Source organism: Schistocerca gregaria, chromosome X, assembly GCF_023897955.1.
Source record: "Schistocerca gregaria isolate iqSchGreg1 chromosome X, iqSchGreg1.2, whole genome shotgun sequence".
Taxonomy (NCBI): Eukaryota; Metazoa; Arthropoda; class Insecta; order Orthoptera; family Acrididae; genus Schistocerca; species Schistocerca gregaria.
The window spans coordinates 800,393,201-801,546,633 of record NC_064931.1 but is presented as its reverse complement, the minus strand read 5'-3'; the positions used below and the strand labels follow the sequence as shown (position 1 = coordinate 801,546,633).

The following is a 1,153,433-nucleotide window of genomic DNA, read 5'->3' as shown; positions in this document are numbered from 1 at the left end:
ATGGAATGTGCTAGAATCGGCTTTGCTATCCTACTAATATTTACTCGTGAACAGCACACTTTCTGTGGATGATTAACAAAACCGTATTGCAGCTTTGCTCTTCCTGGATCATACCACCACGTGATGATGCAATCAGCTAACAGCATTTGCAGACTTCAAACTGGACCTTTTCGCTAAGCTCACCAGAACACAAGTGCCTCTCCATACGAGCGACCCATAATTCCTTACAAGCCAGCCTGTGATATGACAGGTCAACTCAGCCAGAAGTCAAAGAATACTTCCTAACCACCTCACAGGCTGATCCAGAGATGAACTAAGGTAACTACATCTACGTACATACTCCACGACCCGCCGAATGGTGCATGGCGGGAGGTACCTTATAGCACTACCAGTCATTTCTTTTCCTATTGCAATCGCAGATACCGCGATGGGAAAACGAGTATCTGTATGGTTCTGCATGAGCTCTAATAATTTCTGTTATTTGATCTTCATGGTCCTTCCGTGAAATGAATGCTGCCAGCAGTAAAGTCGTTCTGCAGTCAGTATCAAACGGCGGTTTTCAAACTTTTCTCAACAACATTCCTCGAAAAGAACATCGCCTTTCCTCCATGGAAGTGTTTCCGTAATGTTCAGGTGTACCAAACGTGGCAGCATACCTTTGAATTGCTTCGATGTCTTCCTTTAATCCGACCTAGCGGAGATTCAAAGCACTCAAGCAGTACTCAAGAAGGGGTCGCGCTAGTGTACTATACACCATTTCCCCTACAGATGAACCATACATTCCTAAAATTCGCCCAGTAAGCTTAAGTCGACCTTTCGCCTTCCCTACCAGCGTCATTGCGACCTCGTTTCATTTCATATCTCTTTGCAACGTTACGACTAGACATTTAATCGACTTGACTGTGTCAAGCAGCATACTATTAATGCTGTATTCGAACATTACATGATTGTTTTTCCTACACTTCCGCATTAACTTTTTTTTTTCAGCAAGCACCGATTGATGACAAAAACTAGAAATTTTCCTTAAGTCATCTTGTATTCATCTACAGTCACTAAACGACGACATCTTCCCGTGCACCACAGCTTCATCAACAAACAGCCGCTGACTGCTGCGCACCCTGTCCATCAGCTCATTCGTTTTGTGTAGGGAAGAAGAGCGGCCCTATCACACTTCCCTGGGGCACTTCTGGTGACATCCTTGTCTCTGATGAACACTCGCTGACAAGGACAACCTACTGGGTTCTGCCACTTAAGAAGTCTTCGGGCCACTCACACATCTAGGAACCTAGTCCGTATGCTCGTTCCTTCGCTAATATTCTGCAATCGAGCACCAAGTGAAACGTTTTCCGGAAATCTAGGAATATGTAACTTCCTGCTGCCCTTCATCCATGGCTCGCAGGATATTATGTGAGAAAGGGGCAAGCTGGGTCTCGCACGAGCATGCTTTCTATTTCCCTGCTGATTTGTGGACAGAAGCCAATTCGTCCCAAGGAAATTTATTGTATTTGAACTGAGAATATGTTCGAGAATTATGCGAACAAATCGATGTTAAACATCCAACTCTGCAAACTACAGTGAAATGCATGGAATATGATACTTCCCGCTGGCAGGAGTGGCCGTGCTGTTCTAGGCGCAACAGTCTGGAACCGGGCTACCGCTACGGTCTCAGGTTCGAATCCTGCATCGGGCATGGATGTGTGTGGTGTCCTTAGGTTAGTCAGGTTTAATTAGTTCTAAGTTCTAGGGGACTGATGACCTCAGATGTCAAGTCGCATAGTGCACAGAGCCATTTGAACCATTTGAGCCATACTTCCCACTGTACCAGCTACTAGGGCTTTTTCCCGTTCCATTCACGTTCGGAGCACGGGAGGAGTGACTATTTAAATGTCTCTATGCATGCTGTACATCTAAAGTGCTGTGGATTCCAATGGGTATGATGCGTAGAAGCCGCGCGGGATTAGCCGAGCGGTCTGGGCGCTGCAGTCAGGGACTGTGCGGCTGGTCCCGGCGGAGGTTCGAGTCCTCCCTCGGGCATGGGTGTGTGTGTTTGTCCTTAGAATAATTTAGGTTAAGTAGTGTGTAAACTTAGGGACTGATGATCTTAGCAGGTAAGTCCCGTAAGATTTCACACACAATTGAACAATTGATGCGCAGAAGTTGTAGTAGGTTCGTAGAGTTATTTAAATCCAGTTCTTGCAATATTGTAAGTAGGCTTTCTCTGGACGGTTTAGGTCTGTTTTCAAGAATCTGGCAGTTCTCCTGTCGGCTAAATAAACCTGTTACTATTCAGGCTGCACATCTCCGTACATGTTCAGTATCCCCTTTCAGTCCTATTTCATACGGGTCCCATCTACTTGAGCATTATGCTAGGGTGGGTCGCACAAATGATTTGCTAGCTTCGCACAGATGATTTGTTAGCAATCTCGTTTGCAGAATACCGGCCGTGGTGGCCGGGCGGTTCTAGGCGCTACAGTTTGGAACCGCGCAACCGCTACGGTCGCAGGTTCGAATCCTGCCTCGGGAATGGATGTGTGTGACGTCCTTAGGATAGTTAGGTTTAAGTAGTTCTACGTTCTAGTGGACTGATGACCTTAGAAGTTAAGTCACATAGTGCTGAGAGCCATTTGAACCATTCATTCGTTTGCAGAAGAGTTTCACAGTCCTGTCCTTATGGAACAGGGAACCTTTCCTTTCCTTAAAGAATCGTCATAATGCTGAAAGAGGCTATTGTTACTGTGATTTCAGCACTTTTGAATAACACTCAGTTCAATTAACACAGTCCCAAATTAATGCCTCCTGTTTGTTTCCTTTATTCAATAAATTACATACGTTCTGAGAGGACATTATTATTGAAACTTCCTGGCAGATTAAAACTGTGTGTCCAACCGAGACTCGAACTCGGGACCTTCGCCTTTAGGGGGCAAGTGCTCTACCATCTGAGCTACCGAAGCACGACTCACGCCCGGCCCACACAGCTTTACTTCTGCCAGTATCTCGTCTCCTACCCTCCAAACTTTACAGAAGCTCTTCTGCGAACCTTGCAGAACTAGCACTCCTGAAAGAATGGATATTGCGGAGACATGGCTTAGCCACAGCCTGGGGGATGTTTCCAGAATGAGATTTTCACTCTGCAGCGGAGTGTGCGCTGATATAAACTTCCTGGCAGATTAAAACTGTGTGCCCGACAGAGACTCGAAAAGGTCCCGAGTTCGAGTCTCGGTCGGGCACACAGTTTTAATCTGCCAGGAAGTTTCATATCAGCGCACACTCCGCTGCAGAGTGAAAATCTCATTCTGGACACTATTATTGTTTCGCAGATTAGAACTAGATATCTGTTCGTGAACAATTGAGATCTAAGGTGACAGCTTTTGCATACAATATTTAACAGGAAAGGAAAGGACTAGTTGTGGTACATGGTAACTTCCGCCACCCACCGTATGGTAGATGTAGATGAAGACACGGAACATTATGTTCTCAATTTTGTATAGGAACTAAGAACTGAAACGCACAAAAATGATATAATAGTCTTATTAAGCTCCATTGGAATTGCGAATATTATTAACTTGTTAGGTGCAGTTATTGATCTAAAAATTTAACTGCTATGCCGAAGATATTGTAGACAATAAGACATCCTCAGTTTGACCTCATGCTCTGAACATACCCTTGTTTTCCCGTTTGCATTTCCAACAAAGGATAATTACGACAAGAAAGTCGTATCGCTCAGTAACGCGCCGACTCTTTGTACAAAGGGCGGTAGCTTAGCATTTCTGATTGCATTAACACAGATGGTGATATACTTCCATGTGTTTTAATTGTGAATGGTAGCATCGAGACTCATTCGTACGCGTAAATGTTCCAACAATACTAGCGGCAGCACACCAATACTTGTAAAACACATTTTTCGAATTAAGTAATTTAGAAGGCACAGAGTAAGAATTTAAGGTACAGAATTATGACATATCCGTGAAATTCAACATTTTGGGTAGTCAGATGCAGGGAGGTTTGAACAAGTAAAAAAAGTTTCTCTTTATTCACGGATGTCAGCACTACAAAGGTACCGAACTTTAAAATCGGAGCAAAGTAATATTATTAACAGAATACGTTATTTTTGTGTCTAAGTGCAAGACCCTACGTGAAATTTCACTTCGGAAGTTATGACATAAACATGTGCACAGGCGCTGGCAGGAATCCAGGATTTTAAAAAGTGCTGATGGTGCGGGCTGTGACACGGCTCCCCCACGACTGGCCAAATTAATAGATGGACGGTTTAGACGTCGGAGCGACCCCAGCGCGCAGCGCCCACATAAAAAGATCAACAAACAGCCTCCCTCCGTCTGTGCCGCCATTCTCAACGTACCGCACGCTCCCCGACTATCGAATGTCTAATTCGTCACATGGACACTCGTCACTGGTAACCTTTGCTGTCGTTACGATATCTGAAATCATACAAACATCTTATGCATAACTGACTGAAATGTTATTGTAACTGGATTCCACGAAAGCGTCCTCTTATATTACATATGCTTATGGAGGCACGGCTCAAGGATGGCTTTAAGGAATCCATACAAAGGTTGATTTCATGTTATTATAGACCTCATCATTGAATCAGAGTATTATTTCTTGTAGAATCTTGTAGAAAAGGTACTCACCCTACGTTAAGTACCTAGTTAACTGGCAGCCAGTTTGTAACAATAACAGGCTCTAGTTTGGAACATTCGTCATTTACCATTCGCGTCCAGTGCCTGACATACGCATTACCCGTCTGTGCTACTTGTTCAGCAATTGTGAGATATCTACATTGAGGTGACAATAGTCATGAGATACCTCATAAAACTGTGTCGGACCTCCTTTTGTCCGGCCTAGCGCAGTAACCCGAAGTGGCATGGACTCAACAGCTGCTGGAAGTCCCCTGCAGGAACACTGAGCATACTGCGTCTATAGCTGTCTATAGTTGCACCGCACTGTCGTAACGGATACGTTCATCGTACGTCCTACACTGATTTCTGCGGTTATTTCACACAGTATTTCTTGTACGTTGCCACTGATGACTCTACGCAAACGCTGCTGCCCCCGGCCGTTAAGTGAATGCCGTCGGCCACTGCGTTGTCCGTGGTGAGTGGTAACCCTTCGCATTTGGTATACGTGGCACTCTCTTGACACTACGGATCTCGGAATATTGAATTTTCTAACGATTTTTGGGGATAGAGTGTCCCATGCGTCTAGTTCCAACTACCAGTCTAAGTCCATAGTCTGTTAACTCCCGTCGTGGGTCCATAAACACGTCGGAAACCTTTTCACATGAATCACTTGAGTACAAATGATAGCTCCGCCAGTATACTGCCCTTTTATAAATTGTGTACGCGATACTACCGCCATCTGTACATATGCGTTTCGCTATCTCAAGACTTTTGTCACCTCGGTGTAGATATTTGGATTTCAGTTTAATGTTGACGTGACAGTGGCCCATTTCGAAACGTAAGTCACAATTAGAACAAGTATGTGAAAAAGGACAGAAAACATGAAGTTTAATTGTTAACTACATCCACATAGACTTGTTTAGTGAAGTCTATTACCCACTGAAATCAACTCGTTTATCGCTGAACTTATTTATTGTTTTTCCTTGGGGGAAGCGGAAGTGTTGGCTGAATATTATTAGCCACAAAATTTTGTCTTATAAAACAAGCACAACTTATAAGATAACAACAACAACATACAGTGATTACGACGCTAGATGCAAATTAGATTCAAATGCCTATATATTTAACTGTTGTATTGTTTTCTCACATGCAGTAACGCAAAAGACGGAAATGGATAAGGTCTATTTTGGGTGTCATCCTTATTGCGTTCTGTCTCCAACGAAATCATCAGTGGGTCATTAAACCCACAATCTCTTTTACTTGATCATAGAAAAACATAAAAAATTGGCAGTAAGGTAGGAAAAGCCTTCTACTGCTTTTATGCAGAACATATGTAATGCTAACAATGTCTGATCACGTAAATAAGGTGAACTGTGAACTGCAGCTGTAATTATAGAAGTGAATGTCTGGATATTCTCCTATTCGTTTCCTTACCTCTATTCACAAATTTAGGTTTGAGGTCCTGTGATTGAAAGTTTTCAGTTACATTCGCAACTTTCACTATTTAATCTGCAACTTTCACTATTCAATTACTTCGCGTATGCATTACATATCAGAGGCAGGTACCCAGGTAGCTGGCTGTGCGTGGGGCGCAAACAATGTATTTTTTTTATCGGGCAACAGTCCGTCTAGTCCAGACGACGACAGCTGAATGAAACCAGGCCGTATAATTGTAACAACCAAAGAAATCCCCCCCGCACAGGTGAAAGTATTAAAATCCTACTGGTTAACCGCCGAAGCATTCGCAACAACATGATAGATTTTGAAGTGCTCCTATGCGAAACATTACTAAATACTTTCTCTGAAAACTACCTAGAACGAATGGTTCGGAAACACACTCATGACTGATATATGTTTGAGCTAATGCCAAGAACTACACCTGACCTCTTGGAGGATGTTTACTTTGTAGCTGTGATTACTGACAATTAGGCAGTTACAGCAACGATGAGTGCATAGGGTAAATAAGCAGAAAGGTTTATTTGTTCAGCTAACTAGACAGAGAAATAGTAGTGTCACTTCTCAGTGAGGAACATAAAACTTTTAGCTTTGGGCAGGAGCATGTATAGGATCTATGGCTCATTTTAAGAGAATAGTTGACCATGCACTGGATCGATATCAACACAGAAGAACAGTTCATGATAGCATCCACTCATTGTAAAGAACCTTCTAAAGAAACAGAGACTACTGCACAATAGCTGTAAAATTAGACGTAGGACTACAGATGGAGAGATGCTTAAGTCTGGCAGTAAAAAGAGCAATGTGTGAAGCCTTCAGCGACTAGAAGCTGAAGGAAACTCGTTTGGCTGTAAAGAGAGCAATGTGTGAATCATTCAGTGACTACCGTAGCAGAATATTACCGAAAGATGTGCTACAAAACCCAAAGAAATTATGGCAGTATGTGAAGGCTGTTAGAGGTTCCAAACAGTTGGTGTCCAGTCACCCACGCACGAGACAAGATTCGAAATTGAGAGTGGCAAAGAAAACGCAGAAATGCTTATCTTTGTTATCAAATGTTCCTGTACCAAGGAAAACCCAGGAGTGTCGTGCCAATTTAATTACTATACCACTGAAAAGGTGGATGAAGTACACTGAGATGACAGAAGTCATGGGACAGCGATATGCACATATACGGATGGAGGTAGTATCACGTACACAATGTATAAAACGGCAGTGCATTCGCGGAGCCTGCAGCTCAGACAGCCGGCAGGGGTTGTCGAGCGGTTCTAGGCGCTACAGCCTGGAACAGCGCGACCGATACTGTCGCAGGTTCGTATCCTGCTTCGGGCATGGATGTGTGTGATGTCCTTAGGTTACTTAGGTTTAAGTAGTTCTAAGTTCTAGAGGACTGATGACCTCAGATGTTAAGTCCCATAGTGCTCAGAGCCATTTGAACCAATCCAATATTCCAAGAACCAAGGTGTCATGAGTACGCCGAGAATACCAAATTTCAGACGTTACCTCTCACACGGACATCGCAAGGGCCAAGAGTAGTGTCGTCAGTGGTAACAGAAAAGCAACACCGCGTGAAATACCCGAAGAACCAAATGTGTGTCCTACGATTAACGTATCCGTTAGAAGAATGCGGCGAAATCTGACGTTATTGGAGTATGCCTTTGCCAACAGCACAACGCCTGCAGCGCCTCTTCTGGGCGCGTGACCATATCGGTTGTACCCTAGACGACTGGAAAACCGTTTCCTGGTCAGCTGAGGCCCGATTTCAGTTGCTAAGAGATGATGCAAGGGTTCGAGCGTAGCGCAGACCTCACTAATCCGTGAATCAAAGTTGTCAACAAGATACTGTGCAAGGTCTAGGTGGCTCCATAATGGTACGGGATCATGAAAATGAATTTAAAAGTTACAGAAGCCGCGGCATGACATAAACACAACTGTGAAATCGACCTGATATAATAATAATCGACCAAGTTGAGAAATTAACCTACCTCATGGTTGTGGTCTTCATTCCGAAGCAGCTCTCCACGCTAGTTAATGCTTTGGAAGGTTGTTCACCTCCGAATAACTACTGCAACCTAAGAGGTGCGACAATAAAGTAATGAGACTGATGTGAAAAAAATGTTGCTTACCGTTTTAGTCCAGTTTAGTGTTGTCTCCTTCAAGAAGTTCCCTTCTGATTGCACACACATTTTCCAGCGCTTCTGCCATTAATGGTAACATTTCTGGAACTGATCATCGGTAATACCCTCCAAGATCCTCGTCACATCTCTTTGGACATCTTGTGTTGTTTGAAAATAGTGTCTCTTGATCGCCGTTTTGACTCTTGGAAATAGAAGAAAGTCGTACGGAGTGAGTGGTAGTACTGGAATTAATTTTGAGATTAAAAATTGCTGTACAGACAGAGCAGTGTGGGATGGCGCATTATCGTGATGCTGAATCCAATTATCAGCAAGGTTGGGCAAGGTTGGCACGGACACAAAGAACTCTTTTTACGAAGTCTTTCTAAAGCTTCTTTGTAGTAATATTGGTTAACTGTTTGTCCAGGAGGCACCCACTCTTTATGAACAAATTAAATTCCTTGGAATCAAAGAAGCACACAAGCGTGCATTTCACTTTTGACTTTGACATGCGAGCTTTTTTTTTGGTCTGGGTGATCCCTTTGAGCACCATTGCGGACTTTGACGTTCTGTCTCTGGATCATACTAAAAAAAAAAAAAAACTTTCATCACCAGTGATATCACGGCTCAACAATTCTGGATTGTTTTCCGTTTGCTCTAACAGATCGGCTGCCACATTTTTCCGTGTTTCTCGCTGTTGTGGTATGAGATTTTTGGGGACCATTTTTGCACAAATCATTCTCATATCAAGATCTTCAGTTATTATTAGATGAATCGTTTCTCAATTGATGTTCAGTTCTTCTGCAATCCTTTTCAAGGATAATCTTCGATCAGATCGTACGAGTTCACACACCCTGGCCAAATTGGCATCCGTCCGTGAGGTTGATGGTCGTCCACTGCAGTGTTCATCTTCAACATTCGTTCTGCCTTCACTAATCATTTTATGCCAAAGAAAAACTTGAGCTCTTGACATAACCATCTCTCCAAAAGCCTTCTGAAGCTTACCGTAAGTTGTCGTCGCGTTTTCATCCAATTTAATGCAAAAAGAAATGGCATACCGTTGCGCAATATTATGCGGTTCCATTTCCGTGACGAGAGACACAAACGCGTGTTAACTTATTACAGCACAACTCACGACTGAGCAGTTGCATCGATGTGCCGCTTGGACTAGAAGCAGCTTATAGACCAAGGTCAAAGATATTGTGCCTACGCAAGCCTGCAGGTTTGCCACATCTTACAAAGAAAATCAGCCTCATTACTTTATTGTCGCACCTCGTATATCCATTTGTAAATGCTAAGTATGCTCATACTTCGGTCTCCCTCTACATTCACCCCTCCCCCTTTCCCATTTCCAAATTACAATTTTTATATGTCTCAGGATGTTTCCCATCAACCTATCCCTTGTTTTCGCCAAGTTGTACCATCAATTTCTTTAGTCGACAGTTCGATTTAGTACCTATCATTAATTACACGATCTACAGATGTAACCATCAATATCCTTCTGTGGCACCACATACGAACAACCATTAGCTGTATAAGGGAATAACGAAAAGCAGAATTTGTGCCGGACCGGGATACGAACCCGGATTTCCCGTTTTACGCGAGCGGTCGCCTTGACCACTTTAGTTATCCGTCCACAGCCCATGGCTAGACCCAAAATTGCATATCGTCGTCCCTGCGTCACAAGCTGTTGAGAGTCGCTGCCTGATATCGACGGATAAGTGCGATATTGCAGTGCCTGTGTTGTTAACAAGAACGATGCTATGTTCCTTTAGACATGTAGGCATGCTTATCCGATGGAACAATTCATCGTTCTTCTTAAAAACGCAGCCACTTTAATATTATACATCTCAAAATCCTCCATTCTCTTCAGGACCATCTGTTTATCATCCACGATTACGCAAATACCTTCAAAAATTATCCACAGCACTTTAAACTGGATTCGATGTAACTGGTTTTTTTCAGAAAGACTTTCTTTACCATAGGCAGTCTGCATTTTTATCTTCTCTCCATCAGACGTTATTTTGCTGCCCAAATAGCAAAAACTATCTATTACTGTTAGTGCTTCATTTCCTAAACTGATTTCGTCAGCTTTACCTGATTTAGTTATCCTTGTTTTGCTTTTGTTGATGCTCGTCTTATAATCTCTTTTTCCAGACACTATCCGTTTAACTATGCTTCTTAGCGCTTTCCTAACCCTAACAGAATTTTTGTTTTTTCTCCGTGAATTTTAATTCCTTCTTCAAATCTTTATTTGTTTTTCTTTTCTGACTGCTCCATGTACAGATTGAGTAACATCGGGGATAGGCTACAAACCTGTATCACTCCCTTCTCAACTACTGCTTTCCTTTCACGTCTCTTCGACTCCTACAACGTCTGACTGTTTTAAATACAAACTCTGTGTAACATTTCGCTCCCTCTATTTTTCCCTGCTGTATTAAGAAGTTAAAAGAGTGTATTCCGATCAACAGCGTCGAAAGCCTTCTATAAGGCTACAATATTACAGACCTAGGCTTAAAATTTGACATAAAATGACCATCTGGAGAGCGAACATATACTTCACATTTTTTTTATTTGATTGTCCTGGCGCAAAGCTTTTTGAACACGATTACGGTTTTCGGTTATGAAATAGCCATGTACAATAGAAGTAAATGAAGAAAGAATTGCTATTTCAAAATAAAAAACAAAACAGAATTTATAATATTGTCGCAGAAGAAGCGGAGTAGCACACTCTCTGTAGGTGGAGTAGTTATGACACTAGACTGTTGCATGGAGACTCGTGAGCTCAAATCTCCTCTGAAGTGTAAAATTTTAATTTGTATATTTGGTTCGAGTACATTCTACAAGTATCCACAAATGATAAAAATCATTGTCCTGGAATGTTTTGTTGCTGTATATACAAGGTGTTACAAAAAGGTACGGCCAAACTTTCAGGAAACATTCCTCACGCACAAAGAAAGAAAATATGTTATGCGGACATGTGTCCGGAAACGCTTACTTCCCATGTTAGAGCTCATTTTATTACTTCTCTTCAAATCACATTATAATGGAATGGAAACACACGGCAACAGAAAGTACCAGCGTGACTTCAAACACTTTGTTACAGGAAATGTTCAAAATGTCCTCCGTTAGCGAGGATACATGCATCCACCCTGCGTCGCATGGAATCCCTGAAGCGCTGATGCAGCCCTGGAGAATGGCGTATTGTATCACAGCCGTCCACAATACGACCACGAAGAGTCTCTACATTTGGTACCTGGGTTGCGTAGACAAGAGCTTTCAAATGCCCCCATAAATGAAAGTCAAGAGGGTTGGGGTCAGGAGAGCGTGGAGGCCATGGAATTGGTCCGCCTCTACCAATCCATCGGTCACCGAATCTGTTGTTGAGAAGCGTACGAACACTTAGACTGAAATGTGCAGGAGCTCCATCGTGCATGAACCACATGTTGTATTGTACTTGTAAAGGCACATGTTCTAGCAGCACAGGTAGAGTATCCCGTATGAAATCATGATAACGTGCTCCATTGAGCATAGGTGGAACAACATGGGGTCCAATGAAGACATCACCAACAATGCCTGACCAAACATTCATAGAAAATCTGTGTTGATGACGTGATTGCAGAATTGCGTGCGGATTCTCGTCAGCCCACACATGTTGATTGTGAAAATTTACAATTTGATCATCAGAATCGAGGAAGTACAGTACATACTGACGAAACTAAAATGAGCTCTAACATGGAAATTAATCGTTTCCGGACACATGTCCACATAACATCATTTCTTTATTTTTGTGTGAGGAATGTCTCCTGAAAGTGTGGCCGTACCTTTTTGTAACACCCTGTATACCGTATGTGTTCTGTCCGGAGGCAGTTCGCTCCGCGCTCTTGTATGTGCATGTGCTGAATAAACTTTCGTTAAGTGAAGTTAGCGTACGTCATTCATCTACTTACACCTTCCTCTACGTGACAATATAAACTCAATATACCTCTCGTTCAGCTTCACAGCGATAAGTCATAAACATGTACCATTAACACAAGTCGAATTTGCCATGCATGCTTTAATGTTTATACAGGTTGCAAATGCTATCCTACAAGTCGCTGAGGCATGCATAATGTAGAGGTAATTGTACGAAGTAGTTAAAAGAAGGTTCGTTTAGAGGCACAGATCTTAAAAATATATTCAATTTTATCCAAGTAAGCAAAATTTTTTATATTTAACGACATTAAAGAAAAGGCTTCCAGACATCAAAAGCGTCGCTGTCACCTACAGCTTTGTGTGAAAGCACAGCACGTGGGACATGACGCTGCTTGCTGTAAGAACGTGTGTGAATTCCTGAGGGACCAAACTGCTGAGGTCATCGGTCCCTAGACGTACACACTACTAAAACTAACTTATTCTTAGAACAACACACACACACATGCCCGAGGGAGGACTCAAACCTCCGGAGGGAGGCGCCGCGCAATCCGTGACATGGCGCCCAAGACCGCTCGGCCACTCCGCGCGGCTCGCTGTAAGAACGCCCGCTACACTCAATGGCACAACAAGAACCATAACCAAGATAAGTTGACAAGCAACTTACCAGTAACGTGCGTCACCTAGCGACGACCGCTGTACTTCACTATCTTCCCACTATAAATTATCCTATCTCTCATTTATTTTATTTTTTAGATGTTGCTGTAAATTACTCTTTTCTGTCACTTCACGTCTGATTTGCTTTCCGTTTGCATTTTATGACTTATTGTGCTAACCACAATCTAAACTGGAATATGGGAAACAGACTAGTATACAAGGCTGCCAAGTTTTTCCGTCTTCTTCCTTTATAAATACTAATTTTAAAGTCATCACAATGAATTCGATTTCACCATGTTCTTTGTAATCAAAGTTTATTTTTTGAGCAATTCGATAAATGCAGATAAGCTATAAACTGTCAGAGAAATAGCAAATACTTCATGTGGTTTTATATATATATATATATATATATATATATATATATATATATATATATATATATATATTTGCTTACTTGCCTGTAACAGATAGCATTTTCTACGAACTGTACCTCTAAATAGACTTTCTTTTAATTACTTTGTACAATTATCTGTACTTTATACATACATCAACATTAGAGTTGCACTCTACCAAAACTACGGTTCCGTAGTTGTGGTACCCTACATAAATGACGTAATATTCTTTGTGTTTCTTTAATTTTTGTTTTGCACATAATTAGAACGGAACGTCATTCAGTGTTAGCCCATTGTGTGTTTTATATCCTTACAGAACATAAACTGCATTTTACAAGTAATACAAATTAGTCTATCGCGTAACCTTTGCGGTTTTGTGTAAAAAAAAGCAACTACTTTTGATGCAAGTACAGTTCACATGCAGAAACATAAAAGTGCAAATAATTATTATTTTATTGTCAGTAGAACATTCCTCATCATGATCGAAGGCAAGAGTTTCCTGTTATTACTGATAAATGCGAAAGTTGTTTACAAATAATAGAAGTATGTTTTATATAACTTCGACCAAGTATTGAAATGGTGTTTGATATTTTTTGTTTTCCTTCCTTTTTCTCGTGTTACCTATATCGTAAATCTGTATTGTTTTATTTAGTTTTACATAGCTCTGTTTCATGTTACAAATCAATAACTTTCGAATCTGAATGAAACATTTAAATTTTCCTGTGAATACTGTTATTTCTAAGTAACATACATCTAAGTGAGGATAACTATGCAGAAAAAAAATCTTCCGTAGATTACCTGGTGATTCGTATATCCTCACTCAGTTTCTAGACGGTTTACCTCTTCCGGTTCTTAGAGGAATCTAGCAAGACATTGATCACATACGGAAAGAACACGATCGTTGAAAGGTAACGCACAATGGGTATGCAACCCACCTAACGTACAGGTAACAGCCAGATACCAACTTAACTGACCAAAGCTATTAGGAAAACTACTATGGCTTACGCTTACTTACGATTGTCTACGGTATTTTTACAACTCTAATCAAAGACCTCTAGGATAGTATTTGCGTCCTATGTGTACAGTACTGCTTGAAGCATTAATGGGAACTTTGACTCGTGTTATTCTGACATGCTTATGACTTTTGCAGTGCAACAAGATGAGAGGTATATCATGTTTAGATTATAATTTCTCTTTTGCTTTTTAGCTTTTAATGAAACAGACAGTAATGCTTTCATCTTTCACTTCCATTGTAGAGTCTGAAGACGGCTACTGAAAGACGAAACGGTAATCTTGTTCAAAAAACTTTCCGATGAAGACAACCAAATAAATAAAAAATAAACGTAGGCCTTCCTTCAACGTATCTTCTAAGATAAGTCGTAAGATAAGTTTTGCCTCGCGTGTTGCTCCATTCTCCGGAATCCAAAATGATCTTCCCGAGGTTGTCTTCTACCAGTTTTTCGAATCTTCCGCAAATAATACGTGCCCGTATTTTACACCCATCACTTATTAAACCGATAGTTCGGTAATATTCACACCTGTCAGCACCTGTTTTCTTTGGAATTGGAACTGCTATATCCTTCTTTAAGTGTGACTCATATATCTTGCGCACCAGATGGAATAGTTTTGTAATGGATGTCTCTCCCGAGGACCTCAATAATTCTATTGAAATGTCGTCTACTCCAGAGGCCTTGTTTCGGCTTAGACCTTCCAGTACTCTGTCAAATTCTTCTCGCGATATCATCTGCCGCATTTTATCTTTACTTACTTCTTCCATTTCTGCAATACTGTCTTCAAGTTTATTTCCCTTGTAAAGATTGTTAAAAAATGAATTCTATATTTCGAGAAGTGGTTGTATGGACCAAAACAAGGGATAAATGTACAGTAAATATGAGCTCAAAATGCGTACCTAAAGACCCGTGAGCACTAGTTGAGCTGCACCGCTGTGAAACACAACTCTTCCACTGCAAGGACATTGCTATTATAAATGACCTACAGAATGCATTAAACAAATGAGGACACATGCTTCTATTATTGTACGTCGATACAGCATGCAGCAAACATCTGTTTGTGCTGTTACTCTCGGTTCTGGGTAAATGCAACACATACGTTAATTCTATTAGAACTAAATTGCGTTTTGAAAGCTCTTGAAATGCTTTTAAATTGCAGTTTTATCTTTGCACTTACTAGCCTAATGGAAGCCTATTGTTCCAAACGGAAGTTGCAGACACGGTCTTCTCTTACGTTCTGCCTCGCAAGTCCAGGTCGTATATAATAGCGAGCGGATTACAGTAGAACTTCTACTGTTTCACAGCAATAGAATAACGTATATTCATTTGTGCACCCATTTGTTTACAGTATTCTGCAGATCGTTCGTAACAACTTTTTTAATCTTCGCCTAGGCTATATCTTCCTTTCCCCGATTATACGTGCTTCTAGAGCCTTAAGTTTGCCATCTAGCCATTTCTGCTTAGCCATTTTTCACTTCCTAATAATCTCCTTTTTTTATATGTCTATACTCCCACCAGCTTCATTTGCCGAGTATTCATATTTTCTCCTTTCATCAGTCCCATTCAGTACCTCCTTTGTTATCCAAGGACTGTCAATAGGCCTTGTCTTTTTACCTTCTCCATCCTCTGCTGCCTTCACATTTTCAGTTCTCAAAACTACCCATTCCTCTTTTACTGCATTCCCTTCCCTTGTTCTAGCCAACGTTGCCTAATGCTCCCTCTGAAACTCTGAATAATCTCTTGTTCTGTCTCCTTAATTTCCAATCTTTTTCCAATGTCTTAAGTTTTAACTTAGGTTCTTAATCAATATATTATGACCAGAGTCCACATCTGCCCCTGGAAACGCCTTACAGTTTAAAATCTGGTTTCCAGATATACGTATTCCGTTATAGAGTCAATTTGAAACCCTCCGATGTTCGGAGGTCTCTTCCACGTATACAACTTCCTTTTATGCTTCTTTATCAAGTGCTAGTGATGATTAAATTACGCTCTGTGCAATATTCTGCCTGACGGATTCCTCTTTCATTCTTTTCCCCCCGTTCATATTCTCCTTCTTCTACTTTCCCTTCTCTCCCTATTTCTGTGGTCGATTTCCAATCCCTCATCGCAATTAAATTTCCGTTTCTCTTAACTATCTGAATAAGTGCTTTTAATCTCATCACACATGCATTGAATCTCTTCACAGTCTGAGGAGCTATTTGGCATGTAAGCTTGTACTGCTGTGGTGGGTGTTGACTTTGTGCCTGTCTTGACTACGATAATGCGTCATTGTGTTGTTCATAGTAGCTTACCTACACTTCTAATTTCTGATTCATTGTTAGCCATACTTCTCCATTACCGCTATTTGGTTTTGTGTGGATAACCCTGCCATCGGACTTCACTAATTCCCACTACATCCAGCTTCAATTTGTCGATTTCCCTTTAAAATTCTGTAACCTCCCTATCTTATTAAGGAATTCAACAGTCCACGCTGCGATAGTAGAAGGCCAGTTTTGTTTCTCCTGGTGACGATATCCTCCTGAGTATTCCCCTTCCGGATATCTGAGTGTGGGACTACTTTACTTTCGGAAGAGTTTACCTGAGAGGGTGCCATCATCATTTTTCCATACAGTAAAACTGCTTGCCTCGAGAAAAATCACATTTGTAGTTTCGCCTTCCTTTGAGCCGCTCGCAGTAGCACTACAGCAAGGTCATATTGACTAACGTTATAACTGCAGATTAGTTAATCATCCAGGTTGCTCCTCTGCAACTACTGAAAAAGCTACTGGTCCTCTTCTGGAAGCACGGGTTAGCCTGGCCTTCCAGCAGATACCCTTCCCTTGTGGTTGCACCTAGGGAACGGCAATATTTATCGTGGAGGTACCCAAGCAAACACTCCATGCTAAGGTACGTGGTTCATCGATTTATCCAACACCTCTGACTTATAAAGATGGACAGATACAGGGAACTGTTTGGTGAAGTAAAAGCCAGAAGTTTTTGCACAGCATATCAGTAGAAGTATCGAACATGAAAACTAGCACTTAGCGAACTGAGGGTGACCCTGCAGGACTTAAGACTGTGTTCTTCTGTCTGTTGGCAAATGCAGAAGCAGTTGTGCTGAACACCTGTAAGGCAATTCTTCTAGTTCTCGATTAACATAGTTAATATACCCTAACTGATTATTCAGACTGCTCTCATTATCATATCAAAATGTGTGGACAATAATAAAAACGTAATAGTAATTAAAACGTCTTGTGGCTGAATGATCGGGTACAATTCTTCCAACTGGACTCCACCTTGGCGAGTTTCGTGTCCCTGGTCTACTCCATTTATACACTATGGGAATCCGAGGCACATGTCGTTCCTGGCGTCTTCACACAGCATTGAGAGCTGAAGCGTAGAGTAAATGCAGACTTAAAATTTCCGTAGTCCGGCTGGGATTCTAACACAAGACCTTTCGGTTTACAGGTACGCGCTTTACCACTTTTTTTTAAAAATCTCGTTTTGTTCGAAATTGTTTGTTGCATTTATTCGGAGCGGACGTCCCATGACACCCGCTCAAGTTTTCGATGATCCATTCACTCAGTTTTTTTAACTGAATGTAGGCATCTGAGATGTTTTATGGATGTAAATACATATTTTTGATGTTTATCCTAATGAGAACTACAGCCGTAGATTACCGAAAATCAAACCATCTAGTCAGTTGTTAGAAAAGTACCAAAAGGACAAACATCGATCACTCTTCTAAGAAAATCATCATCAAGTATACACAGCTATCTCAGAGTGGAGAGTACCAAAAGAAAAGAATTCACGTCGAATTATATCTGAGATACGTCTCCTATCAATGTGCGAAATGGTATAAAAAATAATATGTCATTATTACCAGAGAGATTAAAGTAATTTTTAATGGTCGTCTAGAAATTTTCAAGAGGAAAGAGTAATTTAGTACAAAGCACAAACAGAAGTGATAGGAATATATCGGAGTCGTGCTTTAAAATATAATAGGTGATTAAAAAGATTCCGTTTGAGAGCGTTGTTGGAGCGTATATGCAACCCAGCGCGACTGCGATGCGGGTGTGTAAGACCCAACATTTAAGCAAGGGATTATTGTGGCCTTCGAAAGGAAACGTTTTGGTCGCCCCTTATAAAAGCAAATTTGTGAGAAGCTAATGTGAAAACCACTGAATTTATTATTGCAGTGTATAATAAAAGAATGCTAACTGCCATATTTTCTCCTATTAATTATGAAGGGAGTCGAAAGGTAGACCTAATATTTTGACTGATTTGATTGTGGGTCCTCAGTGAATTATCGTAAATTATTAAGGCACACTTTACTCGGTTTGACAAATTTTATTTCATAGGCCTGAAGTTTCGGGTTCTAAACTTCACTTTTACACTATAGTGAAATTCGTGTCTCTTGTGCAACAGACAGAATTTTCGAGGAACTTGTTTCATAATGGTAACATTTCCTAAAGAAGCCTAAGATCCATACAAACTTGTAAGTACTATGGAATCATTTTCAGTTTCTTTCGTTAATATCCTGGCAGTCAAATGTAGTAATGTCATAATCGGAAAGATTAGGTTATGCAGTAAAAAATTCATACCTTGTAATATCACCCAGATCATACTTAGTGGTCATGTAAAAGAAAAACCAAAATCTCAGAAGTAAAGTGTACAATATTCCTTGGTTGGAGAACTAGAGCAGTGAACTGTACAGTTTTGTGAAGCTTTACGATATTATCCTTGGGTGTTTGAGGGAATTCGTGAATCAGTGTACAGACGAGTGCAGTATTACATTAAATGCGAGAACGGCGAGTGGAACACTTCCTTTAATGGATGCGAGTGTAGGGTAAATAACAGCATGTAACGGCTGAAGTATAAAACATTTTCCATAATTCCAGATCAGATTAACGTCAACGATGTAGGCCTGTAATAATGTACTCTGTTCTACGACCCTTCTTGAAAACGGGAATGATTTGCGCTTTTTTCCGCAAAGATGTGTATCCTTCGTTGGTCCAGCGTCCTATGATAAACTACTGCTAGAACGGGAGGCAGTTCTTTCACATAATCTCTGTAGTTTCTTATAGATATCTCATATTTTGCTGGTGTTTCCTCGCTGCAAAGCTACTGTACTAGTAGTTGTTTTTCTGTTCTGCTATCACGTGTCTCAATATCTGCCATTTCGGCGTAAGTCCGATGATTAATAGGAAGAGCCATACTACGATCTATCACGGTGGAACAGTTTCGGAATGCCCAATTAATTAAAATCGACCTTCTCTCTGTGGCCACTTAGCGACTTAATAGATGATTTAAATATGATTATTCACTTCACTGAAGATCACAATTTCTTGAGGTTTTTAGTGTAATCTTTTGGAAAAATTTTACTTTCAAAGACAAAATTTTACTTCCAAATTAATTGAAGACTTCTCTTATTGCTCTCCTTATATGCACTACCACTTTTGCTGAGCAAAAATATGTTCCTACGTTTCTTAACATTCTTTGGAACACCGGAAGTCACTGATGCTATCACAACCTTAAAATCACTGATGGCCCCCTCTAAGTTAAATGATTCGAGACGTTCAGGTCTGTTTGTTACTAGGAGATCTAAGACGTTACCCTTACGAGTTGGTTCTCGAACTAACTGATCGAAGTAATTTTCGGAAAATACATTCAGAATAATCTCATGTGAATACCTATCTCTAAATATGATTAGACTATTCTTCATTCAGAAAAGACTGGAACGTCTGAAATTCATTTTTTTGTTCGTAATGATGTCATTTTTCATTATATAACAATAATAACCTTACGTCTCATTATAGATTAATTAGATTTGTAGGCACTGGTATCTCTGCTGAATATATTTCGTGTACAGACGCTATTGGAACATCTCACGTATCCACCAGCTCAGATTCAGGCATATAATTAACCAGGTCTCTGTGTGATTTACTTGTCTTGGATTTATCTCCCCCATACACTATCATAGGAACTAGCAACAGGCTTAATTGTGCGGTTGTTGGACAAGAATTCATTCAACTGTCACAGACCAGGTAACCATTAAGTGGTGACAATATATTTTATTTGCAGTATTCCATTACGTTATCCGAGCCCATGACTGGAAAAAAATCACGTTTGTGCCAGAAAGGCATATGATATGAAACAACCTTGTCATTATTTATAAATCTGTTTAATATGGTTCAATACGTCGGAGTATAGATTTGTTTTGTTAGCAAGTAATGCGAATAAGCATAGTACATTAACGTATTGTGATACAGCACTTAAGTTGGAAGTGATCATGAACATCCGAAGGAAGACTTAACTCTGATAATCGGCAAAATGCAACATCGAATAACATCTGCTTCTAACGAAGATGATGAACTATAATTCACTACCTCACTAGATCGGTTCAAAGGTTACACAGTACGCTTCCACAAATCATGGGGGGGCACATAGTAACTGTACTAGGAACGCAGTTTTTGTTAAATCATTCAGGTGTGTGTATATTTAATGATGGTTTCACTTGTTGTGCAATAGCGATCTTCCACCGTTAAAGACACCTTTAACATTTGATAACTTTTACAAAAGAATGTCCTGTGCTCACTATATTAAAGTAGTATTTATTAATTATAACATTAATTGTTCCTCTATTTTTATTCACTTTTATTTATACAGAGTAGTCGTTCATGTGTCAGTTTCGACCAATGATTATTTCGCAGGCTGCGAAAGTCTGTAGTAGTATAGATAATCAGACTTAAAAAGCTATTGCAGTATCGAATGGAACTCACAAAGTGGCGGCGCCTATTCATCATCTTCGATTGGCTTGGCCATAAATGAAAACAGCGTTTTTGGCTCCTTTCGGGCGAGGCATGAGCCATTTTTGTTACTGTGGTTTCCAAGGAGTGGAAGCTGCAATGGCAAGGGTGCGGAACGGTACTCCGAGTGTGGTAACCTATCCTTATTTGGAATTTTTACGATACTTACCGTGTAAGTAAACCGTAAATGAATCAGTATATTGTGTGTACTAATATTTGCATAAAAGGCATAAAATGGAAAGGCACAGGAAAATTTGGAATGATAAACAGATTCTCCAGATAGGATTGTAGTCACAGTATCCACAAGGAATCAGTAAATAAAATTTCTGAAAGAGATTGTAAGGGGTACACGACTAGTTCGTATATAAAATTAGATCCTTTTACTACTCTACAGCTGATGATTAACACGTTCTGGGGCTGTACTCGTAGTAAAACAGGGGAAACTGTAATTTTCTAGGCATCTAGAACACGGTAGAAACGCTGCATTTTTATAGTTACATATTTTTTAAAGTTTCTGTAGAACAAAACACAATGAATTCGTCAAAGGTTCTCTCTCATCGCACAGTTTGCAACAAAGCACGCGTAACGATGCTCGAAGGGCAAACTAATGAAATATAGCGCCCTATAAGCTTTAATTACAATCCATTCTTGAAACATCATTTGCAAAGTTCTCGTGGACGCTGTAAGTAAGATCTTTTCTTGGAAATTTATCAGCTGTCTCAAATTTACCATTTTTTCGCTTTTCATGCCTTTTTGAAAATAGTGAGATGCACAATAAAAATAGCTTTTCTGTTTATCTGCAGTGTAAGTAACGTCAAAATTGAAAACAAAAACATTGCCTGCCTGGGGATTCAACCCCACGAACCTCGGATTACTGTTATGAACTCTTTCCGCTGTGCCAACAGCTGCCCACAAAAAAATGGCTTCCTTCTCGCCCAGCTCATGTCAAAATTCTATTTCTTTCTAAATGCTTTGTCATCTTGAGCTCCCACTTATGTCATTCCCATTACTGCCCATCCCTTGCATATCCCATTAACATGGACGAAATTGGTGATGAGGAATAGGCGTGGTGCCCGTGTGAGTTTGACTCTTCAACTTTTCTGATATGTCATTCACTGCTGTGATAGCAGTGGAAGATAATCAACGAAACCGCGTAAGTGACACACAAAGGCGTTCGCAATCTGTAATTATAATAGCCCGAAGGTGAATCGTTAACATTGTTTCCTGTGGTGACAGTTAGCGGCAGAGATGTACATTTTCTTACGTGCAATACAATGAAATGAGTAAAGATTGTGGAACATTAGTTTCTTACAGTGCCAATAATAATTTTAAAATAACACAAAACACTAATTACAATAGTTTCTGTGAATATACTCTACAGTGAAGAAGAAGGAATAGCCCAACTGAAATTTCTTTTTACGGTGTAGAATAGTATTCCCTACCAGTCACAAGAGAAGTTATTTCATTTAATGCACGACCAGTTTCGGGCTTGTTCCCATCTTCAGTTGGTTTACGTTCAATCAGATGTTTCAACGCTCATTGATGGAGATCACTGTTTAAATAAAAAACAAATAATGTGATGATGACTAAATAGACCAAACTGAAGCCACTGGAAGTTGCTAAGCGACATGTGTCGTACAGTATTATAGTCCCTACATACAGCTGGAGTATCCATATCCGTTCTCCTTTACATTCATCATATTTTTTTACAAAAATATTTCGATTTTTTGCAGATTAACTGTATATTATACATCTTGGTAAATATCTGCACTTCCGTGTTATGTCTTTTAGAAAGTAGAAGACGTTCAAAGCTGTTGCACATACAGAAACGTAATAAATATTACAGATTATGAAAATGAAATTTTTACATGATCACGGAAACACACTATCATTTGTAGTATACAGAATGGTTGCTGATCATTTATAAGATACAGAATGGTTGCTGACAAATTAAATAACGTTTTACTCTTTGCCGTTTTTTCTTATTTCCATTTACTAGTTGTGTGGGTGCAATTATTAACAGTTTAAGGGTTTAAAAGATTCGTCAAAGATGCGTAGAAATCACTTGTTGACCAGGTCTACTTGTTCACTGAGAATACAGTGTGGTGAGTGGGAGGTATGTATGTAAAGTTGAAGCTCTTCAAGAAATTCATTTTATTTCATTTGCTGCCAGTGTGTAGTACATACGGTTCGTCTTTAATGATTGTGGCAAAATGACCATGTTCCTTCAGATGCGTTGCAAAAGAGGATTTATCAAGGTTACTTAGCCGTAAAATGTCCATGTGTTCGCCCTACCTTATAATGAAACTCATTCCTGTCTTACCTAGTCCGCAGCTCGTGGTCGTGCGGTAGCGTTCTCGCTTTCCGCGCCTGGGTTCCCGGGTTCGATTCCCGGCGAGGTCAGGGATTTTCTCTGCCTCGTGATGACTGGGTGTTGTGTGATGTCCTTAGGTTAGTTAGGTTTAAGTAGTTCTAAATTCTAGGGGACTGATGACCATAGCTATTAAGTCCCATAGTCCTCAGAGCCATTTTGTGTTACCTAAGTAGAACTGTGGGCCATTGTCACATGAAAGTTTGTAAACACCTGATTTGCTGTGACACTGGCTGTTAGTGTTGCTGCAGTGAATGATGGTCTGTTACAGCTTATCGTTAGTACTGAAGGGTATTTGAAAATCACTGTTACGCAAGAGGTTAGCAACTTGGTATGACTTTTTTCCTATAAAGGAGATGCGAGCACACACGTTGTTTTAACAACAAAATTTACAAGCAAGAAGATGGTCTTGCAATAGGCAGCAGTTCGGTAGGAATCCTTGACGATACTTACATTAATCACTTAGAAAATCAATTCTTCAGGTCATAATGTTTGTTTAAAGATAAAATAATTTATTGCAAACGTTATTTTGAAGATACCATTATCTTGTACGATGGTACAACTGAGGAGATAGAAATACCTGCAAATACTCTCAGTAACTTCACTGTAGAACATCAAGTAGATAAAGGAATCAGTTTTCTTGATCTTACAATATCAAATGTAAATAACAAACATGGGTTTCAAATTTACCGAAAACCCAACATCAGTGATGTTGCCATAAATCTCTCTTCCTCTTTATCAGTACAACACAAAATGGCTTTCTTCCCATTTTCACTTAATTGTATACACGAAGTGCCACTCAGTCCTCTTGATGAACAGAAAGAAATTAACATTATCAAAGGAATTGCTCACAGTAAGGGATACAACCCAGATATAATTGATAAACGTACCAACAAAATAAAAAAGAAACAAAGCACGCCTAATAAATGACACTCACTACAACAAATTCACACATTTGCTAGCATTCCTTTAATAGGAAAAATTTCACACGATGTTGCTAACTTTCTCGTAACAACAGTATTCAAATATCCTTCTGCACTAGCGATAAGCATTCACTGCAGCAACACAAGTAGCCACCGTCACAGCAAATCAGGTATTTACAAACTTTCATGTGACTATGGTCCGCAGTTCTACATAGGTCAGACAGGAATAAATTTCACAATAAGGTATCGGGAACACATGGACACTCTACGGCTAAATAACCTTAGTACCACTTTTGCAGCACATATGAAATAACATGGCCACTCAGGCACAAGCATTGAAAACAACACACACATGTACTACACACTGTCAGCAAAGGAAATAAAATTAATCTCATTGAAGAGCTTCAAATTTACATTCATACCTCCAACTCACCACACCTCATTCTGGGTGAACAAGTAGACCTAGCAAACAAGTCATTTCTGAACATCTTTAACTAACTTCTTAAGAACTAAAACTCTTGATCATTGACCCCTAAGAACTAGTAAATAAAAAATTGGCAGTGCGTACAGCGTTATTTAATTAGCCAGCAACCATTCTGCATATTATAAATGACAGTGTGGTTCGATAATCACGTAACAATTTCATTTTCATAATTTGTGGTATTTGTTACGTTTTTGTATGTGCAACAGGTTTGAACTCCTTATATCTGAGATGTTACAGTACATGTCGCTTGGCAACATTCAGTCGTTTCAGTTGGTTCTATTTAGCTCCAACACAGAGCACTGAAACATTTAATTGAATGTAAACCACCTGGAGATGGACATAAGCCCGAAACCGGTAGTGCGTTAAATAAAATCACCTTTTGTTGTGGCTGGTAGCTGTTATTATTCTTCACCCTACGAAGGAACAGCCGCGGGGTTCAGCTGCATCCATTATAGATAAAACTAACTAAACTTTAATTTAGTCCGGAACTCCACTTCATAACATATAAAGCATATAACATTTTCTGGCAGGATATAAGTGTACCATGTATCTACCTGTTTCTGTACTAAAGTTAGCGCATCGAAGTCTTGCTAGGGTTTGTTCTTGCTGCGACTCTATATTCATACTTTGCAACAGTTTTTGAGAAAAGATAAATATTGGTAACGACAAGGACTTTGATAAATATATGTATTGTGAAGCAGTTGCAAAAATATGAAGTTTTTTGAAGAGGGCTCTGCTGGATATTTTAGAACTTACACTATATATATTTCTGATAACACGTCTCTATTGCACGAAAGTACCATCCGAGTAAATTGAGTTTCCCCAAAAAAGATTCTGTAACTCATTAATGGATGTAAATTTGCGGAATAAACTAATTTCTTCATTTTTAAATAATCTGCAAAAACAATCGTGAGTAGCGCAAGCGTTTCATTAATGTTAGGCTGTAGACTTTATAAGTAATGTTGTGGTCTAACTTTATGCCAAAAATCGGAACAGTATTTTTAAAGGAGTCTACTGGGACGCACTTGTATGTGGCACCAAAATAAGATAAGAATAGTAATAAATTAAAATGACACTAGTATACTATAAACAATGGATGTCTCTGATAGGCTTGATAATGCGGATCGCTGACTGTGTGCGACCGCAGAGCCAAAGATATTGTTTGTGAAATGATTATAGTGTTGGAGTAAAAGAGCGCTTGGCGCTCAGTTGTAGGTAGTTTTTTGTGAGAGAAGGACGATGGAGTAGACGGTTTTTGATGTGTGCTGTGTGAAGCCACCAAGTGTTAGGTTAATTTAGGCGTTTCAAGATTGTAGAACTTGGAAGCAGAAGTCTTCTTGTAAGCAGGGTAAAGATGTTAAACGATTATGATTTCTGTTTTTGCCAGCGCGTTAGTATAGATGAGCTAGCTGATAATTTGTAATTGTTGAGTAATCCCAGAATCTACGTAAACCGTTTTGATAAAAAGGCTAGTTAGATATTTCACTTTATAATGTTTCTAAGATTTGTTAAGAGAGCTATATTTAATTTCATGATTTGCATTTATGTTGGATTAATGAAGTTAGATAATATTTTCTGGTTAACTCTCACTGTTTGTGAATAAATTGTGAGTAATGTAACTTCAATTGTCAGATGTTTCTGAAAAGACAGACTTAACTTGTAATATAATTTTGCTAAAGGAACACAGTATTAGTAATTCATCACAAACAGTACCGCCCCCAGTCCAGGTCATATATTTTTCAAAGAAGTTGGATTTTGTTAAATGTTCTCGTTTATCAGACAAATGAATTTCATGAGCATTTCAAGTATTATGGGCAGCAGTGCACACTGCTGAGCCTGTGGTTAGCACTTATATTTTTTATGAGACACCAGAATATATCTTGTTCCACCGTTGCTGCTTTAAAGGTAAGACAATTTAATTTACTTGTTATGTGCACAGGCAGCAAAGTTATCCGCATTGAACAGGGCCAGATGATTCAGTGCCTAAGGGGCTGAATTTATTTTCCAGTGACTGTATTTCTTTATTGGTATTGGGAGTTGCATTGTCCAATCATTTCGTGTAAAGTTTTGTTAACAATAACACAGAGTAAGCACACCACTTGCACTTACAACACGCAACACGACAACTCGAGTTCAGTACTCATTCCACAGCTCAGATTTCATTCAACGTAATCGTAAAGTTTATTATTTCATTTATTTAAAGAACGTTGCAGTGTGTATGTTCTACATCAGTGTTTGAGTAGACTATTTTTACAGAATGTGGAATCCTATGATTAGTATTGAACTGCGTGAACCCAGTCTCATCAGTAGTAAGGATAATCCACTTGCCTCGTTATTAGATTTAGATGTTTCCAACCTCAATTTTCGTGGCTAAATAGATGAATTTTATAAGGATCTAAACTATGTTAATAAAGGGAATACATAATGGTTAAAAATTCATAATTTTTAAAAAATCTAGGCCTCTTCTCACGAAACTTGCATTCTAATAATGCAAATTCGCATCTCAGAAATCATTAGCTGCATTATTTCCGGAAATGAAATCGACTTTTACCCACTAGTTTGACTGAAGTTTTCTTCTTGGCGCGAATGGGTGTATTATCATCTCAATCATGGTAACTTACGGTTCTAAATTTTCTGATAAATTAGTTTTTCGCAGTGTTGGCTTTTCAGCATTCGACAAATGTGGCAAACATTTTGATAATACATTATCGCAATTAATAACGCGGGAAAGTGAAGGGCACCCTTTCTTCTGATATCCATATGATGTCACCTATTTCGTGCACCTATGATCGCCACTGTTTATCACTTTGTGCAGTTTTTCCAGGATTTCTTCCGCAGTTTAAGTCCTGGAACGTAGTTTACGTGAATGGGTGCCATGAGATGTACTATTAGCTATGAAAGGGCGGACTCCTTGTAAACTTTCGCCAACGTTGAATCATTTTTCTTTGTAGACACACGACGTCTTCAAAAAGTCGTTCAAACAAGTATGATCTAGAAATCTACATCTAAACTGGGATTATAACGCTTTATTGTACCTCATACTAAGAATTCTTACCGTTTGTTTCACGGATGGGGCCTGGTAAAAATGACTGTGTTCACTTCTCTTCGCAGGCTGTTATTTGTCGCATGTTCTCGCGTCTTTCTTAGAGTATCTGACAATAAAGATTTTTCAAGCTTTCTGTTAAACTCTCTCATCAGTCAAACAAGCTTGAAAATATCCGCTCTGCCTTTTTCTTTACATTCTCAATTAATTCTGTTATATGCTCGATCTAGTTCATATCTCTACACATTTTACACCCCAATATTTTCGGAAGACATTTGTGATCCATCGACTCTGTAGATAAAGAAGACACTCTTTTACGTCTCGGGTGCGTCTCTACCTCAAGACCTAGAAGCCAGTCCGATAATTTATCGAGATATGCGTGGTTATTACTGCAATTTTTACGGGACAGAATTACTTCATATATGACGGCATCACACGCAGAAAGCCTAAGGCTGGAAATAATACCATCCGCTAAGTTGTTAGTGTCTGGCATGAATACCAACAGTACTGTTACATTCCCGTGAGGCATACCTGAAACTTACTTCGCTGTCTATAGATGACTGTCCATCTAGGATAATGTGCTGAGTTCCCTCCTTAAGATATTTTCGATGTTATCGGAAACATGATTAGATGACGCTCAAAAACGTATTTTCTTTGCGCGACATCAATATGCTACCGAACGACAACTTTTCGCAAGATTTGAAAGGCAGAAGCAAATATGATTACCCTGTCTATGGCACTGAAGTTATCATGGAAGTGCGCTACTTTGATTTTGCATTATCGATGATTTTGGAACCTACGCTGATTATCGTGGAGAAGGTTATTTTGTTTCTGGGAATTCCAGTATTTAAAGTTAGGTTATGTTCTGCTCGTAACATTCCGCTGCAAATAGATGTGACGGTAATTCTGATTCCTTTTTTACAGGTGTGTGTATCCTGTGCTGTTTCGTAATCACGAGTAGCTCGAGTTATCTGTGGTAAATGATGGTTAACAGCAAAGCTAATGTACTTGCAAATTGCTTACAGAAGCTTAAAGGGACTAACGGGGGATTTGAGCTGCTTTGTTATTACGTATGGAACATTTTCTTCTTTTCCTAATATATCCTACAGATTAGCAAACCGATAGTCACAGTTAAAAAAATTCTTCTGGGTATGCGACCGCATTGTCCATGTGTAAAATTCTCCGACGTTTCAGCCACTGTTGCAAATGGCCTTCTTCAGGGTGTTGTTACACATTGAATCACATACCCCGAAGAATTTTATTGACAGTGACAACGACCCCAGAAGCATACGCTTACTGATCGATAGTCAGCTTTTAAAGTTCTGTTCCTCAGTCGGTAAAAACGGAACTATTGGGTTCAAATGGCTCTAAGCATTGCGGGACTTAACGTCTGAGGTCATCAGTCCCCTAGACTTAGACCAGCCGCGTGGTTCCGGATTGAAGCGCCTAGAACCGCTCGGCCACAGCGGCCGGCACGGAACTATTATGGAATCACTTTGTTGTCCGTCTGTTGAGACTCGAATAGAGATATGAAGTTGAAATTTTTGTCAAATACTGATGTCTACGGTGCCTTGACGGAGTGAAAAATTTAAGCCTCTAATTCAACGCTGTCATTTATAACACATATTTTGACACTCGCAAACTCACCCATGAAAATCTATAGGGTATTTCTCGTTTATGTAGAACCATGGAATTTGCAATAGGCAAGATTTCACACTACAAGTAAAGAAAAAACCCGAAAATTCTTAATTTGCAATTATATGATTTTTTTTATTTATTTATTTATTTTTCCATTTATTGTCCATCTGTCTGTCAGCCCGTCTGTTAAGATCTCTTTTTCTGAGGAACAGGTAGAGTTATCAAGCTGAATTTTATGTCAAATGTTAAGCTATATGGCCCCTTGGCGTTGTAAAAAATGTAAGCTTCTAAGTCAGTACAGTCAATCATATGGCTATTTATGTCACATATGTTGGTACTCGCAAACTGGCTCATCAAAACCTATACATGATGCATTTACAGAAGTAATTAAGTTTCTACGGAACCTTCAGAGCGCATGTCCTTCTCATACTTGTCCTGTTTTTAAAGAATATGACTGGTAGATATGACGTACACACCACTTATATTGTAACGGCGGTACTAGCAGTCGAAATGAGTACGAATATTCTACTCGTCCGTCGATCAGTATCATCGGAGATAACTAAAGAAAACTGACGACATTTCAAATAATAATCAACAGTAAAATAGCTGTCCGAGTACATAATCCTTGTTTTACAGTTTCTCGGAAAAGTTGTGCTTTCGTCAGTGAAACACAGTAAGTTTAATAATATAAAGGGCGATTTGTAATCGAAATAGAAGTCGCCTGCAATGAGGCGCGGAACTGAAAGGTAATCTCAAGAGAACAGAGGTGTCCGCGACAATTTGTCAGCGGCGCTCCTTCGCGAGCCGAGATCTTAGTGAATATTACAGTCGAATTTCGCCGGCTGTTAATGCAAAGGGTATCCGCGAAACAGGAAGGCCGCAGGCAGAAGCGGGCTGTGGCGCGTGGCGCGTACAAAAAGCGAGGCGGCCGTGCAGAGAGGGCGCTGTTGGCACAGCCGCCATAATAAGACAAAGCCGCCGCGCCGCACCTTTGTAGCGAGGGCACATGTGTCCTGTTCTCACTGGTCACTGTTGAACTTCCTTCCCCCTCAACATAATGATAAAAGCACAGCACATTGAACCCAGCCGAGCGTCCAGCGTATTTACCCTGCGGACTAGTTATCCAGGGACTGCTACGCTCGACCTGTATTTATTTACGTTTGACACTAGGTCTGGGTGTTTGCGTGGACGTTACACAAGACGGCTCGCTGCCCAAACAAAGTACATGTCCAAACACTCGCCGCTCCAGCAAGACGCAGCTGTCATTTGCAATCCTAGCCTTGCCTAAACACCGGGCCGTCTGTTCCACGTACTTGTGCCGCGACCGCTCACGAAGAAGCCTAATTAAACGCAGGCTCCTCTTCGCCTGCTCTCTCGCTCGTCCGCTTCCGATCGCGTTTTCTGCACGTTCTCAAACTAATTTGGCGGAGCGAGTATGCCTTCGGGAAATAGACCTCCCAGGTCACAAGAAACCTATTTGAACTATGGCTATCGGGTTTTCCGTGCCATTTCTATGTTTATACTGCTGCGTGTTTATCCCACTGTTATCACTGTAGGTATCATCTGCCTTTCATTAGTCGCTGGATGATTATTGTTATCTTATTATTGTGCAAGATCAGTTTCTGTGTCTTAACAAAAAGCTTTTTTTCCATACGCATTTTGCTTCTTTAGTTGTCTGTAATACGTTTCTTCTTACTCATAATTATACATGTATAGATACGTCATATAAAACGTGAAACGAGGTTTTATATTATAGTTTTCGAGATTATTCCCTTGTTGTTCGGTTAAACGTGCTGTAAGTTTTGTGCGCACACGTGATTGTACGGTTTAACAATTTTTGGTTCCACTCACAATTTCGTCTTGTCTTCTCATCACGTATGTGCCACAACGTAGCTATTTAGTTGTCTTACCCACGTCAAAGTTCAGAATAGGACTAATAAACTGTGGAAGATAACTAAATACTATTGGAAGAAATGGCCTCACAAAATCGAAATTGTGAAAGCCGAGTAAGCTGCGCACCTAAAAGCCGTTTTTAACCTTAGGACACTAACGCCAAAATCCTAATATAAAACGCTTACAGGAATGTTTTATTGCATATCTGTTATACACATAATGGTTCTCGGAAATCCCCGTTACAAAATTCTAAAACTTGTAGAGAGGGCCGGCCGGTGTGGCCATGCGGTTCTAGACGCTACAGTCTGGAACCGGGCGGCCGCGACGTCGCAGGTTCGAATCCTGCCTCGGGCATGGATGTGTGTGATGTCGTTAGGTTAGTTAGGTTTAAGTAGTTCTAAGTTCTAGGGGAACATAAGATGTTGAGTCCCACAGTGCTCAGAGCCATTTAACTTTTTTTTTTTTTTTAGAGCGGAATGAGTACACAATATTTTGAATTGGAACCCATGTCTGAAATCATATCCTTGCCGTTCTATGACTGTTTCAGTTCAGATGTTTAACTCATCCACCTTGCGGCGTTGCTGGGTTAAAATTCGCGTAAATGCTTACTGCTTCTCTCGTCGTACTGTCAACCACAAAAGTTCCACCTACCTCAGTAAGGCGTCTGGTCACCAACCTGCTTCTCTGCAACGTAGATACTGAAACTTCCTGGCAGATTAAAACTGTGTGCCCGACCGAGACTCGAACTCGGGACCTTTGCCTTTCGCGGGCAAGTGCTCTACCAACTGAGCTACCGAAGCACGACTCACGTCCGGTACTCACAGCTCTACTTCTGCCAGTATCCGTCTCCTACCTTCCAAACTCTACAGAAGCTCTTCTGCGAAACTTGCAACGTAGATACTGTTCTCGACGACGTTAAAAGCAGCGTTGAAGAAAAACATCGTCAATACTTACGTTAACACAGTCCGCTGTAGCTAAATGTCATGTAAATATTTTATAACAATTTTCAGGTGTGGGGCAATTGTTTCATCTCTTAGAAAAATGTCAAAATTCGGCAAATAGTTCTTTATTTTCCTTTAGATGCCAAATCAAATAGGTGCCATCAGCGCGCATTTAAAACTAACAGCTAATATCACTGTCCTTCTCTCACAGCTCATACCATCTAGTACACACGCAAGACAGCCAGAAGTGTACCAAAGTTCAACCCAAATTTTCACAGTTTATACTCAGCTACAACATGAGTTTTACTTTCGGTCCTTTTCAGTGGATTTCATTAAAAGAAATTGCTTGCCAACCATTCCGTAAACTATTACGAAATACCCGTATGCCACGCGGAATTCTTCACAAAGGCCGAGAGTTCACACGCGTTTATTTCTCCAACTAATTCCTTCACAACCTCAAATTTTTACAATCTGTCCGTAAATGCATTTGCTTTCACGGCGATATAAACCGAACGCGAAATAACAGTACCTTCTTCATTTTACATATATTTTTTTTCGAGCACATTCAACATTACCTGCGCGTCCGACAGCAAGACTACGAGTCCCACAATGCAGTTGCTCACAGCGCATATACTACTTGATAGAGCTCGGGAAAGACTTCACACTGATTGGTTGATCAAATGAACAGCCAGTCAGCCGGCCGCGGTGGTCTCGCGGTTCTAGGCGCGCAGTCCGGAACCGTGCGACTGCTACGGTCGTAGGTTCGAATCCTGCATCGGGCATGGATGTGTGTGATGTCCTTAGGTTAGTTAGGTTTAAGTAGCTCTAAGTTGTAGGGGACTAATGACTACAGCAGTTGAGTCCCATTACTAAAAAAAAAAAAAAAACAGCCAGTCAGATCAATTTTTCAAGATCATATTCGCGCCTAAACTGGTTTGCTCCAATCAACATTCACAGGTGCATTTGCGTCATTTTATGCTGCAGATATTAATAAAATGTTCCAGCAAACCAAACGAAAACTAATCTTGAAATAACTTTAGAAAAACATTACTCTACAAATAACTATTCTGGCTGCCTTCTTACAAAAACAAGCGCACTTGGACATACGTCATCAGCAAGTAAGGGGAATTACAGCTTTCGTTGCAACAGCTTGTTGCACACTTTCCCATGACCAAGTTACATAATGTTTAACAGGAGATAATATTGAATCTTTAAGTATGTCCCGCATACACTCTCTCATTTACTCTCATTTATTTACACAACAAAACAAATAGTTATTAAATGAATATGGATTATTCCTGAATTCTCTATTAAGAAAACGAAAAATAGTTAACGTTATTTAAGTATAAAAATTCAAACATACTGACCTAACATTTTGTAAACTTCAGTAATGATTCCATCTGATAGAAAAGGACAAACTGTTATGCATCCGAACTGACTTTAATCTTACTAGTGTCGGTTTTTGGTATTTTTGGTAATTTTCTCTAACTTTGAAAGTATCCCAGCCAGAAAGCTTTGATTTTGCAACCAGCTTTCTTTTTATAACAGATCGCTAAATATAAAGTTTTTTTTCGAAATGGAATAAGATTTAGTATAGTTTATTTAGATTCTTAAGAGTTTTGTCGCTGTAACTGATACGAGTGAATCACGCCGAGATACAAGCGGCTGTCACCGCCACCGAGTCCAATGCTACGAGTCCGTACTGAAAGGTAGCTTACTGCAATAAAATGCAATTGCAGTTTGACTCGCAACGTTACAACCTCTGCTTCAGGAATTGAATTAGACAAGATGTAGTACAATTATTAGGTATTAATTCAAAAGGAAATATAACGAAACATTCATTAATTACTTACGCACATTTGTTTGTATTTAATTTACGAGACTCCTGTAGAAATAGAAGAAGATGTAACGGCACAACTTGTGGTCGCTGCACTAGGAATTGAAGAGACTCCGGGTGGGATGGAGAGTGTGTTCCGGATCATGCTTCGCAGGCAGAATGTCTGTAACAACGTTGGTCGTCTCCACATCGAGCCGCTGTTGTAAAGAATCAGTACTGTTCTGTGCATACAGTATGTTGGGTTCTGTTTTGTTTTGGAATAATGTAAACACCCAATGTTCAAGTGTTAACACAAACAAATGTGATAAATAGATGTTTCGTTATGTTTTCTTTCGAACTATTACCTAATAAGTGTACTGCGTCATGCCTAATTCAGTTCCTGAAGCAGGGTGCGCGAGTCAAACATCTGAATTGAAACCATTGTAGAACGGAAATGTTACGTTCACAGACATGAGTTCCTATTTAATGTATTATGTATTCACTTCCGTCTACAAGTTCTAGAAGTCTGTAACGGGAATTTACGAACACGTTGTATAATAAGAATAAAAGTACGTATTACAGGTTACTAACGATGTTTCACATATAACAGGTCGCGTGTGGTGATCAATTAGCCTTCTACTTAGTTGCAGTGATGGATCTTATACACTCAAGAGATGGAAGTAATCCAGCTGTGTTAAAGACAATCTCAATGAACGCTACCACAAAATTCTTTTATTTCTGTGTAACTGCTAGTAGTGTCCCTGGTATCTGCAAGACGACATCTGCTCTAAAACGTTAGAAAAGGTTTACATACGTATAGAAATAATAGAAACTAATTGCAAAAATATTTTTCCCAACGCCCCGATATGAATGCTCGTTGAACTTAAGCTTAACAATAATTTTTTCCAACCAGTTGGAAATAAATTCTTCCAAGCTTTGGCAGGTGGCGGAGGGCGAATCAAATTTTCATATTATTGCTATGAAATTATTTTATCTCTTTGGATAATATGGTAGGTGACGATAGAAACTAATTTGCTGGACTTGCGGCGCTCTTACAGTGATGCAGTGTTCTCAGACCGCTGCAGCTCTCATACGCAAAACAAAGTACACACACTTGTTTTGAATGAAATGATCCGCACTGGCTGTAAAATACTTTTTATTAAATCACCACCGTTTCGCGCCAATTGAAGACGCATCCTTAGGTCATAAGGATTACTTTTAACATGTCATAGTGGGAAGGTAACTGCCTTAGAGCCACTCTCCGTTATTCACGTCAAGCCGTACACGAATAGCACGCTAAAAGCGGTAGTCCATATTTAAAATGAAGTGGATGGCCGACCGGTGCCACAAGCAGGAAGGTGGTTGAGCAGCAGCAGGCAAGGCAGTACCACGGATATCCTAAATTTGGTTTGTCGGGCGGAGGTTTCAGTGGGGTCCGGAATGAAAGTTGAGTGTTTTAGCAGTGCCTCAGCCACCGCGCTCAATCTCCAGCAGACGAGTCTTCTCACCACCCCACTCGATTATAACTTAAAATGGCAAAGTTTCTTGTTATACAAGTGTGCACCACAAGTATTTGTATACCTGACAAAGATTTCTGACTCTTTATAACGTAAAAAAAAAGCATTACGCAGTCTCTCTGCAATATCATTGACATTGACATCAATTACCAACATAATGCAGTACTGGTGCTGATGTTTAAGCTACTAACTGAAAGCGGTTCGTGAACGCAAATATTTCATTACGTATGGCTCTTTAAATGCATTAAATGTTATACCTATTGGGTCATAAACATCTACATACACATCTACATCCATACTCCGCAAGCCACCTGACGGTGTATGGCGTAGGGTACCTTGAGTACCTCTGTCGGTTCTCCCTTCTATTCCAGCCCCGTACTGTTCGTGGAAAGAAAGATTGTCGGTATGCCTCTGTGTGGGCTCTAATCTCTCTGATTTTATCCTCATGGTCTCTCCGCGAGATATACGTAGGAGGGAGGAATATTCCGCTTGACTCCTCGGTGAAGGTATGTTCTCGAAATTTTAACAAAAGCCCATACCGAGCTACTGAGCGTCTCTCCTGCAGATTCTTGCGCTGGAGTTTATCTATCATCTCCGTAATGCTTTCGCAACTACTAAATGATCCTGTAACGAAGCGCGCTGCTCTCCGTTGGATCTTTTCTATCTCTTCTATCAACCCTATCTGGTACGGATCCCACACTGGTGAGCAATATTCAAGCAGTGAGTGAACAAGTGTACTGTAACCTACTTCCTTTGTTTTCGGATTGCGTTTTCTTAGGATTCTCCCAATGAATCTCAGTCTGGCATCTGCTTTACCGACGATAAACTTTATATGATCATTCCATTTTAAATCACTCCTAATGCGTACTCCCAGATAATTTATGGAATTAACTGCTTCCAATTGCTGACCTGCTATTTTGTAGCTAAACGATAAGGGATCTACCTTTCTATGTATTCGCAGCACATTGCACTTGTCTACATTGTGATTCAATTGTCAGTCCCTGCACCATGCGTCAATTCGCTGCAGATCCTCCTGCATTTCAGTCAATTTTCCACTGTTACAGCCTCTCGATATACCACAGCATCATCCGCAAAAAGCCTCAGTGAACACAGGGTCATTTATGTATATTGTGAATAGCAACGGTCCTACGACACTCCCCTGCGGCACACCTGAAATCACTCTTACTTCAGAAGACTTCTCTCCATTGAGAATGACATGCTGCGTTCTGTTATCTAGGAACTCATCAATCTAATCACACAATTGGTCTGATAAAATAAATCTGTTTGTTCAAAAAAGTCAATGTTGAATGTTAATGAGGTAATGACAATCAGAACCGACACTCTTACTTACATAAAATTAAAGAGATTTCTCGAACAGTAGATGTCAAAAGTATTTTTGTAAATATATCCGCCTGTAGCGTCGCGTCGTTAAGTGATTTGCCTTCTCACATGCAACAATGTGTTAATAATATCGTTGACCCACTGCGAAGTGGCAGTTGGCTACAGAGTAATGCACAGTAGATATCAAATCCTGTAAATCGCAGTGGCTACACGCGAAGAATGAAGTACGTAACATTAATACTGATAGCTGACATTCAGCTCAAGTCTGTATTTTACGACAATACCAATGTAAATACTGCGGGAAATGTAAGAGCATAAAGAGGAAACGTGTAGAAGTACGGGAAGTGTGAAAACGAGAATGTGAGACAAGCTAGAGAAGAGTATAGCCAATTCATTTTCTGTTACATTTTCGAATTTCATACCAGACAAGAGAAATAAATGCAAAAAATAGTTGAAATTGTGCGTTAGTCCAAGAAATATGGACTTCAGTGGCAATTACTTAACAAACTTGAGATTTAATACAGGAACATAAGGCTTGCGGGAAAACCATAATTATGTAAACTCTTCTTTCTTATACAATCGCTTTCCGTACGCTTGGGTCCATCACGACCCCGCAGATGCTGTGTATCGTTTGAATAAGAGGCTTTATTCACCACCATTGGCTAATTTCAAACTAACGGCCTCTTTCCAGGGTACACAGTACATATAAAAACACAGTCATGAGTATACTATAAGAAAAAATGAAGCAATAACACCCAGTATTTACATGTACATGTGATAACCATGTTCTAAATACGCCGTCGACACTGTATATAACGAAAATTAGTATATTCGTGCAGTATAAATGTATCTGTTGTCACTTTGTACTTAGGTATTGCCCCTGACTCATGTCGTCATATGTCATCAGTTCACTCGCAAATATCCGGTTGGTCATTAGTGGTGAATAATCCATTTTATTCAAATAATATATAGCCTCATGGGAACCATAACTTTTTTCAATCTATATTTACTAACTGTTTAATTAAGAATAGCACTTTACCCTCTCAAATTAAGATTTATTGAAGGAGGCAGTCCATCAGTAAATTACAGAGTCGAAATTACGTGGTACTGTGATTAAGGCATTAGAACAGGCGTTCTGTTTGGAACAGATGAGTTTAAGTCCAGATGTCTGGTGCCTTGAGTTTAAGAGGTAGGAAAACTAGGATGTTTCCTAGAGCAAGACTATCAGTCATATTTTTTTCCATCCATATTTAATGCGAGTTTGTACTTCGTCCCTAATGATGTCGATGGGACGTTAACTGCAAATCCTCTTCCTTTTCTTTACATATGGATGTAAAAATCTAACGAATATCTGAAATTGGAGAGCTTTTATATGATATTAAGAGATTATCTATTACTTCATCGCCAGAATTGTGTGAGCTCTAGTTCTGACATTTTATCTAAAACTTTGAGTAATCCTTTGTTCAGATGTTCTGTACTTTAACACTGTCACCCTGATCTACATGCTCCATCAGCAGAAATATAACTGCTTAATTTAGTTACCTCAATAACCGTTGAAAAAGATGTAAATCGTTTACCAGGGTTTGGAGGAACTATAAAAGGCAAGTAACATTTATAAGATTTTCAGATCTAGATTAAGAAGCATCTTTAATGTTGTTGTTATGATTCAGCCGTAAGAAATGTGAGAAAAAGACAGAAAAATAAAAGTAATAGCCGTGAGCAAAGGGTAAGAGAGACAGTGGAGGTCGAATTACAGATTTAAAGCTAAAATACAGAGCAAAAACAACACGGGCACAATGCAGGGAAACACAAAAACAAACACAAAGACAACATATACACATGACGACTACATCACAGAAGAGGACATACGCAGATATATTATCAGATACAGTTGCGAACATTCTAAAGAAACAAGGGTTTTGTCTGTATCTGCAACCACACGATTACTCTGCAGTTCACAATTATTTGGCTGGCAGAGGGTTGATCGAACCACCTTCAAGCTGTTTCTCTACAGTTCCAATCACGAACGACGGGCGAGAAAACCGACCACCTAAATCCTTCGGTGCGAGCTCTGATTGTTCTTCTTTTATCGGTATGATTATGCCTCCTTATACAGGTGAGTGCCAACAGAATGTTTCCGCATTTGGAGGACAAATTTAGTGGTCGAAACTTCGTGAGAAGATCCTGCCGCAACGTAAAACGCCTTTGTTTTAGTGATTGCCACCCCAATTCACATATCGTGTCCGTGGCACTCCCTGCCTTGTTTCACCATAACACAACACGAGCTGTGACCTCCTTTGAACTTTTTCGGTATCATCCGTCAATCCCACTGATGTGGATCCCACGCCGCACTGCAATACTCTAAAAGATGGCGGACAAGCATGTTGGAAGCATGCATCTGTTGCACTTTCTAAGTACTTTGCCAATAAATCGCAGTCTTCGGTTTGCTTCACCCACATTACCTGTGTGATCGTTCCAGTTTAAGTTATTCGTAACTGTAATCCCTAAATATTTAGTTGAATTTACAGCCTTTAGATATGTGTGATTTATCGTGTAATCGAAATTTTGCAGGCTTCTTTTAGTACTCATGTGGATGACTTCATACTTCTCATTATTTAGAATCAATTGCCACTTTTCGCACCAGTCACGTATCTTGTCTGAATCATTTTACAATTTGTTCTGATCATCTGAGGTCTTCAGAATACGGTAAATGACTGTTTCACCTGCAAACAGTCTGGGAGGGTTGCTGACATTTCGTGACAGATTTGCGTTCATGATAACATTTAAAGCATCTCGCAATGTAGTTCGAGATAAATTTCGAGCTTCTGTTAAACTTCCCCAATCTCTTGATTTTGCTTTCTTTTAAATTTGACAAGCTTTTATCGTTGATTTTGTATCATTGTTCTGACCCGTTTTGTGTACCATGGGGGATCAGTATCACCTCTTATTAATGTATGTAGTATATACCTCTCAAATGCCGTCGATACTATTTCTTTGAAGTCAAACCACAGCCGGTCTACGATTACATAGTCAAATCGTAAGGAGTGGAAACGTCTCTCCGGAAAGCGCCAAGCGAATTTTTATCCCCTTTTTTTTAAAAATAGATGTGTTATGCGTTTATTTTTGGTGGGTTTGGATGTTCGGTATTCAGTTTCGCTAAAACTGCCTTTGTGGTCACTAACCCCTGTACTCGCGATGATGCTCCCTATTTGCTCAAAATTATTTGTTGCTGAGAGGTCATGTATGTTTTCGCAACCATTTACACTTCGAGTGGCTCCTGAACTAACTGTCCGAAGTAATTTTCTGAGAAAGCATTCAGTACAATTTCGCTTGACGTTTCATGCCTACTGCCGGCAGTAAACGTGTATTTTTGCCAACATATTGAGAGTATATTGAAGACACCACCAACTACAATTGTGTGAGAAGGGTAACTATTCGAAATAAAGATCAAGTTTTCTTTGAACTTTTCAGAAACTGTATCATTAGAAAAAAGGGGGTTGGTAAAACGAACCAATTATTAATTTATTCCGGTTGTCAAGTATATCCTCTACCCATACTAACTCTGACAGCAGAAAAACACTTCGCCACCAACTGTATTTAATCTATCCTTTCTGATCACGGTTACGTCCTTCAAAAAAATTTCGATTGGACATATATCCAGCTTTAGCCAGCTTCCCGTACCTATAACGATTTGAGTTGAAGGTTTTTCTATTAGCGTTTGGAGCTCTGGTTCTTTCACAACACAGCTACGACAATTTACAACTACAATCCCGATCTTTTACGAGTAAAGCAACACACAGCCTTTAATTGTATTTAACTAACTCAGCACTCAAGAGTGAAAGTACCAAGCAACAGGCATATATCAACTGAAATGCAATTTTGTCATATGATGACATGGTTGGAGACCGTTGCTGTTATTTAAAGACAAATGCAACCAGCCACAAATTTATCTTAAGTTCCTTTATTCAAAAGGTACCGTCACCGATTTCAAATCATTACAATTCAGCGTCAGATGGCTTTCATGCCTTCATTAGATAGTGTGGTGCGTTTTTTATTGATTAGTTGTCCTAAAATATAAATAATACATAATTATAAGCACGCCACACAGATGGTTGCGTTACAGATTTGCGTTGGGATGTGACTTACGTGAGCACTTCGTGCTCAATTATACAAATTTATGTGTGCAGAGATAAGAATGTGGCAGAAACTACGAACATCATTTGTTGGACCAATACTATAAAAACAAATACTCCAAACCGACATTTCACGTAAGTCACATCCCAATGCAAATCTGTAACGCAACCATCTGTGTGACGAGCTTATAATTATGTAATGATTCGAAACCGGTAACGGTACATTTTGAATAAAGGAACTTAAAATAAATTTGTGGCTGAATGCTGTCTCAACACCATCAACATGTGTCTTCAACTCAAATGTCACCGCTACAACGCAGTGTACAGAGAAATGGGTAACAGGGATGTTAGAACATTTACGAAGAATGTATCAGACTTTAGAGGTATGGCGCAAAATCACTGCACATTTGCAGAATGTTTATTACAGCATAAATCACAGTCGTCTTCCACATGCAAATTATCAGAATTCAAAATCAAGAACAGCATGTGGAACATCAGCGCACATTGTAAGGATAAATAATTTTACAAATACTGACCAAGAAAGTGCCAGTGTCACAGCTGTTCATTAATTATTAGCGGAATGGCAGAATATGTAAGCTAAAGTTGCCACTTGCCTGTGAAAATACCTACCTTCCGTAGAACTCTTTTCACACAAATTGCGTTTTGATCACAACCTGTATCTCGACTGCGGTTATGTGTTTTGTCTCTCCTTGTGTTTTTAAAATCGTTACACGTTATTACATTGATGGTGTTAATTGGAACACTTAAGTCGTTCATATGACGTATGCTCTTACAAGTGCAATGCTAAAATAAACTAAAACCCAACCAAAGCCGCTGCTGTGGCTCATTATGTCGTTTATTGCAATAGGCGTATTTCGATGGGATTGCCATCTTCGGTTTATCTGTGAAAAGTACATAGTTTGGTGTAACATTTTAAATTTTTATTCTCAAAATACTTTACAAAAAAGTCATTGGTAAATCTAGATTTAAAAAATTGTTTGTATTATACTATCTCTATGCTTTTCTGATATTTCTCATCTCACACTGGAGTCTTACGCTATGATTCATTATGCTGACATATCATCTGTAACAATATATTAATTACATCGTGTTTTTCAGAAGACTTATGTGACTGACTGCACTTAGTATTAAAGTTTTATTCAATCGGTATTTCTATAATATAAAGTATAGAGGAAAGTATAATCTTTTCATAACGATTTTATTACAGCAATAACACTATTCAGAAACAGTGACGTAGGTGAAGGAGTAAGAGCGAGTCTGAAGGTCTATATCTGTTGACGTTAATTAAATAAATAAAATAATCAACTTTCTGACCAACACGGTCAAGTTTCCCACAGTCAGTTTCAATTTTTTGTTGTTTATTGGTTTATCTTCTTAGATTCCGCGTGACCATCCGAACTTAAGCTTTTCAATTCATTAAACTTTACCCACAGTCGTACACTTTAAGATATTTCATTCTGAAAGCAACCGGTTCGGCAATTCATTTTGCCACCTTCAGGCCCCATACGTCTTTTTTTTTTTTTTCAAATCAACGAACTTATCGTACAGCGCCATGAAACTGGATATCGTGAATTCCAATCGTGTGCACCTGCTTCATACGAAAGCGTGACGGCAACTAGAGCCAGCCCTGTATAAATATCACTCCTGTTCTGCTGGAGGACCTACTCAGTTGGCAGCCATCCAGCCTGGAGGTTACACGTATGACAGTCTGCTTCCTGTTTGTCTAGCCATCTTCAACCTCTTGTGGAACACCACCTGAGGAACATAGCTGCAGAGCCAGTGCCAGTGGCGTCACCATACAGCCTTCTGATGGCCTAACCAGTGGGTCAGGGAAGCAGACCATCATCCGACATTGTGGAGGATGCTGCTCCCATCGTTCACCTTGGTTCCTGTAGGTAGACTGGTCTTTCTCCTTTTGGGAAACTACAGAATAACTCAGCATGACTACACACACTCTATGCGCAGAATCCACTGTTTCCGTGCCGCCCACTCCTGCAAGGCATTGGCTAGGACACTGCCGCCCGACAACAGCTAGACCCCAGTCATCGTCCTCTGTTCCAGGTGTTTCCAAGTGACACAGAAATAAGGACTCAACCACGAAGTCAGCCACGCGCACCGGCATTTAAACCCCCATATCCAGCCCGTGGTCATGGGTACAGATGGCCACACTATGACCCAAAACCCATGCCGGTCGTCGCCATACTTATGACACAGCCATGACCGTCGTCTCTGGGCCACGGACCGACGACCACCCTCTGAACCCCTGAGCCTAAGGAGCCTGCATTCTGGCACAGCCTCACAGCCCGGGTCACACGAGTTGCAGCCAAATCCACGCCCTGGGGGACTCCCTGCCACTCACCAGCCTGCAGCCCCGTGCTCATCACCCAGGTAGTCCTGCTGAGAGCGCCTGCCTATCCCTGGCTAATTGCTGTCTTGCTGCTGCTCCATCGTTCTGTTTCACGCTTCCTGCGTGTCCGTGCTAGCTTGATCGGGTCCAAGGGACACCACCTGCTGCCTGCTGTCGATACTTTGCTCTACGTTCATGTGTGATTAGCAATAAATGGTTCAGACAACAGATTGGCACCCTCAAGCACCTCCCTCTGGGAACTACTCACCTACACATTCCCCGTTAGAGTTTTGTGATATTAGTGCAGATTTGCTGCCCTATAGTTTTACTTACAAGGGAACATCCCGAAGTGTCATTAAACGATCTCGATGAAACTGGGCAAGTGTGTAGATGGGCAATATAAGGCAATAGATATTTTTTGTGCCCAATTTCACTTACGCCCGAAAAGGTAATTTTGCATTTTAGGTTAAGAGGCAATACCTTCAAAACGATGATATATAAAAAAATATTTTTCGTATAAAAGTTGATATGTAATAAATGGTATTGAAAACTGTATAAACAGCTTCTGTAAATTTTGAAATTTTGCAGAAAACCCCACCACCATTAGTGAGTGTTGTATTTTTTTGGAACCAGTAAGTCGAGTGATTTTCGGTGGCGTATGTAAACAGGGCCTTTTGGACCAAACATCTTTTATCTAGATCATTGTCTTGTGGGACTAAAATTCAAATATTTCTTGTAGATGCCAGAGTTAGTTGAGATACCCTTGCATAACTGTAAAAGCGTATATTTAGCTAGTGAATGTCTAAATACTGAAACACAAGGCATATTTTAAAGTCAAATATCACCATATTGCTTCAAAGCGTCAGGCGTACTTATCTGTAGTCTACGAAAGTGACATTGTGATATGTAGGTCTATGTGAATATATGTCCTCTGTGAGCCAAAATATATATAAGCATATCCCATGCATAACAAAGAGGAGTAATTGTATCACAGAACATGGCAGGTGAATTGGGTCCCACGATGGCAAGAATTCTCAACTACTATATATTACCTTACAACAGCAGGGTTAATTTGGCCTTACCACATAACTATCCTTGTGGGTTTCTGTGTTTTGTGATTCTCACAGGTTCCACTCTGTATTTACTAACTGGATTTGTGTTTTTAACTGTTGTAGAGATAACATTTGATAATGAGATGCACTGCATTGAAAGCGGTCATTTGAATTAATAGAAAAAGGCGAGACTTCGTCAGTGTCTTCCCGAGCTACTTCAGCTGCGGACCCTCAGAGAAATTATCGTTGGAGTAAATCTTTCACTGCATTATTGTTCGGTGGAAAGCTTTCCTAAGACTAAACTCTACACTAAAATTTAAAAAAAATGTGTCACAAGATACTCGTTGCATTGCGAGCTTCCCTGGAAGGAACAGGATTTTGTATACGGTCATTTTTAACCCCTTAGTGCGTACAACGACACTTGCTATGAAAGCTGTCAGCTGATACACACTATCCCCCAGAACCGAGAAAAATACATCAAGAAAAAAATGTGTGGACACGGAGTTAAGAAGACGAAAGGCGCGCTGTAATCTTGTTGCTACCCGGCGCGGCGCCCAGTGCTGTGGCAGCAGCCCTGTGAGAGGCGGCGCAGTCCTGTGGGACCGCCGCTGAATGTGCTGCGATCTCAGTTCCCAGGAGCCGAATGCCGATAGAGCGGACGTGTGCAGTCGCGTGCTAAAGGCGTCTTCTCCGCTCCGCATGAAGCCCGCGCAGGAAAATGCGTTGTCCCAAGGCGACCCCTGTCATAACCAATTATTGCATCTTCGAGTGCAGTTCTGTGCCCGTTCCAAGTTGTATTGCAGATGCCTGAGTAACAAATCATCAGCGAGGCACTGAGCACAACAGTAACCTGCCACGGCAGTATTAAAGCTATCGGTAAACTTTTATTTATTTTTGTATGGATATGTATCACCTGTCCTTTAGGCCTTCTCTTGCATTTAACCAGATAGCCTTAACTTAAAATGACATTGCGCATTGTACACGAATCACTCATCTTAGCAGCACTTCTTGATTCGGATTCAGGAATATTTACTTTGCCTTTTTTGGTGAAGGGATTTCGGAAAACCGCATTTAGTAATTCCGCCATCGCCCAGTGAAGCTATTTATTGTGTTTTTCCTCTAGTGTACTTCACATACGACCACTTCACATACGACCAGAATCTCATTTGATATTCTGCCAGATTTCGATACTTGTGGAAATTATTAAAAGAATCTCCATCCAAGTTCGCGCTAAATTACGAAATTCTGTTAAACTTTGCCAGTGTTGGAGATTTTGCCCTCTTTTAAATCTGACATGCTCTTTTCGCTGCTTCTGCAACGGGGTTCTGATCTGTTTTGTGTACAGTGAGGAGTCACTTCCCTCTCTTATCTCCAAAGCTGTCGACAGTTTTGTTCGAGTTTAACCCATGTCTGGTCTTCACTTTCATAATTGGTTCGGAAGGAATGGGATTATCTCTTCGGAAGGCGTCAAGCAAACTTTTATCTGCTTTCTGAAATAGATATATATTGCGTTTATTTTCTGGTGGGTATGGATGTTACGCTATTCAGTCTCGCTACGACGACCTTTCGATCACTAATCCCTGCATCTGTCATAATGCTTCGAGTATGCATCCGTATACATTTACAATCTCACTGGGCTCCTGAACTAAATGTTCACAATAATTTTCGGAGAAAACAGTTAGTACGATTTCAGACGATGTTTTATACTACCACCGATTTTAAAAATGTATTTTCGACCAACATATCGAGGATAGACTAAAGTCACTACCAAGTATAACTGTATGAAATAAGACTCGATCTTTGAACTGTTCAGCAACTGTATTGTCTCAGTGGGGAGGTCGGTAAAATGAATTAGTTATTAACGTGTCCGGTTGTCAGTCATAACCTCTACCCATGATAATTCACAGGAACTTGAATTTCGCTCAGGACTACTTGTAACAGCAACAGACACGCCACCGCCAGTTGTATGCAATCTATCCTTTTCTGAACACCGTTAGGGCCTTGGTAAAATATTCATCTGAACTTACCTTTGGCTTTAACCAGCTTTCAGTACATATAACGAATTGTGCTCTAGCGATTTCTACTATCAACTGGAGCTCTGGTTCTTTCACAACACAGCTACGACAGTTTACTGATATAGTATCTTTGCTTTCCAGGTCAGTTCATGTCGTGTGTCTGACTTGCACCCTTTGAGATTGAAACATTTTTTTGTACTTTCCCGAGACGCTTTAACCTAACAAACCGTCCAGTCTACTCTACACAGCCGTCGCTACCCATCTAGCCGCCTCCTTTGTATATCAGCCCCCCAGGAGGTTTTTCGCTTCATACTACCTGCCACTCGACCACGGGTTAGGGTTGAGCCTCAGTGCAGGCAGTAGTTACAGCAGCTAGGACAGACACAGTAGTGGACTGATCAGTGGACAGGTCGGACGTGCTGGGCCTCCCTCAAATCTCCACATCCTATTCCCCACAGTGGTTCCTACTGGCAGTGTGATAAAAGCTAGCGCCACCTGGAGCTGTGAGCGAAGCGTCGCCGACCCAGCCTGCATCCAAGCACGGCAATCACATTCCCTATCCATACTCAAGACGGGGGAACTCTGCACTATACAGTAATCAAAACGCTACGCTGTGCCTAGTAAGCACTCAAACACACAATAAATTTAAAATTATGCCGAGATCCTTTACTTATTTGAGGGTTGGTAGCTGGATAATCACTAGTAGTATGGGAGAGATTATTTCACAAACATTTTTGCCGATTAACTTTCAATATTTTTTCGGCGCTTGTCAAATAAAAGTGTGCATGGGCCTAGGCCCAGTGGAAACATTTACAGCATGTAAAGGAATGTAATCGAAATTGTTTCCTGTTCACCTCAATTTCCTACGTCTGTGACAAAAATGACAACATTTCCTTATGTGTTAGTTATTCCAGGACTATGTACACTACTGGCCATTAAAACTGCTACACCAAGAAGAAATGCAGATGATAAACGGGTATTCATTGGACAAATATATTATACTAGAACTGACATGTGATTACATTTTCACGCAATTTGGGTGCATTGATCCTGAGAAATCAGTACTGAGAACAACCACCTCTGGCCGTAATAACGGCCTTGATACGCCTGGGCATTGAGTCAAACAGAGCTTGGATGGCGTGTACAGGTGCAGCTGTCCATGCAGCTTCAACACGATACCACAGTTCATCAAGAGCAGTGACTGGCGTATTGTGACGAGCCAGTTGCATGGCCACCACCATCGACCAGACGTTTTCAATTGGTGAGAGATCTGGAGAACGTGCTGGCCAGGGCAGCGGTCGAACATTTTCTGTATCCAGAAAGGCCCGTACAGGACCTGCAACATGCTGTCGTGCATTATCACGCTGAAATGTAGGGTTTCGCAGGGATCGAATGAAGGGTAGAGCCACGGGTCGTAACACATTTGAAATGTAAAGTCCACTGTTCAAAGTGCCGTCAGTGAGAACAAGAGGTGAGCGAGACGTGTAACCAATGGCACCCCGTGCCATCACGCCGCGTGATCCGTCAGTATGACGATGACGAATACACGCTTCCAATGTGCGTTCACCGCGATGTCGCCAAACACGGATGCGAACATCATGATGCTGTAAACAGAACCTGGATTTATCCGAAAAAATGACGTTTTGCCATTCGTGCACCCAGGTTCGTCGTTGGGTACACCATCGCAGGCGCTCCTGTCTGTGATGCAGCCTCAAGGGTAACCGCAGCCATGGTCTCCGAGCTGATAGTCCATGCTGCAAACATCGTCGAACTGTTCGTGCAGATGGTTGTTGTCTTGAAAACGTCCCCATCTGTTGACTCAGGGATAGAGACGTGGGTGCACTATCCGTTACAGCCATGGGGATAAGATGCCTGTCATCTGCTAGTGATACGAGGCCGTTGGGATCCAGCAATTCGTTCCATATTACCCTCCTGAACCTACCTATTCCATATTCTGCTAACAGTAATTGGATCTCGACCAACGCGAGCAGCAGTGTCGCGATACGATAAACCGCAATCGCTATAGGATACAATCCGACGTTTATCAAAGTCGGAAACGTGATGGTACACATTTCTCCTCCTTACACTAGGCAACGCCGGTCAACTGCAGTTTGTGTATGATAAATCGGGTTGGCAACTTTCCTCATGTCAGCACGTTGTAGGTGTCGCCACCGGCGCCAACCTTGTTTGAATGCTCTGATAAGCTAATCATTTGCATATCACAGCATCTTCTTCCTGTCGGTTAAATTTCACGTCTGTAGCACGTCATCTTCGTGGTGTAGCAATTTTAATGGCCAGTAGTGTAGTTTTAGCATGCTCATAAATGTCAATCTATGACATAAGTGCTCAGTAACACTCTCGATTTATGCTGACTGGCAGTCTGTAGAAACAAAGGACTAGTTTGTAAAAAGTGAAAAAGAATTTCGTCCAAATTTTGCATAAATTTCGGGGTTAAAAGAAAAATTTCGGGCCACATATAACCCTCAGCAGTGGGAAAAGAGATATAAAGAATCTTCAGAGAACTCACTAAAAATCTAAGTACATTAAGATGCTTCCTGCCGTACTAGACACATTGTACCGTCTCATTGTATCTAGGCAACGACCATTTCTTCTGGCATCATATGAACAAAGACAATGATGTGACTGTGATTCCGGGGGTCTCGTCATTCTAAGAACCTGCGTTACTTCATTTATGCACTATTAGCGAATTTTATAAATGCCCAGCTTTTATATCGATTTAATATTTATATTGACTCTTCCTAGATGAAACACTAATTCCTTAGAATCATGTAGCTCTGGGCTTAAACGCATGCTGTTCTACTGCTGATTTGCCAATATTTCCCAGCGGATAACTAGCTACGCTTGTGTCCTTTAGGTCTAATGTTAAAGCTTATTTTCATCTGTTCGCTGTAAGCGAAACTAGATACACATGGGATGTTGCTGCTGCAGGAGGATGCAGAAATCAAATATCTCATACTCGTAAATTTCATACGACTTGAAGTAGTTTCAGACTTATAGTTTATTAAGTAATTTACTTTGCTAAGAGTATCAGGGAGCCGCAGTACTTAGAGGAGGAATTAGCTCACTTACAAATAATTTACACAGAAGATACCGTTAGTCTGACAGAAAAGAGATAGGGTTATTCTTCCCAAAGATTTAGTGTTAAGGCTAGTTTACATTAGGCCAGTAACTTACCCAACTAGCGAATGATTTAGGAACTAAACGTGTGTGGACAACAGTCTTTAGTCCCCTACCTGAACTCACTTGCTGATGGCACTTCACTAAACGGATGTCAACGCCATAAGTGTGTTAGAGTACCATAGTAGTCCGTCTTCGTTCTACTCTCTCTTTTCATCCACCTGTTTCTTGTGTATCGGCAACGTGGTTCGCTGGAGTGAAGATGTGACGATCAAACCTCTTACTCCTAACGTAGGAGCGGCGTGTTTGCGGTATGTGAAACATTTCCTGTACGAAAACAGAGCAACAAGGTACTCACAGACGCTTGACTGAAAAGTACGATAGGAATACCGAGCTTTCAAGAGAAATTAAATAGAAAATTAAAAGCGTCGGGCTAGGAACATACGAGCAGAATCAGTTGACTTCTGTAGTCGAATAATATGTGTCAAGGTCATAATGCTACATACACTACCAAGAAGGTACAAAACTGCGTGCTATTTTGCTGATACATTTATGGCCTCTTTTGAATGAGTATCAGTAGCTGGACTCTATTTTGTACTTTTTCTTATACAAAACTTAATTAAGTTTCTGACATTCTTAATGTGGTATTCATTTGGCCCTTCAACTCCAGATACTCCAAGACGCACATTGGATGCTCCACAGAAATCTCTTCGTCCAGTCCATTTTCGTGTCTTTTCTTTATATTTTAATCTCTTCTTCTACTTCTTCCAGGATAAGCTTTCCCTACAGCTCGAATTGTGTGATTCGTACTCGTTCTCCAACTTACACAGCAAAGTTGTCGACACTTGACCACTAACTAAATCATGGGTAACCGCAAACTCAGCCACTTGCCGTTATCTCGTTTAATAGAGCTACTAAATCACTCACCACTTGTCTACATTACTGGCCTAGTGTTGACCAGCCTGAAGTTGTGAAAAACAACTTATTACAGGAAGATTACTTTCGTTATTCGTTATTATGAACTTAGCGTTTCACTAGAGCACTAGTGATACATCTTATTAACCTATCTTTTATGTCAACTCCAAAATCTTATCAGTATTTGAATTCCGTAAAACTACGGGTTGTGCCCTAGCCAAAGCGCTGCATGCATATACTGTCAACTCAACATCGGAAGCACAGAAAGAAACATCGATACTGTGCAAAAGGAATGGAGTTGGGGAATGACGGTAAATTGGGCAAACTTTGCTTATAAGCCAAGAAACCATATAGTTTATATTAAGTAAGTTATTTCATTTTAATGTTCTAACTTGGGGCTCGTGCAGTCGTCAACGTAGACAGACAGAACTATATCGACACACATGTGATCTCCATCACACACAAAAAAATGGCTTCTGAGTATGGATGTGGAGGCAGAGGCGCAAAACACACACAGCAGTTAATAACGTGATGATAAAGACCCACCTAAAATCACCTAATTAAAGAGTAACCTGCACTTTCACTGGATACGAGTGTAGTTGATGGTATACTACAACTCCGCCAGTGCAAAGTAACATTATTATCGAAATTATACTGGTGACAGGTTATACTAACCGACTTGGGGCAAGTAAAGTAGCACTTATGATTGCAGATGAAACAGATTATACTTAGTGGGGCATTGACTTTTCTCATGCCAGTAACGTATATTTCACTGTTTTTGTAGAACATACTTCCTATTGTGCTTTCTGACTGATAGAACAACCACATGTAAGGTGACTGCCCTTAATACCCCTATTTTCGCATGAGTGACTGTTTTAGCTCATATGTGCGCTGTTTCACTTTTAGGAATTTCTACTGGCCTTTTTCGCAGCACATAGTAATGTAATAAGTGCTAGTTGCACTGTGTAAAATAAATAAAAGTGTAGGCGAAGGATTAACGTCCTGTCTACGTCACGTTATCTGAGGCAAGCATTAGACTGTACTTCACAGACGTGGTGAAAAAAGCCCACAACCAAGAACGATCCCAAACTTCTTAAGTGATTTACGAAAATCGGCAACACCTGAAACACATATACTGACGTCCGCTACTTCCGAATACGAGCTAGTGTCTGAACCACAGCTCATTCTAGCTTTATTTAAATACTATGCCAATAGGTTAGGCTGAAAAGGAGTTGAGGTTCAGGAACAAGAAATAATATTTTAAGATTTTCCGCTGGCGTAATTCTATCAGAATCGTCAAAGAAGTTGAAAAGCAATTAATGTGAATGGACAGTGTCTTGAAAACATGTTGTAAGAAGATCAAAAATGTAAAACATAAATAATGGAGTATAGTCGAATTAAATCTCCTGATGCTGGGGAAATAAGATTAGAAATACAGTTTGTAAAAGTAGTGCTTGAGCTTTAGTATTTGGGTACAAAAATCACTGACGTGGAAGAAGTGAAAATTATTTAAAATTTATACTGGCAACACGATTAGACAATTTCCAGAAAAATAGAAATACGTTAACATGGCGTATTAATTTCGTGCTAGGAAAACTTTTCTGATACTGAAAAAATGAAGGATCCGAAAGACATTGTCAGATGTAATTTCGTACATGCACACATCATCTCTGGGTAAGTAAATGGTTAGTGTTGAATTGTCTGTAACAAGTAGGACGGCCACAAGAGTATATTAGTGTTATTCGTGCTTAGTATTCTTACCAGATTTGGTAGGGTGTATAAGGTGGATGAGCAGCGTCAGATATTGAGCGATACTGTGAAGGAAATGGAGTGTCACGTACCCATATGTGACAGCGTTATCAGCACCATACAGAGTGTGAAAGAAGTCCCATTTTGGGTCTCCATTTGGCTGGCTGGTCGATTCGTGCAGTATCCAGATTTGTGGGTCATTCGGATGTGACACTGGCCAGATGTTGGACTGCATGGGAACGTGAGGGCAAGCATATTCATCGTTAAGGTTTCCATCGACCACTCTGATTACCAAAAGAGATGATCCCCGTACTATTCACCAAACACATGTTGACCCCTTCACAAATGCGCCTGCCATCCTAGAACAACTAATGGACTCTCTGCAACATTCTGTGTCATCCCGCACCTTTGGTCGGAGACGGGGAGCAGCTGGTCTAGAGATTACTGTCCCACGCATAGGCAGACGTCAACACTATTACACAAGCGGTTGCGAATGGAGTGGTGACATGACTGCCAAGCTGGGCTGCTGAATGGCGACGTGGAGAGGTCCCATTCTTTAGGAGAGGCGTAGCGGCGTCACTTTTACGTCATAGTGTGGGGAGCCATCAGGTACGATTTCAAGTTAAGACTGGTAGTGGATTTAGGGAACTGACGGCACAACGGTTTCACGGACATCCTGCGTCCGCATGTGTTACCTCTCATGCAACAGCATCGTGGTGCCATTTTTCAACACGACAATGCCCATCCACACATGGAACGTATCTCTATGAACTGTGTGGAGCTACTCTCATGGCCGGATATTCTAAGATATCTCTCCGATAGAAGGTGTATGAGGCCAGCTCATATGTCAACTCTGTCACAGTGACAGTATCCAGGACATCAAGAACCAGTTACAACAGTTCTGGGCCAACTTGCCTCAGCAGAGCATACAACGGTTTTGTGACACCATTCCCAACTGAATCAGTACATGCTGCCAAGCCAGAGGAGATGCAACGTAATACTGAATATTCATACTTCTGTGTAAATTTGACTCGATTATGTAATCACTGAAATAACATCACATACCCTCTGAATGCGTGCATTTTCATTTCCTTTTCTCTTCCTTTTTTGGGTGCTTCACTTTTTCATTTTTTTATTTTTATTTCTCTCGAGAGTAGCGTTGTTTGTAAATTGAAAGTCAGTGATAAATAGTACAGCCAAGGAAAGAATAGTAGCTTTTGAAGTGTTGTATTATACAATACTGTAAATGTGTAGATGGGGTAATCAGTGAAGAGTTACAGAAAAGAACCGTGAATAATTTCACTTTAAGGAGGGTAAAACTGATAGCTCACATCCTGAAGTATCAAGAAGACAACAGCATGAAATTTTTACTTCTGACTGTTACAGTAGTGAATAAGAGATATCAGTCTGAAATTTATTACAAAGCTAAAACAACACGCGTTAAGATCCACAACACCTCACGTGTCCTCGCAGTCCACAAACTGGCAACATTCCGGTATATGGCTTTCAGAGTAGTCCAGATAACACTCCGTGAAGTTAAATAAAAGCACGAAACTGAAGTAATGAAATAAACAGATATTAAAAATTGCAATGCGGCGCCATGGTAGAGACACTTTAAATTTCAGTAATGGTGAAACAATCGCAGCACAGAAACACGCAGAGAAAATGATCTTCCCTACATTCCATTCCTGGCTAATATTTCATACCAGACTGCCAGTGTCTTTAAGCTGAAAGGTATAAACACTTTTAACTCATAGCACAGAAGCTGACTATACAATATGAGTGTGTACGTAATTAAATATTGGGACTGTGATTGTATCTACAGACGGCTAGATCGTTTCAGGTCAGATTCCAGAAACATGAAAAAACAAGAAATATCTTGCATTACCAGTATCCTCCCACCTGCATGAAACGTTAATAACAAAGTATCAGCATTCTACACATCCAACCCAAGGGCAAAAAAGCTAGACATCTTTGAAGCACTGCAAACATACAGACACTAAAGAAAACACTCTAAGTCCATGCTGAATGACAAAACGACAAATTTAGGATAGTATAATCTCCGTAGTCAGCAGCACCCAACATTATTCAGTTTTTAATGCACACATACAGACCCCCCCACACACACGCAGTGTGTGTGTGTGTGTGTGTGTGTGTGTGTGTGTGTGTGTGTGTGTGTGTGAGAGAGAGAGAGAGAGAGAGAGAGAGAGAGATTAGCTACCTACCCCTCCTTTTCTTTTTACTAAGAATTAGTAATTTGCATGTTTCCATGACAGTTTCTATAGGAAAAACTGACTAGCTTGACTCACAAAAACCAAGCATTTTTATGCACACGGCAACAGTTTTTACCCCTCACTTAGCTTGATTGTGTATAGCTATATGTTTAAATTATTATGGTGAATGTATCTGTACATATTATTTAAATCGTAACCTATTTATTACTTCAATCCTTACTTACATATGACAGATACAATGTTAACCACCCACAGTTATGTTATAATCAATGCAGTGTTAACCACCCACCTTCCCGGGTTCGATTTCCGGCGGGTCAGGGATTTTCTCTGCCTCGTGATGACTGGGTGTTGTGTGATGTCCTTGGGTTAGTTAGGTTTAAGTAGTTCTACGTTCTAGGGGACTGATGACCATAGATGTTAAGTCCCATAGTGCTCAGAGCCATTTCAACCATTTAACCACCCACCGTCTTTGTTTTCACGCCTTGTCAGTACCACTCTTACTTCCCCTTCCCAATTTTAAACTGACAGTGTGTGCACGCGCGCACGTGTGTGTGTCTCTGTGTGTGTGTGTGTGTGTGTGTGTGTGTGTGTGTGTGTGGGTGGGTGTGTATAGTCACCGTTGGCAACAATTATTTCTTGCGCTGTTTACACTCAATGTTTTTAACATGCTGTCAAGGTTACTTAAATGTGTAATTAAGGTATGTGAACTTGACACAAAAGAAAATTTGGGCACTGGATATATTTACACTTACATATCTGTTCATACATGAAACCCAAAACTTCCACAATGCTTTGATATTTTCTCCAGAGTAGTGCTTTGTTTTGTTATATGTTCTTTGCAATTATTAGATTCTAGGCATCATCAACGCTCTCCTTAGAGTTTACAAAGTGTGATGGTGTATGTGATGAAACAGAAAGAGGTGCCTGTAAACACTAAATGGAGATATTCTTACTTTTACTTTCATATTTTCGTCCGTGCTTTCAATCAAAGGCCTCCACAAAACTGTGCACCTAACCTGAAACAGCGCTTTTTTACTCTCTCTTCTTCTACTAAACAGTGGAACAGGTTACTTCAAAGTCGTAACAAAACACATACATGTAGTGTTGATCCACATAAATCCACCTGATGGACATTTAAGCCTCTGAAACATATCGTGGAAAGGAAAAAAAACCGTTATTGGTAACTTCTTGTTTCATTAGATTCTATATTCACACCTGTCAACACCAGCTTTCTCTATTTTTGAGATTACTACGTTATTCTTAAAGTCTAAGGGTATTTCGTCTGTCTCATATATCTCGCACACCAGGTACAATAATTTTGTCATTGATGGTCACGGGTGGCTCTCCCACAGATCTCGATAGTTCTGAGGGAATATCGTCTACACGAGGAGGACTTAGGACTGTCAGTCTTCTGACAAACTCTGACAAAACGCAGTCAGGTTTCGTGAAAGAACTGCTAGCAGACTGCACTTTATCATCTCTAGAGCAAAAAAGTATCATAGTTCCCTCTTACCTTCATCCACTTCATCTTTCCTATATCAGATACTAGCTACCCAGCCCAGCTTCACACGAATAGCATTAAGTACTTGCCGCCAGACGACTTTTCTGACGTACCGTATTTTGTTTGAATAAATTTCAGAGAAAAACATTAAGTAACTGAATATCATCACTTTCATTCAAAGTTATTCATGTAACGGCAAGAAAGCTGTCTAGAGGCATGAACGTTATGTGTTCCATATTGAATTGGCGTTTGAATTGACGTCTCATGGCAGTGATGCGAGGACATTGTGATGTAACTAGTACGTTCACACACAATGTAAATATCGTATGTGAATCACGGGTGTATGCGTATGTGTCGGAGGCTGGCTGTGATGACACAAATAAATGAAAAAAATGATAAAAAACACGCATGATATACATGTTTAGCTTGTGTTACAGCACTCCTCTTGTGGAGCTCAGTACGCGCTGTTCTGCGTTGTTGAATCTCATTGCCGTAATTCTTTGTCGTCGACCCTTTGTGGCAGACTTCTTCGCTGTGCTACCTACACTATCGTGTCCAAGTCTGGTTTCCACTGAAAGAAGGCAAAAAGCTGACTCATCTTCTGTGCTGCTGAAAGAACATACAGTATGTAAACGAAGCAAAGTTACTGAAGTTGCAGAAGTACTGTAGTTTTTTGGAAAACGTTTTACTTTTAGAAAAAAAACATATTTTGAATTCTCATGTTATTTAGCTACTCAGTTATTCTCAAACAATTGCAGGGGAACTATATTGGTTACAAATATTTGATTTTGTAAATCTCACATCACAACCTGATAATGAGGTGCTTATTATTTCTTTGCTGGTCATATTTACTGACTTCAAAGTTGAGTAACTCACTACGAATTCAGCAACTGACGATCGCCAAGTGTCATATTTCGAAATGCGTATCTCCTTTTAGATGAGAGGTGAATGCTAGGTTAAAAAGCAGAGTGAAAAAAAGAGTCAAAGCCAGGGTTCGATCCAATAACCTTTCCGTTTCCAGCCACACACTCTACAGCTAGATCACCACACCAAGTACCAATTAGATTCCAATTGATACGTTCTCGAGATACTGCTACTCTCTCGAGTTATAACACTTGTTTGCTAGGTATCGTGGCATCGTTTCCATAACTTAACTTTAATTCATCATAATTCAGACAATTTATGAGAAATTATTTATCAGTGATACACAGAAATCTTCCTCGTGAATCAATGTATCTATTATTCAAAACCGGATCAGAAACCCTACAGCAGCTCCTGAGATTTGATGCGAGTATGTTCGTTTCCCTCATATAGCTCATCTATATATTCCTTCCACCTTTCAGCTTTCCTTTCTTTCATTACAAGCGATGGTCGAGCCCGACATTTCAAAACATTCCCTGAAATTTGCTCTACAAGAAGAACACACCGAAAGAAGGACCCTGTCAAAATTTTAGCTGCTAAGACGAGTTGCAAGTATGATTTAAAAAATGTTGATAATTGCCAGATTTGTAGGTGACTGTAGGTGACCAAACGGCTGGAGAAATGTGCACCACTACCTGAGCTGTGGCGGACTCTGCGTGCACAGCAAGGCTGGAGCATATCCTTATTTAACAGCGCATTGGTAAACAGATAACACGACTCGATGTGATCGTAATTGGTAAAGCGATTTTCAGTTTTCGTTGATAGTTTCTCTGAAACAACTGTCCGAAGTTACTGTTAAGCAATGTACAAAACCAGTTTTTCTTCGTAAAATCTAACCGTAAACTATTTAAACAGAAGAAAGACTTACACGAAGTAATAAATACTCACCACAATGGAATCCACAAATATGTGAAAGAATAGCTATCCAAAGATTTACTATAAACGATGACCGCAACGCCCCTTGACCTCCATTAATAGCCAACGTAAAGCCTTAAATTAAACAAATAACATAAGCAACAATTCTTTAGAGGAGTTTTCTTGATGTATAAATGTTGTAGAGCTGCTCGTCAGAGGCAATTTACCGTTACCGAAGGAGATCTGTGAGACTGGGCCCTCCAAATCATAACTGAGAGGAACACTGCTGATTTCTAGTCTTCTTCGACCTGTTTCAGTAGTTCAAGAAATCATGCTATATAGGAAGTCGCAAAACAATGAAGTTTACTTCAAGTAAACGTACAGAGGAGACACCATTAATTCGTAGCTGACGTAAAGATGAAGCTTGTTGTTATGTCCACATTTGCTGTACGTAACAGTGATCAGTCAGGTTTCGTGAAAGAACTGCGAGCAGACTGCGCTTTATCATCTCTAGGGCAAAAAAGACAGAGTCTGTTGTGCAATCGATTAATGATGTAACATGTTTATATACAACAATTACAGCGTTGAGTATGAGTGGATTAATGTTTCTGCAACTTTATACCTATCTTCAGAGACCTCATGGCCCACTAGGACCGAAAATAAAAAAGGACTGTTTAGTGGAAAAAATATTACATTCAACCTGTCAAAATTTGGAAAAATGAGAAAGAATAATTTTCAACATTTCATTCGAAACGGTTTCTAACGAATTGCAAGAAATTAATTCATTGATTTTATTGGACTCTTGGCCTGGACATAACGATACATTTGTCATTCAGGAGGACGACGAAAAGACTGTTGATATAATTCCCAGTCTACCCGGAACAACCATTGTGACTCTCAATTAACAATTTATTGACTGTGGGATATATTTTTAAGGAAATTGTTAGACAACATATTTTCCGATAGCTCCTTGTGATTTGAGGTTTATCGGGAGAACAATATTGTTAAATATCAGTCATTTGTACGTTATCAGTTTGCATCGGCACATTTTACGCATTCATTTATGTCGCTCGGTATGCAGCACAATAAGCAGAGCAACAGCTGTACAAACCGCTGTCATAAGAGGTTCTTCGTGCGACAGAAACGTGTAACATCAACAGTGTTTAAAAATACTTGTAGTTGGTCTTTTGACAGTGAATTTATTTCGTTGTATTCTTCCTGTTAATACTTTGTTGCTGACTGATCTCTTGAATACATGTGCTTTTATTAGCTCCAAATGTCTCCTTAACTTTACTAGGCGACATCTACATTTCCCATAGTCGTCCCTACATGTACACATGGTCATTTGTATTCCAGCCAATTTTGCTTTGTCTCTTTGTACCTTCGGTCAGTCTCGTATTTTAGAGTCAGTTAAATACAATATCTTGGTCTTAGCCAAGGATATCTGCAGTTCAAGACCAATAAATTAAGGTAAGAGTCCACATCTACTCCCGCAAATATTTTACTCTTTAAAATATGGTTTAGAAATCTCTGTCCAACCATAATATAATCTACCTGATACCTTTCGGTGTCTAAAAGTCTCTTCCACTAAACAGCCTTCTTTCATGTTTCTTAAACTAGGTGTAAGCAATTATTACATTGTGCTAAATGCAGAATTCTATCCTGTGGCTTCTCCTTTTGTCCCTGATTCCCCGTCCCTATTCTCCTGTTATTTTTCTTTCTCTTGCTCTTCCTCCTGTGGAATTTCAGGCCGGCCGCGGTGGTCTCGCGGTTCTAGGCGCGCAGTCCGGAATCGTGTGACTGCTACGGTCGCAGGTTCGAATCCTGCCTCGGGCATGGCTGTGTGTGATGTTCTTAGGTTAGTTAGGTTTAAGTAGTTCTAAGTTCTAGGGGACTGATGACCATAGCAGTTGAGTCCCATAGTGCTCAGAGCCAATTGGAATTTCAGTCTCCTGACAGAATAAAATTTTTGTTTCCCTTAACTATATGAATATTTTTTTTTCTTTTCCCATGGTTCTATGGATCTCTTTATCCTTAGCGGGGTTAGTAGGCATATAATCTTTTATTGCTGTTGCGAGCACTGGCTTTGTATTTGTTATGTCTACGATAGTGAATTCACTATGGTTTTAATGTTAATTTATACATGTTCCTGTATTCTTGTTCATTATTAAGTCTAACATCGGACCGGCTGGTGTGGCCGAGCGGTTCTAGGTGCTTCAGTCTGAAACCGCGCGATCGCTACGGTCGCAGGTTCGAATCCTGCCTCCGGCGTGGATGTGTGTGATGTCCTTAGGTTAGTTAGATTTAAGTAGTTCTAAGTTCTGCGGGACTGATGTCCTCAGATTTTAAGTCCCATAGTGCTTTGAACCATTTGTCTAACATCCCTTTATCCCTATTTGATATGGGATCATAGTTTAAAATACATCACGCATTGTACGTCTTCAATTGTAAATTGGTACTCATTTGCTATTACTTGTTCTCATTACTCTTAGGACATCATGTAGAAGGGATCAGTTCTTCTTTTGTCTAAAAATAATAAGAGGGCTCAATCAGGATGTTGTGGCATTTCTGTAAGGAAATTGGAATCACTTCATAAGGAAAACTGTAGTGAGTTGAAAGATTTTGACGTATAGCTTAATCAGTGTAAATATTTTATAACAAATAGAACATGCAAAAAAATCTGTATCATATATTATAAACCTTCGCAAAATGAGGTGAATTAAAATATTCTGACTTGACAGACAACATCAACCTCATCTTTTTTGGTCAGTTGCAAAGAGTCGATAAGTGAACGTTATTAAATATTTTGCACGATACTTACAATTTCTTACTGAAATAAATATTACGGATAATTACTTTTAATTATTCTTCCTGATAATGAGGTTACTGCACATTTTTCTTTTTTATGCACTACTAAAGATTGTGACTCAAAGATGTTGATTAAATGTTCCTTGACGCAAATAATAATTGACGCTAACATCCTTTTCATTACGATAGGAGGCTGCGCGGAGTGGCCGCGTGGTTTGAGGCGCCATGTCACAGATTGCGCGGCCTCTCCCGACGGAGGTCGAGTCCTCCATCGGGCATGGATGTTTGTGTTGTCCTTAGCATAAGTTAGTTTAAGTAGCGTGTAAGCTTAGTGACCGATGACCTCAGCAGTTTGGTCCTTTAGGAATTCACACACACTACGATAGTACATTTACAATGCACTGCATTCCCTCCAACAGATAAACCAGTGCTTTATTATTTGAGTTTGTCGAGTTTCAGAAACTCGATACGAGTTTCAGATTACTCGAACTCGTTCAACACACAACGATGGGCGGTGGACTGGAAGTTATCTTTCACCCAACAATCTATCGATTCGACTTCGACTTCGAACAATACCAACATTTTCCGCTTGCCCTTTTCCTCGCCATCCGGAATTATTCCCCACACCCGATAAATCCTTTTTCGGCGTGAAACAAGAGAGTGTTTTAATTATTTGGGGGAATATTTCTGGCACTAGATTCCAACTATGTTTGATTTCGTACTTTCCTGAGACTTCTGGCCGGCGTAGGTATCCGTGGAGCCTTGTAATTGGATAGTCCGTAGGCTGAGCCGAGCGGACAATTTTTAATTTCTGTGGCGGCGCTTCGTGCAGGGACGGGAGAGAGGGAGGGGGAGGTTGCGGGGGTGGGGGCGGGGGTAGGGCCGGAGTGCAGGGCGCTTCCTATTGAGGAGGGCTGAGGGCCGGCGCGTCTGCTTCGTTCGCCTCACTTTTAATCCGGTTGTTTACCACCCGCGATTGCAGGGAACGCTAGCTGCACCTAAATAAACAACGTAGATATTCATCAATGACAAAAGAACAATGAAACAGAACTTCCAAGTGGGCTTATTTACAGACGGGGGATGTCTGCGGGCGGCATCAGCATCTGTCAATACAACGTTAAAAAGAACTCTTTTCCTCTTCGACAACATTTAATTTCTGCGTTTCAGTAAATTCTCATAGGGAACAACTTCTGCCAACGATTTACAGCTCTGCTGCAGACGCTCTGCATGATATTTTTGTCGCTGCTCTCCGCATCGGTCGTATTCTTCTTTCTCTTGTCTGCAACGAGTCATACATATGTTATGGGCAATTTGGAGAGCCTAGAAGTGGTGCTTTGAATGAAAACACGCGTATCTCTAATTTTTTTTTTATGAAACATGGAGGCAGTGCAGAACTGAAGGCTTAGGAGAGTGGCACTGCAATGCGACGCTCATATACAACCCTCTGTATCAGACTGCGTACGAAAAATTGCGTTGTTCCCTGAGTTCACTATGCACATTCAATAAATTATAAGTACACGCAACGAATTGAGTATTTTCCAAAATCTCATTCGTTTCCTAAACATGACGCAAACACGTTTGTTTCTTATTGGGAATTTAGATAAGATAGTTATATCAGCTTCGAGAGCGAAACGAAATGTGGACATAAAGATACTGAACAGAGACATGAGTATAAATACCAGACCATAAAAAACCTCCAAATCGAGTAAGTGAATTTTATAATTGACGCGGTAAAATTAACAGAAATACAAAGGATATTACAAGAAGAATTATAATGACCAGTCAAGGCACACAGAATAAAAGGAATTGACAACAAACAACGATAGCTATATACAATTAGAAAATCGGGTTTCTATTGCATTTGTTGGGAACATTTTAAATTTTGGATGTGACTGATGAACGCTTGTAAAGTAGGAAATAAAGGAATTAGGAACGACAAATAAATGGATTTGCGAAGGTGTAAGAGGAAGGAAGAACTAAAGACTAAAATAATAAGATAATGTTGAAAGTAATTAATGATACAGAGATGCTCACCAGAAATTAAATTCCATCTATTTCATCGCACAACTGGGATTTGCAGCTTCTTAAACACGTACAGTTAAGTAAAATTTTCTAGGCAAAAAGGTAGAGTTACACCAATATCCTTAGTACCGTAAAACTAGGCAACTGTATGACACGTGTAGCACTTTTTGGAACATAACGCTATATAATTATTAAGTGTGACGTTTAATTTCCAGATTTGTTGAATTTTATGATCTTTATCGATTAATTTTGATGGTAACAAACCTTTTCATCTTCAGTGTGGTATTCAGAATACGGAATATTAACTGTCACAAAGATCCCCCCCCCCCCCCCCCGTTTAAATTCATCTGTTAAAAAGATGGGCTGTTTATGACGCACAGATATAACTTTCTTACAAACTTGCCCAGTTTTATGAGCTCTGTTTTATCAATACAAAGAAAAATATTTGTCAAAAACCCTGCCAATTTGGTGAAATTAATTTTTCTAATCCGAGAATATCCGAAATAATATCTTCATTGAAAGAAAATAGGGCTGGAAAAACTAAACTGAATCAAGCAACGTAATTTTAAAAAAAATTACGTATTTATTGCCGCATGTGTTCAGTGGAACCGTGTGATAAATAAACAACTCATAACACTTTCATTTAACACAATATTTTCTTTGCAAGACAAACACTTCAAACTGTTAGACACTCACTCACAAGTTCAGTGGTGTGAAAAACGAATTGTTTTCTACAATTTAGGCTGTCACACTTGTTTTCCAGGTATCTACATCTACATCTACATCCATACTCCGCAAGCCACCTGACGGTGTGTGGCGGAGGGTAACTAGGCAACTGTATGACACGTGTAGCACTTTTTGGAACATAACGCTATATAATTATTAAGTGTGACGTTTAATTTCCAGATTTGTTGAATTTTATGATCTTTATCGATTAATTTTGATGGCAACAAACCTTTTCATCTTCAGTGTGGTATTCAGAATACGGAATATTAACTGTCACAAAGATCCCCCCCCCGTTTAAATTCATCTGTTAAAAAGATGTTTGCTGTAACGATGTTACCCCTATAATCCACGGAGATAATTGTTTCCCCTTTACAATTGCTGTAGAAAACTTACATAAAATTTAAATGTTATGTACAAAATAATTTACACATATAATTTATTTATATCAACTTACCTTCAGTTACTCAACTCATCATTTTTATCGGCACTAAGCGAAAGTATCCACGAAATCTACAAACACGTTTTTCCATCTGCAAACAAAATCGTTTTGTGACCAGTTCAGGTGTAATGCATGGACTTTTAGTTTCCAGCACTAATTACAGCACCAAGAATGAACACACTGCAGCGGAACTGGATGATGACTCTAGTTACAATGTTGAAGAATAAAAAGCTACAGCGCGCTGCTGCCACAAAGTAATAATATGTAAGTCACACAGTTGCTCAGTTGTACGCTATTCAAGTGTGTGATCAACGGAAGAAATTAAAACTATAAACATACGATAACTATGGTATTAGAGAAGTCTAGATGTGTCAGTAATACATCGCCTTTGATGTGTGATGACAGTGCATCAAGGAGGCCGATGTCAACCATACGTTTATCTCCAATGCCTTGTAAGTAGTTTAAAGTTGGATATTTTAACCTACACTACTGGCCACTAAAATTGCTACACCACGAAGATAACATGTTACAGACGTGAAATTTAACAGACAGGAAGAAGATGCTGTGATATGCAAATGATTAGCTTTCCAGAGCATTCACACAAGATTGGCGCCGGCGGCGAAACCTACAACGTGTTGGCATGAGGAAAGTTGCCAACCGATTTCTCATACACAGACTGGTGAAACGTTGTTGTGATGCCTCGTGTAAGGAGGAGAAATGCGTACCATCACGTTTCAGACTTTGATAAAGGTCGGATTGTAGCCTATCGCGATTGCGGTTTATCGTATCGCGACATTGCTGCTCGCGTTGGTCGAGATCCAATTACTGTTAGCAGAATATGGAATAGGTAGGTTCAGGAGGGTAATATGGAACGAATTGCTGGATCCCAACGGCCTCGTATCACTAGCAGTGACAGGCATCTTATCCGCATGGCTGTAATGGATAGTGCAGCCACGTCTCTATCCCTGAGTCAACATATGGGGACGTTTTCAAGACAGCAACCATCTGCACGAACAGTTCGACGATGTTTGCAGCAGCATGGACTATCAGCTCGGAGACCATGGCTGCGGTTACCCTTGAGGCTGCATCACAGACAGGAGCGCCTGCGATGGTGTACCCAACGACGAACCTGGGTGCACGAATGGCAAAACGTCATTTTTTCGGATAAATCCAGGTTCTGTTTACAGCATCATGACGGTCGCATTCGTGTTTGGCGACATCGCGGTGAACATATATTGGGAGCGTGTATTCGTCATCGCCATACAGGCGTATCACCCGGCGTGATGGTATGGGGTGCCATTGGTTACACGCCTCGGTCACCTCTTGTTCGCATTGACGCTACTTTGAACAGTGGACGTTACATTTCAGATGTGTTACGACCCGTGGCTCTACTCTTCATTCGATCCCTGCGAAACTCTACATTTCAGCAGGATAATGTTCGACCGCATGTTGCAGGTCCTGTACGGGCCTTTCTGGATACAGAAAATGTTCGACTTCTGCTCTGGCGCGCACAATCGCCAAATCTCTCACCAATTGAAAACGTCTGGTCAATGGTGGCCAAGCAACTGGCTCGTCACAATACGTCAGCCACTACTCTTGATGAACTCTGGTATCGTATTGAAGCTGCATGGGCACCTGTACCTGTACACGCCATCCAAGCTCTGTTTGACACAATGCCGAGGCGTATGCACCCAAATTACGTGAAAATGTTATCACATGTCTGTTCTAATAAAAGATATTTTTCCAATGAATACCCGTTTATCATCCGCATTTCTTCTTGGTGTAGCAATTTTCATGGCCAGTAGTGTATTTTCACGAATGTTGGGAAAATGACAGAGGCAAGGAAGCATAAGAAGGAAGATGATAATACTGCTCCTGTTTACAAACATTCCATAAACCCCAAAATAATATACTGAAATAAGTTTTTTTTTAGGAAAAATTAAAATCGTTCAGCAGACGACAGGAAACTGGATCTAATGAGATATCTGTACGATTATATAAAGATTAGCTGCTAATTTTTTATTAGTAACGAAAACAAAAAAATGAACTGTGTTATAGTGAATTATCGAAAAAATTTCATATCTATGTATTCGTGGTAACACCATTGAAATGATGAAACAGTCGTATGAAGGAAAATGTTTAATATACGAATGAGTAAGCACAGTATGCAAATTGAGAAGTATGATCCCTGACAATGTCTGCAGGCTGGACGCAGCTTCTTCGCGTGTCTAAAACGAGATTTTTTGAACGTCGCAATGGCAGCGCCTCTTCATAGCTGTCGTTTTCAGTTACAGCCGTTTGCGCTTCGTAGTTGAAAGCTGTCAAAAGCGCTGCCAAGTTTTAGGTGTTTACTTGCGTTGTCTCGCCTGTAGGAGTGTCTTAGTAGTAAAGAAGACACTGATCAGACAGTACATTATGATCTCTGACCCGATACCTATATAAACCCGTCCAGGTGATAGCAATGTCACCTGTCGGGGAATGACAGCTAGTCAGACACACGCATCAGTGAGCGTGCTGTCAATGTATAGAATGAGGAAGGCGCGCGATCTATCAGAGTTTGCCGGAAAGCAGCTTCTGATGATCCAAAGGCACTATTTGTCGGGTGTTCGACGAGTGCACTGGTGAGTGTCTTCAACACGTGGCGAAACCAAAGTGAAATTACGTCCACACCTCGTTACAGTGTCGGACGAAGTAGGTTGGGCACACTGGTAAAACAGAACAGGAGGCGAACTGTGGCGAAACTAACATCAGACTGTAAATCTGGGCAAAGTACAAGTGTGTCTGAACGCACAGTGCACCTAACACTGCTAACGATGGGCCTCTGCAGCCGACATGTGCCAATGTTAACATCACGACATCGGCAACTACGACTGAAATGGACACATGATCATCAGCACTGGACGTTGGCACAGTGGCAGAGTGTTGCATGGTCTGGTGAATCCCAATACTTTATTCATCAGCCGATGGGAGAGCGCGATTCCGCAGTCTTCCAGGGGAACAGCTCCTTGGCACCTGTGCGGCGGGACCGAGACAAGCTGGCGGCGGCTCCATTATGTTCTGAGCAACCTTCACGTCGGTATCTGGGGTGCAGTGGAGCTCGTGCAAGGAACCATGACAGCCAAGGAGTATCGTACACCGGTTGCAGACCACGTACACCCCTTAATGACGATCATGTTTCCCGACGGCAGTGGCGTTTTTCAAGAAAATGCACCATGTCACAAGGCGAGGAGTGTGATGGAGTTGTTCGAGGAACACAGCGGCGAGTTTCAGTTGATGTGCTGGCCCCCAACTCGCCAGATCCGAACCCAAGCGAACACATCTGGAATGTGACTGAAAGTGGCGTCAGAGTTAATCGCCCCCTCGCAAATTTACGGAAATTAGGTGATTTTTGTGCGCGATGTTGTACGCAGCCTGGTGGCGCTGAAATCACTTGACGCGTTAAGAGAAGTATATAACCGGAGCAGGGACGAATGGGAAATCATTCTAGCGACAATATGTGGCGCAAATGCGGAAATCAATCGACTTAGGCAAATTTGACAAAAACCAGATTGTTGTTGCCCAGTGCCTGAGAGGGAGCTTCTGGGAAACTGCGATGCTGGTCTGCTCTTCGCTTGCTATTGTCGTGAGCATCTATGAAAAGTGGTCGAAGAATGCTGAAACCACGGGTAGGCGACAAGAAGTTGGACGTCCATATCTTATCACAGAACATAAAGACCGGAGGCTTGCCCGTCTCTAAAGCAGGATAAGCGGCGATCCGTGGCAGAGTACAGTGCTGGTGCAGGCTGTCTTTTGGAACACATCGGCCAGCGCTCACTGTTAAGCATGGTGTTCGGCAGCAGAGGACTCTTATGTGTTCTCGTGATGACCCCACAACGTCTACAGTTATAATTACAGTGGGCACGGCATCATCGAGGTTGGACAGCTGATCTATGGCATCGTGTCATCTGGTCGAATGAATCCCGTTTATTGTTAAACCAGGTCGACGGTTGTGTTCATATACGCCGTCATCCAGGTGAACGGCTGCTCTAAACGTATAGTACGCCACGGATGCAGGCCGGTGGGAGCAGTATTATGTTATGGGGGCCAATCATCTGGGCTTCCGTGGGACCTGCGGTAGTAATCGAAGGCACCGTGACAGCTGTGGACTACGTGAAAGTTATTAGGGTCCACCTGTAACCCCTTATGCTTGAAGTCTTCCTCAACAGCGGTGGCATCTTCCAGCAGGATAATTGTCCGTGTCACAAGGTCATAATCGTGCTGCAGTGGTTTGTGGAGCATGACAGTGCACTCACGTTAATGTCTTGGCCATCAAATTCAGTTCATCTGAATCCGATGAAACCAGCATAGGACCTGTCGCCAGCTCCGCGCCCACAAACCAACCGCCCGTAAATTACGGGAAGTGTGTGACCTGTGCGTAGGCATCTGGTTCCTCACACCTCTGGAAACCTATCAATTACCTGTCGAATCCATGGTATGCAGAATCACTGCCGAATTGCGTTCCAGAGGTGGACCAAGACTCGTTTAAGTAGATGGTGATAATGTTTTGGCTCATCAGTGTATGTGTCCCACGTGTGATTGAAACTGGTCCAGTGGTTTAGAAGGGGATATGGAACATGAGTACACACACACACACATGGATCATGCGAAAAGCCTGATGTCCTTCCAGCAACAATTCATCGTAGGTCGCTGGATCGCTGAAGCGTCCTAAGCTAGTGATAAGGGTGAAGGTCGTCCCCGGTTATAAGAACTGTCGCTGTAGAGATAAACATAATTATAGGCGTATGTCGCTGACGACAATCTGTTATAGATTTAGCAGTCACCTTTTATGCCCACGTGTTATACCTTTTTAGGAGAACGAAAACAATCTCTGAAGAATTGAATATGAATTTCATAAACATGATCTTGTGAAACTCGAATAGATCTGACTGTGCAAAAGACCCAGAGGACAGTAGATGACGGCGCCCATGCAACTGCCTAGTTCTTTAACTTCCGGAACGCATTCAGTGCAATCCCACTCTCTCGTTTAGTGAACAAAATACGAGCTTACGGAATATCAGACCACAGTTGTGAGGGGTTCTGGCCTTCCTGGCGGACGGGACTAAACATGTCGTTGATAATGGCGAGAAATCGGCAGATATAGAAATATGTTGGAGAGAACTGAAGATGAGTGTTATTGAAACACTATTGCCGGATAACGTCGGAAGCTCGATGAGGCTGCTCGCCGATGATGATGATGTTGCTGTATATACGAAAGTCGCACAGGAAGATAATTATACTGAAATGTAAAGAAACCTTCAGAGGACCGATGTTAGCTGTAGGAGCTACCGTTGATCCTCAAGATAAATAAATGTATGGTATTATGCGTAAATGAGTGGAAAGACACATTATTTTTATGGGCCATAAACCACTATAAACAGTAATCGTGTTAAAATAGCTAAGGAGTATGCGTCCGGGGCAATATAGCGGATGCCAGATATCAAGCTGTGGCCTTTGGGAGAATTCTACGAAAATGTAATTCATCCAAGAAAGAAGTAATCTTCCTCTAGCCGATTCTTAGGTATTGCTCGTCCGTCTGGGGCTCTTATAAGGTAGGATTAATAGGACAGGTAGAAGATCCAAAGCAGAGCGGCGCGTTTTGTTCAGGGATTCATGTAGTGTCGTATAGTGAAACAAATACGAGTTTACCGAATATCGGACCAGATTTGCGACTAAATTCATGACTTCATTACAGATAGAATTCAATTCGGCGATCTTAAAAGAACAAAATCAACAGATATAAAGGGAATTTCCGGAGTTCATCAAGGAATTGTGATAGGAACGTTACCGTTCCAGTGTATGTAAAAGTTATAGTGGAAAGCGTCGGAAGCTCTTTAAGGCTGTTCACAGATAATACGGTTGTCTGTATGAAAGTAACAATGCCAGAAGACAGTATCGACTTTCAGAATGATCTGAAGAGGACTGATGAATGGTGCAGGCTCTGGGTGCCCCTTCGACCGATTCTTAAGTATCGTTCATCAGTCTTGGATCCTTACCAGGTAGAACTGACAGAATATTCAACGAAGAGCGGCGCGTTTCGTCACGGTATCATTTAAGAACGTTACGGAGGTGCTCAACAGACTCCAGTGACAGGCGTTACAAAAGAGGCGTTGTGCATCACGCAGAAGCTTACTACTGAAATTTCGAGCGAGCACTTTTCGGAAAGATTCGGACAACATATTAGTTCCTCTCACATACATCTCCCTAGAAGAGCACGGTGAGATAATTCGAGAAATTTGAGCTAGAAAGGAGCTTACCGACAATCATTCTTCCCGCGCGCCATTCGCGAGTGGAACAGGGAAGAAACGACCACTTAGTGGTACCTCCGGCACACACCGTTGGTGGCTTACGGAGTATGATGCAGTTGTCTAGAGCATTATGGAAATACTGAATAACTCCAATGGCAAAGCGTAGCTGTTCATCTTGGAGAATCGTTAATATTCGAAGAGCGTACATTGCAAAAGAAGTCAGGAAATAATTGCTTCTTTCGACGTGAATTTCGAGAAGTGGCTATGTCGGGGAAGTTGGAGAAACTGGAGCTCATACGGTGGCTTAACGACTATCATTCTCCCACGGCACCAATCACGACAGGAACGATAGAGTGTGCTACCAGAACTACACTTTGCCATTTACCTACAGGTGGTTTGTAGAGTACAGATGTGGATGTAACTGGAGCACTCATCCAATTCCCCAGGCATTAAAAACATTGGCCGATCACTTATAATTGAACATCCAGCTGCATGATCCTGTTAAACATCTTTAGCTGCAATAAACTTGCATTCTCAGAGGGCAGTCACGATCCGTGAAACTGAGTTCCCAATAATGGCCCTCTAGTGGCACATCGTCCTAACACGAGAAACTCTCACGATCGGTGTGAAAATATTCTTGCAACATCTTAACTCCAGAAGAGCATCAGCAGATGAGCTCCACCCCTACCGAGAGGCCCCAAACACACCGTACGTGTAGGCGTCGTAGCTGCCTGAGAGGCGAACAGAACGCGCAGGTTCTAGCAAACTCTCTTGTTCAGGTTGGCAGGTAGAGGTAGAAGAAAGATAAAGTAGGCACAGGGAGACCTACTACTCCCAACAGTAATGAGAGTAATGCAGATACAGTGTTTGAGTGGAGGAAGAAGAAGAATAAGAAGAAGAAGAAGAAGAAGAAGAGAGTGATAGGAGACCGATACACAATAAACTTCCGCGTTTGGGGAAAAGTTTTCGTATGACGTACACGTCAGCTGCGTCTTACGGCTTTATCTGGCATATCTGATGGACTTGGTCTGGGTGGAGAGAGGTCCCGCACTATGCTCGACGCTGTAGGCTCTGGCAATAAAGGCAGTTGTCCTGAATTCAGAGAACGAAAACTACGACGACTTGCACAATTGGTTCGTCTTCTGTTGGGAGCGTCTACCACATGGTCCTGAGGTACTGCTGCTTCTGTATGGTTCTGAGTGGAGCCGTGTGTCTGCTTATATCCACGTTTGCCGGATGGATATCCACTTGGGAACGACATGAGTGGCGCATGTCGGAGAAATAAAATAATTCTTGCCTCGTCCACCCTCTGTTGTAAGCTAGCATTAACTCAGTTTCACCTGGGTACTAGACAGCTCAGCTCTCTTCTATGTGTGCAACTCGGCGCTCATCTGTGTATGGCTGTGTTGAGTATCTCCTGAAGGACACAGCACTCCTTATCAGGGGAAGGGAAGGGCGGGAGGGAGAAACTGATGTACAGATTTTGGACATAAATATGGAAACGCTGCGAGAAATGCATACTTGGACATAAATGCAGATGCTAGCCAAAGCCTGCAGGTTCCGTTGATGTACTGGACAACGTAAGGTACATGTGCAATGTCCTCAATACATTGAAAATGTCATTCGTGGCCTGAACAATGTTCTGTATACTTGTGATCGCACTGAGACGGAGATAAGCGCATTCAAATGTGGGCAAATTGTTACTGCTCGTATGGTGGGTGCTTTCGTAACTAAGGTAGCCGAAGTATTTGGCGTTTTGAGAGGCACCGTATCGAAGATTTATACCGCATACGCTAAGACGAAATGGCTGCATTAAAAATGTGAAAAATCGAAAAAATGACTGTCGGAAAGACTGACTAAGCACAGAGGAAATCCAAAACAACCTCCGGTGAAATTCAAATGAAGTGCTTTAACATTAAGAGTGCAACAGGAATTCCGCTGTTAAGTGCAGAGGAGAGAGCGGATAAATGGAACGAGTACATTGAAAGCCTCTATGAAGGGAAACAGTTTTTCTGATGTAATGGAAGAAGAAACAGAAGTCCATTTAGAAGAGGTGAAGGATTCATTATTACAATGAGAATTTAAGAGAGCTTTGGGGAACTTCGAATTTATAACATCATGGAGGGAAGTGGAAACAAACCGACTATTCACGTTGGTGTGTAGAATGTATGAGTCTGGCGACATACCATCTGACTTTCGGAAAAATATCATCCACACAATTCCGAAGACTACAAGAGCTGACAAGTGCGAGAATCAACGCACAATCAGCTTAACAGCTCCTGCATCCAAGTTGCTGACAAGAACCAGGCACAGAAAAATGGAAAAGAAAATTGAGTATGTGTTAGATAACGATGAGTTTGGCTTTCGGAACGGTAACGGCGCCAGAGAGGAAATTCTGACGTTGCGTTTGATAATGGAAGCAAGACTAAAGAGAAATCAAGACAAGTTCATAGGATTTGTCGACCTAGAAAAGGCGTTCGACAATGTAAAATGGTGCAAGGTGCTCTGAATTCTGAGAAAAATAGGGGTAAGCTATAGGGAGAGTCGGGTAATAAACCATATGTACAAGAGTCAAGAGGGAACGATATGCACGGATTAAAAAGGGTTCAATCTGTACATCAAAGAATCAATTATGGAAATAAAAGAAAGATTCAGGAGTGGAATTAAAATTGAAGGTGAAGGGATATCAATGATAAGATTCGCTGCTGGCCTTCTTTCTATCCTGAGTGAAAGGGAAGAAGAATTACGTGATCTGCTAAATGGAATGAACGATCTAATGAGTAAAGAATATGGATTGTGAGTAAATTAAAGAAATACGAAAGTAATGAGAAGTAATAGAAATGAGAACAGCGAAAAACTTACGATCAGGATTGATGGTCACGAAGTAGATGAAGTAAAGCAATTCTGCTACCTAGGCAGCAAAATAACCAATGACGGACGGAGCAAGGAGGACATCAAAGTAAACTGGTAATGGCATTTCTGGCCAAGAGAAATCGGCCGGCATCGAACATAGGCCTTAAGTTGAGGAACAATTTTCTGAGAGTGTACGTTTGGAGCACAGCTTTGTATGGCAGTGAAACACGGACTGTGGGAAAAGCGGAACAGAAGAATCGAAGCACTTGAGATGTGTTGTTACAGACGAATGTTGAAAATTAGTTGAACCAATAAGGTAAGGAATGAGGAGGTTCTGCACAGAATCGGAGAGCAACGGAATATGTGGACAACACTGACAAGGAGAGTGAGAGGATGATAGGACATCAGGGAATTACTTCCATGGTACTAGAGGGAACTGTAGAGGGCAAAAACTGTAGAGGAAGGCAGAGTTGGAATACATCCAGCAAAATTGAAGATATGGGTTACAAGTGCTAGTCTGAGATGAAGAGGTTGGCACAGGATAGGAATTCGTGTAGGTCGCATCAAACCAGTCAGAAGAAAAAAAAGCTAGGGAAAGCGGGAAAACGTCATCTGTTAACCGCAACGCGGACAAAATTGTGTGTTGAATGATCGTGACAGACGGGCATGAAAGAGATTCCGACGAAAAATTGTGTGGTCATGATGTTGGAGTGGGAAGGGAGAGATCTGGGATTAAATCTCCCTCGAGTCCCATATTTTTTTCACAAATTTATGAACTGTCCGTCCGACCATTGGCGTGTTTGTTCGCTCTAGTTAAATTTCTTTCTGTGTCGTGGTGTAACGTCCGTTTCCAACAGCGAGGTGTAAGAAAGGGACCTCTAGGCGCACGTACCTTGCTGTACACAAGTACCACATATTATGACTCTCGCGTTCCGTTTTGGAAGCTTTGGCTCTTGAATTACTTTCTTGTAACATAGTTCACACCCGTGTATTTGTTATTTCCATTTCTGTGAGTGGTCTATGCGGCATCTCACCTGCTCTCACTATTTATCACATTTACTTGCGACGATAACATATTCTTACCACATGACTCATATTCTGTAACCAATGTACAGTATGACAGTTGCCAAGACTACAGAAGGAGAACAGACAGGTCTATGGGCGGTCGGAAAGTTCTTATTTTGTGGGGGAAAAATGCGGCACGAGGAAGATTTGAACACGGTAATCCCGATTTGCTCTCCACCCACTCGACGACACAGCCATGACGTCGTGATTCTTTTAATTTGCTTGATGTTGCACATCTTGAGATTGGACAGTTTACTCTCTCTATTTTGCTTGTTTTTTCACAGGTCACAGTACATCTCCTTCCTATTTCCGTGCTTGATCTGTGCTCACTTTTTGGCGGTATATCCACTGGGCGATTTTGCCACTAAATGTGAGGGGGTTGTGATGGAGAACATCCCTTTTTAGATCCTATTTCCTGCACCAGCTTTGAACGATGTTCAGAGCGCATTACGCCATTGCTCTGATGGTACTTGGAATATTTGCCAAACATTACTATGACTGAAACGTCTGAGTATCGTTGGCAAAGTAACCTGTACTACAGGTCTTAACAACCGTCTGATTTTTAGCGTGAGCACTGGCACCTTCTCAGGCTCTGGCTCGCGAGCGAAGCAGTAGCGGTGTGGTGAGGAATGAGAGATAAGCGCTCGCGCCACGTGGTCGTGAACACGGGAGAGGCGCCAACTGTGTAGGGTGGCTTATTTTTGACAGCGGTGCCATCAGATAGCATCATCGCAAGTCTGCATTGCGCAACACCGACAATGTCTTCGCATCTCAAACCGCAGTGCTAGGAAATCTTCGCTTTTATCCAAAAAGATAGGTTCGCAAATTGTTTAGTCTATCATAAGGCACTGAATACTTCCAAGAAATTCATTTTCGAGGACACTACATGGATTTAAACGTCAGAGAATACGGAAACGAAAAATGTCAAGGACCTGACTGTGGACATGAAGTCTTCTCTGAAGAGGAGGAAGAAGAGGAAAAAACATAAAGTCAGTGTGCCGTTCCAATGAGCTAAAAACTGCGCCACTTTTAGCGAAATCTTCATGCACACGCATGGATGGTGATTAAATAAAAGAATACTTGGCAGGAGCAGCTGAACATCAATGTCCACTTCAGGAGAAACAGTTTCCCGTGGTGCGGTTATTAAATATGGCAGTCAAGCGTCACACACACCATATTGCGGACGCTCGCGAAATCTTTTAGACTTTGTTGCTTATTCCGTAGCGCTGTGTGAAAGTGTAGATATTACAGGCAAAGAAAGTGTAGAAAATATAGGTTTGACATGGAATTTGTGTATGTTTATGTGTCTATAGGCGGAACGCCTGTCATGTTGGGGAATAAATAAGGATACGTAGCGCACCCTAATGGGAAAATGAAAAAGTTTTGCACTGATTTGCAGGTTGAAGTAATTGATCTGTAATGCGCTAGAGAATATAAAGACATTCTAAACTTATTCAGACATTTTCTTCAAGATCTATTTCCTCGTATATAGAAGCCTCCACGTGGTTCTCCGCGGTGTTCCATGTGACGATGGAGGATGTACGGTATTCACTACTCACAGGCCTGCGATCGCCGTTTTCTGTGAAGCCCTGCTCTAGTATTTAACTCTTCGAAGAGTCCGTTCATCACTAGGTTCCACAGTAGTGGCGACAAATAGCCTCCATGCGGACACCTTCTGGTGGTGTTGATCACCATATTGTCAATCATCACAGTGGCTTCTACCTTTCGTCTACTAAGCATGATCTTAATCAACCTGCTTATAGTGCCCTTCATACGGTGCTCTTCTATAGCTCTGACCATGGATTCCAAGTTCGTATAACTAAAAGCCCTCTCAGTATTCAGGAATATGAGGAGTGCAATTTCCTGAAAGTGTAGGGTTTTTTCTATCCTCATAACATGTTGGTGAAGTGCCTGGTTGATGCGACTGTTAGTTTTGATGTTGAGGAACCTCAGTTAACCTCATCTTTCTAACGAGCACATTAAACAGTTTTTTACGAACAGGAGGACAGAAGTGATGAGTCTCATCTGCGTAGCCTTGGTATGATCAGTTCTCCCTGGCTTAGAAATTAAAATACCTTCACTGTCCTGCAAGCATTGGGAATGACTCCTGCTGCTAGGCTGACTTCGACCAGTCTTCATAGGAGTGTAGCCCTTTCCTGTTTTTTGCAGTAGAGCCACAAAAATGCCATCCACGCCTGGTTGAAACATGCCCACAGCCCCCACTGGATATTTTTGAAATCAACAAATTCTCCACCAGATTCCCAGTTCTCTCAGTGGTTACCTGTAAGCCAGTACCTTCCAGGGACTGGATCCTGGTATGTGTTATCTGCCAGAGTACATTCAGGGAAGTGAGTCTTGAGGAGCACGTCCAGCGTCCAATGCACTGTCCTTCGATACCAATCATACTCTTTCTTTATAATGCTTCTTGGATTTCTTGGTACTCTTGTGATAGGTTTTATAAAGTATGGCTGTAGTAGCTGTACCATCCACTTCCTCACAGTATTCCTTCCAGGATGATAGTCTCACTTGCTTAATAACTAGACTGAATTTGGCAAGAGCCTCCCAATACCTTGTCCATTGTCCTTTCCTTCTTGCAAAATTCAACAGTCTTGTTAGCTGCTTCCTTTGTAATTACCTTGTTCCAGAAAGGTACACTCCTGTTGTGGATTTCTTAGTGACTGGACAGTTTTATAAGTGCTTGTTCCTAATGGCAGACGTCACTGGATTTCTTAGCGAGTTTACGTCTTTCCTATCTGAGTCCCGGTCTGTTCTCCAAGGATTCCTATACTTCATGGTCTGTTTAACAAGCATTTCAACCCTAAACTTAATGTATAAGGGGCGGTCAATAAGTTTCCTTTCGAAGACTATATTAACTCCTTGCCTTAATGTCGGTGCTCACATGGTCGCATGGGAGTCACGTTGGGTTACATATGCAGAAACGTACTCAAACGGAAACTTTTTGATCGCTCCTTATACATTTGGTCAGATAAGGGTGGCTCCATCGCCACTTACTATTTTTTGACGCAAATACCCATTAACATGGACCCAAAAGTTCTGTCTATTGCTTCATCCCGTTTTCTATTCCTCAACGTACGTTCCTTACCCTTACTCAAGACCCCTAAATTGCTCACCAGTAGGTATTTTAGTTATGAGTATTGATTATTGGAACGGTTGAAACATCTCGTTGTGGATCGTCATTTATAGCATACCTAGTCACATTACCCATAGGATGGACTACACCCGTTGCAAGCATTTGCTAGCGAAGTCGTGACCCCAGGTATTACACTTTGGTTGCTTACTCTCGCAATTCCTCTCATCCAGTCAAGGTGACTAGGGGCTCCTGCTTGTCTGTTTCCCACAACTTGTGCCTGCAGAAGATAGCATCTATTGGCGTCCCGACTCTTAAGCGGCTTCTTAAGGGCTACGTAGCGGGATGTAACCTTTTATGAAATCATTAAAATTCAAGATACCAGCGAATATTCCTCATTGGTTTGGAAAAAAACTGAATATTCGTGGAGTTTGTGAACACAGCTGTCGAGATATAACTGATGTCACATCTCTAGCGATAGAGCTACTGATTCTAACCGTGCCTAACACTCGACTGATACATCGGTGCACTGCAAAGCTATTTGAATACTATCATCTACCTACGGTAGTCATTCAGGCTGCAATCAGTAGACGATAACGTAGTCAACTGTCTTATAAATTAATATCTTTGCTGCACAAACCATGAGAGCAGTTTTTGTTTACATACTGATATTCCACTCGGTCCATATCATAAAAAAATCCGTATCTTGCTGCAAATCATTATTAAACCAAAGTGTCATTAATATCAAATTTACAAGTCTTCCCCTTGCTATCATTTCCTGCGTCATCTATGCTTCTCACGCTTAGAGATCGCCCCCACACCCTGCTGGCACTTTCGCAGTGGCTAGCACACTGGACTCGCACTCGTGTGGGCGACGGTTCAATCCCGCGTCCGGCCATTTTGATTTAGGTTTTCCGTGATTTCCCTAAATCGCTCCAGGCAAATGCAGGGATGGTTCCCTTGAAATGGCACGGCCGACTTACAGCCCCGTACTTCCCTAATCCGATGAGACCGATGACCTCGCTATCTGGTCTCCTCCCCCAAACAACCCAACCTGCTAGCACTTTAAATACGCCAGATGTAACACGCTACTCGTGCTGGCTCGTACAATGCTATATATCTGTGCTCACTGCAACGAGCGATAATCATGTTGTAAAAGTCATGTGGAAGACAGAATATGTATATTTAATCTTAATACAAAAGGTTCTGTGATAATGATACCTCAAGATTCCGCGCCGAATTGTTCCATAATAAAAGAAAGTCAAATTCTCTCTAAACATGGATGAAACGTAGGGTTAAATATCCAACTAATCGAGTCAGATTACAAACTGCTAAAACTATTTATTTGATCATTTTTGCAACCTCATTATAGAGACGTCAGTAATAACGTGGAACTCCTGCACAGTTTAAACATAAAAGAATTTGTCTTTAAGTTGGAATTACACTGGAGATTAGTCAGTCCCATCTGCTCATGCATAGGGGTGCATCCAAGTTAAACAACCAACCGTCTAGCAAACAGTTCGAAAATATGTGTAAGATGGGCAGATGCTCAAAAAGTTTAGAAAGCTACCTTGTAAGTCTTTCAAGGCCACAATGATTTCTTCTAACGTTGCGTTTTCTTTAAAGCCAATGAACTTAGGGAAATGGATAAAGTCTTATGTCAGAGTTTGTCCCTTTCACAACGAAATTTTCTTTTAAATGCATCCCCGTGAAATCAAAAATAAGTTGTTTCTCATCTTGCAGTGTATTACTGTAGGCAGTATGCGGCCAAGTCCACTTAAAATGAGAGGTCTGCAATCCATTCCCGGTACTTTAATTTTCGTTCCTGCTCTAGTTTTTTCTCCACAGATTCAATAATAGACGGTTTTAAATCGAAAAACCTCTCCGGTCATACCCTAGACTTAACCAACGTACTTTTCAGTAATATATAAAGTTACCATACTCACCGTTCAATTCCATCGAAAACTATTGTAGCTGGCAGTGGAATAATGTGTGCGACTCCACGAAATTTACTGCTTGAACCACTAGTTTCGTCAGGTGCTCCACTCGTGAAAATTTAGCGCAAAGTGCTTCTTGATGTACAGCACAATGAATCCCGTCTGTCTGTAATTTTTTACTATGCCATCATCAATAAATTTTTAAATACTTTCTGTTTGGTGTCGCAGTGTCGTTCTGTGGCATATTTGCGGTACCCTTCCATTATGCGAATGTATACCGCCTAATAAATAATGACAACTCTTATCTTTCTCTCCATTCTTTTTGAAGACTTTTGACAATAGATCTGTAGACTATCTCTTTTTGTGCAAAAGGCCACTGGGCCTGTAGACTTCTTTTAAACCACGAACAAATAACGAAAGGTAAACAGCACTGTCACCACGATTCTTCCGAACTGAACACCGTGGTGCTGACCGAAAAATGCCGACTTCAGTGCGAAGTGAAAAATCGCGCTCTACCGAGGACATTCAACACGTACGAGCAAAGCCGATCCTCGTCCCGCACATCGTGCCCCCGTGCAGTTTGGCATACCGTGGCCGACTGTACTATAGAGGCCCATTTGAGATCTGTGCAGAATCAGTACGCGGTCCTTGAACATAGTGTCCAGTTGTATGGTCAGCATTTGTCCTCTGGGTTCGTCTTTCAACACAGGACTGCATTGTTCGCACAGACTGGATGATCTCCGAAAGACTAGACAGACTTGAACAGCAACGTAATGAGCAGTTTGAGGGCATCGTGCCAAGAATTTTACGGAGTGGAGAAACGCAGCATGGAATGATACCAAGCAACAGATTTTGACTCCAGAAACGTGCAGTTTCGAATACACTGTCATTATTTTTACTACTGTTCTGCTTTTATTTCAAAGCAACGCTATTTTATTGGTCCATAAGGCTTATTACTTCACAGATTTAGAGGATAATTTGGCTCCACCAAGTTTTCGGTGTCAATCACCTCGAAATCATATTAAAACTGACGCGTTTCGTTAGAGCTGTTGTCCATCTGGAGACACACACCATCGCAAGATTCTGAAAATCTCAACAAATATTTTTATCTGGTTTGATACGAGATTTTATTCGTTGAAATATTCTCTTTATCGAGGAAGTATATGGTAGTTCAGTTCCTCTTCTTTTTTTGTGAGCCACTGATCTGACTGGTTTTGATGCAGCCCACCTCTGTTTCCTCTCCTGTGGTAACGTTTGCATCTTAGATCGGCATTTACACCCTACATTCTAAACTGTTTGGTGTATGTATTCCAAGCTCTGTCTTCCCCTTCGATTTCCACCCTCTTCAACCCTATCTATTACCATGGACCTTATTGTGTGCTGTCTTAACATATCGTCTATCATTCTGCCCCTTTTTGGTTCAAATGGCTCTCAGCACTATGGGACTTAACTTCTAAGGTCATCAGTCCCCTAGAACGTAGAACTAATTAAACCTGACTAACCTAAGGACGTCACACACATCCATGCCCCATGCAGGATTCGAACCTGATACCGTAGCGGTCGCGCGGATCCAGACTGAAGCGCCTAAAACCGTTGGGCCACACCGGCCGGCTGTCCTTTTTTTATAGCGTTTGCGACACATTCATTTTCTCGCCAATTATAAAAAGAAAAACCTTTCATTTACTGTCTTAGCAGTGCACTCAGTTTTCAGAATCCTTCTGTTACACTAAATGTTCTCTTCTTTTTCGGTTTTCTCATGGTCCTGATTCACTTCATTATACGAGTAAATCTGTGCCGTCGACAAGACAGAATCTCAGAAATTTCTTTCTAAAATATACGCCTATATTTGGTACTAGAGGACTGCTTTTGGCGAGGAATGCTCTCGGTGCTGGTGGTAGTCGGCTTCTTACGTCTCCCTTGCTTCGTCCAAAAAACGTTAGTTTTCGTACAGGGTAGCAGAATGCCGTCAGTTTTGCCTTTCTGCGGTTTGCTCTCTATTCATTTTCTGAGCACAGGAGACTGTTCATTACCTTCAGCAGGTACTGTAATTCTTCCTAATATTCACGAAGGATAGCACTGTCACGAATGAACATTACCATTGATATTCCCTCACCCCGAATTTTAATCCCACCACTATAATCTGTACATATTATAAATTAAAGTTCCTTTACACGTTTCCCTGGCCGTACGTGATGGCTAACCTTAGGAACTATTGTAGGGATTTTGATACGGTTTATGCTAATAGATGAACCGATTCAGGAGGAAGGTTTGGTACGTAACTTACAATTATAGCAATGATGAGGGTGAAAAATACTTACTGTCACCTGTTCCACATTTAATTGGTGTTTAGAGTGGCACCGCATGGCAGCGATGGGAACTAGGAGCTGGTCACCTACAGCGGAGATGTTATCTAACGGGAAATGCAGTAAGCCACCGCAGCTCCTGACAGCAGTGAAGCTACACATACCAATCGGTATATCCGCAGCTTGTGATCTAGCGGTTAGAGTGGTGGCCTCCAGACTGCCGAGTCGCGTGTTCGATTCCCGGACGGCTTGGAGATTTTCTTCGGTCGGGAAGTGGGTGCCTGTGTTTCTCTCATCACATTTTCATCGACGCACATATCGCCAAAGTGGCGTCAAACAGCGAGACTTGCACCAGGTGGTCGAACAACCCCCCCCCCCCCCCCCTCCCCAAATAAAAATACTATACGACCATTTCATTTCACTGGATAGTATGTATTAAAGTTTCCCGCCCCGTTTTTCTGTCTGTAACCTGTCTAATCTCAGTAATTACATAGAAATTTTCACTAATAGACAGCCTGATTCACGAGAAAGTTTTCTGTGTATAATTCATTACCTCTACGCCAGATAATTCGTCCGGTCGTAGACACTAAATCCTAACAGATCGAATCCAAGTCTGGTCGGTAGTTTCTGTTATTTCCTACGTTACTTCATCAATATGCAGGATAAACGACAAGGAAAAAAGACTGAATTGCCGCGTTACGTCTCTTTTCATTCGATTACTTTTGTCTTAGTCTTTCAGTCATGTTGTTTCCTCTTGTTATATATATATATATATATATATATATATATATATATATATATATATAGTGAGTCACCTAACATTACCGCTGGATATATTTCGTAAACCACATACTGACGAATCGATTCCTCCACGTCCTATGAAACGCCCGTCGAACATCCTGTCAAGGGTCAGCCTAGTGTTAACTGCGGAATGTGCAGGTGCACCATATACGTCGACGCGTTTCCAGTGGGACATTTTCGAGCAACGTTGGCAGATCACTCTGTAGGAATGCGATGTATGTTTCAACGGTTTGGGCCCCTGCAATGAAGTGAGGACCAATGAGGTGGTCGCCAATGATTCCGTACCATAAAGTTTCGAGAACATACCTTCACCGAAGAGTCAAGCAGTATATTGCTCCCTCCTACGTATATCTCACGAAGAGACCATGAGGATAAAATCAGAGAGATTAGAACCCACACAGAAGCATACCGACAATCCTTCTTTCCACGAACAATACGAGACTGGAATAGAAGGGAAAACCGATAGAGGTACTCAGGGTACCCTCGACCACACACCGTCAGGTGGCTTGCGGAGTATGGATGTAGATGTAGATGTAGATGTAGATTTAGAGTCCACGGTAGCTGTCGCTCTACCTGTCTGAGCCAGCGAGGATTGTCCACGGACCAGTAATGCATGTTCCGTAGATTCACTGCCCCGTGGTTTGTGAAACCCGCTTGTTCGGTAAACAGGTAGAACTGCAACGCATTCTCTGTTAATGCCAATTGACAGAATTGCACTCGATGATTAAAGTCATCACCATGTAATTGCTGATGTAGCGGCACATGAAACGGGTGAAAGCGGTGACGATGCAGTATGCGCATGACACTACTTTGACTCAGTCCACCGGCTCTCGCAATGTCCCGTGTACTCATGTGTGGGTTCATGGCAACAGTAGCTAACACATAAACTGCACCCGCTTCTCCTGTGACGGGCCTGTTACGGACCCGTTTGCGTGCTAAGACCATACCTGTTGCGTACAGTTGGCGGTAGATGTTTTGCAATGTGCGGCACGTTGGATGCTCTCTGTCTGGGTACCGTTCTGCATACAACCTGCAGGCTTCAGCTGCATTTCGTCGACACTCGCCATAGATGAGTATCATCTCCGCCTTTTCAGAGTTCGAATACACCATGGTCACAGTTCCTACAACACTACACCCACACAGACGTCTGGTAACACGGTGTACTACAGTTGGTCTGCGTGCGGAGACGAATGCAGAATAACAATAGCAGCAAGCGCTACATGCGGACACTGCGACCGCTAGACCAAACCACAATAGTGCACTACAGCCACACTCGTAAACACGGTCGTCATCGTAAACATGTCCCTGCTGATGCTGCTCGCCGATCGTGGCCCGCGTTTGTTACAACACGCAACTGAACGTCGGAGGTTTCAAGCGTCAACTTTAGGTTACAATATCTCCGGATGTAATTAACATTTTACAATGCAACATACTGCACTGATTACGTATTTGTTTATATGTTCAGACGTGTTAACAAAACTAACGTGGTTCCATTTAAAAAAAATGTAGGCTTGTGTTAAAAAACATACTTCCGTGCATTTTTGTATGGTTTGCATTAACCAATTACACTAGTCCCTCTCCTCACGTTCGGTCTGTGGAATCGGTTCGTCAGTATTTGATGTGGTTTACGAAATATATCTAGCGGTAACGTTAGGTGACTTACCATATATATTAAGGATGTCAAAGGAACACTTAATCCCTGTGAAAGTGTCTCGATTTTCCTTACGTCTTACTCCGATTATCAATTGTAACGTAAGAATTGGTGCCTTGACCTTAAACCAAACTGAGCATCAAGTAACATGTTCTTAATTTTCTTTCCTACAGCCCGTAATTTCTAGGCTGAGGCAGTCAACTAATGTTGTGGATTGGGAGCGAACACTGTTCAGCTCTCTGTGTAACACAATAATGTTGCCTTGCTCTAACAACCTCACCCGTGACTCTATAGGCAACTTCCTGCACGGACAGCGCTCCCTGCTGTGAAGTAGGGATACGTGTGCGAGTAAACGTTATGCCCCTTCTACGCTTGTTGATTCTCTGGAAAGAGCATACACTGCAGGCACAGTGAGCTCCACTGCCACAGACTACACCTCCTGTGGCAACACTAACTGTCACCGCTCACAATACATACAGTCATGCGACTTCGTACAACAGGCCACACAGTACCCACTCTGAAATGTGTCTTACAATTTAGGTCAAATAAAGCCTTTCTAAATTGGGAAAACACATTTTGATAATAATAAGCGGAGTACACGTTTTGAAATTTTGAAGTTATCGAGGATGAAACACATGGAATGAATGCTTACCTTCAGCTCATACGGTTCTGGGAGTCGAACGACATAAAGGGGAGACAGGGAGTAAGTCGGGGTTGAAGTCTATCCCAAGTCTGTACATTGAGCAAAACGTAAAGGAAACTAAAGAAAAATTTAGAAAGGCTATAAAATTCAGACATAATAATAATAATGATAATTATGGTAGTAGTAGTAGTAGTAGTAGTTCTGTGTGGCAGAACTGCGTGGTGTGCGTCTTTAATTTGGACGCCACTTCGGCGACTTGTGTGTCCCTAACCTACTCAAAAAAATCCTATTGTGGAAAGGGAGTTTACAATTTAAAGTAAAAACCCAACCACATGTCGGTTTCCAAGAATCTTTACATCATTAAGAGCTGAAAGATAAATTGAAGGCAGGCTGAAAATCCTGTCCTTCGACAGTGATTCGATCCCGCGACCTTTAGGTTTTCAGGCGTGCGCCTTACCACTAGATCCGACATCTAGTGCCGAAATTCTTTTGCTCAACCTTTGATAATCTCTCATTCAAGTCTTGTACAAAATTACCACTCTACTCAGCATTAGCCAGTAGCTGATCAACTGAAGAACTGAAATCATCAACCTTCTTTATGGTCACTTTAAACTTTTCCTCACTACAAAGCTTTAATTCTTAAAAATTCTTTCCTAAACCTTCGAAAAATGTGGCGTGATTTAAAATCTGTTCTTGACTTTGAGTAACAGCTTACTCAAATCAACACTAAAATTCTGTTTTATTCCTCTCACATTCTTCCCGTACATTTTGAAAATTATTTTGCAAAAGTTTAGTTTGCTACATAACAACCAAATGAAATCGAGTCTGGCCGTCTGCCATGAATTGGGTATCTAATTCAGTAGGTTTACCTCTAACCTCTTCAATAATGCTTTCAATTTGTTCTCTTAATCTAGCAGTACTCCCTTTCTGTTCTTTAGCATTAGTTTCTATTTTATCGTTAAATCCTCTTACATTATTGTCTATTTTCTATAATGAAACCTTACCCAGCTTTGTTATCAATCTTGCTACTAGTCTCCATCTTTTCAATCGTATTTAATTTATCTCATGTTTTTATCCACCAATTTAAATTGCTTTTGATCAACCCCTTGTCTTTTATCTATCTTTTCCAAGTGCATCTAGTCTTCTGTTGAATCCTCTTGAAGTTACCCTGTTTTCCTCCCTCATGGACGTAGTAATTCCAAAACAGACTGATGAAATTCCTGTTTTATAACTGACGTATCACTCTGCTGTTCTGAACGGGACAAACTGTTGAAGGGGAAGTGGCACCTGTTTATGCACCACAACTATTAACAGATTCAGATGGTTGAAACACAAAATGGTTCAAATGGCTCTGAGCACTATGGGACTTCACATATGAGGTCATCAGTCCCCTAGAACTTAGAACTTCTTAAACCTAACTAACCTAAGGACATCACACACATCCATGCCCGAGGCAGGATTCGAACCTGCGACCGTAGCAGTTGCGCGGTTCCGGACTGAAGCGCCTAGAACCGCACGGCTACCGCGGCCGGCGGTTGAAACACATCACAACAGGTTTCATTCTCACGCATGACAACATTCTCCATTTTATACCGGTTATTAATATCACTAAAAAGGAAAACAAAGAATAGTCTCAAAATCATACCTATAAAAAGTTTAATACATAAGAATTGTTCATAAATGGTACACAATAAAATACAATTTTCAGTATGCAGAACAAGTATTATCACTCCCTCCAAGGATAGTTGGGTCAGATCAACAAAAAAAATTTCAACAAAATTAACACAAATATTATTTTTTAAATAAATTAATATATTTGTTAAGCAACATATAGAAAACACAACCCCAGTTCGTTTTAATCCTAACAGGAAAGTCGACACATGTATAGGGTCTCTAAAATCTGATTTATATTACTTATGATTTTAACTGCAGCAGTTTATGGTCAGTAAGTCCTACATAAAGATCACCCTTCCTCCAAAAAAAGACTGAGGCTCAAATTAACGCAATGCAATCTGGCTATCCTTACTTATAGTTCTACAGACACTCATACTTAAATTGCACAATGTAGCTTTTGTTTAATATCTGTAATACACTAGTGTGTCCTATTAGTTAACCTGCCCATTGCTGAAGCCAGCTTGAATCCTCCTAACAATAATTAGTATTTCCCTAAAACTCAAGATAGAAAACCAAATATATTGTTTCAAATACGAAGTTGTTATATTCCGTTGAAATGATCCTGCAACACCACAGTATCGCAAACTAGGTGAATAAAAGGTGAGGCAGCTGCCACCTTGAAGTTCTAAAGGTAACTTACCGTCCGTGATCTGAAAATAATTTGGTAAGCGAAAGAGTTTTGTACGTGATGGTCTATTAGGAGCAGAAATGGTTTTGGTTGAGAGGGTGGTTTGAATAAGGCACGAAAATATTTAGTTTAATTACTTTTATGGACCCGCAAAATTACAGACCAATATCCCTAAATTCGGTTTGCTGCAGAATCCTTGAACATATTCTCAGTTCGTATATCATAAATTTTCTTGAGACTTATAAGCTTATGTTTACGAATCAGCATGTTTCAGAAAACATCGCTCGTGCGAAACTCGCATACGACATGTTATGCTACAAACCATGGATAGAGGGCCACAGGCAGATTCCATATTCCTAGATTTTCGGAAAGCGTTTGACACGGTGCCCCACTGCAGACTGCTGACGAAGGTGCGAGTACATAGGGGCCGCTGCTGTCGCGTTCTACATCTACATCTACATTTATACTCCGCAAGTCGTCCAACGGTGTGTGGCGGAGGGCACTCTACGTGCCACTGTCATTACCTGGAGGGAGGTCCGGCCAGCGTGCAATTCATTGCTGTTCGCTGATGTCGCTGTGATGTACTGGAAGCTGCCTTCACTGAGTGACTGTATGGGGATACAAGATGACTTCGAATTTCTAAATCTAAGAAAAGTGTAAGTTAATGCGGGTGAGTAGGAAAAACAATCCTGTAACGTTCGCATACAGCATTAGTACTGCGCTGAGTGACACAGTCACCTCGATTAAATATCTATGCGTCATATTGCACAGCGATATGAAATGGAGTCAGCATGTTAGGCTGACAGTTTGGAAGGCGAATGCTAGACTTCGTCTTGTGGGAGAACTGTGGGAAAGTGTAGCTCATCTGTAAAGGAGACAGTGTATAGAACGCTAGTGCAACCCATTATTGAGTACTCATCAAGTGTTCGGGGTCCCCACGGATTGAAGGAAGACATCGAAGAATTTCAGAGACGTACTGCTAGATTTGATAATACGGAAATATGTAGTGTCTAAGAAGCCTGCATACTTCCTTCGCTAGACAAACAATTAAACAAGTAGTATCAATGGGTTTTATTACAATAAGAAAAGATACAATACTTAACTTTGCAATTACACAGATGTGCCGCAAGCAAAGGGCGACATACAAAATAATCAATCTTCTTTGGTATAGACAATCCGATGTACGTGCTACATAAAGAGTACAAGTGAAGTGACTAGCGTTGACGCTGCTATCAAAATCACTAATCTTGAAGCTGCTATGGAACTGAGGTCGCGGTCCTTATGTTTTCTTCACATAGGGGCCGCTGCTGTCGCGTTGTCGTCCTGGAGAGAGGTCCGGCTAGTGTGCGATTGGCTGACCTTTCCTCACAGCCTTCTCTTCCCTGTCATTCCCGGATGGCGAGCCGGCGCTTAACTTTACGCCGAAACAAAATGCTTCGTGAACTCAAATGGGAATCCCTGGAGAGAAGAAGACGCTCATTTCGCGAGGATCTATTGCGGAAATTCAGAAAATCGACATTTGGATTAGATTTCAACTCGATTTTACTGCCACCAACGTATATTTTGCGTAAGGACCACGAGGATACGATGAGAGAAATTAGGCCTCGTACGTAAGCTCATAAAGCGTGTTTTTTCCTCACTCTCTGTGCGAGAAGTGGAACAGGAAAGGAAATGACTAGTAGTGATACTCGTACGTGGTGCATCACGCACTGTACGGTGATTTGCAGGGTATGTATTTAGATGTAGATATAGATCTCATCTGAACTTGATGTTTTTTTGTTTTCTATTTCTGTCATTGATACTGCAACTTCTTCATAAGGAAACGGGCAGATGAATGTGGCTGTGTTGTATAAAGTGTGTGGATCTTCTCCGTGTGGTTTGACATCATCGAGGAGAAATTTAGTCAGCAGAAACTGTGGTGTATTTCTCCACTGTCTAGTCATTGTACCGTCATCCTGTCACAGCGCACCCACCTCAAATGGAGGTTTTGTTCTCTGTTGACACACGTGGTATTTTACCTGTGTCCTCTGTCACAGATTCATAGGTTGGACCTAAAGGTAAAATCCCCACATACTGTTAGTTTCTTATTTAGGTAGTTATTGGACTGGCTTGAGGCTCGATCCTTCCCTGTACTGTGCATTCCTGCCTTGTGATACTTTTATTGTAACTGGGTGACTGTTGCACGGCTGTGAGATTTTAACAGTGCTTAGCTTGTTATTTAGGATCACAATATTGCATCCTTGCAACCTTTACTGCCGGTTACCTTGACAGTACTAGCGGAAAGGCACGTAAACTTCCCGAGTCCCACGTAAGTCCCTTGCATACATACACTGAGGTGACAAGAGACATGGCATACCTCCTAATATCCTGCAGAAATACTAAACATGCTGCGTCTATAGCCGCCCACAATTGCAAAACAATCGCCGATTCAGGATTTTCTGCACAAACTGACCTCTCGATTATGTCCCATAAATTTTCCATAGGATTAATGTCTAGCGATCTGGGTGGCCAAATAAATCACTCGAATTGTCTACAATGTTCTTCAAACCAATCGCGAACACTCATGGCCGTGTGACATGACGCATTGTTATACATCACAATTACGTCGTTGTTTGAGAACATGAAATCCATGAATGGCTGAAAATGGTCTCCAAGTAGTCGAGCATAACCATTTACAGTCAATGATCGATTCAGTTATGCTAAAGGACCCAGTCCATTCCATTAAACCACAGCCGATTCCATTACGTAACCATCACCAGCTTGCACAGCGCCTTGTTGACGACTTGGGTCCGTGGCTTCGTGGGGTCTGCACCACGCTCGAACCTCACCATCAGCTCTTACCAACTGAAATCGAAACTCATTTGGTTAGACCATGGTTTCCCAGTCGTCTAGGGTCCAACCGATAAGATCACGAGCCGAGACGAGACACTACAGGCGAAATCGTGCTGTTAGCAAAGACACCCGCGTCGGTCATCTAATGCCATAGCCCATTAGCACGCCACATGTCGCAGCATTGATAGTACGGATACTTTTGTCGTACGTCCTATACTGTTTTCTGCGGTTACTTCTCGCAGTATTGCTTGTCTGTTGGCACTGGCAACTCTAGGCAAACGCCGCTGCTCTCGGTCATTAAGGTAGGGCCGTCGGCCACTGCGTTGTCCGTGGTGAGAAGTAATGCCTGAAATTTAGTATTCTCCGCACTCTCTTGACAATTTGAATCCCGGAATATTGAATACCTTAACGATTTCCGAAGTGGAACATCTCACACGTCTAGCTCCAACTACCACTGGGCGTTCAAAGTTTGTTAATTCCCGTCGTGCGGGCATAATCACGTCGCACTTCTTTTTGCATTTCATCTGAAATGACAGCTCCGCCAATGCACTGCCCTTTTACATCTCGCGATACTACTGCCATCTGTATATGTGCGTGTCGCTATCCCATGACTTTTGTCACCGCAGTGCAGAACGTCAGGTCTCAAATCCTGAACAATCTTGGGAAGTTCAGTACTAATGAGGGTGCTCCTCGTCGAATTGAGCTGTAAAACCTTCAGGGCTGTTGAAGGTAAACATAACACTTCGTGCCAGATTGGGTATAGTCGAAGTGTGCCCTTCTGTATGCCCTGATCTGATCTTTGTACATTTTTCTGTCCTCAGAATAATGTTGTCTGTCTGCTCCTTGGACTGGAAACAGACCGAGTCATCCTGTAGATGTATCTTAGTGACGTCAAGAGCCTTTATGCCATTTGGAAATTGTCTTTTTGCTCTGATCCTCTTAATTTATAAATTATGCTCTAAGTTATCGTAATCAGTTGCCCAGCTGTGCTGATTGCTACTGGGAGTCACTTCGTTTTCTCGTGTTTTTCTGTGTTGGTTGCTCGGGTGTCTTGGGGAGTAGCTGGCTCCTCCATGCTGGTGTTGCAGATTTGTGAGGGGGACTGCATGATCGTCGTACGATTTTCATTGGCGACACTCTTACGTTAAGTGTTACTGGATGTCTGTATCACTTTCACTTGTATTGTGTCACGTAATTACCTTAACTAATATGCGTTTACGGGTTGCTTCTTTTTCTGTTTTTTTTGTTTTATTGTGTTGAGTTTTGGAATTATGAAGTTTTGGAGTGCGCGTGTTCGGTGTTTGATGAAAATTGTAAATGTAGACGAAAATAAACTTCAGTTATTTTACATAAATTTAACTCTTTCTGGTGTCGTAAGTTGTTGACTGGTTCAGAGGATGAGTTCACTCGAGTGGTTTGCCTTTTTATACGTGTCGTACTTTTTTGTTTGTATTTTCAGGTGGTGTGAGTGACTTAGTGGATGCTTTGTGTGTCAGCTCGCTCTATAATTCCTCTACCCTGTAGCGCTTATTGCACAGCAGTCTGAAAATTAACTCAATAGTAGAGCCGTTTCCATAGTTGTTTAGCAACCTCAAACGCTGTAGTACCACTGTACATCATTTTGTCAATACACTCTGTTGTGTAGGTATTGAATGTGTGCGAGTGATGGGATTTCGCGCTCATAATTACGTGAAGCTGTGTGGCAGAAACCCCATTTGTTCCACCAAGAGATCGCACGCTGGTAACTGCGTTCCATGGTCGAGGGGCACACAGTCCGGAACCGCGCGACTGCTACGGTCGCAGGTTCGAATCCTGCCTCGGGCATGGATGTGTGTGAAGTCCTTAGGTTAGTTAGGTTTAAGTAGTTCTGAGTTCTAGGGGACTGATGACCACAGAAGTTGAGTCCCATAGTGCTCAGAGCCATTTGAACCATTTTTTGAACCATGGTCGAGGGCGATTTGTATTTGCCTTTCTTCGAATAGCCGAATGTTGAATTTAGGATATCCTGGTACTTGTTACGATTATTGAATATAGTCAATACTGTCAACTAAAGGTCGTGTAGGTATTTGTATGTCATGCACTGATCCCCTTTACTGTTATCGCTATGCTTACCCCGATTTTTGCAAGCGATGCAGATGATAGTGTCTTTGGATCCGCGCTCTGTGCGTTTGTCACCGCAATTTGCACAAGTATTGTCTGTTTAACTGCATTATTTAGTCGAGTAAGGGATGTCACAGCACTTATGTCATTCTGCTATGACCTCACAGTCCTTAACTGCGATTGACAGAATTTCTATATGTGTTCTTTCGCGTTGTAACAAAATTTTATGTATTGACGTACTAGCTTCCAGAACCCGATGACTGAAGCCGAGATCCTTGGGACCAGTTCCATAATTAATCTTGACCTCTTGGACAAAGACTTTGCGAGGTGTGTCTTCACTGAGGTTCCGTTCTTAAAGACCATCTAAGAATTCGATGTCCCATAATGCTGGTTTCCATTTTCTAGGCCCCTCACAGGTAGTCGTTTTTATGTTCTTACCTCTGTAGAAATTTGCGGCGGTCATTCTGTGTCGCTGTTTCCACAATGATAAGTATGCACCTGCTACATGCTATTCGCTGTATAGCCAACAGAGAGCTCATATCCGTATTCGTGTGCTGGTTCTGCCACACGACGATATTATTACACTTGGCCCTCCATGACCGTTATCGGAGACATGTCGTGACGTTACAGTAAGCAAGTGCAAGGGTGATTAAGGAAAACGCATCGCAATGTAAACGCCTTCAGGACAGTTGTGCATATGTTATCAAGTGGTTCAGCTCGTCTCGTGAAATATCAAGATAAAATCTCATAATAGTCTGACCAAAGTGCCCTCATTTCCAGGTCCTATAATACTGTAGTGGACTATAGACGTCGCACAGATGTAACGAAGTTACGCCATTGGTATACAAACATTGCGACACTAAATACATTTAGAAACCCTGTGTGTTATCGATTACAGTAAGTATACTTATTCCAGTAGAAGAAGTTTTATTTGTAAGTGCGACGTAGCAATAATTTAACGGCAGAACATTTCATAAGATGACTGTTTTAAACATACTCTCGAAAGCTAATGTTAAATATGTCCTAAATATAATAAAAATGCTAATTTCCTATACGAATGTAATACCAAATTGTATACCACCCGATAAATTAATTAAAATTATCAGCACTGCAGCAAATATAAAATTTCTGGAATTGCTGTAGGTAATCTTGGACATGTATTTGATGTCCACCAGGAAACTGTACGATGTGCATGAAAAGCAGTTTCAGTGTGATTTCTTACAACGTTACGACGTGGTAAATGCTTCATTCTGTAATTTCCCTAGTTCCTCATACACCATTCCCGAGAGATAAGAGTACCGCAACATGGTGCGCTATACTTGTTCATTTGAGTAGCGATTCATGTGTAATGAACCACAAACGTCAGCAAAAACAGCAGCTTGAGCCTTGTCCCGCAGGGTCAGCCATCGTTAATCGGATTTGGCATGTGAATGTTTAAAGGGTGGCCGGATGCCCTTCCTGGCACCCCGTACCCCCTGGGACGGAATTAGTGTAACCCCAACTGTCCGCGTCAAGTGTAATCCATGGAATAGTGTGAAAGTGTTCAGATGTCTGCGAGCCGTGGAACTGAGGCGGAACATGGGGAACAGCCCGGTATTCACCTAGCGGGATGTGGAAAACCGCCTAAAAAGCACATGGAGCCTTGCCGGCACATCGGTCCTCGTCGTTAATCCCCCGGGCGGATTCGATCCGGGGCCAGCGCGCCTACTCGAGTCCATGAACCAGCGCATTAGCGCTCTCGGCTACCCTGGCGAATCAGCAAATACACCAGTAATGTTGACAGAAAACACCGCCATGTAAACAACACGAAATTAAGAAATTTTCGGAGGATGTGATTCGTCTGTAAGCACAACACAGTCAAACACATGTCTGAAATAAGCACAATGATGCAACGATCAAGTTAAGAAACTCCCTCAAAATTTTTAAACAAAGTCTACCATTGAATCAAGACTTTACAAAACGTTAAATGCAATAGGAATACAGAAATACAGGACACACATTTGGATCAGCGATATCTTCAGAACCTTATTAGAAACTATCCAAGCATTGAGTAAGTATCAAATGTGAAAGAAACTGATTCAAATCAGGCTGATTTATTACTAGCGGAAACGAAACAAATTCAGAAAGAAGGAAAGGATGAGAATGTAGCGGAAAACGATCGTATTCTTGCTCTGGCACATATTCAGCCATAAATTCCTCGGTTCCATAATTTACTACCGAAAAAGACATAAGTGTAGCTTCACTTACGCGGGTCAGATGGAAACATCAGTGTTGCGAGAGGAAGGCCTTAATTTTGGGGAGTTGTAGTGGCTTGAGTCGGCTGCTGCACACACTCTACGCCGCTCGTGAATACGGAAATGAAGAGATCTCCGTAAGAAGACGTGACGTGACGTCTCCCTCTGAACGCTGGCGCATTTCCTACCTCCACGTCGTGCCTCAATTATTTGCCCGCAGCCGCGCCTCTTATCTTTACGGCCTTCAATTCATAAACTCCTGCTTTCTGCGCAACCTCATGCATTTCAAATACGCATTGCCGCTATTTCACGGTCCGCACTGTCACGCAATTAGCGTTTCGCGTTTGTTCGGTCCGAAGCCTTTTAATTTAACAATTTAGTAGCTCCCACAATATTATAAATTATGTGGATTATTATTTGCAGAACTAGCACTTACTTTATCCACTTCATTCCAGCACTGAAATTATGTTTTAAAATTTGCCCCGAGGCGATCGATACCATTATACGTGGAGAGGAAAACGGACTGTGTAGGTGTCTAACTATTGGGAGGTGAATAATGACTGTTTGTACACGGTCCGTCTGTCTTCACACTCTTCCGATCCGTGACGCTCGAAGAATCTTAAGTCCGTTCCAGGTAAGATTACCCTCACTACGGGCCCGAAACAGATTCTCTGTGATTGCATAATGCCTTATTAAATGATAGCCCTGAGTAATAATCGTTTTCGTGTGACTGCGTAAAGCATTTCTTTCTCTTGGAGCATATCTTCGTAGCCTCATACCCCTGAGACTCACAGCGTTTGCCTGAGTAGGTATTGTAAGTTCACAGGGTTGCCTATTACATATATTCCAATAAATTTGCAAGCTTGTAGATGGGTGTAGCTACACTTATATCGGTATAGTAAGTAAACGCACCATTCTTAATCATGTTCAGCATTAGTGACCTCAAGTTTTACCTAACAAATCTATTTAAGTGTCGTTTAACAGCATCACCTAGTAACTGCCATATTCTTTTGGTCAGCTCTACAAGCTGCCGCTGTAATATAAAATTTAAGCATATTAACCAATAACTGAGGCATTTGATTGTTGGCGCCATCATGTACCTTGATGGGGTCTTGTATTAAACTAAACTATTGCATAATTAATAAAATGTCTTCCACTCGGGCTGTTAAAATCCTTTACTGAAAGGTTGCTTCCGGTTTCGCATTCTTAAAATGCATCATTATGTGATCTGTACATTGGAGGAATATTCCCTTATTTTATAGGCCCGATTTTGGGCCCAACGATTTTAACTTGGACCACCGCTTCACAGCGGGATACTTATTTTTATTGCTTTGACGATGAACGATAGGACTTGGCTATAGCTGTTTTTCCTGTATACTACAATGACTTAAAAGATAATTTAAGTATACTCTTCTTAGCTCTCTTATGTGATTATGATCATTTATTTTCAATTTTCTTAATTTTTGAAAATTAGTTATACCGAAGAAGAAATACGTTACTGCTCCAAAGTACATATCACCTAATGATGTATTTCAAGAAGGCGAAACTGATCGCGAACTTTCAATAATGACTTTAACTACATCAGCTAAAAACTTTTTATTCAACATGCAGAATCTCGGCTGTGGATGCCCTCAGTGGGCAAAGACAGTCAGTGACGCCAAGGAAAGAATTTTGCGTTTGCCTATGGAACCATGATTGTACCCATGCTTGCCCGTCTTGGTCCGAAGCAAGAATATAAAAAGGTAGATGTGACATGGAGTTTTTGCGGAAAGCATTAGATCACATTGGACAAGGACACACAGACAATAGTTTGAATATCTTCAAGCGTACATAACGGCAAATTGGATGTGAAGTGGAGAACATATTTTAAGGAAAAGTAAGAGTTCCTGCATCGTTTAATATACGAGTAGAGAAAACTGTGAAGGCAAGAGTTATGACCTAAAAGCTGTTACTAATGCTGAGTGCGGATGCTGACGCCTGACGCCTTTATGCTACTTTATAGTACTCGTGAACAGCGAGAGAAACTTGTGAAAGTCGTAGAAAAAGAAGTAATTCTTAGAAAAAATTAAGTTACAAGAAACATTTGTTAATTTAGTAGCTGTTATGTAAATGACAAATAGAAAGATTTTACGTACTGTGTGCGTATTCTGTGTGTACGTAAATCAGATGTAAATTACATACACATTATTTGAGATCTCCAGATATTCAATTTCGCTAACAAATGACTTAATCATCTCCCGTGAAGGATTGTTTAACTTGCAGCCGTACATCCTACTAAGAACAGATGATTGCTAACCCGACGGATTTTCCGGCATTTGTGCTATTGTACAACGCTGATCTCCAGCAAATTCGAGAATCGAAAAATAAGCCAGTGAATTACCACGGTATTTACAGACACGCAACGTAATAGTCAGCTTCTGACAAAGAAGATAGTAAGTATCATCTATAGACGCAAATGTCACGAAACACACGGCAAATGGCACTGGTCGTGTAGTGTACTGAGATCTGAATGAATTAGGTTGGTATGCCTGTGACCGCGACAGCAGTATGGCACAGGAGCATGAAAGCGACTACAGAAAACTGCGGCTAGTAACGATTATACAGTATACGATTCTTACTAGTCTTTATTGTTGCAGGAGACTTCTTCAAAACGACGTAAGGGTTAGTGGTCGCTTTGCACTTGTTAACATTGCGTAACGCATACAAAGATGCGTTCTTGCTTCTCAGTTCTCCCTTTCTTCTTCTAAGGTGCGAAGGAGTTTCACTGCCTTCAAATTTATTTCCTTCTCTAAAAGTAGGGGCCCGTTTTCTCGGCTGAGAACCACAAATGAAATATGGGCCTCTTTACTGCGCTTGCTCCTCCCTATTATGAGGAGTAAATGCATATTCATAGTTGTGTATAACGCTCGACTTAGATTCGGTAACAGACGTAATAACTGTATTCGTTTACGTTGAAAAACAAGTGAAACTTGTAAGTATAAATCAGACAAGTACGACAGTAAAGTGTTTACCTTTTTTCGGAAGTTCATCTTATTAGTCTGGTAATAGAACACACAAACCCAATTACTTTCGATTTCATTGCACTTACACTCTTATTTAAAAGCGCCCCGGTGAATCCTTATAGATTTATTCAGAAATTGCGGCAGCCCAGAAACTTCATTCGTAATATTCGGGTTCATAGCGTCAAAGTATTTTCTGATGGTCAAAATAATTTTGTCCCTCATAGACTGTTTAATTTAAAAAGACAAGCTTCTAAAGAACAAACTAAACAGTAATTATAGCAAAGCTAGCGGCCGTTGAGTCTATTGACCTCGACTTTACCAAAGTATAAATGATTTCACTGAATAATAAACTTAGGTACATCATTGTCCTTAAGTTATGCAATTATTAGATTATATACTTAACGGCCACAGTAAGACGGCATTGCATTTTAGTTTGGCTTTCAACAGTTTAACTATTCTACCACTTACAGCATTATACTGAACAGGTTAACAGTTTGTAACAGTAAATGAACGTCAAATGTAGTAACTACCGTGAGTGAACATAACTGAAACACTAATGTGCACAAATTTTAGGTCAAAATTTTAAAATACGAAAAAGGTACTTTATAGTAATAATTGTTATGATAATGATAATGTGATAATAATAATACAATACAAATGTACTTCTACTAATTAAATTAATACCTTCTATAAACTAATATAGTATATGAATTAAGTTTTGTTAGGTTGTATACAGAAAGAACTCTACACTCCAAACGTAGTATCTGCTAGAAAACATGTTACTCGGTGAGGAAATATGTTTCACTTTTGTGGTTAATAAGTAATTTTTCTATTTGTTGTTTATTCTTACCACAAAAAATAACACGTGATTTAAATCTCCCGCTGAACTGCTCAACTGCACAGAAACTGATATCCTCTATTCTTAGCTTCTTAACAGAACCTGAGAAAATCCTACGATTGAATCGTAACCCGATTGTTGATTTTATAAAGTTCCTAGTGCATCTCAAATTGCGTTACGTGGGATTTTTCCAGTATTAGTTAGGATCGCCGGCCGTTGTGGCGGATCGGTTCTAGGCGCTTCAGTCCGGAACCGCACGACTGCTACAGTCGCAGGTTCGAATCCTGCCTCGGGCATGGATGTGTGTGATGTCCTTAGGCCATCTGGTGTAGGCTTTTTTCTTTATTATTGTCATTAAGTCGGTGTATGGCAGTGAAAACATTTTTTATTTATTTTGGCTTTAGATAACATTGACCATATAGCTAGTAATAGTTACAGAAGTACACAGTTAACATGATTTAAGAAATTACATTGGAGCAATGTAGAAATACAAGTCCTTAAAATAAATGCGCAATTGACAACGCATTTTACTAACCGTGCTGACCCATAAGAGTACTTGAACCACATCAACTTATAGCTCAAATCTGTATTTCTCTTTCTTTTAAATATTTCACTATCAAATTATATTCATGTGCGTCGGATTGGTAGAGTAAGGAGGTTGTTGTTGCTGTGCTCTTCAGTCTAGAGACTGGTTTGGTGCAGCTCTTCATGCTATTCAATCCTGTGCAAGCTTCTTCATCTCCAAGTACCTACTGCAACCTACATCCTTCTGAATCTGCTTAGTATATTCATCTCTTGGTCTCCCTCTAAGATTTTTACCCTCCACACTGCTCCAAATCAAAAATTGGTGATCCTTTGATGCCTCAGGACATGTCCTACCGCCGGCCGCGGTGGTCTCGCTGTTCTAGGCGCGCAGTCCGGAACCGTGCGACTGCTACGGTCGCAGGTTCGAATCCTGCCTCGGGCATGGATGTGTGTGATGTCCTTAGGTTAGTTAGGTTTAGGTAGTTCTAAGTTCTAGGGGACTGATGACCACAGCAGTTGAGTCCCATAGTGATCAGAGCCAACATGTCCTACCAACCGAGCACTTCTTCTAGCCATGTTGTGCCACAAATTCATCTTCTCCCCAATTCTGTTCAGTACCTTCTCATTAGTTGCGTGATCTACTCATCTGATCTTCAGGATTCTTCTGTAGCACCACATTTTCGAAATCTTTTATTCTATTCTTGTCTAAACTATTTATCGTCCATCTTTTACTTCCATACGTGGCTACACTCCAAGCAAATACTTTCAGAAAAGACTTCCTGAGACTTAAATCCAAATTCGATGTTAACAAATTTCTCTTCTTCAGAAACTTTTTCCGTGCCATTGCCAGTCTACATTTTATATCCCCTCTACTTCGACCATCATCAGTTATTTTGCTCCGCAAATAGCAGAACTCATCTGCTACTTTAAGTGTCTCATTATCTAATCTAATTCCCTCAGCATCACATGATTTAATTCGACTACATTCCATTATCCTCGTTTTGCCTTTGTTGATGTCCATCTTATATCGTTCTTTCAAGACACTGTCTATTCCGTTCAGCTGCTATCCAGGTCCCTTGCTGTCTCTGACAAAATTACAATGCATCGGCAAACCTCAAAGGTTTTATTTCTTCCCCATGGATTTTAATTCCTGCTCGAAATTTTTCTTTTGTTTCCTTTACTGCTTGCTCAATATATAGATTGAATAACATCGGGGATAGGCTAAAACCCTGTCTCACTCCCTTCCCAACCACTGCTTTCCTCTCATGTCCCTCGACTTTTATAACTACCGTCTCGTTTCTGTACAAATTGTAAATAATCTTTCGCTCCGTGTATTTGACTCCTGCCACCTTCAGAATTTGAACATCAACATTGTCAAAAGCTTTCTCTACGTCTTCAAATGCTAGAAACGTAGGTTTGCCATTCCTTAATCTATCTTCCAATATAAGTCATAGGATCAGCATTGCCTCACGTATTCCAAACATTTCGTCGTAATCCAAAGTGATCTTCCCCAGGTCGGCTTTTACCAGTTTTTCCATTCGTGTTAGTATTTTGTAGCCGTGACTTATTAAACTGATAGTTCGGTGATTTTCACACCTGTCAACACATGCTTTCTTTGGGATTGGAGGTTACACATGTAGATAGGGGAAAACCTCTTGTAATCAGTTTCCTGTAGAATGCGTCTTGTGCGTCTTCGTATTTAGTGCATGCCTGTGTTACATGATTCAAATCTGCTACGTCAGATTGCACTATTCGCAATTTCCAGAATCTAGGATTATTTGTCGCTGTAAATATGCGGGTGGAATCCTTGTCCTAGCGTCATTCGAATGATGGATGTTACATGATGTCTACTAAGTTTCACACAGTCTAACCATAGCTGTGGAGGAATGTCCGGTTGTAAGGCCGCCAGGTGTCTGCCCTTATGTGGCTGAGGCACAAACATTCACGGTTCCAGTGACGGCAGGCAGATTTCTTGATCATACGTTTGATCAGTATATGGGACGGAATTCTCCTTCAGTAATGCTCCTCTTTGCTGGGGAGTCGACTATTGCGTTATGCAAAATTCCATGACGTCCGTTAATCCATAGCAAGTGGACATACGAAATAAATCTTTAGTCTGGTTGTTCAAATTTTGGATTTTGTCATTTCTGCATAACGCTTTGGGAGTCCGTTAGTTTTAATAGGAGCATAAATGTCTTTATGCCATAATAACTAGCCTCCCTTATGGCCAATTATTCCGCTGTGTAGTTAGAAATTTTGGATGGACGTGCAATCGTTTTATAGGTGCCATTAGAGGGGCACTTGTTTTAGTAACACCTATGTATACACAAGCACACTGTGGCCAATATCGTTCAACAAACTGCTATAGTTCCTAACTGATATCCTTACCTTCTGTTAAATTGTATGGCAAGTGTAAACCTGGGGCTGCATTCAAGGAGATGTCAAACAGATAGTGAAAGCAAGGGAAGTTCGGGTCCTGTAGGACTATCGGTAAGAGATTTCGCGATTTCTCGTACCTTCTTACTAGAAGCGAAATTCGGTTCGTTCTTTTTCTGTGAGGTGTTCTTGTTAGACCCAAGAGTTTGTTCACTGCCTTTATGGGGCTACAATCAGATATCGAAAACCTACTTAAGAGCAATGTGTCTGACAAAATCTGTCTCCCTGTCTTTAATGGCATTTCGGAAGCTTTCACCAACAGTAGGTTCAAAAATGGTTCAAACGGCTCTGAGCACTATGGGACCCAACATCTGAGGTCGTCAGTTCCATAGTACTTGGAACTACTGAAACCTAACTAACCTAAGGATATCTCACACATCCATGCCCGAGACAGGATTCGAACCTGCAACCGTAGCGGTCGCGCGGTTCCAGACTGAAGCGCCTAGAACCGCTCGGCCACACCGGCCGGCTAACAGTGGAAGTTGCTTTCATGGTACTAAGAGTTAAGCGGATCACTCTGTAATGGAGTACGTCTAGTTTCTGCAAAGTAAGTTTTGGTGTGTTGCCGTATGTGATGCTTCCGTAGTCGAAGACAGAGGGGATCCAGAACTTATGCACCGTCAGAAGCCTCATCCGTCCCGCTCCCCACGAGACTGTAGCAACTATTCGTAGTATGTCTGCAGTTTTTTCCAGCTTGTTTATTAGGTACGCAATATGACGAATCCACGTTAGTTGTAGTCAAGTAGACTCCAAGTAGTTTAGCATGTGACTGTATAGGAACTTTGTACGGGACAAGCAGTATTTTTGTTGAGAAATATCACCACGACGGATTTTTCTGGTGACATAGTAAGTCTATTGCCTAACGTCCACTTGGCAGGCACATGACGTGCATCGTTTAGCCATAACTTTGGCCCCAAAAATATAGGGAATGGGTGTATACATGAGGGTTGTCCAGAAAGTAATGCACTGTAATTTTTTTCTTCAACAGTACTTTATTGAACACGATGAAAATTACACACACAATAGAATGGTGTTTTATCTACGTACCCTATTTTTCCACGTAATCTCCATACCGTTGTCTCGCCGTCCTCCAGTGCGAATCAAGGGCTTGTGTGCCCTGTCAGTACCAATCCTTGTCCTGGTGATGGGGCCAGTACTTCAATGCGTGAATCACTTCCTCGTCGTCCTCAAAATGTCTTCCACGAACGGGATCCTGTAATGGCCCAAACAAGTGGAAGTCCGAGGGAGCCAAGTCGGGGCTGCTAGGTGTGACAAGCCGTGGATGGTCTCCCTGACCGCTGCAAATCGTGGAGCTCCGTCGAACTGCCTTCTGATGACCTCATCCTCTGTGCCCAGCGACTAACTGTACTTCTTTCGACAACAGATACTCCATACACTTTGTCAAGCGTTTGTGAATATTCCGCACTGTTTCTTTCCCTGCAGTGAGAAATTAAACGACGGCACGTTCCTTGTAACGTACGTCATCTATAGACGCTATTTTGAAACTGTCCTGCAGCTACGCTATCTGTCAGACGTGGCGGACACTTGGCGCGCTCACTCAGGAGGCTTCACATAATACATACGTAACGTTTCGCATTCGCAGCATTGTTTTTGGCTGAGAAAAAAAAATACGGTGCATTACTTTCTGGGCAACCCTCGAACAAACGTCGTCCGCATACTGAAGAGCTTTGATGTTGTCGTAGTGTAAGCCCTTTACTCTTTGTAAACTATGTTGTTGTATAAATACTGCACCTGTCCTGTCTGTGACTGGATGCTGACTGGAACACTGCAGGGAAGTTGGAACTATCGCCTTACACGTATCCGCCGAATATTGATCACCACATCTGGTGCAATAGATATAGCTCCTGCAGTGGTGCACCTGATGATGAAAGCTCCAACAACTGCTGCACTGAATTACCGGAGCGGCATAAGTCTCAACCGGGCATCGTGCCGCCAAAATAGTAACATGTGAAGGAAAATTTTGTGAGCGAAACACAATTCTTTTGCGTATCTTTTGATACTGTATCTACATGTCGTCAATTATCTCTTTACCTATCAGACTGATATCTGTATCTCGGGTAATTCCAAACTTATGAACCAAGAAGTTTGGGATATACACATCTAATTTATGATCCTTGAGAACGGAAGTCACTCTTAAGTTGTTGGCAGCCGCAGTGGACTTCGGTTCTATCTTAACTCCACTTCTGTCTGATGGACTAATATTAACAATATCATGTTTGAGATGAGAACCATAGGAGTACAATAACTTGCCTACTGACACGGGATGTAGTTTGCCAAGGTTCTTGTCCAAGCTATCCACGAACATCATGAATGGGCCTGTATCAAATCGAGTGTACCAATCATTTGCGCTTGGTCGCACAACCACATCGTTTGTAACCGGTGGTTGACCCCGAGAGTGATCTGTGTTCGTCGACACTACGCCGCTATAAGCAGGAGTATGTGGACACGGTATCTCGTTCATGCCACAGTTTCGATCAGTGTAGGAGTCCACGCGTAACCGTTTAGTAAGGGGACCGCTTTGCTGGTGCTTGTTACCGATTACACCGTCATTAAGTGCTATGCTATTAGTGTCGAGCTGCTTGTTGACTTGCTGGTTGACCTATTGTTGCTGTTGCTTTAGTTTAATTTGTTGGAATTGTCACTGCTGGACGAGCTGTTGTTGCTACTGAAACTGTATTTGTTGATGATGCTGGTACAGAAGCCGCTATTCTTGTAGTTGTTACAGCTGCTGTCGCTGAAGGAACTGCGGGCTCTGAGTTGGTAGTTGAGCCTGCTGAATCTGACAATGAATTTCCAACATCGTCTGCGTTGTGCAGTTAGCTAGCTGAATTTAAAAGTATTTTATTTGAAAAAAGTTATTCAGCCAAGTTTTGTTAGCTCGACTCACTTTTTATCGACCGAACTGCGTATAGCACTTCACACGGATTCGCACCGAGAAGGGGTGCCGCAGTGCTAAGACACTGGATTTTCATTTGGGAAAACATATTCCCAATCTCCTTCCGATCATTCAGGTTTAGGTTTGCCATGGTTACCCATAATCAGTCAGTGCAAAAAAGGTATAGTTCCTTTCGAAAGAATATGACCGATTCCCTTCCACGATTCTGTTTCTAATGACCACACCGTAGAAGGAATGTTAAACCCTAATTTTACTTTGGTTTCTATTTTGCGATATGCCACTTGTTTGATTAGCGTTGTTTGCACTGCAGTTCGGATTCCACGTTCAAATCTAAGTACTAGCTCTGTCTGGGTGAGTTTATTCTCAACTAGATTGGTGACTCTACAAATAGCAGTATGAAACATGTAACACCAAGCTCACCGTTCATAAACGGTGCTGCTGGTTGGGACAGGTGGAGAACTTGCCTTGTCAGAGAGTACGCTGTGCGAGAGTGACGACACAATGAAATTCGACGGACGGGCGTTCTCGGAGTGGAGAAGAGTTACCACACTCGCTTGTTCAGAGAAGCTATAGAAATGCACAAACATGACAATAACTTCGACAAGAAAGAGGAAAGCCTCACTGTAAGTGGATCCGTGGTCCCTGTGCTGCAGAGGACGTTAGCGCAGTAGATACATATAACCTCCACTCTGGCACCAGCAATAGAGGGTGAACCGTTGGCAATGCCAGTCACTGACTGGCGAAACGGCGAAAAGTCATCAAACGTCGGCGGAAGATTCAGAGACAGAATCCAACAGGCAATATGTAACCAAGTAGGCACGGAAGACTCAAAAATTCTGTGCAGGTACTTCTCCTGATCGTTACTTAGTTACTGACGATGAGTGCCTAATGCAGTATACTGAATGAAGTAGAATTTTCTATCAACAGATTTTTTTGAGCAATGTTGCAAAACATAACTGCATTTGGTAACCACATATACGAATATATGATTGACATTTATAAGATCGAATTCAAACTTTCCCTATACAGAATTGTATAAAAATTACTTCAGACTACTAAGTACTCCACAAAGTTGTCCTGTGTAAAGTGTCAATAACAACAGGGTAAGACGGACGACTTTGGGAAATACATTGGCGATGACGCTAAAAGAACTGAGGCAGGATCCTTTGTCGTGACTTAGAGAAACCACATAATACCCCAAACGACATTAAAAGCCACCCACTGTTTATAAAATGTTGAAAACATCTGAATATTTGTTCGTATCTCCAGTGGGACAAACTTTTGGCATATAGCATGGACTTCTTTGTACCCGCGAGGATCCTATTGAATAAAACAACGCCTATCATTTATTAACTTCCAATTAAGGTCAAGCCATATAAACTTTCATTTAATTTGGACCTATGTTCTATCACACAGATACCGTGCAACGTCAATTTCAGTACGGGACTTCATATCGACCGATCAAGGAATGAACTTCGTTAAATGCTCTCGAATAGCTGTCTGTTATAGGGTAAATGAGGTTAATGGCTACAGAAGGTGAAATGGTGCGCTGGTATGCACATTGGGGAAAAGATTAACAACCACGTTGACTCCAAATTCACATTTTTCCACAGAATGGAGAGTACTCCTCAACTTCGGTAAACATTTAACTCGTATAAAATCCTAACGCTGTGGTCTCGTAAGGGAGATTCGTTAGGCATTACATTAATGATCATGATTTAGAGAGGATTAGGTTAAATAAGGAACGCAACGTGGCCGCTCATGTGTTCACACACAAAGATTCATACATTCACGGAATAACCGACGGTAAAATTCACCATTTCCTAGAAAAGGTTAATTCTTAAAAATTGACTTGTGACTCACAGCATAAAGCAGAACGAAACATAATAGGGGTCATGATGCCTGAGATGAAACGTGACCGCCGGTGGGAGTGGCCGAGCGGTTCTAGGCACTACAGTCTGGAACCACGCGATCGCTACGGTCGCAGGGTCGAATCCTGCCTCGGGCATGGATGTGTGTGATGTCCTTAGGTTAGTTAGGTTTAAGTAGTTCTAAGTTCTAGGGGACGGATGACCTCAGAAGTTAAGTCCCATAGTGCACAGAGCCATTTGAACCTTTTTTTTGTGTGGAACGTGACCGGATAAAGAACAACGTCGATCCCAGCTGAACCTACTTAAACGATAGTAAATTATCGCTTACGAGAACGTCATAGTGCTTCTGACAAATGTCTAAATATTATAAAAAGCTCCTACAACTGTAAACTTAATTAACTGCCACCCAAAATCACCTTCCAACTGCACACGGAGAGAGCAGGCCACTGAGTTGACCAAGATGAGTGGTAATGCCCGAAATTTGATATTATCGGCACACTCTTGACATTTTGACTCTCGTTGAACTCCCTAACGATTTCCGAAGTGGAATGTCCCATGCGTCTAGCTCCACCTACCATTCCACCCGAAGTCTGTTTTCCCGTTCTTCGGACGTAATCACGTCGGGAACCTTTTCACTGAATCATCTGAGTGCAAATGACAACTCCGCCAATGCACTGTCCATTTATACCTCTAGTACGCGATACTACCGCCATGTGTATTTGTGCATATCGCTATCCCATGACTTCTGTCACCTCAATGCATAACAGTCACTTGTGTACAGGCTCTGCTTAATCATCTCATTCGTTTTGTACCGAATGAAGAACATGGCGCGAGAAGATTGTCATTAAAACAGTTCCTTCCTCGCATTTCAGTCTCCGATTACTTAGTGGGCAAACTTAATTACTGCTCATCCAGTCTTCATTTTCGACGTGGCTGCCTTTTGTTGAGATGCCAGCTTTCACAAAACAAACGCACTGGGCAGGACAACTATCTGGAGAGTGGTGTGCTCAGCTGCTACATTCTGGAGGGGGCCTATTCACGAGAAGTGGCCACAGGCTACCGGAATGGGATCGAAGGCAGTCTGCGCCAAACATCCCTCTGGTTATGTCTTCTGGTTGGCTAGCTTTCCTGCAGCCAAGACCGTCTGGAGGTCAGCTGGCTGCAGGGCAGGAGATGGAGACAAATGGCTGTGAGCACTATGGGACTTAACATCTGTGGTCATCAGTCGCCTAGAACTTAGAACTACTTAAACCTAACTAACCTAAGGACATCACACACATCCATGCCCGAGGCAGGATTCGAACCTGCGACTATAGCGGTCACGCGGTTCCAGACTGAAGCGCCTAGAACCGCACGGCCACACCGGCCGGCCAGATGGAGACACCTCTCCCCCCACAATCACCTCCATCGTACTGCTGTCATCAGATCCAGCTTCTTAGACGGGCCTCCCGCTGATCGCAGTTGCATGTGCCCCCAAGGCTCGGAAACAACTTTGACATTCACAGGAAGCAGGGGCGAAGCACCTGCCGCTCTTCCAGACAACAAGGAATGTGGCCACCCACGCTCAATATGCTCACCCGTCAGCTGATGACGACTGCTCTACAGGCGCTCTAGTGAAGCTGTCCCAGTGCAAGCCCTCACTCTCTTCAGCATTGCAGAGTACCTCATTTCGTGTGAAATACAATCCTTAGATTATCTATATACATATACACTCCTGTAAATGGAAAAAAGAACACATTGACACCGGTGTGTCAGACCCACCATACTTGCTCCGGACACTGCGAGAGGGCTGTACAAGTAATGATCACACGCACGGCACAGCGGACACACCAAGAACCGCGGTGTTGGCCGTCGAATGGCGCTAGCTGCGCAGCATTTGTGCAACTCCGCCGTCAATGTCAGCCAGTTTGCCGTGGCATAAGGAGCACCATCGCAGTCTGTAACACTGGTAGCATGCCGCGACAGCGTGGACGTGAACCGTATGTGCAGTTGACGGACTTTGAGCGAGGGCGTATAGTGGGCATGCGGGAGGCCGGGTGGACGTACCGCCGAATTGCTCAACACGTGGGGCGTGAGGTCTCCACAGTACATCGATGTTGTCGCCAGTGGTCGGCGGAAGGTGCACGTGCCCGTCGACCTGGGACCGGACCGCAGCGACGCACGGATGCACGCCAAGACCGTAGGATCCTACGCAGTGCCGTAGGGGACCGCACCGCCACTTCCCAGCAAATTAGGGACACTGTTGCTCCTGGGGTATCGGCGAGGACCATTCGCAACCGTCTCCATGAAGCTGGGCTACGGTCCCGCACACCGTTAGGCCGTCTTCCGCTCACGTCCCAACATCGTGCAGCCAGCCTCCAGTGGTGTCGCGACAGGCGTGAATGGAGGGACGAATGGAGACGTGTCGTCTTCAGCGATGAGAGTCGCTTCTGCCTTGGTGCCAATGATGGTCGTATGCGTGTTTGGCGCTGTGCAGGTGAGCGCCACAATCAGGACTGCATACGACCGAGGCACACAGGGCCAACACCCGGCATCATGGTGTGGGGAGCGATCTCCTACACTGGCCGTACACCTCTGGTGATCGTCGAGGGGACACTGAATAGTGCACGGTACATCCAAACCGTCATCGAACCCATCGTTCTACCATTCCTAGACGGGCAAGGGAACTTGCTGTTCCAACAGGACAATGCACGTCCGCATGTATCCCGTGCCACCCAACGTGCTCTAGAAGGTGTAAGCCAACTACCCTGGCCAGCAAGATCTCCGGATCTGTCCCCCATTGAGCATGTTTGGGACTGGATGAAGCGTCGTCTCACGCGGTCTGCACGTCCAGCACGAACGCTGGTCCAACTGAGGCGCCAGGTGGAAATGGCATGGCAAGCCGTTCCACAGGACTACATCCAGCATCTCTACGATCGTCTCCATGGGAGAATAGCAGCCTGCATTGCTGCGAAAGGTGGATATACACTGTACTAGTGCCGACATTGTGCATGCTCTGTTGCCTGTGTGTATGTGCCTGTGGTTCTGTCAGTGTGATCATGTGATGTATCTGACCCCAGGAATGTGTCAATAAAGTTTCCCCTTCCTGGGACAATGAATTCACGGTGTTCTTATTTCAATTTCCAGGAGTGTATATGTAAATAGGGTACCATAACATTACAAGGATATCCAAAAATTCTCAAAACATCCTCTAAAATATTGCATCGAATTTTAATTTCGCCAGATATTAATTACATAAAAATTAATTTGAACATCTTGCATTGAAATTTAAAATTCAACAGTTTACAAGTGAGTATCCTCAGCTCGATGTTTTATAAGAATTTATGTCACAAGTAACATAAAAAAGTATTTCCGTATAAACAAGATAAACACAACTTTAGATGATGAGAAGGGATGCTCCTTTTGGGATAGTGGATGGGTCCTTGAGATTTCTCACAAAACCCACACCATGAAATCACCAAATAAATGCTACGATAAGAGCACAATATATCTAATTACTTTCTGATTTCAATGTCACAATTCGAAAGATGCACGTCGATGCAGAAATGTATCATCAAACCTTCCCAATTCTATTTATCATTGAGTCGCTCTTACAATCAATTAAATGCGAAACTTCATTCAGCTATTTACGTCATGACTTACCATGGACCTACATACACAAGACAGTCAAGTTTACTTTGGATATATGTACTTGTTTGCAACAAGCAAAAAAGAAATATTCCACCGTAATCTTTTCTACACAACATTCTCTTTGTGGTCTCTCGTCTCTTGACAGAATATCTTCCCTAACACTATGAACATACAGTTAGAACTATACAAATTGTTAGGAGATACAAAGTAGTACCCTGAATGGCAACACCTTATGGCTAACACAGATATTAAAATGCACCTATTTAGAGATGTATCTACCAACTTGTTACCCTCGCAATTATTCTCCTTCTTCTCAACATGTTTTCCTTATTGCAGGTCATATGAGAGCTTACTGAAAGTGTTTTGCGTCTCTCCTCCATTAATATTATGGTTCAATAAGACACGGTTACGTTTCAAAATAACATACTAAAAGCAAAACCATGGACATCGCTCACAGGTAATGTATGCAGAATTTTAGCTCAGCGGTTTCTCTGGCAGCTTGCATTTGCTTCCCATTACTCCATCTGCCACACACATCCTTTTCATATGACCGATAACTCATAACTGTGGATCAGCATCGTACTAAATCGAGATCTCTTTCTTCAAAGTTCAGTTGATAGCTCACATAATGATTTAACCCATGAGAACTCTCTGTCACCCGTAATACTTTTCAACTAGCAAAAGAATCACATGCGAAACACGAGATCTCTTTGTGCTTAAGGATTCTACCTCGATCACATTTAGGTGCATGACTCTGCGCACCCGAAAGGGACCACAGTACAAATTAAGAAGCTTCTTGCAGGGGAACTTTAACTTGTTTGACAGGTGTTGAGCCTTAATAAGTACTTTGTCCCCAACTACCAGTCCCATATCTTGAATCTTTCCTTTCTGGTTCACCCTACTCCTTCCTGTAGCCCTTCCAGTACTTTCAATAGCCATCCATATGATCAGTGCGTGACTTTCTCTCCTGGTTGGCGGAAAATTGATTACTTCTCTAATTTTATACGCTGACCACTTGTTCTTCAAAACCAGGACCAGAGCCATCTCGGTTGTTTCACGTAGTAAACCATTAAAGTCTTCTTGGAAATAATTTAAGAAGAGGTCCCAGTTTCTATACTGAGTGTGAAAATACAACCGACACATTTCCTTGCTTGCAGGAATAGATGCAGGGTGACAATGAGATGTAAGTGTAGAGGTAATCTTCTGCTGATGAAAAGGACTTTCCCATTGTCGAGACCTAAACTGGGCCCCCTGTTTGATGATATTTTACTAACTTCTCGCACATCTTTCTAGAAAGCTTCAGAAAATACTTTGCATACAGCTTTGGCGGTAGCATTCTGCAGCAGTATGAATATGGCGTATTTTGATGTAAAATCAACAGTAACCAATACATATTGATAACCATGCATTGATCCTAGCACTGGACCAAATAAATCCGTGGAGGCGAACTCACAACCTCACATGTACAATCAGGAGTGGGATCTTCTGTACCACCATTGTCAGTACCACACATTGGCACACCTGGCGAGTTTCTAAAGCCCTCCATATTCTCTTCTCCATATTGTAGAAATATGCTAACTCTCTTATCACAGTGAAGCACTACTGCATGATAAAATGTGTGTTACTAAGGTGTACATATTATATTAATCTGTTTAAAAAAACTTCTGGTACGCACAGCAGCCAGTTGTCATCTGCTGGTTTTCTATTCTATTCTATTCTGTTCTATTGTATTCTATTCTATTCCTGATGAGGTAGTACGGCCTAACCATGACTTCATTCTTGTTTCTCCACCTGTATTTATATCCCATAATATCGGATCCTTGTCCTGGTCCCTGGAGATTTCAAATAGGAAAACTACAGCGAAATTCTCGAAGGTCACCTGTCTTTGATATCTAATTTAAAATACATTTTCCCAATGTTCCCCATTTTCCTCAATCTTTAATCATGCAGGAGCACATGACAGAGCGTCTTCCACCATTTCATCCTTGCTGGGAATATAAACGACACTTAACTTGAATTCTCTGAGTTATAGTAACCACCACGCTAACCGATCATGTGTAAGCTTGGCAGTTAAGAGAAACTGCAGGGTATTGCGGTTGCAGTAAACTTTCGTACGCCTCCAAAACAGGACATAATGGAACCTTGTAAACCCCACGCAATCACGAGAGCTTCAAGTCCTGTGAATGAGTAGTTACACTAATACTTTCCTAAAATACAACTTGCAGAAGTGAGTGTCTCAGCTGCCATCACGCCTATCGGTTCTACTTTCTGGAACAAGTGGAGGCCTGTACCTTTCCTTAAATTGTAGGAAGCCAGACAGAACTCTTTCTCAAGGTGCAGATGACATCGTGAACTCTCGCTTTGTTTACTTTTCCCAGGACCAGACAGTGTTCTTACCTGTGTGTTGGCAGGGATGAGGTGTAATAGACACGGTCATGTCGGTAAAATAATTGCAGACGTTTATAAGGCCTAAGAAAGCACAAAAGTGACGCTTATCCCTTGGCACAGTAATGCACCTAATTGCTTGAAGTTTCTCAAGGTCTGGCAGAAGACCCAGGAAGTCAACTTGCTTGGAACCAAACTCACATTTCACGAGGTTTGCTATTACCTCACGCTCTCTGAATACTTGCAACAATCGTCCTAGTATCTTACCGTGGTCATCCCAAGTTTTCTCTGTAATTAGCATGTCACTGAGGTACAGTGTTATCCTTTTGTGCAGATTTTCCCAAATAATGTCGTTCGACTCTCTAATAAAAGTTGTCAGTGAAATGTTAAGACTGAATGACAGTTTCTTGAATTCGAAACACTGTCTGAAGGCAGTGTATTAGCAGCTCTCAGGATGAAATTCTACTTGCCGATAATTCATCTCCAGGTCGACTGAGTGAGCACTTTTACTCGGTCGAACTGTTGCAGTGTCTCTTCCACTGTCCCAGGACAAATATTTTCAGGCTCAGTAATAGAATAATATGCCGTCAGCCAAATACCAGTCGATTGCAACCAATCTTTTGTATGGATGTACAGAAAAGGGCTGTTTAAGAGCTTATTGCAGGTTCAATGATCGTTTTCATGGCCATAGATTATAACTCCTCTTCAATGTACTCCTTAACTTTAACGGGATTGAATACGACCACACAGACGACTTCCTGTGCGGTTTAACGTTGAACCGGTACACAAAATTCGTAATTGCACTGTTTTCTTCAGAGAATACTTCACAACATGAAGTTAAAATTTCGCGAAGCTTTTCTGTCTCTCTGGTTAGCTCTTCATGTCCTAATTTATCATTTATCTGATTTAAATCTATTCCTGCACGCTCCACTTGGTTTTTAACACATCCTATGTGTAAAACCTCTATGAATACAATGGACAAATCTTTCTCCAACATGCCGTTTTCAACCCAGTCAATCCGAGTTTAAAGTCTCAGTAATGTGTTTAGCTTTGATCAGTTTTAATTGAAATTCCATAAACATCTTATAATAATTCATACAAGCAAGCCCAAGAATCACATTCACTTTTAGGAACATTATAATCACAAACTTCGCCCACATTTCTTGCTACTGACACATGAAATCTGTTCTGACACATGAAAACCATGCGTCGAATACTCAGTCAACGCATTGTGTTGCTTCATGACAACGCACGTTCCCCTTTTGCTGCTGTCACTCAAAACCTGATTCAGCAATTCGGTTGGGAGGAGTTTGATCACCCACCCTACAGCCCCGTTCTCGCTCTTTCTAATTACTACTTGTTCTTGAACATGAAGCATAATTTTAGAGGAAGGTGCTTTGACGGTGATGATGACGCAAAAAACGCTGTTTTCACTGGCGACATCTTTCTATTAAGAGGACATTGAAAAGTTGGTTTTTCGGCATGACAAATGTCTGAACAATTGGGACAACTATATAGAAGAATAGTTTAAGATACACTCTTTCTTGATTTGAAAAAATCTTTTATGAGGTTTTTTTTTTTCAAACCGGTGCTTACTTTCTGGAAATGCCCCGTAATTGGATTGTCCAGCTCCACACTGATCTTAGACTGGTTTCCTGTCACTTCTTCCAGTTTAGTGCCCTTTCGTCATGCCATTGGCAAATCATTTGTAATTTTGATCGAATGTCTCCTATGTCTTCTTATTTCTTTCATTATATGCATGAATTATGGTACTTTTTGCCTCAGTCTTTTAACTAATGAATCTTCGCTCCTAACACAGTTTTAACTTATTTAATTCAGTGTCATACATCTTAGTCCTTGTTCGCACCTCAGCATTCTGTACCTGAAGTTGATGTAAAATAAGGGTTTGAAAAGCAGAAAAACCATAACTGGACGCAGCATGTGACTCTGATTCTGGCACACTTTCCTTACTTGGGTGTTCCGTGACCTCACGCACCACCTGAATTGCTCGTGTGGCCAGACCAATCACCGCATTAAGGCTGCTTCCTTCTGTGTGGTTCTTCAAGGGTCGAGTCGGCGGTGCAACTGATAAGCTTGGGGACAATGCTGCTTCCCCATTATCGCCGAAATACCTGGCCTTCATTAGCAGAGCACTCTCGCCCTCTGATATGTTTCCTCATCCACTTTCATTGCAGTTACTCGGCCTTCTGGCACTTCTTTTGTGATCCATTCAAAATACTGTGGCGGGGCGGGTTAAAATATTTTTGTCTCGAACATTCGTCGTACTGTTCATATTAAATGTACACCTACCTCAGTACGGCTTCCACTCGACGTCCCGTCTCTCTGCAATCGTAGGTACTTACTAGACGGCGAAAAAGCAGCGTTGAAGAAAACGTCCCCCAATACCAACCCAGCAGAGTAAGCGTAACTCTAGTTGTGGAAACAGTCCCTGAAAGTTACTATTTATCAAGATTTCGGGTGGTAATATGGTGTAATGTTGACTGAAATACGCGTCCTAAAATTTCAAGACCAGTAATGTTTATTGCTTAATAACACACGTTTATGGCTATCAAGTCCACATTTACTGAGGTACTATTCTATCATTCTCAATTCCAAGTCAAACAACAAATTTCACACACAAAACCGCCAGAAATCTACGCAAGTCCGACCCGTTCGTGTTTGCGATCTCACAGTCTCTGATTGACCACTGTTTGTGAGTTCTACATTCGGCCTCATTCAGAGGTCTTCCAACAAAACAATACAGAAACTTCAAACTTTCATCAAAATGTTCATAACTTCGACAGCTATAGTTACGACCCGTACTACACGCGAGAACTCAATATTTCTTCATTTTACACGTAATGAGCACCATGACATTTACCATGACCTTTCGCGTCCGATAGCTGGCGATCGACTCTCTCGATGCCTTCCTACTCTCTGCATATATAAGTTTCTGCGCAACAGCTGAATCCTGATTAGCTGATCAATCTGACTGACCAACCAGAGTGATCCTTCGAGATCGTTCTCGCGCTAAAACTTGCCTAAGCCAATCACTCTTCAGAAAGTAATTTACATCTTCTAAAATGCAAATACTAATATATTTTTAATAAAAATGACCAAAATGAAAAATAATTTTGAAATTAATTTAGAAACTTTGTATACACTTTAGACTGCTGTTCTGGCTGCTCTCTTACAAAAGCATGCACACCTCGACTCACGCCTTCAGTATCGTGGTTACCATACAGCTTTCAAATCAAATGGTTCAAATGGCTCTGAGCACTATGGGACTTAACACCTGACGTCATCAGTCCCCTAGAGCTTGGAACTACTTAAACCTAACTAACCTAAGGACATCACACGCATCCATGCCCGAGGCAGGATTCGAACCTGCGACCGTGGCGGCCGCGCAGTTCCAGACTGAAGCGCCCAGAACCGCTCGGCCACTGCGGCCGGCCATACAGCTTTCCCACAGTCAAATTTCGTAATGATTTACAGAAAATAATATTAAATTTTACGTATGTCTCACATACACTCTCTCACTCATTCCCATTTATACACGCAACAAAATAATAAACGAATAATGCTTTTGAATAGTTTTTACACTACGAGAAGCAGAGTGATTAAAGTTTTACAAAGAAAAATTCCAGTTAAATTATTTTTATACATTGAGAACTCTGGATTACTTTAAATGATAACAAAAAACAAACTGTTATTGTTCCTAATTGCGTTTTTAGACCTAAGTGTCGGTTTTTTGACTTATAAATAATTTTTTCAATCTCCGTAACTATAATAGTTAGATAGCTGTAACTTGAATGAGATCTTCTAATGGATAACAAAATATAATATACCAAGTTTGAAAACAATTGGTTAGTATTTACTATATTTTATTTAGATTCGTAGGGGATATGAAAATACATTAGTACTGAGACGGTAGCCCGTTCACACGGCCACATAGCGTCAGCTGCACGATGATTCATAGCTGAGGCGTCTTTCTGCAGCCTCCGTGATGCACGTCTGCTTCTTATACTCTACTGAATGTTATCTGGTAATAACTTGCTACATTACAATACTTTTTGAGTCTGGGGTGAGGTACATATACGCATACCAAACTATGTAGACTAGCAACCACCAATCGCAGACAGATTTTAAAAAGCATCCTTAAACCCCAGTATTTCAGTATTTATATAATATTGAAAAGATGTAAGTTTTGGAAAGTGGATATTCATTGGAACAAACCTTTGCCATATAACATGGACTTTTTCACACATAAGAGCATCCTACTGAAGACAACAGTCATCATCCACTAACTTCCGCCAGATACCAAACTATTTGAAATCACATTAACATTAGTTGAATTTTGCCCTATGTTTTATCACAACGAAATTTAGCTTCTATACTTCAGATCGACCGAGCAGAGAATAAGCATTTATAAATGCTTCCTAATAATCTTTCTCGTACAGGGTACATGAGGTGGAATGGTGTGCTAGTATGCACAGGGGACTTATGACCTAAGATGTTGAGTCCCATAGTGCTCAGAGCCATTTGAACCATTTAGTATGCACACTGGGGAAAAGTTTACCGAACTAAGATGATCCTAAATTGACGTTAATTCGCAAAATGGCACGTACTCTGCAACTTCAGTGAACATCTAAGACGTTTATGATCCTAACAATATGGTTCCGTAAGGGGAAACTGCTTTCCATTATCTTATATTAATCGAGAATAAGGTTAACTAAGGAATGGAACATCGATGCTCAAGTGCTTACACACAAAGATGCATATAATCGCACAATAATCGACGGTAAAATACATTATTTTCTAGTAAATGTTAAGTCGCCAAAGCGAGCTTCAGAGTCACGGCGAAAAGAAGCACGCAACTTAGTTGGGGTCATGACGCCTGGGGTGAATCGTGACCGAAGAAAGAACAAAATCGGCTCTATCTGGATCTAGTTAAACTATAGCAATTTTACCACTTATGAGAAACCCATAATACTTCTGACAATTGATTTTAAAAATTATAGAAAGTTCGTAACACGGAAAACTACACTAGCTCGTATCCAAAATCACTTCCCAAGTGCGCACAGAAGCTGTATATCATACTCACCAGATCCCAGTACGGCCTGATTCTGCCCAAAATCCGACCTACTACGCCTACACGGACAGAGACAGAAAGAAACTTGAAGGGGGAAAGGGGGGGAGGGTGCAGACTGACCAATCGACATGCCGAATTTTTCAGTGATACGAGGCATCTCCACCAATCAGAACGTAGGAGAAACCGCGACTAGTTGCTTTGCTCAAAGTTTTCCATAGGCTCACCGTCTAAAATTTGAACACGTGCTTGCCTTGAGCCTGGGCATGAGGGAACCAATCGCGAAGCCGTGCGTTAAGAAAGACCGGGCAGACAGACACCGTGAAACTGGCGTCCCAAGACAGCTTCGAAAAATGGGAGTGCCAGATTCTAAAAATTCAACTCCAAGTCCGTTCCCAAGCCCTGCTACAAAGTTAAATCAAGGAAGTCCACCTGAAATTTCCAATGTACGTGATTTTGCAATTACTCTCGCAGTCATACACTCTAGCAGGCATACACATTTAGGAAAGGTGGTTAACAGTGAATGGGATGCTGAATACGAAACCTAATAAAAATGTAGATAAAAATCAAATTCAGTCCCCAGTGTGATCGTCTCCCCATAGCACGACGAAAATATGAGACGACACAGAAAAAAGACACTCTGCAGAACATAATAAAACTACAAAACGAAATGAAAGGTGGATTGATCAAAAGAAGATTTGAATCCCACTTCTCCAGGCTCTTATGCCAGGCATTTTATAAGAATATTAGCTGCTACACCATAAACATTTCGTTTTAATGTATTAATATTACTGTCTTGGAGACATACATTCATGTCTGAAGAAACAGGCGCTATTGTGATCGACAGCTGTATGAAACACAAGAAATGTATTCGCACTTGCGAATATGATCAGAGTCTAGCTGCACAATGTATTGGTGACAACGAGAATTTGTGACTGACCGGGACTCGAGCCTGGACTTCACACACGCATGTCTGAAAGAACCGCACTGCAGCTATCGACAGTTGTATGAAACACGAGAATCATATTCGCATTTACGAATATGGCTAAACTATCTGCTCTATGCATTGGTGACAATGAAAATTTGTGCCCAGCCAGGTCTCGAAAACAAATCTTTCGCTTCAAGCGAGCGGCCGCCCTGACCTCCACGGCCCCCAGAGCAAGCTCATCTTTTCTTTCCCGTTTTCATTTTTTTTTAAATTGCCATTTTTTATTAATTAAATAAATATTTGTTGAAAACATAAATAAATATACTTTTTCAACATCAGTTTTATTTCAGAACATGTACAAGTATCATACCTTTTTTTTAGATTACGTAGGGTGCCCTCCAGGCGAAAAATAATGATGTGTAATTAGCATTGGTAAACAAAACATGAAGAACACGCCCTCTTGGCAGAAAAAAAAAATTCATCCGCGTCCCTCCAACTTGTGGGTAGGTGCGCTCTGAATCCCAAGGCAGTCAGGCATGTTCCAAGCACATCTTCGCGAAGAATATTGAATTTTGCCGGTACAGGTGGACCGAGTCCTAGTATTACACAATCACACTGAAAATCACTTTCTCATACCTGGGACACCCTATCTGCAGGGCGTATCGAAGAAGGCACTACCCAAAAAGTTGGCATAGTACTGACGTTATTGCGGATGGTGCACGAGGAAAGTACAGCGATCTTGTAGAAACGTCCAAAAATCAAGAACACTTATCGCCTTCATGGAACAAATAGGAGATCGAGAGGCCTTTTATCCATACTACAGCGTTGGTCTTCGTACGTGGGAAATATGTCACATCTGGGAACAGAAGTGATTTCGGTGTAATGGCAAGAGGAGGTGTACCTAGAAGAAAGGCAGGCATCTTCTGAATCAGCTGCCACACCTACGCAGAAGATCCACACATCAGTCGATGTTCGTCCCTGTCAAGCGTGTGACAACGAGGGCACAGAGGCGAATCTGTTATTTTTATGGCATGTAGACGAAGTGTCATGTATTTTCCAATAAGGACCATACACCAGGTCGCACGACCGATCGTGTCGAGGAGGACATGGTGCACAGAACGCCAAAAAACGGACCATGCGATCGTAGGATATCGGCCAATGATGTGTCATCATTAGGCGGTAAACATCACGTGCTGTAGGGTTCCTCGTACTAGGCAAGTCGGCTTGAACTCTATTAAATGAAAAAGATCCTGACTTGGGAGAGAGAGGAAGAAAAATGGGCTACTGAACGGGCGCCACTTGAGAGGGAAGGGCCAGTTGGCCACCAGGCTTTCCGATAACCTGGTTCGGCGTCGGGTCCACGATTAAATCATCGTACTGACATAAAGGGCAGCTGCTCTCGCTTTGACGTTGACAAGGTCGAGGCCGCCATCTTGAGGAGGAAGTGTCGGCGTGTCGTAGCGGACTTTTAAGATAAGACCCGCGCTTACAAAGTAGCCGAACGCCGCCTGCAGTCTGTGTGCCATTGCCTTTGGCATCGGTAAAATCTGTGCTAAATGGGGTAGTCGCGAGATTAGACGAGTGTTGACGAAATCCACCTGTTGTAACATGTCCAATGTTCTCAGGAGGTTGCCAGGAACGTTCGTGCGGATAGCTTGAAGCAGGAGTTTATAGTTAAATGACTTCGTGCGCTGTACATCACGCGTGAAGGTGATCCACAAACATTTGAGATTGTTCACTAATGGCAATGGAGCCACACTCCCTGCTGGAAAACCTCTACCGACGAACATAGCACTAGATTTCGTCAGGTTCACGCGGCTGCCCACAGCAGTCCCGTACTGGTTGACCCATGCCAGTGTCTCTCGCACTTCATCCTCTGATAGAACCAAGAACACCACTTCATCGGCATAGGCGCGGCAGATGAAAGTATGCCCTCTCATAGTTATCCCTGTCAACCGGCTCCTCAAACCGTGAACAGTGGCTCAAGGGCGATGGCGAAAGGGACCATCGACAGTGGACATCTTTGACGGCCGACCGCATGATATTAATAGGGCCCGCCACACGGCCATTGACCAGCACTCACGACTTGGCACCTCGGAGGAGCCGTAAGATGATGTGTTTCAATCTGTGGGGGAAGGCCATCTCTCGGAGTACGTTTTCTAGAAAGTCATGACTCACTCTATCAAAGGTGCGGTAGAAGTCCACTGTCACTAAGGCGCCGAGAATGCGGCAGGTCGTGGCCAAGGCTATGACGTCACGATAATCGTTGAGAGCCATTTGTATGTTACTGTCACCACCAAAGTGAAATGACTTGAGGGCTGACGCGCCGAGGGCGAGGGGCCAGAATCCGGATAAAAATCTTGGAGTCACAATTTAATATGGTCAACGGCCGATAATGTCCAACTCCCCGATCTCCCGACGGCTTGGGGACCGGGATAAGCAAGTCTTCTACGAAATCGGGTGGGAGGGGAATGTCAGGGTTCATCAGTTTTTCATACATCGCACTCCAGCGTGAGCCCCGATGTCGAGAAATGTGCCGTAAAACTCCAGCGGAAACCCGTCGGAACCTGAGGCTCTGTCCGCCGCACCCTTATGAAGATCATCAGCGACGTCATAAGCCGTAATTGTGGTTGTGAGAGTCTCCACAGCGGCGCCGTGAAGGGTGCTTGTTAAGGAACGGAGGACATCAGTCGTTACCGCCATGTTCTGGTCCTCTGCTGCATAGAACTGTTTGTAGTGATCCACAAAGATGTTTACGATATCATTCTGGGAGCCAATTGGCGACCATCTAGCATGTCGAGGCCGTTGAACAGCTTTCTTCGACACCGCCGCTTCTCTCGGATAATATGATGCATGGGCGGAGGTTCTCCTAGCACACAGTCGTGACATCTTGCGCGTACTATTGTGCCTTCAGTGCGGTGACGCGTAAGAGTTATCATCTTCGCCTTAATCCGTTGAATTTCAGCCTGTTGTTGAACAGAGGGGGCATAGTTTGAGAGTTAGCAGAGAATTGTGAAATAGTATTCCATGGTATGTCGTTCCCACAGCATTTTGTAGGGACCGTAATTGATCATCGAACGACGTGAAGCACGCTTGGTGCAGTCGATCCACTACCGGAGTGTTGAGGAATACGCTGGACGGCGTCTCACACAGTTGTTTCACGTCGCCTCGAAGACCTACCTGCATTCTGGATCCTTGAGATGGGTGACATTCAGCGTCAACAGACCTCGACCGCGCCACACCTTCTGCCTTTTGAGTGAAACAGCGCAAATGTAGGCGATATGGTCGGAGAAGCGGTAGGCCCTAACGAAGCGTCAAGCGCGGCACTTACGAATCCTTGAGAAACGTAGACACGGTCAAGACGACTTGCTGAATGGCTGGTGACGTACGTATATCCATGTCGATCACCATGCACGCGGTCCCAAGCAGCGGTGAGGTTCAGTCCATGCACGAGTGGCTCGAGTTCCGGGCATGTGGTGAGATGGGGATGTTCGTCCTTCTAGGATAACACACAATTGAAATCGCCTCCAAGAATAATTTGGTCGTAGCGGCCACCAAACAAAGGAGCGATCCGTTCTGAATAGAAATGCGACCGTTCCTGTCGCTTGGCTGTGCCCGAGGGAGCATAAACATTGATGATTCGGACACCGTGGAAAGTCACAGCAGGACCCCTAGCCGATGGTAGGTAAATCACGTCGTCTACCTCAATGCCTTTCTTTAAAAGAATAGCTGTCCCACTGCCACCGTCAGCATATGGCGCGAGGTAAGAAACATAGCCATAGATATTGGGAAACGTCGCTAGGCGAACTTTCTGCAGAAGGACAACATCGAGATCCGTCGTTCTCAACATATCACGGAGCAATTGTAGTTTGACAGGGGTGCCAATTGTGTTGACATTGATGGAACCAATCCTGTAAGCTTGTCGCGGAATTGGGACTACCGGGACGCTCATGGAGGCACCAAGAGCAGCAACGAACAGGAACGTTGTCCCAGCAAGCTGCACATTCCCATTCAGTAACCCTGTCGATTAGCAGTCGTCGGTTGGAGCAGCAGCATTCACTGCCGTCACAACGGTGGGTGTTTCGTCGTCTACATCGTCAGACCACGCAAACGTGCGTGGGTGATGTGCGCCCAGTGTAGTACCTGTGGAGTGCGAAGGCGGCGTCCTGTCGGCAGTGGAAGAGTAGTGCTGTTCAACGTCCATAGGTACAGCGCCTGGTGCTTGCGAAGATGGTTGCTTCCACCACGGAATCATCCATCGGGGGAACATCTTGAGAGCTGTGATCCTCATTGTCTTGAGACTGCGTCCTGCAGGTGTCAGACTGGGCAATTCGCCGTCTCGGACGCATCTTCGACCACCGCTGCTTGCGCACATGAACTTCAGTGTCCGAAGACGCCTAGGGATCCGGATGGCCAGGCACAAAAGCATCGGTAGGCACAACCATGGAGTAAAGGGCCATCCCCTCCACTAGAGATTGCTCACCACTGCACACGACAGGAGGCAAGGGCGGCGGTCCGTCTGCAGCAGCCTAAAGCGGTCGGCACACGGACCGTGCTGTCGAACGTTAACGTTGAGCGTGCCAAGTTCAATGTGCTGCTGAATGCTCAGGAACGATGCGACTTGTGCATACGGTACGTGGACCCCAACGTGGTATATGCGATCGCGACGCACTCCAGCGGCAGTTGAGGGATGTTTCTAGTTCGTAAATCACACTGTTTACTCAACGGGCCGGCGTAAAATTGCCACGTTAGCTCTAGTAAAAGCTTATTTCCTCCATCGTCCACTAAAGGAAAGAACCATGTCCAATCAATAAGGACGCAGGCTTATGAAAGTTCAATTACAAACAGTGACGTACAAATTTGGAACACTTCTCTGCATAAGAACAATAAATAATGTTTATTATTTCATCATTCCTACATTTTAGTAAAACCCCAAGGTCAGCCTTACTTGATCACTGTTCCTAACCAGAAGCAGAATCTTTGCAACATGTTAATTACGAAGCATAAAAGAAAAAGGAGCCAAATATATTTATACAAGCAGCGCAAGCTGTCTAGTAGATAAAGCCAATCGAACGAAGTCACCCCTCAAAGAAAGGTGAACTTATATTTACGTAACATCAAATATTATAGTATATGCTTATATTAAACTAATAATAAAGTATCAGAACCTAATAAAAACGCCTCCTAATCATAGTATGTTACCGCGTGCTGAAAACCTTAATCGTAGATATGTTAATCATTGAAATTTAATTATAACAAATTGTACCAAGAACAATGCGTTTTGGGTGGATCTTCAGTGTGTCGCTACCTTCAAATAGCCTACTCTCATAACACGCAAGTTACAATAATTCTCTTGCCACGCATATGATGTTTCTCATTATTTTATTGGATCGAATCTCACATTTAACAACGGGTTTTCCAGTGACTCTCAATTTGCTGGTGCTCAGAAACGGCATATATACACATAGGCTTAAAATGAATGCCAATATGGCGCCTCCCAACTCTGTACTGAAGAGAGACGGCCTGCGTGTGACGTAGGTGGCGTTGTGTCATCTCATTGGTCAACGCTCAGACGCACGCTCAGAATATCTGACATGCCAGATATTGCTCTGCACGTTCGGAGACTCCCGAACGTGCTATTCCACGCTATGACGTCAGAAACTCGGCACGCTCAACACTCAACGTTCGTATGCACGGTCCGTGTGCCGACGATATGTCTGTCATAGGAGACAGTGGTGATCGTGGTCGAGGGTCGTTATGGAGAAATTTGACAAACTTCAGCGGTAGCGTCGGAGCGGTCGTGGCTTGCAGGTCCCCAGGCGGTAACTATGTGATTCTGCGGTGCAGACAGCTGGAACGGAAGTGTCCTTCTTTGCCACATCCCGAACAAGTCTTCGGCTGGCCATTATAAATTATAATTGCACGGCACATGTTTGGTTAGCTCTATGCGGATCTGTCGCACTCCATTGAGAACCGGGTATGTAGTGAATTGAACCCACTTTTCAGCTGTATGACTTATCACCTTTCCATATGGGCGGAATGCAGATACCACTACCTCTGTAGGTACCTCGAAAGGAAGTTCAAATACACAGATCGTCCGCAGTCCAAGCCCGGTATGTTCCAAATTTACGTCACCGATGTGTCCACCAGTGTGACGGAACTTAAGACCACTTCGAGTTGCACTTACAATTTTGTCACATATGTCTTCGTTAACCAATTTCACTTATACCACACTGCTCACTATAGACAGGTGGATGTCAACAAGATCGTTGCAATCAATCTTGACGTCATCTATGATAAGTTGTTCGATTTCAAGTGCTTTTGGTCGCGCATATTCAGGTGAAAAGCTAATCTTCAGTGTCGGTTTCCTGTGGGCATAAGCCATTCTCGTTCGAAGGAAATATAACGTGCTAAGACGGCAGAATCATGTAAACAACTCCGCGAGCGAGCTGCGCGGTGAAGACGTAAACAAGACGTCCGTGCCGCTAGCGTGCCGTAAGGCGACTGTGCGGACCTATCCAAAACTTCCATGTGTCACTACCTTCGTCTACATCCTATATTCGCATTGTCAGTCCCGTACAGGAATAACCATTTCTTATGATAAACAGTGCCACCGAGGACAACCGTAGCATTTCCCTTGTCGGCTGGGAAGACAACTTCATCCTTGCTCAAAGATTTCAGTTCTTGATTCTCGACTCTGCTAATACTGTACTTACGGGGCCTGGCAGTCTCTAAATTCCGGCTAGTGGCAAACGTTATCTAACTGCCGCAAGATGCCGCACTGCTTATTCCGCTGGACACAGTGGCGTTCACGGCACTATCATCAACTTCTCCGACGAAGAACTTCACGAAGCCACCATCTCGGTGCTCAGTAAAGGATTGAGCTTCGCTATAGTTCCACAACGCTGCCAGTGGTCGATATTATCAGTGGAGCAGGCTATAATTGATTGACATAGAGGACACTACCTCAGTACGCGCTATTTCTGTCATCATGACATCGTCGGCCTCTGGTAGCTGAGTGGTCAGCGCGACAGAATGTCAATCCTAAAGGCCAGGGTTCGATTCCCGGCTAGGTCGGAGATTTTCTCCGCTCAGGGACTGCGTGTTGTGTTGTCCTACTCGTCATCGTTTCATCCCCATCGACGCGCAAGTCGCCGAAGTGGCGTCAAATCGAAAGACTTGCACCCGGCGAACGGTCTCCCCGACAGGAGGCTCTAGTCACACAACATTTACATTAATGACGTTATCCAGTCAGTTCTCTGGGTATATAAATAAGAGCCTCACCAGTTTCACGAGATTCAGGGTTAGCCCCTGATGACGGTGATGGAGGCAGTCTTTGAAAGCTCGGTATTTTATCCAAATTAGACGCGGCAAGTAAACCGAGAACATTTAACCATGTTAATTGTTCGTTTCAAAAAGTAGCATTTACAAGAAGAGCAAGAGTTACTGAATAATATTTTCTTTAAGTTCAGATTTCCGTATTATGTACCTCCAAAAACTTTAAAAATTCTGCCATATTTATTGACTCTTGTTCGTGTGCTGCTAACTCGTCTGTGAGTAATTCGTAAAACGGAATCAGGTACCTCGGGTTCGAGGTTTTCTTCTCTCTGTATCGTTCCAATTTTGGTATATGTACTGCCGAAACGAGTACCAGGTTTTCGTCATGACTCTCAATTCTCAACCAGCGATTCGGAGCCTATTCTCGGTCACGCGTTTTGAGAAGTTTTCACCATAAGCGCGGCTTCGATTAACTGGGAAATAACTTTAGGAGATTGTATTATTTTCTGGCTCGACAATATGTTGATGAAGAGGGGAATGGTGCGCGACTACCGCCCCGTAATTCCCCAAGGGTCGGCAAATGGAAGGGCAGAGGGGAGAGGGGAGAGGGAAGCGATAGCTGTGCACGCCGCACGCCGCACGCCGTCAAGGTATCGCTCGCGGCGTCGCGCGCCGCAACTTGCTGCGACTTAATTACAGGGCGTGCATCTTTGCAAAACGGATAACACCGAGTTTTGTTACTACTGTAACTTCGCTCTCTTCAAAAATTTACATTTTCTAACTTAATTTACTGCAAAGTGGTTTGTTCCGCTCTCTACTACTGCTGCAGGACAGGAATATTTCTCGTTAGGCCATAATACTGAATGTTCTTTCACTTCTGTTTAGGAATAGGGCAGTGGGAGAAAGGTTGCCTGTTTGTACCTTGGAGAAGTGATCTTAATTTTCGTTGTATGTAGGTATCTGCCAGGATGTTTCTACATTTCTCACTGAATACTGATTCTCAAAATTTAGTTATTATGCCTTCCACGCAAAAGTTCACCTTTCACTTGGTTAGCAGTTAAAATTTTCAGTATCTCAATAAAATGGCGCACGAACATTATATACCCGGAACTCTTTTCGCTTCCTGCCCCTACACATATTCGGTATCTCTTGCTCGTCTAATAATAATTCTCAGTAAGACGTGTAGACATCCTGTAAACCCTCTCTTTGGTAGGGGACTGTAGGATTATAAAACTCTGTTGACGTTAACCCTTTCGTGGTTGATGGGACACATATGTACCATTAAATTAATATGAAGTTTTGAGCGTTGGGACGTCTGGTGCTAGCATGCAGCGAGATGCTTTCAGAACTTGCAGAAAAATATCACGTACTATGGGGTGGATATATGGAAGGCTGTGAATGATCAGATGAGGTGGCGTGTGTTTAGAGGTGGCACAGTGCATCTTTTTCACGAAAATCATGTCAGATCATCATTTTCTCCATTCCAAGAACGTCTGAAGTAACTGAATGTGTTTTCTTATTCTTTATGGACCTTGTTTTGAAACATTACTACACATCTCAGTAATTCTACTGATCTGCACAGAATTGGTATCTACTGAGACATGCATGCCCCAGAAATATTCGAAGAATAATAGAAAACATTTATGAGTGATATATCAAAATCATTTTCAAATGTTATGTTGAAAACATGTCAGTGATATTTCACGTTTTCCATTGTCAAGAGAATAAACGTGTTTTGGTACTGATTTGTTATTCTTTTTCCATAATCAGCATGCTGATAATATCATTCTGAAATCAGATATTTAACTCTGAAATTCGTAGGTACACATGAAAATATGGATCTCGTTAGGTTCAGGGGTTACGTGCGTCCTACATCACCGATTTTCAAAATTGGTCAGCTTAAAATTTTTTTGGTAATGGGAATGTGTTATTTATCACAAAGGAAGACAGGCTTTGACCTTTTATTTTGCAAATATATGCTAAATAAATTTTAACCGTGAAAGGGATAATCATCCAGAACAGAATTTTTGTGATCGTTCCACTTCATACTACAATACCTTGTACTTTGTAGCCGGCCGCGGTGGCTGAGTGGTTCTAAGCGCTTCGGTCCGGAACCGCGCGACTGCTACGGTCGCAGGTTCGGATCCTGCCTCGGCCATGGATGTGTGTGATGCCCTTAGGTTAGTTAGGTTTAAGTAGTTCTAAGTTCTAGGGGACTGATAGCCTCAGATGTTAAGTCCCATAGTGCTCAAAGCCATTTGAACCATATTTTTGTACTTCGTAGGAAACACATGACAAATAATTTTACATGTGACTCATTATGTTTGTAGCGTAAAGCTGATATATTATTGTGCTTAGACTAATGCTGAACTTTACATTTTACTATACGAAGCGTCGATCTCAAGTTCTCACAGCAGGTCAAAATTTTATAAAAATCTTAATGGAAAGTAATGGAGTTGTTTACTGTTAACATCCTGTCGTATATAACCTCATTAGCCACTACATCTGTAACACAACGTTTAACGTAACCTATCATGTGAGTCATAGGATGCAACGGTCGTGTCACACTTACATAGGGAACATGTGACGTAATCGACGGTTCTGTACCAGATAAGCGCCACAGCTCTCAAAAAGTCATCAGTTATCACAGGCATGTCTAGCTTATCCACACTAACGCGGTTTCTTCTGAGAGCTTTTAGAAAGCCAATGAAGCAAGGCCCTTCAAATTTAGGTTATAAGCTGGAAAATCGGAATAAGGCTCTCAGATGCTCGATTTCTTTTGCAGCACTGCTAATCGAATCAGAGACGGCATTGATATGTGCTAGCTAAGATATTTGAAACAGAGTACGAGAATTCCAAGCCTGCAAATACAAATATACGGTGTAGTCACATTTATGTGACCACCGCCTATGTTCGACGTCAACGTGCAGTAACCGTGTATGGCAAAACTGTGCCTTCCAAAGCCGACGCCGAGACAACTGTGGTACACCACAGGACATAGATGACAGGCGCGAACGACGGTTGCGGGGATGAGTACGGCTGAACAGAAGTGCAGCTGTTGAGCAATTGACCACCCAGTTGAACCAAGGGGCTACCGAACAGTGTCTCCTCAACGGTCGTTCAGTGAACGTTGCCGCGTATGGGCCTCTGCAGCAGGTGCCTCATTAATGCGCCCATGTTCATTGGCGACTAAGGATGGAATTTGTACGCCAGTTCCACAACTAGACGTCCACTGAGTGGCGCCAGGTGGCCTTTTCAAGTGTGTCATGTTCTGTGCTCCATTGGGTAGATGGTCATTGGCTTATACAGCGTGAAACGTCTGAAAACAACGGGCTGCAGGAGGTAGCTTTATGGTCTCAGGAATGTTTTCGTGGTATTCCTTGGGTGACCTAGCCTTTCAGGAAGGCACAATAGATCAACACAGGTATCCATCCATCCTTGCAGACCATTTCCACCCCTGCATGCCGTTTGTTTTTATTCAGCACAGTGGCATCCAACAGCAGGACAGTGAAACATGTTACACGAACATGTAAGTGCGTGGTTCGAAGATCACCAGGATGACTTTACCGTACTCCCCTGGTCACCAAACACTCCCGTGGCCACCAAACACCCTTGATTTAAACCCAATCGAGAGTCTGTGGGACCACCTCAATCGAGGTGCTGGTGCCAAGGGTCCTCAACCGAGAAACGTGGCCACGGCACAGGAGTCGACAGGGCTCCACGTTCCTGTCGGTGCCTCCCAGAACCTCACTGACCCTCTCCCTGCACGTCTCGCAGGTCTGCGCTGCGAAAGGTGGTTATTCAGGCTTCTAACAGGTGGTCACACTAATTTGGCTGGATGGTGTACCTTCTGTATGGAAGTAAAAGACACGGGAAGAAATCGGTACTAAATTGTGTTTGTGTAGACAGTTACGCCTACCCACAGTGCACCAAGAAGAGTAAGTGAGTTCTTCCTCGATGATTGGTAGAATGCCGCGCGAGATTAGCCGAGCGGTCTGAGGCGCTCCAGTCATGGACTGTGCGGCTGGTCCCGGCGGAGGTTCGAGTCCTCCCTAGGGCATGGTGTGTGTGTTTGTCCTTAGGATAATTTAGGTTAAGTAGTATGTAAGCTTAGGGAGTGATGACCTTAGCAGTTAAGTCCCATAAGATTTTACACACATTTTTTTTTTTTTTTTTGGATTTGTAGAATGCGATAATTTTGCTGAAAATCGAGTGGATTTCTGTTTCGATATCATCAGCGAAGTTATATAGCTTCATAAAATATTACCTTTGCCTTCAGGAATGGCAAAATAATAACGTTTATCCGTTCCTTACAAAGGTATTTTAGGACCTAATGCTCGATTGAAAGGGAAATAATAGCAGGTAAATAAATTTTGTAGATATATTATGCCAAGGGAAGTTTTTGAGGGGACACTATTCTAGAATTAGTATGCCCAATGAAGTGTGTAGGCTGCCCTGTACAATGTGGTCGGGAAGTGAAAACAGCATCTAAATTTAGACTTCGGAAGCCGGAGGGTACGCCTGGTACCTCTGTCGCTGTCAGTATGAGCTCCCATTCCCATCGTGGCCATGTCTGTAGGTGACAGTAATATGTCGCCCGAGTCTTCGTGGAACGTATGCTCTCGGAATTTTAATAGCAAACGTCTTCGTGATGTACAACACCTCTAATGTAGTGTCTGTCATTGGATTTAGATTTGCATATACGTAACGCTCTTACGCTTCTTAAACGAACCCATGAGGAAACGCGCCGTTGTTCTTTGGATCTTCTTTATGTTTTTTATTAGTCCAAGCCGGCGTGAAATACAAAGGAATCGGTTGGACGGGTATTTTGCAACCTATTTTTCCATGGATGAATTACGATTCTATAGGATTCTTTCAATTAATCTCAGTGTGGTGTTTATTTTACGTACAATTGGTTTTTCTGATCTCGGTCACTCTTCACGGTTACTGTAAGGTATTTTACGGTTTTTACTGTTACCTGCGATTTACTGGCAGTCGATCTTTAATGAATTTTTCCAGCTTAGTCCTGCATCCATTCATAGGTTTCGGTAACCTCGTACATTGTTCACCAAAGACATTATTTACAAAGTTTCGTAGAATGCTAAATAGAAAACACTATACGTCAAAGTCACTTTAATTCCGGTGTACCCATATGAAATTTTTGCAAGTAATCGTTTCATCGAATAGTTTAAACCACTCATCAACTAACATATTTCGGACATTAGAGGTTTACTGCCAACTGTCTGTAGTCTGCTGATGACATCACCAGTCTGTGCGCACTTTTTAAGCATAGAGTGATCTACGTATTAATGTATGTGGTACATCCATTTTCCCTACTAATGTCGTGCCACGTATTCAGTCACTACATGTTTACATTTTGTTCGCAGTGCGATTGTTAATCAATAATGGGAACATACCAATCTCATCTTTTTCGTTCTTCTTTCAATCGGCACGTCAATCTTACTATTGATCTTTTATTACTGGGCGAAAATGTTTCCTTGACCTCTGCAGACATCTGCGGAAAGAGGTGCCAGTTATTTTCTTTCGAGAATTCTGTAATGTTTCATTCACCGCGAGCACTGTAGTTGCTCAATAGTATTTAAGAGCTTAACATAAAAAATGTCCTACAGCTATCAGTGAACAATCCCATTCATTTTCGTATTCCTATTTCATTATTAACAAGAGGTTTCATCATCACACGCGCGATAAATTACTTCATCGAGAAGACCGCCACGAACCTCTCATCCTCTCATGCCATGAGGTTCGATGTAAAAAAGTAATTTTATTCCTAAAATACCTCTTATTTCACAATAAGAAAGGGGTAAGAATACAACCAGCTTCACTTCGGGGGAAACAATAGTCATTTCATATTATCTTCACCCTTACTCACCTTGTGAAACACCCCCACGACTGTAAACAGTAAAAACGATTTTTTAAAAAAGTAAAGTGGTTGTAGTGAAATGTGGACGCAAGTGTGCGTAATAAGGTATTCTAAGGTTACAAGTATATATATATATATATATATATATATATATATATATATATATATATACACGATGGAACAGCTAAGACAAGCCACCCCAGAAATATACATATAGAATAAATATGTCGAGGTGCGCTTTTCGCCAAGCTATATCAGACATTATGAAGAATTTATTGGTATCCGCAAGTAATTATTGTCGTTTGTTGTCGCCGAATTACAACATCGTCTTTGTTTTTTCTGATGGAACTACATAATTTTTTCTATGGCATTTGAACTAAGCTTCTAAAAGACATTCAGCACATACCATGACTGGGATTTGATCAAATGGTATCAAGACAGCAAAGCTGCAAATCACAGGTGAAGCCTGTCAAAGGGAACAGACACAACAGCGACTAAAGTCGTTATGAAATACATTAAGGTATCCGCAGTTGCGAACATGGACCACCATCAATTGTATAATGGAATGATGACACGGGGCAACCATCAGCTATATAAAGGAATGACGACAATGAAAATTTGTGCCGCATCGGGACTCGAACCCGGATTTGCCACTTATCGCGAGCGGTCGCCTTATCATTAGGCACCCGAGCACGACTAACGGCAAGACCCAAACCTCCATTTGTCATCAACCATGTGTCTTCAACCTGTTCTCGTACATCCCTTATGTATATTGCCGTACAGGGGAGACGTTTTACTTGAAAGTCGTTTGCCAGGTGTCGGCGAATAAATACGATAGTGCAGTGCCTGTGTTATTCTGAATTATGATGCAATGTTTCTTTGGACATAGATGCATGTAATGACAGACCTTCTTAAGAGAATATTTGTCGCTCAGGAAACGCAAAACAGTCTACACACTCATCAAACCTCACGCTTCTATACTTTTACCTGCGGTGAAAATTAAAATAAGACGTCTATTAGGAAACACCGAGGACTCCCGAAGGTATTTAATTCCTTATAACGCGTGCCTATGCTGCGTTAACTACAGATCAGAATCACTTTATAGTGTTGTGCAATGCTCGAGGTAAACAGTTTGAGCCCTTGAAATTACAATCGTGAGAATAAACAAACGAAACGTACTTTAGTTAGGTGTTTCCTTACATTTGGTGTAATAGAGCAAGCGTTTGTGGAGCCTCTTTTCCTGTCGGCACGAAAGTGGTTTTCAGTGCTATTATCTTAATACTGTTTGATCAAAACAAGTCCCATACATGTTATTTCGTTGAAGTTCTCTTAGGAGCTTCTTTCAAATGCCACAGGAAAAGTGTATTATTCCACTACGGAAAAGAAGTCGTTGTCGTAATTTGATGACTTGCGAACATCAGGAAATTCGCAATACTGTTCGCTACAATTGGGAGAAAACCGCACCTCGGTAAGAATTATCACCGTACTTGTATGACGAAGATTAGCGGTGCTACTATTTCTATGCGTAATATGGTTTATAAACGGAATAACAAAATTTCCAGTCTACAAATACATGTGATACGCCATCTGAAAGAATATAAGTCGGCTATGAAATGAGCATATTTAACATACCAACAAAAATAAATATTTATTTTAAATAAATAACCATATAATTGTCTCTAAAGAGCCAAACAAAGAATTTTCCACAGTTACGCAAAAGATTAACCTCTCCATAGAAGATTTATACTACTCTTTGTAATTGTTTACGTTTATTTAAAAAGAAATTTGTGCATAAATGTTCGTGAAATATCGATTTGACTAAGGTAGTAAGCGAGCAGCAAAAAGAATGAAGATGCTCACTATTCCAGTTTGTGTAAAACAATGAAGAAGTGTATAGTATAATAAGGACAAAAGTTACAAAAATGTAGTTTAAAGTTAGTTATTTACCAATGTGTGAATAAAAAATGATATTCAGTTTCATTACTTCAAAAGTGTATATTTTACATATTAAGAATATTTAATACTTGTGTAGAACTGTATTCGTGAAACTGTGGTCATGTATGAAGTTAATATTTTGATTCAAGCTGTCAGTTACATGACAGAGGTTGTAAACAAGTGGACAGAGCTTCTCTGGGGGGGGGGGGGGGGGGTCTTTTTGACGTTCTCGTGTGGTTGGTTGAGGTTGGTAAGGTCTCCCGCGCCTGTATCCCACGGATCCCACGTGTGTGTATGTGACAGCGTGGTGTGCAGTTAGTATAGAGTTATGCATTTTCAGTGCCACAGATGACAACTTCGAAACTGTGTTATCATTGAGTGCCAATAGAGACATACGTTACTGAACTGTGCTGTAAGGAACTGGTTATTCAAAATAAATTTAAGTGAACAGGATATATTTTAGGAACGAATTCAGATTATCGATATGGTGCACTGCACAATTCCTTTGAAATAGTTAACGAAATTCTAAAAACAATGGACAAAGTTGTAGAATAATATCAAGATGCTGCCTTGTTGCCATACAGCAACCCTCCGATGGGTAAATATCTACAAATTTATTTCATGTGACAGTTAATTTGAAAACATTTATATGTTACCATAAATCACCCATTACGGTACAATATAACGTTATGGTGCAGTGTCATGTTTTAAGGGTGTGGAATTAATGGAAGGGCATAGTGGACTAAATATGCAAAGAACTTTTAATTGCCATTGCCCGTAGGAGACTCTTCGAAGCAGAGGAATCAGTGTTGGAAGCCACCAAAGAAACAAGAGTAAGAATAAGAAGTCTGAAAAAGAGAATGGAGGGAGAACAACACCAGAAACAAGATGAATATGAACTTCTGATATATTAGTGTTATATCGAGTAGGTAGAGAAACAGGTTTAACTTTAACTTGAATTTCCCGGAAGTTCGCTTTTTATGTTCTTGTACATATTGGCTAAAAAATGTTGGAAATAGAGAGCTGAAATTGTTATACTGTCTTAAAACATGCTTATCTAAAAGGTAGACTGTTCTTACGAAATAAATCGGAAATTCAAGACTTATTGAAGAAAAACTATGATTTAATTATTGAAATTTTTGATAATTATAAATTGTTTGAGCCATATCTGATGACAGCAACAATTATTTAAAAGTCTACTTCAAACATAATAGTTTTAAGAACTTCGAGAAATATCCAAGCTTCTACTTTTTATTTCGAGATAAGTATACCTTTGCTGGACATAAATAATTAACATGCGTCATTTCACTTGCAACGCAAAATATAATTCAGAGAAAGATGTTAGGCCAAAAGCTGTGGTTGGCACACCAAATTGTTCCCAAAAACTTGTTAAAAGGTGGTAAGCGTTACATGGGCTTAGAACCCTTATCCTCTGAAATACACTACTGAGAAAACTGACACATTTTTCTAGATTTCCCCTTGTGTTCACCAACCAGTCCCCTTAAAGACCACTGAGAATGCTACAGAAATAAAAGAAGTGAAACGCATATGGCTGTTAGACAAACAAATTTTTATTTAGTCCTTTATTTACCTTAACTCATATACTAAGAAAATTGCGTATAATAAGTATTACTGCATTGTCGCATGCGATAATTCTTAGGGTTGTTTGAAAGAGCTTTAGTTATGGTTGGATTTGATCGTACTGTTGAGAAAGTACGTACCACAATCTTGAACCACTGCCAACAGATAACACCTGCCGCAGAAGAGGATCCGCTCGGCATCATTCACAATCAGCGCGTCCATTTGAGCTCCAGCCAACAGCCATGTGAAAATATATTGCAGGAGGTGTATCACTGAAGCGTCGTCGCTACATTGCCTGTCTCCAGCCACGAACCCTCGCAGTGTGCACTTGTCCCGTTTTCCATTATGTGTTCTGAATTACTTTTCAACCTTAATATTTATTTCGTTTCAACTTTTAAATGAACGTAGACTCGATTAATTAAACTAAATAAATCCTAGTGGTCTTTAACTATTTTTGTGGCTGGTATTACACTGACGGGCCAAACAAACTGGTACAACTGCCCAGTATCGTGTAGGGCCCCTGCGTACATGCAGAAGTGCCGCAACACCACGTGTCATGGACTCGACTAGTGTCTGAAGTAGTGATGGAGGGAACTGACACCACGAATCCCGCAGGGCTGTCCATAAATCTGGAAGAGTACGAGGGGGTGGAGATCTCTTCTGAACAGCACGATGCAAGCCATCCAAGATATGCTCAATAATGTTCATGTCTGGGGAATTTGGTGGCGAAGAGTAAAGCTTTGTGTCGTGCAATCATCATAGGTACAGGAGTGGGCCTTCAGCTCCGAAAGCCCATATCGATGATGTTTCGTTGAATGGTTATCACGCTGGCAAGTGTTGATGGACCAGTACTGAAATCTGCAGCAATTTGCAGAAGGGTTGCACTTCTGTCTCAGTGAACGATTCTCTTCAGTCGTCGTTGGTCCCGTTCCTGCAGGGTCTTTTTCCGGCCGCAGCGATGTTATAGATTTGATGTTTTACCGGATTCCTGATATTCACGGTACACTCGGTAAAGAATCATACGGGAAAATCTCCACTTCACCGCTACCTCGAAGATGCTGTGTCCCATCGCTCATGCCCCGACTGTAACACCTCGTTCAAACTTACTTAAGTCTTGATAACTTGCAATTGTAGCAGCAGTAACCGAGGTAGCAACTGCACTAGACATATGTTGTCTTATATAGGTGTTGCTGACCACAGCGCCGTATTCTGCCTGTTTACGTATCTCTGTATTTGAATACACTTTCCTATACCAGTTTCTTCGGCGCTTCAGTGTATATTGTAGTAGTGAAGGTAGGGCCGATTAAATCACCACATTCAAGGTCACTGTGTGTCCCAGTACTCACCCACGCCTGTAGGACAACTACATGTGATAATTCAAGGTCTGTATATAAGAAGGGATCGGTTGGTAGGACATGTTTTGAGGCATCAATGGATCACAAATTTAGCATTGGAGGGCAGCGTGGAGGGTAAAAATCGTAGAGGGAGACCGAGAGATGAGTACACTAAGCAGATTCAGAAGGATGTAGGTTGCAGTAGGTACTGGGAGATGAAGAAGCTTGCACAGGATAGAATAGCATGGAGAGCTGCATCAAACCAGTCTCAGGGCTGAAGACCACAACAACAACAACATATAAGCTGATCCTTATCACGTCTCAAGATAACCCCTCCAAGATCCCCCTTCTGCTGTACCAGTTGAAGCCCCAAAATCAAGGTCATCGTAGTGAAAGGATCATCATGAAGCTTCAGTAGAGATCGATCAGCACCTCTGGACACCTTAAAAAGAATAAGACTGTCACCCTGGAACGTAAGTATTAATCCATCCATCTCTATCACTGTCATTCATGTATCAGTATTTTAGGCGTTGTTTTTCCAAATAGTTACGATCTGTTCTACTTCTTTCCAACAACGCAATACCTCCTTGATGCAATGGAGCGGAAACCAGCACTAGCTGATATGTTGGACCAGCTGTCTAAGTGTCTTTTGTCTGCAGGACAACGCGCACGCCTTTGTTATGGGATTAGGAAACGCAGCCAGTGTATATACCCCAAAAAGAGCAGCAACAACACGGTGATGGGCTATCGATGTTTCTTCAGCAAGATCGAGCCGCAGTTAAATGGTCCCAGAATACTGCTTTTCGCCAATACGTATCACGTGACTGTCAGCAGCTCGAAACACGTTTATCTAGGCTTAGCTGATTCTGACGTAATAACTGAAACTGAGAAAGTACGACGAGTTGGTGCTCAAGTGCTGTATACAGGTTTTCAATGGGACTACTTACGTTGCGTGACGGGGTGCATTGAGAGGAACATGACGATCGAGTATGGTCCACCTCATATTCCTATTGAGGTCCATATATTTGGCAGGAAGTTATCCATTATTAATATAAATGGAGAAGCAATGCTGGAATTAACTTCTAGAGTCTCGTGCATTGACATAAAGCATTTAAGATTTGTGAAGTTTGTGCAACCTGTAGATTGAGTTATCGATAGTGAGAGACAGGGTATGTCGTTGTCAGCTGTATCTCAAAGCCATATTCCATGATTATGTACGCTATCTACGTAAACATAGTGTGCATGTGAGTGAGTAGGAACAGTGCATAAATTCATGTGTTCATATAGTGCCAAAGTGTGCTACCATTGCCCAAATAAGTATAAAATCCGGAGAAGCAGAATTTACAGGCGGAGTAGCTATGTATTTTGTTGCTCTTAAAGCATTGAATGCGATACAAGGTGAATTTATTGCATACAGATAATAATTATTTCTAAAATATTTCAGAGAGGCTGTAATAATTTTTAACTATTATGATTGACAATGTATAAGTTTGTATATCACCTCATGAGCCATGGACCTATACGTTGGAGGGGTGGCTTGCGTGCTCCAGCGATACGGATAACCGTAGCGTAGGTGCAGACACAATGGAGAGCTATGTGTTGAGAGGCCAGACAAACGTGTGATTTCTGAAGAGGGCCAATAGCCTTCTCAGTTGTAGGAGGGCAACAGTCTGGATGATAGACTGGTTTGGCCTTATAACTTCAACCCAAAAGGCCTTGCTGTGCTGGTACTGTGAAACGGCTGAAATCAAGGGGAAACTAGAGCTGTAGTCATTCCCAAGGGCATGCAGCCCTTGTGTGGTTAGCTGATGATGGCATCCTCATGGGTAAAATATTCTGGAGAAAAAGTAGTACCTCCTTTGGAGTTCCTGGAGTGAACTACTAAGGAGGGTATCGTTATCAGGAGAAACAAAACTGGCGTTGTATGGGTCGGAGAGTGGAATGTTAGACCCGTTAATCGGGCAGGCGGGTTAGACAATTTCAAAAGGGAAATGGGTACGCTGAGGTTAGATAAAGGGGGAATTAGAGACGTTTGGTGGCAAGAGGAGCAGGACTTCTGCTCAGGTGAATACAGGGTTATAAATGCAAAATCCACTTGGGGTAATGAAGGAAGAGGTTTAATAATGTATAAGAAAATAGTTATGTGTGAAAGCTTCTATGAACAGCATAGTGAACGTATTATCGTAGCTAAGATACAAAAATAAGTCCATATGGGGTGAAAGACAGGCTGGGACACTGTGCTGGTTGGCCACATCAGAAGCTGCTTCCTCGCTAATAGCTAGCGGGCTTCAGTTCGCGGATAAGATACATCACTCGCTGGCAGCCACATCTGAGACACTCTACGGCCAAGACAACAGCTCCGCCAAGACCCAACAAGCTCTACCTCGCACCGTGGCCGCGCTGGCCACCCACAACAGGAAATAAAGAGCCAATGCCTTTGGGTCTCTGTGTCTATGAGACACCGTCAAGTCTTTCCAATGGTCGGTGAGCGCCCACACACACCTGAGATAAGATCAGCAGGCCGCTAGTATTGCGATGTGGCAAAATTGTATCAGCAGCAACCTTGATAAGACCCGCAGTACATTAACTCTTGGGTGGAGTAACCAGCAGAGGAAAGTACAATGACTAAAGTGGTCTTAAACAACTATAATAATTTGTATCACATATGTTTCTAATTCTCAAGCATATTAGTGCCATCAGTCGTTATTAAGATACAATAACCTTGACATGCTACTACTGGTAGCAAAATCCTCCCGTATAGTAACATTTTGCAGGTCATAAATCTCCAGAGAATTAGATGAACTTCCTCAAAACACAAAAACAATACATTATTCGCAGTGAAAAACGACAGTATGATAAACGGCGACTGATGGAGATCGAATCGGGCTTCACGAAGAACAATACAATAAACTTCTACAGAACGTTCAAAGAAAATATGACTGGATATCAACACCTAACTTGTGCTTCTGAAGACCGGATGGAACCCTAGAAATCAATACCAAAAACAATTGTGACATTCTGACACAGTACTTTGAAAAACTCCTCAACACGGTCCCCCCTATGGAAGGACTGATGACAGAAACGAGCACGTACAATCCAGATAATGAACCTCCAGCTCTATAAGAAGTTAAAGAAATAATCAAGTTACTCCAGAATCGTTAGGCACCAGAAGAAGACAGCATCATGGCGGAAATCTGGAAATTACAAGACTCAGAACTCACCAAAGACACCCACAGGATCATGGAAGATATCTGGAAAACCATTAAAATTCCTGACGATTGGAAAACTGCTCTGATACACCCACTACACAAAAAAGGTGACAAGACTGATTCGAACAACTACAGAGGAATATCCCTACTACCGGTCACATACAAGATCCTCTCTAAAGCTTTACTAAACAGACTGGAATGCCAGACCGACCACTTGATTGGGGAACACCAAGCAGGCATCCGTAAAGGGCGGTCTTGTGCGGAAGAATTTTGGAACCTGAAAATGCTTTTAGAACACAAACAGAACCTGATCATTACCTTTGTCAACTTAAAAAAAGGTGTACGGATCTATCGACCGGAAAACTCTCTTCAAAATTCTAGCTGAATACAAAGTAGACAACAAAACACGGACTATCATAGAGCAAACCCTGACCAACATGACCTCCAAAGTAAAGTTCTGTGGGGACCTATCAGAGCCCTTTGAATTCGCACAGATGTCCAACAAGGGAATGGCCTCTCACCTCTCCTTTTCAATCTAGTGTTAGATAAGGTAATAAAAGAATGGGAAATATCACAACAGGTGATAACCTTAGGAAACCTACAGATTAAATGCCTGGCTTTTGCAGACGATTTGGCGATTGTCACTAAAGGTATAAACGAAACAAAAGAAGCTATTGAAAAAATACACAAAATCGCTTCCAAAACTGGACTACAGATCTCTTACGAAAAGACACAGTTTATGAGCACAAAGAAACTCTCATCTCTGAATACAAACTACGGCACTATTTACAAAACGGCAAACTTCAAATACCTCGGTGAAACACTACAAATGAGATGATATAACAGAGACTCAAACGAAGAAAGAGAAACTAAACTGTACAAAGCATACAGAATAGTGTGGAATTATTACAACAAGAAGTCTATATCACAAAAAGCCAAATAACGCCACTACGACACGGTGGTGCTCCTCGAAGCACTGTATGCAGCAGAGACCACACTAATCGTAGGGCATACACGTATCAGACAACTAGAAAAAGTAGGACGGAAAATACTTAGGAAAATATTTGGTACAACTAACAGCAATGGAACATGGATCAAGAAACCTACAGACGAACTATACAAACATACGGAGACAATCACAGAAAAGAATGGAAAACACAGACTACAGTTCTATGGACACCTATACAGAATGCCATCACACAGACTGACCAAACAGATCTTTGACTGGATGACCACTAGAAACAACAAATAGGTGGCAGAGGTAAGAAACGACCTGAACCGAGTCAACATCACACCAGACACAATAAACGACAGAATAACATTCAGAAACATCATTAAGAAAAGTAAACTACATGAGATACACTGTGCCAAACGAACAGGCGTAAAATGGAGCGAAGAACGCGAACAAGATCACAGCCGGAAGATGAAAGAAATATGGGTAACCAAAAAGGCAAACAAGATGAAGCCGAAGATACGAAGCTGGCAAGAAGCATGGACGGAGGACCGGAAACAGAAACACAGCAAGCGAATAAGGGAAGTTTAGGCAGCAAGGAAGGCAGCAAAAGGAATTGGCCTTGTAGTTCAGTCTAACTGCGCTATTTAAGGGCAAAACACCAATAATAATAATAATAATAATAATAATAATATACATACATGCTATAACGTAAAGTCCCCTGTCGTCTTTTTCTGCCTAAGACTAATCCCTGGAACTTCTGTAGGGATTTTCATAAAGTTTTGCACTAATAGATACACTGATTCACTGCGAAGGTTCAAGTACATAGCTTATAAATATATCGTGCAAATGTGCTGAACTATGATGAATTACAGTCTTTCATCACGTTTTATTCTCTGTATCTGAACGCTAATTCCATAAACTACTGTAGGGATTTTGATAAGGCTTTCATTAATAGGTACATTGGCTAATGAGGGAAGATGGTGTATATAATTTATAAATACTTGGTGCAAATTTGTTGAACTATGATGAATTACAGTCCCCTGTCACATTTTTCTGTCTATATGTGGAGATTACAGATTTTGATACTCGCGATGCACTGGAGCGACTACCCTGACGACGAATGAGTGACTGCAGAGTCTTTGATACAAGAATTGCATAGCTAGGGATTGCAGTCAGGCAGCCTTCTCATGCCTTTAGGCACTACAGTACGCCAGCAAGTGGTGTGTGCTGCTTAATTCATTCATTTATAATTTTATATAATGATATTCAGTTAGCATAATTTCATATAATGATATTCAGTTAGCTGACGCTGTTCTCCTATTCTTAGTCATTGCTCTGTGCAGTGTCCCTTAAACCAAATTACCAGTATGCCAGATAATTTGTCCAGCCCCCGACACTTAATGCTACCTGTGCAAAGCTGAGACGGATGCTAGTCAATAATAAAACGACTTGAGGCAAGAGGGCTTGGCATATGGCTGCAACGTTTCTCCCTATGTATATTTTCTTTAAATGATTTGTCTGTTGCTATGGGAGTTACAAAGGTATATATGTGATTCTTAAATGAACCTACGTCCACTTATACTTCAAGATTTTATGTTACACTCTAAAAGAGCTAGGAAAAATTTCTTTACCCTCAGTCATAGAATACTCGTACACCCACTAGCATGCAGCTGGTTTTTTAGCAGGTCGAACATCATATACATTGAATAACTGAGGTGGTTTATGTTCTTTATCCTGTGGAGGCATGCAATGTGTAACGATATTGACAATCATCTGAGATTTATGCCACCGCTCAGCAACACAGCGCTTCAAACTGCCACTAGCATTAACATGAAGGTTTCATACTGTACTGACAGGCACTTATTGACGTACAGCCCACGCATGTGCAAGTGGAGACTAAAAGTATGATCGCTCAGACCGGCATTAAGCGTAGATGGGTGCGTCATATTGCCCCACCTTATTTCTCTAGCTTACACTGGCCATTCGTACCACACACCCAGCCAACCTCACCTACTAGTCTCATCAACTAAGGCACATCTCATACAGCCTAGTCTTGCCAGATTCTGACCACGCAGTTAACTAATAATGCTTGCCAGCACATGGTGTCTGTGATCTGCAAATTGAAGCCTACTGGCTAACATCGAGGCTGCAGTTTCTCATTTGGGTGGCCGGCACAGCGTCTCAGCAGAGCCGCACATATATATGGTGTCTCACTTATCATGACCATTCTAAATAACTGTTTGTCCGGATGCAAATTACAAAATGTTTCAAGCAAATGTTCTTTAGCCGTCAAGGGGACATCAGTCAGCATGATTGCCTTCGTTGTAGCTTTGTTTTGTCTTTTTAAAATGGCACTCTCTATTTTTTATTCGGTAATTCATTTCCTCTCCTAAAGAACTATTCAAAAATGTATTTACTGAAACACAACGTTATTAATTACATAACACAACTTTGACTTTGAGCCCGGGATCACAAACTCGTCCACTTGCTGGAGTTGTCAGAAAAAAATGAAAGCCAATTAAAAACATGATACAAAATTGACTTTGACTCTCCTGTACCATTGCCCAGGAGTAGAACATCCAGAGGTGCTCAAAGTGGTGACCCTGGACACCGATTTACTGGTGCACTCGTTGAATGAAAGAATTATTTACTGCTTCCAGTGTTGCCTGCTGAAGAGAATTACAAGCAAGCACGATACGTTCCTGCATGTCCTCTGGAGTTGTTGGAATATCGCGATAGATAACGTCTTTAATGCATTCCCAAAGGGTAAAGTCCAGAGGATTTAAATCAGGAGACGTAGCAAGCCAAGTAACTGTTCCTCCTCGACCAATCCATCTCGCAGGATACCATCGGTTCAGAAGACGACGTGCACGCAAGGCATTATGTGCTGCACATACATTGTGTTGATATCACATAAGCATTCTGATTCTTAGCGGCACTTCATCAAGAAGAGGAGGAAGAATTCGTCTGAGGAAGTTGGCATACGCTGTGCCGTTTAGACTACCATTGATTAAAAAAAGGGCCAATAATTGTAGCACCAAGCAGCCCACACCAGACGTTAACTCTCCATTGACGCTGATGTTCCACCTGTATAAGCCAGCGTGGGATGTCGCTGGACCCTTAATGTATGTTCCTTGTTTGTTTGAGAAATAACATACATCGGTAAATAGAACATTGGATTAGAAGTTCGGGTTGGCGAGGATTTGCTGCTATGCCCACTGACAGAACTGTACACAATACTGGAAATCATTTCCATTCAATTTTTGATGTAGATGTGCATGGTAAGGATGGAGCCGGTGACTTGTAAGAATACGATGTACACTGGTTTTAGTAATGCCAGTCTCATGTTCAAGCTGTCGTGTGCTCACATGTTGATCCATAGCAACGGAAGAAAGTACAGTAACTTCGGCAGCTTCGTTTGTGCGAGTGCTACCACGATTGCGTTGTCGTGGGTTGAAACTTCCCGTTTCCTGAAGCGTCGCAACAAGACACGAAAACGTCCTTCGGGAAGGTTGGTTCTTCTTAGGATGTCGCTCTCTGTACAGTTGTGTTGCCTGCTTAGTATTTCGCCTAACTTCAACAACAATAAAAGAAACGTTATGTCGATGCAGTTTGTAGGAAGGACAGCCTTTATGTATGCCTACTCTACACAACAGTATTTAAAAGGACTAAACTATTGTACTAAATGTACCCGTACATAAGAAAACAGTATTACAATTACTGTTCTGCTAATTTACATTCCCCACAGATGAGTAGCATTTCTACTTTTTCTGCGTTGGTGTACATCCTACTCACACAACTCTTCAACTGACGATGGTTGACAGAATGACGGGTGTGCATTCTACTTATGTTTACATTTGTCCTCTGTCAACGTCAGCACGTGGATGTGTTCCATTACCACGAGTACCTGCACTAAGCGCTGGGAGCGTCATCGTCAGTGTCGTGTTATGTGATCAATAACGTTGTGTTTCAGTGAATGGTACACTGTGATACATTTTTCAATAGGTCTTATGGAGAGGAAGTGAATTACTGAATAAAAAAATACAGGGTGCCATTTAAAAAAAGTCTTACCGCTGTTCACATCTTTGTAAAAAACAAAGCTACAACGAAGGCAATCATGCTGATTGATGTCCCCCTGACGGCTAAAGAACATTTGCTTGAAACATTTTGTAATTTGCATCTGCACAAACAGTTATTTAGGATGATCAAGATAAATGGACACCCTGTATAGCAGTAGGTCCCGAATCCAGACACTATTACTACATGTGCAAAGTAACAACTACGAAAACTGAACATTTACGAGATATCTAGACAGTAGCACATGGCCATAGAGACGATTACACATGGGACTACTCCTCGCATTTATTAGTTTGTTTTAAATAAAGTATTTGAATATCATACTTCCCATGTTATTCCAGTGGTGGTGGTGGATTGGGGAGAGTTATTTACAGGGTAAATTTGGTGGCATCTTGTTCGTGTTTTTTTAATGTAAAATACTTGTCTGTAGAAATACTGCTACTTGGATTTTTTCCGCCGTTATTTACTAATCTACCACAATCTTATAGTTTCTGACATCTCTAAGGCATCCTGGTACTGACTTTTATCTTTTTAACCCATTATGAAGTCATTACTGTACTGATGGTGCTATTTAGAAGCAGAGGTGGGTAGGTGATGACAGTTTACAGTGTAAATTTAGTGACATATTGTGTGTGTACATATTTGTCTGTACAAATGGTCCTATCTATATTTACGGTCATTATTTACAAGTCTGCTGTAATCCTATAGTGTCACACTCCTCTAAGGCAACCTTATAATGACGTAATTGCTTTCAACACACTATAATACACACACACTAGTGCACAGACGAGTTTCTTACACTGAAATGTTGACATGATTTCTCAATGTTAAATATCCTGTCTTTCCGAGAAAAAATAACATGTGTAGTCATTGCAACTTAGCAAATTGGTTGGATTACGCTAATGGGACTATTTCTGAATAAACTGCTCTTAAGAAACAAACGCCTTACTCACTGAGCTACAATGACAGCAAGTCTTTATTAACAAATATTCACACTTGCCTCACAGGATGGTATGGGGAAAATAAAACTATTTTGTAGGAAATATTACTTTTTATTGTGGAAATTTATATACATTATCAACCATTATAGTTAAGAAAATTACAGTGATTTTGTTTCACAGTATTTTGCCTGCCTCAAATTCACATCGTATCGTATTCAAACATATTGGAGCAACAAAATACATATATATTTCGCCTGTAGATTCTGCTTCAATGGATTTTATTACTATTGGGGCAATAGCAGCCTTTTTTGGCAATGTATGAACACATGAATTTATACACTGTTCTAACTTCTTATGGGAGTAACTGTGCTTACGTAGATAATTCACAAAGTCACATGTGGCAAAAAATGGTTCAAATGGCTCTGAGCACTATGGAACGTAACATCTGAGGTCATCAGTCCCCTAGAACTTAGAACTCTTAAACTTAACTAACCTAAGGACATCACACACATCCATGCCCGAGGCAGGATTCGAACCTGCGACCGTTGCGTGACATGTGGCCACCAGAGACTCAACATATCTGTTAGTATTGATAACATACTGTACAAGTTGCATAACGTCACAGTACTTTAATGTTTAATGTAAGCCCACAAATCTCCACAAGTTAATACCTGCATAGGTTCTCCATACATATTGACAATGGACACTATCCTAGCAGATCGACGGACATCGATATGAGATTGGCCATATTCAGTCATCACGTTCCTCTCATTTCACTCCATCATGCAACATAGATAGTCACACTGAACTCACGTGCACTGCACTTTAGCTCCAAGACATCATACATTCTCAGTTTCAGTTAGTACATCATCAAAATCAGTATCCGGTGCCAAGCGTACATTCATGTGGTTTGATCTACTGGCAGTCACGTGATAAGTATTGATTAAGGGCAGTATTATAGAACCAATTAAAGGCAGCTCAACGCGTTGATAAAACTCCTATGGCCCCTCACAGTACTGCTGTTGCTGCTTCTGCTCTGCATACACTGGCTGTATTTCCTCATCCTATAATTAAAACATGTGCTGCTCTTTTGGTACACACAAAAGAAACTGGAACAGCTGCGTGTTCTGATCCAACATATCAGCTAATGCTGCTAGTGGAAAAATAAAAGATGAAATGTTTGAGAAAACACACAGAATATTAATAAATGAATAATAATGAGATGACTAGACTAATACCTACATTCGAATGTGACAGGCTTCTTATTCTTTTTATTCCACCTAGAGGCAATGGCCAGTTTATTCTGATGCTTCATGATGATCCTTTAGTTACAGTATATAGACCTGAAATGACAAAATTCGCATTATTAGCGTAGACATGTAAGGTGCAGAGGGAATGGGGTTTAATTTTTCTGCCATTTTTATGTCCCACAACTTTCCTAGTTAGAGAAGGGGTTTTATCCAACTGGTCCAGACGAATGAGGAAAAAAAATGGTTCAAATGGCTCTGAGCACTATGGGACTCAACTGCTGTGGTCATTAGTCCCCTAGAACTTAGAACTACTTAAACCTAACTAACCTAAGGACATCACACACATCCATGCCCGAGGCAGGATTCGAACCTGCGACCGTAGCAGTCCCACGGTTCCGGACTGCGCGCCTAGAACGAATGAGGAGAGAGTGACCTTAACTTTGGGGTTTGAATCGGCGCAGTGGATAGGTGAACCTGGAAGGAGTTATCTTAAGACATGGTGTGCACAGGTTACTTAGTGACGCTGAATTTATTGCAGGCAGTGACCCTGGTGTATCACGTTACAGAGCGATGATGGATGATGACTTTGAGGGTTGAACTGTCCCAGCTACACTACTTATAGTCCATCTGAATGGTATAGGACGGTAGTTACTTTACTTGTTTCGATTTGATCGCGTTTTAGTGAACACGAATGTTTTATTGGTTACCTGTTCGAGATATTGTACGACGAGTAGGCTTCCAATCCATCCATGATGTTACAGTCCCTTGGTACGTCACTAAAAACATTTCCGCCATCGAGCATGAAAAGACCCAACAGTCTGCTGTGGTATAAATGGATACATCGGTTTTGCTCGTAGGTGGGGATCGAATGCAGCGGAGTAAGTCCAGTGGATAGCCTAAGTACGCAGGGGAGATCTACGAAATTTTACGATGGAATACCGTGGACAGCAAACTACACTTACGCGAAGAAAAAGCTAAGTTCTGTAAATCTTCTTCAGTTTGACCATTTTTTTCGATTTGTTTCGTTATTGTTAACCTGTCCTAGAGTGTCCTTGTTGTCTTCCTTGTTCAAAGACATAGCTGTTGAGCTCATAATAGTTTCTGCCACTATCCTCTGCCTAAAGACAACATGGAATACACCAGACGTCGGTAGTGACAGATAAAGATTTAGATAAAATATAAAAGATCGTCGTGATATTATTATCTAACTTACTCAGCCGGTTTATTTACTGCAAGCATTATATTCTTCAGGATATCACACAACCACTAATACATAGATACGTTAAGCTTTATTATTCTCTCAGCCACTGGACAGATTTCTCGTGGACCATTTATAGATGCTAGACGACGTGGACAATTGTACTAACTAAATATGAGCGGTGTCAGATCACCGGTGCAGCTATCTTCAGCCTAATCTAATATACAAGCAGATCAGTGGGTTAGCAATGTGTACCAGCGTACGAGAAGTATTACTAAATAAACTGCAGCAAAAGTTATAAAAAAACACTTGCCGTGCTCATAATAGATGCACTTTCACAACATGTATGTGATGGCCAACCCATCCTTCAGTAATGCAACACATTTTTTCTCGGTCAGCTTCGATTGAAATAATGCGGAATTTGTTGTGGGACGCCGTGGAATATTCCTGCTTCGGCCTCTATAGTTTCGAGAAGTCCTGATAGGTGGCGGCGCTATAGGTAGCTTTCGAAACAGAGGGCTGTCATTGAGTTCCTTTTGGCGGAAAATCAAGAATCGCAGATAATAGTAGGCGCTGGCAGAATGTCTACGGAGACAAAAGCACGGTGAGTCGTTGGGTGAGGCGTCTGTCATCATTGCAACAAGGTCGCACAAACCTGTTCGATCTCCCACGTACCGGCCAGCACACAGCTGCGACTCCTGCGACGTTGGAATGTGCGGACACTCTGATTCGCAGTTCAACTGGACGTCTCTGTTGGTAGTGTTGACACACCCGAGAAGAGCTCACAAAGCTTCATTGGACTGTTCTTCCTCGTACACCCTACAGCCCGGATCTCGCACTTTCCGAATTCCATCTGTTTAGCCCTATGAAGGATGCACTCCGCGAGAAGCAGTACCCTGATGATGGGGAAGTTACTGATGCAGCAAGGCGTTGGTTCTGACGTCATCCAGGGGAGTGGTACAATGCGGGTGTACAGGCCCTCCATGTAAGATCGTCGCGTTGAAGGAAGATATATTGAAAAACAGGTTTCGTAGCCAAAGGAATGGGGAATAATATAGTGTTCTGGAATCCTGAATAAAACAGGCCTGCTTTCACAAAAAAAGCGTTGCATTAGTTACTGAATGTCCCTTGTAGCTTTTTTCAGAGAAAACGATAGCTCTTTCTTCCAAATGTACTAGTCAGCAATTACCAAATGAGTGTATCAATAATCCCTCTACTACGTACTTGGGATGGACAAAAATATGGAAACACCCTGAGAAATGCATACTTGAAGATAGATGCAGATGCTAGCAGAGCCTGCAGTTTGCGTTGTTGTATCTGACCACGAAAAGCTCCTCAGTAAGTGTCAGTCGTGGTCAGAGCAGTGTTCTATGTAGCTGTGATTGCATTATGTGGGATCAAAATAAATTAGAATGTGAGCAGATTATTGTTTCCCGCATGGTGGGTGCTTCCGTAACCAACGTACCAGAAGCTTTTGTTGTTTCAAGAGGCACCGCATCCTGGGAGAATGGAAGAATAGTCACAACGCGGAGGAAAGCGTGTGTTGAGTGATCGTGACAGACAGCCACTGAGTACAACTGTGCGAAAACGAAGGAGATAACAGCTATAAAAGTCACTCGCCAAGCATTTTAGCGTCAATACAACACGAAGGGAGGGCCGTAAGCCAGGAACTGCAGGGCGAGCTGGAATTCCAAAACCACACGTCAGTGATGCAAATGCCTTAACAGAAAAACGTGGTGCCGAAGCTATGAAACAATGGGAGAAAGTCATTTGGTTGGAAGTCTTTCGGTCGGATGAGTCTTGTTTCATACTGTTTCCAACTTATGGCAGAGTTTACGTCCCGTGAGTGGAACATAGAGGGGGGTCGGTGACGATTTCGGCATCCACATCGTGGTATTCCAAACGCCGAATGGTTACTCTGCAAAGTCGCATTACCGTCAAGGATTGTGTGACCAATTTGGCTGATCATGACCATCCCATGCTACAATGTTTGGTCCCCAATGGTGATGCTGTGTTCCAAGACGAAAGGGCCCTTTTTCACACAGCTCACAACTTCCAGGACTGTTTCTGTAAGCACGAGGATGAATTTTCGCTTCTCCCTTGGTCTCCGCAGCACCAGATCTCAATATAATTGGGCCTAGGTGGTCTACTTCGGAAAGAAAGTTGCGTGATAGCTATCCACCGCCATCATCGTTACCTGACCTTGCGAGCATTTTGCAGGAATAATGGTATTAAATTCCGTTGAATACCATATATGACTTGTATTTATTCGTTTTGAGAAGAGTGGAAGCTGTTTTGAATCCCAACGGCTTTCCTACACGGGTTTCCTACACTGTATTAGGCATGGTAATGTTTTGTATTTTTGGTTCCTTCATATTTTTGTCTATTTCGTGTAAATAGCCATGTTCCAGTTCGTTACTTTTCTCTGAATGTTGTCATTCACTTTGTCTATCGCGATATAGAAACCCCTTTGCAGCGTCTGTAAAAATCATGGAAGCAGTTGGAAGACATCCTCTTTCACTCTGTCGAATATTGTATATTCCTTTTTGTTTTCCCCATATTCGATACACACAATATACACTGGCTGGAAATGCAGCTTCGTACACGTAAACACCATCAGCCTGTATGTAAATGATCACAGTTGCAAATCTCTGTGGTAGGTAGAACGACCACCAGAGTTCATTAGAGTTTTTCGCGCTTAGTGTTGTTACCAGGCCTGGTAGGGTACCTAAGGAGCGTGAACAGTATCAGATGTTGAGCGATCGCTGAGGACACAGGGATGCTGCGCGCTCGTGTCAGACAGTGTTATCAGCAGTGACATATTTTGAAAGGGACCTCCTTGTGAGTCTCTGTTTTGTCGTCTGGTCGAGTCGACGATATCCAGATTTCTGAGGCATTCGGATATGACAGTGTCCCGATGCTGGACTACGTGGGAACGTGAGGACAGGCGCAGTTGTTGACAAAGTTTCGATGTTCCACGTTTGACCACCGTAGGGAAGGATCGCCACATTGTACAATAAGGACATCGTAAGGCCTTCACATCTGAACCTGTCATCCGATATCAGGTAATGGAATCCACGCAACATTCTGTTTCATCCCATAACACAGGTAGGAGGCAAGCAGCAGCTGGGCAACGAAATCACTGTCCAATGTGTAGACTGCAGTTAACACCACAATACAAACATCTGTGTTTGGAATGGTACCGTGATTGAGAACCGTGAACTGCAGATTAATGCCGCCACATTATGTTCAGAGAAGAATTATGGTTCTACAAAGAGGTACCACTGTTCCCATGTTTTGGAGGGGTACACCGTTGTTATTCCTGGCGTCGTGGTGTGGGGAGGCATCAGGTACGCATTCAAGTCACAGATGGTAGTGATTGAGGGAACTCTGACGGCAGAACGGTTCATGTGGTACCTCTCTTGCAATAGTATCTTTATGGAATTTTTCAACAGGATAGTGCTCATTCACAAATGGCATGTGTTTCTGTCCCCGAGAGACAGCTCGAACGTCAATTCCATCCCAGTGCCACTATCCAGGATACCAAGAGTTGTGCGCCAGCTTTGCCTCAGGAAAGGATTCAACGGCTTTATGGCACCCATCCCGATCGAATCAGTGTGTTGATTGAGAGGTGTAAAGTCATAATGATAACTAGGCTCATAGTACCAAGTTCATGTAAATTTAACTCGATTTTGTAATCACTGAAATAACATCACACATACCCTCAACCTATAAAGTTTCATTTCGTTCCTTCCTTCCCACCTGAGTGCTTCACGTTTTTGTCAAGCAGTATGTCAATGAGTAGCAAATGCTCCAGTACATCACTATTTTTGTCTTATGAAAAGTTGTTTTGACCGTCTCGCGTCTGTTGTCAGTGCGACTTGCGGCCAAGTCAGTACCACGCCTCTGCCAGACGTCTAAGATTGGTCAATGTTCGAACATCTCCAATTGCCTGCCTTACCACACATTCTGTCAAAAATTGATTTTTACAGTCTTTAATAAACAGCAAAAATCACAAGTTTATTAAGAACTATGAAAGGAAGGTGGCTGCAATGAACAGCTGAAACCTGTCAAAGTGTCATTTGGATTGTTTCCGTTCAATAAATAACACAAAAAATAAACTTCCTTGGAGATTAAAACTGTATACTGAATCGAGTCGCGAAGCCACTGATCTCATTAAGCTATCCAAGCACGGCTCTCGTCCGCCCTCACGTCTGTAAAGTCACGGCCTAAATAACATCACAATCGTGTGGAAACTGAAATACCTTACTTCTCGAATGGCCACTATAGACGAAACTATTCACCTATAACAAAAAAAGACCGTTTAACACCCACATTAACATGTTGACTGCCGATGTCTTTTGGGTGTCCGTCAATAGACGTTTTTAGATTTTGACAGTTCTCCAGCAGTCATTGATGTGTCAGTGCTATGGTACTGTTCTGGAGAAACAATAAAAGACAATTAAATTTGTCCACAGTCATCTGTTTCCATTGCCTTGTGTAACACGTGCGCTACTGGACGTTCATGGAGGGAAGAACATCTTCAATGCATACCTCTTCGTTTGCTCATCTACCTCATCAAGTAAATCATCAGCTGTAATTTTTTAAAAAAATGTAAAGGTTTTCCTCGCCTGGAGCTGGTGGCGGCAGCTGCTGACTTTTATGTAGGTAAATGTTTTCATCGTTCCTGTGTTACTCCACTGGATACTATTGAAAAAAATTTCCTTCGTCATAACAATGCAGGGTAAGGTAGCTAAGAAAGCCACTCCAGATATACCCAGAATGAATAAATAATTGTCTTTGCAAACGTTGAAAATTTCTAGAAACTTGAAGCGAAGAGAATAAAATACGCCAAGGCAAAAGAGGAGCCACTGATGAAAGTAATGAAACTAACACTTTAGCAGCAGCAACACACAATGTAAATATCACTAAAAGTCATCTCGGAAGTATGGAAGTACAAATGCAAACAACGTCCCTTTGCATTTCATCCTCTTCACATTTCGCTAAATTTGCAGCTTCATGGCAATGGCTTCTAAAATTGGGTGCAGTTCTCTCTATGCTACCTACGAAAAGAGAAATGTGATGCGGCGTATCTGTGGAAACTTTTGTTTAAGAAAGTAGCATCGTTTACAAACCATGGGCAAGTCAGTCTTTGCAATACGCACTAATCATAAGATGAAAATCTACACTGACTCATGGAAGTGGATAAAAACAACGTTATTGGTCTATCAGCATTCGATGAGAGTGTTTTCCAAGACCCTCAACATTGGTCTCTGTTTTATTGACAGGAATGTAAACGCGCTGAAGTATCTCGAGTTCTTAAGACATCCTGGGGCGCAGTTAGTGGAAGGAAGCCCACTGGGCATAAGACAGTCAGTGTGGTGCCGACATGATGGATGTCCCCCCTCCCCCATTCCGTACAGGTAGTGACAGACAACGTACACCCTTCCATGACGATCATGTTTCCTGACGACAGTGGCATTTTTCAGCAAAATAATAATGCGCCGTGTCACGAGACGAAGAGTGTCATGGAGTGGTTCGAGAACCACAGTGGCGAGTTTCAATTGATGTGCTGCCCCCCCCCCCCCCCCAACTCTCCAGATCTGAACCCGACCGAACACATCGGGGATGAGATTGAACGTGGCGTTAGAAGTCATCGCCCGCTCCCCGGTCTTTACGAGAATTAGGTGACTTGTGTGTGCAGAAGTGATGCCAACTACCTCCAGCGAGCTACGAAGGCCTCATTGCTTCCTTCCACGATACGTCGCTACTGTTATTCGTGCCAAAGGTGGACATACCGTCTATTGGGTAGGTGGTCATAATGTTCTGGCTGATCACTGTATAGCGTTGTGCAATGCTCGAGGTCAACATTTTGAGTAGTTGGTATGAGAGCCGTGATAATAAACACCAAACAGTACCTGAGTTAAGGGTTTGCTTACATTTGGTATAATAGGGTAGAATCTCTTCTCCTGACAGTGAGACAATGGTTTGCGGTCTGTTTTCTTGATATTGTTTCATGAAGTCCCAGAATACAGTAGTACAACAAGCAGCAGTAGACGTAGGTTAAAGTTCTCATGAAGTACGCCTATCTGAATTTTTTTCCTGCACCTTTACTTGAATGTCACATCATCTCTTCCTCACGTACACTATCCGTACCAGAAGGTCCATTTTACTCGAGTGTCTAACATGCGTCACCCCTTAATAATTATGGATCATAAAATGATTCTCAAGGTTTCAGCGTCAATTCGTCTCGGTTTCAGTTCTCTTGCCTTTGTACTCATGTTTCTCTTTGATGTACGTTGCCAACGGTCAGATCCTTCGTTCATTCAGAACCTGCTCTACGTTTTCGAACAAAGTTCAGTTAAAGCCCAAAATTCGCATCTTTAAACGTTTAAAACTAATTCTTGCTCGTGTGAGTAACATTTTTATGCTCGGATGTTCGACACAACAGCTCAAACTGCCGCAATAATTCAGCGAATCGAACATGCTACGTTTTTGCCCTTATTGCTAATTATTATTTATTTCGCTCCTTGGCATTATAACACCTCTCTACAATGTCTGTTTGCGAATTTTTTTCATTTTTTCATCAGTTTTAATTATGAGGGCGTGCTGGAAACTAATGGCTCCGAATTTTTTGAGTGAAAACTGTTTAATCTTTTTATCTAAAAGAAACTGATTGACATTCTTCATCTTTATTCTTCATGTCTACATATTTGCAGCCCTCTGCTCCTACAGGGCTCCAAGTAGTAGCATGTAACATGGCGATATGTAACACAACTACTTCGGTGCGTGAGAAACGTCGCGCTGTAATAGAGTTTAGAATTCGAAAAGTTCGTCCACACATGGACCACCCTCTCCTTCAGCACAATAATGCCAGACCACACATGAACGCTGTGACATCTGCAACAATCTGACACCTTGGGTTCACTTTGATCGATCATCCTCCATACAGTGCCGTCTTTTCATCTGTTAGCAAAACTGAAAAACACTTTCGAGGACTTCAGTTTGATAGTGATGAAGCGGAGCACGCAGAGATGATGTTGTATCTCAGTCAACAAAATCAAAAATTTACAGTGACAGTATCAACAAACTTCTGTCGTTGGGAGAAACGTGTTTGTCGCTTGTGTGACAGTGCTGGAAAATAAATAGATAGACATGATGAATAAAGACGTGGAATGTTAATAACATTTTTTTTTGTTTAAAAATATTTCAAAGTTTCCACATAAAAGTTCGGAGACATTACTTTCCAGGACGCACCCGCAGTACGAACAGTACCATACGTGCTAATGCTTAGCACACGCATTTTAAACAATAAGAGAGAATGTATTCAACGCTACACAAGGAACAGACACGCGAATGCGCTTTTATGCGTGGCTGCTCTTTTCTACGCGGTAAGATATATTCGAAGTCTAAACTAATGCACTGCGTTCCGATCAACTTTTACAGTGCACTGTTTCCTCAGTGACAACAAACCGCGAAGTAACGTTAAATCTAGTCCTGTCTGGTATTTTAAACCACCGTTTCAATCATTTAAACGTTCCCTTGGCCTCCCTTTCCCTTCTCTATGGAAGCAATTCAATAGCGCCCGCCACTCCCTGCTAATTAAGATCGTTAAGCTGCCATGAAATGCAAATTACGTTAGAAAGACGACGGTCCAAGTCAAATGAGTGCCAGCGAATTTCTTGGGGAGATTACTGAGTCGGCCGATACGTGCACGGCTTATGACATTTCGCTGATAAGCACCTTAGAATACAAAGATGACAGGGGCAGCGAGCGTGTTATTGTTTCGGCTGGTGTGCTGCTATTCTCACTGCGCCAACTATTAGGATTCGTTTATGTGAACCCCCTCTTGTTTTATTCTTCTCGTGAAATGAAGTTAGAGGTGAGTTTCCACGGGCCCACGGAAAGTTAGTTAGCCTCCAACGGATTTCTTTCATTTGTCCTCGCTGGTTCACAGAAGACGGCAGAGAGAAAAAACACAGCATCCACCAGCAGCTGCTTGCCCGCAGTTTGGATGCTGCCGATTTAGCAGTAGCAAAAATACTCGATTCTACTAACAAAACAATAACCGTTTTTATCTAAGGTATTCACCGTTTCATACGTTCTATATTCTGAAATTGAGGAAGTGGTAAAACGTGACCCTGATTCACTAGTATGTCGTAAATATTAAGTAACAAACTCACACACACCACCAGCCTCAAAAACTTGTCTTTGTTTGTGGTTTTTCTTTTGTATAATGTTCTCAAAAGAAGTCGAATGTTGTATGTAAGTAAATGGCATCAAAGTATATCGTTGCGATGTTGACATATTCAAAATTTAAAAACAATTAAATATACCGGCACAAAGTTAATAACTAGAAATCCGTTTCGCAAATACTGGAGAAGATGTCTTTTAACGGAAGAATGTTCCTTTTCCCACGGCCTTGAGGAGTCCTTGATAAGAGTAGTGTAACTATCCAACATTCGTTAAGTTTTGAAGTGAAACTATTCAGATGAACAAAAACGCTGTGAAATGTCGTATATGCGGGTATCTTATTTATTTTATCGCTGCAATGTATTCTGACCACAAATTAGTTCGCTATTGTAGACCGTGGAATGCCAAATTTGCATAAATTATCTGCTTAATGAATGGTTAACAATCTATACGCAATGGTACATATCGTATAGCTGAACTATACCTAACTGTAAGAACGAATCTAAACATTTGTTGCTCTAGATCTGTAAATTAACATAAATTTTCAATTTCTTGTGTCTTCTTGTGTCTTGATTCATAGCATTGTTTCGGTTTTCTAGCTGCGCTGACGACACCATTTTGTGTGATTTGGTGATCGTGCCACCAGTGTTTTTATGCTCTGTGCAAAGATGGTACATCCACCACTTGAGGAATAGCGATGCCTCGAACTAGCGGCTGTCACACAAGTAAAGAAGCAGTGAAGCTTTGCTGGGGGTAACAAGCTATCCAAAGCAGCTGCGCAGCTGGACATGCATAGCAAAGCGGAGTGTGTAATTAGAGAGCGTCATGCCATCAGATGGGTCGAAAAGTCGATCTCGTTAAAGAAGGAGAGGAAGGTCAAGGGGTACAGGAAAATGACGAGTCCTAATCATTCAAAAAAATTTGTTTTAATAAATAATTTGAATGTACAAGAGAACATTTGGTTTCTTGTTACTGTATTTCCTATTTTGGCTGTATCTGATTCGTCATAGCAGCAGTGTTGCCCATGATAGTAACAGAATCTGTAGCGTTGCAGCGGATCGCAGTGTCGATGGTTGTACTATGGCCAAACGAAAGCCGATGGTGTACGTTGGTTTTCAGGGGAACCCTCAAATGGTGCAGAAATAATATTCTACAATACGTCATGAGACGGTGTAAGTAGCACTGATCTTTTTCCGTCTGCATGCCATAAGCAGGAAGGACAAACAGAACCCCACAGTACAGCTGTCTTTAAATAGTCTTCTGTCCTATTGATACGCTACCATAAAATCGAATCGTTAGTCAGTCTGTAGAAATAACAGTTCTCCAGAAGATTTTTAAACTATTCTTGATACTTCAGACCTCTTAAGGCAGTGTGGTCTAGGGTTCAAGCTCTCCTCATGAATGTTGGATCGAATCCCGTGTGTTCTTATTTTACTTCTTTCAATAGATGTCTTCAGAAAAACTAAATTTATTCCTATGCTTTATTCATAATACACAGCCACGATCAAATTAAAATCCTTCCACAAGAGTAACATTTTTGGCGAATTGCAAATTATTAATTGGCAAGGGGCTGTCAGTGAATCTTGTTAGGAAGGTAGCACGCCCTCTGGCAGCTGGGCAGTTTTCACAGAAGTAATGCTGCGACGTGCTTCGTGCTAGGGTCTCTCCTGGCCCTGGACGGAACGTGCCGCGTCGCAGTTGTGGATCTGCAGAGAATAACTCAGCATTACATTTTTGCCTATTATGTGTACACTGCAAAGGACGAGACACTAAGACGCCGTCCGACCAGGAGAGGAAGGTCCAGTGCTTTCTCTCTAATATTTGGTGTACCCAATCGAAGTGAGTTACCCCGCCACCATGCTTGGTACGAAGAAGCCGACCAATCGAGGGGACACTGCTCCACCCCAGTCTGAAGCTCTTATTTGTTAAGGTGCGTTTTGTACACCGAGAGTGGGAAATTTCCTGATGTTTTCATGAGACAAACGACATTCTCGTGTGTCACATGGGCATCAGCACTGAGTCATAACCTCCACCCAGAGTTTTTTTAAAGTGCAGAATTGTTTCTTGTTATTCGATCGCCGTCTGCCGTGTGGGTCATTGGGCTCCCGGCTACCACTGGTACTGATGGGTGCTCGGTTTGCTGATTTTGAGGAAATGTAAGTGTCGCAATTGCAATAGTGCGTGCCATATTCTGATTAGCTCGTTACTTACTTACTTTTCCAAGTAACTTGTGTTACTTAATTTGGTTATATTTTCTGGCATCTGGTTGTATCCTTAACTTCTATTTCTTGAACCGCCCAGATGAGCAGATGATGTTTTAGAGAACTTTGTGCTCTGTTTACTTTTTTATTGTGATTTTTGTTAGTTATTTGAGCAAATAAATATCAGTTAGTCTCAGTCTTGATTTGGATTCTTAGATTCTTTATATTGTCCTACAACGTTTCGATGGCTAGGAGTCCCAATAATGATAAATACAACCTGGTGAAAACCTACGCTTGTCGCTCTCAAGGTGACTGTGTTGTGGTTGTATACAGTGGCGAAACTTTACGATCAGTTATAATAAGAATTTGGAGAAAAACACGAATTTTGCACTCGCTCGTCTTGACGAACAAATGTCTTTTTTTTTTTTTTTTTTTTTTTTTATAAGCATTGGATTGATGCTCCTCAGCTCCGATCCAGAACTGGGACCCAAGTTCAACCGTAAGAAGTTTAATTCATCCCTTTCAGTAGTGTTGTAGTGTAAGAAGTGATTCACGATCAGATTTTTAATTTCTCCTATTTATTTTCACTTAGTGAGAGTGACTCTTCATGCAAGTCTTTGTTGACTGCGAGAAGCAACCCCACGGGACATTAACGCTTTGTGCTTCGACTTCCATGAACCGTTTAGCTAATAATTAAGTCAATCATATTTAACGAGCCTTGAAGATGATCATTCTTTCTAATTTATCATTATTTTAACACAGTACCCTGTATGTTGGGATTTTAATCTTTTGTCCACCAGATCAGTATGTAATGTCGAAATCAATCTAAATTCACTCAGAACTAACTGCATGGGTAGAGCAAACGGTTTCAGAGATCTATCTTTGCCGATTCACCAACAACCAGTAAATATTTATCAGATGAATTACGTTGTTTTGATAGACGTGGACTCAGTCTTGAGTCACAGATCCCGTCACGTGCTGTTAGTGTAATATCAATCCATTAATGCTGCAACAAATCTTGTAATACACGAAATTGCCTGAGGTAGGACTGCTTATATGCGTAAAAATTAATTTTCAGTTTCTGTGTATAAAATCCGTCATCCCCTCTGCTTACTCTTTGAGTCTCTTGATTGTAATGTTTATGGGAATAAATATCAAACGTAGCATCCCCGTGCACTTGATTTCATGAATATTTGCGTGTAAACCAGTTTTCTTTATCCTACCACGTTCTTCAGTTCCTGTTTCGAACACTAACTTTGCTTTGTTTATAATAGTGACATTTAGTTCATTGTTCCCTGTCTTTTACATGTATAAGGTGTGTGTATTGTGTATTAAATTGAACCGGGGACCTAGAAACGACGGAGAGGCTTCGTCCCTCCGTAGCCCTTAGTGGTTCACAACCCCACAACAGGTCACTGCAGTCCACCCACCCCACCGCCGCCCCACACCGAACCCAGGGTCATTGTGCGGTTTGGTCCCCAGTTACTTCTGATCGTCACGGAATTGGCCAGATTGTCCGCTATAGCTTGGCGAGGAACACATCTGGATACATTAGTTCATTCTGGATCTGGTGTGGCCTGTGTTAGCTGCCTTACAATATATACTGACGTGACACAAGTCACGAGATATCTTTTAATATCGTGTCTGACTTACTTTTGCTCGGTGTAGTGAAGTAACTCAACGTGACATGGACTCAAAAAGTCGTTGGAAGTCCATTGCAGAAATATTGAGCCAAGCTGCAAAAAACTGCTCAAATGTGTGTAAAATCTTATACGACTTAACTGGTAAGGTTATCAGTCCCTAAGCTTACATACTACTTAACCTAAATAATCCTACGGACAAACACACACACCCAGGCCCGAGGAAGGACTCGAACCTCCGCTGGGACCAACCGCACAGTCCATGACTGCAGCGCCTGAGACCGCTCGGCTAATCCTGCGCGGCAGCCAAGCTGCCTCTATAGCCGTCAGTAACTGCGAAAGTGTTACCGGTGCAGGATTTTGTGCACGAACTGACCTCTCCAGTAAGTCCCATAAATGTTCGATGGGTTTCAGGTAGGGCGATTTGGGTGGCCAAATCATTTGCACCAATTATTCACAGTATTCATCAAACCAGCCACTAACAATTGTGGCCCAATGACGTGGCGGACTGTAGCCCATAAAAATTTCATTGTTTTTTGGCAACTTGAAGTCCATGAATTGCTGCAAATGGTCTCCAGGTAGCCGAACACAACCCTTTCCAGTCAATGACCTGTTTAGTTGGAGAAAAGGACCCAGTCTGTTCCATGTAAACACAGTCCACACCATTCTGGATCCACCACCATCTTCTACAGTGCCTTGTTCCAGGGCTTCGTGATGTCTGCGCTACACTCGAATCCTCCCATCAGCTCTTACCAACTGAAATCGGGACTCATCTGACCACTCCACGGCTTTCCAGTTGCCTAAGGTCCAACCAGCGTGGTGAGCCAGAAAGAGGCGCAGAGGGCAATGGTGCTGTTAGCAAAGGCACTCACGTCGTTCGTCTGCTGCCATTACCATCAACGCCAAATTTCGCCACACTCTCATCATGGATTCGTTCCTCTTACGTCCCACATTGATTTCTGTGGTTATTTCACGCAGTGTTGCGTGTCTGTTAGCACTGACAACTCTGCGCAAACGCCGCTGCTCTCGGTCATTAAGTGAAGGCCGTCGGCCACTGTGTTGTCCGTTGTGAGATATAATGCGCGCAAATTTTGTGTTCTCGGCATCTCGGAATATTGAATTGCCTAACGATTTCTGAAATGGAATGTCTCACGCATCTAGCTCCAACAACCATATTATAATCAGAAACTGTTAATTCCCGTCGTGCGGCCAAGATCACATCGGAAACTTTTTCACGTCACGCACCCCGAGTACAAGTGACAGCTCTACCAATGCGCTGTCCTTTTATACCGTGTGCACACGATACTACCGACATCTGTATATGTGCATGTCGGTATCCCATGCCTTTGATCACCTGGGTATATATCCATTGTCCCATACATAATATCTCAATGTAAAAGTGGTATTTATAGGTCATAACATTATATTCCCAAATAATATCACTATATAAATACGAGACAGCCTCAAATAAACTTTTAATGCCTGTTGATGAGCACTGTTGGCTCGAAAAGAGTTGCAAATTACGTTGTAATGCAACTAATCCATAAAGTTTGTGTTTTTTATATAAAACCTTCACAATAACACAGTCAGAGAAAACAAATACTACCAACATAGCAAACGATTATTACGAATAAATGTAATGTACTGCGTGTAATGATATTTCATCCGTGCTTCACTCTTGCAATTAGCACTTATATGCTGACGATATTAGTTCTACATAAATGCAAGAGCATTTCTACTGACGTATTAGGTATGATTGATGATCTTTTTATAGTATCACGATGAACACAAAATGTGGATCCTAAATTATAACCTAAGAAGCTACAAGTCATCATTATATCTCACCGACAGTTGATCAGCAGACATTTTCGTGAGACAGTATCTCTGATACTTCTCAATAGCATCCAAGTAAAATTTCAAAAAACAATGAAAGACTTTGGTATTACCTTGTATGCGCAGCCAAATTGAGAAGAACGAACTGTTGTAGGTTGCTGGGTATCTCATGCCTACAAACAATTAAAAAATTTAGAAAAATATTTCCACATCAAATTGCACGAGAATTTTAAGAACTGCCTTATGAAATACACAGTTGTAATGGTATATTTTATTAGAGACGACCGATTTCATTCTAGGTTCAGACTGTCATCGGATTCACGGTACGAAAGAAGAACAGAAACACATTCAACGACGTGTGTAACATTAAAGATTATGGCTGTTACGTGATACAAATTAAATACAGCACATTTTACAGCACTGTAACAAAGTACTTACATAACCAACTATTAATTTTCGTAATCGGAATAACAGTTATCAGACGTACATTGTTCCATCACTGATAGAAGCTGTATACATATATCATCATGTCCACTTAAACTCATAGACGTGTGTGTGTGGAATACTCATGCACTGACCACAGTAGGACAACGATTATTCAATTAAGCATTTGAGCAATTGCAAAGATATTCCAACTGCTGATTAGATGGATTGTTAATAGGATATAGCTGTTAACGTTACACATAATTTCAAACATAAAAAAACAACTATTATATTGCAAGGTTAGTTATGCAATTAACGAACTATTTGCATTTTATGGTTACTATATAACATTAATGGAACACAGGCAGACTCACTTCAGTTTAACCAACTCTGAAAGTAATATGGGCACTAATCGTACATATAACATCGTTATGACATGCGGTGTCAACTACAATCTAAATTAGTTTTTTTTCTCCCTCCCGCATGGGAGAGTAAAAGGAAGAAAAATTAATTAAAATTTCTTAAATTCCGCTTATCCGCATATCATGTAGTTATGTGTGGGTGGGGGTACTTCTGGTACCACTAACTGATTCTTTCTTCTCTGTTCCAAACGCAAGTGGCGCGTGGGAAGAATGATTTTAGGTAAACCTTCGTATTAGCTCCAATTTCTCGAATTTTCTCGTTGTGATTATTTCGTGAGATGTATGTGGGAAGAAGTAATATTTTGTCCGATTCTTCCCGGAAAGCGCTCTCTTGAAATTTCAATAGTAAACTTCTCCGTGATGCCCAACGCCTCTCTCGTAGCGCCTGCCATTGGAGTGCGTTGAGCATCTCTGTAACTCTCTCGCACGGACTAAACGATCTTGTGACGAAACGCGCCGCTCTCCATTGGATCTTCTCTATAAGTTCTTCCTGCTAAGGATCCCAGATTGATGAACAATTTTCAAAAATCGATCGGTCGAACAAACGCCTTGTGAACCACTTCATTCGGGGATGATTTACATTTCCTTAAGATTCTTCCTATGAATGTCAGTCTGGCACCTGCTATTCCAACATTTGTTTTATATGGTAGTTCCACTTAAGGGAGCTCTTGGTAGTTACTCTTTGATATTTTACGGTAGATATTGTTTGCAGCATTTTGTCACCAATAGTCTAGTTGTACAGTCGTAGATTTCTTTTCCTATATATGCACAATATGCTTCATTTATTAAGTTCAGAGTCAACTGCCAGAGCCCGCATCATACATCAATGTTGTGTAGGTCATTCCGCAACTCAGTACTGTCTTTTGGCGTTGCTTCTTTCTTGTAGACAATCTTCCCAAAATAATAAGTGTTCCATATTCCGTGCCTGCTACTGTTTCCGTGTGTTCGTTTTTTTTATATGGCTTCGCAGCATTACCTCTATATCTTCAAACAATATGATAAGGTCCAGCCGGCCGCGGTGGTCTCGCGGTTCTGGGCGCGCAGTCCGGAACCGTGCGACTGCTACGGTCGCAGGTTCGAATCCTGCCTCGGGCATGGATGTGTGTGATGTTCTTATGTTAGTTAGGTTTAAGTAGTTCTATGTTCTAGGGGACTAATGACCACAGCAGTTGGGTACCATAGTGCTCAGAGCCATTTGAACCATTTTTGATAAGGTCCAGTAATAAAAAAACTAATCACGTAACTACATGGCGGAAACGTAATCTAAAAAAATCTGAAATGTATCAATGTATCACCCTCTCTTATTTTAGCGCCGATCTCGCAAGGCCAAATGTGAAATCTAGAGTAAGAATCTTGTAACTTGTCTTAAAGATCAGTTACAGAACAAAGAGGAAATTACACTTATATCGTTTATTTTATTATACCCCAGCCTTTTATTTGTTCCGTTCGAATAGTCTTTGTTAAACTAAAACTGTCACTTACGGATCATACAGGAAACCATAATTATGTTCTTACTTGTCACGACGCAGATTATTAATTTTTTATTTTTATTTTTTTATTAACTCCATCTGACTGATGCTTGTTTTTATTCACTAGAGATTGGAAAACATCAATTTAGACGGTAGTACCTCAGCTTTAAAAGTGTTTCTAATGGCCCCATGTCATACTTAAACATCTGCTGGTGTTGGAAACTGCTGGCAGTGGTAACTGTCTTTAACGTAATCAACCCTACACCAGGTGGGTTCTGGTGGCGGCTTCGTTATAACGCGCTCATAGAGTGTTACCTAAAATTGTGACTTACCCCGATTACTCGTTTTTATGAACTTTGGTATGGCAGAGGTAGAACCGAATGATTTTTAGATAAACTGTGACACGGAAGTACGACATTTAGACATGCTAAAACAGTGCACACTCTTCAGTAAAAGTGCAGTAAAAACAATAAAATCTGTACAGTGATAAAAGACAATATTATGTTATTTTTAAAAGAAAGAGGCGAAGAACAAAAGAATGGGACGAGGGACGCGTGAAGTCCGTCGTTAAAACATTTCACACAAATGCTATCCTTTTATGATTTTGAACATACAGGAAAACACCATTTGTTTTATACTTGAAGAGGAGATATTTATAACTGGCGATAAAAGGTGTCACATCTATTTCAAAGTTTGGCAGGACAATGCTGGTTGTTTCTTAGGGAAGGGAGAAAGGGCTCCGGCGAGCGGGGTTTACATGGTAAGCCGCCCTCACGAAGCTTTTTAAAAGAGGCTATACATATTGGGTGGCAGGATATTCTTTCCGTTCTCCTTAGCCGCCACCATCATCTCTCTCGCCAGAGCCATTATTTTCTCTTCGCACATTTTTTAGTCCGCGTCCCCTCCCTCAGCTCCGGGGTGGACATACAAACCTGCAACCAATAGCCGCAGACACTCTCCAACTGTTTCAAGATCACGGCAAGAAAGCGAGTTTCTCAACCGAAATTACTGTTGCTTGTAAGGGAAACGCTCACCAATCTCTTACTGGTAGCACACTGAAGAAACTTAACTCAGCGGAAAGAATAAAAAAAATCAATTTTTCATATATGTCGTTCGCTGCTAACAGAAGCAGCTTCTAATCGTTCCTTCAACTTGACTATGTTAACATAATAGATGCTGAACAGAGTTAAGAATTTTTATGGGAAATTCTCAGCGAGCAATGAAAGGAAGGAAATACTAATTCTTAATACAATATTCTCTTATCTGAGTATCACATTTATATAACACACTGATATTTAAAATGTTTTGGAGAGGCTGAATGCGAGATGCTCTTTCTATGAAACGAAGTAATGAATCACAGTGCAGTCGCTTGCCAAGAAATGACTACACAGTTTCAGCGTACGACAGTAAACAAACTTATTTTGCATGACGCTCTGGCGTCATGACCACTGGCTGGTCGAAATCGGTAACTGCGTTTTCAAATATTTTGTGTTCGTTATAACAAGGAGATAAAAGAATTCTGTTCTGTCTGCTATATTTTTCTCACAACTAGTTTGTTATTATCAGTACAGGCGTCGTCCAATGACACAGCATTATCAACGACTGTTTTAATGGACATACAGTACTCGTTTATGTAAACCTATGTATCAGGATTTTCTTATACATTGCATACTTGTTGGTGTTATTTTATATTCTTTGTGCAAATTCGAACTTTAAAACGTGCAATTTCCTCGCAATATATTCACAAGGAGTTTTACGACATCGTGTTACCGTGGACTCACTGGAGAGGAAAATACGTGTTTCAAATCAGTACCTTATTAAACTAAAAATTGAAACGCGAAGTTCTGTTGTGTGACGTGATACTTTATTTCCTTTGTGCTTGGTTCACAGATAGACTGATGTGGGTGCTGCAACATATGCTTCATGTTTAGTTCATGATGTAACAGTAACAGTAATAGTAAACAGAAGCTTTGCGTTGCAAGCGAGGTAACAACTCCGAACGCACAAACAGTTTTTCTTTTTAATGCAAGCTCCAGTCGCCAATTTATGGAAGTGTCTCTAAAAATGAGAGTTCCAATTTCTTTGTAACCTAAATGATTTAAGATTCCATCTGGTAATTCGACTATGGCGGCTACAATCATTTTCGTTACTGCAAGCACGTTCCTTTGTGGTGAGGATTCGCCTGCGCAGTCAAAAGAGCGCTTCCAGGCAGCTTGTCATCTGCAACCGATCGACGTTGATTAGAAATTTTGTTGGGAGTTAACCTATAATTTTACGCTCTAAATGTAATTTAGTTTGTCGCGACACTTTTAATAGATAATGCACAAGTGGTCCTGAAAGATCATGCACACGAAGTGCAAAGGCATTAACAAAAAGAAACGAATTGTTGTTTGAACTAAATATCCACATAATTTTGTAATCATTTAGTAAAAATGATCAGGTTACAGATTAAATAAAACTGAAACCCACTGACGATGGCACAGTGGTGCTGAAACATGTTTGGGAAGTTGGAAAAAAACGGTGTTTTGCGTAACTGGTGGACCTTACATCCAACAATTTTAACTGCAAACACCGTAAACACAAGGAGCTGCAAATCCAAGTGATGAACAGGAACTGAAACCGTTAAACAAGTATGTTTTCCTGCTCGTTCTGTAATTGATCCTCAAGCGTGGTGAAAATATTATTGTTCTATAAGTGTCATTTACCCTGATGGGATCTAAGCTTACATTTATGAGGGTAATATACTTATTGATAAATTTTGGTCACTATCGGCGAACATATTGAACCTCAGTACTAAGAAAGCCACCGAGTAAGATAACAGCAAAACACGAGTATCTCTCTCTGATGCAAAATTCACCAAGAATTCGTACACGTTGATTTTTTGTATGAAAGTCATGTCCCGCTTTAAAAGAAAGTCTTGCACTGCAATTTTTTTTCCAGGTAGCCAAGCAAGACCAATTCGTTGCACAACATGTTTTCATCACTAAAGCGTGTGCGGAGAAAATACTGCACTCTGTAATTGAAGAATGTCACGTTACAATGTTCAAGCCCGACAGTATTAAGAGTATACGCTCACTGCACATAAGGGTTAATTTTATTTCAACTGAATTATTAAACATTGCTATAGTAACTTAAGAGCTTAGCAACAATGGCGATTCCAACTATGAAGGAAACAACTTCTTTTTTTTAAAAAATTTCAAGTAGAGATTCGGAATAAATGCCACAGTTCCTTAGTTTTCATTTTAACATTTTCCATGTTCCAACGATTATCCTAAAGAACCGAAGATATATCATGAAGCTATGAATATCGGGTACTTTTCAGAAATGCAATTACACTCCTATAATTCGTGTTGTTGTTTCGAATAGGAACTGTAGAGTTTTCATCCAGTAATCCTCTGTAGAATAAATAGACGCAGTAGTGCTCCAGATAGTGGCTACAAGGCACACGGAAAACATTACATCAAATAGTCCTAGAATTTCCATTACGAAAGTGTCTGGGACCATTTATTGACTTTTTTTACTCATGCAACATATTTAACAGTCTCTCTCCAATCCGTAGACACGAAGTTATGCGCGACGACCCTGTTTTCTTCGTATCGCCATTTCTTTCTCACTTCTGTACGTAAATGCAATTATATTTGCGTAAATGTAATTATTGCTTTTTGTACCACAATGAAACTACCAAGATGTTTAATGACTTCCTTCTTAAACATTAATTTACGAATTTGTAACACAAAATTTATTTTAGCAATTGTCATCAGACTGAAGCTTCTTTAATCTTGAGACTTTTAGTAAATGAATGTAAACAAAAGTAATTTAATCACGTATGATAACAATGCGGTCCATTTTAGTTGTTTTTCTCCACTTTCTTACTTTAATAAACTACACACACACACACACACACACAACGAATTCATTGGTCATCCTCAGTTCGGACAGGCGGTTGGCGGAATTGGTGAAGGCGGAAAGCCTCGCTCGCGGGGTGGAATCGGAGCTAACTATTTGTAGTATCGTTCCCAGAAGTGATCGCGGTCCTCTGGTTTGGAGCCAAGTGGAAGGCTTAAACCAGAGACTCAGACGATTCTGCGGAAATCTGGGGTGCAAATTTCTCGACCCCCGCTATCAGGTGGAGAAATGTAGGGTCCACCTGAATAGGTCAGGAGTGCACTACATGCAGGAAGCGGCTACAAGGGTAGCGGAGTACGTGTGGAGTGCACATGGGGTTTTTTTTTAGGTTAGAGAATTCCCTCCCTAGGCCCGACAAGACGCCTCCTGAGACGCGACAAGGTAGGAGTAGGCAAAATGCAACAGGGAATAACAATATTAATGTGCTAATAGTAAACTGCAGGAGCGTCTATAGAAAGGTCCCAGAACTGCTCTCATTAATAAACGGTCACAACGCCCATATAGTACTAGGGACAGAAAGTTGGCTGAAACCAGACGTAAACAGTAATGAAATCCTAAACTCAGATTGGAATGTATACCGCAGAGACAGGCTGGACAGTGAAGGGGGAGGCGTGTTTATAGCGATAAGAAGTGCAATACTATCGAAGGAAATTGACGGAGATCCGAATTGTGAAATGATTTGGGTGAAGGTCACGGTTAAAGCAGGCTCAGACATGGTAATCTCTATAGGCCCCCGGGCTCAGCAGCTGTTGTGGCTCAGCACCTGAAGAATAATTTGGAAAATATTTCGAGTAAATTTCCCCACCATGTTATAGTTCTGGGTGGAGATTTCAATTGGCCGGATATAGACTGGGAGACTCAAACGTTCATAACGGGTGATAGGGACAATGAATCCAGTGAAATATATTTAAGTGCTTTATCTGAAAACTACCTTGAGCAGTTAAACAGAGAACCGACTCGTGGCGATAACATATTAGACCTTCTGGTGACAAACAGACCAGAACTATTTGAATCAGTTAATGCAGAACAGGGTATCAGCGATCATAAAGCGGTTACTGCATCGATGATTTCAGCCGTAAATAGAAATATTAAAAAAGGTAGGAAGATTTTTCTGTTTAGCAAAAGTGACAAAAAGCAGATTACAGAGTACCTGACGGCTCAACACAAAAGTTTTGTCTCAAGTACAGATAGTGTTGAGGATCAGTGGACAAAGTTCAAAACCATCGTACAATATGCGTTAGATGAGTATGTGCCAAGCAAGATCGTAAGAGATGGAAAAGAGCCACCGTGGTACAACAAACGAGTTAGAAAACTGCTGCGGAAGAAAAGGGAACTTCACAGCAAACATAAACATAGCCAAAGCCTTGCAGACAAACAAAAATTACGCGATGCGAAATGTAGTGTGAGGAGGACTATGCGAGAAGCTTTCAATGAATTCGAAAGTAAAGCTCTATGTACTTACTTGGCAGAAAATCCTAAGAAATTTTGGTCCTATGTCAAAGCGGTAGGTGGATCAAAACAAAATGTCCAGACACTCTGTGACCAAAATGGTACTGAAACAGAGGATGACAGACTAAAGGCCTAAATACTAAATGTCTTCTTCCAAAGCTGTTTCACAGAGGAAGACTGCACTGTACTTCCTTCTCTAGATTGTCGCACAGTTGACAAAATGGTAGATATCTAAATAGGCGACAGAGGGATAGAGAAACAATTAAAATCGCTCAAAAGAGGAAAGGCCGCTGGTCCTGATGGGATACCAGTTCGATTTTACACAGAGTACGCGAAGGAACTTGCCCCCCTTCTTGCAGCGGTGTACCGTAGGTCTCTAGAAGAGCGAAGCTTCCAAGGTATTGGAAAAGGGCACAGGTCATCCCCGTTTTCAAGAAGGGACGTCGAACAGATGTGCAGAACTATAGACCTATATCTCTAACGTCGATCAGTTGTAGAATTTTGGAACACGTATTATGTTCGAGTATAATGTCTTTTCTGGAGACTAGAAATCTACTCTGTAGGAATCAGCATGGGTTTCGAAAAAGACGGTGGTGTGAAACCCAGCTCGCGCTATTCATCCACGAGACTCAGAGGGCCATAGACACGGGTTCACAGGTAGATGCCGTGTTTCTTGACTTCCGCAAGGCGTTTGACACAGTTCCCCACAGTCGTTTAATGAACAAAGTAAGAGCATACGGACTATCAGACCAATTGTGTGATTGGATTGAGGAGTTCGTAGATAACAGAACGCAGCATGTCATTTTCAATGGGGAGAAGTCTTCCGAAGTAAGAGTGATTTCAGATGTGCCGCAGGGGAGTGTTATAGGACCGTTGCTATTCACAATATACATAAATGACCTGGTGGATGACATCGGAAGTTCACTGAGGCTTTTTGCAGATGATGCTGTGGTGTATCGAGAGGTTGCAACAATGGAAAATGCAGGAGGATCTGCAGCGAATTGACGCATGATGCACGGAATGGCAATTTAATATCAATTTAGACAAGTGTAATGTGCTGTGAATACATAGAAAGATAGATTCCTTATCATTTAGCTACAAAATAGCAGGTCAGCAACTGGAAGCTGTTAATTCCATAAATTATCTGGGAGTACGCATTAGGAGTTATTTAAAATGGAATGATCATATAACGTTGATCGTCGGTAAAGCAGATGCCAGACTGAGATTCATTGGAAGAATCCTAAGGAAATGCAATCCGAAAACAAAGGAAGTAGGTTACAGTACACTTGTTCGCCCACTGCTTGAATACTGCTTAGCAGTGTGGGATCCGCACCAGATAGGATTGATAGAAGAGATAGAGAAGATCCAACGGAGAGCAGCGCGCTTCGTTACAGGATCATTTAGTAATCGCGAAAGTATTACGGAGATAATAGATAAACTCCAGTGGAAGACTCTACAGGAGAGACGCTCAGTAGCTCGGTACGGGCTTTTGTTAAAGTTTCGAGAAGATACCTTCACCGAAGAGTCAAGCAGTTTATTGCTCCCTCCTACGTATATCTCGCGAAGAGACCATGAGGATAAAATCAGAGAGATTAGAGCCCACACAGAAGCATACCGACAATTCTTCTTTCCACGAACAATACGAGACTGGAATAGAAGGGAGAACCGATAGAGGTGCTCAGGGTACCCTTCGCCACACCCCGTCAGGCGGCTTGCGGAGTATGGATGTAGATGTAGATGTAGATTGGCTTTTTCACATAATAAAGATTATTTTTATGATAGGATTTAAGTAAAGTAATGATAGGTATTTTTAATGAAACGATAAACTGATTTAAACTAACTGTCAATATACTGAACCAAAAATACATTTCAACACAAGCTATTGCATGTAGCTTGCCTTGTCAAATGCAGTGAAATTTCAGTTCAGTATACTTCGTTCTACATAAAATGCGTTCACAAAAACGGAAAACGGCAAAGCACCCCTGTCAACCTATCTCAACGCTTCCACACCGGGTCTGCCTATTGCACATTTTCCTTTGTAGAAAAGGTGTTCACAAAATGGAACGACAAAGGCAAAAGCTTGGCCGTCCTCAGATCAGTACACCGATATCTGCATCAACATGATTACTCTGAAATTCACAATTTAGTGCCTTGCAGTGGGCTCACCGAACCAAACCACATTTAAGCTATTTCTCAACCGTTCCACTCTCTAAGAGCTCGTGGGAAAACGAACACTTAAATCTTTCCGTGCGACCTTTAATTTCTCTTGTTTTACTATGACTGTCATTACTCCCTATATAAGTGAGCGCCAACAAAATATTTTCACACTCTGAGACGAAATATGGTGATTGAAATTTGATGAGAACGACTTTGTTTTAATGACTGCCAACTCAGTTCCTGTATTATATCCGTGCCACTCTCACCCGTATTCCGCGATAATAATGGCTTCCTCATTTCTTTGGAGAAACTTTATGCTTTTCTTAATAATAAGTTCTCACCTCTTACGGTAGATATCAGACTTTACAAACTGATTTGTTTTATATTCTTAATTACAGAGCAATAAAATGCAATGTTACTATAGTTTTAAAATGATTTGTTTACATCTCTCCCTCCCTCTCTCTCTCTCTCTCTCTCTCTCTCTCTCTCTCTCTCTTAACCATGATCATAAGCATTAATAAATCAATTTCTATTTCGTCAACACACTGCTTGAACGTGCAGTAATACTGTGCCGTTATAAATAAAGCTCTGAAAAGGACAGCTGTGCATTCTATTTATATAAGTGTGAATAGTGCAGAACTGACATAGTTTCTACCTGTATTACAGATCTAATTGACGTTAAACACAAAAATAACTTTGTGATAGGCATCGTATCCTACTGGACAGGGATATTTTAACCGTATCTCTTATTTATATTCCCCCTTCCCCGTAGTAGGTGGCAGTTTGACAGTGTCTTTGTAGTCGCTCTTCAGTCTTTGTATAATATAATTAAAAGCGACGGAAAAATACATTGCTAGAAATATAAGCGATGCTGTTAGACTTGATGTACTCTCATTAATTTGTGTAGTCGTGAAACCTATGGGAAAGACGGTGCAATGGAACCTACTATGATTTTCTGGATAAGGGATTTTAAACAGTGAAGGTTGGTAAGGGTCAAGAGACAGGATGTTGATGGTAGGAAGCGGGAAGGCCCACAGTTATGCGAGGGAAGGTGGGTTGGAATCTCCGTTTGGAAGGAAGACGTAGGGTAGCCTTTAGTTGATAAATTTCAGGAGTTGGTTCATGGAGTGGGAGGCAAAGCGGTTCACATTAGCGTGAGATAGGACACGGGGGCCGGCCGGAGTGGCCGTGCGATTTCTCGGCGCTACAGTCTGGAACCGCGGGACCGCTACGGTCGCAGGTTCGAATCCTGCCTTCAGTCCCATAGTGCTCAGAGCCATTTGAACCCTTTTTTTTTTTTTTTTTTTTTAAAAGGACATGGGGTGTGTAAATATGTGGCGGCGAAGGTACGGCAGCAGGCCATGGCTTAGGGTTGGCGACAATAATGGAGCTCTTTGAGGAAACGTGGAAATTTTATCAGTTGTATTAGGAATGGATTGGGGAGGGCAACAGGGAAATAAAGGTAGAGCACATGAAGTTCAAAGATTTGGAGGGAGCGGAAAATTTTGGAACAGTGAAGACTCATGCACAAGCTGCATAGGTAAGGATGGAACGGATTAGGCTTGAATGTCATAAGACATTTCTCACTGGCTACTTTTAAAGCGTTTATTTAACTCTTAAAACTTCATCAAATTACGTGTCCCCACCACGCCACAAACTGCTTAAACAGTGGTTTGAAACAAACCATATTGTTTCCCTTTCGGAATCAGGCGACAACACACCGAAGATACGCAGTCTTCTGGCTGCCCAGCCATTCCTCTCTTTAGAGAACGTAGTTATATATTACAGGTATCTACCAACTCTTACGCCAGAAAGATCAACAGCATATGCACGGTCGATAACTGACCAACTTCTGTAGAATGTAATGTTTTCGGCTCCTAGCCATATTTACGTAGTATGTTACTAAAATTGTAATTGTACATATGGTATAGTTTTTACAACGCCGTTATATTGATCGCAAGTTCCTTATTTCTTTGATAGCAGAAACATTAAGTACAACTGTACGCAAAACTTTGGGATGAAAGTAACTTTCACATTATATGGCACTGATAAGTTACAAAGGTCGATGAAACGTGGGCCATACATAGAAAGAATTGCTACAGTGTCATAAAGAATGTAACAAAGAAATACACTACGAGAATAGATATTACACATTTATTCAAAGACACATCTCACTATATGAGGCTACATAAGTCGAACATGATCCAGGTGCTATGCTGTGGGGAGGCATAATGCTGTAAGTCCGTATTTCGTTATCGTAACATTGTAATCTTTCCCCCTGTGCTTCATTTCAGGAGTGCATTTGTTCCTGACTTCATTTTTATACATGACAGTTTGCGATGACTTTGAACTGCACAGGTGGTGGAGCTACTGGCAGTTGGCAACCGTGCTGCACTACCACAAGAAATCATTACCAAACTTGTGGCCGTCATGGGAGAACGTTGCAGAGCATGTACTGTAGTCCGTAGTTTTCACACACAATGTCAAGATCCATGTCGCGCTGTTCTGATGTTCTGAGGACCATCATAAATCGCGATGACTTCAGGGTACTTGTTCTATTTGAACAAGAGTGTCATTTCTGTTTGTATCATTGGCTATTTCTTTCAGTTACCCTCTGTACTATACTGCAGTCGTTCTTTCTATGTATGATCCAAGTTTCATCGAGCTATGTTACTTGGAGTTGATACATCATGCAAAAGTTACTTTCGTCCTTTAGTTTTGCACACTAGTGTACACATCCGTCGTCTGTAAATATCGAGTGCTTAGTTGGAAGGTAGTGTTCAGAGTTCTGTACTGAACAGTAGTGTGACATATCGTGTTTTGTTGCCTCTCTGCGGAAGGAGTTGCAAGTTCATCAGTATGAGGTGGAAATGGACTTGTCTGCGGTTGACAGCGCTCTGTAAGGCGTGTCCCTGCTACTGGCAGACGTACGCGTCGCGACGGAAGAAGTGCTGCAGAAGCGGGAAAAGTGTGTGGCTGCTGCACAGAGCTGATGGGCGTCGGGGAAGTTGAGCCTGTGTGGTGGCGACCAGTCGCATTGTTGTGTTTCTATTGTTTGGTATACAACATCATAATATACAGATCTGAATTCTCAGAATGATGCCAAATCATAATAACATTTAATGCAAGACAGCAGTACATAATTATACTGCTTTATATTATTATTATAGATTACTATTATTACATTACACTGAGATGACAAAAATTGATGGGATAGTGATGTGCACATAGGCAGATGGCGTTAGTATCGCATACACAACGTATAAAAGGTTAGTGCATTGACAGAGCTGTCATTTTCACTCAGGTGATTCATGTGGAACGGTTTCCGACGTGACTATGGCCGCACGACGGGAATTAAAAGGCTTTGAATGCGGAACGGTAGTTGCAGCTAGACGCATGGGAAATTCCAGTACAGAAATTGTCGGACAATTCGATACTCCGAGTACTTGAGTCTCAAAAGTATGCCGAGAATACCAAATTTCAGGCATTACCTCTCACCACGGATAACGCAGTGACCGACGGCTTTCACTTAACGATCGAGAGCAGCGGCGTTTGCGTAGACTCGTAAGCGCTAATAGACAAGATGCGCGAAATAACCGCAGAAATCAGTGTGGAACGAACGACGAACGTATTCGTCAAGACAGTGTTGCGAAATTTGGCGTTAATGGGCTATGGCAGCAGACAACCAACGCGAAAGCTTTTGCTAACAGTACGACATCGCCTGCGGCGCCTCTCATGAGATCGTGATCATACCTGTTAGACCGTAGAAGACTGTAAAACCATGGGCTGGTCAGATGAGACCCAATTTCAGTTGGTAAGATCTGATGTTAGGGTTCGAGTATGGCGCAAATCCTATGAAGCCATAGGCCCAATTTGTCAACAAGGCGCTGTGAAAACTATTGGTAGTTCTATCATGGTGTGGGCAGTGTTTACATGGAATGGACTGGGTCCTGCTTATGTTCGGCTTCTTGGAGATCATTTGCAGCCATTCACAGATTTTATGTTCCCAAACAACGATGAAATTTTTATGGATGACAATGCGCCATGTCGCCGGGCCACACTGGTTTGAAGATCATTTTTGACAATTTGAGAGATTGATCTGGCCACCCGACATCGAAAATTTATAGGACATAATCTAGAGGTCAATTCGTGCACAAAATCCTTCACTGGCAACACCTTCACAATTATGGACGACTATAGAGGCAGCATGGTTTAATATTTCTGCAGGGGACTTACAACAACTTATTGAGTCAACGCCACATCGAATTTCTGCAGTAAGGTGGGCAAAAGAAGGTCCGACACGATACAAGGATGTATCTCTTGTCTTTTGTCACCTGAGGAATATTTTATTATTATAGGAACTGCTTTCCTAAACATATATGAAACCATCTCTTTGATTACATCACGTATCATAGGGATCATACTATTGTAGTCAATATAGGGTATCAAACTGACGCAAGATGAGCAATCAAATGCAAGTATAAATATATACGAGGGTTGTCCAGAAAGTAAGTTCCGACCGGTCGCGAAATGGACACCACAGGGAAAACCCGATGAAGCTTTGCACAGATGTGGTGGGTAGTGTCTCTAGTATGACCGTCCATCGCATCAAGAAGCTCTTTTCAGTTGTGAGCGCACTGTGAGCGAGTAAAGGTTCCTAGAACAATGAGGTCTCCCGCCAAGTAGGAGGGCCCACTGAGGGGCTTCGCCTAAATGAATGTAGCCCACCTAACACAACTGCCACGCATTTCCTTCTTCATGGCAATTCTCAGCTGCACTCTGCAGGGGCAGTGAAGACGCTCCTATAGCCTTTTCTCTGGGAAGTGTTCGATCACCCACAACACAGCCCTAACTGGCTCATTCTGAGTATCATCTCTGTTTACATGAAATGCTGGATACAAGGACAACACTTGGGCACAAGGCTACGCGTTATAGACCAGCGTAGAGAATTGTCGGAAAGCACAGGCGGCTGCCTACTATGACGATGGTGTTGGAAATTTGGTATAACGTTTCGACAAATGTCGGAGAGGCGATATAGAGAAGTATCTGGAAAGTGTAGCTAACTCTTGCAAATAAAATGTTTCTCATTTTTGCTGTGGTTTCCATTTAGCGACCGATCGGAACTTACTTTCTGGACAACCCTCGTATTCATATTAATCTGGAATTAATATAACCATTTTAAAATATTAGTTACCTCATGAAAAATGATCGTAGGAATTTTTTAACACCCAATATAAACTCTTATACACATAATGAAGCGAATGATGTACATCATCTTACAATGCCTGTACATAAAGTAAAGCACCCAGAAAACATGATGGGATTTCAGTATAATTTCGTACAATTACACATCATTGCCATGTACGTAAATGATTACACCTGCAATGATTTGCGACATGTAGAACGTCCACCAGAGTGCATTGTTGTTGTTTTTCATTTTTAGTTGTGTTACCTGCCTAGATATGGCATATAAGGTGTGCGATGTTGAGTGTCTACTGTGAAAGACATAAGAAAGCCATACACTGAAACGAGACAGCGCTATCAGCACCTGAGAACCGGAGAGACTTTGAAAGGTGCTTTATTGTGTGTCTCCATTTGTCCAGCTGGTCGAATCATGCAATATCCAGATTTATGGGGCATTCAGATGGTATACAGGACATAAAATCTTGTCTGAAGCCTGCGATCATTTTTATGTTAATAATTGGCAACTAGTGCTGTACAATCGAAATAAAGTCATGAGATGTTCAATTGACTCTTTTATTAGAATATGTTACGCGTTTCGGGATTACACCCATCTTCAGACATCACAAACTTCAACTCCTTCCTAACCAACCAACCTTGAAAACTCAAAGAAAGTGTCCAATAACATATGACTATAAGTGAGACACAAGCGCAAGCGTGAGACTGAGGAGAAGAGGATCTTTAGACTTGTGAAGCATGATGTACCTAGATTTTCAGTAGAACTGATTGAGATAGAAAGTTAAATGTTGCTGATCGCTCATAAGAAACAGATGTACGTCAGTCATCGCCGAATACTCCTAATTTTGTTTTGTTATGTTAAGTTGACAACAGGTCAGCCATATTGGCCCACCCGGAAATGGAAACATTAGGGGACATGACTCTGTTTATAAAATAAACGCCTGCTCTCTTAAATCTGTTTGGTAATCACAGGTTGCCAGCTATCAACCAGAACTACTAGTCCCCAAATTGTGAGCCTGGGGACATGCAACCATGGAATACGTCAACCAGTACTGAGAAAGGTAAGTATTTACAAGTATTTTACAGATTTACATGTCCTCAGTCGTGGTGTTCTCCTGATTTATGTCGACATGTGCTAGGAAACGTATCATGCTAGCTCGCCTACGACAGAGTCGTCCTCATCTCTGCTGGTTGGCTTTAATATGGTCACGATATAAAGATGCTGCGGAGCTCCAGTCGCCAGCTGTATATGCCACAGATGCTGTCGGCTAGGTCTCCAGGTCACCCGCTATCAACGGACTCTTTGCATTGCACCTAAACTGACATTTCTTGAATAGAATCGGACTCATGTAACAGCGGACAGTCGACTATGTTAAGGAACTCGCACATGTTACGGGAGACATCTACATTTATGTTTTTCAAACCACTGTGAAGTGCATGGGAGACGGTACTTCCCATTGTATCTAGTATTAGGGTTTCTTCCAGTTCCATTCACGTACCGAACGCAGAATTTCTTAAATGCCTCTTTGCACGTTGTAATTAGTTTAAATGTGTCTTCAGTGTCCCTACGGGAGCCACACGTACGGAGTTGTAGTATATTCCAAGATTCCTCATTTATAGACATTCCCGGGATAGTTGCGTCTCTCTTCAAGTGTCAGCCACTTCACGTTTCTCAGCATGTCCGTGAGACTCTCGCACAGGTCAAATAAACCTGGTACATTTCTTGTTATCCTTCTTTATGTATGTTATATAAGCCCTGTTATTTGTATTTGGTATTGGCCCCACACACGTAAGCAGGATTATAGGATGGATCACACGACTGTTTCGTAAACTATCTCATTTGTAAAGTGATAGGATTTTAGATTTGCCCACGACGGCCCACATGACACGACTGTTTTGTAAGCTATCTCATTTGTAAAGTGATAGGATTTTAGATTTGTCCACGACGGCCCACATGTCTCAAGGATTTTGTATTTGTGTTTATAAATGGCATTTAGCACACATTTTCCATTCTACATTGAGTACGTCTACATCGCAAGTGACAGTTCGTGGGGTACATACCATACCACTGCTGTATACTCTCTTCCTATTCCATTCACAAATGGTACTGTCTGCCGTTCTGAACGAGCCCAAATTTCTTTCATTCTGGCGTCGTAGTCAATACGGGAGATTCCTGTTGGAGGAAGCAGCATCTTTATTGACCCATGTTGGAGAGGGTTTCTCGAATTTTGTGAATAAGACTCTCCACTACGCACAACATCTTCTCGAACCGTCTCCTATTGCAGTTCATTGAACATTTCTGTAACACTTGCTACGATTAAACAAACCCATCATGAATCGTGTATCTCTTCCTTGGAACTTTCAGAATTGTTCGAACAAATATTTTGTAAGCGACGTCTTTTGTGTATGAATTACACCACCTTAGGAATATTCCAGTAAATCCGAGTCAGCCTTCTCCACGGTTTAATTTATGTTTCCACTTTGCACATATACATCATTATAATTTATGGTTGTGGCTGATTCCAGTGTTTGATCGCCGGCCGCACAGTAAAACGCTATCGGACATTTTCGTCTATTTAGGTACATTACATTACATTAATGTTTTGAGTGAGCTGTCAACACTTTCCCCAGACACTGATCGTCCGCAAGTGTCCCTGCATTTCCTTACAACTATCTAACGATGTCTACGAACAGACTACTATAGTAGACTACTAAAGATATTATCCGTCATTTATGTATACAACCTACACTGGCCGTATCATACTACGCCGATGTACACCAGATGTTACCTTTGCTTCTGGCGATATCCATTAAGAATAACACCTTGAGTTTTATTCGCTAGGTAGTCGTCAATCCAATCTCATATGTATATGAATATATCAGCAGAATAAGATGGACTCGCAAAATACTTGCTATTGGTACTGTTTTCGATAGGAACGTATTCTTGGAAGGTTGCTGTAATGAAGTTCAGAAAGATCTAAACAAAATGCCCACTTGTTGTAGTGAGTAGCATTTCATCCGAAAAGTAATAAATACAGAAAATTGACATAAACAGAAAAAATAACACAGAGTGTTTATCTGTCGCATTTGATTTAAGCCTCTGGGTCTTTTCGTCTCTTCTGAAGATGTGAGAGTAACATTGGGAAGCTATGTTGATAGGAACGAACATATACAATCAGTTCTAGTGGAAACTAAATAAGGTATCCAGCTTTTTAGGAAAAAAGAGGTGTGTAACACATCGGTAAACGATGCCGATTAATGACTCATCTGCAACTTTGCACTTCAAAACTCGTTTACTACTTTTTGCTCTCTCGAAATGGACTTGAAAGAAGAGATCGAAGAGAATCCAGCATCGTACTGCTAGGACTGAAACCGACGGATATATTCAGTGCTAGAGTATTATGAAAATGCTCGAAGAAATTAAACATACAAACCGTCGCAGGGGAGATGACAAACCGTTGTTGAACGATAACTTTCAAGTTAGTCAGAGATGATGTTCAAACTATGCATACTATTCCTGGTGGGTATTTGTGCTGGATTCCAAAACGTACTTCCTACAGTTCCTGTAACGAGCAGTACCAGTAGAAAATTATTACTTCTTCTCAGTGAAACTTCTAGGGACAGTAGTTTCTTCTCAGACATTAAATATACGAAATGCTTTTTTTGTTAATTCTCTTGATTTACCACTGAATTCAACCTTGAGCACAGATATGAGAAAAGCACAGACTCTCAAAATATTCTGGATATTCAAAACAGACTCGCATTGCCAACGGCGACTTTGACAAGGCGAGCAACACATCGAGTTTCCAAACACTTATTGTTCCGAAGTAATTGCTTTCCTGTAAACAGAACGTGTTTACTAAACAACTCGCGTAGCCAGAACCAGGGGCTTGTGTAAGAGACCTACTACTGTATAAAATTGTTCTCCGCCCACTACTCCCTCTCTCTTCTCAAAACTGGTGTAAACAGAACGCTGACTACCGCTAGTTGAAATTATTTTTGTCTGCCGTTTAAGGTTTCTGATTTTGCATGATGCAATGTCTCATTATGTTGTAATCATTAAATAATTATCTGTCACAGTTAACTTAAGTTGTTTTACAGAGTTTTGTCTGTGGAGTGCTATCCCAATGCTGACTTTCTGCGGAATCACTGAGGGCGTCCTTCGTTAAAGGACGCTATTTCCTATCCACTTACGTTATTACTAACAATATATTGTCGTGTAATAGGAAGCATTCAGTCAAAGAAAGACTGCAGAGAAAAATTTACCGATTGCCAAATCACGTAATTGAATAGTGGTGACTAGAGAGGTGCTGTACCAAAATTACGGGTCGGTAGTTTAGGTACGTGACGTCGTAAATCGTAAATAGTAGGATTACCGGTAGTACTGGTGGCACTGTTAGCGAAAGAAACACACTTAGTCTTAGTCTGTCATGTTCCGTAGATCATTTGCACGATAATTTTATTTATATGATGCGGAACAAGTCAGATATATATACACACATGAATGGCGCTAATATTAATATTACTGAAATTTTTAGTTCTACAAATGCAACTACATTTAGACGTCCTTTTATTTTACTAGTTCTGAAACAGAAACTCGTCCATGGAATAGAATGGGTTGTCCAAAAGGAATTATTTTAAGCTAGATTTAAAACTTGATCTGTTACCTGCCAAACACTTTATGTTGTTAGGCAAATGATCAAAGATATTTGTTGCTGAATAATGTACTCCTTTTTGAGCACCTGACAGCTTCAATAACGGATAGGAAAAGTCATTTTTCCCTCTAGTGTTGTACGTATGAACATCACCGCTCTTCACGAATATATGCACTGTCATGGTATAGTTCAAATACCTAACTCCTTGAAAAGGTGCCTACGTGACGTCCTCGGGTGAACACCACTAATTATTCTCACTGCTCTCTTTTGTGCAAACAATACTTTCTGTCTAAATGGTGAGTTACCCAGAAAACTATTCCATAAGACATTATTGAGTGGAAATATGCAAAGTACGTTAGAAGACTGATCTGTTTATTACCAAGACTAGCAATTATACGAAGAGCGAAAGAAGCAGCAGTTCAAGTTGTCATTAATGTGAACACCCAAAAATTTGGAGAAATCTACCCTGCTAACTGAGCCTTGTTCATATGCTACATCACTTGTCGGTATGACTATTCTGTGTACAGAATTGGATATAGTGAGTTTTCAAAATTAAGGGAGAGTCCATTTTCTGAGAACTACTTAATAATTCTTTGAAAGTCATCCTCAACAATATCTTCAGCTGCTTTTTATGGAAAGGGGTATATTATAACACTCGTGTAATCTGCAAAAAGTACTAGTTCCGCTTGCTGAACGTTAAATGAGAGGTCATTCACATGAATAAGGAACAGCAGAGGACCTAAAATTGAACCCTGTGGGACTCCCTTTGTGATAACTCCCCATTCACTAGAATTTACCACCCTTCCAACATTATTTGTGCTAATCGGCACAACTTTTTGCTTCTGTTCATGAAGTATGATTCACACCAGCTGTGTGTATAGCCTTCAATTCCATAAACCCTGAGTTTTTCTAAGAGTTTGACATGATCCACACAGTCAAATGCCTTGGAGAGATCACAAAAAATACCAACTGGCGATATTTTTTTATTGAGGGCCTTTGCTATTTTATGGGTAAATGTGTAGATAGCATTCTCAGTCGAGTAACCCTTCCAGAATCCGAACTGTGACACGCTGAGTAAATTATTTTCACTTAAATGTGAGACTACTCTTGAATACATAACTTTTTCGAATATCTTAGAAAATGAAGTTCGCAATGAGATTGGTCCATAATTATTTAAGTCACTCTTGTCCCCTTCCTTATGAACGTATTAAATTAGAACAACACTTCAAAATTCTGTTGGAGACTCCACCAACACCACATGAGCTCTTGTTTTTCAGTATATTTATAATTCCCTTAATTTCAGTGGGGGATGTTGGTGCTATTTCTAAAGGGTTAAAGTCGTGGGGAATTACATTTTTTTTACTTCTTTAACACAACCCTTTAACCCTATTTTTGCTGCAACATTCAGAAAGTGATTGTTAAAAATACTTGCAACTTGTGAATTATCACTCACATCATCATCATTTTCCTTTATTGCTATGCTATGCTGTGCACTGTCAGCCTATCCCGTCTCCCGTTTGACAATATTCCATGTAGTTTTAATCTTATTATCCGCATTATTAATCTCTGTGAGAACACATAAAGCTTCCCGACTACTTAGTGACTTTCCTTAAAATATTACACTATCTTTTGTAGTAAACAAGTAACGTCGCATCCTGACTTATGCAGGCCTGTCCATATATTTCCCTCTTCCTCTTACACGATATCTTAATTCCCTTAGTAATCCATGGCTTACTTGACTTTGTAATGGCCTTTGTGCGAAAGGTTTCATGAAAGGAACTCTCAAATATTGAGACACATTTACGGTGGGACAAACTGAATTTGGCATCAACATGGTTTTCTGTGTACACTTCATCCCATTCTACTTCTTCTAGGCTGCACTTAAAAGCTCTGTATCCTGCTCGCATTAATAAGCCTTCCTGCCTTGTATGAACCTACCTGAATCCTGTAAGGTGTTGTATGTGTTACTTCCATTAACTGTTCATCATGATCAGATAACCCATTAACAACTGGGTACACATTAATTGTTTGTGCCTAAGCACTGACTATGAAAAAGTTATCGATAAGTGACCTACTATACTGCTGCACACGAGTTGGAAAATTTACAACAGATACTAGATTGAAACAACCAAACAAAGATTCTAGCTCGTTTTTCCTATCTGTACCTTTTAAGAAGTCTACATTAAAATCACCACAAACCACTAACTGCTTCTTTTTGTCTGACAGGTAGTTCAATAATTGCTCAAGATTTTTCATGAATAGCTTGAAGTTACCTTGAGGTTATCTGCAGATTGTTACAATGACTATAGAAGTATATTGCAGTAGCAACTCACAAGCACATGTTTCAAGGACCTGATCTACACAAAAATTATTTGTTTCAATATTTTTGACTTTGTGTCCAGTTTTTATATAAGTAGCAACTCCTCCTTTTTCCACGTTCACTCTACATGAATAAGATGCTAATCTGTAACCCCTTAAATTTAACTTCTCCATCCCTGCGGTTACATGGTGTTCAGAGAGACACAAACCATCTATATCTTCAGAATTTACCCCATTTTCAAGGCATACAAGAAGCTCATCTATCTTATTTTTCGGTCCGTTAATGTTCTAATGAAACATACAAATTTTATTTCTTTGGACACTGCTACAGACATTATGGCACTGTTGTGTTTTAATTTCTTTCGGTACTCTCTGTCTGTAACCTGACTCTAACCTAAAAAATGTGTCCCTCTGACTCCAGTAATCACAGGTATGAATGTGTAAGAGAGAAACTGTGGGCCGATGACTTTCTCTCTCTCTCTCTCTCTCTCTCTCTCTCTCTCTCTCTCTCTCCCTCTCTCTCTATCTCTCTCTCTCTTTTCTTCATATAATTAGAGCTGCATATCATTCGGTGTTAGTCCCCATTGTGTAGTTTATAGCCTTATAAAATGTAAACCACGTTTTATAAGTAAGAAAAATTAGTTCATCGACTAGTTTCTACCCTTTTATGCAACTCATGCAATTACTTTTGATGCAAGTAAGGCTTACATGCACAAGCATACATGATTATTGTTATTCTGTACTTAATAGAACCTTTATTTGTTTACACATCGCGTCCCGTAGGACCAAACTGAGGAGCAAATCTCCAAGGTAAAGGAACGTGTCAGTACATGAAATTAAAACGTAAAAGTGATAACAGTGGACAGTAAGTTGAAAATGTGGATCTCACGGGGAGCGTGCCAGCGATAAGTCCCTGCAGTCGCAGTATCCTCCGTGTCCTCGGTGGCTCAGACGGATTGAGCGTCTGCCATGTAAGCAAGAGATCCCGGTTCAAAATGGTTCAAATGGCTCTGAGCACTATGGGACTCGACTGCTGTGGTCATCAGTCCCCTAGAACTTAGAACTACTTAAACCTAACTAACCTAAGGACATCACACACATCCATGCCCGAGGCAGGATTCGCACCTGCGACCGTAGCAGTCGCACGGTTCCGGACTGCGCGCCTAGAACCACGAGACCACCGCGGCCGGCCAAGAGATCCCGGGTTCGAGTCCCTGTCGGGGCACACATCTTCAACTGTCCCCGTTGATATTTACTACGCCTGTAAGCAGCTAGAGGTCTGGATTTCATTGAAATTTCATTCTTGGAGAGCTGCAAATTCTCCAATGGTGTGTGTTCTTTCGGACATATCTGAAAGAAGAGGTACCATCATCATTTTGAATCAGGTCAATTTTTCAACACTAGACTCGCATTCGGAAGGACGACGGTTCAATCCCACGTCCGGCCATCCTGATTTAGGTTTTCCGTAATTTCCCTAAATCACTCTAGGCAAATGCCGGGATGGTTCCTCTGATAGGGCACGGCCTACTTCCTTCCCCATCCTTCCGTAATCCGATGACCACGTTGTCTGGTCTCCTTCCCCAAATCAACCAATCAACCAACCAACCTAATTTTTCAAGGAACTCCTCTACAGAGTAGAAGGAGCTACCCATGAGTAAACTCTTCAGTTTTGATTTGAAAGCGCAAAGATTTTTGAACTCGAGTGGTAGCTTATTGAAAATAGATGCAGCAGCATACTGCACACCTTTCTGCACGAGAGTTAAGGTAGTCTGATCCAAATTCAAGTTGATTTTTGCCGAGTATTAACTGAGTGAAAGCTGTTTATTATTGGGAATAAGTTAATATTGTTAACAAGAAATGACAGTAAGGAAGTGTAAAAATACCCAGACTAGTGAACAAGGGTCAACAAGAGGTTGGTAAACTTACACCACTTATTGCCCTAACCGCCAGTTTCTGAGCCAAGAATATCCTTTTAGAATGGGAAGAGTTACCCCAAAATATAATACCATATGAAATAAGCGAATGAAAATAAGCAAAGTAGACTAATTTTCCCGTCGAACCATCACTCAATTCAGATAACGTTCGATTAGTGAAAATGGTAGCATTAAGTCTTGGAACAAGATCCTAAAAGTGGGCGTTCCACGACAGTTTACTATCTATCTGAACACCCAGAAATTTGCACTGTTCAGTTTCACTAATCATATACCCATTCAGTGAAAATAAAACGTCAGGTTTTGTTGAATTGTGTGTTAGAAACTGTACAAACCGAGTCTTAGCGTTAGTTTATTTTCTACAAACTGAGAACTCAGGTCACGACCCGCACTATTTGAAACCGAGCCAACGTTGCACACAACATGCTTTACTACCAATCTGGTGTCATCAGCAAACAGAAGTATTTTAGTGTTACTCATAATACTAGAGGACATATCATTTATATACATAAGGAGCAGTAGTGGTCCCAACACTGATCCCTGGGGCACTCTCCACTTGACAGTACCCCACTCAGGCCCTACATCACAGCCATTCTCAACATTGTGAATAATGACCTTTTGCTGTCTGTTGATAAAGTAAAAGATTAACCAATTATGAGCTACTCCCTATATTTCGTAATGGTCCAAGTTCTGGAGCAATATTTTCTGACCAACACAATCGAATGCCTTAGTTAAATCAAAAAATATGCCTAGCTTTCGAAACCTTTTGTGTAACCCATCCAGTACCTCACAGAGAAAAGAGAATATAGCATTTTCAGTTGTTAAACGTCTTCTAAAGCCGAACTGTACATTTGATAGCAAATCTTGTGATATAAAATGTTCAATTATCCTTACATACAAAGCCTTTCCAATAACTTTAGCAAACACTGATGGCATAGAAATAGATCTACAATTGTCTCCATTATCCCTTTCACCGTTTTTATAAAGCGGTTTTGCTACTGAGTACTTTAATCGCTCAAGAAACTAACCATTCCTAAAGAAAAATTACAAATGTATCTAAATACAAGGCTAACATTTGCAGCACAGTACTTTAATATTCTGCTAGGGACTCCATCATATCCATGAGAGTCCTTAGTGTTCAGTGATTTAATTGTTGACTCAATTTGCCCCTTGTTTGTGTCTCTGAGGAGTATTTCAGACATCAATCTCGGAAAGGCATTTGCCAAGAAAGTTATATGATTCCCTGTAGAAACTAAATTTTTATTTAATTCATCAGCAATGCTCAGACAATGATTGTTAAATACTGTACATCTATCTGGTTTATCAGTAACAGAAATATTTTTACTGCGAACTGACTTTATATTGTCGACCTCGTGGTGCTGACCAGACACTTCCTTCACAACTGACCATATGGTTTTAATGTTATCCTGTGAATTAGCTGTTCTATTTGCATGCCACATACTCTTTGCCTTCCTAATAACGTTTTTAAGCGCCTTAAAAGAAGTTTTTCCTGTTGTTACTGATAAGTGTGAAAGTTGTTGATGAATAACGGAAACATGTTTTACACAAGTACGACGAAGTATTGAAGCGATGTTCGATGTATTTCTGCTTTTTAATCTTCTTTATTTTACCTTTTTGTTGAAGAAATTTTGTTTTCTTCCTGTTAGTGATAAATTTTTATTATTTTATTTATCTTTACTACAACATCCCTTTTCTTCATGTTACAAATCAACAATTTTCCAGGAAAACCCGAAAATTGAAAATTTCAGTTTTCCTATAAATACTGTTTGTTCTTAAGTAACAGACAGGAGGATAACTATGCAGAGCACAAATGTTCCGTAGGTCACTTGGCTCTTTATATATACTCACTCAGTTTCTAGGCGGTTCATCGCTTACAGCTTTTAGTGGCATCTCGGAAGACTTGATCGCATGTGTAAAGAAAGAAATCGTTATAAGGTAACGCCTAATAGATTTGCAACACACGTAACGTACAAGCAACGTGGGTACGAACTTAACTGACCAAAGCTACCAGGAAAACTACCGCAGTCTACGCTGACTAGCGGCAGCTTTACAACTCTATTTGTAACCATTAAATAATGTTTCTCAGGGTTTGCTAAAGTTGTTTTACAGAGTTTTATCTGTGGAGTGCTGTCCCAACTCTTGACTTCTGAGGAACAGTGGAACGCGCCCTTCGTTAAAGGACGCTGTTTCCATCCACTTAAATTTTTACTATGCAATCAAGGAAATACAGAATACAAAAATTCACAGCTAATCAAATCGCGTTACTCAAGAGCGGTGACAGAAATTCGAGAGTGTCTCTCAATTTAGCGTCCATTACAAATATTTCCTGTAGGAATCAGTATGTTGCGATACAGTTAAGTAAAGAATTAGTTTCATATATTTCGCTGAAGTATTCTCATTTATGTGTAAAATATGTTTCACGATTGTCGCTTTTTAACAAAGACATATAATTCTCTGTTGTTGTAGTCTTCAGTGCGAAGACCTCTTTGATGTAGTTCTCCGTGGTAATCTATTTAGCGCAAGTCTCTTCATCTCTATATAAGTACTGTCAAGCAACGGTCTCCCTCTGCAGTTTTTGCCCTCCGTATAATTGCCTCCATTATTGAGATAATTATTCATCGATGCCTCAGGATGTATCCTATCAGTGTATCCCTTTATTTTTCTGGAATCCAAAGCTTCCGATTTTCTCTCGTCGCCTGTAGAAGTGAATTTCTATATTGACGTTATAAATGTGTGATAAGTCGTCACAAAGAGATATCTGCGTTTTGTGAACGTTTCGATTAGATTTACGTATGCAGTATTATCAGATCTAAGCCCTTTTGTCGATAATGTACCAACACGTTTCGGTTTCAGTGCCCCTTCTCCTTTTTACTCTTGTTAGTCCTGTTATAGACTGTAAGGGAGCAAAGCCTGAACTTGGTATGATAATTCTTACAAATGTTACTGTTTATCGCCCTAACCATTTTTTCAGTTTCATCCTTTTTATTTTCAGGCACTTTATTCTTTTTCTGAGAAATACTATTCCAGGCAACTGGCAATGTTTCCCAGTTTCTCGAGTTTGATACAACTACTACATCACTTATTTGTTGGACTGCGGAAAATACATGACTTAATTACTTGTAAGGAAGATGAAACTTAATAACCTTTTAGAATTTTTTTCCTGTGGGGCTTTATGTAGATGACATATAATTACCGCAAAGAAAGTTTATATTTTAGTAGCAAATTTTCGCCGGTGCCGTCTTCCTTTTGTAATGCTCTCTGTTTCCACGGAATTACAATACCAAGGAACATTTGTAACACTCGAGTGCATAGCACTCTTTGTCTCGGGTGTCTTGCCCGCTTCGTAAAAGGCACGCACTCGCTCATTGCAATGTCTGTCGGAACGCAGACGACTGCCGCGCCTGGCATAACACAATTTCTTTGCTCTAATTATACCCGTTGTTTTGTGTTGTGCTGAGGGTACCAACAAGCGAACCCAAGGAAAACGGATGGAATTTGCATTAAACGCTCAGTTTATTTGTAATGCTTTTTCGGGGCCGTGTTTATGCTGGGGTGTGGACAGAGACCACATTTCCAGGAAGCTCGTGTTTACTCACAAAATAACGCATGCTGGGTCTTCTTCGCTGGACGAAGGTGCGGGAAGAGACGAGAAGGGGAGGGGCGGCCAGGTGCAGCAAGAAACGTTAAGCCTAAACAAAACCTCGCGGCGCGGCGCAGCCCGCAAATTAAATATTTGTCCCTCAATGAAACAGTCCACCTAAACAGTCTGACATGATAATGTTGGTTTTTCCCGAAGCCTATTGTTCTTGAATGCTCGCTTTGTTGATTCAGCTTGAAACTCCATCTTGAATATGAAATGCAAAGGGGGTTGCGGGGACGGCGGGCTGGCGCTAAAGAGCTCACTTGACGAGAAACATTACTGTAATATAGCGAGGCCGGCACGGCTGCAGGCCCCGGAAATAGCTCACTTCTTGATTTTCTTGCGGGCCCGCCGGAGATCAGTATTGTGTTGCAGCCGCTGCGCCGCAGCCAGAATTAAGGTAAACGGCATTTATTCTGCAAGCTCCTCGTCCGGCCCGCTGCGCAAATATGCGCTCCTGCCTCCGCTTAATTTTCCTCCGTGCACGATGCTTCTCTACGCATTATCTGTTTAACACGTCCCAAGAAATAGCTGACTGAGAATCGAAATTATTTGTTAACGTCCCTCCCTTCGCACGCGTGGAAAATAATTGTGCACCTTATGGGATGTAGTGATTTCTACGATATTTCGGTTACTCGACACGGAGGAATTGATTTAGGTTATTTAAATTCTCATGAAAATTGAAGAAAATGAGAATGGTGCAGGAGTATTACTGATACAAATACAAATGGTACATAAAATCCTGAAATAGTGTTTATTATGGAAAGTATTTCTTTTTAAAATGGCTCTGAGTACTATGGGACTTAACTTCTGTGGTCATCAGTCCCCTAGAACTTAGAACTACTAAACCTAACTAACCTAAGGAAGTAATACACATCCGTGCCCGAGGCAGGATTCGAACCTGCGACCGTAGCAGTCCCGCGGTTCCATTTCTTTTTATGTTACACAGAAACCTTTACATACAACTAAAACTTACAGTTTTTGTGTTATATGGAATTCGTCACATTTAGCAATATATAAAAAATAAAATGAAATTTTCTATAGTCATCTAATATTTGCATAACTGAGACGTAACTTAACAGAAGGGAACAATTTCTTTCGGTTATTTACAACTAAGCTGATTTTCTGTGCACGATAACCTCTGTGCCTGGCTGATCATCATATACTTTTGCATACGTAATTATATATACGCCGCTCAGTAGCAATGGTTGTAGGAAGGCTAGTCGGAAGTTCCTATCGGTCGCGAAATGGAAACCACTGCGAAAATCCGGTTACGTTTTGCACAGATGTGTTGGGTAGTGTCTGTAGTATGCCTAGAAAGTAATGTCTCTCTCCAAGCATCAGGTCCTGGTTAGAGATTTCGCCTGATGTCGTGCAGCCCAGAGAACATAACGCTCATTCATATCGTATTCTCAGCAGCGTGGGATTAGCCGAGCGGTCTGGGGCGCTGCAGCCATGGACTGTGCGGAGGTTCGAGTCCTCCCTCGGGCATGGGTGTGTGTGTTTGTCCTTAGGATGATTTAGGTTAAGTAGTGTGTAAGCTTAGGGAATGATGACCTTAGCAGTTAAGTCCCATAAGATTTCACACACCTTTGAACATTTGTTTTGACAATTCTCGGCCACACTCTGCAGGGGCAATGAAGATGCCCCTGCAGCTTTTAGATGGGAAGTATTTGATCACTCTCAACGCACCCTTAATTGGCTCGTCTTGAATTTCTTCTCTTCTCCCATGAATTGCTGCGTACGAATGCAACATTTTGGCACAGACGACGAGCTGAAGACGAGCGTAGAGAATTGGCTGAAAGCACGGGTGGCTGCCTTCTATGACGAGAGTATTGGAAAGTTTGGACAACTCCACGAGAAATTTCTGAGTCGGTGCAGCGATTGTGTAGACGAATAGCTGTAAGGCGTGGCTAACTACTGCAAATAAAATATTTTTGATTTTCACAGTGGTTTCCATTTCGCGACCCTCGTATTTTGTTTTTAGCACTGAATCATGCATTTCTCACTGAAAATATATTGTGAAATGCTTTATTTTTAAAATTTTACTAATCTTAACGTTTTTTCTTACCAGCCCATATTATGTATTACTTAAGTACTCCTTCATTGTGATGGATTTGTTATTTAACAGTCATGCTCCTATTGTTATGTGATTAGTGGTTGTCAGCAGTGTATGACTACGAATCCGGCGGTCTGGGGATTCGATCTCTGGACGGTACTACGATTTTAATCCGTAACTCATCACTTGTCTCACCTCTGGCAGTATCAGCTAATGTGAAAAATTTCGAGTTGTATAGGGTGCGGAACCGACATTAAACTGTATTCATTACTAGGTTGCTGGAAAAGACAGTTCAAGACAAAAGCAACAGTATACCATCTCCAACTTGCCCATGCATAGTAAAGGAATGTGGTGTTCAAACCACTCTTCGAGTTGATGAGAGGTTTATCAACGTTCTAATTCGCTTTTCAAACATTTTCAGTATAATTATCCATTTCATTTTCATCACCAGTTCATTACACACTTCGACTTCCTGGTAGGAAATGCTATTTTTAGTATTCTTTTAATTTTTCTCGGTGCATGTAAGTTAAATTATCTCTTGCTCCACGATCGATAATAGAGTTCTTAGTGCAATAATTACTGTTTTTCTAAGAGTGGAAAACGGAATGGTAGACGTGCTCTTGTAGTTCAGTTAGAATTCCCAGCTTTCTAAAGGGATCTTTACAATGAGGCTGATTACTGTTTTTAGTTACTATTCTTGTGAATCTTTCTATAGTTTGAATAATTTAAACATATTTTGTGCACTTGACCCTCCCCCCCCCCAAAAAAAAATAATATCCTAGCTAGAGACTGAGTGTACATGGGAATAATATCCAAATACGAGATATTGTAAGGCGCTGACGCCAGGTATCTAAATGCGTAACCTGCTGATGACTCTCCTCGAAGTGTCTTAACGCAACAGCCCAGTGAGACGAGGTAGAGGATAACGAAGAGGGGCGAGTACCAAATCCGTGTCTGGCCAACTTGCTTCACATTTTCCTTGCTCACCCACACGATTTCTTCCTCCCTCCTGGTTTAACTAAGCTGTTCCTCATTCAGGATTTCCTAGCTGAAGGCTGTTCGCGTGCGATGCTACTGTGTATTGGAAAGTGGCAATGCAAGAAAAAAACTAAAACTAAACGAATCTCCTCCCGAACAGGTCATGAAGCCCAACGTTAGCGACCGGCCGCCGTGTCATCCTCCGCCCACAGGCGTCACCGGATGCGGATATGGAGGGTCATGTGGTCAGCACACCGCTCTCCCGGCCGTATGTCAGTTTCCGAGACCGTAGCCGCTTCTTCTCAATCAAGTAGCTCCTCAGTTTGCCTCACAAGGGCTGAGTGCACCCCGCTTGCCAACAGCGCTCGGCAGACCGGATGGTCGCCCATCCAAGTGCTAACCCATCCCGACAGCACTTAACTTCGGTGATCTGACGGAAACCGGTATTCCCACTGCGGCAAAGCCGTTAGCGAAAAAAATGGTTCAAATGGCTCTCAGCACTATGGGTCACTATCTGTGGTCATCAGTCCCCTAGAACTTAGAACTACTTAAACCTAACTAACCTAAGGACATCACACACATCCATGCCCGAGGCAGGATTCGAACCTGTGACCGCAGCGGTCGCGCGGTTCCGGACTGAAGCGCCTAGAACCACACGGCCACACCGGCCGGCCCCTTTGCGCAGTGCAGGAAAACTAGTGAAATGCAGGAAGACCTGCATGGAATTTACTATTAACGCAGAATGGCAATTAACCCGTAATGTAAATAATGGTAATGTATTGTGGGCAATTAGGCTGAAAGATTCACTTCTGATCGTTCACACAATCGACGATAAATCACTCGACACAGCTCAAATTTCTCATATCAAACGGCAGTGCCTTGCCAGAGCTTCAGAACGAGAAAAGCAACAGGAGGTCACATAACAGATGTCAACTGGGGCCCGAACCGCACAAGAACCCTGGGTTCGGTGTGGGGCGGCGGTGGGATGAGTGGACTGCTGTAGCCTGTTGTTAGGGTTGTGTACCACTGTGGGCTACGGAGGGGACGGCGCCTCTCCGTCGTTTCTAGGTCCCCAGTTCAGTACAATACAATACAATTTCCATGACTCCCGCATGATGGCTGTCATCCACAGTTTGTCACACCATCACTTTTTCTGCTATGTTGTGTCAAGTTGTTGGTTCCTTGGCTTTTCGTGGAGTGAATCTTTTGTGAGCGCTTGTGAGCTGTGGGCACTGTGTTTTAACGTTTTCTGATGAGCCGCAGGTAGCACATATGTGGGTTGACCGTCATATATGTGCAGTGCTTTGAAGCGTTTATATTTGATGAGATTAGTCTCTTCAATTCTGTTTTTACGTTTCTTATACCACTGTCAACATTAAAATACTTGGGTGTAGTCCACTTTTTATTGGTCACTAGTAGCATCATGTCATATGTTGGAGTTGTATTTCGTGTCGTGGTTATTATCTTACTAAGACCGCCTGGAAAAAGAGCAACGAGGTACACCTCATCAACAGTGTGACACGAAATCACAGTTGTCCCAAAGAGACATGGACGTCGATGTGGAAGATGAAAGACGAGACACATAACTATGGAAACCATGAAATCGAACCCACATGTGGACTTTAGACACTGAGCAGATGAAATCGAAGCAAGTCCTAAAATGAAGCTGATTTACTAGCAAAATGAATTACTGAAGCAACTGATAATGCAAGAACACGTGAGCTTCGAGAGGCAAGCGCATAGTACAATCATCTCTATGACGCAGTTGGTGATACCATACATTTCATTGAGACTCATCGTCCAGGGGTTAGTAAAGAACGACGACGGTCATTTAGCAGAGGAATGATGTCGGGATACCTAGTTTTTTTTCTGGGATATTATCAGTTACTTGACTGTACACCTGTGGCACTCTTCTGAACATATATTTCATGTGTTGGTTTATACTCATACACTGACAGTAAACATACAGGAGATAAAGAATGTAATAGTTACGTAATTTGCATATCAATTGGTCTCACAAATTTTATGTTCACGCTAGAGATTTCACTCGGTACACGAGATACAATTCGGACAAAGAGACTATATCCGGGGAAGAAGCAAGGCTGTGTACGCATAAAACCACACCCACTCTCATGCAACAGCTGAATTACAGACGGTCCGCAAGGACCACTAGCCATTCTGGACGAACTAAAGACAAACGCACTAAGAATTCTCATAATTTGCTTCACACCAAGCGGGTTGCTTTTCCGTCGTGGACTGGTCACGTAAAGTAAGCACCCGCGAGGGACGGGGGGAGGGGAGCTACCAAACGACGAATGAGATATTATCCACTAGGAAATAAATACAGAAATCAAGTAAAGGACACTGGGATTGGGGGAAAAAAAACGTTTAAAATTACCTGCGGCATTTAATATTGTCCTGAATTTTGAACAGCTATACCCGTCAATGGATAGCTAAGAAGCCATGGAGGGTGCTACCAGATGAAGCTACTCGGAGTTTCAACAGAGAAATCATCACTGAATTTAGCGAAATTGACTCAAAAAGTCGCGTTCGCACAAGTTAAGACTAATACACAACCTGAGAATCGACCCTTGAGACTGAACACCTGGGCACCTACCACTGGTACAGAAAAATAATCAAAATTACCAGGCCTTGCAACTCTTTCCTATCATATAAAAGAAGAGAGGAACCAGAGTAATGGATTCTATCACTAAGTTACACTTTCTGATATCAGATTCCAAAATTAGCAAGACGCTCTGACAGAGCGGCTGCCACTTACCTCGGCGGACCAACGAGTGCAGTAGCGGAGCGAGCAGAAACCGCTCGGCGTTCACAAAAGTGGAGGGGAAGATCTAATTTACCCCAATGACCAGCAACAACACGCCAAAGTTCGACCCCAACGTTTATCTCTGCCTCTACCTCTAGTCTCTGTTCACTGCTGAGCTTGCCCAAGTTGACGATGAATGTACCCTGTACATACATTAGTGGCAACGCCCTCAAACATTCAAACACGCAATTCTCACCCAAGCATTCACAAAAGACGTTAAAGGAAGAGATGGAATGTGATCCAGTAAATAAATGAGATATCATTGCCCATTCTTCCTCTACAGACCGCTGCTCCGCAGACCAATCAAAAGCACAACAAAAAGAGTGGCAATCAGAGCGTGCGTCAAGCATGAAAACGCGCAAGCAACTATAGAGCGCACGTTTGGTACTGTTTCAACGCTACTCTAATCCGGCGGAGGAATCGCCTTAAAACTTCAGAACCTGTTAATCATAAACGCATATGCTACCACAAGCAGATGCGGTTGCTAGCAGAGAAGCGAATTTTCCGATCAGAAGTTTCAAATTTGATAACACGACCTTGTAACAAGATTATCACCGGAGGCGATTTCAATTCTGTATTAACGACAATGCCAATTTTTTTGTCATGGATGGAGACAATGGCCCCTGAGCTTCTCCGATGACTCGTCTTACCACATCGTACTAAGACATGTACAGCAGGAAACGGTTCTAGGGGGTGGACCATGACAGATGAAAACAGACCTCCTAAGCGAACCGGAAATGCAGACAACGGTGGAAAACATCTGGAACAAGTTCCTATGAATTCAACCAAAATACTCAGAACAGGTGACCTGATGGTCACAATATACCAACCCAAAAATCAAAAAATGCCTCATTCAGTTTGGGGAAGAAACGGCCTATTGGCGGAATAACATACTGGAATATTATTTCGTGCTTCCGCGGGTGTTATGTAACAATATGGCGTGTTTAACAGGCAACGTAATTATAATTAAGGACATCAAAGCAAAACTTCCCACCTTTACCAGACAGTCTGTGAAGAGTGCCAGAATCAAGTCACGTGACCAAAGTTATACAACAAATGAAACTGTTTCCACACACGTCATTAAAAGGGAAACGAGAAGGGTCAAACACCACAAGATCAACAAGATCAACAGACGACCGAGGCAATATGTATGGCACACAGAAGTCACCGTACAACATTTCACATATATGTAAGCCAAAACGAAAATAAATGTGAAAATACAAGAAATTTTCTTATGAGACATAGGAAGCATCAACTGAAAAGACGACAAAACTATATTAGAAGGGGTAACGCCATTGGAATTGCAGGCAGTGGTTAATGATCCACCGAAGAAGAAAGCAGTATGTTTGCATGGTATACCTGTCGAATTTTACTTATATTTCTGGTACTTGATTAGCCCGTAGTTGACAAGAAAGTACAACGAGATCATGTCTGGTGACACTCTACTTCTTACTTCACAGAAGGACTGTTAGTGTCAGTACCAAAAAAACACCAAACTCCAAAACTACCGTCCAATAACATTACTCGATACTGATGATAAAATACGGACACTGCTCTTGAATAATAATGTAAAAGGAATTCTTCCTAAAATATTTGGTCAATATCAAACAAGTGCGATAAAATAAGGCTCCATGTTGAATACTTTAGCCGAATATTTGGACGTAACACACCTAACATGGGCCAGCAAACCAAGGCTAACGTCAGGTTTTATCGATTTTGACAAAGCATATAACGGAGCTCATCACTATTCTTTACCCAGTGTAATGCACAGAATGTGATTTGAGGACAGTCATTAGTACAGACAGTCTGGAACCGCGCGACCGCTATGGACGCAGGTCCGAATCCTGCCTCTGGCATGGGTGTGTGTGATGTCCTTAGGTTAGTTAGGTTTAAGTAGTTCTAAGTTCTAGGGGACTGATGACCTTAGAAGTTAAGTCCCACAGTGCTCAGAGCCAGAGCCAGTCATTGGGATAACATGTTAGTGCGTTTCTGACACTCAGTTGGCAAAATGGTCAAACATTTCAGCCAATACCGGTCAAAAGAGCCATAACACAGGACAGGATATCACAGTGGAACCACCGCTGTAAAAGTTACATGAAAGTTTACGTGGCCTACGAAACCACAGTAGGAAATCCGTATGAATCCGCATGTCATGCTTATGCGTATGACATCAGTATTATCATTATATATATATATATGTTGATACATTGATAATTATTTTTAATTTATTCGTATGGGGACCTTGCACGGACATTATGTTGATAAGAGTATTTTTATGTTTGTTCAGTCAGATCAACCATGCTTGACGAATAAGTCATTTGAGTGGAATACTTAAAAGAAACTGATGTCTCATATGTTATAATAACATCAAATTCTCAACGCATTACTAAATAATAAGACACATTTTCTTGGGTAAATGTAGGTGTTGTGCTCTAATTTTTACGTTGGATGATTTAAGTGAGCTAAGATTTTCGGCTGTGCCCTGTAAGAAAATATTACCAGTTTCAAATCAGGATACCTGACCTAGTAAATAAAATAAGAGTTTAGAGAAAAGTAAAGTAATTATACTAGCAGTTTTTGTATTTGACGACCAAACCCAGTCAGCCAGTCAACGCAGGTGCAAGTAATACAGGGAATAACCATTAGCACGTTTTACATAGCACGTTTTACATAGCTAACCATGCGAGGATACCTCTTTATATGACGAGACTAAACAGTACGAGCGCTTTACATGTTCGATCTAACAATAGCATTCATTTAGTACGTTTTATACTGTTTTCTGTGCCAGGATATATATTTCCTCCTGTATTATAGATCGTTTTGTATTCTCTGTTCATTTCATTTATTTTTCTGTTTCTACAAGAATTCCCAAGCCCTAACTGTACCAACTCCATGGGCAATTTCGGTAACAGACGATGGGAACAGTGTGGTGCATAGTTACATAATTTATTCGGTGGATATGTTAATGAAAGTGCGTTTAGAGAAATGCGATCAACAAGTTGAGAAAGTATCCGGACCCCTTTGCCTTTATAATGGCTTGAGCTCTACTGGGAACACTTTCAGTGAGATGTTTGAATATATGTGGACGAATGGCAACCTAGCTTTCCCGAAGATCTGAAACCAGAGAAAGCAGTATTGATGGATACTGGATGTTCTAACACATCCCAAAGGGTTCCATGGGGTTCAGGTCGGGACTCTGAACAGGCCAGTCCATTTCAGGAATGTTGTTGTCCACAAAACATTGTCTCACAGACTTCCTTATGAGAGGGTGCATTTCCATGCTGAGACAAAAGAATCATAGTTCCTGAACTGTTCCTCTACTGTGCACAGTAAAAAATACTGTAAAATGTCTTAATGTCCTTTTTCATTTACCATTTTCTAAAGCGCAGTAAGGAAAACACACTCTAAATGCGAAAAACACCGCCATACCGTAACAACACCTTGTTCGTATTTCACTGTTCGTAATACACACGATGGCAGGTAATGCTCTGAAGATATTCGCCAAACCCAAATCCTCCCATCGGATGGCCACAGGGCAGAGCGTGATTCTTCACTCCCAGTCTCTCGTTACCATTCATCCGGTGTCCATAAAAGTCACTCTTTACTCCACCTCAAGCGTCGCTCAGCATATGTGCCTTATGAGCAGCTGCTCGACTATCGTACCCCATAGTTTTTAATTTCGTAAGAACAGTCACTGTAATGTCAGGAGGGGTGGTAACACTTTGAAAATCACGAGTGATTCCTCGACTGATTTCATGAAATGTTTAGAACCGATCGCCACAGTCCTCGGCGATCCCTGTCTATTAGTAAATGAGGTCTGCCTGGTTTTGGTTTACCTTTGGTTGTTGCTTGCCCTTTCCATTTCTCAGTCACATCACCAACAGTCGACTTAGGAGCTTTAGAAGGGCTCAAACGTCCATGATGTATTTGTTACTTATATGACATCCAATGACTAGCCCACGTTCGAAGTCATTCAGCTCTCCTAACCTCGCCACTCTGCTGTAACTACTTCCCTACTGGCAACACGATACTATCAGTCTCCATTTATACTGGCGGGTCTGACGCTTCTCAGATCTCGCGGTAAACTTTCGCATTACATAGGGGTGTCCGTATACTTTTGATCAGATGGTTTATATTCAATTAATTGGTTTTGAGTCTCAGTCCTTTTGTTCGTAGCTGAAATCCAGTGGAGCGTAGATAACGGCGCCAAGGCTATTGCCGTGGTCTTTGAGTTCCGGGAGCCGTTCGAAACCGTGCCTTACTGTTGCTTAGTGAGTAAAAGACGAACTTACGGAATAATGGCCCAGGTTTGTGACTGATTCCCGAACTTCCTAGCAGATAAAACTCAACACATCGTCTTTCACGGGGCGCAGTCGTAAACTGTAAAAGTGTTTTCGTGAGTAGCACAAGATAGTGTCATAGGGCCATATAATTACGATTTGGTTGATAGCACGTTGTAAGTTCGCGAATGCATTGCCAGGACACTGTAGCGGGAAATCTGGCAGGGATCGTCGTTTGGTCAAAGGATTGGCAGTAGCCCTCATTGTAAATAAATGTAACTTATTGCCCATAAGTAGGCGGAGAGATCTATTATTGTGCGATAATACAGGATGCCCCACCTAACTCTGCCACCCCATGTACTTCTGAAATGAAACAAAATCTGAATAATGCAATTGGTCAGGGATGCACCTTTGTTACAGGATCATACGACGGGTAGGAAAGAATAATCCATAAAGTTAGGTTTATTTAAATGACACATATATGTGTTTTCTACAGAAAAGAAAACTAGAGATATAATTACTGATGGTAGATTTAGTTTCACTGTTCTATACCTCATACATTCTGAAATATCAGACTTTAAATGATGGCAACGATGCCGCGGTTTCCGCTGTACTGCGCATAGCAAGGGTTGCCTGCAGTGTCCTGCAGTCTGCTTTCAGGGGCTCACACAATGGGCAGCAATGCACAATCCGTAAATCGGTTTCAACAGTAAGTTACGTTTATTTAAATAGCACATGTATGTTTTTTCTGCAGGAATGAAAACTAATTTAGTGATAAGACGTGGTTCTAGTGTCCTAAACACAGTTATTAGTGGCACACATCCCACAGCAACTTCAGGTTTGTGCGTGACATCCGGCACGGAATACGCACTGACGGGTAGACGGTGTCGTCACGTCACATGAACCTGCGTCACCTCGACAGATGTTCGTAGTGCCCATCACCATCAGTCCACTTGTGGAGACGGTGAACAAGTGCGCGTTGCTCGGACTGTAGTGTTTCCACAGATGTCGCCGCACACACACACACAGTGGTAATGCGTTGTAGCATGTCCTCTGGTGTCACTGGGGCCTCGTGGTACTCACACTCTTCCACTCTGCCCCAGAGAAGGAAGTCTAACGACGTCACGTCGAGGGACCAGCCTGGCCACCCACAAGATCTACTCACCGTATCCACCTGCTTGCAAACACTTCATCCACAACTTTCCTGGAAACACGTGCGTTGTGCGCGCGGCATCCATCATGCTGGAACCACATTGGCAGTCGCGTTTTCAGTCCACGTTCTTCATGAGAAGGTGTAGAGTGCCTTGCAGAAATGATGCTTGGCGTCGTCCAGTTACTGTTCCCTGATAAAAATAGTGATCTACAATATGAGTACCAGAGATGCCGCACCCAACAATAGGACACACCACTCTCGCTGGTGAGCAACCGCGGGATGCCAATGCGGATTTTGCACGGACCAGCAGTGTATATTCCGCAGATTCACGTGATCATGATTTGTGAACGAAAGTTCAGCCGTAAACAATGCATCACGTAGGATGTCAAGATGACCGTGTAACCGCTAAATTGACAAAATTCAATGCGGGGTTCACAGTCATTCCCGAACAGGTCTTGGTAGAGTGGGATATGGAACGGATGAAACACATGACTGAGCAAAATTCTCCACAGACTACTATAATTTTTTTGCAGATCTGCGTGCAATTCGTCGTACCTTCACCTCAGAATAGTGTGTTGCAGCAGCCAAAACAGCAAATTTGTTGCCATTGTTAGTTGCTGTGTTTTTATGCTGACGCTTCCAGCAGGCAGTTTCCATGAGACTTGCGCAGATGTTTGATATGCTATGGCGGGAAAGACGTCGTCGATGTGGGTAGCGTTCAGCGAACGCTGCTACAGTGTGTTTGAATTTCTGTGACGTTCGCCTTAAATTAATTTCATATCTGATTTTTCTTCATTACTGTAGACCGGCATATCGACGAGACGACTGCAAATGTCACAAGCCAGAGCAGGGGAAGCACTGTCTAAAGCGTATGTGAAACGCATCACAGTGTATTTTACTTTTGATACCGTCAGCAGTACAGCAGGGCCGAGCAAGAGACACTAGTAGATTGAACGGTGTAGGTAGAACGTGCGTAGTGACTGGTCTGTTTACAGTAGGCTGCAGGACTGTGCAGCCAAACCTTGCCCTGCACATTACAGCAGAAACAGCAGCGCCGTTGTCATTCTTTAAAGTGTGATGTTTCAGAATATATGAGGCTTAAAACAGTGAAGCTAAGTCTGCTATCACTAACTGTACCTCTAGTTTTAATTTCTGTAAAAAAGCCTAACTTTGTGTTGAAGGTGATGTTCGTTGACCTTTATTGATTATTCTTTCCTTCCCATTGTATGAGCCCCTGACATAGGTGCACATTGGGCAATTGCACTATTCACATTTTGTTTCTTTTCGGAAATATATGACGTCTCAGAGTTATGTGGAAACAGGAACAACCCGTCACAGCCTTTTAACATGAAGAATTAACTGAAAAGATCCAACAGAGAACGGCACGTTTCGTCACGGTTTCGTGTACTGTACGCGAGAGATTTCCAGAGATGCTCATCAAACTCCAGTGGCAGATGGTAAAAGAGAGCTAATGTTCACCACGGAGAGCTTTATAGTTAAAATTCTGAGAGCGTGCAGTCCAGGAAGTGTTCGGGAACGTATTACTCCCTTCCACACACGTTTCATTAAATGACAATGACGAAAATTCGTAACAAGTAGAGCTCATACGGAAGCTCATAGACAGACGCTTTTCCACGCACCATGCTATTGATATGCGGGTTTCACGGAATTTCTTTGTGGTCATTGGCTTGTATTTTTAGCCGATGAACAGATTTGTAGTAATACTTATAAAGTGTACTTTTTGTACAAATGCACACTTTTTAAATACGTACTGACATTAACAACCTAAAAATGGGGTAAATTTGAAAGTCAGTGATGTTTGTCGCAGGATACCACTGTGAGTCGTTTATGAGGCATCGTATTTTCAAAAGTTTCCGCACCAACACTTGTTTGTGCCATTCAACCTATGTAGTTGGAAGGTACGATGTTATTATGTTTGCTTACGGTGTGCTTGTGTGTTCCTTGAGAGCACTGCGACTTGCTATTCGGTTAGTCTGTGACAGTACAAGCACTAGGTCGTGAGTGGACGATAGCATTGACCAATGCAGAAGAAGCCGACATGCTCATTGTGTATGGAGAGTGTAAGAAGAATGCAGTTCGTTCATGTACTGTGTGTGTGCGAGAACATCCCAATATTTATCAACCTATTCAACCAGTTACGTGAAAGTCGTAGTGTACCACCTAGACAACGTAACAGCAGGAAAAAAAGTGATGACAGAAGAGGAAGACATTAATGTTCTTGTTGCTGTTGCAGTTGATCCCCACGTTAGCTACAGAACAATCATAAGAGGAAGTGGCAAGTGTCCTACGCATTCCGCATCGACATACGTTCCATCCCTATCAAATATCTCTCCACCAACAGCTACATGGAAACAATTATAAGATTTATGTTCACTTCTGTACATGGGCGTTAAGACAGGATACTCCAGATGTATTGTGTATCTTGTTTAGTGATGAAGCCACTTTTACCAATCATGGCCAGGTAAACCGCCGAAACACGTACTATTTGTCTGTTGACAATACACGTTGACTTCGTCAGGCTGAAGATCAGCGTCCATCGTGTGTAAACGTGTGGTGTAGGATAGTGAACCATCAGCTCGTATGTCCATTTTTCATAGATGGAACACAGAACGTGCACAAGTATTGCAGCCTCCTAACAGACCATCTTAGATCGATGCTAGAAGATGTTCCTCTGCGGACTAGGAAGAACCTGTTGTACCAACATGATGGCTGTCCAGTCCACAGTGCACGACATAGTACAGCATGTCATCACGAACTGTTTCCAAACTGTTGGACTGGATGCAGAGGACCTGCACCTTGGCTGGCGCATTCCCCAGATATGATGGCAGTAGACGTTTTTCTGTGGGGAAAGCTGAAAACGCTGTCTACAAGGACATACCACGTCACACCCGCTGATATATAATGACGTATTACTGCAGCCTGCTCGGACATCTCCGCTGAAATGCTAGCACACATGCAGCAGTCGTTCCATACTAGACTGGAAGCAAATATTGCTGCTGCTGGTGGTCATTTTGGGCACATCTTGTGATGGTCATTTGTCTCCTTACTGGTGAGTATCCACATAACTAATGTATGCACCTGTGTTGTCCTTTAATGTGTGCTACCACAGGTACTGTACAAGCGTCAGAGTGGGAACGTTTCAAAATACGATGTCCCGTAAATTATTCACACTAGAATCCTGCAACCAACACCACTGATATTCTAATGTACCCTACTTTTAGTTTGTTAATGTCAATAGGCATTGTTCCATTTAAAAATGTGTATGTTTGCACAAAAATACACTTTCAAAGTATTGTTACAATCTGTTGATTGGCAGACAATATGAGCCCCTGGCTATTAATACATTGTGTGAAAACTGCAAACCAACAGCACTTTTCGTTCCTGAAATATCTGCGATGCAAGTTTTAAGTGATTCAATATATATATATATATATATATATATATATATATATATATATATATATATATATTCTTCACTATATGCATGCTTTAATATCTGGATGTATTGCATATGATTAAGAGTTCATTCACAAAATTAGATGTGTCTCAAGCAATCCTATATCCTCCTCCACCTGCGGGAGTGTTATTTTTTTTATTACTCACACATGCACACTCTCCAACGTGGGAGTGGAGTTGAGATGTGCAATGACAGGGCATTATACTCCACAATTCCGTCAAACGTAGATATTTGCGTTCATAAATAGCACATATTCCAAGTGAACATACATAATATCCATATACACTATGATAAACAGATCATACTACTCCACATAAATGTTGACATGTTATTCAGAATCGTTAAAACAGCAACATTTTCCAGCAAATGTTGGTTTCAGCAGCAATTTAACTCAGCTCTGTTGCTGGATTTCATTAAAAGTGAACCTAAATCCTGAAGTAGAGGCAGGCCTTGAGGCATTTATGACGTTGTATATATTCATTCTGTAACAAATGTCATTTTGACACATTTCATTTAATGAAAAAAAATAAGAAAACAAGCTTTAAATAAATTACAGCGAATAATTTTTTCCATCCCTTTGGAAGATTACCTACACAAATTACACACTTACAAGCAGCAGCTTCTTGTAATTAGCATGGAATGAGCATTCTATGCCACACGTTTTAAGTGTGCTACATATCCTTGAACACTGACCTGTAGCCCAGAGAAAAAACTCCGTACAGCAAGTGTAGAAGGGTGCAGATTTTGTAGATAATATGTGACGGAGGTATGGTGTAAAATTTAGCCCTGAGGACGCAACTAATGTTAAGCTTACATCAAATATTCTGAATACGAGGACATTCCTATTCTGAAAGCTTTCTACAGTGCTCACCTTGGCGGAATTTATTCACTTTTAAAATGTCTTAATGCATTATCCGTTAGATACAGGTTGAAAAAAGCACGAGGTAAAGTTGTGCTGTAACCTCTACCAGTTTTACTTACAAGCAGTGTGGCTTATTGGATGCCTCAAAGTCATTAAAGCCGTGTCTATGGTGTTAAGTGCAGTGCATGTGAAAGTGAGACTCGTTTTAGCACCCAGTTAAAAAAGTATAAAAATATAATCACCTTAATAGTAATCAACTACGTTTAGGATGCAGCTAAACAATTTACAAACCTAAAGTCGCTAAATACTTTATTTCAAATTTCAAAACAGTTATTTCAGTATTTGGTTGACAAGATGTTAACTATTTCATATGCACAATAATGAGCCTCTACAATTGCATAGATATACCTGAGCTCACTTGACAGCTAAAATCATCCTTCCAAGTTCAGTACACTGAACTAACGCATTGTTACAATCGTCTTTTTGATGGTAACATAAATGAAGGGCAGCGTTACAGCCTCTGTAGAGCCTTCTTCATTAAATGGTATTATTGCATGTTAACAAATGACTTTAACTCTTCGATAGCTAACTTACTAGACATTTCTTTCTATTTTGAATATTTTACATATCCTATGTGATGTGTACGGGTGATAAGGGTAGAACGACTTGCGCATGCCGTATTAGGTTTAGGTGGTCAAAGGAACAGTGTCAGTGAAAACAAATTAGTGACACACAGGTATACACTTCATTGCACTGCGATACTTACCTAAAGTTGTACAGCATCTCCGTAGACGTGCTTGTAGACCGATCCAACTAAGCAGTGGCCTGTCAAGGCGTTCATTACTGAACACAATGTCTACAATAATATGTCCGCCCTGGGCGCCCCATCGTCAGACAATGTAATAAACACTTGTCCCTACGTGGGGGCTAGAAGCTACTCAACTTGTAGACTAAGTCTTGTAGGCTGATCTCCACTACAAACTGTAGATATGAACAGCAGCTGCATCACCACAGTTCTCAGAACTCCTGAAGATAGACGTTGACTGTCGACATTGTATCACAGACACAGTCCCTCTGACTGTTCGGAGATGTTACTAAACCCGCCCAAAGTTGTAAACAAGCGTGCATGAGCAACGCCTATTACACAGAGGGGGTCCGACAGACGACCAGTTCCAGTCATTCCACTAGGAAGGAGGTACACGGCTCGTGTTGCCTGTAGTTCAAGCATGCCTAGATGGTCAATACCGCGGTTCGATCACGTCTGCATTGTTACTTTGTGCCAGGAAGGGCTCTCAACAAGGAAAGTGTCTAGGAGTCTCGCAGTGAACCAAAGCGATGTTGTTCGGAAATGGAGGAGATACAGAGAGACAGGTACAGGTGGACCCAACAAGATGCCGATGCCGAATGGACCGTTCAGGATTGCCATCACGTTCTCTTCACCGATGCCTTCAACCAGACAATTGTCGGAGACGTGTCTGGAGGCAACCTGGTCAGGATGAACGCCTTAGACACACTGTCCAGCAAGTGCTGCAATGTGGAGATTCCCTGCTGTTTTCGGGTGGCGTTGTATGAGGCCGACGTACACCGCTGGTGGTCACGGAAGGCGCCGTAACGGTTGTACGATACGTGAATGCCATCCTCCGACCGATAGCGCAATCATATCGGCAGCTCATTGGCGAGGCATTTGTCTTCATGGACGACAATTCCGGCCCCCATCGTGCGCATCTTGTGAATGACTTCCTTCAGGATAACGACATCTCTCGACTGGCCAGCATGTTCTCCAGACATGAACCCTATCGAACATGCCTGGGATAGATTGAAAAGGTCTGCTTATGGGTGACGTGACCCACCAACTACTCTGAGCTATCCACGACGAATCGCCGTTGAGGAGTGGGACAATCTGAACCAACAGTGCCTTGATGAACTTGTGGATAGTATGCAGGCATGCATCAATGTAAGAGAACGTGCTATTGGTTATTAGAGGTACCGATGTATACAGCGATATGGACCACCACCTCTGAAGGTCTCGCTGTATGGTGGTGCCCCATTCAATGTGTGGTTTTCATGAGCAATAATAAACTCGCCAAAACGATGTTTATGTTGACCTCTATTCCAATTTACTGTACAGGTTGCGGAACTCTCAGAACCGAGGTGATGCAAAACTTTTTTTGATGTCTGTAGAACTGCCATACACCTACACTGAACATGAGCATGTTACTGCTGTGGCCACCTCTTATCACAGTGCAGAAGTCCATCTCATTTTCGGCGACATAGGGAATGCCGATTGGACAACGCTTGTGGTTGGCGGCGAACTTCAAAGCGCTGCTCGTGGAACCAGTCAGAAACTACCAGCTCTACTTGCGTCCATTGGTGAGGACACAACGGATGCATGGGCAGCTACTTGTTTAAACTTGAGATACTGTTCTTCCTCCATATGTTCCTCCCTATATGTTGACGTATCTCCATCTCCTTGTTGAGGTATATCTCTCTCTTTATCTAGATTATTAAATATGCATACCATTCTGTACATAATTTGTATCATTTTAGTAACCTTAACAAAACATTGTAAGGGGTCTGTCGATAGGATACATCTTGAGGCATCAGGGATTTGTCAGTTTGGTAGTGGCGTGAGGAGTTGGGTGGGGTTGGGGGGAGGTGGGGATATCGAGACTTGAATACTGTAGAATTAATTTAAGTTGCGGCATTTATGCAGAGATGAAGAGGTTGTATAGGGTAGACTAGCATAGCGAGCAACATCCAATCAGCCTTCAGTGTGAAGAATACAGCAACATCATTGTTGTTTGCACATGCGAAAATATCTAGCTGTTTTCCAATTAATAACAATGTATTATTCATAATAGCATGTTAGCCATGGAACTATCCCAGTTGGCTATGAGTCTAGTTATTAGTGCTCTGAAACTGATTCCTGGTTCCTAAGTATGGTAGGTATAGTGCGTACCATCTTACTTGTATATTTGTTCATGTAAGTCGCATGCCACCTGCAGCCCAACATTCCCATCTTGCATGTCTGGCCAATTTATTCTTGGATCCAGTAATGATCTCCAACACGCCGAGGCGTGGGTTTTTGTCAAGTGGCGATGTGATTAAACAGCCTTCTATTACTAGTGTGACATCTACTGCAAATGTAATTATACGTTGCTTAGTATTTTCTTATTCGTTCTCCTACAAAAATCGTAAAAAGTCTCCTATTTACGATGATATATGTCTTTTGGGTCGTGACTTTTCAAAGTAGTGGAACGTTAGTTCCTAGAGTCAGGTGTAGATAGGTTGGATGTCCAAGGTTGTTTCTGCTAAACACAACGTCATGGTAGAAAAACATGAGAAAGACTGTATACAGCAAGAGGAATGCTGGGAAGCAATGTGATGAGATATACAAATCCTATTACAGCTGGAAAAAATCTGTATGCGTCTGTGCATTAAAAACGAAGTGGAACGCTATTTGTCACATCTACTCTTGTGCAGGAAGTGCCATAGACTCTACAGTGTTTAAGCAGTGTATAGTGTGTTACACTTCATTGAGTTAGCACTTACATTGTAGCCATCAGCTACATAATGTACTCCGCTAGGATAAAGGGGTAAAATTAGTATCCAGCTATGAATCAGATCACGGAAGAAATTTTTTGCTTGTTTTAATTTAATTGCATACTGATCCGTGGTGAGCTGGCGCCAGTGTTGTTTTGTTTAGTAGCGTTGAGATCGATTGTGGTTGAGCTAAGGTATCTTTGCTTTTCGCGTGTCGTACTCGTATCTTCCGGATTGGTGGGCGCAGCGATTGGGTTGCTAGCCTTCGACGGGTAAACCTCGAGATCTCGTGACATTCGCTGGGAGACGAGTGTCAACCACTGCCGAACGAGCATGATGACCGTTATATGTTGTGGTGTGAAACTGGTCGGGCGTTTTGGTGAGATGGGCAGCTTGAAGATATAAGTTCTGTGACTTCGCTGCCAACAAAATTTGAAGTGAAGCGGCGAAGCTGTGGAACCTGATCCTGCGTATTGTGTACGTGATATGAAGTAAGTGGTCGAAATTGTGTTTTGTTGACCGACGCACTCAGAGGCATTTTAATTTGATTATTGTGGTGAGACTTATATAGTCGAACTTTAAGATGGCGTGGAAGAGTTCAGTTGACCTAGTTAAATGGCGGCCGTTACTTGAAAGTTCTATCAAAAGTTTTACTAGTGCTCTGTGTTTCTTGTAAGCAAATGATTTTATATTGGCGTTTTCAAAGCATGCACGCTATTAATAAAGTTGTCCATGTGCACAGTGCTTAAGGTCAAAGTTGCGAATTTGTCAGTATTGTAACATGTTACTTTACACGTTTACCCAAACATTGAGTCAAAGGTTCTGCCGAGTGTTTCTATGTTAAGAGTTATTAGAATGTCTTTGTGATTCGCGCAAAAACCTTTGACTGTGCCAGCGCCTTGGCGGGGAGTGAAATGTCATCCGAGGTCCAGGCCTGGCAGTGTTTAAGCACCTGGCCACTACCGGGAGTTGTTCACATACCGCATTCAGAAGTTTAGTATTTATCTTCCTTCCGCCAAGGCAAGTTAATTTGGTAGATATATAAATATATATTGTATGTAACCTGATCTTAGACGAACCTGTTTCCTTAAATATTACCGACTTGCAACTGGCTTAACTTTAATTTGCATAGCATCTGCTGAGTGCCTTGCCCAACTCTTTCTAGTAGTCTTCTATTAACACGTCTGAGAATGTGAACATTCATTTTTAAAGATCAGTGTTTGTGCTGTAGTTTTTTATGCAAGTGGTTCTATCATGTTGTATAGTTGTATCTTAGCTTGGCACTCTAGTGTTGGAGTTTCATTAATTCACCCTTTATTGGCAACTGTTTTCATTATATGTACTTTGAAGAAAATCCTTTATTGGAGTTTGAATTTCAGAAGTTCGTCAGTAATTCTGTTTTCTTAATAAGGGAAAATAAAGCGATTGGTATTAGTACCCGGCAACGTTAAGTTTGTAAATGAGCTTTTAATAAGTGCTTCTTTAACGGATTGAAATAGTAAGTTTTGAAGGGTATTTTAGTGAAGAATGTTATGTGTGGCCACTTTAATGTAATAACTGGTTTTAAGGAGGTTGATGAAGTGGCTATGTGAAGTAATTGATAATTTCTATGCTTAAGGTTTCTATAAATGCCTGGCACGTTAAGTTTTTTTATAACTTTCTCTTAAGGGACTGTTTGTTAGAGTACTGAGTACGTTGGGTTTCTAACTGTATTTGCAAAGCTTTAACTAGTGGCTCGTCCACAATTTTTAATTGTCAGATTTCTTAAAAGGCGTAATGTCAATAAATTGTCTTAATTATAAATTGTGACTACCAACCATGATTGCTTCCCGCTTCCTCTTTGATGGTATCTAAGGGAACCACGTACCACAAATCTCTACCATTTCTATCCTGCCATCCCCCACCCCCAATTTGTAGTTGAGGGAACAGCAGCATGTGTGTGGTAAATTGTTTACTGTGTCGTTTCACGCTACATGTATGTAGAAACTTTCGTAATTGGATTGCTTCCAGTTTTCTACAAGTCCAGAGTAATGTCATCGTGTCACACTACTCTTAGGCGACCTGATAGTGTCAGCCATTGCTTTAGCACACTAATAATGTAGAAATAAGTTTCTTACACTGAAATGTGGAAATTGTTAATAAAGGACATCAATGTTATTTGTTAAAATATTACTTTGTAGTGATTGTTAAACATTTCAAGTCTCATATTTGTGTGTGTTACATCAGATGGAAAAACAGGTTTTTGGAATACTAAGTAGAAATCGGTGAAATTTTCGCAAAACTGTAAGTAGCAAGGCACTTTGGTGTGCTTGCAGAAATATCATTGGGTACAAACTCCGCTGCAAATTACAAAAATGAAATAGCAAATTCTTGCATCAGCAGCAGTTTCAAAGTGTCTGGAAAGTTACGACGTCAGCTAAACATCTCTTAATTGACCTAGAGAAGTGGAGTACCGGGAGTGGCTATTTTTGTGTTATAAATTAGTCACTAAATTAGACTTGCAGAAACATAACTTGCGTTGGCGACTATTTCGGGTCATAAATTTAGTTCATTTTAGACTTGCATAAACGTAAGTGGTGGCTAATTTGGTCATAAATACGGTGATTAAGATGACAGTCATGTTATTATAGTGGATGTCATAAATTATAGTCACTAAGATTAGGTTAAAATCATTTGATCATAAATTAGACTTGCATAAACATAAATAAGAACACAATCGGGCGGTTTGTTTCCATTAGGCTAAGGCCAGTTAAAGGCCATTTTGTTTATGTAAGGGCAATAGAGCATGTGATGGCAATTTTGTTAATGAACCATGGACCTTGCCGTTGGTGGGGAGGCTTGCGTGCCTCAGCGATACAGATGGCCGTACCGTAGGTGCAACCACAACGGAGGGGTATCTGTTGAGAGGCCAGACAAACGTGTGGTTCCTGAAGAGGGGCAGCAGCCTTTTCAGTAGTTGCAGGGGCAACAGTCTGGATGATTGACTGATCTGGCCTTGCAACATTAACCAAAACGGCCTTGCTGTGCTGGTACTGCGAACGGCTGAAAGCAAGGGGAAACTACAGCCGTAATTTTTCCCGAGGACATGCAGCTTTACTGTATGATTAAATAATGATGGCATCCTCTTGGGTAAAATATTCCGGAGGTAAAATAGTCCCCCATTCGGATCTCCGGGCGGGGACTACTCAGGAGGATGTCGTTATCAGGAGAAAGAAAACTGGCGTTCTTCGGATCGGAGCGTGGAATGTCAGATCCCTTAATCGGGCAGGTAGGTTAGAAAATTTAAAAAGGGAAATGGATAGGTTAAAGTTAGATATAGTGGGAATTAGTGAAGTTCGGTGGCAGGAGGAACAAGACTTCTGGTCAGGTGACTACAGGGTTATAAACACAAAATCAAATAGGGGTAATGCAGGAGTAGGTTTAATAATGAATAGGAAAATAGGAATGCGGGTAAGCTACTACAAACAGCATAGTGAACGCATTATTGTGGCCAAGATAGATACGAAGCCCACACCTACTACAGTAGTACAAGTTTATATGCCAACTAGCTCTGCAGATGATGAAGAAATTGAAGAAATGTATGATGAAATAAAAGAAATTATTCAGATAGTGGAGGGAGACGAAAATTTAATAGTAATGGGTGACTGGAATTCGAGTGTAGGAAAAGGGAGAGAAGGAAACATAGTAGGTGAATATGGATTGGGGCTAAGAAATGAAAGAGGAAGCCGCCTAGTAGAATTTTGCACAGAGCACAACTTAATCATAGCTAACACTTGGTTTAAGAATCATGAAAGAAGGTTGTATACGTGGAAGAACCCTGGAGATACTAAAAGGTATCAGATAGATTATATAATGGTAAAACAGAGATTTAGGAACCAGGTTTTAAGTTGTAAGACATTTCCAGGGGCAGATGTGGACTCTGACCACAATCTATTGGTTATGACCTGTAGATTAAAACTGAAGAAACTGCAAAAATGTGGGAAATTAAGGAGATGGGACCTGGATAAACTGAAAGAACCAGAGGTTGTACAGAGTTTCAGAGAGAGCATAAGGGAACAATTGACAGGAATAGGGGAAAGAAATAAAGTAGAAGAAGAATGGGTAGCTCTGAGGGATGTAGTAGTGAAGGCAGCAGAGGATAAAGTAGGTACAAAGACGAGGGCTGCTAGAAATCCTTGGGTAACAGAAGAAATATTGAATTTAATTGATGGAAGGAGAAAATATAAAAATGCAGTAAATGAAGCAGGCAAAAAGGAATACAAACGTCTCAAAAATGAGATCGACAGGAAGTGCAAAAAGGCTAAACAGGGATGGCTAGAGGACAAATGTAAGGATGTAGAAGCTTATCTCACTAGGGGTAAGATAGATACTGCCTACAGGAAAATTAAAGAGACCTTTGGAGAGAAGAGAACCACGTGTATGAATATCAAGAGCTCAGATGGCAGCCCAGTTCTAAGCAAAGAAGGGAAGGCAGAAAGGTGGAAGGAGTATATAGAAGGTTTATACAAGGGCGATGTACTTGAGGACAATATTATGGAAATAGAAGAGGATGTAGATGAAGACGAAATGGGAGATATGATACTGCGTGAAGAGTTTGACAGAGCACTGAAAGACCTGAGTCGAAACAAGGCCCCCGGAGTAGACAACATTCCATTAGAACTACTGACGGCCTTGGGAGAGCCAATCATGACAAAACTCTACCAGCTGGTGAGCAAGATGTATGAGACAGGCGAAATACCCTCAGACTTCAAGAAGAATATAATAATTCCAATCCCAAAGAAAGCAGGTGCTGACAGATGTGAAAATTACCGAACTATCAGTTTAATAAGCCACGGCTGCAAAATACTAACACGAATTCTTTACAGTCGAATGGAAAAACTGGTAGATGCAGACCTCGGGGAGGATCAGTTTGGATTCCGTAGAAATGTTGGAACACGTGAGGCAATACTGACCTTACGACTTATCTTAGAAGAAAGATTAAGAAAAGGCAAACCTACGTTTCTAGCATTTGTAGACTTAGAGAAAGCTTTTGACAATGTTGACTGGAATACTCTTTTTCAAATTCTAAAGGTGGCAGGGGTAAAATACAGGGAGCGAAAGGCTATTTATAATTTGTACAGAAACCAGATGGCAGTAATAAGAGTCGAGGGGCATGAAAGGGAAGCAGTGGTTGGGAAAGGAGTGAGACAGGGTTGTAGCCTCTCCCCGATGTTATTCAATCTGTATATTGAGCAAGCAGTAAAGGAAACAAAAGAAAAATTTGGAGTAGGTATTAAAATTCATGGAGACGAAGTAAAAACTTTGAGGTTCGCCGATGACATTGTAATTCTGTCAGAGACGGCAAAGGACTTGGAAGAGCAGTTGAACGGAATGGACAGTGTCTTGAAAGGAGGATATAAGATGAACATTAACAAAAGCAAAACGAGGATAATGGAATGTAGTCAAATTAAATCGGGTGATGCTGAGGGAATTAGATTAGGAAATGAGACACTTAAAGTAGTAAAGGAGTTTTGCTATTTAGGAAGTAAAATAACTGATGATGGTCGAAGTAGAGAGGATATAAAATGTAGACTGGCAATGGCAAGGAAAGCGTTTCTGAAGAAGAGAAATTTGTTAACATCGAATATAGATTTATGTATCAGGAAGTCGTTTCTGAAAGTATTTGTTTGGAGTGTAGCCATGTATGGAAGTGAAACATGGACGATAACTAGTTTGGACAAGAAGAGAATAGAAGCTTTCGAAATGTGGTGCTACAGAAGAATACTGAAGATAAGGTGGATAGATCACGTAACTAATGAGGAGGTATTGAATAGGATTGGGGAGAAGAGAAGTTTGTGGCACAACTTGACTAGAAGAAGGGATCGGTTGGTAGGACATGTTTTGAGGCATCAAGGGATCACAAATTTAGCATTGGAGGGCAGCGTGGAGGGTAAAAATCGTAGAGGGAGACCGAGAGATGAGTACACTAAGCAGATTCAGAAGGATGTAGGTTGCAGTAGGTACTGGGAGATGAAGCAGCTTGCACAGGATAGAGTAGCATGGAGAGCTGCATCAAACCAGTCTCAGGACTGAAGACAACAACAACAACAACAACAATTGAAATTCAGTTAATTCCTTAGAAACAGATCAGAAAAGTCCCACAAAAATTGTGTCGATAAACAGTTTTCGAAAATCACGTGGATGCAACTCGGCGTAAACGTGGGCTCGAAGCATATGTTAAACTAATCTGGAGCGTTCGCTCTGACAATGGGAGATTAGTTCGGAACAGTTAATCTCTTTTTAAATTAAACCAAAATTAACTGGTTGCTGCTTATTTTCCGTATGTATTAATAATAAGATAACTTGTAGCAGAAAGCAGATGCCCTGAGAAGTGAATGATCTACAAATGTCTTACGCAGCGGGAGACGCGGCAATATCCGCTGCAGTTCTTGCTGTCTCTGAGATGCTTAATAGCATTAATAATGAAACTAACGGCGTGGAGAAACTCAATACGGTAGCGGCTGTTGCTCTGGGTAACTGCACCCATTAGGCTAATAACCGCACATCTTGGTAGAGGTCAGGCGACTCCTGGAGCAGGCGCATGCTAAACGTATAATCCTTCTTTCTGCAAATTCCAAAACCGGTTGAGCAAATTATATAATAGTAATAGTAGCTTTAAATCTGTATGTTCTGGGCATATGGTTTGATAACTTTGTGCACGAAGGGGAATCCTTTTTTTTTTACTAAATTTTCATATTAACTCCTATCTTATTTTCAGGCACGGTTTCAGTCTCTCTCATTCATATCAATGCATTTGAAGTGTACCGAATAAATTCAATGCAAATCCAGGCTTTCTCGACAAATTGCACTGATCAATTCTTCTCCCGAAAAGAGCCGAGTAAAATTATCATTTCGGAGCGACGTTTCGACAAGTTTCCTTCTTGACAAATCCTTTGCCGTGGGGTTTCAAGAAGGAAACCTGTCGAAACGACGTTACTCCGAAATGAAGATTTTTATGGGCTCATTTCGCGAGAAGAATTCATCAGGGCACCCCAGAATCGTTAACGTTCTTGCGTTGAAGGGTCTCGGAGCATGTTCTTAGTTAAAATGTTATGAAGTTCCTTGAGAAAATTTAGGCTTTTTCAAAGAGCAGCATGGATCCTGGAAGGACCACCGGATTGAAACACGGCTTTCTTCCTCCTTACACGATATCTTGTAAATGGAATTTTATCATCCTAGATGTTTGACTCTGTCTTACATTATCTATTAACAAACAAATTACATCGTATGGAGTATCTTCAAAAATAAGCGAAAGGTTCCTTGGGTTTTTGCTAACAGAGCCCAGTACACTATATTGGGTGTCCAGTGTTCAGAAAGTGGAAGAGTAACATCGGTTGTGCCTCGAGGGAGCGTAACAAGACCTCTAACGACCTCATTATACATCAAATATGTTCAGTAGCATCAGATTTGACATTTAGTTCTTGTAGATTACAGTAAGGAAATGTAGAGAGGTCTGAACAAAGTTTATATTTGATGAAATGAGACCCAACTCGCTTTAAATGCCAATAAGTGCAAGAAAAGATCCATATAACAAATAACTAAGTATTATCCACTGAACATCTGGAGTATGCCAAGTCTTATAAATGTTTAGATGTAAAATTAACATGCAATATGAAATTGGGCGGACATGTAAAATCAATAACAGGAAAGGTGAATAGAAAATTTAAAATTGTAGGAAAGGTTCTGAGAAGGTACGGTGCTTCTGTAAAATAACTCCGATTCAAGGCGTTAGTGCTGCCAATTCTAGAGTCCAGTTCCATCGCTTGTAGTCGTTATCAAGTAGGCATGGTAGCAGACATCGATCGAATTGAAAGACGTTTATTTATCATCAGGTTTCACATCCATGTACGTCTACACTTCAGGCAGATAATCACAGACAAAACGTAAATTTACAGGATGATTCAGTTACCCACACATACGGGCATTATACAACACACAACGCCTTGAAAACCCATACGCAAGACCTTCATACTGTCTCGATCGCTACACGCAAACTTCTAGTCCTACAGAAAAAATGAACATGACAGTCTTGTAGAAAATTTAATGTAGTTAAATTTTGTCCGGGGATGCGTTTTCGCTGGAGGCCATGCTTTTCGAGCTGTTCAAGAGAAACACGTTTGAAGGTCACTTTTGTCAATTTTTCTCGAATAACTCGAAAACTGTGGCCTGCAATAAAAACGTACAGTACAAAATTTAATTATATTAAATTTCCTATGAAAAAGTCCTGCTCATTTTTTTTCTGTAAGACTAATAGTTCATGCATATTGAGAGATGATATGAAAATCTCGCGCATGGTTTTTGAAAGGGTTGCAGGTTGCATAAAACCAATAGGCAGGTGCAAATGAATCACTGTTAGGCGTTAACACATTCCTCTTTTTAAGAAAATTTTGCCTTTAAAATCTGATTTGTATATCCCTCTATTTCTGCCATTGTCAGTTGCTTTGTTCTCCAAACTCTTGTAGATCTTAGTGTCTCATATCCTAATCTGATTCCTTTAGCACTTCCTGATGTAATTCTAGCACATTCTATTATCCTTGCATATTTCTGTAGATGTTCATTTAACAACCTCTTCTCATACCACCATCCATCGCATGCGAGTGATCTTCCAAATCTTATGCTGTCTGTGAGAGAATTACCAAGTTACCGGTAAACTAAAAGTTTTTGTCCTCCCTACACTTTACTTCCGTCTCGCCGGCCAGGCTGGCCGAGCGATTCTAGGCGCTACAGTCTGGAACCGCGCGACCGCTACGGTCGCAGGTTCGAATCCTGCCTCGGGCATGGATGTGTGTGATGTCCTTAGGTTAGTTAGGTTTAAGTAGTTCTAAGTTCTAGGGACTGATGACCTCAGAAGTTAAGTCCCATAGTGCTCAGAGCCATTTGAACCATTTGAGCTTCCGTTTCCAAAATTACTCCTCAGTATCCTGTACTGCTTGCTCTATGCACAAATTAAGTAACATATGGAATAGGCTTCCATCCTACCTCGCAGGTTTTTCACCTACTACATCTCGTTCGTGCTCTTCGACTCTTATAACTGCGATCTGGTTTGTGTACAAGCTGTACTAATCTTCCGCTCCTGCAGTTTGTCCTATTAACCTTCAGAATTTCAGAGAGTTGTATGCCAGGCCACATTATCAAAAGCATTTTCGAAATCTACAGGCGCTATAAATACTGTTTTTTTGTTATTGAATGAAACATTAAACTGCTTTATGGTAAGGGTAGAAACCCTAAGAGGTTTTGGTCTCATGTGAAATCAGTAAGCGGTTCGAAATCTTCTATTCATTCACTCAGAGACCATACTGGCACTGAAACGGAAGGCAACAGAGAGAAGGTCGAAATACTGAATTCTGTCTTTCGAAATTGTTTCACAGCGGAAGATCGTAACACAGTCCGTCCTTTCAATCATTGTACGAACGTCGGAATGGCAGAGACTGAGATAACACAGCGGAATAGCAGAAGCTTATCATAGGTCGCTGCTGCGACAAAGGGTACCTAACGACTGGAAAAAAAGAGCAGGTCATTCGCGTTTTCAAGAAGGACCGCAGGACAGATGCAGACAATTATAGACCTATATCGTTGACATCAATTTGTTGTACAATTATTGAACCTGTTTTATGCTCCAAAATTATGACGTTTTTGAAGAACGAAAATCTCCTCTATAAAAATCAACGTGAATTCCGAAAACAGAGATCTTGCGAAAATCAGCTCACTATGTTCCTCCAGGAGATCCATGCTTCTGTAGACAACCGCGCTAAGGTTGGTGCCCTGTTCCTAGACTTCAGTAAGTTATTTGATACGATCCCACACTGCCGGTTAGTGAAAAAATACTAGTTAACCAGTACCGGACTATATTTGAGACTAGATGCAAGACTTCCTTACACTTGGATCTCAGCTCGTCGCTCTTTACCGAAGGCTGTTATCAGATGATGCATTTGTCTATAACAAAAACAACGCCGGAAGACAGTATCGATTTGCAGAATCACCTGCAAAGTATTGATAAATGGTACAGGTTCTGGCAGTTGCCCCTGAACGTAAATAGCTGTAACATATTGCGCATACATAGAAAAAAAGCCAATACTGTACAACTACACAATTCATGAGAAACTGCCGGAAGTAGTATGTAGCTAAGATATCTAGGGGTTACTAGCCCCTGCCAGACGCTACAGCCTGGAACCGAGCGACCGCTATGGACGCAGGTTCGAATCCTGCCTCGGGCATCGATGTGTGTGGCGTCCTTAGATTAGTTAGGTTTAATTAGTTCTAAGTTCTAGGCGACTGATGACCTCATAAGTTAAGTCGCATAGTGCTCAGCCATTTTGGTAACTAGCCAGAGCGACCTTAAGTGGAATGAGCACATAAAACAAGTAGCAGGAAAAGCAGATGGCAGACAAGGATTCATAGGAAGAATCTTAAGGAAATGTAACTCATCCACGAAGGAAGTGGCTTATAAGGCGCTTGTTCGACTGCTTCTTGCGTCTTGTTTATGTGCGTGGCCTCCTTACCAGGTAGGTATAGAAGTGACAGAAAAGATCCAACGAAGAGCGGCTCGTTTCGTCTTGGGACAGTTTAATCGGTCAGAGAGTGTTACCGAAATGCTCAAAAATTCCTCTGACAGTGTTGCAAGAGAGGCGTTGCGCATCACGGAGAGGTTTACTATTGAAATTTCGATAGAGCACTATCCAGGAAGAGTCGGCAGCACAATACGTCCTCCCACATACATCTCACTTAGTGAGCACGTGGACGTAATTAGAGAAATTAAAGCCAGTTAAGAGGCTTACCGACAATCGTTCTGCCCAAGCGACATTCGCGAATGGGGGATACGTTAATGGTACCAGAAGTACCCTCCACCACATCCCATTAGGTGGATTGTAAAGTATGATGAGGATGTAGGTGCAGAAGTAGCTGAAAATGGGGTGATATATACGATGTTACAATAAGAATTTGATAGTGCACAGTGTCTGTGCCGGCCGCGGTGGTCTCGCGGTTCTAGGCGCGCAGTCCGGTACCGTGCGACTGCTACGGCCGCAGGTTCGAATTCTGCCTCGGGCATGGATGTGTGTGATGTCCTTAGGTTAGTTAGGTTTAAGTAGTTCTAAGTTCTAGGGGACTGATTACCACAGCAGTTGAGTCCCATTGTGGTCAGAGCCATTTGAACCATTTTGAACAGTGTCTGTATTTTACAGTTTCTGTATTGTACTATGCAATGTACTATTTAGACACTGCAAAATAAAGACATTGCTGAATTTGTATTACATGCAAAGAAATGTTCAAACGACTATAACAACATTGTCTCTCCTTGTGCGGGATTCGCAGAATGTGGGCAAGCACTGGGGGACGTGAACACTGTGACATATGAAAGTATGGATCGAACCGGGAAGTGTACTTGGATATCCAAAGTGGTTAAGGCGACCGCTCGTGCTAAACCTGAAAATTTAAAACCACCATCTCCACTATTCTCTATTTTTTTTATTAATCCAGTCTCGAAACATTACCGGGGTACTGCCCATCCATAAGGACCACGTTACGGACGAGATGTTAAACTATAGCATCCTGTCCTCATGTAAGCCCATTCTCCAGGCGTCCACCGTTTCACTAAAAATTATACTATCACTCCGAACGTATGTATTTTACCGTTATGTTCATAAGGGCATAGTTATCCATAAGAGAGACTTCGCAAGAACCAGGAGAAAATACTCTAATCACTCTCCAGTAGTCATATTATTGCAGTCCACTTTATCGATAATATATATTGAATGCCTCAGTACTAGATGTTAAATATGTTTGTGTGAAACTGATTCAGAGAAAGATTTGGACGACGTTGTGAAGTGTTGTAACGGATCTGTAGAAGCGAGAACACGAGTTCAAAGGAACGCTGACGAAGAAGCGAAACAGTAAACAAAGGATGGTCGCTGCTTACGAACGCCGGCAGTTTTCTTACGCTAAAAGTAGGCCACAAGAAATTTAATTGAAACAGGACGCAGCCGAAGTTTGTAAATAAGAAACAAACAGTAATGCAAACAAACAGACGGCAGCGCCTGTGGGGCGTCTAAATAACAAGCGGCGCGGCTCTGCCCGCGCCTGTCCACGTAATTCAGTGCCTTCCCTGCCCGTCTCATTCGCCGAATATCACGTGTTTCTCGGTAGCGTAATCATTCGTTGTCGGCGAAGGACGAATCCCACACTGAGCTTGCTAAGTAAGCTACAAAAATTGGCTGTCTAGAGTGCTAAGCGAAAACAACCGTTGATGCAATGGCTGTATAAAGACCGATGGTTTGAGCTTCTCATCTAATTTCTGTCTTATTTTCATACGCGTGCACCTTTTATGCAGTCATCCGAAATATTGAGTTTCAAATGGCTGTGAGCACTATGGGACTTAATTTCTGATGTCATCAGTCCCCTAGAACTTAGAACTACTTAAACCTAACTAACCTAAGGACATGACACACATCAATGCCCGAGGCAGGATTCGAACCTGCGACCGTAGCGGTAGCGCGGTTCCAGACTGTAGCGCCTAGAACCGCTCGGCCATTCCGGCCGGCATCCGAAAGATTGACTGATGACCTTAGAGGTTGAGTCCCATAGTGCTCAGAGCCATTTGAACGGAAAGATTTTTCTAAATTTTATTCTGATAAGGTGCAAACAGCCTCGTGTTACGTCAAACATCGGTTTGTCACATTACAAACATTTTCCTTGACAACATCGCGCACTGACAGAGCCGTCAGTAAGTTGTCGTAGAAGGTAAAAGCACAGCACGTTCCATAATTTTCACTACATTTCCATTCAAATTTTATTTGCAAAATTTTTAAGGATAAATTTGCCAAGTGCGTTACCTAAAAAAGGCTAAGGCCTTCCATGTGCACTCGTTTCTGGAATTATATCTAAGATTGGAGTAGATTTCACCCTCTCCATTGTTTACCTCCAAGCACCTGTTTAACGACTCTTTTTGTCAAACGCAAGTTCCACCTGATAATGATATTATTGCACTTGGCTTCCCGTAATCGTTATGGGGAACACGCGGTGACGTAAGTATAAACAAGTAAATTGGTGACTACGGAAAATGCATCGCACTGTGATAGCTTTCAAGACAGTTGTGCATATATTGTCAAGTGATTTAGCACGTCCTCGTGACCCATCACTGTAAAAACACACGATAAGCCGACCGAAGCATACTCACTTCCGGGTGCAATAATATTGTGGTCGACTAGTTATACTTCTTTCCAGGGCTTACACGCAAATGACAGATATTCTCGTAAACAAAAGGGGAAGAAAGAAGGTTGAGGATTAACGTCCCGTCGTCGACGAGGTAATTGGAGACGGAGCTCAAGCTCGAAGGATGTGTACGGAAATCTGCCGTTCCATCTGAAAGGAGCCCTCCTGGCAATTGCCTTAAACGATTTGCGGCAATCACAGAAATCTGGACCGTCGTCCTCCAGATGATCAGTCCATTGTATTATCACTCCACCACATCAGTTGATGGACACATTCGTATCCGTAAGTTATATTGTTAATTTTAAGAAATTCTGATTACTGATTTCTTAATTTTCGTAAGTGTAAAAAAATGGTTCAAATGGCTCTGAGCACTATGGGACTTAACATCTGAGGTCATCAGTCCCCTAGAACTTAGAACTACTTAAACCTAACTAATCTAAGGACATGACACACATACATGCCCGAGGCAGGATTCGAACCTGTGCGACCGTAGCGGTCACGGGGTTCCAGACTGAAGCGCCTAGAACCGCTCGGCCACTCCGTAAGTGTAAGATTCTGCAGTGATATTAAACCAGAAACGGAGGATAGCCACTACTGGTTCGCTCCACGTGGCCGGACACTGTAACGATACAATCGACAAGAGCCACACACGAGCTGGCGCCATCGAGAAAGCTGGCTAAGAGCTTTAAACGACTCGTGTAGCTGTCCTTAAAAGGAACGGTAGTGGGAAAAAGTGTTCATAAATTATACTATCCTAAAATTCCTTGAAAGTTTACGAGTCGTAGCTACCATGTGTGCACTAAGATGTGAAAGGTGAAAAAATTATAAGAGTACAAGGGTCGTGAGTGGCAGTGCACAAACGCTCCCCATACTCTGCATCCTGCCACCCAGCACTGCATGGTTTACGGTAACACCTCCAGAATCTGGAGGTCACTATTGGTCTACTTACGGATGAGGACTCCATACACATAAACCCAGGTGACAAGTTGGTATCTTGCTGCAGTGTGTCCCTCAAATGAGACGCAGTTCCATGTGCACTACGGATAAGGCGCACACACTGATGCAGAATTTCATTCCTGCAGAACGCAACCATTAGAGCACCTTTCAGAAAACATGAACAGTGACCTACGTGCTCGTAACGTAATTTAGGCAAGTATTGATGTTAATTCTTATAAAAAGTACAAAAAAAGCGGCTAGGCACTTTTAATAGTGCTATTTATATTTTTTGCTACTTAAATCTAAATAGCTCAGAAATGTTCAAATGTGTGAGAAATCTTATGGGACTTAACTGCTAAGGTCATCAGCTCCTAAGCTTACACACTACTTAACCTAAATCATCCTAAGGACAAACACACACACCCTTGCCCGAGGGAGGACTCGAACCTCCGCCGGCACCAGCCGCAACGTCCATGACTGCAGCGCCATAGACCGCTCGCTAATCCCGCGCGGCTCGAAATACCTGCTTGACTGTTTTTGAAGAGGTTCATATTCTGCGTAACGATAAGCTAGATTTTTATTTACTTTATAGACACAAGCAGTGTAGAACATAACACGCAAACACACACATATACATCTCAATACTGCATGTTTGTACGCAAAAAGAGGGCGGCTTAAAATGTTAACAGTGCGAAAGAATGTCTCTGTGAAAGATATTACAACGCGTACATACGACGGGCGTTTAGTAAGTAATGCAACACATTTTTTTTCCTAAAAGTAGGTTGGTTTCATTCCGGATTCTAATACACCATATTATTCCTCACCCTTTTAGCTATGAAACGCTGTTTTTCAACATAATTCAATGCGACGGCCTTATGGCACCTTACTGGGAGGTGCTGTATGCCCGCATGGTACCACTCTACTGGTCGGCATCGGAGGAAACGTCTTGCTGCATCATTAACCTCCACATCGTCTATGTACAGTTTCTTGAGTAGTGCATCCTTCATTGGGCCAGGCAGATCGAAGGTGCGAGATCCGAGCTGTAAGGTGGATCAGGAAGAACAACCCAATGAAGTTTTGTGAGCTCCTGTAGGATGCGCAAACTAGTGTGAGGCCTTGCATAGCCACAGAGAAGAAGTCAGGTTCTATTCTTGTGGCGACGAACACACTGAAGTCGTTTCTTCGGTTTCCTGAGGTGATCGCTGTACCAGGAGTGAGAGCATGAAACAGAATAACCCTTTCAGAGTCCCGAAGACCGTTGCCATGACTTTATCGGCTGAGGGTGCACCGCACAGATGGTCCATGGTGTTCTGGAAGACGGCGACGAACCCAGCGGGCACACACCTGAGTACCCCGACTGGTGGACGAGTGCGTCAGCCCAACCAAGAGAGACGTCCAGTTCAGCAGCGAAGTGTCTGACTGTGATCCGTCGAGCATCTCGAATGAGAACTTTCACACCTTCCAACATTACAGGAGTTACAATTATGTGCGGCCGGCCGGCACGCGGACAGATTTGCTCTACCTTTTTGCGATGACAATAGACGCTTCGCCCAACGGCTCACCGTGCTTTTATCCACTGCCAGGTCTCTGTAGACTTTAAGCAAGCGCCTATGAATACTTGTGATGCTCTGGTTTCCCGCCACGAGAAACTCAATGACAGTTCTCTGGTTGGAAAGGAACTCCGTTATAGACGCCAGTATGAAGGCTAGGTATAACAGCGCCACCTATCGGAACTTCATGAAGCCATAAGGATCAAGATTTTAAACATTGCTAAAGCATCAACTGTTGAAAATCTTCTCGGTAAATGATAACAGCCAAACAGTTGCAGGTAAAGATTTATTGAAATCCATGACCAGGGTTTCGGTATATCTAAATACACCTGAACACGAGGACATCTTCATTAGCACAAAACTTAGCAGCATAACTGAGACAGAAGAAGAGAGACACTTATAGCTTTAAGTAACCATGAAAATTACTAGAGTATCACAAGCACAAAAACTTTTAGTCACTAACTGAAATCACATCCTGCAGTGCAAATGCATAAAACAATCGTGCCAAAGGCGTCATCAGTAGTTAAAATATCGGCTCCATCTGTACAACATAATTACGAAGATATGGTCGATGCTAACACGGCATATTATCAGTACTTAGCCTGTGAACTAGCTGTGAGGGTGTGGAAGCATAGCGCAGACAGTTTCACCGAGAGGGGGCACTTGTGGTATGCGGGAGACACTTGCGCACATTAAAACCCAGGGATACATACTCATGCGCGTCAAAATTTTAAAGGACGTGCTAATTCAAACCATCTGTCTTAATAAATAAAACGTGTCAGAATCATTTTAAAGACCTACATACAATAGAAAATTTGAACACCAATTTGCGTGTGTCCAAGTGTCAAGCAGGTGAAGCTTGCGCTAAGGAACACATCTAACGAGGGACGGCACTGGTTTTACGCGCGAGAATCTCGAGCAAATTAAAGTCTAGGATACATACTAGCGGAAACAAACAAAATGTTGAATTAAATCGAAACCATCTATCCTCATGAATAAAAAACATAACACAATCGTATAAACCACACATACATATCGAGAATCGCGAACAATAATCATCAAAAATACGTAAAATCCCAACAAGACAGGAAAGGAGCATCTCACCAGCATCAACAGACAACAAAACTAACTTCTAGTCAGCCAAACTATATTACGTTAGAGCAATAAGGGGTTTGAAACTATCAAAAAAAAAAATTGTTTCTAAGCTGCACCTGTTTTTTGTTTCTGATGAAGGTATGTTTAGATATACCGAAACCGTGGTCAAAGATTTCAATAATTCTTTATCATGCAACTGTTTGGGTGTTATCATTTACCGTGAAAAAAAACCATAAGGAAATTCCACGTTGTTAAACAGATTCTTCAACCAATATTGATAGAGAAAAACAATGTGTTTCATTAATTACTGAACGCGCCTCACAAATGTTATTACAGAGAGCTTTAAGGTCTAACGTTTCACTGCATGTAACATGTATTGGATGAGTGTTAGTTGTAAGGGCTTTTGCTGTCGTGTTGTCTGGTCCAAAGACTGATTTGAAGCACATGTCCACCTTGGTCTTTTTGAGCAAGGCTCTTCGTCTTTGCATAACTACTGTACTCTATATCCGCTTGAAACGAGTTACTGTGGTGAAGCGGCCGGCCGTTGCGGCCGTGTGGTTCTAGGCGCTTCAGTCTGGAACAGCGTGACCGCTACGGTCGCAGATTCGAATCCTGCCTTGGGCATGGATGTGTGTGATGTCCTTAGGTTAGTTAAGTTTAAGTAGTTCTACGTTCTAGGGGACTGATGACCACATATGTTAAGTCCCATAGTGCTCAGAGCCATTTTATTCTCTTCCGTTAGTTACGCGATCTACCCATTTAATCCTAAGTATTCTACTATAGCATCACATTTCAAAAGCTTCTATTTTGTTCTGGTCTGTGCCGCTTATCGTCTACGTTTCGCTTCTGTACAAGCCTACACTCCAGACAAATGCTTTCAGAAGAAGCTTCCTAACATTTAAATTTATTTCTGTTTCTCAGAAATGGTTTTCTTGCTGTAACTAGAACAACCAAATACAACACATCATACAAATATTACGCAGATAGTTATTATCAGTCTTATCCCTCCTGGATTGTTCTCTTAATGTGACTGTGAGTTAATTGACTAGGTAACTACGACCAGTCACTTATGACATGTTTATTTATTTCCATAACTGGATGTTCGCGAATTTATGGTGACACTCAGTGCTTACAGTGAACAGTTGTTAAATGAATACTTCTTTTTGGAATCAGAACTGTCTCACAGTCTGCCACAAATAGTTCCTATTCACACCGGCGCAGGCTTCTTTGAAGTCAACGAACAATGCATGTACTTCTTGATAATAACTCCAAAAATATAGATAATTATCAAAATAATACACTAGATTTTTCAGATCATCATAGTTCAAATGTGTAGCTCAGGTGTCATTCTTGAGATGACTTTTCGAATGGAAGACTTAAATGACCCGAGCGTTGAAGCACGAGCTCAGCAGTTCACGAGCATTAAGTGCTGTGCCGACATTTTGTTAAAATGCGAGTAGCGTTATCTCGCCGCACGTTGAGTCCGGATTTCATTTGCTGCAGTTTCACAGGAAAAGTGCCTGTCACTGGGCGCTGAAAAGGACGAGCGCCCACGGCGACAGAGCAGACCCTGCCTTGTTAAAAGTAAGCACGCTTGCTAATATGCACTCGTTTCCGGGAAAGAGCGATGTGTGGTTACTTCGTGTGGATGAGTATTTAGAGTTCGTAGCAGGCACATTTCGTAGTCTGGTTCCATGGGCCAACCGTAACAAACCTGTTATTGAACAATGTCAGCGTCCGGTTCTGTGACACGTTTTACTCATTTATCTGTCGTCCAAAGCCGGAGAGTTCTCGGTGTTTTGTTTTAATATTATGATTGCAAAAACATCGAAGTGGCAGATACTGAAATAAATGACTGCTCGAAAGAGAAAGGCAACAAGACCAGATGAGACACATGTAACAACTTGCCCCCACCTAGCAACTTCCTATCGAACGTCGTTACAGTAACGAAGAGTTACAAAGCGTTAGGAAAAAGCTGTAGGTTATTCCTGATTTCATGAAGTTCACCGGACAGCTGCACATAATTACAGGCCTACTAGCTGCCAAAACCGGCTTTGCACGGGTATTCATTTTGCCAATTTGCTATTAGAAACGTACAGTTTCTGTACGCTGGACGCAGCTGCTTCGCCTAGCTAAAACGTCTCTATGGCTACATCTTTTCATAGCTCTACAGACGGCAAATGTTTTCGCCTACAGACGTTTGTGCTTCACAGTTGAAAGCTGTCAAAAGAGATAACAGGTGTCAGGGATTTCCTGACGTTGACTCAACTGGAGGAATGTCTTAATAGTAAAAACTAAATCTATTAAAACTTCGTGTTTGATGCGTATTGTGTGACCACATATGGGACGCTGGTGCGACCTATTCTTGAGTGCTATTCGAGCGTTTGGGATCCGTACCAGGTGGGACTGACGGAAGACATCGAAGCAATTCGGAGGCGGTCTGCTAGATAGGTTCGAACAGCACGTAAGTCTTGCGGCGATGCTTCTGGAACTCATATGAGAATCCCTAGAGTGAAGACGACATTCTTTTTCAGAAATACTGTTGAGAAAATTTAGAGAACCAGCACCTGAATCAGACTGCCGAACAATTCTACTGCCGCCAACATTCATAGCGCGTAAAGACCACGAAGCTAAGATTCGAGAAACTATGGCTCATACGGAGGTATATAGATAGTGGTTTTTCCCTGGCTCTGTTTGCAAGTGGAATGAAAGAAGCAAGGAAATGACAAGCAATGGTACCGGGTATCCTCCGCCACGCACCGTACCATGACTTGCGAAATATCTATCCAGATGTACATGTAAATTATACAACAATCCTGTTGCAAAGAAAAGCGTCAAAGTTAAATAAATGTTATATCCATTGATATAATATAGTGAGTCAAGCTACAGTAGCCGATTATAAACACTATTGTAAGGCCTTTAAAAATGTTATTAGGAAGGCAAATAGTATGTGGTATGCAAATAGAAATAGCTAATGCACAGGATAAAATTAAAACCGTATGCTCAGTTGTGAAGGAAGTGTCTGTTCAGCAGCTCAAGGTCGACGATATAAAGTCGGTTCGTAGCAAAAATATTTCTGTTACTGATAAATTTAACAATCATTTTCGGAGCATTGCTGGTGAATTAAATAAAAATTAAGTTTCTACAGGGAGTCATATAACATTCTTGGCAAATCCCTTTCGAAATTGATGACTGAAATACTCATCTGTGATACAGACAAGGAGGTGATTGACTCAATAATTAAATCACTGAAGACTAAGGACTCTCATGGATAAGATGGAGTGCCTAGCAGAATATTAAACTACTGTGTTGCACATGTTAGCCCTGTATTTAGCCATATTTGTAATTTTTCTTTAGGAATGGTCAGTTTCCTGAATGATTAAAGTACTCAGTAGTAAAGCCGCTTTATAATAACGGAGAAAAGGATAATGTAGACAATTTTAGAGCTATATCTATGCCATCAGTGTTTGCTAAAGTTATTGAAAAGGCTGTGTATGTAAGGCTAACTGGTGATTTTGTGTCACACGATTTGCTATCAAATGTACAGTTCGACTTTAGAAGTCATTTAACAACTGAAAATGATATATTCTCTTTTCTCTGTGAGGTACTGGATGTGCTAAATAAAAGGTTTTGAACGCTAGGCATACTTTTTTATTTAACCAAGGCATTTGATTGTGCTGATCACAAAACATTGCTCCAGAAGTTGGACCATTTCGGAATACGGGGAGTAGCTCACAATTGGTTCACCTCTCACTTTAGCAACAGACAGCAAGAGGTCATTGTTCACAATGGCTGTGATGTTGTATCTGAGTGGGGCACCGCCAAGTGGTGGAGGGGGTGGGTGCCCCAGGGATCAGTGTTGGGGCCACTCCTGTTCCTTATTTATATAAATGATATGCCCTCTAGTATTACGGTAACACTAAAATATTTCTGTTTGCTGATGACACGAGCTTGGTAGTAAAGGATGTTGTGTGCAACATTGGCCAAGCTTCAAGTAGTGCAGTTCATGACCTAAGTTCATGGCTTGTAGAAAATAAGCTAACGCTAAATCACAGTAAGACTCACTTTTTACAGTTTCTAACAAGCAATTCAACAAAACCTCACATTTTAATTTCACAGAATGGACATATGATTAGTGAAGCTGAACATTTCAAATTCCTAGGTGTTCAGATACATAGTTAACTGTCATGGAAAGCCCACGTTCAAGACCTTGTTCAAAGATTTAATACTGCCATTTTTACTATTCTAACGGTATCTGAATCGAGTGATCGTTCGACACGAAAATTATTTTACTTTGCTTATTGTGATCCTCTTATGTCGCATGGTATTATATTTTGGGGTAACTCTTCCTATTGTAAAAGGATATTTTTGGCTCAGAAACGGGCGGTTCGGACAATAAGTGGTGTAAGTTCACGAGCTTCTTGTCGACCCCTGTTCACGAGTCTGAGTATTTTGTCATTGGCCTCTCTATATATACACACATCACAAAAAGTATTGTAGCACCTGAGTGCCGACAGTTCCGGAACCTGTACAGAAAATTGGAATAGAGATCAACACAAACATCATTTCCGCCCTTTTTATTGCTCATGAAAACCACACATTGCATGTTGTACTACCATACAGCGAGACCTTCAGAGATGGTAATCCAGACTGCTGTACACACCGGTATCTCTAATACCCAGTAGCACGTCCTCTAACATTGATGCATGCCTGTATTCGTCATGGCATACTATTTACAAGTTCATCAAGGCACTGTTGGTCCAGATTGTCCCACTCCTCAACGGCGGATCGGCATAGATCCCTCAGAGTTGAAACTTCCTGGCAGATTAAAACTGTGTGCCCGACCGAGACTCGAACTCGGGACCTTTGCCTTTCGTTGGGCAAGTGCTCTACCAACTGAGCTACCCAAGCAATAGTTCAGTTGGTAGAGCACTTGCCCGCGAAAGGCAAAGGTCCCGAGTTCGAGTCTCGGTCGGGCACACAGTTTTAATCTGCCAGGAAGTTTCATATCAGCGCACACTCCGCTGCAGAGTCAAAATCTCATTCTGGAAACATCCCCCAGGCTGTGGCTAAGCCATGTCTCCGCTATATCCTTTATGTCAGGAGTGCTAGTTCTGCAAGGTTCGCAGGAGAGCTTCTGTAAAGTTTGGAAGGTAGGAGACGAGGTACTGGCAGAAGTAAAGCTGTGAGTACCGGGCGTGAGTCGTGCTTCGGTAGCTCAGTTGGTAGAGCACTTGCCCGCGAAAGGCAAAGGTCCCGAGTTCGAGTCTCGGTCGGGCACACAGTTTTAATCTGCCAGGAAGTTTCATATCAGCGCACACTCCGCTGCAGAGTCAAAATCTCATTCTGGATCCCTCAGAGTTGTTCGTGTGTCACTTCGTCCATTAACAGCCCTTTTCAATACATCCCAGGCATGTTCGATAGGGTTTGTCTGGAGAACATGCTGGCCTCTCTAGTCGAGAGATGTCATTATCCTGAAGGAAGTCATTCATAAGATGCACACGATGGGGGCGCGAATTGTCGTCCATGAAGACGAATGTCTCACCAATATCTTGCCGATATGGTTGCACTATCGGTCTGTGGATCGCATTCACGTATCACAAAACAGTTACGATGCCTTCCATGATCACCAGCGGCGTCGGCCCCATGTAATGCCACCCCAAAACAGCGGGGAACATCTACCTTGCTGCACTCGCTGGATTGCGTGTCTAAGGCGTTTAGCCTGACTGGGTTGCCTCCAAACACGTCTCCGACGGTTGTCTGGTTGAAGGCGTATGCGACACTCATCGGTGAAGAGAACGTATGCTAATCCCATGCGTTCCATTCGGCATGTTGCTGGGCATATCCCTGCCGCGCTGCATGGTGTCTTGGTTGCAAAGATGGGCCTCGCCATAGACGTCGGAAGAGATGTTGTGCATCATTCAGCCTATTGCGCACAGTTTGAATCGTAACACGACGTCCTGCGTCTGCACGCAAAGTATTATTCAACATGGTGGCGTTGCAGTTAGAGTTCCTCCGAACCATAATCCGTAGGTAGCTGTCATTCGCTGCAGTAATAGACCTTGGGCGACCCGAGCGAGGCATGTCATCGACAGTTCCTGTGTCTCTGTATCTATTCTGTGTCCGAACAACATAACATTGTTTTATTCCGAGACGCCTGTACAATTCCCTTGTTAAGAGCCCTTCCTGGCACAAAGTAACAATGCGGACGCGATCAAACCGCGTCTAAGTATTGTTGAACTACAGACAACACGAGCCGTGTACTTCCTGGTGGAATGACTGGCACTGATCGGCTTTCGGACTCCCTCCGTCTAATAGGTGCTGCTCATGCATGGTTTTTTACACCTTTGGGCGGATTTAGTGATATCTCTGAACAGTCAAAGGGACTGTGTCTGTGTTAAAATATCCACAGTCAACGTATATATTCAGTAGTTCTTGGAACCGGGGTGATGCAAAACATTTTTTGATGTGTTTATGTTCCTTACTGCCATTTCTTGTTAACAATATTAATTTTTTTCTAAGAATAAGAAGCTTTCACTTAGTTAATACTCGGCAGAAATCGACCTGCATTTGGATCGGATTTCCTTATCTCTTGTGCAGAAAGGTGCGTAGTACACTGCTGCATCCATTTTCAGTGAGCTATCACTCGAATTCAAAAATCTTAGCAATAATCCACGTGCTTTCAAATCGAAACTGAAGAGTTTCCTCATGGGTCACACCTATTCCGTCGGGGAGTTATTTGAAAAATTAAGCTGATTCTTGTTGTATTGCTGATTGCCTTTACTTAAACTTTTGGACAGATTTTTTTTCGGTTCATGAACATTTTATTTTTATCTGTTATTACTTTTATGTTGTAATTTCATATACTGACATGTTCTATGACCTTCGACATTTGCTCCTCAATTTGATCCTACGGAACTTGACGCGTAAAAATAATAATAATACGTCATGTGCTCTAGTTTGGTGAGCCGTCTCTCAGAGACGTTAATGAATCCACAGTTACGCCCGGACGAAATTAGTTTCGTCTGATCACAATAAGCCGGTATGAAAGTTCTACCTTTTTTTACTGGGACAACCAGTCGTTTTTCCAATAACATGGAACGACCTATCATCCAGGGACCTACAATACCGTGTTAGTAAACGAGTGCGGAGTCCATCCACATACACTTCTGGACATTAAATTTGCTACACCACGAAGATGACGTGCTACAGACGGGAAATTTACCCGACATGAAGAAGATGCTGTGATATACAAATGATTAGCTTTTCAGAGCATTCACACAAGGTTGGCGCCGGTAGCGACACCTACAACGTGCTGACGTGAGGAAAGTTTACAACCGATTTCTCATACACAAACAGCAGTTGACCGGCGTTGCCTGGAGAAAAGTTGTTGTGATGCCTCGTGTAAGGAGGATCAATGCGTACCATCACGTTTCCGACTTTGACAAAGATCGGATTGTAGCCTATCGCAATTGCGGTTTATCGTACCGCTACATTGCTGCTCGCGTTGGTCGAGATCCAATGACTGTTAGCAAAATATGGAATCGTTGGGTTCAGGAGGGTAATACGGAACGCCGTGCTGTATCCCAACGGCCTCGTATCACTAGCAGTCGAGATGACAGGCATCTTATCTGCATGGCTGTAATGGATCGTGCAGCCACGTCTCTATCCCTGAGTCAACAGATGGGGACGTTTGCAAGACAACAACCATCTGCACGAACAGTTCGACGACGTTTGCAACAGCATGGACAATCAGTTCGGAGACCATGGCTGCGGTTACCCTTGACGCTGTACCACAGACAGGAGTGCCTGCGATGGTGTACTCAACGACGAACCTGGGTGCACGAATGGCAAAACGTCATTTTTTCGGATGAATCAAGGTTCTGTTTACAGCATCATGATGGCCGCATCCGTGTTTGGCAACAGCGCGGCGAACGCACATTGGAAGCGTCTATTCGTCATCGCCGTACTGGCGTATAACCCGGCGTGATGGTATGGGGTGCCATTGGTTACACGTATCGGTCACCTCTTGTTCGCATTGACGACACTTTGAACAGTGGAAGTTACATTTCAAATGTGTTACGACCCGTGGCTCTACCCTTCGTTCAATCCCAGTGAAACCCTACATTTCAGCAGGATAATGCACGACCGCATGCTGCAGGTCCTGCACGGGCCTTTCTGGATACAGAAAATGTTCGACTGTTGCCCCGGCCAGCACATTCTCCAGATCTCTCACCAACTGAAAACGTCTGGTCAATGGTAGCCAAGCAACTGGCTCATCACAATACGCCAGTCACTACTCTTGATGAACTGTGGGATCGTGTTGAAGCTGCATGGGCAGCTGTACCTGTACACGCCATCCAAGTTCTATTTGACTCAATGCCCAGGTATATCAAGGCCGTTATTAAGGCCAGAGGATGTTGTTCTGGGCACTGATTTCTTAGGATCTCTGCACCCAAATTGCGTGAAAATGTAGTCACATGTTAGTTCTAGTATAATATATTTGTCCAAAGAATACCAGTTTATCATTTGCATTTCTTCTTGGAGTAGCAATTTTAATGGCGAGTAGTGTTAACCATGTATGATGTATAATCTTGATGTATAACCTAGTAGGTACTTCATCATGTCCAGCTACCTTCTCACTATTTTGCGACTTGAGTTATTACTCAACTGTCGTTTCGCTTATTACCTAGCCTCATTCTCGCATCAGTGCGAAGATTGAAAGCAGTATAGGTGTTGTAACATCGTTCTATTAATAATTTCTGTTTCGATTCCATCATGACTGGCGAACATCTTGACAGATGACCTCTTTTACACTGGCTGACTTTACTCAGGACCTTAATGAAACAGGAACAAATACCTTCGGCCGAATTTTGTCTACTTTCTGTCGTTCATGTTGGACGACTCTGAATTTATGAGCTGGATTAAAGATCAGTGGTCTGTTACATCAGCAATATGGGTACAGTGTGTAAGGGGTTTTCTATACAAATTTGTGCACGTTGTACTATTTGGGACAGAGACTGCCTGAACCCAACCTTGTTACACCATAGTATGTTGTTTAGTGTCGTCAGTGGTGCGTAATAGCGAGAGTTATCAGGTAGATGAGGAGTGCTGGTTGCTTATTTTTAATAAAGTAGAATTGTGAACACGCCGGTTACTGTCTGATTACTAGGAATATTTCCTCCAGCTCTGTTGGAATGAGTGGAGCTTTGCTTTTTTTTTTTTATTGGCCGCCCCCTCTCTCTGGCTGCTTTGTGTCCTTTCCGGTATTGCTGGCCATTAGTCCCACCATTAGACCCTGTGCAAATCCAGACTTGCAGCTGCATGATACAATTTTTACTGCCGGCGTTCTGTTTATCAGATACTGAACTGGCCCCGTACAATAACAAAGAACATAGACATTTGGCAGTAGTCGACTTATCTCTTACATAGATCAAAACTAAGGCGCTCCATCTTTACTTACTTCTAATCGTACATGTATGCTCCGAGCTGTCTACGGTGTGTGACAGGGAATGCTTAGTGTGTCGGTGTCATATTTCGCCCAATACTCCATTCGCAGAAGGTACAAATACAGAAACACTATCAGTGCCCTTCTATTTGAGAACGGATTCAGTTTCAGCGTTGTAGTCATTCCGCAAGATGTTTGGTGGAGGGAGTAATGCGTTTGTTGACTCATTGTGGCTTTGCAAACCCTCTGTCTTGCAACACCTCCCAGCGCAGTTTCTGTGACACTCTCGCTCTGATCCAACAAGGTTTTGACGATTTCCACAGCTCCTTTTTAATCTTTTCTGCATATTGCGTTAATCTAACTCGGTAAGCGTCCCAAAGTTACGAACAGTACTCAAGAATTCGTCGAACAGGTGTTTTTCAAGCGCTGCGTTTCGTGCAAGGGTTACATTTGCATAGGTATCTTCCAATAAATCTAAATATGGCTTCTGCCATTTTCACAGCTAAATTTATGTAGTATTTCTGCTTTAAAATTCTTGGATACTTGGAGGTTGTGTCTGATTCTAGAGACCGATCGCCGATCGCGTACACAAACGATGTCGGATCTTTTCGTCTATTTACGAGCATTACTTTATTTATGTTTAGAATCCTCTATCGTTCTTTGTATCAGACGCTTATCGACAGCTAATCTGTCTGCATTTTGTAACAAACTCGTAACGATGTCACCTCGCTATACACAACTGCAGCCTCATAGGCCTACGGATTTTATCCTCCAGATCAGTAAAATGTTTTGCACCATCTGCATATCTACAAACGTGTGTGGATTATGTTCTAGAAGAGCAGTAATGAAATAAGCTTTGTGAAACTAAAAGTCTAACTTTACTGTAAAATATAAACAAAACGATAACCGAATTAATGGCAGTCTCCTCGGAAGTGCAGGTCTTTGCCCATCTGTAAAGTGAGAATCTGCTGCTGCCTAACATTTAACACTGTGTCGCTGTACGCCTGCGAGCTAACATGCCAAATATGTTCGGGCTCACATGCGGTTCGTCTTCGTCGAAATGACTTGGCTCAAACTCGTCTAGGGATTAAACCACAAGTGTAGCATTACGCACCTTAAATTAGACACTTGTGACCCTTTGGTTAAATTGTCTGGCTGATGGAAAGTTTGCGAAACACAAGGTTAACATAACATATAATAACAGTAATAATAATATCGGGAACTAACTTAACGACCCATAAACGATGTAGCGCACACAGTTGCGATTTGGTTAGAATGTTTATTCAGAAAGCAAACTAATAGCGAAAATGGTCGTATCTAGAGCTACTGTTACACTCGAGCGTATATCCATTTGACACAGTTCGATCATTCACAATCTCATCGAGAAATAAAAGTTAACTATGCGAAAAGTTAGAGCTCGCACGAGGCGCGCGGCTGCGCACCGCTCAGAGACTAAGTCCCGCGATACCACACAACGCCAAATTTTCTCCGTAGTTTCACTTCCTAGCTGCCTAAAGAGCGACTGTCCACTTTCACGTCTCAATCGAAACTGCTCCACTTCGCGTCTACACCAGTACGGCCTCTGCCCGTCCCCGGCCGCGTTTCCCGCGCCCCGAATAACCTCGCTCAGCTGACTAGAGCATTTCCCTTTCCTGAAGCCGTCCATCTGATTGGCTACAGCTTATTCTACATTATTCTACATTTTAACATATTTCAGTAATCTAAGCTTGACCACTTTCACGTTCTAAATAAAGTAACAATAATATCTATTACATAATAAATGTTAAATTCTTTTACATAAAAGCAATACAATTCCCTTCTTAGCTTTGAATGTCACGGCCAGTAGCCTTGCACAATTGTGCTTGCTGATAAATAAAGAAGAAAGTAAGTATTACCCACTAAACTTTACAAGAAATATTCTATTACCTAATGATTCAAAAAGGTGTCATGCTGTCATCGTTCATTGTGTTTTGTGTGGAGGAAATTATGATCTGATGCTTAACTGAAAATGCTGATAATTTAAATGTACTATATCTTTTGAATAAATAAAGTTACAGAGTCGATATTTACACCGTTTGTCACTTTAATGATACGCTTCTAAATGAAATGTCGAAAGTGTTAAGATTTTTAGCATTCAGGTCTTTGTTATAAAACTTGTGAATTTCACTTTAACAGTAAATCCTAAACTATTATAGATATGATCCATATTCAAGTTTTCTTGAGATCACCGTGCGGGCTTTCAAATAGAAAATTTGATGAGTGGCCTTCTATGCCCTCCATGCTCCTCCCCCACTTCCATACAGTCTCTCCATGAACGAGCGCTGTGACTGGCTAGAGCACTCCCGCCATGTCTTCAAGCCAACGCACACTCACAAACATATTAAAACACATACGAAATACTGGATTTACATTTAAATAACTTGAAATTAAATAAATATTCCTATGGCTGGACCATAAACACGCTCTAACAAACATTATTAAATACATAAACAAATCAAATAAACATATATCAAAGGAATAGAAACAAAAGATAGGCCAGTAGCCTAATGTCTCGGTGCTTTTTAAAACACAGTAAATATTTGACCAATTTCTTCATGAATAGTATATATCGGGTATAAACAAAGACATAGACGAAGAAATATATTTATAAGCATGCTGTTACCGTTTTTTCGTGAACTGTGGAGTAGTTATGGCCTGACGCGATCTATAGTAATCGACCACTTTGACCTCCAATAACTCATGTACTATTCAAGTTACATGCTTGTAATTTATACCAATTTAGGTTTACACTGATAGCTTTCTAAAGACACTGCGATCGAGAAAATCGGATGAACCGTTTAGATTTGGGAAATTCGCTGCTGGGTGTTGCTTGTATAATTTATCGTCAGATACTAATGTTTAAACTAATAAAGATATTGAAAATCTTATTACACCATCAGAATCGTCGTGCAAATAGTGGTAATGTACACGTTTCTTTCTGAGGTATCATGATTCATCTGGCTACTATTAATTTCTATACGAATTGTGAAATGTCTGCCATTAAGGTTTCACAAAATCCGCCATCTCTGGCACTCCCGGCATGTCTCATCGACACAGCTTCACCCAGCCACTCGGTCGGCTGGACCAAATGGTCTGGCCATTGTGCAGCATAATGCGGTTGCTAACGAGCCGCAGCTTGCGGAGCGGCCCGAGCGGTGACCACGCCCATTACTTCAAAACCATAAAAATTTATGGAGGATTGCACATTAAAATTACTGTTGCTTAATTCCCTGAATTACTACAGAATTAAATAGTTTCCATAAATGTTTCCCTCTATAGCGAATTTAGGTCCGCCATATTTAACACTGCTACATCCCCTCGGCCACCAATGGCCACTACTGGGTTTCCCTATGACGTAGGTTTCTCGTGTCTTACTCCCACCCTACAGCACTTAAGCCTCAATAGACAATAGACGCCTTTGAGTTTCCCCATTTCCTGGTGAATCTGCGCCCTTTGTGGCACATGGTCCTGGTCGACATGGTTTGTTTCACAATTCCTGTAGGCTCACTCTTTCTGCCATATATTTAAATGAGAGCTCAATGCTCGTAACTCACAAGCTGTACATTGCAACACGCTGGGGTCTTCATGGGAATGCTGTTCACAAGCTGGCTGAGGCGTACCTGCTAAAGCCTGTCCTTCTCTTAGACAGTCATCTGGTTTTTGAGGAGTGTTCCTGCAAGTTTCATCTGATCGCCAACATGTTCGATCGTCAGCAGATGCAAATTGATTGCTGTCTTCTAGACCAAGGTTTTCACAGGTTGGACACTGCGTGTTCGTGCATTATCACCCTGAAAGACGAAGCCATCGCTGAAACATTGACAGTAAGGTTGAACAATAGGTTGGAGGATCCAGTAGCCATACTACATATCTGTGAAACTGCCCTCCATAACGACGGAGGCGTCACACATCTGTAGCTGATACCGACGCAAACCTTTCTCCCACCTCCAATATAGGCCTGACACATGCTTTGGAATCTGAATGCCTCGTCACTCTTCTACGGCAATCATCAGGCATCATGCAAAGCTATGTCTTGCTGGTGACGAGAACTTGACGCTCTTGATGCAGGGTCCACACCAAATGTTCCTTTACTCAGCGTCTTCGCATATTTGGTAGTGGAGGGGTTGCACCATTGTTCATAATGGACTACTAGAGACCAAACTGATGGTGTGGAGACAGCAGCGTACTATGTGTCTCGACGCAGACTCCCAATTTGTCTCCAAAAAAGCAGCACGCTGTTGTGTTAAATTATGTCTGGTGTTCCTATTATAACAGTTATCTCCTTTACAGTATTATTTGTTCTGTCACTGCAGAAACAAACACGTATAACATGTTGTGGTTGGCAGGAGAGCCAACCCGTATACCTAAAGGGGGCCGAAATGCACGCGTTTTAGCTCACGCAGGCTGACGTGAGGTCTGGAACATGACAAGGGAATTAGAATTGAGAAAAACGGACGTAGCTGGTGGAATACTTAACTTTAATGCATTAATGGAGAACGTCGCTCTTTATGGTACATGATTCACAATATCAATAGAAACTGATCATCGCGCCTTGCTAGGTCGTAGCAAATAACGTAGCTGAAGGCTTGCTAACTATCGTCTCGGCAAATAAGAGCGTAGAAGTCAGTGAACCATCGCTAGCAAAGTCGGCTGTACAACTGGGCGAGTGCTAGGAAGTCTCTCTAGACCTGCCGTGTGGCGGCGCTCGGTCTGCAATCACTGATAGTGGTGACACGCGGCTCCGACGTATACTACCGGACCGCGGCCGATTTAAAGGCTACCACCTAGCAAGTGTGGTGTCTGGGGGTGACATCACATAACACTATAACGCCCTGTCACGCAGAGACAAGTACAAAACCACTCATGTACAACCATCTCTTGTATTCATGGCCTCCTGGAGAATAGTGCTTAACGAGGTCATTAGAGATGGAGCACAAGCTGAGATTTGGGAAGTTACCCTTTTTACAGAAATTTTAAGTTACTTGACCACGTAATGTATTTCTAACGGATACAAGTATCAGGCTGTTATTTCGTATCCTGAAGGGATTCCAGTATGGAGCAATATTACAGGTGTTCAGGGATCGAACCATTAATCTTTTGGTTTCAGGCTTTTTATGTGGTCAAGATTATTTTTGAACGGTCGCCAGCCTAATGAGGCATGAAGCTACATTCATTGGGTTAATCTATAGCGTAATTGTGATTTCCTATTTTGTATGTACCTTACTGTACTTATAAGAGCAGAACCAGTTTCTCATGTACAGTACAATGGATAACTTTGATTCTTACTTTGCCAACTCCAGAGGAATTACGCTATAGCTCTCAGATACATTAAACATTCCTCTGTTCTTTGTGCGGATGATATTATTCAAGTGTAGGGAAAGAAAAATCTTTGAGATGCAAAGCTCTAGATATTATTCTAAGCTAGTTAAGCAAAATTATATTTTTGATACCAAAACAATATTAACATATACATTGAAATTATCATTCTTTCATTTAAAGACCATGTCAGTAATTAACCAAATGGCGGCCCTTAAATTGTACTTTGCCTGAGAATGGCAAAAACTTGCAACTTTTATGAAATCTTTACTAAAGGCTGTTCGAAAAATAAGACAAATCTAATTGATTAGGCTGTATTTTGATTATAGCACAGGACTTAAGCAGGTTTAATCTTTAATACAACAATGTAGCATCTTTTACTGTAACCACTTTCAGTGTACTACTTTACTTTATATGATCAGAACGTGCTTCAATCAAAGTTATTTGTCAAAACAGCAAGATATTTTGTTCGTAAGTAAATAATTTTCTTTCCTTTTTTTCATAAGCGGATCTTTCCTTTCATTTCATAACTAACAAGTGGAGTTCATCAAAACTCTAATTCTCAGAAAATTTTAATTTAATTGCCCACTAACATTTACTGATTACACAAAAAAACGCTTTCAGAATGTTTTAATAGATTAAGTTTAAAAAATTATAGTCATTTATAATTGTTGGATACTCGGAATCATTTCCACTGGGGTAAGACCCTGTCTAGGTATATGTCTTAGGAAAATGACGTTCTTTGAACCAGTGTACGATAGCAACAAATTATTATTTCTAAAAACACACACAAATATTTTACTGGTTCAAGCTGTTATTACAGTTCTAAATGAAGTTGTTAACCTTTTGCTGCAGGCGACGGGTGTGGCGTTTCAATGTAGCGGCTACACGGCTCATGCATTAGCTACTATAAAACAGTACTCTCCATAACTATGATGCAGAATCCACTGTCATCTGAAACCTAAGATGTCGCGTCTATCACTGCTGCCTACAGATTAACTTCACTCTTCTTTGTTTTACTTAGCTGCAGCGAGCCAAATCATTCCACGTTTTCGCCTTCCCGCCTTTCCATTCCGTTGAGATGGAAACTACTACCTCTTTTACATTTCGTTCATACTACACTAATGCTCTCAGCATGAATCAGTTTTCAGTTGATAATATTTCTTTTAACACATTTACCTCACTCACTATAAATTGTTTTCAAAAAATGTTCTACCGCAATAATTTTGCAAATTTATCATATCACAATTTAGACATTAATGTGCTTCATAATAGTTTTGTTCAAAGCTATTAACTGCCGCAGATAATCCATAGAATTGACGATCGATTCTTATAGCACAGATTGAAAGGAAATATATTAGCAAGTTACTTATACATCTGGGCAACTGTGTTACACTTTGAGGCTGGTGTTGATGTTGTGTCACACGGTAGCCATTGAATATTCGAACTGCTGCCCTTCCTGACAATCCTTGATGCCATAAAGTGAGAATGCGATAATGCGAGCACTATTTAAGCATCAAATAACACTTGAAGGCACGTTGGCAGACTTAAGAGTGTAAAGAAGCCGCATTGTGTCATTCCGACTGGAGACTGCATTCTAGTCGACTGTGCTTAGAATACAGATTTACATTTTTCACAAATATACAGTTCCTTGTATCTAGCTATTTCCGATGATCAAACGAATGTCGACAAGATGTTCCCGATTGAAAAACAAATTATGAAAGTCACGTAGGTGGAGGAAAATCTTTTTCCTTTTTTACCAACTCTTATTGTGAACAGTAGCGGTCCTGTGACACTACTTGAGCTACCCCAATCGCAGTCTTCACTTCGGACGATGCTTCTTCATTACGGACGACATACAGAATTCTGTTCGAAAGGACGTCAAGAAATTTGTGGATGACCCGCTCAAATCCACGTCTGCTTTTTTAGAGAGAAAAGATGCCTGATGAAATAATGAGTGCTATCGATAGGGGATCTCAAATTTATTCCATATTTCTAGATTTTGAGAAGACTTTTGATACCGTTCCTCACAAAATGCTGCAAATCAAACTGCTGGCCTAAAGAATGTTGTCTCAGTTGTGCGAATGAACTCGTGATTTCCTGCCGTAAAATTTGAAATTTGTGGTAAGGTCTTATGGGACCAAACTGCTAAGGTCATCGGTCCCTAAGCTTACGCACTACTTAATCTAACTTAAACTAACTTACGCTACGGACAATGGTTCAAATGGCTCTGAGCACTATGCGACTAAACATCTGAGGTCGGTCATCAGTCCCCTAGAACTTACAACTACTTAAACCTAACTAACCTAAGGACATCACACACATCCATGCCCAAGACAGGATTCGAACCCGCGGCCGTAGCGCTACGGACAGTGCATATACCCATGCCGTAGCGAGAACTCGAACCTCCGACGGAAGGAGCCGCACGGACCGTGACAAGGCGCCCAAGACAGCACGTCCTGCCGCAAAGCTCACAGTGCGTAGTAAATGACGTTAAGTCGTTGAGTAAAACGCAAGTGATATCTGTCGTCCCCCAAGGAATTGTTATAGGCCCTATGCTGTTTCTAATCTATATACATGACTTAAGAAACAATCTAAGCAGCCCTCTTAGATTGTTTGCAGATGATGCTGTCATTTACGGTCTAGTAATGTCACCATAACATCAAAACCAGTTGCAAAATGATTTAGACAAGATATTTGTATGGTGTGAAAAGTGGCAAGTAATTATAATTATTTAAAAGTGTGAGGCCATCCATATGCGCTCTAAAATGATCCATTAAATTTCGGTTACGCGATAAGTCACATAAATTTAAGGGCTGTCAATTCAACTAAATACGTATAGATTAAATTACGAGCAACTTAAATTGGAACGATTGCACGGATAATGTTGTGCGGAAGGCGAACCAAGGACTGTATTTCATTGGCAGAACACTTTGAAGGTGCAACAAATCCACCGAGAAGACTGTCTACACAACGCTTGTCCGTCCTCTGCTAGAGTATTTCTGTGCGGTACGGGATCCTTAGCAGATATGATTAAAGGAGTACATCGAAAACATTCAAAGAAGGGCAGCTCGTTTTGTACTATTGCGAAACAGGGAAAAGAGTGTCATGAATATGATACGTGAATTGGGGTGATAATCGTTATAAAAAACAGGTGTTATTCGATGTAGCGAGATATTTCTTTTCTGACGCCCACATACATAGGGAGAAGATCAAACGGCTGTAAGCACTATGGGACTTAAAATCTGAGGTCATCAGTCCCCTGCACTTAGAAGTACTAAACCTAACTAACCGAAGGACATCACACACATCCATGCCCGAGGTAGGATTCGAACCTGTGACCGTAGCAGCAGCGGGGTTCCGAACTGAAGCGCCTAGAACCGCTCGGCCACAGCGGCCGGATAGAGAGAAGCGATCATTGTAATAAAATAAGAGAAGCCACAGCTCACACGGATATATTTAAGTGTTTGTTTTTCCGTGCGGATATATTTAAGTGTTCGTTTTCTTCGTGCGCTGTCCTTAGTGGAACAGTAGAGAAATAGCGTGAAAGTAGTTCGACGAACCACCTGTCAGTCACGTAATTTCGAATTGCAGAGTACTCATGTAGATGTACTTTTCGTTTGAGAGGACGTCGGGAACTGCGTTGGTGCAAGTGACGGTACCTGGCATTAGAGTATTTGTGGGTGGCTTGCTCGAGGAATGGCAGTCGAGTCTACCGGCTGCAAGCTTGGCGCTGATCAGTCTCTGCGCTAAGCACTTTGGCGCAACATAATGCGGTACACACCGCCGCGGGTCGCGACCTCTCGTTACGGACTGCACCGGAGGGTCGTGTCAGCGAACGCTCGCAGATCAAAGGCAAAATCTAAACGAACTCGCAACGAAATTTCGTCTCCGTTCACACAAACGTACCTTCAGTTCTCCAATATCTGCCGTCATTTAGAAACGCCTTAGACAAGTGACTCTTCAGTTAAGAACAGCGCTTCCCGACTTGGGAGTTATTAAATTTCATAAAGGATAAAAACAAAAAGACCTCCTCTCTAACTGAGCGTGTGTAACTCATATGTCTAGAATTCGGGTTCAGTTCCTGGTACGGCCACTGACTTTTCCTCGGTTTGAAGGAGCGGTTCCAAGATCTGAAAAAGTGACAGCGGCCGAAAGAGCAGTGTGTGGACTCCGTACGCCTCCGTAACACATACAAATGACAGAATACTGCAGAGGATGACACGGCAACCGGTCGGTATCGCGTGCTCCTCTGGGCCTTATCGGAGAGTTACTGGAAACAAAAAAGCTTCGATTATCGTTTATGTATCACTCTAGATGTTTTTGCATGATCTCTATTACGATAACTACATTAAGTTTTGGTATTTATTAAATCATCATCAACGTTGGCGTTTTCGGCGTCATCAGAATCAGCTATTTGACATTTCCTTTAGACTTTTACTTGTATTTTTGTCTAAGTACCGGCTTATATGTTACCGAACTATTAATTTAACGCATCGTGGTAGCATAATACTACCACAAACTATCTACAGAAGGAAGGAGCGAGTAGCAGAAGCCAACATGGGAGAGGATGAGATTGGCTTCCGAAGGACTGCAAGAATACGCGTACCAATACTACTCCGCGGCTTATCTTAGAACATATGCTGAAGAAAGGAAAACTCACATTCCTAGAATTTGTTGATTTAGATTTTTACGAAGTTGTCTGGAATACACATTTTGAAATTATTAAGTTACCAAGGATAAAAAAGGGAGAGAAATGTAGAAATTGAACAGAATCCAGACTGCAGTTATAAGAATGAAAGGGCGTGAAAGAAAGGTGGTACCTGAAAAAGTAGTGAGACAGCACTATACTCTATCCTCAATGTTACTCAGTCTGTACATTGCGAAAGCAACGATGGTGACCAAGGAGAAAGTTGCAAAATGAATTGAAAATCGCAGAGAAGAAATAAAAAATTTGACTTCGGCGATAACATTAAATTTCTTTCAGAGACAGTTAAAGAACTTGGAAGATCGGTTGAATGAAAGCGAAGTATCTTGAAAAGAGGTAATGAGATGAAGACAAAGAAAAGTGAAACAAGAGAAATGGAATGAAATCGAATCAAATAGATGAGGAATGAGACTGTAAAAGTTGTCAATGAGGTTTGTTACTTGGGAATCTAAATGACAGACAATGGCAGAGGGAAAGAGAACGTAACAGGCAGATAGACAAAAGCAAGAAACGTTTTCCTGGAAAAGTATAATTTATTCACATCGAATATAAATTTAGGTGTTAATGAATCATGTCAGAAAGTCTTTGTCTGGCGTGCAGCCTCATATTAAAGTAAAACGTGAACTTCATCAGTACAGACATGAAGAAAATAGAGCGTTTTGAAATATACCACAGAAGAATGCTGAAATGGTACGGAATCGAACAGGGGGAAAAATTTCTGGCACAACTCTATTAAAAGAAGGGATAGGCACCAATAGGCACGAATGGATGGTTAATTTGTTAACGAAGGGAGGTTCTGGGAGGTAAAAATTGTAGATCGACTGCGAGGTTTGACTACAGCAAGCAGGTGTTAGCTATGCAGAGATGAAGAGACTTACGCAGCAGCAGGCCGGTGTGGCCGAGCGGTTCTAGGCGCTTCAGTCTGGTACCGCGTGGCCGCTACGGTCGCAGGTTCAAATCCTGCCTCGGGCATGGATGTGTGTGACGTCCTTAGGTTAGTTATGTTTAGGTAGTTCTACGTTCTAGGGGACTGATGACCTCAGAAGTTAAGTCGCATAGTGCTCAGAGCCATTTGAACCATTTTGAACTTACGCAAGATAAACTAGGCTCAAGATATGCGTCAAACCAGTTCCCAAATTGAAAATCACAACAATAGGTTATATTTATTTATTCATCCACATATCATCTCACAATGATACAGTATTTGTTACCATAACACAATGAAAATAGATGTACGTGTATTCTATGGCCAGTACACATGGCATCGCGCTATTCTTTTCATTCTGCACAGCCTATTGGCACATAGTCAACACGTATATAGAAAACATTGTTCTTCGGAAACACAATTAGCTCTTTACTCACACAAAAAGTGTTGAGTGTTATTGACAGGGCAACTTGTAATCAATTATGCGACTGGATTCGTGATTTCCTGTCAGAAGTCGCAAGTCGTAGTAACTGACGAAAAGTCATCGAGTAAAACAGAAGTGATTTCTGGCGTTCCTCGAAGTAGTGTTATAGACCCTCTGCTGTTTCTTATCCAAATAAACGATTTAGGAGACAATCTGAGCAGCCGTCTTAGGTTGCTACAGATGGTGCTATCGTTTATTGTCTAATAAAGTTATCAGAAGATTAAAACCAATTGCAGAATGATTCAGATATGTATGTATGGCAAGAAAATTGGCAATTGACTCTAAATAATGAAAAGGAATCAGTTAAAGTTTGGTAACAGGATAAATAAATCAAACCTAAAGTCCGTAAATTCAACTAAATATCTAGGAATTACAATTACGAACTACTTAAGCCGAAAAGCGCGGTAGCATTTGCGTTCTGCGCCGTGGGGGAGTAATGGATCTTGTAGATATAGTTACTAAGGAATAACGTCCACCGTTTCAGCCCTTGTGCAGTCTTACCCGGAAATTTCGAATGCGGACCCAACGGTGAATTGAGAGACTTTTGCTCTGTGATCATGTGTAATTCAGTACCATAAGTATATATGTGAAAATTCTTGATGACGTGTAAGAAGAACAATGTTTCTTTGCCAAATTTTGAATAATTTCTTTGTTTCGCATTTAATCTTTTAGATTCACACGCAAAGAGCTGTTCCATTCCGCCGACGTATTTGAGGGACAGCAGTGTACAAGTCGTCCAGTCTGACTCATTAGTGGCAAGTGTTAAGCGGTTTCCCGATTGGAACTTTGCTAAATAATGGGCCGAAATTATGCACCTTTTAAGCTGTAAGAAAGTTTTCAGGTATGCCTCTAACCACATAAATTTAACAGTTTTTTTTTACGCTAGTAGCAACCGGATGGGACATCTGGGCCGTGTTGGGAATAAAGTTCACATAATAATTTACTTTTCTGAGGAACGACTATAGTTCCTCAGGGTTTTTAGGAGCTGGTAAGTCAGCGATTGTGTAGGAGTGAGCTCTTCTTTACTTACTATACACTGAGGTGACAAAAGTCTCCTAATATTGTGTCTGATCTCCTTTTGCCCAGTTTAGTGCAGAAACTCGACATGGTATGGACTCAACGTGTCGTTGGAAGTCCCCTAAAGAAATACTCAGCCATGTTACCTCTATAGCCGTCCATAATTTCCAACGCGTTGCCGGTGCAGGATTTTGTGCACGAACTGACATCTCAATTATGTCCCATAAGTGTTCGATGTGATTCATGTCGGGCGATCTAGGTGGCCAAAGCATTCGTTCGAATTGTCGAGAATGCTCTTCGAATTAGCAGCGGGCACTTGTGGCCTAGTGACATGGCACATTGTCATCCGTAAAAATTCCACCTTCATTTTGGCCCAAGTAGCCGAACTTAACCACTTCCAGTCAATGATCGGTTCAGTTGGACCACAGGACACAGTGCATTTGATGTAAACACAGCCCAACCATTACGGAGCCACCACCGTCTTGCACAGTGCCTGGTTGGCAACTTGAGTCTGTGACTTCATCGGGTCTGCGCCCCACTCGAACCCTACCATCACAGCTCTCACGAACTGAAATCGGGACTCATCTGACCAGTCCACGGTTTTTCAGTATTCTACGGTTCAAACAATATGGTCACGAGCCCAGGAGAGACGCTGCAAGCTATGTCGTGCTGTAACGCCAAATTTCGCTCGAATCCCATCGAACATTTTTGATGCATCGTAGAGAGGTCAGTTCGTGCTCAAAACCCTGGACCGGTGATACTTTCGCAATTATGGACGGCTACAGAGGCAGCACGGCACAATATTTGTGCAGGGGATTTCCATCGACTTGTTGAGTCCATGCCACTACACAGGGCAAAAGGAAGTAAGACTATTCCAAGACTTTTGTCACTTTAGTGTAATTTATATCACCGATTTTAATAAGGAGATTGTCCAGGTTCTCTAGTAATATCATGCTGTCACTTAAGGCTATGGCTACGAGGCACTACCAGTCAGATGCCACTCATAAGTGAGTGTACGTACGCTGTAGTACATACAAAGTAGTATTTTGATTATGCAACCTGGCGCCCCAGATTTGGCGGAATGGAGCTAGGTGCACAGTGTGCAAAATCTAGCAAAGAGGCATGCTCCGAGCGGCACATATGCTGCGCCCTCATAATCTGGCATTGGGAGGTGACGTATCGGTTTTGAACTGAACCGAGACGAGTTTAGAGCGAGCATGGAAAATAGTCCGAGAAATCCTTGTCCCATTTAGAACTTTAGGCTTTGATAAATCGACTGATCATTATAAAATTCGATCCAAGCAGTATGCAGTTTCCAGTATGAAGCAATGTTAATTGTTATTATCGGCAAAAGATTATAAATGCTTCATACGCGATGATAAAGTGAAAACTGCGGTATGGGAACGGAGGCCTCCATGAACCTCGAAAGCCGGTTAACAGCCTCTCATCAATTTAAACTGGGTGTTCATTCAGTGGATACACTCTCTGATGAAAGATAACTGGGTACTCATTAACGGACAGGGATGTGTTCATCCTTATGACGGTTACAACTCCGCTGGGGACACTTTCAAACAGGTGTCTAAATATCGGACAGCCCATTCATCCTCGCCGGCTGAAACAAGAGAAGTCAGTGACATGGGATGCTGTTGTCTGGATCGAAGTAGACGCTCTAACTCAACCCAAAGGTGTTCCATTGGGTTCAGGAATTTTATAGTACATAAAACATTGCCTGACAGATGCTGCTTTTTTACAATGTGCAGTGTCACGTTGATATAGTCATCCTCAATGAAATCTTCTTCTACTGAATGCACTACGCAGTGATGTAATGTATGTTCATATCCTCCATATTTAGCGTTTTCTTAAGCACAATAACAGCACCACACCCTAACAAAGTAAAGAAGCCTCATACTGCAACAATAATTCCTCTGTACCTCACTGTTGCCACTACACATCTTTGAAGGTAACGTTCTCCAGGCATTCGCCAAATCCAAACGCATCCATCGGATTTCCACATGGTATACAATCACGTATCACTCCAAATCAATCATTACCAGTCATCCAGTGTCCAGTGGGTCGTCGTTTACGCCACCTTTTTCGACACATAGCTTTAACTGTATAAATGTGTGGCTTACGAGGAGCTTCTCGACCATTGTACCCCTTTATCTTTAACGCCATAGCCATAATCATTGTTCTAGCTGGACTCGGAGCAGCCCTTTGGAACTCGTGAGAGATTCCTTCCGCTGATTTGAAGGGATTTTTCTTAACCACCCTTCACAATGCTCGACGGTCGCTGTCCACAAGTACATGTACATGAAATCTGTCTGGCTTCGTTTAGCTGTGGATGTCCTTCACGTTTCTACTTCTCAATGACATCACGATCAGTCGGCCTGGGCACCCTTAGAAGGACTGAAATGTACCTGATGTATGTGTTTCTCAAGTGAAAACCAATGACTGCTTCTCTACGGACAGCATTGTACTCGCTGCCTTCTTTTCTAGTGTTGGGCCCCCCTCTCGTCAAATATGGGACAGCAGATGTCTTTTAACGTATCACGAGAACAAAGATGGCAAATGTGGAACAACAGAGGGTAGACAAAAATATGGAAACACCGTTGGCATTCAGAACAGCTTCCATTCGTCTAGGATTGGATAAATACAAGTCCTGCATGGTTTTGAAGGAAATCCTGTATCATTCTTCCTACAAAATAGTTTCAAGTTCAGGTAACGATGATGCAGGTGGATAACGATTACGTACCCTTCTCTGCAAACTAGACCACGAAAGGTTAGTAATATTGAGATCCGGTGCCTGTGTTGGTCAGGGAAGATGCGAAAATTCATTCTCGTTCTCAGAAAACCAGTGCTGGACGAAGCCAGGTGTGTGCCTTGAAACACAGTCTTGTTGGAAATCAGCATCACCATCGGTGAAAACACATTGTACTATGGGATGGACCTGATCAGCCAAAGTGGTCACATGATCCCTGCAGGAATGCGAGCTTACAGAGTAACCGTGGGTACCACGGAATACCACGCTATGGGTGCCAAAATCATCACCGAATCCCCGTCCTGTTTCACTCTTGGGACGTAAACTCAGCCAGAAGTTGGAAACAGTGCGAAGCAAGACTCGTATGACCGAGTGACATTCTTCCATTGTTCCATAGTCTAATGGCTTTGCCACCATATTTTCCTGTTTGGGCATTTACATCACTGAAAAGTAGTTTTGGACTTCCACCTTTCCCGCCAATTTCCTGCTTCTGTAGCTACCATCGTTCTGCTTTGGTGCTGACACGGTTCGTGAGTGCGGCGTTCAGCTCTGCAGTGACTTTTGCAGGTGTCGTCCTCTTATATTTCGCCAAGTTCGTCCTCAGTGACCGTCTGTCAATATCGCACAACACGCAGTTTGGTCCGCGTTGTGTCTGTTTTAACGTACCAGGAAGTTTCACATCGCCGCACAACTCCCCACAGCGTGAAAATTCATTCTGGAAACAATCCCTCAGGCTGTGGCTAAGCCATGTCTCCGTAGTATCCTATTTCCAGGAGGGCTAGTCTTGCAAGTTTCGCAGGGGAACGTATGTGAAGTATGGAAGGTAGGAGGTGAGGTACTGGCGGAAGTAAACCTGTAAAGACGAGTCGTGCTTTATTTTCATTTTTCATGACAGAAAATACTTTGCTGTTAACAAAAGAGCACACACACACACGCACACACTTAATATGCACAAGCATCAGTGTATGTGTGTGTTTTTTTCTGCGTCGAACACTCTCACAAATACTTCACATAATTAACTACCTAATGTTTACTGCACGGCTGTGACTGCAGCAAGCACTAAGTGGACTATGCCTGTCAGTACAGACTAACCGTTTTACGTGTACGCGTCCACGCTACAACACCTGACCTGCTGCCCAGGGGAAATAAACATTAATGGCTTCCTCTTGCCACATGTACTTGGAGGTACTAACCAACATAAAAGATACCACTCCTAATATTATTAGTCTGCAAATGACGTAAATACCTATCTAAAGCTGTGGAGTACACCATCCCCAGACACCAACAGAGATATCTGCTCTTATAACCATTACTATTAATGCGCCATGGGGTCACAGGGAAGCTCACTTCGATGTGTTGTGGCAGGTCACTGGAAACGCTAAATTAAATCATTCTTAACTGCACGCATGATGAAGAGCAGGTTCCCTACTCGTGGAAGGATGCTACCTCAGATTCGAATGGTCCATGCAGACATAAGCAGGTATCATGGCACTGCTTTCGTCAGCTAATTGGGAAACAATACTTTTAATTCCTAGGTAATTAAGGAAACGACACACGTAATTGTAAACAAGTCACTTTATCATTTATGTGATTTTCGTTACATGCTGATTTATTGGTCTTCCCAGAAATCTAATTTACGAAATTTAGTGCAACCAAATTGAAAGATAAAGCCATATGTCTCCGACTTGATTTTATTTACTGCACAAATAAAAAAAAATCTACGAATTCTTAATGATTGTCGTTATTTTGTATTCAAAAGAACGTTCGTCATCATGGTCAAATGCAAGAGTTACCTAATATAATTGATGTGTGCCAAAGTTGTTTATGAATAAAAGAAATACGTTTTATATAAGCTCGACGAGGTATTCAAGCGATGTTTGATATGTTTTTGTTTTGAGCACTTTTTTAAATTTTCCTCTTTTTGGGGAAACTGCGTTTTCTAGCGTTAGATAACTTTTTTGTTTTTCCTGCAACATACCTCTGCTTCACATTACAAATGAGCAATTTTAGAGTAAAACGTGATTTAAATATTGCCAGTTTCAATTTAGGTATAAATATTGTTAATTTTTAAGTAACAGACAGAAGGATAACTATGTAGGACAAAAATTTTCCGTACATTACACGGCCCTTTATATATCCTCACTCAGTTTCTAGACGGTCCACCGCTTCCGGTTTCTAGTGAAACCTAGTCATCGCGTACACAAAGAAAGAGATCGAAATAAGGTAACACCCAATATGTATGCCACACAACGTACAGGTAACGCAGTTACGATCTGTACTGACCAGAGCTACTAGGAAATGTAGTAGTCTACGCTTATTTGTGTTAGTCTACTGTAGCCAATGGAAGTTCTACTTCTCTAGGTAGGACTGACAGAAGAGATGGAGAATTTCCAACAAAGATTGGCACGCTTCGTCACACGATCGTTTAGTCCGCGTGAGAACGTTCCAAAGATACTCTATAAACTCCAGTAAAAGACGCTACGGAGAGATTTGCTACTGAAATTTCAAGAAATCGCTCTCTGGGAAGAGTTGGGCAACATAATACTTCCTTCTACATACATCTCGCAAAATGACCACGACGAGAAATTAGAATTAATACAGAGGCTTACCGACAGTCATTCTACCCACACCGTTAGATGGGTTGCAGCGTATGATTTAGATGATTTCAATCCAGGACTTTTTCAGTATAATATTGTATGATTAATATGAATACTGAAAAAGTTTTATGTCATTCTAAATAGTTTTCCTATTCTATAATTTGTAAAAATTTAATTGGTCTTTGTTTTATCTAAATTTATTAATAGCTTCCACTTCTTGTACAGGCTTTTTACAGCGTCAGCAGTTGTTTGGAATATGCTTCGCTTTCTGTTTCTGTCCAATGTTAATATCTGTTTACATCACCAAATGCTTTTACAAAGTGTATAAAAGTTGAAAATTCGTGACAGATTATAACTGTGTGCCGGACCGAGACTCGAACTCGAGAACTTTGTCTTTCGCTGGCAAGTGCTCTATCGACTAAGCTACCCAAGCAGGACACACAACTTCTCCTCATAGCTTTACTTCGGCCAGCACACGAAAGTTCTCCTTCGAAACTTGCAGTTGTCAGCGTTTTTAGAGTGAATTGTCGATCTTTCTGTATTATTTGTTGTCTGTTCTTCATCTATGATCATTTCTCAAGTGATTTCAATCCTGATAGCTATCATTCATTTCTCATGGTCTAGCCGTCGACGGGAAGTTAAAGTCTATTGATCATTCTTCTTTGTTTCTTCTACCTTTTTCATATTTGAACAGATACATTACCTCCACTATTTCCCATGTGTAGATTATTTTATTTGTTTTACGTTTATTCTTTATATGTAGCAACCTCCGATGTAGCATTATGCTTCCACATTTTAACAATTCTACTGCTGTTTTATAGGTCGTGTTTGGTTTCATGTTTTTAATTTTTTAAGAATTTTTTGAAGTTTCCGCTTATGATATTATTAACTTCATCATGTTCATCACATTCTTCATCCGATAGGTTTTCCTGTGCATATGCTGACGCCATAGTCTTTGTCGTGTTTGAATCATTGGCTGTACATGTTGTATATATTCACACTACATCCTTCTCATTTTTATTCATTTATTTTACAATTTTATATGTGAAAATTTTGGTTACCACTGATAGTCTCTTGTTCACTTACTAATCTGTAATGCACCCTTCCTACCTAAGTAAGACTATAAATACGAGCATGGTTTCGGTCAACCACACTCCACGACGATCCAACACACTGGAACAATACTGAAGAGTCTGGATTTTTCAGTGTAATATGTTTCAGCGAAATCATTCAAATTTCACTATTGTCTTTCCCATTGCATTTCAGTTCCCTTCCCCAGTCGATACTGTTAATTCAGTTTCTAAAGATGTTTAATTCAGATGGCATTCCATAGACAACAGAAGAGTACAGTGTCTCATCATCTGTTCAGCGATAGTAATCGTTTCTCTGGGTTTAGAGGAATTTTCCTCACTGTAAACAACCAAACAGTTCCATGTGCTCATCGGTACCTAGGACACTACAGAGGGATCACAAGCTCTCTTTCCAAATGCGGCAATGAAATTACCACAGGTTTTTCCAAGGTATGGTCCCCTCATAAGCGATTCAATGTAACTTACAGTGGAACTTTACTGGCTCTTCCATATAGAGCAGTTCACTTTAGACGTTGACTGCATCTGAATCAGAAAGACAAAGCTTCATTTGGTTGAATATAAACTGCTCAGGTTTCAGTCAGTCACGAAAAACAGTTTAATATTTCTGTGTTTTCAACTACGTTGAAAGTAAACAATGTGATGATGTTAGATTTAATTCCATAATAAATAACACTAAAATAGCTGATAGTGCCACGTGAGACGGAAGAGATTATAGACAGCTGGATAAATTGCCGTTAGTAGCTAGTAACAAACATTAGTCCCGAAATAATACAAGAAAATATGATTAACAACATTGTAAAATACCTTACATGATAAATTCCAACATAATTTTTAATGCAAGTAATTCCAGATCGCTACTTTTTTCCACGAAGGTCTTAAGTAGTAACAATTAGGGGGGAATGCATGAGTGAAATACTGAAATAATTCCAAATCACTTATTTATTTGTAACAAGTAAAGTGTGGTCTAAAACTGCATATTATATATATAAAATTTTCAATGCTTGATCTTTTCTTTGTCAACATATATTACTGTGTAATACAACTTTTTTTTTAGTGAAACATTTCACGCCTCTTTAAATGTTGCTTGAAATCATGTATAACAAATGAAACTGCGCAGACTACATAATCCACCTGGCAAATATAATCTTGTGCTCACAAAAATTCTTAGTTAAACATTGAACTTTAAATTCTCAATCAGCACCTTATTTACTGTCAAATATTTCTCTAATTATTTTATTTCTTACTTTCACACAAATCATTTGACCATTTTTGAATGTTTTCTTACAAATTTTTTTATCGGTTAAATATCACACAATCGTAACTCTTTATGAACAAAATAGCTATACGTGGAAGAGATGAACTTATTGACACTTCATTTACGTAGCATGCCCCAGCTGTTCGTTAAATATTTCAGTTTTCTTAGTTACCCTGATTACTTTCGAAGTTTTGTGTTATTGTTCTTTTTTTCTTCAAAGCTAGACATCACGGTGGTCATTTTGATACCACATCTGTGCATTTCTCTCTGTTCGTTTGGCTGTGAAAATTCGGACAAAAATCCATTGTGTAATTTATAATCCTAGGAAGTCTTGTTTTTTCTCATGTCACACGTTTGACTAGAAAAAAGTGGTGCTAGAAAATCATCATGCTACATTTGATAGTAGTGAATTTCTGAAGGTTCGAAAAATATTATTTATGAAGCGTAAGTGAAAAAAGAAGAAATTTCAATATATCAGTACAGTTTACATCAGGGCTACTACACGCTTACAAGTAGATTCAACCTGTTACGTTTCAAACACATGAAAAACCTTAAAAATCGATTTAATTCCCCGTCCATGCGGATTCGGGGCCGATGCCTTAACCTCTGTACTGTGTCACCTTGATTGGAAACTAATGACATTTACATTGGACACACTGCCAGGAACGGAAGTGGGATTTTGCCAGTAAAAACCTTGTATTTTCGTAATATGGTTGTTATGTTCTTATTTAAAAGTCTGGGACTGTACCATATCCTCTTTTCAAATTAATGAATTCAGTTACCATTTTATTAAATTTATACAATTAAAAATATAAAAATTCGATCATATTTAGTCCTAGTTTTTAAATTTAAAAATAAAACTGTCTTGTATTTGGAGCGAATAACACAATGCTTTCTAGGCAAAATCGTGCTGGAGGCAGTATACTTCGGTGTGCCTCTGACGTGAGAACATTCTCTGTTATGTAGATCTACTTTTAAGCGTAGAATGCGAGCCACTGCTGTACGTAATTGTTTTCTCATGCACCCAGCATTACAGGAGATTAATGACAAGCTAACTGCTAGAAAAAATAGCGGACACCTCGTTCTCTGTTGATCCTCCGACACTTAATATCATCCGTCACTTTGCGTCAGCATGTTACTTTCATTATGTAGATCAGGAATCAAATATATCCTCCTAAAGTCCTGTCCGGCTACTCTATTGAAATAGTACTGTAGGAAATCTCGCGCAATATTTAAAACCTTTTTGAGAATCTTAACTATACGTTTTCTCTATGCTATGTGTGGCTCTAGCTGTCTAAAGAACAGAAAAGGCACAATTCATTTAGCATGCCTTCATGTGAAGCAGTCAGTTGAGAACTGATTATTCAGTGTATCTAGTCTAATCGAGTAAACGGCGTTCAATGGGACAGAGTTAATGGGATAAATATCGTCCAGTATGTGAGCATACACGAAACTTGCTATTTAATGCCGCTTCTCTAACCTCAGTGAAACAGTCTATTCACAATTAATTTCTCATTCCGCCAGCACTGCCAAGAATACAATTATCACGACAGTAATTTTAGGCCTCTGAATAAATTTATACTTACTCACTAACACTGGTAACGCAAATTCAGTCCTGTGTTTCTAAAGTAGCCCGAAGATTGACAAAAAATGTATCTCAAACAATCAATTATTGAATCGTGATACTCAGGAAATAACTACTTATTGTCTATAGTACTGTATATTGATAATAATTTGTAGTATTTGAGGTATATATGCTATTTAATGTACTTCCGGCGCCGATATTTTGATATTTTGGCTTTCTAGCTTAAGATGTCGTATAAGTAATTCAAAATTTCACAGTATATCGACGTGTGTAATCTAAATGCTATGGCTGTCACAGTTCTTTAAAAAGGAAAGAAGACCGAGAATACATGTACAGCAGCCAGTGACAGAAAGTTAGAGAGGAGTTAGCTTCCACAGTAGAAGGAAACAGAACGAAATACTTCTTCCCTAGATCAGATAAAAGTCTACTGCATGTGAATTACCATTGTCTTTAAGGAAGGAATAATTTAAAATTAGCAGTAATTACTAAAAATGAACTAATCCCCACTCCTGCGTTCAAACTGCGCTTTTTTTATGGGTGACACGACGTTACGTCCTGTTCCTATGAACACAACAGATAACATCTTGGCTGTAGGTCAGTAACTACTATTTCAGATTGTCTGGTTTGCTGCTGGTATCTATATATGTTATAAAAATAGATGTATGTGTGTATGTATATACATCTCATCCTAAACCACTAGATCGAATCCAAACAGACATGGGACGCACAATTCTTTTTGCCTTAAAAAATCACTGTGGACCTACGAACCACAGAAAGAGACGAAATGAGCGTAGTGGTTAGAGAGATAGGGGAGGAGGAGTGGACAGTGAGAGAGGTGAGGAGGAGATAAACAGGGAGAGGGAGGAGATAGGGAGAGAAAGGGGGAAGATGGACAGATGGGGAGGGAGAAGGATAGAGAGAGGGGAGAGGAGGAAATGGACAGAGAGAGCAGGAGTAGGATCTGGACAGAGAGGGGGGTAGCAGGAGGTTGACTGCTTAGAGGGGGAGGAGGTGACTGACAGAGAGAGGGGGAGAAGGCAATGGGTAGAGTATTGGTCGATATTACAAGAAAAGTTCCTGGAATTATATGCCCAGAAATCAGTACCTGTTGAGATATTGGCCAATCTGTCATCTCATTCCCATTTGTCTGTTATGTAAAAGTAAACATTATGGGCAGTACTGCATGTGGTTATCGTGTATCCCGATACTTCCTTCAGCTTTTCTTCGTAGTGAATCACAGACTCTTTCAAATACACCTGGTTCGATTAGAATTGCGTCACATGCATTGATCACACGCTTCTGTAACGTCTGCACATTGTCCATGGATTGGGGATACACCATAGCATTTAAATGTCCCCATCGCGCTTAGTCTAACAGATACTTAAGATTATTTACTTGCAAAAACTGAATGCATTTAAAAAGGGTTAGCATTGACTTAAAACTGTTCATTTTCTCAGCGAATTAACGAAATATTACCGTGAAACCACTCACAACGACAAATATGAAAGCTCCGGATTGTTTGAGTTTTTGATACTAAGATTTACATCAACTGTTTTCGCAGTAATAAAGTAAACCAACTTGAAAAATTAATCTGTGACTCAGCACAATATGAAATTAATTTTAACAAGCGCTTTACTTCAGGATGTAAACAGTGTTAAGGATGGCCCTAAACATTTCTGCGATCACTTTGTCACGTAAAACCACCTAAACTATGGTAAGTAACACAACTTAAAATTGGTTTCTTACTTAAATAAATATCTTCATTTACTTCATTAGCAACAATGTTTGAAGCTCATTTACGTTCAGGAATATATTCAGGATCTTTATCTCCGTCGTAATTATCCATACTATCCTCAGATTCGTACAGATGGTCCCTTAAAAGCATTTTCCTAAGGCAAACACAGCATATGTTACTAATACTGGCAACCGTGTTTTTGGCACTTACTACCGTTTACATTCACATAACCTGACGAAATTACTATTAGTAAGAATCTGAAATTAGAGTTAGAGCATGTACTTTATATCGTGGCACTATCAAGTAATATGTATAACGCACATCAGTTACCATGTTTTACATGCAATAACTTTGTTTCTCATCGACTGTCCGTTGCCACTGTTTAGAGCCGAAATCTTTAATTGTGGTAATGCTCAGGGTGCTTGCCACCACCGGGGGTCCCTCACCCTTCTACGAAGATTGTGTTCTCCTGTCCTGTTGCCCGTGGCTGTTTCAGAAATTTTACACAGAAACCTTCTCTTTTATTTATTTAATCCTTGATGCTTTGAAATATTTTAGAGGGTTATACTTTGTGAAGAAATAACACAAGAAAATAGAACACTTATCCGGAAAGAAAATTCATCATTTTACCAAAAGAAGTAAATTTATGCTCAAAATTTATTACGAATTGTATATGTAGTGCATACAGCGTCTTTTTAGAGGAGGCAGTTAAGTACCATATTTACATAAATAGTAGATACTAAAGATACCAAAAATTTTTTGCTCGGAGGCAAAAGAGCAAGTGAGAAGGTTCGAGTCAAATGGATAGTCATTGAGTCAATACATCTCCGACCAATGATTATGGCTATCATATTTCGCTTGCATATGTATGACCAGTAAATCATTTAAATTATCAGAAGTATAAGAGATGGCGCCATACATTGGCTTGCTTCTGTTTGAGAGCATGAAGGCAGTGCGTTTTGTTTCCTCTCTACACTTAATAATTAGTCTCTAATGTTTAAGTTAGCATATGCAGTATGATTATTTTATGACTAACTACCATACATGTAAAGAGAGCTTAAATATTCTGCTATTTGTAGTTAAAAAGGATAATGAAATAACAAACAATTTTACAGCTATTTAATTGCGATAAAAACTAAACAACTTTAAAGCCATTTTCTGACAAGTATGTGGGCACTCTTCAGTGGCAAATTGCATTCTTGATGATTTTTTGGGCTACTTATCGTATTCACAAAAGGCAGTGCTAAGCTGTGTGTCGCACAGCGCAGTACGTCCTTCCAGAAAATCTCATCTTGCCTGGTTGTTTTCAGATTTGCCTATACAGAGTCTCTGGCTATTTAGCAGTTATCTGTATAACACTATAGATTTTATCTAAGGTCTTCAAAGGTATGTGACTGTTTTCCGCTACACAACATTATGTGCACAGTAGAACCTCTATAGGCACTTGTGAGGTGATGCTGCGGGTTTATGTTACGGATTCAAATCATTTGCTAGTGCCATGAATATGACCTCGCATTTTTTTCAACGCCAGACTGACAGGTTCTTCTTCTGCACCTGTGTGAATATTACAACTTTCAGGAAATAAAGACGCCGACCCTCAGGCAGTTACGTTTTAGTAGTCGGACTCATGGATCCCTCGGAGAGGGGTCTGGAATCTGGAAAGTCAAGGATATACGTTATGTTCAAATGCAATATAATGATATTTATTACTATTGCTGAAGATAATTATATTATACAACTCCCTAAATTATAAAATATACTGAAATATTAATTTCGAGGGTTTCTATGAAGATGCCCCTCAATTGAGTATGATGTGATGTCCCATACTCCGAGTATACAGGCACCAAATATTAAGTTCTTTACCTCAGCGTTAAATTCTACCACCACTCACAAATCTGACTCATCCCTGTGCTGATGTTAAGCCCTTACTGTCGTTGTGGTGGCTCGTTTTAGTCTTTACAAAAATTAAAATTGAATCGTATCTCATTACTGAATGGAAATATGCCGACTAAGGAGAAGTCAATTCGTTCCTCAAAGCATGCCGTTGTTCTGAGAATTTACACATTGTAGCAGACGAGCATTACTCTGGTCACATGTCGTGTCACGATGTAGCAAAGCTTGGACGAATAACAAGTCATTCTACACTTTCGAAATACCATGTGCTGTTACTGCCCTTCAAGTTATGAAGTAAAATTCAGTGTATAGATTCAGTGAATAAAAGTCCTGCTTTATCCTAAAACGGCGCAGTTAATATGATTTCGGAATGATGTAGCATATTTGCGAGTTGCCGGGGTTGAGAAGAGATTGTACCTCTTTAATTCTGACGAATTTTGCATGAGAACGAGACATGCACTCTACCCTCTCCTTACCTACCATCTAATTAATTATGTGCACAATGCTAATGAAAGGAAATGATGCTGGACCCAGCTAGATGGTAAAATAAGGATTGCACACTCACAATAATGTAATAAAAATTGTAATCTACTCAGAGAAAAAAGAGAACTTTATCATAATAAACAGGAAATGGGATTCTGCATATATCTAAGATATGATATCCGCATTAAATATTACAGTGAGATTTACTATACATTAGAACATAAAGGGACATGATCAATGACACAAACAGTAGGTTAAAGGATAGGGTATACTGAACTATTATGAGGATAAGAGTTGGCTCGAGAACAAGGGGCTCCTAGTCTCTGTGATGCAGTAGATTGACGAAAATGGCTGGAGGTCCTAATGAATCAGATATTACTCTCCCGACTATATTGCATTTTCGCGATTAGCAGTGAGAGCTCAAATGGGATCACATGGAGAAAAAAGCAAGATGGACTTGTAGCAGAGCGAGCGTGCATGCTGTTGAGGACTTCAGTATAATATTGATAGGCCCTGCAATGCCGGAGCTGCAAACTACTTTACCAATCCTGAAATCTGTAGCAGGTCGTCGAGGCAGCGTTCTGATGATGTAGGCGCCGACTTCTGCTACGCAACAACTCTGTTTCAACCCCTGGCCTCGAAGGCTGTCCGAAAAAGTTCGACAAGTCGCAAGACCTTCCGAATCCAACGAAGATCAGATCCTGCATGCTCTGCGCCCGCACAACGTAAGAGCGAAGCCGACATTGCTCAACTCCCCACTACCATCGAAACCAGCGAATCAGCATTCAATACTGATTCCAAAATTCCTCAAACTGTCTCAGAACATCATTCGCGCCAGTAGCGACCGTTCCCTTCAATTTTTGGCAGGGTTTTATGACGTCAACTAGCCCCAGTTTTAAGTTGACCAATCATGCCTCTGCTATTCAGCTGAGGGCACTGAACTTGCCGTTTGACCGACTATGAAACAACCTGCCTAGACCATCGGACATCTGGCGGCAGACAACCGCGTCCAGCAGGGCACGGTCCACAAGTATTCTCAGAATCATGAAGAGAATGCTCACCGCCAGCAGTCTTCATTCAAGACGCTCAGAATGGCAAACACATAAACTGTGGCGACAATCGGACGTCTCGCAGGTCGTTTCGCCCCGCATACAATAGGCGCAACTCGACCGACGTCAGTCGTTCCGTCAGACGCTTAAGCCCGTTGATGTACGACCCTCGCAACATTCGCAGAATTGCAGCCCCCAACTGGAAACGCAGTGTGCCGCGTCCTCCGTTGCTCGCCTCGCACAGGCCACCCAGGGAACTAACCCAACATGCATAGGAATTAAGTGAAAAGTATCTTGTGGGCTCTCGGTACAAATACTCTCATTACAATAACCTTATTCGGCCTGTTACTACAATGCAATGACATAAAACATTAATAAAATTGATGAGAATGAGAGGTGACATGTAAAAGACGAACTGTCTTTGTAGTTATAACTGTACGGCAGACACAAACGTCAGAAGGAAGTTCCTGGGTCCAAAAGGAGAAGAAAAAATCATATGCGAAAGTAATCCACGAAGTAACGAGCGTTTTGCTTGCATAAACTCCAGAACTATATTTCTTAACAAAATCAGGCCACTTATACAATGAAAGTTTATTTTATTCCTGTTTTTTTATTTTATTATTTGTCCCATATCCTAGTCGCCAACCGATCGTCAACTAAGCCAATTGCTTCTCTGCATTCTTCACCTCGGCATCACCTCAAAACCTTTCCCAGACAAGAATTACTATCTGAGCATCGTGTTAAAGGGAAAATATCTGGGAGCAAGGACAGGTCCGTAAGGCGGGTGATTAAAAAATTGCCATCCAAATTGATCGAGTAAGCCTTTGGTATATGCAGTTCTGTGAGGGCTGACATTTTCGTAAAGAAGCACAATATCGCAAGCATGTATTCCACTATCTCTAATTTCTCTCCGTAGTGTTTTAGGGTGTTACAATATCGATCTGCACTGATTGTAGTGCTTTTTGGCACTAAATCCAACACGAGAACACCCTTACAATCCTAAAAACCGTTTCCACGAAGCTTCTTGTTGACAGAATTTGAAGTTTCGCAGTAAGAGTAAGGAAGTCATAAATCTGCGTAATACCGCGTCAGATATGTCACTGCTGCAGTCATTCTGCGTGTTTTGTGTTCATCACTCAGCTGTTGGCGAATCTGTCACGTACAAAGATTGCTACGCCCAGATGTTCGGACTAAGTTGAACCAAGTAGGAAAGAAAAATATTTATGGAAAGAAATGTGTCAACGTTTATGCGTCTTTCTTGCGAGATTTCGTTATTCATTTGATTGTTCAAATGATCTACGATGATTGATGGAAGCGTGGGTCGAATTTTGTCATTCACATTTATTCGTCCCATTGTTGAATATTTCACACCACTTTCTTTCATTGCTTTAGTACACTACTGTATCACCGTGCACTTTTTTTTATTTGACAGTAAATGTATGCTAATTTCAACTAGTAACCATTCAAAAATTGAATAAAACCTCTGATCTCACAGTCGGCGAGTCCTATATGATATATTTCACAGAATGAGACATAGTCGTTGCGGACATACGTGGATTATGCTCCTTACATTATTTCTAGCTTTTTACACAGCACTAAGAACCAGCCTTAGATAGGGCGTGCACCACTAGTGATACGCCGTAACCTGACAGCTTCCACAACAAGAGCTCGGTATACTAGACTTCTCATTTCAGGGACCTACCAAGCGGAGAGAGTGAACGACTGAGAATCCGAGTGACTCATGCGCTCGGTGGGACTGTTTTGTGCCTCTAATGCCAGTAAGAGCTATAGGGCTACTGTCTAATTGTTTTGAAACTTATATCAAAGAGATAGATGCATTTCACAGATGATTTGAAAAATTGAGCTTCAAATAAGTATTGATACAGCCTGTTTGAAACACGTCAGAGGCTTTTAACTTGAAATACAGTGACGGAAACAAATCACAACACCAAAAAATAATTAATGTAGAATAAAGGCCCAGGCAATATTTCGACGCACTGTAGCACATGTTGGGTTACAATAGCGGTGTGTGGGCGAGCGTTATCCTGTTGGAGAACACCCCCTTGAATTCTGTTCAAGAATGGCAGCGCAACAGGCCGGATCACCAGACTGACTTACAAATTTGCAGCCAGGGTGCGTGGGATAACCACAAGAGTTCTCCTGCTTCTGACATAAGAAATCGCATATCAGTCCGTAACTCCAGGTGTAGATCCAATGTGTCTAGCATGCGGACAGATTGGTTGCAGGCTCACAATTGGCTTCCCACTAACGCACGGCCATAACTGTCACCGAGGAAGAACCAGCTTTCATCAGAAAATACAAAAGACCTCAACCCTGCCCTCCAGTGAGATCTCTCTTGACATTACTGAAGTCGCAAATGGTGGTAGTTTGCCGTCAGTGGAATGCACGGTACTGGGCTTCTGGCTGGGAGCTTTCCTTGAAGTAACCAATTTGTAACAGTTCTTTGTGTCCTCGTGGTGCCGACTGCTGTGCAAATTGGTACTGCAGATGCAGTGCAATGCGTTAGAGCCATACGCCGAACATAATGGTCTTCCCTCTTGGTAGTGTCACGTGGCCGTCCAGTGTCCGGTCTTCTTCAGACCGTACATTCCCTTGACCACCGCTGTAAGAAAGTATATGCAATGGCTACATTTGTATCAAGTCTTTCTGCAGTATCGCAGAAGGAACAGCCAGCCTCTCGTAGCCCTATTACACGACCAAGTGCAGACTCAGTGATGTGTTGATAACGGCGTCTTTATCGCCATAAAGGCATTCTTGACTAACATCAACTCACCACGTCCAATCTCAAAGGTAACTAACGCTCACGATCATTACAGTATTTCCAGAATGAGATTTTCACTCTGCAGCGAAGTGTGCGCTGATACGAAACTTTCCTGGCAGATCAAAACTGTGTGCCTGACCAAGACTCGAACTCGGGACCTTTGCCTTTAGCAAGTAAGTGCTCTACCAGCATGGCTAAGCCATGTCTCCGCAATATCCTTTCTTAGCCACAGGCTGTGGCTAAGCCATGTCTCCGCAATATCCTTTCTTTCAGGAGTGCTAGTTCTGCAAGGTTCGCAGGAGAGCTTCTGTGAAGTTTGGAAAGTACAAGACGAGGTACTGGCAGAAGTAAAGCTGTGAGGACGGGGCGTGAGTCGTGCTTGGGTAGCTCAGTTGGTAGAGCACTTGCCCGTGAATGGCAAAGGTCCCAATTTCGAGTCTCAGTCCGGCACACAGTTTTGATCTGCCAGGAAAGTTTCATTACAGTGTTTATTTACAGCAAATCTGATTTTCTTCCTCTACTAGCGCTACTCTTATGTGACTGGCGCGAAATCTGAATAGACATCATCTTTCATATATAGAAACATACCTACCAACTTTCGTTTACGTCGCACCACACCGTGTTGGCGTTGTGATTTTTTCCGTCTGTGTGTGAAGGTCATCAGAGACGGAAGACGAGCCCGATCGGCAAGGGAAAGCGATTGTGAGTTACTGAAGGATTCATTTCGGTTTTTGCCTTGAGTGATTTGGGGAAATCACGAAAAATCGACATCTGGATGACTAGGCTTGGAATTGAACCACATTCCTGCTGTTTGCAAGTCCAGTGTATCAAGAACTACGCCACCTCATTCGATGCTTCCAAAGGCATCTGCGATTAGAGCTATGTGTAGCGTGAAACATTCTTTTTGGATCAGAATAATATGTGCAAAACCTGAAGAAAAATCCGATAACATTATAGTAAAGATAATTAGAAAATAACTTTACCTTTAGAACTGTTTTTGGTGATTTTTTAACATACGATTTGTAGTTTGTCAGTGTTTAAAATCACTTACAAAACATTCACTTCAGAACTTTCCAGCTAGCCTTTGTAACCCTGTAATATCACATCCGTCTTCACACTTCTCAACAGAAATTTGCGTAGGACGCAGCGTTCATTTTGGATCTATACAAGGTGTTTGTTTTAACATGAGACAACTAAATACGAGGGCTATTCGGAAGTTACGGAACGTTTTGGTATTAAAAAAAAATTAAGTACAAGAAATACATTTTATTATATACATCTGGAAGAGCGACTGACATACTACTGTTCCACATAGTCACCAAACACAATGAGGCACTTATCATAGCGCTAGACAAGATTTGAAATACTTTCGTCGTAAAATTCTGCGCGTAAGACTTCAGCCAGTGAGTCACGCCCGCCTAGAGTTCAGCGTCTTCATCAAAGCGCTGCGTTGCAAGCCAGTTCTTCATCTTGGGAAACAAGTGGAAGTCGCTTGGTGCAAGTTAGGGGCTGTAGGGCGGATGAGGCAAAATTTCCCATTTGAATGAATTAATGAGTTCTTTAGTGCTGTTTTGCCGTCTCAGGTCGGGCATCGTCGTGCAAAAACAAATTTTGGATGTCAGCTTTCGTCGGCGTTTGTTTTGAACTTCTCTTCTAAGGCTGTACAAAGTTTGACACTACCGGGCAGAATTTGTGGTTGCTCCAAGGTTTTCAAACATTTTCTTGTTTTTGGGGGGGAACTTGTGTGCCCCCACTCCATGGACCGTAATTTTGTTTCGCAACTGACGTGTTTCACCCAAGTCTCATCACCGGTTACGATTCGATCCAGTAATGATTCACCATGTTTGTGGTAAGCCTCCAGAAATGTCAACGTTGCCCCACTTCGCTGATCTTTAGAGTGCTCTGTAAGCATTTTGGGCACCCATCGTGCACAAAATTTGTGGTAGCCTAGCTTTTTAGTGACAATTTCAAACAACGAAGTCCTTGAAACTTGTGGAAAAGAAATCGAAAGCTCCGTTATTGTGAAGCGATGGTTTTCACGAATCGTTTTATCAACTTTAGCGACAAGATCGTCAGTCACAGCTCTCGGGAATCCACCCTTCTCTTCATCATGAACGTTGGTTCAGCCATTTTTAAACCGAATGCACCATTTCTAAATGGAACATTCACTCATTACGTTGTTTCCGTTCACATCGATCAGTTCACAATAAATTTATATAGGTTTTAGGTTTTTGCCAACAAAAGCCATATCATAGACAGCACCTCACAATTGGCGGGATTTTCGATTGCAGCGCGCATTTCAAATTCGAATATCGAAAAAACCAGACGCGCAGAGACGTTCCCGCTGTCACTTATGGATGCCAACTGAGCTGCCGAGCACGCACATACCAAAATATACGCGATCGGCGCCCGCCCAGCGGCGTCAGACGGACACGTTCCCTACTTTCTGAATAGCCCTCGTATCTCGAAAACGTCACATCATACAAAAAAAATTGTTCTAAGTACAAAATTAACATTATGGAAGGAGAAATCTGTCTGCGCTACAATGGCCACCTCATAACCACCCTTCCTACGTTTGTGGGTTCTACTTTCTGTTTTCAAATGGGAACCCCATTTTTATTGCATATTCGGATTCAATGCCAAAAAATACGTACGGTTAAAGCAAACCATTGCTTCCCATTCGTGGTCGATGGCGCTGTAATCGACAAATATCACGGATACCTGTGTTTTCAATTCAGAACCGACTCATCTGATTCTACAATTCATTTAAGATGTAAATGTAAAATGTTTATGCTCTGATGGTTGATATGGATGTTCGGACGTTACTTGATTTTTGCGAAAGTGACTTTATAGTATAATGGCTAGACATTGACATTTGTGGCAAATAAGCTATTAGCATAGTAATGTAGTTTTCTGTTCGTTACGGGATTGAGTGTTATGAGACCTCAAACCGTCGGGAGATTTGATTTCGGTGGTACCCTCGGACCCCCTCCCACATCATGGTGACTGATTTTGGTGTGTGTTTCCATCCAACCGCCGTAACTCTCGCACTGGCCGCTACTTGACAACCGGCAGAATACAAACCACAGCCATTGTAATAAGGTGCGACAGACGCACCTGCCATCGTGACACACCGCAGTCAAACATCAATAGTGCGAGGCAATGGAACTCACGAAAAGCAGGCACTCTAGTGGTGAGAGGCAAGGTGTCTCTCCGAAATCAAGCTTCACGATGGGAACAGAAAACTGTTACATCTACGTCGTTGTTCCTGGATCGCGCGAAATGTTATTTCTAACGAGATATTAAGCGGCTAACTGTATTGTACTGTACAATCAGATTTGCAACACTAAAGTAAATTTGGAACATAAATAACCGTTAGAACGGAAAGGTTCACATTTACATCGTACGTGAACTGTAGAATCAAATGCGTCATTCCTTAATTGCAGAAACAGGAGCACTTGATATTGGTCGATTACATCGCCACCTCCCACGAATGGAAAACAATGGTTTAAGTAAACTGTAGCAATTTGAAAATGCGGAGTTGACTCTGCCGATGCAGGAGGGGTGATTATGAAGTGGCCATTTGTAGCACAGACACGTGTCCCCTTTACTAATAGAATCTTTTCACGTAGAACAATTTTTTCGTATGATGCTTTGTTTTCGAGATATTTAGTTCTCTCAAATTAAAACAAACACCCTGTATTCATATAGAGTGTAACAGGTATAACCGCACATATTTTTTACTTTATGTGGTACATTAACTTGTACACACACAATGTGTTGGTTATTTTTTCCTCCATCGAGCAGTCTTCCCTCAATCACATCACATAATTTACCACCTAATGTTCTCTGCACGGGCGTAACTGCACCACTAAGTGGACTACGCCTACAGTTAGTCTATACTGTAGACTAACCTTGTACACATTTCAACATCTTATCTGCCGCCCAGTGGAAAATAATCTTTAATGGCTTGCTCTTGCCAGTATATTTGGAGGTACTAACCAATCTAAAAACATATTGCTCCTAACAGCTATAATTATTAGTCTGCAAATATAAAGTTAACATTAATGTAATGTTGTGCAGCACACTATGATCAGCCTCGCGGTCTAGTGCGTCTTGCCACGGTTCGCGCGGCTCTCCCCCTCACTCCCCCCCCCCCCCCCCCCCCTTGTTGGACTTTCGAGTTCTCCCTCGGGCACGGGTGTGTGTGTGTATTGTCCTTAGCGTAAGTTAGTGTTAGTTTAAATTAGATTAAATAGTGTGTAAGCCTAGGGACCGATGCTCTCAGTAGTTTGGTTCCATATTAACTTACCACAAATTTCCACTGTCCTCAGTCAGAAATAAAAGTATGTGCACTTGGATGATTCAGCTGCCCCTGCATATAGATTTTATACAAACCACAAATCCATCAAGCACCAAACAAAAAAATTTTCATATTCTCTCGTTCGCTACCCACAAACTATTCAGCCCTACAGAAAAAATGAACAGGACCTTTTTGTAGGAAATTTAATTTAGTTAACGTACTGGAATACATTTTCGCTAGAGGCCGTAGGTTTCGAATTATTCAAAAGAAATATGGAAAAGTGACCATCAAAAGTGGTTTCCTTGGGCAACTCGAAAATAGTGATCTCCAGTGAAAACCTATCCCAGTATAAGATTTCACTAAATTAAATTTCCTACAAAAAATTACCTGCTAAGTTTTTCTGTAGATCTGATAGTTTGTGCGTAGCGAGTGAGAGAAAATGAAAATAACTTTCGCATGATGTGGCAGTGCCAAGTAATATAGTTCGATGAAACCAGGAACATACGTAGCAAGAACTGCTACATTGTAGTACAAAAGGTAAGTGAAATAAAAACGCAATGAGACGAACAAAATGACACTTTAATTCAAAGACAATAATTACATTAAGGTCATTGCGATTCATAATGGTCCCCGGAACATTGCAAAAAGTGGGACATGGTTCTTAATAGGGTGTGTGATCGCCACTGATGTCAGTGTATACTCTGCGACGTGCTCCCTCTCTGGCCTAAAGGTTGGTAAGGAATTCTTGTGGTAGAGCATTCCATTCCTCCACCAGCGCGGCTGACGATAGCCTAAGAAGCCGAAAGCCGGTTCATAACGGACAAATAAATAAATATTATAGTGGAACATTAATATTGTGTTATTAACATGTCTATATTCCTCCAAGAACCGACGGAATATTCAGTTAACAACTAAATGGCCATGCCTGATGCTGCAGTTTTACTGCAATAACATCCAAAGTGTAATAAGCGATAAACTTTAAGTCGCTAAGCGCTCCCATTCTATAACACTGAAGAAATGTATCTGGGTATCTGTGCGCGCAATGAGTACACTGTATGCAGACATATTCACATTTTTGACTGTACTACTTGTCTTATTGTGTTAACCTTTAACTTAAGGTTATACCTCTTAATTGAATAGATTATTACAACATTTTAAATTTTTTAATTCGTCATTAATTACGCGAAATATTGACAGTTTTTTTTTTTTTTTTTTTTTTTTTTTTTTTTTTTTTTTTTTTTTTTTTTTGGCGCTGGAAGCTGTTAGATAGCAACCTGACACTGAACCATGAACCGGGAAAGCCGTTTAGTAATACAGATTTCGTAAATTAATATTTGGAACTGCTCTTTGCGTGTCCTCTTATGAACTATGACGTTAACACTCTACTTATATTCTGCATTAAATTTAAATGGACCTTAATACACAGCGCATCAAACTTAAAGGACCACTTTTCAGATCCCTGTAATTGTCTCCCATTGCGATGCGCAAGTTTGAAATTTCACTCAAAAGTGTTTACAACATTCCTCTTCCTCTTTAATGGTGCAAAAGCGTGGAAACTTCACACTCGGGCTCGGCTACGCTTCAAACAGTAAGGTGTTGACACATGCGGAAACAAAACCAGTGCTCAGAATTTCATGTGGGCTGTAATATGAGTTAATGATGTCATAGAGGCACGAAATTTCATCACAATTCTGCCCAACGGCACCGTTGACGTGTCACACGACTGGAAGCTCCACTGTGCCAGCCACGCACCTATGTCGAGCACTTTAAAAATGTACGTGTGACAGATCCTTAGCTGCCTGCAGGCAAGCGACCCCTCGACACCTTACAGATGAGTGACACTATGCTGATGCTCTAGCACCTGCTAGTGGGTATCTTAAATAAAATTTCAATCTTGTACGTCGTAATGGGAGATAGCTATACTATTTCGAAAATTTGACACTTCAGTTGTGTAGTACAGAGCACATTCAAAAAACACTTCATTCTTCCTATCACAAGAATTCAGGGCGCTCTAACCATGGCCTATCTGAAACTACTGCACTACAATATAATGGCTGAAACTTCCTGGCATATTAAAACTGTTGGTCAGGCCGGGTTGGAACCTGGAAGCTTCGCCTTTTCTGTTCAAGTGTCCCACCAACTGAGTTATCTAAGAACGACTCACAGTCTGCCCTCACAGCTTTACTTCCACGACTACCTCGTACAGGTGAGATAATGTCGGAAGTGAAGCTATGAGGGACAATACTGAATCGTGCTTCGATAATTCACCCAGTAGAGGACGATGCAAAGCACTCATCCGCGAAATGCAGAAGTCCCAGGTTCGAGTCCCAGTCAGTCACATAGTTTTCATCTTCAGGAAGTTACAAATAAGCGCACACTCTGCAGCAGGGTGAAAATTCGCTCTGGAAGGGAAAGACTGTCTTACTCCATTATTTTGAAATTGTGGTGTCTAGGAAGCCTGCGTACACGGTTCGCTAGACAAACATTCAAACAAATTTGCTTCTAGCCTAATCACTAGTCTTGAAACTGCTATTCAACTGGGCCATCAACAGTTGGTCACGGCGCTTATGTCCTCTTCACATAGGGGCCGCAGCTGTCGCATTGGATAGAGGTCTGGATAGAGGTCCGGTCAGTGTGCGATTGGCTAACTTCTTTTCCCCACCGTTTCCGACTGGCGTGCTGACGCCTGACTTTACGCCTTAACAGAAATGTTTAAAGTTTTTGAACATAGATGTCTGTTACGACGTTTCTCTTACAGTAATATTATTTTGAAGCAGCAGCACTATAGATGTTCCCTGATATCACTTTGCAACAACTGAATGAAGACACTGAAATAATGTTGTTGTTGTGATCTTCAGTTCGAAGACCGGTTTGGTGCAGCTCCCCATGCTACTCTATCCGGTGCAAGCCTCTTCATCTCCAAATAACTACTGCAACCTACATGCTTCTGCTTCTGTATTCATCTCTTGGTCTCCCTCAACGATTTTTAGCCTCCCCCCTCAACACACACACACACACACACACACACACACTTCCCTCCAGTACTAAACTGGTGATCCCTTGATGTCTCAGAATATGTCCTACCAACCGATCCCTTCTTCTAGTCAGGTTGTGCCACAAATTTCTTTGTTCCTCAATTCTATTCAGTACTTCCTCATTAGTTGCGTAATTTACCTATTTAATCTTCAGCATTCTTCTGTAGCACGACATTCCAAAAGCTTCTATTCTCGTCATTCCCAAACTGTTTATCGCCCATGCTTCATTTTCATACGTGACTACACTCCATAGAAATAATTTCAGAAAACAGTTACCAACACTTAAATCTAATTTTGATGTTAACAAATTTTTGTCCTTTAGTAACACTTTTCTTGCCATTGTCAGTCTACATTTTATATCCTCTTTACTTCGTCCATCAATTATTTTGCTGCCCACAGAGCAATACTCTTCTACTACTCGTACTTTTTACTGTCTTGTTCCTGATCTAATACCCTCAGTATCAACTGATTTAATTCGAATACATTCCATTATCCTTGTTTTGCTTTTGTTGATGTTCACATTATACTCCCCTTTCAAGATACTGTCCATTTCGTTCAACGGCCCTTCCAAGTCCTTTGCTATCTCTGACAGAATCACAATGTCATTGGAAAACATGAAAGTTTCTTATGTCTTCTCCCTGGACTTGAATTCCTACTCCAAATTTTTCTTTTGTTTCCTTCATTGCTTGCTCAATGTGCACATTGAATAACATCGCGGATAGACTACAACCGTGTCCCACTCCCTATTAACCACTACTTCCGTTTCATGCCCCTCGCCTCTTATAATTGCTGTCTGGTTTCTATAAAAGTTGTAAATAGCCTCTTGTTCCCTGTATTTTGCCCCTGCTGGCCTCAGAATTTCAAAGAGAGTATTCCAGTCAGCGTTGTCAAAATCTTCCTCTAAGTCTACAAATGCTATAAACGTAGGTTTGCCTTTCCTTAACCTATCTTCTATGAGACGTTGCAGGGTCAGTATTGCCTTCTGTGTTCCTACAATTCTCCGGCATCCAAACTGATCTTCTCCGAAGTCGACTCCTACCAGTTTTTCCATTCTGCTGTAAAAATTTTCTGTTAGTATTTTGTAACCATGACTCATTAAAGTAATAGTTCGATAATATTCGCACCTGTCAGAACCTGGTTTCTTTGAAATTGGAGTTATTATATTGTTTTTTAAATCTGCGGGTATTTCGCCTACTTCATGCATATTACCCGGCGGAAGAGCTTTGTCATGACTGCATCTCCCAAGATTATCAGTAGTTTTAACGGAATGTCGTGTGCTCCCGGGACCTTATCTCGACTTAGGTCTCTCAGTGCTCTGACAAATTCTTCTCGCAGTATCATATGTCTAACCTTATCTTTATCTACGTCCTCTTCCATTTCTGTACTACTGTCCTCAATTGCACCTTCTTTGTATAGACCCTCCATGTACTCCTTCCACCTTTCAGCTTTCCCTTCTTTACTTACGACTGGTTTTCCATCTGAGCTCTTGATATTCATACAGGTGGTTCTTCTTTCTCCAAAGGCATATTTAATTTTGCTATAGGCTTTATCTGTCTTTCTCCTAGTGATATATGCTTCTGAATCCTTACACTTGTTCTCTAGTCATTCCTGCTTAGCCATTTTGCAATTCCTGTCAATCTAATTTTTTAGACATTTGTGTTCCCTTTCACCTGCTTCGTTTAATGCATTTTTATATTTTGTCCTTTCAGCAATAAAATCTGTGTTATCCAAGGATTTCTACTCGGACTCGTCTTTTTATCTATTTGCTCCTCTGCTGCCTTCACTATTCCATCTCTGAAAGCTGCCGATTCTTCTTCTACTGCATTCCTCTCCCCTGTTTTTGTCAATCGTTCCCTAATGCTTTCTCTGAAACTCTCAACAATCTCTGGTTCTTTCAGTTTATCTTCATAATTTCTTACCTTTTCTGCAATTTCTTCAGTTTCAATCTACAGTTCATAACCAATAGACTGTGGTCAGAGTCCACGTCTGCCCCTGGAAATGTCTTAGAGTTTAAAATCTGGTTCCTAAATCTCTATCTTACCATTATTTAATCTATCTGAAACCTTCCGGTGTCTCCAGGTCTTTTCCACGTACACAACTTGAAATAACCAGAAATAATATTGTTCTTTAAAAGTAAACTTCAAGTAAGGCACTACAATGGTCGTGACAGAAGGCCTTAAATATGGCCAACTGATACCAACAACATTGAATGAAGTGACGATAAGCTAGTTTTATCCATGAATGTTGTGAAGTAGTTTACAAATAAACACTTTTTTCACTTGCATATCAGACGTAATGAAATTATACAAACGAAATTAGACCTAAATACAAATTGTTCAAATGGCTCTGATCACTATGGGACTTAACTGCTGTGGTCATCAGTCCCCTAGAACTTAGAACTACTTAAACCTAACTAACCTAAGGACTGCACATACATCCATGCTCAAGGCAGGATTCGAACCTGCGACCGCAGCGTTCACGCAGTTCTCGACTGTAGCGCCGAGAACCGCTCGGCCACTCTGGCCGGCCACCTAAATACAACCTTAGATTCAGTCAGACAAGGAGCATTCATTTGATTCGATATTTCAAGGTTTATGTCCACAGGTCTAATTTGATAATCACCTGTTGCAAATTCAACTAAATAAATGAAACGATCTTGCGTGTTACTTTGGTAGAGGCGGAAAAAATAACTCGCCTTCGAAAGAACTATTCCTATAGCCTCTGAATGGTACAGGCCTCGCTCACACGCTGTTCTTGGCTCTAGTCATCAATAAATGAAGCGATTCTTCCAAAAACACGTACGCTTAACCACTGATCCACATGAGGCGGTGTTGTTGTTATGGTCTTCAGCCAGAAGGTCGGCCTGAAGCAGCTCTCCACGCTACTCTATCCTCTACAAGTCTCTTCGTCTCAGCATAGCTACTGTAACCTACACCTACTTGACACTGCTTACCATATTCGAACCTAGGTCTCCCTCTACAATTTTTACAGTCCCACACTTCCCTATATCATCAATGTGAGGATTTTTTGATATGTCTCTATGTGTCCTATCACCCGATCCCTTCTTTTAATCAGGTTGTGCCATAAACTTCTTTTTTCCTCAGATAGGTTCACTACCTCCTCGTTAGTTGTTCGATCTATCTATTTAATTTCTAACTTTGTTTTGTAGCACAATATCTCAGACACTTGTAGCCTCTTCTCGTCTGAACTGTTAATCGTCCACGTTCCACATTCGCACAAGGCTAAAATCGAAATAAATACCTTCAGAAAATAAGTCCTAACATTTCATCTTCTTTTATAAGTACTCTTTTCCAGAAATACTTTCCTTTCTGTAGTCAGTCAGAATGTTATACACTCTGTACTTCGGCTATCATAATTTACTTTGCTGCCTAAATAGCAAAACTAGTCTATTACTTTTAGTGTCTCATTTCCTAATCCAAGTACCTGAGCACCACGTGGTGCTCTTGTTTTACTTTTTTTTTCATCTTCGTCTTATAATTTTTTTAAACTACTATGCATACCGCTCAGCTGTTCGAAGTTCTTCGCCGTTCCGGTAGCTCGACGTTTTTATTTCTTCTCCTTGAAATTTAAATCATTTTCCAAATTTTTCTTCTTGGTTTCCGTTACTCCCTGCTGAATGTATAGTTTCAGTAGTTTGGAGGATAGTCTACAAACATGTCTCACTTCCTTCTCAAATATTCTTTCACTTTCATGTCTTTCGACTCTTATTACTGCAGTCTACTTTCTGTACAAGTTGTGAATATCCTTTCGCTCCCTGTATTTAATCCGTGCTATCTTCAGAATAACAAAGACTATAAGCCACTAAGAACTGTCAAAAGTTTCTCTAAATCTACTAATTCTACAAATGTAGGTTTGTCTTTGTCTGATCTCTTTTCTGAGACAAGTTGTTGGGTTAGTACTGCATCGCGCGTGACTGCATTTCTCCGGAACGCAAACCGATTTTCCCCAATGTCGGCTTCTACTAGATTTTCCACTCCTCTGTACATATGCGTGTTAGTATTTTGCAACCACTACTTATTAAACTGATAGTTCATTAATATTCACACCTGTCAGTACCTGCATATTGTGGAATTATAATTATTACATTCTTCTTGCAGTCTCAGGGTGTTTCGCCTGTCTCAAATATCTTGCACATCAGGAGGAATAGTATTGTCATGACCCGCTCTCTCCAGGATTTCAATGAATATGAAGAAATATCATCTACTCTTGGGCCTTGTTTCAACTTAGATCAAATTCTGAGTGCAGTATCATACCTCCCACATCGTCTTCATTCAGTCCCTCTTGCATTTCTGTAGTATTAGGTAGCCGACTATATATTCCCTGAACGTTTCAGCTTTCCCGTTCCTGCTTATTACTTGGTTGCCATGTGAGCCCTTGACATTCATACAGCTGCTTACCACAAAGTACGAAAGAAGACCGAGCGGTCTAGGGCGCTGCAGTCATGGACTGTGCGGCTGGTCCCGGCGGAGTTTCGAGTCTTCCCTCGGACATGGGTGTGTGTGTTTGTCCTTAGGATAATTTAGGTTAAGTAGTGTGTAAGCTTGGGGACTGATGACCTTAGCAGTTAAGTCCCATGAGACTTCACATACATTTTTTTGACCAACGAATAGAAGAGTATGGTAGCAACTGGCGGGAATAATGCTTGACTCCGAATATGTCCGAAGCTTCCGGAAAAGCAAAAGCGAAAATCGAAGTAAGCGCTCATAACTTTGTCGTTATTAAAAAAAATATGTTCTCACCTTGAATCGGAAATTTAATATTTTATGTTAATATAATTCCCCATACTGCCAGTACGACGTACTGGACCACACATTTCCTGGTACTGAAGGAGGAAAATCATGTATACCGGTACGCTGTACCGATGCGTACCAGTCCACCGAAAGCAGTACTCATAAACAATAAATCATGTTTAGAGTTCAAATCTACCGCTAGAAATGTTTTGCACTTTAAAATCATGTTTATAAATCTGTGTCTCAAAAATGGTTCAAATGGCTCTGAGCACTGTGGGACTTAACATCTGTGGTCATTAGTCCCCTAGAACTTAGAACTACTTAAACCTAACTAACCTAAGGACGTCACACACATCCATGCCCTAGGCAGGATTCGAACCTGCGACCGTAGCGGTCACGCGGTTCCAGACTGAAGCGCCTAGAACCGCACGGCATTCTGGCCGGCATCTCTGTCTCACCATTGCATAATGTATCTGAAACTCAGTGTTGTCTACGGGTCTTTACCACGTATACGACTTTCTTTAATGATTCTTGAACTAAGTGTTACAAAAATTTACGAGGCAGCTTCTACTTTCATTCCCAGTCCATGTTCTACTATTTTTCTTTCTCTTCCTTTTCCTACTGTTATATTCCAGAATTAAATTTTTGTCTTCCTTAATCAACTGAATTTCTTCATTCTCTTTATCATCCGCGGACCTAGGAGGCATACATGTATACTTGTGTGGCAGGTCTTGGTTTTGTGTCTATTTTGGTTGCGATAATGCGTTTACTATGCTATTTATGTAGTTCACTCACATCTCTATTTTCATTTATCTTTTTTAGCCCATTTCCTGCGTTGCCCTAATTAATTTTTTTGTCAAACCGTCATCTAGTCAACTAACCATAAATCCCGTTCTTCCTGCCACACCACTTTACTTTCCAACATACCGCACTCTAATCCGTAGACTGCCAGATCTATTTTTGCTGATGATATCCTTCTGAGACATCTCCGCTTGGAAATCAGAATGGGCCGGCCGGGGTGGCCGAGCGGTTCTAGGCGCTACAGACTGGAACCACACGACCGCTACGGTCGCAGGTTCGAATCCTGCCTCGGGCATGGATGTGTGTAATGTCCTTAGGTTACTTAGGTTTAAGTAGTTCTAAATTCTAGGGGACTGATGACCTCAGAAGTTATGTCCCATAGTGCTCAGAGGCAAATCCGAATGGTAGGCTGTGTTACCTCTGGATTATTTTTCACAATAGGATGCCATCAGCATTAAAGCATATTGCAGAGCTGCATGTCCTCGGGAAATAAAACGGTTTGACTTTCTTCTTCCTTTCAGCATTTCGTAGTACCGAAGTAGCAATGCCATTTTGGTTAATGTCATTCATCCAGACCCTGCAGCTACCGAAAAGGCTGCTGCCCCTCTTGAGGAACTATGTTAGTTTGACTCCTATAGTAGCACCACCTATATGACTGCAGCTATGGTACGGCTATCTGTATGTCAGGCACGTGTCTGTATCAGTCATTTCTATAGGAGATGATACCCACACAGTCTACTTTCGTCAAAGACGCAAAAATATATCTTACAGTGAAACTGTCGATCCTAAAACAACTATTTATTTTTACATCAGTACTGAACATCACTGTATATATTCTAAAAAATTATTAGCCTTTTTTCAGATTCAGTAGGAAGAAAGCTATAATCTTCCACTTTGTGCGAAGAAATGGTTTTTAGCAAACATGTCAGAAATCTACCATTCTATGTACCGAATATTGAAGGGTACACCATTTTTTTAAAAAAATTAAGGATATATCATTTTGAAATCGTAGATAGATTCGAGGAAGTTTAAAGAAAATGTGCTATGTGTTTGGCATGGGGCTCTCTCTGGAATATTTTACACAATATGCACTGAATGATTCAGCTCCCCGTATCTATGAGTTCTATAAAATCTGCAATACCTTCAAAAACCACTTGTGGGATTTTCATATTCTCTCACTCAGTGCATGCAAAAGTATTAGTCCTAGAGAAATAATGTGCAGAACCTTTTTGTAGGAAATTTAAAGTAATTACAGCTTTTACTGAGATTTGTTTTCGATAGAGGCCACAGTATTCGAGTTATTCGAGAAAAATGTGATTTAAGGTCAATTTTTTACGTTTGCCTTGAATAATTCGAAAACAAGGGCCTCTAGCGAAAATTTACCCCAGTACAAAATTTAACTACATTAAATTTACAGATAAAAACTTCCTGTTTATTTTTTCTGTGGACTAATAGTTTTCGTGTAGTGAGGGAGAGAATATGAAAACGTTGCTCATGGTATTTGAAGTCGTTGTGGGCTGCATAAAACCCATAGGTCGGATCAGCTGAATCAGGCTGTATATAATAACTGCTGGGATGTATAGTGCGTCTAGTAATGTTGTAGTTTATGACACTAGTTCTCTTTTCAGGCAGAGTCCATCTCGTAATACTGTACATATTTCTGTGGGATGTATTTTGAATCTTTTATCTTATGTTTGGGTGGATCAGTTCTGTTAGACACTGGTCTCGCCTTTTGCTGTTAGCAAACTTGATCGAAAGCGTGTTTTACAAGTCCACCAATGAAATCGGAGGTGTTCACCACGTGTACATTATTTCAGTTGCACCTGAATTCTGAATGACTACTGAGACCAATTTTACATTTAACAATTTTTCCATTTTATTTGGACTGTTGAGCTCCGTGGCCGTGGATAATGATATTTTTATAGTAAAATTTTACCTCTATTTGACGTTCAGATGGTTCAAATGGCTCTGAGCACTATGGGACTTAACTTCTGAGGTCATCAGTCCCCTAACACTTAGAACTACTTAAACCTAACTAACCTAAGGACACCACACACGTCCATGCCCGAGGCAGGATTCGAAACTGCGACGGAAGCGGTCTCGCGGTTCCAGACTGTAGCGCCTAGAACCGCACGGCCACTCCGGCCGGCATTTGACGTTATATTTCTTTTCATTGACGCTCCATGGAGAGTTAACCTTTCTTGTAGATATTCAGTCAAAACCTGCTAACATGTAAAATTTCCTGCGGATTAACCTCGTGGACTGTAATTTGGTGTTCGTAAACAGTTTGCTGCGACGGATCCCTATTAAACTGCCACCTCTCCGGGAAGAGACCTGCCTGAAATAAATGCTTATTTATAGCTCCCTGTGTCAAAACCAACTGCGGAATAGAAGTCTTTTTAGTATAATATAATGCATCTACCCTGAAGAACCACAGGCTACAATAAAACATTTTTACCATAAATTAAAAAAAAGGCCTTTTATAAATGACCAATTCATGTCCCTCTACGTTCGCCTCTGAGTCTGTTTGTTTCACTACTTCCTTTAAGTACAATTATTTCCCCTGTTGTAGTTCCAAAATTGTTATTATTTATTATTATTGTTATTATCATCATTAATACTTGTTGACACAAAAGACAACAACAAACACAGTATTCGGGACCACTAAGGTGGACTTCATTTTAATATCACCTGTGAGAGACTTCCCATGTGCGTAGGAATGCGGGATATATTCGTGTATAATGCGTGGAGATTTCAGTTAAGTGGCATTTTGTAATTGGCAAATGGTTATTCTATCGATATCTCCACGATACTGATGTTCGATGTGTAGCGTTCTAGTCAGTCTGAAGTCTCACAGTAGTTTGGCTTTTCTTTTTCATTTTCGAGCACTTTTCTAGCTTATGTTCCCACCAGTCTTCGCCACTGATAAATGATAGTTATAGCTCGCATTGTAGTATATTAATTGCCAGAACGTTGCGCTCTTGTTTGTAGTTTTTATGTGTGATCGTTGTCCTACAGGTCAGCATGTGGCCGGTTTTTATTATTATTATGTTTTAGAAGTTATTGCAGTGTGCCAATAACAGCCTTTTACCCTTTTGGCGAGGCTTTTTCCGGATCTATCGGGGTCGTTGCTCTTGTGGATAGACTCGGGACATAAATACGTGGCGCGCAGCAATTGATTTGACGCAGCATGGTAGTTGTGTGTCAGTATCCGGTGTCTCCTAGCTGTGCGGCTGTCTGCGTCCAGCTCGAGACCCTATTACAGAAGTCAGTGGCACAGCGGGTGAGCGGCAGAGGGATAGTTATCTGTTGTGCAAGTACACTTAATTGCAGGAGGGAGGGAGAAAAGGCTCAGTTAGCGCGTTAAGCTCAATCTCGCGATGGCCGCGCCGCATCCTCTGAGCGCGTGGGGCCCCGGCACCGCAGCCAGCCTCCACGCTCCATTTGACTGTGCCTTCCTGGGCCAGGCCGGCAACCGCCACCCGACACCATGTGGGCTACCACCTCCTCCTGTCCTGAGTCCCACATTCGCCAGTTGTCAACGACAGTAGTGGCACTCGGTACATCTCTGTACAAGTCTGTTTTACCATCATAGTCTTTATGTGAGAGGAAGTGATTTGTTCCCCAATTATTATTGGAACGTATACCTTGGAAACTTTAAGAGAGAGTATTATGCACAACCCCTTTCTTGCAACATCTGACACACTTTTCTCTACATGCCTAGACTTGTCTGCTTACTTGTCCTGTCCTTTGAACAGCGGCCCCCATTGTTTCTTCAACTGTATCACAAATTCCAGTCTCCGTGTGAAAATTCTCGAAGAGATCTGAGATGTTTGTTGCTAATACGTTTAATATACAGTAGGGTGCCGGACAAGTTGTTCTAGTAATTTTCAGCTATTGTAACTGTTTCACATTAACATTCCTCTCGTCCCCGGCATAAGAAGCCATAATTTTCCAAACCAAAATGAGGATGATGGAATGTAGTCGAATTAAATCGGGTGATGCTGAGGGAATTAGATTAAGAAAACAGACACGTTAAGTAGTAAAGGAGTTTTGCTATTTTGGGAGCAAAATAACTGATGATGGTCGAAGTAAAGAGGATTTAAATGTAGACTGGCAATGGCAAGGAAAGCGTTTCTGAAGAAGAGAAATTTAACATCGAGTATTGATTTAAGTGTCAGGAAGTCGTTTCTGAAAGTATTTGTATGGAGTGTAGCCATGTATGGAAGTGAAACATGGATGATAAATAGTTTAGACAAGAAGAGAATAGAAGCTTTCGAAATGTGGTGCTACAGAAGAATGCTGAAAATTAGATGGGCAGATCACATAACTAATGAAGAGGTATTGAATACAGTTGGGGAAAAGAGGAACCTGTGGCACAACTTGACTAGAAGAAGGGATCGGTTGGTAGGACATGTTCCGAGGCATCAAGGGACCATCAATTTGGTACTGGAGGGCAGCGTGGAGGGTAAAAACCGTAGAGGGAGACAAGACATGAATACAATTATCAGATTCAGAAGGATGTAGGCTGCAGTAGGTACTGGGAGATGAAGAAGCTTGCACAGGATAGAGTTGCATGGAGAGCTGCATCAAACCAGTCTCAGGACTGAAGACCACAACAACAACATTTATAAGTACGTCTGTACTGCGTAATTTGGTGTGTTGCGTGGCAGAGGGTACTTCTTGTGCCAATGGCGGTCAGTTCCCTATTTTCCTCTTCTGATCGTGAACTGTACACAGAAAGAACGATTGTTGGTAAGCCTCCGTCTGAGCTTGAACGTCTCTTATAATACGTTCATGGTCTTTTCGCAAGATATAGGTAGGAACTGGTTGACGCTTCTATGTATGTTCATCCTCACGCCATGATGCACACCACCATTTCCGTAACGCTCTAGCTCTTAATAAATGAACTCGTGATCAAACGCATTGTTCTTCTTTGGATCTTCCTTGCATCCTCCTGTGCATTCCAGGATGACAAGCAATATTTAAGTACTGATCGAACGACAATTTTAAGCTACTTCCTCTTTCGGTGGACTACAGTTCCAGGGTATTCTTCCAATATATCTCAATCTGGCATCTGCCTTAAGTGTGACTAGTTTTATGTGAACGTGCCACTTTATATCACTCCGGTCCTTACACACACTCTTCGATATTTATCGGATGTGACTGTCTCCAGTGACCTTTCTGAAAGCTTCTAGTCAGATAATAATATGTCTTACCGCCTATTTCTGTGCAGTGCGTTACATCTCTTTTTGTTGAGGTCCTCGAATCCAGTGTCTGTCCACTGCAGATCTTGCTGCATTTTTTTACAGTTTCCTAGCGTTGCGACTTCTCTGTAAACAACAGCATCATCCGCGAAGAACCACTTGGATTTATCCACGCTGTCCACTAAGTCAGAGTTTCCCAATGTTTGTGAGGCCATTACCCCTCATGTAATCAGATTTTAGCTAGAACCCCCCCTCCCCTCCTCATCAACATTAGCGCGTAACTAAGCAATAGAATTAAAAAAAAAAATACTTTGAACACTTTTGTTACTAAATGACGAAAGATAATTAGTTTTTGTAGGTGTTCTATTGAACCACGAACTCTGAAACAATGAAACAGCTGTGCTGCTTGTTTCTAACAATGTTTTTACGTTGATGAAGCAATTCTCAGAGCATAATGTGTGCTACCTACAGTTCCTTCACAGAAAAGAAAGTTAAATGATGGGGATATACACTTAATACAAAACATGATTCTTCCATACCAATCCTCTCTCAAGCGGCTCTTGCTAAAACCACAACTTGCACCCCAATTTAAAATCAACTAAGTTAAAATGTTTACACTATACTTAGTTTGTAAATCATTTCAAAAATGGCTCTGAGCACTATGGGACTTAACAGCTATGGTCATCAGTCCCCTAAACTTAGAACTACTTAAACCTAACTAACCTAAGGACAGCACACAACACCCAGTCATCACGAGGCAGAGAAAATCCCTGACCCCGCCGGGAATCGAACCCGGGAACCCGGGCGTGGGAAGCGAGATGTAAATCATTTGATTTTTGGTCTCTTTACTTCTAAAATGACAAACTGAAAGACTCCAGGCTATCAATTCTTTGTATCTGACCACTGCGACTCATAATAATAATAATAATAATAATAATAAATATTGAGCCCAAAACTTGTACATGAACAATACCGACTCAGAAGCAGTCAGGGAAGCAGACAATACACTATTATCCACAGTGACATTTGGACATAGTGGTTAAGATTCTATGGACACATTAAAAGAAGGAACACAGACTTTAAAAACAAATAGTCGATTTTTTTGACACAAGAGGCAAAACCAAAACGGACGCGATGAAATGTGTTGTTGAGACCAAACTTGATCTGAAATTTGCAAAAATTGCTACAAATCATGTCTAAAACCGCGATATCTTCAGGTCCATAATTCGAAAATGGCAAATTGACCAAGAGGTAAAATAAAAAAAGGACACTGGTAAAACATGAACTGAAGAGAAAACAGAAGTCACAGGACGAGAATGAAAGAAGGGTTGGCGCGAAGGAAGGCAAATGAACACGTCTAAGTACTTTGTATAGTACTAATGCGCTTATTCGCAAATAATAATAATAGTAGTAACAATAATTCGGTGTAAGACCTACAACAGTTACTAGCAGTTGCATAATTACTGTTCATTTTTTGTCAATTAGTTCGTTTATTGTTGCGAAGTGAATAATGAAGCAGTTCTTTTACTGTTGCGGGAACTACCTAACCATGGAAAAGGCATTTTTATGAGATATGTAAGCATACACTATGTGATCAAATGTATCCGGACAACTTTTGCATTGTGCTGCCACCTACTGCCAGATGCTCCATATCAGCAACCTCTGTACTCATTCGACATAGCAAGAGAGCAGAATGGGGTGCTCCTAGGAACTCACGGACTTCGAACGTGGTCAGGTGATTGGGTATCACTTGTGTAATACGTATGTACGCGAGATTTCCGCACTCCTGAACATCCCTAGGTCCACAGTTTCCGATATGTTGAAGTGGAAACGTGAAGGGACACGTACGGCACAAAACCGTACAGACCGACCTCGTCTGTTGACCGGCAGAGACCACCGACAGTTGAGGAGGGTCGCAATGTGACATGTATCCAGACCATCACACAGGAATTCCAAACTGCATCGGAATCCACTACAAGTAGTATCACAGTTATGCATTGTATTTCATGGTCGAGCGGCTTCTCATAAGCCACACATCATACAGGTAAATGCCAAACGGCTCCTCGCTTGGTGTAAGGATCGTAAACATTGGACGATTGAACAGTGGAAAAACGTTTTGTGGGGTGACGAATCACGGTACACTATGTGGCCATCCAATGGCAGGGTGTGGGTATGGCCAATGCCCAGTGAACGTCATCTGCCAGCGCGTGTGGTGCCAACAGTAAAATTCTGAGGCGATGGTGTTATGGTGTGGTCGTGTTTTTCATGGAAGGGGCTTGCACCCCTTGTTGTTTTGCGTGGAATTATCACAAAACAAGCCTACATTGATGTTTTAAGTACCTTCTTGCTTCCCACTGTTGAAGAGTAATTCGGGGATGGCGATTGCCATCTTTCAACACGATAGAGCACCTGTTCATAATGTACGGCCTGTGGCAGAGTGGTTACACGACAGTAAAATCCCTGTAATGGACTGGTCCGCACTTAGTCCTGATCTGAATCCTATAGAACATCTTTGGGACGTTTTGGAACGCGGACTTTGTGCCAGGCCTCACCGACCGACATCGGTACCTATCCTCAGTGCAGCACTCCGTGAAGAATGGGCTGCCATTCCCCAAGAAACCTTGCACCACCTGATTGAGCTTATAAGTCATTTTCAACCAGGTGTCCGGATACCTTTGATCATATAGTGTATGTGACACATAAATGTCTCAATTTTATTGTCATATATGCACAGTGCAAAGTACAAAGTATGTGTGTAGTGGGTGGATTATGTGAACGAAACGTTCAAACATCCATTTCGCAAGCTCTAGCCTCCACTACTTTTTGTCACGCTTTAATGCTGGTATGTGAAAATAGTAATTACTGATAATTTACGTAATCAGTATTATAGTCTTATGATATATTGATACTAGTAATGATCTTTTAAAAATAGTTTAGTCTCATGATCGAAAAACATTTGAAAACTTTTACTTTTATCCCTCCCTCACTCATGGGTGATTACCTCGATGCTGGGAACCACTGCAATAGGTCATTTACGTATATTCCATTGGTTACGCCAGAAGTTGGTGTTACTTCTAAAGATTTCTTTCCGTTAAGGACGGCATGTTGCATTACGTTTTCCATGAGTCATTCAATCTAGTCTGACAGCTGGTGTGATACTCTGTACGCTCGAATTTTGTTCTTTGGGCAACACTGTGGAATTGCATCGGACGCCTTCCGGAAGCCAATGCATGCGGCATCAACCTGGAAGCCGGTATTACCTCTCACCTCAGAAAAAGCCAATGGCCGACGACCTTGACTTAACGATCTAGAGCAACGGCGTTTGCCTAGAGTTTCCAGTACTAACAGACAAGCAACACAACGTGAGATAACCGCATAACTGCCTGTGCGATGAACGACGAACGTACTCGTTAGGAAAGCGCGGGAAAATTTGGCGTTAATTAGCTATGACAACACATGAGCGACGCGAGTGCCTTTGCCAACAGCACAAAATGGCTCAAATGGTTCAAATGGCTCTGAGCACTATGGGACTTAACAGCTGTGGTCATCAGTCCCCGAGAACTTAGAACTACTTAAACCTAACTAATGACATCACACACATCCATGCCCAAGGCAGGATTCGAATCTGTGACCGTAGCAGCCGCACGGTTCCGGACTGCGCACCTAGAACCGCGAGACCACCGCGACCGGCCAACAGCACAACACTGCCTGCAGTGCCTCTCCTGGGTTCGTGACATTGGCTGGACCAAAGACGACTGGAAAACTGTGGCGTGATCTTATGAGTCCCGATTTCAGAGCTGATGGTTGGGTTCGAGTTTGGCGTAGACTCCACGAAGCCATAGACCCAAGTTGTCGCAAGGAACTGCGCAAAGTGGTGGCGGTTCCCTTATAGTTGGGCAATGTTTACATGGTATGGACTGGGTCCTCTGGTCCAACTGAACCGTCATTGACTGGAAATCGTTATGTTTGGCTACTTGGAGGCCATTTGCAGCCATTCAGTGCCCTCATACAACGATGGTATTTTATGGATGACAAAGCGCCATATCACCGGGCCGCAATTGTTCGCGACTGGTTTGAATAACATTCGGGAGAATTCGAGCAAATGATTTGGCCACCCAGATCGCCCGACATGAATCCCACCGGACATTTATGGGACATAATACATAGGCCAGTTGTGCACAACATCCTTCAGAACATCCTCGCAATTATGTACGGCTATAGAGGCGGCAGGGCTCAGTATTTCTGCAGGGGACTTTTAACAACTTTTTGAAGACATGCCACGTCGATTTGCTGCACTACGCCGGGAAAATGGAGGTCGAACATGATATTAGGAGGTTTCGCATGACTTCTGTCACCTCAGTGTAAATAAGGAACCGCAGAACGAGCATCCTCAGTGTAACCATTTTTGAAAAAGAAATGTAATATTTCGGCCTTGTCTCTGTCAGCCCCGGCTTCGATGCCGTTATGGTCATCGTTTATCCAGACAAGTGACTTTGATCCGTTTACTGATTTAAGATAAGACTAAAACTTCTAAGGATTTTTTGTCATATCGGTAGAAAAAAGTTTACTGCCGAACTGGTTGAAAGCTTCGCGTATGGTCATTCTTACGCTAATTGTGGGGTAATTCAAATCCCCAATTAACTATAGCGTAATTTGCAAACATACACACAATGGAAAGGAGGTTTGCCGTCCGGAGTGGCCATGCAGTTCTAGGCGCTACAGTCTGGAGCCGATCGACCGCTACGGTCGCAGGTTCGAATCCTGCCTCGGGCATGGATATGTGTGATGTCCTTAGGTTAGTTAGGTTTAATTAGTTCTAAGTTCTAGACGACTGATGACCTCAGAAGTTAAGTCGCATAGTGCTCAGAGCCATTTGAACCACTTTTGGAAGTAGGTTTCCTCTGATGTTATCAGTTATTCTACGCCTGTGTTCGGTGGCCGATAGGATGAAACTGAAATGCAGAGTAATGCAAAACTGTGCACTTCACGGAACGTGAAACTATGGTATCCTCTGACTACAGGCTTAATGAATTACAAGCAAAGTTAGTCATTTCATACCAGTTCCTGAGAGTAGCAAGGTGCCGATAAGCAACCGAGCATTGTCCTACAAAATGATAAGCAGATCCTGCAGAAAGTGTCGCATGTTCTTTCTCTTAGCTGGTCGTAGGCTGACTTCCAAAAACAGATAGCTTAGAGAAAGAAGCGTCGATACTTTCCACAGGACCCGCACATCAGTTTCCAGGACAATGCTCGGGCGTATATGGCGCAAGTTGTGTCTGATATGTCCGTACGATAGAGCTGGAAAGTGCTGTACCATCCGCCACACGCCCCGGACTTAAGCCGCTGTGACTTCGAATTGATTCCTAAATTGAAGGAAGCACTTCGTGATATTCGCTTCAGAACTGTTTCAGAGATTCGTAGGGCAACAGACCGCTCCACCCTATCAACATACTTTTTTTTTTCTCGTTTTGTTCGCTTGTGTTCGTTTAATCTGCTCGGGGTGGACGTCGTAAGACATCCGGTTAAGTTCGTTGTTGATCGTTTAACTCAGTTTTTTTTTATTACAGAGGGAAGCTAACACTCTGGCCGAACACGCTGAGCTACCGTGCCAGCAACTTGGTGCTGCTAAGGTAAAATCCGACTTCCATGTCGTTCGCAACGGATTATATACAATGCTGGTGACGGCTTTGAAGCGAATATGTATTTTGTATAAGTTGTAAATAAATAGTTCTCACTATTAAAGTTTCAAGTTTCATACAAAACATTTGTGCGGCCCATACATTAATGCTGATGAAGCGTATGGGAGCCATATCACGTCGGACTTACAAGAGATATCGAGCGTATACAAAGAAGAGGGCGCGAATGGCTACAGGTTTGCTTCACTGGTGAGAGCGTGAAACAAATTGCTGAAAAATCTCAGTTGACAAGTACTCTAAGAACGACGCTGTATACATCACAAGAACTTGATAAGAAAACTTCAGAAATTGTCTGTAAGGGCAGAAATTATGAATATTCTCCAGTTCCTCTAGTCTGTTCAGAAGAGATCGTGCAGGTGAAATCATGCAAGTAACAGGGCATATACTGGCATACGAACACTCACTCTTCCCACGCTCTATCCGAGAAAAAAAACGTGAAGAAATCTTAGTACTAATACAATAAAATGTACCCTCCGCCAAGCGCTTTACATTGATTCACGCAATGTAGATGTGGATGAAGACTCTTGGGCATTCCTTTGAAGCAGACGCAGTGACAAATCACCGAGTTATACCTGGAATGAGCTCTCTCGCTTCGTTTCAGCTAATCCATAGGGTCATACTTTAGAATCGAATGGCGAAAGAAACTGAAATGTAGATGGTGCAATACTAGAAACATAAAGTGCATTAGACACGATCGTGAAATAAGAAAAGACGTCTATGAAATGCAGAAGGTCAATAACCTTACCAGAACGGCTCGCAAGTAACAGTTCTGACGTAGGATAAATTGACAGTTCATCATGGGGGTGGCAATAAACAAAGACATCGGGTAACGGTATTGGAAAGCGACCAAGGAGACGAAAAACTGATCAAAATATATCTGGAAAAGCGGCGAGAAAATAATTTGTGAAAGAACTCCTCAGACACTCTGTATTGATTTGTTAAGGGCATACAAATAGGAACAAACTCCCCCAAGCCTGCGGTGGCCGCCGCTGAGAGCTTTAAGTGCAGAAGAGCCTAAGATGATTAAGGGGTTATCGTTAATTTCTTCGGTAGCAGAATGCAAATGCCGAGTAATGCACTTCATGGGGTGCTGTGTGCAGTCGATGGGGATATTCTGCCCTCGTAGTTTCACGAAGAGATGAGCCAATGTTGTTAGCGAGACGTGGGACTACGTCCCTTTGATTCTTCTTTCGAAGAACATCATGACGAGATTTATTCTGGTGCAAGGTATGAATTATTCTATCAGTAAATCAAAACTCGACGCTAAGAACCTATAAGTCATCAATGCAAACTTTGAATCCCCAGGTACTGTGAAGAATACAACTGCGACGTCTCCGTTCACTTCTGTAGATAAATTCCCCACTTTCGCGTAGTATGTCATTGCAACAAACTGACAAGCTTGTCTAAAACTTACTTACTGAATTTCGCAATTTTCAAATTCTTGTGAAACTATTTTCACGATTTATTACACCAGCTTATCGAATAGCTTTGTATATTAACCCGTTCGTTGTTAGGAAGTAAGAATTTTATTTCATCGTCAGCATGGAAAGCACCGTAGTGATCATGCTCAGGGAACCGTCAAAGCATTCGTTGACAATAAATTAATGATATAAGTGTTAATCTAGGTCAGAATTATCACACCAACAAGCCACCGGTTTCAGAACGTGAGAGGTAGCTATGCGTTGATTCAACCTTTTCGTATCACAGCTCCAATGAAAGCGCAAGACAAAATCTAGATTAACTAATGAGTAACGTAACGTTAAACAGCGAACTCATGAACCATAAAATTCTTTCACGATGTTGCGGTGGGTGCAACGGTCTTGCGTATTGTACGATTTCCTACAGAAAGCTCGGCTACTCCCTGGATATTATCCGAAGAGCTTTATTGGCAGGGTTCCCGGAAGTTGTTTACCATTGCCCTCTTGTGACGAGTCAGCGTGATAAAGGGACTACAGCTTTGCGCAAGGAACGTGAAACGGAGGAGGTCTGAATGCTGTATTTCTGCACCGTAGATGTTTTATCGAACGTGAAATCAAGTCTTGAAATTTGAATAAACAGATTTTGTTGCAGTTTCCAATAAAAATAAATAAATAAATCTGCAACGAGAGAGGTATGCTCATTTCCGTGAAAAAGAGTACTTGAAATCGTCTCTTCCGTTACCTTCGTTCACACTCGCTATGTGATTACCTTGTATCGATGCCTGAAGCTAAACTGTATCAGTAAACCTTCGGAGCATCATGAAACGGCAAGAAGACTGGGTCGACGTCTTTTTCAGACACTTGTTTTTATATTGTATGGAAATTAAAAGCCGACTGTCACAATTTCCTAAAGACATATATCTCTTTATTCAAGTCATTGCCCTATTCATTCACTCATGGCCATCTTCAAATATTAATATTCACATATTGTTAGCACCATGTCGTATGCTGTTGCACAATGTGAAAAGTATTTATTTCCTCGTTAAGGTCACGTTTATTTATTTTGAAACCGCATATTTAGTTAGAAATACCAAATGCTTGCTCCACTTGCGAAAATTGTTGATAGCCAATATAAGAGCTTAATACTGAACACCTACTCTCTCACGTTTCGGTTTTAGACTCAGAAATTAATATTTAACATCTAAACTGTAAACTTTCTCGTCCATTAAACTGCATATAACCATTCATTTCACAGACACAGTCTTTGTCTTTTACTTGAGAAACTAGTAATGGCTAGGATAAAGAGGTAAACCTTTTTATAATGTTCACTTCGGACTTTTAATTTTCTCCCACTGGATTATGGGTCCGCACAGCATCAAAAGCGAGCTACTGGAATTACAAGTTGTGAGACAATCCGTTTTTCATATTCGGCCTTATTATGAAGAGAACAAATACGAGTCTTAACCAAAACAACATAATAGTTTCCAACTATCACGGATGTACAGAACTAAATATCAATAATAACAGCTTCATTTCTGAATATGTCCCTAAAGAATAGTCATCAGCTTGGATCAGAGAAAAGAATGAACGTTTGCCACACAGTAAATTTGTGCTTCGGATCCCGAGGACAGTAAACGGAGTCGAAATACACGGCTCTCATTTATCTTGTCTTACATTATTAATTGAATCGCTTATTTAGGGCTCATGATTTTGTATAATATAATCAGTTTCTCTACAAATTTGCTCGTCACATAACGCTTTCGGCATCGGCACTTAATTTTTCGGAAACCTGAATCTCCTCTGGTTAAATTCTAGCGTGGTTGTCGTGCCTGTATTGCTAAAGACAAACATCCATTCTACTACGACAGAAGAGGCCATCCGAACAGCTCTGATGGTGAAGGAAATACAGTCTTGACGAAAGAAATATCTAACAGTAGGTGCAGCAAACCCAGCGGCGAAAATTTGCGCCGGTCCGAGAGTCGAGCCCGGATTTCCCGCATTACGCGAGAGGTCGCCTTTAACCGCCTCAGCCATCCGACTACGTCCCCCGTCCGACCGAAATCTCCATATGCCGCACGATACAGAGTAGCGCCCCCTGTCCATTAATCCACTTGCTCACAGACTGTGTTCGGATACCGTTGTGCATCCGCACGCTCATGGCTCTGAGCACTATGGGACTTTTCTTCTGAGGTCATCAGTCCCCTACAACTTAGAACTACTTAAACCTAACTAACCTAAGGACATCACACACGTCCATGCCCGAGGCAGGATTCGAACCTGCGACCGTAGCGGTCGCGCGGATCCAGACTGTAGCGCCTAGAACCGCTCGGCCACACCGGCCGGCGCTGATGGCTTATATGTGGTTGGCGTCCGTTCTTTTGGACTTCACCCATATTTAAAGCACAGTCTTGTTTGTGAAGATGGTATCCATGCCTGCATGTTTAACCGTTCAAGGAAGAAAAGCACTTGGCGTCCGTACACTTACCACTTTCTTTAGTAGTTACAATGTGTCACTTAAAACCTTAAGAACACGTTTCATTTTCATCTTATGAAACAACTGAACTGCTTGCTGAACAACACAGAACAACATTACATTTCTAAAGTAAATTGGTAGCGTCTGGAAAATTTCCACACGATTGCCTCCGACATGAAACAATGGCGTAGATAATTTCGGACTATTTTTTCAAAACCAATATACACTGATGAGCCAAAACATTATGAACACCTGCTTAATAGTGTGCTGGTCCACCTTTGGAACACATTACATCAGCGACTCTGCTTGACATGGATTTGAAAAGTTCTGGATAAGTTTCTGGAGTTTTATGCCAACACATATCTACGCTCAGGCCACGTAATTCACGTAATTTAACGCGTCGGTGCCGTCTCGTGTGTGTTCCATCGGGTTACGATCAAGCGAATTTGGTGGTCAGACATCGATGTGAGCTCTTTATCGTGCTCCTCAACACACTGTAGCACGGATCTGGCCTTGCAGCACGGACAGTTATTCTGCTGGAAGTTGTCATCGTCATCGGGGAAGACGTCGAACACGAAGGGATGTAGGTGGTACGCAATAACGCTCACTTAGTCATGACGCCTTACATTGCTAATGAATGTCCCCCATACAATATTACACCTATAATTGGCCTTCGTCCGTGATTCTGTAAATGTTTTGAGCAACAGTTCGTCAGGATATCCGGACACGATCATCGACCTGGTGCAGTAAGAAACGTGACGTATCCGATCAGGCGACACGTTTCCAGTGATCACGGTCCAACCTCGAAGATTTCGCGACAACTGCAATCGTAGTTGACGCCGTCGTCGGGTGAGCGTAAGATCACATTGGACTCGTCTGCCGCAGAACATAATCATCAATAATCTTCACTGAAAGGTGTGCTCTGAAACATATGCGCTGGAACGGCATCGTACTCTGTCGTCAGACCTGCCAAAAATCACCGCCTGTCCTGCTATACAGTGCGGATAAGCCTCCAAACTCTACGTTGTGTGATGAGGTGTGGATGTCCAACATCTTGGCACTTATTTCTGGTTTCACCGTGCTTCTATCACTTTATGTAGATGGTTAGTACAGCAGCATGCGAACAGCCGAGCAGCTTCCACGTTGCCGAGATGCCCAGTCCCAGGCTCCGGGCCATAGCAATCTGTCAAAGTCGCTTAGGAGTCCCGAGAGGAAAGTTCCGTATTCAGGGCCATTAATCGAAGCAGAAAGGCCTAGTAAACATGGATCTAAAAAAATTTGCACTACTTCATCTTCGATATTGTGTAACAAATCTCTTCTGCAGCAAGCGCTTCGCCTTCCATGTTTGGAGAGTAGGTGTGTATTGTGTATTGAACCGGGGACCTAGAAACGACGGAGAGGCTTTGTCCCGTCGTAGCCCTCAGTAGTTCACAATCCCACAACAGGTCACAGCAGTCCACCCCACCGCCGCCCCACACCGAACTCAGGGTAATAGTCAGGTTCGGCCCCCAGTGGGCCCCCCTACCCCGGGAACGTCTCAAACCAAACGCGTGTATGGTTCAAATGGCTCTGAGCACTGTGTCACTTAACATCTGAGGTCATCAGTTCCCTAGAACTTAGAAATACTTAAACCTAACTAACCTAAGGACATCTCACACATCCATGCCCGAGACAGGATTCGAACCTGCGACCGTAGCGGTTACGCGGTTCCAGATCGAAGCGCCTAGAACCGCACGGCCACTAACGGCCGGCCAAACGAGTGTACTCCAAACGTTTGCGTGGTAGAGTAATGATGGTGTACGCGTACGTGGAGACAGTGTTCGCGTAGCAATCGCCGACATAGTGTAACTGAGGCGGAATAAGGGGAATCAGCCCGCATTCGCCGAGGCAGATGGCAAACCGCCTACAAACCATCCACAGGCTGGCCGGCACACCGTACCTAGATACTAATTCGCCGGGCGGTTTCGTACTGGGGACCGCACGCCTTCCCGCTCGGAAAGAATTGCGTCAGACCGCCCGACTAGCCGGGCGGGCCTTGAGGGTAGGTAGTATTTGGAAAAAATGTAAAACAAAGAGCTTGCAGTAGAAGAGATTTGTTTCACAGTATCGAACACAAAGAAGTGCTCTTGGGGCTTAAGGTATGCATTTTAGGGCCCATGTTTACTAGACTCTTTGCCTTCGAATGATCGTGCTTGTCATATCCCAGAATGTTGACCATTCTTGCTGGGTCACCCTGTATATTTTCCTTACCGCGTCTCGCGCCCTCAACGGCGCCTGGTTCCATTCAGTCTTCAGTCTTGCGGTGTTCAGTGGGCGTAATGTCTTTTTTTTATTTTTTTACAGGAAATTAATTTACTTTAGAACATTCAAGGACTTTACTTTCATGCCATCTGTGTAGACGAGCTAACATTCATTATTGTCACCCGGAATGGACCTACACCTCCTCACCCTTTGTGATTAGTTAAAATAAATTTTAGTGTACAGTTACAGAGAGTTTTGTACTTTGGTCTTCTCATCTTCTCAGAGTGACGAAGTGGAAGGAAGGATGGATGATTGCCGGCCGCGGTGGCCGTGCGGTTCTAGGCGCATCAGTCCGGAACCGCGCGACTGCTACGGTCGCAGGTTCGAATCCTGCCTCGGGCATGGATGTGTGTGATGTCCTTAGGTTAGTTAGGTTTAAGTAGCTCTAAGTTCTAGGGGACTGATAACCTCAGATGTTAAGTCCGATAGTTCTCAGAGCCAAGGATGGATGATTAGGGTTCAGTGTTCTGTCGAAGAAGACAGGTATAAGCTCGGATTAGGGAAGGAACACGACAGGATCCTTTTAAAACGATCATCACGCAGTTCCCTTACCATAGTAAGTGAAAAATCTGGATTGCTGCACGGGAATCCGAACCAGCGTCCTCTGCACTACAACTATATTGTATATTCTCGTTAACTACTATATTACAGCAGGAAGAAATCCATTACATGTTACTTTTTACGTCGCCCTAGAATAGTTTCATATGTCACACTAACAGCTGGAAGCTAATACCTCGTTGCGTTAACGTTGCTAATTTGCTTTCATTTTTTATTCCTTTATTATTTTATTTATTTACAGGAGAGCAACTGCAGGTAATGGTTGTGTAAAGGCAGATTATTTCTTTCCGGAAGTTTTTCATGACCTGTCGCACAGGAGAAAAAAAGACTGCAGCAGGAGTGAAAAAGGGCGTTATTGTGAAACTGACCGATGTACGAGTTGTATAGTGTACTGTCAAAGAATACGATCTGTATCTGTAGGTTACCTTATGGAAGCTTCATGCTCGAATTTACGTCTACATACATACTCCGCATGCAACCGTATGGTGCATGGCGGAGGTACCATGTGCCAGTACTAATCACTTCCTTTCCAGTTCCACTCGTAAATACAGTGAGGGGGAAAACGACTGTCTATGTGCCTCCTTACGAGCCCTAATTTTCTTATCTTGTCTTCGTCGTTCTTACGCGGCTGTAGAATCGTTCAGCTGTCAGTTTCAAAAAGCGGTTCTCAAAACTTCCTAACTAGTGATTTGCGAAAAGAACATCGTCTTCCTTCCAGTGATCCAATTTGAGATCGCGAAGCATCCTCACAATACTCGAGTGTTATGGGACCTACCGGTAACTAACCTACCAGCCTCTGATGACTTATTCAAACCCATCCTGTTGGGGATCCCAAACACTCGAGCAGTACTCAAGAATACGTCGCACTAGTGTTCTATAAACGGTTTCTTTTATAGATGACCTACAGTTTCCTAAAATTCTCCCAATAAACGGAAGTCCACCATTCGCCTATCCTATTACCATCCTTGCTTGCTCATTCCACTTCATATAGCTTTGCAACGTTACACCTAGATATTTTGTCAAAAATGGTTCAATTGGCTCTGACCACTATGGGACTTAATATCTGAGGTCATCAGTCCCCTAGAACTTAGAACTACTTAAACCTAACTAACATAAGGACATCACACACATCCATGCCCGAGGCAGGATTCGAACCTGCGACCGTAGCAGTCGCGCGGTTCCGGACTGAAGCGCCTAGAATCGCTCGGCCACCGCGGCCGGCAGATATTTAATCAATGTGACTGTGTTTGACGACTCTTTTCGAATATTACTGGACTGTTTTTCCTACTCACCTACATTAATTTTCATTTTTCTATAACTAGAGCAAGGTGCCGTTCATTGCTTCAACTAGTAATTCTGTCTTCGTGATCTTGTATCCCCCTACAGTCAGTCAACCTCGACAGCTTCCCGAACGGCACAGCGTCATCGACAGACAACCGAAGTTTGCTGCTCACCCTGTCCGTTAGATAATTTATGTATACAAAGAATAAGAAGGGCTCCCAAAATAATCTGTCGCAGTGCTAATACAACATATATAGGCATACGTTGAAAGTATACATTCAGCGTGTATCTACTACGAGGTTCATCTTTCCGCCCATTTTGATGGAAAACTTTTCTGGTATTTTACGAAACTTTGTCAGGAGTCTTATTTCATCACCATCAAATTGTTGTTGATTCGGTCAACAGGCTTTGTTTTACTCGAGGGACTTTTTATCCATATAAATAGATAGCCTGTCATGAAACGAGGTGGCGCTGTTGAAATATTCTTTACTCATATTCAGGATGACGGGGATCATTCTCTGCACATATACCCAGGCTTAGTTTTACCATGGATCTTAAAAATCCTTGCAGAATGTTTGTGGATAGTTCATTAAGCTGACCATGAATGATTTCCACCTGACCAGTTGTTAAATTGTAAACTCAGTTCCTTCTCGATAACTTGCCACGATTTTTGAGTGTTTTGCTCAGTTATCCTTTTCTCTCGTCGCACTGATACAGTAAATATATTATAGTCGAAGCCAATATGCTCCTCAGCCGCTTGGGACGACATGGTAATTCTGCCTTGCTGTTTCGGTGAAGATCCTAGTAAATGTAAAGTAGTATGTAACTCCTTAAATGTTCCACACCTTGCAGGGACCAAATATTTATTGAATAACACCACAAGACAACTTGAATCTTCCGATTATAGAAGTTAAAACGTGAGTCAGACTACCTCAGTTATATTGGTGTGTCAGTTTGTATGAGTGGGTGGACACATCGGTGTGTCGATATATACGGGTGGATAACCTACAACAGAAATCGGAGGAAATATTATGAAGGTACAGCGAGATAGGGCTGAACATGAAAACTTAAAAAGTAGAGGCAACTGACTGTGCGCGCCTTTCCGTGCTGTGTCTGTCTATTTGACAACAGGGAGGCGCGAAGCCCGCACTAGCGGCAACGCTCAGCAGACGACTGCATTTTTTAGACTAAGGTTGGCTGACACTAGAGTAAGAGAAATGCCACGGCGGTAGAAGAGCAGCTAAACTCGTGCTTTCGCTCAGCGGCTCGAAAAACCCGGTACCAATAGCTATTGGCGATGAGCATGCTTCGGTTGACCACCACTTCGGAATTGAGTGGACTGTATTGACAGCTAAATACACATAAATTCAATAAAGACTCATCCTACGCAGTTAGATAAAAACCAACAACAGCTTTAAAAAGAGAAAAATAAGACAAGTGCATGCGTGGAAACACACCAACGCTCAAGCAACTAGTTTAAGTTATTCGGTGGCAGATGTTTTACAATTAAAATGAAATACAAATGTTACATCTCCCCGCTGAGTTGTGCGGTTTTTATAAACTGAGTGTCCATGGAGTTCCATCAGAACATACTACTATACACTGATCAGCCAGAACACAGTGACCACCGACCTACTATCGATATAAACACGTCCAGGAGATACCAGCGTCGCCTGGTGAGGAATGACTGCTAGTCAGGCACACGCACGGTGCGATGCAATATCAGTGAGAGTGCTGCCCGTGTGTAGAAATGGGGGAACATTCACGTTGGCTTCTGTGGATCCAGTGGAGCTCGTGCAAGGCACCATGACGGCCAAGGAGTGTAACACATTGGTTGTTGACCACGTACAACCGTTCTTGATGATCATGTTTCCTGACGGCAGTGGCATTCTTCAGAAAGATAATGCGCCACATCACAAGGCCAGGAGTGTGATGGTGTGGTTCGAGGAATACAATGGCGAGTTCCAATTGATGTGCTGGTCCCCCAACTCGTCAGATCTGAACCCGATCGAACACATCTGGTTCGAATGGCTCTGAGCACTATGGGACTAAACTTCTGAGGTCATCAGTCCCCAAGAACTTAGAACTACTTAAACCTAACTAACCTAAGGACAACACAAACATCCATTCCCGAGGCAGGATTCGAACCTGCGACCGTAGCGGTCTCGCGGTTCCAGACTGTAGCGCCTAGAACCGCTCGGCCACTCTGGCCGGCGAACACATCTGGTATGTGATTGAACTTGACGTCAGAGATCATCGCTCCCCTCATCGGAATCTACGGGAATTAGGTGACTTGTGTGTGCAGATGTGCTGCCAACTTCCTCCAGCGACCTACAAACACCTCATTGCTTTCATCCCACGACGCGTCGGTACTGTTATCCGCGCCAAAGGTGAACATACTGGATATTAGGTAGGTAGGTGGTCATAATCTTCTGGGTCATCAGTGTATTTCTTATTTATATGTATTTGAAACTACATGCGAGAAACTACTTTCTGTACCGAATGGTGTAGCGCAGTGGTTAGCACACTGGGCTCACACTTAGGAGACCGAGTGTTCAAACCGGCAAATTCCGGGATGGTTCCTTCGAAATGGGCACAGTCGCTTTCATTCTCCATCCTTCCCTAATCTGAGTTTGTGCTCCGTCTCTAATGACCTCGTTGTCGACGGAACGTTAAACACTTATCTCCTCCTCCAGTATACATTCAGTACATAAAAACTACAATTTTACTCAGTATGATTAATAATATATTGGAAGTAGCGGCAGCACATCAATTTAGTTCAAATGGCTCTGAGCACTATGGGACTTAACAGCTATGGTCATCAGTCCCCTAGAACTTAGAACTACTTAAACCTAACTAACCTAAGGACATCACACAACACCCAGCCATCACGAGGCAGAGAAAATCCCTGACCCCGCCGGGAATCGAACCCGGGAACCCGGGCGTGAGAAGCGAGAACGCTACCGCACGACCACGAGATGAGGGCATCAATTTAGAATTAAGTGTTTCTGTATAAGTGTGTTTTGTTCTATTTGTTTCCGATTCATTAACGGCAAAGTAGCCTAATGCAAGTTTATGACTGCAAAACCTTGATTACTGAGCGAATGAGGGAAATCGCAAAAAAATTAATGACAACAACGGAAAACTGAGAAAACTACCAATTTAATCGCCATATTATATGTATGTCTAAAGTAAGATTAGTAGTTGTAAGTGTGTATGGAATACGCTTATATGTGATTTTTTGTAACGACAGTGAAAGGGCATGAAAAGGGTAATGGCCATATTGTCCAGGGTCATTTGTTTGCCAGAGTCGAAGAAGTAAGGACGCATGTAGGGGTGGCGTTTCTGCAGTGTCCAGAAATTGTAGAGGTACGAGTCATGGACTATTAACATTCGCCCGTGTCAGCATCGAATAATTAGAAAATGTATGATCATATAGCTGTGTAGATTTTGCCGAGTTAGCGGGAGAGCGAACTTAAAATAATTCACTCTCGGTGAAAAGAACTGTGAAACATGACCGCAGAACCCAAACATGGTTTTGCAGAGGAAGGAGAGCACGTCAAGAAAAAGAGAATTATACGAGAAACTAACCAGTGCTGAATATAGAACTACACAGCCTGGAACGAGTCTTAAAAAGTTCCATTTGGGCGGTATTTAAGCCTATAGTGGATAGCGAAGAGAAAATGGTAATTTGTTTGCTGTTCCCTGTGCAGTGAAATTTACGCTCATGCTAAAGGGTATAGTGACACTTCGCAAATTTCTCGCCACGCGTGAGTGTCTAATAAACAGTGGTGTTGCGTGAACAAGAAACGCCTTCAGATCCTGCTCAGGAGATAATTGTCGATAAATGCGTACGTGCGGGTCCTAAGGTCGTACTGAACTATAGGAGATGAAGTTTTTTCGGGTCTCGTTCAGAAGTTAGTCTTACATTAAAGTATCTGGAAAGGCTATTATACCTCATCCCACAGCCGTGTCGCGGCGCTCGGGAGAATGTGCTAAAAGCCTAAGAAATATTATGACTGAGGTAATTGCTCATATAGCAAAAGTTGAATGCTCAGTAACTACAGACATGTGGAGCAGTGCAAGAAGAAACCATTATCCGACATGTACTGTCTCCTATTTTCTTGGCTGGACTTTGAAATACGTGGTTCAAATGGCTCTAAGCACTGTGGGACTTAACATCTGAGGTCATCAGTCCCCTAGACTTAGAACTACTAAAATTAAGTAACCCAAGGACATCACACACATCCATGCCCGAGGCACGATTCGAGCCTGCGACCGTAGCAGCAGCGCGGTTCCGGACTGAAGCGCTTAGAACCGCTCGGCCGCTGCGACCGGCACTTGACTTTGAGATGTCGTGTTTTGTTTACAGACCAAGCCCAGATGAACAAAAAACGGACGATTACATTTGAAAATAACTGTTGAGACGATTTATGTCTCTTGGTACCCGTGACCGTGCTGTAAAAGACGTGCATTTTATGGATGATCAAGGTGCCAACACTTTCGCTGTGCTGTGTGATTGGTCACAGCTGAATTTATCCTGCCATATGCTGAATACAGTGTTACGAAATCCTTTTAATGTGTAGTATAGATGCATCAATTTCCACAAGTTCATGTTCTTTTGACTGCAGCTAAAGAAATCATCACTTAACGCAAAGTAAAGGACCTTCTTAATGTTCTTGATAAATCACTGCAACAGTCCATCGATACTCGCTGAAATATGCGGTTGATAATGCTAGAATCGGTAGGAAGCCAATATTCGGGTCTGTGCGAAAAGCTCTCCGAAAAGAGAGGAAAAGCTCGAATTACTAGATTTAATATCATGTTGGTGAACGAACTAATTTCTCTTCTCACGGTATATATAATATTCTAATGCTGTAGTTCTTATAAGTTATAGATAATTTTATAACTTTTAAACGATGAGGGTTCAAAAGTCTCTGAGCACTATGGGACTCAACTGCTGTGGTCATTAGTCCCCTAGAACTTAGAACTACTTAAACCTAACTAACCTAAGGACATCACACACATCCATGCCCGAGGCAGGATTCGAACCTGCGACCGAAGCAGTCTCACGGTTCCGGACTGCGCGCCTAGAACCGCGAAACCACCGCGGCCGGCAAAACGATGGGGGGTTTTGCAACTGTTGAAGGAGGCGTCCGTGGAATTAGAACTGGAGAAATAATCTACACTGCCCCTTTAGTTGGCATGGAACATGACAATATTAAAGCATTTGAGTCATGTGCCCCAGGACAGAAAAGCCTCTGAAATAGGACTTTTAAGTAAAAGGAAATAATTGTCCAGAGATGCCACGAGGAAGCAGCCACTATTCCGACATTTAAAAATGTTGTTAGAAGATAAACGGTGTGAAAACATGGCAGAGGCAATCCATTTACTGCTATGTTAATAGTTCCCCAGCGGCCAGTTCGAAAGGGAACTGACGATTCCCAATCGAAACCAAGATCGATCACAGAATCGAGTATAGGCCTCATAGGTTCAGAGTCGATGCCCATCGCCTAAAGAATAGCCGAATATATGAGCATATTTTATCTGATCGCTCGATCAAATTTGTGAGCGATCTTGACAGAGCCCTGAAATGGAATGAAATAGTCAAATACCTTCAACAACATAGCATTGGGTTTTATTTTCAATACTCTTCATATTCAGAATAGAGGTAATATTTCACGGATTTGTAAAACGATGTACCAAAGAGCTTTTGTGTTTTTTCCAATGAGGCAAAAAACATTATGTTGAAAAAGGATTGTACAAACCACGAAGAGCCAATTCTATCATCAGATGCTACAAGAATTCTACTAACAGAGAAACTAAATAAGTTTGCTTTGTGGGCAGACGTCGATGGTAGTGTTGCCGCAATAGATGAGTTGAAGAGATATTTAAATGAAAACGGCAAAATGGAAAAAAGCGTCATCTTACTGGAAAAAAAGAGGGCAAAATTTTCAGACTCTTCCGAGAATCACCAGAAAAATATGGTGTTTAGAAGCATCTATCTCTGCTTCTAATAGAAATTTTACTTCTGTCGTTTAATTCCAAAAGCGTAACGGTCACTTTTCCACCCATGCAATATTGATTCTCTTCTTTTTAGTCATATTACGTCTATCCGAGATAAATGGGTGAAAGAGTAAGCTGAAATCTTGGATATTAGGGAATCCAGCCGGCTGGATTCCCGAATATCCAAGATGTCAACAGATCGCCGGGAAAGCATGAAGAATTACATCAGAAGACTCTACAGGGAGGAGACGTACCGTAACATCAAGAAGCTGGACAAGTTTCGACAAAGGAAAGGGAGGATGCTGTGTTCTCTCAGTTTCCTGCTGAGATGCCGAGAGGGGGAGGTAGTTCCAGTTTTCGCCAGGGTCAAGCATCACGTTAACTCGAGAGCGGCAGACAGGATCAAACAGCGAGCAAGTTTCGCTCTGGTTAGAGAGAGAGAGTGCGCGACCTGCGCCACCGACTGGATGTGACGTCCAGGGAGCTGCTGTATCTTCACCTAACTATAGCGGGTTCCTTGACCACTCTAGACTGGGACCAGGTTGATGGTGCCTCCTGGTCTCTAGCAGAATGCACCAGCAAGAAGTCAATGGCACGCCAACTAGCCAAGTTTGAGCGCCTCAACAACAAGGTGCAACAGACTGGGGACACACGGACGGTGGTCAATCTAACTGACAAGCAGCTCGATGAGACCACCTTAAAAGTACTTAACAAGGGCCTCAATTTCGCAGTTACCCCTAGAAACGTTCCTGTCACAGCGTTCGTCAGTGCAATTGAGCAAGTGGCCAACACGCTTCCTTCTAGTGTGGCCGAAGAGATCCGAAGAGAGACCTGCAGGGCGCTCACCTATACCAAGCCACCCAAATCCAACATTTCAGGTGATGAAAGGGTGGCACTGAGGCGACTCCAGGAGGATGACAGCATTGTGGTGTTGCCCGCAGACAAGGGGAACTCCACAGTCATCCTACAAAAAACAGAATATGACAGAAAGTTGCAACAACTTCTGGAGGACCCTGCACACAGGTCAATAGCAAGCGACCCTACAGAGAAAGTGGACAAAAAGACCAGGGCTCTGTAGAAGGAGACAGGCCTGCCTGAACAAGTCATCAAGAAGCTGCGTCCCAAAGCACCAGCACCACCTGGACTTTATGGGCTCCCCAAGGTTCACAAGGATGGGGTTCCACTGCGACCTATTGTCAGCAATATTCTTGCAGCAACTTACCCTACTGCGAAATACCTGAAGATGATGTTGACACCACATGTGGGTAAATGTGTACATCACATCCGGAACTCAGAGGATTTCCTACAACGACTGGGCCAGCAACACATCACAGGCACAGACAGCATGGTTAGTTTCGATGTGGTGTCTCTCTTCACACAGGTAGCACTGAAGGAGTCACTTAAGCTTATTGGAGAGAAGTTCGATGGGGCTCTCCTTGACCTGTTCAGGCATGTACTGACCTCGACGTACTGCCTATATGGGGGGTCAATTTTATGAACAAACAGAAGGAGTGGCGATGGGCAACCCTCTATCACCAGTGGTGGCCAACCTATTTATGGAAAGGTTTGAAGAGGAGTCACTCTCTTCAGCCACATATCAACCCAAGTGCTTTTTTAGGTATGTAGATGATACCTTTGTCATCTGACCTCATGGTAGAGGGAAGTTAGATGAGTTCCTGCTACATCTGAACTCTTGCCATACGAACATTCAGTTCACAATGGAAATGGAGAAGGATGGACTACTTCCGTTCTTGGATGTTCTGGTGAAGAGAAAGGCAGATGGCACATTTGGACACAGTGTGTACCGCGAACCCACGCACACTGACTTATACCTACAAGCCAGCAGTTGCCACCATATGGCACAGAAGAATGGAGTGCTCAAACCTGCCAACCGGCCAGAGGATCCAGAAGAAGAACCAGAAGAGGCAAAGAAGATGGCATACTTGCCATATGCCGAACCTATCTCTACCAAGATCAGCAGGATTCTCCAGAAATATGACATCAAGAGCATATTTTGCCCACCCACCAAAATTGGGGCTATGCTGGGGAATGTAAAACATGACCTGGGGCTACGCAAGCCAGGTATTTACAACATACCATGCCAGTGTGGGATCTCATACATTGGCCAGACCACCAGAACTGTGGACATCAGGTGTAAAGAACACCAGAGACATACCAGACTCAGGCAGGCAACTAAATCAGCCATAGCAGAGCATTGTCTGGAACTTGGTCATTCAATGGATTACAATGACACCAAGATTGTGACACAGACCTCAAGATTTTGGGACAGTGTCATTAAAGAAGCCATTGAGATTAAGGTCACAGACAATCTAATCAGCCGTGACTCGGGATACCAAATCAGCACTGCCTGGAATCCAGCGCTTGAGCTTGTGAAAACTCAACGCAAGACACTCCGGGATTCTACAAGAAATAGAAGTGGAGACCGAGAGAACAGCCTTGAGACAAAGTGTCGGACATTAGAGACCAGATCTGACACATCCCAGATCATGAACTCGACTTCAGAAGACGGCCAGGCCGGGCGCGGACGGCGGAGGGAACACTAGCGACCAGAGAGGGACAATGTAGCCGCGTCTGGCGGTCGCGGACCTCAGATGGAACACACGACGCGGCGCGGACCGATTAGGGAGCGCCCAGCACGAAACAGAAGTGGAAACCATAGTAACAGTCATGAGATAGAGTACCCAACATCTCAGATCGGGTCTGACACACCTCAGATGACAACCACAACCGTGGAGGACGGCCAAAACGGGCGCCGACTGCAGTCGGAACATCCGCGACTGGAGGGGTCCGTTGAAGCCGAGTCTGGCGGGTGCATACCACAGATGGAACACTCGACTCGGCGCGGACTGATTAGGGAACGCCCAGCTCCTCCCAGGCATAAATACTGGACTCGATCGACCCAAGGACCAGTCTCAGGTAGCACCTGAAGAAGACAGCGAGGCACGCTGTTGAAATATCGTGCAGAACGACGCGAACATCCGGCTGGATTCCCAAATGTCCAAGATGTCAACAGATCGCCGGGAAAGCATGAAGAATTACAGTAAGCTGAAACATTATCGAACACTAAGTTTCGTTTTGCGTTGTTTGTAGTTATGGAAAAATTTTCGCTTATTGCACATTTCGTTGTATATGTTTGATTTACATAGACTGTTTTTCAAATTAGTTTAGAATTTTTGAAACGAAATAAAACTGAGTTTATTTTCAAATTATTAGTGAGCAGCAGGACAGCTTTATTTCAGCCTGAACATACACTATTTTACATTTAGTATATAGAGAAGTATGTACACTGAAGAACCAAAGAAACTGGTACACCTGCCTAATATCGTGTAGGGCCTCCGCGAGCACGCAGAAGTGCCGCAACGCGACGTGGCATGGACTCGACTAATGTCTGACGTAGTACTGGAGGGAATCGACACCATGAATCATCTAGGACTGTCCATAAATCCGTAAGAGTACGAGGGGGTGTAGATCTCTTCTGAACAGCACGATGGAAGGCATCCCAGATATGCTCAATAATGTTCGTGTCTGGGGAGTGTTCGTGGAGCCACTCTGTAGTAATTCTGGACATGTGGGTTCCCGCATTGTCCCGCTGGAATTGCTCAAGTCTGTCGAAATGCACAATGGACGTGATCAGACAAGACGCTTACGTACAGGTCACCTGTAAGAGTCGTATCTAGACTTATAAGGGGTCCCATATCACTCCAACTGCACACGCCTCACACCGTTACAGAGACTCCACCAGCATGCACAGTCCCCTGCTGACATGCAGGGTCCATGGATTCATGAGGTTGTCTCCACAGCTATACACGTCCATCCGCTCGATACAATTTGAATCAAGACTTGTTCGACCATGCAACATGTTTCCAGTCAGCAACAGTCGGTGTTGACAGCTCCAGCCGAAGCGTAAAGCCTTCTGTCATACAGTCATCAAGGGTATACGAGTGGGCCTTCGGCTCCGAAAGCCCATAGTGATGACGTTTCGTTGAATGGTTCGCACGCTTATACTTTCTGATGTCCCAGCATTGAAATCTGCAGTAATTTGCGGAAGGGTTTCACTTCTGTCACGTTGAACGATTCTCTTCAGTCGTCGTTGTTCCCGTTCGTGCTGGATCTTTTTCCGGCCGCAGTCTGGAACAGCGCAACCGCTACGGTCACAGTTTCGAATCCTGGCTCGGGCATGGATGTGTGTGCTGTCCTTAGGTTAGTTAGGTTTAAGTAGTTCTAAGTTCTATGGGACTGATGAACTCAGATGTTAAGTCCCATAGTGCTCAGAGCCATTTGAACCAATTCTGTGTATATTACAGTTTGCCGGTTTCGACTGTAATGAGTCATGACCAGAACTAAAAATTCAGTTCTTGTTACGAAAGTAACGCATTGGCCTGGTATACGGCGGGCTGAGGTAGCCCAGAGCCACGAGATACCAGGCGGCCGCGCCGAATGCAACCGTTCGAGCGGGAGAATCCCGCGGGCTCGGCGTGCTGTGCGGCGGGCCACTCTGCACTACTGTTCTGTCTGTGCCTCCGCCAGTTTATAAGGCGTACATATTTGGTATTTATAGTCTTCTTCATTCCATCTGGAGTATCTCTACCCGTGTCCACACTACACTGGTGACCCCGCATCTAACAACGCTACTAGCTACGAGCTTTTTTACGTTCTTCAACTCATCTTGCATCTGCTTTATGGGTGGAGACCAACAATTACAAGACAGTGACTATTTCGGTATTTAGTTCAGTGCTTTACAACAACAGTAACTACTCTTGCCTTTGGTTAGACATGGAAGTGACATGCAGTGTCGTTGGTAACAGCAATGACGTTCCTGTACCCGAACAACTTGTACTATTTGCTGACCTGTATAACTACGGAAAAGAATTGCATTCCTCCACAACCAAACAAGACGCTTCTCAGCAAACTACCATGGACAGACATACATTGACGTTTTCCTATCATGTCATGCCCACCACGTCGTGTACAATGTTTCCGAACACTTTTGCAGTGTGATACGCAGCCCATACGGTCGAATCATGCACCTGGATTTTCCACCCGCGCCATGGCCTCCTTATGAGATCTCGTCCATCGTTGCTCTGCGACCACATACAGTGCTACATGGACATTAGAATTTACGCATCGGTGTTGTGCGATTTAATTCAGCACCCAAGCTGCCTCTTTCCTCCCCGGACAACCCGACATATGGTTCGTCATCATCGAGTGCATTGTCCACAATTACAGCATTACTGATGACAGTTCAAAGTTCTTCACTTCGCTGTGTCATCTCGGAGGACATGCAGACCTTATCAGTGATAGTATGTTGTCACCTCCAGCTATTATCAAATATGATGCCGCGAAAGACTGCTATCATTAAACTCCTCACGCGAACACTGGTACAGCAGATACGTCAAGTTATCTGCGACCAACGTTTAAGGATAAAAGTGGCTTCTCAACTCTAGAGACGTCTCCGACAATTATTCGATGTGACACTCATGCCAGATCACACTTCTTAGGCTCTGTGGATTGTAAAATTACCTCCTCAGTTACAATTAACAATGAAATCATATCAGTACGAACCATTCAAGAGAAGATTGACAGACTGCTTGCAGTATTGCAACATTGTCAATGCTGTTTGATGACGTTAAAAACAGGCACGAGAGAAAGAAAACTGATAAACTTGGAAATATTAGGGAAATATCTGAAGTGTCCCAGGCGAACTGTGACAAGAACTACCCAGTGTCTGAATATCCTTCAGTGGATGAACAGTTAGTCGCTTTCAGAGGCAAGTGTAGTTTTTGCCGGCATACAGGGTGTTTCAGGTGTCATCAGGAGCAGTTTCTCTGGTGTCTCAGCAGATATTTCCGATATCGTTTTTGTATTGTGTAACAGGAGTCAGCCCGAACAAAAATGGCGCTCATCACGACTTTCATGCGGCGCCCAATGTCGACAGAAAGCGTCGGTTTGTTTCCCGTTACATACAAAATGGTTTTTAAAGCGGAATTTCAAGTGCGCATTAAATAGAGGGGTCCCATATTGGTCTAGTGCGATATTTGTTTTATCGATATGTATTAACAGGGATGGTATAACTCGAAGAATAACCAGCACTCTAGCACTGTCCTCGCCCGTGCTAGCTGCTACCGCCAAGTATGCAGCGCTACTCAGTCGCTGTTGGACTGCAGTTTATTCTTCGTGTTTTACTGTCCCTGTTAATACATATAGAAAAAAAAACAAATATCAGACTAGACTAATTTGGGAGCACTCTGTTGAATGGGAACGTAAAATTCCGATTTAAAAATAATTTTGCTTGTAATGGGAAACAAACAGACTTCTGTTCATTCTCGGCGGCGAATGAAAGACGTGATGAGCAGTAATTGTGTGGGCTGATTCCAGTTACACAATGCAAAAACGAAATTGCAAGTATCTGCCAAAACACCAGAGAAAATGCGCCTGAAGTTTCGTATAAGGAACAGCCGGTATACCAAGAAAGCCGTCTAAGTAATGCTCTATGGTGTCAGGACTTGGTACTCCCTTGCCTTGGAGATATACGTTTTAAAACAGGCATATGGGCCATACAAAGTACCAAGCTCACCACAAGATGCGGCAATTCGCTTGAGCAAGATAACTCAGGAGCTGGCTGTACTATAAAGTCAAACGACCAGTTTACTAGCTGCAGCTTGTCCAAGGGCCTACTGAAGAAGAAACGTACTTTGCATGGAACTGTTCTTAAAAGTAAAGCTGAACTTATTCCAGAATTTGTGAATGAGAAGTCAAAATGGCTCTGAGCACTTTGAGACTTAACTTCTGAGATCATCAGTCGCCTAGAACGTAGAACTAATTAAACCTAACTAACCTAAGGACATCACACACATCCATGCCCGAGGCACGATTCGAACCTGCGACCGTAGCGGACGCTCGGCTCCAGACTGTAGCATCTAGAACCGCCGTGCCACTCCGGGCGGCCGAATGAGAAGTTAGATGAAGTAAACAGTAGCTTATTTGAATTTCAAAACAGAACAAGATCGTGATATTTCTTTCATCTACGCACGCCAGCAGTAAAATAGATGAAAATGCTGAAGAGAAAAAGAAGCCTAAAATCATCACACTCCCACAAAAACAGCAGTCGATACATTCTATGAAATGTGCGCCATCTACTCCATGTCAGGAAAAACAAGGCTCTGGCTTTGCGCAATATTTTTCCGTATCCTGGATATTTCCGAAATAAATATTCGAATAAAATTTACCAGAAATAATAATACCAATAATGTGGCCAGAATATTGTTGCTACGAGAACTAAGAGTTCAGCTAATATAATCAGTTATACACAAGAGAACAGCGACGACATACCTATCCGAATCCGTCAAACAGAAATTGGCCAAGATGACTACACAAGCAGATGAAAACGAAGGACCTCTTGCGTAAATATTATGGCTTGCAAACAGAAATGTGTACGATGAAAGAAGGAACAAGGGAAAACGCAAAAATTGCCTGAGAATTAAAAGCAAGGGAAAATGTAAAAACTGCCCAAGAAGTAAAGATGTGAAAATAAAAACTTTCTGTGTGAAGTGAATAAAAATGTTTTTAAGCCGTATGGTTACAATATGTAATGATTGTTTCGAAAAAGAACAAGTTTCTGATTCGGAATGGAACATAAAATAATGTAGAAAAGTCGAAAATTGACAGAACTAATAGGTATATATCAAATGAACACACAAAGAAAGAAATATTCCTATTTTTGTTATTATGAGGGTTGGCAAGAAAATAGTGCACGCAATTTCTTCTTCAACAATTCTTTATCGAACATAATGAGAATTACACACACGAAAGAATGTTGTTTTATTTACACACTCTATTTTTCCACGTAATCTCCATCCCTTCCTCCAGCGCTTAACAAGGGCGTGTATGCGCCATCGGTACCAATCCTTGTCCTGGTGGCGGAGCCAGTGCTGTGCTGTATGAATCACCTCTTCATCGTTCTCAAAACGCCTTCAACGAATGAGTCTGTCCTCGCGAATGACATCAGCTCACTGCAACATGTCAGGTGACAGCCATGGGTCTCCCCGACCGTCGCAAATCTTGGAGCTCCGCCGAACCACTTTCTGATGACCTCAACCTCCGTGCCCAGCGACTAACTACTTCTGTCGACAGCAGATGCTTCATAGACATGGCACAAACGTTTGTGAATATTCCCCACAGTTTCTTTCTATGCAGTGAGAAAGTCAATGACGGCACGTTCCTTGTAAGGTACATCACTTACATACGCCATTTTGAAACTGCCCTGCAGCTATGCTGTCTGTCGGAAATGATGGAAACTTGGCGTGCTCACTCAAGAGACTTCAAGAAATACATACGTAACGTTTCGCACTTGTAGCATTGTTTTCGGCTGAGAAAAAAATGCGGTGCATTACTTTCTGGACAACCCTTGTATTTGTAATGTTAATGTTTAAATCAATGTATATAAAATGTATAAAACTGTGGAAGAACTTAAGACTAAAGTACAACAATATTAGAATACTGATTTTTCGCACTATAACATTATTTAAACTGTTAAGCCTTGGGGTGTTGCCAACGCCGCGCACCAGTACTGACGTTGTAGAGTAGTGCGCTAGTCCATAAGCGTTAAAAGCTTTAGCGCTGGTTCTGCTTAAAAGAGAATTAATAAACTGCAATTTATTTAACGCAAAGATTTTATGAGTTGACAACATTATATATTTTCACCACATGGTAAAAGCCTGCCCGCATAAATTTTAATACTGAACTGTTGTGTGACTTATCATCAGGATATTGCGACTAATGCGTTGGTTACCCCCAGACATTAAACGTAGCCAAATAATTATAGCCAACTATACAGGGTGGTCCATTGATAGTGACCGGGGCAAATATCTCAGGAAATAAGCATAAAACGAAAAAACTATAAAGAACGAAACTCGTCTAACTTGAAGGGGGAAACCAGATGGCGCTATGGTTGGCCCGCTAGATGGCGCTGCCGTAGGTCAAACGGATATCAACTGCGTTTTAAAAAAATAGGAACCCCCATTTTCATTACATATTCGTGTAGTACGTAAAGAAATATGAATGTTTTAGTTGGACCACTTTTCGCTTTGTGATAGATGCCGCTGTAATAGTCACAAACGTGTAAGTACGTTGTATCATGTAACATTCCTCCAGTTCGGACGGTATTTGCTTCGTGATACATTACCCGTGTCAAAATTGACCGTTTACCAATTGCGGAAAAGGCCGATATCGTCTTGATGGATGGCTATTGTCATCAAAATGCCCAACGTGCGTATGCCATGTATGCTGCTCGGTATTCTGGACGACATCATCCAAGTGTCCGGACCGTTCGCCCGATAGTTACGTTATTCAAGGAAACAGGAAATGTTCAGCCACATGTGAAACGTCAACCACGACCTGCAACAAATGATGATGCCCAAGCAGGTATTTTAGCTGCTGTTGCGGCTAAGCCGCACATAATTAGCATACAAATTGCGCGAGAATCGGGAATCTCAAAAACGTCGGTGTTGAGAATGCTACATCAACATCGATTGCACCCGTACCATTTTACTATGCACCAGGAATTGCATGGCGACGACTTTGAACGTCCTGTACAGTTCTGCCACTGGGCACATGAGAAATTACGGGACGATGACAGACTTCTTGTACGCGTTCTATTTAGCGACGAAGCGTCATTCACCAACAGCGATAACGTAAACCGAAATAATATGCGCTATTGGGCAACGGAAAATCCACGATGGTTGCGATAAGTGGAACATCAGCAACCTTGGCAATTAATGTATGGTGAGGCATTATGGGAGGAAGGATAATTGGTCCCCATTTTATCGATGGCAATCTAAATGGTGCAATGTATGCTGATTTCCTACGTAATGTTCTACTGATGTTACTACAAGATGTTTCACTTCATGACAGAATGGCGATGTACTTCCAACATGATGGATGCCCGGCACATATGGCTCTGAGCACTATGCGACTTAACTTAGAACTACTTAAACTTAAGGACATCACACACATCCATGCCCAAGGCAGGATTCCAGACTGCAGCGCCTAGAACCGCTCGGCCACCCAGGCCAGCCCCGGCACATAGCTCGCGTGCGGTTGAAGCGGTATTGAATAGCATATTTCATGACAGGTGGATTGGTCGTCGAAGCACCATACCATGGCGCGCATGTTCACCGGATCTGACGTCCCGGGATTTATTTCTGTGGGGAAAGTTGAAGGATATTTGCTATCGTAATCCACCGACAATGCCTGACAACATTCGTCAGCTCATTGTCAATTCATGTGCGAACATTACGGAAGGCGAACTAATCGCTGTTGGGAGGAATGTCGTTACACGTATTGCCAAATGCATTGAGGTAGACGGACATCATTTTGAGCATTTATTGCATTAATGTGGTACTTACAGGTAATCACGCTGTAACAGCATGCTTTCTCAGAAATGATAAGTTCACAAAGGTACATGTATCACATTGGAACAACATAAATAAAATATTCAAACGTACCTACGTTCTGTATTTTAATTTAGAAAACCTACCTGTTACCAACCGTTAGCCTAAAATTGTGAGCCATATGTTTGAGACTATTTCAGCGTCATCTATCACAAAGCGAAAAGAGTGGTCCAACTAAAACATTCGTATTTCTTTACGTACTACACGAATATGAAATAGAAATGGGGGTTCCTATTTATAAAAACGCAGTTAATATCCGTTTGACCTATGGCAGTGCCATCTAGCGGGCCAACCATAGCGCCGTCTGGCTTCCCCCTTCAAGCTAGACAAGTTTCATTCTTTGTAGTTTTTCGTTTGACGCCTATTTCTTGTATATTTCGCCCGGTCACGATCAATGGACCATCCTATATATCCCGAAAACAGCGAACAGCTTAAACAAGTACATCTTCATTTTATTTTTCATTCCTCTCAGTTAAGTCGCATATGTTTGGTCTCGACCGGAATAAAAATTTGCACGCAGCGACTCACCGCTACGTCGCAATATACATACAAATCGACAAACTGTGACGACACCGATAACGGTTAACTTCGTCTCCTACACACGAGAGCAAAATATTTACATCGGACATTACATTGTTGTTGTTGTGGTCTTCAGTCCTGAGACTGGTTTGATGCGGCTCTCCATGCTACTCTATCCTGTTCAAGCTTCTTCATCTCCCAGTACTTACTACAACCTACATCTTTCTGAATCTGCTTAGTGTATTCATCTCTTGGTGTCTCTCTGCGATTTTTACCCTCCACGCTGCCCTCCAAACTAAATTTGTGATCCCTTGATGCCTCAACACATGTCCTACCAACCGGTCCCTTCTTTTTGTCAAGTTGTGCCACAAACTCCTCTTCTCCCCAATTCTATTCAATACCTCCTCATTACTTATGTGATCTACCCATGTAATCTAAAGCATTCTTCTGTAGCACTACATTTCGAAAGCTTCTATTCTCTTCTTGTCCAAACTATTTATCGGCCATGTATCACTTCCACACATGGCTACACTCCATACAAATACTTTCAGAAACGACTTCCTGATACATAAATCTATAATCGATGTTAACAAATTTCTCTTCTTCAGAAACGCATTCCTTGTCATTGCCAGTCAACATTTTATATCCTCTCTACTTCGACCATCATCAGTTATTTTACTCCCCAAATAGCAAAACTCCTTTACTACTTTAAGTGTCTCATTTCCCAGTCTAATTCCCTCAATATCACCCGACTTAATTCGACTACATTCCATTATCCTCGTTTTGCTTTTGTTGATGTTCATCTTATATCCTCCTTTCAAGACACTGTCCATTCCGTTCAACTGCTCTTCCAAGTCCTTTCCTGTCTCTGACAGAATTACAATGTCATCGGCGAACCTCAAAGTTTTTATTTCTTCTCCATGGATTTTAATACCTACTCCGAATTTTTCTTTTGTCTTCTTCACTGCTTGCTCAGTATACAGACTGAATAACATCGGGGATAGGCTACAGCCCTGTCTCACTCCCTTCCCAACCACTGCTTCCCTTTCATGTCCCTCGACTATAATAGCTGCCATCTGGCTTCTGTACAAATTGTAAATAGCCTTTCGCTCCCTGTATTTTACCCCTGCCACCTTCAGAATTTGAAAGAGAGTATTCCAGTTAACATTGTCAAAAGCCTTCTCTAAGTCTACAAATGCTAGAAACGTAGGTTTGCCTTTTCTTAATCTTTCTTCTAAGATAGGTTAGTATTGCCTCGCGTGTTCCAACATTTCTACGGAATCCAAACTGATCTTCCCCGAGGTCGGCTTCTACCAGTTTTTCCATTCGTCTGTAAAGAATTCGCGTTAGTATTTTGCAGCCGTGACTTGTTAAACTGATAGTTCGGTAATTTTTACATCTGGCAACACCTGCTTTCTTTGAGATTGGAATTATTATATTCTTCTTGAAGTCTGAGGGTACTTCGCCTGTCTCATACATCTTGCTCATCAGATGGTAGAGTTTCGTCATGATTGGCTCTCCCAAGGCTGTCAGTAGTTCTAAAGGAATCTTGTCTACTCCTTGTTTCGACTCAGGTCTTTCAGTGCTCTGTCAAACTCTTCACGCAGTATCTTATCTCCCATTTCTTCTTCATCTACATCCTCTTCCATTTCCATAATATTGTCCTCAAGTACATCGCCCTTGTATAAACCCTCTGTACACTCCTTCCACCTTTCTGCTTTCTCTTCTTTGTTTAGAACTGGGTTTCCATCTGAGCTCTTGATATTCATACTAGTGGTTCTCTTCTCCAAAGGTCTCTTTAATTTTCCTGTAGGCAGTATCTATCTTACCCCTAGTGAGATAAGCCTCTACATCCTTACATTTGTCCTCTAGCCATGCCTGCTTAGCCATTTTGCACTTCCTGTTGATCTCATTTTTTGAGACGTTTGTATTCCTTCTTGCCTGCTTCATTTACTGCATTTTTATATTTTCTCCTTTCATCAATTAGATTCAATATTTCTTCTGTTACCCAAGGATTTCTATTAGCCTTCCTCTTTTTACCTGCTTTATCGTCTGCTGCCTTCACTACTTCATCCCTCAAAGCTACCCATTCTTCTTCTACTTTATTTCTTTCCCCCATTCCTGTCAATTGTTCCCTTATGCTGTCTCTGAAACTCTCTACAACTTCTGGTTTAGTCAGTTTATCCAGGTCCCATCTCCTTAAATTAGCACCTTTTTGTAGTTTCTTCAGTTTTAATGTACAGTTCATAACCAATAGATTGTGGTCAGAGTCCACATCTGCCCCTGGAAATATCTTACAATTTAAGACCTGGTTCCTAAATCTCTGTCTTGCCATTATTTAATCTATCTGATACCTTTTAGTATTTCCAGGATTCTTCCATGTATACAACCTTCTTTTATGATTCTTGAACCAAGTGTTAACTATGATTAAGTTATGCTCTGTGCAAACTTCTACCAGACGGCTTCCTCTTTCATTTCTTTCCCCCAATCCATATTCACCTACTATGTTTCCTTCTCTCCCTTTTCCTACTGACGAATTCCAGTCACCTATGACTACTAAATTTTCGTCTCCCTTCACTATCTGAATAATTTCTTTTATCTCATCATACATTTCATCTATTTCTTCATCATCTGCAGAGCTCGTTGGCATATAAACTTGTACTACTGTAGTAGGCATGGGCTTCGTGTCTATCTTGGCCACAATAATGCGTTCACTATGCTGTTTGTAGTAGCTTACCCGCACTCCTTTTTTTATTTATTATTAAACCTACTCCTGCATTACCCCTATTTGATGCTGCCACCGAACTTCACTAATTCCCACTATATCTAACTTTAACCTATCCATTTCTCTTTTTAAATTTTCTAACCTACCTGGCCGATTAACGGATCTGACATTCCACGCTCCGATCCGTAGAACGCCAGTTTTCTTTCTCCTGATAACGACGTCCTCTTGAGTAGTCCCCGCCTGGAGATCCGAATGGGGGACTATTTTACCTCCGGAATATTTTACCCAAGAGGACGTCATCATCATTTAATCATACAGTAAAGCTGCATGCCCTGGGGAAAAATTACGGCTGTAGTTTCCCCTTGCTTTCAGCAGTTCGCAGTACCAGCACAGCAAAGCCGTTTTGGTTAATGTTACAAGGCCAGATCAGTCAATCATCCAGACTGTTGCCGCTGCAACTACTGAAAAGGCTGTTGCCCTCTTCAGGAAACACACGTTTGTCTGGCCTCTCAACAGATACCCCTCCGTTGTGGTTGCACCTACGGTACGGCCATCTGTATCGCTGAGGTACGCAAGCCTCCCCACCAACGGCAAGGTCCATGGTTCATGGGGGGGATACATATTGCTTCTCATATACAGTATAACGAATGATGTTCTTCTGTGTTTGTTTGTTCATACTAGTGTCTTAGCAATTATTGCTTTATTGTAACCATTTTGTGCAGTTTCTAGACATTGCCGTCTCGTGTACTGGCGGAATCCATGCGTCCAATCAAGCGATTGTCTATCATATCAGATGATAAAGGAAAAGTCAGGTATTGACTTCTTCATTCTAAAACAGTTAATTCTTTATTTCCTGTCATTAATTAGTTTGCAGGTACAAGTCAACGTTTTACTTTACGGGCGCTGCTTCTCTATTCAAAATGCTATAGAGCGGAAACGTAATAAAATAAAAACAAAAAATTCTGAGTGTCACTGGCACATTTAACTATGAACTTTAAATAATCAAACAAAGCTCAACCACTTCAGGCGTTGAATTTCGCGACCCACTAATATTTAAAACTCAAAACACAGCACTGGATCCTTTTTAGAGAGAATCTGTGTGTTCCCTAATAAATGGTTCTTGGTTTGTCGTTTAGGGACAAGGGGAAAAGCTATCAAATTCTCAATAAACGTGCGATTGTTTCTCAATAAACGTGCGATTGTTTCTCAATAAACGTGCGATTGTTTCTCAACAAACGTGCGATTGTTTCTCAATAAAGGACTATTACGTACGATAATCGTTCTCTTTAATATAGACTACATATTCTACACATTCAGTGCATCCAACGAGATTTCCAGAATTTACCGTATTGCGACTCTCACGCCGAAGTCACACAATAAATCCTAATCAAGTATCACTACGTCACTATTCCTCAGTGCTTCCGTAACCTATGCAGCCACAATAATGCGATGCAACGCTACTATCCCTTAGTGCGCGATGTAATCCTTAACCACAAAATAACTAAACGACTTGCCGGCCCAAGTGGCCGAGCGGTTCTAGGCACTTCAGTCTGGAACCGCGCGACCGCTACGGTCGCAGGTTCAAATCCTGCCTCGGGCATGGATATGTTTGAAGTCCTTAGGTTAGTTATGTTTAAGTAGTTCTAGGGGACTGATGATCTCAGAAGTTAAGTCCCATAGTGCTCAAAGCCATTTGAACCATTTGTAGTAGTAATTCTAAATACCACTTTCGCTATTGCTTTCTGAATAAACAATATTCAAACCAAATTGCAATTGTGTGGCTTACATCATTTATGGGTCGTTAATTTAGTTCCCGATATTACTGTTAATGTTATTATATGTCATATTAACTTCATACAATTTCACGAACTTGCTATCAGCCAGACAGTTTAAGCAAATGATCACAAGTGTCTAATTTAGGGCGTGTAATGCGACACGTGCGGTTCAACCCCCAGACGAGTTTGAGCCAAGACAGTTCGACGAAGAGGAACCGCATGTGAGCCCGAACATCTCTGGGATGTTTGCTCACAGATCCTAAAGCTGCATGTAACATTAAGATATTTAGCTGCAGGAGATTCATTTTCATCCCTTGCCTCTATTACCTTGTACCTAAAAATACAACTTCAAACATTTTGGAGAAAGTTTTTGTGCCTATATAGGAGGCTTTAGAAGAGTTTATTAAAGTAAGTACAGTATGTTTAACAAAAGCGTTAAATTTAAGACGTGTACAATAGTTTATTTTATTTTTTTTCTGTGGAATACTATTTAGAGCTTTGGCATGTATATTAGATGGCTGCGTCGAATCTTCTTGTATTGTTGTTTGTTGTTGGAGTCAGTTGCAAATGAGGATGACCGACATTCTCCATCTATGTTATTTGAACACGCTAGTGAAGGGGTAGCACTCGGAGAAGGTGAAAGCACTATCGATGGAGTTGTGTACTGGAACTGTTTCATTATCACTTCCAATAATTTTTGTCTTAATACAGTCTGAATTTGTTCCTGGCAGATGATAGCATCACAACGAGGCATCTGCTTTAGCTAGACAGTAACATATTTAGCAAATATATCAACTTAATTTTCAGTATTAGTTTTATTATTACTTTGCGTTACTTTATGAAGTTTGTCAATCGCTACTTCCATCTTGTGAACCTTTTTCCATTTCTGACTCCAAGGAGCACGATACACTTTTGTCAGTTTTTAACGTTCTGGAGTAAACTGATTGGCAGATTCTGTGTTTCCTACATGTGTTATTAAACACGGCACACGAGATACTACACGGAAAAACATCGGTACTCGATACGAGTTGAAAGCAAACTGGTAGGCTAATTGGGTAATCCGGATAGTTCGCACGTGTCAATACCTGGTTCAGCTCAAAGATGACTCATCCTTTGATCAATAAAATTTGACTCAGAAAAACTTTTCTCTATCCACTAAAATGTTGATAAACTCCATTGAAACAAAAGCTTCTCGCTAGGTTTTTCATTCAATTTTTGTGCTGATCAACTAAAGTTGACTTGTGAAGACACGACTTTAGCAGACCTGGTGCCGCTACCACTCGGTCAAGTAGTCCCATAGTCCACGCACCAAGGAAAAAGCCCTGGCAGTACCAGGAATCGAACCTGTGTCCTCCACATGGCGGTCAGCTGCACTGACCACTCACCTACAGAGGCAGACTAAAGAGCATGTGCAGCTGGTGATAATTGAGAAGATAGACAGGGTTGTAGTCATCCAATTGCTAATCAGTTTGTAAACTGAGCAGACAATAAAGGAAACTAAGGGAAATTGGGAAATGTAATAGAATTTTTTGGGGAAAAACACAACTTTAAGGGTTGCCGATGACATTGTAATTCTTTCATAGATAGCAAAGTAATTGTAAGATCAGTTGAACTGAATGAATAGTGTCTTGAAAAGATGTTACAAGATAAACATCAACTAAAGTAAAACAAATTAATGGAAGGTAACCGAATCAAATCAAGTGATGCTGAGGGATATCTACACATGTCATAAATTCGCTCCTGCAGCCTACCCCCTCCCCTCGACACATTTTTTCTGGCTGTATGTGAAGGTTCAGTTTAGGAAATACTGTAGGAATTCTGATACGGTTGTCACTAATATATCGACTGCTTTATGAGGAAGGTTTGATATAATTTACAATTATAGTAACGATGGATGTGTAATACATTTATTGTCATCTTTTTCATATTTAATTGGCTTTTGAAGTGATATCTCGTGGCAATGGTGAGATCTACGAGCTGGTCATCCACAGAGGAATGTTTCTAAAGGGAAAAGCAGTAAACAGCCACCGCAACCCCAGAGTGCAGCGAAGCTTGACTATAATCCATGCGAGGGCGTGCTGAAAAGTAATGCCTCCGAAGTTTTCATGTGAACACTCTGAAAGATTTTTTTAAAAATAAAACAAACATTACTAACATTCTACATCTTTATTCTTCATATCTACATACTTATTTCTAAACGTAGTCACCCTTGCGAGGAACACATGTCTTCCAACGAGAGACCAGATTGTTGAAACATCACTGTACAATGTTTGAATGTGTCGACAAACACGTATCCTCACCTCTGGTTACACAGCTTCATCACTATCAGAGTGAAGTCCTCAAATGTGCTCCTTAAATTTTGGAAACATGAAAATCAGTTGGAGCTGAGTGGGAACTGTATGGAGGATGATCGATAACAGTGAACCCAAGTCGTCGGATTGTGGCAGATGCAGCGCTCGTCAGTGGTCTAGCACTGTCCTGTTGAAGGAGAGGATGTTCCATATGTGGACAAACTCTAATTCGAAACTCGATTACAGTACGCTGTTTCTCACGTACCGTCATAATTACGTTTCACATCGGCCAAGAATAATAAAGATGTAGAGTGTTAATAATTTTCATTTTATTTACAAAGCTTTAAGAATTATCACATAAAAAGTTCGAAGGCATTACTCTTCAGCACACCCTCGTATACACCTACATTATGTGATCAAAGGTATCCGGACACCTGGCTGAAAATGACTTACAAGTTCGTGGCGCCCTCCAACGGTAATGCTAGAATTCAATATGGAGTTGGCCCTCCCTTAGCCTTGATGACGGCTTCCATTCTCGCAGGCATACGTTCAATAGGTGCTCGAAGGTTTCTAATGGAAGGGCAACCCATTCTTCACGGAGTGCTGCACTGAGGTGAGGTATCGATGTCAGTCGGTGAGGCCTGGCACCAAGTCGGCGTTCCAAAACATCCCAAACGCGTTCTATAGGATTCAGGTCAGGACTCTGTGCAGGCCAGTCCATTATAGGGATGTTACTGTCGTGTAACCACTCCGCCACAGGTCGTGCATTATGAACAGGTGCTCAATCGTGTTGAAAGATGCAATCGCCATCCCCGAATCGATCTTCAATGGTGGGAAGCAAAAATGTGCTTAAAACATCAATGTAGGTCTGGGCTGTGATAGTGCCACGCAAAATAACAAAGGGTGCAATCCCCCTCCATGAAAACCACCACCACACCATAACATTACCGCCTCCGAATTTTACTGTTGGCACTACACACGCTGGCACATGACGTTTACCGGGCATTTGCCATTCCCACACCCTGCCATCGGATCGCCACATTGTATAGCGTGATTCGTCACTCCACACAACGTTTTTCCGCTGTTCAGTCATCCAATGTTTACAATCCTTACACCAAGCGAGGCGTCGTTGGCCATTTACCGGCGTGATGTGTGGCTTATGAGCAGCAGCTCGACCATGAAATCCAAGTTTTCTCAGTTCCCGCCTAACTGTCATAGTACCTGCAGTGGATCCTGACGCAGTTTGGAATTCCTGTGTGATTGTCTGGATAGATGTCTGCCTATTACACATTACGATCCTCTTCAACTGTCAGAGGTCTCTGTCAGTCAAAACACGAGATCGGCCTGTACGCTTTTGTGCTCTACGTGTCCCTTCACGTTTCCACATCAGTATCACATCGGAAACAGTGGACCTAGGGATGTTTAGGAGTGTGGAAATCTCGCGTACATACGTAGGACACAAGTAATACCCAATCACTGATCACGTTCGAAGTCCTTGAGTTCCGGGGAGAGCCCAATTCTGCTCTCTCGCGATGTCTAATGAGTACTGAAGTACTGAGGTTGCTGATATGGAGTACCTGGCAGTAGGTGGCAGCACAATGCACCTAATAACAACGTACGTTTTTGGGGTGTCCGTATACTTTTGATCATATAGTGGATGTATCACTACTTATTATAAATTAAAGTCCCCCGTCGAGTTTTCCTGTGTGTGTGTGTAGGTTAACGCTAAGAACTACTGCAGAGATATACGGTTTTCATTAACAGTGAGACTAAATCACAAGGTTCAAATGGCTCTGAGCACTATGGGACTTAACATCTGGTCAACAGTCCTCTAGAACTTACAACTACTTTAACCTAACTAACTTAAGGACATCACACACATCCATGCCCGAGGCAGGATTCGAACCTGCGACCGTAGCGGTCGCGCGGTTCCAGACTGTAGCGCCTAGAACCGCTCGGCCATCCTGGCCGGCTAAATCACGTGGAAGGTTTAGTATATAATTTAGTACCGCTAAGCCAGACCTGTCGTCCGGCTGTATATACTTAATGACCGAGAGCAACGGTGTTTACGTAGGGTTGGCAGTGTAAATACGCATGCAAATCTGCACGAAATAACCACAGAAATCAATATGGGACATAAGAGGAACGTATCCGTTAAGACATTGCTGCGAAATTTGGCATTAATAGACTATGGCATCAGACGACCGACGCGAGTGCCTCTGCTAACAGCACATCGCCTGCAGCGCCTATCTTGGGCGCACAGCCATATCGGTTGAACCCTAGACTACTGGAAAACCGCGACCTGGTCAGATGAGTCCCGATTCTAGCTGGCACGAGCTGATGGTAGGTTTCGAGTGTGGCGCAGACCCCAAGAAGCTATGAACCCAGGTGTTCAACAGGGCACTGTGCAAACTGGTGGTGGTTCCATAATGGTGTAGGCTGTGTTTGCTTGGTTGTACTAGCTCTGCTGAGCCGAGTGCACCAATCATTGACTGGAAATTGTTACATTCGACCATCTGCAACCATTCATGGGCTTCATGTTCCCAAACAACGATGGAATTTTTATGGATGACAATGCGCCATGTAACCCGGACATAGTTGTTCGAAATTGGTTCGAAGAACATTCTGGAAAATTCCAGATCGTCCGACATGAGTCCAATCGAATAATTATTGGACAAAATCGAGAGATCGGTTCGTGCACAAAATCGTGCAGCGGCAACACTTTAGCAGTTATGACGACTATAGAAGCAGCAGGCTCAGTATTTCTGCAGGGAACGTCCATCGACTTGTTGAGTCCAGCCGGGTAGCTGCACTAAGCCAGGCAGGAGGTCCGTCACTATATTAGGAGACTTTTGTCACATCAGTGTATTTGTTAATAGTTTCACAAAAGGCAGAAAAAGGAAATACGAAGGAAAATTTGGGATTGAAAATAAATGTCTGGGGGGAGATTGTAAGGCGTACATGTTGAGTCCAGCCGAGTAGCTGCACTAAGCCAGGCAGGAGGTCCGTCACGATATTAGGAGACTTTTGTCACATCAGTGTATTTGTTAATAGTTTCACAAAAGGCAGAAAAAAGAAATACGAAGGAAAATTTGGGATTGAAAATAAATGTCTGGGGCGTACATGAGAAGGGAGTAAAGAAAATTTGATTCTTTTACTATTTTACAGTTGATGATTTAAACGTGCTGAGGTGACGTTCATCGTAGCAGCAAGAGAACCTGCTGTTCCCGTGCAGCTGCTGAGGGCTGTTCGAACTTCAAAATGAAGCTAACTAGACAGGAAGTCCTGTATGCTTTAGTTACGATCCCTTCCTGGAAAGTCATTTGCAGGGTTCTCGTGGACAATCCTCCCTCGGGCATTATTTGCAGCCCCATCTTCTTTTCTGCCTCTTCTTTTCGTACCTTTTATGAAGATATTAATAAATACAATGTCTTGAGCATTATTTCGGTTTATAGGAGTTCCGCACCGGGACGCGACACCACGACTCTGGGATGACGGTTTTTATTACGTGGAAACAAATTTCTTGTGCCTCGTCAGATCTGGCAAAAAATGCTATCTTTTATAAACCCTTGGCCACCAGGAGCTTCCGCTACTGTCACTTTTATTTTTGACGAAGCCCTGTGTATACCAATTGGGTGGAATTGGTGATGAGTAAGCGCAGACCCTTTGTTAGTTCTACCCGAGGTGGGTCTCTAGTAGATTATAAAATGAGACACTGGAAGTAGTCGATGAGTTTTGCTATTTGGGTAGGAAAATAACTGACAATGGCAAAAGTAGAGAGGATATGAAGTGCACATTTACAATTGCAAAAATTTTTTCTAAAAAAAAGAAATTTTAGCATCGAATAGAATAGTGTTCCGCTATCTTTTATCACCACAGTACACCCAGACAGGCCTAGATTAGGGTTGCCATATCCGGCTGGGACCTCGTCGAGACACTCTGAGATAGGGATGTGGAAATGAAGTAACAAATTTGTTTAATGTAATTACTTTTTATTTAGAACTCAGTTACATGAAACGTGTTGCACCAGCAGTAGTTGGTACACCATATTTTTCTGAAGATTTCACCTTTTTAGCCAAGTACTTTTTCCCTTTTACTTATTTATAAAACTCCATGAAACTCAGCTTGGAGTTAAACTGGCACCGTATGATTGATTCCAACAGTCCATGGCAGCAGTCTGTTTCTTTCATCGCTCCACTGGGCCAACATCAACGAAAATGCTGTTTCCACAGTGGCGTCGTGTGTGCGACTAGAGAACAAATACTCCCGTAATTTTGGCATTTCCGGTTTCCTTTAAAAAGTAAATCCACCTTTCTTCAACTGAGTGCTTAGGCTTACATTCATCCGAGCTCTTCCTGAAAACAGTCGTCACCTGAAATCTTCACACCATTTTAGTCATGTACATAAAAGTGTTTTCAATCATCCCCCGGTCCCCGGTCTGGGGTTTCAGATAGAATCATCCAATCAAATAATTGATATTTATTAATATAAGTAGGCCATTTCTCTAAGTAATCAAATGCTATGACTTAGAAAGCCATTGTCTCTTCCTCAAATTTCGAAATCAAATTAATTATTTCTTAGCCAAGATTCTCATTCTTTAATATGTTCAATTTCTTCTTGGTTTGCATGCCAATAAAATTGGCAGTCTTCCTTTCATTCAGACATCTTTGAGTGTCAATTATTATATTTCTTATTTCAATTATCGAGACTTTGTTCTTCTCCAGGCCTTTCACATTTTTTTTCAAACAGAGCCACGTTTGATTTTAATGTAATCCAAAGCTTAAGAATTTCCTCGACTGCGGGTATTATCGACTGCCATCTTGTTTTTGAGTGAGATAGAAGAGCCTGATGACTGATATCAAAGTATAAGCAGAATTTTTTCAGCTTCTGTGTCCTTACTGTGTATATTGAAAAATAATTAAATATTTTCTTGATGACTATTTCAATGTCGACAGTTAAAGACTCCAGCAGCGCTAAACGTAGTATTGTGGAGAATGTGTGCATGGCATCCAATTCCTTCTACATTTTTCCTAGTTCTTCTTTAATTTGGTGAGAGACATTCCACAGGTCGCGTCGATGAAGCCCTTCGAAGTTCGTATTGGTATTATCTAAACAAAAAGCGATTAATTTATCTGATGAAATTTGAGATTGTCTTAAAGTGTCTACACAAAACTTTGTAAGTCCTCTGATGTTTCGTTATTCAGCGAATCAAACTTCCAACAGCTTCTGTTGGATTCTGTCAGTTTCAATAATGTATTGAACAACTAAAGGAAACATCTTTTCAGCCTTGTGGTTCGATGCGTCGATGCCTATGCCATAAAATGAAACTTCTTGCAATTTTTTTATGCATTCGGACATGGACTGTGCTGAGAGAACATTTTTAACAATCGCTGTAGCTTCGGTCCTGGCTGTAGACTGCTTTGTGGCGACTTTGGAGTCAGGATACGTTGCGGCAGTCAGTTTTATGATACACTCAAGAGAGCTGAAGGACAGATGATGTTTGACAACTTTGTAAGGTTGCAACAGCAACGAGCAATTCTTCCTGGGTATCTTCTTTATTCATGAATGTAGAAATCGGCGTTGATGTCGATGCTACCACGAATCGATTTGTATGATTCTTCGTAGAACTCTGATGCCTCACATCTGCCTTACCTCCGTGAGTTACTGAGCTGCATATCTCAAGCAACGCTTCCTAATCCGTACGTCTTTTCTTGCCAAAAGACCACTAGTTTGTGTAATTATCGAAACACTGACGCTTTCTCTTTCCATCCTTCGGCGTTTTTGAAAGCGATGGTAAGATAAGTTTATTAGACAGTAAACAGTCGATAGTAACTCTTAAGTTCAAATGGTTCAAATTGCTCTGAGCACTATGGGACTTAACTTCTAAGGTCATCAGTCCCCAGAACTACTTAAACCTAACCGAGCGAGGTGGCGCAGTGCTTAGCACACTGGACTCGCATTCGGGAGGACGACGGTTCAATCCCGCGTCCGGCCATCCTGATTTAGATTTCCGTGACTTCCCTAAATCGCTCCAGGCAAATGCCTGGATGGTTCGTTTGAAAGGGCACGGCCAACATCCTTCCCCATCTTTCCCTAATCCGATGAGACCGATGACCTCGCTGTCTGGTCTCCTCCCCCAAACAATCCAACCCCACTTAAACCTAACTAAACTAAGGACATCAACCTGCGACCGTAGCGGTCACGCGGTTCCAGACTGTAGCTCCTAGAACCGCTCGGCCACGTCGGCCTGCGACACTTAAGTCATCGAAGAACACGTCACAATACAGTTCACACCCTATATACGCGCAGGAAACACTTCAAAAATTACTAACTTGCACTCGTTGTTCGTATTACGTATAGAAATAGTCGCCTTATCTGATCGCTGTTCAAATGGGAACTGCCCGATTCTTTGCGTGGCGTTGCTTAAATAGTTCCAGCCCCGTACTACTGGAGAAGTCTGGTATTTTCTCGAATGAAATCATTAGATTTAGAAGGCGCTTAATCACCGATACAGGATATGCGACATGCAACGCCATCTGTGAGACGGCCTTGCCAACATAAATATGTTGACATAAATAAAACTAACTGAGGCCGCATTTACATGTTGTTCTAACGTATGGTGCTACTTCAGTACCTTAGCCAATCTCATAACAGTATTTTGCAAAGTCGGGACAAAATTGGGTCTTGTCGGGATGTAGGGAGAGGAAGGTCCATAACGATGTCTGTCACGGTACTTCGGGACGGATGGCAATCCTAGCCTAGATTCAACACGGCACACCAAAACTTCTATCTCATCAAAATTGTGTGGATCCAAATATAATTACGAATTATTACGTCGTTATGTAATCTATTACTATTATTATAAAAGAGTGGTAGACTCATGCATTTATTAAAAACTTTTTAACTTTATTTCACTGTAGAAAACAGACGCCGGCCTTCGTGGCCGAGCGGTTGTAGGCGCTTCAGTCCAGAACCACGCGACTGCTACGGTCGCAGGTTCGAATCCTCCGTCCGGCATTGATGTGTGTGATGTCCTTAGGTTGGGTAGGTTTAAGTAGTTTAAGTTCTAGGGAACTGATGACCTCAGATGTTAAGTCCCATAGTGCTCAGAGCCATTCGAACCATTTGAAGAAAACACATTGTCTAATACGAATTTTTAAATAAATAACTCTGCTCATACCTTCAATGTGGTTCTTGAACCTGCTTAGCTGCACACAGACGTTTGATTCGTGAAGCAAACCTCATTCCTTCATCGATGAATCTGTGTGTGACTCTCTCTATCTTTGATGTTTTAATTTTAGTCAACATCGAGAAGCCCAATTCACACAAACATGTAGTTGAAAGCGGTAATAACACATTAAATGCCATCTGTGAGATGCCGAGTATTCACTGCTTATTGACAACCAAATGTATCCAAAGGCATTTAGAAAAATTTTGCCTTCAGTGTTCTGTCTGTTTCCAAATCTGCCAGTCTCCCTTGTAGGCCTAAAACTAAATTACTCTAAAGATGTTTCGAATACGCGAATGGATCACGAACCGAGTCAAAATCTTCAAGACTCTCTCCAAAAGATTTCTTGAAATTCTGCTGTAAGAGTACTAAATGTTATTTACTTAAGTCTACCTACAGCTTATTATCGTCAGTAGGAGATCATACATCTCCCACCTTCCATTTTCAGTTGTTTGCACCCACAAAATTAACTGGATATATCCTTGAATATTATCAATACTAGTCAGGATATTTTCGTTTCTACCTTGCATTTTTCTATTTAATTCATTAAGTGTACTAAAATATCGGAAATGTATGCCAACATGGATACTCATTCGTCAGCAGAAAATAAATCCGCATGCTCGTGCTCATCAGTTGTACCTTATCTATAAGTTCCAACACACGCATTGACACTTTACCTCGAAATAACCATCGTACGTCTGTATGTAGCAAAAGTGTAGTGTGCTGTGTGCGTATTTCCTGACACAAAACCTTAAAAAGTCTCATATTTTATGAAGTTCACAGGTTTCACTACTTTTTCCATCACAATTTTTAGATGGGAGGGCGTTTGCGGTGAATGAGACAATTGTCCTCGCCCTCCTGTTGCCAAGGTTGTTTCGACTAGTATGCAGAACTTTCGCTGGGAACGCCTTACACGACTTCCATACAGTCCCGATCTCTCCCCATGCGATTTCCATATTTTTGGAGCAGTTCTCTTAGGTTGTTCGCAGATGATGCTGTAATTTACCGTCTAGTAAGGTCATCCGAAGACCAGTATCAGCTGCAAAGCGATTTAGAAAAGATTGCTGTATGGTGTGTCAGGTGGCAGTTGACGATAAATAACGAAAAGTGTGAGATGATCCACATGAGTTCCAAAAGAAATCCGTTGGAATTCGATTACTCGATAAATAGTACAATTCTCAAGGCTGTCAATTCAACTAAGTACCTGGGTGTTAAAATTACGAACAACTTCAGTTGGAAGGACCACATAGATAATATTGTCGGGAAGGCGAGCCAAAGGTTGCGTTTCATTGGCAGGACACTTAGAAGATGCAACAAGTCCACTAAAGAGACAGCTTACACTACACTCGTTCGTCCTCTGTTAGAATATTGCTGCGCGGTGTGGGATCCTTACCAGGTGGGATTGACGGAGGACATCGAGAGGGTGCAAAGAAGGGCAGCTCGTTTTATATTATCGCGTTATAGGGGAGAGAGTGTGGCAGATATGATACACGAGTTGGGTTGGAAGTCATTACAGCATAGACGTTTTTCGTCGCGGCGAGAGCTTTTTACGAAATTTCAGTCACCAACTTTCTCTTCCGAATGCGAAAATATTTTGTTGAGCCCAACCTACATAGGTAGGAATGATCATCAAAATAAAATAAGAGAAATCAGAGCTGGAACAGAAAGGTTTAGGTGTTCGTTTTTCCCGCTCGCTGTTCGGGAGTGGAATAGTAGAGAGATAGTATGATTGTGGTTCGATGAACCCTCTGCCAAGCACTTAAATGTGAATTGCAGAGTAGTCATGTAGATGTAGATGTAGATATAGAAGGAAGACATTCGTGGCCGTCGATTTGCTTCGGATGAAGAGGTGCACGCCTGGACACAATCATGGTTCCTCAGACAACCAAAAACATTTTCCTATGAAGGCATTTGTCTCACAGTGGCATAAACGTATTAACAGCTATGGCGATTACTTTTGAAATAGTAAATAGTTTATTTACTTTCGCATCTTTCTCGTTTTCATTTGATTGCCCCTTACAGTTTTATTTTTACTAATAAAGAAAATAAATTTCCTGTAACAGTCAGCGATCATTGCGAACATTTTATGAGTAAAACCGTCTAGTTCGTTTAATAAATTTCTTTATTTACTAAGCTGTTTCGGCTGTTGCCATCATCAGATATCTGCAGGTGAGGTAAAAGGAACATAAAGAGCGACAGGCGTTCGTTATACAACATACTAGCATTGAATCGTGTTTTAGGTTCTAAGTTTTTTGGTGAGTGAACTTCTATAAATATTTTTAGACTTATAATTTTTCATCTTCTGTGTCTTGATGTTTGGTGACAAACGTCTGTCGCTCTTGATCTTCCTTTAATCTTAATTTCAGATATCTGATGATGGCAGTAGCCGGAACGTCGTAATAAATAAAGAAATTTATTAAGCCATCTAGACGATTTTATTCACAAGAAAATTAGTCATCCTAAGCGATGTTTTAGAAAGACTGCAGCTGTTTCATTCATGATTTAAATGAACCTATTTATTTAAATCCTGACTATTTTCAAAAGCTGGCAAAATCATCACAGAGAAGATAAACGCACGGTGTACGAAGCTCATAAATAAGCCTCTTGTTTTTAATAGACTGCCTCAAAAATATTAGAAGTTGACGTATAGTGTTATTGTAAATCACGATATATGCACAAAATGCTACAACCTCAATCTTTACATGAGACAGAAATGAGTCTCCTTGGAAAAAGAAATCGTAGCTTTGAAAGTGAGTTTACAGTTCTTGGGATGCCTTAAAAGAGCGAACCTGTTCTTGAACTGACAATGTTTTGTTAGCATTTACATTACACCAGAAATGGATTCGTCTGTAGCACTGATGTACTCACATTAGTTTTTAACGCACTTTACTTCCATATAAAATGTAAAGATAACGCCTAATAAACTTCTATTTCTCTAGTTTAAGCAGTAGCTTGCCTTTTAGGAATAATAAGGCTATTCATCATAAAAATGAAAGAAAAATTTTGGATCACGCTGAAATTGAGCACGTGACCAGGATTTTATTACTCTTATTCTCACTGAGTGGGTAGAGTAGGACAACCACAGTGTCAGTTTCTTACCGCCGCTCGAATAACCCAACAGCAGAACTGACAACTCCGCGCAGTTTCAAGTATTCACACACGTAGACCGTACAGTTCACTTTAAAAAGTAAAATGCGTCGTGTCACAAAATTAATGAAGACCTCTGGATAGAATATAATTTCGCGAAACACTCCATAGGACTATGCCACACCATAAAATGCTACGGACCACTGTTAGGAAAGATAGACAACAGTGGAAGCTGGAAACCTAACACTGCGACATTCGCCGGAAGGAGAATGAGCGCACTGGTGTTTCAGAATGAATTAAGCATGCATAAAAGTACCTACGTATACTTTACAGAAAGCGTTGAAACTTCACAAATGAAACTACTATAACGGCACACAGAGTGAAAGGAACGTAAAACAGCACTAAATGAACTAGATTATCAGAAACCTTAATTCTTCTACATTTTCATCATACTCTGAAAGTTACCTATTGATGTACGGCGAAGGGTACTTTTGTACCACTAACTCAGGCCTGAAACCCTGTTTCACTAGCGAATAGTGCGTCAGAAGAATGGTTGTCGGTAAGCCTCTGTATTGGCTCTAATTTCTCGAATTTTATCCTCGCAGCCATTACGTGAGACGTATATGTGGGGAAGGCATATGTTATCCGACTCTTCCCGCAAAGTGCTCTCTCGAAATTTCAATGGTAAATCTCTCCGTGATGCACAATGCCTCTCTTGTAACGTCTGTCATTGGAGTTCGTTGAGAATCTATGTAGCGCTCTCGTGCCGGCTAAACGATCCGTTGACGAAACGCGCCATTCTTCGTTGGATCTTTTCTATTTCTTCTATCAGTCCCACCTAGTAGAGATCCCAGATAGATGAACAATACTCAAGAATCGGTCGAACAAGCGCCTTATAAGCCACTTCCTTCCTGGATGAGTTACATTTCCAGGAGATTTTCCTACGAATTAAGTCTGGCATCTGCTTTTCCCACTATTTGTTTTATGTGGTCATTCCACTTAAGGTCGCCCTGGGTAGTTACTCCTAGATATTTTACGGTAGACACAGTTTCCAGCAATTTGTCATCAATATTGCATCTGCACAGTAGTGGATTTCTTTTCCTGTGTATGCGCAATAAGTTGCAACTGCCAGAGCCTGCACCATTCATCAATTCTCTGGAGGTCATTCTGCAAATCTTTCCTATCTTCTGGCGTTGCTACTTTATCATAGACAATCGTATCATCTCCGAACAGCCTTCAAGAGCCTCTGACGCTTACTACTAGATAATACATACATTGTAAACAGTAACAGTCCTATCACACTTCCTTGAGGTACTCCGGAAATTCAAACGAATTTTGACTGTCCGATTCTTTCGCTTGGCGGCCCATCTCTCTTAGTACCTTGCTAAATCAACAAATGACTTTGTAGGAGAGCTCTGCTAACAATTAAAAATAAAAAAGCCTTGTTCACAATATTGCGGTGCAAATTCTTAACAAGAAAATAAAAGTATTCCATCAATTTAGAATATGTGTAGTATGGTTAAGTAAAATTAAAATGACTACCAATATATTCTTCTAACTTCCGAAAAATCACACTTATCGCACTATTTTATGTCAATGACGCCTTATTTCCAGCACTGCAGAATCATGTGCGCACAGAGCTACACAACATCGCTTTTTTCAGTTGAAAACTGTCCAAGGTTAATTTTCCCTTGAAATACTGGGCAGTGCAGGTTTGGGGCTCCTGACAGCACGGAGTCTGTGGCATATGACCCACTGGTGTGCAAAACTTAAGGACCAAAGTAACGTTCCGTGATGTGTCACTGCCAGGTAACATAGCTCGATAAAACTTGGACCATACATAGAAATGGTAGCTACACTGTAATACAAAAGGTAACTGAAAAGAGCACTCAATGAGACGAACAGAAAGACACTTTTATTCAAAGACAATAATTATACTGAAGTCACCGCGACTCAGTCGTCCCCTGAACATTACAAAAGGTAGGACAATATCCTTAATTAGGTGTCTGAACACTATGGACGGCAGCGCATGCTCTATAACGCGGTGTCATGCTGGCCATATCGTTGGTGAGGAATTATTGTGGTAGGGCTTTCCATTGCTCCCCCAGCGCTGTTGATAAGTGCTGGATGGTCAATGGTGCAGGTGCATGTGCTGCAATACGACTCTCGAACGCATCCCACGAGATCTCGATGGGATTTAAGTGGGGGAGGTGGGGGGCAGATCATTCCATTCGCTGAACATCCTCTGGTTCCAAGAGCGCCTCCATCTTGGCTGTTCGATACGATTGCGCATTGTCATCCATGAAAATGAAGTCACGGTGTAATGCACCTCTGAAAAGACGTACATGGGGAAGGAGTAGAGCGTCACAGTAGCGTTGACTGGTTAGTATACCGTGCTAAAGATCTGGAAGTCAGTACGCCATGCAATATCAAGCAACCAGGCATCATAACAACTGGACCACCAAAACGATCACGTTCGACAATATTCCTGCGTGATCTGTGTGTTCGCACCCTCGCCATATGAGGGTACATCCAGCATTGTCGAACAAAGTCGTTTCGGTGGTCCATGTATTATTGTGTGGGTAGGCATAATGTTGCATCGGCGTTCTGACTTCCAAATCTTTGAGCACGGTACGCTCACCGGTCAGTGTTATTGTGACACTGTACTCCTTCCCAGTTTGCTTCTTTTCAGGGTTGCATGGCGCAATGTTGGAGCTGTCCGTATTCTCTCATACCAATCAGTCACACTTTAGCGTCAAGCATGTGGCCTACACAGCACAGTTGCAGGGGCAGCCCCAGCATATGATAGACAGAAGGTTTCGTGCGCCAACTGGGCCAGCAGGTGACAGCGTGAGTTCCGCGGGGTCACATGGCCGAAAATAGACCTGACTGCATCCTGCTGCCTTCACGGTATTTAGACTGGACCCTGGGCTGTGCCAGGCCAGTTCATTCATAATGAGCAGGGTCGTTGTTTGATGAACGAAGGGATAGTATCGCTTAAACCAGAGGTTTACTGACACCAGTTATTTAGTATTGGCTCCTTCTATGACTGCACGCGTGATTAGACCGCTTACCAATTTATGTTGGTCAAGGGTCCTGAAGATAGTGTAATGGAACACCGAAACTGATTGCGTAAATAAATTAACTGCAAAAGAGACAGCTGCAGGCGTTTTAATTTTCATTTCATGTGACAAAAGGGTTGTGCCATGAGCAGACTACATGACTTAGCTTGAACGATATTCCTTTTGCACGGCATCAAAGGTGATGTTCAGCAACATGCATTTCTTTTGGCCTATGTGTGTACTATTTACTGCAGCAACTCAACCCAAACTCGAGCTGCGCGTTCTACCGCCTGCACGGTCGAAGCCATGCTTACTAGACTATTTTGACCTCAATGTCGAAGCTGCCCATCACCTGGTATTCGGCTGCTGTAAGACCAATGGACAATCATATTAGGATTGGTTAGCGAGGTTAGAGGGTCTATGAAGAAAGTGACATTTTCAGCATTCAAACCCACAGTGCAAACAATCGTATGCCGCGTCCTTAGTTCGAGACATGATCCTCGTCCACTCGCCTGATGGACTCCCAATGATCTCCTGAAGCTTGAGGATCCCTCCTTGGATACGTGTCTTCCCATCATCGGGACTTTTGAACAATCTATTAGATCCTTGGCAGCACTGCAGGACTCCTCCCACGTGTTTGCCACCTGTCCAACTCGCCAGGCTCATCTCCAGTCTCCACTTCCACACTGGTCCGAGTCGTTCATCACAGGCAAAGACACTGCAGGCAGACGACGCCCTCAGTGGCTGAGCACCTGCAGTAATTGTTTCGTGACGCATCAGCGTAAACAGTGCTACTATCCTTGAACCAAATGCTCGGCCTGTGGAAAAATGGGACACAAGGCGGAAGCCTGTCAGTCATGTCACAAAATGAACGAGGCTGCACTTGCCTGGACCCTCCAGATTCTGGATCAGATGGGGTGCCTGGTGAATAACCTCCTGATGTACTGCATGCTAGCCTGTTCTCCCTATTCCCGAGTGTCTCTTAACGCTGACAGTGGCTGTCAATACCGTTCCAGTGGTTTTCCAAATCGATTTTCCCTGCCTCGTGATGGCTGGGTGTTGTGTGATGTCCTTAGGTTAGTTAGGTTTAAGTAGTTCTAAGTTCTAGGGGACTGATGACCATAGATGTTAAGTCCCACAGTGCTCAGAGCCATTTGAACCATTTTTTTTTACTCTGTTGACAGGCCATAAACCTCTTTTGTCGCTATTCAAGGCCAACTCTAACATTCCAACCAGAACATCACGTTGCCCCAACGATAGGCGTTGTTCCTGTTGGGGTACACCTACAACATAAAATATAGGTCCATGACGCAACATGCCAATGCTGATATCCTCTCGAGACTACCCCATGTACAAGACCAAAAGCTCGACACAGTGACAGAGGTCTGTTTGCACGTGAATACCAAAGCAGAAGAGGCCATTGCCGACTTCCCCTTGGATTCGGAAGTCGTCGCCCGTCAATCTTTAAAAACAACCCAGTCATCCAGAAAGTATTTCAATTAGTGGATCACAAACAACTGGACCATCCAGAAGTGCAAGCCTACTGGTATCCTAGAAAAGAACTGTTAACTCTCCGTTGCGTCTTATTGCCTCTGGGGGAGAATGGTCACACATCAGCCATGATTCCACGAACCATCCGACAACACTTCCTGATGCTCCTACATGAAGATCATTTAGGAATAGTCCTGATCAAAAGACTGACTCGCGAACATGTATATTGGAGAGGTATTGATAACGATGCTACTAACTTGATTTCAGCATGCACCACAACCTGTCAGAGTAAACAGGCAGCTGCAGCCAAGTAGATAAGGAAGCCCTGGCTATAATTTTTGTTCTCAAAAAGTCCCATGATTACATGTACAGCAGATATTTTACTCTATTGACAGACCATAAACCTCTTTTGCCGCTATTCAAGGCCAACTCCAACATTCCAACCAGAACATCACGTTGCCCCAACGATAGGCGTTGTTCGTGTCGGGGTACACCTACAACACGACGCAACATGCCAATGCTAGTAACCTCTCAAGACTACCTCATGGACAAGACCCTCGCTGGACTCATCATCACCATGGTCTCGCCCCTATTTAGACTTTGCGGTCCCTTTCTTGGGATACTTCTGGTTAACTGTCACTAACACAGGCATCAGCTTCCCGTAAGTGTCTCAAATGTTTTCAACATCTTCTGCGAAAACAGTCCAAGCGCTGGCTTGAATTTTTCCATTGAGAAGCTCCCTGAATCCATCGTGACAGATAACTGCCGTCAGTTTACATCCACTGAATTCAGCACTTTTTGTTCAGATGATGGCATCACCTGGATGCACATGGCACACTTCCATCCATCGTCCAACAGCCTTGTGGAGACGGTTGAGATGCACCAGTACCATGCGTTGGGTGAGGCTCTCACATTGTTCTTATCGTATCGCTCCTCACCACAAGATGGATCTAGTCCAGCTGAATGACTATATGGCAGGCCGCATCGATTGCAAACTCTCGTTATACACACGTTTACTTTGCTGCCGAGTCTCCACCAATGCTCCCTATAGGGTGAGATCTGGGTGCCAATCAATTCCAAGGGATGCCAACACTGGATGCCGGCAGTTGTAACGCATGTTTTAGGTCAGACAATGGTCAAGGTTCAGCTAAAGATGGCCCCAAATGCCACAAACTAATCAACTGGAAGTCTTCCACAGCTTTTTGTTCCAGAGTCTCATTTCTCGACACCCAGAACCATCGACAGCAAACGCCAACCGCCACCACAACTTGATACGCACTCTCCAGTAGCTGACAAGTTCAGCCTTCCCATGACCGAGAGCACAAACCCATGGACGTCGATAGCAGCCTTCGGAATTCACTGGTTCCGCTGGTTGCTGGCAGGAAGACCGTCTCTTCCTGGGATTTCGAGACGTGCCACACCCTGTCGTCCATCGGAGGTGAGGGGGACGGGAGGGGAGTGAGGGATGCTATTCGCCCTCTCACAGAACAAGCAGTCATGCACCAGCGCCAAGCAGATGACATGCACAGCAAAGCCACAAGGGCCACTCCAGCAGACGACAGTCAGAGCGTATCGTGCCCCTGGTCGGCCAGCAGGTGGCAGCGTGATCATCACAAGTGGTCACTGGCCCTGTGGACATACTTGCCTCCTGCAGGTTCACATGTCCAAAAATATACTCAGCTGGATCCTGTCACTTTCGCAGTGTATAGGCTTAGACCCAGGCTGTACTAAGTCAGTTCTCTCGGCAACGTGCCAACTGCAGTAGCAGTTCATCAGAGTCTCTTTAAGGAAATATCAGGATCTTCAACGCCATATCTCACTCAGCAATCTCCTCTGCGTGGAGCAGCCAGTACCATCATAAGGCTACACCAAGATGTGGCCTCTGCACAGGAGAAATGTGTGGACATAAGTATTGGCTATCGCAGTGCTTCGTATTATTAATTGTCTCGTTCCAGAGTGCACTCAGAAATCTACTTCATGATCTCTCGAGGTTGTCAGCTCAACACACAGTTACTGTCAGCCATATGCTACTTTGACCTAACCATACACTATTGATGTGAAAACTTACTTAAAGAAGGAGATTTGAGTTCATGCGCTTAATATATAATTTGTTCTACATCGCTTGCCCAGGCAGTGTTCTTATTGCGCGGTAGATATCACATTTGGGCCTTACTTCACTTTTTTGGATGACGTTATGCGACCGCATTTAACAGCGCTCTTGGAGAAGTTCTTGGAACGAGAGGATATTCGGCGAATGGCCTAGCCTGTTCGTTCCCCCGATTTAAATCCATCCGTGAGATGCGTTGGGAAGACGTACTGCGGTACGTCCACGTAGACTAACGACCATCTACTAGTTGTCAACCGCACTGGTGGTAGAATGAAACGCTCTACCACAAGAACTCCTTACCAACATCTTGGACAGCGTGGAAGCACATCACAGAGCATACATTGCCGTCAGTGGCGATCACACACACTACTAAGAACCATGTATTGTCTTTTGTAAAATCCAGGGAACCACCGTGAACTGCGGTGAATTCAGTGCAATTATTGCCTTTGAATAAAAGTGTCATTTCTGTTCGCCTTATTCCATATTTCTTACACTTACCTGTTGTATTGCACTGTAGCAATTCCTTCTATGTATAGTTCAAGTTTCATCGACCTATGTTACTTGGCGGTGACACGTAGTGCGAAAGATATTTTCGTCCTTACGTTTTGCACACCAGTGGCTAGCCCCACTCTTGAACATCGTTCCCCTGAGTCACCATTCAACTAAAATAATAAGTATATCTTAAAATCATTTTAATGTTAGTGATGTCAAAAAACTGTTATCAATCTATGAGGACTCTTTCTTTCTTCGGTATCTGAGTTCATTGAACAACAAGGAAAAGGTTAAAAGCTTTATAAAATATAAACAAATTTCTGGTCAAAGCTTGTTTGTGAATCCACAATGACCCATTCTCTCAGCAAAATTTTTTAAATAGAAACAGTTTGCTAATTCACTCCTAACAATGTTTTTCGAATGAGAGTTACTCTTTCTGATACATCACAAATATCCGTATTGTACCTTCAACACATCATCAGGATAGATATCATACAGAGAATTTATCGTAAAACATATACATCACTTTGGCAGGAAGTTTTTAAATTTGTAAGCGATATGCTGAAATGTTTAAAATATTGATTCGCATTCGAGAAGACCGGTGTTCAAATTCCCGACCGTCCATGTAGGATTAGATTTCCACTGGTTTGCCTTAATCGCTTAAAGCAAATGCCAGGTTGGCACTATTGAAAGGACACGGCCGATGTCTATTCCCAATACCAGATTGCGTTTCATCTCCAATAGCCACGTCGTCGGCGGGACGTTAACATCGAAACTTCCGTCCTCTCTTACCCACAGTTAAGACCAGTATATTCATATGAAATTTATTTCCGTTTTATTAATTCTGTTTGAAGCATAGAGAAAAGTGGTTTCTAGATTTGTACATGAATCGATCGGACACGCAGCCAATGCTCCGTCGCATTTGCAAGACAGTCATTGTAGCGCAGGTCAAGTGTCCAAGCATGCCCCTTCAGAAAATCCGCGTACTTTCCTTTGAACTAAGGTGCAGTAATTTCTGTTTGTGCTCATGCAGAAACATACCGAACCAAATACTTTTCCCAATGTGGTAAGGATGCTAATAGCTGAAACGTTTTGGTAAGTACGCACATTAATTTATTTCGCACCAAACACCAACTGCTCGAGCCGAAAACAAGAGAAACAGCCCCCCTTCCTCACGCCATCTCCACCTAATTTACCACTATCTAGGCATCTGTTAAGTTCCCAAACATGACGGAACCATGAGTGATCGGTACACAGAACCTTACAATAACGAAGGATTCATTTGCGCACGTCTAAGAGACGTCGTGAGTTTGTTGTTCCGGGCACGACATAAGACAGCGTTATCCCAGCTGCTTCTGTACTGAGACTGTAACTGAAGTGCTCTGAAACAGCTGAGAATCACGTCTGACTACTGATTTTTACGGTACACCTAATACTGCCATTGCTATGACCACACTGCTTACCTTGCAGGTAGCGCCACACCGTGGTGTGGAATGAAAGCTGCTTTAATACTGGGAGGATGGTTGACGGTAGCTACTGAATGGCAGTACAACAATCTCTAATTAAATTTGTTTACTATAACTTAGTTTTTTATCACTTCACAGATGCGTAAACATGAGTCACTACTACATCTTTATATGTTTCAACTAAACATCACTGTTTTACTGCAAATTTCTGCGTAGAAATAAAATACTGAACATAAAACTTCTGGAAACAGACGTCTAGAGTCCGGCGGTGTATCCTGTCTGATCAAAAGCATCCGGACTCCCGTAGGTAGTGCAGAGTTGACCACTAGAGATGTACCCACCAATATACACTGAAGCGCCAAAGAAACTGGTATAGGCATGCGTATTCAAATACAGACATATGTAAGCAGGCAGAATACGGTGCTGCGGTTGGCAATGCCTATATAATACAAGTGGCTGGCGCATTTGTTAGATTGGTTACTGCTGCTATAATGGCAGGTTATCAAGATTTAAGTGAGTTTGAACGTGGTGCTATAGTCGGTGCAAGAGCGATGGGACACAGCATCTCGGTGGTAGCGATGAAGTGGGGATTTTCCCCTACAGTTTCACGAGTGTACCGTGAATATAAGGAATCAAAATATCAAATCTCCGATATCTCTGCGGCCGGAACTAAAGAGAATCGTTCAATGTGACACAAGTGCAACCCTTCCGTAAATTGCTGCAGTTTTAAAAGCTGGGCCATCAACAAGTGTCAGCGTGTCAACCATTCAATGAAACATCATTAATATCGATATGGGCTTTTGAAGCCGAAGGCCCAATTATGTACCCTTGATGACTGCACGACACAAAGCTTTTCGCCTCGCCTAGGCCCGTCAATATTGACATTCGACTGTTGACGACTGGAAACATGTTGCCTGGTCAGATGAGTCTCGTTTCAAGTTATATCGAGCGGGTGGAAGTGTACGGTTATGGATAGAACGTCATGAATCAATGTAACCTGCATGTCAGCAGAGGAGTGTTCAAGGTGGTGGAGGCTCTTTGATGGTGTTGGGCGTGTGCAGTTGGAGTGATATGGGACCCCTGATACGTCTAGATACGACTCTGACAGGTGACACGTACGTAAGCATTCTGTCTGATCACCTGCATCAAGTCATGTCCATTATGCATTCCGATGCACTTAGGCAATTCCAGCAGGACAGTGCGACACCCCACACGTCCAGAATTGTACAGAGCGGCTCTAGGAACACTCTTCTGAGTTTAAACACTTCCGCTGGCTGCTAAACTCTCCAGACATGAACATTATTGAGCATATCTGGAATGCCTTCCATCGTGCTGTTCAGAAGAAATCTCCACCCCCTCGTACTCTTACGTTTTTATGGACAGCCCTGCAGGATTCATGGTGTCAATTTCTCCAGCACTACTTCAGACATTAGTCAAGTCCATGCCACGTCGTGTTGCGGTACTTCTGCGTGCTCGCAGGGGCTCTGCACCATATTAGGCAGGTGTACCACTTTCATTGGATCTTTAGTGTAAAAAGTGACGGGGAGTGTTGAGTTGTCAGTAGAGATACAGAAACGGCAGAATGGGTCGCTAAGGAGAGTTTAGAGATTTTTAATGTGTAGTCATCGACTGTCACATGAGTAACAAATCTATCAGCGACATTTCAGTCCTTCTAAGGCTGCTCAATTTATCTGTTGGTTAAATGATTGTGAAGTGGACACGCGAAGGCACTACCGTAGCTAAACGCAGACCAGGTAGACCTCATATACTGACGGACAGGCGCCGTCGAGCACTGCGGAGCGTGGTTGTGAAAAATAACACGAAATATGAAATCAGCAGAGGAATCACTAGTGAGTTCCAAAGTACTATTAGCAGTCCAGGTAACACAATGACACTGATCGAACAGCCATAATTTCTCTGATAATTGATATACGATGCTTGGGGTTGCGTAAGGAGCGACTGGACAGTGTACGACTGAAAACGGGTGACTTGCAGTGAAGATTCCCACTGTAGCCTGTGGCAATCGGATGGAAGGTTTTGGGTTTGGCGTACGCCTGGAGAACGGCGCCAGCAGCGAAGTGCCGAGGAGGTGATGTAACGGTATGAGGATATTTTTCGTATTTAGGGCGTGTTTCTCCTACTGTGCGTAAGGAAACACTAAATGTGGAAGAATATGAACACATTATACGACACAGCGTACTGCCTAAGTCCAGAGACGATGATTGTATCAGCATGACATTGCAGCCTATCATAAAGCAGCATGTATAAGGGAATAGATGTTGTGGTGTGCGTACTGTAAGACATTCTGTACACACACCATCAGATTATTTGACTTGTCGCTCTAACGAAGTAGGCGAGTGTCGGCAATATGTCTCGTGGTCTTATCGTGGCGTGTTTATCTTCTGCCGTTAGATCAGACGATAGAAATGCCGCTTGCACGCTTAGAGTAGGAGATTGACGGTGACCAACTTTAAACAGAACTTGATTAATTTTCACACACACATTTATTAAAATAATAACAAGCATAAACATAACTTAACCTGGTTCTGGATGCTATTTACAATTGACAATCTGAAGTTCCTTTGGTCTTGGTACGTTAATCTTATTCTCACATATCTCTGATACTTGCCAAAGTGTCTATACATTTCTCTTCATGGCTATGTACAGGAATATGATAATCTTATTAGGCGCAGACAGAAACTTGACTATAGACTAATGCAGACTGATTAATCGGAGGTCTGTACACTCGTTATAATACCTCTAGCGTTCAGGTATCACTGCGCGAGTGTGATCCGCGAGGAGAAAAGGTTCTACGGTAGCAGCAATCTCATTGGCTGCGAGACATATTAATACGCGGATCGGTGGAAGCAGAATTTGGTCCGTCTCTAAGACAGCGCCATCTCGTAGTGCGGCGACGGACGAGCGCTGCGCCTGCGCTGTTGTGCTTAGCGGGGCCCGCTCTAGTGGGAAGGTTGTGTACGCACTGACTATGCGGAACTTTGTACACAACAGATGTGGACAATAACATTCCTGGAATGGAATCGTCCTGACCCGAACCCAGTGTAACGCCTTTAAGATGAGTTAGAACATTGAATTCGCCCAGACAACAGCATCCAATACTACTACCTTCTTTGGTTTTGGCTCTTGAAGAAGAACGGGCTTCCATTTCTCTACAGATATTCAGACATCTCATTGAAAACATCCGCAGCAGAACTGAAACCGCCATAAAAGCGAAGGGCGAACACACCTCATAGTTGTTGTGGTCATCAGTCCTGAGACTGGTATGATGCAGCTCTCCATGCTACTCTATCCTCTGCAAGATTCTTCATCTCCCAGTACCTACTGCAACCTACATCCTTCTGAAACTGCTTAGTGTATTCATCTCTTGGTCTCCCTCTTCGATTTTTACCCTCCACGCTGCCCTCCAATACTAAATTGGTGATCCCTTGATGCCTCAACACATGTCCTACCAACCGATCCCTTCTTCTAGTCAAGTTGTACCACAAACTTCTCTTCTCCCCAATCTTATTCAATACTTCTTCATTAGTTATGTGATCTATCCATCTAATCTTAAGCATTCTTCTGTAGCACCACATTTCAAAAGCTTCTATTCTCTTCTTGCCTAAACTATTTATCGTCCATGTTTCACTTCCACACATGGCTACACTCCATACAAATACTTTCAGAAACGACTTCCTGATACATAAATCTATATTCGATGTTAACAAATTTCTCTTCTTCAGAAACGCTTTCCTTGCCATTGCCAGTCTACATTTTATATCCTCTCTACTTCGACCATCATCAGTTATTTTGCTTCCCAAATAGCAAAACTCCTTTACTACTTTAAGTGTCTCATTTCCTAATCTAATTCCCTCACTATCACTCGACTTAATTCGACTACATTCCATTTTCCTCGTTTTGCTTTTGTTGATGTTCATCTTATATCCTCTTTTCAAGACACTATCAATTCCATTCAACTGCTCTTCCAAGTCCTTTGCTCACTCTGACAGAATTACAATGTCATCGGCGAACCTCAAAGTTTTTATTTCTTCTCCATGGATTTTAATATCAACTCCGAATTATTCTTTTCTTTCCTTCACTGCTTGCTCAATATACAGATTGAATAAGATCGGGGAGAGACTACAACCCTGTCTCACTCCCTTCCCAACCACTGCTTCCCTTTCATGCCCCTCCACTCTTATAATTTCCATCTGGTTTCTGTACAAATTGTAAATAGCCTTTCGCTCCCTGTATTTTACCCCTGCCACCTTCAGAATTTGAAAGAGCGTATTCCAGTCAACATTGTCAAAAGCCTTCTCTAAGTCTACAAATGCTAGAAACGTAGGTTTGCCTTTCCTTAATCTAGCTTCTAAGACAAGTCTTCGGGTCAGTATTGCCTCACGTGCCCCAACATTTCTACGGAACATTTGTACTGATCTTCCCCGAGGTCGGCTTCTACTAGTTTTTCCATTCGTCTGTAAAGAATCCGCGTTAGTATTTTGCAGCCGTGACTTGTTAAACTGGTAGTTCGGTAATTTTCACATTTATCAACACCTGCTTTCTTTGCGATTGGAATTATTATATTCTCCTTGAATTCTGAGGGTATATCGCCTGTTTCATACATCTTGCTCACCAGATGGTAGAGTTTCGTCATGACTGGCTCTCCCAAGGCTGTCAGTAGTTCTAAAGGAATCTTGTCTACTCACGGGGCCTTGTTTCGACTCAGGTCTTTCAGTGCTCTGTCAAACTCTTCACGCAGTATCTTATCTCCCATTTCGTCTTCATCTACATCCTCTTCCATTTCCATAATATTGTCCTCAACTACATCGCCCTTGTATAAACCCTCTATATACTCCTTCCACCTTTCTGCCTTCCCTTCTTTGCTTAGAACTGGGACCTTGATGACGTCATCAGAGACGTTATCATCCTTATCAGGTGGTGGCCACGCCCCTGCGGGCCGTTGTGGTCGAGTGGTTCTAGGTGCTTCAGTCTGGAGCCGCGCGACCGCTACAGTCGCAGGTTCGAATCCTGCCTCGGGCATGAATGTGTGTGATGCCTTTAGGTTCGTTAGGTTTAAGTAGTTCTACGTTCTAGGGGACTGATGACCTCAGATGTTTAATCCCATAGTTCTCAGAGCCATTTGACTCATTTTGAGCTACGCCCCTCCTTATCTCCAGACAATCATAGTGCAGTATTTAAAAAATCCAAGATGCCGGAAAAGCCCATTTGCGTCAGTGGAAAAAATTAAAAAACCCTCCCTCCCTCCATCTATGACCACACTATTGCACAGTGTAGTATTCTCTTAGCTACAGCCAATCACACCACGGAATCAATAAAATCCATAATGGCGGAAACAGTCCAATCGTGTCATTGGTAAAAACCTTCCCCATTCCCTATTCCCAACCAACCACACAGTACAGTGCTCATCTCCATTCAGTAAGCGCAATATTAGAAATTCAAGTGGACGTATATCCAAGTAGTCAGACGTTTATTTTAGCACTAAATATGCAGTTAATTATTACACTACCCCCAGATTGAAGTAAAAAATATTCATTATTTCCGAAAGGCATTTACCTCCAGCAGAAATACTGTCAGATTACATTATTTATGTACGCATATATACCTCTGATGTAATACTAAAACGTTTTCAAGGTCAAAGATACGCAGTGTATACGGAAAATGGAACGCTCGCTCGCTCGCTCGCTCGCGCTCTCTCTCTCTCTCTCTCTCTCTCTCTCTCTCACTCACTCACTCACTCACTGACACACACACACACACTCACTCACTCACTCACTCACTCACTGCATGGTGTTCAACCTCCCTCTACTCTTTCCAACAAATAAGAGCCTAGTATTAAAATGCAAGAGCCAATTTCAATATAACCCCATCTGGGCTGAGCTCAAAAATTTCCAAACAAGCTGAATTATTTGTATCTATTAATAGATCACACACCTTGCTCTATTCCAGTCACAGACTAGTATTACTATTACTGTGTAGCCCCATCTGGGTGCTAGCCTAGAAATTATGCAAAGCATTTTTATCAAACAATACATCAAAGTATTTGAATTCCCTAAAATACCGCAAATGTTGCCAACTATGTTTGCATTACCGACTTCCACAAAAATTGTTTATGGACTGGCGCACCAACCACATCAGCAAATTTCATTCAAATCTATATATCATTTGCTACGAAATATTGGAACGAATATACAACGTATTCTCCTGAAATAATTAAAAACCAGCATTTGTTTCAAAAGTATGAACAGCGAATTAGGATACGTACTTTTTGAACGTGATTATTATCTTAAATACTATTCTGTAAACCCTGAAAACGTGATATTCAATCACCTGCTGTTTCACATCCTCTGTTTCGTACTGTCACCAACAGAAGGCACCACTGTTAAAAAGTGTGCCGGCCGGTGTGGCCGTGCGGTTCTAGGCACTTCAGTCTGGAACCGCGCGACCGCTACGGTCGCAGGTTCGAATCCTGCCTTGGGCATGGATGTGTGTGATGTCCTTAGGTTAGTTAGGTTTTAGTAGTTCTAAGTTCTAGGGCACTGATGACCTCAGCAGTTGAGTCCCATAGTGCTCAGAGCCATTTGAGCCATTTAAAAAGTGTTATGAGATCTCTCACTGTATCTTGAGTAGTTCTCAGTATCACCAACAAGTGTCTGTACTGGTAAAAACGTTCTAAGTTCGATCTATGGACCACAGATTTTGTGAGCCACAACAGACCCTTAAATGACTTTCTATGTGTAGGATGTAACAATATTGTAAAATGTCTGCAAAATACGCTGACAGTTCAAAGAAAGCTATGTTTACATAGACTATCACAGTGGTTTTTTTCATCATGTTATGTTTTGTCAATGAAACATGATTCTGAACTCTAAAGTGTGCGCCTTCCTGGTTCCCATTCCGCAACTTATTACCCCCTTCAACATAATGACCGCCCCCTTCCCGAAAACCTTTCCAAGGTCTTCTCCATCCCTGGTGATCCCTAAATTGATTATTTTCTTTTCCCCACCACCATGGAACGCGCCGATACCTCTGTCGATCCACTCTCTCGCAGTCTCCAGTACTTGGGGCAGTTAACCCTTCCAACATCAACACTCCAATCACAGCACAAGACATTAAACTTATCCTCTGGTCAAAACGCAACACGGCCCCTGATCACGACTGTGTCACCTACTGCCACCTCAGAAAATGCCACTTGTCCTTACTGACTGTCCATGCCGATTTATACAGAGTCATCCTCTCCGCCAACTTCTAACACGACATGTGGAAGATTTCCTACGTCGTCCTCTTTCCCAACAAACCCCCTTCCATTGCCTCTTCCTATCGTCTTATCTGCATCACCACTGTCTTCAGTAAGGTCTTCGATTCCATTCTCTCCCATCGTATCCATCACCACCATAATCAACAACGCCTCCTCCCCCTTACCCAGTGTGGTTTTCAACCCTCCTTCTCCACTGAAGATCAACTCCTTAGCCTCGTCCACCTTCTCTCCCTCCAACTTACCTACCATCGCTCCGCTATGTTTCTTTCCCTCGAATTTTTCTTTCCCTCGATCTCCAAAATGCTTATGGCCATGTATGGCATCCCAGTCTCCTCTTTAAACTCCAAACCTACCACCTGCCTACCAATTTTGTCCATCTGGTTGTTTCCTTCCTCTCACGCTGTCCTTCCTATGTCACCCTCCACGATACAAACTCCCGTATCTTTTATCCCACAGTTGGCGTCCCCCAAGGCTCCGTCCCCTCCCCTCTGATCTATCTCCTGTACACAGCTGATATGCCCAAGTCAAACCCACCTGTACTCTTCCTCCAATATGTTGATGACACTGCCTTCCTGGCTCTCTATCCTACCATTCAATGGTCCCAACACACCCTTCAAACCCACCTGGATTCCTTCACATCAACCCCTCCAAGATCCAGGCAATCATCATAGACTGCACCACCTAATCCTTCCATCTCCATAATTTCTACCTAACCATTTATGGTTGTCCAATCCAGCTCATCCCCATTAAGAGATGAGATACCTTGGTCTCACCCTTTACCATCACCTCATCTGGACCCCTTATCTCCTGACCAACCAGCAGAAAGTCTATACTCTCCTCTGCCTCACGAAACTCCTGTCTGGCCAGACATGTGGATTGCATCTTTCGACCATCCTACATACCTACAAATACCTGATCCATCCTATCCCCTTTTATGCCAGTGTTGCCTGCATCTCCACCCCCCCTCCAACCCTCTCCGTTTTTAAAAGGCCCGCCTAATCCACAAACACCATGCACTCCACCTTGTCTTCTGTATCCGCCTTCTGTCCTCCACACAGCTCCTGTTTGACCTCATCCCTATCCCCCACCTCCTCCTTTTCCTCCAACATATCCGCATCCTTTACACTGTCCGCAGGCTTGATTCCCCCACCCATTGGTGTCCTCCTTCCTCTCCATCCCCTGCCTGTTGCCACAACGCTATCACTGTATCCCTCCCTCTCTCCATCTCCACACCCTCCATCTCCTTCATCAGGGAAATTTCCAGCAACTCCCCTTTCCCAATGATGAACTTCGCCATGATGTATACCCTTCCTACCAACTGTAGCCTGCATTGTTTCCCCCCTCCCCAGGGCCTCCCATTTTCTTCTCCCCTCCTTCCCCCAAAGCGGCGTTTCCTCCTCCCCCCCCCCCCCCCGAGTCTCTGCACCCCCTCCTTGGCTGTTTTCCTCTCCCATCCTTCCCTCCTTGGCCCCCTTCGATGAGCCCCCCACCCCGTCTCCCCTACCATCCTCCCCCTCTAGCACTGCCCATTCCCCCCTTTACTTCTCCCTCGTAGCCCTACCCCTGGCAGATCCTTCCAGTTTGTTCTTCGTCATCAGTGTGATACATCAATGTTGTGTTCAGTGCTGTTCTGCAGTGACGTCAAGTGCTGTGATTTTAATCATGTGCTGGACTTCAACATAGTGTTGCTGTCCGTCATTGCTCTGTGATACACCACCCATCGCAACTTTTATGGTCCAGCTGTACTTTGCCTTGTGTTCTTTTAATCGTCACAGTGTGCGGTTTTTTGTTTTCACTGCTTTTCCGTTTATCCTCTGTTTTAAATGTATCCTTTTTATGTACTTACTGTCTCTCAGCTGAAGAGCGGCGCCTAGGCTGCTGCCAGTCCACCCTGGATGGGGAATTTAAATTCAATAAAGAAAAAAAATCCAAAGTGTGAGTCAGAGTGGGAGGACAGAGGAAAGATGTCTCACTACAGAAATATAATCTTTTAACTATTATTAAAATTATTCATAACATGATGCTTGTTAAAAATGTACCAGTACTCTAAAATTCGTCACAAAATGTAATGTAAATTCGAACTGCATGTATGCATGTCCAAAGGGACATTTCATCATTCTTCCCACCAAAACAGGCACTGCAGCATTAACTTCATCTAGGTCCCTAATCAGTTTCAGTAATTGTTATCGATTATATTTCTTTATTGAGACATTATCTTCCCTCTCCTCTCCCACTGTGACACACCCTTTAAATTTCAGAATCTTGTTTTATAGACGAAAAATAACTTGATGAAGAAAGCACTGTGATAATCAATGTAATTACGCACCTACATCTACATACACACAATGCAAACCACCATACGGTGCATGGCGTAGAGTAACACATACTACTAGTGATTTCCTTTCCGGTTCCATTCGCAAATAGACCAATGGAAAAATGATAGCCTAGAGGCCTCTGTACTGACCCTAATTTCTCACATCTTATCTTAAAGTTCCTTACACAAAACGTGTGTTGGTGGCAGTAGAATCGTTCTTCACTCTGCCTCAAATGCCGCTTCTCTAAATCTCCGCAGCAGCACCTTGTATAAATAGCGTCTACTTCCCTTCAGAGATACCCATTTCAGTTCACAAAGCATCTCCATAATACTTGCGTGCTGATACAACGTACCAGTAACGTATCTAGCAGCACGCTTCTGAGTTGCTACGATATCTTCGTTTAACCCTAACCGGTCAGTAACCCAAGTACTCGAACAGTACTCAAGAATGGGCCGCTCCTTGTTCTATACACAGTCTTCTTCATGGATGAGCTACACTTTCGGAAAATTCTCCCAATAAAACAAACCACTTGGCTTCTCTACCACCAACCTGACGCGTTCATAACATTTCATATCCATTTGCACTGTTCTGTCTAGATATTTAATCGATATACCCCTTCTTGCATTGCCAACGTACTTTGAAGACATCGTGTGAACCTTCCCGCCTCCTCTATCTACCTCTCTCTATATCTCTATCTCTCTCTCTCTCTCTCTCTCTCTCCTTTTTTTTTTTTTTTTTTTTTTGTTACGCAAATTCCTCTTTTACAATAACCTATGAAACCTTTCCTTAGGATTTCTATCTCTTGCTTAATAATAAGAAATGAAATCTACCCTTTGAAATTTATTCTCTTTCTCAGTCATCGCATACAAATTTAATTGCTGCTTATTAAAAGTGATTTTCTGATTATTTCAACGAAACATAGAATGTGTCTTCGTCGTCGTCGTGGCCCTCAGTCGTTATCTGCAATAACCCAAAAGTGTTCCTTACCTCTGTTACTGTTACTGAATCGCCAGCTGACTGCTACATCGAACTGCTGCATGGAACTGCGACATGAATATACTTACTCTAGTTTACTACACTCCATTAACTGCTGGTGGGCTGTCATAATAAATGGCTGAATTTATTACTAAAGCTGACATTATTCTTTAGTAGCAAAGCTGACGTTATTCTTTAATTAATGTGACTGAAGTTATGTAATTCATAGTTGCACTTTTTCTTGACAACAATAAAATTTTTGCAAAGTTTTACGTTGATGGTTTTTGGGATGGATTATAGTCAGTAATGCAACACTGCTGGCAAAATTAATTATATTCTGAAAACGTTTCTTCAAATGTTTACTGCTGGTAATGAGATGATTTTACAAACGTTCAAATGGGACTTACTTTTTACAAAAATATTACAACTAGCATTGCGCAAACATACTTTCAGTAGTCTTGAGTTTCGCAAAGAAAATAATTCAATAATATTAGTTCCTCTTAGGATAATAGTTTGCTGATGTCTCTGTACATCCGTTTATAATCTCTTGTAAATCATAGCTGGCAGGCACGCTGCTCCTCTTAACCTCTCGCTTCAGATCTGCTACCAACTCGCTTCACTTCTTAAAATGTATCCATACGCTGTCTCTCCTGTTTCTTTTTTCTAAATTATATCAATGTGCGGTCTCTCTTGCCAACAATACTTTGGTGCAGACATTCCCTGCTACCACAATTATTTCCAACGTGACAAATATTAATTATTCGTCCTTAATCCTATTAATAAAATACAAACATCCTTCATAAATTGTGGTTTGACAATAGACAACAGAAATATACAAGTCTTACATAACCCTCCACTGGGTTTCCTTAAAATTTTCCTACGTCGTTGAGTCATTTGAACTTGACGTAAGGAGAAAATTTGATTATAGAATTATGTGTAGTAATAAGTACGTTAATGGTAGAATATTTCTTTCAACAAAGGACATACACATGCTGTCATAAGAATTTGTTTTCCCAAGTCTAACAAAGAGAATATTCAAAAGAGTATACATCAAAATATCCAAATAATATGAGTCAGTAAGTTGGAAGTGTACATCAGGTAGTAAAAGTTATTTATATTTCTAATAGCAATGGATGGCAAAAATTAGAACATAGTTTGTTTCATTATAAATTGCCATCTATTAGTACCATATTCACGGAAGGGAAAAAAAGGTATTGGATAGCATGGTCAAAGCACTGGTAACTGTCTGTGAATGCACTCAAAAGTCCGTTTCTTTCCCTCACATAGCACAACACCAGGTTTCGCCACGTGATTCCGTCGTCTCTTTGATCCATAGTTTTAGTGTAACCAAACACTAAGTTAACCGTCTAATTGCCTGAGTTGCCGCAGCTACATCAGGTACAAGTTACAACTCCAATTGTCCATTAGTAGTGATGGTGTGCATCTTGGTATGCAAGCACCTATTGACGTACATCATGACTGTGGTGTGCATCTTGGTATGCCGACATCTCATAGAAAATCATCGTAGATTGAAGTAACTTGGCTCACTATTCACTTTGTTTGTGCTCCATAACCATGGGTATGCACAGAAATTAAGGTACAGGTGTAATCATTTTGTCAAAAAGTTCACGGACATGGTTGATACTGTTATTACCAAATTTTACATCATCTCTTTCCTCTGTGCTCATAAAAATTATCTTTACCGTATTCTTATTTTACGTTTAAAAGGACAAAATATGTCACCTTGTGTGACTGTTGAAAAAGTTTATAGTTTTAAACAATTACGTAAAAAACACATTTTCCATCTGTAGTGAATTCAGCCTACAATACATATTACATTACGTGACAGTCAATAACTTAAACAAATATTTCTGTAAGTGGAATTTAGCAGTACATTTAGGCATCAACATTTTAAATAAAATAGTCAAGTACCTTTATACAAACTATGTCACTTTCTGTGACTTTATCAGAAAAATTTCCTCTAAATAAACCATAATCTGGTGCTCATATAAAAAATTACATAAAGACACTGTTATATTACTTCACATGTTGTGAATTCACAGTTTTTGAAATATGAAAGTACATTTTGACAATTTATGTCACTTTCTGTGACTTCGGTATGTTCGGTAATGTGGTCGTCAGTTAAGTGTCATAGTGTCAGTCGACTATATATCATGTTTGAGTTGTGTAGCACACATCGTCATTGTTATTTAAGAGAAAACATTTGTATTTTACGCAGAGTGCGAATCGGTATACTGACATTTGGTGTGATCTTCTTTTCCTATGTATGTATCTGATGTAAAAGATACCATGTTCAACGCAGAAAAAAATTTCCGAATAGCAAAGTACATATAGCAATCAATTTAATGTGGTTTCTCCATCCGTAGTGCTGCGCTGCGCTGTGTCACCTGTTATCAAAATAAACCATTACTAAATTATATTCCTCACATACTAACATCTTCATTCTCCTCTCTCCTTTGTACTTCGTGTCATCTCTCTGCATAGCCTATAATGAAATATTCATTGCTAATAATCATCAGCGCACGGCATGGCTTCAACATCTCTCTGCATCTGGAAAATCGCGCCAGCTCTCGGAATGACCTGTAAAGCATTTATCCACATTTCTCCGTATTCAGTACTTATAATTAAAACAACATTTATTTTGGTGAACTATGACAACAATGTTGCATGCACGGGTTAAAGAATACATCTAAATGCTACTTCTGTATGAAAATCATTTGTACGTGCTATACATTTACATTTAAAGTATTCCTGTTAATTGCTTCACTTACCTTACATAATGTGAAATAAATGTCCTGCGAGAACGCTTCTAAGAGTGCTATTAATGTTCAGTGTATTTATCTGCGGTCGAATCGAGGTGACCTGTTGTGCACGTAAATAACCCATTAGTAGCTCACTGTGTTCGGGCATACTCGAATGTGTCAAAAAGCTCATTGTTATACTCTGACTATATGTATCGCTGTAAGAAGGTTTTTCTTTTTTAATAATTTCTTTATGTTTGACATATGATGGTTTCCTCTCGATTTTTGTTTGTTCTGAGTGTCTCAATGTGTACCACATTAGCATGCGGAATATTACGAATTCTGTACGGTTCTGCATATACAAGTTCAAATTTTTTGCATCGGTTCTTCCCTTTATGTGACAGATAATGGGTATGGTCTAGTACCTTATCGCCAATCTCGTACTTGCGTAATCTACTTACCTGCTTCTGCTGTCTCTCCCGACGATCTGCAGCTCGTTTAATGTTCCCTAATGCCATGTCTATTATCTCACGATGACGAATTCTACGCTTCTTTGGAAAAGTAATCATTTCAGTAAGTTTATTCGGTGGGTCTTTATTCGTCAGTATTACAGTTTGTGAGAGCATCGTTGAAACATTAGGTATTGCATTTATTACTTCCTGAAACTGTGAAATTTATTCGTCCCATGTTGTATACTTTCTGTGGCAATAAATCCTACATATTGTACCGATCTCTTTCATTATTCTTTCTGACGGGTTAGAAGAACTGTGATATCTTGATATGTAAATTGGTGTTATGTTCTTACTCTCTAACATTTGTTTCCATATGTCTGACCTAAACTGTGGTCCGTTATCTGAAAGAACCCTCTGTACATGTCCTACTATTGATAGAAAATCTCTTACAAATGGTCTTGATGCTGATCTAGCTGTTGCTACTTAACCGGTATGATGGGATACAGTGGTGGACTATGTAATACTGTTGATGATTTAGCTTTCTGACATATCTTGCAGGATGCTATAACTTTGCGAATGTGTTTTTCCATACTGTTGAAGTGACAATTTTGTCGAAGAATTAGAAAACATTTCCTAGCTCCGTAATATGCATAGCTCGTATACCATATCAATTTGTTTCTGAACCCTTCTGGAATGCATAAAAGCCAATTATTGCCGTCGGGGTATGAGCTAACAAGCAGAATATTTTGATGTATAGTGTAATTGTGTCTGATTTTTGCGTTGCTCTTGTCTCGCCAAAGCGTTACAATCTCTTTTAGTGTTTCATCTTTCTGGTGTTCTCTCTCTATGTCCTGTAATGCTAATGATATAAAGTTTTCGAAAGCTATTTTTATTGATATACATAATACTGTGGCTGTTGAGGCAGAAGGTATTTTCCTTCTCTAGCCGTTTATGGTGAATAGATCTCGATAGTGCGTCGGCAACAGTCTGCGTGCCTGGTATGTGTACAATAGTAAAGTCGAACTCTTGTAGATACAATTTCCAACCGTTTAATCTATCATGCGTAAGTTTTGCTGATACTAAAAACTGGATTGCTCGGTGATCGGTATATACTGTAGTGTGTCTTCCATATATATAATGACAGAATCTCTTAAAAGCCCATACTGCGCATAGCGTCTCTAATTCTGTTACAGAATAATTGCGCTCTTATGGAGAAAGTATCGTGCTTGCAAACGCAATATGTTTAACGATTGTCTTAGTGTCCTCCTCTGCTTCCTGGAAAATATGTACTCCTAGTGCTGTAGTATAACTATCTGTTGCAATGGAAAAGTTTTGTGTTGGGTCAGAATGTGGTAACAAAGGTGCCCTTAGTAACGCTTCTTTCAAATTCTCGAATTCAGCTTCAGCGTCTTCATTTCATAACCAAATTGTGTTTTTACTTGTGAGCTGGTATAGCAAGGGTGTGTCTAATGATTTATAATGAATTAATTTTCTAAAATAATTATAAGGCCTAAAAAGCTCCGAAGTTCCTTCTTATTTGTTGAAACGTCGATATCTTTCGATGCTTGCAATTTGTCGGAGTCTGGTGCAATACCTGTTTGTGAAATGATATGACCTAGAAATTTTATTGAGGCTTTTCCAGATTCAGATTTACGGAGGTTTATAGTTACACCGTTCTGCTCGAATGTATTCAGTAATTGTTGAAGGGTGTGGTTGTGCTGTTCCCAGTTTTCTACTGCTATTAGTAATTTTGTTTTTAAGATCCCGTGGGAGAATTGTATTCATGCCTCGTATAAAAGCTGCAGACCAAATCGTTAGTCCAAACGGAAGTTTACAAAATTGGTACCATTCAACAAAGCAAAGGAATGGCGTAAACTTTCGGCAATTTGGATGTAACTGGATTTGCCAGAATCCTGATTTGAGATCGACGGTGGTATATATAGAGGTGCCATGAAACTTTTGCAGTAACTCTTCTAACGTCTGTGGTCAGGCAGTTTCTGTAATGATTATTTTATTAACATGGCGTGAATCTAAAACTACACGGAGTGATCCAACCTTCTTTTCAATGTAATGGATTTATATATTGGCTTGCTGCTGGTTCAATTATACCCTGATCAATCATTGCTCGTAACTCTTTCTTAACTGCTTTTGTGTGTATATGCGGGATTGGATAGTGTTTTGCTTTGAAAGTCTCGTGTGGTTTCACTTGAAATTCGTACATAAATCTTGTCATCGTTCCTGGAACGCTGTTAAAAACTGTTTTATGTTGCACAAGCATATTTTCTATTTCTGTGCGTTCTGTGTCGTCTTCTGCTATACTGTCTCCAGCCTTGCGTGTAATTGTCTCTAATACATTATACTCCTGTTCCTCTGCCATGTAGTTATTATGTGTATTCGATTATAGTGTGAGATAACATTCGTTATCTTTAGAATGTGCAATAATCTCTATCCTGTGCATATTTTGTTCTTCTGAGGATACTGTGTTTTGAAATCTCACTACCACTTCACTGTCTTCCTTCTGTAATGTTAGGTATGACGATTTAAAGTCAATCTTTGCGTCGTTCTGTACGAGAAACTTCATTCCTAATATTATATCAGTTATTAAATGTGGAACTATCCAATAATTTCTGTGGAAAGTTTGCCCTGCAAAAACAAACGTTAATTGTGTCTGTCATTTGACTTCAATGCTCTTTCCTGGAAATGCTCCCTTAACTATAGTTTTGTGTAATGGGAATACTGGGTAATCATTATTGCTATTGCATCTGTTAAATGTGTCTTCGTTAATTACGCACATTGGTGAGCCTGAATCAATTGTTGCTAAAATATTTTGTGGCTTTAAATTTATCTGGATTATTGGGTGGCATATAGTTCTCTGCGTGATCGGTTTTTCGTGTAACAATGTCTCGCACGTCGTTGAATGTGATGGCATTCTCTATCGTTATCTTTTCGCTGTCCTCATCCATAGTGTCGTAATTTAGAGATTCATCACAGGTTATCTCTAGTCATAAATGTTCTGATATTTCATTTTCTGTCGGGGAGTGTTGTGTGCTTTCTATGATCTGCACTGTTGTACCGTTTTGATTATTAGCGGTAGGTGGCGGATGAAATCTTGCGTCTGGTACATTCATAAGATGACTTGGTTGTTGTACACTGTTTGAATTTCTATGAAAATTATCATTGTAGAATGTCCTTTTCGGTCAGTGTTCGTTTTCTCTCCTTATGTCGTTATAACTGTGGTTATATGGCGAGGCACGCATGTTTCTCTGAAAAGGCTGTCTTTGTTGGTTTGGTGTGTTTTGCGGCTGACACGTGTAGTTGCTTGCACCCGTCGCATTTTCCTGGCGATGAGTCATGTGAAAGTTTGACTGGTTCGGCATTTCCTGTCGTATATGTATCGTGTTACTTAGATGGCTTTGTTGCTATCTTGAATTGTAATGTACATTGTTATTGTACTGCTGTTCATTAAATCCCTGTGTGTATTCTCTATTAAAATTTTCATTTTCGCTGCGAAAGCGTTTATTGCGATTGTTATTGCCAAATAGTGTTTGCTCAAAATTAGCATTGTATGTCGTGAAAAGTTCTTATTAACAAATGCATAATCTGCCTGGTGTACCTCTAGCTACTGCAGGATGTCTCTAAATGCATACACGCTGACCTTTTGCTGGCCTGTTAATAATGACAGTTTCAATGCTCTGGGGAGTTTTGAAATACACAGCTCTATTAATGCGGATTGACTGTATGGTTCATTGATGTATTGGTTTTGTTCAACCATATACTCGAAAAATTGTGTGATTGTTGCGAAAATAGAATTCTCGAAATCTGGCAGACTAATTAGCCAACCTTTAATGCTACTCTGTGTGGTATCTGGCCAATATGCTGCTAGAAATGCTTCCTGGAATGCTTCTACTGAAAAACAGTGCCTAGCAATTGGCTGGCTCTGGGCACTATGCGACTTAACTTCTGAGGTCATCAGTCGCCTAGAACTTAGAACTAATTAAACCTAACTAACCTAAGGCCATCACACACATCCATGCCCGAGGCCGGATTCGAACCTGCGACCGTAGCTGTCGCTCGGTTCCAGACTGTAGCGCCTAGAAATTGGTCGCATTCTTATCGCTGGTTCCCCTTCAAGAAAACTAATAATAAATTCTATCTTATGTTGAACTGGCCATGACGGTGGGAGTGCCGCATTGAATTTTTGGATCCAGTCCAGTGGATGTATTTGCGTCCTGTCGTTTTTAAATGTTTCAAACTTTCTCAGTGAAAGGAAATGCTTGTGGTCGAAACCATCATGTCTTTCTGTGTAATTATTTTCGTAATGTTGTGAATATGAATTTATGTTTCTTTCTGCCTGGTTAAGACCTCTTACTCTCTGAAGTCTACCGATATTATATGTATTGTGCATCTGAGGCATTTCGTAATGGTGTGTGTTCTGCTAGAATTGATTGTTTGCAGTTGTTTCTTGCGTGTCAGCTATCCTTTGCTGTAAAGAATTGATTTTCTGATGTACCAAATTATTACGTGATTCTAGGTCTGCGATTGTTTGTTGCACATTTATAATGTGGTATCTTTATTATTATAAATCTGTTGAACTGAGACTGGTGTAGTGTCATCTGATTTACTGTCATTGTTAGTATCTAACAGGTCTATTCTTGTAGTGAGTTCGTAGATCTTTTCTGTCAGTTCGTTTCGTAATTTACGATTACTTTTGGTTACTTTCTTAAAATCTGATTTCAAATGTTCTGGGTCTTGATTCCATGAGCCTCTCTTGTATTTGAATATTTGTCTCCTTAACCGTTTCGATTTCTTCCAAAATCGAGTGTATGTGATTGTCCCCATAAATTTTCCCTAAGCAAACACTTTCTTTTTGTCGTCCTGTCGCTGTTTATTAACTGTTTGTAATAGTTCTTTTCGTTCTTTATCCTGCGATCGCACCAGTTTGCGGTGACGTATCAAACAGTTTTCTGTGTGCCTTCAAACGTTTATCAGTGTGGGCGTTTTGTTTACAAAAGTTCTGTCATTGTTTCTCGTGTGCTAACCGTGAATGCTTCTTGTTTGTCTGTTATTTCTTGAGTCTTGGCGTGTAAATCTTGGTTTGATTGTGAACATTTTTCAGCGACTACCTTGATTTCCTTATTTAGGTCTGCTGATTCTTGTCCGCTTCTGTTAAAGTTTTGATTCATGTCTTGTCTCATTTGTAGCAAAAATACCATTACTGGATCCGTTTCGAATTGACTTTTGTGTTTATTTGTATTCGTTGTTAAAGGTTGTACATCTGTGTTCATTTGAACATCCTCAGACTATTGTAATCGTGTCACCTCTTTTGTGGTTTCGAATTTTTGTCAATAAAACTGTGGTATCTGCTACGCAGATTGTGTAGCTCTGTACCGTTTGAATCTGTCTCGGCACATAATGGAGTCACACTGTTAGACTGCATTATAGTGGCTTCGTTACTTAATACTATTATGTCTGCTACGCGTAATTTGTGGCTATGTAGCGTCTGTTGTATTTAAAAACAAATTATTTTGCACTAATGTCTCATTATAAGTTAGCATTTCTGTAGTTGATTTTTCGTCAAAAGATTCCATGTTATAACTACTCCGAATGTCTGTTCACCTAACGTTTCACTATCGAGTTCTTCACACGTATTATTTCTGTATATTCCTGAAAAGAATTTCTCGTCAGTATTTTCTACACTTTTATCACTTTGAGAACGAAAAATTATTCTGCGGGACATTGTCTATAATTAGCACACGCAACAAAATATATCCCTGTTTAAAGCAGATTCAACACTGAACAAACACACTTCAACGCAGAATCAATAGAGCAAACAGAATTGCCGATGGGCTGTGAATTCAAGGTATACAGTTTAGTATAAGCGTTGCGCCACTTAACGCTAGCTTATTCATACAATTGTCAGAGTCAGTATATTCATTTTCACAGTAGATTCACTAAAGAGTCGTACTGATTAGATGACGCCAAGTGAAACCTTCCCCTTCTACAATAACCTATGAAACCTTTCCTTAGGATTTCTACCTCTTGCTTAATAATAAGAAATGAAATCTACCCTTTGAAATTTATTCTCTTTCTCAGTCATCGCATACAAATTTAATTGCTGCTTATTAAAAGTGATTTTCTGATTATTTCAATGAAACATAGAATGTGTCGTCGTCGTCGTCATGGCCCTCAGTCGTTATCTGCAATAACCCAAAAGTGTTCCTTACCTCTGTTACTGTTACTGAATCGCCAGCTGACTGCTACATCGAACTGCTGCATCGAACTGCGACATGAATATACTTACTCTGGTTTACTACACTCTATTAACTGCTGGTGGGCTGTCATAATAAATGGCTGAATTTATTACTAAAATTGACGTTATTCTTTAGTAGCAAAGCTGACGTTATTCTTTAATTAATTTGACTGAAGTTACGTAATTCATAGTTACACTTTTTCTTGACAATAATAAAAAATTTTCAAAGTTTTACGTTGATGGTTTTTGGGATGGATTATAGTCAGTAATGCAACACTGCTGGCAAAATTAATTATATTCTGAAAACATTTCTTCAAATATTTACTGCTGGTAATGAAATGATTTTACAAACGTTCAAATGGGACTTACTTTTTACAAAAATATTACAACTAGCATTGCGCAAACATACCTTCAGTAGTCTTGAGTTTCGCAAAGACAATAATTCAATAATATTAGTTCCTCTTATGATGATAGTTATCTGTTGTGTCTGTACATCCGTTTATAATATCTTGTAAATCATAGCTGGTGGCTGGCAGGCACACTGCTCCTCTCAACCTCTCGCTTCAGACCTGCTACCAACTCGCTTCACACTCGCTTACTACTGACTTCCTACGAACGCTAAAGTGCGGTCTCTCTTGCCAACAATGCTTTCTGGTGCAAACAGTCCCTGCTACCATTACAAAATGTATCAATGCGCGGTCTTTTCCGCTCTTTTCTTAAAATGTATCCATACGCTGTCTCTCCTGCCCTTTTTTTCTAAATTATATCAATGTGCGGTCTCTCTTGCCAACAATACTTTGGTGCAGACATTCCCTGCTACCACAATTATTTCCAACATGACAAATATTAATTATTACTCCTTAATACTATTAATAAAATATAAATATCTTTCATAAATTGTGGTTTGAAATAGACAATAGAAATATACACGTTTACACATGAAAGGTGAAAATAATTGGTTTAAGAAATTCTTGTCTTAAACTAACATTGGTCCATAGACAGAATGTTTTTTACCAGTACTGACACATGACGATGACAACTCGTGGTACAGAGATCAATTTTGTGATACTTTTTAACAGTGAAGCTAATTATTGGTGACAGTAAGCGAATTGGAATGTGAAACAGCATATGACTTCCCAGGGCTTATAGAATAGTATTTAAGGTAAAACTCATGTTCTACAACTACATATTCCTAATTCGCAATTCATATTTTACTAATAGAAGCATCAGGTGGTTTTTAATGTTACATACTCGTTACAATATGCCACAGCAAATGATATATAGATTCGAATGCAATTTATCAATGTCACTGGTAGGCCATTTGACTTATTACCTGATAAAAAAATAATTTTATACTCTTTTTAGCGTACTCCAGATGGGGCTACATTGAAATAGTAATACTAGACTATAATAAGCTGAGAGAGAGACGGGAGATGTATTTTTTTTCAGACTATCCAGGTCGTTCGAATACTTTTGAGCACAAAGCCAGATAGGGAGACCTTGTAATTGGCTCTTCCATTTCGATACTAGCTGGTTGTTTGGATACTTTTGAGCTCAGTGTAGATGAGGCTACATTGTAGTTGGCTCTTGCATTTTAATACCAAGCTCTGATATATTGGGTCGGCCGTTGTGGCCGAGCGGTTCTAGGCGCTTCAGTCCGTAACCGCGCTGCTGCTACGGTCGCAGGTTCAAATCCTGCCTCGGGCATGGATGTTTTTGGTGTCCTTAGGTTAGTTAGGTTTAAGTAGTTCTAAGTCTAGGGGACTGATGACCTCAGATGTTAAATCCCTTAGTGATCAGAGCCATTTGAACCATCTGATATGTTGGAAAGAGTAGGGGTAGGTTGAACACTATGCCATCTATGTGCTCCATTTTCCAAATACAGTACACATTTTTGACCTTTTATTCATTTTAATATTAAGTCAGACGTATATAAGTGTACACAAAGAGTGTAGCTTTTGCCATTTTTGTGCTGGAAGTAAGGATCTTTCGGAAATAATAAATATCTTTTACTTTAATCTGGGTGTTACGCAATTTTTACTGCATATTTGGTGCTATTTTTAATAGTACAGTCTGACTAGTCGGAAACAGGGACTTGTACATCCTACGTAACGTAATTTGACTCCCTTTAAATATTACGCTGTGACTGGTTGAGAAGAAGGGGGATGTGGGACTGAATTCACATAGTTTGTCTGTTTCCACCAATCTGGATTTTTAATATTGCGCTATGACTGAATGGAGATAAGGAGCACTGCACTGTGTGGTTGGTTAGAAATACGGAGAGGGGAGGGTTTTTTTAAATTCTTTCCACTGACACAACTGGGCTATTTCTGCCATCTTCGATTTTTTTAAATTCTGTGGTATGGAGATAAAGAATACTGCGCTGTGTAATTGGTTGGCGATAGGGGGAGGGAGGGATTTCTTGATCTTTTTTCCACTAGCATAACTGGACTGTTCCCTGCACCTTGGAATTTTTTAATACTGTTCTATGATTGGTTGGAGATGAGGGAGTGTGACTGAACACTGATAAGGGCGATGACGTCACTGATGACGCCATCAAGTCAACGTCATCGATGAAGTCATGTATGGTGTCTCTGATAAGGTTTGTGACGTCACGTTTCCAAAATGTGTGCAAAAGTGTCTTATAGCCCCACTGCTACCGTCCTGCAACCACTCTCCATAGATAATCGCGACAGTGGAACCCAAACGATGTACTGGCCCATCACAATCTGCCCTTTGTCAAAGTTGCTTATGTCTGTTTCTTTCCCATTTTCAGTTTATATGAGCATCCTTGGGGCGAAGGAGACTCTCTTTCTGCGAAACGATATTAACGATGTTTAGAGCATTTGCGACAAACAACTGGAGTTCATCTCCCGTAAGGACTGTAAGGAGGAAATAAGGGAGATTAAGTTTCGCACAGGTTCATACAGGGAATCGATTCTCCTTAGTTCCATTACCGAATGGAACAGAAAAGGGAATAACTAATGTTGGTACGATGTACCCTCTGTAGGATGGCTTGCGCAGTATGTGGGTAGATGATGATGTAGATAAAGAAATCCACCGTCAACTATTGAGAACGACAGGTGGTTTTAACGAAAACACACAAAAAGAAACTACAACAATAGAAAATCCAGGATGAAGTCATGACAATATTATGAAAAAGGTAGACTGTTAATCACCATGTAATGGAAATGTTGAATCGCAGACAGGCACAACAAAAGACTGCTAAGCAAGTAAGCTTTTGTCCAAACGCCCTCCCCTGAATTAGACAACACACACACACACACACACACACACACACACACACACACACACACAGACACAGACACACACACACACACACACACACACACACACACACACACACACTTTCACGCTAATGCTACTCCGAGACATATAACTTAACGATTACAGTTTAAAAAATTGCTTGTGGAATTCGTGTTAAACGGTGGGATTAATGTCCGTATTCATTGTAGTCAATAGCACGTTTACACGTTCGAATGAAGTTCTTGATCAGGTGGACCAGCTCCGTAAGTAGCCAATATGGTTTTCCTATGTGTGGAGGGCAGTAAAAGAACACTATGTGATAAGAAGTATCCGGACACCCCCAAAAACACAGTTTTTCATATTAGGTGTACTGTGCTGCCACCTACTGCCAGGTACTCCATATCAGCGACCTCAGTAGTCATTACACATCGTCAGAGAGCAGAATGGGGCGCTCCGCGGAACTCACAGACTTCGAACGTGGTCAGGTGATATGGCGTCACTTGTGTCGTACGCCTGCACGCGAAGTTTCCACACTCCTAAACATCCCTGGGTTCATTGCTTCCTATGTGACAGTGAAGTGGAAAAGTTATGGGACATGTACAGCACAAAAGCGGTACAGGCCGACCTCATCTGTTGACTGACGGAGACCGACGACCATTGAAGAGGGTCATAATGTGTAATAGGCAGACATCTATCCATCACACAGGAATTGCAAACTGCATCAGGATCCACTGCAAATACTATGACAGGTAAGTGGGGGGCGAGAAAACTTGGACTTCATGGTCGAGCGGCTGCTCATAAGCCACACATCATGCCTCGCTTGGTGTAAGGAGCGTAAACATTGGATGACTGAACAGCGGAAACACGATTTGTGGGATGACGAATCACGGTACACAATGTGGCGTTCCGATGGCAGGGTGTGGGTGTGGTGAATGGCCGGTGAACGTCATCTGCCAGCGTGTGTACTGTCAACAGTAAAATTCGGAGGCGGTGGTGTTATGATGTGGTCTTGTTTCTCTTGGAGGGGCTTGCACTCTTCGTTGTTTTGCATGGCACTATCACAGCACAGGCCTACATTGATGTTTTAAACACTTTCTTGCTGCTACTGTTGAAGAGCAATTCGGGGATGGCGATTGCATCTTTCAACACGAACGAACACCTGTTCATAATGCACGGCCTGTGGCAGAGTGGTTACACGACAGTAACATCCGTGTAATGCACTGGCCTGCGCTGAGTCCTGACTTGAAACCTATAGAACACCTTTGGGTTGTTTTGGAACGCTGACTTCGTGTCATGCCTCACCGACCGACGTCGATACCTCTCCTCAGTGCAGCAGTCCGTGAAGAATGGGCTGCCATTCCCCAAGAAATCTTCCAGCAACTGATTGAACGTATGCGTGCGAGAATGGGAGCTGTCATCAAGGCTAAGCGTGGGCCAACACTATATTGAATTCTAGCGTTACCGATAGGGTGCGCCACGAACTTTTAAATCATTTTCAGCCAGGTCTCCGGTTACTTTTGATCACATAGTGTAGATACAGTTGGCGCCCAGATCTCCTTACAGTCGTAAAATGGCGATAGTATAATGTGGAGTGCATGAAGGTGTTGGTGGTAGCAGCGGTGATTGAATTTCAACGTGGCACTGATATTTGAAAATTGTGTTGGCCCACGCTTAGCCTTAGCTATGTCAGCTGAGGTGAGTTTCAGAGGCTACTTTTCAACATACCATTAAGCCTACGGTAAATGCAGCTGGATTTGTTTGTACAAGGTGCCATTGTGTCGATTTTCGGTTTTCCGCACAATCTTCCGTTCGCTTTTGGAAATGTCTAATTGCAGCAATGAGGTCATATGCTGGACTGCATCGTTGTTGCACGCCATTTCTGGTTGCGTCCTTACCAATTGATCAACTGTTTTCGCCATCTACATGAATACCCCGCAAGCCACCTGACGGTGTGTGGGGGACGGTACTTCTGGTACCACTAACTGATCCCTCCCTCCCTGTTAAAATCGCGAGTGGTTCCTGGGAACAAAGCTTGTCGGTAAGCCTCTGTATTAGCTCTAATTTCTCGAGTTTTCTCGCCGTATTCATTTCCCGATATGAATGTGAGAGGAAGTAATGCGGTCTCCGACTCTTTCCGGGAAGTACTCTCTCGAAATGTCAATAGTAAACCTCTCCGTGACGCACAACGCCCCTCTTGTAGCGTCTGGCCATGGATTTTTTTGAGCATCTCGGTAAAGCTCTCGCGCCGGCTAAACGATACCGTCACGAAACGTGCCGCCTTGCGTTGGATCTTCCCTGTCTCTTCTATCAGTCTTACCTAGTAAGAGTCCAGATTGATGAATAATACTCTAGAATCTTTCGAACAATCCCGGCACGGTCTTTGATCCATTCAAATGATTTGTACGTCCGGTTCTGTCCACCTCTGATACGGCAGCAGCTACTCATGATGGTAGGTACCAACTCCCTAACTGCCGTTAGTGTTTGCACCGCGAAGAGCGAGTACGTGAGTATTACGATATGGGTAGCTGCTATGGTCATGCCCTATTTTAGTGCCATTTCTATGGCTAGGAGTTCAGCTGTGTAAATTGAGCCAAACCATTACTCCCGCCTGTTAAATAGTTTGATGTTCCACTTTTCAAACAGCACAACAGAGACTATGCTTGGCATGGATTCTACAAGTCCTTGCCAGGATGCCAGAGGTATGTGGCACCTGATGCCTACGCACAGGTCAAGCAATTGCTTATATGTGTTCCAATGGGTACAGATCAGGCACATTTGCTGGCCAAGACATCAGTGTGCGCTCAGCATAATGCCCCTCAAGCTACTGTAGCACCATTCTGATCTTGCAACACGGGCAGTTATCCTGCTGGAAGATGTTGTCGCCGTAGGGGGAGACCTCATGCACGATGCGATGCAGCTGGTCAGCAATAACGTTCACGTAGTTCAGTGGTGCCGTGATGCCTCCGATTACCACCGCAGGTCCCATGGACGCCCAAGTGAATGTACCCCATAGCATCATAATTCTGCCCTCACCGGCCTGCATCTGCAGCGCGGTGCATCTTTCGTGCATCTATTCGCCTGGATGACGGTGTGTAAGGACCAAGATATGCCATTCATTCGACAAACGACATGTTTCTATTGATCCACGGTGAAAATCGATGATGCTGTGCCCGCTGCAATCATAACTAACGATGCCCTTTTTTTTAATCTCATTTTGTTCGCCTTTGTTCGTTGAATCTGCTGTGGGCGGACCTCGTAAGACTTCCGTTTCAGTTCGTTTTTTTATTGTAGAGGGCAGCTAACCCTCTGACTGAACACGCTGAGCTACCGTGCCGGCTCGTTGGGTCAACACAGGAACAGGTAGGAGTCGTGTGATGTGGAGCTCCATGTTCAACTGTGGTCTTTGAACGGCTAGCTTCGAAACACTTGTGCTGCACCAGCATTGTTCTCTGTCGTCAGATGTGCCACATATCGCTGCCTATTCTGGATTACACAGTGGGGGATCATCGGACCTGTACGTTTTTTTTTTCCTTTTTTTGTGGTAAGACGTGGTCGCCCAATACCATACGGCCTACTCGTTATTTCACCATCCTTCAACTGCTTTCCATAGCAACAAGCCACCAGTTTTGCCGTTTCAGAGATTGCTTTTCCAGCCGTAGGGCCAAAATGATATGCCCTTTCTCAAAGACGCTCATATCAGTGGATTTCAGCATTTGGGGTCCGTATTCTCCCTCTAATGACTGCCCATTCCCCTCTCTTCCGCTTACATTCTTCCCTCACTGCGTCACGTGCCCGTGACACGACCAGGAGGCATTCAGCCATGCGGTGTGCAGTTGTCATTACGTCGTGGGTCATCAGTGTAGTTCACTCTTTTATTTTTAATATCTACTCGACACAGCTGACGGAATACTTGTATTTAGACTACGAGTTCCTCCATGATCCTAAATCTCCATAAAAATTTCTCAGTCTAGCTGCGAGTCCGAAGAAAGTGGTATGTGTGACGTACAATGCAACTGGTCGGTCCTTTGCAAGCGAGACTGCAAAAGTTAAACTAACCATTTCCTGGTTCCACTTAGTGAATCAGTCCTGTCTGTTCTGCGCCGTTCCGTTGCTTATGTAGTCCCTCGAAATAGTTCTCACAGCGTACTGAATGCAAACGCTCTACTTATGTAGCCATGACTGAAATTTCGGGTAACTAATCTAATTTAAATCAAAACTGGGATATCATTATGGTGTTTTTATTGACCAACAGCTATAAATCGTTTTATAGTTAATCTCAAAAAGACACTGAAAATGTATAGCTCGATTTGCACAGACGTCAGAGTAGAATTGCACCATAACGCTGATTGAAGTGCTTACTGCGTAACCGAAATCTCTAGTACATTTCGTATAACTTCTGAACGATTCTTATGTTGTCGGTGGAATAATAATCCATTTTTCTCCCGAGATAAATAGTTCATTGTATAGTGTAATATTACGGTAACAAAGCTTCCACCTAGCATTTAATATGCGAAAAGTGGAATCCAACAATTAATATTCGATATAGAAAAAACATTAGTTTTGCTCCTAAATGTTGGTATTGGAGCCACTCACGGCGTATACATGGCTCCTCACTTCACCGGCGTAGTTTCAGCACCATATGGCGTTGCCAGTCTCACTTCCTGAGTTCCGATCATAGGAACTGCTTTCCTGCTCGCCACATTAGCGACCTATATTGTTGCTTAACACAGTCAATTATTCGTACTAACGGAAGCGTCCCAATACAACGTTAAAAAATAGCAAACAAAATATTGCTCAAATTAAGAAGACCCTCACAAGACTCGATGAAGTACACGTACCCAGCACCAAGCCATTGTTCGAGAAAGCTCTCTAATTTGTTGTTATTGATTACTGGGTTCTGACAGTAATCCAAATTAATACATAAGCACAGCGGCTGGTTGATCTGTTCGTAATATTGCTCAAAGGAGGGTAGCAGTCACGTTCTTCGAATGAGATTCAGCGCTTGCTTAGTGTTGCAAATGCCTCTATAAATGGTGGTGTTGATTTATGTATCCAGTAATGGTTGCTGTAGCAGGACACTGTAAGGTCGCAAATTTTATTTATCAGCTCATCCCCTAGGCGCTGTTGGTGTTTCAGAATAAGTTTTCCGCGGAGGGATTTTCTACGTATTGATAAGGGTGCTGCCATTGTTTCGACTAACAGTGCATTTGTCGGAGTGGATCCATGAGCTCCTGTGCATAATCACGGTGCTTTGTATTGATACCTGTCGAGTGTTTGCAGCAGGTGCCTGGAGGCTGTGCCATACAACATGCAGACGTAATGTGGCTGAGGTCGCAGCAGTGCGCGATACATTGCAAAGCTATTACGGGATCCATACCTCATGTGTTTCCCACCGTGGTTCCAAGTAAATTCAGAACGCTCTCACACTTACCTGCGATATAGGCAGTATGGCGGGTCCATCTATATCAACGCCTAGATATTTAACACATCCTTTAAAGGGAATCTGGTAAGCGCTTAGTCGTGTGGATTCAATCGTTTTGAATCTGTTTCGTGAGTATATGCTGACTGCCGACTTACTAGGTGTAATAGTAAATCCATTCATCTGTAACTAATACCCGAAGTGGTGTATGGTTTCGCTCAACTAATTTTTAATAGCCTTCAAGGAATCATCAGTAGCATAAATACACAGATCGTCGGCAAACTGAAGTAGGCTGATTATGGCTCGTAGGAAACATCGGCGGTCACTGGTATAAATGTTAAACAATAAGGGGGAGAGAACTGATCCTTGTTTCGCTCTTGCTGGTCGTCCTCGGTTCGATAGTACCCTGATCTGAAAACATCATTAACCTCCTTTCCTGTAAGAGAGACAGAAGGCTGCAGACTAAACTTAGAGGTAGCTGCACGTACCTCAGTTTCGGAGCAAAGATAGGTAACAGGACTTTATTGTACGCATTACTTTAATCCGTATAAAACGCCATTAAATATTTGTTCTTTGAGTAACAGAACTGGTTATCCCCTGTCAGGTGCGATAACATATCTGCTGTGCCCTGTCCATGCCGAAAACCTAGTTGAAAATTGGATACTTGTCCCGAATGCTATACCTACCATTCCAAACAGCTTTTACCCATACACTCCAAAGTTTTATGCACACAGGATTACAACAAAAATGGCTCTGAGCACTATGGGACTTAACTTCTAAGGTCATCAGTCCCGTAGAACTTAGAACTACTTAAACCTAACTAACCTAAGGACATCACACACATCCATGCCCGAGGCTGGATTCGAACCTGCGAGCGTAGCGGTCGCGCGATTTCAGACTGTAGCGCCTAGAACCGCTCAGCCACTACGGTCAGCTGGATAACAACAATATTCATCTATATGAAAATCGGCACGATGTGTGTTGTTTTTATATCAGCAATCTTAATTCTATCCTACAACAATTTGTTTAAAATACGTAATAACATCTGTTTTCCTCATGAGAGCAAGAATTTGATCAATGGATAGCAGATGTTATCCAGTCTGGGGACTGTCCTTTCGGATGATTTGCTGGCTATTTCCATCTCAGTTAACGTTGCATAAGTTGATAGTCGCCGTTTCGACTTGCTAGGTTTCACTCACGCTCTCTGCCGTTGGCGGGGTTATGACGGACAGTATTTTTTCCAATTCTAGATAGTTTGCCACCGTAGAGGGCCGTGCATCCATAGCATTATGCAACCGTCGAATTTTTTTCCACACTGTCGCTAAAGGAGTTTGATGATTTAACTTACTACAATATTCTGCCCACTTGCACTTTTTCGTTAAGTTTTCTTTTCAGTTGCGCCTGACACTCGTGAAACCGATTGCTGTATTCCTCCACACTAACCTTTCTGTGTGCTCGTCGTGCTTCTTTCCTTTCTGAAACCACTGCTAGGCATTCTTCATTCCACCATGGGGCCAGCTACCCCGCTCTTCACCAGGTGTTGCTTTACTCGTGGTGTCGATTGTCGCCGCAGCATCCTCAATAATCTGTTACAGTCATTTCAGTCTACCTCTACGTCTCTGGATTCAATGTATGACGAGAATTCTAACTGCTGCCGCATTGTGCTTCTTCCATTTGCCTTTTTTCACATTCCAGACATATAGACTGTTACTTCGACCGTAATTCCTACCATTGTCATACTGCATATACACCGGATAGTACTCCAAATCTCCGCTGTCTTGCGGGACTTCCCATATCTCAGGAGGTGTCTGCTGCGGAAACGATACAACAATATCTACTACCCACTGGGATTCGCCTGGTTTTGATATTCTGGCGTCAGACTCGCCAGGTTATGTTCGCCCAACGCATCGAACGCAAGTGCGCCCACCTGAACCATCCTACTCCATCTCCATGCCGTACTATGGCCTGAAATACCTTATGATAATTTCTGGGCATATGATCTTATCCAACAAACTAGGGAAGGCAAGTCTGCTGCCACCAGAGAATGGGACTCTGGCATACTACCACAATGGACGTTTCATTCTTTATGATTATTCTAATAGCACGTAACTCGAATGGATCATCTCCAGTATCTGTGGGTAGTCACTCCATTTTTGATTAGTATACCAATTCCCGCAAATCCGTCGACTCTGTCTGTATTGACCATTTTAAATCCTGGCATATAAAAGTTCTCTTTCGTCCGAAGCCAAGGTTCTGCCAATCCCACAGTTGTTGTTGTTGTTGTTGTTGTTGTTGTTGTTGTTGTGGTATTCAGTCCTGAGACTGGTTTGATGCAGCTCTCCATGCTACTCTATCATGTGCAAGCTTCTTCATCTCCCAGTACTTACTGCAACGTACATCCTTCTGAATTTCCTTTGTATTCATCTCTTGGTCTCCCTCTACGATTTTTACCCTCCACGGTGCTCTCCTGCGAACCTTGCAGAACTAGCACTCCAGAAAGAAAGGATAGAGAACTTGCCCGCGAAAGGCAAAGGTCCCGAGTTCGAGTCGCGGTCCGGCACACAGTTTTAACATGCCAGGAAGTTTCATATCAGCACACACTCAGCTGCAGAGTGAAAATCTCATTCTGGAAACATCCCCCAGGCTGTAGCTAAGCCATGTCTCCGCAATATCCTTTCTTTCAGGAGTGCTAGTTCTGCAAGGTTCGCAGGAGAGCTTCTGTAGAGTTTGGATGGTAGGAGACGAGATACTGGCAGAAGTAAAGCTGTGAGGACGGGGCGTGAGTCGTGCTTGGGTAGCTCAGTTGGTAGAGCACTTGCCCGCTAAAAGCAAAGGTCCCGAGTTCAAGTCTCGGTCCGGCACACAGTTTTAATATGCCAGGAAGTTTCATATCAGCGCACACTCCGCTGCAGAGTGAAAATCTCATTCTGGAAACATCCCGCAGTCTGTGGCTAAGCCATGTCTCTTTCAGGAGTGCTAGTTCTGCATGGTCCGCAGGAAAGCTTATGTAAAGTTTGGAAGGTAGGAGACGGATACTGACAGAAGTAAAGCTGTGAGGACGGGGCGTGAGTCGTGCTTGGGTAGCTCAGTTGGTAGAGCATTTGCCAGCGAAAGGCAAAGGTCCCGAGTTCGAGTCTCGGTCCGGTAATCTGCCAGGAAGTTTCATATCAGCGCACACTCCGCTGCACAGTGGAAATCTCATTCTGGAAACAGCTGCATTGTTTTCCCCGTCCCCGCGACACGCTTCATGTACCCTTCACAGCTAGTGCTGCCACCTGTCGTCTCTAACTGGATTATTGCACATTGACATCGAACACAGGGGTGGTCACATTAATGTGGCTGGACCGTGTATATTGACAGTGGCATCCTTTACTCCGGGCATGACCTCACGGATTAGTTTGTCTAAAGACATGGGGCGCTGGCGACCTATATTACGCTCGGTAGTGCTCGGACGCTGAGTCATACCTTCGGCGTATACGAGAAATGGAACACAGTCCTCGAATCCGTATTGGTGGGAGCCATGTCGATCCACTGCCTCGTACGTTTTGTCTGTTCTTGCCGTATGTTGCTTTCAGTTACACCGATTTCTGTTTCCTCCTTACTACCCGAATGGCTTCTGTCCCCTCTGCGGTCGACGTTTCCACACTAACTAAATTGTTTGGTTCCCCTTCACATTCTACAGCAGTCTTAATACGCTCCATTTTGTGTACATTAAGTTCGGACTTCTTATTGACCACGACACGTGTCCTTTCTTGACAGTTTTAATTTTTTTTTTAAGTAGAATGGATACGTACCTTTATTGCATCCACTTTCGGTCCTACTCGGTTCTGTAAACGTTCGTTTAGCATCTATCCTCCACTGTCAGCTTCAATGACGTGGGTAGGCCTATAGCTCAAGCCCAGTCACAGTTTCACACGATTATCTTAGTGTACTGGAATACTACTGTATCTGCACTGACGAAGATTATTCTACTCATACAACGACGCCTCACTAAACACCGTACACACAAACACAGTACACAGAGCGATGCTTCTGCTAGGATGTTGACGCGACATAGGTTAGGTACAGACTAAAGGAGTCGCTGTTGACTATTGTAAAGTGTAACAACGAGTAGAGAGGCTTCAGTGCGGAAAATTAGTCTCTAGTCGACTAGTTGACAAGAACAGTCGATGATCAGGCATATCATCTAGAAATACATGCTCGCTCTAAGGTACAAAAGCCACCGCCACACACGTGTATTTTCTTATCGCACGCCACGTGCCACACACATTAGCGCAGCAGCACGAACACCGCTCGAAGTTTGTGAAAGGTCCTCCTGTATTGATGAATTACGGTACACTTTGGTTTACGTCGTTGGCAGGGAACGAGTACGTCGAAAACTGTATGGAAAGATGCATCCCCTCAGACGTCGTTAAGGCAGATGACACGGGACTGTCGTTCAGGAAATGCTTGTACGAATTAACATAGTGGCACTGATAATCTGCAATCGTCTCTCTCCGAATAACAGAGGAACCTACTTTCCGATCATTTACAGGCGACACTACCTCCATTCCATTACTCCGCAGCTGCGTCAGAATGCTACTCTAGGTTGCTTTTGGTAGTTGACCTCCAACATCACCTTACCTCACTCCTACTGAGTGCATCTGGGACATAATCAGGCGATGCGTGTGCAACTCGGTCTCTGTGAGCTATGGACGCCAATGGATTAGTATTGCTTCCTAACGCTTTCCGCCTCTCACGTAGCCTATGGAACAACGCGACGCCAAATCATCAGGGCGAAGTGGGTGCTACTCGTTGCTATGTAAACAGCTCGTTGGTATCGACCAAGATATTGCCCGCCTCTGACAAAAGAATGTCGCTCAAGGTCGTGGTGACATCATTATTGAATTTCTCTCGTAAGTGTTTTCCGAGAAAAAATGTATAAATTTCAATACATTTCCACCATGAAATAGATTTTCTAGACATTGGTGAAACAAGTCACTCAGAGATCTTCACTGTGCTGTTTTAAGCAGGGAGCTTACCTTCATCAGAACAGTTTTGTTTTAATTATAGTGTCGTGACATATAGAAGAAGCTTATCCTTTTGTGACTAGACGGCTGCAGCTATTAATTACAATAAATAAAATTGCAGCTCTACCACAATGACCTTTGTTAAACGTCTTCAGGGATTTTAGCGTGGACATTTAGAAACATTTGACAAAGGATAAATCAACAGCAGCCAATTAAGGTAGCGAACACAGTAATGATGATTAAGCATAATATACCTTGTTCCACGATGCACATAACTGGAATCTGGTTGGTACGTGGTTCCCTAATCGTACCACACTTACCGACCGTATATTAGATACCATGAAAGAGGAAGCGGGATGGAATCATGGTTGGTAGTCACAATTTATAATTAAGACAGTTTATTGACATTACGCCTTTTAAATAATTTGACAATTAGAAATTGTGGATGAGTCACTAGGTAAAGCTTTGCAAATATAGTTAGAAACCCAACGTACTCAGTACTCAAACAAACAGTCCCTTAAGAGAAAGATATAAAAAAAACTTAATGTTCCAGGCATTTATAGAAACCTTAAGCATAGCAATTATCAATTACTTCAGACAGCCACTTCATCAAACTCCTTAAAACCAGTTATTACATTAAGATGGCCAACTTAACATTCTTCACTAAAATACCCTTATAAGCTTACTATTTCAATCCGTTAAAGAAGCACTTGTTAAAAGGTCATTTACAAACTTAACGTTGCCCTGCATAGTACCCCTCGCTTTATTTTCCCTTATTAAGAAAACAGAATTACTAACAAACTTCAGAAATTCAAACTCCCATACAGGATTTCCCTCAAAATACGTACAATGAAAACAGTTAGCAATAATGGGTGACTTAATGACACTTCAACACTAGTTCCAAGCTCTGATCCAATTACATAACATGATAGAACCACGTAGATAAAAACTAAGCAAAAACACTGATCTTTAAAAATGAATGTTCACGTTCTCAGACGTGTTAATAAAAGACTACTAGAAGGAGCTGCGCAAGGAACTCAGCAGATGCTATGCAATTTATAGTTTAGCCAGTTGACAGTCGCTAATATTTAAGGAAACAGGTTCGTATAAGAACAGATTACATACAATATATATTTATATATCTACCAGCTTAACCCGCCTTGGCGCAAGATAGATAAATACTAAATTTCTGAATGCGGTATGTGAACAACTCCCGGTAGTGGCCAGGTGCCTAAACACTGCCAGGCCTGGACCTCGGATGATATTTCACTCCCCGCCAAGGTGCTGGCACAGTGAAAGGTTTTTGCGGGAATCACAAAGGCATTCGAATAACTCTTAAACATAGAAACACTCGGCAGAACGTTTGACTCGATATACGGGTAAACGTGTAAAGGAACACGTTACACTACTGACAAATTCGCAACATTGATCTTAAGCATTTTACACGTGGACAACCTTATTAACAGAGTGCAGGCTCTGAAAACACCGACATAAAATCATTTGATTACAATAAACACTGAGCACTAGTAAAACTTCTGAGAGAACTTTCAAATAACGGCCACCATTTAACTAGGCCAACTGAACTCTTCCACACCATCTTAAAGTTCGCCTCTGAGTGCGTCGATCAACAAAACCCAATTATGACCACTTGCTTCATACCACGTTCACAATACGAAGGAGCGGGTTCCACAGCTTCGCCGCTTCACTTCAAATTTTGTTGGCAGCGAAGTCACAGAACTTGTATCTCCAAGCTGCCCATGTCACCAAAACGCCCGACCAATTTCACACCACAACATATAACGGTCATGACGCTCGTTCGGCAGCCGTTGACACTCGTCTCCCAGCGAATCTCACAAGATCTCGAGGATTACCCATCGGAGGCTAACAACCCAATCGCTTCACCCGCCAACCCGGAAGATACAAGTAAGACACGCGAAAAGCAACTTTAGTTTAGCTCAACCACAATCGATCTCAACGCTACATGAACAAAGTAACACTGGCGCCTGCTCGCCACGGCTCAGCCTCGCCCTCCTAAGCGAGAGTATACCGCCCAAGAGTGGGACAGACACTCTCTACTCATCCCAGCTTAACCTGGCTGAGATGTACCCTAAACAGCTTGACCGACGCGATCTCCCTTACCTGCAAGTTAACCGGGCTCAAGGTTTTGCAGATACGACAAGGGCCCCTATATCTCGGTTTTAATTTTGCCTTGGTATCTTGGCTAAACGGAGCCGCCAAGTTACGGATAAAAACCAGGCCCCCAACCATTCCCGAAAATGGTCTACGACCCTTGTTATATAGAACCTTCTGTCGCCAGTGGGCTGGATGGATATTCCGTCTGGCCCTTTGTCAATCGTTCATACACCACAAGTTTTATAACGGAGAATAAATGATACAGGCAAACATTAACGCAGCGGGTGTCATGTCGGTTGCCTCATGTTTGGCCGTATTAAACACCTGACTGAGCCAGGGCAAAGTGATGTCCCACCTACCAGGTGACCGAACGTGGTAGATCGTTAGGGCTGTTTTCAAATCCCGATTAACTCTTTCGTTAAATGACGCCTTAGGATAATAAGGCGTGGTGGGTAATAAGTCTAATATCCTGATTGAAACAGAAGGCCTTAAACACACGAGACAGAAAAGCAGGTGCATTGTTCCTTACCAACGATTTCGGCGGTTCGAACCAGGATATGAGCTTCGACGATTGCTGGGTGGTGATTTACGCAATGACACCCTCCCCCACCAGATTAGAAAGCAGCTATGTTCAAATGACTCTGAGCACTATGGGACTTAACTGCTAAGGTCATCAGTCCCCTAGAACTTAGAACTACTTAAACCGAACTAACCTAAGGACATCACACACATCCATGTCCGAGGCAGGATTCGAACCTGCGACCGTAGTGGTCGCGCGTTTCCAGACTGTAGCGCCTAGAACCGCTCGGCCACTCCGGCTGTCAGCAGCTATGTAAACCGGGAGAAAGCATCTATGACAACCAAGATGTAATGATTGCCTTTCTTTGTCCGGAGCAACGGTCCGATATAGTCGATAAAAACTTTATCGAGAGGATACTGCATACTGTTCCCTCTCCTAATGTACAAGCCCACGAGAGACCCCGGAATCAGGCTTCGCCCTTTTGCAGAGATCACACTGCCCGACCAGTCGCCTAATGTCGCGATAAAGAGAGGGACACACAAAATGTTCGCAGATCCTGGCCAAGGTCTTATACAGGCCCAAACGGCCGCCAAGAACAGAATCGTGATAATAACGGAAGACCATCGGCACTAACTCAATTGGCAAACACACCCTCCATTGTTTATCGCCAGTACCCTGCTTACACAGTACCCCTTGTTGGAGGCAGTAACCCGGCACCGAAGCCCCAGCAATGACCCTTTCTCGAATCGGATCACAACTCGGGTCCTTTGCCTGCATCTCCTTAAGCCCACCAAACAGGTTAGGAAGGTCGGGCAAAATCGCCCGAACACTAATGTTCTGTTTGCCTTGTTCCTGATCTTCCTGGGAGTCGGGTGTAAACATACGACTCAGAGCATCGGCAATTGCATTATGCGTCGTCTCTCCCCTTCATGTTCTTTAAGTAAATCTGCCGCTACCCCGGTATGACAGGCGTCGGTCTGTACCACAAACGTACTACTTAAGTCCGGGAGCGGTTCTAGGCGCTACACTCTGGAACCGCGCGACCGCTACGGTCGCAGGTTCGAATCCTGCCTCGGGCATGGTTATGTGTGATGTCCTTAGATTAGTTAGGTTTAAATAGTTTTAAGTTCTAGGGGACTGATGACCTCAGAAGTTAAATCCCATAGTGCTCAGAGCCATTTGAACCATTTTTAAAAGTCCGGCCCAGCTAACAACGGGGGATTAGTAATTGCAGTCTTAATTTGTGCGGAGGCTCGCTGCTGATTTTCTCCCCATACAAAATCGCTATTCTTCATCCGAAGGTCATTAAGAGGGGCTGCAAGATGGTCGAAATTGGCAAATGAATTTACGGAAGAAATTCGCCATGCCAATGAGCGAGCGACATCTTTCTTATTCTGGGAAGGGGGAAAATCCCGTAAGGCCTTAGTTGTATCCTGGTCGATGCTTACTCCTTTTGCAGATATCAAATGACGTAAGAAAGAAACCGGAAAATCCGGTACTAAATGATCAACCGTATGGCAACGGCAGCAACACCGAACTACTGAATTAGAACTGGCATTAATAAAGTTACTACACGTTGGTGTCTCAGATATTACTTTCCCTTGTGCGGCGGAACGCTGTTCATACGCCCAAAAAATGGCATGAATAGCATCAACCAAATGTTGAAACTGTTCATTAGAGCAAGGGCGCTGTACAAGGTTCAACCTGGCGCGATCCTGTACCCGCATGCCTTCCAACATATGTTCGATACAATCAAGGTCGGACACACGCTGTATCCAACTCCCCTACGGACGTGCGAACCCCCTCAAAATACTGCGCTAAGGTTTCGTTACACGCTTGGACCTTCCAATAACATTCCCGCTCTAATCTGATCCGCATGCACGCCGAGACTCTTCTATTAATAATACGCTGACGGAGCTGAACTAAGGTACCCTGTTGTTCCATTTCCTCGGCTATCATGCTACTAAGCACACCCTTAGCCATCAGATATAATGATGCTAATGCGACAGACTGTGGAACATGCAACGCATCAGCGTGAATCTGGAGACGGCCACTACTTTCGCAGGTTCGAATCCTGCCTCGGGCATGGACGTGTGTGGTGTCCTTCGGTTAGTTAGGTTTAAGTAGTTCTAAGTTCTAGGGGACTGATGACCTCAGAAGTTAAGTCCCATAGTGCTCAGAGCCATTTTCTGGAGACGAGCTAGCAACTACAGGAAGGACTGAATCTGGGTCAAATTTTCGATATACAAGACAGATATACCTTTCAAGACATTCATAATTGGATTAGGTAACCTGGAAAATAAACTCAAAAATTCTTCGTTACACTTAACGCGTGTGACCTCAGTCACATTTTCAGGCTCAGAATTAGTACTTAAACCTCCCCCGCTCAAAGCAAGCGCTACTGCAGTGTCAGCAAACCTCCGGCAACACCAAACAACTTATGACGGAGAGCACCCATTGCATCATTGAGATCGATTGAAGCGATATCCGATAAACAATTACAGTAATGGGCTAAATGCGCCTGCACGCGACAAATTTGTTTATGCGTCGGCTGAGTAGACGCCAGAAATTCAATTGTCCGACCTACGTCACTTAAAGCTGTATCGATATTCGACAACAAGTCACCTACCTCGCCAACGATGTCTGTCGGTAGGGCAATGGGAGTGTTGACCGCTGCACGAAGCCTGGCCACCAAATCAGACACATTTCCGTCTACCGGCAGCCCGCGCACACAGAGTTCATACATCAGCTGCTCTTTCCGTAAATACGTTATGCCGGGGCAAGCTCGGAGACTCATGTTACATAACTTCCTGAAACAGGCAGACAAGTTTGAAAACACAATAATGACAATTTTACAACTTATTAAGCAACGACTACCAACATAGAAGAGGATAGGAAAAGCAACCCCCGCCCCCCCCCCCCCCCTTTTCTGTCTCTGGTACCAAGTGGTACGTAGTTCCCTAATCCTATCACGCTTACCCACCATATCTTAGATACCATAAAAGAGGAAGCGGAATGGAATCGTGGTTGGTAGTCACAATTTATAATTAAGATAGCGGAAACACTGATCTTTAAATATGAATGTTCACGTGCTCAGACGTGTTAATAAAAGACTACTAGAAGGAGCTGCGCAAGGAACTCAGCAGATGCTATGCAATTTATAGTTAAGCCAGTTTCCAGTCGGTAATATTTAAGGAAACAGGTTCGTCTAAGACCAGGTTACATACAATATATATTTATATATCTACCAAATTAACTTGCCTTGGCGGAAGGAAGATAAATACTGAACTTCTGAATGCGGTATGTGAACAACTCCCGGTAGTGGCCAGGTGCTTAAACACTGCCAGGCCTGGACCTCGGATGACATTTCACTCCCCGCCAAGGCGCTGGCACAGTCAAAGGTTTTTGCGCGAATCACAAAGACATTCTAATAACTCTTAAACATAGAAACACTCGGCAGAACCTTTGACTCAATATTTGGGTAAACGTGTAAAGTAACATGTTACAATACTGACAAATTCGCAACTTTGACCTTAAGCACTGTGCACATGGACAACTTTATTAATAGCGTGCATGCTTTGAAAACGCCAATATAAAATCATTTGCTTACAAGAAACACAGAGCACTAGTAAAACTTTTGATAGAACTTTCAAGTAACGGCCGCCATTTAACTAGGTCAACTGAACTCTTCCACGCCATCTTAAAGTTCGACTATAAAATTCTCACCATAATAATCAAATTTAAATGCCTCTGAGTGCGTCGGTCAACAAAACACAATTACGACCACTTACTTCATACCGCGTTCACAATACGAAGGAGCGGGTTCCACAGCTTCGCCGCTTCACTTCATATTTTGTTGCCAGCGATGTCACAGAACTTGTGTCTCCAAGCTGCCCATGTCACCAAAACGCCCGACCAATTTCACACCACAACACGCTCGTTCGGCAGCCGTTGACGCTTGTCTCCCAGCGAATGTCGCGAGATCTCTAGGGTTACCCGTCGAAGGCTAACAACCCAATCGCTTCGCCCGCCAACCCGGAAGATCCGAGTAAGACATGCGAAAAGCAAAGATAGCTTAGCTCAACCACAATCGATCTCAACGCTACATGTACAAAATAACACAACCGCCAGCTCGCCACGGCTCACTGGTAGCTTACATTTTGCCATGTCGTTGTAACTGTCCATGTTATAATGTCTGCAGATGGTCGTCTCTAATAAAGGACACTGTGGCAGAGCTGGAATTTTATTTAATAAATTATAAACGAATTTTTACTTTACAGCGGAGTGTGTACCAATCTGAATTTTCCTGGCAGTTTAAAACTGTGTGCCGAACCAAGAATCGCCTTTCCCGTGAGAGCTAGTTCCGCAGTGTACACAGAGGAGTTAGGGGAACTGGCAGAGAAAAAGGTGTCTGGATAGCTCAGTCAGTGAGAGCGTTGCTCTTGAAAGGCAGTATTCTGTGTTCCAGTCCCCATCCGCCGCTCAGTTTTCATCTGCCAGGATGCAGCAGAGAGAAAAATCCCCTCCGTAAAAATAAGTAAAGATTATGAACACTTACTCATATCTAAACTCACCAGAGTAATTTAGCGCATCCGTCTTTCCCCCAGAGTTTACGAAAAAAATCGTCACTACATATAATTTACGAAGTTAGTCATTAAGTTCAAGTATTGAAGAGATCTTCTTTTTCCCTCATCACTTTATACGACTGAAAGAGAACTATCAAAATTCGAAAACGTCTGGTATAGTAGCCATGACAAAGCTGTACTGCGACGATGTACATTTCACTTGAGAAAAATATTTGCCGTTACTATAATTCGATTCATATGAACTGCATTAATTTAATGAGTCAAATATTTGAATTAATAATGGGACACAGTTGTCATTTTGCGAGGTGATATTACACAACTGAGATATCACATACATAGGGCCTACATACGAAGTCCTTACAAAAACTGTTGGAAGTGCCCTCCACCAGCATCGATGCACAACTGTACTCATTCCACTATATTCCGTGACGTTCTGTGACGTTTATCCTTGCCAGCCTTGCTTATTTCGTATTTCATTGCCTCGCGGAGTTCCACAGTTGTCCGTGGTCTAGTCTTGTACCCTCGGCTTTTAAAATACTCCCCGACGAAAAAATCTGTTGGTTAGGTCAGTTGATCGAGCAAGCCATAATTTTTTTTAGATTAAACGGTCACCAAAGAAACTGGCTACAGGTTGCATGGAAGCGTTAATGTGTGACTCTTCACCCCATCTTGTTTGAAGTAAACTTCGGTAAATTCTACGTCATCCAGCTGCTCCATAAATGTACTGAAGATGCTCGTATAAACTGTAATGTCCACGGTCGTAACAAGGAAAATGGGGCCAACAATCCTGCAAGCTGACACCCCACACTTACTCCAACATTTTCGTCATGCAGTAGTGTTTCGTGGATGACATGGAGTTTACACCAGCCCAATATCAGGTGTTTTGTGTGTTAATTTAATCCGACCGTTGGAACCATGCCTCATCTGTAAATCAAGTTATGGAGAGAATGAGAGGACGCTGAATAAGAAACCTTTGAAACTTTTCGGACGATCTGTTTTTTGCTATGTGCACTCTGTGTGATTGAAGTCTCGATTTCTTCGCAACATTCCAACATGTGCCATATTAAATGCCTGTCTCCTGGCTCAATCGACGCAACGATTTCGTTGCAGAGTTTCTAAGCGTCTTCGTACCTTACCAATAACCTCTGCTCTCCGTGAAGATCTGCGTTTACCACTGTCACTGTTTCACACACCGGTTGTCTCCAACTTCGTTACAGCCGATAAAAATGTTGCCTCTGTTGGAACATCCCGCAAATTAAATTGTCTCCAGAATGCCCGTTGTGTTGTAACCCATATATTTTCAGAATAAAAACCCGATCTCGAAGTGCGTACTGCATGTTTCTGCCAGCTAAATAGTGCGAGCGAATTACTAATTTGCTCCTTATTGTCACGCGGCCCGAACTACACACGCACAGACTTCACAAATTCCGACCGACGAAGCCACTAACGGATTAACACGAGCCGAGCATGTGCTGCATTATACGGGGCAAAGGAGCTCATGCGCAGAAACAACAATCAACTTGCCACCGACGGGCAGTACTTCTGATTGCCCTGAGCCACTGAGACCGTTAAAACAAGTTTCCCGTTTCTACGAACTTCCGCATGGAAATTATGACCCATTGTAGTAGTTCAGGTTTACATCTATGCCCTGTATTAAAGCACATGCAGTTTATACGAAATTAAGAACATCTACACATTTCATTTTTCAGAATGAAGAAATTGACGAATCCGCGATTCTCGTTTATTTTTTCTTTATTTTTTCCGAGAAGACGTTGTTCTATACCTACATTTCAGCTCAATAAGTGACATATTTTTCATCAAGAGGAAAGAACCGTCATCGTCTTTCACCTAGAAAGAATCCTATATCGTTTAACAAAATGCATTTGTGATATAGTTTTAGTAAAGCACTATTTCGGGCTTAGAGGTACTCACACAAATCTGGAAATAGCTTACAATAACCGCGTACAGTTGACTTTTCGTGCGAGATTTTGTGGGCGCCTAGGGATTACTTCAAAGCGCGTCTTCCGTCAGTCGTCCGAATAGTAATTCGAAAAAGTCACAACATTCGAAGCGCAAAATCCGAAGCGCGTTTATGAAAAATGTACGTGATAAACGGCCCGTTGTTGTGATAGGTAGAGCGTGACAGGTGCAAACGGATATAAATAAATGGGATGCAAATAGTTGCGTGGGCTTTGCGTGGCGGGCGCGCGGCGCACGCGCTCTTTCCACCGCCTACTTTATTTTAGTTCCTTTCGCCCCGCAGATCGGCGGACCCGCGAGGGGGAAAAGTTTTTTGAAAAATGAAGGCTTTCGCTAAACAATAAAAAATAATAATAAAATAAAAGCGGTCGTTAAACGATCGGGAATGTGAGAAATACTCCGACGCGCGGTGGTATGAGAACGGCGTAAAGAAAAAGATAAAAAAGGAAGAAGTAAATAAGTTGGGAAAACTTAACGATTCCTTACCTCTTAGATAGCATAATTAATTAAGTTAAACTCTATTGTTCGGGTGGCGAGAAAAATGGCGTCCCGCTGTCAGCTGCACATCGGCTCAGGGGTGGAACAATACGGTTTGTTTAAGAGGAAGGGGAGAGACCTATTTATTTGGAGCGGCTCGATAAGCATGTATGTTTCTGTCTGATAGCAAACAGCGCGGGTATTGATCAGTGCTGGCGAGTAAACAAGTACGGCCAGCCGAGGGAGAGGGGGCCGTTGCTTACATGCCTCTCTCGCAGATGCTTGTTGTGGCTCCGGTCACTCATGTAGCGACGCGAGCGCCGCCGAGCGGCGGCGGAGGCAGCCGAAGCGAGCGCCGCGGCGCGTGCTCCGCCGCCCAAGACGCGCCGCGCCGCGCCACTACCACAAGTCGCAGGCGGCAGCTCGCACCGACATGCTGGAACCGCGCTGGCGCCCCGTGCAGGTAACGCGCACGTGCACGTGCTCAGCTGCGCGCCCCCGCTGTCTGCTGTCTGTCGCTGTTGCTGTCGCTGGCGCTGTCGCTGGCGCTGTCGCACGCCAGCCGACGCCGAAAAGGCGGCAGCTAGTGGGAGGAGCCAGCTTCCGGCGGGAACTTTGACTCGGCATTGTTGCGCTACGCGGCTTTGCGCCTGTTTTAGCTCAGCGGCTGCCTTGTCATTCGCTTGCACCCTTCCGTGTCAGCGGCGCGACACTGAACGACAGCAACTATGCTGTGTCCATTTACGTCCCTGTAAGCAAAATTATTCACGATTTACAGAACTACTTGTTTCACAAACATTGTTGCTGTAACTTGACAGCGGCGGATGGCGTTACGACTGGTATTACTGTTAAACAAATCTGTAAATATAAATGTCTTTGCATTACTGCGTAGCTTTCATTTGCTACTAAAATGTTCTGTTCGTGTGAGAATGTTCTGCGTACATGTTAAGATTGCGCTCTGCCTTTATACGTTCTGTATTAAACCGAGTCTTGTGTGTCATAGTGATAGATAGACTTTTCTTTGCACTCTGTGACTGTTATGTTTATGTTGTGTAAAATATGTGAATTGTGAAATGTGACTTGTTTGATTAATTATGTCTCTTTCGACGTGTGCACCTTAATTCTCGTATACGTTTTCATTGCGTCATAACTGTACGTGTAATCAGCAATATTTCTTGTCTAATGTGCAGTACTTGAGCCATACAATGATAGTATTCAGTATAAATCTTCTGAGCGAGTGACCGTTTCACAAATCGAAATAAAATTGCAACTGATGTATCGTTTACTGCCTACGCAGCCTCCTCCTAGATAATTACTTTTTTTGGCAGATTCCACACTTGTAATGAACGTGTCGAAGAGTACCTACAGCAGTAGACGAAACTTGGTAGTTATTTAATTTACTCTGTGTTTCGGTCACTTGCCCAAAAGAATTTTACTGAATCATAATTGTTTCGCATAAGTCCATGTTCACGTCTAACAATAGTGTTGCTATTTTGTTCTTTATTAAATATGCCAGAATTGTTATTTCTTGTATTAAAATCTCTTACACGTTTCAGGTAATTATGCTGTAAGTAAGGAATATCGAAATATGTTAGGCATTTCATTTACGATTTTATGAGACAAATTTCACTACAGAAAGCGTTAGTTTAAGCGTTCTAATGCTTGGGAAAGTCGGCAGATAGAAATCGCTTGAGAAAGAAACCTATAGATAACGAGGTTCGAAAAGAAGAGGAAGAGGTAAAAAAATCTCCGCAGATCCTCGGTTCGGAGCGGGAATGCCATAAATTTTTCTCTACTTGTGTCATTCAGCCTTTCAAAAATTTCTTAGCATTGGAAACTGACAGAATTCGTCGATAGTCGAATATGTATGGACACGCAAGCAATTGTTCACGTGAGACACAATAGAGTTTGTCGAAGGGTGATAAGCTGGCTGGCGCTCCGTCGCTTTTTTTTCAGTCCGTGGCAGCTTGGCATTCTGTTGTGTCTGAGTTACATCCGAGTACCGAGCCCAGATAAGACTGCGCGCCATTGTCAAGGAGCACCGGGGCGCGCGTGTCTCTATTAAATTACACGCACCGGTTTCCAGGGAAGAGCAGACTGCCGGTGTCGAACCGGGAGCGGAAGACGGCAGGTGTGCCGCTTGGCACTCACCCTGTATAATTAAGACTTGGCTGTCACGGTGTGAGGGTGCACGTGGCCGCGGGGGAGCGTATTGAAATCTCATCCCCTCCGCGCCTGTATCGCCGCGGCTCAAAAATGGAGACAGCCACCCCTAAACAAAGAGCCACAACAGCCGCCGACTGCCGACCGCCCCCCCCCCTCCCCCCTCCGCCCTTTGCCGCCGAAAGCGTCAACAGTAAATAATTTCGCACTCTTCCAGCTGCGAGTCCGGCGGAACAGCTGCCTAGACCTGTGGGTGCGCTCGGAAAGGAGAAAGACAAAAAATGTAAACCGAGGCTTTCCTCTGGGGTCATGACACGAGACGCACAGAAATATAAATGCACTGTGTTCTGATGTATCTCTGTACTATGAGTTCAGGAAGTGTAATCTTCGAAGCATTAGGATTTCTCGAAAGCAACGTAAAACAGAAAAAATATCAAATATCAAATTAAATACGAATTACTTAGACCTAACTAACAAAATAAAAGACTAGTATTCCATACTTTCGTAGCCAGCACATACTTGATAAGTGTGTATAATTAAGAGTGGAAGATTTATTTGAGGTTCCACGGGGCATAAACGAATAAATCATTCAATTATGAAAGTATAAATCTTTTGGACCTACTGATGTTGACTTTCTTTCAATATGTTAGCACAGTTCCACAATGGCTTCTAAGTATATGGTCTGACTCAGAAAGGAAAAGATATTTAAGTTTTCCTCATACGAGTACATTAACTTGGAGCAAAAAAATTCCTAGCACATAATTTCGTGTATGTCCAATAGTACTTCATATGTTTAAGTCTGCCATCTGTAATGAGACGTTAAATTCTAATCTCCCTTATTTTCGTAATTCTGTGGGACCTTATTTTAAAATAACTAATAGAGACGCAAACTCTTCTCTTTTACAGAGGTATACATGTTCATTGAATTGCTAGGTATGTGCCTCTTGGTAACTACAAAGAATTATGACACTGTCATAAAGATATCGAGTAACTGTAACAGCTATTGTGTGATATTTTCGAAGACAGCGCGTTCACAAATGACTTCCATCTCTACTTAATACGGAACAAGGCAGAGCGTTGCGGTCGCTGTTCCTCCACCCGCCCTCCCAGAGACGCACTTTTCATTTGAGAAGTTTCGTTACGTATACCAGTGTATCATTAGAAGTCTTGTGTTCATTCAGACAAATAAAATAACACGTATTTCAAATAATCGATGCCAGTCATTTTGTCAGAGTATTTTCCTGGGTTGCTAAATTGTCGTAACAGTTTTCGAATTGTTCTGGGACATCATTAAACAGTTATCCTTCTACTGATGAAATGGACTAGTTTCAGACCACTTACGTCAATTTAACGAACAGAAAAAAAGGTTTTAAGTGATAGTAACGTCAGTAAGTTCCGGTTCATCCGCCAAATTCGATAGTGCTAATTTATGATAAAGTGATGGGGAGTAAAAGACGGCACCACTGTAAATATAAGCTGCAAAACAACAGTCGTCTTCTAAGAATTGTTTTTGAGCGATACCCAGCAAACTGGTCTTCAGGGGTCGTAGGTTTCGTAAGAATATAATAGAGATGGCAAGTCAATCTGCCTGACGATCTTCCTCCACACTCCATATTTCTGATGAAGGAACGCGGAAAAGACTCACCTAAAATGTTCGTACCCAGAATCGAGCCGTAGTCTCCCCCATTTCGACACCTACTTCTTGCATCGTCGACCGACGTAGCGCAACGGGTTCGTCTTCGGGAGAATCGTGACAGAAATGCCAGTTGTACCAACTTTATTTAAGTATTCCAAGGCTGCCTCAAATTCTGGGATGTTTTCTTCCAGAAGGCCACAACCAGACCTTCACTACATCTTTTCTAATTGCTCTCGTCCTTCCGGTCCTTCATTACTGGTAATGATCACATTATCCAACTTCTGTGTATTCATTACACAAAATACTGATGCCGTGAAGAATTGTTTCTTAGTCTGTAACGTAATTCATTTGTTTAAAACAACATTGACAATATTTTTCGGTAGTAGAACGTCCGCAAAATTTTCTTCCGTAAAACTAAATACATTATAAGTTATGATCTCCGTGGACACGAATGACGTTTCTTCACTGTTGGGTAATGTTTTTAAAGTCGTTCTAATTATAGTGTTTCCATTCAGGATGCGCATATGTATATTGTTATAATTTGTTTCGCTCCGCTAATTCCTTTTTAATTTTACTTGACTCTTTCCCGGAACATTTATGGGAGCAAGCCGCAGCTTGCGGCTCCACGGAATACAGTCGGGTTTGAAGAGCGGAACAAGTAAGTGTGGCCGATCGGGAAGCGTGGCGGGAGGTTGCGTTGATCCGCGGAGCAGCCGTGTTGTGGCCGAGACGCGATAAGCGGCCGCGCCTTATCTGTCAGTCCGCAGGAAGGCACCCCGGCACAAACGAATTGTTCAAATACATCACAGCCGGTGCTGCTGCGCGGGCATTTCTCAGCTTTTACATAAATTAAGTGGCGCCCCACAAAGCCGACCACATAACAAAATTCTGAATTAGTTTTGTTCGTAAACCGTTCATCCGAACCGCCACGCCGGCGGTTGCCACACGTGAGTAACTCCATTGTCTTTCCGTGTAAAGTGCTTATTAAAAGCTTCCGAGTGGCGGAAAATTGCTTTATACTTTTTTGACGACTGAATCAGAAGGAGCGCAATGCGCGCCCTGTTAAAAGTACTCGAGTTCATTAACAAATTATACAAAAGGCGAACATTTGTTTCGTGGGAAGCGAGTTCCCCGTATCAGGCAAAACATAAACTCCCTTTTGTAACAGAAGTAACAGTCTGGCCCTACATTCGAGCTGCCTTGGTTAGCTCCGGTCGGGAGAAAGAAAGATAGAAAGAAGATTATCATTTAAAATCCCGTCGACGAGTTTAGGAGAAGTCGGAACTGTGAACATCCTGATGAACTTCTTGTCCCGTGTCACAGCATTGTGATCAGTTAAAGAAATTTTTGCTGTGATATTGGATTCGATACTAAATCCTTCATTTCGGGTGTACCTTGTAAACAGACTAGGTGTGCCTTTTTTTCAACAAGGGTGAAGATCGGTGTCAAAAATACACCCGGATATAAAGTTCCAACATCGACTCCAAAACGTAAGTGGAAACTATTTATCTCATTCCAACCCACGAATTTCATCGTCAGTTACGGTGGCCACAGATGTCCACATTGTGAAATTCTTCTGCTCTCGGAACGTACCCTTCATAAATTAGCACAATTCCGCTGCAAACCCGAGGCAATAAAAGTTTGAGAATTATGGTACCGGATATTTTCTAATGAAGGCTCACTTGCTCATCAATGACATTCGCATCGAGTACCTTGCTTGATTAAGACACAAATGCACATTTTTCGCAGGTGCTTCTCCTTCAGTTTTAGTACATTTAATACTGAAATCGTAGAGCTCATAAATTCCCCGTCGATGTCGCACTGTTCAACGAGATCGGTCCCCGTACCGTGAACACCGACCAGGATGAAATCCGCGGATATATTGAAACTTACTCGGAAACTATGTAATGTGGATTTCCGAAACATTTTTCAGTGCTACGTTTAACGCAAATAAGTTGACCGCGCAGGAGGAATAATTTGCTTGAAACTGCCCCCCGAAGGCTGGGGAGGCTTTCGGACGGCGAGATGCGTGCTCTAAAGCATAGCGCTTACATTCCATCTCACTGAGTGGGTCAGCGACGATATGTATCAACTTGTCAAAGATACATTCACTGACGTATTTGCATCTTTATGAAAATATCCCCTAAGAAATACGATTTCAGTACATTACTATCGTAAAAAAATTTCGTCGTACCGAAAGGGATTTAAAATACCATATATGAAACTTTTTAATGTACGGTACCGCTCGTTCCAGCTTAGCGGATAGAGAGTTAGATGCAATTGCATGGTGACAGACAAGCTGAAACAGTAGTACTGCTGCAAAATTAGTGAGGATCTAGTACCACTACAGGAACCGAAATTGTGAGTGAATGGAGGTGCAATGTACCCTGTTCTCTCTGCCTCGCGCTGTATCATCGGTCGGGTCAAGAGTTCCAAAAACCGTGCAAGACTGAAAATTTTGACCAAAGCGAATTCAACTGTCTGTTCTGCATCTGTCGTTCACTCAACTTCATTACTGCACAGCAAGAACTGTTTCACATGACTAAAATATTGACGTACACATTTTGCCAACAAGCTTTTGTATCAACAACTGATAGTGAATCGATGCGTCATTATCATCCACTGTTGTTGTCGATATGTTGTTTATTAACAGATTATAAATGAATCTAAAATTATGTAGCGTAATTTTATTTTATTTTATTCATTTATTATTATTTTTTGTTTAGTAAATCACCTGAAGCCAATGGACAGAGAGTACTTTCTAACATGCCGCTTACGTTTCACTTTATTCATATTTCACATCTTCGTTAGTCTATCAGCGAATAATTCCGAACGGGATGGATCAGAAAGTTTTTGACTCGTCATTTCCTGGTCTCATATGCTCACTATGAAAATTCACCTTATCAGATCAGGTTGCTAGACAGGAATAAAGCGATTCAAACGTCGGTTGTAAGAAGCGGAGAATTTTAAAAAGGGCACACATTAATATTACTCGTTGCAATGTGCAGTCACGAGGCACCGAAATTAAAATAAGCGGTTAACTTAGTTCTCTCGGAGAGCTTTTGCCAAATTATAATGTGCCCACATTCAGTTTTGTGCGCTTTTAACTTACTGTGTGACCAATATCGGGCGAGAGTCGTACAAACTGAGCAACAATAAGAAAAAAAGGTGCTCGAAAGAATAAAACTCTCTGCCAGATACTTCGCTGGCCTTTATTTCTAAGCGATTTTGTTTCACAAATAAAACAGAAGCGTATTTTTTCTCGTAATTTATGTATGTCTTCGTCTTACCTTATCGGCCGAAGGAATTTTGTCTCACCGTGGAGATAAATTTCGAAACGTGGATTCTATTGTGCAACTTCATCTAGGGGCTCCTTTTAAGCTTTCATTATTTCGATAATTAACTGGAGAACAAAGAAAGTGTTTTTGTGTTAATTGATTTAATTAGGTTGTATTGTTTTTCAGGTAAGGACGGGAGACGGCGCTGGCCGCCGGCCGTTGCTGCGGCGCCGCTACGCACGGCACGCACCACGCTCTGCGCCCCTCCACGCGGGATCCGTCCTGTAAGTGTACGGCCCCCCTCCTCATACAACTGGTAGCATCACCGCACCGCTTGTCTCACTGTCCGTCTTTACAGCCTTCGTTTCGCAATATAGAGACCATCCTTCTTTTCTCTCAGTCCGACTAAATCGCCCTGTTCACGTCAGTTGCCCAACACATGTGGCTCCCCGGAAAATTACCTTTTCGGAAGGGTACTGGCGCGAAAATATTGACGATATCAACGTTATAGAAAAAAGAGCGGAGAAGTCGTCTCACAGTATACTAAATAGCATAGCGCAGAAATAATTTAGGACCTGTCTTCAAAGTAGTATTCAAATTACGCACAGTTTTGGAATACACATATTCTAGCAATAATCGTACAAATAAATTTTCAGATTTTCCATTATTGCGCTTTCAAAACTGATTTGTGTTTATGGACATCCGTTTTCTGAAAAATGCTAAATATTATCCTCATTTTAGTCAGCCAAACATCTTTAGAAACTTGAAAACTAATTTAGTTCTTGGCGCATGTCCACTGTTTCCCTGTAAAATGACACCCCATAATTTAAAACACTGATGAAAATACAGCCATTATGAATTAAAAAGAACAAACTATAACCGTAGAAAATCGTACATACGCTCCGAAACATGACAAGGGAACCAAAATAAAGGTTTCCAGCACCAAATATACCTCAAAGTGCCATTCAGTTCTTCTTATAAATAGTATTTCGCTTTGTATTTAAGGAATCAGTAGCGATTACCGTTTTGCATTAACTCGAATAATGTCCAGCGATATGATACAAAAAACCGCTTTTCTAAATACTTTTATTTTTTTATGATTGTAGCACGAACAGTAAGAAGACACATTTTCACATTTATAACAGACTTCTTTTCGTGCCTGCCTCGTCCACACTGGAGAACCCACTCTCCACAGCCCGCACACGTCAATTAGAGGTACAGGGAATTTACTCCCTCTGCCGGCAAGTCTACAGGAATCGGCAAGTTGTAGCTCTATCTGTTGAAAACGGTTTGCTTATTCAGTCTCGAATAATATGTTTCCTCTTCCTTTTCACGAAAAATATTGTTTATTTCTTTGGTGACAGTACAGTCCCATGACGATTGCCACTCGGCGAAAGATTAGCCAGTGTGCCTTCTGGACTCTTGGCGCGCCGTGCATTGTTACTGGAACCCTCTGTTCCGAACTGTTACTAAATGATTAAAATTTGCACCTGGATATGGTCTGATGTTGAAGTACAGACACTTGTTCCGAAAAAAACTCCTGTAATTTTTAAAACTTTAGTTTGTTCTAAATGTTCCCCAGAAGTCGAATTTAAAAAGTATCAATTTGACATCGTTGACGGTAACTCGGCACTGTTGTGTTATATGAAAATCGCACATCAAAATTTGAGCGTTAAGTAGAGTAATCAATTAAAAACTGTGGGCGAGTCGAGAGATCTTTATCGCTGCTAGTTGCAGCTTCCCGCAATAAGACAGAAACTTGCACTCCAAATTCCTTATTCTTGTACATTCCAGTTTCAATATTCAACGAAGTCAGAAACAGAAAATAATGCGCTTTAAGAAGTAGCGTACATACGTAGAAATAATTAGTTGTGCCTTATCTGCGATGCACGGATGACCAACACACGGAAACATGCAATCTGTTTCTTCAACGTATTTGAGCAAAGTCGATAATGACTTTCTAAAAATAAAGTAAACACAATTTTGAAAAATTGATGCTCTGTAGACTGCAAATATTGGAAATATATATATATTCTAACACCAATCTTCCTTTTTTAATTTGACTAATCTAAGCTTAACCCTAATTTAAATCGAAGCGAACTTATAATCACGCACGAACACATTTCTGACATTTTGAAACCAATTTTCGTATACACATGCAGTGGCGGCCCATCTAAAAATTGCACCCGTGTCCTGGAGGGGAGCGAACCTGTGGATCCACGTTTCGAGGGTGCGGCAACAAGGAGACCGTTCTACTCGCGGAACATCTGCTGACAGCATCAGCCCGTACAAGCCCCAGCTTCCGTAATTTTATTGTAATGTTCATTACCTGAACTGGGCATACGAATAGTGAGGTAGCTGGTCGATTTTTAGAGTGAGCCCTCTCGTCTTATTCTCGTCTCTCCCACGTCAGTCTGTTGGGCATTCCTGGGAGGCTCTCCCGCTCTGCCAAGAATTACCATTAATGTCTTTAATTCTCAATAAGAATGGTACTTGACAACACAATCTCTGAGCGATTATCATTCAAATACACTGTTCAATGTTCTGGATCCTCCAGTAACGCTTGAAGTCTTTGTCTTAAGTAGTCAGTTTACCAACAATTTAGTTTACGGTACGAATGATGACCGGAATTTCACGTCAAAAAAAAGTCAAGTTCTGCCGTCTACCATCATAATTGTCCTTCCTGTTAATCATAAATATTATTGAATCTGTTCAAGATATCAGAACAAGTTTTTACTCAAGCCACAGCACTTAAAGCGTCACGTGCATTGTTATATGTTCAATGCTCGTAACTTTTTTTAATCTACTGCCCCGATGAAATATGTTTGTGATGGAATTGTGTAATTTTAGACGACATTCGAGAGCTCTGCAATAGAGAAAAATTTCCCTATTACAGGGCTCTCGAACTCCGTCTAAAATTACACAATTCCATCAAAAACATATTTCAACGACGTGGTAGATTAAGAAAAATTACGAGCGTTGAACATATAACAACGCACATGACGCTGTAAGTGCTGTGGCTTGAGTAAAAGCTTGTTCCGATACCTTGAACAGATTCAATAATATTTACGATTAACAGTAAGGACAATTATGATGGTAGATGGCAGAACTTGATTTTTTTCTGACGTCAAATTCCGGTCATCATTCGTATCGAAAACTAAATTGTTAGTAAAGTGACTACTTAAGACAACGACTTCAAGCGTTACTGTAATATGACTAGTATGATACAGAACATTGAACAGTGTATTTGAATGATAATAACTCAGAGATTGTGTTGGTGATCGTTATGGTTTACAGAGAATCTAGGCTAAAGGTGGTAGTGGTGACACCCGCTGAGTGCGGTGGCACCGACTCCGCCACGGGAACGTTTGGAGGCGGACCGGCAGCTATGCAGGAACGCCGTCGCACTTCGCACATTCTTCGGTAGAATTTGAGAAACGCTTTGCTGAAAACCATACAAAGTCTCAGATCCCTAACCTGCTCTTATCTACGGCTCTGGAACCCCGCTTAAAAACTCGTTCCATGTTTTAAACTAATATCTCAGGGGCCACAAAAGTGACTGGCACTGACAACTTAAGCGCAAAGCGCTCGTTCGTTGGCTTCGAAACTCTAACCGTAAAAATAGTTTCCTTATTTCCTTCGGGTCCAGAAGTATGTCTGGTTAACTGTTACTGCGAATAAACCAGTCATTGGTGTATAGAGGAAGCAGAACAGAATGTCACACATAACATACTTTCTTTTTTAACGTTTCCGCAATAGTCGCACTTGATACACAAGACTATTACAACATGTATATATTTTTATGTGTGAAATTCCGTCACCTGTTGGTACTTTTTATTTTTACCGATATGTAATTCGAAGCGGATACTCCAGCTTCAGGTTTTACCAATTTCAATCACGGCTTTTCATCATTGCGTCCTGAAGAAGTCACACCAGAGAGATTATATTGTTAAATAATCGGAAGAGACAAATGAATTCTAGTATAAAACACTACCGCTCATGTCTTTTCCGCGTATGTAACACTATAGCTACCCTCACCTGATACTGCTTCACCACGTCACGACGAAAAGTTCTACTGAAATTAGTAAGGCCTGAAGTTGGAGAATCGGCTCCGAAATACATATACATGTCAATAAAAAATCGAAATATAGACAGCTGACGTACTTTTAGGTATTAAAATTACAGATGATGGTCGGAAACAGTCTGGAAAGCTTGTAAGGATGTTGCAGGGCAGACTGCGTTGAGAAATGATTTTTAAGAAAAAATTCTATATTTCGCCGTTTCCGAGGTATTTAACATTGAAGTTAGCCAACAGTGTCGTCGCGCGCGTATATTCAGCCACCAGTACGTGGTAAGATGCGGTAATGCACACACATGTATGGGTTCGTGAGTTACCACGTCTTCAAATGCTCATTGCCATTTAAAATGTGCCTTTTTCGGACCTGATAAATTTAAGTTAGGAAACCAAACGGGGACTACCTTTGGCGACACTTCCTCTGGCAGGCTGCTTGATTTTGCGCACGCAATAACCTGACTGGCTAATTCCAGTGCTAATTAAATCGGAAACAGTGCGATGTTTTTTTCTTTTTTTCTTAATAACTATTTCTCAGCACAATCTATCCTGAAACACCCTTAAAAGCTTTTCAGATCGTTTTTGACCATCCTTTATGTTCATATTATTTATTTTATGCTCATTTTACGGCCTTCGTTGGACCATTCTAGTCAGTTATACAAAGGTTTATGCAGGTTGTTGCAATTCAATAATACAATACAGTTTAATAATAATTCAATAAAACAATTCAATAGTGCAGTGGTTATTTAGGGATTATTATAATTTATTATTGTATGAAAGGAGTTTTGCTCTCCTACAGCTCTTTTCTTGACTTCGTAAGTAGCCTGGTTCGTGTCTCTTGCAATATTCTGGTTTTCTATGTTTCTTTTTTTTTAAGTCGTCTACAGTAATTTGCAGTTCTCTTACATCTTCCTTAATTTCTGTGATCCATTTAGTGTTGCTCTTACTATTCCACAGTTTTTCTATTATTCCATAACTAATTCCGTTTTCTAGCTTTCTCATCATATGTCCAAAAAAAATGAGATGCACTTCTTTCTGATCGTGCTCATTACTGCTTCTATTTTCTTGTACATTTCGTTTCTACATCTACATCTACATCCATACTCCGCAAGCCACCTGACGGTGTGTGGCGGAGGGGATTTGAAGCTGTTCTCCAATGCCCATGTACTTGAAATTGTTTATTTATGCATGTTCCAACTATTCTGCTTCCTATCTTCAGTATTCTGTCAGTTCCTGCTATAGTAGTGGTTTTGAAGATGATTTCAGGTGCGTGAGTTATTTCTGGTTGTATAACTGTTTTATAATGTTTTAATTTTGTTTCTATAGATAGGCTTTTTTTACTGTATATGTTTTTGATAACGTAATTTGCTTCGTTCAGTTTCTTTATTCTGTTCGGCCACGATGTATTCTCATTTAGGATGCAATTTACGATTTCACCTAAATATTTAAATTTATCGACAATTATGAATTTTTGTTCTCCTATCGTACTTTTGTTTGCAAGTGGTGGGTCAGTTAGCATAATGTCCGTTTTCTCAAATGATATTCAGAGGCCAGTTTTCTGTGATATTTCTTGTAGTGATTTAAGTCGTTGCCTGGTTAAGAGTGCATTGTTGGCTAGGAGAGCAGGATCATCAGAAAATCCCAAGCAGTTCAAACTTACGTTATTTTTAGTATTTCCACAACCCTGCCTATTACCTTTATTTATCTAATAAATGTGCCGATCGCTACGCTGTTGAAAATAGGCCGAGTATTTGCAGCGTCACGTCTCCCGCCGCTTGTCGTCGGATATCCGAGGGGGGAAAGGTAAGCGGAAACAGAGCGCCTTCCGCTTTTTGTTCGCTAAAGTCGCTTCTCGGGCAGAAAACTGGGGTCGCTCTGCGCCAAGCGCTGTTTATGGGCGGCGTAATCGTAGGCAATTGAATGCCGTTAAGAAGGTGCGTCCCGTCTTGCCAAAGTTTAGCGACCCGGTCCCGAAGGGTCACTTGGCCGCGGGGAAACAAATCTGCGCCTGCCGCCAGCACGTAGCCTAGTTTAACACCGTACTGATACGACGCAGGTACTCTGCTGTGTTGAGGTCCAGTAGGGACTGTGGGAAGGAGGCGCGGTTACTTGAGAGTGCGGATGCCGCTCCGTTCGATTGTGTCGGCGAGCCGGCCGTGCTAACGAACTGCGCGAACGTGAGGAAATATTTGTGCGCAGCCAGCCCGCAACTTGTTGGCTTTGCACCAGAGTATTTATCAGATGTGTTTGTTGTTAGTCCATATTCTACTACACTGTTGATTTTTCAAAAGCCAGTGGAGATGGGTGCGGGCTGCTGCGCTGTGTACCTTGCTCTGTTGATTTTTTTATTTAAGCCATATTTCTTATTTATTTTCGAGTTGCATTTTCTGCGGTCCCTTCAGGTAAGCGCTAGTCCTTCTCACGCTCACTCCTGCCCGTTTACCTCTAGAATCGTCGCGCACTCATTCAATAAGTACACTCGGAAACGTCAGTTAAAATTATCCGCCAAATCTGACAGAATTCACCCCCTTTATTTATTTTGTACTTTTTTATTTTTTTCCTTTTTTTTATATTCCTTACGAGCCCCCGGAGCGCCCGCGCGCGGTTGGCGACGTACCCGCGTTCCACCAAATCGCGAACACTGATGCCGTGTCGGTTACCAACACCTCGAGAGATGAATAAAAATACAGTTCAAATTCGAAACTGTTCGTGCTGCCTGCCACCGACCACAGCCTCACTTACACGCCAATACTTATGAAACCACCGGATTTTGGTGTCGAACATCAACTTTCAAGTTTCCTACATCAACATGAAACCTACGTTACTGACATTAATCTGAAAACTCTACAGGAAGTCTACTTACACAATGGAGCTAGTACAATGCGTGCAACTAGCGGCGAAACCATTATTCATTTTACTGCGCGAGTGACATTGTGTGCTATTTTGGTCCGCGTCACCGTGGCAAATGTTACCGAGGCGTTACCTCTCACATCGCTTTCGCGAACTGTGATCTCCCACCTCTCCCGAGAGCACATATATCGTAAGGGCGCAGTTACTAAATTATAAGAGTTTGGGCATCGACACATGTTTCGGGTTGGAGTTGTTCTCGTACAGCCTTCGCGAGTGAAACAAAATAATTATGGTAGTAGCACAATACGGTGGTTTGTGCGGGACAGATATAGATAACGCACCCTTGTTCGCAGAGAAATGGTGCTTCGTGATATGCAAGCATTGCTTAACGCTCGCCGTGGAACTACGTTATTCCTACGCTCTGGGATCTTCACCTCCCGCACTCCTACCAGCCCTCACTGTATGATGAGTTTATCACTCGCCATTTTTCGCGTATTTTGTACGATCTTATCCATTTCACGCAGCTAGTTTAAATGCCGTGACGCAAAGTCGAGCGGCTACTTGGTGCGGCGTAGAAGAGTAAAATTTAAAGTGTGTAAAAATGGATTCGCGTAGAAAAATTTGGAAATTCTTTTAATTTTTTTCTTTTTTTTTGCGTTTCGTGTGGTCAATTTTGCAAGGAATGCTGCACAACGAAGGCAATATTAATATTTCATACGTTCCTGAGGTATCGAAACACGCTTTTCCACAATTCGTAATATACAGAGGCGTGAGTACTTTGTTGTACAGTCGACGCTTAAACTAACGATATATTGAAAACGACCTCTTTAATGAAGCTGAATATTTCTTTTAACGTCGTCGACGAGGTCTTGAAAGGAGCAGTATTTTGAGACACTGACGGGACCTATAAACGTATTATTCCTTTTTCATCTGCATATGACGGGGAATGTGCTAACTGTGAATCCGAACACTGGAACAGCGGGCGGAACGTATATCGTGCTGGCAGTCATGCTTTCCGTACTTAACACCTTTCCAGCTATTTTGGCAAAACGTTTCACTACAAATTTTAACGTGCGGCATGTCACTATACACTAGTTTTTCAGTGATTTCGAAGAAAAAATATGCACGTTTGAGATAACACAGAAAATTTTCAAGCATTCGCCATATAACTGAACTCTCGCATGCTTGCGAACTGTCACTGGTAAAAAGAAGTTTAGGTACATAGAGCCTTTTATGAAGTATTAGGGGCGCTGAAGTTACTTGGGGTACGTGTCAATCTACTGCTGTCGGTCTCGTTTATTACCTCTTCATCATATCGTTCCGTTAAAAGAAAACTGGGAGGAGTTGCTATGTCGAAAGGTAGGATGTTTATTGCGATGAATATTAGAATCCTAAAATGCAATGTCATAAGACAGAACCTAACATGAAAATTTGTTTTGTGTGTCACCGGGTTGATTTTGTAAGCAACTTTTCATTTCAGCATCCTATTAGCTCTATATCTCTTTTTTATGAGCCGAATGATAATAAAACAATTTCCGCTTAAACATAAGTCACAGATCCGAACTTACACACTGGAAAAACGGCTCTATCTAAAATATTATGATATCCGTCCCGTAGGTAAAAACTAAAATTAAAGCCGCCAATCGCGGTTGGCTTGTTTATCGGCTGTACAAGTGGCGGATGCGCCCAAAATATAAATGGAGTCTGGCTCTCGCACAAAGTGTAGTAACCGACAAGCGACGCTGCAGGTCGATTACGTGACGAGTGAAATGCGATCGCGACACGCCATCCGAATTAGCGCGACGGCGGCACGCCCCTATCCTGCGCGGTGCACGCCCGTCCAGTGCTGCCGTCCTCCTCATCTTTGGAGCTAGGCGCGTACCGATTTTAAAGGGCGCAACAGTAATGGGCATTTTCTGAAGCCGAATACATTGTAAAATAGGAAACTCTGTGGGTACAGGACAGAGTATATGTTAATGCGTATTCCACGCTCTGATCTAGACAAGAGACCCCGTTTTTTTTTCCGTCCCGGTGTTCATCGTTCTTCTACTTCTAAGAAATTCGTAACCTGTCTCCAACAGAGATATATCTTTATTTTGGTAGCAACTGTAAGCCAAATCAGGTTTCCTCCTCAGTGCATGCGACTATCTGTTTCTTCCAGAGGCCGAACGCACACAGAAGTTCTCCTTTTCAATTTCAGTTGTCAGCTGTGCGTGTTCGGTTTGTCCTGCTGTATTTTTTCGATTTATCTCAGTCACCAAAGTCAGAAAAGCCGACCTAGAGTCCATACTATATACGAGCTTAACAAACGAAATAAAGCAATATCTCTTGTATTTATATTCATCTCTTATGCATCAATGTTCACTACATTTACTCCTTTCTCATATCAGTGTTATAAGTTCGTGTTCGAGAAGTGCAGTGTTTAATACCTAAATGTTTGGAATTACGTAATTTTAAACTACGATATTGAAATAATAATACAAATGCATTTTGCTACTAGTTTGAGGGTTCTGTGATGGACAGCGCATGGAACTTACGCGATATATTTCTTAAAATTTTAGAGAGACCACGGTAAATCTATCATAAGACCCGTTCTTCGAAAATATCGCCACAACACATCTTGTTGTGGCGCTTAGAATTTTTCTATGTATTTCATCGTACCTCTCGATGGCTGATATCAACGTTACTGGAAAGTCTGTCTTTCACGCGTTTTTTTTCGGCCTCTGTCTTTAAAACTATAAAAAACTAAAATATTTCTAACTGGTATCAAAGTCACAGAGATTAATCAGTGTGTGCCTGGCTCCATGAACACATTTCAATCTTTGAAACAGTTGGCTATTTGACAATTATTTTCGTTTCGTCGAACTGCTTAACATTTGTCGTATAAACACTTAATATATCATCAGCCGAATTGGAATTGCGTTTAAATAGTCAATATCGGAAGTTAAACGGGATTCGAAATATTGACGCTTATCTGCCATTTGCTTTATATTAGTTACGAAATAACTTTGTCGGATAATATTGCTTTTGAACTTACTTTACACAGCACGATCACGAGTTTGCACCGCTCTACTTTACAAGCGAACAATAACAGGAGCGGCATACAGAATCCCAATAAAAGAATTTTATCGCTAATCTGTCCTTCGTAATAAAATCGAGCCCTTTTCTTAAGTAGCGTTAACAAAATAATATTTGAGAGAGACAAGTCATATTTACTGCAGTTGTATGAGGTCAATATTTGCACGAAGCAATCGAAATGTAGGCTGTGATTGGGGGATTAGGGCGAGGTAGACGGGACGTTCTGCTCATTATAACTCACTTCGGAATTCGTAGCTGTGTATTTTCATCAGTCCGTTTATAAACGCCGGCCACATATTCTGCCGGTTGCGCTCTCTGCGTATACAGCAACCCAAATAGCGCCTGACGCTATCGCCTTTCAGGAAAAATCGTTCCTGCTCGCTGTCGCCGCCTTACACCGCGACCCTTCCTAACGTGGCGAATTACATTTTTTCTTTAATTGCCATTTCCTTAATTTCGTGGAAGCAGTTGTCAAACTGAGACCTAATCTCCGAGGAATCTCGAAACTGTGACTCTAATAGCTAACTGAAAAGAAGAAACAGCAAATTCGGTAGGGTGATTTACGAAATATATATCTAGATTGGCCCGGCCACCTGCTCTCTCGTACACCATAAACGTGAAAAAATTTCAAATTTCACGTGTCAAGAAGTAACTTATCCTTGTATGGGTAGGAATGGGCTGGCTACAACACTTGGCTGAAAATATAGCCTGTCGTAGCTATCGCCATATCCTCGCTGGAGAAATCTATGAATAGTCCTCGATCTCTCTTCGTAGGTGAGCAGAGATCCAGATTAACTAAAATACTATTGATGAAAACGGATATTGTATATACTTTACTTGAGTGAAATTTCTTTTGGCGAATTTAGTGTAGTATACTTTCGGAGAGATGGGATAAACGCGGTTCGCTAGGGGACTTTATTCACGTCTTTGGTAAGCACTTGGTGTTCTTGTTGATGGGAAAATGTGAATATAATATACTGCGACTCGCACTGTCACACACTATCCTACGCAACTCGTAAACCTAGGGTGGATCTTTAGAGTGTGACGATAATAAAGGGGAGAATCAGACAAAACGTCATCATAATCGTCTCCTGACGATGATAAAATGTAACCCGTACATACTGCGTTACTGCAGCTTGCAGTGTGCCTTACTTAGTATTGGGAGAATTCTTTCAGCTTGTATGCTAGATATAGCGCAGATACCCCTTCCCGGTCCAGGTAAATGCGTTGCGCTTTTTCAGAACATCAATTTTTCTTAGTGCAATAACAGTGGACTCGTGCGCAGAATGGACATATTATAAAAGAAGAAAACACATTTTAGTCGGGAAAAGGTGAAATTTAATTTTTCGATTCTCTTTCTGGAGTCGAGTTTCTCGTCCAACTACAAACTCTTTCGCGCAAAGAACAGTAGGACGCAGAGCCCGTCATCCACTTCTCGCGTTTATGTGCTTCAGTTTTCAGGTGAAATTATTTTCGTCAATTCTTGACTAACCGTCTGTCACTGCAGACACATTCAGCTTCCACGGCCGCACTCCTCTGAAGATTACGGGAAACGGATTTGCCTACACACACGTGGTCAGTATGGAAACATTTAGTTTCTGCTGTTCCATTCATTGCCTAAGAATAGTTCTCCAACGTTTAACGCAAGAGGGAGTATCAACATAATTATCAGCTTAGACATAATGTGTGTTACAGCACTGGAAGTGACTGAACTCTGATGCTTATCGATAACCAACTCTGAGACCTTAACAACCGAAGCAGCTCGTGGCTACATAAAGTATCATAAAGTAATTTAATAGCAAAGTGTAGTGTTTTTTTTTTTTTTTTTTTTGAATGATCTGTTTGAGATACATCTCTTTTGTCATGTACTTATGATTTTTGTCTAAGGCTATGGCACTGGCAAAGGTAAATTACTTTCTCCTCTTTCCATACACGTGTAATGGTAATACTCTACTTTTTGCATATGGTAGTGCTTGATGAAATTTTAGAGGGAGTAGACCTTCCGTTCCTGCGGACAGGTAACGGTTAATAGACAAAAACGCTTAGTGTCTGCTAACTGTTATATAGTCGTCGAGGCTATACACGAAAATTGTGTTTTCCTGTTCTTCTATCCAAAAATTTTATAAAAACAAGTAAAATCAATGAATTTCTTTAATTAGGAAACAAAAAACTCAGTTTTATTATAGGCGCAATCGAAGAAATCTAAAAGCGAAACACGATACTAATAATGGTTGAACGGGTACATCGTCGCCCTCGAGATATTTTTCTCTGCTGTAGTAAAATAATTATTTCTGACCATTAATTAATAACTACCTTTGTTTTTACTGAATAAGTCTAAAGAAATTTGCCATGGCTTACGAACATTTCAGATTGTTTACGCGTTTTACTTGATTACGTTCAAACGTTTATGGAATACTTCGCACCATTATTTGGCACATTTGGAAATTACATTTGTTTATAAAAAAATCATATAAATTTCAACTCAAATCCGCGTACGAAAGCCAAAATGTATTCCTTGCTCGTGATATCTAATGCTTGTGACGCAGACTAGTGAAATTAGAAAACATCTTCGTTTGATTTTCACCATTAGTTTTTCTACAATGGGCTTCAAAGAAATAAAATTTGTGGTCTAAGCTAACGAAAACAGCGGAGCTCTTATGATTTCGCCAGGAAGCAAGCGTATACTGCAGCATTAGATATGCGTACACGTACAGCATTTTATTCGCGAATCAAATGTCTCTGAGCGCTATGGGCAGGATTCGAACCTGCGACCGTAGCGGTCACGCGGTTCCAGACTGAAGCGCCTAGAACCGCTTGGCCACACCGTCCGGCCGTCGTGAATCAGAAACATTGAGTATAAGTTGTCTCTTAAAGAGGTTTTGGAAGGTGTCACCTGCGGAGACTTTTGGCCGAGGGGCTGGAATTATAGTAAATCAAGTTCACTCTGTGTCCAGTTTCCAAAGCAAATTACGGCATCATATATCTGTAACAGTCTTAAAAATCTACTTATTGGTTCAGACACTAAACTTGTACAACGCTGAAAACCAGTCTTACAAGATATTTAAGTGCTGTAACGGAACCGAACGATTCTTTAGAAACAGGACGCAGTGAAATGAACCACACTCCACGTCCAGAATGCATTCTCTGCAAAACAATAAGAGGGCACGTAAACGCGCAACCGTCGTATTGGGCTTGAGCAGTTCGCGATTCGATCCATTACAAGAGGGCGCTACATCTGCTTCTGTAATTCGAACAAATCTAAGTAAGCTGCCAAACGCAGTGTCGCCTCTCAATTAGTAGGTACATAATCTTCATTTAAGGCGTTTACAGTTTCTTCACATTCGTAATGCAGAGAAAATGAAATAGTGCGGAAACCATTACCATGAAACGTAACAACGCATGATTTTCCAAATTCTTATGCATGAAATAAAACGTCCTTCCCGAGTGGAACACAACTGCCTCATACTGTATGGCTGCGTATAAACTCTGGCGGGAATCGCTATAGGCCCCTATTATCCTTGAATTTTACGTCACACGAATATCAATAAAGCTGAGCAAATTTGACGGCGGCCTGGCCGGTGCCCATACCTCCCCAGAGTGCTGAGTCCTCAGCGGCGTGATTCTGTACATTCTGCGTGGGCTGCCGATCACTCCTGCGTCTGTATCAAAGCTCATTTCTAGATGTGTGCCAGCTCCTTCAGTTAGGAATTCTGCGCACCCGAGTTCACTCGTTCGTTTTACATTTCGGAGGTTTTAATAAATTAAATACAGTTCTAAAAATAATAGGTATTCCTCGAAAGAAATAGCCGTTTGCGCGTATTCTTGGGCAGAAATACCGAGAATTACTACCTCTCTTTTCATCTGATACCATGTGCAACTTTGTTGATTGAATATTAGTGTTTCAAACGTCCAGAAAATGTTGAGAACTAGATTTTACAATTACTTTGTTGCACAATACCTAGAGTCGAAAAGGAAGGAAACGTAGTTGATCATGCATGCGCGTTGTAGAAAATCTTCGGACACCGAATACACTAAGTGCACCAGAAAACACGTATCTTGATTTCTGGACTACAAACTGCGCTCCTAAGAGGTACAGCATCTGGAAGCGTAGCATGCATGTTAGTTCACTTGTCTTTGTTTGTCCCGCCTAATCCTCCCAATTAGCTCGTCTGTATTATCTTTCCGTTCACATAATTGATACAGTGACCAGTTTTGTAAATCAGTTACAAGAGAGAAGAAAATTTCACGAGCCCCAAGACAGTTAACGTACCGAGATTTTCGACGATTCAGATAAAATCATTTACCTTGCAAAATGAAATAAAAATCTATCTCTGCAACATTAAAAGGGCTTTCTTTTTGGAGGGTCTGTTTAGTAGGGCTCGAACAGGTAATTCTTGGAAGGCAGTCGAAACATCGGTTTATTTCATTTCGTAAAATGACGAGGTCTTTCATGCAGAAAAATGTCATCCAAGTTGTTCAAATGGCTCTGAGCACTATGCGACTTAATTTCTGAGGTCATCAGTCGCCTAGAACTTAGATCTAATTAAACCTAACTAACCTAAGGACACCACACGCATCCATGCCCGAGGCATCATTCGAACCTGCGACCGTAGCGGTCGCTCGGCTCCAGACTGTAGCGCCTAGAACCGCACGGCCACTCCGGCCGCATCCAAGTTGTCACCTGGCATGGTATATTACGGTTTCACGTATCAAACAAATTGTTTTCCCTATAAGTCACATCCACATACTATTAGAAACGTCTCGAAGATGTAATAAAAAGTGGAATAGCAAATATTAATGTCCCTATCGCAAAAAAGAAACAAAGCTACTAAAATAACGTCTAGCGGGATGGAGGAGCTTCCATGGTTCAACTGCTGATATGTGAATACTTTCTATTAACTTTGTGCAAATGTTGTCGGAGAGGCATCTGTCTGAATGTCGAGTTATAGGACGCAAAAGGGAAGCGGTGGTGCTCTGATCACATCCACAGTCACGTAAAACAAAGGTCTCTAGTTCGACTCTTATGCCTGACGCAAACACGAGTTTTTAGTGTGCCCTTATTGTGCGTGTCATTCCTAGACGAATAAATGCGTGTATACATGTGTACTGCATTCATTCTAATGAAGAATATATCACCTTAAATCATTACTATCTAGATGAGAAAATACGTTGGACTAGAAAGGTGCCATGTACGTGCCGCTTGTTTGCTGACTGAAAGATTACATTTACTCGCTGGAAGCCACAGCATCTGCATTACGTTTGTCTTGTTCATAAGGTTTCTCCCGTTGAAGGGACACAACAATGCTCCCATAATATACAAGCACCACTTATAATATTGGAACAGGACGTAAGTTAATTCATTGTACTGTACTCTGTGACTTGTATGATGATGACGCGAAGTCAGTATGTACAAGGTGCTTCACTATTCCTATCCCAGGCTTCTAGCGGTTATAGAGGGGACTTAGTACACAAAGGTCTGATAATGAACCCGTGTACGGAAATGTATCGGTTGAATATAAAATAAGTTTGAAGCTCGCATCACTTTCATATCTCCCGTTAATGGCAGAGCTGCTCAACGCATGTATCGAAACGTTTTCCAATCGTTTCAGTCCATCAAATACCGTTTTCCTCCGACTACAAAAACTGCTTTGAGGAACTGTACTTGGCAACTAGGAGAGCTGATTGTGGTGCCCTACGCATGCTCACCACTGTTTCTAGAGAATGTATATGAAAACATGTGTGGCAGATACACCTAGTGCAAAGCCGCCACGTGGAGTAGCTTCTGCAGAGCTCCGCTGTCCGCGCACCGTGAAGGGGTACATTTTAAAGTCATCCGATCTTCACACTTATATGTGGCCGAGCGGTTCTAGGCTCTCGTCTGGAACCGCGCGACCGCTACGGTCGCAGGTTCGAATCCTGCCTCGGGCATGGATGTTTGTGATGTCCTTAGGTTAGTTAGGTTTAAGTAGTTCTAAGTTCTAGGGGACTGATGACCTCAGAAGTTGAATCCCATAGTGCTCATAGCCATTTGAACCATTTTTTTGTAAAACACCCTGTGTATGCCCTATAGTATGTATCGTACAGATAAAAACGATTTCGGGCACCTTTACACATCTTCAGTTGGCTATGTCACACCTGTTCGTAGCGCGTGGCGTTAGCGACATATCTTCCGCTGCTGTTGTAATTTTTTAATTCTTGGTTTTTCCTTCACGCACTGCAATAACAGACGGTATGTCGCTAACGCTACGCATTCTGCAACCAACGTGTCTGGCCACAAGAAGATGGGCGTTGATTCTCGAAATCGCTTATGGTTCGATTTAAATGGAAATACTGTAAAATATCCACAGTAGGTGTTTATAGGCGTTGTACAGAATACGCAATCGATGGAAACGAGTGTGCACTGGTCTATTGTCGCTGTATAATGATCGTTGGTTTGATCGATCCGCCCGAGTTTGCTACTGAGATGCTGAACAACTTACATTCTCAAGAACCTGAGGAAAAAATCCGATTATTTCTCGAATATCCACGTACAATATTTTAGAAAAGAAAAACAGTTAAAAATTTAACTCAGAACTTCGTAATATCGACGCTACAGTCCCGTTTGGATTTCAAAAATGAGATTGGACAAGTTGCAGTTCCAGCAGAGATATTTTAGTGGCTGTTCTTATCGTTCCACAGTCCTCACCCGTATTTGAGGAACTATCGATAATTGATACGATGGGAAATATATTCTGCACTTACTTCTGCAATGATTTACGGGGTATAACTCTAGATCTGGAATAAAATACGCTGGAGTACGTCCGAGATTCATTCTGCACGGAACCTTGTTGAGTTCAGTCAATACTCGATTTGCAACAACAAAAATTGTTGGTTGTTTGAAGAGGTTATTATTGAGTTATCCGGAACATGCACACATACGGGGCACTAACATTGCCGCCCCTGTTTTCTGGCTCAACAAAGCAGACATCTTTAACTTAAGTATAATGCATCTCCAGGCTTATTCTTCGCGTATCGAAATTTAAATGTACTGGTTAAGTGCTACTCAAGCAATCTGCGACGTTAATTACAGCATAAATGTTTTCCTTTACGTTTCAAATACTGTGCGATTAGTAACACCAACTGGACTAAAGCGTATTTTATACACAAAGCTGTAAGATATTTGCTATCATCATGTGCTCTGTGAACTTTCTGAGAAGGATGTAGTTGGAGCAAGCACATCGCAAGCTGAAAAGTATTTGACGATGACGAACCATGCACGTACGTAAGGTAAATATACCTAGCTACTAATGGGTAAAAACGCTGTAGTGGGTCCTGGTACTGATAAACGTATCTCGGTATTAATATTTCATATTTTTCATTTGTGTTAAGATTTGAGAAAGTCATCAGATTCTGGGAAAAGAACGACATCTCCTACACAGCTCATTTTAGATTACTCGCTTAAACAGCCACAGTAGCTTCGTGCTTCCTCTCAGTTTCTTAATTTTACCGTCAATTTTTTTAAAATTATTTGAAAGTTTTCGGTGTTTCCAGACGTACAACTAATGAAAAGTGAAGGCAGCTTCGAATGTAGTTTCTATGTGGCTCGTGAGCTCACGCAATAAAAAGTTATCACAAATACTGATTTTCTTGTTACAAATTCAGTAGTAACATTATTAAATGAATATGAAAATAAACATATTGCCATGAGTGCGATGGCGGCCTAATAAATTCCGTCGCTATCAAGACGAAGTTCTCTTGTTCGAACCTGCGTAGAGAGCTTTTGCTTTTATTGGCTCATGGAGAGGAACATAAGACGAGTTATAAGCAGTTGCGTTTCATAAGTTTGTTTTAAATCGTGGCTTCATTTGTGGAGCTATCAATATCCTACGAAAGCAATGAATTAAATTATAATCTTGTTTTGCATCTTAAATGAGAACTAAGCATCAAATTTCGTTCACTCTAATAGTTGCGAACCAGTTCTGCATCATGAAGATCGCGATACCAAAATACTAGTGTGTGTCCAATGCTAACAGTTTGTTCAGGAGAGCTGCATTCCCACTTATGCAATGCACTCATCTGTCTCGTACTGCGACCGGTAATTGATTGCCGTGAATAATGTAGCGCAGGTATTCGCGATTACCACGACAGGACAACGAAGCCGCTTCCCGCGTTGTGTGCCTCCCCCAGGTCGCGATACATATTTAGAATGGATCACCAAGTTTTCACAGCACGGCAAACCAATTTCTTTTGTTTCTTCACTTGTTGACGAATGAAATTTAGGTAGGTTACTTCCGATAAATTAAATTTTAAATATTTATGCTCGCTATACGTTTATTCCACCTTTCAGCTATATTCAGTCGCTATCGTTTATTTTCGAAATTAATCGACACCATTTCATTACGATTAATTTTGTTTTCGTTATATTTTGTGTAACGCTTATTTTCAGCTTTCATCTTAATACAGTTGACTAACATCGCCAAAGAACTATATAAAAGTATACCGCTTGTTTTATTTTTTGAACTACTTTTCGCTTCAAATAGATTCTTTTTAAGAATTCTAGAAAAGAGTGATATTGTGAAATGTTCTGTTTCACGACTAGAGATAATTTTTGAAAATTTTTACCCTACTGTACCGTCTACAATTTCGTATTGCAAACCTTGTATTTTTGTTAACATTTAACGTATGTCAGTTTGGATCCTTAAGCTTACTTGCCGTGAAGCTGAACAGCGTTTATCAGTAAAAAGCTTCATACTTATACTATCGGAGCTACAATTTTTTGCTTCCTACTGCTCTCTTTATCTCACACCATGCATAATATTTGGCCTTACGCCAGTGCTCTTTAAGTTTTCTGCTTTAATTGCATGTGTCGACTGTGCGTGTACCTTGCAACGCACAGAAACCAAATCCTTGCATGCACAGTGCTCAACGTTCGTCCTTCCCTGATATCGCTTATCAGCCGATCGAAGCAGTTTTGTGTACTCTTACTGGCACATCAGCCTGCTGTCACCGGGTATTAGAAATAACCACACATCTGTGTTTTGTTCTTCGTACCAGGTGACGGATGCACCGCAGAAAGATGTATTTATGGGAACTAACGATGGAAATATTTTCGACATCCTACAACAAAAAGTTTATGGTTTTATAAAAATATTTTCCAGGGATTTAAAAATTAAATAAAAATTACTGTTATTTTATTGAGCTTTTGCATAACTCGATGTTGTTATCGGCCGCATACATGTTGAAAACAATGAGGCATCTGCGTTGTTGCCGCGCTGGGTACCCGGGCGGTCTGTGCACCCTACCGGGGTTCGCGCAGCTTTCCCGAGGTTCGAGCCTTCCCTCGGGCATGGGTGTGTGTTGTCCTTAGCATAAGATAGTTTAAGTTAGATCAAGTAGTGTGTAAGCCTAGGTACCGATGACCGCAGTAGTTATTTCTCTAACTCGATAATCGTAATTCTACATTTCTGTAACTTCTTCAAATAGTTGTAGAAAATCTGTAATCAGCCCAATTATTACTTGTATGTATGTGTACATGGGTTTAAATTGCTGTTTGTAGCCAGTCGGATTTACATTTATCATTTGTAATCTTAGCTGAGTGTGGTTAACTTTAATGTGACTAGTAAATATTTCCGCTATGAGAAAAATTTTGCAATATTAGAGTGCTCAATTGGTTTATCTCACCTTGTTTTACAATTTTTGGGTGACTTAACGTTTATATACATGTGATAACGTACTTTAAAATAAAACTGCGTATTTTTGATGGAAATCTTTCGTTTGAAAGCGCTAAAGGAGTTCCTTATTATATGAAACGAATTAAACTGTGTTATTATTCTATGAGAGGAAATTTTCATGATAGCTGCTGTCCAAAAATTGCTTGTCGTAACATAGATCTTTCAGAATCGTGACTTCGTCTTTCCTTTGCGAACCATCTTCTTTATCGTCTTAGCTTTTTCGTTTAAGTTTTTTTATGGATTTAGCCTTTTACGGGAAATCATATAACCAGAAATGCGGCGTCCTTCGTGTGTTAATGAAGTATTATTTATATGTAAGTTTAACTGTAACGGGGCTGTTGAAATACCTATAATGATGAATTTCACTAGTATGTGATCACATTCCCCTAAATATAGAAATATACTAATTTATCAAATATCTTCGTATTCCTCAATCTTAAGAAGTCCACGTTCCTGTAGTAAAAGCAGCAAAAAACAAGTTGTATACTAGTCAAAAAGGGTGTGAATCATAATCTATGCCAGCCTACTTGCTTCGTCGTCGAATACAGCTAAAATTGTACTGCATTCATAAGCTGTAGAGGCACTACAGAGCTGTGGTGCAATCTCTTTAAATATTTCTGTATAAGTTAGTTACCAGAAATGATTAGTTTCCCCCTTTACTGCACGCCACGTAGCCAAGAGTGAGACGTTTCCCGGGAAGCGCGTTGCGTATCTGCGAACTGCGCGCAGATCTGTCGTTTAAGTTACCGGTACAGTACGCGGGATATATGACGGAGTTTCAGTTACATCATTAAATATTCATCTCGGCGTTGTGTACTTCCTTCCTAGACGTGTGCATCCCCGCACTGCGAACAGGAACAAATGTAAATTAGCCGACAGCATTAGCTCGTTGATTAACTCGAGAAGAGACAGAGAGCAGCAGAAAAGCTGGCGCTTACTTTCTGCGATGTTCCGTTTTTCATATCGCCGCTCAGTAACTTTTGCAATTAAACCGAGCCTCTTTAATCGGGGTAAATCTGCACAAAATATTAATGATTCTATGATTTACGAATTAACCGTATTCACTGACGAACCACGGGCGAAGGCTCGGAATATGTAAATAACGGCGCGGGATAGGGCGGCTCGCGGCCAGAGGTGGCAACATGCCGCTTTGTTGCTGGCCACAAAAGAAGTAAAGGGAAGAAGCCACGCAAGCAGATTAGCGGCCGCGCCGGAGACAACGATAATTGCGACAAAGAAGTGTCATCGACTCAATGAAGATTTTTACACCGCCCGCAGCAACAAAAGAACAGCAACTCAGTGGTTTTCTTAATTACAAACTTCCCCCTAATTAATCCGAGGAGCAGATGCAGCAATTACAGCTTTTGCGCTGTTTTGTTCCGTGCGGAGTACCACGCGCCAAAATTGAACGTTCGGCCTATCGCTGTGCGTGCCTCCTTGTTAATTACCGGTATGTTTTTGCTGCCAGAATAAGGAAGCGGAAATTGCACTTTCCCGTGCCAAATTTTACTGATAGAAACAGTTTGATACAATGTATTTATTTGACAGTGCGAAAAACCTTCGTAGAACGCAATATTTAGCTTTGCGCCATCGACATAGTGTGATAGGAAATATAGTCTCAGTATGAAAGATAGGTGTATTTAGATCTGGATTTGGAAAGCAGGCGGCACCCTTCAATATCTACTCTCTTACATGACAAAGTTTTTTGAAAAGTCAGTGTCCATTAGTACAATGATCGCTGCCATGAGTCTCCGTCCAGAACACAGATTTGGACCACCGTGAACCTGATTACTGTGTGGAATAATATTTCAACTTTTCGAGCGCTGAAACCAGAATTTCTTCATTTTCAACCCCCTTTCTCGTCGTTGTTTCCTTATGAATTACGTGTTTTTTGCGAAAACTTACAGACACTAGAAGAAAGACTTGGCAGATAAATCCCACGAGAATCTACCTAGAAAAATTCAAATACAGTCTTTCAGGATATAAGCTAAGAATAATCATCAGTCCATTTTTATCGGTCAGGTAGAGATCAAATACTTAAAATTAAGCAAATAATAGTTAACACAGCGTGGTTCAAAAAAAATTGTTCAAATGGCTCTGAGCACTATCGGACTTAACAACTGAGGTCATCAGTCCCCTAGAACTTAGAACTACTTAAACCTAACTAACCTAAGGGCAGCACACACATCCATGCCCGAAGCAGAATTCGAACCTGTGACCGTAGCGGTCGCGCGGTTCTAGACTGAAGCGCCTAGAATCGCTCGGCCACTCCGGCCGGCAACACAGCGTGGAAGATACCATTCATCCTATGCTCCGTCCATGAACGTAACGGGAAGAAATCTTAATACATGGTCCCAAAAAATTCCCTTCGCTACACACATCAGAGTCATTTGTATGTGTATAGATGTAGACGTAGATATACAGGTATACGTAGAGGAGAGATGTAGACCTACAGTATATGTAGTGGAATTTTCTCGACGGGGAGAAAGTAGAAAGCTGATTTTTGAAGTCTAAAATATTCTGTAACTCTATTTATCTTGTAGGACACAAACACATCGAAAATGTACCTCGTTAAACTCAACACCACTTGAACACTATTAATGGAAAATGTACGCGAAAAAATGAAATGAAAATGTATTCAGTTCTGCTTTCGTACTGCGACCAGTGCAGTCCGGCCTCCACTCTGTTTCACTACAATATCCTTATAAATGCAGTAGTTATTTTGTGAAATCTTTGAATCAGCTCGCAGCACTCCTTTGAAAGCACGAACAGTTATCCGTACTCATAGAAAAACATCTGTATTCCTCCCGAATCTAAAGTCAATTACTTTATTCGTATTTATACAGTTACGCCACAGGATTTGTTTGACAAAATGCCTCATAAATCCAGGAAATATAGATCAGTTGTATTTAAAATTCATTTTTTGCTACGTAAGAAGATTATTTTTACGAATAATGTGACATTACTGCAAAGAATTTTGATCTTTTAAAAAGTCTATACATTTTTTAAAGTGACGCGGAATCGAAAAACATTTTGGAGAATCATACCATCCCGAGAACATAGTTCCCTTCCTCTTTCCAAAAGACACCCGCCACTCACGAAGGAATTCTATAATAAGAAACATCGCTGTTTAATGACATTATGTTTTTCATAACATCTGCTGCTTGGCTTTGTGTTTAGTATATTCGTATATTTTGAAAGTTGTATCCAGGAAACTCTGGTACTGTTTAATTCATTTCAACATTGGCACAGGTGGTATTATAGAACTAGAGATGTTCTCTCTTCTGCTAATGTTTAAGCGCACTCTGCAAGACCTCAAAAATGATAAGTCTCACGTTTCGAACTGCATGAGTCCTTCTTACAAAATTTCTTGTTGCGCGAAGATGACATCCACAGACTAAAATAGTAAAATTCAACATGTCTTCATATTTTGTTCGGGCTTTTTGCGTTTTCTTTCTGAGCCATTCATTGTTGATTGGTTAATGGAATGTCCTTTAGTGTTGTATTTCAATAAGAATTCAGATTGTCCTCTTCTTCCTTAGGCGAAAGGTGTTGAAATCTCAAATAAAATTTCTGCACACATGGTATTTAAGAGACAGTAACTAATTAACTTAAATTATATTAGTGTACCATATATTACAATTACCTTGTATATGCCGCTTTGTCATTTTGACTTGCAAAAGTAACAGAAAGAGCTGGTATGATCGAAGAAGTTTTCACATTCAAGGATGTGAAAGTTCCGCTTGGGCCTTCACCTATATCTACGGGTTTTTGCCCTTCAGTTATCTACAGCTGAAAGATGTTTCATAACAGTAATTTGTAAGTGATTTGGAACACCATTGTAATCACTCAATTCTCATTAATACATATGCATATGCCCCGTATCTCTTACAGCCATGCGAAGGCCATTAATATTTCTTGCCAGAGTGTCCACTGGGGAGCGGCAAGAGGCGAAAGCAAACACTTGTCTGTATTAATAAAGTGCTTGCTTGATAGTACCTACAGGCTCACCATGCATCATTCCACCGACACTGCAGCAGGTTCCATTATACGTACATCGACTGCTTACGTTAGGCCCTCGTTACACATTCGGGGTTAAAATAATTCTGTCTGGAGGACTGTTATCGCTATTAAGTTCACAGCAGCTTCATCATTGGAGAGTGTTTTACTATATGGCTACATTGTAGATTGTTGCTCTTAGCCTTCTAATATTAATCGCCGAAAAATATAAGACATAATCTTAACATTGTTTCTTGCTGTTGTGGTCTTCAGTCTGAAGACTGGTTTGCTGCACCTTTCCTCCTCCCCCCCCCCCCCCTCCAACGTTGAAAAATTTGACGTGCATGTAAGATTCCATAGCACGTATGCGTAACGAACATCTTACAGATCACACAGTTGTGCTACAAAGAAAATGAAGAGATTTTTTTATGTTTTCAATTTTGACGTTATAATTGGCTAATAATGCGCGCATTTAATGATTAAAGGCAGTCTGATCTTACAGTTCAACAGTTCAAAGCAGACGCAGTATTTTACTTTCATTACTTTTTTTCGTTTCACACTTTTTTTAATTCATTTTGTATCACTCAGCTTAAAAACGGTATTCTATTTATTAATTCGGTGAAATGTCAATATGGTATGTAAAACATATACTGATGTGAAATCAAAAAGGGCGTTGCAAAACAATATGACGTGTTTAAATGTGCTAGTAAATAATTATTACATTTAATTCGACAATATTAAGAAATGGCACATAAGGTGATAACAATATGACAGACTAAATGCTATTACTAATGTAGAACTAAGTGCATCAAGAGTTTTATATCCTTTCAGATATTTTAGAAATGGCGTTAAGATAGTATTAATCTGGATAAGACGCATTTTCTCGAGCATTATGTGGAAAGTGAACATAAAAATGGTTCAAATGGCTCTCATCACTCTGGGACTTCACTTCAGAGATCATCAGTTCCCTAGAACTTAGAACTACTTAAACCGAACTAACCTAAAGATATCACACACATCCATGCCTGAGGCAGGACTCGAACTTGCGGCCGTAGCGATCGCGCCGTTCCAGACTGTAGCGGCTAGAACCGCTCGGCCACCTTAGCAGGCGGAAAGTGAGCATATCAAGACTTAAAAAACAAAATATCACGTGCCTAACCGAATTACCACGTCCCGCTGTTTTCGCCATAGACTGTTACATAGAAATTCATAGGTGTGAGAATAAAACTTCAACTTTTAAATGTCGCAATTTGCAATTCTCAAGTTCCATCGTGAAACTCTAAGGATGTGTATTTCTTAAGACTGTTTTAGTTAATTATTGAAAGTAAACATGTCTGCAAGGTAACGACGAAAGTCAGCGTGAAACGAACGCAAGACCTGTGGCAAATCCATATCTTTAATGTTGGAAGAAAGCGGTTTTTCGAGACGCAGTGCTCAGAACGAGGGCCAAGCTGCAGCCGGCAGCGCTCTGCGACGTGTATTTAGGTGCAGATGAGGCTCGTGTCCGCGGTTCCTAGTTTCGCATCACACGGCTCAACAGCACGGCAGCGCATTCGCGGAATTAGTTTTATAGTTTGCGGGAAAACTCAATTTCTCCTACAGCGCTCTCCCGCGCGCGCGACGTCTTTTTTCGCCGCCAAATGGCGGGTCGTACTAAACAACGAGGGAAAGGATTTTATTTTAATTGAGAAATCCTCCGCGGAGTTGTACTTTTTCAGCGTATGTTATTGGGACGGGCGTTATCGCACTGCGCCAATGAGTAACTCCGACAATGAGGAGAGGATCTCAGATTGTTGTCTTCTTCTCAGCGGAATGAAATGATTTTCCACAGGAATGCGCACCATCTCCTTATAGCGGAGGAGATTTTCATCCGTTTATTGCTACTGCCACCGGGACTCATTTAAAGGCAAATTTCCAGACGCCTTTTCTCCGTTTACAGATATCGCCCAGTATCGGCTTAGGCAGAAATTAATAGACAATGATATTGTTGATTATGATGGCGCACAATCAGGCCAGGCGCAGCTGGAGTCGCGTTTCAGTTGATGAACAGTGTGACTAAACCCTCCAGCCAACTTCATTTCACTCTGCAGTCCCAACGGTGACGAATGGCAACTTTCATTCTTTTTTCCTCTTTTTTGTTTGACAAAATACTGCTTCACTTAGCGTAAACTCTAATCTACGTGTACCAATCTTTAGGTTTTCTAATTGTCGACTTTTAAATGCACAGATCCTGCCTAGTAGGTAACACACAGTTTAAAAAATTACATTGAACGAAAAGGAACGTCCGCAGAGTTCTTGACTTCCCTGTGAGACGGAGGAGTTTTCCTTTTTTTGTTGTGTTTGTTGTGTTTTACAAATTGTCGTTCGATTGTTTTATGCACATGCAGCTTGATAGAAATGCCCTGAAAGGGTACGTAGTTTACGGTATAATAATGGCAAACAATGTGAAATAGGAAATGGTCAGTAACTTTGTTACCGAAATGCTCTTCGCTTTCCTCTACTCCCTGCCGTCCTCTTTTTCCGTTATGTAGAAGAACATCGAACATGAGGTGTCATCATGCTAGTTGGCAGCCTATTCCAACCAATTATGTTATATAAATCGATCTAAATCGAGAAAAGCAAAATAATAATTCCGATAAACCCGCTGAAATCGTGTAGTAACTTTAAAATGAAAAGAACTTGAGTTTTAAATGTAATAATAAATAAAAAAAGAACGAAATCGGGCTACTGTTACGAAATTTATTAGATTAATAATCCTCTCGCTACACGTACTCCGAGGGCTGTTATGTATACGTAAAGAACTAAAAGCTTACGATACACGCCTTTTCGGAATTATCACTAGTCAAAAGTAATCTAGTTCGTTATTCGGTTTAATTTTGCCACATATTCTCCAATCACAACAACATTTGTACTGTAATCTGAGTTCCAATCGTGCCGCCATCCGTTTCAGGGAGGCTGCGCTTTATATTTCTTTCTATGGCACAATATAATTCTTCCACATCAAAGATACAATAGTAAAGCATTTCTCAATAGAATATTATATTGTTTGCTGCGTCTTCAAAATATACTACGCTGACTATAAAATTTGGGAAAATTTCAATTCTACATGAAAATTTCTGTTGCAGACATCAACATAATTTCACATATATATTTCATGAATAATTTAAATATTTCATGTCTATCAGTATAATGGGTCATAATGTTGACGGGCAGGGAAATATTAACAACTTAACCGCGTGGAGCGTAGTTCCTCTTGTAAAAGTACGGCGTTTACGGGGTTAGAAAGTACTAGCCTTTTTCCCTGACACTTCTTTGCAACACCTTGCTCCTGCGATGGGAATGAGCTTTATTTCGGCGGGTAACATCCTGCTGATATTGATAGGTTGCAGCATCCTCCCATCAGAACGCGAACGTGGCGTCTGGAATTTGAAAAGTATACCGCATGCGTATGTTTCCAGAATAATAATGAGATTTCAGTCCATTATCAGAAATTAAGCATAACTTGTCCTGCAGTGACATAAAAAATGTAGAAGGAGAACTTGCCATTACTTCCGGAGCCTTCTCATTTATCCAGATTTGACTGCAACACGACTCCTGCATTATAATTGAGTACACCTTTCGCTGCGACGGCGGTGGCGGCAGCGAGGAAACCCACGAACCGTCGCTCGAACACGAACTTACTGCCCTTCGGGTCAATCTGAAATCAGGGTCGCAGAACGACGTATGCTGCACTGTATTTACAACTGTAGCATTGGCAATGATAAGCTGCGACACTTAAAACGCGAGTGATGACACCGGCTTTCTATGCGCACCTTAGTTACGCAAGATACAGAAATATAGGCACAGCGTGTGATATAGAAGTTCGCATACAGTTATTCTCGGTCCTCGAGCTCATGAAATTTCTTCGGACTGAAAAATTATTACTTTAGAAAATTTGGTGTTACGCAGAGATTGGTAACAGTATTTGAAGGAGGACAATATTATATAGCCGGTCGGAGTGGCCCTGCGGTTCTAGGCGCTGCAGTCTGGAGCCGAGCGACTGCTACGGTCGCAGGTTCGAATCCTGCCTCGGGCATGGATGTGTGTGATGTCACTAGGTTAGTTAGGTTTAAGTAGTTCTAAGTTCTAGGGGACTGATGACCTTAGGAGTTAAGTCCCATAGTGCTCAGAGCCATTTGAACCATTTTTTGAATATTATATACCTGTAGTTGTAGTAACCAACTGCTACGAGTAGCACAGTTTTTCTGTAAGAATGAAACTGAGCGAAATTTGTTTTACCTTCTGTGTGTATAGTTGGAAAAGCCGAGTGGAATTAAGCGACCTGTCCGAACACTAATTCGTTCACGTGCGGGTAGTAGTCCATTGCAGTAACGCCAGGATATAAAAGATTGCGCGAATTGGAAGGAGGTCACATTGATCAATTACCGCCCTCCCCCTAATGGTGATAATTTCCGATGATGACACATTCTGCTAGGTCATTATGTCTCGCAGGATAGGGATTTCCATACACTCCTCTTGGAAAGAAGCCTGTTCATGCCAAAAGAGTGAAAAATACCCTATGAAATAGTTTTACTGCTCTCCTTGGCTTAGTTTTTAGAGTAAGTATTTTTTATATTCATCAGTGTTCTGTGCTCGTGCTTATTTCTGCGGCAATCTCCGTGAGTTACATCTGCGAATGTGCCGCGGAGCTGTATTCAATAACTATTCATCAGATCGAGCGACATAGCGCTGTGGCTAAGACGCTATACTCACATACCGCAAATTCAGCTTCAAATTCTCACCACCTGTCCAAATTAAGCTTTCAATTTTTCAATGGTTTCTAAAAAATGTGCGAGGTGAACGCTGGGATGGTGCCTTTGCAATTGCCAGAGCCGGTTTCCTGGCCACTGTGAGATTGTGGTGTAGTCTCTAAAGACCTCATCGTAAATGGTGCATTGAAGCCCAACATTCTACTCTTCTTATCTTAAGACAGTGAACTTCCTGTACCATCTTACAATACCGTGAGAGGAAGACGGTTCGAACCGTAGTGCGGCCATCTAGATTTAGGTTTTCCACGACTTCCTTAAAACGCTCCAGGCAAATTCTAGTATGATTCCTTTGAAAGGTCATGCGTATTTCCTTCCCTATGCTTAAAAAATAACCCGAGCTTCTGTTCCGTCTCTAATGATCTCGTTGTCGACAGCACGTTAAACCCTAATCTCCTTTCTTTCTTTGTGTTGATACATTTGTTAGTCACTAGATATATTCATTTTTTGTCACTAGCACAATAAATATTGTTTGACAACTAGTATACTTTACTAAACATCTGTACACATTATCAGAACTATTTTAAAGTTTTCTTTTTCTGCGGAGTCCATTGTGGGTAGGACCTGCCCATGATTATATATGCATATATAAATCATTATTATATGATTATTACGAAACATCTTCTTTGACATATGCTAAAAGTAGTACATGTAAGGTACCGCCGACGATCAACAGACGCCCTAAACCAGACCCAACAAATAAACTGCCATCAAAATGCATCTGGCCTGCCACGGTGGCCAAGCGGCTTGAGGCGCTTCAGTCCGGAATCGCGCGACTGCTACGGTCGCAGGTTCGAATCCTGCCTTGGGCATGGATGTGTGTGATGTCCTTAGGTTAGTTAGGTGTAAGTGGTTCTAAGTTCTAGGGGACTGATGATCTCCGATGTTAAGTCCCATAGTTTTTTATTTAAAAAAGCATTTTACATCAATACATAATAATTAATACGACTTATTTGCAATTTCTCCAAGCCGCAGAGCACCTGATGTAACAGACATTTTATTTTGATGTTAAATTCGTTTACAGTCGATTATGAGACAATGATCACACCATCAGGTGTCTACAGCAAAAAAAGCTTACGTAAGGTTGTTCCAATTCCATGATGTAACAAATAGTAATAAACAAGAAAAATGCAAATAATATATAGAGTAAAGCAAACAAAACATTTAAATCATCCTGTTATGCACTCATACCGTTTGTAAGGCCATGCGCAGAGGTACATATGTTGAAGGAGTATAGAAATGTACGAAGTTAGAACGAAGAAATCTAAGCGAGAGTAGAACCAGACAATAATGAAACGTATATGCACTAGTCACAAGTGGAAAAGGGAGCAGAAAAAGGTTTCAAGGACTCCCATGGAAAAAAGTGGGAAGAGATCGAAACGCAAGCATGCGTGGTTTACAATCACTTTACTTTTTAAAGTCACTTGGCTTGCAGGTACGCACCTGTTCACCCAACTCATCTTTTGTTTTGCATCATAACAGGTTCACATATTATGCAGATACCCGAACGACTGCGGCTTTTCACGGCCGCGACTCCCCCGGCACCAGTCGGTGTTCCAGAGAAAACATAAATAAGTGCTCAATTCAATATCCTTTGCAGTATTAAATAAAATATGTATTACGTGTCCTCCTCTTTAATTCTTATCAGAATCACTACACACTTTTAATCACGCGCAAATACTGCTGTATGATTAGGATTATCCACGACTTGCTTCATCCCCATGATTGAGAACACATACTGTGGACAGTTTCCTGTTATTATGTTATGTGTGATACTTGCCTGCCGTGTGGGACGTCGTGTTACTTTGGTAGTTTTTTGTATATGAAATAAAACTGGTGTATACATGACTCCTACGTACGTTGTAGCCACGTGTGAGTCCACTTGAAAGCGTCTGGTGGCCAAATTTGGACGATAATGGTTGAATAAACGAAAGTTTTGCTAACATGTACAGCGTTAGTGGGCAATGCTGAACACTAACAAATTTCTAGTTGTTGAACCTAACATGAAAAAAGTGATATTCGTAGCGGCGCGATCTCAGTTCGTGTGTTGCCTGCACTCTCTGTACGCAATATGTACTTTCAGAAACTGACGTAACCCTTTGCTTTACTACCGTAAGCGCGATGGGACCACTGAAAAAATATATGTCTCGATCTTCAGACAAAGCATACGGTAACCAGAGGTGGATCTGTCGTCTTTTATTTATTCACTTGTCAGTCAGAATTAATCGAAAACACACAGTATAATTTTCGTGGAAATGTCTGTCATTGTGCAATATTCCGTAAGAATTGCCTGAAAAAATATGAGATTTCATAGCCGATATGATATTGTGAATTCTACCGACGGAAGTTAATTGCTTGCTTCGCTTGTCGATCAGATACAGACGAAGTCGCCCAACTGCCAAAAAGTAAGTTCTTTCTTTTAAAGGCTTCGCAATATTTCCTACAAATTGCTAGACGGTTCTCCACTTTTTTGACGTTTTTCTTTGGATAGTTAAGAGTTATAATTCATGATATACTCGATCTCTTATTTTAATTTTACCGTTTATTTTTATTAAAGAGGTTGCGCTTCAAGCCAACAAAATTCACTATCAAAAAGGTAACAGCTTCCTGATGTTCTGCAACTATCATTTATTAATCACAATCCACTTCGGCGTCTTTGGCCATTGTTAGGTGACAACTGGATGCCACAACGACAGATTAAATGACTTGTGACTTACAGAGATATTAGTGACACTGACACAATGCGTTCATAAAGTGAATTATTACATTTTACTATTGTCATTTAATATTTGTTTAATTGAAAATTGCGCTGCCCTCCTGAAATATATTAGGGTCACCCGAAGCAACTTTAAGCAATGATTGGTTGCGGTTTATTTAAAGAACTGATCTTAACACACTTCTCCATTATCTTTCATCAGCAAGAATTAATAATAATCTTTTAAATTTACCTAAAGAATTATAATGCAACGTCTTTGCGTTTGTTTGGCAGAACAATTTCCACGGTACGAATGTGAGCTGTCTGCGGCGCATTCCTTCAAATCCAAAACACAAACGATGCGTGAACAGTATGTGATTGTTTGGTGCAGCGGGCCTTTAAAATAGAACTAGGAAGTGTTGCCACGAGGTGTGTGAGGAAGCCACAAAGCGAGAGCGGCTACGAGACGTATGGGCTGTGTCCGTGGATAAACAACAAACAGTGATAGCCGAGGCGCCGGTAAACATTGAGGGGCTGCGATAGTGCCGGCTCTGTCTCAGTACACGAGGCTGCTTCCAGCCCCACGCACGCGAAACCTCTGGACAACTAAGTAGCGAATATTCGCACCATTTCATTCTTCCGTGAATAAGACAGCGAGCCGTACTTCCTGATGTGGTAGCTATCCAGCGTCAACGTCGCAAGAAATACAAAATTATCTCTTTTTCAGTTATCGGATGTCATGCTTCCGCTTATTTGGATACGACGACGTATTCACCACTGTTGACCAATTTCAACTTAAACGTCATTATCAAATGGACATAGCAGTTTTACATATGAGGACATGAACGATGATATACAAGGTGACAACCAAGATGATTATAGTCACGTGTAAACTAAAAGAGAAATAAAAGCAAATGTAATAAAAATTTAGAACTTACACGTACATATCATCATAAGTTTCCTATTATCAGATCGTACATGAAGTCAAAAATGATAATAAAATGCTGAAGTGTATTCAAAATTACATCGTCGACCCTGTAATAATATAGCATTGATCAGAAAAAAAATTAGTGCCTAGCATAGACAATCTAATCTATACTGGTCCTTACCTTACCAGAATGGGTTAATAGACACTACAAGAAAGCGTTGCGCATCAACGAGAGGTTTACTATTGAAATTCCGCGAGAGTACGTTCCGCGAAGAGTCGGACAACGTATTACTTCGTAGCACGTACGTCTCGCGAAATGACCACATCGAGTAAATCCGAGAAATTAAAGCTAATAGGAGGTTTACCGAAAAAGATTCTTCCCAAGCGCCATTCGTGATTGAAACAGGAAAAGCGAAAAGGTACCCTCCGCTCGCGGATCATAGAGAACTTTACCAACTCAATATTATTTATTTTCAGTTTGTCGAAGAGCGAGCGTGGGGTAAGAGAGTATTCAAGAAAATAATTATTATATAGTACGATCAGACAGTGGTATTACATAGTCCATGTGAATAGAACAGATGGTAAACTGCACACTGTACTCCGAATCCGGAGATAAATACGGCTTCAGTTCGACAACAGTAAATATTTTCTAAGCCTTGTGGTACCTAGAACTCTAGACGCGCAACTTAGTGGGCAAATGGAGAAAGTAAACAATGTCTTCATATCTTCTCTTTTTTTTTTTGGCTCATGACCTACGCATTCACCAAATTATGGTTTCAGGCAAAGTGAAAAATATTGTGACTTCATGGTTACACACGAGTGCGTGCGGATGCGCTGAGAAATGAGTATAGATGATGTATATTCGCAAAATGAAAACCATCTATTTTGTCTGTTCTGTAAGTATGTTTCAACAAGACTTTGTCATCATCAGTTGATATTTACATCCGAATACATAAAACATGTAATGTCCAAGGATTTTCCTAATAACTTTATGTTACGTCGCTAGGTTCCTTCCTCTTTACGCAATGCTGATATAATGTTCTTAAAAATTAATCTAATACTATCAAGTACAATGAATCATGAGAAAACAAATGCTGATTGTGTTAGTGCAAAACACTAGGAATCCTGCAGGCAATACTATCCTGTGGCGTGACAAAGGGGGAGGTGCGTCTTAACGTGCCAAGTTGCTGATGCTGATATTTGTGATAAAGCATTTTTCAGATTTGCAATTTACATTGAAGTTAGTTTACTAACTAGAGTCAGTAACTTAATTTTCGCTATTCTTTATAAACTATGCATACCCTATATTCCGTTTATAGAATAGTGACATGGAAGTAGTCTAAGTTCACAACGGGTTTTCTGAAACTCTTCATAAGTTGCGGTGGATGGGAATCACTTACAGATTCTTTCAACATTTTGTGCATACGATTTTCCTTGGTACGGCGTAATTCGAAGTGAAATCAGCTGGAGTACTCGGGAATATTGCTTCAGATAACTAAGAGACAAAAGAAACGAATTTACCTACATTCTTGTGCAGGCTATTCACAAATTTTTGCGTTGATGCTATAGATTGCAGGTCGCCCGAAATTGTGTGCATATGTTTCATTATGCGACTTCGGACAGGCTGCTAGCTATTTTAAATTACAGTCGAACTGTTGAAGAAGATTCGACATCATTATCGTGTACGTTAATGTAAAATCCTATTGCTTGATTATTGCATTAAAGCGTACTGTTAAAGTTTTGCTATAACAACTCTGTGCCGGCCGCTGTGGTCTCGCGGTTCTAGGCGCGCAGTCCGGAACCGTGCGACTGCTACGGTCGCAAGTTCGAATCCTGCCTCGGGCATGCATGTGTGTGATGTCCTTAGATTAGTAAGGTTTAAGTATTTCTAAGTTATAGGGGACTGATGACCACAGCAGTTGAGTCCCATAGTGTTCAGAGCCATTTTTGAACAACTCTGTCGGCACTTGTCCACAAATGAATCCATAAATATAGTATATATTAACAAGGGCATCGCTGGATTTTATTTTTTAAAGATTGACTAAAAGTAATCCTAAATGAGACAGAATGGTGCCATTTATCTGAGACTGATATGATGCTAACGTTTATAACTGAAAGGACTAAAATTTCGAACTCTCGCCTTATTAGTTTTTATTTGTTAGGGTTGATTTTTTTTATTTTAGAGGAAGTGCTGAATTAGTCCCTGAGTATGAGCAGAAGAATATCAACTGTGAACTAGACTGCACAACTGTGACGAATGTCTGAATCTCTTCGAGGAGTGTACATGAGAAAAATAGGAATACATCTTCTATTCAATACATATAGCCGCTCAAAGTTTCAACTTTGCGCCCTGTCGCTTAGTTTCTGATCAGCTGCTTTATTTTGAGAAATGAAAATTTGGTTACGATGAACAGGAGGTGAAACCGATTGCTTAAATGCATCTATAACGAAATTTAAAAATGTAATTCGAAGACGTTAACTAATTATCATATAGACGAATTTTTGGTAAATAGAACAATATCGGCTGTATTTTAGCGCAGTTGCACGTCCGTAGTATACGACTTACCTGCCATGCAGCTGAAGAGATTTGTGTATATAGACGGCTTTCTACTCAGCTTCAGGTAACAAAATTTATTTCAATAGTAATTGCATTTAAGCTGTTTATTTTTAGGTGAGCTGTTTCGATCTTGTAAGAGATCATCCTCAGATCTTACATTCCTCGATGACGATAGGAACAGTTGATGTGGCGCACGTCTGTCTTTGCTGGCGTGGAGAACACTACAGCTTTCACAGATGGACTTGATACACGCCAACGGGTCCATCTGTCATCAAGGAATGTAAGATCTGAAGAAGCTCTCTTAAAAGATCGGTCATCTAAAAGTTAAAAAAAAAACTTAAATGCGATCAAAACTGTGTTTATTGAAATAAGTTATAATATTATAAACATCGCTGTTGTTCCAGGAACAATGTTCCCAAAAATGTTACACGTAACAAAAGATATTCACACAACGGGTAAGTAAATCCCGTCAGTGTGACACATCATTGAAATATTGTAGGGAATAAGGAATTTACGGCAGACGTACCTTCTAAACATTAATTTTTAAAGCTTCAGACTCGACTGTGCCTGTTTGCCTGGACGTCGGGTGACGTTAGCTCAAGAAGACAACAAATGAGTTAATTGTAAGCCAGGGTTCCGGCGCACGTCACGGTCGCCTCGGAAGGACACGCCTTGCACGGGAAGGACATGCGTGCTCATTAGTGCGTTCCCGCTCTTCATTTCTTGCGGAATCGACTCGGCAAACTTCGTGCACGGAAATACAGCGAGTCTAATACGGCAGGTGATTCTGCTGTTAACACGTTTGCCTGCAAACATTTCTCCCGACTCCACGGTAACGTAGGGAAGAGCTCCGCGCCTTGCAGGAGCGTCCATCCACAGCAGTGCAAAATCTACTCGTCCTCGCAACGAGTGGCTCCTCATTTGTAAACTTGGAACCGTTCGGAAGGGTGTTCTTACCGAGTTCTCGCAGATGGACGTGTAATTAAAAAGATATTTACAGTGCTGCTAGGAGCTCTATGTTTAACCTGTACATAGTGCTCGAATCATAACTCACGCAAACATTTAGCGTGGTGTTGGAGAGTAATCCCCCGCCAGCGTTGCTGTCATTTAGAAGAATCGTAACTCCAGTTGAAAGTGAGTAGGGAAGAAATCATTTGTACAAATTATTTCTGTAATTATATTCATACTCAATGACCGGACGGAAATTGTAACTTCTCTTATCCCAGATGCTAGTCATATGCCCAGCACGCAGGGTGACAGAGCTTAGGGAGATAGTCGTTTTCAGTTTTTTCTTTATGATTTGAAGCTCTAGCTTCTTTATTACTTGTCATAAGACTGATCCAGGCATTACTATTAAATCTCTTCATGACTAACACTTAATCTTCGGTTAAAAAAAGTTGAGTAAAAAATTTTATTTAATGTTTCTCAATCTGATGGTGAGCTTAACTTTTATAATGTGCAAAAATAAATTCTTATACTTCTTTGAATTTGTTTTTGTATCTTTCATGTCTGTGCAAGTACCATACGTTAATTATAAATCCCTATTTAATAAAGAATATTTTTCTGAAATTGGTTCAAGTCCATCAGCGTTATCAGGCTTTATTGTATGTCCAGAACAGGTGAAGTGAAAACGATCTAGGATATGGCTCAGTGGTTAAGCTACTGGACTAGCGCGCTGAAAGTGCTGTGATCTAAATACCTTCTGGCCTTTGAGATTCAGGGTTTCCGTAATTTTTCGAAATTACTGAAGTCTAATGCCAATTAATTTCGAACCCCTTCTCTGTCCAGTGACAGCTTGTGCTCCGCCTCAAATGACCTCGTCAGTGACAACATTAATATTACATCCACATTTATACCGTGGGAGCCACGATACTAGAACAGTTGAAGTAAAGGCATAGTTTTCGCCAACTGGAAAGTTGATTTGAGCGCGGCAGTCGTTTCACGCAAATGCCGGGATGGTTCCTTTGAAAGGGCACGGCTGATTTCCTTCCCAATCCTTCCCTAACCCGAGCTTGCGCTCCGTCTCTAATGACCTCGTTGTCGACGAGACGTTAAACACTAACCACCACCACCACCACCACCGCGGCAGTCCTTTGCTGCGCATGGTCGTGTTGAGGGCTATATTCTCTTCACTTCTTTCGATCTTAGAGTTGATGCACCCAGCTAGTTATAGGGGGCCAACAATAATGTGTGGACTCCGAACCACAATATAACCTCACAGTTTTCATTTCAACAAACCGACGGTTAGTGGGCTAACATTTATCCACCCACTTAGTAACGGAGGTACGGTCTGGAACAGTGATACATTTCCAAATTATGTATTTATTTTCATTCTTGTAGTGTTACCAACAGATAAATTGGTAAAGGTATTTTGCTCACACTGCCTACCGTATGGAAAATTCTGTCATGCTGCATATATGTAAACGTGAAAAAAAAATTATTTTTACAATTAGCTGCAATCCCCTGCGTTGCCCGGGATGTTTAATATCTGCCACACAAATTTATCGGCCCTGCGCGATTGATACCAGTAACGAATGCAAAACGCGTGGTAAACTGCGATCGCTTTAAATTGAAGGGCATATTTAAATCCCTGGCAGTGAACGGAATGCAAGTAATGAATACGTCTTCACCTGCGGCATACCTCGTGATGACGGTGGCCTGCCTCTATTACGTTCAGGAATAGATTCTTCACTGCCGGCATTATTCCGTTATATGTGTAGCAACAAAAATTAAACAATAAATAAGAGTTTGCGATCATGTTTCTGTCAAATTCTCGTGAGAGGTTCGAATTACGTCGGTCAAGAACTTTGAAGTAAATCACTCAAGTACTTTCCGAGTCGTTTGCCAGCAACGTTTCTGTTATATATATTTTATTTATATATTTATATATTAAAAATATATAGCCTATGTTCATCCGAATGGTCGTTATGAGATCGTGCATAAATTTGAAGCAAGTCGCCAAAAAACTTTTAGAGATTTTTGGTAACAACCTTTCCCCTTTATACATTGTATACATATATGTTTCAACTCAGGAGCCGAAATCTTATGTAGACAGTGGTCTTCCTCGTGTCTTCAAGCTAAAGCGTGCAAAATTTGATCAGTATCGGAATAAAACTGTATATTTGTATAAATTACAGAATTCTGACAAAATCTTGAAACAAAGGCTTAGATAACTTGCCGGCTGATCAAGATGAATCTCTTCCAAGACTAGTATTCGACATGCTACACTGTTTCCTACGTCCTCTGCCCTAAGGAAACGATAGCTATGTTAGCAGCTTACTTCACGTCGACATCTAAATTCTTAGGGAGAAAGCACAAGCTCGCCTTTAGTGGTATGGGAAGCCTCTGGAAACTTAAATCTTAGAGAGATAATTTTAACAGTATAATCCTTTCCTTAAGATCCATGCAATCTCAACTTCTGTAGCGCAAACTACGGCTTAGATTCCAAATATGATCCTGTTTCCTCTACTAAAGAAGATATGTTCTCATCATCTTCACCTGAAAATTATGCTTCATGCAGGTGCTAATATTAACCATGTACGTTATATTCCAATTCTTGCTTGCAGCTTCAAGGAATAACGTTTTACGTATAATTTGTGAGTAATGGCACCGACAAAAAATTATTCTGTTATTCCTCTATGTTGCTGAAGTAGATGTACCGCAGCGCCGGCCAATATTACATGCTTTCATTCTTTCCGGGACACTGTCGAGATGTGGCGTTTCCTGTCTATATGATGCTGCCTGCAGAGAAACGTTTCTTATCTTTTTCTAATGTTTCTCTTCCCTTCAACGTCTAGGTCATTAAAGACGGAGCATAAGCCTGGATTAGAGAAGGATATGAAAGTCACTCGATCGTGTCCACGGTATTCTCTTTTAGGGATCTACCGGAACTACAGGAACTAAATCCGTATGACTGAACGAGTATTCGCTCCACTGCCCTCCCAAATGTGATTCCAGTGCCTTAACCACTGCGTCACTTTGCTCTTTTTATTTCTTGACGATTTACTTGAAGCGAATAACAAACTACTATATCTCTTTTTATAATCATACTTTTGCTCTTACTCACTTCATTTTCACGAATTTTTAAATTGAAAACAAACTTTCCGAAACAAAAAAGAGCGCCCAATAGCTTTTTTGGATCTTTCTAGACATATTTTATTTCGTGTGTAAAACCGCGGATTGGAATTTGAAAACATTTCTGTAGCAGCCTCCGTGGTCGTGGGTTGTGTCACTACATCGTAAAGTGGGGCGCGTCGGTTCGAGTCCCGTTTCGCAGTGGGTGTGAATTTTAAATTTGGTTTAATTGTGTATATCCTGTGTGTCAGCAGAAATCGTGAGGAGTGTGTTCAAAGTTAGAGCCTGTCAGATAATCTTCTTACGCGTCTTCCTTATTCTTCGCATTTCTTTACATTTAATGTCCAATTAATAGTCTTCAATCTCTGATAACAAATTATTTCCCACTTTTTCTGCCCCCATCACCGAAACGGAAGCCTGTAACATGGGCTCGAAATTCGAGCGATTAAAAAAGACGCAAGATGACATTATACGCATTAGTCAGTTCATTCTGCGTCTTTCGGTATAAGCTATTTACTGAAACATGTTTCACCACGCTTAGCAGTAATAATAATTTTTTGTATTTCCGTACTGCTATATCTTACGTCGATTGTCAAGCAATTATGCCTGATACATTTTTTGTTCTGTGTAGCCATTAACATCTCACTTACTTTCCTTCAGTTATGGGACATTATTTCTCGTTTAGCTCACGAAGTTAAGAAAATCGGAGACTAGTTGTCGTAATGGAATGCAGTCGACAGAGACAACTTAAATAGAATTTTCGCATGATGAAGTTGAAAAAATTCACATTATTAAACCTTTCACATTATTTGGTGTTGAACTGCACTTCTTACTCGTTCTGTCTGCTAACTGAAATATTTTCGAACGTGTGAAAATTCTTTACATTCTACAAATTCATAACGTTAAAATAGGAACTAATCTTAGTTCAGACTTTAAATGTTTTCAGACACTGTATTTAAATATAAATTTCGAAGTGAATTTATTTCTTTGTTTGATGCACATGTGACATACTCAACCGTGTATTCTGTCAAAATGTTTGATAATTTTATCTAATAATTAATAATCTTTTCTATAAATATTCCGATAAACACGTGTCATGCTGTCTTGCTCCTCTGTGCTCTTTTAATTGTTGTTCTATTTTTACACAGCATTTCAACGTGAAATTAATAAGAATGTACTTCATTATGAATGATAGTCAACTGTAAAAAAAAGAATAGTGAAGAAGCGGAGAACTAATTTAAAAAAGGAGTATATCTTCCGTAAATATTTCGAAGGGCGACTTTTTCATCAGACGGTACTTTTATAATTGCTACTCGGGCGCTCATTACTTCAGCTTTAAATGTAATACATTTTGCAGTAACTGTAGCTCGTAACACGCAAATATATAGACAGATACCAAAGGTTCCTAATTCTGATTCTCTTAAGACTTAAATAAACTTCCTGCCTACATTATTCTCTCACATCCATACTGCTCAACACAATGAATGCGGCTACTATAACAGTTTCCAGTTTTATTTCGTTAAGTTCATTGCGGTAATGCAGAGAAACAGACTTGTACTTAAGATAACTATAGTCAAATGGTGGTTACCTGAAGCACACGTATCGCTTTTTAAAAACTGTAGTTTGCTGTCAAGCGTTACATTCTTTTACATGAAATTAGTATGCCTATTCCAAATGGACTATTTCTCTTACTTTTAATCTTCTAACATTTGCACCTCTAATATTTGTTAACATTAAAGTAATATTGCTTGCGATTGTCCATGTTCCTGCAGACGTAACGTCCAATCATACCTAAAATAGTTACCAATCCTTTCCATAATCCGACATTGAATGAAGGAACAATTTACTGAAACTCAACGGCTGTTGGTAGTTATACTTGTGATCACTCTCGTAAATTTTGCCCACTATAATGGAACAGAACCATAAAAACTTAAACTCACAACATTCAGAATTTTTCCCTCGTTACGAGACATAGCTTCTCAGTCACACATTTAAATAAGTTTAATTTGGTTTAATCGTCATCCTAAGTAAGCATCTTTAAGTTGCTTCATCTGTTTGCAACTGTACATAGTACGAATGTCTTTCTAGCAGTTATGAACTTGAAACGTACATTAAGGACACTTTTCGATATCAATAGTGCGTCGGAATGGGGGATAGTCAGCCCGACTTCTGCTCGATTTAGTTCTGAATAAAGTGGTTAGACAAATGATAAAATGAGTTAAAGCAAATAGCTGTTGGCGGATGACTGAAAAACAAAATTCACCTTCATGGCGTAGCTTTTGCTGTTGACATTGTACCCTCTACAGTAAGACAAGAAGAAACTTCTGTCGAGAAACTTCATGAAATAGCGAAAAACAACCTACACCTAATTTCATATGAGAAGAAGCAGTACATGGAAGGAACTAAATCGGAATTCAACAGTTAGCCTTTAGTCACTGATTCGGGAATAACTTTCAAGTAGTGGAATTCAAACACTATGTGAGGTTATTGAGCCGACAGGGCTAAATCGTGAAGCTGGAAAAGAACTGAAAAGCTGCAATATCAGAGTTCAAACAGATATAGTAAAAATAATTTAGGAAATTTATTTCACCTCACAATAAAAGTATCTGCAGCAAAAGACAAAATTACGTCACTATAACACAATGTTTAAAACAAAACTACATAGCGCGTCCGAAACTATGATAAAACAGTTCTGAGACAAAAAAGTCGAGAATGTAAAACTGTGAGGAAAACCCTAGGATCAGAAAGCAAATATGCAACTTCAATGAAGAAAAAGTGAAAGGAAATTTATCGAGTTGCAGAAAAAATACAGATACAAGCACGAAACGGTGATCATCATTTTATTGACATCTGCGTACAATGAATAATAGCAGGCTCACAAAAGAAAATTATAGGGGAGCTTTATCGATGGAGAACCGAAACAGCTGGCTAACGTAAATTCATGAAGACGTAAAGGATGTTGGTATAAATTGAGAAATCTTTCAAGATAGATCAAAATTCAGAATCGTAGTTAACTGTCACGTATTTGCTGAGAAGTCCCGTCCACAAGGTTCTCGACAGTCAGAAGAATAGAATAAGAGGTATTGGGAGGAAAATAAGAAAATAAATACTGCGTAATTTCAGACGGGCACAATGAATTAAAAATGATGAGAGAGTTTATTAGTTAACTGCACACTGAAGCGAATCGGCAACTGATCTCCTCCAGGTTAGAAAGCACAAATACTTCCGATATTAACAAATTTGTTAGAGTAGCTTGTTCATTATGAGACTGAAGTGTTCACATCGCTTAGTTCATAAACAACAGATGGGAAATTTCGTCGCGAATGTGTGTCAATGTTTCGTACGCGCATCTTTCAATATGTGACCGTATGAGGGAAAACACAAAAATCCTCAGGTAACAAAAAATACCTACACACCATTTTAATTATGTAAAAAAATAAGACGTGAACTGTTTTAAATATTTGGTTAACACATGTAATAACTAAAGTGTACACTATCCCGGAACATCCAGCGAAGACGACTTTTCTATGAAGGGAGAAACGCATCTGTGAAATGAAATACCAGTATTGCTGCACAAAAAGGCGCTTGTTTTTAAACGATCTGTGGCAGCAAATACTGGAGACTGATGTTCTTTTCGCTAGTAGTTCTTGTGTGCGGCACATTGTTTGTCTTCCGTCCATGAAGCAGGGCGGAACCGTACACACAGTCGATAAACATGCTGGCAGATACTGCTGTACCGAGAAGACGCCCGTTTCCCAAAAGAAGTCCAATAGTAAACCGAGTATTTCCCACAGAATTGTACAATACACGATAGCTGAGCTCTGGGTGCTTTTCTCCTTTACCTCTGGGGTGTAACGTTGTAATTGTATGCCACAGAGGAGAGCGATTCGCATACAGAGTATCTCGTGGAATACAAAAGTGGCATTTTTTCCCTCTAGAATTTCAAAAGACGCGCTCGCATTCAGAAAAGAACTACCTGTCCAGGATGTTGTCATCCCTAAAGAACTGCAGAAAACAAAGGAACGACAAATGCTTACAAACAGAGAGCGCAAATCGAGAAATAAATTTCATTCAAAAGAGTGGGATTTTTTTGCAGACCTTGGGATGCATACTGAGTAACAGGAACCATCAACATCCTGAGAAGAAGGATGAAAAGCCTAATGTATTATAACTTTATTTACTCCAGCTTGGAAGAATGGGGGCTAAGTTGGCTTTTGTCGACTTTCCGCATTGGGTCCTAAATGGCTTATTCTTATGTTCTCGAGCAGTGCGCCGCCTCGTCTTGAACGTACTTACGACGCTGGAGAGCGGACTTAACTTTATGTGGCTTTCAGATTGAAATCTCGCAACAGATGCTCTCTTCTGCTAAGTCAGGGTCTACTTTCCATTCTTCTCTTCCCCTTTCTACGCACGTATCCAGTTTCGTCGTGGCCGAAGGAAACTCGGCGATATTTTGAGGTGGGTTTTCTCGTTTATTTGTCATTATTGACTGAAAAGAAACGACAGACAGTAGCAAACGAAAGAAAATTATTTAGAAATATGTAATCATAGTAAACATGAAGATTTCTAACATACAGAATTTACTTATTGATTCAGTATCCTCTAGTTGTTTTCGTCTGGTTTATTAACCGGCGCTTCATCTACTTCCACTTGTAAATTATGCACTGTGCTTGCTGTACGGCGATCGATATGCGTCGTAAACTTACTATTCACTTCTTTTACTCGATTCGGTATTTTCGTCATGATAACACAACTGCATATGAAGAAATTGTAGGTTCTGTTTCACTGGTAATGGAAAGTAATTAAAGCGGGCCACAACTTATTAAATAATCTGTGTATACTGAATACTGAAACATATTTTAGTAACAAGAATATTTATTACACATACTACTGCTGATGCCCCATCTGAAACAATTTAACTGATGTAACTGTTTAGAAACTCAAACTTGATCGTGAATTTTAGCGCGGAAACGTTGGCAATTGCCCGTTGGTCTCAGTCCGGCTCAATAAATTGCACGAAGTGCTGCAGCCGCTAGACCATTAGAGAAACAAAGGCTGAGGGGCGCGAAAGTTGTGAGCAAAAGGAATGATTGGTGTCAAGATGTCAACTCAAGTCAAAGAAGCAAAATTCCTTCGCAACGAGGCTACTTTACGTCAACCCCTTTTGTTTCAATTAAGTTCAGATTTCTTGTAGCGGCGAATCTGAATTGTGGGGCTCGAAGACGCGAGCTTGTTAATGAGCGACACTTCTACATTTACATTACATAGGAACGGGTAATTATAGAGCATTTCTCGTGACAGCCAAACTGATGCATTACACTACTCTGCGAATGTACTTCAATAAAAGCACTTGAAAAAAAGATATATTCGCACTGGCTAAGAAAAGTTATTTTCGGTGTACCACTGGCGTTTCATAAAAGCTTATTATTTCTGGTCTCTGCTGTCGTAGATCTTTTTCCATGTTAAATATTTTTGCATCTTTCCGAATTTAAGTTACTGTGATCCATTATTATGGTTCTTCTGTCAAGCGTACAACAAATTAGGAGAATCTTCGACGAAACTCGTTTTGCTTTTATTTGTAAATCATCAGTGCTAACGCGGTAAATATTAAAAATGTACAACACTTTCTGACCTTTCAGTCACCGTAGACTTAAGTATGTTTCCGCTCAAGGATGAGACACTTAAGTTACGTCGAAGCGTTTATTGTTCCTTTTAACGTGGAGTGATGTTAACGGGCATGTCTTTTTTTCGTAGAAGGAGCTGTAGCCGAACAAGGACATAAAGGTGTGTTTCGTTAATCTTCGACTACATTATAAATTTCTTTGGTTTCCGACAATATACCTAGTTTTAAAGCTCCACTCCATGTAATATCTCCAAAGAAATCGTCACCGAACTTATTGCTGAAACTATGCTTTCCACATCAAAATGATAAAATTACATTTTATTTCGCTTTAGTTGCCTTAGTGACTAATCGATCTCCTTATATTTTCGGATCACAGGTCACAAGCTATTGATACATAATTGACAATGACAAACATACAGCCGGCCGGAGTGGCCGTGCGGTTATAGGCGCTACAGTCTGGAACCGAGCGACCGCTACGGTCGCAGGTTCGAATCCTGCCTCGGGCATGGATGTGTGTCATGTCCTTAGGTTAGCTAGGTTTAATTAGTTCTAAGTTCTAGGCTACTGATGACCTCAGAAGTTAAGTCGCATAGTGCTCAGAGCCATTTTTTGATAAACATACAATCTAATCCAAATTCTAAGAGAATTTCGTTATTATCTCTCATACCACTCAACAAAGCTCTCTTAGCATGCGGGTACGACAAGTTCCGAAAAATACTTAACATGGACGAAATCTATTACTCCTAAAATTTACACCACTGATTTCTCTGAGGTGTGGAGTTTCATATTAACACATTCAGACGCTGAATTCAAAGAAACATTTCGTTACAAGCAAAAGTCGACCGAATCACGTCGTACTGTAGATCCTAGTTATTGAAACTCAGTTTGTTCAGCTTTTAATAAATCTCAAATAATAAGCAGGGACTAACACAAAATAAATACATTTCTCCCATTAGAAGGGAATCGAGTAATGAAAGTGATGTAATTCGTGACGTACTTGTTTCTGTAATGCCCCCAATTTCCATGCCCATTTCGTGTAGGTAGCATGATATCGTGGGAATCAATATTGACGTGATCAGTGCGGAACGATACGGCATCTAAGACTGCTCTGCATCGCGTGATCTAACCCGTTACACCAGCTTCTACAAGAAAACCCACTCGACACTGCCTCTCTTACGTTCCTTGCTGTCTTTAGACTTCTGCACTCACCCAGCCCTTTACTATGGAAATGATAGCTCGCAAGATGAATGCATTGCCATTGATCACAGCACTTTTGTATAGCAAAATGTGGTAAGCTTATCTTCGGAAATTCGAAGCCTTTGTTTATTACTTCCCAGTAGTGCTAGGACCTGTGCTTCCTGCAGAGCATGTCGGTGGACATGTAAAAATGCGAAGATGGTGATTTCTGAGAGAATATTCTTCGTGATACCGATGATAGTGGTAGCTATTACTATAGTTTATGATGTTGTGTTTGTTGTGATCGTCTCGCCATTAGAGGCGAAGAATTTCTGCTTAGGTTAGATGAGACCCTCGAGAATAAAAAAATAACTGCCTTCACGCAAGAACCACGTGACACTTGTTGGGATTAGACGTACAAATTAAGTCACATGTGACTCAAAATTGACTAGCTATATAGCTGTATGCGACTTCGATGACAAAGTCCTTACAGGTGCAGAAAAGAATACTGTGCTCACATCTTTATCTATCGCTTGTTATTTCATTCAAAGCATAAAATATTTCAGAAAACCATCCAGTGGTTCGTATACATCATTGCGGAGAAATTTTCCTGACATTACTGTTCCATCTAACGAGATAATTAGACAGGCTGACAATCGAACCAGGATCCTTCAAGATGCCAAACCATCCCCGACGTCATATTGCCCAATACGTGTTAAACGGGAATTGAAAGAAGCGACAGATAGATTTTATCTCCAACAGGATACTTTGCGAATACAGTAAGTGCAAGAATATTGTTTTCGATGAAAGTGTGTGAGACTTTCTATGAAGAAACTAGAGCCCGGTCCATCATCAGAATATGTGTTGTCTTTGTTCACGGAACTGCAGATCAACCCAGTCGCCTTCGAATTCCAGAGCCGTGAGGTGTCCCTTTAGAGGAGAACACAATATTCTTTCTCAAACATGAGCTTCCTCAGTATCTCTTCTTGCGTGTACTGTCGCTCCCACATGCGTGCTCTCTACCTCTCTCCCTTCATCTCGCCTCCTCCCCTTCCTCCGTCCCTCCCTCTCGCTCTCTACCTCTACCTCTCTCTCACTCCCTCTAGTTAACAAATGAGGCCAGACGAACATGCAGGTACATGGCCCACACACTTGCGTATGAATAACTGAGCGTGCCTCTTATAAAGACAACATGAAATCTCCAAAATTAAAATAAATGCAAGATTAATTGTTTCCTGCAGAATTTCCAGCTGCGTATTTATTATTTACATAAGTCATCAGGTTTTATTATGTTTTGATTAAATCGGTACATGGAATTGCCGGGTCGCCTCTAGGCCGAGTTTTGGATTAATTGAGTAGTCGGAAACAATATAAACAACAACAGGCAAAGCTATTTGGGCTGGAGTTTGTAATTACGAAGAGTTAGTCACATGAAATTTTTTTGGCCTTCGAAATTTAAAATTAATGAAGATACGGTTTGTTTAATATTCATCCGTTTTATCAGTCCGCAAACCGACGTGCACGCCAAATTTCGTTAATTTCTGTTCATACAGAAAGTTGTAAACAACAACTGTGGAGCTGATGAAACTTGGAACGCTTTACTAATATTTCGGCTGGTGTATGTTCGGTCAGATAACGTACGTGTGGCGTTCTTAATTACAGAGTTTCGTGTAAGTATTCATTTCGTCTGTTGCCGTCTCATACAGCTGCAGTACATTCGTACCTCTGACTCTCAGTTTTCAATCTTACTGAGTTTACATGCACGTTTTATGGACTGCTCCCGCTACTATGCATTTAAATTAGAATAGACAAACACCACGCAACCAGTCAGTAAAATCTGTTACTTCAGTTACGACACGTTTCAGAGTATTGCCACTAAGTGATGGAGGAAATTCTGAGAATCGCGTTGTAATTGAAGATTTACAGTTCCTTTACAGCTTACTAAGTTTATCTCCAAAGATGGTAGATAACTGAAGTACCAGTTGTCTCCAAAGATGGTAGATAACTGAAGTACCAGTTGGTAGCTCTCCATGTGTATTGTTTTTCTAACTACAATTTATAGCTAAAAACAACAGTTTCTTCTCCAAAAGTCGTTGTGTTCATCGTGTTAGTTGTATATAGTAATTTGCGGGCACCCATATTCGTAGAGCTTTCCCTATACGGAATGATCATCTTCGAAAGAGGAAGGAGAGAAGATATTGGTTCGACGCCCTGTCGATGACGAAGTCACTGGAGACGGCGTAAAAGCTCACCTGCGAAAAGGATGGTGCCTTTTTCCATGGATACATTGAGGTATGTGACTGCAATGACTAGGGAAACTGCGGAAAGCCAGAATCACAATGACTGGAAGGGGGTCTGAACCAAGATGACTCCAGCGCATTAAACACCAACCCCTCCCCCCCCCCTCCCCTCTCCCCTACAACTCGCTCGTAGATCGAAGAACATCAGCCACAAGAAGAGAAACTGTGCTTACATATCACAATCGTTAATAGCGTGCGGAGTTCTGGCAGTGAGCGGAATCACAACTGTTTACTTATACAGAGAATAGGCATTCGACGACTTAAGAGACAAAGATACTTTTCATGACTGCACTTGAGGCTATTCTTTAGTAAACGTATAACACTTTCTCTCGAATTGCAGGTTGTCTTTTTCCTGCTATTGACAGGCTCCTTTTATCTCTAAAGGCCTCTTTTTTTCTTCAAATATTCTCAAGGTTCTTGTCATTCCTCAACCTACTGTGCAGCAGTGCAGGGAGATCGTGTACGTATAGGACGGAGATGGTTGCAGATGTTATTTAGCGCAGACACTGGTAGCCGTGCGCTGCGTTTGTTTTACGACACGGGGTGTCTGCAGCAGGTCGTTGGTCGAAGCGCCCTCTTCTTCGCCGATCCAGCCAGCTTCCCAACTTTTCCACATTCGGCTGAAGTATATGTCTCATAAAGTTTTACCATTCGACATGTCTCCTTTTCCTTTTCGCTTCCCACGGCAACAGCAACAGAATCTGTACTGTCACTTTAAATCAAGTGTAGCAACCTGTTCCTGCTTCTAACCCGTTTAACGCGATTTGTTCAGAAGAACTTCGATTTCTTTCTTTGCTATTCTGTTAAAGTTAAACCTGAAGGAGAAAACTGGATGCGAAAACCAATAAGACGCACAGCTGAGCTGTATGCAACACTACAACAGTCGATCGTCGACGAGTTACTTTGACACCCCAATTCTCCCTGGTTGCTGACAACAGCTCACAGCTAATACAATTCAATATACAGATTTTAAGTAAAAATAAGAAAGGTGTTTCTTTTCATTCAAACGTCACATTCAGTGGCTATATTTGTAGAAAAATTGAAGTTGGTTAGACAGAATTCTCATGCGAGTGCGGAACTGGATGGATGTTGGTTAGGGCGCGCATTAATGCTGTAATTAGACGAAGAGAAATTTTACAGATGAAAGATTCGTATCTGCGTGTCTGCACACACACACACACACACACACACACACACACACACACACACACACACCTGAGTTTTTTCTGTGTCACGTAGCTGAAGTGTTCGTTGTTTCAAGCGGACTTCATCGAAGATTTCTACGGCTTACAGGGAAAGCGGAGAAACATCATCCTTTAAGTCACAACGCGGACGAAACTGTGTTGAATAATTATTTCAAGAGTTTGTACTCTCTTCTTGCCCTACAGTTTCACTTCCACGCAAGTCAAATACTTTCTGAAAATACTTCTCATTCCCCTCAGCATTTTGCCCAATCTGAGGTGGTACCCCGATCCTGGTGACCTTATCTTGGAATGGACATTAAACGCTCCGTTCTCTATTTCTCATGTTGAGATTGTAATTCACACTTCCGCCTGTGTTTGCTTACAAATAAATTTGTTTTTGGATAGTTTCCGCCTTGAGCAAACACAGTTTTTCTTCTTTTCTACTTACAGAATTTTAAGTGACGCTTTCACAAATTTGAAAAATCGTCGATGATGCTGCAACTTCAGCGAAAAATGCCTGAATACAAAAGAAGAAAACATTGTGTTTCCTCGAGGCAGAACCTATCCAAAAATAAATTGCCTGTTTTTACTTTCATTCACATAGGGCGTAAAATGTGACTACTCCCCCACATCTCGAACTGTTAACTGCGCGAAGGGCAAGAATTCATTAGTCCTCAGCACATGGAAAGTGGGTGAAAATTGTGATCCCAGATGAACTTCATATATTGCCATGCGCCCTTAAGTCAGTCGAATTCACAATAGGAGAGAAAGTGACCATCGTCTGGTTGCAAGAGCGCCTTACAACGCCTTCAACGGCACGTTACAGGAAGAGCGCCGTGTGCCATTTTTCCACTTCCGAAAGAATATGGCTGCAGCGAATTAATTGCCTAATGACTTCCTCCAACCTGTCGTCACTGGATCTGCAAATATTTCTATTACTCGCTTTTATGACTAGAATTGTGAATCTACCGTAGCCTATACTATGGCAGTTTTTCTAGTAGCCTTGGTCAGTTGAGATCGTAACCGCGTTACGTGGATGTTAGGTGTATTGCATACGTATCAGGCGTTACTTCGTTCGATCGCTTTCGTCTAGGCCGGCAGCAGTGAACCGTTTAGAAACTGAGTCAGGACATAAAGTGATAAAAAATCGCAACACCAAAAAATACTTAATGGAGAATAATGAAATTTCGGGAATATATTTGTCTAAGTAACATATTTCAGTGATTAACATTGCAAGATCACAGGTTAATTAAGCACGAGAAAGCCATTACAAATGTGGAATGCTGGTCCATTAATAACTGGTGTATCCGCCAGAATATTGAATGCAAGCATGCAGATGTGCATGCATTGTGCTGCACAGTTGCCGGACATCAGTTTGTGGGATTGAGTGCCATGCCTGTTGGACTTGGTCGGTCAATACAGCGATGGTTAATGCTGTTTGTGGATGACGCAGGAGTTGTCGTCCGGTAGTATCCCGAATGTGCTCGACCGGAGACAGATCTGGTGATCGATCAGGCGAAGGCGACGTGTTATGCAGGACGTTGGGTTACAACAGTGGTATGTGGGCGAGCGTTGACCTGTTGGAAAACACCTCCTGGAATGCTGTTCATGAACGGTAGCACAACAGGTCGAGTCACCACATTGACGAACAAATTTGCAGCCAGTGTGCGTGGGATAACCACAAGAGTTCTCCTGCTTCTGACATAAGAAATCGCACATCAGTCCGTAACTTCAGGTGTAGATCCAATGTGTCTAGCACGCAGACAGGTTGGTTGCAGGCCCTCTAGTGGCCTCCTCCTAACCAACACATGGCCGTCACTGGCACCGAGGAAGAGCCAGCTTGCGTCAGGAAACACAGCAGACCTCCATCCTGCCCTGCAATGAACTCTCGCTTGATACCACTGAAGTCGCAAATGGCGGTGGTTTACGGTAGGTGGAATGCGCGCTACATGGCGTCTGGCTCGAACCTGTCTTTGAAGTAACCGATTTGTAACGGTTCGTTGTGTCACTGCGGTGCCAACTGCTGCTCATACCGTGCGGTTCTAAGCGCTTCAGTTTGGAACCGCGTGACCGCTACGGTCGCAGGTTCGAATCCTGCCTCGGGCATGGATGTGTGTGATGTCCTTAGGTTAGTTAGGTTTAAGTAGTTCTAAGTTCTAGGGGACTGATGACCTCAGAAGTTAAGTCCCATAGTGCTCAGAGCCATTTGAACCATATTTTTGCTGCTCATATTGCCGCTGCAGATGCCGTACGGTGCACCACAGCCATACGCCAAACAAGATGGTTTTGTCTTACGGTAGTGCCACTTGGCTGTCCGGAATCCGGTCTTCTTGCAACCGTACTTTCTCGTGACTACCGCTGCGGCAACCATATACTGTGGCTACGTTGCTACCAAGTCTTTCTGCAGTATCACGACGTCGTTCAAACTCAGTGAGGTAATGAAAATGGTCTCTTTGTCGCCTAACTGCATTCTTGACTATATCAACTGACCACGCCCAATCTGAAAGGCAGCTGACGCTCACGGCCGTTACAGCGTGTATTTAAAACAAACCTGATTTGCATCCTCATAGTGGCGCTACTGGCGCCACTCTTATGAAACTGGCTTCAAATTTGAACAGACATCAGTTTTCAGAAGTAGAAACACATCTGCCAACTTAACTCCTCCTTAGTGTTGGGATTCTTTTTCCTGTCGTTGTAGAAAGGGCGTGTAACTTATGGAAAATTTTCGTTCTAAGTACTAATCCTCCTATCTGTTAGTTAAAAATGAATAGTATTACTAGCTAAAGTGAAATTGTCAACGTTTAATTCTGTTTATATTCGAAAATTGTTGATATGTAACGTGAAAGAGAGGGTGGTTGTAGTAAAAATAAAAATAATTCTGATTTGTTATATAGCGCTAGAAAATGGAATTTCCTAAACAAAATAAACAAATAAATATAAAATAAATAAAATAAAAACTAGAAAATGGAAACATATTAAACATCGCTATAGTACTTCGTCGAACGTATATAAAACATGTTTCTCTGATTCATAAACAACTTCCGCTCTTATCAATAACAACAGGAAACTCTTGCATTTGTTCATGATGAAGAATGTTCTATTGAGTACAAAATACCAACAATAACTATATAGTTTGCTTTATCTTGTGCGTGTAAACTGTACTTGCATCAAAAGTAACTGTTTTGCTTACATAAAAGCGCAGAAATTACGCGGTCAACTAGTTTTAGTACTTATAAGAGGCAATTTCAATTTCTTAAGGAAAAAAATACTCAATGGACCAACACTAAACGATATGTAGCGCTAATTATGTACAAAACAAGCAAACAAACAGGAAAACAAAGAGAAGTCATCGGCTCTGAGTCCTCTCTCACACATTCTTTTATGTTTCTTTCCCTACGAATGCTACCAATACTACCGGTCTTGAAGCAGTGGTTCCGTTTCGGTGGCGGAGGGGTGAAGTGGACTGAGGTAGTCGTCGTGGGGTTGTGGACCTCTGCAGCTGCGGCGGGGACGGAGCCTCTCCGTCGTTTGTAGGCCCCCGGTTAACATACAATACAATACTACCGGTAAAATACCATTTACTATGTCACGTACGTACGGTACCAAAACTACCGAACCGTAGTTTTGGTAGAGCGCAACTGTGCTTATTAGTGATACGCAGCGACTTTTTTGGTCAGCGTAAATCGTGTACAACCATTAAAAATTTATACAGTTTTTTTCTGATTAGTCAAGCATAAATCGCTCTCCGGGATATGAGAACGCACATTTAATGTCCTTACTCTGAAGTTGAAACATCATCTTCTGTCAGAGGAAGAACAGAAAGTTAGCATTTCGCTGTCGCTCGGTCGACGTCGTAAAGACAGTTGAGTCTGTTGCACGCATTCTCCGGTACACAGCCAATCGCTTATGGAGAGGCTCGATATCGAGTCACGGAACGCAGTAAATAATTATAGTGTTTGTTTTACTTCTTTTTAAATACCACTGGCAAGCTAAGTTGGGGAATTTCTTCGCAACAACTTTTATTGGAGTATTTTGACAGTAATGGCTAATAAAAACTTTCATAAAAATCGACCGCGCTGCTTTACGGCCCCGGAATGCGAGAAAACAAATGGAAACTGCAACACGACGGCTGAGGCTTTTTGCGCTTCCTTGGCCTCGGTACACCGTGGCACACGCGGCTCACGCTGAGGAGCGGAGATAGCGCGGTTAACTCCTCCACACGTGGCTCGCTGCTGAATCTGCAGTCTCCCCGTTACGCACACTCCTCTACGTGCCTCCCCGCCCCCATTTCCTACATAGTCTCACCCCTGCTCTTTGTTACCACGTATAAATCCTCTTCTTCTCTTTTTCACCAGTCGTCGTAGGATTGCCAGTGAATTTCGTCTCCGTAGTTACGTTCGCAACAAATACAATTATGCGACGAACGTGGAATAAATATTCCACTTCAGCGTTACATCGTAAATGACTTGAATAAAAAATTCTTTTAATTTCGATAGAAATAATCTATTATTCGTAATTAAATCTTTAAAAACAGTCACAAAGTAACCATTCCATCGCGGAGAGGGACAGTCATTTCGCTACTTTGTTGCACATAAAAATATATTCATCGACTCTGCACCTACATCTGCACTCCGCAAACTTTTGTACAATAGGATACCTATGTCGACCCCCCACCCCACCCCTCATTTTCTATTCGCGGATAGTACGCGGGGAAGAAAGACCAACGGTACCCTTTTGTAAGAGCCCAAATTTGTCTGTCTTTAACGTTGTGGTCATTAAGTGACTCCTTGTTAAAGGAGGTAGTATGTTGGAGCCCGTTGTCTTAGAATGCGACGCGCATCGTTTCTCTTGTAACGTTCTGCACTGCACTTTCTCGATTACTTTACATAACTGTGCAGTTCTTATCTCTCTCTTCTCTTAACAGAACATGGTAGGGGTTACAGACTGGGGGAAATACTCGAGAATTGATCTGACGGATATTTTGTAAGCGACCGCTTTCGTGCATGAATTATACCTTCTCAGGAATCTTCCAGTAAATCTGAGTCTAACGTCTTCCTTCCCCACGGATAAGTCTGTGTGTTCGTGCCGCCTATAATCACTCTGGATAGTAATTCCAGTGATTCCAGTGACTGATCACCAATCACGTAGTCGTACGATACCGGATCGCTCCGTCTGTTTACTCGTGCTATATTATCTGAACTTGTGATACAAGATGCATGCATCTCATTCACATCTTCAGTCTACTTTATTTCATTACCTTTGTTTAAATATCAAGTTGAAACCTACTCCTTGTCGGTGCATATAAACATGCACTTGAAAAAATTAGCGCTTTTTACAGCGAAATCGAGATGGCGATGTTATTATCGGAAGTTTCAGAATTCCTACACGATAATGAGGTTTCAAACAGCCATAAAAATCATATTAACAAACTGTCCACCGAAGATGAAATTACAGTTCCCAGATAATAAAGCAAGTAAATACCTACGAAGTGAGTGTCACATGATTTATGTATCATTCTACGATTTTTCAGAGTGGGTAGTACATGATTTATTTCATATTCTGTAGTTTTTCAGGGTACATTTAGATTTTACCATAACTAGCTTGACAGTGAGGAAAGGAAAATACTGTCAGAAACCTGAGGTAGGTGGTATTTAGAACAAAAGTACCTACAAATGTGAAGCAGTAGCTAAAGCACTAGATAAGTATACGGTACCAAGAGGATTCAAATACCCCTCCAGTCAATCTGATTTAAATGTACTGCGGTTGCCCATAAGCACAGCGAGCGAATGGTGTGGTGATTTCTCTCCCTTCATTTTGGAAAAAAATTCTTCATACAGTTCTGTACAACAACCAGAATTTCAATAACAATTATATTACGTAAACAGGGGTAATTAAATAGGGTTGAATGTCAAATTTTTTAGGTATGCATACTGAAGAAAACTTGTACTGGGAGAGACATATTACTGAGTAACCCAAACAGATGATTTCAGAAACTTTTGATCCTGGTATGGACGCTTGCATATCAATATATTATGTCTTAGGGCATAATTTTATGGCGTAAGACATCACTTAAACAGAAGTTATTGACTGCATAAATGCGAGCATTGAAATTTTTAAGAAGTTAGGTTTAGGAAACGCTCCTCCCGGTTCGGCACAGAGTTTTAATCTGCCAGGGTGTTTCATATCAGTGCACACTCCACTGCAGAGTGAAAAATTCATTCTGCAAACGTCCCTCAAGCCGTGGCTAACCCATTTCTCGGCAATGTGCTTTCTTCCACGAATGCTAATCCCGCAAGTTTCGCAGGAGAACTTCTGTCAAGTTTGGAAAGTAGGACTTGTGCTCCCGGAACTAAAGCAGTGAGGACGGGGCTTGAGTAGTGGTTGGGTAGCTTCGTTGTTAGAGCACTTGCACTTGAAAGGCAAACGTCCCGGGTTCGAATCCCAGTCCGTCACACACTGTAATATGCGAGGGAAGTTTAACGCAAATTTTTATTAAATTCAAGCCAATGTACCACTTAGCATCTTGCAAATAGCCATCATGTAGCCATACACTCAAACAAATTAGGTATAGTTAATTGACTTGTTCCACACCATTACGATAAAAATCCTGCAAATGATGTATGGAACATGTAACTAACATACTCACTCACTCTCACACACTCTCTCTACTGGGCTTCCCTGCTCCATACAACGGCTTTAAATATCTCGATGCTGACTCATTGTTGAGTTCAGAAGTTATTTCCTTCATTGCATTGCAAAAGAAAATGGGATATCTAAAGTGAGTAGTATATAAGCAAACATTAGCTGTACAGAACTTAGCAAGTTTAATGTAAAACGGTCGAGAAAATACTCTACACTCTTATTCAGGAAGTCTGATGTTTAAATTGGTCTGCACATTTTAATTCAGGATTCTATTCTACCGCATGCGACGCGTGTCGGAACAGTTTCTACGGCCTCTTCAACATATATACTCCTCATGTCACGGTGTGTGGCGGAGGGTACTTTCCGTACTACTGTCACTTTCCCCTTTTCCTGTTCAGATTGCGAATGGTTTGCGGAAAGAACGATTGCCGGTAAGCGTCTGTGTGAGTTCGTATCTCTGTAATTTTGTCGTCATGCTCTTTTCGCGAGATATACGTAGAAGGAACACTACACTTGTTGGCTCGTCTAGGAACGTTCGCTTTCGAAGATTTAACAGTAAGTCACACCGTTATGCAACACGCCTCCCTTCCAGCATTTGCCACTGGAGTTGGCTGAGCATCTCCGTGACACTTTCGCGCTTACTAAATGTGCCTGTAACAAAACGTGCTGCTCTTCTTTGCATCTTCTGTATTTTCTGAATCATTCCTATATGGTACGGATTCCAAACTGACGAGCAATATTGAAGTATCGGTCGAACGCGTATTTTGTAAGCTACCGCCTTTGTGTGTGGACTACATTTCTTGAGCATTCTTCCAATGACTCTGTCTCACATTTGCCATACCAGTGATTAGTGTTTTGTGATCGTTCAACTTTAAATGCTTGTGCCGCATACTCATAGATATTTTATGGATGTGACTGCTTTCAGTGATTGTCCTGCATTCATGTAACCGTCTTTCTATCTATTTATGCGCAAGTACTTGACTTGTTTATGTTGACGGTCAGTAGCCAATTCCCGTGCCAAGCATCAATCTCCATAGGGCTTCCTGTGTTTCGCTACAATTTTTTAGCGTTGAGACATCTTTGCGTGTAACAACTTCATCCGCGAAAAACCTCACAGGAATTTCCGGCGTTTTCCACTAGGTTATTTACATGTATTGTGAAAATGGTCTAGTAACACTCCCTTAGCGTGCGCCCGAAATTATTTTAAGTCTGACGCTTTCTGTCCCTTTGAGAATGACATTCTGTGTTCTTCTTGTTAGAAACCCTTCAACCCAGTCACGCAGCTGGTCCGATTTGCCGAATGCTTGTATTTTGTGCATTAGGCGACATTGCAGAACTGTGTCTAATGCCTTCCGGAATTTAAGGAACACGGCATAAACCTGGACTTAAGGAACACAGCATCAACCTGGGCACCGGTATCTATTTCTTTCCGGGTCTCAGAGATAAAAACCTAACGTTTGTTCGTCTGGTCAACGACCCTTCTTCAAAACTGGAATGAACTATGCTTTTTTCCAGTCACTAGGGATTCTTCGGTCCTGCAGTGACCCACGAGACGATGCTGTTAGATGTGGAGCAAGTTCTTTCTCTTATTTTATGTAGGATCGTATTGATGTTTGATCAAATCCAGTAGCCTTACCTCTGCTGTGCGATTTCAGTTGCTTTCCTGTCCTGTGGTCACTTACTTCGACAGCTGTCATTTTGAAGTTCGCGCGACTGTTTAAAGAAGGAACCACAGTGCTATCTTCCTCAGTGAAACAGTTTTGGCCAAAGTTTTTAGTATTTCATCCTCCTCTGTGTCATCCTCGTTCCGATACCATTGTGGTCACAGAGCATGTGGCTGGAAAGATGGCGTCAATCCGTTTAATGATTTAACATAAGAGCAAATGTTTTAGGATTTTCTCTGTCGTAAACGTTGTACGCTTCACGCATATGTCTCCTTACGCTAATCTTGGATTAGTTCAGTGTTTGTTTGTCTGTGAGACTTTGGCTACGTTTAAGTTTATAATGAAGCTCTATTTGCTATCATAGCGGCTTGTAACATGGATGTGGAATCAGAGGGTCTCTCCCATCCCTCACAACTTTTCTCGCCACATACCTATCCAAGGCGTACTGTACAATACCCTTCAACTTCGGCCAAAGATGCTCAACATTTTCAAAGCTGAAGATGAAATTTTCGTATTGGCCGCTCAAGTAATCAGAAATTTGTTTCTTGTCGCTCTGGATAAGCAGAAAATCATCCTACCTTTCTGTATTTTCTTATTTACATCCGTAATCTGTGATGCTGATGATCATTGAGTCCCTGTTCTACGCAAACTAAGTCGAGTAGCTCGGGCCTGTTGGTAACCAGGAGATGTAATGTGTGATTTTCACAAGTCGATTCTCTGATTAGCTGTTCGATTTAATTTTATGCTAAGGTATTTAGGATAATTTCACCTGATTTCCCGTCTCCGCGATCCGCCATAACCACCTGAGTTTCCTAGTCTGTAGCTGGTAAGTTGAAATCTCCACCTAATACTATAGCATGAACAGAAAATTTACTGCTCCTGAGGTATGGGGTCTAAAAAGCTTACGATGACCATGTTTGATCCACGTTTAACACTTACGTTCACCCTAGTTATTTCGCGTTCTGAATATGTACAAACCTCATTATATATTATCGATTTTTTACGGCTATAAACACGCTTCCACCACCGGCATTCAAAAATGTAGTTTAATATCGCGTCGACAGCGCGGGCATAAGATATGGAGCTCAAAGGATGGCACAGGAAATCAGACGTGACCTTTACAAAGAAACAATGGTGGCGGAGCAGTTTAAGAAAATCATGAAAAACCTAAATCTGGATGGTCGGACGGAGATTTGAATGCGAGTCCAGTGGGCTAATCACTACGCCACCTCGCTCGGTCCGGCGCTCACCCTAACTCTGCAATACACATTCCAATTGGAATTAAGAATTTCATTGTTGTTAACAAATTGTTTCAGGCAGCTTTCTGTCCGTAGTACTACGTGGACATTGTTACCGTTTACAAGTGAGGCTGGTTGCCACGAGTGCGGCCAGCTGCCTTCACGAATGCAGCCAGACGTCTGTTGGAACAGAGTATGGCCTGTAATCCAGGCAGCAGCATGAACCACGATGTGCAGCCCCGTGCATCCAGCGTGCTCAGTCGCTGCTGGCAGAGCCTCCTCCATAGCCTACAGAATGGACACTCGCCTTATTTCTCAAGCAGCCCTCTGTTTCCCTCAGGGGCCTCATGACCCACCTAACGTTGGAGCTTCCTATACAAGCAGTCCCACTCTCTGCGCTTGTTGGGACCTTCAGGAAAATAGGCCCCAGTCCTGTGCTGTCAGACGTACTATCAGCAGTGGACAATACCTCAGACCTGTTTCTCAGATGTAGGCGGACAGTACCCACATTCGCCTTTCGTCCAGAGATTCACGACTCCGCCACAGTTCGCCAGTCACTGACAGATAACTGTCGACCGGCCGGGCCGAGCGAATCGAGAGGCTCTGCGACATCAGGGATCCCAGGCGATGCTGTAGGCTCCAGAGGTGCCAAAGCTTTCGTCTCAGATGTCCCAATGCTTTCTCAGGCCAGGGCAGTAGCCAGAGCCAGTGACCGTAGCCAACACAGCTTCCAGCTGTTTACGGACAGTGGCCAATTCCCCGTGCATCCGTACACAACAGGTGCAGTTCCTGTCCAGATTTAATCAATTTTCGTGTATGCCACAAGTATTATGACATTAACCCAAGTAGTCGGTGGGTGCAATCAATGTTCGGATACAACGTTATTTATGGTTTTCGCTACCTCTTAAGTTAGTTCACACAATACAAATTTACACAGAAACGTAGAATAAGTTAGTATGCACAAGTCAACACAGTAAGATACATAGATACAATTTACTTCTTCGTTGAAACATTTGCTAACAAAAACTGTGTGTAAATAGAAACTGCTGCTGCTGTACCTTCCAATCACTGTCCATTTGATTTAGTGTCAGTGACCCTGATGTCGCTACACTCGAACCTAAATGCAAGCCTCTGGTTATTTTAAATGTATGTCATTTCTTTTTTGTCAGTTACACTTCGAAATGTTATGCATCAATTGGTTTAGTTATACGGTTTAATTTTTCTGTTGTCTTTGACTGATACATAGACACTGAATAAATAACTGCATTTTTCTGTATAAAAGTGATTTTGTAGGTATCTATTTAAAATTATTTTACACTGCTGATACATTCCTAGGTTTTGTCTTTGTATTGGAATTTAATTTTTATTGTATTTTACTTTTGAATTCCAATACAATTTGAAGTTATTGCGCACTCATATAGCAAAAAGAGGCATTCAAAATGTACGTAATTTCTAACAGTGATGTTTACGTTCATGTCTATTATGTCAAATTGTAAGAGGGGCGAAAACCAAATACAAATAACGCTAACATACCAAATATATCTGAGTGATGCCACTTTACAGACAAGCGTTCTGATTCGTTGCAACATCAAACTTTCGCTGTACTTTTACGAATTATTTTTGGTCTTCTTCTGTAGCTGAAAACCGCGAAAAACTGGTAATAGTATGCCCATTGTCGGTCACTAAGCGTAACTGCATTTGAGCAAGTTTTAACGCATGAGATAATTTTCTCCATATTTCAAAAAAATAGAATCGGTGAATAACTTCACCGGTTGATGTTGTCCGTTTCGGCAGAATGCAGCTCCATTGACAGTCACACAGTGGAATGATTTATACCTGGAGTTGGTGGGAAAGCAGCGAGCTTTCCCTAGCTAATTCTAATGACAATGATGTTGTATCGCTTCCAGAAAACGTGTTTCAGCACCGAGTTCTCGCCTATCGTGACTCCGTGAGAGAAGAGTTTAATAATTGGGGCGGTTCGCGGTCACGCAAACACCGCAGGAAGCGGAGATTTCTGTCGAATATCTGAACTGTTTCAGTGTCAGTTCGACGTTGCAAAATGTATTTGGCGACTGCCTTCCAGAGATGCATGAAATCGTTTCCACGCTATAATATTCATACACATTTTGTTTATCGTTATCAGATGGGAATTACGGGAGGGACAGTGGAGCGGAGCGGGAGTTAAGACAAATAACTTCGGCCAGAAGAGGCGAACGGTAAAGAAAAAAAAACTATGCGGTGGCCTTAGTTTTTCACCTCTAGGACCTTAAAGCAGTACGTAAGTCTGTTGTATTTCACGAAACTTCTCCCCCAAGTGAAAATCTCATAAAAGAATCGTACCTGCAGCTATTTGAACCACTATCCCCAAACTAAAGCGCTTCTACAACATCGCATAATCGGTAACTAAAATGAGGCTAAAAATCTTGAGCAGAAAAACCACCTCGAAATAACGTACAGGCTGTTCAGCGCGAATAGTGAGATACAATATTGTATTCTCTGCTTCACAAATTCGAAAGCGTCTTGGCTTTCATCGTTGATTTCCGAAACTGCTGCAGTGTCTCAGAAACCAAGTGGGGTAGCGCAATGGTTGGCACATTGGACTCGCATTCGGGAGGACGACGGTTCAAACCCGCGTTCGGCCATTCAGATTTAGGTTTTCCGTGATTTCCCTAAATGGCTTAGGGAAAATGCCGGGATGGTTCCTTCCAAAGGGCATAGCCGCTTTCGTTCTCCATATTTCCCTCATCCGAGCTTGTGCTCTGTCTCTAATGATCATACGCTCCGAGTGTCTCAGAAGTGTCAGCAACTAGTCACAGATCCGTGGTTCACAAAAAGTGCACAGGCACTTGTCAACACAACAGAAAGCAACAAATGACTCAGGCGCAGTTTTTCGTGATTGTCGGTGCTGAGATGACTCCATAATAATGTGGGTGCCGCTTGTACATCACGTCAGCTGTTTCGGCAGTCGATAACACGATACTTATTGAGTTTTAGAAGATTGTAAGCTGTGCGTCGACACAGAGAATAAAAAGTAAAAAAGATTAAGATTTAATGTCCAGTCGACCACGATATAATTAGAGGCGGTGCACGAGCTCGGATGGGGATCGATGGAGAGGAAATCGGTTGTCACCTTTCAAGGGAACCATCCCCACATTCACCTTAAGCCATTTAGGGAAATTACGGAAAGTCCAAAATTGAGTAGGCGGGTTGGGTTAGAAACCCCTTTTCTCCCGAATACGAGTCCAGTATTTTACAACTGCGTCACCTCGCTGGGCTACCAGAGGATAAAATCTTATGCCGGGTTACTGAATGTTATTTTATACAATGATAGAACTGTCTATACTGAACTTTGTTTATCTGCACCAAATGTAAACTTCACTATGATAAAAATAAGTTAACGTAATTTCCTTAGGGTATTGGGCACTGTAATGAGTTCTCGTTGTTAGCTGAACAAACAACACATGCTTATTTTAATACAATGGAGTAACATAATTTACTGAAAGTAGTGTTCTTCGGCAGTTATAGCCTTGTCCCACGTATCGGATAACAAATGGAGTTCGCGACAAAAAAAAATCAGTTTTTTTTAGGTGATCCACTCATGATGCCAGTTTTAGAGTTGGTTAAAAGTTGTGAAGTGTTGTTCAGAAAGGCCATGCTGCCTGGACCGAAACAAATGTGAATCGGAAGCGGCGATGTATGGAGAATATGGCGGGTGGGGTAAGTTGTCCCATCGAAATCCGTTCAAGATTACCTCCCAACGGTTTGAAACATTTGGTTCGGCACTGTCATGAAGCAGTATGACTTTCTCGTGTCTCTGAGCATATCGTGGACATTTGTTTCGAAGTGCGCACTTCAGTCTGAGAAATTGTACTTCGTAGGGCTCAGAATTCACTATTTGACCCGGTCGCAGCTGCTCATGGTACATCACACCGATCAGGACGCATTTTGTCACTCGCCTCAAAATCGTTATCCTCGAATAGTTGAAACGAATTTCTGCACATTGTTTAAGACCGAGCATGTTTCTCATAAGCGAAAACTAGCAAACTATGACTTCCCACACCTGATTCCTTGAGATGAAAGCAGAAGAGTAAAAGTTTCCGTAGATGTTCTTTTGTAGGTACAAAATCCGACATGTTCGAGGAACTAAATAGCTATGTTCTTTTCACTCCACTCGAAAGTTGCACGCAAATTGGAAAGTTTAATGTTTCTAGTGTTAAAAAGCTGTCCGCTATGCTGCATTAGCACAACTACTGCCCACTCTTCGTCAAAAGCGAAGATTAAATCGAGCCCCCAGTAATTTAAACAGAGACATCACACTTCATTACCAGAAAACAAAGAAAGAATACACACCACGAAGAAAGAAATAATCAATGTAGAGACATCGTCAAATTTTGTTGCGTTGATCAGCTTGTCGTTGAGAGCCCCTAACCCATACACAATGTTATGTTAATTTCTTTCGTCTTATTTTTATAACAAAATCTTATGATGGCTGTCTGCTGAAACACGTCATTTAAGAGGTGATTTCAATAAATAAAGTCAGATCTAGACAGTTCTTTCATTATATGTGTGCACCATGATCATACTATTTACTTTTGTCTCTTACAGTACTCGAATGATGGTGTGATATTTCTATAAGAGATAAGAAGTAGTGTTGCACATCAAAATGAAATAACTCGGAGAACTTTGCCGATCCTGGTGATCTATATCCCGGCTAGGAAACGAGGTCCAAGAGCAGATTTTTCGCTCTACCTGACGTCGCTCCAACAGCATTGATCCCGTTTTTGCTGTTCCTCGGCGAACAAAACAGATAGGTGATGCGTTACAGACGTTCAACAGTTCAGAAATTTGAGTGATGTGCGTACTGCTAATTCCAGTATCGCTTCCTATCACTGCGGCGATTATCGAGACTGCGCAACGCTTTAAATCCGCAACACATATCACAGCAGCATGTTATTCACATATACATCTATGTGTATTCTCCGCAAGTCACGTTACGTTGTGTGGTAGCAGATGTGATTTACAGAAGAGGTACAGAGTTATCAAAGAAAAGTGGTGTATTTGTCACAGTTTCATTTACTAAGCGTGAGGGCGTTGCGGAGATGCTCAACACCTTAAGCGGCAGACGCTACGAGAGAGATGGTATGCATCACGTAGAGGTTTACTGATAAAATTCCGAGACGTCATATTCCAGGAAGGCAACATATTACTTCCTTCCAAGTGACGAGAAAAACAGAGAAATTACACGTTACCGACATTCGCACTTCCCACGATTGGAACAGAAAAAAGCTACTCAGCTTCATGTGTAGAACTCTCTGCATATGAACTCATCGCCATCTCCTCGAGACTTCTCCATGTCTTGCGTTCTTTATCTGCACGTACTCTTATCGCTCCTGCATATTTTCTAGCATCATTCACCAACATTCCGAAATTTGCCTGATGTATCAACCACCCAACAGCCTGGGTACACCATGTCCCTCTCTCTCTAGAAATTCATGTTTGGATCGTGACAGTGTACCACTTAACCACTACACAGCCCTTAAGGAGCATGGTGAAGCTAGAGGCCTACCAGTCAACGAACTGCGTGTGGCACGAGAGGGCGTCTTGCGCATTGGTTGCTGCCCTCTTGCGGTAAGTGAGGCAGCCGGGCGCCGGACCACGCCCAGGGTTACTTAACTGACTCCTGAGCCGATGTCGTCAGCGTAGCGTGACCGTACCTAGATGCATTACACAAGAGAAATTATCCAAACACTATGTTTAACAGCTTGATTAGATGTGACAGGAACGGACTCGTCTGACATCGATAGCGTATTTCTTTCACAAATCAATTGCGTAACCAGCAGTCGACAAAATGTACAAAAATTGCCGACTGTAACCCAATATCTCTTACATGTGAAGTAATGCGACTCTGGTTTCTTAACTGCTAGTCGAATATTAGGGAATCACTGTTAAATTGCATTTTACATGCTCTCTATACCGCTAATGAACTGCAAATTTTGGCAAGTATGAATGTGCAAAAGCCGGCCGCGGTGGTCTCGCGGTTCTAGGCGCGCAGTCCGGAACCGTGCGACTGCTACGGTCGCAGGTTCGAATCCTGCCTCGGGCATGGATGTGTGTGATGTCCTTAGGTTAGTTAGGTTTAAGTAGGTCTAAGTTTTAGGGGACTGATGACCACAGCAGTTGAGTCCCATAGTGCTCAGAGCCATTTGAACAATTTTTTTTGAATGTGCAAAAAATACCGAAAAAATTAGTGACTCTGTACACCAGGGTAGGATGCTTTAAACACTGGTTTCCAGAACTGGGTTCTCTTCGTGTCTAAAAATAAATGTTACTTCTACATCATAATCTACATACATAACCCGCAAGCCACCATACGGTGCGTGGCGGAGGGTATCTTCTAGCACTACTAATCGTATCATTATTTGTTCCATTCGAAAATGGAGGGAGGCAAAACTACTGCCTATCTGCCTCTGTGCGAACCCTTTCTCTTATCTTGTCTTCGCATTCCTTACGCGAAATATGTTGGCGGCGGCAGAATCGTTCTGCAATGAGCCGCTAATTCCGGTGCTCTAAATTTTCTCAATAGTGTTTCGCCAAAAGAACATCGCCTTTTCTCGAAGGATTTCCATTGGGTTCACGAAGAACTTCATTAATACTCGCGTGTTGATCGGACCTACCGGTAAAAAATCTAGCGGCTTGCCCCTGAATCGCTTCGATGTGTTCCTTTAATCCGAAATTGTGGGAAAGCCAAACACCCGAGCAGTACTCTAGAAAGGGTTTCACTAGTTTCCTGTATGCGAACTCCTTTACAGATAAATTACACTCCCCTAGAATTCTCATAATAAACTGAAGTCGACCATTCACCTTCCCCACTACCGACCTTACGTGTTTGTTCCACTTCATATCGCTCTGCAACGGTACGCCTAGATACTTAATCGACGTGACTGTGTCAAGCAGCACGCCGCTATTTCCGTTTTCGAGCATTACAGAACTATTTTTCCTATTCATCGGCATTCACTTCCATTTTTCCACATTTAGAGTAAGCTGCCATTCATCACACCAAATATAAACTCTTTTTAAGTCATGCTGTTCGACCTTCAGTCATTCAACAACGTCACTTTCCCATACACTACAGCATCATCAGTACAGTCGCAGATCCTTGACCACCCTCTCCGTCAAATGATTTATGTACATAGAGAATTGGAAGGATCCTATCACACTTCCCGGTGCACTCCCGGCAACACCCTAGCCTCTAATTAATACTCGACGTTCAGGACAACGTACTAGGTTCTATAACTTAAGAAGTCATCGGGCCACACAAATGGTTTAGAAACTCTTTTTTATGATCGGACCTTCTTTAAAATCTGCAGTAGGGCACTGTGTCACATGCTTTTCGGAAATCTGCCTGTTGCCTTTCATCCAGAGAGAGCAGGATGTCGTGTCAGCAGAGCACTGGTCTCGGAGATGAGCGCAGTTCAGCAGCAGAAGTAGCTTATCGTTCTTACACAAACCGTATAAATCGTTTAGTTTAGTGGCATTCTTATGGGCTTCTGAGTAGAAGTAAAACTTTAGCTGCTTCTTTATCTGGTTTGAGTAGGGTTACTTATTTTATTGCAAGAGTTTGCTTATTTTTCGAGCGTTTGTGTCGAGTGGGTTCACCTTCTCAGGCTAGTGTTACATTACCTCCGGTACAGACAAAAAATGATTAAAGACTGATAGGGACTGCGCCTTTTGTGTATGGAGGCAGGGGTAATTCGCCACAGTCTGTAAACTGTCAGAAGCTGTGTTGGCCGTGGTCGACAGGCTTCAGGCTGCTGCGCTGGGCTGTGGTGGCGTCGGGGAAACCTGAGACAAGTGGTTTGCCACCTCTCGAGACTACAGCGTCGCCTGAGTTTCCCGGTGGCCCTGTGCCTTCCGATTCGCACGTCTCGGCTGCTCGATACTTGCCTGCTGGTGATTGTTGCTTATACAGAAAATAGACTGCACATCTGAGAAACAAAAGGCATGAAAGAGAGGCAGTAACTGATACACGGCTATAGACTATATGCCGTGTTATTCAATCTACATTGGAGCAAGTAGTAAAGAAAACCAAAGACAAATTTGTAAATGAGTGAAATATTGTGGAGAAGAAATAAAGGCTGTGACAGAATTACACTGAGGTGACAAAAGTCGTGGGATACCTCTAAATATCGTGTCGGACCTCCTTTTTCTCTATGCACTGCAGTAACTCGACGTGGCATGGACTCAGCAAGGTATTGGAAGCCCCCGCAGAAATATTGAAGCATGCTGCCTCTGCAGTCGTCCATAACAGCGAAAGTGTTGCCCGTGCAGTATTTTGTGCACAAACTCGCCTCTCGATTATGCCCCATAAATGTTTGATGAGATTCATGTCGGATGATCTTGGTGGCCAGATCATTCGCTCTAAATGTCCAGAATGTTTTTGAAACCAATTACGAACAACTGTGGCCCGGCGACATGGCTCATTATCATCCATAAAAATTCCATCATTGTTTGTGTGGTGTCACCGCCAGAAACTTCTGCATTTACTTCACTCAGTTAATGTACTGAAAGCACTATTCATCATCTTACATTTAATGCCTGCTTTCATCTATCAGTGCGAATTGCCTGGAGCAGCGTTTAGAGTATATTTCATGTTGCTGTTTGAGGTTTCCTGTAAGTGCAGTTCTAAATGTAATAATATATCGTTCCACTGGAAGCCCAAAATTTTCAGTGAGTATGACAGAATGAAGATGAACATGGAACTATTTATTGGGTTTATTGCACATCATCGAAATCAAACGACGCAGACACTGTACATAATATGATAATCCACCAAGCCGTCACCGTCAATGTACATTGTGTCACATAATACTTGATGGTGGTTCTAGATGGTGATGGTGGTACTAGACAAGTTTGCAAAACAACTTTCCAAGACATATTTGGTGTCGGGCACAGATGTTTGCAAACTCTTAAGGCTAACAAAAAAGAGGAAGCGAGATTAGAATTTAACGTCCCGTCTAAAACGACGTCATTAGAGACGGAAGAAAAGGAGTATCTGCATATCCAGGCACGCGCAGTAAGAACACAGGTCGTTAAAAGTTCAGTGACAGAGCTAGACAACAAGTTAAAGATCACATGCAGTTTCCCATGCGATGAACGCCATTATGCGAGGGTATTTGAGCCCAGGTCCAGCAAACATGTACAGTGCATATAAAGGCACGTGTCTACTGACTTCTGTTTCGTACAAATTTTACATATCAGATGTTAAGAGACATTTTCCGCATGTCGCTACCTTGGAAGAAAACCGGCACAACTCGAAAAATGCCGATTTTTCGCTCATGTCATCACCAAAACGAGAAAGTGATATACTTTTATGTGGAAGAGTGCCACAAACGTAACTGGCATATTCGGCCACTAGAGAGCAGTTATGTCAGTGTTGCATTAACATAACCTATCCCAACAATTGCAGAGAGAGTTTCGCATTGCCAGTTGTGCAGCAGCGTTTGGCCAGTGTTCATGCGCATGTTGGAAGAAAATAGTCTCATTTTGAATTGTGCCTGTGTTATCCGTGTAAGTTTCACAACAAACTCTGCAAAATCTAATTCCAAGAATGGTGTTGTGTATGAAACAGAGGTCAATACTGAAAGAGCTTTTTCTTCAATTTAATTTTGTTTTCCTGTTGCACTAAATTAAAGATACGATAAATGTTTTTGTTGCCTACAGTTGTACTATTTGAAATATTTCTGCTGTATTTCTGTACTTGTACTATCACAAATAAAACGTAGTGTCTCTGTATTAAATGCACCTGAAACAAACGCTTTCGTATTGGCTCTAAGAACCAGTTTCCTAGTATGGCATTTAAAATATTCTTAATAAATTATTTATTTTCTAATTTTTCTCATTATTTGTTGCAGTGATGAGGTGGGCAGCATGATTCTGTAGTATCAGGTTATCTTCTTAATTTTTTGATAAAAATTAGTTACTCATGCAGACAGATAAATGGTTTTTTATTCTACTGAAAAATGTGAAATTTGGCAATTGGAAGCTTTTCCAGTTTCACTCTTCAAATGAGGACACATTCCTTTGTCATTGTCCATGGATGCAACATACGGAAAAAATCGGTTAGAGTGTTACTGTAAACCGTATTCACAGTTCTGAGTAAGTGCAGCACATACATTAGTTCTAAAGGAACCAGTTCGTGAAATGCTTTTACACTCTAGTTTTATCTTTCAACTACCAGCATAATGGAGTCTTATTATTCCACACGGGAAATGACAGACATTATGTCAGTCTATAATGGTCTGGCAAATGAAAACAAGCGTCGAGCCCGTGCCCTGTATGCCGAAAAATATCCAGAACGCAGGGTATCATCTGCAAAGTTATTCAGTCGTCTTTTCCAGTGAGTAGCAGACTGTGGCTGCGTAGCTCCAAAAACGGCTAACAGTGGCAGACCTCGCACCAGTCGTACTCCTATTATGGAGGAGCAAGTACTGGAACGAGTGAAAGAAGATCCTGCAACTAGTTTACGAAGAATGTCAGCATCTATCTGGATTAATCATCCTCTAGTCTGAGTGATCCTGTATGAATAGTCACTATACCCATCTCAGGTACAGCGCGTCCAAACCCTTCGGCCACAAGATCGGCCTTTCAGAATGCAGTTCTCCCAATGGTTGTTGCAAAGATGTGGTGGGAAACCACTTTTCACAACAAAGATATTGTTCACAGAGGAGGCTGGTTTCATGCGAGATAGCGCTGTTAATTATCAAATTCAGCATCTGTGGCTATAAGCAGGTAGAGTTTTCTTCTGTTGTAGCGCTTAGAGTTGACAACCTAAACGTGTTTCATGTGGATACCAGCATCTGCAACAGGACTATCAGGTTCGGGTCCAACGGTACTAGAATTCTAGAAATGACGTGCCACATTATGCACAACGCAGACCGCACAATTAAAAATTTATATGAGTGTTGGGTAACAGCTGATCGGCTAGGGTCGACCAGCCACAGAATGAGATTCAAGTGATTCAGCACTCTTGCACTAGTGAATTCCCGTTTGGTTCAGAAGTTTCAACTCTTCTACTTCATTCGTTAACGTTTTTAACACCCTTTACATTCCACCAACTTATAATCGAAATGAGAGCAGTTGCTTTCCCGATCCAGCCATTCTGACCAAGGTCTTCCGCGCTTACGCCAAATTGCTCTGAGCGAATTCCGACTTGACAACGCGTAGTAAATTTAAAAATTATCCGTCTATCCATGTTTGTCAGAATTAAACTAGCGCTCCATCCTCGATACCGAATAACGCTCCATACTCGTATTCAGGCTAGAAAGGTTCAAATCTTCGTCTGTTTATCTAGGTTCACTTTTTCCGTGGTTTTCGAAATCATTTGCGACGAACGCAGGGATTGTTCCTTAAATAGGGCTCATGCTGATTTCCACTCTCAACCTCGTCCGCTCCGAGTTTGTTTCCATTTATTACGATCTCAACGTCGATGTTGAAACCTAACCCTTGTATTCACATTTATGTTTTTACTCGCAAGCCACATACAGAGTGTGGTGGAATTTTCGTGACGGCGCGTGGGAAGAAACAATGTCGGTACCCTTAGATACCTGTAGGATCGTGAATTCCTCTTATTTGAGCGTCATGTTCATTGTCATGTACACTGTCTGACAGAAAAATGAAGCATCCGGTAACGGACGAGGAAACGAAATGAAACTTCATGGCTTGAGAAGGCACATAATGCTATTTCACTGATTACAAAATAAAATCAGAATTACAAAGAATTACAGATTTGGCAGTGTGACTCCACTTGTCAACATGAAACTGTATACCCTCTGGCCTGGATGCGTGCACTGATTCGGTTGGCAATGGTGTTTTGAAGCCGTTGTATCCTCTCCTGGACCACGACTGTTGCAACTAGTCCTCGATAACCTTGATACCGGCACTGGGATGGAGTTGAATTCGGAAGCTGGTCGCACAGGTATTCTGTTGTGTAGGCTTCGGGAGAACCTCAATATGATGCAGAGAATAGTGCATCGTCCTGTTGAAAATGCACTACGATACTGTCTCATGAAAGATAAGACATGAAGACGCAGGATGTCCGTGAGGCACCGCTGTGCCGCCGTAGTTCCCTCGGTGGCTACGAGCCATGACCTGAAGTAATACCCGATGGCTCCCCACGCCATGGCGCCAGGAAGATAACACCGCCTACCACTCCAAATCACTAGAAGAATGGGTCCTCTCACCAGGTCTCCACATTCTCGCCGACTATTGATGACCCGGGTAACGCAGAACCGCAGTTCATCGCTGAACACAATGCGACGCCATTCATCTGCAGTTCATAACTACTGGTGACCGCACCGCTCCAAACGCAGCCGTTTGTGTTGCGGTGTTAACAGCAGCCTATACGTAGAACGGTAACTCCCTTGTCTGGCTGCAGCTAATCCCCGACCAATGGTGCGGGATGTCACAGAATGTTGCAGGGAGTCTATTACTTGTTCTCGGGTAGCAGTCGCAGTTGTGAAGCGGTTACGATTGCTCGCAGCAGAGTACGGCGATGTTCCCTTGTGGTGGTCTGATGTGGTCGACGGGAATCTTGACGGCGAGGATGCTGCCCCACGTTCCCATACAGTCCAACATCGAGCCGCTATCACATCTTAATGCCCCACAAATCTCGATACTGCACGATTACATCAGCCGGCCAGATGGAGACCAAACTCCGTCACGTGCTGATAACCCTGTCTCGTCCAAGTATGCGGCACTCCGCGTTGTTCACAGTGATCGTTTAACATCTGAGACTGTTCACGCCTCTTATATACCCTACCGGGCCTAGTAACAATACTATACACAACTAAACTAATGTACCCTGGTGGCTTTTCTATCTGTCACACACAGTTGCAACTAATCATTCACATTCGATGATGTGTACGTATACGAAGTTACATTGACATCCGTCCATATCTCCTGGGCGCTTCAGTTTTTTTGTGGAGGATGAGGAGATTAGCATTTAACGCTCATCGACAACGAGGTCATTAGAGACGGAGCACAAGCTAGGATTGGGGAAGGAAGAGGAAGGAAATCGGCCGTGCCCTTTCAAAGGAACCTTCCCGGCATTTGCCTGAAGTGATTTAGGGAAATAACGGGAAACCTAAATTAGGATGGCCGGACACTGTTTCTTGACCCATTTCGAAATTGAGCTCTTGGAATTCTGTGAATAAGACTCTCCATTATTCAAAATGTTTTCTTGTAACGTTTCCCACTGCAGTTTCTTGGGCATTTCTGTGAAACTTCAAGCTGACTAAACACACTCGTGACGTTCGTACAGTTCTCCTTTGCGTCTTTTATACCTCTTTAGTTAATCAGAGCCAGATCATTTACCCAATTTAAAAAAAGTTTGTCAGGTAAATAAGTAATTTTTTTAATCTAACCCAAAATCTTTTTTTCAGACAAGGGTTTCTCTCCTATAATCGGATTATTGTTTAATTGTAGTAGCATTCTCAGCTAAAATTAACAAAAAACTGCAACTAAATGTATGATTGTATACAGGAGAGCTTCTGTGAAGTTTGGAGAGACCGTGAAGTTTGAAGTGCGAAACTAGTCCTTGAGTAGTATTAAAGATTAATGAGTTCATTTTTGTTAAATTTAAGCCACTGTGCTCTTTGGAACCCGTAAACAGTCAGGGCATTATACGTGCCTAGTAAACTGCTTCTTCCACATCGTTTCGATAATAATCGTACAGGCGATCTACAGAACATGTAACTAAGTATCTTAGGATCTCAGACTGAGGACAATACTCTGTAATTGGTTCAACAAGTGTTTTATAGACGTTTTCCGAACTTCCTTTAGGAAATTTTCTAATAAATCCGAGCCTAGGATGTGTCTTCCCTATGGCTGAACTTACATATGCGTTCTACTTTAAATAAATTCAGTCAGAAACTCTTACATACGTGAAGGTGGTGTCTATTTGCGATAGCTCATCACTAACCGTGTTCTGAAGTAAGATCAGATTTTTTTCTGTTTCCGCACATTACGCTACATTTATATATGTTTAGAGTGAGCTTCCAATATTAGCACAAGGCGTTGATCATCAACAAGTGTCTCTTCATGTTGTAACAAGCATCTGTAGCTGTCATCTTTCTTCCATTCACCCTTAACTACAGCTAAAATGTAAAGTTACAAATAGATTTATCACAGCTGCTTTCTACCTGGAGATAAGGTAAGTTGACGAGGTTTTAAATTCTGGAACCTGTCGATAATTTTCGTCATGTGGGCCACCACAGCCGTGTATTTGTTGAAGGACATTTTTAAGTATTCCACTTTGGCTGTTTTTTTCACAAGTATTCAGTTTATTATCCTTTGCACGATTGGACAATTTCGGCCATTTTCAAGTGCAATAGGTGTCGGTGCGTTGTACAAGTCTTCTGTTAATAAACAGCAATATGGACGATCTGAAAGCGAGCAGATAACGTGCAAACGTCATAATTAAAACCAGAAAGCTCAGTGCTTGCAGTAGTGACTAGTACTGCACTCAGTAAGCTTTCTGGTTTTAATTATGACGCTTGTACGTTATCTGCTCACTTTCAGATCAGCCATATCATCGTTTATTAACAGGCTAATTGTACAGCTCATCTACAGCTACTGCGCTTCAAAATCGCACATAAGGCTGAAATTGACCTTTCGAGCAAAGTATAATAAATGAATAGGTATAATAAACTGAAAACTTGTAAAAAAAAAAAAGCCGAGGTGGAATAGCTGAAGACGTCCTTCTATCGCCTGCGCCTGGAACTAAAATCAGTCCTGAACAAACTCTCGTCACGACAGGTGTTGTCAAAGAAGACGCGAATTTATTACTGAATTCTATCGTTTGCACCGAAAAGAAACGGGGTTTCTAGACATCCGACGTGAGTAGTGGGTGTTGGGGTCCAGGCAGCGGGGTAGCGAATTCAATCAGCTGAAGGCGCGAGCCGTCGCAGCGATTGCTACCCGCCTGGAAGGCCGTCGCCTGACACCTTCATTCCGTCTCCTATCGCTTCCCTACTACCGTCTTGCCTTGTGCGGGAAGCGTTGCCATTCCCTTATGTCTCTCTTTAAAAAAAATGTTGTAAATAACTCAAATATTTATTTTAAAATCACACGCCTTACACCGCTGGTTTGCGTCTTTCGTAAATGCCGTGGCAAATCTTTTTGTTGTAATAGAGATAAAATATTACTATGTCAATTTTCGTCTCCTGACGCCCAATTCAAATATACACGGCGTTTCAGGAGGAATAGTAAATTCTTCAGAAGAAGCTTGTGTAGATATTTCCGTGTCAAAAATTGTGTAACACGTGTCCAGTCTTCATCGAGAGTGAAGATACAGTTCCTTGTAATTGACACGCACATTTTCCATGTGTATGCGTGTTTATGAAGTAAATGGCGAGGGTTCCCGGCTGTGAGGTCTGAGTAAACGAGGCTGCAGTTTCGAGCTGGCTCTTTGTGGCAATAGGCGTTTCGCAAACAATGCCGCCCTTCTTTGTACATACATAATATGCTGGCGTGGTACTTATTTCGAGGTTCTCTTATGAAAATGCTTTTGCTGATTGTGAAGAGTACTATAGACGACTTCCATAAAAGCAGAGAACAGGATTTAAAAGTGTTTACTAGCGATTTCATCAGTTTCTGTGAGTCAGAAGCAGTTATTAACAGACATATTTTCTCGGCGTGCAGTTAAACATAATGTGGATGAATCAGACGCCATTTTTCAATCGGTCGAACGTGTTCTCACGACAAGCCCGCGAAGGAACTCCTGAAATAAATTCTTAGATTAATTTATAATGAACATTAGCACTATAATACAGTGTAATTTCATAATATTAAGACATTTCATCGTATTGCAGTGAAATAAAATGTTGATATTTGGCTTCCGTCGACATCCCGCTTCCGTCGACATCCCGCTGACTTCTATCCGCGGGATCTATGGTATACGACTAGTGGAACGTAATGTAGCGAACAATTTCATTGGCGATGGAACTCGTGGATTGGAATTTTGTGGACGAGTAATTGATACTTGTCGATCGCTTTAGCTCAAACTTTTCACTGATACGATTGCATTCAGCCTTCGGAATCGCATGGATGTCACGCCAGAATTGGTTTATATGCTGTTCTAAGTGCTCAATAGTTTTAACTCGTTTCTATATGTGGAGCACAAAATAATTGATCCCGGAAGTCAGCTTCTTTGAGAACATTTCGAAACGAGCGTATTAAAACTATCGCTCGGGAAATCACGTATGATGTGAAATATTAAGATACTCACTTACAAAGGGCTACAAGGCTACGAGTATATGGAAATGAGTTATATTTAGGATAGAAAGAATCGTTTCACCTCATAATGAACAAATTTTCGAGTGGTAACTATTGATTTTGAAAAACTCGAAAACTGAATTCTAACATAGGAACTTCTTCGAAAAGATTTTTATTAACGTCATCATTGTAGCTATATTCGATGGCATTGTTGAGCAGAAATCATGCTGTGTCTTAACATGAGATATTAACCGAACAAAATTAGTTATCTTAAATATTACAGCTATATCGGAACACTTGGCGTGTAACTCTTCAACTGTCTCCATCGATCGCTAGAAACTTCATAAGACGGTAAATATCACTGGACAGTTCTTAGACCAACAACTCAGTCATTACCAAATACGTCACGAATTCTGAACTGTGCGTCACAGAGACCTTGACCTGTAAGAGGCTTCAGAAACTCTTAGAGTACTTCATTTTTACAGATGTTACTGGGTGTGCGGGCTGTCCTTACTCGTAATCAATAAGATTCCGATCGCATGACAGCAGCAATAGCAATTTTAATATAAACAGTAGCATTATGGTAAAGAGAGAGCTTGGAAACTAGATACTACTTAAAATAATTATTTATTTAATTGTTTTTGTCGCCTTCGGATGTCATTCATTTACCCACCCTCCAATAAGTGAAAATCGAAACTGTTATACTGCATAAATTGAATTGTTATACAAGTCTGTCTTTAGATATTGCGTGTAGCTAAAGCCTGACTAACACAGTCTGCTGAACTCTAATGAGATCAATATCGACGAGACTTTCAATTTCTATCCATCCTTCCTATGTTAAAAATTTGCATTCGTTTTCGCCTAACTCAAGTAGTTTATCTTTATTCGAGTATATTCGGATGCTGTATGCGCCTTTCCAGTAAATGAACAGTCTTCTCCGCCTTTCGGCATTCATCTAACTTTTTTACGCTCCTTTTGTATGCTTTCTGTTTTACTCTAACGTAATATATTTCTGTACACAGATCAACGCGCTTTTAGAAGAATAAGCGTACTGAAACAAGACTGCTTTCCTAATAATGAAATGGTGTTATTCAAAAGAAATGAATATTGTTTTAACGTCTAGTGTCTAAGGGTATAGTACAATAATTTGAAAACTATTCACAAATGAAGAAGCACTTCAAGATATAAATCATCACCGTTCTACAGCTTTTACAATTCACGCTATCCGTCCATCAGTAGATTTAGTGCAGGGAGCTCCTTCTTCCCTCTGAATGTGTGCTTGTAGCCTTGACTCATGCGTCGGCCCCTACGTAATGAAATAACCTGCCCCTTAAAGCTCAATTTCTTTGCGACCTGTTATCGCCGATCTGCTTCTGTGGTGTGATTTATACTTTTTAAATATTTTCATCGACGGTATTCGCAGCAATGAGAAAATTCTTTTAGGGGCTACAGTGCACTAGATTGTTGCTACATACGAAATTGGCTCGGATCTCTGTGCAGAAGTCTGAGTCGTTGTTTCGTATATACGAGTATATTTCGTATACTGCATGTGAAAGTCGTGACGGATGCTCCAAATAATATCACCCTTCTCGCATTATTTCCAGGTTTCTGTGTTTGCAAAAGCTTTAACATTGTGATTTACCTTCAAAGATATTCCGAAAACTTCGGTAGTTGCGTTTGTCATGTTTCGTTTCTCTCTGTTTAGACTCAGCCAAACTTTCATGTGACACGCTCTACGCTGCTACTCGGCTTTGCCGAAGAATAAAACACTCTCAGAAAAAGGCTATCTCAAACAATGAAAAAGTTAATAAGGAAGGAAAATTTCGTAAAATAATACCAGTCATCCAAAAACGCCTTAATAGACACTTATCTGTGAGTGGATAAAGAGCAATGATATGATCTCCGACTTAATTTTTAAGCAAACTAAGCACAAGAGCCAAGGCTTTACTTAAGCTAAAACCTGTTTCCCTGGTAGTTAAATTGCCTGCTACTGCAGTCTCGATAGCCTCCTTTATTGTACACTCCAGACGTTCGTCGCCTGCAACACAATGCTGGTACTATTTTATTTCATTTCACATTTCCAGATGCGATAGTGTTCGACGGCAGTAGAATTTATTTGTCTGCCTGAACCGCGTAATATATTTGTTTTCTTTGTACTTGTGGTCAACACTTCTCATAGTACACTGAGGTGACAAAAGTCTCCTAATAACGCGTCGGACCTACTTTTCCCCGGCATACTGCAGCAACTCGACGTGGCATGGACTCAACAAGTCCGTGAAAGCCCCAGCAGAAGTACTGAGCCATTCTGCCTCCATAGACGTCCATAATTGCAGAAGTGTTGCCTTTTCAGGATGGTGTGCACGAACTGACCTCTCCTATAAACGTTCCATGGGATTCGTGTTCGGCTACCTTGATGGCCAAATCGTTCGCTCGAACTGTCCAGAATATTGTTCAAATCGCGAACAACTATGGCCCAATGACGAGGCGCATCGACATCCAAAAAAATTCCATCGTTGTTTGGAAACATGAAGTCCATGAAAGTCTGCAAATGGTCGGCAAGTAGCCGGACTAGCCATATCCAGTCAATGATCGGTTCAGTCGGACCGAAGGACCCAGTCCATTCCTTGTAAACACAGCTCGCAGCGTTATGGAACCACCACCAGCTTTCACAGTGGCTTGTTGACAACTTGGGTCCATGGCTTTGTGGGATCTGCGCCGCACTCGAACCCTACCGTCAGCTCGTACAAACTGAAACCGGGACTCATCTGATCAGGCCAGCCGCGGGGGATTAGCCGAGCGGTCTATGGGCGCTGCAGTCATGGACTGTGCGGCTGGTCCCGGCGGAGGTTCGAGTCCTCCCTCGGGCATGGGTGTGTGTGCTTGTCCTTAGGATAATTTAGGTTAAGTAGTGTGTAAGCTTAGGGACTGATGACCTCAGCAGTTAAGTCCCATAAGATTTCACACACATTTGAACATTTTGATCAGGCCACGGTTTTCCAGTCGTCTAGGGGCCAACCGATATGGACACCAGCCCAGGAGATTCGCTGCGTCGTATTGTTAGCAAACGGCACTCCCGTCGCTCGTCTGCTGCCATATCCCAGTAACGCCAAATTTCACGGCAGTGTCGTAATGGATTCGTGTGCAGTGCTGCCTGTCTGTTATCACTGACAACTCCACGCAAACGCCTCTGCTCTCTGTCGTCAAGCGGAGGCCGTCGGCCACTGCGTTGTCCGTGGTGAGAGGTAATGCCTGAAATTTCTCATTTTCGCCTTAGTCTTGACTCTGTGGATCTCGGAATAATGAATTCCCTAACGATTTCCGAAATGGAATGTCCCATGTGTCTAGCTCCAACCATCACTCCGCGTCCAAGGCCTGTTAATTCCCGTGATGCGGCCGTAATGACGTCCGAAATATTTTCACACGAATGACTTGACTACAAATGACAGCTCCACCAAAGCACTGCCCTTTTATACTTCGTGTATGCGATACTACCGTCATCTGTATATTTATCGCACGACTTTTGTTACCTAAGAGTGTATGCAAGTACGGCATGCCACATTTGTACAGTACGTGGATTTCAACCCGTTTTTGAGCCTGAGATTACGTTTCACACGGTAAAGTACACCGAAACAATATTTACAAAGTATTCACCCGATATTTCCAGAAATGGCGCCACCATATGAAAGATATGCGATACTGATGTCTGTTTCCTTAATGTTGAAAGTAAACTGTCCCTATCGGAGCCCACGACACGTTATAATCGAAGTGGTGCAGAGGTAACCCACTGACCGCGTAACTGCGACTAGGTGAGTAGCATAACTCAGCATCACTTCAGAAAAATACTGAAATGGTCCCATCAACAAGATCATTGCCGATCCTTCTGCTCTCCTTGTCCAATCTGAGCTAGTGCCGTGTCTCTGACGAGCTCAACGTCGACAGAGGATTAACATCTAAGTGTATTTATGTCCTTACTTCCCTCGAAGAGATGCAGGACTAAAGTAAAAATGCTGTGTAGCGTATCAGCGTTCAGCGCACTTGCAGTGTCGAAGAACAGGAGGAGGAGAGTGTCGGTCTAGCAGCTGGCAGGATGCGTGTCGCTAATGACCGCATGCCTGGCGGCATCCACGCACTATATGCACACTCCACGTCCCTGGTCCTCCCCTTCCCCTTCCCCTTCGTAATAAGGGCATGACACTAAGTTTAAAGCGTTCCGCTTCTTCTCATTAGGTAGTCTGTTTCTCATTAACATGTCCTTTTACCTGCTTAATGAAATCGTCAGTCGTGAGCCCACTAGTTTATACAAGGACAAGCCGGCTTCTTGTCTACATACCTACTCGTACTTAGGCGTTCCAGTGTGTTTACCAGGCGTGACGCTCGACATATTGGGCCACTCTGCTGTAATGCAACTAAGCCCCACCCAGTAAGCATCTAAAGCTACATTACGTCAAATGTGTAGCAAAAATGTTCAAATGTGTGTGAAATCTTATGAGACTTAACTGCTAAGGTCATCAGTCCCTAAGCTTACACACTACTTAACCTAAATTATCCTAAGGACAAACACACACACCCATGCCCGAGGGAGGACTCGAACCTCCGCCGGGATCAGCCGCACAATCCATGACTGCAGCGCCGTACCCGTGCGGCAAATGTGTAGCAGTGGATACTTTTGATAGTACAGTGTATTAGGATTTCGTCCCGATCCATTGATGGATGAAGTGTCTGAAGAATGACTGCTTGTACAAGCTGGCTGTACCTTCGCGTCGTCACCGAGATATTGTGGTCTTCACTTCGAAAACTGGTTTGGTGCAGCTCTACATGCTAGTCCATCCTGTACAAGCTTCTTCATCTCCGAATAACTACTGCAAAGCATATCCTTCTGAATCCGCTTGTAGCAGCAGCAAAAGGCAGTTTAATTTACAAAACAAGTATTTATATGCTTGCTGCGGAAGATGGCCACGCAAACAAACTTGTTGTTGTATTCATCATTGTATCTGCCTCTGCGATTTTTACTCCCACACTTCCCTCCAATACTAAACTAGTGATCCCTTGGCGTCTCAGAATGTGTCCTACCAACCGATCCCTTCTTCTAGTCAGGTTGCGCCACAAATTTCTTGGTCTCCAAATCTGTTCAGTACCTCCTCATTGTTTATGTGAGCAACCTATCTAATCTTCAGCATTCTTCGGTAGCACCACATTTCAAAAGCTTCTATTCTCTTCTTGTCTAAACTGTTTATCGTTCATGCTTCACTTCCATACATAGCTACACTTCACACAAATGCTTTCAGGAAGGACTTCCTAACATTTAGATTTATGGTCGACGTTAACAAATTTCTCTTCTCCACGAACGTTTTTATTGCCACTGCCAATGTACATTTTATATCCACTCTGCTTCGGCCATCATCGGCTATTTTGCTGCGCAAATAAGGAAACTCATCTACTGCTTGAAATGTCTAGTTTCCTAATCTAACTCCCTCAGCATCAGTTGATTTAATTCGACCACATTCCATTATCATTGGTTTGCGTTTGTCGGTTTTTCATGTTATATCCTCCTTTCAAGACACTTTCCATTCCGTTCAACTGGTCTTCCGAGTCCTTTGCGTTTCCTGACAGAAAGACAAAGTCATCGGCAGAACTCAGAGTTTTTCTTTTCCCTGAACCTTAACTCCTACTCCAGATTCTTCTTTGGTTACCTTTACTGCTTGCTCAATGTACAGATTGAATATTCTATGTATACGCTTGATATACCCTGTTAGTATGATCTGATATGTGTCCTATACTTTTAGAGAAACTACAATTTCCCAGTATCCTGCCAGGGATTCGTATTCTGCCAGGGATTCTTATCCTGTCGTTTATTCTTATCCTGTCGTTTATTTCCTCTAGGGCCGAGCCTATTTTGTCGTTCCACTTCATATCCTTATACATTGTTATCCCCAAATATTCATATGACATGGAGTAGTTGTAACCCATTAACTCTTTAGTGAAAGTATGCCACTGTTTTACGTTTCATCATGTGTATAAACGTTCGTTTTTCCACAGTAAGAGCAAGTTGCCATTCTTTCGACCGGGCTAATATTTTATCGAGATCGAACTAGATATTACAACAATTTTTACCGGAGAGAATTTCCTTACAGATAAATACTTCTGTACTGAAAAATCTTGGAAGAACGTGACAGACCGCAAGTAATATAGACTAATTCCTTTCCCATATTCGACATTACTAAATATTATTTCGATATGACAATCGAAAAAGATATGCGATCGACACAGTTCTTATGTTCGCTTAATTCGCTACTACGATTTTCATTCTTCTTAGCCTTCTTCTTCCTCTTCTTCAGTCCTCGTCAGTTCCGCATCGCTGCACGGTTCTATTTTCACCCTGAATTTAATTTCACTCCTGTAGACATACGCCATTCCTGCATCCAAATGGGAACTAATGTCGTGTAAGCCTTCTACCAATGACTCGCGCAAACGTTGTGGCGTTGTGTTTTCGTGTTTAACTGTCTGTAGACGTTTCTGAGGTGGAGGTGGGAACCAGTCCTGCGTATGCGTAGAGAAGTTTGGAAAACTGAGTAAACACCACACCTGCTTCTCCTACGTATTTCACAACACGAGGGATTTCGCCACTACTTCCATCTGGCTCCATTGCCTACACACAGACAGCGTAATTTTCGAACAACTTATTGAATTCTTTACGTTTACCCCTTATTTTTCACGTCCATGAATATTTGTGCTTAATGAAGTGGCAACAACTTCAACAGCAGCACCAACATTTCTCTGTGATGTTTTGTACACGACTTTCACATGATAAGTTCTTTCTCGTTCGAAAGAAGAGAGAATAGGGCTTAACGTCTGGTCAACGTAGAGATTATTAGAGAAGGAGCGGAAGCTCCGAGTGGGCCAAGATATCGGCCGTGTTCCTCTCAACGAAACCATCCCTGTATTTGCCTTAAGTGGTTAAAGGAAACCGCGGAAAATCAAAATCAGGATTGCCGGGCGGGCATTTGAACCGCCGTGCCACCTAATGCTACTCGAGTATCTTACCACTGCGCCACCTTCAACTGTCTCTCTTGTACAACTCATAGGTATAAGCGAGCGGAGCATTTGTGTAAACTATTAATGTAAGTTAACCTTGAAATTCGTCGTCTTCAGGTTCTGCTGTCATTGCGCGTATACAGCACCACAGGCAAAATTCACTGTCTCACTAAAGAAAGTAAAGAATGCAGAAGACACGGTCGGAAGTCTAAGTAACTTCCTACACGAACACACCATCGTTGGGTATGTAAATGATTAGAGTTACAACTGTCTGTGACAGGTAGAAAGGCTGAAGTAGTGCATTATTGTTATTCGTGTTTAATATTATTGTGGTGTACATACTGTAAGACCTTCGGTACACACACCATCAGATTATTTGACTTGTCGCTCTAATGAAGTAGGCGAGTGTCAGCAATATGTCTCGTGGTCTTATCGTGGCGTGCTTATCTTCTGCCGTTAGGTCAGACGATAGAAGTGCCACTTGCACGCTTAGAGTAGCAGATTGACGGTGACCAACTTCAAACAGAACTTGATTAATTTTTACACATATTTATTAAAATAATAAAAATCATAGATATTACGTAACTTGATTCTGGATGCTGTTTACAATTGACAATCTGAAGTTCCTTTGGTCTTGGTACATTAATCTTATTCTCAAGTACCTCTGATACTTGACAAAGTGTCATGTCATTTATCTTCATGGCTATGTACAGGAATATGGTAATCTTATTAGGCGCAGACTGAAACTTGACTATAGACTGGTACAGACTAATGCAGACTGTTACAGACTAATGCAGACTGACTGATCGGAGGTCTGTACACTCGCTATAATTCCTCGCGCATTCAGGTATCACTGCGCGAGTGTGATCCGCGAGGAGAAAAGGGCCTACGTTAGCAGCAATCTCATTGGCTGCGTTACATATTAATACGCGGATCGGCGGAAGCAGAATTTGGTCCGTCTCTAAGATAGCGCCATCTCGTAGGACGAGCCCTGCGCCTGCGCTGTTGTGCTTAGCGGGGCGCGCTCTAGTGGGGAAGTTGTGTACGCGCTGGCTACGCGGGACTATGCACACAACAATTATCAGGCCTGGTAGGTTATACGGGCAACAGCGTCAACTGTTGAGTGATTACTGTGAATGATACGGAGATGCGGTCTTGTGAGTCAGCGATATCAACACCAGACACAGTTTGGAAGGGGTCTCTTTGTGGGACTCCATTTGACCGGCTGGTCGCATCGTGCAATACCCAGATTTGTAGGGGCATTCAGATGTGACAGTTTCCTGATGTGGGACTACATGGTAACTTAATGTCAGTCGCGTTCGTCAGTGCTCATGTTTGCCACCACATGGCAGTTGGCCGTGCTGATTACCAAGCATGTGATAGCTCCTTCACATCTGCGCCTGTCGTCCGAAACTCTGCAACATTCTGTGGCGTACTAGAATTACCGGCCCATGCGTAGGGCTGCGTTTGGGGTGCTATCGTTACCGGAAAGCACGGACTGGCTCTGAGCACTATGGGGCTTAACATCTATGGTCATCAGTCCCCAAGAACTACTTAAACCTAACTAACCTAAGGACATCACACAACACCCAGCCATCACGAGGCAGAGAAAATCCCTGACCCTGCCGGGAATCGAACCCGGGAACCCGGGCGTGGGAAGCGAGAACGCTACCGCACGACCACGAGCTACGGGCCAAGCACGGACTGCTGATGATTTCATAGTATTGAGTTCAGTGATGAATCACGTTTCTGCAGTACGACGAAAGACCATCGTCGGTGATTATGACGTCGACCTGGGCAAAGGTCCCATTTTTCCAATGTTTTGGACAGCGATAGCGGTGGTAGTCTTGGCGTCATGGTGTGGGGAGCCATCGCGTATGGCTTCAGGTCATGGTTGGTACCCTGTCGCCACATCGGTACGTCACGGTCATTCTGCCTACTCACGTGATACCTCTCATGCGACAGCATCTAGATGCCCCTTTGAACAAGACAGTGCTCGTTTACACGTGGAAAGAGTCTCCATGAACTGTCTGCGTGATGTTGAAATCCTCCTGCGGACAGCATGATCCCGTCATCTCTCCCCGATGGAACATGTTGAGACTAGCCCGGACGTCAACTCCGTCCCAGTGCCAAAGTCCAGAATATCAAGGGCCGATAAATCTGTTGTGGGCCAGATTGCCTCAGGAGAAGATGCAACGGCTGTAGACCCCTTTCTCAACCGAATCGGTGCATGCATCCAGACCAGACAGGGTGCAACGTCATACTGATCAGTGGGCTTATAGTGCCAAGCTCTTTGTAAATCTGATTGGATTTTGTAATCACTGAAATAATATCACATATACCCGCCAGGATAGTCGCCCGTCTTAACGCGACCACTCCCAGGGCTAGGAAGTACAAGGAGTGTGAGAAAAGTAATGTGACTTGATTTTTTATCTACCAAAGTTTTTATTGTTTTCAATCAATAATATTGTCGCCTTCGAAGTCGTTTCCGTCGAAAGCTATACACCGGCGGAGTCGTTGTACCCAGGCTTGGTAGCAGCGCAGAAAGGCTTCAAATGGTAGGGCCTTCAACGTGTCGGTCACGTTCTTTTGAATGTTCTCCAGAGACCCAAACTGACGTCCTTTGAAGACATTTTCCAACTACAGGAAAAGAAAAACCTTACAAGTACTCAGCTCAAGTGAATGCGGGGAACGGTTGAACAACAGGAATGCCTTTCGAGGTCACAAACTCCGTTATGGAGGTTGCCACGTCACGTGGGGCGTTGTTATGATGCAGCATCCACTTGTCTACAGTGTCCATTCTCATTCGATTCACCCTTTTCCTGAGAATTTCGAGGACGTCTTCGTGAAACACTTGGTTTACAATTTGTCCTGGAGGAACACTCTCACAAAAGCACCCACACGTTCAACGTTTTCGACGGTTTTTGAAGTTGAAGGCCACTATGAGCAAGGTTTATCTGCAACGTGTTCTCGGCCTTCCAAAAATGATTTGTGCCAGCAAAAAACTTGTGCTTTTGATAAGGAATGTTCCCCATAGGTCGCTTCCAAATTTCAGTGGTCACATTCGCAGATTCCTTAAGTTTAACACAAAACTTGAAGGCATAACGTTGCTCTAAATTCCGCATTCCCATTTTCGTAATGCGCAACAAAAACACAACTTCACTGAAAACGCTCTCAGAAATCTCGTGATAGATGTTCAAAATGGTTCAAATGGCTCTGAGCACTATGGGACTCAACTGCTGTGGTCATTAGTCCCCTAGAACTTAGAACTACTTAAACCTAACTAACCTAAGGACATCACACACATCCATGCCCGAGGCAGGATTCGAACCTGCGACCGTAGCAGTCGCACGGTTCCGGACTGCGCGCCTAGAACCGCGAGACCACCGCGGCCGGCTCGTGATAGATGTACGGAACATAAACAGACTGGGTGCACTGCTTCTGTTCAGGTGGTGAATAGTAGACTGATGACCTTAGCTGTTTGGTCTCCCTGAACACTCATACTTACTCAACATCAGCATCATCGCATCACATAGTGTCTTAATCTGTGATGCTTCAATTCATTTCCTCCTCTGTTCCTCGGTGCTTCTCTCTTTTTGTCAGGCAGTGAACATGAGAAAGAGAGTAAATTAGTCACATGACCAAGTTGTTCGTTACGCTGAGAAACAATAATAGTTAGAGTCGTAAGTGAATCGTCAAAGTGAGAGTAGATGAAACTATATCCTTTGGAAGAATGGCGAAAGTATAGAAGGGTGAGAGGCATATTACTGACATTCTACCGCTTATTTTAAGTAGTAACGATAAACACAGAAAGACGTTTTACGGCCGCATTATGAGGTATAGAGCACTTATCGTAGTAATGTCCGCCCCCGGTAGCTGAATGGCCGCCGGCACGGTAGCTCAGCGTGTTCGGTCAGAGAACTGGTTGGCCTCTGTAAGAAAAAAACTGAGTGGAAGGATCAACAAACGAACTTGAACGTACGTCATGCGACTTCCGAAACGACCAAACACAACGATAAAAAAAAAGTCAGCGTGACGGATTGTCGATTCCCGGCTGGGTCGGGGAATTTTCTCCGCCCAGGCACTGGGTGTTGTGCTGTCCTCATCATCATCCTATCATCCTCATCGATTGCAGGTCGCCGAAGTGGCGTCAAATTGAATGACCGGCACCTGGCGAAACCGAGCGAGGTGGCGCAGTGGCGCTGGACTCGCGTTCGGGAGGACGACGGTTCAACCTCGCGTCTGGCCATCCTGATTTAGGTTTTCCGTGATTTCCCTAAATCGCTCCAGGCAAATGCCAGGATGGTTCCTTTGAAAGGGCACGGCCGACTTCCTTCCCCATCCTACCGCAATCCGATGAGATCGATGACCTCGCTGTCTGGTCTCCTCCCCGCCCTAACCATACGATTAAAGAAAATCGTAGTAATGGAACAATACAAATTGAAAATGATGTATTTTTGAAGAATGGAAAGTGAAACAATAGGAAAACACGTCGTTTTAGATATCGCTAACGTAGAACGCTCGGAGTCGAAGTGACGTTTTGCTAGAAATGTACACTCCTGGAAATGGAAAAAAGAACACATTGACACCGGTGTGTCAGACCCACCATACTTGCTCCAGACACTGCGAGAGGGCTGTACAAGCAATGATCACACGCACGGGACAGCGGACACACCAGGAACCGCGGTGTTGGCCGTCGAATGGCGCTAGCTGCGCAGCATTTGTGCACCGCCGCCGTCAGTGTCAGCCAGTATACCGTGGCATACGGAGCTCCATCGCAGTCTTTAACACTGGTAGCATGCCGCGACAGCGTGGACGTGAACCGTATGTGCAGTTGACGGACTTTGAGCGAGGGCGTATAGTGGGCATGCGGGAGGCCGGGTGGACGTACCGCCGAATTGCTCAACACGTGGGGCGTGAGGTCTCCACAGTACATCGATGTTGTCGCCAGTGGTCGGCGGAAGGTGCACGTGCCCATCGACCTGGGACCGGACCGCAGCGACGCACGGATGCACACCAAGACTGTAGGATCCTACTCAGTGCCGTAGGGGGCCGCACTGCCACTTCCCAGCAAATTAGGGACACTGTTGCTCCTGGGGTATCGGTGAGGACCATTCGCAACCGTCTCCATGAAGCTGGGCTACGGTCCCGCACACCGTTAGGCCGTCTTCCGCTCACGCCCCAACATCGTACAGCCCGCCTCCAGTGGTGTCGCGACAGGCGTGAATGGAGGGATGAATGGAGACGTGTCGTCTTCAGCGATGAGAGTCGCTTCTGCCTTGGTGCCAATGATGGTCGTATGCGTGTTTGGCGCCGTGCAGGTGAGCGCCACAATCAGGACTGCATACGACCGAGGCACACAGGGCCAACACCCGGCATCATGGTGTGGGGAGCGATCTCCTACACTGGCCGTACACCTCTGGTGATCGTCGAGGGGACACTGAATAGTGCACGGTACATCCAAACCGTCATCGAACCCATCGTTCTACCATTCCTAGACCGGCAAGGGAACTTGCTGTTCCAACAGGACAATGCACGTCCGCATGTATCCCGTGCCACCCAACGTGCTCTAGAAGGTGTAAGTCAACTACCCTGGGCAGCAAGATCTCCGGATCTGTCCCCCATTGAGCATGTTTGGGACTGGATGAAGCGTCGTCTCACGCGGTCTGCACGTCCAGCACGAACGCTGGTCCAACTGAGGCGCCAGGTGGAAATGGCATGGCAAGCCGTTCCACAGGACTACATCCAGCATCTCTACGATCGTCTCCATGGGAGAATAGCAGCCTGCATTGCTGCGAAAGGTGGATATACACTGTACTAGTGCCGACATTGTGCATGCTCTGTTGCCTGTGTCTATGTGGCTGTGGTTCTGTCAGTGTGATCATGTGATGTATCTGACCCCAGGAATGTGTCAATAAAGTTTCCCCTTCCTGGGACAATGAATTCACGGTGTTCTTATTTCAATTTCCAGGAGTGTAGTTCAAGCACGTTAATATCGGAAGTGAAAAGCAAAAGTGACTCTTGAAGACTAAAGCAAGAACTTGATTAACTGGAAATTGTCGATGCGGATGCAATTTTAATGGTATCTGCTGAGCTAAGGTGCTAGCAGGGGCTGATAGCAGGGTTCGAAATTGTCGAAGCACGTGTAGAAGCTGAGCCGACGGGAATCCGCGACAGTGGCAAACGCCGACACCACGTGACTCGCAACTGGAGCACTTACTAGTCGAAAGGCGCATGGCCGGTGCGTGCTCGTTCTACACAACAGACCTGATTTTTCGTTCGTGTTAAAAATAGAGAGAGAGATTAGACGCAGCGGTGATGCCATTAAAGGCGGAGCAGTAGCTCAGGAGGAACCATCATGATAACTGCCTAGCTAGCTCTTAAAAACGCCTCCTTTTGAAGCACGATGACCTTTAGTAGACAAGAAGTTGCAAGTAACAGATCAGTTTGTAATTGCTACGCATCAGGGAGGTTCGTTCGGGTCTTTGACTACGATAGTAACGTGAATAATATAGTCCTCTTATTGCAGAAAAACAGTGAGGCCGTGGTAGGAAATGTATATACGAATTCCATAATAGGAAGCCGAATTATGAAAAATTTGGATACACGTATTACTTACATAGAGCTGGTGAAAGCTTTCGACATTGTAAAGGGTATTCGGCTCTAGGGTTCTTGAGAAAAGTATACCGAATTAAAGAGATAGGCCAGCTATTTATTAATGCTTTCAACAGTATTAGCTGTTATTTACCGTGAGTGATTTGTATATATGGGCGAGAGAGAGAGAGAGAGAGAGAGAGAGAGAGAGAGAGAGAAATAGATGTATGTGTCATACGCGTCCGCGGACGCTCTCACGCGCTCATACACACACACACACACACACACACACACACACACACACAGGCAGGCGCACACCCACACGCACACACTTCCAGTATTTTAAATAACTGAATAGCCGCGCCACAAGCAACATGTAAATAAATGAGCATCAACAGCAACATACACTGTAGAAAAAGTGACTTTTTACAAAGTAAATCATTTACGTGTAATTTTAACACGAAATAATCTCTTACGATGGCACCCCGGACCATTCCGACGATTGTTGCACGGTGTTTGTTTTCAGACACTGTACGCTGTATACGCCAACAGCTATCTGTCCGATGGAGCATAACACATGATTCATATTAAAAGGCTACCTGTGCCACTCAGTGGACGTCCAGTTCCATTACTACAAACTGCAGCGTTCATCGCAGTCAGCGTGGGTGCACGAACCAGGCGCCTGCTGTGGAGGCCCGTGCTTAGTAAGGTTCGCTGGACGGTCGTTAAGGAGACACTGTCAAAAAAATGGTTCAAATGGCTCTGAGCACTATGGAACTTAACATCTATGGTCATCAGTCCCCTAGAACTTTTAACTACTTAAACCTAACTAACCTAAGGACATCACACAACACCCAGTCATCACGAGGCAGAGAAAATCCCTGACACCGCCGGGAATCGAACCCGGAAACCCGGGCGCGGGAAGCGAGAACGCCACCGCACGACCACGAGCTGTCGGTCGCCCCTCGGTGATCTAGGCGGTCAGTTATTGAACAGTTCCACGTCTCGTCGGCTGTAGACATCTCCGAAGCCATCGTTCACCCCTGCCACCTCTGGGCCGTACCGCACCACAGTTGCCTCGGTGGCGCTTTGAGCTAGTGCCATTTCACCATCCGCGGTACGTGTTAACCACGGGCGGCACGCGAACAGTTTACAAACTTAGTCGTTTCGTAAATGCTCCCATCCTTGTCCCCAAAGACAATGGTCATGCCCAATTGGATATCAGATAAATCACAAAATCTCCATACTACGACGACGACTGCACTTCTTCCCGCGTCCCCAGACACGCTTTATATACCCCCGCCGCTAGTGCTGCCACCTGCCATTTGTGATGACATCGAACATAGGCGGTGGTCGCATTACTGTGACTACCGTGTATAATAATAGTAGAGATTAAAGAAAAAAGTTCGTAGTTTCTTTTACCGTTTGACTTTTGTAGTGACTAAGTAATGAAGATGAGATATAAATCTGAACACGTGATACGACCAATAAGCGCAGGAAACTACATAGTTGGAAACGTGCTTTGAACGAAGTGAGACAGAGCTCGTTCAGGTATTCAAAATAAGCTGGATATGTATCAAAGAATTCGACTTACATGTGGTCCAATGCAAAACGAAATTTAACTATGGCTGTAGGAACAAGAAATTTAACTTACTGAATATCAGTGATGAATCGAAAAAAGCAGAGGAAGAGAAGTAAAATAACACTGGGGAAAAGTCGATAATCCTGTTAGGTGAGGTACATGAGCTGTTGCCGGCGACGGAGTCCGAGCGGTTCTAGGCGCTTCAGTCCAGAACCGCGCGACTGCTACGGTCGCAGGTTCGAATCCTGCCTCGGGCATGGATGTGTGTGATGTCCTTAGGTTAGTTAGGTTTAAGTAGTTCTAAGTTCTAGGGGACTTATGACCTCAGCTGTTGAGTCCCATAGTGCTCAGAGCCATAGTGCTCAGAGCCATGAGCTGTTTTGAACGAATAGAGATTTGGTAGTCAGAATTATTTTAGTGGGATTAAGTAAATATTTCGACGTTGTGGAAGAGGGACGCGGACAAAATATCGGACAATGTGAAAACTGGAAACATCGGAATACGTTACTACGGAAATGATCTTCACTGAAAGTGATCGGGTTAAATCCTGTGATTTTATACGGAAAGAAAATAGTGTCATGATAGGGAACGATTAAAATCTGCGCATTTAACATCGGGGATAGGGAAGGAAGGGCAAAAGGGAAGGAAGCAACTGGAGGAGGAAATAACGAATGCCGATTATTTAGGCTACACAAGGGCAACGATGTAGAGATCGTAACAAAACCGGCAGAAGCGAAGTATTGCATCAGATTGTTCAAGTGAGTGGCGTCGTCTTTTTATTTGAAACCTCTCGAGTCAAATGAAAGACCGTCATCGATAGTATTTCTCGGCTTAGACTTGACAAACGGGCACGTCAGCTATTTGGAATTCTCGTGTCATTCTCCGCTATACCTTTGAGCACACTGTCACCAAATCTCGACCTTGACCCAAATGGATTTTCGCTTGCCACCCAGCGGGATGTAGCCGGCAAAGGGTGAAGATAAATCCCAGCTTTCTTTTTTAAAAAAATCTTTTGAATACTAAGAGACTGGCGTTATGAAAATTCTGATCAACAAGCGTTGTCTGAGAGCATACGAGCTCGTGCGCTGCATGAAAGATGAGGCGGCGGAAGATTGCGAAGAGTAAGGCAGGAAGCGCTTGCGCGCTGCGCAGCCTAACGCTTCATTCGGTAGCACTGCCATTTCCGTGTTTAATCAGTTAAGCGCCCTCCGAGTAAAAATCATAAATGACTGTTTCTGCAGTTCGTTTGCACCTAACATTTTCTTCAAATTTTCACTTGATTATCATCATTATATTCTTAACAGATTAGTTCCACAGGCTTGTTCCAATCTTTCTTTCTGCCTTTTCCTTGATTACGTTGGTGGTTAGTCCGTTGTTTGCTTCAACTATGGTCTCCGTTCACTCTTAAAACATACTTACCTATCCTGCTGAAACCTTTAATGTTTCTCGAAAATTTGAGCTTTGCATCTGGTATTCGACTTACCTATATAACAGCCGGACTTGGGCTGCCACACAGATTAGATTGGAACGCCATAGTGTAGCTAGCCGTCTTAATTATTTTCTCAGTTTTGCCCTCCACGCCGATTCCTAATCATGTCCTGTAGGCTTCATTAAACAACTCCACCTTGTTTCTTTTACAACATTTTTATTATTGCATTTACTATAACTGAAATTCAATATTCAATAGAAATAAGCACTTTCTCCTAAAGTGAAAGTAGTTATATTTGGTACACAGGATGTAACAAAAATATTCCAGAACTTTGAGATACACGTAGAAGAAGAAAATATGTTATATGGACGTTGGTCCAGAAACGCTTGATTACTAAGTTAGAGCTGATTTTCTACTTCTCGTCATAACCACATTAATCATGGGAAACACACTGAAACTGAACGTACAAGCATTACATGAAACGTTTTCTTACATGAATTGTCCACAATACCCACTTTGTTACAGTGTGAAACGTGCTCCTAAATGAAATGTTCAAAATGCCGTCGCATTGAATCCCTGGCGCGCCGATCTGTCCCTGGATAATCACATCATCAACAAATTCTTTCAGTCAACTTTTTGGCCGACATTGTTCAAAAATGGCTCTGAGCACTATGGGACTCAACTGCTGTGGTCATTATTCCCCCAGAACTTAGAACTACTTAAACCTAACTAACCTAAGAACATCACACACATCCATGCCCGAGGCAGGATTCGAACCTGCGACCGTAGCAGTCGCACGGTTCCGGACTGCGCACCCAGAACCGCGAGACCACCGCAGCCGGCCGGCATTGTTGGTGAATTTTTGTTAGGGTCTCATGATCTTCGACCCAGGCTCAACGGAGGAACTTATAATGCTTTCTTGGAGAATACTGTATCTGTTCTGCTACATGTGCCTTTACGAGTGCGAAAAAACATGTACTTCATTGACGATGGAGCTCCTCCAAGTCAAGTTTCGTAGGCTTCTAAACAACAGATACCGTGACAGATGGTAGGTAGAGGTGGACCAATTCCTTGACCTCACTGCTCTCCGAATTTAAGTCCACTAGGCCTCTGTCTGTAGGGGCACTGGGAAGCTCTTGTGTACGGAACCCAGGCACAAGAAGTACAGAGTCTTTGACCAGATTGTGGAAGGGTGTGAAACAATACGCATTTCTCCATGGATACATCGGAGTATCAGGGATTCAGAGCAACGATTAGTTGATACATGTATCATTGCTAAACGGAGGGGATTTTGAACATTTCATTTGGGGAAGTGTTTTGTACTGTAACCAAGTTGGCAAGTCGCAAATTTCATGTAAGGAAACATTCGATTTAATAATGGTATATTCTGTTTCTGTATGTTTCCTACGATTAATGTGATTATGAAGAGAAGCAGAAAATGAGCTGTAACACGAAAATAAAGCGCTTCTGGGCCCATGTCCATAAAATATATTTTCTTCCTCTGCGTGTAAGTAATATTTCTTGAAAGACTGGTCATAGCCTCTTGTTACATGGTAACGGTGTCTCTTTTTTCACCTTGGACACTGTCGAACTTCTCGAAAGATACACGGAACGACCTATAGTCAAAATCGCTTTAAAATGAACTGAAGTAGATACACTACCCTTGATAGACTTGTACTCATATTATAAGCGAACTTAAATGTTGTTTCCAGACATTTGATCTGGGTAAGAACGGTTTCCTTCCAGACATCGTTTCGACAAATACACCTTGAGACCTTACAGAAAATCTGTCTATGTACTCCACATGGAAAAACACTGAACTCGGATGAGGGAGGAGAGGGGATCATATTCGTGTTAATTCACACAGATTTAGCTTCTCCGTGGTTCTCTTAAATCGATTAAGATGAAACGCAGTGTGAAATCGTTAAGAAGGATGCTGCCAATACATTTCACCATCCTTTAAGCATCGCAGCTCGTGCTCCATGTCTAATATATTTACATCTAAATCTATACTCGGCGAGTAACCTCACGGTGTGTGGCTCAGGATCCTGGTGTAACAGTGTCACTTCCCCTCGTTCCTGTTCCAGTCGCGTATTGTTCGCGGGAATAACGATCGCTGGTAAGCCTCCGCGCGGGCTCGACTCGCTCTCATTTTATTTTCATGGTCTTTTTGCAAGATATATGTAGGAGGAAGCAATTGGTTAATACGTGAAGGAAAGTACGCTCTCTTAACTTTAAAGGTATACCGTACCGTCGTGCAGAACGCCGTTCTCGCGGCGTCTGTCCTGAGCATCTCCGTGACACTTTCGAGCGTACTGAATGAACAAGTTACGAAACACGCTGCTCTTCTTTGGATTTTTTTACTTCCTGTATCAGTTCTAGCTGATACAGATCCCATACTGACTAGCAAAATTCAGGTATTGATCTAACGAGTTTTTTGTAAGCATCTTCCTTAGTTGATCTCAATCTGGCATATGCCTTACTCGAGATTAGACGCGAAAAAAGGAAATCCGTGTACCCGGCGTGTTTATACCAACTTTAGTTGGTCGGTCACAGGTTCTAATCCTGCCTCATGCATGGATGCGTGTGATATTCATAGGTTAGTTAGGTTTAAGTAGTTGTAAGTCTAGGGGCTGATGATCTCAGATGTTAAGTTACATAGTGCTCAGAGCCATTTGAACCATCAATGGGTCGTGCGCATGACAGGTGTTTTCATTTATGTATTCTGACACGTACAGCGTCATCTATTGATCAATCTTCACCGTATTTGTTTTCTTCTGCCATACGTTTTCCCCCTACTCCGATAATATTCCGTAGCCATTTGACATAGTTCTGACCAGTGGTGTTATTTCTACAGCGTTTTGAAAGTTTAACTTTAATTATAATCACCCTGAACATTATGCAGCCAACTAGTTGGGAATATAAACCCTAATAAAATTTCTAAAGAATTGGTGTTAGATGGGAGTACATCTTCAGCTGTATTAGGACATCACAACACAGATGCGAGAAGGAAGTGTTCTTGCGGTTCAACATGAACGTCACTGCTCTCCCGAAAGGATATTAATATGGGGATAACTGACTGCAGGACCTCCAGCTCCTTTTTTTCTACTATTAGACCAACTCTTTTCACGTGTGTATATTTTTTTCTTTTTTCGAGCAGCAATTAATCATTTGCCAGCCTGACCTTACGATGATACTTAAGGTACATTTATAAGTGTTTACATTGGCTTTCGGATGTTATTAATGGTACCTAGCAAACAGCACGCTCTAATTACGTTTACGTCGTCACAGGTGAGCAGGGTACGCAGCTGCGGGCTGTAAAATGCGAGGCACGTTCGGAGACGGACGCAGAACTCGGCACATGCAGTTTTTCCTCGCAAACTGGCTCCCTGGGTCCGATCGGTCAAGTACTCAATTCCCTCGTCTCCGGTCCGCAGGGAGGGAATTTGGATTGTAGATCCGGCGCCCTGGCCAGTGTTTCTTGGGAAGCGCGCTGATATATAGGCAGGGGACGCCGGTTATCAGATCGTTAATGTGCATCGTGCGAAAGACGCCTACTCGTCCGGTGTACGGCCCAGTGATCTCCGGCGGTCATTTTGTTTTCTTTCGTCGCTCCACTGAAGCTCACGGGTTGTTTGCCTACGTTATAACCCCAAGGTGCGTGTTAAGCGCATTTAGAATTACCCGTTTGTCGCGGATCATTATGCTATTTCCTGTACCTGATTTCCCCCGGGTGCACTGGACTTCGGGGAGACTATATATGGCTCGTTTTTTTCTCCCCGAGGGTCGTCCGCTGGCCGAGAACGTTCTCAACTGTGCGAAAATCCCTCACCGACACGGCTTAGGAAATTCGACTCTATTTATAGGCCATAAATATACGACAAACGTCATACTAGTGCATCACTCAACCCCTTACGTAATCCATTACGGCGAGACGGAGGGAGGCTCTGAGAATTGATTGTTCCGAGCAACTTGTTTATCAGATTGCACCGTTGCTAAGCAACTGCGGTGATGCCGAGGATCTTTGTTTACCGTGCCTGACAGACGGAGCGCCGGGAGCGCTAAGAGATCCCGAATAAAATTGAAAATGAGCACAATGCTGTTGTTTATCTGCCGAGGTGGTGGCCAGGGGGGGGGGGGGGGCGGGGGCGGGGGAAGGTCGGACGTGGCGCGTTATCAAACTTGCAGCGCGCCGTCGAGTTACGAGCCCCCCGATTCGCGGAAGAAACAGCTAATAAATATGTACTGGCGAGCCGGCGGCGCTTGCTTTGCGTGTACTATTCATTCTGGCGCTCCCCGTCGCTCCGCCTCGCCTTGCAGTTTTCCGAGACGCAGTTAGCACCCTAGCTGCCTTTCCAACAAACGCCCCAATCACTTTCTGTACTAAGCGCCAGGAAACTTTCAGTTCCGACATTCGATCCGAGGAGGTATATTTTCTCTCCTTCGCGTTCATCGTTGTCTGTGAGTGACTGCCAGATTACAAATCCAAAGGTTTGTGTTGCTACCCTCGGTTAGTCGTAAGACTTTCTCTTTCACCTTCGGTAATCGGTTGTTAATGTGAAAAATACCAAGTTGCACCGTGGTTCGAAGAGAAAAAAATTGTATTCCCCATATCACTGGCTGGGTAAGTCAGTCCAAAGATCAGTTTTAGGGCACTGAACTGTTCATACCAACAGTAGGGTTGGGGACAACTTTAGTATTTACACCGCGTAAATGGATTTCATCTCTGCCAATTCTCTGTCTGTGGATACGTACGTGAAGTAGGTATCTGAAACTGGCTGTGAAAGTGAAGGAAGGCCAAGTGTCTACCGCGTCCAGTAAATCCATTCATTCCATAGGATTACGTCAATATTCACACGCGAACATCTAGAATGTCACTCTACAAAATAAATACAAAATACATACAGTGAAAGAATACAAATAATGATAAGACGGCAGTTGCGTCGTATGTGTATCTAATTCGTGTGGGGAGTACTTTTAGAAGTTGGTTTATCATATTGATAAGTAGAGCATAGAAATGAATAGCTGTCGACAGTAAGGTCTGCTTTTAATAATACATTTTCTTTGTATATGCCTACTGCTGAGCGTCTCTGTGGGGCAAGCTCAGTTTTCGGCTGCGTTTTGACCCAATAGTTTTCCAGAACGAAAGATCAGTGCCTAAGGACTGGAAAGTTGCACAGATCAGCCAATGCCGAAGATCGTTGAATAGCAGACCCATGTCACTAAAGTCGATTTGCAGTAGGATTTTTGAACACGTACTGTGCTCAGACATTATGAATTACCTCGAAGGAAACGATGTATTCACACACAGTCAGCACGGATTGAGAAAAAATCGTTCATGTGAAACAGAACTAGCTCTTTATGCACACGAAGCAGTGAGAGCTATCGACAGGGCTGTCAAGTTAGTTCCATCTTTCTAGATTTCCAGAAGGGTTTTGGCTTCTAATCAAATCGCACACCTAGGGAGTATCGTCTCAGCTGTGCGATAGGACTCGCGATTGTGCGAAAGGACTCGCGATTTCCTGGCAGAAAGATTACATTCCATAGTAATTGGTGGAAAGTCATCGTGTAAAACAGAAGCGATATCTGGCGTTCCCCAAGTCTTATAGGCCCTCAGCTGTTCCTGTTCTGTGCAAACGATTTAGAAGTAGCCCTCTTGTTTTTTTCCGACGATGTTGACGTTTTACCGGCTAGTAATGATGAAAACCAATTTCAAAATTATGTCTGTAAAATACCTATATGGTGTGAAAAGAGGAAACTAACTCTAGATAATTAAAACTGTGATGTCGTCCACATAAGTACGAACAGGAATCTGTTTAAAATTTCGGTTACGCGAAAAATAAGACAATTTCAAATGCTTTCAACTCTACTAAATATCTATGGATTGCAACTACAAACAACTTAAACTGAAACCATCTTTCAGAAAATGTTGTGGGGAAGGTGGACCAAAGACTGCGTTTTATTGCCAGAACACTTAGAAGATGCGACAGGTCTACTTAAGAGATTGCCTACACTACGCTTGTCCGTTCTCTTGTGGGATCCTTACCATACAGGATTGACAGAGGACATCGAAAAAGTTCGATGAAGCGCAGCTCGTTTTGTATTATCGCAAAATAGGAGAGAGAGTGTCACAGATATGATACGTGAGTTGGGGCATCAATCTTTAAAGCAAGATCTTCTTCAAAAAATTTCAATTACCAGCTCTCTCCTCGAATGCGAAATATTTTCTTGGCGCTCACCTACATAGGGAGAATGATCATCGTTATAAAATAAGAGAAATCAAAATTTGCACGGAAAGATTTAAGTGTTCGTTTTGCCTACCCGCAGTTCGAGAGTGGAACGGGAGAGAAATAGTCTGAAGGTGGGTCGGTGAACCCTCTGGCAAGGACTTACGTGCGAATTGCAGAGAAGTCATGTATCTGTAGATGAACCCTTGCAACACATCTAAGTTTTCCATTCATACGTACTCCCGATGTTCGCCACTAATCTTGTAATTACATTGTATCCAGTTCTTTCTTTTTGTTATACTCATTATTAGCATTTATCCGCATGCAAAGCCACAAAAATTTGAGTTATGTCCATCAGTTTTAGCGCCCCGTCGACGACGATGTCATAGAGACGAATAACAAAGTCGAGTTCATGAAGGATGGTGAAGGAATCAGGTAATATTCTTTACAAGGAAACCATGCCGGAATTTGCCTGAAGCGATTTAGGGAAACCACGGAAAAAGTGAACGTGGATGGCCGGACGGGGACTTGAACCAAAGTCCTGCAGAATGCGAGTCCAGTGTCTTTACACCTCTGCACCACCTCTCTCGGCCAAATGGAAACTGTATTCAAGTCATTCTATATTTCCTGACGAGCACTTTCATGTCGACATTAGCATCGTCAGCGATCAACATGATAGTTCTGTTCACCCTATCTCTGTTCACTCTAACATTCCAGTCAGTAACCGCACTACTTTATATTATGCGTTGAGACTAGAAACAATTTTTTTTAGGTTACATCGATAAAATACTAATTACTTCTTTTGGAAATTAATATTTCAATACTATTGAACAGGACAGTATTAAATGTTAGAATTCCATTATTCTTTGCTATATTTGCTAAATGTTTAGTTTAAACATTATGTGTGCGTGCAGTAACGTATTTGACAAGGCATGTTACGATCGTCACCGCCACAAACTAACCATAGCTGGAGCCAGTCGTTCCTGGTGCACTCTCCGAACTGCAGAATAGGTCTGAGTGACGACGCCGACTTTCCTCGCGCGTCCTTTACACATGTGTGCGGGGGCGTCAGAAGGTATCTTTAAAAAAGAGCGACGGCCCAGCGCGTGACGTTGACAAAGTCGCGACCGGGGAAAGGGGCGCGCGCCATCTTGGACAGTGGTCAGTGCGGTTGGCGCTTTTACGCCAGCCCGTATCGCCTTTCCACTCCATTAGCTGGCCAATGATGATTCGCCGACTGAACAATACACAAACAGCCCAAGTGACCGGCGATAGATGGCGTCCATTTCTCAGCGCCGTCAGCACATCTGCATGGCTGCCCTCGCGTATGCTCCAGCACAACATGCGGCTGTTTATTTACGTTAAGCTCGATAACGGCCAACTGAAAAAAAGTGCGCTACATTCTTACGACAAAAAAGACTGCCGCAGATAGCGTCGCGGTCACTTAGCACGCTACACAGATATGAAAATTTTGTCCGTTCTTTGCGGTCGGTTCTCCCAGCTTTAGGTCGAGTTGTGTTCATTTTTGTGCTACCGTGACCTAATAGCTTAAAAGCATGTTTTAATACATTTATTGAAACGAACAATAAGCACCCAGAAGGAGAGACGGAAGGGAAATGAAAACCCACATGTTCAGAAGCTATGTGGTATTATTTCAGTCATTAAAAAAAAAAAGTTAAATGAAGAACGAAACTGGCAGTACGAACACAATGTATGACCCTTGACAGTAAGATGTGGGCTTGATCCACGGAATGATTTGTTTGAGAAAGGAGTCATCCAGCTATTGCACCCTTTCCTGTGGTATATTGTCTCACAAGTACTGTAACTGTTCCCCGAAATCCTAGATGTTGCCACTGGGATGTCATAGTCTCACATAGGATGGCGACAAATCGGGGAATTTTGCTGGCCAAGGAAGAACCTCAACATAATTCAGGCAGTTAAAAGAGATGCATTGGTCAGCGGAAAGGTGGTATCAGGATACTGTGTCATGAGAGGTTACTGTTATGCTCCAGAGTTTAAAAAAAAATGTTCAAATGTGTGTGAAATCTTATGGGACTCAACTGCTAAGGTCATCAGTCCCTAAGCTTATACACAACTTAACGTAAATTATCCTAAGGACAAACACACACACCCATACCCGAGGGAGGACTCGAACCTCCGCCGGGACCAGCCGCACAGTCCATGACTGCAGCGCCCTAGACCGCTCGGATAAATCAGCGCGGGTGCTCCAGAGTTGCCTGAATTAGTATCAGAGATGATCCGATATCATACCCAATGAAGCCCTTCAAAATGACACTAGGAATAACACGACCGTGTTCCTCGTAAGCACTTCCAGAATGTATCCTCGGGGCCGGAATATTCGCTAACTGTGACCATTCGCAGTATTGCAGAACCGAGATTCATTGCTGTAAATAATAACAATGCTAGTCATCAGCAGTCCGTGTTTCAAAAGTATGGAACCATCCAAAGACAATCGTCTGTGTTGTCAAAGCAGCAGCCTACTCATTGTACTGCGTTTTGTTAGCCCGTTTGCTGCTATTTAGTAACCGCTGGTGAGGGGATGAGACGGAGTGTTGCTGTGAGTCCATTACATGTGTTCAGATGGCAAGTGCAGATGTGAAGTTGTAACGATGTGTTTGGTACACAATACGGCAATAATCCCTCAATTTAGTTAGATTTCGTCGACCACAACCTTGACGGCACAGGTCATTTCCCTCATATTCCCATTCAGCCCTATATCGAAACACTGTCACGTGTAAACACCTACATGCCTGGATGTAGTACAGTTCGCCCAACTGTTCATATATAGATCTACAATAACATCCCTTTCAAACACTGACGCACGGTGCATCCATAACATAATTTGTTAAGTGCTAATAAGATACTCATATGGTGACAACACGAATGCATTCATGTGGTCATTCAGGCCGTAATAGATGACTGCAATTCTAGTTATTTACGTACTCCCTGATGGGATGTATGAGAACAGAGTTACGTCTTCATTGAACCATTCCTTCAAAGTACCTTCTTTTTGTTAGTGAGTTATCTGTTTTCTTTTTCTTTTTTCATTTATTTACAGAGGTGTCCACGCCTGTTACTGTCAGGCAAGTAGTCTGCGAGAAGAGCAACATACAAGAGTTGTTAGCTTCGGTTTCTCCTTCGCGATAAAACGTGACTACAATGCTAGCGTCTGCGAATTCGGAATAGTTGCTTAATGTAAGCGGGGGTAGGCGCCGCGCTTTACCATTTAGAAGCGCGCACGAAACGGGAAGTTGTCTGCTCCGTGGCACATCAACGCAACGACCTGAACCCAGCTGCCTGCTCGCTAACATTTCTCTCTGAGATAAAGGTACTGGGACTCCGAAAGCAAATTACCAACGCTGAGCCATTATCGAACGGAAAACGGACGCTGGAGCTCCGACTGGCATTTAGTGTTTGCGTCCGAATCGATCCTTTACGACTGTGACGCTGCTCGTCGCTTAATTTGACTCCGATATTCTAGCTCAGTGGTAAGAGGTCAGTTTTCAGCTTCCAGTTGGCTTTCAGGGCGTTTGTAGTCGCATTTCTACTGTGTTGTCTACTCTGCACGAATTCAAATAAATATCGAAACTACGTGAAATATAATTATCTGAAACCTAGATCCTTAGTGAGATGATAATACTGATCGTCGGTGCTTTCCGAAGGTCAGTTCTTATCGGAAGGAAGAAATCGGACTGCTTTTCGCTTTATAGTGAGCTTGGATTTGTGTTCGTAATTCATCGGTCATAAGAAATGATATGAAATAGGACGAGCACTAAAAATCTGAAAATACATTTCGAATGAAAAACTTAGATTTGTTGGAAGGGTTCAGGGAAAGTGCAGTGCAGTCACATACAATAAGATACTGTGACCAATTCTAGAGTGCTACTCCAGCGTTATCCGGTAGTCATGGCAGCACACACGGGCTGCTAGGATCCTAACAGGTTAGTTTAAGTGTAACACAGATACTCAGAGTACTTAAATGGAAATCTCCGGAAGAAAGACGTCGTTGTTCTCGTAAAATCCCGCTGTGCAAATTTAGAGAACCAGTATTCGACAAAGGCTGTGTGACAATTCTGCTACCGAGATTGCATATGTAGCTTAGATGTTGTTAGAATAAGGCAAGAGGGATTAGGATGTTTAATTAGGCGTACATATAGATGTTTTTATTTTCCTCAATATGTGAATGGAATCAGATAAACAGCCGTTAATATTGCAAAGAAGCACACTTCTGTATGCTCTGTACAATGACTTGCGGAGTATATTGTATATGTAGACTGATTTGACTACTTGACACTGAAAGCCTTCTGTTAGATCTGTAACAGTACTATGTTCGTGTACTTATGAAACCAGTTTCCTGCTGCACCTGCAAAAGGTGCACACCTGGAGGGTACTTAACTGCGGCGAGGACAGGAGATGCAGCCATAATACCCATTATTCCGCAGGTTGTTTACTCCTGACCGCTTGAACGTATGCTTTAAAAGAAGTGTATAAGGTATTTCAGTGTTGGGGCTTCACCCCTTAGTTTGTCTTTTATGCTGTTGCATACATTTAGTTTACCATCAGCTGTAGTAGTGTCCCGTTGTCAATAAGATGATAAAAAGTAAAAAAAGGTAAAATACAATGAAGAGTGGACTTAATGATTAACAAAGACTATGGGTCTCGATCACGTGTGAACGGCAACCGTCGGTCCAGATCGTGTATGACTGAAAACTGTGGCGGTGTTTACCGCACGGTTACATGCCTTATAACACATTATCATCTCTGACTTATGTAACTGGTACATGATGTCATTGGAGAGGCGGTTTATGGAGAAGTTCGAAAGCAGGGGTACAAGGTGAGTAAAATTGTCGAATTGAGCTTTGGGCGGTATGGATTCTTTTGGCGTTCACCATTCGCAATACTTGCTTGCTAGCTTTCGAAAACGCTGGCGGTAAAGCAGTCTCCCTCATCGGAAAGGAAGTTCATTTCCGACTTGCGGGGCCATCATCTTGCAAAGGAATCTGCGACCAGCTTCGCCGGAGGCAATTTCTCGCTCTCCTGCGATCACAGCTTCCTATTTCTCAGCCGCTGTGCGTCATCCTGCTACGGAAATATTTCCAATGGCTGCTGTCGTTCCATATTGTTTTGTCCTCTACGACACATTACTATACATTCGCGCCATCAAGTAATGCTTTATTTTGTTAATTTATTTGATTCTACTTCATTCTTCTCTATGAAACGCAACACAGAGTAGTCATTAAAAAAATCAGTTCTTACCGGAAGGAAGGCGTTGGAAAAAATGCCTAAAGAAGGACTCGTAAAAATGTGATACCAAGGTACCGAATGAGAATGTATCATATGTTTTCGCAGGCATTGAATAAAGATACATGACCCGAATTTTTTCGTCTTCATCTTTTTTTTAATTATTTGAGAAGACAAATAACTTGCTCATCAGTGAATGTATTCATCAGTATTAGGTCTCAAACCACAAAGAAAACATATATACCGCGATTTAAGTTCAGTAATAACAATTTAAAACAAAGGCTTACTAGTGGAATGTCAAGTATTGAAGGCTGCCACTAGTTTTGATGTTAGCTCCTTAGTTGTTTTCTACACAATTTCTCTTTGCAGCAGTACCCTATGATTCACAAAGGCATTGAATTCCGGACGTTTATGTTAGATCATTTTCTTCATGTTTGTTAAATGACATTTTGAAGTTCTCAACCCCGGCTGTTTTCCACAAGTAATCAGTTTATTACCTCTTGCACGATTGGCCAATTTCGGCCTTACACGTCATTTTCAAGCACAGTACGTGTCGATTTGCTGTACAATTATGCTGTTATTAAAAGGCGGATGTCGACAATCTGAAGTGAGCACATTATGACGCTTGCATGTTATGTGCTTGCTTTCAGATCAGCTACATCCGCCGTTTAATAAGAGGATAATTGTACGACACATCGATACCTGCAGCTTGAAAATGCCCTGCAAGGCCGAAATTGGACAATCGTCCAAGATATAATAACTTGAATACTTGTGGAAAACAACCGAGGTGAGAAACTTCAAACTGTCCTTAAAGAAACAAAAGCGCTTTGGATCAGTAAAGGGACAAACTAGTTGAATTATAAAGCCTTCTAAAAAAAAATCTAGTAATGCCTCTTAAGTTCCCTTCTTTTGACTTGTGTTTTGGTATACGACATAGAAGTGCATAACGAAGACCAGAATCTTTAGTACTACGTAGATCGCGGGGTTTCCTTTTTATCCTTACTTCACAATGAAGATGTACATGTCTGCTTAAAAGCGGGGCATTTCAGCAGTCCATCTGAAGAAATAAGTTGCAGTCGCGGTGAATTGATCTCCACATGCAATGTATCAGAACAAGATTGATGACGAGGAGACCACAGATAAACGGACTTCCTAATATTTCTGAGTCGAGGAAAGGCAGAATAGAATAAGATCTTAGAGGCCATTTCAAACCGACATCAGTTGAAGTTCGTGCTATGAATATGCCTGCGAAATTCTGTAGACATCTAAATTCATTTTGTAGCTGAGAGAAGCCTTGACTGTTTCATACTTGATACATGACATGCACAAAATACAGAGAGACAACGGTTATCTATAATGCCAGACTGCAGTTGTAAGAAACGAAGATCATGAGAAGCAAACGGTAGTGAAGACGGAAGAAAGACAAGGTTGTAATTACGCCCACTGTCATTCAATCTGCATAAGGACCAAGCAATAAAGTAAGCTAAGGAAAATTTTTGAAACGGAATGAAAGTTCAGATGATCATTTTTTAAATGAATAAATGAAGCAGAAGAAAGGGGCTTTTAGCTTCTGTAGTGTGGAAACTGTGCCCTTTTTTTTCATGTTGATTATGGGAGCTGTCTCCTGGGAATACCAAACACGTATATCCTTCTCCGAATTTGGTGGAAATTCTTTCCGGTGTCGACTGCGCAACTACAGTGCGGTGACGACTTTATAAAAGAAGCTTCTCAGTCAATTAGAAAACAACGGATTTTAATCTCTAGGTCCGCAGCTCACACCAGGCTCACAATAGCAGTTGGCTGTGGCGCGCTCTTCAGCACACAATGAACGTTCACACCCCTCCGAGGCGTCTGTGCCGTAAGAAAAATTAAAACTAAACAGACCGGATAGGCTGCGCCTCTTGTGTCGCGCTGCTTGCGGCTTTCAGGGAATGTCTGTCGTTTTGTGGCAAGCAAAGTACGTGCCACTCGTACTGTGCAAAAATAATTAAAAATGCCGCGCTCATCCAGACACAACCAAAGGCATTGTACTCGGGTCACAGTGCGCTGTGATACAAAACTCAGAAGCGACTTCAAGAAAACCGTTTGAGGTTTTGAACTTCTTTATTTATTTATTTATACTTTTATTTCTCCTTTACGTCTAACCAGCATCTTCAGAGAGTTACCATTCAGACGAGCGCGGTAGATGATCTGTACATAATAATAATAATAATAATAATACTTACAATAATAATGATAATAGTTACAGTTGTTCCATAAAGGAAAAAAGCCCCAAGAAGCAACCAAATTTTATTTATTTGCGTAAGGGTTTCAGAGTTCTATAACTCCATTTTCAATGTAATAATTCATTTAATTAAATTAGACTTGTGCTAACGCCATATGTTTACTGTCGACAATGCAAAACGCTATATGTACCATTGAATATTGGCACATGTTAATCTAAGTACGTTCAAAAATGATACTTTCGGAACTGAACCTCAATGTTTTATCTTTTTATTGACACTCATGTATGTGCTTGGATAAACATAAGCAAATTTTCACGGCCTCGTGTAATCTGTTTCATTGACAACAGTCAGTGTCTAACATGGTTTTGGTACAATCCTAAATTGTCATTGCATTAGTACTGTCCTAAATTGCTGAAAAGAGTAAATGGAGTTACAATACTCAGAATCCAATACGCAAATAAATTTTTGGCAGTTACTTGGTGAAAAAAGTTCTGTTATACATTGATGAATTTAATTTGAGACCCAGTGCATTTCACCACAACGTGGAAAAGTCTCGAGACAAAAGGACAATAATGACATCTTTTTATTACAGAATTTAGCCAGTTCTAGACGGTTAGATGCTAAGAACATGGTGCAGTCGTTTTCTTCTTCACTTCGCGGAACTTCTTCGTACGTTTTCTGATGGCCTGCCTCTGCTGTGTTGGCATCATCTTCCTAGATTGAGGTTTTTGTTGTTAGATAGGAAATTTTGCAGTATTGATCAGTAGCCCGAAATTTTCCCTGTCCTGTATGGTGTCCTCTGTGACGTTAAGTTTTTTTCAGTCCCTGATTGTCTGTTCCAACCATCTGCTGGCGGTTTTTAATCTGGAAATTAAATTAAAAATTTTCTTCGTTAATATGTCATTCATTCTGTAAATAGGACCATAAGACTTTAACCCCCTTTTCCTTATTGTGTCTGTGACTGTTTCTATCTTTCTGGATAATTGTCTTTTATGCTCTCCATCTAGTTGTTATCTTTGTTATTTTATGGTCCCAAAATTTTTCGGAGTGTTTCCCCCACCTTTTTTGCCAGGTCTAGTTCACCACTTTTATGCAGTTTTAGGCATTCAGATCCGTATAGTGCTTCCGCCTTAATTATTGTTTAAGTTTTGCCAAGATATATATTTCTCTTTTCTTATACCCGATTTGAGTGAGTTTGTATGCTAATGCCGTTTTCTAGGATCATTCTTTACCTTTGATGTTATCTAATACATTTGATTTTATCCATTATCCCAGGTACTTAAACTTATCAATTCTTTTGATGTTTTCGTGTTGTGTTTACATATATTTTGCTCTGTTGTGTTCATATTCAATGCATTCCGTTTGTGATCCGATTTTAGGTGCATTTTCTGAAGTGTTCCAGCCATTATCTTTGCATCTATTTTGTCCTTAGAAATTATTGCAATATCTTCAGAAAAAGCGAGTCATTTCACCTCGAATCTTCCTCTTCCTTGTCCTAGGGCGATTACTCCGCTGTTTTTCTGTTGTAATTCCTTATCCCACTCCCTCATGACCTTGTCTAAGAATAGATTGAGGAGTAGCGGTGAGATCCCATCGCCCTATCGAACTCATATGTTAATCCCGAAGGGTTCAGAAACTTCTCCTAGGAATTTAACTTTTGAAGTTGTGTCTGTGACTATCTCCGAATAATTGTCGGTTTGTTTTGTCGATACCTGCTTCTTCCAGTGCTAGGAATACTGTCTGGTTCTCTGCGTAGAATTTTTGAAATCAGTGGACGTGATGGCGGTGTTAAGGTTCGGCATTGTTTTCATCCTGAGGATTGTTTTCAAGTTAAAAATGAATATGTGCTGTTATAGGAATATCACTATTTGACGTAAGAGCCTCTTAATATAACGTTTCTGTCGAATGATAGTAATGACATGCTAACAGAAATGTATCGCAGGGGTACAGAAGGAGTCAGATCTGAAGAGGACGCTGACTACTCTAAGACACCAAACAATAACAGTCAGCAAATGAGACGGAAGGATAAAAAACGTATATAGATACCGAAATAGTACCTCCAACATGTCCTTGGTGATTTCTTCCTCTGTCCGCTTTGGCCTCAGTTACTTCTCCGTCTCTAATGACGTCGACATGGACGAGAGGATGAACCCACGTTACCTTCTTTGTTATCCTCTTTGTTTTATTTTTGTTTTTGTCATCATTTCTTTGCTTCCAGTCAAATAACTCCCAGAAAAGTCTGATATTTACAACAATCGAAAAATAAAATTTACAAGGGAGAGAAGAGCAAACGAACATTTCATTTTTTTAAAATCCCTCTCAAACTCTTAGACTGAATGAATAAGCCTGATATATCACACATAAGTGTGTGTGTGTGTGTGTGTGTGTGTGTGTGTGTGTGTACGCACCTATGTAATTTGACTTCATTTAACTTAAGTCATGCAGAAACAGTATTAAACAACTGAAGACATTATCAAGACGCTAAAGAATTTATATCTATTATTTCCTTAGTATAGAGATCTAGAGAGGATGAAATACGAATGATACAAAACGCTGATTACATTCGCCGAATACAGTAGTTTTAATACTGGAAAAGGAGAAATCTCTTAAAGCTCAAAAGCACAATAAACATACGGAGAAATAGCCTTCATGTACTATGGGGTGAAATTGCAGGTGATCATGATTACACATTCAGGTTCATAGGCAACTGATAATGTTATTTGTGTAACAGTACTATCACTTCAACAAACATCTACTTGTAATTTAAGGTAACTTCGTTGAGAACAAAAAATAATGACGTTTGGCAACAATTTTTATTTACTCACAACAAGATTTTCGTTTTATAAGCCGTCTGATGATAGCCTAAGATATTTCAAATTGGGAATAACATATGTTTTTTGGGTGTAATGCACTATTGCGTTTTTACTCACTATCGGCATGGATAAATGCCTAGCTGACAGATAAACGCGGCAGACGTACGGTACTTAGTTGCTAGTTAGAATTAAAGTAAGGCCTGAGCGACGGTCAGCCTTCATTCTTTAACACGTTTTACTGCCCGTGTAGTGCTTTATTGCAATTTAGAAGACAAAAACGAATCAGCTAAGTGTAATAAAGTGTTTGAAGAGTGTCTGGAACATTTAGAAAAATTTTAGCAAACCACAATGGAACTCTCACCCGTCTCTATAGGAAGATCTATTTATTTTTGTAGAAACGTTTAAAAGGTTCTTCATTATACTTATTGCAAAGAAATGAATTTATATTTAGTTTTATACTAGATTCAGATTTTCGAATGTCATTGTTAAACAGCAGGTTAACTCAGGACTGACTCGTTTATGCTTGAGCAGTCGATTGGATTATCGGGCAGTATCAAGCTGGATAACAGAAAACTCTTCTTTATGTTTCTCTGTTAGACAAGGATGCTTGCGAATGGCTACTGTATTCAAATACCACCCAGCTTTTATACGGTCTTCTAGCGCAAGAAGTTCTGAAATGGAAATTTAAATTGAAAGTGAGACTTTCTTCCAGAGATCAAGATATCGCTAAAATGGCGAATTGCTGAGAAAACTCTATTCACAAGTCGCGTTCTAGAAGCGGCCCGTGTACTGTGTGGGGGTCAGTTAAACACACAATTTAAATGTTTCATTGATTTGCCAGCGCTGCGTTTAAGAGCAGGGCTGCGTGATTCACTGCATGCTCTGGCTAGACAATGCTGATGACGCAAGCGGATCGTCTAAATTGTATGCAGAACATATCACTTTTCCGGAGCACTTATTTACCATGCTGAAAAGCTCGCGATCGATAGCCGGGCAGGCGCGGTATATTGAGTAAACACGCAAGGAACGGAACGCCACGCTGGGGTCCGGATAAAATTTGGCTGGCTTTTCTGTCAGTCGTAGCGATGCAAATCGTTTTTTTTTTTTCTTTGCCTTTCTTGCCTTCCACGCCTTTAGCAGTTGTTATTTCTAGGGACAGTAAACTGTAATCACGTTTTAATTTAGATCTCGGGATGTAGTAAAATTACTATAAAGAGCCCGGGAATTTAGCTCATGAATGATTAATATACCGCAAAGTCTTCTTACTTGATCGAGCTCGACCCGAGAAATAATAAAAAGTGAGCAAGAAAAGCAGAAAAAGAGAAAGAGAGAGAGGGAGGGAGTTAGAGGACGACAGAAACGGGGGGAGGGGGCGGCCGAGTATCGTCTTAGAGGGAGCGTCGGCCGATATTAAAAGTTGTACTCACCGATACGAACAGCGGCCTAACCGTGCGCTGTTTCCAAACTGTTTGCATGACGAAGAGCTGCAATAAAATACCGGCCGCAATAAAGAACGTGCAGGTAATTAAGAATTTACCCTTCTCTCTGTCAGTAATACGAGACAGAATTGCTCTAGACACACTATATTTGCAATTAATGTCTGGAAGTGTAATTTTAAAACTTGTACCAGGACCTCATCCGTGTGCTTGTGTGATTAACTTACTTTTGTGGGCGAAATGCGTCGTAGTGAAGTCACCATCCTACGAGTACATGCGTCATTGGTACCTTTCGCTTAGATGTGTACTCTCAGCAACATTTAAAAACTGAATAAATAATCGCGTAGGTATTGTCCACCTGCAGGTAAAGAGGCTCCACACACGGAATGTATTAAAAATACTGGAACTGACAACAAAACTGTGAAAATAACAGATGATAGTGTGTGCGGAACGTTTTGCTCTTGAGTTACTATTGGAAACACGTTTCATGTTTAAAATTTGATCAGGATGAATGATGATGTCAATGACGATTTGGTCACACTGCACGATATCTACTGTAACGTAAAGATTTATAGGACCTAATCTGCTACCCGTACTCAGCTCTTTGGGTTTTTATCTGTGATGACACATACATAAACTCTTCTTCAGCATATCGAGGAAACCTGTGGAACCATTCGGTACCACTTACAGGCTCCGAATACGACTATACTGCATGATCCAAAGAGTTCCTGCGTTTTTAAAGCAAACAGAGTGTTTATGAACACTTTGTGAGAGTTAATTGTGTTGGAACAGTTTGTATGAGCTGGCAAATGTAGAATCTAATCTGTTCTCTCAACAGTATCTCAAAGAAAGAATTTCTAGATATATATTTACACGAAACTTTTCATGTGTTGTCGTAACACGAACATCCCTCAAAAGCTTGTACTAGTATTTTCGTACCCTCTTAACGTAAAAAAGAATTTCACTCATCTCATACCTAGTGGCAGAAACTGAAAACAGAATAATTTCAAAGATTTAAAGGAAAATATTATGTTACATAAAATCCTTGAATGATGACAATCGATAGCTTTAAATTATCAGATTTTACTGAATTAGTGTTAAAAAAAATTTAAAAATTGAAAATTAAAAAAAATACCTTCTGGTGATCTACAATCTATAAGACATTTATATTTATTTCATAACATCGTCCTCTCCTTTCCCCCCATGAACCATGTACCCTGCCGTTGGTGCGAAGGCTTGGGTGCCTCAGCGATACAGATGGCCGTACCGTAGGTGCAACCACAACGGAGGGCTATCTGTTGAGAGGCCAGACAAACGTGTGGTTCCTGAAGAGGAGCAGCAGCCTTTTCAGTAGTTGCAGGGGCAACAGTCTGGATGATTGACTGATCTGGCCTTGTAACACTGCTCGTACTGCAAACGGCTGAAATCAAGGGGAAACTAGAGACGTAATTTTTCCCGAGGGCATGCAGCTTTACTGTATGGTTAAATGATGATGGCGTCCTCTTGGGTAAAATATTCCGGAGGTAAAATAGTCCCCCATTCGGATCTCCGTTCTGGGACTACTCAGGAGGACGTCGTTATCAGGAGAAAGTAAACTGGCGTTCTACGGATCGGAGCGTGGAATGTCAGATCCCTTAATCGGGCAGGTAGGTTAGAAAATTTTAAAAAGGAAACGGATAGGTTAAAGTTGGATATAGTGGGAATTAGTGAAGTTCGGTGACAGGAGGAACAAGACTTTTGGTCAGGTGAATACAGGGTTATAAATACAACATCGAATAGGGGTAATGCAGGAGTAGGCTTAATAATGAATAAAAAAATAGGAATGCTGGTAAGCTACTACAAACAGCATAGTGAACGCATTATTGTGGCAAGATAGACACGAAGCCCGCGCCTACCACACTAGTACAAATTTATATGCCAACTAGCTCCGCAGATGACGAAGAGATTGATGGAAAGTATGATGAGATAAAAGAAATTATTCAGATAGTGAAGGGAGACGAAAATTTAATAGTCATGGGTGACTGGAATTCGGTAGTAGGAAGAGAAGGAAACGTAGTAGGTGAATATGGAATGGGGGTAAGGAATGAAAGAGGAAACCGCCTGGTAGAATTTTGCACAGAGCATAACTTAATCATAGCTAACACTTGGTTCAAGAATCATGAAAATCATGAAAAAAGGTTGTATACATGTAAGAGGCCTGGCGATACTGGAAGGTTTCAAATAGATTATATAATGGTAAAGCAGAGATTTAGGAACCAGGTTTTAAATTGTAAGACATTTCCAGGGGCAGATGTGGACTGTGACCACAATCTATTCGTCATGAACTGCAGATTAAAACTGAAGAAACTGCAAAAAGGTGGGAATTTAAGGAGATGAGACCTGGATAAACTGAAAGAACCAGAGGTTGTAGAGAGTTTCAGAGAGAGGGCATTAGGGAATGATTGACAAGAATGTGGGCAAGTAATACAGTAGAAGATGAATGGGTAGCTTTGAGAGATGAAGTAGTGAAGGCAGCAGAGGATCAAGTAGGTAAAAAGACGAGGGCTGGTAGAAAACCTTGGGTAACAGAAGATATATTGAATTTAATTGATGAAAGGAGAAAATATAAAAATGCAGTAAATGAAGCAGGCAAGAAGGAATACAAACGCCTCAAAAATGAGATCGACAGTAAGTGCAAATTGGCTAAGCAGGGATGGCTAGAGGACCAATGTAAAGATGTAGAGGCATATATCATTAGGGTTAAGATAGATACTGTCTACAGGAAAATCAGAGAGACCTTTGGAGAAAAGAGAACCACTTGCATGAATATCAAGAGCTCAGATGGAAACCCAGATCCAAGCAAAGAAGGGAAACCAGAAAGGTGCATGGAGTATATTGAGGGTCTGTACGAGGGCGATGTACTTGAGGACATTATTAAGGAAAGGCAAACATACGTCTCTAGCGTTTGTAGACTTAGAGAAAGCTTTTGACAATGTTGACTGGAATACTCTCTTTCAAATTCTGAAGGTGGCAGGGGTAAAATACAGAGAGCGGAAGGCTATTTACAATGTGTACAGAAACCAGATTGTGGTTATAAGAGTCGAGGGGCATGAAGGGAAAGCAGTGGTTGGGAAAGGAGTGAGACAGGGTTGTAGCTTATCCCCGATGTTGTTCAATTTGTATACTGAGCAAGCAGTAATGGAAAAAAAGAAAACTGTCGAGCAGGAATTAAAATCCATGGTGAAGAAATAAAAACTTTGAGGTTCGCCGATGACATTGTAATTCTGTCAGAGACAGCAAAGGACCTGGAAGAGCAGTTGAACGAAAAGGAGAGTGTCTTGACAAGAGGATATAAGATGAACATCTACAAAAGCTAAATGACGATAATGGAATGTAGTCGAATTAAATCGGGTGATGCTAAAGGAATTAGTAGATGAGTTTTGCTACTTAACGAGCAAAATAACTGATGGTCGTCGAAGTAGATATGTAGACTAGCAATGGCAAGGAAAGCGTTCCTGAAGAAGAGAAATTTATTAACTTCGAGCATAGATTAAAGTGTCAGGAAGTAGTTTCTGAAAGTATTTGTATAGAGTGTATATCCATGTATGGAAGTTAAACATGGACGAGAAATAGTTTGGACAAGAAGAGAATATAAGCTTTCGAAATGTGGTTCTACAGAAGAATGCTGAAGATTAGATGGGTGGATCACATAACTAATGAGGAGGTATTGAAAGAATTGGGGAGAAGAGAAATTTGTGGCACAACTTGACTAGAAGAGGGAATCGGTTGGTAGGACATGTTCTGAGGCATCAAGGGATCACCAATTTAGTATTGGCGGGCAATGTGGAAGGTAAAAATCGCAGAGGGAGACCAAGAGATGAATACGCCACGCGGATTCAGAAGGATTTAGGTTGCAGTAGATACTGGGAGATGAAGAAGCTTGCACAGGCTAGAGTAGCATGGACAGCTGCATCAAACCAGTCTCTGGACGGAAGACCACAACAACAACATCGTTCTCAACGAGATCTTAAACTGCAATATTTAGCATACAATGGTGGCTGTACTTCTGTATTCTCATTACAGTAATATAGAACGGAGAGAGGCGAAGTTCCACAGAATTTCCATCAAATTAAATTTTCTGTGACAGTGGAGTTTGGCACAGCTTATTGAAAATGAAGAAATCAAAAGCACGACATGAAGCAGTTAAGTTTTCATACGTGCAAAGTTTTTTTCTCCTTAAGAATTCTAGTATAAATATTTAAGACATATTTCAGTAATAATTTGTAAGCATAAAAATAAACGTAGAACAAGTACCAGTTTGCTATAATAATACCAATTTTCTGAACCAGAGTGTTCCAGGTTGAAACAATAAATTAATCCACAAATAAGAGTAAATGGCGACGGTCGTACAAATAGCATAGTTTTACGTTACAGTCTTCAGTTCAGTGGCATTGTAGCATTAAGAAGAGAAACAAAAAAAAATGTTAGTAATGAGCTCAGAATCTCGCCTCAGTTGTCCCCTCAGAAGATTTTTGTTCCTTCTTAAAACGACGTAAGTTTCGTGTGAGTTGACCAATTACGGTAACTCGCTTGGCCGTGTTTTTGTAGGCGAGCTACTATCAGAGATGTATAATTCTGCACTTGCGAAATGGAGAGGTTAGCGCGGCTGCAGCCTGCATATGAATGTCTCAATCTTTGTAGGTAAGAGGCAGGATAATTGCAACCAGGCAATAAACAGGAATGTTCACATTCTTGCAAGAAGTGCTGGAGGTTAGGCTCATTCTTTGGGTTATAGCTTTATGCAGATAGCGGGAGTTGGGGAATTCCTCGCTCCTGTGGAGGCAGGCAGTTTTCTCAAAACATTTCCTTGGTACACATACTGGAAGTAGGAGCAAGTAAATGAATAACTGCTAGCGGTTTAATTAAATACGAGCTAATTGAAGACAACCGCACCAATGGAAAAATTATGTCGTGAAAACTGCGTGAAATGAGATATATGTGTAAACGAGATTAAATCTAAACTGTTGTGTTTTGATGAACTGTGAGGGATAATCGTATTTATTTAGTACGATTGAGAGAAACAGTTCTTTCGCATTAACCTTTAACGTTCTTGTGATGTCGCTATAGCGGACCACGGGAATTTAGTTGGATGACATACTAGTAATACGCCGAACTTAAGATCTCTTTCTCTTAAGATGGATTTTGAGTAGCACGTTTAGGCTACTGAGCAACATTCTGCCCATAATGTTCCTGTCGTTTTCAGGGTGAATGCTTTCTAGGATAGTTCTAATTTACTTCTCTGTGGGATAATGCTGCATTCGCTAGTTTCGCGATTCCGTTGGTGTCTATGGCTTTCGCAACCATAGACTCGTAATTTACATTGTTGTTACGAGCCCATGCAGCAGCATTCCGGTGTTACAAATACTGCAGGTCGTATCGAATTACCCGTAGAAGCTCTACGCAGTAATATGGTAGTTGTGTGTCTTTAGCAGGAGACTGTATAAGTTATGTGCTTATTAGATAGACACTAACATGCACTTTAGGCGGTTCGCTTGACGTCAAGTTAAAATAGGTGAACTTCGGTGATCTGCATCTACTGTCGTCCATACGCGCATATCAAGAAAAGAAACAGGAAGTGCATTTTTGTTCGTTAATGAAGTATAATTGTGGAAGCAATCGTCTTTCGTAGAGTAAGACAGTACTGACGCGAGCAGCGCACTTTCAGATTTGGCGTCTCCTCGGCCTTATAATGTTGCATTAACGAGCGGATTAGGAAATTGGAAGCGGCCCCTGCCATGGTTGCGGAGGTTTAATTGGGTGGTCTCATTTGGAGAGCGCATATTGTCCACTAAAGTCGCGGCCGAGCCTTCGTCGTTTGAGTGTTGCCGCTGATGGGGATTCCGGCTCTGTAATTGGCTAAGCCTGTATAATAGCCTCTAATTTGAGTGATGACTTATCTAATATTCTGAGCTGTAATCGGGTTTGCCTAGACAATTTCAGATGTTCCGTAAGTGAAAGAAAGGACCGCCGCTTGAAAGCATCTTATCCGGATTAGCGGTTACTTTGGGTAACCACATTTAAGTGTATTATAAAGATATTTTAGGTCATGTCATTAACTTGAAAAGTACCTGGTCCAGACCGGGGACGACTATAGGCCACAGGACTATTCATCAGGCTCCATCTCCTTACAAAAATGAAATTCTCTCTATAACTAGATGGGATTAGTGTTACATAATCGTTATCAAGAAGAAATTTTTTGTAATTTTCTTCCAAATATTAATCACTGAAGCGAATACTTTCTTCCTTTCGATACCCTTTGTCTTTACACATTGCGCATGTCGAAAAACATAATTTGAGAAATTCACAAGAACCAGGAGAAAAGTTAGTCGACCCGTTGAATACCCTTAGGGAAAGACCTTCCACCAAGGCTGAGTACAAAGAACTACTTTGCATACGTGTCTGCATTTATAATTTAGGACGTACATTATTGCTTTCGTTATTCATTTCTGTCTGAAAGTTGTTGAACGATATTTAGTTCTTCAGAAGATTGGTATTAAACAACAAAATTAGTGAATTTAAATAAGCAAGGCCTACCTTGTGATTCATAGTGCTGCAACGATGTTCACACATTCCTCGTAAGTGACCTGATATGTTTTCAGACAGCTTGTGAGTAGCTATTTGTGCAGACATTTTTCCCTGCTTATCCCAGACTGTATTCGGCCTTAGTAATTCTTGGTATAGGACTATGTATAATTTTCTGACCGGCTCATTTATTTACAGACAAAGACAGACTGTAAGTTAGTTCCAGAACTCCTGTTAAGTTTTAAGACGTAAAATATATAATTACCTTGAAAATTTTATAAAACTGCTAGTACATAATCAATCTGATTCACTCAGTTTCGGTTTGAAACTGAGCTAAATCAACCACTTATTATATTTGTTGATTACTATACTACTCTGACAATGAGAAGGAAACATTAATTTGTTTCAACACCGTACGAAATGTATTTCCTGAATTAGTGTAAATAGTAGGAATAGTGAGTGGCCATCGTAGAGTGAAATCACTGAGCCTGATACCAAAGGATGCGCACTCTTAGCTTGGACTTTGCTGTAAAATTACGAAGGAAATACGGTAGCTGTGGCTGCGTCACAGCATCGGCGCTCTGGCTTCGCTTACCCTTACAAACTTTACTTTAGCTTTCAGCGCCCGAGGACAGGTCCCTCCGTAGTTCTCGGAGACTTAGTTACAGTTGAGAAATTTGCTGCTTAATCAGATACAGCTGCCCTTTTCCATCCTGCAGGCGACAGAATCACGTTAATTCGGCTGCCTTAATGACCGCAGCATGCTCCAAATCCTACACTCAGAAAAGTGGACTATCATATACTATCACTACCTGTGTGGTGTGGGACACAGATTTAATAAAATTTTGCTGCCAATATTTAAAGCATTAAATGCACGCTGCCAGCCTCACATAAGTAGCGGGACAAAGCAGTTATGAGCCCAATGATTTATGATCCCCTCCCCTACATATCACTTTCAAGGTCACCTCCTCCCTCCCCACTCCCCTTTCTCTGTAGGCCACTCACGCTATTACCTGTTGTTTGTTTAGGCCTTACCACTGCAATTTATAACCCAGTTTATTATCCTTATCGCTACAATGTATTACCCAAGATGGATGCCAGATGTTTTTCCAACATACTCTTATTTTAATTAGTACTATCTATGGTCCAGTATGGCTGGCTCTATATTTATATAGCCCTTGCATTTATCGCTACAATTTATGACCCAATATAGCCAACACACTGACATCATTATATAATATGGCTGCCTAAGGTAAGTGTGACTTTGTGATATTACAGTGGATGCAGCCCAGTGTAAAAACGGTAAGAAATTGGAAAAATCCAAATGAGATAGCATGCCCTCTTTGTATAGGAACGTTTCTCCATACACAACATTACACTGTAAAACATACCTGCAGACATTGGCAGTGCTGTGCTAAGTACAAAACAGCATGACATTAAAAAAGTGAGATAGTTGGTTGTTAAAACAGTTACTGGTTGTGTTAGTGTATTATAACTTTACCATTGTTAATGATGAACCATGAACGTTTTGAAAAATTTAGCCATTGTGAAGAGCTTGTGTTCACACCAGCCAATATTATCAGGACTAGAGATGCTTTACTTAACGTTTTAAAACATAAATTGAACATGAAAGCCATCGATATGGTGCACAGATGCTGCCAGAGACGAGGTCGCATAGCTGACAGATGCACCACACTGCACCACTCTGAGTGGTCCACTGTTTTACATCATCCAGCATACCACTCCTGATTATGTATGTGATGAACACATGGTGAATGGCACACATGCAATGCACAGCAATAAGTGCAGACAGCCACTTCGTTGTGCTGCAGGCTATTTTTCTAGGTACTGCCACCTGCTCCTAACGTATGCTCTGGCCACAGCAGGCCACAGAGATGCAGTGTGTCCCAACCACGATGTGGCCAACTCATCAGGCACCTGCCCACTAGTTGTGTAACTGCAGTGGTAGTCACTTATTTTATGTCCTGGATTATATCATTCATTCCAAACCTACCCTGAAGCATTTCAGCCCTGTAGGCCACGTGAATGAGTGGAAACTACAATGTCTCTATCTAACCTTCAATTAGTGGCTGCATTCAATCAATATCTCCACTATGTTAAAGCATCCTCACACAAGGCCTGGGAGAGATGTTGACTATCAGACTTTGTTTACTTCAATTCATAAAGAGACCCTCTCTCAAACACTGACAGAGAAATTGACATAGTACATACCAAACATCAGCAAATTTACAGTGTCTGGTAAACATCCTGTAGACACAGACTGCTTGACAGATAAATCAGAATCCTCCCTTCCTTCTGCCCCTGCCCTCTCCAATTGGGTGGAAAAATGGTGAGCTGTTATTCTGTTGGCTACATCTATAGGATTTGGCCCCTGCCAACACAAGGTACAGGCATGCACATCCTCCATCCTCTCCACATGACCCCCAGGTGAGTATATACATGACACAGCTGCAAGAGTTGAATTTACTTCTGTGTTAGTTGGGCTATCCACAATGAAGCATACATGTGAAGACCACTCTGGAGACAGTTATGATGGCTTTAGGTATCTTCTTATATAACATGTGACAGCATACTGTCCCTATTGATCGATGCCAGTATTTTAACTCTGCTGCTGGAGATCATAGGCACTCTGGAGGCAGATGGCTTGTTATGGAGGCTGAACCTCCACCACTAACCAATGAGGATTGTGTTGGTTAGTACCACTCATTGTACATCTGTTGAAAACAATTTATGTTTGCATACAATGATTATATGGCATTTTGTTATTTCCCCAGGATTTCTGAATGATTTCGATTTCGGCCTTATGGAAATGCATGAAAGCATTTCATCCATTATGACTGAGCCCAGTGCATTGGCTACAGGTGACGATTTACATAAGTAGCATGCCCCTATCTCTCTCTCTCTCTCTCTCTCTCTCTCTCTCTATATATATATATATATATATATATATATATATATATATATATATATATATATACCATTCTCATCTGTAAGTTCACAGGTTCGTACTCTGATTGTGGAGGAACGGATGTGCAAGTGCTAATTCATAAAAGTATTTCTACAATAGTAGTAATGTACATTTGGATACAACGCTTATCAAATGATTTGTTTGTAAGTCTACTTGATAATCACATAGCTATGTTAGAAGGAGTCGACGGCACAGCTAACAACATAGAACACAACGAGATGACAGACATTTTAGTGGCACAATATATGTGAACAGTCTCAGCCGAAAGTTCCCAGGGCTGGAAACCGATTGCAGAAGAACGAATATGTAAGTGATAACGCATAAAAATTCTTCCTACAATAACAATAATCTATGCATGCTAACAACCAACCAGGTTAGCTGAGAGTGCAAATGTGCTGCTTCTTGCATTCGGATAGGCGCACTGGCGCCATATCGAATCCGCCTGCTGGATTAATGACAAAGGGCCGGTGTGCCAGCCAGCCTGGGCGTGGTTTTCAGGCGGTTTTCCACATCCCATGAAGCACCTAGAACAACTCGGCCATAGCGGCCGGCTTAGATTTAGGAATCAGGTTTTAAATTGTAAGACATCTCCAGGGGCAGATGTGGACTCTGACCACAATCTATTGGTTATAAACTGCAGATTAAAACTGAAGAAACTGCAAAAAGGTGAAATTTAAGGAGATGGGACTTGGAAAACTGAAAGAACCAGATATTTGTGGGGTGCTATTGGATAAAAAAGCTGAAACTCTGTGTAGGGAACATTGCCATCCATGTGGCAAGTTCCACAGTGCAGCACACAACACATGTAACCTGAACTTCTAACTACGACAGCACATGCCCTTTTCTTCCACAGTTTGTGTGGGTGTGATGCTCACATCCTAACTGAGCACTTGGCTGATATTGATTTGTACAATGATCAGGTTAGTGCCCTACCTGAGAGCAATGAAAAATATATTTCTTTGTCCTAGTGAACCACCAAGAACATCATGCTGCACTCCCTTGACCCGATAAGATTTATACATGTGCTACTTTAAAAACGTGCTGGAACCATCCATCAGGAGGCCCTGCACCTCACTCGAGCTGCACATCCTTATGATGATAAGTTTCAGATTGTGATGAAGAAAGCGTCTTTCCATAGAAATATCTGGAATTGATGGAGAAACTCAACTAAACCACATTGCCCAACATAACAGCATTTTCCAGTAACCTTACAGGCAACGCCATAATGGATGTGGAATGTGGACATGCAGTGAGCATTCACCAAGAGTTCAATATCTTTGATTTTGGGGGTTATGCAGAACTTTATATAGACGCAGATGTACCCTTACTTGGCGACATTTTCGGAAAATTCTGGATTCTATCCATAGAAACATAGACACTGTACCCTGCATTCCACCACACCACACCAGAGCTTATGTGCGACACGGTGCTCAAAAGCACAGTCAAGATCATACTGTTAACCAGATCAACACTCTGTTGTTTATAGAGCGCGGAATATTGTGGGGCGTTGCCAGTGCGTCAAAGTAAATAACTTGTAAATCGGTGAATATTCAACAAAATCTGGCAATTTGAGTTACATCCTGTAGGCGGATCTAAACAATTTTCATGGACATGGCATTCAACAATCTCTTCCTACTCGAGGATTTCTATGGCTGTCATGTGATGAAATTGCCGGATTAGGTGATGACAAATGTGGTAGCAGATTATGATGTAGGATATGTCAGTGGAGATGGATATGACGTATACCAATAGTTTACATGACGAACACAATGATTTGCCAGTATGTCCAGAGCACTAAGATTTGCGCAGCAGCTCCCTCCTCGAGGTGATTACAACGCTAGCGAATAAAAAGATGTGTGAAATGCAATACAGTTTCGAAATTTGGGAACCAATCACGCAGGAGGAAGATATACAGTCACATATTCACAGCTAAGAGGGCTTCAGTAACATGTAATTTTGAAAAAAAGATTTTTATAAATGTATGAAAAACGCAATTTGCGGCAAAACAAAGGCGAATGTTATAAACCATTGTAACATTCGGTTAAAAACGAAATGGGACAGGTGTTTAACACAAAGCAAAAAATATTATATCGCCAGGCCACATTTTACACGGGCCTCCTCTGGAGATGGCTAAAGTTTCGGTAGAGATCACAAAACTGCCTATGTCGGTATGTGTATATTGGTCCTGTCCGAACACCATACGTAACAATTTTATTATGAGTGTGCAGAAACTCATTTTGCAGACCCAGAGCTACATTGTATGGACACAGACTGCCATCTATTGAACGAACGTTTTTGATCCATATTAAGTAATAAGTTGCCATCCAGATGCATTATACACATCTGGATATGTAACCAATACTGCCTGTGGTATAACACCAGCAACAACAAGGTTATCGGTCTAATGAAAGACGAAGCGAACCATTCGCAGATTGAGGAGTTTGTCATTCTGAGCAGTGGTCGAGTTTCTACAACACTTTGAAACTAGAACTTCTAATTATGGACGCCCTCTATGTCTCAACAAAACCTTCCTCATCGGTTAATAGTCCGATGGGTCCGATGGCCTCGCTATTTGATCCCCTCCCGCAATTCAACAAACCAAACCAACTGGTCAAACCTTACCGTACACACTGCTGCAAAGTTCGATCTTCACCCGTGTTGTACTCTTCTTGACGGAAATCAGACATCTGAACTACTTTGATTCCACTTTGAAGTACGACTGCACTGCTGAATGCATCAGTTGCTGTTAGAATGTTGTCGTTCCCCTCTTCACTTCCTTGAGCAACTGCAAGAAGTGTAAGTTGGAGACACTCTTCTTGTAATCGGTCATTATGCGATTTATTTTTGTGTGTACAAATAAAAATTGCAATAGTATTCAAGTACTCTGAGTAAAATCCCAAAAGTTCACACACATGAATTGTTATAAAAATACAAGTTAATACATATCTGGAACTTTATTTACTATTGGTTGGTGAAGCATTGATGTAGGTCGGATATTAAATACAAATTTGCTTTTGAATTGCCGGCCGAAGTGGCCGAGCGGTTCTAGGCGCTACAGTCTGGAACCGCGAAACCGCTACGGTCGCAGGTTCGAATCCTGCCTCGGGCTTGGATGTGTATGATGTCCTTAAGTTAGTTATGTTCAAGTAGTTCTAAGTTGTAGGGGACTGATGACCTCAGCAGTTGCGTCCCATAGTGCTCAGAGCCATTTGAACGATTTTGCTTTTGAATTGCATCATCATAACTGTGAAGTGGACGTGAAAAGGTGTAGTCATTATGCACTACCTGAATGTTAGCAGAAATGTTAACAACACTTTGAAAATAATTAAAAATCCTTAAATATCTGCATTCAGTGATTTTACCCACAACTTAAAGTGAAATTTCACATTTTAATATTACTTTATTAAAAGACAACGTAAAAAAGTTACTAAACAACACTACACCTTCAGACGGTAATGTTCGTCCCACAGTTATGACTTCCACGTGCTTGAATGGTCTGTTTCGAGTAACTTCCGACTTCGCCGCAAGGGGTTGCTGTGCTCCCAGCATTTAGTTCCAGTTTCTTAGCAACAAACTAAGCTGAACTACACTTTTAGTTTCTGTTTTCTTTTCTTTCTTTACAGATCTATTAATTCCTTGTAGTAACAAATTCTGTCATGCGACTTTATGTATGTTTTCCTGAAGACTTTCGCATACAGTTCGAAGCTTCATCTTCATAACATCGTTAGCTACCAAGTGATTCATGTATCTCTCTCTCTTTGATTAATTTGTTTCAGTCTTCCTAAAGATGAATGCATATTATTTCTACATTTTGTGTTATCTGGAGTGTTTGCGTTATTTGGAGTCATGTATTATATTCTTATTTCGTTAGCCCGTTATTGCGAAATAGGGGAGAGAGTGTCACTGAGATGATACAGGATTTGCGGTGGACATCATTAAAACAAATTCGTTTATCGTTGCGACGGAATCTTCTCTCGAAATTTCGATCACCAATTTTCTCCTCCTAAAACGAAAATATTTTGTTGACGGAGGGAGAAACGATCATCACAACAAAATAAGGGAAATCAGAGCTCGCAAACAAAGATATTGGTGTTCGTTTTTTCCGCGCGCTGTACGAAATTGGAACAACAGAAACTATTGTGAAGGTGCTTCGATGAACCCTCTGCCAGGCCCTTAAATGTGATTTGCAGAGTATCCATGAAGATGAAGATGTAGATAAAAGGACTGCGACAAGCGTACGATAATTGTAATAGTACCTCTCATTTATTGGTTTTTCTTCGGTTAATTGTGCGTAGTTTTTGGTCACGCAAAGCCAGTTTGAAAATGTTCCGTTGTTTTTTTCTCTCCTGGTTGTATGCCCATTTCCTGTACACTTCTTTTGACGTTCGTATATCTGAGAGTTCTTGTTTTCAGTTTAGAGTCAAATATGTTTAAGATACGTTTCGCGATTCTGGGATTATTCTTTATTTGTATGTGACCGTATGACCAGTTGGCGTTATGGCACTGTTGCAATGATGTTTGATGTTTCGTGCGGAATGAAAAACTATTTTGAATTTCCTAGCTCATATTTTCTAGGCTTCGTTATCTAGGTCATTGCTTGTAATGCATACGTCCAGGTATATAAAGCTATCCACACTTTTTGTTGTTATTTATGTGGTGTTTAGCCGCGTTGTATTGTCCCTCATATTTGACATAAGTTTCGTTCTTTTAAAAGGTGCGATAGCAAACGCTCTGCTACTTCCCTCAGTTCATGAATTTCCTCTGTTTCTCCTTTAAAATCTGCTGCCATTATGACTTTATCACCTGCAAAAGCTAAGCAGTATACTTCTTCGCTAGTATTCTTAATCTAATCCTCGAAGGTTTAAACAAATCCTGTGGGTTTAATTCTTTTTGCGGCGGTCCATCTCCCTGTCGAACTTTTTCTTTGATTTCAAAGGATGTAGAGAAACAGCCTTGGAATTTTATTTTGGACTTGGTGTCGCCCAACACCGCTCTTATAATCCCTAATAGATTTCATAAACATTCCTTCCTGGCAGTAAGCATTATTATTATTTCTGTAGTATTAGAAGTAGTAGTAGCAGCAGCAGCAGCAGCAGTTGTACTGTTATTGTAGTTCTGAAAGCTACTGTACGTTCTCGTAGAAAGCGACGGGAGTTGTCCGTTTTGCGGAAGCTTCCTCCTGTTTTGGTGTGAGCGACCTTGTTGTGTCGCGGTTAGCTGTGTTTGTAGCACACAGCAGCTTGCTGCGCTCCACATGAGCACGTACTCCATTCCTGCCCGCCTGGTTTTGTTGGGCTCCGATGTCGCCGCCAACAGCAAAACTCTACTCTTGTCTCAGCAGTCTAACTTACCAGTAGACGGAGACTGCCAGCTTGTGGCTGCAAATTTTCTGCGTCGCGAGAGAAAATTTCTAGAGAGTCAAGGTGTCATGTTATAATATTCTAAAGTTAATTATTTAATCACTGATGAAATTTCATAGTTGCAATAAGTTCCAAGATTTGTCATGTAGGTTTTACTAAATAAGAAAATCGGTGTTCAGTAACAGTTCATGCAGAAATAATGATACCCTGCCATGATGATCTCATGCAGAGTTCTACCGTGAAACATCACAATCGAAACCTTACCACAGTATTCCAGGTGCTATTCATAGTCCATAGTATTACTTGCTACTATTGAAAGTACTGAATAACTACTTCTACTACGCCTCGTTCCGTCGTTCTATGTATAGTTTATGTTGGATTGTACTAGTGCAAATAGTTTCAAACTATTTAAGCTGCTTATTTCCTACATTTTATGCGTAATTTTAATAATTACATAATGTAGTGATTGAATGGTACTCTCCCACTTCCAAATCGTGTTCATAATAAAAGACTGATCTTACACGTTCGTTCCATATTTAACGCACTTTTCATTGCAAATAACTAAAACAGCAAGGAAGTTCAGGAAAGTTCTGTTACATAATAGGCAAACTTACGACCATTAAAGATTGAACCATAATATTTCTTCTTCCTTTCGGCTTTCTTTTTGATAATTTTCCTGCTAGAGACGTCACTGCCTTCCGACAGAATTTATCAAATTTTAATAACTGCAGTAGTCTGCTGTGGTGGCACTGATGTATTCCATAACCAGACCATAGAATAGAATACGTGCGGAAAAAAGACAGTTGATGTGTGTGGCCGTGGACTGGGTACACATAGTTATTAATTTCTGGAATGTCTGTCTCTAAGTGTTGACCCAAACCCAGCTCTGCAAGCCAAGATACATGACCAATCGTATCGGAAAATGAGAAAGCAGTACATACGGATGATCGATAAATTCTAATAGCAGTATTTTCCTTTTGAGCTCGTGAATTGCATGCAGCTGCTTGTGAATTTGCGAAGTATATTGTCGTCATATATCTGGTATCAATACTATCGTAACGAATCATGCGAAATAATACGTAGTAGTTCTGGCAGCTGGACGTGCGCATTTAGCACATAGTATTCGAATTACCTGGGAACAGGATGGAGCAGCAAAGACAGTTATAGGACGTCACACTTGGCCGGATCATCGGCAGTTTTGAGGACGACCTCATTTTCCAGCTGCTGAGAAGATTCCGGGAGAGAAGAAACACTCAGCGATAGTACGGGAAAGGCCGGCCCCATACTAAAGCCAGAGCTATATCTGCATCTGCCCTAGTCGTGGGACCTCGCAACTGTTTCTTGGTTACGTATCACCAGTTACACTCTATACCGTGTGAGATAATTCCAGCTAACAATGTATACGTTGTTTTGGTCACCAAATACATAAATGTCTCAAACTGGGACTCCTTCTCTTCACTGCCTACTCCTTTATCTTAATAATACTAAGTTAATCTTCGGTGGCTGCTAACTTTTGAAGACGATGATGCACTGAAATTCTGTTTACAGCTATTTTCATTTCAGTGCTCCATGTGACTGCGAAGATATTTTACAAACCGCATTCTACATGCGATCTTGTCATTGGGAAAGGTGAAATTTGTACTAGAACTAACAGCTGGTTGAGGACTTATACCTACTATAGAGGCGTATTAAATCTGCCTGAAATTACAGCACACAATTTTTCGAGGAAACTGTCGTATAATCGACGAGACAATAATCACCAGTATTTAAACTATGACGACACGCTTGTGACAATCCAAGTAAATACAACACTAATGATTCCGTAATTCTTTTTTAACTCACGCAATTGAGAAATCTTCTTTAAATAATGGTGTGTAATTTTGTAGCATATGCTAGGCTCTCATTAGGCGGTCATTAACATGGGACTTCGATCCCTCGTGCCAGAGGCCGTCGTTTCTCATCGTCGTCACGAAAACACTAAAGCTTGATGTCATAAGATCTCTCACAGACTTCAAACAAAAGGGAGTGGTAGATGATAAAAAATTTAAAAAAAGATAACGATCGTATCCATAGAAAGGAGACGCACGTCAGGGATGTTTCTCGCTTACTGTGCCAGTTAAGTTCTTCTGAAGCTCTTTGCTCAGTAGCTACACATTCTTGTCTTGTTTCCAGCAGCAGTCATCCAATGTCGGAGAGTAAATATCGGCTGGATAGGAGGAGCCGTACTTTTCGATCTGCTGGGATCGACAATTAGCGTGAAGTGGCGGAGACTATCTCCGGTTTTCGTTCCACAGCTGCTGCAAACGTTTCTCTCGTCAGTCGGCAGCATCTGTGCATGTCGCTGGAGAGCAGACTGTGACGTCGTAAACCGCTTCTGCCGGCGCCCGCTGCACGGAATATCTCGCAGCTCTTCCGTGATTATAAAAACGCTGTGTTGTGTCAGTGCACACCTGGTTCCAAAACACTGTAATCTGTTTGTGTGAACAATAAATGTACTCTGCAAAAGAGCTGCTGACATGTGTTTCGTGTTATTAATGATACATCCTGTTCCTTCGAATTCTGTATGTCATAAATTAAACTGTTTACCTTTCTTCAGCAGGCCGATACGTGGTTTAAAAAAATTTGTGTGAAGCTTGGACACCCTTACATCAAATGTACACTGTTTCAAGCCACTCTGTAGAGAAAGGAGTGGTTCTGTGCAAATAATGGGACATTAAGATTTTTCGAAATATATCTTTTTTAATTACATTCTTATTTGGGAAAAACTGCAACACCACTAAATAATCATAAAGAAAAGAATAATACGTAGTTCACATTATGAACTGCAGTGATTAAAAAATCCATTTAAGTGGTAAAGCAACGAAAAACAACGTAACCAGTCAAAGTCTGTGCTTCTGCAGCAAATTGCATCGAATCAAACTGGCTGTAAAGAATATGCTCCAAAGAATGGAAGAATGACACGTTTCGGAATTTTTATACGAATCCACGTTATTGGCTAATATAAGGGCGGGTTGGGCATTGTTTAAGACATTGGGCCCCGCTCAGCCATCTAGATTTAGGTTTCCAGCTGTTTTCATAATCCACAGCAGGCGAAGGACGGAACGGTTCCTCCAACATGGAGACTGCCGACAACCTTTCCTACCCTTGTTTGCCATTTATTACTTCCTTGTCCCGTGCGACTGGTACGGTCGCAGGTTGGAATCCTGCTTCGGGCATGGATGTGCGTGATGTCCTTAGGTTAGTTAGGTTTAAGTAGTTCTAAGTTCTAGGGGACTGATAACCACAGCAGTTGAGTCCCATAGTGCTCAGAGCCATTTGAACTATTTTGAACTTCCTTGTCAACAGGAGGTTAAGTTCTACCCTTCCTGTCTTCCTTGTACAGCGCCATCACGAGTTTACGCCTAACCAATGAAACCCCATAAATATTCCGTAGGTGGCCAGTCAGTAGAAACGGCCGCCCGAAGAAGAAACAAATTATGCATCGCACAGAAAAGAACGTGATGTGTGGCTGAGCATTATCATTACGGACTACAGGTTCAGGAATGTACTGAAAGAAGTCACCACGCCATCTCTGATGTAGCGGTCGCTATTGAACCAGTAGATCAGAATTGTCGAAATCCTTCACGAATGGCAGTAGCACGTCGGACAACAACGGCCGACTTCCGTCTGGTTTTGAGCTCGATTTGCATTCTGGGATATGTTGTCCGGCGTCATGCCATATTGAGTTTACTCTGTAGTCCAAAGTGCAATCTCGGTGAGTGGAAGAAACCAGTTCGTTACTAATCACAGGTACCACTTGGTGTACTGAAGCCGCGCGGAACAGCCGCGCGGTGTGAGGCTCCTTGCCACGGTTCGCGCGGCTGATCCCGTCGGAGGTTTGAGTCCTCCCACGATCATGGGTGTGTGTGTGTTGTCCTTAGCGTAAATTAGTTTAAGTTATATTAAGTAGTGTGTAAGCTTAGGGACCGATGACCTCATCAGTTAGGTCCCGTAGGAACTTGCCACAAATTTCCAATTTCCGTGTACAGAAAAGCCCATTGTGTTCGGCTGGGTCTTTAACATGGCGTCAGAATACCGTGCGAAAAGCAATACGAATACGAAGTGTTCAGCATAGAATGTATCCTTGAACTCTAGGAGGAAAATGTTTTATAGCTCCATACAGTTGATATAAAAGCTTATGGCCCATCATTCTCGTACGGACTTGGTCTGTAGTAACGTCACATTTCGTAATCTACGAACCCTTCTGCACACTTCGGCCCCGTCTTTCTCTCTTATATGACTGTAGTAGCAATGCATCAGTACTCGTTGCACTGACTTGACTCATCAAATTACATAGACGAAGGCCACCAATCGCCCCCTTCGAGCTCCATGACTTGGTGACATGACCACCGAGACATACTGATCTGTCAGGAAACATTTATCATGCACATTGCAACGATCGACAGTGCTCATCGTTCCACTGTACCGCTTTAATGAACCGTCTAGCGCCGTGAATTCGAGTTAAAATGTAACTCAGTGACGACTAAAGTGGTTTCCAAAATACTCGTTCGACAGACTCTTGAGCATTGCTCAGTCTGGGAAACTTACCAGGAATGACTGATGGAGGAGACAGAGAAGATCCAATAAGAGAGAGTTGCGGAGATTTACATCAAACTCAAGTGGTCGACGCTTCAAGAAATGTGTCATTCATCACGAGGTTAGTGCAGCATTCCGAAAGTTTGTGTTCCAAGAAGAACCATGCAACACATTACTGTCTCTCACATGCATTTCGTGAAATAACCACAAGTGGGAAATCAGATAGATTAGAACTCATACGTGAGATTGCTGAGAGTCGTCGTTCCTATACACCATTCGTGGGACCAAAAGTACCCTCCACCATACACCATAAGGTAGCTTTCGGAGTACACATCCAGTTATATGTTTCCCGTAGTTTCCTTAAATCTATTTATCTACCTATCGTCTGCGCCTTGTCCCGCGGTCACGCAGGGTCGGCCATGGTTAATCGGATTTGCCACGTTAATTTTAAGGGGTGGCCGGAAGCCCTTCCTGCCGCCACTCCGTACCCCCCCCCCCCCCCCTCAGGACGGAATTAGAGTACCCCAACTGTCTGTGTCTAGTGGCATCCATGAAATAGTGTGAATGTGTTCAGATGCCTGCGAGCTGTGTAACTGAGGCGGGACATGGGGACCAGCCCGGTATTCACCTAGCGGGATGTTGAAAACCGCCTAAAAACCACAGCCAGGCTGGCCGGCACACCGGCTCTCGTCGTCAATCCGCCGGGCGGATTCGATCCGGGGGTGGCGCGCCTACCCGAGTCCAGGAAGCAGCGCGTTAGCGCTCTCGGCTACCCTGGCGGGTCTGTAGTTTCCTTAAATCATCTCAGGGAAATGCCAGATGGCTTCTTGAGTGTGCTCCTGCCGCTTCCTTCCTCCAATCTGCAACTGACTAAATGAACTGCGTATGATTACCTCGACTTGGACGAGACGAAACTACTAGGCATTCATATTTCGGCTCCAGCACAGGATAGGAATAAACGACATTTTACTTATAGTGCACATACAAAATAGTAGGAAGAATGTATGATGAAATTTTCAGGTGACTTTTGGGTATGCAGGGCGCGAAATTAGTGGGCAGCACTGCCACCTCTGTCTCTGAGCCGGCTGGGTATCGATTCTAATTCAGATTAGATGACAGATTCAACTGCATGCCAGATGTTTTCAGTGGGCGAGAAATATGTAGAACGTGCTGGCTATGGAAACAGTCGAATGCACTCTGTACTGAGGTAGGTTAGTACACCACAGTGAACATGCGGTCTTGCGTTATCTAGTTGAAAGGTAACGTTATGGAGACCTCGAAGATAGGGCATTGCCTCGGTCCGCAACACGCCAGAAACTTAACGGCTGCTGTTGTCAAAGCTGTCCACATTACTAGCTATGTTAACCAGAGGTTATCGTGTTGGGTACCAAATGGCACGCAACACCATGGGCCAGGAGCTGTGGTCGTAGGACGATGAAGAATACAGTCGAGCAACGTTCTTTCTCCTCGGAGTCTACACACACGGATACGTCCATAGTGAAACTGTACGCACAACCGAGAATCATGTTGGCGCCGCCTCTAGACGCTACAAGTCAGCCACAACACACATAAAAAGACACTCAGACGCTCACGAGACCTATATATTTTTCTCTCAGACATACTTTCCCTGAAATAAATTAAAAGGTGTCACAGTCCCCCGGTTTGGAACAAGGCTTACCGGAGGTTTCCCTGGGGTGCAAGGAAAATGAGAGCGCCACTCAAAATTCCCTACTGTTATCCTCTCTGTCCGCTGGTATTTGGCTACAAAAATCTGTGGTCTACAATGGGTCAAATCTCCAATGGCCTACTCTGTCGTTCGGGGTAAAGAATTAACCTTCCTTTTTTTTTGTCAAAAATTGCAATTCGAGAAAGAATGACACGGAGGATGTACCACCGATGAGTGATCTGAAAGGGTTATACACTATGAGCTGCCCTTGAATTGTTTATAACTGCTCATAGTGTATAAAAGATGCCCCGTAACAAATATCTAAAAGCTGTGGAGCATCAAGCTCCTTGATGAATACTGGTTGTTGGCCACACAGTCGGGCATCATCATCTTGTTAGCGGCTTCGGCGGTTTAGCAACCATAAACGCCTGGCAAAGCGGTGGGCTCTTGATCGTCGTCCCCGGCGTTTCGAGTGTGTATAGTTTCTTTTGGCTTGAGCCCTGCTACAACGTGACGTGTAGTCATGGCTACGTACCTGCTTGTCACCGACGCCCTGACGCCATTCTGACAACCTGCTTCATTGAACGACACGGTGGACAAACTTCGAGTGCCACAGTCGACTCCTACATATGGAGGGTATTTTGAACAGCAACTGTTTGACAAGGGAGTTCTTACAGCCCGAGGTGAAGTACCTGCTTCATGGAACCCTACATGCCTTATTTCAATAGAACAATCTGTGGCCACCGTCCTGAGTAATTTGCGAGCCTTTTTCGAAGGACTGCTGGCATAACTGTTTTCCTTGTCTGCAGCTTCACTTGACATGTCACTCATCGCACAAGTCTGACATATGGTTGGTCGGAAATTACCCTTTAAGACAATCAAAGATTTATGGTATCGAATAAAGACCGCGAGCGGGGAGGTTTCTAAGGAATATATCTAGAGGCATTCATTGTTACAAAATTCTGGAAGTCATATATCATTTACAGTTCTGTAATTCTCACTATTTGCGTACTGTAATGTACGCAATTACTAGAATAGAATTTGTTTTAGGCACTCGGGTTCTTTGTATTTGCATTTTCGCAAAATGACGGACAAATCGTTCACAAACAAATAAAATTATACGTTTTTACAACTGTCTGAAACGTGGATGGATTGGAAATAATGCTTCTTCCGCCAATAAACTGAAACATCTCTGCCGCCTTTCACGAGCACCCCGTTTATATAGAATATGTCTGGAAGAACAGACACAACATCTATATAATGACGGCGAGGGCAGTCAGTGATGTCTTCAGTGCGGATGCACACCAGACTCAAACTCTGACGGGAATCGGCGAAATGCCGCCAATAATGAGAACACTGGACGAGGGGCACTACATTAGTACTGTATGGAGGAGCTGAGAGGCCTGCCGTGCAGTTGCAATTGCCACTGTGTCCAGGCGACTTAGTGGTCGGAACATCTGCCCAGTAAGCAAGGAGACCCGTGTTCGAATCCCGGTTCAGGTTAACTTTTCAACCTTCCCCACTGATTTAAACGAATGCCCGCTAGCAGCTAATGTCTGTAACTTCTTTGTGTCTCAGTATGATTTTATGTAGTATTTGTCGTCTCATTTTAATTTCAGCGCGGGCGAATTCTCACAAAGCTTAAGACAATGGATTCGTATTCGGGTAAAGCAGATTTTAGACCAATGTTCGTTCATCCTTATCAGGTTTGCAATGATTTCGCTGAGCTACTGTAGTGTATTTCCAGTATGGTTCCTTTAACAGGGTCACAGAAGACTTCTCTCTACGTAGTCATCTCTATTACTTCACTGTTTCCCGTGACCACTGATTCTTCTCGTAGTTACCATTAGATTTCTACTCTTCTATCAATTCCCCTGCATCTACAGAAAATTTGATCTTTCTTTATACATTTAAAAAATACAATCGTGTTCCCGCCGTCTTGATTTGTTCTCGCAACTTTATACCCTTCACTTCCTACCAGTGCACATGTCCAATAGTAAGTTCTCAAATCTGTTCCTCATTCCCTCAAATGGCACTGTGATTCATTTTTCAGTAATCAGTTTCGGTAATAGAGGAAGATATTTTTGTGTAGCGCATCTGCCGCTCTGTTGACAGCAGTACTCGTTTCGGTACATGTTGGCTAAGTGGTTGAAAGTTTTGTTTTGAACTGTGAGGCGTCTTACGACCATTTCTCAGGATTTTCCCTTGGACTCGCGACTGTTGTCGTATACACCAAGGGAAGGCTACGGACAAATAACGCCTCCCACCAGGGCCTCGACCACTGTTTCGTCACTCGGTTCATATCAGTCAACGACTCGCAGCCAGTACTATCATAATACTCCAGTCTCTCTTCAAACTCAACTCCCAACATTTGCGCAAAAAATTCAGGAGTAGAATTACTTATCTACTAATCCCTTTACAAGGGCCATAGCTTAGGATGTCACTCGTTACTTTTCTCTAAAATAACATTGCAATACCTCGTAAAGAAGCATAATTGAACCTTGGTTTGAAAATAGTTGTTTGTGATGAAAGTGGCATATGTCAATTACGAAAAATTTTAATAACACCATAATCAACGAACTCTTATCCCTGCTGCGAATATACTAACTATCAAAACTATTCAAACATTTCAAGTTATTCCAGATATGCTCAGTTGTGTCCTGTATGTTACGAAGCTTATTTTACGTCACCGATTCAATGCATTTTGTTATGTAAATGTGCGTTCTCCTATAACTGTGCATTGCGGGCCTATCGTAATGAACATTTACATTTCACTACGATTATAGTCATTTTTATATCACAACATAACGGTTTAGTTTGTTCTTCTTTGCTACTATTAATTAACAAAATTATCATCTCGATTAACACTATAGCTCTTTCTATCTGCTGTGTGCTGCTATCCGTGTTCCATGTTTCTCATCCTTCCTGATCTGATTCATCAATAAATGACCGTAACTAACCGTTGTTCAGCTGTGGCTTCAGTCAACACATTTATTAATTCGTAATGTTCAAGCTGAAGATCCAACGGCGCCCAGCAGTTTGTCACATCACATCACAGAACTATAGAAAGTAAATAAATAGTGCACGATTATGTAAACGCCTTCTTTTTTTGCTTCCTCTTCTGTTTACTTTATTTTCTGGCTATTTTTTCTACGTAGCTGTCTAGTGTAACGTCAATATATGTGTAGACCCAGCCTTGGAATTTTGTCGATTCCTTTCATCTACAATAACCCATTCCACCACTTCGCATTAAGCTTGAGGCTGATCATCACCATCTGAACAGCGAACTCGTAATTTTACGGACGAACAGCGAGGAACATTTTTGCTAATCAGTAATCGGCGTTGCATGTGCTGCTGTGTGACTAACAGCAGTAGCACAAAGATGGAATTTACAAAAAAGAGAATAAAGTGATGGTGCAGTATTAAATCTATGAAAACAGTTTTCACTTCAACCAATGTCTTCACAAGAAAATACAATAACTGGGGTTAACGAAGGAGTAGAGGGATGAAAAAAAAGTCTGATTGTTTTGCCGCTTATGTGCCGCAATGGCACTTCCTACACAGAACAGTGTTGATGAAGTGAGGATGGAAATAAGGAAGGAAATGCCCAGTGGAGAAAGGATCATCAAATACTCAGACTGCATGGTCAAACAGTGGGTGGAAAATCTCAGTATACCAATTGAAACGTGTAATGTTTTTAATCAGCAACACAAGACCACGAATGCTGTCGAAGGGTGACATAGGAAACTAAGCTCCTCAATAATTCAAAAACATCCGAATGTACACTTCCCGAAAAGTCAGCTGAACGAGAAAGTAGCAAATGCTGTATCTGAGATTAGTAAATATTCCATTGGTCTGCCTCTTCGACAAAGAAGAAAAGATACATGGATCTTGATAAAATGGTTAAAAACATTATAAAAATATATAATGACTTGAGGGATTTAAGATGATCTTTAAAATCTCTGGCTTTCGTACAAAAATTTCTGCAACAATGTTGTAGAAATAAAAAAGGAAAAAATAACAAATGAAAAACAGAAAAGTAAAAAAGTAAAAATAAGAACTGAAAAAATAAAAACTCATTTAAACATACGTGTGTAATATTTGCATAGTCAGTCCTAAGCCTCGATAAAACTTGGAGGGATCTTATTACAAAACAATCGGCATTGCCTCCCCCACTGTGTTGCGGTTTAGTTGACAACAGGAAAAACCACGGCTAAAATATTTGTTGTCGGAACACTATTCTGACCTCGCGGATCGCAAACCCCACGATCGGAAAGTCCACGACACCATTTTCCCACGCAGTCCAACACAGGGTTACTACCATATCCGAATGGCGCACAAATATGGATAGTGCTCGATTCGACCAGCCAGTTTGAAATTCTGTCGAGGGCTAATGGCGCTGTTACACATGGGTACGCAGCATCTCCGTGACGTTCACTGTGATCACTCAACACCTTCCACTGTTAACGTCCCTTATGTACCCTACCACTTAACACAGACAATACTAATGCACTCTAGTAGCCGTTCTACTTGTCACAGAGAACTGCAAGTCTAATCATTTACATACCCGCCAATGGTGTGTACGTGTACGTAATTACAATGACAAAAGATAATGTGGCCAGACTAAAAACCAAAGGTCTAAGATTCGAACTCTAGTGCTTCAAGAACTTTTCTCTATTTTTACGGCTTTTGCCTCTCTGACAGTAATTTGTTAACATGAAAAATTCTAAATTTCGCCGTGGGTTGGAGTCCTCGATAAGCTGTAGGACCCCACATGATTTTCTAGTAAGTCAGTACAATGGTCGGAGGAAGGCGTAAGACCATGCGCAGTAAAGCACTGTGGTGTGCAGACCGACCTTCGGCCTGAAGACCGCATTTACAGTTAGCATTATATTATTCAGTTATCCCAACTGAGACTAATAAATGTAAAAACAACTCGTTTTAAACCTAGATTACTTCGTAAAAAAAAGAGTAGTTTTATACTGTATTATGTTCTTGAAGACGAACAGCGTTTTGTAGACCGAATCATCGTCCGACGTCCAGGCAGACATGAGATCGATAAATGCAAGCTAGCAAACATGTCCTTTGCGTTAAAATTGAATATTAACTGTTAACACGACATAGGACAAAATATAATTTCATTATCCTCATTGTTATTGTTGTTGTGGACTTCAGTCCAAAGACTGGTTTGATGCAGCTCTCCATGCTACTCCATGCTTTGCAAGCTTCTTCATCTCCCAGTACCTACTACAACCGACATCCTTCTGAATCTGCTTAGTGTATTCATTTCTTGGTCTCCCTCTACAATTTTTACCCTCCACGCTGCCATCCAATACTAAATGGGTGATCCCTTGATGCCTCAGAACATGTCCTATCAACCTATCTCTTCTTCTAGCCTAGTTATGCCACAAATTCCTCTTCTACCCAATTCTATTCAGTACCTGCTCATCAGCTACGTGATCTTCTCATCTAATCTTCAGCATTCTTCTCTAGCACCACATTTCGAAAGCTTATATACGGTTCTGGACTAAACTATTTATCGTCCATGTTTCACTTCCATACACGGCTACACTCTATACAAATACTTTCAGAAAGACTTAATGACACTTAAATCTAATCTCAATCTTAACAAACTTCTCTTCTTCAGAAACGCTTTCCTTGCTATTACCAGTCTACATTTTATATCTTCTCTACGTCGACCATCAACATTTATTTTCTCCCCAAATAGCAAAACTCATTTGCTACTTTAAGTGTCTCATTTCCTAAACTAATTCCCTCCGCATCACCTGATTTAATTAGACTACATTCCATTATCCTCGTTTTGCTTTGGTTGATGTTCATCTTATATCCTCCTTTCAAGACACTGCCCACTACGTTCCATTGCTCTTCCAGGTCCTTTGCTGTCTCTGACAGAATTACAATGTCATCGGCAAACCTCAAAGTTTTTATTTCTTCTCCATGGATTTTAATACCTACTCCGAATTTTTCTTTTGTTTCATTCACTGCTTGCTCAATATACAGATTGAATAACACCGTGGATAGACTACAACCGTGTCTCACTCCCTTCCCAACCACTGCTCCCGTTTCATGCCCCTCGACTCTTATAACTGCCATCTGGTTTCTGTACAAATTGTAAATAGCCTTTCGCTCCCTGTATTTTACCCCTGCCACCTTCAGAATTTGAAAGAGAGTATTCTAGTCAACATTGTCAAAAGCTTTCTCTAAGTCTACAAATGCCAGAAAAGTAGGTTTACCATTCCTTAACCTACCTTCTAAGATAAGTCGTAGGGTCAGTATTGCCTCACGTGTTCCAACGTTTCTAGGGAATCGAAACTGATCTTCCCCAAGGTTGGCTTCTACCAGATTTTCCATTTGTCTGTAAAGAATTAGTGTTAGTATTTTGCAGCCGTGACTTATTAAACTGATAGTTCGGTAATTTTCACACCTATCAACACCTGCTTTTTTTGGGATTGGAATTATGATATTCTCCTTGAAGTCTGATGGTATTTCGCCTGATTGAAACACCTTTCTCACCAGATGGTAGATTTTTGTCATGTCTGGCTCTCCCAAGGCTATCAGCAGCTCTAATGGAATGTTGTCTACTCCCAGGATCTTGTTTTGACTTACGTCTTTCAGCGCCCTGTAAAACTCTTCACGCAGTATCATATCTCCCATTTCATCTTTATCTACGTACTCTTCCATCTCCACACCATTGCCCTCAAGTACATCGCCCTTGTATAGACCCTCTACATACTCCTTCCACGTTTCTTCTTTCCCTTTTTTGCTTAGCACTGGTTTTGCATCTGGGCTCTTGACATTCATACAAGTGGTTCTCTGTTCTCCAAAGGTCTCTTTAATTTTCCTGTAGGCAGTATGTATTTTACCCTTAGTGATATATACTATTTGAATCTCCTTGTGGTTCCCCTGATTCTCTGCGGTTTTGCCAAATACTGAACTGCTCATTAGTTTGAACAGGTCTTTTCCGAAATCACACATCACAAGAGCCCTCTCTTTGGTGTTAACATCTGTATACTCCTTCAACCAGTGTGACCGATTGAAGAAGTTAGCACGGGCATGTGGCTCTAATAAGTTTCATCCCCAAACTGAAACTCTGCTGGCGGTTTTTGTAGTCGATAACACATCACTGTTTATTCCCCAGCATCGTCATCAGCATGGCGATGGAACCATCATGCAGAACTAGTCGCTCCAAACATACGGGCAAGTCACTGTGTGGACCATGCATATTAGCAGAATATGCCAGTTCTGCTTTCACAACATATCCTACAGCAGAATCTGCAGCCACATCTTGGAACTTATCCAATCTGACGATTTCCGCAGTAGATCGACCATCGAAATTCGCCAATCAGCAAAGATTGTTGCATGGTGTGCCTTTATGAGTTGTTTACATCCAAGTGTAGTATGTAACTCAAATCGTCATATGCTGTGTAATACTCGTCACTTATTCGCATGTTATTTGCAGTGGCATACCTGTGCGCACACTGGCAAAGTCCCCCATGAGACTCTCCTTCATAAAAGGGCAGCATGTCAACATTGGTTAATTGTTCAATGCTGACACACCTTTTTTAACATGATAACACATGATAGCCCTGACATGATGTAATAAAAGGTGGGATACAGCGTGTATGTGTCCATGCATGCACACCATAATTTCTCAGAAATGTCTGCATGGAGGTATTCGACAGTGTCAGCGTATAGTCTAGAACACTCCTCTAAATTAGGGATTTTGAATTCCTCCCAAACATTCACCGCATGCCTACACTCTACCATTATTATGGCGTTGGCTGTAAGTTTACTGGTAAATGCTGCTATGCCAAGCAATGTGGTTTCATTGAGTCTCTCCATCAAATCTAGATTTTCGTATCAGAAGACCCCCTTCTTCGTCCAAAATAGAAACTTTGCATCATCTGGATGTGCAGCTCTAATTACATGCATATCCTCTAACATATTGTCGCAGAAAGTTTATGAAGAGGTCCACACACAAACAGAAGTGAGTCCAGGAAGTGGAGCATTATTCTGAGCATAATTCGCCTGGAGAAAGAAATGTATCTTTCTACATTCTCAGGTAGGACACTTACTCAGTCATTTCTCAAGTCAAAATCGCCCATGTGCTCAGTGATGAAGTGAGCATCATACTCGCTCACATAGCGCAAGAAAACAGGTATTTGTTGTGGCAGTTGATATTTCAAGTTGCACGCACTGTGTGCTGCGCTACAGAACTTCCCCATAAGATGACAAAGGTCTCTATGTGCAGTTTCCTCTTTCCTGTCTAATGGCAGTCCATAAATATGAGCGTTAACTACCTTCTTGTATAACGTATCATTCTCTTGTGATTCGGTCATGAGAACATGCGTATGACAAATCCCACCAAGACACCATGCTGGTTGTTGGAGCTCAGAGAGCAAATATCTCGCGGGATTTCTCTTGACATATGAATGAAAATGATTTACACTACAGTGACATGCATATACAACTTGTTAAGCTGCCACATATGGTACATGCCATTCTATGAAAGTACTGTGGGAGGCAGTGGGGTTACCTTCACAAGACGCTACAAGATCTAGCAGACTCTCAAAATCAACATATACTACAAAGTGTCAACATTTCTGGTGGTGTGTGTTCTTAAACTTAAAGAACTTGTGTACCGCAGTGGGCTTTTCCCATGAACCACTTCTTGCCTAAAGCAATTAGTTATATGCTTTGTTAAGCACACACTTGAAGTAAATGAGTTGAGACACCTATGACGAAAATGTTTTGCTCCATTATATTTTGAAAAGTGTGGGGTGCTGACTAGTACTGTTGAAAAGTAAAGTGATCTGATGACATTATGCTTGAATTTTTTTTTTTTTTTTTTTTGTTCTGCGCAGTGTGCTCTTTGTATGATTTTCTTTCATCCCAGACCATAAACATGAACTTAAAAATCCGGATTCTGCCTTTCAAATTTAGGTAAATTTAGGTATGTCCTGGAGTTTTACAGAGAATATGATGGCATAGAAGTTATAGCGCTCCCAAACCTTAGATGTAGGGTATGTACTCGTAAGCTCTGCAAGTTTCTTGTAATTTATTTTTAAAGCCAGAATCGACCATGCAAATAAATAGTCGTCATCCTCATCTAGTTTCTGTGCTTTAATATAGGTGTGTTTAGCAGAAATATCCCTTGGATGCGGGATTAAGCTGGATCCCCACTGACTGGATCATAAACATGCAAGTACACAGCAAGGAGAAGCAATGGGCCGAGAGCCTTAATTCAGTAAAATGGCCCAGAATGACACTCAAGGTAAAAGTTCTGAACCACTCTGAAATTGAGTCACCGTGTGATATAACACCATTATCCTCCCAAATGAAGCCAATGGTTTTTTCTTCAATACCATTTCCACCTTGTTTCGAGGTTTGTGTGAGCTCCCAGCATAGAACTGCACTGCACTTAATAACAGGATACCATGGGCTGTAAACGATCCAATTGCAACAAGCGCCTGCAACCACAAAGTAGTTCAAAGCAGGTATGCGACTAACTTGGTGGTCCTTGACAAGATGGGCTATGGGACTACTCTGAAGTCAGAGACGAGGTGATAGCCAATACCTCTGTGATGGCCGATGTGAAGGTGAGCGAGATGGTTCAGGGCACAGCAAACGCTTCATCAACTGGCCACGGCGCAGAGAATGCATTGTCAACAGGCCCAGCTAAGGGGACCATGGAGGATGCATCGTCAGTGGGTCAGGGCATGGAGTTGTTGCTGTAAGGCTGCCCAGAGATGGTCTCAAAATTCCTGCAAAGAAATAAAAGGGAAATGACACCTACAACTATCTGTCTGTGACAGTTCCAAAAAGACAGTAGACTTCTACGGGTGTCAGTCATAATAATAATAATTTCTAGTACTTACACAGAAAATCGTCAATGTCAGTATTGCTGAAATACATTGCTCTCATCCTTTCGTCTATTAGTGTACTGCCTCTTAGAAGCATATCCAGCTATGTCCGGTGATAAATCTCATTTCTGGGATCAGGGTGAAATTAATGTATTGTCGACAGACCTGTTTCTGGTGTTTGCCCAAGCCTACCTCTGGACAGTTTCAACACTCTTGCAAGGAATAAACGGAGGCATGGCTAAGTATCTTGTGTAACTACTCTAAAAGAACACAGTGGACGTATACAGGAGTTAATAATAATCTCTGGTATTTACACAGTAATTCATCAGCATCCCTACTGCTATCTATTGAGTGCATACCATCATCAGTTGCCATGTTGCCTCTTAGCTTATCATTCAGCTCTGGATGATGATTAATTCCATCCACTGCAATGTCATCATTGAGTGCACCTAGGAACAAAAACAAGTCTCAGAAGCAATGCATGCAAGTGTAAATTTATTATTATTATAATATTTTGAATGAGAAAAAATTAACTATTTCTGGTATTCACATATCTCCCTCTTGACAGTTGGTGTCATTCCTCTTGAACTCACACTGGAGAAAGGCATCATGGCTTTGAATACGATGACAAAAGGATTATACAGTAGGATCTCCTAGGCTGCATCATCAACCCATTCTTCCAAGCTATTGTCATCAATAGCACCTAGAACAAAGACAAGGACATCTCACAAGCAATGCAAGCAAACATAAATTATTATTGTAGTAGAAGAAGAATTACGAATTACTAAATACATATGCGTTTGTCAATAACAAGACCTCATCACTGCGAATCCATACTAGTGAAAGGTGTCACAGTCACAAATGTGTAAATATTGGTGTGAATATTAGAGACCTGTGTCAGGGATTGTGGCTGGGAAATGTTAATGACCACAGCATGTGCTCTGTGACACGTCTTGTAAGTAGGCTGTTTAGGTTTTTATGTTGGTAACGCCATTTAGCGCTCTGTATGAAAATCACTGACTGTGCTGTGTGCAGTCTGTGGCTGGTTTGCATTGTTGGAATTTTTGCTATTGTAGTGTTGGGCAGTTGGATGTGAACAGCACGTAGCGTTGTGCAGTTGGAGGTGAGCCACTAGCTGTGGTGGATGTGGGGAGAGAGATGGCAGAAATTTGAGAGCAGACGATCTGGACGTGTGTCCATGAGAAAGAGTAAATTTGTAATACTGGATATCATGAACTGATATATATATATATATATATATATATATATATACTTACCTCACAAAAATCTTCGTTACTCAAGCTACTGCAATACAGTGCGCGCCTATACTGCCAGCTAAATAAAAGATTCTAACTACTGAAGGCACTAACTATGGTAGATTTTGATAGAGAACAAACAATGTATTTACCTTAATAATGTTCAAAAGTAATATATATATATATATATATTACTTTGTGTAAATATTGGTGTGAATATTAGAGACCTGTGTCAGGGATTGTGGCTGGGAAATGTTAATGACCACAGCATGTGCTCTGTGACACGTCTTGTAAGTAGGCTGTTTAGGTTTTTATGTTGGTAACGCCATTTAGCGCTCTGTATGAAAATCACTGACTGTGCTGTGTGCAGTCTGTGGCTGGTTTGCATTGTTGGAATTTTTGCTATTGTAGTGTTGGGCAGTTGGATGTGAACAGCACGTAGCGTTGTGCAGTTGGAGGTGAGCCACTAGCTGTGGTGGATGTGGGGAGAGAGATGGCAGAAATTTGAGAGCAGACGATCTGGACGTGTGTCCATGAGAAAGAGTAAATTTGTAATACTGGATATCATGAACTGATATATATGTATTTACCTTAATAATGTTCAAAAGTAATATATATATATATATTACTTTTGAACATTATTAAGGTAAATACATTGTTTGTTCTCTATCAAAATCTACCATAGTTAGTGCCTTCAGTAGTTAGAATCTTTTATTTAGCTGGCAGTATAGGCGCGCACTGTATTGCAGTAGCTTGAGTAACGAAGATTTTTGTGAGGTAAGTGATTCATGGAAGGTTTAGGTTATTGTTAGTCAGGGCCATTCTTTTGTAGGGATTATTGAAAGTCAGATTGCGATGCGCTAAGATATTGTATGTCAGTTTAGTGTTGATCAGAATAAGTAAAGAGAGAAAAATCTGAGTACGTTCATTTCTGCTCAGCTGTTTGAAAATCAAATAACGTAAGAGATTTATCAGCACAGTAATTCAATAATTTTTCTAAGGGGATGTTTCATATGGCCAGGATCCATCCTGCAGTGTTTCAGGTTTGTGCACCCTATTATAATACAAAACCATGAGTGTTCACACGGCTGTAGAATGATGATTCAAAGCCAAGCCATTTAACTAAAGCATTATTCTCTTGACATCTTACGGCACACTCTATGACAAACACATCCAGTTCAGAGCTTTTCTGTATTTCTTCTACGTAAAAACTCCCTGCAATACCTTCGCCTTCACTTTGCTTTAAGACGTAAGTTCTTGGCTTTGCTCATTGCGCTTTGAGAACTTAAAATATATCTGTTGACCAGTTTGGTGGGTAAGATTTCTCAACTGCAGTCTTGTACTTTAAAAAATGCACCAAATCAGCTGTATTAAATTTTTACTTTCATGGATCCACTATTTTAATGCGATTGTATAGTGTATTTAGACTCTCAGTATCACAAACATCAAAGGACCTCATTTTTATCTTATTATGTTTAGTTTGATTATACTGCCCAGTTATTTGTAGGACCATATCTAACTATTTGTATAATCCTCAAAGATTAAAATGCGTCCATATACAGTTTTATCGTTTTGTTCAAATGTTCACAATACCCGCTTTCATGTGGGATTATTTCCAGCGGTGATCTATCCCATATTGCTCCATTATCATATTGAAATACCATCTGTAAAATCCTTTTACATCGTCGGTTTGAAGGTTATCTGGGCAACAATTCGTTCCCATCTGCAGCAACTGTTGGTACACCCATGCTAGTTTCCTCCCAGTTTTCGTTTTGACAGGTAGGGGAACCCGGGGTAGAACAGAGTACCGGGGAAGAATGAAGATGTACGTATTTTCGTGTCAAGGAGGTGCTGCCAACTATAGGCAGTAAATAAAACTAGTTCAGACGGTTACTGCTCAAGCTTGGCAATCATGTTTGTTTGGCTTTCGAAAGAGTTGGATCGTGAAGTTTTCGTTGTGCTTATTTTTGCTCCTGCTTTGTAACTTCTGGCGAATTGGAAGCAAGAAAAGGTATACCTACTTATTTACAATACGACTGTTGTTAGTAGATGCTTAAAATATGTTTAATAATCTTAAGTTTAATGCGGTTAAATTTTTGTTTTCGTATCTTTGTTTAGTGGCCTTACCTCCATAGCCTAAACCATGCACCTGGGGCGGAATGGGGAAGTACCCCATTCTGTCACGCTACATTTTTAACAAAGAGATCGCTTTTATTAGGCTCCTAATCTATTTTGCTTTCGATTTCAGATGGTTCGAGTACGTAAGAGAAAAACAAATAGACAGACATGGTCTACTGAGGCCATGAACAATGCTGTGGAAGCAGTTAATTTGCCCATTGCGGGTATTTGAAGGCTTCAAATCAATTTGACGTTCCCCAGACTACTCTGGAAAGACACATTAAAAAAAGAAGGGAAAACCCTAACCACAAAATTGATAAATTGGCTGGAAAGTTTAAAAACGTATTTACAGAAGAACAGGACCTTGAGCTCTTTAAGTACTTGAAAAGTATGGAGACTAGGTTATTTGGCTTAACAATCAAAGACTTGCATAGCCTAGCTTATCAGTTGCCTGTAAGAAATGGCATTGTTCGTAGATTTAAAAATGAAATTGCAGGCGAAGATTGGGCCAACGGACTTCTTAAAAGACATCCTACTGTATCTGTTCGCAAACCCGATGCAACATGTGGTGCAAGAGCCATGGGTTTTAATAAAGTAGCTGTCGATAGGTTTTTTTCGTTACTAACAAATGTAATTGACAAAGACAAACTAATGGCTTCTCAAATATTTGATTGTGATGAAATAGGCTTTTCGGTAACCCTGAAAACCAATCAAAGATCATAGCTTGGAAAGGGAAACGTCAAGTAGGATCGTTAAAACCTGCGGAAAGGGGCGAAACTGTAACCTGCATCATTTGTATGTCAGCAAGCGGAGCTTACATGCCTCCAATGCTTATTTTTCCACGAAAGAAGAAGCAGAAAGAATTTGTATTAGGATTGCCACTAGGAGGATGGGCTGAGGTCCACAGCACTGGATGGATGACCACAGAGACATTCTTTGTATGGTTTTGAAAATGTGTGGCATTTTCTAAGGCATCAAAAGACTTCCCAGTTTTTCTAATATTAGATGGCCACTCAACACATACCAAGAACATTGACGTTATAGACTACGCGAGGGAAAGTGGCGTTTCGTCGCTATGTTTACAACCACATTTCTGTCACAGACTTCAGCCGCTTGATTTTTCTTTTATGAAGCCTTTAAGTCTTCATTATAGTGATGACCTTCGAAAATGGCTACGAAGCAACCCAGGAAAGTCGCAACTCTCTTCCAAATTTCAACGCTTTTTGGTTCAGCTTTCATCAAAAGTGCAACAATGAAAACCTCTATTAAAGGTTTCGAAGTTACTGGAATATGGCTCGCGGACCCACCCATATTCACCAATGCAGATTTCCTCCCGGCAGACACAACTGACATCGGACTTGATAGGCCGTCAGATAAAGAGGTTATTATATCTGTAGCTGAACAATTGGAATTGCCTTCACGTAACACATCAGCTAAAAAAGACAACGCCAACGGATTAGATGATCAAGCTGGCGAGGTTTCAGCGAATTGTAACAATGAACTGCCGCCTAAGAATGACAAAGTTATTGAGGCTAATTGTTCTAGCCCCGGGTGCTCTTGGATGACAACGGACAACACGGCCTCCTCATTTCATATTTCACCTGAAATTCTGATGCCCTTGCCAAAAGTTAACGAAAGCACGAAAAGGGCGAAACTGAAGAGGGGGAAGACCGTTCTTTTAACAGATTTGCCGTAGAAAAGAGAGTTAGAAGCCATTATTAAGGAAAAAGAGGAAAAGAACTTTGCCAAAGAAGAAAGAGCAAAGAAAAACCTATTGGCGAAAGAGAATAAAATTAAGAACTCAAAACAGAAAGGAAATGGCCTGAAGGTAAATGGAAAACAGGAGAAGAGAGCATCCAATACTAACGAGAGTGATTATGAGGAACTTTCTGACTGTGAATGTTTATATTGTGGCGAGTTTTATTCAAAATCAGTTGAAGGTTGGGTCGCTTGTTCCATGTGCAAAAAATGGGCACACAATTCTTGTGCAGGAATAGATAGCGAAGAAGTTGAGTCTCCTCGTGTGTGAATTTTGTAAATAGCCTTAAGAAAAGGATACAATACATGAAAACTGTGGTTTGACATTAACATTCACTTTAAACTAAATAAATACCGAGCATGCCAATATTTTCTGCATTTTGCGTGTGTTCGCCCCTGTCAAAAAAATTACAGAGAAATCGGGAGGGAAATGTACGTAAGAATGGATAACGCTAAATTTAAATGTCGCCCTGTCACCCCTAATTAATCTGCAGTGGTAGTGTTGAGGATACATCACACCTATTTTTAATTTGAAACGTGAACCATAACGAACACTTAGGGGGTTCAATGATAGCACACAATTACACAGAAATAAAATAAAGCAAAGGGTGAATTCAGGATCAAATTACTGAACGTGAAAGCTCTACTGAATCAATAAATTATCAACTTCAGACCATTTCTGAATAAAAACACAAATGAACCATTTACAAATTACCCTCGTAGCTGGGGTTGGCAGTGACCTGTGTCAAAATCGGTACAAAAGGCGATGTCTTATAAAGTGGCTGACCGACTGACATCAATACAAAACGAAAAAGAACCTCAGTGGAAACAGTAATTGCACGTGATCCAGCTATTTAACGCTACTCCTAACGCAGGCCGAACCGTAATACTGTGCTGTGGCTGCGGTCTCCGGCAGGCGACTGGGCGGCCGTGGAATCCTGGTGTGGCGCCCCAGAAATTACACTCCTGAAATACTTGGACAACAGACTACTGTCCGTAAACTTCTCAAATTGCGTCAATCTTCCCATCAGCAAATAGCTGACACGGATCACGTCCACTCAGAACGACAGCCAAAGACGGAAGACCTCGACAGAGAGTCGAGCAAGATCGCTCTTCGCCTCTGTTCTCCCCACCAAAACTTTACCGAGCGAATCACATCCCTAGAAACGCTCAAAATACCCAGTTTCCCAGTGCCGACCAATGTACGGCCTGGGAATCTATTTTCCACAGTTCTTCCCTTCCTACCAAATTGCACGAGTAAACTCCGCCCAAGCCACCTGGGAAGACCCACAGCTGCGGACAACAACAATTTTTCTACGATTCCTGACCTGCCCCACTCCAATGACTCGAAGACGTAAAATTAGTGGAACGTAGGCGACAGCACACCCAGCAAGCCACTGGCCAGCCCCACTTCAATTACTCGAGGGCGTAAAATTAGTGGAACGTAGGCGAGAGCACGTCCAACAAGCCACTATTCTGTTTTGTAAACACTCGAGCTTACACACCTGGAGATGCACTGTCAGGCTGCTGGCAGAGCGCTGTCCCCGGTGCCTCACATATAATGCATTGACGCAAAATCTGATAATTACATAATCTCCCTGTATTACATTGCCAGCGTGCCGACGCTTTTCCACAGACATTTCATACACCGCAATCGAGAGTATTACTCCAACAAACAACAACTAAATATCTACAAAGCGACTGCGCCGCTGTCAGTCGTTTTTATTGACCTAAAGTGCTCGCAAAGTGATTATAGTTACGTTAAATGGACGGACTAATGTTAGGGGCAAAACCGTTGCATCTTACACGTTTACCATACTCCCCTGGCTACCAGACTTCCTAGATGTAACCCCAATCTAGAATCTGTTGCGACCACCTTGATAGGGCTGTTTGCACCATGGATCCTCAATCGAGTAATCTTGTGCACCTGGAAACAGCACAGGAGTCAGCATGGCTCCAGATCAGAGTCAGTACCTTTCAGAACCTCATTGACTCTTCCTGCATGTCCTGCAGTAGTTCGCGCTGCAACAGGTGCTTATTCAGGCTTTTGATATGTGGACTTATTAATGTGACTGGACAGTCTATAAGGGAAATGTTAAAAATAAAATATTTCAACCCAACTAAGGATCTAATACACCTTTTAACAGCCCATGGACCATATCATGTGCAATTACATCGGATAGGCAAATGGAATTCAGGCGGGTGTGACTATGATGCCCGTTCGGGAATTCCTGAGCCTATAATATTTGCATGTCCTGTTCTTTATGAGGTAGCAAAAACCTATAGAAGATAGTCAGCAACACAGAACACAGGACAACTGCTTGACACTCGTGATACATTTCAAACACTGTGTAAACTTTCTGATGTAATATCTAATAAGTCTCAGAAAGAATATCTGGAAATGTAAAGACAGCTCAACACTGACATGGTTGGTCCAGATTCCAGTCACCCACTCAGCAGCTAAATACGCGACAACGTGGAGTCAGGGAAAGGATTGTGAGTTGATTGGATCTATCCCTTGTGGAAACAAGACGTTTGGAGTTCATTAATTGTAAATGTAATTGTAATTGTAATTCAGTCACTCAGGCTGGATGCGTACAACTGGACTTCTCTGTTGAACCTGAAGGTTCCTGCCGTTTATCTATTAACGTAATAGGATGAAGTACTGTTAGTTTAGCGCTCTTATAGTTGTAGTTGAACAACTGGTTGTAATTATAAGAGTGTTGTAAGTAATTAAAATGGTGATGAGTAAATGTAATTAAACAGATGTCCCAAGGACATACATGTATCATGTATTAAAACTGTAATATAACAGTCATGTTGCAGAATGTATAAAGTAGTAGTAACATAGTCCATTGTTGTAATCCACTAGGGAATGGACCTAATTGTTATGTAACATCTGTCTCTTCACAGATAACTGTAACTGTAATAAATATATAAAATAAAAGTCAGAACCTTGTTCGGAGTCCTTGCAGTATATAACGATGTGCCGTTTGCCAGCCACCGTCGACCAAGGGAGTCGCCAATGTCTGTCACCCCCATTACCAGCACTTGGCCTCAACATTGAGGATGACAACCACTTGGCTATTGGCTGTCAACCTCATCTTCAAAACTGTTCTTTTACCAAGTGAACCTTAGACAGTATATTCTTCTGGTACCAGGTGCATCTCAGACTTTGACTCTCCATCATTTAGTCCATAAGCCTGATTTCAGACTTGTGTAAATTCCATGCTAATCATGAACCTCTACAGACCGTCCTTTTGATTAACTTTTCTCTAACAAAGGAGTATTTCGGATAATATACTTTTCAATAAAACTGTTCAGCATTGTTTGTCAGTGCTATGCTCTCATTGCGCCTCAACTGGCACAAGACATATCAGTTGGTGATGAAGATTTTTCGGGCCTCTGCGTCTTCATAGGTTGTATTGCCAAGTTTCGTCCCACAGCAAGTGGCGACGAGCTATTTTTCTCTCTGCTTAATCTAAAACGTTTATTCTTCACCCCACGTAGACAGTGTCTGTTCCTGTAACCTGAAGACTTTGAAAATGACTTTCTGCGCCAACGTGTCTAGTTCCCAGTTGTTCGTCCTCAACAGGAAGAGATGCCTCAGGTCTTCTCTTTGCTCTCCAACACGCAGCAAGGCAGTGACACCTTAAGAAAAAGCTGGCCAGGATGTCCATGACATTGTAGGCACCCAGCCATTGTTCCAGGGCTTCTCCAGGGTCAACCACATCCGCACATGCTTGCTGCTTCTGGCACGGCACCAGAACCCATGGCCAGGGTCATCATGACTCCAGACGATCCCTGAAGCCTTCCTCAGTGCTCTTCCAGGGTCAGTCACTGCCAGACATTACCGCAGCCGCCTCCTTTCAACACCACTTGCTACTGCATCCACACCTACCTTTATTAATAGTCCTTCCAAAATCGCTTACCAGCACGCCACTCTAGCAGCCCCGACTTCCTCCCACCTGGCCAATCCCGTGGCTGATCCACAACAAAGACGTGTGATCGAGTCTTCGGTATCTAACCTCTGGAGGGCATAGTTGGCTGTGGGAGAACCAGTATTATATGAAAACGAGTGCAGTGATCGTGCCTGGAAAGGAAAGTCATAAAACGACTTTTCTGTTATGCTGCATCAGAGACCCAAATAATTGAAGGAAATACACATAGAATATATTAATAAATGACTAATAATAAAGACAGAGAGGCAGATGGTCTAATACTTACTTTTGAATGTGACAGACCACCTCATTATTTTTATTCTGACCGGAGGAAGTGACTGATATCTACTGACGTTTCATGATCCTTTCACTACAGCGTACGTACCCCTAATAATAAAACTCCTAAATTTGGAATAGCAATAGGAAGTGGGGAAGAGAGGGGGTTTCCAGTGATTTTAATGTCTTCCTATAGGCCTAGATCCGTAGGTGGAGGGTGACCTCGGCTTAGATCATTATCTACGCTATATCCATCACACTGGATTGGATACTTTCATTTTCTCACTGCCCGATCTGCGTGGGTGACCTAGCAGGGGATTTATTTTGACACTTGACAGATATCAGGCTACACCTTGATCCTGAACGTACCACACCCAAGTGCCCGAGAGGCGTGGGTGGCCTACAGGTGATGCCGTGACTTTGCACTTGGGGCTTAAACTCTCACTAATACTCCACTTCTGACATAGTGTTCAACACACTCGTGCCGTATTCTGGAGGAGATTGGTGCAAACCACCCTAGGGCACTCTTGATTTGGGCTTCTCATTGTTCCCTTAATTCACTTTTGACAAATGTTGTAACGGTCCTTTTGACAAGGTCCGTGCAGATTTGTATATCGATTCTTGTCCAGTCTAAGATATTATTCTACCTCTAGTGAGCTGTATGTTGATGAGACGTTAAATTCTAACTTTCCTCTGTTCTGGGCCTTAGTTCCTAATCTTAATAGTGTAATTAAAATTACTTTTTCGTTAAAGCCGTGCATTAGCCACATCAGCATTGCTACAATAGTTGTCACACGCACACAGGCTAAGGCTACCATTGACCAGCCACAGAGGTATTCCCAGACGGGCCGTACTCACAAGGGAAACTCCCCATCGCACCCCCCTCAGATTTAGTGGTAAGCTGGCGCATTAGATAGCTCGTCTAAAAATGGACACAGATCAAGTATGAAAACAGGAAGAAGGTGTACTGAACTGTAAAAAAAAATAAGCGAAATAGACAGTGACAGATGTAAGATTAACATGTGCAACGTTGCGCTACGCGGAATGACTGTGGCGTCGTGGTTTGTGGTGACGGCGTTGGACTGCGAAAGTTGACGTCCGGGTTCAAAGCTCCCTCGAAAAGTGGTTCAAATGGCTCTGAGCACTATGGGACTTAACATCTATGGTCATCAGTCCCCTAGAACTTAGAACTACTTAAACCTAACGAACCTAAGGACAACACGCAACACCCAGCCATCACGAGGCAGAGAAAATCCCTGACCCCGCCGGGAATCGAACCGGGAACCCGAATCTCCCTCGTACTCAACGTATTTTTTCACAAAAACTGTCCGGTCATTTACGTGTCTTTTCGCTGTTTCAGATTTGTACCTTTATGGTGGTGTAATGTCCGTTTGCAACAGCGGCGTGTAACGAAGGGACCTCCAGCCGTACGTACCTCCTATTCGTTCTACACAAGTACCACATGTCATGCCTCTTGCGTTCTGTTTTGGAAGTTTTGACTCTTGAATTCTTCGTTGTAACATCGTTCACACCCGTTTATTTGTTGTTTTCATTTCTGTGAGAGGTCTACGAGGCATAAAGCCTGCTCGCGCTATTCACCACATTTGTTTGCGACGTGTAATATAGCCTTACCACATGACTCATATTCTATACCCAATGTGTAGTATGACTACAGAAGGAGAAGAGACACGTCAATGAATGGTCGGACAGTTCATAAATTTGTGAAAAAATGCGCATGAGGTAGATTTGAACATGGATCTTCCGCATTGTAGTCAAACATTGTGACCACACGACCATGATGTCGTCGTTGTTGCAAGACGCTCGATGTTGCACATCTTAAGCTCGGACCATTCGCTGTTTCTATTTTGCTTCTTTGCTTAGGTGCGCTTTCTTCTTGTTTCCATGCTTGACCAGTGTTCACCTTTTGACGGGCTGTCGACAGAGGTCACTTTACCACTAAATCTGGCGCGATGGGCAGTTTTCCTTGGCAGCAGCGCCGCACCGTCAGTTCACGGGGGCCTGTGAGTGTGAAATGTGAAGCGGTGGCTCTGAACGAGGACGAATTGATTAATTTGGCTGATTCTGCTGTTTCCTTTAACATAAATCAAATAACAAAAATGATGGCTTTCAGCTAGACCACAACTCGTTTAACATTGGTTTAATAACTTTCGTTCGAAACTAGTGATTGGCGAAATTATTTTCGAATGCCTGAGACTACCAAATTGTCACCCTAATTATCAGGAGAATGGACATAAACATAAGACAACCCATCCTCCTGCACGAGATACTGACTGAACGGAGGTTCTCTACAACTGAGGCCAAATGGCCTCACGCTGCGTTGTAGCTCGCAGTGTGTGTGGAACCTCAGATGGACCATTTGGCCAGAGGCGTGAGGATTTTCCACACATGCGGAGGTCGAGTCTCAGCTTGGTGACTAGGAGCGGCAGATTTTGGACCAACCAAGCCACTCCAGTCCATGTGAATTTCCTCAGACGTGACAAATTTTGGCCATTTGGCCAGGTATATCGCTCGTTTGTGGCTTCCTTTGCTTGTCTCATTGGCAATGGTGGGCAGTCGCGCGCCAAGTTGACAGCTCTCACAGATGAAACTCAGTACCAAGTGGCAGTAATTTTAATCAAATTTTAGTGAACGCCAAATCGTTCTGTTGGTTAAATGTATATTATTTTGTTCAATTGTAAAGTCATTTTTGTCATTGTAGTACATAAAATCTTTCGAACTGATTTTGTTAACCGTCGATGTTAAGATCAGAAAGTAGGCGTGGTCGACGATTATGCTCTACTGGCTGGTTGACTGTTGCTGAACGCAAACGACAGATGACAGCTCCAGGGCATTTATGTTCACAGACTTGTGGAATAGACCGCAAACACCATCATTTCCTATCAGCGCTGAATAATATTGTAATATAAGAAACTATGGCACACTTGGTTAGGATACAATTACCTGGCGGCTATATACGATATGCACCGAACACAACAAACATGTGAACAGGTAAATATTCGAAAGGCGCTCGACTGTATATGACATTGTCGTGCTATAACCAAAATACGATCATGCGGAGTGCCTTGACAAATTGGAGATTGAGCGGGTGAATTTTTGATTAAAATGAACAAGTACGTTACATTGGGTCACGGTTATTCAATAGAAACGAACTTAACATCGAACATGCCCCAAGTAATCACAATAGGATATCAACATATACAAGTTCAGAATACCTAAAAAATACCGAAGAGGAGAAGACTATGTTTATAAACAAATGTAATGCCTGTGTTTGTGTGTGTGTGTGTGTGTGTGTGTGTACAGTTTCAATGAGGAATCGAAAGGAGTAAGTCATACTACTACTAACTTCCTTTTCACGAAGTACAGCCGTAGCAGCCTCTGTGGATAAACGTAGTGTTTTCTCCCATCAGTGACAAAACTTCATTTTTTTTATTTTTGCCGACAAATAAGAGAAGTATCTGGTAAATGTCGACACGGTAGCTGCGGGGAGAGGGCAGCTAACGCTCTTCAGATATTCCACGCGGCATCCCCGCTCTTCTCGCATCTTGCCTTTTAACGTTCGCAAACTCTGCCATTTTCTCTTTTCCTCTCCTCCAAATAACACTAGTGTATCGATTTATCCGTTCCGTGACTACTGCAAGGCAAAAATATTCTCAGTGACGCCTCACTTTTTTTCGCCCCCGCCGCCTCTCCTCTGCCCTGCAACGTTCTCCCCTTTCCACTAGACCCTCCTTCGCCCTTGGAGTGTTTGACGGGGGTAATTAGAATGGGGTGCAGAATAAAAAGGCACGTGTCCGCACCCCCAGAAAATCCGCACCACCACGGACGACCCCCTCCCACTGTTCGGTTTTTTTCCCCATGTCCAAGGCGCGCTAAGCGTGTAGGAGAGGGGAAGGGGACCGCCGGCGCAGGACGGGAAGGGGAGGGGGGACGGCTGTCTGTGCGGTTGTTGATTGTAGCGCGCGCAGGGCCTGCCCGCTCCCGAGTGTATACAGTGGATAGATGAATTGTAAACATCGAGGCTCAGCAAGGAAAAGCGGCGCGCCAGATGCAGCCTGCACGCTGCAACGTGGAGACGTGCCCGCGCCGCCGCCGCCGCCGTTGCCGTCCGCCGTGACCCACTGATCGATATGCGTGAGTGCTGACCATTACGTGAGCATGCATGCACGCGACTAGCCGCCGCCGCCGCCGCCGTCTTCTGCAAAGAGAAAGTGCGGTCGCGATAGCGCCCGCCGCCTCTCTTCAAAACCCCACCGCATCGCGTCCCGCATATGTCCTCCACGATTTTAGGAGAGGACACTGCTGTGTAAATTCGCCGGGCGATAGTGGGAGGGGTTCTTTATCTGAGCCCTCGCTTGCCGTACACACAGCACGAGGCCTATTTTTGGCCGCGCCGCCTACGTGAACTCGGGGATCGCTAGAAGACGCGGCTGGCAGGCGGTCGATTCTTTGTGACATAAGTGAACTACTGTCCAGTGTTTCAGGTGGTGGGTGTGTGTGTGTGTGTGTGTGTGTGTGTGTGTGTGTGTGTGTGTGTGTGTGTGCGAAAGTTCACGCGCGCGTCTTCTTTGCGCCCGTGCGTTTGCTCGCGCGCCTCGCTTGCTTGCCCTGTGTTCACGCTCAATAAGTTTCTGACTTTTTAATGTCGACGTCGTCAGAGAACGAGCTCTGCAGCTTGTAAAGTGTGAGATTTGCAGTAATTGGGAACATAATCGATAGCGCCTTAAGTGCTTCTTATTGGGAGCGAATTTTCGCAAATGATGACAAACCGAATTTAATAAGGCTGTCGGACTGCAAAGGAGTGTTGGTGTTCCCATGTTCGAATCACGCTACGCTGTCCCTACCACGCTGCAGCTAATCAGTTGGGCAAGGACGAGTGCAACATTGTACACTCCCGGGCAGCGCCACAACAGTCTCTGGCGCGGCCCCCGTCCGTGTGCCGTGAACAGGCGAGCTGCTCGCGCTGAGCCGCGGCAGCGCGCGTGCGCGATCACGTGACTCGTCCGCCAACCGCGCACCGGCTCGCAGTAGCCCACGCAGCGACAGCGGCTGCCATCCGCACACATTCCTCGCACGCGGACCTCGCTGCGCTGCCCAAATGTCCAACTTTTTAACGGCTCGCTGAGATCACGCAACGACACATTCTCCGCAGGTGCGATCGGCGTTCCCCTGTAGTGCTCGTACTCACTTTCTCTCGATCGTTCTACATTGCTACACATGGAACTATATATTTACTAGCAACGTTTTGAACCGTTGCTCCCCCAGAGGCTGAAATATCAACGCTTTCAACATCTGACGTGAATTTAATATGACTAAAATGCCATAAACTACCCACAGAATATTATATCGTGTTTGTGTATTTCGAAGAGTTTGAGACCACGGATTTACAATTTTTGCAGCTAGTGTCCTATTGCAATTTCAATAATGTCATATTCTCCAGCGACTATGTGGCCTTTTACATTAACGCAGTGGACATTAGGTATGTAAATCTCTCAAAATACTGATGACAAAGCTACGGTTTGATCAATATGCTGAAATTAAACAGAATTACGTAAGTAATTGATAGAAAATTTTGTTTAGCTATTAATCCATCGTGTCTAAGATTATCAAGAACAGTTAGGGTACCTTCTCAAAATCTTGTTGTGAATTCAACGTTCTCGAGATGGCTCAACATATAGTGTTTCTCTTCTGTGGTGAGGAACTTCTGTCATCAGTCCCTGTATGTGATACTGAAGTCCTAGATTTTCACTGTTTGTCACCTTTGCATGCAATACCCTTCTGCAATACAGAGCGGCATTGAACTACTAGTAAAATCGCCGTAAGGTGATATTCCTTCTAAAAAATTTGATACAAAACATTATACAAACTTTTCGGTATGATGAGATACACGTACTAATCTGGCTATGGCCGCTCCAAACTCTTCTCTAAAACTCACTAACGAATGCGTAAATGCAGCCGCCAAGTGCGTTCTTATTGTATTTGGTCTGTCGCCTCAAAGACGGTTTTACGAGACGGTTACGTTTCATTGCATGTATGAAGCAGTTAAATGTAATAACATACCCAAGGAAAGTTATTTACAAGATCTCTTTTTATCTCTAGCAGACTGTATAGTTAATACCATTTAGGGCGTCAAATGTCCAGGTGGCCCCTACTATTACGATTAACGTAGTTCGTATAATGTTTCCTAACTTATTTCACGCAGAGAATCGCTTTACAGAGTTTGTGCATGTAATTAAGGACCACCCTGTATGTTTCTAATTTCACTTATACACAGAAAAAGAATGATCCAGGTAGTCTCCTGTGTCAGTTTCAGACAGCGTTGAAAAAAACTAGTATTCTCTGGTACATACTATCTCAAAATGATAATGTTATGTGCTAATTGGCAATAGATGTAGTGTTTTTGTTTTTCAGTGGACCTATTCTTTTGATATTTTCTAAATAAACTTGAACCCTTCAGCACTGAATACGCTGCACATACTTGCAATAGCAGAATCCAGATTTTCTCAAAGTCAGTTTGCTTATTTCTTTAACAGTGGACTGAATCCAGTTCAAGTTTCCTGTCTCTCTCACTAACACAAAGGTATCTTTGTGTGTAACGTGATGTAGCTAGTTCCTATGTGATAAGTTGCAATATGTTTCCTGGATGACGAAGCAAACACTTCTGTCACACCAACAGCTCTCGTTTTGGAGCACCAGCGATTTCACGCTACTGGTATGTATATTCGTAAGTATATACGTTGTTTCGTCCTTCTTCACGTAGGGTGTACACATAGCTGCACGATTGCAGTGAAAAATTGTAGCTGCAGTCTAATGATCCCGTACCAAGCAAGATTGCGAAATGGGTAAGACATTAGGGAGGTGTGGGTTTTAAATTTTCGTCCAGCAGTTAACATTTAGATTTTCTTTGCTTCCGCTAAGTGAAGTAAAGTGAATGACAGAATGATTTCCCCATCCTTGATCTATTCGAGCTTGTGTTCCATCACTAATGACCTCTTCGTCGAAGAACGTTAATCCCTTTTCCTGATGTCCTTCTCATGGTAGTCGCACTGAAATAAGTGAATGAAGCTATCCTTTGCTACAGATTAAAATTTTTTTCTGTTTTTTGGACATCTGGGAAAATATCAGCCCTTCGTAGCACTTTCACAAACAGCGAAAATCTTTACTCATGGTTTTCACTGGTTGTAAAAAAAGTTTTTGCAACTGAAAATGACTATAATTTTTTTTCGTACGGTATGCCGAAATATTTTTAAGTTGCCTTTGGAAGCAAATAATGTTTCCAGCATAGTGTAGCAAAAATTGAAGATATCAAAAAAGCATATACGCATTAATTTACCAACAGTATGTCACTGTTCAAAAGTAATTCTGATTTGTGAAACCGATTATTCGCATAGTCCTAGAAATTTTTCTGTTTCTGTGTATCCACTTTATAGTGGTTCTTCGTTGCTAATTTCGTATAATATTTCGAATGTTCGCTGCGGTTATGTGGAAACCTCTGACGCCATATCGTTTGTCTGTCTGTTTATCTGTAAATGAGTTCCCCGAACTGGCTCCGAACAAATGTTTTCTTGCAGTCAGCGCTTCCCCTATCCAATGCACTTCATCATCAAGCAGGCAACACACATTCACAAACTAATAGCATGCAAAACGCACTGCTCATTATTTCCAGTATTCTCTCTCAATAAATGGCGAAAGGAAATTTCGATTTTTGCGGATAATATCACATGCATATAATCTGAGAGAGATTATTTGAATAGGTATCTCTGCCACGAGAACTGTTCGTGTCCCTTGCACAAGTTTATGATCCATAATGTGGAAAGCAAACGTTTGAGTGTTACGCATCAAGAAACTGGCATATGGCACGGTGCACTCAGTACATGTGTTGGTGAAGCGAGTGGTAGGCTTTCGTTCGAGAGTAGAGTACTCGGAGAATGATACCAATGAGTCCGATTGTTTGGATTATGCCAAGTGACCAGTCTGCTTCCTGCTCGGTGTATCAACTAAGTTTATGTGCAGTGCAGAGTTGAATTCTAGGCATTGTTCCATTGCATTTCGTAGATCAAATGTTTGTTCAGAACAGGATCCCCCTTGTCGAAACCCAGTCTGATCTTCTGGTAGTTGACAATCTGCTGCTCCTTGTATCGTTTTCAGAAGAACTAGCAGAAGACTTTGCCAAGCTCCGAGAAAAGCGTGATAGGTCTCCAGTTTGGACATTCGCTTACGTTTCCCTTCTTCGGTAATTTTACTATGCCGTCATGTGGAAATTACCTTCAGTCCTAAACATGAGAAAAGTTGCTACCTAAATTAGACAAGCAATTCGTTTCCCTTCTTTAGTTAGAATTTTACATCTCGTTGACAGCCTGTTAGCTGGATGTGTTGAACAAGGGTTCTGCTATGGTTTTTGAGTTAAGAAAAAGTAGAACACCTATTTGTCGAAATCGCCCCGACTGGGGTGTGGACACTGTACGTCTCGAATACGAGTCCACTATATCACCTGTGCATGGAGCTAAGGCCGAACTGTGACAAAAAAAATTTCAGGATATTCAGACTTTTTAATATGCACTATCAAGCAGCGAAGGAAAATTACGCTGTGCAGTCACTTAATGTGATCACCTGTCAGAAGCGTGAAGAACCAGCTTCTGCAGCGCGGACCGCCGGAGACGTGAGGGAAACGAGTCATGAGGTTCTGGAAGGTACCGACAGGAATGTGGAGCCACGACATCAGCGCCGTGCTCGGCTGTGATAAGTTCCTCGGTTCAGGATCCTTGGCGCTAACAATCCGATCGAGGCGTTCCCACAGATTTTCGATTGAGCTTCATTCCGAGGAGTTTGGTGGGCAGAGGAGTAGGGTAAATTCATCCTGCTGCTCTTTGAACTACGCACGCACACTGCGAGCTGTGAAACGTTGCAGTGTCCTGCTGGTAGATACCATCGTCCCGAGGAACAATTAATTGCACGTAAGGTTCAAATGGTTCAAATGGCTCTGAGCACTATGGGACTCAACTGCTGTGGTCATCAGTCCCCTAGAACTTAGAACTACTTAAACCTAACTAACCTAAGGACATCACAGACATCCATGCCCGAGGCAGGATTCGAACCTGCGACCGTAGCAGTCGCACGGTTCCGGACTGCGCGCCTAGAACCGCGAGACCACCGCGGCCGGCTGCACGTAAGGGTGGACATAGTCCCCAAGAATAGACGCATACTTGTGTTGGTCCATTTTGCCTTCCAGAATGATGAGATAACCCGGGGAATGCCACGAAAACATCCCCCAAGACCATAACGCTCCTTCCTCGCCTCCACCCTTCCGACGATTGTTGCAGAGTGTTTGCTTTCAGTCCCATGGAGCATAAAACGTGATTCATCTGCCACCCTTCGTCAGTCAGTGGACGTCTAGTTGCGGTATTGCCGTGCAGATTCCAGCCTTCGCCGCCGACGAACAGCAGGGAACAGTCAGCGTGGGTGCCTGCTATTGAGTCCCATACGCAGCAACGTTCGCTGGACGGTCGTTCGGGATACACTGCTGGTAGCCCCTCAGTTCATCTGGACGGTCAGTTGCTCAGCAGTTGTACGTCTATTCCACGCAGCCGACGTTCACCCCTGATGGCCCGTGATGCATCACAATTGCCTCGGCGCCGGTTGTGGATGCGTCATTTTGCCGTGCAAGCTATACTTTAACCACGGCGGCACACGAACGGTTACAGGCTTAGTCGTTTCGGAAATACTTCGACCCTTGGCCCGGAAGCCTAGAACTATGCCCTTCTGGACGTCAGATAAATCAGTCCGTTTCCGCATTACGGCGAGTATACTGTTTTCCGCGTCCCCCGGAAACGCTTTATATACCCTCAACGGCCAGGCCTGCCATGTGTTATCTGTGATCGGTTATTCCACGTTGACGTCGAGCATGGACAGTGGTCACATTAATGTTACTGGACCGTGCATACTGATTTTATGACAACATTAAGTTTACCAGTGTCTCAGTTTTGTTTGTTCTGTAAAGTGCATGTTCTGTTGAAAATATCTCATATAACTCTGCAGGCTGTTCCCATTTTGTGACAGCAAATTACGTAACGCATTATTTCTAGGCCAGTCTGTTGCGTGTTTTTCACGAAGATTTAAACTGAGAAATTCTTTCGATTTTTACGTATTTAGTTTCTAGAATTTTAGATGCCTGTCTATTTTTAGACATGTACATTGTTCTGACGTGTACGTAGTTCTTCATTTTATACGAACATCTACTTTTTAGATGTGTCTTTAATAATTATATTTTATGTTGTTTGAATGTCTCGAAACGTAATCGCCAGGTCGTCTGCAAAAGCTAAGCAGTCTACCCTAATATTAGTTCTTCCGAATTTGGTTGGTAGGTTAATTTTAATGTCTGATTTTAGTTTGCGCAGCTCTTCGATTATTTTCCCTAAGAAGCAGTTGGAAAGTAATGGGGAAAATTTATTATTGTCTGTCAGTCCGGTTTTAATTTCGAAGTGTTACGAAATTTCTATCCTGATCTTTGCTTCAGATTTTTTATCATTTAGCTTTTCTCTGTCAATTGCTCTGTTTTGATGTTCAGGCCTACCACTCGCAAATTTTTGAAGGGAAACTCACGCTCTATTGAATCACAAACTTTTTATATCTACAAAAGTACCTTTTACTTTTTATTATATTTTTTAGTTTTAGAACTAAAACCTGCTCTAGGGAAGACTTATTTCGTTTCGAACCTGCTTGATATTCAACGATTTTGTCTTCGAGTTGTTGTTACTATTCTTTGGAGTGCTGAGCTACGTGTAGCGGACGGCGCGCGCGGGCTGCGGATGGCGGCCCACGACCTCGTTAAAATGTGCGCCGGCCGTCAGGTTCGAACGGGCGACCTCTGCTTCCGCATTTGCAGTCGCGGGCAGAGCCAACGCGCCGCGTTGTTTGTCGTGCGTATTTAAAACGCATTCGTTTACATTTTCACAACACTCTGTTTAACTCAATATTGTCACATTGCCCGAAACGCCGTGCTTGTAATAACAACAAGAAGTGCCGGTGAAACGCAACGATAGTCTTTTGTCAATACCCCAAAAGTTAGTCATTGTTGTTGACCGCGGGCACACCATTCCAGAGGCCTCAGCTGAATTTAAATGATTCCGGCACTCTCTAGCGGCAGTCAGTGATGGAATTACGGTGGATGCTATCATCTGACGTGCTGTACTAAATGACAAGGCGCAAGTGTCGTCAGTTAAACGGAATAAATGTATCGAGAAATGTCTATGTTTGTGTTTAGAAGAAGATTCTGTGTGTTTCTTCTAAAGGTTGTTATAATTGCGAATTTCGAGTTCGTTGGCACAGTTAAAGCGAGTCGCTGTTCAGCAAATCTGTTTAGGAAGTGCATAACACACTGTATTAAATTATATTGTTGTTTTAGTCTTGAGTCTGAAGACTGGTTTGATGTAGCTATCCACGCTATCATATATGTGCAAGCTGTTTCGTCTCTCCATAACTTCTGCGACTATGATACATTTCAACATGTTTTCTGAACTCAAGTCTTCGACTTGTTCTACAATTTCTATCACCCACACTTTCCTCCGTTACCAAAGGAACTGTTCCTTCATGCGTGTGTCCTACCTGCCTGTCCCTTTCTTATTGTTAGGTTGTAGCATAAAGCTCTTTTATCTCCGATTATATTCATCCTCATTAGTTATCCGCCGCGCAGGATTAGCGGAGCGGTCTGAAGCGCTGCAGTCATGGACTGTGCGGCTGAGGTTCGATCCTCCCTCGGGCATGGGTGTGTGTGTTTGCGCTTAGGGTACTTTAGTTTACGTAGTGTGTAAGCTTAGGGACTGATCACCTTAGCAGTTAAGTCCCATAAGATTTCACACACATTTGAACATTTTTTTTTTAGTTATCCGATTTATCCTTCTAACCTTGAGCATTCTTATGTAACAATACGTTTCTAAAGCTTCTGTTCATTTAGCAACTCTATCTTGTATAAGCCTCTTCATCTCCGAATGAACCTCTTCACCTCGGAATGACTACTGCAATCCACATGCGTTTGAACCTACTTACTGTTCTCATATCTTGGACACCCTCTGCAATTTTTCCCCTCCAGTACTAAAGTGACGATTCTTCGATGTCTCAGAATGTAGCATATCAACCGATACCTGCTTTTAGCCAAGTTATGCCACAAATTTCTTTTCTCCTCAATTCTGTTCAGTACCTCTTCATTAGTTACGTGATCTACCCACCTAATCTTGGGCATTCATCAGTGGCATCACATTTCAAAAGCTTCCATTGTCTCCTGGTCTGAAGTGCTTATCGTCCACGTTTCACTTCCGTACAAGGCTACCCTCCACACAAATACCTTCAGAAAAGACTTCCTAACACTTAATTTATAGTCTGTGTTATCAAATTTCTCTTCTTCAGAAGCGCTTGTTTTACCATTGCCAGTCTACATTTTATAGCCTTCCTACTTTGACCATCATCAGTTATTTTGCTGCCCAAATAGCAAAACGCATCTATTACTTTTACTGTTTCTTTTCCTAATCTTATTCCCGCAGCACCGCCTAATTTAGTTCGACTGCATTCCATTCTTTTTATTGCTGTTCATCTTATAACCTTTCAGGAGTGCCAATTCCGTGCAACTACACTTACAAGTCTTTTGCTGTTTCTGACAGAACAACAATGTCATCAGAAAACCTTAAAGATTTTGTTTCTTCTACCTGAACTTTAATTCCTTCTTCAAATTTTTCTTTGGCTTCCTCTACTGCTTGCTCAGTGTACAGATTGAATAACATCACCGATATGCTACAAGACTTTCTGACTCACTTCTCAACCGCTGCTTCCCTTTCATGCTCTTCGGCTGTTATAACTGTCGTCTGGTTTCTGTGCAGGTGGTATATAACCTTTCGCTCCCTGTATTTTGCCCCTGCTACCTTCGTAACTGCAAATAGTGTATTCCAGTCAATACTTCCCAATGCTTTCTCTAAGCCAATAAAAGCTACAAACGTAGGTTTATCTTTCTTTAACCTATCTTCTGAGGTCAGCACGGTCAGCATTGCCTCGCCCATTCCAACATTTCTCCGTAATTCAAACAGACCTTCCCCGCGGTCCGCTTCTACTAGCTTTTCCATTCTCCTGTCGGTATTTTGCAACCGTTACTTATTAAACAAATAGGTCGGTAATATTCACACTTGAGCACCTGTCTTTATTTTGAATAGAAAGTGTTACATCCCTCTTCAAGTCTGAGGGTATTTCCCCTGTCTCATATATCTTGCATACCAGGTGGATTAGTTTTGTCATGGCTGGCTCTCCCAATAATATCAGCAGTTCTGATAGAATGTCGTCTACTTCACGGGCCTTGTTTCGGCTTAGGTCTTAGAGTCCTCTGTCAAATTCTTCTCACAGTTCCATATCTCCCATCCCTTCTTAATCTACTTTCTCTTCCCTTTCTGTAATGTTGCCTCCAAGTTCATTTCCTTTGTTTAGCCTTTCAATATATTCCTTCCACCTTTTAGCTTTTCCCCCTTTGCTGGTTTTCCATCTGAGCTCTTGATACTCATACAACTGATCCTCTTTTCTCTAAAGGCGTCTTTAATTTTCCTGTAGGAAGTATGTATCTTCTTCCTAGTAATACGTGCTTCTAAATTATTATATTTGTTCTTTAGCCATTTGCACTTTTTGTCAATCAAATTTTTAGAAGTTTTTATTGGCTATCGTCCGCTTTGTTTGCTATATTTTCTCCTTTCATCAATTAAATTCAGTATCTCTTGTGATAGCCAAGAATTTTACCTATTTAATCCTCTGCTGCATTTACCATTTCGTCTATCAAAGCTACAGATTCGTCTTCTAAGGTTTTCCTTCCACTGTGTCAGTCAGTCGTTGCCTAATACTCCCTTTTAAACTCTCAACAATCACTGATTCTTTCAGTTTATCCATGCCCAATCTCCGTAATTTCTTGACTTTTTACAGTTTCTTCAATTTTAATCTACAGTTCATAACCAATAAATAGGGCTCAGAGTCCACATATGACCCTGAAAATGTCTTACAGTTTAAAATCTAGTTCGAAAATCTCTGTCTTACCACTATAGAATCAGTCTGAATTTTACAGTGTTTCCAAGTCTCTTCCACGTATGCAGACTTCTTTCATGATTCTTAAAACAAGTGACAACAATGATTAAGTTACGGTTTATGCAAAATTCTAGCAGGAGGCATCCTGTTTCATTCCTCCCCCCCCCCCCCCACCCCACCCCGTCCATATTTTTCGTTCTCTTCCTGTTTCTACCACCGAATTCAAGTCACACTTTACGATAAAGTTTCCTCTCCCTTAAATATCTGAATAATTTGTTTTGTCTCATAAACAGTTGGCATATAAACTTGTACTACTGTGGTGGGTATTGACTTTGTGTCTATCTTGGCTATGATAATGCGTTCACTAAGCTGTTCATAGTAACTTACACAAATTCCTATTTTCTTATTCATTATTAGGCTTACTCCTGCAGATTTTGTGTTTACAACCCTGTCATTACCTCACCAGAAATCCTGTTCATCCTGCCACCGAACTTCACTAATTCCCGCTGTACCTAACTTCAACCTATCCATTTCCCTTTTTCAATTTTCCAACCTACTTACCTGATTAAGGGATCTAACATTCGACGCTCCGATCCGTAGAATGCCAGTTTTGTTTTTCCTTACGACGACATCCACCTGAGTAGTCCTCGCCCGGAGGTACGACTGGAGGATTATTTTACCCCCTAAACATTTTACCCAACAGGATTCCATTATAATTCAACCGTACAGTAGAGATGAATGCTGTAGGGAAAAGCAGCGGCTGTAGTTTTCTATTGATTTGAGATGTTCCCAGTACCAGCACAGCAAGGCCATGTTGGTTGATGTTACGAGGCAGATAAGTCAATCCTCCAGACTGTTGCCACCGCAGCTACCAGAAAGGCTGCTGCCCCTTTTCAGAAACCACATGCTTGTCTGGCTAGTCAACAGATACCCTTCCACTGTGGCTGCACCTGCAGTCCGGGTATCCGTGTCGTTGAGACACGCATGGCACCCCACCACTGCAACGTCTATGGTTCGTGGGGAAGGTTTTTATTGTAACTCTGAATAAAACCATGAAATGTGTGGCACTATGCAACTCAAATTGTGTCATTACTTGAAAGAATACGACACATTTTTTCTACTCCCAGAGGTTCGGCACACAATTTTAAAATCTCACAGATGTCCATGTGATTTCTTACTAAAATTACAACAGCAAGTAGCCACTATTACTTTATTTATTCAAGTCACAAGTTCATCATAACACAGTAATAAATGATTTATGTAGAAGTCTCGTACAAATTGTTGGTGACATTGGTATTTCACTCATACTGTCAGTTTTCTGCCTCATTGGCCAGACTTTTCAGGAGAGCTAGTGCCGTAGAAAGCTATGTGATGTTTATTTCTTGTACCAATGTTTTACACCGCGCAACGTGAAAAACAAACAGAAAAACTTATTATTTCACTTCATTGTTGGAGGCAAATTTAGTATAGAGCACCTCCGCGTTTCAGGCACCTTGTTACCAGGTAGAGTAGCGACGTAATACCTTACGCCTCATGTTCGTCAGCGTCCGGAGTTTAAGGGCAGTCTCGCTGCCTCCAGGGTTCCATTCACTCCTCGACCGTGGATATTAAGTATGCTGTTACTCTATGTGCCCTCTCGCTGCACTAAACTTACATGTGTTTGTGTGTGCCATGATTGTAACTTCACTGTAACATGTACGTATAACAGTAACGTAGTGATCTACAGATACAAGATGACAAAGTTTTCAAAACACCTGGTGTGGTCATATCACCTATCCCTACTGTTTCGATAGACCTTTGTATGCACATTGCGGAGAGCTTCCTGCCGCCTTGTCCTGTTATCAGTGTCGTGGACTATCGACGTGCAGGATATTTTACGAGCGAAAATAAATATTTGTGGAGCGGAAGGAACGAAGGTGTCATGTCGACACCGTAGTCATCGTAGACGGGGTACTAATCCGATCAGAAAACAAGCGGCTTTGTGGCCTTACTGAAAGAACTATCCCGAGATTCGATTCAAATGATTTACGGAAAAACTTTTCAAACCTAAATCTGCAAAGCCAGGCGGAGATGTGAAAGACGCCCTTCCTGTATAAGAGTCTAGTGTCTTCACCGCAGCGCCATCTTGCTGGGTAATATTTGATGGGAGATAAAGTGAGATATACAGTTGTTTTGATACATACAAACAACAGAAACCATCAAAAAAATCACCAAGAAAACGCGAATGATTTGCATATTAACATGTAAGTTTCACATGTCTTAGCAGCACATATAGCATTTTAGAGGTGCTTTTTGAGTTCTTCTATGAGGCTAGATGTGGTTAATTGCGTATACTTTTCTTCAGTACATTTAACATTTCATCCGTTCGCTGCACGTCATAGTATAATGCAGTAGGTTGGGCGGCCCACGGTGACCAGTGAGTGGAATTACTAAGACCTAACTACCCCCTCTCTCTCCTCCCCCCTCCCCCCCCCCAGTGTGTTAGTAGCATAGCTCGCCCACGCCTTCTTATAACCAACCATGAAGCCGACAGACCTCTTGCATTCACTGTGGAAACTGTCTTCTCGGACAATCGTTTTGTGGTCTTCTTAAGAAGAATATGTAGCACAACATGCTCACTCAGCCGATAGTCGATCGCACTATGCCACTATTACTGAGAAACGACACTGAAAATGTTTATATGGTTTTTCTGCAAACAACCGCTGAGCCATCAAGTTTATATCTTCCGTTGCAACCAATTACGAGGCAGTCTGAGGGTAATACCTACGATTTTTTTTATTTGAAAACTCTTAAAGCTTTTCAAATAAAGCAAACTTTTATTAACGATCTACATCTTTATTCTTCATGTCTACATATTTGCAGCCACCTGCCGCTAGAGGGATGCGAATTGCAGCGTGTAACATGGCGGTGTGTAACGTATGGCGATGCGTGAGAAAGAGCGTGCTGTGATCGAGTTTCTAACCCCACAAAACGCCCACACATGGAGTACCCTCTCCTCCAGCAAGACAATGGTAGGTCACAAGCGAACTCTGAAACATCTGCAACAATATGGTGCCCTGGACTCACTGTTATCCTCCATACAGTCCCGATTTGGCCCCATCCGATTTTCATCTGTTCCGAAAACCTAAAAACATCTTCGAGCACTGCACTTTGATAGTGATGAAGCAGTGCAAGCAGAGGTGAAGTTGTGTCTCCGTCAACAAAGTCATACATTCTACAGTGACTGTATCAACAAAATTGCCTCTCGTTGAGGGAAATGTGTTCGTCGCCAGGGTGACCATTTTAAGAAATAAATACGTAGAGATGAAGAATGAAGATATAGGCCAGCCGGGGTGGCCGAGCGGTTCTAGGCGCTACAGTCTGGAACCGCGCGACCGCTACGATCGCAGGTTCAAATCCTGCCTCGAGCATGGATGTGTGTGATGGCCTTAGGTTAGTTAGGTTTAATTAGTTCTGAGTTCTAGGGGACTGACGACCTCAGAAGTTAAGATCCATAGTGCTCGGAGCCATTTCTTTTTGAAGATATAGAATATTAGTAACGTTTGTTTTATTTAGATAGTTTTAAGAGCTTTCACATAAAAAAGTCTGAGCATTCTTTTACAGCACGCCCTCGTAGAATAATCTCTGTTGCTGCGCGCTCCTCCCACCCTCATACCAAACCCACTAAATCTACTCGAATTTCTCTTTTGTTTATATTTCGAACTTTCAGCACACATAGGCTTCCAATAGAGTGTATTTCAAGCTGACTGTGCTGCAGTAAATTATTTTGACATTGAGCGTAATGTCTGTTGTGCGGTTAATAGAAATTGATTCAGTTGTTAATGATCGTAATTCGTGATCGATAGGGCCATGTTAGTCATAAGCTCCAAGCTCAATATTTCTTGCCGCTATTGGTGATCGTAATCTGGCTCTCTTCTTTATGTTATAGACCTTCACTATTGTCGATAATGAGATACAATTTTTAATGCATTTCAGTGCTGCTATATTATGCCTAATGTATTAGCCTTTTGAGCAGTACGTATCTGTCTTCTTGACGAAGCTCTGTGTCATTAATCTATAACGGTCATTTTTTAACATCATCCTCGCATCTAAATAATTGACTGTTAGATCACATCTATGTCAGAGAGTTCGTCAGCATAGTATCGCGGTACAATCTGATGGTTCAAATGGCTTTGAGCACTATGGGACTTAACATGTATGGTCATCAGTCCCCTAGAACTTAGAACTACTTAAACCTAACTAACCTAAGGACATCACACAACACCCAGTCATCACGAGGCAGAGAAAATCCCTGACCCCGCCGGGAATCGAACCCGGGAACCCGGGCGTGGGAAGTGAGAACGCTACCGCACGACCACGAGCTGCGGCAGGTACAATCTGAGAATACAGTGAATAGTGAATACTAAACCTCGGTCAACTACCGAGACAATTCACATCACCAGTGAGGCAGGGCATGCACTGATAAAGTGTGTGTGTGTGTGTGTGTGTGTGTGTTTTAAAGCGGGGGGGGGGGGGGGGGGGGAAATAGAGAGGGAATAACGAGCCAGTTGGATTGGTATTTCGGTAGATACGCAGAGACGCGTGGTATGAGTAAACCACACAGGAAAATTCTTTAGGTTGAGGTGACATTGTTAGTCGGTAGCGTCAGACATTTTTAGGTGATGTTACATCCCAGCGACCAGAACAGGGTGTGTGTGCTGGAGCAAGAAGTGTGTATCTTGATGCAGTGGATTAGAGCAGCTTTGAAGCTGGGACATTGTTAGGGACCGGCAGGTGCACCGGACACAAAGCTGTCGACGCTGCTCGCAAGACGTCACCTAACAAAGCGCTCGCGCACTTTGATACGGATCTCATCCCTCACCCGCTCATTAAGCCATTTCCAATGGCGCGCGCCCGTTTTCCGCAGAAAGATCAAGTGTTTGGCCGCCGAGCGACTAAGCCGCCCCGTAATTCGGCGCTCCCTGCGCCGCCGGGGGAGGGCGGGGACACGCGTGACGTCAGCGCACTGCCGCTCAACTGTTCAGCGCGAGTTTATGCCTCCCTTTTGTCTCGCGTCTGCTTTTTGAATTTAGGACAGCGAAGGCATAAGAAGCCAAGTGCCCGGAAATGTCCACGTTTCACAAGCAAATCGCTTACGTACCCGAACGGATGTCATTAACTTTGAATGACGAAAGCTATACTCGGATCACTGTACGTTTAACTCAGTAGCCAACAATGTGCTATGTCTTCCTCCGTATTTCTTGTTATTCATTGCTGTCACTGGGGCAGGACGATTGGGCAGCAGATGCAGTATCAACTTATACAAACAGCCGAACAAAGCAACTTCAGTCTCCACGTACATGTAAAACAGCGAGCTAACAATAATGCCATTTAGTGCAATTTTTAAAAAAGGATTAATTAAGCACAATCTGTTTCTCGCCGCTTTTTTACGGTCTCCCGCGATTTTGTTTCACCGCGGAACGCACAGCAACTTCTCAGTCTTCACAAGGCATACGAACGATAAGATAACCTGAGCATGACTGGCGAGACAGAGAAAGCGACTCTGCAGTGAGATTTGAGACAGGAACTACAGGAGTTGAATTTTTAGCATGGTGAAGTTTTTCGGTGCTTCAGCCTATATCAGTATATCTTCCGTGCTACAATAACAATAAAGTATTTAATACGTAAGTAGCGCCTGTTTCCAATGTCAGTGCAATTCCAACAGCCAGTGGATATGCAGTGCTCCAAACGACCATCCGCCGAGCGTGCGTTTCTTTATATTAGGGTTGAATTTGGCGACGATCCAAGCGCAGTCTAGCGTGATCAGCTTAGTGACGGACCCCGGATCGGCGGAAGAACAACGCCTGCGACCACTTCCACGTCCTGTTGTTTCCAAAGATGTGACTGCTCTAGGTGCTAAATGGCCAAATTCACCAGCTCGACAACTATTTAGTTCATACGGCGTAGTGTCCACACGTGCCGACGACTGTCGGTTTGGTACATCGGCCAGCTCGAGTGTCAGTTTCCAGCACCCATTTAGGAGAAAGCCAGGCTGAATCTTCGTCTTTTCCTTAGTTACCCCTAAAACACGAAAAGCTACAGAAAAGTGATCACCGGATTTGCTGACGGATGCTAAATACAGCATTCGTCCGCTAAGATGACAGTGACTGCTAAAAAAGCTTTTATTTAAATAAACATACACGTGCATCTGCATACATACTCCGCAAGCATGGTGCATCGTGGAAGATACCTCGCACCAGTACTAACATGTCTTTTCCTGTTTCACTCGCAAACAGAGCGAGGGAGGAGCGACTCCGTACGAACCTTAATTTCTCATATCTTAGCGGTCGTTACGCGAAATGCATGTTAACCTCAAATACTGATTCTCCATATTTCCTTAGCAGTGCCTCCCGAAAAGAACCTCATCTTCCTTCCAGGGATTCAAACTGAGTTCAAATGGCTCTGAGCACTATGGGACTTAACATCTGAGGTCATCAGTCCCCTAGAACTTAGAACTACTTAAACCTAACCAACCTAAGGACATCACACACATTCATGCCCGAGGCAGGATTCGAAACTGAGACGTAGCAGTCGCGCGGTTCCAGACTGCAGCGCCTAGAACCGCGTGGCCACCGCGGTCGGCAAACTGAGTTAACGATGCATCTCCGTAATACATGTGTGCTGACGAGACTTACTGGTAACAAATCCAGCACCACACTTCTGAATTGCTTCGATTTCTTCCTTTAATCCGATCTGATGAGGATCCCAAACATTCGAGTAGTACTCAAGAATTGTTCGCATTAGCGTTCCATACGCAGTTTCCTTTACATTTGCTAAAATTGTCCGAATTAACCGAAGTAGGCCATTCGCCTTCTCTACTACCATCCTTACGTGCTCGTTCCACTTAATATCGTTTTGCAAGGTTACGCCTAGATACACTCCTGGAAATTGAAATAAGAACACCGTGAATTCATTGTCCCAGGAAGGGGAAACTTTATTGACACATTTCTGGGGTCAGATACATCACATGATCACACTGACAGAACCACAGGCACATAGACACAGGCAACAGAGCATGCACAATGTCGGCACTAGTACAGTGTATATCCACCTTTAGCAGCAATGCAGGCTGCTATTCTCCCATGGAGACGATCGTAGAGATGCTGGATGTAGTCCTGTGGAACGGCTTGCCATGCCATTTCCACCTGGCGCCTCAGTTGGACCAGCGTTCGTGCTGGACGTGCAGACCGCGTGAGACGACGCTTCATCCAGTCCCAAACATGCTCAATGGGGGACAGATCCGGAGATCTTGCTGGCCAGGGTAGTTGACTTACACCTTCTAGAGCACGTTGGGTGGCACGGGATACACGCGGACGTGCATTGTCCTGTTGGAACAGCAAGTTCCCTTGCCGGTCTAGGAATGGTAGAACGATGGGTTCGATGACGGTTTGGATGTACCGTGCACTATTCAGTGTCCCCTCGACCATCACCAGAGGTGTACGGCCAGTGTAGAAGATCGCTCCCCGCACCATGATGCCGGGTGTTGGCCCTGTGTGCCTCGGTCGTATGCAGTCCTGATTGTGGCGCTCACCTGCACGGCGCCAAACACGCATACGACCATCATTGGCACCAAGGCAGAAGCGACTCTCATCGCTGAAGACGACACGTCTCCATTCGTCCCTCCATTCACGCCTGTCGCGACACCACTGGAGGCGGGCTGCACGATGTTGGGGCGTGAGCGGAAGACGGCCTAACGGTGTGCGGGACCGTAGCCCAGCTTCATGGAGACGGTTGCGAATGGTCCTCGCCGATACCCCAGGTGCAGCAGTGTCCCTAATTTGCTGGGAAGTGGCGGTGCGGTCCCCTACGGCACTGCGTAGGATCCTACGGTCTTGGCGTGCATCCGTGCGTCGCTGCGGTCCGGTCCCAGGTCGACGGGCACGTGTACCTTCCGCCGAACAGTGGCGACAACATCGATGTACTGTGGAGACCTCACGCCCCACGTGTTGAGCAATTCGGTGGTACGTCCACCCGGCCTCCCGCATGCCCACTATACGCCCTCGCTCAAAGTCCATCAACTGCACATACGGTTCACGTCCACGCTGTCGCGGCATGCTACCAGTGTTAAAGACTGCGATGGAGCTCCGTATGCCACGGCGAACTGGCTGACACTGACGGCGGCGGTGCACAAATGCTGCGCAGCTAGCGCCATTCGACGGCCAACACCGCGTTTCCTGGTGTGTCCGCTGTGCCGTGCGTGTGATCATTGCTTGTACAGCCCTCTCGCAGTGTCCGGAGCAAGTATGGTGGGTCTGACACACCGGTGTCAATGTGTTCTTTTTTCCATTTCCAGGAGTGTATTTAATGGACGTGAACGTGTCGAACACCACACAAGTAATTATGTATTCGAAAGTTAGGGGACTGTTTTCCTTAGTCATTTAGAGTAAGCTGCCATTCGTCACACTAACTAGAAATTTTGTATAAGTCTTCTTGTATCCTGCAACAATCATTCAGCGACGACACCCTCCCACACACCACATCATCGTCAGAAAAGAGACGCAGGTTACTGCTAACCCTGTCCATCAGATCAGAGCGCTCCTACAACACTTCCCTTGCGGTCTCCTCGTCTCTGAAGAACACTCGCCGTCGAAGACAACGTACTCGGTTCAGAGTTTAACGTCCCGTCGACTTCAAAGTTGCTTAAGGATGAGGTACACAAAACACCTGTGTCTCTTCTGAGAGAACCGCGAGAGAAGTACTGCAATGAAAGCGTGCTTAACTGAAATTAGGAAAGTAGTATGGGGATATGCACCAGCTAGCGGTCAGATAAATGTGGCGTTGTGGCTCAGAAACACAATGGGAGTGTTCTGCAGCTAGAGATGTGTAATGTAAAGAAGAAAATAAAATTCCCTTAAAAAACTACGCCATGGAAAATAAAAATACGATCTTTGAAACTTTTCGTTAACGTCTGAAACATTCCGTGTTTCTTTTCACTATTTATATAAAGCTCCATAAAAATACACGTATTAGCTTCAGCTGGTGTTGCTACCATCACCTACTGAATTTAGAATTCAAACTAAATTTAATTTTTCGATCGTGGTCCCGTTCGATTTTTTGTAATGCTTTTCGCTAATAATTTGCTTTCCGCATCTCTTCACAATCAAAATGTACACTGAAAACTATGACAGTTCGGCAAGTTCTTTCTTGCTGTATGCATTGCTTCAAATTAAGATTGTATGGCACAAATATTTTATATGTTACTCCTATGATTTTAAGTGTGCAGATATGGAGAAAGCTTTTATCTTTCTACTTTTTTCTCTCCGTGTTTAGCATCTCGTCAACGATCAGTCATATATTACGGCACAACAGTTCGAATTTCATAACCATTCGTGCAGTATTGCAGAAGTATTTAGTGGAGGGCTGTTATTGAACCCGTGAGAAACACGAACAAGCATGGTCGGATCGAAATTCTGATCACTGCTCAACTCAACATCGAGTACGTCAGGTCGTGCTACATTCAGAGACTTTATTCTGTTGCATGTATGCGCTAGTTTCTTTTAGTAACCAATCGCTCACCTTGGAACTTCTAATGTAGGACATATCAGCAGAAACACGACAAAACGCTAAACAGAATACTTAATTCACAAATAACAAATTAATTGTTTCTCAAAGCGTCATAATAGAAAAAGCGACTGGTCTCCTCACGGTGCTTCATTGTGTCGCAGAAGTCTGATGCTAATTTTTGGATGACTTAGTGACTTATGCTTTGAACACACGGCATACGCAAAGGCCACAAGGAAAGGCAAGGGCAGGGACCGCAGTGGGTTGCTTACAAGACTCATGAAATATATACATCAGAAAATGTAGATTGCGACTCGGCAAGTCACCTTATTGTGTGTGGCCAAGAACACTGCTGGCCCTACTATAATTTGCCTTTACCTGTTCCACTGACAAATTGAGCAATGACTGGTAGTGAGCCTTTGATTTTCCCATATTTTCAGTCCGCAAGAAAACCTTATTCGTTGGATCTTCTGTATTAATTCTATACGTTAAGGGTTCCAGACTGGTGCGAATTACTCTAGAATGAGCCGAATGTAAGCTACTTCCTTCGTGGATGAAATACATCTCTTGTTTGATGTTAATCTAGTAGCAAGTGAATCTCTATCGAAGTTTAGACCCACACTCAGAGCCTATAATTGCATTCTAGCGTCTATCCCAAAATTTATAAAATACGCTAATGTTCTTTCACATATGTACAAAACAGTATCCCAAATACGTAAATCGACGTAGCATAGTATTAAGTTATACTTTTATTTTATATTGCGAGGGACGTAGTTTCCGTCAATTTTTATTTTAGTGAAATGACAGTTGTTAAAGAAAAAGTAAAATAAAGAAAAGATTAAAATGTCGCAAGCTCCGTGGAGGACAACCCGACGATCTTTCCAACCTGTGCCTTTGCCAACTAAACACATCCACTCTTATCGCAAGCGCTAAAGTTCTGATATATATATTGTACCATTAGTTGCACAGAAAGTAATAACAACAATAAATTGCATATCCTGATTTTTGCTTTATTTGTGAGAAAGGGAAGAACACAAGTTTCTGTAACCACTGAGTTTGCTGCCCGCGGCTCAGAGCTGATATCTATCGCCCGTAGAGGCTAGCCACAACCTGATCTTCATAGCGAGGTATGACGTATTCACCCGTTCTTACTGAACTTGCCGTATCTGAATACTGGTTCAGTATCATAGAATTATCTCGCTTCGCAATAATCCATCGTGTTTCATTCTCCTCTTTTAGAATAACATCTTTCCATACCCTTAGAAGTTATAAAAAGTTTACGTATTTCTGTATACATGTATCAGCACTTGTCGCGTGTAATACTGATAGGCTGGTGTATAATAAAAGTGTGCTGGGCTTAAGCCAGTGGAGTTGTCCGAGAAACAGTTGTGCATCAAGTGAGAAAACGATAGACCCCACCTTTATCCACCATGGCCTATGTGCTGACATCCAGAAGGACACCACCAAGCTTTTCAAGACGCGAAGTAGGATCGTTCCGCGAAACTGTGCTTGGGAGCTCTTGACTGCGAACCGTGGCTAATTTTCTGCCCTGGAATATTTGCCACGTTTCGTTAAAGTATCCGTAACATCGCTTCGGAGGAACGAAATTAGTGCATTACTGGAATTTTCGCTGCGAGGATTATTGCTGGTGCTAACTTGACACGCCGTAAAACTCACACAACCGCAAAACAACTTTGCGCGGAATTTTAACATTGGATGTACAAGCTGTGGGCTATTTTAATGTAGGATCTTTACAAGATTGGGAGGCGAAGGAAGAAAAGCGTATCAAGCATCTGGCGGCGCGGCAATGCAATTTGTGCTAATGTGACGATAGCGAGTTGTTGTGAAGGCGAATTCCTGGTTCGATGGCGCCGGCGCAAGCCACCGCTCGCTTCTTGTTGTAATCTTTGTGTAGATTGTTATTGCAGGGCTGTTCCCCTTACCATGAGCGTGAATATTGCCACTGTTCTCTAACCTCGAGGCGTTACGGCTATTAAAACCTCCCGGCCCTAATGAAGTAACCATCTCCAAAACTTTCTAACGCACTTTAATGTTCTTTCGTGTTTTTATAATGACACACTCCACCGATGATGCCTTGCAAAACTTTCTATAGACCAAAATGAAGGAAATTGTGTTGGATTCACCCCTTCAACTTTCTGGACCATTTGTTTGACACTGCAAGGTTATAAAGTTAATTTAACCCAATATCGATTCGCGGTAGCTCAGTCTCATCGTCTCTTTCTAGTCGTTGCCGGCGTGTTTACGCATTTCTTCTGAGCCAGATCGCATCTTTTATGGCATGTGTAATTTGTTGCTTGCACTCTACTTCTGAAAGTGTATAAAATCTTTTTAGTCGGCGTTTGTGTGATGCGACAATCCAACGAAAACGTAGTAACATTTCCACGTGAATTTTTATCTGTACATCGTCCTTGCAGCTCTCACATGAATATACAGTTTCTTTTGTTTATCTACGCTAGTCAGTTTAAGCTGTTGAAATCGAACAACAGTCTGCTAAGATTAAAGTACTGTGCCTTTCGAATATTATTTCTCTTTCACTGACTTCCATTAGATACCCGTAGGTTTGACGTAGGGGTAAGAAACTCTTTCGGCTAAAGCATACTTATAATGTTAATCTCCAAATACCCATTCGTCATTTGGATCTATGGCATAATGTCATCAACGCCTTTCATAGACTCGACATAAACAATGTCTCGTGTTCGAGAGCGAAATGTTTCCTCATGCAAATTCTTATTTGGTACTTCGAAATGTTCCGAAGCATGTTCTTGCAGTGTTTATTATTGACGAACTAATTCTCAAGTTTTGTTTATCCAGAATCATAGGTACACACGTCGCGTTCTAAACACATTTCTAGCACTCATTTATTTCTCTGCTAGGGAACAAGAACACCTTGGCCGATACTAAGTCCTACAGGAATGGCTTGATGGAGAAGCGTAATTAGTCTTAAGAAATACGAATTTTTTGCCTCTTACGCTTGGAGCCTGAAGTTTGAACAGTATTATCAACGTCATTGAACAGTAAAGTACAGGGCATTATTCCGATCGATGTGCCAAGATCAGTGGCATTTGCGTATTTTCTACAGCTTTGTTATTGCTGTACTATCACGAGGTTGCTAATAACACATTTTTTTTCACAAAGCTCCTCAGCATATCTAGCCTCTTTCCTTTGTCTTTTATTAAAATTGAATGATTAAATTTCATCAAAAGACATTCACTGAGATGCATCGGTGTGCACTGCACATGACAAAATACAGAAGTGAGGCAAACGATTAAAATTTTACGATTCACAATTAGAAAAGGTATGAGTTACTTAGACTGTCTCTTCAGTGTATTCTTCTCGACGTTTCTTATAGTTTTTAGCTCCGTATCTGTTTTGGTAGATTCCTGTTTTACAAGGAGGAATCGAGGTTGTGCAGTTCATGAATTAAAAGTTGACTGAAATGATACAGAGTCTTTCTGTTTTGCCGGCCGGAGTGGCTGTGCGGTTCTAGGCGCTACAGCCTGGAGTCGAGCGACCGCTACGGTCGCAGGTTCGAATCCTGCCTCGGGCATGGATGTGTGTGATGTCCTTAGGTTACTTAGGTTTAATTAGTTCTACGTTCTAGGCGACTGATGACCTCAGAAGTTAAGTCGCATAGTACTCAGAGCCATTTGAACCATTTTTTCTTTCTGTTTTCGTCATTTTATTACTTTTATAAAACACAACGCAACTCAACACATAAACAAAGATTATAACTTTTCCAGACAAACGCCTGCCTTCCCACAGTTTGACAACCAATATCCTCCAACATAGATTGGCACAAACCTGGTAACGTAGATAAAAACTTCTAGGTCCCATCTCTATTAGTACGCGCCAATAAGTTAACCTAAGATGACGAGTGATAAAAATCTCGCAGAGAAAACATATTGCGAGATATCGATTTATACTTCCAGAGAAAATCTAATGTGATTAATAATCTACTTTACAAATGTTTCAGATTATCATCCAAAAAAAAATTAAATAAATATGAGTGACAGTAATAGTAATAAAATTTAAAAGGAAATAGGTTTAGCACAACTTTTGAGTGTTTTAGTATTCAGTTTGAAATAATTTCTTACTACATTTTTTTATAATCGACTGTAAACAAAACACTTAACTGTTTGTTTACTCATAAATAAAAAGTCAAAACTCCGCGATTTATAAAGAATATCACTGGATCGGGTAGTATTTTTATTTGAATGTATTAGAAAGTATATCAAAGAGAAAGTGCGTCACTGACCAGTTCCGTTACAGATTGTTCTTAAATCAGTGAATTTTTTTTCACGAGCGCATTGTAATTCACAGTGGCAGATTTACTGGACACTGGTCAAGTGCCAAACTGTACGATTTTAGCAAATTTCGTATACGGCTTTGTGTGTGCCGCTCCAGATGTGTGTACACACATTAACAGGAAGCGTATCGTCCCAGCGCCTGCACCTTGGCCGCTACTTGCGCGCATGTCTCGAGTTTTGCTTGAATTTGTGCCGGCTCGGTTTGCTACTAGACCACGCGCAACTATAATTTGCGCAAATAAGCTGCATGTTGACGTTCCATTATACGTGGGCAGCAACGTGCGGGCCGCGCTGACCGTGTTTGGAGAGCCGTAATGGAGCTGTTGCAGAGCCCCCGCCACTTTTGTGACGACTGCTCCTTCCCTCACCGTTATCGTGTCTGCCTGCGAGACAATTATTTATATTCGTCCCAGTCATCACAAAGTGCATTCCGTAACACGAACTCATTTGAGGTGTCGATAAACTGAAGGACAACCGCAGTGAAGGTGGATGGTAGGGAACCTAGGAAGAAACACTCACTCTGTAACAGGAGTCGAACCTGTAAAAATTCCAGCCGGAGGCACATCCGAGTTCGAGTTACGGTCCGGCACACGTATTTAATTTTTGCTTATCACTCTTTCATTTATTAGTTGCCTTTTTTGTGTAAGACCTATATCTCTAAAAGCATTTTGCAGGCCATCTTTATCAGCTACTATTATTTCTATTACTATTATTGTTGCATTAAGGGCTCCTAGAGAACTAGTGCTAATTTCAATACTTAATGCTTTGTTGTTCTTTCCTAGTCTCTAAGTATTCATTCACTATTTTACTATGTTTCTTTTCCTTGTCTTCAGACCACCTTGTACCAGTTTTCTCTTCCCTCCTGCCTTGTAATTCTGCCAGTTTTCATGCTTTTTCCCGAAGAAACTCTTTTCCCAATACTTCTTCTTGTCTTATTTTATTCGTTTCCAAATATTTGCGAACCTCTTGAATCCAAGTGGTTGTTAATTTGATTTCTTTTCTGTAAGATATTTGAAGATCTCCTCGTCGAGCCTGTTGTCTTCCATTCAGTAAATTATTATTATTATTATTATTATTATTATTATTATTATTATTATTATTATTATTATTATTATCAAAATTATTTATAAATAGTTTGCTGTACAATTCCTAAATCTAACAACATATTATGCCACTAAACTATTACAGATATTTCAATGTGCCTCAAAAGTTGTATGATAGATTATGTTTGCACGAATCTGACGTCTATGAAACAAGACGAGAGTTTCATTAAGAAACGAATACAACTGACATATAGTTTGCAAAAACTGAAATTTTCTCTTTTTTGTAAGGGTTTAATGAAAATACGGACGGATAAATTCAGCGCAGTAATAAAATTCAGCAAAGGGCAAATACAAAGGTATATCGAGAGAACTTCTGAAATGCCAAAAAATTTTAACAATAGCGTCTTGAGAACTGGATTTGCAAGATAAAAATAAAAAAGAACCAACAACACACCCTTTCATTTATATGGGACATTTCTTCGGTTGGCCGTGGACACTTATATTATTATTAGCAGCAGAAAATGTGTTGCAAAGAAATACCTAGTTACACAAAATGTTGACTCCTCATTTAAAAAAATTCAAATTGAAGTTTCTGCTAAATCTTTCCGTGAAAGTAAGATCTTTACATCCGGGAATTTATGAGTGTATCCAGATTTTAAAGAGATACATATTCTTATGAAATGTTCGTGTGGCAGTTTTTGCCGGCAATCCCCGTCTGGGGACTTCGGCTGCCTGGTGGAAGACATTTTATTCGACTCAATTGCAGCGATTTGCGTGTCGATGATGATGAAATGATGACGAAAACACACACACAGTCGCGAGTGGAGAAACTCCTCGACCTGGCCAGGAATCAACCCGAGGCCCCGTGATCGAGAGTCAGCAACGCTAACCACAAAAACACGAACTACTGACGCCGCCAGAAGAAAACGAGACACGGTGCAGTATACACCACAAACAGGTTCTTAAAAGTTATCCATTTGCCTAACGCGGAGCTGGAACCCGTGACCCTCTATGAACGTACCTATTTGAGTTGTCGAATGGAATGATGATTATACCGCTGAGATGTTTCAGCAGTTGTTGTAGACAATATCATCAAATTTTCGGCTCTTAGACCGGAATCAGGTGCGTAATTATATCCAGAGGATGATTGTGGCGCGTACTTGTGGGGCGTTCTTTGCGTATGATTATGGAAATGATAGGAACGTGAGGCTGAAACCTGATGTCGACACTTGCACTAAGGAAGTCGCTGCACTTAACTCTGAACGGACGGATCATTATCAACACTGTGACTGACATGCCTCACCTCATTACGACACCACAAAAGTTCAGCACTTAGTCCGCAGCGTGATATGATAACAAGCAACTGTAGGTCGTCTTTGTCTTCCTCTAGTCGACCAAATTATGGTGATTACGTCGTCGTCCAGTGATTCTAGACGGATACAGGATGACGTTGGTGTAACGAATGGCATTTGCTCCACATGTAGAAATAATGTAAGTTAATGCGGATGAGTAGAGAAAACAACCCTGTGACGTTCTAGTACAGCTTAGTATGCCACTTGACACAGTCACATTGTTTAAATATCTAGGCATAAGATCGCAGAGCGATACAAAATGGAACGAGCTCTATTTTCGAATGGAATAGGGAAGGAAATGACTAGTAGTTGTACAGGGTAACCTCCGCCACGCACCGTACAATGGCTTGCGGAGTATCGATGTAGATGTAGATGTATATGTAGATCTTTGAGAACTGATCCCTCCGATTTTTTGTTGTCCGACACGAATGTCGCTACTGTTACGATTACGAAAATTTCTGTTTTAGTCTCCTAAAGACTAAAAGATCGATATACGGGGTGTTTCTATGACAGGCTTCTAGGGACGCGCGCGCGATGTATGTTGGTGGCAGTAGTATCATTCGCTAGTCAGCTTCAAATGCTGTTTCTGTAAATTTTCCCAACAGCATTCCTCGAAAAGAATGTCGCCTGAGATTCCCATTTGAGTTCCCGAAGCATCTCCGTAACACTTACGTGTCGTTCGAACCTACCAGTAACAAATCTATCAGCCCGCTTCTGAATTGCTTCGATGTCCTCCTCCAGTCCGACCTAGTACGGATCCCAAACTTCCGAACAGTATTGAAGAATAGGTAGCACCAGCGTCCTATATACAGTCTCCTTTAGAGACGAATAACATTTCCCTAAAATTCTCTCGATAAACTGAACTCGACCACTCGCCTTCTCTGCCACATTCGTCACATGCTCGTTCCATTTCTTATCGCTTTGCAAAGTTGCGATCAGATATTTAAACAACTTGACTGTGATATGCAGGACACTACTAATTCTGTACTTATTTTTCCTAATCATCCACGTTATCTTACATTTTCCCAAGCTTAGATCAAGCTACCCAGCAAGAAATTTTGTCTAAATCATCTTGTATCTTTCTTCTGCCTATACACCAGCAAGATCACATAGTGACATACACTGTTAAGAGTTTGTGGTATTGTAACTCAAATGCAATGAAGATGGGTATTTATAGCCGAAATCTAGATCTGCGAGAGTAATAAAGATCTTCTCTAATCTTTTACGTTCCCGATGATGGTGTCTACGCTTACGAAGTTACAGTGACATTCGACCATGTCTCCTCGGTGCTCCATTGAGAATGACGTGCTACATTTACATCTACATACGAACTCTGCAACCAACCGTACGGTCCCTGGTAGACGGTCAATATACCACTACTAGTGATTTGATTTCCTGTTCCACTCGCAAACATAGAGAGGCTCCAAACGAGCCTTGTGATACATATGTATCCATATCTTCACCACTGGTTCTTTATTTCTGTTGTAACAGTATCTCGCATTTATCCACATTTAGAGACAGCTGACGTTTCTTGCACAAAACGACAATTTTGTCCAAGTTTCCCCTGCATTTCCTTACGATCGTGTAACGACGGTACTTAACTCTAGACAATAGCACCGGCTGCGAACAACCGGACTGTGCACCTGATTCTCATCTGATGCCTCCGATTATTTTTATTGTATTGTCAATATCGGTTGACGTATTACACGTCGTGTATATTACTCGATCGATTCTCCCACTTCGCTGACGCAAGTTGCTACCTTCTGCCGCTACAGAGCTCCGAATTGTAGCGTGTAACGTGGCGGTCTGTAACACAACTATGTCGGTGTGTGGGAAACATCGTGCTGTAATCGAGTTTCTAACCGCAGAAAACGTCCACACCGATTTTCGTTCGTTTCCAAAACTTACAGTACATTTTCGAAGACTTCACTTTGGTACCGATCAAGTGGTGCAAGGAGATGTGAGGCTTTGACTCCGTCAACAAAGTCAGTTCTATAGCGACGGTATCAACAAACAGGTCTCTCGTTCGGTGAAATGTGTTCTTAACCAGGGTAACTGTGTTGAGAAAGAAATATGTACACACGAAGAATAAAAATCTAGAATGTTGATATAGTTTGTTTTATAAAACAAACTTTTATTTTAAAAGCTTTAAGAGTTTTTGCATAAACAATTCGGAGGCATTGTATACAAGGGGCAGTCAAATGAAAACGAGATGGATGGAAAAAAGTAACAAAACTGTTTATTATTTCAGAAGTAATCGCCGTAACTCCTAACAAATTTATTCCACTGTGAGACAAGACGGTCAATGTCTTTATGGGAAAATGTTTGCGGTTACCTACAGAAATATGATTGGGCCCAGTAGTGTACTTCTTCGCCCGAAGAAAACGCTTATCTACAAATTACAGGGTTGTTTCGATTATGCTGCAGAACTTTCGCTGGGAAGCCATTACACATCCTCCATACAGTCCATCTTTCCCCGTGCGATTTCTTTATTTTTTGGAGCCGTGAAGAAAGCCGTATTTGCCGTCGATTTGCTTCCGACGGAAAGCTGCACGCCCGGTTACAATCATGGCTTCGTAGGCAAAAACCGTCTTTTCTCACAGTGGGATTAATGTATTAAAACTTATGGCGATTACTTTTGAAATAATAAACAGTTTACTTTTCATTTGACTGTCCCTTATATACTGAGAGAAGTGGAAATTCTATTACACCACCTTACGTCACACTCGATGTCACTTTGACATCTGACGAACATTGGCTGTGCAGCATAACGTATTTCGTTATCTCTGAAGATACTCCGTACGATAGGATAACAGATCATTAGTAACCGATGTGGAACCGGTGTGGAACCTACCTGTTCACTTTCGTCTACCGTTTGCAAGATGTGTATGAATACGGAAAGCTGTGTTGCACACCAATTACTTTTCCTGAATTAGAGCTGATTCTGTGACCGAAGCGTGTTTTCTTCCTGTAACATCATAACGCCGGAGCTTTGCATATGCTCTAGAAACAGCTGTTATCGATATTGGTCTTTAATTCTGTGCAACCTTTCTGTTAGCCTTTTCATAAGCAAGGGAGACGTTTGCATCTTTGCAGTCACTTGGTACTATTCTCTGTAGAACCAATTATTGATAAATATTAGTTAAGAAAGCGGCTAATTTTGCAGTGTATTTGATGTCAAATCTAATTGGAAATTACATCATTGTGGGCCTTAAACGCCATTTTCCTCCTCATTTTTGCTGTATGATAATGTGGCTACAAATTACTCATTGCCGATGTCTGGAGGCAACACATTTTATCACACAGTAAACTTCATAATATGCCCGTGGGGAGGATGAACCTTTTCCGTCTTCACCTTTATCGAGCATTCCCAGCTGAGTGATTTCTGACGGGAGTCTTGTCACATGCGTGAAGTGTTCCTTGCCCTCTTTGCACACGTTCGAGTTAGACTGTCTTGGAGAGATGAGAGAGATGACCTAAACCGTACTCAGTCCAAACGAATCCGGACAAATCCGATCGCGCCTCCTGACAGAGCAGAGTGTAAAGGCACACAGCACATTAGAGAGTATTTTTACACTGCCGACCCGCTAACAGACGACGCAGCACTTGTGTGGAGATCCAGTTGTCGCCAGGGACGTTCCAGTATTAGAGTCGATGCAATACTTGCCACTGGCAGAAATGCATAAAATGTTATCCCTGCCTCGATGTTATTAGAAGAAAATTATCGATGCCTATAAAAGTGAAAGGTATTGGTAACTTTATTATATAATTTTAAGCTTTTCTGTTACTTATTCAGAATACAAGAACCACCATGACATAAAACCAAATACAAACGTGAGCAGAAAGGATAAATATTCCAAACGAATACAAAATATATAAAATTTGATGTGTCAGGTTACAGTCATGTGCCATTATTACAACCAAAACATTTTTCGTAGTGGAAAGTCGTGTCTACTTGAACCATTCATTTCCTGATACGTTTCCCAAAATATTAGTTTTTCGGTTATCTGCAGTTGTGGGAACACATAACATGCCTGAAATCTGCTTTGTTTGTTACAGACCACACATAGTAGGTCATTTTTACTTCTCCACTTGTATTTCGTGTATACCACATAGATACTGCATTCATTTTTATTCTCATTGAACTAGCAATGAAAGGTTATTACTCGTATTTTCTTCTACCACAATCGATGCTTCTGATACCAGAACTGATATTTTTTATGAAAGGAGAGATTAGTTTAAGAGAGTGGACTTAAAACTGGATACTTTTCTTGCAGGTGTATAGCATCTTGGAATAATCTTCAATTTCAATAAATATTTTAATATTTGGGTCTAAAAAGTGAGTTTCTTAGAAAAAACTCGTTTCAGTCCTCGTAACCCAATACACAAGTAAGTTAATTAACAGGAGCGTGTAAGATGATGAACTAAGACAACGATTTACCTCTAACAACAAATATTAATTTTTCGATCCCAAGTTGGTTCTCTTAGAAAACGCATCACAAAAAATACTGACTTGACGGAACATGAAGACTTAGAAGGAATAACAATTTGTTAACGTACCAACAATGCTGGGCTTTTACGAATTGTTTCTATAACGTATTTAAGATCCAGTCACTCAAACTAGAAGGTACCTCAAAGTAACCGGCGCAATGGGACTATATCTAAAACGTATTGAAAAATATGCCTCTGTGCTACACGTGGCTCAAAAATGCATTTTTTTAATTTGGTAAAGTGGGGGGTTTCATAAATATATGTCAGTTGATAAACTTTCAGCAGTACTTCGCGGCTATAAGAAGAAGAGATTATAGATATTTACTATATATATACTATTGCTTATGAAATGATGCGAAAAAGTCCATCCAATGGACTCAAAAAGACGATTTTGATTATGGCAAACTGTAAGAATGGCAGGATGAAACATTTGGGCTCTTTACGTGCTAGAGATCTCCGATGATTTGGGAAGGTGCGCATTCTCCGTGAAGCGTCATTTTCCACAACTATCAAATTCCCAATCTTATCGTATTCATCATCTTATCTCACTTTTTCCTGTTGTGAAATTATTGATACAAGGTATCGATAGCGAAACAAAAGTATCGCTATTCAGTGAAATCAGTAATATCGGAACTTCCTTAGTTTGTCGCGGCTGCGCTCTGCACAAAGCGTGTCACGGGTCGCCTTCTCTCTTCTCCCCCGTAAAGAGGAAATGTGAAATAGCCGTTCGGTCCTTTTATTGCTCCTGAGAAATATTGTCGCCGTTGGCAAGAAATGTGTATTCTGACCCCATAGCGCGAAACGTACAGCCCCGACACTCCCTTAAAAACTTCCCGCTTATGACAGCGTATTTTGGGAGTAACAAAGCGATTCTGCAGAGGTGACTGGAGTTTCCGATTACTAAAAATAACATCGCCACCAGCTGCATCTCTTTCATGGAGCGTTTCTCATAAATGCTTACACTGTTACCGCACTACCAGGTCTACGGGACCGCATGACAAAGGTTTATATCTTACAATGAGACCGACCAATTTTGCGTACTTTTGTGCAGATGTATCTCCCAAACGGTACTGAAAGCTAACTTCTGGCTTTCTTTCCTCGGCAATTTTATAAAAAAAGTCGGCTTATTTTGCGTATAATTTACTCAGGTTGTTGCAAGCCACTTTATAAATTTTTTCCTTTGTCAGAACATTGTAAAGGAGCTAATGCGAACTGTCAGTTTTCAGGCAAGAGGTATAATAGTACTTCCGTTCTTTCAATGGAAGATACCGTGACGTGTTAGTAGTATTCGGCACGACGGTTCCTAAAAATAGTTTATTGCAATTACACTCGAAAAGGTAGTTCCTCGGATGTATACCCCTCGTGCCATGCAATGCACTGAATGTGATGAGGACTTATATTTTTACTCCTAACAGAAAATATTTATCATTTCTTTAATTGTAAAATTAGTGTCTTTTCGCGTTTGTTTTCCTAAGATTACTTTGTTTCTTCTCCAGGATATACATGCAACGATTTCGTCACTTCTTGTACGTCGTCATAGCTCCATATCATCCGGTAGGGAAAGTAATCATTGTCTCATAAAACATTAGACGGAGCGCTTGCAGTTAGAGCTTATGTCAACCTTTTGTGTCATCCTGTCCCTATGCTTTCAGTTCCCAGTTTTAACTCGTGTAAAAGTTTTCGTCGTGAAAAGTATAGTTTCTCAAATTTGAAGAATCTCCTTCAATAAGCTCACCTAAACACGACTCATCAATAAGTATTTTGCTTGAGTGTAATGTGACGTCCATGCTTCCTACTTTCTGCAAGAAGAGCACTATCCTTAATCAGCGAACACTAATTGGCGTCGAAATGATTCGTTTTCGAGTCAATAATGTTGGATGCCCATTTTCCGCTTGTTCCACTTTCCCTCAAATTTTTCAACCTGAAATTTTAGATGAAAGCAGCAGCTAATTTGCACCTATATCTAAGTTATACCAGTAATAAGTGATGAAATTAGTTATAAGCTGTCTGACAATAGAAGAGCAGTTTGCTCGAAATTTTCCCTTTAGGATGCATACTCGTCGTAAACCAAATAAATGTGGTACGAAGGTAAAATGGTATCCGATAGTAATACAAAATATGTGTCACACCATATCTTACAAAAATTGAAAAAGAACCACCGTGATTAATACTGCATAATGTGGACACGAACCTCCTTTGGTACAAAAAATATAAATATAAATAAAGATGAAGCATTTGAAAATAACACACGGATACTAATGAGGGTATTGAAAAATGTTTTAGCATTCTCGGTCAAAGATATGCACATTTCTGAAGTATATTACACGCCAGTGAAAGACCTTCACTGTCTAATTTTATACTGTTGTTAATTTTCAGTTCAGATATTTTTCACACAAAAAAGAACGAGAATGACTACCGGTGTGGTTTAATAGGAGAGAAAAATGTCTCGCGTAATGAGGCGTTTTAAACGCTATGATGCCTGAGCGTAAAATGATTAACTTGGGTCCGGTGTAAGCTCGGGAACACTCTCCCGCAGTTGTATGTATTCGAAGCGTCAGCAACACTGACTTCCAGGACGGAGCGTGAGCCTGCTTTGTTTGTGGACATGCCGCAAACTCTCTAAACTTGGCTTCTCCTTCAACTGAAAAGTACAAATACAAGACCCTGCTGGAGGTTAAGTTAGTGAGGTACACACATGTACATTGCTGGAGCCAAGTTTCCCCCAAGTTGTGGTCGTGCCCGAGTAAACGTCTTTCATTATACATGGCGGCTGCAGTTTACACGATCCGACCACTTAGAACAGACTGAGCGTAGGGGGAAGTCTTTGCAATTGTTCCCCGCGGGCAGCTGCAGTAGTGTTCCCCGGGCCCATCGCCGCCAATTACTCCAATTGTGGCGCGCCGCTAACTTGCGACGCGCCCCTGATTTACGTGCGCACAGGGTAAATAACTGCCGCAAACTTCAGACTAGATAAAATCTCCTTCCGTCTGTTTCGTTAATCTTTTCCGTCCCGAAAGTGATTTTCGCCTCTATGTTAAAAATATGCTTATAAAAATCGAAAGTAACTTTTCTCTCTAGACGTTGTTATCAAACCTCATTCGATGAGCCTCATGCCTCTACTACTGACACGTAACCAGTTCGTACTGACAGCACTGACGGCACATCGGCGTGTCAGTAAAACGCCTTTTCTATGAGACCCGCAAACTATATTAAGTTTATTGCGTAATTAATCTGTTCGACCACCATTTAAAATTTACGGCGCTTCTGCTTGTTAATAGACTTCGGTATCTCAGAAATTTCCAAATGACTTCAGTCAATATAATTATAACAAATTCTCTTTTCCAGCATTACCCAAAACTGATTTCTCAGTTAATTTAAATTATTGTGAAAGTGGAACAGGTCACCCTTTTGTAAGTATGAAGAATTTATGTCATAGAAAAAAATACATATAAACTTAAATCTCCTTTAAATTAAACTAAAGAATACCGAGGGGCATGAGGCCCGTGAACGAATCAGAAATACCGATCTGCAGCTTTCATTTCATACCGGTCGTTGTTTCTGATGTAGTAGATTATTTTTACTTGGATTCCCTGCTTTCTACATCTACATATACGTCTATAATCCGCAAGTCACGATACGGTGTTTGGCGGAGTGCACTTTATGTAGCACCGTCACTTCCCACTTTCCCTGTTCCAGCTGCGGATGGTTCGCGGGTAGAACCATTGCTGTTAAGCTACCTTGTGAGACTTAATTTCTGTAATTTTACCGTCATGGTCTTTTTGCGAGATATACGCAGGAGAAACGAATATATTCGTTGACTCGTCTAGGATCGACCCTCTCTAAATATTAGTAGCAAATTACACCTTGATTGTGCGACTGCATTCCTCATTTCCTGCCTGGAGACTCACAGTGCGTAGTAATCGACGGAAGATCATCGAGTAAAAGAGAAGTGATATCCGGTGTTACCCAAGTAGGAGTTATAGGCCATCTGCTGTTTCTCATCTATATAAACGACTTACGAGAAAATCTGAGCAGCCCCCTTAGATTGGTTGCTGATGATGATGTCATTTACCGTCAGGACAAGTCAACAGAGATGAAAATCAAATATGAAAGGATGTAGATACGATATCTGTATGGCACGAGAGTTGTAAAATGTTTCTGAATACGGAAAAATGTGAGGTTGTCCACACGAATACGAAAAGAAATCCGTTAAGTTTCGACTACGTGATAAATCACACAAATTTAAAGTAAATTCAACTAAATACCTAGGAAGTGCAGTTACAAACAACTTAAACTGACACGATCTCATAGATAATGTGGTGGGGAAGACAAACCAAAGACTGTGTTTTACTGACAGAGTACTTAGAAGATGGAATGGGTCTACTAAAGAGACTGCCTAAACTACGCTTTCCCGTCCTCTGCTGGAGTACTGCTACGCGGAATGGGATTCTTGCCGGATAGAATTAACGGAGGACATCGAAAAAGCGCAATGAAGGACACCCTGTTTTGTATTATTACGAAATTGTGGAGAGAATGCCAGGAATATGATAAGCGGGTTGGAGTGTCAGTCATTAAAACAAAGGATTTTGTCGTTGCGGTGAGATATGTTTACGAAATTTCAATCACCATCCTTCTTCTCTGAAGGTGAAAATATTCTATTGTTGCCAACCTACATAAGGAGCAATGCTCATCGTAATAATATAAGAGAACTTAGAGTTTTTACAGAAAGCACCAAAGCACAAAGCGTCGATCCTCTACTGGTCTGCTTGTATTTCGCTACAGTTTATTTTTTATTTTTTTATTTTTGCGACTTTCTATATAACAGCATCATCTGCGAGAAACCTGATGGAAATTCAAAAGTTATCCACTACGTCATTTACAGGCATTGCCTAACAAAGAACTGAAGAACTCAGAAGGGGCTGAGGAAACTAAATGAAACTTCACGGGCTGAGAGGATATGTGATGTTACTTCAGTGATTAATAAACGACTCTAATTTACATAGAATTTGGCGGTATATAGTTCGTTTATCACTATGACGTTGCACCCCCTTTGATCTAGATGCATCTACTGATTTGGTTGTAACGGGTTCATAAAGACATTGTATCCTCTCCTAAGGCAAGCTAAACAATAACTGTTGTAACTGGGTCTTGATTTCCCGGATACTGGCACTAGGATGAAGCTGACGTCCATCCTGGTCCCACACGTGTTCTGTCAGGGCAGATCTGGGGATCATGCTGGCCACGGCAATACTTCAACATCTCGCAGACAGTTCGCAGAGACACAAACCGTGCCGTGTTGAAAAATTGCACCACGATGCCTGTCTTGTAGCACGAGAGGTAACAGATGAGAGCGCTCGGTGTCCGTGCGTACCGTTGTGCCTCAGAGTTTCCTCAGTCACTATCAGCCGTGGCCTGAATCCATGCTTCACACCACCACGCCTCGAGTACACCGCTGTGCTTATCCAAAACGTTGGAAGAATGGGACCCCTCCCCACGACGCCGTCATACTCGCCTATGCCAGTCGTCCTGAGTAGTGCAGAACCGCGACTCATCGCTGAACACAATGCGACGCAATTCATCAGCAGTTCATGTTTCCCAGTCACGACACCACTCCAAAAACAACCGTCTGTATTGTGGTTTTAACGGCAACCTACGCGAGGGATGTTAATTTCCTAGTCCTACTACTGTAGTCTCCGACCAATGCTGAGAGATGACACAATGTTGCAGGGAGTCCATTACTTTTCTCCCTTAGGTGATTAAACGTGGTCGACCGCTTTTTGGCGACGAATACACCTGCGCTCACGTACTCATGCAATCCAGAATCAGACCACTTTCATATCTGAATGTCCCACAAATATGGATGTTGCACGATTCGACCAGCCAGCCAAATGGAGACCCACACTGAGTACGCTTTCAAACTCTGTCAAGTGCTGATAACGCTGCATCACAGGAGTACGCTGCATCTCCGTATCCTTCACAGTGATCGCTCAACATCAGCACTGTCCAAGTCCTTTATATACCCTACCAGGCCTGGTAACAGCACTAAACACCAACAGTATCATTACACTGTGGTGGCCATTTCTACTCTAATCTTTTACGTTCCCGCTGATGGTGTCTACGCTTACGAAGTTACAGTGACATTCGACGATGTCTCCTCGGTGCTCCATTGAGAATGACGTGCTACATTTACATCTACATACGAACTCTGCAACCAACCGAACGGTCCCTGGTGGACGGTCAATATACCACTACTAGTCATTTCATTTTCTGTTCCACTCGCAAACATAGAAACGTTCCATACGAGCCTTATGATACATTGGTGGTCCTTACGCGAAATGTGGGTTGGCGGCAGTAGAATCATTGTCCAGTCCGCCTCAAGACCGGTTCTCTAAGTTTCCTTAATACTGTCTCGCGAACAGAACATCGTCTTCCCTCCAGGAATTACCATTTGAGTTCACGAAGCATCTCCCTAATACTTGCTTGCTGATCGAACTTAACTAGTAACATATGTAACAGTTCACCTCTGCACTTCTTCCATGTCTTCCTTTAATCTGACCTGATGGGGATCCCAAACACTCGAGAAGTACTCAAGAATGGGTCTCATAGTGCTATATATGCCGTCTTCTTACTAGGCGAGCAACAATTTCCCAAAATTCTCCAATAGCACGAAGTCGACCATTAGCCTTCCGTACTACCAACTCGACGTGCTCATTCTATTTTGTATCGCTCTGCGGTCTTATGCCTAGATATTTAAACAATGTGACTGTGTCAAGTGGCATACTAAGCTGTATTAGAACGTCACAGGGTTGTTTTCTCTACTCATCCACATTAACTTACATTTTTTCTACATGTGGAGCAAATGCCATTCGTTACACCAACGTCATCCTGTATCCTCCTAGAATCACTCGCCGACGACGCCTTCCCGCACGTCACACCGGCATCAACAAACAGCGGTAAACTACTGTTTGCCCTCTCCCTCTCATCATTTTTGTATGTAGGGAATAAGAGCGGTCTTGTCGCACTTCCCTGGGACAGTACTAATGATAGCCTTGTTTCTGGTGAACACTCGGCGTCGAGGACAACGTACTGGGTTATATTGCTTAAGAAGTATTCGAGCCAGTCGCATATCTAGGAACCTAATCCCTATTCTCGGACCTTTGTCAATGTCTGCAATGGGGCACCGAATCAAAAGCTTTCCGAAAATCTAGGAATAAGGAATCTACCTGTTGCCCTTCGCTCGCAGGTTCGAATCCTGCCTCAGGCATGGATGTGTGTGATGTCCCTAGGTTAGTAGGGTTTAAGTAGTTCTAAGTTCTAGGGGACTGATGACCTCAGAAGTTAAGTCCCTTAGTGCTCAGAGCCATTTGAACCATTTGTTGCCCTTCATCCATGGTTCGCAGGATATCGTGCGGGAAAAGGGGAAGCTGGGTACATCACATGAGCGATGCTTTCTAAACAGTGTTGGCTTCCGTTTGTTAGAAACTTTTCAGTCCAGTCACACAGCTGGTCTGATATTGCGAATGCTCGTATTTTGTTCATTAGACGGCAGTGCGGAACTTTATCGAACGTTTGCTGAAACTCAAGGAACACGGCATCAACCTGGGCACCGATATCTACTGATTTCGGATATCGTGGACGAATAGAGCGAGCTGAGCAAAACAATTTCGTTGTTTTCGGGACCCATGTCGATTCCCATACGAGAATTTCGGTGTTCAGAAATGTCTTAATACGCGAGCATAAAATATGTTGCAAAATTCTCCAACAGACAGAACTCAGATTATAGGCCTATAGTTTTTTGCGTCTACTCAACTAAATACTCTTTTTTAAACGGGGAAGACTGGTACTTGTTTCCAATCATTAGGAAAGCTTCGCTCCTCCAGCGAACTACGGTAAATTCTGTGAGAAAAGGGGCTTTCTTTCAAATGGTTCTGAGCACTATGGGACTTAACTGCTATGGTCATCAGTCCCCTAGATCTTAGAACTACTTAAACCTAACTAACCTAAGGACATCACACACATCCATGTCCGAAGCAGGATTCGAACCTGCGACCGTAGCGATCGCGCGGTTCCAGACTGTAGCGCCTAGAACGGCTCGGCCACCCCGGCCGGCGGGCATTCTTTCGCATACTCTATGTAGAACCGTACTGGCATTACGTCAGGCCCAATGGCCTTTCCTCTGCTGAGCGATTTCAGTTGCTTTTCTATCCCGTGGTCAATTATTTCGATATCTGTCATCCTGACATTCGTGAGACGATTTGAGGAAGGAATTGCAGTGCCATTCCTCAGTGAAACTGTTTTGGAAAAAGACGGTTAGTATTTATGCCTCCTCTCTATCATCCTCCGTTTAGATTTTGTTATGGATTCAGAGTGTATGGACAGACGGCTTCGATCCATGTACTGATTAACACGGAAGGCGAAAATTTCTTAGGATTTTCTGACAAGTCGTTAACAGAATTTTACTTTCGAACTCGTTGAACGCTTCACGCTGGCTCTTCTTAAGCTGATTTTGACTTCATCCAGTTTTTGTTTTGCTGTGAGGCTCTGGATACGTTTGATTTGCAGTGAAGCTCTCTTTGCTTTCGTAGCAGTTTTTTAATACAACTGTCGAAGGACGGCGGTGCTTGTCATGCCTCACACCTTTGCTCGGCACACACCTTTCTAATATGTGTTGTACAATATTCTTAAACTCCGTCCAGTTTTAACAATTTTCTTTCTCGAAATCCTGTGGACTGACCATTTACAAGCTACTAGAGTCTTAGACTTTCGATTTATTCTTCAATAATTATATTTCTGTGCTACTCAAAACTGTGAGTTGTGAAACTTTCATTAGTGTTTCCCACAAGGAACACTAATGCGACACATCTAAAACTCCATAAAATCTTTTCGATTTACGAGCCATGTCACTTCGAATCTTTAATTTAAGTGACTCGCCTGAAGCACACAACCTCGAAAGATTTACAAGGGGTGGCCAAGGCGTTGGGAAGACAGATTTACTTCAGACTTTGCACGCCTTTAGTAGGCCATTCAAACAAAGTAATGTGCAAGTAGTGAGATGGAGAAGTTTTACGTGTCCATTATTTAACTGATGTATCAGTACGTAATTGCTGGACGTTAGGGTTGATGCTGGTCAAGTTGTTAGCGTTCGACCTTCGCAAGACGACGGTTCGACTTCCGCTGAAACTTAATTTTTAATCTATATTTTTTTCATCACTGGTCATATTATTTGATTTATATGATATTTGAGAGGTAATATAATTAAAAACACGTGTATTTGCATGAAGTTTAAGTGAATTTCATGTTCTTTGACTACTTACTAATTTTAATTAAATTTAATTGTTAGAACAAACGTATTTGTAGCTGTCGACAAGTAAACGAAGAGACGCATAGTTTCCCGAAAATGTACACTTATCGTGATCCGCGAAATCCTTTATACATGCAATGTGGTAAGGAACCCGGAATTATTTTGCACCTCGACGCTTCGAGGTGCAGACGCAGAGGCAGTTCCCATTTGGCAGTTAACCCGCGTGGCGGTGAGAAGTTGGTAATGTAGCAAGAACGAATAGCGCAGGTGCAATTTTTTTCAATATCCTAGACTTTACACTTGGACTGCAAAGATGAAGATTTGTGCGGTTGTTGTACCGTTGCTTCATACACGTTCGGCTCACGAAGCACAAATGCTAACTACTTGACCACCATGAACTTTAACGTCCAGTATCTACGTACAGATACATTAGCCACATAATAGACATGTAAAACTTCTCTCGCGACTTTCTCGGATTTGCCAGAGTAGTGCATCTTACTGCTTGCACACTACGTCGTTTCAATAGCCTACTAAAGGTGTACAAAATTTGAAGTAAATCCATAGTCTCAACGTCGTGGCCTCCACTTGTCAGAGAACGCATATCTAAATTTGCGATAGTACGTACTTGAAAAATGTCGTCTGTATTCTCGCTTATGTTATTCTCACTCGATTGTCAAGCTAATATGGAAAATCTTACAACCAGGAGCTCAAAACGTGAACAAATTTGTATTAACTGCACTTCAGTAGCAGAAATTAGTATGTTACTGACTGGGCGAGCCGTTTAAACCCAGAAAATCATGAAAGACTGTCATGCAGAGTATACTCTAAGAAGCTTTGTTGATAAGTTTGCACTATCTTTTACGAAACGTATTCGTTCATCAGGCAACGGATCTGCGACTAACAAAGAACTGCTCACGAAGAGACAGATTATAGAATGGATTACATTATATTATATGCTTAGGAATCCCTAACTATTTCATACCGACTACATTCATTACAAGCAGCCATCAATCACCTTAAAAATCATGATACGCTACTCTTAACGCTAGATCTTCTACTTCGGCCCACTTTCTAATTCACTTTTTAGTTCCATGTCACTTAGATACTGTATGTGATGGATCAAAGATACCCGCTTGAACTCTTTGGGCCAATAACAATTCATTTTTCATAAACTCTGTCACTCTTGGAATCAGAGTAAGTGCAGCTACAGCAGTACTTTGGAAGCTTGAAATGGGTTTTAGTTACAATTGTTTCTGTTCCCATAATATCATCAACGATGAAAGACATTTGTTTTCGATCAGCCTTTGAATTTTGCGCGCATTATGAGACTCTCAGTCGACGCAAACGTTGAAATTTATGTCGAACGTGCAGGTAGTTATACGACACTAGATCACGAAAGACAAAATGCTAATTGATTACTGATGCTTCTGAACTGTTCCCTTAATGCAGTCATATTTGGATGAGTAACGCAAGTAACACGCATAAATATACATCTACACACAGTGCCGCAATGCCGTTAATTTCATCTGAGAATGAGAGGTAGGATGTCGAACGTTCCGCAGCAGCTGGAAGAACGGATGTGTAGCAACACTTCATCAGCCATCATGCAACATTAACAGTACGTGGCTTTCAACGTCTCTTTGGTGTTATACACATTAGACACGGAGTACTAGCTCAGTTGGAACCTTTGCTTATTCACTTTAGTTGAAACCCTAAACCAGAGTGACCGAACACAGACTAAGCTTGGTTCTCCTTAGCAATCAACACGAAACATTTTTTAGTTATTGAGAGCCTATACTGACTGCTAACATTTCCATCCGTTTCGGCAACGAGAAAGTGTTCGAGAATATTCGAAATTATTTACGAATGTAGCCTTTCACTAAAATGAGGCCGCGGTTTGGTTTCAGCACAATACCGTTTAAAAGATGTGTTCTCGACAGTAGTCTCTACATAAACCGTGGTTTCACATGTGGCGCTCGATATCGGTTACTGCCACCGTTGCATATGGCACAAATATTCGGAGCGAGCAGTGTGAGTATTTTTGTCACGCATCGGGCCGAAAATGCTTATGTAAGAGCTTTGAACAACACCATCTTGTTTGTATCCTGAACACATCCTTTCTCTGGCTGTGGGAGCATACTCTTGTTTCTGTGTTGATCTGTTTGCGGCACCGCTGAAGTGAGCACACAGCCAGTGCTTAACCTTGGCGAGCGCCTCGTTTCTCTGTGACTGCTGCCTCAGTTTTAGCAGCGGAGTTTCGTTCTCCACGTGATGCGAGTAGATTGCCGTGAATCAGTTATTTCCATCGCGTTTATTCGCGGATCTGGTAAAGGTGAGTTAGTGGTTTACCGAAACCAATTTATAAACTTATTTGCGTTATCAAACATTAAAACAGCTACTAAACATATTATAAGAAAAGTAATTACTGCGCTTTATTCTCATTGTATAAAATCTGATAAAAGAACTTAGAATTAATGTGATCGTCACTCATTTACTATAAAAGTTAGAGAAAGGGTTGTCTGACTGATCTTGTTTTTAATGCGGTATCTCATTCTTACATTACGCAACTAACCAGAGAGTAGCCAGAGTTTGTACATCTGTGCCTGCATACATACTCCACAAGGCACCGTATGGTGCGTGGCGGGGGGTGTCTTGTACCACTATTAGTCATTTCCTTTCCTGTTCCACTCGCAAAAAGAGTGAGGAAAAATGATCGTCCACGTGCCTTCGCACGAGCTCTAATTTCTCTTATCTTATCTTCGTGATCCTTACGCGAAATATATGTTGCTGGCAGTAGAATCGTTTTAAAGTCGGATTCCAATGTCGGTTCTCTAAATTTTCTCAATACTGTTCCGTGGAAAGAACGTCGTTTAACCTCCATGGGTTCCCGCTTGAGTTCACAAAGCATATCTCGTATTTTGATGGAACCTACCGGTAACAAATCTAGCAGCCAGCCTCTGAATTGCTTTGATGTCTTCCTTTCATCTGACCTGCTGGCAATCCCTCCCTCTCGAGCAGTACTCAAGAATGGGTACTCCAGAATGGTCTTCTTTACAGATGAACTACACTTTCCTAAAATTCTCCCAGTAAACCGAAGTCGACCATTCGCAATGGGCTAGTTCCATCTCATATCGCTTTGCAACATTACACCTAGACATTAATCGACGTGACTTTGTCAAACAGGGTACTACTAATTCTGTACGGGATTAGTTTTCCTACTCATCTGCATTAATTTACATTTTCTCCATTTATAGCAAACATACAATTCATCACACCAACTATAAATTTTGTGAAAGTCATCTTGTGTCCTCCTATAATCACTCAACGACGACAGCTTTCCCGTATACCATAGCACGATCTGCAAACAGCTGTTCACCCTGTCCGTAAGATCCTTAATGTATATGGAGCATAAGGGCGGTCTTGTCGCACTTCCCTGGGGCACTCCTGACGATACCCTCGTCCCCGGTGAACACTCGTCGTCGAGGACACCGTACTGGGTTCTATTACTTAAAAAATCTGCCAACCAGTCACAAATCTGGGAATCTATTCCGTGCGCTCTACCTTCGCTAACAGTCTGCAGTGGGCACCGTGTCAAATGCTTTCTAGGAACCTAGGAATATGGACTGTGCCTGTTGCCCATCATCCGTGGTTCGCAGGATGTCGTGTGGGAAAAGGGAAAGCTGAGTTTCATCGTAGCGATGCTTTCTAAACCTGTGTTGGTTTGTGTGCAGAAGTCACTCAGTCTCAGTGAAATTATATTTGAACCGAGAATATATTCAGGAATTTAGCAGCAAACCGATGTGAAGGATACCAGTGTGTAATTTCGAGGGTCAGTTCTTTTTCTCTTCTTATGTACGGGACTCATCTGCCCTTTTTTTTCTAGTCGCTTTGGACTTTGCACTGAGTGAGAGATTCACGATAAATGCGACCTAAGTGGCTAATGCTGTAGAGTTCAAAAACTGGTTCAAATGGCTCTGAGCACTATGGGACTTAACTTCTGACGTCATCAGTACCCTAGAACTTAGAACTACTTAAACCTAACTAACCTAAGGACATCACACACATCCATGCACGAGGCAGGATTCGAACCTGAAACCGTAGCGGTCGCGCGGTTCCAGACTGTAGCGCCTAGAACCGCTCGGCCACTCCGGTTGGCTGCTGTAGAGTACTCTTTGTAAAACGGAATTGGTATTCCATCCGGACGTGGAGATTTATATGTTTTCCAATCTCACAGTAGCTTCTCTACGCCAGGGATACCTGTTAATACGTCCTCTGAATGGGAGTTCAGGCAGTGTTACGCCGTTAATTCGACGAATAGCTGAGTTTCAGTGCAGCCTGTCAACAGCAAACCATGAAAGGTTTGTCAAACTATACTTTACTGGCACCTTATCCAAGATGTCAGGATGAATCATTTATTCTGAAGTGGTGTGTGTGCTGTTTTGCAACTTCCTAGTAGTTTAAAGCTGGCACTCTAACCCGGAAGTTTGCTTTTCACGGGCAGTGTTCTTACCCACTGAGCCATTTAGGCTCGCCCTCACAGCTTCAATTCCGGTTGGAAACAGAGCACACTCTGCTGCAGGGTGAAAGATTCGTACCGGTAACATCCCCCAGCCTGCGGCTAAGCTATTTCTCTGCAACATCCTTGCTTTGGGTTCCCGGGTTCGATTCCCGGCGGGGTCAGGGATTTTCTCTGCCTCGTGATGGCTGGGTGTTGTGTGTTGTCCTTAGGTTAGTAGGGTTTAAGTAGTTCTAAGTTCTAGGGGACTGATGACCATAGATGTTAAGTCCCATAGTTCTCAGAGCCATCCTTGCTTTCGGGAGTGCGAGTTCCACAAGGAATGCAGAAAAACCGAGAAGTTTGAACAGCAGGGGAGAAGTGAAACTATGAGGAAGAGCCGTGAGAGTATCTGGGTGGCATAACTCAGTCGCTAAGAGTAATGGCACGGTTCCGGGTTCGACTCCCGGCCCGAAGCACAGTTTTACTTCGCCGGAGAGTTTCAAAACAGCGCGCGATCCGCTGCGGAGTGAAAGACTCGTTCTTGAAAAATATCCTGTATTGTGGCTACGTCATTTCTCCGAGATATCCTTCCTTAGTGGAAATGAAACTTTCTTTATCCAAGGCGCATTTGAAATATGTCGTTGTTATGAAAAATATTAAATGCAACCTACGATTGCGAACATACTATTGAGAACAGAATGGAAGAAAAAAAATGCAGTAATGTCCGAGGAATACAGCGTTAGTACTTTTGCACAATTATAATTGAATATTTCTGCTGGCCTCTGTGGCCGAGCGGTTCTAGGCGCTTCAGTCTGGAACCACGAGACCGCTACGTCACAGGTTCGAGTCGTGCCTTGGGCATGGATGTGTGTGATGTCCTTAGGTTGCTTTGGTTTAAGTAGTTCTCAGTTCTAGGGGACTGATGACCTCAGATGTTAAGTCCCATAGTGCTCAGAGCTATTTGAACCATTTAATTGAATATTTCTAAAAATTTTGCTACTTTGGCGCTAGCTATACATGCAATTTTACAACAGTTCCAGTGACATATATGTAGCGTATTTCTTATGCATATTAAGACAATTTATATAACCACTTCACAGTCAAAACTCTTGTAGCTCTTCTCGGATATACGAGTATACCGAGAGGATCATATGCGCTGCAGTTTTGCTCTTTCTCTATGAAGATTTCAAGTACATCATTAGACTCAAAAATTTCGTATAAATCGTTAGGCTAATGAGTGGACGCACACAACTATTACGCAGTCAGGCCAAACAGCAGCCGGTCTTCAACCTGTGTTGCATCGCACAACAGCACTTTCTTTCCAACCTTATGAGCAGTTGCTAACCAGGACATGCTGTTTCGGGACAGGCGTGATGCTCTGCCCCAACCACAATCGAAATTTTGCTCAATATTCGATGTATCACATTTATCATTTGGATTGTAGTTGCCCTTATGGGGAGTTCTTCGGTTATTAAAAAGTATCAAAAAACTGCTTCCTTGTTGTTTCCTTTCGTGTAAAGTCTACTTTACGGTAGTTAGAGACCGAGAGACGTGAGCCACATGACATCGGAGCTCCTCTATTCACCTCTGATTTTGATTATTGTTGTACCTGATTGTGAACAACGTTAGCCAGGCGACCAGAAGCAACAGTCCTGGCATGTGCTTCTCGACCCTCCACGTTGCTAACACGCTTACTGTTTCTGAAGCTTTCAAATTCTAGTGGTATCTTGCTTCCATCCTGAAACATTTAAGACTGTTCATTACATCGACAGATTAATGCATATTTTGGTCATTTGTTTTTTAAAAAGTAAACAAAACTTCGTTTTTAGCAAGTATCTGATTGTATAGAAATACCTCCAAATGAAACAGCGAGGCTTGCACATTATGATTAAAATGTATTACTGGAACGAATGTTGTGATCCTGTTGATTGTTCGTAGACTGGAAGCAGAAGACATCATCCGATAATTATTGGGTTCCAGAAGTAAGCCGTATTAACACCTATAGTACAGTGGTGAGTGGCGGAATGCTTTCTAAACAGAGAGGTCAAAAGATAGCGCAACACGATAAGCCAATCAGTACAATGTATTGTAAATCGCGTTCCACGCCAAAACACAAATACCGTTTTGTGACTCGATAATGAATGCAAAAATTCAGAAAAAACAGTGTCTTCATTTTTAGCATTGTTGCAGCTGTAAACGTGCGTATACAAATGTAGATGAGCGAAGGACCTTCATGAATGCGAGGGCGTGGATTTTTCAGCTCATGTTGTGATCTATTTGTAGTTATAAAAACTGAACACTATTTACTTCGTTTATTACGTTATAGTTATATCATCTGTGAGAGGTATTGACATGTGCGCTTTGTGTCTTGCTTTTAACAACGCTCCATTTGTCTTTACCGGTCTACTGATATTTGCAGATTTCGCACTAACCCTTCTTTCAGTAACAGCAGTATCATCTGAAATAAAGGTCAAAATTTGCGTATTGTAACTGTGCAAGTAGTACATGATTAATATATTCAAGAAACAACGAAGGATCTAAGATAGAACTCTGTGCTACGCCATACCTGAGAGCCTCAAATTCAAAATGCCTACGGCCATGAGTTTTATGTAGAACTGATACATGCTACTTCTTTTTTAAACGAAATGATTCCGCTTTTGGCTGTTAAACCATTATTTATTGCGATTACCGTTTTGGTACGTGTCCATTTTCAGGCACTCTGACAACTATCAGTCAACAATTTATAATACGCTTAGTTATGAATCTGACAAATGCCGAGAATTAAAATATCAGAGCTACTCATGTGGGATGTTGTAATCCACTCAATAACACAGGGCTGTCACATGCTGAGTAAGAGCAGTTGCATGTGGTGTTGTGCGTTTATCTGCTGGTCCATATACCATACATGTTAGAAAGCTGGTGAAATAATGATATAAACACTTAAGTTTAAATTTGATGTAGCAGACGTGGTAAATGGATCACAAAAGCGGCAAAGATGTAAACATACAAAGAATATAAACTATGGAGTGTAAAGATGCTGATATATGGACTGAATGTCATGTAGTTTGTGAAGAGCACGCAGAAGGGAGAAAAGTGACAGAAATATGGGTTAAATAAAAACGGGATCCACAAGTGATACTTAGAATATAGATTAAAAGTAGGTAGAAAGATGAAGTGACTATCAAGTCACAATAAAAGAATACCCAAAAATACAAGTGCAGAATAGGGTCTACAATCTCAGACATAGATGAAAAAAGCGGTGCACATACAGATCTGTCTGTGATTTTAGACCCTCTTCTGTACATGTATTTTTGGGTATTGTTTTATTGTGACTTAATAGCCACTTCACCATTTTACCTACTGTTAATCCATATTATAAGTATTATTTGTGGATTCAGTTTTTATTTAACATATGTTTCTGTCACTTTTCTCCTTCTTGCGGCACATTTCACAAATCACATGATATTAACTCTATATATTCGCATCTTTGCACTCCATAGCTCATACTCTTTGTATTTACACATTTTTGCCGCTTTTGTGATCCATTTACCACGCCTGTTACGCGAAATTTAAGTCAAAGTGTTTATATCATTATTTTATCAGCTTTCTAACATGTATGTTATCTGGAACAGAAAATAAATTCACAACACCACATTCAACTGCTCTAACGCAGCGTATGACAGCTCGATATTATTGAGTGGGTTACAACATCCCACGTAAATAGATTTGAAATTTTCACTCTCAATGATTGTCAATTTCATAATTACGTGTTTTATTGTTGACGACTGATTGTTATCAGAATGCTTGAAAATGACCACTTGTCGAAATTTCATTCGCAACAAATAATGTATTAATAGCCAAAAGCAGAGTGATTTCTTTTAAAATTTCAAGTAGGCTGTGGACCCAGTTATCATCAGAATACTGCTTTATATCGTAATGCTAAGATTAAAAACAGTAACTATAATGTGTCGACAATTCAGTAACATTTTAACTAAATGAGGTTTCACACCATACAGAGGCTTAGCTAAGCCACAAAATTTTCTCAGCAGACATATCTTATTATTTGCTAATTTTAATTTATCGTTGTTGAAGTTGAATAGAGCCTGTTCAATAGACAGTCCTTCTTTCATTTCTTTACTATGTGTCAAATAGCTCTTATCTTGTGGCTATCGGAGATTACTTTTTTCTTCAAAATACCTACACTTTTATGTACTCATAATTTTGCTTGTGGAAATAGTGATCTTCCATCCGAAGGTTGGTTTGAAAACTGCCGTGCTTTCCACTTCGCCAGGTTTTTGAGTTGACTTTCCGAGCCAGTTGTGGGGCGACCTACAGTTTAATGTGGAAGTAGAACTCCGGTGCGATGTGGCTATTGTCACATTAACAAAAATACACTGTCAGAAATGAACCAGCGACAAGTGGTAGAACAAATCCTAGGACCGACTGAGAACTGAACACTCAGTCTTCGAATTTATAGTCAGATGACTAGACACAAAATTTTGCTTAGGATTTGAAACTATAATTTGTAATATTAACATTGTAATCTTCAGTTGTTGCTAATAAAAACGATGGGTTGCTCTTTATTTTGTACGATATGCTGATTCCATCTGTAATCACGGGTTTGTGAGCATGAGGTCTGCTGATACAGTTTTATTTATGAGCTGTTTTTATTATAGTGTAGCAGAATGTATCGTAGATTTTATTCACATGAAATACTTATACTCGTTGCATCTTCCCAATAAATATTTAGCAGATAATTATTAAATACCTGAATTACTTGTAATGTTCATTTCTTCGAAAAGAGAAAGCAAGAAATAACTTAGTGAAGAAGCTCATTAGCAATCCATATCCATTGTTCTACATCGTTTTCATATCTCCCTAACGTTGCTGTCGTTACTTCCTGTGATTGCCTTATATGGCGCCGTTGTTAAACCACTGAAATTTTGTTCGGACATATGAACTGTACCCAAGCTACAAACAGTGGCATTATTAAAGTAAAAGTTCGAATGCGGAAGAAAACATACTGACATGTGGCACACGTAATTAGGGGAAAACAAAGCTAAAATTCTGTCCAGTATCAGTGAGTGAATTTATCTTCTCAGATATTTGTACAACAGAGATGATCTCGATGTAGATGAAGCCTAAGAAGAAGAAAATTCCCTTCTGAATTACGTATGTGTTTCACGGTGTGGGAGTCATTAACGCAGCATTTTTTCATGGAACCGTCAAAACTTCCCTTTCAGTAAGAGACGCGGTCAAATGTCGTGAATGACGAAAATTCGTCTTTTCTGCTGCAAATTATTTTCAAGGCCTCTGTTAATGAAACGAATAAAAATTCCGTGATCGCAATAGACGACGGAAAACTTTCCATCAAAAATGCCTTTAAAACAAAGAACTGAATCCAATTACACACAGTGTATTGGAGAACTGTTTGGTATTCAAAGCAATTACGACGGCTTCGCGTATAAATGAACGGCTTGGCAGTACGGATAACTAATTTAAAAGGAACGAAGTATCTTAGGAAGTGTTTTAAAACACAACGTGCCGAGCAGAAGGTCGCCGTCTCTTCGGGGATAAATATCAGCGCAGGACGTGCCTTTCAGGTCCGCACCAATATTAACTGTTTTAGAACACAAAATGCAAAGTCAATTACAACGTCTCATTAATTTTCCGGGAGTCTGATAACGGAGAAATGATAATAAATCGTTCCATTGCGACTGTAAAGCTCTCGTGGGTACAAGCAAACTCGACTGCGCACAACTTTCGTCTTTTGTGACATGTACTGGCCTTTATGTACTAAAACGTGCTTCCGACGTTTGTATATCATCAGGCATTCATTGTCAAACTTTATCGTGTATCCAAATATTGAATAAAAGTTTGTACGGCTATAAACCCCCGAAGAAGCGCAACCTTTCAACATTATGACATTAATTTATGTAATGTGCCGCTGATGAGCAAAGAAATTCCAGTCGAAACCTGTAGTAAAATGAAAGCGCTTAACTCGCGTATACCTCAAGATACTTTCCAGCGATTGCGATCAACCGACCCCACAACGGGCAGTTAAATAAGTGCGCCGAAACATACCAGGTAATTAATAGCGATGTATCTTTGAGCTACTGGACACCAGTCTCGTCCATAACCGTTCTTTATTCTATTGTGCGTTGTGCTCTGACCATCCCTTATCGCAGTCGACTTCCCTTGCAATCACCGAGAGGGGTGGCCCACTGGCAAGGCACTAGACTGGCGTTCGGGAGGACGGGGCTTCACATCTCCGGATTTAGGTTTTCTGTGCTTTCCCTAAATCACTTAACGCAAAGGCTGGGATTTGTCTTTTCAAACGGACTACGCCGGTTTGCATTCTCAAGCTGTTCGAAACTGGAGCTCGTATTCCATCTCTAATGACTTCGTTCTAACGTGAATTTAAATACGAATATTTCTTGAATGTTTGGTGCTCCGCAGCTTTCAGATATTGATTAAAAGACATCTTCTATACACCATGAACTGCACTAGAAATGTTTTGTTTGCCAAAACCGGTTTTCTCGTTTGGAACCCATCCTCAGTGGCATCTGATACAGAGGAAGAAACAACTGTATGTGCATCGATTTCTACAAAGTGAGAAATGTACATATACAGTAGTAATATAAGTCTGCCTACATTATGCGCTTCTATAACAATGGCATTGCTTTAGAAGTGCATAATGTAAGTAGACTGATATTACTACTATATGTGAAGAAATCGATGGATGCACGTACAGTTGTTTATTCCTCTGTATCAGATGTACTGCGGATGGGTTACAAACACGGAAATCTGTTTTGGTACATAAAACTTTTCTAGATCACGGTATATAGAATATGTCTTTTGACACTAATCTTTCTGCCTTCCTTCTCCTTGGAATTTTCTCAAGCTACGCATCTAAGAGCAGCATATTCGTCGCACCGTATCTAAAAACGTTGTGTTCACACAGTTGCGCTGCTCACCATATGGACATCATTATTGGTCCCCATACTAGCAGCACTGCAACGATTTCTGATATATACTGTGTCATATGAGCTGAAATTCTAATATATAGCTCTGTCTTCGCATTAGAAGCAATGTCTCCGAGTCTTCACGATCTTGAGAAAAACTGATTTCTTATCCATTCAGAAACCTACTTCAATACATCATTGCAACTTCAGTTTACTGGCAGAAGAAAACAGATATTTGATCGTTTGTGAGAACCGTAAAATATTTTGCAAATTTCAGTGTAACAGCTACAGGCAAACGTCGTTAGAAGACGGAAATATGAAACGAACTCGATTGCTGTTGCCTTTATGATCTAACAATTTGAAACCGAGGTAACAGCGATATGTATAACGCTGTGAAAGAAATGTTATTTCAGAATGAAACAGAAAGAAAGAAACTTCGCACCCAGCGTATCTAGGAATGTGATGCTGTCATTCCGTAAGTCTATCCTAATATGAATATCAGATCTGTTTACTATTTGTGAATTATTCCCTGTCGTTATAGTATATGGTGAGTTAAAACTGTGTAACGAAAAGGGACTCGAAACCGTCACACAATTTTAAAACGGTTCTTTGTATTTCACAGTAAAAATGGAGTACTGGCTAGAAGATACTTACTCTTATGAATTGTCACTTAGGTTGCAAATCAAGAAATACAATATAAGAAACTGTAACACAGAGGCTACATACTTCTATGGTAATATAGACAAACAGCTAGCTTCAGAATAATTGAGCGAAAATCACGAAGACTATAATCAATTACGGCCGTGTGAGAAGATCAATATCGACTACATGAATAAATTTGCATATTAGCAAAACGAACTGGAGTCTGGATTATCGGGAGAAACAAAAAGAGAAGGTATGAATAACATTAACTGAAAATTAGCTTAATTCATATGTGGTAAATGGTTCAAATAGCTGTGAGCACTATGGGACTTAACATCTGAGGTCAACAGTCCCCTAGAACTTAGAACTACTTAAACCTAACTAACCTAAGGACATCAAACACATCCATGCTCGAAGCAGGATTCGAACCTGCGACCGTAGCGGTCGCGCGTTTCCAGACTGAAGTGCCTAGAACCGATCGTCCATATATGGTAGCCTAAATGTTGCCAGTATACTACAGATAAGGGAAATTACGTAATCTCTGTTCTGTGTCGCTTCTAACGCTTTTATTCGGTCAAAAAAGTTTCCCGTTCTCCATGAATCCAAATGTGGGAACTCCATTACGGACACTTGAATGGACTGCAATGCATCAGAGGAAATATTTTGTGCTCAAGTCTTAAAAAGTGTGTCCTCAGCACGTTCAAGTAACTCGTACGTCACGTGCTGTAGTCAAGTCGAGATCGGTTGCTGTCCTGCTTGGCACTAATTACAAAACACTTTCGCTGCACATTACTCTTAAAATTCAAGTCACCAACAATAGCACAGAGTGAAAGGAAAAACCTATGACGTAGGCTTTTTTTTATTATCGATCACAGGGAAACGTATAACTTTGTAACTACATTTATAAATTGCGTATCTGTATGAATCCTGTGGCAGAGGATACTTTTTATAGTACCCTATATACGATTATGCTGTTTCTTCTAATCCCTGTCGCGGATAATGTATGAGAAGTGTTACAAGAAAAATATTTTCCCAGCTTCAGTGCGAACTGTTGCGTGTATAATTATATCTGTGCAGCATCCACAAGATAGATACGAAGGTCACAGTAGCATTTTCGTAGTTTTGCCCTGGAAGTTGGTTCTAGAAGTTTTTTAAGCAACTTTTTGCAAATATGTACTGTGTCTTTCTTCCAGTGACTGCCAGTAAAGATTTTAAACCATTATGTTACACTCTCTTCCAATCAAACAAGTCATTGACGATTGACGCCGTCCTCCTTTGTATACTCTATTAGCCCGATCTGACACGCGTTCTATACGCTAAAGAAATATTCTTGTGTTTGATATACGGTCTATATTTTTGAAAACAGCCCATTCGCGCAGCCTTATGTGGATGTGAAACTTGTGTGATAAATGAAGAGAATAGAAGCTTTTAGCATTTGGTGCTACAGAGGACTACTGAAAATTGGGTGGGTAGATTAAGTAACTAACGAAGAGGTGATCATTCCAGTTCGGGAGAAAAGAAATTTTGTGATATAAATTGACTAAAGGAAATAATATGTTGATATGATGCGTCATAAAGTATGAAGGAACGATTAATTTGTTAATGGAGATAAGTTTGGATGGTAAAAATTGTAGAAGGAGACCACAGCTTGATTGGTAAGCACGTTCAAGTGTTTGAAGGTTGCAGTTGTAATGCAGTGATGAACAGAGTAGCGAGGAGAGCTGCATTAAACCAGTCTTCGGACTGTCGACCACAATAAACAACGACAAGGGCAGTAGCTGATTGAGAGGACGAATTGCATAACTCTTTACAAAATAAAAACACACGCTAAGTTTAGACAACAGGCTGTAATTGTAGGTTGCCTTACTTGTGAAAGCTGGCGCGCCATACCAGAGCGATCGTAATATTTGAATCTGCAGCCCATTTCCAACGAACGGGTAGAAGGCATCTGATGGCTAACAGCTCAAAACAAGTACCCTATTAGCCTCAAGGTACACCGACATCACCAATGCTGTAAACAGCCGTGGGTATCATCGGTTATACCAAGAGTCGTGTCGCAACGGATGTATGATGGAAACTTATTTGGAAACAATAGATTCCAGTCGTAACAGCGGTTTTCCATAGTTTTGCTAAACTACCTCGCACCGATGGCAAGGCTCCTCTTAGTATCTTGGTTTTTGAGATGGGCCAGCAGTTGCGAAAATGTGCTCGCACACTGGAGCAGCGAATTACTAACTTTGTTTATCCATCTTGATTTACGTTTCCTGCAGATACCATAGCCATCATTTAAAAAAATCCAGCATTATTCTTTATTAGAATTATCGGCCTCTTGTCCACATATTAATCCACCCTTTTAGCGTTATGTCTCTACCGGTCACGATATCGACGGACACTGAGCTCTCATAGTCGTTCCGTCTTCCAATTATTGTCCCACACAGTTAGTACAGCTTATCTAATGATCCCGTGCTCCCCTACCAAAAATAAACCTTCACTCTCAAATGGTTCAAATGGCTCTGAGCACTATGGGACTTAACATCTGAGGTCATCAGTTCCCTAGAACTTAGAACTACTTAAACCTAACTAACCTAAGGACACCACACATATCCATGCTCGAGGCAGGATTCGAACCTGCGACCGTGTCGGGCGGTTCCAGACTGAAGTGCCTAGAACCGCTCGGCCACACCGGCCGGCTCTTCACTCTCACTTCGTGTGGTATAAAAATATAGATTTCTTTTTTCTCAACCACAATGCTACTGGAGAAAGAGTTGTATCTCAGTAGATGAAATAGCGGAAGGAATCAGTGATTTAGGGAAATGACCAATACTTATATCATCCTGACTGCTGGTCCACTGATTCAACGCCATGTGATTTCGCTCTGCAACAAGTGAAAAAGAAAGGAAGCTTATCATTCAGTACGTCGTCGACGGCTAATTTATTAGTGATGGAACAGGTGCTCGACTTCACTACAGATAGGAAAGCATATCGGCCGTGTACTTTTCAAATAAACGATCCTGTCGTTCGCCTTAAGCGATTCTGGACACAACGGTTGACCTAAATGTCGCTGAAGAGATGGGTATTTGTGCCCCACTCATCCTGAATGCGATTCAAGGGCTTCAGTAACTACGCCATCTTGACCAACGAAGCACATCTAAGGGCGAGGCACTCGCAAGATTCCTCAGCTATGTAAGCTGTTTTAATACGCTCAGGTTATATGATGTAATAAAAGCAATGAGATCACTGCTGCTGATTTCTCCAGATCACGAAACTATGTCTAGTAAAATTTTATGTTATTTTTATTACATGGCAGCTTGTTTATTCGATTAACGTTGTAATCCGCGTTTCTTCCAACTTATTCTACGTCTACGTTAATTTTAAGTGAAACTATTGTTGATTTTAAACTTGAACTTTGGTCAATAAGGTGTGGAGGTTAGTGATGTTTGTCTCTCCAGACAGAAGTGAACATGGGCAGTTGTTACAAGCTACTTTAAGAAGCTGAAAATCATGAATATATTCGTTAAACTTTTCCACGTAGGTGGAACTCATCGAAGTTCGTTCCCATTCTACACGGAATGGGCTAGCATTTGAATCGTATCTTTTGGACTATGTGCAATCACTACACATATAATGTTCGTCGGTGCACAGTTGCACACTGTTTACTTATCTCAGTCAAAGATACATCACTCTGAGTTACGACACATAACGTGAAAATATCGAAGAAACAATGTTTACCAACATGTTATAGCTTTTAAAAATAAATGACATGACGTAATTACAATGTTTGTATAACTAAACGTAAATATTTACTTTCATAAACAATTCTCATTACTTGATAACTGAATACCACTGTTTATAAAATGTGCCTCGTGATTTATAGCGCCTAAAGTAATTGACTGATGGATTGTTCTGTTATGTTGTGTCCTTAGAAGTTCTATGGTCATCACTAAATAACAAGTAAAACTACTTACGGCTCTAGCAACATTATATTACAATTCTGGAGGAAGGAGACGGAAAGCATAGTGTTACAATATTTATGTGACAATCGGTTTCTGTAAATAAACATAATTAAGTTGTAAGATTCTTTTCGCCGCTATTTTGGTCTTTTACTGTAGAGTAGAATGAGGAGCTGAATTGAAAGTGAGCGGTCGATACTTTATACGAGCACACGTTTTGCACATCTGCGTACACTCGTGTGTCCGAAGTTATCAACATTTTTACGAAGCAGGTTTCCGTAATTATCCCGGTTTGCACCACACCGAAAGTGTGGGTTCACGTTATATTTATCAGACCGTTCATAAACAGGTTTTCAGTTTGCTCAGGAACTGTTCGCAAGTAAATAAAGTATGCTAATTTGTTTGCTGTGTCAACAGCAAGATTTTTGTGTGGGGGGAGGGGGGATTTCTCTAGTTTTTAATGTTAGCGTGATTTTCTTGTTTAAAAAAGCTGATTTCTGGTTGAGTGGGTTCCTTATTCGTCTTTACCTCAGTAATCGTGTAAACTTTTCTGCCGTAAGATTTACAGCTACAGTAGGATTTGTCTATGAATAAAAGCATTAAAAGCTGTTTCGTTGTATGAATGGGACTGTGTTTACTTATTTGCAGTAATCATATCTACAGTGGCTCTAAGCGTGAGCATGTTACAGACTCGGCCACTTGCAACATCTACATTCACAAGACTAGTCTGCAGTACACACTTAAGTGCGTGGCAGAGAGGTATCGAACCACTTTCACTCTTTCCCTCTACCGTTCCATTCTCGAACAGCGCATAGGAAACCACTTAAATCTTTCCGTGCGAGCTCTCATTTATCTTATTTTATTAGAGTGATCATTTCTCCCTATGTAGATTTGTGTCAACAACACATTTCCGCATTAGTAGGAGAAAACTGGTGATTAAAATTTCGTTAAAAGATCGTGCCGCAACGAAACGCCTTTGTATTAATGGTTGCCACACAAACTCTCGTATCGCACACAGTACATGACATTCTCTCTCACATATCACGACAATACAAAACGAGCAGCCCATCTTTGAACTTCTTCCATGTCGTCCATCAGTCCCATGTGATGTGGACCCCACACAGCGCAGCAATATTCCACAAGAAGATGGACAATGAGCGTAATGTAGGCAGTCTCTTCATTAGACCGGTTACATATTCTAACTGTTCTGCCAATAAAGATCAGTCTTTGTTTATCTTCTTCACAACATTATCTATTTGATGGTTCAAATTCAAGTTGTTCGTAACTGTAATTCTTAAGTGTGTAGTTGAATTGACAGCCATGAAATTCGTGTGATTTACCGTGTAATCGAAATGTAAGGGATTCCCTTTAGTACTCATGTGAATGACATCGAACTTCAATTATTTATGTTCAGTTGTCGCTTTTAGCACCATACAGACATCTTGTCTAAATCATTTTTTAATTAGAATTGACCTTCTGAAAACTTCAGTTGACGTTAAATGGCAGCATCAGCTTCAAACCTCCTAAGATGTCTGTTGAGCCTACCTCCTAGATCATTTATACAGATTACAAAGAGCAGGGGACCTGTAACACTTTCTTAGGGAACGGCAGACAGCACTTCTAGTTTTACTCGGTGACTGTCCGTCAGGTACTACGAACTGTGACCTCTGTAACGGGAATCACCTATCCGGCCGCACTACAGGGAATACTCTACAGCCAGGCAACATATTTGTTATACACTACTGGCCATTAAAATTGCTACACCAAGAAGAAATGCAGATGATAAACGGGTATTCATTGGACAAATATATTATACTAGAACTGATATGTGACTACATTTTCACGCAGTTTGGGTGCATAGATCCTGAGAAATCAGTACCCAGAACAACCACCTCTGGCCGTAATAACTCCCTTGATACGCCTGGGCATTGAGTCAAACAGAGCTCGGATGGCGTGTACAGATACAGCTGCCCATGCAGCTTCAACACGATACCGCAGTTCATCAAGAATAGTGACTGGCGTATTGTGACGAGCCAGTTGCTCGGCCACCATTGACCAGACGTTTTCAGTTGGTAAGAGATCTGGAGAATGTGCTGGCCAGGGCAGCAGTCGAACATTTTCTACATCCAGAAAGGCCCGTTCAGGACCTGCAACATGTGGTCGTGCATTATCCTGCTGAAATGTAGGGTTTCGTAGGGATCGAATGAAGGGTAGAACCACGGGTCGTAACACATCTGAAATGTAGCGTCCACTGTTCAAAGTGCCGCCAATGCGAACAAGAGGTGGTCGAGACGTGTAACCAATGGCACCCCATACCATCACGCCGGGTGATAACGCCAGTATGGCGATGACGAATACACGCTTCCAATGTGCGTTCACCGCGATGTCGCCAAACACGGATGCGACCATCATGATGCTGTAAACAGAACCTGAATTCATCCGAAAAAATGACGTTTTGCCATTCGTACACCCAGGTTCGTCGTTAAGTACACCATCGCAGGCGCTCCTGTCTGTGATACAGCCTCAAGGGTAACCGCAGCCATGGTCTCCGAGCTGATAGTCCATGCTGCTGCAAACGTCGTCGAACTGTTCGTGCAGATGGTTGTTGTCTTGCAAACGTCCCCATGTGTTGACTCAGGGATCGAGACGTGGCTGCACGATCCGTTACAGCCATGCGGATAAGATGCCTGTCATCTCGACTGCTAGTGATACGAGGCCGTTGGCATCCAGCACGGCGTTCCGTGTTACTCTCCTAAACCTACCGATTCCATATTCTGCTAACAGTCATTGGATCTCGATCAACGCGAACAGCAATGTCGCGATAGGATAAACCGCAATTGCGATAGGCTACAATCCGACCTTTATCAAAGTCGGAAACGTGATGTTCTCCTCCTTACTCGAGGCATCACAACAACGTTTCACGAGGCAACGCCGGTCAACTGCTGTTTGTGTATGAGAAATCGGTCGGAAACTTTCCTCATGTCAGCACGTTGTAGGTGACGCCACTGGCGCCAACCTTGTGTGAATGCTCTGAAAAGCTAATCATTTGCCTATCACAGCATCTTCTTCCTGTCCTTTAAATTACGCGTCTGTAGCACGTCATCTTCGTGGTATAGCTATTTTAATGGCCAGTAGTTTATTTTTGTACGTTCGATATGACGCGGGCTGTCAAGTTTGCTACGGAATGTGATCCATGAGAGAATCAAAAGGGTATCAGCCAGCCGTGTGGAGCGTGCGATGATGTTGTCAGCGCAGACTGCGGGAGTGAGTACGTGCGGCTTTCGAGTGCAGGACGCACGTGCGGCGCTACTGAGTCACGGAAACCGGAGCTCTGCGTCACCCACACCGCAAGCCTCGCCGAGCTGTCCATTCACCCGGCCCAAGATTTCCTATTGTGCCACACGCCGAGCTCATCCAGGGAAGAGTAATTAATTTTGTTTATTTTTAATTAAATGCTCGTGTTCCGGACATGTCACCTCGTATTCTCTGGTAGACAGCGTGGGGGTGCATTGAATATTTAGCGCATTTCGTTCCCCGTATGTTTACATCTTATATAATTCCCTCACTAGCAAGCGGCAGAGAGAACCATTCCTGTACGTCGTGTATATTGAGTTAAATTTCGTGACCTAACAGACGAGGACGTTTAACTGGGAACTTTACCAGGTCTCAATGGCACAGTGTCTTTGTTTTCTAGTAAGTGAAATTACTATGGAAAGTGAACTAACAAAAATTATATGTACTTTTACGTATATATAGGCCTAGAGAAAGCTTTTAAGCTGAACGAGATACTTGCATTATTGAGGGAGGTAGTTACATAATGCAGAGACGGGTGATAAATGTTTGATACTCACATAATCTAGCGGCGACAATAACGTTGGAAAACCGAGAACACGTATTAAGAAAAGTGTGTGATAGGCAAACAAAGAAGCGGAACAAAAATTCTGGACAAGATTAATGTGCAGTGATAGAAGATATTATTTGTATAATTCGCAGATGACTGAAAATAAGGGAGACTTGGAAGAGTTATGAAGACGGAAAGCTTGCGATAGCTAGTGCAAAACTGGACTTACGGATAAGTAAAAGGAATTTACTAAACGCCAGAACATGGGATAGCTAATTTTGAAGACGTAAAAGAATAATGTCAACTAAGAAGAAAAATTGTGCAAAATATCTGAAGCATATAAGACATGAGAAGCACATTTGCACAGGTCATGAAAACTCTCTCTAACAGAAAAAATTCTGCTGTTATCAAATGTTAGATTGGTATTAGGGAATAAGTTAGGATCACAGCAGTTCAAGGGCATTTAAGGTAATCTAAGAGAAGCAAGTTGGAACCAGTTCGGATGTAATGTTCCGGGTGGATGTTAAAGATAAAGTAGACAAGGAAAATATAAAACGAAAAGGCGTTAAGTAGATTAAATGTAGAAATAGGTATGCGAAAAATCTTACAAGAAGAATAGGTAGGTTAGTGGGAGAAGTTCTAAATTATCAAGTTTTCGATACTTTGGCGATAAAAGGAGATATTTGGGATAAGTACAGTAGATAATAAAATATACCCCACTGTTTCATGATGTACGTTGTGAGTACAGAAAACGAAAACCCTTGCCTGAATAAATGGAGGCTGTACACAGCAGTTCGAAGACAAACGATACAGTACAGTGCTACATGAATAACTAAGCTTTCTGTCATTTCTTAAGTACTGTTGATCACGCTGCTTTACTCCACTGAATGTCGCGAAGAGAAGATTCAGTTTCTTAGTGCATGCCTTGAAAACACTCTATCGTTGAGTACTGTCAGGACCATGTATAAGATAGTCGTGGGATACTAATTTCATTATAAGGGGCTCTCTCGTTGCATGCTCGAGTGGCGTGGAATCTTTTTAGAAATGTGGCTCATGTTTTAGATGTTTGTGAAGAGATTACGGGGAACTTTGTGACAAAAGCAACATTGTCGAGTTACATAAAAACTCCCAGAAATAAAGCACCCTCTGACTGCAGTAACACTTCTCCTCCCCCCTCTTTTTCATACACCTCCTCGTATACATGCCTTCGCAGGATAATTCAGGAGAAGAATGAATAAGAGTACCTAAAAATTTGTCCTTGATTACGACAATGATATTGTACACCTAATAGGCCGTAACGATTCCCGATTTTCTGACTAACTCATCAGCGCGCTTCCAGATTCTGCAAATTAGTGACTATAGGAAAAGTTCTATGTGCATCGTGTGAAGCAGCAGTCCTTTTACGAAATGTGATTTCAGCTGTCATTGGTGGGCGTGCGAGGCTCGGTCTACAGTGCACATTCTTGTCGGTCGTAGCTGCATATCTTTTCAGATAATTGAACGTTTTGTAATGGCTTCGAGACATCATTTACAAGCTTAAATGAGGCGGAGAGCTATCGCGGACTGGTCTCAGGTCCAAATCAAACTAGTGTGGCGAGACTGTTAAATGTTAGTCCGTTAACAGATTGTGATGCCTCTTTTAATCGACGGCCGGTTTCCTGGCAAAGCGACCAGAAAAGCAATAGCTTAGGTGGCTTAGGGTACACACGACTGCTCACGAGGGTCACTATCGTATAGCTGCGAATTCTCCACGAAGCCTTTTGCCGACACAGAAGATGTCTGCAGGAAATCTTAGCTCGTCACTGTGAAAGACAATTACACAGAAAATGAATTTAGTTCAGTGCTTTTTAGCTAAAAGACCGAAGTTTTCTGAAACAAGCGAAACGTCGAGGCACCTCTGGCGCCCTTTACAATAGTACATAATTGTGTTGCGATAACTATGCGTGCAAATGGAAATAGTATTTTTCCTCCAGTGCTGAATGAGCGATGCCATAAATTCTTTCCGTACTCTTACCACGAATCGGAGATACTTAATTAACGCGTTAGGAACGGTGGCCCTTCTTCTAGAAAATGATACCTTGAAAATAATATAAACTGTAGCGATCTTTTATTGGGCGCGAGTGTTATTGTAAGGCTATCTGGAAGTGGCGAGAGTGTAAGAAGCAGCTCGAGTCAGTTTATTCTCAGCGGTAATCCTCGGCTGTAATCTGGACACCCCCTATCTCGGCCGTGGCCGCTGCCGCCCTGCCGGCACACCATCCCCAATAAAAGTAAAAGTCCTATAGCCTTAACTCGACATTTGTTTGGATTATGGGCATACTACGACTCCCGAATCCCACACCTCCCCGAATCCCATAGCCCCTCCGCATATACACTTGCACAGATAATCCTCCTTTCACTGCGGTTCAATGTATCCACACTCTCGCGTTACTTCTTGTGTTACGTCTTATTTATAAACTCCAAGTTGTCGTAAGCGTGGAATTTAGAATTGCATTCCTCAAATTTCTTGCAAATACGTGTGACGATATCGAATCGTGGATACAATCCATAGTGGCTTATATCGAGGGTATTTCATTTCAGTATACTTGGAACTGCATTAGTTAGTACAATGCTCTTTCTTTTATGACCTTTTGTTATCTGTCTAAAAAATTCTGCAGAGTACATAGTTTTGCGGTTCGCTTCCTCATGATTATAAATTCTTTACTGAAGACATTTTGTGTGCAAATGTCGAAACTACGACAGGCGCCTTAGCATAAAAACTCGCTAGAATTAAGGACGATACATTACATCGGAGTAATAAGAACACATGTCAGAATTCACCATAATGACGTGAATGACGCTTTAATGTACAAATTTGAAGTAAAAGCATTCAGGTACAGATACAGATAAATAAATGCGTATGCCTGAAACCTCGTTTATTCCAAATTCAGCATCGCTGTTCACCTCTGCTGCGTTCACAATTTACCTCATTTTCATTGATTTTACACGATCGCATCTTGCCCTATTTTATGTCCGTCACGAAAGCAAATTGACAAGTATCAGTATGTGAAGCATTTCTTGGAGTGATCGTAAAAAATATCCCTGATAGTTAGTAAGCTTTTGTTGTATCATTTTCTCGGAGATTAGCTACGACTATTGAGTAATCTATCATATCAGGATGTATTTAAACTATCAGAAGTTCTCGGCCAATAGTTTCTAGCGTGGTATGCTAACATATTCTGTGGGTGGAAAATGTGGCTGTCAAGTTATCAGTGGCGATGTCAGTGAAGTTAAAGATCGTGCATATGAATGAAAGATTTGCAACAAAAAGCCATATTCATCCACCAAGTCTCAGGTAATGTGAACGCAAAGGCGGGAACTTAATAACAGCGAAGTAATCTTCGTCGGCGGCTTCGACTACCACACGGGGAGTGAGGATACAGTTCCTGATACCACCAACGACTCTAGGCTTCATCGAGTCGTGTAAGAACAACTCAGGAGCTAAGGGTTCGCCTTTTTAGTATCGAAGCGTCTGTAATGCGTCGAAATGGATATCGTGTAATCTACATTTGCACGTAGCAAAGGAAAAGCTTGTGAATTAGAACAGCATTTACTTGGGTAAATGAGGAAAGCTGATTAATCCCTAATCTAAGCTATATTCCTCGGGATCCCATGTGTCGAGAAAAGATCACCTAGAGCACGACGGCCGTGTTATGGCACATTAAGCACCTCAATTAAGGAAACCAATCATTACGAGTCCGATTGTGTAGTCATTAATATGTCTGTCATTCGAAATTTTCAGTAGTGTAAAAGGAGTTAATAATCCTACGAGTGTTTACTCTTTAAAAACAGATATTTTGTTTGCTATATATCGTGAAAATAGTGTGTTATATACAACGACGGAATGGTAAAAAGTTAATTAACTCCAGAGACTAAATTTGTTTTACTTTTTTACAAATTTGGAAATACGAGATGGCTGAAGTTACCAACATGCAATGAAGCTCCTGTGGAAGGAACATAATAAATTAAATAAGAATAAACGATGTCCAGTCTACCTCGAATAAATGATATTAATCGAATAAGTAAAAGCGTCGGAAAATACTGAGGGAAACTTTTCTTGTAGCATACTGCATTTCGAACGTACCCACTGAGTTTGCGTATGGTTTTCCTTAGTGCTACATTTTGCACAATGATAAACTCCTCTCTGACAGGTGTTTAGAAACTTGCATAAATTTCTCTTGTGATCCGTTTGTGCCACTCTGGATGATTTTATAGATCTCACAGATGTCCTCACTGACAGAAACATTGTCTATATGGTTCTTCAAAAGCATTGGCCTCCTTTGTTCCATATTATGTAACCGTTGATTGCGTAAAAATCATTTTCTGCCCGTCACTGCTAATTTCTTCAGACGAATCACATGATACTGGACGAGTTTCGACTTTGTAATCAGCTTCAACACCCTTATCATCAAGAGACTAAACATTACATGGAAGCTTGATCCTCCATTTTTCAGTTGCACCGTCTTTTGACCATAGGATATCATAAACCAATGAATAAGAAATAACAGCGCGTAACACAATACCAACTTCAGACATATGATCAATGGTTTTGGTGCAATGAAGAAAATTTAGGCAAAGCTCTTCTAACTGTATACTGATAAATGAAACCTACCACCTGAAATCATACGAGTCAGAACACTTCATAATACAAGCGATTGTTCGGGTTTGTGGGACGCTCAACGGCGTGGTTATCAGCGCCCGTACAAATTCCCAATCTTCAATCTTTTCACTGTCAAATCTCGCCGTTTTCCTGAATGAGTATGAAATGATGAGAACAGCACAAACACCCAGTCCCCGGGTGGAGAAAATCCCCGACCCGGCCGGAAACCGAACCCGGGACCCCGTGATCGAGGCGCAGTGATGCTAACCATTAGTCCACGAGTGCGGACGAATACCAGCGAATATATAACAGTTAGTGCATACCTTAATGCTGCTTCTCAGCTGTCCCGCAGCTCTAGAATAGAAAAAAACAGAATATGTACGACGGCACCCTACAGATGTAAACAACAGCAAGTGACAGACGGGTACTCATCTGGCAGCTGCGCCTCTTGTGGCACTGATATCAAGTGCCATCACGCGACTGATGGGAGCACTCAAACTACGCCTAAAATATTACTTCCTCCCACATATATTTCGCGAAATTCCCACTCCAAAAAAAAATCAGATAAATTAGAGTTCATACGAAAGTTTAGCACCATTTGTTCTTCCCACACACTATTAGCGGACGGAAAGGAGAAGGGGAAAAATGATAAGTTACCCTCCGCCACACACCATAAGGTGCTTTGTGGAGTATAGACGTAGATTTAAATGGTGGCCATGAAGACACAGCGGATGGGCAAAAATATCGAAACACCGAAAACACATCACCAAGCCTCATAAGATGTGGGGAAACCCGATGGCATTCAAAACACATTCCACTGGTTTCAGAATAGATAAATACAGGTCCTGCACGGTTTTCAAGGGAATGTTATACCATTATTCCTACAAAATAGTGGCAATTTCAGTTAACGATAATGGAGGTGGTTATCAATCATACAACGCTTCTATCCGCAGTCGACCACACAGGCACATTAGTATTGATATCTAGGGACTGTGGTGGTCGTGGGATACGCGACACTTCATCCTCTGCTCACAAAACCAGTCCTGGACGATGCGAGATGTGCCCACAGGGACCCTGTTGTCTTGGCCACAGCATCACCATTGAGGAACGAAAATTGTACCACGGGATGGACCTGATTTGCCAAAAAATGGTCAAGTAATCTTTGGCAGTAGCCATGGTTCCCATGGATTACCAAGGTATAGCTGCCCTAATCATCGCCGAACCCCAGCCACCTTTCACTTTTGGGACGTAAACTCGCCCAACACCTGGAAACAGTGTGAAATAAGACTTAGCCATCAAGCAATTTTCTTACATAGTCCACGTCGTACGTTGTATGGCTTCGGCACCACGTTTTCCTGTAACGGGCATTTGTATCACTGACGTGTGGGCAGTGCAGACTTGGCTAGCGCAGGCATTTATGTTCGAGCATGCATTTCTCTCTACGGTTTCCATATTTTTGTCCAACTCCTGTACCACCATGCTGCTTCCTGAGAACTGTTACAAAGGTTGATACGACTTTAATGCCACTATGGTTCAAAGTAGAGATAGGCAAACTGAAACACGTAACTGTTTGGAAACAAATGAAACAGTACAATGTAATGTTTCGATACGCTGTTTCGAAACAGTGGAACACTTTGTGTTTTGTAATCTAATAAACCTACACATTTTATCATCTTGAATGTCTACTGTATAAGTATGTCCATAGAAACACAAATGAGGTGCGAGAGCGCTAATCATGTCGCAGAAAGTATGAAACTATCACTTAGGTGTCTTGGCAGTTTTGTATTTCCTGCAGCAAATGCGCTGCTTTCGTGTCGTGTGACTCCCATACTTTTCAATTGGCTGGGGACAGTCTTAGCTGAAGACAGAAGAACCACCACGAACGGAACTGGAGGTGGGAGCAAACTGCAGAAACAACGGATATGCTACTGGGATTCCCACATTCCGTTAGTATGGGTAATATACCCATCCTGCTAATTTCCATGCACGCAAAGGGAATCATTGTGGATAATAGGCACAGTGACTATAGGCTCACAAATAACCCCAAATAATTCGAAAAAATAACAAAATATAACAGAAAAAAGTTTTGTCTTTCAAGGTGTTTCGAACCGTTACTATAAATTCACCATGCTTCCCAGCCCTTCCTGTTCACCATTACACTATCAGTGATATGTCAAACAGATTGCTTGTAGTTATACCTACATCAAATTTATGTATATGTCTAATAACTGTCACTCTACGCCTTTTTTTATTCAAAATGTTGTAGAATACTTGCGTTTCTTAATATGATTACTGTTCATGATCAGAGAAGCGTATGTTATAAAAAAATGTAATTTAACTGAATTATTTTCACATATTTATTATTGTGAATGTGAACAGTATGCGTTATTTTATTGTTTGGTTAGTGTTTATAAAGCAGATGTTACCCCATTTCGGGATAGGACTGTCAGCTAGAAACGAAGCTTTATTTTCGGATGTCTTACGCGTCATGCTATTGCTTGTCAAAAAGACTTCGACACTCTTGAAAGCGTTTCATGAAGTGTTATGTTGTGTTTCAGTACCTGTGCCGAGCCCGAATCTCGTCCGACACAGAGCGGAATGAAACATCACTGTTTCGATACAATTAGTCCGTTCCAAGCACAGGTGGACTGAAACAGCCTTATTTTGAAACAACGGTACAACTTCTGTGTCTGGCTCGAGATCGAATCTGGTCCGGTTATCCGAGACAGGGGCGGAATGAAACACCACTGTTTCGAAAAAGTGAACCACAGCCGTCCCGAAACACTGAAACAGTTCCACGTATCGATACACTGTATCGAAACATAGAAACAGTGGCCAAGTTCAAAGATTTATCGACGTAACTTTCGTTGTTGCCGCGAAGAAGTCGCTTTTTCATTTCTCCGAACCTGTAATGCCAGTGTTCAATACTGGTGAGTAATGGCAAATGAATCGAGAAACATCGGACGCCGCGTTGGTGGAGAGCAGCCGCTAGCGTGGCAACGGAAGCCGAAAACGCTGCCTAGGTACGGAACCAAGGTGAATGAGCCGCCGCTTGTTGGGGTTGCTTCATTTGAACAGGCCGTCCTAAGTAAGCAAAGAGGGGCTTGCAAATGGAAAGGTGTACAAAGATGTGAGAAGGCGAGCGCGGCTGACCTTGGCTTTGTATTGGTTGTTATTTTGTTTACCGTTGGAGGGATGGATGCAGCGTGCGAGGGAGTGCCGCGGCGCACAAACAGTTGACAGTTTGCCTCGCTGCCCGACGGCCGACGCTCGCTGGTGAGTCTCGCTGCTTCACTCTCCACCAGTATTACCGTCCGCTTTTCGTTCACGCGCGCTTTCGAGATCGCCGACTTATGCAAATTACTAACGCGTCACGGACTTGCAGTGCGTTGCACTATTAACATTGAATGCGCCAAGCAGCCGAACTGTTGTTCATTGTCGTCCAACGCATTCTGGATTACTTTCGTCAAGCATCGACTACCTGTGTTGTATTGTTGTAACAATACTCTTCGGACAACGGCGTGAAATGAAGAGGCACATTGGATAATAGATGTTTGACAGAAAAAGGTAAAAAGTCAGTAACACCGGAAGTAGTGCGAGTAGCAGTTTTCACAGAAATGTACGAGAAGGTAAGGCGATATTTTTAATTTGACATTTTTCCAGAATAATAATTTTTGAACGTCAGGGAGCACTGCAGCTGTCCCGTAGCTGCTCCTCGTCTTTATTTAAACAGATGTACTGGCTGGAAACAGACAGAAAATAGTGTGGTCTCTCTGTTAAGCGTCCTAGGCGAGCAAGCCGGCCGCGGCGGTCTCGCGGTTCTAGGCGCGCAGTCCGGAACCGTGCGACTGCTACGGTCGCAGGTTCGAATCCTGCCTCGGGCATGGATGTGTGTGATGTCCTTAGGTTAGTTAGGTTTAAGTAGTTCTAAGTTCTAGGGGACTGATGACCACAGCAGTTGAGTCCCATAGTGCTCAGAGCCATTTGAACCTATGCGAGCATTTTACTCAATGAAAGTGTACATCCACACAATTTTAATTCTATTGTAATTACGTAAACTGTAGAACCAACTTAAGTGCCAGTTATAAGTGAAGAATGTGTATACCTGGAAAATGCGCTTCTTATTATTAAGAATCATTTTTCTTTGTGGAAGTGGACACATGTGACCTTCAATTTTTCTGTTGTTTTTTATTTATCTGGTATTTAAAAGCTCGCATCACGCAAGGAAATTCCTCTAAAAGTGACTGTTGATGACTTCGATACTTATAATTCGATGCGGCCAATGAACATAGAAACTATCGCTATTGTTCCAGCACGATGTAGAATAGTCGCAGCGTAGTGGAGCATACATTTGGAAATAATTAGTTTTAAGACTTGGCATATAAATATGTTAAGTCGCGTACTGGTATCATTGTTTCGTTTTTAGTTCGTGCATTCAAATAATCGAAACAGCGAATTTTTCTTTGCCGAGAATCAGTTCTTCATTTACTTACTACTTCTATTGTTACAGCCTTAATAACTTAGAACTGGAATTTGCGTCACTCTCGTCGTTCAGACTCTAGTTCGGGACAACTAAATCGCAGCACGTCTCTGTGTACAAAAGCGGACGAAATACGCTCAGAGCCGTGCTTTCTGCATCAATTAAGGAAGTGTGTTTCAGTCTTCAAAATTTCGTTTCTGTCTCTGACGTCTGATTCCTAGGCGAATGCAGCACTGATAATTTAAGGCAAACGACTAAACGATACAGGAAAGAATAACATTGAACGCTATGCTCATAGGATGGTTCCTTTGTAATCACTATGCCCTTCAACTTCTGAATAACCTTTTTCTATGAAATTTCTGGAGACTGCCAAGGAAGGTTCATACGTTTTATTTTATTTATTTCCAGTGTATTTTAAGAATTCGTCTTCATCGTTCACCTTCGTTCTATTCCGTCCCTTTGTAATGGAAACAGAGTATTATAACTTTAGATTTTTGCAGCGAGCCTTGTCTGAATGGCAGAACACTTTTGGATTCCTAAATTCTGTGTACAGAGTTAATTTAAGTTGCCTAATACCACAATCGAAAAAGTGGAGCATCAGGAAACAACGAATTCAGATAACAGAAGCCTGAAGGATACCCTTCGTGTAACGATAGTTGAGCAATGGTCAGTTCTCAGAAATGGACAGCGTGGTACAGGAAGCTCCTACTGATCTACAGGTTGTACTGAAAAGGCAGCATCCAGTTTCATTTCCTACGACGACTTTATTTACATAGTGAGAAGTGTGAGTAGTTGCTGCTCTTTCAATATAACCTGTATTTCAGTGCGGTCCTGGGATTCCATCCGTCCACCATGGACAAAATAATTGTCCTCTTGTTGTTCTTCTTCAGTGAAATGTTTTAGTAGTTAGGACAGTAATTTACTTCTTTACATCCAGGAAGTCTACTTACTTTTCTCTGTAATATACGGCAGTGAAATATGTAAATCGTTTGAAGGCTGCTTCATTTGTCGATGGAGTCTCTGCTAAGAATAAGGCATACAAATAATATCTTGCGACCATTTTCAATCGCTTATGTTAATTTATTTTATCCTGTAAAATAAAATTATATGCATACCCGAAAAATTATAGATGATATTTTATGTGAGTTACTAGCTGTCTACTATTTGGCTTGGTGGACGGATTTTATGTTACGGAAATATTGTTACTAAGTTTGTACGGAGTAATACATTTTAATTTCCACTTTTTTAGTGTACGTCAGTATTTGTTCTTCACGCTGTCTGATTAAAAGAGGAAAGAACAGAAGAGTTTGCAGGCTCAATACCCCCGTCATGAATAGCGACTGGGAAGAATCGAAAATTAGAGTATAGTATCTCGTCAGCAACGAGATCACTGTAGACAAAACATTTGTGGATATATCCCATTTACCGTGAAAAACGACAATTAGTTTTACTCATTCGCCAAGATATTGTGGTGTACAGTGTAATGAAAACACGCTTTCCATTTGAACTTCACATTCAATTCATGCTTCTATTTCTGATGTATTTATTCGTCATGTGTTCATTAACACCTCATTATACATGATAGCTGTACATCAAATGATATAAATGCAGCCAATATAAGCGAACCTTCGTTTATTATGTGCTGTGTTAATCATACGTATATAAGTAAGCATTTCAGGAACGAAATTAATTTATGGTATAGGAGATAATCTTTTAGTGTCTCGAACCATTTCGTGTCTGAAAGAACGGTGTAACAAATCAAACATAATGGATAGATTTTATCCAACGGATAAACGACATACATAATTTTTTATATAATTTTATGACAGTCTATTTAAGTTTTCCACTGTATTTTCTTCGTGTTATTGTAGTTAATTTCTTCATGAAAAATAAGATTTTCGGTTGAAACTCTTTATACTTTTGTCGGTCGATAATAATTTTCATCCCATATCGATATCTCACTTAGCGATATGGACACCACATGTGCCTCATTAATTCAATCACCCACAGCTTTCAACTATACATCGTGCATTACATGGTGTTTCACGTGTAATTACCAAGATAATCGTCAAGCTGTTCTCTTACATATTAATAGATAAACGCCAGTTTCGCACGTAATATCAGTGTGAGTAAAAATATCATTTGACTGATAACTGGCGACATAACTAAGCAACAATAATTGAAAAAGGGGCTACATAGAAAAATGAAGTAACACAATACAAAAAAATGGGTTCTCTTTCTGTTATAAAACATCCAAGTGTATTCTGGTAGCTCATTTGATTAAGCGGGAAGTTTGTGTTCCTAAGCACTGAGGTTTAAGCAGCCTCGTAAGAAGCGTCTTTTTTGCTAACTTCGGGCCCGAAAAACGTTCTGTGACACCATTTTCTGAATGCAACGTGAAGTTTTAACTCATGGGCAAGACGATCGGTAGGATCATGGCTGCTAGGAAACTTCAGTCTTCGATTTTGCGCTCATTCATTTAGCATTCATTGTGAATACTACTTTGTACAACAACTAAATAAGGCACATAACTTAGCTACAAAGAAAACAATGTCTGAAATATCTTGCAGACTTATTACGTTAATGATCATGCATTTTGTTTTTTTATTATCAAATGCAAAATGGAAACTGAAGATGATAACTGAGATAGGAAAAAATACGTATTGCTTATTTTGTACAAAAAAAATGATAATGATTCTTGTTTCGAAAACGTATGGACAATTTAGCTGCATTCACGTGAAAGGGAATTGAAATTATATTTTGCCTTCTTCCGGCAATACAATTTTTCTTTGTTCCAGTGTAGGTAGGCACTTGACCACGCCGATTAACATTGATTCCTTGTATTATGTTTCCTAGTGTGGTGTAGCCTATCTAAGCTTGTTTCTCTTAAGCCTATAAATTCATACAATTTTTGAAGCTGCCATGACTTGTGCGATTTTACCTACATTCGCGTGTTCACAGTAGTAAGAATTTTCTTGCCTGAGATGTCTCAAAGAGAAGCTGCAAGCCGGTCTCGCCGCTGCACCACGCAGCAATTTGTTGCACAGAATTTAATATCTGCACGAAGATTACAACTCTGCTTAAGCAACCGTGTTGAATGAGACGTACCTAACTGAAAGCACAGTTATTTAGTTGCGAACGAGTTAGCCCCGGCTGGGGTAAGACTCCCATTACGGAGTTAACAGCTGTCCTACAGCTAAGATGATGCGCGCCCCTTGATGAGATCTGTGTCTAATTAAACAGAGTGTGAGTGAATCGTCGCCGTTTACCCGCAAATGCAACTCGCCTCTGCCCAAATTATTACAAATAGTCGCACGGCCGTTAGACACGCCTGCTCATGTTTCGACTACTTGTAATTAAACTTGGAGCACATTTCAAGTTTGTATATAGCGAAAATATCGCTCTTTCGACGCTCTTGCTGGTAAACTGATGCTAATGACGTCTCAGTCCCAGATTTTCCGATTTTCTGTGTTGCGAGTTCTGTTGCCAGCAACATTCGTAATCGATTATAACAGTGAACCACGAGAAGATAGCTGAAGCAGGTAAGATGACTTCCGTTGTTCAGAGCAACAAAGATTCCTGGTTACTCTCACAAGCCAAATACAATGGAAATACCCTGCAGGTTACTTTCTTTCTTGCAATAACTTTGATCCCGACTGAAAGGCTATTTTGAATTCGATCTGACTGAACACAAACATACTGTAACCAACATAGACTACGACACGCCAGTCGGACACACTGCGCCAAAGTGCCGCCTCTTGAGTCTTTTGGAAGAAATAGAGATGTACAGGAATCCGAAACATCATCCACAAAACCGCTGAATAAAGAAAACGAATTTGCACCGAACTCGTATTTTTCAGCGTGTGACAGACTGTTGTAGCTCTTGCGTGTCCCGATATGCTGACTATCCATTTGTTTCTGTCCCAGGCCCTGCGCCGAGACGTTTTCTTGGCTCTGTTTTCTCGAGGCAGTTGTGCCCGTGGCTCTTTTCGTGTTTCGAGATGCTGCTTTCAGTTAGCTTCATTATCTAGTATATACGTCACTATTTGAGAATTAGCATTTATAATTTTAACTAACAATTTTACTGCAGACCCAAGTTCAAACTCTAGCTCCTTTTTTAAATTACGTTTTTAACTTATCCTATATTCGTTTATGTAATACGTTAAACATAATATATGTGGCTTTGCAACAAGCCATTGTAAACAGTGCTTACGGTCAGAGACACATAATAGCCAAGCCCTCGCAGCTGTAACCGCACTGTGGTAACGACGGCCCTACAGCAGGGACAATTACAATTGTATCATGTTTTTATGCTATGTGACGGTGCCCAGTCATGGCTATAAATTTTGTTTGCCTATTTTATTAACTACAAGGAGAAAGGCATGTTTTTTAATAGGTGTTTCTCAGGTAATTTGAATCAACGCTACTATTTATAATGTTGTTAACCTGTCATAATGCCGTTACCCATAAATACGTACATTTTTAGATCAGTCTGGTGACGACCACAACTATCGAAACCGGCCGTTGAATAAAACACGTATTTTCGACCATAGACTGGATTGTTTCTACATTTTTTTCTACTAGAGAAGATCCGAGGAAACCTCGAAAAATCTAATTCAGGCAAGAACGGCATGTTTCAACCTATGAACATGCTACGTTTTTCTGGCAACGTTATTTCATTTCTTCAAACAAATTTGTGTACTTGACCAATCCTAAGTTTATATAAAGTTCATATTTTGAAAGAAGGGCCTTTTAAGTGTTTTTTGAACTTTAGGGAATCTTACTTACGGAAACGGAACAATACTGCCTAGTTTTCGAGAATGTGTGCTCAAGCTTTAATGAAACGGAGTATGTGATGCCTGTATGTAATATAATGCCAGCAAAATTAATTAATGGGACCGTAAATGACGTCATAACGACTCATAATCGAAACAGTTGTTACAAAAATGGAGAGAATATGTTATCACCATAAAGTTATATAAAATAAATGTTTTCGTCAGAGAAAGTTTAGAAGCTGTAAAACGATGAACTGTCGTTGAGAAAATTACAATTTCTCTGAGACTGACGAACAGACATTCAACATAAACAATGTGTAGAAATAATGCGCTCACAGATCATTAAATCGGAAGCAGTAGAATTTTGATGGTCACTCGTTCCACCCGAGGCACTGAATATTCTACAAGTATAGAAAATGTGTAAAATTGGGACAAGAGAAAAACTCTTTCGTAATACAAATTCTTATAAGGTTTTAAAATGTATTAGCAATAGTACAAAGCAGAGTAAATAATGTTGTGGTTGGCAGGAGAGCCAACACCGTGTTACTAAAGGAGGCCGAAATACACGCTTTTTAGCTCACGCAGGCTGGCGTGAGGTCTGGAACATGACAAGGGAATTAGAATTGAGAAAAACGGACGTAGCTGGTGGAATACTTAACTTTAATCCATTAATGACGAACGTCGCTCTTGACATTACATGATTCACAGTATCAATAGTAACAGATAATGGCGCCTTACTAGGTCGTAGCAAATAACGTAGAAGGCTATGCTAACTATCGTCTCGGCAAATGAGAGCGTAGAAGTCAGTGAACCATCGCTAGCAAAGTCGGCTGTACAACTCGGGCGAGTGCTAGGAAGTGTCTCTAGACCTGCCGTGTGGCGGCGCCCGGTCTACAATCACTGATAGTGGCGACACGCGGGTCCGACGTATACAACCGGACCGCGGCCGATTTAAAGGCTACCACCTAGCAAGTGTGGTGTCTGGCGGTGACACCACAAATAACATCTTGAATTTTAGGTTCAAAAGGCTCTGAGCACTATGGAACTTAACATCTGAGGTCATCAGTCCCCTAGAGCTTAGAACTACTTAAACCTAACTAACCTAAGGATATCACACACATCCATGCCCGAGGCAGGAGTCGAACCTGCGACCGTAGCGGTCGTGCGGTTCCAGACTTAAGCCCCTAGAACCGCTCGGCCACACCGGCCGGCTAATTTTAGATAAATGTATAAGTAAATGTATATTTTTTATAAATAAGAATTACATTGACGACACTTATTTTTCTGCGAATACCACTAGTTTTTATTTAAAGTATCATTGTTTTGCATAGGTAGTAGACGCACATTTACAATAATTTATCGTCATTATCGGAAATCGAGTTTCAGTTCCACTCTATTACTATGTCTGTCTCGGTGGACACGAAAATTTAAATGGTAAAGGAGAGACGTTCTTGTCACATTCTGTTAAGAAAATATTAATAGCAAGAGGACAACAATTAGAAGCAAACAGCCCATCATAATGCCGTTCTTCTGAAATTTGAGTAAAAGGTGGATCATCCTAAAGGGTGGAGGGGGGGGGCGGAAACTAAATGAACGATAATGGGCTGAGATGGTATCTGACAGTATTTCAGCGATTATAAAATCAAGTAAAATTTACAAAGACCTTTCCATTACGATCTAACTTATCAAGATAACTTTGCACACCCTCTGGTGTGTATGCATGCACTGATTCGGTGGGGAAGAGTGAAACAATACTGTCCTGATGATAGCTGGCCCACTGCCGTTGTAACAGGTCCTTGATTTTCTGGATACTGGCACTGCAACGGAGTTGACGTCGGAGCTGCTCTGGGGATGTGACTGGGCACAACAGTACCTCATCGTCAAGCGGACAGTTTATAGAGACATGCGCCACGCGTGGGCCAGCAGTGTCCTGTTGAAAAATGTCACCATGATACTGTCACATCAGAGGTGACACATGAGGGCACTACGTGTCAGTAGCGTACCGTTTTGCCGTTAGAGTTTCTTCAACCACTACTAGACGTAACTTGAAGTCATACCCAATGGCTCCCCGATGCATGACGCTGTGACTCTCCAAAACATTGGAAGAATGGGCTCTGCTAGACCCCTACCAATGATGCGGGATGACACAGAATGTTGCAGGAATCTTTCACTTGTTCTCGGATAGCAGACGCAGATGTGAAGGGATTACTATGTGCTTGGTGCACAGTACGGCGATCTCCCCTTGTGGTCGAGCGGAACCTTGACGAATATGCCTGCCCTCGCGTTCCCATTTAGTGCAGCATCAGGCTACTGTCACAGTCAAATGCCCCACACATCTGGAGATTGCACGATTCGACAAGCCGGCCAAATGAAAACCACAATGAAACACCTTTCAAAGTCAACCAGGAGATGATAACGCTGTCTCACACGAGTATGCGGCATGCCCGTGTCACTCACAGTGATCACTCAACATCTAACGCTGTTCACGCCCCTTACATATCCTACCAGGCCTGGTAACAACACCAAAAATTCATCTACATGTACCAAGTTACACTGACACCTGACAATGTCTTTTGGATGCGTCACTTTTTTTTTTTAGGTAGTATATCTGTTGACGCCACACGGGCGGAGTGTTGTCTAGAGAGTGATATTTCAGCATCTCAGCCCCACTGACTTGTGTCGTTTGTGTTGGAATCATATTTGAGCACCCAGCACCCATCCCTGTAACATTTAACGACGATCACTCACCAGTTCGTGGCAATCACAGTCGCAGCTGCTTGTGCGGACCTAATACACAATCTTAAGTCGTATATTTTGCCGTAGTTCTCGCTTGTTTTTCGTTTTTAAAAGGGAATTATAATTGCAAAAAGCTACAGGTTCCGTAACTGTTAATTGTAGATTATTGTTGACGGTTACGGTGCAGATACCTGTCTTTCTAGAACTGGGCTATTGACGGTACTGTTTAGTCGAAATGCTTTCTATTTTCATATAAAATATGGAAACATAATTGTAATTAAGCCGCACAATAAAAATAATTTAAACAGTTATGATAATCACGGTCGCCACCAGACAATAAAAAGTCTTACTTTATAAAATACTGTTTACGTTATACAATGAGATTTCTCGCAATTTCCCAAAGATGGCAGAATTGTTCCCATTGGAGGCCACAAACGAACATATTGTAAACTGACATGAGTTATTCTCACTCTGGTAGTGAATTCTGCTTCGAGCAAACAGTTACCCAGTTCTATATACGTTGGAATGTGACAAAGTGGCACAAGTTTGAAATCTCTACGTTTCTCTGAATGTTTTATTAGAATTTATTCGGCCGAATACACAGAAACTGGAACAGCTCATTGAAACCAGCTGTGGAATAGTTTTCGACAAGTGCCTAGAACTCGCACTGAAACTGGTTCGTAAATCTCTGTCACGGATTCAAACTAAATCGAGAGACGCTTCGTCACACGATTAAAACTGCCAGACTCAACGTTTATGGCTATACGTGTCGTTCAGAACGAAATAGTTTCTTCTCCCTCTTATAGACGAAACAAAAAATAAAATATTAAATTTTCGTAATTTTCTGTTTCATCATCGCCTAAGGCCAACAGGAAAATAAAGCTTAAAACGTAATATTTTCAGTTTGGCTGGCATCACAGTCAGACTGTGTTTATGGTATGACATTTGGTGTTCCTATATGCAACCATGAGAGTTGACGGTGCAAAATATTTGTCGCTTCAAAATCTCTTCAAAATTACTGCAAGCCGTATTTGATAATGGAATAAATATCTGAGACTGTCATCTGGTGAAAATGTTTTCATTTCATAAACTCAGAATTTAGCGTCCGTCCGCATTGGCATCAGTAAAGAAACGCACTAACCCATTCTAATCTAATATGTCTTCGATCAGTAAACTGGTTCCCCTTTCGCCTGAAGTGATTGTATAAACTACGAAAATGCTGGTTAATAATGGTCGACCGACCACTAGTCATGAGAGTGAACAGTCGCGAACGTGGCCGTTAGGCACGTGAGGGTATTACCCGGAACATTCGATACAGTTTCCTGAAACGTTGTATAATTGGTGTGAGTGTCAACTCAGTGTAAAGATTATGAGATCACATTCGTGGAAAAATTTATGGAAGTGATTTTGCCCAGCTTAGAAAAGCAAATAGTTAGATCTGTTCTCTGTAGTGCTCATAAGCGTTGTCAATTTTGAACTGAAGACCATCCGAAACTTTGAATACGAATTAGGATATTTTAACATTGGAAACAGTAAAGGGCGACATATTCGTTTTTATCTATATACAGAAATCCACCTGAACGTGTGTGGCGGAGGATACTTTCCTGTTCCTATCCCATGGTGTGTGGAAAGAACGACTGTTGGCAGACCTTCCTATGAGCTTTAATTTTCCAACTTTCCCGTCATTGCTATTACACGAATGGACTTTGCCTGGCTACTAGGAGTTTCATCAGTAAACGTCACCGTTATGCACAACTCTTTTGTAGCATCTGCCACTGTGGTTTGGTGTGCATCTCAGTAACGTCCTGGCTCATACTAAACGAACCTATGGCGAAAAGCGGCCCATTTCTGGAAGGTTCCAGACGGCGGAGAAACAGTCAAGAATCAAACGAATGAGTGAATTGAAAGCCACGTCTTTCATGAAGGAATTATTTTTCTTTGAGTTTCGTCCAATAAATTTCAGTCTGGCATCTCCTTTTCAGACAACTAGTTTTTAGTTTTCTTTTACGTCATGTCTCTCCGTTCGAATACTGGGCGATGTTTTACTGTTATTACTGTTTCCGGTGGTGGAACGACAGTAGTGTAACCGAAAGGTATTGAATCTGTCCGCCTATTTTACAGTTCTTTACGTTTGGGCAAGCTGTGGCGAAACTCGTATTAAAATCTAGTGCCCTAGATTTCTTAGTTCATATGCTGCATTCTATAAAACTGAAGAGAAAAGAGTTTATTGTGGATTCCACGTATTTGCCCATGAGAAGTATTTAGTTTGTGTCGGCAGGCCTATCACGAGACGTATTTAATGGAAAAGAAGTCGCGAGCCGCAGAACGCATTAATATGGACAGCCATTGGCGTTGAAGTTCTCGGAGACATCTCGAAGCCGTTTCCAAAGTGGCGCAGTTTCTAGATAAGAGACGGCGCAGAAGTGTGGCGAGAGCGGGGGCGGGCCTGTTCCGCCTGCAGACACCGGCACTCAGTTTGCAAAGAAGGAGGGAAACGACCGTAAACAAGATGGCCGAGCCGACGCGTAGGTGAATGCCTTCATCAGACGGGCGAGCCCCGCGACTTAGCATTCGATGCGCGTCCACCTTTCCCGACATTTTGTCGCCGAGTGTGACTGGAAATGATAAGGGGGCGCGAGGAATGCAAACCCACCACCGCGTGGCCGCCGCCTCCGGAGCATCAAATGAACCGCCGACCGCCGACTCAAAGATGTCGGGGTCACGCGGACGCCTAACAATGTTTCTCGCGACAATCAACCTTTGACTCTGCGGCCCGGCTTCTTACGCCTCGCGCGAGTTGATAAACTTGCGTGCGGCCTCACTTTTTGTTTTCTTTGGCTCACACGCGAACGCGCTTGTCTAGAATGCAATAGCGAGACGTGTCCCTTTTGCCTTTCGCTTCGCTGCGCCCTCCGCAGACAGAGAAGAGCGTCGACGCTCTCAACTAAGCTACACTGCTTTTCGCGTATAAGTCGTGTCATTTTCTGTAGTAGCTTTAAAAACACAGAGGCTGGTGTGTAGTGGTTATCAACTGGCTCCCGTTTCCTTTCACTGGCGTCAATCCTCTATTTTCTGTTATTATCTGTTTCTGTGTTGCGACGTTATTCCTCTCGTCAAATGGTTCAAATGGCTCTGAGCACTATGGGACTTAACATCTATGGTCATCAGTCTCCTAGAACTTAGAACTACTTAAACCTTACTAACCTAAGGACATCACACAACACCCAGCCATCACGAGGCAGAGAAAATCCCTGACCCCGCCGGGAATCGAACCCGGGAACCCGGGCGTGGGAAGCGAGAACGCTACCGCACAACCACGAGAAGCAGGCTCCTGTCGTCACACAGCCACTTTAACTTAAGCTAAAAGGCAATGTATATACTCTGTGAATACCTGTGAAGTGTGTGGCAGAGGGTACATTTTACTCTACCATCTATTAAAACATCTTCATCACCTGATAGTGTTGCTTAACACGCAGTCAGCTCGAGTGTAATTTTTAGTGGATGTTGTACGCTCGTTTAGGCAAAGGCCTGAGTGGTCCTAAATCTTCTGCTCAGAAAATACAATACACGAATAGTTAACACACTGTAACATACATAACAGAGTTTACACGATTCACACACAGATGGCCACACGACTTGGCTCACTTACGTTATCTGAACACTGTAGCGACGGGAAGGGCAACGTCCACTAAATTGTAATAAGAAAACAGATAAAAAATGCCTAATCATGAAAACAGCACACTCCGTAAGGTAAGACAGACGCTAGGAAAGAGAGCGATATCTTAAAATTTCTTCATCTTTCATTGATGGATGAAAGGTGGAACGAATAGCAGTTAATTTGGAGTAGGCAGTCTTCTATCATGCTAGGCTTTTCAATTGCATTTGTAACAAAATTTCATCATATTTCTTGTGATTGTTTGTAGACTGTACAATTCACAAATGTGTGTTTAGTGCTGACTGCCATTCGCCGTCCTATGGAACATTGTTTCACATCAGATATCTTACTGTGTTCATGAGCTATTGATTTTTTTCTTGATTCACGCGTCTAGTCAGTGGTTACTATCATTCTTTAAGGTACTCACAGAATCTCTGAATAGAGATGCACTTTTCCATCCTGAGTGAGGTCACAATTTTTCCAGATGCAGAAATCTTGTGTAGTCGTGAGGTCTGTCCGGTATATCACAAATACCTCAGTTCCGTTAAATATTTTATCCAACGAATTGCAGTTGATAGTATTTAAAGCGTTCATAAAATGAATAGACCAACATCTAACTGTTTTCCCTCTTCAGGGAGCATTTTTTTATTTGAATTTACATGTTTGTTGACGATTATGTCCTCTAAGAATTTGCTGAACAGAATTTAATGACCTTGTCTTTTTTTACAAATTTTAACACCTGATACGTGAAAGGGATTAGTTAATAACAGAAATAAAGGAATATTAATATTTAATGTTCCGTTGACGACGGCGTAATTAGAGACTGCGTACATGCCCGAACTGGACGAGGATTTGAGTCAAGCAGTTACAAAAAAAAAAAAAAAAAATCGGAACAGTACTATAAGTTTTTCCCCTAGCTTCTTCTGGTTGCACAGACTGTCCACTGGCTTCTCTAGGATACATAAATCACAAAACGACCTTCATCCACAACAGCAGTGTCTTACTGTTTCTAATTTAAGATTTATTATTCTAATATCCTGCAGCAATAAATCTTAGAAAACTTTTAGAATATAGGTAAAATATATTTCTTCCAGTCACAGGGAACGTTACTATTTCCTAGGTTCCACGAACTTTATCAGTTTGAGTAGCTTCATGCGAAATTTATTCTAGAACCGGATTATTAAAGTATTTTCATACTGTTGAATCCACAAATGTTTTCAACTGGGATTCTCTACGGGATATTAATCCGACCTGACGATATCAAAGGAAACAATCCAGCATTTATATACAGTGATGAAAGGTCACGATACTATTACAAATCCTAGGGGAACCACAAAGTGCCACGGAACAATATTTGGCTAACACTCACCTAATTACTACATAAATGCAGTAAAATTTCCACCAAAACTATCATGTTCGACCATGTTCCTGGGTGCATTACATATTCGCAACTCTCGCTGTATGACGGTACGTCCTGGGTTGTCGAACATGATACTTTCGGAGGTCCGCAAGTTTTGGTGTCGGGAGGCATAGTGTTGCACAGCTGAATAGACCTCCAAATCATTCAGCACCATAGATTCACAGGTACACGTTATTGTGACACTTTATTCCTTTCTCACGTGCGTTTTTTAAGGGTGTGGACTCGGCCCTGACTTCATTTTTATGAATGACAATCCGTGACCGCATCGAACAACACAGGTAAAGGAGCTCTTGGAACGAGAGGGTATTCGCCGAATGAGCTAACCTGCCCGTTTTCCCCAATTTAAATCCTCTGAAGCGCGCATGCAGCGCTTTAGAAAGACTTATTGCAGCGCATCCTTGTGCACCAATGACCATTCTGCAGTTGTCAACCGAGCTAGTGGAGGAATGAAATGTCCTGCCGCAAGAAATCCTTACGATCTTGTGGCCAGTATGGCAGGACATGCACTGTTGCCTGCAGTTATCACACACCCAATCAAGAACCTTTTGTAACGTCCAGGGTGTGGTATCATCCACAGATTGCGGTGCTACACCAAAGTCGGAATTGCGTATCAGTACCACAGACATTAGCGATGTCTCGCTGCAATCCGCAACGACGAATGGGAGGATCTCCTCTCTCTCAGCATTGCAGCGCCATCACACGGAGGTCAATACAGAACCAACATGGACTCGCTCAACTCAGTTTCTGACCTCTGATGAAGAAGTCAACATCATCTAGCTGGGATAACAGTGCTACTCGAGTCTCAGATGGAACTATAATTTTGTAAATGTTGGACTTGCACGTCAAGAGAAGAGTTTGTCATTGTGTGCATGAAGGCCGGCCGGTGTGGCCGAGCGTTTCTAGGCGCTTCAGCCTGGAACCGCGCGACCGCTACGGTCGCATGTTCGAATCCTGCCTCGGTCGTGGATGTGTGTGATGTCCTTAGGTTAGTTAGGTTTAAGTAGTTCTAAGTTCTGGGGGACTGATGACCTCAGATGTTAAGTCCCATAGTGCTCAGAGCCATTTGAACCATTTTTTTTGCATCAAGTGACGCGTTACTGTTCAAAGGCAGTTGTAAATATTCGATACATTACTGCGGCAATGGATTGTATAAAGTTAAGTAAATCTTTTTATCCTTCTTGTAATAATGTGAACTAATGTTTCATACGCTATAGTTCCAATCAGGCATCTGCGAGAATAATCAAAGAACTCACAGCTATGACCGGACGACTACTTTCGTCAGGTCATAACACAGGCGACTAACATGAATCCCGGTGACTTCCGTGTAATTATTATATATGAATAAACATGTCAATTCTGTTCGTCTCATTGCGTATTCTTTCCGTTACCTACGACACTGTACTAGTTCTTTCTATGTTTGGTCCAAGTTCCATCGAGCTATTACACTTGGCAGTGACACATCATTGCGAAAGTTACTTTCATGCTTAAGTTCTGCATATGCAGTGTAAGATTACTTTAATAACACGAGCCGGCCCATGTGGCCATGCGATTCTAGGCGCTTCAGTCCGGAACCGCGCCACCGCTGCGGTGGCAGGTTCGAATCCTGCCTCGGGCGTGGATGTGTGTGATTTCCTTAGGTTAGTTAGGTTTAAGTAGTTCTAAGTTCTAGGGGACTGATGACCTCAGATGTTAAGTCCCATAGTGCTCAGAGCCACAATAACACGAAGTATCGCTTGGTAAAAAAAATGTTAGATTTGGTAAATATTGAAGAATAAAGTGCTGCCATTTGACAATATACTTACAGAGTATTATGCATGTTACTGGAAAACTATGTGCAGACGATCTTTCTGAGCTCAACATTTTCTTCATTATGAAGAAATAATCACTTTTTCAAACAGAAATTGAGCACGCATGAGTAATGTCCTGGTCAAGCAAGACTGTCATCATGGCGTAGATTTTAGGGTAAAGTATTCGTGCAATGTGTGCAGTGACTGGTGGGGAGATGTGAATAAATAGTGGAACATCAGTTTTCGAATTAGCCATTCTTGTAACTAATCATTCATCTGCATTTGTGTTAACTTTTAATTAGGTTTTGTTGTTGTATTGCGTTGGCAAGTCCAATATTATTGTTAACTCATCTCGAATGAATAAAAAAATAACTTCCTAATCGCTTTCCTTAGCGAGACCGGCCAAATGAACAGGCGATGCCCTCGATAGTGTTCCGAAGCACCTGCATCGTGTCTCAGTCGGTTGTTAATTTGCGAAGTGTGAATTTGATGACCGTTTAACGGGCGGCATGTCGCCGAGTTGGCTGAGACGCGTTGCAGCGAGATATATTCGCAGTCATAAATGATAGCGCAGTGAATTGTGGACGGAGGGGCAGAGCTGCTGTGAAAGCGGCGTTATTGCCGGGTTGCGTGGCGCGGCGCGGCCTGCGGCCAGGTGCAATTGCTTACGGCTAAATATAGCGGCCTGCGTCGCATAAACAACGCGAGGCCACACATTCCCGCTGCTCCGCCACTAACAACATTTCTTCACGTGCGCTGCTTCTCGTTACACGATCATTTCTGTTGTCTTCGGCGGCGCTCCTGACCGTAACGGCAGTGATCTCATCTGTTCGCAGTTTACTGGTTTATTTTGTGCAGATGCCGTGAGCTGTTTGCTGTTGCAAACTTCTCGCGTAAATCTTACGAGATTTCATCGAGCGCTTGTTCTGCACTGCTTAAATTAACGCCTAAAGGTCTATTTTAAGCTCAGCGTCTTCACTTAGCTCTCGGCAGGGAACATTTGAATGGGTGTTGTGGGATACACAGTTAATCTTTCGTATAGTGGGTGCAATGTTTCTGCCAAAAAGCAAGAAAAGAATAGATACTTTCGCCGCTCGCTGTATTTAGATCTACATCTACATACTTAGTGCGCAGGCCACGGTCCACTGGCGTAGGTTATTTTCGCCATTTCTTTTCCTGTTGCTTCGCAAATGAAAGGGTGGAAAAATGATTGCCTGTATGTTTTTATACGAGCCTTAATCTCTCTTTCTTTGTCCTATCAATCAATGCGCAAGATGAACACCAGTCAGCAGATATGTCCTGTACTTTGTTGCAAATGCTGGTTCTCTAAATTTCCTCAATAGCATTTTGCGAGAAGTGTCTTATTCCCTCCAGTGGTTTCCATCTGAGCTCATGGATCATTTCCATAACGCTCTCGTACTGATCCGACCGACCGATAACAAATCTATCGGTGCGCCTCTGTACTGCTTCGATAATGTCTTCTTCTAATCCGACCTTCTGGTGGGAGATTCAAAGGGTTCAAATGGCTCTGAGCACTGTAGGACTCAACTTCTGAGGTCATCAGTCCCCTAGAACGTAGAGCTACTTAAACCTAACTAATCGAAGGACATCACACACATCCATGCCCGAGGCAGGATTCGAACCTGCGACCGTAGCGGTCTCGCGGTTCCAGACTGTAGCGCCTAGAACCGCACGGCCACTCCGGCCGGCTTCTGGTGGGAGAGATTGCGTTTGTGATAAAATGTAGACAATTAGCTGTTTTTTTTTTAAGTTCGGAAGGAACTTAATTTCGCTGACATTTTGAAGAAGATTGTTCCAAAATCGGGTTTCTGATACATAAAATGATTTAGAGAACATGGTAGTGCTATGTGGTGGTACAGAGAAAATTTAACTTGGTTGAGAACGAGTATTTCAGCTGTGTTGTACAGACAGTAGAATAAGGTTGAAAACAGGTAAGAGAGAGTGAAATGATTGAGAAAACGACAGAGCAAACTTAGAGTGTGAGAGTCTTACGCTTATCTGCACGTAGCCCTGATAATTGTTTGTAGGCTAGTGCGACATGGTGCAAAAGCGTACGTCACAGATGTATCGTACACAAGCGTTCATCGCCAGTTCCAGCCTGCATGAGTTATCGTACGAAAGATCGTGGAGAACGGCATTACCATAGTCAAGAAGGAGGGTATTAATGTCTCCACGACCTTCTTTTTAAGCTCGAAAGGAAATACTTTTTTTTATATTTCTGTAGTGAGTCAAGTGGCGCAGACACCTTCTTACAGACAGCAGTTGTGCGTTCATCCCATTGTAAATGACGGTCGATAATTATATCCTGGTTCTTTGCAGAAGAATGGGTCTTGTCACCTATTTGTGTGCAATATACGATATATATTTGTGTTGAAGATCAACTGTCAATTTCAAAGTTACTTTGCATCTGTCCATTTCGTCCTTTTAAAGGCGATGTGTTGAGTTCTTTGTGCTAGAAAGTCCTGAACCTAGTTACAAAGCAGCTCCGATACTCGGTGAGCATGTGTCTTGTTCACTAAGCGCCAATGAGGAACTGTATTGAATTCCTTCTGGACGTAAAAGGACGCGACTTCAGGTTGGGCTCCTTTGTCTGCGGCGCCCTGGACTCGTGGACGAAGAGCGTGAGCTTAGCTTCACAAGAATACATGTTGAGTCCTATAGATTCGCAGTCTTAGTAGTTCATAATACGTGAGCATAAGACATGTTGCATACTTCCACAACAGATTTATGTCAGCGATTTAGGCCTATAAGGAAAGTATGTACCCTTGGGCATTACGTATCCAAAACAACGAGCATGAGACACGGTGTACTTTGTGTCTCATAAGAAGCCTTAAAACAGATTTGGTACTATTTTGAAAGCTCGTATGCGGCGACGAAACTTACATATACTATTATTTGCTCACTAAAGACCAGAAATGAACCGGGGTGTTTGGCCTTAAAACACGCCTGTTCTGTGCAAAGGTCGTGGTCTGTGAAAAATAATTTAGTGACATATTTTCGATCGTCAGAGATAAACACACGATTTCTCCACACCGATACCGCTCTCGCATACTGCAGGAAGTTTTCCTCGTTTATTTCGGAAAAAGTGGATGAAAGTGATGGATAATCCAGCCTACAGTCCAAACATAGTCACATGCATTAGATGACTGTTCACGCTTTTTCCGTTTGGGCGAAGAATTTTCAGAAGTTGTTGTCTTAAACTTCCCCTGTGGATAACACGATCCAGTCTTCTCTAAAACCGAGGCTACGCCGTAACTAGTCTGCGTTTTTATTTCCAACAATTTCATGGATTTGAGGAGAATTGCTTATTGCTCACTCTGAGCCTTTGTACCTACATTCATCTAATTATTTTCTACTATAACGTGAAGTGAGTTTTTTCCCGTTCCATTCATGGGTCGAGAGAGCTACTGTTAGTCTCATCCTACCTTCGCTATCCCTGGCAAACCGTTGTACAAGATATTCCAAAACTTCTCCCTGAAAACTTGTCAGCCGAAGGTTTTTAAGTAGATTGTGTGAGAAAGTTTAGGCGTTCTGACAGATCATACTTTTCAGCATTTCTGTGACACTCGTGCTCAAGTCATACAAATATATGAGTGCTCATGTTGTCCTTTGTACTTGTTCGATGTCCTCTGTTACTGCAACCTGTCGCTGAGAGCAAATAGCAATGCTTAAAAACACCCGGTAAGCCATCCGCGAGGTAATCATCTGGGAGCAAGGAGTTTATTTAACTGTTCGCTGTTATTACGACGACGGCGGCGACGACGACGATGATGCAAACGTCTGAAAGGCATGATCGATGTGATACGACAGGCAATCTTTTTATGAAAATAGTTCACTTGTTATTTAAATAAGGCCATATAAAAATTATATGATCCATCAACGATTAATTTTAGTGCGTCGGTTATTATGTGAAACGATATTACAATTATGTAGAGTACAAAATTTTTTTCATAAGAAATGTTTTCCAAATAAACCTTTCATTGTTGGAGGAATGAACGTAACTGACCTGTTTTCCGCATTATCCTATGTTTGCTTCCTGCATTATTAAATTTTCTTTTCCTTTTGTTGTAACATTTTATAACTTATTCGCAAGCGCTTATCGAGAACATGGAAGAGTCAAGAATCAGGAATCCTTTTTCCTTGGACATGCATATCTCGTCTCTCTAGATACTACACATACATGACAAAAATAAAGATACAGATTTATACTGCAGATGAGATTGTTTAGCACATGTAACAAGTTGGTAGCGCTAGAAAATGATGCTTCCTTCTCGGGAAGATTTCTGTAAAGGACCTCTTTATTTTTTTTACTAAAGAATATTGTTGAAATAAATTTAATTAGAAAAAGGCATTTTCGTATCAGAAAATATTATGAGAGCCCCCAGCCATATTAGAGAGCCGTAAAAAGAATGGCCACAATTGCTGCGTGAGAAAGTTTGATGGTCAGCTGGATGTTGGTCGACCGCGCGTTCTGAATCGCACACCACCTAAAGGTCACCTCGTAAATGCCAAACCACAGCAAGTGCAGCCGCCTCAAAAGTTCATTGAGAACGTAAAAAGTAAAACGTTACGCATTTCTGTTGAGAACATGGCGAGTCCCTAGTTTTTTCTTTTTCCTTTTTTTTCCCGTTCCCGCGGCCCCCTTGACTTGCTCCCATCTTGGACCGTTGTCTTGGGTAGCTTCTTGTTTGTGTTAAAGGATGAATGTTTCGTTTTTATCAGTTAAATCCAAATTTTTCTGATTAACAGTGATCGTATAAGGGTCAGTGTTGCAATTCACGGTAGCGGAGATGCATAAAATTAAATATCACAGCTTATTAAGTACTCATATTTAGGCAGTTAATTATGGCAATCACGACTGTTTGTAGTGCGAGTATATACTTCCGAATGGAGACAGTAAAAAATCTGCCTGCCCGCACCTCGTGGTCGTGCGGTAGCGTTCTCGCTTCCGACGCCCGGGTTCCCGGGTTCGATTCCCGGCGGGGTCAGGGATTTTCTCTGCCTCGTGATGGCTGGGTGTTGTGTGATGGCCTTAGGTTAGTTAGGTTTAAGTAGTTCTAAGATTTAGCCAAGTCTGCCTGCGCAAGGTCTCATCAAGAATGACTGATTGCCCAGTTTTTCATAACCCAGCTGTAGAGTCTTCGTTTGAGCCGCTGAGAATCTGAGACAAATGCTCGTCAAAGACCATGTTTAATTTCTTCCCTAAATGATTTTGAATACAGTAAATAGTTGTCTTAGGGCGACAGTTTAGATAGGGGTTTACATGTCAACAAGGTGGGCAATGCCAAGGCACTGACCTAACTTTCGACAGAAGAAAGTTAAACGCTGTAACTGAATTTTCTGAAAAATATATGTTGAAAATTTTAGACGTAAGTTCTTTTCTTTTACCACATGGACTAAGGAAAGAAACAAAGTCTTCCGCCTACCGTTAAGATGAGTGATTACTAACTGTCTATGCTTAAGGAACAAGATTTCAAATGTGAAGAATGAGGCACTGCCGACTTGCCACAGATAGCAGCGTGAAGAAGCTACATTCATAATGGAAGAAGAATATAAAGAGCTCATGCATCTGAATCTCGATTTATAGTGTGAAAGCTAGTATAAAATTTGTGGTAGACGGTTGTGCTTTCCTATATCACACAAAGAACAAGCAAAAATCCTGTCTACCCCAGTTCCCCTAATATGACCCCCGAATTAAGGGTATTTTTTCTGGGAGAACACACTGCTTATGCAGTGTCTCCATATCCACTCGAGAATTATTGTGCTGAATGAACCTGCAGCTCGTATCAGTCTTTTCTGTTAGCTGAACGATTCACACGTGGAATATTCAGAAATAGACCGATTAAACGTGCTGAATTATGTCTGAGTTTTCCATTCGTCCTATCCACGTCGTGTTTTACTTACGCTGCCATACCACTTGAAACAAACAGTGCAAGGTATTTCACAGACGGAACGGCAGCGAATATTATACTGTCAACGTTGCAGCCAGCGTACATCGATTTCTTTTTTACCCGAGACAATTTCATTATGTTCGCATTATTTAGAAGCAGCCTCCAGAAAATGAATCACGTATTGATTGCGGTGCACGTCGTCTCGACCGTGCAGCAGTTTTCTGGTGACAGCACCTGTCGATGAGCGCCGGCGTTTCCAAGTCCCGCTGTCAGTGTGACGGCCGGAGTTTCATTGTAACCCATGCCACGGCTCATTCGTCTACTCTGGCCAGTCTTTCTCCTTCCATAGCCGCTCCGGTAAACCATCAGGTTAATCCTATTGATGGAAAAAGTTTAGCACCTTTTTATACTATAAGACAGAAGTGACGCATACCTCCACTATTATTCAATGGCAACATTCCGTGGGCTGCACCTGTCAAATGGTTCAAATGGCTCTGAGCGTTATGGGACTTAACATCTGAGGTCATCAGTCTCCTAGAACTTAGAACTACTTAAACCTAACTAACCTAAGGACATCACACACATCCATGCCCGAGGCAGGATTCGAACCTGCGACCAAAGCTGTCGCGCGGTTCCAGACTGAAGCGCCTAGAACCGCTCGGCCACACTGGCCGGCGCTGCACCTGTCATATCTCTTAGAGTTAACTTAGATAAACAATTTAAAGTTAAGAAACACAAAATGTAAATAGGGAGTAAAGCAAATGTTAGCTTCCTTATACGCCTTAATAAACAGAAATAATTCCTAAACAGGATAAACTGTGTCTCACTTTACAAAGCAACTATGAAACTAGTAAAGGTGTATAAACGCCCCATATACGGCTATATTGCGCCTACACACTTAAAAAAGAAAAAGAAAACTTCAGACTGCCGGAAACAAGATAGTGAGAACAATTCTTAATGCTCCATGGTCTGCCAGGATCTCAACAATCCATTATGACTTAAAAGTGAGAAGCGTCTCAGAAGATATTCACGCCATATCTCAAAACGTTATCTCAAAGTTTTTACAGCGAAATATCTTATCTGTTCAACGTACAGATTTGTTACAATTATTTCGTGCTGCTCAATGGCGGAGTGCAAGTCTTTTGATTGGACCTCACTTTGGTGAGTTACGTGTCCGTAATCTACTCCAGTTATCCAACGGGGAGAAGTTGCTCTACGTCTCAATAAGGAATCCGAACTACGTGTCGTTCCCAGCGACTCTTCACTTAATTGAGAAGTGAAGACTAGGTTACAAGCACACAATATTTCAGTGCTTCGACTGTGATTCGATCCCGAGACCTCTCGGTCTGCAGACACGCACTCTAGAACCTCTAGAACACAAGGTGTGGCTTTATAAATTCGTTGACTATCGACAGTATGACATCCATGATCGATACAAGAACATACGTCCATAGCTGATATTGTTGCAACTTTATTAACATAAAAAAGAGATTAGCGAACAATACTAAAAATATATTCTTTACACAGACAAGTCGTGTAAAGCAAAAAAAATTTTTTTCATAATAATGAGAAATCCTGTCCAATAATAAAATGTATAGGTTCTTATAAACTTACAGCTGTCCTAAGTAGCTACGAATTAGTCAAACTGTAACACAATTATTCGTATATATATTCATCTGTACTGTAAAATGTGTTTTTTTAACTATGTGTATGGTAATGTTTTGCCCCTATATTTATCATGTTTTGATAATACCAAATATTTTCTGTTGGTGGATATAAGGACCCACGGGTCCGAACCTTAAAAAAGGAAAATAAATAAGAAATGAAACACCATAGAAACTGTACTGTTAATAAAAGGACAGAAAAGAATCTATTACAGAACGAGGAAGGTAACCAAACACTGAAAGTGTTTGTTTTCTGTAGTATCTTCTGATTGTTATAGCCGCACTCCCAATGATTAAGTGCATCCAAATAGACCGTGTATCTCACGTAGATGACACGTTGTGTTATAGGTTAAGGAACGTAAGACATTTGTCCTGTTGATACAAAACGGTTTTCGCTAAGTAGTTCTGTGCGACACAGGTCAAAAAACAATACTTTTCTGATGATATTAATGTATCGCATTACGGACAGTTGGCTGGTAGATATTTCAGTATCGTATGTCTCTATTGTGCACGAGCTGTTGAGAAACATCATTGCTATTAATCTTAAGTAATCTCGCTGAAAACATTTTGTAGTCCAGAGATTGTGCAGTTGTATCTTTGCACTTAACCATTCGCGATATGGTGCAGTATGTCACTGTAGTTTTAAAATAGAGATTCATCACTGACAGACGCGTGCTGCTGTGATTCACTTCTTGTGGAGCACTACACATTGGAGAATATAACCTTTGGATGCGTCAGAAATTAGCTGAACGCACTCTTTTGGGGACGTCTTCCACATTAGGGAGCGGGCGAAGAGTCGTGATGGGTGTATGCTCGTATTGTGACGAATTATTAAAGAGACGAAGGGCGGCGAGCAGCCGGGTGCCGGATGAGCACGCGAAGGGCCCATCAGTCCCCCACCTCGGCAGATATCGCGCTCTGATACATGCTATTTCTGAATTGATGCTATTTAGAAATCTCCTTCCCATTTATCTGCGTGCTACGCTGTTCGAGCGGTGGACCCGTAGACGTCTCTTGCTCACATTTCGTAATATAAGATCTCGAGTAGACTCAATAGAAGATCTCGTTTGGACTCGATGGCGTGGAATACGAAGTCGCCGGAACCGAGGTACAGTCATCCAGAGCTGTCGGCACGAGAGCCTTTTCTCCGATTACCAGTTACAAGAAAAATATGTACAAGTAACACTGGAAAGAAAATGTCCTAACTAACAAGGCTCGTACAAATTTAAAGATTATTGACTCATAGATAACTCCTCTCAGAAAACAGTTGGCTTATAATCAGGATATCTTTGAAGATGAACTATATGAGAAAATTCAATACCAGTTAAAACAAAGCAGTGAAACTGATTCTGGGTTACCCTATAACAAAATATTTCTAGCAGATACCATCGATGACTAGCACAAAAAAATTGTTCAAATGGCTCTGAGTACTATGAGACTTAACATCTGCGGTCATCAATCCCCTAGAACTTAGAACTACTTAAACCTAACTAACCTAAGGACATCACACACATCCATGCCCGAGGCAGGATTCGAACCTGCGACCGTAGTGGGCACGCGGTTCCGGACTGAAGCGCCTGATGACCAGCACACTTCTCTCTGTATGTTCCATCATACCCGCGCTCACACGCGTTGTACAGAAAGGTAAATGTATCAGATTCAGATAAGGGACCCTGGTCCGGAAAGTTGTAAGCGAAAATCTTTCCGATACCTCTGACAATGGAATACATGTACCGCTACTGTTGTTGCGAAGGTTGTAAAGTAGTTAGTTGTAGAGATTCCAGTATGATGGAGCTCATCCTCACTTTGAACTGAGGCTTCGTGAACACCTACATCAGATATTCACCGCAAGGTAAATAGACGGAGGAGGTCCTGTTTCGTGGCCAGCACGTCCGCCTGATCTCTTCCTTCTTCTTGTGCAGCCTTGTGAAAAGTCTGCTTCACGAGACGCCTGTGGAGACCGAAGAGGATCTCCTGGCAATAATTCTCGCTGCCTGCGACACGGTACAAACGACACTGAGGATATTAGAACGGGTGCGACAGAACTTCATGCGACGATGCCGTGACTTCATTGAAGCTAGGAGAGCCCATTTTCAACCAATGTTGTACGTAGCAATTTATGAAACTTGTGTAGGTAAATGGACAGTACCATAGACATAGGATTTTTGGTCTCTCTGACATCAAGCTACGTGCGCCTTTACTAGTCCATCAACAAGGAAAATTACACTACTGGCCATTAAAATTGCTACACCAAGAAGAAATGCAGATGGTAAACTGGTATTCATTGGACAAATATATTATACTAGAACTGACATGTGATTACATTTTCACGCAATTTGGATGCATAGGTCCTGAGAAATCAGTATCCAGAACAACCACCTCTGGCCGTAATAACGGCCTTGATACGCCTGGGCATTGAGTGCAATAGAGATTGGATGGCGTGTACAGGTACAGCTGCCCATGCAGCTTCAACGCGATATCACAGTTCATCAAGAGTAGTGACTGGCATATTGTGACGAGCCAGTTGCTCGGCCACCATTGACCAGGCGTTTTCAATTGGTGAGAGATCGGGAGAATGTGCTGGCCAGGACAGCAGTCAAACATTTTCTGTATCCAGAAAGGCCCGTACAGGACCTGCAACATGCGGTCGTGCATTATCCTGCTGAAATGTAGGGTTTTGCAGGGGCTGAATGCAGGGTAGTAACACATCTGAAATGTAACGTCCACTGTTCAAAGTGCCGTCAATGCGAACAAGAGGTGACCGAGACGTGTAACCAATGGCACCCCATACCGTCACGCCGGGTGATACGCGACGACGAATACACGCTTCCAGTGTGCGTTCACCGCGATGTCGCCAAACACGGATGCGACCATCATGGTGCTGTAAACAGAACTGGATTCATCCGAAAAAATGACTTTTTGCCATTCGTGCATCCAGGTTCGTCGTTGAGTACACCATCAAAGGCGCTCCCGCCTGTGATGCAGCGTCAAGAGTAACCGTAGCCGTGGTCTCCGAGCTGATAGTCCATGCTGCTGCACACGTCGTCGAACTGTTCGTGCAGACGGTTGTTGTCTTGCAAACGTCACCATCTGTTGACTCAGGGATCGAGACGTGGCTGCACGATCCGTTACAGCCATGCGGATAACATACCTGTCATCTCGACTGCTAGTGATACGAGGCCGTTGGGATCCAGCACGGTGTTCCGTATTACCCTCCTGAACCCACCGATTCCATATTTTGCTAACAGTCATTGGATCTCGATCAACGCGAGCAGCAATATCGCGATACGATAAACAGCAATCGCGATAGGCTACAATCCGACCTTTATCAAAGTCGGAAACGTTATGGTACGCACTTCTCCTCCTTACACGAGGCATCACAACAACGTTTCACCAGGCAACGCCGGCCAACTGCTATTTGTGTATGAGAAATCGGTTGGAAACTTTCCTCATGTCAGCACGTTGTAGGTGTCGCCACCGGCGCCAACCTTCTAATGCTCTGAAAAGCTAATAATTTGCAAATCACAGCATCTTCTTCCTGTCGGTTAAATTTCGCGTCTGTAGCACGTCATCTTCGTGGTGTAGCAATTTTAATGGCCAGTAGTGTACCTGCGCGTGTTGGAAAGTATTCAGCGGGAATTTTCTACGTCATACTCAGGGTACGGAAGTTGGGGCACTTAGTTTGAGTGCTGTGCTAGGCTTAGGCGTAACATGAGTAGATTTTCGCTTATACCTATCGATTCGCTCGTTACTGGACTAGGGTCCTTGTCTCAAATATATCCATTTATCCTTCTCCATTGTCTGGCTCTTAGCACTATGGGACTTAACATCTGAGGTCATCAGTCACCTAGAACTTAGAACTACTTAAACCTAACTAACCTAAGGACATCACGCACATCCATGCCCAAGGCAGGATTCGAACCTGCGACCGTAGCGGTAAACCGGTTCCAGACTGAAGCGCGTAGAACCGCACGGCCACATCGGCCGGCTGTGTGATGTCCTCAGGTTAGTTAGGTTTAAGTAGTTGTAAGTTCTCGGGGACTGATGACCTCAGAAGTTAAGTCCCATAGTGCTTATAGCCATTTCAACCAGTAAGTGGAAACATTACAAACGGTTAGTAAGGATGTTGTAGCACTCAAAAGAAACTAAAAAGAACGCTAGAGAGAGAGACAAGCCCCGGAAATGAAGTGTTTATGGCAGTATGTTTAGCTTATTTTCTTCAATCGCTGTACTGGAGAGCTAAAAACGCAGTTGCCGTGAGGTGTGGAGCCGCGTCGGCGCTGAGCGGACTTGCCCCACGTGTGTACGAGGCTTCCCTAAACACAGCACACGGCACGGACAAACACAACAGGCTTGCCTCGGGCAGCACGCAGCCGCGCCGCCACCCGACTACCATTAATCTGCGCCCGTCTTTGCAACGCCGAATGCGACGTTCAGCTTTGTCGGTACACTCCCGATCGCTGATAACTTCGCGTATGCTGCAACATAAGTGCCGATGATTCCATCGAACAGAAGAAATTTTTCTCATTTCAACTGAAACGCTTCTGACGCTGAAGACGAGGTTCGTGGGTTCTTAGCGCCCTACGGACATCGGGCCGGCAGAAGACGAATAAAATCGGAGATGGCATGTTGTTGGTCAGTCTCTACGAACTGTCACGCTAATCGTGAACATCTTTACCGTGCGAAACAACACACTAGACTCCCGTTCTGGAGTAACAGGATTCATATCCCTACTGGCCAATCAGATATATGTTTTCCACGGTTTCCATTGATGAGGATGCAACCGATTCCATCCCTCAATCTCGGACTGACCGAACTCCGTCTCTAATGAAATCGTTGTCAACTGAATGTTAAACTAAAACTTCCACATCTACAGCCACTGTGCGGTATATGATGGAGGGTACTTTGTACCATTGCTACTCATTCCCATTTATGCCTCACTCGCAAATGCAGCGAGAAAAAAGTGATTACCTGAACGAATCGAAACTCCCCTAATTTTTTTTTATCTTTAACATTTCTTGCGGGAAATAAACTTTGAACGCAGCAGAATCGTTCTTCTGTCTGTCGCAAATAATTATTATCTAAACTCTGTCAATAATACCTTGTGAAAAGATCCGCTTCTTCCTTCCGAGGATTCTCATTTAAGCTCACGGAGCATTTCCGAGACAATGTAGTACTTGTGTCCGAGCGGTAACAAATCCAGCTGCAGGGCTCTGCATCGCTCCGATGTCTTCCTTTAATCGGTCCTGGTGAGGTCCAAACACTCGAGCATCAGTCAAGAATGGGTCCCACAGGCCTTCTAAACGCGGTCTCTATCACAGATGCAGTAGAATTTCCCATACTTATTCCAATAAATCGCAGTCAGCCATTTGCCTTCCTTGCAAATGACTTGATGTGTTCGTCCACTTCATGTCGTTCCGCAACGTTACGCCTAGATATTTAACCAATGTGACTGAACCATGCAGAAAACAAACGGTACTGTAATCGGATATTAGCAGGACTGTTACATCTACCGATCCACATTAATTTGTATTTATCTATATTAAAACAAGCTGCAATTAATCCCACCAAAAACAGATTCTCTCTGTCATCCTGAAGGCTCATGCAGTCACCCAACGCAGGTACTCTCCCGTACATAACAGCTCCGTCAGTAAACAGTCTCTGATTGATGCCCTCCCTATCCGACAGATTGTTTATGCGCACGGAGAACTGGACTGGTCTTACCACACTTCTGTGTGGCAATCCTGATGTTGTCCTTCTTGATTTTTGTAAGTAGCTTGACCGTGTTGGAGAAACGTAACTAATAACATCTGCGAATTTGTGAACACTAATTTTTCGGTTCAGTGCCCCGATTGTATATTCTGGCTCCAGATGCTCGTCTCAAGACCATTGAAGCCGTGTTCTCTCTATCGTGTGACTGTCGCAATATTTCGAATAAGCTCAGCACATTAAATAAAGGGGGCGGGGGGGGGTTTACCAGCGTCCTCATTTTACCTTCCTCAGCACCTTTAAAAATTTTCCTAATACTTTGGCATGCGAACACTTTCGGACTCTTTTTAACATGCAGCTCACTTCTCTCTCCGACAAGCTCTCCTACATGTAGCAGACTCACACCCACTAGTCCATAACTGCACTGAATTGGGCTGAATGAGTGAGTGAAACTAAGCAAGTTTGAGTGTATGGGTATGAGCGACTTACAGTGATGGCCCAGCCGCTACCTCACTTTTCAGTCAGAGTCTTTTAATGAACAGGAGTATATTCACCTTTTATGTGCTCCGGTAGGAGCATTTTTTCGCTGGTTCCCTTCTTTTCCCTGCCACATCTCGGCATGTCACTAATACGAAAAGAACTTTGGGGACAGTAAAATTTTCATTGTTATGTGAAATTTAAATAATGCAAAACTGTATCACTTTACACATCAGACCGGATTTTACGTGCACAAAAGTTTCGCATGTGCTTCAGTACTATAACAAAATGGGGTTCCCAGAACCATTCTGATGACAACGCAAATACTTTACATCATATTTTTCGGTGCTGCGTCACTTTATAAGCTATGTTTTCGCCCCACGCCGTGTTTTACCTGGGTGTTTTACGTGTACAAGTTGGGTAACTTTGTATGTGTACAGGTAAGGCAACTTTGAATCCCTGTATCTAGGAAATAGATACAGATATCAAGAAAACTGCCACGGCTGCTTTAGATCGGGCTGTTAGGAATATACAGTAAAAATTTCAGTCATTTGTTGTCCATAGCCCTCTTGGGACCAGAGGCTCGGTTTTGATACCAAAAACTATGTTTTTCGGGTTTTATCAGGAAACACCCATGAACTAAAACGTGTCCCCATAACCCCTTAAGACGCACCTTACACCACATCTAATGCAAAAAAAGAAATATTTGCCCCATTTGCCTAAGCTGAAGGAAGTGTGTTATATTCAAACTCTGACACTGTACTGTAGGACATTTAGATGAAGTCGATCCTTCTGTTGAGTATATAAATGGTTTTTAGCCCAACCTGTCAACAATAAAACCAGAAACATGTGACATATTGGTAGAGCATGCTGTCGCATGCGAACCGATAACCTCGCAGCTGCAGTCGCTTAAAATATATTTATTTGCGTCTCGACAATGTTCATGATTTTCATTCAATAGCACGCAAAATGGTGCAAAATTCTAATTCGGTTTTCCTTTTCTTTGTACAGTTCCCAAGACTTAAATGTACAACATATAAAGGCCTCAAGCCCCTCAGTGCTCGTTCCCAGAACATTCCTTAAAATTAAATCATCAAGTCTTTGCCGTTTCCATATGAATCCTTTCAACCATGTTTAGAAGAGTGGTCTCTCTTTCAACAGACCTGGCATGAAAGTCTGAAAATATTTTGTCTTAGCTGTTGTGCGTACGTCTGTCACTGACAGTGATAGAACTCGTTATGCCTCGAGCTGATCGCGGGGTGCCCCGCGCTCACTTATAGTCGACACACAGGTTGCAGTTTGCTCAAACATTTAAAGGTTTCTGACTGTTTACACACATGCAAATGTGTACGAACATGGTAAATGCATCAAGGCCAGCCGTTTCGGACTCACAGCGTAGAGATGTATACACTTGCGCACAAGAGTGCTTGAGTGCTGCATATCGGAACACACAACGCCTTCTTGCTCGGAAATATCTCGTGTAGCGCGGAACATTTGTTGTATTGACTGTACTCATGTTTGTGTGTGTGTGTGTGTGAGAGAGAGAGAGAGAGAGAGAGAGAGAGAGAAAGAGAGAAAGAAAGAAAGAAAGAAAGAGAGAGAGAGGGAGAGTTTTACAAGTCCGCCAGTATTGCTTCAGCTTAATAACAAATATCTTTTTTTACAGCTCATCAGGTGGACTCTTTTAGAAAACTACCAGAACGTACCGCAAGTTTCAGACGGCTCTAGGGCTGCGTAAAATTTATAAAATAATATTGATGCATAGTACAAAAACACAGTCATCCAGCATACACGGACGCCGTTCAGACCGTCAGCAGTTGTCAGCTGGACGCGAAACTAACTTCCCCTGAGTCGTGGAATTGAACCCCCCCCCCCCCCCAACACACACACACACACACACACACACACACACACACACACACACACACACACACACGCGCGCGCGCGCGCGCGCGCGAGTTCACTTGAGGGTATGTGACGCTGTTAAGTGCATAGAGCAGGTGCGCCGTGGATACAAGGAAATAATTCGATGGAATCTTTGTGAAGAGGACAGGGGCAGCTCTGAGAACGGGAAGATTGTGATGGGGGATTGTGGGACGGAGTACCAACAGAAAGAACGAGGTTTCGTGGGCAGCCGCAGCACTACACATCGAAAGCGAGCGAATGACTGTAGAGAGGATGGGGTATTCGGTGCTTCGATGTCCGTGAACAGTGAACTGAAGAGATAGTTGCTGAAGAATTTGCTTACAGTGTTTTTCAAAGAATTACCACGTGGCTCTCTCAGAGTGAACTCGCTCTTAATTTTGAAAAACTGACCACAGTATACCTATTTTTGTACAACATATAGAGTAAAGCGAACAGCTGTTGCATCATGTGAACAGGAGTCAATAACAAGGTCGAGTGTTCCAAAGTTTTTGGTGTACGTATTGACGAAAACTTGGAATGGAATACACATATTACTGAGCTGCCCAAATATCTACGTTCAGTAACTTTTGCTCTCCGTATACCCGTGATTGCCATTAAAGGAAACAAGCAAATCAACATCCTAATATTTTTCTAATATTTCCCTTCATTAAAGCATTATAACAAGATTATCTGGAAAAACTCATCACTTAAAAACAAAGTTGACGATTACGGAAAAGGCGGCCGGTGTGGCCGTGCGGTCTAGGCGCTTCAGTCTGGAACCGCGTGACCGCTCCGGTCGCAAGTTCGAATCCTGCCTCGGGCATGGATGTGTGTGATGCCCTTAGGTTAGTTAGGTTTAAGTAGTTCTACGTTCTAGGGTACTGTTGACCTCAGATGTTAAGTCCCATAGCGTGCAGAGCCATTTGAACCATTACAATCCAGGTACTTAAGTGTTAATTGCGGGGTAATCACGTTGATGTAGCTGTAGAAGAAAAAAGCCTTTGTGATTCATGATTAAGAAATTAAATATGCAGCCACAAAAATATTTGATCATTTCACTATTAACATAAAATGCCTGATAGATAACAATCAAATTTTTAATTAACCCTAAATTTATTTCTATCGGACAACGCCTTCCAGCAAATAGCCTACTCTCAAACAAATCATTTATATGTTGCTTGCATACTGACTTGTTCCATATCGTTTCTAAAAAAATTGTACAAATTACCTCCAAATTAGGTAACTAAGTACGAAAGTAAGACTCTCCGTAAAGCAGAATAGGTGGCTGACTGCAGCAGAACTCCCAAAGTCAGCACTCCGGTGATTGCACGGGGCTCTACAGAAGACTACCTACACGTGTGCCCCGCTTAACCCCATAAGGTTGTCAATTATGGCTCTAGTGGACTATGGAGCTTCGTAATTGGACCATGTACCTAGAAAGATAACTGTACGTCCAAATGATTCAGGCAACCTTTTACGTCACGTCATTGATAACGTCAACATATGACGTCTTCCGAGAGAATGCGTGCTTAGCACGTACGAAGTGAATCGTTCAGAGGATGACGTTCCCCTGCCTCCTGAGATAGGCAGCTGACGCAGACGGCTCCAACAGAGCTGCACGTTACAACGATTGCATCCCTACATAGTATATGGCTTCGCCGCGAGGCATAGTACTTCCAGTCGAGACAATTAACCACACCTTTATGCTAAGTTTCTCTGCAGTTGATGGAGAAACATTTTGTTGATCCCAAAATCACTGATTCTCAAACACGCGGAATGCTAGTAAGACTTACGAACTACCTTCCAGTAATCACGTGGGCGTAGCCATCTTACTCTAGATGCTTCCCAGAGACATGTAAATCTTCCTAAATCTTCCTGACGGCCAACTGCTGTCAGATATCGGGAAATGTCCTATTAGATGACTGCTCATAGTGTTCAGGCTGGTCAGTGCCGGTCACGTTGAAATAAAGAAAAGTCTCCCTCAACCTCTACAGACAACTGGTCTTTTTGAGAAATTAAGAGTAACTGTTACTCCCTGAGGCAGTGAACTCCCTTTCTGTTATTTTGGTTTTCATTGCTATAATGACGTTTACCGGTAGCGTCTATGATATCAGTAAGTGAGGTATACAGGGTGTTACAAAAAGGTACGGCCAAACTTTCAGGAAACATTCCTCACACACAAATAATGAAAAGATGTTATGTGCACATGTGTCCGGAAACGTTTAATTTCCATGTTAGAGCTCATTTTAGTTTCGTAGGTATGTGATCAAATTGTAAATTTTCACAATCAACATGTGTGGGCTAACGAGAATCCGCACGCAATTGTGCAATCACGTCAGCAACACAGATTTTCTGTGATAGTTTGGGCAGGCATTGTTGGTGATGTATTGATTGGGCCCCATGTTCTTCCACCTACGCTCAATGGAGCACGTTATCATGATTTCATACGGGATACTCTACCTGTGCTGCTGGAATATGTGCCTTTACAAGTACGACACAACATGTGGTTCATGCATGATGGAGCTCCTGCACATTTCAGTCGAAGTGTTCGTACGCTTCTCAACAACAGATTCGGTGACCGATGGATTGATAGAGGCTGACCGATTCCATGGCCTCCACGCTCTCCCGACCTCAACCTTCTTGACTTTCATTTATGGGGCATTTGAAAGCTCTTGTCTACGCAACTCCGGTACCAAATGTACAGACTCTTCGTGCTCATACTGTGGACGGCTGTGATACAATACGCCATTCTCCAGGGCTGCATCAGCACATCAGGGATTCCATGCGATGGAGGGTGGATGCATGTATCCTCGCTAACGGAGGACATTTTGAACATTTCCTGTAACAAAGTGTTTGAAGTCACGCTGGTACGTTCTGTTTCTGTGTGTTTCCATTCCATGATTAATGTGATTTGAAGAGAAGTAATAAAATGAGCTCTAACATGGAAAATAAGCGTTTCCGGACACATGTCCACATAACATATTTTCTTTCTTTGTTTGTGAGGAATGTTTCTTGAAAGCTTGGCCGTACCCTTTTGTAACACCCTGTATGTCGAAAAGAGAACGTAGCTATGTACTTAGTCACTTGCCATGTTATAGTAAGCACCACCATTTTTTATTGTTATTCTTCGGCTCAGAACATTCCCGATTATACTGAGCCTGCTGCTACCTAAAGCAAGTGGGTGAAATATATGAAAATCGCATACCGTTGTTAATAATGCTTTTTGCTACTAGGTTTCTTAGCTCGCCGTTTACTCGTATTAATCGTAGGATCTCAGCCTCGTAGAAGATCATTTCTTAAGAATGTATACCTAAACTGAAACCGTAACAAATACAGGCATCTGATGTGTGTTACTGAGGATTGATAGATTGTTTGCTGTATGGCAGTTCCCAGGAAGATTATTTTGTGGCTTGGTTGGTGTGTAGTCTGAATAGGCGTGGAATGCCTGCTTCGTAGCTTCACCGTATGGTTGCTCTGACAAACGTTCAACAGCTGCCTGTATTGTTCCCTTGAAGTCACTCAGAAGAAAGGTTTGCGTCAGAATTCAATTCTCATTGTTTGCCCCACGTTAAACGTCAGAGTTCCGTAAACACTATACAGTACTCGTTTTGCGTGAATAGCTAAGTTATCACACTTTTATTGTCTTCTCAAAGTCCTTTTCTATATATACTCAGATATTTCCCTGTATTATTGCAAATATACGTGCCTTGTTTGTAATATTCTAAAACATTTTTCCAACTTAAACTAATTAAAAATACGTTTATGCTAGTCTTTGTTCTCAAGAGTTTATTATAGAAATTTCCATATTGAAATCAGTCTGGACGACACAAAGGAAATTTGTAGTAACATCTACCTACAGCATGGAAAGATTACGAGAAGAGAAACAGAACAATATCGTCACAGGGTAATGTTCAAATGCGTGTGAAATCTTAAAGGACTTAACTGCTAAGGTCATTAGTCCCTAGGCTTACACACTACTTAACCTAAATTATCCTAAGGACAAACATGCACAGGGTAATATACCAATCATTATCGAATTTAATTTTAAAAAATTTAAATTTTGTGGCAAGATTGCAGAGTCATAAAATAAAAAACACCCGTTCAGTGAAGCCGATATCGGTATATTGTAATCATAAGTTGTAAATGTGTTTGTGACGAAGTAAGAATGTGAACAGTCCAACTCTCAATAAACAGATTATCACCATGTGTCAGTAGTAAAGTAAGAAACTGAATTAGCCAGTATAATTAAGTCACAGTGGAATTATAATTTATATAGTTACTGTAATAGAAGGTGCATGCAAATGTAATGATGACGTAATATATGTACTGTAAAATGGATTGAAATAGCCCTACAAAGGCATCGATAAATAAATATTAAGAGCATGGTGGATCCGTCTTTTTTTTTTCGTAGAAGTCGCGAAGCGTAACATTGAACTCGTTATTGTGTAAATCTCTTTAACTTTTCCAGTATTTTCATAGAGTACTTCAGGTGAATTCCTGGATGATTCTATCAACCCCATTCGTTCCCATCTATGTGAAGGGAACTTAAAATCTAATGTTCATTTCTTCCATTCGTGCTAAGATTAATTGCACACATAACAAAAACTCGAAAACGATTGCCCATATGATGACTTTCCGCGAGTATTACCTTTGAAACGATCCAGTTCGTTATGCAAACTGTCTGACGATTTTTCACTCTTCTTTTACTGAAACGGCTCTCTGAATTTTTTCGTAGATAGTATAACCAGCAAAATGTGTGTTATTGAATCAAAGATATAGTATTTATTTCTTATTTACAACTCTCATGTGTGATAATTATTTGAGCTTGTAAGTAATACTTTTCAAATAACTGGAAACAGTTTTACAGTCTGGATGTTTCTATCTTAACATAACACACGAGTTTTTCTCTAAGAAAAAGAATGTGAAAACTTGAATCAATGTATTCCGACTCTCACGAAGTTGTTATAGGCACCTTCACTGCTGAAAGATGATACAATCTCTCGTCTTTCGTTTATTGTCGTTGTAACATTTTACTAAGTAAAAGACAATTTTTGTTTTAAATTTTCTACTTTGTACAGAAAGTAAGGTTGATAATTTATACAGCATAAAAGTTTAAGCATTTCGATGATGTGGTAATGCGACTTTATAAAATTGTTTGTAACGTAGATTTGCGAAACTAAATGTCAATAATGCCACTGGAAGCGATAAAATCATTCCGGAGAAGCTTTCGTAAAGTAAATAGGTATTTCTGGGATAAAAATAAATCACACTGGAATATACTGGTAGAAAATCTTGACAGCAACGAGCTAGGTCATTAGGGACAAATTTGTCTGAAAGTTTATAACTCTACCTTACTACATCACTTTCAAGTTTTCTTTACGTTTCCAGATAATCTACATATTCATACCTTCTACTTACAATTCAGAAATGCGCTGCTTGAACATATTATTTTCTTACTATATATTACTAAAATTTTAAATAAATATCTAACGATTATTAGTTTTTCCATGTATGGGGCGATATGTTTAGAATAACGTGTAGGCTAGGGGCCAGTAGAAACCAGAAACGTCCGTCAATTCATTACTTTTCACTTCGACGCAATATTGCATGTTGCTGGAATATAAAACACTTACAGCCACTCTGCAACTAAACTAAATCTTACCGAGAATAAAATAGTCGTATCGCAGCACACAAGTAATTCGCGCCCACTTCCGCAGTCCGTGCAGGAGGGGAGGTATCGGCAGTGTTTTAATGATGCGAGGCGGTCGGAATACGGACAGATGCGTGTTTATTTACTCGGGGGAACTTGAGCCACGAGCAAATAACGTGACGTCATGCCAAACACTGATGTCATGGGAATTTAATTTCGTGAGGGAGACGGCGGCGCTCGCCCCCGCTCTAAATGCGGCATTATTTTGCGTTCCAAATGCACCAATGTTTCCCCGAGGTACGTTATGAAGCGTCACATAACTCTGTGTGGCTCCTCTTTGTCCTCGAATATTACACCCTTTCCCCGCGCCACCAGCCAAGACGTGGGCACAACTCTTACCGAATACGTGTTACCTCTGCTAGCTTCCCCGCGCGCCAGAAAATAACCCGCACTAACTTCCAGTGAGTAAACGTAGTGAAATATGATTGTCGTTCAAGGACAAGGAAATGAGAGGGTACTTCAGGCGGCGCGGTCTTGTACGAAAATGCCTTAGGCGTGCTTCTCTCCCTTGTTTGGGCTTCGAGGCGAAGGACGGAAGAGAAGAGACAGCGAGTCGGAGTAGGGGGGCATTCCACCAACTTTCTTTCCTCAGTTGTGCGTAATTATTTACGACATCTCCCACATTTGTAACAGCAGACGAGCAGCGATGCAAAACTGAGATGGATCTCTGAACAGAACAACCTTCCAAGTAAAGTACAATACACTTCGCTTACATTAGTCATCGTATTTCCTATTTCAGTTGTAATTTCTTCTAAAGTATAGTTATTTCTTCACTTTCATAAGGTGTGGCTAGTACTGAAAATGGAAATTATAATATATCTTCTAAAGGCCTAATCTAGGGCACAGTCCTAGTTGAACGTTGTCTGTCTAACAGCTGTCAGGGGCAACAATAATTTTATTTCCTAGTGTTCATACAGTTAGCAAGCGAATTTAAGAATTTAAAATGTTGTCATAATCTACTCATTAAGATCTGGAATATTATGGTAAAAGTTTACCACAGTAAGCCAAGTACTACAATTGGAAACCGTGTATATACCCTGGGGCAGCATAACTCAGGCGCACAAATTATCCAGACCACATTCATCCAGTATTTTAGAATGAGAGCGCTTAGCGACGTCCCACAAACTGTACACATTATTTCACACTTTTACGAAATGTTTTTTTGTTGACATCCCCCACAAAATGAAGAAAGGAAAAGGGACTGTCCTTTATTACATTTTCCTTTTTCATCCAGTAAAACTGCCTCATCGGGCACGGCGTTTTAATTTATTACTTTTGTACCACTGACTATATTCACAACACATTTTGTAAATAGTGTCCACATATAACACTGACTACACCTGGAAAATTATATTATTGTACGACACTTAGTTCGGGAGATATGATGTTTTATTCACAGGATTTCGATTCTTTAAAAAATCGGGGTGGGGGTTTACTGATATCTTTAGAACCCACAAAGGCTCCAACCAGTCGTTTACGTGTTATCGCTGCTGAGTCAACTAGGAGAAAATTTTAAAACTTGTGTGTATAAAGAAGAGTGAATGAATGAGTGAAAGAACAATGTGAATACCATAGCCCTTATATTTGATCTTAAACAGAAGACCACACTCTTCACTGTTGACTATTGAGCGATGTGGCACAGTATTAAGGTATTGCACTCCACGTCCGGTTATCCAGATTTATGTGTTCCGTCAATACTAAATCGCTTAAGACAAACGCCGAGATAGTTCCTCTGACAGGACATAGCCGATTTCCTTCCATATATTTTTACAATCGGAATTCGTGTTCCGTCACTACTCATCTCGTCGATGACAGACGTTAAGCCCGGATCTTTCTTCCTTTTCCACTATTGACTGATACCTATCTGGAGGTTAATTTATCGATTCTGCAGCCGATTGTGGATACTAAACTGATTTAAGATAGCTGTATAACCAAATCCGGTTACAAAATATAAACAGAACTCGATATGACTGTGTTAATACTTCATTGTTGCTGTTCCTTGTACACTATATCTACATTTAATCATTTCTCTTTTATTACTGGACCCCTTGTAACATTATTACTGGTAAAAAGAATTGTGTACATGTCAAAAATATCTCTTCTCTTGTTTGTAACAAATCCGAATATGACTCTTTTATGTTGCAGTAGTGACATCGACAGCCATTTTATTACAGACTTGACAGTTGCGAAGCATTCCTATAGATAGTGACTGCAGAGCACAGTATCGTCTTGAATACATTTATGCCCTCTTATAGCTAATTTCAGTTTTGTAATTTACTCGCTTTAAGTTGAATTTCATGCCACATCAATTTGTGTTATCAATCAGAGATTCTACCTAAGTTGCTCTTGAAGCGTTTTCACGGTTGCCAGCTCATTTCAGTTCCATTCGCCGTTTCGTAAGTGGTCGATAAGACCATATAGTTAAGCTTAGCCCCTCGCTTAATTTCTTATTGGTTTATTTTAAAAAGCATTTTATGATGAGAAATATGAAGGTGGGTCTTTAAAGCTGAATCACCATATTAATCATCTTTCTCTTCACCATTGTCGCTAGTTTTTATCTCCTACATTCTTGAAAGCAAAACAAAAAAATTTCTGGTCACGTGCTGTGGAGCTCAGAACTGATCAGGTTAACTTCAGTCCTGATATGGAGATTCAGAGGGAATTTACATTTACCCTCTTAGAGCTTTGCAAGACAAAACGGAGAAATCCGCAACATAGACTGATTCGAGACAGCAGCATTTCAAGTAAAAAAAAAAAATGGTTCAAATGGCTCTGAGCACTATGGGACTTACTGCTGAGGTCATCAGTCCCATAGAACTTAGAACTACTTAAACCTAACTAACCTAAGGACATCACACACATCCATACCCGAGGCAGGATTCGAACCTGCGACCGTAGCGGTCGCGCGGTTCCAGAATGTAGCGCCTAGAACCGCTTGGCCACTCCGGCCGGCATTTCAAGTAAAGTGGACAAGCAAAGCGGAGGTAAAAAGTCGCTACTATGTATTAATTCACCACGTTGAGCATCACGGATTGCGGCCTCTCACATTCCGAGACCTCGCTTTCTAACACGATTCAGGACATTTATTAGTTGCTTCATCTTACATCTAATTTAATGACCACGGGAAAAAAAATAGAGAGCACGTCATACAAGTGGGTATCGATAATTGTTCCTTCTGTGTACCATGCACTGCCTTTAGCTTATTCAGGTGCATTTATTTGTTTATTTTGATGAACGGCTACCAGTATTTGCACTAAGCGCTCATCATCTACACTTAGCAACTATTTTCTGATTATATAACCTCCCTGTACAAAAGTGTATAATCTGCAAATACCGTCAACAAATTAAAAACGTTGTAACAATAAACACATCCTTCAGGTAAAGTAGTTGGTTGTTCTTTTTCTGTCCAGACATCCTGACTATAAGAACCACATATTGAGAACAGACCTCTACTTCAACTGCAGACCTGTTTCGACATTCCGTAAAAATGTCTTCTGTTTGCTGTGTGATTGTGTCGAAGACTTTACAACAGTAAAGAAACATGGAAGTGATCTGAGCTTCTGTGTTTACAGCTTTCTGGATGTCGTGCTCGAACGGAGCGACCTTGCTCGCGGAACTCGCGTTGATTTCTATCGAGGAGTTGTTCATTCTCCAAAATACGCCAGTTAGAGAAAGCAGGAGTGATTTGTGCCTTTCTCCAGTCAGGTGTGATGCTTTGTTGTTCCTGCAGCATGCCATAAACTGTTGCACAAAGCAAGGGACAGTTCTTTCACATGTCCGGAAATCCAACGGATTCCTCATTCGATCCACTGATCTTTACTCAGTCGAGTACCTTCAGTTTCTTTCTAGTTCAGTTCTCACTGGTTTCTATATGTCATTTTTGCGTCTGTGTAAAGTGCGAAAGTAGGAACCGTATTACAATATTCTTTGGCGAAACAATGTCAGTAGACAGAATGTGGTAGACAGAATATGGTGCTTCAGCCTTCATTTTATCATTTTCCGGTTCCATACCATCGTAATCAACCATGATGTATAGAAACGACTCCGTTCCACTGACTGACTTTTTCGGCAATTCTGCTGGAAAGATCTTGCCTTTGGAGTCATTGCACGTTTGTCGTATAGCTGTTATGAAGCTTGTTTTCACTTTGATCAGATTCTGTTTGACAGCAAGGATTTGGTTTGGTTTGAATCTGCTGTGCTTCTCTCTCTGTTTTCGTAGAATCCTCCTGTTATTGCCATTCAAGCATGATGGGTCCTTACCATAATTCACTGTCTTCCATTTCACGACTCAGCCTAGTATATGGCCTAAAATCTGGTGAATTTGTGCCGTAGATCTTCGCTGATTCTCTTCATCAAAGCTGACTTTTTGGTGCCGCCTCCATAGACAGTTCTTAATCATTAACTTGTCGCATTTATTAATCAGAAATATCTTTCGAATGTCCTCTACCAGTGATTAATGACGCTATAATAATCCTGAATTTGTTGATTTTGATCTATATGTTCGCTTAATCTAAAATTTCCGGCCTCTTTTTTGTCAACAGATCTAATGCGCTTCCCTCGCACATACGATGGCTCACCAATAGCGCAAGATCATTTTTGGAAAAGGCTTTTAGTACAATCAAACAAAAATCTTTGTCCTGTCCACCAGTTCAAATCGCTTGTGTCTTGTATATAAATTGAAATTTCCTCTTATTGCTACAGCATTATCAGGGAATTCTGTGCTCTATTTTGCAAGCTTTTTCTGAAGCGCCCTGTCTCTTGGCTACGCGACCAAAGTGACTGATAGAAACATGCGGTTACAATATATAACTACTTTTGATGTTTCTGTTCACCATAATACTCTTGCATTTCGACTATGTATTTGACTAATTGGACATAATGGAGTTGATACACCTCTGCCTCCACCGTTGCTGCCCAGGCTAGCTTTCCTGTATATTTGCATTCTGGTGGGTATTTGTCTCGAGTTACAGTTACTTTCCTGTTTAAAGTACTACAAGGGCGTTATTACCGTTAATAAGAGAAAGCAATTCTGTGGCCATACTATGAATGCTCCAATAATTTCTCCACATTCCCACTTTATATGTGATACCTGAATATCTACAAAGGTTTACACGTGCACAGATACGTTCTTCTGTGGGTTAGGTGGCGAGTATGGATTTCCTGTGTGATAACGAATGTTCTCGTGGTATATGTACGAAATCGACCATTTTAGAGAGGAAAATTAGGAAACAATACGGTGCTGGATAAGAAAGTCCAACCAATAAATAGAGACTTCTTGCTGCTAGGATGAATCTTGACGCTAAAGGAGAGTCAATATCGCCAAAGAGAGGACGTCCGGAATCCCAAAAATTTAAATTTATGCTGTTCCATACGACGACCTTCATGTTAGAGATGGGCATCCCTTTTACCTACCAACTCGATTTGAGCCCAGCACACATCTTTAATCTGCCTGGAAATAACAATAATTTGTAACATACTCATGAGATCTATGCCACTTCAGAAACTAATACGCTGATAGTGTGATAAAATAACAGTTATTTACACGAAAACACACACACACACACACACACACACACACACACACACACACACACACACACACACACACGTGAATCAGTAGTCAAAATGGAGGATATTTAAATTCCTGAATAGAACTCATCCAAATTGCACTTTTGCGCTCTCGCAGTCAACGAAGCTACTCTCAGAAACCTTGAAATAATCACAAAACCTCACCCGATACTTCTACAACTGATCGAGAGTTCTCCTCCAATGACCTTCAAGTTGATAATAACATAGCCACAATGAGTAGAGAGATAAACTTATGAAGTTCATTCTGAAATCCGTGAGCAACCTTTTGATACAAATCCAGTTCCAACAGTGGAAAAGAACGACTACGTTATTCCAATTTTCAGACATTCGACTGTGTGCTGAAATTGTGACATAATTAACCTTTACCACTCGACCACAGACAATATTTACAAAATGGCCGACATCGCTTTTACATGATACAACGTGTTATCATTGAACTGCTTGTTAAAGAGAAAAAAGTCTGCTGCTGAAATCAGCCACAGAGTACAGCGTGCATATTGTTGGGGTCGCTCATTGCCGGGCTGGGAACCCCTGCCGTTTTGTTAGAATGCAGGCCGAGGACCTGTGTGACGTCGCTGAACCCAATGAAACAGTATGCAGCATTATTCCATTTACCACTCAGCACCTAAGTCGTTCTCGTTCTCTCTGGTGGTTACCTAAGCCGGAAAAGAATCCGCTGAATCCATCAGCAGACTCAAGGCTGCCGAGAACGCTGCATCAGCTCGGAGAGGAAGTCGATGACACCCGGGCGCGGTTATTTGCCACCCGCTGGAGAGATAGGCACGCCTCATCGGTAGCCCTGCTTGGAGATGGCGGTGATCGCGACCTATGTGTTTGAGTCACACGCCGTTTCAGGGACTACTCGCGCTCTCCCAGATCACTGCCCGCGTTGTACCATGAGTTGGACCAAATGGTTCAAATGGCTCTGAGCACTATGGGACTTAACATCGGAGGTCATGACTCCCCTAGAACATAGAACTACTTTAACCTAACTAACCTAAGGACATCACACACATCCATGCCCCAGTCAGGATTCGAACCGGTGACCGCAGCAGTCGCGTGGTTCCGGCCTCAGAAAGCGATGTCGGATGCCGTGATGCGCTGAATGTTGAATCTGGCCCGCTGGTACGTCAGGCCGCCAGATTCGTGCGACTCTAGTTTTAGGGCACCTTCTGCCCTGGACCGGAGCCGTGTTGGTGGAGCGCTAGATTACCATCAGTACTGGCTGCTGTGCTTCTTGAGTACTGGAAGCTGAACATTATCCGTGATCGCTGATCTTCTCCTAAGACAGCAAGTGTCAGAGCAATCTCACACACAAGATGTTACCATACCATAACCAGCGAACGACGTGGTCAAGGATAGTCTCCGCTGTACGACGTATTCGTAATGACTAAATAGGTTCCACTCCTCTTAGCAGTTAGCGGTCTTCAGTTCTGCTACATTTGCTTAACAAACTTGTACATTGTCTTTGTTGCTCAGTCAAACCGCCGCTAAGCGATATTGCGTCCTACCTAGTGTCTTTTGCGTAGCATTACAAAGGTAGTTCGGTCTGCACTCTTCTAACGATTTTCTGCTGAGCTCTCTCGCAGTCGCTCAACAGTCTCGAGGTTCCTTTCTTCCTGATCGAGTAACGGTGTTCAATTACGCTTCCCGGCTGACGCCTTTTGATATTTCGGCGTAACTGAGTAAACAAAGAAAATTTTACTGTCCCATTTCCTTACTAATTTGTCTCGCAAAAATACGGCGCCGTGTGCATGTGCGCCAGAATTGTTCTGAGATGGACAAAGCGCTCTAAAGACAGGGATATGATTATACTAGAAGAGCCATGTAGTGCTCGCCCTCGAACTATCTTCACGGTACGCATCAAGGAAACCGCTAATGAGTTCGTTAGGGAAGACACTCACTGAATGAAATCGCAACAAAACTTGCAATATGACATAGTGCAGCGCAGAAAATGGTGCTAAGCTTGGGTAATCAAAAAATGTTTTCATGCTGGGTCCCGTATTTATTGACCGAAGACCACAAGTTCAGATAAGACCATCACCCAAAGTCTTCCTTAGTGATTTCTAAATGAAGGAGGCAGTTTCTTTATGTCGTGACAGATGGTGAAAGCGGCTCCATCACATCCCTAAAACAGGAGTATGGAATGGCACCATTTGGATTAAGTATAGAAAAACGCAGGCAGGACTGTGAGTTCTCCTGGCAAAGTTAGGGGCAGCGTCTTCTGGAATGCAGGGGCCTGTATTCCGGTTGGTTTTCTCGAACTTGGAAGGAGCATAAATATGTTCGTTATATCCGGACAGTTTTGCAGCTGTGCCGTGTATTGTATGAGATACGGTCTGGGAAGATTATCCTCAATCACAATAACACGCGTCATCTCACTCTTGAGAAAATTGGGACATTTGAACGAGTACGTTCTCTGCAACCTCCCTACAGTGCCGAGTTGCCACATCCAACTACCATCTTCTTGATCTTGTGTAAGAACAGCTGTGAGGCAATACCATTAGACGCTGCGGGCTACGCAGAAAGTGATGCTCAGCATATTCGGGCAGGTGGAACGAACTTCTACTATCAGGGAAACTTCAGAGTAATGTAACGACAGGAAAGATTTGCGAAAAGATGAGGAGACTATATTTGTTAGTGACAGGAAAGTCTATTGATTAAGATTTTTTTAAAGTCATCAATCTTTTCAGTACTTTGATCATGTCCTCTATCGTTTCCTAGGTTGTGGCAATATTTCCGTCTCTGCATACCTACCAGACTCAAAATTCTCGATCATCCCTTTTGCATGTTCTAGTCTGGTTTTGTCCCTACTGCTCTTCCAAAGCCAGGAGCTATTCCTGAATTCCGTAGCAGTTGTTCCGGTAACGTGTCCCTTCTTTTGGTGTTTTCTATATACTGTACTTCAATTCTCATCTATTTTTAGTTTTGCATTTAAATATCCACGTTTCACTTCTACACAGTTTTGTGCTCCAGGAACCCTTTCCTCAGTTTTATACCTGCAGAGCTTTTTTATCGAAGAAAACACTTTCTGACTGCGGCAGTCCACTTCTGATAGTCTTTTCACTTCGGTCATCCTGTGTAATCTTGCTTAGAAGAAAGGAGAATTCTTCCACTTCTTCCGCTTCTATATCCTTGCCAGTTTTGATGTTATGAAATCGTTACTCTCATTCAAATGGCTCTGAGGACTATGGGACTTAACATCTATGGTCATCAGTCCCCTAGAACTTAGAACTACTTAAACCTAACTAACCTAAGGACAACACACAACACCCAGCCATCACGAGGCAGAGAAAATCGTTACTCTCATTTCTACAGTTCTTCGTCTCTTTCGTCTTTATACTGATTTGTCTAAAAAAATGAATGTAATAATTGTTAACGGAAGGTTGCTCGTGACTTCCGGTACGACCCTCGAGAAGACTGATGTGGTAACGCGGACGGTTCTGGGATGTTGAGATACGTTGTTACAACAAGTCTCAAGAAGGGAAACAGACAGTGTGCTCATTTAGCAGCGGCTTGACACGCGTCCCCCTGGCGGCTGGGGCTTTCTGTGGGCTGGCGCGGGCCCCCGGCGTGTGAGTAAGCAGCGCCCCGCCAAAAGGAGTGGTAAACGCGCTTGGCAGCAGTTCTTTGTGATAGCGCCAGAATGAGAGGACGCCGGCCGCACTTTGAATGAGGTGCGGCCTTCGAGTGGTGAGCTGATATTGCGGGTGTCATCGGCTGTCTGTGTGACAAATGAGTGTGACGCGTGAGTGTGATGTTGCCGCGGGCACCGCGTCGCACGGCGGCAGCCACACGCCGCCGCCAGCCGTGGGCTCCCCTTCACAAACTCACTGGGCACCGCGCGGGACGTTTCGCGACGCTCACTGTGCCGCCTCGGTTTTAGCTGGCCGTTCTAATCTGACTTTGTGTGTCGCTGTCTCTCGCGCACACCCCTCATTTCCCACACATAAGCCGTATTTAAAGTTCACACGAAACGTGCTAGCGGCTCTGGCTCTCATTGTCCGCGTGCGCCTACGGAGTATCATTTTCTGGAAATCTGTCACACCGGTGACAAAATATGTTCTCTGGTTATTAGCAGTACAGTCAATACAGTCTAACAAAAGACAAAAAGTATCTTATCAGAAACTGTGCGTTATTATACGTCGAGAGCAGGCTCGGCAACCTCTAGTGACCCGTGGGCCAGATTCACCTACTTAAGCACGGGGACCACCTCGTCACGTGATGGGATACCAGCGCTCCTACTGCGTAAAGTCAACACTATAGCGTCGGTGACTAACGTTCGTGGGGTAACGCAGCGATATTAGTGGCAGCCCTCTCCCAAGACGCCACGCCGACAAATTATGCCTCAAAACCCCCATTTTTGACACTACATTCATTTTATGTTCACCATATTTCAGATGCATTACATTTACTTCCGCGTGGAGAATATTGTTTCTTTACTTAGGACGTTTTACAAAATTCCGTTGTAAAATTCTGCAACGCCTTAAGTAAATAAACGTACATAATAAATGTAAACACATGAAAAAGGAATGCCAGGTATCTCAAAATGTCATCATGGAAAAATAAAGGCCTACAGAGGCAACTGGTAGCGGCTGACTCATTATTGAGCACCTTCAATTTCAACCGTTGTAGTGTTCTAATACGTCCACAGCGAACCAAAATTATTTACTAATGTTAGCACGGAAATATCGGAAAATATGTCCCAGGCGGAGCATAACGCGAGCGTCTCTCTCTCTCTCTCTCTCTCTCTCTCTCTCTCTCTCTCTCTCTATGTATCTCTATCTATCTATCTTCCAAACAATTTCTTCTACGGGCCGGACTGAAACCATCGGCCCGCGGGCCGCCGGTTGTCCATCCACGGTCTAGAGTCTAGACGGTAAACCGCGTTACTTAGAAACACCGAATACTTCGTAAACGATTCTACAAGCTGAAACTAAGTTTCTGGAAAATGTAAATGTCGTATAGCATTGTTGGCTGAGAAATCCTGTGGAGTGGGTTCAGCCACCTGTCGGAAAGGGTGTTCTTCCACCGCTCACGATTGTCCTCTGCGTTACTAATTTGTGAGGTCTGTGCCATATATGTATATGTATTTCTGTAGTGTTTTGTCGTGTAATGATGGTAAGAGAAAGGAGAGGGCGAAAACCGGTGACGGCACATAGCCTACTGTTCCCAAATAGCACCGAGGGGAGCGACAGACGGTTCACCATAGACAGTGTCACATTCCGTCACTTCGTGAGACACTACGGAGAGGTTTGGAATTCAGTCCAGAGCGTTAACCCAAAAACTGTTGATCCGGAGCTTGACGCCCTACACCTCTCCTCCGCTTGCCGGCCAATTACTGGCAACGAAACTTTCAACCACCGCCATGATTCGAACCGGCTTACTTCCGAGTCGAGTGCCGCTGTACAACAGTGCGTTAGAGACCTCGGCTGTGAAGGCGGAGCCGGCCGGCGTGGCCGAGCGGTTCTAGGCGCTACAGTCTGGAACCGGGCGACCGCTACGGTCGCAGGTTCGAATCCTGCCTGGGGCATGGATGTGTGTGTCGTCCTTAGGTTAGTTATGTTTAAGTAGTTCTAAGTTCTAGGGGATTGATGACCTCAGAAGTTAAGGCACATAGTGCTCAGAGCCGTTTGAACCATTTTTTGTGAAGGCGGGACTCCGGCAAATTACAGTGCACAACGGAGCAAATAATTTACCGTATTGATAATACATGTACCTTCTTTTTATCTAGAACATCTCTGATAAGGTTGTATACGGTTGTATTCTCTTCCATCTTTACAGAGAAGAATGAAAGTAAACTTAGAATGACACTGACTGGTAGGATCAAGAAACACTTGAGCTATCCTAATGATACATCGTGTGAAACGTTTTGGGGGGAAATAAAAACTGATTAATATTAAAACTGAACGAAGCAAACATTTTGTCACTGTAGGCAAACAGCAACGTCACATCGTTATTCAACTTTATTCAGTTCAGAGTCCGCGCTTACCTGAAATAATGGCTGAAATTGGTCATATACCGAACAACGTTACTATTAACCGAAAAGCGAGAAGGAATAGTTTTAACAAGTACATAGCTTATCTCAATATCAGTAAATCAGTCGTTTAAGCTTCAAAATAGCCCGATCTCGCCTTCTAGCAATCTAAAGCAGTGAAGCACAGAATTTCTCTCGTGCCAGGAGGGGAAGGGGGGGGGGAATAGCTGACTCTTCCTGCTGAAACATATGCTGGCGCCAGGTGACGCGCTAGCGGATGCGTGTCCAATCACTGCCCTGTATCGTCTAGAAAAGGTGCTGACAAACATGGCCACGAGAGCCCACTCTTGTGTTAGCTATTCTTACTTGAGACAGATTATCTGTGGATTCAAGTCTGCAGCTCCATGAAGCTGTTCGCGGGCGAGGCATTTATGTACAGGAGCAAGTGCTAAGTGACTTGCAGACATCAGTGCTTCATGAGAACACTCAAGTCTGATCCTAAACATTTCTGAATACAATGTAATGCGAGTAAATAGACGAAAAGGTCTGATATGTTTTTGACTGCACGATCGGCTATAAAGCACTAGAACTAGTCACAATCTTCATACCAAGTTGGATTAGCGGAAGATATAGCAACGATTCAAAAGAGCTGCGCGATTCTTCATGGGTTTGTTTAGTCAGCATGACAGCGTCACGGAAATGCAGTGGAAGACGCTACAAAAAGGCGGCAACTCACTATATTCAACAAACAAACCGCTTTCTCCCCAACATCGCGCCCAATCTTCAGGTCGCCTAAAATAGAGAAAACTCGTGCTGATGAGTACTACAATTATTTTTCCCATATACAATCAGTGAATGGAATAGGAAGGGAGAGAAGTGATACTGGTACGCTATGTGCCTTCCGCCACACAGTACAGATGCATGTGTGGTAGACGGTAACAATAGCCGTTAGGAAACTCGAACCGATCTTGCCCTTACGTAGTACAAATTAATCAGCTTGGCTTCCAAACGAATTGAATTCAAAAGATTGGTGGATTCTATTCAATCTATACTGATTTCGCTACAGCCTAATTACGATTTGCAATATCGTAGCCAGAATTGATCGGAATTCTATGGTTTGAAACCGAGTGGAAGTCTCAACCAGAGGCTCCGACGATTGCCTGATGGTCTAGATGTGCGTTATGGAGAAGAGAATTATAGGTCCCGTTGATAGGACGACGATGCACCACGCAGAGGAAGCAGCTTCTCGGTAACAGTAACAGACTGCATGTTGAGTGCACATGGTCCTCCTTTTTTTTTTTTTTTTTTTTTTTTTTTTGCTAAGCGATTGATAAAAGCTTGCCACTCAATACTTAAAGAGCGAAATGACGTGGCGTGCAAAGTGAATACACTTTGATTATCAAGATCTTAACAGTAAGGAGACATGGCGGTAGCTGTTTGGTTTCGTTACACACTTACTCAGCATCGGCAGCATCTTAATAGTAAATTACCGAAGCTTTAGAAGAGAAGTCCCTGAATTTACCTCCTTCCAGGAAAGCCGCGGCGCTCAAATTTTACACGGAACCGAGATCTGTATGAAACCCGAAATAGAAAGATCTGAAATGTTTAACGAGGCATGGAACATACATCGAACAGACAAAGTTAGTATGATGGTTGACACACTCACGTCGATTAAATACCTAGGCGTACCGACACAAAACCACACGAACGGGAACGAGTACGTAAGATCGGTAGTAGGAAGGGTGAATGGTCGACCTCGGGAGAGTTCTAAGAAAGTTTAGTTTATCTGTAAGGAACGCCGTGTACGGAACGCTTGTGTGGCGAATTCTTAAGTACTTCTCGAGTGCTTGGGATCCGCAGCAGGTCGGAATAAAGGCATACGTCGAATCAGTTCAGAATCGTGTTGCTATATTTGTTAGCGGCAAGTTTGATCAACATGCGAGTATTACGGAAATGCTCCGAGAACTCAAATGAGAATCACTAGAGGGCAGAAGACGACCTTTTAGCGGAATTGAGAAACCCCTCTCGTGGGATAAAACCCTATCGAAAACACATTCAATGTCGGGCTGGAGGCTTTGAGTGCTTCGAGGAAGCTGAGGGCGATGCCGGCGCTAGCGTAGCCTCCAGCAGGGTCAGCGAGGCCAGACAGGCCTCGCCAGAGGAGCCAGGCAGGGCTCAAAAGGCCAAGCTTCCTGAGGGACGAAGCCAATAACCCCAAACTGTAAAAACGTCGTATTACGGAAGCACAACAAAAGCCTTGGATAGTGGATGGGGCATACAGAACACGACTTCTGCAAAGGAAACAGACACAAAATTTGACAATAGTAACTTGGGGTATAAGAACAATGTTGAAACCCCAAAAAATGAGGTCATGGAGGTTAAGTACACTATTGTGACACTGCAAGAAATGAGATGGTAACAGCAAGAACAGGTAGGTATGCCTCAGTGTTCTTTGCTGTATAGTGAAACAGAAAGTAGAACAGGTCAGTCAAGGGTTTATATTCACAAAAGGGATTAGTAAAAGTCTTTTGGAATTTGAACCTATGAATAAAAGACGCAGCAGACAGAGAATAAAAGGGAAATTCAGGACTATTACGAGAATAACAGCGTATGCAGCAACAGAGGAAGTAGATAACAATTTTATTAAGATCTTGAAAGTACATGTAGTAAAGTAAAAAACTACGACCTATTTCTGGTTTTGTGAGATTTTAATGCAAAGGCTGGGCTAGGTTAATGTGGAAGAGTATTAGGGAGATACACTTTACAGGAAGGCGGTAATGAGAATTGAGCTGTTGTGTGTCAGTTTGCTGCTAGAAGTAATTTGCTCATCAAGAATACCTGTTTTCCACACAGAAGAATGTACCATGGAACATGGAAATCGAGTGTAAGAGGAGTAGTTAGCCAAATAGGCAAAGCGCTAGTGAAAGCACGAAATGCCATATCAGTCATACATGTACGTGAATGTGGGGATCTAAGTTGTGATTCAGATCAATATGCAGTAAAAGTTGTTGTTAGATAGAAGTTAGCTGCAATACATGAAACTGAATGATCCCGAAACTGTAAAAACATACCAAATAAAAATTAAAGATGCTCTATTAGCCGGCGAGGAAACAATAGGAAAACCGATGGATGGAAAAGAACTCGGAAAGCTGTGAAAGAAGAACTAAAAGAAACAGTTAGGATAAGAAGAGAGAAAATAAATGATTTGGTTGATGTTGTTGTTGTAGTCTTCAGTCCTGAGACTGGTTTGATGCAGCTTTCCATGCTACTCTATCCTGTGCAAGCTTCTTCATCTCCCAGTACCTACTGCAGCCTACATCTTTCTGAATCTGCTTAGCGTATTCATCACTTGGTCTATACGATTTTTACCCTCCACGCTGCCCTCCAATGCTAAATTGGTGATCCCTCGATGTCTCAGAACATGTCCTACCAACCGATCCCCTCTTCTAGTCAAGATGTGCCACATGTTCCTCTTCTCCCCAATTCTATTCAGTACCTTCTCATTACTTATGTGATCTACCCATCTAATCTTCAGCATTCTTCTGTGCCACCACATTTCGAAAGCTTCTATTCTCTTCTTGTCCAAACTATTTATCGTCCATGTTTCACTTCCATACATGGCTACGCTCCATACAAATACTTTCAGGAACGACTTCCTGACACTTAAATCTATACTCGATGTTAACAAATTTTTCTTCTTCAGTAACGCTTTTCTTGCCATTGCCAGTCTACATTTTATAGACTCTCTACTTCGACCATCATCAGTTATTTTGCTCCCCAAATAGCAAAACTCATTTACTACTTTAAGTGTCTCATTTCCTAATCTAATTCCCTCAGCATCACCCGACTTAATTCGACTACATTCCATTATCCTCGTTTTGCTTTTGTTGATGTTCATGTTATATCCTCCTTTCAAGACACTGTCCATTCCATTCAACTGCTCTTCCAAGTCCTTTGCTGTCTCTGATAGAATTACAATGTCATCAGCGAACCTCAAAGTTTTTATTTCTTCTCCATGGATTTTAATACCTACTCCGAATTTTTCTTTTGTTTCCTTTACCGCTTGCTCAATATACAGATTGAATAACATCAGGGATAGGCTACAACCCTGTCTCACTCCCTTCCCAACCACTGCTTCCCTTTCATATCCCTCGACTCTTGTAACTGCCATCGGCTTTCTGTACAAATTATAAATAGCCTTTCGCTCCCTATATTTTACCCCTGTCACCTTCAGAATTTGAAAGAGAGTATTCCAATCAACATTGTCAAAAGCTTTCTCTAAGTCTACAAATGCTAGATAAGTCGTAGTGTCAGTATTGCCTCACGTGTTCCAATATTTCTACGGAATCCAAACTGATCTTCCCCGAGGTCGGCTTCTATCAGTTTTTCCATTCGTCTGTAAAGAATTTGCGTTAGTATTTTGCAGCTGTGACTTATTAAACTGTTAGTTAGACTAAAAAAGAACAAGACTGAGCATGTTACAGAGAAAGACAAGGAGAAATGTGGAGGTGTATAAAGAATTAATGTCTAATGCTCATAAGATATTTAACAAAAAGAAAAAGGAATGGCACAAGAAAATTTTATCATGCAGTAGAAAATATGAAGAAAATTTGTAACATAACATCAAATTTTTCAAAAACTGGATTTAGCGTTATTTTTTTAAACATTTATTTTCGATTTGCATTTCATATTTTGATGCTATTTTACGTTCTTGTCCAGTCTGCCAAACTATGCGGGTCTTAGAGCAACCATTTCCCATTTTCTTCAGGAATGTGTCGATATCGCAGCTCCCCATGGTCAAGCCACAGGAGGGCGCGATACAGGAGTGCTGAAGAAGCAAACGCACCCTGTGCTGCTTCGAATCGCGCTCAGATTTCGTCGCATAGTTTTGAACTGTCCCTAGTGGTTCCATCCAGTACACCAGAGCAAAAATTGCGGTCGCAATGCATTTCAAAATGATGCCGTCATATTCAGATGGGGTCGTTGGGCGACGATATTCAAATGGCTCTGAGCACTATGGGACTTAACATCTATGGTCATCAGTCCCCTAGAACTTAGAACTACTTAAACCTAACTAACCTAAGGACAACACACAACATCCAGCCATCACGAGGCAGAGAAAATCCCTGACCCCGCCGGGAATCGAACCCGGGAACCCGGGCGTGGGAAGCGAGAACGCTACCGCACGACCACGAGATGCGGGCGGGCGATGATGTCCTGATAGGAAGAATGAATCTGTAAAGGTACCCCCGACCACCTTAAACGGCAATCGTTGCTAATGTTATACCTCTGCGAAGAATTTTTGGAAAGTTGAGCTGGAGATAACCTAATGGAAACAGAACAATCAAACTGGGAATCGTTTCCGAAACACTCCAGCAGAGTATAACTAACAGTAAACACGAGGATCAGAAAGAGACGTTCTCCCAGCACAACAGTAGTTATAACATTACATATTAAAACCGGTCGCTAGCCTAGTTATTCATCCTTCTGTCAAGAAAAATGATAAATCAGAAGGCAGTGCTAAGGCTAACCTAACTTTCCATGACACACACATTAAACTCTTTCCTTGTATCTGTTCATACTACAACACAGTAACATAACCTTGCAGATCAATGTACCACTAACAAACAAATGGCCAATGAGATAGTGAACAGTAACATATGCCTCTCAACAACACGTAACTTAAATCAACTAGGTGTAAGAGTTTATAAAACCAGTTACCGACACACATGAAACTAGTAGCAATACTGAACATGGAAATGCTTGAAATGGTTCTGAATTTAAATAAGGGGGTCTGGTAATGATCATTCTCTGTTAAGTCATTGCTTAGTACAGGGTCTCCGTGCCTGTGCACTAACCCACTTGCGTTAGAATAGATAACACAATAAATAATTCTTTCTTAAACTCGGTTTGAAGCAACTAAACACAATGAAAATCTAACTACACTGGCTCTGAAGGAGCCTTTGCATTGCTTCATAAACTTATTAGCGTAGTCCATGAGGGCCCTTAAACTTTCATGGTTTGAAGAACCATGCTCATTAAGAAAACTACACCAGTATACACGAGAAATTGCAAGTATTCTTACTATTAATTATTAATTACATAAAGCACAACAAACTACAACTCTTTAAATAACAAATTTCCTTCCATAAGCAGTCTTTTGACCTACTCAAAAATATAACTGGCTGTGCAAATGACAACACAGCATTAAATTCAAGTGCATCCACTTTGTCATAATAAATCGGGACACTCGGAATTAAATTCACTAGGATAGGATTCCTGTTCAGGTTTGTGATTTGGGATAATCACGGGTGTAAGATACAGTTTTAGCAATACAACAATTGTTATTATAAAATCAACCAAATTTCACAAATTCCTGGTCCATGCATAGAGTCCAAATACATACAATTTAGTGGAAGGTTGGTGGCACTGTTGGCGCAATTTGCAGTCGCTATTAACCTGGCGGCGATGCAATCATAGCAATACTGTTGGCCTCGCAGTGTTACCTATCTTCTTGGCGTCGAAATTATATTTTTATAGGGCCAAAAACCATGCCACGATAATGGTATCATCAAATGCAGCATCTGAGGCCCATAAATACTGCCCTTAAGCTCTTCTGGCCTCAAAACTCCAGGAATGTGACCCACAATTATCCGCAGCTGCTAGTGAGATGTTAACCAAAGCACTGCTCAGCCCAGACTCCTTACCCGTCACAAAGGACGAGTTGGCACTTGCTCGCCTACCAGACACTTGCCACCCTGCCAGGCTACTTCTGTAGCTGCGGGGTTTCCCCACATCTTTTATATTCACCCCTACGTCCCCTAAATATGGACCATGTCATTTATAGTACATTATATAACAGTCATTCCAATAGTTACTTAAATTCAGAAGCCTAGTTTAAATAACATGGTTCGAAAATTCACATAACTGTAACATGTATCCATAGTCAATGAATTTCCATGATATATGCAACACTCCACATAAGCAACACTACAAACTGACATAGAAAAATCGATACAGATACAAAATAAACCGAAAATAGGTGTTAAAAATCGCCCGGAGGGTATCAGCAGTGTCGATGTTTGTGAAGTTCTTTGTCCTTTTGCACACCGCGCCGTGGACTATCGAGATATGTGGGAATCAACGCCTCGGGCAAGGGGTGGTTTCTTTGACGCCCTTTATGTGACCCCCCCCCCCCCCCCCCAAGCCCTTACGTGTAGATTCTGAGCGGCGGCGTGTCTGAATTGTTTTCCTCAGCCACCTGTAAGAAAACAGCGTGATTTCGGCGCTAGGCGTCACGGTTCTCACCGTCATCGCAGAGGCGTCAAAGAAATGGATGAAATGAAGTAAATTCGACGACCTTCCCATCGTGTGACACGACTTTGGTGGCGTTGGGCACAATGGTGGTGAAATCTGGTGCCAATTTAACATCATTAACTACATCAACTTCTGAGCTTTGGTCTTTTTTCCGCATCTGTCGACATCTTGCTGTCTGAAGCTCGAGAGTGACGTCGCAAGGCGCCACGCTTTTTGACAATTACAGAGGAAGGATGGGGGAACCTTTGAGCCAAATTTCAAACTTTTACCTCGCAACTGGAGACAATTACGTAGCTTAGAAAAAGTGTTGCTTTAATTGCGTTGGGCAGTGCGGTTCCATCTGGAGCACGAACCATCGTACAAGAAGTGTTACATAACCTTCGCTTGACCAAGTTGGAAATCCACACATTTTCGTACAGAACTTTCCGTGATGAAAACCGAATGATTTTTAATGTGTATCTGTAGTAGAATATAGTCATATGATATTTGCGTGGGAAGGTACTTTCTTGCGAACTGAGGACCACTGACGTATGAAATAGCTTGTAGCTCCACAGGTGTACATCTCATCCCCTGCAACTGTTGCTGCACTGGGATCGAGGTCGTTTCCTTATATGAGACTCGACTATGCTCTCGTCGCCATTGACCTCGAAGTCTACTTTGTAACGTATGTACTACCAACGTCGCATTCACTACCAGGCCTGCAGTTACAAAAAAAGTTCTTCCGTTGCATTTGTTTTTGGCGTTCTCACACGTGCTACTTGCTCTGGAAACACTAGCAGAAGCCGTTTTCCACGCGCCTGACATTTGTATCGTTACCACAGAACGATTGTTAGTCGGCCAGCCTCGGTAGAGTCAGGTACGGCGCCTTCTATTTCGGCAACATTTAATTGAAGCTGAGTGACAGGGCGCGCGCTGTTTGTTTGTGTGTTTACCGGCGCTCGCCTTGAAACGGCGGCGCGCACATTACGTCGTAAAACAAACAGCGCAGCGCGTGTGCCTGGCGCGGCCTTCGCGCGACTTTTGCCGACTCCGACTTCGCCTCGGCAGAGGAATTTCTAGTCAGCTATCCGCGCGCCGGCGGCGCTCATTGTTTCCGGTGCCATCTATTCCCGGAGAAGGCGAAACAGCACGGATGCCCATTTGTTGTTACCGCGTTATTTCTCGGGCCCGTCTGAGAACTTGGATTGAGAGCCACTGGCGACCTCTGCATCACTCAATCGCCTAGAGAGCTGTGTCGTGTCGCAGACAGTCCCGGACTGTGTGGTTGTAGCGTCGCCTGAACAGTGTCTGAGCAGCCGTACGAGGCACTGAAAGGAACGACTTGGCTCTGTGCGCGGAGTGTAGCATGTTGTCGCGTCGACCGTCGTTTCTCCTGGCAGACGTTTAACTGTTCTGAAAGCTTCCACAAGGTATTGCTCCTTTTCTTGTTCTTAAATCTGTACATATTGTTTACTGTCTGCATATGCAGCGACACTGTGTGAGATCCATTGTTCCTCGTCGCCAGCTTTCTTATTGCCGTCTTCCAGCGTGATATGTCAGATGCGTGCTCGTGATAAGCAATTCTGTAGTATCGCGTTATTTTACTGTTCTGCGTGCTTATGCTAACGAAAGAAAGCGCAAGGGTGACTTCGGTTCTTCCCCATAGCCAGTAGCTTTCGGCTGGGTCGGACGTCAGCTTTGACCCTTGCTGTGGCACGGTTTTGGTCACAGATTGATCTACAGCTTAGCCCGAGCTTGGGTTGGGTTGGAAAGTGCTAGTTTGCTTGCGAGTTGGCGAAACAAAAAAGTGTGATTTTTTTGGATTTCAATGAGATGTTTATGTCCACGTTCACTAAACAGCAAATGATGTGATAAAAATTCCTTCGACCTCTTTCATCCCAATCGGCCACTTGGGATCGACACGCACCAAGTTTACCACGATTTAATACTTTGCTCCCTAAGTTTGCATCCACACTGGCATCGAGAACGGTAGCCAGAAGCCGCCCGATAACATCGACCTCTAGCTTGGTCACCGTGCGTCCGACCTCCTTCGTCAGTTTTTGGCAGGATCGAGGAGGTTAGAATAGGTCCGAATATATTCCTTCGCTGGGGTTAGAATCTCTTTCCTCAGTTACTGGAATAACCAGGCAAGTTTAACGAATATACGAGATGAAGAGAGAAATGTTCTATCACATAATCGAGATGATCCGTGGTGACATTAAAAAGTAAGGTTACGAACACTTCACTCAACTTAAAAAAAAAATCACCAAACCAGACACATGTCAGTTAACCTTCAATGACTGTCATTCAGCATACATGTGAGAGACACACATGAATTTTTGCGTAAGAAACTCAGAAAACATAAAGCACTCATATAAGAGAATCACGAAGCTACCGGCATAAAAAGTCAGCAAGCGGTAATAATAATTCATAGACCGCTCATGTTCACCTACGACAACCCATAAAGATCCACTACAGTAACTTTAAGCATAAAATATACCATCTTCCTCACTTGGAAAAATAATTGTTTGAGGTTTTAGTTCAGCCCCATAATTTTTGGTAGCGACAGTAACAATTAGTAGACAGCTAAACTAGCCAAAAGCCACAGCCCAAAATTGAGTCATTACAGTAATATCAAGCGTCAGATACGCCAGTCTTCTCACTCGAACAATTTATTCTTCGAGGTTTTAATTTACGCCTAAAATTTCCGATAAAGATTTTGCCTTCTTGTGGTTCCAATGAAGCTACGATTTCAGTCCGTAGGTTGCAAGCTGTATCACGTTTACGATTTTTTTCATTCTCAGGACGTCACAAAGTCGTTCTTTCTTGGAATAACCTGATCAGTTCCTTATATTTCGTATGTGAGAACGTCTGTCTACTCGACCGAAGAAAACAAACTGATCTGAATTCCGCCGATAGTCGTCTGAAGCCTGTACGTTTGACCGATGAGATCGGCTGCGTTGTGACCGCGCACATCCTGGCGTGCTGATTTGAAAACTTCGGCCGGTGTCCGTCGTTTACGGAATCTACCGATGTCGGTGCCATTGTGACCGCAGCCTAATGCATGCATAAAAGTCTTATCACAGACGTGTTGACAAATATACTAAATGCTTATAAAGTAAGTCCAAATGACAATGATCTGCCTGCCTAGCCGCTCGATGCACAGGTAGCCGGTTTGAATGCTGGGGGTGGAAGGGATTGACATCGCCGTGACGAGCCAGCAAAGGGAGGAGTGGTGCTGGCTGATCATCGGACTTCGTGCAAATATCCTACGCTAAATTCCAAACTTCTACCTAGAGTGTCATGGAATTATGGAGTTCGTCCGTCGGATGGATACGATAAGCTTGACGCCCACCTCGGTGCTATTTGAGAGGATTACGCTATCTTGCAGGACCTGGTTTCGTCCTCTCCCTTCTCTTTCTCATCGTCGTCAATAACACAGCCGTAACATCAAACACTATTCGTCCTCCTCAATCGCATGCAGTGGACAGAAACACTTAAGACCCAACTCTCACAGATCGTGACTTTATTTTTATGTCCATACGACATTACTTTTATGGTCAAACGAATCCAGGTTAGCAATAGACGCAGCTCATTAATTATACACTTTGATGTACTTATTGCTTCGAGGAGTTTTTTCAACTATATCATCATGATTGCGGTCACATCCTACCGCTGTCACAAAGGAACAGTGCGTATACAAATATTATTCGTCAGTTCTGTCTAACAGTTCCAGACTCTTCAAAAAGTAATATATTTTTAAACTATTAAATGTATCGTTTTCTTAGTCCCCACTTGCAGGACTCGCTAAAACTGACAGTAAAGTGGCTGAGTTCGTTATTTCACAAACGTTTCATTTTATCACTCAAAGTCAAAGGAACATGTGCACATTCTGTTTCCCAAGTATCGTGCCTTACTTTCTATCACCTTGATGCTTTTACGATTGTGGGTGACAATTTTCAGGAAGTTCAGTGCGTAACGTATACAATGCTTGTTTACATTGAATGCCTAAAGTTTCTTTGTGTTAGCCTTTTCAGTATGTGTGCGAAAAAAATTATTTTAAAACGTAAGAAGGTTGGTACGCCGACATCAAGGTCATTACAGACGAAACACAAGATGGTTAACGATTGGCCGAGGCTGGCCGCCCACCCTGAACTGATTTTTGGAAACCTATAACAGAGTCACCTGATGTTGATTTGATTCCCACTTCCTTGAATTGGATTACTGTATCTCAGCTATTTTACCACCTCTCGCTCCACGGAAATTCCACGAGAATGTGATTAAAATCACACATACCTTATAATAATGCGGCCAGTAGTAAGAGCTTAGTCCAGCCCATCCAAGATATAGCAATTCCTGCACAACTTCGAGAAAACTATTCCTGAAGACATAGGTCTCCCACGAACACGGATATTACACAGAAAGATAAAATGCTTCACAAAAGTTGAAAGTTTTCCAGTTCTTCTTTATTGAAAGCCGACAACAAAAGGTATACAGTTGTAAACAGTGTATAATTTAAGTTGCGTGTTGTACCAGAGTGCAGATAACATTAGTGATGTATTTTCATCGGTGCGGTAAATGTAGCTCGCAGTACGAGTCTCATAATGTTCTCAAAATAATACCAGAGAAATGTTATCAGAATACGGAACTATTACACTGGCAGTTTTAATTTGCTCTCATGTTTCGGTGAAAATTATCGTGAATTCTTTTACGCTGTAGGAAACACGCCAGCGTACAGGAATACGAAGTCACCTCAGTACGATTCCGTGTTGGTCGCACGATGCTATATGTTTTTGATGAGACTTAATTACTGTGCGCCTCTCGTTAACTACCCTTGTCTATCGAATGAAGACATTAATGTGTCTACCTTAATGCTTAAGATAAGTAAGAATAATGCCTCAGTTGCTCTAATGCGTGTGTCACATAAATCTCACCTTTTAACGAGATAAACTTTGTCATGGCCTGCAATGAAAATCAATTTTAAGATGCGCAGCTAGTCATTCATTTCTCTGAGTAATGAGTGGCTCAGTTTATTATAGCCAATGGAAAATTAATTCAAGAAAGACACGTCGTACAGTACGTGGTTGTACACCCGAAGAGAACACCATTTTACTGCTAACTCACCAGTGCAGTAGACAACAGAAAAACCCTAGATAAGCTGCCATAATGAATTTTCTCTTTGTTTGAAGATAGTGTTCCATTTCTCGTTTGTAACAAAGTCTTCTCTTTCTGAGGCTTCAGTATAATTTTTGTTGTCTCTTACGTTGCTTAAGTAATGCATTTTGTTTTAATCTTTCGCATTTTGTACAACAGAAAAAAATTAACGTAGGCTTCTGATTACAATATGCATAATGTATGTAAAACATCAGCAGACGCATAATCTCGAATAATCTGCTTAAATACTGTAAATGCATATGTTAACAGTTCAAAGAAAAGTAATGGACTTATTATGTTAACGAGAATTTTAGTGTTGTATCCCTACAACACTTCCTCTCCTTCAAACACACAGATTCCCTATGCAAAAGTGGATATCAAAATAATCTGAAGTATATTCTTCCATGGGATACTAAGAGGAAGAAATTTGTCCAGCTGTGCACACATAGCTATCTAAAGAATCTTTCTTATATAGACGCGCGATACGAGAAGCATGACGACTTATATCAAAACCGAAAAGAAACTGCAGCTGAAATTCTGCACACGCTTGCATGCGTCTCTCTCTCTCTCTCTCTCTCTCTCTCTCTCTGTGTGTCTGTGTGTGTGTGTGTGTGTGTGTGTGTGTGTGTGTGTGTGTACAATTCATTGAATTAGCCAAGTTTAAGGTATTTTTTATATTTTATTCAGCATGTGCTTAGTTGTATAGATTATTTTATTTTTTTGTGTTATAATTCTGCTTCATGCTTTTTTTGTTATGGGGGTTAAACCTACAATACGGTTTTCTTAGTGAAATTCATAATCGTTTCTAAGAATAGAATTCATTGCGAGACACAAAACCTTGATATTCATTCTCTTTTTTTTTTTTTTAATTTGGTATATACATGTACATGGTGACAATTATTGAACTATATGAAATAAAGTCATCATAACTTCTGAACGGTCTGTGTTAATACGTTCAAACTGCGCGGTTGGCAGCGGGACATGATGTGAATTAGTATCAACTGTTTGGTTTAGCGAGGGAGCCCACTTGCGTTTGGATGGGTTCGTCAATAAGCAAATTGGCGCATTTGGGGCACTGAGAATACGCGTTTCACGTTCGAAAAGTCTCTTCAGCCTCAACGGGTGACTGTGTGGTTTACAGTATCCAGTCACGGAATAATAGGTGCGATATTCCTTGATGGTACGGTGGCTACCGAACGGTACGTGCAGGTATTGGAAGATGATTCCATCCCCATAATCCAATGTGACCTCGATTTCAGAAGATGTGGTTCATGCAAAACAGAGTGAGTGTTTGATGTCCTAGAGGAGCTCTTTGGGGACCGGATTCTGGCACTGCGTGGCATGGATCTCGATTGGCTGCCATATTCTCCGGATCTGAACACATGCAACTCTTTTCTGTGATGCTATATTACAGACAAGGTATACAACAATAACCCCAAAACCACTGCTGAGCTTAAAACTGCCATTCTGTAGGTCATCGACAGCATCGATGTTCCGACACCTCATGCTCAATTTCGCTATTCGTCTGCGCCACATTATCGCCTATGATGACAGGCATATCGAACAGGTCATAACCTAAATCCGAATATCTGTATTGACGTGCACGCCGTAGTTTGTAAATAATTTACGTTTTTTTCATATAGTTCAATAATTGTCAACCTGTATGTCTGTCCTAAGAGACTTTGCAGTGTGTCGTTGGAGTCAGCCCAAACAAATACTGCTTATCACGTTTTTCTTGCGACGCCCAGCGTCGTCGGAAAGCGTGGGTTTGTTTTCTGTTGCAAACAATATGGTTTTTTTAAGCGATATTTCAAGTGGTCATTCGATAGAGTGGACCTAAATTAGTCTAGTGCGGAATTCGTTTCATCAGTCCGTATCAACAGGAACAGTAAAATACGAAGAATAACCAGTACTCCAACAACGACTGAGCAGCACTGCTGTATGGAGGTAGCAGTCAGTCTGGGCCAGGCCGGTGCTGTCGCTGCCAGTGTACTGGTTGCTCTCGGTCTTTTACTGTACCCGATAATACATATCGATGAAGCGAATATCGCACCAGACCAGTTTTGGACTGCTGTATCGAATAGGCACGTAAATTTTTGCTTTAAAGGAGACGTGGTCGGCTGTCGGAGTAACGTCGTATACGTACACACCATCGGCAGGTGCGTAAATGATTATAGAGTTGCAATTCTCCATGAGAGGTAGAACGGCCACCAGGATACATTACTGATATAACGGGAAACAAAGCGACGCTTTCCGTCAACATTGGGCTTCGCATGGAAGACATGATGAGCAGTATTTGTCTGAACTGAGTCCAACCACATACTGCAAAGCGGAAATTGCAAGTACCTGTCAGCTCTTACGAGAGCACACACTGCTGACAAAAAAGATCAATAAAGCCTCCAGGAGACGTGGTCGGCTGCCAGCGAACATTGTACACGTACACACCATCGGCGGGTACGTAAATGATTATAGAGTTGCAACTCTCCGTGACAGGTAGGACGGCCACCAGGATGGATTAGTGACTTTCGTATTTAGTGTTGTTACCAGACCTAGTAGGGTATATAAGGGACGTGAACACTGTCTGATATTATCACTGTGAAGAATACGAAGATGCCTCACATTCGTTTAAGACAGTGTTATCAGCAACTGACAGCGTTTGAAAGGGGCCGTGTTGTGGATCTCCTTTTGGCCGGCTGGTCGAATCGTGCAATATCCATATTCGTAGGGCATTTGGATGTGACTGTGGCCCCGTGTTGGACTGGAAGGGAATGTGAGGGTAGGCACACGTGACGTCAGGTTTCCAGTCGGACATGTCTGTCCACCACAAGGAAGGCACTAAGCACACCGCTGCCCCTTCACATCTGCGCCTGCCCTCCGAGAAAAAATAGCGGAGGCTGCCGTTAAAACCGCAACACAAACGTCTGCGTTTGGAACGGTGACGTAATCGGGAAGCATAGACAGCTGATGAATGGCGTGGCATTGTTTTCGGCAATGAATCGCAGCTCTTCAGCAACCTGGGATATCCATCGACGATGAGTATAGCGGCGACCTTGGGAGGCGTCCCATTCTTTGAATGTTTTGGAGAGGCACAGTGGTGTATACTCCTGACGTCATGGTGTGGGTCGCCGTGGGTTATGACTTCAGGTCACGGCTGATAGTGATCGAGGCAGCCCTGACGGCACAATGGTACGTCACGGACATCCTGTGTTACTTCTCATGCGACAGTATCGCGTGGTCATTTTTCAACAGGATAATGCTCGTCCGCACACGGGACGCCGGGGGGGGGGAATGAACTGTCTGCGTGATGTTTACGTACCTCAGTGGCCCTCAAGATCGCTATACTTGTCCCGGCTAGAACATTGTAGGGTAAACTCGGATGAAACGCGGTCCCAGTACCAGTATCCACATTATTAAGCACCATATACAAGAGTGGTGAGCCAGCTTTCCTCGGTAGAGAATACAACGGCCGTATGTCATCTTACCCAGCAGAATCATTGAATGCATCCAGCGCAGTAGGGTTCAAAATGGTTCAAATGGCTCTGAGCACTTAACATCTGAGGTCATATCCCCTAGAACTTAGAACTACTTAAACCTAACTAACCTAAGGACATCACACGCATCGATCCTCGAGGCAGGATTCGAACCTGCGACCGAAGCGGTCGCGCGGTTCGAGACTGAAGCGCCCAGAACCGCTCGGCCACAGCGGCCAGCGCGCAGTTGGGATGTAACATCATAAGGATGAAATGGACATCTCGAAAACATAACGGTACTTATTAATAGTGAAGTTATAGAACCCGTTAATAAGTTTTTGTATCTAGAAGAGTTGAAACGACGACTGGAGGTACATATAAAGCAATAAACAACAATAAAAATGTCGCTGAGTACATCTGGTAAACTATATTATGGTTTTCAAAAGTAAGCTTCCAATCTGTCTGAAACCAAAACTTACAGTTAGCGTATGTTGGCAGTTGTAACCTATGCCAGTAAGACAATGACTTTTAACACAAAAAGCAGTCAAAAACTGAAGTTTGCTCAGCGATGAATAGAGAATGAGTCCTGAAAATTATTTAGAGAATCAGGAAACGAGATAAATAAATCTGGGAATAGACTGGAAAGACATAATTATGAAAATGAAATTGAGGTGTGCGGAACTATAGAGATGCGAACTGGTACTAGGTGGAACTGCGAGATTAGAATGATGTAAAGGGAGGTGACCAGATGACAACAAAAGTATACGTATAGCTGAAGCCCGTAATGCTTGGAAAAGTCACGAGTTGGTCTTTGTTAATGCCTGGAAAAGTCTCGACTTGGCCTTTGTCCAGCAGTGGATGCCCACTATCTGAGGATGGGTAGGGAATACACGTCATTAGAGACGAAGCTCAAGCTAGGACTGCATGGGGCAACCGGCCTTGTTCTTTTTCTGGGCATTTTGGGAAACCACGGAAAACCTGAAACTCGGTGGCAGGACGTGTCCCATGCGAGCCCAGTGTCGCAATTATTACATCACCTCACTCGACATCTGTTAATGTTCCGTGTTGCATTCATTGTTGAAAGCCTTCTTAATTTGTTCCAAACTGAAAACCATTGTTCCAAAACACGAGTGTGCTTTCGCTGAAATCCTTACCAGCGGTCTCTTGAGGTCTGTGACGTGTCTAGCTATCGCTCTAACAAGCTGTCCTACTATCAGATATTTTACTGCTCCAGTAATTCTTCTGTACCTGTTGTACATAAGATATATTTTACCAGATCTACTGCTGACCTTCACATCTAGTTGAGAGAATATGAGATGCCACAATATACATGGTCCGCCGCTCGTATTTAAACCATCGTGTCGTCATCCTGATTGAGATTTTCCGTGATTTGCAAGAATCACTTCGAGCGAATGATACAGTGGTGCCCTGAGCATGTCCTCTAGCCCCACTTTTGTTCAAATGAGCTCAAGCTCCGTCTCTTGTGACCTCGCACATTGAATTTCAGCATAACAGAGCTTTCTGAATCGCTTTTCAGAGGTGCGATCTACTCACTGGAAAATGCGTTGAGCCGAGTACAGATTAGTTAAAAGAGGACTACGTTAACAATTAAATTCAGTTTTGTGCTTAAAAATACATTGCCTTTCATTGATAAGCCCTCGTAGCTTCTGATGCCAATACACACGTAGTTCCACACTTCAAATGCATACACATCTCGATACCAAAAAAATCCGCCGTCATGTTAGAACAACAAATGCATCTGCGACGTATAGGTTCCTACTTTAGGTGGCTATCGAAAATATCATTGTTGTTTGTTGACGTAGTTGTTTACAGGACGTTTACCAGAAAACTTCTGAGGGATATTTTTATGAATTACTCTTCTACTTGCAGAGAAGCCTCTGCCTTTAACAAACTAATTTGATATTTTTCTCTTCTTAAGAAGTGATTCGTGAGTTACGAATTAGTGACCTAAAGAGGTGGCCCTTTGGTAATGTCCAGAAGTCATTTGCAGGATGAGCGCTATTCAAACACAACCCGGCAATCTGAGACATTTCCTTAAAAAAATAATAATAATTGCTGTCCCTTACTTGTCCAATCCGAACTGTTGCTTCGTCTCTAATAACCTTAATCTCAAAGGTACATGTAGCTTTGACATACACACGAGATTTCCGGGATAGTTCTTTCTTCTTCATTCTCAGATATTAACATTATTTTCTTGTCCTGCGTTACGAGTACTAAATTTTACTAATGCCCTTGCTATGAATCAGTTGTAGGAAGTGTGTATCGCAGTGCTTATTTTGTCTGACATACTGCTGAGTAGCATTGTTAATACCGTTGCGAAACGTGTGTTGCAAGAAAAGTCACGTCCCACTTGTCGCTTGAATTGCTTACCGAAATCTTTTGCGCCTACCTTTGTGAGACCCAGCGTTCTCCGGCTTTTGTTATTTCTAATAACGTCCCAAATTCTACGTTTGAGTTGTAACTGCAATCGGTAAACGAAATCTTAAAATGTTGATTTTGAAACAGTCTTTTTTATGTGGTGTTAGTCAACTGTGTAACATGCTGGCAACCAGAAAACAGTTTACTTGTATTAATCAAACACGATATTAACGTTTGGGTATAGTATTACAAAACATCTAATGGCCACATAAGTGTTATTTTGTCTTCATTCAACATCTACATATATCCTCAGCAAGTTACTGTGCATTACTTGGCGAAGGGTACTTCTTACCACTATTAGCGATTATCTATACTACTGCATCCGAGTGCTGAACGAAGGAATCCGTAAGTGTCTGCGCGCGCCCTAATCTCATGACTCGTACATGAGGTACATGATGGTTGTCGCCCAGGCGTCCTCGAATACCTCTGCGTTTCCTAGTGTTTATTCCGTTGTGGTTAGTAATATTTCAGATTTATTTTATGTAACTTATTTGTGGGGCAGGATACCTTTCCTACCATCACAGTCGTCAGTAGACCTAAGGGGGATGCGCCATCTGTTAGGAAAGCGTGTCAACTTTGCTACGTGTGTTATCGTATTTTAACTGTTCGTGTATCGCATTTTCTGAGCTCGAGATTTGGAACTAGCCTATCTTTTGCCTGAACGAGCGTGGAAAATCGCCTACAAACCGACGTCATAGTGTACCATGTCAACGATAGTTAAACCGCCATGAAGGTTCGATCCAGGTCTTGCTCACCTCGCTCTCCTCCACTCTAGGGCACCATTAAGCTATACAGACAGCTCAGTCGTCCTAAAACACCATTCTGTTAATTTACCCGAGAGATTTTTTCGCGAGAACAGCGTTGCCTTTCTTCCAAAGATCCCATTAATGTCTCCTTAGTATCTCCGTTTCGTGTAGGCTGTACAGTCTTCATGTCTGCTTGATAAGGACAGTAGACAGTACTGATCGCACTAGTTTCGTGTATGCGATTTCCTTAACAGATGCACCCCGCTTTCCCACAGCCTCTCTAAAATATCTGAGTCGTCCATTCGCCCTACCTGTTACAGACTTTTTGGTTTCATTCCATTTCACGTCGCGTCCTAGTATTAGTTGTAAATATTTGAAGGTACCGACGTGGTCTACAAGATCGTCACTAATACTGAGTAGTGTAACTAAGCAGATCTTGGTGCATTCTCCATCGTTACAAGGTTTCTGATGACGTCATCATGTAATGTTGCCAAACTTCTCCCATTCCCCTCCCTCGACCTTCAGACATGGGCCAGTTGCCCTGTGTGTAAAATGGCGCGAAGTTAAAATAAATGGTGGCTATTCAAAAAATCCGGAGTTTTTCTTCACCTCACTTGTTCTTAGCATAAATTAGCGGAAAATTAAAAAATCCAAGATGGGCCATTGTCCTGTTGGCTGAAAATTAGTAAGTGAGTCGTGATTAACACCTTAGAAATGTGTCTCAAAGCGATGCGTTTCAAATAAGTAAGAGGGCAGAAACGCTCCAGTTCTAAGATTGGAGCAGGGAAGTCATGTATACAGTTGTGAATTGTGAAGGGAGGGGGACTGCCCGTAGCATACAATACAGGGCAAACATCTTCCTCCATTGTAGCTGCATGACGTGGCATCAGGTGGTTCACACACGTATTCTGAAGGTGGAAGCAACTGGATAAACAAGACAAAAATGTCTGCTGTAGCATCTATCACTGAATTGCGAAGACGACGGCTGTGCTGCCGGGTTTGGGCATGTTCACTGTAACTGCCTAAGTCTGACGCCAGTTGACTCCGTCTCTTGGTGGCACGAGGTGTGGAGCGGCAATTGGGAATACGCTGCCAAAATGCTTGCGAGAAATGCTAGTGGACTAGTGTGGTGTGAGTGTCAGTGCTTAAACAAATAAAATGTAAGTGAATATCAACCCCATTCCTATCCTGTTACACAGAACACGACGGTTTCAATTTCTTAACGGACATGCAGGCTACACCAGTGAGCTATACGGTTTCTAACTTACGACAAGTGCTCTAGTTCTGACAACCAGAGGGCCCCCCACCATATTAAACTTTGGTAAGAGATTTTTTTAATTTCTCGCCTTTTTAAACTTAGGCCAAGTGAATTTTTTCAGTATCCCGCCATTTTAAACTTAGGATAAGTGAGTTCTCGGGTTCCAAACTTAGGGTGTAAATCATGCTAACTGCGACATCAGAGAGGTGGAGGATATTGATTAAACATTAAATACGAGCGTAGCACAAGTGGATATAAGACAGCAGCCTCTGGCACGACATACTGTACTGGCAGTGAACTTCACGAAGAGGATGTGTGGAGCTTGTGGTTGGGAACACTCCCTGCATTTCTTTATTTAAATAAAGATACATTTGTTTCTGTCGTATTCCTACCATAAATGTTTAAACCTAGGGCAAGTCAGCTCCTAGTTTATGATGGCAGTTGTTTAAACTTGATGTCAGAAGGTTGGGAGAAATTGTTTGGGCATAAAATAAAGGCGCATCTCTTCATATCCTATCCTACTGTAAATGTTTAAATAGCGCTTAGCTTTAAACTTGGGTATCTGGAATGGGGAAAATTGTTTAAACATCTAAGCTGTGTGAGTTTTGAACGTAGGTTGCGTGGATTTTTTGATTTGCCGTCATTTTATACTTAGGGCAAGATTCTAAACTTAGAACACATGAAATCCGACAGCCACACAGGTTTCAACTGTATCTCAGGGTGTGCCCTGTTGAACTCTTATGTTACAGGGCTGGGGAAATCCGACAACCATGCAGGGTGCACTAGTATCCCAGCGTCCTCTATCTTGGTTTTTCAACCAATAGGACAACTGCTGATCTTGGGTTTTTGAATTTCCCACTAATTTAGTGTTTCCCTGACGGCGGTTGCAGACAGCCTCGCACCATCTGATTAAACTGTTACTTTCCTTCCTAACTTGTTTCCACTGGACCACGCGATGCACGACCAAGGGCATTTTGGTATTTTATTTTAACCTTTATTCGTGTTCATTTTACTTTCACTTTCTCACAATGTACTCTTGACCCATCATCAGCCAAGTGCACCCGATCTTCTTGGATTTTTCTGCCTGCCCAACAGCCTAAGTTTTTTCTGCTTCGTATTTCATGTTATGGGATCAATCCTACTTTCACTGCTGTGATCTATTGTGTAGTCTGCATTTTAGCCTTACTGCGAGATCCGTAGCACCTTGTCTAGTGGGCCCAATTCTCTTAATATGCCTATTGACGTTTAGCCTGCGTTTTTTATATACTAATAAAATTTGTCAAACGCCTGAATTATTTTATATGCTTTTAGTCTGTATATTCCATCCTCCGAGTATTTTGGAGCTAAAGTTTTCCTTATTACATACAGGTCTCTCTTTCCGATTTCTTTAATGTCTCTCTTTATGTTTAAAATGAGTTTTTCTGCACACAAGGGCACTCTGATATGATGAACGTGTTCTAGTGCCTTATTTTCGTTTTTTTTGTTATTGGCGATGTCTTCTGTAAGTCTGATTGTTGTTTCCAACGAATTTCTAGGCTAGTCTCTTAAATGGTTTTGTCTAAATGTTGTAAATAATATACGCTCTCGATCTTTCCGTGTTAAGATTAGAAGTCAATAGATTAAACTCAATAATAATTACATAACAGATATAAAATATAGATTTAGATTTCCTTATTTAGAAAGTTCTTAAAATTTTGATTGCTGGCTTATTGTTAGACATTTACGTTGTTTACGATCTCTCGAGACATATCATTTTTCTTTATTTGTATTTGTTTTTGTGCTGTTTGAATACTTACAATTATAGTTTATTTTGTTGTTTTTTTCAGTCTGGATGAAAACTGATAACATTAAATAATAAAATAGCGCAGATTATTTACTAACAAAACGTCGATCAGTTTCGACAATTGTGCGGTAAAGCGATTTTTGTTAACTGCTATCGGGGCATTATAATATGTGCCTGGGTTTACGAGCTACAGCTACAGAGAGCGGCGCGCTTGCATCGCTGTCTTGTGATGGTGACCACGGTGTTGTGCCCCATTGTGAGACGTGTGGTTTTTGCGGTGTTGCAGGGTCACCTAGGCGATAACCCATTCGAGACGGGCTCCTGGGCGAAGGCTCACTTCTCAACACACGCAGCGCCCTGGCAGACGTCTTCACTTCGCACAGGACATGGTCGGCCCACAGTGAGTACATCTTTTTCTCAATGCGACCTCCACATACCTCAGCGCACTCTCCGTCAAACTTTGCTCTATCTTCCGTAGGCGTGACGCGCACCAATACTGTATATTCAGTCGTCGCAGGTGACTTCAGATGTGACTCGTTAGACTCAAGCTTTTCATTATTTCTTTGCACCAAATGCTACCGTAAGCAGTCCACACAACACATTTATTCTCCACCTATGAGTACATGAGAACTGCTATTCGATTTCATTCCCTGCTTCATAATACAGCTGACGTTATAATGGTTCTGCAAGTACAGTACTTAACTCTTTATTACTGAAAGGTACCATTCACCAATACAGAATTTCAGACCCTTTAATGGATAGTGATTTCCCACTATAACAGCGCAAGAAGTGAAACAAGCCCTCTATAATCATCGGTGCTGAAAGGTGACGGTGCACCAAAGACTCTCCCCATCTATATTTATAGGCTAAAAATGACATTAACGTGGATAACGTGCATTTTTTCTGAACCATACTATCGATTTCCTTCAATTTCTTTCGGAGGTTTAGTATGGGAAGAATAGCTGCACACACACCTGTGTGCGAGCTGTTAAGCTTTAATTCATCTTGACGTCCTCTCCACGATCTGTATGAATGGGGCTTAAAATATTCGCAAATTGCGGCGGTTCTCGGAATTTTCCAATGAGCCCGAGAAATAATAGGATTCGGTGTTTGGATTATAGTTCTTATTTTACAGCTTCCCAGTTACTCCTCCCTGCGACTGAAACAAACTTGTAGCCATTCGAGATGTACTTCATTGTAGACGTGATATCAACGTAATGTTTATCCTACACACTAGACAATATCGGCCTCCCAAGTGCTCCAAAAGCAATATCTTTTATGGACGATGTGCAGTTTCACAGTATCTTACCCACCAACTGAAGCATTTGATTCACGTAACTTACCACTGAGCGTATGTAGTCGTCCCACTTCATCTTTCCACTGATTTGTATGACATCCTAAGTATTTATGACACATGACTAAAAATTACATTTTCTCAAAGAAGTAGAATTATCGACATTCCGGGGAGCTTCTGCGTCTGTGTCCTTCGCGATACAACACCCTGACAACGAAATTAACATTTCTCGAGTATTTCTTAGCGTTGAAAATAAATAATATGTGTGAAGTGACCTATCTAAACTTAACTCACCAATAAATTTAAAATTGTTTTTCGGTTCGGTAGCAGTCAGACGTTCTTCTCATTTAAGAACAGTAGCGCACATGCACTGAAAAACCGGAAAAATATTGACAAATTTAATGATAGCACTTCTCAGCACGCGCTGTCACTGTAGGTGCGGGATCCGCATTTCCAACGACAGCCTTTTTTTTTTTACGCCTCCTTGCCCGACAGATCACATGGAAAATACAAGTTATACGACGCACTGGATGGCAGCGACTTTGGTCTCTAGTCGAAATTATCGTTTAAAATTGTTTTCTCCCGTGTCAAAAGCATTATACGTAAGGAGAGCGAATCGCTTCCCATGTAGTAATGTAGGGGCGATCAAAAATGTTTCATCTGCGGGCGTTGCTACAGCGTACAAGCAACCCACGCGACTTCTATGCGGGTATATAAGCAGCGACATGTAGGCAAGGGGTTAGCGTGGCCTTCGAGCGGAAACTTTTGGATCGTCTCTCATACCATACGACACTTGTGCTGTGCTATTCGTTACTAAACTACCCGTCATTTTATTTATTCGCAAATCTGTTTCGGGATTCTTCTTGTAAATTAACTGTAGCACAAGGTAACGTTAAAAATATAGATGACAATAGTGTGCCATGGAGATGCAGTAATGGCTCACAAAAACAACACATCTATGAAATTTTGTTGGCTGCATCAAGTCACAGCATACATCAATAATGGAAATTTAAGTCTGAACTCTGCTACATATTTTAAACGTGCATGATAACTGTGTAAACAAAACAGGACAACAGCTGGATTTTAAAGGAAAATTTCGTGGCACATGTGCACTACAATTAAACTAAAAGAGATATCATTTAGTAACCGAGCAGGTATCAGGCTTCCATTAGTAACACCGTAGAATAGACAACTAATCAAAACTATCGGTGCCGACCGATGTGGCCGAGCGGTTCTAGACGTTTCAGTCCTGAACCGCGCTGCTGCTAAGGTCGCAGGTTCGAATCCTGCCTCGGGCATGGATGTGTGTGATGTCCTTACGTTAGTTAGGTTTAAGTAGTTCTAAGTCTAGGGGACTGATGACCTCAGATGTTAAGTCCCATAGTGCTTAGAGCCATTTGAACCATTTGAAAACTATCGGCGACGAAAAATGTATGAGTATTGTTGTGTCACTTTTCTTTCTGGGACATAAGAACATCACAGCTGGAGCGATACTCACTAGATAGCAGTGAAGCTTTTAAGTTCCTAATTTAGGAATCAGAAACATCAACACCATAATATGTTATGCACACGTCCATTCATTAAAGTCTTACGGAATAGGCTTTTGGGATAACTTATCATTTAAACAGAAAGTATTAATTGCACAATTGCGAGTAGTGCGGATAATATGTGGTATTCACCCTCAATCGTCTTGTAGGCGTCTCTTCAAGGAGTTATGATTTTAACTGTTTCTTCACAATTTTCATACACGCTAATAAAATGCGTCATAAGTAATTGATTACTATCGCTGCCCGTGGTTCAGAACGGAATTCAATATACATAAAAAACCTTTGATTAGTTGACCAATAACATAGACTGATCAAACTTTTGAAATCATACTTCTTCGGGAAACTCCTATTTCATAGACGAATTTTTTACTAAAACTGCTGTTAGATATAACTAGAAAAACTAAACTGAACTATACCACTACTTAAACGAGTAATTAAATAGTAATATGGTCATTTTGAATAAATTTGAGCCAGTGTGTTATTTAGGAAACTTTAAATCGCTAGCATGCAGCTATACTTACAAACAAATCATGTACATCGTGGCCTCGTTCCATATCATTTCGATAAAAGTCGTGGAAATGACCTTCAGAACACGTAAATCACATACTCCCGCCCTATTGCCTATGATTCTCGCTCCTTTACTGTACGCTAAATAAATTAAGTTTCTTTGCGCTCTGTATGCTAACGTCAATTTTGTGATTCTTCCCGTTCAGATGATACTACAGCTCGAGCAGTAGTTTCTCGTGTCTTTTTGGAAATTATATTAATCGCGGTAATATAAGCAGGACAAAAAGTGCTTTATAATTTGGATTCCATCTGTGGTGAGGGAACCGGTAGGTAACATATTCTTTAATAAGGGCACAACTAGCATTCCTGAGAGACACGGCGCGCCACATTTAATATAAAAGCCAGCGATTAGTTTTTACGTGGTTCTTAGGGTTCCATAATACGCACAGTAAACAGCAGAATTTGGCACCCTGGCCGCCGCCAGCAGCCGATACTCACAGAGCCTATTAATGAAACGGAGGCTGTGCCTCAACTGTCCGGAAACAAATTATAGCGGCATCATTCCCGGATTCCTGCTATTGTCCTTCTCCTCTCCCCCAAGCGCCAACGTCTGCAGAAAAATGCTACACTTCTGATTTACGTTTCCGGAAAGAGGGGACCCAGTAGATAGTCGTTTTTCCCCTTTTCTTTATACTTATAAAATTTCCTGCCCTTTGCCTCCGGTTCGTGGCTAGCGAGGGCGTAAACTTGGGGGTTATAGGAGCGATAATTTCCTCGGTTTTTCTGCAAGACAGCCAAACAAACATACAAACAATCGGTCGCAAATTGGCAAGCATTTTCTTGGCCCGAAGACGGAGTTGGCTTGCAGAGCGAGACTCGTACCCCTGGCCACTTTTTCCTAATAATTCTTGCGACGACAGAGCAACACCAGTCGCAATCACAACAGAATTATTATGTCTTGTGCGAGCTTGTGAAAAGACTTTGTGGGGGAGGGAGGGGGGGGGGAGCTGCCTGGTTCCTATTGAGTGCCTAGTAGTACAGAACTGCGCACTAATATTCCTTTATTTCTTCGAAGTAATACAGTTAATCTGGAATGATCTCAGTAAACGAAATCACCGTTACCGATATCAGAAGTCTAACGTCAAGATTAGTTTTCCAGCATTGTTTCATCAGCGTGTAAAAGTAAATTTCTGTCAGAGTTACATCGTAGTTTGTCTAGAAGTCTCTTAAAGTTATTAGAAAACATTCTCACGAACAACCCACACTGTCTTACGAACGGTTCGAAACATTTCTGTTACACGCACGGTATTCGACGTATATACGCATGATTATCAGCGCACTGTGTGCGATAGGTAGTGTCCCGGGTGCGATTCCATGTCTGGCGTGCTGTCTTCGAAGGTAGTAACGACGCTAGTAATTTTAATACTTCTTTTGTTATCTTATGAAAACCAGTTGTGAATTGAAAAACTTTGTTTCAGACTGATATAACGTCACCTTCTGTGAACTTTAAGACCGTTGGGCAGGTATTTTTGTAATCGATGCGTGTATTAACGTCCATTTAACATTTATTTTTTCGTGCTGGCCTCACCGAAATTGTAGACGTTTTGCAGAATGTATTTCATGGAAAGTTTATAGCACATACAACACAATATTAACCCATATTTTTTTTAATGTGGAAATGTGTTTATGCTATCTTTTATTGCTGATTGAAAACGGCGTTGCACCTACTTTGCTTTTTTTATCCTTAAGTGACAGCAAACAGTATCGAAATTGGTAGACAAGGACTATAAGAAAAAAGACTTGCTTCGTTCAGGGTAATCGTGTATCCAAGTATACGTTACCATCAGACAACATTGCTCAGGCCCCCACAATAAAGCTTTCCGGTGAATAATTCCTCGTCACTTACAAGACATAGTTTCGTAACATTTCAACGTTGGTAGAAGGTCTAAGTTCGTCTAAAGTGTTTAGTAACAGTGCACGAATACTGAAAAACTGAAGCAATTTGCGCATTTCACATTGCACTTCAGAACAAGATCCTTGTTCTAGAGGTTGTCAAATTTTACGCCTATAACCTTTTTTTTTTTTCAAAATAGCATGTGCCCTCGCGGTAATCTAAAACCTACTAGTATTACAAAGAAAGCATTTAAATTTGCATCTCCATACCTCTGAGCACCGTGGTAACACCCAGCACGCCATGTCCTATACATTACGCAAGACATCCACGGTCAACTCTACACAATACTGTGACATTGCACCTGTCGACGACCTCGAGAAAATACGACACATTTGTCGATCAGTGATACCTGCCATTTTTATTTATTATTCATTCATTCACCCAGGGATTATCTCAAAATGATATAAGATTTTTCATCATAATGAAACGTAAATAAATAGCTCCAGTATACATAAACACAATATATATGTTACATTTGCAATGCGTTCGCAGCTCGTGGTCTAGTGGCTAACGTTGCTAACTCTAGATCACGAGGTCCCGGGTTTGATTCCCGGCCCGGTTGGGTTTTTCTCTGCCGTGGGCTGGGTGTTTATGTTGTCCTCATCATTTCATTATCATCATTCGTGAAAGTGGCTAGGTTGGATTGTGTACAAACTGGACTGTGTAAAACTTGGGACTTTGTACGGGCGCTGATGACCTCGCAGTTGAGCGTCCCATAAACCAAACATCATCATCCATTTGGCATTGCGTAACAAGAGTTTATATGACTTGTCAAATGAAAGTATGGATGTAGCAACTTACGATTCTTTGGCAGTACAGCTAGGAGTCTTCTTCATACAATCTATCAGATTTTGCAAAAAGACGAATTAAGCTTCTGTAAATCTGAAAGATTTTGCAACAGTGATTTTCTGTCCAGACGTGTCACTGAGGAAGAAGGCAATACTGTTACCTAGAGCACTTCGGTTGCAATTCGGTAGTAAGTTCTCAGACAAGATAATCTGAAATTATTGACATAAGGCAAAAAAATATTGTCCAGGAGCAGTACATAACATCAATATCGTTTTATTCCGCCTAACTATTAAAACCGGCGTTTATGGATAAGTCCCCTTCGCCCTTTAATTTTAATGCCATTACATATGATTAAATAGATTACGTGTCGTGGTGGTGTTACGTTAAGTACTGTTGTTTTAACAGCAGCTGTACTATCTCTTACCAATTAACCCCTTAGCGTTGTAACATACTTCGTAATAAAATACCTCCTCTTTAACTTGTTTGCAATACATAAAATTCGCACACAAATACACAAATACATGATTTAGCCTATGGGAAGCTCAATAATGCTACGTGTTGTTCTGTATAAACATGTCTTAATATCCGAAACGTACAACGCTCGATATCTATTTAATTTCAGTTTAATTGTAACATAGTTTGTAACCTTGGAATATGATTTTAGTGCTGTTATTAGTACTGCACCATAATTTATTTATTTCGTTATTAGTTTATCAACACACAGTTTAACTACTATAGCTGTATACTTCTTTTTACTTGAGACACATACTGTGTCAACAGTCATTGTTTCTTTCGTCTATATGTTGGCCATCTTTAGTTTCTGTAGGTCACAGACGGTATTTGGCGTACACTATACAGATGTTGTGTGATAATTGTCTTGTCTCACAAAAACGTATTATTAGGAAATGGAAATACGACAGAACATTCAAATTTGTGTTTTTTCATGCAAGAAATTGTTTTACTAAGCCACAACGAAATAAACCATAATTTAAGAAATTATGGAAAAATAGTTTTAATCTTGTGTTTGTAATATTGCAGGGATGATACAGAGTTTAATTCAGTTATTCCTCTATCGGCATCGCACCAAAACTAACAGCAGTACATTTGTTTTAGGCTTTTTCGTGCCGCTTATGTAGTTCTGTAAGCTAGATCCTGAATTTTTATTATGACAGATTTATCTCGTAACCATTGGCACGTGGATGAAAGTTTTTCCCAAGAAACGTCGAGGTCATATATTTCTTTATGCACCCGGTGAAGTTATTTTGATTATGCCGTATAAATAACGGTCTGATACTAGGGAAGGCAGTTATCGCTGAAACAATCGGTTTCTGGTTATATATATTCTCGCCAGATTAACTTGAGTGTTAAAACGATGCAAAATAGGAAGTTTCTGAAATGACCGATTTTCGGTTTTTTATTCCTATTATTATCAGTAATAAACATAGAAATTAAGCAAAAACTGAAAAATTTTGACTTATATGCATAGACTCAAAAGATACATAGAATCAAAATATTAAAGTAAATAGGCAAAAAAAGGAAAGAAATCTCAGTCCATCCACTCTTATCTGTTTTTCTCGCAAAGCGATTAGTCGTTCAATATTTCAATAAAATCATCAGTATTCTCCTGTTGATCCTAATTTTTTGAAACTCTGTTCAAAAATCATGTTGAAATAGGGGATCAAACCACTATTTGGGCACTACGTATACTCAGTACTGAAAGATGAAAACTGAGACTAAAGGACTCTGTTTTTCGTGTTAATTTGTCCGTTTTTAAGGGCTACAATCATATAAAGGCATATTTTATATAGAAACAAATAGCATATCAGCTACTTTCTATTTTTATTGCATACTAACAATGAATTATTAAGTTTTTAATTTATTACTGTTACAATAATTTCCCTCCTCTTTTATTATTCCATAAAATGGCAGACAAATCGTTAATCTTTTAAAGCAAACGGAGAACTGTACTTCATTGCTACGTCATTCCGTAAAAATATTTCCAGACTAGGGTTAGTGCCACGCTGCAGTTCAACGGATGGTGTCTCAGCAATGCAGTACCAGTTTTTGTGCTATGTGTTTGCTGTTAGTTTCTGTCGCCATTGTTATTAAAGTAACAGTGATCGCTTTTCTCATTTTCCACAACGCAGTATTTCAAACCAATGCACATTTTACGAATAAAACGTACTCCTCGTTTGAAGAAAAGGTTTGTTTAAAAAACGAAAAATTTTAGCACTGCTGATATGGCTAATTGTTATTTAGGTTTTTTACCCGATTATTACTAAAAAATAAAAAAATACCGTTATAGCCGAAACCAAATAAATACCATAAAATACCGCTTATTCAGGAATAAAATCCTGGTATCGGTTTAACCTCCCGTTTTTCTTCCATCCCTAACTGATACAGTGGTCACTACAATTTGTGATCGACGCCTTTGCGCTTGCCGGAAATGATGGCGTCACGTAGGAGCGGCAGATTGTTGTAAAATACTCCTCAAACACGCACTGTTTAAATGCCGGCGCGGCGCCATGGCGACGGCTAATTTATTATGTCACTTGATGTGTGCCTAATTACTTCCACCGCCCAGCAAAACAAACAAGGCACTCCCTCGATTTCTTCCCTTGCGCCCTTATTACAGCGGTTTAAGGAGTTATTTCTATCGTTATTAAGCTGCACACGCGCCGCGCCTGCTCTTCAGAGACGCGGCCAAAACAATGTTGTAGCAATTACTACTGTTTTAAGCTATTATTCAAAGTATTTCCGTCTGTCTGCCTCACACGTTTCACAGATCTAAGTACCTTCTCTGGAGTGCTACATAAAATACAACTGTGTTGCAATATCATCGACGTCAACACGACTTTCTCTTCGCTAACGTTATTCTACACGTGACTTAAAAATAATTACATAAAATTTGTATGCAAACACTAAAACGCCCAAGAAAAAAGTGGAAGTATTAAACTGCGGTCGATACACATGATGATATGATGCGTTGGTCGAAAGCAAATCGTTTTTAAATCCACAATTTCACAACTACTAGAGAATTTTCCCAGATGTAAAATGTACGGTACGGACAGAGAAGTGGATACGATGTACCCCCCTCTCAATAATTTGAAAATTCATTCGTCAACAGTGACGCTGCGCGATTGCACTCCCAATTCAATATGTTGACCTTGGTTCCACAAGAAATAAGTAAACCACGGCAAATATCCATTTGTGAATTTGAAACTCGTGAGCGCCTTAAAATGAACGTGCTAATTTCAACGACACCACACAGCTTTACAGCTTCCGTACATACTCATTTGCCAGATTAAGATAAATATTTGCATATTATTTAAATCTGTGTTTACTGGCGCCCTTTTAAAAATTTAATTGTCGCCCGGCGGGCAGTTAATTAATTATCCGCACCAGTAACACGCTTCTCCGTTTTTCGCAAATACTCCTTCCTCGGCTTGCCGTGTATTGTTTGCACCGGCCGGTGTCTCAGCAGTCCTTTTATGTATCTATTCCCGCGGCTGTGTGACTCTACTGCAAGAGTTGTCTCGAATACTACACACATTTCTGTGCTAGGATTCTCGCCGTGCTTTGTCTTCTCTTTAAAATTCGATTTGGCCAACTGAATGTTGCTAGCCACAAAGTGTACCACCCTTCTTAATTTCTTATTACGTATATCGAAATTGCGTAGCATTTGCTTTGCAGTACTGTATTCTTCACACTCATGATTTTCGCTTTAAAAATACTGTATACCCGTTCTTGTTTCCAAAGCGCCATAAAATAGCACGTATGAATGACTGCATCGATATGTTTCGAACAATTCGTATTTTTGTCTGTGACCCTTTTCACCTTGTGTAGCCTTTAAAAGACAAAGTTTTTAGTGTGTAATGTGTATATGAAAAATGCTTGTGCCTTATATACGTCTTTTCTAAGAATTCTCTAATTTCACACCTGAGTTTTTGGAAAAGCCTCCACGCTTTAAACGTAAAAATAAACTAGCCGTTTTGCTAGGCTTGATTTCCCTTGGTGTAGGTATCGCCTGTGGGGCCATTCCTGTAAAAAATCGCTCGCATTTACTTAAAAAAGTGGCGATAATTTCATATGAATAGGATGTCCTCTAACGCCTGATTCTCCGCTCCAAATTAATCACATTTTCCGCACGTACCTTAATAATAAAAAGTACAATTCTTCGTTCGTTTACTATCCTCACGGCGATCTGTCGACATAGATTCTCATTTTTACGATATTCAGCTGTGTTTATACTAAAGTTGCTTGTGAGTGTGTAAATAACAGTAAACGAGATAGCGATTACAGTGGACAACAGTACGTCGATTTACAAAAGTTGCATAATCCACTAGGAAGCGCTCGTCGGAATATTTAAAGAAGAAAGATGAACATGTTTCTCACGTATTTCTTTCTTATAGCATTGTAAAATGTTCATACTTCATTCCTGAAACGATAAAAATTGATCATTCTAAAAGTTTCATTGTTTGTCCGATTATTACGGATTCCACGTCCAAACTGAAACATTTTAACTACTTGTTCTCGTCGTTTTCTTCTTCACCGTAGCATCGCCGCGATGTGAAACAGTTATTCATGCGAACTACAACGTGTTCTTTATATCCTCCGCGGAAACCATGCACTACCAACAGCAGAGGGAGAGGGTCACAAGTAGAAATTTTTTACGTTCTTCGACATTTTATTAGCGAGTAATAAGGTGATCCCGCGAAAGCGTAGCGTAGCACATAAATTGCTTATATAAAACAAACGAGCACTAAAATATTCACGACGTGTACACAGGGGTGGTTTCTGATTGGTTCCTTCAGCCACAAGGGATCACAACTCTCCGATAATTACAAGAAAAGAGTTTTCGCTTCCTTCTTACGAGGCAGCTTTCAAAATATTTCACGGGTCTAATTAACAACATTCGTAACTTAAATTTATGTAAACTGCAATTCGGATGGAGAGCGTAATAATGGTTTAAAGTAGTGTCGGGCTGCGCTTCCCCGAGGGAGCACGCCGCCTGGGCTGTTCTTCCCTTTCTTCGTGTCTTGGCCTCCGAAACTGTTGTCGTATTACAACACTGGCTTATGAACTTTACCCTCAGTCTTGAAGCTCAAAACTTGAAAATGAATGATTCTCAGGAGAATCTTTCATGACATTCAGTTATCAAATATTGCCAAGAGAATTAGCAGCTTCATAATGATATACAACAATTTTCCCCTTTAATTCCATTACCCACTGATTTTAATTTTTCGTTTGGTTCGAAGAGCTTTCTCTTTCGTCTTTTCATATTACGTCGGTAACAATAGTAGAGTATACTGGACATATATAATACGTAATTAATAAATTATTTAAGTGAAACGAAGAAACTAAAAATTACTGATTAAGAAAACATTACTTACCTATGTTTCACAAAATTTTACACTGCCTTTGTTTCTAATTACAAGCTCATTTTATAGTGTTACTGTGTTTCGAATTAACCATGAATATCTTTTGTCGTTGTGGAAGGCGAAGGTAACTTATTTGAAATAGTAACAATAGAAAACGGACCACTTACACGAAATCTAGTTCGCGTAAAATAAACTAAAAATTTTGTAGGCATAGGCCAAAAAAGTTGTTTTTCCTTGCCTAATTATTTACAAAGTTTCATAAAAGTCGAAGACCCAAGACAGTTAAACTGTCTATATAAATTTTCATCGCCATATCCATCGCGGTGCAATGTCGTTGCTTATTTTAACGACAGACGCTGCCGTCTTGTTAGGAACAGCTACAAAACGAATGAAAGTATATTTAACGTAAGGATAGGGTTGCCAGAGAAGTCTTTTTTATTTTATTTTTTGTCGTTGCAGGCCCCTTAGAATAAGAACGAGGCATCAGGCGGAAACGAAAGCGCTGATGAACGCCTAACAGCCACGCTGCTATCATATTTTGTTCCGGCGTTATTTGAATGTGTCGCAGAAAGGGAGAATTAGTCACAACGCTGGGGGAGCGTCCGTCTTATTTGTATATTTGTTTTCAGGCAGTGGTCACAATGAGGTTTCAAATGTCAGCGCCCGAGGCCGGGTCCCAGTCTGCTCAGAGATTAGTTAGAACTAAAAGAGAGAGGCTACACATGCTGAATACAATGATGCGACAGATGATAGTCAGCTGAATGGAAAACCCCTCGGAGCATTTTTACTCGAAATTTTCCTTCTTTAAATATGGCAAACAAACAGCTCGCCCAGGCCACATTGATTATTTCTCGCAAGATGTAGAATGCCCTGGAGATCTTCTCTCGCGTATTGTAAAGGCGAGAGGCTTAGGGCAATCTCGCGAGACACAGAGCCCATTCTTCTTCTTCATTTTTTATTTTCTTCAACCTCTGGAAATTTTACTGTTGCGTTATTATCGTACAATTATCTTTCCTTTCGTACCGATTATCTAATGTGACTTGAAAAGAAGATTTATTTCACGGTATAATTTTGTTCTCTCATACAGCTTTCTCTAGGTGTTAAATAACTGGCGAGTTCATTGAACTCATAAAACTGCCACATTCGGAGGGTGTTCATTCCAACGAAAATATGACTGACAGCCGATGTTGGGATGCGCGAATCACGGTTGTCAGATAGCAAGCAAGTTTATTTGAGCTGCATCTCATTCGTGTACGTATCTTGTGTTGGAAAAGGTTGGTTGAGGGGGGGGGGGGGGGGGGGAGCATCAGACATGTTCGTTTTTCGTTCCATTCCATTCCATCGACGCTATCAATCTCACGAACTCTAGCGATTTATTGAAACATTCGTATAAGACTGCAGTGCGACAAAACGTCCCCGCAGCACCCTTAGGAACATAGTTTTGTGTTAATGTATGTAAATTTTTCGTCTCTCCAGGATTTACTTGGCTGAGAAACAGAGATCCGTCAGTCAAGCTGCAATAATATTTGCATGCCGTTGTTCTGAGACTCGTTGCTGATGCGAAGTAAATGAATATATGTTAGAAGAAGTGGTGCGTTAATGAATGTTATTTTATTAGCACTTAGCCGCAGTGAGATCCTAAGCACAAATAATTCGTAAGTACGTTGCACCGATTAACAGTAGCATCGCCTTGTAGTTCCATTACAGTTCAGTACTGACTGAGACGTAATTAAGTAAATAGGATAAATTGTAAGGTGTCTGGCAGAGATTTAATTCTTTCAAACTTATGAGTAAGTAATTCTCAGGAAACTATGAACAGAGATTTTATCGGTCTTATATATGTGTCGCTTTCTAGTAATCATTGAAAGTCACTAGTTCAACAGTTCTCTCAATGTTGCTTAATTAATACTGATCGTGCAGTCTTATACATTTGCAAGAATTATTCATCTACACTTTGCGTTTATATCTAGCCTAAACGATTTATGAGTGTGTTCTATAAAATAATGCCTCCGAATTTTTCATGTGAAAACTCTTAAAAGTCTTTTAATCAAAACGAACGCTGATAACAGTCTACATCTTTACTCTTCGTATCTACATATTTATTTCTCAACATAGTCATCCTGGTGACGAATACATTTTTCCCAACGAGAGACCAGCTAGTTGATACCATTATTGTAGAATGTTAGACGTTGTTGACGGAACCACAGCCTCAACTTTGCTTGCACCACTCCATCACATCAAACTGAAGTCCTCGAAAATTTTATTTAAGTTTTGGAAAGAGATTAAAATCGGATGGGGCCAATTCGGGACTGTATGGAGGATGAAGGATGACAGTCAACCCAAGGAGTCGGCTTGTAGCAGATGTCTCAGCGCTCGTGTGTGGTGTGCATTGTCATGCTGAAGGAGGGGGTGCCCCTTGTGTTGGCGAACTCTTCAAAATTGAAACTCGATTATAGGGCGTTGTTTCTCACGCTGTCTTGTTACACGCTACGGTTCGGAACCCTCTAGCGCCATAATGCTGCAAATATGTAGACATGGAAAGTAAAGATGTAGACTGTTAACAACATTTGTTTTATTTAAGAGTTTTATGAAGACTTTTCACATAAAAAATTCAGAGGCATTGCTTTGCAGCACGCACTCGTACATGTACGTGCTGCAACCGATATTTTTCAGTAATAAGCTAGCTCCAGAATACACAGTTAGAGGTCACCGTTTCTGAGTTTCCACTAATTCAGTCGTTGTTCAAACGGTTTGTTGGAAAAGGTGTGCATTCTTAATGGAAAAGACTCTATTTGCGATGGTAAGAGAAGTTAGCAAGTTCTTGATTTTCAACTTCATTTCTAAGTTGGACCTGTTGTCAACTACACACTTCACGTTTTGAAGATAACTTGGGAATCATCTGTCAGGGAGGGACGTGCAAAAATGTGTCAGACCGTTGTACATTAAATATCGAATTTGCTACTGTAACGTGAGATAACAATTTTCTGTTAGTCACAAGCGATTTGATTGTATGGTTTAATACCTTTAACGACGGATTAGCGCTATTTTCTATATAATTAGAAACTCTTGCCAAACAAAGCTTCGAGGTGAATTCACACACTCTTGTGCAGTGCATCAATAGTCGTTTCCTAGCAACTACGCGGATTTCCAGCGTTTCGAATTTTCCCTTCGCATACTAGAAAATTGTGGATTAGTGTAATCGCCTTGGCACTATAACATCCTACACGGGATGTAAAGGGCCGGACTCAACTACTCTATTCGTTTCGTCGTTGTCGGTAAGTGTTCATTCATATTCGCGCAGGTCATTTTCAAGGAGTATATCGCTATAAGATTATCTCACTTAATGTTAGCTACCACAGCCAAAGCGACTCCTCGACCACGGACAACATAATATGTTAAATAATCACGCAGCATTTGGCAGTGTTGCGAAAATATGAAACCGATATTTCGTGGACTGTGACCTGATGATCAACGTCTTAAAGCCGGCCGCGGTGGTCTCGCGGTTCTAGGCGCTCAGTCCGGAACCGCGCGACTGCTACGGTCGCAGGTTCGAATCCTGCCTCGGGCATGGATGTGTGTGATGTCCTTAGGTTAGTTAGGTTTAAGTAGTTCTAAGTTCTAGGGGACTGATGACCACAGATGTTAAGTCCCATAGTGCTCAGAGCCATTTGAACCATTTTTGAAGGTTTGCCACATGGTTGTGGGAAGCGCTGGACCTATAACTCGGTCGTCATTGTACAACACACAGCTACTAAATGTGTTTATTTTCAATGCCGGTTTCGTAGCATTATAGCGCCATTTTAAATGCAAAAAATTCATTTTGGGTCGTGCAGATAATTTAAAGTCGCCAGGTCAGAGTATTATCCAATCGGATCGGAAATCTCCAATATAGAGGCCTTGAAACCAATGTGCCATTCTTCGAATGCAATTTTGCTCTCTTTCTCCTTTTCTTGAAGACTATCAGTGAACCTGTAGCTTGAATGAATTATTTACGTCGAGAACAGATCTGTAACGCTCCGAGAACAGTCAGCAAAATAAACTTTTTTAGTAGTGGCATGGTTATGTTAGGTTTTTTTCATAATGGAGATGGACGTCTGCCCCAGAGCGTCTTATTGCTTTCCTCGCGATGCCTGCTATATCAGTGAGCGTAAGACTTGTTAATCGCGCAGAGCCAACTCCTACCAAAGGCGATTGTTTTCTTCGATTATGTGTGCGATATTCTTGGAAAGCAGTACCGTGCCATTGTGCTGTTTATAGCGCGCGCGCTTAGATGCCGGCACGCTGGCTTTTGTAAACAGCTGTGTCGTCCAGCGCCTAATGAACGCTCACCCTTTCAGCGTGCTTACTGGAAGCGCATTGTCTCGCAGTGTGAAAGTTTTTGTGTCACAGAATTCCTTGCGGCGCGTGGTGACGGCACGTTTTAATCAGTGACAGTCGGCAGCCAATATCTGACGCAGGACGTGTTGGGCGACATTGTGTGGCAGGCCTTGCCCTGACAACCTGAGGACTCCTCAGCAGCGCCACCTTTGACGCTGCTGGGGGGCAGCCACTTTTAATACAAATAATTTGCCAGCATTGTACACAGGCCGGACGTTTGGCAATTCAGCCGTACGATTGCAGTCAGAACAAAAGCTAAAGCAGCCTGCCTAATGCTTCGGACTCTGTTGTTAATATCTTTCTGTCTCTCTTTTTATCATTATATAACGCTCGACAGTGGACGTATACTAGACGAAATAATCTCTCAATATCCGCATGAAACGAAACTGGAAGTCAAATGCACCTTCGTATAAGTCAGAAACTTCAGGCTCGTGTTACTTTTGATTTCCACTCCTTCATGCACAAAAATTTTATTTTCAGTCGCAGTCGCAAACATTTACAGCTGTTACGGGTTTCGACGTTTGAGTCACCGTAAGATAGTCAAACTAACAGGGAGAAAGGTCATCACTTCTGTATACGAAAATAATGAAACCAAAATCTGAAAGACGTTAGTGATAAAACAAGAGCATATCAGTAACGGAGTACTATGACAATCACTTTATATCCACCTATTGTGGCTCTTGATCCGGCTGGGAGCGACGTCTAAAATAATCTTCGGTTACTGATCAACTGCAAAGTTGAAGTTCTGTGCCTGCTTAAATAGCGCTCTCAGGCCACTATGAGTGATGCAGTTATCTTCACTACAGCATTCACCGAGTTTCCGTAATATTTTGTCAACATTTAGCACCATACTATATTGAAAAACAAAAACACACGATACCATTAGACGGTGCGATGGAGAGTGTGGGTGTGCTCTGGTGAAGAATGGTGGTCCGAGGTAAGTTCAGAAACCGATCGGAAGCTGTATAATCCATTTATTACAGCCAGTAGATCTAATACAACTCAGCCCATATGCGGCGGTGCTGGAAGGCGGCCCACCGAATTCTTCCTGTTGCCGCACCTAAAACTAGTTAATTCTTCCATTTCATTGTGGACACATCAGATTAGTCTTTGTTACACAAAATGTATAAGAGTTCGCCTGCGACACAGCAACAGCTAAGAGCGGTATAACGATCACGTCATGGTTATTGATCCATCTCGCTGTTGAGATGCAGTCGACTACTTTCTACATTGACCTAAACTTAATTGGTACCCACAGGCTTCCACGTCTCAGTCAACCATTCTCTTTACACTCATGGAGTAATGCCCTCTTTGCTGGCATACACGTAGTGTGATTCGGTGCACGGGGCCATATGACCTCGTATGTTACACTGTGTCACTGGTTCACCACTTGAGTCATTCCTAGGTACCACAACCTACATCTGTATCTACATCTATGCTCTACAACCCACCTTATGGAGTGTGGCGGACGGCACTTTCTGTACCAGTGTTACTCCTCCTCCCGCCGGAGGTTCGAGTCCTACCTCGGGCATGGGTGTGTGTGTTGTCCTTAGCGTAAATTAGTTTAAGTAGTCTGTACATCTAGGGACCGATGTCCTCAGCAGTTTGATCCCTTAGGAATTCACACATTTTCCCCCCTTTTCCTCTTCCAGTCGCGAATAGCTCGCGGAAAGAACGATTGCTTGTAAACCTCTGTGTCGGCTCGAATCTCTCTGATTTTATCTTCATGATCTTTTCGCGAGATATACGTAGGAGGAAGATGACCCTTTCAGGAACGTAGTCCCTCGGAACTTGAACAGTAAACAACACCGTGATGGAGTTCGCTGAGCATCTCTGTGACGCTTTCGCGCGTACTAAATGAAACTGCAACGAAACATGCTGCTCTTTGTTTTTGGATCTCTATTAATGCTGTCTGGTACGGCTCCAGGACTGAAGAGCAGTATTCAAATATTAGTCGAACGACTGTTTGTAAGTCAACTCCTTCGGTGATGGACTACATTTCTTGATGATACTTCCAATGAATCTGTATGCATACAAAGATGGCAAAATATTACAACCATAATAATGCCAAAGACTTCCACTCTTAGAGATATTTCATTATGTACATATATGTGACAGTAGAAATTTACCTATCGATTCGAAACCGGTAACGGCGCTGTTTAGATAAATAAATAGCATTGTAAAAAGTGGCTGGTTGCTGTCATGTTCTGTGTAAGAGTCATCCTATTCATTTGTTTACGTTGTGGGTCAGTTGCCATTCATTGCACCAAGCGTCTATTCTCTGTAGATCTTCCGGGTCGCAACAACTTTCTAACGTTTAGACTTCTCTGTACACAACGGCATCATCCCCGAAAAGCCTCATAGAACTTCCAACGTTATCTACCAAGTCATTTATCTGTATCGTGAAAAGTAATGGCCCTATAACACTGCCTTGGAGTACGCCCCAAGTTTTGTTTTTGTTTTTTTACGTCTGATGACGTCTCTCCGTTGATTATGACATACTGGGTAATGTTTGCAAGAAACTCTTCAGTCCAATCACACAATTGAGCTGATATCCCATACACTCGTATTTTGTTCATTAGGCGGCAGGGTGGAACTGTGTCGAGCGCCTTCCGAAAATCAGGGAGCACGGCATATACAGTGCCTGTGCGCCTCTACATACCTCTTTTTGGGTCTTGTGGACGAAAAGAGCGACCTAGATTTCACGCAATAGCTGTTTCTGGAAACCATGTTGATTCTTAAAGAGGAGATTTTCGGCTTCCAGAAATGTTATAATGTTGTTGTTGTTGTCTTCAGTCCTGAGACTGGTTTGATGCAGCTCTCCATGCTACTCTATCCTGTGCAAGCTTCTTCATCTCCCAATACCTACTGCAACCTACATCCTTCTGAATCTGCTTAGTGTATTCATCTCTTGGCCTCCCTCTTCGATTTTTACCCTCCACGCTGCCCTCCAATGCTAAATTTGTGATCCCTTGATGCCTCAAAACATGTCCTACTAACCGATCCCTTCTTCTAGTCAAGTTGTGCCACAAGCTTCTCTTCTCCCCAATCCTATTCAATACCTCCTCATTAGTTACGTGATCTATCCACCTTATCTTCAGCATTCTTCTGTAGCACCACATTTCGAAAGCTTCTATTCTCTTCTTGTCCAAACTAGTTATCGTCCATGTTTCACTTCCATGCATGGCTACACTCCAAACAAATACTTTCAGAAACGACTTACTGATACATAAATCTATATTCGATGTTAACAAATTTCTCTTCATCAGAAACGCTTTCCTGGCCATTGCCAGTCTGCATTTTACATCCTCTCTACTTCGACCATCATCAGTTATTTTGCTCCCCAAATAGCAAAACTCCTTTACTGCTTTAAGTGTCTCATTACCTAATCTAATTCCCTCAGCATCACCAGATTTAATTTGACTACATTCCATTATCCTCGTTTTGCTTTTGTTGATGTTCATCTTATATCCTCCTTTCGAGACACTGTCCATTCCGTTCAACTGCTCTTCCAAGTCCTTTGCCGTCTCTGACAGAATTACAATGTCATCGGCGAACCTCAAAGTTTTTACTTCTTCTCCATGAATTTTAATACCTACTCCAAATTTTTCTTTTGTTTCCTTTACTGCTTGCTCAATATACAGATTGAATAACATCGGGGAGAGGCTACAAGCCTGTCTCACTCCTTTCCCAACCACTGCTTCCATTTCATGTCCCTCGACTCTTATAACTGCCATCTGGTTTCTGTACAAATTGTAAATAGCCTTTCGCTCCCTGTATTTTACCCCTGCCACTTTCAGAATTTGAAAGAGAGTATTCCAGTCAACACTGTCAAAAGCTTTCTCTAAGTCTACAAATGCTAGAAACGTAGGTTTGCCTTTTCTTAATCTTTCTTCTAAGATAAGTCGTAAGGTCAGTATTGCCTCACGTGTTCCAACATTTCTACGGAATCCAAACTGATCCTCCCCGAGGTCCGCATCTACCAGTTTTTCCATTCGTCTGTAAAGAATTCGCGTTAGTATTTTGCAGCTGTGACTTATTAAACTGATAGTTCGGTAATTTTCACATCTGTCAGCACCTGCTTTCTTTGGGATTGGAATTATTATATTCTTCTTGAAGTCTGAGGGTATTTCGCCTGTCTCATACATCTTGCTTACCAGCTGGTAGAGTTTTGTCATGACTGGCTCTCCCAAGGCCGTCAGTAGTTCTAATGGAATGTTGTCTACTCCGGGCGCCTTGTTTCGACTCAGGTCTTTCAGTGCTCTGTCAAACTCTTCACGCAGTATCTTATCTCCCATTTCGTCTTCATCTACATCGTCTTCCATTTCCATAATATTGTCCTCAAGTACATCACCCTTGTATAGACCCTCTATATACTCCTTCAACCTTTCTGCCTTCCCTTCTTTGCTTAGAACTGGGTTTCCATCTGAGCTCTTGATATTCATACACGTGGTTCTCTTCTCTCCAAAGGTCTCTTTAATTTTCCTGTAGGCAGTATCTATCTTACCCCTAGTGAGATAAGCTTCTACATCCTTACATTTGTCCTCTAGCCATCCCTGCTTAGCCATTTTGCACTTCCTGTCGATCTCATTTTTGAGACGTTTGTATTCCTTTTTGCCTGCTTCATTTACTGCATTTTTATGTTTTCTCCTTTCATCAATTAAATTCAGTATTTCTTCTGTTACCCAAGGATTTCTAGCAGCCCTCGTCTTTTTACCTACTTTGTCCTCTGCTGCCTTCACTACTTCATCCCTCAGAGCTACCCATTCTTATTCTACTGTGTTTCTTCCCCCATTCCTGTCAATTGTTCCCTTATTCTCTCCTTGAAACTCTGTACAACCTCTGGTTCTTTCAGCTTATCCAGATCCCATGTCCTTAAATTCCCACCTTTTTGCAGTTTATTCAGTTTTAACCTACAGGTCATAACCAATAGATTGTGGTCAGAGTCCACATCTGCCCCTGGAAATGTCCTACAATTTAAAACCTGATTCCTAAATCTCTGTCTTACCATTATATAATCTATCTGATACCTTTTAGTATCTTCAGGATTCTTCCATGTATACAACCTTTTTTTTATGATTCTTGAACCAAGTGTTAGCTATGATTAAGTTATGCTCTGTGCAAAATTCTACCAGACGGCTTCCTCTTTCATTTCTTACCCACAATCCATAATCACCTAATATGTTTCCTTCTCTCCCTTTTCCTACTGACGAATTCCAGTCACCCATGAATATTAAATTTTCGTCTCCCTTCACTACCTGAATAATTTCTTTTATCTCATCATACATTTCATCAATTTCTTCATCATCTGCAGAGCTAGTTGACATGTAAACTTGTACTACTGTAGTAGGCGTGGGCTTCGTGTCTATGTTGGCCACAATAATGCGTTCACTATGCTGTTTGTAGTAGCTTACCCGCACTCTTTTTTTTTTATTCATTATTAAACCTACTCCTGCATTACCCCTATTTGATTTTGTATTTATAGCCCTGTATTCACTTGACCAAAAGTCTTGTTCCTCCTGCCACCGAACTTCACTAATTCCCACTATATCTAGCTTTAACCTATCCGTTTCCCTTTTAAAATTTTCTAACCTACCTGCCAGATTAAGGGATCTGACATTCCACGCTCCGATCCGTAGAACGCCAGTTTTCTTTCTCCTGATAACGACATCCTCTTGAGTAGTCCCCGCCCGGAGATCCGAATGGGGGACTATTTCACCTCCGGAATATTTTGAACATAAAATATGTTCCAAAATTCTACAACAGACCGACGTCAGAGATATACGCTTATAGTTCTGAGCGTCTGTTCGACTACTGCTTTTGAAAACGGGAGTGACGTGTGCTTTTTCCCAATCATCAGGAACGTTTCACCCATGTAGAGTCTTACGGAACACAGTTGCTAGAAGAGGAGCAAGTTCTTCCGCATACTCTATATAGAATCGGACTAATAGCCCGTAACGTCCAGCTGCATTTCCACTGTCGAGCGGTTTCAGTTGCTTTTCTCATCTCTGGTCGCTTATTTTATCTGTCAATTGTCATTCGTGCGACGATTTAAAGGAGGAACTACAGTGCGATCTTCCTCTGTGAATCGACACCTGACACAGGGAAAAATATTACAGCTTGAAACGTCCCCTTAGAAAAATTTATGAATTATTGTGCTGATAAACCTCTCTTCCTTATTAGAACTACTGCAATACAGTGAGCGCCAATGCTGCCAGCTAAATAAAAGATTCTAACTACGGAAGGCACTAACTACTGATAGGCATAGTTAGCAAATGAAAGATTTTGATAGAGAACAAACAATGTATTTACCTTAATAGTGTTCAAAAGTCATTATATATATATATATATATATATATATATATATATATATATATATATATATATATATATATATATATATATAAGTTCATGACATACAGTCGTACAAATTTACTCTCTCTGATGGACACACGTCCAGATCATCCGCTCTCAAAACTCCGCCATCTCTCTCCCCACATCCACCACTGCTGGCGGCTTACCTCCAACTGCGCAACGCTACGCGCTGTTCACATCCAACTGCCCAACACTACAATAGCGAGTGTTCCAACAATGCCAACCAGCCACAGACTGCACACAGCACAGCCAGTGATTTTCATATAGAGCTCTACGTGGCGTTACCAACTTAAAAACCTAAACAGCCTACTTACAATCTGGAAGAGGACAAATCAGCAACAGACACAAGGACCCCACGAGGGATTATAAAATGCTCATGCTGGTACTTACTTGCGGCGCCCTTTGTAGCTACAAACATCGAAACATCACTTCAGCCTCCACCCAGTTCTGATACCACTTTTAGAGAGTGTGGGTTTGCTTTGGTGCAATGTGATGGTACGGGGCGAGTCAGATGCCGCACGGAAGCTATATAATCCCTGGATATAATACCCAGCAGTTCGAATTACATCTCAGGCCCACATCAGTCGGTGCTGGAAGGCGGGTCTCGTCCACGTCCTCCGGCAGCGAAGCGTTGCGGGAAGACTCCGGCCGGTGATGTGTTCTGTGCGGCCCAGGCGTGGCGCGACCTTGCGTTGACAGAGATCCTGACCGTGGAGTGAGAGGCGCTGTGGCCTGCCCAGCAGAGGCCAGGTGTGGTCGCACACGTGCAGGGAGCGGCGGTTGGCTGGCGAGCGGCCCAGTCACTAGCTGGCTAGGAGAGCCTCAGTTCGACTCTCGGTCCATCTGGCGACAGCTGGACCCCTATGGTCGGCGATCATGTCAGGATGACGGCGGAGCAGCGGCTAGAGATCACAAATGAACTCTATACACTCACCTTCAACTCGTCAGCGAGTCCTATGAATTGGGGGTGGGGGGATCTCCGAACTCGCAGTCTCCGTATCCTCGGGGACTCGACTCGCCAGTTTCAGCTGCTGCCCCTGTAACAGAGAACTCGTCATTTTGAGTCTTTTGTTGAGGACAAGATGACTCGTCCCGCGTAGAAAGGGGACCGAGCACACGAATTTGCAAGTATAACGGTGGACTCACGCCATTGCCTCTACATTCACAACAGTTCCGCACGATTATTATATACCAATATTATGACCGATCGGAAAGCAGTGAATATTGCTCCGTTATACAATGCGCAACAGAACTAACCGATCATTTTCTCGAAACCCCATAATATACACCCACTCAGACACTTAAGTTTGAAATTTGGCTCAGAGGTGCGTGCAAACTTCCTCTGTCATGGTGCAAAAGCGTGGCGGCCTGCCACGGTACCCTCGGGTTCAACGGCGATAAAGACAGCAAGGTGTCGACACAAGCGAAAAAAAGGGCCGCATCTCAGAAGCTCACGAGTCGTGTAAGGTGGGTTAATGATGATGCCGGCCGGAGTGGCCGACCGGTTCTAGGCGCTTCTGTCTGGAACCGCGCTACCGCTAAGGTCGCAGGTTCGAATCCTGCCTCGGGCATGGACGTGTGTGATGTCCTTAGGTTTGTTAGGTTTAAGTAGTTCTAAGTTCTAGAGGACTGATGACCTCCGATGTTAAGTACCATAGTGCTCAGAGCCATTTGAACCATTTTCTTGGGTTAATGATGTCACGTTGGCTCCAAACTTCACCACAATTCCGGACAACGCCACCTTGGACTTGTCACACGATGGGAAGGTCGTCACAGCCCCTCTTACCCACATTTCACCCCTTCTTTTGACGCCTCAGCAGTGGAGGTCAGAACCGCGACGCCCAGCATTGGTTTCACGTGATTTTCTTATGAGTGGCCGCGGGAAACATCCCAGACACACCACCGTTCAGAATCGGCACGAAAAGGTTGCAGGCGTGACATAAAGTTTGTGAAGACATCTTTCTGTTGCTCACCGCACTGCGAGCTGTCATTTTCAACCACGAAACATGTGGGACTCAACCCCAGGAAAAAGGCAGCTTTCACTAACGCCTTTTATGCCACGCTCTGAGGCCTTTTCGTTCCGATTCCGAGTGGCTGTATGTCTGGAATGTTTTCCTCGGCCACTCGTAAGAAAACAGCGTGATTTGAATGCTGTGTTGGGTTTGGTTGTTTGGAGGAAGAGACCAAACAGCGATGTCGTCGGTCTCATCGGAATAGGGAAGGAAGTCGGCCGTGCCCTTTCAAAGAAACCACCCAGCATTTGCGTGGAGCGGTTTAGGGAAATCACGGAGAACCTAAATCAGGATGTCCGGACACGGGTTTGAACCGCCGTCCTTCCGAATGCGAGTCCAGTGGGTAAGAGAGGCTGTAACGACTTTCCCATGGTGTGTCCCGTTCACGGTGGCGTTGGTCACATTTTTGGTGACGTTTGGTGCCGATGTGTTGCACGTTGCTGTCTGAAGCGCTTTCGAGCCCGAGGGTGACGTGCAAAATGGTTCAAATGGCTCTGAGCACTATGGGACTTAACTTCTGAGGTCATCAGTCCCCTAGAACTTATAACTAGTTAAACCTAACTAACCTAAGGCATCACGCACATCCATGCCCGAGGCAGGATTCGAACCTGCGACCGTAGCGGTCTCGCGGTTCCAAACTGTAGCGCCTAGAACCGCTCGGCCACCCCGGCCGGCGGTGGCGTTGCAGGCTGTCACACTTTTGTACCATTAAGGACGAAGGTTGTACGCACCTTTGAGCCGAATATCAAACTTCAGCGTCGGAATGGGTGAAAACACTTTTTTGAAGACTGCTGTAAATTATTTTACTATTTAAGCTATATTCAGAGAATGCCAAACTTACGTTGAATACACATACTTCAGACACGTGACCTGAGGCGATAGTGCAAGAAAACACGAAACGAAACTGAAATGCTTTCTCTAAATGATGTTCAAATACTGAAGTAAATGTACAATAGTCTTCGAAAAAGTTACAGAAATGAATGATGAGTTACACAACTCTTTGTTATCACATAAACATAAGTTCCCATAACCAAAACAGTACGGAAATAGCGCGTTTCTTGGTCTCAGGAACGTAACAGTGACATTGGTGTGTGCCCAGCTCTTGTTTGACGGAGCACACCTATTTTCTCATAGTGGGGATAAGATAAACAAGATTGTATCCACATTATTGCTCTGGACGAAATTTGTATGTTTTTCGTCTGAAGCATGGACTATAGCTTGGTACTTATTCCAGACATCACTCTTTATCTGATGGCACAATTTGCAATTTCATGCACGACGTCAGTTAATTTTCGTGTCACACCCGCGACAGTCGCACAGAAAACAGCTTCGTTAAAGGCCATCTGACCCCGACAACTGGTCATTTCGTCTTATGAATGTTACTTGACAACAGTAATATTCTGCATTCAACTTCCGCGCTAAGGTCAGCCTTGCCTTACACTGCTGCACGCTTCAGCAAGAGAGAACGAGTAGGAAGCGACCGGAGCGCCACCGTTCACAGATTTGTCATACTCGGGTAACTACAGCGCGAACGAATGGCTCTGAGCAATATGGGACTTAACATCTTAGGACATCAGTCCCCTAGAACTTAGAACTACTTAAACCTAACTAACCTAAGGACATCACACAACACCCAGCCATCACGAGGCAGAGAAAATCCCTGACTCCGCCGGGAATCGAACCCGGGAACCCGGGCGTGGGAAGGAAGGCGGTATAGCACTGACGTAACAGCGGTGCGTTGATTTGCAGTATTACGCTCATACTCGCACCGTTTCTGATCTCTATTGACGACTCACTGCTTCGACGCATGCTCAGCGCGGCCAGACGGTTACTATTTATTCGCGCCAAAGCGGGTTTGTCGTGGCGCTGTGGTTGCAGTAAGTAGTCATGTATGCCACATGCCAAGGGCAGTGACCACAGGCGGACAGCGACGCGGCCGGAGTAGCCCACTGGCCATATTTGTCGTAACACGACATCAAAAATTCTAGTAACATTCCACTACTTATCCACGAGCTCTTTAACCAACCACTTTTTACAAATGTCGCAAGATAGGTTTGTTTATTTTTTTAGACAGGAAACGATCTGTTAAACTCACTTAGTCCATCTTCTTGAACCCCAACTAATGAATGTTTCGTTTTCGTCAGATCACTTGGCACTGACTCAACAGAGTCTCCAGGGATTGTGAACAGCATTGAATCTTTCCACCGACAGGATACAAGGTGGGATATCACATATACGAGATACCTACAGTTCAAACACCACACCAATATTCGCGGAAGGTTTCGACCTTGCGTTTAGTGACAATACACCTATGCATCTATGGATAGCAGTGTGGACTCTCTTGTGACACATACCAACCGCTGAAGTTCGTGATTGCGTGAAAATTTCTTCGTCGGTCATACAACATTCTTAAATAGACACCTTCAGAAGTAACTCCAGTATCATTGCTATAAACGTGGAAGAAGAAAGACAATGAGATGTTCGCCTGGCATTATTGGCCGAGAGGTCCCATCCGGGGAAGTTCGACCGCCGGGTTGCAAGTCTTATTTCAGGTGACACCGCATAGGGCGACTTACGTGTCGATTATAATGAGATGATGATGATAACACAAAACTCAGTCTACGAGCGGAGAAGATCTCCAATCCGGCTGGGAATCGAACCCGGTCCCGCTGCATGGGAGAAATCACACAACCACTCAATATTTTTTTAAAGTCTTATTTTGTTTGTTATTGTTTGTTACATTTGTTCGGGGCAGATGTCCCATGATACCCGTTCAAGTTCATTGTGGTCCATTTACTAAGTTTTTTTTTAATTTTTTATTGCAGAGAGCAGATAACCCTCTGACCGAACACGCTGAGTTACCGTGTTGGCAAGCTAAACAGGCGGACGGAATTTCAATGATCTATCATCATAAATGGAGTAACAATAGAGACTGCGTTGATTTTCGTATTACATACCCTTTTTTAATATGAGATGGTTGTCGCGAAGAAAAAAAAAATCTAGTGCCATACAGTTAAGGAATCAGATATGCTTCTGTAGTAAAGATCAAAAATATACAATCTTTATACACAGTTATTAAAATGAGTAGGGCACGCTACAAACTTCTCTGCATAGATTTTACTTACTAATTTTCCCCATTAATCGTGTATGGTTTCATCATAGATAACCATCAAGAGAGTTCGGAAAGTTATCTGAAGGAAAACGTAACCACTGTATTGACTGTTGAAACGTGCGCTGTTACGAGATTTTTTAAATTTCATAATCAGTGCGTGAAGTGCTGCTTCTCTCCTGCAATCAAATTTCCTTCAAGAACAGGTAACAGTAACAGAATTCAGTCAGAGAATTTAGTTCGATTCGTTGGTAAAAAGGAAATCGTTCCCGCGTAAAAAATGGCTCTGAGCACTATGGGACTTAACATCTATGGTCATCAGTCCCCTAGAACTTAGAACTACTTAAACCTAATTAACCTACGGACAGCACACAACACCCAGCCATCACGAGGCAGAGAAAATCCCTGACCTCGCCGGGAATCGAACCCGGGAACCCGAGCGTGGGAAGCGAGAATGCTACCGCACGACCACGAGATGCTGGCGTTCCCGCGTATTAGAGCTCGTACGTGCAGAAACCGGGCTAATAGCACTTTCGCAGTTACACCTGGTAAGTTGCAACTACAGTATCTGAAATTTCGTACATACGAGATAAATAGGACATTTTTCAATTTTTGTGTTAAGTTGTAAGTTGGTAGTTTCAGTAACAAACATCACTATCGTTAAACCGTCACATTTAGTAAGAATAAATTGCAGTTATTACCTCTCGTTACTTTCAGATGAAAGTCTACATTTACATGCATTCTCTGCAATTCAGACTTTTGTGCCTGGCAGAGGATTCGTCGAATCCATTTTTCGAACTGAATGCTGCAAGAACAAACACTTAAATTTATCCGTACGAGCTCTGATTTTTCTTATTTCATTATGATGATCATTTCTCCCTACGCAGGTGGGCGGTCAGCATAATATTTTCACATCCAGAGGTGAACGTTTGTGGGTGAAGTTTCGTGAAAAGATCTCGCCGCTACGAAAAATGCCTATGTTTTAATAAAGAAGTCCTATAAAAACATTTATAATAATCAGTGTCAGTCTCTGGTAGCTGAGTGGTCAGCACGACGGAATGTCATACCTAAAGGCCCGGGTTCGATTCCCGGCTGGGTCGGAGATTTTCTCCCCTCAGGGACTGGGTGTTGTGTTGTCCTTATCATCATCGTTTCATCCCCATCGACACGCAAGTCGCCGAATTGGCGTCAACTCGAAAGACGGTCTACCCGACGGGAGGTCCTAGCCACAAGGCACTATTATAATCAGTAAACGCATTTCTTGAAAACGTACTAGAAGTCTCATCAAACAACTAAAAGTAACTGGAAAAATGGAAACGGGAAAGAAATGACTAGAAACTGCTGTATAAACTGACTAAGTAACATTTCAGTTGGAAGAAATTTTGTTTATGTGAGATACATGATAAAGACCAAAAGTAGTCTGCACAGCAGCACTAAATCACAGCTCTTCTTATGCAGGAGAGGTGGCGACACGAAGACTTCAGCTTCTGTGCTAAAAATATTCATCTTGTAGAAGGGCACAATCGGGTCTTTTCCGTAGCCTCGTCTGACGTGATAGGAGCTTCGTTGGTTATGAACTCGTTATCTAAAGTACTTCAAATCATAGAAAAATTGAGGGGTGTTCAAATCTAAAAAAAAATAGTTGATAAGTATTCCTGTTGTTCTCTTTCACGACCGTTTCTAAAAAGTATCCCGCCTGCGGCAAAGACGTTACTAGTTAAACAAACAGTCCAAATAGTACTTAGAGAAGTGAAGAACTTGTTCAAATTTTCTTCTAGGGGAGCTGTAAGAGACAAGGAAAAAAAATTAGAAATCTGTATCTGCGAACGGTATCGTTTTTAATACAACGACAGTATAAAACTTGACCTTAACACACTGTCTCCGTAATTACTTTCTTACTTTACCCGTGTCTCAGACATTTAGTTTTAGCACGCCTGAAAGCACAGAGGATAATTCAAACACAGGCAGTTCAAAAATATTTCAGCATGTCACGCAGATTTCACTTTGTTTATCAAATTGATTATTTATGCTCCAATATGGTCTAGACATACAATTATCCAGCCAGCTTCGCCGGAACAGAAAAAATGATAATAAAAAACTGAAGTAACATACAATTTTCCAGCCAGCTTCGCCGGAACAGAAAAAATGATAATAAAAAACTGAAGTAACATAAGAAAAAAGTCACTGTAACGCTAACGCAAGAAGCTTTGTCTTTTTTGAAAGGTAATTAATGTGGTAATACACGAAGGTATAGCAGCAGGCAAGGGCTCTGTAGATATGAGATACCACGAGAAGACGTCTTAATTGCAAAATAATTACAAATATGAATCCGTGTTTCATAGTATCATCAGTACGAGGGAAATTTTTTCAGTGTATCTTTAGTCTTTAAGCCTTCAACATTCATTGAGTAATCTTATTCCGTCAACCTACAAAGTTTCCCAGTGTACTGTTAAACGAATGCGACGGTGTTTAATGATTTATCCTTTGCCGCCACCCATTTGTAGTTTTCGATTCCGTAGCATAAGATTACTTACGTCTGTATCAGAAAATGACTTAGGAGAATCACAGACACGTGGACTTCCGCAGTGCAATACTTTTACTTGTAGTGGTACTGAACGGAAGTCCATTGTAGGGATGGAACTCAAAATGCCGCATTATTGATTAAAGCGTAACACGTAATTTCTGCTATTGAGCCCGCACTGTAGGGAGAAGCAGGTTTCGATTCAATTATTGACATAAACAAAAATGTAAATGTAAGCAACGATTACATTCCAGCATTTGAGAGATTTGATAGACACACGAAGAAACTTTCTAGTTCTTTGATCCTTGTGTTGATTCACAATATCGAGTTACTCACTAATAATGTACAGATGTTTGGGGAATAATTATAATGGCCGAGTGTCTCAAGCAGTAGAAGGAACAATTCAAAAGCAATTAATTAATATTTTGTTGGATGCCTCTTTTGGGGGCCCACAGAAGTTTTATAGTTTATTCTTTGAGCACGCCATACTGCGATGAAGTCACAGGCCATCATCTTCGTTAAAAATATAATGCTTTTTTAAACTTCGCAACCGAACTTTCTTCTTTTTGCTGGCAAAACTACTGAATTCCTTAAATAACATAGCAACTAAATGTTAACTGTGCCAAATAGAGCTGAAGAAGTACTGTCGCCCTTGGAATCGACAGCGCGCTCCCTTACATACTGACGTCATAGTATACAGCCTGCAACGAAATTTCTTCCAGTATATATTTTAGATAGAAAATGGACATCAAAAATGGCGTTTTGGCGATGCAATAATGGCTTGCAGCTCACCTCTCTTGTTTTAATACTGTATATTAGAGCTGATCAGTTAATTCAGAGGTCAGGACACTGTTTTAGAGTAACCAAGATGCAGGATTCAATTTCAGTTGTAGGCGTTCTTGCGTTATTTTATTATTTTCTTCTGTGGGATATGGTCTCTGGCTTTTTAATCACTGTGCAGAAATTCCAGGAAGTCTTGAATAAACACATGTAGTTACTCAATCTTAACACATAAATGAGAGTGCGATAGTTTTTATTGTTTTAGATTCAAAGATATATATTACCTTTGAGCATTAACTCTATTTCCTTACCACGCAGTATACTATTTCACTCTTTTCGGTCCATTGACAGCATTGCTTTCTCCCTTCTTCAGTCTTTCCTTCCTAAAAAGTTTAAAAAAACCGAACTGCATCCATCTCCTTTAAAAAAATTTATCCATTATGGATTTGGAAGATTGCGACTGTGGTGAATAAAGGTTTCCAGAAATATCTGCAGCCAGTTGCCTTTTGTGATGCTTCGAGTTTTATTGATCGTGACAAGCTGCTTCACGAAGCCTTTGCCACTAGCGAAGTTTGTGTAGTGCTATAGAGTTAACGTAACTGTAAAAAATAACTTATGTTTTCCAAAGTAATGTAAGCTCCAGGAATAAACTCAAGGATGCTAAAAAACTGGACACGACCTCCACAGTGCTCCAAACATTCATTAAAAATGTTTACCATCTGATGATGAGTTGTTAGGCTATTTGAAACCGGCCGTGGTACATAAAAAATTGAAGTATCACAAAAAAGACTGTTGCAGTTATTTCTGGAAACTTCTTTCATTTGCTTTTTGGTGTATCCTTGCTTTTTGTGTTCTCCACAAATAAATTTATGTTTGTACTATGTAGATAAAAAATAAACATCACACAGACATGTGATTTACATTAAATGTTTCAGACCACTTCGCGTATTTTATTCCAACGCAGATATCCGACATGCCCCGAAGAACTATTTTGGCTTAAGTTACAGTGTTGCCATATAGGCTTTCTTCAATGTAGATTTTTTTGGCAAAAACACACACAGGACGAAATTTCGTTACAGTCATTTTTGTGCTGCTAGTTTGCGAGGAATCGCGCTCTGAAGTCCGTGCGCACGATTTTTTCTTCGCCCTGCGTAGGAGTTCATAGAATTTATCGAAAGTAAGTGCAGCACTGGAAGAAATGTGACACACAGATAAGCACGCATGCGCGGGAGGAGGCAGCAGAATAATTGTGGGTGGGTCTCTAGGCGCCACCGCGCCCTTCTTTTAATTGAAGCCATTCTTGGCCCCGTTCGCTTCTCCCGGGAGTGGCTATTCCTTACATTGCTCTCATTTCGCATTTCCCTCCCTATCGTTCTCTATTTGCTGACGGAAGGCACGCGCTCACGCAGAACGGGTGACATGAACCTCTCTTCGCAGATCTGCTCATCTGTCAGCGATCACGTTCCAAGTTGCTACCGCAGTTTCAAATTAACGGTATTTCAGTGACGAAACTGTCTAGCTTACGGCAACTCACTATCGTACAAACATATTCTTCATCTGAAAGAAGTATGACCAAACAAACGAGTAGAAACTGGAACAACTCACTGATCCTGATCGTTCAACAAATGAAACTAGACTTGATCATTCATCGTCCTTAGTGTGTGAGAATTTACCAGTTTCTCTTACTGTCGGGTGACAAATCCCGGTCTTCCGATCGCCTACAGAGAGGATCGTAAAGACAGTATGTTCTTCCAGAGGTACTGTACCTGGAACCGAAGTGAGGCCACATTACCATTTTATGAGTAGGAATAGCAAGAATCTCGGAATGCATCTGACATCTTGATCAGCGTGGGTGGGTAGGTAAAATTTTTATTATGTTTCTGTAGTCACGCGGGCCTGGAAGGCATTCATAGTACAGTTATCGACTTCGTACGTACGTGACAAATGTATATTTTTGTGTTCGGCTCTACAGCAATGATTTTCAGCTTACTTAAAGATATAAAACGCAGCACATAGAATTTGAGTGGTGTCACCAAAATCAGATATCTATTCGCTGATCTTTCTCGAAGTACTATTTTTTCACGTTGTATTTATCATTTCAAAAGTGAACATTTAATGATAGTATTTTAAGCAGTTCTGATTAGTTAAATGAAATTAGGTTCATATTTATAGCCACTACAGAGACAACGAAAATAGCTGTATTTATCACTTTTAATAGTACTTTTGTGAATGTGACTGAGAAAATCGGAACAGATTTCTCATTCGAATGTCACCTCTATTATAAACTGAATGTTTACACGCACTTATTAAAAATAAGTAAGACACTTCACAGTCGTCTCTGCATAGATTGTAATAATTATTTTTCCCCATTAATCCTGTATGGTTGCATCAAAGATAATCATCAAGGAAGTTCGGAAAGTTCATTAAAGAGGAAAATAACTGCTGTGTTGACTGTTGAAACGTGTGCTGCTGAGGTTTTTCTTATTTTTTATCTTTTTTAAATTTCATAATCAGTGCAGGAAGTTATGCTTCTTTACTGCAACCAATTTTCCTTAAGGAACAGGTAATAGCAACAGGATTCGGCGAGAGAATTTAATTCGATATATTGCTAGAAAGAAAATCGTTCCCGCCTATTAAAGTTAGTGCGTGCAGAAACCAGGCTAATAGCACTTTCGCAGTTACACTAATAATAGAGTGCGTAGAGTTTCTGTGAAATGTGAACTACAATATCTGAAATTTCGTGTATTTGAGATTATTAGAGCAGTTTTCTATTTTAGTGTTAAATTATAAGTGGACTGTTACATAAGAATCATCTCTATCGTTACACGTTCACAATCAGCACAAGTGAATAGCGGTTATTACCTATCGTTTATTTCATCTACGTCTACATTTACATGGATCTTCTGCAATTTACACTTAAGTGCCTGACAAAGGCTCGATAGAACCATTTTCACACTATTTTCCTCTATTTTCTCTTCGAACAGCATGCAGGAAAAACGAACACTTAAATTTATCCGTGCGAGCTCTTATTTCTCTTATTTTATAACGATGATCATTTCTCCATATGCAGGTGGGCGCTAACAGAATATTTTCGCATTTGGAGGAAAAAGTTGGTGATTGAAATATAGTGAAAAGTTCTCTCCACAACAAAAAAATTCCTTTGTTTTAATGATTGTCATCCCCAAAAAAAATGGCTCTGACCACTATGCGACTTAACTTCGGAGGTCACACAGTCGCCTAGAACTTAGAACTAATTAAACCTAACTAACATAAGGACATCACACACATCCATGTCCGAGGCAAGATTCGAACCTGCGACCGTAGCGGTCGCTCGGTGCTAGACTGTAGCGCCCAGAACCGCACGGCCACTCTGGCCGGCAATTGTCATCTCAATTCGCGTATCAGTCCGTGACACTTTCTTCCCTATTTCATGATAGTAAAAAACGAGCTGCCCTTCTCTGAACTTTTCCGATGTTCTCTGACAACCCTCCATGATAAGGATCCCATTCAGCACAGCAGTACTCCAGAAGAGGACGGAGGTATTCTAGGCAGTCTCTTTAGTGGATCTGTTGCATCTTAAGTATTTCGCCAGTAAAACGCTGTCTTTTGTTCGCCTTCCCAGAGTATTGTCTGTGTGATCGTTCCTATTTAAGTTGTTCCTTATGTATTTAGGCGAATTGATGGCCTTTAGATTTGTACGATTTATCTTGTAAACGAAGTGTAATGGATTTCTTTTAACACTCATGTGGATAACCTCATTATTCAGGGTTAGTTGTCGCTTTTCGCACCACATAGATATCTTGTCTAAATCATTTTTCAACTAGTTTTGATTTTCTGATGACTTTAGTAGATGGTAAATGACAGTTTCATCTGCAAACAACCTTAGGGAGCCGCTCAAATTGTCTCTTAAATCACTTGTATAGATTAGGAACAGCAGGAGGTCTACATCTCTTCGTTGTGAACGTCAGATATCACTTCTGCTTCACTTGACGACCTCCCGCCAATTATTGCGAACTGTGACCACTCTGAAAGGAACTGAGACGCCCCATATGCTCGCAATTAAATTAGAAGCTACTTTTGAGGAACGGTGTCAAAAGTTTTCTGAATATCCCCTGTCAATATCACTCATTAGTTCACGAGAATAAAGAGCTAGTTGTGTTTCACAAGAACGATATTTTCTGAATCCGTGCTGACTATGTGTCAATAGAACAAAACGATGTGTGTGAAATCTTATGGGACTTAACTGCTAAGGTCATCAGTCCCTAAACTTACACACTACTTAACCTAAATTATCCCAAAGACAAAAACACACACCCATGCCTGAGGGAGGAGTCGAACCTCCGCCGGGACCAGCCGCACAGTGTCAATAGATCATTTTTTTCAAAATAATTCATAATGTTAGAACATAGTATATGTTCCAGAATCCTACTGCAAATCGACGACGATTATACAGATCTGCAATTCATCGGATTACTGCGATTTCTTTTCTTGAGCATTGGCTTGACCTGTGCAACTTTTCAGTCTTTAGATACGATTCTCTCATCGGGAGAGTGGTTTTATATGATTGCCATGTATTGAATTCTTATATCAGCCCACTCTGAAAGAAATATAATTGGTATACGATCTGGACCGGGAAACTTGACTTTATTAAGGAATTTGATTTACTTCACTACACCAACGATAGCTACATTTTTATTGCTCGTGTTGGCAGCTGCTCCTGATTAGAATTCCGGAATATTTACTTCGTCTTCTTTGGTGAACTAATTTCGGAAAACCATATTTAGTAACTCCGCTTTAGTGGCACTGTCATCAGTAACATTACCATTTTTATCACGCAATGAAGGTAGTGATAGCGTCTTTACATACGACCAGAATCTCTTTCGATCTTCTGACAGATTTCGAGACGGAGATTCATTGGTGATGTTATTAAAACCATCTCGTATTGAAGTCCATGCTGAATTTCGAGCTTCAGTAAAACTTCGCCAATATTGGGATTTTTTGTTCTTCTAAATTTGGTATGTTTTTTTCGTTGCTTCTGCAACAATGCTCTGACCTGTTTTGTGTACCATGTAGGACGAGATAAGTCCCTTATTAATTTATTTGGTATAATTCTGTCAACTGCTGTCGATCTATTTCCTTGAATTAAAGCCACACCTGACCTACGCTTACACAGTTGGTTCGGAAATAATGGAGACTGTCACTCAGGAAGACGTCAAGCGAATTTTCATTTGCTTTTTTTAAAATAGATATAATTCGCGTTTATTTTTGGTTGGTTTGTATGTAACGGTATTCAGTCTCTAGATTCAGTCTCTAACAGAAAAAGCACTCCATCACCAAATATATTTGATCTATCCTTTCCGAACACCATTAGGCAGTTTGTAGAAAATTCGGCTGAATGTATCTCTGGCTTTAGCCAGCTTTCAGCTCCTGCAACGGTTTGAGCTTCAGCGCTTTCTTTAGCGCCTAGAGCTCCGTCCTGTGTTTGTCCTTGACCCTTTGAGGCTCAGGCCTTTTCTTGTTCTTTCTCGAGACTCTCTGACTCAAAAAACCGCCAAGTCTACTCCACACAGCCCACGGCACACAAGTAGGCGCTTGCTGTGTGTAATCGACCCCTGATCTATGAATGAGAACCAGATGCACCAACACCCAAAGGCGCAAGTCGAGGAATCTGCAGCCTACACGGCAACAGAAGCCCTGAGCTTCGGATTCAGCCCCTCCACTCGGCTCTGAACTAAAGTCCGCAGTTGGTACTGTCGATTATGCTGCAGATGGTGAGTTCTGTCTTCATCCCACAAGCAATACTGGCAGTCTTTGCCAATTCAGATAGCCGCGGGAAACCAGAGAGAATCTCATCCGATCCGAAGCGACACATTTAATTAATACCGACACTAGCCACCACCTGCCGTTGGATGCACCCTGTGATCTTCATCATGGCATCTGGAAGGACAAGTACCACATTTGTGATGACACACCTCCCCCTCCCCTCCAGTAAGCCCATAGAGTGCACACTAAATTTCTTCCCCTCCTTGCCAGACATATTCTTAAGGGGCCAAAGTGCAGGCCTAAATTGGAGCTCCCAAGAAGTAGTAATCACGTTCTTTGTGAATGCCCGGATCTTGCAGGGTGAGAGGCTTCCTCTGAAACAGGACAAGTGACTGCATTTGGCTCAGGATCTTCATCAGCCACAGACAGCACAGAGACAGCGACCTAAACCCGTTTCTCAGACTAACCAGGGAGGTCTTTCGACGCCAACCCCCCTCCCCGGATAGTCTTTCGCTGCTTGCCTACCTTCAAACGACCTCCCAAACGACCACAGCTGAGGGGCCAAACCGAATGCGGGCCTTAGTGGATAGATCGGGGGACACGAACGACGTTCTGAATATTCCATGGATCGCCACGTCAGGTGCCCCACAATGACGTCCATTGGCAACAGCCTCGAGCTGGAAGGCCGAAGCTAGCACGAGCCGGAGCTGTGAGCGAAGGATCAAAAACTCAGCTCGCGTCGAACACAGTAATCACAGTGCCAGCCCATATTAGAGACGACGGAACTATACACAAGACAGTTATTAAAATGCAGAACTGTGCCTAGTAAATATACAAACAGGCAATGAATTTAAGAATTAAATTACTAAGCACACAGAGGCCGGACGGGGTGGCTGAGCGGCTCTAGGCGCTACAGTCTTGAACCGCGCGACCGCTACGGACGCAGGTTCGAATCCTGATTCTGGCATGGATATGTGTGATGTCCTTAGGTTAGTTAGGTTTAAGTAGTTCTAAGTTCTAGGGGACTGATGACCTAAGAAGTTAAGTCTCATAGTGCTCCGAGCCATTTGAACCATTTGAACTAAGCACACACATAAACGAAAGTAAGTCACTTCTAGTTAGAAACTCATAAAACAGTTCACAAACTAACGACGTACTCTCTTTTGTGCTGCAAAAAAAAAAAAAAACTTCCGGGTTAACTAGGGTGCCTTACAACTGAAGTGCCTGTTCAAAGAAAAGCAAACGAATTACTGTGGCAGTACTATTACAAGAGGCGGAAATGTATACCACACAGTTATTAAACCACGTAAACACGAAATAAATTTAAGAATTAAACTAGTAACCACACGGTTAAACGGAAAATAAGTGCTTCTAGTTAGAAACTCGTAAAATAATTTACAAACGAACGATGTACTCTCCTGTGGTGCTGCTGGCTTCTAAATAAATTATTCATCCAGCATAGCAGCGGACATTAACACAAGCTCATCTGGCCACCTATCGCTTAAAGGAGACCGCTGTAAAAGCAGTTGGAGTTCTTATGAAGTAGACACGACAGCAGACATGGGATAAAGGCAAGGATGCGCTGCTTCCATCGTAACAGGTCGGTAAAGCTAATACGAAAGTGTAGCACAGATACTCAGGAAACGTGAATGGAAATCTCTGGAAGGAAGGTGGCGTTGTTCTTGAGTAAATATGCAGAATCTGTATTCCAGGGAGGCTGCGCCATCATTCTTCTGCCACTAACGCGTATCTCACGTAGGGACCATGAGAAATTAGAGCGCGTAACGAGTCACATAGGTAGTTGCTTTTCCCTCGCTCAATATGAGAATGGAATAGCACAGAAATTCGAAAACATCGGTTCGACGTAGCCGTTTCTACGCACTGTGCAGTGGATCGCGTGGTGTCATGTTCACACAGATCCGACGTGTTTCAGGTTAGTAAATGCTAAACTTAGTCTGTTAAGATGAGGACAAAACTTTCCTTTAGGTGAAATTGATCTTAAAAGATTTCTGAAAGTGAATAATTATGTAGCTTCCTAATTTTGAGACACTTGTCCTGGATGTCGTATAGAGTACATAACGTGTCTTATACTCTCGATAAATGGGAAGAGTTACCTTATACCACGCCTATCCTTTATAAGATATCGGCGACACTACTATTCCCTATCATCGCTATTTGCTTTTGTCAGAAAGTGAAATAATTTAAGTATGTTACGACGAAGATGTACACGGTGTAAAGAACGGAAAAAAGAAAATTATTCAATTAGTGAACACTTACTTACGGACACGTTAAAGGCTGCTGCACATTTTTCAAACTTTCCCGTCGAAGAGGTTATACAAATAAATATCCCGTAATAATGCACAAACCCCGAAGGGGATAAGTCGCGAGGTGAAATACCAGTAGTCAGTGCGAACTAGGTATTTTGTTCAAACAGAAATTCGAAGCGGGAGAGCCGGGTATCGCTCGGCACAAAGTGCACATCCGGTCTCGATTGTCCGACGAGGACAGGCCGTGGACGCAAGCTCGTCGCTTCTATTTCATTTCGTTCACCGCCTCCCAGTTGACCCCGAAGCTGGCGGTGGCGGATGCCTTCGGTTTCGCGGGAAAAATGCGTCAAGTCGTGGGTGCGCTAATGGGCGCGCCGGCAGCTGGCCGGCACCACTAGCGCTCCAGATTTCTCATGCACGACGGCCGCTGTAATTTGTTAAGGAGGCGCTGCTGGCGCTGCCGGGCGGGTGTGGCAGCGAGTGCGCGCTGCGCCGCCTCCGCCTCCGCCTCCGCCGCCTCCGCCGCCGCCGCCGCCGCCGCCCCCACTGCGCAAGGCGGGCACGCGGCCCGCCCCGGGGGCAGGTGTGGGCGTGGCTCCGGCCAACCAGGTGATAGACACGCCCCCCGCCCCCGCCCACCGACTCGGCCCACTGCGACGCCCCGCCGCTTCTTCCCCGCCGCATTACTTTGCAATTTAATGAAACGAAAAATTATTGTTTAAAATTTCGCCGCCGAACTTACAATACCATTGGCTAATTGCCCGTCAACAGTTTTGTCTTTTGAGGTTGACAACCCCGCACTTCAGTTTTTGGTTTAGGCTTTAGAATTCTCGTTATTGGCGACTTCTTTTACCCAGACGTCCGAAGATACGCTTCACCTTTTATCGATTTCAGTACTCGGCCGAAGCTGAAAAGTAGTTACATTTTTGTTACTTACTCTGTATAAGCAAATTCTTACCATTTCTGCGTTACGATCGATCGAGACAGACACGACCCTCCCACTTTTTTGCCTTTCGTACCCAGAATGCGTCACAATTTTTAATTCGCCAGTTGCTGTATTTCGATGTGGTTAAGTTACGTAGGACAGGATTCGTTATCCAATTCCACCTCTCAAATCGCCTACCCACTTCGGTCCCCTGATTCTAAATTGAATTTTGCCAACTTCCAGCACTAACTGCGATGGTTTGATTTTGGCATCGCCTGCTAGCGCTACGTCTTCGTGAAGCGATATACTTGTAATTACGTGCCTCTTCGTCCATTTCTATACACATACTAACATTACCGCTACCTTTTCTTTCCAACCACGTAGAGCCCCTCAATTTGTGATTCCCACCTGTCGTATAAGACGTCCCTTCCATCGAAAAGCTGTTTGCCGTGGGCACCACGAACATCGATATCTACCTTTGTCTCTCTTCGATCCTGAACCGAATCTAGCTCACTAATTTCATTTGATGATCGTATCCTCTGTTTAGAAACACTACTCTGTGTTGACTATAGACCTGTACTTCACATACGCTGATGTCCATTCCACTTTCGCAACGCATATCGCGTCCAGATTTGCAGCGCTCCAACATACACCATTCATCGGACGACGGATCATTTCAGCTATAAAGGGGATAGTCTGTTTGATATTTCGGTGGTTCCATTCTGAACTAGAACGTGTCCACTTCGATCAGTAATGGGGATGATTCTGTAGTAACTGTATCCCCTGAGAAACACGACACGTTTTCGAGATTTTCTATTCCTTCAATGTACAGACTTGCAGATAATACACTCTCACAATTGGCTTCTACTTACACATATAAGCTATCAATCCTGTTAAATTTACTTTCGTAATTCAGAACACTTAAGGATTCATGCTACTCCAACAGCTACACACCGACGTGAGCTATAAATGAGGCGATATAAACATCTGCTTTCCTAAGATATTTCGCGAGACCGATTATGAATTTTATCGTACTCACTTCTCCAACGACCGTGATCATTTGATTACAGCTTCCTCTACTGAGAAGTACTAACACTGTCTTGAGTTTTGTGAACGAAGATTCCTGATAGGTTCGCAGTCAGCGTTAAGATGTAGAGTTCTCTACAACTTGCTTCCTGGGAATGACAGTTCCGAGGTTGCACGAAGGTAAAGACATAGCGCCATCAGTATGATCATGCTCATGGATAGCACTTGATGTAGACAGCAACCTTCTGGTCGAGCACAGCTTTCTTTTTTTTTTTTTTTTTTGAGTATGAGTCTTTTGTTCACGCACGTAAACTAACGCTCCCCTTTATTTTTCCTCTTTTAATTCAGTTGTAGCTAAATTTGTAAGGTTCTAACTGCAGCATGCACATATCTTTTATTGGACATCGGCGTATCTGAGATGAAACAAGGATTGATGTGAATATACGCATTTCTTGCACATCCAGTCTCAAATTCGGGCTGCAATCAAATACACTGACATCGTGAAACTGACAGTCTTCAACAGCATCTACTGCCACTGAGAAACTTTAGCAGTTTCTCTCGGTAGTAACAAGTAGTGATATGGTTTGCACGCCAATAGTATTGGGTTGTGCAGTTTGGCGATTTTGATAACCTTTTGCTGGTGTCTCGTGACATTGACAAAATAACATTTTGATTAGGACGAGAAAGACAAAAGTCTCAACGTTACGTGGTCTGCTGTAGGTGAGCAAAGGGCTCAGTTTTTGTCACAGTAGTTAGTAACCTTAAAATGTCCTAGAGTACAGAAGTACAGCATTCGTACTAGAAAAGTGTTCTTATTCCTAAAGAAATTTCGACCGTCTTTGTAATTCAGTTAGAAATCAGTACCGCCATTCTGGTCCTTGCGAAACAGCTTTCTGAAAAAAAAAAGCTGTTTTTTTATTTACCCTTCACTTTGACACCACATAATACTTAGGTGACCAAATCTGTCAAACGGTCGACTACAGCTCTCTGTTAAGCAGCTACGGTCTAAAGGTTATATATAGAACGTATTGTGGATTACAGTGTTCGGGGATACTAGTGCACGCTGACGTATCTTTCTAGTTGAATTAGGTGGTATTTCAAACACTGAAATCGTTCACGCTCATGTGACAGTCTTCTACACGAATGGAAGAAATACTTGTTAGAATTGTCTGGCATCTTATCCTGTGATACCGAGAATGAGCCCTACCTCTCCTTCCGGTCCCCTTAGTCAGACATTTCAAACTGGATAGCTCTCTTTATGGATTTTGCGAGTATTTGGTTATTTCGTACTCTAGTTTCTTGTTTATACGACAAATTATACGCAAGATCGTTCTAGATACAACTACATCATTTCATAGAGTTAACAATACGTTTATCAAAAAGCGACCCACGGAGTCTAAATCAGAGTAAACAGAGCAGAAGGGGTACATTAAACAGATAGCTCTGTCTGCATGTGGCACCCATCTTTTATTTGTGTGTGCTTGCTCATTCGTTAGAGCTGCCATTGTTTATGCACTGAACATGGACAGCTTACTTGACGATTGTGCAATAACTATCTGAAGAATCTATTTTATCTAGTTAAAAGACTATATTTCAGATTTCTGAAATACGTATTCCTTCGTGAACATTTTACCCCATTAGAGATTGACATAATACAATTTTCCCTTAGAAAGGACAACATGTTCCGCCTCGATTGTTATTCACGATCACAATTACGGCTGTTGAGCCATGTCACAGCTCATTATTACGTGCGTCGATGCATGTTGATCTTTTTAAGAGGAAGTGTCCTCGTGCTAACGACGTTTACATATTCCAGGAGTCCTCGTCACTTATACAAAAGAATCTCCATAAGGTGTATAAATTATTTTTAACCTCAGTTAACTTGATTTAATTTCCTAAGCAACTGACAAATGTTTGTGGAGGCATGCAGAAAATGGTTCAAATGGCTCCAAGCATTACGGGACTTAACATCTGAGGTCATCAGTCCCCTAGACTTAGAACTACTTAAACCTGGCTAACCTAAGGACATCACACACACCCATGCCCGAGGGAGGACTCGAACCTCCCCTGGGACCAGCCGCACAGTCCATGACTGCAGCGCCTGAGACCACTCGGCTAATCCCGCGCGGCGAACTATGATTAAAGATAGTGGGCCAGATGGGAGACAATGGCGAAGAAACTCACAAATTCATGCCAAATGTTAACAACTAAATTTCGTCCAACATGGTAAACAACTAAAACAGGATCAATAATGTCAGTAGTGTAAGAGTAGTCATTTGTCTTCACAGTTGAGAGGAATACAACTTTCTGTCGGTTCACAGAGTCGTCAGTGTTCACTGTGAGAGAGCTGAGGCAGTGTGGTTGACGTGTTGAGGCAGTGTGGTTGACGTGTTATACTCGGAACGAAGTTCAAATTCCTCCTCACTCACCCTGATTTTGGTTCCACCCTATTTCATAGAATGCCGAAATGATTCTTTCAACAATGCTACGGTCGATTTCTTTACATGGGCATATGAGTTAGAGCTCCGTCTCTAACGACTTCCACGTTGACTCTAACCTATCTATTGAATTTCTGTTGCGGCTAGAAGAGCTTCCAAAGTCCAACTGTGCTATAACTGAAAAAATAGGGAGACAGAGATAACACGTCTCTCCCTCATACCACATTCCTGAAGTAGATTTTCGGGAAAACAGTTAAGATGAGCATATGCCTTTTCTATCCAACGATAATCTTTTAGACACACAACAGAAATCTGAATTATTATCAGTCTCGAAATTTCTGCCTCCACGATCTGTTTCTGCGTAAATGCAACAGAAATTCATGCCGGAAATAGATTCCCGCAGTTACTATCCTGAATTTCGGAAGTATCGCCAGATTCGTCCTTTGCTGCTAACTGCAGCATCTGCTCTTAGTTCTCAGAACTTAGGCGAATTAGCCACAGATTTGACAGCTCACTAGTGTTTTTAGAAATAATGTCAGCGTGTCTTCATATCCTCGATAAGCTTTGTGATATTTCCTTGATATCTCTGAAATTGGGGTAGAGTGTTCTTAAGTGGCTCGTAAGCACTTACGTTATGGCTAAGTGACTAAGTCAGTGAATGAAAGAAAATTATTACAGGTTTTATTTTAGTGACGTTGATTTCATCAGTTATATAAGTTAATTATGTTGTAAAAAATGAAATGAAGAGTTGTTTGCGATATTGCGCATCGACACTATGACACTCAGTGAAATTCTTCTGTATAAGAAGATACCTGATGGACATGATCACTAGAAACCTTATTTTCATGCACTATCAAATCGTAAAATATGCATGCATAGTGAGACAGCAAAACAGCAAAAATATGCAGCATCAAAATTCAGTTCTATATTTATTTCTATTGTCTTCTAAATTAGTACACAACAACTAATTTCTCCAAAATTTTCTTCACTTAGGCCCATGTCGTTATCTGACAGAACATTTCTGTACATAGAGAAATGAAGTTTCCACTTCACAAGAAGTAACAGACGCGTAGATAATTTAAGAAGTTTCGAACAAAGTCAAATAAAGTTGAAAGTCTTTTGCATATTCGCCACAAAATATTTTTCTTTCTGCTAATTCATAACCTCAGAATCAGTATTTGAGCCGATAGCTTTGTTCAGCAAGTCTTGTGTTACAACACCCACTCCGCCATAGGATAGTTGTTTTCCAGCCTCTGAAGTAACAGTCGAAGATTCCACCAGTGGTAGTAGCCTTGTGACTTCCAGATTCGTTACTGTTGCAAACAAATGCGCAAAATTTGATTCTATGTAAATCAGGTCTTTCTTCAAATCTGTGTTCCCGGATACCACTTGCGCGTCTTTAAATGCAAGCTTTTATCAGTGGCTTTAAAAGTGTGTACGACCTCAAACCGAAAAATAGTACAGTTACGGGGCAGTAGCTTTAGGCTTATCAGTAGAATGAATCAACTTCAATAAATCTGTGGGAATTTACGGTCTTTATTCAGATATCCTGCTGGTTAAAATAGGTTGTGGTTGCAAAGCTAAATCTGGCAGTTTACCTCCAAATGGCGCGAAAAGGACAACTGTTTTCAAGAGCACATATAAAAGGAAAAAAAGTCAGGGTATGATTTAATTAAAGCTGTCAGAGTTATCAGACCTTTGTAGTTTATGTGCCTACTTACCTTGTTTATGGATGATGTCAACGTATTCGCATTGTCATGTTTTAGACGTACTCTTTGAGCTTCACGATGTGTCTCATGGCGTAAACATGTAACGTTGCTTAGGTCAGGAATAAAATATTTTAATCGCTTTCCCAGTCATCATCATATGCGAAGCGGTAGCGCTTAACATCAATAGAACCCGTTTTCATTTATGTTTATTGGCCACAGTATTCCTAAAAATTAGTAATATCAGATTACTGTAACATTTTAAAACATGATGTACAGTGTGTAAATGTTTTAGCAAACCCAATTCCCTTGGTTTGCAGGTGGATAACAAGGAGCATAAGGACTTGCAAAACGTGAGGTGCTATACAGGGAGAATCAGTGTCCGTCACACCGTGCAGTGCTGACAATGTACGCTTCGTGCCGATCACCCGCTGTAATAGAAATGTCCTACGAAACTCGGAAGTGACAAAATAACGCAAAAGCTCATACTGAAGAAGGTCATACTCAAATATTGTTCTCTTTGAAGTAATCGCTGCAGTTCCCTGACAAAATATCAAAAATAAATAATTTTTACGTATTTTTAAATAGATGCACGTGGAAACTGAATTTCATATTAAGTAATTTACTTTTTCACATAGCTGTGAATATGATATTTTTGTGAAACACAGACGGATCCGAGACATAATGTTTTGTGTACTTTTCTAAAAATGATTTGAATGTAGGTTTTGCTAGTCTTTCAAATGGTTCGTTGGCTCCTGCCAAAGTATTACATAAATCCACAAAATATTGGTTGGTTGGTTTGTGGGGGCTGAAGGGACTAGACTACAGAGGCCATCGGCCCCTCACAAAATATTAAGTTTGCGTTCGCTTACTTGGTATTCTACTAATAAATGATTGCACACTTTGCACTTTTGAGTCTTTCCATAGTTTCATCTTTCCATTATGACACGCAGAAGTTCCGTGCTGATCTAAATGAAACTTTTGTGCGCGGTTGACTTGTAAACGAAACATAATCTAAATCAGTATTACTTCTTTTTTGGCTTAACGTTTCAGTAAAGTGGCTTGGTATGTTGTACAAGTGTTTAGAAAAAAATATTGCTCAATACACGCTATTGCCTGGTAAAAAAAGTTTAATACACGACTACTTACGTCCTTACTACAACAGTCACACTAAACGAGAACACAGTCTGTTCTTAGAAATTCCTTTTCCTCGACACGTGTCTCATTGTCGATCGACTTCGTAATATAATCGCGGGAAGGAAATTGTTTAGTGACATGCTTTTGCCGTACTTTGTTGATACTTCTACTAAGTATCGTTCTGTTCACAACTGCTAAAATTTTTCACTTCTAAATCATAATTGGCACAGGCTGTAAATCTCATACTGAACTCGCTTCAGAGCCAATTACGGTGCGAGGGCAAGGAACTGGGAAGACAGGCGATGCGGATGGATGTATCTCGTGCAGTGCTGGGGAAACATACATTTCCTGCTGCGTAGCCCAGTACAGTAGTTTCTAACACTCGCATTAGATAGCTAGGATTGGCAGCAATGAGAGAAGGCACGAGTATATCGACTTCTGCCAACATCTGCCGATTCGAAATAGGTCATTTGAGTTCGCTATAAGGTTTGCAGACTGTAACAAAATCCGCTAAATTACTCGTGTTCCGCACTTTTTGCTTAATGCATATGAAAAAACACAAATAAAAGGTGCTATCGTGCAGTTTATTGTAATGTATGTACTGTAGCCAAGGAAACTGTATAATATGCATTATAAACGTCTAAATTTGTGCTGTTATATCGAACAAATCTTCGATGCATTTACTCCCCATCTGGCCAAAACATGCATATAAGATGTATTTGCTTAGAAATTCGGGCTCATGATCGTATTGCTGTTACCGCCTCTCTTAACCGGGGTGTTTCAGGAGGTATGGTCAGTATTCATGGATATGACAGGAACGACCAATCGAAGCAAAAAAATCTTGTAAACATGGGCTCTAAAATGCCTACTTTAACAGGTATGAGCACCTGTTCGTCTTCGCTACCACAAAACACATCTGTTCTACTGAACAAGTAGCCATAGCACCTTAGAGTTCACACTACCCCCTCCATAACTATGGAAATAAACGACGTGCAATAAAAGAGATGTGTTTTACAGTATCGTAGATGTGCTCATAACTCTTACGGTATGCATTTTATACTACACATGTACTTAACTTTTCGCTTCTAATGATCGTTCCTGTCATATGCCTCAATATTGGCCAGTCCTCCTGGGACACGCTGTTTAGGGCAGCCGACAGATTCCTGTTATATTTCTGATACTTCTGAAATCTAAGTGAGAGAATACCATCCCTGACAATACTTGCACAAATAAAACAGTAAATTCTGCATTCCCCGTGAAATGTGCTCACTAACTTTCTATCCGTATGTTTAAATGGTTCAAATGGCTCTGAGCACTATGGGACTTAACTTCTAAGGTCATCAGTCCCCTAGAACTTAGAACTAATTAAACGTACAAAGCATTATTTGCAACTACCATCAAATGTACAACAACCCCCACTCCGCCTTGTTTCATGCTTCCATATATTTATACTCTTACGTTACAGCTGTTTATACCAGTACTTCAAACATTATTTAAATAGGAATATTTCATACAGTATGCGTTACGTAACTGTGGTTAACAACATACTATAATTAACACATATTTCTTTACACGTGCCTGTAGTTCATATTTCTTTTTTAATATTAATTATTCAGATCCTGCTTTATTAAAGAGTATTTTAAGCAGGACATCACATACATCCATGCCCGAGGCAGGATTCGAACCTGCGACCGTAGCTGTCGCGCGGTTCCAGACTGTAGCGCCTAGAACCGCTCGTACACTAACCGTATGTATGTGGTATCATCACATACCCGTCTACATCGATTATCCATTGTAATATTACGCCAATGCAAGTGTATGAGCCGTATGAGTGGCACTCGACAGCTCTCTCTAGTTAGTAATCACAAAAGTGATGGAGAATGACAGATAGAAATGAAAACTTTTAATTTTGTGTCTGATAGCTTCGTAGGTGGAACGTGGGGAGAGTGCCAGAACCCTTGTGCTATATGTTGACCGATGAAACAGTCTTTCGTAAGCGCATTTACGTTCTTCGCAGTTTTCATTTAAGTCTAGATTCTTTTTTATTTGTTTTTTCCATATGCAACTCTTTACAATAATTTGTTTTAAAAAATGTGGCTTTAGATCGTTGGCTGCACTGAAGTCTCGTTCTCCACACTTTCGGAAACGATATAGCTTCTCTGCCTTTCGCGGTGAGAGGACTTCTCAGCATGCGCACCCAGAATCATGTTATTTGCTCTCGAATACGGATGTATCTCCAATCCCTCGGAGAGCAACCCTAGATCCGATAAAATTATTCACCATTCCGAAGAGACACCAACCGCAGCAGGCATACAAATAAAACGACTTCTTAATCTGAATCTTTAAAACACTGCCGCCGTCGCTGGCACTGTAGTCAAGATATAAGGCAATTGGCTTTCATTTCCAGTCGATCGGAGATGTACGAGCGTTTTATCGTTATTTTCTGCGCGCTTCCGTTATTAGCTGCGACATCTTTCCTTCACATTTTTCACCGATAAAGAGGCAGTTTCTTATTAAAACTGCATATCGAGCCGAGGGATCACCCGGGGTGCTGCACTGACATCACAATTCTACCAGCTGCCTCGTGGCTTACTATGCATTGGCTTTTCCACAAAGTCCCACTATTCGTAGAAAGAACAGCGTCGTGAAATGCTTTTATGAGCGATGTGACGCATAGGCTGACACTCCACATACTGTTCAAACCTACGAACAGTCTAAATTTCACTGCTAAATAATTTCTGCAATTCCATCGTTTCAGTAATTTTCACAGCTCGTCATAATGGTTCTTGTAAATAATAAAGTTATCTGTCAATAACCTATGTCTTTCGTTGGTATTTTTTTCAATTATAATTACATAGGAGGATTATTGGGCCAAAATCTAACAGAATGAAACAATTATATTTGCTGTCGTTTGGGTCTTACGCAGATTTCGCAGCGGAAACGTAACGTTGCTAAACGTTAACAGGGTGTAATTCACTGGGTGGTAAGAGCTATTCGTAATCCAAAGCTCTACGCGTTAATTACGTACAAAGCATTATTTGCAACTACCATCAAATGTACAACAACTCCCACTCCGCCTTGTTTCATGCTTCCATATATTTATAGTCTTACGTTACAGCTGTTTATACCAGTACTTCAAACATTATTCAAATAGGAATATTTCATACAGTATGCGTTACATAACTGTGGTTAACAATATACTATAATTAACACATATTTCTTTACACGTACCTGTAAGTTCATATGTCTTTTTTAATATTAATTATTCAGATCCTGCTTTATTAAAGAGTATTTTAAGCAGTATTTAGCATTATGTTTTTATGTAAACCATGAAATTTTTGAATTAAAATACCTTCCAAGCTGTTGCATATTAGATACATTAAACACATTTCGACAGTAAGGACACGTAGTACTGTAAACCAGTACAGGTCAGTGTTGTATTATAATTCTACTAGCGGTATTGATATTTTTTGGAACATGGCACTGTGAAATTTTAACTATAAAAAATGAGAAATAAAAATTCATCAGGAATGTTACGCTATACGCACCAGCAAGGCATAAATCATGCTTTGAATAATAGGAATTTGGAAAACGTAGTGTGTGAAGTGATTCTGATATATACTAGGTATTTGTTGTCCGGAAGAAAATTGAAGAAAAGGTAAGAAAACATTTGATTACACCAGGAGTGATATGAATGCAATTGGAGATAATACACTTCGCTAGGTTTCAACCTGTATTCGGAATGCACGAGGTTCAAATCCTAGTGCGACCAAATTTTTGTAGAACTTATGTCCGTTCTCTAAATAACGTCAGATGAATGCTGGGATGCTTCATTGGGTAGGCCATTAGTTAGTATTACACTCCCTTCCCCTCGCCCACTCAAAAATGTTCAAATGTGTGTGAAATCTTACGGGACTTAACGGCTAAGGTCATCAGTCCCTAAGCTTACACACTACTTAGCCTAAATTATCCTAAGGACAAACACACGCACCCATGCCCAGGAAGGACTCGAACCTCCGCTGGGACCAGCCGCCTCCCCCTCCAATCTCATGCCAGTTGAGCTTGTACTCCGTCTCTTATGTCTTTGTTTTTGCGTGGCGACCGCCCGCTCACATTTCTGCTGATGCAAATTAATGTACAGACCCGGCCGCGGTGGCCGTGCGGTTCTAGGCACTTCAGTCCGGAACCGCGTGACTGCTACGGTCGCAGGTTCGAACCCTGCCTCGGGCATGTATGTGTGTGATGTCCTTAGGTTAGTTAGGTTTAAATAGTTCTAAGTTCTAGGGGACTGATGACCTCAGATGTTGAGTCCCATGGTGCTCAGAGCCATTTGAACCATTTCAACCATGTCTCAGCAGAAAATTCAAAAATGAAATGATTAAGCTTCCTTGGCTCTTTAGTCTACTATGCACGGCTGTGGAGAAATAATGCTAATCATTTAAATACGAGCTGCTAACTGCAATTGTATCTTCCCTTTAATTGGGCCTGAAATAGTAATAACTAACGTATGTAATACATTGTTGTTAATGTAAGCTAATTCTTTATATTGGTTGCATGTTATGTGCTAGAGAGAGTGTCAGTCTCGGCACTAGAATCGTGGACGCACTGGAAGAGGAGCAACCAGTGGCGATAACTGCGCTACACGCTTTGCATTTGCAGCATCATACGCCATTCCTGATGTGGCAGTAATAGTTATTAGTTTATTACTATCTGATAGGACGTAGCACCTGGCGGTGACCTCTCAGCGGCAGATAGGTTATGTGAAACATAATAGTAATTGTGACTGGCAGTTGGTGCGCAAAATAAAATAAAATAAAATAAACGTTACTGCTTGGAAAATGAAGCTTTTAGCTTCTTTTCTTTTTACTGTCCATCGCGACAACTGTGAATGAGTTATTGAGTTATTTATTCCTGAAAAAGGTATACCAATGTATACCTGTGATTTGTTTTCTTTTGTACCGGAGCTATTTTTACGTACATTATAAGTGCTTCTCTCCGTTAATCTACACGTGCGCGCGTGTGTGTTCAGGACCACTCGCATGTGTGTCTATGCGTTCGAGAAACAAGTAACACTATTTCCCACTGCTGGTGGTGGGCGGGGAATTCCTATTATAAACAAAAAGTCATTCCTTTTCTCCCCACGTTCGAGTCGTATAAAATGGAAGAAATAATTTCCGTGCTGGCTGGTCGGCGTCGCGATCTCTTTATTGTTGCTAGCGCCCCCTGTCAACCGGCAGCCAATAGACTGCCTGCCGCCTTCCACGTCACTGGAAATTTACATTTCCTTCGTCTCCTCCTTTCTGTTCTTCTTCCGTTCGGCAATAAAGTGTGAGCTGGCGATTTTTCGATCGAGAGTGCCGGCGCGCCTGTGTGACGAGACGTGATAATTGGAGATTCACTCAAGTCGCGGCTGTCTCTTTTATCCCGTATGCTGATGAGCCGCAGCTCCTGCGCTTCCTGCTTTATGATGACGCAAATGCTCTTGTCAAGCCACCACTAACTGTTGTTAAATTCATAGATTACTCAGCCGTGATCGAGCGAGGATTTACCATTCGAAGGAGGCAATTATTCTCGAAAGAAATCCCATTTAGTTTTAAGACGTGGGAGGGTGGAAAAAGTCCCGTGTAACAACCACGCAGCCCATTTCTCTGTTTTGTAGATTAAGAGTTCCCAAATGTTCTGAGGTGCGCTCGCTTAAGATTCCTTTGTAATTAGATTGAAATGAGGTTTCTTTCGTAAACTGCGGGGGCGGTGAGGGTGGAAGGGGCGTCGAGCCACGGTCGGAATTACCGAACAGACATTTGGTAGTGTGACACACAAACTACATTTCAAACGTGATCGAAGACGGCTGATCTGCTCTGAGGTAATTATAGATGATCTCTCCTGCAGAGCAAAAGAAATCAAGCTTAACTGTATTTTTCTGAAATGATATTCGTAGAAAAAATGGAAATGTGTCTCGGAGTTTAGAAGACTGTTTTCGTGCTATCTCCTTAATTCAGACAACTCGTTTGATTCCTTTTCACTCTGGCGTTCAATTTAATAACTTACCGAAGTCGAGAAATAAACGAGTATATCTTAGTTATTTTCTTTTTGTGAGAAAATATGTAGCTTTAGGGTTTTGGAGTCGTAGCTTGGAAACTCATTACCCAAGATAACGATGGCTGTGGATTAAACTGCAGCAATTGTCCCATTTTAATACAGACAAGACACCTTTCGGAAATACATTTCTATCTTCATCTTGTCTAACATAAAAACTAATTCATATAGCTATCACATTTCCCGAGTTGTATGTTTAGGATTCACTTCCTTTATTCTGAAACTTGTAGGTCCTATTTTCGTATTTATATGTATATGACAACATTTATAGCTTCACTGATGTTCTGATGTTAGGCGGCATTCGTCATGTCGCCGATTTATGGATTTGTTTAAATCAGAAGCTACACTTAAACACTAAAACAAATCGTTTCAGTCATTCTGAAACTAAATCTGAAATCAGTTGTGGCCGAGTGCTGTATTCCTTCAAGTAACTTGTTTTCTCATTTGTTTTAATGTTTATTTATTTTCGGAAGATCTGGACAATTTTTCCCTATCATGTGTACTGTCATGTAATTTGACAGTTTAAATTTTCAGATATCTAAGAATATGACAGTATTCTGAGAAATACGGACTCGATAGAAGACATAAACAGCTATATGACGGACCTCACGTGCTTACACTCAAGAAAACTGCCTGTGATAACAGGCGAAACGTTGGTCTTCGTTCTAATCACGTCCACAACTTATTTCGTTTTCTTTTTTTTTTTTTGTTTTCTGAATTTGTCAGAATCACATCGTTCCTTTTTTTAATTTATAATCGTGCTGTGACTTGCAAACCTACTTTCTGCTATAAAATTTATTTTTCATTCGATGAATATAACGAAGAATACTTTGTTGTTAGTTTCAGTGATTGGGAGAAATTTGCCGGCACATGTAATACATAGTAAGCGTGGTGATCAGCAATCATTTTCAAAGTGAGGAACATGCCTGAAGTATACGGTATCACTGTAGTTCTTTTCTGCTAGTTTGTGTTTAGTCTCGCTTAAGTCAAATATAGTACAAAAGACAATGTTGAAAATTGTTTAGTTAATGTAAGAAGCATTTTTCGCATTCCTAATATTTTATGCTGCTTTACATACAGACTTGATGTGTTACTGCGGAAACAAACAAAAACTGAGAAACATTATGTCATCGTCCCTCCCTCCCTCCCTCCCTCCCTCTCTCTCTCTCTCTCTCTCTCTCTCTCTCTCTCTCTCTCTCTCTCTCTCTCTCTCTCTCTCTCTCTCTCTCTCTCTCTTTCGCTTTCTCTCTCTCTTCTTTTTGTTCACGTTGCTCCCCTACCTTTCCTCGAATGATGAACGAGCCGTTGTTGTTATAAAATCCCAGACAGACTTGGTGGAATTCCTTGCTTAAGAGATTCTGCGGAATCCTGTTAATATGTGCATGAAGTAGCACAGAATATTCGCGTGCTCCACCGTCTCCCACATTCTTATTAGCCGAGTAAAAGCGCCGCTAGGATGCGCTCCCCATTTTTCAGCGATGTTCATGGAGTCAGTGACGCAGTAGAGCTCGCATGATAAATTGAAATCCCGTGCCACTGTAGTGTCGGCTGCGTTCCCAATTGTTGTTAGCCACTCAGAGTAGATCGCACCGATGGTCATCCGTCTTCGGCAACATTCTTCATGAGCAGCCGCTGCTTTCCCATGTCGAAGAGATATATCTCCCTCGCATCCCGGATGCCGATACACATATGCTGCTGACCGAGCAGCTTTAGCTCCATACTTCTGCGATTGCTCACTTCAAACGCGGCCGACAGAAGCGTACGAGCCATTAATTGAACAGGTGCGTTGAGCGATAGGCAAACCTTTCCCGGACGTAAACTTACTATTTGGACTTGGTTCTGTTAGAATTTAATTTATCAGGACTCTGAGGTTCTTAGAGACATAGCATAACTCTTTTGTCGACTGATGTGTGGAAAGGAAAATCCGTCTCATTGTTAGAGAAACAGTCCCAACAGTTACTGTAAGCAATTCACAGTAAGCAATGAAGGCTAGGATCAAAATCTGAACTACTTTTTGAGTTTGTGCAGCTTGTCATAATATGCAGCATGGCGTCACATATTCTATTTTATAGATATTCTTTAGTTGTATTACTTGGATCGATTATGCTGCGTAACTTTGGCACTGGCTGAAACATAATAACGCGAAGAAAACATCTGATAATATTTGAAAGTGATGCAATATATAAGAAATTTTGGCTGCTCGCACAGTTTGCAGTTCTGGGTACGTTTCTCTTCTTTTTGTAGATCGGCATGGTGCAGGTGTGACCACGCGAAATACTTTGGAACTGCCCTAATGTTCTGGTCACCCTTGTCCTAATTCCTCCTTTCTAACTTCAACTACTGCAGAGGAAGACATCAATATTTAATTCATTAAAGGTGTTCCGTTTCTAAAGAAGGAAGGAAGGCAGATCACGGTTTAACGCCCCGTCGACAACGAGGTAATTATAGATGGAGCACCACCTCGAAAAGCGAAGGATGGGAAAGGAAATTTATCGCGTCTATTTCAAAGGAACTATCGTAGCATGTATCTTATGGAAACAATGAAAATCTAATTACGGATCGCCGATAAGGATTTGAACCACCGTACTTCCGAATATGAGACCTGTGTCTTGAATACTGCGCTACCAAGCTCAGTACATCAATTTATAAAGACCAATCCGTTGAGTGAACTTTCGACTGTCGGTTGAGACTGCCGTGATGCCAATTCTGAACCTGTGTTACACACTAACGCTTGTGAAAGTGCCAACGCCGAAAAGCAAACATGTGATTGAAATGAATTTTATGTCCCTAACTGAATATATAGTAATATGCAAGTGATTAGGATTACAAAACTGTTCATGATCCCCGACTTCAGTATGATGTGAAGCCCCCAACAGAAGCAACCAGAACGTCTATCCGTCACTCTTGGGGAACAGTTCTACACAAAACAATGACAGTGGCTGCTGGAAGGAAGAGATCAACAAGATGCCGATCAACCACCTTCGAGATATTTTCGAGAAGCGAAATGCCAGGGAAGCAAAATACCCGTACTCGTTTCGACTATGCTCAGATATTCCTCGCTGCTTATGGCTTGGCGTTGTTCTGTTGAAATATGGCATGTTGAGTTGCGTACAGGGAGGGCAACACATCATCCTCTAACACTCCCGGGTGTATTGCTTAATGTTCAGATTTCTCTCAGTACCTAACAATCCAGATCACACATTGCATCCAATGGCGTTCCAATCGCACGTGAACTTTGTCCGCTAATCCGCGCGACAATGCACAACGTTGCAGGCGGCTACTGATTTATAGACTAACGCATATGCGGTCGTCATAATAGAAGAAGTTGTTTCTGGAAAAGTCCAAAAACACATTTAGCGTTCATTTGTCTATTGCAGTTTGAGGCCATTATGGTGTCTGAAAAACACCATGGTACCCGTGCAACCTAAACAGCATGCACACGGTATGTAAATGTAGACGTAGACATGTGCACATCTGTTCCAGAGCTCTGTGTTGAAGTTGTGGAACAGATCGATGTGGCACAGTGGTTAGCACGCTGGACCCTCATTCGGAAGGACGACGGTTCCAACCTGTCTCCGGTCATCTTGATTTAGGTTTTCCGTGATTTCCCTAAATCGTTTCCGGCAAATGCCAGGATAGTTCCTTTGAAAGGGCACGGCCAATTTCCATCCCAATACTTCCCTAATCCGAGCTTGTGATCCGTCTATAATGACCTCGTAGTTGACGATACGTTAAACACTAATCTCTTCCTCCTCCTCGAAGTTGTGGATCCATTTGGTCCATACGGACGAGACGGCAGTCACCTCATGCAACGGTCACGCTGCATACGACCCTCTGTATCTAAACATATATCAGCAGCTATTGTCTGCGGATCACTATGACCTTGTATTATGGTTTCTTCCCGATTCAACGGGTGGAATGTGTGTGAAGAACGACTTCTTGTACTCCTCGATGCGACCGGTTATTTGTCTAATTTTATCTGCACGATTTCTGCGAGGTTAATACACGAGAGAGGCTGAACAATATTTGCAGCTTGTGCACTGAAAGATGGTTCTCGAAGTTTTCTCAGCAGGTTATCGCGAGATTCTGTGGCAGTTAAGATTTTTCAACATTTCTGTTACTCTCTCACGCGGCCTGGGTATTTACTCTATATACAATTGTGACTATGTGCTCGTTTCACTTCATGTCTCTACACATCGTAACTCCCAAATACGTGTATGACTTGACTGGCTGTACTTGTGACTCATTAATCCTGTGGTCAATGGATGCCACAATGCTATGTTTCGTTAAGTGCATAACTCTGAATACTGTGTATTAAGACCAAGTTGCCAATCTTTGCGACAGGCTGATATTTTGTAGATATCTAACTCGATGTTGCTGAATGTTTTACAAGAATGAATTTTATCATAGTTAACTGCATCATCTGCGGAAGTCCTGAGATTGTAAGTAATACTATGTCCCTAGTTGTGTGGTTCGGTGTCTGAGTGAGAAAGTGCCAGATTATAAATCCAAAGGTTCGGATTTCGATACTCTGTCAATTATTGGATTTTTTCCTGTCACTTATGGCTTCTTTCACTTCTGGCAATAATTTGTTTATGTGAAAACTACCAAGTTGCACCGTGGATCGTACTTCATGTTAAATTCTAAGACACCCTACAACGGCCCGGTAAGACAGTTCAAAGGTCGTAGGAAGAACAAGGTATGACACCTCAAATAGAACCGTGCCGAGCTCGTTTCTAATAAAGCATGTGGTGTTCGGGCCAATCTTCGGACTTTGGACAGCCTTACTTAAGTCATTAATGTCTACGATGAACACGACTCTCGCTCTGGACACCCCAGATATTATATAATTGTCTGTATATGACTTTCTATCCCGAATAACATGCTGTACTCTTTTCTTAGGGGAATTTCGATTCAGTCACAGACTTGGTTATATATCCTTTAGCTTTGTTCACAGTCTAGAAACACTGAATCGACCTGGTCTACCTACGGGTGCCACACACGCATTTTTCATTCATTACACTGTCCCGATTATGTGAAGAATACCTACTACGATATTTAGAATTACCGCTAACGTACTGCATTATGTTTATTTTTAGCACTGGTTGGATTTATTCTCCATGGGCCACTTGTCCCTGCGTCTTCGCTTAGTGCGGTAATGCTTCCACAATATTACCGTCTCGTAAATAAATGCTATGAAACGTTCGTGATGCCAGATGATGATCGCCACAGATAGAAGTTAGCTAACAAAATAAATAAATTTCTATGTAGCAGCTTATGGAGTCCCCAGAATTATAGTCGGCCGCGGTGGTCTAGCGGTTCTAGGCGCTCAGTCCGGAACCGCGCGACTGCTACGGTCCCAGGTTCGAATCCTGCCTACGGCATGGATGTGTGTGTTGTCTTTAGGTTAGTTAGGTTTAAGTAGTTCTAAGTTCTAGGGGACTAATGACCACAGATGATGTCCCATAGTGCTCAGAGCCATTTGAACCATTTTTTGAATCAGAATTATATCCTTCGAAACGATGAACGCTGCTTGTAAATCCGAATGCTGATTATCCCTAATTAAGAAACTAATTTCTTGGAAGTTATCTATACTCGCTGAGTTCCACTGCTACGTTGTTAAAAAAAAAATTTATAACAGACTCTACCACAATAGCAAATGTTGGTACTATGAGTCTGTGGAGACTGAGACTTAAATTTTGTGACCATATACTCTCGAAGAAGAAATTGATTCACCTACAGAAACTACCGCAGCGAAATGTGATCATAAGGAGAAGCGTTTTCAACAAGGAGAAAGAGGATACCAAATTATTCCTTTTAACGTATTATTGAATAAGTGGCTGAGATTCCAAGTTATTGGCCACGCTCTTCACATTCCTTCTACGCAGAGAGATGCGATGCTGCTTCGTTAGACTCTCCCCTTTAGTGTTAACAATTTAGCGAACGCCTTTAAATGGCTTTAAAATTTTTGTTTACTTTCTGCGAAGTAGGCTGCTGTTCTAAAAACAGAAAGCAAGAAGTGATCACGCCGGCGGGAAATACAGGGGGTGAGGCGAGTATTCTAACACGTCGCGCTCTGCGTACAAACAAACAGCGCTGAAACCCACACCGCTAAACGGACAAACATAGCTTCTGATTTCTGTCTACATGATGGCTTTTTAAGGAATTTTAAACTTTTTCGAGATGTTTCAGAACCGATGTCTCCTAAATTACGTGGCGTATCAGAAACAGCACCTGGATATTCAGTACATAACAACACTAAGATTCTAGGGACAAGGATGTGTTGTTGCGTGGGCAGATACAGAAGACAACCAGAAATAAGGGTAGCTCTTTGTTCCACATCGCACATTAATATTACTGGTACGACCTTTGGAATTTCTGGATTCTTCACGTTATCTGTTGACAGATCTTACAGGCCTAAGTGATCTGCAAACTTGCCAGTCGTGGCCTATCATTTTGTGCGAGATTTGAAGCCCATTATATTATCCCTGTATCTGCTTAATATCAACACAATCTGACTTCCCCATTTTGAACAAAACTTTGTTTCTGTCCGCCTTTCATGTTTGCATGCCTCGGGATTGCTGTACCATCATCAGTGCACAGTTTTATTCTTAACTCTGCACTTAATTCTACATTTGGCTGTCCATGTTTTTGGTGTATGTGCTCTTATTCTACAAGTGCCATTATCCATCAGAAATTCCTGAGACAGTACTCATTTTGCGCGTTTTGAAGCTCACTGTATAATTCCATAAAAATTACAAACTATCTAAACCAAAACATTATGGTCCGAGCGCCGTGCCAGACACGTAGATAACAAACTGTAGAAAATACCACACGTACCAGCTAACGCAATCAGTCTTAAGTACAACAAAATTACGGTACGAAATGACGCAGTGATGATTTTACGACTGAACCAGGAAATTTTCGTCGACAAGAGAAATTACTGCACTACTCTTTGCTCAAAGAGGTAGCAACCGATTATTTTATAACTGAAGACAGTTCTGAAAACTGCACCAATTCCTTCCAGAAATAACTCCTCCGCCCTGTCATCTGAGATGGCACTTTTCCTGTGTTTCATACGTTGACTTTTTGGGATGATCTTACACTTCTATAACGCCCGAATGGTATGCCTCAACGCCGATTTGCATGGGAAAGCTTTCGTTGTACTATACAAAAGTTCACGACCAGATATTGATACTGCATTGCGTATTGATGCTGTATTAAACCACAGTTTCAGTACAATTACATTAACGCCATAATTTTTTTCTGTCTCTTCAAAACAACTCAGGATACGACTTCAGCTATTATGTGCGTTACATTCTGTTAACTAAAGTCTCCTTTACGCTATTCTGTACTCAGAAACCACAAATTTTCTTTATACTCGAAATCAGCAACAGGACATACACAACACAATTGTAATTAAAGATATACCTGCTTATATCTGCCCATGCACTGTCAAAACGACTAACGGCGGTGCTAAAAAACTAACAATAAAAGTAATAACATTACAGAAGGGCTCAGTCATGGTATGTGCTGTAAATATGAAAAATGTTCTCAGCTTTGAAATGGAACCAAGATATGGTATTTCAGTGCGACGAATATTTTTCTTTGTTGAAAGCTTCTTATTTTTATTTCTGTGCTGGCAGATTTGGACGAATGTTAGCAGGTACTGTACCATAGACACGGTAGAACTGTGACTGTCATTGATTTGTACTACAGTACTTGCAACTTAAACAGGCGAAGCTAAAATGTACTTACCTGATGGCATCGCGTCACAGTCTCAGGAGACTGGAAAGGAGCGAAGGAGTGTGCCAGGAATGTTGCGCATGGGACGCAGAACTGATCAGTGCGCCATTTGCTCCATTTCATAGACAAAAGAGGAAAGCGAAGGAATAGTAGGACAAGGCGCTATCCCCTCTTACTGTCTTGTCTCAAATCACCTCGACTCTAAGCTGTAAGCGTCCTTCATATTCCATGAATGTCCCTGAAGTCTTTTGTTTAACGAACGTAATATATGGTTAAAAAAATGAGTTTTAATTGCAAACATTTGTATCTTTTTCCGGGAGGCTGTTGAACACCTCGTTTCATTTTTAAGTAAGTGTCGCATTGTATATGGTGTCAGTACCGAACCGAAAGAGTTTTAGCTTTCTCGAACAGAATGGCGAGAGAAAATCCTCGCGGCCTTGTTTCAACTGAGATGACCACGGCATCTCACGGGGAGAAATTAGTGTCACTAGTGCAGACAGTTACACAGAGGCTAATGGAAATAAAAGCTATGAGTTTCATGTTTATAGCATCGTGCAGTCGAGGTACGTCATCCGTTCATCTTTGTCAGGTCAACAACTACTCCACGAAATTATACAAGACTCACTGTACAAATAAGATGCTGGTATCAACAAACTTCATGAAAAAATCATACTATAGAAATTTCCAGCTCAAAGTATCTCAAGTGTCCTGGATAGACGTGGAAGGAAAGTTATCACAGATATGTGTAAGAACCTGTAGTGAGTTTAACTTCGTTGCACATCCCCAGAATGCAGGTTTGAAAATTGCCTACGGACGAATTACAAAGTCAAGTGGTATGTTATGCATAAAACTAGGAAGTTTTACAACTCATATTGTTTACAGGCTTGTTCTCCCCGGCGATGATCATATATCTAAATTTTTCGATACAGAGATTTTTACTAAGAAACGAGAAAGAACTGGTGTTTAAGTCAGATGTCTCCTCCGGAATCAGAGGTGTAGCAATCTGGCGCCTCCACTGAAGGCTTTCGCGGGCAAGAGATTTATTAATTTGGCGGGGAGCAGCGCGGCGCGTTAAGCGAGTGTGATGCCGTCACTCTCGCACGCCCCCGCGCCAAACAAATAGGGCCGGCGATTGGGTTTTAGGGAAGATACTTAATTTGAGTCTGAGTTCCCTTCCTTCCGCCTGTCGGGGCTTTGTTTAGAAGAGGGCTGGGGCGGCCAGGGAGAGCAGCGGCCGGGGTGACGTCTTGGCCGCTCAATGGACAGTGATTGTAGGTGGGGTGCGGGGGCGGCGCGGCAGGCGCTGCTGACCCGCGCACAAAGTAACCAAGACGACAGAGCAAGCTCGGCACTTTTGGGAATGGGTTAGCTGCGGTCACTCTTCCCTCGTTGCGGGCATTCGCGCCCCGAGATAAAGCCGCCCTATTATCCTGCTTTATTCCCTCGCCTTCTCCTTGACGACCAGGATAAATGAACGGAGGGGAGCCTCAGGTCGCTATCTCTCTCTTTTATGTTTTTTGGAGGCGCAGGAGCCGATCGGTGATTTGTGGCGGCGCTGTCCCGTCGCCGTCCGTCGGCATATCTTACTGATTAACCGGCGCCGGCGCGCATTTCTTCCGAATTCCTGTGCCACGCGCGGTAACGCCTGCCAATTAGCCTTCTCCCCGCGGCGCATTCTACTTAAAATTGCATTTCGCCGTGCCAATATGTGTACTGTCCGCGCTGCTCCGGCGCCCCGCGTCCCTGTCCTCGTGTTCGTCGCCGCTGCCGTCCTGCGCGGCGTGTCCCAATAAAACTTTTTGTCCGTCAGCACGGAAAATCGCTTCGTCTTACTTATTGCTCCCCAATAAAATTGTAGCTCCTTCTGGAAAGAATCTTAATTTTAGTACTGAAAATCACCTACTTACCGATATCGAGCCGTTACAAAATAAAAAAGATTCCTAAAATTTCCATACTGTGTTGAGGCTGTTGCCAGAGATACTAGACTATGCGGTTCAGTTCCCCGTCCGTGGACACAGATTTCATTTTTCTCAATTTCCCTAAAGTTCTTAAGGCAAATAATGGTACAGTTCATTTAGAAGAGCACTTCCCATTTTCTTCCTCGTATCTCTGCAATCGGAACTTGTGCTCCGTCTCTAATGACCGTTATCTTCCTTCATTCTTTCGTGCTCAAAATTCTGTACACTACCTCAATCTGTCCGTGACGCAGAGAGGAGTTCAGTATACAGCAATAAATTTTTTTGATAATTTACGTAACAACATAAAATGTCTGACAGATAACGAAGCAAGTTTGAAATCTAATTTAAAATCATTTTTCCAGGACGGCTCCATCTATCCCATAGACAAATTTCTGCTTGAAAACTGGTAGAAAAAAACCTTGCTTTTAAATTTAATGACATGAATAGGAGTAAAATAATAATAGTCCGCAGCTCGTGGCCGTGCGGTATCGTTCTCGCTTCCCGCGCCGGGATCCCGGGTTCGATTCCCGGCGGGGTCAGGGATTTTCTCTGCCTCGTGATGACTGGGTGTTGTGTGCTGTCCTTAGTTTAGTTAGGTTTAAGTAGTTCTAAGTTCTAGGGGGCTGATGACCATAGATGTTAAGTCCCATAGTGTTCAGAGCCATTTGAACCATTTAAGATAATAATGTGTTCATTACTTAACAGTTATCATGTATACATATCCTGTACACTGACTCGTTCCACATCGTTTCGATAAAATAATCGTTCACATGATCTATGGAACATAACTAAGTCAAATCAGTGAAGCTTGTAGTATGTTTATAAATTAAGTGATTGCACTTTCGAGTACGCCCGACGTGATCTGTAGAGTGTGCCGGGAGGAATGGTCAATATGCATGGATTTGACGGGAACGATTATTCGAAGCAAAGACGTCTAGTAAACATGGACTCTAAAATGCATACCTTACGAGCTATGACCGCTCCATCTTCGACGCTGTCACACTAATCTCTCCTGGTACAAGCTCTTTTCTTTCGGTATTTGAGAAGGAGGTAGTACGGACCAAAACAAGAAGAACTGTCTAGTAAATATGGCCTCTAAAAAGCATACCTTACGAGCTATGAGCACATATTCAATAGAAGAAATGTGTTGCACAGTAGCGAAGATGAACAAGTGCTAATGCCTCTTAAGTGTATCCACGTTTATTGGACATTTTTTCTTGTTTTGCTTCATACTGACACCTCTCAAAATGTGGAGAGCAAAGACCTTGCAGTATAAGAGATTTGTTTCACGGTATCGAAGATGAAGAAGTGCTCATAGCTCTTAAAGGTACGTATTTTATAACCCACGTTTACCGAATTTTTTTGCTTCGAATGATCGTTACTATCGTATCCCCGAATACTGACCATTCCTCCAGGGACACACTGTGGACCAAGCGAATGCTTCTTCTATGGTGACTTTACTGTCTACACAACGTTAAGCCCCTACGAAGAAAGACAAAAAATGCATGGTGTGTGATGTCAATATTGCTCTGAAATCCGAGCTCATTTCGTATGTCTTCACTCTTTTCATGATCAAGCAGTAATAATCCGATAGGTGTAGTAAAAACTTCATTTCAGTAGCCCCTATTTGTTTTACTTGGGCCGATATATGAGTCTAGAGATCACTCACGTACAGCAATTATGGTACCACAGTTAAATTCTACAGCTTAAGTAGAGCCTCCTTTCTTACTTTTTGTTGTGCCGTTTGTTGTGCTGTTCCCATGGAACACCTAAATCTGTTAAGTTTGATATGCTAATTAAAGCCCACGTTCGTAAACACCGAGCTTGCTCGCTGATTGTTTTTTTCTGGTTGAGTTTGACCGTAACGAGTACAACAAACATACAGATTATTAAACAGTTCCTTACAGTAAATTCGGGATAAATAACAATGAAGTCAACAAACTATTTGTAAAGTCCCCTTTTTGAATACTATTTAAAGTACGTTTAAGACATATCTCTGCTTTTTAATGTACGAGAAGTTGTCTTGCGGATCCGTGAGTTTTCTTTTTTATTTACTGTTAAATAATTCCAGTTGCTTTGATGTGTTAGCAATGTTCCAGCAGCCCAAACCTGCTATGAACACATTTCGATCTACCCAGAACCTTGTGATAAATTTGATAGTCACACGGTAAAATCAAGGATACTTCTATGTCACAATTCTTCTGTCGTTATATATCATTCAAATGCAAATACAGAAGCAAGAGCGTAACTCTGCGTGGGTTTTCTTAATTCATACGTGTTTGGTATTTTTAATAACCTACTGTGGCCCTTTATGAAATACAAATGTTACAGTATGTTTCTTTCCTTACATACTGTAATAGTTATCGCACTGAGGAAAAATTTTATTCTAACCCCAATTCTGTCAACATATGTCTGGAGAATATTCCTTCCTTGTATAAACAGCAAAAATTGCTGCCTGTACAGTCATTTTTTAATCTGTTTCAAAGACAGTGCCTTCTGCTGAAAGAAGAAACTGCAGTACTCCGAGAAGCATTTGTTACTATTGAGTGCTAGTGGCACTGTGATAAAATAACGTTTTTTCACCCCCTCTGTGCTGAGCCAGAGTTTTCATGTAGCCTCTGTATAATGCAATGCCCGGGACACAGCTTCGCTTCGTACGCAATCCTCGGGCTGCACACTGACGCCAAAACAGCTGTTTTCCTGGCGTTATGAAACAACTTGTTATGGCACAGTCAGCACGCGGAGCGTTTCCGCTCCATCTTGTAACTGTGCTCTCATCGTTTCAGTAACATTCTTCAAGGTAACGCGATGGAGTCCTGCATTTTTTTTATAACTTATCCTTAAAACAATATTTCGTAGCTTGTGTTCTTTCATTGTTCTTCCTTGTGGTCTCCATTACATAACAGGAAGTGAGTTTCAATAACAGTGAGAGTCCTCCCTGTATATCAGCTCTACGATTGCTTTGTGATAGAACGATTCACTAGAAAAATACTTTCAGACTAGAACTCGAGTTTCCAAAATCTTTTACTCACTCTGTATACCTTAGAGCAGTTATCAGTCAATAAAGTATTACTTCATCATTGCTGCCAACGCTGATAGCCTGTCATTGACATTGTTCGGTTTAACCTGTGCACTTTCATTCTTCAGTGTATTGGAATTTTATAAGTATTTCATGTCCCATTTTATCCTTAACTGTTGGTCTGAAGAAAGTTATTTAACAGAAACGACTCACCAAGTACTAACAAAAGATGACTTGAATTGTTTCGAGATTAGTTTTTTGATAATCAGTTGCTGTAATTCCGTAGCCGTAATGCCTAAAATTATTAGATTTTGTTTGTCCGTTAAGTGATAGGCACATAGGTTACAAACTCCAGTCATTGTTTCCTTGTTCGTTCCTTAAAATCGTCGCGACCGTCTTGAGCTCCGATGAACTGAAATCCAAAATTCCTATTCGCCACCTGCTGTCAGAGAACAGCTTCTCCTTGAGCCTTAATAGACTTGTAACTTCACTTCCCGCATAACCCGGGAAACGGAATGATGCTTTAAAAATGGTCGCCATTGGAAAGCTACCATCAGAGCACGAACACAATTACATGTACGATGAGGATAAAGTCCATCGTCAACACCTGTAAGAAACTTAGATGACTTAACAGTGCTGAGTAATTCAAACAGTGCTGCAAAGACAGAGAACTTCAGTGACTGGGAAGGAATATAAAGAGTTCCATGTTAGGTCGACTCATATTACTTTTACATGTGAATGACCTTTCAGTTTACGTACATCAAGCAGAGTTAGTACTTTTTGCAGACGTTACAAACGGTATAGTAAATCCAAAAGGTTTTATTTTTCTGATGATCCGTCTTTCTCAAGATCCTCTGGTCTGTCCAATTTGTACTTCAGTGTTATTCTTACTTAGTATAATTAATTGTTATTCGCTTCATAATTTGACGTTTCATTATCGTGTGGCAGTGTTCCAGTGGTCGATTAAATTAAAGAAAAATAACTCAGTAACGATTGTCGTGCTTAGCAAGGCATTACTTGTGACGACACATTTGTTTTGTGCAGGATGATGGCATGATGGATCATGAAACAGACGGTGACGGCGCAATCAACCTGTCTACGTCGCAGCGACCGTCTGCGGCTACAACACCTAACGGCAGCGTCGAGTACGACGACCACGACCAGGTCAGCTTCTGTCGTAGTCATTCCTGTAGCAAGCAAACACGAAAAAAGGAAAGCCAGCTTGTGATGCTAATGTGAGTCGGTATGCGCAGTCAGTTTTTCGCTTGTTGAATGAAAGCGTGACATACTGTCAAACGGTAAAACCTGCAACAACTAAATTATTAAACTTTTTTGTCTCATTTTAACGACAGTGACAACGAGTCTCGTTCTGTTACTGAACATCTTTGACAGGACTCAACACCTTGAACGATTCTACAAATGTTGAGTTCGTTCCGAAGATGTTCTGAAATTGAACGGAGCGGGTTTTTATTTCAGAAAACATGCGAAGGTACTTTTTAATTTTTCGCTGTTTTTTATACGTAAGTGCATATACCTCCTTAAAGCAGTTTTCAATGATGTTGATGTACCTATCGTTATCACCAAGAGCCGTATCAACGCTTTTATAGAGTAGGCAAAAAGTACGTTCCATGTAGATATGTTACCCATTTTTTTTCTATCCACGCTTGACTTACAAGTTTCAGTAATTTGAAACTGGAACTGTAGTATTATCTGTGGAAAAAAAATTTGTGCGACGAATCCGATAAGGTAATAAATAGCACGTCATTCGCTTGTTTCACTTCCTTGAAATAGACTGGTCACGAGTATCTTAAGTTTTCATTTGATAATCAAATATTCACGCCGAGACTGAGAAAGTGACGTCAAGTGTGAGTGATATAATGTGAGTAGCTGGTGGGGTTCGTGAGCAAAGCACAGCATCTTGCCGGCAACTTGTCTTAATGGCAGCTGCCTCCCCGCGACAGTCAACACCTTTCGCAACCTCCCTCAAAGTGGCCTGTTTACCGCCCGGCCGGGGTGTTTTCTAGGTTACTCTGCTAGCTGTTTATGTCACACTCCTCCTCCCCTCGGGGTCAACAACAATGCACCACTGTCAATAGATGTCAGTCGTTTTTCTTTTTAGCTTTCGAATTCTGCCACTGTCGGTTAGGTGTACACGGACTTCCTATGAGTTTCTAAAATCGTTGTCCTCCCATTTATATGATATTCTCTTTCAGTTTATGTACTTTATTGAGAAAAGAAAGTTTAGAAAAGAGGTTTACTTTGACGAGAACTGAGTCATACTTGTACAACTAATTTATGTACGGAAGCGAAGAGGTAGTACGATTGGATTTTTCTGATCATAAGGCACTGTAATTTCAAGACCTTACACACAGGAAACAGGGTATTTTGTAGCTTAAATCAAATACTGTATAGAGTTAATGAATTTGCAAGTTAACTTCGACAGATAAGCCTTCCAGTGGCGTGTAGTTGTGGATCCCGGTTACCTCTGCCTTGTTTAATATTGAGGTGAATAAATATGTTGTGGTTGCCCTTCGCCAAAATAACAAAAGAAAATTTAATTTTTATGTTGAACTCTGTTGATAATTATTGTGTACGGAAATATCACTAAAGGAGATTTCATGAATGTGAGACGTCGAATGCAGATAATCACTCGAAGGAAGAAAAGAATGGCTCTGAACACTATGGGACTTAAGAAAAGAATGAAGGACGATTAGGTCTTAGGGTCCCAACGGCGCCGAGGTCTCAGGAGACGGCTAACCGCTTCATTTAGTCTGTATAGTTTCTATAATGAATTTCAGTGAACCATTGTTAGAATAACTATAGGATTGGTGTCTCACACAACGTATTCACACTTATCGACTACAAGATGCTGTGGAAAGTATAATTTACAATCAAGATCACTTTCATAATTTTTTGAGAGTTAATTACTCCATTTTTGTGGTTCTCTTTTATAATACCAAGAGTATTTTAAATCCCTTTCCGGTTATGTTTTAAAGAGTTAATTATTTTAAATGATACATCGAGCCTATTTCAAGCTGAATAATTTACTCCAAAATATGACTGGCTTTACAGTAACAAAATGAAAAATATTTTAAAAAAATAAAAAATTAGTTTCAGTCTTGAGTGTATGTAATCTCCAGACGCTCAGCAGCTCGTTATCTTTCCGAGATAAATATTTAACTTTGTTCAATGAGACCTCTACAGGTTTTATACGAACACACCGAGGCTACACAACAGTATACGGGATATTTCACAATTCCTATTACACACTTATAGGGGCTGTAGAGGAGACTTGGTAGATAGAGTTTTGTTAAGGGACCCGTGTCCGGAAATGTACCATTTGGATATAACATAAGTTTGAAGATTGGATCACTTTCAAATCACCCGCTCCACGTTACACACGCAAACTGAGAAGAGGGCGCTGTTATTATGTCATCACGTACCATTTTCGTCTGACCACAGCAATAGCTGCGAGAAACTGGTACGCTCGCAACTACGAGGCTTGATTGCGGTGCTCCACGGACTCGTTGCTCTCTCAACTTTGAAGAGGACGACGTTCGTCGATTTATCCGCCGGCGACTACTCGAAACATTGCTCCTGTAGAGCACAAAGTTCACAGCTCACTGTTTCTGCAGTGTGCGTACCGTAAAGCGGGGCATTTCCAACTTATCCGATCTTCAAACTTATTTTGCATCTAAACGATACTTTTCCGGACATGGGTTCCTTATCAAAACTTTATCTAATACGTCTCCTCTACAATCGCTAGAAGCCTGTAACAGGAATTGTAAAACACGCTGTCTAATAAAGGGGATCTGTGATCACAAGCTGTTACGTCCTCATGTAGACTATCTGCGATTGAAAAACTAAGTTTTGAAAACGAGAACTCTGCTTTCAGATCCGTAATGCAAAAGAAATATTAGCAGTAATATCGACATATCTCTCGGTAGTATTTGTACTAGCGTAATATCGCTAACTCAAACGAAGAAAAATCGTAGATGTCATCTGCAACAGTAAATATCGTGCGACAATTCGAGCAACAAACAGTTCATTTTCCTTGTTCACACAGTTACTCATTAACAGATTGAAAAGAAGCTGGTTGTGTATTTGAAATTCAACGAATTGAATTAGTTCTAATTTGTCTCAAACATAGAAGAAACCATTTTATTAGCTGGATATTTTTCACAACGCTGTAGCCATTTCTTTCTCCCTTTACAACACATTTTCGTTCTTTGTCTTGGTTTTTGTGACTGCTCTCCCGGCAAATTTTGTTACGTGAATATTTCTACGTTCCTAAATTAACACTTTGTTGTGGGATAGTCCCGTCTAATGTTTCTGAAGAATTTGCAATGACCAGACTATAACCCAGCCTCTGTTTGCTGTGGGGCATACAATTTTATGTTGTATAAACCACATCGAAGTACCTGATGATTATGGCACTCATTTTGGAAAACGAGTGGTGACATTGATGACGCTCAGCTGCTTCGCATTATTGAATATTATGGTCAGAGTTATGATCAATATAGCGTTTTTGTCATATTCATAAAATCATTTTAAGAGTTGATATGATAGTCTACGGAATATTATAAATTAAAACAAATCATTATTTCTGTGAAGCTGTGTGTTTTGGAGCATGAAAAGCAGTTATCTAGGAATAGTATACGTGTGACTGTAATAATTAACACGAATTAGAACGTGACGGGAAAATTCTGCGTTTATATGAGGCTCCCACAACCAGATTTCGTATACCGATTTTACAATACCGCTTCTGGTTGCTCATGTAAACAGTCCAATATCGATTGGGGAAGTGCGGTTCTAGCTGCCGAATTTCCTTTTCAACAATCGATTTTTGCTCCCATGTAAACGCACAACCGTTTTTGCCACGTGCCTGGGCTGTCAGTTTACGTCTTGTTTTTAAAAATTCTGGACAGAGTGACTTTTTGTGCAGTGAAAGATATTTCATTGAAGAGAGGCCGCCATTGTGCTGTCTAAATCAGAAACCGGAAAAAGCTGTTTCCGAAACTCGGTTTTCATCTTCCAGGAGTTGTGTCTCCTGTAAACGTAGCAAAAGAAAAGTCATCAAAAACTGAAAGGATTGTAGTGAGATGAGAACTGTATATCAACTACTCCTGTGGAACAACTCAGGCAGCTTGTAAGCACATGTTGCAGAAATGAACAGCCAAGTACAGGTATATGTCTCACACCTACAAACATACTATTACAACTCCTTTTCTTGTGAAAACTCCCTCATGTCGAAAATAATCCATTGCTTCCATGTTTTTGCATTTAGTACTTTGTCACACCGATTGATATCTCTTATTTCTGGAGAGTGCGGAAGTATGTACAGTTTAAAGTTTTAGTCGACACTGGGGCTATTAGGAGTGAAGTGTTACCTCATGAATCCTCCCAGCAATCAGGAAAAGCACTAAACTCGTGAATCGATTTATCCGAACGGGGATCGGAATAATAATAATAATAATAATAATAATAATAATAATATTTATTTATCCTATGATCATTTAGTACTACTACATAAGTGACTTTTAAAAAGGTATATAATACACAGGATGTCGATCATAGCACATGGAAACAAATTTGTGTGTCTTAATTATGTAATACAGAAAATCTTATATTCTAAAGCTTCCACACGTCTCATATCCCCTAGCACACACACACACACACACACACACACACACACACACACACACACACACAGAGAGAGAGAGAGAGAGAGAGGGGGGGGGGAGAGAGGGAGAGAGAGAGACTAGATTCCATCCACGCCACTTCACACATTCAGCTTCAATCACACTATCCTTGTTGTTCCTTCGCAGGATCACTTCGACAGCTTCCTGGTACCCGAATGCACTGACACAATCAAAACAGAGAAGCAGCAGCAAAATCATTATTTATATGAAAGATATAGTTAACGCATCACATCACATATATTCTTGAATATAATGGATGATCAGCGTCAATGCGTGTAATTTATGTATTCCTCATTTCTACCGAAACTATTAGATCGTTTTCAAATCTTTCTCAAATAAACCTAATATTATGCTCTGTGATTCTGTATGCAACGCACTGAAGATTATTTCAGATTGATACTGGGTACTTTTCCGATACAGCGTCTATGAATATTTTACATAAAAATCATTCCTACTTGTAGCTTCATGATTAAGAACTTAATTGTTTAATGGTTTTGTGAACGTGGCATGAAGGAGGATGTGAACCACTTATTCTTTGATTTGCAACAATCGATGACAACAATCCGCAACATTGTTTTGGCGTCTCGTGGCGTGAAAATGTTCTCTTCTAACATCTGTCCTAACACTCCTGGCGACAGGAAACTATACAGTATATAAGGAATTCTTTCTCTGGAGGGTTTCAAGGTTGGATTTCCTAGCTGCTGCTGAATCTTGCTAGCCTGTACTCCAGTAGCGACCGAGCAGCGCTGATGCAGGGCAGTATTGTCGCTGCTGCAGTACTAGTTATTCTTTGTGTTTTACTGCCCCTGTTAATACATATCGATAAAACGAATATCGCACTAGACTAATTTTGGGCCACTCTATCGAATGGGAACATAAAATTGGTCTTTAAAAATAATTTTGTTTATAATGGGAAGCAAACCTATGCTTTCCGTCTATACCGGGCGTCGCATGAATGACATGATGAGCAGTATTCGTCTGGGATGACTGCAACTACACACCACAAAACCTAAATTGCAAATATCTGCCGAAGCACCATAGAAAATGCGCCTGACGTCTCTTAGGAGGGACACCCTGTATATAACAAATAATTTAAAACCCTAAAAAAACCTGTAGGTAAGCCATTATTGCTCCTTTTTTTAATTTTAAAGGATGGTTTGCAAAACTTGCGTTGTCGTACAATAGCACGCCATACCATAACTGTGTTTGCACATCTGCATAAGTACGTAATACAATTTCAGTACTTCCTAAGCATTCTTAAGACACAGTATTTACCCATCTTTTGTTCAGATGACGAGTGAGCACTATTTTAGAAGAGAACACGCCACCGGACGAGATAGGCCCGCGAAATAATTAAGCAGGCACGCTCGTATTTGCTGCACTCTCGTAGTGGAAGGCAGCATCTGCAGTGGAGCGCAGCGCCGCAGGCCGTCAGCGGCGGCCGGTCGCATTAAAATGATAGCGCCGCGCGGGGCTTGTTGTGTGACCACTGCTTGAAAGACGGCTGCTCAATAATGCACGCGCTCTGATTAGAGTTGCAGGCCGCAACTTGCCTTGTCTTGTCGCCGTCTTGCAACTTACTTCCCTCCTCTGCGTATTCAATTAATGCGCTTAGGCAGGACCCTCCCCGTTGCCGGTTCTCACGTCCTTCGGCCTTACACTTACCATGCTCTCTCTAGTCACTACGCTCCCGGTAAAATGCGGCACATGCTCCGCGAAGACTCAGCAATCAGCGGTCTCGGTAGCGGACCTCAGCTCTGTATTGCAAATCGTTTCTACATTACTTTTGTAGTCAGTACGTCAAATCAAGAATTCATTATCAATTTTTCAAAGCAGTTCAATGCAACTGTAAAAAATTCTCGAAAAATAGACTTTGAAGTTTTCTGAGCGTCTTTAAAGACCTAAAGGAAGGACTTTTTTCTTCAGGCTCTGTGGTAGAATGCTCGCCTCTCAGACAGGGATCCCGGGGTTCGGTTCCAGGCCAACGCAAAGTTTAAACAAAGATGCATGTTCTATGAGCATTTCTGTGAATTTTAAAACACATAAAGATGGGAGAATATCAGCAGCGGTCGAGATTGGTAATCGATGGGTCCCTAGGTCGAGTGTCGTTGCAGTCATTATTTTCTTCGGTTTTTCTGTTCAGTTCGAATACTGGCATCACTTAAATAAAAAGTTCTTTAAATAAATGCTAATTAACATATATTTAATTGTAATTTTATGAAAAATTCGTATCTTCTAATTTCTAATTACATATTACACAAAAATCCAATTTTCATTGCAAATGTAAATTCCTAATTACCGATATTTTATAAAAGAATGTTAATAACGATTGTTTACGTAAGTAAATCACAATTTTTTCATTCTTATTTATTTTATGATTCACGGAAATGGCTGTAAAACCTGCCCCTTTGTTTAAAAACTACCACAGCTGGAACCTGAACGGGGGGCACCTTCCTGGTTGGCCCACCACAGAGCAACGCGGTTCCTTGAAAAACGATCTTGCTTTACCTTATTAAGGAAGCTCGGAAAACTTGGAAGTCGATTTTCTCGAGAATTTTTGCGACTTGCATGGAATTTCTTTGGCAGATTGACATTTGCGTTGAGAAATTCACGCACCAATATATATATATATATATATATATTCCCGTGTGGTCTGTTGTAAGTGATTTTTGGGCTACTGGTGAAGAAAAATCTTTGAGCTACAAACAGATTCTCACGGTTCGTCAGTTGCCTATTTCATATTCCGAAAGAGTTTTAAAACTTCAGGGACTCGTTGGTGGAATCGTAACACGTCGGTATAGCCAACTTGAAAGAAGAATGGAGACGCTCGGGGAACGTAAATGGGAATCTTTGGAAGAAAACTGACGTCCTTCTCACGAAACATTTTTAAGTAAATTCAGAGAACCGATATTCGAAGAATATTGTCCAACGATTCTTCTGGCACAACCGTCTGGGTCATGACGAAAAGGAAAGCTAGATCCGAGTCGTATAGATAGTCATTTTTTCCTCGCTCAATACGCGAATAAAATAGGACAGAAAATCGCTAACTACCATTCGCAGCGCACTGTATAGTGGCTTGCGGAACACATATCTGGATGTAGACCGGAAACAAAGATATAATTTAGTATTATCTATCCTTCAGTTTGAAGTCTTATTCTGTGGGCTACTTTTATGAAAATTGATACGTCAGTGCCCAAACACAAGAAACGCATGTAATGTCAGTCACACTGCCTATTTCAGAAATAATAAAAGTGGCAAAACTGATATTAATTTCGCCTTCGGAGTCAAATGTATTCAAATCTCTATTCAAAGATAGTTTCGGCAGTGAAGACGAAGCAAACGTTTGATGTCAGTATTCACATTTTGCCGTTGTTATTATAACTGTTGTTTGGTCTGGCGTACGTTCATCCTGAGACTTCCATTTAAAAATACCGAGTGTGCGAAGCTGAATTAAAATCATACAGGCAAATTTTTATTTGCGTCAACATTCAGTTATTTCTTTCGAAATCAAAAATGTCTAAAAATACATCGTTCACGGTAATTTGAATGTTACGAAATATACAGAATGTTTCAAAGTCTTTGCACCAAACGTCTAGGAATGATATTACGTCACAGGTGTCTTTTGTTAGAGACAGAATGTTCGCTGGCGCTTCCCCGCGATGCTTCCTTTAGTATACGCGGGCCCTGGCACGTCGAGATTTCATTGAACTAGCAGGTTCTACTGACCAGGTGTGCTACATACGTGCCTGCGCCAGTGAACTGATACACTGATTATCAACAAGAAAGCCGTAACAATGGGTGTCTCTAAGCGGAGAAAGATATTTTGGAAGGGAATGCGGAACTTTAATTTTGCTGGGCGTACCCCTTTTCATGCTGAGCAGACGACTGGATTACAGGCAACACACACATTAGTACTACGTAGGAAATAATTAAACGATGCGAGCAAAAAAAAACTGTTAAATTAACAGAAAGTATGGTGTTACTACCACTGCCTAATTCCTGGTAGCGTTGACTACAGCTGTAAACAGAGGCCTTTGCATTTAATCACTAATTGTAATATTTTCGCTTTTCCAGTGGAGCTCTGATGCCAGATTCTAAAATACAACTCGTCTCAGCTGTATTAAAATCAAGGTATCTGTATTAAAATCATAATGTAAGGCTCTGAAATTGTTTGGGAGGGCCCAGTCGCTTACTGTAGCTAGTTGTTCTGCACGGATAAGCTCTCTTTTGAAACGTCACTAGACCTATGACACGCCTTTGAATTCAAAAGTTTCGGATTCTTCCAGTCATGATAATTGTATGCAGAAAAGTAGTACAAAAAATATACGTACATCAATCAGCATCTGGAAAATTAAGATGACAGATTTTTGTCGTTCTTTTCACCCACACACGTTTCAAAGGTGTTACACAATCATCAATGGGTTCCCTTTATTTTTCTTAATAGCAAGTCACTCCATCTCAGGTAGCCTAAGGGTCCCCACTCGGCCCTCTATAATGTTTATGAAACCTTTACAGGATGTACATATAGGTCTTACATGAAGACATGCAAAATTACAGCTCGATAAGTAGTATGGTGAGGCCACTAGCCATGTTTTTGTAAAGTCCAATTTTTCCGTATCGCGACATATGTGAATAGATCAAGTTCGCTTTAATGTTGCTAATGATCTAAGGGGACTTCATTGCTGAAATTTGATGGTCCTCTTCAACTTTTTAGGTACAACAGCCTATTGCTGAGCATATATCCAATGAACAACATATCACAATTTACTATCCAAAGTAGTTCACAAATCTTGTCATGAAAAATTTGGCACATGTTTTGGCAGCTAGTATCTTACGATACAATGACTTTCTGATGCAGATTTTTTTCCTAATTTGCAGCCAACCAGCATGTTACGAGTAGGTGGCGAAAAATGTTCTGGTGAATTCCAAAATGGCACGGAAACAAAATAAATGAACAGATAAACATTTCTAAAAGCCAAAGTCTGACCAATTTAATTTTTATTTTAAGAAAAAAGACAACTAATAACAACTTTAACAGATTTTACAGTAATTTTCAAATATCGATATTCAAAACGTCCACACATTCTTCGCTCTTAATAGAAGTCACATGTTTTTTGAACCTATTTATTATCTTTGAATTGGTTTGCCTCAAAAATGAAACAAATTTTTCCTAATCAAACAAAATGAGCTGTTTTCAATGATGTAAAGAAGAATAAAATCTGAAACGAGCCTTTTTGAGACATAGCTTTTTGAAAATTATACAAAATTGACGAATGGATTTTTTGAATCGACTTTAATCTTCGATAACTGAGTAAGTATTTGCGAAATCAAGACGCCGCTTGCACAGCCTTATGACATGCTGACTGACTGCAAATGAGGAGAAAATTCCCACCAGAAAGTCGTTCTATCATAAGTTACAAGTGCCAGAACACATAGCAAATTTTGATAACTCTGCCGTACACTCAGCAACTAGGACGTTGTACCTGAAGAGTTGAGCAGAATCATCAGGTTTCAGCAGGGAATTCTCCTTATATATGAGCAATAGTAAAACAAACTTAGTCATTTATTCATATCTGTCACGATATGGAAAACTGGCCTTTATAAGGCATGGCTAGTGGTTTCACCATACTTATTATCAATCTGCATGGATTCATGTAAGACCCACATATAAATCCTGTAAAAATTTCAGGAAAATTGGAGAGGGCTGAGTGGCGATCTTGTTTAAATTTAGACCTCTTGGCATCAAGTGACCCAGCACATCAGCACATATTGTTCGATGTAGTTGCCACCTGCAGTACAGCTGATTTTTTTCACTAGTTTGACATACGAAATTTTTGAGCTCTCCAGTTGTCAAGTATCTATGAAACTGCAATCAGAAACACACAATGTTTCACTGTTTACGAAACATTCAACTGTTCCACCATCTTGTTTTATAGGTATAAGACAGGGTTTTTCAAGACGTTGTCCATTAACATACAGTACCGTGAATAACATTCTAAATATATTTTTTAAATATTTGAAGGTGACGTGTCGTACAGGATTTTTTTTTCTTCTAGGTAACATTCATTTCTTGGTCAACGTCTTCTTCGGTCTTTGCGTAATTCTGATGATTTGTCGATACTAAAATGTTTTGGGAAACAGCTGTCTTACCGTAGTGGGTTATACTGCCAGAGTCAGTTGCAAGATCGGCTCAGAATACAAGTGGAGAATGTGTGTAATGTATAGAACTAGGGGAATATGGGAGTTGCAATATTATCTTCTATCAACTGTCAGTAAAGCTGTTGGACTCTGCAGTGGGTAAGCACCAATTATCCAAAATCAGTGACGTGCCAGAACATTGTTTCTGTGATATATGCACCGAACAATCTGATAGGACATATAATCAGAGAGGAACTGATAAAAAACCTTGAAAGCGAGTAGCTGGATCGGAAATATTTTGTTCCGATCTGACCTCTGTTTCTTTGATGTGAGGTATCGTTATCACCATCAACAGAACGAACAGGGAAATTCTGTGATACCTACGTAGAATATACGTGCTTCGTGGACATATATTACAGTATGTTCATTTATGTAAGATGCAAATGTAGTTAATGCAAGAAAAACAACGCGACGTACAATAAGATGCAAACTGCAATGAGCGTGTGAGTCTTAGAAAAGTTTTACTGTTGTCTACGTTGCGGATTTTTAAGAATAAGAACTTCCGAATACGCCTCACTAACATGACAATTAAAATCGAAACAACAAAAGTGTAACTAAACACCTATGTGTCATGTTAGTAATAAGGTCGACGGACACCAGACTACTACAGCTTTTGCGTCACAGTAAAAATTTCTAAGACTCGGTGTTATTTTAGTAGATTTCGTACAGATGGCAATAGTATGTAAAATACCGGTTCAAGATACTTTACAGCGTGACTTCGAAGATACTGCACAACAAAGAAGAGGGAGAAGTCGGTAATGAGCAGAGTTCCGATCACTCGCTCTGTTCCCCTCGCAGATAAGCGCTCTTTCCCTCCGGGCAACACAGCGCCAAAAGATCCATACGGTTTTGCATTTACTGCTTACGGCCTATAAAAAGTTAACAAGTTTAAATACAGAAAGCTGACTCGACAATAAATGTTTCTGGAGCTGATGAGAAAAACAGTGGGTATGAGGCCTGCAGGGTTATGCTAAATACGTGTGTCGCGCTGCGCGGGGCGCCTACTTCCAATCAGGAGCCGCACACCCCTCGCTCTTCTTCTCCCTTCTTAATTGAAAGAGTTCGCCGAGCCAGATGGTTCCAATATAAAAAATGCCAAGAGATAATCCTTGTATTTTTCTGTATGACGTTTGTTAGACGAACAATAAAGTTGGCCCACCCCAGACAGAGGGTGGCCCGCTCGCAAACATCATTTTTTTTTCCTCCGACTTATTTTCCGAACTCATATTAAGTTTCGAGAGTTTCATTAATGATAGATGTCTTCGATGAACTTTTTGAAAATTAAGATATTTGCACGCCGCTATAATTAGAAATGAAGCCAATTTTTCATCCTTTGTTTTCAGCACTTTTCTTCGCCTTTAATTAGAGGGTGACAAATGCCAGGTGGGCGACGCACCGACGCTGATGCCGGAATTAAAAAGCGCTTTTAAAGATAATTTGATGTGAATTAGGTGACCTTCCCTGTGCACCCTTATTTGTCATATCCTTCAGCGAACTTGACTCGCAGGGAACGCACTGCTCTGCTGTGACATTCGCAATCAGAGTCGTGCGTTTCATCTAAGCTAGACGTCTCATTAAAATATCCGACCGATCTCTAATTTAGCGCCAAACCGATATTGTTTTCCGCCAGTGCGATTTAAAGACTTACGCGTTATTTTAAAGGATGCTCTGGACATAGATATAGGAGCAAGGAATAATAGAAACTAGAATTGTAGGCTGCATTCGCTCTTGTAACTTCCGAGGAAGTTGTTTATTTATTTCCTGCGCGACCATAAGGTGACCTCCTTGAGCTGAACTTGCATTCCTTCTCACTTATAATTCACGAACATATGAAATTGGATGCACGTGTTTCAGCAAGGTAATGCTGTTTATAAAAGTGAGTCACACGAGGATCGATGAAATTCCGTAGACTGTGAGAGGAGCTATATATCACAATATCCGCCCATAGTATCAGTAGGTTTATCATAGGCAAAATGAAACTCGTATTACTAGTCGCAGCGTAAATTCTCGAGAGTCTCTTAACGCGAAGGAGAACTCTTAGGAGCTAAATCAGTGATGCATAAATATATTCATTATTGCCTCTGATATCATTGACTTCAGTTGGTCTCTAAAGAAAGAAAGACAGACACTTCTCAGCTGTCGCTCTTGACATCTTGAACAACAATCAACAACAATAAACAATAAAAAAACAGTAAAGCAATAAACGACGACTGGAGAAAATTATTTAGTTTTTCCAGGTATAAGTAACATCATATCTTACTTTACAAAGAATATTTCTAAAACACTTCAATACAAAGAAACTTATGAAAACTGCTTCAGATCTACATATTTGCAAAAATGTCTACAACATTCTATGACTCATATTAATTTTTAAACAGAAACAGCAACAAGAAACTCTTGTATCATAAACCATTTCCATCACATTATCCGGTCTACATTCCTCAGTTCTTCGTTTGTACTTTTTTATAGTACCTTGCTATGCAGGCGAGGGGAATTATTAGATCCCAGGAAGTACGCAAGGTGAGGAACAAAATGCAGTGTCAAGTTCGTAAAAATATCTCTGAGCTGAAAGACTGCATTCGGCTAAATGTGAAATGAAGATTATTTCTTCACTTCACCTAGAATATTAGATAGAGGAAAAATACAAAAATTGAGGATTTTGTTTCTTTTGAGACGTCAAGTATTGAATCATCACTATAACATATCTCGTTAATGGATTCTTCCGCTGCTGCTTCTTTGTGGAACAGTTTTATGTCTAAAGGTGAAAAGCAAACAAACTGCGTCTTGTTTCACTAATATTTGATTATTACCAACCGGATTCCGGCTTCTTAGGCCATCATCAGATAACAACTGACTAGCGACTAGTGCGCAAGAAATCGACATATTAACAACCACACTGAATCTTTCGTCGTGAGATTAAGCGGAAAATGTTGAATGTCAGATATGTTGCACTAGTTACTGGCGTTTAGTTACTGTAGGTCGGCCGATGTGACCGAGCGGTTGTTGGCGCTTCAGTCCGGATCCGAGCTGCTGCTACGGTCGCAGGTTCGAATCCTGCCTCGGGCATAGATGTGTGTGATGTCCTTAGGTTATCTAGGTAGGTTTAAGTAGTTCTAAGTCTAGGGGACTGATGATCTCAGATGTTAAGTCCCATAGTGCTTAGAGCCACTTGAAAAAAAAAAAAAAAAGACTGTAGGGTGGCACAGCTGTATACTGAAAGAAGGTGAGAAAGGACATAAACAGTGGCCACAATACTAGAGAGACGTCTTATAATTTTGAATCTGTTGTACTCTTTCTACAGGAAAGCCAACACTTACATTAATACAATTAAATTTGCATACAGTCTTTAAAGCCTCGTATAATTCATGGTCCTATTCCTTGTATAACGAATCACGTATTCTTGGTATCATAACTGATGCCTCTTGTACTTTTCCCCAGTGTTACTACGTCAAGGCTTCATTTTCATTACATTCATACAACCTGTGTACTTCAATATGCTGTGTTTTCGAATTGTGCTGTTTAGGTACCATGGCGAGCTAACATCCCAAAGATGTTCGTGCTCACATGGGGTTGCCCTTCATCGAAATGTCTTGACTCAAACTCGTTCAGAGGTTGAACCGCACGTGTCGCATTACACACCCTAAATTAGACACTTGTGACCCTTTGGTTAAATTGTCTGGCTGATGGCAAGTCTGCGAAATACAAAGTTCATATAACATATGATAACAGTAATAATAATATCAGGAACTAAATTATAAAATATAGTTCGGTCTCTATGCACAAAAATCACAGATTTATTGGAAACAATAAGTAGGCAAAATCTTTACTGGAAATTTAAGGTGCAGCTTATAACCTTGAAAAATAATTCGTTCAAGTGACAAGGATGGCGTATCATATGCTTAAAGTTATTGTAAGGGATATTTTTGGGCTTCGGTGGATGGACACTAACTGTCTACAAAAAATTATTACTGCTTACTGCCTTTTCTATGCCAGGGGATTGGTGATTCTATTATAGGAAGTGGTTTGCAAATGTAATGTACGTATGTGTTTCTACTTTTCAGTACTTTAGAGGTTCAAAGTATCTTATTCTAAACTTTGTTTATCCTTCGCACGTATGCTGAATGACAGTAGTTAAAGGTTAATTGGCGTATGTTTACACAGCCTGAAATAAATACAGCAAAACCGATTTTTAGTTCTTATAGAGGTGTGATTCGAGTTCTATTAAAAAATCCGATTCTCACGTTAAAGATCCAGTTCTGGCTCAAGTAAAACTAGAAGTGACACTTTGATATTTAACGTCTGCTGATTACATCTTTCCAATACTCAGACGTACTGGTATACTACGATTTGAAAAGTACAGTTTCAAAGTTTTTGTGTAACATGTTGGATGCTATTTACGGTGTCCTAAATACTAATTTAAAAGTTAATATTTTCACTCTTGCACCCCAAATACTAAGATTTTTTAAAAATTTATTCTATACCAAATGTTGGAGCTATGCTTCGTGTAAGTGCACTAAAGGACGCTGTAATATAGTTGATTTTCTTTATTAAAAGCTGTCCTCAATCTGAAATAATACTGGCACCAGAAATTTTGTTATTTCCTTTCTCAGATCCACTGGAAAAGTGTTTACAGTGCAGTGAATCTAACAGTACTTGCCACGTTCTTTTCGAGACAGCCTTACAGCTCATTTACAGGCCCCCGGTATATTTTTAATGGCAAACGCCGCATTCCAGTACTCGTATGCAACCACAGAAGAATCGTGGTATCCAGTTAGAGGTTAAAATCTAACCTCCTTCATACACGCAGTAGAATCTAACCTAACCTCCTCGACCCCGCCTAAAACTGACGAATGAGATCGGGAGCACCGTGACCAAGCTGTTGACCGATGTTATCGGGCGACCTCTGATGACAGCGTCTGTTGTCGGTGCCACTATAAGAGCAACCTAATAGTTGGCACACACTGCGTTGGCTCCATAACGGTAATCTTAAGTCGCTCAAAATACTCCTTTTGGGCTTCTGGAGAATTCAATATTACAGAGCATATGCAAAGAAAATGAACTGAAAGAGAATAGGTGTCGCTGTGTAGCTGTTGAGTTACTTCAAACTTCTTCATTTTGACTGTTATACACCTTTTAGTACTCGATCTTCTTCTGCCCTACTACGGTGAGTAATGCTTCCTTCTGATTTGCCCTTCCAGATCATCCCAGTCACGAAAATAAGCAAGAATAACTGTCACGAAAAGTACACCTGACTGTGAAAACACGTGGATAGTCGTTGGTATCACCTGAATGACAAATCCATCAGGGACATTTCAGCCCTTCTGAAGCTGTCCAAGTGGAAAGTTGGTGATGTGACTGCGAAGTAGAAACGCGAAGGAACAACTGACACCAGGCAGACCTCATGCACTGACCGATAGGGACCGTCGAACATTACGGATGATGGTTCTAGAAAATCACACCAAATCAACGGAAGGAATCACTCGCGAGTTCGAGAGTGCTGCCAGCAGTTCAACTAGCACAATGATTGTGCGTAGGGAGTTAAAGGAGTGGGGTACGATGGTCGAACATCTCATCATAAGCCACAAATTTCTGCCCTCATGTGCTAAGCGACGGTTACGGTGGGGTAAAGAGCATTGCCACTGGATAGTGGATGACTGGAAATTGATTTGGAGTGATGATTCACGCAATACCGATCCTATGGAAAGATGTTGTTTTCTGAATGCCTGGAGAACCTTACATGGCCAACAGTGAAGTTCAGAGGAGCTGCTGTTACGATATGGGCGTATTAGTTACATTTGTGTTATGGTCCCCTCACTGCTCAAGCCAACGCTCACATTTTACAGCACACTGTACTGAGTATAGTAGCGGAACAGTTCGGAGACGATGACTGTTTCAGTATGACAATGCATCCTGTCATAATGCAGCATCTGTGGGGCAATCGTTTGTGGACAATAACATTCCTGAAATGCACTGGCCTGTCCAGAGTCTCGTTCTCAACCCAATAGAACATCTTCGCTGTAGAACCCAGCGTCCAACATCACTGACTTCTCTGGTTTTGGCTCTAGAAGAAGAATGGGCTGCCATTCCTCTGCACACATTTAGACACTCCACTGAGCGCGTCCCCAGCAGCTTTCAAGTCGTCATAAAGGTGACAGGTGGACACACGTCATATTAATGTCCACTGACAGATATCCCCAGTACCTCTGATCAGTGTATTAAGAGTCTCTACACATAATGCATAAAACTAAAAGAAAGACATGTATAAAAGTCATCTAAATTTTAACCTATAGTGTAATTTTTCCATTCAACTTTCTCCGAATATTTTATAGAAAATTATAAGAAGTTCGTAAAGAGCGCAACGATTATTACAGTGGTGTATTTGTTATAAAAATATCTATCGCATTGCCTTAATTTCCATGCCTCAGTTGCATAAAAAGGAGAGGGGTCGTATTACGTATTCTGATCTTTAATTATTTCCTTACATGTGTCTCAAGGTGCATATTAATACATCTACTCAGTATTTTATATTTCTGTACATTGTCTTCTATATCAGCAGTAGTCCTGTTAATAAATAAACATGGTGTATCACAAAGAATAATCCGATTTTAAAAAATTGTATCTATTATGTCATTTGATATTTGTGCGTGAACAACGTACTGTTGGAAAGAACAAACTCTCGAGTTTTACATGGCACACCAAAAAGAATCATGAGATTAAAAAAAATCGTAACTATTATGTTATTTGAGACAAGGAGTACGGTTCATTTTTCTTTGCCGGGAACACTATTACAGGAAGCACATATCTCGATATGCTTGAGAACTATCTTTCCCCACAGTTGGTGACTGATTCGAACGACTTCATTTACCAACAGGATGGGGAACCGCCACACTGGCATCTGGAAGTGCGGGAATTTTTAAGTCGAAGGATCGGTCGCACTGGGCCAAATGATTCAGCTTTACATTACTGGCCTCCGAGGTCACCGGACCTGACACTATGTGATTATTTCTTGTGGGTGTTCATAAAAGACTCTATTAATGTGCCCCCGTTACCAGCAAAAATGAATGAACTGAGACATCCCATAACATGAGCTGTGAAAGACATGCTCCCTACAATGTGGGAACAATTTGAATACCGCATTGACATATGCCGTGCATCTCAAGGTGGGCAATTGAACACCTCTGAAAACGTATGAAAAAAAATTTGAGTTTCCCGTTCATCAAAAAACAAAATTCGTTGTATATGTTTATTAGTTTCAGAAATATACACATTGCAAATAGGATCATTCTTTTTGATACACCCTGTATTGCAACCCAGGTATATGCATGAAGGTAACTGTTGTGTTTTTTGCTCATGATCAACTGCTTTTGCTCTCCCTAAATATTTTCCGCTCATAGCCATTGTCTTAGTTTACCTATTTGATAGTGTCATGTATTTTGTTCGATTTCCTTATATTTATTTTATAGTTTTCTTCCGAATCTGCTACTAGCACCTGGTTGTTCGCGAAAGATCGTCTAGCGTCTAAAAATACTATTATAAACCTAAAGCAAAGCGAGATTTCGGTCAACTGCAGCGACGAGCAGTCAGCAGTTCCATTAGTGTTGAAACTTTTGTTTTTTACCCAGTCTCGTAGGGAAGAGGAAGAAGAAGAAGATAAACATACTTGAGAATTGCATCTCTTTTTTTTCTAAACGGTGAGAGAATAATTGCGCCATATTTTGGGATCAACAGTTTGGAACTCAAAAGCGAATATATCCACACGAAACAGAGTATAAATGTTGTTACTGTTACGAATACAGTAGAGACACTAACAGAAGCTTTCTCAAGAAGTAGTTATCTCGGCGCGTCGATGTGTAGAGGCGCTTCGTTTTCCGCTTTGCAGAGCGCCGGCTTTTATTTCCCGTATTCTTTGCACAAAAAGAGAGGAGTGTATGTGTAGCAGCTTTGTTGGCTTTTTCATTGTGTGTTAAAGCGCGTCGCCGACGCCACTGCTCTGAGGACCAACAAGTGCGGCCGGACCCCCGCAGCCCCGCAGGCGCGATTGAAAATTCCGAGGGAGCGCTGACCACGCCTCATACAACACAAATGTTACACTTTTGCGCAGTTACGCTAAAAGCCGGGGGAGTGCTTCCCTACTCCGTCTCGATCTCAGGTCCGCGGGTTGAGCTCTCCGTGCCCCAGCACTGCACTCGAAAGTACATTCCGTGAGAAACATTCCCTTTCTTGTCAGAATGACAGGGCGAGACGCAAAAGAAGCTGTAAAGATGTAGCACTAGAGGCTCATTTTTGTCCATTAATATCGACTATGTACAAAAAGCATTGCGAAAACAACAAAAAATATCTAGTAAATATGGGCTGTAAAATCCGTACCTCGCATTTATTCAGTAGAACAGATGTGTTTCATACGAGCGAAGATTAAGAAGTGTGCATAGCTCTTAAGGAATGCACATCAGAGACCATCTTTACTGGTTTTTTTTTCATATTACCACATATCAGAATATGAAAAGTAGCGAGTTTAGCCGGAACCCAGCGACTGCTGCGGTCGCAGGTTCGAATCCTGCCTCGGGCATGGATGTGTGTGAAGTACTTAGGTTAGTTAGGTTTAAGTAGTTGTAAGTTCTAGGGGACTGATGACCTCAGATGTCAAGTCCCATAGTACTCAGAGCCATTTGAACCATTTGAAAGTAGCGAGTTTGCAGTAGAAGAGATTAGTTTCACAGCATCGAAATTGAAAAAGTGCTCACAGCCCTAACGATATACGTTTCAGAGCACATGTTTACTAATATTTTTTTGCTTTTAGCTTTGTGTACTTTCAGTTGTATGGGTTTACTCCATTAATTATGATGCACCCTTTATTTATGAAAGAGACTACCTTACTTTGTGAAATAAGTGTACTTCCAAATCTTCCAACCCGTCTCCCATCTTATCAGTGGGCAAAACTAATAACATCTGACTGGATTCCCGGAATTTTGTTGACCTACGATTGCAGTGTGAAACACGCTCTTGCGTCTATTACAGTCTTTTTTGCGCTACTCGTCAGAGCTGATGTTGAGCTGAGTAATCTCAAAATATTTATTTACTCTTCCAGCCACGCAAGCACTATTTTGACTTCGGCTATTGTTCTGTCCTCTTCGAGGTGCGAGTTTCAAACACTTAAGAACGTTTACTCTCCTAACTTGGTGTAAATCACTTTCTATTTGATTTGCATTCTTGTATAGGCTACAAGAGTCAGTGTGGCAACTGCAGTTATGTTTGCCTTATCCCATGTCGTGTGTTACATATTACCGAACGTGTTTGTAGTCTAGAACGAAGATCTGTTTTCCAGTATCAGCATTTGGTTGTTGATAAACTTTGCGCTCGTTTCTCCACTGACAATGGTAAAGGAAATAGCAACCGGTTTATTTTCTTTAAATCCAAAAATATATTTATACACAACCCATTTCGGTGTTAACACCAGTGTAGTACGAAAAAACATTACATATTTACTCCACAAACTACTGCAAAGTGTATGGTAGAGAGTACGTCCCTTTGTACCGGTTGTTGGCGCTTCTTCCCAGTCCATTTACGTATCGAGTGCAGAAAGAATGATTGCAGAAACACCTCTGTTCGCGCTGCAGTTAATCTTGTTTCCGCGTCCCATACGGGAGAGATACGTAGGGTGTTGTAGTATATTCATAGATTCATCGCTTAAACTTGGCTCATGAATCTTTCTAAGTACACCTTCTCAGGATAGTTTGTCTTCAAACGTCTGTCATATCAGTTTCTTCCGCATCTGCGAGTAACACCCTCTCATGTGTCGAATAAACCTGTGATCATTCGTGCTGCCCTTCTATGTATACGTTCAGTATTACTTGTGTCTTACTTAGAATGCCCAACTGTTTGAACTTCAGAATTTCTCTAACTTCTCCGAGAGAAATATGGCTCTGAGCACTATGCGACTTAACTTCTAAGGTCATCAGTCACCTAGAACATAGAACTAATTAAACCTAAGGACATCACACACATCCAAGCCCGAGGCAGGATTCGAACCTGCGACCGTAGCGGTCGCTCGGTTCCGGACTGTAGCGCCTAGAACCACACGGCCACTCCGGCCGGCAGAGAAATATGCGACAAATGAATATTAGTGTTAAAACCCCATTGAGCTGACCACTTTTTCACTTAGTGTTGAAATAGCAAGTCAAAACCATGAATCTCGATCCAATTTTAAAATTCTATTCCTGGAAATATTAAGTTTTCTCACTCTTCTTCCTCCCGTCCACCCACCCCCTTTCCCTCACGCTCCAAATTCCCCTCCCCCCCCCCCCCCCGCCCCCACCCAAACCACCACGACCTTACGACTCGTAAAAAATCTTCCACAGTTATGAGTGGGAAAGAATTAGTTGAGAAATTGTATTGTTTATACCTATGGCCTTACCACACGATACTTACCTCAATCGAATAAATAAAAATGCTACCTGCAATTTTTTTCGTTATTTGCAGCATTCAGTAAAATTTCCGTATCTGGTGCCACACAGTTTGTGAACATTCAAAGAAAGTCCTATTCACTAGGATAAGCTGCGCTGGAATAAATTATAAGTTTCGATTACGTAGATCATAGTCCCTACGTTAAAGCCGTAAAGCGTGAAGAAGACCTGACTAATTTCGTCACGATTTACCGTTACACAAGGACCTGATAATCTCGTAGTCAAATAAGGTGTGTTTACTCGAGCAGTAGTAGCTTACAAGTAGTAATAGGTAATGTTCGTAAAAGTGTTATCTAATGTAAACTACCCCCATCTGACTGGGTTCAAAAATGATGTACGGACACTGCTGACGAATTTCGTAGCGTCTTCCGAGGAGGTGCAGTCCTGTAGGCGAAGCGCGAAGAAGGTAAACTGTGCCATTAAGGCTATTTGGGAGAGGAGTAAAATAAAAGGCGCGGAGCGCGATAACGTCTTGGCGGCCGGAGGGCAGAGATGCCGGGTCTCCTGGGGACAGTTGTGGCCGGAACAATATCGCTATTGATCAGCGGGGACAGTTTAACGCGGCAGTGTTTACCCCTAGCGGACCGCCTGGACAGCTGACTCCGCCGTCGCTTTGTTACCGTGTAGCCAAAAATGTTTCCAATTTTCTTTGTTTATGCAAGAGCTTGTGTGTTGTTCTCCTTGCTCTATGTGGCAGGGGACCAAATTGAATTTGGGACTTGGTCGCTGTTTAGATTCCTGGTTGGTTGTTTAGTTTAGCGGAACAAAGAAAACAGGCACGTGTTTATTCTGGCTGAAATAGCAGGCTACCACGGGCTGGTTGGTCCTTCACTTGAGATGGGATGGCAAGCTAGATCGATACCAGCCAAGGAAATTACTCTCTAAAAGTTGAATACAATGTGAGAGCCGGACAGTGGTGGCTGTTTGTACTCTGAAGCATCCATCTGCAGAATAAACACGGCGCGCACATCCCCGCCATTATCTCGGGCGGGCCCCCGCCGCTATAATATAAACACCGATAGGTGACAAGCGCTGCCTTTTCGGCCGCCGCTGTTTATTGAAATGTGTAATGATGCGCTCACCTGCAGATGTCGTCCGCTTCGGCAAACAGATTTCTGCCTCCCCTCGGCTCGCAATCCCTAAGACAACCTCGGCTGTCCACTGCTCTTCCGAGTGCGCGTTCGCCGGTCCCTGACCAAATAAAGCCTCGAGACAAGTTGCAGTCTTTGCTCGCGTTCAAACACTTTCTCCTTCACGACTGTTGTCGACACCTGTATTATTTATTCTTCTTCTTACTTCTTTGTTCTCTCACGATGGTTGTCGATATTTTTGTCTCCTGTTGAAAATACGGTCCGCTTTTTCATCCACGTTACAATGTGAAAATGCATTTGGCAACATGTGAGGAAACGTAGATACAATTGTAAATTGTTCCAGCATTTAGGTGCTCCGAGTTTCCCATTTAGACTTTACTGGTTTAAGAACGCCACCCGTTATCTGGCACAAAGCTGCGGCAGTTCTTAATTTGAGTATGCTCGTCAAATCCTCCCGTATGCGAATTCTAGAATAATGTGTACCTCCAAATGACATCCGCGTAGGCATAAAAATAAAATTTATGTAAGAAATGTGTGCAAGTTCTCTTCAATTGTACAGTTTCATATCACAACCTGTATCTTGAACATCAACTGTGGAACATCTGACTGCCTCGCATATTCGGTGCCTTAAGCGATCGTATATTTATTGATCAAATAATTTACAAATCCAACTTCCCTGCTATTTATGTTACTGATCGCAGAACAGTGTTCCGAGCGAGAATATGTGATAAGCCTTACCTCACTTGAAACATCTCCATCACGTCAGCACCATAAGAAGAAATTAAAAATGATATTTTACCTATGACATATCGATTACTAAAATCAAATGTTCAACAAAGACACGATTTATGTCTTTCTCTGTGGCTAAAATTTGCTGGTTTTATTGGATATCCTGTAAAGAAAACCACATAATCCCCAGGAGAAAAAAGCCGCGTACATACACACAACATGAATCGGTATGGATATTTTTTTTTATTTGCGCAGGGAAGTGTTTAGAGGATTTACTAAACCTCTTGTTGAGGATAAAGATTACTATTGTTGTCAAAAATCCCCACATGTGATCAATGGTATTAGTGACAATATTAGGCATTTATAAGCTTTGTTTAATTCATAAGAAAGTTGGAATAACAAAGTATTTTTGGCAGATATTGCCTTTATTTCGTTTAAGGCGGAATAAAAACATGGAAATGAAGTGAGAGATGGAATCGCCATTGGCTAAATTAGTATTTAGGTAATGCCTCTGCTACTTTATTGTCTCTTGTATGAGTCATTTATTCATTAATCTGACATTTATCATTAAATTATAAAATAGCGTCATTCTGCGTTTCAAGTTTGCCAAACAGTATTCGGGGTTAAAGAGGAAAAACTGACTAAGACAATACAGAGCTGTCGGATGATTTTGTGAGAAAGTGATGTAAGAGGGCATATTTTACTGCTGTGAAATAGTTTCTGTGCCCTACACAGACGCCAGTGTAGTGCACGTGACAATGTAACAAATTTAGGAAATGTTATCTGAATGAATATGAATCTTAGAAAATCCACTGGAGTATTTCCTAATTTAATACAGGTAGTTCACGGAATTCCCTCGTTCTCCTTCCTGCCCAGTTCCTTAGTAACTAGTGTTCCTTGTGGAGTTCGAAGCAGGCACGCTAATAAGCACACTCCTTAATGAATATTTTGAATCGTATTGTTTAGTCAAGTGTTGACTTTCCTGTGGCCATTGATTCGTTCACACGAATTTTAAACTGAAAGATAGCAGTGCAACTAACGGGACTCTTCGTATATGAAATCATTTTCTAGTAATAAATCACACCCGTCGTAGCAACTGTAAACCAGTACTGTCACATTTAGCTTACCAAATTGCAAACAAGAGTACAATGCTATGGTCAGTCCCGTACGGTACTGCAAGAATACAAAGGCGAAGATATTTTCATTAATAAACTGGTAAATTGCATGAAAATGTGGCATATGAAACTACGCCATCGTAGTTCAGAAGTCAGGAAAATTCCTGCATCGACATTTTGCAAATCTCCGGCCCCCCATACAGACAAGTTTTTCGCGATAACCCTGAATCATGTCGGAATATATCATTTGAACACCACGTGCGATTTGTTTCTCCATCCTTGTCGGCCTAAGTCATTGGAATTAATGGAAAATGCAGTCGCATATCTTTTAAGAAAAAAAAAATTGTAAGTGCGATGGTTCCATGTGATGATGGCCAAATGGCAATAAAAAATGAAAACATGAAATGTTCAATCACTTTTTTAATGTAACCAGTCAACCAATAATGCAGGTGAAAAAACCGAAAGCAAATAAAAATTCTAAACAAGGAAGATCCAGGTGTGTGCACGCTCCTTGTACTTGGACGAATGTTGAATTTCATTATATCACAAGAAGATGGTTCAAATGGCTCTGAGCACTATGGGACTAAACTGCTGTGGTCATCAGTCCCCTAGAACTTAGAACTAATTAAACCTAACTAACCTAAGGACATCACACACATCCATGCCCGAGGCAGGATTCGAACCTGCGACCGCAGCAGTCTCACGATTCCGGACTGCGCGCCTAGAACCGCGAGACCACCGCGGCCGGCTCACAAGAAGAGCCGACCTTTATGCGCACACACATTATTACGCGAAACCTTTCTTTTATTTATTTATTTTCTTCTATTTGCCATTGTCAGTGATTGTTACTTTTGATTTATTTTTTGTTGGCATTAATATTTCATATATAAACAATAGAAAAAACTCAAAAGTTACCCAGTTTCAGATTACGAATTTTCGCTAATACTTCATAGAATGCCCATTCTCTGTTTCGAACGTACATAGTTATTTGCGTTTATAGGTTTTTTTTTTTTTTTGTTCTGTGAGGTTTCTTTCTGTTCTGCGAATGGCGGGATCAAGGTGAGAAAATTTTACATTAATAGTTATTTCACTCAGTAAAGTTTTGTTTCACTTTTTGTTCATTTTAGTGAATCAGTTTTTATGTGATTCCTACCAATATCACGGCATTTCACCAGACTGTCGTGCAACGATCGTATGTCCTTTTTTTTTTTTTTTTTTCACGAAACAGTGGAGAGATTATCGCGTCTCCTATCTGATAAATTTTTCACTGGAGCGTGTAAATTAATGACGGATCAACAGTACTGCATCACAACTTCTTTGTCCTCTTCTTCAAAGCGCTAAATCGAAATGCTTCCGAAAAATATTGCTGTCATTAATTTAAAAACTTATCTGCGAAAAAAAATTATTACGTCAACGTAAATCGATGTTTTATACCCCCTCCTTCTTTGCCCCTGAAGGCTACAGAAGCTCCCCGGAAATAAAAAAGTTGCATACATTGCACATTAGTCTCATACCAATAATTACAGAGAATTAATATGCATTCCCCCGGTTTAAATTCCGAGAGCCGTCAATCTCAAAGTTGCTGGCAAAGAAAGAGGGAAGGAAAATAACTTCCTCAAAGTTGGTATGCGCTAACGTAGTTAATAAAGCCGCATTAAGGAGAACCAAAGAGTTCTTTTGTGATTTGAAACAAAGTTGGAGAGGAGGTGCAATCTATCATCGCGTTGGCTCGTGACAGGTAAGCTATGCTTAGGATTTCCGTGACTGACACGCCTGCCAATCTCCGCTAATTTGTTACTAAATATTTGCTCCCCACTTTTTACATTGCGTTTTATGGCGTTAAGATACAAAGCAGCCCATTAAATTCTCAGTTTATGTCCAGTGCCTTTCCTTTGCTTGCACAATGCTTATCGCCGTTTGGAGGACAAAATTGAGCGAATTAACTGGAACCATAGGATAGTCTCAAGCACATCCTACACGTTTATGTTTGAGAAACAAGCGAGCTTCTGGTGTTAGAAAAATTACCCGGCGATTGTGACTGCGTCATTGCGTGAAATAAACCAAAGCAACGGTTCCTGTTGCCAATGAAATGACATTAAAGATTCCATCAATAAAACACCTCATCCAATAAGAAGTCGGATTTCATAGTGTTACAGCACTCGTAGGGAATCCAGTAGTATATACAGATGTGTGCTATCGTCCCGACGGTCATTTGCAGTAAGGTCGGAACGTAACACTTCCAGAGGAATTTTACTCAAAGTTTCCAGTTTGCCTGCTTTATGTGTCGAAATAGTTACTGTACATTCTTATATCACCAAAACTGGAAGAGTCTTTATGTCACTATAAGTATCTTACGGATATAAAATTACTGGTGTAATTTTCAGGACATTGGTAGCATCATACAGCCTTTCAAAACGTGTAAGTATTGGAAGATAGAAATCCTGCATGCATTGTAACTGAAATAAAAGATGTACGGGAAACTATTTGCGGCTTCTGTAATAGTTTCCGCCACCAATGATGTGAAAAAGTCTTAAAAATTAATTAGAGGTGAGCAAACACGCTTAAACCCGTTTTCGCCTATGGCGTTCAGTAATGTATTTAGTTTCTAACGTAAAATGTTGGAATGAGAGGGCGCGCACTCATTCTCTCTGGCGTACGGCTTCGGATTACTTTGGGAAATAAATGTTCGCGTAGCTGGTGGGCTACCCCTAGCGATAATGCCCTCTTGATGAGGAGTTGTTTATGGCGCACAATCAGCGTTATATGAAAAACGGACATGCAACACGCCGAGATATATACACAGTCGCTTCGCTCTTAAATCAAAGAACAGTTACGCCTAGAGCTGAGCTTCCGAAACAGTTCGACCCGCTGTGTATAGCATTTGCGTAAATTCTTAACTTCTCCAGTTTATTTAACAGACATTATTTTAAGCTGTTTGATGGAACTAGAAGACAAAGAGAGGCATATGTCTCGGCTTTTAGCAAACTCCACGAAAAAGCCCACCTCCAACTTTTCCGTTCGTGGGTTGAGCCGTATTTACCCGTGTACAGTTTATGAAAATTTGCTACAGTTTGAACTCAGTACTCACTCTGTCTTTTTGTTATCGCCACGGACATTTTTATTACATCTGATTGTTTTATGGGTGGAAGAGGAAGTAGCCAGTAGTAAGATAAATATTTCAGATTGCGACAAAACTGTGCTGTCGTAGACGAAATGTAACTTGACGTTGGAACTTTGTATTATCACTGGAGACACAGACACGCGTGGAATTTATTCTGAAGCGGTACAACTGTCCACTATTTTTTTTATCATTGGTACTGACGTCTGCACGGAATAAGTATCCATACATTTCATCTCGCCAGTGTTCTGTCAGAACACGTTTACTTTAACTACACGTCGAAGCAATTTTTCGACATTCTCACAGTTAGAGACTCTCCAGTCACGAGCAAATCAAAAGTTCAAGACGATCCGCCACAAAATTAGCAAGACCTGGTCTTTTATAGCCTGTAGCCGATGCATGTGAAACGACGCTTGAGGTTAATAAATTATTATGAAAGACTAACACTGCTCAATTTTGGTTATCTTTCCAGAGTTATAAGAGATTAATCAAATAAATACTGTAGTATTTCTGGAAACACAAAACAACAGATACTTGTATCACAAAAATAAAACTGTCTGGAAAGAAATAGTTTAAAAAAATCTAAAGTAGCAGAGAGATTCTTTGCAATATAAAAAATATACACTTGTGAATAAGAAATCAGAAGGAGTGAGGATGGTAGAAGAAAATTGCAACATGAGGCGAAGAAGAAATCTGCAATGCAGAGACAACGAAGAAAGAACAGGATGCATTGTTATAAAGTGACTCTCATTGGTTAGTACGAAATAAAGGCAATTCCACTTTTTCATTCGGTTTAATCAGATTTACAAATTATGCAGTTCTTTGTTGCTTAAGGGGAAGAAGGTCTGCAGGCATTTATTTAGTTAGACTTAAATGTGGATTTATCATCAGCTTCGCGTGAAGTCATTCAAGAAATTTATTGGCAGTGTATATGGGGGCGGTCACAGTTGATTTGGAATCAAGTTCTTTCCAAATATGAATCCTGTGTTTTAACAAAGCACTGTATAATCTTCTTCGAGGCTCTCAAACAGACAAGAGCTACAAATGGGGCATGAAAATGTGTATCGCCGGATCCATATCATGTTATACGGAGCATAACATATCTTGTGATGGCCGTTCTCCGCTGAAAAGCATCGTTGTTAGTGAGGTTTTTGTGAAAGATACTGCGTCAGCAGTCAGGGAAGGGGAAAGTTCATCTGTCTTATCATATTTTTCGGAAAGCCGTACCAAAACTGTCGTTTAGCATACTGAAAACTGCTCGAAAACTTGCTGCTTATCATTTTCTTCGAGAAACAAACAAATATTAAATAAAACGATGCTCCACATCGTCATTTGTCTTTTACGTTTTCCGTCGTTCCCTTGTTGCCTCAATATTCTTGAGATGAGGTTTGTCTAATGCAGTTAAATGAAAAGCTGTTTGTATTTCGCCACACGCGTTTGGCTTCTTTTTCTTTGTGAGGCAGCTTTAGTGGCCTGTAATAGAGTTGATTTTGGGTATTATATTTGCGTTATAGAATAAATGTGGATTTCATACTACATAACAATTTTTTGTTATTGTGCATGTATTCCAATCCCCTGTTCTCCCGTTGACGTCCATGTCACAGGTGTGGACTGTGCGAGGATGGGAAGGCATTATCCAGTGACAAGCAGCAGCCACGGAAACCCAGAACCGAGGAAGTTAAACAGGGATCTGAACTCTGCTCTTCCACTGTCTGAAAACCTGCAGCATCTCACTCTTATTTGTTCTTCTGCAATGTCAGTATGAAAATTCACAATTTTTAGTTCATCTATCTATTATGTGACAGTTTGCATACCTGGGAAACTAGGTTGACTATAAATCAGTCTATAAAAAGTATAAGACCTATACGGTGATACAGTCCAAGGGTTGTGGACTACACGATTTTTTTTTTTTCAGTCAGAATGCTTAGAGTATTTTAGTTTTTGTACTAGAGCATCGCTTAGCATTTCTGAAACCACATCGAGATTGCTGGCGAGAATGGTAATACACTGGACTTGTATTCGGAAAGGAGGCGACTCAAATTCGCGTACGACCGTCGGGATTTAGATTTCCCGTTATTTCCCCTTGCTCGCTTCAGAAAAATAGCGGAATGTTTCCTTTGAAAGAGACGCGGTCATTTCCATCCCACCTTTCCTCAGTCCTTCTGTAATGCCCTCGTCATCGATAGGGCCTTAAATCCTAATTTTCTTTCCTTCCTTCTGTAAGGACAGTTTTCTTTCTTTCATGATAGTGTTGAAATGAATACGCAGTTTACTAATACGCATATACTCAAATCGTCAATTTTTCTTATTGAAATTACTATGACACTCCTCCTCCGCTGGTTTAGAAATTTGTTGCTGAAACAAAAATATGTGAGCTGTTGGCTGCCCCTGACAAACTTATTCACCTGTATCTGCTTTGTAGCTAAACCCTACTTTGCTTTCCTGTTTTATTTTAGTTCACTCATTTCGATGTTTCATAAATTTAAGGATTTCCTGCGTATGTAAATGTGTTTCTTTTTGAGATCTTTGACGGGTATTGGTGTTTGATAGCTGAATTTATCGTTACTTTTGACGACAAGACCAAATGGCTTTTGCTGAAGAGTACTACATACACGATAGTTATATGCATTCTTGCACATTTTAGTTACTGCCAACATTTGTTACATCCAACACTGACTTGAAATCGGCAAAATTTCTCATATTTTTTTTACTGTGGTAGCTAAATAGCTAAAAACAAAAGTGTTTTTGACTAAAATTAAGTAATTTTTGTCAACATCTGACACTCTGTGGCTAATCTTAATATAAATAAGAAAAATGATTAATATGTTTTGAGTCTGACAAGTATTTTACTAGAAATCCTCCTTTCTAGGTATGACTTAACCACTTCCGAGCGACATATGTTGTTCCTAGCAACTCTAATTTATGCAATAAAATTCTGTGATCAACTGTTTCGAATGCCTTTGATAAATCCAAGAAAACTCCATTCACATTGTCCCGTTCCTCAAGAATGACTTTTGTAAACTGTGCAGTAGGAGATTTTGTACCTTTTTCTGGGCCTGAAACCGTGTTGGCCATTGCAAAGAAAGTTAACTTTATTTAGGTACTTCATTAATCTATTTTTCAATAGTATTTCAATAACTTTGGAAATGATGGACAAAACACCCAGATTTGAACGATTTATTGATCATTTTTGTCAGTAGAGCTTTTGTGGTATTTACGCATTTTTTAAGGACAAAAACTGGGATATCATCTAGATCAGTGGATTTTTTATTTTTAATTCGTGTATGATATTGGTCACGTCTCTCTCTGTTGATGGATAGAGAATCATAGAGTTTGGTTGTTGGTTCTGGATGGGGATTAGACATATGTGTCTGGAAACTTCTGTTGTAGTTTCTTAACAGTGTTGCTGAAGTTAACATTCAAAAACTTTTCCATTTCTTTTGGGTGGCTTATTTGACTATCTTTGTTTTTAATTTGTGAATTCAATTGTTTTTGCCTAGTTCTTGATTTGCTCCTCTTTGATAATATTCCTGGCTGCTTTGCTTTTGTTTTATGATTCCGGTAGTATTTTATGGTTTGTAAGTTTTCTTAGCAGTTAGCAGTACCTCCCATAAATTCTCCCATACTTTTCACTTCCTCTCACCCTTCATATTGTAACTGGGGTGAAAATTCATGCAGGTTTGACTTGCAGTAAACCCTTTTGTGCACATTTAATTTAGGGGGCTTTTCTACATAAATATTTATTTTTAATATTGTACACATATGATCTCACAGGACTAGATTTCGAACACGTATATAGCAGCTTTTTTCTGTCTGCATCTGTTGCTACATTGTCAACCAATGCAGAACAATTGATTGTTTGTTTCTCGAGTGGGACAATTTACAAGTGAAGACACTCTATAACTGTGCAGAATATTTAAGTTGGTGTTGCTGATATCATCTGACTTCTTTGTATTGCTATTCAGATCCTCAAAGACGGTTTTGTTTGTTTCTGACCAAGATGCCATACCTAAAGTTTGGTGTAGCTTTGAGAAAAAAATCCGTATCACTACTGGATGGATAGATATACACAAAATACAATTAATTTTGTTGACATGCTTTTTTCTTTTACTTCAACAGCTGATAGTTCAGAATAGCATAAGCTCATTTCAAACCTCAAATTAAATACGTTTTTTCACATAAATACATGAACTCCCACCTTTCAATGAGAGTCTTCTACAGAAACAAGCAAGTTAATATGAGGTTAAAGCTAAATACAAAATTTCATTCGTTTTGCACCAATGTCCAGTAAGACATACAGTTGATCTGTCTAGTGTTTGCAAATCTACTTCCAGTTGCTGGACTTTGTTTTTTACGGACTGTATGTTTTGGCGGAAGACTATGAAACATTTAGTTGTACTTACCCTGGTGGTCTCCTCCCTCTTCGTGCTTGAGGTTAAAAAGTCCTTCTAATGAGACGGTGGCACTGTTTTTCGTCACCACTTTTCACCTGTTGTCCGTTCATCTTTTTCTGGAGATACCTCAACTTCTGTTGCTTCCGCTGACTGACTTGACAAGTTGTCTATACACAATCCTTAGTATTTGTAATTTCCTTGATTTTTTCATAAAAATGTCACTATTAAGTTTTAATTTTTTTGTCTTAAGGATCTTATAGAAGCACTATATGTGTCTGGCCTTTAAAATATACTGTCGCTGACAACGGACCTTCTTACATTATCCCTCATTACTGGCATCGTTACACAATTGTCGTTAATTACCGGTACTGTCATTGGTTGTGGCTGTGGTACCATTTGCTCAGTCCTCTCTGTATCCTTTCATGTAAGGGATATTGCAGACTTTGGTTGGCTCTTTTCAGAGATGACTGCAAGTAAAATTACGGCCATTTCTTCTTTTCCTTTAGCATTTAGCTGCTGTCCATGAGAACTGAACCAGTCTCTGTTTTCAGGGGCTCTTATAAACTGAATGTTTTGGAAAGCTTTCAGTGTTTTGGCCATTTTCCTATGGGTTCGCCTGGATTTGTCATTCACGCAAGACCAGTTTGTGTGGTATCACAATTTGTGTGTTGAAGGTTCACTAATGTTGATATTACATATTTTAATGCTTCGTTTGTGCTTGAACCATTTCTGCTATCCCAGATGACAGCTGTGTCGTTCATTGTGAGGTTCTGTAAGTTATTGCAGTTTTTTTTATCTGTTTCTGTTTGCGCATGTTCTTTGGTATTTATTTTATTTACTTCAATTGTGAGATTGTTGTCTTCCTCGGCATTTTATTGATCACAATTTTCTCATCTTTGAAGCGCATCAAACCTGTTGCTTGTCGTTACAGTTAACGATTTGCTGATGACAGCAACATAGTGGCGAGAGCTAAAGCTGCAGCATAGTTGGCAGAAATGGCTAATGCTTCCCTCAAAGATGTTCACGACTGGTCATTGAAAAATAAAGCTACTTTAAACGTCAAGAATACTAACTGAATGCACTTTTGGTTAAATAAAAATTAGAGATGATGTAATACAATGTGTAACGGATATCGGATTCTGTGGGCTGAATGTAGACTGTCAATTGAAATGGTCAGAACATGTAAGGGCTTTAGCAAAACGACTGTCCACAGCATGTTATGCTGTGCGAATCCTTGGAACCAGTGTGCAATATTTCATGCCTCAAAGTGTTTTATTTTTGATACACACATTCAGTCCTCAGTTATGAAAACATGATTTAGGGAACAAGTGCTGAGAACATACAGACTGTCTTCAAGGAACAGAAAACGGCTGTACACATAATAACAGATAGTAGCAATAGGGCCCACAAAAAGGTAGAAATTATGACTGTCTCATGTAAATACATCTTCCAGACTATAATGCGAATGAGAAAAAAACCTTCATATTTATGCTACAGACAGTTCAGTACATGACCGTGAAACTAGATCCAGTTATTACTTATACGTATACAGGAAAAACGAGTCAAAACCACACTTGCTACATAGCGGCCTAAAACTGTATAACAGGCTGGCACAGGAAATTAAAAGTGTTAATGAACTTTATACCTTTTGTCGAACGCTAAAACAATATTTATTACGTAAAAGCAGCTACACTCTAAATGAATATTTAAAATAACTATAGGTAGCAACTTAATATTGATGAATACCCCATGTATTAAACAACAGTATATGACATACTTATAAATATTGTGAGACTAATTATAAGAAGTAAATCTGTAAGAATCCACTTATCTTTACTTTATAAGAAACATTGCACTAATAATTGAAAACATTGTTACAGTTTGTACTGTTTACGAATAAGTAAATAAATTTAAAAAAATCAATAAACCTCGAAATATAGACTAAGTGTGAAGAAGAGAGTCACACGAGTGGCCGGTCTCAAGAACAGTTGAGTGAGAGACGGCTGGCTAGTAACGTGTGCAGCTACTTTGGGTCCGATAACGACGGTGAGACTATAATGGCATCGACTGCACGAGACACCGAGCGCACTGCGTATATTTCATGATCGATGATTGTTCTGTCGCCACCGTCAGAATACGAAGATCGGTCGCAGCTGCGGTGAAGCCCCAGATGTACTCAATAGGACTCAACTAAAGGAACCACCGTTGTCTCCCTCTTTTTTTATTCATACTTCGTTAATAGTTATCAATGTTGTTTTACTGTGGCATCCACAAAGGTTATTTACCTTAGATATTTGAAAACACTCGCAGTGTCGAAATTCGTTATATGCTCATCCAAAAATAGTCAGATAAACGGTTTTTGAACGTTTGAGAATGTGTTACACGTTTTCAGAAGTTTATCTTCTTATTTATGCGTACGATTTTGAACTTTATGGATCTGCTTCAAGACGTTAACAAAAAAAATCTTCACAAGAATCATCTCCACGATACACTATTAATTCTGACTGTTCGCATTTGGTTTTACTCTTTAAATGCCGATAGCTTTAAGAAATAACGATAAGAGTTATATCAGTAAAAAAGTATTCGTAAATACCTCGTAAGAAGTTACGAACTGACGTCTTGGCGGACTACGAGGCAGCCCTCAACAGCTCCACCTTTCATAAAACGCGACTGTGCGCAGAAAAACCTAAACCGCGCCATCGCTTTATCCCTTCATATATGAGCGTTAATTTTAAAGTAGCGACGCATTTTCACGTTTTTGGCTCACCGCTATCGGAGCTCCGAATTATTTCATTTCTCCGGAGGGAAAAATAAGACTGGGTGGGTGCGTTGTGATGCGGAACGAGCGGAAATGACAGCTTGTGTTTTGTATATCGCCGACTCGCTGCATCTTGGCTGAGCAGTGCGCTGCGCGAAAATGTTTCACCAGCATCACACAAGGGCCCTCTTTCTCTGTTGAGAAAGCGGATGTATTTCATGCGTTAAATTTTTAAGCGTTTCTAATTAAAAGGCTAGTTAAACAAGCCCGTAGTGCCTGTAGGGATGTAGCCGAACGCGAGAGAAGAGCTTAGAGCAAAGCTAAAACACACGCGAAAACAAACAAAGCCACGCGCCGGGATTGACTACAAGGACGAGATACAGAGGGAAGAGACTCAGAACTGGATAAAGCTTTTGAAGTGCGTTTTTGCTAGAAATTACAAGTGTTGCTTTCTTTTTCTGATGTCGCGCAGCTTGGCCGTCAAACACGCTACCATGTCACGTCACTTTGTAGACGATCCGAACTCTTTGTGGCTTCTGTTTGGAGTGAAAGTAATTATGTCTCGTTGTTATTTGCGCTACAGAACACGACAAATTGCTGCGGATTTTGCTCTTTCTCGGAGGGAAATCTGGTTTAGGCGCCTCGACCTGAATTGTGTTTCAGTGCCCTTATCCGAGATGCTAGTGGGCCGACGATTTTGCGAGAGAAGTTTTAAAATTAAAAATGTGAGACAGCAGCGGTCCCACAAAATTAATATAGTGTGCGTTTTGTAACACATTACTTCCATTGTCGTAAACCCTTCCGTTCCTTTTAACAGGATGCTTTTCCTTTATAAGACAATTGATTTCTGGATTTTGTACTTTGTAGAATTAACGTTTCAGTTGTCCTGACGTGAAGCTTATAATCACGCTTAACATCAGCTGACACACACGACGATATTTTTCTCGTTATTCGGACTTGAAAGCATTGTCTCTTATTTTTACGTCGATGTGCACCTTTTTTAACAATGGCCACTGTACGGCACTACCTTAAACATACAGTGTTTTTGTATTTCTCGTGATGTGCTTCTTTTCATCTGGTCTCAGTTGTTAGTACGGGTAAAATTCTGATCAAGAAAAGCGATTATTGTCTTTAAAAGGATTAACAACAACGGTTACCACGGCTAAGTCCGCGAGATGAACTCCGTTTCATCGCAAATACTGTCGTCGCCGAAGAGAATAATGTCCAACGATCGCCTCAGAAATCACGCTTGCTTACTATGCCGATTTTTTTGTCTTTGTTTGACTTTGTCTGCCCCGGCCGCTTTTTTCCAATCGTTCCCTTTTTCCCTCGCTTTGTCGGTACATGTCTCTGAAATTAAGGAACGGCATGCCTTGATAAAACAGGGGAGAGATGGGGCGGCCTCCTCCAAATAAAAATTGGGTTTAAAAATCTTGGAGTTGTATTTAAACAGTAGCACTTGATTGCTGAGCCCGTTGCCATAGGGACTGCAGTATTTCCGAGTAGAGAGTGCACGCTGCTGTAAAAGCAATTAAGTCTGCCATTGTTTACAGACTCGATATGGAAAGTCGCCGCCATCGACTCGTATTCATGTGCTAACTGAAGCCTGGGCTACGGATTCCACAGAGTCAAAGTTTCTTCCCGCCAGCGCTACCACACAGATATTACGAGGTTAAGAAAATGTTATCCCTGCGACACTGGCGTGTTCTGCTTTAGCTTGTAACGTGATATGTATCGACGACTAAAGTGTATATCAACTTACAGAATATTTGGCTTCTGTTTGTAGTAAATAAGGGAGCAGTTCAATAAGAAAAACTTTGCTACAATGAATATGTTTAATATATTTTATAGCTTCGTTTTGTTGTGTTCGTAAGGAATATTTGAAAAACGGCCAAATCAGTTGCAACAGTAAAAAGGTTCATTAAAAGCCCTTGACCTAGGTTTCGGCGTCTTTAAAAAGGTCTATTTCGTGAGGATCAATGACTGACACTGGTTACGTAATGTTGTGGAGATAAGTTAAAAATGTAGCTATGAGGCACAAACGAAGATAAAATCCACCTTCGTAGTAATAAAATCACAACATATCGGGCTGACTGTCATTATAAAGTGGCTCACAACTGCAGTTAGCGAACTAACCATTTCTTTGAACTTGGAGCCGTTTTTTCGACTTCCGCCATCGTGGAATTAGGATGTCCAGTGCGGCAGACTCTCTGTTACAGTTATCAGAATAAGTTATTTAGTTACAGAATCATCTAATTCATTTTCGTTCAAAGTTATCCATGTTACGAAAGTATGAACACAAGTATGACGTCCCTTAAGCATTGCGGGGTAATACCGTGCTGCAGCATATTAATTTCTGTGTAACCTTTTAACTTACGTTATTGATGGTTGCTTTGTGATAGCATGTCCATCTATGACCACAACCCCACGAGATGATGGTTCCAGAGATAGTAGGCAATAGTTCCCTTCCTTGTGTAGGACATTAAGGTCAGTATATAGAAATTAAGTGTTGTCCGCATTATATTTTGGTGACAATTTGTGGGAGTTTTTGAAAAGCTGTCGATGTAAAGGTACCATTAATATGAATGTCATCCACCATCACTCCAAACTGTTACCGTCAAATCTTTGGCTTTAAGAAGATAAATCCTCATTATGTTGATTACAAATGAAACGGAAACCCTGTCATTCACGCCAATGGTTTTTTATCAGCCAAGCCATTGGTAGTGTCTGCTAAATAATTTGTTCCCGTGGGACAAATACACTTACAATGTGGAGACTGATGACTTGCTAAGTATTGAATGGCAACATAAATGAACTGTATAGTGTACCTAGCGTTCCCTTCCCTGATTGCTAGCATCCACTTGCGTTATGCGTTGTGCTTTCGATTGTTATGCCACTAAATATTGTGTTAACAGGTGTGGTACCATTAAAAAATGTACCATAAAATGTGATAATTCGTGTATCGAGCCAGATCATTCCGTATTAAATCGAGCTTTTAATCAGAGAATGGTACTTTTTCCGAAGCACTACACAACTTACAACTTTTTCTAGGAAAGAGACTACTAAATGAAAATAAAACTATAAAATCAAATCAAATAGTTCAAATGGCTCTGAGCACTATGGGACTTAACTTCTGAGGTCATCAGTCCCCTAGAACTTAAAACTACTTAAACCTAACTAACCTAAGGACAACACACACATCCATGCCCGAGGCAGGATTCGAACCTGCGACTGTAGCGTTATAAAATCAAAAAAAAGTTTTGCATCATCCTAGTTTTCAGAACTCCTGAAGATAGACGTTGACTGTGAATATTGTATTACAGACACAGTCCCCTTGAATGTTCAGAGATGTCACTAAACGCGCCCAAAGATGTAAACAACCATGCATGAGCAGCGCCTATTAGACGGAGTGGGTCCGACACCCGATCAGTTCCAGTCATTCCACCAGGAAGGAGGTACACGGCTCGTGTTGTCTGCAGTTCAACCAAGCCTAGACGGTCAATACCGCGGTTCGATCGCGTCCGCGTCTTTACTTTGTGCCCGGAAGGGCTTTCAACAAGGGAAGTGTCCAGGAGTCTCGGAGTGAACCGAAGCGATGTTGTTCGGACATGGAGGAGATACAGAGAGGCAGGAACTGTCGATGACATGCCCCGCTCAGGCCGCCCAAGGGCTACCATGGCAGTAGATGACCGCTGCCTACGGATTATGACTCGAAGGAACCCTGACAGCAACGCCACCATGTTCAATAATGATGTTCGTGCAACCACAGGACGTCGTGTTACGACTCAAACTGTGCACGATAGGCTGCATGATGCGCAACTTCACCCCCGACGTCCATGGAGAGGTCCTTCTTTGCATCCACGACACCATGCAACGCGGTGCAGAGGGGCCCAACAAAATGCTGAATGGACCGCTCAGGATTCGCATCACATTCTCGTCACCAATCAGTGTCGCATATGCCTTCAACCAGACAGTCGTCGCAGTCGTGTTTGGAGGCAACCCGGTCAGGCTGAACGCCTTAGACATACTTTCTAGCGAGTGCAGCAAGACCATTATGTGTGGCCGACGTACGCCGCTTGTGGTCATTGAAGGCGCTCTAACGGCTTTACGATACGTGAATGTCATCCTCTGACCGATAGTGCAACCATATCGGCAGCATATTGGCGAGGCATTCGTCTTCATGGACGACAATTGGAGCCCTCATCGTGCACATATTGCGAATGACTTCCTTCGGGATAATGACATCGCTCGATTTAGAGTGGCCAGCATGTTCTCGAGATATGAACCCTATCGAACATGCCTGGGATTGATTGAAATGGGCTGTTTATCGATGCCGTGACACACCAACCACTCTGAGGGATCTACGCCGAATCACCGTTGAGGAGAAGGACAATTTGGAGCAACAGTGCCTAGATCAACTTGTGGATAGTATACCACGACGAATACAGGCATGCATCAATGCAAGAGAACGTGCTACTGGGTATCAGAATTACCGGTGTGTACAGTAATCTGGACAACCACCTCTGAAAGTCTGGCTGTATGGTGATACAACATGCAATGTGTGGTTTTCATGAGCAATAAAATCTCTGTTCCAATTTTCTGTACAGGTTCTGCAACTCTCGGACCCAAGGTGATGCAAAACTATTTTTGATGTGTGTATAGTACACCCCGCCTTTCACTCTGAAGGTGCATACATCTTCAAACGTAAGCAATGTTTTGTAAGAATATAAAATATGAAAACTTTTCGTATGTGACAGAATTTTTTTCCTTTTCTTCGAGGCAATAACATTATCTGTTAGTGGTAAAGGTCTTGCATAGATTGCACACTGGAGGTTCCTATCTCACGGCAGAGTGACGTGGCGTAGGATTTTTATTAGAAACTTACGCAGTTTAAAACCCATCTAGTTTTAGGTTTTCCGTGACTTCCTTAAATTACATCAGACGAATGCCGAGATGACAACTTATACCCCCCCATCCCCCACCCCCCAACTGAGGCAGATAACGTGACGAGACTTCACCTCTGCCGTTCTTTTAGATTTCATCATTCCATTTTCGGTCCTTATTTTCCGTTGTAATAATTCTTATCTTGTTCGAAGCAATGAAGTGGAACAAGACGGGTAGATATCGTCGTTTTGTCATTGTGCAACAGAAATTATTCGTGAAGGATATCATTTTTCAAAATTATGGTGATATCCTTAACTTCAGCGATGGAAAAAAAGTTTCACATATCAGCTTTAAAAATTGTTAAAAAGTGATAAAAATGAGCTAGTCAAAGACCACTGAAACATAAAAACAAACTGATATTAACCATTATCCACCTGTTGGAACCCCGTGGCGTTTGATACAGTTACGTTCTCCTAAAACCAAGCTTGGAATGATGTGCAAGCCTTGAAATCTACAGATATTACTGACGTTTCGTACTTGCACATGCTCTACAGAACATAAAGCTCTCTGTCCAGTACAGGACGTACAGTAATTAAGTAGTAATAATATAATTACTAGGTCATCTAGTAAAGTTTAGTGTGTAACATTTCCGAATTCATACGCAGCCTGAGTGGCATTTGTAGATGGGTGTTCAGTTCAATTTGAGACAGTGTAGAATGTGAGTCACCAGGACAAACTAAACATGAAAAAGATTAAATACATAGAGCACGCAATCATACGTCATTGACTTGGATGAATTTATTGGAAATTAAAACACCTTCTGAGAAGAAACCTGCAGTTGACTACTAAAAAATGTTTAGTGTCTTATTGAAAGTATACCTTAACTGTGACCTTTCATTGGAAATCATGTGTAATTTGGTTTCAGTGCCGTTGTATTTTGTGTACAAATGACGCTTAATACTTCATTAGTAAGCCGGCCGATATGGCCGAGCGGTTCAAGGCGCTTCAGTCTGGAACCGCGCGATCGCTACGGTCACAGGTTCGAATCCTGCCTCGGGCATGGAGGTGTGTGATGTCCTTAGGTTAGTTAGGTTTAAGTAGTTCTAAGTTCTGGGGGACTGATGACCTCAGATGTTATGTCCCATAGTGCTCAGAGCCATTTGAACCATTTGAACTCCCTGATTAACCGCATTACATTCTAAAATAGTTTCATGTTAACTCTGCCCAGTCCAACAATCTCGATTCCCATTGTCTACCACCGCACGTATACCTCAGCTGTGTTCTGCTATTCGAATTTAAATGCTACGGGTACGTATTTTTTACTAGCAAACGTTGTCTCACATAGATCTGACCGAGAATTATTTCTGATGTAGTTTGTGTTCTTCATTGTCCCAAGATTACTTTACTTCGATATTACATCCTAAAAATAAGTTCCCTTTGTACTATATGTTGCTCCCAAAGCTTTTCTTCATTTTATTTTCTGAGCTAATGTCTATATGCTTGACAGTAGTTGGCCTCGTATGTCTACTGCCAGTCCATTCAATAATAAATGTTGGCAGAATACTGACACTAAGGTATTTTCAATCTTAGATCCGTCTCTTTTAAGTAGAAAATATTGCCACATTTTACTGAAACTCAGCAAACTAAAATAGGAATCCTTGAAAAAGCAAAATGGTATTGTTCTTCCGAAACCTTGTTCGGTAAATTTAGGGGGAGATGTAAGGCAATTTTTATCCCTATTCTGACAGTGCTGTTTTACCCTTTGAATAGGTACACTTTTTAAAAGAATTGTAAGTGATAAAACAATGAAATTATTACTGCATATATATAACATATATGCCTCAATTTACAAATAAAATGAACATAATACCTCTTATGGTTTTGAAGAAAAAAAAATTATTCTTTCACTAGTAAAATTTTAATTTTTTTGACATTAATTTTTATAAGACAGTTTCTGACAGTTCGGTGGTTCTCAATTTACTTGTAATAACTTATTACCAACTGCAGTTCAAATTGACCAAATTTCATGTTTCTAACACCATTAGCTTATCAAATAATGGTACTTGAAAGTAAAAAAAAAATTAGTTTTCAGAAAAATCCATTTAAAGTTTAATATTGCAATTCTAGTATATTTATTGATGAGAATTACTTACCATAATATTTTCCTGCCCCCATACTGAGCATCATCTGAATCATACTGATCTTTTCTGCCCTTGGTCCCTCTTCTTTTCTGTGTGGCTTCTTTTGTGCAATTTAAATTAGCAATATCTGCTTTGCAGATTCTCTCTTTATCTATTTGCACCAAGGATTTTGCAATATTTCCACTAGATGTTATGCCCAATAATTCCAAAACATCCAGTTTTGTAATTACACCATCATTGAAGCATGAAATAGCATCATAAACACAAAATCCGAGGATTGTAAGCTGAACCAATACAGTTTTCGGTAACCGGTTCCAAATGACAGAATTCATACATTAATTTAAATTTTGGGTTTTCCCAAGAAGACATTTCGTCAACAGGGTATCTTTACAAAGGTCTCTAAATATGGATTTAATTTCATTCATTACTGATGCAGGTAAAGAATGTTTGTGGTCATATCTGGCACTTCTCCTGTACGTGCACCCAGTGTCAGGATCATTCGGAAAAATATAACCCATACAGCATTTTTCGTGTTTTCTAAATTCCCTACATTTCTTCATATGACCAAGCCACAATACTTCTGTAATCTATCTATTTCAACATTTGTCAGGCAACCTTTACCACCTATCTTCTTACCATCTTCCAATACTATTTTTTTAATTTTCTTTCAATAATTGGACATGCCTAATGAACTCTAATTTAGAAATTGTGACATTAGGGCCATAGGGTTGTTCTGCACATATCTGGTCATAAGCCTTGTTGTCACCGTCCCCTAAATACTGAGTGTATCTGACACCTCTGTGTGCCACTGAATGATTAAAAATCCTGAGAACTCCTGCTACTTCCATCGCACCACTTGGACCAGTGTAATTCATCCGACACTTGGGTTCATGCTCTTTCTCAGTTTCACTGCCACAAATTTTACGGTACTTGCGTAGAATCTCTACAGCAATTACCTTACCGGTATCAAATGATGTAGCTGTCAGGATACCATTTAGTGAAGTGTGTCCACGTTTCTGCCAGCTGCCATCAAAACATGCACAAATATCACCACTTTCACTGTCATCACTTTCCTCGAGTGCTTTTCCGCTGCTTCCTTCATTGAGATGTTACAAACTTCAGCAACAGGAGTTATTGAAAGTCATAAATTTTGCAGGAGGATTTGGAATGTCAAGTAATGCACATACGGGTTTGCCTGCCTCCATCCCTTTACCAACGGATCTGAGACCATAAACTAGCCGTACGTTGTTCTCATATAAATTATTATTTGCATTTTTGATGTCATTGTTGTAGCAAGTGCACCACATTTTGTACAACTCGATTTCGGGTTTGACACAATCCCTTTACGAAGACGCTGATTCTCAGCCAAAGATACGTCACCACCACATATTCTGCACACAGTATTTTTGGAAATGAAATCACAGAGAATGCTAAGGTTCACTATAATATTTCCAAACGAATCTTCATCTCCACAAGCTGACTGGGAGGAAATGCCTTGAAGACACTGCAGTTTCCTTCTTGATGTGCTGATTTTCTTTACGTCTAACATTCTTGAGTCCTTTGACCCACTAACCTCATTTACCTTTACGTATTTATTTCCTCTGAATTTTAATTTAGGCGAGAATTTCTTTATTCGCGGCATTTTTATGAAAACACGCGGAACCAAAGAAAATACAAAACAACACGTACTTCACTCACAACAATCTTCACTAAATACAACTATTAACGCTCGAAAACAATAACAAACACGATCAGAAAAACGAGTATCAATATTAGATACAGGGTAGGAAACATTGAAGCGATAAAACAATAGAAGCATGAAATAATATACAAGAATGCTGTGCGTTATCTCTGCATGGCGCAAAAAGGAAGGCGTGGCATTTAAATGCCAGATTGCATAGAGCTTCAAGAAAACCATCATATCTCACGAAAAAATTGTCGTATTTATATAGAACAAAAACTGTTTCTCGCAGTAAAGACCAGGCATTTCAAATATGCTAAAATCTAAAAATCGAATTTTTGAAGCCCACTTACCTTCCGTTTCCCCTTAAAGCAGCAGTATTCTAGGAAGGTTATGCGACAGTTGACTTACCACGATCATACCTGGTGGTTATAATTAAAGTGCAGCTACTGACGTAACTACAGTATCGGTAGATATGCTAATGCGTTAATACGGAACCGCTTTGCGCTGAACAAAAAACATAGTTGCAATTTTGGCCACCAGGTGCAAATCTGGCGGTGTACAGCATCTCGTCATCGTCTCCGGTGCTGACAGTGAACAAATTATGTAAGCAGCGGTTAGTAATAAAGTGAGCATTGCCTTTCTCTATTGCTTGCTACTTTCTGCCCAAGTCCTGTTCCTAATCCATTTCGTACGGGAACATTTCTATACGTCTTAATTGCATTCACAGCGCCCGATTTGCTTCTGGTGGCAAGAATTGGAACTAATTTTTTCAGCGTAAATCGGTTCCGCATTCACGCTTTAGAATATCTACTAAGTTTCGCTACCATTCGTTAATTACAGCACACACTGGCCCCCTGTGAGTAGCTGCACTTTAATTTTAACCACCCAGTATGTAGATGGGAGCGCAGTGCCTCTTGCGCGAAATGTCTTTTGCGCAGAGCGGTGATGAGACGATAACCTCGAATCGCAATTTTTTATTGCATTTTTTCCATCTTTGCTTTTAGGCTCTCAAAATTAGCCTCAGATCTGGACGAAGAAGGAAAAATAAATTGGAACCGGCAAACGTCATGCTGTGACAAAAAGTAAACTGATGTTCGTGAATAAAATACGTGTGGAGCAGCGGGCGTGATAGCGCGGTGCAGCCCTCTTCCATCTGATACCTGCGCTGTCCACTCACCGCTGACCGCCCCACCCCTACACCTCGCACCCTCAGCCAAATCTTTCTTCAGCCTTGTACCTTAAACCGCCATCTGACTTACAAGTAGTGAAAAATGTGCGCGTCTTATCCAGAACGTCTCACCCTATTTCTTTCTGAACGGTTGGCCGACACACGGTCTGAAAAACAACCGTTGTCTTCATTCATCAGGATTTTCTTATCGCCAGACAAGGGTGGCGAGAAGGAAATGAGAAGTTGGCGTCCGGAGTAGTTTTAGCTACGGCGGACCGGCGGCTGGTAATTTAGTCGTTACGGGATGTGGAGTGTCGTGGGAATTAGAAGGCGGTCTCTCGTCCCTTCGACAGGGGCGCAATCTGGCACGATTGATGCCCTTCCTGACGGGCGAGCGCGCCGCCGTCCTGTTGCCTAAATACGGCGTGTCTTTGCGGCCATGCGTCGTACAGCCGTGGCACACACGCCTTCACCGTCATCTAATACAACGGCAGCATCCCTCAGAACACTAGCTGCACGTGTACTCAGTGGGTTCTTCACTGCCTACCTATATCCCTTCAGCTGAATCGTAGCATGGTTTCTCCAGAAAAGAAAGGTCCCTCCTCTCACATTGTCCGATTCGAGAGAAAACCTCAGCATTTTACAAAGACTGGTTACTTGCCTTTAAGTCGTGAACTTCATAAAACGTAAAATCCTGCTAAGTTATGACGACTGAAATTTTGAGTCACAACTGGTATTGTATTGTACGTACGAGGACTACTCGGAAAGTAAGGTCTGATCGGTGGCGAAATGGTAACCATTGTGAAAATCAAACATGTTTTATTTGCAGCAGTTAGCTACACCTTCAAGCTATTTTTCTACACAGTTGCCTCTCCTACTTAAATGTTTGTCGTAGTGTTGTACCAACCTCGTCGTGTAAGGCAGCCACCTGCGCTTTCCTCCAGTTCTCTGCCCAGGTCTACAGCTCGTTGTTTGTGCCAAAATGTCTTCATAGCCAGCGGTTCGTGTTAGCAGAGATTAAACTCATGGGGAGCAAATTACTGGCTGCATTGTAGGTGATCTAACACTTCCCAAGGAAAATGCTGCAGGAGCATCTTCATTGGTCGTGTAGAGTGCGGCCAAGTTGTGCCATGAAGAAGAAAACGTATGGCAGCTATGTTGTGTGGGCTGCATGCCATCAGGCGAAATCTCTTACGAGAACCTTACACTGTTTATCTAGGCATCTTTACGTCTTCGCTGTGCTCTCAGAACTGAAAAGAGGGACATGACACGATCGACGGGGATACTAGAGACACCGTACAACATATCTGTGTAAAACTTCATAGATTTTTCGCTGTGGTTTCCAATTCGCGTCCGATCGGACCTTACTTTCCGAATAGTCCTCGTATATTTCGGAGTAACAATTTTAGAGATATTAAGTAAAACAACCGCACAGGCTGTTTCGGGTGTAAGGTACCCTACTACTATTTAGTAGTAGGTAATGAGAAACTGCGTTTGTCTACAAAGGAGAATGAATGAAAAGACACTTCTACGTTCTACACTCGAATGCTATTCGATTGTATGGGACACTTCAGGTCGTATTAAAATGAGTATCAACATATACAAAGAAGGACGGCGTAAATAGCCTCACACTTGCTTTATCTCGCGAGCACCTGCTTAGGAACCTTCGAGAAGCGTCTTTTATGGCAAACACAAGTATTGTTCTTCTGCTCCGTGAGTATCTACTCCCTAGAGATCTGGCAGTTAAACTGAGCTCAAATGGCTCTGAGCACTATGCGACTTAACTTCTGAGGTCATCAGTCGCCTAGAACGTAGAACTAATTAAACCTAAGTAACCTAAGGACATTACACACATCCATGTCCGAGGCAGGATTCGAACCTGCGACCGGAGCGATCGCTCGGTTCCAGACTATAGCGCCTAGAACCGCACGGCCACTCCAGCCGGCTAGTTAAACTGAGTGAATAATAGCTAGAACGAAGAATTCCAAACATTCTATCTTCTTACCCTCGTTCCGAAAACGGTACGGGAAAATATCCTAATATAAGAAAATCGAAATATAACCTCTGCCACAGACTTAACGGAACATAGATGCAGATGCAAGGAACGAGATCTATACTGAACTTACATTTACAAAGAAAGAATAAACATAACACTCAAAACAGCATTTCCAACCAAGGAATAAAACTTTACAGTAAGTTTACAAAGTAGAAACTGCTAAAACAAACATGTTAAAACGCCAGTTACAAACTACCTGTTACACACACATTCTATACAGTGAAGGATTACGTATACAGCACAGGTTAGGGGTTTGGTAAAAAATGTAACACGAATAAATAATAACGATGTCAATTAAAGCATTTATCATTCCACTTAAAAGAGCACGCTAAATTTTCCTTCTTTTTATCTTTCTCTGGAAAAACTTACTCCCAAAGTTACGCAGTGTATAATACTAACACCTTATTCTCTTTCTGAGGTCAACATCTCACTCGTTACAGAGGGATGATGAGTTATCAGGCTATCAAATGGTACGCTGCGGTTCACAAAATGGTGAAATGCACCTGACGTAGCTGATACTGTGTGTAGTGTCAGGAAAACATGTGTACATGGTTGTGCAGTGTGTGCAGTGACTGGGAGTGAGAAATTAATGAAGAGTCTAGCACCAGCCTTTTATATTATTTGTAAAACAGTATTGTACATTGGGGATACATTTGCCTCACACTTGTCTGGGTCTGCTGAGCACTGTTAACAAGCAGGGTGCACTCAGCCCTTGTGAGGTCCATTGAGGAGCTACTTGACCGTGAAGCAGCGACTACGGCCACGAAAACTGATAACGCCCGGGATAGCGGTGTGCTGACCATATACCCCTCCATATCCGCATCCAATGACGCCTATAGGTTGAGAATGACACGGCGGTAGGTCGGTACCGTTGGTCCATCCGAGGCCTGTTCGGACGGAGAGGAATAAACTGAATGAGGTAGCACTGGGTGACTGTGTATGTGGGAAGGTGGAAGCTTCAGTCTTCATCGATTCATCCTGACTTAGATTTTCCTTGGTTTCCATTAATTACTTTAGGCAAATCCGGGGCTGTTCCTGATAAAGGTCACAGCCAACTATTCGTCCCATCCTTGTCATACTATACCTATTAGTATGTAAATCTCTCTATATTTGAATTACTTTATTTATGGTGTTCTTAACTTTTAATACCAAGCCATATCCAACACCCTTGTAAAAGAGGTCTACAGGTGAATAAAACTACTACTGTCATTACTACTACAACTACTCTATAAGTAGCATCTATATCCGTTGATATCGATGCCGATGGTAGATAAATAGATTGTAAGGTGACCATATCGTCGGACACCTCAGATGCCACGTCATCATTTTTATTAATGCACGCATGATTAAAAAAATTACTTATATGTACACGAACGTCTGAAATGTTCCTTTAATCAGTGCCCCTTTCTTGTAACTGTTTGGTCATAAAGTACCATAAAGAAAAGGAATTTTCACAAGAGTATTGTGCTCCTCTGACAATCACGTCTGTTGCTGTCAGCAACTGCGTGTTGTTCACGTGGTCACAGACTGGGATCCATGTAGAGACTCTTGGCTGAAGGGATATCACTTCAGTGGGAGATGTATGGTGGCATTGGGAGAACAGAGTTGGATATGTCATGGCAGCCCATGTAAAGAAATGATAAAATTAACATTTGGGATAGGATGCCGAGAGTGCAAAAAAGATATGAGTATTACAAGTCAAACAATGACACAAGTACAGAAGCTATTCAATGTTCGGTAAAGTCTCAACAGTTCACAAACACATGTGCCATGAGTCGATGTGCAATGTCCTGTTGGAAAATGGCCCCATGGTGTTGTCACGTGAGAGATAACATATGACGACACAGGATATCTGTGACGCACCATTGTACCGTCAGAGTTCCCACAGACAGTACCAGCGGTGACCTGAAGTCATACCCGATGGTTCCCTACAACATGAAGCCACGAGTAACAGCGTTGCGCCTCTCCAAAACATTGGAAGAATATAATCTTTGGCCCGGTCGCCACCCAACGCACCGATGATGGTCACCTGGGGTAATGCAAAACTGTGGTTCATTGCTGTACTCAACGCGATGCCACTCATCAGCACTCCATGATTCCCAGCCACGCCACCACTCCAAACGTAATCACTTGCGTCGTGGTGTTAATAGCAGCCTACAAGTGGGACGTTCATTCTATTGTCCGGCTGTTATTAGTCTCAGACCATTGGTGCAGGGATTTCATTATTTGTCCTCGGATGGCAGTTGAAGCTGTGAAGGGGTTACGATGCTCTTGGTGCATAATATGGTGATCCTCCCTTGTGGTGGTCCATTGTGCTCAACCGTGTAGTCCAACACGCCCCACAAATCTCTTTACTGTACGATAGAATCAATACCCTATCATACTTCCTTATCATAGCTTGTCTACATCTACACCTACACACACATAGATACTCCGCAAGCCACCGTGCGGTGCGTGGCGGAGGGTACCCTGTACCACTACTAGGAGGTATGATCCCTAATTTCTCCAATATTATCTTCGTGGTCCTTACGCGCAATGTATGTTGGAGGCAGTGGAATCGTTCGCGGTCAGCTTCAAGTGCCAGTCCTCTAAATTTGCTCAATAGTGTTTCACGAAAAGAAAGGTGCCTTCCCTCCAGGGATTCCCAGTTGAGTTCCCGAAGCATCTCCGTAACACTTACGTATTGTTCGAACCTACCGGTAACAAATCTAGCAGCCCACTTCTGAATTGCTGCGATGTCTTCCAAAAAACACACAAGCGGCACTCAAGAATAGGTCGCACCAGTGTCCTATATGCGGTCTCCTTTACAGGCGGACCACTCTTTCCTAAAATTCTCCCAATAAACCGAAGTCGACTATTCACCTTCCCTACCACAGTTCTCACATGTTCGTTCCATTGCATATCGCTTTGCATCGTTAGCCCAGATATTTAAACGACTTGATTGTGTCAAGCAGGACACTAGTAATACTGTAACCGAGCATTACAGTTTTGTTCTTCCTATTCAGTCTCATTGACTTATATTTTTCCACATTTAGAGCTAGCTGCCATTCATCACACCAACTAGAAGTCTCGTCTAAGTCATCTTGTATCTTCCTACAGTCACACAACTTCGCCACTTCACCGTCCACCACAGCATCTTCAGCAAATAACCACAAATTGCTGCCCACGGTTCTATCACACTTCCCTTGAACACTCCTGACGATACCCTTGTCTCATATCGGATATCAGTATACGACGCATATCCTGAAATTCTGAACATCTTCTGGATCACGTAAATACATCGCTTAGTTTCTGACCCTTCTAATTTACTACTTCCAAGTACTGTGCTAAATCATTAAGAGGCAACAGTTATTCACAACATCGAGAACTGGATGTACTCTCCGCCATTGAGTCATGATTCAGCATCAGATGCGTCTCATCTTCGACCTCCACATCCTCCCAATCAGATGCTACTCATGTTTCTTCTACGACCATATAGGTGATTCCAAATTTGCACCCTCGTCCTTGTAAAACTATTCCGTCTCGAACCAGTAAACTAATAATACCTTCAGAGAAAACTTCAAGCTCTTCTTCCACCAATTACAAGCGTAGCGACTCTTCTGGATTTTCTTCAAACTGTAATACAGTTTTTCGACTGTCGACCCGTAACTCCCCACTTCCATTGCTCAAATCTGTTCTTCCTTGATTCCTCTTTAAATACACAATGCCCATTATGATATAAGCATTAAGGCCTTCAGCTATTAATACTCTCCATTGAGACTCCACAACTATTTTGACTTGCTCAACTACTTCAAAATATTTCTCCATAAATACAATTTAGGCTTCACTTTCCAAGGAGGTACTGTTGTATATGACATGATAGCTTCTCATTCCTACAAAGCATCCTCTAAAATCACTGTGATCTCGCCTGCGGTGTCTACAATCATTTAACAGTTCAATATTATCAAAACTTTTACAAATTTCAGGACAGAGAACATGTTTCTTCATGGGTTGATTCACTTCCAACAAATCTGCTCGAATATCTTGTCTGTCCTGCGTGTTTATAAAGAAATGTTCTCTTTCAGCTACATTAATCGAGACTCCATGAACGCTAAGTGAACTTTCTTTATGTGGTCCACTAACTTCTTGACATCCATCATCTTTAGAAGTTGTCTTATTGTTACTAATCTGCTCATTAGGTATAATATCAGCATCAACGGCTCCAAACATGTATGAATTAACAATAACACAGTTTTATGATTGAACCTCTGTACTCTCACGTTTGTCTCTCTGTAAACTTTTATCCATTTGGGTGTTTCCATTACATTTCTGGTTTGAGGTGGCTCCTTTACAGTATTTCCTGTTCACTTACCTGCAATGATTTTTTAAACGTGGTCATAATGTTTTATCTGTGGCTAGGGCAGGAGGTCATATTTCTGCATTATGTTGCATTGATCTCTTCTCGGAAATTTGGAAATTTGCGGTAAGGTCTTACGGGACCAAACTGCTGAGGTCATCAGTCCCTAAGTTTACACTCCTCTTAATCTAACTTAAAGTTACCTACGCTAAGGACTCGAACCTCCGACGGGGGGGATCTCTTCTTGTCCACTGTTATGGCCTGTTGTTGTGATAAACATTGTCTCATCCGAAACAGTTTCCAGTCCTCATGCAGTAAATATTAAATCAATTCCACCTATTGTTTGTATCTCTGTTACATTTCTTGGCTGGAAATTGTGGTGTTCTAAAATTCTTTCTAGCTGATAACATTCCCTGCAATCCCGCCAATTATTGCCACTTAAAATGTGATTACCCAAGCCCTCCAACGCAGAAAGAAATTGTTCCATACTCTCTTTTCTGCTTGTGATAGCAACTGCCAATGTGTGACGAGGCAATTTTGGAGTCAATATATGAATAACATCTTCAAGTGGCAGTGGCTGGCACCAAAGCAAGTACCTTTGGTAACAACATTTAAAAAATTCAGCCATGGTTTTATGTTTGCCACCATCAGGATAGTTACGATCATTGAGTATACCAGCCTTCAGTCTTCCTTTATTCCATACACTTTGCTGCAAGTACGTTGGTAAACTCGTTCTCTGAACTTTCCATCACCGTTGCATGTGAGAAATTGTTGATGTGTCCAAAATATGTACCTATAATATTCTTGATTAATCCATCGATTCATTGACTATATAGTCTGTTCAGTGGCAGTATTCACAAAATTACTTTTTTCGCGAACAACATCCATATCGGGACCTTGAACACAGCCGAAATCCTAGGAACGGTTACCACTATATAATTCGGTCTCAAATCTTAGATAGGTTTCATTTCTCGTAACTTTCTTCCTGCTTTTCCCTAACGTGTTGCTGGAACTTCAGATATTCAGGAGTATGCAAATGCCACAGGTTCCATATGAGCAAGTGACAAATTGCACTCTTGATACTTCACGCAATTTATCTGGTTTTGTATTTAATTCTGCTTCCCTAAGCATTCGTTCACATCAGTCAACTTCTGCTTTATTCTGCCTTCTTCTAATGAAGAAGTTCTTTTCTCAAGTTTGATACACTGCCCTAAACTCGAATGTCTGTTTGATTCAATGTTTGACTTTGATGAACTAATGCTGCAATTAATGCATATTTGTACTTCACAACTCAGCAATGTGCAAGTCATGACAGTAGTATGTTTGCTATGTTCTTACATAGTGCCTTTTGTGCCTTCCACAAACTTTTCGATCTTTGTCATCAATGTATTTTGTCCGTGAAGTCTCTCTTCTACCGGCCTCTTAGCTGAGTGGTCAGCGCATCTCACTGCCATGTAGCGGGCCCGGATTTGATCCCCGGCCGGGTCAGAGATTTGCTCCGCTTGGGGACCGGGCGTTGTGTTGTCCTCGTCATCATTTCATTATCATCATAGACACGCAAGTCGCACAATATGGCGTCAACTGAAAGGGCTTGCAACTCAGCGGCCGTACTTCCACAGGTGATGACTCCCGTCCATCAATACCATACGATCATTTCATTTCATATCTTCTACCATCTGTCTTAATTGATATAGGATCTCGCCCTGATTTTTAGTTGTTTCGCCTTGTTTTTGCGCGGCTTCAGGCTGTTCGTCACCCTGTTTTTCAGTTGTTTTTGTTTCTGGATTATTTGTAAAAGTGTTTGGAATTGGTGGGGTGCAAATACTGCACTCGACATGTCACACACCTCGTACGATTGTCCGTGCACTCGTGTGGCTTCAGACTCTGTGCCATCGGCACTCTGAGACTTCTGTTGTTTATCAATTGAAGAATTATGATTTATACACCTATGACTCACGAGGAACGAAATGTACCTCCATCTGATCCGTGACCGGTCAGTCACAGCTCACAGCTCATGGAGACTGATCGGATGTGGATACAAGGAAGTTACATCTTGACCTATGGCATCACAAATGTACTCATTAGAACGCCGCGCGGGATTAGCCGAGCGGTCTAAGGCGCTGCAGTCATGGAGTGTGCGGCTGGTCCCGGCGGAGGTTCGAGACCTCCCTTGGGCAGGGATATGTGTGTTTGTCCTTAGGATAATTTAGGTTAAGTAGTGTGTGAGCTTAGGGACTGATGACCTTAGCAGTTAAGTCCCATAATATTTCACACATATTTGAACATTTTTGAAATCATTAGAATTGATGTCAGGGGGGAGGGGAAGTGGAAGGGCATCAGAAATATCTTAATGACCGTGGAGTGTTCCGCAAACGATTGTGATGCAGTTCGGGAGCAAAAGGGTAACCCGAGGTGTTCTGTAGAGTAACGAACGCACGCACGTAGTGAGACAGTAGTATGCTGCATCTTTCACCGGGGAGAGACGATGACAGTCATATAACGTACCTTATATAAATATCTGTCATACGAGGAAGAGTAAACCCCTGCCAACATGCGGGATGTAGCACTTCGAGTTGTTTTCGACTTTCGCGCCAGGACTGTAGGCCAGACGCGCTTTCTGCGAGCTTCGAGCGTCCAAAGGCAGCACGCCGTTTCTTCTGTCTCTCTTGACGGGTTGTTAGCTGAGGTACACATGTGGGGTGCTGGCTTCTGTATCACTCAGCTAGGACGTCACTTGTCTCACGAAGGTTTTTGTTGTCTGACACTGAATTTGACAGAGGTCTGCTGCACTGTGGTCAATTTAACAGTCCGAGATAACCGATGGTAACGTCTCGCATCGACACATTATTGCTCACTGCGGTTCTTAGTGGCAATTGCATTTTCCCGCAAATTGAGTTTTGGTACGCCATCAACTCGGTGGACCGTGAGAAGCACTGAGCTTCGGCGATTTGGAAATGTGGTTATTCCCGCGCCCCTGTCCACCCATTTAGATTTTGGTTTTCCTCAATTTCCTAAACTGATTTAGGAGAATTGTGGGACGGTTCCTTTGAAACGGAAACGACCGATTTCCGTTTCCATTCTCGTCTTAACCGAGTTCAATAAGCGCATTCATTACTCTCGCCCTCTAAGGGACGTAAAATCCAAGTATTTCTACATCCGCAAGTTCAGCAGCCAGCGTTGGGTAACGACGAAGAGACGTAGCCGAGCAACGAGCGAGCGTCTAGGTGCGCAATGTCTCCGAGACGGAGCAGCGGCCTGGGGTCACAAAGGCGGCAGCTATTTACTCTGGAGTCAGCAGTAGTGCACGGACTGCAACTAGCCGCAGCGCAAACCGCCGGCGAGGACGTCTAATTAGCGGCGTGTTTGTTGTGACGCGCCTAATATCCGGCTCCGGGTGTCGGCCAGCGATACATGTAGCACGTCAGCCGCACAGCCGCAGCCCGCCAATGAGCGTCTTTGATTCGGAGCGCAATTAATTCCTTCCGCAATCTCAGCTTTGCTCCATCTTGGCATTTAATTAAGAGCGCGAGGCGACGCCGCGGCCGAGTGACATCTTGGGCGTGACCGCGCCGGCTCCTTGCGCCTTGCGGCTTCCACATTAGCCGCCGGAGGCCGGCCCGGCTAATTACTGGTGCTGGCATCTGGTCGCGATTAAAAGGACGGGCCATTGGCCAGCCTAACTTGCTGCAACAACGCGGACCCCCGCCTAATTTGGCCGGCGCCCTTACTCTAACGCCTCCACAAAGCGCGTATATAAAGTGCACTTCGGAACTTTGCCGGATTTGACGCCCGCGCAACTACAGGCAACGTCTGCGAGCCCAGGAACGTGCGACTCCTATTGGTTGAATAAAACCTGCCCTCACACTCCGAATTCTCGGAGAATTTCCTCAAAATTAGAGGCAGAAACTGTCAGGGAGAAACTTTGGTGAAAATATACCTCAAGAGGTCACATTTACCTTTCCAGTTACGTGAGAAGTAGCTTTCCACTTTGTTTGACAGCCAATCGTCCGAAACTGACAATGTGTGAAAGCGAGAACGTTGCCCGAGTGAAATATTATCCAACGAGGAGTTTCATCGACGTCTACATCCGGAACTACACTAGCGCGAATAAAATCCCAATACTAAAAAATAATTAATGTAGAGTATGAAATTTGGCGACTACATTTGTCTGGGTAGCACATTTAAGTGATTGGCATTGTAGGACCACAGGTGTTGCAAATGTGAAATTCTGGTACATTAAGAACGGATGTAAACGCCAGAATGTTGAATGCAAGCATGCGAACGTGCGTGCATTGTGTTGTACCGGTGACTTATGTCAGTTTGTGTAATGGAGTTTCAAGTCTGTTGCACTTGGTAGGTCAATACAGGGACGGTTGTGGATGACGCTAGAGTGGTCGTTCGATGATGTCCCATATGTGCTCGATTGGAGGCAGATCTGGTGACTGAGCAGGCCAAAGCAACATGTTGGATTACAACAGCGGTATTCGGGTGATCGTTATCCTGTTGGAAACCAACCCCTGGAACTCTCTTCATGAACAGCAGCACAACAGGTCGAATCACCATAGTGACGTACAGATTTGCAGTCAGGGTGCTTGGGATAACCGCGAGAGTGCCCCTGCTGTTATATGAAATCGCACCGCAGAAACTCCAGGTGTACGTCCAGAGGTCTAGCACACAGACAGGATAATTTCAAGCCCTCAAAATGGTTCAAATGGCTCTAAGCACTACGGGACTTAACATCTGAGGTCATCAGTCCTCTAGATGGTTCAAATGGCTCTAGGCACTATGGGACTTAACATTTGAGGTCATCAGTCCGCTAGACTTAGAACTACTTAAACCTAAACAACCTAAGGACATCAAACACATCCATGCCCGAGGCAGGATTCGAACCTGCGACCGTAGCAGCAGCGCGGTTCCGGACTGAAGCGCCTAGAACCGCTCGGCTAGCTGCAAGCTTTCAACTAGCCTCTTCCTAACTAACACATGGTCATCACTGACACCGAGGCGGAACCAGCTTTCATCAGAAAGCACAACAGACCTCCACCCCGCCCTCCAATGAGCTCTCGCTTGACACCATTGAAGCCTAAAATGGCAGTGGTTTGGAATCATTGAAATGCACGTCATAGGGCGTCTGGCACGGAGCTGTCCTTGAAGTAACCGATTTATAACAGTTCGTTGTGTCATAATGGTGCCAACTGCTGCTCAAACTGCTGCTGAATGTGCAGTACGATGCGCCAGAGCCATATGCGGAACACGGTGGTCTTCCGTCTAGTAGCGCCATGTGGTGGTGGTTAGTGTTTAACGTCCCGTCGACAACGAGGTCATTAGAGGCGGAACGCAAGCTCGGATTAGGGACGGATTGGGAAGGAAATCTGCCGTGCCCTTTCAAAGGAACCATCTGGGCATTTGCCTGAAACGATTTAGGGAAATCACGGAAAACCTAAATCAGGATGGCTGGAGACGGGATTGAACCGTCGTCCTCCCGAACGCGAGTCCAGTGCGCTAACCACTGCGCCACCTCGCTCGGTAGCGCCATGTGGGCGTCCGGAGCCCGGTCTTCTTGCTACCGTACATTCTCGTTACCAGTGTTGCCAGCGATCTTGTACAGTGGCTACATTTCTGCCAGTTCCTCCTGCAGTGCTGTAGGTAGTATGGTGTAGAATAAATTTGTTTTATTTCCATCCAGCTTCTGGTAGCAGTATTACACGACCTCTTTAAAACTTAGTGAGGTGTTGCTAATTGCGTCTTTGTCGCCTTAAAGGCATTCTTGACTAACATCAGCTCACCATGTCGAATTTCAAAGGTTTCAGTGTGTATTTAAAGCAAACCTGATTTGCACCCTCATATTGGCGCTACTAGCGCCACACTTATGCGACTGACGTGAAATTTGAATAGACATAATCTTTCGCATGCAGAATGACGCCTACCAACCTCCGGTACTGCCACACAACTCCTTGGTGTAGCAATTTTTTTCCGCCAGTGTATATTCCTAAAAAAAAAATGGCTCTGAGCACTATGGGACTTAACATTTATGGTCATCAGTCCCCTAGAACTTAGAACTACTTAAACCTAACTAACCTAAGGACATCACACACATCCATGCCCGAGGCAGGATTCGAACCTGCGACCGTAGCAGTCGCGCGGTTCCGGACTGAGCGCGTGAACCGCTAGACTATATTCCTCAAATCACCCTCTCCCTCTCCCTGTCTTTCATCATCTTCCAGCGCCGTAGCTGGTGAGCGGGACTAACGACTGTAGATGTGCCACAGTAAAACAGGAATATGTCGATGAAGATTTTTGATTATGGGGGGGGGGGGGGGGGAGGGAATACAATGTTTCCGATTTGTAGGTAGTATGGTGTAAAATAAATTTGTTTTATTTCCATCTATGATCACAAAACTGTTTTGTCATTATATTACCGACTTCGGTCAGCAATGGCCATCTTCAGATCTGCAGCAAGACGTTGAAAAAAGAAAAAAAAAATACAACTAGTCGATTGTCTACGTCTTAAACAGTAAAGTAGCCATAATGAAAAGTATTATTGACATACATGTGGAAAACATATGCTAAAATATGACGGGCATACCTGTTTCAAAACTTGTCCTAATATAATGAAACCTTAATGATTTTATTAAAACACGTAGAAAAACAGTTTCGCATCGTCGCACACATTTAAAATATGGTACGTACTATTAATTATATTATCAATCGACTGGTACGGTGTTTCAGCATTATTTTCTTGGAAAGACGTGTCGCAGGGTATTAGTAGCCGTCTGGCGATTAACTTCCTCCGAGCAGTTCTCGCCTAAGCTGCATTCTGGCGACCAAGTCAACAGAGGGCGTTCATTCCTTACTTCAGCCTTTACTTTCATTCATTTTGTTTCTTTCCCCATTTACTTTATCATTTATTTATTCTTCTGTTAGCTGCGTAAGTTTGTTCTTATGCATGTCATTATTTTCATTATTTTTATCTAAAAAAATAATGACATGCATATTTTCACTTCCTTTTTAACTTTACTCGTGTTTTTAATTTATTGCATTTTATCACTGTAATAACTTATACAATTGGTAAGCCCACTATAGACTTCACCTATTGTATTGTTCTTTTTATTAGATTTTGTGGAATTGTATAATTGACGAATATGTGTAGGCTCACAGTAGTGACACCTAACGAGCGTACAACACAAACATTTTGTGGCCACTGTAATGCAGTTTTTTTAAGAACAGTAGCGCTGTCAACAAGATGACTCCGTCGACACTGTAGCCTAGTATATATACAATATTTTAAATATGTGCGACGATCCGAAGCTGATTTTATGTATATCTTGTGATGATGCCACTATGGCTTCATTGTCTACACGTCTTCCTTACGGCACGTGGCGTAGAGTACCTCGTGCCACTACCAGTCATTGCCTTTCCTGTTCCACTCGTAAATAGAGCTGGGGAAAAACGTCTGCCTCTATGTCTACGTATGAGCCCTAATTTCTCGGATCTTATCTTCATAGCCCTTACGCGCAGTGTATGTTAGAAGCAACAGAATCGTTCTGCAGTCATCTTTCTCTAAATTTTCTCAATATTTTTCCTCGAGTAGAATGTCACCTTCCCTCCAGGAATTCCCATTTGAGTTCCTGAAGCATATCCGTAACACTTGGTTATTGTACGAGCCTACCGGTAACAAATCCAGCAGCCCACCTCTGAGTTTCTTCGATATCTTCCTTTAATCCGACCCGGTACGGATTCCAAACACTCGAACAGTACTTAAGAATAGGTCGCACCAGAGTCCTGTATGCGGTCTCTTTTACAGACCAACCACACTTTCCTAGAATTCTCCCAGTAAACGGAAATCGACCACTAGCCTTTCCTATCACGCTCGTTCCATTTCATACAGCTTTGAAACGTTACGCAAGATATTTAAACGACTCCTGTCAAGGACACAACTAATGCTTTATCCGAACATTATGCATTTGTTTTTTCTACTCATCGGCATTAACTTATACTGTTCTAAGTTTGGTGCAAGCTGCCATTCTTCACACAAACTAGAAATTTTGTCGAACTCATCTTGTATCATAGTTACTCAACTTCTACACCTTACAGTACACCACAGCATCCTAAGCAGACAGTATCAGATTGCTGCCCATCCTGTCCGCCAAATCATTTGCGTATATAGAAAATAATAGTAGTCCTATCATACTTCCTTGGGGCAGTCCCTGCGAAACTCTTGTGTCTGATGAACATTTGCCGTCGAGGACAACATACTTGAAAAGTCTTCGAGCCACTCACATATCTGTGAACTTTTTCCTAGCTCAAATTACCAGTGGAACAGGAAAGGTAATGATTGACGATAGTAGAGAGTACCCTCCACCATTCAATGAACAGTGTCTTGCGGATTATGTATGAATGTGCATAAGTTTTCTTCATATTCAGAAGAAACCCGTTTCAGACTTCCGTCCATACGTCCTGATCTAGTTGTTTATATTTGTCATAGGATGGCAGATCGACTGCGATTCACAGATATCACATGTTAATCGCGTGCGATGTATTCTGGTGAATTCACTCATCAGATCCACTGACAATTTCTGGATAGAATTTCTAGACCATGTGTGCGGTCCCAACCTGTTACTGCTGGATAAATCAAATGCGAATGCGACTGTTAAGCCACTTTCCGTACCCTGATTTAGATTTTGCTGTTTTAGATCATTTAGACTAAATCCTTCAAAACTCCAGAATGTACTAACTGTGTAGCTTTACACAGTGTATCTGTCTGGACCCAGTCACACCACAAAGTAACAAGGTAACCTGCGCACACTGTGGTCGTCATAATTAATACGAAAGGTCCTGTACTACGTAATAACCGTATACTGCAGAACTATTAAGCCAAAAGACACCTCGTTGTTCCACGGTGTTCTGTGTTGCTTTTTAAGGGATGTTTGAACACCGCCAAACTTGTATCTCGCTGTGTATAAACTACCTTTGTCGGAGCTAATAATTAACGGGATTAAATCTCCTGCTAACACAAATATATCATCCTGCAGACGCAGATAAGTTTCGCGTGGCGATTTATAGCTAGCGTTCCCGGTGAGTCTTGCACAAAACTCGTGTGCAGAGCAATTTAAATGATAGCGATCTCTTTAGCCAGAGAAATAATTACCACCAAATTTAAAACGAATTTGTTTTTACGAAAACACTTTTTAATCCTTATTCACATTGGAGGTGTTCTTTCTGTTTCGCGTACTCCTTTCTGATAACACATCGGCTCGTCAGCGGGATAGAATCAACTTTTTGTTTTCTTTGTTTCGGTTTATACTGCTACCATAGTTGTCCACACACCACCCGTGAAAGCAGTGTCGTTAAGAAACAATTTAAAAGGAGATGCGGTTATGTGCGATTCTGTATTTTTTACAACATATAGCCTATAATTATTTATGTTAATTTTCAGAAAGCCTAAATGTAGTAACGTAAATTCTGAACCTCCCCTGCACGACTGATACAGCCTGTGCAGTTGGGTAGCTAATCCAGGTGGATATTCCTTATTTCTGTACTGTATTTGAACGATTGCCGTAGTTCATGCGGAGTCCACACGGCGAGCGTGGATACCAACTGACAAAGACGCCAACACTGCGCGGAAAAATCTGACCTTCAGTCTGTTTGAAGAACCAATCATGCAACTGATTCGAATATTTCTTTATCTCAACGTAGCAGAGTCATCTAACGAAAAAACCTAAATATAATTCGAGCTCCTCTATATTAGAGACGTTAGTGAGAGTGCAAAGAAAAACATCTTACCTAGGAAAGGAAAAAATATTTTACCTTAAATATTGCTTTCACGTCTGTCACTTCTGGATGAGAGGTGGACTTTAGATGTCGGCAAGCGGAACCGCCGGTAAATGCTGTTACACCGTGTGATTTTTTGATTAGCAAAGATTCAGGAAAGCTCATAGAGAACGTCACAAATGAGCATACAACTTTACTGTCTTACGTTGCGTTATTTCACTAAAAAGGATACAACAAGGGTAACATATTATTTATTTTAAGATGAGTTCTTTGGCGTTAAAGACTCAGTTCCTCCTGTCATAGTACAACGGTTTATCGACACCAAGATCATCACAATACTAGGTAATATCTTAATTCTGACATGCTTGAGGAGACCACTCATTCCTACCCTTGTTGAAGAAATAATCATCAACTAGCAAAATAGGGCACTGGCCACAAGAAACATAAAACAGAAAGTCTCTCGAATAGTTTCTACCAGTATTTAGGTCGGTCAAATTACAGCCAACTATAAGGAAACAGCTCCAGAGATTTGATAATGACATTAAGTCTGATCAGCATCATAATCAGCCATTTTCGCGATGGTTAACGTTCCGTCTGCAGCAGAGCGTTACAGAAACTTGGGACTGTTACTTCTGACAGAGCATCACATGAATTAACACCACAGATCTATGTAAAGCATGATTATGTTTTCAGTTCATCTCTGATATCGCTATAATGTTGTCACCAAATAAGGAAATTTAGTAACAAAAATATCAATGTACCCTAAAGGATTTGGAAATCGTTTCTACCTCATCTTCGGCTACCTGAGTCGGACTTGTGTGTTCGATGCAGTAACTGTAATCGTCTGTGGACGATATTTGACTAGTTACTAGCTGCGACTATATAATTTGAGAAAATTGAAGTCGAAAACTTGACTAGGAAATGCGTGCAGATAGATTTTGTGATAAGTAAATCTTGTGGAATAAAAACTTCTCTGCTGTGATTTATTTGCGTGTAACGATTGATGAAATATTTGCGAAATATATGCTCTGATAGTTGCTGAAAGACTTACTCGTTTATGTTTTATTTCTGTGGAAGGAAATTGCAATCAAACACTAATATCTGACATGCACGAGTGTGTTTTGTATAGCGCTTCGTATTTTAAGCAACAGAAGAAGACATCCGAAGGAACTCTTCGAGAAAAAGATTTCAATTCTCCTTTACTTCGCTACATAGTGACTAATTCGAAATTTATTGGCACCTACTTAGTAACAGTGACAAACTCCTTTTTTGTTTCACATTAATTAATGAGTTCTTATTTTATTTATGAAGACAGTCTCTCGCATTCTTAATATGTAGTCTGTACGCGAAAAAATCAGCGACAACTCCAGATATTTATAGGGAACATACAAAGAAAGTATTTGAGGTAAACGATATCGAATGTGCCAACAAACCGATTCACAGTCTTTTAAAGCGCAGGTCTGTGTAATTTGTACAGCGTTTCGTGTCTTGGGCAACAGAAGAAGACAGGTAGGAACACAAGTGAGCTGAGCGATTCGGCAGGCCTCCACAGTGCAGGCGCAGTGTTGACTAAGATAGCAGGGCGGCCCCAGAAGTGCTATGTTTAAATGTGGAATTGGCTGCGTGGTCCGCTCGCCGCTTATCGAATAGTCCTCGGCCCACATGCAGATTCGAGCGCTCCGCCATGATAAATACACCTCGCTACCGCGCAACTATAGTGGAAGACCAATATTTGCGCACGTTTCCGGCTAGGGTAAAATCGAGCGAAGGAAAGAAATGGTTTGCCGTCTGCGACTGATTCTGGTAAGAAAATACGGTATCTCATTTTTCATTTGGTCGAACTTTGTAATCCTCATCTGCTTGCTGTGTAATAATAACTTGAGGGACCGCGTTTTCTCCGGAGATCGCGGTAGCAAGAGAAAAGAAGCAGACCCTCTCCCAGAAACAATGATACTCCAATTAAAGCTGGTGTTTGCTTAGCATCCCGGAGATATGAAGACGAGAGACGCCGTAACCCAAATAATGAGACAGTGACCGGAAGTGCGTAATGGGACGCAGAGAGGGAGAAAACGCGGGCCAATTTATCCCTTGTTGTTCCCGTAACGAAAAATAATTACAACTTCTGCCCCCCTTCCCTTCTCTTACGCAAATATAACCGCCTCATTAAATACGCCATCTACTGAAATCAACATCACTTGTTTTCTGCACTAATCACTCAGCAAAATTATGTTCGACCAGAGACAGCTGTACGTTTATGGCTGTTCTGAATTTGCGGTGGTCACATTCTACAAATGTTTTCTAATTGTATTACATCAGAAATGGTTTGAAACACGTTTGCTCGGATGATTAATATAATAAAAGAAACGCGTCACCTGATTAATTTGTTTATTGATCTTCGTCATCCTTTGTGTACACTGAAACAATGAAATATGAGACAAATCGATTTAGGATTAGAATTGTATGCTCAGGGTATGTGTTTTAGATGATATCATGGGTAGATTGATGAGGTAATAATAAATAAATATTTAAAATATATTTAGTTTATAAGGTTAAATATAAATGGGCACACACACAATAATTCAACAGCCATGTATTTTGTATACAGTATCCTCTAAGCAAGTAAATACTGGTTTTACGACAATACCGGAGAATAACGTAATAATGAAATAATGCTATAAAAGTTTTACAATACATTGTAATTCCAGATACATATAGATTTTGTAGTACACGGAGGAGAAAATTTATACTTTTTCTTATTGGCAGATTAAGGACTAACATTTATTTTGGCTATATTCAATTAATACAATGAAATACACATCTACGTTGAATTAAAATTTATTTGTGTATTTTTAAGAGCTGTTTTAAACTTCGTTATATTTTTGGGTTATAATGTTTTCTCCCACTAATAGAAGTTTATCTTTTCTGAGGTTTGTTTGAGCATAGTCAGTAGGCAGTCCTTATATGTACACACAGCTTCATTGTTACGATTTACTTTGTGGGGATTCTCTAAAATACATCCTGTTTTTGTTCTTAAATACACATCAAGACAAATGATTCGATATTCTATTGAAGTAGCGCTTAAGTTAATATTCCAGTATCCATGTTAAGAAGTCTGCGAAATTATTATTTTTTCCTGAATGTTAATGCGATTAGAGCAATTAAGGCTAAGCTGTAATTGTTTCGTATTCGTTAGTTTCTTGAAAGATGTCGAAATCATTTGCAGATAGTGATTCTCGTATTTCCGTCTATCCTGTTCGTTAGATAACAAGGATTCACCTCCCCTCCTCCCCCAAATGAGCCATCCTTGCCGATGTGGGGAGGCTTGCGTGCCTCAATAACGATACAGACAGCCGTACCTAAGGTGCAACCACAATTCAAGGATACCCGTCAAGAGCCCAGACTAACTCGTGGTTCCTGAAGATGGATAGCAGCCTTTTCTGAAGCTGCAGGGGAAACAGTCTCGATGATTGGCTGATTTGGCCTTGCCGCGTTAGCCATCATGGCCTTACTGTGCTGGTACTGTCACCGGCTGTAAGCAAGACTTAATTACACCCGTTATTTGTTTTTCCCGTTCGCATGCAGTTCCACTCTATGGCTTAATGATGATGGCATTCTGTTAGGTAAAATAATCTGAAGTTAAAATAGTTCTCCATACGAAAATCCTTGCAGGGACTACGCAAGAGAATGTTGTCAACAGGAGAAACAAAACTGACACTCTACGGGTCGTTGAGTGGTACGTTAGGTCCTTAAATCGGTAATTAGGAGAGATAATTTAAAAAGGGTAATGGGCAGGTTGAAGTGATTCCAGTTGACTGCATAATGGTAAGACAGAGATTTCAGAACAAGATTTTAAGTTGTAAGACATTTCCATGAGCAAATGTGAACTCTGATCATACTTAATGTTGGAGAAATTGCAAAAAGGTAGGATATTAAGGATATGGGACCTCAATAAATTGATAGAACCAGATGTTGTAGACAGCTTGAGAGGGAGCATCAGGCAACGTTGGACTGAACGGTGGAAGGACCACTGCAGGAGACGAATGGGTAGCTTTGAGAGATGAAATAAGGAGCGCAGCAAAAAGACTAGGCCTAATAGAAATCCCTGAAAAAACAGGAGATATTGAATGTAATTGACGAACGGAGAAAACTTAAAAATGCAGCAAACGAAGTAGGCGAAAGAGAATACAGACGTCTAAAAATGAAATTGACAGAATTTGCAAAATGACTAAGCGGGAACGGCTAGAGGACAAATGTAAGACAGTAAGAAGCATGCATAACAAGAGGAAATAAATGAGACTTATAGACGAAACAGAAGCAACTGACTAAATGTCAAGAGCTCAAATGGAAAGTCAGTACCAAGAAAATAAGGAAAAGCTGAAAAGTGGAAGGAATGTGTAGAAGGTCTGTATAATGGAAACATATTGTTATAGAAAGAAAGGATGCAGCAGGTGAAGATGAGATGGAAGATATGATTCTGTGGCAAGAAGCCGAAATAAGGCCCCAGGAATAAACAACATTCCGTTACAATTATTGAGATCCTTGGAAGAGACAGCCACAACAAACTTATCCCACTGGTGCGCAAGATGTATGAGGCAGATGAAATACCCGCGGACTTCGTGAAGAATGTTATAATTCGCATTCCAAAGAAGGGTGGTACTGACTTGTGTGAATACTACTGAACCAGCAGTTCAATAATTCCTGGTTGCAAAATATTGACACGAATTGCTTACAGAAGATGGAAAAACTGGTAGAAATCGATGTTGGGGAAGATTAGTTTGGGTTCCGGAGAAATATAGAAACACACGAGGTAGTACTGACCGTACGATTTGTCCTAAGAGACTGGTTGAAGAAAGGCAAACTTACCTTTATGGCAATTGTAGATCTAAAGCATTTTTTTGACAACGCTGATTAGACTACTCTGTTTGAAATCCTGAAGGCAGCAGGCACAACATACAGGGAGCGAAAGGTTATTTACAACTTGTACTGGAAACAAACAGCAGTTACAAGAGCCGGAGGACATGAAAGGTAAGCCGTAGTTGAGCAGAGGGTGAGACAGGGCTGTAGCCTATCCCCGATGTTATTCAATCTATACATTGAGGACTAGTAAAAAGAACAAAGAAGTCCAGAAAGGGAATTAAAGTTCATGGAGAAGAAATAAAAACTCTGACGTTTGCCGAGGATATTTTAATTGTATCAGAGATGGCGAAGGATTTGGAGGAACAGTTGGACGGAATGAATAGTCTCTTGCAAAAATATTGTAAGATGAAATTTAACAAAAGTAAAACAAGGGTAACGGAGCGTTATCTAATTAAATCAGGTGATGATGAGGGAATTAGATTCGGAAATGAGAAACTAAAAATAGTAGATGAGTTTCGTTGTATGAGCAGTAAAATAACTAATGATTGCTGAAGTGGAGAGAATTTAATATGCAGATTGGCAATAACAAGAGAAACATTTCTACAAAATAGGAATTTGTAAACATAGAATATCAATTAAAGTGTTAGTCTTTTCTAAAGATATCTGTCTGTACTGGAGCATTGTACACAGTGAAATTTGGGTGATAAACATTTCAAACACGAAGACAATAGAAGCTTTTGAAATGTGGTGCTTTAGAAGAATGCTGAATATTAGATGGATGGAACGAATAACAAATGAGGAGGTACTAAACTGAAAGGGGGAAAAATCAGTTTATGGCAAAACTTGACTAAAAGAAAGAACAGGTTGATAGGGCACATCCTGCAGCATCATGGAATAGTCAGTTTGATGTTGGAGGGAAGTGTGGGGTGTAAAAACTGTAGAGGGAGACCAAGGCTTCATTACAGTAAGTAGGTTCAAATGGATGCAGGTCGAAGAAACTAAGAAGAAATGAAAAGGCTTGCACGGGATAGAATAGCACTGAGAGCTGCATCAAACGTCTTTGGATTGAAGACTGCAATAACAACAACAGAAAACAGGAACATCTCTGTCCAAAGATTTTATTAATCTAGTGTCAATCTCTCAACCAAAGCCAAGTCGCTAATATGACATCCACGTTCGTTGATATGCTCTCACTCCGGTACCAATGAGCCAACTCCAGTAAACTACCGATCATGAAAGAGGAATGTGTTTAAACGATAAAACAATCCTCAATCGTAAAGTTGCTTTGAACATAGGGCGTGGTTTTGTTGGAAGTGGTAAGTCCTTGCGTTCCTCTGACCTTTGAATTGACATACAGTGAAGCTTGTTGAGTGACCTACAGTTTATTGTACACTCCAAACCAAGACGCAGCTTGACATACCCAAATAACTGCCAGAAGCGAATGAAACGATAAGTAACGGAACGAACTTTATGATTGTCACCAGACCATAGAGCTTGTAGTGAAACACATTCCCATTCGGCCAATGTGCCACACGTAAGCAGCGTAAATGCGGTCGCATTAGGATGTGAGTAATTAGTTAACAGCTGGTTTGCGTAGCTAGTGCTGGCGTATCGAGTTGTAGGACAAATTTCTATTTATTGCCGTACCCTCATGTATCGCTTGAACGTTTTTGTAAGTTACTTTAAGTTATCTTCAGTCTTCAAGTACGTTTTCTAGGGATGTCCTTTTCAGGGTTTGAAATACTCGTATTTATTTTACTTACGTAATATAATCATAGTAAAATTCTTACAACGGAAAAGAAACAATCTAATGAGAGACATGAGATAGGATACGTAAATTGCGTACATCTACATCTGCATCTACATCTATACTCTGCGGACCACTGTGAAGTGCATGGCAGGGGATTCGTCCCACTATATCAATTCATGGAGCTTTTTTTCCATTCACGATAGAGTCCGGGAAAAATGATTGTTTAAATGCCTGAAATCAATCTAATCTTATCCTCACGAGCCCCATGAGAACGATGTAATAGCCTTTTAGACAACGGTGCATCTATCGATGAAATTTTCTTTTTATTTTACATATAATCTAATTCTCTCAATTAGTAATAATTGCAAAATATTAACCAATATGGGGTTAGAAAAACGAATCTTTTGGATCTCCTTGAAAAAGTGTGACATGTCGTTGTTGTTGAAGTGCAAGTTTTTGCGTTAGTTTTTGGAGATTAGTCTATGCAAAATGTATCGAGAGTAAACGAATAGTGTATTAAGGTATTTGGAATCTCATGAAAAGATTGTTAACAACCTGTTGATAGGAAGCTTTATAAATCGACAATAAGGCATAGAAAAGAAGCAGTTTTGTATTTCTTGAAGTATCCAAAGTAGGGAAACTGTATCGAATCTAATCCAGTAATGCAGGACGAGAATTCCACAAATGATCCCCCCTCCCGCCAAGCCTTTCTTGTCGAGGCCACACAACATCAGTTTAAGGGGGTAAATTGTGATAAAAAAACGCTCTTCATCGGTGTTAGGCAAAAAGCGTTGTCAATTAACCTGGTGTTACGCAGTTTAATGTAAAACCGTAAAGACGTGCAGAAATGAGACATTTTGGTTTCGGTTTCAAAGGCTGCTAACTATCTCTAATACCTGTGCCCTTTATCTGGACCCCCAACCAGTCTTTTTGGAGAAGAGTAACCAAATATTCGTAATTCTTCGCTTATATCGGGAGAACACTTAAAACTTTGTAGCAACATTTACTGCCGTAATATTTTGGCACGTAATATGTTATTCTGTCGATTTGTATGAGATGAATTGCGTGGGCTGGCTTAGGGCACACCTGAAGCTCTGCGTAAATTGCCGTATCATCATTTCGCGGACGTTGCTCCGGTTGAAAGATTACAAGCATCTGTCACGAGGCTAATGCCTCAGTAAGGACATTTCCGTGTCTTGGCGCATGCAAAGCCGCTAAGCTAGCAGCGGGATTTGGCTCACTGCTGAGGAGACGTGTCTGCGAATACATAGCAGCAGGCGTGTTCCCACCACACTCCACAGGGCACTCACTGCTGCTACCGAACTACATATTCTACAGATCCTAATGATACACGCCTACAACTATATCTGAACGAAACTGGCCGCTCTTGCCATTTCCTCCGGAATTATCTGCTTTTTGTGTCATCTTTTATGCACTTATTATTCAGAAATTCGTACGGATCTACGTGTATCAGACATGTAACTGAAGTCCCTCCCTGTCTTCATTCCCGTTCGACGACATATTACTTCTCACTGTCGCTATTTTCAAGAGTAATCTAACTATTAACTGTGACGAGAGATTAGTTGCATTCATCGAGTAAGTAACGAATAAATCCTGGAACGACTCAGCGAGATAAAATGTTTACTAGAGAACGCAATTTTACGAAGACGTCAAATGTTTGGACACACATAAAAACACGAGTCGGAACGGAAAACTGTCGTTGATTGGATGATGGAAGGAAAGAATCCCGAGAACAGACATGAAAGACAGATGGTCGATGATGTGAAAAACAGCAGTTATGCTGAAATGAAGAGAATAGCTGCTAAGCGATGAAAATAGATACCCGCAGCAAACCAGCCTTAACGATGATGACAGTAACTTGAGGAAGAATGTACTATATTTCTTGACTCATTTTGTAATGAAATTTTAATATTAGGCATATAGTCTTTACTACAGAATCTTCTTGCATAAGTTGTTGAACCTAGGAGTAATCCGATGAATTATAGACCCATATAACTGACGTCGATTTGCGGTAAGGGTTTGAAACATATAGTGTGTTCAATGAATTACCTCGAGGAAAATGATCTGCTGACACACAGTCAGAACGAATTCATCAAATATCGTGTTGTTTGTGAAACACAACTAGCTCTTTATGCTCACTAACTAATGAGTACCATGGCTTATAACCCAGTTGCGTGTCTGTAGAGCATCGCTCCAGTTGTGTGACTGGAATCGTAGTAATTGGCGGAAAGTCATAGAGTAAAACAGAAATGATATCTGGCTTTCCACAAAGAAGTATAATAAGCTCTTTGTCGTTGCTAATCTGTATAAGCGATTTAGAAGACACACTGAGCAGCCATCTTAAGTTGTATGCAGATGGTACTGAGCACTATGGTACTTAACTTCTGAGGTCATCAGTCCCATAGAACTTAGAAATACTTAAACCTAACTAACCTAAGGACATCACACACATCCATGCCCGAGGCAGGATTCGAACCTGCGACCGTAGCGGTAGCGCGGTTCCAGACTGTAGCGCCGAGAACCGCTCGGCCACCCTGGCCGGCATATGCAGATGATGCTGTCATTTACTGACTAGTAACGTTATCAGAGGATCAAAACCAATTGCAGAATAATTTGGACAATATATGTGAACTGTGCAAAAAGTGGCAATTGACCTTAAATTATAAAAAGCGTGAGGTCATCCACATGAGTACCAAAAAGAATCCATTAAATTTCGGTTACATGATAAATCACCCAAATCTAAAAGCTGTCAGTTCAACTAAATACCTAGAAATCACAATTACGAACAACTTAAATTGGAACGATGACGAAGATGGCGTAATGAGGAAGGAAAACCAAAGACTGCGTCTTATTGGCAAAACGCTTACAAGATACAACAGCTCTGCAAAAGAGACCGCCTACTCCACGTTTGTCCATCTTCCGTTAGAGTACTGTTGTGCAGTACGGGATCCTTACCAGATGGAATTGACGGAGGACATAGAGAAAGTTCGAACATAGGCAGCATGTTCTGTATTATCGTGAAATAGGGGAGAATGTGTCACGTATATGATAAGCGAGTTGGGGTGGCAATCGTTAAAACAAAAGGCGTTGTTAGTTGCCGCGAGATCTCTTCACAAAATTTCAATCATCAACTCTCTCCTCTGATTGCAAATATTTTATTGACGCCAGCATACACAGGAAGAAATGATTACCGCAATAAAAGAAAAGAGATCAGAATTCGTACGGAGAGATTTAACTGTTCATTTCTCCCACGCGCTGTTAGAGCACTGCTGGAAGGTGTAACGGTAGAGAAATAGTCTGAAGATGGTTCGATGAACCCTCTGCCAGACACTTAAGTGTCAATTGCAGATAGACATATACATGTAAATGTAGCTACTGCATTACACTTTCCATTACCCCTGTGTTACATGTATCAGAACTATTCGTATTATACAGTGTATTACACTTGATTTGTCTCTGTGGGTAACTCCGTTACCAGTAAGGTGCTGTTTTCTGGCTGTCAAGTTGTTTGAGTTTCACTGACTGTGGTCTCTCGATTCGTCGTGATACACTGTTCCTTGTGATATACTTGACTAAGTACAGGAAAGTTCAATGAAGGAACAATATCTCAAGTAGTAACATGTGCTAAGAATATGACAAGCGCATGAGGAGAAACAAACGGAACAATACTGGCCGCATTAGAAGGGAGTTGGTTGTGGTGACTGTTGCTCGACCGTGGACTTTATCCTTGCTCTGCGACGAGTGTCATCAGAATTGCTCAGCTTAATGGCAGTGGACGAGCAATTTATACTGACGCGTTCTTACGCTCCAGCGAAAAGGAAAGACGACGGCGCTGCTGCGCATCCTCGCGGGAAACAATGTCCACAAATGTCGAATGAGTCCCTGTTTTGGAGGCAACAGCTACTAGCTGAAAATATTTGGTAGTAACATGGATTTGAGGCAATTTTTCGTTTTGTATGGTTGCAGATCTCGTGCATGACATCGCACGCACACGTTTGTAGTAAACTGCTCGACCACTGTCTTTTCGTTAATCGATTTCAATTAAATTTGGTACAGCGCAAGGACACTGTTCGAGAGAGGAAATTAGTCGCGCACCATTATGACGTGGCAACTGGTTGCTTACGAATATGAGGCGTACGTCGAGAAAGATCGCAGATGCTTCTCTTACGGCCAGTGGAAGACCCGCTTCATAGCGCATTAATATTAATTGTTGGTACAGATTTCTAAAAGAGGGAAAAGAATATGCTTGCAGTGTTTGCAGTGTTGGTGCAAGCCGACAGAAATGAGAATTTGCCTTTAGGACTCGTTAAAAAGCTTTCACGTAGGAAAGAAAAATATCGGTGATGAGCAACCTTCAGTCAACACCGGGAAACTGCGACAATGTTGACAGAAAACTAACATCTGTTTCAGAGACTGACTGCTGATTATCGAGGATAGAGTCGACGCCTTCATCTACAAAGATCTGGGTATGTGGAAGAGATGATGCCGCACGGTTAGAATGGCAAGCACACAGTACGGCCGAAAATGGCTAGAGATTCAATTGGCACGTTACACCTGACTGAATCTTTCTGGAAACAGCGTTGAGTTGGAGCGATATGGAGCAGGGTAGACAGTCATCACGATCATTTCTAAATAACACTTCGTGACAGTTTCCAACAGTTCTGCAAACATTGCGGAAATCGTCTATTGTGGCTCATGGGAGGCATCATCACAAGCAAAGGTAACGCCCGCAGTACTTCATCGTAGTGCTATAGAGCCAGTGGTGCTTATAATATACACGAATGACCTGCAGGATTATTTCTGAAGCTCCATGAGGTTATTCACAGGCGACGCAGTTACGTAAACAGAGTTGACGTCCCTGGAATCTCGTTGCAGGTGATTCAGTGTCTGGTATAAAGCTCGGCAGCTGACACTAAATAAAAATGATCGTAATGCAAGGAGTGTAAATAGCCAAAAAGATACAATATCGTATGACTGCACGATTGGCGACCAGTCGCTGCGGTCAGTCCCGTCTTTCAATTATCTAGGAATTTCTTCTGTCTGGAGTGATTTCAGGTGGGACGACTTAATAAATCTAGCCGTGAAGAAGCCAGATGTCTGGCTTACATTTACTGGAAGACTCCTAAGCAAGTGTAAGTCAAGAACGAAAGAGGTCGCTTACAATACCGTCTTTCGATCAAATCTTAAGTGTCGTTCGGTTAGTCTGGGACCTATTTCAAATTCGATTAACGAAATAAATATAAAATATCGAAAGAAGAGTCACGAGATTTTTGTGGTCGGCACAAGAGTGTCACACAGATGGAAGACGTGCACTGCAGAGCGCCTTACTAATCAAAATCCGGGAGCCCCCATTCCAGAAGGACTCGACAAACATTTTACTTGCACGCTAAAATTATAGAAATTGTGTATGGCTACAGTGAGTACCGAGAAGCTTGTTTCCCGCATGCCATCTGTGAATAGAATAAGGGCCTCGCGTACCTTTCGTCGAAGTACAGATGTACAGTGAAATGAAATGATCGTATGGCACTGATGGCCGAGAGTCTCCACCTGGGGAAGTTCGGCCACCGAGTTGCAGGTCTTTTCAGTTGACGTCACGCAGAGGAAATCTCCAACCCGGCCGGGAATCGAACCCGGGCCCGCTCCACGGCAGTCAGATGCACTGATCATTCAGCTACGGGGACGGACAGATGTACAATATTTAGTGAACAACGAGTTTGTTTCTATCATCTCTTTGCTTTACGATACCATTCGACGACTTCTTTTTTACGATCCTTTTACATCGCCCAATCGTTTCTTTTAGTCGCACTTGCGGTCACGTTCCAGACACACGAACCTCCTCGGCCGAAATGTTCACGCTGGCAGTCTCTTCCGCGCGTCTTTTTTGTTCGTCGAAGGAGGGCCGAGACGCGGTCCACGGGGTGGCAGGTACTCGGGGGAGAAACATTAAAATGACGACCGATTGACGGCGCGTGCAGTACTTCTTGGGGTGGCGGCGGCACTTCTTTTGTTTAGCGGTGGCGGGGGCGGCGGCGGAGGCCGGCCGTGGAGCGAGGGCGTGGGGCGCGGGGCGCGCTGCTGACTCGGCGGCGGCGACGCCAAATGGGGGCTCTAATGGCCGGCCGGCAAAAAGTCCGCCGCCCCAAGGCGGGCGGCCGGGCGCGCCGCTGACCGCACGCCGATTTGAATCCCAGCCGTTCATCAAGCCGGCACCGCGCACCGCGCACCGCGCACCGCACCTCCCGATAAATTCCCGCAAATTTCGTCTCGGCCTCCAGCTTTGCTAAATATTTTACGGAACGTTTCTTCCACGTGTTCCGCGAGCGCGGGATTATGCATTTAAACAGATGGACGGCAGGGTGGCGAAGCGAGGGCCGCCGGATCTCCGAATGTTACACGCCACGGGAAAGGTGGAGGACGAAGAAATAAAGCGGCTGAGAATATAAGCCGGAGGGGAAAAGATGGAAAGATGGGTATCGACGAAATTGCTTTTACTCCGGGGTTGACACCCTTGTCGATTATTTGTTGGCGTGGTCGCCCGAGAATATTCGGTCCCCGAGATTGTAAGAAATGATTTGGGGTGATAAAGCATTTGCAGGTAGGGCGGGAATATTTTGCAGCAGGTGCTAGCCGGCTCGGCTTTCCAATAACGGCGCTGTCGCGTTTCCAGCCGCCGCCTGAAATACGTGACGGCGACACACCGCCTCATTAACATCTACATCTCCCCGCCTTCTTCGACGGCTCCGCTATTGTTTTAGTTATCGCCTACTTATTTTGCCTTCCGTATCGAATAGAAATAAGTAAATTGGCGGAAATCATTTCGTTCCCGAGTCAGACAGTGGCTCGACAGTCCTAGACAAACACTACCCTTATGTACATAATTCAGCTACAGTGTTTTAAAGCAGAAGGAAACACTTCTGAGGGCAACGCCGCAGGCTCCTGCATTATCCTCACATTTTTCCCCGTAGAAAACGCCGTAGCGTCACTCCACTGTGTTTGGGTAGACAGTTATTTCGTTTCTAAGTCTACGGAGTTGAAACGTAGCATTTGTGTGGATTCCGACTGATAAAGGAAATAGAACTTACAAGGGTAATACCGTAAGTAATGACATGTTACACATTCACAGTGCCGAGTTTGATATTCCACTCCTGTCCCAGGTCGACTGGTTTCTCGACACTGAGCCTCAGTGTTGCGGAAGTTCCATTCCCTTCGCCTGGCCGTTCCCGCGAAACCAGTGGCACCTCAAGTTACGATATACTTCGTCTTTCAGTTGTTGAATGAAAGTAATCGATGCAAATAGGAGCCCACCAAGCAATGACTTACGTGAATAGTATCTGTTTTCTATTTTAATAATTTACCATTTTATGTGAATCAGTATTCGGAATTAATCCTGTTTGTATAAGGGGTAATCATATGAAAACGAGACAGAGGGGAAAAAAATAAATAAATTGTTCTCTATATAAAATACAATCTCTATAACTATCAATACATTTATGAAAGTGTGAGACAAGACGGTCAATACATTCGTGAGAAAATATTTTCGGCTACCTGCAGATTCATGATCGCACCCAGGCGTGCACCTCTTTGTCCGAAGCAAATCGACGGCCGCGAATGTCTTCCCAAAAATGTGGAAATCGCATGGGGAGAGATCGGGACTGTATGGAAGACGTGCATCCTAAGGAAACTCCCCCAAGCGTAGTCAAAAACCTTGACAACTCGTGGGCGGCCAATATCCTGCAACAAAATGCTGTCATCCGTCAACATTCCAAAGTGTTTGTACTTGCCGGCGCGCTTCAATTTTTGCAAATGTCCGCGTACCGTTGTGTATTAATGGAGGCGCCGTGTTCCAACAAATCAGTGAGCAGAAGGCCTTCAAATTCAAAGAAAGGCTCATAATGACTTTTCCGGATCTGGAGTGCCTTTTATATCGACTAAGCTGTAGACGTTTCTCTGGGAAACCCCAAAATCCATATTTTTGGAGCTCTGAAGAAAGACGTGACCATCGGTTTGCTTCGGACGAAGATGTTGACGCCGGGGTACAAGTTATGGTTCCGTGGGCAAACGAAAACATATTTCCACGTAGGCATTGACTGTCGCCGGCCGCGGTGGCCGACCGCTTCTAGGCGCTTCAGTCCGGAACCGCGCTGCTGCTACGGTCGCAGGTTCGAATCCTGCCTCGGGCATGGATGTGTGTGATGTCCTTAAGTTTAAGTCGTTCTAAGTCTAGGGGACTGATGATGACTTCAGATGTTGAGTCCCATAGTGCTCAGAGCCATTTGAGCCATTGACTGTCTTATCACACAGGAAGTTAAACGTATAAACTGTTATAGCGGTTACTTTTCAAATAATAAACGGTTTGCTTACTTTTTTCCTATCTGTTTCGTTTTTATTTGACTACCCCTTATAGTCTACACAAGCACTGTTGTGAAGCCGAACAAAGAAGCTTCGATAGAGAAAATAGTATATTATGATTTTGTGAATATTACTGACTGGTTTTGAATAATTGAGCGAGCTTTAATCTTTTTTTTTTAAAAAAAAAGCTCATCCTGTTTTTGTACAGTTAAAAATTCCCATCTCCATTTATCTTAGTATGCAAACAAGAAATAATAAACAGGATAAAAAATTCTAAATTCCTAAGTGTTAATATACTCGAAAACTTAAGATGTAAAAACATATAGTAGTCCTGCTAAAAAGTTTTTGTTCGGCTAGTTTTGTCATAAGAATAATTGCCAACTTTAGGGATATGGAGGTCAGTAAGTTAACTTATTTTGCATATTTTCATTCACTAATTTCTTATGAGGCACTTTTCTAGAATAACTGCTCACCTACCTAACAAGTATTCAATTCATCAAAGAAATTAATTGGAATTATGTGTGGGGTTCACACACGAACATCATGCAGGCATCTCATTAAGTAGTCGAAAATATTAACTACAGCCTCTCAGTAATATTCACGAGCACTACTATAAAAGGAAAAATTATGTGCATTACCGTTTAATGAATCTAACCTTGACACAGAAAAGAGCAAAATACGCAGCTATAAAACTGTCTGATACTACACAAGGAAATAAAATGTGCGACAGATAGCATAAGAGTAATCAAATGTAGAAGGAAGATGTTTCTCCTTAACAACATCTTCTACACCATAGAAGAATTCTTGTGTAAAAATAATCATCAATTTTTACAGAAAAATTGTAAATGAACAACACGAAGCCATATAAAATTGTTTTTTTTTTTTTTACATATGTTTATATCTAGATTTCTGAGACACTCGAGTGTGACTGTGTCTGGTGTTGGACTGCATGGGAAAGTGAGGTTCTGGTCGATCACGTGCGACCAGCACAAGGCAGGATCATCGTACTGTGCACCAAGCGCATCCAAACAACTTCACATCTGCGCCTGCCATCCGAGGACAAACGGTGGATTCCTTGCAGCATTCTGTATCACCTCGCACCACTGGTCGGAGACCAGCAACAAAGGGGCTAGGGATGATGATGATGATGATGATGATGATGATGATGATGATGATGATGTTTGGTTTGTGGGGCGCTCAACTGCGCGGTCATCAGCGCCCATACAAAGTTCCAATTTTTACACAGTCCATTTTTTTGTTTACACAGTCCAATCTAGCCACTGCCGGCCGGGGTGGCGGAGCGGTTCTAGGCGATACAATCTGGAACCGCGCGACCGCTACGGTCGCACGTTCGAATGCTGCCTCAGGCATGGATGTGTATGCTATCCTTAGATTAGTTAGGTTTAAGTAGTTCTAAGTCTAGGGGACTGATGACCTCAGAAGTTAAGTCCCATAGTGCTCAGAGCCATTTGAACCATTTGAATCTACCCACTGTCACGAATGATGATGATGATGAAATGATGAAGACAACACAAACATCTAGTCCCTGGGCAGAGAAAATCCACAACCCTGCCGGGAATCGAATCCGGCAGCGTGTAATCCAGAGGCAGCAACGCTAGCCACTAGACCACAGACGAGCTAGGGAATTACCGCCCCCATGCGTAGGCTGCTACTAACATCTCAACACAAAGGCTTCGTTTGGAATCGTTCCGTGATCAGGAAGCACGGACTGCTGACGAATGACGTCGCATTGTGTTGAGCGATGAATTTCGATTCTGCACCAAGCGGGTGACCATCGTCGGCGAATATGGGGAGAGGCAAAGCGATGTCACTTCTGGCGTCATGTTGCTGGGAGCCATTGGGTATGACTGAGGGAACGGTGCGTCACGGATATCCCGAGTTCCCAGGCGTTACCCCTCATGCGGCAGTATCTTGGCGCCATTTTTCAACAGGACAGTGCTCGTCCACGTGTGGCACGTGTCTCCATGAACTGTCTGCGTAATGTCGGGTTACTGCTGTGGCCTGTAAGATCTCCAGATCTGTAGGCAATAGACAAGGAGTGAGAGCAGTTTGGATGTCAACTCCGTCCCAGTGCGAGTGTCCAAGACATCAAGGACCAGTCACAACTATTGTTGGCCATGTTGCATCAGGAGAGGACACAACGCCTTTGTGCCATTTTCGCAGTCGAATCAATACACTCATTCAGACCAGAGGGGTAGCAACGTGATACTGATAAGTCGGCCCATACTGAAAAGTTCTATGTAAATTTGATTGAATTTGTAATCAGATACTTCACTTTTTGCAGGTAGTATATAATGTGTGTGTGTGTGTGTGGTGTGTGTGTGTGTGTGTGTGTGTGTGTGTGTGTGTGTGCGCGCGTGCGTTTGCGTGTGTGTATGTTGACATACCCATCATAATATTTACTGCGAATTTGAGCTACAGAACAAGTTACTAACTGCGAATGCCAACGGATTACTGATGATACACTGACGTTATTTCGTAGCAAAGATGAAACCTTGTAGTGTTTTACGTTTCTCAACACAGAACTTGAGACAAGTATTCGTTGTTAACACGTGTTACCGGCTCCGATGGAAGGTTCAGTTTTCGATCCTATATCTGATTTGCACATCGTAGGACGGTCTAGTTGGTATTCCAAAACACTTACGACAAGCTCTTCCTTTTTCTGTCATATATCTACTGCACTAAACATCTGTGCATGTAGTAATAATCATACTGAGAACCATTATAGCGACAGAAGATAGGTAGACGACTAAAATTTCCTGAGACATCGCCTGGGCACACTTTGATTATATGAACAGTGGACTTGATATAACACGTAATGTACAGCTTAAGCGAGGACTGGCCGACTACTGAAAATGTAATTCATCTTTCAGAACAATCTGCATCGCGTATCAGGTGAAACCATTTTCACGAGATAACTGCAATTGTGATTTATGAGGACTTTGAGCGGATATTTGCACATAGCCTTATGCTTGAGTGTGAGAGGAAGAAAGCGTCTCTTAATGTCGGCGTCAGTGTTTTCAGAAAGATACCTACGTTAACATCGAATATAAATTCACGTTTTATGAAGTTTTTTTCTTGCAGTATTTTTCCTAAGATTAGCCATAGATGGGCGGTAAAGAGCACAGGCAAGAAGCTAGTACAAATGTGATGCTTGCTATAGAAGAACTCCACAAATGAAGTGGTTACATTGCGTTATTGATGAAGAGGTACTGAATGGAATTGAGGATAAAAGAGAAGAATGGATACACTGTTTGGTCAAATGTATCCGGACACATATTAGTGGGCATTAATATGGAGTGTGTTCATCCTTCGCCTTTATGTCGGCATCAACTCTGCTGGGGACACTTTCAGTGAGATGTCTTAATGTCTGTGAAGAATCGCAGCCTTTCTTCCAGCAAAAACCAGACAAGGTAGCGGTATTGGACGCTGGGGTGTATGGCGAAGTCGACACTCTCATTGACCCCAGGGTTCAAAGCGGTACTCTGGGCAAGCCAGACCATTTCCGGAATGTTACGGTCCACAAACCATTGTTTATGAGACAGTGCATTGCAATGCTGAGTCCGCAGCTCGTGGTCGTGCGGTAGCGTTCTCGCTTCCCGCGCCCTGGTTCCCGGGTTCGATTCCCGGTGGGGTCAGGGATTTTCTCTGCCTCGTGATGACTGGGTGTTGTGTGATGACCATAGATGTTAAGTCCCATAGTGCTCAGAGGCAATTGAACCATTGCAATGCTGATACAAACAATCATCGTCTCCTAACTGCTCTTCTTACACAGAACACAGTGCTGTAAAAAGTGTTCATATCTCTCCGCATTTAGCAGTTCTTTAAGCATAATAAGGGACCACACCCTAACCAGGAAGAACTCCCCATATCGAACCATCACCATCTCTGTAGTTGGCACTGTTCATGACAGCAAGTAACGTTCTCTGGGTATTCATCAAACCCAAACCTTTGCATCGGGCTGCTACAAGGTACAGCGCGATTCATCACTCCAAACCACTCGTTTGCAGTCATCCACTGTCCAGAAGCGTCGCTCTTTGCACCTCCTCAAGCGTCGCTAAGCGTAGACTACAGAACTCTACGGTTTATGAGTAGCTGCTCGTGCTTTTTTTAACTCTGCATGCACAGCCACTGAGCTAACTGGACTGCTGGTTGCGCTTTGGAACTCGCGAGTGTTTCCTTCCACTGATTTCAAGTGAGCTTTTATAACCACCCTCCTTGTCCACCCCTGGTAGCTGAGTGGTCAGCGCGACGCAATGTCATACCTAACGGCCCGGGTTCGATTCCCGGCTGGGTCGGAGATTTTCTCCGCTCAGGGACTGGGTGTTGTGTTGTGCTTATCATCACCATTTCGTCCCCATCGACACGCAAGTCGCCGAATTGGCGTCAAATCGAAAGACTTGCACCTGGCGAGCGGTCTACCCGACGGGAGGCCCTAGCCACACGCATTTCCATTTCTATTACCACCCTCCCTCTTGCTTGACGATTCCTGTCCGTTAGAACATGAGGTCTGACTGGTCTTGCTTTAGCTGTGGGTGTTCCTTCCCGTTCCCATTTCTCAGTCATTCCACGAACAGTAAACTTCGGCAGCTTTAGAAGGGCTGAAGGTCTCTGATGTGACATCCGAGGACTATTCAATGTTCGAAGCCACTGAACTCTCCTGCCCGACCCAGTCTGCTGTTACTGTTTCGCTACTGACAACACAATACTTTGCGCTTCCACTTATACCGGCGCTTCTAGATGCCATTTTTATATTACGTATTGTTGTCCGGACACTTTTGATCGAATAGATTATGTTGATAAGACGCATCCTGAGGCACCATTGAACACTTAATTTGTTAATGCAGGGAAGTGTGGAGGTAAAAACTGCAGAGGGAGACCGAGGCTTGCTTACAGTAAGCAGGTTCAGTTGGATGTACGTTGCAGTTGTTATTTATGGATGTGTAGATATATGAATTAGCTCTTATACGTTTCCACCCCATCCTCGATTCGCAAACGGAGCGTAACTGAAATACAAGAAATAATGTCGAAAATAGCGAATGTTTCAAACACAAGGGTGCTGTGTTGCTGCATATGTGGCTGTAGACCTCTACGGAAATATAATTTATTTACATACGAAGGTAGTATCTGTTGCCGAAATTCCGGCCGCGGTGGTCTCGCGGTTCTAGGCGCGCATTCCGGAACCGTGCGACTGCTACGGTCGTAGGTTCGAATCCTGCCTCGGGCATGGATGTGTGTGATGTCCTTAGGTTAGTTAGGTTTAAGTAGTTCTAAGTTCTAGGGGACTGATGACCACAGCAGTTGAGTCCCATAGCGCTCAGAGCCATTTGAACCATTTGTTGCCGAAATAACAGATGCCATAGATGATCATGCAGCTTCTCTAGAATGAAATGATAATTAAATCGACACCCTAGCTGCCACCAGGTGTTGATATACATCATTGGGGACATGTTGAAAATGTGTGCTCCGAACGGGACTCGAACCCGGGATGTCCTGCTTACATGGCAGATGCTCTATCCATCATTTTTTTTTCTTTATTCTGTTCGATGTTGTTCGTTGTGTTTGGTCTGTGCGGACGTCACATAACATCCGTTCAAGTTGATCATTGACTCCTTTACTCAGTTTTTTTTAAAATTATTATTACAGAGGATCCATCTGAGCCACCGACGGCACAGAGGATAGTGCGCCTGCAGGGACTTATCCCTTGCACGCTCCCCGTGAGACCCACACTCCCAACATCTCTAAACCACTACGTTTGCAGTGCGCATAATAGATGTTTGCCCATCACACTCACACTCGTGGCAGATCAAATTACCAAGTCCCGTACGAGTTGGGGCATAGCGTGTGCGTTCGCACAAGAAGGTCAATGGCCGGGTAGCCATATTTTAACTATATATGAAGGTAGTATCTGTTCCCGAAAAAACAGATAAGTCCCTGCAGGCGCACTATCCTCTGTGCCCTCGGTGGCTCAGATGGATAGAGCGTCTGCCATGTCAGCAGGAGATCCTGGCTTCGAGTCCCGGTCGGGGCACACATTTTCAACATATCCCCAATTATGTATATCAACGCCTGGTTGCACCTAGGGTGTCGATTTAATTATCACTTCATACAATTTATTTATTTATGAATTTATTTCATCTAGTATTATTTATCTTACGTCTAACCACACGTACTTCGAGAGTTAAAATTACAATATACATCACACATAAGCTATACATAATAAAACTAACTTACTTCCGAAGTTGGCCACACAAATCACAGTAGGTCTTTAGCTTTGTCAATCAGCCTCCTCCAACTTCCTCGATTCGTGTATTCTTCTCCAGGTAGTCCCACCGTACTCATAACCTTTCTGATCCCGTCAATCTATCTCAGCAGTGGCCAACCCTCTGTCTCTTGTCTCTGACGTTTTATTCTACCACCTGCCTGGTGACCTGGCCTCCTCGGCGCATTTCGTGCCCAAACCACTTGTCTCCTCTCTCTAACCAAAGCCACAACGTGCAGCGATTTGTACATCTCCTGCAATTCACGGGTTTTGCTTTTTCTCTAGTCGTCTTCATCCAGTACTGATCCAAAAATCTGCCTCAGAACAGCATAATAAAATATTAATAATAGCCAAAAGCAACAACAACAGCAAGAGACATAGAAATAAATATATACTATTACAGGAATATCATTCTTATTAACACTATATTAAATAATTTTCTCGCTATGTTCTATTAGAATGCGAGTAATGGCATGCTAACAGAAATACATGGCAACAGTACAGAATGAATGAAATCTGGAGATGAAGTTGACTTATTCGGAGGAGAGCGTGAAATAATTCACAGTGGAATTAGACGATGAGGTGAATAAATAAGAAAACAGAAATTTACGGAGAAAAAGAAAGCTGGGATAGCGTAGACAATGTGATGGAAATACTGATTTGCTGTTGGATAGGAGGAAGACATACGGGATATGCTGAGAGGAAATCCATGCCAACAATACCAGACATAGCGATAATCTCCTCTGAAATTGCGTGGTCATTGGATCAGTCACAAGGTACTGGGCAGTTTGTTGGAGAATCGTTCGGTTTAAATGAATAATGGAATGAGAAGGATTTATTGTCGTTCATAGTTACAGTCAAGATGCTGGACGTATCAGATTTTGTATTGTAGATATGGAGTGATATTGGAGGAAAGGTATGGAGACACCATTGATTAAATAACCGATGAAGAAAAGGAAGGATATGAAAAACATGTGGCCTGCCTAGTCTTATCCATTCTGACTGACCGTGGGAAGGACTGGCGTGATCAAACAACCACATGTTATGGCACCGTTCATGGCTAAATCGAGTTGCATGGCGTTTCACCATTTGGACCGTGCTAAACTACATCACAGTAGTGAAGATGTGACAGGAGTGTAGACTGGATAGGTGTATCGAAGGCGATTTAGGACGTCGTGGTGTGACGGTTTGTTCTTCCCAGTTTAGAGGCTGATTCAAGATTTTGCCTAATTCTTTTATTGTTTCTTTATTGGGTAACTCGATACCAGTAAGGAGTATGAGTGTAACTGTTCCACGAATATGTTAGTCGATAAAGTTCTAGTGTGATATGGAGATCACCGGTGACTTCTTAGGCCTTAGTTTAAGACTAGACTCCACCCTAGAACTTCAATTTAAAGCAAATGCAGTGGCTGTTTCACATCTTTGGAGTGTAAAACTCTTTGATTCTAAAACAGCTTGCTTGTATTCGAATTACAAGTACGTCTAAGAAATCTTCGAAAAATAGGCTACGCGAGAAGCTGTGACACACCGTGAGCAGCCAAAGTGGTCTAGACAGTGCCTGTCTATCAAAGACTCGTATCTGATGCACTACTGACTAGACACCCTTGTGACAGGACACAAAATGCAGAAGAAAGTTTACACAGTGTCATCTGGACCAAGTCTCACAAAGAAAAAAGAAAAAAAGATGTTTTTGGGTCTTGTAGAAACTGTTTCTCAGTTCAGAGTGGGATGTTTGAAGAATGAAGAAGGCAGGTGTCCCAGCACTCCTGTATCGCCCTCCCAGAAGAAGACCTCCTTATCTAGAGATCAACGACGAATCAAGCATTCTAAAAGATGCTGCCTGGAGAAGGAAAAATTATAAAAAAAAAGCTGCCCTGGTCTTACGTATGGTGATGGTGAATATTAATGGGTATATGTCTTATTTTAGCATTCATTTTTAATAAAATTTTAAAATCAGTTTTCACCTGTTCGTTTTTCTAAGTCCAGTACCAACTTTTTATCCTAAATATTAACCAGTTTCAATGAAACTTTAGCAGGAAGTAGTCTTGAGATATTTACATACTTATATGGATTAATATTGCCAAAGATGTAGCTTATCTATTTTACTATCACATTTATGAACCAATAATTTAAGAAAATTTAAATTTGGAACTCCAAACAAATACTGACAGTAAATTAATAATATTTCTCATAAAATGAATGCATCGAAGTATCAAAAAATGTCTTGTGAAAGTACCTAAAAAATCTGGAATGTGACAATTGAGATCCGAGCACCAACAGTTAGTTATCAAAATTGACATTAAAAGCACATTAAAAATTCAAGACTCGAAAACCAATAAAATTCTGGACATCAAAGCTTGGGTATTGCTACATATTTACGTGATAGACGTGATTTTTAAATTCACTTGTAATCGAAAAAGTAGAAGAAAAGTTAAAGCTTTGGGCGGAGTCTCTCCTTTAGATCTAGGTTTTGTGCCCATCGTGATACTAAACAAAGGCCGTCAGGCGTACATGACATACCAGAAGTAATGTTCTTAGGGCTGACGTGTAGGCAGAACTGGATGTCACTACGTATTAGTTATAGTTACAAGAGTGTAAGAGAGACGAAACATCATTGATGTACTGGGAAAAAAGCAACAGGTCAAGGACTGAAATCTGGGTATTACTAACACACGTTTCTGTAATGACTGGTTCATATTTGTTATCAAAGCAGCTATCGAACCACGGTATTGTTCCTTAGAGAAATTCATCTGTTTCTTTTCGTAAGTAATATATCCAAACAGACAGCGTCAAAAGCCTCGCTGAAGTCACGCGGTATTAAAATGGTAGCTTCGCGCCTGCGAAAATAAAATAAAATATAAACGAACACTCGGAGAGTTTTGAGGCAAAAGAGCGAGGGTGGCCGAGGTATTTTGGTGGAGGAGACAGTGAGAGGTGTTTGCAGGGCCGCGCCGAGGAGAAATATTTCACGGAGCAGGAGGCGAGGGGAGGCGCTATGTAAAAGAGAGAGCATTTATTTAATATTGTCCCCTTGGGCTGCGCGGCGGCTAGGGCTAGTGCCCGGTCGATCGGTCAGCTGTGTGATTTGTTTGTCGCTGGCTCCCCAACTTGAGAAGTTACAAATGACGGCTGTCCGCCGCAGCCTACCGCCGGCCCAGATGGCGTTAGTATCGACAGTTTCCGGCGGAGGCCTCGTAAATCAGGCGGCCTTATTATTGCCGTTTCCACGCAGATGGATACACTGACGGACCAGAAATGGCCCGTCTTTATTCAATGTGCCGTCGTAAAATGGACTTTCATGTGTGAAATTCAGCAGTCATAGGCATTACCCGGAATGGGGAGCACTAAATTACGGCCGGCGCGCCGCACCTGCTTTATTTCTTCTAAAATGAGAAATTTGTCAAGGCTTTCGACTGTAGACAGTTTCGCTGAAATATGCTCCAGTGTTAAGCCGTGGAGATATGTCAACCACCTCCCGAGCTCCGGCCGAAGAACGTCTTTTTCCCTGTCGTGGGTATTGGGAATGTGAGTGGATAATGCATTACACCTTGCGCTGACCGCTCGAGCTGTCCCCTCGATGGCGCCGATTCTTCGAGCTGGCTCCGTGCGCGTTTACCCCTCTTTCTCTTTTTTTCTCGTATTTCGCAGTTTTTCCGTCCACTGTTCCAAAGCAGCCCACGTCTGTCATTGCACTTATCGCAGCTTACGAAATTCTCTAACGAGCTAATTTTAACTGTGGAGTTACTCTGCACAACTCTTCCTCGAGCTTCCCCTCCTTCACTAGAGACGATGTTGAATAACTGCTGATACGACTAGCCTCTAAACAGTTTAAGGAAAGAGAAAACGAAAGAAACTCACTTATAAATGACAATGGAGAGCAATGCACTATAGAACCATCTTTCGACAAGAACATTTCGCCAACACAGGATAAGAATCGGGAATGCAGAGTCTCGAAGAAGAGCGCAATTTAGGTGCCTGGATTTTTGAAAACTCCGTCGTTAGCGCATTACTCTTTCTGCAGTTTATTTAAAATAAACTGAAAAAAACGAAGGTATAGTTTCTCGTAATCACACATTGTTTTTGCGAAGAAGGCTAACGAAGATGAAAGCAGTATTTGGCAGTATCACGGATCAGTTGACAGACTGTCCAGGCTCCCAGATCTGAACATCATCGCCAATATCTCAGGAAGAAGAAAAATCAAGACTTAGTGTCCCGTCAACGACGAGATCATCAGAGACGGTGCAAAACCTCGAATTAGGAAAGGATGGGGAAGGAAGCTCGCAGCATCCGTTCGAAGGAACCGTCCCGATATTCGTCTTAAGCGATTTAGGAGAACCTCAGAAAACGTTTCTGCACAGTCAGACAGGGATTTGAAGTTCCGTCCGCCCGAATACGAATCCCATGTGCTACCTCACTCGCTAATTTCTCCGCAAGTAAAATTCGTGTTTCATATTCTGCAAGAAATAACCAGACTGCTTTCCGTACACAAAAGTTTGATAAAAACCAACACGAAACGATTCAGAATGCAGCTTCATCGCTATATAACTGAAATTTCGTAAGACCGAAGTTTCTCATAGGATACTCGATTCTTGCCGTTTGAGAACCTTGAAAACCGCCATCTACATTGTTGGGAACTGCAAAATGTGAAAACAGGGATAGAAACTTGCTCATAGCTTAAAACTGTGCGGACGGGATCTTTGTACGACGTAGGCAGTATTTTTATTTGTGCTTGTATGCTTGTAAGATCAGTTCAAAACCTTATACTTAATTTTTAATTTTTCACTTCCTTTTCACAGGCTACTGAAATCTTGAAATTTCGTAATTCTGCATTCAGTGATCTTCCTGTGCCCAGAACTCACTTTCGGGTATATATTTCTGGAGCGAAACGTCCTGCTTCTGACGGAAAGGGTGCCGATGATGTTGCAGTGTACCGGAATGTGTCGTCGTTGAGGAGGATACAAGATGACACACAAAACTTCTAGTTGGTGTGATGAATGGCAGCTTGCTCTAAGTGCAGAAAAATCTAAGTTATTGCAGATGAGTAGAAGAAACAATCCCGCAATGTTCGAATACGTTATTGGTAGTGTGCTGTTCCCACAGTCGCGTCGATTAGACATCTAGGAGTAACGTTGCAAAGCGATTTGAAAGGAAACGAGTAGGTGAGGACGGCAGTAGAGAAGATGAATGGTCGACTTCGGTTCATTGGGATAATTTTAGAAACGTGTGGTTAATCTGTGGAGGATACCACGTATAGAACACTAGTGCGACCCATTCTTGAATTCTGCTCGAGTGTTTGAGATCCCCACCAGTCCGCATTACAGGAAGTCATCGAAGCATTTCAGAGGTGGGCTGCTAGATTTGTTGCCGGTAGGTTCTGTCAACAAGCAGGTACTACGGAGAAGCTTCGTGAACTTAAGTGAGAATCCCTGGAGGGAAGACGGCGTTCTTTTCACGGAACACTATTGAAAAAATTTAGAGAACCAGCTTTTGAAGCTGACTGCAGAACGATTCTGCTGACACCAAAATACATTTCGCGTAAGGGCCACGAAAGTAATATAAGAGAAATTAGGGCTCGCACGGAGGCATATAGATAGTCGTTTTTCCCTCGCTCTGTTTGCGAGTAGAACAGGAAAGGAAATGACTAGTAGTGGTACAAGGCACCCACCGTCACACACCATACAGTGGCTTGTGGAGTATATATGAATAGGTAGATGCAGATGAACTGCTCTTTTCCTTTACCGAACTACAGTTTCAAGCACGATGTAGAAAGCTCGTACCTACTGGGCGTTTCTCACTGAGAGAGTACCATCTTTCGGATGCATTTTTTGAAACGGATCCTCTTGTTTCTGGTTCTCTACTTAGGAAAGTTTTGACTATAGCCGACTTTCAGTGAATAACTTTAGTGATATTGTTAGCGTCGTAGTTTTAGTGATTAGTATATTAAGCTCTTGTTCAAGCTTTCCTTGTACTTCTGAACGCCTATATGCGTTCTGTAAAGCTGTGACCGTGACATACGTAGGAGGATCTTATCCTAGCGTAGCACAAAAGGAGGGAACTATTTGATTATTCTTCCTCCTGGAAACTTAAAGTGACTGTCAGAGTAAAATTTTTACCTGGTTCTGTAAAAGGCTTGACCAAAACTGACAGCTTTCCACTAGTATTAAGAGATACTGAAGACATTTGAGACAGAAAATGTGTGTTAAAGAGGGAGGTAATAGCACTATAGCGTTGGTGTAAAATGTTACAAATTCGTTGTGGTTTGTTAGTGAAAGATAAAGACCCGAATTTGAAGTATCAGAAAGTGTCAACACAAATTAGTACCGCTTGTAAATATCTACATATATACTCCACAAGACAATGCGCAGGGCGCGGGTGCGTGCAAAAGGGTGCTTCGTACCAATATTACGTATGTTTGTGCTATTCTATTCGCATATTTGGTGAGAGAAAATGGAAAAATACTCTAGAATTGGTCGCAGTAGCATTTTACATGCTATTTCCTTCACAAGTGTACTACCCTTAATTTTTTGTCACTTGGAAAAGTTATTTCTGAGATGTTGCACATTAATAATGGTAGAGTCCACGTGCCCCTCTGTTACGGCGTTGCTGCCACGGCCCCTGTAGCGTGTTGCCCAGCACACCAACTGTCATATATCAATGGTGTTTTTTTTCGCAATGTATCATAAGCAACACATTCTCTGAATAGCACTTTCAGGACACTGAGGTCGTTCATTGGCTGATCTGTTCCAGAACACTAAATATTCCATTAAACAACCTAACTAGTAGGTGATATATATTCGGCTCTCTTGTAATAAGTTATCCTTTGATGTCGGAAGTTTCTTTCTGAAGTAAAGGTCGTTTCTTCTTGTCGTTCATTAATAAATATGTTGCGGCCGGAATATAAAGTTTCAGTTATAATGCGTTTTAACGAGGACACAAACCCGTCACGTCGTCTCTCGAAACTCTGCGCAATCAGTATCAAAAGGGTCTTTTCACTTAACATTAATTCGGTGTACGATATGCAAATTTCTTCTGAGACGCGCCGGTGCACGTAACACTTCCCTCCTTTCACACGCGCTTTCAAAGTTAACTTTCGCAGGAATTTCTAGAAAATGAGCAATCCAACACCATCAGTATCCTGATGAACTCAATTATACTGATTAACCTTTGTGAGGGGAATATCAATGGCCATCTCCCGTCGCCTTCCAGTGACGCACATATCCGCCAATAACAGCCCGACCTAACAATACACAAGGAGAGGCAGAGGGCAGGCGCTGCGCGTGAAATATCAATGAGCGACGACCGACGCGTGGACCGCCATTACGACAAATTTCCTAAGTGCTTCGCCGCATCTTAACGCTATTCAAAGTTCCTTTGAGAATTCCTTCAGAGCTGCAAGCATAAGCCTTTACCTCGAATCTCCTTTCGAGGCTCAAGATAGAGACCGAAATGCGTGTAGTAGATTTTTATTTTAGTGCTTTCGTTTCAAGACTACGTAAGTCACACGTGAACAAGCTCAGCCTCCCAAACAACCAAGTACAACTTTTTCTCTGTGTATAGTTGCTGGTCTTGGAAAGAATCTTATCAACATCTTAACATGTTTTGCATATTTCCAGTCATTAATGTCTTAAGTCAGTATTTTCTTGGGTACCGCATCAGTTACAAAAAAAAGTATTGATAGCACAAAAGCGAGCAGTGACAGTAAGATGTGGTGCTCACTCACGGTCATCTTGTCGACGGCACTTCGAAGCGTTAGTCACTTTAAAATATGGAAACACCACAAGCACTATACAATACCAATCCTAACACGGTCTAGGAAAACTGTTGATATTGAAAACAGCTCCCAGTCGTCTCGGAATGGATGAATACAGGTCATATAAGGTTTTCAAGAGAATCGTATACCATTATTCCTGCAATATAGTGGCAAGTTGAGATAACGATGATGGAGGTGGATACCGACCACACACCCTTCTTTCCAAATTAGGTTACAAAGGCTCAGTAATACTGAGATCTGTTGACTATGGTGGTCAGGGGAGATGCGACAGTTCATCCACGTGCTCACAAAACCTGTCCTGCACGATAGAGTTGGGTGAACAGGGGCCATATCGTCTGGGAACACATCATTACCACTGCGGGACAAACATTGTACCGTGGGATGGACCCGATCAGCCAAAATGGTCACATAATCCCTGGCAGTAATGCGATTTTGCAGAGTAACCATGGGGTACATAAAATACCACGACATAGCTGCCCACATCATGAGTTCCACCTTTGCACTTTGCCTGTAGGGGTCATCTATGTGTGTAGATTTTAACTTCTTTGAGCAGGCCCGGCTTTCCGCATTTGTTGTCAATCTCTGGTACTTAGATTTTTTTGGATATATGTCATTTTGTATGTTCACTCTCATTTAACTGAAACTTTGGCGTGCATATATGTTTTTAACGGCTGGTCCCGGTGGAGGTTCGAGTCCTCCCTCTGGCATGGGTGTGTGTGTTTGTCCTTAGGCTAATTTGGGTTAAGTAGTCTGTAAGCTTGGGGACTGATGACCTTAGCAGTTAAATCCCATAGGATTTCACACAAATTTGAACATTTTCAATATGTTTTTAATTGAAGAGTGTCTCCGTTGTTTCTAGGATCTTGTACCAAAATATATTTCCCTTTGTCCCATAAAGCATTAGGAATAGGAATAGCAAATACACAAAATTAATGCAGAAAATCGTATTTTGTCTTTGTTTTTATTATATTCTGTGAAACACAAAAGGAAAAATTTGGTTTAAAATAGAGCTAATATTTACATGACTTTCGTTCAGAATGGTCGATAACGGCATACACCGATGTACGTCTCCTTCCTTCTAAACAGCCTGTACAGATAGTTAACAGCCTTCTTCATAAATTTTTAAGTTGTTCTGTTTTGATTACGTCGTTTCTTATTAAACTTAGCTTTATACGAATTTCGAACTCATTCGTGCTGCGAGAGAGCCTTAGATTTCCCTCGATGAGTTAGTTCAGCAGCGAATCAGTGGGATGAGCGGAAACAATTTAACAGTTACCCCGCCTACTGAGACTCTCATCTATGCAAAGATGCCGTGTAAAGTCGACTCAACTCTCCAAAGTAGGGTTTCTGTTTCATTTCTAGTTTTTGCGCCAGCTTGCTTTTGTTAGTTGCCGCGCTGCACCGCATCATTGTTTGGCTTTGCCTGTCACGTATTTGGTATGCTCGTATTGACGCTCGGCCGTCTTGCGCGCGTGTTTTGTTTCCGCACGGCGCGCGCCGCCTCCGTGGGACATGTATTATACAACAGAAATCAAATGAAGCTTTTGTCTAAGCTGTCTAGCCCGCGTACGCCTCACAAGTGCCTGGCTGCTTTACATTTTTCTCCGAGTCCCCTCCCAGTGACTCTCGAGGTTGAAATTTTGATTCTTATTTTCAGTTCCAGCGTTGCGTGAAGAGATTCCGCCGAGAAAACTTGTGCTTAAAAGGCAGAAAAAGTGGGATCTTTTCTTCCTGTCTGTCAATCTTCCGGATATTTACAGGAACGTTATTTTTCTCTTATTCTCTCCGCCCTGCGGGATAATTCGGTAAAGTTTGGCTCCCCGCTTATAATTTTTATTCGGCTACCAGACATCGTGTATCAACATGTTATTCTATGTTTCGGTCAATTTTACAGAAAATCTCAGAAGTGGATGGAAACGGAAAAGCTATAAGTTGGTGAAGTAGAGTTTCGCGCTTGTAATTTAGCAACAAATATTACAGTCCGCGAGAAAGTCCATCAAAAATTATAAAAAAAAATCAAACGTTTGTGACTTATTAGCAATTTACAACTTGAGTCTTGGTTTATCCTGTCGGTCAGATTTGTCATATATCCGTGACGTGAAAGTATGCAGTTTTAAGAAACGATTTTGGCTGTCCTATCTCGTAAAGTTTTATTCCGACTTAGGCGTAGCTGTGTGTCTCCAGTGTGACGTTATTGTGTGTGTTACTCCAAATGCAATAGAACATATTGGATTCGAAACGCATGTGCTATGTCCTGTCAATGCTTTAGAAGGTAATTATTCTGATACATCCCGCTTTGAATCAGTTGTTAGAGGCTGGCTCAATGAGCGACCTCAGGAGGTGAGATTTTCTTGAAAAATTTAAATCATTTAGACATTAAAAAGTAATTCTAGATATAAAGAAATAGGTGTAGTTTTAGTATGCAAGCACCTGAAATACTTTTTAAACTACAGCCTAAAAGAGTTTTCAGACGATGTTGAGACCAACAACTACGAATTTTCACTTGGACAGTGATTTAGGATCGTTTTTGCTTTGTACTTTATGTCTCCAACTGTCTGTAAATCAAGGTTGTACTTCTCAGTGAATTAGTAACAATTTTTCTGTTCCATAAAGAATGCCGCTCTAGACCCAGTTACAAAGACAGGAAAAATGCAGAAATAGCAAGTAACAAAGGAAAATTGAAACGAAACACGTTTAGTAACCTGCTTTACTGTAACAAAATAAGTAATCTTAGTGATGTACTCCGTTGCTAGCAAATTCTTTGGCTGTGAGGCAGTCGTACCATTTGTTTCGGCACAAGGAATTTGTCGAAAGCAGGAATCAGGTTGAGAAACAACTGTAGCTGTGTCACCAATTTTGTGAATCTAACCGAAGAAAACTATATCATTTGAACTGACACGTAAGTTCTTTACTGAGATTATGCCGAGAAGTCCTGAATAAGTCTTTAAGCCAGGTACAAGTTGCTTTATCTTCGCTGGTGTACAACACACTGACGTATGCAGAAGCAACGTTACCTGTCAGTAGTAGTAGTTGTAGTAGTAGTAGCTTACTCATTTGTGGAACACCTTTACAAGAATAGTGGACATATAGCTGTAATGCATTTAAGAACAAAAAATATAATTAATATACAGAGTGTGCCAGGAGGAATGGTCAATATTCAGGGATATGATAGGAACGATCTTTCGATGCAAAAAAAGTCTATTAAACATGGGTTCTGAAATGCATACCTTATGAGCTATGAGCACTTATTCGCTACTGCGAAACACATGTTTTCTAATGAGCAAGTGGTCATAGCTCTTACGGTATTCATAGAGCCCGTGTTTATTGGATTTTTTTGCCTTGAATGGCTGTCTCGGTCATATCCCTGAGTACTGACCATTCCTTCTGGGACATCCGGTATATACACGTTTACGGGTGTAGTTTGGCTATGATGGGACAGGTAGTCGGCTGTGGCTTAAGAGTGCTGTGCGCACAGTACCACATGCAGCAGCAGCTTGTAGGCATAACAGCTACAGCCTGATCCATCAACATAGTCCACTTCGCACACCTAAGAATGAAACGGCTGATGTTTTACACTTTCTTCTTACGCTCTCTGACCGTGGCGCGACCCTCGTTGGAACCATCACGGCATTTGCTTGAAGTGATCTAAAGTATCACGGAAAACTTACATCAGAATAGTCGGATGTGGACTGGAGCCTCCACGCTACATGGAATGGAGTTAGTTAGGTTAGAAATGTTAGAGACATTTGAGAAGAAACACGTTAAAGTTAATGCTGTTGCAGAGCCCCGCTGTTACTTGTGCACAGTTTTTTTTTCCTTAGTACAGTCTGCGTCTTATTACAACTGTTTACATCCATTGTTTGTGAACACGGGAAGGCTGATGATACAGCTAAAAATTAACTGTCCAAATTTATTTAGCATTTCTCATGTCTCGTACGTACTTGCCACGCCACACAATGAATCAGTTGCAGTACACAATACAAAGAATATTCACCTCGCCCAGATCGTGGCAGCAACTGGTAATGAAGTATTAAATTACAATTTTAAGCTCTTGAGACCGCTCACTATCAGCAGGAAAGCATTGTTATGCGAACTTACCTTTTCATTCCCATAGGCTTAGGTGAGTATGTTTGTGACTTTTTTTTACTTTCACTACCATTCCAATTGTGAATTTTGCCTCTGATGCGAGTATTTTAATGTAATTTTGGTATATGTGCTATCCTTGTCAACAAATAGTATTATCACAGACAAACTGGATACGAGGTTAAATAAAAGCGTTTTCTTCGAAATAGGATAATTAATACGTATTACGAGAAGTAACCGTCTGTGTAATAAAGTGTACAGATGTTGTCGTGGAATAGACACATTCTTCTTTTAAAAATGGAGAATTTAAAATTCGTAGAAAAATTGTTTTTTCGTTCATCTTCATAAGTTTCCGTTTACCACTGAGTCGCCGCCACAGTCATCAATAGCATTCATAGACAGCACGAAACAAACATACCGTCAGCAAATATCTGCGTATGTGCTCGAATTTCCGAGATATTCCTTTTGGGTACTAAATTCATTCGACGAAAAATTCTACGAATGTTCAGTTTCTTATCACAGTAATTTCCACGAATGTTCCTCTTTCTACAGTTAGAAATTTAAAAACTGACGACAGAGTTACTTTCGTCCATCTTACAGAGCAACAGTCATCGTTAGTATTAGAAACAGTAACTAAGCAAATGACGCACCCCACACTGTACGCATGTAGCCATTTTGAAGGACGTTGATGTGTAAAAGATTGTCCAACACGGCGCGGATATGCAGCTACACATTCGCGTCTCGGAAGACGTAAAACCTCTCTGTGCTAACGACAATGCACGTAAACATGTCACGTATGGCCCTTTTGTCACTCGCGTCATTGTTTCGAGACATTATTTCCGTCTGGCGCGAGCAAAATTGTCACTAACTCAAAAGCTACGGCCGATCACGAACAAATATTTACTCGCCGCGCTGCGGTTCTTCGCACGGAGTTGTGAAGACGACGCAATGAATGATAAGACGTTAAAATGCATTACCATGATGTCACATGAAATAAAAGCCATACACAGGGGCGCATTATGTGAAAAATATGGAAATAATATTGCCCTCGGCAAGCAAAACAGCCCTCTGCATGTGAAATATGTTATAAGGGATCTTTCCTCCAAAGGGATGAAACGCCGTGCCGAGTTTTTAAGTTTCTGCGGCGTTTCGCGGAGAATACCAATGGCCTAGGTATGAGCCGCGAACGCAATTTTCAGAGAATTAACGAGAAAACAAAGCGTGTCGGGGTGGATACGAGAATGATTTAACCATTCCTTGGCCTTTATTCGCCGCTCTGGTGTCGAGTTAGGCTTCATGCATTCAAATTTCGGGGGAATCGTTATAGGCGGGCCGTGTCGGAAGCCGAAACTTGCGGGGGCCGACGGCGCATCAATATGGAGATTTCGCCGTGGGAATGACAAAGCCGTGTACCTTAGCGGCCGAGTGTCCACTCCACGCCCCCAATTTCTTAGCACTCCACTCGTTGCTTGCCAAAGCATTCAACGTGCGTGTCGGCCGACTGCAAACTCCGAGCCCACAGCTCAACACGGGACATCTACTTTTAATCTGCTGCGATCGAATTCTTCTGTGTCCACCACTCCAATAGAGAACTTCTTCGTTTGAAATTGTATTTTTCACTGCTCTGCTAATGTATTTCTGCTGCCGAAATAGCTCTTCTTTCTGAAATACATCTGCCTAAAATTGTTGATGTGTGGAAGAGACTTGGAACTCTTTAAATGCCCTGTTCACATTTTTCGAACAATTTCACCAGGACTGTGGTCAAGCCCTTGGTCCTGAAAGCTTTGTAAGGCTATATGTGACAACTAAGATAAAATTTTTGGAGTAAGTGACGTTTCTTGTGTCTGCTGCATACCTTGGTAGGTAAAGGGCGACGATGCACGCAGTTCATCTTTGTCTATTCGTCTGGTTGTATGCACCGTACACATGCTCTTACATTTCAGAAGTCACTATGGTCTGATCAACTCTTGCTTTTATAAAGAGCGTTTATGGAGACTAGTACCAGTCACAATAATTTCTCAACGTGAGCACGAAGTTTTTCGCGACGACACTTTGTACAAAACATTCTCAAAGTCCCTGCCGCGTCAGTTCTGTATGTCGCTTTATATAGTCAATGGACGGCTTCTGATTGGTTGGCGCACGTCGTCCTTACGCAGTGCTGCCATCAACCGAACATTAAAAATCGGAAACGTGTGAAATCAGCAGTTGTTGAGAACAGCTTTCCAAATAAACACAAAAAATTGTTTGAATAAAGAAACGTTTTGTCCTAGGTATCTACAAACAGGGATTGTATCATTAAATAGGATGTAGAAAGTAGAACCTGCGAGAACAACTTCAACTGGGGCAGCGGATATGATCTCACAAGGAGGCCACACAGCAATCGAATTTTTGTAATTTCTTATATTTGTAGTACGTGAATTTCAGAGCTCATGTATCAAACTCCCAAAGCAAGTCGATGCAACTCTCAAAAATTCTCGAGAAAATCGACTTTGAAGCTTTCTCAGCGCCTTTAATACGCCAAAGGAGGGTTTATATTTCGACAGGTAGCGTGACTCTGTGGTAGAATGCTCATCTGCCACGTCGGAGGCCTGTCTTCGATTCTTCGGCAATGCAAATGTTTAAATAACGGTGTTCTACGAGCATTTCCGTGAAGCGTAAAATACATAAAGATGGAAAAGACATCGTAAACTTGTGAAATCAACAGCTGTTAAGCACAGCCATCCAAAGAAATACAAAATATTGTTTGAATAAAGAAACCTGTTGTCCTAGGTATCCACATAGGGGGTTTGTGTCATTAAATAGGATGTAGGCAGTAGAACCTGCGAGACTGGTAATCACTGGATCGCTGATTTGAGTCTCCTTTCCGTCCTTTTTTCCGTTTTCTGTTCGTTTCAGTTCGAATACCTACCTCGTTTAAATACAAATTTCACCAAATATATTCTAATTAACACACATGTAATTGTCATTTTTATGCATTATGCAAATCTTCCTATTTCTTGTTACAAAATAAACTTTTCTTTGCAGATATAAATTCTTAATTACCGATCTTTTATAAGAGATTGTTAATAAAGATTGTTTTAATAAAAAAGACATTACAAATTTAATTTCATTCATCTATTTTATGCTTCACGGATATGCTCCTGGAACATGCACCTTTGTTTAAAAATTTATCACCATTAGGAATCGAAGCAAAGTCACCCACACGGCAGACGAGCATTCTGCCACACAGCAATGCGGTCCGTCGAATACTCGTCCTTGTTTTAGGATTTTAAATCCACACAGAAAACTTCAAAGTCGATTTTCTCTGGCATTTTTGAGAGTTGGTAGATTGATATTTGAGTTGTGAACTTCACGTACCATATATATGAAGCGTGTTGCTAGACTGGTGACGTAGTGTCCTAAAGAAACGTAATGGAAAAGAAAGTGGTAAGCATAACCCTCTTCTTTTTCTTGTGCCTTCGTCCCGCATCAGCATGGTTATTAACGGGTTGGCATGGTTAATTTAAGGGGTGGTCGGATGCCCATCCTTTTGCGACACCGTTATCCCCGGCACGGAATATATGCACCCCGACTGTTGGAGTGTGGGGTTATTTATGTGAAAGTGAGTGGAAGTTTTCTAAATGTCTGCGAAACGTGTAACAGAGGCCAGACTTCGTAACTAGCCCGGTATTCAACCTTGTAGGATGTGCGAAGCCGCCCAAAAACCATATCCACACTGGCCGCTCACAGCATGTTGTTGTTAATCCGGTGGGCGGATTTGATCCGAGGTCAGCGCGCCATCCCGGCACTTTAACACTCATGACTATCCGAGCGGGTAAAGTGGTAAGTATAACAGTTGGTACTACTCGACAGAACCAATCGCAGGCCAGTATCATGGAAACTGGGTCCGAGTGAAGTTAATGAAGTAGTGTGAAACAGTACACTTAGATCATGTGGCTACGTGACTTGCTTGGTTGCCCTGGAACCAATTCGGAAAAAAGAAGCAGGTTTAGACAAAGTGAAAGCGTTTTTTATTTCCGTTTACTTTGGATGAAGGGGCATAACTGAAGAAAAGGGAAGCAATTCTGACAACAAATTAGAAAACATAAAAGAGAACAGAGTAAACGTTTATATGCGAAATACATCTTTAAAAATGCAAGAGTAAAAACGATAACTATTATACTGTCATTTCTGTGTTAGTCTTAAATAACTTCATTTGTTTCGTTAAAGACCTGCTGTAATTACTGTATTACGATTAAGAAGTCAGATACCGTATCACACGAAACTAAAATAAGAAAACATAAAAAATTACGCAGACCACGAATCGTGACCGGTGACGAGGCAAGAGTTTCCTATGCTACAATGGAGACAAAACAGTTGTCAATGGTGTGGGGTCACATTTCTTCGCCTAACATATCTAAGAAAGCAAAAAGGTTATGGCTACAGGTTTTTACGGCACTAAGAGGATCTTGTTTAAGGCGTTAATGGAAGGTGCAACTACAATCATTTCAGAAGTGTACTGCGAGACATTAAGAAAACTGAGAAGAGCACAAGTAAGGCGCTTATTTTAATAACTGGTGTGGTTTTGTACGACAGTGTTTTGTCATACACTGAATGGCTAATACTATAAGAGTAGCGTCAGTTCAGACGGGACGTTTTTGAACATCATAGCATAAACATGGTTCTAAGTGATTTCCACCTTTTCACACATGAAAAGTGACTTGTCTCCCAACGCTTTGACTCTAATGACGAATTGGAAGACGCTATCACGGGCTGGCTGCAATCTCAGACGCAAGAATTTAGTGGAGGGGAATTTGTAAACTCGTTAGAAGATATAATAGATGGTTAAATCAGTGTGGTGGAATGATATGTAAGAAGTATTAAAAAGGTGTAGTTTTAAGATTTTTTAAATATTTCATTTTGCTATACCAATGTTTACTGTACAGCCTAACGGAGATTACTTTGCGGATAGTGCAGTACGTACACAGATTTCACTGTAGAAGTTTTAAGTCTTAGAGTGTGCTGTGGGCTGCCTGCGGAGAAAGAGAAATATAACAACTTTGACAGAGCGTTTACTTCGTTTGGTGGCCCTGTTGGTAATATGAAAACGTAAATAAACAACCACTATTCACCAGATGCAGCTGACCTCGTTTGGCGTATTCTCCTTCTACCATTTCTGCGGCGTTCTGAATTTTTACCTCGCGAAATTCACAAACAATTCGCTGTTTATCGTATACCACATCATTGTGTACTAGCCGACCACGATATTATTGCACGTGGCTGGAACACGCGATGATGTTACAATAAACGAGTACAATGGTGACTAAGGAAAGGAAAACGCATCGCACTGTGAAAGATTTCGACACAACTGTGCATATACTTTCGAGTGGTTCAGCGCGTCCTCATGAAATATCACGATAAAAACTGAAGCGCCCTTACTCCCAAACTCAAAAACATGACGAGGACTTACATCAAAACAGTATGCGTAAATAAAAAGACTGAAGCAGGGTAACAAGGAATAGTGTCTAGTAACTGTCCCTACAAAACCTGTTTATAAGTTTTAGCAAACACTCGCGATCGAATATTAGCCAGTATCCATATAAACTATAGCTTTTCTCTTACACATTTCTTCGTCCTCGTATTCATTCAAAATATGCTTATTTCCTTTGCTTTTTGAATATCTCACCTTTTGTTCATATTTTCCTCATTTAAGGTGGCCGGTTCATCGTCGCTGACTAGAGAATTGGGAACAGGACGAATCGAACACGAGTCCCCCGCGTGGTAGTCAAACTATTTGCTGTTACAACATCCTTGAACATATTCTAAGCTCGAATATACTAAGGAACCTAGAGGGATCATAAACCAGAAAGGATGAAGAAAGCATCGCACATGCAAAACGAACTTCACCCTTTTCACAAATAATACCCTGCGAACCGTGGATGCAGACCAACAGGTAGATTTTATATTGCCAGCTTTCCGGAAAGTCTTCGATACCATACCAGGCAGTTGACCGTTAACACAGGCCTGAGCGCACGGAATTTATCACTGGCTCGAAGACCTTTTGAGTAACAGATTCCAGCACCTATTCACGAACAGTAAGTATCCGCAGAGACGAAGGTTACGTGAAGAGTAATCGTGTAATCGATCCGTCAGTCAGGGTGGGCAGCAGATGCTGTTGTGTACGGGAAAGTGTCGCCGTTGCTAGACTGAATGCGGATTCAGTATGGCTTAAACATAATTTCTGTTCGGTGCGTTAAATGGCAACCGATAAGTAGGAGGAACATTTCGGGTAACCTTCGAATACTATATTGATTTTGTCTCATGGGATAGATATATAGGCAAAACATTGCGAAATGGCATGAAACGGAACGAGTACGGAGGATAAAAAAACTGAGATGAAGTTTTGCACAGGTGTGTTGGGCAGTGTCTGTAATATACCCGTCGATCGCGTTACGTCGTTCTTTTTAGTTCTGAGCACACAGGGAGCACATAAAGATACCTAGAACAATAGTGTCTCCCGCCAAGTACGAGGGCCCGGTGAGGAATTTCGCCTGAAGCTATGCAGCCAACATTACATAACTGTCGTGCGTTTTCTTCTTCAAGACAATTCTCAGCTGCATTCTGCAGAGGCAATGAAGATGTTCCTGCATCGTTTTCAGGTGTAAATTTTTGATTACCCATGGTAATTGTCTACCTCTGAGTTTCACATCTGCTCACATGAACCGCTGGCTATGAAGAAACATTTTGGCACAGACAACGTGCTGTAGGCCAGAGTAGAGTATTGGCGGAAAGCACTGGCGGCTGCCTTCTATAACGAGGGTATTGGAAAGTTGGTACAACGATACGACGAAAGTCTAAGTTGGATCGACTGCTATGGGGATAAGTAGCTGGAAGTTGTAGCTAACTGTTGCAAATGTTTCCATTTCGCGACCTATTGTTCCTTACTTTCCGAATAGCCTTCGTATATCCAAAAAGGACTCTTTCAGTAATGTCATCATAGCCCTCAAATTGCCTTAACCTGTTTAAATTTATTGCGCGTGCGTATCCCATTGTAAAGTAAATCTGTACAGTTACAGGAAGGTACTTATTTGTAAGTACAAGATTTGCTACGTAGGACATCCGCAGCTGAGAGGTATGATAATTAATTTAGAGAGATCGGCTTCAGTTCTACTAATGTTTATTCAAACCGCGACCGGTTTTGGGATTTTAAAATCCCATCTTCAGGTGTATGAGCTCCGGTTGCCCCCCCCCCCCCCCCCCCCCACACACACACACAGTAGTGGCTGGAGTTGCTACAGTGCACCGCCAACATGCAGCGATTGGGGCTCTCACACTGACTGGCCCGACCACAAGTACAATCATTTCATGCATCTAAAGATAAGATATTAAATCCAGAAACCAGTCGTGGTTTGACTAAATATTAGCACAACTGAAGCGGGCCTCTTTAAATTAATTACCATTATTTGTAAGTATTGAAAATGCCGATAATGTAAAACGTGATTGTAACTTTTAGTTCCTTTTGGCTACTGCACGTTTTTGTATGGTAACTTCACTTGCTAAATGTGTATACAGTCCGTTCTGCTCGATCCTTTGTTATTTCTCCTCTTCTCTCTCTCAGGCTGGGGTGGGCTGGTAATGCATAATATTCCATTCTTCAGTCAAACAGTTTTAAAAATAATAAATGGCGGTCAGATAATGTAATACGATAAATATGTGTTTTAAAACTATTGAAAATATAGTTTTCATTGATCATCCTTAAAACTACACGTACTGTTGTCACTGTTGAAAGCGATCACGATGTGTATCCCTGAGGATCTTAATGCATTAATCCAGCAGTGAATGTCAAGTGGTTGACGATGGTGACACTCATAATGATCATGATAGATTTTAAAAAGAAGCAGTACATTGCGTTGTACATGAAGACCATGCTGCGGATACCGAGCGAGGTGGCGCATTGGTAGCATATTGGACTCGCATTCGGGAGGACGACGGTTCAATCCCGCGTCCGGCCATCCTGATTTTGGTTTTCCGTGATTTCCCTAAATCGCTCCAGGCAAATGCTGGGATGGTTCCTTTGAAAGGGCACGGCCGACTTCCTTCCCCATCCTTGCCTAATCCGATGAGTCCGATGACCTCGTTGTTTGGTCTCTTCCCCCCAAACAATCCAATCCAATCCATGCTAGGGTAGGGTTCTATGAGGAGATAGATGGCTGGTAGTTGATGAGGGGCGGCTAGCTTATTATCAGGAGAATAGCTGATGGTTTGTGGCAGGACACAGAAATCTGGCCAAGTGCAAGAACGGAACAAATAAGGCCTAGGGGAATGGATAGGATATCAGTTTTGAGTTCTTCAGTAACACTTATAAGGAGAAACAAAAAGATGTGTGTACCAGAAGCAAACATCACAGCTTTTATTTGTCTGACTTAGTAAAAAGCTAAATGTGCATCTTCCGTAGGTAGGTGTAAAAAACCTGAAACAAATCAAGGGTAATGAATAAATCTCAATATTTAAATAGCGACTTGGTCTGCAAATCATTCCTCAGTACGTTACACTTGCAGTGTTTCTTAATCTAATATTGCGGAAACAGGGTTACAAAATCAGTAGGTTTTACGGACACATGAATATCACAAAATTTTATGGACTATCTGCGTCTTATTGTAATAGTCTAATGATCTTACTGTTAGAATACGTCTCGTACGCAAATGATGGACACCAAAGTTTCCACACAGTGTTACTGTTAGGGTTAGTTAAACAGAATGGAGGTCCAGTCAGTTTGGACGACTCAATGACGCTTAGGACAAAAATGAAAATAAGGGCCAATTACTCATCAAGAGTAAAAAAGAAACAACCGTGGACGAATTAGCTAGCGAAATCTTGGAATGTTGACCTGTAATGCAGTTACACTCTTCGACACACGACCGTGCACTATAAGAGTTCTGAATGGATGTCTGTTACAACAAATTTACATTAAAAATCACTCTACAGTTGCATCATTTTGTACCCACGTTAATGATCCATGGTGTCGGGTTATGGATATAGCTCCAACAGTGATTTGAAAATGGGAAGCGTTTTGATTGAGCTGTACATGTCTCACCGAAAATAACTCATAGTACTACACCGCTCTGATAACGAGTAAATGCTTCTTTTGTAATGAAATACAATCATTTTGCAAAGCGATTTTCTTACAGAAAACTGTGTCAGCTTTAATTTGCTCATCTAACTTAAGATAGTAGAGTACTACTAGGAGAGATAAATTTATTTGAATAAATAAATAACCTAGGATAAAACGGCGAAAACGGGTGGGGGAAGACGCAGAGAGAGAGAGAGAGAGAGAGAGAGAGAGAGAGATGGGGAGAGGTATGTACCCAATTTTTATCTAAAACACAATTTTCTGTTAATGGATTCTTCTGTCGCTGCTTGGTAGAACAATTTAATATTTATCAGTGAACAAGATAAATTACAGTATACTGCAGAACAACTGTTGTTTGTGTTTTTCATGGATAAATTAGTTTTCTGGTTATATTACGAGATGTCTCAAAATGACAGCAGAATTACTGTGAAATTAGTACTGGCTTTACTGTATTACAAATGCAATAATTTATATATTTCTAAATTCTACAAAATGTGAAATGTGACTAGCATACCGTAAAAGTAAGGACGCTATTTGTTGGTTTAGAGTTCAGAGAATTCTACGAAACGCAGAAACACGCAGAGTTAAAGACGGAAGGAAAGGGCTTTCATACAAAATGCAAGCGGCACAGGATCCTAATTTGAGCATGAAAAATGAGTTAATCTGGAGACCTTCACGGATTTAATCTTGACGTTACTTTCTCTAGATACAAGTGAGAGGCGGGAGGAGGGGGTCATGTAATTGCGTTAACAAGTCTATTGTGTGTTGAGACAGGGTTCTCTGTCTTGCGAGTTAAGTTATTCTGCTGTCAGAGGCCTATGCATAACATAGCCCCAGTCTCACTCCAGACGGACTTCATTATTGCTTTCTAAATTCACAGCAAGACTTTCATTATGAAAAAAGTAGAGGTGCTTAGAATGTAACTCGGCATTTAGCATGCAAGCAAAGCAGCGACCCGTACGCGCGTATCGGTGATAAATAATTTAGCGACCAAGTGTGGATGGAACGGGAGAATGCAGCTATCGGATCTACCATTGTATCCAGCACATAAAGATTTTACGCTGTGTTTTCCACAAACAGGTCAGGTCTTCTTGGCTGAAAGGGGAACCTGAACATCTGAATAATTTAAAGCAGCACTAATTGATACTAAATTATGAAGCCTAGCAAAACAGCAGTTTCGGCCTGTCAATGCGTGTTTGACCTCATTTTCTGGAAACAACACAACAGGCGGCAGAAACGTCGGCCCGTAAGAAGAGTGCGGACCAAAAAGTCGTTTACGCCGCATCACAGTAATATATTAGATTTACGGCGAGACTGAGGGGGGAGTGTTTTATCTCGTTTGACGAAGTTGGAAAACGCTCGACGTATCGCATAAATATCGTTCGGCTAACCAGAATAAAAAGAAGAGCTGTAGGCTTTCTTACGACAGAAGGGGAGAAATACCTTCCGAATTCTCTCCGTTTTCGCCGCTGACAGTATTACAAGTACAGAAGTGTGAATAATAAAATCGGGTGTTTCCCCTAAAACATTGATCAAGCGCAGGTAGAGGGGTTCTCAGATAATTCGAATTATTCGCTACTGTAAACTTCAAGCATGGCTGACTTCGCCGAGGCAAGAGTATGTATCCTCGAAGGAGTTCAACATTCAAATATTCCAGTCACATACCTAACGAATTCGCTGGCTGCAAGGCAAACATTGCTATCTGTTCTGTTTGGTCTCCAATTGTAACTTTAAATACAGGCGACGCATGTATTATTAGAGTGCAAAATCTTACACGCTGTTACCTGCGGTAGCGGAGGACGCGCTAATCTTGTTTCGTCGATCGATTCTACCCGTGTCATCGTCTCTGCTGCCTCGACATCGGCTTTTTCCCAAGATTTTCGTTTAACTTAGATGTCCATAATGCATCAGAAGCCGCCAAAAAGGCTACAACCGTTCCTCACATGCATATTGTGTCAAATACGAAATCTAGATCTTTATTAAAAGCCTGTGGAATATTATGGATCTACGCCATTGCTATTCGTAGTCCGTAGGCAGTTAAATTTTTTAGGAACAACTAAAAGTGAAAGTCTCATTGAAGAAGCGCAATAGATCGCACAGTTTGCCCTTGTAACTTGCTGCATCGTGAACCAAAATCTTACCTCCCTATTATAACGAAAGCCAGACAATGGGGAGACTTGCCAACGGTTATATATGCGGTTAATAAGAAGACGTCCATTAGGCGGTCGCACAAGCCCAGATGATGTCTGCCGACCAAAATCGCATTACACATATTTCGTTTAATGATTGACGTTAGTGCGGTTGTATCGTGTACCCCGCTGCCACTGGTCTGCAACTAAACTGAGTACCGTAATACATAAATCAATTTCAGAGGTTCACACGTGGTCATTCCATAAATAGATTCCCTGCACCATCCAGGTCCAATCCTGATATGTCCTCCGTCTCGACCTCGACGGACCAATAAACTCTAACCTTTCTGCCTTCTTCCATTACGCCGCCGTTGTTTTCTGAGCGATTAGCAGTTGTCTTAAATTCTGACGGAAGCTTTGGTACTAGAACGCTTTTACGCGTAAACGTACCCAGAACGAGCGCTAACACCAGGTGTAAGAGCCAGAGATTGTCAGTTCGGAAATACAAACCCACGCATTGCCATGTATGCTCATTCCCATGTGTGAACAGCAATTCTGCATCTGAGTGTCGAAAGAGTGAGTTAAATATTGAAGTGGTGGTAGGTCACTTCGCTCTCTGCGCTTTGCTACATGTCAGGACACTGCGCGAGGGTTCTTGCTGTTGCAAAGACCATAATTATCCAAACACTCGTATTCTAACTCTTCTGTTGTTACATAACGCTGTACCGCCTCGCTACACAGCAGAACGAACTCACTAAGCACTTTCTGGCGTGAGTGCTCTAATACGGTTGGTGGAATACGATACGCGCTCTCTATTCTGAGAACCTAAAGTCACTTTTGCTGTTATTTTGGCTCGGAGAGGCACGAATCCCCTAATAACGAATGTTAAGCATAGATAAGGTCGTTCGGCGAACTCGGTGTAATATGACCGAGAATGGCAGCTATGTGGTGGCAATGGACTCGTATTCTGGACAAACGGCGTTCAATCCATATTCGACAGTACTTGTTACGATTAGGGCAAATATCCTTCATCATCCTTCCTGAACTGAACAGATACACTGGTTTTATCGAAACCGAAGGCGACTAACGTTAGCAATGAACGTTCTTCCCAAAGTAAGACTATTTGGAGAACATGCAATCTCGGCCGTGTGGCCAAGTGTCCCTTTCGACCCAATTATTGGCACATATCATTCGGACTTGCCAGTGGGTAGTTACTGAGAGACGAGAAAACCAAAAGATATATCCATATTTCATAGGGATCAAATTGAGATCTCAGGTTTTCTCGGCGTGATCGATTAATAATGTGCTCCGTGCATCCTGCTCAGTTGTTGATGCCATTTTATGCACAATATTTCGACGATCTGGGTATGCGAAAGCCAGGTGTTTATCGCATTCCATGCGGATGTGGCAGGTCTTACGTGGAGCAGACTATCAGAGCAGTCGAGGAAAGCTGCGAGATACGTTAGCAACTTCCCTGACTAAAACAACCAAGCATATCAGCTGTCTCCGAGCACTGTCGCGAATATAATCATTAAGTGCAATACAATGAGACCACTATCGAGACGCAAACGCCAAGTTTCTGGGGCAGCATAATTATGGAGTGTAAAGAAATAAAGATGTTATGAAACGTAATAAACAGTAATGGCAGTTGAAATGGCTCTCAGCACTGTGGGACTTAACATCTGAGGTCATCAGTCCCCTAGAACGTGGAATTACTTAAACCTAACTAATCTAAGGACATGACACGCATCCATGCCCGAGGCAGGATTCGAACCTGCGACCGTGGCGGTCGTGCGGTTCCAGACTGAAGCGCCTAGAACCGCTCGGCCACTGTGGCCGGTAGTAACGGCGGTTTCAATTTAAATACGCTTGGGATCGGACACTCAGTTTATTAAAATCTCGTCGGTGTTGGAAAACGCTTGAAGAATTTGCGTTTCAGGGAATATCAATGCGAGCTCTGAAAAAGAAAAGGGCATCAAAAAGTGTAACGGCTGTCAGTAATCAAACTTGGCTATAAATGGTGGCGTGACACCAACAGTACTGATGGTGTCCAAAGAAATACGGATGAAAATTCGTAGAGATCTATTAGCTTATAAATTTATACTTTGCAGAGCAGCTATATCATTATGTCAACTTCTTCAGAGACATCGGATGTTCAGGAAGTTATCAGTGCCAGGGATGTTCCGCATGGCAAAGAAATACTTCTATGAGCCTCCAGTTGCAGTCATCTCTAATACATCATTCCGCCCATAGTGAATTGTGTATCACCTACTATCAGGCTTGAGTACGAAACCCTGGGCTAAAATCTACATTATGCGATCAAAACTATCCGGACAATCCCCAAAAACATACGTTTTTCATATTAGGTGCATTGTGCTGCCACCTGCTACCAGGTACTCCATATCAGCGACTTCAGTGGTCATTAGACGTCGTGAGAGAGCAGAATGGGGGGGGGGGGGGGGGCTCCATGGAACTCACGGACTTCGAACGTGGTCAGGTGATTGAGTGTCACTTGTGTCATACGTCTGTACGCGAGATTTCCACACTCCTTAACATCCTTAGGTCCACGGTTACTGATGTGATAGTGAAGTGGAAACGTGAAGGGACACTTACAGCACAAAAGCGGTACAGGCCGACCTCGTCTGTTGAATGACAGAGACCGACGACAATTGAAGAGGGTCGTAATGTGTAATAGGCAGACCACCACACAGGATTTCCAAACTGCATCAGGATCCACTGCTAGTACTATGACAGTTAGGCGCGAGGTGAGAAAACTTGGATTTCATGGTCGAGCGGTTGCTCATAAGCCACACATCACGCCGGTAAAGGCCAAACGACACCTCGCTTGGTTTGAGGAGTGTAAACATTGGACGATTGAACAGTGGAAAAACGTTGTTTGAAGTGACGAATCACGGTACATAATGTGGCGATCAGATGGAGGGGATGGGTATGACGAATGCCCGGTGAACGTCATCTGCCAGCGTGTGTAATGCCAACAGTAAAATTCGGAGGCGGAGATGTTATGGATTGGGCATGTTTTTCGAGGGGGAGGCTTGCACCCCTTGTGTTTCGTGGCAGTATCACAGCATAGGCCTACATTGATGTTTTAAGGACTTCTTACTTCCCACTGTTGAAGAGCAACTCGGGGATGGCGATTGCATCTTTCAACACGATCGAGCACGACCTGTGGCGGAGTAGTTACACGACAGTAACATGCCTGTGAAGTACTGGCCTGAATAGAGTCCTGACCTGTATCCTACAGAACCTTCGGGATGCTTTGAGACGTCGGCTGCGTGCTAGGCCTCACCGACCGACATCGATACCTCTCCTCAGTGCAGCACTCCTAGAAGAATGGGCTGCCATTCCCCAATAAACCTTCGAGCACCTGATTTAACGTATGCCTGCGAGATTGGAAGCTGTCATCAAGGGTAAGGGTGGGCCAATATCATATTGAATTCCATCATTACCGATGGAGGGCGCCACGAACTTGTAAGTTATTTTCAGCCAGGTGTCCGGATATTTTTGATCGCATATTGTATACTGCATCAAACAAGGCCCTTCTCCCCCTTTGCCACCGAGGAACAAAATATCATTCACCTTTACGGCTGAGGTTCTAGCAAAAGGAAAGGCACTCAGATAGCACTACATAATATCTATGATAATCTGATAACAACATATTCGCAGAGTCCCCGTAAAAAATTAGTACACCAATACTGGAACTTTGGAACAAACTACAGTAGAACCTCAGTTATACTTTTTTTAAGGGGAATAATAAAATAAGAAGTGAGATTGGCCATGAACTGATAATTCTTAATATACTTGCAGTAACTTTAAATCAATCCAAACAGAAGGTACATATACTGTACAGTTGTTCAAATAGCCTAAGTCATGAACAGTTACAGTTACTTAGACTTAAAGAATGAATCAATTGTGGTTTGTTTTTTGGATGTGCTTCTGACAGATTTGGAGGGGCCACAGATTCACCATGTGATTCTTCGGATTCCTCAGAATTGGTTTTTTTTCAGTTGATAGAGGCACAACATCTATAATTATTTCTTCTGCACAAAAGACACGGCATTATCAGCATCACACTCTACAAAATAATCAAAATTAGTTCCATTTGAAAAACGTGTCCAGTCATTGTCTTCTGATACATCGAACTCTTACGTCAAATTCTTCAGCTTATTCGTGCTCAGCTTGAGTTCCATCTTTTGTGTTGCCAGCTTTTCGAAAGCACTTGCCTGTTGTGTTTGGCTTTAACTGATCCCAAGCAGTCCTTTTCTACTACATTGCCTAGATGTGTAAAAATAAAGTAAAGAGCTGCCTCTGCCGATGTTGTTTATGCAACCCGCAATGTTATATCTGCATCATATAATTCGTGCAGTCGCAAACTTTTGCACAGTGGTAGAAGAGAGTGCCATAAACAACATGCTAGAAACCCTGGTCTGTGGGGGCTGAGTGTGGGAGTGGGCCTGCGTTTGAAAGCCACTTCTGTACGTTTTTCTTGAACAACTCGAAAACTACGGCCTGTAGCTAAAACAGCCCAGTACAAAATTTAAATAAATTCCCCTCAAAGACGTCCTGTTCATTTTTTCTGTAAGGTTAATAGTTTGCGCGTGGTTTATGAAGGCCGTATATAACATTGGCGGTTGCGTGAAACGAAATCAGAAAGGGCAGCTGAATCAGTCTGTGTATGTATATGTACTGCATTTAATTCTGTTTATAGATTTTGTTTAAAACTTTTAGTGACTTTCAGAGGGAAATGACAGGGAATGCTACACATTCGTAGTGTATCTGGAAATCTACAGTGCGATTATTTGGTTTGCCTGCAATGCGTCCAGTTTAGAATCTTCTGTCCTACTGTCGAGATGTGCGATGACGTGTTGAATCAGCATCTTCCTGTACCTCGCTTTTGTGGCAGCAGTGAGGCCCAAGTAGAGTGGTTGAAGATAGCTCGTGCAATTTGCTGGAAAAATTGACAGTTCTATGTTGCCGGAGGGTGAGCCAAACAATTGCCCAGATGCAGAAGTATTTTCCTCTTCTCACGGCGCGTGTGGGCATAGAGCTTTTCGAGATGACTCTTGCAGAGGTTTTCAGTCACACATGCCTTTTTGTTTGACTCGTAGTAGGCGGGCTAAGATTTCGCTCATTTGAAACATCGAGGTTTTGCTGACTCCCCGATCACTAGTGGTCGGGATTTATCAGAGGCGTGTGCGTTTGGGGTAAAGAGTGTCGTCATTCTTCGCTCGCTTCTCTTTCTCTCAAGCAAGGCGTCACTCTTAAATGCCAATTTTTTGTCCGACAGTAAACTAAAAAGGTTCTATTTCATCTGTGTTGTAAATACCTATCAGAATGTATTTTGCAGTTAGACGTGGAAGATCACGCTCTTTCCAAAATTCTACGGTCATATAATCCACGCTGTTAGCCTCCCGACAAACTCTGTGGGCCAGTAATACCATATCTTCCATTAAACCACCTAGAAGAAGCATGAAAGTTTTCAACAGTTAACTTTTTTGCGAATTCTAAAGCCTTTTCTGTCGACATTGTGCCTGAAATAGGCACATTGGGTGCACGCTGCTGCTGAAACCAAGTTTTTAGGCATTTTTCCAAGTCCGCGAACTTTCCACCCTGGACATGCTTTCGTTTATCAGCGCTTGGCACGGCTTTCGAAGCACTAGATCTTATCTGTGTGTCATTGGCCATTACGGTAGTTAAGGTAGAATATGGGATTTGGAGCCCTTTATGATGCTCGCTTTATGTTCACTAGAACTTCTTTCTATTCTTTAATTATGTTTATTTTCTTCTGAATGGAAAGACATCTTCTTTTGTTTTGTGACGAATTCATCAAATTCGCATGTACAAAAACTGGAAACTGCACGCTTCACTCAATGTATTCTGAATGTATTCTGCACCTGTTCACACTAGTGTCAATTGCAACTGCATACCACTCCTATGTATTGTGACTGTTGGATCGCGGGCCAAATTCCCCCTCCTTATCTCTGAAACCGACTACCACAAAGTCATCAAAAACAATGTCGCCATGTGTACTGTAGCTATGGACCACGATAATGACTGCGGGTTTACATGCAGACAGCAAACTAACAATCAGTGACCACACCACATAGGAAACGTTTCGTGACGATTCGTCTTGGTCTTTAAAACATGTAAGTGCGACAAAAAAGACTGTAGAGGACTAAAAATAATAATGTAAAAATGTAAAAACATATAAACGGAAAAAGTTAAAGTGGGGCAACTTAGCATGCAAAATGGAAATAATGCGCAATATAAACGTATAAGCGCGAAAACATGTGAGGAACGCATGAATACAGCCTCACTATATTACGTCTTCGATGTCCAGGAACTAATCTATCAGTACATCAGACCATATAAAAGAGTGGAACATTTCTAGGTCATAGGGCAAACCGGAATCAGAGACAATACAATTTTTGATCAGTTAGCAATGAGTGGCACCAGGGAAAAATACCTTTCTTTGTAAGTGTATCTAATACAGAATTCCTAAACATTGTAACTAAAGGGACGTTTGATGATTGGTACCGATTCTGGAAAACCACTCAGATGACGAAAAAACAAAACTTTGCAGGGACTCAACAAAGCATTCTTAACAGAGCATACTATCCAAAGTTAAGACATTCACGACGACGTACAACGTGTCATAAGAATGCAAAATGGACGCGGGTGTTAGACTGCACATCTATACAGAATCAACGTTTCAACCTCTCCATACTGTGAACATCACCCCTCAGAAGTAGCAGTTCTAAATTATTTTCTGCTTGATTTCCCGCTACCTCAGTCGACAGGCCAATCTTTGAAAGACAATCGTCAAACTGGAAATTCCCCTACGCAAGTGTCAGGAGTCTTGCCCGACAGCCAAAAATCTATAACCATATCGCTAGATATTGTCAAGAGACGGACATTCATCACCAAACTCCAAGCTGTGAAGACACCGAGCCACAACAGTATGCGGCCAAATTACACAGTCCATTCACATTAATGTGACCACCGCCTATGTTCGACGTCAACGTGCAATAACCATTCACAGGCGGCAGTACTCGCAATAGAGGGTGGGGAGGCGCAAAACAGTGCAGTCGTTTTCGTAATGCGTAACGGAGTGATTTATCAGACGTCCAGACGAGCTTCATCATTGGCTTTTGGACCAAGGCTGCAAGCATTTCCGAAACGATTAAGTCTGTAAACTGGGCATGCCGCCGAGGTTAAAATAAGCCGACGCTATACAAAACCAGCGCCGAAGCAACCGTGGTGCACTGCGGACCATGGATGAACAACTGCTGCGGAGGTGTGTGCTGACGCCCAGATGAAACAAGGGGCTACCAGCAGTGTCTCCTGAACGACGGCCTCCCAACAGGCGCCTGTGCTGACTGCTATTCACCGGTGCGCAGGCCGGCATTTGCACACCAGTAACGCAACTGGGCAGTCACTGAGTGCTGACAGGTGGCCTTTTCAGGTGAACCACGCTTTATGCTCCATAGGACAGATGGCCGGACTTTCCCCCACTTTCCATTGCATCTCTTGCTCCTCATCCCTTTTCCTCCAACTCCCTTCCATTCCACTATTTTGCACTCTGTTCATTTATGTTTGGGGCAGAATAATTCAACAGTAGCGGCATTGTAATAATACCTTTCCTAGTCACAGTAACTACTTGTACTTTGAATATTGAAGTAAAGGCTCTGAGTGTCAGAACACTACTAGCTTCCGGATTAGCCGGCCAGTGTGGCCGAACGGTTCTAAGCGTTTCACTCTGGAACCGCACGACCGCTACGGTCGCAGGTTCGAATCCTGTCTCGGGCATGGATGTGTGTGACGTCCTTAGGTTAGTTAGGTTCAAGTAGTTCTCAGTTCTAGGGGACTGATGACCTCAGATGTTAAGTCTCATCGTGCTCAGAACCAACCTTCCGGATTACCAGACCATAATGCTAATGTAAAATGGCACATCTACTTACAGTTACAGTACATAAACCTGCCATTAATTTTAAGGGATTAGGTAGTAGGTTCTTGGGATGAACTTTCTAGCTGTAATAAATATACTCAGCTTTGTGTAATGATTTTATTGGCGCACTGTTTCAATTACTGTGGCAATTATTGTTTATATTATACAACCTACATTAGGTAACAAGGCTGCAGGCTTAATCAACAACAATAATGAGTAAATAAAAAAAATATCAAACTCCCGCGGTTGCAGCTCTACGTCAAATGATCACTGTATCATAGCAATTACGCTTCTCCTGTTAGTTTCTCAGCCACGAGCGAGATAAAAAAATAAAAATATGTCGTTGTGTGCTCGACGAAGAGCGAATCTTCTCACACGGTCATCACATGCGCGAATCCCCTTCGAGAGAGTGAGTATTTTTAGTATTCGATAGTTAGTTCAGTGACTGATTTTAGTCGCTTCTGCTGTAGAATTCCAGCAATTTGTATACATATGTATTACTTCTTACTGGCAAGGGAAATGATAGAAAGGACACAAAAAATGTGAACAAACTGCCAGGAACGTGCAGTTACAGCTGCTAAAATTAGGTGCTGAGCTGACTATTAAATACTAAAACATTTCGTTGTCACATACATCACTTCTCCATGTGCATTTGCGTGAACAGTGCCTGCGATGGAATCTCCGTTCTTGGCCGAACTCGCTGCAGCGTATTTTTATTTCTCTCTGTCGCTCGTGGCTGAGAAACAAGCCGGAGTGACGTAATTGCTATGAAAATCTTGGGGCTGACCCGCCATATTCAGGGTTTACCTGCTATTGTGCAGGCCCCTTACTCCGCTGCTAAGAGCTCCATTGTCGCAGCCTAATACGGAAATGATAGCCACTTTCTGCAGGTCGCCTTCCTGCAATATGCTGCTTATTGACTGCAGAGCTCTGTATCGCCAGCGCAAAATGAGTTCGTTTGTGATTCTGGTGTAACGAAAAATACCCTGCTAGCAATGCGACCCGTGTCTATTCCTAAGAATAGCTGCGAAAGTATATCGCGTCTCTAGTTGTGACGAATGTAATATGGTATACAGGCTTGTTACCTACATTATTCAGTCGTGATAATTAACTTTTTGCCGAAAATTTAACCTACAGAGAAGTGCCAAAATAGTTCCAATGTTAAAGTAATAGAACTGCCTTATTTTCATTAGAGCACGAAATCGTAATCTTCTCCGAACGTTCACGTGTACATTCCTATTACTTGAGATTTCTTGGAAGCAAAGTAAAGGGGGTATAAAAGGCTGAAGAACGAACCAAAATTACGAAGCAAACATCTGTAGCAAGAACTCATGTTTCAAACACAAATCACACACTTAACTGCTTCGATTGCACTTCTCATTTCGGACATAGCCTGTAAGTATCTGGCGAATTTTCTTGACTCTTAGCTACGTTTATTTACTTGCGTGTGTGGTTTTGAGGGGGAAGGGGGGATTTGGCCCAGATGAGGGAAAGACTTACACACAGAGAGAAGAGAGATATTGGCTTTCAGCAAAAACTGCTCACTAGCGAAATTGGAGCAATAGCCATGGTATATTATTCACAATCATAATTATGGATTATGCTCTCGAGTATTTAAAGTAAAGTCACTGCAGCAACATGTTTTTATTAGCTTGTAAATGATCACTGTATTGTACGTTAGAGCACAGCTGACATTAAAATTTTCTTCGAACAGAATGTTCGGTTTACAGTGGAAGAAATAAAACTGAGCTGAATAGTGCCTGGTTTGCACTTACTGCTAGATTTAGTTAATTTTTTTCCCTCCTCGAAAAATTGCATTCACGAAAATAAAACGAACGTGAGCAGTTTCAATAAACTACTACTGGATCAGTCACGCGCGACGTAGAGAAAACACACTTACTAGTGTTATGTAACCTTGCTGCAGATACATGGCACTGTGTGTGTGTGTTTCCTGCAACAGTTCTGCACACTCCGATCAGACAGTTTTGCAGTACCGTTTGTGCAAATCGAGTTAGTTGTCTCCTCAACTCTGTCTGGCCATCCTGATTTGAAACTATTTAAATATCTCATACGAATGCCAGATGGTTTCCCGAAGAGGACCACTGCTGATTAACGTCTACTTTTGTCGATCTGAGCCAGAACTCCTTCTCTGTTATCTCTCGTAGTTAACGGTACAACAAAATACATAAACTCCTTCACTTACATCTGATTTTTTTAATCATTGTCTACAAGGCAGAAAACACATGTTCCGTGATGACTGCGAAAAATATGACGACAGCATAAACTACTAAGGGAAAACGGAGTTAGTCTCGTCTTACTGTATTCCATTCATCTTGGCACCGTGGATGCTAAGAAGGAATACGTCATCCAATTTAAGTGCAACCAGTTTGATATATGAGTAGTATTGGTCACAGGTATTCTGGGACACTTTGTTTACATCGCATCTTCTGGCCCACTTTGTTTACATTCATGACGAACCCAAACCTCCTATGACGTCATCATAATCACATGACAAATCACTCTCCCTTTCACCCTCTCCGCCCTCCCTCTCCTCTCCAACAAATGACAGCATGTAGTTGAAATGAGGCAGTCACATTTTAGTTTCAGTAAATAAATAAAATAATTTTTTTAAAAGATCCAAGTAGCCCATCTGTGCTTTGAATAATTCACCTCCAAACTGCTTGCCTCTGAATTGCGTGCGTGCACGCGCGCGCCCGCACACACACACACACACACACACACACACACACACACACACACACACTTTTTACGCTATTCAGAAGAATTAGTACAACATGCTTCTGAAAGTTGCCATACCGCATAGAACAGCTACTTCCAACTAGGGGTCCTACCAAAGGCACCTTTATTATAATACACAACACAACATGGCTGGAACCTCGTTATAACTGAAACAGAAGTGTCCAAAGTGGGACGAGTTGCTCGTCTAGTCACCCAGGGCGTTTGTCATTAGAGCTCGATAGATTTAGACAGAAACTGAAATAATGAAAACATATCTGATCGCGGATTCGTACGTGGAATTTATTTTCTTCATTGGGGTAAAAGTTGAAACTTGAATTATTAGTGAGCTGTATTTTATTACAATTTTTATTCAATCACGGCGCGAGGTAGCCATGCCACGGTTCGCGCGGCTCCCCCCGCAGGAGGTTCGAGTCCTCCCTTGGGCATGGGTGTGTGTGCTGTCCTTATCATAAGTTACTTTAAGTCTGATTAAGTAGTGTGTAAGCCTAGGGACCAATGGCCTCGGCACTTTGGTCCCATAGAACTTACCAAAAATTTCCAAATTTTACATTCAATCGCGTTAACACAAGTCTCTTAATTACTGAAATAAATTTTGTTTTGTCCTGCACACGTGTCCTGCAATTACTGATTATTCGAAAGTATTTAACTTAAAGGCGTACGAGTACTCTCAAAAATTGAGGGAGATTTCACCTTGATAGATGTGGAGTGGAAAACACACGTAATCGAATCAAGGACAGGGATTTGTATGACATTATTCCAAGAGTCTTTTCTGAAAAGTACTTTGAGCATTTGGAGAACCAAATCAAGAGGGTCACGTCTTTGATCTACCGGTAACTAACAAAGTCCAATTCTCGATTCAGTTAACGTAGAGGAGGAAATTACTGACCTTAAAGGTATTATCGGATCAATGAAAACATGTATTATAGGTAATAATAAGAACTATAGAAAAATATTTCTACTTAACAAGTGCGACAACATCAAACATTTATTGTTTGTGGAAATACACTATATATCCAGACCCCCCCCCCCCCTAAAACTCACGTTTTTCATATTAGGTGCATTGTGCTGCCACCTACTACCAGGTTCTCCATATCAGCTACTTCAGTAGTCACTAGACGTCGTGAGAGAGCAGAATGGGGCGCTCCATGGAACTCACGGTCTTCGGACGTGGTCAGGTGATTGGGTGTCACTTGCGTCATACGTCTGTGGTCAGGTGATTGAGTGTCACTTGTGTCATACGTCTGTACGCGAGATTTCCATACTCCTAAACATCCCTAGGTCCACTGTTTACGAGGTGATAGTGAAGTGGAAAGGTGAAGGGACATGTACTGCACAAAAGCGGTACAGGCCGACCTCGTCTGTTGACTGACAGAGACCGACGACAATTGAAGAGGGTCGTAATGTGTAATAGGCAGACATCTATCCAGACCACCACACGGGAATTCCAAACTGCATCAGGATCCACTGTAAGTACTACGACAGTTAGGCGCGATGAGAGAAAACTTGGATTTCATGGTCGAGCGGCTGCTCATAAGCCACACATCACGCCGGTAAATCCCAAACGACACCTCGCTTGGTGTGAGGAGTGTAAACATTGGACGATTGAACAGTGGAAAAACGTTGTTTGCAGTGACGAATCACGGTACATAATGTGGCGATCAGATGGCAGGGGGTGGGTATGACGAATGCCCGGTGAACGTCATCTGCCAGCGTGTGTAATGCCAACAGTAAAATTCGGAGGCGGAGATGTTATGGATTGGGCATGTTTTTCGAGGAGGAGGCTTGCACCCCTTGTGTTTCGTGGCAGTATCACAGCATAGGCCTACATTGATGTTTTAAGGACTTCTTACTTCCCACTGTTGAAGAGCAACTCGGGGATGGCGATTGCATCTTTCAACACGATCGAGCACGACCTGTGGCGGAGTAGTTACACGACAGTAACATGCCTGTGAAGTACTGGCCTGAAAAGAGTCCTGACCTGTATCCTACAGAACCTTCGGGATGCTTTGAGACGTCGACTGCTTGCCAGGCCTCACCGACCGACATCGATACCTCTCCTCAGTGCAGCACTCCGAGAAGAATGGGCTGCCATTCCCCAATAAATCTTCGAGCACCTGATTGAACGTATGCCTGCGAGAGTGGAAATTTCCATCAAGGCTAAGTGTGGGCCAACACCATATTGAATTCCATCATTACCGATGGAGGGCGCTACAAACTTCTGAGTCATTTTCAGCTATTTGTCCGGATACTTTTGACCACATAGTGTACATATATTTTCAGTTAATAAATTTCAGAGTATTGTGCCCAGCGAGGTTTCGAAGGTTGGGAAGACCTGCCGTGGTTCAATAGCCATCTTAAAGTTACTATGAAAACGAAGATCTTTATTGCGGATTCACACCAAGACAAAGTCTGTTTGAAGAACGAAAACTGACCGAAGTCTAGCCGATCGTATAAAGAGGCAGTGTTCAATTACTTTGAAAGTAAAATTTTGCCTAATGATTTGACGAAAAATTATAAGACGTATTGGTTTTCCGTAAAATCAGTAAACAGATCGAAGACGCCCATTAATCGCTCAGAAATAATACTCAATCCGAAATGGAAGGTAAGAGACAGAAGGACGAACTTGTTTCACTGAGTAAGCTCATACGACGATTCCACTTTCCTATATATGCACGAATGTCGAAATGTCACATATCGATATACGTGAGCCCATTGAGAATAATCTATTAAAATCACTCAACAAAGGAAAGGTAATTGGAGGAGGAGGAGGAGATTAGTGTTTAACGTCCCGTCGACAACGAGGTCATTAGAGACGGAGCACAAGCTCGGATTATGGAAGGATGGGGAAGGAAATCGGCAGTGCCCTTTCGAAGGAACCATCCCGGCATGTGCAAAGGTACTTGGAGCTGATGGCATACCTGCACGAGTCTATATAGGTTATGCGAAAGAACTGGCTGCGCTTCTACACTGAAGAGCCAAAGAAACTGGTACACCAGCCTAATATCGTATAGGGCTCCTGTGAGCACGCTGTACTGCCGCAACACGACGTGGCATGGACCCGACTAATGTCTGAAGTAGTGCTGGAGGGAACTGACATCATGAATCCTGCAGGGTTCTTCATAAATCCGTAAGAGTACGAGGGGTGGAGCTCCCTTCTGAACATCACGTTGCAAAACGTCCCATATATGCTCAAGAATGTTGATGTCTGGGGAGCTTGATGCCAGCGGAAGTGCTTAAACTCAGAAGAGTGTTCCTGCTGCCACTCTGTAGCAATTCTGGACGTGTGGGGTGTCGTATCGTCCTGCTGGAATTGCCCAAGTCCGTCGAAATGCACAACGGACATTAATGGATGCAGGTGATCCTACAGGATGCTTACGTACATGTGACCTGTCAGAGTCGTATCTAGTTGTACCAGAGGTCCTATATCACTCCAACTGCATAGGCCCCACACCATTACAGAGCCTCCACCAGCTTGAACAGTCCCCAGCTGACATGCAGGGTCCATGGATTCGTGAGGTTGTCTCCGTACCCGTACACGTCCATCCGCTCGATTCAATCTGAAATGAGACTCATCCGACCAGGCAACATGTTTCCAGTCAAAAGTCCAATGTCGGGTGTTGACGGGACCAATCGAAGCGTAAAGCTTTGTTGATGATGATGATGTTTGGTTTGTGGGGCGCTCAACTTGGCGGTCAGCAGTGCCCGTACAAAGCCCCAATTTTTTTTCACAGTCCAATTTAGCCACTGTCACGATTGATGATGATGAAATGATGAAAACAACACAAACACCAAGTCCACTGACAGTGAAAGTAAATCTTTGTGTCTCGCAGTCCAAAAGCCCATATCGATGATGTTTCGTTGAATGGTTCTCTCGCTGACACTTGTTGATGGCACAGCATTGAAATCTGGAGGAGTTTGTGGGAAGGGTTCCACTTCTTTCACATTGAACGATTCTTTTCAGTCGTCATTGGTCCCGTTATTGCAGGATCTTTTTCCGGCCGCAGCGGTCGGAGATTTTATGTTTTACCGGGTTCCTGTTATTCACGATACGCTCGTGAAATGGTCGTACGGGAAAATCCCCACTTCATCGCTACTTCGGAGATGCTGTGTCCCATCGCTCGTGCGCCGACTATAACACCACGTTCAAACTCACTTAAATCTTGACAACTTGCAATTGTAGCAGCAGCAAATGATCTAACAATTGCTCCAGACATTTGTCTGTTACCGATCGCAGCGCCGTATTCAGCCTGATTACATATTTCCGTATTTAAATATGCAAGCCTATACTAGTGTCTTTGGCGCTTCGGTTTATTAGCAGTTTATCATAGGTTTCGGAACAGCGAAAGTTACCAACTGATCGGAAAAAGGCCCATATCATTTCCGTTTCCAAGGAGGGTAATCGGAGAGAGATATAAAATTATATTCTTCCGTCACTGACGTTAATCTTTTATAGAATTATTATCGTTCTGGAGACCAAAAATCTTATCTGTAGGAATCACGACTGATTCCACAAACGCCAGCATTGCTAAACCTTACTGGATCTCTTCGTCCGTGGCATCCAGAAGGCAGCAAAAACAGGGCCCCTATGATACTGTAATTTTTACTTCTGGAATGGATTCGATACATATCCACTTCGTTGCTAAGTGAATACACTCCTGGAAATGGAAAAAGGAACACATTGACACCGGTGTGTCAGACCCACCATACTTGCTCCGGACACTGCGAGAGGGCTGTACAAGCAGTGATCACACGCACGGCACAGCGGACACACCAGGAACCGCGGTGTTGGCCGTCGAATGGCGCTAGCTGCGCAGCATTTGTGCACCGCCGTCGTCAGTGTCAGCCAGTTTGCCGTGGCATACAGAGCTCCATCGCAGTCTTTAGCACTGGTAGCATGCCGCGACGGCGTGGACGTGAACTGTATGTGCAGTTGACGGACTTTGAGCGAGGGCGTGTAGTGGGCATGCGGGAGGCCGGGTGGACGTACCGCCGAATTGCTCAACACGTGGGGCGTGAGGTCTCCACAGTACATCGATGTTGTCGCCAGTGGTCGGCGGAAGGTGCACGTGCCCGTCGACCTGGGACCGGACCGCAGCGACGCACGGATGCACGCCAAGACCGTAGGATCCTACGCAGTGCCGTAGGGGACCGCACCGCCACTTCCCAGCAAATTAGGGACACTGTTGCTCCTGGGGTATCGGCGAGGACCATTCGCAACCGTCTCCATGAAGCTGGGCTACGGTCCCGCACACCGTTAGGCCGTCTTCCGCTCACGCCCCAACATCGTGCAGCCCGCCTCCAATGGTGTCGCGACAGGCGTGAATGGAGGGACGAATGGAGACGTGTCGTCTTCAGCGATGAGAGTCGCTTCTGCCTTGGTGCCAACGATGGTCGTATGCGTGTTTGGCGCCGTGCAGGTGAGCGCCACAATCAGGACTGCATACGACCGAGGCACACAGGGCCAACACCCGGCATCATGGTGTGGGGAGCGATCTCCTACACTGGCCGTACACCTCTGGTGATCGTCGAGGGGACACTGAATAGTGCACGGTACATCCAAACCGTCATCGAACCCATCGTTCTACCATTCCTAGACCGGCAAGGGAACTTGCTGTTCCAACAGGACAATGCACGTCCGCATGTATCCCGTGCCACCCAACGTGCTCTAGAAGGTGTAAGTCAACTACCCTGGCCAGCAAGATCTCCGGATCTGTCCCCCATTGAGCATGTTTGGGACTGGATGAAGCGTCGTCTCACGCGGTCTGCACGTCCAGCACGAACGCTGGTCCAACTGAGGCGCCAGGTGGAAATGGCGTGGCAAGCCGTTCCACAGGACTACATCCAGCATCTCTACGATCATCTCCATGGGAGAATAGCAGCCTGCATTGCTGCGAAAGTTGGATATACACTGTACTAGTGCCGACATTGTGCATGCTCTGTTGCCTGTGTCTATGTGCCTGTGGTTCTGTCAGTGTGATCATGTGATGTATCTGACCCCAGGAATGTGTCAATAAAGTTTCCCCTTCCTGGGACAATGAATTCACGGTGTTCTTATTTCAATTTCCAGGAGTGTATTTGAGTAATTTTGTGACTGTATTGGAGACTGTCTTATAGATAGGAATCAACACATCTCTCATCCTTTTACAAATAATGTTTTCTTCTATCTGCAGAATAAATACAATAGAATAATAAATAAAACTACTCTGTGTCTAAAGTAAAGTGAAACTGTTCTCAAGTCATAAGGACGGTTGGTTCTCCCTAGTGCTTTAGCAGGCATGGTTCTATTGGAGGAGGTACCTCTCTGCCTTCCTCTGGCCTTTGAGTTGACTAACCCAGTCAGTTGTAAGGGAACCTACAGTTTAACATGGATTCAGAACCTCCGTGAAACTTTGCATTTTTGAAATGCTCAAATAATTGCCAGAAGGGAATGAAATGATACGTGAAAAATCCTAGAATTTGGGGGGGATCAAATCCTGGAAGATTGTATCTATAGTGTAGCACTTATCCACAATTTAATAGCCAAACCAATTTTATTTACTCCGTAACAGTTCAACTAATACAACGACAAAAAGAAATCATTTGGCTTTCAATATCATCAACGTCCGTAGCTTTCAACAAACATAGAATTGCTAAATATTCGCAATGACATACACTGCATACATTGCATGACAAAAAAAGTGAAGTACCCAGAAGACATCGTCGGTTGTCAGTATAACTTCGCATACTACAAGCACGTACCATCAGTGGGTATATAAACGATTAGTTTTTCAATCCTCTACGACTGGCAGAACGGCCACCAGTGTTCGTTTTTAGTGCTGTTACCAGGCCTGGTCTGGTATTTAAGGGGCGTGAACAGCGTCAGATGTTGCGTGATTACTGTGAAAGACACTGAGTTGCTGTGTATTTGTATGAGACGTCAGTATCAGCACATGACAGAGTTTAAAATTGATGGGTCTCCATTTGGCCGGCTGTCCAAATCGGGCACTATGCAGATTTGTTTGGCATTCGGATGTGGCACTAGCCTGGTGTTCGACTGCATGGGAACATGTGAGTGCAGGCACATTTGCCCTCAAGATTCCAGTCTTTTATGTCCCACCATCACATGGGAGGATCGCCATATTGTACAACATAGAATACTGTAACCCCTTCACAGAATACATCTGAGAACAAGCATTGGACTCCATGCAACGTTCTGTGTCATCCCACACCTTTGGTTGGAGTCTAGCAGCAGCCAGACTATGGATTTACCGTCCTGTGCTTAGGGTTCTTGAAAACCACAACCTAAATAGCTGCATTTGGAGTGGTGCGATGACTGGGAAGCATGGACAGCTGATGAATGGTGTCACACCATGTTTAGCGATGAATCACGGTTCAGCACAACCTGGGGTGGCTAATGTCAGCGAGTATGGCGGCGACCTGGGCGGAAGTCCCATTCTCCAGTTGTTCTGGAGAAGAATATCGGTGTTCATCCAGGCGTCATGATATGGGGAGCCATCATGTGTGACCTCAAGCCATAGTTAGTAATGATTGAGGGAATTCTGACGGCAGGACAGTACCTCACGCACATCCTGAGTCCCAGTGGGCTACCTCTTATGCTATAGTATCAGGGTGTCATTTTTCAGTGGTCCAATGCACATCCACATTTGGCATGTGTCTCTATGAACTATCTGTATCTGTGTGATGTCGAGGTACTCCAATGGCCAGCGAGATCCTCAGATCTGTATCTCTTAGAAAATGTATGGGACTAGTTTGGGTATCAACTCCATCCCAGAGCCAGTAGCCCGGATGTCAATGACCAGTTACAAGAGTTGTTGGCCAGCTTGCTTCAGCAGAGGGTACATTGGCTTTATGACACCCTTCTCAACTGAATCACTGATTGCATCCAGATCAGAGGCAGTGACACATCATACTGGTAAGAAATTTCACTGGGTTTTGTAATTACTGAAATAACATCAGACACACTCTCAGTGTGTGAAGTTTCATTTCAATTCCTCCTTTCCTCTTGGGTGCTTCAATTTTTTTTCCAGCAGTGGAAGGATACAGACTTCCAGCGTTGATAAATATTTTTGTATATATAAAATATTTCTTCTGTTGATATTGACATGACTAGAAATTGATAACACATACTGGCACACTCACTCAACTCTTATCTGTGGACCTGTAGGGTCCATGCAAGAAAACCTTGTGTAGAATAAAAATATGAACACATGAATAATGGAATTACAAAAATTTTAAAAATGTGTGAAAACAGTGAAGTACATTATCATTTAGAATATAAAGCTGCAGTAGTTGCTGCTGATAAATCAGTATCTTTTTTCCTATATCTAAATTCGACAGGTTTGTTGGTTTAGTAACTTTGAAAATGCAGTTCACATCCTTGAAGGTACTTCCCACTTTCTTTCCTGACTTCTATATCAGAGAAAAATTGTAGTCACTAGTCACTAAATAGAGCTTATTTCAATAAATAAAAACTTGGGGCTGACTTGCTAGTCGATCTTTCAACATTCTCCCTGGACTGAGAAACTTTCCAGACAGACTACTTATAAGTTTGTAGTCTTTGGCACTTCTGACACATGCCGTAAAAGTGTATTAACTTGAATAATATTCCATTAAAGCCATAAGATACCAGACAGATAGAAAGGATGTTGAGTAAACATAATTCGAGATATAGTGTTCACAATGCCATATTTTTTTCTTGGCTGGTGTGTTAATGTGCGTCCCATCTTCCAGTTACAGATTTCCACATTTTCTTTTCCTTTCACTGCTTATCGTACCAGTATACTTAATTTTAGACATCTTTCTGTGACACCAATAATCTTCACTTCCAGTGTTTACATCTATATAATGCCCTGCTCTTGAAATATACTGTATAGAATTTCTTTCTCAAGGCTTATTTCTGATACTAGTAGACATCTTTGACAAGAAATGCTGTCTTTGCGAGTGCTAGGTAGCCCCTAATGTCTTCATCACTTCATCTGTTTGTGGTATTTTGCTCTTGATGTAGCAGAATTACTTCACTTGGTCCAGACCTTTTTATTAGAGATAAAAAAATCAAAAAATAGATAGAAGGTTTCAAATATTTAGAAGCCAATATCGTAAATTAAAATCTGGTACTAACAACGAGAGCAGCAACCTCAGCGAGTTGAGGGTGTGTTCCAAACATTTTGCAGGCGTCATCGTCGGTGAAAGTGTTGAAGCAACAACAGCAGCAGCAACAACAACAGCCCGCACAGCCGCAACCACCGCAGCCGCAGCAGCAGCAGCCGCAGTCACAGCCTCAGCCGCAGCCGCAGCTGGGCCCACACGCGGCGCAGCCGGCGCGGGAGCGCGTGGAGGGCGAGGCGCCAGCCAATGGGAAGGGCTCCGCGGCGAGCGGCAGCGCCAGCGGCAGCCCCAGCCCTTGCGGCGCGCAGCCGCAGCCGCCGGCGCAGCAGCAGCCGCAGCCGCAGCCGCAGCGGCAGTCACCTCAGCCCCAGCCGGCCTCGCAGCCGCAGGCAGCGCAGCCGCTGCCGCCGCAACAGCCGGCTGTCATGCTGTCTCCCGCCTCGGGGCTGCACCAAATGCAGCAGCTGCTGCAGCAGCAGATCCTCAGCCCGGCACAGCTGCAGTCCTTCATGACGCAGCACTCCCTCTTTCTGCAGCAACAGCAGCAGCCGCCTCAACCGCCTGTGCCGCCTCCTCCACCGCCACCCCACCATCACCAGCCGGTAATTCGCAGCCACGTTTCACTCCTCCTGTCGAGACCTCGTATAAGGGTCAAGCCGTCCCACAAATAAAATGAAAACTTCGATTCGCGCGTGGGTCGAAACTGCTTGTACTCGATGTCGGCTTTGACCTGCAACGCAAAGACGTTGTGGTGTGTGACGTCGTATTTATGTGGACGGAGAAGGAAAACTGTGTTAATAATACTTAGTTTACACCTATATTATTTTTTACTGTAATGTTAGTGGTGGCAGACTGCTCTGTAGCAGAGCCCAAGATCTCAGTTAGATTGACACATAACAGTTTGATTGTCAGTTGGTGAAGCCAATAAAAGTTTCACAACAAACCACACCACTGAAAAAAAAATGCAACACCCCCAAGGACAAGATCATTTTAAATCATATGCAAATGAAACATGCATCGCAGCAAAGGATGACAAAATAGTCACATCAATACACAGTGTACAACCTCCATTGGCGACTCAGGCATGTATCCTCATATGCAAACGATCATAAAGATGCCAAATGGCAACCTGCAATACACTGTCCACAGTATCCTGTGCCTTTTCCTGCAATTTGGCAACGGTTCTTGCCTGGAGAATGAGCAAGTTCCCACTTCATCATGTCCTATGCATGATCAGTTGGTGATAGATCTGCTGATCTTGTGGATCAGGGTACTTGTGTTGCACCACAAAGGGTACATTGATGCAGCAGCTGTGGACATGCACTGTCCTGCTGAAAAACATCACCTTCCAGTCTAAGAACTGGCAGTAGCAGGACACTGTTTACTTTACCGTGCAGAAACACCAAATGTGACCACGAGTTATAACTGATTGCCCACCACATCGTGAAGCCTGGGATGGGACCTGTGTGTCGTGGGAGAATGAAGCTCACCACATCTATGCCATATCCGTTAATCCCCCACTCACATATGGATAGAACCTACTCTCATCACTGAAGACAACAGAGCGTTTTCTCACTCTCCAGTCAACTCTTCTGTGACATTAGAGTAACCGTGCTTGGCGGTGTCGTGATTTCCGTGGTAGCGTGGACAGAGGCACATGTGATCTTTATCCTGTCGCAAGTAGGCAGACCCCAGTGGTCCGTGGTGACACAACAGGTGCAACATGTGCCCAGATTTCGTCCCTGGATGACGTTCGATGGTTGCTGGTCGCATGATGCATAGATTTTGAAGTGCACCCAGAACCAGGTCTAAAGGTGTAGAAATATTCCACATATCATTGATGAAAGCAGTTTCACCACCAATGCGTTTTACCCAATATATGAAACGATCTGTCGATACGCCTATCCAGCTTCACGCAGGCCCACAATACAACACTGTTCAAATGGCAGAAGGTGTTCAACAGGAGTATGTACTTGTCGGTGGTGCGTGGTCGTACCCTAGAGTCAGTGTTGCAAACATTATCCACCTCTAAACTCAGCACAATTACTGCCTGCAGGTTAAAAACAAAAGATGGAGAGACAGGCGTCCTGGGCGCCATCTGGTTGCTCATGACCATCACAAATAAATCACTAACGCTACAACGCCACAGTTTGCACATAGTATACCTTGGTGCCACTGAACACAATTCTTGATGGTGTTGCATTTTTTTTCCTGCTGTGCATTTTATGAAACGAAGGTTGTGGGGACAGGCTGATCTGTAGCACAGCCAGAGGTTAAGGTTAGATTGTAAGGTGGCCCTTTGTTTGGGGGCTGATGATACCAACAACTGTAAATATATAATCTTAGTCGTGGTGAACATACATTCTGAAGAGTGATTTATGTACACCATTTTGATGACGTCACATGTCAAAGCTGTCGTTTAGTATTGGCAGGTTCAATATTTACCCATTGGGGTTCCAATGGAGGAGCTTTGCCACCAGCTCTTAAATTACAAAACTCCCAGCCAAAATCTCACCTCAGACTCCACTTCCAGATTATTCGATAGTTCTGAAACGAGTTGTTACTGAATGTGGAAACTTGAAGTTAGAAATTCGAACTTTAGAAATCTAAATGCCAAATAGCAGCAACACTGTTGTCAACTTTACACCCCAGGCGGTAGTGGAACGTCACCATCACCAGAGCAGCCCCAGCCCACAACAACGGACTTCTGGAGTTTAGAAATTGCTTCAGTTACGTCCACCATGGGACAGCTTAGTAAAATTTCCAGGTAACATTTGAAAAAGAAAAGAGTATCTCAATGTAGAAACTGCAAACACTCCAAAATGGCTTTCAGGTGACGGCTAGAAGTCCGAATAGTGTTTACACGCAATGTTTCATGTGTTGTAAGTTATCCATAGTGTGTGGGGCAGTCTGAATGTATCGGTCATTCCATTGCCTGAAAAGTAACCGCAATGAAACTTGAGAGAACTGAGAGTTGAAAATACACGTTAAGACAAAAAAACAAAAACCCACCACGAAGAAATTATCCGAATGGGTCGGAAATCGGTAGATGTGACGTACATGTACAGAAAAACAAATGACTACAGTTTCAGAAAAACTGAATGATTCATTCAAGAGGAAGTGCTTCATTAATTGAGCAAGTCAGTAACGTGTGGGTCTACATTTGGTCCTTATGCAAGTAGTTATTCGGCTTGACGTTGATTGACTGACTTTCTGGATGTGCTCCTGTGGGATATCGTCGTATTGCTGAAATGAAATGTAAGACCACGACGGCTTGTCATGAAGGGCAACAAAACGGGTCATAGAATATCGTCGACGTACTGCCGTGCTGCAAGGATGCAGCAAAAGCAGATGACAGGCAAAGGGGTTCTGCTATGAAAAGAAAGGTCAGGCCATAGGGTGGGCGGCAGTCACGTTGGTGTCCCACCACTGCCTTGGACGTCTCCAGACACGTCTTCGGTCTGCAATGTCATTGACTGGAGTAGAATTGTCTTCAGTGATGAGTCTCGCTTTGAAGTGAACCTCGATGGCCAATGTAGACGCTTCTGGAGACGCCCCGGACAACAGTGAGAGATTAGCCCGCCAACGAGGACTTACGATGTGGGGTGCCATTTCTTTACATAGTAGGACTGCTTTGCTTGCCATCCACGGCATCCTTGCAGCACAGCGGTATTCTACGCCCCATTTTGTTACCCTTCATGGCAAGCCACCCTGGGCTTACATTTCAACAAGACAATGTCTGCTGCTTGCTTTCGTGCTTACCAATCCTTACCTTGACCAGCAAGTTCGCCGGATCTGTGAATGTGAAGAATGCAGGAAACACAAATATGAAAGAAGTGTTACTTCATCATTCTCTGCTTCAGTGGTACTACAATACAGTGAGAGATAGGTAACTTTGAGAAAATCTTTGATGACAAATATAAAATGGCTTACATCACACTCTACACTCAAGGAAATTCAAAAGTTTGTTTTCGAAACGATTGCCCTCTGAGACGTCTTATTTAATTCTGCGGTCTCAAGTTTCGTTGCTTAATGCAATTTCTGATGGAAAACTGTGTTTCAAAGTCTATACAAAAAACGTCTAGGTGTGCTACAATGCGTCGCGGGGAACAACTTTTGTCAGAGTCAGAGCTAAGGTATCCTTTAGCATTCACCAGCACCGGGACGACTAAATGTCACCGAACTGGCAGGGGTGTAATAACCAGGTGTGCAGCATACCACCTGCCCCAGTATATTGACAGAGTGATTTTCAACAAGAAAACCTTAAAATGAGCGTCTCTAAGCAGAGAAGTACACTATCTGATCAAAAGTATCCGGACACCTATTAGTGGTCATTAATATGAGGTGTCCACCCTCTGCCTTTATGATTGCTTGAACTTTGCTGGGGACACTTTTGGTAAGATATCCGAATGTCCGTGGAGGAGTGGCAGACCATTCTTCTTCAAGAAGCGAAACCAGAGAAGTTACTCGTGCTGGACTTTGGGGTGTGGAAGGAAGTCGACATTCTAACTTAGCCCGAAGGTGTACCATTGAGTTCAGGTAGAGATTCTTTGCACGCCCTACATTTCAAGTCTGTTACTGTCAGCAAATTATTGCCTCACAGATACTGCTTAGGCAGATGGTGCATTGTCACGATTATGCAAGCAGTCGTCATCTGCGGACTGTTCCTCTACTGTACGTTGTATACAATGGTGTAAACTGCGTTCGTATCCTTCCGCAATAAGAGGACCACACCCTAACCACGAAAATCAGTCCCATACGTTCTCCGGGCATTGCCAAACCCGAAGCTTTCCATCGGCTGGCATAGTGTATAGTCACTTCAAATCGCTGTCAGCCATCCACTGTGCGCTTTTCACCACCTCAAGGGTTGCTTGGCACTGACTGCAGAAATGTGTGGCTTATGAGGAGCCGCTCGACCCTTGTAGCCAACTACGCTCAGTGATTGTGCAATGTCACTAGTGATTCCTTCCGACGATTTCATGCGCTTTTTTTTACATCCACCCTCCGCAGTGCTCGACGGTCCCTGTTCGTCATTACACGAGGTCCGCTTGGACTTGGCTTACCTATGTGGAGGATTTGATGCTTTACCAGATTCCTGATATTCACGATACACTCGTGAATTGGTCGTACGGGAAAATCCCCACTTTATAGCTACCTCGGAGGTGCTATCTCCCATCGCACGTACGCCAGTATAAAACCACGTTCAAACTCATTTAAATCTTGATAACCTCCCATCGTAGCAGCAGTAACCGATGTAAGAACGGCACTGGACACTTATTGTCTTATATGGGCGTTGCTGACCTCAGTGCCATATAGTCCCTGTTTACATATCTCTGCGTTTGAATACGCATGCCAATACCAATTTCCTTGGCGCTTCAGCGTATAAAAAGAATGTTTAGAAGTCTTTGGAGCAAATTTCCATGGGTGATAGATCACGACATCGGGGACCAACTTTTTTTAGAGACAAAATCTTCACTGATGCTTCTCAGTGACGCTAGATGTCTTTTGCATTGGGGATGCCCCTGAAGGGCGCTAGGGAGTAGCCACTCTGCTGCGTGAATAGACAATGTGTGTTGCCTATAATCCGGTCATCTACTCTGCTTGAAAGGGATGGCCAAGCAAAATCAAAGTTCCTGATTCACTTCCAAAATATTTTTCTCCACCCACGGACACTCATTTTATCTTTTTCTTGTCGAAAATCACCAGCACACTTGCTTAAAAGGGTGTGCTAGTTTGGTGAAATCTCGTCGTCCCAGGGCCAGCGAATACTAAAGGACTCCTAGCGTTGTCGGAGTGTATCGGAGAACATTTTGCATCTAACAAAAGTTGTTCAACATGACGGGATCTATCAACCCTAGACGTCAATCGTTAGTTAAATTATTAATTTGTGATAAAACTAATTTTGTTTCGTTAATAAAGAAGGTGACAGGTTTACACAGTGCTGCTGTTATTCAGAGATTATAATTGCGTAAATACTATCTCCAACTCTAGCTCCGACACGACCAAACAACTGTGTAGCCTCCGACTCTGACTTCGAGCCCACCCCGCTATAAAGTCCTCATTTGTGAAGTTAGTCTTACAACTTCTGTGTGAGACACAGATATCGTCTTTCGTTGCGCCGTTGACGGTAACTCTTGTGCACAGCTTTTACATCTGTTTTCCTATGCAAATTTACCACCATATCGAATCTTACAGGGTTTAGACGTGGGTGAATTGCCAGTGCTACTTATCATTCACGGCAAGAGTTAAGTTGTGTTGTATCTGCAAGATGAGACAGCACTGCGAGCTCGCAACGCGCAAACTCGTGTGTTCAGTTCCAGTCTCAGTTCCGTACAGCCATCACGTGATTTTTGAGAGGGTCATCAGTGAAGTTGTGTTTTTGTTGTGTGGTACGCAAAGGGAACAGCAGGATTTAAAGCAGGATTTAAAGCAACGTTATGCTATCAAGTTTTCTGTTGAACTTAGGGAATCCACGGATGTGACCCTTGAAAAGTTGAAGAAAGGTCTATGGGGACCACTCCTTATCAAGAGAACAAATTTTTCTCTGGCACAAATAATTTTTGGAACGTCGAGAACACATTGAAGACGAACATCACTCAGAGAGACTTTCAGCTTCAAAAACTGACGAAAACGTCGAACGTGTGCGTGCTCTTGTGAGATCAGACCGACGTTTAACAATAAGGATGATGAGCGACCGCTTAAACACTTTCACCGAACATCAAATTTTGACCAAAGTTTTGCAGGTGCGAAATGTTTGTGCCAAAGTGGTACCGGAAAACCTCACACCTGAGCTGAAGAAACGTGTGCGTTGATCTTCTTGAGAGGATTGCCAATGACCACGAGTAGTTCATCTGTGCGATCTCAGGTGATGAATCCCATATTTTTGTGTGCGATCCTGAGACAACGAAGCAAATTGAAGAGTGGGACATTGAGACATCTTCTCGACCGAAAAGCTCGAATGATCACATCAAAGATCAAAACAATGCTGATTTGCTTTTTTGGCGGTAGGGGTATCGTGCATAAGGAATTTCTTCCTCTGGGACAAACTGTCGACCAAGTGTGTTACAAAGATGTAGTTTAAAGTCTCAAGGGAGGGTGACTCGAGAGAGACCAGACACTGTGGATGCTGCATCGTGGCAGACGGCAAATTTCAACACTGAATTTTTGACCTCAAAAGGCATTCCTGTTCTTTCACAGCGCCCCTTTAAAGGGATGTCATTACAGGACTCCGGAGAAACTTCAAAAGAATGTTACCAACATGTTAAAGGCCCTACCAGTTGAAGTCTTTCACGCTGCTACCAAGACTGGGAACAACGCCTCAGCTGGTATATAGCTGCCGAAGGCACCTACTTTCAAGGGGACTATATTGTTGCTTGGAAAAAAAAAGAAAAAAAACTTTTGAAGATATAAAAATTAGTCGTGTTACTTTTCTCACACGCCTCCTAATCTCGTAACAGTTACGATAGGTGAAGAAGAGATAAACTGGTAAGTTACGCAGAGAATTATTACCTCTTATAAGAAAACCACTGACACGAGAGAGGACGCCGAGCTGACTGTGTCAACAAAATCGATGCAATGGGAACTATACAAACTAATCGTTCTTCGTAGAGCCGTTATTTCCAAATCTCTCGTAAACCAAACGAATCCGAAGAATCGGCTTTAGCAAGAAATGAGCACAAAATCGCAACTGCTGCCACATGCAGTACGTTCAGCGAACCTACTTTTACACTGTTCCCTACGGCAGCAAAAGCGTAGAATCGTAATGTCTACTTCGAGCTGCGAAGCATGCACAGATTCTGTTATTATCTAAATGACTGCATTCGGATTTCGTTGATTCTTTGCTCACACTAAAAGTAAAGATAATTGATGAAGTCTATAAAATAGTTTTAGGCGACAATATTCTTGCAGTGTCACAGGCAGTGTTCCGAACCTACCCTCATTCACATCGATATACCTGTAAATGTCTGACGCCGGATTAACAATCTAAACAAATTGTTGTTGCCAGTAGTAACTATTTCAGAGGAGGTGAGGGCAGTCCCAATAGCTTACAAACTTATGGCGACGATTGTTGAGATTTTCTTAGAAAACGGAAAAATGATCTCTCGACAATTTGACAGTGAGATATTGGACCTGTTCGAAAATAAATGGAAGGATACACAACCACATTTGGTGAAGAAGAAAGTGCTATTTCCCAGCAGATTTGTCGCCGCGAAACTGCCCCAGTTCGTGTCGCTTCCTAAATGTTCGCCTGACATGACCCACTCCGATTTCTTCTTTTTGCTAAGCATAACGAAATGACTCTCACAACAAATCTGCTCGAATGTGGTCGTCGACGAGACAGAGCTGAATTTACATGCGTGGCAATTACTAATTCTGAAAGTGTTCAAAATATGACCAGGACATTGGAAAAATTATTTATCACAAAAGGCGACTGTATTGAAAAGTAAATACGGTAATTTGGTTTTGAAAATCTCGCGGTTCTAGGCGCGCAGTCCGGAACCGTGCGACTGTTACGGTCGCAGGTTCGAATCCTGCCTCGGGCATGGATGTGTGTGATGTCCTTAGGTCAGTTAGGTTTAAGTAGTTCTAAGTTCTAGGGGACTAATGACCACAGCAGTTGAGTCGCATAGTGCTCAGAGCCATTTGGTTTTGAAAAAAAAAAAAAAAAAGTCTTCATTCTTAACACGGATACTTAACTCAGCTGTCCTTGTCAGTCAATTTCATGTAATGATGTAAACTGATCGAGCACCTGAAGATGAGCCCACATGGCTCGAAATGCACCGTGTATTGAATTAAAAATCAAGATTAGTAAGGGAAAGCGATTTATTTCCTTTTGACGACTGCGATGCAGTTATAGCGACAACACTGACAAAAATCGAAAAAATTAAGCCTGGTTTTTTCTTCAGTTACCCGCACAGTCACTATCGCTGTGTGTGGCAGGTTCCAATGCTGGTGGTGAGACAGGTTTATCAGTAGTATTCGAGCGGTGAAGGAAATGGCCTCCTAAATCCCAAACCTCAGTGTACTGGAATAAGGGTGCGTAACACACATTAAGCTGATACCCCAGTTAATAAGGAAGGCGCAGCATGTTATCTTGGATGGTGAGTCATCCTCTGATGTAGAAGTAACTTCGGGCGTGCCCCAAAGAAGTGCCCTCATCTCGTGGTCGTGCGGTAGCGTTCTCGCTTCCCACGCCCGGGTTCCCGGGTTCGATTCCCGGCGGGGTCAGGGTTTTTCTCTGCCTCGTGATGGGTGGGTGTTGTGTGGTGTTCTTAGGTTAGTTAGGTTTAAGTAGTTCTAAGTTCTAGGGGACTGATGACCATCGATGTTAAGTCCCATAGTGCTCAGAGCCATTTCAACCATTTTTTGAACCAACCGCAAAGAAGTGTCATGGAGCCCTTGCTGTTTATGTTGTATATTAATAGCCTTGCGGACAACCGAGCGAGGTGGCGCAGTGGCTAGCACACTGCACTCGCATTCGGGAGGACGACGGTTCAATCCCGTCTCCAGCCATCCTTATTTAGGTTTTCCGTGATTTCCCTAAATCGTTTCAGGCAAATGCCGGGATGGTTCCTTTGAAAGGGCACGGCCGATTTCCTTCCCAATCCTTCCCTAACCCGAGCTTGCGCTCCGTCTCTAATGACCTCGTTGTCGACGGGACGTTAAACACTAATCACCACCACCACCACCGCCTTGCGGACAATATTAATAGTAAGTTCAGACTTTTTGCAAATGACGCAGTTATCTATAGTGAAGTACCGTCTGAAAGAAGCTGAATAATTTTTCAGTCAGAACCTGACAAATTTTCAAAGTGGTGCGAAGACTGTCAACTTTTTTTTAATGTTCAGATAAATGTAAAAGTGGGCACTTCACAAAACGAAAAAAACGTAGTATCTTCTGACCAGTGAGGCACAGCTGGAATCGGAGAACGCCTACAAATACCTGGGTGTAGCACTTTGTAGGGATATGAAATGGGATGATCACATAGGCTCAGTCGAGGGTAAAGCCGGTGGTAGACTTTGTTTTATTGCTAGAACGCTGGGAAAATTCAATCGCTCTACAAGGGAGAGAGTTTACAAATCATTCGTGTAACCCATCCTGGAATATTGCTCGAGTTTTTGGGGTTCGTAAGAAACAGGACTAACAGGGCACATTGAACGTATGTTGAGGACAGCACGAATGGTCACAGGTTTGTTTGACCCGTAAGAGAGTGTCACAAAGATGTTGAATAAATTGAACCGGTGGACTCTCGAAGATAGACGTAAACTATCCCGAGAAAGCCTATTTACAAAATTTCAAACACTGCATTTTAATTATGACTCTAAGAATGTATTACAGCCCCCTACTTATCGTTCGCATAGGGATCGTGAGGGCAAGATTAGATTAATTGCAGCGCACACAAAGACATTTAAACAACTGTTCTTCCCGCGTTCCATACATGAATGTAACGGGAAGAAACCCTAAATGGTACAGTGGGACGTACCCTTTGTCATGCACTTGGCAGTGGTTTGCAGAGTATACAAGTAGATGCAAATGTAAGAGTTCGACTTAACCTTTGGTACTATTGTAGAAATGTGTTTAAATGCGGGCACCAAGTTTCTGCCTCCTCGTGCGTTTCATTTCGATGATCGTATATACTAAACATAAACACAATATTGCAGTGCATAAGCTGTTATCACTGACATCCATGTAACTTGGATACATGTCTGACATGCTACACTGACGAAATAAGTGTTTTTCGATAGATGCAACATTCCCTATGGAAATGATTCATATCACTCAGACTCGTATAAAAAACTATATGCACGCATGATTTCTACTTTCAGCATGGTCCTGCTAGTTTAAATAATACTTTGTTCTTATGAAATACTCATTAAACTCTGAACGCTTCCTTTCCCTTTTTTCGAGCTCGTACTTTCCAATGACACCGGATGGACTCTGGTGCTATCAAAACTGCTGTATTTTCAACCAACAGATGAAAGGAATATAACCTCCCTGATAAACCACACAATTGCATGGAATCCTTGTTCATCTTATTCCTGACTTAAACGACAATCACCATGAAACCACCTTTCTTTCTGTGAGTATGGTGAGCATAACTATTTGTGAAACGATCTGTAGCAATAAAATGAAACAATTTCTTCGCCCAACAATACAACTTTAATCTACCACGCGGATACAGATGATAATTGAACATGTGTAGACTATAACGTTAAGCGCCTATAGGGAATGGTCCAACACAGGCGCTGTTCCATACACAAATGTACCATCAGCCGGTTTGTAAATGGGTCAGCGTCTCGTACAGTACTGAGAACTCAGTTTTCGTCCTGATTGTCTGCTATGGTATCAATATCTCAAGGAACTACAACAATTATGTAAACGCAATTTAAGGACTTTCGCGTTTAGATGTAGTACAATATGGCAGCAACACACAAGGTTCATGTGTAATACATCGTACCACAGTTACTGGAATGCAGTGGCAGTGCGTGGTGTTGTCGCAGTGTTGCACAACTCCCAGTAATTTTACACTTCATATTTTCGGTTTAGTAAGCCTAACACGTACCATGAAATACGTTACCTTTGGTTGTCCAACGCTGAATTACCATGTAACTGACTCAGAAATGTAGCTGGACTCCAAACAAACTAAAGGGGGCTTGTCTCTGGCGGACACCACGGCCAGTCTAACTTGGAACAGGCCTGCCTGTGGCACCATTGGAAGCTTTGCGGTTACTTCACTGGGTCTTGTAGTAAACTAGACATAGTTCCGAATGCTCTGCGAGGTAGCACCAGTCTACGGAGAACACTTCTCCCACCATTCTCCCTTCCCGCAATGTTAATTTGCTATCCTGGCCGCCAGGATACGTCACCCAGGATATGACCAATAGCGATATTTCCGCAGTAATCATAATACTTTTTCTTCCCTCACATACTTGTTTTTAGGGTAAACATTCGGAGCCGGCCGCGGTGGTCTCGCGGTTCTAAACGCGCAGTCCGGAACCGTGCGACTGCTACGGTCGCAGGTTCGAATCCTGCCTCGGGCATGGATGTGTGTGATGTCCTTAGGTTAGTTAGGTTTAAGTAGTTCTAAGTTCTAGGGGACTGATGACCACAGCAGTTGAGTCCCACAGTGCTCAGAGCCATTTGAACCATTTTAAACATTCGGAGGAAATGTCTTCAGCATAACTGCGTTTTACATTTTTGTCGGTCGTGAATGAAGAACGTCGGCAATCCAGGCGCCGAGATACGGAATTTTTTCACTGGTAAGCGTCTCAAAAATACAACCTTGAAACATCAGTGCTACTCCCAGCTTCAAATACCGCCGGCCACCACTACTGGAATGCTTTCCAGTAACCGTCTTCGTATCCAACAATAGATCACTATGTTGGCAGCTGTGATAGAAGGTATGAAGTTCAGCTTCTGCGTTTGAGCTCACTATGAATTATACAGACTGTTTTGGACCCGCTTTCTGTTGTTTTTACCTTCGTTGCTCTACTGCTCGATCGTGGTCCCCCCAAAATCGTCGCTTCTTGTCGGCTGTTCCACTTCTTGTTTCTTTCGTGTTGTGAACTCTGATTGACGTGATGTGAAACATTGTAATTTCGATAGTGTGTTGTAAAAGAGCTGAAAATATATATAGTAAAAAACTAAAACCAAGGGAAATGGATAGGATAGTTTAATAATTTGTAACGAAATATATCAAAAATGTATTCACGACTGCCATCGCTTCAGGAACCGTGGTATGTCTCAGGCTGAAAAATACGCCCAGTGTGGTCAGCTCGTTCATGCTGACAGTACCACTTCTTTTAACTTTTATGTCTGCGACTTATGCTATCCAAGCACAAACATGTCATAAATGATGTCATGTAACTTTAGAAAATGAGTGGCTTATGATAACCAAAACTAGTTGAAAGATTACCGTATTACTTTTAGTATGTAATGTTCACTTTGCAAACACGTGTAGCAAGGAATATCCCATTTCATTCTGTGAAAATGAGCTGTTACGGGAGCTACCTTTATGCTGGACGAAGTACAGTAGAGCGTCGATTATCTGAACTAATTACTGGAAATAGATGTTCGGAAAACTAGTTTATGCGAACAATCGAACCACATACAGTAGAACTTCATTTGTACTTTTTTGGAAGGGGGATGATAAAATTAATGTACAGATGAAATTAACGTTTATACTTTTGTTGAAACTAAAAAATATATTAAATGATATCTTTTTGTCACTGCCTTTCAGCACGTTTCTTTTTCACGAAGTAACGTATATATGAGGTGGGCTACACTAAAAGAGCATACATTTTTTTGACAAATGTGTCAAAGATCTAATAAAATAAATATGCTTCGAGGAGTTCATATATCTAAAAGAAAAAGTGGATTTCAGTAGAGAAAAGCAAAACAGGTTACAACTGATACACTTCAGAGCATTTCTGGCGCCATCTTAGAATATGTTACAAGAACTGATGATAGCCAAAATTCACATTGATGCAAGGACTGATTCGGATAATATCAGCTCACCTTCAGAAGGCACCAGCGACAATACAGGTATGGTGATAACGCAAGAAGCAGATGAATCAGAAAAAAATACTGAAAATGGCTGCGATAATACTGATAATGTTATTACTATCGAAGACTGTAATAATGTAAATGAGTCTCTGCAGGACTTGAGAGAAGTGTCTCATTGGAGCATACCTGTTCCTGATTATGTTCGCATTGCGATCATGAAAAAAGGAAAGGAACATTTCCAAACCAGATAAGGACCATTTGGCTCTGTATCAAGGCACGGATTAAAAACAAAAGATGACATGCGGTATCTTTGAAAGAAATGGTTTTATAAGGTGATGCTCACTGGTGGAAAACTGCGGTCTTGGATGGTTTACTCTCCAACTAATAACCTCTCATGTTTCTTCTATTAATGCAAGATCTACATTTGTGACTGGATTTTAGTAGTGGTGGAAATTGAATCCTAAAGCGGCCCACCAGGAACCTACAAATGAACTTCTGGAAAGTCGTGAAAACTGGAAAACTTTGGAAATTGCATAAAACAATAGATGACGCAGCCTTGCAATTAATGGATACTGAAAAACTGAAGTGGAAGCGTCTTTTATCGAAGTTATTGCTTCTAACTTTGTTTATGGCTAACAAAACCTAGCATTTCGTGGACACGATGAAGGACAAGGCTCTACAAATAAAGGCAATTTATTAGGACCAATGAAACTACTGTCAAAGTATGATGTAGTGTTGAAGGAACACACATGGAACTAGGAATATGGTAAATCTCAAAAAGTGTCACATTTGTCACCAGAAGTACAGGATGAATTTATAAATGTTTTAGCGGACCACGTAAAATTGAAGATTGTAATAAAAATCAAATCGTGTGGATGTTTCGGTATTATGTTTGAAAGCACAGCTGACCTTTCATATATTGATCAGATGTCTGAAGTGATTCGTTTCGTGAAAGCTGATAACGGAAAAGTGGAATTAAAAGAAGTATTTCTTGGATTTTTTCCTCGAAAAGAAAAAAAAGCTGTTGATGTAAGTGACTAAATTCTTAAAAAGCTTGAAAATGATAATTTAGACTTTATGATGTGTCGATCCCAAGTATATGACAATGCAGCTGTTATGGACTATGTAGGCCTATATGGAGGAGTGCAAGCCATTATTAAAGCAAAAAACAATAAAGTCGTTTTGTTGGATGTATTGATCATTCAATTAATTTATGTGGGCAACATTCCTTTGCACAGAATATATCTTGTGTAACATTTTTCGGAACAGTAGAGACCACTTTTAAATTTTTTTCTGCTTCCACTAGTCTTTGCGATGTTCTTATCAAACACAGCAAAACATCTGTTAAAAGACTCTCAACAACGTGTGCTCACTATACTGCAGTAAAAGCTCTGGCAGAAAATTTTTATGAAGTTGTCACTGTAACTGACATATTATGTGATCAGAGGTGCTGCACAAAATCTTATACCTGCTGTATGTAATTTCAAATTTCTGTGCTATCTTTACTTTTGGAATGATGTGCTGAGAGAAGTAAATTGTACTCAGCTTACATTGTAAAGTAAAGGCCTGAGTCTTGATCATTATTTTCAAAAATAGGCGTACTTCGTCTCTACACTGAACAAAAACGAGGTCATATTGTAGAAGAGGCAATACGCCTTGCTGCGAGAAAGTCAGAGGAATACGGCACTCCAAAAGAAAGACGAATTAGTCGTAAAAAACGAATGGCTAGTGAATTGGCCACCGATAAAGAACTCACACTAAGACCAGGGCATGAAAAGGATTTGTTGGACTGTCTTGACCGATTCAGCATTCAACTCCGAACCAGATCAAAGTCCATTCAAGGTGTCTCATTCTTCGAGCTTGCGAAGCCAAATACTTCGTTTTCGGCAAACAATGAGGCGTTGAAATTAGCTGTTTCAAAATGCACTGGTTTTTATGATAAAGGATCAGAAGAAGAACTCCTCGACGAGATTCCAAGGGTTAGAAGACATTAAAAAGCGGCAGTTGTTGCAATTTCTGATTGGACATGTCTTGAAATTTTGAAATCCATCGTGGAATGGGATTTTAAAGACTCTCTTCCAAATCTTATACTCCTCTAAAATTATTTATGACGATTTGCGTGTCAATTGCGTAATGTGAGAGGAGTTCTAGTAAATTAAAGGTAATTAAAAATTACTTATTATCAACAATGAACAACACAAGGCTAAATAACTTTCCCATGTTAACTAACGAACATGAGGCAACACAAAATATTAATTTTGAATGTGTGATATCAGTTTGAGGGTGTTAAAGCTTGAAAGAAATTTTAAGTGTTTGTGTCTCGCATTAGTGTAATGTTTTTCTGAAGTATTTAAGCTAATGTATAGAGTATAATACTACATACTAATGTATAGTGCGTAATACTACACTCCTGGAAATTGAAATAAGAACACCGTGAATTCATTGTCCCAGGAAGGGGAAACTTTATTGACACATTCCTGGGGTCAGTTACATCACATGATCACACTGACAGAACCACAGGCACATAGACACAGGCAACAGAGCATGCACAATGTCGGCACTAGTACAGTGTATATCCACCTTTCGCAGCAATGCAGGCTGCTATTATCCCATGGAGACGATCGTAGAGATGCTGGATGTAGTCCTGCGGAACGGCTTGCCATACCATTTCCACCTGGCGCCTCAGTTGGACCAGCGTTCGTGCTGGACGTGCGGACCGCGTGAGACGACGCTTCATCCAGTCCCAAACATGCTCAATGGGTGACAGATCCGGAGATCTTGCTGGCCAGGGTAGTTGACTTACTCCTTCTAGAGCACGTTGGGTGGCACGGGATACATGCGGACGTGCATTGTCCTGTTGGAACAGCAAGTTCCCTTGCCGGTCTAGGAATGGTAGAACGTCGGGTTCGATGACGCTTTGGATGTACCGTGCACTATTCAGTGTCCCCTCGACGATCACCAGAGGTGTATGGCCAGTGTAGGAGATCGCTCCCCACACCATGATGCCGGGTGTTGGCCCTGTGTGCCTCGGTCGTATGCAGTCCTGATTGTGGCGCTCACCTGCACGGCGCCAAACACGCATACGACCATCATTGGCACCAAGGCAGAAGCGACTCTCATCGCTGAAGACGACACGTCTCCATTCGTCCCTCCATTCACGCCTGTCGCGACACCACTGGAGGCGGGCTGCACGATGTTGGGGCGTGAGCGGAAGACGGCCTAACGGTGTGCGGGACCGTAGCCCAGCTTCATGGAGACGGTTACGAATGGTCCTCGCCGATACCCCAGGAGCAACAATGTCCCTAATTTGCTGGGAAGTGGCGGTGCGGTCCCCTACGGCACTGTGTAGGATCCTACGGTCTTGGCGTGCATCCGTGCGTCGCTGCGGTCCGGTCCCAGGTCGACGGGCACGTGCATCTTCCGCCGACCACTGGCGACAACATCGATGTACTGTGGAGACCTCACGCCCCACTTGTCGAGCAATTCGGCGGTACGTCCACCCGGCCTCCCGCATGCCCACTATACGCCCTCGCTCAAAGTCCGTCAACTGCACATACGGTTCACGTCCACGCTGTCGCGGCATGCTACCAGTGTTAAAGACTGCGATGGAGCTCCGTATGCCACGGCAAACTGGCTGACACTGACGGCGGCGGTGCACAAATGCTGCGCAGCTAGCGCCATTCGACGGCCAACACCGCGGTTCCTGGTGTGTCCGCTGTGCCGTGCGTGTGATCATTGCTTGTACAGCCCTCTCGCAGTGTCCGGAGCAAGTATGGTGGGTCTGACACACCCGTGTCAATGTGTTCTTTTTTCCATTTCCAGGAGTGTATATACTAATGTACAATGCATAATAAAAGAATACTATTACATATGGCAATTTGATGATTAATGACTCTAAGGCTTTCATTTGTCTTATTTAAATTCATACTTGAAATGTACCCACTTTTACTGATTTGAATAGTTGTTAGTGGGGTGACACCGCTGATATCTGTCCCAGGTACCACCCACGCTACCTATGCCACTGAGGATATGTAATGGGAATGCATGCGTGAGATGATTCATGAGGACAGCAAATTGCTAGTAAGAATCTGCGTACTCGTGTAAAGAGCAATATTGTGGGTCAGCATGTCGCCAGCTGGTAAAATAATGAATACTGAGGTGAGCGGTCGGACGAGGCAGTGGCTCGATGTTGGAATAAATGGGAACAGAACATGCGAAAATGGTTTTGTACGCATTGTCGAGGTTCTGGCCGACCAAGTCTGACCACACGAAGAGATGATCTCTGTTGGCATCTAGCTCACTGTAACACCTTCACGTGTGCATCTGCCACCCGAGCCTAATCAATGGGCTCTCTACGACACATCCTGCATTATTGCTCGGAAACTAGCAGAAGCCATTATACTCAGCCACCATCCGATGCAATGACTTCTATTAACACCACAACACAGACGATTGCCTGTGGAATGGTGCCGTATGCAGGAAGCATGGACTACTTGCCAGTGAGTTCCCATCATTTTCGGCGATGAATATCGCCTCTGCACTAACTTAAATGACCATCGTCTGCAAGTATGATGGTGCCAAGGGAAAGCCCACATTATGCCAATGAAAGGCACACTGGGATTACCCCTAGTGTCGTGTGTGGGGAGACATAGTGTATGACCCCTGGTCCCCACTGGTAATGATTCAGGGAATTTTGACGGCAGAGCAGTACTTCACAGACATCCAGTGTTCACGTATGTTGGTTCTCATGAGACAGTAGTTTGGTAGCATCTTTCAAAGCGACAACGCTCGTCACAAATATCACGTGTCTCTGTGAACTTTCTACGTGAGGTTGGGGTACACTGTTAGAAAGATCCCCGAACCTATGTCAGATCAGTTCGGGCGTCAGCTGCATCCCAGTGACTTGTTGTGGGATATCGAGGCCCATTTACCACATTTTTCAGCCAACTTGCTTCAGAAGGGAATCAATGGTGTGTAACATCATTCCCAACAGTAGCAAAGTATGAATTAATAGCTAAGGAGTGCAACAATCTATTGCCAGAGGTTGAGAAATGTAGTCGATCCTCCAATTTCGTTGTTCATTTAACTTGATTTTGTAATCACTGGAATAAAACAACAAATCGGTACCATCTCAGTGCATGACATGTCATTTCAGTTTCTCATATCTCTCCAGGTGCTTAAGCTTTGATAGTTAGTGTATCAATCAACCAACAACTCTTTTTCATCATAGTCTTCAAATCCTTCACCTCTACTTAAGAAAACTAAGTATCTAGAACATCGCTTTTCTATTCTGTATTTCAGTGTGTCAACTGAAAAAGGATTATGTCTTTTGGATAACATACTGTATTTTGGACAGTAGACTGCTACTGCAAACAAAACTGACTTTCCTTGTAAATAAAACACTTGAATGATTGTTTTAAAACACTGAACATAATAGTGTTACATCAACAACTATTACTACATAGAATACACCTCGACAGGAATGAGAAATTTGAAATGAAACTTCACCTTTTGAGAGGTTATGTGGTTTTACACGATCCAGTCACCGCCTCTGTTCGACGTCAGTGTGCAATAACGACACATAGACGGCAGATTGAAGCACTGGCAGTGGAGGGTACACAAAGCGTGTCGAGGGGATGCGGTAAACAGTGCAGTCGTTGTCGTAATGCACAATCAGAGTGATTTCTCTGAAGTCCAAAAGAGCGTGATCATTGACTTTCGGACCAAGTATGAAAGCATTTCCGAAACGGCTTAGTATGTAAACTGTTCCCGTGCCGCGGTGGTTTAAATATACCGTGCAAGGCAAAATGGCGCTATATAAAACTGGCACCGAGACAACAGTGGCGCACCACGGGCCGTAAATGACAGAGGTGAACAACGACTGTGGATACGTATACAGGAAAATAGATGTGCAACTGTTCAGCAACTGGCTGTCTAGACGAACCGAGGGCTAGCGATAGTGTCTACTCAATGAATTTTCACCGAATGTTGCTGCAGGCTCCTGGTTCGTGCACCCGTGCTGACTTCTGTTCAGCAGTGACGACAGCTGGAATCTATATGCCAGTACCACACCTGAACAAAAAATGGTTCAAATGGCTCTGAGCACTATGGGACTTAACACCTGAGGTCATCAGTCCCATAGAACTTAGAACTACTTAAACCTAACTAACCTAAGGACAACACACACATCCGTGCCCGAGGCAGGATTCGAACCTGCGACCATAGCAGTCACTCGGTTCCGGACTGAAGCGCCTAGAACTGCTTGGCCACCACGGCTGGCCCGCAACTGAACATCCACTTAGTGGCAACAGGTGGCTTTTTCAGATGAATCACATTTTATGCTCCATCGGACAAAAGGCTGTTGGTATTTACAGTGCTGCAACAATCGTCAGAAGGATCCAGAGCAGAGGAGGGAGCGTTTTGAAAAGGGAAATGTTTTTGTGGCATACCCTGGGTGTACTCGTCATTCTAGAAGACACAGTGGATCGACACAAGTATTCCTCTGTCCTCGGGGACCGCGTCCACCCCTTACTTCAGTTTGTTTTTCCCTTGGCACTATAGTGCAGTGTGTCACACAGCTCACATGTAGGTATCTGGTTCAAAGAGCACCGTGACGAGTTCACCGTACTTACCCAGCCACTGAACTCCCCAGATTTAAACCCGATGGAGAATCTGTGGTATCATCTTGATCGGGCTGTCCGTGCCACGGATCCTCACCCGAGCGCGCACGGCACTGGAGTCGGCACGGCTCCATGTCCTTATCGGTATCTTCCAGAACGTCATTGACTCCCTTCCTGCATGTGCTACAGTGGTCCATGCTGCAAAAGGTGGTCATTCAGGCTTTTGACCGGTGGTCACATTACTGTGACTGGACAGAACAATAAAAACAATGTAATTCATATATGCAGGCATTTGCATACTTGCAGGTCTAGTTTGACAAGGGAGTGGTAGTTGACCACGGTCTTATAATAGAAAACATCCCAGGATGTGCCTGAAGTAATTTAGAAAAAAACATGGAAAACATAAATTAAGAAGGGTGGACGAAGACTGGAGCCTCCAACCTCCCAAATACAAGGGCAGTTTGTTTAAAACAGTGCTACCTCATTCAATTTATCCCTGGTGTACAATACTGTTTACGAAGTTATTTAGTACTGTGAAAGGTTTATACTACACTGTTCATTCATTTCTCACTCTTAGTCACTGCAAAGACCACATGTAACACTACACACACTATCTGCTGATTTCAGGACTATAGTGACGATGCCTGTTTTCAGTTTTTGTATCCGAACTTTGCATCTGCTATCCTGAAAAACTGAGCTGGTATCCCAATGTAACGAGTGAGATGTTGAGCTCAGAAAAAGGATGAGGTGTTAGTATTATGCATTGTATAGCTTTAGGAGTAAGTTTTTCCAGAGAAGAAAAAAAGGAAAAACTTAATGTGAAAATGTTATGTGAAATAATATGTCTTGTTATTATTGTTTATATGTCTTACATTTTTACCAAACCGCAACTCTTGTCATCTAAGTAATCCTTTAATGCATAGACTGTATTGCTTTACAGATGTTTTTTAACTGCCTTTTCAAATGAGTTTGTTTCAGTAATCTCTTTAATCTCTTTGGCTAATTTATGGTTCAGTTTTATTCCTTGGTATAAAATACTGTTTTGAGTTGTTCATTTATCCTTTCTTGTTAAATGTAAGTTCAGTGTATCTTTCATTTCATGGTCATGGGCAGTACTGTATGTACAGTAATTATCAATGTTATTTTTGATGTATACAGCTGACTGGTAAATGCACTAAGATGGTGCAGTTAAAATCCCCAGTGTTTTGAACAGATCTTCACAATGAGCTTGATTACTGTTTTTGATTATTATTCTTATGGCCCTTTTCTGTAGCTTGAAATCTGTGTTCATGTATTTCTTCCCCAGAAAAGAGTTCCATAACTAAAAATTGAGTATACTTGTGATAGTACAAGTGTGCAGCTAAAACACACTAACTGTTACATGCTGGTGACAGGACTCTAAGGTCATAACACGCTGATGAGATACGAGTTAAATGAACAATTTGCACTGTGAGCACATGGCTAGTCCCTTGTGTGGAAGATGTTACATCCCACTGGGTGTGGAAACGTGCACTCGTGTGATTGGGAAGTATATGATTCATACACCTTACCATCTCATGAGCTTAACTGCCCCACAACTTTTGTAACAGCATCTCAGTATCTAGGGTCTTGGTACTGGGATGAAAGTGGTATCTGAGTTGGTCCCACAGAAGTTCTATTGGGGGCATACTGGTAGATCTTGCTGGCCAAGAAAATATCTCAACAACATGTGATTCATCTGTCTGACTTCTGCTACTCTCAGACCAATGGTGCAGCATTATATGTGTGTTATAGTGAGTTCATTACTTGTGTTCAGTAAGCAGGCACAGCTATCAAGATATTGTGATGTGCTTGCCATATAATACAGTAATACTATCTTGGTGTGGTGAGTACTTCATTGACCAGAACCTTTATGATGGATGTGATTTCCCTTACCTTCCAATTAAGTTCAGCTTGGGTCCTCTGTCACATCTGAACACTTCACACACTTGGATATTTCACAATTTCACCAGCTTGGTGCGTGGAGGCCAAAATGATGATCCTTTCAAACTCTGTCATCTATTGGTGATGTTGTTTCTAATGAGCATGTGGTATTTCCCATGGACTTTCACAGTGTTCACTTACTATTTGCTACATTGCACACCAGTTCAATACCCAGTGCTTCTGATAATGTGATATTCTGGGGAAAATGTGATCAGGTGGCTGTTTGGGCTACCACAGATCACTCAAACTCTAATCACTTACATACCTATTGGTGGTGCATTATCTATTTGTGCAAATTGCATCTACAGTGTACCATCCCTTATGCACACTTCACTTTTTTGTCATTGGGCGAAGAAAAACTGAACCAACATTAAACTTCCTGACAACTTTTCAAAGTTTAACAGCCTCTGCAGATCATTCACTATCTCAAAGATCTATGAGCTCTTCAAAATGCTCAGTATTGCTAACTTTTGCTATGTCAATATGAAATTGCAGATTATACCTATGTGTACCATGTAGTTAGTGAAGAAAGCAGGAAAATCAAGGTTTCATATCTCATTAAAGACCAAATGATGATGGAGTAGGAAATGAGCTGTGGTGTTTTAAAATAAATAATTCTAGCAGATGTCTGCATCACTTTCTTTGGTTGAGGGTAAAGGACACATCTTTTAGGGTTATGAGCATTTGCAGTACTTCAGTTAGGCTACACGAGTATCAGAAAAATGCTGAAGGTAGTGCTTTTTTCGTGCCATCTGTGCAATAATTCATTTTTGAAGCTCGTTTTGCATTATAAACAGAATATCTCTTGTATGCCATTAGAAACAGAACTCAATAGATGAATTTGTTTAGAACAATGAGAACTTTCCAAAACATGTCAGAATGTTAATGAGTCAAAGAATAAGATAAGTTTCACTAAATATGACAGGCTATTCTTTAATCCCTATGCAAGTATATTCCACAGAGACCCCATGGTTTCAAATGATTCTCTCTCTCTCTCTCTCTCTCTCTCTCTCTCTCTCTCTCTCTCTCTCTCCCTCTCCCTCTCCCCCTCCCCCCCCCTCCCTCACAGTTATTCAGTTATTATTTTTATGCCCACTAATGATGTGACAAAAGAGATTATATGCACAGAATTTTTTTCTGCATTGGGAATGTAGAACCAGTTTAATGCTTTATTTTCTTCTAGGAAAGTACAGGTGATCATGCAAGCAGTGATCGATTCAACTACCTCACACTGAAGTCTGTGGTAAGTAGTAAACATATTTACTTTCATTAGTAAAGAATTTAAAATAAATCTAGCATTTATGAATGATAGAGACGCCTCCAAAACTGTAAATATCATGAGTTTACCATGTTATTGTTAATCTGTGTGCTTAAAGTTCCACTTATTTTTTTGGCAGTGTACTTAGTCTGATTTTATTCACTTCCTCTAGTCAATATGCATGCGTTTCAGTTGTAATGTGACATTCAGTTCATGTGGGTCAATACACATTGTTTTCCCCTTACCAGTAACAGTTGACTTCTTGATGCCACTACAATGTAAGCTGTCTGTGACAGGCAAAAATGGACGAACAAAATACAAGAAACATCTGAGCATCAGGAAACATAACATTTGTTGATGTTGGTTACCTTAATGAATTCAATTTCCCAATGAACAACCTTATTTGTCAGCCTGATACATAAAAACAATTAAATGAAATTATTTGTGGGGCATTATTTGTTTAGTATCAACTACAATTCAAAAAGCAATTTGAAAGTTCTCTGTTTCCTAACAAGCAGTATTTATCTCAGAAATTTAGTGCAACAATAGACCTTGCTGTTAGGATATTTTGTCAAGCAATCCACATTCTTTTGAATGATTTTTTGACTGATAAAGAGTCATTATGTACATTTTCTCCGGTTATTCGGTAGACAGATTGAATTTAAGTTATGCACAATGTAAATGGAGTCACCCCAAATGAATAATACTCATCAAATTTTTCATGCAACACCAAGCTTCAAAAGAAAATGTCATTTTGTTTCTCATTTCAAGAAAACTGTTATTTGAACTGGAAATTTATATGTCCAGCTGATAGATCATTTATAAATTAATGTAGTACAATGTTTAGCTTATCAATAGGTATTAAAAGATGCAGTAAAACACAAACACTAATCAGTACTCCAGCAGCAACTGAGTGTAACTGAGTATAGTGAGGTCTACGTGGTGAGAGCAGATAGACAACACAGTTCAGGTTGACACAAGAAAGACAGCAAATCACACATGTTCAAAACAAATTTTCAGGATGGCTTGAAAGTGATATTGAAGGTTGCATTGGCATCGTGGCAGATGGCTTGCTCTTGATCAGTTGTTCAAAACAAATTTTCAGGATGGCTTGAAAGTGATATTGAAGGTTGTATTGGTATCAAGGCTAGATGGCTTGCTCTTGATCAGTTACCCACAGTAACAGACACTGAAGTATCAGTGAACATATCTTTGCCATGTCTTCAAAGTCCAACTTTCCCTCTCTTGTGTATTGATCCATTTCATGCTATCTGTCTGGTACTGCCATATGACAGCACTACTGAACTGCTGTTGGGATGCATGTTAGTCTTTGTGTTTTGCTGCAGAGGATGCAGGTTAGTCTTTGTGTTTTGCTGCCCCCATTAATGCATATTGTTAAACCAAATATCACACTAGACTAATTTGTAACATCTTTATGAAATAGGTACAAATGTTCCACTTTAAAAAACGTTTTGCCTTTACTGAGACACAAACTGATGTTTCCCATCAATCCTAGGTACTGTGTGAAACATGTTGAGCAATATTTGTTTGGGCTGACTCCATATATACAGTGCATAAACAAAACTACAAATAGCTACTGAAACATCAAACAAAATGCACCAGACAAGTCTCAGGAAAGATACTGGTACACAGCTGAGAGACACAAAAGCATACTTTCAATCAACATATAGTTATGATGTTGAGTGAAGTGGTCATAGGAGCATGTCTGAAATATCTTTACTAGCAACAATGGATCAGGAGAATGGAGCTACTGTTTCAGCAGTGCAGTTGTCCAACTTTATTTTAGTGGATGCATATGTACCATTTTGTGTATAGCAGTTCAGATCACACAAGAGAGGAAACGGTTGTGCGAAACTTTTTGTTTGACATAATATAACCCTCCAACATTCAACAGTCACTTCTCTTAATGATATTTTGACTAGTGTCACTGACTGGCAGTCTGAACATTTGTAAGCTGTCAAAATGTGTACCTGAAAAGTTAGGTTAATGCATAATTCATTCCTGTTTGCATTTATTTTGCATTTGTGCCAATAAGTAACTGACACAGAATTTTCATCAGAGTTCAGACATTAAATAGAACATGAATGAAAATAACTACTACACTTAAAAATCTTCAGGCAATATTGTACAAAAATCAACAGTTAGGTTGAAAATAACACTGAAAAATATATGCACATGTAGTAAATAGTTAATGCACAAACATACAATTTGTGGAATACACAAAAGTTGTACAATATAAACACTGTGTATAGAGTGTACTGACAAGTAACTACACCGGTCACTGCACACCATCATTACACATAACACAACAGTGTTTTTATCTTAGGCCCACTGTGGATGTTGGCATTATTTATTGGTGCTTCATGGAATGAGTAAGCTTCTCATCATGGTGTCATCATTAATGATATGTTAAACACTGATAAATTGAATGGCATTAGTCAAGATCTTATCACATTTACAAATAAGTATGAAGTTGAGAAACACATTTAATATTGGCAGATACATTGTATACAAAAAATTGTATAAACACACAAGACAAAAAATGTATAAATGCACAAGTTTTTAGGGGTAGATAGGGAGAGGGGTAGCACTTTTAACTTGATGTTGATTATTCATATATTCATCAATGTTGCTGGTTGTCAACACATTCTTTGATTCATTTTTGAATTTACCATTGTGACAAGTCTTTGACTTTTGAGGCAAAGTGTTGAATTAAAATTTTATTTGATAAAATACACTGTTCTATTATAGGCTTCTCCTGTGCATTTTCCCATGAAAATAATTTTTGTTTTAATGATTATAGATATGGCTGTTTATTGTTGATGAATGTCTGCATGGGAAAGATGCTACCATAGATATGTATAAATGGAGTGTCATGCTTTTAAGTTCTTTAAACATTTCAGTATGTGCTTCCCTTTGGCTAGCCTCTTTCGTGTCAGTATTCTCAGTCTTCAGCTGGAGTTTAAATGAATTTTGTGCTACTCTTGTATCACCCCAAAACAGAAACTCACAACCCAGTCAGTTGTGTTTGAATGGATGATAGGAACATAGCAGAGTTTCTGTATTACATTATCTTTTAAGGATTTTGAAATATAACAGTAACCAGAATGAAAAATGCTCCTCTGGTAGCACAAAAAGATGACTATACCCTGGGCATAGTTAGGGATGTAAAAGAAAGGGAACTATCTTTTTGACCTATATGGCAGCTTCAAAGACATTTAAATCAGAACATTGTCATATTCACACTTTTTTACTTGTTAGTATTAGTCATGTAATATAATGTATTGTGTCAAGTAAAGTAACATGATACCTGACGTTATCTCATATAATGTGACATATACCATTATGTCATCCAACCAATGTGACACAATGTGTCATTAAAGTTTAAGATTCATACATCCTCACTCTAGGATATTTACTATTACAGGTGCCCTCCAACTCTGCTGTTATCTATTGTAGATGCATACCACTCACTGGAAGCACACAAATTTGTGTCTTTTTGTTCTTACACCCCACATGACATGTGTAACAGGGAGTGGGCCTAAGAGAGCCCACTGCAGTGAGGAAGTAGAATTAACTCATAAAAAGTTCAAATATGTCTTTGAAGCTGTCAGATAAGCCAAAAAGCTAGTTCCCTCCTTTTACATCCCTAATTCTGCCCAGGATATACAGTATTTGCCTTTTTTGTGCTGTGGTAAAAACATTTTTCATTCTAAATGATAATTAATTGAAACCCTCAGCTGCTGACAGGTGTTGTTGACATACCTCGATGGGGACAGCTGAAAATGTGTACCCCGACTGGGACTCGAACCTGGGATCTCCTGCTTACATGGCTGATGCTCTATCTGTCTGAGCCACTGAGGACACAGATGAATAGTGCGAGTGCAGGGACTTATCCCTTGCACCCCTCCTGTGAGACCCACATTCCCAACTGTCCACAATCTACGTACGCAATGTTCCTAATAGGTATTTGCCCATCCACTCATTACTCATGCCAGCTAAGGTGATGATTCCCGTAAGAGTTGAGAACATCTTACAAATCTAACTGCACATTATTACTCACACCATTTCTCAATTTCAATAGAAGGAAACAAATAGTGAATAATGTTCATTTTCTTCATTTTGCTGAATAGCAAAAGTTCACAGTACATGAGGTCAGGATAATTTACTTATTTACATTCACGAAATGCAATATTAAATGGTCTGGTGATGTCAGATATAACTTTTCTGTAATGAAGTCATAAACCAAACTGACAGACAGTTAATGAATAATTCAGGCTGAATAGATGTGTTTACATGATACTGAATCATTCAAAGTAACTTCCAGTGGATACTTACTTTACATTTTATTATTTGTGTTTTTGTGTTCATTCATAAGCAAATGTTTATTAAATTTAAAAAAAAGAGAGAAACACTGCAATTGCTTCACAAATTATTTGCTATTTGTCTGTTCCCACTATTATAAATGTGGTCAGATATTAATGTAACTTGGTACACATACATAGCATTGGTGGGTACATAAAATATTAGAGATGCTGTTCTTTGTGACAGATAGAATGGCCAACAGAGTGCATTAGTGTTGTTCATATTTCGTGTTGTTACCAGGGGTAAAATAAGGGGTGTGAACAGTGTCAGATGTTGAATGATCACTGTGAAGGACATGGAGTTACTGCAGACACAAGTCAGACAGTGTTATCAGCACTTGAAGGAGTTTGAAAGGGACCTCATTGTGGACCTCCATTTGGCCAGCCGATCAAATCATACAATACCATGATTTGTGTGGCATTTGTGTGTGACAGTGGTCCAGTGTTGGACTACATGGGAATATGAGGGTAAGCATATTTGTCATAAAGGTTCTGGTTGACCACATCTGACCACCACAAGGTAGGATAGCTGTATTGTGCAGTGAGCACATCATAACCCTTTCACACCTGCACCTGCCATCTGAGAATATGTAATCGCACCACAGGTCAGAGACGAGCAGGAGACGGACTAGAGAATACCATCCCATGTGTAAGGTGCTGTTAACATCACAACACAAACAGTTGCATTTAGAGTGGTGCCACGAGTGTGAAACATGGATTGCTGATGACTGGTGTTGCATTGTGTTCACTGATGAATCTCAATCCTGCACTATCCCAGATTACCATCATCCTGTTTGCACAGTAATGTCTTAGGGAGATGTCCCAGGCTTCCATTGTTTTGGAGAGGAACAGTGGTGTTATTTCTGGTATCAAAGCATGGGGAGTCATTGGACATCATTTCAGATCATGGCTCGTATTGACTCAGGGAACTCTTATGGCATAATGGTAACTACATCACGGACATCCTGTGTCCCCTATGTTACCTCTCATCAGACGGTACTGTAGTGCCATTTCTCAACAAGTTAAGACTCATCCACACATGGCACATGCCTCTATGAATTGTTTGCATGATGTTGAGGCCAGTGCAAAAAATTTAGAAACTAAAAAATTTTGTGTAGAGCAACATATGGAAGCATGTGTCACTGAACTTAAACTAAATGATGGCACTTTCATAATTGTAACAGTGTATAGGTCCCCCTCAGGGAATTTCCAGCTATTTCTAGAAAACTTGGATGCTTTGTTGTGCTATCTGTCAGACAGGGGGAAGCAAATTATCATTTGTGGGGATTTCAATGTTGATTCCCTGAAAGAGTGTAATAGGAAGAATGACCTTTTAGTATTACTCAGTTCTTTCAATTTGAGCTCCGTCATTGATTTTCCTACTCGGATAACAAAGAACAGCAGTACATTGATAGATAACTTTTTTATAGACCAAGATAAGTTTAAGGACATAAATGCTTATCCTGTTGAGAATGGTCTTTCAGATCATAGTGCACAGCTTGTTACAGTACATGACATAGCTCCATGCAGTATAATAAATCAGACTTTCAAAGCAGTGCGTTCAATTAACAATATAAATATTGCAAACTTTAGGGAAAGCCTACAGCAGCTAGACTGGGATGAAGTGTATAAGGAACCCGATGCAAACTTGAAATATAACTTATTTCACAATACATTTTTAAGGGTATTTGAAAATTGTTTTCCCAAGAAAATAGTTAAACATAATTCCAAGAAAACATATAAAAAACCTTGGCTAACTAAAGGAATAAGAATATCTTGCAACTGTAAAAGAGAACTGTATCTAACAGCAAGAGGGAGTAGTGACCCCGAAATTGTTCAATATTATAAAAACTATTGTGCGGTACTAAGAAAAGTTATTAAAAAGTCCAGAAGCATGTGTATCATGTCTGTGATCAGTAACTCTGATAATAAAATTAAAGCAATTTGGAATATTATTGAAAGGGAAACAGGGCAACCAAGAGCACAGGAAGACTTTAGTGCAATAAAACTGAATGACAAGTGCACTAACAAACAATCAGAAATTGAAAATATTTTGAATAATCATTTTTTAAATGTTGTGGAGAAAATAGGATCTAGATCTTCACTAGAAGAGGCAAGGCTATTAATAGAAGAGGCCATACCTGCGCAGTTTGAAACAACTGTAATTCCACCAACCTCTCCCTCTGAAATCAGTAAAATAATAAACTCACTGAAAAGTAAAAGCTCTTACGGAATTGATGGCATTTCCAGCAAAGTACTTAAAGCTTGTTCCCCACAGATAAGTAGGATTCTCAGCCACGTATGTAATAGCTCTTTGGAGCAGGGTGTTTTCCCTGATAGACTGAAATATGCCATTGTAAAACCATTGCATAAAAAGGGGGATACGTTGGATGTCAACAACTACCGCCCAATCTCTCTTCTGACAGCTCTATCAAAAATTTTTGAGAAAGTAATGTATTCAAGAGTAGCCTCCCATATTTGTAAAAATAAAGTACTAACAAAATGTCAGTTTGGTTTTCAGAAAGGCTTTTCAACAGAAAATGCTATATATGCTTTCACTGATCAAATATTAAATGCTCTGAATAACCGGACATCACCCATTGGTATTTTTTGTGATCTCTCAAAGGCCTTTGATTGTGTAAATCATGGAATTCTTTTAGATAAGCTAAATCATTATGGTTTGAGTGGGGCAGTGCACAAATGGTTTAATTCATACTTAACTGGAAGAATGCAGAAAGTTGAAATAAGTGGTTCGTGTAATGTTAAAACAACAGCTGATTCCTCAAACTGGGGTGCTATCAAGCACGGGGTCCCACAGGGTTCGGTCTTAGGTCCTTTACTGTTCTTGATATACATTAATGACTTACCATTCCACATTGATGAAGATGCAAAGTTAGTTCTTTTTGCTGATGATACAAGTATAGTAATAACATCCAAAAACCAAGAACTAAGTGATGTAATTGTAAATGATGTTTTTCACAAAATTATTAAGTGGTTCTCAGCAAACGGACTCTCTTTAAATTTTGATAAAACACAGTATATACAGTTCCGTACAGTAAATGGCACAACGCCAGTAATAAATATAGAATTTGAACAGAAGTCTGTAGCTAAGGTAGAATTTTCAAAATTTTTAGGTGTGTCCATTGATGAGAGGTTAAACTGGAAGCAACACATTGATGGTCTGCTGAAATGTCTGAGTTCAGCTACGTATGCTATTAGGGTTATTGCAAATTTTGGTGATAAGAATCTCAGTAAATTAGCTTACTATGCCTACTTTCATTCACTGCTTTCGTATGGCATCATATTCTGGGGTAATTCATCGTTGAGTAGAAAAGTATTCATTGCACAAAAACGTGTAATTAGAATAATTGCTGGAGCCCACCCACGGTCATCCTGCAGACATCTATTTAAGGATCTAGGGATCCTCACAGTAACCTCACAGTATATATATTCCCTTATGAAATTTGTTGATAATAATCCAACCCAATTCAAAAGTAATAGCAGTGTGCATACCTATAACACCAGGAGAAAGGATGATCTTCACTATGCAGGGTTAAATCTGACTTTGGCACAGAAAGGGGTAAATTATGCTGCCACAAAAGTCTTTGGGCACCTACCAAATAGCATCAAAAGCCTGACAGATAGCCAACTAACATTTAAAAATAAATTAAAAGAATTTCTAGATGACAACTCCTTCTACTCATTGGCTGAATTTTTAGATATAAACTAAGTAAAAAAAAAAAAAAAAAAAAAAACCTTAATCATTAGTGTCATGCAATATTTTGTGTAATGTAATTTCTTGTACAGACATCTTTTATTAACCTGACACGTTCCACATCATTACGAAGTGTCGTATTCATGATCTATGGAACAAGTATTAATCTAATCTAATCTAATCTAATCTAGTAAGATTCACAGATAGGACATGTGTGGAACCAGTTGGACATCAACTCTCTCCCAGTGTCAGTATCCAGGATATCTAGGACCAGTTACAACAGTTGTTGGCCAGTTTGTCTCAGGAGAGGATACAACTGCTTTATGATACCATCATCAATTGAATTAATGAATTAATGCATGTATCCAGGCAAGAGGGGGTCCAACATTATACTGATAAGTGGGCTCATACTGCCAAGTCATTTGTAAATTTTACTTGATTTAGTAATCACTGAAATAACATCAGTTACCCTCTAAACCCATGAAGTTACATTTCATGTCTTCCTCTCCTTCTGGATGCTTCATTTTTTGTCAGACATTGCAGGTGTTACTTTGTTATAACTGAAACACCAGGTAATTCTACAAAAATTTCTGTAAAGTAATGCTGTGCTGGACTGTATTAGTACTGTGGCCATATGATTTGCTCTCAGTCACTCTCTAGTGCAGTCAGTAACAAAAAGAGAGACCAAAAGATTGGTAAACATTAGTTTACCGTGTCTTCCATGCCTGACTTTTTCTGTCTCGTATGCCAATCTGTACTACACAGTCTATCTACTACGAACACAAACCAGGGCTACTCAGTCACTGCTGTAGTACTGGTCATTTCTCATGTTTTGCTGTTCCTGCTAATACATATACCATAATAGGACATTAAATTAAACCAATATGGTACAACTCTATCAAATGTACACATAAAATTTGACTTTAAAAGACATTTTGTTTCTAGTAGAAAACAAATAAATGCTTTTTGTTGATGCTGGGCTACATGTGAAACACTTTATGTGCAGCATTTTCTCAGATTTACTCCATCTGTTCATTGAAAAATCTAAAGTGCAGATGTCTGCCAAAACATCAGACATCGGAATGAGATTTTCACTCTGCAGCAGAGTGTTTGCTGATATAAAACTTCCTGGCAGATTGAAACTGTGTGCTGGATCGAGACTCGAGCTCGGGACCTTTGCCTTTCGCGGGCAAGTGCTCTACCATCTGAGCTACCTGAGCACGACTCATGCCCCATCTTCACAGCTTTACTTCTGCCAGTACCTCATCTCCTACTTTGCAATCTTTACAGAAGCTCTCCTGCAAATCTTGCAGAACTAGCACTCCTGAAAGAAAGGATATTGTGGAGACATGGCTTAGCTGCAGCCCACTAGAGCACTTGCCCACGAAAGGCAAAGGTCCCGAGTTCAAGCCTTGGTCCTGCACACAGTTTTAATCTGCCAGGAAATTTCATCATCCATTTTTTGAGAGAGACACTTGATATATATGATTAATGTCTATCATGGCTGTGAGCTTAGTGCTGAGGTTCTCTATTGGAACATGTAGTGTTTTTCTAAGTAAATACAATCCACATTTCATTATTTACTTTTAGTGCATATACATTTTGATAAAGTCACAAAGAATTCTTTGAATTTGCTCATTATTGATTTTAATTCAGTTTCATCTCCTTTTCTTCTTGACAAAATGGAAACATTGTAGTAAAAGATAACATTTTGTGTACTACCTTCTTGATGTGTACATTCCTAAACGTAAGGTTATAGGAGACATTTATTTCTCTCTACAACCCCCCCCCCCCTTAAAAAAATAAATAAATAAATAAAACTGCGTTTGGTGGTGCAGTGATAATGTGGAAGTTCAAATCCACATCCAGCTATCCAGATTTAGGTTTTTTTGTGATTTCTCTAAAATGGCTTAAGGCAAGTGCTGAAACGCTTCCATCAGAAAAGGCACTGATTATCTTCTTCTCCATTGACAGGACATTGAAACATAATTCCTTCTTTTTCTTTTGTAAACCTATGTTTTGTATCACAGGTAGGAAGCACCAGCTATCATTGCATGGAGGATACCTTGTGGTGTTAGCTGCCAAACAATTTAAATCCTATACATTTGTATTAAACTGCAGTATTTATGCTGATTTCATGTTGTTTCTTTTGTTGTGTTCCTTTCAGAGCCACACATATAGTTTGTTTAGAGACAAGGCTAAAAATGTGCATTGTTATCCCCAGCTGCTTCACACAGAGGCACTTTTCTTGGTTCCAGGAGAAAAGCAAGCAAAAGGAAGTAAAATCTGCATAAATGCTATATTGAAGCTGCATTTACACTGTTAAGTTTTGGACCAAACATATTCAATGTCCAGTTTTTACTTGCACCAGTTAATTTTCAGCATAGCTTGTAACACTTAGCAGATTAAATGTTTCTTGTAAACTCTTTTCATCTGTTTGGAAATTTTGTTTGTATTCACATTTCAAATGGGGATAACCTTGTACTTGTACAGACTTAAAAATGGTAGTTACTTTTCTGACCTCCAACTGGACTGGAACCTGGAACAGGTAATTCGAAATAGAAAACAAAATTCATGTCACGACAAATAAATTATAGCTATGGAAATAACACTGCTCAAATGACAACTGTGATTCATTTGCCAATCTGTATGTATGAAACCAATAATGGTAATGCAGACTCACCTAACTATAAACCTTGCACAGTATTTTCATGCCTTGTGAAAGTCCAAAACTCAATTCAAATAAATATTGTGTTAGGGATACATTTTATATTCATGTAAATAAAGTACAAGTATTTACTTTCACATTATAGGATACTTTTGATAGATTCATCTACAGAGCTTTAAAACCAATGTTCAAGAAACGGAATGTTCCGTATTTACTGGGTATTCTGCTTTACTGACGAAAGCATCAAAAGTTGTGACACCATATTTATTACCTACTTGTATGAAAAAATGTTTTCTACGCTAATTTACACTAGCATGGAAAGAGACTCAAAACTTTTTAGTTTGCTCTCAGGATACATTAGACAAGAACTCAACCTGCTATTAAGACTATTTTCCTTAAACATTTGTTTAACAGGTATATAGTGCCTTCTGCTGTAGCTCTGATCTTCATTAATTAACCTGATTCTTTTAAAATAGCACATGCTGATTGTTACCATTTCACGCTGTTCATGGGGTTTGTCACGTCACAGTTTAATTGAAATGGGCTAGGCATTAAAAAGGTGTAGAAATTCTGCTATGGACCATCTTCCAGGTAACTTAAGTATCATTTTTATATGTTTTTCTTGCTTTATACCCCTCCTTCATTTTAACTTAAGAGTTCTGTTGTTCTTCACATTACTGTTTTCCAATTTCTTGGAATGTGCTGGGTATCAAATGATGTTGGCCACTAAGTAACCTTTCTAAAATGTTAATTGAATATTCTACTTCTCATTGAAGCTATTCATTTAAATTGTTTAGATTTTTCCACTAATACATTATGTACTTGTTGTCTGTTACTGCATTGAACTGTACTGATGTGATTTACTAATGTCTGCAATAACTACAACCAGGCTGGCAGTAACGGACATATATTGTGGGTCATTTGTCTCCCATTTAATATATTGCCATACCCCTGCTGAACATTAATTAGGATGAATATATGTATGGTGTTTATGTGTAATAGGTAGTGTGAGTAAAAACTATTTTGTGATAGACCATACTCAAATTTTACTATGTGTGGATTCAGAAGATTTAAGTTTTCAACATTTTCCACTGAAATACTGAGAAGATTCATTGAATGGGACATAGTTAAATTATTCCAGATGATCTATCTGTGGTAATCAGTACTGCAGAAGATAGACTTAACAATCTGCTGTCAACACTGGATTAATAATCCTCGAAGTATTAACTGACTCTAGCATGTACCAAGGGGATGGCAAGATAGGCCCCCCACCAAGGATTCAGGCAATTCATGGGCCACACAACATGATCAGAGGAAAAGGAAAGATGGTTTAAAAACTATTCAGTATGGGTATGCAACTTTTCCTACACATCGTGTTCCTATTTTTACCTACCCAGAGAAGCCTTTCCCTTGATCCATGACTGTAAACACATGCTGTTCTGACCATATTATTTCCACAGTGAAGTTCATCCATGTTGCCTCATGAAGATATCATTAATACTGAACAGACATCTGTCATTAACATGTGTTGTGGCAATACTGTGCTTGGACCACATGTCTGTCACATATACATTTGCACATGTTCAGCAATGGAATTCTTGCTGCTACTTTGCTCCATTGTTGTAGGACATTTACAACATTGTCCCCTTACCTAGTGTGCACTTATTGTGTATTTGCAACCCAGCACAAAGTCCCAAGTGACTGGAAAAATGGGCAGATGGCTTCTGTATATAAAAGGGAGATAGCATGAACCGAAAAAATTACAGACCAGTATCCTTAACAGTGGTTTGTTGCAGAATTCTTGAACATGTTCTCACTACTCAACAAAAGTTTGGAAAAATATCATAAAATGTTGTCTACAATACTAGAGCTCTCATTGACATACGCGATTCATGCCTTATCCAGTTATAGACTATATACTTGACAGTGTTTACTACAGGTAAGCTTAGTGGCCATTTTCCAATCATGTAAACATACCGCTGCCCCAGTGGTACACTGCAAGTGGTCCAGTATCTACAACATCTTCATTAATTTTGTGTTTAGCACTGCAATAACATGCCATAGAGGCATACAACACTTTGATACAATCATTTACCGACTTTACTTTCAGCAGGTCATACACAGCAAGATATTGCCTGTTGGTAACATGTCATTCAAGTGGTGTGTTTAAGGTGTGGAGAAAGTACAGAGAGACAGGAAATGTGAATGACAGACATCGCAGTGGTTATCCTTGTATGACAACACCAAATTCTTCATTTATTCGAGCTGTCGGCTTGCATTCACCCAACATTAACTGCAGTAGGGACTCATATCTCAGACCAAACAGGGCACAGAAGATTGTATCTGGGTGGTCTTCATTCCAGAAGATCATTGAGAAGATTTGCACTAAACCAATGGAACCAATGCAAGTGAAGGACCTGAGATCTTGCACATCAACATTGGACCATTGCAGAATGGAATAATGTCATGTTTTCATATGATACCAGGATTGGTCTGTGACAACACACTAGATGTGTTAGTGTTTGGAGAAGCAGTAGATAACATCAGGAACCTCGACACTTTCAGGAAGTCCATCAGTTTGCGGGTGGAAGTGTAGTGTTTTGGGTGGCAATAAATGATGGGACAGTAGACCTCTCTAATTCTCATCGATGGCAATTTGACCAGTCCCCGATACCTCCAAGAGGTCCTACAAATGATTGTAAGGCCCTACAGAAATGAAGTCAGTTACAACTTCATCCTAGTCGATCACAATGCAAGGCCGCACTGTACTCTACCAGTGTCTCGGTTCCTTCAAAGATGCAATCTCAACTGAATACATTGGCCAACATTGCCCCAGACATGAACGCAATTGAGCATACATAGGGCCTGTTGAATGTGGCAATTTGACAATGTCTGAATCCAGCTGACAATCTTCAGAACCTTATTGAAGCAGCCATTGAGTAGTGGGACCTCATACCCCAAGATAAAGTTGATGGTCTCATCCAAAGCATGCCTCACAGAGTGGAAGAACTCCTCCATGTGTGGGGATGACATACTCACTAATAAAGACTGATAAGCATCATCATAAGATAAAGATTGTCACTGTTTTTGTTGGTAAGTTGTACACTTAGGAGAGGGCCTATTTTGTTTTGTAATTTTTTTGTAACTAACCAAAATCATTCTTGGTTTCAGAAGTAATTATGTTTATTCTGTTAATAAGGTACTGTACAAACCTCAGTGGGTGTACTACAAGAAGTTATTCCAAACTTTTGTTGAGGTGCGTAAAATAAATTTCCTTGAGACCGAAAAGCTTCTCTCCATGTAACAGCATAGTTTTAGAAAGCATCGCTCATGCAAAACTCAGTTTGTCCTTTTCTCACATATCTTGTGAACTATGAATGCAGGATAACAGGCATGTTGCCCCATTGAAGACTGTTGATGAAGGTGTGAGCATATGGAATAAGTTCCCACATATGTGTGCAGCTTGAAGGCGATAAAAATCACTAAATGTAGAAAAATGTAAGTTAATGCAGATGGGTAGGAAAAACAAATAAGTAATTTTTCAATACAGTATTAGTAGTGTGCTTCTAGATAGAGTAACATCAGTTACATATCCAAGCATAATGTTGCAAAGCAACACAAAATGGAATGAGCATGTAAGTATTGTAGTAGGGGTGGCAAATGGTCGACTTCAGTTTAGTGGGAGAATTTTAGGTAAGTGTGGTTCATCTGTAAGGGAGAATGATGCATATATGACCCATTCTTGAGTACTGCTCAAGTGCTTGGGATCCACACCAAGCCAGATTAAAGGAAGATACAGAAACAATTCAAAGGTAGACTGCTAGATTTGTTATCAATAAGTTCGAAAAACACACAAGTATTACAGAGATTCTTCAGGAACTCAGGTGGGAATAATACCTGGAGGGAAGGCAATGTTCCTTTGGAGGAACTCTACTGAGAAAATTTGAACTGGCATTTTAAGCTGACTGCAGGATGATTCTACTGCCACCAATATACATTTTGTGTAAGAACTATGAAGATTAAGGCTCATACGGAAGCATTTAGACAGTCGTTTTTCCTTTACTCTCTTTGCAATTGGAACAGGAAAGTAAATTACTAATAGTAGTACAGGATACTCTCTGCCACACTCTGTTTGGTGGCTTGCAGTGTATGTATGTAGATGTAGATGTAGATGGAGGTGTAAAGATAGTCCTCAAAGGTCGGTCAGCAGGTAATGAAGCAAATGCCCTATTTGACCAAATGCTTCTGATCTTTCATGATTTATGATGCCTGAGTACTGGAATCGGACTATTTGAGCTGTAGTGCTTCATAGTTTTTGACAGACTAATAAGTGAAAGAAAAAACAGATCTAACATATATCACATCATTTCATCTTACTTTAATTTCCTGGTGGGAAATGTCTTCAATGAAAGCTCTTTAAATGTGTAGTTGATTTTGTACCAGACAGAGCAGAGATACTGACACAGCTGAGCTAGTTATGAAGTAGAAGCTTTCAAGCTCCAGATGAAAAAGCTGATGAAGAGCATTGACATGACTTCCCATCAAAATACTTTCACGATTTTTCAATTGAGTTAAGAGATACTTATCTAAACATCACAGTAGCTTTGAGAACTTTCATGGCTGTGCCATTGACTGTAACATCTTCTGAATGCAGTCTCAGCAGATTAAAGATGATAAAAATTTGTGTGGGTCAGATATAGGTGGAAGTAGACTATCATGTTGATAGATTATGACACAGCTGCTAAACTTGACATCAATGACGTAATTGATAACATTGCATCACTCAAAGAAGGGAAATGTAAAGTAAAATTATAATAAAAAAGCAAATCCTGGAAAGGGATATTTTCACTACTTTTAATTATAGCCCTTTTTCTTTTATAGCAGATTAATAAGTTATGCTCTTCTAATAATTTATGAGGAGCAAGTAAAATCTGTTCTTTATTGTATATCATTCTAAAGCCAATGTACAGTAGCTACCATAAAGACTAAGGTATAGATCTTGTTTTAATTCCAATTTTTTTAAAGTTTAAACAATTTGTAATTTATTTCCTATGGTGATATAATGTAATTTCTATGCCAGTCAGATTTTCCCAGAAGTGGTCAAAACAAAAATGACTGACCAATGGGACACAAATTTCAATATGTAGATGGCTGACCAGCTACATTTTACTGATTTCTTATATTACCCATTAATTCATATGAGTTTTAACAATGAATTATATTTTTAAAAAATCATGTTTGTAATTTTACTTCATGAGTGCTTGATGGTGAATATGCAAGTAAAAATTAGAGAAAGTGGGAGTGGGTGAGTGTTGTTTTAACTGAGACTGTATCTTATGACTTTCATAACTTCAGGTATTGACAAGTCCAACAATGGCTATACAGGGTGTCTCTTCGAAAAATCATAATTTTAATGAAGTAATCTTATCAGCTATGTAAGAATTGGATACTAATGAAAATTTTTGCTGGAAGATATTTTTCTGAGTGGTTGGAAAGAAGGGTCTTTCTTGCTGTGAAGAGGGATAGGAACAGACTGCACAGGAGTTTGTCATTGGCCAGTGTTGGTGGAGTAGACAGAAGAGAAAAACATGAGAGAGATTATTTGTGGAAGTGTTGAGGGATATAGTGTTTCAGCAAATTCATTTACCATAGATATGTGCATTTCATGTGAATTAGGTGAGCACTGTCAGAGGTGAGATAGTGTTGTTTATTGGTTGGCTTGATGTCAATGTGGGTAATGTGTCTGTCTTGCAGATGTCCAGGATGATGCAACAGACCTCAGTGCTTGTAACTCCTCTTGGGTTAATTGGATTTCCTCAAATAGAACAAATGCCCATTTCAGAGATAGGGACTTGAATTCCAGCATATTATTTAGTTTGGTGAATCTCCCATATTCAGCTTACAGTAGCCTCCCACACTCCACTCTCTTTTCCTCTTTCTCTGTATTTTTCCTTGCTTCTTCTATTCTCTTTAGGTACCACCTCCCCCCTCACACAAATGTACTCTGTATATACACACGCTAAGACAAAAAAAATGACACACCATGAAAGTATTATCTGAATGCAATGGAAACCAGTAGATGTGATGTACACATACAAACAAACAAATGATTACAATGTCAGAAAAACTGGACTTTTATTCAAGAGAAAGAGCTTCACAAATTGAGAAAGTCAATAATGCGTTGGTCCTCCTCTGGCCCTTATGCGAGTAGTTATTCAGCTTGTCATTGATTGACAGAGTTGTTGCATGTCCTCCTGATGGATATTGTGCCAAATTCTATCCAGCTCATGCATTAGATAATCAAAATCCTGACACAGTTGGGGGCACTGCCCATAATGCTCCAAACATTCTCAGCTGAGGAGAGATCCAGTGACCTTGCTGGCCAAGGTATGGCCTGGAATCTCAGTAACTGGAGTAGAATTGTCCTTAGTGATGAGTTCCACTTGAAATTGAGCACTAATGACCAGTGAAGATGTATCTGGAGACACTCAGAAAGCTGTGAGTTACCAACTTGACTTTCACCTCCATATGGCCTAACTACGAGGACTAATGGTTTGTGATGCCATTTCTTTTCATAGCAGGACTCCCCTAGCTTCATCCATAGCACCCTTATGGTACAGCTGTACATCAACAATATTCTATGACCCATTCTGCTGCCCTTCATTTCAAGCCATCCTGGGCTTACATTTCAGCAAGATATGCCCACATGCACGTGGCAGGAGTTTCTGCTTTTGTGCTGGTCAAATCCTGTCTAGGCCAGAAAAGTCACCAAATCTCTCCCCAGTTGAAAATATTTGGAGCATTATTGGCAGAGCACTACAATTAGCATGAGATTTTGGTGTTTTGATGTGCCAATTTAACTGAATCTGGCATGATACCCCTCAGGCGGACATCTAATTACTTTATCAATCAATACCAAGGTAAATAACTGCTTTCATAAGAGCCAGTGGTGGACCAACAAGGTGCTAACTTGCTGAATTTGTGAAGCTCTTTATCTTGTACGAATCATCCAATTTTTCTGAAAATGTAATCATTTGTTTGTCTATAGATGTACACCACATCTGGCAAATTCCATCTCATTTTAATAATTCCTTCATACTGTGTCTTTTTTTAAGTGTGTAGTATACTTAATTTTTTATAATTTTGTTTTATTAATTTTTCGCCGGTCAGAGTGGCCGAGTGGTTCTAGGTGCTACAGTCTGGAATCCAGCGACCGCTACGGTCGCAGGTTTGAATCCTGCCTCAGGCATGGATGTGTGTGATCTCCTTAGGTTAATAGTTCTAAGCTCTAGGGGACTGATGACCACAGCAGTTAAGTCCCATAGCACTCACACCCATTTGAACCATTTTTTTAATTATTAATTTTTCCCTGCAAGTTTCTTTTCTTCTTCCTTACCCAACAGCAATTCGTTTGCAATTTTTCCTGTTTATTATAATCAAACAATGCTTACTGATCTGCTGTTGACACATTCACCCCCTCCACCCCCAAAAAATAGATACCCCTGGCTCCTTGTCTCTCATCATCTCTGCACAGCACTGAACTATCTTAATGTGGATTTTGAGTGCAATACTGCTCTTTTCATAGCTGTTGTAGCTTCTTCATCTTGTTTCCCCCTGGAGAAGGAACCCTGGTTCAAAAACTTGGAACAGATTTTACTTATTTTTATGCATTTGCAGTGACTGTACTATGAGTTGTACATCCCAGAGGTAAGTGTATTCAGTCCCACCTGTCTCTTTGTTAAGTTAGCAAACATCTCAGAACTGTGTTCATTTTTGGAGTTTAAATACTTGTCTCATTTTAAACTAAGTAATGACAAATCTGTAACTAATTGTAGTTAAAAAAAGAACAAAGAAAACACTGGTTTACTCCATTAAGAGTCATATAGCTGCATTGGAAGCCAAAAGCAGAAGTTAGAAAAATAAATTATCTTAGCGTTACACTATGAAAGTAAGGAACTGTGACTATCTGTTTGTTTCAGCAACAACAGCAGCTGGCTGAACTTGGAATGAAGCAATTACAGCAAGCAATGCAGCAGTTACAAGAACAGCTGCAACTGAATGTCATACAGCAGACACACCTACTGCAGTCAGGGGACAAAAAGAAAGCTTCAGGCCCTTTGCAACAGTTAGCACTGCAACAACAGCAACTCATGCAGCAGTTACAAATCACACAACGACAGTATTTACTGCAGCAGGGTATTGGCATTCAACCAATGGTGCTTGCTCAAGCTCAGGCACAAAGTGCAGGTAGGCATGGAGATAACAAACAAAACTTGCCAGCTCTGGGTGAGCAAAAATCCTTGATTCAAATTGAATTGTCAACATGAGGCCCCTCCACTGGACCCCATTTCCTAGGAGTATATGATGAAATGTCAAAATTACATTGTAGTGGTAAGTCGGTGGTATAACGTTTCATCTTCGAGGTCTGCAGCTGTTTTTATTCTCAAGAGAAATCTGTTTTAAATTTTTATACTTGCATGGAAAAAGAACACATTGCTGACATCCTGTGTATCGTACATTGTCACAGAAATATTCATGTAAATTAAATAATAAGTGCCACAGCATGCTAATGGAAAATTTGAGCAACATTTAAAAGGCTTAGAGGAGGCACAAGTAAAGAATTTGGATATAGAGAAGGAAAAGTTCTGCGGCAGCTTTAAAAATAGTGATGATATAAAAGTAGTATCTGGTACTGGACACGTGAGAAGAAGAAAAAGGAGGAGGAGAAGCAGGAGGACCTGTCAGTGTGCAGAAGTATCAACAATATTGTTCCTTCAGCTTAAGTAGTCTACAAGAAAGCATCCAGTAGAACATCAACACCGATATTGCTGCTTTGGTACAAAAAAAATAAAAAAATTAAGAAAATATCAGAAAAATATTTCTCTTTAGTTTAAAAAGCAGTTCTGAATTATGGTATCAAGTTTACACAGGAGGTTCAGGACTAATACTTACAGAAAATATCCTGAATATATTCATAGAGGAAACCAGAAAACTTGACAGCTTAATTCAAGGTTACAAGGAATAAAATACATTGATATATCAAACAACAGCCAACAAAACACAGCAAGAGAAAACATGATATGTGAAATTTGCCATTCTTTAATATGACATAAGTCCTGCAAAATCTTTTAATTTCGGACTGAAGTCAGTAGAAGAAAAGAGGAGAAGATACAAACAGAAGTGTGCAGCTTGAATGTTCATAGATAAGCATACCACAACAGGCAGCATTACTATGTAAAACAGAAAGTACAAATCTATGAAATAATAAGTGCATTGCTGCTACAAAATTTGTAACTTCATAGATAAATTTAAAGGTGGTGTAGTACAAGGCCACAATAACATGCTCTTGAATTTGAATTTACTTGTTCTGTAAGTGGGAGGAGAGAAGCATATTAATTTATATTTTTACAAGAAAAATTTGAATATAATTGTGAAAGATATTTTTGTATATGTTGTCCTGTAAATGAACTTATTAAAGATCATCATATCAAATTGTAACGTGTTTATGGGAAGACATTCATAGTAAAAAAAATATTTTATCCAAGACAGAATCAGTTTCATCCTCTTAAGAGAGCAAGCGTGCATTAGTTTGCTATACTTATACTTTTAAACAAAGAATTTCAAATATGAAAAGTTGAAGATCGGAAGACAAATGCTTCTCAGATGCAGTCACATCTTTTTCTGCTATAAACTTCAAAAGAATAAAGCTGAATTATTTGGTCAGATGCATTCTATATTTAATCGAGGGTACATCACAACAAGCATGTGCTGTTCACCGTTATTAGCAAGCTGACAAAAATACTGAACAACAAAATCATTGTTTTCTCTGGGGAAGTTTGCGTTTTATTCTTAAGCGATTTCAGTTGTGTGTGAACTGATTTTTTAACTAAAATTAGACATTTCAAACTCTTTTGTCATTAGTACATCAGTGACAAATTATAACAATTGTACAGTATTCATTATGCAAGTTAGGCACCTTCAGTTGATTTTTAAGTGCAAGACAGTATGTTTTCATAACAAGCTTATTGAAGCAGGAAGATACCTTACAAAATGGGGACATGAGAATCTCTGGGGAAATGTACCTCAGTTACTGTGAGCAGACATAAAAACAAAATATAACTGTGGAAAGTTGCTAAGCTGTTTGGATCTTAATAATTTCAGCAACAAAACATTCATTCATTTTGCCAAGTAAAATATTCTAAATAAATTTTATATGATAGCTCTTGCAATATAAGTCTTAAAAAGTGTGGTATAAGAATTTGTTCTAAAGCATTAATTGTTCATTTGAAAAGTAGGGGTATACCTCCACCAGCAGCAGCGCTGAAACAAAGTAAATTATTTGAATGACAAGAACTGAATGTCACTCTGGGGATCTTCACAGTAATCAAACTGTCAAAATGCAGTGCATCAACTGAATTTTAATAGTTTCATTACATTTACGTGTTTTGGTCATTACAATCTTGCATCACTTACACAAATAGGACATGATTTTCTTTTAATGCAGTTATGAGTTGTAAATCTTTTATTTAAAACTTAACTTCATTCAAGAATGAGTGGCGCCAAAAGAAGTTTGAATAAAAATTCAAGAAAAAAGTATTTCAGTGATCTTGATCTATTTATAAGTAGCAGTGGCAATTTCTATTGTAGCATGAGAACATACCAGGTTTTACAATTCACATTTACTTACAGGACCTACTGTTATCGTAGTGTTCAAACGATTTGCCACTGTTGTGACAGTAATTAGCTTGAAATAAAATATGACATTTTAGAGTTTGTTGGGTTTAGAAACGTAAAGAATATGTAGGCGGTTTCCAGCTGGCTGAAATATTTCATCATACAGTTCTGAAAAATGTGATGAAGGAATACAATTTTATCTGAGCCATAAATGAGAATCTGTTGTTAGAGAGATTACAGAGTAATGAGCTGAAACTCTATCCACATATTGTAAAAGCTTAAAAAATACAGACAGTGGATTAAAAAAATATTATTTCAAGAAAAAGAAATACTATTTCAATATTCAATAAAGTTTCATCTGCGAAATGAGGTACATAATGAGGACACATGCTTGACAAATCTACAATTTTGTTTTTGAGCCACACTACAACTGAAGAATGAAATATTGCTAGATAACTTCATTTTGAAGACAGCACACCATCAGGGAAGTTATACAGTTACATTATCAAGTCAAAAGAGTGTAAACAAAAATGAGAGACAAAGGAGTTCTGCTAAAAAGCATCGGAATTGCGAGTTCCATATATTTTAATGTAGCTACTTCAGCCTTATTTCAAGAAGAATGCTGACACTGTCCTGAATTCATCATGTCTAGTATCAACAACTTCATTTCTGCCATAAGATGTCCAGATACATGCATCACCTGGTTTTGTTAAAAGAAAATGTGTCGGACTCAACAACTTCTAAATAGAGTCAAACATGTAGCTCAACAAATGGTGTATGCTTCTCTCAGGAACAGCTCGTGAAATGCAAGAAAGAATGAAAGTATCAATTGCAGATATACTCCTGAGAGTCACCGGCATTCCAAAAGTGGTTTACAATAACTTCAGTATTTCATCTCACAGTCTATTATTTCACCATGACATGCAAACAGTGCTAATGTGGAACTGTTTGAATGATGTGGGCATAGAGTATGCAATATGTAATAAAATTGCATGCACAAACATACAGGTGGATGTATTTAAAAAGAGAAAGGAAGACTAAAATGAAGAAAAATCTGAAGGTATGTTTGCTGAACTGTTTCTTGATCCAGTCAAGACAGATTTTGGAAGTCCGCACTACCTGGGTGTCCTGTAAGACATTGCCAAACAGCACTGTTGTATTCATCACATCACTGCGATGGACAAAATATCTTATGCTGTCTGTGGTTCACTGTGGAGGGGTCTACTTTTTATATTAACTCTGACTTGATGTGTGGAAGCTATTGTACATAATTACAGATATATAAATTATTCATCTCCCATTGTTCCCCAGAGCTTGCAAGAAATTACTTTGGTCTGAAACAAAAATATTAAAACCTGTTTTATTCAGCTATAATGACACCCACTGCAGTGCGGAGTTCCAAAGTGCTGTGGAATTCCTTTTCTTAAATGTTTAATTTGTATTGTAATTGCACTTATTTTATTTACCTTTAGTTATTTTCTGTTGTCTGTAAAGCTAAGTATTATGCAAAACTAATAGGAACATTATATAAGCTATAATTTATTTAATTAAGTAATGAAGTGTATCTTCAATATAATTGTTTTCTCAGTTCATTTACTTTTTTAGTGAATTCAGGAACAAGTAACACATATGTTTTTAAATTTCTCAGCAGTGACATCAGATGTACCAAATCCTTGGAAAGAACCACCTTCTGAAAACCATGACACACATCACAATGTTTCGGCACATAAAAATGTCCCAGGAATCAATGGTAAGTACACTGTCCTTCCAAGCTTACATTGAAAGAAACAGCTAATATTGTATGTAACTATAAAGAGTTAAATAATGCAATGAACAAACATTGTCCAGCATCATAGTATCAATACAGGTCTCCCACAATTTCTCTACTTGATAATTACATATATTTTTCTACAAAATAATTATGCTGAGATCATTGGGGTATCAAACTGACCAGTGTGAGTTGTAGCTTTTTTTTAGGATAATTAACAAAACCTTAATTAGTTATTTGAGGGAAAATTGAATTATTTCATGAACATCTCCTGCTACCTATGTAAATTAAGTGTCAGAAAGCTAATCTTTTTCAGGACTAGCCATTTTGTGTATTAAAAAGTTCCATCGATGTGATATTCAACTGTTAAAAAGACTGCCTTCAAAGCAGGTACTAAATTCAGGGCATTTTGAGAACAAAATATGCTGGGAAAGCAATTTTGTAAGCATCTCTGTTGTAATGTCTTAGTATTGTTGTTGCAGCTGTACAGATGCCTACTGTCTATAGCTGTAGTCTCTATTGAACAATGTAAAATCCAGGATGGAATATTATGAAAAGAAAAGGAAAGTTGCTAATCACCGTATAGCAGAGACACTGAGTTGCAGATAGGCACAACAAAAAGACTCTCACAATTAAAGCTTTTAACCATTAAGGCCTTTGCCAACAATAGATGTCTGACACACACACACACACACACACACACACACACACACACACACACACAAATGCAACTTGCACAGGCGACTGCAATCTCAGGCAACTGAAACCACACTATCTTCAATACAATTTTTTTCCCAATATTCATTTACTTTTTTCATGAATAAATGAACAAGTACCACATACATTTTTAAGTTTCTCAGCAGTGACATCAGATGCACCAAATCCTTGGAAAGAACCACCTTCTGAAAACCATGACACACATCACAATGTTTCGGTCCATAAAAATGTCCCACACTGTGTGGTGATTTCAGTTGCCTAAGACTGCAATTGTGTGTGCAAGTTGCATTTTGTGTGTGTGTGTGTGTGTGTGTGTGTGTGTGTGTGTGTGTGTGTGTGTGTGTGTGTGTCATCTATTGTTGACGAAGGCCTTAATGGCCAATGGGTTTAATTGTGAGAGTCTTTTTGTTGTACTCTCTATTGAAGTTGCATTCTGAAGAAGATCCCAGTGGAGGGGTCAAAATGTACATTGTTTGAAGAAAGATGATGAGCCTGACAATCCAGAAGATTTTAATTTCAGTGATATTGGCCACAAAAGCCAAATTATGTGCAAGATGATATTAATCATCTCTTGAGATCTGCAAGCATGGCTGACCACAAAAGGTGCCTGGTAAATTTGCAAGATGTTCCAGCAATGTTGATGGCAGAGAAGCCTGTGAGAAGGTCTGACATTGGAAAAGATCATGCAGGACTGTGGAGTTACCTGAAAAAGGAGTGAGAAAATTCTTGACAGACATTGACATTTACCCACTTTAGAACAGAAGGACTTCCGACAACTACAATCTAACTGCTCTCTGACAGTGGCAACAGCGAGCAAGAACACTGACCATCTCAAGAGCTGCAGATGTTATCAGAATTACACTTCTCCTCACATCAGAAATTGTTGACTTCTTTCTTTCATATTAAAAAATAAAACAAATATTAAATCAAAACATAAATTGGAACTTTTCTGCCTTCTCTTGGTCTTTATATTCTTAATAAATATTGAATATTGATTAATATTTAAATATATTGGATTAACACTTCCTGAACAAAACTTGGAAATAAAAAAAATGTATTAAAAAAGAAGGCCAAAGGTTTTGTGAAATCATTTGTCTAAAAGTAAGAAATAAAATATATTAGAGAAACATTTGATGCACCTTCCAAAATTTCTTCCAAGTATTCCTCATATAGTGTGCTTTAAACACTGTGAGTGAACTATTGTTTATAATTCTGTTATATGTGTTTTCATGGCCTGAACCAAATTACTTAACATGTTTTACCATCAATATCCATCCATCATCACAAGATAAACAGTTCACTACTTTTTACATTTAATTCATTAAGGGTATTCGAGTCTAAGAACAAGTTGTAAATGGCTTTTACACCATGACCTTTTATCCTCGATAAGAATTTTACTGTGGGAATATCAGTCTGGGTTCTGAAAAAGAAAAGAGCATCAGAAGGTATGATGGGCATCAGGAGTCAAACTTAACTATAAATAATGGCACAAAACTAGTCCAGGCAGTGAATACACATAACAGCAAAGCTGGCATCACATGAGTAAGATGACTAGGTTGTTCATTTTACATAAAAGTGAAATGGCAACTCAGCTGAATACCAGAAGCACACCATTAATTGGTCACACCAATAAAACCTCAGAGATTAAATTTCTGACCTGTTAGTTTTGAAGATTTTTCTGAATAGCCTTGTAATACTACTAGTTATTTCTGGTGATACAATTGCTACAAAACTGCGAGTTTGTTTGGAGTAAACTTTTAGAATCCAATACTTAAAGAGTGTGGTTGATATAATTTTTTATCTTATTGAAAGCTTTTCCATCTTATTGAAAGAGCTCTCAAAAAACCTAAAGATATATTGATCTAATATAAATGTGACTTGAGTGGTAAAATGTCTGACTGCAGATCCAAAGGTCTCAGGTTTGATCCCTGCTGAGCCCTAGGATTTTTATCTGTCACTTATCTTTTCATTTACCTCTGGAAATATTGGTTAATGTGAAAAATACTGAGTTGCACTGTGCTTGAGCATTCTCATTAAACTGTATGTCCTCCTATTATTGGCAGACTCTGTCAGTTCAAAAGCCAGAGGAAGGCAATGGCATACCACTTCCAATAGGACCATGTCTAATAAAGCACTGTGGGGTTCAAACCAACTTTTGTGTTGATGACAGCTTTACCCTTATATGAGGGCCATCAATGGCACCGAGTTTAGTGTCTAGTGTAACTCTTGCAGTGCTACAAAGATGATATAGATACATTACTGGCTGTTCCATTGAGAAATAGATGAAATCACTAAAATTGAACAAGGCTCCTTGGCTCGATGGACTCCCTGTCAGATTCCAAGCCGAATTTGCAGCTCTCATTTTAATCATAATATACTACAGATCCCTCAAACAAAGCAACTACATCCACTAGTTGGAAGAAAGCACCTGTCATACCTGTCTACAAGAAGCATAGCAGAAGTGATTCACAAAACCAATACCCAAAAATATTGATGTCTACCAGTTGTTGAAGCCTCACACTTTTCTCAAGCCATGGATGAAGGCAATAAGTTACATGCAGTATTTATTGACTTCCAAAAAGCATTTGAGTCCGAATGACACTATTTGTTAACAAAAGTATGATCATATTGGGATCAAACAAGATTTGTGACTGGACTGAGGATTCCTTGTTGGGAGGATGCAGCATGTTATCTTGGAAGAACATCCACAACTGACTTCAGGCATGCCACAGGGAAGTGCATATAGCCCTTTCTGCTCACATTCTATGTTAATAACCTGGCAGACAATACTAACAATAACCTCACACTTTTTGTGATGATGCAGATATCTTTAATGAAATAGGGTGCTGAAAAAAAAGAAAGAAAGAAAGATTGGCAAGTTGCTTTAAATGTAAAGAAATTTAAAATTATGCACTTCACAAATCACCAAAAAGTAGTATCCTATGGCTACAACATCAATGAGTCACAAATGGAACTAGTCAAATCATACAAATAGCTTGGTGTAGCAGTTAATATGGATATAAAATGAAATGGTCACATATGCTCAGTTATAGTTAAAACAGCTGGCAGAGTTTGTATCATTTGTAGTATATTGGGAAAATGCAATCAGTCTAAAAATGAGACTGCTTACATAGAAATTGTGCATTTCATCTTAGAATGCTGCTGAGGTGTGTAGGACCAGTACCAAATAGGACTAAAAGAGGGTATTAAATATATTCCAATAAGAGCAGCAGCATGAATGGTTATGGCTTTATTTGACTTGAGGAAGAGTATTACAGTGATGCTGAAAAATCCGGACAGGCAGATGCTTGAAGATAGATACCATCTGTCCCACAAAAGCCTTCTTAAAATGATTCAAGTACCAGTATTATGCGAAGAACCTGGAAAAATACTTCAAACTTTTGCACATTGCTCCCATAAGGACTGTGTAGGTAAGATTAGACTAATTACAGCACACACAGAGGCATTAAAGTAGTCATTATTCCCATACTCCCTAGGTGCAGACTGCACTACATAGCAGATTGATAAGGCAGGCAAATACTATTTCCACACAACATACTTGTCATGCAGAGAAGACTAAATGACAGAGATTGTAAAAACAAATTTTTGCTGGTATCTCCACATTCAATTAAAAAGTGAGGTCCCAAAAATGTCTCCTGGCATCCCATAAACAATGACAAATCCTTCAATGATAGGCAGGGTGATAAAATGAGGGATAAAATTCCAGGAGCCTTTTTCAAACATTGTGCCTTCTTATAGATTTTTACTTACCTCACAAAATTTGTAGACTACATAGAAAGGCCTGAATCATGTTTGTGTTGGAATTGTAATAACAAATGACCAGTTCTGATATTGACATTTCTGATACAACATTTTCTTTCTTTGGTTTAAACTACAGACTACATCCAATATAATGCAGTGTAGTAAGTGGCCAACATTCTGTGTGAACATATGAACATGGAATGCTATAGGAAAGTTGTGAGCTCAACTCCTTTGCATATTTGCACTTTTGGTCATGTTGAATGACTTAAAATTCATATTAGCTGTAAAGTAGTGTGAGCTCATTCTCACACTTCATTTGTTTCACTCATGAAATTATCTTTAGGATTTTTCTGAAATTTTGAAGCACAAAATTGTAAGCAGTTATAAGGAAGAACAGAATGTATAACACAAATCAAACTTCTGCGGGAAGCTGCAGCTACAAACTCACTTACATTTTCACCTTATGTGTCACATATTTAGCACAGTGCAAGCACATTTGAAATCTCCAGTTTATGCTGTATTATCAGTTTGTCATTACAGTTACAAAATAATTTAACACTTGCAATGTTTTTCTCTTGTGAATTTTTCAAGTTTCAGTAATGTGTATAATTTATTCTCTCCTTTTTTATATCAAAATTAAGGAACTTGTACCTCACCTGTATTGTTCTTGACACTGATAAATCATTTCAACTTCAGTTGTGGTGAAAGTTATTTCATTATGACTATATGCTACTTGCTTCTGTGTACTAACTAGCAAGTAAATTGAAATAAAAAAAACTGGACACAGAACAACTGATTTGTTTAAACATTAAATACATATGCACCAAGATGACAAAAGTTAGGGGTACCTACTAATATCTTGTTGGAGCTCTGTTTGCCTGCCATAGTGAGGCAACTTGACATGCCATGGACTCAACAATTCATTGGAAGTACCCTGCAAAAATATTGAAACATGCTGCCTTTATAGCCATCCATAATTCTGAAAATGTTGCTGGTGCAGTATTTGGGAATTGTGTTGGGCAATCTCGGTGGCCAAATCGTACACTCCAATTGTACAGAATTTTCTTCACACCAGTCACAAACAGTTGTGGCCTGGCAACATGGCACACTATCACCCATAAAAATTCCATCATTGTTTGGGGCCATAAAGACCATGAATAGCTACAAGTGGTCTCCAAGAGGTTCAGCTGGACCAGAGGACTCAGTCCCTTCCCTGCAAACACAACCTACATCATTATGGACCCATCAACAGTTTCCACAGTGCCTTGTTGACAACTTCATTCCATGGCTTTGTGCGGTATATGCCACACTCAAACACTACCTTCAGCTTTTACCAACTGAAACTGAGACTCATCTGACCAGGCCATGGTTTCCCAGTCACCTAGGGTCAAACCAATATGGTCATGAGCCCAAGAGAGTCACTGTAGGTGGAGTCATGCTGATAGCAAAGGAGCTCATGTCGGTCATCTGCTGCCTTAGCCCATTAATGCCAAATTTCACCGCACTGTTCTAATGGATGCAATTATACATTCCACATTAATTTCTGTGTGTTGCATGTCTGTTACAACTGACAACTTTATGCAAATGCCACTGTTGTCCGTCATTAGCTGAAAGCGTCAGCCACTGTGTTGTCCATGGTGAGTGATAATGTCTGAAATTTAGTATTCTCAGCACACTCTTGATTCTTTGAATCTCAGAATATTGAATTCCCCAATGATTTCCAAAATGGATTTCCCATGTGTCTAGCTCCAACTACCACTCTGCATTCAAAGTGTATTAATTCCCATTTTGCTGGCATAATCTCTTCAGAAACTATTTCACATGAATCACCTGAGTAAAAATGACTATTTTGCCAATGCATTCCCCTTTTATACCTTGTGTATGCAATACTACTGCCATCTGCATTGCTATCCCATGACTTTTGTCACCTCAGTGTATTATTCATGTTTCTAGAATCTAAAAAGAAATGAAGTGAATGTGTTGTGGCATAGGTAAAACACAATATTTGTTGTATCTTTTTTTTCCAAAGTGTTTCAAACCTTTAGTATACTACTTGTTATTTCAGGACTCCTCGGAACTATAGGGTTGGGCCGCAGGGATAGCATGAATGGAGTTGCTGGTGTTGGAGAGGAGAAGCTTCTTGAAAGTTGTGGGGACAAAATGCATCCACTTTATGGTCATGGGGTCTGCAAGTGGCCTGGCTGTGAAGTTATATGTGATGATTTCCAGTCCTTTCTCAAGTAAATATAATCAGTTAACATTTAATTCACTATTACACTCATAGGTGATGTAAGACTGAATTTGTATATTGGTGAAGTTCCCTGTGAATAGGTAGTTTTCTCTGTGTTTAATGTAGTCAGTAGTTATGGAGAATGATATGGCTCACATTACCTAAGTTCACATCTCATATTATCTTCTAATAAACATTGATATTAGTTTTGTTTTGGCAGTATCATTAAAATACTTTTGCATTTTTGTATTTATAATCGATTTTAGCATTATGGAGATATATTATTAACACATGGAGAAACTATTAATGCTTTCCCTTTGTGCAAAGTCATCTGCTTCATACCCATTAGTGAATATTTAAGGGGGGGGGGGGGGAGTTAATGAAAAACACACACTATTAAAAGATGCACCAAATCAACAATTTTGAAGATACAACAGTGAAATTTTGTACTATCCTTTACATGAAATTAACACATTTACTGTTAACTTCCTTGCATTATATATATTTAACATTTTTATAGAAGTTAAAAATTTTATTTTCAAAAAATAATTTATGTGCCTTTTTCTCATAAAATATTCAAGAGACTTCTACAAAATTTTCTTTGTTTAATCTCTGTGCATAGTTAGTTATTTACATGTCTGAGACATCATTTGAATGCTTCTTTTATCAGAATGATGTGTAATATGTCAGTTTACAGGATATGTATACATAATCAGTGTTAACATAAATGAACACATTACCATTTTATTCCTACTCATGCAACAACAATTTAAAAAAGTTTTCTATTTTTCTGGTTATCAGCTTTTAAGTAGAAATTCATCATTAGAATCGAGGCAGTTGTCCAGGAGACATGATTTTAAACTATATTTAAAACTTGTCTTGCCACCTGTCAGACATTTTATGTTATTGGGCAAATGATCAAAGATTTTTATTGCTGCGTACTGGACTCCCCCCTGACAGCTTCAACAGTGGGTAATAAAGATCAATTTTTTTCTTCTAGTGAAGTAGGTATGGGCATCACTTTTCTTTCCAAATTGTGATGGATTGTGTATGATGAATTTTATTAGTGAAAATACACTGAAGAGCCAAAGAAACTGGTACACCTGCCTAATATTGTATAGCGCACAGCCAGCATGCAGAAGTACTGCAACACGATGGAGCATAGACTCAAATAATGTGTGAAGTAGTGTTGGAGGGCATTGACACCACAGATCCCTCAGGGCTGTCCATAAATCCATAAGAGTACGAGGAGGTGGAGATCTCTTCTGAACAGCACATTGCAAGGCATCCAAGATATGCGTCTTGTCCGGGGAGATTGGTGGCCAGCAGAAGTTGCATTTATGGATATGTGGGTTGTTGCATTGTTCTGCTGGAATTTCCCAAGTCCATTGGAATGCTCAATGGACATGAATGGATGCAGGTGATCAGACACGATGCTTACATATGGATCACCTGTCAGAGTCATATCTAGACATATCAGGGGTCCCATATCACTCCTACTGTATGTGCCTCGCACCATTACAAAGCTTCCACTGGCTTGAACAGTCCCCAGCTGACATGCAGAGTCCACAGATTCACGAGGTTGTCTCCATACTGTACATGCCCATCCACTCGATACAATTTGAAATGAAACTCATCTCACCAGACAACAGGTTTCCAGTCATCAACAGTTTGGTGTTGGTGTTGACAGGCTCAGGTGAGGGGCAAAGCTTTATGTTGTACAATGATCGAGGGTACACAAGTAGCTCTTCAGCTCCAAAAGCCCATAACGATGATGTTGCATTGAATGGTTCACACACTGACACTTGTTCATGGCCCAGCATTGAAATCTGCAGCAATTTGTGGAAAGGTTGCACTTTTGTCGCATTGAACGTTTCTCTCCAGTCTTCATTGGTCCCATTCTTGCAGAGTTTTTTTTTTTTTTTCCAGCCACAGCAATGTTGGAGATTTGATGTTTTACTGGATTCCTGATCATGGTACACAAGTGAAGTGGTTGTACAGGAAAATCCCCACTTCGTTGCCACCTTGGAGATGCTGTGACCTGACATTCGTGCACCACTATAATGCCATGTTTAAACTCACTTAAATCTTGATAACCCGCCATTGTAGCAGCAGTAATTGCTCTAATGACTGTACCGACACTTGTCTTATATAGGCATTGCTGAATGCAGTGCCGTATTCTGCCAGTTTACATATCTCTATATTTGAATATGCATGCCTATACCAGTTTCTTTGTGTGTAATTGTATTAATTTTATTGAAGGCCATTGGTGCTATTTGTAGTTGCTTAAAGTTTTGTGGAATGACATGTTAATATATTCTCTTGCTTCTTCAACTGAACTATTTAATCTTATATTTGCTGCTACATTTAAGAACTGATTGTTAAAAATACTTGCAGCTTGAATTATAAGTCACAACATTGGCATTTAGTTCAATTGTTATGGAATCTTGTACACTGATTGTCTGTCCAGTCTCCCATTTGGCAGTGTCTCATATAGTTTCAATCTTACTATCTGCATTAGTTATTTCTGTCAGCATGTCCATACTTCCAGATATTTTAATGGGTTTTCTTGAAATATTAAAGTATTTTTTGTGGTATACGCATAACGCCATATCTTGACTTACTCTGACCATTACACAGATATCCCTCTTCCTCTTACATGATATTTTAATTCCCTTAGTTATCCATGGCTTACTTGCTTTTTAATAGATCTTTTGGATAATTTTTTAGGAAAGCAGATTATAAATATTGGCACAGATTTACTATAGAATAAATATAATTTGGCATTAGCATCTCTTTCTACATATACCTCATCCCATACCACCCCTTTTAGCTTGCTCTTAAAACATTGTATCCTGTTCTCATTAAAAAGCCTCACTACTTGTATGAACCTGCCTCTGGGTTGTAAAGGGCCATACTGTTTTATTTCCATTAATTGTGCATCATGATCAGATAGTCCATTAGCAATTGGGTACACATTATTGTATCCCCATCTCCCAACTGCAGGAACAGGCACAGAACAGACATCGAACTTTGTTTCAATCAAAATCAACTTGATCAGCTCTTTCCTCACATGGCTAACAGCAGTGTTAACCCAAGTATAATAAGAGTCTTTCATAAGGGGTTTTGAATGTAACAAATAGGAAATTTTTAATAATTTTTCAATTATAATTCTGTAAGTATAATATAAAATTCATGAAAAATTCGAATCACTTTGCCACATATATCAGCTTCTACTCAGAATTTCAGATTTTACTCTTGACTCAACATTCATGGGGTTTATAGAAATCAGTGTACAAAATTTCATAATTATAGCCTTCATAGATTCCAAGGAAAAGGTACATAAAGCTTTAAGCATAATTTTCAGGAAATGCAATTTGAAGTTCAATCTGAAGTTTTTTTCATACGTCACTTGTTCAGAAGGTCCCAGATTTGTACTCTGGCTCATATTTCCCTTCAAGGTTTCTCTTCTGGTTTCTTGTTTTCTGCCTTCTTTCCTTTAACAGGTCTTTAACTGACTTTTCAGCTTCAGAGCTGTGCTGTAAATCTATTTTTCTCATGATGTCTTGAGCAAAATTTCCTATCTTAAAGCCCATTCTATTTAATACCTTCATCCTCCCTACATTCCCATGATTAAATACAAGAACTGCATCATAATCTGCATTTCTAATGACTATAGCAGATGAAAATGTTGTTTTAGGGCATTATTGTCATATGAGTGAATTTAGAGAATCATTTGGAGTTTGGTTTTTGCTATGAAGATACTTTTTTAGACGTTCACAATCAGTCATAAATATGTAAGTGGGTTTGACAACGTCCAGGATACAATTTGGAAGCCTCTCCTTGTGAATGTAGGGGCTTTTACTCGTCTGAGCCTGTAGGTATTTACACCCTGTAATGTGACAGGGACGATGAATGGGATGTTCATCTGATGCAATACATGGAAATATATTGCCCATACTGTACTTTTCATGTCACTTATACTGGATAGGTTCTGTATGATAGCCTTGCCATAATATACTTAAAGAGTGTCTATCATCTTCTTTGTGAGGCTGTTTTGTCCATCAATGCCCTTTGCATCTTCAAACTTTGTTACTGCTCCTAAGATATGGAACAGAATCACAGATGATTTGTAAAACCAAAGAGTGTTGTATCACAACCATTTAGGTAGAGCACATGCAAGTTTGCTTGAAAGCAATCCTCAGAATCATTGTTCACCAAGCTATCGTCTGTTCATACTGTTTTGTGGCAAAATAAACACAAACTTGCAAAATTTCCATCTGTTGCTTTAATTGTGTATTAAATTGCAAGGGAACCAGCTGGTCAGTCAGTCTCACAAAAGAATTTTTTCCTTTGTACTTGCTTTGTTTCTTTTGTACAAGGCTAGCCATGGCAGATGTTTCAGAGTGAGGCATCTAGTTCTGGCTCTTGTCAGTGTGCTGATCCTATGGCTTACAGTGTCTGTATCTGTAAGAAAGAAAGGAAAATTCTTTTAGTGAATAGAAGGAAGTGTGAGGAGCCTAGTCATCTTCTGGATTGTCATTAAGCATCATGGTTTGTGCTCTATAGAGATACTGGTAGAATTAGAGCTGTGAGGACCAGTTGTGAGTTGTGCCTGGATAACTCTGTTGGTAAGAGGATTACATGGAAAATTATAGGTTTCAAGTTTGAGTCCAATTCAACCACACAGTTAAAATAACCAGGAAGTTTCCAAGATAGTGCACACTTTATTGCAGAATGAAAGTTGCAGTCTGGTCCTCAAATTAGGTCTATATTACAACCCCCTACATAACACACCCATACAGAGTGACAGGGTAAGATTAAATTAATTACAGCATGTACAGAGGCATTTAAACAATCATTTCCCCTACTCTCAATATGTGAATGGAACAGAAAAAAGCCTTTATAACTGACACAGTGTGTTATACCCTCCACCATGCTGTTTATAGTGGTTTGCAGAGCACATATGTAGGTGTAGATTGAGGCAACAATAGCTTTATTTAATTACGTACTTTTGAAGGATTGCAAGTGAGACATTCTGTTTTATGCTTGATCTGCGTTAAAATTTCAATAGAAGTTGTGATGGATAAATTTTATTATGAAATGTATTCACAAATTGTGAATATGATTGTACATTGTCTGTACAATTTACTGGTAACATATGAAAACTTGTGCCAGATGGGAACTGGAACCCGGATTTTCCACTTAACATGAGTGGTCACCTTAACCTCTTTGGCTATCCATGCATGACTTATGGCCAGCCCTAAACTTCCATATGTCGTAGTGTCTACAACCCATAGTGCTCAAATACAAATTGTATGATTCCCACACAGTGAGAGACATTGTTTTTGCTCATCAGATGGCCTTGCTTGGGCATGAAATACAATAGGGCATTGTCTGTATAGTTTGATGCAAGCTGACAAGCAATCTGAGGAGCAAAAACAATCTGTATAGTTTGATGCAAGCTGACAAGCAATCTGAGGAGCAAAAACAATCTTTCTTCCTGTGCAGGAGTCACAAATTTGCCTGTGAGCATTATGGGACGTAGACACTAGGACATGTGGCAGTTTGGGACTGGCCATGAGTTGTGCACAGATAGCCAAAGCGGTTAAGATGACCCCTTCTGCAAAGCAGGAAATCTGGGTTTGAGTCCTGGTCTGGCACAAATTTTCACATGTTACTAGTAAATCATATAGCCTGTGTACATTTCATAATTTAATATGGCTGTCAATTGTCAGCACTGTCTGTTCCTTTGGGCATGCATGTACTTTTGAAGGGAACTTACGTTGTACTATACAGACACTGTAAAATACAGACTGTGCCATACTGGATAAATTTTGTCTTTATTTTTAATTGAATACCATTATATTTTCTGATAAATCATAACCATGAAAATTTAAATTAATATAATTTTTAAATTTTATCACACATTACCAGACATCTAAACACAGAACACACGCTAGATGACAGATCTACAGCACAGGCAAGAGTGCAGATGCAAGTTGTATCTCAGCTCGAGCTTCAGCTGCAGAAGGAGAGGGACAGGCTGCAAGCAATGATGCATCACCTTCATATGACCAAGCAACAAGCATCTCCCGAACCATTAAAAACAGAGGCAAGTGTAAGTTAGTGCGAATCACCTTATTCTGTGACAGCTTTAATATTCACCACTCTTAACATCAGTATGTCTGAAATTGAACAAAGTAGTGTGAATTGTAGTATTTGTTTCATACTAGCCAAATACCCGGTGTTGTCCAGGTATGTATTTATTCCAGTTGGACACATAGCATGTTATGCATAAATTTTCATCAAATGCTTTACAGTTATGTTTAAATTAATAACAGTAGTGTGCTATGAAATAACGATAGATTTAAAAGCATCGACTATAACTCTCTCTCTCTCTCTCTCTCTCTCTCTCTCTCTCTCTCTCTCTCTCTCTCTCCCTCTCTCTCTCTCTCTCTCTCTCTCTCTCACACACACACACACACACACACACACACACACAGACCACAAATAAGATGTTTTTTGCTACAGTGACTTTATGAGGTTTGATCGTACTGACTGCTGGTCATATATAGTCCTTGTATAAATTTTCCTGGACTTTTGAGCATCTTTCTGAAGGATACAGAGTTTTTTTTCTAATGGGGATTCTGTGTCTGAAAATTAGACAAATGCTCAAACAAGAAGTAATATATTCCCCAAAATTAGCTTAAAATTACTCTATCATATTTTTCAGTGATTGTGCAGCAAACTGAATGAAATGAAATAATGTTAAATAATTTGAATGATATTTCTGTCTCATGCTTTACTTCACACATGCTGAGATATGTTGGAGCTGATATGCTGCTCTCAGTTCAAATTAGCAGGAATATTTTACAGGAAAACATTCAGTTTTGGTGGTAACTGTATATATGTCCAGAAAAATGTAGACTGCAGTAATATGATTAAATTTTGACTGTCTATATAGTGAAAGAAACAAAGAAGTCACTGTAGGTAACCTGTGGACACGGCCACTAGGCTGTTGCTTATATTGTAAAGAGCAATGAAATTGTGGGGGTTTTAATTGCTTTATTTCACCTATTCTTTCAAATAGCTTCAGACATTGTCTGTATGAGTTAAAGGGCCAGTTGAGGAGTGAAACAGTTCTTGAGTTATTGCCAAACCACGAATTTATGCATGCAGACCTGTGAACATGGCTGTTGCCACCCCTGTGGATATGTCTATTGTTATCGTGGAAGACAGAAAAGTCCACATCATACTGAACACAAAGATTTAGTACAGAAGGAAACACTTGGTCACCAAGAATGTTGAAATAAGCATCCTGATTCATGTTCACAATAACCTGAATGAGTGTGCCCAAGACCAAGTATGAAAAACACCCTTGAAACATTGCAGAACCATCGCCAGTCTGAACTCTATGCTACACACACTGCAGTTTGACTCCTTATTAGATTGTCAGTCCACTCGGTACCTTGCATCATTTGAAAAGAGACAAAACCATGGCCTGGCAGACTGCATTATGAGCCTCTGGTCAGCTACTGTTCAGTTTCTGTGTTGTTTCAGCATTTGTAGATGTGCAGCTTTAAATGCTGCCGTGAGCAATGGAGGGCCTCTTGCATGATACCTGACTCCAAAAGATCATTGCCACCCTTTGCAATATTGCGCAGAAGCTGGTTAAGATGGGCAATCATTCACTGCCTGCAGCAATTCCTTTTGAGTCTGGACTCAAATGTCACTGACACCGCATGAGAATTGTCTCCAGACCCTGTTGGTTAGGATTTTGTTTAGAGCTACTGTTCTTATGCTGTGTTACTTGGTTGTCTGTGGTTACACCATTCATTGTAGACACAGTGGTCAATCTGAGTTGATACTTCAACAAATTGGGCAACTTCATTCTTGCAGTGGGCATACTGAAACACAATGCCTTGATTTTGCCATCCTGGCATGTTTCTACATCGATCCATTTTACTGCAATGATTCCATATGACCCACTGGCTCATGAATACAACTTCACTGCCGTGACTTATATCAGCAGTGAAGACTCACATAACTGCTTTGTAACAATACTACACCATTTTCCCTGGTCTAAAGTGATTATTGTGCTCTTTTTTGGGGGGAGGGGGGGGGCTGATATTTTGTCCATAAAGCTTATATAGGCATACACAATTTCATTTTTGCAGTGTGCATATCGAGTCAGCTCAGACAAAATACTGCACATCAGTGTGTCATATGAAGACCTGCAATGTTTTGTTTTTTGTTACAAACAAATATTTGTAATGAAATTTTATGTGTTCATTCTATAGAGTGGTCCCCAATTAACGTAGCTCAATATCTGGTTAAACAATATTTATTAACAGGGCTAAATGAATACAGAAAATAACCAGCACTCCAGCTTTGGGCAGTGGGGTTGGGTGGGGGGATGGCAAGTGAGATGAGGCAAACTGGGTGACTGGGTGGAGGAAATTTGGTAAGGGAAATGTGACAAACAAACATTTACCTGCCTTTCATTGTCTGCTGCTGTTGCTACTGACTGACAGAGGACAAGCCATGTAGCTTCTGTTCTAATACAGTGTGAACCATTTATCACATTCAAGACTTTTACAGAATGACCTGCTATTTCACAATCCATCTGCTTACTTCCCCTGCCTCATGTGCTGACCTGCACTGTACTATTTGCCATTACCATGAAGCACTACTATGCAATTACTGATGGGGTGTGGCTGATTGTTTCTTTTGTAGCCCTCAATATTGCAGTAGACTAATATGGAATTGCTTTGTTGAATGGTCACAGAAAAAAGCATTTTGTTTGTAACCACAAACAAACTGATGATTTTTGTCAATGTTGGATGTTACATACAGCACATGATGTGTTATGTGCAGTGTTTTCCTGTTCTTCCATTTAAAGCATTGAACATTGCAGAGACAGTGTTGCAAATATCTACAAAAACATCAAAGAGAATTTGCCTGGCAACTATTACAGGAAGCACCCAATATGTAACAGCCTATATAGTGTATACAAAGCATAATAATGTGTAACACATAATGATTTACAAGAGTAATGTATTGTAAGGGAACTCTTCACAATTTTGAGAGTGCGTAAGATTCTTGACAGTGCCTGTGTTAGTCTTGAGCAAGAGTATACTTTTTTGTTGTGTATCCTGAAGGTTCTTCTATCTTTTGATCTGCAAATGTTTGGGCATAGTTCATATTGTCTCCTGTTATGAAGATATGATGATGTCTAATTTTCTACCAGTTTATGAATACCAGTATCCCCTAGTTTCATCAGTAAAATAATTTGATTCATTGTGTCTTCTGGTCATCAAATGTAGATAAAAAAGAGCTTAATTATTATATAGAAGATTTTTTTAAAAATTCTTAATGCTCTGAAGAAATATGTTATTGTATGTAGTGACTGCAGTACTAATTTCTCGAAACAAAAATATTTTGAAAAATTTGTGATTACATATAATCATTTTAGTAGCTTTTCCCAAGAAAGCAACTATAACAAAATGTACACAAAAATCATGCAAATAGAACATTATAGGGATAAAAGAATCATGCCAAAATAAGATGATATTGTGGTTATACAAGCAGACTAAACATTCTGATTTCCTTGAATACTGTAAATGACACACACAAATACAACTTATTTTAAAAGAAGAAGAAGAAAAAAAAGGAAATAATAACAAAACAGAGAATGCCAGGAACAAAACTAAAGCCACCTGGAAAATAATTGGTACTAAATCATTTAAGCACAGTGTTATTAACTTGATTGAAAATAACAAATAATTTATAAAATGACATTATTCATGTATCATGTAATACCTAAGGAACTGCCAAAAATTATAAAGTGGTTTCTGAATAGCTTTCCAGTGGTTATGAGGGATACCAGATATTATCATCAAAGCAGGTGTAACTTTTATTTTAGAACAATTAAAAGACTTTTCGACTTTGAAAGAAGCTTATTTTCAAATAATCCACAAACTGTGAATGTAAATGTAGTACACAAGAAGAGTGACAAATGTAACATTGCTATCTTCAGACCCATATCACTTTTGTGGGACTGCAGCAAAAATATTGAAGTGCAAGAAAGAAACAGCTTTGTTAAATAAAGAAATGCTGATAAATGAATCACAAATGGATTTCAGGCGTAGCAAGTCCACCCAGTGCTTAAATTTTGCATTTTTAAGGGAATATTAACATAATTATACAATAAACAATACGTTTCCGGTATATTTCTCAAACAGTGCAGATGTGGTGCAAAAGCAAATCAGACATGGAGTTCCTCAGGAGTCTGTTCTAAGCATTGGCCAAATTCTTCTCTGTGTAAATGAATGGGTAGAATAAAAACATAGTAGGACTGCAGTAAATTTTGCAGAGAACATAAATATTTTCATTAGATTACATGATGAAAATATCTGTTGGAATCTGCAATAGCTGACATATTGATTTTGAATTAACATGCTCCTCATAAAATCTTAAAAACTGTAGCAGTCAATCTCCACTCTACATACAACCCTCATCCTGAACTGTATCTATTTGTCGTTGAAGGCAAAACTGTCACAACTGTTAGAAATACAAATTTTTAGGTATAATATTGAAGAAGAAATGAAAATAAAACAACACTGTACTTGGAACTAAATACACTATATCTCATTCAAAATATGAGCAAATCATCAGTGGTAACATTGTCTGTAGCAGTTTTGAGTCATGACTGATGTAACTTTTTTTCTGGAGGAACATCACAGTTAGCATTTGGGCAACTTCATTCATGCAGTGGGCTATGGAAACACAATACCCTGATTCTGCCATTCTGTCATGTTGCTACATCGATCCATCTTACTGCACTGATTCTATATGACCCACTGGCTCATTCATACCCACTTCACTGTCATGACTTACATAAGCAGTGGAGATTCACATAACTGCTTGGTAATAATACTACACCATTTTCCTGCTCTAAAGTGACTACCATGCTCTTTTTTCTTGGGGGTGGGGGGTGACATTTTGTCCATCAAGCTTATTATTAACAGAGACAGTTGAACACACAAAATAACCAACACTCCAGCTGCTGCATGGTGGTTTGTTGAGATTAAACAGAATGAGTAGTAAAGCAAATTACATACTATATATTTCTTATATAGAAATACATTTATTTATTTATTTTATTTATCCATCCGTTGACAATAAATATTGTATGGATGTTGTCAAGGGTACATGTAAGCCATTTCAAAGAAATGGGACACAAACAATATATCCGTTAAAAAGTACAAATCAAAATAATACAATGAAATTAATATAGCCTATATACATCCCTGATTGTTATTTTAAAAGCATAGTCTGTTTTTCATAAGGTTTTAGTTTTGTCCTCCCTAAACAGCAAATCCTTATATACACAACACTGCTTAAGTATATATTTACATCACACAACTGCTGTCCTTTAAGTATGTAAATGTAATGAATGATTAGGTAAGGAATGATTAGGTACAGATAGAGTATTTTCCATTTTGCCTTTATAAATATCACCAGAAAAAAATTATTGACCTACATAGTCATTTACAGAATAAAAACATTGTTCTACTAGAAATTTTTTAAATTCTGCTTTAAATTTTTTATTATCTTTTAACCACCTGATGTTGACTAGTAGTGCGTTGTACAGTTTTGCACCAATGTGGCTCACATGCCTTTGTGTATTCGTTCTTTTTGTTTGCTGAGTATGGAGTGCTGTGCTATTACGGGTATTGTAGTTATGAAAGTCGGCATTTGTCTGAAAATCTGCAATGTAGGTCCTGTCATACAATACACATTTGTATATGTATAATAATGGTATAGTAAGTATTCTAAGCTTTTTGAATATGGGGGTGCAGTGTGTCTATGGATGACTTTGAGTTATTATTCAAATGGCCCTCTTCTGCAACAAAAAATTTGTTTAGGCGCCCTGTTGTGGAACCCCAAAATATTATTCCGTATGTGGCAAGAGATTGAAAATAGCCGAAATATGCCATTCTGGCACCCTCTGAGGTACAAACATTTGCAATAATTCTGAGGACAAAACAGGCTGTATTAAGTTTGTGTGCAAATTTTATTACGTGGTCATTAAAATTTAAGTTTTCATCCACATGAATCCCCAGCAATTTTGTGGATGTCATTCTGTCTAAGGCCTTGTCACCCACACCAGATCGAGATTTACATTTTGACATCTTTTCCCAAACTGCATATAATTTGTTTTATTTACATTCAATGTCAACCTGTTTGCATTGAACCAAGATGGATGTAATTTAGTACTTTATCAGCAGTTGTACATCAAAATTGAATACATTTCAAGTGAAACGTAGACAGTAATTATTTGATCATTGTTCCTATTCTGTTTCTGAATATTTGGAGCGCATAACAATTTAATGTAATTGATCAAATGTTGTTAGTAGTATTATTTTCCTCTGTACATTAATATTAAAGTATTCATCATAGAGTCCCATTCAGTTGCTGCTGTTGCATATGTTGGTTATATTATTCCATTGTTGTTTTATATCATAGTAGTGATGTTCCCTGGCTTTGCATAGATAGCACTAAGTATCCATGACCAGACAACTTGTTTACAGTATATTGTGATATGCACAAACATCCATTGTAAATCAGTGTATAAATTACTGAAAACCAAACCAAAAGCCCTGCAGTAGTTCCTGAAGCTAGCCATCATGTACAGACAGAAAATGTACTGTGGGACTTGAATTTATAAGAGGTATAGATTCTGGCCAAGTTTCACTGCTCACTTGAGTTGTAGCAATTGTTACTTTACATTTTTACCACCAGAAACTGATTACCAGCTTGTAGCTCCCATCACCCAATGGATCGACTTGATTAAGGCTGATCTAGTGACCAGAGGATGGACAGCGGATGATGTTCTCCATGAACATGTGTATTTGGACAGGACAATGTGGAAGAGACTCATTACCAGTTCCCAGGAAACTGGAACTGTTAAATGATGATGATGAGTGTATTATATACACTATGTGATCAAACGTACCTGACACCCCTAAAAACATATGTTTTTCATATTAGGTGCATTGTGATGCCACCTATTGCTAAGTACTCTGTATCAGCGATCTCAGTAGTCATTAGACATCATGAGAGAGCAGAATAAGGCACCCCCCCCCCCCCCCCCAGAACTCATGGACTTCAAAAGTGGTCAGGTGATTGGGTGTCACTTGTGTCATACATCTGTATGTGAGATTTCCACACTCCTAAACATCCCTAGGTCCACTGTTTCCAGTGTGATAGTGAAGTGGAAATGTGAAGGGACACACACAGTACAAAAGCATACAGGCCAACCTCGTCTGTTGACTAACAGAGACTGTCAACAGTTGAAGAGGTTGGACCATCACACAGGAATTCCAAACTGCATCAGAATCCACTGCAAGTACAATAACAGTTAGGCAGGAGGTGAGAAAACTTGATTTCTTGATCAAACAGCTCTTCATAAGCCCCACATCATGCCAGTAAATGCCAAACGGTACCTTCCTTAATGTATGTAGCGTAAACACTGGACAATTGAACAGTGGAAATACATTGAGTGTAGTCACAACTCATGGTACACAACATGGCGATCCAATTGCAGGGTGTGGATATGGTGAATGCTCAGTGAACATCATCTGCCAGCATGTGAAGTGCCAACAGAAAAATTCAGTGGTCATGTTTTGATGGAGGGAGCTTGCACCTCTTGTTGTTTTGCATGGCACTATTGCAGCACACGTCTACATTGATGTTTTAAGCACTTCCCACTGCTGAAGAGCAATTCGGGGATGGCGACTGCATCTTTCAACACAATTGAGCACCTGTTCATAATGCACAGTCGGTGGTGGAGTGGTTACATGACAAAAACATACCTGTAATGGACTGGCCTGCACAGAGTCCTGAGCTGAATCCTATAGAACACCTCTGGGATGTTTTGGAAAGCCAACTTCATGAAAGGCCACACCGACCAACATCAATACCTCCCCTCAGTGCAGCACTCCATGAAGAATGGGCTGCCATTCCCCAAGAAACATTCCAGCACCTGATTGAAAGTATGCCTTTGAGAGTGGAAACTGTCATCAAGGCTAAGGGTGGGCCAACACCATACTGAATTCCAGCATTACCGACGGAGGGCCCCATGAACTTGTAAGTCACTTTCAGCCAGGTGTCCGGATACTTTTGATGACATAGAGTATATACTGTTATCTGCTCCATGCTTAATTGTTGTTTGGAGTGACTTTAAAAGAATTGTTCCTTTTCATAAATATTCCCATTATTTATACTACTATTCTATTCAAAACAATTGTCAATTAAATGAGTGTTATTTCAGTCATTCTGACCATTAAATGCAGATTCATCCTTCATTTTATGTCATAGACTAACATTTAATTGATAAAATACTTGCTTTTGTACTGTATATTGTTACCAATACTGTGTTACTTATTTTAATAAATTTCTATGAAGAATATCCAAAAATCTTTCAGAAAATTCAGTAGAAAAACAATTTTTTCTAAGAACATTGTTTATACTATTTCAGCTTTAAGTTCATAGATAATACATGTGATTTCAAAAATTCATATTGACACTCTGTACTTGTTCTGTTTCAGACGGGGCCAAATCTCTCAAAACTTAACCTTTCCTCTGTTCTCCTTAACCAGCCCCCACACTCAATGCCATCTTCAGTCAGTCAGCCTGTTTCTATGTCATCTCTGGTGTCTGCAGTCCGATCTCCAATTCTCCAGCCTCCTACTCCAAACATTAGTGGACCAATCAGAAGGCGAATAAGTGATAAATCTGCTCTGTCACTTGCTGGAGGTTAGTTGCTACACTTATTTGATAAGATATTTTTGAAATGTAGGTTTCAAAAAGTAACACAATATAGAAAGTAGGAAACTGAATTAAATGGTATTTATAGATGTAACACACATACAGGTACCTAGCAAAACAGTGGTGTGCATGAATAGAGACGGAAAGTCATTTCATAGTAGGTTTTGTCCCATAGACTGCAATGCCAGTACTTGCACAATGTTGACTTTCTTGTCAGATCTTGTGGCAGGTACACCTCACTTGCAAAAATAATGGTGTATTTTGATTTACACTATTGTTCAGTTATCAGCCTAGAAAACTCCATGAAAAAATGAATAGTGTAGATGAATTGTTTGTTATGCTGAAATAATATCTTCATTATTATAACCAATCAGCAGATATTTTTACTCTGACAAACTAGAACATTATAAAGACATTTATAACTGAGAAACTTTAAGAGCTATGGATCAGTTTGCAGCTTCATTGTTAGTACATAAAAATACAGTACATAACATGCTGTCCAGTCAAATTAATGTGACCACCTCTCAAAAGCACAAATAACCACCTTTGCAGTGTTGACTGCTGGGAGATATGCAGGAAGAGGGTAATTGAGATTCTGGAAGGTTTCAACAGTGATGTGGAGCCATACCAACTCCACTGCCATGGCCAACTGTGCTAGGTTTGTCAGTTGAGGGTCCATGGTGTGAACAGCCTGATTGAGGTGGCCCCACAGATTCTTGACTGTATTGAAACCCAGAGAGTTTGGTGGTCAGAGAGTATGGTAAACTCATCTCAGAGCTCTTTGAGCCACATATGTACACTAAAAGCTGTGTGTGTCATTGCATTGTCCTGCTGGTGAGTGCCATCATGACAAGGAAAAACAAACTCCATGTAGATGTGGACATATGGACATATTCCTCAAGGATAGATGCATAATTTTGCTGATATATTTCACCTTCCAGAATCTTGAGATCATCCAGGGAATGCCATGAAAACATTCCCAGACAATAATGTATGCAAAGTATTTGTTTTCAGACATTTCATGCTACACATCCAACAGCCATCTCTTTAGTCTACCATGAAACATGGTTTATCTGAAAAAGACATCTGTCACCACTTAGTGAATGTCAGCTTACAATACTGGCATGCAAACTCCAGCCTTCATCACCAATGAATAGCCATCAGCATGGGTACATGAACCAGGAGCCAACTGCAGAGGCCCATACGCAGCAGCATTCCCTGAAGAGTCTTGAAGAGGCACTGTTCATACTCCTTTGGTTTATCTGGGTGGTTTGATGCTCAACCATTGCACATCTGTCTCCAGTACATATCTCTACAGCTGTCATTCATCCCTGTCAACCCATGGCCCATGATACACCACAGTTGCTTTGCCACCAGTTACGGATAGTGCCATTTTGCCATGCACAGTATACTTTAACTATGGTGGCACATGAACATTTTATAGAATTAGCAATTTCAGAAAGGCTTCCACCCTTGGGCTGAAAACCAATGATAATGCCCTTTCGAATGTCATATAAATCACTTCATTTCCACATTACTACAATGACTGCACTGTTTTCCATATCCCCGACACACTCTACATACCCTCCCCCTGTTAGTGCTGCAACCTGATTTCTGTGAGTGGTTGTTGCATGTTGACACTGAACATAGGCAGTGGTCACATTATTGTGACTGGACTGTGCAAATGCAGCACATATTGTTATTGCAGTGTGCATTACTACAGAAATCTTAAAAGCTATTAACAACATCAATCATATCAAAGAATTATTTAGTGTTGTATAATGAGAGTTTTAGTAGCCTTGTGTGCAGCTCATCTTTAAAATATTTACTGCCTGGACTGAGCTAAAAGATGTACTTTATTAAGATTCTGAATTGATTCATATAGCGAGAATATAGTTTTCTTGATATTATGCAGCTTCTTATATCCTTTCATGTCTGAAAGAACAGACACAGTTTCAGTTCCGGAGCTATTATTAATAAGTCAAGACACAAAGGAATTAATAACATTAGTTTTTGGTGATCATTGATTTAAATGAATGGGGAAAGTTGAAAACTTTTGCCGGACTGAGATTCAAACCCAGGTCTCCTGATTACTCAGCATTTGCACTGACCACTGCGCCATCAGGACACAGTGGTCACCACAACTGCATGGCTAGGGTAGTGCGTCTGCCTAGTAAGCAAGAGACCCAGGTTCGAATCATGGTCCAGCACATATTTTCAACTTTCCCCATTGATTTAAATCAATGCCCACTGGCAGCTAATGTCATTAATACCTTAGTGTCTTGATTTGTTTTATCCAACTCAGCATTATGTTGAATCAACTTACTCCCTGACAACAAGCTCTGCAATAATGTTTTAACATAGCTTATCAAAATATAAATGGATAAATTCACTATTGTAAGCCTGATAAACAGAGGACGACAGTCACCATATGGAAATTTTTCACAAATTAAAAACACTCTTTTTTTAAAAAGAAATTCATTATTTGAAAGGAATGTTCCCATATAACCATTATTTGTAAGGTTGAAACAGTTAAAAATAGATACTCAAAAAAGTGAACAGCTACCACATCACTTAGACTCCATATGAGGTATGATGGCTGGGATATTTTACACAGACGTAGTTGATATGTACTTCTCATTGGGGTTTGGAGTCATTATGCACATGTAAAATACTTACATGTTTAGTTTCATGTATCCCTTGATGATTCCAGTATGAGATTTTGTGTTTTGTTTGGATTACATACATCTCTATTATGGTCAACCACATAAAAACAGATGGAGTATTTTTTGTTTTGTTTGTTGTTGTTGTTGTTGTTGTCAGATTAAGAACTGTAACGATACAATATGTGATAAGTAATTCATCAGCAGCATAACTTATGACATATTTAATGAGACAAATGATTGATTCTTATAGTGTAAAAAGAATGTCAGGGCATAGGTACCTGTGGAATATCAGGACAGATTTCATCTAAGGAGTAGTATTTATTTTGACTGAAAGGAATTGTTTTGTTTTGTCCAAAGAAGTAATCACAGCTAATATGGACTTAAATACTGAATTAATCTCCTGCTTACAAATCCACATTTTGTTTGGTAAACAGTTGTATTTCATTGCATGATAGTCACTTGTAGATCACTGAACATAGACGAAACTAACTGTTCACTCGCAAATCACATAATTCCTGTAGATTATAATGAGGTGGTGTGCAAGCCTTGAAAGGGATTCAGTTACACTTGAGATGTGCACAAGAGTATGAAAACTAAGTGGAGTGTGAGGTCTGGGATAGCAACTTGAATTCATCTTATTCCAGTGGGAAGTACTGTTTCATTACTTTTGTTTTGTACTTTGAAACACCTGATATTTCCACTGCAACATGCATTACTGTAAGCTACACTGTTGTTGCTGTCTATTCTTCTTATGGTGTCATTATTATTGGATAAAGCATGGAGCATCAGCAGTTAATAGTAGTTTCATAATCATTTGTTCACTTTGAGTATATAACAACATGGGAACATTCCATCCATCAAAACATGTTCTTTGTCAAAATTATTTAAAGCAGCAGATTTAGCACACGTAGGCAAGCCAAATGAACTGCACATGTCCCCAACACCTGCATGCATAGTTTTTCCATTACTTGAGTCACGTTAGTTGGTTGGTTTGGGTAGTAAAGGGACCAAACTCCAAACTGCTGGGTTATCATCAGTCCCTTGTTGTATGGCAGGTGTGTGTGTATTGGGGGGGGGGGGGGGGTGCATTTAATTTAGATTTATCTGTTTACCTAAAATCTAAAATGTTCAATGACAACAAATGACTCATTCAATCATTCACAACATTCTTCAGCAGTGTGATTTTTAAGAGAGCAAGACCAAATTAATGTTAATGACATCATCTCATGATATTATATTGCAGAGCATGCTATCTTTAACTGTATGCTTAACCATATGTATATCATTCTCCCCAAATTGCTGTGTGCCTTATTCAACACTACTATCAAGAACTCACACAGAGAGATTCTTATGTTAGTCGTGTTAAAAAAGTAACAGGAATTTTGTAATTTTTCATGTTTTATTAGTCCAGTTTGCACAGTTTTTTCGTTGTTGCATTGGTAAACATGCCTGAAGAGTATTCAGAGGATATCTTAATCACACTTGCATAAACCTGTCTTCAATTTACTCACATCGGAAAGCTCTGTAAAAGGTAGCAAGCTAAATATTTGGAGGAAATAGAAATATCCACATATTTGATCAAACATCCTGACATTATTTTGAATGAACAGGCCCAACCTAAAGAAACAAAAAATTGGAAATTTACTAATATTTTCATAAATTTTTATTGGTGAAATATATTTCTTTATGTGGACATTCTGTTAACATGTATAATATACTTTAGAAATGAAATTATGGTATATATCTATCAAATAAGCAACTCAGTCAATATGTTTGGATGTTAAGCACATTGGTATTGACAAGCATGTGGGGGGAACAAGTTGCAAAGGTCAGTGATGCACCTGAAATGTGGGAGATTAAACAACAAAATATGTGTTTTTGAATCTTTGTTTTGAAAAGGATGGAAGGAAGATTGGGTTTAATGCCCTGCCAACATTAAGTCATTATAGATGGAGCACAAGCTCAGATTGAGTCAAGGATGGGGGAGGAAATTGCCTGTGCCCTTTTGTCCTGGCATTTGCCTGGAGTGATTTAGGGAAATCATGGAAAACCTAAATGTGGATGGCCAGACATGGGTTTGAGCTATCATCCTCCCTAATATCAGTTTCCTACGTGCTATATTTAATTAATTGGAAATGTGGTAAAATATAGTTCAATAATCTGATGTTTGCCTATAAATTAGCAATTACAGGTCAGTGACAGTGGCATGAGTGAATCACCATTTCCTCTCAATATTACAAGTGCTTTGGTTTGCTTTTCCCATTTCCCTGTGCAATACAGCACTCTGGACAATACCATCCACAGAATAAACACTTCTACAGGACCACATATCTTTCACAAAGCCTGATGTCTAGTGCCGGTGCAGTTATTTGTTACTAAAGCAGCTACTGAAAAACTGTTAAATTCTGGTATTGTGTGACAATCGGATAGTACATGGGCTTCCCTCTCAATACTTTGTGCGTGAAAAATATTGCATGTACAGAACGTGCAGTGACTATTGGGCATTGAATGCCCAACTGGTACCTGACAAGTATCCAATTGTTAATATTCAACACTTTGCCCACTTGTTAGAGCTGGTACCTCCATATTTGGAATTATTGACTGTGAAAAGCCATATCTGCAGATTCTGATGGCACCAGAAGACATCTCCAAAACCACCGTCATTAATCCTTTTTGGCTGTATAAATTCATGAACATGCCATTTGGATTAAAAAATGATGCCCAAATTTTCAGCATTTCATTGATAGGGTCCTCAGTCATTTTCCATTTTGCACCCTGTACTTAAACAATATACTGATTTTCCACTCTTCAGGTGAACTGCATGAAGAGCACTTGCACTTAATGTTCAGTCTGCTGGACAAATTCAGAAAGGGCATAAAAAGGGACAAATTCCAGCTATGCTAGCAGAAGGCTGCATTCTTTGGCCACTTGATGATGTGCGACGGAATCAGACCTACATAAGAATGTACAGGAGTCATCAAATGGACACCACACCCAACAATGTGTCATGAAGTTCATAAACTTCTTGGAATGATAAACATTTATATGCATCACAGCTCAAATTGCAAATAAGCATACCCCTCTAACTAATGCCTAGGCCAATAAAAATACTCAGGGTAAACAGCCTCTGCAGTGGATCCCAGAGATATGACATGCATCTGACACTATCAGAAATTGCCTTCACGGAACCATTGCTTGGCACACCATTCACCTTCCGAGCAGCTGTCCATAATGATAGACACCAACAAAACCACAGTCCGGTCAGTCCTGCATAAACAGTAGAGCACCAACAACAACTGCTCCAATTCTTTTCACAGAGACTCACCAAGCCCCAAAAAATGTGTCAGCTTATGACCATGGACTTTTGGCTCTGTACAAAGCCATTAGACATTGCCCCATGTGGCTTTTTGTTTCCTAGAATGAAAGGAGACATGAAAGGAAAATGTTTTGCTGTTGTTACTGAGGTGAAGAAAAAAAATGATAGATGTGCTGTCAAGCACCAGAAAGATGAATTTAAACAATGTTTGGAAGAATAGTTAGACAAGTTTATTAGTGCAAGTGGATAGTACTTTGAAGGGGATTAAAAGTTTGTGCTTAAAATGTGAATAAATAAGTTAAAAAATAAAAATAATATAAAATAAATAAAAAATCAGTTTCTTTTGGGTACTGCCTTGCATTTCCATTGGACATTGAAGAAAAATGATTGTAACCACAGCACCATCATTTTGGAACTCCATTATTAAAGAATCCATGGAAATATGCCTGGCAGATAATCTGATTAATTGTGATAATGGCTACCAGCTGGACAATGTGTGGAATCCTATCATCTCCACAGTTTGTTCAAACTGAAGATACAGAGTGCACCAACAGCCAGTGGCAAGTAGCAACATGGAAGACAGCTGAGTTCTGCAGTTCCACCACCAAGAACACTGCCACCATGTAATGTGGCCCATCTGTCAACATGATTTTGACATGTGTGTGGTGCACTGTATCTTTTAAGTGGAGGACATCATTATTAATCTTTGATGGCTCACCTGAGGATGACTGCTAGGTCCCTAGTTAAAATATAGTGGAATGTACTGAATGACAACTTTATTTGAAAATACAAAACACTTTTCTTGTCTTGTGACCATACAAAACAAGATATATTTCGTTCCCCCTACACATTTCATTTAAAACACTGCATTACCCACATGTAATGGCAGACTTAAATTAGTTGAAGGCATTAAATTCCTAAGTTCAAAGACAATGCAAAACCCTCTGGTAAGTCAATTCTTGAAACTTCCTGGCAGATTAAAAATTGTGTGCCGGGCTGAGACTCGAACTCGGGACCTTTGCCTTTCACGGGCAAGTGCTCTACCAACTGAGCTACCCAAGCACGACTCACGCTCCTTCCTCACAGCTTTACTTCTGCCAGTACCTCATCTCCTACCTTCCAAACTTTACAGAAGCTCTCCTGTGAACCTTGCAGAACTAGCACTCCTGAAAGAAAGGATATTGCGGAGACATGGCTTAGCTACAGCCTAGGGGATGTTTCCAGAATGAGATTTTCACTCTGCAGCGGAGTGTGCACTGATATGAAACTTTGGCAGTCATTTCAATGTATTGTTATTAGTCAAACCAGTCTTTCATGTACTGGTAAGTGCAACTAGTTTATCTGTCTTTATTGTTGTGTGAGACTTTCAGGTTTTAGTTTTACTGTAAATTTTATGCAATTCCATTCAACAGATAATCACAGTAATGAAATTATAGAAAACCTACCCTCATCTAAATTGTAACACATAGGCAAGAGTATTAGTTGAGAGAGTCCTTGCAAGGCACAACTGAAATTGGAAAGACATTCAGAATTGCACAACACCATTATAACAGCCTGTCCTATACCTGTATATTACTAAAATTAATTTCTCATGAAAACCTCTCTTCTTTCTTTCTGTGCTACTTACTTCCTGGCTGCTGTCCTTCATGTAGGGCTACCATATATGCTGGAACGTGCAGGACTTGATGTTCAACAAGGTAAAGAGAAGATTGTCTATATTTTCTTCACTGTATCATTGATTAAATCATGTTCCAGTATACTTAATTGTAACAAAAAGAATAGGATGTCATTCCTATTGCTTGTGTAATATCTTCAAGGGTCTATTCTATTTGCCTCTGAATTTTATGTGTCACACATGGTCTGTGACATATGAGTTTAGTTTGTCTCAATAACCAAAATCAAACTTAATAATTAATGGAAGGGTGTATGTATTGAAGACAATTAATTTTTTGTGTTTTCTTGTGAGTTTTGAGTATTGTATTTGTGGAATTTATAAACTACTTTCCTTAAAATTAATAATTCCATTTTATGAGTTTCATTTAATGCTATTGTTAATTCATAGAATTTATTTAAAATATTAGGAACAAAAAATGTGAGACGGTATCTAAGCAACCGAAAGAAACTGAACTAATATGAAATTATCTTCATCATATGTCACATTACTAACAAATAACAACCAATACATTTGCTTGAAAACTTAACTGCTTCCCCCTCTACCACTCCCATCACCCTGTTACTGACTCTCTCTCTCTCTCTCTCTCTCTCTCTCTCTCTCTCTGTCTCTCTCTCTCTCTCTCTCTCTCTCTCTCTCTCTCTCTCTCTCTCTCACACACACACACACACACACACACACACACACACACACACACAGACACATGCACACACAGAGTCTTCTCACAATAACATTAATTTTTAACATTGGATTTAACAGTTTTGCCTTTTATAGCTAATTGAGATGTAAATTTATGAATGTGTTATTATCAATAGGTAACATAGTGATGTTTATGAGTGATAAAGAATGTGAAAAATTGTGTGTATTGACTTTTGGATATTAAAATTGAGGGGCTTGGTGCAAGGAGGAGGCAGCTCCACACACTAGTTCCAGAGAAATCCAACAGATGGAGCTGCCTCTACTCTGAGTTTGCATGAAAATGGAGGCAGCTCTAGTTCTGGGCGCTGCCTTGTTCTTCCCCCAAATGATAGCAGGAAGGAGGTTATGTTATGTATTCAGCAGACCAGTTTAAACATTGTGTGTTCTCTGTGAGAGATATTTTTTATCAGGCTTACTATCTATTTTGTGATTTCATCATCTTTTGGTTTCACGGTTTCTGTCAATATGAGCCAATCAGAACAGGAAGGACTGTTTAATTGTAACTCTTCAGAAAACTATGAGCCAGGTGAAGGTGGGATGTCTACTGATTCATAAGAAAATTCAAGAAGCAGAGAAATAGTTGTTCGACCACTGAAGAGCAAGAATGGATTGCACAAGGAACAATGGGAATGGAACATAAGAAAACAGTGGAAGGTTGACAGAAAGCAGCACAAGAGCACAAGTGGAAAAAACCTGCCTCACCCGACTGTAGGTAATGATTGCAGTTGCAAACACAAGTGCTTCACTGTATTCAACATTGAGGCAAGGCATCATATTAATTATGATTTTAATGGCCTAACAACTATGTACACCCAAGATGTGTATTTGACTGGTTGCATAAAAGGTTTACCTGTTAAAATAAATAGGCCAAAAAGTGGAACAGGAAAGGCCAGGGCATTTTCAAATGTTTGTACTGTTTGAGTTGGTGAGCGTAATGCAAGAGTCTGTAAAAAAAGTGGAAAACATCACAAAGCAATTTTCTTTTAATGGAGCTATCACACCAAAACCAGATGGTAGAGGGAAGCATAATACGAGTTGCAACAAAATTCCAGATGAAACTGTGTAAAAGTTTCATTGTCACTTTGACAGTTTTCTTAGGTGAGAATTGCATTACAGTCAACGAGACAATGGCAGTAGACAGTACTCGATTGCCGACCTCCCTATCGAAGAAATGCATCTTTTGTAGATGAAGAAGCACTCTGAATCTCCAGCAGAATATGATTTTTACTTTCAGTACTTCAAGATACACTTCAACATCATATCTGGGCAATCAAGATTGGACACATGTCAAAAGTATGACAACATACAAAAGGAACTCAGTGCCTCTTCTATCTCAGATAAGACACATAAGGAACCCAAGGATGCCATGCTACTTCATCAAAGTTGGGCGGATTCATTTTATCGACAGATTAAAGACACAGTGAAACTTGCACAATGTAATAATGACACCGAGATGTTGTGCTTCAACTACCAACAAAACATGCAGTTCCCCAAAGTTCCTTCTGCGGGCGCAGTTTATAAATGCCAATGGTGGTTCTATAACTTTGTGATTTCATCTGGTAAGACTGGAATACATAATTTTTATCTCTATGATGAAACCATCGGAAAAAAGACGCCCAATGAGCCAATCAGTTTTACACATCACTTCATCAACCACGTTCTAACAGGTGATATCAAAATACTTTACCAATTTTCTGATAACTGTGTCTCACAGAATAAAAATCATTCATTAATGCAGTACCTGTTTTACCTTGTTCAAAGTGGCTGCTTTACAAAGATCGTTCATCAGTTCCCAGAACCAGGCCACAACTTTTGCCATGCAGCAGAGCATTCGGTAACATAGAAAAGAGTTTTTGAGGAAGGTAGAAAGAGTTTTTCTTCCAGTTGACCATGCTTGCATTAACAGAAGAACCAGCCCCAAATTTCATGTCACTGAAGTGAACCAGGGATTTATTTTCAGCTTTGTTGACAAGTTGAAGAACTTTTGTTTAAACAACCCTTATGTATCATCATTAAACAAGAGAAGAGGAAAATATTTAATCAATACAAAATATTCCTCTATGAACAGCCATATATTGGTAAAGGGATTATTCGAGGCAGTGTGACTGTAGGAATGACTGTCTTCAATATTGCACAACTTTGCAACACAGGACTTGCGAGTCTCATAACAAGGACCACCTTCGTCAAGCTTATGGTTGTCTCCTCCCGCTTGAAGACCAAAAGTTTAAAGATGTCAAAGAGCTGGTCAGAAAGTATATTGGGCAAAACGAAATGTGGTTTTACAACCAGGCGATGTCAGATGCTTCAAACGATCCGGAGGAGACTGAGGGAAAGCTAGAAGACTGAATAAGAACTGTACATATTGATTTATTATGCCAATAATGTTGTACTTTCTTTATTAATAAATGTTTTTCAAACTGAAATATGGTTAATTATGGAGAAAATCATTCTACAAAGAGTTTTTAATTCACTTTGGAGCAAAATGGAGGCAGCCCCAAAATTCAAAACTCCATTGTACGTACCTGAGTACATGCATTTGTGTGTAGGCTGGTCAGTAGTGTTAGACACCCCATAACCTAACACAAAGCTGACTACTTTTTTGGTTTTGGTGAAAATTAAATTAATTTTTTTTTTAATTTGCCACAAAAGGGGAAATGTGGAGCTGCCTCCTTCTTGCACCAAACCCTTCAATTTCTAATTCACAACTGAAGAAAGAAGAAATATGTAAAATGTAGTCACATTGTACCACATTTTTCATCTTTCTCTCTTCTGTTTCTATGTTTTTTGTTTGCATCTGCATATAATAATATTTGTTCCACAGACACACATTTCAGTTACAACATTTGTATGTTTTTCAGATACCCATTCTTCTAAGGTTTGGGGTTTTGTATAAGCTTACTGTTTTCTCTAAAAACTTTTTTTGGGTATCATCACACATTTTTTAACATTTTGTTAAATTTGTATAGAAAACTGAAACTCAGGCTCTTCCAATGAATTTTGTCTGAGGACGTACATCAGGACACGATTTCTTACTTTCATACTTTCAGAGCTGCTGGATGAAATATTCATGAAATTTGTCTGATATGAAATTATTCTTTTTAGAAGTGTCACATTTGAAACAGTAATTATGTTTCAAAGATAAATATCCAGAAGATCCAAGTCAACTTTCATAGACTGTGTCAGAATTTTAACCACTGAGTACCACAATGCAAGTGAACAATCATGTACAGACCATTGTGCTGAAAAATGTTGTTTGTTACTATTTCTATTTTACTTCCACTGAAGATTTATAGGATATTGAATTTTTCACGTGTTCTATAAAGGAAATTATAAAGTGCTATGTACAAAAATACACAAGTTTCATATTTCATAATGCATAATCACAAAACTAAAAGAAATATTCAGATTAAATTCACTGCAGAATACATGTATTATGTTGGGCATAATAACAAACAAATATGTGGTATGGCCTATATATGGAAAAAATAGAAGTGGATCACATCTCACACAATGCCAAATCCCACCATTCTTTCCATTGCCATAACAACAAAGTGAGTGAAATTTTGGGACTGGTGAACATCAAGGAGGGTTTTTATCTTCTACCTCATTAGGTGAAAATGGCAGCAGGTTGATTCTTATGTGACTGACTAATGTGCTTTGAACTCTAAGACCAAAGTGACTGCAAGGATGAATGTTTTTCTTTTACTGAATCTGATGAAAAATAACTGTTGCCCCAGTGCATTGTTAAATCATTTCTGTTTATTTTTTATAGTTGTTTACTGTGATGAATCTTAGACAAGATTAGCCTCATATTATGACTACTGTTATGAGAGCAAAGGGAACTGAAGTTTAATTAAAATTGACAATTGGTTCCATAAGCCTGGTGCATTTTAGAATTTTCTGAGTATTCTGCCATGGCGAGATCAATAAAAAGTTCAGTCAAGAAAGCTTCTGCTCTAAACTAAAATTCTTCTTTGGGAGCTACTGGAAAAATATCATGAGCATTGCACCACCTGGCACCAGTAGATGACATGACAGTGCTGTGAGCAGGCAGCGAATAATTATTTTTGTAACAAAGACAATAAACATCTTTTAGATCCCTTGCAATGCGCAGACCAAAATTATCCTCTTGGAATAGAGGTCTGGAAACATTTTGAAAGCCAGCTGTTGCTTTGAACTCTACAACTTTTCTGATCTAAGAATAGTTGTTGACATTACCTGCAATTCAGAGTTGATGGGATCATCCATAATTTGCAGTGATTTTCACTTAGGGTACTGACATGGTATGACACTGATTCTGGGTAATATACTCTAGAGATGGTCTACACTGTGAGAGAGATGGTCTACACTGTGAGACTGTGATTTGTTCTCAGCTTATTCCTGAATTTGTATGTTTATCAACACATTGTGAGTTCTGCAGGCTGCAGTCATATTAACAAAAATAAATCTTTTGCCTCATTTTGAACTATGTAACTTGGTTATATATTTCCCCGTGGAATTAATGAGAACATCAATTTCTCATATAGTATTTATTGCTGCATTCAGTGGCAAATAACATTCAGTACTTCCATTTCATCTCAGGCATATACATAAACATGGCCGTTTAGTAGGTGCTTCTCAACTGTTCATACACTGTTATTCTATAATCTCATTAGACAAGATATTATACTCTGCTGTGAATATTCAGTAAATATAATATCACCTTGAAGCTCTCATAATTGCATAATTTTCAAACATACTTGTGTTTATATTATTCAACAGAATATCTTTTTGTAGCTTTTATACAAGGACTTAGGCCTCTCTTTTGTGATATTCACCGTTGTGCCTTCATCATTGTACTAGTTTTTGAGTAAGAAGGGAGTATATAACTTGCAAGGAACATTACTGTAGCCACAGTAATATAAATTTTATTTTAAAAAATCATCATATTTGTCAGTTTACTAATTACAACAATGATGAATGCCATTATGGAATAAGCTTCAAAGCATGAGAGGTACACATCTGAATCTCAGAACTTTGATTCACACAATACTTTCAGTAGTTTTCATAAAGCTTGTGCCCTGGAAATCTGACTACTAATGGCAGAATTTTATAAATAGCATTGTCCATGGTAGAAGATTAAAGTCTTGCATAAAAAATTAATATTATTTGCATGTACTGCAGATGGTTTTTGTGTTGCTTTTGTAAACAGAGTCCACAGAAGCAGTTTAGACATGGTGTGCAAATTACTTGCACATGGTATCCATGAGTGATTGATATGCTAGAAGATCCATGAAGCAGTGAGGCAAACAACTGTCAGTATTTAGCAGAGGGTTTATTACTCACTGGAAGATAATCTGGTAGCATTATCCATAACTTAGACCATTAGCACTTCTCAGTGGTTCCACATTAGTTGTCACTGAAGGTTTAAGCTATCTGAATGTTTAACATTTGCCAGCCATGAAGAGCAAGAAGAAGCCTTATCAGTACTAGATATGTTACCTGATATTTAAAATAGACAATTTTTTGATGTCAGCTAACTTTTTTTTGTCATTAACACACAACCATCACTGCATCCATTTACAGCTGTGTCTACAGAACTGAACAATATCAATTTTTGTATATTATTTTTGGTAATTAATTCTTTTAATAAGTGAGCACTGTCTCAGAATTTGAATTATAGTAGAGAAATTTCTAATGGTAAACATACTCAAACACTGGTTTGAATGCTCTGAGAAATTATTATGTCAAAGAGCACTCACATCAGTCACTATTTGGTGTTTATCACTTTCAGTACAACAATTACTTTTTGCTTCCAATCTTTTCTATCCCATTCTAGATTTTCCTGAATTCCTCTAGTCATGTGTTTACACCTATTTGGGGGTCTTAGTACTTATCTTAATGCCAGTCCAAAATTTGTGACACCAAGTCCTCTACACCAAAATTGTGAAGATTTGTTCTCCTATGTGTGTCACAGATACACAAGATTTCCATTTCTTCCAATGCCAAAGTAAACTTATTTATATGTGTGGAACATCACAATCAAACAATACTACACTTCTAAAACTAATAATAATAACAATTGTTATTATTATTATTATTGGGTTGAGTTATAGATTCATTTGTCATTTTTCATCATTTGAATGTTAAATTGTGAGATGTTAAATTGTAATGTACTGTATCATCTAAGAGACCTCCTTTTTTTTCTTTTCTTGAAAACCCACCTAAATCAGGCAATGTCCTTTAAGTTTCTCTTATATTTTAACATGTACAGATAAGGTGGTAACTTTTCTATACTCTGATATTTCAGAAATTCAGAGAAACAGAGAATTTTACAAGAATGCTGATGTGCGACCTCCATTTACTTATGCATCGTTAATACGACAGGTAAGTCTAACACTTTGTTTTGTTTATGATTCCTGAACTTTAAAGAAATCTGCTATCACAAAGGTAAACCAACCACCAGCCTGAGTTATTAAAAATTCTGAAAATAAAGTGAATAATTTCCATTGACATTCAATAAATTGTCACTTACAGAATTTAAAAAAATCTTCAACAATGTCTGATGTTACTATTTTCTTATTTCAGTCCATCATTGAGTCACCAGACAAACAACTTACGTTAAATGAGATCTACAATTGGTTTCAGAATACTTTCTGCTACTTTCGTCGTAATGCAGCAACGTGGAAGGTAAAGTAACACATTTTTACTATAACATTAAGCACTCAAAAAACAGCAACTGTGTGTGTATTTGCTCTGGTCCTCTTTGTGATAGTTTATCACTTTTGTTGCAGGTTAAATGAATATAACATTTGTTCAAATATTGGTAACAATATGTTAATAATCACGTAATTGCAATTACTGAAAATATTAACTATGTAGTATTAATATCTTATCCTAGTAGTGTTGCTGTATGTGATGTGATGTGATGTGATGTGATGTGGAGTGAGTGAGTGAGTGAGTGAGTGTGTGTGTGTGTGTGTGTGTGTGTGTGTGTGTGTGTGTGTGAGAGAGAGAGAGAGAGAGAGAGAGAGAGAGAGAGAGAGTGAGTGAGTGAGTGAGTGAGTTATGTCTTGTCTCTTTTCTTCATTGCCATCTTTCTTCCATCCATTTGTAGGAGCTTTTTCATGTGTAGAAAACTAGTAGAACAAAAAACAGTCTGATTTTGTGTGTGAAGTAGAATCGTCAATATTACTTACTACAGCCTCTTATCTATGCTTCTTTTTTTCTTTCCTTCATTAATTGTCCATTACACCATATACATGGCAGCTTAGGATTCGCCAAATGTCTTATGTAGTTCCAGTCAGCGCATTAAGTAAGTGAAGTTGTACTATATTAAGAAAAGAGAGTGTAGTAGCCTATACACATGTGCTAAAAAATATGATTAATGGTGGTATGAAGTATACAATTACATATATAACTAAATTATTACAGTGGTGCACACACACACACACACACACACACACACACACACACACACACACACACACACACACACACAGGGCAGATCACTGTGTCACTGATATACTGTACTTTTCATCATCTTAACATTCCCAAAAGCCAATAGCCTGTAATAAATATTGAACCAGTATAAGTCTACCGTAAAGGAGGTTTTGTACTGAAGAAACTAAGAAATAAGATTAATGTATTAATTTATTTGTTTATTTCTTCCTTAGTTTATCAATCTGTCTTTGATGATCACACAAGTATTTAACCTGTATCAATTCATTTTTTCTTTTTTTTCATCTGAAAATGTGGGAGTCTTCTAAAGGAACCAATATGCAGGTGGTAGTGTCACAAAGGAGATGAAAGTAATATTAGATTACATTAAATTATACACACCTCCATATTACACCATATAGCAGATGTAGAAATTAAAAAATTAAGTGGAAACCATTGAAAAGAACTATGTCTGTTACATTGCTATGTATATAATTATTAAATCTTAGATTACATTTCATCACACACAGATTTTATAATTCTGGGGGGGGGTTTCTCATTGTGCCCAAGAAACTGCTCCAAACTGTAAAATAGCCTTTCCAGAAGAAATTGCACCAGGGGCTCCATAAATGTGGACTTTTTGTCAAAAATTTCTGGAGGGACAGCACTGTAAACTTTTGTGCTGTTGTACTCCACACCATTCTGCACCATCGGCAGAGTTTTACAATCACTGTGAAAGTCTTTGTGCATGTTTGTGTTGTATTGGTGGTATTCACTATTTCTTTTGTGCAACTCAGTATTTTTATTAATGAGACATATAACCAAAAATTATATTGAGAAACAGTGGTAAGAATTATGAGTTACTGGGAAGTATTTCAACAACTACTGTACATCTACAGTCAACACCACTTATTATTCTCATAACATGATCTTGGGCAAAGAATATTTTATTTGCTAATTATTGGTTTACTTGAAGTATAATTCCATATGATATTAGCCAATGAAAGTATTCATAGTATGCTGCTTTCACAAGATGTGCAATATTTTTCTCCAGCAAACAGCAATAATCAACCTGCCGTGTGACAATAAGTGTCACTTCCATGGTTTAAACAACTGCTGCCCAACAACAGAATACTACTTCCATTGTTATAAGCCAGTCTGTTCTATGTAAACCAAAAACAAACTCAGTTTTCTGATATCAATCATTGCTTAAGAGTCAATGAAGCAAGTTAAAATAAATTTGTAAAAGAGATGATGGAGAAATGAAATAAACATGTACTGACATAAAAATAAAAATCAGCATTAATTTAAAAATCTGAGAAGATGGAAACTTCTGCAAAACTAAATGCTGATTATGGTATTGGAATACAGACTGTACAGGATATTAAAAAGAACAAGCAGAAAATACAGGACTTTGTCAAGAAATGCTATTTCGTCCTGGAACATCTGTACAAAAAAGCATGAAGATATCTTAATTTGATGAATTATGTGCTGCTTTTCTGTGATGGTTTATCCAAAAACAAGCAGAAGGTGTCACTGTTTCAGGTCCAATGTGTACTGAAAAAGCTAAATTTTTTCATGAACCTCGAGGGTTAGGGGGAGAATTTAATGTCTCATCTGGTGGCTAACCAGATTCAAACAGTGTCACTGGATTTGCAAACATACTGTGTAAGGCGAGTGGCCTAGTTGAAATGTTGCAACAGCTGTTTCCTTCCAAACAGAGTTGCAGAAATTTGTAGAAGAAGAAAATTTCACACCAGACTAGATTTTAGAATGTGGATGAAAGTGATCTGTATTGGAAACCTCTTCCAACCAGAACCCTTGCTTTTAAGAGCAAATTTAGTACTCATGGATATAAGTCATCTAAAGAATGCGTTACAATTTTATGAATCGCTGATGCTTCTGGAAACCAGAAAGTGAAACTACCAGTGATTGGAAAATAAATAAAAAAGAAAACAGCATTCAAGGATATCTCAGCTAAGGATCTCTCTGTGCATTACTACAACCATAAGGAGCATAGATGAATAGTGAAATTTTCAGAAACTGGTTCCACACACATTTTGTATCACAAGTTTGGTGCTTTCTAGAAGAGAAAGGGTTGCCACAGGAGGCTGTTCTATTGCTTGATAATGCCCCTTCATGTCCAACTCAGAGGATTCTCGTATCTGATGATGGGCCCACATAATTAAGTTTTTACCTCTTAACATGACAGTGATTATACAGCCAGTGGACCAAGGCAAAATTGCATTGGTAATATGGTGCTACCGAGCTGGTCTTTTGAGAATGATAGTTAATGAGAATGATTAGGTGGTGTTCTGGAAGAAGCTGACAATTCTAGATGTCATATATGGGGTTTCTGATGCCTGGTAGGAAGCCAAGCCACATTCATTAGTTTGATAATGGAGGAAAATTCTTCCAGATCTAGAAGAAAGTGATTTTCAAGGTGTCAGTAATGAAGAAATAACGAATGTGCAAATAACATATCTGGCAATTAGTGTAAATGCTTTTGAAGATGTCAGTGAAGTAAACTTGAATGAGTGGCTGAAGATTACTGTATGTGAACCTGGCTTCCAGTATACGAGTGATGCTGAAATTGTGACTGCTGCTTGATAACAAAAGGAAGAAGAAGACAGTGAATGTGAAAGTGGGGATGAAGACAGTGATGTTGTCACTAGTTGTACAACATTATTTGGCCCAGAGGGGGTTTCCCTACAATGACATTATTGCTGTAAGAAAAATTTGAAATGCTGAGTGAAAAAATGTCAATTCCTCTCAGAAGCAGACTCACATCACAGACTATTTTAAGAAATAAACAGGCCTACAATGCCTAGTCACAAAACGTGAATAAACATAGTATGGTTTTTTGTTTCCTGTCTTTGAGGTATGACTGTAGCCACCTACTTGATAACCACTTATTCCAAAAAGATTTGCTTTCTGTAATAGTATTTGATTGTTCACAATGTCAAAGACTTTTGATAAATCACAAAATAGTCCTGTTGTCACTATTTTGTCATTTAGAGACTCCAGGCTTTTATTTTTATAAGCATAGATTGCTTGATCAGTTCACAGATACTTTCAGAAACTAAACTGTCTTTTCTGAGAATATTAAATCAATTTAGATGTTTCAAAATTCTTGTACATATGTGCTTTTCTAATATCTACAAAAACCCACCCAGAAGAGATACTAGTCTACAATTTGTAACTTTTGTTCAATGTAATATTTCCAAAAATGTTCCAAAAAGCCACACAAAGAAAATAATTAATTCTAAATTACCCATAAAAAGCCTAATTGGCTACTTCTCCTCCATTACTGCCTTCCTTACTATATAAAAATCATAGCAGAAATAATTGTTAGAGACAGAAAGAGATTTCTATGTGTGTAGATCATTTATTTTGAGGTTTATTTTCTTCTCTATTCTTTTGTTTTCTTTCCCTCCCCAGCATTATAAAATTTAGTTCCCAGACAAAAGTTTAGTTGCTGCCAAAGAAAGATGTACTAAACCACAGAGGGAATTCATCATTTCCTAAAAATGCAGCAGCAAGTTATTTAGAGTTGCAACATCAAGGGAAAGGTAGTGTTAAACATTTTTTGTAAATTGACATTTGGCTTGGAAAATGAGGAAATTTATCACTGCAAGTACAAAAAATAGTGCAATGCCAGGAAAGCTAAACCCAAACACTATATAGCTGTTAATAAAAAATTGTCAGGAAACATCATATATCTGGTCTTATAAAGGAAAAAATAGTAGTAGTGCAGAATAAACTCACACTACACAGAATTCTTATTATTTGCCATCAACCACACAGTTCAACATTTTCATCACATTATGTAACTATGCAGTGTGGCCAAATGCTAATTATTTTAATTATGTATAACATGCATAAGCTCATCTCTGATAGAACTGATAAAATAAAAATACTCTGATTCACAGTGGAGCTGTAATGAATATTAGCATTATAGCAATACGCTAAAGAAAATTGTTTGCAAATGGAACATCATAGTTGTAAAACACATATATTCAATTCTCACTGTAGTGGTGAAAACATTTTTCTTTTCCAGAAGTGACTATGGTCATTAAAGAACAATAGCATAGCCTGCTTAGCTAGTTTAGCTTTGAAAAATTTTATGTTTCCTATTTATATCCCCTAGTAGTTCTTGAGTTCTGTAAAGCATAAAAATTGCACCAATAGTATAAGAGAACCAAGGTACCAGTACTGACCACCAGAATAGATTTAATGTGTAGGGAAACGGAGAGGAGTTGTAGAGATGCCCACAGGGAAAGTAAGACAATTGTGGTGGAACAAAAATTCCACAATTGCCGAAAACTCTCTAACAACACCAAATGGTATTTTGTTAAAAAGTTATTGGAATTATTCATTCAGTTCCGGTGACTAATATTTTTTCTCCCAGCAGTTCAAATTGCATGTCACCAGACTATTCACATTCCTTAAGTAATTATTGTTTGTAAAGAAAAGTCATCCACTGAGTTGTATGGCTTCTTCTGCACTATTCGTACTGAAATCACAGTGCATTACCTTAATTTATCATGTAAGATAGAACTTCATTGTCGAGACAGTAATATTTACTTTAGAACATTATTTGCCCCATAAATTGGCTTTGAATTATTTATAACTCATACATTTGTATAATACTATCACAACAGACATTGTTCAGAATTTTATGAAAATTAATATACATATGTACTATAGCATTAATTTTGGATATGAGTACTCTGTTTTGATAACTGCTAGGAGTATCTCCTTGTGATTGTGACACTATACTGCCTATTGGTAGTGGTTATAAATAGTCCAACATTCTTGATATAAGGAATACTCTCAGTTCTTTTGCAAAGTAAACAGAAGAAAGAGAAATGTAATGGAATAACAAAATTGGAAAAAGCCACAATGTTGCGATCTTAGTGACCCAAGCAGAATATTTTTATCAACTGCTTTTGTATAGGAGTCATTATTAATTGTAATTATGCAAACTTAACTAGGTAAAATTACAATGTTTACAATGGGTGATCAAGATTCTTTTCATGGGATACTAAAGTGATGAAAGAGATAAATCAACATATCCATTAATTTTTAGTCAATCTAGGATGTATTTGGTGCCATTAGCCTAATTTATTTTGTGGAATCAGACAAGACATGCCCGCAAGTTACTTTAAACATAAACTGAGAACACTAATTCAAGAATACATATTTCATTTACACCCAAAATATACAGAACAATGCTCTTTACTCACTTCTACATTTCTTTAGTTGTTATAACTTCATGATCCTCTACGAAATGTAAAATATTAGTTGAAGAAGGGTTTTTAGTATCTGGTATTCAGTGTCTGTGAAATATATTCTTCTGACTAAATGATAGTGTCCCAAGCAGTACATAATTTTTATGATTATTTTTCAATGCTTCGTCAATCAGTTTTCAAAATCTGCATGCCCTAAAAGTGTCGAAGAACACTTTATATGAAGGTATGTAATGCTATACCATTTCCCAACGAATTACATTTCTTCCTAGGCTATAGTAATTCCACTAATGAAATAAGTACTCTGAATTCGCTGATGACTTGCTGAGTGTTATGCACTCATATCTATTCTCTTTATCCCATTCTTTCAAGAAAAGCATAGTATCTTACTGCAGCCTGATAAAATTTTGTGATGACTTTTAAACACACATAGTAATCCTGATGCATTCATTATTACCATATACTTTGTATTTTATGCCTCTAGAAAGGTTTGTAACACTTTGAATGATGGTTAGAATCACAATAACTTTACTTTCATACTTAACTGATATAAACTGATTACAATAAACTGTAATTAATAATTTTCCATAAATTTTGTTGATGGTCATGTCATTTATTTGTTTTAAAATTGAGATGTGTACACATCTCAAAGGAATAGTAATTATTATTTTTCATTGTGGTATTTGCAACCAGAAAACAAGGAGGTCACATATCTTCATTTTAAAAGTAATCAAGTTTTTCTGGTACTATTGCACCATGTACTTATCAATAGTACAGGTGGTAGTCATTGAAGATTTTCACTCCTTTGTGACATGACACAGAAACAAAGCCAGCAGAATGTGAATGTGCCCTATTAGGATGCTTATGTTTCTGAACTAAAATGCTAATGTGAATTTGCTATGGTATACCTGAATGAATTTAGCTAAAGTGAAAGGAAAATTTCAGTGTAAATTCTGATACATTTTCTTAAATGTTGCCAGATATAAATGAATATACTGCAGCTGTCATGATAAACATTATAATACATTCCTTCTTTTTCCCATATAACACACATTGGTCTTTTGCATCTTCTGCTTTGTTTACATAATTTTTATGCACACATTTTCTTCTATAAAATAAGAATAAACTTTTTCATACATAATATGATATGCATACAATGTAAAAGAACATTTTGACTGACAGATTAATTGCTGGTTAATTCTAACACAAAACTTTCATCTATGCATGTCAGCACTTTAACTTTTCTGAGCTTGAGTTATGTAATTCTTTTAATAACTTTAGACAAAGAAATTCACTGTTTTATCCTGTTATAAATTTGTTACGTTCCTGTGTCATATAACGCCATCCAATGTATTCAATGAGCAGTTGGGTTATTAGACAGAAACTTTCATATCTATTTGGCATCTATTTTTCAATATACCATTTATATGTATTCTGGCCTTTTTGGGTATAATCTATGTAGCACAATTTGGAATTATAGTGTTAACAATTTTTATGTAAATTTGCAATGAACATCTGAAATTAATTTTTCTTGTCATGAAATATGCCTCACTATTAATGATTCATTGGATAATGTTTTTTACCTCTGACAGGTGTATTCTTATTGATAAATTAGCTTTCAGAAGTTCCAGTTGTATGGCTGTAGTCTGAATTTGATGTAACATAATTGTAGATGCATTAATTTAAACCAATATATTTCTTTTATGTCTCAAATTTACTGTAATGTTAGGTTACACATTGATCACAGTACTCTTTTGTTCCTGTTCACAGCAATCACAAGTGTTGAAGGGATACCTGTATCCATAGGGCCATCTTTATGTATTCACTTATACTGCAGGTGAACTGCTGATGGCTTGTTTGTTACTATTTCATTCCAGATTTTAGCAGCTCACTTCTTTAAAGGACACTAATATCAAATTATGCTTAGCACTAATTTTGTCACACTAATAATTATGGGAATTGTTTGTAGATGTGTAGTTTCTTTGCAAAAATGCACTGCTCATTCCCATACAACTGTTGTTGTTATCTAATACTCCAAACTAAGCATTTAGGTAACTGTACTCAGTTGTCTGTATACTGACAAAGTCCAAATCTGTTAAATGCAGATATTAGATTTAAGTTGAATTTATAGCCATGCCAGCTATTCAGGTAAATTGTAGGAGTGGCTAACGATGTATTCTTTTACTTAGTTTTTGAATGTCTGGGGATTTCCAATTTCTTGCCTTGAGTCTACTGGCATCCCATTTTAGTCTTTCACACCAGGATATAAACTTCCGTTCTGAAGCCTAGACAGTGGTGCATAGTCAACATAGATATTATTTTTACTTCTTATCTTGTACTCGTGAATGCCATAGTTCATTCTAAATTCAGTCTTCTTGTTACCCTCAAATATTGACGAGCATATATATACAGAGGAAGTCAGGAGGAGACGTAAATGCTTTAAGGCATGATGGTGTTAGTAATTCTGAACAAGAAACTTTTGTATGTTTTTTTTAATAACTCAAAAACTGCACCCTCCAGCAAAAATGTGTTGCAGTACCAAATTAAATGACATTAAATTTCTGACAAAAAAGGTCCTATTAATCTTTTTATGTAGGACTAATAGCTTGCATGAAGAGAGTGTGAGAATATTGAAAAACTTGCACAACATGTGTGTACTGTAGCTTAGGTATTTTGTGTAGGCCATTTGGAGATAGTTTTCTGACTTGATGGACTCCAGGTGTCTTGTGTCAAACTGTTCATCTCAACTTGCTCTGCACTAATGTGGTACATTGTAAACAGTGACATTGTTTGAATAATACAGAAAATGAACAACAATGTACATTAAGCGTATTCATTTGGAATAGGGCATGTGTTCATGTGAAGTGCTTTGTTCAGAGTTGCTAATACTATCATTTCTCAAAACATGTTCTTGTCCTCCTGACTCACCCTGTATGAGCACATAAGTGAGAGAACCCTAAATATCTGAAAAGGCTTCTGCAAGATGTTCAGTTACTAACATTACACAATATTCTTAATGGAGCTCACCTTGCCCTCACTGCAAGTGGATCCCTCTCACCATGAGTTTTGAGTGGTAACGTGCCTCTCTTTTATAACCTTCCACAAATTATCCTCCTATAACCTGTGAGCCAGGGATTATGAGTTCTGAAAGCTATAATAATTATTTTATACGTTAAGGTATATCAGTTGTTAGTAATTAGAAGATATACAATGGCCAGCTAATTTTGAGATACATACAGCACATTGTAGGTATGTGAGCCATGATCAAGAAAGTCAGGTTACTCCATTCTTTGTTTATCTTTTCAGCAAAGTTGTTTCCTGAATCCTTTAGTGATTTTTCCTTGCTTAGATAAAATTTGGCTACTTATAATAATAACATATTTTACAACAAAATTTTGAATTTCATTTGCAGCTACTTTCTGCAATGGTTTCAGCAGAATTGGAAGAACAAAAATAGGCTGATAGTTTCGTACATATCCTTTGGCTCTTTCTTGAACAGAGATTTAATTTCTGCATATTTCAACATATTATGAAAGCATCCATATTCAGAATGTTGCTTGATTATTGTATGTAACATACATCAGACAACATGAAAAATGTTTGGTATAATACTGTAATTACAAATGAAATGCATGCCTGTAATCTGTGAGTTGTTCTGTTGACCCAAGTGGTCAACCAGCAGTGCCAGCTTATAACATGATTTTGCCCCCTTTATTAGCGCTGATCATGTAATGAGGTAACAATAAGATAAATGATCTTATATCTATAATTCTAAGCATAGGAAACATCACTGCACTAGATGGAGGTATGCTGAAGTTTATCAACAGTTAATTCGCCATTCCTGATCAACTTTTCACCAAGCACATATGTTACCCATACAAGCTACTAAAAGTACTGGACAGTATAAACACTTCTCTGACTCTGGGACAAGGTGAAGGTGTTCTGACCCGTTCCCAGCTTAGCTCTCTGGCAGTTGTTTAAACACCAAAAATGGTGAATTCTAATTCATTTGGAATTCTGCATACATAAAAATTCAGGACTGAGCCCTACCAGTTCCTATGTCTCAGGTGGCACTTGGAATGGGTTACTTGGTGTCTAACCAGGCTTGGCGATTTCCATCCAGCTTCTAATAATTTGGTGGTGCTTTTTCTGCTTCATGCTTATTTCTGCTCTCTGTACACTTTACTATATGCTAACATAAATTGAATAGTACATATTCCATCTCACAACTGTGCTCTTATAATCAGGTTTCAAATCAAGGATTCCATAATGGCACTCTCAATTTGAGACCATTCACTTCAATATTGGGGCCTGTGAGAAGAACATCTGGCTGGCATGAAGCTCAGAATTCCTTTTCTTTTCACCCATATTGAATTTTTATTTTGTTTAATTCAGAAGTTGGTAGTTTGCACTGAGAAGCTTAATATTTCATCTGACTTGAATGATCTTATTTTCTTTTTTTATGTGGATATATTTATCCATCATATGATGAACTTGGGACTCTACTTAATTTTTAATTTTCCTTCTTTTTCTTTTACCTTTGCTTTGGTTGATGGGGTGGTGGATCAGGTACGTTGCTTCTTTATTAACCTCTTAATGATAATCATTTCCATCAGCACACAACCATAACTCAGTACAACAATTAAGACTGCTTGAGCTGAAATTATATGTACATAAAGGACATCAGGTTTTTTTTTTGTGTGGGTGCTTCTCTGTTTGCTTCAAGTTTAGTTGGATCGTGCAGAATACCCTCTTGGCTGATGATGTGTCCTGGGAATTTCACCTGTCTTTGACCACATGCCAACTTCCCATATCATTAGTGAGACCACTATTTTTAAATATTGTTAATACTTTGTACAGGATGGAGTAACATTTATACCAACTACTCGCAGTAATTAGCACATTGTCCACATACAGAGTAACTTTCTCTGACAAGTTCTGATCTAGGACCTGTTGCAGGGCATGCACAAAACCAGATAGGCTCACTTTCAGCCCAAACAGTTGCCTCAGTTCACCATGCAGGAATGAAGTGTACTAACTACATTTAGCATGTTACCCAATTTTCCAATACCCAGCTGTTAGATCAAGACAAATATCAGAACCTTATTTAACTTTCTAGCATCTAAAGCTAGGTGGACACTTCCATCTTTCTTAGCTACTGACACTATAACATTGTTGCACTGACTTACTGTGGGTCAAGTTACTACAGCAGATAACATGTTCACTACTACTGTCCTTTTGGCTAGCAGTATTAGGGATGGTTGAGTATAAAATGATTGGTGTGCTAACATGTGAGACTCATAAGTAATGTTACTGATTTCCCATGGAGACCTAGAAAATACATGTCTGTAATTATAAAGGATATTTACAAGCTCTCACCTCCTTCATCAACATCTTCCATCTTTGCAATTTTCTTGGCTGTCTGCTCTTAAAGAATGACAGCTTCCTTTTTTACACAAGAGCTCAGTTTGGTCAGTTAGTTTTTCCTGATGGATTCATATTCTGTTTGTGCATGACCCTGTTGAGGCGCACAAATGCTATAATCCTGGGTCTTTGCTGTTGTCCTTTTGTATCCATGTCTTTAAGCACATTGTGTAGACCCCAGAGCTGGATATGTCGGGTAATTGACCCTTGTCTATCTTTAGTTTATCTTGCACCTTACTCAGAAAATCCCACTTCAGAAAAATGTCAGCATGGAGTTGCAGAACCATTAGCACAGGGTGCACTAAGTGGTGGATATTAATGCTAAACTCCAATCAGGCCAGCTTCTCTACTGCTTAAAAAAGTACACTTTTAAAACTTTTGCTGTCATAGTTGTATGTTACCAAGTTGTATGTGTTGGGATCACTACTTACCTTAGTTTGTCACTTTTTTTGCATCTTACTGATACTTTATCAACCTCCTGGCTGGTGCTGCCACAGCCAGCATATTGAATTGAATTTAATTTTATTTGATCCTGTAAGATTACATTGTGTACAGTAAATGTATGTGTAATATAGGACATTTCAAAGTGTTAACATTCCTTATCACTTATTTTTCTACACCTTTAGCTTACATTTTTACATTACTGATAATGAGTAACAATATATACAAATTTAATGGCATAAGTATTCTGCAACACTGTAAAACTCTTTTTCAATGAGATAGTCTTTAAGTTTCTTTGGAAAGTCATTGTGCAGTACACTATCTCACAGGGTTTTGGGCAGACTTCTTAGTACTCTGATACCAAAGTACTGGGGTTCTTTTTCTAGCATTGCCAGTCGGTGGGGTATGCTCCGTACTTCATTCTTCTTTCTTGTATTGTGGGTGTGTACACTAGCATTTGTAATCCCATCCTCACTACCTTTTGTGATGTACATTATTGTTTTGTATATATACAACGATGAAAAAGTTAAGATATTTAAATTTTTGAAACAGTTTCTTCATGTTTCAGAGGTCTTTCTTCTTAAAATGGTCCTAATTGCTTTTTTTTTTTTTTTTGTAATGTGAACACTCGTTTTGTCTCTTGTTTGTTTGAGTTTCCTCACACAGTCACTCCATACTGTAAGTATGGTTCGAAAAGTCCATGATACACTGTACACAGAAGGTTCTTGTCTGAATACTGTGATAGCTGCATCATTAAGAATATGACAGAGCTCAGTTTCTTACAGACATTATTAATATGTTTTTTCCATTTCAGTTCATTATCCAGAAGAATACCTAAGAATCTAGCAGATTCTACTTCTTCCAGCCTTGTTCCATCAACCTCTAAATCCATGTCTACAGCCTTTTCCTTGTTTTTAAACACTGCATACATAGTCTTTTTTAGATTTATAACCAGTTCATTTTCTAACAGCCATTGAGCTGTGACATTTGCAGATATGTATGCTCTTCTCTCAAGCTGTTCCATATTTTGGTCACTATTTAGTATTGTCATGTCATCAGCATACAATATTTTCTTTTCTTCCACCTCAACACCTATATCATTAACAAATACATCAAATAACAATGGCCCCATTACCGAACCCTGCTGCACTCCATTTTGATGGATTTGGTTTCTGATTGGTACAAGTTTCCTAATGATACATACTGCTTGCGGTTGCACAAGTATGATTTTATCCATTCACCAGGTTGCTCCCAAATGCCATAGTTGCTTAATTTTAGTATCAACATTTCATGGTCAATGGTGTCAAATGCCTTTGAAAGATCCAGAAACATTGCAGAGACAACCTTTTTCTCATCCAAGGACTGTAAAATGTATTCTGTTAGACTGACAATTGCTGATTCTGTAGATTTACCCTTTCTGAAACCATGTTGTGAGGGCATGAGAATGTTATGTTTGTCCAAATAGTTAACTAATCTGGTCTACATAAGCATTTCTAGGATTTTTGAGAAACCTGATATCAGTGAAACTGATCTGTAGGTGTTGGGATCTCTTGCAGCTGTGCTTTTTTATATTGGTATATGAGTTGCTGTTGTCTCCATGTATGCCACATCATGCATGATAGGAAACTCAGTCAGCTGAAGTCAAGAACAAATCACCTTCACTGGTCTGTTCAGTAGCAGTGCCACATACATTTCTGAAATGATTGTTGATTAGTTCATATTATAATAAAAATGCTTTTAGTTTTATATTCTTCGGACAGTTTTGGAGAAATTTAGTTATTTGGAGAATAAAAATGAAAAATACATACTGGTATTTCAGTTTCTCACATTTTAAGTCAAAATGCTTCATAGCAATTAAAGATCTTTTGTGCAAGTGACATTAAAATTCTACTTGAATTGAGCTGAATTCAGATGTAGCATCCACCATACCAGCCTGTTTCACTACTTCCGGCTCAGAAGTGAAATGAAGATGTGATGCATTTCAAAACTGCTCAATTTAGATGTTTAATTATAGAATTTAATAATATGTTTCTTATTTCCACAGATGTGTCTTTTGTTTGGAGAATACCTAGTTAACCTTTTGAATAACAACTTTCTTTGAATTTCAGATTCGGTTCATCATACTTGCTGCTTCTGTATATTTACACTTGCAGCTTCTTCAATAGTTATAAAGCTAATTGATGTATTCAGTTATGGTTTTCATTTTTCTTGTAGGTTAAGGAGTTTCATTCCAAATGTAAGATGTATAATATGTATTACAAGGGCTTTAAACATCAAAATTTCCACAGCTGGTAAATGAAATAGCAACAGAGGCAGTGCTGAAGCAAGAAATGAACCAGTTGCATCAGAATGTTGGCGTGATTTGTTACACATTTCTTCTGACAGTCAGAACTTGAAGGACTTCAAGATAAAGCTAATTACTGAAATAATTTTGTTCACTGATTACATACATAACACTGAGGCATGGCTTGTTTTTATTATTTTTGTTGCTATTAGACAATGCAGCCTTGAAACTGATTATGACTGGATCAAGGAAAAAAGTTCCTGACAGTCTGTTTTGAAGTTGTAGTGCATGTCTGTTAACTTTTTTTGTGGCTTTACTTGCTTCTCCCTCAGTCCCATATTTCAACAGCTTCTCTTTATCTTCATCCATTGAGGATAGATTTTTACTGTAAATCTTTTATTTTTTAATATGACTCATTCTGTAAGCTAATTTATGATTTTACATCGATCACAAAAATTAACATGCACAAGACACACCTCAGACCTGCATGACAGTTGCTTTTCTGAATTTGTGTTCTCATTCTGTTTGTATAGCTGAGTACATAATTTATAGAGCTTTAGAATTTTTGTGAGCTTTTGTTAAAATGCTTTTCATCTCCTTTTTTAATCTCTCCTTTTTGATTTGCGTTGCTTACTTGTATGTGTATTATTTTGTATAGAATGCAGTGCGACACAACCTGTCTCTCCACAAATGTTTCATGAGGGTGGAGAACGTGAAGGGAGCCGTATGGACTGTGGATGAAGTGGAATTTTACAAACGCCGGTCACAGCGATGCACTACAGGGTACGTCTACTCAGAGCTGAGCTGGACACGCAAGTTGGTCTCGGACTACTTTAGTCTCTAGCTCCTTCTAGCAAACATTTGGATTTGAATTTTTTCCCATTTTTTCCATTCTTGTCTTATTCCATTTCTGTGTTTTATTGTGTGTTTTCCACTTTCTTTCTCTCTCTTTCTCGCTTGTATCTGTGTGTGCGTAACCAGCATGAGGAAGCATTAACGAGGACTAACGACGTGTGTGAGGCGAACAGGGTGGACGGGCGATGGAAGGTATTTCAAATCGAACATGTCTTGCTCAGAAGGCAGCTAGAAGAGAGACTTTACGATTTTCTCAACTTTTTTTCTCTTTAACTTTGTCTTTTACTCTCTTTTCTCTTTCTTGGTGGTCTGTGTATACAGAACGCGATCCGCACCAATCTGTCACTGCACAAGTGTTTTGTGCGCTATGAAGACGACTTTGGCTCCTTCTGGATGGTGGATGATGCGGAGTTTGTCAAGCGACGCCATCTTTCTCGTGGTCGTCCCCGGAAATATGACCCCACCCCATCACCCACTCCACCCCACCTCTCCGCCGCACAGTAAGCACTGACTTTTTGCAAACTTTGCTGCTGCTGCTGCTGTTCTAGCTTTAGTCTTGATGTTTATGAGCCACACGACTACAAGGACAGAAGTGGTTATAGCCAGGTATCCCTTAACACATGGTAAACAAAAAATCTAAATTAACACCTACTGGGATACTCCCAGTTTTCAGATTGCAATCAAAAATCATTTACTTACTGTTACATCTAATTCAATCAATATTAGTTCTTGTTTGTGCCAAATCACACTGCATTGATCAATAACACAAGTTTAGAATAACAGCAAAAAATATGTAAGTATGTAATACAAAGGTAATACTATCACATACATGTTACTACAGATGCACGGGTGAGTGATCCACACACACACACACACACACACACACACACACTGCAATCTCGCATTAATACATAATGCAAAATAACTGCTGAGAAATTAGTACATTAAATGAATCTATTTATCAGTAACTACCACAGAAAAGCAACTACAGGGACTAACTGGCAGCAGAAGTGTATTTTGATTTAATGAACTGCAGCAGGTAAATAGATGTCTGATTATGGTAAGCAACAGTAACGAAAGTATGGATAAAACTTTACCTCACATTAGCTGAAGTTGGTCTGTAAAATAAGTGATGCTAATCTGTAGCACTTAGAGTTGTAATTTAGTTGCTGCATGGTCTTTGGACAGAAAACCAAGTCATGTGCATGAAATGTAAATGCCTGATGTGGGAAAAAAATCCTATAGCATCCTATTGTCTACTTCATATGACCACTAGTTCCTGGCAGATTACAGTTTAGAGTCTGTAAATAACCTTTCATACTGGCAGAGAGTTGAACAAATATAACAAAAAATTGCCCCGTTTTTATTACTCTCAAAGATTTCAAGTACCTGGTTTCCCAATGGGATGAATAAATTCTGGATGACTGCTATTAAAGAAATAAACAAATTTCCCATGATGAAATATTAGGGATAGTCTGAGTAAAGCAATGCACATTCTCCAAGTTTTCTATTATCCCATTTGTTTCCTCCAGTTCATTATATTTGGTAGGACACATGACTCAGTGTTAAAATTTCTATGGACAAACAGTTATGTTAAAAAATTCTTCTACTTAGCAAACAAGTTTTTCTTGTGATTCAGTTGACATTTTGGAGCCATTTGACCTACCTGACATTTTGTCACATATAACTTTAGATCGTCATTATATCTGAAATTGGAACAATTTTTCCAGATGCTTGCATGAGCATAGTTTAATGATTCATTCATTTTCTGTTTTTAGAGCACACAGACACAAGTTGTGAAATGATAATTGGCTGCCTCTTATAATCTAATCCAAACAGATGTATCAATATTTACTTATGAAGAATGATGTTTTATAAGTACAACTATATTATTGGTGTTACATCTTCTGTCCATTTAAAATCATGAAATTTGTTACATCAGTACAAGTGATGGACCATGTCCACTTTGGTCATAGTCATTTAGTCTCCCATAGTTATACTGAATCTCTTACAGATGAAGCTGAGAGTGTGAAGACTCTAAACCAAATTAATTTTTTTTACCTTCAGAATTAAGGATATTTCATCCACAAAATAGCATGTGTGCATGTGTTTCCATTATCTAAGTTGTTGAGAAAGAGCTGATGAATCTCGTACCACTTCCTTCTTCTCCATATTTTCTTCTTCTTCTTCTTCTTCTTCTGCTTTTTCTATCTCTTCCATCTCCTCTTTTGCTGAAAAGGAAAACTGTTGCATCAGTCAAATAACCTGGTCCAGAAAACTACCTGAAATTTCCATTAAATCAATATGGGATTTATTTAGGCACATGTGTGTTTAATCTCGTTACAACATGGACAGAGTGCTTCGTATACTGTGTTATCAAGGCAGATTGTGGACAAGAGATAGTTACCTGTCCCAAAGGCCATATTCATGATAAACTTTACTTTGTGGAAACTGCCAGTTGCTGTACACACTCCTTAAAAATGTTTATGTTTAATTTACTATTAGTACAAACTTGTATTGAAGAATCCACCAGGAGTACAGAAGATCTTGTTAAGGAAAAGTTGATTTAATTTGCACTTGTTGTTGTCTGTCAGACATTCTATTTTCAGGAGTAGAGTGTCAAAGAATTTTATATTTGTATCTTCAAGAGGAATGTGTCGAAACCCAAGACATATTCAAAATCCGTTTTGTTCATACAATGAGTAATTTTTCCTCAGGTGACGTCTTACCCCAGTTTATTATTCTATATAAAATCAATGAATGAAAACATCCTAGTGTCAGCTTACTGATTTCTATGTCCCTAAAGCTGGCAATTATTTTTACAGTAAAAGTAGCTGAATCTAAATGTTTGACCAGGTATGCTATACAGTTTTTCCTGTTTAAGTTACATCAGTATTCACACCCATAAACTTATACTCTGCCTTGTTTATAATTTCTCCCTGATTCAGTAGATTAATTAGAAGTTGAGTATTTTGAACAGAATGAAAACAGGTTATCTGTGGTTTTTCACTGTTTAAAGGTAGTCCATTTGTGTAGAAACCAGTTAGTAGTTTTCAAAAAGTATATCATTTACTACGTGTTCTTATGAAAAGATCTTGGGTTTCTGGTCATTTGAGCCAGTTGGTAGTGTTGAGATACTTTGACATCTCAGTACCATTCTCATCATCTTCGTGAGAATAATGAGTATGATAATTGTCAAAACATCTCAGTATATAAACACTGCCGGCTGGCTAGAAACCCACAGTATTTTAAAATTACCACATAGCTGGAAATCCGAGGGTTTTTCATCAGTAGTACACATTTGGAATGTCTGCATTCTGATATTTACTAATGCTTCTGTTGTTGCATCTTTATCTAGTTTGACAAAAATACTTTTTCCATCTTCAAACTAACAAATTCTTCTTCTTGTCTCAAACTAACACATAGCGCATATCACAAATAGTCACAGGCTCTTGATTCAAACCTGGATGGTAATTTATCTCAATGCAGATAATGTAGTGTCACCCATATTACTTGAACACTCTAGCATGTCATTCAGCATCCTGTTTCTTTCCAAGCCAGACACATGCTGAAACATGTATTCATACAAACAGTAACTTCTCTGACAGTAGGAATGAAATTCATTTAATATATCACAGAAGTGATCAGTTACTGATGTGCTATCTTTTTAAATATTTATTACCTTTGTTGGGTAACATATGCCATTACTGCACATGGGGGGTGGGGGTGAAAATAACTAATACTTTATCTTCTCAGATTTTTTCAGAAAGTGACATAATGAGAGAAACTAACCAGTGGATACTAATATCTGTGGAGTCCCCTCTTCTTATAGAGACACACAGGTGTGAAACTCCCTACTTTCAAAATTAATCTTTCATTGTTGAAGGACAATACCGTCTCACAGTGACCCCTTCCTTTACTAATAATATTTCATGCTTATTTTATGACTGAGGAAAAATTACTCTTGTATTTTAATATTACATGACTTGATAAGATGATTTAATAAAGATTAGGGAATGCAAGACTTTTTTATACCTGACACTGTATTATATTAAGAACACATGATTATCAACTGCAACAGTAAGAAGACCAGTCAACAGATAGAGAGCAATGCATAAAACTACAGAAAGCAGCTCTTAACCAAAACATGCCTGATTACTTCAGGGGCAATGTGTGGCACCATGAATAACAATGCTACCCATTGCATGATCTCTTCCTGAAATATAATAAATTTTAGTTATATATTAATGCTCAGTGACACAAAAATTACAGTCAAAACACTTACCGGTCTTGATGACTCAAAAGTCAAAAATAGAATTCATTAAAACGAAATCCATATGGTGAAATGAAGTTTTTAAACATTGATTTGCAGTTCATAATCTAGGAACAATGGAATTCTGCAATTATTTTATTGGTGTACTCTTTAAATATCATGTTATCAACACTGTTTGGGTTGCAAAGTACCTTAAATCTCTCAAATTCAGCATATTCTCAATGTCCTATGGCATTCTTGTCAAGTTTCATACAAAATTTGTAAGTAAATTGACGTCACTTTTAGTCATATTTTATTGCAGATTCCATAAGCAGAGAAAATTTCTTAATAATTGGAAGTATATGCAAGTCACACACACATGTAAACAGTACCAAAGAATTTTGGAGGGTAATTGCCTTCCTTTGGGCAAAAGTAGCTGCTGTATTGGAATTAGCACTGTTTCGAGGAACACTGATTGCGTGAAACCTAAGAGGCACTCTTCACAACCATGTACCACATTGCTAACTTTTTGATACACAAAATTCAGCATAATGTATGCATCTGCAGACACAACATAATTTCAGTGATGCCACAATAAAGTACAATAGGGTCACTACAGTTCATGTAACATGTTAGTGACTCACAAGGTAACAATTTAAACTATTTGGAGTTCATACCATATAAAGATTTGGAATTAAAAATATCTATCAATACAATTTCAAACTGCAGTTCACTTATAATTATGCTGACTATGAAATACATAGCACATGTACAGCAGATACTGGAATACTTTTAAATTATATGTGAACCTCACCAGATAAAATAACAGTGTCATCAGAATTTTACTAGTTTTTTGAAAATTTTCATAATGACAATGACAACAAATTGATTATTTAATTGTTATGCTTCTGAGACTGGCATTTTACAAAACACATGTAAATTTGTAATTTAAGACCCCCTTTTCCCACATCTGTAGCTCATTTTTTGTGCAATCTATTTTCCAATATGAGATTCCATCATTAATTACTTGTCTTATTACAAAATATTTAAGAGTCCAGCTCACTGCACATTATGAAAATACAGCATTTTATTAAAGGACATCAAATGTATCTGCATAGAACCTCCACTGTTTGATTAAAACCACGGACTTTGAAATGTGACTAAATTGTGGTGTCATATAGGTTTCATCATCCATCATCTTGTCAATGAGATCTGTATGTCATGCACATCAAATTTAAGAACCCTGTAACCTAGTTTGTTTTTCATTACTCTCCAGCTTTCTCACTGAAGAAATGTTACCCATTTTAGTCTACAAAAGTTATCAAACATCTTAATTTGGATGTTCAAATCAAAACTTTACCCAACTATTCCTGAAATTTGATTCATCATATTGTTTTAGAATTATGACACTATTATTATTATTGTTGGTCTATGTAAATTCTGTTTCTTTGTATTGTTACGCGCAAGTACTTACTTCCCATGATCGTCAGTATATAAACTTCTGTCATTTCTGTAGGAGAAATACGACAGTGGACTTCACAAAATCAAGAACTGTCCATCTTTGTCTGTACTTGGCATTTTATCTTATTGCTTACCTTCTCAAAGGTCATACCTCATTTATTTTGTTGCTTTCTTTCTTGCCCGATATGCTTTAACTATCTTTCAATGTAACTCAGTTTGTTAGAATGGTATTATTGTCACCTCATTCACTATTCTTTCTGTATATTCATTAAGTTCTTTTATCATAAATTTTATTTTACTGCCTAGTTTCTCAATACTGAATGTTTGAAGGGCAGCCCTTAAAAACTATCATTAAGTTTTACTTTCCTATTTTATCAAAATTTTAATTGTGAAGTGACAGTCTCTATAATAAACAACTGGCAGTACTTTTGCATGTAGAGTGGTGTCTCACAATATTTTGTATTGAGTGACACAAATATTTCAATTATTCCAATAACTGCTATAGCTCTCTCTTGATGCTTCTAGTGTGAGAACATAACACATTCACAGAAAACATTATCACCCTTGTTGGGACAAACTTACATCACTTCCAAAAGTAGCACATTTAGTAAGATGACATAGAGTTTAAAGTACTGGATTCACTTTGCAACAATCCAGCCATAAATATTCAGGTTTTATGGTTTTCCTTAATTGTTTAAAGAAAAGATCTTGATGGTCCCTTTGGAAAGGACAGTCTAATTTCCTTTCCCATCCTTTATCCTTCTTCTATCCATGCTTGTACTTCATCACTAATGGTTGTATTGAAATGTTAAAACTCAAATCTTTTTAACTTCTGTGAATTTTCATCTACATGCTCTCTTTTTTACTCTTTTGCATGCTTCTGCAAAATTTGTTCCATGCTTTCTAAGAACACTAAAAATAACACAATGTTCAATGCTGCCATTCTCTCTCTCTCTCTTCTTTTTTTCATTCTTATTGAGCTTTATATTAGCAGTCTGGTTGCAGTATGCTAAAACATTGTCTGGAAAGTGCCATTATCTTAACTCCTGTAGCTGCAGAATGTACTTGAAAATCTTCATTAGTTTCTAAAGGTTGGTTTTAACCTGACCTTTAGTGCATGCTGTGTGTCAGTGCTGATTTTAGTGTTGTAAATAATCAAGCATTTACTGGCCTTGACCCATAGCACAACATTTCACATTCCTCTACAGCTGAATCTGTTGCTTATTTTAATTATTTTTTGTTATTACATACTTTCCATTGGAATATCAACAGTGTAGGAAAAGATATATTGCTACTTACTGTAAAGGAGACACATTAATTTGCAGACAGGCACAATTAAAAGACACTTACACAAAGCTTTCGGCCACCAGTCTTCATCAGCATAAGAAAAACACATGCCATTCATACACACAAGCAACCACACCTCATGCACACATGACCACCAACTCTGACAGCTCAGGCCAGAATTCTTGCCCCAACTCCCAGAGTTGGTGGTCATGTGTGTGTGGGAAGTGCTTGCTGATGTGCATGAGTGGTGTGTGTTTAACTTTTGTTGATGAAGCTGTAGCTGAAAGTTTTGTGTAAATGTCTTTAAGTGTGGATTTCTGCAATTTAACGTGCCTTCCTTAAGGTAAGTATCAATCTTTCTCTTCTTACATCGTTGATATTCATACCTGAAGAGTCCATTGTTAGATGCTTTCCATTGGGTAACCTGTAAATATTGTTAACACATGTAACCAAATTATGTAAAGAACATATTGAAAAATTTTCTCAACATTTTCAACATTGTAGTGATAGGTAAAATAATTCAGAATAAAACTTCCTTTTCTTCTTTATAATTTCTATACATACCCATATCAGCACACAGTATAAATATACCAGACAGTTTGTGAAAAATTCACACTCTGCTGCAGAGCAAGAGCTCCACTATAGAAAACTATTGCAAGAGTGTGGCTAAGCTATTTCTCTGCAGTATCATCTCTTCCAAGAGAGCTATTCTACAAAGATATGCTGGAGAACTTTTGCCAAATATGGAAAGTAGGTGATGGTGGGTTATAAAATGCAAGGTGTTCTGGTCCAATGTTCTGTTTTAATCTGCCAGGAAGTTTCAGAACAGCACAGTCTCTACTGTAGAGTGAAATATTAATTCTAGAATATATAGTGAGATTCACACATATGCATGTACTCAAAAGTGACAACATAGTTAATCCTGAGGAATGGGGCTTCTCAGGACATAATAAGCAGGTGAATATTCTCATGCTGAAAATAAGTTTCATAATTTGTTGCCAAAAGTTTTGTTGATTGTCAGAATATGCAAATAATTCAATCCATAATAGTTTTCCTGATAATACATGCTTGGGGATATATTGTTTTTACATAAATGTCTATGAGAAAATACTACAGATATATTAAATATTGTTGCTCAGAATGATGAAATTAGCAAAATTCGTGCAACATTTAGGTAAAGGAGTGTGTATGTACTAATTTTATTTGGGTTTCTATGAAACTGTTTAGTATTTATTTAGAGAGAGTGACAAGAAGACCTACATGGTCTAAGTAATTTCAAATGAATAACTGTGGTAGAAGAAGACATTATTAAACCATAATGATAATTATTTTAAATCGTTTATGCTGATAAAATCATAACTTAAAACAAAAAGAACCATTGGGGCAATGAACAAGGGAAATTTTGTAAATTGAAACCTAGCAAAGAGTGTAAACATCAATTTAATCTTGCATCCTTCTGTGAAATAAAATAAAGATCTCAAATTTAGAATAGAAATCAAAAGCAGGAAGGACCTTTAATTCAAGGTTCCATCAAAACTTAAGTAGAAGAAACTATTGTTGATCACAATGAGAGCATCAAAAGTAAATAGAAATATTTCAGTGTTATTCATCATAAATGATGGAAGAACCAGGGAATGAGAAACTGACTTGGACTGACAGATAAAACAGTTTATGTGTTGAGTTGACGTAACTGAGCCACCTGTCATGAAAACTGCCTAAGCACAGAACAGATTCCCAAAAATTCCATAACAACTATTAGTTGCTTTCATAATTTGATATTATGAAGAAACAGCATGTATATGACTTGTCCACCATTAGTGCATCATGTATTACCACCTCTAGATGCATGGTTTTATTGAGAGTCCTCATAATATTTTTATTCCATAAGTGGTTCCTTTGGCATTTTACTAGTACTTAGAGTAACTATAATACATTTTTTATTGATCCATCAATCTCCATATGATTAATATACTGCAAACTTCATTCTAGAGTTCTGTTTCACGATTTGGCTTTATAGTTTCTGTCATCAACAGTATTTTGAAATGTTTGTCATTCACATAGAGCATGTGATCATGCCTCATGAGTGACTGAATATGAATAAACATTTTTCACAAATATAACATAACACTTTTAATTACTGTGTAGCTTTGCAGCCTATTCTATTGTTAATACAAGACCAAAGGGATACATGCATTTGAAGACACAGTTATGTGCAGTGTCTCAGACCACTGCATGGCACCTTCACAGACTAATGAATTTAGATTACACAAATGACAGAACAAGCACTTTTGTAGTGTACTATGCTGTGTAGTAGTTATTTACACATTTTTTAACAGTTAAAAATCATTGCATGTTCTTAGTGATTCGAGGATAACACTTTTAAAAAATCTAAATGTATAGCCACCAGAATTATTTTGTTTTGTATCTAAGGAGAACTTTCTGATTTCATCAAGAGCATGATACATTTTCATTTCACCAATAAGCTTCTCAGACACTTAACCCATAAGGAAATAGAATTTAGCAGATTAATAGCTTCATAGTAGCCAATAGCTTTTATGACATGGAATACCTAATAGTCAGTCATTAACCATCTCCAGAAATGAGAGTGTCATCATAAAAGGTATATTTTCATGGGAATGGAACTAAAGTACTCTAGAATTTACTTTAATCTACTCTTTTTCCATTTCTCTATTTTCTACATTTCTATAATCTATTTATATTTATCAGTCTTTTCATAGTTAAATTTTTATAAATCTTTCAAATTTATATATTTCACTTTTTCGAAATTTTTTACATTTTACTATTTCTCTTTCTCACATATTTTGTTTGCATTTTTAAAATCTAACTATCTAGAGAATGTTTCCAAGGTAATTTTAAACTTTTTCATTTTTTTTTCATTTTTTCAAAGTTTTCATTTTTAGAGAAACTTTTCAGGAAGAGAAGAGTGATCATCAATGGAAAGGTAGAATAATTACTTGGAAACAATTCTCAGCTGTTTCAAATCACAGTATGATCAAATAAGCAATTTTGTTACATGCACAGTATCATGGCCATCATCAGGGAGTAAGTTGTGATTGTCAGTTGATTTGAAACAGTTTTTTTATTCATTTTATACTTATAAATTATTAAATTGCAAATAAATAATTGTAACTCATTGTGGTGAGTAAAATATTTCCTTTTATCTTTCTTTCTTTTTTACTTAAATTTTTCCTTCTTACAGTTTTAAGAATTAACATAACTGACTTTTTTGCAGCTTTTCTAAACCAATGTCATCATCATCAATATTTATTATTGCCATAGACCATCAAATATTTCATTATTAATAGTCTTTTTCTTTTGTTCTCTGAAACAATAGGGGTGTGCAGTCAAAAAGTCCCACCCTGATACACAGCCCAACATTATATGGAGATGCGCTGAATACGAGTCTTCAAGTAAGTATTGTACTTGCCTTGTCTTTCTCTGTTGTTAAACTATTAGGTAAAATTGAAAGAGAAGTAACTGAGATTTCAAATACAAATTATTACAATTATTGGCAAGTAATGTAAATTTCTGTATGTTTCAAGAATGTCCAATGCGAGAATTACTCGGAGGTAATGTATAACATTTAACTTCTATTTTACTTCATACATCATGACAGCTACACCTAATATATCAGTACATAGATTACAAATATTTATCAATTAATGCTAGTTGGTAAAGCACTTTATTTAAGTTATTTATTTAGTCATGGATTTATTTATTTTGTGTTCCTATGATCCTCGTTGTGAATATATCACAGCAACATGTCAGTTTTACAGATTTGTGATGGTATTATGTAAATAGTACTAATCAGTTTCATATTAAACTATCTACAGTGTAGGTTCTATTACAGAGAAATAAATTTTACAGTTAAATAAATGTTACAGAAAAATAAATATTATAGAAAATAAAAACACAGAAAATATGTTGTAGAAAAATAAATACATTTACAATAATAAATAGACAGAATCGCAAATAAAACTTAAACTGAGGGAGGGCACTTTTATAATTGTAACAGTATATAGGCCTCCTTCAGGAAACTTTCATTTATTCCTGGAAAATTTGGATGCCTTGTTGTGCTGTCTGTCAGATAGGGAAAAGCAAATTAATATTTGTGGGGACTTCAATGTTGATTCACTGAAAGAGTGTAATAGGAAGAATGACCTGGAAGTCTTGCTTGGTTTTTTTCAATTTGACATCTGTCATTAATTTTCCTACTCCAGTAGTAAAGGACAGCAGCACATTGATAGATAATGCTTTTATAGACCAAGATAGATTTAAAAACATTAATTCTTATCCTGTTGAGGATGGGCTTTCTGATCATGATGCTCAGCTAGTTACAGTATATGACATAGCTCCATTCAGTAATTCAAAACTACCCTCCAAAGTTGTGCGTTCAATAAATGACTCAACAATTAGAAATTTAGAGAAAATCTTCAGCAGTTAGACTGGGATGAGGTGTACAAGGAACCCAATGCTAATTTAAAATATAACTTATTTCATGATACACTTGTAAGAGAATTTGAAAACTGTTTCTCCAAGAAAGTAGTTAAATCTAATTATAAGAAACCATGCAAAAAACCTTGGCTTACTAAAGGAATAAAATATCTTGTAACCACAAAAGGGAACTGTATCTAACAACAAGAAAGAGTAATGACCCAGAAACAGCCAAATATTATGAAAACTACTGTGCTACATTAAGAAAGGTTATTAAAAAGTCCAGAAGCATGTGCATCATGTCTGAGATTAATACCTCTGATGACAAAATCAAAACAATTTGTAATATTATTACAAGGGAGACAGGGAAACCAAGAGTACATGATGATGGCATCACCATAAAAGTGAATGGAAACTTGATAAACAACAAGCCGGAAGTTGAAAACATTTTGAATAATCATTTTTTAAATGTTGTAGAGAAAATAGGATCTAAATGTTCATTGGAAGAAGCAAGGCAGTTAATGGAAGAGGCCTTACCCACACCATTTGATACAACTGAAATTCCACCCACCTCTCCTTCTGAAATTAGGAAGATAATAAACTCGCTCAAGAATAAAAGCTCACATGGAATGAATGGCATTTCCAGCAGGATAATAAAAGCTCATTCCCAAGAAATAAATGGGATTCTTAGCCACATATGTAATAGCTCTCTGTAGCAGGGTATTTTCCCAGATAGACTGAAGTAGGCCATTGTTAAACCACTGCATAAAAAAGGGGATACATCTGATGTCAACAACAACCGCCCAATCTCTCTTCTGACTGCCTTATCCAAAATTCTTGAAAAAGTAATGTATTGTACAATACCTTCACATGTTTGTAAAAATAAAGTTTTAACAAAATGTCAATTTGGTTTCCAGAAAGGTTTTTCAATGGAAAATGCTGTATATACTTTCACTAATGAAATATTAAGTGCTCTGTGTAACTGGAAGTCACCCGTTGGGATTTTTTGTGATCTATCACATGCTTTTGATTGTGAAAACCATGGAATACTTCTAGATAAGCTCAAGTACTGTGGTATGAATGGGACAGTGCTCAAATGGTTTAAATCATACTGGAAGAGTGCAGAAAGTTGAAATAAACAGTTCACATAATATGCAAAAAAACTGGTGATTTCTCAAACTGGGGAGCAAGGTTCGGTCTTAGGTCTTCTGCTGTTCTTAATATATATTAATGACTTACCATTCTATATTCATGAAGTTGCAAAGCTGGTACTTTTTGTCGATGATATAGGTATAGCTATCACACCCAACAGACAAGAATTAAGTGGTGAAATTGTAAATGATGTTTTTCAGAAAATCATTAAGTGGTTGTCTGGAAATGGGCTCTCATTAAACTTTGACAAAACATAGTATATACAGTTCCACACAGTAAATAGAATGAAACCATTAATAAATATAGACTTTGATCAGAAATCAGAAGCTAAGGTAGAATATTCAAAATTTCTAGGTGTATGCATTGATGAGGGGTTGATCTGGAAAAAACACGCTGAGGATCTGCTGAAACATTTGAGTTCAGCTACTTACACTATTAGGGTCATTGCAAATTTTGGCGATATAAATCTGAGTAAATTAGCTTACCACACCTATTTTCATTCTCTGCTTTCTTATGGCATCATATTCTGGGGTAACTCATCATTGAGTAAAAGAGTGTTCATTGCACAAAAGCGTGTAATCAGAATAATTGCTCGAGCTTATCCAAGATCATCCTGCAGACACTTATTTAAAGAGCTAGAGATCTTCACTGTAGCCTCACAATATATATATATATTCACTTATGAAATTTGTTATTAACAATCCAAACGAATTCAAAAGTAATACCAGTGTACATGGCTACAACACTAGGAGAAAGGATGATCTTTACTACTCAAGGTTAAATCTAACTTTGGCTCAGAAGGGGGTAAATTATACTGCCACAAAAGTCTTTGCTCACTTGCCTAATAGCATCAAAAGTCTGACAGATAGCCATGTAGCATTTAAAAGGAAATTAAAAGAATTTCTGAATGGCAACTTCTTCTACTCATTAGATGAATTTTTGGATATAGCAAGTGGGTTATTTCACAACCGCCACAAAAAAAAAAATTGTGTAATGTAATATCTTCTATAGACACTTTTTATTAACCTGACACATTCCACGTGATTACAAAGTGTCATATTCATGATCTATGGAACAAGTACTAATCTAATCTATGTGGTTCAGAACTCTTCTGAGGTGTAAAATGATCCTTTGATCCTTGCAGTAGGAAATGCTTTAAGGTTGGGTGTTGTTGTTGTTGTTGTTGTGGTGTTTTTTTTTTTTTTTTTTTTTTTTTTTTTTTTTTTTTTTTTTTACAGGAGCTCATCATCTATTGAAGACTTTATTTGTGAAGGGAGGGCATTAAAATCTTATTGGCACTAAAGTGGGCATGCTCATAGTGGATACTGTCTTTTCATCTAGTATCATGACTATGATACACAATGTTAGGTTCAAAAAGAGCATTTTTTTCCTAATGAAACACATTATGTAGAAAATGTATTGTGGAATGTGTGTGAAGATTTCCCATTTCTTGAAAAGATTATTGCATGTGGCTCTGGGCTGGGCTTCATTCATGATTCTTATGGCTCTTTTATGTGCACATAGTACTTTTGTAGCATGTGGCTGACTTCCACAGAATATGATTCTGTACACCATAATGGATTAGAAATAGACATAATAAGCTAATTTAATGGTTTCAAATTATTTAGAAACAAAGGAGATGACTCCCTAAAAGGCAGAAGTGCTGTGTCATTGGCTAGCGATTATAATGGATTTTGTTTGTGTACCTATTGGAGATGAAATGCATCTGCCTTTTGGTGAGTCTTCTCCTTTATTCCTAAATAATTTGTAATTATCAACCAGAACTTTCCATGCATTCTAATTTAATGGCTTCTATATTTCTATAAGAGCAGTCAATGTGTAAAGCATAAGTAGCAGAATTCAGTCTTTTGCATCCATCCAGGATGTGATTTGACCAGTTCAGTTTGTTATCAGTATGTAAGCCCAGGTATATGAACTATCCACCCTAGATATCTGCTGGTCAGCTATTTTTCCTCCTATTTCTTCATCTTTAGAGGCTGTGTGAAACTGAATATAGTTCATTTTACTGTAATTAACAGGAAGATCATAATTGTTAAACTAGTTAACAATACCCCAAAAAACCTTAGTAACTGACACCTCAAGTTTGTCTGTTGAATTATAATTAACTAGTGTAGTGTTATCAGCAAAGATGATAAATTTACAGTATTCTCTGCAAATATCTAGATCATTAATAAAAATAATAAAAACTGGAGAGCCCAGAACAGAGCTCTGAGGCACTCCACATGTGGTGGTACTCCATTCTAATAATTTTGAGACATATTTTTGTGTATCCAGTACATCTTTCTGTTTTCCATTTGAAAGATACAAATAAAGCCACTTCCCTGCTGCACCATTCATACCTGGATATGTAGCTTTGTGTAGGAGTATTTTTTGTGGGTCACAAAATGTTCCAGCCATCTTCATTTTTGTTTTGATGGACATCAAAAAATGAAAATATTGCATGTTCTTTTGATAACCCCTTCTGAAATACAAACTGACTTTTGCTGATGATATTGGGCTTCCTGAGGAGTTTGACAGTCCTGGTATGCATTAATTTGTTTCTTGTCATGATATTGGATCTGTTATTACCTGTATAAGTTGAAGATATACTTTACGAGAGATGATTACAATATTTTTTACAAAGATTTATGGCACATAAGACAAATTACAAATAAAAGGCCTGATTCTCTAGGAATTCTTTTGATGACACTTAATATAATTGAAACTCTAGAAATTCATCAACAGACTGGAAACAGTGCTGGATCAGGAAACTAAACAAATTCCTTGTGAATGGGATTTTTTACCTATACTCTTCATACTACTATAGCATTAACAACTCAGTCTGTGCGTTGTGAAGTAAACAATACCCCAAGTACACTTCATTGCACTATTCAGATAAATGGAGATTGTTACCTACATATGAAGTTGTTTGTAGACAATACATGTGGGATAGGCAGCATTTCTGATTCTATTGAAATTAGTTTCGTAGCTGTGAGTGGTGTTAAATATATCTTGATTGTTCCATTTTTTACTGCATGTGTTCTCTTCTACTGTGACCCACCTCCTCCCCTCCCCAGAAATTCTACCATAAAATATAAATGAGTTTATAAGAATATAGCATAGTTTTCATGATGTCACATCATACCTTAAACTAAACACTCTCAAAGCTTAGTTGAGTCTACCGTTTTGCTCAGTAGTACACAGATGTGAATATTCAACTGTATAGTGTTATCTATCCAGTTCCCAAGGAATTTAGTTTCACTGATCAGTTCAATGCCTGTTGATTGTATATCTATACTGTATGATTATTTAAGATGACAAAAGATCAAGTCAAATATATCAACAAAAATAACCAATTTTTCAAAATATAATGTAATTTGGTAGATACAAAATCTACTCACTAAGTGGTGGCAGGAAAACAGACACACATATGAAGGTTAAGGAAATTTGCAAGCTTTTGGAGCCAGTAGCTCTTTCTTCTGGCAGAAAGGTTGAAGGGGAAGGAAGAAGGATGAAGCAAAAGGATGGACAATGCTTAGAAAATGGTGAGAATTTGGAAAAGTCATCCAGAACCTCAAGTCAAAGGAAGCTTACTGGACAGAATAAAAAGGAATGAGTGATTGTTGGGGATTACACCAGATGAAATATCACCCAGTTCAGTCCCCAGCAATCAGTCTTTCTTTCTCATCCTGTCCAGTAAGTCTCCTCTAACCCAGGGTTCTGGTTGAATTTTCTAAACTCTCCCAATTTTCTAAGCCTTTCCAGTCATTTTTCTTCTTCCCTATTCCATCCCCTTCAAACCTTCTGTCACAAGAAGGAGCCACTGGCTGTGAAAGCTTGAAAATTTGTTCAACTTTTATATGTGCACATTCTCCTGCTGCTGCATGGTGGCTAAATTTTGTACCTATTGAGTTACATCCAATTTTAAACGTGATTAGATCAGGCATTTTAATCATATTAAGCCAAACATTGTTATCACAGAAGTAATACAAGGGTCTTTTCAGCTTTTCTGAATTATGTTGTGAATAAGATTATTTTTGGTGGTTGGGGGACCCGTTCCAGCCAAAATAGTGGAAAGATTGTTTCAGCACACTTTTACTGCTGTTGACTTGCTTAGCTGTCATCTGCTGTGAAGAAACCTTATGAGAGAGTGTTTTCGTATTTTCAAAAAATAGCATAGTTACTGTTGATGGCAGGTTTTCAATGAAAAAATTAATAAATAGAATGAAGTGGAGGTAACATGGGGCTGAGTCATGTAGGATGAATTACATTTTGTCTCACAGATGTGTTCTCCCTACACTGAATTTATTTCTAGCAGCTGCTTCTGCCTTGTACATAGGACTGAAACCATTCTCTGAAGCATCTAATATTACAAGTGTCCAGTTAGCATAAGAAGACAGAATGATTTACTAAACAAAAGACTAAACCCTAGAAGCATTGTGTTTCTCATTGAATGCATGTAGCATGTGGTCAATAAATGAAAGAAAATCTTCTTTAACAGTTTTACTTTTTCTATAAAAGCCACACCGTTGTGCTGTTAATAAGGAGCTCTATCAAGGGAAACCTTATTTATGTACACATGATTTTTCCCTATTATTTTTCACTCACTTGCAAGGGATAACAAACAACCTTGCAATTTTTAAATAGTTCCAGGTAACTGTTAGTTCTCTAGGAAGAGATTGTTATACTGTGTGACACATTTGTATTTCACTGTCAGTCATTTCCTTTAAAATTTCTAATAATTTTGAGAACCTCCTTCAAAGTTTCAGGCATTAACAAAAACAATTCTCTATATCTAGTAGGATTTTTCTGATGGAGAGTGGTGAGTTGGAAGATGCTAGCTAGATCTGGACAGTGTTTATTAGATGCTTCATACACTAGATGTGAATAGTGTTTATCAGATGTTTCATACACATGGTATCTATAGTTTTATGACATCTACAATTGAAAAAATTTAATGTTTTATGCTTGGTGTCAATGTGTGAAATCTTTTTGACAATATGCAATATGGCTTTGCATTAGTTATTTAAATCTTGGATGGATATCTTATTTGCTTATTATTTTATTGTAGATATTATTTTATAAAGGACTGTTTAATGTAATTTGAAATTTATTCAGTCCATAAACAAAATACATTGTATGGATCAGGTAAAATTATATCCCATACACTGACAAGCATCCATTGTTTACTAAATAGCATTGAGTAAATTATGATTTGTACTATAAAATACTCTAGGCCTACTTCATATTACATTACAATTGTGTTTACATCATTTACGGTATATGAACAGATATGTGTAAGTTAAATCTCTTTTCGTTGCTGTAATAGCATTGCAATTTGTCTTAAACTGTACTACAAATAAAATAACTTATACTAGAGTAACAGTTTTCCATCAAAAAAGTGTTGACAGATTAAAAAAATAGGTTTATTGTTTAGCTCTCTTAAGTGTGAAGGGAGTTTCTCTAGGGATTGTGGTCCCACATATGATGACTTTGATTTGTATTTCATAGTGTAGTGTATGGGTTCATGGAAGAAATTCCATTTCCTTGTGTCTTGGTTGTGTTGTGTCTTGTTATTTTGAGTACTGGAGATAATTTGAATTTTGTTCAGCATAGGAGTTTGTATACAGGGTGTTACAAAACGATACAGCCAAACTTCCAGGAAACATTCCTCACACATAAATAAAGAAAAGATGTTATGTGGACATGTGTCCGGAAACGTTTACTTTCCATGTTAGAGCTCATTTTATTACTTCCCTTCAAATCACATTAATCATGGAATGGAAATACACACCAACAGAATGTATCAGCGTGACTTCAAACACTTTGTTACAGGAAATGTTCAAAATGTCCTCCGTTAGCGATGATACATGCATCCACCCTCCGTCGCATGGAATCCCTGATGCACTGTTGCAGCTCTGGAGAGTGGCATATTGTATCACAGCCATCCACAATACAAGCACAAAGAGTATCTACATTTAGTACCGGGGTTGCGCAGACAAGAGCTTCCAAATGCCCCCATAAATGAAAGTCAAGAGGGTCGAGGTCAGGAGAGCGTGGAGGCCATGGAATTGATCTGCCTCTACCAATCCATCGGTCACCGAATCTGTTGTTGAGAAGCGTACGAACACTTCGACTGAAATGTGCAGTAGCTCCATCGTGCATGAACCACATGTTGTGTCGTACTTGTAAAGGCACATGTTCTAGCAGCACAGGTAGAGTATCCCATATGAAATCATGATAACGTGCTCCATTGAGCATAGGTGGAAGAACATGGGGCCAATCAAGACATCACCAACAATGCCTGCCCAAACGTTCACAGAAAATCTGTGTTGATGATGTGATTGCACAATTGTGTGCGGATTCTTGTCTGCCCACACATGTTGATTGTGAAAATTTACAATTTGATCATGTTGGAATGAAGCCTCATTCGTAAAGATAACATTTGTACTGAAATGAGGATTGACACATTGTTGGATGAATCATTCGTAGAAGTGTACCCGTGGAGGCCAATCAGCTGCTGATAGTGCCTGTACATGCTGTACATGGTACAGAAACAACTGGTTCTCCAGTAGCAGTCTCCATACAGTGACGTAGTCAATGTTACCTTGTACAGCACCAATCAATTGCTTCGAACGTCTTCCTGTCAGGACACCTTCGTTCTTCATTCTGGAAATCTGTCTCGATACCGCACCATGGCTATTGCCTCGTGCTAATCCATACATAAAATGGGCATCTGCCAACTCCGCATTTGTAAACATTGCACTGACTGCAAATCTGCATTCGTGATGAACACTTACCTGTTGATGCTACGTACTGATGTGCTTGATGCTAGTACTGTAGAGCAATGATTCGCATGTCAAAACAAGCACCAAAGTCAACATTACCTTCCTTCAATTGGGCCAACTGGCAGTGAATCGAGGAAGTACAGTACATACTGACGGAACTAAAATGAGCTCTAACTTGGAAATTAATCGTTTCTGGACACATGTCCACATAACATCTTTTCCTTATTTGTGTGTGAGGAATGTTTCCTGAAAGTTTGGCCGTACCTTTTTGTAACACCCTGTAGGTATACAGGTTGTCCCAAAAGGAATGCTCAGTATTCAGGAATATGACAGGAATGATCATGTGAAGCAAAAAGTTTAGTAAACATAGGCATTAAAATTCATAATTAAGAGCTATGAGTTCTCTTCAGCTTCAATACTATGAAATACATCTCTTTTTCTGCATGCTCTTTGCATTCCATATTTTGGGAGATGGTAGTCTTGACTTAAAAAAAAAGTCCAGTAAACATGGACTCTGAAGCGCATAGCTTAAAAACCATGAGCACTTGTCCGTCTTTGCTACTGTGAAACTGAACAAGTGTGCTCATAGCTCTTAAGATTTGCGTTTTAGATGTTATGTTTACTAGACTTTTTTAATTTCAAGGATCATTCCTGTCACATCCCTGAATACTGACCACTTCTCCTGGAACAGCCTGTATGCTGGGTAGTGTTAATATCTCAAGATCTGTATATGTTGGCCTACATGATTCTCTCAGTTTAGCATTGAGTGTCATTCTTATTGCTCTTTTTTTGTAATTTGAATGCTCTATTAATGTTCGTTTCAGAAATATCTCCCCAGAGAATAATGTCATAACATAATCTGAAATGGATTAGTGCACAGTACATCCTTTTCACAATATTTGTGTCTTTCAGGTAGCTGAATTTGTGCAGTACACATTGGCTTGAGCTGAGTTCTGCACTTTTATGCTCTGTTTTCTTATCCAAATTTACATTTTCAATAACTACTCTTCCAAGAAATTTTGTGTATTTGATGGCCTCAGTCTATGCAAATGTTGATATATTCGTTGTATTGGATTTTTAGTTTCAGATTTAGACAAAGCATTTTAGTAATGTTGTTATGCAAATTTAATTCAGTAAATCATTGGATAGCATTATTTACTTTTAAGCTGCCTTTTATTCCTAGATTTACTGCACCTTAATACTTGAACAGTAGCTACATAAGTAGCTATATTTCTATAAACAATAATTTTTGGGATATAATGTGTATCAAATGAAAAGCAATGGGGCAAGGATGAGGCCCTGTAGGACTGACAAGTGCAGTATTCTCACTTCAGCTCTTATTTTCTCTCCTGCCATTACTGTAATTTTTGTTATATTTACTCCTATTTGACAAGTATGATATGATCCAATCTTCTGCATTCCCTCTTATACCAGATACGCCCAGTAGTCTGCTAAAGTTTTCTGTTCCCCACAGTCAAGTGCCTTTGTTAGATCCATAAATAATCCAACACATTTATTTCTAGAATCTGATTTGATTATGACATTCTCTATGAGATTTGTGACTGCATCTATGGTGTGTTTATGTTTCTGGAAGCCAAATACAATCTTGCTGAGCATTTCATATTCCAACAGAAATGTAGTGAGTCTCTGTACATACATTCATTCAAATATTTTTGATATGACTTGTAGAATAGCTGTGGGTCTATAATTCCCTGGTTCCTATTTTTTATTTTTTTATTTTTCCATATAAATCTCTTTTTCAGTACATATATTGTACACAAGATATTGGACAGAAAACCTATTTAGCTATTGGTCCTTCAAACGTTTCTGTTTATGTGTTAGTTCCATCAGTGTTGTCTTTAAGCAATTTGGAAAAGTTTCTTCCAGGAATTATGAATTGATTAGTTAAGTAAGAGGTTTCTTGAGTTCCTGCATACAGTATTTAACTTCTGTACATGATATTCTTTCAGTTACCGGTACACATCATTTATTTGTTTTAGGTTCTTTTATTACCTGTATTGTGCATTCTTCCGTCAGTGGAAACAGCACCATACTTTTTTCTTTGGGTGCCTGCTAAATATTGTCTATATGTTGTGGTATTTAGCATTTGCTTTTTCTCTTAACTTTTGGCCTATAAGGAAAAATGATAATTGAAGATCTTTATGATATTACTTTGTTCTGTTGTAGTTTTTTGCTAATCATAAATTTTGTTTGCCTGTAGTCCTGTGAGTCTGATTGATGTATGATTTGTATTTATAATAGACCAGCAAGCATTGCTTTTATCGTCAGCACTACTTAGTTAAGTTTCTGTATCTATTTGCTTGGCTGCTTGCAGCATTTTGGCATATATTTTTTTATATTTTCTGTAATACATTTTAAAGTTTTCATCATTTTTAGTTTTATATATCCTGTGTAACATTTTTGTTTTGTTCCTAGAGACCAAAGTACGTTTGTTATCCATCCTTTTATTTTTATTCATGATTTTGACATTATTCATTTTTACTGGCCATATTATATTGAAATAGTCAGGAAAGGTACTTATAAAATGTGTCACTCTGTAACGTCATGAAGAGTCTTTTTCCATCCATTCCCATCCTTCTCCCTTAAGTTTAAGCCTAAGGACCATTATGTTTCATTCATTTTGGTTGTGTAAGCTGAATCTGATCATAGAACCACCACTTCGTATTACACATTAGTGGGAAGCAATAACATATTATTTCAATAAATATTGTCAAACAATAGAAAGTCCAGGGTGGAATATGAACAATTATGAAAAGGATAGGTAGCTACTCTCCTTAAAGATGACACATTGAGTTGCAGAGAGGCACAATGAAAAGACTGTCACACACTCAGCTTTTGGCCAAAGCCTTCTTCAGAAATGAGAGGAAAATTCACACAAGCAGGTATTCCTTACACTGACTTGACCACTATCTCTGACCACTCTGGCAAAGCCACAGCAGTTGCATGAATGAAAGCAGCAATGTGGAGTATGGGATGGGGCAGGGAAGGGAGAGAGATAGCAGAGTTCAGGTGGGGGAAAAGAAGAGTGCTGTCTGGTGGAGCATGCAGTAGCTAGAAGATGTCAGGACAGGGCAGCCGGCCACAACTTTGGGAGGCTGTGTGGTGAGATTGAGGGGGAAGGGGGGGGGGGGGGGGAGAATGGGGAGCAGATAAGGAGCGGAGCAGAGATTTCAAAAAGACTGGTGGTTTTGCTAGCAGAGGGTGGTGCACAATGAAGGTGAAGGGGACATGAATGGGAGGAGTTTACAGGACATCCTAGTCCGACCCTACACCATTGTCAAACCCAACTGCTTGCTACAGGGATCTTGTCCCTGTGGAAGACCCAGGTGCAAGACATCCCCAATCCACCCACACAGCAATTCCTAAGCCAATACTGTCTCAGGCTTATCCCATACCGTCAGAGGCCAGGTTATCTGTCAAAGCAGCCATCTCATATACCATCTCTGTTGCAATCATTGCATAGCTTTTTAGATTGCTACAGGATGAATGGACACTAACAAACTGTGGCCAAGAGCAAAGTAGTTGACCCTGTGACACAACATGCACCTGCTTGATTTCAATGGCTGCTTGACAACCTAGCTATTGGATCCTCCCCTCCACCATCAGCTTTTCTGAACTGTGAAGGTGGCAACTATTTTTACAACACATTCTTTGCTCCTAGAATTATCCCAGCCTAAACCTATGATAACCAACTGTCCCTACACTCCTGACCCAACAGTTTCTGCCCACTGTCATACAACCTCCTCCCAGTTCATCTCCCCTCATCCTCATTGTGTGCTGCTCTATTTCAGAGCACTCTCCAGTCTTTTCCCCTCTCCTCTCCTTGGATGGTTGCATCCGTGTTTGGCGACATCGCGGTGATCGCACATTGGAAGCGTGTATTAGTGATCGCCATACTGGTGTATCACCCCGCGTGATGGTATGGGGTGCCATCGGTTAAACGTCTCGGTCACCTCTTGTTCGCATTGACGGCTCTTTGAAGAGTGGACGTTACATTTCAGATGGCTTTACCCTTCATTCGATCCCTGCGAAATGCACAACCGCATGTTGCAGGTCCTGTACGGGCCTTTCTGGATACAGAAAATGTTCAACTGCTGCCCTGGGCAGCACATTCCCCAGATCTCTCACCAATTGAAAACATCTGGTCAATGGTGGCCGAGCAACTGGCTCGTCACAATACGCCAGTCACTACTCTTGATGAACTGTGGTACTGTGTTGAAGTTGCATGGGCACCTGTACCTGTACACACCATCCAAGTTCTGTTTGACTCAATGCCTAGGCATATCAAGGCTGTTAACATGGCCAGAGGTGGTTGTTTTGGGTACTGATTTCTCAGGATCTATGCACTCAAATTGCATGAAAATGTAATCACATGTCATTTCTAGTATAATATATTTGTCCAAGGAATACCCATTTATCATCTGCATTTCTTCTTGGTGTAGCAATTTTAATGCCAGTAGTGTATATATTACCTTGCATTAGATGCTATCGCCATTTGGTCCTTTGTTACATTTTGAATATAAAAAGTTGCTAAAAGATTTATAAATCACTCACACTGTGTGAAATATTTTGCAAAATTCATGTTAAAATCATCAGGTAATATGCTTTCTTTCTTTGACTTAACATGACACCTTAAATTTTGATCAAAAATTTGTGCATATTGCTATTAGGTGAATGGTAAATGCAGTCATTTATTACAGCAGGCTGCTTGTTTTCAAAGAGCACAGGATTCAAAATGCTTACTAATATTAAAGTGATGTGTTTTTTTGTATATACTGAATACTTTGCCTCCCATTACATGTACTCGACAGTCATTTCTTGTATTGCTACAGCAGCAGAAACAATTGTTGATGGTGTAATTTAGAAATCTGAAAAACAAGTTTTCATGTTTGAGATGGTGTTCCAGAAAGTGAGTAACATCAGCATTGAATATATTGCTCATCTAAGCTGACTTTATTTATTGCATATTTTGTAATAGGCAATGAAATCTAAGAAAAATGTTATTACTAGTTCACTGAATTGTAATGTTCTTTACATATTAGACAGGCATTTTGAGTTTCAGTTATCATTTGAAGTACAATTACATTCACTTCAATTAGTGCAATCCCTGATTTCCTATATTTGCCACTTTCATTTGACATCGTAATATTGACATCCCTCTCCCTAATAACTTAGTTTAGTTGTTTTATTTTACAAATATTGTTAAACATTTTACTAAATACGGCATAACTTTGCCAAAATGGATTTCACAGAATTCCATTGGATAAGTACACATTGTTCAAAATATATCTCATTGTAAACTTGTACTGTTGTTTATTCTCTTCATGTGGGGATCATACACTGGTTGTCTCTTTATGGTAGCAGCTAATCATAATATTGAGTCCTTGAAACACATTTTTCTAGTTCATTAACTAGGTTTTGACTACTTTTTTCACATGCACGCCTATGTTTCAGTCAGTTTGTGTATACATGAATGGAACACATCTGTAAAATTTATTTGCATCACTTCATCCTACTTGAATGATTTGAAGAATTTAATGTGATATAATTCCTGCTTATACATTTACTTTACAGTTTGATGTGGCAACATTTCTAGCCACAGAATTACCAGTTACCACCAACTCACTATTTGTGGATATTTTACATTCATTTAAGACTTCACAATGTTTCTGGTTTAGGGCTTTCAGTTTCTTCTTATTTATGTTTTTTTTAATAATTTTGTTTCAGTCTTATTTCTATGTATTGAGCTATGGGATGAAGAGTTGTATTTATCTGCAATGGTCTCTCACTGATGCAAGTGGCAGTTATATTGGAATAGTACAGGAATCTCATGACCTTAGTGTTGTATGCCTGCTTCTTCAACAACACAAATTTTATTAATCACGTCTTTTTTACAATGAAATCACAGAAATTAGTAGTTACTGACTCTTCTGGAAATGCACAAAACAAAAGACTTCTGAATATGGATACTTTAAGGCCAATACAGTACTTTGTATGTTTGTTGAATAACTCTCATTTCAGTCTTGGAGAACACAGTTTGTAGGATGAAATGGGAAACACTCTGATACAAACCACACTTTCAGTTCACCCATAAGTCATTAGTTTGCTCACTGAAAACACCATGATTGGTTGAATGGTGAGTGAAGACAGTCATTATTAAGAAGCCAGGCAAATCTGTGCCTTATCCAAATTTGTCAGTAATTAACACCAAAGTCCAAATGATAGTTCAGTAGAAAACCTCATAGCACATGGTCATTGTAAATATGTACACTGAAGAGCTTGTTGTAAACATCAGCTGGTTGACAAGTGAAGCTGTGACTATGTATGACAGCCCTTAAATCTGCCTTGGGTGTGTCACCATGTGACCTGGTGCTAGCGGATGTATCCTTCTACACTACTTCTAGAGGCCTTACCGAACATATGTATAGTTATACCAGTTGTAATCCAATGGGACTTACAGATGGAATAAGATCCCTCTCCCACTGAACTGTCTTGGGCAGTGCATGGGTGGACAAGGTGGATGCAGCATGCTACATTGGCTGGGGTGTGGCTTTGAGTGCTGGTGGTTGTAGAGGAGCCACTCTCAGGTCTGATGCCAGAGAGGCAGGAGGAAACTATTGTTCAAAGTCGCAGCTTGCTATTGTTTCTGGAGAAGGCTGTGGCTCTGACACCAGATCTGATGCAGACTGGGAGGCTTCCTGCACACTGTCTGGCTTCAGATCCATAGGGATGATGGACAATCATTAGAGAAACAGGAATGCCAGATGGCCCCTGCCTGGGATGTCAAACTGGAACTGGACACCATTGATGCTGTTTCTGGTCCTTGGAGTAGTCAATGTGGGCTGCCACTCCCCCCCCCCCCCCCCCTCCCCTGTCCCTCCACCTGCTTTACCACCCTACCTGTACACCTCTACTTGTCCCCCCCCCCCTCCATCCCCCACCCCCATTCCAATGTGGAATATCCAGAGATGAAGCTTGCTGTGGGTAGTGCTAATGGAGCTGATTTCAGTGACAGCAAAGGATGCACTGAGGTATAAGTCAGATCATGCACTCCCAGACAAGGATTCCAACTTTAAAAGGTGTGGCTGCTTCATCTTCTTGTACCATTGTACCAATAGAGGCTATGGCAGATTTAACAATGAGTTATAAGGTCATCCATGCAAGAGTTCCTACAGGATTCAATAGTGGATTGGAATCATCCAATAAGAGGATAAAAAGGAAAGCAGTGCAGCATTGCTGAGCTTGGATATTAATAGTTTTTCTGCCAGTGTTTTAAATGTCCACAAAAAATGTTCAGCTATGCATTTAGAGGCAAGGAGAAATGGATGTACAGTTATGTGGTTGATTTCATTCTGGGTGCAAAACCACTTAAAAATGGTGGATGCAAACTAATGTCCATTATCAGTGACTCGAGTTCATGGGGCTACTTCCATAGAAAAAAAAAATTGACCATGGCTTCAGCGATGTTCTCCAGCATGATCTGTTGCATTTTGATGATGTATGAGAAATGAGAATACATGTCTATTAAAATTAACCACATGGTCCCATGGAATGGACCCAAGAAGCCACATGCACTCAATCACACAGCTGTTTAGGCATAGGTGACAGGTGGTAAGCATGGGGTGGCACTGGTTGCTGTGTTTGACAAGCTTAACATTGTCGAGCCATGCACACAATATTTTCATCAACCTGTGGCTAATACACATGTCACCATGTCAAAATCTTCTTCCCTGAAATGTCACTGGGACTGATGCAGGAGACAAAAGATACAAGAGTACAGAACCTCCATGATTACCACTCAACACTGATAGTCATCTTAATTCAATAAAAAGACACTTTTGGGAAGACAAAGGGCATGGTGTCATGAAAAGAAACAATGAAGCTGCAGGGAGGCTGCCAAAGGAATGGCTGCAGCCTGCCAGTTTATATGAACTGGCAAACCTGTCTTGAGAGTGGGTCCTTACATGTTTCGGCTGTGACATTTCTGGAAGTGATGAGAAACTCTTCCACGGGCTGTTCCAATTGCGAATCAGTGGGAAAATAAACACTCTCTTGTTTATTAAATTCCTCATTGAGACCTCTAGGGAACTGTGACATAATGTCTGTATTCATGTGCTGATCTGATTTGCAATAATGAATGGAATATCAGTAATTTGATAAGAAAAGAGCCCAATGTTGCAGCCTCTGATATGTTTGTTCAGGCATCTATGACTCTGGGCCCAATATGGACAATAGGTTGTGGTTTGTGACACAAGATGAAATTTGTTGTCATACTGGGAAAATGTGGAACTTTGGGATACCAATGATAATTGATAATGTCTCTTCTCTATCAGGGAATATTTTTCTTGTGCTGTGGTGAACATCTTAGAGGCAAACATGGTGAGCCACCATGAACTGCTGTAATAGAATGGTGCCAGTGTTACAGGATGACATGCCCATGGTGAAAAGTTAGCAGACACTATTTCAACTTAATAAATGCTTGCTGACAGAATGTGAATCACTGGAAAGGGACTCCTTTCCTCAGCAATCTGTTTAACAGTTGGATTGGCATTGCAGTTTGGTTGATAAACTAGATGTAATGTGTAAACTTGCCCATAAAAACCTGCAGGTCCTTTACATTCTGTGGTACATAAATATGAGAAATGGTTGCCACATTCTCCAATGTTGGTTTAAGATGAAGGAGAATTTTAAGATATTACATTTAAATTTGCATTCCAAAGGCAAAAAAATTCTCTCCAGATATTCAGCATATGCTCTTCCTAAGTCCATCCTATGAGCACTGTATCATCCAGATAATTTACATGTGGTGGCAATAGTTTGTTCTAAACATTTCTGACAGCGTGCTAGTTGCTAGCAATGCCAAACAGTAACTTGTTATATTGATACAGGCCAAAAAGGAGTATTTAACATCATAGTGCCTTAGAAAGCCTAATCCTAATCCAAAGGAAGTTGAAAATAAACTTGCCAAGGATCAGCCTTGGAGAAATGCTGACCCCCTACCATCTGTGAAAATAATTCATCAGGATACAAAAGGGAATATGAATGCACAACTGACTGAGCATTTATCACTTTTTTGGAGTCCTCAAAACGGTATAACACATTACCTGGTTTGCAAACAGTGAGTAAAGGTGGTGCCCTGCTGCTATCGTTATCAGGGATAGTATTATTATCTCCTCTAAGCAATCCAGTTCACCTTTATCCTCATGCTGTAAGGCAAAAGGTATCAGGGTAGGATGGATACATATAATTATACGCCTATATCATTGACGTCAGTTTGTTACAGAATAAGCAAACATGTTTCATGCTCAAGAATTATGACATTTTTGGAGTAAACCTGTTCTATAAAAATCAACATGGATTCACCAAACAGGACTGTTACTATTTACAATGTATATAAGTGATATAGTAGAAAGCATTGTAAGTGCTTTAAGACTGCAGAGGATGCAGTTGTCTATAAGAAAGTACCAATGCCAGAAGACAGTACTGATTTGAAGAATGACCTGTAGAGGACTGATGAATGGTGCAGGCTAAGGCAGTTGACCCTCAACATAAATAAATGTGACATAACAAATAGTAAGAAAGGCAGATGACAGACTGAGATTCATAGGAAGAATTTTATGGCAGTGAAACTCATCCATGAAAGAAGTGGCACTTGTTTGACCAATTCTTGTGTATTGATCATCAATATGGGATCCTTAGCAGATAGTTCTGATAGAAGAGATAGAGAAGATCCAATTAAGAGCAGCACATTTCATCACGGGTTTGTTTAATTGGCACGATAGTGCTGCAGAGAGGTTTACCATTGAAATTTAGAGTAAACACTTTCCTGGGAGTGTTTGACAGCACATTACTTCCTCCCGCACACGTTTCGCAAAATGACCATGACAAGAAAATTTGAGAAATTACAGCTAAAACAGGGGCTTACCAACAATCGTGCTTCCCAAAACTGTTTGTGAATGGAAGCGGTGGGCTCAGTTAGTGGTACCAGAAGCTCTACCACACACCATTAGGTGATTTGCAGAGTATGATGTACATATAGATGAAGGCTAGGAAAAAGAAGAGGAGGAGAAGAAATTTTCCATAGATAAAGCAACATTACAATAGTTTGACCTCCGAAGACATAAGTCTAAATATGGTGAAAGGGTCACAGCTAAGATCTGCAGATAAAGACACATAATAATAACACAAGACTCACAACAGTGTTTTGTCTGGTTAAGTACAGATTAGCGGGATTGAATCAAAAATGGTGCACTTGTGCACAATATAGTAATTCAGTACAGCTGCATGTCACTGTATCACCCCTACATGCTGTAAATTATTACACATCCACTTGACTGCAAATGGCATGTTAGTCATGGATCAAGGTATCCTGTACAGATGGAGACATTGATCAGGTGGAACTCAGGATGTTGCACCCATCCAACTAACCAACAGATCTGAGGTGCTGTCTTGCACTGAAACTGAGTGAGCAAGATCCACTGCCTGTGTCAAGGGGCAGCTAAAGAAAAGAAACAGAGTTCTATTAGTCATTATCAGTTCAAGCATACAGCAAATAATGGTACCCTTTAGGGAAATGGCAGGAAGGGATGTGAAGGAACACCAGGTGTACCCAGTGTGTATGCCTGGAGGCTTCATTCAGCCTGTCGAGTAGGATATTCTGGTAGGCACGGAGGGAACAGGATGCACCCAACTGCAGATTGTGTCACACACGGGAACAAATGATTCTTGTCATCTGGGCTCCAAGGTCGTACTTGGATCATTCCAGTGACTAACAGTGAGGGTTGAGATTACCAGCCGTCTGCACCAATGTCCCCAGAACAGATCATGGCCCCTCCAATTTGAACCAGAGACTCCAAATGTTTTGTGACAAGCTAGGCTGTGATTTCCTGGAGCTGCACCATAGAGTTAAGATTGTAGGTTTCCCTAAATGAGTCAGGTGCACGCTACACATCAGAGGCTACTACCCGAGTAAGTGGTGTGCACCAATCCAGGTAATGATAGCTGTAGTAATATCCATATGCCTCCACAGGTAATAGCATTAAAATCATAATAGTCAACTGCTGAAACATTCACAACAAAGAGACAGTGTGGCATACTATGCTTACTTTAATTCCATAATGTCATATGGGATAATTTTTGGGGGTAATTGATCAAGCGAGACCCACTGCTGGAAAACTTGCTGTGTCTTGTGTCAAGGGGCAGCTAAAGAAAAGAAAATTTAAGCCTATGCTGAAAGGATAGGGAAATGAGTAATGGAGGTGGTATATTTGTCACAGCAGATGAAAAATTTCAAATCCACTGAGATAGAAATTGAAGCAGCATGTGAGATTGATTATGCAAGAGTCAGTATCAGGGGCGGGCATAAAATTATAATAGGCTCCACTATCAACCACCAGACTCACCTGCTGATGTAATTGAAAACTCTAGAGGTAACATTAGTTCACTTTTACATGAGTTCTCTAATCCTACTGTAACCATTGGAGAAGACTTTAATCATCAAACAATCAATTGGGATTATTATAGTTTTGTTTGTGGTAGGCATAACAAGATTAAATGGTTTCTCTGAAGACTACCTAGAACAGATAGTTCAGAACCCTACTCATGATAGAAATACATTAGATATAATGACAACAAACAAACTTGACCTTCTTGAGGAAGTTCACATCGAAACTATCAGTAACCATGAGGCAGTTATAGCAACAAGGGCAGCTAAAACTAGCGAAAAGATTTGTATGTTCAGCAAACTAGACAGAGAAACAGTAGTGTCATACTTCAATGAGGAACTTGCAACATTTAGATTTGAACAGGAGCATGTAGAGGAACTATGGCTCAAGTTTGAAAGAATTGTTAAGCATGCACTGGATAGATATGTGTGAATAGAACAGTTCACGATGGGAGAGATCTCCCATGGTATACAGTCAATGCAAAGAGACTATAAAGAAACAGAGACTTCTGCATAATAGTTGTAAAACAAAGAATGGGGCTATAAATAGAGAGATGCTGAATTAAATGCATTTGACAGTCGAGAGAGTAATGTGTGAAGCCTTTAGTGAGTACTTTAGCAGAATATTGTCAAAAGATCTTTCAAAAAACCCAAAGAAATGTTGGTCATATGTAAATGCTGTTAGTAGTACCAAAGTTAGCATCCAGTCACTTATGGATAAGGCAGGAACTGAAACTGAGAGTAGCAAACCAAAAGCAGAAATATTTAACACTGTTTTCAAATACTCCATTGAAAAGGAAAACCCAGGAGTATTGCCGTAGTTTAATTCTTGTACCATGCGTGAAATAGATATTAATGTCAGTGGCATTGAGATATATTTGTATATTTCTCATCATTCTGGGAACTGTACCAGATAGGATTGATAGGTTAGATTTGATCCATAGTGAGGAGATCCTCCAGGATGTAGAACATGTCAGAAAAACAATAATACATGACAAATATTTACAACTGAAACAAATAAGCTAATTAACATCCACAGATCCCAAGTGGAATGATTGTCATTTTTTTAATGAACACTATATGAAAGAATCAATTTACAAACACTCATTTACTAAGATCGCATTAATGCACTGAATTTAAAATTAGAAAAAAGCTTTTTATTTTTAAGGTAATAAACATATAATAGAACTACTACAATACTTATTTACAATGAACACATTACTGCACTGAACACTGAAATGGTGCAGAAGTTAGATTGAACTTATATAGACACACACACACACACACACACACACACACACACACACACACACACAAGAAATCCTTTAGGCTTCTCTTAAACTGAATTTCATTGGTTGTTAAGCTTTTTATGGCTGCTGGCAAGTGGGTGTTCCTGAATAATGCACACCTTTTTGTACAAGAGTAAGTGACTTTATATCCTTGTGAAGATTATTCTTACTTCTAGTATTGATTCCATGAATTGAGCTGTTGGTTTCATTAAGGAATAAATATATTGGGAAGCAATAGTTAGCATCCCTAGTTCCAAAACAGGCTTCTGCAGAATGTTCTTGAGTTTACATCACATATAACTCTTATTGCATGTTTTTTTTTTTTGTGCCTGGAAAACTTTAGCTTGGTTTTATCAATTACCCCAAAAAATAATCCCATACGACATTATAGAATGAAAGTAAGCATAGTATGCCAGCTTTATCATTTTTATACCATTTCTGTCTGACACAATTCGCATTGCAAATAGAGATTTGTTAAGACACTTCAGCAGTTATGTGGTGTGCTCCTCCCAGTTGAATTTATTATCAAGCTGTAATCCCAAGAATTCAACACTGTCCACTTCTTCTATCTGCTTGTCATCATATGTTAGGCATATACGCATGGGACAAACCTTACAACTTCTGAAATGCATGTAGTGTGTTTCTTGAAAGTTTAGTGATATAGAATTGGCTAGGAACCCATGAGTAACATTCACGAATATTTTATTAGCTGATCTTTCGAAGACTACACTTGATTTGCTATTTTTTGCAATGTATGTATCATCGACAAACGAAACAAACTTGGCATCTGGTAATGTTACTGATGAAAGGTCATTGATATACACAAGAAAAAGTAAGGGCCCTAAGATGGGACATTGTGGGACCCCACATGTAATTATTTCCCAGTTGGATGATGCCTGATAGCTTAATACATGTCTCTTTCCTATTAACACCCTTTGTTTCCTGCCACAGGTATAAGATTTGAACCATTTTGCAACATTTCCTGTTACACCATAATATTCCACTTTACTTAATAGGATATTGTGATTTACACAGTCAAATACCTTTGACAGATGACAAGATATACCAGTTGCCTGCAATTTTTTGTCTAATGAATTAAGTACATTTTCACTGCAAATGTAGATAGCCTTCTCAATATCAGAACCCTTTAGAAATCTGAACTGTGACTTTGACTGTATGTTATTTGTGATAAAATAGTTATATAGCTGATTGTACATTACCTTTTCTAAAATATTTGAGAATGCTGGAAAAAGTGAAATTGGACGGAAATTTGATGCTATTTCATTATCTTCCTTCTTAAACAGTGGCTTAACTTCAGCATATGTAAACCATTCAGGAAATATTCCACTGATAAACGACTGGTTACACAGATAGCTTAATATGTTACTTAACGCAGAATCACATTCTTTAATTAACTTTGTTGATATTTCATCATACCCACTAGATGTTTTTGATTATAAAGATCATGGACATTACTTCTGCTGGGGTAGTGAGGGACAAATTCATATTATTGAAGTTACCTGATATGTCTGGTGTGAGGTATTCCATAGCAGCGTCTCCAGAACCTGACAATCCCATCTTTTCAGTAAAAGTTATAAAATATTTGATAAAAAGTTCTGCAACACTATACATATCTATCACCAATGTATCATTTATTCTTAATGCTATTTGTCGCTCTTCAAGTTTGGTTCTACTGGTCTTCTCCCTTCACTATATCCCATATTGTCTTTATTTTATTATCTGATATGACTATCTCTCCTTTGTAATATATTTTCTTTGATGTCCGTATTACAGTCTTTAATATTTTGCAATATTTCTTGTAATGTGCTATAGCAACAACATCGGAACTGTTTCGGATTGACAGATACCGTTTTCTTTTTGTTTCACAAGATACCTCTATTCCTTGAGTAATCCATGGCTTATTTGTAGACTTTGCTCTAACATTGGTTGGTTTAGGTGGAAAACACTGTTCAAATACAATTTTTAGCAAAAGTGTTACATTTTTCATTCATGCCATGAGCACTGTAAACATCACTCCAGTGAATGTCTCAGGGGAGTGTCCTAAAATAATCAATTTTTGGCTTATTAATTACCCTCTTGAGCTCAGATTTAACAGATTTTATATCCTGTTCAATATTAACATTTAACAGAAGGAACTGCATGTCATAGTCTGAGAGGCCATTAACTATTGGTTTTGTAATATAATTTTGTTCATTCTACTTTTCTATAAAGATATTATCAATGGCTGTTTGTGAGCAATAGGCTACCCTAGAGGGGAACTTAACAGTGGGAATTAAGTTGAATGATAGTGTTACCAACTCAAATAATTTTTTATTGGGAGGGTCTTTAAGGAAATCTACATTGAAGTCACCATCAACCACTGTTTCTTTGTTTTTAGTTGTTAAATGGGCCAGTACAGCTTCATGGTGGTGTATGAACAGATTAAAAGTTATTTGCAGGTGCTCAATATACACTTAATGTTATGAAATTTTTTTTGTGAAATTCTAATTCTGTTGTGCATGCTTCCATATGCTGTTCTAGGCAAAATTTACGAATGTCTAGAGGAAAAAGAGATGACCAAATAATAGCATCACATTTTGTTACAAGTTCATTTAGTAACTGTGAAAGCATCATGGAGATTCTCAGCCAATTCCAGTAGCAGACACTGTAAGAGTGGTGTTCTGCATCATGCTGTGGTTTACTGTTAAAGTTCTGAGAGCATATATTATTGGAAGAATCAATCAATACATTGCTTCCTCCCATTTATATCTCACAAAAAGACTATGGAGATAAAATAAGAGAGATTCAGAATTCAAGACCACGCAGAGGCTTGCCAGCAATAATTCTTTCCACAAACCATTCATGATGAGAGCAGGTAAGGAGGGACGTAACAGTTGTATGCAAAGTGGCCTCCCCTACACCCCATAGGGTGACTTATGGAGAATATATGTAGATGTAGATTCTAAGGTTATTTTTATGCCCGAGAAACAGTCTGTTATGAGACCCCTATGCTTTGTGTTATGGAAGTAAGATTATACCCGTGCAAGAGGGATGCTGTTACTGCCATAACACTTAAATTTACTAAGTAAAATTTTGTGATTTACGCAACCATATACTTTGGAAAGGTCATAAAATATACAAACATGATGATTTTTCTTGTTTTGCTTTCCTAGCACATTGTTTGTGTGGTCTTGTATTGCTTTTTTTATGGAGAATCCAATATGAAAGCCAAATTGAGAGGTGGCTATGACATTCTGCTCAGTTACATGAGTCAATATTCTATCACTGGCCACAGTCACAAACACTTTTAAAAAGACAGAAAGTAGTTTGCTAATCTGCAGTTTTGTAGATGGATATCAATACAGAACATTTAAGTCTGCCAGGAAATATACCACAAGTTATTGATTGATTACAAAATGCTTAAGGGCCATTCTATCAAGTCAGCACAAGATGTTTTTGTTATGATAGAAACACCATCCTAGCCAGCAGAATTACTACTTTTGAGTGACCTGATGAATTTCTTTAGTCACCATAGGAGTTCAATTTTTTAAATTAATGTCTGGTGGTGGTACATGCAGTGTATACGTAAGTAAATATAATGCATCTGTATTTGATTGTTTGTTACTGGATGCAGTGTTTGCAGCCACTGTGAGGAAGTAATCATTGAGTTTGGTGTCCAGTGATTTGAAACTTTTATGTTCGAAATTCTGAGAAAAATAGGCTTAAGCTAGAAGGAAAGACAGGTAACATGCAATATGTACTAGAGCCAGGAGGGAACAATAAGAATGGAAGACCAAGTACAAAGTGCTTGAATTAAAAAGGGTGTAAGATAAGGATGTAATCTATTGCCCTTACTGTTCAATCTATACAATGGAGAAGCGATGGTGGAAATAAAATAAAGGTTCAAGACTGGAATTAAAATTCAAGGTGAAATGGTATCAAAGATAAGATTTGCTTATGATATTGCTATCCTCAGTGAAAGTGAAGAAGAATTACAGAATCTGCTTACTGGAATGAACAGTGTAATGAGTACAATATATGGATTGAGAGTAAAGGAAGGAAGATGAAAGTAATAAGAAGTAGCAAAAATGAGAACAATGAGAATCTTAACATCAAGACAGGTGATCACGAAGTAGATGAAGTGAAGGAATTCTGCTACGTAGGCAGCAAAATAACTCATGATGGATGGAACAAGGAGGACATAGAAAGCAGACTAATACAGGCAAAGAGGGCATTCCTGGCCAAGAGAAGTCTGTTAGTAACAAACATAGGTCTTAACTTGAGGAAGAAATTTCTGTGAATGAACATTTTGAGCATAGCATTGTATGGTAGTAAGACATGGACTGTGGAAAAACTGGAACATAAGAGAATCAAAGAATTTTAGATGTGGTGCTACAGGAGAATGTTGAAAATTAGATGGACAGATAAGGTAAGGAATGAGGAGGTTCTCTGCAGAATCGGCAAGGAAAAGGATTATGTGCAAAACATTGAGAAGAAGAAGGGACAAGATGATAGGACATGTGTTAAGACATTAGGGATTAACACCATTGATACTTGAGGGAACTGTAGAGGGTAAAAAATGTAGAGGCAGATAGAGATTGAAATACATTCAACAAATAATTGAGGACGCAGGTTGCAAGTGCTACTCTGAAATGAAAAGGTTGGCACAAATGCAAGTGGAATAGGAATGGAAGTGACTGGTAGCGGTATAAGGTACCCCCCACCATGCACCATATGGAGGCTTGCAGAGCAAGTGTGTAGATGTAGATGTTGGCATGTACTAGCCATTGAACAGTACAACACTCTTAAGTATATCCATTCACATTCCTGTTTCACATAATTAGTCAAACCATAAGTCTATCATTCTTGAATGGCCACTATCTACTGACTAAATAATCATGTATTTATGGGCTATGGTACTTGTGCTTTAATTTTTCTCAAATATAACAAGGATGTATTTACAAGTTTCTTAAGTGACAACGAAACAGTAATTATTCAATATATCCAATGTTCATCAATATGTTTATCATTTTTCTTAATGTCAGTTCCCAGTTCAGTGGGAATTTAAGGAGATGGGACCTGGATAAACTAAAAGAACCAGAGGTTGTACTGAGTTTCAGGGAGAGCATAAGGGAGCAATTGACAGGAATGGGGGAAAGAAATATGGTGGAAGGAGAATGGGTAGCTTTGAGGGATGAAGTAGTGAAGGCAGCAGAGGATCAAGTAGGTAAAAAGACGAGGGCTAGTAGAAATCCTTGGGTAACAGAAGAAATATTGAATTTAATTGATGAAAGGAGAAAATATAAAAATGCAGTAAATGAAGCAGGCAAAAAGGAATACAAACATCTCAAAAATGAGATCGGCAGGAAGTGCAAAATGGCTAAGCAGGGATGGCTAGAGGACAAATGTAAGGATGTAGAGGCTTATCTCACTAGGGGTAAGGTAGATACTGCCTACAGGAAAATTAAAGAGACCTTTGGAGAAAAGAGAACCACTTGTATGAACATCAAGGGCTCAGATGGAAACCCATTTCTAAGCAAAGAAGGAAAAGCGGAAAGGTGGAAGGAGTATATAGAGGGTCTATACAAGGGCGATGTACTTGAGGACAATATTATGGAAATGGAAGAGGATGTAGATGAAGATTAAATGGGAGATATGATACTGCGTGAAGAGTTTGACAGAGCACTGAAAGACCTGGGTCGAAACAAGGCCCCGGAGTAGACAACATTCCATTGGAACTACTGACGGCCTTGGGAGAGCCAGTCCTGACAAAACTCTACCATCTGGTGAGCAAGATGTATGAGACAGGCGAAATACCCTCAGACTTCAAAAAGAATATAATAATTCCAATCCCAAAGAAAGCAGGTGTTGACAGATGTGAAAATTACCGAACAATCAGTTTAATAAGTCACAGCTGCAAAATACTAACGCGAATTCTTTACAGACGAATGGAAAAACTAGTAGAAGCCGACCTCGGGGAAGATCAGTTTGGATTCCGTAGAAATGTTGGAACACATGAGGCAATACTGACCCTACGACTTATCTTAGAAGCTAGATTAAGGAAGGGCAAACCTACGTTTCTAGCATTTGTGGACTTAGAGAAAGCTTTTGACAATGTTGATTGGAATACTCTCTTTCAAATTCTGAAGGTAGCAGGGGTAAAATACACGGAGCGAAAGGCTATTTACAATTTGCACAGAAACCAGATGGCAGTTATAAGAGTCTAGGGACATGAAAGGAAAGCAGTGGTATATTGAGCAAGCAGTGAAGGAAACAAAAGAAAAATATGGAGTAGGTTTTAAAATCCATGGAGAAGAAATAAAAATGTTGAGGTTCGCCGATGACGTCGTAATTCTGTCAGAGACAGCAAAGGACTTGGAAGAGCAGTTGAATGGAATGGATAGTGTCTTGAAAGAAGGATATAAGATGAACATCAACAAAAGCAAAACGAGGATAATGGAATGTAGTCGAATTAAGTCGGGTGATGCTGAGGGTATTAGATTAGGAAATGAGACACTTAAAGTAGTAAAGGAGTTTTGCTATTTGGGGAGCAAAATAACTGATGATGGTCGAAGTAGAGAGGATATAAAATGTAGACTGGCAATGGCAAGGAAAGCGTTTCTGAAGAAGAGAAATTTGTTAACATCGAGTATAGATTTAAGTGTCAGGAAGTCATTTCTGAAAGTATTTGTATGGAGTGTAGCCATGTATGGAAGTGAAACATGGGCGATAAATAGTTTGGACAATAAGAGAATAGAAGCTTTCGAAATGTGGTGCTACAGAAGAATGCTGAAGATTAGATGGGTAGATCACATAACTAATGAGGAAGTATTGAACAGGATTGGGGAGAAGAGAAGCTTGTGGCACAACTTGACCAGAAGAAGGGATCGGTTGGTAGGACATGTTCTGAGGCATCAAGGGATCACAAATTTAGTATTGGAGGGCAGCGTGGAGGGTAAAAATCGTAGAGGGAGACCAAGAGATGACTACACTAAGCAGATTCAGAAGGATGTAGGTTGCAGTAAGTAGTGGGAGATGAAGAAGCTTGGACAAGATAGAGTAGCATCAAACCAGTCTCAGGACTGAAGACCACAACAACAACAATGTCAGTTATTAAGTTATGAAGGTCTGATTCTTGTATACTTAACTGTTGTAATTTCATGGAGGAATTAATGAATTTTGTACTGATTCTTTACATACCCAGAATTTTAAGGGACATAGACTATATTCTTTTCCACTTTATTGATTCATTCACAGGTCTTTTGTTCCAAAATACTGATGTAGTAGACTTATTCATCATTAGTTCATTAGTTACGTTCATGTTCCATGGGTCATTTTGCATGATAAATTGTCATGATGTGGAACGAGTCATTTTACATTCATATTGCAAATTAATTTGTACTCTATACCTTACCATATAATTATTTTTTTCCTGAAATGAAAACAAGACATACAGATTGGGTTAGCAATTCATACTCACCACCTTTTACATATTACAAACATAGAAATTATGCCTCAGAATAGAAGGAGCTGTCAAGGAGAAACTTTTTCAGTTTATTTTCAAATTTTACCTTGCTGTCTGTTAGACATTTTATCACTGGATTACTGGTCAAAATTTTTTGTTGCAGCATTGTGCACACCTTTCTGTGCTAAAGACAACTTTAATGTTGAGTAATGAATGTCAGTTTTTCTTCTAATATTGTAATTGTGTACATCATTGTTCCTTTTGATCTGTAGTGAATCACTTACAACAGACTTCATGAGGGAATAAATATACTGTGAAGCAGTACAAGATGATTGCAGGTGAACACTTACAGCATGTTTTTGGGCAATGCAGACCTTCTTTCTTAAAGATGAGTTATCCCAGAACACTATTGCATATGACATTACTGACTAAAAGTAAGCAAAATATGTCAACTTACTGATTTCTCTCTCCCCAAAATTTTCTATGATTTTAAGTGCAAATGTGGTTGAACTAAGTTGTTTTAGGAGTTCCAAAATTCCAATTTAAATTCTCATCAGTATGGGGACCTAAGAATTTTGAAGTTTCCATACTATGTGTTATTTTATCACCATGTGTTACAGTTGACACCGGTGCAGCAGCCCTCGAGGTGCAGAACTGAATACGATGTGTCTTTGTTAAATGCAGGGTGAGAGCACTTGCAGAAAACCAGTCGATGATACTTTTGAGAATTTTGTTCACAATTTCTTCAATTTATGTGTGTAGACTGGGAGTGATTACAATACTGGTGTCATCTGCAAAAAGAACTAATTCTGCTTGTACATTAGATGGTAGATCATTTACATACATGAGAAACTGTAGTGGATCCAAGATTGAGCCTTGGGAAACCACATACATTATTTCTCCTCAGTCAGAATTATGTCCCTGGATTCTGTTTGTTGAATTACTACTAAGTACAAATTTCTGCATTCTTTTGGTTAGCTATGACATGATCCATTGGTTGGCTATAGGGGAGGGTGGCGCTAGTGCAGACATTTTTTGTTTCATGCTTTATCCTATAACTATTTGAGGCAAATTTTTTAAATTTAGTACCTTTGGATTCACCAGTTTTCACATTACCAGAATCATTAAAGCACTTTTTGTATCTTCAGCATTTTGAGCACCAACAAAAAAATACAAGGTGTCTGCAATCTGTCCACATTTGCCCCACCTTGTGTCCACATTAGTCCCACTCTCCCCAGCTGCCACTCCCACAAAACTTCACTTTATCTACGAGTATACTATGATTCTCACAATCAAATGCCTTCGATAGGTCACAGGTGCTAGTTTGTTATTTAATGCTTGTAATATCTAGAGTGTGAACATATAAATGGCATTCTCTGTAGAACAACCTTTCTGAAACCCAGACTGTGATTTGCTGAGGATATTACTGTTGCCAAGGCGAGATACTATTTCAGAATACATCACTTTCTCTAAAATTTTGAAAAATGATGTCAGCAGTGAAATAGCTTGGTAGTTACTGACATCTCTCTTATCACCTTTGTGAAAGAGGGGTTTAACAATGGCATATTTTAGTCAATCTGAAAAATGCCTTGTGTTAGTGATGCATTACGTATTTCAGACAATATCAGACTTAATATACATGAACAAATCTTTAGTACTCTATTGGAAACACCATCAAAACCAGAAGAGCTTCAATCCTGCATTTGGCCATCCTGATTTAGGTTTTCCCTAAATCGCTCCAGGCAAATGCCGCGATGGTTCCTTTGAAAGGTCACGGCCAACTCCCATCCCCATCATTGTCTAATCTAATGAGACCAATGACCTTGCTGTCTGGTCTCCTCCCCTAAACAATCCAACGCAGAAGAGCTTTTATTCTTGATAGAATGTATGGCCCTCTTAATTTCAGAAGTAGAAGTTGGTGGTACATTCATATGCTACCTGTGACTTTCAATTCAATGGTAATATTATCCTCTTATGTGGTTGGTTGTCCTGTCTCTTGCTTAACTATATTCCATATTGCCTTAACTCTGTTGTCAGACATACTGATTTCTGACTTTATGTTTATGTTTCTTGATTTTTTAATAACCTTTCTTTGTAATTTTGAGTAGTTTTTGTAGTGCACAATTACTACAGGGTCTCTAGTTGTTCTTGCCAAAATATACATTTCCGTTTTTCTTTCACAAGATAATTTAATCCCCTTAGTGACCTATTGCTTTTTACAGGTCTGTTTAATGTACCTTCTGATTAGCTTATGCTGAAAGCTATTTTCAAACACTTATATGAATTTATCATGGAAAACACCTGTCTGACAGTGTCTGCCACTGCAGCTGGTTGAGTATTTCTATAATGCTTTCATGCTTACTAAATGCACCTGCAATGAAACATACTGATCTTTTTTGGACCTTCTCCATTTCCTCTATCAATCCTATCTATTATGTAACCCAGACTGATTAGCAAAATCTAAACATTGCTCAAAAGTGTGTTTTGTAAGGTACACCTGTGATTAATTTTATGTGGTCATTCCACTTCAAATAGCTCCATACATACACTCCTAGATATGTTTTATAAAAATAACCACTTCCAGTGATTGGTCTACAATAATGGAGCTTTCTGTCTATGTATACACGGTTCATTACATTTGTTTATGTTGAGGGCCAATAGCCCCTCCTTGCAATGAGCATTGATCATCTGTAGGTCTGCATGCGTTTTGTTACAATTTTCTAGCTCCGCAACTTCTCTGCATATTGTAGCATCATTGACAAAAATCCTTGTGGAACTTATGAATTGTCTACCATATCATATGAAATTACTGTGAAAAGTAATTGATATATAACAATCCCATGGGTTACACCCAAAGTCACATCTATGTCGGAAGAGTTCTTTGCATTGAGAATGACATGCTGTGTTCTGTTTATTAGAAATTCTTCAATCCAGTCACACAGTTGATCTGAAATTCTGTAGGCTCGTATTTTGTTCATAAGATGGTAGTGTGGAACTGTGTAGAATGCTTTATGGAAGTTAAGAAATATAGCACCTATCAGGGCACCAGTAACTACCACTTTCTCGGTCTCGTGGACAAACAGAGTGAGCTGGATTTCACATGATCATTGTTTTTGAAACGAATGTTGATTCTTTAACAGGAGATTTTTTGTCTCCAGAAATGTCATAATATGCAACCAGAGAGCATGTTACAAGATTCTGCAAGCAACTGACGTCAGAAATAATAGGCCTATAGTTTTGTGCATCTCTTTGATGAGACTTCTAGAAAATGGAAATGACCTGTGCTTTTGTCCAATAATCAGGAACCCTTCACTCCTCCAAAGAAATGGTACACAGCTGCTAGAAGAGGGAGCAGTTCTTTCACATATGTTATTTAGAATCATACTGGTATCCCATCAGGACCAGTGGCCTTCCCTCTGTTGAGTGATTTCAGTTGCTTACCTGTCTCTTGGTCACTTATTTTGATATCATTAATTTTGTTATTTGTGCAATAATTTAAAGGAGGCACTAAAATATGCTCTTCCTGTGTGAAACAGTTTTGGAGAAAGACATTTAGTATCTCAGCCTTTTCTGTGCCATCCTCTGTTTCTGTGCCATTATGGTCACAGTCTGTCTGGACAGATGACTTAGATGTATTTACTGATTTCACATAAGACCAAAACTTCTTAGGATTTTCTGTCAAGTCAGTAGGTAGAACCTTACTTTCAAATTCATTGAACACTTCACAAATTGCTCTCCTTACACGAATTTTGGCTTTGTTTAATTTTTGTTTATCTGTGAGACTTTGGCTGTGTTTAAATTTGTGTTGAAGCTATCTTTGCTTTTGTAGCAGTTTTCTAGCATGGCTAGTGAATCTATCGCAACTTTGAAATTAGATTAGATTAATTTTTAGTTCTGTTGACCCAAAAATGAGATGATTCTTGTGGGTGTGGAACATGCCATTAAGTATAACAGAATGTTTGAATATAATACTCACTCCCCTCATCATTTGTTAGGAGATTATCATGATATGTGAATACATTACAGTAAACTGGAACTGCTAATATTTACAGAATTAGTACACTGTCAGAGTGGAGCATAGTTACGCACTTTTAATAAATTTATCATACATAGAATACCTAATCTTGACTGTTGTGATCAAATGCTGTAAAACTGAAATGTAATGGACACTTTAAATATAAACTGATCTTACAGTCCCTGTTACGATATTCATCTATAGAGTAGGAGTTTCCCACCAAAAATTCTTTCAAACTCTTTTTCTACTGTGTTCTATCTGAAACCAAGTTTTTCCAAGTTTGTAATGGTTGCTGGCAATGGTTTCTTGACACATACCTGTCTAAAGCATATTTTACAGTAATCTTGAACTTTGTCCATTGATGCTCAAAATGTTACTGCTGTACATGAAATTTTCATGCCGACTGTTCAAGTAATCTGAAATTTGTTTCTTGTCACTCTTGCTAGACAGAAAGACCTTCCTAACTTTCTTCGTATTTCAATTTACAGCCTTATTCAGTGATGCTGTAATGGCCTTATTATCACTGGTTCCCTGTTCTTTGCTAACTATGTGTAAGGACTTGGGCCTGTTTGTCACTAGCATATCTAAGATGTTACCTTCATGAATTGGTTCTCCAATTGACTGCTCAAGGTAGGTTTTGGATGTACCATTTCACATGATCCCTGTCCTGACTTTCCAGCCTAATCACTTGAGTCTCCCAGTCTTTAGCTGGTAAGTTCAATTCTCCACCTTTTAATACAACAGGACCAGAACATATATGTAAAATATTCAATAAGTTTTACCACAAATGTTCCAGCACTGCTGCTCCTGAGGCAGAGGGTCTGTAAAAGCCTCCAATGACAGTGTTTGATGCACCTTTAACATTCATCTTCACCCAGATTATTTTTTATTTGGCCTCTGTACTAATCTCACTATATAGTATCATATTTTTTGTTGTTATAAAAGTACCTCCACCACCAGCATTCAGTCAACCCTTGTGATATACATTCCAATCGGAATTTAGAATTTCATTGGTGTTGAGGTCTCCTTTCACCCAGCTTTCTGTCCCTAGTACTATGTGAGCATCATTAACATTTATAAGCAAGACTAATTCCCAGACATTTCGAGAGATGCTTCTGCAGTTAACTTTGTTGTTCCTGCTCTCTGTCTGTTTTCATTTTGTATGGTTTGCTGATATTTATTATTAATTCTAATCTTGTTCATTTCAGTGTTTATTATAAAATAGTCAGTCATGAGAGCAAGTATAGCAATACAGAAATTAACTGTCTTGCAAATGTGAACAAATTCTAATGACATGAGTTTGTGCATACTTTGTAGATAATGGAACTGTTTTACAAACATCTCCATACTATATAAATATGTCTACACAATGCACATCTATTTCATGGAAAAGCAATTGTAACCCATGTCAAACCTTTATCTCTAAGAACAAATTTTATCCAGTTATTATTACGGGAAAAGTTACCAATTGCCTTCCTTCCATCCAAAAACAGTAAAAAAACAGCATAGACAATATACAGCTTTCATTATTACTCATGTCATATTGGCATTTAACAGGAAAAAGTTTTGAATCTAGACACTGTTGCCATATTTGCTACGGAATGGCCTAATCTCTGTGTAGAAGGATGTTTCAAAATGTGTCATAAACAAGTACTATTTTACTGGCCTTAGGGTTACACTCTTTTGATCCACAAACTTATATAATTCTTCATTCTCATTGTAGAGATACAAATTCTGTCTGTTCAAACCTGCAAGAGTACTATGTATATTTCTGATACCTGTGACATGTAAACTGCATGATTTACCATCTACCTTTACTAATATTCTCATTTTATACAAGTTTACTTCCTAATGATATCAGTGACCAGTTCATCAGAGTTTGGCGCTTGGTGCATCCATGTCACTTGATATGCAACTTCCCCTGCCCTTGGCCTTGAGCACTTCACAGAACTTAGCCAGTATTGGCTGGGTTCAGATGTGAAAAAACTGATGTTCCTTACTTGGGGCCTTGTGAGCACTGCCAGCCCTCTATAGCCCTAAGCTCTGCCCATGTGTCAGTAACCATCATATGGTGATGGAATGTTGTGTGCTACAGCAAACTGAGCTATAATTGCTCTGAGCAGAAAGATGGCAAAAACCTCTATTTTTTCTTATTTTTTTATGTATATAAGTGGAACTTTGCCTGATTCATCATCTGTTTCCATTGTAGCTCATGGGGCATCCATGAAGCCTACAACAACCAATAAAAACACTCTCAGGCATTTGAAAGGGTTGTTGAGTTTGCCCTAACACACATTTCATTGAGAGAAGTTGTGTGTTCAGCCCTCTTGAACACTCACTCACCAAGATGAAACCAGATATAAGTAACACAGCAAATATCAACTGCCAGAATGTGTTTGTTATCGTTAAAAGGTAGGAAAGTACAGCACAAAAGTTGTCATATTTCCATATACGGAAAATTTTTTATTTGATGGCAAGATCCCTGAAGTCATTCAGACACCTTTAGAATGGGACACTGTTGCTTTATGTCAGGCAACACTGCTGATGATTGTAAAATGACTTGGTGAGTACCTAATTCTGAGAGAACAGCATAACACTGAAAAATTTAGTGAAGGTGTAAGTTCAGGAACATAGCAGACCTAGAAATTAGTGAATTAAAGAAAGAATGAGATGTTGATGGAGTGATTGATGTATGTGATATCATGAAAATTTGATGGGGAACTACGAAAACCAACTGCATTTGTCTTGCCTTTTAATATGTGAGGCATATTTTTTAAGTAAGTACTGTTTTGAAATAAAAATACAACAAGTAGACTTTTCTTAACAATTTTATTTTTAGATGAAATCCTGTATTTTAATCTAGCTTTCTACATACACTGAGATGACACAAGTCATGGAATACCTCCTAATACCATGTTGGACCTCCTTTTGCCAGCCGTGGTGCAGCAACTCAAAGGGGCACAGACTCAAGAAGTTATTGGAAGTCCCCTGCAGAAATATTGAGCTACACTGCCTCTACAACCATTCATAATTCTGAAAGTGTTGCTAGTGCAGGATTTTGACCTCTTGATTATGTCTCATAAATGTTCGATGGGGTTCATGACAGGTGATCTAGGTGGCCAAACAATTCACTCAAATTGTCCAGAATTTTCTTCAGACAGACCATGAAAAACTGTGGCCCGGTAACATAGCACACTGTCACCCACAAAATTTCCATTGTTGTTTTGGGACATGAAGACCATGAATGGCTCCAAATATCCTCCAAGTAACTGAACATCCAGAGCACCCAGTCCATTCCATGCAAACACAAACAACACCATTATGGAGTCACCACCAGTTTTCACAGTGCCTTGTTGACCACTTGGGTCCACGGCTTCATTGGGACTGCACCACACTCAAACCCTACCATCACTCCTACCAACTGAAATTGGGACTCATCTGACAAGGCCATGGTTTTCCAGTCATCTAGGGTCCAACCAATATAGTTACAAGTCCACGAGAGGCACTGCAGGATACATTGTGATGTTAGCGTAGGCCATCATCTGTATAATTTCATATCACTATCAAATGACTTGTGACAGCTCAGTGTAATTCCCATCAATATTCAACGTGTTTACATTCATTTGTGAGTATCTGAAATGCCTCCTCTGATTGAGAATCCCACCAGCTGTGGAATGCACATTGTGATTCATTTTCTTAAAGGCATGAAAGCAACTGAAATTCATCATCAGATCAGTGAACTGCATGGAGAAAACATTATGAGTGATGCTATAGTAGGGAAATTGGTGAGAGCTTTTAAAGATAGCTGTGTGAATGTGCATGAAGAGGAATGAAGTGGGTGACCTCCAGTCAGTACTGACAATTTGGTGCAGAAATTTGATGAAAAAGTGAGTGAGAACAGACACTTTAAGATTTTCATGTTATGTGATGAGTTTCTGCAAGTGGCAAGAAGTGAGCTTTTATGAAGTTGTTGCCTAATCAGGTGGCAGATTTCTATGAAGATGGTATTCAGAAACTGGTTGTATGACATGATAAGTGCATTAATATTTTTGGCAATTATGTAGAAAAGTAAATTAAAGTACAAGCTTTCATGTAAAGTAAAATTGCTTAGAAAAGTCTACTTGTTTTATTTTTATTTCGAAACAGAACTTACTTAAAAAAGTGTCTTTTATCTATTCTTCCCCGATATATCAAAGCATGGTTTGTCATCTTAAAACTGTGATTCTACATACAAAATCCCATAAGGTGTTTTTGATGCCAGTATTTTGCACACAGTGAGCTGTTATGTAAGGGGCAGGCAAATTGTAGAAATTGTAGCAAAGCAGCCCATGGGCCTAGCACTGCATGAATACCTTCACACTCTGTTGGCCTCCCCCTCTGTTTAATAGGTGCTGCTCATGTGTGGTTGTTTACATCTTTGGGTGGGTTTAGTGATGTCTCTGAAAAGTCAGATAGACTGTGTCTGTGATACAATATCCACAGTCAATGTCTATCTTCAGGAGTTCTGGGAACTGGGGTGATGAAAAACGTTTTTTGATGTGTGTAGTTCAGTAATTATTGTCCTTTATGATGACATTTATACAGACACTGTGGGCTGTGAAGTCAGTCTCATGGAACCACTGATCCCCTCATCCATTTTATCATTCATTTTAGGTTCCCCAACTCAGTAGAAGGTTAAGGGGAAGGTTGAAGAAAAAACCTTACTGCTAAGAGAGTTCCCTTATTGCAGCATAAATGAACGGTTCATTGTGCTATTGTGCTAGGAAGATCCATGTGCATATGTCTTTTGTGAAAACACATTTTAAACCTCTTTGTGCCCAAGTGCTAAGAGGCAGTACCCTCCATGACAAGGATGATCTCAGTGAAACTACAGTCCAAGGAGAAATGATTGTGTTTGTAAATAACATATTCCATTTCTCTGTGTACCTGTTACTATAGACCTTCAAGCAGTTTCTGTTGAGATTCATGTGGACAAAGGAGTACAGTATCCTCTCTGTGCCTGCTGTAACAAGAAGCATTGCATTATAAGATTTTCAAGACCCTTATAGTACAACTGAACTGGCCACTTCTCATAATAGGAGACTGTAAAGCACACAAAGGGTAAAGAGCCTTAGGAACTGTTTGCCCCAGGAGTCAAGATTAAGAGAACCTCATGATGTCTCAGGAGCAGTACATTGCAACCATTGAAAACCACACATACTTCAGCTAGTGGGTCATTCTCAGCCATGTACCTCTCTTCCTACTCCCCAGCTCTCGTAGATTATGCTCAATTGAAAGTTGCAATGAATATAGTTCCGGTGACCAGTTCCCACACTGGATTCACCTTCTGGATAGAGCAGTCTTCAAAAGGAAGCTGCTGAGAAAGAAGATCAGTAAAGTAAACTGGTCACAGCACAGCCAACTGACTGTTTTTGAACATTGAGACAGCATTCACAACTGGATGGACCATACCATAAGCATGACCCATGATGCCATTGATTTATCCACCACTGAATCCTCAGCTCATATTAGAAGGCTACATGTACCTTGGTGGAGCGATGAATGCCACTCGGCTGTGTGGGCCAGCTGTGCAACTCTGCAGTAGTTTGAATACTAATCAACAGCAGAGAACCTTGTGGCCTTTCCAGTGACAAGGGTCAAATCTTGGCGTACTATCAATGTCACCAAATAAAGGCAATGTTAAATATTCTTGGACTCTATCAATTATTTCAGTTGTTTTGTATGGTAAACAATCAGTAGGATTTACAATAAATGGAGCTAAGCACCTATAGCAGCTGTGAGAGGAAGGGGTTTCTTCAAACAACACCTGGGGATATCACCTGCACTGCACAATGGCAGAGCACTTTACAAAGGCTGCAAAGGCTACTGCCACTACCAGCTAGGATCCAGTATTCCACTGCAAACATGCAGAGATATGGTTTGGATTTCAAATTCAACCATTCTGAGCCATGTTACAGCCCATTCCCCACGTCAGAATTGGAATCACTTGTGGATGCTCATAATACTGTGTCTATCATGACTGAATTCCATACAACATGCTGCAATACTTGCAAATAGAATAAAAGGAAATCCTACTAGAATGTTTCAGGTTGATGTAGCAGACAGACCAATTTACTAGCTCATGGAGGGAGGCAATTTTTATTGTGACTCTCAAACCAGGGAGAGCTAAATATGACTCATTAGTTACAGATGTGTCACCTTAAGAAGCTGTGTAGGAAAGACCTTGGAGGGAATGATCAACTATCACTTGATCTGGACACCTGAGTCTAGGTAGCTCATTAGTCAATGTCATAGCAGATTATGAATTGTTGCTCCACTGTTCACAATCTGGCCCTGCTGGAGGCAGCTATAAAACAGGGTTGTTGTTGTGGTCTTCAGTCCAAGGACTGGTTTGATGCAGCTCTTCATGTTACTCTATCCTGTGAAAGCCTCTTCACCTTGAATTAACTACTGCAACCTACATCCTTCTGAATCTGCTAAGTATAATCATCTCTTTGCCTCCCTCTGAAATATTTACCCTCCATGCTTCACTCCAATACTAAATTAGTGATCCCTCGATGCCTCAGAATGTGTCTTACCAACAGATCCCTTCTTCCAGTCAAGTTGTGTCACAAATTCCTGTTCTCCTGAGTTCTATTCAGTACCTCCTCATTAGTTACATGATCTACCCATCTAATCTTCAGCATTCTTCTGTAGCATAACATTTTGGAAGCTTTTATTCTCTTCTTGTCTAAACTGTTTATCATCCTCCGTGTTTCACTTCCATACATGGCTACACTTCATACAAATACTTTCAGAAAAGACTTCTTGACTAATCTATACTGGATGTTAACAAATTTCTCTTCTACAGATATGCTTTCCTTGCCATTGCCAGTCTACATTTTATACTTTTGCTACTTCAACCATCATCAGTTATTTTGCTGCCCAGATAACAAAACTCATCTATGGCTTTAAGGATCTCATTTCCTAATCTAATTCCCTCAGCATCACCTGATTTAATTTGACTACATTCCATTATCCACATTTTGCTTTTGTTTATATTCATCTTATATCCTCCATTCAAGACACTGTCCATTCCGTTCAACTGTGCTTTCAAGTCCTTTGCTGTCTCTGACAGAATTACAGAGTCATTGGCAAACCTCAAGGTTTTTATTTCTTCTCCCTAGATTTTAATTCCCAATCCAAATTTTTCTTATGTTTCCTTTACTGCTTGCTCGATATACAGACTGAATAACATCAGGGATAGGCTACAACCTTGTCTCACTCCCTTCTCAACCACTGCTTCCCTTTCATGCCTCTCAACTCTTTTAACTGCCACACAGTTTCTGTACAAATTGTAAATAGCTTTTCACTCCCTGTATTTTATCTCTGCCACCTTCAGAATTTGAAAGAGAGTATTCCAGTCAACATTGCCAAAACTTTTCTCTAAGTCTCAAAGGCTATAAAGATAGGTTTGCCTTCCATTAACCTACCTTCTAAGACAAGTTGTAGGGTCAGTATTGCCTCACGTGTTCCTACATTTTTACGGAATTCAAACTGATCTTCCCCGAGGTCAGCTTCTACCCGTTTTTCTATTTGCCTGTAAAGAATTCATGCTAGTATTTTGCAACTGTGACTTGTTAAACTGGTGGTTCAGTAATTTTCACACCTGTCAGCACCTCCTTTCTTTGGAATTGGAGTTATTATATTCTTCTTGACATCTAAGGGTATTTCACATGTCTCATACATCTTGCTCATCAGATGGAAGTGTTTTGTCATGGCTGGCTCTCCCAAGGCTACCAGTAGTTCTAATGGAATGCTGTCTGCTTCTGGGGCTTGTTTTGACTTAGGTGTTTCATTGCTCTGTTGAATTCTTCATGCAGTATCATATCTCCCATCTTGTCTTCATCTAAATTTTCTTCCATTTCTGTAATATTGCCCTGAAGTACATTGCCCTTGTATAGACTCTCTATATACTTCTTCCATGTTTCTCCTTTCTGTTCTTTGCTTAGGACTGGTTTTCCATTTGAGCTCTTGATATTCATACAGGTGGTTCTCTTTCTCCAAAGGTCTCTTAAATTTTCCTGTATGTGACAGCTATCTTACCCCTAGTGATACATGCTTACATTTGTCCTCTAGCCATTCCCGCTTAACCATTTTGCACACCTTTGTCAATCTCCTTCTTGAGAAATTTGTATTCCTGTTTGCCTGCTCCATTTACTACAGTTTTATACTTTCTCCTTTCATCAATTAAATTCAGTATCTCTTGTGTTATCCAAGGATTTCTACTAGCCCTCATCTTTTTACCTACTTGATCCTCTGCTGCCTTCAATATTTCATCACTCAAAGCTACTCATTCATCTTCTACTGTATTCATTTCCCCTGTTCTTGTCAATCACACCCTAATGCTCCAACTGAAATTCTCTACAACCTCTGGTTCTATCAGTTTATCCAAGTCCCATCTCCTAAAATTCATACCTTTTTACAGTTTCCTCAGTTTCTATCTTCAGTTCATAAATTGTAGTCAGAGTCCACATCTGCCCCTGGAAATGTCTTACAATTTAATATCTGATTCCTAAATCTCTGACTTACCATTACATAGTAAATCTGAAATCTTACGGTGTCTCCAGGTCTCTTCCACATGTACAATCTTCTTTCATACTTCTTAAACCAAGTGTTAGCAGTAATTAAGTGATGCTCTGTACAAAATTCTACCAGGTGGATTCCTCTTTCATTCCTTACCCCCAATTTATATTCACCTACTACTTTTCCTTCTCTTCCTACCGAATTCCAGTCCCTCATGACTATTAAATTTTCGTCTCCCTTAACTATCTAAATAATTTATTTTATCTTATCATACATTTCTTCAATCTCTTCATCATCTGCAGAGCTAGTTGGCATATAAACTTGGACTACTGTGGTAGACTTGGGATTAATGCATGCAATAATGCATTCAGTATGCTGTTACAATTTTTGTATTCATTATTAAACCAACACCTTCATTACCCCTATTTGATTTTGTATTTATAACACTGTATTCACCTGACCAGAAGTCCTGTCCCTCCTGCCACCAAACTTCACTAATTCCCATTATATCTAACTTTTCCCTTTTTAAATTTTCTAACCTATGTGCCTCATTAAGGATCTGACATTACATGCTCCAATCCATAGAACACCAGTTTTGTTCTCCTGATGATGATGTCCTGCTGAGTAGTCCCTGCCCAGAGATCCAAATGGGCGACTATTTTACCTCTGAAATATTTTACCCAAGAGGACACCATCATCATTTAACCATACAGTAAAGCTGCATGCCCTCAGGAAATTTTATGGCTGTAGTTCCCCTTGCTTTCAGCTATTTGCATTACCAGCACAGCAACACCGTTTTGGTTGATGTTACAAAGCCAGTTCAGTCAGGTATTCAGACTGCTGCCCCTGTAACTACTGGAAAGGCTGCTGTCCCTCTTCAGGAACCACACATTTATCTGGCCTCTCAACAGATACTCAGTTGTGGTTGCACCTCTGGCTTGGCTATCTGTATCACTGAGGCATGCATGCCTCCACACAATGGCAAGGTCCATGGTTCATGAGGAAGGGGGGAGGGGGGAGGGTTACCTACATGAAAAGTATTGTGTAGGAATATTTTATGAGTTAAGAAAGATGTACAACAGTATTTGAAGGTGCAGTGTCCTAGGATATCTGCAACATTGAGATTCCATATCTATCTGCTGTATTCATTCAGTTCTTTGTTGGTGAAATTCTACCTGAAAAATTTTGAGTAAGAGAAAGATGTCCGTCAATCACTTGTTTCAAGTGTTACCCTACTTACCATGACCATAAATAGTATGACAACCACAGTAAGGACTTGTGTGCAATGCTCTTTATTTATGGAAGGGTTGAAGTTTTGTTTCTCCATTGATCCTGTAACAGCAACTAGCCAGTTGCAATTCATAGGTAGGAGATTACAGAAATGGGCTGCAGAAACAAGTTTTTAATTCTACACCAATAAGTTTATATGTTTACTTTAATCATTCTTGTTATACTTTTCCCTTGTGATATTTGCACATGAGAGGCACTGTTCTACGTTTTGGAGATTCATTGAGGTTTCTAGATCTCATATTTGAGAAAGAACATGAAGACAAAGACACTGAAGGCACTGGACATCTTAAAGTGCCTTAGTCACTGGTCTAGGTGAGTGAACTAGATGTACTTACTCCAGTTTCATGTGAGGCAGTTGCCAACCCAAAATAAGGGTTAGAACTGAGTGCTACCCTGCTTACTGAGCAGGCTAAGGTTAATTTTTATTTGGTATATAAAGAAAGGACTATATTACTTTTAAATTTGATATTGTACAATGTTTAAAATGACTATTGCAACTGTGTGGGTCAGTTAACAGGTGGATCAAAACCAAGGGACTCACTTGGCTGCTCCTTGGTTTTCCCCACATGTGTCCTCAAGGTATGTCTACATACAATTGTAACAGCACTAGAGAAGATGGGGTCATATTGTATTATATTTTTAGTGGCCCTTTAGATCATACATTTCACATCATGATATTGGACAAGCCAGAATGGGTGATATGATGGGAGCACTATCATGGCTACATTTAAGATATAATGTACATTGCTTCACATTGTGGGTATTAATCTGAGAGAAAATACATGGCCAAAATGTAATTTTTTAATTACCTTTAAAGGTACTGTGCTTCACATAATGAGTAGTAATCTGAGAGAAGAAGGCATACTAAAGAATTCAGAAGATGAATAATTAATAAATATTTAAAAAGAAGCCATACACACAAATAAATGAGGAATAATTGAAGTGTGCAGACAGCACCATTATTAAATTACTCGGGTAGGTTAAAGGGTCTAAGATTTACAACCATAAATTTTATACTCATTTGTCCATTTACACAGTCACATATATAACAGTAGTGGATAAACTAATGTAGACATATGCCTCATGTTGTTCAGACATGCTACTGCAGATCAGATTCTAAGAATTCCTGTATGCATGTTGGAAAAGCAATGCTTTATTAGGAGTGCTCTTGGATTTATTCTAAAATCCTTTAGCTGTCTGATGTTGTCAGTTTTGTGGGATGACTATACAGTTTTATTCGCATTTATATATATATATATATATATATATATATATATAGACACACACACACACACACACACACACACACACACACACACACACACACACACACACACACACACACAGTGGAGAACCAATCTTAATGAGCTTTTGATCTCGTATCATGATGGTGCCAGTCTGAGTTCCTGCCAGTTTATTGATGTTTTCTTCATAAAATATAGTGGGTGGTTATAATCAAATGGCAGCTACTCAATGGAGGTCAAGTGTGGGCTGTAATTGTCATATGGCAGCGAAACTTGATAGATATGCTAGTGCATTAATGCAGAACCAAATTACACTGGAAAGAAATTAGGTCCAATTGTGGCCATCAGGTGCAAATATGGTACTATATACTGTCTGTATGACACCCACAATGTCATTTGACAAGCCATAATGCAAGTTGAACAGTATCATTATTGAGAAGAGAGACCATGCACTGTTATTGAAACTGTTTTATATGAATGGCGGCAATTACAGTGGTACATTGAGAAATATCACTGACTGAAAGGTCTAAGGGAAGGCCCAATGCTGTTAAATGATCTAAATAAAATATTAATGAAATTAAAACTCACAGGTTAGCTTGGTTGAAGGCAGCCTATCCCAGTAGGCATTATTGACAAGGTTGCTGCTGCTGTAGCTGACCATACAGAACAAGCCCTGGGTAGTGTTAGTGCTCATGCAGTGTCACAAGAATTGTCCATCCCATGGTCAACAGTATGGAAAGTTTTGCAGTCTGTTTTACACTGGTACTCATACAAGATACAAACAGTGCAGCTCTGTTTTCATGCAAGATGAGCAACATCTTATCTCATTTGCCCAGTGAAAAGGCTGCTTAATTAAATCTTCCATGAATGTTTTATCTCCAGAGGTTTTCCAGACACATGGCCTGCAAAAACACCTGATCTCAATCCACATGACTTTTGGCTCTGGGAATATCTAAAAGAACATGTTTACCATGGACATGTTCAGTCTCTACCTGATCTCAAGACCAGTACACAGGAACACATTGCTCAGATTCCACCGGAACTGCTGCGAGTAACTGTTGATGATGTCATTTTGTGGATGCAGCATCTCATCAATGTCTCCGGTGCTCATACTAAACAACTTATGTAAGCAGTGGTTAATAATAATATCAAAATGCCTTTCTCACTTGTTTGACCTATTTTGACCATGTCCAATTCCTAATCCACTACATATGGAAACATTTCTATACATCTTCCTTGCAGTCACAGTGCCAGATTTTCATCTAGTAACCAAAACTGGAAATAATTTTTTTCCCAGCTTAAATCAATTCCACATTAACACATTAGAACATCTACCAAGTTTTATTGCCATATGATAATTACAGCTCACACTTGACCACTCGCGGTAACTGCACTTTAATTATAAGAACCTGGTATTTGGTCTAGTGTGTATCAGTCTGGGAGGGTTAATGTACTTGGTTTCTTAAACAATCACTTAAAAATTTCTTTTTGCTATTTGAGCAGTATTGTTCTGGACTGCTTTCATTCGTGAGCTCAAGCAACATCACTAACTCTGCACTTTTACCCCAAGAAATAATTTTATAAATGAGTATCAAATGAAAAAGACCATAGTACATTGATATCAGAGTACTGACATTTGCGAAACTTTTTATTGATCTGATCATAAAAAACAATTTACTCATTTTGGTACTGGTTATTTCAATGTGGCCTTTGCATTTGATCGTGTAATGATGGAAGCTCCTATGAATTTGGTTTCATCAATAAATTCATTATGGTTATCATCCAGTGATATAAAAGGACCAGTGGAATTTTATTCTGAGCCATCTAATAGATTAGTCCCCCTGTTTTATTTTCATTATGAAGCAGTCAGTTTGATTTAAGCCATGAGTTTAGTTGGGCTGTACTTCTATTCGCCACAGTCTAGACTGGTTCCTTTGTGTTCGGTATGAGACTTGTGATGTCATCAGCAAAGAGAAAAGGTCTGTTGGTGGATAAGTTTAAGGGAAGCTCTTTTATGTAATATAACGACAATAAGAGGCCTAAGACTGATCTGTGTAGAGCCCTATGTCCTTTTTGGTTTGTATACTTAAAAGTGCAGTACTGACAATTCCTCAAGTCTTGATCTTATTGACTTGAATATTTTTTTCCTCAGTCTATGAGACAACTTTTAAACCAGTGTGGCAGTTTTACCTCATTCCATATGAATAAATCTGTTCTAAAGATGGTGTGATCAGTCAAGCCTTGTCCTTTGTGAGATCAAGAAATATACATATTTCTGACAGATTCTTTTCAACAAGACTAAGAATAAAATCTAGTAATTCCTGCATTGTATCAGCTGTAGTTTTCTATCACTGGAAGCCAGAATGTTTAGGGGTCAAACTTTAACTGTTCCTTATGAGTGTATTTAGTCCTATGGCACTGATGTATTCAAATATTTCACTGAATATTAAGAGTACTGAAACTGGGCTGTAGTTGCTAGTACCCTCTTTACTTCCTTTTTGTGTACTTTTACGACTTCAGCAGTTTTGAGTTTATGTGTAAATGTGCCATTCAGGAATGGGAAGTTTATAATGTAGGACATTTTTTTATTAATAAAACTTATGGAGGAGGAAGCATGGGATTGTATCTCGTCCAGTGAATTACTTTTCCTTTACTTTTGTTTGTATTATTTTTTCTATTTCTTCTTCAGATGTCAATTTGAAGAACAATGAGTCAGTGCAAATATTTGGGTTGAGCTCTTGGGGGATGATTATTCTTGAGATCTGTGAGATTTTCAACTGTTTCTGTGAAGTTAGAGTTGAATTCATCACTTTATTTTCCTGGAAAATAATCTCTCATTTACTTTTACGTTAATGTTATGTGACAACTGTTTGTTTCAACCAGAGTTTGTATCAATAATTTTCCACATGCATTTCCTTGTGTTGTAAGATGATGTGAGTAGATTATCATTTTGTAGCTTTTTGGGTGGACCAGCTATGTTCCTAAAGATCTTTTTATAGCACATGGAGTACTTCTTATATTCTTCACTACTGCCAAATTTTGTTTTGCCCAGGGAGAAAATCCCACTCTTTCTTTTAGCTGATATAATGATACTTGGGGTGATCCATTTGGGGGATTTCCTGCTGACACTTATATTTATTGCTTTCAAAGGGAACTGGCAGTTAAAGTTATAGCAGAAAATATTCAAGAGAGCTTCAAAATTACTGTCAACCATTTGGAGCTGGTACACAGTCTGCCAATTTGCTCTTTTTGTGTATGGCTCAAAAAGTGTGCGCATGGCTTTCACAAAAGTTTCTGCTTGGTGTTAGAATTTCTTGTTTTGAAGCTTGCTCAAAGGCAAATTTCTCTGTATAATTAGTACTTTGAGGTCAGAAAATCCTCGGTTTACAGACCACAGAGTGCATTCAATGTTATTATAACAGTGAAAATAATCCATTTTTGGTAATTTTTATCCAATTCAATGTTATTAGCTACTTGATTGAGACAACTTATACTATGATTTCTAAAAGTGATTGGAGATTTAAACATGAGTTCAAGAGTGTATCAATTAATTTTTTTTAAATTTAAGTAGTCATTATCATCTAAGAGGAAGTTTATATTAAAGTTGGCACAGATTTGGATACTACAAGATTTACTTTTTATTAGTTTCTCTGTCACTAATGCTAAATTCCTGTAGAAAATGACCATATTGCCTGAGGTTCATCTGTAAAGGGATATTACAAAAACACTGGAATCGATGAATTCTATGCCAGGACCTGAAACACCGACACCACCAGTTCAATGCCAAACATTTCTTTTTCAGTGCTGTTAGATCTGTGTATGTCCAATACTAAGGCAGTGATATTGTCTTTTTTTAAATATGGAACACCTTCCATACTGGAAATTTGTTTTCAAAACACAAAATTCCAGTCTGTACTGCAGTAACACAACACATTATATTTCAGAAGACCTTGTGTAGCACTCAGTACATCTAGCAATTCACAATTACTATTAATTAAGATTTTTGTTTCAATAACATTGTTCTTGAGCTCTTTTATATTATGAAAATTAATTTTTGGGTAACAGTTGTTAGAAATAAATGTATATTGTTGACAGATTTTTGATACTATCTTATTTACTACTGTTGACTCATGAGATTTTCTGGTAGTATTGTAGTGGATTTGTACTGAGATGCATTGAGCCTGCAAAAATCTGTGTCCATGTCACTCACTGAGTGTCCTTGAGTCCCAACAATATTTATGCCCAATTGATAAATTCCTCCAAATATCTTCCTTTTTGTAAGAGACCTTTAACCAACCTTCCTGTGCCACAATTACATCAGGTTTGCAGACAATAGAAATGTGTTGATAAAAGGGAAGATCAGAGATGAGTGCAGTATGAAACTGAAAAATATACCACATGCATTACAGATATGAAAAACAGTCACAATTGATCTGCACACAATACAATAAAAGCATTCATTAACTGCATCTATGAAATTATTCATCAAACTGCAGTATGGATTCAGGTTCCTCCCCCTCAATCTCCTCCCTTCTCCCTCTATCCATCTGCTCTTCCCCCTTTACCTGCCCATCTTCTCCCTCCTCTCTATCTATCCATCTACTCATCTGTCCTCTCTCTGTCCTCCTCCACCCCCCTTCTGAGTCCATCACCCCATAATCAGCCCTACTGTTGCCCCATTGGAAGATTGGTGGTTTTTACCCCCACTGTATTTCCTTACAGATTTTTAAGTAAAATGTGTACCAAGTTTGGTTGAAATCACTCCAGGGGAATAGGAGAAGATATTGAAAATATGTGTGTCTGATGTATTCTGCATGCATGCATGTATGTCTAATACTCTGCTGTTTTACACCATACAACTCCAGAGAGAGTGTTAAACTCGCCTGTGGTATTCAGCCATATGGCTTGATGTTAAGTTCCAAAACCCGTCAGTGAGATTACTGAATCACTGCATTGCTCATTCTCGCCACGTGGTTGATACACTGAACAGCACAAACAAGTGAGAAATTGCATATCATACTTTTAAAGTATTCCAGGTCAATTAAATAGAGGTAATAAATACAAATATGTTGTTACTCACATTTTTACATCACCTCTTCTCATCCACACCCCCATGCCTTATGGTAGTGGGAAATCTTACTTTTACACTATTTTTAGACAAATAATAAGTCATGTAGCTACCAAATTTGTTTGAATTCCTCCAGTTGTTTCTCAGTTATGTTCAACATCACCTCTTTTTGTTTCCACCACTATGGGCAGTAGCTATAGCTGGTTCTTAGTGCCATAGTGCTTGTTTCCGGATAGTAAGTAAGCAGTAAGCCTCTGCTTCTTTAAAGAATTATATATATATATATATATATATATATATATATATATATATATATATATATATATATATATATATATATATATATATATAAACAAAGATTCCAAGACTTACCAAGCGGGAAAGCGCCGGCAGACAGGCACATGAACAAAACACACAAACACACACACAGAATTACGAGCTTTCGCAACTGGCAGTTGCTTCGTCAGGAAAGAGGGAAGGAGAGGGAAAAATGAAAGGATGTGGGTTTTAAGGGAGAGGGTAAGGAGTCATTCCAATCCTGGGAGCGGAAAGACTTACCTTAGGGGGAAAAAAGGACAGGTGTACACTCGCGCACACACACACACACACACACACACACACACACACACATATCCATCCATCTTTGCCTTTACAAATGTCTGCTTGTGTCTGTGTATGTGCGGATGGATATGTGTGTGTGTGTGTGTGTGTGCGAGTGTACACCTGTCCTTTTTTTTCCCCTAAGGGAAGTCTTTCCGCTCCCGGGATTGGAATGACTCCTTACCCTCTCCCTTAAAACCCACATCCTTTCATTTTTCCCTCTCCTTCCCTCTTTCCTGACGAAGCAACTGCCAGTTGCGAAAGCTCGTAATTCTGTGTGTGTGTTTGTGTGTTTTGTTCATGTGCCTGTCTGCCGGCGCTTTCCCGCTTGGTAAGTCTTGGAATCTTTGTTTTTAATATATTTTTCCCATGTGGAAGTTTCTTTCTGTTTTATATATATATATATATATATATATATATATATATGATGTCTCCTGAACTATGTGTCATATTATGATATAATTTTGCAGATACATTCAGTCATACATGTGGGCACTGTCTGTAAAATTTGTTACCAATAGCTTTAGTAGTAGTAGAGAAGTAATATATGAAAATGTCAGTTTTACTGCATGAACAACGAAAACATAGTAAGAGAGATTTTTTTTTTTTTTTCCTTTCATCATTTTGAAAGGGGGTTGGGTGGGGTGGGAGGGGATAGTTCACTGAAAAAAGTTTTTTAATGGTTTGAAACTATGTGTGAAGATTTTTTGCAAGTCACAGGGTGCTCTCATTCTCAAATACTTGATTAATATAGTCTGGGTATTTACTTCTCTCCCATAACAACTACTTTGAGAGGGAGAAGATTCTTAACCACCACAGTGCTTCTTTCCGTATAGCAAGTAACATGTGTACTAAATTTGATTGCAATTAATCCACTAGTTTAGGAGGAATGTTGAACATCATGCTGACAGTTGCCATTTACAACACTGAATGTACCCGCAAAAGCATTTCATTGTACAGCATATAGTACAAGAGATATGATGTCATAGACACTGAGATGTGTGAAAATGTATGTACGTACCTACATATATTTTTATAAGATATATAGATAGGAGAAACTAGCTTATCAGCCAGTCACATATCCCTGAGTCTTTTGAATGTTTTTGAACATATGACTATAATCTTTTATTCGTTTTCTGCTAATGTGAACATTCAGGTGTGTGTGGGAGAGATTTCGAAATTGTGAATGAGTGTAGTATTCTTGAAGATTGTTTTTCACTAATTATTATTCTTTTAGAGATTTTAATCACATTCATCATGATTTATTTTAACAGGTATGCTGACAACTCCTTTGCTTAGTACCTTATACTATAAACACACTTGTCAGATCACCAGTTATGACACAAATTGTGTGCTCACAGTGAAAATGATGTTAATGACTCATTCAGAACATATAAGATAATTATACAAAATATGCGTTCATACATTGTGAAAAATAGGTGGAATGTTTTAGTTTTTTGTCAGTTTAATAGTTTTGTATAATTCATTGATTTCAGGCTGCCCTGGGAGAAAGCAATATGGGATTCGTCAACAACTCAATGAGTACGTCAACAGCAACTAGTCCAGAAAAGGTCCCATCACCAGCAACAGAACACAGGTATTTGTTTTTTTATATATAACTACATTAGTTAAAATGTATTTTGAAGCCATCTACACACAATTTCACTCTGCATTCACCATGAGCTAGCAGGTGTACACTCTTATCCACCTGCCTGGTAGAATACAAAAAAGCAAGAACAGATGCTAGGCCAGTATCATTCTTTGAGACATTTCGAATGTGGTGCTCTTCAATGTTGAGATTGGGTTTGTTTCCATGGTATAGTCTATGTATGGGATTTTCTGTTTTCTTCTGTGAAGGTAAGACACTAGGCACACAAGGGGAGGAAAGAATGTAATGAATGAGGAGTGGAATGATTCCCTTAATACACTTCAGACTCTTTAATAAAATACTATGACTTTACAAGCAATGATTTTGCCAGGGAAACAGAAGATACTTGTAGTATATTCATTCTCATCAATGAGGTTTCCCTCAAAACTACAGTTTATGAAACCCAACTCAAAACCTGTTAACATTTTGTAGTGTGTTTTATTCTCTGTGCAAAGTTCTTGGTATGTGTGGTCTGATAGTATAAGATTTTGTAACATGGTTAATAATTTAGTTTTAGTATTTGCAAGTGACAGTCTGAATTAAATAATGTTCTACATTTCTCTTTGAAAAGACTACAAAAACAGGGAGGATAGGTTGAAGTTTAACATATTGCTTTCCAAGGACTGTTTGGACAGATAGAGGAGAGAGAGAGAGAGAGAGAGAGAGAGAGAGAGAGAGAGAGAGAGAGGGAGAGAGAGAGAGAGAGAGAGAGAGAGACAGACAGACAGACAGACAGACAGAGAGTAGTTATTTCATATTTTCCCTGCAGGTGTTTTCCTAATATTCTTATTGAATTGTTATTTGTTAATGCATTATACAGTGTTTTTCCTTCATTAGCTAAGCATAAATTTATCAAGTGTTTTATTCTTAAAATTGACTTATCTAGGCTGGACATTCAATCTATACTCACTTAGATATCTAAGCCATCAAATACAATTGGATCTAAGAGCAAAATAAAAGTCATACAATCATTAGAAATAATGCATGAGGGTGAATCAATCAATAAAACACAATATTCTAAATGTTTGGGTGTTTGTGTTGATAAGAATGTTAACAGGAGGCCACATGTTGCAAACCATCTTAAGATTCTGCAACTTTTGCACTAAGGATAAGATCAGATTTTCCAGATGAAAATGTCAAAAAGTTGACTTACTTCTTCTATTTTCATTCAATAATGTCTCATGGCTCCCTATTCAGGGGCAATTCATCATTGAGGAAAATTGTGATTGTTGAGCACAAGTGTGTATTGCCTCTTGTAGACTACTCTTTAAACAGTAGGGCATACTGACAACAGCCTCACTGTGTATACATTGCCTTATGAAGTTTGCTGTTAACAATCAATCACAGTTTGAAAGCAGCAGTAACATTCATAAATATCAATCTAAGACTAGAAAGAGAAATGATCTACATAATAGGTGATGTGAAAGAAGCATTGACCATAGTTATGTGTGTATGCATGTGTAAAAATAAAAAGTAAAACAAAAACTGAGAAAGTTCGTTGGATATTTTACTCTGAGAAGATGTATATTTATTTATTTGGTTCATTTTGACCCTTTAAGATCACACATAACTTATTCAGAATGTCTTCTTCCATCCAAATACCTCTCCATTCTCTTGCCACTCCTGGTTCTCTCTGCTTACATGATCTCCATTTTGATTCTGGTGTCAATCCACATATGATCTTCCACAGCATTCCAATAGATCAATCTATCCTGATTATTCCAGTTGTTTCCCAGTTCCCCTGACCTATTTCATCCATATGTTCACTATTAAGGAAGTTGTGTTCCATATCTTCTCAGCCATCCTCATGATGTGCCCACCAAAACTCAGTCTTCTCTTCCACATCATTCTTGAAATTGGTTGAACAGTCTCATACAGCTCCTGCCTTGGTCTATGCACCAGACTTCACATTTTCTGCCTATATGTTTCTGAAGATCTTTTGTTCCTCCTCCTCCTCCTCCTCCTCCAGATGAATAGAAGCTCTCTTGCCCAATGCGATACTCTTCATTGCATACAATGTGGTATGTTTAATTGTTGACATATAATGTCTCAGTTTGGTATTCCTGGACAGGTTTTTCTTTCTTTGTAGCATATTGTAGTATCTGCAGAGTTTAGGATGTGTCTGTTGTGCTCTAGTCAGTCTGTAACTTATGTGTTATGTTTTCCCCCAGGTAAAGGAAGCTCTTCACATTCTCCACCACTTGAAATTCAACATCTTGATTTCTGCAGTCCAGACCTCAGTCTTATTGTACACTATCTTAAGACCACCTTTTGCTGCAACTACAACAAAATTTTCTAGTGCCATCTTCTTTGTTCTCATGTACCATTGTATCATTGGCAAAGGGTGGGTTGTCTGCTGCGGTGTTATTGGACACTATCGTGATGCCACCTTTTGCTGCAACCAAAACAAGATTTTTCAGTGCCATTTTCTTTGTTCTCGTGTATTATCATATCACTGGCAAAGCGTAGCCAGTCTTCTGTGGTACTATGTTTAACTTTGTACCCAATTTGAGCACCTACAATTGGCATACTTTTGTTCACCTGTCCCCACTTTTCGACCATTTATCAATACTCATCATAAGGGCTTCACTTCTATTATCTGGTTTTCCAGAATGTACTTGTAACGTAAGGATACCTTAAGATTGCTCTATACTGTATAAAAGCACAGAACAGAACTAACTTCCTACATAACAGTATATCTTAGCTTACATAGTTTCTGGTCACCCATGATAATTTTTCCTGCAAATATTTAGAATACTATATCATTCGTATTGCAAATAAATAAAATCTGGTGACTGTATGCTGAAATGAGACTGCAAATATTTTAACTTTGTACTCAAATGGAAGTCTCATTTCCTTTAACGGAAGACTGACAAAGAGTAAAATGGTGTAGGGTAATTGATACAACACAAATGAACAGTATACAAAAAGTGACAACAAAAGGATTCTCGTACCATTTCTTGATGGTGTATTATGTATTTTAATGATCAGTTCTGCATTTTGTGTTCAATCTGCATAGTGCACAGTGCAGTTGCTCTGTCCAGTATCTCTTATGACTTAAAGCCTGGAATTTGAATCTTTTTGCAGTAAAAGCAACCATTCCTCTTTCCTTTCTCTTATTCGTGCAGCAGAAGGGATGAAGTATCTACTGTTCTGAGCTCAGCTACTCAATTTCTGCAACAACCAATTGGTGTGCGGACTAGCAGATAACGTCTGCAGGTATCCTATTTGCAACTTCAGTCTCTTGTGCTGATGCCAGTAGCTCATTTTATTTAAGAGACCTCACATATTGTGAAATTGCATTTACTTTTTGATTCTTTCATTACAAAGTTTCTACATCTAGTTTGTATATACTTATTGGTTGTACAGCATTGTTAGTGGTTTTCTAAATGTTTAACCAGAAACAACAACATGGACGTACATTACAGGAACTGCATGACCATTGTGACCATTGTGAATTTTTTGACAATGTCCTGTTCAGTAGCAAAAGAAATTCTGTCTACTACATTTACATATACTTCATGATAAGTGTGATATATTTGAGTGGTACATGTATTACATGGACAGCGAAATTTTATGTTACTAGGAGTTATTTACAGAGAATGGTTATGACAAGTACGAGTGAAATGAGTAAAAGTCATAAACACACTGCAATACTTCATAGTGTCTTACACAGCTTTGTGAAACTGATAAGCACAATTGAACACAATCAAGAATACAGTATAGTGTTTTGTATCCTAGTCCATCATCCAGAAACACAAAGATATTGACTACTCCAATTAACTCTGTAGTCACTTTGTTCAGGGGACAAAATATCTCACTACTCTTATATTTATTTTGACCACATAATCATCTTATTTCAAGACCAAATGCAATAACTTAAAGTTAGCTCATAAAAAAACCTTTTAAGGTTTTACACAAACAGAGTTTTTCTTAGACTTCTGATATTCATTTTCAAAATTCTGCTTTCATGAAGTAAGGCAGAAAAAGAGGTGGAGTCATGCAGAAGAAGAATTATAAAATACTCTCATTATCCATTCTAACGTTCCTCTCAAATTACTTGAGAGAATATGATGACAAAAAAAAAAAAAAAAAAAAAAAAAAAAAAAAAAAAAAAACTAATCACGAGATTTCACACACTTACTTTTCACTTATTCTTTCAGTGCATCCTGTGCCTTTTGACAATTCCAGAAGGTCATTAGTTTTACAGAAATAGCATATTCAAATGACTTTTGCCATATCTTCTGAATCCCATGTTCTACAAGCTAAGAAAGCACACTGTTTTCACAGCTTTTTAGTATAAGGTAAGGTCATTAGTGTTTATACAAGGAAAAAGTACAAAGTTTAAAGAAAAGATAATTCTTTTTGCAAAGTACATAGTGAAATATAAAATCATAAATTGAGTAGTTTTCTTTAATACATTTATTTATTTATTTACCACATAAGATGTGATCCATTGTCAACCTGTCTCACTGACATATATCCATGCATTTCCCATTCGCAAAACAAATATGACACAATGCATGTTGGTCTTACTGAAAAAAAATTTCTCTATATTAAAGAAAAATAGAAATCTTAAAAAAAAATACTAAATGGAAGTAACATACACCATTTCACACCCACAAGAATCATCTCATTTTTGGGTCTATTGTACGAAAACTGAATCCAATCTAATCTGTAATGTAATGTAATTCTATGACCTTCCTGACAGAAGTCTATTATTTTAAAACTATACAATTTTATGATAACTGTCATGAAAAAAAGAACATACACTTAATGAAAAAAACCTACTTAGGTATATTAATATGTGTGAACCACCCCTCACCACAACTTTGTTTGTTAATCTTTAATGTCATTCGTGCAAGCATAGTATAGTCCAATAATGTGAAATAACTGTTTTTGCACAAGTTTTTTGTAATAACACTGTTCATAAGCATTCTGGAATTGTGTAAAATCTAACTTTGTGGTTCATTTACATATTTGTTTTGGAGATGAAAATAAAGTCATTTTTGATGTACTAATTTTATGAAATTATTTAGTTATTTTTTCGAATTTTGAATCGGTTGGAGATCTGCATCAGTGACACAGTTTCATATTATATGTCATAACATACTCACAATTTGCTGTATTTCTACATCCTCATGGATACTCTGCAAATCACATTTAAGTGCCTGGCAGAGGGTTCATTGAACCAGCTTGACAATTCTCAGTTATTCCTATCTCGTATATCACATGGAAAGAACAATCTTTCAGTATGAGCTCTGATTCCCCTTATTTTATCATGGTGATCATTTCTACCTATGTAAGTCGGCATCAACAAAATATCTTCACTTTTGGAGGAGAAAGTTGTTGACTGGAATTTCATGAGAAGATAACTTTGCAACAAAAATGCCTTTGTTTCTTTATGACCATCCCAAACACTGTATAATTTCAGTTACACTCTCTCCCCTATTTTGCAATAACACAAAATGTGCTGCCCTTCTTTGAACTTTTTGAAAGTACTGTGTCAATCTTCTCTGGTAAGTATCCCACTCCATGCAGCAGTATTCTAAAAGAGGATGGAAAGCTGTGGCAGTGTGGTTACTTTTATCCATTATCTGCACCTACCCGTGAATTCATTGCAGCAGATTGCCAGTAGGAAAGCTGAGCAGAAACCTACCATACTGCAACTCGCACCAGGCTGCATACAACATAACTATTCCAAGAATCAGGAAAAGGTCTTAATTTTGTACGAAAGGTGGAAATACTGCCAAAACTTCAGTATATTCTGAACCTTCATAATGTACACATTCACAGCCAAGCCTGTGCTAATCTTAACACAGTCATGCACAAACCCTTTCATTCATGTTAACAAGTTTATGGTAATGTATTTCTTGAAATCTGAACAGCTACCAGGCACAGATTGTTCTTAAATTAAAGTGCTTGCCATACTATTAAGTTTATCGGTGTCTAGTGCACTCAAGCTTTTAGTCACTGATCTGCTCCATATGCCATGCAGAAATACTGTCTTTTCTTATACACAAAATTACTTACAAAATCTGTATTTTCTAAAAAACACACAGGAATAAATATGTCTTCACTTTCAAACACCTTTGAAGCATGTAGCACAACTATACATACTACACATGACCACACCATTGAAAGGCTGGGCTCTGACTCTTTTAGACTGCAGTAAGCATTCTATATCTCCAAGAGAAAAGATGCACAATGAAACTCCATTCTGATTGGTCAATTTTCTTTAAGTCCAATAGAAAAACATTATTATTATTATTATTGTCCCATGTTAGTTGACACTTTTCATGGCTAACCAATCAACAAATAACTCACTTTTGAACTGTACTTTTTCCCGAACTAAATATTTAACATTCCGATATTTCATTTCTACACTGCATTATTAACTACTTTCATTTGCACTTGAATCAGCTTTCTTTTTACCATAAACTTACTTAACATATTATGATACAAAATTCTCTGTTGTTTGCAATCACACTAGTTCGTACAGTGTTCATCAGTAGAACAATGATCTCCATATTTATTTTAGACCACATCCATCCATCATTCACACTACTAAAAGCATGTACTAAACTGTACAAACATAAATAAATAAAAAATAACCGTCAAGAAATAAACAGCACAATTCACAAAAACATTCTCTTGACCTGTTTCTTGAATGTCTCTGTGCACTACTGGACTCTGGTGGATGAGAATTAGAACTATATACTCAACTGAAACTGCTTCATACCATCTGTCACTGTGCATGCATGTGAGATTCTCCTGATACACAGGCTCTCAACAGGAGCAATATAAGGCACCACACCTCAAAACGTAGTGTAGGCAGTCTCATTAGTAGATCTGTTACACTTTCCAAGCGTCCTGCCAATAAAACAGTCTTTGGTTAGCCTTCCCACAACATTTTCTGTGTGTTCCTCCCAATTTCAGTTGTTCATAATTATACTTTCTAGGTATTTAGTTGAATTTATAGCCTTTAGATTTGACTGATTTATTGTATAACCAAAGTTTAGCATATTCCTTTTAGCACTCATGTGGATGACCTCACACTTTTCATTGTTTAGGGGCAATTTCCAATTTACACACCATACAGATATCTTTTCTAAATTGTTTTGCAATTTGTTTTGATCTTCTGATGACTTTACTAGTGGATAAATGACAGTGTCATCAGCAGGCACCCTAAGACTGCTGCTCAAATTGTCTCCCAAATTGTTTATATAGATAAGGAACAGCAAAGGGCCTATAACACTACCTTGGGGAACACCAGAAATCACTTCTGTTTTATTTGATGACTTTCCATCAGTTACTATGAACTGTGACCTCTCTGACAGGAAATCACAAATCCAGTCACATAACTGAGACAATATTCCACAATCACGCAATTTCAGTACCAGCCACTTGTGTGGTACAGCATGAAAAGCCTTCCAGAAGTCCAGAAATAAAGAATAATTTTGAAATCCCTTGTCAAAAGCACTCAGCACTATGTGAGTAAAGAGCTAGTTGTGTTTCACAAGAATTATGTTTTTTATATCTGTGTTCACTGTGTGTCAATAGACCATTTTCTTCAATATAATTCATAATGTTCAAACACAATATATGTTCCAAAATCCTGCTGCATATTGACATTAAAGATATTGGCCTGTAATTTAGCAGATTACTCCTACTACCTTTCTTGAATATTGGTGTGACCTGTGAAACTTTCCAGTCATTGGTACGGATCTCCCATCGAGTGAATGATTGTATATGATTGTTAAGTATGCATCAGCATACTCCAACAGGAACCTAACTGATATACAGTCTGGACCACAAGACTTGCTTTTATTAAGTGATTTAAGTAGCTTCACTACTCCAAGGATATCTCTTCTATGTTACTCATGTTGGCAGCTGTTCTTGATTCAAATTCTTGGATATTTACTTTGTCGTCTTTTGTGAAGGCATTTCAGAAGGCTGTGTTTAGTAAATCTTCTTTGGCAGCACTGACATGATCGTATCTCCATTGATGTTGTGCAGAGAAGGCATTGATTGTGTCATGCCACGAGTGTACTTCACATACGACCAGACTTTCTTTGGATATTCAGACAGGTTTAGAGATAAAGTTTCATTATGGAAACTACTACAAGCATCCTGCACTGAAGTCTGTGCTAAATTTTGAGCTTCTATGAAAGATTGCCTATCTTGGAGAATTTGTGTCTGTTTAAATTTGCCTTTTTTTTCTGCATGTGTTCTGACCCATTTTGTATACCAAGGAGACTCCATTGTTTATTAATTTCTTTGTTATAAATCTCTCAATTGCTGCTGATACTATTTCTTTGAATTCAAGCCACATTTGGTGTACACTTATAACATTAATTTGGGAATGGGGATTGTCTCTCAGAAAGGCGTCTAGTGGATTTTTATCTGATTTCTAAGAATTTACTTCTTTTCACAAGTCTTAATAATGGGCAGAGAAAGTAGACAGTTGTTGACCATGGCTTATTATCAGAAGCCATCTTGATATTTACCTGGAACAATTTAATAAAACTATGGAAAACTTGTATCACAATAGCTAGATCAGGTAACAGGATCTGCATCCTTTTTACTCAACCAACTTTCGTGCATCCCATTCCATATTAATCTTCTGATTGTAATAACACAATAGTAAAAATCTAATATACTCATATATGAATAGTATTGTTAATTATATACATTTAATTAAATTACATTTTCATGATCAACTAAATGGGACCAAGAAAATATCTGAGGAAACAGACTGAGTTTTCCAGGAAGGAAGCCTTCAACTTGAGTTTGAAAACCAGCAGTTCATCACTAACAGATTAGACTTGTGTGGAGGGTTACTGACAACATATGTTGAAAAGTTTTGTGCTTTTTTTTTATCAGTAGCTAGGGAAGTGATCACGACATTAAGATCATTCCTCTATCTTGTGTTCACAGAATTTGAGCTGCTGTTGCTTTTAAAAAAGTTCATGTTGTTAACCACAAATTTCAAAAGCTATCAAATGTACTTCGATATCGGAGTAAGACTATTTAGTTCATTGAAAGAGTCCTACACAAATTGCATAAATGAACACCACATATGGTTTGGATCGCTCACTTTCTGAATATAAATATTACCTACCTGAACTGAGTAGCCCAAAATATTAACCAATATGATGTCAACAAATGAAAGTATAAAAAGTCTCAGTATATCACTAGTGCTGACAGGAGTATGATATTCTAATTGTAAAAATAGTTTTGTACAGCAGCTCATTAATTTGTACCACCCACAAGTGCTTACTGCCTGTCCTCATTTTCATAAATCTAATATCTAAAAATCAGTGCAAATGTAATTGTATGTAAGAAACTGTAAATACTAAGTTTCATTACAGTTAGAAGTCCATGTGTTTGCTGTGAACAGAGGATTTCTTCTCTCCACTATATGATTTATTATATTATTCAGTTCCTTTCTGGACTTAATAACAATTACAATTAATGGAAGCAGTAAAGATAACTACTTGCCACATTGTTAAGAAACAAGTGATCAACAGGAATATTAACAAGTGCATAAAGTTTGCAGAGCTCTTGGACAATGTATCTGTCGCATGCATTTCATTTTTTTTTTAATGTTGGTCTAATTACCTGACTTGGTAGAATGCTTTCATACAGTACTATGAACAAATTTCTCTTCCTTTATATCAATTACTGCATTAATTTGAGGAATGTTTGCATTACATTTCTTATATCAAATAAGTAAGTCATGCCAAGCTTCAAGTTCCGCATATGATACCCCCCCCCCCCCCCCCCCACCTTTTTTTCCCCCAAAAATCTTGTAAGCACTGTGGTCCTGCTGACAGTGTGATGTCTGTGGCCTATGGTGATCAGTTTCTGTTGCAGTATTGTTTTTTATGAAAACCATTCTGAAAGTACTGACTGACAATTTAAAAAATTTAATGTTTATTTTTTAGATGAACTGAGTACATCATATTAATCTACATATTTGCTGTCACTTTTCAATGTAGTCTCCATTTATTTGTACATATTTTCCTGTCTTTCTACAAGTCTGAAAATACCCATTTGATAGAACCTTGTTCCAGCTTCCCAAAGAAACTGATGCACCACTTGCAGTAGTGTAGAGATGTAGGACAAGTCAATGTCTAACAAAATGTAATATTAAATTTGCATTAATTTCATTATTTCTACATTAAATGATCACCAAGTTACAATATACAGGGCAAATATTGTACAAAAATAAAGAGTAGATATTTTAAAGCAGAAAGTGCATGTACTGTACTGGCAGATTAATATTTGTATTACAGTAACATGTACATGTATCATATAAATGTTACAATAACTTAAAATGATTTACCATCACTAAGGCAGAGACACAAATCATTAGTGGACTTTCTGAAGGAACTTGTGGAGGCTATAGAAGCAGTGATGAGTCAAATATGCCTTAGCAGCTGACTTGAAATTTGCTAGGTCATTTATTAATTTAATTTGTGGGGAAAGTTTATTATAAATAACTGTCCCATAATACAGGGTTCCTTCCTTATTTAGGGAGGCGTTAGTTGGCTGTAGATGAAAGTCTCCTTTTTGCCTGTGTTATAGGAGTGGCTATTTTCATTTTTCTGTAAGAGAGTGGGATTTTCCATTGAATATTTTTTCACAAACACGGTTATCTCATACAGTATATACATGGAAGTGGGAGGATTTCTAGCTTTTTACAGAGTGGTTTACAGGTTTTGTTCCATTTTACACCTTACATTATTCTTATGATTCTTTTTTGTATCCTAAAGAGCTTTTCTCTAAGATAAGAGTTACCCCAGAAAATAATTCCATATTTTTAGTTGTGGGTATACGTAGGCATAATACACAATTTTCAGTGAACCTTTGTTGCAGAATCCCTCTAATATTCTCATTAAGTAGCATGTAGTGCTTAATTTCTTACAGACTTTTTCAAAATACATCCACCATTTAAGATAAGAAGTTAATGTTGTCTACATTTTGAAGGTCTTTGTCAAATATCTGAATCTGAACATCTTGCTCACCTTTTTCACATTATAAAAATTTAGTGCCACTGTTTTACATGCATTTATTACCAATTTGTTGTGACTGAACCAGTTTTCAATATTTTTCAGTGTGTCTGTTGTAGACTTCTGAAGCATTTCCATTTCTTTCCCACTCATTAGCACACTAGTGAAAGCTTTGGTTGAGATTCTTCTCTGAACTTTCTGTGCATTGTATCCCACTACAAGCTTTTCAATTATTTCGTTCATTGTGACATGTCTGTATTACCTAATGAGCTTAACAACTTTACTCGTAGCACTCTGTGGAAGCAGTTCCAGCATAACTGCTAAAAGAGTCATCTCATACACTCATCTTTCCACCTCTGAAATGTTTCACCCATCTCCTGACACTGCTGGCACTCATGCAGACATCTGCATAGGAACACTGAAATCTGAGTCAAATTTCAGCAGCACATTTTCCTTCTTTAGTAAGGAATTCAATGACAGGGTGCTGTAGAAATGAAACATTGGTGGTGGCCATTTTGGAAGTTCTGCCTGTGATCAGGTGACAGACACAAATGACATGATAGAGTGGCAGCACATGGTGTAACATCTGTAGATTATGATCTTGCAATCTTTTTGTTATATTGTAGGAATTGGAATTTTAACAATGGGTTCCTCACAACTTTCAGTATGGCCCCTGTTTTATGTTATTGGCTGCAATTTAATACTTGGTTCTGGCACCGAAAGCTGTGATTTTGGTTAGTGACAGTATAAAATTTCCTTGGAGAAATACAAACGTGTGGTAAGCAGTCAGTTATTGCAAGACATCCAATTCATTCAAGGACAGGATGAGAATGTTGATTGTTCAGATTTTAATGTAGAATTTTGCATTGGATACACAGATCAAACTGACTTTAGTGCAAGAAGCTATGTTTGAATATCATTTTCAGATGGACAACCAGAGACTTAGTTCAATGTGTTGCATCTTGTTATCAATTGGGTATTTCATGAATAACTGGTAAATGATCAGTTAAGATTCTTTAATCGTAATTAAAACATATTCAGCCAGATAAGTTTTCATGCTCATGTACAGAAATGAAATCTGTTATCCCAGCTGGCCGTGGTGGCCGAGCAGTTCTGGGCAGTTCAGTCCAGAACTGCGCTGCTGCTACAGTCGCAGGTTCGAATCCTGCCTCAGCGATGGATATGTGTGATGTCCTTAGGTTTGTTAGGTTTAAGTAGTTCTAAGTCTAGGGGACTGATGACCTCAGATGTTAAATCCCATGGTGCTTAGAGCCATTTTCTGTTATCCCAATAATAACTGTACCATTTGTTATTCAACAACTAATTGAGGATGCACTGCACCTCTGCTACCAGTGGGTGGTAACCTTTACTCTACTTCTTGCATTATTTGTATTTCACCTAGAACTTCCCTGTATCTTATTAATTCCTGATTTCCAGGCAGATCTTCATTGCTGCTTATGATGGTCTTCTCCGTTATTACTTGAAATAAAAATTGCACAAATATGTAAAACATGATAAATATACATTGTATCTGGTTCATGCATATCTTTCCAAATTTAATGGCTGTCTTAAATTAAGATGTAGATGTGGCATTACCAAGACTGACATTATGAAAAACTTTATAAATCAAAAGCTAATATGTAGAGTGCTATGGGAAAAATTATGAAGTATCCAAGAACAAAATTTACAAGGATCCCTTTAAAACATAGTGATACTGAGCATATCATTCTGTTGTACAGAAATATGAAGATCAGAATCATACATTATGTATTTTCTTTGATGCATACATGAATTATTCCTACAGATCTTCTAATCACTGTTGTTTGGTTACTTTTTTTTCTCTCTGAGAAAGAAAAGAGAGTGGTACAGCTAATAACATTTAAATGGTTATGTTTTGAACTCAATGGTTCAGTCTTTGAACTTTTTGGACATGCAGAAATTATTTTGTTTTGGATGTATAAGCATTTCATTAAACTCCTGCAGCATCTTCTGTGTTCACTGTTTTTATTAACAACTGAAAATATAATTTAAACAGAAGACTGTCACTCATTTTATGCACTGATCACTTCACATTAACGAACTGAAGAATTCATGCAATCCAGTTACCGTTAAAAATACAAAACTATTATTTCTTGAGGCTCTCTACTCTTTTGTCTGATAGGGTAACTGCCCTGTAAACTAGCAACCGTAACACACTAGTCTTCTTTGCAAACTGATACTTGAAGATGCAGGCTAGGATGTTCCTTTCTCTCTCTCTCTCTCTCTCTCTCTCTCTGTCTGTCTATCTATCTATCTATCTATCTATCTATCTCTAATCATTATCAAGGTATCTACCTTATCTGTTTATGTTGAAATTTTTACTGCAAGTAGTTGACATGCCTCTTGTACTTGAATGGAATGATTTAGACTAGGTGTATTATGAGACTAATAAACCACAATTCACAATCTTTTATTTAATCTGTTCATCAGGGAATGATAATACGCTCTCTCTCTGCAGTTGTAGGAGAAAGCTGATGGTTAGAAGAGTTGAGGTGAGATGTTTAAGTCCATGTAATGAACTTAAAGTTGTTATGTACTAATCTTTATACACATGTATAATTCAGTGCATATACCTTCAGTGCCTTTTCCTCAGTGAACACTGTCGGGGTAGCAGCTGAGTAATTCAGCACTGTGTGTATAATGAATTCATCATTCAGAAACCTAAAAGATTATTGTGTCTTAGATAAATACTTACATACTGCTGCATATACTTGTTTATATTGTGGAGATGCAGCTGTACCTGCTCTATTATCTGTCAATAAAAAACTGAAGATATAAATATACACATTATTATACTACATATTTATGGTGGTGATTGCAAAGGAATCAATTATATTGCTTATGGACATACCAGCTATCTGTGAGTCACCAGATACAAGTGCACACATCAGACAACAGGCGAGAAAGGATGGCAATGCAAGGTGGGAAAACTGCATGCAGTCAGGAGTCAAACCCATTCTGGAGTCAAAGTAGTATGGCAGACAAACGGCAGACCCAGCACAACAAGAGCAAGGCAATAGCAATCTAGGCTAAAACAAGGTGCGACAAACTTTCAACACAATGCTGTCAACAGATCATGCAAGAGCCACAATCCAAATCAAGACCAGAGAGGAAAACCAGCGTCAAGCAAAATGGATGTTCCGGTGAGACATGTGAAGCTTGTGAAACAATTTCTGGATGAATCAGACAAAGACAAGTCATGACATTGCTGCAACCTGGCAGTCATCTACATTTATGACATTGGGGCAGCACATGTGGTGGCATATGAACTGCCATCACTTGCAGCCTACTCATGAGTCTTTGTTAGCCACCTGCTCAATTTCAAACAAATGAGCAATGCACAAGAAATACACTAACAGCAGGTTATCCAGTTTCAACACCATCGTGCAAACCTCCAACAAACAAATGAGCAATGCACAAGAAATACACTAAGAGCAGGTTATCCAGTTTCAACACCATCGTGCAAACCTCCAAGTCAGGTGCCACTTGACCCACTACATAACACATCAAGGAATCAGTGTAGGAAGCCTTATAATCTTGAGTAGTGCAGGTAAAAATCACATTTTTGGCTAAGTCCTTGTAAGTCAATGACCCACAAGTGCTATGAGTGTTCCGGCTGTTTACTGTATTGATGAAATTCTAGCCTGGAGGCAACCACATGGTACCACTGGGAATAAATATTAGTCAGCAGAGTGCATATCTCCTGAAAGGAGAGGGTAATGGGGTCAGACAGACACTCCAATTTTTGTAGGAGAAAAAATGTGTCCGGCAACACCCAAGCAAGAAAAAGCAACTGTTGCAATGAACTGTCTGTGACTTGAAATGCTGAAAAATGTTGCTTCAGTTAATGCAAAATATGTGTTCCTCTCCTCCCTAACATCACTAAAAGAGGAAACAATGGAGGGTGGAATGTGGTGTCAAGTGCAGGGGGGTACCAATCGCTGGGGCACAGAGGCCTCCTGTTGCACATGAAATTTGTCTGCTAAGAGCTGAAGTGACTTTTGTAACAAATCCATCTGTATCTGCTGCTGGTGCATTAGTTGCTGCTTTTGCTTGAGCAGGCTAACCAATTTAGCTTCCATGCTATGAAACAACTTCCTTTTTTCTCATTACTAATTGCTATATCCTTAAGTCAGCAGATACTGGCACACGCATCAGAGAACAGGTGAGAAATAATGACGATGCAAGGTGAGAATATCGCCTGTGGTCAGGACTCAAACCCACATCAGAGTTGAGCAATAGGGTAGACAAACAGTGGACCTGACACAAAAAGAGAAAGACAATAGCAATTTAGGCTACAACAAAGTGCAACAAACTTTTGATTCAATGTTGTCAATGGACAAGCATGAACCACAGTCCAAATCAAAACCAGATAGGAAAACCAATATCAGGCAAAGTTGTTGGTGAATAGTCAGTAGTATGGTGGAGATAGTAACAAATGCTATGAAACAAAGTACTCAATTGACTGAGTGGTCAAGGTTTGGTGATATTTCTGCTGGCCGCAGGGGACACTATTGACCGGTCTATTCACTTGGTGAGATTGTGGCGTACTCACTAGGCAAGGGCAGTACTGCAGTGATACTGTGTTCTATCGGCCATCAAGATCCATTTGTTCTGGTGGATATTCAACTTCCGTGCAGCCCAGTACCAGATCAGCATTGTTATGTAAAATTTGATATAGTGTTAAGTGGGCACATTTTTTCAAATGTGTATGGTTCATTCATTCACTGATAATGTTCTGCAGATCCTACCAAGAGAAAGAACCTCCAAGGATATGCAAAAAGTCAAGGTACACATCAACAAAAGAGAGACAACTCTTAGAAACTACACGTATACACTGTATTAACAATAAACTGCGCTGCTAACTACCATTTATGCTCATACCAACTAAATGTAACCAAGTAAGTTACCAGGAGATCTGTGACTTTGGAAATAAGTTGCTGTTTTCTTAGTTATATTGAATAGCTGTTGCTTTTCTCCTACTGAAAACTTGATATTTATGTAAATATAGTGGTATGATTGAAAGAAAATACTTATGTACTTGTGTAATAACTAAGACCTCTTTTCAAACCACTACTACTTGTCATGCAACTTTATACATTGCTACTGTAAAGATTTGAAAAATATGTACTTCAAATCCTTAAATCTAGATTATCATATAATTTTAGTAATGGTAATTAAGTATATTTTTAATTTTATTTTGATTTATGAAATGATTAAAGCTGTGACCAATCCAAAGTTTGGTTTGATCACTGCAATGGATTTGGAAATGGTATGTACCTGTATTCCTCCAACCCTTGACTGGATGTACCCAGTCATTTATATGGGCATCTATTGAGATTCTGAACCATGGAGCATCTTGACAGTTTCACATGAACAAATTGTTGCAAGAAGCAAAGTGAAAAAAAAGAATGCCCGTGTCCTGCCAGATATCAAAACATTTATCTTTGGATTGTTAACTTGGCTCTTAAGCTATGATAAAGATTCCCAGTTCCATACCTTCTGTCTGATGTGACCTTGTTGAAGATATTTTCACCAGAATACATTAACTCTGCCTGGAACCCTAGAGTTTTCTCATTCTTGCAGACAGCTTTCCCAATATCATTTGTGAGCATAAATAGTAGTAAAATAAAATCACAGCGTGTCCAAAGCACATGTGTAAAACACACACACACACACACACACACACACACACACACACACACACACACACACACACACGTGCCCCAACCATAATGATTTGGAATTCACATTAAGCTTTGTACTGTCCCACTCTGACTTGGCAACTCTTTGATCAGAATATGACATGAGAAGAAAGTCTCAAATCATCCCAATAAAATATCACCAACAAATAAATTTACTGATCACTCATAGTACACTAACCAACGTTTTGTAACTGTGAAGGATACTGTTCCTATAAGCAAATGCCTACTACGTAACCATATTTGTTTCAGAATATTCAATGTATATTGTTTGTAGTAGAGATGTTACTGTTGTAATTGTACTACTCCATCTATCGATCCTTTCCAGTGCCCTGTATCCAACAAATGCTTGATCAGGATTGGTATGGCACTTCAACTTCACAGAGAACCGTAGCTGTATGTAGGTTATTATTGTGTTGGGATCACTGGGTGATTGGGGGGGGGGGGGGGGGAGGGGGGGAATTGGGTAATTGGGTAATCCATGTGCCCTTTCTTTCTATGTTGTTGTTGTGGTCTTCAGTCCTGAGACTGGTTTGATGCAGCTCTCCATGCTACAGTAAAGCTGCATGTCCTCGGGAAAAATTACGGCTGTAGTTTCCCCTTGCTTTCAGCCATTCGCAGTACCAGCACAGCAACGCCGTTTTGGTTAATGTTGCAAGGCCAGATCAGTCAATCATCCAGACTGTTGCCCCTGCAACTACTGAAAAGGCTGCTGCCCCTCTTCAGGAACCACACGTTTGTCTGGCCTCTCAACAGATACCCCTCCGTTGTGGTTGCACCTACGGTACGGCCATCTGTATCGCTGAGGCACGCAAGCCTCCCCACCAATGGCAAGGTCCACGGTTCATGGGGGGGTCTATGTCCAGGGTATATTGAATGCTTTAACACACTCAGCTATTTTGGCAGGTTGTCAACATCCTACTCCAAGTAGGATACTGAACATATTTAAGGGATAGTTAATGTTGTTTTGCTTACTAGACTTCTGTATTGTATGAGGACTATGACTGGTATGTCATCACCTATTGCCATTCTCTTTCCAAACAAGTTTTCGCCTCAGCTACAAGATGCTACCCAAAATATCTGAGAATTTTGTTGTAAAAATCAGAAAACTATACTTACATCTTAATGTTCTCTGTCACCTTCAAAGTAGTACCTCAGGCTTGTATGCAATGATCCAAACATTGTTCCCATTTTTGGAAGCACTTATGGAAATCCACAGGGTGAAGGGTGTTCAAGACACATTGCTGTTCCACTTGGATGCCTTCATTCAAATGAAAACATCTCCCTTTCGACTTGATGTTCACCTTTAGTAACAGGTAGAGGTCTCAGGGGGTTGGTCTGGTTAGTAGGGAGGGTGAGGGACCATTGTCATGTTATGTTTGCTGAGAAATTCCTCCACAAAATGCCTTATGCACTATTCCCTGAATGTTGATAAAATGATCAGCATTGTCTTCATGTTGCTGTGAACTTGTCAAGCTTGTTTGGCCTCGTATAAGATGACCTTTTTATTGTGATGAAAGCTGCTATGTTTCACACTCATAACCATAGGCCCAGGATTCACCACCTGTCATGACTCTGGACAATAATTTTGAACACTTTCAAACTCTTTGTTGCAGCTCAGTGCACATTTGGAACCTGAGGTTTCAGTGGTCGATGCTGAGAAGGCGAGAACAACCTTCACTGCAGTTGATCTCATATTCAGCTGATCAGCTAGAATTAATTGACATTTACCGTATGACATCCCAACTCTGTTACAAAAATTATGAATTATCTGCCCCTTGTTCTTTGTGAATCACGTCATGCACTTTCATGATCATTTCCAGCATTGTACATGTTGACAGTTGACCAGAATGTTTGTCTTCTTCCACAGATTCTCAGCCTTTCTTTCAGTGCTTGAACCACTCAACTGTTCTTTCATGACTCACTGCACTCTCACCAAATGCCTCTGTCAGCATGCAGTGGGTTTCAGCTGCAGTTTTCTTCAACTTGAAACAGAATTTGATGCATATCAGTTGCTCCTTCATGTTATCAATGTCACAATTCCCAGAAGTAATGAAACACATCCTGACATTCAATTCACAATTGTGTGCACCAAGGATGACACAAGTTTGTGTCACAGTAGCTAAGATGTGTACCTCAAGGCACCTAGTGGCGGAATGTTGTGAAATACTCGAATATTTTGGGTAGTATTGTGTTTCAGAATCCATATTAAACTGTAGCTCTCCCCGTAACTGATTGGGTAAGTCAGTTCTGATGTTGAAGGATCATGACTAGCAAACCACAGCAGTGTTCAAACCAAACTCGGGGCTGAGGACAGTTTTGCTTTACTTTTTGGGCATTGATTGCTTCTGTAAAACGTCTTCAGTAACTGATCCACTTTTATGTGTTCTGTGAGAGTTTCTCTGACTTCTGTAATAAATATTTGTTACAACTGATTATTCCAGAAATATGAGGAAGTAATGCAATGTCTAGTCACATTAATGCGACCACCACCTATGTTTGACATCAATGTGCAATAACCATTTGCATATGACAGGTGGCAGCACTAGTAGTGGAAGATAGATGACATGGAAAACAGTGCAGTCATTGTAATGCAGGAATGGAGAGATTTACCTGGTGTCCAAAAGGGCAAGATCATTTTCTATTGAGCCAAGGGTGGAAGCATTTCTGAAATGGCTGCATTTGTAAACTGTTCATGTACCACCAAGGTTAAAGTACACTGTGCATGGCAAAATAGTGAAATGGTGTGAATGACCTCTGCAAGATGTGTATGGGCAAATAGACATGCAACTGTTGAGCAACTGACCACCCAGATAGACCAAGGGGTTACCAACACTGTCTCCTCAATGACCATCCAGCAAATGTTGCTGCATATGGGTCTCTACAGCCGGCACCTGGTTCATGCACCCATGTTTATTGCTGTTTGTCGGTGATGAAGGTTCGAATCTGGACGCCAGTGCTGCAACTGGACATCCACTGATGGTGACAGAGGGCCTTTTTACATGACATTTTATGCTCCAACAGACAGATGACCATTGGTGTGTACAGTGTGAACGTCTAAAAACAAACACCCTGCAACAATCATCCATAGGGTCCAGGGCAAAGGAGGGAGCATTCTGGTCTGAGGAACATAATTGTGGCATTGCCTGGCTGATCTTGTCATTCTGGAAGGTCCAGTGGATCAATATGAGTATGCGTCTATCCTTGGGGATCATGTCCATCCCTACATCTAGCTTGCTTTTCCTCAGGACGATGGCATCTAACATCAGGACAATGCGATATGTCACACAGCTGATATGTCACACAGCTTTCAGTGTATGTGCATGGTCTGAAGAGTACCAGAATGAGTTAACTGTACTCCCACAGTCACCAAACTCATTGGATTTAAAGGAGTGACAAAATGTGAACAAATAAACCAAAACATCCTTGTGCCATTAATGGGAAATCCTGAACTATTATCTATAATTTCCTTTTCCTGTAGCTGATGAAAACATGACCAGAGGAGTGATTTAGGAATACTGAAAGGGGGGATAGGCAATAAAACTGCACATGGGATTTTCACCAGATTTTTATGCAACTAAGATAAAACATTGGAAAACAGCAGATACATAGTAAAAGAAGTAATGAACAACAGAGATTTCCTCAAGTAACTCTGGCCTACATTGTACAAATATGTGTTCTTACAAGTTACCACAGCACTGAAATATTCTCAGGTTGTGTTCCATGGAATTATGTTTGATTAATAAGGTATTTTGTAGAATAGCGCTCCTTTCATTTCTTGTCAAAATAACCCCATGTATGTCATTATATGGCAACTTTTGGAAGCTATGTCACTCCTTTGTACCATGTATAGATTAACTTTTTATAAATTGGTTGTCTTTTGTAAATATCTTGGCTTGTTTCACACCCCCTGAGGGTTCTCCTTCTTGATGGGATTTATGTAACATCGTCTACGAATGAATGAATGAATCAATCAGTCAATGTGTGTTTGTTGATGAAAATCAATCTATTGCACTTGCTCAGTTGCTATATCTGGACATTCACAAGTTACATGAAGCCTGTTGTGCTGCTGTCTTCACTGTTTACATACCTGTATTATTGAGAAGTGCTGGTGGCCCTAATCAGTTCTGAAGAAATGACTTTTAAATAATTATAAATTAATCACTCTGAAATAAAAAAGTATTTTTAGATTTTATTCTTAAAATTTTGATAAATATACATGTTCAGCATTCAGTACCATTGTATGTTTCTCAACGGTCTCAAGTTCTGTAAATCTTGTTTTCTTGAAAAACATCTCTACCTTGAATGTAAACAGGACCTCATTCGATTCTAACTGTATCAGAATTTGTGATACAGTAATTCCAGTTATGATTATGCTGACCATACTAAAGCAGATATTGAAACTATTATTGATTGAAAAACTAGCATATAATACTTATATGAAGCTCAATCATTTGTCACACATACACATACAAAGGCACTATTGTCTACTGGTATATATGCAGAACAGCTTTGTCCAAAAGCTAATCACTCTTTAGTCTTTACAACATTCTTGTCCACTCTTGGCATGTCTTCTCTTTTGTGAGTTCTATTCTCATTACATATTATAGTTAAAAGCAGAGTATTGTAAAGCCTTATTACATGTCATAAATTAGTGCAGACAAGGTACATACATTGAATATTATTATAGTTATTTGCTACAAGGCTGCTTTGGTTTGTTTTGTACTGTGAACTGCTGACAGGTAGGGGTTTATATCATTAACTTTATAGCAGGAATCTTCTATCTGTGAGTTTCTTTATAATGAACTAGAAGTCCATTCCAGCTTTCTATTGGTGTCTCTAAGTATTTAAAAGGGAAGATCTGAGAATGATGCACAGTAATTGTACCACCAAAAAGTTTAGTAAATAACAAAACAAAATAAAAATCACAAATTAACTTACATCTTGTACCCTCTTTTCTACACAGTTTGTTTCAGTATGACATGCTCGTAGAAGTCTGTTTGGTTGGAATATAGGCATCTGCAGACTGCTGATTTCACCTTCACATCTGTCATAAAAAATCATTGGCCGGCCAGGAATTTCTTCATTGAATCAAACACATGAAAGTCCATCAGTGTAAATTCCAAACTGTATTGTGCATGTTGGAGCAGTTCCCACCAAAATTCTACAGTTTTTTCATGAACAGGAGCAGCTATATGGGAGCAGTTATTGTGGCATTTGTCACAAAGGACTCGAAGCAACATAACGGAAGTTTTAATGTAAGCTGCAGCATTCACAGTAGTATTGTGTTCATCGTCAACCAATAACATACCGTGCATATCCCGGAACACTGTCACAAGCAATTTCCAAGCACATTGAGTCACTTTGAATTTTGTGTGTGTGTGTGTGTGTGTGTGTGTGTGTGTGTGTGTGTGTGTGTGTGTGTGTGTGTGTGTGTGTGTATTGGGGAACCCACTCCATATAGGCCTGCTTGGTTATGGGTGTGTAGCAACTCATCACCAGCGACAATTCCTTAGAGAAATATTCGGAAGGATGACGATTTAATCCCCCTTCAGGCCATTCTGATTTAGGTTTTCCATGATTTCCCTAAATCGCTCCAGGCAAATGTCGGGGTGGTTCCTTTGAAAGGGCACGGCCGACTTCCTTCCCCATCCTTCCCTAATCTCTATGAGACCGATAACCTTGCTGTTTGGTGTCTTCCCCCAAAACAACCAACCAACCTTAGAGAAAGACATGCACTTCTATGGCCTAATGCATTAAGTGATTCAAGTTTGTCATCATTTGCTTGTCCTTGTGGTTCCCCATCATGTTCTTAGGCACCCAGCAAGCACTGACTTTACCTGGTTGTTCAAAATTGCTACCTCAATGACTCCAACATTCTGTGGGGTTGCAGCTGTTACCAACTGCCCAGAGTGTGGTAAATCAGTAAGGTTCACAGGGCCCTCTTGGAAGAGTAAACACTGCCTGAAGACATTGCTCTGAGCCGTACAGTCATTTCGATACATGCCATACATTTCCTTGTGAATTTCACTTGATTTACACCCTTTGGCCCACAAATATCGAACTACATTTTGCTGTTCTTCACAGGTTGATGACAGTGATGACAGTGACTGGATTTGTAGATTGAAACTTTATCACTGGGCCACCAAGCCTCTACATGCAGTCAGAAAAATGCAGCAGAGGACTTTAATTTATAGTATGTAGTGAGAGATAGATGGGTAGATATTCTGGCCAAGCTTTACAGTTCTATGGAGTTATATATATAAGAAAACAACCCTCAACCTCAAGGTGTGCTTCATGCTGATGTATAAGGTTTACCTAGACATGCTGGGCTCTGTCTAGCTGGACTTTTATTTCACTAGCTGCTCATGGTACAAAGATGGATCCTTTGAAGCTTTCTCTGTAATCTCTCAGTCGATTGGGTGGGCTGCTGGTAGGCAGTAATACATATCAAATAAGAGGGCTCATGTAGCCAGTCCTCCACACTCAGGGATATTAGAGAATTTTAGTGTCTTTAGTAACAGAATGCATACTGCTGGTCAGAGGGTGTTTTTATTAGTTAAAAGGAAAGAGTGAAGTTTCAAAAAGTGTCATCTTTTTATAAACAAATGGGTTAGAGGGGATTGCAGGTACTTTAAAATCATTTAAGTGGTTACAAAATGGGACACTGTTTGTAGGAAACATCAAGTTCCCAACAAGTGACAAACCTGCAGAAGAGTAAAACCCTTGGGGAATATGCCATTGGGACTGATCTCCACACCACATTAAACTACAGTAAAGGAGTCGTAACATGCAGAGACCTAGTGGACGTCCCCAGAGAAGACCTGAAAGCTGAATGGGCCCAAGAAGGCATTGTAGATGCGCAGAATATTATGAAAAGAATGGAAGGCAATCAGATTCAATTCAACTCATTCATCCTTACTTTTAATAGCACAAAATTCCCAGAGCATATAAAGGTGGGTTTCTTTGCTTAACTGTGTGACCCTATGTACCCAACCCAAAGTGCTATTTTAAATATCAGCACTTGGGTTACACCACTCTTTTATACAATTTAGGAACCACTTGTAGCAAATGTTGTAAGGCTGCCCATGAAGGAGTTAGATATTCATCTCCTCCAAAGTATGTGAATTGCTCTGGGGCTCATCCTGTCTGGAGCAGGAACTGCTGTGTCTTCCTTGAAGAATGGAAGATACAGGAAATTAAAACCACAAGATGGATCCCTTATGGTCAGGCCAAGAAGATTCATATGATTGTGCAGCACTCCAATGCTTGCTACCTCCTTTGCTTCAGTTGTTAAACAGCCAGTACAGAAAACGAACACAGCTACGCAAATGGAGGTAACTACTGTTACCACTAGTACTTGCATTTGCCAGTGTATTCATGCCGCTACAGTTACTTCACAGCCTACATTTCCTCCCAAAACATCAGACAAGTCTGTGGTCACTAACACTGCAGTGCTCTCTGCTCTTCCAAATGTTCAGTCCGGTCCACTGTCCAACGCTGCCACTACCACTGCCTCGGTTGTGGCTCCAAAGCCCACCCTGGGCAAACAGCCAAAGGCCAAACGTCCACTGCTGATGGTGTTGCGAAGTAAACAATCTGACAATATTGACGCCATCCTCTCTTGACTCTTTGGTAGAGTTGATGGACTTTGATGTTGGACTGGGGCAACCATATCGCCTCAAGACTGAGCCCCCACCCATTACAGGCTCCCAACCCGGCAGAAGGACAGAGTGAAAGTACAGCCCCCATGATAGATGGCTCCCATGTCACAGTGGAACATTAACAGGTTCAGAACACATGTAGAGGCACTGAAACTGCTAGCACAGGAATACCCCCCATGCCTGTGTTTACAAGAAATAAATTTTAAAGCCACTGATGCCCCTGTGTTACAGGGCTATACCCTTCACCAAAACGATGTCCTGACTGGAGACAGAGCCAAGGAAGGGCTTGTTGTGTTTGTCAGTAAAGTAAACCACTCCTCTACTCTTCCTGACTGCTACTGACCAGCAAGCAGTTGCCACAGAAATTCATGTGTGTCAGAGAATCACTGTTTGCTTCCTCTATCAATCTCTGAAAGCTGCAACAGACTCTGAGACTCTTACACATCTTATAGAATAGCTCCCCTGACCATTTCTCCTACTGGGAGACTTCAATGCCCATCATGATTTGTGGGGCTCAGCTTCTATTTGCCCTTGGGGTCAGATTTTGGAGAGCCTTATGACATCTCATGACCTCTGCATCTTTACCATGAGTACTCCCACCCACTTCTGTGCTGCTTCTGGGTCATTCTCAGCCATCAATTCCTCTTTCTGCTCTCCAGCTCTAGCAGATTCTTTTCAGTGGAACATAACTGACAACCTTCATTCCAGTGACCACTTCCAACTCAACATTCACCAACTGGATGGAGCATTACCTAAACAGAAGCCATCAAAATTGATGGTCAGCAGGAATAACTGGATGCTGTTCAACCAGATACTGATCCAAAAGTCCTCAGATCATCGTAGGAGATGATCTATACCATGGTGGACAGATGAATGCTGTTCAGCAGTCCATGACAGGCATGACGCTCTTTGACAGTTTAAACGGCACCTGAAAGCAGACAACGTCGTAGCCTTTCTATTTGCAAGAGCCAAGGCTCAACAGATAATTAAGGAGAGCAGGAAACGGCCATGGCAAGCATTCCTGGACTCCAGCAATCATCCACTTGTTGAACAAAACTATGGGAAGGCATTCAGAGAATTTCTAGTGAACACAGTCATTTACTAATAACAGCAGTGCTGAAACAGGGATATTTTCAAAATTGCTGGGAAACATCACTCAGATGCTGGTAGATCATTTTGTGAAAACAACCGCCAGTGTTAGCCATGCTCTGTTGTTCTGCCATTACCATGTCACTGTAGACAGAGGCAAGTTGGACTTCAGTTCCCGGAGTTCTGAATCTTACAACTGCCCTTTCTACATGTGTCAGTTGCAATTGGCACTGTCTGAGACTCATGATACCACACTCAGTCTTGATAAAATATAATACTCCATGCTTCAACATTTGCCAGCAGTGTCAAAGGACATCCTCCTTGGATGGCAATCAGTTCACATGCCCAATTCATGGAGAGAGGCAATTTTGATACCTCTCCTGAAACCAGGAAAGGACTTCACATGTCACAGTAATTATCAGAGTATCACCATAATATGCTATGTAGGAAAGTCCCTGGAGCAAATGGTTAACCATAGTCTGGTCTGATTGTCAGAGAACAGGAAACTCCTTAGTCACTCTCAGTTTGGATTTCGGAGATTCTGGTCCACTGTGGACAACCTGACCCTTCTAGAGGTGGCTATACAGCAGACTTTCCTATGTAAACATTACTGTATCAGCATATTCTTTGATAGCAGTAAGGCGTAGGATACTACTTGGAGACAAAGTATTCTCACATAGCTGCATCAATGAGGCTTTTGTGACCACTTCCCCATCTTCATACGGCCTTTCCTGTCTCACCAGTTTTTTCGGACCCAAGTTGGTAACACACATCAGATCACTTTGAGCAGGAGAGTGGTGTCCCTTGGTGCAATGTTTTAAATGTTACCCTCTTTGCCATCGCCATAAACAGTATCATGTCTATTGTAAGGAATCCTGAACAATGCTCCTTAGGCTGGCCATGGTGGCCTAGTGGTTCTAGGTGCTTCAGTCTTGAACCGCGCGACTGCTATGGTCGCATGTTCGAATCCTGGCTCGGGCATGGATGTGTGTGATGTCCTTAGGTTAGTTAGGTTTAAGTAGTTCTAAGTTCTATGGGACTGATGACCACAGATGTTAAGTCCCATAGTGCTCAGAGCCATTTGAACCAATGCTCCTTATTTGTGGACAATTTTCTGTTTTCTGTTCCTCCTCCTGCATTGCAAGAGGGAGCTGTCAGTTGCAACTTACAGTGTGGAGGTTAGAGAAGTGGGCTTCAAAAATGGGTTTTCAGTTTACTGTGGATATATATATATATATATATATATATATATATATATATATATATTGTGTGTGTGCGCGTTTTCATTTAAATCATTCTTGTCGTATTCTTAATTTGCCTGCCTTACCTATGAGGGACACCATTCAACATTTTAGAGACTCAGTGAGGTTTCTGGGCCTCATTGCTGACTCCAAATTGTCGTGGTTGCTGCACCTGAGAGACCTGAAAGCCATAACCCTGAAAGCATTGAGCATCATAAAATGCCTTAGCCACAGGTCTTGGGAAGTGGACAGGGTGCATCTGCTCCAGTTTTATAGGGTTGCATGTGTTTACGGCTAGATTATGGGTGCACGGTGTATGGATTGGTGAGGCCTTGTTATTTGAAGATCATTGACGCTGTCCACTGTGAGGGAATTTGGCAGCCCATATGAAGTCTCTTTGCTGTGGCTGGTGAACCACTGATTACAATTCGGCAGAAATTCCTCATGCTGCATCAGGCTTGTAAGTTCCTCACAGCTCCAAATACACCCACATACCACAATGTTGCTCATCACCCTGTGGGAAGCCTTTTTTCTCGTTGTCCATGAGCAACATAGCCATTTGGGATCCATGTGTGACATGTGCTGGAGTCACTTGGAATTGAGCATGTCCAGCCTCAAAGCTAGGATGCTAACCATCTGCCACTCTGGTTACCACAGAGGCCCAGAGTCATTATGGACTTAGTACAGTGCAGGAAAGACTGCGCTCCTGCATCTGTTTTAATGCCATTTTTTCTGACATTTTATATAAGCACCACAACTATGTAGCTGTCTTTACAAATGAAACTAAACAGGAGGTCTCTGTTGGTTGCTCTGTTATTATCCCAGACTGTGTTCTCAAGGTCTGTCTGCCTCAAGACTTTGTTGTCTCTGATGCAGCATTATATGTGATCTTGTGAGCACCGGAGCAGATGATATGTTCTTCCAGTGCTAAATTTCTTGTCTGCTCCAATTCCTTGAGTGCTCTTCGCTCTCTACAATTTTTGTACCCAGCAGATAAAGTAGTTCCAGAATATCCGGGATGCCTCCTCCAACTACAACGACTGAGGAATGAGGTGTCATTCTGCTGGGTATAAGTGCACATGGGCATTGTGGGGAATGAAAGGGTGGCTCTAGCAGCTAAGGAGGCATGTCATGATCCTGAGTTATTTCAGTGTGCTGCCCACCTGCATGCTACAGCCTTTCTGTTGAGATCCAGAGTCTTCTGCTGGTGGGAGGATGAGTAGCTGGTAGTGATAGACAATAAGCTGTGCCTAGTAAAGTGCACAACATGGCCGTGGCATACCTACATTCTGATAGGATGATGTCCCCTTACCTGTTTCGCATGAGCCACAACCCTAGCACACATGATATCTTGCTCTGATGAGAGGACCCTCCAATGTGTGGTGCTTGTGGTGCACAGGTCACTGTGTGCCATATTTTATTGGAGTGTGTTTTATTTTCAAACCAGCAGGCTGTCACAGATTTGCCAACAGATCTGCACTCTATTTTAATTAACGCTCAAATGAATGTAGTTCAAATTTTAAAGTTTTTTGAATTGTCCAATATTTTTCGCAAGATTTTAGGGAGACAGTTTTAGGGTGACTGGCTCACTCATGTTTTTTGTAAGTGGTCAGCTAGCAATATTTCCATTTACCTTTCTTTTAGCTCCTTTGTCATTTTACTTGTGTTTTAGGCTCAGATATAGCAACTTTTACTATTTTTCTGTTGTTTTACCACTTATGAGATGGAGTGATTGTGTGGTCCATTTGAATGCATGGGTGTGCCACAATTTTAGAGGTTTTCTTCACATTTGCTTGTTTCAATGAGTTTAAGGGTGCTGATAACCTCACCACTGAGTATCCATAAGCTCCAAAGACAGACACACACTCCTGGAAATGGAAAAAAGAACACCGGTGTGTCAGACTCACCATACTTGCTCCGGACACGGCTCAGCGGACACACCAGGAACCGCGGTGTTGGCCGTCGAATGGCGCTAGCTGCGCAGCATTTGTGCACCGCCGCCGTCAGTGTCAGCCAGTTTGCCGTGGCATACGGAGCTCCATCGCAGTCTTTAACACTGGTAGCATGCCGCGACAGCGTGGATGTGAACCGTATGTGCAGTTGACGGACTTTGAGCGAGGGCGTATAGTGGGCATGCGGGAGGCCGGGTGGACGTACCGCCGAATTGCTCAACACGTGGGGCGTGAGGTCTCCACAGTACATCGATGTTGTCGCCAGTGGTCGGCGGAAGGTGCACGTGCCCGTCGACCTGGGACCGGACCGCAGCGACGCAAGGATGCACGCCAAGACCGTAGGATCATACGCAGTGCCGTAGGGGACCGCACCGCCACTTCCCAGCAAATTAGGGACACTGTTGCTCCTGGGTATCGGCGAGGACCATTCGCAACCGTCTCCATGAAGCTGGGCTACGGTCCCGCACACCGTTAGGCCGTCTTCCGCTCACGCCCCAACATCATGCAGCCCGCCTCCAGTTGTGTCACGACAGGCGTGAATGGAGGGACGAATGGAGACGTGTCATCTTCAGCGATGAGAGTCGCTTCTGCCTTGGTGCCAATGATGCTCATATGCGTGTTTGGCGCCGTGCAGGTGAGCGCCACAATCAGGACTGCATACGACCGAGGCACACACGGCCCACACCTGGCATCATGGTGTGGGGAGCGATCTCCTACACTGGCCGTACACCTCTGGTGATCGTCGAGGGGACACTAAATAGTGCACGGTACTTCCAAACCGTCATCGAACCCATCGTTCTACCATTCCTAGACCGGCAAGGGAACTTGCTGTTCCAACAGGACAATGCATTTCTGCATGTATCCCGTGCCACCAAACGTGCTCTAGAAAGTGTAAGTCAACTACCCTGGCCTGCAGGATCTCCGGATCTGTCCCCCATTGAGCATGTTTGGGACTGGATGAAGCGTTGTCTCACATGGTCTGCACGTCCAGTACGAACGCTGGTCCAACTGAGGCGCCAGGTGGAAATGTCATGGCAAGCCGTTCCACAGGACTACATCCAGCATCTCTACGATCGTCTCCATGGGAGAATAGCAGCCTGCATTGCTGCGAAAGGTGGATATACACTGTACTAGTGCCGACATTGTGCATGCTCTGTTGCCTGTGTCTATGTGCCTGTGGTTCTGTCAGTGTGATCATGTGATGTATCTGACCCCAGGAATGTGTCAATAAAGTTTCCCCTTCCTGGGACAATGAATTCACAGTGTTCTTATTTCTGTTTCCAGGAGTGTATATATATATAATAGAAAGAAACTTCCGCATGGGAAAAATATATTAAAATATTAAAAACAAAGATTCCAAGACTTACCAAACGGGAAAGCACCGGTAGACAGGCACAATAAATAAAACACACAAACACACACACAAAATTTCTAACTTTCGCAACCGACGGTTGATTCTTCAGGAAAGAGGGAAGGAGAGGGAAAGATGAAAGGATGTGGGTTTTAAGGGAGAGGGTAAGGAGTCATTCCAATCCCGGGAGCGGAAAGACTTACCTTAGGGGGAAAAAAGGACAGGTGTACACTCGCGCACACACACACACACACACACACACACATATCCATCCATCTTTGCCTTTACAAATGTCTGCTTGTGTCTGTGTATGTGCGGATGGATATGTGTGTGTGTGTGTGTGTGCAAGTATACACCTGTTCTTTTTTCCCCCTAAGGTAAGTCTTTCCGCTCCCGGGATTGGAATGACTCCTTACCCTCTCCCTTAAAACCCACATCCTTTCGTCTTTCCCTCTCCTTCCCTCTTTCCTGAAGAAGCAACTGTCGGTTGCGAAAGTTAGAAATTTTGTGTGTGTGTTTTACTTATTGTGCCTGTCTACCGGCGCTTTCCCACTTGGTAAGTCTTGGAATATATATATACTGTAGTTGACCAACTTGTAGCTCCAATTGTTGCCCAGAGATGCCACTTCAAACACCAATTAAAAATGGAACAGATAACAATATATATAGGGCAGAGAAAAACTGTGCCACAAAATTTTAACCCTGGATAGGTGATGCCAGTAGGAACCAAAATTTCTAACATTGTGTAAATCAGCAATACACAATTTTTAATCCATGGAAACTTGGTGTCACTCAATCCAATTGGCTGTGGGATTATCCTGTTGCTGGGTGCTCTAGACAGTGCATGACCACAAATGCTTTTCCTGCTGGAGATCGCGATGTATCCAAGATGACCTCCATGCTCAGTGGTAGCGTGCCGGCCTTCCACTCTGGGGGCCTGGGGGCGAATCCTCTGAGGCCCTGACACATCCATTGTTAGTTTCATGATAAGATGTACTGGGAACAAACTCATACAGAAAGTCTTTTACAAATTGTGTCTGCCCTGAAAAGGGCATTTTACTTAAAGCAGGTGCTCGAACTGGTGACCATCTGACATAACACAAGGTTGGTAACGTCGAACAGTGTTTTGCCAAACTCATTCAAAGATCTCTGGTATTAACCTGATGTGATTGGCAGTATATTGAATGCAATCCATTAACTGCTCTTCTTTTCTGGGTGCTTCATGTCAACCTATAAACAGCAAGAGGGCAATCCCACAGCCAATCAAAGCACATGGCGCCATGTTTCCGTAATTTAAAAATGGTGCATTGTTGACCTACGCAATATTAGTAATTTTGGTTCCTACTGGCATCAGCTACCCGGTGTTAAAATTTTGTGACACATTTTTTCTCCACCCTGTGTATTGTACACTCATGATTGTTACTGTTATATGCTATACACACAAACCTTACTTACAAACAAAATTCCCCATGCCCGGTAATGTATGTTATGGAAAATGCCTTGGTATTCCTAGGGTTAAAATTCAAAGTCCATTCTAGAACATATTTGTAGTTAATAACGTTTGTATTCTATAAAATCCGAAGTGCAGGTAAATCTCTGCATAGCTATTGCAGACTACATCCATTTGAACCTGTTTACTGTTAAACATTGGTGTCCCTCTCCAGTTTCACCCTCCCTGCCCACTGCCCTCCACCCCTCCCTTCCTCAGACATGTGCATTTCCCTTCATTACCAAATTAATTATTCCTTGATGCCTCAGGATGCCTTCCATCAACCTATCCCTTCTTTTAGTCAAGTTATTTACCAGTGTGAAAGGATCACTGATTTAGCAGTTCATATTTTGTTTTGTTTTATTTTGCAGATTAGTGCTTAGAAGTCTCACATGTGTTCTATTAATGTTATTGCTATGCCTCAAAAGATTTAAAATATCACAAGTTCATTAACTGGTGTTACCATACTCTCATCAGATGTCCAATATATATGTTGCCATTTGCACAGAAATTGTCTTTGAAGCAGGAAAAAAGATAATTGGTTGAAGAGATAGAGGAGGTGGGGAAATGAAAATTGAGCTTTGTGAAAGAAGAAAAAGATACATTGAGCATAGTTGCAGTTGATGAACCAGAAAAAGCACTAATAGTGCTGTAGTATGACCAGCTGATCATAATATTAATAAGATCAGTTAAATAAAATTAGAATGTGTTGAGCATTTTTTAAAATCATCGTATATTATGAAGCATTTCCATCTGATCAGATGACAGTTACATCAGCATTATGCTTGAATGGTGTAACTCTGAGGCATGCTACTTCATGTGTGGCTATGAAAGAAGGCCACTATTACAGTTAGAATACTGAGAAGAGTGTGTGTGTGTGTGTTTTTTTTTCAGTAAACAATATTTAACATACTCTTTACATAGCAGTAAAAATGGAAAGATTTACAAACAGGATAAATATCTTGTTTGTATCTTCTCCACATAATAATGACAATATCATAGCCTAGTTATTATCTTGTCTACTAAGCAGGTTAGAAATACAATTCATTCAAAACACATGATTCCTTTCAGATCTTCGGTGGATGGATCACTCATGCATATCAAGCAAGAGGCCTTGCAGACACCATCTATGAATCCTGACAATGATGGTCTTGTCCATTTAATCAAGAGGGAGATAATGGAGCATGGAATAGATGCAGAAGAGGTGGAGGAAGTTGGCGAGGAGCGAGATTTTGTACCTGGAGCTACAGTGGGGATGCAGCTGGATCATGGACATGAATCTGAAGAGCCAGATGAGATGGCTGAAGACTTATCTATGGTTCCAGATGTGTCTGAAGAAAATCTGGAAGCATAGTTGAGAAAATCGCATCCTGATTTTAATCATATCCACTTTTTAATGTGAATGATACTGTTAACAAAAAAAGTAAATGTATCGTGTATGGCCACAAATGTGGTGCAATGAATTTGAAAGACAGTGCAGGAGTTAATTCATATCTGTGCGGAAAAAACAATTATTTCAAAAACACTCGTGTTGTATATTAAAACAAAATGTCCGTATCAAAATGAAAAAAAAAGAACTATAGATTATTTCCTGGCTGTGTGAGTAAACGTTATGTGTGCAAGTATGTGTGCCAATGAAGAAATATGTACAAAATTAATTAAGAGCACTGTATGTATGTGAAACAACAATTGTGTATAAAGCACAGCTTATATATGTTATACAGAAAACTTGTTTGTCACAATGTATTGTTCTAGCAATGTCACAGGCAGCTGACTAAAAAACATGAATCACATATTCCTCAGACTGATTATACAAGAAAGAGACAGAAAGTATGAGTATTTCATAAAGCTGTCTATACACAAACAACTGCAACACACAACTCGATCATGCAGTATGTTGACTGCTAATGTGAGATATGAGATACTGAATAATGAGTCTCTTCCATGTTTGAATGTATGAATTTAGTGTTTCTTCTTACATGAAAACTGTTTTTATTTAATCAGTTGTATGTAAAAGCACATAAATTCTGTGTATTGTTCAGTATCTTACACATCAAGGCAATCAGAATAAAAATTACTATTACAGTTTTAATAAGTAGTTTTAAGGAACATTTTGTTAAAAATTAAATGTTTAATGACATATTGTATGGAATAGCTCAGGATATGACTACATTTGCTTAAATTACAAAACAATATTTTCAAATTATCAGAATTTAAATGTTGTAAGTACCACTATTTGAGTCCCATTATACTTATAGATAACAATATCTTTCAAAGTACTAGCAGTGCTTTCATGTTGTCTATTTTGATTTTATCAAGTTCAGTTAATATGGGACAAGCTCTTTTTGAAAATTTTAATATTCTTTTCTGGTTTTTGAATTTCTATGAATTATGTGAATCAGCAGGAAATGAAACGGATTATACATGAAGACATGGAGTTGTGACTCCTATGGTTTACATGTATAAGCATTGTTTTTAGCAGCACCACAGTGAATGTTTAACAGATGGCTTTACTGTGTTAGTAACTTAACATATTAACATGGAGCAGGAAAGGAGAAGATAGGATAAAGTGAACATATGCAAAATACTCTCTCTCTCTCTCTCTCTCTCTCTCTCTCTCTCTCTCTCTCTCCCTCTCTCTCTCTCTCTCTCTCTCTCTCTCTGTCTCTCTGTCTTTCTTTCATGCATCTGACGCTGTGCCATGAGTGGAGAGAGAGAGAGAGAGAGAGAGAGAGAGAGAGAGAGAGAGAGAGAGAGAGAGAGAGAGGTAGGGAGGGGAAGGATTTTGTTTAAAGTATTGTCTATATATTAAATGCTGTTTAAGAAATCTGTTATATGTGATGTTTTATCAACTGCAAATTCATTTATGTTTCATATGTATGGATGTGTAGGTAAGAAATTATGTTCATTTGTCAGCATCAACAAAACCAGTGTTACTGCATTACGAGTAACATACAAATCTGCTGCTGACAATGAAAATGTGTAGAAGTGTTTGAAAACCTTATCAGATTCTGAACACTTCCTTTTTTAAAAAAAAAAAAAAAGAAATAAGAGCATTTAGAAAGTATTTTTTCTGATCTACATTCTCTACTTTTAATCATAGCAAGACCCACGAATAAACTTCACCAGAATTATATTATTAATTGATGATAACAAGAACCTCAGATCACTGGCTACTGCAGATGAATTTTTTTGATGATAGCAAACCAAATGACAGTAATTATCTTCTTACAAACAATGTTCTACACAATAATAGAAGCTGTTTCCAAATGCAAAACAGCATAGGAGTGAGAAAAAGTGGAATTATTTTATAACATAAAAAATATTGATTTTGTTCAGGATCATTTATGGATTACTTGTAGTTGCTACTTTGTAGTGATATCAGTAATTTATTTTCTGTATACAGCTACATACACTTCCTGAGGTTTTCGGCTGCCATTAGTACTGGTTGCTTTTTCATCCACTGTTACAAGTGGAGATTGAGCTTCATCATTACTTTGTATAAGTCATTAACCTGTATATAAAAAGTCTGCACATTGATAAAACTTATAATTTGTGAAGGTGGAACTATGTCATCTACACACGATTGTAATTCTGCATTTTAGTTTTAATAATCGCAGAGATCAGGTACGTTAGGATTACAGTCTACATTATTTATTGCTCTGTGTGTCAAATGAATTTTGATGTGGTGCTTACAAAGACCCGAAAAAATATAATAATATTTTATGAGACTTCCTCCATTATTAGTAGGGCAGCCAGCGTCAAACAGGAAAACAATTTGCTCATAAACCAACCTATTCTATAATTCTCTGTGGTGTAAATTGTCAGATTATGTGCAATTTGCAAATAATTGCATAACTCATTGTGGTTTCTGTTATGAGAAAAATATTAGGGATGGAATATTTTTGCCATACATGTAAGTTTTCTTTACATCTTTCATCAAAAGATTGTCCTCATACAATCCAACTCCAAATATGCTTTAACTGTGATGATGTTTTCTTTCCAACATTGGTTTATTCATTAAACTTACAAAAGAAATACACATATTTATTTACAAATATTTTTACAAGGTGTCTCATAATTAATAGCAAAACCTGGAATGAGTGACAATGTACAGTAATAGTATAAAAAATGTTCCAGTAAACATGGGTCTGCAAATGACCAGAGGATGCAAGATAACTGTAAATGAATGATTAAGAGTCATCACTGATGTCAGTGTTGTTCTAGTTTGCTCTGATTTAATTTAAATGTACTCTTTCTTTGATCAGGTCCTCATTTAAGTAGGTTCAAATTTCCTACATGATCTACATTTACCAGAAATAGAATGCAATACTGCTGTAGAATTTATGTGTTGCAATTTACTGTACATTCATTACCAGAAATAGAATGCAGTACTGCTGTAGCATTTATGTGTTGCAATTTACTGTACATTCATATCTTTTACAGGAGGTGTTTCACATGTTGTCCTTGCATTTGGATGAAATATTGCACTTGTATTTGCAAAGTGTTACGAATTCTTTCAAACACCCCTGGAACATCTCATAAACCTTGACAAGACTGTACAGTTTGCTGCTCCAGTTCTTCAACTGTTTCAACAGGTGTGTTGTAAATTCTGAGATGATCCCAAACAGAAAAATCTAGAAGACTGAGGTCAGGTGATATTGGAGGCCAAGGTAAATGCCCTGCTCAACCCTTCCATCTTAGGCCATATTGATGCTTTAGATTTCATCCTGCATCAGCAACGAAATGTTCTGGTACCCCAATATGCATCCACCATATTGGCCAACCATGAGACACAGATGAAATTTAAGTACTATTAGATGGGCACTTAATCAAGAAGTTTACATTTCAAATACCTATGCATATACTAACAAGGACAATATTTCACATTGGAATCAGTGAGGGTTTTAACCCCACATTCATAATTACCTTGCTTGTGTTTGTGGGCCCATGTTTACTGAGATACTCTTGCTTCTAGTGTTGTATACTTTTGCTGATGTCAGTTTTCACTATTAACAATGATTTCATTCTGTATAATCCCCACATATTAAAGTCCTTCTGGCATAAATCCATAGGAGATTTTGAACATATGTAAGAAAGTGACTGCCCATGAAAGACCATCAAATCCTCATAGGGTAAACTTGTACTCATTTCAAAGAAGCAAAATGGTATTTAATAATAGGTGTGAGAGTGTCATATCTCACTTTTCTCTCTCAGCTAAAACAAAAAGTTAAATATTATTTGAATGGATGTGAACTACTATTTTACAACAGTGGCATAAATCAGTACTGATGTGTCTTTTCTATTGATTGCAACCTTTCAGAAAACTTTATGTATCATTGCTGCATGTACTAGTTCCTTCTCATTTGTCTGGACTAACTTTCTGTTTTCTGTGAAGGGATACTGACAGGGCCTCATATATGTTGACAGTCATTGTAAGAGATGATATGAACCTTTTCCCTGTTTTTTTACTGAATATATTCTGTTTATGTGGTGTGTAGGTGGAGCTATATCAAACAGATGCTAATAATAATAATAATAATAATAATAATAATAATAATAATAATAATAATAATGGATGATGCCAAACACATAGTACATTTGATGACATTGAGCCACAGTCATGGAATACTTTTTAAAAGAAGTAACCACCAGTTGAATGTTTATTATTATATTTATCTTTTCTACTGTCCTTATTTCGGCTTTTATGCCATTATCAAGTACAATGCTAAAGGTCATTAGATCTTTATTAAGTTATATTTGTTAAGGCAGTCCAAAGCAGTTAAACAAGGCTAACACATGTCTTTAAGATGTGACTAATTCTTTGACAGTCACATCTAGAAGACGTGTTATCCTTGTTTACCTTCTTTGGACTACCTTAACAAATATGATTAAATAATGGCCTAACAACCTTTAGCATTGTACTTCATAATGGCATCAAAGCTTATACATGGATAGTACAAAAGATAAATATAATAATACATAGTCAGATGGTGGTTTCATCTTTGAAAACCGTAATAGAGTGGTTACAGTAATAAATGCAACAGTAAAGTGGGTTAGTCATTGAAATTACAACATTACATTACAATTGTTTAAATGCTTGGAAATGGGTGAGCAGCTAACTATAGTTAGTTTCCTTATTTAAATGCATATGCAGGAAGGCCCCATACAAGTAGTGGAAGTTTATTAAACAATTTATGTCATATTAGTGAACAGATGTTATTTGATCTAGAAGATAGGTGGTGTAGTGGGTAAAATTTCAATTCTCCAAACATCACCTCTTATGTTCAGTTTTCTGCAGTAATTTTATGCTAAGTCGTAGGTATTAGATTCAATGACTATAAGTTTATCCTCCATAAACAGAAAATATCAGACTGATGCTCCAAGGCAAAAGCAATTTAATGATAAATTCTCTATTATTTACTGCTTCTCCTACTGTTGTTGGTAATGGTGGTAGCTACTGTTGTTCAATGTTCTGTTGCTGCTGTTGAGGATGTTATTTTATTTCATATGATTTTATTTTCACTTTCTCTGATGCTGACAGAGCATCCACAACCAAGTGTTGATACTCATGTTGACACTGCATGTTTCTTTTTTTCTGGATCAGCTAACAGTGCAAGTTTTATATCAGCAGCCAGTGAAGGCCTTGTTTCATGCTTGTGTGATTCTGTTGCTGATCATTTTAACAACAAATGGGTAAGACTGTTATTTCACTTGTTTGCAAACTGCTCAGGGGGCATCCTATGTGATATCCAGTGTTAACAGTAAACATTATTTTGGATTTAATTATATACAAAATGTTGTTTCAAGTGTAAGATTATGTGCTCAGGTGGTTGAACACCTTCAGCTTATTCTGATGGAATATTCAGGTGAAAGACATTTATTGAAAGTTACAGTTAGATCTTTCAGAAAGGACAGTAAGATTACTGTATAATGGGACTGCGAATGCAGTGCAACACAGCACATTGCTTACTGAGACTGTGCTGGTAATACTGCTGTCACTAACAGTAAATATTCTTTAACTGAATGCTGCACCAAAGTATTTTGAGGTTGCCCTATCAATTAGATATGAAAACCTACACGTTCAGTAACATTTTGTTTGTAATGAGAGCCATAGTGATATGTTTTGTTGATCCTTGACAGCACATGGAATACTATCTAAGCAAACTTTGTTTTGAGACATCAAACCTTCACATCACAAAAATAAAATCAAAAATATCTTAGAGGCATTAGGGAAAAGGCTCTGATGACCCTCAAGAGGAACAGTTTATTTACATTGTGTGCCACTTAACTCTTTCACCTCCAATTTTTTCACTGTTCTTACATAGAAAAATAGAGTGTGTGTGTGTGTGTGTGTGTGTGTGTGTGTGTGTGTGTGTGTGTGTGTGTGTGTGTTGAAATCATTTCTGATTGATCTGTATGTTTCTTTACTATGATATTCACATAAATGTAATTGTTGTTTCTAATTTTCGCCTCTTCTACTTCAAAATATGCTTATTCCAATCATCAATAAACTATAATAATATTACAGTTGCCACATTATGTATCATTTCCTTTCAAATGTATGAGTTCTGTTGCTTCATATTGGATAATACACAGTGTTTTGAAAAAGATTTCTTCTCCAAATTTTTGAGACTTCCAAAACTCTGCAATGGTCTGTTTATGTAAATAAATCAGCTCAATCTCAGATATTACATGACTACTGAAAAGTGATACAGAAGTACATTGAAATCCATGTATCAGAGTAAATCAACAGCTTCTATAGAATTTCAATAGAAATGTTGGGTGGGTTATAGCCTGGTCTTTTACAATCATTTTTCAAGAGACTCAAGAAACTGCAGAATAAAGTAATTTACATACAGTGAGTTTTCAGCTGTAAATGTACCCTCTATGATAACATATTCAAAAATATATAACTTTAATACATTTTTTTCTGAATCACAAATGGCTTTAGGTAACATAACTAATGTAGAGTTCCATTGCTTCAGTAGCTTCACATCAGCTTCTTTCTAATTTGTTAGTGATGATAACATCTTAATGCATGCTGCTTCAGCAGACTGAGCAGTGGATATGGAACTTTTAGCTATAAGATATGATGAAATCACATTTTCTTACATCTTCTCAAACCTTTTCCTACCTTTTTTATGACAGAAAACTTATCGGATATCAAAATGATGTCTTGATATGTGGGTGATGAATGACATGTCAGATCAGGTTTTGGATTCTAATATTATTAATTCCTTGTGCAACACACTTTTGCTGCAGCATTTACATCAGTCCATGGATTGATGGTTCATTAACATTATTATTGATCAAAATTAATCTGTTCAGCACATTGTCATTCTGTGGCTCTGTACTCTGTACATAAATATATATTGACTTCCCACCTACCCAAATGTAATTTGGCTAAAGCATTATTTTTTCTATTACATAAATGGTAAAATTATCCTGATTTCTTCAATCAGGTTTTCATATGTCCATTTTTTAGAATCTTATTTATATGAAAAAGAAAACAGTAGCTATTAGTTTGCTTCTCTATGTCATATTTGGTAAAATCCGTACCAGAGTAATCATTTTGTGTAATTACTAAATTCTACATTGCCACCATCCTACATTCTTTTAATTTTCAAATATCGCCATCTGTCTGCTCAATATTGTCTTTGCTGGATTTAACAACATTGTTACTACCATGTGATTTATTTACAATGTTAACCTCTTGCATGTGCATAATTATCATGTCAATTTAATTTACACACCTAAGTAAACCTTCTTTCAGTGTACAAGTGAAATTATGACACATTGACACATTTGTTTAAAGAAGGTTATCAGTGTGACAATAAGAAATGAAATGTGCTCTATGAAAAGTTGACACTGTGTGGTGCTGAAAGATTAAAAAAATGCCCAAAGAAATTTCAAATTGGGAGATGCAGATTAGAGGTACTTGCCAAGAAAAAATGTAATGGATACATTGATCTAAAGAGGCATCACATATTTCCATTTGTTGTCAACTAGTGTTTAGATGGACTTATAGTGTTGAAGAGAGGGAGCAAAGTGTAAAAGTCAGTCCACAGATGTGGTTACAAAAGGCTCTTGGCAGTGCTATGAATGGCATATTGTGAATAGAATGAACAGAACAAAAAAATAGGCCAAACAGATATATAAAATTACTTCAATGACAGTAAAATGGATGAAACTGTAATAACAATGAAAGTCTGGAGGCAATTATGTAATGAGGATGACTTGTCAGTATGATGTGATATTGTTTTTTCCCTCCCGCTTACAATTCTCAACACCAAAAAATCCTTTCATTCTCAAATGCTTAACAAGAATGTATAATTTATTAGTTGATGAGTGGAAATAACAATAGGGTCAAGTAATCTCGTTTCTTGTGTACTGCATATTTCTGCCATTACATGCACTGCCCTGATAGCTGATAATTCATCCTTCTTTTAGTAATCTCATTATGATTTATTGAGGAAGTATAGTTATATTCTCATATTGGTTCTACATGTAAAGCTTATTTGGCATTATATTTGCCCAATTACATTGTGTAAGTTTCTGCACCCAGTAAGCTCCTTGTTACTTGTAGCATTTTTTTCTTTTATGTGTGTTACTGAATAATGCATTGTATTTTCATATTTTTGTTTCTTTCTACCATCCTATAGGTGCCATCATTTCTTTAATTGTTTGTTAACAGTCTGTATTCACAAGTGCATGTTTGCATTTGTTTTCCCATTTTTATTAGTCCATATTTCCCAATTTTCTCCAGAATGCATAGTCATTAAGAAAATTACTTTATTTATTACACAGAAGAAAAAAACACATTTTCTACAGTTTTAAACTTACAGATCAAATTAACAGTTCATATCTGATGTGGATATACTCCTTCTAAATAAGGGCCATTTGAATAAATGTGTAATAATAAATGAAAATTCAGACTATAACTAAAAGGAAAATAATTGAAAGTAGCAGAATTAGGAGGTCAGGTAACTTACACGAGAACATTAAAGCACATGCAGGTGATTTTTACAGCCTGTTAAATAGTTCTGTTCCTAAGGACATACTCACTGTGCGGAAACAGAGGTCAGTCTACTTTCAGAAGTTTATTAAATTAGTAATTTTCCATTTTGATATGATTAAAAATAAAAAAAACTTGAAAATAAGATAGATGAGGAAATACTGAAGCAATGAATTTAGATACAAGTGTTAGTACAATTCAGAATAGCTTTGACTTCCAGTGTTTGTGATGAGCTGCCTCATACCTGCATGTCTTGCAAGTTTTTTTTTTCCTTCATGTGTAAATGGAGTAGTATATAAATAGAGGTAAGAAGCAGACGTATGACACAACTATTTGCAAATAACACAAAATGATATACTCACAGTAAAAAAATGCTAAGGAAACAGAACAATCAGAAGCATATAGTTATATATTTCATTTTTTGAAAATCTCATGAAAGAGTATAATTAAGCTTACTATCAGTTTTATTTAAAATGAAAATGTATGAATCAGTGTACTTGTTGTACAAGAAAAAAGTAAGAATTCTTCATTGTGCACATTGAAACAGAAACAGTAAGCATGCAAAGTTTATCTGTTTATTTAAACACACACACACACACACACACACACACACACACACACACACACACACACACACACACACACATGAGGGAGGAACAGACTGATGTGCTCTCTTCTGATTTTGACTATAGACCCCACCTGTGTATGTCTTCTGGGTGCAATCATTTTGTCTAATTAACATTCATCAAAAAAGTTGTACATACATTTCATTTGGGCATTATTGTACATGATATGTAATTTATTCTGATATGAGATTCATAGTCATGGATTTAGTTTTCATCACTTACTGACTGCCTTGATTCCTATTATAATGACAGTATCAAATTTTATTGGAAGAAAAGTGATTCTTAGTTATAAATGACCAGTGTTTTGGGGACACTAATTGATAGTGGAAAGTAAGACCAACTTTAGACATGGGAAGAGAATACTGGTCATAAAAAATGTTACCTAATGTCAACTTTCTACTCATATCATTCCACAGTTATGCTAGTATAATAATTATCAAACTATATTTATGTTTATTTTATCCTTTTTTTTTTTGTAGACGTAGCTTTTATCCTGTTTCAGTAACCTCTACCATAGCTGCTCACTTCTTCTTTTGTGTTTATTTATCTAAAATCTCATAATCTCTATGACTGTATGTAAGCATCTACCAGTAAAAATATAGTTCCCATTATTAAGTGTTCTTTTCATATATCTGTGTGTGTGTGTGTGTGTGTGTGTGTGTGTGTGTGTGTGTGTAAGTGTTCTTTTCATGTGTGTGCGTGTGTGTGTGTGTGTGTGTGTGTGTGTGTGTGTGTGTGCGTAAGTGTTCTTTTCGTGTGTGTGTGTGTGTGTGTGTGTGTGTGTGTGTGTGTGTGAGAGAGAGAGAGAGAGAGAGAGAGAGAGAGAGAGAGAGAGAGAGAGAGAGAGAGAGAGAGAGAGAGAGAGAGAGAGAGAGAGAGAGAGAGAGAGAGAGAGAGAGTGTATGGATGATATTAGTACTGTTTATAGATCTGCATTTACTATTGTTCACATATGGACCTTAGTTATCAGGGACCTTCTGTAATTTTGTTATTGTGGATGATTGTGTATTCAGTATACATTACATGGAAGTGTATCAAAATGTGTGTTACAAGGCATGGTGGTTGGTAGATGGGTGCCATGTGCGCATATTGTGCTAATAAACTTATATTTGAAAACACTTCATTTGTCTTCTAACAACTCTGAAATGTGAAGGAGGATGTAAGTAGTTTTGACAGCACAAGCTAGGCAAGGAGTAAAGGAGACAATCTACATTACTGTTAGTAAACACTGGTTTCATTCACTTACAGAAGGTGCTCAATATGACCAATACCAAATTCAATACATTTCGTGTATTGCCTGATGATTTCCTGCTGAGCCCTTGGAAATATTCCCAGAATATCATGGATTACTCCAGCTGCTACTCATAGTGACTCAACCAGGCTTTTCATGTGCCCACAAAAATGAAAATTCAGTGATGTCAGGTCCAGTGAGTGAGAGTGCACATTTATTGTGCCTCTGTGTCCCATCAGTCTGTTGCCAAGGGTGTTAACAAGTGGCCACATACCACACTGTTGAAGTGTGGTGGAGCACTATCCTGCTGGAACCCCATGTCATGTGATATGTCCAAAGGCACCTTGACCAACAATCAAGTTAAGACCTGTCGCAGAAACAAGGTAATTTGGACAGTCAACACATGTGGGCATGAGGTACGGACCTATGATGTGGTCGTCAATGAGACCTGCCCACATCTTGACAGTAAAGCAAATGGTAAAGATGCACTCATCAAGAAACAGGATACATTGTAGGGAGTGAGGACCCTGCCTACTTTGTTTGAGCAGCTATCATCAAAAGTTGACCTGATGGGGAAAGTCATTCTCAGTCATCACATGAGCCTTCTGGAGCTTATAAGGATTAAGGCTCATGTCATGCAGAATGTACCACACTGCTATGTAGTTTACATCCACAGTGTGTGCTACAGCTTGGGTTCTTGTCGAAAACTGGTCTGCAAAATACTGCCGTACAACTTCTTCCTACTCTGGTGTATAGTGTGTCCACAGACACCCAATGTAGTGACCATTAGGATGTAAGCAGCCAGTTTCATGTAAATGCAACTCCAGTCTTGCATATATGGTGTAGGGTGGGTGATGCCTGGTGGGGTAATGTTCTTTGTAGAACCATCAAGCCTCTCTTGCATTCCTTTGGCATTCCCCATACACAAGAAATATGCCGGTGTACTCTGCAGCTGTGTGAACAACTGCCATTGTTCATTCCCATTTTACAACCGCCACATGAACCATTAAAAACTATGTACAGTATGAAACTACAGACACAAAAGAGTACTGTTCTCTACCATTGTATATGTAAGACTGTGGAGTGCTGTGTGCATGATGTAACAAATGAAGCAGTACCACTGGTAAACACTCCTGACACACAGTATACTTTCTCCTGCTTGTCTGTGTGGTTTGTTTACCTACACCAACATTTCAGAGGCCCTAGCACATCAACAGTCTAAGAATAATGCAATTCACATTTCCTTCTTTACTCCTTATCTAGCTTGTGTGGTCCAGACTGTCTACATCCTCCTCCACATTTCTGAGATGCTAGCTCACAGACTAGGCATTTTTGGACAAACGTTTATCAACAAAATATTCTCACATGGTAGCCATCTGCCAACCACAATGCCTTGTAACATAACTTTTGATAAACCCTGTAGCATGTGACTGTTTGCACTAAATCCAGATATTATGTGGTTTGTGACTCTTTGCACATATATATTTCTATAATGTCTTCACTGCTGATGCAATGTTTAAACATGTGGCTAATAGGAAAACTATTACAAAAAAGATGTGTTGAATGGAAGAAAGAGGGAAGAGGGACTGATAAGAGAGTAATTCATGCTTTTTTGAGTCCACGTTCTCTGCAGATAATTAGTTTCTATTATTTTCTTAATTAATCTGATGTAATATACTGTGCCTCAGGATATGTATGATTTTTTCTTTGTGTAAAAACTTATATTGTATTCCACGTGCTCTTACTTTAATCTTAGTAGAAACCACAATAAGTAAACAGCTATGAAAAATATTAGATGAAAATTCTCTCTGATAAAACCCCACAACCACAACAAATTATAAATTTAATTAAAATGATTTATTCATCACTAGCAATTAAGTTCATAAAATTTAATGTGGAAAATTTAATGTGGCATTAAAATATCAGTTACAATTCACATAAATGATAAAGGCAGCAAACTGCAACTGGTATCTAACTAGTAACATTTCTCTACACAACAAATATAATGTGGCATCTTGACAAAAAGCTTTTCATAAAGTTCATTATAAACACATTTTTTTTCTTTTTGAATGTATGTTATCAGGGGATGAAAAACTTGTATGTGTCACATGATTTGTTTCATAAATAATTTACCATCATGCCCACTGTGGTTAAAAAAACTTAATTTTACAATTTTTATATGGAATAGTAAATTCCATTTTACACAAGTTTACATAACTGTTTTTGTACTTGGGATCTCTAGAGAAATTGTGACAACTGCAGTAACTGTAAGGGACAAGATGAACATTAATGTGCTAATGAATTGTTTGAAAATTCCATTCATCTGTTCAGCAAAGTTCACACTGACAAAAATATGATGTAGTACAAGTGTCCCATTCAGCATGTCTATTGTGGAATTAGTGATTGCATTTTGGAATTAGTAATTATATTTTTAGGTACAGTTTTAGAAAAATGTAACTCCCAAAAAACAGCAATCACAACTGAAGTCTACCTGCTGATTTAAAGAAGTTTGATGTTCCATTCTGTGAAAAATTATAATTTGTGTGAAGCCTTACAGAAAATCCTCAAGTTTCAGTACCAAAGGTTCCTTCCTAGACCTAAAGTGGAAAATCTAGACAGCAAATAGACGTGGGAAATTCACAGAAAATTCTAGACAGAGAATGGCTCTGAAGACATGGGTGTAAATAGAATGGAAGCAATAAATATAACCTACTGTCTCTGTTCTGATCAGCTATTGGCTTTCTGTGAGTCTTCTGTTCAGTGTGTTTAATTCATCCTTCTGTTTTACACTACTCCTTTACTTTTCATAATGTCTCTTGTTCCTATACTGTCCCAAACCTTAAGAGAAAGGTTTCTTTTGAGTCTGTGTTTAAATGTCATGTTCCAGAGTTTATGAAGAAGGATTCTTTGGGTCTAATGCTTAAAAGTAATTTTATCAGTATCACTTATTCTCATTGTTATCGAGAATATTATTTTAATTCATTATGAAAATTTTCTGTTGACATAACATGTATTTCTACAGCCTAAAATTGTATCAGCAATCGAACAATAATGTTCAGTCAATACTCAAGAAACAGTAATAGTACTTCCATATTGGTCCAGTGTATAAAAAGATGTTTGTATAAAAAAGTTCAAAATTTTCCATTTATATGAAGAGAGACCTTATGCTATCATAATTTAGTAATTCTGAGCATCCAAACAATATTAGTTTAAGGAAATTATGTAGTAAATCACCGGAAACTTACTGAAGTAACATAGCTGGAAACTAATTTGTAACTAAATTTATGTTGAAATTCTTCTCACATGAAAAGAGGAAATCATGTTTCCACAATTATATGCTTTAGCAGGAAGTATGTATTGTGAAGCTACAGAACTGTTGACATTGTGACGTAATCAGTGAGATTCTAGTAGTAGCCCATATCATTGTCAAATCAGTTGTATTATTTATGCTCTGTGATAAATGAACCTATAATCTGTGCAAAAATATTTGTAAATGAATATGAAGTGGTATACTTGCATTGTAGAAAATTAAATATTAATTTATGGAAAGTATTATATTACTAGAGTTAAGTGCTGAAGATAGTAAATATTTGAATATTACTGCAATTACAAGTAATTTCTAATTCTTACAACTGAAATTTAAGTTTGAGTACTTTACATTTACACTTCAGGTATTGTTTCCACCATAACACACACACACACACACACACACACACACACACACACACACACACAAAAGCAAACATATGGGCATAGCCGACAACATAATTACATGGTGATTCAAGAGAATATTTGGAACTTGTATTACGTACCTGCTTCTTCACACATAAGGCAACACAATGGAAATATAAGTAACAGATAGATAGATAAAGAGAAGATTGTAAGAAATAATGTTGTATCAGGTTTATATCAGCATTTGCCACTACTTGTAGGTGAAATGTGAGACAAAGAGACTTTCTCTAATGTTAATATGACAGGTTTCACACATTATTACAAAAACTGGCAAAGTATGATAAAGAAGTGGCCATGAAACTGTTATCTTTTGTAGGAATAAAATTAATATGATCTTTCAGATTAGTTAGTCATTGAACACAATAAAAGTATCTATGGTTGCATTGGTGGAATATAGAGTAGTGGTTTCATAGGTCTGTAACACTATTCATATTTAAAAAGTTGCATCTGAGAATTGCTTGTGCTTGTTCTCTAAAAGGGACAAGGCAAGAAACAGATGTGTGCAAAAAGTTAAAACTATATACAAAATCAGCAAGTCCTTGTAAAGAAGGGTGACAGAATGATTTTCAAATTTCACAAACTGATTCCTGATGTGCACATTCACTATTATTTTGTATGTTGCATAGTTATTTGTGATCATCTTATAAAAATTAAAGCCTCCATTTCATTTTGTTCGAAGAATCAGTAAACTCTTCTGTGAGCTGCTGATACATTTTTATTACATTGATCTTTGGTATATGCTGCTGTCAACACATAACCACTTGTATTAAATTGTATTTAACTTCAAAGTTTCTGATTTTTTGTTTCTGTAATGTATTTATATACTTGTAAGAAGTTGAAGTATGAAACTTTTCAAGAGCTCATTTTAGTGGTGCAGTTTTATGAGCCACATTTGAATGAAAGTGATAAAACAGATGTTATGTTGGAGAGGTGCTTAATTCATGCAAAGAGTAATTTGATTCTTAGCATAAATTGTAGCAATCACAGTTCACTCGAAAGTTTTGCCAAACTGTGGAATTACTCAAAATAATCTCAGCCGACTATACAGCGGCTGAAATGAGTGGTTCTATAATTCTCTTTTTCATAAACATTATCATATTGTAGACTATATAATATGACTCAACAGATTTCTAAATGCCTACCTATATTTTTTTCACTTTTCACTTCTTTAGATGCAAACCAAATTAACTCAACTAACAGATCATTCAGTTTACTAAGTGAATAAATTATAATATGAAGAAAGAAAAGTTAGAACACTACTGTGAAGATCTCCATGGTTATGTGCCCAGTTTGTATGTAAAGAAAAGACATGTGACATTAAACATTCTAACTGAATATTTTATTCATTCAATTTTATTCTTCAATGCTTTCATACACATCTACATTCACCATTTCTTAAGCGAACTGTGGGAATTCTACGTGTATATAGAAACAGATACATTCATCTATGAAAAGACTGGAAAAATGAGATGAATGGAAATAAGTAATTGTGTCAACTTTCATATTGTCTAATTCTGAGTGGTTTTGTACAGTGTATTGACCTTATAGTTGCTTTTCAATAAGCTCATATAATTTTGTACTTCCGTGTCTGCATCTTCTCATTTCTGAAAGAATTATGACTATTTCATCCCTGAAGGCCATGATATAATGCAGTGTGGTTTTCTAATAAATTATTCTCAACAGTCAGGATTTACTGAAGAATAATTGTTGTGGTTATGAGAGCCTCATGACAGAAATCATTCAGGGTAAAGAGAGATATGTCTTCACACCTTAGCTCCCCATGGCAGGAGCTGTACACTTACTTGCTGTCATTAATACCTGGCATTTGTCCAGTTCAAAGTACAACATTTGTTATAGTATTTTCTATTTACTAAGATAAATATACATCTAATTCTTTTTTATTTGCAGTATCACATGTATAACACACAATAAAAACAAAAAAAATGTTGGTCAGTTACATGAATATTGAAGAAATCACTATATTAATCATAGCATGTCAAATCTGTTCTCTATTTAAATCAGTATAAGAATCTTTCTGGGTTATTCTTTTGTCTAGTTTTTGAAAAGGATTCACATATTGTTCCATCATTCCTAAACCCACTTTTTTGTCTCCATATATCTTTCATACCATTTAGAAAACCATTTATGCCTAAAATCCTGTGACCATCATCTGTTGTTCATAGTAAATCCTGATGTGGGTAGAGGATATGGTTTAGAGACCATGGATTACTGAACCATTTCTCAAGGTTTTATTGAAGTTGTTCCTTGGGAATATGTTTCACCCTCAAAGTTCAGATCAAGAGTTCTTTAACACTACATCTTCCAGTATTTATCTAAATTATCAACCTAGAATCCAACTGATAATTTGAATTCATGCAAAAAATTATATAGTATCAGATATAGCTTTCTGAATTAGGTGGTGATTGCTGTTGATATTCTTCCAATGGCAAAGAGAATTTTAGAACAAAGTTATTTAAAAGTGATGATCATCAAACAGGAAACTTGAAAACTGCACTGCACATATCAAATGGTTGTCCATATGCCATTATCATTAAGAATATTCTAACACTTTGACTTATTTTGCCTTTGGCTTTTGGAAACACAAACACACACACATACATACACACCCCTCAACATTTCAGGCAGTGAAATCTGTTAATCATGTGATAAATCTATGATTAATGTAATGTGTAATAGCTCTACTGGTAAAATTAGAAATGTTGGCTTCCAGTTACACTTACAGCATACATATAATGCTTCTAAAAAGACAAAATAATATGATAATTCAAAATGATATGACAGCAGCAGATTATTATAGAACAACAAACAATGTGAAAAAATTCTGTAAACAAACTTTCAAGATTGTAAAGAGAAGAAAAGTGTAAACAGGTACAAAAGGCTCCCTAATTGTGTGTAGAATGGAGAACACAAAAAATAAGTCCACAGGTATCTCCTTGTTAAAATTAACTAATGAAGCTCAGAGCTTCTATTACTTTCAAACTTATGAATTACATAAGTGGTTCTTCATAATCTTTCTGTAGTATTTGCAAAAGTGCTCTCACTGACCTGGGGAATGAGGCATGCCTAGATTTAATGGGTTATGTCATTAAATTATTTCTTACTATCTTTGAGTGATAATTATGTACTTTTCTGTTGATGCCAAGTTTTTCTCATTGTGTAGCCTCAGCATGAAAATTTGAGGAACTTCAAATGAGAGGGGAATAGATTAACTAAGAGGTATCACTAAATGCTGAATAAATATGCTTATGACAAATATACATTTTAGATAAGACTGAGAGGTTTCTGATGCAAAAATTAACAAATGGCAAATGTCTGACATCACAGTTTGATGTTAAAAATGTTAACCATATTTGTTGGATAAAATGTAATGAACAGCCAAATCTATAAATTTGGACACAAACCAAAATCTCAAATACTGTTCCAATGTATCAAGAAATGTTACAGAACATGCATACTCCTCAGCTGTCATCAAAATATGGTGTCTATCACTGTGGATAAATAGTGACCCATCACAATGTGTGTTCAATATCATTGCAGTTGTTTCATTTTTTCTGTATGAGGTACTTATTTTTCTGTTTTACAGTTCCTTTTCTTCAGAATAACAAACACAATTTCTTCAGTAAAATTATCTTTTGGTTTATTTAAATAATTTCTACACTTGGAATGTATTAACAATCAGAGTATTTTTTAATTCAAATATTTATTTTCCTTTCTAAAGCTGCCGTGTTACCCAAGAATGTCCTTCTTACCATTCCTAAGTGACTACATGCATACAAAGAGTATGTATGCAATTTTTGTAATATTCCTTCATTTACTACAAACACATCTACATATGATGCTGCATGCACCGATGGTTTATGCCATATTGGAACTGAGATCTCATATTGTGACTAGGAATGCATTCATTATTACTAAATCAGCCAAGCAATCTGTTACAAGATGTTAATACAATGTAACACAGTAACAGATAATAACTGGAAAACTAATTGTCCATTAGATAAGATATATGATAGAATTTTTTTTAGATTACAACACCTGCTAGTGCTGTTTTACCCAAGGTGCTGGGGAATATAAATTCATTTTCTTTTTTTGTGAAACATTGTTGTTTCTATTTATGATTCATTTAAAGAATTTTGTGGTTAGCCTATGAAATGACTCTTATGTAATAACTTCATCCTTGCAAACCTGTGGCAGTAACGTCATAAAAAATGTTAACTGACACTGAAATAGAGAAAAATCCCATGCACTAACCTGCTAATTTTTCATTTGCTAACTTTTCAGTTTTATCAGTATTCAACAAAAATTATGTATTTGTACCAGCTGCCAAGCAATTATCCTATGTATATATCTGTATTCATTATTAATGTGTCTTAGAAGCACAAAAAGAAACTTGTTCTTGTTAAGAACAACTAATTTTCTGTGATTGTGGTGCAGCATGAATCACAAAGTTGATTTAGAAATAGTTTAAGCTTATGTCTTAATTTATTATCATTGTAAAATAAAGCAGGAAAGCATCATATCATTTGTAGTTTCATAGAGTACAGAAATGCATTTTATAAAATACTGTCTGAATATTTATATAAAGCTAAGAAATAAAGCAAGTCGAGACTGTTATGGAAAAACCATTACAAATTTATAATTGAGTTAAAATTATGAATAATATTAATCTACAACCTATAATACATATAAAATGTGGCTGATGTTATACGTATTAAAAGCAAGTTTTTCAATACAGACTGGAATTTTTTCTCAATGAAATCATATTTTTATTATTTGAATTAGCACTCATTGAAGTTGAACACAAATACAATGCATATTATTCATGACCTATAGTCATTTTCCCATAGATTAAGGACAATATATTCAAAGGAATGCTGGAATTTACAAAATATTACTGTCTTCTTCAGATATCCACATGTAGGGGGAGACAAGATAAGACAGCATGTGTTGACAAGTTGCTATATAGATGTCTGATTCATTTAAGCATGTTGAGAAAATCACTTCAGTCTTTTATGTCCTTTATTAAAACTGACTTTCATCACAGTATTTTTACTGGTTTCTGTTCATTACAGTTAAATCTAAAATATTGTGATATCTAAGAATCTAAACACATTTTGGTCTTTACAGTCATATCTTATTAGTATCCAATTAATAATGCTGTTACTTTATGAGCTTATAGAAATAATCCTCTTGTTTCCATTTAGTTAAAACAGACTTTTGATTTCTTCCAAATGGCTTCATACAGCCAGTCTATACACTTTCTGATGTTAGTTCTTTTTATAATTCCATTGTTTCTTGTCTGAATATGGGCTGACTCACTTCTGTATAAGCAAATATACTACCAGATACTTCTAGAAGTCAGTTAAATTCTTGTAAGCATTCTTTCTCTTCATACTTTGTTGCCTTTTACTCTGGAAGATTATATTAAAGGCATCATGATTTCTGCAAAACCTCTCTTTCACATAGTTTCATGTTGTTACACAGCAGTTCAAGCAACTTTTACAAAAACTACAGCACCATTCCACATTCCTTGTTGTTATGATGATTGTGTAATTTAGTCTGTATTTCACTTCTACATAAAGCATTAATTTTTTTACTACCTTGTAGATGACTATCCTCTGCTTATGGCAATCAATACTGAAAACCAAATTATGACTGAGGATAAAAGGAATGCTCAATAATTCATCCTTTGTTTCCTTTTTCATGTGTAAGTGATTCATTCATGCACTCAAACATCATGTCTCATAAAGCCCACCAACAAAGTGAGCCTTTGGATATGTGAATTGAGTTGAGATGTACATTAACAGGCAGAAGAAGCCACTGCATGCTAGTTCTGTGTAGTGTGCCAACAAGAAATTGCAGGTATTGCTAACTTACTCACATTCTAACAATGTTTACTTAACTTTTACTTCATGTAACTGAGCATATTATATATATTAGTAGAAAAGCAGCTACTATAAAAAAAACCACTAGTCTACTTATTACACTACTCAGTTGCTGTTTTATCTACTACTTTGCCTGTGTGCGACATAACTAATAACTGATGAGGCACTGTTTCATTTTATTATTGAATAGCTTGCAGTTTCACATTTCTTATTTGATTGCAATTGGCAATCCATTGAAGATCTTTGTACAACAATACAAAACTTCGTTATGAACCTTACATATGTATATGGAAGTTACTTTTACTTTTAGTATCATGGTTTTGAATTTCATAGTTCACCCTAAAAATAAAATATTATTGTTAGCCATAAATAATACTAAGGAAAAATTAAGTGGTAGATGAGTGAAAAAATTCTAAGGTTCCTGCAGAAGATTCTGAGAGATTTACAGCTATTGACTTTAGGCAGTTTCTTTCTGCAAGTTGTAACACATATTATACTGAACATAAGCTTCTTAAAATTTTTATTTGACTGTGTATAACTCAACATCTCTACATTTTTCAAGGTATAGATTGTTTGTAATAATAGTATATGTGTCATGTATCATTTATTTATTTATTTATTCACCCAGGATTCATCTCACAATTATATCAGTTTTGCATCATAACACAGTAAGAATAGATAGCTCAAATATACATACACATAAAATGTATAAGGATGTTTTTATGAGTATAGGACAGGTGCTTATCTATGGCATTGCTCCTTGTCAAAGAAACCATTCTGAAATTTGTGTGAAATGATTTAGGAAAACCACAGAAAACCAAAATCAAGATGACCATACAGACCAAACTCCATCCTTATGAACATGAAGTCATTGTCTTAACAGCTGCTCTCCCTCATTTTGTTGGTCTCTATTTTACAATGTGCTTTTGATTACACACAATTTGCATAAGATAACTCATAATATAAAAAATAATTTTGCAGTATTTATGTGTCTCATTAGACTATGACTGCACACTATTATAGCTCTTATTTTGCTAGTTTTATTTTTGCCTATGCTACCCCTCAGTTTGATTCCAGTGCACACAAAAAAGGTGGGTGCAATTTTGGCTCAATAGGACAAGGGCAATGTGTGTCTCTCAGTCATCATACTTGGAGAACAATACGAAGAACAGGATAAAATCTTATTTATGTTTTACTCAAAAAAATGTTGTTCAGGAGTAATCTATTAACCAATAACTTGATTACTTTCAATGTAATTACTAATATTCCTGTATTAACTTTAATAATACAACATCTAAGGCTCCTGTGTGTGAGAAATCATATATTTAGTATGGGAAGTTCTGGGAGAGTGTAAATACTTTTAGGAGTAAACAGACCACTTACTGAATAGCAAAAGCACTGAGTCGTCAAGGGTACACACAAGAAAGAAATAAAACTTGCTAGCTTTCAGAATAAATCCTATTGTAGCTAGATTATAAAAAATACACACACACACACACACACACACACACACACACACACACACACACACACACACACACACACACACACACACACACACACACACACACCTGTAGACCTAAATTGTACTGTCTGAACAAACAATGCTGGGATTGGATTTCCACAAGAGGAGTAGGCTGGGGTGCACTAGAGCCAATGGGGAGCAGTGCATGATGAATGATGAAGGTGATATGGAGTTGTGGATTGGGAGGGGCTGACAGGACAGAGGAAGGAAAAACTGTTTGGTAGAGTATGTGGGGACAGTGGGTTAATGGAGATTGAGGTCTGGAGGGTTACAGGAGTGAAGGATGTGTTTCAAGGATAACATTGAACTGCGTAGTTCAGAAAAGATGGTGGTGGAGAGAAGGATCCAGATGACCTGGGCTTTGAAGCAGCATTGAACTCATGCATGTTTTGTTCAGCTGCATGTTGTGCCACTGAGTGGTCAACTTCATTCTTGGCCACAGTTTGGTGGTTACCATTTGTTCTGGTGGACAGCTGGCTGGTTGTCATGCTGACATAAAAAGCTTTGCAGCAATTGTAGCAGAGTTGGTATATGACATGGCTCCTATGCTGCCTCCGATGGTGTAGCATAAGCCTGTGACAGATCTAAAGTAGGAAGTGCTGGGTTGCTGGATTGGGCAGAACTTGCACCTGGGTTTTCTACAGGAATATTAGCCATGTGGCAAGAAGATCAGCATAGGGATGATCTAGGATGTTGTGAAGGTTGGATGGGTGATGGAATATCATTTTAGGAGAGGCAAGGTCACCAGTGGATTACGTATGTGCAGCGAGGAGAACTCCTTTGCCCAGAGTGCTGTAGGTCTCACAAGATCCCTCACGGACTAGCACTGCCCCAGAAACCTAGTCCAGAAACAGATTTCTGATGCTGTAGCTTCATAAATCCCTAATCCTCACACCACCCCTAAGAATCAGCTATGAAGAAGTGCCCCCTTCATCACGAAGTATCACCCTGGACTGTAACAACAGAACCATATGCTTCACTAGGGCTTTGATTGTCTATCATCATGCCTGACAATGAGAGACATCCTACCCAAGATCTTTTCCACCCCACCTAAAATGGTATTCCATCACTCATCCAGTGTACACAACAACTCGGTCCATCACTATGCCACTCCCACAGCTTGCCACAAAAATCATATCTCTGTGGAAAACACAGTGGCAAGACCCACCTGTGCCTTCCAACTCCAGTCTCGTCATGTGTAAGTCTTATGGCATCAGAGGCAAGGCCACCAGTGAATGCAGCCATGTCACATAACAGCTCTGCTGCAGTCACTGCACAGGTTTTTACATTTGTATGACTGCCAGCCAGATGTCCACCAGAATGAATGCCCATTGCCAAACTGTGGCCAAGGATGAAGTTGACCACCCAATGGCCCAACATGCAGCTGAGCACAAAATGCTTGAGTTCAGTGGCCGCTTCACAGTCTGGACCATATTAAACATTCCCTTCACCACCAGCTTTTATGAACTACTCAGTCTGAAACACATCCTTTGCTTCCATAACCCTCCTGGCCCCAAACACTGTTAACTCACAATCCCCACACCCTCTACCAAACAGTTTTCCCTTCCTCTGTCCTGCCACCCCTTCTCAATCCACATCTCCATGTCACCTTCATCATTCATCGTTCCCCGCACCCTGCCAGATCAAATACCTGAATATCACATACTTAGCCTGTGCACTGGCCACTCCTTCCTCCTGCATTGCTAGCTAGCAAACCTGCTTCCACCCTCCAAGCTGCTGCCTACTCACCCCAGCCCCTCTCGCTGCCACCCACCTCCATCTCTCCCCCACCCACCCCACCCAACACAAGCCCATCCCCATGCTATTCCACCTGCTGAAATGCAAACCAGCATTTTGTGTCCAGTTATCACAATGCAGAGGCGCAGGTGTGTGTGTGTTTTATTTGTACTCTAGCTTGACAAAATATTTATTCTGAAAGCTAGCAAGTTTTCTTTCTCTTTTGTGTGTGATTCAACTTTTCTGCTATTCAGTGAGCAGTCTCCTTTGGACCTAAAGTATTTGCAGACACTATATTTCTTTGAAAATTCTTATTTTGTGATAAATGCTTTTTTTATGCTATGAAAACTTATAATGCTACTCAAATGCAGCCTGACACACATATTGCTTGTTTATTGCTTTCTGTAAATTATTTATTGTAGGCCTCTGTGAGACAAATTCTTCTTATGGCTGGATCATTTACAACTTTCAGTGTAGAGCATTGATGAAATCTTCATTTTCATTGTACTTAGAAGACTCTGTCATAAGTAACTTGTCACTCAAATCAAATCTGGTAAAAAATACTCTTATTTTACTAGAAACAAACTATTTGCTTCCAGTATTAATTATGTCTTGGATTTCCCTTGTTCTTGCTTGAATCCTTTAAATATTTTCATGTCATAGTTCTGTCTCATAATTCAGAATTTTTATTTTGGTCATTTTCTTTTTTGGTTGAGAAGACTAATTGTGATTAAAGATGTCCTTGGCAATAGAACAAGAGACAGATACTCTACATGGTTGAACACCACCTGGCTGTACTGCCCATTTGTATTGTCCCACTGGACACTATGAATTAAGTGTCCAGTGGAAACATGAATGAGCAGTACACCCATGGACTTGACAAACTAATACGCCAGAAAAAAATGTAAGAATCACAAGTACCATATATGACTTTTCAGATTCTATAGACACACATGATGAAGGTCAGAGTTCCTTATATCTATTAAGTTTTACCTTTGCAGTGTTTTAGCTTATGAAAGAGTGCAGAATCATGCTTTGAATTACTTAGTTAATTAGTTACATATTCCATAGATCATCTGAATGATTCTTTTATCAAAATGATATGGAACGAGACAGTTCAGGGGTATGTACACATGATTAGTGTTAATATTAATGAACACATAATTTTTGGTTTACGGGATAGCAGTTTCTAAATAGAAATTCATCAGTGGAGAAGTAGTTGTCCAGGAGAAATGATTTTCACCCTGTGGTGCACATGTCCACCATAGTGGACAGCTGTTAAGGTTCACTTCTTTGGAGCTTTCAAATCAGTTCTGAGGCTACAAATATGTGCAGAGCACAGAGCACCAGTAGGGAGTGTCCAGTGGTGTGGACTGCGTACATCTTCAGCCTCAGGACTGACTGAAAACAAAGAAGTCACATCAACAGCTGTCCACTGCAGTGGACATGTGCACCACAGGATTAAGTTGGATAAATCCAACTTGATTTGCTACATGTCAGACATTTTATGGAGTCTATGGTATTGGGCAAATGATTATAAATTTTTGTTGCTGTGTTATGAACTCCCTTCTGAGCCACTGACAGCTCCAGTAATGGGTAATAAAGGTCATTTTACCTCTAGTGTTGTAGGTATGGACATCACTGTTCTTAGCGAATTGTGGTGTATTGTTTGTGAAAAATCTCATTAGTGAATATATGCATTATGGTGGCAGAGTTAAAATGCCTAGCTCGTTCAAGAGGTTCCTATGTGGCACCCGTGGGTGAACACTGTGTGTTATTCTTGTTGCTCAGTTTTGTGCAATTTATGTTCTCTTCCTATCTGATGAGTTACACCAGAAAATTATTCTATAAGACATCATTGAGTGTAAATATGCAAAATACATCACGAGGTTAATATATTTGTTTTCAAGATTAGCAATTATACCCAGAGCAAAAAAAAAGTAGCAGGACTTAACTGTCTGAGAAGCTCAGTAATATGGCTCTTCCAATTCAAGTTTCCATCACAGTGGACACAAAAAATTTGGAGCATTCTACTCTATTTACTGACTTCTGCTCACATGCTACACAGTAGCTGGTATGACTCTGTTAGTTGTACAGAACTGAATACAGTGAGTTTTTCAAAATTAAGGGAGGGTCCAATTTCTGAGAACCACATTATAATTCACTCGAAAATATAATTTACACGGTCTTCTGTTGCTTTCCTTCTGATGGAATTTATTATAACATTTGCATCATCTACAAAAAGTGACAATATTACTTGTTGAATGTTACGTGGAAGGTCATCTACATATGTAAGCAATAGCAGTTGACCTAGAATTGAACAATTCCAACATTATTTGAATTATTCAGGACAACTTTTTGCGTTCTTTTTGCTAAGTACGACACAAGTCAGATGCAAATAAAACCATCAGTTCCACAAAACGTGAGTTTTTCTAAGAGAGTTGCGTGATTTACACAATCAAAGGCCTTGGAAAGATCACAAAAAATACCAAATCACAGTACTTTATTATTAAGGCTTGTATAATTTGGTGATTGAATGTATAAATAGCACTATCAGTCAAGCAACTATTTTGGACTTCAAACTGTGATATGTTATGTAAATTGTTTCTACTTGAGTATGAGACTGTCGTTGAATAGAGTACTTTTTTGAATATTTCGGAAAAACATGACAGTGAGGGAGAAGTTCATGTTGGTTACACCAAACAACACCCATTTAACAGTAGTTCATTTAGTCATCTAAACAAATTCAAGGCTCACAAAGAACTGACATGGCGGAAAAGCCCAAAGATAATGCTCAGAGTCCAAAGACGATGCTCAGAGTCCAAAGATGAACGCATATTGTTGCTGGTGTCGACCTCATCAGCACCACATAGCCACATAGCCCCCCTCCCCCCCCCCCCCACATTACGGTGTACTCTTGAGAGGCCAGGAGGGGGGGGGGGGGGGTCACTAAGGCATTGGCAGGGGTGGCCTGCAGGAGCCAGACCACAGTCAGCTCAACAGCGTCGTCGGGGAGCTGTGTGGGTAGATGTTGTGAAGGAAGGTTTGGCCACCAAACCTGGAAGTCGTTGAAGCAAGCCAGGTGTCGTACTGGGCATGCTGGTCATGCGGCAACAGTTAGTCTGGCGGTTTGCAGGTGGAACGGAGCGATGATGACGATGCCCCTAGAGGGCATGGCAAACACACAAGGCATGTCCAGGTCGACGTCGGGTGGGAGGGGAACACATTTCACCAGGTGGCAGGGAATGGTGGAGGTGGTGTCATGAGCACTGGATGAAGAGAAGCACATGATGAACAGTGCATAATCGCACAGTATTATTGAGATGTTGTGGATTACGTCCAGGGGGACAAGCACAAACACCTCGAGCAAGGACACATTCAGGATGGGGGGCGTGAGAAACCTCGACAGGGAGAGGCAGGCGATGGTGGAGAGGTCGAAAGGACCAGTGAAGTGCCCAGCAGCGAGGGCGTGATCATTGGTAAGCTCGGCGTGGGGAGCATGTGGTCACTCGATGGAGTGCGTGAGACCGGAGTAGAGGGCGAGGTCGGAGGAGAGCTCGACGATTGTAACTGGAAGTCACTTGACAGAGTGTGTGAGACAAGCGTAGAGGGCGAGGTCAGAGGAGAACTCGACGATTGGAGCTGAAAGTCATTCAATTGAGTGTGAAAGTCCGACGTGGAGGGAGTGGTCAGAGTGTCAAGAGCCAAAACGGTGAGTGGTGTGGTTGTGGCCTGAAGGGGGGTAGAAGAGGACTCGACATGAGCAGGCTTAAGTATGTTGAGAGAGACTGTAACGGCTGAATCTTTCATCTGGATGTCATAGGTGTTGGCTGAGCGACGGAGAACTCGGTACGGGCCAGTATAAGGAGGTTGGAGGGGAGCATGGACAGTGTCATCTCGGAGCATGACGTACTTGCAATTGTCCAGAGATTTCGGGACATGAACGTTAGGGCGGGAATGGCTGGGGGGGCAGAGGGATATGGAGGTTGATGAAGTAGCATCTGACACGGTCAACAAAGGAAGGTAAGTCAGACTGAGGGAGAGAAGTGGAAGGGGTCACAAGTTCGCCAGGGAGAACAATATTCTGCCCGTATACGAACTCGGCTATCGTGCTTTTGAGGCCTTCCTTATGGATCGTATGAATGCCAAGTAGCACAAGGGGAAGGGCCTCCATCCATAGAGAGTTGTTGCATCAAAGAGCCACCTTGAGAGTGTGGTGCCAGCGCTTGACTAGCCTGTTTCTTTGCGGATGATATTTTGTGGTATGGATGCGCCGGATGCCGCAAGTGTTACGAATCCCGTTGAGCAGCGCCGACACAAATTATCTGCCCTGGTCAGTCATGATGATAGCTGGACATCCGAAACGCGATACCCATGACTTGACAAAAGCTCATGCAACAGTTTCTGCCATAATATTGGGGAGTGGGACAGCCTCGACCCAGTGAGTTGTTCGGTCGATAGAGGAGAAAACATAATGAAAGCTGTTAGACGGGGAGAGAGGGCCGACAATGTCAATATGAATATGCTGGAAACGCCCAGGAGGGATCAAAAACGAGCCGAGCGGGAGTGAAGTGTGCTTGTGTACTTTGCAGTGTTGGCACATGACACAGGAGAGTGCCCATTGCTGGCAGTCCTTGTTGACATTTCTCCACACAAAGTGCTCCGCTACGATGCGGGCAGACGCATGAACACCGGGGTGGGCTAAATTATGCAATGCGTTGAAGACAACTCGATCGAGTGTGGTTGGGATGAGGAGGCGTAATGTGCCCGTACTGTCATCGACAAGATCTCACCAGAAATGCCAAGGAAGGTGGTGCGGACGAAGTGTAGTGAAGAAGTAGAGTCTTAAATCAAGTTTTGTGTTTCCTCATCGGAGGGTTGGAGGTCAGGCAGTTCAAAGAGGTCTAACAGCGAATGGACGGTGTCGACTCACGAACAGAAATCAGTAACTATATTGTCAGCACCCTTTATGTGTCTGACATCGGTGGTGAACTGAGATATGAAGTCCATGTATCTAAAGCAGCGAGGAGGCTGGTCAGCTGGCAGGTGTGCAATGGCTGCAGCCAGGGCTTTGTGGTCCGTTAACACATAGAAAGGACATCCCTCGACGTCAGTCATAAAATGCTTGATCGCTTCGTAGACCATGATCAACACCCTGTCAAACACGGACTATTTCCGTTGTGCATTGGAGAGATTGTGCGAGAAGAACTGCAGAGGCGAAGTTTGGCCATCGATTGTCTGGCTAAGGACAGTGCCGATGGCAGTGTTGCTCACGTCTGTGGTGATGAAAAGCTGCGCCTTGGGATGAGGATGCGTGATGGTGCAGGCCTCAGCAAGGAGATTTTTGAGGGCAGTGAAAGAGTCAGTCATAGCAGGGGTCCATGGAACGGGACAAGATCCAGAAGTGTTGGTGTCTGCCAAGGCATCCGTCAGTGGAGCCTGAATCTCCGCAGCTTGAGGTAGATGTCGACAATAATAATTAACCGTCCCCAGAAAGTACCAGAGCTCTTTGAATGATGAAGGTCTGGGCAGGTTAAGTATTGTTTGTACTTTCTCAGGGGGAGGTGAAATGCCATTGGCAGAGACCTGAAAACCAAGGAAAGTGATAGCGGGTTGATGTAGCTGCAATTTGTCCTGGTTGGTCTTGATGCCTGCTGCCACAAGAGTGTTCATATCAGTATGCACATGTTGAATGTTGTCCTCAACGAAGGGCTGAACACAAGAATGTCATGAAGATATGCAAAGCAGAATTTTAGGTAGAATACCACCTCATTGATGAAGCATTTGCAAGGTCTGGGTTGCATTTTTCAGACCGAAGGGCATGAATTGAAACTGAAATAACCCAATCGGGGTGGTGATTGCTGTCTTCTCGATGTCTTCAGGTGCCATGGGGATCTGGTGGTAGGCCCATTTGCAATCAGTGACAGAGAACGTGGTCGCACCTGCGAGGGAACAGGTAAAGTCGGCAATTTTGGGAATGGGGTAGGTGTCCATAATTGTTCGTGCGTTTAGTCGACGGTAGTCTCCACACATGCGCCCGGACTCGTCCTTTTTGGGTGTCATACGTATGGGCATAGACCAGCTACTGGCAGAGGGTTCAATGATGCTGGAGCTTATTACCTCAGAAATCTGATTTTTAAGGTCAGAGAGTTGCTCGGGACAAATTCAACACGGTTTACTGGAGATCGGGGTACCTGGTGTGAGGCAAAGCTTGTGAAACATGCCGTTGGTGACGACGGAAATGTTGCCGGCAGCGCGGGAGTCAGTTTGCTTACAATGTTTGGCGTGTGGGGCAGGCGAGGCGTGGTCGTGGTGTTCGGAGCCACTCAGCGGATCTGATGGGAGCCGAGACGGCAAAGTGTCCCAGGAGTCGACACGACAAGATGGCCGCTGGGCCAAAGCAGTGGCACTGTGGTCGGGTGAGCCCGGTAGAGCTCGTGAGCCGTTAGTGAGTCCATTGTCCGAGGGCGCAGCCTGTGGCAGCACAGTTGCGGGCGAAACGCTTGGCGCAAATACACTGTTTGTGTTGTCAGTGGCGGTCGCACAGTGGTGTGCAGGAGAGGAAGTTGCATAGTTTGGGGTGCTGTCTGCGAGGGGCGAGGTAGGAGCCGTCGGTTCGGGAACACGTGGCGCTCATTGCGCATGCGTAATTTTGTCCAACCGAGAGTCAAACACTTCCATGTTAGGAGGGTGTGGCCCTGCAGAACTGTCAGTACATGTTATGGCAGTCTTGATAGCACAGTTACGAGGGGTAGCAGGAGGTAAAAACACAGAGACTGCAAACATATTCGTCGCACTTACTGACCTTGCTTTGTCCTTGCTGTAGGGTCTGTAATTCCTGTGCTGCATCGGAAAGTTGGAGGTACGTTTTGTGGAGCCGGAGGGAGAGCTCGAAGTTTTCCTTGTGTAGGCGAGTGACATGTTCATGCTTGACAAGGCACTTGTACGTGGTTTCTTGTAATCATCGACAGAGATGAGCATGTACGGATGAGATGAGCCCAGTCTTGTCCGGCGGCAGGGCGATGAGCCTGAACCTGAGACTTGTCAGATAGGCAGTGGCTGACAAAATAGAACAGTGATGCATCATGTAACATGTCAGCAATTGTCATTCTTTACTCGACAGGTTCAGGAGACCTTTCAGCCAGAGCAAAGCGGATGTGAGGAGATAGTTTATCTGACCAGATGGCGAGGAGAGCTGTGTCAGAGTAAAGATCGGCACTGACCAAGGCACGTAGCCGTCTCCAGAGCTGGGAAGGTTGTAATTGCCTAGTTGCTCGACGTGGAGCATTTGCCGTATTGCTGCCTCAGTTGAGCGTGCAAGCTGACATAGAACTGTCTTTTTGGCTAGAGTGTACCAGGTAGATGAGACCAGGGCGTCGACCAGGTCAGCAATCGAGTCCTCCTGGTCCTGCAGGTGGGTGATGAGGCACAGAAACCTGGTTGACTCATCGAGTGTGTAATGGTCGAACACTTCATCCACAATTTTTAACCAGGTTGTTGCTCTGTTGGAATTAAAAGGCGGCAGTGTCGGTAAGCGTTGTAGAATGTTCAAAAGAGCAAGTTGAGTTGAATTTGTCAGGGCACTGCCTGAATCGTGCTCTTGTTGCTGTAGTATTCCAGGAGCATGTGCCTCCAGGGGATGTGGCAACAACGGCTGTTTGGATGGCAGTTTGAAGGTGACACAATCCGTCGTGATGCGGGTCAGGCACCATAATCTGTTGATTGTGGTTGCGGAAGCTCGTTACGTTACAGGTGTTTTCGGATATACGCGTCACGAAAGACCGACACAGATGTGGCACCGAGATGTGCCGAGAATGGTAGCGGAAGCTCGACTGGAGCGAGTGCAGGGGCAACAGGTGAGAAAAAGTTCAAAGTTTGAGAATGTGTGTTAGTCCGCGGAAAGCTCAATGTACGATCAGACTCAGGGCCACCCGTGTTGTAGGGAGGCTGTGGAGGTGCGGGATGTCCAGAAGCACAGTGTGGGAAATGATGTCGAACACGGGACGGAATGTGTGAATGTTCACTGTTCATAGTCACTCCACTCAAAATGGTGTGCAGATAAGGTGAATATCATGGCACAAAACACTGAGGCATAGCTGTGGGACGGAGGTGGAGGTCAGGCACAGATAACAAGTTATTGTTCCTGTTGCAGGCCGAGGTATTGAAGTAGGAAGGCATGTGCTGCTGCTGAACTGAGGCAGGCGCGGACGTGGTCGGATGCTGAGGAGGTAGACCTATGAATGAAGCAGTTCTGGCCATGTGGCAGGTATCCACGTGGTACTGTACTGAATGCGGTGTGGCAAATCGTTGTCCTGGTGGTGGTAGGTTGTCCAAGGAAGCATTTGCAGATATCGGCATTGGTCCCGCACTGCACGGAGATTCTTAAGAGGTAACTGCACAGTCGATGAGGGAGGGCACGTGTGTTGGGAACAAAGGTTGTTGCACACTGAAAGACGTCCAGCGAAATTATCGTAATCGTCAAGTGAGAGGCATTGTGTTGCAGTCCTGGTGAATGTTCGTCACCCGCAACATGATGCATGTCGATCACTAAATCTGGCGTTAGGCACTGGGCCGAAGTCATTGTTCGAATGCTGTGTCGATGTAATACACATGAAAATAACCGACGCAGAGGTCGCGGACACAGTAAAACGGCGAAAGCGGAAGACATTACAGCTCGGGGTCACCAGTGTAGGATAAGTTCGGGTTGGTTACACCAAACGCCACTCATTTAGCAGTAGTTCATTTATTCACCTAAACACATGCAAGGCTCACAAAGAACTGACATGGTGGAAAAACCCAAAGACAATGCTCAGAGTCCAAAGACAAATGCATATCAATGCTGGTGTCAACATCATCGCCACCACAACAGTAAATAAACTGGATGATAACTGTTTAAATCTGTCTTGTCACATTTCTTATGAAGAGATTTAACAATTGCATATTGTAATCTGTCTGAGAAAATTCCCCGTGCCAGTGATGCATTACACAGATCACTAATGACCCTACTTATTAAGATGGAACATTTTTTCGGAATTCTGTTTGAAATTCCATCAACACCAAATGAGATTTTTTCAGACTTTTTATGATTCTGTTAATTTGCATGAAGAATGGTGATGCTACTTCTAGTTGCTCAAAGTTTTCTGCGATGACATTTTCAATATATAATCTTGCTTCTTCAAGTAAACTATTTAATCCACTGTTTGCTGCTAGATTTAGAAAGTGACTGTTATCAGTCACAACATTGTCATGTTGTCTGGCATACACTGTAATGGTGACAACAAAAATGATGCTAAATGTGTTCTCTTATTGTAGCCATAATGCAAAATCAGCACACAATATAAACATTTTCAATCAAGAAACAGCTTTCACCACCTACCTTGCATAGTGGATAGTCCCTGGAGCATGAAAAGGTACTCCATAAAAAAACTGCTGAGATAAGAGAGATCACAGTTCCTCAGTTGCTCTTCTTTCAAATTACCTCAAACAAAATCATGTATGCCCTTGATCCAAGTGTTCCTTGATGTTTGTGGGCTAAATTAAGGTTTAAAATTTATTAAATTCAGTACCAGACCAAGTCTTTTTAAATTTTTGCAAGATCAGTGTAGTCACATATGTGTTTTCACAGCTTGTCTTTTCCTCAAAAATGCTCTTGAAATGGTTTCATATAAAAGATGTCAGCAAGGTGAATGCAAGAAGTCTTTTTCAAAAATATTTTCAATCAGAATGCCCCTCTAAAACTTTCTGTTTTTGATTAACATCAACGAAAGCAAAACGAGGATAATGGAATCTAGTCCAATTAAGTCGGGAATTAGATTAGTAAATGAGACACTTGAAGTAGTAAAGGAGTTTTCCTATTTGGGAAGCAAAATAACTGATGATGGTTGAAGTAGAGAGGATATAAAATGTAGACTGTCAATGGCAAGGAAAGCATTTCTGAAGAAGAGAAATTTGTTAACATCGAGTATAGATTTAAGTGTCAGGAAATCGTTTCTGAAAGTATTTGTATGGAGTGTAGCCATGTGAGGAAGAGAAACATGGATGATAAATAGTTTGGACAAGAAGAGAATAGAAGCTTTCAAAATGTGGTGCTACAGAAGACTGCTGAAGGTTTGATGGGTAGATCATATAACTAATGAGGAGGTATTGAACAGAATTGGGGAGGAGTTTGTGGCACAGCTTGACAAGAAGAAGGGACCAGTTGGTAGGACATGTTCTGAGGCATCAAGCGATCACAAATTTAGCATTGTAGGGCAGTGTGGAGGGTAGAAATCATAGAGGGAGACCAAGAGATGAATACACTAAGCAGATTCAGAAGGATGTAGGTTGCAGTAAGTACTGGGAGATGAAGAAGCTTGCATTGGATAGAGTAGCATGGAGAGCTGCATCAAACCAGTCTCAGGACTGAAGACCACAACAACAACAACATGTCCAAAAGTAATATAGGACTGACAACTCACCCCAGTGATAGTTTCAGTAATCGTCTGCCTGCTCTTTTCCATAGTTAGTCAAATAACAGAAATATCCATAAAATTAGCAGCACAGAATGTGTAGTTGTTATCTCTTTTATTTTAATTTTCAAACATATTTATGTGTAACATTTATATTAAAAGTACATATTTAGTTCACTTTTGTCTCTGCACAGCTGCCTCTCTCACTCAAATGCCCTTTTCCTCAAAACACTGGTGACTGGTTCCATGTATGGAGCTTCGTCCACCTTTCAATCATTAATTCATCAACATTTGGCTCTCTCTTTAAATAGTAACACATGTGCTATATCCCCAAGTTAATGTTATTTTTGCTTACGAATATTTGACATTTTTTCAGTATATTCTTGTAGTTGCCTCCATTGTTGACACTAAGCTTCTAATTTTGGTATCAGTTTCTCAGCTCATGCTTTTTCCCAATAAATCATCACTCCCTGCACAGCTGTTGGGTACTCTGAATCATAGTTAATTTACTCACCCGCATTCATTTGACAGATGACAGTTTATGTCTAGTTGTTTCATACAACTAATTTCCAAGTAAATGCATTATCTCCATAATCCAAATGAAGATGATGACATTGTACTTGCTACAATGGTTGCCTTCCCTCACAAATGAAAGACATTTGGATGATCCAAGTTGTAAAAAAGAAACAGCTCTGCTCACTTTGCCATCTCCCTACCTGTTGCAGCCCAACTTCTGACCAATGTGATCTATGAGAAGAGCAATTATTTAGTTAAAGAAATTGAAGGAAACAACATGCCCTTATTAGATAATGAAAGAATTTATCATGGAAAAATTAATAGTTAGTGAACTTGATGTTTTAATATTTTTCTGAATTTTCTTATTTTGGAGGTCCAGGAGCACCATTTCCCCTCACTCTATGGACCTCAACTTTTCACATATGCTATACAAGGACCACCCCATTGCACATGTTATGGAAACCCACTGGCAACTCCAGGACTATGGGCATGCTCCAATGCCCCTTGGACTCCCTTCAGTCCATCCATAAAACTGACTCCAGTTACATAAAACTTCTACTTTGCCCCCATCCAATTCTACATTTATATCTACATGGATACTTTGCAAATCATATCTTGGCAGAGAGTTCATCAAACCACCTTCACAATTCTCTATTGTTCCAATCTCGTATAGCGCACAGAAAGAATGAACACCTATAGCTTTCCGTACAAGCTCTGATTTCCCTAATATGATCTTGGTGATCATTTCTCCCTATGTAGGTCAGAGTCAGCAAAATATTTTCACATTCAGAGGAGAAAGTTGGTGATTGGAATTTCGTGAGAAGATTCCATTGCAACAAAGAATACCTTTGTTTTAATGATGTCCACCCCAAATCCTGTATCATTTCAGTAACACTCTCTCCCTTATATCTTTGAACTTTTTTGATGTACTCCATCATTCCTATCTGGTAAGGATCCCACACCATGCAGCAGTATTCTAAAAGAGGACGGACAAGTGTAATGTAGGCACTCTCCTTAGTAGATCTGTTTCATTTTCTAAGTATCCTGCCAATAATTGTAATTCCTAGGTATTTAGTTGAATTCACGCTCTTTAGATTTGGCTGATTTATCATGCAACTGAAGCTTAATGTATTCCTTTTAGCAGTCATGTGAATGATCTCACACTTTTCATTATTTAGGGTCAGTTGCCAATTTTTGCACCATATAGATATCTTTTCTACACCATTTTGCAATTCCATGTAATTCCTTCAATATGTCTGGAAAACTGTGTCAGCATCCCCAGTGACAAATGAGATGCTGAACTCAGGAGAATGGTTAGACGTTAGTTTCATGCATTCTAGATCTTGGCATATGATTTTCTGGTAAAAGCACTACATTGTGGTCATATTGCGATGTGGTAGGGTGTTGCATCTGTGCTCTTTCTTTATTAACCCCTGCTCTGAGTTTTCTAATTAATCTTTTATTCCTTACAATATTGCAGAGTCTATGTTGTTAAGAAGAATGACACAATGTTCCTTCAGACATGCATGCATCGTTCTTATTAACAACACAGGCACTGTAATACCATATTTAGCCACTAGTACCGGGCACCGACTTTCAATTAAAATGTGCTCCCCTACACAGGAATTACATAATGTATGTACAAGTACAGGTTGTGATGCAGGAACAATGACATAATGAAAGTTTGGGTCTGGCCATGAGTCATGCATGGATAGCAAAAATAGTTAAAATGACTGCTCGCATTAAGTGGTAAATCTGAGTATGGGTCCCAGTCTAGCACAAATTTTCATTGTTGCCTTTCCCTCATACACATGACAGTTGTTTGTATTCACAACTGTGAATACATTTCTCATGAACTTTAATTGTTTGGTGTGGATTAGTTGTAAATTATGTTTTAGGTGTCTTCTTAAATTGATGTATTTTAGTAATATTTTCCATTTCCTTGGGCAGTTTATTATACATTTTTATTCCTTGACAGAAAATGCTGTTTTGAGTTTTTTGCTTCTTTTTCCTAGCTAAATGTGAGCCCAGACTGGCTCTTGTTCCATAATTGTGTATAGAACTCTTAGTGAAATGCTTACCAATGTTTTCCCTGGTATGCAAAACAGGGTGGTAGAGGCACTCATTCCGTGCAGTAAGGACACCAAGTTTTTTTTTACAGTGAGCCTGGCTAACACTTTTAGTTATTATTCTTACAGTCCTTTCCTGCAGTTTAAAAATTGTGTCCATGTTTTGTACCTTTGATCCCAGAAAAGACTCAGATAGCTAAGAATTGAAGATACTTAGTATGTCACCACAAAACATTGGCTGTTACAAACTGATAACAGTGCCCTAAAAGTATAACATGCTGAAGTGCATGCTGTTTGTTTTCTTTGTGTGCAATGTTAATTTATTATATACTGACCAACTGTAAACACTGTTGAGGGTTTCATTTGCCTTCTCTGTTATGAGTTCTGGTATTTAATCAGTAGCTATAATGTTACTGTCATTAGCTCAGACAATATTCTTCTGTCATTGCCAGCATGAGGGCAACAAGTAGTATTATGAATGCTGGATAAATTTCCAACTGCCGAGATCACTAAAATCATTAATTCATACATATTACCAGTTTCAGCAATTTTCTGTTGCCATCTTCAGATCTGCAAAAGATGGGACCAAAAATGCTAGGATATAACATAACAGCGCACATAATTATATCCAAGATTTACAATAAACGGAATAACAAGACACTCATGTTTACATCAGTACATGGTCTTCTTCTTCTTCTTCTTTAGTACAGTATGTGATGAAACACAATGTATATCCATGTTGGTATCGTGAGCTATACTAGACGGTGGCATGTCAGTTTTAAAATAATAGCTATGTACACACATGCTGTTGAGCAAATTACAAGCACTCGCATTCACCACCACTTTACAACTGACAGACCCTAGCATAAACATTCTTGGTGATATATAAGTACAACAGATAGTGCAGTAGTAGTACAAATCAATATTGTCATCTTACATTCGATAATGGCATGGATCTGTCATTCCATGTAATTACATATGTCTAAATCACTATCATAATATGCAAGCCAAGTCAGTATTCTACAGTTTTCAAAAATTGTCTGTAAATTGTATGCAACATTCATAAAACATGATTTACATCAAAAAACATTTTATATCATTTTAGAATATTTTTCAAAAATTTTAATAAAAATTCTTAATTAAAATGCCTGTTCTAGAACAAATATGTTCATTTGATACTCACCCTAGGTGATGAATGTCAAAAATGCTATCGGGTAACAGAATATGGAAGTCCAGGTCATTGTAATTTAAGAAAAAAAAGTTTTTACCACAAATCCTTATGACAGTTTTTCACACAGAATTTGCTCACATACTTTGATATTAGGAATGATTGAAAAAAAATTTGAGCAATATTTTGAAAAATCTATAACAATCTGGACACTGGCCATTTTCTGTTACATGATGGTATTTTCGATTGCAGTCATCTAGGGTGAATATCACATCAGCAAATTTATTCTAGCATGCACATATGTGAAAGTGAGCTGGTAATGCTAGATGACATGTTCAGCTTAAGAGCAATTTCAATCCCTTGCAGTGTAAAAATTAATTGCTCATTTGTTATATTAATCATTGTAAGAGTGTTAACCTAGGTGTCAGACAATAATATTATACATACATAGGCGTCTGGAGGCAAGGTTTCACCTAGACCTGGAGTGGCATGTTGTCACAGATACATTTATGTAAACATTATAATTTATAACAAAAGCACTAATATTAAGTAGCTGCATTGTTGGTATATATATTTGGACTATTTTTGTTGAAATATATCTATGCCCATAGGTATAAAACTGGATTTATTAAAATCAACCTACGTATGATACTATTAGATGTGCAGAGATAGATTTAAAGTGGTTACAAGCTTTCAAGTTGTTAGTGATTTCATGTAAAGAGAAATGTATGAGTTTTTAAGATTTTTTCTATGCTATTGTTGTTGTGGTCTTCAGTCCAAAAACTGGTTAGATGCAGTTCTCCATACAACTCTATACTGTGCAAGTCTCTTCATCCCTGAGTGGCTACTGCAACCTACATCCGTCAGAATCTGCTTACTGTATTCATTTCTTGGTCCCCCTCTATGATTTTTACCTCCAACCCCAGACCCCCCCCCCCCCTCCTCCCTCTATTCGCTCCGCTCCAGTACTAAATTGGTGATCCCTTGATGTCTCAGAATGTGTCCTACCAACTGATCCCATCTTCTAGTCAGGTTGTGCCACAAATTTCTTTTCTCCCCAATTCTATTCAGAACCTCCTCATTAGTTCTGCAATCTACCCATTTGATCTCCATCATTCTTCTGTAGCAAAACATTTTAAAAGCTTCTATTTTCTTCTTGTCCAAGCTGTTTATCATCTGTGTTTCACTTCAATACATGGCTACACTCCGTACAAATACTTTCATAAAAGATTTCCTGACACTTAAATCTACACTTGATGTTAACAAATTTCTCCTCTTCAGAAACGCTTTCCTTGCCATTGCCAGTCCACATTCTACATCCTCTCTACTTTGCCAATCATCAATTATTTTACTGTGCAAATAGCAAAACTCGCCTACTACTTTAAGTGTCTCATTTTCTAATGTAATTCCCTCAGCATCACTTAATTTATTTTCACTGCATTCAATTATCTGTGTTTTGCTTTTGTTGATGTTCATCTTACAGCCTCCTTTCAAGACACTGTCCATTCCATTCACCTGCTCTCCCAAGTCCTTTGCTGTCTCTGACAGAATTACAATGTCACTGTCAGACCTCTAAAAGTTTTTATTTTTTTCTCCCTGCGCTTCAATCCCTACTCCAAATGTTTAGTTGTTTTGTTTAGTGCCTGATCAATATACAAACTCAATAACATAGAGGATAGACTACACCCCTGCCTCACTCCCTTCTCAGCCACTGCTTCCCTTTCATGCCCCTTGACTCTTATAACTGCAAATCTGGTTTCTATGCAAATTGTTAATAGCCTTTCGCTGCCTGTCTTTGACCCCCATTGCCTTTAGAATATGAATTTTCTAAAATGACACAAAAAGGTTTTTATCGTATTTTATAAATCTTCCACATGATTTACACAAAGTTTTTTTAAATCTGTAGAATGTTACTTGGCTTATGCAGTGATGAGCCAAAGAAACTGGTACACCTGCCTAAATTAGATTAGATTAATACTTGTTCCATAGAGCATGAATACAACACTTCGTAATGATGTGGAACATATCAGGTTAATGAAAGGTGTCTATCCAAGATATTATATTACACAAAATATTACATGAAACTTAATTTTTTTTGTGCGGGTGTGGAAATTACCCACTTACCATATCCAAAAATTCATCTAATGAGTAGAAGGAGTTGCCATTCAGAAATTCTTTTTTATTTCTGTTTAAATGCTATATGTCTATCTGTCAGACTTTTGATGCTATTAGGTAAGTGACCAAAGACTTTTGTGGCAGCATAATTTACCTCCTTCTGTGCCAAAGTTAGATTTAACCTTGAGTAGTGAAGATCATCCTTTCTCCTTGTGGCCATGTACACTGCTATTACTTTTGAATTCATTATTCATTTGGATTGTTAATAACAAATTTCATAAGTGAATATATATATATATATATATATATATATATATATATATATATATATGAGGCTACAGTGAAGATCCCTAGCTCTTTAAATAAGTGTCTGCAGGATGATCTTGGATGAGCTCCAGCAATTATTCTGATTACACGCTTCTGTGCAATGAACACTCTTTTACTCAGTGATGAGTTACCCCAGAATATGATGCCATACGAAAGCAGAGAATGAAAATAGGCATGGTAAGCTAACTTACTGAGATGTATATCACCAAAATTTGCAATGACCGTAGCATAAGTAGCTGAACTCAAACGTTTCAGCAGATCTTCAGTGTGTTTTTTTCCAGTTCAACCCCTCATCAGTGCATACACCTAGAAATTTTGAATATTCTGCCTTAGCTACTGATTTCTGATCAAAGTCTATATTTATTAATGGTGTCAGTCCATTTACTGTGTGGAACTGTATATACTGTGTTTTGTCAAAGTTTAATGAGAGCCCATTTGCAGAGAAGCACTTAATGATTTTCTGAAAAAACTCAACTTGTATCATTGGCAAAAAGTACTAGCTTTGAATCTTTGTGAATATAGAATGGCAAGTCATTAATATATATATTAAGAACAGCAGAGGACCCAAGACTGAACCTTGCAGCACCCCGTTCTTGATTGTTCCCCAGTTTGAGAAATCACCAGTTTTTTTCATATTATGTGAACTGCTTATTTAAGAATGGTAGAGCACTTGCCCACGAAAGGCAAATGTCCCGAGTTCGAGTCTCGGTCGGGCACACAGTTTTAATCTGCCAGGAAGTTGCTTATTTAAGCTTTCTGGACTCTTCCAGTTTGGTATGATTTAAACCATATGAGCACTGACCCATTCATACCACAGTACTTGAGCTCATCTAGAAGTATTCCATGATTTACACAATCAAAAGCCTTTGGAAGATCACAAAAAATTCCAACAGGTGATTTCCGGTTACTCAGAGCATTTAATATTTCATTAGTGAAAGTATATATAGCATTTTCCATTGAAAAACCTTTCTGGGAACCAAACTGACATTTTGTTAAAACTTTATTTTTACAAACATGTGAAGCTACTGTGCAATACATTACTTTTTCAAGAATTTTGGATAAGGCACTCAGAAGAGAGATTGGGTGGTAGTTGTTGACATCAGATGTATCCCCTTTTTATGCAGTGGTTTAACAACGGCCTACTTCAGTCTATCTAGGAAGATACCCTGCTACAGAGAGCTATTACATATGTGGCTAAGAATCCCACTTATATCTTGGGAACAGGCTTTTATTATCCTGCTGGAAATGCCATCAATTCCATGTGAGCTTTTATTCTTGAGAGAGTTTATTAGCTTCCTAATTTCAGAAGGGAAGGTGGGTGGAATTTCAATTGTATCAAATTTTGTGCGTAAGGCCTCTTCCATTAACTGCCTTGCTTCTTCTAATGAACATTTAGATCCTATTTTCTCTACAACATTTAAAATATGAATATTCAAAATGTTTTTGACTTCCAGCTTGTTGTTTGTCAAGTTTCCATTTGCTTTGATGGTAATGCTATCATCCTGTATGCTTGGTTGTCCTGCTTCCCTTGTAATAACATCCCAAATTGTTTTGATTTTGTTATCAGAGGTGTTAATCTCACACATGATGCACATGCTTCTGGAATTTTTAATAACCGTTCTTAATGTAGCACAGTAGTTTTATAATATTTGACTGTTTCTGGGTTGTTACTCTTTCTTGTCGACCAGCAGAAGTGCCACAACATGATGAGGCATGCACTCGACTAATGTCTAAAGTAGTGCTGGAAGGAATTGACACCATGAATCCTGCAGGACTGTCCATAAATCTGCAAGAGTACGAGGGGGTGCAGACTTATTGATACATAACCAACACGGATTCAGAAAATATTGTTTTTGTGCAACACAGCTAGCTCTTTATTCCCATGAAGTAATGAGTGCTGTCGACAAGGGATCTCAGATTGATTCCATAGTCCTAGATTTCCAGAAGGCCTTTGATGGCATTCCTCACAAGTGACTATTAATCAAATTGCATGCGTATGGAGTATCATCTCAGTTGTTTGACTGGATTCATGATTTCCTCTCAGAGAGGTCACAGTTCGTAGTGGTAGACAGTAAATCATCGAGTAGAGCAGAAGAGATATCTGGCGTTCTGCAAGATAGTGTCATAGGCCCTCCACTGTTCCTGATTTATATAAATGATCTAGATGATAATCTGGTGCAAAAAAGAGAGAGAGAGAGAGAGAGAGAGAGAGAGAGAGAGAGAGAGAGAGAGAGAAATGGCTCTGAGCACTATGGGATTTAACATCTGAGGTCATCAGTCCCCTAGAATTTAGAACTACCTAAACCTAATTAACCTAAGGGCATCACACACATCCATGCCCAAGGCAGGATTCGAACCTGCGATCATAGCAGTTGTGCGGCTCAAGACTGAAGCGCCTAGAACCGCTTGGCCACAAAAGGTCGGCGGTGATAATCTGAGCAGCACCAACAGATTGTTTGCAGATGATGCAGTAATTTACCAACTAGTAAAATCAATTCGAATTACAAAATGATCTAGAGAGAATTTTTGTATAGTGCGAAAAGTGGGCAATTGGTGCTAAACAAAGAAAAGTGCGAGGTCATCCACATGGGTACTAAAATAAATCCGATAAATTTTGGGTATACGATAAATCACACAAATCTAAGGGCTGTCAATTCGATTAAATACCTAGGAATTACAATTACATGCAATGTAAATTGGAAAGATCACATAGATAATATTGTGGGAAAGGCAAAACAAAGACTGCGCTTTGTTGGCAGAAGACTTAGAAGATGCGACAATCCCACTAAACAGACAACCTACATTACACTTGTCCGTCCTCTGCTGGAATATTGCTGCATGGTATTTGATCCTTACCAGGTAGGATTGACGGTGGACACCGAATAAGTGCAGAGAAGAGCAGCTCGTTTCGTGTTATAGCACAAAAGGGGTTAGAGTGTCAGTGATATGATAATGCGAGTTGTGGTGGCAGTCACTGGAACAATCATGATTTTCTTTGCTGTGAGATCTATTTATTAAATTTCAATCACTAATTTTCTCTTCCGAATGTGTAAATATTTTGTTGACACCCACCTACATAGGGAGGAATGATCATCATAATAAAATAAGAGAAATCAGAGCTCGAACAGAAAGACTTAAGTGTTCCTTTTTCCCACACACCGTTCAAGAGTGGAATGGTAGAGAAGTAGTATGAAAATGGTTTGATGAACCGTCTGCCAGGCACTGAAGTGTGAATTTCAGAATAACCATGTAGATGTAGATCCCTTCTGAACAGCATGTTGACAGGCATCCCAGATATTCTCAATACTGTCCATGTGTAGGAATTTTGGAGGCCAGTGGATTTGTTCAAATTGATAAGTGTGTTCTGGAGCCACCCTGTAGCAATTGTGGAAGTGTGGGGTGTCGCATTGTCCTGCTGGAATTGCCAAAGTCTGTCGAAATGCACAGTGAACATGAATAGATCAGACAGAATTCTTATGCATGTGTCACTTGTCAGAGCTGTATCTAGACGTACCAGGCATCCCATATCACTCCAATTGCACACACCCCACACCATTACAGGGGATCCACCAGATTGAACAGTCCCCTGCTGACATGCAGGGTCCGTGGATTCGCTGGGTTGTCTCCATACCCTTACACCTCCATAAGTTCGATACAATCTGAAATGAGACTCATCCAATCAGGCAACATGTTTCCAGTCTTCAATAGTCTAATGTCGGTTTTAACAGGCCCATGCAAGGCATAAAGCTTTGTATCATGCAGTCATCAATGGTACACAAGTGGGCCTTCAGCTCCAAAATCCCATATCGATGACATTTCATTGTACGGTTCTCACGCTGACACTTGTTGATGGCCCAGCAATGAAATCTACAGCAATTTGCAGAAGGGTTTCACTTCTGTCACATTGAACAATTCTCTTCACTCATCATTGGTCCTGTTCTTGTAGGATCTTTTTTTTTCCAGCTACAGTGATGTCAGAGATTTGATGGTTTACCAGATTCCTGATATTCACAGTACACTTGTGAAATGGTCATACAGGAAAATCCCCACTTCAGCACTACCTCAGAGATACTGTGTCCTATCGCTCATGCATCAACTATAACATCACATTCAAACTCACTTAAATCTTGATAATCTGCCATTTTAGCAGCAGTTACGGTCTAACAACTGCACCAGACACTTGTCTTTTAAAGGCATTCTGACCACAGTGCTGTATTCTGCCTGTTTACATAGACCTGTATTTGAATACACATGACTTTACCAATTTCTTTGGCACTTCAGTGTATATTATGAAACTAATTTAGGCATGGGATAGTAGATTCATGCCTAAATCTAATATGAGATGATAATATCCGTTTCAACTATCACTGTGCCTTCTGATACACTTATCTAACATTAATAATATTTATGTTGGCATTTGTCAGTTGCAAAGTGGTGATGAATGTGACCACTTGTAATTGGCACAATAGTATACTTGTACATAGCTGTTATTTTAAAATTAACATGCTTACTTCTAGTATAGCTCATAATACCAACACAGATATACATTATATTGCACCACTTAACTTAACGAAGGAGAAGCTTGAGTAATATATAAACATTGGTATGTTGTTATTCTATGTATTGCAAATCTGGAATATATGAGGGCTATTTGGAAAGTGAAGTGTGATAAGTCATGAAATAGAAACCACAGTGAAAATCAAACATGTTTTATTTGCAACAGTTTGCTACATCTTCCAGCTACTTCTCTAGATAGTAGCCGCACAGACTTAGACACTTGTCATAAAGTTGTATCAAATTGCCAATACACTCATCATAGAAGGCAACCACCTGTGCTTTCCACCAATTCTCTACACTGATCTGCAGTTCTCATAGTCAGTGGTTCATGTGAGCAGACATGAACATCAGAGGGAGCCAAGTCCGGGCTGTATGATGGGCGATCAAACACTTCCCATCAAAAATGCTCCAGGCGCATCCTCTCTGGCCATGCAGTGTGTGGCTGAGAATTGTCATGAAGAAGGTAATAGATGTCAGGTATGTTATGTGCAGTTGCATGAAATCAGGCGAAACCTCGCAGCAGGTGCTCATACTTGTCGGGAGACACTATTGTTCTGCTCTGAACAGAAAAGAGTATGTGATGCAATTGACAGGCTACTAGAGACACTCCCCGACACATCTGTGCAAAATTTCATCAGATTTTCACTGCATTTTGTGACCTGTCAGACCTTACTTTCCGAATAGCCCTTGTAATCATATATGCTGTTATGTTAGTTCCTGTAACTTGACATTTTCAGTCACATCTTTCACACATCTGAAATAAATGATTTTAGCAATTCTGGCATTGGGGAAAACATAGTGTTCACAGCTAAGATAACTCCTCACCCATCTCCTAAATGTCTGAAAAAAGCATTGATACATATTATGAACAGAACTGCACCCAGTATACTACTCTTAGGAGCACCTGTGTTTATATACTTTTCTGGCAGGTATTTTACTAAAAAATGGTCACTGGCAGATGGGTGAACTATTTCTACATTTTTCTCCCTATTTTCCAGATAAAACTGGAATCTCTTGTTTGTTTTTCCTCTTGCATCCAGTGCTTCTAGTTTGTTTAATAGTATTTTACAGTCAACAACGTCGAGCCTTGGAAAAATCTAAGAATATCCTTGTAACGCAGTCATTCTTGTCAAGAGCTTCAAGTAGCACTCTTTTTTTAAAATCTGTATGGTGCTTCTACTTTGGTAACAAAACTGTGTTTTGTTAAGAAGGTTGTATTTATTCTGGTAAATCACTAGTCTGTCTATCAAGAGTGACTGAATTATTTTTGAGAATGCTGTCAGTAGCAGAAATGGCCTATAGTTTTCTATGCTCTCTGCATTACCTTTCTTTAGTTTTTACCTGTGATAAAAATTTAGGAACTGTGAATTAGCACAGTGCTGATGTAAATAACTGAGATATTTGAGTCTCTGGGAATTTTTTATACTCACAGTTTGTGATCTATTTACCTTATCAGTTGCTGGTGAAGTGGCTTCTTTTGGAAATGTCTCCTGAAAACTTAATTTTACTCTTTCAGACCTGAATGTTTTCCTGGGGGAAGGAAAATTTTTCTTTGTGTGGTAATGCTCTTGGGTGATTTTTTAATGATTTTAGATGCACGATTTATACAAAAAATAATTATGTACCCAATTTCAAAACACTAAAATGACCAATTATGAAATATTCTCCATTGTAATTAATAGTAAAATGTTCATTCAATAATTACCATGCAAAATAACAATTACAACATTCATTTATACAGAGGAATATAGCAAAGCAACCACATCAATGTATTCTGGTGGCCATGAACTGCTGCACACTGCTACATTGACTTGCTGATATTTTCATAGTGACTCAACAGTTGGTAGCACTTGTGCATGATGAAAAAGTTGAACATCCATGAATGTGTACCCCATTGGGCAAAAAATACTTCTGTGGCAGCTAAGGCACAGTAAAAGTTAATGTACATAAGTATAGCCAGAGTGTCTGAATAGGTTAAACAATATGCAGAATTTAGATAATTTAGTCTACACAGTTTCCCACATACACGTCTTCCCGTGCGTGATTTCCTAAGGCCCTAGAGAAATTATGTATTTTAAATTCAGAGGAAATGCTTTTTTAGGCCTGGAGCTTAGTGGATTTTATCAATACCATCAATAGCTTTCTTATCCAACAGTAATTATCAGAGAAGCCAAGATCTTTTACAAATACTTTACAATTTTCCCTATTTATATCTGTAGGCATATGGTCCAAGGCTTATGCAAAACTTTTTGATACACCAGTAGTCATGATTATCATTTGAGCTGTACCAAAAGTGTTCAAAATGTTTAGGAAGTTATTACTAATTTAATCCTCCAACGTTTATGTTTATTTTCCCATCTTCAGATATTATTATACGGGTTTTGGGAACCGAGATTCTTTCCAGGATTTGAGTTAATTGTTGAAGTTGCCTGATATATTCTGCTGAGTAGACAAGATTGGTTGCTGATGCAATTACCTACATATGAAGATGTTACAGTGTGATCGCAACATGTAATTCAATTGAAAAAGTGGGCAACTGAGAGAGTAATAAATGAGAATTATCTTAAATATCTACTTGTATACAGTTGCTGAATGCTGTAAAGATGACTATGTTAACTATAGTGAAGAACAGACAATAATGAGCATATTCCTGTGATGTTTGCTCTTAATATTTCTTTTTCTCTCTGATAACACAGTATGATATGGCTAGGGACTGTGCTTGTTGTGAGTGGACACAAACAGAGTTGGCTGCTGTCTGTAAACAGCTGGAAGCTGTACTGGCTACTGTTGACAAGCTTCTAGCTGGGTCTCCAGATTTAATGTTGCTGGACTTCTTTCTGTGGGCATATTTAAAAGATAAGGTGTACCAGCAAATGCCAACAGGTCATGAAGACATGGTCGACCACATCAGAAACATCTGTGCTGATATTCCCACAGAAACACTTCTGTCCTGTCTATGGCCATTTGAAAAGCAGATCACTTAGCGTACTGAAGTTGGCTGTACTATGTTCGAACACTTACTATAGTTGGAAAAGTATAAAACATTAATAGCTTGTTTTTCTGACTTTGGAATGAAATATATCACTGATTCAGCATATCAGAGATCTGACAGTCTGTTGGTAGGTTTATCAAGGTACGTGGCATTAGATATCTATGCACAGGTCATGTAATTCACATAAATAATGGGCCGCTGATTTCCATATGCAGTGATGATACCAAATAGCAACCCAGACCCAGGCATTGGCCCCTTATGTAGCTTATGTTGATCATGAATCTCTCACCCATCACAAAGTCCAAAGTGACTGGAAAAAGGCACAGTTGACTCCAGTATACAAGAAGGGAAAAGAATGGATTCATAAATTATAGACCAATTTCCCTGACTTCTGTTTGCTGTAGAATTCTTGAACATGTTCTCACTTTGAATTAATAAATTTTCTTGAGTCTGAGAACTTATGTCCATAAATCAACATGGTTTTAGAAAGTATCACTTGTGCAAAACTCAGCTTGCCCTCTCCTCACATGATGTACAGCGAACTATGGATGAAAGGCAACAGGTGGATTCCATATTTCTAGATGTCTGGAAAGCATTTGAGACGGTGCACCATTGTAGGCTTTTAATGAAAGTATGAGCATATGGAATAAGTTCACAGATATATGAGTGTTTCAAAGACTTCTTAAATAATAGGACCCAGTGTGTTGTCCTCAATGGCGAGTGTTCATCAGAGAGAAGGGTATCGTCAGGAGTGCCCTGGGGAAGTGTGATAGGACCGCTGTTGTTTCTCTCTCTCTCTCTCTCTCTCTCTCTCTCTCTCTCAATTTGGCCGATAGAGTGAGCAGCAATCCACAGCTGTTTGCTGATGATGCCACGGTCTATGGAATGGTGTCAAAGTCAAGTGATTTTAGGAAGACATAAGATGACTTAGACAAAATTTCCAGTTGGTGTGATGAATGGCAGATAGCCCTAAATGTGAAAAAAAAAGTAAGTTAATGCGAATGAGTAGGAAAATCAAACCTGTAATGTTTGGGTATAGCATTACTAATGTCATGCTTGAAACAGTTATGTGATTTAAATATCTTGGCATAACACTGTAAAGCAATATGAGATGAAACAAGGATGTGAGAACTATGGCAGGAAAGGCAGACAGTCAACTTCAGTTTATTGGGAGAATTTTAGGAAATAGTGGGTCACCTGTATTACAGGAAACCACATATAGGATGCTGGTGCAACTTATTCTTGATCTGTACGAGGTTGGATTGAAGGAAGACATTGAAGTAATTCAGAAGCGAGCTGCGAGATTTGTTACTGGTAGGTTTGAACAACACCTAAGTGTTATGGAGGTGCTTCAGGAACTCAAATGTGAATCCATGGAAGGAAGGCAATGTTCTCATCGAAAAAGACTGTTTAGAAAATTTAGAGAATGGGCATTTGAAGTTGACTGCCAAACAATTCTATTGTCGCCAACATACATTGAGCATAAGGACCACAAAGATAAGACACAAGAAATTAGGGATCATATAGAGTCATATAGACAATTGTTTTTCCATCACTATTTGTGAGTGCCAGCCATTGTGGCTGAGCGGCTCTAGGCGCTTCAGTCCGGAACCGCGCTGGTGCTACGGTCGCAGGTTCGAACCCTGCCTCGGGCATGGATATGTGTGTTGTCCTTAGGTTGGTTAGGTTTAAGTAGTTCTAAGTCTAGGGGACTGATGACCTCAGATGTTAACTCTCATAGTGGTTGGAGCCATTTTATTTGTGAGTGGAACTGGAAAGGAAACGACTAGTAGTGATATGGGCAACATTCACCATGCACTGTAAGGAGACTTGAGGAGTAACTATGTAGATGTAGATAGTATTTACATCAGGCAACTTTGGTCACACACATCAACGTGAGTTCACTACAATACTCCTCAAACCACTGTAGCACTGGCAGTTATACTGCTGAAAGATAATGTCACGATCATGACGGAATGCAGGCAGTTCACAGCTGCTGGTGAATCTTTAATTACTAATACAGGTCCTATACAAGCACAGCAAAATGTCTCCAATAGCATAAACTGCTCTCACATCTTGTGTGTGTAATGCGCTGCATGTTTTGAGCAACCATTCACCTTAATGGCATTTGTGGAGATGACCATCAACCTAGTGTACCAAAAATATGATTCACCCATTGATCAATGATTGAATCCTGATGGTCCTGTACCCACTGCAGTTGTAATTAATGATGATGTTGAATCAATTTGTGAACGCATAGTGGTGGTCTGCTACAGAGCTTCACATTCAACAATGTATGATGAATGGTTTGCTCTGAAACACTTGTGCATGTACCAGTGTTGTGCTCTTGACAGAGATGCCACAGATCACCATCTATCCTACTTTACATAGCAGACAAGCCTCCAAACCTTACATTCTGTGAAGAGCCTTGAATGTCCAAACATTTAGTGCCTTGTGTTAGTTTCACTGTCCTCCTGTTTTTTTTCCATAGATGCTCACAACAGTAGCACATGAACATTTGATCACCTTTCCTGTTTCCAAGACACTTGTTCACATGCTCTGCATGATAATAATCTGCCCTTTGTCAAAGTCACTAACCTCAATGTATTTCCCCATTTGTAGCCCGTATTTTCACTAGGGTGATCCCCTGTCCATATGTGCTTAAATACTTTTGTTACCATGTTACATTCCCATGGCACCACCAGGCAGCATCCAACGTGGTGGTTGGCAGTGGACATAATGTTTTGGCTTATCAGTGTGTTATTCAAAAGCCTTAGATGGACAGCAGTGTACACTGTTGTTTCTTATTCCCTAACTTACAGAGCACTTCACTTATGAATTCACACAATGCAGTAACAGTCAAATATCTTCTTTTCATACCATGTAGCGCTGTGAACAGGTGGAGATGTGTACCTAACAAACCTGATAACTTATTTTGGATAACTTTTTCAACTACTTTTAAGAAATCTTGTAATAGCACAAAAAGGATACCTACCATTTGCTACATTTTGTTTCTTTCTTTGTGTGCGCAGATGGGGGACAGTGCTTTGTCCCTTATCACGTTTCTCCAGCTTTTTGGGCTGTTGGCCAAAGGGGTGAAGGGCTCTGTCTGTCAGGAGGAAATGCAATTGACGAAAGTCCCAATGTCTCAGACCAGGGACAGCTACATGTGTAGGTGTTGCAGGGATAACCTGTGGCGCTCCATAAGGCGAGGTTCCTGGTTCGAGAAGTCTAGTTTGAGCATGCGAGAAATTGTGTTAATGACTTATTTTTGTTATAGATCCTTTCATAGTTTCTGTGCGCATGAGAGTGTGAGTGAGAGGACTGTGCTTGATTGGTTTTCATTTTGTCGTGAAGTGTGTTCGGAGTATATTAAGTTGAGTGGTAAGTTGGTAAGTTGGGTGGGCCTGGGGTGGTGGTGGAGGTTGATGAGTCACAGTTTGAGAGGAAGAAGTATGGGAGGGATAAGTCTTTGGTTTGTGTATGGATGTGGGGGGCTGTTGTATCAGGGGGTGGTTCTTCAGAATGTGTATTTAGGGTTTTGGAGAGGCGGACAAAAAGGGAATTAGTGGGATGTATTGAGGATTTCATAATCATTTAGTAGTTAATCATAGTCTTGAGTTAAAAAAATTATGAGGCCGGGGTCTGTAGAAATACCAGGGGTTTTGGAGGTCTGTTAAGTCAGTTACTTGGAGGGGGAAGAAGCACTCTTCAGTCTCATTTAGATGAGTACTGCTGGAGGAAGAGCGTCCCTGAGGACTATTGTATTTTTAGAGTTTTTTTAAGGGGAGTTAGTAGGATGTATAGGCTGAAGGTTGATGGTTGGGGGGGGGCAGGGGGGTGTCATGTGGGGGGGGGGGGGCGGTGGCTGAAGCTCAGGAGGGGGGTAGGGGTTAGTTGTTGGCAAGGTTTTTTGGAGGTAGGTTGGTGGGGGGTGGTGGTTGTTTTGTGATTTTGTTGTGGAGGATCTCTCTTGTTGCAGTTGTTGAGTTGTAGTGTGTGACATTTTTGGTTTTTATTTATTTATGGGTCTTCGATTTTGGGGGGAGGGGGGACGTTGGGGAGGGGGGGGGGGTTGTTAATGGGATGGGAATTTTTTTTGTTGGTGTGTGTGTGTGGGGGGGGGGGTTGATTCCAATGCATGGTTGTAGCTATTGGTTGTTTGGTATCGTGAGCTGCTGTTAACCTATATAGGTCAAGGGAATTGTTCAACTCAATTTGGTTTTCCAATTATTATTATTATTATTATTATTATTATTTTAGCAGTATAACCAGGGGATCAGGAGGAGCCTATAGGCAATCGAGATCTGCTGAGCATACTGACACGGAACCTGTGTCGTTCTACAACAGACGTGAGGGACTTAGTACAATCCACTAGCCTTGGCTCCACAACAAGCAGGGAGATAGATTCCCAAGTACGACAATCAACTGACAGAAAGTAGTGCAAGATAGTGCCAGTAGGGATTCTCAGTTGTCAAATTATAAGGGATCTTACAAATTCTACCCTGCAGCAGTAACCACTCCTCACCCAGTTCCATATCCTGCAACTTAGCATTAGCTCGCTCCTTCTAGCTGTCGGAGTTGCAGAAGCTGCCTGCGCCTACTTCTACTCTTGGAGATGATCGAACAAGGTAAGACCCCTGTATACAATTTGTTTCAATCTCACTCCTTCTCTGGACACGACAGAGGCAGAAGAAAATTTGGTGTTAGGTGTGGGGTTAGCTAGGTGCTCGTCCAAGGGAAATAGACATCCGGGGTACTGGAATAAGTGCAAAGGAAGGAATAACAGAGCACTAGAGGCTTAGAACAGAGAGTATCTGCAGACATGGGACAAGGGGTCCACAGTTCGAGAAGTACCAGCAACAGCAGACGTGAGCAGAGGCGCACCGTTCCCAAGGTAACAGCGGCAGCAGATGTGGGTAGATGCCCACCATTCCAGAAGGCAACATAAGCTCTCAACATGGGTGAGAGTCCCATCATACAAAAGGCATCACCGGCTGAGACCACGAGAACGAGGTTCACAAGCTCCAGCAAGGCATCAGCATCAACAGCGGACATGAGTATGGATTTTAACACGACAGCAAGCAGCACAAGAGTATAAGAAGGTTAGTGAACATGACTTCTACTGCCGGTAATAATGACCAACTATATTTAAGCTATAGTGAAGCCACAAAAATTTGATGGAGACCGAGAACAACTCTCTGACTTTTTAGACAATTGTGACAGTGCAGTGGGTCACCAGAAGGGTCCAATAATACCCGCTGGCTTTTACCTGTGACGTAAGTCTGTTGTGGTGTGTGATGTCACGACGGCGCAAAGTTTAGTTTTTTAGTGTCGCGTGTTTGTAGATGTCTTGTTGTGCTGTTGGTGGTGCTCTCTGATGGCATGTTTGTGGGTTGCAGGTATGGTTTTGTTGTCGGTTTAGTGTACGCTTGTGATGTGTTTGTTGGTGGCGTATAGTAGCTGTTGGTGGTGAGCTCTGATGGTGTTTGAGGATTGTGTGTCGTATTAGGTTCATTTGAGTTGGTGATGTCGGGTGTTCTTCTGGTGATTAGTGAATTTCTAGGGGAATATTTTGCAGTGAGTTGACAGTTTAGTTTTAGGTTATTTCTAAGTTACTATTGTGTCGTGTGTGGTTTGCCTTGTCTGAATTTTTTATATTACTTTTGTTATGTCGTTGTTAGGAATGGATATGACTGATAAAATCAACAGTTTTCGGTTGTGGGGCACAATGGACGACAGTCCAGTGTCGCTCATCAAATTTCTGCAGCTGTTTGGTCTTCTGGCCGAGCTGGTGAAGTATGCTGCATGAGGTGAATATATGAAGTTAACAAAAGTTCTGGCATCTCGGACCAGGGGCAGCTATATGTGGACGTGCCGACGAGATGCATTTGGCGCTCCATTCGTCAGAGTACCTGGTTCGAGAAGTCTAGGTGGGGCGTGCATGAAATTGTCTTGCTGAGTTATCATTTTTGTTAACAGTCCTCTCCCAGGTTTGCTTCTTATAGTGAGTTGGGTCGGGAGGGTCACAATCACTTAGTAGTCGATGACAATGTTTAGTTTAAGAATTATGAGAGTGGGGCTGTTAAATTCCTATAGAGGGGTTTTGAGGGGATGTTAAACCTGTTATTGGGAGGGGGAAGAGGCACTCTTCCAACCAGATTAGTACTGTTGGCAGAAGAGTGTTCCTGAGGAGTATTGATTTTTAGGGTTTTCTTAAGGGTTGTTAGTAAGATGTACAGGCTGAGGGTTGTGGGTTGGATAGTTTTGGGGGGGATGGGTCGGGCGTCGGCAATGGCACAGACGAGTGGGGGGGGGGGGGGGGGGGGAGGGGGCAGGTCGGTGACGTTTGCGCAGCTAGGTGGGTGGGACGGTGGTTGTGGAGTTTTATTTTTTTGCTGAGGATTCGTTTTGTTGTGGTTGCAGGTTTGGGTTGTATGAATTGGTATTGGTAGTTTCTGTTGAGCTATATAGGTCAAGGGAAATGTACGATTCCTGTGTATATTCTTCCTAAAGTTTGGAAGGTAGGAGGCGAGGTACTGGCAGAAGTAAAGCTGTGAGTACCAGGCGTGAGTCGTGCTTCGGTAGCTCAGATGGTAGAGCACTTGCCCGTGAAAGGCAAAGGGCCCGAGTTCGAGTCTCGGTCGGGCACACAGTTTTAAACTGCCAGGAAGTTTCTTTCTAGCATATTTTGGGAAGTTTGTGGTCGTTTTATTTTATCATTTTGGTCGTTTGGTTTAGTGGCGTGTGTTTATTTTTTGTTTGTCCCCACTCAGAAACCCCCAATTTCCCCCACTTGTCCCGTAGTTTCATTATATTATTGGATGAATACGTGTTTGATGGTTTTTCGATCTATTTTCATGTTTGTCATGTTTATGTAATGACGTTATAGTTGCGATATGGAAGTAGTTGTGAATAGTGATTTCTGCCATATTGGTGACGTCATTGGGTCAAAGCACACAGGTGGAATCGGACGTTTCCGTTTACTCACCTAGTAGAACCAGGTTCTAAAAGGTTATTTCTTAAGTATATTATAGGGCAAATAACAGGTTCTGCCCATAGTAAACTTATTGTTAGAGACAATACTGAAACTTGGTTGTAAGTGAGAAAGATCCTCACAGAAAATTATGCTAACAAACAGACATTAGATTATTACACATGCAAGATATTCAATAGTTGCCAAACTAAAGATGAAAGTGTGGTGCAATGGGGAACCCAGGTAGATTCCATGCAGTTCCATTACAGGGAGGCAATGCGAAGAGTAATGACGGTCGACGAAATCCCAGGCAGTTGCGTCTTAATTGTGAAGTTAGTTAGAGCTGTCTTTATACAGGGACGTTTTAGCGATAGAATATGGACTATAGTGCGAGCCCAGGGAGAGAGGATAACACTGTCTGAAGCAATTGATTTAGCATCCACAGAAGAGAGTGCAATCCATTCCAAGAAAGAAAAATATCGACAGGCAGGATGTACGAAGAAATCTGATAAGAAAGGGTGTTATAACTGTGGGAAAATAGAACACTTAGCGAGAGAATGCCGAAGCCGAATACCAGAACGTAAGTTCAGTCAATCCAAAAGTGATCAGTCACTACCAATGAGAAAGAGACTATCCATAGAAAAAGCAGGTGTTAGCAAATTCTAAGGAAATGGATCTCATGGAGAATGTCCTCTGCCAATACGGTCACACAGTGTAACCTAACAGGACATTCCCCTCCTTGCAATAGAGTGAAATTGGTGACGTGCTTCACATGTCATCACACAGGACACTATGCTAGTGACTGTAACAAGACTCGTTGGGCAAACATACAGCAAAAAAGGAAGCAGGGAAACAAACTGCAAATGTAATGCAGCAGACCATTACGTCAGGAACAGTATGTACAGCAAACTGCATTTGAAAAAATGACTACATACAGCTAAATAGCCAAGACAAAATAGAGAGCAAGATAGGGCTGTTAGTGGACAGCGGGGCACATTAAGCATAGTTAAAGCTAATACTTCTACTCTTCGAAAATATAGAACGAGGTAAGATCCCTGAATACAATTTGTGTCAATCACACTCCCTCTTGGGACATGACAGTTGTCATGTTTACGTAATGATGTCACAGGCACGATATGGGAGTAGTTGTGAATGGTCGTTTCCACCATATTGGTGACGTCATGGGTCAAAGCAGACGGGTGGAATCAGACGCTTCCATATTCCCAGATCATTCTCATGCTTTATTTTCTCAGTTAGTTGCAGGCAAGAACAACAAACATCTGTGAATGGTCCTTTAAAACTGATATTAAAATTGGTGACAAAAATTTTCCAGAACAGTCACTACATAACATTTAGATCATCAGAAACCAATTTCTGGTACATTTCCCACATTTTAGATATACTTGTGATGTCCACTATTTTCAGGATACTGCAGTTCTTTCCTCTATAACCATAGCTTGGAAATGCTGGTAATTTCTGCAGTCCATTCCTATAGCACAACAATGACATTAGACACTAACAAAAACTCACGTTGCAACTAAGCCTTTATAACAGTTGCTCCTGAAGGAAATAAGTTTCCATTCCTCTCGTTTGATGACTTTCGTCCTGCTTTAACAACATGGCATTTTTTCTGTACTTTTCTCCATGTTACAGAGCGATGTCAACAACAGCCACTGTTAACTCCCAGTTCACAGTGCCCGCGCCAGTCATATGACCAAATCAAATCTTGTGTTTGGTGAGTGTGGACTTGGTCGATTTTGTTACCAATACAGTAAGGAGTTGGAAGTTTTTGTATCAAAGGTTGATTTTCTACAGCTGAATTAACACCCTTTGGGCCAATTTTGAAACAAACTAACACCGTCATCAGATTCCCTGTATTCTTAAGTATAAGAATCAACCATAAACCCTATTTTTAAAAAAAATGGAGTTTCCCGTGTTCGTAACTAGGCTACTCAAGTTTAGTGACAGAGGGCTTCCCAATCAAGCTTCTGGATATCTATTTTTGTGAAAACAGCAGTGTGTAAGTGGGCTTTAATGTGCAAGAGCAACACTTGCTGCAGTCTTCTTCATCATTTTTGTAACATTGTGACTGCAAAGTGTCTCAGACACTGGCAACAAATGCCAGCTGTGATGGATACACCTTTGGGAAGTGGTTTGTAGAACATAACACTCTTTTTGCCAGCAGTTGTGTGACATTATGTTTTGTGAAATCACACTGACTATTGCTTGTGATTTTTTAAAGGGTTAAACTATTAGTTTGTTTTTATGACGTTATCATGCAGGTTCCATATTTTGTCTTCAGTGGGCCTAAAGTTATTCAGTAGGTATGCCTGATGTGCCAGCTAATAACATTTAACACTTACATGGACAATGGAAAGATATCTTCCCACATATTTTAATGTCCTCCAGGGGCCAAGGACTTAACATTCCCATGTCTATCCGGTGCTGCCATCTGTAGACTATAATTAGAAACACGTGAAAATTCGCGCCGCTGCCAGCAGTCACTCTGGCAACAATTGACAGATTATTATATGTCTGCTGGGCTCAATCTGGTGGCAAGCAGACATTGTTTTGATGTAATTTCATGATTTTGTTTTTATATTCGCAGACAATGGTGTTTGCAAGTAACTCCATGATACTTAGGGGAAAGCAGGGGAAACGTGCGCAGCGGGTAAACATGTGCATCGCTGTTTCTCTGATTTAAAAGCTTTGTTGAACTTTGTAACCAGTGCTACACCTAGCGGTAGGTTAGCAAACTATTTTCATCTGGTCACTGGGCCGCCATTACAGTCTCGTGTTCAGTGAGTTTGCAAGTGGTGAAACATAATGTTGTGATCTAATTTGCAGTCCTCAAGATTTAGCACAGTGAGTCTCTATTTATTACGTTGACTAAATTTACTTGTGACATAGTTAAAGCCTGTATGTTATGGGTATGGTTTGACATGAGTCCTGCTTGGTTGTAATTAGTTTTAAGAAAATTGTGGCCAAAACTTATTTCCAAGACACTATGGGGTAAAGATGCGCACCGACGTGTATGTTTCCCCCCTCATGTACGTAAATACCAGCAGGCCACCTACAATTCTTTCTTTGCCCCCCCCCCCCCCCCTCCTCCGCCCTTCAGATGCCAAGAAAGTACGTCTGGAAAACAGAGCAGTACAGTTATACTGCAGACATGTTTAACAAGCAATACATGCAGTAAGTACAGATGGGAGGAAAATCAGAGAAGTCGGCAGGAGCTTCAAAATACCAGAATCAACAATACGAAAATACCCTGCGAAGCCCATTAGCGAGGTAACACAGCCAAGTTTGGGGCGTAAGTCTATTATTCCAGAAAGTGTTGAGCAAGAAATGGTTGATTTTATCATTCTTCTTTGCAACTTGTTCTATGGCCTAACACCTACAGGCTTGCAGAAACTGGCATACGAATACGTTGAGAAGAATTGTATTAACCACAATTTTAACAAAGAGAGAGGCTTAGCCGACAAAGATTGGAAGCACAGTTTTCTTAAGCACCACCCGACCATCAGACTGTGGCAGCCAGCAAATACTATTGCGAATAGAATCAATGCTTTCAGCAAGGAAGACGTTACTCAATTTTTTGACAATCTGCTAACTTTAAAAGAAAAACTGAATATTGATCCCACAAGAATGTACAACCAAGATGAGACTGGCATAACCGTTGCACAAAAGAAATGTTCTAAGGTGTTTGCTACCAAAGGCTCACAGAGGGTAGGCGCTGCAACTTCTGCTGAGAGGGGCAGGACCATCACTGGTGTGTTTTGTATGAGTGCTAGAGGTCATTTCATACCTCCTATGATGATTTATCCAAGAAAACGAATGAGTGCGTATCTTCAGAAAAATTGACTGTATGGGGCCATTTACTGTTGTTCCAACATTGGTGGACCAACACAGAACTATTCAATGAGTGGCTTCTTCATTTTAAAAAACATACTCGCCCAACAGCTGATGAACCAGTGCTCCTCGTACTGGACAACCACAACTGCCACATTTCCATTGAGTCTCACAAGTTTCGTAGAGACAACCACATCCACATGGTCTCTCTGCCACCACACACATTCCATCACCTAAAACCCTTGGACCTAACCTTTTTCGGCCCTCAGAAGAATGCCTTTCTAGAGAATATGACCTTTTCATGGTATGAACAGGGAATTACTGAGTACGAAGTTGCTGAACTTGTGAAGAATGCTTTTCTTAAAGTTGCTACTTTGTCAAATGCCTTATCTGGCTTCTGTGCAGTTGGTATTCACCCATACAACCCCGACAAGTTTTCTGAACTAGATTTTGCCCCAGCTCAAAAACTAGACAAGCTAAAAGTGGAAGCAGCCACAGATTGTGACAGTTCTTCAACATCTGCAGCACATACGACCCCTCTGACTGTTACAAGTCCATCTGTGAGGCTATTTGATGACCCTACTTCCTCAACATCCATGGGAAGTTTTACCGAAAGCCATAAGAAGTTTATGACTTATCTACCAGTTTTCGACCTAAATTAGAAATCTGATAGGCTTAAGCCTACTGAGGCTAAAACAAGAAAGCCCAGAGAAAAGCAGCACTCTGAAATACTAACTAGCACACCCATGAAAATAAAGCTTAAGTTGGATATAGAAAAGAAAAATGAAAAAGATGAGGTGAAACAGCAAAGAATTGCCAATAAAAACATAAAAGTTGCTAGAAAGCTTAATCTCGGCAATTGGCCTAAGCCTAATGCAAAAGAAAGTATGGATAAGAAGAGACTTCAAAACAAGAAAAAGGATAATCAGACTTTTGGAAAGAAACACTTACAAAAGAAAGTAAACAAAAAGAAGATGATTGAAGAAGAATCAGATGTTGATGAAGTTCCTCTGTGTTATGATGATGAGTCTGATAATATATTGACATGGAGCTGTTTGACCCTGGTGCACTTCAAGGAGCCCATGACGAGATTTTCTGACTTTGTGGACATCATGGTAAGACAGGGACTATGGTACAGATGTACTTTGTGTGGAAGATGGGATCATGCATCTTGTACCGAAATGATTCTGCTAAAGATTTTATATGTGATATGTACAGTGAAGGACTTATCTAACTTGTTAAATCTGTAGACCCCTAACATCAAAGAAAACTTCACATTTTATTTGAAAACCAATAGTCCTGCACTATGTTAAATTTTGTAAAATTTGATTAAAACTTATGTTTAACCTAATCTAATATGTGCCTTATCAATATAATCTTTGGAACAAACCTTGTATTGTTTTTTTCCTCTCCAGGTATTACTGCATATCAATTCTTCTAACATGCACACAATTACCCCACCCGATGCGCACGTTTCCCTGACGTTCGGGAAACCGTGCACTTAGGTAATGTCTTGGAATTTTGTTTTTGGTGTGTTTATTTTTGAATATTTTGGGTTATCTTAATTTTTTATAGATACTAGAATAGTTGCTCTAAGTTTTGATATAAAATAAACTTTATTTAACAAAGTCAAAACAATTTAAAAAAAAAAATTCCGCTTAGGTGCGCACGTTTCCCCTACTTTCCCCTATTTGATATTTTATGCAATTTGCTTCATGTTAATGCATTTTCTAGTTGATTCTAACACATTGAAAGTATGTTGTAAGCATGTGGAATACTTGCTCCCACAGTTCAAGTTGGCCATACGTCTGGCACTATTTCAAAGCTTTAGTGTAGACAATAGGCCTGCTTACTGATGTGTTATTAGGTATATTCACTTAGTTTAGGTATCTCTCATTTCAGAATTACTTTACCAGAGAGGAAGAGGTGCTAGAATATCTCTTCTCATGTTCTGAGAATGAGTCAGTTTCCGACATCAAATCAGACGATGTTTCAACTAATGAGAAGAGTAATATGCTGAGCATCCATTCACAGTCTCCTGCTACTTTTCAACAACAAGTGCCTTCAGTAGGAGATGATGTTTCAGGCCATGGAGCATGTTTAGTCTCCGTAGGTTCTTCCACACAGTTGAAAAAAATTCCATCTTCGAGTGATAGTGATGAGAGTCCTGAAATTGATTGGGGTGAAACATTGCCTAAGTGCTTAGACATAGATTCTGTTACAGAAAGCTTAACATTGCCAAAAAAAGCATTCTCTAAGATGAATCATCGATATGAGTATTTTCTTGAGACCTTCAATGAAAATATCATTCAAATTTCTGTCGAGCAAACAAACTTGTATGCATCCCAAGAGCGACGCAATTTTCGACTGAGCTCTGAATCACCTGTAAGAACAAAGAATTGGGTGGACACGACAATGTCTGAAATAAAAGGATTTATTGGGTTGCTTATCGTTAAGGGCATCCACAAATTGCCACATTTATTAAATTACTGGAGTTCAGATATGCTTCTGCATGTTGAAACACTGTCGAAAGTGACGACTCTAAAACAGTTCAAAAAAATTTTAGAGAACCTACATCTGAACGATAATTCAAAGGCAGTGGCGAAGGGTGCACATGGATATGATAAACTATGTAAAGTGAGGCCCCTGACTAATGCCCAAGTGCTAATTTCTTAGAGGCATATAATCATTCAGGCAGATTATCTGTTGATAAAGCTATGATACCTTTCAAGGGAAGATCGAGCATAAAACACTATATGCCCCTGAAGAGGGTACAAGGTCTGGTGCCTGGCTGATGCTAAGACAGGCTATCTATTGAAGTTCCAGACCTATTGTGGAAAAGGAGAAGACGATATTGCCAATATTCCTCTTCGTGAATGGGTTGTACTTGAAATGTGTTCATCTTCGAAAAACAGGAAATGTATTGTTGCACTTGACAACAATTTCACTTCATACACTCTAGTGAAAACACTTCTGGATGATGAAATATATTTTGTAGGTACTGTCAGAATCAACAGAAAACGACTTCCAGAAATGATGACGAAAAATGACATACTTTCATGATGCGAGTTCAAGGTGCAGGTAAAAGATTCAGTCATTGTGATAAAGTGGCAAGTCACAAGGACAGTAACAGTTTTGTCTACAGCAACATCTCCCAAGGATGTAATATTCATTTCCAGAAAAGGAAGAGATGGTTCCAGATGTAGCGTTGCTTGTCCAAGTGCTACAAGTTTGTACAACAGTGTAATGGGTGGTGTGGATCTCTTCAACTAGAAGCGACAATGATATGAAGTTGTACAGCAGTCGCTAAAATGGTGGTACAGAATTTTTTATTTTCTGGTTGATGCTGCCATTGTGAATGTGTTTATAATGCATGCAACAGTCTTAGGAAATGGAGATCAGCTAACATTCTGGTTAGAGTTGGCAAGAGAATTACTGTCAGAATTCTCATCAAGGAAACAACATGGATGTCCACCTGTATTCATTTCAAAAAAAGCAGGCAGCATTTGTGTTCCTGATGAACTCAGACTTTCAAATGTGGGTGAACATCTGCCAAAGAAAATTGTGAAGTATAGACATTGTCATATGTGAAGTACAAGAAAAGAAGAAAAAGAACGAGAATAATATCCTCAAATGACAGTGTTGCTTTGTGTGTAGATCCATGTTTCAGACTGTTCCGTAACATCCACTAACTGAATTTTTGTTAATATTTTGTGAGTAAAAGATAATCTAGCAGTGATGTATATTTTTTATTTTGTTTTGCAGTGTCAATATTTAAAATAAAAAAATTGCTAAAAATTTGATAGTATCATCTTGCGTTCTGTGGGAAGCCATCTCCCCACATAAATTTTCAAAAAAATTGGTGCCTAAAAATTCTTTAGTTTTTTCATCATATGGCATAGGTGGTTCATCGCAAGTCACTGAACTACAAACTGTCACCTGTAATAAACACATAAAAATGTGCCCACGAAACGTTTAACCAAAAAATCCATGTATGGCCACCAAGTGATATATATAGAACATGCACTATCCCTACATATGGCGTTTTGCTTGGGAATATGGTAGCTCAAGTCTCCATGTAGTCATCCCGATATAGGTTTATCACACTTTCCCCAATTTTCTGAAAGAAAATTCTGGTATGGTTCTTTATGAAAGGGCATGACTGATTTCCTTCCCAATCTGAAGTTATGCTCCATCCTTAATGAATTCATCGCCAATGAGACAATAAATCCCAGACCTCCTCCCTTCTGTTTTTCCTCAACTTTTGAGCCTTACCCACTGAATGAAAGTGTTTCACGAAGGTTAAATTGTCGCAGTCCATCACATTTATCAATTATCAGATCCACTTATGTGGGTCAAACTGAATCTGGCAAATAATCCACAACAAAACAGTCCTACTTGAAATGAAAAAACAATTTCTTCAATGTCATTCATCTGATATATGGCACAAATGTGTCAAGTTGCCTCTGCTGTTTCCCCTCCCCCCCCCCCCCCCCCCCCAAACCCCCTGTTGACAAGTTGATATTTGATAAATACACTTATATTAACTCAAGTTCCAACAAGGCAAAGAAGTCTACAAACTTATGCACTACCTAATTTACATGTTTATTTTTTTCTCAGGTAAATTTTAAATGCAGTGAAAGATTAGAGCTTCATTACTCATAATATGGTGCATAAATAAATGTCACACTACTGTTGTTACTGCAAGATGTTCAGGCAGTTTATTGAAGATATTTTTTGTGAAAAATTAAGAAAAAAAACTTTGTGTTCTGCCTTATGGCAGGTTAAACTAAAATAATAAATAAGTTTATGCTTATCATTGCGAGTGCGGAAATGTATGATGTAGATCATACATCCAAAGTGTGATGCATCACGATCACCTGTGAAGCTGATAGATGGCATCAGATGGCCAGTGACAGGTGGCTGATGTCTGCTGCAACAAGAGGAAAACCTCAAGCAGAAATTGTCCTGATCTGGACAGAGACCAATGACTTTGTTCTCCAAAATGTTTCTCGAAGGGTCTTCTATTACTGGAAGGTCAGAAATTTAAATAAACTGTCTTCATGCTTCTCCCAGACTGATACTTCAAACAGACAAATCAAATTTGGTTTGAAAACTAAAGGAAGGAATAGGTTTTAACTCTCAACATTGTGTTTACACTGCATACTGTTTAGCACTTGACTGAGTGCAGATACACTACCCGAACACCTCAACTGGAAGACAACGAAATATTTACTCTCCACAGTGTTGTCAGTTCATGCAGATGGCTGGTCTTTAGATTCTTATGGATGGACAGTTTTATTGACACCTTAAATTCACCATACCTGCAAACAAGTAAAAGGTTAGTTTGATAACTTTCTTTTTCTATGGTGATAATTAAAACTTCATGACCACATCCCGTAGATGTGGCCATGGACTATCTCAGACTATCTGTTATAAATAACTTAAGTTATCGGTATGCATCTCTCATGACACCAGAAGAAGTAATTTCCACCATGAAATCTTTCAAATAAAAGAATTTTAATGGTTATGGTAAAATATCAGCAGAGTTAACTAAAGAATGTTTGTCTGAATTTAGTAACTTTGTGTAACCAGTCAGTTAACAATAGAACATTTTGGGATCGATAGTTTCATGAAACCTAATAGTTTAGAGACAAAGACATAGTCAAGCAAAGCTTGACATGAATTTTTGTCCATAATGTAATATTCTTGTTTGATAAGAAACAAAATAAGTAAACATTTGAGGGCACATGATCAGATGAATAAATGCAGTGAGGGATGACTTCCCATATAAACTCCTGAATAGCTTATTTTTGTGAAATCAGCAGAGCATAGGTGGGCATTAACATGCAGTAGCAACACTTGATGTTGTCTTTTGGTTGTTTTTCTTAAACTGCAACTGCAAGACATCTCAGATTTTGCCAACAGTTCCAGATGTGAAGGACACATCCCTGGGAAACAGTCTGTAGTTCAAAGTCAATTCTTTGTGCCAACAGATGTATAAAATTATGTTTTGAACGTAGATAAAGTAATACCAACGAATTTCCATCTAACTTTCCTCTTGCATACATTCTTGAAAATTTCAGAAAAGGTTGTGGGAATTCATTTACTCCTCATTTGTTTTGCTAGTGACTATCATATAAGCTAACTGCTGAGTGGTAGGTATGTCAGGTAAAGAAGGAGAGAAAACAATTTAAATGCTCTAGCATTCAAATGGCCCATTTATTGGAATGAAATCTACCTACAACAGGGAAGTTAAACAATAAATTAATGTGCTACAATGCTAACAGCAATACGTTGATGCGAGGTTATACAAATATGCAGCAGTGGACAAATGTACACAATGGTCCATCTATTGCATCCAGGCCCAATACATCTCACCACTATCGCAGCTGAATGGGGATAGGCAAAAAGTTTACACTCTCAGGATAAGAAAACAAAACCCGTATATTACATGGAACATATACATCTATACCTGGAGAACACAAAGTACAATGATTTGTTCCCAGTGTAATTAGGTGAAGGTCACATTCATATAAAATTTACATCTATAAAAAGAAAATAAGGTACAATATTATGATCCCAGCAACATCAAACGGTTCCTATTGTGGATGTCTGCCTACCATAGTGGCTACACGCACAGTGCATAATTTTACTCTATGCCTGGAAAAACCCACCTACAGCAAAGAGGTCGCTGGGCAGAGGATCCGAGTCATGTTACGGTGTTCATTACATCCAAATGGTTTGTTGCATGCCCATATTTTGTGCTGTAGTGCTTGTGTCATCTGCTTGAGCAGACAAGTGGCAGGCATGAACATTGGGGAGCATGTCACCACACAGTTCCCCCCCTGTGAGAGGGAAACAGCGGGTTGTAGTTTGAAGACCTGCTCCTGGCATCAATCGGCAGATGGAGGGGGGGGGGGGGGGGGGCACAGCAACACAACATTGATGGAGCTAGGATCAGCGGTGAAGGTCTGCGACCCAGTAGTGTGACGGTGGAGGTGGCAATGTCGTATTCAGCTCTAAACATGTCATGCAACCCGTTCAGTGAAGGAGTAGTGCCCTGCTGCACTGCCAGCCATGCTGCAACGAGGGCAACAGGTCCACCAGCATTGAAGCCAGCACATCAGACCACTGGCCAGGCGTTGGATTTTTGTCTGACAACAGTGGTGAGTTACCCGTTGTGGGCATCACTTCTGGAACAGGTGGCAGTAGAGCAGGTGGTAGGGTGGGCTCAGTGTCCAGGTCTCAGATGCTGGCCACCAGGTTGGTGACAGCGGCAGGGATGGTAGTCTCTGCAGTGGTGTCATTGTTGTCAGCTGATGACAGCTCAACCTTGACCACTGGATTTGTGTAGGAGCTGGGGAGGTAGAGAGTATACACCAGCTTGAGCCAGTCGAAGGTAACTGTGGTCATGGTGCTGTGGAGGCACAGAGAGAAGGTCTCTCCCCCATGATTCTGGATGATGAGAGTACCCAAGTACTGTGGGAAGTGTGATGGCTGACAGTTGTCTATGCAAAGCGTGACAAGTGAACATGTTTGCAGGACTTGGTAGAGCAAGAATCTGCACTCTTCATGGTGCTGTTGTGGTATCGAGCGTAAGTGGGCCATGCAGTTCTGCAGATGGTGCATGAAGGTGGGAATACAGGCAGTGGCAGGCAAGGAGTGTGGCTCGAAGAGATCACCTGTCAAGGTGAACGGCTGCCCCTAGATAACCTCCACAGTGGATGCCCCCAAGTTGGCCTTGTGGGCAACTTGCAAACCTTGGAGAACCAGTGGCAGGGCGGCAGACCACGTGATACTTTGGTAGGTGAGGGCGGCTTTTAAAGTCCTCTGAAATCGCTCCACAATGCCATTGGTGGCATGATGGTAGCTTGTTGTGAAGTGAACTAAGGTGCTGCAAGTCTTGGCGAGTGCTATGAAAAGGCAGGACGTAAAATGCCAGCTGCGGTCTGAAGTTATGTAGTGGGTGTAACCAAAATGTGAATCCCGTGTGTCAACTAAAGCTTTAGCGATGGTATCCACTGAAGTGTCTGGGATTTGGATAGTCTCCAGCCAGCACGTGAACCTGTCAATCATGGTGAGTATGTATTGGTAACCAATTGATGATGGGAGGGAGCCCACAACATCAATGTGCACATTTAAGAACCTATGTTCCACATGAGGGAAAGCAGCAGTCGGAGCATGTACATGACAACCTACCTCAGTGCGTGGCATGGAATATGGGAATGCGGCTAGTAGCTACAATCCTGCTGAATTCTGGCCAGAAGAAACACCCCCACATGAGCGCCATGTGCACCAAGATGTGATAGGTCATATGGGTGGTCGTAGGCTGGTTTCTGGAAGTCAAGGGGAAGGTAGGTTTGGATATGGTTTGCCGAGCAGTCAGGTGGTTGGAATCTGTAAGGAAATCACACCAGTCATGAAGGTCAGTGCCGGGAGCTTTGTATGGATGGAGGACAAGGCCCATGTTCAGGTTACTGTGCAGTTTGTGTAAGTCAGGTTCCGGGGATTGGTCAAAGGCCAGGGCCCTGTAGTCTAGAGGGGGGGTAATAGTACAGGAGATGCTGAGGCAGTCGCGATGATATTATTGATGCCTTCTATGTACCAGATGTCTGTCATGAGTTGCTGGTGGAACTGTCTGGAGAATATCTGGGACATTCCTTCCAATAAAACCCCGTCATAAGAGGACAGTGGTTGGTGGAGACATTAAAGAGAAGTCCTTCTACTGTGGGTCAGAAGTATTTGACTACCTCATAAACGGAGAGCTGCAATTGTGTGTGGTCCATTTTTGCTGTGGATGAGACAGCTTCACTGAAAAGAAGGTCAGTGGTTGCCAGGTGTCTCCAACCTGTTGCTGGAGGACAGCACCTAAGGCAGACTAGCTGGTTTCAGTGACGATGGTGAGTGGGGCGGTAGGTTGAGAGTGGGCCACAAGGTCTGCATCAGACAGGTCACTCTGTGCAGTCTAAACTGTCCATAATTTGGATAGTTCAGGGCATGGGCTTTTGTGTGGTCGCCTCAGAGTGCAGAGGTGCGGGGCTACGAATGCTTGTGCTGTTTCTTAGGTGGCAGCTGAAAAAATGTCCTATGCCAAGGAGGGGTAGAGTGTTTCAGAGACCCTGTCTGCCCTATCAACTGCCGCGTCAGTGTTAATGCAATCACACACGACCAGGGCTGTGGGGACCGCAGCAGGCAGATTTGTGACCTAGTTTGGGAATAACAGGTTTTTGGTCATTATGATGGGTTCAGTGAGGATGCGTAAGTGTTGGAGAAGCTGTGAGTGCCACATATCAGTGCATTTTTATGACGAAAAGTGTGTGTGCATTCACTGCATTTTGGATGACACTAACAATGATATTAAGTGGTCCTTCAGCACACAAAAACTGTTGGATTGCAGTGGGTTGCATATTATGCCACAAGCAATTAAGGGCATGTCTGGAGTGTTGGAGGGGTGGCTTGCAACTGAGCAGCAGTGCTCCCTGCAAGCTGTGCGCAATGATTGCTGAAAGCCTGAAACCTGGGCATTTGCACTTGCACATCAGGGGTCATGGCTATAGAAATATCAGACTGAGGGTGCTCTGCAATGGACTCAAATCAGTGTAGCAGGGCACTGGCTTCATGAGAGAAAGGAGGGGCAGCTTGATGCACATGAACAGGGACATACAGAGAGGAGGGAGGAGGGCTCATAATCAGTCGTGGTATGTAGCCTGGGATGGGACGCTGAGTGGGACAGGAAGTTCAGTCTGCAAGAGTTAACAGTACTCAGTGTTACTAGATGGAAGGCAATGTTTAGAAAAACTCAATACAAAGAAAATTGGGTACAACAACCTGATCTTAGAGATGCCATATAGTTTGTAGCATGGATACCCATCTACCACAGTGGGTTAGACACATACTGTATAATACTACTTGATGTTTAGCCACCATTACAGGAAGGACACAAGATTTATCTCTATGCATGAAAAGGGGGGCAGACTTTGCATACTACAGGGGCATATGCATTAAATCATTTATCAGGCTCTAGAGGGTACCAGACACCCATCCTGGCTAATATTAATGTTGACAGTAATCAAAAAGTGATGCCCGATGTTACACCTGCAATAACTGTCTGGGTAAGGGAGCTGCGAGTGGCTGGTTATTTAAAAGAGGTAGCCCCCCTAGTTCTCAATGATACTGTGAGTAGTCTGCAATGTTTGTGCCATGTAATCACGCAAAGCCAACTTACAAATACATGGCCATCTGAATGCTCATACAGCTATTGGGGAGGACTGTGTGGCAGCTGTTAAATTCGGTTGGCACATAACTACAGGCTGCACAAATCACTCAGTGATGGCATCGGAGGTGTCACTCACTCAGCATCCACGTGGGAAGAGTCAGTCGTGAGGTAAAAATTTCCAGCCACAATCTCTGCCTGAAAAAAACCTTCCTATGACAAAGAGGGGGCCATGGAGAGAATCCAAGCTGTTCTACGGGGCTCACTACACCCATATGGTTTGGTCTGGCACATGCCCACACATGGTCTGTTGTAGTGTTCATGTCATCTGCAGGCGGGCATGAACATTAGTGAGGGTGTCACCACAAGATAATATCCAAGCAGCTTACCAGCCATATGGTTAAAAATCAAGTTATTGTCAAAGTCAAAGTTCCAAATTCCGAAGGGTTCTAACAATAAGACACTGGTTAAACACACAGTGGAATTGTACTTAAACCATTGAGCAATAAATTACAGGTTACTTATATGTTCTGTGATCTATAAAGGGCATTTGACTGAGTGAATTACAATATTGTCTCTATATATTATAAATTAAAGTCCCCAACTGTGTTTTTCTTCCTGTATTTGCCAGATAATGTTAGGAACTATGGTAGGTATTTTGATAGGTTTTTTTTTTTTTACTGATTAATAGACTGGTTCAAAGGAATGTTTTTGTATATATAGTTTATAAATATTTCATGTAAACTTACTGAGCTATTAGGATGTTTATCAATTAACTTCTGTCTCCTGAGAATTTTCATGGCATACACTGCTTAAATAATTCAAGTTATACTAGAATTTGGAGTTAATATTCAGTTGTTCTCTGAATTTTAATCATAACTCTACACAACAGCCTTTAAAGAAAATTACTGTTAAGAGAGGCAAGTCATCCAGCTGTAGATACTTAGTGCTACCTGTGTGAAACCAGGGTAGGTCACTAGTTTTAAATAATTAGAATATTTTGGAGTAACAGGATATGCTGCAAAATGGCTCAAGTAGTATATCTCTCACAGGAAAAATAAGGGTGTCAATAGAGAAGAGTTCTGTATTAATCTGTCAGTCATTATTCAAGTTTAACTAATTACATGTGGTGTTCCACAATGTTCCATGTTTGGGCTCAAAAATTTTCTTGTATAATTATATTAACAACCTTCCATCAGTAACATTATCAGATGCCAAGTTTGTTCTATTTGCAGATGGTACAAAGATTGCAAAAAATAGCAAATCAAGTACAATTTTAGAAATACTGATAAACAAAATTTTCATGGCCATTAATAAATGGTTCCTAGGCACATAGCAGAGCATATGGGCAGCTATGACAATAAAGCTTAAGATCTTTTGCATAATTTGGGTGATTTTGAGGAAACTGACACCTCACCCTTCATCACGTTGTTCTGTAGGTGAGCACACATCAGCTTCAGAATGCTGGCTCAACAGATTGTGTCCATTTCTTCATAAAGTTATATTATTATTATTATTATTATTATTATTATTATTATTATTATTACTATTACACTGCTGGAAATTGAAATAAGAACACCGTGAATTCATTGTCCCAGGAAGGGGAAACTTTATTGACACATTCCTGGGGTCAGATACATCACATGATGACACTGACAGAACCACAGGCACATAGACACAGGCAACAGAGCATGCACAATGTCGGCACTAGTACAGTGTATATCCACCTTTCGCAGCAATGCAGGCTGCTATTCTCCCATGGAGACGATCGTAGAGATGCTGGATGTAGTCCTGTGGAATGGCTTGCCATGCCATTTCCACCTGGCGCCTCAGTTGGACCAGCGTTCGTGCTGGACGTGCAGACTGCGTGAGACGAAGCTTCATCCAGTCCCAAACATGCTCAATGGGGGACAGATCCGGAGATCTTGCTGGCCAGGGTAGTTGACTTACACCTTCTAGAGCACGTTGGGTGGCACGGGATACATGCGGACGTGCATTGTCCTGTTAGAACAGCAAGTTCCCTTGCCGGTCTAGGAATGGTAGAACGATGGGTTCGATGATGGTTTGGATGTACCGTGCACTATTCAGTGTCCCCTCGACGATCACCAGAGGTGTACGGCCAGTGTAGGAGATCGCTCCCCACACCATGATGCCGGGTTTTGGCCCTGTGTGCCTCGGTAGTATGCAGTCCTGATTGTGGCGCTCACCTGCACGGCGCCAAACACGCATACGACCATCATTGGCACCAAGGCAGAAGCGACTCTCATCGCTGAAGACGACACGTCTCCATTCGTCCCTCCATTCACGCCTGTCGCGACACAACTGGAGGCGGGCTGCACAATGTTGGGGCGTGAGCGGAAGACAGCCTAACGGTGTGCGGGACCGTAGCCCAGCTTCATGGAGACGGTTGCGAATGGTCCTCGCCGATACCCCAGGAGCAACAGTGTCCCTAATTTGCTGGGAAGTGGCGGTGCGGTCCCCTATGGCACTGCGTAGGATCCTACGGTCTTGGCGTGCATCCTTGCGTCGCTGCGGTCCGGTCCCAGGTCGACGGGCACGTGCACCTTCCGCCGACCACTGACGACAACATCGATGTACTGTGGAGACCTCACGCCCCACGTGTTGAGCAATTCGGCGGTACGTCCACCCGGCCTCCCGCATGCCCACTATACGCCCTCGCTCAAAGTCCGTCAACTGCACATACGGTTCACATCCACGCTGTCGCGGCGTGCTACCAGTGTTAAAGACTGCGATGGAGCTCCGTATGCCACGGCAAACTGGCTGACACTGACGGCGGCGGTGCACAAATGCTGCGCAGCTAGCGCCATTCGACGGCCAACACCGCGGTTCCTGGTGTGTCCACTGTGCCGTGCGTGTGATCATTGCTTGTAGAGCCCTCTCGCAGTGTTCGGAGCAAGTATGGTGGGTCTGACACACCGGTGTCAATGTGTTCTTTTTTCCATTTCCAGGAGTGTATTTCGCAAATAGATATTTTTGAAACATATTGCGATGCCCATAATGTCCAAGTTATTGAGCTGCAGCATGTGACAAGTTTCATTGCATTATGATTTTCACACTGCTTTTCCTATCCTGTATGGATTATTATATTACGTTGTAATAAGTGAATGTTTTTCTTGATTTTCCATATGGCAAGTGGCAAGAGATAGTTGTTTTTGAAAACAAAGTATTTATTTGTGAACTTACAAAATTGTTCTCATTAGTGGCTGTGTACATTTGTCTCCATTGACCTAAGTTGTTACTAGGTTCACATTAAGAAGATATATACGTATTTTTCATAGAGGGTTGTATCTTTCACACAGAAAAACAGTAGTAGGAACAGTTGCTGCTTCCCACCCTCATTTTGTGGGTACAGCACATTCTGGGGTATGGTTTGGCTGTCAAATCTGGTTCGAATATTGTATGTGTGTGTGTGGTGGGGGGAGGGGGGGGGGGGGACAGGCTCCCTTTCCCTCGAGGTCAGGACAATCACAGAATTTTTATAAAATTTTCAAGTTGGCCTACAAAGGAAACTAGCTTCATGTACAGTTTGATTATAGGATTCTAGACTCGTCCCAATAAATTTTTCATTTCTTTCTTTTCTGTTTCTCACAAGGCAATAGTAGCTGCTGAGATGCATTGCAAGTATTTTTTAAAAATGTCAAAAATTGCCGAACTCATAGCTTGCCAAATGGATGGAGAAATATAAACCCCTACTGGACATGTAGTGGCCTGCACATGCGCAACATGAGAGGTGCATATCCTTGGTTGATGCTGCATCACTAAACAGATAACACGACTTGGCGAGATCATAATTCATAAAGCAAATTTCAGTTTTGTTGATAGTTTCTCTGAAACAACTGTTTGCAGTTACTGTTCACACAAATTTGTAACTTATTTGATACTCATAATAAAATTTTCAAGTTGGCCTACAAAGGAAACTAGCTTCATGTACAGTTTGATTATAGGATTCTAGACTCGTCCCAATAAATTTTTCATTTCTTTCTTTTCTGTTTCTCACAAGGCAATAGTAGCTGCTGAGATGCATTGCAAGTATTTTTTAAAAATGTCAAAAATTGCCGAACTCATAGCTTGCCAAATGGATGGAGAAATATAAACCCCTACTGGACATGTAGTGGCCTGCACATGCGCAACATGAGAGGTGCATATCCTTGGTTGATGCTGCATCACTAAACAGATAACACGACTTGGCGAGATCATAATTCATAAAGCAAATTTCAGTTTTGTTGATAGTTTCTCTGAAACAACTGTTTGCAGTTACTGTTCACACAAATTTGTAACTTATTTGATACTCATAATAATTACCAGTTCCTTGTATGGTAACGTAAGTGTTAACAATGGAGCTAATACTGAATTAATATGCATTGTGTTTAATGCTTAATGTTAAGCGACATGCAGACCTAATTTGGCTTCGTAAAATCTGACCCTTATCTGTATAAATGTAAGAAATACAAACACTAAATAGAACAGATAGTTCTCAGGTTTCCAACAGTGTCAAGTAATGAAAATTACATGAGCTTTTGGCCAAGCACTCCTTGGCCATTGACAAGTGGTATGACTGCCAGTGGGCTGCGTGTACACCCTTTGTATCCATTAGCTGCGAGCTGTCGCAGCACTGGTCCTTGCATCATTGCCATATATGGGAATATATTGATTCAGTGTTCGATGTTCCCACTTCAACCGTGCGATAGCTGAATCCAATGCCATGGTGAGTTGCAGGCCACCATCTCTATTTAAGGTATTAATGGTGATTTTTATTTCAATGGCTTCTTTAATTCTGCACGCAACTATATGAAGATACTCATCGCAAACTCCCAGGTGACCGAGCATCGAGAAGAATAAGAAAGATGTCTGAACTTCTCAAGCGCACTTTGGCGGAAGATGATGTGGTCGAGAATATTCTGCCACAGGCACCTAAACAACTTACTGCTTATGATTTATCTAAGAGCCACGAGGACAGGATGCCATTCCACCTCATCATATCCACCATTGGTTTACCAACATACAAGCTGGTGAAGTACTTGGCTAATCTCCTTGACCCACATGTAGGACACTGCAAACATCAGATTAAAAATTCACCAGGTTTTATCGATTGAATTAACCATCTTCAACTTAGTGAGGGTGACACTATGGTCAGTTTTGATGTGTTAGCAGTGTTTACAAATGTGCCTGTCAAAGACTGTTTGGACCTAGTATCCCATTTCTTTTTAAGTGAAGTGGTCGAGCTATTTAGGCACACTCATACGTCTTCTTATTTTCTTTATAACAGCCAGTGTTATGACCAGATGGACAGTGTTGCATTGGTACCCTTTAGCTCCATCTGTTGTAAATCTCCTCATGGAGAATTTTGAGGATATTGCCCTAGACACAGCACCATTAAAGCCTAGTTGTTTCTTTTGATATGTTGATGGCACATTTGTCATTTGTTCCCACAGATGTGAGAAACATGATGAGTTCTTGGGACACCTCAGCACCATTAACAGTAACATCCAGCTTACCATGAAGGTAGAAAAAGTCAATGCATTGCCTTTCCTCGAGATTCTCATCCATTACAAACAAAATGGATGCCTCGGTCACAGCATCTACGGAAAACTCACCCACACCAACCTGTAATTACATGCCATCAGCCATCATCACCTGGCACAGAAGTACACTGTTTTACAAACATTGGTGCATAGGGCAAGAATGGCATCAGACATTGATAACCTGTCCCACAGTCATTTAAAGCAGGACTCACAACAAGAACACCAACAAGGAGCAGGAAAAGAAACTTGCTTCCTTTTTCTATGACTTTGTGTCAGACAAGATAAGCCACCTGCTGGAATAACACAAGATCAAATTGATCTTCAGGCCTCCAACTAAAATCCGTCAACTACTGAGACCAGTTAAAGACAAAGCAGGTCACAAAACACCTGGGGTTCATAAGATACCTTGTGGGTGTGGCCAGTCTTACATCAGACAAACGGTATGCACTGTGGGACAACGTAGGAAGGAGTACGAGAGGTTTTATCGCCTATGCTACCTGAGAAATATGCTTTAGGTGAGCATGCTTTAGAAAATGGTCACCAGATAAAATCTGATGTAACATCCGTTGTGGCTCACTGGGATAGCGTTATTAAAGAAGTCACTGAAATAAAAATCATGGTGGCCTGCGGCTTAGCAACCAGCAGTCACACAGTTGGTGAAGGCGCACTGAACACCGAGTTAAACTATGCCCATACATGTCAATACCATGGGCACCCAGAGTAAGTAAGGGGTATACCAGTAGCCCACTGGCACTCTTATCACTTGACAATGGCCAAGGAGCACTTGGCCTAAAGCTCATGTAATTTTAATTACTTGATGCAGCTAAAAATCCGAGAACATTTTATTCAGTGTTACTGCCATGAGACTCTGCATTCTCACGGACACTAAATAGTAAATATGTGCCCAAATGAAACTCTCAAAACTGTGAAAGAAAAACTATCCGAAAGATTTACTGTTTAGGCTGGCCACAAAGTCTCATAACACCTCCTGGCCCCCCTCAATTAATAACCAACATAAACCCCTAAACTTGAATAAATAACATAAATAACAATTCTCTAGAGAAGTTTTCTTAAGATGAACAATTTAGAGATGCTTGTGAGAGACAGTGCAGGGAGGATAATCAAACTTGGAAAAAAAATCCCTGAGAATTCCACATAAGTATTACAAATTTCCAGGTGAAGATATTCATTTCTTTCTCATATATCATCACTACAGAAATTAATAAGTAATGTTACTAACATAGAAAGGAATGGTACTTTATAGCATAAAAAAATGTTTGAAGTGTTGTGTGTTGTGTTGTGTAGTTTAGAGAAAAACAATACTATTATAGGAGGTTTACAATGAAATTGTTACAAATTGTTGACGAAAGGCCACTCACAACAAAAGAAAAATTATTAAATTGATAGAAATCTATTTAAAATCAAGCAGGCTTATACAACATAATACAGGGCGTATAAAAAAAATCATTTGATTTAAAAAAATCATAACTATTATGTCATTTGAGATATGTGAGAGGACAACATACTGTTGGAAAGAGCAAACTCTCCAGTTTCATGTGGTTCCTGCTAGGTAACAGCAGTGTGTGCCCACTTCAATTCTAGCAATAATGGTGTTGGGACAACAGAAAGCATTTTGTGTTCTACGTTCTGAGCAGTGTGAGTCAATAAAATGTTCAGCGTGACTTTCGTATTAGGTATGGTGTGGTTCCCCATACACCACATAGCATTAGACAATGGCATGAACAATTCCAAGAAACAGGCTGTTTGTGTAAAGGCAAATCGCTGGGCTGTCCCCGAGTGTCTGACACAGACACTGAATGCATCCCACATATTTTCCCAAGGAGTTCGCAGAAATGCGTTCACTTTGCAGCTCGACAGCTCAACATGCCTCCGATGTCCATCTGGTGTGTGTTGCAACAACATTTACAAATGAAACCATACAAAATTCAGCTACTGCAAGCTCTTCATGAAGGTGACAAACAACAACATGTGGAGTTCTATAAATTTCGTTCTTGGGAATATGGAGGATGACAGTTTTCTTCCACACTTTGTGCTTAGTGACAAAGGCAACATTCCATTTAAATGGGAAGGTGAACCATCATAATGTGAGAATATTGGGTACAGAACAACTACATGAAGTTGTACAACATGTGAGGGACTCTCCAAACTTTGATGTGTTTTGTGCAGTTTCACGGGAAAAGGTGTATGGTCCATTTTTCTTTGCCGAGAAGACTGTTACAGGAAGCAAATATCTCAATATGTTTGAGAACTTTCTTTTTGCACAATTGGAGACTGATTTGAACGAGTTCATTTACCAACAGGATGGGGCACCGACACACTGGCATCTGGAAGTGTGGGAATGTTTAAATCAAAGGATTACTGAATGATTGATAGGTCGACTGGACGAAAAGAGTCAGCCTTACATTACTGCCTCCAAGGTCACTGGACCTGATGGTATGTGATTATTTCTTGTGGAGGTTTATAGAAGACTTTGTTTATGTGCCTCCATTACCAAGAACAATGAATGAACTGACACATCTCATAACAGCAGCTGTAGAAGCTGTAACTCAAGACATGCTCGTTGCAGTGTGGGAACAATTTGAATACCACATTGACAGATGCCATGCACCAGAAGGAGGGCATATGAAGTACTTATAAAAAGGTATGAAAAAAAATCTTTTTGAGTTTACCATTCATCAAAAGAAATTCATTGTATATGTTTATTAGTTTCATAAATAAAGAAGTGATAAATAGGATGATTCTTTTTAACACAACCTGCACAATATTCTGCAAAAAATCAAACACTGTAAATAATATTTTCGATAACAAATAATGTGTAGTTACACAGTACTTATAATTTAAATGTTTCATTTATGCTGGTCCCAAGGACTTCTTCAAACATTCAAGCCCCAACTTGAAAAACACAAAATGTCGATTTAGAAATTTGGTATAGGACCAAAATTTTGAATTTTTGTGATATTTTCACTATTTATGAAACAAATACACTGCCACAATGCAGTTATCTAATTTTTAAAGCCTTTATTTGTCCTTCAAGTACAAACACTTATTTTGTAGAACTTTCTAAAAGTTTCAAATGCTTTGTTTCCAACTCTTTCACTTCCAAGTCTTTTTGTTCTATTCTCTAAAAAGCTCTGTTCCTCTGCAAGGTGTTGTTCTTTGAACTGATCACAATATTCTACATCATTTGAGTGTGCATTCCTTGTGCTGGGAGTAAGGGATTTTGTAGTACCCAAGTTTTCAATTACTCCTATATTGGACACACCATCATTCAGTAATCCTTTCGTTTAAAAATTCCCGCACTTCCAGATGCCAGTGTGGTGGTGCCCCTTCCTGTTAGTAAATGAAGTCATTCAAATCAGTCTCCAACTGTGGGAAAAGAAGGTTCTGAAGCATATTGAGATATTTGCTTCCTGTAACATGTTTTCAAATAGGCATTCACCACAAACAGAAAAGCCCCTTTCAATGTTAGCATTTCCGTGGGAAAGACTGCAAACTAATTTCATGACAACCATCAAATTTTCGTATTTATCATTAAGTATATCCCACCAGAAATGATTAACTCTTTTTTTCAGAACAGCTGTATTCTTTAAAAGAATTGATAACGTGTGGTAGAGAAGTCAGATCCTTGAATCCATGCATTACATTATCTGCTGCAGTTCCACTTAGGTGATTATTTTCTATGAGAATACAAAGCAGCTTATGAAGACATGATTTTGCCAAACTGATGTTTGACACAATAAAACCTGGGTCAAGACACATAAAGGCAAGTGTTTGTAGACTTGCCTTACATTCTTGTTGAAACTTAAGAATATTGACAGTTCTTACATCTGAAGTGGTTTCTTTAATTCTTTACGGGTTCAAAACCTAGAATTATGTTTCTTGCTGGTAACAGACTTTTTCCTTCCTTGGCAGCAGCTAACCTGATTAATGTGGTTTCTTCTTAATAACTCTGGCTTCATAAAATGTCTTAATACTGTTTTTACTGTAGATACCAAAGCTGTGTGGATAAATGGAGTTAACGGACCATCTGTCTTGAACTGTATTTGGAAAGGTTCGATATCACAGGTTATCGACTTGAAAAAAAGCAAGTTTGGCACAAAGTAATGGATCATTAATAAATTTACTCACCAACACAAACTTTCACTCTTTGGTTCATTCTTATCCTTGTTCACACCCTTGTGAAATTTCTCCATGTTTAGTGTCGTATCAATTGCTCTTAGAACAACAGAGGAATTCTCCAGTGGTTTGATACAATAATATTTTTTTGGAAAAACAGTGGAGCCAGAATACTGAATTATATAATGCTCTCCTGGCTGGCACATTCTTGAACAAATTATACAAGGCTCTCAAAAATAATGCAATGTCCCAATCTGTTGCTTTGGTTGCATCTCTGAAACCATTATGCATGTAATGACACCCACAGCTATGAATATCTAGCAGTTTCATCTCTGCCGAATGTGCTTTATATCCTTTCACAAACAGCCAATTCACATTTGGCCCATCCATTGAAATATAGAGAATCTTTCCCTTTTGTATGTCTGTTGTCACATCAATGAAAGAAGATAAGAGGTCTGTAGTCATGGAATGACCAAGAATACAGGAAGTAAGGTATCTTGTTTTTATCTATTTTTTTATCTTCTTCTCAAACTCTTGTATTTACATCCATTTGTGAACGTCCCACAATTTCATTCAGTGATCCATCAAAACCAAGAACAATAAAATATAAATAATCAGCAACCCAAGCAACTGTTGATTAAAATAAGGCACAATTCTGAACATAAGTACATATCCTATCTTATCTTGCTTAAGTTGCATCTTAACTACAGCACTATCTTTACACATTCTTGAGATTACAGCAACATCCTTTTCAGCCTCCCAAAGTGACTTGTGTGTCATAACTGTCTCAACACACCAGAGAATTTCTGGTGTCGTTACATCTTCTTTTAATACAAATTCTGGAAGCTGGCATGCACATTTTGATGTTGCAGGTTAACAGAGATACTTTAATTCTGAAGACGACAATGCTGAAGTGTGTGGTTCAGAAGTATTAGGTGACAGAATAGCAGTTGACTTTTTTCACTGACAAAATACTTCAAGTTGCAACGATGTTCTCTTACTTAAAGCGCATTTTTTCCCCTTCATTTGGATAAAAAGCACCTGGTGTCCCATATTGCTTAAAGATATTTGGCTACAGCAGTAACTGAAATAAGCTAAATGGGATTGACCAGGCACAGCTTCAAGTCAGTCCTTTAAAATTTTGTGACTCCTCCAAATATCTTTATAAAATGTCTTGAAATTAGACTCCCCTCCCTCTCTCTCCATTATCGTGTTTAAGCTGCATAAACACTATCCCAAGAAACATTAGTGCTCGAAGCACGTTTACTGTGGCATTTCGTGATACATTTCCATCTTTTTATCTTCCACACTTGTGGCAAGGATTTCTTGCAGTGTTTTCCCATTACCTGTAACACTGTTTGTCATATAGTTTTTATATCTTCTGCTACGTTATGCCTGTTGATGAGGAAACTGTGTGTTACTTGGTGCTGAACTATTAATACTCTAAGAAAGCTCATGCAAAAAAGTAAAAGGACTTATCATTGTTGGTGGATGAAAACATACTAGAGAACAACTGGCAGCACTAACTCGCTACAGGAGCTGAATACGGAATACAGCTCTGGTTTTCGTAACTTCACTTGGATGTCGTCCACTGATTCTGAATTCCAAATAGCATTGGTGGAAGTCCTGAAGTTTTGTGTAATGGTAACTAAATGAAAAAAAACATAATTAAATATGCATAATATCAAATGTTTATTCAGCTGGTATGATTCTGCATAGATCATCAAAGATTACTGCCCCAAAAGTGTCATTACTTTCCAGGTTGCTTATAAATGTGACAAGACAATGACGTAGCAGCAGTTATCTGCAGAGCATCTATTTTTGTGCTGTTCTTTTACTGCTTGCTTCACACTCAACAAGCAGACCTCAGCCTGGTACAACAGTATGTAATAACTCAACAAATTTCTGCATTGACCAATCCATTCTTTTGGAAAAACTCTTTTTTTTTCTCACATCACCAGTATTCCGACTGGTTTGATGCGGCCCGCCACGAATTCCTCTACTGTGCCAACCTCTTCATCTCACAGTAGCCGTTGCAACCTAAGTCCTCAATTATTTGCTGGATTTATTTCAATCTCTGTCTTCCTCAACAGGTTTTGCCCTCTACAGCTCCCTCTAGTGCCAAGGAAGTCATTCCCTGATGTCTTAACAGATGTCCATCATCCTGTTCCTTCTCTTTGTCAGTATTTTCCACATACTCCTTTTCTCTCGAATTCTGTGCAGAAACTCCTCATTCCTTACCTTATCAGTCCACCCAATTTTCATCCTCCTCCTGTAGCACCACATCTCAAATGCTTCTCTTCTCTGCTGTTCTGATTTTCCCACAATTCACATCTCACTGCCATACAATACTGTGCTACAAATGTACATTCTCAGACATTTCTTCCTCAAATTCCATGGTAGGTAGTAGTAGACTTCTCCTGGCCCTTTTTGCAAGTGCTACTCTGCTTTTGATGTCCTCCTTGCTCCATCTGTCATTGGTTATTTTGCTGCTTACATCGTACTATTCCTTAGCGTAATGTATTTTGTGACCATCAATCCTGATGTTAAGTTTCTCACTGTTCTCATTTCTGCTACTTCTCATTACTTTCTTCTTTTTTCAATTTACTATCAGTCCATATTCTGCACTCATTGCACTGTTCATTCCAATCAGCAGATCATGCAATTCTTCTTTACTTTCACTGAGGATAGCAATGTCACCAGCAAACTGTATCATTGTTATCCTTTCATTTTGAATTTTAATTCCACTCCTGAACCTTCCTCTTATTTCCATCATTGCTTCTTTGATGTATATATTGAAGAAAAGGGGTGAAAGACTACTTCCATATCTTACATCCTTTTTAATCTGAGCATTTGGTTCTTGGTCATCCACTCTCTTGGCTCTTGTACGTAATGTATATTACCCATCTCTCCCTATAGTTTACCCCTATTTTTCTCAGAATTTCGAACATCATGCACCATATGTCATTGTCGAACACTTTTTCCAGTTCGACAAATCCTATGAACATGTCTTGATTTTTCTTTAGTCTTGCTTCCATTATCAACCACAATATCAGAATTGCCTCTCTGGTGCCTTTACCTATCCTAAAGACAAACTGATCATCATCTAACACATCCTCAATGTTATTTCCATTCTTCTGTATATTATTCTTGTCAGCAACTTGGATGCAAGAGCTGTTAAGCTGATTATGCAATAATTATCATACTTGTCAACACTTGCAGTCTTCAGAATTGAGTGGATGATATTTTCCCGAATGGACGTCAGATGGTATGTCGCCAGACTCAGACATTCTACACACAAACATGAATAGTTGTTTTATTGCTACTTCCCACATTGATTTTAGAAATTCTGATGGGATGTCAACTATCCCTTCTGCCTTATTTGATCTTAAGTCCTCCAAAGCTCTCTTAAATTCTGATTCTACTACTGGAAACTTTACCACTTCTAAATCAGCTCCTGTTTCTTCTTCTATCACATCAGACAAATTTTCCCCCTCATGGAGACCTTCAGTGTACTCTTTCCATCTATCTACTCTCTCCTATGCATTTAACACAGGGATTTCCATTGCACTCTTAATGGTACCACCCCCACTTTTAATTTCACCTAACATTGTTTTGACTTTCTTATATACTCTGTCAGTCCTTCTGACAATCATTTCTTTTTTGATTCCTACACATTTTTCAAGCAGATATTTTGTCTTAGCTTCCCTGCACTTCCTACTTATTTCATTCCTCAGTGACTTGTATTTCTGTTTTTCTGAATGTCCCTTCTTTCACAGAGCAACAGAAGTATTTCTTCTCTTACACATGGTTTCTTCAGAGTTACCTTCTTTGTAACTATGTTATTCTTTCCATCTCCTGTGACTGCCCTTTTTAGAGATGTCCACTCATCTTCAACAGTGCTGCCAACTGAGATATTCTTATTGCTGCATATATAGCCTTAGAGAACTTCAAGCAAATGTCTTCATTTCTTAGTGGCTTTTTCCAAGTGTACCTCCTCCTCTCACGATTCTCGAACAGAGTATTCGCCATTCCAAGCTGAAACTTATTACAGAACTAACTTAGTCTATCTCCTCTTTCATTCCAAGCCCATATTCTCCTGTAACCTTTTCTTCTACTCCTTCCCCTGCAACTGCATTCCAGTCCCCCATGACTATTAGATTTTCATGTCCCTTTACGTACCATATTATCCTTTCAATATCTTTATATACTTTCTATTTCTCTTCATTTTCAGCTTGCGATGCTGGCATGTATATCTGAACTAGCAGGGTTGGTTTTGGTTTGCTGTTGATTCTGATAAGAACAACCCTACTACTGTAATGTTCACAGTAACGTGCTCTCTGCCCTACCCTCCTATTCATAATGAATCCTACTTCCGTTGTACTATTTTCTGCTGCTGTTGATATTATCCTATACTCATCTGACCAGAAATCCTTGTCTTATTTCCATTTCAATTCACTGACCACTACTGTATCTAGCTTGAGCCTTTGCATTTCCCTTTTCAGATTTTCCAGCTTCCCTATGACATTCAAGCTTCTGGCATTCCATGCCCAAACTCATAGAACGTTATCCTTTCACTTGTTATTCAATCTTTTTCTCATGGTCACCTCCCTCTTGGCAGACATCTCCCAGACATCTGAAAGAGGGACTAGTCCACAATCTTTTGCCAATGGAGAGATCATCGTGACAATATTTCAATTAAAGGCCACATGTCCTGTGGATACGTATTATACATCTTTAGTGCAGTGTTTTCCATTGCCTTCTACATCCTCATGCCATTGATCGTCGCTGACTCTTCCACCTTGGGGGGCAGTTTCCCACTCCAAGGACAAGAGGGTGCCCTGAACCTCTGTCCGCTCATTCGTCCTCTTTGACAATGCCGTTGGCAGAATGAGGGTGACTTCTTATGCCAGAACTCTTCAGCTGCCAAAGTTAATCATTAATCAAAATTTAAGCAGTGGTAGGTTTCTGGACTGAGGATGTTTAGATTACTAATCATAGACACATCACAAACTCACTACAACAAGTGAAAAAACAACAAAGATCAACTTTGTACTCCAAAAACAATGCGACATACAAACGTGCTAGTGCCATGCAGTGGTGAGCTGGTGACATGTATTAGCCACCTGAAAAATTGTTTCTTTCTATTCCTACAGAAATATCTGCAGATCTTTGTTTCCGTATTTCAACGCGTTTTGGAATAATGTCCACAAGCAGCAACCACAAGGAAATTTTGAAAACAAGCTTCAAGCTCAGTGTAAATGCACCTTCAGAACTCATAATGACCTTGAACCCTATCTACCTCCTTTTATTAATGCAAAACAATAATGATCTATTAACATAAAAAATTTAAGCAAACTTTTCCAAAAACATAAACATTTAACCACAAGCAGAGAACATACTAGGGGATAATGAACTAAACACTGAAAAAAAGGAAAAGAAAAAATGAAAAATAAGTTCAAATCAGCATGAATGGGATTTAAATGCGCATATGCCATAAACTCAAGAACGCCAATATTCCTGAGACAGTGATTTGAAGAATGCTAACTAGAAGTACAAGCGACATAAGCCAACTTTGGGTTTCGAAATAAGAACCAAAAATACACTGGCAAAAATGTGTGGTCACCTTATTGATACTGGTTACAACACCCTTTCATGTTTGGTTTAAATGTAAACAAGAAATGGATTTGTATTCTAAAATTAGTGATTTATAAAGCTCAAGAAAATTAAATTACAATGCTAAGTTAAAAACATAGAATTCCTTGAGATTTCTCTGAGTTTTCTGGGTAAAATGTAATTCCCTGAGGATTCCAGGTTATCCAGAAGAATCTCTACCCTGCAGTGCAACATTACTGATGGGGATCTGAATCACAGTTGAGTTTCCTTCGAACTTATTAAGCAGATTCACGAAATCATACAGTATAAGAAACCACAAAACAATGAAATTTACTTCAAGTAAAAGTGTAGAGGAAATGCCATTAATCTGTGATTCAGGTTTAGTGAAAGAACTGTGAGTATACTGCACCTTATCATTTCCAGGTGAAAAAAAGACAGAGTCTGTTGTGCAATCAGTTACAGCTATGACACATTCATATACAAAAACGACAATCATAAGTTTGAGTGGATTACTATTTCCACAGCTTTATATATGTCTTCAGGGATCCCAAGGCACATTAGAGTAAAAATTAAAAATGGGCTGTTTAGTGGCAAAAATCTTAATAATCGACTTTTCAATATTTAGAAAAATATCAAAGAATAAGTTTTACCATTTAATTTCATATGGTTTCTGACCAGTTGCAGAAATTAATTCGTTGCTTTTGTTGGACTCTTGGCCTGGACATGACAATACCACTTTTTTTTCTGGACAGCAAAAAGACTGTTGACGTAATTCGGATTGTATCCAGAACAACCAAAGCAGTACTCAATAAAGAATTATTCTGACTGTGGAAAGAAGTTTTAAGGAAACCATCAGACAATACAGGGTGTCCCACTCAAACCTCCCTGATTTCAAAGGCCCAGGAAAAAACAACCTCAAAAATAGATACAACAATGAAATAGGCACCACATTGTAGAGCATCTCAAAGAATTTACTTATTTATCATCAATACACCTCTACATGTGAACCATTTGTAGCACGAAGAATATCCAGTCTCTATTCAATTTCTTGCCAAGTTCTTTTTAACATTTGCTCTGTTATTGTTGCAATCACATTAGTGATACAATGTCACAATGTAGGAATATGTCAATTTTGGTTGCATACATGCAGTCCTTCATGAATCCCCACATGTGGAAATCAAGTGGTATAATGTCAGGTGAATGTGGTGGCCAGACAATGGACCCTCCGCATCCAATCCAAGGATTGGGAAATTTCCCATCCAGGAACTTGCAAACAGCTGTTGACCAATGCGGTGCAGCTCCAGCTTGTTGAGAAATGATGTTGGGTTGCAAGTCTTGTATCTGAGGGTACACAAACTGCTCCAACGCATCCAGATACACTGACCCATTCACTGTTTTTTCTGTAAAGAAGAACGGTCCAACCACCCTGTTGTGCATTAGCCTGCACCAGACACTTAGTTTAGGACTATCACACACACGTCCATTGACAACGGGCGGATTCTGCGAACCCCAAATCCAACATTATGCCTATTAACCATTCCTGATGGATGAAAGGTTGCCTCACCTGTGAATAAACGTCTTACCAGGAAGCTGGCATCCATATCAATACGCTGCAGCACATCTGCAGGCAAATGTTGTTGGCACAGTTTGTTGTTCGGCATCAGATGTTGCAGAATTTGCACTTTGTAAGCACACATACGAAGATGCTGGTCAACTACACGATGCAATGTTGATCAAGGTACATCCTGTTGCCTAAATGCTTGACGAATTGACTTACGTGGGCTTCTGTGAAAGGCTGGTCTGATGTCCTCCACTGCCTCTTCTGAAACTCTGTAACGCGCACTGCCAGAATGTTTCAGAACACTTACTTTTGCCAGAAACTTCCTATACCATTCCTTAATTGTTTTCACATCAGGTGGATCACATTCATACACACAATGATAATTTCTCTGAACGGTAATCAGCGATTTTTTTTTTTCTGCAAACCACACTACTGCTTGCACATTTGCTGTGGAGTCACCATTTTCACTTCATGCGACAATGCTGCACTCTGGTGACAATACTTGGCACTTCTGACACAGGAATATAAATTCTTTGAGACGCTCTACAATGTGGTGCATTTTTCCTTGTGGTATCTACTGTCGTTTTTCTCTTCTGGGTCCTTGAAATCAGGGAGGTTTGAGTGGGACACCCTGTACAATTTCCAGTATCTCTGTGACATTTGAGGATTGCCAGGAGAACAGTATTCAATAATTTCAGTTTTATGTGCATTATAAGTTTGCACTGGCATACATTACAAATTGTTTTAATTAACCTTGAGTAATTACAATGATGTGCATGATAGTATTAATTTTTTCTTTCGTCAAGTGTGCCTGGTGTAAGGAAAATGTCTGTTTTCATTATTCAAATGATACTTCACTTTATTGTGACAACTAGGAGGAGTAAACAAGAAACTGTTTCACTGTAACTAAAATAAACATTATTCGAAAGTTATCATAAGGGATTGTTATAAAATGATGTATTTTTAAGAAATATTTAATTTCAATAAATTAAAGCAATGAAGTCATCTGTGATGTAACACCAACGCCTGTCTTGATTTATTGTCCTTGGCTAGTCACCTTTGTATGTATTACATATTCAACAGTTTAGCTGTTGATATGAACTGCCTATTACCAGAAACATGAATGATATGTGATATTTTTTGTATGGTTTAGGTGCTTCAAATTCGAGCACATCACTCAGGACATTAGCATTATGCAGCGCTACGCTCTCATTACAGCTCACTGTGCGCTAGACAGGAAGGGCTGTACAAACCTCTGTCATAAGTGATTCTCATGCGACAAAAATGAGTAAATTCAACAATTTTTTTAAAAATACTTGCAGTGGGCCTTAGCACTTAAAATTTTGACAGAGCATTTCTTTGTTCTATTATTCCTCCACAAAAATTTTCAGGGAGGGTTTCAACATGTCGGATTGGACTATTCCTTGTTAGTTGCTCTTTCAGGAAGCTATATAATTACTCTGATTTGTCAACCTATAGCTTGAAGATAGACATCCTTGGATCCGGAACTCGACTGGCAAAAATTACATCACATACCAATATTTGTTGTCCTATCTTCAATTGCTGCTTTCTAATAGATTTTTGTTTTCACACTTTGCTCCAGGTACTCAAGTTGTCAGGCTCTGGATTTTTTTAACTACCTCTGCTGTTTCTTGCTAGATTTTTATTTGTAGTCCTACAATGGATAGATTCTCCACACAAAAATAAGTAAATACTGTAAGTTGTACAAGCGCACCTTAAATTTAATAATTTAATTAAAATTAAGGAATCTTCTAGATGCACATGAAGTTCCAATGTTGATTACCAAATACAAGTGACACAGTCTCCAATATCATGTAGGCATCACACTTTTCACGTGCCTCCAATGTAATGGTGTGCCACAAGCCCCACAAGTATTGGAAAACTGACACCATCCGAGTCTACTGTTATTGGCGACGACATATCTTGACAAGGGTCACCACTGATTATCATGGATTACAATAGCAGTGGAAAGACCAGATTTCAAATCACTTGTCAATTCACAGGTAGAGAACAACAACTGGTGAATAGCCACACATCCAGCCACAACCCCACACATGTACCTTTGTTCACCACACCTTAAGAGCAGAGATATAAAAATGGAATCAAGAACACTTCCAACAGACGCTCAAAGCACGAAAAATGGTTATGTGGATTTATGAGTCACAGTACACACTGGAACATGCAGATTATTGTGCACAAGTACTTTGAAAACTGTGAGGTGATTCACCCTGCTTAGGTAAAAGGATGCCACTGCCACTTAGGGGTGTGTGTGTGTGTGTGTGTGTGTGTGTGTGTGTGTGTGTGTGTGTGTGTGTGGTGGAGGTATTAGCATGTGGGGGATGTTTATGTGGGATTAAATGAGTTCCCTGAAATGACTGAAGCCTCTTTCGCACAATTGACTTTCTTGTCTCAATTGACAATTCGAGACAAGTGCATCTACTGCAGCACCCTGGCATTTTACTCCCAATCTGAGTATTGTCTGTTTGAATGGTCATTTTCATTTATACGTCAGAGCCAAAATTGCTGATGTTGAGGGAGCTGTCTGCTGTGCAGTCTGGCATCTGAGTGGTGGAAGTGAAGTTATGAGGAACTATTATTTTTACAGAGAAATCAAAATATAGTAACAAATTGTAGGAACAAGCATTGACAATAAAGTTTATTAATGTCCAAAGCAGAATTACAAATGGAAGTGTTTGTCAGAGGTTGTATCGTAAATTGTTCACTTCTGAGAACTGAAAGAACAGGAAAAGTGTCATCCAAATATTTCAGAATATGTACATTTATTTGCTCAAGAAAATATATAGTTGCAAACACATCAAAACAATATGTACAGTTGAGTAAAAAGCACCTTCTTGCTTTATCCTTTGTATCTTGTTTTCTTGCTAAGCACCAAACAACAATGAAAATTACTTTTCTTGTCCAATAATTCTGACTTCTTCACTGTTTAAATAATTTTCATTAAACCACATTTATCTATTTATGTTCTCAATTATGCACAGTGTAGCTTTCTTTCCTCTATAAAATATAAATACTTTTGCT

General features: G+C 40.9%; 1 protein-coding gene and 2 non-coding genes across 17 annotated transcripts; 1 reads left to right on the top strand and 2 right to left on the bottom strand.

Annotated features, from left to right (window-relative positions):
* Window positions 1-32,043: 32,043 nt before the first annotated feature.
* On the bottom strand, window positions 32,044-32,118 carry Trnas-cga (transfer RNA serine (anticodon CGA)). The gene has a single exon. It is a non-coding gene; the product is annotated as a tRNA-Ser (tRNA).
* A 350,033-nt stretch (window positions 32,119-382,151) lies between these two features.
* LOC126298507 (forkhead box protein P1) lies at window positions 382,152-1,074,900 on the top strand. Of its 15 annotated transcripts, none has more exons than XM_049989843.1 (18): window positions 382,152-382,213; window positions 681,558-681,671; window positions 747,043-747,162; window positions 871,852-872,388; window positions 895,058-895,117; window positions 913,880-914,147; window positions 918,223-918,324; window positions 924,887-925,061; window positions 930,989-931,172; window positions 939,670-939,877; window positions 947,524-947,568; window positions 954,532-954,608; window positions 954,810-954,911; window positions 969,721-969,845; window positions 980,273-980,348; window positions 980,481-980,507; window positions 1,031,809-1,031,909; window positions 1,064,577-1,074,900. In XM_049989843.1, exons 1-18 carry the CDS (start codon window positions 382,184-382,186, stop codon window positions 1,064,857-1,064,859), a joined length of 2,634 nt encoding a protein of 877 aa, XP_049845800.1. In that variant the 5' UTR covers window positions 382,152-382,183; the 3' UTR covers window positions 1,064,860-1,074,900. The 15 variants fall into 15 exon arrangements, 14 of the variants coding, with proteins under 14 accessions (XP_049845800.1, XP_049845808.1, XP_049845807.1 ...); XR_007552614.1 differs by lacking the exon at window positions 1,064,577-1,074,900 and adding an exon at window positions 970,239-970,417 and having other exon boundaries at window positions 382,155-382,213; window positions 1,031,809-1,031,870; XM_049989844.1 differs by having other exon boundaries at window positions 382,155-382,213; window positions 918,226-918,324.
* Window positions 803,284-803,356, bottom strand: Trnaa-cgc (transfer RNA alanine (anticodon CGC)). The gene has a single exon. It is a non-coding gene; the product is annotated as a tRNA-Ala (tRNA).
* Window positions 1,074,901-1,153,433: the final 78,533 nt, after the last annotated feature.

What these genes read in the sequence shown, in the direction of transcription:
- LOC126298507 (XM_049989843.1), top strand. Translation starts at nt 382,184, where the DNA reads ATGCTGGAACCGCGCTGGCGCCCCGTGCAG. An exon ending in CGCGCTGGCGCCCCGTGCAG is followed by an intron (nt 382,214 to 681,557) that starts GTAACGCGCACG and finishes GCGGTGTTGCAG; the next exon opens with GGTCACCTAGGCGATAACCC. An exon ending in TCACAGCGATGCACTACAGG is followed by an intron (nt 969,846 to 980,272) that starts GTACGTCTACTC and finishes CTGAAACAATAG; the next exon opens with GGGTGTGCAGTCAAAAAGTC.